The sequence below is a fragment of the Mesoplodon bidens genome (assembly GCF_964165515.1).
Source record: "Mesoplodon bidens genome assembly, chromosome: 3".
NCBI classification, from domain to species: domain Eukaryota; kingdom Metazoa; phylum Chordata; class Mammalia; order Artiodactyla; family Ziphiidae; genus Mesoplodon; species Mesoplodon bidens.
Window position 1 is genome coordinate 144,246,384 of NC_138178.1, and position 1,153,433 is coordinate 145,399,816.

The 1,153,433-nt window shown below is 43.2% G+C and overlaps 8 protein-coding genes, 1 long non-coding RNA gene and 1 pseudogene across 19 annotated transcripts; 4 read left to right on the plus strand and 6 right to left on the minus strand.

Annotated features, from left to right (window-relative positions):
- The first annotated feature begins 1,322 nt into the window (after window positions 1-1,322).
- ARG2 (arginase 2) lies at window positions 1,323-30,191 on the plus strand. Its single transcript, XM_081229299.1, has 8 exons — window positions 1,323-1,536; window positions 2,438-2,510; window positions 21,750-21,927; window positions 24,607-24,766; window positions 25,628-25,722; window positions 25,902-26,006; window positions 27,206-27,342; window positions 29,714-30,191. The coding sequence occupies exons 1-8, from the start codon at window positions 1,426-1,428 to the stop codon at window positions 29,917-29,919; spliced, it is 1,065 nt and encodes a 354-aa protein (XP_081085425.1). The 5' UTR covers window positions 1,323-1,425; the 3' UTR covers window positions 29,920-30,191.
- On the minus strand, window positions 30,177-51,129 carry VTI1B (vesicle transport through interaction with t-SNAREs 1B). Its single transcript, XM_081229300.1, has 6 exons — window positions 50,860-51,129; window positions 38,435-38,493; window positions 36,053-36,244; window positions 33,685-33,858; window positions 32,061-32,122; window positions 30,177-30,476 (listed from the first exon to the last, which is right to left on the minus strand). Exons 1-6 carry the CDS (start codon window positions 50,972-50,974, stop codon window positions 30,380-30,382), a joined length of 699 nt encoding a protein of 232 aa, XP_081085426.1. The 5' UTR covers window positions 50,975-51,129; the 3' UTR covers window positions 30,177-30,379.
- A 2,659-nt stretch (window positions 51,130-53,788) lies between these two features.
- Window positions 53,789-77,927, minus strand: RDH11 (retinol dehydrogenase 11). Of its 2 annotated transcripts, XM_081230288.1 has the most exons (8): window positions 77,757-77,819; window positions 75,431-75,530; window positions 74,713-74,831; window positions 73,275-73,430; window positions 71,998-72,102; window positions 70,983-71,192; window positions 67,226-67,415; window positions 53,789-54,589 (listed from the first exon to the last, which is right to left on the minus strand). In XM_081230288.1, exons 3-8 carry the CDS (start codon window positions 74,825-74,827, stop codon window positions 54,487-54,489), a joined length of 879 nt encoding a protein of 292 aa, XP_081086414.1. In that variant the 5' UTR covers window positions 74,828-74,831; window positions 75,431-75,530; window positions 77,757-77,819; the 3' UTR covers window positions 53,789-54,486. The 2 variants fall into 2 exon arrangements, with proteins under 2 accessions (XP_081086414.1, XP_081086413.1); XM_081230287.1 differs by lacking the exon at window positions 75,431-75,530 and having other exon boundaries at window positions 77,757-77,927.
- A 3,519-nt stretch (window positions 77,928-81,446) lies between these two features.
- LOC308614486 (protein FAM136A-like) lies at window positions 81,447-82,362 on the plus strand. The gene has a single exon (XM_081228933.1). It carries the CDS (start codon window positions 81,450-81,452, stop codon window positions 81,864-81,866), a length of 417 nt encoding a protein of 138 aa, XP_081085059.1. The 5' UTR covers window positions 81,447-81,449; the 3' UTR covers window positions 81,867-82,362.
- An 11,350-nt stretch (window positions 82,363-93,712) lies between these two features.
- On the plus strand, window positions 93,713-102,964 carry RDH12 (retinol dehydrogenase 12). Its single transcript, XM_081228342.1, has 7 exons — window positions 93,713-93,904; window positions 95,344-95,462; window positions 95,940-96,095; window positions 97,140-97,244; window positions 98,085-98,294; window positions 99,925-100,114; window positions 102,779-102,964. Exons 1-7 carry the CDS (start codon window positions 93,837-93,839, stop codon window positions 102,879-102,881), a joined length of 951 nt encoding a protein of 316 aa, XP_081084468.1. The 5' UTR covers window positions 93,713-93,836; the 3' UTR covers window positions 102,882-102,964.
- An 8,261-nt stretch (window positions 102,965-111,225) lies between these two features.
- ZFYVE26 (zinc finger FYVE-type containing 26) lies at window positions 111,226-175,857 on the minus strand. Of its 4 annotated transcripts, none has more exons than XM_081229435.1 (42): window positions 175,787-175,857; window positions 175,030-175,306; window positions 173,197-173,275; window positions 169,229-169,318; window positions 167,354-167,876; window positions 166,846-166,976; window positions 165,682-165,846; window positions 165,446-165,534; window positions 164,317-164,480; window positions 161,402-161,605; window positions 159,778-160,395; window positions 159,229-159,315; window positions 156,840-156,908; window positions 156,068-156,219; window positions 153,271-153,472; window positions 152,046-152,309; window positions 149,635-149,754; window positions 149,376-149,540; window positions 148,601-148,819; window positions 147,882-147,984; window positions 146,340-147,082; window positions 145,250-145,446; window positions 142,948-143,052; window positions 141,282-141,404; window positions 140,712-140,888; window positions 139,116-139,362; window positions 137,942-138,040; window positions 135,703-135,866; window positions 134,504-134,640; window positions 132,256-132,287; window positions 131,323-131,459; window positions 130,166-130,386; window positions 127,185-127,332; window positions 126,751-126,960; window positions 126,054-126,272; window positions 121,146-121,343; window positions 120,278-120,477; window positions 119,354-119,495; window positions 118,991-119,050; window positions 117,472-117,654; window positions 116,311-116,355; window positions 111,226-113,620 (listed from the first exon to the last, which is right to left on the minus strand). In XM_081229435.1, the coding sequence occupies exons 2-42, from the start codon at window positions 175,221-175,223 to the stop codon at window positions 113,417-113,419; spliced, it is 7,629 nt and encodes a 2,542-aa protein (XP_081085561.1). In that variant the 5' UTR covers window positions 175,224-175,306; window positions 175,787-175,857; the 3' UTR covers window positions 111,226-113,416. The 4 variants fall into 4 exon arrangements, with proteins under 4 accessions (XP_081085561.1, XP_081085560.1, XP_081085562.1 ...); XM_081229434.1 differs by having other exon boundaries at window positions 146,337-147,082; XM_081229436.1 differs by lacking the exon at window positions 111,226-113,620 and adding an exon at window positions 113,766-113,963 and having other exon boundaries at window positions 146,337-147,082.
- A 950-nt stretch (window positions 175,858-176,807) lies between these two features.
- Window positions 176,808-847,469, plus strand: RAD51B (RAD51 paralog B). 6 transcript variants are annotated; one of them, XM_081228971.1, is made up of 11 exons: window positions 176,808-176,863; window positions 180,059-180,184; window positions 185,625-185,738; window positions 189,813-189,929; window positions 218,030-218,166; window positions 229,650-229,769; window positions 231,681-231,864; window positions 639,653-639,749; window positions 746,899-747,002; window positions 790,461-790,539; window positions 847,444-847,469. In XM_081228971.1, the coding sequence occupies exons 2-11, from the start codon at window positions 180,101-180,103 to the stop codon at window positions 847,452-847,454; spliced, it is 1,047 nt and encodes a 348-aa protein (XP_081085097.1). In that variant the 5' UTR covers window positions 176,808-176,863; window positions 180,059-180,100; the 3' UTR covers window positions 847,455-847,469. The 6 variants fall into 6 exon arrangements, with proteins under 6 accessions (XP_081085097.1, XP_081085093.1, XP_081085096.1 ...); XM_081228967.1 differs by lacking the exon at window positions 847,444-847,469 and adding an exon at window positions 809,905-809,975; XM_081228970.1 differs by lacking the exon at window positions 847,444-847,469 and adding an exon at window positions 804,628-804,701.
- Window positions 477,126-477,641, minus strand: LOC308614976 (large ribosomal subunit protein uL6-like; annotated as a pseudogene). The gene has a single exon. The product of its transcript is annotated as a large ribosomal subunit protein uL6-like (transcript).
- Window positions 798,042-805,343, minus strand: LOC308614529. The gene is made up of 3 exons (XR_014015407.1): window positions 805,074-805,343; window positions 804,817-804,892; window positions 798,042-798,756 (listed from the first exon to the last, which is right to left on the minus strand). It is a non-coding gene; the product is annotated as an uncharacterized lncRNA (long non-coding RNA).
- A 251,715-nt stretch (window positions 847,470-1,099,184) lies between the features above and the next one.
- ZFP36L1 (ZFP36 ring finger protein like 1) lies at window positions 1,099,185-1,104,662 on the minus strand. Its single transcript, XM_081228614.1, has 2 exons — window positions 1,104,436-1,104,662; window positions 1,099,185-1,102,013 (listed from the first exon to the last, which is right to left on the minus strand). The coding sequence occupies exons 1-2, from the start codon at window positions 1,104,490-1,104,492 to the stop codon at window positions 1,101,054-1,101,056; spliced, it is 1,017 nt and encodes a 338-aa protein (XP_081084740.1). The 5' UTR covers window positions 1,104,493-1,104,662; the 3' UTR covers window positions 1,099,185-1,101,053.
- Between the last annotated feature and the right edge of the window lie 48,771 nt (window positions 1,104,663-1,153,433).

A 1,153,433-nucleotide genomic window follows, 5' to 3' on the forward strand; every position in this document is an offset into this window, starting at 1 on the left:
CAATTTCAGAATATTATCTTTAATAACTTAAAAAAATAAATTTATTTATTTTAGTTTTGGCTGCGTTGGGTCTTCGTTGCTGCGGGCGGGCTTTCTCTAGTTGCGGTGAGCGGGGGCTACTCTTCTTTGCGGTGCGCGGGCTTCTCATTGCGGTGGCTTCTCTTGTTGCAGAGCACAGGCTTCAGTAGTTGTGGCACGTGGACTCAGTAGCTGTGGCTCGCGGGTTCCAGAGCACAGGCTCAGTAGTTGTGGCTCACGGGCTTAGTTGCTCCGTGACACGTGGGATCTTTCCGGACCAGGGCTCGAACCCGTGTCTCCTGCATTGGCAGGCAGATTTATTTTTGGTAGGACTAACGTCCAGATTCCTGCAAGCCATTCCTGCGAGACACTAGTCATGGATAAGAACTTGGAATCTAGAGTCACATAGCTCTACCAACTTACAAGCTACCTGACTTTGGAAAAGTAAATTATCTTCTCTGATCCTGTAATCTCGTCTTTAAAATAGTCCCTACTTTATGGAATTGTTAGAGGGCTAAAAGTTCTTAGAACTTTAGTTGGTTATTGTTACTAAAATATTATTATTATTAAAACTTTAAGCAGTTACTTTCAGCTCTTTAGCCTCGCTGAAATTTAGAAGTAGTCCAGATATGTTGCTGTTTGGTTTTTAATAACCAGTGCTCCAGTTATTCAGGTAAAGAATTTAAAACTCCTAGAAGGTACTTTGTAAATCCTAACCTTCCCATCTAAAATAGGTGGGTTACTATTAACACGCCCGGCCAGGAGATCTCTAATCTGTTTGATCTCCTAGCCTTCGACGCCCAAAGGTGGGATAAGCACATTTCCTGGACCTTGAGCTGATACGAAACGGAGCCGAGGGACGCCAGCTTGGTCTCCGCAAGGCACTCACGTGGGGTTGGGCCAAGACCAGCCCAGCCAGCCGTTCCGTAAAATAGGCATCTGCCCGGCGTGCCTCTGTGTGTGAAGACAGCCACCGTCCGCAAGCCTACGTGTGCGTTCGCTTGTTCCGCTGAGTTCGCGAATTTTGCAGGGGCCAACCGCTTCCCGCCAAGGGACACACCTGTCCGTGACCGCACTCTTATTGGCCGGGCCCGATCTTGGCCCTGTGGCGTCAGCGGCAGGGGCTTGTCCTTGGCCGGAGAGCCTGGGCCAGAGCCGAGTGACATCAGCGAGGGCGTTCGGGGCACTGAGCAGCAGTGGGCGGGGCTTTCCGGAAGGTGTGCCGGGGGCTGGTTGGGGGCGAGGCGGCGGCGCCTGGGCGGGGCGAGGCGGCGGTGACGTCATGGGGCGGTGCGGCGGGGCGCGGCTCGCGCGCCGGTAGGTAACAACTGCAGGCTGCGGCGCTCACCCCCGGCGGCGAGCCGCACGTAGCAGCCTCTCGCTCGTCTACGTCCTGCGCTGCCCATCATGTCCCTGAGGAGCAGCCTCTCGCTTCTTCTCCGTACGCAAGCGCGCTCTGTCCCGAAGAAGTCCGTCCACTCCGTGGCTGTCATTGGAGCCCCATTTTCACGGGGACAGGTGAGAACTGGGACCTGGCACCCTGGTGCAGGATTCCCGCCCCCTCACCCCCCAACCCCCTCACCCAAGCCTGGGGAAATCGGGACCAGTGGGAAGAACGGGGAGGCGAGGAGAGGATGGGGAGAAACGAAGAGAGGACGAGGAGGTGGATTCCCGCGATTGGGCACCGGGAGAGCACGTGGGATTTTCCTCGGTAGAAGGAGGGAGGGGATGAGGGCACCCGGTTTGCCACGTGGGCAGGGGGCAGCAGGCTGGTGGGTTTCTTCGGCCTTACCCCCGACGAGCGAGAAAGTGGTGGTTTCCGCTTGGGGTGATGGAGGAGAGGAAAGGAGGGAGAGGATTTCATGGAGGGGCTGGAAGAGGAGAAACCGACCAGAATCCCCGGTGGAAAATTGAGGGAGGAGAGGTTAAAGAGAGGGACCGAGGATTTAAGGCTCCAGGGTCCATTCTCAGAAAGAGAATTAACTGAAAAGGAAATTGGTGCTTGCCTCTCTAGCGGCAGGAAGACGGAAGGGGCTGTTTTGTTCTCTCTTCAATGAAAGAAACCTGCAGTCGTGGAGAGGTCACTGCTGGAGAAGCCGGGGCTCGGCCCTGGCCTGCGACACGAACACCCAACAGCCAGATTCTGACTTGGCTCAGCCCCTTCCTCTGTCTTGCCTCCACTTGCCCTTCCCACAACGAGGGGCTTGGAAGGTTGATCTGAATCCAGTGATTATTGTTTCTCCTCCTTCCCTGCAAGTGTTTGAAATGACCAGACCTCAGGTGAAAAGAATAAAAGGTTTTCAGAGGGATCTGTTGGGAACTAAGTATAGCATTGCAGACTTCTGTATTTTTGTGAGCTAAAGTGGTCTTATTTTCTAGTCATCTTCCCTCATATCTAACTGTGTAATTTATCTTACAGAAAAGAAAAGGAGTGGAATATGGCCCCACTGCTGTAAGAGAAGCTGGCTTGATGAAAAGGCTCTCCGATTTGGGTAAGTGGCTGGATTTTAGAAGTCTGAGGGCTGGTAACACGCCAGTTCAGAGTCTTATTCCCTTATATCCAGGAACTGCACAGCATCAGCTGTGTATCTGGAAAGCGTTTCCCATCCTCCCTTGGATTCCACATGCAGCTTAAGATCTATGGAGGAGTCTTCAGGCAAAGTCTTCTTGCAGTAAAGAGCCTGTGTGGAAGGCAAGGAGGCGGAGTGGAAGGCAGGGCCTGGAACAAGCTGCTAGTGACTGCAAAGTGGTGCTGAGCATGCTGGCTCTCACTCCCACTGTGCGGTCAACCTTTCCCCAAAATTCTAGCTTTCCTAACTCAGTCAGAGGTGCTTATGATTCATCTGTCTAACCAGTTTCCTCTCTTCAAGTCATTCGTTTCCTCCTTAGTTTTAAGAACTTTCTATTACTGTAAGCAGAGCCTTAGGTACGTTTTCTCCAAACTTCCCTGATTATGAAAATCACTTGGTTTACTTGTGAGAAAGAGAGATTCCTAGGCTTCTCAGTGGATGAGTCTGGTTTATTGGCTCTGAGGTAGGACCCAGACACGCACATTTTCACAAGCACCCCAGGTAATCAAAAGTAACGTTGCAGTCTTGTAATCTGGATAGTACTCTAAACGTACAGAACCAGAGGTAAATCCAACCCAAAGATAAATGCCATTTATATAGTAAAGGAAAACCTTTTTAGTAACAGGGTACCAAATTCCAACACCCTTATGGTAGGAAGGTTCTTATATCTAACCCAAATGTTTCTAGCTGCTGTTCAAGGCCATTTCCTCTATTTTATTAGGGCCATTCACATATCTCTTCTGGAGCTATAAAGTGCAAAAGGCATGGCAGTAGGGAACTATAGGTCCTGGAGATACTAATACAGAATCTAGGTGAACTACAAATCCCCTACCCATGCTTGCTTTGAAACCTCCTCTGCTGATCATTGAGCCCATTCCAGGGGTGGGTTATCTCCCTCTAAAACAGGAATAATGAAGTCACCGTGTGTCTTCCATACACCTCTGGTTACATATGGATGTGGTGTCTTGATTTGAATACTCAAACCTTTTCTGTTAAATAATAAGGAGACCCTACTGAAGAAGGAACTATAATTAATCACTTTAATAATTCTCCAAGTTTACCACCAAAGATGAGAGATAAGACTTACACTTAATGTGTCACAGGTTACCTAATGGGAGGAAGTTGTCCACCCCCCCCCGCTTATAAATGAAGATACTGTCCCTTTAAATCAGCTGTACACATTCTTTTTAAAAGCATAATTTTACACTGAGGGAAAGCAATTTCTGCTAATCACTATTTTTTAATACCTGGTAATCCTGCAGCTCATCTGATAAACTGAGCCTGGCTTTGCTCAAATTGCCTGCTCATTGTTCTTTTCTGTCTGAAGAGACTTCTGACTAGATTCAATTGTAGCCTCTTACACAGGGGACATTAATAGTATCCAGCTGAGGCTGCTGAATGAGGGGGAAGGGAACATTTATAAGCAGCTTCTCTTACTCATGCTTTGTACACCTCCTTTCCTGCCACAGCTCCTGGTATTTTTCCACTCCAACCTGGGGAAGCCATTCTCCCTAAAATTCCACTCCCTCAAATACTTCCTGTGTAAACCTCCAATCTAAAGTGATGATGAAGCTTCAGTTTATTTGGTCTCCCCTTTAATTTTTTTCAAATAGTTTTCGTTTTACAATTTATATCCTTACCCTGTAGCCGATTGGCAGCCCGGTATCACCAGCAGTCTGAAACAGAATCTCATTGCATACTAATAAGATTGTGGCACTCAGCAGGTTTCCAGCATGCGGTTTTGGCTAATCTCCAGAAATACGTTGGAAAAAAATACCAGGAGAAGTTTCAGTCGCTCTATTCTGAAACAGCACCAAATAAGCGGCATGGGTCAAATTTCAAGGGAGAGAAGACCCATGGAAAGATAGCTCATAAATCCCTTTGTTCCTGCCTTCTGCTCTGATGTCACAGGCTGCTGGTGTTGCTATGGCATCAGTTATACTTCCTGTTCTCTTGAATGAATATATTTGCCTTTGTCTGGATTTTTTTTTTTTTTTTTTTTTCCTTTCCCTGGGCTTAGTAAGGACACTCAATGGTTCCTCTCTCAGGTAACAACTTATTTTAATATACAAAGAGAGCCTGAGAAAAATGAAGAAGTAATTGCTCTGGCAGGGCTTAGGTGCAGTGCCTCTGCTCACGATTCTGGTTAGCTCTTATAGCCACGGTAATTTGCCCTTTTTTTTTTCTTTTTTTTTTTTTTTGCGGTACGCGGGCCTCTCACTGTTATGGCCTCTCCCGTTGCGGAGCACAGGCTCCGGATGCGCAGGCTCAGCGGCCATGGCTCACGGGCCCAGCCGCTCCGCGGCATGTGGGATCCTCCCGGACCGGGGCACAAACCCATGTCCCCTGCATCGGCAGGCGGACTCCCAACCACTGCGCCACCAGGAAAGCCCAATTTGCCCTTTTTTTCTTCAGAAGTAGGATGAGTGTTCTGTGGGTAAGATAGTTATAAACAGTTTGTCGTGTCTGTCATTGTAATTATGGTAGTTTGACCCAGCTGTGTTACTGAAGCGGTGACAGCCTAAATGAACTGTATTCCCGTGACCAGCCAAGGGTCCTGGAGTTCAGGAAGCCATATGGGAGCTATTCTGGTTCCCCTCATCTAGGCTAGGGACATTTATTCTTCTCCATTTGGTGCTCCATGAGAGAGCAGGCAGGCAACTCTGGCTGAGACCCAAGAATCTGGTCTGCTTCAGCAGGAACCAATAGAGAGCCTGAGATAGTTTAAACATAGAGGTATGAGAGCTGTTCGTTTGGAACAGATTGATATGTGAGTGCAGGGGTCTGTATGTGCTTTCAGTGTTTGGTAGAGAACAACAGCCATCACAAATTTAGTTTTATGATAGTGATGCTTCAGCCTGGCTCCCGTCCTACCATCACACTGAAACTACTCTGAGCAAGCTCACTGATTTGTCAGCCTCTATTTTGCTGGACCTCTCTACTGTACAACTGACCACTTTATTCCTGAAATATTCTGTTAGTCAGGACACTACTCTCTCCTGAGCCTCCTCTCTATTGCCTGGTCCTTCCTGGACTCCTTTTTGGGATCCTCCTCTTCTTCCCAGACCTCAAATGCTCATGTCCCCGGTGTTCCACCAGCTTTGTTCTAAGTAGCCTCAACTCACTGTCACAGATGTCTCAAACTCTACAGGTTCGAAACAAAATTCATTATCTTCTCCCTCAAATCTGCTTGTCTTGCTATCTTCCCATTGTCTGTTTCACACTATCACTCATGATCTAGTTACTCAAGTCAAACTCCAAGCCCATCAGAATTCTGTTGTCCCTTTTGTTCCTTACTTCTGATCACAAAGTCTTGTTGACTTCTTTTCCTCCTTCTAAATGATTAGAGTCCTTTCCCGTAATGGCCCTGCTCTAGTTCTGTTCTTCTCACACACAGATCTAATTTTCCAATAAAGACTCTTGTCCCATTTTGCCTACCTCAGTTCATTCTTTACTGCCACCAGACTGATCTTTTTAAGACTATTTTTCTCCTTTGCTTAGTCTTTCCATGGCTTTTTACATGCATCCATGCTTCTCAGTCTTGTCATTCATATACCATCTTTGCTGACTTGCCCTATTATTTATTTTGGTGTTTTTCTTTAAATTGGCTTTAAAGCTTTATACTTTTAAAATGTAGCCTGCCCCTACAGTAAACAATGAAATCTCAGGCTTGTGCTAGATGCATTTTTCTAATACATTTTCATTTTAATAGTTTTACATTTTGGTATTTGACCTTCAACCACTGGTGGTATGTGTTCCATGCTTAACAACCAGTAAGACAGATTCTCTACAATTTGACCCTCTTCTACCTCTTTAGACTTCTCTCCATCCACATCCCACCTCATTTGTGTTGTAACTGGGGTTGTGGGCTCTTGACCTAGGCTCCACCAACAGAAACACCCACCCTAAACCTTGTCTTGACATTCTGGAAGAAGGGGCAATAAAGAATTCATTCTGTGATGGGCAGTTGTGGCGGCAGTTCCAGCAGTAGCTTCTGTCCAGTGCCAGTGGGGTCAGCCATGCAAGCTGCAGTGCTTCCTTTTCCTAGTAGTGGAGCGGTGACAGCAGCGGTGGCATCTTCACTGGACCAAGCTGCAGTGTGACTTTGGGGGCCATAATCCCTGGCAACGTGACCTTTAAACCACATTTTGGTCCTCTTAAGATGATTCTGGGAGGTACCCAAATTGAAAAAACTGCTTTTCTTTAAATTAGCTAGAAAGGTTTCTGTTGCTTGCAGCTTAAAGATCCTGACTGATAAATCAGTTTACAAATTCCAGTGAGAAATTACCATGTGGATTGGAATATGCAAAGGCCTCTCTCCCCAGGCCCTTGATAATAAATTCTTATTCTTTTGTTTGCTTTTTTCCCCCTAGTACTTGACACAATCTTCTTGTATGTTACCACAAATCATTAGGTTATGCTTTCTTTGGTCTTTAGTTAATCTAGGAGTATGTTTTAGTCCCTTTGGATTTTAGCAACTCCTTGTTCTCTTGGTGTTCTGATTTTTGAACTATCATGTTCCTTAATACAGCTTCTGAAATAGCAGCCTAAAACTTTTTTTTTTTTTTTTTGGCCGCACCACACGGCATGTGGGATCTTTGTTCACTGACCAGGAATCAAACCTGCACCCCCTACATTGGAAGCGCGGAGTCTTAACCACTGGATCGCCAGGGCAGTCCCAAGCCTAAAGCTTTAACTTAAAACATCTTCAAGTTCTAGGCATGCCTGACTATAGTAAACAGACCTACCTTAATGTGTTACTGTGACTTAATTTCACTTTCAATGTTCTCTATCTTAAGCATGGTGGAGGTTACAGGAATACATATATCTGCCAAAACTCATTGCACTTAAAGTGTCAATACAAAGTATGCATTAAAGGTGTTTAAACATTTTCAGGTTTATTTTTTCTTAGCAGCTTTCAGTCACTAAAAACTATAACAAGTTCGTTGTTTGTATATATTCAAAAAATTTGAGCACTACTAAGCTTTAGGTACTAGGAATACAATAGTGAACAAAACAGAAATACCTGTTATCATGGAACTCTCATTCTAATGAGGGGTGGTTGGAAGCAGATATAAGTAAAACATACAGTATGTCAGATGTAATGAGCGCTATAGAATAAATGAAAGCAAGGGATGGGGGGATAGGGTAAGCATTGCAGATGTAGGTAGGAGGCCTCACTGAGAAGGGGTCACGTGAGCAGACCTTTGGGAGGTAAGGAAAGGAACCATGTGCATATCTGGGAGAAAAGCATTTCAGGAAGAGGGTAAGTGCAGTAAGTAAAGTGCAAAGACCCTGAGATAGAAAAGTGCCTGGAATGTTCAGGGAACAAAAAGGTGTTCCTGAGGTCTTGCCAGTGGTTGTCATGTGGGAAGGGGAGGGCCTTTCTACACTCTTATCTCCCGTTTTTCAAGAAAAGCCAGAAATCTGGGTTTTTATGGGAGATTTAAGAAAAATGTGATATTCATAAAATGGAGTATTGAGCCATAAAAAGGAATAAATTGCTAGTTCATGCTACAAAATGGATAAACTTTGAAAGCATTATACTGAGTTAAAGAACACAGAAGACCACATATTGTATGAATCCATTTATATGAAATGTCCAGAATAGGCAAATCCATATAGAAGGTGATCAGTGGTTCCCAGGGGCTGGGGGGAGAGGGAATGGGGAGTGACCGCTAATGGGTACTAGTTTCTTTCTGGAGTGTGATAAAGCTTTTCTGGAATTAGTAATTTGCTAATGCCTTGGCAAAAGCATACATCACTGATGAACCTGAATATAGGCAAATCTATTATAGATGTTATTAGGATTTGGCAAATTTCAATATAACCGTATCTTTCCTGCTTAGAAGAAGGCAGCAAAGAATTTAACATACATCTTATATTTCAAAGTTGTTTGATATCTAACATTTACTATGTTCTAGGCACTGTGCTAGGTTCTTGCTATTATGTGATTTTTTTTTTTTTAAAAAGTTTGGGATTATCCATGCATTTTATTTTATTTTTTTAAATATTTGCTTATTTATTTGGTTGTGCCGGGTCTTAGTTGCAGCAGGTGGGCTCCTAAGTTGCGGCTCAAGCATTCCTTAGTTGGGGCTCACCGGCTCCTTAGTTGTGGCATGCGAACTCGTAGTTGTGGCATGCATGTGGGACCTAGTTCCCTGACCAGGGATCGAACCCTGGCCCCCTGCATTGGGAACGTGGAGTCTTATCCACTGCACCACCAGGGAAGTCCCTATTATGTGATTCTTAATCTTAAGAGCAAATTATGACACCCATTAGGATGGCTAGCATCAATAAAACCCCAAAATAACAAGTGTTGGTGAGAATATGGAGATATTGGAACCCTTGTGCACTGTTGGTGGGAACATAAAATCATACAGGTACTGTGGAAAACAGTGTGGAGTTTTCTCAACGTTAAAAATAGTTACTAGATGATCTACAAATTCTACTCTGGGCATATATCCAAAAGAATTGAAATGTAGGGTTTCGAAGAGATATCTGTACACCCATATTCACAGCAACATTATTCACAATAGCCAAAAGGTGGAAGCAACCCAAGCGTCCACTGATGGATGAATGGATAAGTAAAATGTGGTACAAACATACAATAGAATATCAGCCTTAAAAAGGAAAATGACATATGCTGTAACATGGTGACCCTTGAGAACATTATGTTAAGGGATATAAGCCAGTTGCAAAAAGACATACTGTATGATTCCAGTTATGAGGTACCTAGATTAGTCAAATTCATAGGGACAAAGTAGAATGGTGGTTCAGGGACTGGGGGAAGAGGAATGGAGAGAGATGGTTTAATGGGTAAAGAATTTCAGTTTTGCAGGAAAGTGTTCTGGAGATGGATGGTGGTGATGGTTATGCAACAATGTGAATGTACTTAACACCACCTCATGGCTAATATGGTTATTTTTATGTGTATTTTACCACAATTTAAAATTAAAAAGGAAACACTTAAAAATAAGTTAGAATAGAATATTCTAAGAACAAGGAAGGTCACTTGAGGTTGTAACTTCTTAGGGACATAATGCTGTAGGCTTGAAAATTTTTTTCAACTTGTTATTTAGCACATTGTGCTGTGAATAAAAGCTGAGAATGGAAAAACGTAAAGTATGGCCTGAAGGTCATACAGTCAGCAGTAGTAGTAGTTGAGAACCTCATTTCTTACCATATACAATCTAGCCCCTCAATTGGTGCAGTCAGCTGCCTTCTCAGCTCTTACCGTGGTTGAAGAAACTGAGTGGCACCATCATAAAGGTAGGGTCTCCAACTTCTTCCAAAAATCCTGTTTCTCATGATGGCTATTTCAAATCTGTACCCTTAATCGTCCTGTTTTTCCAACTCAGGTATGAACTCCCTAACTTCTAGCTCTTCTCCCCATCATCCCCCAATGAGTTGTATCGACAAAGATACTATTACACTGTCCTCAGAGAATGAGGTATCCAGTCCTTCCTGTATTAGGTAGGTACAATTGCACGTGATAAGAGCCCCAAATAAGCGGTTTAAGAAAAATAGTTCACTCTCTAGGAAATAGTCTAGAGAGAAGTCCAGAACTGGTTAGGAGGCTCAGTTCCTTGAAGTTCAGTTCCTAGATTCTTATCTTGCTGCACTACCATCAAGGCCTCTATCTAATGGTCCCAGATGGCTGTGGCCTCATTTCTGGCAGCAGGATGGGAAAATAAACCAACAAGCGGGCGAAGGGAGAACTTGTGCTTTCCCTTAAGGAAAGTTCCCAGGACACTGTTGCAGGATACCTCTGCTTATCCTTTTGGCTTCAGTGGGTCACATGGCCACAGCTAATGGAAGGGAAGACGGTGAATTTAGTCTCTTCTAAGGGGTTGTGCCCCAGCTAAAATCCCCTGTGGAGGAAGGGAAGAGCAGATATTGGACAAGTGGCTGTCAGCCACACCATCTCCCTGTGCTCTAGATCCCATCCCTTCCTGGCTCCCGAGGGTTCTTGTTCCAGCACTTAGCCCTTCTCTCTCCTTGTTTCTCAGCGTCTCTCTACTAACCTGTCCCTTCAGTAAGTAAGTGCAAACCTTGCCCACCTCCCATCCCCCTCTGCCGTATGTAGCCTTCTGGCTCTTGTCCAGTTATTTTGTTTCTCTTCAGAAACAAAATAACTGGCTTCCCCACTGCCTTTTCACAGGTCAACTTGCAATAATCAGGGGTCCTGGGCCATCATTGCAATGAAACTGGTTTTGCTGAGGTCTCTGACCTACTTTTTAATATGGTGGACCCTGCAACATTCACATTCGACACTATTAACCATATTATCTTATTGAAACTTCCACTACTCTCTTCTGATTTTATCTCTTCGGGTTCCTTTGCTAGACCCTCTGCTGCCTACCCCTTACATTTTAGTATTCCTCAAGGTTCTGTCCTTGACCCTCTGCTTTATGCTCTCAGTTGGCAATTGGTCCATTTCCACAGCCTTCCTGTTACCTGTATGCTGATGCCTCCAGAGCTTTATCTCCAGCACTTATTCCCCCTCCCTCCCAGCTCCAAACCTGTATACCAGCTGGCTTCCATGTATCTTAACTTTTTATTACAGGAGTGTTCAAACATAAGAAAAGTAGAGACGGTAACATAATGAATTTGATAGCTATCACCTAGCATCAATTATCTATACCTGGCAAGGTTTCTCACCCCACCTCCATACCTTTTTTTTTTTTTGGTGGGGGCGCACGCGGGCCTCTCACTGTTGTGGCCTCTCCCTTTGCGGAGCACAGGCTCCGGACGTGCAGGCTCAGTGGCCATGGCTCACGGGCCTAGCCGCTCCGCGGCATGTGGGATCTTCCCAGACCGGGGCACGAACCCGTGTCCCCTGCATTGGCAGGAGTACTCTCAACCACTGCGCCACCAGGGAAGCCCCACCTCCATACCTTTTGAAGCAAATCACAGACATCATTTTGTTTCATCTGCAGATATTTCATTATATGTCTTCAAAATACAAGAATGCTTTAAAACTTAACTACAATACCATTATCACACCTAAAATAAATTAATATCAAATACCAGTACTGGGGAAATATAATTTTAAAAAATCTCCCATCCGAGAACCTATCCACAAAGGTGGTAGAGAAGGAAAACAGTTTATTATTGAATAAGCATTAAATCGGGCGATCTGATAAAAGACTGCAAAGACAAATCTTACTCTTTTCTATAGCCAAGCAGGTGCAACACAATCCATGTTTTCGAGATTAATAACTAGTCCTCCAGTTAGAGGACTTTGATAGTTGACCTTTTGTTACATGTAGCTCATCCTAACTTTATCATGGAAATTGGAGTGATTACCGGTTAGCTGACTGGCTTTATCTGGAGGGGAAACAAACTTCTCATATCTTAAAGCGAGGAGGTAATTTTTTGGCAAATTGAAGCAAGGGGCCCACCACTCATACCCATAGAACTGGGAGGTTGGGGCCCTAGATGTTTGTATTTCAAAAAATGGTTCCCAAGTCCTTGAGGAAACATTCCTGGGTTGTGAGGCCTATTTAGTCATTATAAAGATTATGTACCCGTGAAAAGGACAGAGAAAGAAATTCTGAAACACAAGAGAGGAGAGAAGTTTTTACCCTTATTTTCAACAGAGATAATTAAGTTTATTTTCAACTTGTATCTGCCCTTACACCAGTTAATGTTCACATTGCCTGACTGATTTACACTTTTTGTGTTTATTTTATTACAGTTTGAGCTTGGATCCAAATAAGGTCTGTATTGTTATCTCATAAGTCCTTTATAGGTCCCTCCTATTTTCTTCCTTCTTCCTTGCAGTTGATCTGTAGCGGAAACTAGGTCATTTGTCTGTAGAATCTCTCAGCTTGTATTTTGCAGATTACATCCCTGTGGCACCCTATGACATGTTCTTTGTCCTCTGTATTTCCTTTCTACTGGTTATTGGATCTAGATCCTTGGTCAGATTCAGGTCCAGTTTTTTTTTTCTGGCAGTTCTGCTTCGTAGGTGGTGGTATACACTTCCATCAGAAGTGACGTCATCAGCCATTGAACACTGCCTAGATTTGAGCCATTAACTTGTTTCCACGTATTATCAACAGGATAGTCTCTAACACCCCAATGTCAGAGTATCCAAAACTGAACTTACCATCATCTCCACTCCCTTCCCCTGTGGTTTCTCATCTCTGATGTTAGCAGAGCCAGAAAGCTGGAGGGCAAACCTTTTCTCTCTCCTCCACACCCCTCTAAGTATTGCTGGAATCTTGTCAGTTCTGTCTGTCTTGTCTGTACAGCCCCTCTGGGAGCTGCTCTTCTGCAGGCCAGGCCATTTTCCAGAGGGCACCAGATCACTAGATTAACAGTGCAGATTTTTTTTTTTTGGCTGTGTTGGGTCTTCATTGCTTCGCACGGGCTTTTCTCTACTTGCGGCGAGTGGGGGCTACTCTTTGTTGCGGTGCGCAGGCTACTTATTGCAGTGGCTTCTTGTTTCGGAGCACGGGTTCTAGGTGCGCGGGCTTCAGTAGTTGCAGCACGCCGGCTCAGTAGTTGCGGCACACGGGACAGTGCAGATTTGATTTGTCACGTCCTGACTTGAACCTTAGTAGCTCCCTGCTGCATTTAGGACCTGGGCCCTGCCCCCTCCTCCTTCCTCATCTCTCTGCAGTCCTCCCGGATGGACCCTGGGCATTGTTCTGTAGGGCTGAAGGTATTATGTGCTTCTCCTTGGCAAGCCTTTCCCCTTTCATTCCTGGCTAAAACCTCAGGATTCAGGTACTGATGTTTCTGAGAAGTCCCCTTGGCTCATCCTGGGCCTGAGTCAGCACCTTCCCCTGTTCCCATCACACCCTGTGCACAGCTGCATCTTTGCAGTTTGCACCGGCCTGTGCTTTCCCTGCCTGTCTTCTGACCAGGCTGTGAGCTCCCTGAAGGCTGCAACCAGGTGCACAGTCAGCACACAGTTAGCTTTTGTTGAAGGACGAAATGGGGCAAAGCATCAGGCTTTCTCCTGGAACTTCATTCACATCGTGATCCGTGGGATTTTCCCGGATCACTATTTCCTTACTCTCAAAATGGTTTGTTCCTCAGAAGCCCCCTGGTTTCCCAGATTTTAAAAATGTTTAAATTGAATAACTGTCATATATCAAAATTTTAAACTCTTACAAGTGTTGGGCTACCAGTTGATGAATTTAGTCAAGCTAAATGTTGGTAAATGGCGATGGCTAGTTTTTGCCTCCTTTTTAGAAACATACTTATTCCAGGACCTAAGTAGCTAATGACTGCTTCAAGTAAGGCTGACCTCTAGTTGCTTTAGAAAGGAGTGGCGTTACTCCTTTAATATCCAAAATAGCACATTCAGAGGCCTAGAACCTAAGGGGATTACTGTGGTTGCTTTAAATAATTTAATCCTTGAATAAATTTACTTGTCCTTATTAATGACCATGCTCTTTTTTTAAAAAATAAGTTTATTTATTTATTTATTTATTTATTTGGCTGCATTGGGTCTTCATTGCTGTGCGTGGGCTTTTTCTAGCTGAAGTGAGCGGGGGCTACTCTTCGTTGAGGTGCGGGGGCTTCTCTTGTTGCGGAGCACGGGCTCTAGGCTTGCGGGCTTCAGTAGTTGTGGCATGTGGACTCAGTAGTTGTGGCTTGCAGACTCTAGAGCACAGGCTCAGTAGTTGTGGCGCATGGGCTTACTTGCGCCGAGGCATGTGGGATCTTCCCGGACCAGGGCTCGAACCCGTGTCCCCTGCATTGGCAGGCAGATTCTTTTTTTTTTTTTTTTAAGTTTATTTATTTATTTTTTAAATTAGTTTCTGCTTTATAACAAAGTGAATCAGTCATACATATACATCTGTTCCCACATCCCTTCCCTCATGCATCTCCCTCCCTCCCACCCTCCCCATCCCACCCCTCCAGGCGGTCACAAAGCACCGAGCTGATCTCCCTGTGCTCTGCGGCTGCTTCCCACTATCTATCTACCTTACGTTTGGTAGTGTATACACGTCCATTGGCAGGCAGATTCTTAACCACTGCGCCACCATGGAAGTCCCCCAAGCTCTCTTAATAATGAGGGTGTGGGGCTTCCCTGGTGGCGCAGTGGTTGAGAGTCTGCCTGCCGATGCAGGGGACGTGGGTTCGTGCCCCGGTCCGGGAAGATCCCACATGCCGTGGAGCGGCTGGGCCCGTGAGCCATGGCCGCTGAGCCTGCGCGTCCCGAGCCTGTGCTCCGCAACGGGAGAGGCCACAGCAGTGAGAGGCCCACGTACCGCAAAAAAAAAAAAATAATAATAATAATAATGAGGGTGTATTCCTATAATAGGTGTGGTAATGCTAGTATCTGAAGAGAAGAAAGCATCTTTTTGGCTCCCTCCTCCACCCCAATAAGCCAGAACCACAGAATAGGAAAAGAAGTAGAAAATGCCTTCCTGTGTGACCTGAGAACTGAGTCACAGCAGGGTGTGGCATTGTGGTTAGGGCTTTCAGAGAATTGGTGTTCCGAGTGAAATTGGCCATGCCTTTATATTCTTTTACAGGGAAGGGAGAAAATTTGAACTGTGTGTGACAGCTGGGCTCCTTAGGAGCTATTTCGATGAGAAATCAATGGGCCTGTGTATGTTTGCTACTTCTCACCAAAAACTCTTGTTCTCAACCACTTGCGCCACCAGGGAAGCCCAAAACTCTTGTTCTTATCCAAATGACATAGTCGTATTGCAAACAAGGTTTGGGAAGTCTTAGATTACACCATCTATTGCAAAGAAAAGAGTAGGGCGGGGAGAAAAACCACAAAGATGCCTCATCTAGTTGAACTAATAATGTAACCCCTAGCACTGTAGGCTTTTCCTTGTTATCTCATTTCAATCCTTGTAGCGACTGTGTGAGGTGGGACAAACTTAGAGACTGAACTTGGTTGGAGATCTTGACTCTTCTGGGAAGTTAGGGGCCAAAGGACAGGGATTCTTTCCTTCGCAGTCTGTTGTGGCCACTTGACCCACTGTGGCCACCTCATCTCCTGTGCGCTCTGCTTTCAGCCTGGAGTAGCGTGGAATGTGGTCTGTCTGGTTTGTTGAGGCTCCTTGTGAAACTCACCAGGATGCTAGCCCACGTATGGGGCAGGGAGCTACACATCTGGACTGGTTAACTGGCAGAGCTGTAGTCACTAGCCCTTTAAATCCTTTCTGGAACAAGTTGGAGCATCAAGAATTTAAAGAAGAAGAAAGATCACATATTCTGAAAAGCAGTATTTTAGCCCCAGGGATTGTCGCTGTCTCTTCCCGTGGTTAGATATTGGAGTAGCTTGAAGTTTTGTCAGCACGTTAACAACAGATCTTTTTCTCAGAGAAGCTTAACAGTCTTGTTCTGAACGAGGGAAAGTGGTTCTGTCGCAGTGACCCGTGAAGCCAGAGGAACCCTCCTCCTACCTCTGCCCCTGCCTGTGCTGGAACCAGGCTGTCAGGGTGCCGTCAGCTCACAGTCTGCCCAAGAAAGCCTGAGTTGGCTCACCATAGTCTGAGGTGCTTGGAGGGTTGACATGAGTTGGGTTCAGAGGGGCATACATTACTAAGCCCATCCTCAGCAAGTGGTGCACTGTTCTTCTTCGACAAGTTAAGATGTGGCTGGAGAACCAATTAGCAGGAAACATAAATGGTGTTGCAGGTCATCTCAGTTACATGTCTTGAGCCAAACTTTTGGGCTTTTTTTGTATTGGGATTTTTTACTCAAGGATCACATTCATGCAAAGGCATCTATTAACATCACATCTGTATCAGCTGATCTTGAGGTAAACTCCGACAGATGTTAGATGGCCATGTCTGAAGTGACTGGCCTGGATGCCCGGGGTCACCTTCCATCCTCGAGCCCCTAGTGCCACTGGCCTCGGTCTTCCTCATCCATGGTCTTCACCACCTCTGAGAACACCTCCTGTTGAACAGGAGAACAGAGTGGGGAGGAAGCAGGTGTCGAGAGGGTTGGTTGGAGCAGTCTTACGTGGGGCTCTGAAGAAGTGAACTAGAACAAATAGGTATACGTGTGTGATATGATTTCTTTCCCTAAAGCACCAAACTTATTTTGGAGGCTGGGTCTAAGGAAGCAAACAGCTGATTCTTAGATACCCCAGGACACATGGTTCTTGAGGTGGTACAGCTTCTGGGAGTTAAATGCACTAAACAAAATTCAGACCCCTGCATTTTATTGGTGGTAGCCAAATGAGTTTACCTTATATAACAGTCTGTTCAAAAGTTATTACCCAAATCACATTTTAGGGATAAGAGAAATTCTGCTTACTTCAAATGACCTGAATTAACTGGCATTCCTTTCCTAGTTTAGACTTAGAGTAACACTGCAACTGTTTTCAATAGGCTGGTCTTCCACGTACAACTTTGAGGTTCTAAGAATTAGCAGATGCCATCCTTTAAAATACTGGGAACTCCCTTTCTGTGGGATGAAATCTGCTGTGTACAATATTTGAGTCTATAACTTTTAAGAGCCACCAGTGTTCTCACAGCACCAAATGAGAACTCAGTGTCTTTGTTTTTCTGCATGTTTCACTGACTTGTTATTCCTGACAAATCATAAACATTCGTCCTATTCAAGGACAGTTCGAAAAACTGCACACTAATAGACTCTTAGCTTTTCTCCAAGTCTAAAATTCTGCCAGTGGGCTACCTGTGGCTTGGCAGACGCGCCCGTGTGTCAGCCCACCTCAAAACCCATCTCTCTTGACTTGCTGGGAGGCTTGGGAGCAGCTGGAGCTACCTGTTAGTGGAAGTCAGAGCAGCAGAGAGAATGGGCTACCCTTATGCTATCAAAATGCCTGCTCACTCATTCTTTCGTGAATCTCTAACCAAAGGAGGATTCAGGCTTGCTCTAAACAGTTGGAGCTATTTAACTTTGCTGAGTTTCTTCCTCCAAAGTATGTGGATAATCATACCAGCAGAGGAAGTAAGGATTAGTAGCTATTGTAAAGCATCTAGCTAGCACTGTGTGGTGTGTGGAGAAAGACAGTTTTGTTCCTTTTCCTTCTTTCCTGCCACTGGCTTCTTTCAAGGATTCACTGGTAATGAGGGCCCTGAAATAGAAGTGCTGTCCACAGACACTGCTAACGTCAGACAGGGCTGTTTGGATTTCTTCCGGTTGCATCATCCTGTGGATGCACTTGTGTTCTTGTTCCACTCCAGTGGAACCTGAGAGATTTATCAAGGCCAAAAGTAACAACGGGGCCTAAAAAGATCAGAGTAGTAGTCAGTGTATTTTTACTACCAGCACTGGGGAGAGAAGCAGTGAGGTGGTGCCAGTGTATACAGAGCTTGACTTTTTCCCACTGCAAATGAAAAATGAGAGCCCTTTCCAGTTGGTTCCAAATCTGTTTGATGTGAGAGCTTCCTTGGAAGTTTCAGGTTTATTTCATCCTACAATGCCTTCTAAAAGAGGAAGGAGCAGCAATGAAATATTATGTCTCATCTGATTTAGACTTGCAGATGAGTTGACCTGAAGCACAAGAAGTTTGAGAAAGGGACAGCTCTCTCCAGTATGACAGATTTCCATGTTATAATATTTGCTTTTTTCACTATTATTCCAAGATTCTTTAAAATTAGTGAGACCATTTATCTTTTGAACTAGAAGAACTTGCCATTGCACTCTGCTAAGGTAACTGCTTTATCATTACTCAGTTCATCCTGCTCTTAACAAAAAATTAACCTCCCATCAGCCTCTCTACTCCTCAAAAACTGGCCTATGGGTCATAATTCATGTTCCCTATAACCTCCTTTCACTCCTTTAGCACTCATTGTCCCTAGTCCTTACCGGGAATTTAATGTGGAAATCAAACAGCAGAGTTGAGGGTCAGGGCCTCTCAAGGTATTGATCCCTTCAGGGGGTCTGGCCCTCAGCTCTGTGGGTCCAGGAACAGAAGTCTTGAAGTGTGCAGAGTTTATCAGGCTTTCAGACCCAGAGACTCGTGCTAACCATGATGTATAAGCCCAAATGCCCGTGCGTAGTTTCAGTGAGCAAGAGACCTTCTGGCATCCACTGTCAGGAAGCCCTCTTGCTGGTATGAGGGCAACTGAGAAACTAAGTGAATAAGCAGAAGGCTGTTTGGTGAGCAAGGAATTGGAACCCACCATCCAGGCTGTGAATTAAGCTGGTGATTCACTCCACAGAGTTATATGTTCAATGACCAAAATACTTTTATGAAATTCAGTCTCTCTTCCATGGCGAGTGTTGCTGTAAGACTATCAAATTCTCTTAAGTTCCCTTTTTAAGCTTTCTGCAGCTTTATTCTGATAAGTAAATAATAGCCCAGTTTGTACTGTTTTCTGTCATACTTATCTATCTATCTATCTATCTATCTATCTATCTATCTATCTATTTATTTTTTGCAGTACGCGGGCCTCTCACTGTTGTGGCCTCTCCCGTTGCGGAGCACAGGCTCTGGATGCGCAGGCTCAGTGGCCATGGCTCATGGGCCCAGCCGCTCCGCAGCATGTGGGATCTTCCTGGACGGGGGCACGAACCCGTGTCCCCTGCACTGGCAGGCGGACTCTCAACCTCTGCGCCACCAGGGAAGCCCTGTCATACTGATCTAAGTCTACATCCTAGATTCCATGACTGGACTTAGTGCTCCCCAAGTTCCATCACTTAACCACCAGGTTGATCACTTTAATTCCCATGTATTTCTTATTGGTCGTGGAAGGATTAAATGAGTTAATCTTCAAAAATTAATATTAACATTATTATTCAATTAGATTATAAACCTTTTCTAATTATACACCTAATATAAAACGCCAGTCAAGCCATGGCATCTTGCACCTAGAGATGCTGAGATAAACACGGATATGGAAGTTAAAACATCAAGTATAGGCACTGCCATTCAAATCTGTCCAGCTCAAGACTGTTGCAACAATGGCAAGACCTGATATTGACTTGAAAGTTAAAGCTTCATTTCTCTTAAATTTAAAGTGTCCTTCCATATTTCGAGATTTAGCAAAGTACATAGTGATGTTACTCGTGGCTTTTTTCTTTTTAAAAGATTTTTATAGATGTTTTATTTTTTCTCTTGGTTCTCAATGTCTTTGGCCTGTTTTCATATTCTTCTACCTTCAGCACCTTTCCTTCTTATTTAGTCATCCAGATCTTGGTGGTGATCCCTCGGTTGGGTTTATGTTCCAGGCCATTTCTTCTCAAATCTCTACATTCTCTCAGAAGTTTGGCTTTGGATTGAGTTTGGGTTCAAGAGGTAAAGCTTAAACTGTACAATTTATATTCAAGATTGGTCTGTGCTAGTCTTAATACAAATCTTTAATACAAGTCTCTGCAAACATTCAGATGTCTATACTGTGACCACTTGCCCCTCCCCTCAACATACCTGGATTCCAGTTTGAGAAACAGGCCCATAAGAATACAATCTATGCTAACGTTCTGTTTGCTCAAATCCTTTGGTAGTGTTGGATAATTTAGTCCTCACCCTAAATCCAACCAATTTATTGATATAAGTGGTTAAGATTGAAAGACTGGTACTTACACTAAAGATTAACATGTAGTGACTAATGTCGTAATTTGCTGGAATATGTGAACCCCGGGTGGGAAAATATTACAGCTTACTGTCAGAATATACCACTAGTTCATTCTGTTTGTCTGTTTTAAAGAGAAGTCTGTGCCTTTACTGGCCGAACAAGCTACTCAAGGTGGATGAAGCAGGAGGAGTGGGTGGCTCTGTGCTTCATAGGCTTGTAGGTGATAGAGAACTCGCCCAGGTAGTGGCCAATAATCTTGGGCTTGGTTTCCACCTGGGTGAAGGTCTTGCACGCCCACCATCTGGGCAGAATATCTTCAGCACCTACGGCTTCTCTGTGGGCTGTGCCCCCAGGCTGGCCCTGCCCAGGTGCTTCTGCCACAGCCACAGGGCACTGTGCAGCTGTGTCAGTGTGTCAACATGTCCAGTGCCTGGTCTAGGTGCTCACCAAAGTGGATGAACTTGCAGAAGGTCCACTGCTGCTTCTGCTCCACTTCTGCCATCTTGTTGGCTCCTTGGAGAGGACTTTTTAAAAAATTTTATTTATTTAGGCCGCGCCAGGTCTTAGTTGCAGCACGTGGGATTATCGCTGTGGCATGTGGACTCCTTAGTTGCGGCATGCATGCAGAATCTAGTTCCCCCACCAGGGATCGAACCTGGGCCCTCTGCATTGGGAGTGGGGAGTCTTACCCACTGGACCACCAGGGAAGTACCCTGGAGAGGACTCTTTAGTTCTTAAAGTGTCAGAATCAAGAGGGAATCGTTGAGATACAAACCGCAGAGTCGAGAATACACACTTTGCAGCAGATGGCCTGAATTTGGATCCTGATTCTGGCACCTAGCAACTGTGTGACCTTGGGACCTTGCTTCAGTTCCCTCAGTTACAGAATGGCATACTATAGTTGCCTAATAGGATTGTTGTGAGTCTTAAGAATTTCTGTTGAGCAGTTGCAACAGTGTTTGGGATCTTGTAAGTAATAACTGTTAAAGCATCCTAAAATTAAGAAATATTTAGGTCCTCAGATTGGCCTTTTATTTTTTAGTTTTTATTTTTTTTGTGGTACGTGGGCCTCTCACTACCGTGGCCTCTCCCGTTGCTGAGCACAGGCTCCGGACTCGCAGGCTCAGCGGCCACGGCTCACGGGCCCAGCCGCTTCGCGGCATGTGGGATCCTCCCGGACTGGGGCACGAACCCATGTCCCCTGCATCGGCAGGCGGACTCTCAACCACTGCGCCACCAGGGAAGCCCTGGCCTTTTATTTTTTAAAAAAAGTTTGTAATGTGAAAATTCCTAAGTATGTTTCTTTGTCCTAAATTAACAATACTCAATTCTCTTAAAATCCTGCCAGTTCCTCTTGGTACTTTATTTTCACTCTGTAACTCAGGGATATCTGAGGTCTTACAAATTGCTACCAGTTTTGTGATTGTTAGGTTAAGTTAGTGAACATTTCTGGGCTTTACTTTCTAAAACCCAGCTTCTTCATCTGCAAAATGGTGTTCCTAACAGGATCTACCCCACAGGATTGCTGGGAGGACTGAGAGAATCCTGCCATTGTCATGTGACGTTTTGAGTTACCATGACAATAAGTATGATGTGTACTTTGTCACAGTTATTATTTGTGGCCCAGGCCAGTAAGAGTTGTAATAACATATATTATAATTAATCTTGTCATCCCTGTTTCTAGGCTGCCACCTTAAAGACTTCGGAGACTTGAGTTTTACCCCAGTTCCCAAAGATGATCTCTATAATAACTTGATAGTGAATCCTCGCTCAGTGGGCCTTGCCAACCAGGAACTAGCAGAGGTGGTTAGTAGAGCAGTGTCAGGTGGCTACAGCTGTGTCACCGTGGGAGGAGACCACAGGTAAGCTGGGAGCCAGGGGTGGTGGAGGGGCTGGATTGCATCAGCCCATCAATTAGCTTCTTTGTCTCTGTTTCCTCATTTAGAGTAAAATACCCTTTCGAATTTTTAGGGTATAATAATAATTTTTAGGGTATTTTCATGTCTAAGATCATGAACCACTGGAGAAAATATCACGTAGTATAAGGACAAGTTCAGAGTTAAACTAAGCAAAGTTTTTAGACAGTATGTTTCAGTATATTTCATGCTTATTTCTTGGAAAGCTCTCTTTTTTTTGTTTTGTTTTTTTTTTGCGGTACGCGGGCCTCTCACTGCTGTGGCCTCTCCCGTTGCAGAGCACAGGCTCCGGACGCGCAGGCTCAGCAGCCATGGCTCACGGGCCCAGCCGCTCCGCGGCATGTGGGATCTTCCCAGACCGGGGCACGAACCCGTGTCCCCTGCATCGGCAGGCAGACTCTCAACCACTGCGCCACCAGGGAAGCCCTGGAAAGCTTTCTTAAAACTGTCTCATGACTTTCATTTTGGTTATTTAGGAGAATTGGAGGAATCTATCAATAGGCTGAATTTGGGCTTTTTCTTTTTTTAAGCACTTCTGCTAATAGGTTTGTTAGAAATGCCCCACTTGGCATGTGAATACATTCTCTACCCTGCACAGTATTGTATTAGCCTCCCTAGGTGGCTAATACATTAGATGCTTCCTCTCAGTGAATCAGCATGCACTATATCGAGCACTGTTCTGATGAGTTCTCAAGCAGTGCTAAGGATTATGGGAAACTTGTGATCTATTAGGATTAAATGAAATAAATACACATGGAATGAAAAAAATATTGAATCCTACATCTCAGAAGGAAGAGATCAGTCTGGGCTAGAGTAGTCAGATTTCACAGGGAAGTGTAATTTGAGCTAAGTAATGAAGATTTTTTTGGTAGAAAGAAAAATGGCATTGAAGCACTAGGAATATCAAGGACTTCATACATATTCTCAGTTAATCCTCAAAATAATGCCATGAGGCATATACAATTTTATCTAATTCACTGCTGGGTACACTGAGGGACAGAGGTTAGATAACTTACGCAAGGTCTTAGGGCCAGGAAGTAGCAGAGCTGGGATTCAAGTCCATTGTGACCTCTATGGGCAATTAAATTTTCTTTTGAGATCCAATCTAGCAACTTCCCCTGAGGTACTCAGAGAGCTTCTCAGATCACTTAACAGAACTGCAAATGCAGGTAGATTCCTCATCAGGAATAAAATTTTAAGTAGAATAAGAAAGTCAGTCACAGGTTCTCTACCGAAATTGATTAAATAACCCAAGGATGGATCTCTTGTCTCTTAGCTCCATGCTCAAAGTTCATTTATTGTCTCTCTTCTGGTCAGCGGACTACTTGGGGACTGCTTATTATTGTAATTATCATAATCCTTGCTTTTCCTTTTGTTTGTGTCTAGATTGCAGCTCTATCACTGCTCCCTGTTTCCTGTTCAGTGCTAAAACCTAGGCTGTCCGGAAGATTCTAGAAAGGAAGGGATGTGTGTATAACCTGAACAGCTGTTGAATATTTTAAAGGAAGAGGCATTTTTAGGTCACTCAGCTCCCTTTAATAGTACAACATACACTACTGCTTTAATCGTCAAACCAACTCTGACTTAAACAGGCTAAGATTATTATCCCTATCTTATAGAAAGGGAAACTGCAGTCTAGAGAGGTTAGATGACTTGCCCTATTTCACACATTTCTTCCTAGAAAGACCCCCAATATTCGGACTTAATCCAGTGCTTTTAGCGCCAGACCATGCTATCTCTCGTAAAGGTCCTATGTGGGACATGGAGCTTAAAATGCTACCTCAGGCTGTACTGATCAAGAAAGATGACTGTAGTTAGTTCCTAAGATGCTTAAGCTGCATTTCTCATCTATGTCAAATTCTTTGGTTCCTAGGAAGCTTAGGCAGCTTTCCAAGCACAATTTCATCAGCTATATTCCTACAGGTCAGACAGGACAGTTGGCTAATGCAAGCGGAGACCAAGGACACGGAAAGCAGAAACCAGAAACACTTAATGATATCTGCATGCCATGCTAATGTATATAAGATAACATGGAAATAAACTTCTACTTTATTCAGTGATCTAATGAGGTCTTTAATTGGGTTGCCCTGTTAACTTTGATGTCTTTAAAAACTTTGACTTGTTTTAGGAAATATCACATAATCTTTCTAAACAGCTGTAATACTAATTTTTATCCTTAACAAGTTAATATAACTGATTCTTTAAAAGTAATTAGATCTCCCTGGTCTCTCAAGAGGTATTAAGTAGTATTAGTGAGTTGTTACATACAGCCCATATCATTTAACAGGATTTCATCTGTTGAACAAATATTTTGGGTCGTTTTCTGGGCCAAGGCTAATGGATCCAATTAAAGGGATTTGGGGGCAGCAATGACACCTGTCACAGTACAAGGATAACCAGTTGTCAGCTTTGAATCTTTAGAGCCTTCCATTTCTCCCTGTCTCTCTCTCAAGTCTCGTCTTTGGGAACACAGTCCCAGGGACTCTGTCTCATCCAAATCCAGCCTCAATCTAGGGCCTTGACTTTGCCCTGAGGACAAAGTGTGAGCTGTGTTGGCTGAAGATATTTGTTAGTGATGCTTGCCAAGGGGAAGGCCTTTAATATTACTGTGTTTGTTCTTTGCAGCCTGGCAATTGGTACCATTAGTGGGCACGCCCGGCACTGCCCAGACCTTTGTGTGATCTGGGTTGATGCCCATGCTGACATCAATACACCCCTCACCACTTCATCTGGAAATCTCCACGGACAGCCAGTTTCATTTCTCCTCAAAGAACTACAGGACAAGGTTAGTGGGCTGAAACGAAGAGAACGTTGAACAGCTTGCAAGGGTTATCCTGGGGCTTTGAGAGTCTAGTTCAGTAACATTTCTGTGAAGGATGGCTGTAGTAATGCTTACCATTCCTTCATTTGTTCATCAAACATTATTTTGGACCAGACAGTCTAGATGCTGGGGGCATAAAGATGACTAGGACATGGTCCTGCTCTTAGGGGGGATCATAATCTCATAATAAAGGAATGTGGTGAGTGGGTAGTAACTCCAGTGATCTGATACACTTACAGCGGGAAGACTTCTTGGTAAGAACCTCCTAGGCCTCACTCTCAGACCCACTGGTCTAGAAGACAAGTAAAACCATGATTACATCTAGGTAATCTTTTCGCAGGCTGTTCAGAAGACATGGGAGACCATGCTAGGCATAGACCAGAATTTGTGTATCCTTCCCCTCAGTGAGGGACCAAGTTAAACCAGGACAGTACAAAGGTTATTCACTAGGCAGAATTCACGTTTTGGCTGTTGGGGACTTGAAATGTAACCCAGTTGCCATCTCAAGAACCAATCTGTAAACAATTCAGTAGTGTGCAAAGAGATGGAAAGGCCTAATCAGCGGTATTCCTGCTATTTAGGTAAGTTAATGAGAAACCAAGGCCGCCTTAAGAGAAGGTGTTTTATTCTTCTTCTTCAGCTGTGTTCTTCAGCTGCCCTTCTGAATCACTTCTACTTCTATCCAGTTCCTTCCCAGATCAAGTGTGTCTGCTGCTTTACCCATATACTGTGGGTAAGAGGAGAAAGCACGCTGGGAAGCACACGGGGACTATCTTGATGAGACCAAGAATCCTTGATGAATCCTGTTCATTCCTCTCTTCATAGGTCCCACAACTCCCAGGATTTTCCTGGATCAAACCCTGTATCTCTTCCCCAAGTATTGTATACATTGGACTAAGAGATGTGGACCCTCCTGAACAGTAAGTTGATACATTACAGTTGAGCTTTGGGCCTGTCCTGGCCACTAATGTTCCACTTGATGGGTTGTTTCTTGCGTTAACCTGCTGTAGGTCACTATGAAGACAACCCCCCGCCCCCCCCCCACATTTGATTAAAAATGCTCTTTAAACTAAGGCTTCCTTCCTTTATATGTTACCAGTTTTATTTTAAAGAACTATGATATCCAGTACTTTTCCATGAGAGACATAGATCGACTTGGTATCCAGAAGGTCATGGAACAGACATTCGATCTGCTGATTGGCAAGTAAGTAACTACAATGGATATCTACTCTAGGTCCCAGAGGGGACAGGGCAGATTCTCAGTGGGCACTACACTTTAGCCTGTCTCTTGAGGATCATGACCTTTCTTTTAAAATAAAAGCAAAACATGTACATATAAAAAAATTTAGATAATTCAGAAAGGGAGAATATGAAATATAGATCATATTTTTCTTCTGGGGTTAGGAGGGAAAACAGCTCTCATGAATTTCTCTTTCCTTTTTTTTTTTTTTTTTTTTTGCGGTACGCGGGCCTCTCACTGTTGTGGCCTCTCCCGTTGCGGAGCACAGGCTCCCGACGCGCAGGCTCAGCGCCCATGGCTCACGGGCCCAGCCGCTCCGCGGCATGTGGGATCTTCCTGGACCGGGGCACAAACCCGTGTCCCCTGCATCGGCAGGCGGACTCTCAACCACTGCGCCACCAGGGAAGCCCTCTTTCCATTTTTAATGCTTACCTTTCGAGAGGAGAAGCATTCAACTGTCCTCTTCTTCCCAGCCTCACTACTGCTTCATCTGAAAGTTTTATATTAAGCAAATCTTGGTAGTGTAGAAAGATGGGAGATGAATACTAATCAAATGCTAGTTAAGAACATTTTCCCAGTGATGAGTCTTCATTTCTGGGTGATTAATTGCCACCTTGGTAGTATGCCATTTCTTAAGCTGTTAAGAAGTACAAATAATTTACCGTATAGGTGTTTGCTGTATGTTAGCTTCAGCCATTGGACACCTGGGCTAAACAAGTTAGAAGTAGGAGATGGTAAGATTGCAAACATAAACTCAACTCTTAAGTTCAGAGCTGCTGTTATTCTCTCAGAGTATAACAGCAACTGCAACTGTAACCTAGATCAATCCAACTTAAACTAGAATCTGTCAGAACCCATGTCCTATGGAAGTGAGGAGTTCCCTCTATTGATAGTTCTTAATGTAAGAGGCTCTGATGCCCAGGGTAAATCGGAAATACAAATTGGAGTTAGTCTGTCTGAGGCACAGAGAACAAAGGGCAAAATTATGAAGTGGTGTGTAGGCATCTAACCTACTCAGTAACTTCCAGAATAGGAAATCTGGAAATGTGCTATATTAACACAGTACTAGGATTAACAGCAACAAAATCAAGGAGTTGCAACTGTAGGAAGGATGAATGTCCAAGTACAGCCCAAATGACTATTCTTATTCTATTCCTTTCAAGAAGACAAAGGCCAATCCATCTGAGTTTCGATATTGATGCATTTGACCCTACGCTGGCTCCAGCCACAGGAACCCCTGTTGTAGGGGGACTGACCTATCGAGAAGGCATGTATATTACTGAGGAAGTACACAATACAGGTAAGCAGTGATCAACCTGCTAACTACATAATATGCTGAAGCCTCTTGCCTGCCAGGGGATCTTTTCTACTATTACGTCACTGCCAACCCTGCTTTTGCTTAAACGTCTATAGCTATAAGTCATGTGGTCAGGCTAATAAGGGACAGTCATTTAGAGGCATGTTTGGACCTGGCTTTATAACAAAATATGCCAAGGTAACACTGAATAAAAAATTGTCTGTCTACTTAAACATGTAATAAATACAAGAATAAACTGCCAAACTGATGCAGTTCTTTGCATCTGAATTGTATAAAGGCAGATTAAGATTGAAAGCCAAGGCCGAACAGCTATATTTTTAAGCCTGACACTAAGAGGTTGGTTTACTGGGAGTTAAGAATGTCAAGTCAAAGCTTCTCTTGAAGATGTTTCAAAGCTGGACAATACCTTGGGTCCTTTCATGTAAGTCTTATACTAAGGCTTGTTTGATAGGACCTATAATAGGGGGATACTGGAAGATGAATGGCTGACAAGATGAACGGCTGAAAGGAAGATGAGTAAACTGAATGCTAGATCATCGAGAGAAGCTACAAGAGGTTACTATCCCACAACTCATACTCATTTGCAAACAGTTTCCATTTCTGTCAGAAAGCTTTTGGTTTTAAGGCTACTTTAAATGACCTCTCATTGCAAAACTTAAGCAACTACCACATGGTACTTCAATACCACCTTGTGAAATTGGGGTCAAAATAGCATAGAGACCTCACACTGAAAGGTCCAGGACCAGAGAAAACCCTTGACTAGTTGGGGTAGATATGGAAATTGAGAAATGGTCTCCCTGGCTCTGGAGCCTACCAGAGCCTTAGGCACTAAAGAAAGGGGAAGAATGCTTGTCTATCAGATCTGACGGGGGTAAGATAGCCTTATTCTCAGACCCACAACTGTAGACGTTGTCAATTGTCCTTGGCCAGTGAACCTGGAAGTTCAATTCTCCATCCTGGTTCCCAGTAACACCACTTAGAGCACAGGTTGGTAACCTCTAGCACTTAGATGGGGCAGTGGTCATACCGTGTCCCTCCCTCCCCTGCTGCAATGTTATTCTAAAAGGCTGTCTGTCCTGACACTGTCAACTAGATAGATAAAGCAGTTTGCTTAAATTAATTTACAAGGTGGCAACAGTCTAGAAACATGGGTAATATATATTTTTAATAGCTTGTACCCTCTTGATTTACTTCTCGGCTATGAAAAGGTCCACGTTTAGTCAGTGGAAATCAGACACACAAGCCATCAGACACAGATGCACGTGCAGGCAGGGATTGGTGGAAACGCTATAGTATCATACCTGCTCATTGTAGTTTTGCGCAGCGCACTGAACTCTGCACTGCTAATAAGGGACGGCACACTGAGCGGATGTAGTAGCACTGAACGTAACCTGTATCGGCACTATAATGTAGTATCGGTAAAACATTAGGTATATTCTCCCCTGCTTCCAGGCTTTACGGCCGCCCTAAATATTCAGATACTTGTATTCTCCAGTGCTAGTTTCTTCAGATGACTCTTGAAGGAGGTAGATTAACTTCATCCAGAATAACCAACTATATATACCCAGAAGTATGTGTATATATATATGTATGTATGTATGTATGTATTGGGGCGGTGGTAGAGGGCAGGTCTGGATAGATTCTTTTCTGGTCTAATCTTCCCATCTCAAACCCTTTGGCACAAGTTCCCAAACTGTCACAGAAGGTAACTGGAGTTCAAGTTAAAATATGACCAAGTCTTCCCTTGACCAAGTGCAAGATGCTGGGTTAGTCTGATGGGAGGCCTAAAAACTGTGTCCGAAGTGGAACCTGCCCTCAGAGCTCAGGGGTGAGAGTGAGATATGCAGTAATAACTATACTTTAGGGCACATGGTGCCTTAAGAGATACAGATGCAGCAAAAGAGTTCAGAAGTGGGAACCGAGCTCTGGCTAGTGAGATGTGAAATCTGCTCTTCACGCAACTACAGGCAGGCACCCGGGAGGGCCCAGAAACACTGGAAATGATACATTTTCCTGACTAGGTTGGAAACTCTTGCTACCAGCCCCCTACCCCCCACCCCGACCCAGCTCTTACCCGAACCGGAAAGCCTGTCAGCTATGCCTGTTACGTTCACTGAACAGGGATAATTGATTTTATTACCTTAAAGGTTTCTTTCAATCCTACTCTGGTATATGAGTGTTTTTAACTTAAATTCATGCCCAAGAGAATGAGGAATAAGGGGCTTCCTGACGGTGGATAATTTTATGGTAGAAAATGACTTGTTTTTTACCTTAGCTTGTTCTACCCAGGTGGGACAACTCTCACTGAAAGTAGCAGCTAGGAAGTTTTTTTGGTCATACTTTGTCCTTTCAGGGTTGCTCTCAGCACTGGATCTTGTGGAAGTCAATCCTCGGTTGGCTGCGTCAGAGGAAGAGGCTAAGGCTACAGCCAGCCTGGCAGTGGATGTGATTGCTTCAAGTTTTGGGCAGACAAGGGAGGGAGGGCACATTGTCTATGACCAACTTCCTACTCCCAGTTCACCAGATGAATCGGAAAGTGAAGAACGTGTAAGAATTTAGGAAATACTGTGCGCGACACGTGTTTGTCACAATGGGCATTCCAGAGTTGGGAGGCATGTGTGGTGACAGATACTAAATGATCGTCTGGGTCAATACTGCCTTAATGAGAACATTTGTGCATTCTCACAATTGTAAAGTTTCCTTCCCCTTCATTTTGGTGACCGATAATACTACTGTAAATGTATTTGGTTTTTTGAAGCTCACAGGGTATTAATATGTTAGAGCACTATGTAAACTTAAAGAAGTCATAAACAGCATTTACTACCTTGGTATATCATACTGGTCTTATTGCTGTTCCTTCACATTTAAGTGGTTTTCCATCTTCCTCCCTCCTCCCACAGTCTGGCTACACAGTGCCTTCTTGAACCGTTAGCTCACAGCAACAGTAAGATTCTTCCATGTCTCTAACACCATTCACAGAGTCACAGTCCTGGTCCACACACTATTCCCTGTAGGAGGTTCAATGCTTGTGAAAGAATCTGTAATAAACCAGGCCTCCCAGGATGGCTAGCTCCAGTAAGATGACAATGGAAAGTAGCAGCTTGTTGGTTGTCACTCTACAAGGAGAAGCAAAGTGGGATGTAGTCAGAAGTCTGGATAACCTTATTTCTTTCCATTCTTAATACTTAGGGGTTTGACCTGGGGCCAAGGCCAGATACTGTGAGGCAGAATGAATTTTTGATCACATAGCCACTTAGTATTACCAGCTAAAGAAACTTATAAATAATTACTACTATCTACCTCACAGAAATACTGAAAATTGGGGCAATAGATACCAAAGCATAACAATGTTTTTTCTAAAATGTCTTCAAATGGTAGTTAGTACTTCACTTTAAAAATAGTTTTTCTATGAGTGGCTAGTTCAAAAAATATTAAATATACATATGAAGAAGTACATCATTTCTGAAATCAGGTTGACTCATATTTCAAGACAGCAGAAATACAAACTCACTACCTAACCATCTAGAGCTGCACTGACTACATGCTACAGCTGTGAGCACACATTAGGAGAAGGGTTGGCGGCAGACACTCCAGTGCTAAGTCCAGCTCGGGTGGGGAGAGGGGTTCCTGCTTTAGGATAAGTAACTAACTAGAAGCTGAGTAGTGTCTTTCAATCTCTTGTGAACTTCTTGCCCTTTTTACTTTCTTCCTCTATGGGTATCTCTATAAAGGCAGTAAATTTTTTGAAGCTCCTATACTCTTAACACAAAAAATCTCATCACTCTAAACTGAATGTATTCCCCTATTCCACAAGGAATTTGCCACTGTTTAGGAAAATCTCACGCTCCTGCTCGTTTCGTGACTCGGTTGTAGTTTGTTTCATGCATACCTACACCCGCTTACCCCAAATACAGCCTCAGTGGCAATACTTCCTCTGCCCCTGGTTTCGTTGCTGTCAGCACTTACCTCAATGGTTTTTTTTTGTTTTTTAAGTCAACTTCTACTAACAAGACAGAACTCCCAGATAAGGGGTTGACTCCCATGAAGGGCAAGCAGAGCCAAAAGCAAGTACGAAGCAGTAGCAGTGAAAAGTTTTCTAATTAAGTTTTAACAGATTTATTTCCAGGAATATGAAGCTCTATTCCCATGTGCTGTCTTCTCTAAGGAAAGTAAGCTGGGATTAAAAGTCCTTCCAGGGGCTTCCCTGGTGGTGCAGTGGTTAAGAATCTGCCTTCAATGCAAGGCATGCGGGTTCGATCTCTGGTCGGGGAACTAAGATCCCACATGCTGCGGGGCAACTAAGCCTGCATGCTGAAACTACTGAGCCTGCGCACCACAACTAGAGAGAAGCCCACGCACTGCAACTACTGAGCGCGTGCACGGTAACAAAAAAAAGATCCCACATGCTGCAACAAAGATCCTGCGTGCTTCAACTAAGACCCGACGCAGCTAGATAGATAGATAGATAGATAGATAAATAAATAATCCTTCCAGTGGACAAACTTTCCACTGCTCTAAATCAGAGCAGTATATATACTTTTAACAAAGGACTTTGTCCTGGGATATTTAACTATACGATATTTTTTATGTCTTCTGCTTTATTAGCACCTTTGCCAGTCACTGTTTAAAGCTTTGACATTCTTGGTTGAAAGACATTAGAATTAAGAGAAATTAATCTTGTGACTATTTTTAAAACTTACTTTCTGGACATTGAACGGAGAATCTTCCGACTTTTGCTCAAGTTTTCACCTGTGTTTACCAGCTGAGAAGAGAAAATAGCAATTATTTTCCCCTTCTTTTGAAAGCACACACTGTGGAATTGAACATTCCTAAACTGACAGTGGGCATTAAGGGGTATATGTTGAAAAACTCCCAGAAATCAAATCAATTTAAATGATGGCCTCTGCATATAAGTAGAAGAAACTGGAAAGGCCAATATACTTTAGTCTCATCAAGTAGGCCTAGGAATTATTATATCCCAAGGTTGCTGTGGGGAGACTTCTGGGACTCGGCTAATCCTTCACCCTGACTACTCAAAACAAAGTCTTCAAGTGTACCTGCCAGTAACTGAAGTAACTGAGCAACTTAAGATTTGAATTTCATCAGCCAAACTCCAGAAGAGCCCCCTCAGTTAATGTTTGTTTTTGCAGGCTGGTGGACTACCATTTTTGGGATCTGGTTCTTTCTCCTTTTTTCTTTATCCCTTTAAGAGACACACTGAATTGTGAAAGGAATTAAATATTTTTTTAAAGCCTTTTTTATTCCCTTTTGGTTGCCTGTTACTAATCTATACAGCTGGAGGATAGTTCAACAGATGTCACCTGCCATCTGTTCCTGTTCCCCAGTGGCCTTGTTAAGTTGATCTCTCAGCTCATTCCTCAGCTTTTAAGTTCAACTAATCCACCTGGTAAGTTCAAAAGTGAAAAAAACATACAATCTGTAAACAAATTGCCTTCTCTACAGCATATCTTGAATTTGGTACTTTATTGTGAATTTTCACTAAGGAGGGAAGGGGGGCATCATTTTGACTTAATTTTAAGAATGGAGAATTACAGCTACTGAGCTGGAAAAATAACTCAGTGTCGGGGCTTGAGATGATTTTCTCATATATCTAACTCTTGCCCACAGTATCTGTTTTTCAGTTTGGATCTGCCTCATGCTCTTAAGAATACAGCATTCCATTGGCAAGTTGTACTATTTTTAAATTCCTTTGCAGATGGTACAGAAAGGAAGGGATGAATTGTTTTCCAGAGCCTCTTAGAGTGTAGTGGATTAGACACCACAGTATAGTCATCATTTGGCCTGAGTATGTGTTTTCTTCTCACAGTGATCTCCCTTACCTTAGGTAACAGTGAAGAGTTAGAGCCCAGAATTGAACCTCTGTAAATTGTCAGTAGCACTATTTTATGACATGTGGAAAATAGCCTTGGCTCTAAATGACATAAAAGCATCGTCTACTTCAAGAGAAATAGCAGATGTTCTACGAGACATAGGAGAAATGAAAATCTGATTCATAATACAGGACCTAGTAAAAGGATGGAGTGGCTACAATCTTATTTGACAATCTTCAATAAATGCAGAAACTGGATTTCTGCAGTCCACCCCCCTCGTCCCTCCCATGACTTCTAAATTTTAGAAGTAAAATTACTTCCAAGGGGTATCTTTCAGCCAAGCAAACTACAGACAGAGAAAAGAGTAAGGACCTAAAAGGTCATACCCTGAATTTGGAACTGTGGTAGCTGCTGGCACTAGCAAGGCATCGGGGTGTAACGGGCCCACCTACTTTCCCCACTCTTGCCCCTCTCCCCAGCCACTCAGACTTACTCTACTCTTGGTACGTTCCAACTGTTCACGTTGCTCCCCCAGCTCTTCTATGATTTCTGAGCCAATCTGGTCAGTCTCTGCAGCAATCCGATGAGAACGCTCAATACTCTGGGTGGCCCGGTTCAGGCTGTCAGTGCCTTGCAGAAGCAATGCCCTTTCAGACTGTAGCCGATTCTGACAGCAGTATGGAAGGGAAATGTTATACTTCTTCCATTATAAATGAAGTTATAAGAAGGAATATCGTGTGCAATAATTTTCATTACTTTTAAGACAACCAAAGATGCTAACGAATCAAACTAAAAGAGAACCTGGGATTCAACCTAGGATCATAATACCTCCCAATTCACTGCTTCTTACACTTAAGTGAGGCAAGAAAAGGATTAAACACATCAGAGCATTTTCCCTGTGCTCCTGATGAATCTGAACTGGTTCATGTGCTTTCTGGACTAGCAACTTCTGAGGGGCAATGGCCCTGATGTGGGGTGCAGTAGCTTCCCCAAAATGCATACAGCCTGTAATTTTGAGAGTGCAAACCAACTAAACTCTACAGCCCTAGAAATAGTTTAATTCACGGAAAATGCCCACTGATTGGTATTGAGGGGCCATGAATAAGCTATTTGTTTTCAGCACATATAGAACTCATTTAAAAGTGTGAGACACTACCACATTCTGGGAAAAAAGTGGCTACACTCCTGGTAAGCCTCCAAAAGAATTTCACCTTAGGCCAAACACAGAAAACAAAAACTGAAGTTGTTGCACTGGTGATTTGCTCTCAGGGAAGGTAGTATCTGGAGCCAAGAAAGCTGCCCTAATTTCCCAAGCACCCTATTTCTAAATCTCCACCAAAGTTTTATTCCACCTATAATCCTAAGCACAGAAGGCCTAAGGACAGAAGTAGCCTTTGTCAGGCCAGAAATAACCACTGACAGAAATGGATGCAGCTCTAAGTTCTCAGCTATTCAAAGCACGCATGCACACACACTCAAAAAGGGGCTGGCTCACAAGGTCTATTACTGAGCAGGTGACTATTAGCACTAGACCCCACCACCAAGAAGGCAAAAGATGCATCCCCAGATCAGAAGCAACAAGAAGGCTTTTCAGTTCATATATGGCATATGAGCAAGTGGATGAGGAAACCACTGAATGAGGCTGAAATAAACCCCAGTTACATTGGCTTAAAAGCAGCAGGAAAAAGGGTTTTTAAAAATAAAAGATGGGGATTTTCATCTGATTAGGCTTAAGAAAGAGCAGGAAGAGACAGTAAGGTCACACAAATCAACCCCAGATTCGGAACAATAATTCTACTGAAGGTGGTTTGCATATCTAAATAGTTTCTGAAACTAATAATTTTAAAGCAAAATTACTATTTGGAATTATCTCCCCCCTTTTTGTTTTCAGGGCTTTTTGGGTCACAAGTGACCAAAGTCACTATACACCTTTCATCTCACTTTAACAAGCTCTACTTGCCAGCCTTTTCTCACCTTCCTTTCATAAGTGAATTTTGAAAAGTTAACATTCTCAAATACTCTAGTTTTGACATCAGGAATGTCAGGCTAGTATCATTTGAATATCTCTTAAACTATATTCAGGATGTATCATGAAATAGGATTTGTTTCAAATTGTGCCATTAGCCTTTCTACATCCGTGCAGTCTGCACTTGTGGGCCCCCGTTCACTTCTCTCCCACATTACTGGTCAGGCCATTTCTACTTTGTGCTGTGGAATATAATCCCAAATGTAACACATAAAATTTAATCTTTGTGAAGTTTTATTCCTTTAACTATGTTCCCTAGACAGTTTGAGAATACAGGTTTTCGGCTTAGTCAGTCTAATTTTATAAATGAGAATACTGGAGGCTAGAGAGTCAGTCTGGCTCACTTTCTATCACAACAAAGTAAGGTGTTAGCCTGCTTTTTGAGAAGCAGCCTGCTTTCTCTACTGTATCTGGGCTGTTGGGCCATCTTGATATAAATGTAAGGGAAAGCATGGGTTAATTTTGTAACAATACTCTGATAAATTAAAAGCCTAACTGAACTTCGGGGGCATATGTGAGAAAGAAACTGGATCAATGAGTCAGACTACAGAGTCCAGATGTAATATGAATAGGTAACACTTGTATATCACCACTACACACCAAGCACTGTTTTATACAAAAAGGATACAAAGAAATCTAAACAAGCAAATTGTTTGGAATGATCTGCATTAAATTCAGTAGAGGCGGGCACCCAAGGAGAGAAGGGGAATTGGATGCAAGAAAGAGGATAAGGTGGAAAAAAAGTCAAGTATGCACTGATAACATGAACTGTACTCCACAATATGGTTAATCATTGTACCACAGACCAGTAAGGGAAAAGACAGCTGAAGCTTACCATGTGCTCATTCTCTACAGCGTATGTGCCATATTTCATGTCTCCTCGACCCCCAAGAGTGGCTGTCAAAGGTGTGCTTCTCACTTCCCGATGGAGTTTGGCAAGGTCCTTCCGGTAGGTTCGAAGCTTAGACATCATAGGGTTACGAAAAGATAGGGGGGCATAACGTAGTTCCTCTTCCATCTCTGCCAGCTAGGAAGGCAGAAAGTAGTGAGCAGATGGCCTGCTTCTGTTCTCTCTCATACGGGTAATATGTCTAGTTTGGACTAATCAAACCACAGACCACCGTAAATAAATACTCAACCATGTGGTCCAGGAGGGCAGGAACCACATGTGACACGTTCACTTCATTACTCTTAGTGCCTGGCACAGTGCCTAGCAGGCATAGAACAGGCCTTCAAAAAGTATGTGATGAATGAGTGAGAAAACTAACAAGTACCTTATAGCTTATTAAACATTTTTTACATGCATTCTCTCATTTAATCCTCACAACAGATCAATAAGGTAGGAAATCCTACTTCTACTTCATATATAAGACTTGATGAAACCTGCTCAAGATTACATAACAAGAGAAGTCAGGATTCAAAGATCTTCAAATTCTCTTTTCAGTATACCAGGTTCTTAGCCTGTTATGGTTCAAGTGCTATCACGAAGCACTCTGAGATCTACTGTACTAAAAATGCTAGGGGTATGGCATCAAGGTGCTGTCCTTCCTCCTCCTCCTGAAAATCAACTGTTTGTCTCCATTTCAGAATAACCAGGGGTCCAAATCATTTCCATTTTTCTGGGATAAGTAAACTGTAACACCTAGACCCAATTTACATGAAGCCATAAGTTATTTTCATCTGCCTGGGATGGCCAGAGTAGGACTGGTTAATTTTTTTAAGTTCAGGGAAAGAAAGTATCTAAGCACCAAACAAATAAATTGGTATTAATTAAAAGGTTTTTGAAATGCTACCAGATGTTAAGTGAAAAAGAAGACTGGCTCTGTAACAGGTATCATGGATATGCCCAGCTGTACACAGGTATTAGAAAAAAGTTTCTGGTACTCCTATTATGAAGGAGATAGTTTCCACAGTCTGGTAGGCTGATCCTTCTTAAAATAGATGCAGAATAGAGAAAAGGATGCAGATAAGCTTAACTTCTCAGAACTGCATTGAGATAAGGAAGTTGTTGTTCAATAAGCAATAAAGAAATTCTCTGGCTTAAAAAGAATTTTTCAGTCTTCCGACTGGGGTAGCAAATACTAGGGGCAACTATTTCTTCGGAGTACTACCAGGGACCTGGATTTTAGCTCCAGCCTCCTAAAAGGTTTTGCTGAAGCCAGAGCACAATGATACGGAGAACAGAGGACTCTTACTTCTAAACGATGAGAGCAAAACTTGCTTTTTTTGTTTGTTTGTTTGTATGTTTTTTGTTGTTGTTAAAGAAAAGGCACAGATTAAGAGAGAAGCAGTTCTTAAACTGCTCAGCAACCTGGACCAACATCTGACAAGCTCTGGGTCCTGACTGGGAACTCATCCTGTCCATGCATGCCTTGCCCAAGGTACCAAATCCTTCTGTCTTTTAAAACAGAAGGGAATAGGGACTTCCCTGGTGGTCCACTGTGGTAAAGAATCCGCCTTCCAATGCAGGGGATGCAGGTTCGATCCCTGGTCAGGGAACTAAGATCCCACATGCTGTGGGGCAACTAAGCCCACGAGCTACAACTACTGAGCTCGCACGCCTCAACTAGAGAGCCCACGTGCCGCAAACTACAGAGCCCACGCGCCACAACTACAGAGCCCACTGCTAGAGAGAGAAAAAACCCGCACGCCACAACAAGAGAGAAGCCTGCCCACCGCAACGAAAGATCCCGTGTGCTGAAACTAAGACCCGGTGCAGCCCCAAAAATAAATAAATAAATTTAATTAAATAAATAAAAACTAAAATAAAAACTATACTGGCATATATGCAAAATTCAACACTCTCCAAAAAAAAAACAAACAAAAAAACCCCCCCAAAACCAGAAGGGAACATGGCTAGAACCACTTCTGAGCTCCATTTTGTGTGACAGTTAAGTTTAACAAAGGAGAGTAACTGATCTTAATCGCCAGCTTTTAAAATGAGATTTTAAAAGACTACCCAGGTAGAAGTATGAGAATGTCCTTATTACAGCAGCAATGTATTATCAAAGACTCATTTCAGGAGCGTCTCCAAGCTTTACCCATTTGTGTTTGCCCCTCAACACCCAGCCCCATCAACTGGCCTCATTTGGTAAGAAACAATCAAAAGCAAGATCAATGGACAGGAACAGTTAATCTGTGATCAGGTCACAAGCCTTACTTTTGGAAAAGACCAACAAACAGGAAGAAGATATAAGGACTTGTTCCTTGTTCTTACCGTTTCATTTGCTTCCTGTTGCTTTTCATCAAAATCTCTGATCAACTTCTTCTTCTCTTCTGGAAAAGACAGACAAGTTTTCAATGCTCAGTCCTGCTTCCAAACATTCCTAGAGGCTATACCCTCTGCTTAGAATAAACTCCACATTCCTCTCCTGAGGGTACTACTACAGTACTTAATCACCCCTAAAAGACATTTAGAAACATAGGGGAACTAGTTATCACAGTAACTGAGGGGAAGGGAGAGGGACGGTATTACCAATGGCATTAAGTGTCCAGGGAACAAGAATATCTATGCTACGGACAGTCCTGCATAACAATGATCTGGCCCCAAAGACCAAGAGCATCCCTACTAGGAAAGACAACAGGTCTAAATCAATCATTGTCAGTCTTTTTTCACCCATCCTAACAGAGGAACCAGGCACACTTTCATCAATAAGAATGTTTAACAATACTAGTTCTCTGAAATCTTTGTCCCCATTTTCACTCCCACTGTAAATCACATCTCTATATTAACCCTTATCCACTGCTGTTCTGCAAAACAAATTCAAAACCCACCTACTCTGGGCTTCCCTGGTGGCTCAGTGGTTGAGAGTCCACCTGCCAATGCAGGGGACACGGGTTCGTGCCCCCGTCTGGGAAGATCCCACATGCCGCAAAGCGGCTGGGCCCGTGAGCCATGGCCACTGAGCCTGTGCGTCCGGAGCCTGTGCTCCGCAACGGGAGAGGCCACAACAGTGAGAGGCCCGCGTACCGCAAAAAAAAAAAAAAAAAAAAAGCTCAATGTGATTTCTAAATACAAGCCAGCACTTCCATCAACTGAAGAAAGAGCAATCTTTTCCAATGCCAAGAAAACAGCTGAGTTGTGCTTACAAAGGGATGGCACGTGGGTACTCAACATGCTGTCCTAAGATTTTCTTGGATAATTCTGTTTACCCTGATTTTCATCTCACACCTTGACTTTAAAGCCAAACACCATATAAGATGTAACACAACTGTAATGCTTTATATGGATTTACATTTTGTTAATCACAACAGCATCTAGCATGTCAGCTGTCCACTGCTTTTCAACTGATCATAAATCATTTTGCTTGTGTATATTCTATATTCTCAACTTGAGATCAAGCTCCTTCTGAGCAGAGAAATTTACTTTTTCTTTTATACATCCCACAGCTTCTAGAACTCTAAACCTGGGAGGGTACTCCTTAGACACTGCTATTGCCTACAAGAGCAAACGACAATGCACCCTTTACTAAGCTGCCTTCATTGTCATGTGACATTCCCTAAATAGGTACTCCAGGTAAACTATTTCTCACTACACACCACTCACAAAACCCAGGGTTTTTTGTTTAAAAAAAAAAATAGGAGAAAGTTCAGCCCTGGCAAATGGCCTACATCTTGACTAACCATGATGTAACTGGAATAAGTGCCAAAGCAGCTGTTATTATCCTTGAGTAGTCTGTTTTCAGCTATCAGCAGCGAAATAATATCTGCAATCAAGAATGGCTACTTCCATGGAGAGCTATCATATTACTTTGTAACAAGCATTCACTAAAGTGTTGAGTGTCGTCACTCCTCTGAATAGGCACATCTCCAAACTCAAGCACACTCACTTCTGATCCAAGATGACAGTATTCTCTAAGTGCATTCCCGTCCTAGATTTTTCTACATCTCTATTAGTCATAACTTTTCCTCCTTTATTCTTTCTTTGTTAAAAGACATGAAAATCTGCATTCCTAAGAGGCAAATTCTAGAATGACTCAAAGAAAGTAGCTACATAAATAAGAGTCGGCGGGGCGGGGTGGGGGGAGGAGGCAGCACACAGATCCTTTCACTAACTTCCCTGCGTGATTCTGTTGCTCCCAGTCTGTTTGGAATACTCTGCTCTCTGTCTGATTTCGTAAGGCGTGCACTCTACTAGGAGCGCTCTACAACTTATAGACTTTTAAAGGTTCAAGAGATTAAACCCCTACCCAAATGAGAGGTATCCATAGCTGTTCCTTTATGCTTTAGACTCAGAATCGTGAAATCAATGCACATTAGAGCTGAGATGGACCTCAGAGATCGTCTAGTCTAACCTTCTCATTGAGCAGTTGAGGAAATTAGAGCCTGCAGAAACTGTCTTCCCCAAGGCCACAGGAGGAGTAGATGTGTAGCAACACTAGTTCCAGAATGCAAGTCTCCTGACTCCCAACCCAGTGCTTCTGTACACTATAGTGTTGAGGGGCATTTTCGTGCTCCCAGGGTATACAGGTATAATATGTTCAAACCTCTTAACCTCTTAATTTTTTATGGCGTTAGAAATAACACTACAATCAACTACAAAACAACAGGACTGATACTGGGTAGAACGGACACCAGAAACAAGAGTGAGCTACTCCAAATAACACTATCCCCTACCTCACATGCCTTCCCAAACCCTTCTTCACCTGTGACTGACTCACTCTGAAGCTGAATGTTTGGTAAACTGGGTGGATGGCCGCACAATGCCCCGGACATGGAATAAAATGAAAACACCCAGCTCTGAAAGTGCTACAGGAAGCCTACCTCATGTTCGACCAAGGTGGCAGCCTCTCTTTCTTACAGGCTATTTGAATTGCCAGCCCAAGAATGACTAACCTTGGTCCATCAGAACTGTGGAAATAACTTCAGTTTCACCAGGATCTTTAAAATCTGTGATTAATGTTTTTGGCGCCCCATTGTGGCATTTCTAGGACCTACATCCTCTTTGTAGACCACATGGTTACCTGATCTTCTCTAAGCCTGTTTCCTCAACTATAAATAAGAAATATAACGGTACTGACCTCGTACAGTTGTCTGAAAGAGTTAAAAGAGACAATACACGTAACAAACACATAACAAATGCCAGGCATATTAAGGGTTCAATAAATAGTAGCTACCACTGTTTTTTAAAGTAAATCCCTAGGTAGGAAAAACTGAGCAAAAACAAAATTCACCAAAGAATATGAAGAGTGTTGGAAAAATTAAAATTCTGCAGTTAGTGAGTAATTGTGTTTACCAACCTGCTACATGTGGTCCTTCATAGTTATTATTTTTTCTGGTTTCTAAAATAATGGAGTCTCATGTATAGATACTGAGATTTAAGTGAATTAAAATGAAAAACTTTCAATAATTTTATAATGTTCATTAAGACATGTGCCTTCAGGTGCTACAAAACTAAAACTAAAAATCATGACTGTAGGTACTTACTCTATTAATTGGATAAGAATTTATAGCAGTCTGAGGTATTTGGAGAGACATCTTCATATGCTGCAAAGCTAAGGCTAGAAATTATGGTTGTAGGTGCTTAATGTAATATTAAATGGATTAATAATTATCACATATGCTAATGGATTGTCACTGTCATACAAACTTCCTAAAGTAGGACACATTGTGTCTGTTATCCTATCCTTTTCTTAAATAGGTATATATATATATATATATTGATTTTAAAAGTGGTGAAACTGTGGAAAACATGGCAGAATAGAAATAAAATCACACTGAGTTTTAAAACCCAATCATATATTATTACTATTTTCTTCCCAACAATTCACAGTATTTATACAATCAGTCAACAAATATTTATAGAGCACCTAGTATGTACTAGGCACTGTTCTAGGTGCTTAGGATACATAACTAACAAAACAGACAAAATATAGAGCTTATGATAAAAGAGGGAACACTTCCAAAGTTTTTTAAGAGGCCAGCACTATGCTGATACCAAAACCAGTGAAGAACACCACAAGAAAATCATAGGCCAATATCCCTGGTGAACACAGATGCAAAAATCCTCAACAAAATAATAGCAAAATGAATGGCATTTTCTATAGAAATAGAAAAAACAATCCAAAAATTTGTAGGTAACCACAAAAGACCCCAATTAGCCAAAGCAATCTTGAAAAAGAAGAACAAAGCTGGAAGCATCATGCTTTCTGATTTCAAACTACAGCTGACCCTTGAACAACAAGGGTTTGCATTGGGCAGGTCCACTTATACACAGATTTTTTTCAATAGTAAATACTACAGTACCACATAACCTGTGGTTGGCTGAATCTGCAGATAATGAGGAAACCTGGATAGGAGGGCGAACAAGTTACACTCAGATTTTCAGCTGCGCAGAGGGTTGGCACCCAGGGTCAACCGTATATTACAAAGCTATAGTAATGAAAACAGTATGGTACTGGCATAAAAACAGATTCAAAGCTCAATGGAATGGAAAAGAGAGCCCAGAAGTAAGTCCACACATATATGGTCAATTCACTTACAACAAAGGAGCCCAGAATATACAATGGGGAAATGTATTAGGAAAAACACAGTCTTTCTCCCTCCTATCTTTCTCTCCTGTATAGGAAAAAACTTAGTCCTTCCTCCTGTTGTTTGTTTCCCGTGTGTCTCCTTTACTACTCACACAGAACACTTCACTTTTGGTCACTGAATGTATGGGTTTTTTTCCCCACAGCAATTTTTTCCCCGCAGCAATTCTCTGAGATATCAGCTGGGTGTCCTGCAATTCGACTCAATTCTGACACTATCTACCCAGGGACAGTATCATATTCCAGAGGTTCAGGGCTCAGTCCCACAAGACTGGCCTCACCACCACCTCAGATGCCAATTGCAAGTAGTAGGTCCTCAGGTTACCCACAACTTCTGTCCAATTTGGTTACAAACTGGAGGTTCCCATGACCCCCTCCTCAGATTCAATTAATATGGTAGAGAGGCTCACAAAACTCAGAGAAACACTTAGGTTTACCAGTTTATTAAAGGATATGATAAAGGATACAGATGAAAAGCCAGATGAAGAGAGACACAGGGCAAGGTCTTGGAGGGTCTCTTTCCCCTCCTGTTCTGTCCCGCAGGACCTTCTGTCCCCGCAGAGTTGACGTGCACCACCCTCCCAGTGTGGATACGTTCAACCACCTGGAAGCTCTCTGAGCCCCACACTACTGAAATTTTATGGAGGCTTCCTCACACAGACATGGTTAATTATTAATTCCATTTGAAGCCCCTTTCCCGTCTCCAGAGAAGTGTGGAGCAGGACTGAAAATCCAAGCTTCTAATCATGGGTTGGTCTTTCTGGTGACCAGCTCCCATCCAGAAGCCACCCAGGAGCCCACCCAGAGCAGCCTCACTGAATAAAAGATGCTCCCAGAAATTACAAGGGTTTTAGAAGCTCTGTGCCAGGAGAGAGAGAAATATTTGTTTCCTGTTCCCTCACAGAAAAGGACAGTCTCTTCAATAAATGGTGTTGGGAAACATTTGACAGCCACATGCAAAAGAATGAAACTGGGCCACTATCTTTACACTATATACAAAAATTAACTCAAAAAGGATTAAAGACTTGAATGTTGACAATGATATTTTGGATTTGGCACCAAAAGTAAAAGTAACAAAAGCAAAAATAAACGAGCAGGGCTACATCAAACTAAAAGCTTCTGAGAGATCCTAGGCAAAACATACTCTGGCATAAATTATACCAATGTTTTCTTAGGTCAGTCTCCCAAGGCAATAGAAATAAAAACAAAAATAAACAAATGGAACCTAATCAAACTTACAAGCTTTTGCACAACAAAGGGAACCATAAACAAAACGAAAAGACAACCTACGGAATGGGAGAAAATACTTGCAAAGGATGCAACCAACAAAGGCTTAATTTCCAAAATATGCAAACAGCTCATACAATTCAACGACAAAAAAACAAACAACCCAATAAAAAATGGGCAGAAGACCTAAATAAACATTTCTCCAAAGAAGACATACACGGATGGCCAGTAAGCACATAAAAAGATGCTCAACATCACTAATAATTAGAGAAACGCAAATCAAAGCTACAATAAGGTAACACCTCACACCAGTCAGAATGGCCATCATTAAACAGTCTACAAATAACAAATGCTAGAGAGGGTTTGGAGAAAAGGGAACCCTCTTACACTGTTGGTGGGAATGTAAATTGGTGCAGCCACTATGGAAAACTGTATGGAAAAGAGTTGCCACATGATCCAGCAATCCTACTCCTGGGCATGTACCCACACAAAACTATAATTCAAAAAGATACATGCACCCCTATGTTCATAGCAGCACTACTCACAACAGCCAAGACATGGAAACAACCTAAATGTCCATGAACACATGAATGGATAAAGAAGATGTGTGTGTGTGTGTGGGGGGTGTGTGTGTGTGTGTGTATAAATAAATAAATATATATATATATATATATATATATATATAATATGGAATATTATCAGCCATTAAAAAGAATGAAATACGGGACTTCCCTTGTGGCGCAGTGGTTAAGAATCCGCCTGCCAGTGCAGGGGACACGGGTTCAAGCCCTGGTCCGGGAAGATTCCCATATGCTGCGGCACAACTAAGCCCGTGAGCCACAACTGCTGAAGCCCGGGTGCCTAGAGCCCGTGCTCCGCAACAAGAGAAGCCACTGCAATGAGAAGCCCACGCACCGCAATGAAGAGTAGCCCTAGCTCGCTGCAACTAGAGAAAGCCCGTGCACAGCAATGAAGACCCAATGCAGCCAAAAATAAATTAACTAAAAAACAAACAAAACAAAACAGGGACTTCCCTGGCAGTCCAATGGTTAAGATTCTGTGCTTCCACTGCAGGAGCAAAGATTAAGATCCCATATGCCGCGTGGTGCAGCCAAAAAAACCCCAAAATAAAACAAAAACCAAAAACAAAACCAAACAAAAACAGACTCACAGATATAGAGAACAGACTTGTGGTTGCCAAGGGAGAGAGGGGGTAGGGGAGAGAACAAATGGAAGTTTGGGATTAGCAGAGGCAAACTGTTATATATAGGATGGATAAACAACAAGGTCCTACTGTATAGCACAGGGAACTATATTCAATATCCTGTGACAAACCATAATGGAAAAGAATAGGAAAAAGAATATATATATGTATAGCCGAGTCACTTTGCTGTACAGAAGAAATTAACACATTGTAAATCAACTACATTAAAAAAAAAAAGGCAAAAAACACATACCAGAAAATACATTGCTTGAAAAAAAAAAAGCTTCTGGATAGCAAAAGGAAACTATCAACAAAATGAAAAAAATTTATTTACTGGGAGAATATATTTGTAAATCATATATCCGATAAGGGGCTAGTATCCACAATATATAAAGAACTCATACAACTGAATAGAAAAAACCCAAATAATCCAATTATAAAATGAGCAGAGGATCTGAATAAACATTTTTCCAAAGAAGACATACAATGGACAACGGGTACATGAAAAGATACTCGACTAATCATCAGGGAGATGCAAATCAAAGACACAATGAGATATCACCTCACACCTGTTAGGATGGCTATTATCAAAAAGACAAGAAATAACATGTGCTATAGAAATTCAAAGAAAGAGATGTCAGTATGGCTGATAGCAGTTTTAAATGCCTTCATGAAAAGGATCAAATTAAGCAGTTTAAACATTTAAAACTTCTTCCTGTTACTTAAGTAACAAGAAATAAACAAGAATGCCAATACATGTTGGCTGTGTGATCCTTTTAATATCATATGAGAAGGCATCTATAAGAGTGAACTGATTATATCCATTTAACTAACTTCTTCAGGGGTCATTTTTAGAATTAGATTTGCTTATGCTTCCCATTAACAAAAGAAGAATGATTCTCATGTAAATGTTAAAATTTTAAGCAGTGTTTTATGGACTGAGGCCAACATTTTCTTCTGGAGAAAGTAGTCTCTACAATTGGAATGTAATTAATAGAAAGCCATGACTTGATTTTCAAATCATTAGTTTTGTAAATAAGCATTCATTCAATGAGTACCTGTTGAACATATCTACAGAAGATTAAATTGGCAGGTCAGATTTTACCTGCAGATTTGCTCTGTTTGGTCCGTAAAGCATTTGAAAAATATCTGAGTTGGTAGCTCACAAATAAAAATCAAGAGGCTTCATGTATTAAAAAAAAAAAAAGGGCTTCCCTGGTGGCGCAGTGGTTGAGAGTCCGCCTGCCGATGCAGGGGACACGGGTTCGTGCCCCGGTCTGGGAAGATCCCACATGCCGCAGAGCGGCTGGGCCCGTGAGCCATGGCTGCTGAGCCTGCGCGTCCGGAGCCTGTGCTCTGCAGGGGGAGAGGCCACAACAGTGAGAGGCCCGCCTACCGCAAAAAAAAAAAAAAGAAGAAAGAAATAACATGTGTTGATGAGCTTATGTCCTAGTTCAGTGGCCTTCAAACTTGACAGGCATCAGAAATCCCCCAGAGGGCTGTTAAAACAGACTGTTAAAACAGTTAATGATTCAATAAGTCTCGGGTGGGAACCAAGAATGTGCATTTCTAACAAGTTTCCAGATGATGCTGATGCTGTTGGTTCAGGGATCATACTTTGAAAACCACTGTCCTAGTGAAAGGAAGACAAATAATATACTATAAACATCATAAATATGTAAAGCGTCTGGGTTTCCCTGGTGGCGCAGTCGTTCAGAATCCGCCTGCCAATGCAGGGGGCACAGGTTCCAGCCCTGGTCCGGGAAAATCCCACATGCTGCGGAGCAACTAAGCCCGTGCGCCACAACTACTGAGCCTGTGTGCCACAACTACTGAAGCCCGCGCGCCTAGAGCCCGTGCTCTGCAACAAGAGAAGCCCACGCACCGCAACAGAGTAGACCCCACACACCGCAACTAGAGAAAAGCCCGCGTGCAGCAACGAAGACCCAACGCAGCCAAAAATAAATAAATTAATTAAAAAAAATATGTAGTGTTTAGTATGTTAGAAGATACGTGCTCTGTAAAAAAAGGGAAAGTAGTGCAAGGTAAGGGTAGTTGTATACAGAGCTGGTATTCTTATGTTTTATTTATTTATTTATTTATTTATTAAATAAATTTATTTATTTATTTTTGTCTGTGTTGGATCTTCGTTTCTGTGCAAGGGCTTTCTCTAGTTGCAGCGAGCGGGGGCCACTCTTCATCGCAGTGCACGGGCCTCTCTTGTTGCGGAGCACAGGCTCCAGACGCGCAGGCTCAATAGTTGTGGCTCATGGGCCCAGTCGCTCCGCGGCATATGGGATCTTCCCAGACCAGGGCTCGAACCCATGTCCCCTGCACTGGCAGGCAGATTCTCAACCACTGTACCACCAGGGAAGCCCTCTTATGTTTTATTTAAATAAAATATCCAATTTCCCATATGGCTAATCACTGTAACTACCGTTAGGCAGCATTTTAAGGGCTTTACATATATTAGCTCGCTTCATCCTCAAAAAATCCCTATGAAGTAAATATAATGACTGATTACCATTTTGCAAGGGAAACTAATTATGTTAAAGTAAGTTGTTCAAGGTCACCAAGCTATTAAGAGGTGGATCTAGGATATGAACTCAGGCAGTCTGGCTCTAGAATCCTTGCTGTTAAATATTACAATACACTGCCTTTCAACGCATGTATCTTCTTCATCAATGTTATTTTTAATGGTAGGAGAAGAAATATCTGTCAGGCTAGAATGGACATACGTTCTCTATTCTATATAATCACTCTTGATGTTCTCATCCACAACCCAAACAAGCTTCTACTCTTACATTTCTTAAAGTTATCATTCACTCAACTGACCAAGTGAGAAAATGCAGACATTCTTGAATCTGTCTCCCTCACTCCTCATGTCCAATCAGTATGGTTAATTTCTGTCCAGAATCACCTCTTGGATGTGGGACTCTCTAGATTCCCATGTTACCTAGATGACTGCCACAAAGGCTCCTAACATGGTCCCTGGTATACAGATTCTTGTGCCTCTCTTTCATCCTCTACTCAGCCACCAGCATTCTCCTTCTAAAATTAAATCTAACCATATCAGTCAGCTATTTGAAATCCTTTACTGATTCTCCATGTCAAGTCTAGATGTCTTAATGTGACACTTAGGTCCCTTAACTGTCTGGCTGTGTCTTACTTTCCTCATCTATTACTATTCTCCCACACATACCTTTTTTTTTTTTTTTTAATGAAAGTGGCAGCCATTCTTTACTAAGAATCTTTTTTTTTTTACATCTTTATTGGAGTATAATTGCTTTACAATGTTGTGTTAGTTTCTGCTGTATAACAAAGTGAATCAGCTATATGTATACATATATCCACATATCCCCTCCCTCTTGCATCTCCCTCCCACCCTCCCTATCCCACCCCTCTAGGTCCCACACATATCTTAAGCTCCAGTAATAGCTGTGAATATTTGATTTTTTTCTTCCTTTGTTGCCTCTTCCCATTTCCCCTCTCAGGCAGACTCCTGTTCAACCCGTGACACTCAGTTAGAAGTTCTCCTTTCTGTGAAGCTTCCCTCTTGCTCCCCCATGCCCATGTTAGGTTTTTTTGTCATGGTCTCAAAACTATCTTAGGACTCATCACACACTTTGTTGTAAATTTGCTCCCATTTAAGGCAAGAACTCTTGGAACTTCTCAGGGCTCAGGACACTAACTGATACGTAATTCTCAATAAATGTTTATTGAAAAAACTGAATTCAACTACAGAGCATAAGCTAAATGCAAGTGATGTGTTATGTACATTATTCAGTGCTTCATAATTCATGGTGGAAAATAAAGCTTCATAGGTGGAAAGCCTATGAAGTAGTCTCAGGACTAGAAAAAAGAGTAATCAGAGATGAGGCCTGGTGTGTTTGCTTAATTAAATTCAACTTATTCGACAAATATTTATTGAGAAGTATGAATAAAGTAGTAAATAAGAAGACTAAAAGTTGCTGAAATTCTTATAACCTGTGGATATGTGTATATATTCTATTTACTTACTCACTGAACAACTAAGCGTTACCAGCAACTCATGTTAGAGTATTTTGCACTTGGGTAGAAATTCACACCTTTTTGAGTGTCCTCTTTGCAGGAATTAGAAGTTTAGGTAGATGACAAAAGTGAATATAACTAACTCAGTTTTCTATTTTTCAAAACAGAATGTCCTTTTGCATTATTTAGCCTTACAGAAACAGACATTGCAAAATTTAACTCAACACGAGGCTGAAAAAATGGTCTATTTTTCAACCATGTAAATCAGATCCCATCACTCTCCTGTTCTATATCCTTTAACTGCGAGCCACTACATTTAGAAAAAGATGCAAATCTTTCACCCTGGTCTACAAGGCCCCATGCAATCTGGCCCTGCCTACCTCTTTAAAGCCTCATCTACTACCACTAACTATCTCCCCTGCTCATTCCACCCCAAACACACTGGCTTTCTTGTTCTTCCTAGAACATACCAAGCTCATTTCTGCTTAAGGACATTTGCAGTACTATTCTGTCCTCCTGACACTCAATTCTCCCAGATTTTTGCGTGGCTTACTCCCTTACTTCAAGTCTCTGCTCAAATGCCACCTCCTCAAAGAGGCCTTTCACAGCCACCCAATTTAAAATTAGAACTCCCCCGCCCCCATTCCTTGGCCCTGCTTTATTTTCCTGTATTGCCCTTAACACCACCTCTTAATATTTATATATTATCATCGACCCATTAGAACAGAGATTTGTAAGTCTTTTCACTGTAATGTGCAATATTACCAGCATCTAGGACAGTGCCTGGCACACAGCAGCCTCTCCCAGTAGATGTTAAACAAAGGTATGAATTTCATTCTCACCAGAGTCATTCAATTCATATGACCTTGGGTAACTCACAGAGCAAACACTCAAGCTTTGACACTTAAGTAAAAGCAATAAAAGTCTCATCTGCCTTGCCATCAAGATCTATTTGTCTTAAGGCAAAGAACTATAGCAGACCTTCCTATACAGATTCAACTGGAAAACTCTTAGCTCCTCCAAGCAAAGCTTGCAGCACTCTGAATTTTGAAATCAAGAGGCAAGAGACAGTCTAAGCAGAGAGTTCATAAGAGGACCACACCTGAAGACCACAATCCTGATTTTAAAGACCAATCCCCCTCAAGACTGGTTATTTACCAACCCCAAAAGTTATGATTCCCTTGGGTTCTTAACCCTTTTTGTGCTACAAATCCTTTGCCAGTCTGGTGAAAACTACGGACCCCTTTTGAGAATAACACTGTTAAATGTATAAAACAAAATACACAGCAGAAACTAACACAACAATGTAAAGCAATTATACTCCAATAAAGATGTTAAAAAAAAAACCCAGAGAGCTACAAAAGAAAACCCAATTCTACTCAAATACCGGATCGCAGATTTAGGTCTCCTATGCTCTTCTTGCCACAGCGGAAATGAAACGAGAAAAATCTGAAGGCTACAGGAGGATCAAGAGACACTCCGAGGTGCATCCCTGAGCACGCTAAGTGGCGGCAGGGAGATCCTGGGCGCCGGGACCCAGCCAGCCCTAAGCGGCGTGTCTGAGGATGAGAAGCGGAGAGAAGGGAGGGAGGGTCTGGGAAGGGGGTGGGAGCTCTTCTTCCCAGAGCTGGCAGAGCTGGGTGCCCCCCCATCAGCCTGCCCCCGCCTCACCTGTCCCAGCCGTCCCCAGGAGCCGCTCCGGCACCCCTCGTAGGTCTTCATGGAGGCCGCGGAAGATCTCATGCAGTTTCTCGAAATGCTCTGAGGAGGCGGCTGAGTTGGCCATAGCGCAGGCCGTTCTCGAGCACAGCGGCAGCCGAGATTCCGGGCACGGGGCCCGTTCCTACTCCGCTGTCAGCCGCCCAGCCGCGCAGGCATCCCGGCGACCGCCGCCACCGCCGCTCAGGACGAGGCGCTTCCGGGGCCGCGGCAGGGTCCTCCCGAGCTGGAACGCCCACCCCCTGCATGACGTCACTGGCGGCGCGCCGGGCGCCAAGGCCTGACGGACAGTCGGGCGGGCTGCGCTGCCCGGGCTACTCCTGAGGGAGCGGTGGCGCTCGGGCGCGAGTGGCAGTCTCGGAACCCCGGAATTAGCCAGTCCGGGGCTGGGAAGAGCGCCACGGAGGAAGGGACTGTGGGAACCCGCGGGCCCGGCGGCGCGGCCGCCTATCCCCCGGGCCCCGCCTTCCGGCGAGGGGCGAACGCTGCCAGTGCATGCCGGAGGCTGTAGTTCGGCAAGGAAGACGCTCAGACTCGGAAGTCAAGCATTGCTGGGGGCGGTAGTTCTGACGTCGCTGCGGCCGTCAGCGTGACGCTGACGCGCAATGGTTTGGTATCAGTAGGCTCCTGGTTGTTATCTTTTCAGTCATTGCACTGTTTGGCCACCCTGACTTCCTCAGTTCACATTCGGACTGTTAGCTTTCAGTTCTTGGAAGATAGCTGGGCCAGGTTCCTTCCTGCGCTCGAGCTTAAAGCACTTTTACTGGGGAGTCAAGTGACCAGAGTCACATTCTTTCAGAAGTGGTCCCCGGGCAGTGTGACCCCTAAAATATACGCTCAGCCTCTAGCGGCTGGGCACGCCGTGCAGTCGTTCACTCAGCAGGTGTTTCAATTTAAGCGTGGCCTTTGTGCCTGGATCTGGGCATGTGTTGAATAAAAGATTCACTCTGACCTTGGGTAATTTATGTATTATTTATATATGTAATATATGTGTGTATACATATGTATATATGTAATTTATATGTGTATTATTTATATGTAGTGAGCAAGGTGGACCTGGCTTCATCAGGTCTCTTTCTCACTAAGTGTAATGTGTTAACAATTACGAAGTATTTTCCTGCACTCCGTGGGTTTTCATGGTTTAGTGAACGAAAACTCCTATTTTCACTGATGGTGTGCCTATGGAGCCCGTTCTGAAATGTGTGCTTGGCAGCCCAATACTTAAGACTGCCCACACGTATTAAAAGACATATGACTGTTCAGAGGGAAATGATTTGGTGATTTATATCTCCTGGACCCTTATTAGACTGAGTTCAAAGACCATTGATTCAACAAACTTTTGTTGAGCTGCTAATATTCATTGAGCATAGAGAGAGAGAGAAAAGTCAGGTTGTTAGTGGCAGTGTACTGTAGGTCCCATAGCATTGTGTTACAGAAGGGACAAGTACAAAAAGGAGAGGTAACAAATAGCCTGGGATGGAAAACGTGATCTTTGAATAGCATCATAAAAGATTAGTAGAAAATGGGTGAATGAATAATCAAATTATCACACAACCCAAGTTAATGGCGTTTGAATTGAGACTGTACTGTGGCTGACTCTGGGACAAATTATCCTCATGAACAAGAAATGATTGCATAACCATAGTAATGAAAAGTGTTTTCTTCTTTTGACTCTAATTAAGCTTTCATTTAATTGTTTTCTTCTGTTGACTCAAATTAAATGTTTAATTCTTACAGTTTTTATTCTGGTAAATAAAAACATGATAAATAATCAAATTTTTTATTTGTCATTGACAGTTAATATAAATTAAGTAAAATATTAACTCAGTTCTGCACTATTATCAAAAGTTTTCCAATTTTTCCATAAAATGACCATGTCTAAATATATAGCCTAATGGTCAAAACGAGTTCAACAAAAGATTATTTACAAATATGAGAAGACTGTGGTCCTATAACTCTTTTCTCCACCAAAGTGAACATGTAAATTGTTAGTCCAAGAAAATCACAAACTCTATTAGAAGAATGTACTCCAAACAAGTGATGGAACAGTACCAATTTCTCAGCCTTCCCTTGGCAGCATTACTTTTGATAAACATTCTCCAAATAAATTGTAGAATTCTAGCAAATACAGTAGACATTTTAATCTTGTCAAGATAATGTAAAGAAATGCCCTGAAAGATATTTAAATTGACTATAATTACCAATATCAGTCCTTAAGATAATTTTGCTGAATAAATAATTGGGGGGTTTTTGTTTGTTTGTTGTTTTGTTTTTGTTTGTCTGGTTTTTTTTTTCCTACCACATAGGTTGATTGGTGCTTAACATAGTGCCTTTCCCGTCTTACTTGAACTCAGGTGGTCACCCTCAATTCTTCTATTGCTGGATATTACTAACATATTTAGCTGTTGTGTGAGTGTGTGTGTGTTTTTTTTTTAAAACCCTTTTCTAGTCCCTTCAGTGCCTTTGCATGCATTATCTTCCAGGATTCTTCTCTTTTTTGGACTTCTTCCTTGCCACCCATATGCTTCTTGGTGGGTAGTTATCAGCATATACAGAGTTCATTTTCCATTGTATCAAAGACTGAATGACACAGGTCTGCTCCGTCTCTGATTATTTACCTGCACGGGGGTCCAGTTTAATACTGTTCCTTTGTGACTATTTTGAATACTCCCAGCTGCATAAATACACAAGAACACACACAAAGATATACTCAGGGACAATCACTAAATAGCCTTTCCCTTCTGGTTTTCTAAGAGAAACCAAGGCACAAAAAGGAGCCCTCCATGGATCTAGGGTCAGTAACTGAAGTCAGGTGGCCTACCTTCTCAAGCTGCTTCTTTCACTACCCTCTTGCTGATTTGAGAAACAGCAGGAAAATGAATGACAGTTTAAATTTGATTTTTATTTTTGCCTTCCCCCAAATTTCTGCCATCCTGTAAACTCCACCCACTTCTTAGAAAAGGAAGCTCTTTTGTGGTCTAGGCATGTGAAAGTGTTTTAGCAGCAGTGGCTTTAGGTTGTCAGAGATAAAGCCATGCCACAATCCAGATTCAGTGAAGTTTCCTGAAAGAATCCAGATGTTGGTGCCATGATGGTTTTCTTAAGAGGTGAGGGACAAACCCTGCTCTTGAGCCAAGCCACTGTGACTCCTGGAGTTTAGCTAAGGCTAAAAGATGGCCCCCTTGAAGGTTGTTTGGTTGGGAGGAACTACATTGTGGACAAAGAGAATAGAAACGAATCCAAAGTGCCAGAAACTAACCCCTGCCATAGCTTAGGTTCTCCTAGGTAGTAGGCTTCAGAAGGAAAATATGAGCTTGGAGGTCATATGAAGGTCTACTTATCCTATATTATCTCTAGTAACTCTGGCAGTAACAGGAGCAAAATTAATCTGGACAAATGCAAGGAGTTAGATGAGTCTGGCAGTGTACACTGGGCTTTTATCAGACATCAAGCAGGCAAGGCTGGAAGGTTTGCTTTCTTTGTGCTCAAGGTTTTGGCCATCCTGAAGGAGAATCATTTTGGCAGGGAGTACTTAGTAGTCTACTGCAGGCTTCTCTTGGTTCCAGCTGCCGTCACCTGTCAACCCACAGGGATGCCCAGCAGGTCACAGCTGACATCCCACAGCCGCCTTGCTACTGTCTCATTACGAGCCTGCGCAGAGACCCATGCCACATGGCAGTCACTGGAAAGGAAACAGAGAGGCTTAGAACACAGGGTCAAGAATGCAGTCTGCTCTCTGCCTGGGATAAGGAACACAACAGAAAAACGACATGTGCTCTGGGTGCTTCACAGGACCAGTGTTTGCCCTATCTCTGCATCCTCCAATGTTTACCTCAGAGAAAATGTAATTACCATTTTGGAGCTCACTAGACCACACCGGATCAGAATGCTTTGCTTGATATATAATGTGTATCAATTAGTCTTTATATTCCCCTTTGTGTGTGTGTATATATATATATATAGATAGATAGATAGATATTTAACTGTAATATCAGTGCCTCTCTGACTCCTGTGTATGTCCATCTTATTCAAACATGTCTCTAAGTCCACTCTATAGGACCTTGTACACTGTCATGTAGCTGAGATACTGCTATTTACATTGGTCATAGATGCTTGGAGTGGTTAAAAAAAAAACACCTTCTTTCTGATCTACCTGCAGTTATAACTATTTTTAAACTCAAAGAACAAGTAAAGTCAGCTTCATAACCAACAAAAGAAGTAAGAGATAGCAGAAAAGAAATGGTAATAACAAGGTCCCAGGTGTTTCATATACCTTCTCTTCATTGTTGTAACTACAATTGTTTTAAGTCCCCATTAAATGCAGGAGGGGTGTCCCAACTTTTCACCACCCAGAAAAGTTTCTCAAGGATAATTCTTTTACTCATTTTTGTATTCTCTGCATCTAGTACACAGCAGGGATTCAATGAAGGGTTATTTTCTTTTTTAATGATTGAGTAAAAGGCTTACGATCTTTGACGTCATGTGAGAAACAATTTTTAAAACTATACGGTTTCAAGAAAACTGCTTCCTGGACCATCTAAGCAAACTCTGAAGGTAAAAAGGAGAGTTGATAAGTCTGAAACAACCATGTGAAGCAAACTCCTAACACTATGTCCATTAAAACCGTGTTACTCAAACTCTGGGCTGTGGACAAACAGCAGGAGCACTCTCTGAGAACTTGCTAGAAATGCCAACTCTCAGGCCCCACCCCAGACCTGCTGAATCAGAATCTCTAGGATTGAGGCCTAGGAATCTGTTTTCAACCAGTTCTCCAGAAGGTTCTTAAATACATGAAAGGTTGAAAAAAAAATACTTAAAGATGACTTTGCATTTAAAAAACAAGCCTTATAAGTGTAGTACTTCTGTTTAAGGGAACTCACCAATACCACCAGCAAAACCTGCCATTTCTGAGTGAAAAGACTATCACTGATGACCAAGAGGGTCTGATTGACTCTCTGGAAATGACTTGGCCTCTGTAGGCCTCTACAGCCTCCAATGCACTAAGCCTTAAATTCTTTATAAGTTTATGGTGAACAGCAAATGATACAAAGGACATGAAAATGCCCTGTAAGCTAAGACATGCTGTAAAAATTATTCAAATACAAAATTCAACTATTACGTACAATAAGAAGTACTGAAGTATGGTTATGACATCAGCATGGTCATGATGCTGATATTTCCAGTGGGACTTTGGTAAGTATTAATCAGTATAGGTAAAAGATTGACCAATTTCAAAACTTACTGTAAAGCTGTTGTAATCAAGATAGTGTTATACTGGCATAGGGATACACATGTAAATGAATAGAATAGAATTAAAAGTGCAGAAGTAAACCCTCACATTTACAGTCAATTGATTTTTGGTAATACTACTGTTATAGACTGATGCATGTCCCCCCAAATCCATAGGTTGAAGCTCTAACCCCCATGTGACTATAATGAAGATAGGGTCTTTAAGGAGGTAATTAAGGTTAAATGAGGTCATAAGGGTGAGGCCTTAATCCAATAGAACTAGTGTCCTTATTAAGAAGAGAAGGAGACACCAAGAATATATGCACACAGAGGAAAGGCCATGTGAGGACATAGCAAGAAGGTAACCATCTGCAATGCAGAAGAGGGGCCTCACCAGAGACTAGCCCTGCCAACATCTTGATCTTGAACTTCCAGCCTCCAGAACTGTGATAAAATAAATTAATGTCATTTAAGCCATCTAGTTTGTGGTATTCTGTTATGGTAGCCCAAGATGGACTAATACAGCTATCATGACAATTCAGCAAAGAGAAAATAATCTTTTCAACAAATGGTTCTGGGACAATTGGATATCCAAATGCAAAAGAATGAAGTTGGAACCCTACCTCATACCATATACAAAAATTAACAAAAATGGATCATAGGGAATTCCCTGGCATTCCAGTGGTTAGGATTCTGCTCTCACAGCCAGGGGCCCAGGTTTGATCCCTGGTCGGGGAACTAAGATCCCACATGCTGTGTGGCATGGCCAAAAAAAAAAAAAAAAAAAGGAGAGAGGGCAGACAGCAGAAGGAAGAAGAACTATAATTCTGCAGCCTGTGGAAGAAAAACCACATTCACAGAAAGATAGGCAGAGGGCTATGTACCAGATGAAGGAACAAGATAAAACCCCAGAAAAACAACTAAATGAAGTGGAGACAGGCAACTTTCCAGAAAAAGAATTCAGAATAAGGATAGTGAAGATGACCCAGGACCTCAGAAAAAGAATGGAGGCAGGGCTTCCCTGGTGGCACGGTGGTTAAGAATCCGCCTGCCAATCCAGGGGACATGGGTTCGAGCCCTGGTCCGGGAAGATCCCACATGCCACGGAGCAACTAAGTCCAGGCAGCACAACTACGGAGGCTGCACTCTAGAGCCCAGAAGCCGCAACTACTGTAGCCTGCGTGCCTAGAGCCCATGCTCCACAACAAGAGAAGCCACCACAAGGAGAAGCCTGTGCACCTCAATGAAGAGTAGCCCCGCTCACCACAACTAGAGAAAGTCCACACGAAGCAACCAAGACCCAACAGAGACAAAAATAAAATAAATTTTAAAAAAAAGAAGGGAGGCAAAGATCAAGAAGATGCAAGAAATGTTTAACAAAGACCTAGAAGAATTAAAGAACAAACACCTAGAAGAATTAAAGAACAAACAAACAGAGATGAACAATATAATAACTGAAATGAAAAATACACTAGAAAGAATCAATAGCAGAATAACTGAGGCAGAAGAACAGATAAGTGACCTGGAAGACAGAATGGTGGAATTCACTGCTGCAGAACAGAATAAAGAAAAAAAAATGAAAAGAAATGAAGGCAGCCTAAGAGGCTTCTGGGACAACATTAAACACAACAACATTTGCATTATAGGGGTCCCAGAAGGAGAAAAGAGAGAGAAAAGAACCAAGAAAATATTTGAAGAGAGTATAGTCAAAAATTTCCCTAACATGGGAAAGGAAATAGCCACCCAAGTCCAGGAAGCGCAGAGAGCCCCAGGCAGGATAAACCCAAGGAGAAACATGCTGAGACATACAGTAATCAAACTGACAAAAATTAAAGCCAAAGAAAAATTATTGAAAGCAACAAGGGAACAACAACAAATAACATACAAAGGAACTCCCATAAGGTTAACAGCTGATTTCTCAGCAGAAACTCTACAAGCCAGAAGGGAGTGGCACGATATATTTAAAGTGATGAAAGGGAAGAAACTGCGACCAAGATTACTCTACCCAGCAAGGATCTCATTCAGATTCAATGGAGAAATCAAAAGCTTTACAGACAAGCAAAAGCTAAGAGAATTCAGCACCACCAAACCTGCTCTACAATAAATGCTAAAGGGACTACTCTAAGTGGGAAACACAAGAAGAAAAGGACCTACAAAAACAAACCCAAAACAATTAAGAAAATGGTAATAGGGGGCTTCCCTGGTGGTGCAGTGGTTGAGAGTCCGCCTGCTAATGCAGGGGACACGGGTTCGCGCCCCGGTCCGGGAAGATCCCACATGCCGCGGAGCGGCTGGGCCCGTGAGCCATGGCCGTTGAGCCTGTGCGTCTGGAGCCTGTGCTCCACAAAGGGAGAGGCCACAACAGTGAGAGGCCCACATACCGCAAAAACAAAAAATAAAAAAAAATAAAAAAAAGGAAAAAAAAAGAAAATGGTAATAGGAACATACATATTGATAATAACCTTAAACGTGAATGGAGTAAATGCTTCAACTGAAAGACACAGGCTTGCGGAATGGATACAAAAACAAGACCCATATATATGCTGTCTAGAAGAGACCCACTTCAAACCTAGGGCCACATACAGACTGAAAGTGAGGGGATGGAAAAAGATATTCCATGCAAATGGAAATCAAAGGAAAGATGGAGTAGCAATACTCATATCAGATAAAACAGACTTTAAAATAAAGAATGTTACAAGAGACAAGGAAGGACACTAGATAATGATCAAGGGATCAATCCAAGAAGAAGATATAACAATTATAAATATATATGCACCCAACATAGAAGCACCTCAATACATAAGGCAACTACTAACAGCTATAAAAGAGGAAATCGACAGTAACACAATAATAGTGGGGGACTTTAACACTTCACTTATACCAATGGACAGATCATCCACGCAGAAAATTAACAAAGAAACACAAGCTTTTTTTTTTTTTTTTTCCGGCCTCTCACTGTTGTGGCCTCTCCCGTTGCGGAGCACAGGCTCCAGACACACAGGCTCAGCGGCCATGGCTCACGGGCCTAGCCGCTCCACGGCATGTGGGATCTTCCCGGACCGGGGCACGAACCCGTGTCCCCTGCATCGGCAGGTGGACTCTCAACCACTGCGCCACCAGGGAAGCCCAAGAAACACAAGCTTTAAATGGCACAGTAGACCAGATAGATTTCATTGATATTTACAGGACATTCCATCCGAAAACAGCAGATCACACTTTCTTCTCAAGCGCACACAGAACATTCTCCAGGATAGATCACATCTTGGGTCACAAATCAAGCCTCGGTAACTTTAAGAAAACTGAAATCATATCAAGCATCTTTTCTGACCACAACGCTATGAGATTAGAAATCAATTAGAGGGAAAAAAAAGTAAAAAACACAAACACATGGAGGCTAAACAATACGTTACTAAATAATCAAGAGATCACTGAAGAAATCAGAGGAAACCAATAAATACCTAGAGACAAATGACAATGAAAACACAATGATCCAAAACCTATGGGATGCAGCAAAAGCAGTTCTAAGAGGGAAGTTTATAAGTAATACAACCCTACCTCAAGAAACAAGAAAAATCTCAAGTAAATATTCTAACCTTACACCTAAAGGAACTAGAGAAAGAAGAACAAACAAAACCCGAAGTTAGTAGAAGGAAAGAAATCATAAAGATCAGAGCAGAGATAAATGAAATAGAAACAAAGAAAACAATAGCAAAGATCAATAAAACTAAAAGCTGGTTCTTTGAGAAGATAAACAAAATTGATAAACCTTTAGCCAGACTCATCAAGAAAAAGAGGGAGAGGACTCAAATCAATAAAATTAGAAATGAAAAAGGAGAAGTTACAACAGACACCACAGAAATACAAAGCATCCTAAGAGACTACTACAAGCAACTCTATGCCAATAAAATGGACAACCTGTAAGAAATGGACAAATTTTTAGAAAGGTATAACCTTCCAAGACTGAACCAGAAAGAAACAGAAAATATGAACAGACCAATCTCAAGTAATGAATTTGAAACTGTGATTAAAAATCTTCCAACAAACAAAAGTCCAGGACCAGATGGCTTCACAGGTGAATTCTACCAGACATTTAGAGAAGAGCTAACACCCATCCTTCTCAAGCTCTTCCAAAAAACTTGCAGAGGAAGGAACACTCCCAAACTCATTCTATGAGGCCACCATCACGCTGATACCAAAACCAGACAAAGATACTACAAAAAAAGAAAATTACAGACCAATATCACTAATGAATATAGATGCAAAACTTCTCAACAAAATACTAGCAAACAGAATCCAACAACACATTAAAAGGATCATACACCATGATCAAGAGGGATTTATCTCAGAGATGCAAGGATTCTTCAATATACGCAAATAAATCAATGTGATACACCATATTAACAAATTGAAGACTAAAAACCATATGATCATCTCAGTAGATGCAGAAAAATTTCTTGACAAAATTCAGCACCCATTTATGATAAAAACTCTCCAGAAAGTGGCCATAGAGGGAACCTACCTCAACAGAGTAAAGGTCATATATGGCAAACCCACAGCAAACATCATTCTCCATGGTGAAAAACTGAAAGCATTTCCTCTAAGATCAGGAACAAGACAAGGATGTCCACTGTCACCACTCATATTCAACATAGTTATGGAAGTCCTAGCCACAGCAATCAGAGAAGAAAAAGAAATAAAAGGAATACAAATTGGAAAAGAAGAAGTAAAACTGTCACTCTTTGCAGATGACATGATACTATACTTAGACAATCCTAAAGATGCCAGCAGAAAACTACTAGAGCTAATCAATGAATTTGGTAAAGTTGCAGGATACAAAATTAATGCACAGAAATCTCTTGCAGTCCTATACACTAACAACGAAAGATCAGAAAGAGAAATTAAGGAAACAATCCCATTCACCATTGCAACAAAAAGAATAAAATACCTAGGAATAAACCTACCTAAGGAAGTAAAAGACCTGTACTCAGAAAACTATAAGACACTGATGAAAGAAATCAAAGATGACACAAACAGATGGAAAGATATACCCTGTTCTTGGATTGGAAGAACCAATATTGTGAAAATGACTATACTACCCAAAGCAATCTACAGATTCAATGCAATCCCTATCAAATTACCAGTGGCATTTTTTACAAGACAAGAACCAAAAAATCTTAAAATTTGTGTGGAGATACAAAAGACCCCTAATAGCCAAAGCAGTCTTGAGGGAAAAAAATGGAGCTGGAGGAATCAGACTCCCTGACTTCAGACTATACTACAAAGTTACAGTAATGAAGACAGTATGGTACTGGCACAAAAACAGAAATATAGATCAGTGGTATAGTATAGAAAGCCCAGAGATAAACCCACACACCTATGGTCAACTAATCTATGACAAAAGAGGCAAGGGTATACAGTGGAGAAAAGACAGTCTCTTCAATAAGTGGTGCTGGGAAAACTGGACAGCTACATGTAAAAGAATGGAATTAGAACACTCCCCAACACCATACACAAAAATAAACTCAGAATGGGTTAGAGACCTAAATGTAAGACTGGACACTATAAAACTCTTAGAGGAAAACATAGGAAGAACACTCTTTGACATAAATCACGGCAAGATCTTTTTTGATCCACCTACTAGAGTAATGGATATAAAAACAAAAATAAACAAATGGGACCTAATGAAACTTAAAAGCTTTTGCAAAGCAAAGGAAACTACAAACAAGACGAAAAGACAACCCTCAGAATGGGAGAAAATATTTGCAAACAAATCAACGGACAAAGGATTAATCTCCAAAATACATAAACAGCTCATGCAGCTTTTTTTTTTTTTTTTTTTTTTTTGCGGTACGCGGGCCTCTCACTTGTGGCCTCTCCCGTTGCGGAGCACAGGCTCCAGACGCGCAGGCCCAGCGGCCATGGCTCACGGGCCCAGCCGCTCCGCGGCATGTGGGATCCTCCCGGACCGGGGCACGAACCCGCGTCCCCTGAATCGGCAGGCGGACTCTCAACCACTGTGCCACCAGGGAAGCCCTCATGCAGCTTAATATTAAAAAAACAAACCACCCAATCAAAAAATGGGCAGAAGACCTAAATAGACATTTCTCCAAAGAAGACATACAGATGCCCAGAAGCACATGAAAAGCTGCTCGACAGAGACTTCCCTGGTGGTGCAGAGGTTAAGAATCTGCCTGCCAATGCAGGGGACACGCGTTTGAGCCCTGGTCTGGGAAGATCCCACATGCTGTGGAGCAACAAAGCCCATGCGCCACAACTACTGAGCCTGCTCATCTAGAGCCTCTGCTCTGCAACAAGAGAAGCCACTGCAATGAAAAGCCCACAAACCGCAACGAAGAGTAGCCCCGACTCGTCGCAACTAAAGAAAGCCCACGTGCAGCAACGAAGTCCCAACACAGCCAAAAATAAACAATAAATAAATTTTTAAAAAAATAGCTGCTCAACATCACTAATTATTAGAGAAATACAAATCAAAACTACAATGAGGTATCACCCACCTCACACCAGTTAGAATGGGCATGATCAGAAAATCTACAAACAACAAATGCTGGAGGGGGTGTGGAGAAAAGGGAACCCTCTTGCACTGTTGGTGGAAATGTAAATTGATACAGCCACTATGGAGAACAGTACGGAGGTTCCTTAAAAAACTAAAAATAGAATTACCATATGACCCAGCAATCCCACTACTGGGCATATACCCTGAGAAAACCATAATTCAAAAAGACACATGCACCCCAATGTTCATTGCAGCACTATTTACAATAGCCAGGTCATGGAAGCAACCTAAATGCCCATCGACAGATGAATGGGTAAAGAAGATGTGGTACCATACAATGGAATATTAGTCAGCCATAAAAAGGAACAAAATTGAGTCATTTGTTGAGATGTGGATGGATCTAGAGATTGTCATACAGAGTGAAGTAAGTCAGAAAGAGAAAAACAAGTATCATGTACTATCGCAGGTATGTGGAACCTAGAAAAATGGTACAGATGAACTGGTTTGCAGGGCAGAAAAAGAGACACAGATGTAGAGAACAAACGTATGGACATCAAGGGGGGAAAGTGGCGGGGGTGGGGGTGGGGGTGTGATGAATTGGGAGATTGGGATTGACATGTATACTCTGATGTGTATAAAATGGATAACTAATAAGAACTTGCTGTATAACAGGGAGATCAGCTCGGTGCTTTGTGACCACCTAGAGGGGTGGGATAGGGAGAGTGGGAGGGAGGGAGACGCAAGAGGGAGGGGATATGGGGATATATGTGTACGTATAGCTGATTCACTTTGTTATAAAGCAGAAACTAACACACCACTGTAAAGCAATTATACTCCAAAAAGATGTTAAAAAAAAGAACCTGCTGTATAAAAAATAAATAAAATAAAATTCAAAAAGAAAAACAAAAGGATCATAGACCTGAACTTAATGTTAAAACTATAAAACTGTTGGAAGAAAACAGTAATAAATCTTTTTGACCTGGGGCTAGGCAATAGTTTCTTAGATAAGACACCAAAAGCACAAGTGATAAAAGAAAAACTAGCTAAATGAGACTTCATCAAAATTAAAAACTTCTGTTCTTCAAAGGACATCATGAAGAAACTGAAAAGACAAACCAACAGAATGGGAGAAAATATTTGCAAATCATATACCTGATAAAGGACTCATATCTAGATTATATAAAGAACTGTTACAACTAAACAACAAACAGACAGTCCAATTTAAAAATGGGCAAAGGATTTGAATAGACATTTCTCCAACAAAGATATAGAAACGGGCAATAGCACATGAAAAGATGTTCAACATCAGTAGCAGGAAAATGCAAATGAGAACCACAATGAGATATTACTCCGTATATACTCAGATAGCTAATATCAAAGGACAGACAGACAGGGCTTTCCTGGTGGTGCAGTGGTTGAGAGTTCGCCTGCCAATGCAGGGGACATGGGTTCGTGCCCTGGTCCGGGAAGATCCCACATGCCGCAGAGCGGCTGGGCCCGTGAGCCATGGCTGCTGAGCCTGCATGTCCGGAGCCTGTGCTCCGCAACAGGAGAGGCCACAACAGTGAGACGCCCGCATACCGCAAAAAAAAAAAAAAAAAAAAGGACAGACAGACAATAACAAGTGTTAACAAGGATGTGGAGAAATTGGAACCCTCATATACTGCTTGTGGCAATGTAAAATGGTGCAGCCACTTTGGAAAACAGTCTGGTGGTTTCTCAACAGCTAAAGTAGAGTTAAAATATGACCCATATTCCAGTGAGATTCCATTTCTGGGTTTATATCCAAGAGAAATATCCGTACAAAATGTGTACATGGATGTTCATAGCAGCATTATCTTAACAACCCAAAAATGGGAAAAAATCCAAATGCCCATCAACTGATGAATGGATAAATGAAGATGGTGTATCCATAAAATAAGATATTTGGCAATAAAAAGGAATGAAGTATTGATACACCCTCTAGCATGGATGAACCTTTAACATGTAATGCTAAGTGAAAGAAGCCAGTCATAAAAGGCCATATATTATATAATTCCAACTGTATAGGCAAATCTATAAAGACAAAAAGTTGATTAATAGTTTCAGGCAGAAAAGAACAACCAGTGCAAAGGTCCTAAAGCTTCAATCAAGACAGACTTCTATGTTCATGTCTTGCTAGTGGTCTACATGGCTGTGGTTGGATCTTCAAAATGCTTAAAATTAAGAATCCATTGTACTGGAAAGGCTCTTCAAAAGTCAATTCAATAACTATGGATTTGAAGCTGACTCTAAGCCATTCAGTCAAAACCAAGATAAAGGGTTATTTCATTTAAAAAATCTCCAGGGAAGAAGAATCCAGTCACTCTTGGAAAATCATGCCAGTGTACAAAACTAAATAATCTATCTTCTTGCACTTCAGACCTGCATTTCCAACTATCCGCTACACAGTTCTACTCACATATCTTATGGATAACACACTCAACATGTACAGAGCCAGGTTTATTACGTAGTGGGCAATTGTTCCTCTTTGGTTGAACACCCATCCCACATTCTTTTGGCAATAGAAACCTGACTTCTTTCTATGGAATTACCTCTTCCTCTTGGATATAGTTTGAAGAGCCCATTAATCAAATGCCTGCCTGTCCTCCTGCAGCCAAGTGAGTGGGGGTGAGAGGATGGAGGCGATGATCGGGGCAGGAAGGAGACCCAATGCTTCCTCCCTGGAGAGTGGATGGTGAGCAACACAACAGACTGAAGACAGCTGGCGTTCACTCACTCCAGCAGCAGGGTCCTGGGCCAGCTGACTGGCCATTCTGACTGTTCGAAGCCTGACTCTTCAGTCTTCCCTTCGAACCTAGGAGTATCCCCATATTTTAATAAATTCTCTTCTTGCTTATGTTAGCCAGAGTCCATTTCCACTGGTTTGGAATCAAAGAACCCTAAGTTATACACATTATTTACCTACAACTTCTGTCTCAGTTAATGTCACAATTAATCTCCTAATAAGTCAGGCTTGAACCCAGGTCACCAAATCCTCACTTGTTGGTCATCAAGTGGTAAAAGTGGTAAAAATGCTGCCTCTTCAGGGTCTCTCACTTAAACCATTCTCCTCATTCCGGCTGTCATTACCCTACATCAGAAACTCATTCTCTCTCATTTGGGGTACTTCATTCATTCATCAAACGGAGTTACTAAGGATATTTTTCTAAACCACAGACCAGATTGTGGCTCTCTCTACTGAAACAACTTCTGTGGCTCCTCTCTAAGCCTGGCATTATAGACCTTTCATGATCTGACTGTCTACCTTTCATTCCAATCTGAATTTATTTACAGCCCTTTCTCTAAAATTTCAGATTATTTCCACAAATCTTGAAGGTGGAGGTGAAACCGTGTTAAAATTTTGATCTTATGTGATAACTGGAACTTGCTTCAAAATAATATGGAGTGAGAAAAATATGGGAAGGGGTAGTGGATGGGGATGGGGCAGGATTGGCCATGGGTTAAATGGTTGTTGAGGCTGATTATGGGTATATGGGGATTCAACATGCTATTTTGTCTACTCCTGTGTACATTCAAAATTCCCTACAATACAAAGTTTTAAAAGTCTTCACTTATTCAAGAAGGGAGTCCATTGATACTATTTTAGTCCTGAAGGCAAGGGAGAAATATAGATTCAAATTCTTTTTAATGTGAAAAAATAGAACTAGGAGTCCAAAAAGGAACAAAGAAAACTAGATTGACATTAAAAAATGTAGGAAGAAAAGAAACAACCAGAAAGCATAATCATCCATATAAAAGACAGCATGAATAAAATCAAACCTAGCAGTTACCACAAAAAAATGTGAATGGGTCAAATTCCCCCATTAAAAGATAAAACATCAGCATCATTAGCAGCATCATTAACTACCCTCATCCCTAGAGTCAAGAGACAAAAGCCATATTGGACAATGTACCTTTTAAAAAAGGTAAGGTATACATACAGACAATGGAATATTACTCAGCCATAAAAAAGAATGAAATAATGCCATCTGCAGCAACATGGATGGACCTAGATATTATCATACTAGGTGCTAGGTGAAGTAAGTCAGACAGAGAAAGACAAATATCATATGTTATCACTCATAAGTGGAACCTAATTTTTAAAAATAACACAAATGAACTTATTTACAAAATAGAAACAGACTTACAGATATCGAAAACAAACTTATGGTTACCAAAGGTAGAGAGGTAGAGAGGGATAAATCAGGAGCCTGGGATTAATATACACACACTACTATATCTAAGATAGATAACCAACAAGGACCTACTGTATAGCACAGGGAACTCTACTCAATATTCTATGATAACCTATATGAGAAAAGAATATGAAAAAGAATGAATATATGTATATGTATAACTGAATCACTTTGCTGTACAACTGAAACTAACACGACATTGTAAATCAACTATAGTCCAATATAAAATGAAAATTTAAATAAATAAACACCTGCTCCCCCCAAAAAAATAAAGTAAAAGGGTATGGTATACCAGACAAATCCAAATTATTTCCTGTGGGCAATGAAATTCCATCTTCAAAAACAGATACATTCATACCTGAAATGGTTGCCACTTAGAGCTTCAAGACCTTCTGTTAAGGCACAGTACAGGCTGGTCTGGGCTCCCTGCTGAGGGGTCTTGATGAAGAAGGAGAAAAGCCACCAAATCCATCTCATGAGGGATGAGTACCGAACCAATTCAGAGTTGACTGTGCCAGGGTGTACAGAGTACGTTGTAACGCCAGAGCCTGATGCGGGGATGCCATATAGAGAGGGGAAGACAGGTCTTGATGTTTCCAAGTGGCCAAAGACAGCAGAAGACATGAATAAACATTTGCCCCGTGTGGACTCCCTTCCCATGATGCTATCGCAAGCACTCCTCACAGTAATTTATACCTTCATTTCACAGATTACAATTAAGGCTCAGAGAGGTTATTAACTGCTAGGAAGCAGCAGAGCAAGGACCTCTCAGAAGCACTTGACATTGTTAACCACTCTCATCCTAAAGCTGCCTTTTCACTGGCTTCCATGATCTCACACCTCTTCTGGGTTTTTTTAACCTTTCTGGATGCATCCTCTTGTTTCCTGGACCGGGTCATCATCTTCTACCCAAACTTTAAATGTTAAGAGTTCTCATGTCTCACTAAATTCCCTCTCTGTAACTTTATAGCACTCATTTTTATCTATGGTCCAAGTGGCTCCTTTTAACTCTTGGCTGACAATAAAAGGCAGTATAATGTGGTGGTTAAGGGTATGGACTTTGTAGTCAGACTGCCCGGTTTCAAATCCAAGCTTTACCACTCACTAGCTGTGTGACCTTCCTGATGTTGTGACTTAGTTTCCTCAACTGTAAAACAGGGATAATTATAATACCTACACCTCACGGAGCTGTTTTCAGAATTAAATGAGTTCATGTGTTAAAGAGGTTAGAATTCTTTCTGGTGCATGATAAGTGCTAAATGACACTTATGCATGTGCTATTTCAGGTCCCCAATTCTTTTCTAGAAACCCTGAGGTCAGAAATGTTTCCAATTTTTAAAATTTTATTTTATATATATAAAATGTCTATTACCTACTCTCCCTACTACAGGTGAGGTTTTGCTGCCAAATGAGTTTTGGTATCAAGCTTAGGAAAAAACTGAGTTTTCAGGCCTTTGTGGATTTCACAATTACAGAAAAAGGACTGTGGGGCCTCCCTGGTGGCGCAGTGGTTGAGAGTCCGCCTGCCAATGCAGGGGATACGGGTTCGTGCCCCGGTCTGGGAGGATCCCATATGCCGCGGAGCGGCTGGGCCCGTGAGCCATGGCCGCTGGGCCTGCGCATCCGGAGCCTGTGCTCCGCAACGGGAGAGGCCACAACAGTGAGAGGCCCGCATACCACAAAAAGAAAAGAAAAAAAAAAAAAAAAAAAAAAAAAAAGAAAAAGGACTGTGGACCTGTATTATTTTCCACTTGACATCTACTCTAGATGACCCATAGTAATGCAGACTCAGAGGTCCAAGACTGACTTCATATATTTAAGGCCAAACCTGGTTCTTGCAGTGTTCCCTACACTTTCAACCAGGCAGGCACACAGGACCAGTCCTTAAGGATCCACCGCCTCACCATACATCTCCAATCAACAAGCCCTGTGATTTTCACATCCTAAATATCTCTCGGGAGTGTCTATTACCCTCCATCTCCACCACCCTAGTCCAAGCTACCCTCACTTCTTACCTCAACCACAGAAATCACCTGCTGCATCCACTCTTGCCCTCGTTTTAAAAAAGGATTTCATTTTAACGGTTTTCCATTGCTCTTAGAATAAACACTAAAATCCTTACTGTGGCCTCTCTGGATTTCACCTTCACCTACTTTACCAGACTCAGCTCAGACCTCTTGCTTTCTACATTCTAACTATGACTGCCTTTTCTCAGTTTCTCAAGCAGAGACCAGAGCTTTATGCATTCTCTTCCTTCTGCCTGGAATGTTCCTCAGCCCCCTCAGCTGCCTCACCCCACCCACACTGTAACCCATTTAATTTCTTTTTTTTTTTTTGCGGTACGCGGGCCTCTCACTGTTGTGGCCTCTCCCATTGCGGAGCACAGGCTCCGGACGCGCAGGCTCAGCGGCCATGGCTCACGGGCCTAGCCGCTCCGTGGCATGTGAGATCTTCCCGGACCGGGGCACGAACCCGTGTCCCCTGCATCGGCAGGCGGACTCTCAACCACTGCACCACCAGGGAAGCCCTACCCATTTAATTTCTAATCATCCTGCGAGGGCTCAGCTTGCAACTCACTCCCTCAGAAAAGTCCTTCCTGATCCTTCAGACTGAATAAGGTTCTCCCCACCACCCCCCTGCCAATCCATTATAGGTCCTCGTAATTCCCCTTTATAGCATTTATCACAATTATAATTAAATAACAACAACAAAAAGAAAACTGTCTAGACATTGTTTAGGAAATGTAAACTAAAGCACATCTATACCATGAAACACAATGTGGCCAACAAAAGTAATGGGGTAAATCTCTATGTACAACATGGAAAGATCTCTAAGATACTGTGTTGGAATTTCACTTCCTTACATATGATATATACATATGTAAATGCATAAGAAAATCATTGGAATGGTGCACATCAAGTTGTTGACAGTGGTGTCTTGAGGGGGAGAAAAGCAGAAAGGGAAGAGAGGAGAATAACTCTATACCCTTCCCTCTTATTTGAACTTTTTACAATGAGAATTATTCATGCATTACTAGACTGATTTTACATGTGATTTTACATGTGACAGTTGTATAAATACTTGCTAACTATTTCTCTCTCCCATTGGATGTGAACCACTCCACCACTCCACTAATCCAGTGTGTAAAATAGCATGGACACTGAATACGTGGCTGTTGAATGGCTGAATGAATGACTCTTCCGTCATGCCCAGGTTCCTTTCATTGCATCATAGCTATTTCCCACCTAATCCTCATACCTGTCAGGTTTTCTCACTCGTATAGCCTCTGCTTTTATCTGATCCTCACGGCTGGGTCCACCTCTCCACTTCCTGGCCACTCTAGCTCCCTGACCAACCTTTGGATAGTTTCCACCATCCAGTTACCCTGATCCATCCCAAGCTGATAAAGGATGTTATGCCCTGGGCATAGACATAACTCTCCATCTCACAGCTGTCCACGTGGTTTGACGATCCTGTTCCAGCGATGCGGATAATGCGTCTGATACCTTCAGCCTGAATTCTGCCTGCCTTAATCCTAAGCAACTCTAATTGTCCACCCTGGATTTCCTGTTCTATTTATTGGAAATCCATAGTAGACCATTCTAAGGACCTCTGTGTATTTGTGACAGGAGACTCCCCTCCTCAAGCATACAATTCCCTCTTATTTGACTTTGTTGTTAGGGAGACCCCCTCCATAGTCCCAGCACCTGTTTTATCCCAATGGTTGTAGCCAGTGCCAGTTCTGGTCCCTCCCTTCTATCTAGTTTCATTACGAGTCAAAAAACTTGATTTGCTCATGAGGCCTGAATTAGTCATGACAATAACCCGTGAAGCAGTCCCATTTTACATATGAGGAGATAAGCCTTGAAAAGTTAAGCAACTTGCTGCAGATCATGCAGCTAGTAACTGTCAAAGCCCAGCCTTCAGGATTTTCCCGTTACCTCCCAGTCACCTCCAACATTCACTTGTGGGCTGTTTACTAAAACTATGCCCAGGTAGAGCCATGGAAGCAGGTCCTGTCCAGAGGATGGGCTCCGGAAAACAGTTCCTATTCCTGTGGCTTTTAGCTACTTCCCATTGACTCATGTCTCCACACTCATGTCTCCTAAGCTTACCTTTTAGCCTCCGGGCCAGTTCCTGGGTGAAGAGAATGTTGGCTAACTTGCTGTGACAGTAGGCCAGACCTGCATGGTAGAACTTCCCACCCTGCAGGTTATGGAAGTGGATCCTTCCCAGGTGATGTGCTAAGGAAGACACGTTCACTACCCTTGATGGGGCTGATTCCTTCAACTTCTCTAGCAACAGGTGGGTCAGGAGGAAGTGACCTTTGAGAAAAAGTAGAATTAACAGAGTTCAGGGCCAATGTGAGGGTGAAGGGAGTAGTGGTGAGCCGGGCTCAGCTATGGAAGGCAGAGCATTCCAGAATAAGGCTTTTTGCCTCATTAATTCATTATCAACTACAGAATAAGTTCAGTGACGGTTTAGGGAAATAGGAACAGCCAAAGACATGAGACATCTTTCTACGAGGTAGGTCTGGATGATGTGAATATGAATATGAAGTCATGTCTTATTCCAACTTGGAATAACATCACTGTTTAAGGGCAGGCGGCCTCTACTTGATGCTGGCCACAAGGGTCTCTACAAAGAAAGCAACACAGCCCCAATCCAATTAGGTTGTTCAAAAATATGCTAAGGTGGGCTTCCGTGGTGGCGCAGTGGTTGAGGGTCTGCCTGCCAATGCAGGGGACACGGGTTCGTGCCCCGGTCTGGGAGGATCCCACATGCCGCGGAGCGGCTGGGCCCGTGAGCCATGGTCGCTGAGCCTGCGCGTCCAGAGCCTGTGCTCCGCAACGGGAGAGGCCACAGCAGTAAGAGGCCCGCATACCACCAAAAAAAAAAAAAAAAAAAAAATATTCTAAGGTAAATTGAATCTGAAGCACAGATTAAAAAGTGGGAGGAACCTCAAGCGAGCCTGAGCTTTCAGGCAGGACAACACTATTCATTATACACTTATAGTCTATTATGGCCCAAAGGTCCAATCACACCACAAAGAAGGCTCCATATGACCCTAAGTTTTCCAAGGAGAACTTCAGTTTCCCTCTAGCTTTGTGATGAGACACAATTTCTTACCTAAGTGGTTGACTCCCATGTGCATCTCAAAGCCGTCGGCTGTCTTGGAGTAGGGACACATCATCACTCCTGCGTTGTTGATCAAAATGTGGAGATGCTTTTCCTCTGCAGGGAAGAGGGGATGGAGTGTGGAAGTGGCCAGCCACAGCTGTTACATCTTTGAAATCTGCCCCATACCCATGCTTTGAAAATGAGGATGCATGGCTTCAATCTTTCCTCTATTTTCCCCTCATACTTATTTTGTATTGTTTTTTCATTTTAAGACTTTAGTTGAATCATACGTACCCTTAATACAGGGCAAAATTCCACCTGACATTACCAAATGACCTTTCCAATCTTTCCAATTCAGGAGCTATTTACTCAGTGCTTTGGGGAAGTGTTCTGTCTATCTCTCCCAACAGAAAGACTTCCCAAGCTGAATGGGAAACTCCAAAACAAGAGAAAAAGGATACTCTCTATGCCTCCCTGGCGCTCAGATTCAGGTCCACAAAGAAACACTGGTTTCACCCCTTTGTTTCATCTGCCAACTCTCTCTTATGATTTATTTCCTCATATGAGTTGTAATTTCTGACTAAAAGTATATATCAGTGGAAGTTGCTTCCCTTGGGAGGCCTAGATCCCTGGGTTATGAGGGAATAAGCCTACAGAGTGCTCTTGGACTCAATTTTGATGTGATACTACGGGGTTTTACGTTAATTTCTCCGCTCAAGTTTCTTGCACCATTTGGTGGTGTGAATGGATTCCCCCCCACCCCATAAATGATGTCAGCTTGAAGTTCTAATTTCTTGCAGATGACCTTTTATCCATCCATGTTCTAAGAGATGTTAAGCTTCTTTGTCAGGCCCCTGAGCTGGTGACCTGGGTTTTTTTTTAAGCTCCCTGTACCAAGGACCAGATGGCTTTTTGCGAATCCCAACCTTATGTGGAGCCTCAGATACAGACAGCAACCCAGCCCTCAACATCCTGAGGTCTCATCTCCTATCCCTGTACGGATATTTGGACTCCAGACCTTAAAGCCCATTTTGAGTTCTGGTACACGTATGAGATTTCTGGCTTTAGTTCTTATGCACTGTTATGAACCTTTGAATTCACTTTTTGTTTCTGCCTCTTGAGTATTTCCCTTTGTTACTAATGAGTTCAGCTATGAATCATAAGTTTTTGGCTATATTTTGTCTAGCATTTCTATGTGTCAGAGAGGGAGAGGAATCTTTCCCTTTTAGCTAAGTCTGCCATGTTGATTGCAAGACCCACAGCATAGTCTCCAGTCCCACACTTACCTGCTAAGAAGCCCTTAGCAAAGGCTCGAATAGATTTAGTATCAGCCAAGTCCAGTTTCCGCACCAACACCTGTTGGTTCCCTGTCATGACCTGGATCTCTCTGGCCACCAACTCCCCCTTTTGCACATCCCGGCAAGCTAAATATACACGGGCTCCTGTCAACCAACATATAAAAGAGACAAACTGTCGGCTCTGTTTTTGAGTGCGCAACAAAGACCTAATACTAATGTTAAATGTTATTTTCTACTGTTTTTTTAAAAAAGGAATTACCCCTACTTCACACAGAGGTATCTGATGAACAAATCAGGAAAGAAAAATAAATCAATAATATTCATTGTGTCCACTATATGTAGAACATTGTACTAGCGTCAGACCAGCAAATCAGCGGGGCACTTGGAATGTTCTTGAATTCCAAGACTGGGAGGAAATAATGAGAACGGTCATCATTGCAAGGGATAAAATAGCAGTAGCAAGAAGAAGACCTAAATAGACATTTCTCCAGAGAAGATCTACAGATGGCCAATAGGCACATGAAAAGATGTTTAACATCACTAATTATTAGAGAAATGCAAATCAAAACTACAGTGAGATATCATCTAACACCAGTCAGAATGGCCATCATTAAAAGTCTACAAATAACAAATGCTAGAGAGGGTATGGAGAAAAAGGAACGCTCCTATACTGTTGGTGGGAATATAAGTTGGTGCAACCACTATAGAGAACAGTATGGAGGTTCCTCAGAAAACTAAAAATAGAATTACCATATAATCCAGCAATCCACTCCTGGGCATATATCTGGACAAAATTATAATTCAAAAAGATACATGCACCCCTATGTTCATAGCAGCACTATTCACAATAGTCAAGATCTGAAAACAGCCTAAATGTCCACTGACAGATGAATGGATAAAGAAGATGTGGCACATATATAAAATGGAATACTACTCAGCCATAAAAAAGAATGAAATAATGCCATTTGCAGCAACATGGATGCAACCAGAGATTATCACACTAAGTGAAGTAAGTCAGAAAGAGAAAGACAAATACCATATGATATCACTTATACATGGAATCTAAAATATGACACAGATGAACCTATCTACAAAACAGAAACAGCCTCACAGACATAGAGAACAAACTTGTGGTTGCCAAGATGGGGGTGGTGGGGGATGGATGGACTGGGAGTTAGGGATTGGCAGATGCAAGCTATTACATATAGAATGGATGGACAACAAGGTCCTACTGTATAGCACAGGGAGCTATATTCAATATCCTATGATAAACCACAATGGAAAAGAATATATTAATAAAAGAATGTATATATATGTATAACTGAATCACTTTGCTGTACAGCAGAAATTAACATTGTGAATCAACTATACTTCAATTAAAAAAAAACAACAGTGGCAGGAGGGAATTAGAAGCAGATGAATTTGCCTCTTTGAGCTAGCTCTTTGGCTGTCTCCTTCCCGATGCCTGTGTTGGCTCCAGTGACCACAGCGACCTTCCCAGGAAGCTGGATGGTTGATGTACACACCCCGCTGGACAGCATTTTCCTGCAGACAGAGGAGAGCTCATCAGTTCTTCATTTTCTTTGTCTCAGCCAGAGATTCCTGCAATATCCCCGCGTCTACAGGTCCCAAGGCTGAGGGCTGTTTTGGTTCCTTCTACTGCTGTCTTTTTATAGATTAAAGGAAGGTTGGAGGAAAGAAAGCAAAATTTTCTGCTCTTAAGATTTTCTTGCTCTGGCTTCCCTGGTGGCACAGTGGTTAAGAATCTGCCTGCCAATGCAGGGGACACGGGTTTGAGCCCTGGTCCAGAAAGATCCCACATGCCACGGAGCAACTAAGCCCGTGCACCACAACTGCTGAGCCTGCGCTCTAGAGCCTGTGAGCCACAACTACTGAGCCCGCGTGCCACAACTACTGAAGCCCGCGGGGCTAGAGCCCATGCTCCGCAACAAGAGAAGTCACCGCAATGAGAAGCCCGCACACCGCAACTAGAGAAAGCCCGTGTGCAGCAACGAAGACCCAACGCAGCCAAAAATATAAATAAATAAATAAGTAAATAAATTTATTTTTTAAAAAAAGATTTTCTTGTTCAAATGTTTCTGCTCTTGCTTGAGGACAGAAGTGATTCTATTATAAGGGCAAACCTTAGCACTGTTCCCTGCAGTTACAAGAACTGATGAATATCTGTTTAGCCAGGATCCTGGTGGAGCTCTTTCTTAGGCTTAGGAAATCACAAGACTCAGCCTAGAAAAAGAAAGAACTGGTTCACTGATGTTAATCTGTCCATAACAGTCACTTTATGGCCTTAATAAAACAGCTTACCCAACACAGAGTTAAAATTATGAAAACTTGTCAACCTGGACAAAACGAACAGAAACACACACACACATTTAAAAATAAGACAAAGAGGGGGCTTCCCTGGTGGCACAGTGGTTGAGAGTCCGCCTGCCGATGCAGGGGACACGGGTTCGTGCCCCGGTCCGGGAGGGTCCCGCATGCCGTGGAGCGGCTGGGCCCGTGAGCGATGGCCGCTGAGCCTGCACGTCCGGAGCCTGTGCTCCGCAACGGGAGAGGCCACAACAGTGAGAGGCTTGCGTACCACAAAAAAAATAAAAAATAAAAAAATAAGACAAAGAGGAACTTCCCTGGTGGCACAGTGGTTAAGAATCCATCTGCCGATGCAGGGGACACGGGTTCGAGCCCTGGTCTGGGAAGATCCCTAACGCCGCGGAGCAACTAAGCCCGTGCGCCACAACTACTGAGCCCATGTGCCACAACTACTGAAGCCTGCGTGCCTAGAGCCCGTGCTCCACAACAAGAGAAGCCACCGCAGTGAGAAGCCTGTACTCAGCAACGAAGAGTAGCCCCTGCTTGCCGCAACTAGAGGAAGCTTGCACACAGCAACGAAGACTCAACGCAGCCAAAAATAAATAAATACATTTAGAAAAAATAAATAAATAAGACAAAGAATAATGTAAGTAAGTACAAAGGGGAGCTGAGATTCAAGTCCTGGTTTCACTAATTTGAGTCCTTCCTTCATCCTGCTTCTCCAAAAAAATGAATGCACAAACAGGTATTAGTAGGCCTCGAATTGTTCTTTTCTCTGCAAATCTTGGAGGCTCAATTTAAAACAATTTGTTGACTGGGAGATGCATTTTCGGTCCCTGAAGACACTACCAGGAGAATCATTTTATTGTGTCTTTTTGGAATTATAATGAAATATAAAGTATAATCAACCTTTTTCATTGAACTTAGAATTGCAAAGTACACACTTCTAGCCACTCAAGTTCCTGCTTAGAACAAACAGGCCATGAAGGAAGCAAACTAACTCAAGGTGACCACCAACGGATATCTTCCTGCTCAGAACAAGCCTCCCTGCTCAGTTTCCCACATTCCTTCAGCTTTAGCTCCAGGAGCCACAACATATCAGGGCCTCTACCCAGTTCTTCCTTCTGCTTAACCAGCAGGAAGAGAAGAGACAATCAACTATGAAAGTCCAGCTCTGGTCGAGCCCCCATGACCTAGCTAGGTGGTCTGGAACATCACCCTTGGAGTGTAACCTTCCTTAGAAAAATCTTGCTGAGGTATGAGCACTATTTTCAGTTCAGGTTCAACTCTTCAGTGAGATTCTATGTGGATAAGAGGATGTCGTGGCGGAAAGAGATAAGAAGGAGCGTTTCGGCCCAGTACCAACACCCATGTGTGCCTAGAGGTGGAAAGACTGCGTGTGCAGAGGGGAGGAAAAATACAACTGGAGGAGGGGCTCGAGGGAAGTGGGGAGAAAGGGTAGAAGGGGTGAATGTGGTAAGAAACGGCAGAGGGTGATCTAGCGCGCCTTCCAGTTCCACTCAGACAGTGACCGCGTCCCCTTTCCCCCGCCCATCCAATCCCCACCGAGGGAAGGAATGTGTGTCTTCAGTCACTGGTCCACCGTCACTACTGGTGATTTACTCAGCACCAATCAGCAGTGTGCAACTCGCTGCTGATTCTCCGGGGCACTCAGCCAGCCATTGGCTGATGTGTCACCTGGTCAAGAGACCACGACCCTCAACCTCTCCTCCCCACCCCCAAACCCCAGAGCAGGGCTCGGACCACCTCCCACCCCCAACTCCTGCTGCGAAGGCAGGAGAATGTGATGAAACCCTTTCAATTCTCTCCTTTACTACATCTGTCCAGAGAAAAAGCAAATCTAACAGCAACAAGAGAGCAAGCAATGGAGCTGCAGATGTCACGAGTCGCACTGAGGAAACAAAGCAGGGTGCTCCGGACTGCAGCCCCTTCCCACGGCCTGGGGTCTCCTGGTGTCGCCCTCCTCACCCAGGGCAGCTGGACCTCCTCCGACCAACCGAACTCCCCTACTTGGAGCCCCGCGGGGAGTCTCCCTTTCCTCCTTTTGAAGAACAGAGCTTCGATGGGGATGAATGTTTCCCCCGAAGACTTCTCAAGAGAAGGCAATACATTTGCACAGACCTGATTTGGGGTGCAGCGATGTACAGGAGAAAGGGGAGGAGGAGTAGCAGGAGTAGGAGCAGGACCCCAATCATCTCGCGGGGAGGCAGGTGCGGCTGCCGGAGGTGAGCGAGATGCCCCAGCGGTGCTCGCCGGCTGTGGCCTCTCTTCCAAGACACGCCCTAGTAAAGTGCGACAGCCCGGGGAGTAAAGCCGTCTGGGAAATGTAGTCCAAAGCTTGGCATGTGAGCACGCTGTTCCCAGACGCTGAGAGAAGCTGAATCTTGCACGAGATACGCAACGGGTCCCCAACCAGCTAGTATCTAGGGCCTTTGGGATCATCGAACCAGCTCTCCCATTGTCCTTCTGGCCACCATGAAATCTCCCCAGTCCTCTCTGTGCCGGTGCCTAAGTCCAGACCCTGGTTCAGTTTTCCCCAATTATGGTTAGGCGGTTACCGCATGTTTCTCCGGGAGGTCAATTATTGGCGTCTGGGAAATGTTCTAAGGCTGATTGCACAAAAGAGGAGCGGTTGGAGTCTGACAGTTGGGGGGGAGGGGGGAATCTTTCCTCCTTAGGGATTCCTTCACGCAAAGAAGCAGAAGCAATCGGTCCCTGAAGACACTACCAGGAGAATCATTTTATTGTGTCTTTTTGGAATTATAATGAAATATAAAGTATAATCATAATTTTCCTGGTGTTTGAGTGTGAATTGATGATAGAATATAGTTTTCTTGATGACTTGGGTTAGTTATATTAACTTCCAGGGTAGCACTGGATTTCTCAGATTAGCACAGTTGGTTTTGCCTACTCATGAAAGTATTTAATCCTGTCTTGAATTAAAGCCATGGAAATTCTCTGGGAACAAGCAGCTTCCCTGGTCAGTCACTCCTTTCAGTCTGCCATCTGAGGACTATGTCTCGTTTCCTTGGGGGTGAAGGTGGGGAATGTTTTAAGTCATTATCTGTCTGTGGTCCCTGACTGCACACAGTAATGTATTCTGGTTCTTCTGGATAATTCATTTCCATTTGATTGAAAGACACATATTCCAAGCTCAGTTTGAACCAATATATTTTATAGCAGTTGGAGAGGAGAGGGTTTCCTTCACACAATACAAATTTCTACTGATTTAACATTATATTATCTAAGTCATCAGATTTTGTCACACGCTCATTATTGGGTTACCTAATATTTGAATAGAGTTTTACACCTGTATTAAAAGCCTTTTCCATGTTTTGTTCCTTATTCATTCACACATTTATTTGACGAATGTTTATGGTATTCCTACAATGTACTAGGCACTGTGCTGAGGTCCAGCAAGGAGCCTAGTACAAGGGAGAAATTACCTCTGCAACAAGTGATCACTGTGAATAAATTGTGATGAGGGTTATGAGGGAAAATAGAGAAAGCTTTGGGAGGTCATAGCAGGAGACCTCTCCTGGTCTGGAAATCAGGAAGGCTTATTTGAGGAAATAACATTTGAGCTGAGGCCTGAGGAAGGTCAGGAGTTAGTGGGCAAGCAACATATAGGCAAGAGTGCTCTGAGCAGAGGACTTGAGTGAGTGCACTTGACAGTGCAGAGTTAAAACAGGGGCCACTAGAACAATGGAAAACACTGGTCTAGTTGAGGCACAGGGGCTGGGGCAGTGCCAGAAATGGCAATACAGCCAGTGCTTATATAGTGCTTATTATGTGCCAGGCCCTGCCCAAGTGCTTTATATCTATTAACTACCTTGACTCTCATAACAACTCTATGAGGTAGGTACTATGATTTTCCCTATTTCACAGACAAGGAAACTGAAACAACAACAAGGTTAAATACGTTAGCCCAGGACATAGTGGCAGAGCTGGGATTCAAACTTAAGCAGGTTATATCCATCGTGTGTGCCCTTAACGACTGAGCCGTGTTGCCAAAAGATGAGGCTGGAGAACTTCTTCTTATACATATGCACATTTGGGCATCTATGCAAAATTTGCATGCAATTTCATCCATAGAACCCAGATTAAAAGCAATTGGTTAAACCTGTCAATTTTAATAATGTAATAGGGAGTTATTTACAAGCAAAAGCGAGTTAAGCAAACATCTCTTCCTGTTTTGAGTAATTGATGATGCATGGCTGGGCATGAGAGCTGTCCCACTCCAATTGTAGCTGAGGTTTCTTTAGTTAATTCCACAAAATTGATGACTGAAGATGGGTAAGCAGAAGAGTGACTTGGAGAGGAAGTTAGAGAAAGTGCAGAGGAGGACCTTGAGGAGCACTCCAAATATGGGATAAGTAGAGAAAGGTAAGACTGAAAATGGACTGTGAAAAGGGGACAGAGAGGTTGGAGATGTATTAGCCTGGGTCTGAGCAGGTTAGAGAAACCACACAGTAAATTTAAACAGGGAAATTTTAATGTGAAGAATTATTAACCATAACAGGGGATTGGAATAATGAGGAACTGGCTTGTACAGGAGTGATTAAACTTTTCTTATAAAGAAAAGTAAATATTTTAGGCTTTGGGGGCCATCTCTGTTGCAGCTACCAACTCTGCTACTGTAACATGAAAACAGCCATAGACAGTATGTAAATGAATGAGCATGGCTGTGTTCCAATAAAACTTTATTTACACAAACAGGCAGTGGACTGCATTTGGCCTGTGGGTCACAGTTTGCCAACCAGTGGGCTAGTAAGAAGTAAAGAGAACTCTAGGGAATTCTCTGGCAGTCCAGTGGTTAGGACTCCCCACTTTCACTGCCAAGGGCCCGGGTTCAATCCCTGGTTGGGGAACTAAGATCCCACAAGCTGTGTGGCGTGACCAAAAAAAAAAAAAAAAAAGAACTCTAAAGGCTAAAAGAACAGATAAAATAAAAAATAGATATAATTTAAATTTTTAATAGCAGATATACTATAAATAATACAACATAAATATAATAACCCCTACCTGGGGCTGAGATGGAGCTCCCTAGGAAAAGACCCATTCTACTCCCAGACTGAAGCCCAGGGCTTGCTGGAGAGTATAGCACACTGAATGGCGGAGAAGTCACTGTCTGCTGCACCACTGAAATTTGCTGGAAATCCACTGTGCTAGGGAAAGCTGTCCACAGGGAAGTGTCTCACTGGAGGCACTCTGCTACAAAACCACCTGAGGGGAGGGTTGCTGGGGGACGCTGCCGGCCACTGAATGCTGATGGAGCCAGGCACTTGATGGTGCAGGAGCTGCGTGGACTACAGGAGCCTGGCACTGCGGGAGCCAAGCCTGCTGCAGAAGCCTGCAGAGCTAGCGCAACAGAAACAGAAAGCAAGCCCCTTTCCTTCCGCAGTGTCTCTCCAGTGCCATCTACTGACAAAGCTTAATATCGTGCCAGATGCCAAAGAAGAGAAGACAGAAAATAGAAGGGTCATTTTCCACTCATAAAGCAGGCAAAAAGGATGAATTGGAGCTGAAAGGCAATAAATTGATAACTGACACCAGAGGGAACCCAGAGGATGTGGTGTAATAGATACATTATAAAGGCATTTAAGGAAGTGGGTACAACACCAAAAGCATGATCCATAGAAGAACAAATTAAGTTAGACTTCATCCAAATTAATAACTTCTGTTCTTTGAAAAATAAAGACTGGGAGAAAATATTTGCAAATCACATATTTGATAAAGGACTTGTAGTCAGAATATATATTTTAAAAACTCCCCAAACTCAAGATTAAGAAAACAATCCAGCGCCGTGTCGCCATGGCGGAGCTGCAGCAGCTCCGGGTGCAGGAGGCGGTGGATTCTATGGTGAAGAGTCTGGAGAGAGAGAACATCCGGAAGATGCAGGGCCTCATGTTCCGGTGCAGCGCCGGCTGTTGTGAGGACAGCCAGGCATCCATGCAGCAAGTGCACCAGTGCATTGAGCGCTGCCATGCACCTCTGGCTCAAGCCCAGGCCCTGGTGACCAGCGAGTTGGAGAAGTTCCAGGACCGCCTGGCCCGGTGCACTATGCATTGCAATGACAAAGCCAAAGGTTCAATTGATGCAGGGAGTAAAGAGCTTCAGGTGAAGCGGCAGCTGGAACGTTGCGTGACCACGTGTGTGGATGACCACATGAACCTCATCCCAACCATGATCAAGAAGATGAAGGAGTCTCTGTCATCCACTGGGAAATAGATGTCTGCTATTGGCCATCGGGGCTGAAGGCAGGAGTCTATTTAAAAAGAGAAATGGGGATTTGGGTTTTCTAAGGAAAGTTTATGAATGAGGAAATTAAGGATGGCAGCAAGTTTAAGGCCTACATCACTTGCCTCTGGACACTGGTTCCTTTGTGTTTGAAACCTAGAAAGTGAAAAAACCTGGTGCTAAAATTGGGGTCAGAGATAGCACAGGAGAGTTTTTGTGAGCCTGAATTTCACATGGCAAGTGCTTATCCTGGCAACAGGGAGTCTCCCTTGTACCAAACCAGCGCCCTCCAAGGTACCAGATTCTCTTAGTACACAGATACCAACAGGCTGGCAGGTTCATCTGACCTGCTTATGAGCTGGTGGAGTGTGAGGAGAGGTGCTTCTGTTTGTTGCCAACCTCCTGTTTACCAGAAGGATCACTACAACATTTCCCACAAACTGGAAATAAAACAAAATCCATGAGGTCACTAATTTAGAAGGGGAAAGGGGGCTTCTTGGGATTTGTTTTGCGTGGTTTTGTTTTATATACAAGGGCATGAAGCTACTTTAAGATGTAGAGTTGGGAGAGGTAGTTTCGATAAAAACTTTGAAAGGGTCCTTGCAGATATTCATTTCTGGCTGTCAGGATGTGGATGCGCATTTCTTTAAATTCTCACACATGACATCTTTCAGCCTGGAGACCCTGCAAAAATATAAGAAGCGCTATCACACTGGTAGGGGAAGCAAACCTTCCCTCTGACTGACAGCCATGATGAGCCCTGAGGCTGTCAGCAGCAGAGTCAGCCAGTGACAAGACAATCTTGCAGTGACACTCACCCTTGAAGGGAAAGGGGATTTTGATTGTGCTATATGCTAGTATTCAAGAATGAACAGTGAAAGAGGAATTGTTAGCTGCTTAATTAAGAGAGTTATGAAGTACTGGCTTTGGAAAAATCTGGTTTTCATAAAACAAAATAGAATGAAAGCCTAAACCCAGTATTGCTTACTTTGCCCCCTGTGATAACAGAGCTCAGTTGAAACAATCCCTTGGCAACACGAAGGTCAAAGAAGAAAAAGTAAGCAACTCAGGGGCAAGCTGTGACTCCTTTAGAGCAAAAAACGGGACAGCCCTCCAGTACCAAATACTACTTCTGTGACATGCGTTGTTCTTGCCCCAGTTCTGGCACCTTATCATTTTATTAAGGACCTTGTGTTTTTACCAACTTATTACTTGAAATGATAATATAGCCTGTCTGTTTGCTGTTTCAAGACTGTGATATATTTTCCTAGTGGTTTGGTTTTAAAAATACATGACTTAATTTTTCTTCCACTATTGTGTTTCTTTCCTTATATCTGGCCAGTGAATATATAACTTTCTCAGGATGCTTCTCTTTGTAATGTGTGAAATAAATTTAAGAGGTCCAAAAAAAAGAAAAGAAAACAATCCAATTATTTATTTATTATTATTATTATTTTCCTCTCTTTTTCTCCTTGCTGTACGCGGGCCTCTCACTGTTGTGGCCTCTCCCATTGCGGAGCACAGGCTCTGGATGCGAAGGCTCAGCGGCCATGGCTCACGGGCCTAGCCGCTCCGTGGCATGTGGGATCTTCCCGGACCGGGGCACGAACCCGTGACCCCTGCATCGCCAGGCAGACTCTCAACCACTGCGCCACCAGGGAAGCCCAAATGAGTACATTTTTAAAGTGCTCAATATCACTAGTCCTTAGGGAAATACAAATTAAAACCACAGTAAAATGCCACTACATACCTACTATAATGGCTAAAATAAAAAAGACTGACCATATCAAGCACTGATGAGAATGTGGAGCAACTGGAACTCTCATACACTCCTTCTGAGAATGCAAAATAATACAACTACCTTGTAAAACAGTTTGGCAATTTCTCAAATAGTTAAATGGGAGTTAAACATACATCTATCATATGACTCTTAGGTAATTTCCCAAGAGAAATGGAAGTTTATTCATTCAAAGACTTGTATGTGAATGATCATAGACTCTGTGTTATAACAAAAAAGTAGGAAACAACCCAAGTGTCCATCAACAGGTGAATGGATAAACAAATTGTAATACACCACACAATGAATACTACTCAACAATAAGAAGGAATAGACTTTCAATGCACTCAACAACCTGAAGGAATCTCAGAGTGACTATGTTGAGTAAAAGAAGCCAGACCAAAATGATTCCATTTATATAAAGTCCTAGAAAACGCCAACTGTAGGTTATAGACTGTGGTGATAGAAAGCAGACCAGTGGCTTCCCGGGGATGGGGGGAAGTGGAGAGAAATGGGAGGGTTTTACCAAGGGTAATGAGGAAGGCTTTTGGGGTGATGGACATGTTCATTGTCTTGACGGTGGTGATAGACTGTGTGATGAGTGTATGGTAATGTGAAAACTGATCAAATTGTATACTTTTAACATGTGCATATAAATCATACCTCAATAAAAGTGTGAAAAATAGAAGTAGGTATTGATCAAGTGTGCCATGCTACTGAGAAGTCAGGCAACAAAGAACTGAGACGTGTCCACTAGATTCAGCACTGTATCAGTCATTGGTGACTTTGGGGAGAACAGCTTCAGAGAAGTGGTGGGGTGGGAGCCTGATTGGAGGAGGCCGTTGGGTGAGCAGCTGGGGAGGAGAAAACAGTTTAGTATCAGGAAGAGGAGGTGGGAAGGTAGGAGCATTTTTATTTATTTTATTTTATTTTATTTTTTTGGCCACACCGCGCGGCTTGTGGGATTAGTTCCCTGACCAGGGATTGAACCCGGGCCCTCGGTAGTAAGAGTGTGGAGTCCTAACCACTGAACCACCAAGGAATTCCCTGGTAGGAGCATTTTTAAAGAGCACAGAGGAAAAAGTTAAAGATAAAGGGGAGATAGGAGATAAATGATAGAGTAAGGTCTCTGAGAAAGCAGGAGATGATGGGCTAGAGACAAATTCACTTCAGGAGGAAAGGAAAATGTGATGAGCATGAATTCAAATAGATTTCTAAACTTGGTAGCAGAATATTCCTTCTGGTGGTCCCTATTTGTGTGTGTGTGTGTGTGTGTGTGTGTGTGTGTGTGTGTGTGTTAAGAGGTCAGGATACATGTTGAAATTGAGGCAAGGAGTTTAAGAGGGATAGTGAAGGTTTGAAATAACCTTTGTGGAGATTAGGTTGGTGGCAATTAGGGAAATTAAAAAAGATGGACAGTTTCATTGGAATCCCTGGGTGACGTTGGTGGCTATGTACTTATAATGGCATCAACACGCAAGGTGATGTGATTTGTCTCTAGCAGCTCTCATCAGCCAGCTGCACAAAGAGGACCAACGCATGGGTGCATCCAGAGTTGGGGTTTTCAGGCTCTCAGGGCAGAAAGACAAGGGGGTCAGGGGGCTGAGGATATTGGCAAGGGAATGATTGAAGTGATGAGTATGAAATGTCAGTTGGATAAAAAAGGAAATGATGACAGCAGGGCCTTAGGGTGGTCTGGAGGTCCTCCTGGGCTCAAATAACTGCTACGTTGGGATTCGTGCCACAGCAGAGCTAGATGAATAGGAGGTGGTGCGGTGGGGTCGTCTGGATGCAGGATTTTAGAGGTGGATGGTTCCAGGTGTTGACAGGCTGAGGGGTGGAATGAGGTAGAGGAGGTTTCTGATGAGGACGAGGTCAAGGGCCTGAAGGTCCAGGGAGTTGCTGGCACACCTATGAAGATGATTAAGTCACCTGGATGATGGCAATGAGAAGGCTGAGAACCAGGCACCAAAATCATCCGTGAAAAAAGAGACATGGGAGGGAAGTAAATCCAGGACAGGGTCGGAGAGGAGGAGCCTCATGACTTGAGGCTCAAAGGAGCAGGTGTTTCATGTCAGAATGGAGGAAGGGTCTGGAAGTGGGGGTGGGCTGTGGAGAGGACAGTGATACCCTGCCCCCGGGAAGCTGAGGCATGTAGGATACGGGAGAATAAACAGCCTCCACTTCAGAAACTGCAGGCAAAGAGGTGTCCACAGGACACAGCCGGTTCTCAGTTGAGGCTGGGAATTGGGGGTACATTAGAGATACAAAGGCTGAAGATGTGAGGGTGTTTATTATTCATGAAAATGGAATTCCAGTGAGAAGTGTGGAGGGGAGAGGATTGTGGGCTTGGGTCAGGGAGAAGACCAATGGGTTTATGTTTGGGAATGTTCATGTAGCAACTCTGTGTGCAGTGTGGTATGTTTGTTCTTTCAACAACCAAGAAAACTGTCAGTGTGCATGCACTGTGATAAGGGCTGTTGTACAAATAGCACAGGGCGTTTGCAAGTAGTGAAGTGGAGCACTCCTGGGGAAGGCAAACAAAACTCCAGCTGATGAAGGAAAGGGATAGTCCAGAGGCCAGGAGGAGGGGCAGTTGAGCCAAGTGAGCCAGTAGATGGGGTGGAGGGGTGATCAAAGCATACCAGGTATGGGTTTGAAAGCACATGGTGTGATGGAGCTCACAGTGTTCTAAGAACGTGAATGAGTCTAGATCAAAGGGTGGGGATGGGTGAGGGATGGTAGATCAGGTCAGAGACAGGCAACATTCAGACCATGAAGGGCCTGTGTGCCAAGCTAGAGTTCGAACTTTATCCTGAAATCAAGCCTGTGAAAGGTTTTAGGCAGAATGAGATCATTGGATTTATGCCCAGCTGCTGTCCTCCCAAACAAATTGTAATGCTCAATAAACCAATTTCTCCCACCCACACTTCTCTGAGCTCCAGACCTATATTTCCAGCTACCTGCCAGACCTCTGCCTTTGGCTTTCCTGGCCTCTTCCTGTGTGTGCCTTGAATCTAGTGAATGACACCACCCTTATTTTATTTTATTTTTTTCGGTACGCGGGCCTCTCACTGTTGTGGTGTCTCCCGTTGCGGAGCACAGACTCCGGACGCACAGGCTCAGCGGCCATGGCTCATGGGCCCAGCTGCTCCGCGGCATGTGGGATCTTCCCAGACCGGGACACGAACCTGTGTCCCCCTGCATCGGCAGGCGGACTCTCAACCACTGCGCCACCAGGGAAGCCTGACACCACCCTTCTTTATGCCTACATCCAATCTCACAGGTGCTGTTAGAGAAAACCATGCTCCTGGGGAGGTTGGTGCCAGGACAAATCAATGGTTAACAGCAAAGTTGTCTAACATGCATATTCATTAATTTGTTCCATTATCATGCTCAATCAATGTTTGGAGATGACCCAGTCCACATACTGGGTTCAGGATAGAACTGATCTATGGCATATCATTTTCTTTGTCTCTTCCAAGCTTTCATTTAAAAGATAAATCCATACAGAGTAAGATTTCATTAGTAAGGCTATCTATTACTTTCTATTGCTTAAGGAAATTATTTTGCAAATACAGGCTTAGCAAGAATTCTCCAGGATTGTTCTCTTAAGTTGTTTTTTCAGTTATCTATAGTTTTGTAACACACTATATATGTAACAATCCACCCACACATAAGGATTAAATAGAATTTATTTTATAATGTTCACGATCTGTGGGTCAGAAACTCAAGCAAGGTTCATCTAGGTGTTTCTTCCCCTGCATGTGGCGTTGACTGGAATTACTCCATGGGGTAATCCAGATGATGTCTGGGTTGGTCCAAGAAGGCTTCCCCTCACATGTCTTGAATCTCGGGAGGATAGCTAGAAGCTGAACTCAGATGGACCACTCTCCCTCTCCATATAGACTCAGGGCATCTCCGTGGTCTTTCCAGCAGGCTTGTTCAACTTCTTCCAAAATGACAGAACTCGAGGAATGATATTTAAGAGATAGAAAATTTCTGGGCTTGGAAACTGGCACAACATCACTTCCGTGTAGTCTATTGGTCAGAGAAGTCATGCTACAGTCACACAGAGCCCACCAAGATTCAGAGAGAGGAGGGGTACATAAACCTACCTCTCCAATTGTCAAGAGACCAAGAGAATGTATGCCATCTTTATTTTTCTTTCTTTTCCATTATGGTTTATTACAGGATATTGAATATAGTTCCCTATGCTATACATAGGACCTTGTTGTTTATCCATTCCATATATAATAGTTTGCATCTGCTAGTTCCACAATTCCCAATCCGACCCTCCCCACACACCGCCCCCCCTTCCCAGCAACCACAATGTATGCCATCTTTAAACTGTGCTCTTGCTCGGGATCTAGAAGGATATTTTACAAGTGAAATTATTCTTTTGGTATTTCTGTAAAATTACTGGAATCGTTATCATTCAAAATATGTGTGAGGGCATCGTTTAAAAAATTTTAATATCAATCCATTAATTTTTATTGAGCTGTAATTAACATACGACAATATTCATCCTTTTAAAGTATACAATGCAGTGGTTTTTATTATATTCACAAGGCTGTACAATCATTACCACTGTCTAATTTCATAACACTTTCATCATCCCCAAAAGAAACTTTATGCCCTTTGCCAATCACTCCCTATTCCTTCCTCTCCTCAGCTACTGCCAGCAACTAATCTAGTTTCTCTCTCTATGGGTCTGCCTTTAGAGATTTCATAAAAATGGAATCATACAATATGTGGCTGTTTGTGTCTGGCTTCTTCACATAGCATAATGTTTTGAAGATTCTTCCACATTGTAGTACATATTAGTGCTTTATTCCTTTTTATGGCTGAGAATAATTCATTGTACAGACCTACCATATTTTCTTAATCCGTTCATCAGTTGATGCACAGTTTAGGTTATTTCCACTTTGGGGCCACTATGAATAATGCTACTATAAACATTTGTGAACAAGTCTCTGTGTAGATATATGTTTTTATTTATTTTGTAGACGTACCTAGGAATGAAATTGCTAGATCGTATATTAACACTATGTTTAATTGTTTGAGGAGCTACCAGACTGTTTGCCAAAGAAGCTATTTTACATTCATATCAGCAGTGTATGTTGCCAGTTCCTCTACATCCTTGCCAATACTTGTTATCATCTGTGTATTGATTTTAGTCATCCAAGTGGGTATGAAGTAGTATCTCTTTGTGGTGTTTTTTTTTGTTTGTTTGTTTGTTTGTTTGTTTTTTGCGGTACGTGGGCCTCTCACCATTGTGGCCTCTCCCGTTGCGGAGCACAGGCTCCGGACGCGCAGGCTCAGCGGCCATGGCTCACGAGCCCAGCCGCTCCGCGGCATGTGGGATCTTCCCGGACCAGGGCACGAACCCGTGTCCCCTGCATCGGCAGGTGGACTCTCAACCACTGCGCCACCAGGGAAGCCCCTCTTTGTAGGGCTTTTGATTTGCACTCCTCTGATGACTAATGATGCTGAACATCTTTCCATGTACTTATTGGCCATGTTATTTTTAGGTACGTATCCTTGGAGAAATGTCCACTCTGATCCTTTGCCCATTTTCAGTTGGGTTATTTATCTTTTTATTATTGAGGAAAGTCAGGATTTTGACCCAGGAAATCTGGCCCCGCAACCTGTGGGTCTAACTCTCATGCTCTCCTCCCTCTTGCTATGCATCATGGTTACAAAGTGGTACAAATTTTGTTTTATTACTATTTACTCTAGGTAAGAAGTAGGATGAAAAGACATTTAAAAACTGGAAAATATAGCTTCTCTTGGAGGTGATAACTCTCTTGGTTTGGGAAAAGAAACATTTATAACACCTTTAGGAAGGCAACAGGTACCCAATGGAGACAGTTTAATAAAGAAATAGCTAAACTGCCTTGCATGAGAAGATAAAGGAATTTGGGGGTTTGGGTGAATAGTCAAAAAGGAACAAAGATAAGACTCCCTAAAGAAGAGAGTTAACTAATCGTCACATTGCATACTTTAAATATCTTACAATTTTCACACTACTATATATAAAATAGATAACCAACAAGGACCTACTGTATACACAGGGAATTATACTCAATATTTTGTAATAACCTGTAAGGGAAAAGAATCTGAAAAAGAATATATATATACATATATATATACACAACACACATACGTGTGTGGGTTTGTGTAACAATATCTGTGCTGTATACTTGAAACTAACACTTTAAATCAACTATACTTCAATAAAATAAAATTTAAAAAATCTTACAATTTTATTTGTCAGTTGTGCCTCAAGAAAACAAGAAGGAGGAGGAGGGGGAGAAGGAGGAGGAAGGGGAGGGGGGAGGAGAGGGAGGAAAAGAAGAAGAGGGGGAGGGGAGGAAGAAAAGAAGAGTAGTATTAGTAAGAAACATGTCAGGAACTAGAGTTTATAGATAAAAGTAACCAGTGAGAATTTTTCAGTGTCAGGGTAACCAAAGGACTTTAAGAAAGGGCTGTTTAAAGTTTAGTATTAAGTCAATTATGTTGCTGAATTATAAACCCCCTCCATTTTCCCAAATCTTGGAAAAATCACACAATGTGTGAATTCACAGAAATCTTTGGGAGATTGATTGTTGGTCTTCCCAATAGATATAGGAAAGGGATCTAAGTCAACTTTATGTAAAATCAAAAGATGGGATGATTTCACTAACATTCGATTACATCTTATCATTAAAATGTAACACAGTGATCAAGGATTATTAAAATAAATGTGGCAGAGTGAATTGATGAGACCTTAAACTTATGTTTTGCTTTTCACTGCTCTGAAAAGAAATCTCCATGTTGATTGTTAGGGGTGGGTGTAAGGGAGCCAGATGTCATATCATAGTATGAATGTGGTCCAATGGTGCCCAGCACTGTAAGTATGTGGATAGGACACCAGTAATAAGATTTGAAATGTATGGAGCTAGAAGCTAATCAGTGGAAAATTCTTCCAATCATCAGAAGTGTAAAAGGTAAGTGGAATGTGGACTGTTTTGTTCTCATCAATCCCTGGTCAAAATGGAAATTATTCAATAATGCAGCATATACAATTACAAATGTACCATTTTTTCTTTTTTTTTTTGGTGTGAATACATGAAAAATAATTGATCAGAATTTCCATTTCTAGGGCAGCAATACTACAAACCACAAGTGTATGTGACTGTATGAAAGCACATAATTTATGCAACTATCAATAATTCAAAACAAATTTGAATAAAACCTCAATCTAAGCATGAGAAAACATCAGAAAACCCAAATTTAGAGGCATTCTACAAAATAACTGGCCAGTACTCTTCAAACGTGCCATTGTACCTAACAACTAAATGCAGTGTAGGGTCCTGAATTAGCTCCTGTTCAAGAAATAGAACATTAGTGGGAAAACTGGTGAAAATAGAATAAGTCCTTCAGTTTACTTAATATTACTATACAAATGTTAATTTCCTAGTTTTAATCATTGTACTAAAATTATTTAAGATGTTAACATTAGGGGAAGCTGTATGAAGGGTACATGGGATCTTTCAGTACTATTTTTGCAACTTTTCTGTAACCCTTAAAAATAAATTTTTTTGAACAAATTTGATCATCCATGATAGAGGTAAGGCTGAATTATCTTTTAATTCTGTCTATGGAAAATGATATTTACAAAATCATTGTCACAGCAAGAGGACATCAGAACTATGCAGCCAAAAAAATGAGAAAAAATATCATTAAGCATGTCAGGCAGTTAGTTAATAAAAATATAATTTTCTGGACTTTGTGATCTTTGTGGCAATTAGATTTTTTTAATTTTATTTTTTATTTTATTCAAGTACAGTTGATGTACAATATTATATGTTACAGGTGTACAATATAGTGATTCACAATTTTTAAAAGTTATACTCCATTTATAGTTATAAAATATTGGCTATATTCACTGTGTTGTACAATATATCTTTTTTTTAAATATCTATTTTATTTATTTATTTGGTTGCGCTCGGTGAAATACAGTGAAATGCACAAATCTTAAGTGTGTATCCACTGAGTTTAAGAATGTCTGCCCAGCAGACATCCACTAGGAGGAAGGCATTGGGGAGCATCAGCAGAAAGTTCCCCTCAGGGGCTTCTGGGACTTTGCAGTATTTGCAGCTGACATTGCTGCAGTGAACTGGACCCAGAGCAGGAGAAGCGGAAAGAGATGCGAGAGGCAACCTGGGAGTCAAGAGGGATTCCCCTTGGGAATGATCTGACTACTCCTTTTTCTGTTCATCAGGTTCTTGGGATTTGCAAGGGGCAGGAATGGAACCAGGAAATGCTCAGTAAGTGTATGTTAAATGGATGGATGAATCAATGAATGAAGGAGTGAGCACCTGCCTGCCACAGAAGTCTTCTTTCGTCACTTGTGTCTTCTTGGAGCCTCCTCTAGCTTTGCAGGAAGGAGCAGATCTGGGGCATGACTCTTGGAGTCCTGTCCAGGAGAGGACTCCTGAGTGAGCAAAGGCTGTGAACCCTACATATCCTCCTCCCATCCCCTCACACACCTCCAGAGGGCGCTGAGTGTTTCTGCTTGGTTTGTTTCTGTCTTTCCCCTCATCTTTAATAGCATTCAACTGAAACATCACCTGCATTCATTACGTCTCCCTTTTCTACACTAAACCCTTGAATAAAGCAAGTAGGACAGAAATCAATACAGCTAATCATAACAGCCAACTCCCTCTCTCTATATATATATTTTTTGGCCTTGCTGCACAGCATGTGGGATCTTAGTTCCCTGACCAGGGATCTTAATTCCCTGACCAGGGAAACTGTGCCCCCTGCAGTGGAGGTGCAGAGTCTTAACCACTGGACCACCAGGGAAGCTCTAACAGCCAACTCTTTCTTTTCTTTCTTTTTTTTAAAATTTATTTATGTTTTGGCTTCTTTGGGTCTTCGTTGCTGCGTGCGGGCTTTAGTTGCCAGCGAGTGGGGGCTACTCTTCATTGTGGTGCGCGGGCTTCTCATTGCAGGGGCTTCTCTTGTTGCGGGGCATGGGCTCTAGGCGTCCGGGCCTCAGTAGTTGTGGCGTGTGGGCTTCAGTAGTTGTGGGTTGCGGGCTCTAGAGTGCAGGCTCAGTAGTTGTGGCACACAGGCTTAGCTGCTTCACAGCATGTGGGATCTTCCCAGACCAGGGCTTGAACAGGTGTCCCCTGCATTGGCAGGCGGACTCTTAAGCACTGTGCCACCAGAGAAGTCCCTGAACATCCAGCTCTTATACAGTGTCTACTATGTGCTAGTCTCCGTCTCAAATTTCCTACCTATTTAATTAATTTAATACTTAAAAAGGTAGGTGTATATTTTATCATGCCGTTATGCAAGTGAGTTAACAGAGAGGTTTAGTAACTTGCCCAGGGCCACCCATCTGGTAAGCAGTTCAGCTGAGATTTGAACCAGGAAGTCCACGCTAAGAGCCCATGCACTGAAACACTATACCTTTTCTTTGGCATGTACAATACATGTGTGTGTTAACTTCATTGAAACAGAACATAAAACACAGTCAAGTGCACAAATCAAGTGTGTGACTCAGTGAATTTTCACAAAGTGAGCACACCTGTGTAATAGCAACCCCCCCCAAAGAACAGAACACTACCCGCCCCCCAGGAGATCCCAACGTATCCCACTCCAGTCTCTACCCCTTCCCCACCAAGGGAAACACTCTCCTGAATTCTCTCACCTCTCTTCTGGGGGTTTCTTCCTTGTCTGTCTATTTTAATCACACTGTATTTCAAGTATCATGGGGTCTGCTGCTAAAGTTAAAAGTATTCTATTTTGCAGGAGTGGAGGTCAGGGTGGTGGAGGGAACACATTCCCTAGATAAGAGAAATGACTGAGGGTGGGAAAGTTAGGGGCAGTTCTCCATCTCCCCTCATTCTCTTTGCCAGTAAGTGTGAGGCTCTGCTGTTTTCTCCATCCTTCTCTCCCAGGACTACATCTCCCAGCAGGCTGTGCTCTGACAGCTCTCGGATTTAAATAGGATTCTGGGCTACGCTTAGAGCCAGGCTGTTGCTGAACACCCAGGAGCGAGAGGAGCTGGAGGAAAGAGAAGCAGCAAGAAGCAGCCAAGAGTTGGAGCCAGACCAGGAGAAGCCCGAGCCAGAGTTGGAGTCAAAGTTGCTCTTGGTAAAGCAGCAGCAACTAAAGAAGTTGAAAAGATGCTGGTTTTCTTGGGACTGCTCACCTCCTTCCTTTCTTTCCTGTATGTGACAGCTCCATCCATCAGGTTTGTCTTAATTCAGTAACTCATTCAATAGTTTACAAAGCCCTGAATTGGGAGCCACGGAGCTTGTAAGAAGATGAGTTCATAGCTGCTGAAGGAAGAGAAAGGGATGGAGGCCAAGGGAGAGAAAGTCAAGGCAGGAAAAGCAGGAAGGAAGGAGGTAGTTATGAATACTGTGGTGGAAAACGAGAAGGAAGCACCTGGGGCTGGGAGAGGAGGGGCGGGTTTGAATTCTGATGCTAGTGGAAGGCTGAGTGGATGACTCTGGTAAGTAGCTTGACAGACATCTTATGGGGGAGTCCTTGCTCTTTCACTCCATTCCCTTGGGTTCCTCTGAAGGTCTCCCTTTCTTCACTGTCCCTAGTCAAGGTGGCCCTGCTGTGTTACGGTGGGTGGTCATTGCCGAGGGACTCAGTTGTTAAGTACCAGGCATCTGGGGAAGGGAACAAATTATCTTCCCTTTGAGACTACCCTCAACTAACGTTTTGGGTTGGCTCTTTTGCTGTGGGATTTCTGGAGATGTCAAAGAAATGTGTGTTATGAGTAGAGAACTTTTAAATTATTGATGATAAAGAAGGTTAAATGGACATATCAGAGACAGAGTGTTGCTCTAGGTCCCGCCATAGAAACCTGGGTTTGGGTTCCAATTTTGCCACCATGAGCAAGTGACTTGAACTTCTCTGAGCCTCAGCTTTCTCCACTGTAATGTGGGGATAATAACAGAGTGGTTGAGAGAATTAAATTCCCTTGGAAAACGCCTAGCCTAGTGCTTGGCAGTTGGATGATGCTCAGGTAATGTTAGTTTTACTTCCTCCCGTCCTATTTTTGGGAACTTATCAAGTCAACTCTATGTAAAAGGAGGCTCTCTGCACAGAGGTCTGAACAAGGGAGGTTTTCTCTCTGTGCATTGATGGCGAGTATGAAATCTCTAGTGGGATGGCAGAATATTCTTGCTCTCTAAACCTGGAGAGGCAGCCCAAGAGCCGTATTTCTATATGGGACCCTGGAGGTGCTGTTCATCAGTTACTCACCAATGATGCTTATTGAAGGTGAGGGCTCAGGACCACTGATTCCACTAATGCCCATCCCCCTCGTGTTTTTAGGGCAGGATAGAGAAGGAAGATGACCTCTGGGAACCTCTAGAGATAGGAGCGAGGTATCTTTGTTGTTTAACAAGGAACCATTGGCCCTGGCTCAAGAGAACTTATTCTATTTGCCCAGATGATCATTTGTAGCTTCCGGGCACGTGACCTCCCAACCTGAGCTGATAAGCAGGAGACTGCCTTGCCCACTGGGGAGACGCTGTCCCTTGAAGATTAGCTTCTTTAAGTCTCCTGACAACAATGAAAAGAAATCCCTCTTTGAGGCTGGGAGGATTTTATGTATCTCAGTATGGGGGTGGAAAGGGTGGTGCATAAATGTTTTGTTTCTCTTGCCTGTAGGAAGTTCTTTGCTGGTGGGGTCTGTGGAACAAATGTGCAGCTTCCCGGGAAGGTGGTGGTGATCACCGGTGCCAACACAGGCATCGGCAAGGAGACAGCCAGAGAGCTTGCTCGCAGAGGCAAGTCCTTCCTTTCCATTTCCACAGGGCAGCACCTCCTGTCTTTCTCACTAGGAACTCTACTCACGTTCCCTTTTCTTTCCTCCTGGGCTTAGAAATTCTGGTCAGGAACTCAAGGAACCTGGGGTTCAAGTCCAGCTGTGACACCAACTTACTCTGTGACTTAAACTTTCCTTCCTTCCTGCTCCTTCTCTATTATATAAAGTAAGGAAAACAATGATGTCCGTGTATAATATTGGTCAGGTCAGTTATTCTAAAAGGAGATCCTAAGCCATGTTAAGTATCAGGGTGTAAAAACCAGGGTTCCCAGCCTGGGGTTAAGCTGATAGCAAGGAGAATCTGGAAGCGGCAATTTAGCCACTCACTGCTTTAGGGATGGTGCGGGGAATGCTCTGTCCACCAGTCCCAAACTCACTTACTAGACTCTTCTTCAGCCCAGGGTCTGACCACATTGCTGTCTGTTTGTTTTGGCCCCAGGAGCCCGAGTATACATTGCCTGCCGAGATGTACTGAAGGGGGAGTCTGCTGCCAGTGAAATCCGAGCTGATACAAAGAACTCCCAGGTGCTGGTACGGAAACTGGACCTATCTGATACCAAATCCATCCGAGCCTTTGCTGAGGGCTTCCGGACAGGTGAGGCCCTGGGGATTGGCTAGAAAGGCAGGAAGCTGGGTGTGGGAGTGGCTGCTCCACTCTGGACCAACTCTGACCCTTACATCGGACCCATCATGGATTCCACTGCACAGGTTCTGCCACACGAACCAGCAGGGCAGGGAGTTGGCACGGGGATGGTGGGTGGACAGGCTGGGCAGGATCCTTATCATCTTGCCTCAGCAGTGGGAATGTTGGAGGTGACAGCTCCCTGCCTGGGCTTGTACCTTGGCATCGAGGTGTGGCCCTGATGCCACTCTCTTCTTTCATCCTGAGAATCAAATTTCTGTGGCCATAAGCACAAGAGGAAGTTGTGCTGCTGCAAATATTCTTCTGTATCTTGGAAAATGACCATCTTCTATCAAGGACCATGAAATCCATGAGGGACAGGAACCATGTCTGTCTTATTTTACCACTGTATGCCCAGTGCCCAGCCCAGCTCAGAGTCAGTACTAAGTACACATTTGATGAATGAATGGATGAATGAGTGAATGGTGTCCAGGAAGATAACAGCAACTAAAATTAGAAACCCAGGACTTTCCTGGTGGCACAGTGGTTAAGAATCCGCCTGCCAATGCGGGGGACACGGGTTCGAGCCCTGGTCCAGGAAGATCCCACATGCCGCGGAGCAACTAAGCCTGTGAGCCACAACTACTGAGCCTGTGCTCTAGAGCCCGCGAGACACAGCTACTGAGCCCGTGTGCCACAACTACTGAAGCCTATGCACCTAAAGGCCGTGCTCCGCAACAAGAGAAGGCACCACAATGAGAAGCCCACAGACCGCAATGAAGAGTAGCCCCCGCTTGCCACAACTAGAGAAAGCCCGTGTGCAGCAACAAAGACCCAACCTAGCCATAAATAAATAAATAAACACATACATTTATATATATTAAAAAAATTAGAAACCCAATGACAGTGGCTACTGAATATCACTGAGATAGGTCCAAAGGCAAGGAACAAACACTCAGGACTGGCAGCTAGCTGACTCCTTGCTAACCACATGGTCTCCTTGGTTGTGCTCTTTAGAGGAAAAGCAGCTTCATATTCTGATCAACAATGCAGGAGTGATGATGTGCCCATATTCCAAGACAGCTGATGGCTTTGAAACCCACCTGGGAGTCAACCACCTGGGTGAGTATCTTAGAGTGAGTGAAAAACGAGGCATATGCCAGCATGTTCTCTGTAGGGATATCACCCTGTACCAGTGCTGAGAATCTCCACTGGTCCTCATAGAGACCAAGATTCTGCTAGACTGGAGATATTGGTTTTTCTTTCACTACCCCTCTCCTAACCAGTACAAAAAAGAGAGCTCATCCTACTCATACTGTTAAGAAACCCCAAACTTAGGAGATACCAGGAAGAAGAATGTCCTCCTTGAATGGGACTGTGGTAATGCAAGACTTGCCAAGCAGGGTCAGGAGTGGGGGTGCAGAAGTCCGTGTTTGGCTGGAGGGGGGGGGTCATATCTATAACTGAGGACTGAGCAAGCAAGGGTTGGTCCATCGTGGAGGCAGACCTTGAGGACCTGAGGTATGAGAGAGGCTAGTGTTCAGAGCTCGAGGCAATGGCTCTAGTGAGGGGATCACAGAACAGGTTCTCTGATCCTCGGCAAAAGTTATTTCCCCTGACTATTCCATCCGTCCTTCTGTACCTGCCCACAGTTGTGTGATCATAACCAGACGGGGGATGTCAGAAGCCAGCAGTTGCTGCTGACCGGGTCAAGGACAGAGGAACAAATAACAACAGATTACGTATATATTGCCTTACCTCGAGTCCAGCTCTGGCCCTTGCCTTGAGGACTCCACTAACTCAGACTGACTGACCATTAGCACTAAGGTACTCATGGTGTCAACATGTTCACACCCAGAAGATAGTGAGCTAATGATGAAGCCCTGTCATACATCAGCTCCCACACCCTGAGCCCAGGCTGCCGTTCCACTCTTGAATCTCCCCTGCTGGCTCTCCTCACAGGCCACTTCCTTCTCACCCACTTGCTCCTGGGGCAGCTGAAGGAGTCCGCTCCTGCACGGGTGGTGAACCTGTCATCAGTGGTCCACCACGCTGGCAAGATTCGCTTCCATGACCTCCAGGGTGAGAAGTCCTACAACCGGGGTTTTGCTTATTGCCACAGCAAGCTGGCCAATGTGCTCTTTACTCGTGAGCTGGCCAAGAGGCTCCAAGGTAAGTCTAGAGAAAGGGCCAGGGTTAAGACAGAAAAGCAGGGGCTTCAGTCCAGATTAGAGGTTCACAGAAACTTCTGAAGTCAGGCTGTCAAACGTGCACATTTCAGTGGCAGCTCTGTGCACTTAGGAGAATGAGGTTATAAAACTGAGTAAAAACAGAGTCCTTGCCCTTGGGAAGCTTAAAACTGAACAGAGGTCAGGAACCTATAAACCTTATGTGCTTTGTCACATCTTATTTCATATTTATCATCTCATCTGATTTTTCACAACAACCTCTTGCAACAGGCAGAGTAGGTATTGTTTTCACTATTTTATGGGTCCACACTGAGGTCCAAAGAAGCTGCTGGCCCAAGATTATATGGCAAGTGAAGGAGTGAGGACTGTGCCATTTGCTGAGGTTTACAGGGTGAGCTGAGCTACAGAGCCGCCACTCACTGCCTGGAGTCAGGGTTTCAGGTACTTGGGTGTGAGTTCTTGCTCTACCATATAGTAGCCACGTGTGTACACAAACATGTCCCTTTAACCTTCCTTGACTTCATCCCCTCAACTGTAAAATGAGGTGAGGCCACTCTTGATCCTATGATTCTGCGCTCCCCTGGAGTTTTTGCTGAGCTTCTGACACTGACATCTGTGAATCTGGAGGACCATTTGCTACAGTGAATAAGCCAGAGTTTGGGGAAAATGGTATTTACTATCAGAATGCAGAAAGTAGAAGAATAGGGTAATCATTTAAATGAATACTAATAATGACAACAATAATTGAGAGTTTGTGTGTGCCATATACTATCTGTGTCTCAACTCATTTAATACACTATTCCTATGAGGTAGGTGCTATCATTTTTCCCCTCCCTACAAAAGAAGAGGTAGGTACAGATATCTTGAGAAACTTGCCTGAGCAAGATATATTAATTCCGAGGCGAGCCAGGATTCAAATCCAGGCAATCTAGCTCAGAAGTCTATGCTCTTTACTCTTCATCGAGGTTCAGACCTTGGCCCTGCAACCAGCTAGGTGTGACCTTGGGCAATTTACTTAACCTGTCTGTGATGAGAACTCAGTTTCCTCAGCTGTAAATGGGCTTCTTAATATTACCTACCTCATGAACCTCTTTGAGAGTCAAATGAGATAACACATAAAACATGTAGCACAGCCCTTGTACGTAATAAGTACTAAGAATAGTGGAGACAGCAGGGGTGTCTTGGGGGCATGTTAACTCTCATCATTTCCATCAACACCTCTCAATCTACACCTCATTAAATGTGCTTGCCCGGCAAATGCAATTCACAACAAGGTCCTAGCTTCCTACCTTCTAACAGGATTGCCGCCCCGAAGACCCTCCAATAGAAATTCCAAAGATACCATTTAAGCCAAAGATTAAGATGACACTAAAATAGAAGGATGTTCAACCAAGCATTCCTTTTGGCGCATAGAAGGCTGAGAAGGCTATAGATCTTTCTGGATAAGATCAATTAATTACTCATGAGATTCTACCTGGCTAGAGGTGGTGTCTTCTGAACACTGGGGTTCTGTTTCCCAAGTCCCTTCTCACTCGTGCATGTTGCTGCAGGAGATGAGCTGTTTCCCGGCCTCGGAGTGTGTCTCTGGTCTAACTGTGCCCTTTTTGCCCTAGGCACGGGGGTCACCACCTACGCAGTGCACCCAGGCATCGTCCGCTCCGAACTGGTCCGACACTCCTTCCTGCTGTGCCTGCTCTGGCAGCTCTTCTCCCCCTTCCTCAAGACGACGAGGGAGGGGGCCCAGACCAGCCTGCACTGCGCCCTGGCTGAGGGCTTGGAGCCCCTGAGCGGCAAGTACTTCAGGTGCGCAGAGGCCGCATGCGTTCTCCCCATCACCTGTGTGCCTGGGGAGGCATAGGACTCCCTGGGCTTTGCGCCCCCAGTGGCCAAGGTTGTGCCTGAAGGGGGAATCCAGGTTCACGTTGGGCCAGTAGACCAAATGCTGTTACTTTTCTAAGGAAACTTACATTTGAAACATGGCAAAGGTTGGTTTTATGGCCCTGTTTCAAACCTGTGTGCCACATTTCCAGGTAAGCCTTTGTAGAGCCTTTTTCTCTTCCTTGAAGCTTTTGACTGACTTCCTTCATGAATTTTTAAATGACACATAGCACGAAACTCCAGGGCAAAGTCACCTGTTCCTAGTGTGAACTCTGTCTCCCAAAGCTGCGAAGACTGGCACTATCTGTTGGAACATAAAAATAGACATTTTGGTGTTGAGGTTTATCACAAACTCAATGGGCAATCAGAGTCTGGGAATATAGGGAAGCCCAGGATTACATCTCTTCCCATTCCATGACTTGATCCAGCCCAGTCTGCTTTTCTGTCCCACTTTGTTCAAGATGGTTCACTGGTACACCATTTATTAGGTGAAGCATTGGAAATAGCCTCAGTGTCCAACAATAGGGGAATGGATAAATGATCATAGCTAATGTTGCTTGAGCTCTTACAACATGTTTGGCACTCTTCTAAGTTTTACATGTATTAATTCATATAATCATCACAACTCTGAAAAGTAGATCGTATTATTGTCCCCATTTTACAGATGAAGAAACTGAGGCACAGAAAAAATTAGCTTGCTCAGGGTCATATAGTTTATAAGTGGTAGGCCTGGGATTTAAACCCAGGCAGTCTGGCTCTAGAGCCGTGCTGTTCAGTGTGGTTGTCACTAACCATATATGGCTACTGAGCACTTGAGATATGGCTAGTCCAATCTGGGACATACATACTGTACGTGTAAAATGTACACCAGATTTTGAAGACATAGTGAAGCCCATGATCCCAGTTTTATATAAAAGAAAGAGAAAGACTTTATATCTATATATACACAAACAGAGCAAAAAAGAGAGTAAGGAAAGCAATTAAATAATAGGTTTTTTGGGCTTCCCTGGTGGCGCAGTGGTTAAGAATCCACCTGCCAATGCAAGGGACACGGGTTTGAGCCCTGGTCCAGGAAGATCCCACATGTCACGGAGCAACTAAGCCCGTGTGCCACAACTACTGAGCCTGCACTCAAGAGCCCACGAGCCACAACTACTGAGCCCACGTGTCACAACTACTGAAGCCTCCGTGCCTGGAGGCCGTGCTCCACAACAAGAGAAGCCACGACAATGAGAAGCCCTCTCACTGCAGTGGAGAGTAGCCCCCACTCACTGCAACTAGAGAAAAGCCCATGTGCAGCAACGAAGACCCAACACAGCCAAAAATAAAAACAAACAAATTAATTAATTAATTTTAAAAAAAGAAACTCGTCTTTAAAAGACAAAATAAAATAATAGGTTTTTCTTCTTTATCAGTACTACATTTTCCAAGTGCTCTACAGGACTTTTATAATTAGAGAAAAACTTCTATTTATTTATTTATTTATTTATTTAGGCTGTGTTGGATGTTCATTGCTGTGCACGGGCTTTCCCGAGTCGCGGTGAGCGGGGGCTACTCTTCGTTGTGGTGCGCCGGCTTCTCATTGCAGTGGCTTCCCCTGTTGCAGAGCACAGGCTCTAGGCGCGTGGGCTTCAGCAGTTGTGGCATGTGGGCTCAGTAGTTGTGGCACATGGGCTTAGTTGCTCCGCGGCATGTGGGATCTTCCCGGACCAGGGCTGGAACCCGTGTCCCCTGCATTGGCAGGAGGGTTCTTAACCACTGCGCCATCACGGAAGCCCAAAACTTCTATTTAAAGAAAAACACCATGAACACTCTGCTCTGCCCCAGCCCCCCTCACCTGCTCACCCCAAAACAAAACAGGGGTGCTTAGTCGGGTTCATGGGGCACAAGGGGTCTGTGGATAGAATTTAAGGGGTCTTCGAACCTGGATGGAAAGATAATTTCATCTTTAGTTTCACTAACCTCCGTCTGAAATTTGCCATTTCCTTTGATTATGAATGTAGGAAGTGAACTGCAGTAGTAGTGATACCGGTGACTTTGTCCCCAAGAAAACTATAAATAATTTCATGTCACATTGCAGTTGTTGCAGATACCTCAGGATGTCACTTCTGCTCACCAATACCTTGAAATCTGGTGGTGATTAGACCCAGTGCTAGCCCTTCTAATAGAACACATTACTATACCACACATTGTTTTTAAAATATTTTATACTGTATATAAGATAGATAACCCTCAAGGACTTACTGTATAGCATGGGGAACTCTACTCAGTATTCTGTGATAACCTATATGAGCAAAGAATCTAAAAAAGAATGAATATATGTATATGTGTAACTGAATCACTTTGAAGTACACCTGAAACTAACACAACATCGAAAATCAACTACACTCCAATAAAACTAAAATTTTAAAAAAGTCAATACAAAAAAGAAAAGGAAATATTTTAAAACTGCATTTCAATACAGTTAGTTTCTTTTTATCTAATGTACTTTATTACACATTAAAAATATATTCTGAAGAAGAGGACATAAACTTTTCCAGACTGTCCATTTTCACTCCTGGATGTTCACCCCCTTTCTATGCCCTCCAGTGACTGCAAGAAGACTTGGGTGTCTCCAAGGGCCCGGAATAACAAAACGGCTGAGCGCTTGTGGAACGTCAGCTGCGAGCTGCTGGGAATCCAGTGGGGGTAGAGCTGGTGGAATAGGCACAGCTGTATCAGGCCCAGTCCACGCCATAAGGAAAGGGGACCGAGGAGAAGGCCCACCCTGCAGGATTGTCCTGGCTGGCTGCTGTTGCGAATCCTGCCCTGCTCTGATACTCCTGACCCTTCTAGAAATCTTCGCACACCCAACCCTCTTGAGGCTGGCTCATGGCATGGGACAGTCACACCTACAGGGTATTCTTCTCCAAGACTTGCAGAGTTGGCCACCCTCTCGGGCCAGGAGGACTGGGCAGATGCCAGGCTGGGCACGGGGATGGCAGGAGAACCTGGGAAACTGGGTCAATTTCCTTACCGAGACCAGCTAGCAAGCTCAGCTGAGGTGACAGGAGCATCAACGTCACTTCTTTCCAGGGGCCATAGACTCAAAAACTCTTGACGGATCTCTTTCCTCTTTGAAACGTTAATCTGGAGTCTGGACCAACTCAGGGAAATCTTGGCTCAACCTTGGTCGATTTTAGTTCCTTCCTCTGAGCATCCTGGAGCAACGATGTAAAGCTGGACCTTCCTGTTTTCTTTTTCCAGTACTTTTTAAAAAATTAAAAACAGATATTTTCAGCTTTACTGAGATATAATTAACATATTGTGTAAGTTTGGACCGTCCCATTTTCAATGTAGATGGTTTCTTTTTCTAAAGAGTTCCCTTTTACCTCAATTTTTAGAGAAAATAAAGACTGCACATTCACCTTATTGCCTTATTTATTCTCTCAGGGTAGCAAGGGAGAAATGAAACCAAGTTGTTGTTTTTGTTTTGTTTTATTATTTATTTATTTATTTGGCTGCACCGGGTCTTTGTTGCTGCGTGTGGGATCTTTGTTGTGGCGTGCAGGATCTTTAGTTGCAGCATGTGGGATCTAGTTCCCTCACTGGAGACCAAACCCGGGCCCCCTGCATTGGGGGCACAGAGTCTCAACTGCTGGACCACCAGGGAAGTCCCAAAACCAAGTTTAATGAGTACTATCTCACCCTACCCACCCACCCATAACCTTCTTGTAATATCTCCTCTGGGTGCAGAGTAAGATGGTTCAGTTGAGTGTTTTCTCCAGTTTCTTCCAGCTCTCACATTTGATTATCTAAGAAGTGATAGGAGTGACTTAAATTATATAGATGCTGAGCTTCACTATAGATTAAGCCCAGAGGTAGTAGAGGACTTCATTTGATACACAGATGCAGAAAAACCAAGCTCTGATAAACCCTCTGCCTAAAATCATAGCTCTTTTCTCTTTTGGCCTCCCTGCTCTCCTCTGCTGTGGCCTTGGGTGACCTATTTCTTGCCTTAAGTGCTGAAGTTCTCCAAGAAGAGCAGAGAGACATGCCAAATCTTTTAGCCAATTGACCCAAGAAGTTATGTTATTGCTTCCAGTTTGAAAGCATCCAAAGGGCATGTGGTGACAAAAATTCCTTTCCTTCCATAGCAATTAGACTTAAAAAACAAACAAAAACCCATTTTACTATGGAAATTTTCAAATAGGTGAAAGTAAAGCAAATAGTATCATGAAAACCCCCATGTACCTACCTGTCACCCAGCTTCAACGTTGTTAACATTTTGTCAATCTTGTTTCATCTATTTCCCCCATAACATTTTTTGGGGGGTTGGGTATTTTATTTTTAAAATTTATTTATTTTATTTTTGGCTGCGTTGGGTCTTTGCTGCTGCTCACGGGCTTTCTCTAGTTGCGGTGAGCAGGGGCTACTCTTGGCTGTGGCGTGCGGACTTCTCATTGCGCGGCTTCTCTTGTTGCCGAGCACGGGCTCTAGGCGCGCGGCTTCAGTAGTTGTGGCTCATGGGCTTAGTTGCTTCACGGCATGTGGGATCTTCCCGGACCAGGGCTGGAACCTGTGTCCCCTGCATTGGCTAGGCGATTCTTAACCACTGCGCCACCAGGGAAGCCCACGTCCACATATTCTTAAATATATTTACTATTTTCTAACACTAGTATTTGAAAGTGTCCTGCACGTCCACTCAGACTCAGTTCCCTGATCTCCTCAGCACTGACCTCTTCCTCCACCCCTCTTCGTCTCCCATTCCCATGACAAGGACCACACCTGGGCACTTTGTCATCACATGAACTTGCTGCTTCTCAGATATCTTAACTTCCAACATCCCACTCCAACCACAACCTTCTGCTCCCCCAGCTTTCTCTCTTGTCAACTCCCTGTGCCATTATCATCCCGTCTAGCAAAGGCTAGAAGAATCCAACTCTCTGATTTCTACATGCCAAGAGTGCTGCTGGAGAAAATCACTCAACCTGGCAGACTGGAGCCACTATCAATCACTGGTCCTCAGTGTCAACTGGGCTTTCAGTGCTGCCTGGTCACCTGTCCTTCCACAGTCAAGGATGGATCCAAGGAAGCTTACACAATTCATGGGATCATCTTTAAAAGAATAATATACAATTACCGTTACAAAATTAGGTACAAAGTTGGACATTGACTTAGAATGAAGAAACCCCCCACCCCCAACCAAAAGTAACTAGAGCCGTGGGAATTTAAGGTCTTCTGAGATCTCTTTAGGTAATTTGACAGCAATGCTTGCATTAAAATGCCTTCAGGAGGCAACCTGGCTTCCCTGCCCCCCACCAAGAATACAACTTCCAGCAACTCCCTTAACTCACAGGGGCCCAAGTAAGCTTCAAAAACTTCATAGTGAAAATGCCTCTTAGGTTACAATATGGAGAGGTTCACGTCCTCTCCATATTCTCAAGCCACTCCACCCAGCAGCTCCCTTGAACTATTAACAGCTGATTTCTCCTCTGATTTCATGGAGAACTGGGTAGCCATCAGTCTTAACTCCCTCATCTTTCTGGTACCAAACCAGCAAACTTGTCTATATCCCACTCATATTGTCTTCTTTGCCTCTTTCCACAGTAGAAGAGGTGTCACTCCATCCATTGTTTAATCTTCATGTTGAGAATTTCTCTTAACATTTGTCTCCTTCTTTCATCAAAGATGAAGTTCATGTTTCTATTTGTTGCCCTCCTTGGCTCTTTGGGGGTGGTTTACAAGTAGAGCCATATGGAACCTAGAGATCCACACTTGCTCCCTTGGTTTCTGTGACCTGCATTCTTCTGGTTCTCCTCCTCCTTCTGAGACTGCTTTGCAGGTTCTTCTTCCTCTACTTGCCCCTTAAATTGTAGATACCCTCACGCCACCATTAGATCATTCATTTATTTAAAAAAACCACTACACTTTGTGCCAGGATTGTTGCAAGCATGGGCGGTAGGAAGTGAGCCAGAGAAATCCTGTTTCGGCCCTCACTACAAGGACACGTGGCAGAAATGCCCATGCTAGTCTGGGGTGGAGGGAAGAGATCTGAGAAGACGTCCTAAACCAAGTAGCATATGTTTAACAAGACTTGTTCACTAGGTGAAGAGAAGGTAAAAAGTGGTCCAGGCAGGAGGCTCAGAGGGGGCAAAGCACATATCACATCTGAGAAGCTGAAAGAAGGAGTTGGGGGTGGAAGGTGAGAAATGAGAGGTAGGTAGGGATCCAGTAAGGAGGGGCCTTATGAGCCCTGGTGAGAATTTGGACTTATTATTATTATTATTATTATTATTATATATTTTTGGCTGCACCACACGGCATGCAGGATCTTCCCCGACCAGGGATGGAACCCACACCCCCTGTGTTGGGAGCTTGGAGTCTTAACCACTGGACTGCCAAGGAAGTCCTAATTTGGACTTTATTCTGAGGGCTACAGGAAGCCTCAACTACTACCCAAACTTGGTAACATCTCTGCTTCTACTTTTCCCCCTGACTAACCTGTGTTCCATTCTGCAGCCAAAGTGACTTTAAAATTTGTCACGTCACGTCACTCTCTTGCTTAGAACATTTTGGTGTCCTTCTATTATCCAATGGGTTAAATCCCACACTCCTTAACAAGCTTATGAGACCCCACATAACCTGGTCACAGCACGCTGACCAGGCTCCAGTCTGATGCGATTTCTTTGATTTCTCTCAGTTAGATACTCTGTTGTCTCTGGACCCCTTTCTCCTGCTACTTGCATCCTGAGCATCATGTCTGCTGGGAAGACTTCATTGGTCTCCCTCCAGTCTGTATTCAGTACTCCTCCCATGAGCTCTCATTTACACCGTGGACATCCTCTCAATATTTAATATATGAGACAATAGCAAGTGACCGGGCATCTGCTATGACTCTGTAAACTCCAGCATACAGCTCACAATATAATCTTAATATTTGTTGAATAAATAAGTGAACAAAAAATAAAATAGGGGATGTAGTCAATGTCTTCTATGATCACTTCTAGCTCTAAAAAATACATAGTTCTTTGTAGGTGCTGTCTGATGCAGGTGACTTAGGAACAGTTCAATAATTTACTTTTAAAAAGATAGTGGGAGTCAAATTTCTATTCATTGAGTTCCTATTTCTATTAAATTGGAGTAACTAGTATATTGGATTTTTTCCCTCAGCTCAGAGGTTCTTAAAATATCAATACAGAAATGAAAAGGATCTTCTCAGCTTTTCTTTAAATATGTTCAATCTTGCCCATTTTCCCTACAAGCAAAGAATGTTTTTCTCTCTAAGGAAATGACTTCTATACTGGTAGTTTCCTTAAATGAACTATTTCCATTAGTTCAATCCAATTAAAAAATTCAGCTAAAGTTTACTGACAGCCCATCATGTGCCAGGCTCAGTCCTGGGGATATAAATAAGGCATTTGAACTTATAGTCATTTGACCAGCTTACAGTCTGGAAAAAGACTCTTGAGCAGATAACTTAAAAATGTTTCATTTTGTCAACTATTTCTGGTTCAGGACATGCTATATTCTTTACAGTTTAATTCAAAAATCTTTATTTACTGGTAAATAATGTGCAAGTAATTTGTGGGTGAACTCAAAGGTGAGCAAGAGATGATCCTTGCCTTCGAGGAGCTTATGGTCTATGAAGTAACAAAAGGACAAGTAAAAAAATGACTGTCAGGAAGGCAGAATAGGGGAGTTTTAAGAGACACAGAAGGGTTAAAGGAGTAAGAGTCCACATCCACGGGGCGGGAGCAGAGAAGGAAGCGGGGAACCAGAAAACAAAAATGTTCTCAGCAGAAGTGCCATTTGAAAAGGGCCCTGAAGTACTGATAGAATTGATGTAGGTGCCTTATGTAAATGGAATCATATATTATTTATTATTTGTCCTTTTGTATCTGGCTTATTTCACTTAGCATAATGAAAAGACAGTTTTTATGTAATCAAATGTATTGCTCATGAGTTTTTAAAATACACTGTAACAGGGCTTCCCTGGTGGCACAGTGGTTAAGAATCCGCCTGCCAACGAAGGGGACATGGGTTCCAGCCCTGGTCTGGGAAGATCCCACATGCCGCGGAGCAACTATGCCCATGCGCCACAACTACCGAGCCTGAGCTCTAGAGCCTTCAGGCCACAACTACTGAAGCCCGTGCACCTAGAGCCCGTGCTCCACAAGAAAAGTCACTGCAGTGAGAAGCCCGCGCACTGCAACGGAGTAGCCCCTGCTCGCTGCAACTAGAGAAGGCCCGCGCGCAGCAACGAAGACCCAATGCAGCCCAAACAATTAATTAATTAATTAAAATAAATAAATAAATAAATAAAATACACTGTAACAAAAATAAAAGGACCATCAAAACCTAGAAAAACATGTTTGCAACATGTATGACAAACAAAGGTCAAATGCATTACGGTGGTTACCAGGGGCTGGGGACAGTGGGGGGACGGATAGAGAGTTAGTGCTTAATGGGTACAGAATTTCAGTTTGGGAGGATGAAAAAGTTCTGGAGAGGGACAGTGGTGATGGCTGCACAACAGCGTGAATGTACTTAATGCCACTGAACTGTACACTTAAAAATGGTTAAAATGGTAAATTCTTTGTTGTTGTTGTTATGGGCACTTTAACCACCATAATGACGATTAAATGTTTCAAGGATCCTTGGGTTTATATCTGCTTAGAAAGACTTCCCATGCCTGAAGATGATAGAGTTGTTTATTCTTCTAGAAGTATTGTTTGTTAATATGGAGTTGGTAGGAGAACCAACTTTTGCATAGGTGTTTGAGGTGAAGAAAAGAGGCTTCTGCAACAGTCAGGGGAGAAAGTGACAAGGACCTGAAGTAAGGTGATGCAGTGGAAGGGCCAGTGTCTTCGGACTGGGAAAGTAGGATGAAAGGATTTGGCTTTCAATGGGATATATGCATGGTAGGTACCAGAATGTTTGTTGATTGAGAAGGGAACAGAAAGTCAATACAGAGAACCCCTGAGGTTTCTAACCCAGGCAGCATGCACAACAGTAATAATAACATTAATGGATTGATACTAATATTCACTGACACAGGAAGATTAGGTTTGTGGGTGGAATAGGATGTGTTCCATTTTGGACATGCTACTATTTTTAGAGGCAGGCAGGTCAGCCATCTGGGTGAGTTCCAGAAAGCAATCAAAAGGTGGATCTGCTGTGGAAAAACGTTAAGGGGGAAAAAATTGACTTGGAACTCAGCCAATCAAGATGATTGCTGAAGCTATGGGGTTGTATGGGAGAGTATAAGAGTGTCAAGAGAGAATGGATAAGACCTTGAAGAATTTTAGCCCTTCAGTGGGACGAAGAGGAAGTATAGCCAGAGCAGCAAATAATTTGTAGAAAAGGTACTTGAAAGGGGCTTGACGAAAGGGCTTTAACAACAGAAGACTGGAGGGTTGGGGTAGTGGAGGTGGTTAAAGAGTTCCAAGCAGAAATAAGAATGTGAAGAAATAGCAAGCAGAAAAGCACTCCACCAAAGAAGCCCTTCGGTAAACCAGACGTTGAATAAATTTGTTGTAGAATCGGAGGTTTCAAGGATGGGTTAATCAACATCATTACCGTGGAAGAGAGGATGATGACCAAGAACAGGCCATTTCCCTCAGGGTCACTGTGACTATTGATATTTGGTTGCTTGAGCATGAAAAGTCTGACAGCATTTGATCTACTTCACTTAAGCTCCAGCCAAAGATATCTGGTAAATTTGGAATGTCTCAGGTTTCTAAACATAGTCAGTGTCCTCTATCCTAGGTTTCGGTTGGGTGTTCCAATTTCCTTTGTTGTGATGCATCTTTGTGCCAGATCCCCAACAGGTGGTTTTCAGGTCTACTTTCATCATTACTTTTTTTTTTTTTTTTCTTTTGCGGTATGCGGGCCTCTCACTGTTGTGGCCTCTCCCATTGAGGAGCACAGGCTCCGGACGCGCAGGCTCAGCAGCCGTGACTCACGGGCCCAGCCGCTCCGCGGCATGTGGGATCTTCCCGGACCGGGGCACGAACCTGTGTCCCCTGCATCGGCAGGCGGACTCTCAACCACTGCGCCACCAGGGAAGCCCTCATCATTACTTTTTGTTTGTTGTGTTTGTTTTTGAAGTTTTATTTTTTTAAATGAGAAATTGGATGAGATCCTGTTTCTGGGGAAAGGTGATAATGGCAGCAATGTTACTGTCCATGGTTCAAGTATCATACTGCACATGCGTGCTGTCAGAGGGTGGCAAGAAAACTATCTAAGCCCAACTTGAGTTCTACTTTCCCCAAAGACCCTACACCTGGTTTCAAAGAGTCACAGTTTGGTTGCTTTTAAAAAGATACGTAGAATTAACAGCTTGAAAAAAAAACTACAGAGTTCCATTTTTCATTCTCAGCCTGGCAAAGATATACAAAGTTTGATAACTGTGGGAAAGCAGGCACTGTCCTACAGTGCTGGTGGGAGAGTGAATTGCCATGACCTCTTTGGAAGGCAACTGACAGTATTTACCAAGTGCACATACCTCTGACCCAGGGTATTTGAGATGATTCCCTGCAGCATAATCTGTTGTGGCCAAGATGGCAACAACCTAAAATGTCCATCAACAGAGACTGGTTAAATAATTATGGTGTATCTTCACCACGAAATACTTTAGGCGTTACTGCTTCTTTATGCATAAAATAGCTCTGGAACTATACGTTAGAAATGGTCACCCTGGTGGCCTCTGGGAGGGGACTGGGCTAAGGGGACAGGGATGGGAGGGACTTTTCATTTGCCTTCTATACCTGATGAATGTATACCCTACCTCCACCCACCACTCTGAATGAAGCAAAACAGTTTCCTGGTGGCAGAGTACACTAATAGTTTTTAACATATTAGGAATCTTGAGATAAATCCTAACCAGAGTCCTGAGTTATGATGGGAATCATTTAGAGAAGTTCAGGAGTTGAAGGCCATCTCACGTTCCCCACTCACCTTTTCTCTCCACACAGAACACAAGGCATGAAGGAAGGGAAGGATAAGAGCAAGACAGCACAAAGAAGCCATGAAGCCAAGAACTTGTAGGACAGACACTTTATTAAGACTTGCTTGCAGTAAAACATTCAACTCTTTGACGTGTCCATTAGTTTATTTTCTTTTTTGCCGGAGACCACAGCCTGATGCCGAAAAGCCTTTAGCCTCATCTTACGTCAGTCTAGTCAATGGCTGCCTGTTTTATAGTTCAGCTAATTGAGAGTCAGGAAAATCTGGTCTTAACATCCCAAATTAAGGGCTGTAAGATTTGCAACCCATTTATATAAAGTGCTTATGTTCAGTGCAAAAAGGGCGGACTCAGAAGGGCAAGCAGATGCCAGGAAATGATGTCTTTTCTGGGAGACAGATGCATTCTATGACTCAAAGCCACTTGTCACTTCTCCATAAAGGGGTCTAGTATTTTCTTTTCAGTCTCTCTCCTCTCTAAGAGGACCAAAACTTCGAATCTGACAGATGCTCTTACAGTTGTTTACTATTCAAAAAAACCTGGTTCAGAGGGAAATCCACAGGGTTTCTAAGCACCAGAGACAGTGACTTTGGCCTCTAGCTCCCGTTTCTCCCAGCAGCAAACGTGAGATCAACAGGCTGCGCTCTGGCTGGTGGGAGGCTCGCAGCTGCGGAGCCTTCCCCACACCCCTCATTTGCAACTCCAAGCCGAGGACTACGGCAGACCTTTCCCGAAACGCTGTCGGCGGGAAGACAGGCCGATGCTTAGTAAAAGAGCACTTCACCTCGCTGCCCAACGGGACATGACCTATCTCACCATCCCCTTGTTTAAGTCTTCTTTTTTAAAACTACATTTATTTATTGATGGCTGAGTTGGGTCTTTGTTGCTGTGCACGGGTTTTCTCTAGCTGGGGCGAGCGGGGGCTACTCTTGGTCGCGGTGCACGGCTTCTCATTGCGGTGGCTTCTCTTGTTGCAGAGCACGGGCTCTAGGCGTGCAGGCTTCAGGAGTTGTGGCTCGCGGGCTCTAGAGTGCAGGCTCAGTAGCTGTGGCGCACAGGCTTAGCTGCTCCGCGGCATGTGGGATCTTCCCGGACCAGGGCTCGAACCTGTGTTCCCTGCATTGGCAGGAGGATTCTTAACCACGGAGCCACCAGGGAAGCCCCCCTTGTTTAATTCTTGTCCACTGGCCCAACTTCAAAGTGAACTCGTGACTCCCTTTGTTAAGACAAAGAAGTGTACTGCCTTCTCAATGACCTTGGGTCTCTGCATGTCCATCCTTCTGTTCCGAAGACACTGAAGAGAAGCAGTAGGGAAGAGGAAGTGATTTCCTAACCAATTTAAGGGGCACATACAGGAAGGACTGTAACTCAAACAGGCAAAGTCTAGCCATTCAGTTCCAGGGTCTTGGCTACTGTTTCTCTCCCCAGACTCTCAAAGAGGAAGCTACTTTCTCTCACTTTGCATCAGGCATATTGACAAAAGCCAGTTCTTTGCTTGTAAACAACCCTCCTGCAATCCTGTTTGGAGAGGTTCCCTTTTCTCTCCCTGTGGATAAACGTCATGGCACCCCTCCTGCCCATGTGTAGGGCTCCAGACCCCATCACGTGTACAGGTAGCCACAGTTTTCAGATGCCAGCACCCGAGGACTCTTCTATTCAGACCACCTTCCAAAGATTCATGGTAACTCTTGCGCTTGTGAGAGGAGAGACACTCAGAATGGTTTTATACCACAGGAAGCAACTGCCCTAAAGCCATCTCTGAATTTGGGGAAGGGAAGGAGGGAAAAAGAGGAAATCCTTTTGATGCTGCTCTATAATTCTCTGTTAAAACCCTTCTAGTCACGAGGAGCTACTGGAACGTCTCCACACAGAGGGAACTCTGTACAAACAGGATGAACCCGGGTTAAGAATCAAAAACGCGGGGAAGGTTTTCAGACAGGCAGAAGTCTCAAGTAAAGTGCCTCTTTGCAGTGGGGGGAGAGTTTCAGTTGTTCAGAAATGCTTGGGCGTAAACATGAGCGCAAAGAGCGTGCACACCCACACACTCACTCTGAGGTAGAAAGAACTGGCCATCTCCAGACGAACACAGACTCCACAGTTTTACAGAAACATGGCACTTGCGTGAAAGGTCCTGTCTTTGCCCAGGATGGCAAGTCGGGTCCAATTCCAGCTCTTTCCCACCTGGGGTGGAGCCAGGGAAGTCCCGTCCCACAGGAGGAAAGAGCTGGAAGCATGCCCATCACTCCCCTCCCACAGCTGTCAGGCCCCACAGCCCAGGGTCACTTCCTGGAGCCCGAGCCGTGGGCACCCCGGCTGTGGCTTGTCAGAAGCCACTGGGAACAGATGTCTTGCACTACTGCGTCCCCACTGCTCTTGGCGGCCTGCTGCACCTGCTGGACGAGGACCGCGGCCCGTGAGTGTTCTTGCTTCACGGCGATCAAGTAGGCAGAACGCAGCTTGCAACACGTCAGGTAGGCCTGAACCTGCCAGTTGGGTGTAAGAAACAGTGGGAAGGAAACCGTCACTGACAAGTCACCAACAGGCACACAGAGAGCTCATGCAGATGAGATACCACTTCTCACCTACCAATCAATAATTGGGTTCTTGGGCTTCCCTGGTGGCACAGTGGTTGAGAATCTGCCTGCCAATGCCGGGGACGCGGGTTCGAGCCCTGGTCTGGGAAGATCCCACATGCCACGGAGCAACTGGGTCCGTGAGCCACAACTACTGAGCCTGCGCAACTGGAGGCTGTGCTCCGCAACAAGAGAGGCCACGACGGTGAGGGGCCCGCGTACCGCGATGAAGAGTGGCCCCCGCTCGCCGCAACTAGAGAAAGCCCTCGCACAGAAACGAAGACCCAACACAGCCAATAATAAATAAATAAATAAATAAATAAATAAATAAATTAGTTAATTAAAAAGAAAAAGATACTCTGTCAAAACAGATTAGAGGCTATTAGGGAAAAAAATAATTGGGTTCTTGCCTTTTATTACACTACGGCCACTCTTTAAATATTACACTGTGTTATTTTATAGTGTAAAAAGTTAATACAAATAAGCTAAGAATTTCAAAAAGAAGAAGGTAGGCAGGCAGAGTCTGGCCTCTAACCACTCCCTCCAAGGCCCTCCTCACTCTCCTGGGCTCTCCAGCTTCCTCCTGGCCTCACTGCCGACAAACTGTGGTTTTGTAGTTATTTGGCCGATGATTTGATTGATGACTGCCTCCTTGGCTAGGACGGCAGGAATAGTGTCTGCTTTTTCTAACAATTCCTGGTGCCTAGCACAGTGTCTGGCATACAGGTGTTCAATGAATATGCATGAAGTGAATGAGTGAATGAATGAGCCATCATACCTCCCCCCTACAATGGGCACACAGAGCCCCTTTCTCTGTTTTCTGTTTCTGACCTGCTGAAGTAAAAATCTTTTAACAGGAAATGTTGGTAAGAAAACGCACACAATTAGAAAATCTCTAAATAAGGCGTGACCCCAGGTTGATCTGACTTGCAGTTTGGCACAGAGGCAGCTCAGTTTCCTACATTCAGGACACCTTCCAGCTCAGGAATGCCCAGCTGGGTGGAGACGAGAGCCCCTGCCTTCCCTGGTCACCACCTCACCAGCACCTCCCTGGTTAGCCAGGGTTCCAGGCCAGCGAACAGCAAGGCCCAGGTGAGTTGCCTCAGAGCTCCCGCCAGCAGCTGCCTTTCTGCCGCGACAGTCCTTCTGGTGGTTGGAGGGGACTCTTCTCTCTTGATGTTTCAATGCTCCATCTTCTTTTTTTACCTTGGTCACTGAAGTCTTCCTTTCCTAAGCTCATTTATAGATAATCGCCTACAGCTAAAAGACATGTTCTGACATGTCTGAGCTCACTGAAGTGATCAAGTCCTGCAGTATGGTTATCTACCTGCTGCCCTAGGACATTCGCTTCACCCAGGCCCTCAGGTCCGCTTGGTACCAGTGTACGTTAAACAGAATATCACAAGTTGGCAGGCAAAATTCCTACCTAGAGGAGGAGGGCATTTTCCCAGAAAGTCTGGCATAGAAACTGAACGAAGCTGTTTTTTGGCAAGATCCTGTGACCTGAGATCACGTAAGTGTGTTAGAACAGCTGCTGTCAGAAAAAAACTGAAAAAGTAATAACGACGGTATAGCTTTCAGTGTCCATCTTTCCCAGGCACAAAGTCTCTGTCCTACAGAGCAGGAGGATCACTGAAGGCTTGGAAAAGAACCATAGTCGGAGAATCAAGAAACCTGGGTGTCTGGCCTGGCTGTCGGGTTCTCATTTTGGTTCTAGAAAAGTAATTTTCCACATTTCAGGATGTCAGAATTCCATCCTTTCCACAGGATCTCATCAGGTTGTTGCAGAATTAAGTGAAGAAATGTTAAGAACAGCTTCTCCCTAACCTCAAATGAAAAATGCCCTGCAAATTCAGTCCAGGGATTAGCAATACCGCCCTGGGGGGGCAGCAATGTGGTTGCGTAAGAAGCTGTTTGCCTAACATTAGTTTTCTTCACAAGGGACTCAGCTGCCAGATCATTCTGCTGCTAGTGGCCAGGGCAGGCTGGCTTGGCTTTCTCCTGCCTCTCTTGGCCTGTGGGCCTTCCTCCAGATGGCAGGTGGATTGAACCTGCGGTGAGCTACAAACAGGAGCAGCTGGCATGCTTCACAAAGGTTCACCGATTTCCTACTCAACAGGAAGAGCTTGCAGGCCCCAGGGGCAAGGCCTGTTCTGGAGACTGAGGCACCAATAGACATTGTTGGTCAAAGGGTTGGGTGGGTTTTTTCTTTACTGTAGAGGGTACACTTGTTCCTCCAGGATAAAGAGATGCCTGCTCACTCTGAGAACCTCATGCAGTGAGTCCATCTGAAGATGAAAGTGAGGATTTCCTAGGGCTCTGAGAGAAAACCTCCATAGGAAATGGAGAGTTGAGAGCAGCCTAGGACATGTGTGTCTTGGGGGATAAAGAAATGGGAGGGCAAAGGCTCAGTGGTCAGGTTTCTCACGTTCCCCACCTATTCCCTCCCGTCTACGCCCCTATCTGGGTCTCAGCCCCACCTCTGATAACAAAGAGGCTGAGATACAGGTTGAATGGTAGCGAGCAAAGGATAAAGGTGAAAAGGCAAGTCCAAAGTGCTGTCCCCGAGCACTACTAGGTGTAGGGACAGTTCTGCTCACCTTGCTGTCATCACTGTGCATCGCCTGGATCAGGCCCTCCAGCTCCTGCGCAGAACAGAGACACAGTAGTCACGAGATGAAGGGGTCCCCAGCGTGGGAGCCGGGGCCCCACCCAGCCTCAGCCCAGCCGTTCTGACTTAGGGTGGGGATGCCTGCCTGACCCTTCTCTACAAACTCATCTCCTGGGAATTCCCAGGCGGTCCAAAGGTTAGGACCCCATGCTTTCACTGCCGAGGGCCCGGGTTCAATAGCTGGTCGGGGAACTAAGATCCCACAAAGCCGCGTGGCAAGGCCAAAAACCCCACAAAAACCAAACTCAACTCCTGCTATAAGAGCAACAGAGGAAAGCTAATGATATCGCTAAGCTTGGGAATCTGAGAAGCAACAGCAAACAAGAGGCCTGTCCTTGGCCTTCAGTAGAGGATGTGGGGCTTCCTTGGTGGCACAGTGGTTAAGAATCTGCCTACGCATGCAGGGAACACGGGTTTGAGCCCTGGTCTGGGAGGATCCCACATGCTGCGGAGCAACTAAGCCCGTGCGCCACAACTACTGAGCCTGCACTCTACAGCCTGCGAGCCATAACTACTGAAGCCCGCACACCTAGAGCCCGTGCTCTGCAACAAGAGAAGCCACCGCAGTGAGAAGCCCGTGCACCGCAAAGTAGGGCAGCCCCGGCTCGCCACAACCAGAGAAAAACCCACGTGCAGCAACAAAGACCCAACGCAGCCAAAACTAAAATAAATAAAATAAATTTATTAAAAAAAAAAAGAAAGGATGTGGCTTTGTTCACCCCACTAGAAAGCCATCGGGGGACAGTTTTGCAGGCGACATGCTTCAAAGGCCACCTGCAGGCCCACGATGACCTCCTCTACAATCACAGGGAGAAACTCAACTGTGTCGGTCCGCAGACACTTCCGGGTGCCAACAGCATCAGACAATGGGAAGCTGGGGGACGGCCTCTGGATTTGGTGGTTATCACCATGAATTTTCTTTCCAGGGAAGGGTTGATTAGTGAGGCCATCATTACAGAGGCGTCAGAAAGACAAAGGGATCTTGTAGAGTTTCAGGTACAGTAAGTATATGGGGAAAATTAAAATAAAGAGGGGGATGTGAAGACACTGAAATAGACAGAGGAGCTGAGAGGTCTGGGGGTGGGCGCACCTGGGGTGGAATTCTCTTGAATGCTTCCAAGCAGCTGAGGAGAATGGTGTCCCTGTCACTTTGGGCTGCCATGCCTGACTCGCTGACACATTTGAGCAGCTGTCGTATCTCACTGTACTTCTCCCTCTCCACCAACTGCCGGGCGGCTTTGCAGTAGGTTGCGGCAGCGTCCAGCTGGAAGTCCTAGAACAGAACATGGGGTGATGGGTGTAGGGAGGCAGGGATGCCAATGGCGGGAAGGAAGGTGACATTTATAGAGCTCCCATTGGGCTTGGGGTAGACAAGACTGTAGTCCCAGTAGAGAACATACATAAACAACCAGCAAAAAGTTCTTCTTTTGGAGTTCGGCAGACATTTAGGAAGCATCCATAAAAATCGTAACTTTGATATCTACACCGGTACATCTCACTTGCTGCCATGTCACTTTCTGAAAATATTCTAATCAAATGCCCAAGACCAGTTCATTCTCTCTCTAACGAGTCACCTTTCTCTTGGAAAATGGATGTTGGGGGCTGATATTGGCTGCCCTGGACACTTGGTGCTCTGTTAAGAGATGCCTTGGTGTTAGAAACAGACCAGTTCACCAAAAGACTGATTTGCTAGAAACTACCAAATAAACATTTTGTTGCCTTGGGGTCTTTGTTCAACATGGAAAATGGTGGGAAGAAAGAAATCTGTCAGATTGTTTGTTGTCTTTTTTTTTTTTTTTTCCTTTTCTTTTTTTTTGCGGTACGCAGGCCTCTCACTGTTGTGGCCTCTCCCTTTGCGGAGCACAGGCTCCGGACGCGCAGGCTCAGCGGCCATGGCTCACGGGCCCAGCTGCTCCGCGGCATGTGGGATCCTCCTGGACCAGGGCACGAACCCATGTCCCCTGCATCGGCAGGCGGACTCTCAACCACTGCGCCACCAGGGAAGCCCCCGTTTGTTGTCTTTGATCATTTAGACGCACACTGCGTGAAGACTGTGTCTGCCTGGAGGGTGATGGGCCCCAGCGTGCCTGCGTGTCACTGTGTGGTGAGGAGTGGTCTGGCTTTTCATGGTTTTGGCGCCCTGCTCCATCCTCTGCTCCAGTGCCACAGCTGTATCCGTGTCCTTGTATCACAAGCAACAGAAAATGTAGGCCTCGAGCCGGCTCCTGGGCAGTAGGATGGAGGGGCAGCTCTTGCTGCCAGTGGCCCCTCCCCCTGACTAGGACCCCTGCACCTCAGCCCCTCTGCCACCTCCTCCAGCCACGCTCCCCCGCAATGAGGACAGCTGTGTGGAACTCTCCTAGACCTCGTTTCGGGTAGTTATTTGATAGCTTTCGATGAACTCGTCATTGGTTGCTTGGCTTTTGGCAAAGTGGCCTACGGTCTTGAATTTGACCCAGTTCTGTAACAGCCCTCTTGTTGATTTCATCCTTGATGTACGTGTAAATCTGCTTTCCTTGGGATAAAAATTTTCTGAAGAATGATCTCTCACAGAACTGTGGTCATGTGCTGATCGCCCTCGGTATAATCCTGAGTAATCTGAGTCATACCTGCAGAACACGGAATGCAATTCCAAAACCATCTTCTACATTTTTCCCTCCTAGCATGACCTGAAAATGAGAGGGAAACATGCTTAAAGAAGCAAGAATTACTGGAGCAGCCCCTCAATTAAGAACGAGGCCCTCATTCATTCATTTATTCAACAAATATTTGTGGAGACTCTACTGAGTGCAGGCACTAGCGATACAAGGGTAATCAAACCGGACTCGATCTCCAGCCTTCCCGGGGCTCTCATTCCATCGGGGAGGCAGCCATCAAAAGAATGACTGAAATGACGATAACTAGACAATGACACGTGTGATAGGCGCTCTGAGAGAGAACAGCCTGCTGGAGGTCTGACACATCGTGCATACCTTGCAGGCAACATCCATTTTCATGTGGTTGTTTCCAAACAGGGTTGGCAGAGGCAAGGGGGTGATCTGAGAGGTCCCAGCACTTTCGCAGCGATGTAAGAACCTGGTCACTTCCATCTGCAGCTGAAGTGTGTTCATGTGCCTACGGTGACAGGAGATGCACAGTCTAGCCTCAGGAGGGGCCTCAGGAGTAACTAGGGCCAGGTGACTGAGAAATCATAATAGGATGGCAACGGAAAAGGCAGAAGAAAGGATGTGGGGGGGGGAAAGAGATCCAAAATACCCTCTGAGCAGTTACGACAAGGCGAAAGCAGCTGATGAGTGTTTATGGAGCACGGTGTGCTACTAACAACGAAAGTGGTTGAGAGAGACATGAACCCTGCCCTCCAGAGTGCAGAGGCTAGAGGAGAGGTGGATAACGAACAGACACGTCAAGTATCTAGCGATTGGGACTGTGAAGGAATAAACGGTAGCGGTGGAGCATTTACTCCAGATGTTGTGTTCTCAGCAAAAAGGATGAGAGGAGGGAAGGACTTGGGGTGCTGAGGAACCCCCTGGAGGCCAGGGTGCCTGATGCGCCACAAGAAAGGAGAGAGTAGCATGAGGTAAGGTGGAGATGCAGGCAGGGGCCACATCACCCAGGACCTCTTTTGCCTCTTGTAAGGGGGAGGGGCTTAGTCTGACTGTCACATGTGATCCCAGTCCCCGCCCCTCCCCTACTTCCCTCTTCTCCTACAGGCTCCTCTGGCGGCTTTCCAGGCTTGTACTGGACAGTGTCATACAGCAATGATTCCTGTTAGGTGTGGGCATGTATGTGTTTGTTTCCCCAGAGTTCAGAGATGGGCAAGAGGAGCTGCATCAACGACAGACCCTCGGTTCCAGCCTTTCTGCCCCGCCCCAACTGTTCCCTGAACCCCAAGTTACCTTGACACATCAGCTGCCGTCATCTTCTTTCGGAAGAAGGTGGTTTTCTTCCTTCCAGTACGGCGGGAGGTTTCTTGGAGGTAGATCTTCAGGTGGTCCTTGGCCTTAAGCAGCCAAGAGAGCTTCTCTCCCAGCTCCGTATATGTCTTTGCTTTGTGACTGAAGAACCGAATACAGGTCATGGCGGCCCGGATGTGGTCCTGGAAGAGGAAAATGAATGTTCAGATCAAAGGAGGTTTGGAGGGTGGGGGTGTGAGGAGAACTCTGATCTGACTTCCCCCCATGAAGCCTGGCTGCCAGCACCCTTTCCCTCAGAGGCCCAAGAGATCCGAAAGTGAACTGACGGGCTGGGACCTTAGGTAGGATGTTATTCCACCACAAAAGAGATCTTTAAAAAGGAGACTTCTGATTCTCCATTTGACTTGCCTTCACTTTCACTCTGGCGTTGAATAAGCCAATTTCTCTGTGATTTAGTGTTGGCCACCCTCAGACAGATCGGAAGAAACATGATCCCTCTCCTTTCATGCATCTTCTCTAAAAACACTTACTTCTCCTTCATTCCTTATGAATTCTGCATTCATGCCCCATGTTTATCTTGAAACTACCATATCCCTCTTGTTTATCTTTACATTCCCTGAATTCTGAAGAGTGCTATTACTGACAAGATTAAAGTCTGCCTCTTTAGGATGAGAATGGAAATCCTGATATCATGTAAGAATGCTAGAGAGTAACATGGATTTGCTGTAGGCTTAGTCAAGGAGCAAGACCAGGAACAAAAACGACAGGCTTGTTCCCTCATCCTGCACAGTCTCCCCACGTGACAGGCCAACAGGGACAGAGGTAGAAGGCAGGATGGGGCTGCTGTTACCTTCATAAACTGCTGAAGCTCATACAGAATGTGGTAATAGTTCTTCTTCTGTAAATGGTGGCAGGCGGCAATCAAGTACTTGCCCCAGCTTTCCAAGGTCGGATCAATAGATTCTAGCAAGTTTTCTAAAACGTGCAGCTTCCCACTTTTATAGCTTGGCTGGAAAATGCCTTCTATGAAGATTTCTGGGGGACTCTCCTGGAGCAGGGCAAAGCAAAAAGTCAGAAGTCTTGAGCCTGGTCCTGGCACTGTCTGGGCCCCATTCGGAGCTTCCTTCCACTCACAGCCCTTCAGCATCCTCCCACAGCGGTGCGGCTTATCTTGTTGCACATCACAGATAGAACCCTTTGAGAATCCTGCTCGGGTGACTGCTCCCCTTCTCTCCTTCTCCGTACAGAAAAGCCCCTTGACAGAGTTATCTGCACCCCCTGTCTCCAGTTCCTCTCCGGTGACTGTCTCCTGAACTCACTCACATCTAGCTTTTGCACCTATAACTCCATTGCAACTGCCCCTGAGGTCACCAATGACCTCTATGTTGTTAAATCTAAAATTCTTAGTCCTTGTTTTCCACCTGCTCTGTCAACAGCTTTTGATACAGCTGATGGCTTCTTCCTTGAAAATTTTTCTTTATTTGGCCCCCAGGATACCACCCCCACCAGGTTTTCTTTCTACTTCTCTGGCTACGCCTTCTCAGTCTCCTTCGCTGATTCCTCCTAATCTCTCCAGGGCTTAGGAGGGAGCTGTTCTCTTTTCTTTCTTTTTTGGCTGCGTTGGGTTTTTTGGCTGCGCGTGGGCTTTCTCTCTAGTTGCGGCGAGCGCGGTCTACTCTTTGACGGGTGCGCGGGCTTCTCATTGTGGTGGCTTCTCTTGTTGTGGAGCATGGGCTCTAGGCGTGCAGGCTTCAGTAGTTGCAGCACCTGGGCTCAGTACTGGTGCCTCGCATAGGCTTAGTTGCTCCGTGGCATGTGGGATCTTCCCGGACCAGGGATTGAACCCGTGTCCCCTGCATGGGCAGGTGGATTCTTAACCGCTGCACCACCAGAGAAGTCCCTGTCCTCTTTTCTTTACTCACTCTTTTGATTCCGTAAGTCTTAGGGCTTTAAATTTATCTATCTGCTGATTGTGTCTAAATCTCTATTCCCAGCCTGTTTATTCTTTCTGAACTCCAGAATTGTATACCTAACTTATACCCAACTGCCGACACAAAAAGTCCTCTTTGGTATCTAGAGAACAATACATATTGATATAAAACTGCACTCCTGATTGTTTCTTCCCAATCTGCTCTTTCTGCAGTCTTCCCCTTCTCAGATGGCAATTTTGTTCTTCTATTTGTTCAGGCCAAAAACCTTAGCCATCTTTTTCTTACACCACAACATAAAAGTCATTAGCAAATTCTATTGGCTCCACCTCAAAATACATACAGAATCTGTATGTAGCTGACCACTTCTCACCACCTCCCTGTACCATCCTGGTCCAAGTCATCATTACCACTTGCCCGGAGGATGGCAATGGCCTCCTCCCTGGTCTACCATCTTCCACTCCTGCCTCTTTTTTGACTAATGCCAACCAATCAACCTGAGTGATGCAGTTAAAACATAAGTCAGATCATGTTACTTCTCTGCTCAGAATCTTCCAATGGTTTTCCTTCTCAGTCAGCACAAAGCCCAAGTCCTCATAATGTCTACAAGGCTCTATATGATCTAGGCCCTGTTAGCTTTCTGACCTTATCTGCTACCACCCTTTCCCCAGCTTACTCTGCTCAAGCTGCCCTGGCCTTTGCCCTTGCTACTCCCTCCACCTGGACCGTGCTTCCTCCACAATCTGCACAGTTCATTCCCCACCTACTTTAGGCCTTTACTCAGATGTCATCTGTCCTGGGCACCCTGTCTAAAATTACACAATCCGTCCCTTCCCTCTCCCCCACTTTACTCTTCTTATTAATCATCACCTACACTATATATCTTATTTACCTTGTTTATTGTCTCTCTCCCTACTATAATGTAAGTTTTATAGAGCAACTATTTTTGTCTGCCTTTTTTTTTCTTCACTGTTGTGAGGAATAGTCCTTGGCTATTTAATAACTATTTCTTCGATGAATTAATAAATGATAAATATCATAGACCAACTCATCAGGAAAGTGCAAACACATACTAATCTGCTCACTTCTGAAGTTCATCTGTGGTTCAGAGACCGTGAGTCATAAACCCCCATTCCACAGTCATAGAAAAGAAAACCATTTGGCCATCCAACCCCTTAAGAACTTCCATTTTGGGACCTCCCTGGTGGCACAGTGGTTAAGAATCCGGCCGCCAATGCAGGGGACACGGGTTCAATCCCTGGTCCAGGAAGATCCCACATGCCGCGGAGTAACTAAGCCTGTATGCCACAACTACTGAGCCTGCGCTCTAGAGCCTGCGAGCCACAACTACTGAAGACCTCATGCCTAGAGCCCGTGCTCCACAACAAGAGAAGCCATCGCAATGAGAAGCCCGCTCGCTGCAACGAAGAGTAGCCCCCGTTCTCCGCAACTAGAGAAAGCCTGCGTGCAGCAACGAAAGGAAGACCCAACACAGCCAAAAAAAAAAAAGAACTTCCATTTCATCCATTCACCTATCCACTCATTCATTCATAACTGGCACCAGGCCAGATGCTTGAAGACACCAGGTAAGGTAAATATGGGCCTTCTCGCTCCAGATGCGAAGACACAATTGTAAACAAATAGTTGCAATCCAGTGGGATAAATGCAATAACAGAGTTATGTTCTAGGTATAGTGATGGTTTATAGGAAGAGGTGAATGCTCAATACAGAGGGTCTGGAAGGATAAACAGGAGTTTCCAAGAAAACAAGGAGGGGCAGGGCATTACAGGTACGGGGAAACAGCAATGCAGACTCATGGAAGTAAGAAAGGACATGGTACAATCAGGAAAATTTAAGTAATTTGGCAAGTCTGGAATATAGAGCATAGATAGGATTTGCAGTGAAAATAAACTGGAGAAATAAGGGGGCCTGATACTACTGTTGGGTCCTGCATTCATGCTAAGGAATTTGGACTTCATCTTGTGGCCACGAGGATCCACCGAAGGCCTTTTAGAGAGAGGAATAACATGAATTAAGAATAACATAAATAACATGTACTATGTTTTAGAGAGCTCACTCTGGGGCAGTGTGGTGGGTAAGGGGTGAAAAGGCAGGGAATGAGGCTAGAAACACCACATCTTCCATGCTCTAGGCATTTGGTCCTAGTTTTCACAATGTTTTTTTCTGTCGTTCTCCACCTGCTTGAGAAGGTAAGATACTTCAGTTCAAGGGTAGTTGTGATTACAGGAGATAAAAAGTAGCCTTCTTTCCTAGCTCTGACTAATGTAAAGCAGGAGCAATGCTGTCGTCAGCTTATACCAAAATAAGTAAGTAAGCAGCTTAACCCTCTGGAGTGGTCATCAGTTAGAAGAAACAGAACTGGGTGAGGTGAAGTAGCTTTACCTCAAAACTCTTTTGGAAACTGAGGAAAAGGAAACAGGTTAGCAATTAAATGCCAAATAATATAACTTTTACAATATTCTTGACACCCGGTTAAGACACAGTAGCTAAGGCAGTAGTGAAAACATTTCCCTTTCGCTGTCCTGTAGGGGTATCGTTACCACGACCCTGTACTGTTGACCCACTTGGAGAAATCCTAGAAGATACGCCTATTTGTAAACTTTCAATGGCTGTCATTTTGGATGAAGGCAGCAGATTGGAATTAAAGCATACCTCAAGCTCCCTTAATTTTATATGAAATTTGGTAGTAATCAGTCAATTCCTCAGAAAAATTTCATGGGACTTTCGGATAAAAAAGAGAAGGCCAGGGCTTCCCTGGTGGCGCAGTGGTTGAGAATCTGCCTGCTAATGCAGGGGACACGGGTTCGAGCCCTGGTCTGGGAAGATCCCACATGCCACGGAGCAACTGGGCCCGTGAGCCACAATTGCTGAGCCTGTGCGTCTGGAGCCTGTGCTCCGCAACAAGAGAGGCCCGCGCACCGCGATGAAGAGTGACCCCCACTTGCCACGACTGGGGGAAGCCCTAGCACAGAAACAAAGACCCAACACAGCAAAAATAAATAAATTAATTAATTAAAAAAAAAGAGAAGGCCAAAGAGTCAAGGTGAAACAGAGTCCTGACTTGGCTTAACAATGGCTCCAAAGAAATAATGCACTTCAGGGGTGCCTTTGCCCCCGGTGGGAGGAGGGCAGAGGATGTCAGAGGAAAAAAAGGAGGGCACACTCTCCTTCTATGAGATACTTGTGGCCCAAATTTAGGATCTGGCTCAGGGGTGCTTCCTGGCCTTTGTGGTGACAACCCTGAGTGGACGAGCAGTGGGGTCAGCAGCAGGATGCAGCCCAGAGCAGGTGGGAAGTGTGTGGAAACAGAGAGGTTAGGCAATTTGCTCAAGGTCACACTACTTATACCAAGCATCTCATTCCAGAGACCATGCTCTCAGCTATTACTTGGTTCTGCTAAATGTTCTGGGAGAAGGGATGAAATTTGTCACTGCCAGTCAGAAGGGCAATCTGGGATCCAGGTTAAGACTTTCGCACACTCATCAAATCATGATTTGTGCAGATAGAATTGGCCATTTGTGTTTTGTTTTGTTTTTTGGCTGCACCATGAGGCTTACAGGTTCCTAGTTCCCCGACCAGGGATTGAACCCGGGCCCTCGGCAGTGAAAGTGTGGAGTCCTAACCACTGGACCACCAGGGAATTCCCTAGAATTTGCCATTTGGACCTGACTTTGCCAGAGATGATCTCATAGCTCAACCCTGGGGTAAGGTTAAGGGGGGTTATTGCCTCCATGAAAGCTGGATGGGCCAAGCCAAGCAGGCAAAGCAGGCACTGCCGTGTGAGAGCCAGCCGTGTCTGCAAGTCCCACCTTGTGGAGGAGGTGCAGCAGGGCTTCCCGCAGGCAGCTGTGCCTCATGTAGAAGCTGATGATGGACAGGTTGGTGCTGTAGTTATGCAGGTAGAAGAGGCATTCTTGGTAGTAGGTGTTGTTCATGATCTTCCCCTCAGGAATCACCTCCAGAGAGAGGCTCTGGGTCCGAAGGGTAGCTTCCAGCTCTTTCAAGGTGGCCAAGTAATCATCATCTTGCTGCAAAGAGAGGACAGAATGTGAGGGAACAATGGAACTCAGGGAGTTCTCAGCAGCTGCTGGAAATACTATTTTCAAAGAATATTTAACAATGTGGAAAAGTGCTCACTATTATATAGTTCTAAGGGTAGAAAACAGGCAGGATATAAAATTCTTTATATTATAAACTGTATAACACCAATTAAATCAAAAACATAACAAAGAAAATTCACTAAAATCTAAACATTGCTTAAGTTTGGGTATGGGATTATATGTGATTTTCATTGTTTTAAAACTCGTTTTCTTTTTTTTTTTTGAAATTTGACTCTTTATGACTTATCTAACCATATATAATGGAAAGAACGAAATCCAAACCTGACAGCTCTGAGCCAGGGCTGCCACTGTCCGCTGAATGGAAGCTGACACTTTCCCCAGGCCATTACTGACCCTGGGCCTCCCCCTGGCCCTGGAGCCCACCCTCTGCCTGCTGTGCTCTTACCACGGATAGAAGTGGCCTTGCTGTGGACTCCAGGTACTCAACCACATCCTGTACCAGTCTTGAGCCATGACTCAGCTGATTGAGGTCGAGAGGGGGCTTCAGACAGCGACTGAACTTCTCCCGTGCAGCGGTGAGGTTCCCAGCTTTGAGGCAGGCCATGCCCCAAGCGTGCCATGCCCCGGTGGTATCAAGGCCAGTCTTTGTAGAGACCTGGAGGAAAAACTGCTCCTTTTAGGGGGAGGCACCCACAGCCATGCCTGAGGTTCCCAAAGACCAATTCTATCCCCTTGGTGTCCATCATTTCCCTCCCCACCACCCCACCTGCCATTACTCCCACACTGGCAAACTGGTCATGCCTTAGACACTCCCCATGGCCAAGGACAACTAGAGGAGGTAACTCGTTGGGGCAGACGTCAGCTTTGTCTGTGCCTCACCTCAACGCCCAGTTGGTAGTACTCAGCTTCCAAAAGCTGGTTCCTTAGCCTGGTTACTGCGGCTGGTTGCAAGATCTGATCCAGAGATGGCACGTGGCGATAGGCAGCACCAACTAAAATATTCAGCACATCTACCTTGCTGATGTAGCTACAGGGAGGAAAAGGGCAAGGCAGTGAGGCTCCACAGGGTCATCCCAGGAACAGGTGCTGCTTAAAGGTTTTCTATTTCATTTCCAATGTGAAATGTGATAATGAGAATTGTGAGGTACATGGGAGAAAAGACTCTGGAGTCAGACTCTCGGAAACTCAACTCTATCACTTAGTGGCTCTATGACTTTGGGCAAGTTAGTTAACCTTTCTCAGCCTCAATTTACTCATCTGTAAAATGGATAGAATAACGGGGAGTTTTAAGGATAAAATGAAATAACCGGAGGAAAAGGGCTTAGGATGGTGTCTAGAGCTTTGTAGGCACTCATCGAACTTTAGCTATCAATACATGGAGTACGGACGCTCCGGGACACTCAGGTCTCCTATTTTGAGGCAAGGCCTTTATACCGAATGCTGGAAGCTCGCAAGCTACCCGTTTTTGTTTTCTTTTTTTTTTTTTTTTTTGCGGTACGCGGGCCTCTCACTGTTGTGGCCTCACCCATTGCGGCGCACAGGCTCCAGCCGCGCAGGCTCAGCGGCCATGGCTCACGGGCCCAGCAGCTCCGCGGCATGTGGGATCTTCCTGGACCGGGGCACGAACCCACGTCCCCTGCATTGGCAGGCGGACTCTCAACCACTGCGCCACCAGGGAAGCCCTACCCGTTTCTTTTTGATTCTCTGGAACCCTGCTTGCTTGGGAGAGTGTATATGGACTGTATCAGCACCCTGCACTTCCGGTCAGTACAGAGGTCACATCATTACCATCCTCTGGAGGTGCTGCTGGGCAGGGGCCTCAGATTCAAGTGCCCTGGACTTGACATCCTTATTCTGGGTTAAGGATGGACTCTTGTTACTAGGACTGCTGCCTTTGATCTTATTCCTGACACCTGGTGATTGCAAAAACCTCATAACAACAGAGCCCAGAGAGCTGTCTGGGATTATTCTGTTTAGTCCTGCCTGAGACAGGCCTACACTCAAGGTTCTTGAATCTTGTATCATAATTCTGTCAAAACCCCCTACGGATCCTGACTTGTCCACTGATTTCCCTGGAAAGGGATTCAGTACATCAGTGATTCTCAACCTGGTGGGGATGGGCAGGGGAGAGTATAGTGTGTAAAAGCAAATTCGGTATCATAATGTATTGGACGTGTGTAATAGGCAGTGTGAGTTTTGTTTTTAAACATTTATTTGTCTACAGAAGAAGGTATGAGTTAAAAACAGCGGAAAAATACTCTGCAAACCAGGAGTTCTAAACACACATGAGAGATGAATCTACTATCATTAGCAACTGGGCACAAGTGCAGCGATTCCCTAAAGTGAGTGTACCGATTCCAGGGTTGGGGAGAAAGAATGTGTAATTTGAAACCACTGCTATTAAGTGTCAGAGAAGCCCATGGCACCTGGGGATGGGGGAGAATCCCACTGAAGCAAGGACTTCCTTAATTTCTGCTCCCTTAGCCCAAAGTGGATATTTCCTCCATCTATGTTAGATTTTGAAGGAAGTATAGGACTTGCTGTTAGATTTGTTCTCCAGCCCCCATCTAAGTATCCTTTTCTGTTAATAAGATTTTATCTCATTTACATTTCTGATAGTTGAGAAATATTTAGATATATCTTTATTTTTGCCTTAAATTCTACCTCTTGCTGTATAAAATGGTTTCTGTTCTTTCCTTGTCCTCCATTTCTGATAAATTGGTAGAGTTTTGGTTCTTTTCATGGTTATTTCAAAAATTGTATTTAACATACTATACAGCTCATTTTTCATTTGTCAACTTGAAAAATGATGTAGCATCTTTTGCCTCTTGATATGAGTGAAATTAACTCCTTTATATTTCCTTCCACTTTCTGTCCCACCTCCTTCTGCCTTTCTCAACCTTCTGTTTTTTTGTTACTAAGAATAATAAAACTAACATTTTTGGAGTACACAGGCTCAGTTCTTAGCCCTTTATATGGATACAGTACTCTCACTTTACAGCCATATGAAATAAGTATTATTATCATCCCCATTTTCCAGAGGAGGAAACCGAGGCCCAGAGTGGTTAACAGACTCATCTAAGGTTACAGAGCTAGGAAGCAGTGAAGCTGAGAGTCACTGCACTCTCTGTTACCTGGTGAGTTTGCAGGCCAGTACTCTGGGCAGGTGCCTGAAGACCTGACACGTCAAAGAAAATTATGCTCTTCGCTCTCAAATCTGGCTAGGACTGAGAGCTGGGAACGCACAACGTGAGTCTGAGTCACACATCTGGGCGGATAAGCCGGGAATTGGGAGTTTTCATTGTCAGGTTAATGAATGGAGGCAGAGCAGGTTGTGTAGGGAGCTGGGCCTAAGCCTCACTTTTCCATAGAAACTTCTCCTTTATGACTCACACGCCTCCCTGGGACATAGGGATAGACCAGTCCGCAGTGCGCTTTATAGATCTGTTACCTAGAACTCCCTGAGGCCACAGTCTGAATTCGGTCAAGACTAGGGTAGAGGACACATCTCCTTTAAAAGCCAGAAAGTTCCACAGAGACTAAAGGTGCTCTCCAAAATTGACGTTCATTACAAATTAACCAAAGTCTTTGTTTCCAACTGGAAAAGAAAGACTCTATAGCTAGAGAACCTGCCTTGAGGATCCACTCAGGGAAAGAGAAGAACACAGGCTGTCAACGCAGGGTGAGGAAGACTGCTTGTGATCTGGTAACAGCGTTTCATCAACGTCAAATGGAGATGCAAAACAGTTCAGCATGTTTTGTCAAGAGGATTGGGAGGTGAAAACCCACAGTAGGGTCAGAAAAAGAAGCTGGACAGACATGACCACCATGCAAAAGAGGAGAGACTCATTTCCACTTACCTGTCACAAAGAGCCAGGTCCTGGCTCTGGCCCGCCTTGACGAACATCATCTTGGCGCTGAAGAGCAGCTGCTTCATGATGTCTGTGAGCAGCCCCGCATCTACCTCCGGGTTCGTGAGCCCCTGGGACAGCCTGCAGCAGTGCTCAATCAGCTGGTGGCCGCAGGCAACGCTGTCCTGGTGCAGATTCAGGATGGCGATACACAAGGAGGCGCTGGGGGCCTGGCCCAGGTGGAAGAAGAGAGAAGCACACTGTGAGTTCCCAGACCAAAGCAGTCTTCAAATGTAGCTGGGAGGGAGGAATTATTCTTCCCGTTTCACAAAGCTTGAAAAACCCTGGGGGAAGGAGCCAAAAATCCCACGGCAAAGCAGAAGTAGAGCTAAACATACTTCCGAAGTTCTAAGGAGCACTGGCAAAGCTCTGGCTGCTAGGTTTTTGTCTCCTTACTGGGAGGAAGGCAGCTGTGTCCATGTGTTACCTACTTCCTGGGAATGTCTGTAGGTACCCTTCTTTTTTAGTCTACTCTCCCACCAGCACAGGTGTTCCTTAATGCTGGCTTGGACGATAGTCATCTTGCTTGTCTGGCTACCTGGAGAAGTCTTTGTTTCAAGCCACTGGAAACAGTGCTGCTAAATTAATATTCCTAAAGCACACTCTTAAACCTTCCATGGCCCCGATGCCTACCAAGTACATATATCTTACTGCAGAGTACAAGGCCCTACACATAAATAGCCTGTTTCAACCCTACCTTTCCTCTCTATTAACGCCCTATGTTCTCTCCAAATTAAACCACTTCTAATTCCCCAATCATTTTTGATACTGTGCCTTCGCTTGGATGTTTGAGTTTGGAACTCTTTGCCCTTCTCCTATCCTCACTCCACTCAGGACCCCCAAACTTCTGCTTGTCAAACCCCTACTGCACTTCCAAGGCTCCTCTTAAATGCCACCTCTTCCACGAAGCCTTTCCTGATTTCCTCTTGTGTATTTCTCAAGCTGTTCCTCATTTTCTGCTTTAACTGGTTTACTTGTCTTAGCTCCCATGATATTACACTGCGAGCAAGTGAAGGCCTGCTTGTGTTTGCCCAACTCTGCATTTCCTGCCATGCTACGACACATCATAGGAAACTCAAATGACCGTCACATTTTATTGCTATTACCTGCTCATAGTAAAATTCACTCCGCACCAGCTCATTTTCCTCCTCATTCAGATCCAAGATCCATTCCACCTCAGCTGCTTTGGGGACTCTCACCACAGCTGAGTATGGAGGGCTTTCGCTCTTGGGGCTGTCTGGTGCTGAGAAGACAAATGCCATTCATGTGTCATTCACTGGCCGGCAGTCCAGTCTAGCCCAGCCCAGGGACCACGACCTGCAGGCAGATCCCTGCCTGATATCTTAGGGCCCTTTCTCTCCTTTTGGTCCCTTTTATTTCTTTTAGGAGACCACCTTGGGTACCTCAAACTTTCTTCCCCAGGCACAGACCTGGAATGAGTGTTACAATGTTTGTCACACAAACTTGTTGCTTCACACAAGAAACTCTGAATGCTGCATGCTTCCCGAATGGAGGGATGAGCCATTGGCTACTCTAAAAACTAACCTGCCCAAACTATTAATAGTGATTACTGAGGGGAAGGAGGGAGCATTAGAAGGCAGGATGGTGGTGAAGGGAAACCTAGTGGGGGAAGAAAGAGAAATAAGCTACTAGAAGTTAAGGACCAAATTCTTTGGCTGCTGGTCTTCTTGATGCTGGAAGCTAATGGGCCAGTATGATAGCTTAATATGATGACAAACCTTAAGGGAAATAGCCTGACAGAAATGCCGAGAATTTTCTTTGGTCAACCTGTTGGACTGAGTTGCCATTGAGGGTGTCAGTTGCAACAGATTTGCGGAAGGAAGAGCCAACTTGAGCATAGAGACAAAACGTCACAGGGAGGGAATTCCCTGGTGGTCTGGTGGTTAGGACTCCACGCTTTCACTGCCGAGGGCGTGGGTTCAATCCCTGGTTGGGGAACCAAGATCCCACAAGCTGGGTGGTGGCAAAAAAAAAAAAAAAAAAAAAAAAAAGTCACAGGGAATGTGATTCAGCCTTACCTCCTGGTTGTCCTGGATTCTCCTCTGGTGCACTGGAAACAGAGAAAGAGAAAGTGAAATGCTTGAATACCACCTCCTGCTCTTTGTTTTGAGCTTAGTGTATAGCACTGACATTTACTGTTACTCGAGTGAGATTATCAGGGAATCATCCAGAACTCTTTTCTCTCCCTCACCTGTCACAGCCAACCACTTACCATTTCTTGCCCGTTCCATTTAAAATACCCGTTTAAATGTCCCCATCTCTCTCCTCCCTTTAAGTCTGCCAGGGTCACAGAAACTGTGGTATGAACATCCCTGCCTCACAGAGGGCCCTCATCGTTTAATGCTAGAGCCTTTGCAATAGCTTCCCAATTGGTCTCCTTGATTCTACCAAGCTATTCTCTACTTTGTAGCTACAGCAAGCTTTCAAAAATGCATATCTGGTCATATTATGCTTCTGCTTAAAATTCCTTGATAGCTCCTCAGGGTAAAATATTCCACATTTGCAGTTCAGCAGACAAAGCTCCTTATAGCTTGGCTGCCTCTTGAGACCATCTCCTACCACCCATGACCTCTGCTCAACCCATAAGAGTCCTCCCCACACTGCTATGGGCTCTGATCAAGTTCAGCTGGTGCCACAAACCACTAAATCCCAATGTCACAAGCCAGAGCCCAAGTCTATCACCTGCACGAGGAGCTTTCTGGTCAACCCCAGCCCATGCTGTCAGAGACCAAGCTCCAAGCCTTTGTGCCATTCCCTAGGTCCTCCCACCTCAGCTGCCAGCCTCTGAGTCAAGAACCTTAGCCCATCACCTACCTATTTACACTTCCTCAAAGGACCCACATTTTCTCCTGCCCCTACCTTTGCAGTTGTTACTCCTACTTTTGGGCATGCTCTGTTTCGGCTTCTTTTCCTACCAACTTCTCATCCTCTAAGTCTCCGACCAAGTGCCACGCCTCTAGAAAACCCTCCTGATCACTGGGCTAAGCTGGGTGTGTCTCCACACGGCACTTACCCAAGGGCTCTGTGGTCTGTGTTTTGGCTGTCTCCCCACTAAAATGGGGGCTCCTCGAGGGCAAAGTGATTATTGCTCAGTGATTGCTGAATGAAAGAAGCCTCACGGATACCAACTGCTCATTTCAAATCTCAGCAGTATGATAAATGGGTAATTTCCCTGTCCCCCAGCCAGAGAGAGGCGGTGGTATGCCAGGGTCACAGAAACTGTGGTATGAACATGGCACGTCTTCCTTCCTGTCAGGTCAGTAATCACCATGGTAAATAATGTTAAAAAATGTTCATAGTAAAAGAAACATAGGGCTTCCCTGGTGGCACAGTGGTTGAGAGTCTGCCTGCCGATGCAGGGGACACGGGTTCGTGCCCTGGTCTGGGAGGATCCCACATGCCACGGAGTGGCTGGGCCCGTGAGCCATGGCCACTGAGCCTGCGCGTCTGGAGCCTGTGCTCCGCAACGGGAGAGGCCACAGCAGAGAGAGGCCCACGCACCGCAAAAAAAAAAAAAAAAAAAAAAAAAGAAACACAAAAATGCTGTTGAGCTACTGGGCAGAATGTAAAATCCCTTTAAGTCTGTTAGTAAAACATGAAGAACTCAAAGTAATTTTGCTCTTGGATAGCTGCTTTGGCTCATATTCCCACATGCTCTAGGAGTCTTAGTTTCACCCTCTGCTGCTAGAAGTAGTAGAAAAAATTGAGCAATACTGGGCTGGCAAACACAGTCTTGACCTGTCTTGCCAGAGGCATGTTCTGAGGCTTGTTCCCAGCTGAACTGTGCACAGGAAAGTGTGTGGGCTCTTCTAGTTGTGGATAACAAGCCAGAATGATGAGCTCAGTGAGAGCTGATGCAAGTGAGGCCCCAGCATTCAGTAGCTGAACGTGTCTTTTGGAGTCCAGCTGAGACCAACTGAAGCGAGAGTGGCTGGAAAAGAGGTGAGGTTGTTGGCAAACTAAGATCCATGGCCTCAGTTAGGGGACAGGCCGAAGAACTAAGTGTCCTGATCCCAGAGAGAACATCATGTAAGAGCTCTGATCTCTGCTTCTACTCATCCCTACTTCCTCTCTTAGAAGTCTCTCTGACCAGGGTCAAACATTACACTGTAGAGTTAATGGCATTTCAGTGTGAATGTGAAATGAAAACTTTTTGTAACTGCTCAGATTTGAGACGCTTTCCATAATGAGACCCCTAGGAGTGTCAGGACCCGGGGGAGGGTGCAGTGGTCAATAGCAGCAGCGGCCCCGCTGCAGGACACTCACTCTTTGTTGAAGTAACTATAGCACTGGTCACACACGCGAGTAGGGTTCTCTCTGCAGCCTTCCACCACCGTTTTCTTAGTGGAGCAGGAACTGCACACTAGCCGACCACAGCGGCGACAGTGATGACGCCTGTTAAACTGAGGAGTGTCATCAGGAAGAGAAGGAGGAGGGAGGAAGAGAAGGTGAGATGGCAGGACCTGTGAGCACCCGTCAATCCATTCATCCTTGGAATTGGCCACCTGTGACTTACTAAGAATACCATGTTCTTGGGCCTCTATTGAGAAAGAACACACTAGTCCTTGCCTTCAAGAAGCTGACATTTAAAGATCTCTCTCATCTGATGGGCAAAGATGTCCAAGTCATGGACGGTTTTTCAACAGCTCCTGACAAGTCTTGTCTGTCTGTGGAGGAAACATGTGAAGACACCACAAAAAGCAGTGGGGAAGAAGTGACTTTCTCAGCCAGTGAGGATCACATGTCTACATGGTATTGATGATGATGAAAAAGTGTCCTTTTTTCAAGATGCTTTTACAAATACTGCCTTATTTCATCATAAGAGGTTGATAGATATATTACACCGCTTTTATACACGAGGAGGAAACAGACACAGAGAAGTTACATCATCATCCTTTTCATCAGCTGAGCTGTTGTGCCAGTCAGGTACTGTGTTCAGTGTGGTAACACTGGTTACTGTAGTTAGTGTTTATAGCTCCATGAACCAAATAACATATCACCCCTTGTTTACAAGTGAGCATCTGAGACCGAGAAAGTTAATAGTCACATTGCTAGTAAGAGGCAGTGCTGGTATTAGGACTGCTGAGGTCACCTGGCGCCAGCACATAAAACCATTACCAGGTCACCCGTCTTTTTGCGAAAGACACAGGAGCTAGAAACGAGATGCCCCGACAGTTGGTGACTCCTCCCATGCAATACCACTCTGGCTCTTTTTATTTATTTCATGAGAATGGCGGAGATTTTAGAATTTAAGGCTCCTTGAGGGTGTCTACCATCTGTCTAAATTCAGAAAATATATTCAGCTCAGGTCAAAGATAAACCCAGAGCCTTAGATCTGGTAGTCAGTTCTTCTGAACATACCCATATCCCCTTGGGGACAGGAGGTGACTATAAACTCAGGCTCAGGAAGTAGAGCTTTCCTTTAATTTCTCCTGCAGGTAAAGCCGGAGACGGATGCTGCTTACCATGGTGAAGCGCTCCCTGCAGCAGACCATGCAGGTGCTCTCACTCTCATCCGGTACCCACTGGTGCCTGGCAGGGGGCGTTGCTGGGGGCACAAACTCCAGGGGCGGCTGACTCTGTGGGAAGCTCCTCTCCCTCGGAATGGGGGAATGCACAGTGGAGACACCTGGGAGTCAAAGCCACAAGTCAGAGTAAAAGGTGATCAGTAATCCAGCTAATAAACACAGAAGGGATGAGAGAGTTAGAACTGTACCACTTTACAAACCTCTACTGATATCAGAGATCCAGTTATTGATCATTGATGGCTGACTGCAAAAAGAGCATTGTGCGTCTCCTGATGGAAGGCACATGACCGCCTATCAAATATACTAACCAAAAAATATTAAGCCTGAATCAAATCAAGCTTCTAGATCTATCTACCAGCGTACTGGAAAACACAGGGGATGGAGACCCAGATTGCCATGGGGTGACCATCGGCAAAATGCAGTGTGTGGGAAGCTCTAAAGGACAAATGACCTAGTTTCCTCCACAGATAAAAAGAGGTTGGGGAACCTACTGATTAAAACAGATTTAAGAGAGAGTTTAGCCGAATGCCACATGTGGACATTATTTACATCTTGATTCTAGAAAGACCAATTCTAAAAAAAATCTTCATGAGACAACTGGGGAAATCTGAATAGTGACTGGAGAGTTGATAATAATAAGGAATCATTCATTTGGTTTTAGGTATGAGAATGATGTCATGGTTTTGTTTTATAAATGTCCTTACCTTTTAGAGATATACCCTGTTTTATTTATAAACAAAATGGTATGATATCTAGGATTTGTTTCAAAATAATCCAGTAGAGGGACAGGGGTAAAGATGAAACAAGAATGGTCATACTGACATGATAAATATTGCAGCTGGGTACTAGGTATGTGACACTTCATTACACTGGTCTCTCTACTTTTGTGTACTGGAAATTTTCTGTAATAAAAAGTTAAAAAAATTAAGTAAACCAAAGCTGCTCAGGCTGCCTTATGCAGATTTGTGAAGCTGCTCATATCCCTGTACGTCTGAGCCCTCCTGTCAGGTCTGCTGATTATTGTGAAGCATGGCTAATTCTCAAAGCATGGCCACGAAATGCCATGGTCTTTGTTTTATGATATCTAAGGAGATTTCTTGTCAACTAGCAGAACGATGTTGGCAGGTCACAGAAAAAGAGAACTGGAAAACACAGTGACTCTTAGCCGCACCCAGAAGAAGAGGGGCTGTCGACCTCTCCCCAGAAGCTTGCTCTCCTAACTGTGGGCAAAACAAACACTTGCTGAGCTGCTTCTGAGTGTAGGCCATTGGGCAAAAGTCAGGAGACTGTGGGAGAAGAGGGGTGGTGAAAAGGGGTGACAAAGACATGGCAGAGGCCTTCAAGGACCTTGCACCCTGTGTGGGTGACAGATATAAATAACTACCTGCAGGACAGGGTCAGAATGAACATAAGGACTAAATAAGTCGATTCTCCTTATTAGTAGATTCCATATTTGTGAAGTTGCCTACTCGCTAAAATTTGTTTGTAACCTCAAAGTCAATATTTGCATTGCTTTTGCAGACATGCACAGAGTGGTGAATAATTTGAGTTGCCTGGTATACAGCTTCTCATCTGGGGTTGAACAAGGTAATGTTTTGCTTTCTTATCTCAGCTCTCATACAGAGATGACCAGAGGATGCAGATGGTAGGGGACAGTGCAGCAGGGTAGTGTAAGAAGCTCCACTCTGGGGCTAGTTGGACAGGGTTTGAATCCCAAAGGCTCATTAGGCACTCATTAATGGCGTGGCTTCAGGCAGGTCACTTTAACACCCTAAACCGCCTTTTCTCTTTTGTAAAATAAAGAAAATAGAATCTACTGGGATGAATTGATTCCAATTTGAGATTATAATGTATGTGAAATGTGTGTGTGTGTGTGTGTGTGTGTATGCATGTCCACACATGTATACACACACACATGTGCACGTATTTTCCTTAGGAGCAATGGTTTAGTATTTGCTAATTCAGTGTCTGTGGAGCCTTCATAGATATACTACTGCAAATAATAAGAATCGATTGTATGTTGAATTTTCTGGGATACAAAAAGCTGGAATGAATCAAGAAAAACAATTAATAAGAATGTTGTGACTGGAAATGAAAAAAGAGGCAAAAGAATCAGAAAATCAGAGTAAGGCAAGATTGAACTGAAAAATGGGTAACTCTCAGAACCTGTCCTTACCAGGAGCAGCAACAGAAGAGAACTCCGCTGATGGTGACCTAGACAAGGTCTCGAGGTCTGAAGCTGGGCTGACAATTTCCTGGAGGTAAATCACAGGATCTGTAGGGAGGGAAAATGTTGACAGATTGCTCTATCATAAACATCCTTACTTGCTGTGCTAGGCATTTAGTTCAAAGCCCTGTTGGTTTCGCTGACTGTCATCCCATGACTCTACTAGGTATGCAAACAATGGCAGAGGTACTTCTAAGACGACAGCAAGCATGCTTCTTAAATGCCTCAATAAACAAACTGTGTTAGGCACGTGAGATAAATGAAGTAGACACTAGGATTTTACAAAGTAAATCTAAAGATGCCCGGGGGAAGTAGAAGACATTTAAATGGTGGTCCTGGAGGGTAGGAAATAAGAAAAAAAAAGCTGGCTGGGAACATCAGCCCCCATTTATTTCATTTTCTTCATTCTAGAAGAGGCTGAGTCAGTTCACACACTAGTGACATCTGATGTGATCCTGGGAATAGCACATACGCTCAGTACAAAATGATGGCACTTAAGAGCCCAGTGCACCAAGGCCAGACAGAGACCACCCCCAGCATGCTTTTCTGTTTTTGTTTTTATTTATTTTTGGCTGCGTTGGGTCTTCATTGCTGCATGCGGGCTTTCTCTAGTTGCGGCGAGTGGGGGTTACTCTTCGTTGCGGTGCGCAGGCTTCTCATTGCGGTGGCTTCTCTTGTTGTGGAGCACGGGCTCTAGGCTTGTGGGCTTCAGCAGTGGTGGCTCGCGGGCTCTAGAGCACAGGCTTAATAGTTGTGGTGCATAGCTTAGTTGTCCCGCGGCATGTGGGATCTTCCCAGACCAGGGCTCGAACCCGTGTCCCCTGCATTGGCATGCGGATTCTTAACCACTGCGTCACCAGGGAAGTACCCCTCAGCATGTTTTGTTCCCCGAACCTTTATATTATTATGCACGTGATGGTTACCTACCATCCTTTCATTCTGGTTAGCCTGCCACTTCCTCCAAGACTGAGATCTCTCCTATATAAAAGAGCTATCTCTCCTGAAGTGTATCCTTTCACTCTCAATCAACTCAAAATTATAAAAGAGGAAAAATGAAAACTAAGAATGTAGCATGGTATCTCCTTCTCCATGTAGAACCCCCATCGAGGATGCTGGCAGTTACCTGAGCGTTTCTCCCGCAGAGGGTACAGAAAGTCCAGGGCTTTTCCTGCGTATCTGGAAAGCAGCGAGTCCACCTCGTCCATGGTGAAGCCAATCTCCTGGCCGGCCAGCAGCTGGTGCAGAGTCTGCACAGCCATGGTGGCCCAATCCACTTTCATGTTCATGAGCAGCTGCTCCAGCATGAGCAGGGGGTTAGAGGACAAGTGGGAGTAGCTGGCCCGGTGCTGCTCGGGCAGGGTTAGCAGGACCTGGGTGTGGGGCAGAGCCACAGAGTGAAGGAAACAGGACACGAATTTCAGAAGAAAGCCAAGATTCTTACTGGGAAGGGGGAAGGGTATCTGGGACCAAAGGGCACTTGGCCAACCACTGAAACTGGCTAGGAGTCTCTTAGGAAGCAAGGCTGGACTCCTCTCTAAATCCTCCAGGTGGCAATCAAGAAGAGGGGCTGGCAAACTTTTCCTGTAAAGGTTTAGATAGTAAATATTTTAGGCTTCATAGGCCATAAGGTCTTTGTGGCAACTACTCAACTGGTAAATGAATGTACATGGCTTGTGTTCCAATAAAACCTGATTTATAAAAGTAGGCAGAGAACTGGATTTGGCCCACAGGTGGTGGTCTCCTGACCCCTGGCCTAGACCAACCAGGCATAGTTGACCCCTGCCTGATCCTTAAAGCCACCATTCTGTCCATTTGAGGCTTTACTAGAATAAGCAATGTAAGGTGGACTAAACCTGGCACCTCCAGTGTTCTGCAGGTGAATGATGACTAAATTCCTCCTAGAGGCTGTTATCACTGGGCTTGAAATACATTCACTGGCTCTGCTCATTGCCAATTTTCAAAGATTCCATTTAGGTACAGTACATCCAAAAAAAAAAAAAAGTGTATCCTCTAGAATCATTTTACATAGTTGAACTCTTAGCACGTAGGCTAGTGGTCATATCCATGGCTCTCCCAGCACTCATTCTATTCATGGGGCAAGTTCTACACTCAGGGGGCAGTATATATGACTTCCAATCAGAATCATTATTAGAGGGTTAGAAGGCCTTATCTCTCCCCAAGCTCTCCTTCACTGGATTACTTTTTCTAGCTTATAATTTCTTCTATTAGTGTCTCCAAGGTTACACATCAAAGGTAAAGACTTATCTCATTGCCTAGACAATTAACCCTTTTCTTTAGCACAAAGTAGTTTTAAGAATTTAAAGCAGTACTTTTAAATCCTCGCATCAGAATCCTTTTGGAAGATAGGCAGGCCCTGTCCCAAGGGGTTCAGTTTTAATTACTCTAGGGTGGAGATTAACTACTGCTATTTTGAGAAAGTCCAGGTGATTCTAATTCATGGTCAGAATTGAGAGGCCTTGGTACAGCAGATGCCAAGGAAAGCATAAAGAGAATTTAAGAGGACAGTAAAATTCACTTTGGAGGCGGAGCAGTAAGAGAACGGTAAGTCCTAAGGGATGTGGTGGGCTGTTAGGGTCAAGATTTTATATACCACAGGTCAAGGATGGCAGGTGCCTGGAAGGGCAAGTTCTGAAGTGGGAGATGGGCCAGCAGTCCCTCCCTCAGGCATGCTTTCCCAACACCCCCTTCTCCTCCTGACCTTGGATCCCATGTACAGTGCTTGGATTTCACGGTGTCGGTCAGCGGTCAGTTCTCTATAGAAGTGGGTGGTGAGGTAGTTGGCCAAGAAGTGAGAAGTGGCTAAGCTAGAGTGCTGGTCGAGGGACTGCTCTGTGACCTCGAGGCACATGGTGAGGTCAGGAATTCTTCGCAGGAGCTGTTGCAGGAGGAAGGTAGAGGAGAAAGGTGAGACCTGTAGAAGAACTCTTAGTCCAGCCTTGTTTTGTTTGAGAACAGAACCTTTAGGTTTAGTCACTGTGGATTAACCCCTTCTCTGCACTCATTTTTTCACCGCCCCCAAAGCTTCACAAATGATGGCTTTGACAGGACCAGAGATCAGCAGAGTCTTGGACCCAACTGCCCATCTGGCACCTAATGCAGGGCTAGGCACCTATAGGGCAGATGACTATAACCAGCTCCTGAAGGACACGGAGGGGCAGATCTGAGACTGCGAATGCTTTGCATGGGATCCAGCAGGAACAGAGCCACCTGATTTGACTAACCTACTCGTCCCCTGCCAAAAGAAAACTGGGAAGAGTTGGAGGCTTACTTGTAGAGCCTTTTCATGATCGCCTCTTTCTAGAAGGTGGAGAAGATGCTTTTGATGTAGGTTGATTAAATGTTCTCTTGGAATGGGGTATAGGCAGCCCCACTCCTCACACAGCTCATACTCCTGGAAGGAAACACACATGCCTTCAATCCCTTTAAATTCCTGGCCTTGTCACTCATCCAGCTCTTGCCTGATTTTTCTCAGCAGTCTTGAGTCTGCTAAAGCCCCAGGAAAGTTTGGGAAGTGCTGATGGGAACTTCACTGTGGGATTGATTAAAGTGGGATCATAAAGGACTAGAGTGGCAAGGTAAGTTATGAAAATGATCCAAGTAGGCTGACTGTTCAGGATGTCCCTTTTCTTTTAGCTCTACTATAAAAAAGAAACAGATGACATACAGCTACTGACACTTGGTGTCAGCCCTGGGAAGATACTAAGGAAGTGGGGAAGACCGAGAAGACGGTCCAAAGGAGACAGTGCCTACTCAGCTCTGACTGTTGCCATATGAATGTGCAGGCCCAGTGGTGCCAGACTTCTAAAAATGCCAAAAAAATTTTTTAAATTAAACAATTCCCTATTTTACAGTGTTGGCAATGAAATCAATAGGAAAAACTAAAAATTCTGCAGAGCAATACTACATGAGCCTAACAAACATGTTGGGGTTGGATTCCATTGATATCACCCCTTGTTACTCCCCCTTCCCACACCAAATTTGTGAACTCTGGATTAAATAGCTTCCCAGAGCTTTGTCCATGTATTCTAACATGATGGCATCTGGAAGGCCCTCCCCACAACTCTGCCTGGGGCCACCTTCTTCAGGATGCTTCCTTGTTTCTTGGGCTGTCTTAGGCACGTGGCTGTGCTCCCACCATAGTCTGGGCTTACTTCGGTCACTTGGTATATCGCAATCACCCAGGGATGTGTCTCGCATCACCCCGCCCTGCTCCCTCCTTTCCCAAAATGTGAGCTGCACAAGGGCAAGGACTAAGCTTAATTATCTTTGTTTCAACACCATCTAGGCACAGTGGTAAATAACAGACAGTCAATAAAGGTTTCCCGGATGAATGAACATCTGAATAAATACATCTACATTTTGAACTATGGTATATCAGCTCCTTAAAGGGTAAAAAAAAGTCTCCTTAGCACACAAATGTCCAATAAACACATGAAAAGATAATCAAGGTCATTAGTAATCATGGAAATGTAAATTAACACAATGACATACCATCTTATTGGCAAAAAAGTGAAAAGCTGGACAATGCCAAAGTTGCTAAGAAGATGGAACCACAGGAACTGTGAGTGGGAGAATAACAGGGACAGGACGACGGATCTGAAGAGCAATGTTGTAACATCTTAGAAAAGGTGAGGATGCTCATGCCTCATGATCCAGCAATTCCAATGCTAGGTATACATTCTGTACCTAGTGTAAACAGTGTAGGAAATCTTGTGTATGAAAACAAGGGTGATAGTACAGAAGTGTCAACTGTATTATTCTCTATTCTTCTATGTATGTTGGTAAGTTTCACACACAAAAGAGAGAAAAAAAGTGTTATGTAGTTATAGAAAAAAATGTGAACCTTGATACGCGGAAAGAGGTCTACATAACCAGCTAAGGAACAGCAACTCTGGAAAGAGGAGGAAGGGGAATAGTACCCAGGAAAATGGTACCTTGGCTTCTAGAATCACATTCATGACAGTTGATGGGTCCTCAACACAACAGTTCCTCAGGGTCTGCCAGTCACACCACATGGGGGTAGACTGCAAACCTAGAATCTAAGGAAAGACAGAAAAAGCTATCAAACCACACTGCAATTTCTCTGCTCAGGAACAAGTCATTGGAGTTTCCAGGGATGGGCCATCCTCAGGTCTCTGTCCCAAAGTCAGGCTGTGAGAACTTGCCAGGACAGAGGAGGGATTAGAATGAATGGGACAAAGAGTGTTTGGAGAGGTGAGAGAACCTATCCAGCAAGTATAATCAGGGAGCAAAGGCTGAGTGGGGAGGCCAGGATTGGGGTCTTTCACTTGGAGGACAATTCTCAGAGGCTTCTGTGCTTTGCAGCTCATTCAGTCTTCTGGAGTCACTTGTCCCCTGCCCCTCCAGCTCAAAACTCTAGACAGGTTATTCTTCTGTCCTGAATGCTCTGTGGGATCACCTTTCATGAAGCATTTTAGCTCTGCATGAAAACTGCTATGGAAGAGTGGAAAGAAAATCTTTTTCACCTGCCACTTTCACTTTCCCTGGTTGGGCTCTGGGCTCTGTTCGGTTCCAAGCACACATGGAAAAATTAGCATCTATGTATACTTGTTATGTAGCTGTACCATCGAAATCTGTCTTCCTGAGCCTCTTGGTCTTGAATATGACACATATATCCAAGAATTTTTCACTGTGAAACTGTCACTCTCATGCATCCCTTTCAAAATGGCTCTTGAAATTTAGCTGAAGTTTAAAACAATCTTTAAAAAAGACATAAGAGATTAAATTCTATAAAAACTATTGAACAACAAGACACAATATACACAAAACATACAGAGAGCTCAAATATACAGAAATACCTTGGGGATACTGTGGGTTCAGTTCCAGACCACCACAATAAAGTGAATATTATAATAAAGTGAGTCACATGAATTTTTTGGTTTCCCAGTACAAATAAAGTTATGTTTACATTATACTATAATGTAATGTAGTCTATAAATTGTGCAATAGCATTGCCTACAAAAATGTACATGCCTTAAATATTTTATTGCTAAAAAATTAGTTTTAGCAATTAATTTGAGCATTCATCTAGTTATAATGTCTTTGCAATAGCAACATCAGAGTTCACTGATCACAGGGACTTCCCCGGTGGTCCAGTGGTAAAGAATCCACCTTCCAATGCAGGGGACGTGGGTTCGATCTCTGGTCAGGGAACTAAGATCCCACGTGCTGCGGGGCAACTAAGCCTGCATGCCACAACTACTGAGCTCGTGCACCTCAACTAGAGCTCACGAGCCACAAACTACAGAGCCCATTCCCTCTGGAGCCTGCATGCCACAACTAGAGAAGAAAAAAACCCGCATGCCACTGCTAGAGAGAAGCCCATGCACCACAGTGAAGAGCCTGCGCGCTGCAACAAAAGATCCTGCGTGCCGCAACTAAGACATAACTCAGCCAAAAATAAATAAAATAAATAAATAATAAATAAATCTTTAAAAATAGTTTAAAAAGAGTTCACTGATCACAGATCACCATAACAAATATAATAATAATGAAAAAGTTTGAAATACTGTGAAAATTATCAAAATGTGACACATAGACATGAAGTGAGTTAAGTGCTGTTGGAAAAATGGTGCCAAGAGACTTACTTAATGCAGCATTGCCACAAACCTTCAATTTGTAAAAAACACAGTATCTGCAAAGTGCAATAAAGCAAAATGCAGTAAAAAAAAAAAAAAAAAAAGGTGTGCCTGTACATGTGAAAAAGGCATTGTGGACTGTAAAGCATCATTCCAGTGTTAATTTTATTATGAATTTTTAATCCTTGTCTGACCTGTACATATTTAAAATTATAGGAGTAAATAAAATAGGAACCAGATAGAGGCTCCCTCGCTCTTCAACTAAGAATGGAAGCCAGATACAGAGCAGAAGCAAGATACAGAGCAAAAGCCAGCCCCAGATTTTCTTTCTTAAAATCCACCATCAGGCTTCCCTGGTGGCGCAGTGGTTGAGATTCCGCCTGCCGATGCAGGGGACACGGGTCGGTGCCCCGGTCCGGGAAGATCCCACATGCCGTGGAGTGGCTGGGCCCGTGAGCCATGGCCACTGAGCCTGTGCGTCCGGAGCCTGTGCTCCGCAATGGGAGAGGCCACAACAGTGAGAGGCCCACGTACCGCAAAAAAAAAAAAAAAAAAATCCACCATCACATGAGAATAGGCTGGAGGTGGTAATAAAGTGAGAAGGCTATTTCCTTTCTCTTGATGCCGAATCCTATACCTTCTGATACACCAGCAGCTCTGCTAGCTTTCTCTGTAGCTCACACTCCAGCCCATCTTGGAGAGCTGTGTCTGAAATGCAGTAGGCCAGGATCTCCAGGCATGACTCCAGGGGCCACCGGTCCACGAACTGCAGTGTTAGCCGACTTCTCAGAGATGCATCCTTCACAGCAAACAGGTACTGCCAACCTTCTTTGACTACAAGACAAAAAGATGCTCAGCAAGGCTGGTGCCGGAGCTCAAGAGTCCAGGTTACTTCTTAAGGGAAGGGCTTTGTTCAATTTCACAAAACAGGAGCTTGGAGGATCCTGAAGATCCTTCTGACCTGAATTAATTTTTACACTTGGAACACTATAGGAGAAATACTATACCCTGTTTCTCTTTATGCAAATGTAATCATAGTCACGGGACTTTCTGAAGAGAGGGAGAAAAGGCGAAAGGAGAGGAAGAAAAAGGAAAGATTTTCTCCACTCCCCACAGCCCGCCCAGCTCTTGCTCCCCCTAGTGGACGGCTGTAGGTCATTGCTCTCAACTCTGGGTACATATCAAAGTCTCCTGGGGAGCTAGCTGTCAAACAGGCCCAGAGTCTGTTTTTATAAATAAAGTTTTATTAGAATACAGCCACGCTCACTCGTTTATGTATTGTCTATGGCTGTTTTCATGCTTTGATGGCAGAGCCAAGTAGCTGCAACTGAGCCTGTATAGCCTACAAAGCCCTTTACAGAAAAACTTTCCTGACCCCTACTTTAAAGCAAACACTTGCCTGAACCCTATCATGGGCTTCTGGAAATGGGGCTCTGATATTTGTAGTTTATAGAATTTCACAACGATTCTGCCATGCAGGGTTGAGAATATTGGTTATGAGTGCCCGTCCTAAAGTTCGATGGAGTTGGGCTCTAAGCTCTGCTCTCCCACTGACTATCCTGGGCAGTGTCCTACCCTCTGAGCCTCATTCACCTCTCAGTATCACGAGATTATGGTGGCACCTTTCTCTAGAGTTACTGTGAGCATCAGATGCGGTGATCCACTCAGTGAATGCCCAATACTATTACCACTGGTGAAGGAGGGAGGCACGGCTTTCTGCTCACCACCTGCCGCAGCACAGCTCAGGACCGCATCCTGTATGCCGCTCAAGTCGTCCACATCTCGCCCGTACACTTCAGTGAGCTGAAGGGCCCGGTGCCAATCTCTGGCCACCAGGGCTTCCTCGAAGGCCTTGGTGAGCACATCCAGGGCTATGGGAGAATGCAGGCCCAGGAGGACGGTAGAGAGACTGGCCCGGCCGCAGAGACTCGCTGCCAGACTCTGCCCCTGCTTGGAGGACCCTCGTAGGGGCTCCCAGGCAGCTAGGAGGGAGGCCTCAAGCATAGGGAACTGTTCCAGGAGGCGCTCACACTCCCGAGCTACCTGCTCTGCAGTTAGAGGCACCTCCCTGCGGCCACGAAGCTCCTTCCAAGACAAGCTGGGCTTGGTGATCTTTGACCCCTGGGAAGCCCCCAGACAGGCCACGGTAGCCAGCAGCTTCGAGCGAGACTTAAGGAAGGCCAAGGCAGAGGAGGTGAGGGCTGGGCCTGACGAATCCCTCGGGGAGGAGGGGGGCTTCCTCTCCAGCGTGGGATTCTCAGTTGGCTTTGAGGAGCTCAGTGTAGAAAGTGGGAGGTCCTCCAGGCAGTGGGAGGTATGCAGCTGGGTCAGGATGCCCAGCTGGGTCAGAAGGGATGATGTCTGCTGGCTCTGACGGGAAGAGCAAAGGGCAAGGGGCTCACAGCAGCAGTTGACAATGACCTGTGGCACACTCAGGCTGAGACCCTCTCGGGCCAGAAGGGTTGCCAGCCTGGAGGGAGAGGAGCAAAGGGCATGTAAGGCCTCAGTGCCTGGGCACCATCACCCAGTCTCAGAATTTCTTTATGTGTAAACAAGCAAATGTAAATGTAGACTCTCTAATTGTTCCCCCTACCCCCTCTCTTTTTAACTCAAAAGGCAGCCTATTAGACCCAATTCTCTGCCCCTTGCTTTTTTACTTAATAAAAAATCTGGGAGATCTGTCCATAGCCCTCTACAGAGAAGCCACTCATTCTTCTTTTACAGCTACATAGCGTTCCATTATGCGGAAGAAACTGAATTTAACTAGTCTCCTATTAGCGGACAACGGCTATGCCATACAAAGCTATAATAAAACGACTTGGTACATACAGCATTTTTCATACTTATAACAATGGATAAATTCCCCAAGGTGGACTGCTAGGTCAAAAATGTGGTTTGTCATTTTAGTGGATATGGACAAACTGCCTTCCCACAGGGGCTGTACTAATTTATATCCTGCTGGCAATCTGTGAGAACGCTTGTTTTCCTACAGCCTCGCCAACTAATGTGCTATCAAAGTTTTGGATTTTTGCCTACTCATAAGTGAAGAGTCACCCCTTAATTTTATACTTGCAATATAAACATTAGAGGTGGAGAGAGAGAAAGAAATGAGGCACACTGAATTTTAATGTAGCTTGTATAAGAGTAAATGCAAATTAAGGGAAAACTCTGGAAGAAATCTCAACTTCCTGTATTGAACTCAAACACAGCCCCACTGAGCCCTTGGTTTCCTTGATGAACAATTAGGAAGGCCCAGGCCTGGCTCCTACCTCTCTGGGGGAACTTGTCGCTCAAGCAGGAGGTGTGACACCAGTTGGGAAGAGCTCTGTTGCAGGAGAACAAAGGGGTTTCCCACCTTGACCTCCACGTGATCTGCAAAGGTAAAGAAAGTGATCTTTGCACCACTGATTGCAACATTCAGAGTGCTGTTTTCCAGAATCAATAAAAAAGTAGTGTCAAAACTACATGGAAAGCCCTTCTGTTGATATCTTTCTAGGTAAAAGGTATTCTTGACATGATGCTGACCACAGGTTTATCTACGCCTTACCACTGTTCTAAAGATTTCCAACTACAGACAGACTTCAGTGAGCAGGCCTAGCCACAGACAGCTCATACTGCTCCCTTCGATATGACTGAAGTGTAGGTAGTACTCGCTCTGCGGACTTGAGTAAGAATCTGGCACTCGACTCAGAGGCTTAATTCCCCTAGTCGGTCCTCATGTCCACAATAGATAGAAGATCTGGGAGAGGTATTTTTGAGTCATTAATGCCATCAAAATGTATCGAATACTCTCATGTGCTGTACCATTGTACGAGGCATCAAGGAGACAAAGGTGAATCAAACACAGAGGTGAATAAGAGAGGACTTCATATGTAGTGTCCTCGGCTACTGCTGTATCCAGAACCTCTTCAGTGTGCGCCTTCCTCTTCCTTGCCCCTAAACACCTGTGGGCCAGTCCTGACTCTATTTTCTCTTTCTTGCTACTTACCAGGCTCAGAGCTCAAACTCCGCAGGAGAACGGCAGCCAGGGTGCTGCAGTACCTGAAGAAGGTGCCCATGTAGTCAGTCTGCCTGCCGCCTGCTGGCATCTGTTTGCCCAGGTTCTTCTGGAGAAGCTGAGTCTGGATATACACAGGGTGGGCCTCTGCCTCCAGAGCTTTCTCGGCTACCTGCTCCAACAGGGAGGTGAGTGGAGTACTTCTGGGCTCTGGGAGGAGTTATGAAAGGAAGAAGCATGTAGTGTTGAGTCTGTGCATCTGGCTTTGGGTCAGTTTCCAAACAATATGGGAACTGGGCCTCTGTACACTGTGTGGGACATCCTATAGCCTGGCTGCTACGCTGACAAGGCAGTTATAAAATCCTAAGTTGGTTGCTTATACAAGTGATTCTCAGCCAGGAAGAGCTTTGAGTCTGGAGAAATCAGGGTGGAGAGTTCCATTTTCACCCATGTCTCGGGTGGAACAGCTCTGTGAAGCTCACAGCACTCTTTTGCGGAAGGGTTAATCAATGTTTATGGAGTCCCTTCTGGGTATATCTCTCATAAGGAATGAGAAAAATGTGCCAGCTACTGGAGTGCTAAGCAGCCCTTCACTTAGGAGGTGGGGAAACAGGTGGAATTAGTTGTGAGACAGGCCCTGGTTAACTAGAGGGCTGGGAGGGCCCATGTCTGGGTCCTCAGCCTCTGCTCCAAAGCACTCTTTCCCGTTCCACTGTGTCCTCTCGCCATTTCAACCTCATCTGCTCCCACGCAGTCGGGCCTGTACCTGGCAGCTCCAGTGCTTCTCTCAGTGACTGAAGGATCTGCTCCAGCTGCTGGGAGAGGGTAGCGTGGCTAGCGACACAGTCCTCGGTGAGGCTGGGCCAACACATCTGAAGCAGCTCAGCAATGCTGCACCTTGGGGGACCTCCCCCCTTTTCCTCTGCACTCTCTACGGAGAGCAAATGAGAAAGAAAAAGTGAGGTCTGATGCTGACCTCATGTTCCGAGGCTGGGAGGTTAAAAAGGCGTAGTAAAGCAGCTCACCTGATTTGATTTGTCCGGCTGACAGAAGTGGGTAATTGAGAATCTTACTGATCTGCTGAAGAACGCCTGGAAAACCTCGAATGCCATCAGCACTGAGGAATCCGTGGTCTAGCCGGCGACCTGGAAACAGGATGAATCGAGAAGGAATGCAGAAAAAAATAAGGTACTTTCAGAGATTGACACTCAGTCCTGTAGTTACTTGTGAAGTTTTATCTTCTCCAATATTGAGGAAGAAACATACGCTGTGCCATTTTTCATGACAACCAGCATACCTGGCTTATTCCATGCCTGCTGTTCCAGGGCTACCTCTGGCAAGATGCCTCAGCTGTCCACAGCAGCAGACCCAGAAGCTCTGGCGTTCCTAGGGAATCGCTGTCCCAAGCTGATCAGGCACTTCTTGTGCATTTGCCCTGCTACTTCCTTCAGCCGAGAATTTGAGCTGGGATCTTATCTGTATCTTGACACCCTGACTAGACTATAAATAACCTTATGGACAGAGATTATTCCTTATACCTCTCCTGTACTCCCATATACTTGGGATAATCTGGAAATGCAGTAGGTACTAAGTTAATTCCTGATTGATTGGCATGAAACCGATCAGCTTGAATATTATTAATAGCTTGGATAATATCTCCATTCATTTTAGAATATAAGTACTAGATGAGGGAGAGGGAAATTTTTCGATAAAAACAGCATTGTGGGGCTTCCCTGGTGGCGCAGTGGTTGAGAGTCCGCCTGCCGATGCAGGGGACACAGGTTCGTGCCCCGGTCCGGGAAGATCCCACATGCCGCAGAGCGGCTGGGCCCATGAGCCATGGCCGCTGAGCCTGCGTGTCCAGAGCCTGTGCTCCGCGACAGGAGAGGCCACAGCAGTGAGAGGCCTGCGTACCGCAAAAAAAAAAAAAAAAACCCAAACCCCCAAAAAAACCAAAACAGCATTGTGTATGCCACGGCATACTTTCCTAGGACTGTGTCAACGTTAAAGGACTTTTAAATCAACAGCTCAGAAGTGATTTGGAAGGGTGTGCAGAATAGAGTCAACACAGCAGGCCTGAGACTGCTATCCTTAGAAAGGGCTGCTTGCAAGGTTGGTCCCTGCTTGGTGTCTGTGAACTTGACTGGTAAACGGTTTCCTACACTGATATAAAACTTTCCCTAAATGATGAGAGCGACTGATTGTGCCTAAACTGTTTGTACAATATGGTTTATGCTGAACACCTGCCTTCCTCCTGAGAGCCTGGAATTTTGGTACATGCTGGGCAGAGGGTCCCTCTGTCACCAGCTCCCAATAAAAACCTTGGGCACTGGCTCACTAATGAGCTTCCAGTAGACAACACTTCACACTTGTTTGTTGTCACAACTCATTGCTGGAGGAGTTAAGCACATCCCGTGTGACTCCAGTGGGAGAGGACTCTTGGAAGCTTGTGTCTGATTTCCTCCAGACTTTACCCCATGAACCTTCCCCCTTTGCTAATTTTGCTTTGTGTCCTTTTGATGAAATAATTCGTAGCCATGAGTATGACTATATGCTGAGTCCTGTGAGTTCACCCATCGAATCACTGAACCTAAGGGAGGCTATTCATGTCATATCTATTCACCATTCTTCCCTCCATATGACTCAGAGAGAACATGTTTCTTTCTCTCTCCCTGGTCAGTCCTTCCAATGCTGGGTGTGTGTATCAAGGATGGGTGGGGAGTGGAACTTTGCCTAATTCTTTCTTCACATTCCTCTACCTTCATTCCTCCAAGAATTCTATATACACATTCTGGGATATTATTAACCTCAAGGTACAATCCTCCCTCCAACTGTGATCCACTAAATTTTCCCTTATACCTGGTTTACAAGCTTGAGACTCAGTTTTTAGGTTAAGTGGGATTCACTCTGGAGGAGGTATGCAGTTTAAGGGCACAAATTCCATTGGTACCATTTTTTTTTTTTTTTGTGGTACACGGGCCTCTCACTATTGTGGTGTCTCCCGTCGCGGAGCACAGGCTCCGGACGCGCAGGCTCAGCGGCCAAGGCTCACGGGCCCAACCGCTCCGCGGCATGTGGGATCTTCCCAGACCGGGGCACGAACCCGTGTCCCCTGCATCGGCAGGCGGACTCTCAACCACTGCGCCACCAGGGAAGCCCTGGTACCATTTTTGAATGTATATTTCTTCCTTGAATTTATCTATAAACCAGAAGAGAATTTCCCCAAATGACTGGAATTTGCTATATCTGTTAAGAAGGCGAGACTCTCGGTAAACTATATTTAAGTTGCCAGACAGGACATGAGGAAATGAACTAATAATCCTTTCTCCCCGCCCCTCCTTCCCCGATAACTTTCTTCTTGCACGATTGTTAAGCATCTCAGAACCCCATCTCCTCATTTGAGAATTAAGGGATCAAGCAAAAGCAGCACACTCACCCCGACTCTCAAGGCTGCTGTTCAGGCGCCGTTCAGCGGTTTCCAAGAGCTGCTTGCCGGTTTTCCAGAGCTGGCACTGAGAGCAAGCCAGGTCAAATGCAGCCATGGCAGGGGGGCTGAGGTCTTCCAGAACCTCTCTCAGGGGGGCAGTGGGCTCCACCGAGCTACTGCTTATCCAGAAGTCCTCCTGGAGTGTGGGGATGGGGTCTCCCGAGGTGCTGAGCAGCTTGTCAGTCACATCAGAGATGGAGTAAAATACCATCCCTGGACACCCAGCAGTGGGATACAAGGCAAGAGGTTAAAATGACTCTCACTAGCGCTTTTATTTTGAAAAGTAGTGACTTAAAAAATGTCTGAGGTCCTTCTGCACAGTATACCATCTGTGCATATCAAGACCATCATTATAGCCCACTCTTACGGCATCAAAACAATGGCACGGAAAGAAAGACCAAGAGAAACTCAAAAAGGTGGAGTTTAGATCCAAATGGGGTCTAAAAGTAGGATGAAATGAGGTAGGTCTGTGTGTGCTCATCAGAAAAGGTCTCTAAAATACATCACTAAAAAAGCAAGGTAGAAAATAGTACTTGTTGGAAGAGCTCATTTATATTAAAAACAAAAAGGATATGCATATATTCTTTTGAATTTGTAAAGAAAATCTCTGGGAGCTTACAGAAGGAGCAACAAGCGATGGTAACTTGATATACAGAGCCTAGACCAGCAAGAGATGTAAAAATATGGGACAAGATTCCACTTTCAAGAAATAATGAAAGGATGAGCCCTTTCTGCAGTGCAGCCAAGGGTGGGAATTGACATCTGTGAATCCCAGGCCACAGGTGTTAGATAGAACTTCTTCACTTGCTAGAAAAGTAGAATAATATGCTTTATCCCTGAATGATTACATGGGAAGAAAATGATCAGTTCTCCAAATCCCAAGATTAATGGCCATCAAAACACATGGTGGAAACTGCATTCACACGCTTCAGTGTAAGTCACGTGGGACAAGCTTAATGGAGGAGCTCGAGGGGCAGGTAAGTGACCACCATGGTCGGCGAGGCTGGGCACAGCTAGAAAATGACTCTGGAGGTGTCAGGACTGCTGTTCTTCAAGGCAAGCATCCTTCTCTAGGTTTCTGCTCACCTTCATGATGAGCCTCTGATTTGGGTGGTTTTTCCCCCATACCCTCCTCCCACAGCTCCCTCACCACCTGGCAACAGGGAAGCCGGACCTGCGGCTGCAGCGCTGCCAATGGCCTGCAGAGTTGAGCGGCCGCTGCCTGTTCTTCGGATGGTGCCACTACCCCCGTCCGAGTTCCGGTTTTCGATCTTGTGCTCTACTCGGGCCAGCTCCTGGATGACCTCCTGGTAGCGCTCCATGAACAGCAGCTCCCCGGAGCTGGGCGAGGACTTCAGGTTGAATGTGAACACCACCTGCCACAGGAGAGGAAGGAGTGTGGCTTGCAGCAGGCCCACTGAGGTGGAGAGTGTCTACAGATCTGAGATCTTGCTAGTCATCAGGCTCTGGCCCTAAGACAACTGCTTTGTGGGGCTGGAAGAACACTGGACACTCAAAGAGTAGGTCAAATGTAGAAATAACTCATAAAAGTCAGCAAGAGGGCCACTGAAGCCACAGCAGAAAATAGGCAAAAGATGAGGACAATTTCAAAGAGAAAATACACAGGACTAATACACAGGTAAAAAATGTTTTCCCTTCCCAGTAATTCAGGGAATTTAACATTAATACTACCTTACATCTACCATAATGACAAAGTGTGAAAATAAACCCTCAGGGGGTGGTGGCGGAATGCACTGTCACAACCTTTTTGAAAAGCAATTTGGCAGTCTACAGAGCTTTAAAAATGTTTATATTCTTTTTTTTTTTTTTTTTTTTTTTTTTTTTGCGGTATGTGGGCCTCTCACTGTTGTGGCCTCTCCCGTTGCGGAGCACAGGCTCCGGACGCGCAGGCTCCCACAGGCTCCCGCAGGCTCCCGACGCGCAGGCTCAACGGCCATGGCTCACGGGCCCAGCCGCTCCGCGGCATGTGGGATCCTCCCAGACCGGGGCACGAACCCGTGTCCCCTGCATCGGCAGGCAGACTCTCAACCACTGCGCCACCAGGGAAGCCCAAAAATGTTTATATTCTTTGACTCAGTCGTTTTTATGAAAAACTTTCTTAAGGAAATAATTCAAAAGTCAATGTATAAAGGTGATAATCTTGACACTCTTTACTACAACTATTACCAGGTTGAAAATAAATGTGAGTTAACAGGGAATGGTCAAATGCAGCTACTAGATCAGACTATCATAAGGTCACTAAAATCAGTTACTAGGCAAATGCTTATATTATAATGTAAAAAAGGCACTAAATTTTAGATTCAAAATGATCTTGGCTCTATATAAAAGTCACATACATCTTGGAAAAACATTGGCAAAAATATGCTTTTATCTTCAGTATTTGGTTGTTCTGGACGATAGGTTAAAAGTAATTTTATTTTCTGGTTAATACTTTTTGGTATTTTCTTATAAATAGGCACAACTTGCTCTGTAACCAGGTTTAAAAATAAAACCTTTTATTAAAAAAGAAAATGAGGGGCTTTCCTGGTGGCGCAGTCGTTGAGAGTCTGCCTGCCGATGCAGGGGACAGGGGTTCGTGCCCTGGTCCGGGAAGATCCCACATGCCGTGGAGCGGCTGGGCCCGTGAGCCATGGCCGCTGAGCCTGCGCGTCCGGAGCCTGTGCTCCGCAACGGGAGAGGCCACGACAGTGAGAGGCCCGCGTACTGCAAAAAAAAAAAAAAAGAAAAACGAGAAAAAGAAAAGGTCAAAGCCCCAGGAAAGGAAGAGGAAGTGAGGACATTTAGCGGTAAAGCATCAGGGGACTCACAACTGACTTCCTCTTGGTTTGGGGGTCAGAAAGGCTGGTGAGGGTCCTATCCTTCCCAGAGGGATAGAATTATCATTATCATTAAAGTACAGGATTTAAAATGTGTCAGAGGAAGTTAAGTAAAAATTATCCAGTCACCTAGATGTTTCCATGATTTATTCCTCAACAAGTAAACTCACATGAAAGAAAAATTCTGACCTATGTGTTAAGGGACCAGTGCAAGCGTCATAAATATATCAAGAGAGTTTTAAAAACTAGAAGAGTGGGCTTCTATGCTTTTAAATTTAAACAATAGCAGAGGATTCTTGTATTTCTCACAGCTTGCACATAATCCGCTTAACATTCCAAGAGGTAGCACAAGCAGGTATTATATTTAACTCCAAGTTTCAGATGAGGACACCAAAGCTCAGCGGGAGTACAGTCTTTCTGGTTTCTACTCCCTGCACTTTTCCCTACACAACATTCTAATTTGCTAGCTCCCTACACTTCCTGTATGTTAAACTGGCATTCTATTTATTATTAAAAATTGTTTGCATAGTGATTTCTAACTATATAAAACCACATATGTGTTCAGAGAAGGACTACAAGAAACAAAAATATTTCAACGTCTTGACTGTGGCCGAATGTTTTATCTTGTTAAAAAACTGTTTTATGGGCTTTCCTGGTGGCGCAGTGGTTGAGAGTCTGCCTGCCGATGCAGGGGACTTGTGCCCCGGTCTGGGAAGATCCCACATGCCGTGGAGCGGCTGGGCCCGTGAGCCATGGCCGCTGAGCCTGCGCGTCCGGAGCCTGTGCTCCGCAACGAGAGAGGCCACAACAGTGAGAGGCCCGCATAACGAAAAAAAAAAACCCCAAAAAACCTGTTTTATGTTCTGAATACGAACATGATTCAACAGCTTAAATCTCCTCCTTCTGGATCTTGAAATCCACAGTGCTCAAGATCAGGCTCCATACATGGAAACTCCCTCCTGCTTCTGCTAGACGTGGCTCCTCAGGTGTGCCCGACTGGCTCTTCTTGCACAAGCATCTGGCTTTACCTGATGCCCCGAGGGTCCCAGACAGCAAAGGGCTACCTTAGCATTCTTTACTGTGACAAAGTAGAGCCTAGGCTCCTAACACCTGCTGCACAAGTACCTGCCTCACCTGATGGGCTTCTGCGAAGTTCCCCCGGAGGATGCAGGATGCCAGCAGTGACTCAGGTGGGGAGAACATCATGCGGATGAGTGAACTTTGAGGTTGAGGTTGCGACCGGCCATCTAGCTCATTCTTCCCAGATGCAGTACTCAGACTTCCCTCTGTCAGGACACAAGAACGTTGAGGGCCAAGGAAGGGATAGAAATTGAGGAAAAACTATTCTGTCACCTGCTGCCAAACTCCTATCTTCTCAAAGTCCTTCTCTAAAAGGTCTGTAAATGGATCTTGAATTTTCCTCAAATGAAGCACATACCTATGCTATCATCTTTTTCTTTCTTTCTTTTATTTTAAATTGAAGTATAGTTGACTTACAATATTGTGTTAGTTTCAGGTGTACAGCAAAGTGATTCAGTTATACATATGTATTTATTTATATATATACTTTTTAAAAATTCTTTTCCATTATTGGTTATTATAAGAAATTGAATATAGTTCCCTGTGCTATACAGTAAATCCTTATTGTTTGTCTATTTTATATATGGTAGTGTGTTTCTGTTAATATGTTATCATCTTTGACTATAAGACTTATGTACCAACAACCTTCCTTGGGTATTCACCTGTTTCTCTCTACTGATGGGTAACTCAGCTGATAGTGAAATAGCCCTTTCCCCACTGAACACAAGCATGAACTGCTCAGTCCAGGTTTTCACACCGTGGTGTATGGCAACTCTTTATGGGGGCAAAGCTGCTGGAAGTTGGCAACTGGTTGGGACCCCCATACCTGAAGTACTTGTGCTCAGCTCACTACTTGTACTTTCCAGGGATGGGTTGGAACCTCTGTCCCGGCCATCTAGAGGTATTAGGAGGAAAGAGAGAAAATGAACCATCAGTGCCTTACAGTGTAGAAAGTGAGAAGTTGGCTTGAAAGCTGAGATCTGGGTAGAGTGAGAAGATAATGGGTAGCTACTATACCAGTGGCTCCTTCTACAGTAAAATGCAAATTCCTACAGACCAAAGGTACAGGGGTGGGCTTAACATTGTCCCAGTGCTCATTTGGATAGTAGCTTATACCAGTGGTTTCCAGTCTCTGGGTCTCAGAGCCCCAGGAGCTTTCAAGTTACTTCTAGGGGTCAGCGACCCCCATTGCTCACTAAGCACTGTGAATAGTCTGAAAAAAAAATTAAAGCACAACTATTATGACATGGAACCAGTACGGTGCCAAAGAGGGTCACAAAATTTTCTGACATAGAAAAAGTTGTCCTCATAGTTGAAAAAGTAGGGAACCAAAGTATAAGGACAGGCTGATCAAAGACCATGATATTGGGACTTCCCTGGTGGTGCAGTGGTTAAGAATCCACCTGCCAATGCAGGGGACATGGGCTCGATCCCTGGTCTGGGAAGATCCCACATGCCGCGGAGCAACTAAGCCCATGCGCCACAACTACTGAGCCTGTGCTCTACAGCCTGCGAGCCACAACTACTGAGCCACAACTAGAGAAGCCCGCGCACTGCAACGAAGAGTAGCTCCTGCTCGCTGAAACAAGAGAAAGTCCACGTGCAGCAACAAAGACACAACACAGCCAAATAAATAAATAAATTTATATATTAAAAAAGGACCATGATATTGAAAGTCCTGGAGAAAAAGCATCTTCTCAACACCTGCCTTCCTACAGCTGTAGGAAAAGAGAAGATGGATTGTGCATTCTGGGCAGGATGGGTCAGGTGGATGCAAACTGACTCAAACCAATTAACTGAGCAACTTAAGGGGCTCAGCCTTTAAGTTTTCCATGTTTCTCTCATGGTAGTCTCCACCCCAGCCAGCATGTTCATATCTCTTGTTGCCACTTAGCTAAAGCCTACTCATTCTTCTGAGCTTGATTCAAAAGTCAACTCTTTCAGAAAGCCTGTTTCTCTGCCTTTGTACGCTACGCTGACCTCCCCGTCCATGAGATTTCTTCTGTTTTCAGGCCGTGACTCCGGGCAGTTTAAGTTTTTCATGTATACTGTCTCTGCAGGTAAATTATGAATTCCTTTAAGGCAAAGTCCTGGTTTATGCCTCATTCACCTCCCTCAAGATACCTAGTATTTTTTTTAGCACACAGGAAACTCTTTATGAACTCCCTGTTAATTATTTAAAAACTACCAAAAACCATAATGGAAATTTGATTATCTAAAAATTTAATACTTCTGTATAATGCTTCTGTGTTAAACTCCTTTAGAAAAACTCATTATCAAAGTCAAAAGACAAAATGGAGCAAAACTTGTAGCACAAAATGACAGAATATTTTCCTTAAGGTATAAAGAGCTTTTTATAATTCAACAAAGACAAACCCAACAGAAAATATGTACCTTAGACTGAAAAATATAAATGGCCAATAAATATATGAAAAGACATTCAATCTCAAACTAAAAATTAGTATTAAAACAATGACACACCATTACTATATTAATCATATTGGCAAAGACTAAAAAGAAACCTGATACTACTCATTTTTGATGAATGTATATGAAAATAGGCACTTACATATACAGGTGATGGGAACGTAAATTGGTCCACCTTTTTTGGGGGCAATTTGTTGTATCTGTATTTATACCCAAATATACTTTGACCTTCTATATTATACTGCTAGGGACTTATCCTATAGATATACTCACACAAGTATGCACAGACATACGTACAAGGTCTACTGTAGCATTGTTTATAATAGTAAAAAACTGGAAACAATTTAAATGCCCACAAAAGGGTACATGTGACAATGAACTACTAAGCAGCCTTTAAAATAAGTGAAGAGAAGTGAGTTCTCAATATAGAGTATGATACGTTTACGTATGTAAGAGGATATAAATGAAAAAAGAAAGTTGCAGTTCTCTATATGTAGTATGATGCATCTGTATATCTAAAATGATATACATGCTTGTATTTCATGGAGAATTTTTGGAAGAAAACTATTAGCAAGGGTTACTTTGGGGGAGTGGGATTAGGATAATCTTAGATCACTTTTGTTTGTACCTTATCTTAAAGAATTGCTTTAAGATACTTTAAGATCTTATCTTTATCGTTAGTGTTAAGGTACTTTAAGAACTGCTTTATCTTGAAGAATATTAGACAAGTGGCACTATACCATTTGCCGCTTGTGGGAAGGAGGCATGGAGAGAGTTCTTCAGATTACCTGCCCGGCTCCTTCTTGTCCGACGACCCCGGCGGAGACTGGGGTGCCATGTGGCGATGGGCCGGTATCTTCGGGAGGGTTGCTCCTCTGAAACAGCAAACCCAGTGGGTCATACGGGAGGGTGATCAATTTTTTTTTAATTGAAGTATTGTTGCTGTACAATATTATATGTTACAGGTGTACAATATCGCGATTCACATTCTTAAAGGCTATACTCCATTTATAGTTATAAAATATTGGCTATACTCCCTGTGTTGTACAATATATCCTTGTAGCTTATTTTATATCTAATAGTTTGTACCTCTTACTCCCCTACTCCTATGTTGCCCCTCCCCCTTCTGAAGGTGATCAGTTTTGATTTGACCCACCTCCTGGGGTAACAGGTAGGGGAAGATCTGGACCAGCCTGTGCGACACTGAGCGGTACCCCGGAGTTCTGACACAAGTGGCCACGGCGATATGCCCTGAACTAGTGTGACTCCATGCACTCCTAGCTGTCCCACATTCCCGAGACTTTTCTCCCTCCTCCCTTTCTGTTATCTCCTCTCACCTGAGCCCTGGTTGCTGCTCACCACCTTGTACCTCCACTGGGCCTCAGAGAGAACCTTGGAGAACTGGTGCAGGCGGCTCTGCAGTCCGTCTCTGCTGCTGCTGCCCAAGCCACTCTGGCCTTCAAGCAGCTTTGGCTTCTCAGGGGGGCTGCGGCTGCTTAGCTCATCCATCTGCTCCTGGAGCAGCCTGAGGAAGGCCCCTATTACGTATTCATCAGCCAGGAACCCACTGATACCGCTAGTAAAGTGCTTTAGGTCCAAAAAGCTGTGCCTGTGAGGCTCTGGGGAACTGTCTTTTGGCTCTGCCTTCAGAGAGCTTGGAACCGTGTCGGCCAGGCTCCTGGAGGCCCCCAGGGAACCCTGTTCTGACCTCCTCTCAGGCTGTGCTATGTGCTGAGGGCTCTCTGACGGGGACCTCAAACCCAACGGGCCCTTCCCCTCAACGTCATCATCCTCAGCGTAGTCCTCGGGCAGGTGAGGCTCTGGGTGAAGATCAGCAGAGGTGATGAGGAGCAATGAGAAGATGTTTTCTAGAAGTTCCAGGCACAGAGCGTCAGGAATACTGCACAGATACTGTTGACACCTGGCCAGGTATGTTGAAAAGAGATCTGAAGCACCTGAAGAAGCATGTATAAAACAAGAGGCCAGAGAAAGAGAAGGAAAGAGAGAAAACGCAAACATTAGAAACAGTACTTGTCAGACTCAAACATTCTCCCAAGTTTAACTCATTTCTTTCTTTGTAGTGACTCAGAGAACTGTGGTTACAGTCAGAAGACTAAGAGGCTATTGAGCCATGTCTTTTCATGATTTGTAGAAAGATTTTGCTCCCTGAACTAAAAGTACAGTTCAGTGAACATTATGTTTCTGCTTTTTAAAATTACATTACTCCTCATCTCTGAGAAGTACTCCGTATTTCAGTTCCTAGAATGAAGGCAGCCTTATTCCTCAATTCCTGTTTGCACTCATTGTTATACTACAGGTGATCACAGCCTACCCAGATCTCTTAAAATGACCATGCTCAGAGGTGAAGGTCTATTCCAAAGCTGCAGGGGAGAGATACTTGACCACCAGTCACAGAAAGCAAGGTAAGGAGTTATAAGTTTTTAAGAAAAATGAGAGCTAATAGGACAGAAGGTTCTTTCAAACTGTAGGCTGTGACCTATGACACTGACTTAGACGGCTGCATTTGAAAAAATGAAATAAAGCAGAAAAATAATCAGAAGTGTGCTCTGTTTGGAAGGGTAAGTAATGTTTCTTAAAACTTATTTCAGTTGACACATCACATACACACATATACACATACACATGAAAGCACAAATTATATACCTAGGTGCAAACTGGAGTGATGTGAAATGCTATCTACTGTGGACTGGAGTAAAAAAAAGAAGCATTTGGAAAACACTGTACTAGGTGTTCAGGCTCTGTTAGAACTTATGCAGATCACTTGCTTTCCCCATGTCCCTTTGATTCACAGAGGCTGATAAATGGATGAAATTATTCGTGGGCATAATAAAACCAAGGCTACCTCCCAGCCCTGGTGGCAAAGGGTTCCCACGCAAAGAACCGGCTGGGACAGGTTGTTCCCAGCTCCCGCCAGGGAAGGGGTGGGGGGCGGCGCTGCACCTGGGGAGGAGAGAGAATCGTTCACTGGCTCTGCAGCCACAGCCAGGTCCTCAGAGGGACCGTCTTTGCATTCCTGGCACTGGGAGTGCCGGTGTGAGTTCACACAGAGGGCATAGATGGCATACTTCATGGCACAGAAGCTCCGGTAGAGTGTCAAGTTCTGACACCGGCTCAGGTGCGCAGGGACCGTGGCGTCAGTTGAATCTGAATTATAGAGAGAAACAGGCAGAACTTCAGAGGTGCTTTTTTTTTTTTTTTTAATATTTTATTTTTGGCTGCATTGGGTCTTCATTGCTGTGCGCAGGCTTTCTCTAGTTGCTGTGAGTGGGGCCCACTCCTTGTCGCAGTGCACGGGCTTCTCATTGCGGTGGCTTCTCTTGCTGTGGAGTGCAGGCTCTAGGCGCGAAGGCTCAGTAGTTGTGGCTCGCGGGCTCTAGAGCACAGGCTCAGTAGTTGTGGCGCACGGGCTTAGTTGCTCCGCGGCATGTGGGATCTTCCCGGACCAGGGCTCAAACCCGTGTCCCCTGCATTGGCAGGCAGATTCTTAACCACTGTGCCACCAGGGAAGTCCCAGAGATGCTTCTTTCAGGCAGGGGCTGCATGTATGGCTGAAGCAAAGAGATGCCACACTGCTAGTCCCCTAGGTGTTCTCACCCTCTCTCCTTTCTGGCAGTGTGATCTGCGTCCCTTCCAGGCCTTTTTTTCTATTCAACAACTTTCAGTCTCTCGGTTTCCTTTTCCCCACCAACCTCCCCTCTACATGTCTGTTCAACCTAGGCCTCATGGCTATTTAACAAAGCTTTCCCTTACATTTCTTAAAATACTTGTTTTTCCTTTTTTAAAAAAATAAAGCTTGAAGTACATGTTTGGTCTACCTTTCGAATGCCACATTACCCAAGAGGCAGGCTTAAAATGTGTTTAGATTGAGAAATAAGGGAGCAGAGGTAACACGGTGTTTAAAAAAAAAAAAAAACTTGATATTTTTAGGAAAGCCCTGAAGCAGACATCATGAGAAAAAAACATAAACTCTGTTGAGATTCTGTACACTTGTTTAATAATTTATAATTTTTCATTAAAAATTTGTTTTGAACTTAGGAGGAAGGAAGGTTACCATCTTTACAGAATCTCTAAACATCTTAATCTACCCCTAATTCTTATCATAGCAAAAGTATAACCTGTTGAAAGAAAAAACATTAAATGTAATAAAGCAAAAAGAAGAAAAAAAATACCACCCATAAGCCTACCAGCTAAACACAACCACTGTTACATTCTGGTTTAACCCCTTTAATAGTTTTGTGTACATGTGTATGTGTTTTGAGTGTAACATTTTATATACTATTTAATTTTCCTACTTCTTAAAAATCCTTTAGAGTATAAGCATTTGATTATGTTTCTTTACAAACTAAATATCTGCTGGCTGCATATAGTTCTACTGAATGAATCCCTTGTCTAGGCATATTCCTCAAGGGCAGGACATTGGAATAGTTAGGGATGTTTTGCTACTACAATGCTGCAACAAGCCCCTTTAGGTATAGGTTTTCTAGTGATTACTTCTTAGAAGCTTGGCCTTGCCAAGGTCAGGGTAATAAGCAGAACAAAGTCAATATTGTTCTATGGCCTTGACCTCTTCATGGCATTATGGCCCAGAACCAGGACTTGCAAGCACGCTGAGTGGGAGTGGCTCCTTACATTTTTGCCCGAGATGCCTCTCTTGCCTCACCCTAGTCCAAGCCCTATTATCACTCCTCTTTTGCCTTTTCCAAGTTCAAGTTCTAATTGTGTTCTGGTGGGTCACCAGGGATAGATTTCAAACACTTCTTCGGAAGACTTTTGTACTTGTATGTAGAAAACAGAGAGTTCCAGTTCCTTCAGGAAATCTGCTAAACAAGTTGTCTACCTTTCCAAAAAAATATAGAATGTAGTAACACTAGTTTTACAGTTAGTGGTAGGTCCTTTAAAAAAGTAAATCAAAGCAATATCTAGGCTGACAGACATCTACTGCCATATGAGAATGTTTGTTTCTCTCAAAAGTAAGGTCCCTGGCCTGTGTAGTAGGTTGTGACCACATCATCATATGATTTTTGAGAGCAAAAAGAGTGAGCTTGTTAATGGGGACTTGAATTTTAAGCAAAGATCTAAGGTTAAAACAAGGCTTTGTTACTGTTTCAGGCAAGTCTTTCTTCTAAAAGAAAAACTCTAAAAAAAAAACTCAAAAAAAGAATCTTCTAGAAGAAAGACTCTTTACCTGTTCAATAGACTATGAAGAAGATATGGGAGGGGGGCTTCCCTGGTGGCACAGTGGTTGAGAGTCTGCCTGCCGATGCAGGGGACACGGGTTCGTGCCCCGGTCCGGGAAGATCCCACATGCCGTGTACCGGCTGGGCCCGTGAGCCATGGCCGCTGAGCCTGCGCACCTGGAGCCTGTGCTCCGCAATGAGAGAGGCCGCAACAGTGAGAGGCCCGCGTACCGCTAAAAAAAAAAAAAAAAAAAAAAAAAGATATGGGAGGGAAGGAAGGCACAAAATGTGCTATAAGAAAGCTTATGAAGCATGGAGAGACTCACCAAGAATTTGCATAAACACTACCAATGACAATGCTGTGAATTCAGAGCAGTTCCTAATTCTGTTTCAGTGAAATGAGGGTATGCTCATGGTTCCTGAGCTGGATCCACGAGGACAAAGGTTCCTATGGAATTGTTCTCATAGGATACCCTAGGCCTCACCAAGAAAGGGGAAGGTGTCCCTACATCTTGTAATCTGATTGTGGCAAACAGCGCTAGTTTAGAGGGTACCTGCTGGACCACCCATCTTGATAGATCCCAGCAATCACATCTAGATAAATCTTGTGCTGTAAGAAACATCTGCAAGATTGTCCTAAGAGGGAACCTTGCTCAGGTCACTCCATCGCCAACTCACCATGCTCTTGCTGGGGGTCCTTGGCTGGCACCTTCTGTAGGAGCTTGAGGACATCTTCCTCCCTGAGGGCTGGAAGGTTTGTAAGGTGATGGAGAGAGTACAGCACTGAGTGGCTTTCTCCACCATGTAAGTGACACAGGAGATCTCTCTTTGGTATGGGGTTGCTGAAAGGGAAAGTTGGGAGGATGGAAGGGGAGGCAGTTTATATAATTGCTTTGAGAAAGACCAGTCTCCGTTCCCTCTTATTCTTTCTCTCTGGCCTGTAACACCACAGGTTTCACTTCCCCAAACACTAAATTTCAGTTGGTCTATGATAGAGGATAGCCTTTATTTACCCCCAGGGAAGGACATTCATCAAGCTGGCTTTACTTGTCTAGTAAGGACCTAGGAAGGGCCTCTGTGCTCAGCGGGGTCTAGAAAGGGCCCACAGATTAAGCTTCCTAATTTCTGTAATTTTCCTAGCTGAGAGCTGACATGAGCTTCTCTGCTCTTCTTTGAGTCAGGGCCCCTTGCTACTTCCCCCAGCGGCCTACTCGACTTCAGAAGTGCTGGTGAGGTGGGTGAAGAACAAAATAAGAACCCAGATCCAGGGAAGACCCAAGGCTAAGTTATCAGGAAAACACAGGGCCGCGCACACATTTCAAGAGGCTGTTGTTGAATAAAAATGTGATCCAAGATAACACGTGGCTAAGAATGTGGACCACACTCACTAGCTGTGTGACTTTGGGCATGTTATTTAACACCTCTGGGCTTCAGGTGCCCCACTTTTAAAATGAGGATAGTATTGGTGTTTATCTCACAGGATTATTGTCAAGCTTAAGTGAAATCATCATGTAAAGGGCTTAGAGCAATGCCTGGTGTATAGTAAATGCTCAGGAGATGTGAGGTTTTGTTCTTGTGATCATTGTCATCCTTAAATTATCCTCTAGTTATGACCTTATGGCTATGGTGAAGATAATCACTACTTATGTTTCTTTCCTGGTTTAATAGTTGGAACAAGTATTTGTTGCTGGTCAACACTGTCAACTGAAACCATTTACAGGGAAGATGTCTTGAAATGGCCACACGTGCAGAGCATGGGTCAAGTGTGCCCAGTGGTGGGAAGAGGGCTGGCTGTGCAGGGCCATACCTGCTCTGCTGCACACACCACTCCAGGACCTCCAGGTGAGCCCACAGCCCATCACAGGCATCCCTGAGGAGCTTATCACAGCCGTGGTCCTGTGTTGATACGGAAGAAGAAAGAGATGCTGACTCAGGCACCTGGGGTCAGAGATGTGACCGACTTCAGGACCCTGCATTCTGCCTCAGCCCAAAGTGCCAGCACACTCATTTCTGGAGCAGCTTGGGCTGCAGAGTGAGAGTTACCTGGGTCCTGTGGAGTGTCTGGAGCAGCCTCTGGGCTGACGTTAGGCTCTGGCAGTGTGTCCAGCCCAGGAGCACGAGCAGTCGACTGAGAGGGCTGAATTCTCTATCTAACAGGCAGCCAAGACTTGGGAAGTCTTCTTCCTTCAACAGGGTGAGTGCTGTCACCTGGAAGCCAAAGGAGGCTGCTAAAGGTAGCTCTGGGGACTTGCTGCTAATCAGGGTAAGAAGCTTTTTAGTATAGAAGGGAGGTTTCTGACAATGACAGAAGTGGCCAGTTGAATACGAAGTGTTTAGGAAAACACTAGACTGTAAGCTCCTAGAAGGCAGGGATTGACTTCTGTTGTATCCCCAGATCCTAGCACAGTACATAGTACATAGAATGAGGTTAATAAATAGCTGTTGAAGAACTTTCCTGGTGGTCCAGTGGTAAAGAATCCCCCTTCCAACGCGGGAGACGTGGATTCCATCCCTGGTTGGGGAACTAAGATCCCACATGCTGTGGTGCAACTAAGCCCGCGCGCCACAACTATGAGCTCGTGTGCCTCAACTAGAGAGCCTGAGTGCCACAAACTACAGAGCCCACCCACTCTGGAGCCCACATGCCACAACTACAGAGCCCACGTGCCCTGGAGCCCACGCACCACAACTAGAGAGAGAAAACCTGCACGCCACAACTAGATAGAAGCCTGTGCGCCGTGACAAAGAACCCGTGTCGCAACGAAAGATCCTACATGCCACAACTAAGACCTGACACAGCCAAAAAAAAATAAATACAATAAATAAATATTAAAAAAATAGCTGTTGAATTGAACTAAAGCTCAGTTGCAATCTGGAAGGAGAAGGTTAGAGTAATTAGAGTCCCCTGTCAGCTAGGCAACATATCGCTGCCACTGTCTTTTCTTCCTCGCACCCTCCAGAAAACTTACATGTATCCACATTTCAGTGCCTGCCCAAGGACTGACACAAAATGCTGGCAGTTCTAATTATGAACGATACTGGTTCTCAGAGCCTTCTGGAACTGTGGGATGGACACAAACTAGATGACTCACTGCTAATTAAACTGCTTTGCGTTGGATAAATGAGTGCGAGAGAAAGGAGGAGTGAAGAAGCCTGGAGAGAGTCCCTGGGTAGTTGAGTGGTGGAGAAGCACTGAGTTTGACTTACCAGGATCTGCTCGAGGAAGTGCTTGCTGTTGCTCAGGCAGTAGAAATAGGCCAATTTCCAAGCCTGAGCTGGGTCAGGATTGGAGAACAAGGCTAGCATTGCCCGCTCAGGATCTAGATGAGCCGGTGAGACTGAAAATCAAACCAGATGGGGTTACTGGGGAACTGGACTCTTCTTTCCTAAGGGTAAAGCCCATTTGAAAAGCCAATTGATATGAGAGTTCACCCTTTTAAAAAGTTAAACCAGGTTTTCTACACTTTTCTCTTAAAGACTCTTTACTTCTCTCAGTAGTGTCTGCAAAGTTCTTTTCTGCTATGACTATTACTTCATTTTTTTCTCCATCACTCCATCTTAAGCTATGAAAGCTGTGCTTTCACAGAAGAACATCTTGCCCATTTTTGCTTAGCTTCTCCCATTAGGTTTCCTGAACAACATGGAAGGGAGCAGGCTAGAGGGAGTCAGAGGGGTTGGGCAGAGTGGAATTAGAGAAGCAGTGCAGGGAACACACCTTTTCCCGAGGGTGTGGTCGTCAGTGGCTTTTCTGCGGCCTTCTCTGCATAGGTGTGGCCATACAGGGACACCAGGCCCCGCCCGGCCTTGTGCAGCAGGCAGCCGAGCAGCCGCTCTTCCCGCAGGGGACTCCCCTCCGACCTGCTGGCCTCCAGCAGTTCCTCACACAGGAGACGCAGCTCAGCCCCGAGCGGCTCTGCAGGGCAGCGCAGAGTCCGCAGGGCTCCATAGATGGCATCGACTGCCCCTGGGTGCCCGATGGCAGAACCCCGCAAAGCTCGCAGTGCCTTTCGAATGAGGTCCACCAGCACCTTCTGCAGGGGCCAGCCTTGGAGGCCCGCGCCATCTTCCTCCCCAAGCAGGAGCTCCAGCAGGGCCTGTGCAGGCTGAGGGGCCTCCCGCAGGAGATCCCAGAGCAGAGAGACAGCTTCTGAGCTGAGCCAAGGGGGCCAGCTCTCTTGCCTCTGATTTCCATCAAGCACAGGGTCTGCTGCATCTTGTGCTAAGACCGTGTACAGCTCCTAAATAGGGGATGAAGAGAGGGATGGGCGCTATGTCCAGAATGTTATCACTTACACACCTTCATGTTTTCCTCTGTTCAGTGTATATATATGCATGTGTGTATATACAATAGTAGCAATAGCAAATACTTCTGTAGTAGTTACTATGTGCCAGGTCCTTTACACAGAAAAATTAAATTAATTCTTACAACCACCTTAGGAAGAAGACACTACTATTATCCTCGTTTTGAAGGTGTCCTCAAATCAGGGGGTTGAGGCAAAGAGGGATTTGCCCAAGGCCTCCATGCTCAAGCTAGTCACCCCCACCCCCATTGCCTCCAAAACGTGCACTGTCAATCTAAATCAGGCACTGCAAACTCATAGACCAGGTAACAGATGGGAATAAGACACTATGCCCAGCTCAAGGCATTTAAATTCAACTTTTAAAAGAACACTACAGACCAGTTTTTAACCCCTGATCTAAATCCCAACCAAGATTTTGGATACAGCCCATTCTTCATCCTTCCCTAAAACCTTCCCCAGTACCTCCAACTCACACAACTCTCCCTCTTTATTGGGCTTTCAATGTTCTTAAAATTAGTACCATATGGCTTAGTACCTAATTGTGCCATGTGTGTATTCCCTTCCTCCCCAACTAGATTGCAAGCCTTTAAAAGGCGAGATATCTGTAGCCTATAATTTGTTTGGTAGGTTAGTTCCCACACTTCAGCACCATTCCTGTGGGTGGTACTCAGGGATACCTGTTCATTAACTGCCTCCAAGATGGTCACAGGACCATGAGTCCTTGACCTAATACAAGTGAAAGTCCCTACCTTAAATCCTATTGTGAATATATCTTCAGTTAGCTGGTGGCTGGGTCATGAAGAAAATAAGTATTGAGCCTCAGAACATCCCTCAGGCACTTAAGTATAGATCTAGTTAAGATTTTGAATCTGCTCCCAGAAGGTGGTTGTAAGGATTAGCTATAACACATTCAGTGCACCTGTTACAGAAAAGGTATTCAGCAAATACATACTAGTTCCTTTCTCCCTTTATATTCCCTGCCACATTCTGGTGAAAAATTTAAACACCTAGTTTAAAACCAAGTTAGGTATTCCTTTTACATGAAATGAAAAAAAAAATTAATCCTCAGCTATAATTAGTACTTCTGGCCAAGCTACCTCTAAGAATTCTACAATCAGATAAGTTTCCCCTATCTCTAAATTCCCCTCAAGGGGCCTCCACCTAGCCTGGTCTTGCCTGAGAACAGAGAACTGCCAACATCTTGGGGACCTGTTTCTGCTGGATCCCTGAAAGCTGAATTTGTTGAGTGACTGCAAACCTGGGCAGACAGATCCAGGGCCCTCTCTCACCTTGAGGATGTCCTCTGGGATGTCACCTGGGAGGTCTTCTGACAATAAAAGAAACTCAAGTTTTCTCCGGAAGCCAGCTGGAAGTAACTTCTAGAAGAATCATAAGAAGGAAGCATAGATATTAAGCATATGCTTTAGCTGACAATTATAAGTAAATACTTCTTTCCGGTTCATCTTATTTCTGCTGTTTTCTCTAAGATAAAGTACTTCTGACCATTAAATTCCTGGGTATGTCTTCAGACACTTTTCTTTATAAACGGAAACAGCTAAACTGAACACATACTCCTCTTAAATACTAACACTTAAATCCCGCACTGTTTAGCCTCAAATGCCAAGGCTTGCTTATTTCATGTGATGTTTTGCCTCTAACTTGAAGTCCTTCTCCAAGACTCTCCCTTGCAGTGTCCAAAACACCCAGTTATGGGTAAGCTGGGATGGAATGGCCCACATGATCCTCTTTTGGCCTAAACCCATTTTTGGTATTCATTTTTAGTTGGAAAATAAAAGTAAAGGGGGAGAGATCTAATGTTTATGAAACACTTATTATGTGCCAGGTACTATGTGCCATATTTTCATGTGTTTTTAAAAATCTCACTATATCGCTAAATCAAACAAAACTACGGCATCAGGATGTTTTTAAAAATAATCTTCAGTAATAATGAAATGGTTAGGAAGTATTTTCTAATCATTTCAAGCATGAAAAGGAAAAAGTGACCCCATTGTTTGTTAATGAGACAGGACATCAGAGACTAATGTATAAAGGAAGAGAAAGCCTCTGACTCTTCCTGCACCTGCTTGTTTCACAATAACTTCCCCTCACCTGGTCCTTAAAACTAAAATGATAGTCCCCCCTTTCTCCAGACACAAATACAAATGAGATGAAAGTCTGGGACTAATTCTGACAAGCACTCTTTTAAATTAGAGACACCTGGGCTTCCCTGGTGGCCCAGTGGTTGAGAGTCCGCCTGCCGATGCAGGGGACGTGGGTTCGTGCCCTGGTCCGGGAAGATCCCACATGCCACTGAGCGGCTGGGCCCATGAGCCATGGCCGCTGGGCCTGCGCGTCCGGAGCCTGTGCTCCACAACAGGAGAGGCCACAACAGTGAGAGGCCCGCGTACCGCAAATAAATAAATAAATAAATAAATAAATAAATAAATAAATAAATAAATTAGAGACAGCTGTAAATCATGCCATCTGAATGCTTATATAATGCTAATGATTGGAAGGTGTAGAGAAAATTCATTCTGGCAAGCTGAAAGTTAGTGATTCTATCAAGGACTAAGAGGAAGGAATAGATAAGCCCAGACAGCAGCCCCTTAATAAAAGAACTGGTTAAGGACTTTCATTAAAATCCTAAAGACTGACTAGCTTGTATCTTTTTTTTACTGGTGAAATTACTTTATGCATATGCAGGGTCATAGGCAACTAAGATTCCTAAACCAGGCAAGAATTTGCCCAATGTTTCTAAGCACAGATTTTCTTACTATAAAAGCAAGGCATGTTCAATGCAGAAAAAGCAGAGAATACAAACAGGCAAATGAAAACACACATACACAACACCCCCCCCCGCCCAAATCTTTCCACTGAAGGAGAACTATAGTTACAACTGTGTTCTAAGGGTATTCAGACCATTTTCTACATATGCATATATGCATGCATAACAAACATACTGTTTTCTAAAAGTTTTTTTCTTCACATAGCAGAATATAAACATCCTCCCATGTCACTGAAAATTCATTTACCGCGTAATTTTAATAGTGCCATGGTATTTTACAAGTAGATTAATCAGTCTTGGATTGTGGACATGGGAGTTGTTTCTATTTTTCCTTTATTAGAAGCAGCATGCTGTGAACATCATGCTGTTCACGTGATAAAAGATAAAAGGGCATAACGCAAAAATGGATGAAGGAAAGGGAAAATGGAATCAGTTTCAACGAATAATTCAAAAGGAGCTTTTGGCAGCAGGTGGGAGACTGTAGCAGGAGCAGCCAGCAAGTCCCTAGAAGATGAAGGCCTGTCCAGGAAGGCCAAGTACCTAGAAGACGAAGTCCAGTTCTGGCTTTGTAGAACTACCTCAGGAACACATTTGAAGTCTTGGTCCTTGTATTAAGTTTTAAAACTCTCTGAGGTTCTTGTATAAAGTTTAAAACATTCCCACGACTGTTTAAATAACTGAGGTACTGGAGCTTTAAGGACCAAATGATCTTCAATTCTGGGAAAAACAACTCTTAAGTCTGTGAAAAGGAGCCAAAGAAGTGAAATCCACCTTCTGATCTGGTTGACCAACTGTCCAGAAATTTAACAACAACCAATCAGCCATAAAGTAAATAAATACCCTCTGCTGAGGCAAAAGTTCATCTGGCTTGACAAATTCCATGTTTGTACTGAAAAGCTCCTTAGTCAGTAACAATAACATTTGTTATTTTTTTTCTTTTCTCTTTGAAGATACTACTGAATATTTTAGCTGAAGATATCTCTTTTAGATCTGACACTACAGCCAACTCTTAAACAACCTGGGGTTGATTATTTTTCAGTTTTGCTTCTTTTCCTTCCCTCTCCTGCTGAGCTTTTTGTCATTTTTTTTTTTGCTAGACCATTACCAAAAGCCTGGATAATAAATACATTTAGATTAGTAACTTCTGGTACTTTTTGACAGCTATGTGAAGAAGGGTAAGTGTCAGGCCAAAGCAGAACTAAAGACAAAATTCATTCTGATGACTGAGAGAAGTTAAGAAGGAAATTAGGCTAAATTATAGACATTTACAAAATAGAATTTATGGTTTCTTGTGGCTTACCTGGTGGCGCAGTGGTTAAGAATCTGCCTGCCAACGCAGGGGGCACGGATTCGAGCCCTGGTCTGGGAAGATCCCACATGCAACAAAGCAACTAAGCCCGTGTGCCACAACTATTGAGCCTGCGCTCTAGAGCCCGCGAGCCACAACTATTGAGCCCATGTGCCACAACTACTGAAGCTTGCATGCCTAGAGCCCATGTTCTGCAACAAGAGAAGCCACCGCAATGAGAAGCCTGCTCGCCACAACTAGAGAAAGCCTGTGCGCAGCAACAAAGACCCAACGCAGCCAAAAATAAATAAATAAATAAATAAAAATTAAAAAAAAAAGAATTTATGGTTTCTTAATTTTAAGTCTATGTAGGCTAAAAATATTGTTGAGGTGGAAAAAGCAGAGGACTGATGACTCGAAGGCAGAAGACATTGGTTCCAGCTCCAGTTTTGCCAGCTAACTTTAGGGTGTGACCCTGGGCCAGTCATTTCTTTTCTGAGTCAGAGGTTCCTCACTTAAATCTTAAAGTCTCAGGTTTAATACAAAATTGCCTGAGAATTTTTTTAATGGATATCAATTTCTGATAATTAACACATATTTCTAAAAGTGCTTTGAATGGTAATTTTTCTTAACAAAAAACAAAAAACCCTTCCTTACAAGTTTTCTTTCACTATTAATTTACTCACTTTGTTTTCATATTTGGTAACTTTTATTTCAATTCATGTGAGTTGTTAAATAATTAATGATGTTTAAATCTATAAGATTTCATTGTACTGGACTAGTTAAAATAAGATTTTTGGATGAACAACTAAGTTTCAGCTCAGCGCATTCTCCCTTACTTGAGTAATTATGAGGATTAGACTTTATTCACTATCTTGTCACTTTCACTGATTTCTGCAAAGGTCTGTTTGGGCACAAGACCCACAATAGTATTTAACACAATAGTATCACCTCAGATGGTAGGTTAGTGAATTAATGCCAATGTAAGTTAGTGAATTAATAAATGGATTTAGGTAAAGAGACAACAATAAATACTTAAGCCATTCTCACTGTCAATACTGAGAAAGGAATATGACAAACCTCAAAATAAAGCAAGCAACAGACAAAAGGGAAATTTCATAACTCCTTCCAAGTTCTTTTCAGTCTTGGCCTCGGGCGAAAATTTTAAATGTAAACCTACTTACCTTTTCCAGGGCCAACCATTTTTCCAGTACAAGAAGCCAGACCCAGGCTAATCTTTGAGGGTTGATATCCTGTCCACATCTGAGAAATGTAAAAAGAAAAAATTTCTAAACGAAAAGTTTCTACTGACCTTTTCTCTTTTGTGATCCAAGATTTAGATTTCACTACTGAGTCTGTTTTAAACCTGAACCGGCAAGACATTGTCCTGAGAACTTTTTGAATGTATATGACAGATCAATAAAACGAGAACCAGGGCTTCCCTGGTGGCGCAGTGGTTGAGAGTCCACCTGCCGATGCAGGGGACACAGGTTCGTGCCCCGGTCCGGGAAGATCCCACGTTCTGTGGAGCAGCTGGGCCTGTGAGCCATGGCTGCTGAGCCTGCGCGTCCGGAGCCTGTGCTCCGCAACGGGAGAGGCCACAACAGTGAGAGGCCCGCGTACCGCCAAAAGAAAAAACAAACCCCCAAAACAAAACAAACAAACAAAAAAACGAGAACCAGAACAGAACTAGCGGCTTTCATTAAAAAAAAAAAAAGTCGCAATTCTACCTCCACCTCCCTATCTAGTCTTTAAAAACAAACTAATATTACACAGAAAACCATAAGAGCAAAGCTATCTGAAACAGAAAACTTGAAATCTTGAAAACAGAATCAAATAGTCAAAGAAAAAAGGAACTTCATAAAAATTTATTTTTAACTCTATGCCAGAAACAGGATTATAGGAGTTCATAAGCCTTTCTTTGAAGTTAGTAATTTAAATTAGATAGCAATTGGCTAGAATCCAAATTTAAGGGAAAAAACGAAGAAAAGAATCATGTAAATCTCCATTCTATATGTGTTAATACAGTACTTTCTCATAAGTAACTGCCAGAGTAAGGAAAAGTGAGGGAGAGACTGTACGTTTAACTCCTATACCACTAATTGTTAATAGCACTGCCAGGAAGAACTTCATTCAAAATTCAGATAGAGAACATTGGTTGCCAGAGGACAAGAGGGGATCAATGTACAAAGAGGTATTCCCAGGGAGCAAGGGAATTTTTTGTGGTGATGAAATAGTTCTGTACCTTGATTATACTGGTAGTTATATGAGTCTAGGAATGGATAAAGATACACAGAACTACACACATAAAGGTGAATGCAGATTGGGACTTCCCTGGCAGGCCAGTGCTTGGGACTCTGCACTTCCAATGCAGCAGGGTGCGTGGGTTCGGCCCCTAATAGGACCCCGCATGCCCTGAGGTGTGGCTAAAAAAAAAAAATGAATGCAGATTTTAAAAATGGTGAAAACTGAATAAGGGCTGTAGTCTAGTTAACAGCACCAGTGTCAATTTCTTGGTTTTGATATTTACTATAGTTATATAAGATGTCACAATTGGAGGAAGTTGGGGAAAGTGTACTCTTTGTATTGTTTTTGCACTTCTTGTGAGTCTATGCTTAATTATTTCAAAATAAAAAGCTTTAAGTGAATTCACTTCTGGTCCTTTGTTAAAGCTACAACAATATCTTCAATTTCACCAGCAAGAAGGGAGCAGGTTTGCTCTTTTGGGGGTAAAGAAAATGCTTTTCAACGTAGTTGCACTATCTACTTTAATGATAATAAACAAGAAATGGTGGTCCCAGGCTTAAATACCGCTCCAGATGATAATTCAAAGCCAAACTGATAAAGTAATAAATAGGCATGTATTATAGAGGTAAATTTTCAGAACATGTGAAATACACTCTACCTTTGTTAATTCTTCAGAGGTGAATGAGTGAGGCACATGGACCAGAGCTCAAGTATAGAATCTTGTGTCTCCCGCCCTGTGACTGCCTGGCAGGAAGACAGAGTTCCCTTACCTCAGCTGACTGGGACACATGACCAGCGCCTGAAGTATATCTTCCACCTTCTTTGGGATATCCCCTTGGGCCTCGTGTAGCTGAGGTACACATGCCTGTGCCAACTCCCATTCTCCTCTCCGAAGGCATTCACAGAAAAATCCAAAAAGCTCCTTCTGAGAAGCAGTTTCCTCTTCTCCAAATGGATGATGCATTTTCCCAGCACAGAGTGCAGGGAGATAGAAAGAGATGAATTACGCAAAACACACTGTCAATTTTCTCATTCGTGGAGTACCTCCTACAAACAACACACACCCGAGTCAGAAGAAAAGGAAGGAACTATATTTAGACAAACTAGCCAGTACTAGCAGCACTAGGAAAGGCGGGGCTTACTTTTCTAATTAATGTTGTAAATTTGATTTGACAGGTTACTGTCTCTTTTGGGAACTTCTACCTTTCCCCAAGGGGTGAATCCCATCTCTCTAGGCGCATCCAATATTTAACGAATATTAATCGTCATATTAGCCCGCGGCGCAGACCCGAAACTCCACTTCCGTATTTCCTCCTGAACTTTATGCTTAATCCGGCTCCAAATCCCCAGGTGGTCGCCTCTTTACGGATGAGAAATTCAGCAGGAACCTCCCTAGTTTGAGCCCTCTTTTAAGGCAGAGGATTGAAGATCAGGAGAGGAATCTGTGTCAGAACTGGAGGGCAGTTGGGATTGGGGCTCAGGGACGCTCCCTACCGGGGCCGTGGAGCTGGGGCGCCTTACACTCACCTGCTCCCGCCGCCCAAATCAGCAGAGCTTCCAGCGCAGCCATGTTTGAGCTGAGTCAGGTGACAAATCCCGTTCAGAAGGTTGAGGCGGGGAGAGGATGACGACTGACAGCAGCTATTCTAATTGGTCAATCGAGGAAAGATGCAAATAAAGCGCCATATTTGTTTGGGTCACGTGACTGCACCTCCGCATTAGAGGAAGCTAGGAAAGAGATATCAGCTACCTGGTTTAGGACTACCGCTCACGGTTTTGACAGATCCTCCGCCCGTTAATTGAACTGTGTGCTAGGGCCTACTTTAGAAGCTGAATAAGATACGGTCCTTATCCTCAAGGAGATCACAGTCTAGTGAGGGGGTGCAGGTCAATAATTAGGACACAGTGGGCTAAATTATAAGATAGAGGTATGCACGGGGAGATAGGAGCAAAGAATGAGCAAAAGCCTTTCTCAAATATAATAATCTGAAACCGAGTCTTAAAGTAACGGTTTACTAGTTTGCTAATCACAGCTGCTTTTATACTGAACCTTCTGTTTGGTTTCCTTGGTGTTCTTCAACTACAGACTCTCACGTTTCCCCATTACATGTTTTCGGTTTGAGCAATTTCATTCAGCATTTTCCAAACTATTTCACCACCAAAGTGTGGTGAAAAAAAGCAAACCAAAACAAACCAAAAGCTCTCTTCCAAAACCTCTTCGATGATTGGTGGATTCTCATCTATTCCCAGAAAACTAACATGTCTCTCTGGTCCATTAATCAGTTTTTAAATGAAGTGACGAAAGAAAGAAGAGAGAATATTACAAGCAAGTTTTTTCCTGGCTCATATTCTCCTTGCTGATGTTCCTCCACCGGATTTTGATAATCACTATATTGAGAAGTTGGGACTCGTAGACTTATTACAGAATGTGAACTACAATTCCCAGCAAGCAGCGGAGCCGACCTGGGCCTGTGCCTATCTTTTATTGGATATTTCGCCAGGGTGACGACCCAACCAGTGCTTTGTTTGTTGCTTTGCGTCCCTTTCGGCGGGGAACTGTGTGAGGGGTAGGGGAAACTTTGAAAGTTGGATGCTGCAGACCCGGTACTGGAAAGTTTCATGTGGGGGGCGGTTTGGGGAATTGGGGTGCGCTCATTATTTCCTGCTCCCTTTCTGGGCCAGTGTTGTTGATATCGGGGGAGTGGAGAGTCACTCTTGGGTGCAGGGCACGCCCCCTTAGGTCCATAAAGATCTTAACTTGAGCCCCGCCGCAGATCTGAGGCGTCTGGCTTTCCTTTGTGGGGGACGCTTGGAAGCTGCACCTTGTTGGGAAGAGTTATTGTTAGGGGATTCTGGGGTGATGTTTTCGCCTCTTGATGTCCACCCGTCTTCCCACTTGTGGGCAGTTTGAGGTCTAGGCAGGGGAGCCCGTCATTAAGGGAAGTTTAGTGTCTGACCCACTTCAGATGGTGTTGAAGAGGAGGTATTTTAATAGCGTGGAATATGGAGTCAGATCCCTGGGTTCGAATGCTTACTCCACCATGTGCTAGTTGTTAGACTTCGCTCAAGATTTTCAACTCAATGCCTCAATATTAGTCTGTAAAATGGGGTAAAACATCTGAAGCTCTTGGAACAGTGGCACCTAATAAGGGCTCAAGAAATATTAGCTATTATTTGTTAATTCACAGTTTTCATTGACCATCTAACGTGGATTTTTTTTTTCTTGATGAGGAGAGGATTCAGTTTCCAGGATTGAACATCTTCCCTCACACCCTCAGTTACATGCTCATGCACACACACGCAGAGCAGGGATTTACGGTTTCTGGTGGAAAAAACAAACATGCAAGCCATAACAATACGTTAAGAAGATTATCGAACAAATGTGTACACAGTGTAATGAGAACATCGGAGAGGAAGAGCCTAAGTAGCGGGAAGTCTTTGTGGAGGAAAGTCAGGGAGGCAGGGAGGCGTTTGTGTAACCTTCCAACGTTACCGCCAGAAGGCAGTTCACGTGAGGCAACTAATGCTGTTTTCCTGAATGAACTGATCATAATCCCTAGCCTTGAGCACTACGGAGCCAGGCACCATCCACATCCTTTAACCTTCACTGCATTCCTATGAAGTGGATATTTAAATGATGCTTGTTTTTCAGATGAAGCTAAGATACTGGGAGGCAAGTGATTTTGCCAGAAAGGCCAGAATGTGGGCCTTGCAATCTGATATATGAATGAGAGGGAAGTGAGGAACCAGTTTATGAAGAGGCTATAGGCCATCATAAGAAGTGTGGAATTTATCCTGTGGTCTCATGGTCCCATGGGTGGTTTTAAAGGATGAGAGTGACAGGATTGGAGCAAATTTTTAGGAGGCTACCTCTGACAGGATTGTGACTTGCAGGTCAGTTTGGTGCTTATTCCTCTCTGCTTCCACAGCACATTTATATTCCAATGACAATACTTGCTGCATGACTAATTATTTGTGTATATATCTCTTTTCATCTTTTACTGTGAGTTCCCAAAGGGGAGGAAATATACTTAGATGATTCTTGTGCCGCAGAAGCGCAGCAGAGTGTGTGCTTAAGAAGCAACTGTGGAAAGAACAAATGAATGTTTTTGTTTGTTTGTTTGTTTTGCGAGGCAGGAAGTGACCAGAGGCTGTATGCAATAGTCTAGGCAAGTGATAGGAGTGGTCCTACTAAGGCAGAGATAGCAGAGTTGGTCATTGTTAAAGTATTCGAGGTAGTTTGGTGTTTACAGTTTTCCTTTTTTTTTTTTTTGCGGTACGCGGGCCTCTCACTGCTGTGGCCTCTCCCGTTGCGGAGCACAGGCTCTGGACGCGCAGGCTCAGCGGCCATGGCTCACGGGTCCAGCCGCTTCGCGGCATGTGGGATTTTCCTGGACCGGGGCACGAACCCGTGTCCCCTGCATCGGCAGGCGGACTCTCAACCACTGCGCCACCAGGGAAGACCCAGTTCTCCTTTTTGATTGAATTTATCAGTCTAAATTGTGTCATTGCCCAGAGCTACCTGATCTGTGAAGACCCTAGGCAATGATACAGCAGATGTCACTTGGTAAACTTTCTTTTTGAGAGACAGAAACCAATACTGACAAATTCCCTTTGAGTGAAATGAGAGGGATGTATTTTGTGTTTGTGGGAAGGATGTGTGTGTGTGAGAGAGAGAAAAGGAGAGAGAGCGAGAGAGAGGAAGAGAGTGTTAATCTGATCCGAGAATATTGATGTTAAGTAGAAATTTGGTCCATGGTATTGGAAATAAATATCTACATTCTCAGTATATATATTTTTTCCAAAATGTGACTCTTTTTCTGATAATTATGTTGTTTTATCCCCTGGAACAATGAAGAGTTCCTATTTCTACTCTATTCAGAGGATATTTTGCCATCTGAGTGAGATACACAGCTTCTCCTTTGCATGAGTTATTAAGGGAATCAGAGTGATTCTATTCTAACTCTCTGAAGACAAATATATCATGAGCCTCATTTAGCCTCACAGGGTTCAGCCAGAAGAGTGAAATTTAATTGCATGTGGGGATGTGAGCAGCTAGTATAACAAAAAAAAACAATTTCAGTTTGTAAATAACACCTGAAATAATAAAATCTCATTTGATTCAGAAGGTTTGTTCTGATTCATAGAGAAAGGAGAGTTTAAATATGATTACAGACTTGTGGTACAGTCTACTGGTTAAGAGGTTAGGCCTAAGAGTCAGACTTCCTGGGTTCGAATTCTGGATCTACCATTTACTTTTCCTGGTAACGGTGGAATGGCTAACCTTTCCAGGGTTTAGTTTCTCATATGTAAAAATGAGATCAGTGATCAATCTTCCTTATAGGGCTGTTGAGAAGCTTGCTTTGGAACAGTGCCTGGTATACAGTAGGTGGTCAATAACTTTATTATTGTTACAGTGCAATGAAAGTAAAGACTTTCTGGGAGTGCTGTTTGGAAATATGTATATTAATTACACATCCAAATAAAGTTTATAAATGCACTGAAAATCTTAAGATGCTCTATAAATGTGAAACGGTGTTATTATATTTGTGTAATAAGTTTTAAAGAATTGTGTGAATTGCACATTCTTATATTGTCTTGTTTCTGTGTGTGCATATTTGACAAACGGTTGTCTCCCCTGTTTAAAATATTTGGAAAGATTTTATTGCCTTCCTTTATTTTATCAGTAATATTTTAAATACCATACGTTTCATTTTGTATATGGAGACGCTTGAAGGATTTCTTATTTTGTAGAGTGTTTTGGATAGCCCATCTACTGTTGCTTATGCTATTTTCCAGCTTTTTTTCAAGGTTCTTCATTATCTTGCTGCATCTGAAGGCATGGGTAGCAAGAAACTAAGACGAGTGGGTTTATCACAAGAGCTGTGTGACCGTCTGAACAGACATCAGATTGTTACCTGTCAGGTAAAATTTATTTAATATTTTTCAGTGAGAAATTTTAAGTACAAATTAATCTTTTTTTTTCTTTTTTTTAAGATTTTTTCTTTTGATGTGGACCATTTCCAAAGTCTTTATTGAATTTGTTACAACATTGCTTCTGCTTTATGTCTTGGCCTCTTGGCCATGAGGCATGTGGGATCCTAGCTCCCTGACCAGGGATCGAACTCACACCCCCTGCATTGGAAGGCGAAGTCCTAACTACTGGACCGCCAGGGACGTCCCACAAATTAATCTTGTGTACCTAAATAACTCTTAATTACACCTGAAATATGAACATTTAGATTTATAAGAAAAGGTAAATATGGTGCTTGCTAATTTTAAATAACAAACCACTTAGCTTGTATTTCCAAATGTGATTTCATTTATCCAAATGCAAGATTTTTGCATTTTGGGTGGGGTTGGGTGGGGAGAATGCTCATAGCAGAAGGTGAAGTACACCTGTGCCATTTATTTGGGATTCTAGAGAAGTTTTGTCCTCAAAAGAAATTTTGCAGTTACATGAGAAATATGACTCAAATGAGGAGACTATTCAAAATGGGTAATTTCTCTTGAAAGGAAGAAAAATTAGTAGTTGGGATTATTTTCCTGTTGAGGAGTGAGAGAAATATATAAAGCAGATGTTGTATATTTGAGCAAAAGAGTAAAGCAAATCCCTCTTAGGAGGCTAAATAAGATTTAAGATTTTCTGTTAGGATTTAATCCTTAATAAGACAGACTTTCAGAGCGTGCTGCAATTTTTAAAAAATTGCTTTGTGTGTTAATGATGTCTGTGCTTCCTCTGTTATGCATTTTATAATCCTCATGTTCATACTTTGAAATACTCTTAAAAGTATGAAATATAACATTTCATTCCGTAGTTTTATTTATTTGTTTGGCTGCATTAGGTCTTCGTTGCTGTGCGTGGGCTTTCTCTAGTTGCGGTGAGCAGGGGCTACTCTTCATTGTGGTGTGCAGGCTTCTCATTGCGGTGGCTTCTCTTGTTGTGGAGCATGGGCTCTAGGCACCCAGGCTTCAGTAGTTGTAGCGTGCAGGCTCAGTAGTTGCGGCATGCGGGCCCTAGAGCACGCGGGCTTCAGTAGTTGCGGCGCGTGGGCTCTAGGTCGCGCGGGCTTCAGTAGTTGTGGCACACAGGCTTAGTTGCTCCGCGGCATGTGGGATCTTCCCCCACACCAGGGATCGAACCCATGTCCCCTGCATTGGCAGGCAGATTCTTAACCACTGAGACTCTAGGGAAGTCCTTCCATAGTGGCTTTTATTCTCTTTCAATTATTAAATACTCCCTCTGAAAGATTTCATAGCTTAGGAAGAAACTCATTTTTTTAAAGTAGTACAACCTTGTATTTATTTATTTTAACATTTTTATTGGAGTATAATTGCTTTACAATGGTGTGCTAGTTTCTGCCTTACAACAGAATGAATTAGCTATACATACACACACATCCCCATATCTAACCCCTCCTTGCGTCTCCCCCCAACCCTCCCCATCCCACCCCTTCAGGCAGTCACAAAGCACCGAACTGATCTCCCTGTGCCATGCAGCCGCCTCCCAATAGCTGTCTATTTTACGTTTGATAGTATATATAAGTCCATGTCACTCTCTCACTTCGTCCCAGCTTACCCTTCCCCCTTCCCGTGTCCTCAAGTCCAATCTCTATGTCTGCATCTTTATTCCTGTCCTGCCCCTAGGTTCTTCAGAACCTTTTTTTAGATTCCATATATATGTGTTAGCTTATGATATTTTTCTCTCTGACTTACTTCACTCTGTATGACAGACTCTAGGTCCATCCACTTCACACAAATAACTCAGTTTCGTTCCTTTTTATGGCTGAGTAATATTCCATTGTATATATGTGCCACATCTTCTTTATCCATTCATCTGTTGATGGACACTTAGGTTGTTTCCATGTCCTGGCTATTGTAAATAGAGCTGCAGTGAACATTGTGGTACATGATTCTTTTTGAATTATGGTTTTCTCAGGGTATAGGCCCAGTAGTGGGATTGCTGTGTCATATGGTAGTTCTATTTTTAGTTTTTTGAGGAACCTCCATACTGTTCTCCATAGTGGCTGTATCAATTTACATTCCCAGCAACAGTGCAAGAGGGTTCCCTTTTCTCCACACCCTCTCCAGCATTTGTTGTTTGTAGATTTTCTGATGATGGCCATTCTGACTGGTGTGAGGTGATACCTCATTGTAGTTTTGATTTGCATTTCTCTAATGATTAGTGATGTTGAGCATTCTTTCATGTGTTTGTTGGCATTCTGTATATCTTCTTTGGAGAAATGTCTATTTAGGTCTTCTGCCCATTTTTGGATTGGGTTGTTTTTTTTGATATTGAACTGCTTGTAAATTTTGGAGATTAATCCTTTGTCAGTTGCTTCATTTGCAAATATTTTCTCCCATTTTGGGTTGTCTTTTCGTCTTGTTTATGGTTTCCTTTGCTGTGCAAAAGCTTTGAAGTTTCATTAGGTCCCATTTGTTTACTTTTGTTTTTATTTCCATTACTCTAGGAGGTGGGTCAAAAAGGATCTTGCTGTGATTTATGTCATAGAGTGTTCTGCCTATGTTTGCTCTAAGAGTTTTATAGTGTCTGGTCTTACATTTAGGTCTTTAATCCATTTTGAGTTTATTTTTGTGTATGGTGTTAGGGAGTATTCTAATTTCATTCTTTTACATGTAGCTGTCCAGTTTTCCCAGCACCACTTATTGAAAAGGCTGTCTTTTCTCCATTGTATATTCTTGCCTCCTTTACCAAAAATAAGGTGACCATATTTGCATGTGTTTATCTCTGGGCTTTCTATCCTGTTCCATTGATCTATATTTCTGTTTTTGTGCCAGTACCATTCTGTCGTGATTACTGTAGCTTTGTAGTATAGTCTGAAGTCCAGCAGCCTGATTCCTCCAGCTCTGTTTTTCTTTCTCAAGATTGCTTTGGCTATTTGGGGTCTTTTGTGTTTCCATACAAATCGTGAAATTTTTTGTTCTAGTTCTGTGAAAAATGCCATTGGTAGTTTGATAGGGATTGCATTGAGTGTGTAGATTGCTTTAGGTAATATAGTCATTTTCACAATGTTGATTCTTCCAGTCCAAGAACATAGTATATTTCTCCATCTGTTTGTATCATCTTTAATTTCTTTCATCAGTGTCTTATAGTTTTCTGCATACAGGTCTTTTGTCTTCTTAGGTAGGTTTATTCCTAGGTATTTTATTCTTTTTGTTGCAGTGGTAAATGGGAGTGTTTCCTTAATTTCTCTTTCAGATTTTTCATCATTAATGTATAGGGATGCAAGAGATTTCTGTGCATTAACTTTGTATCCTGCTACTTTACAGAATTCATTGATTAACTCTTGTAGTTTTCTGGTGGCATCTTTAGGATTCTCTATGTATAGTGTCATGTTGTCTGCAAACAGTGACAGCTTTACTTCTTCTTTTCCAATTTGGATTCCTTTTTTTTTTTTTTTTTTGCGGTATGCGGGCCTCTCACTGTTGTGGCCTCTCCCGTTGCGGAGCACAGGCTCTGGACGTGCAGGCTCAGTGGCCATGGCTCACAGGCCTAGCTGCTCCACAGCATGTGGGATCTTCCCGGACCGGGGCACGAACCCGTGTTCCCTGCATCGGCAGGCGGACTCTCAACCACTGCGCCACCAGGGAAGCCCTGGATTCCTTTGATTTCTTTTTCTTCTCTGATTGCTGTGGCTAAAACTTCCAAAACTATGTTGAATAATAGTGGTGAGAGTGGACAACCTTGTCTTGTTCCTGATCTTAGTGGAAACGGTTTCAGTTTTTCACCATTGAGAACAATGTTGGCTATGGGTTTGTCATATATGGCCTTTATTACGTTGAGGTAAGTTCCCTCTATGCCTACTTTCTGGAGAGTTTTTATCATAAATGGGTGTTGAATTTTGTCGAACGCTTTTTCTGCATCTACTGAGATGATCATATGGTTTTTCTCCTTCAGTTTGTTAATATGGTGTATCACATTGATTGATTTGCGTATATTGATGAATCCTTGCATTCCTGGGATAAACCCCACTTGATCATGGTGTATGATCCTTATATGTGCTGTTGTATTCTGTTTGCTAGTATTTTGTTGAGGATTTTTGCATCTATGTTCATCAGTGATATTGGCCTGTAGTTTTCTTTTTTTCTGACATCTTTGCCTGCTTTTGGTATCACGGTGATGGTGGCCTTGTAGAATGAGTCTGGGAGTGTTCCTGCCTCTGCTATATTTTGAAAGAATTTGAGAAGGATAGGTGTTAGCTCTTCTCTAAAGGTTTGATAGAGTTCGCCTGTGAAGACATCTGGTCCTGGGCTTTTGTTTGTTGGAAGATTTTTAATCACAGTTTCAATTTCAGTGCTTGTGATTGGTCTGTTTATATTTTCTATTTCTTCCTGGTTCAGTCTTGGAAGGTTGAGCTTTTCTAAGAATTTTTCCATTTCTTCCTGGTTGTCCATTTTTGGGGCATATAGTTGCTTGTAGTAATCTCTCATGATCCTTTGTATTTCTGCAGTGTCAGTTGTTACTTCTCCTTTTTCATTTCTAATTTCTATTGATTTGAGTCTTCTCCCTTTTTTTTCTTGATGAGTCTGGCTAATGGTTTATCAATTTTGTTTATCTTCTCAAAGAACCAGCTTTTAGTTTATTGATCTTTGCTATTGTTTCCTTTATTTCTTTTTCATTTATTTCTGATCTGATCTTTATGACTTCTTTCCTTCTGCTAACTTTGGGGTTTTTTTCTTCTTTCTCTAATGCTTTAGGTGTAAGGTTAGGTTGTTTATTTGAGATTTTTCTTGTTTCTTCAGGTAGGACTGTATTGCTATAAACTTCCCTCTTAGAACTTCTTTTGCTGCATCCCATAGGTTTTGGGTCATCGTGTTTTCATTGTCATTTGAAGAAACTCATCTCAGCCTGACTCTTTCTGGTCATCTGTTTGTGCCCAAACTCTTTCAGGCACAAGGGCAGCGCCAACATACACCTGAGTTGGATTCTGCTGCTGTGTGTTGTTACTTGGTGTGTCCTCTGGTGTATGCCAAGGTGGATAATTAGAGGATAAGATTATATCATCATATCTTTAAGTTAAGGGCTATTTAGGGGGAAAATACTATAAGAAACATATAAATCTTTGATCTACGATAAATTTTTTTAAAAAATACTTATGGATTTATTTGGCTGTGCCGGGTCTTAGTTGTGGCATGTGGGATCTAGTTCCCTGACCAGGGATTGAACCCATGCCCCCTGCATTGGGAGCGTGGAGTTTTAACCACTGGACCACCAGCGAAGTCCCTGATCTACAATAAATTCTGCTTTTATTTACACATGGATAGTGTCAATTGAAAGTTTCCTTTTAATTCCAGTATCTTTGTTGCACATATATATTTAAAATATTTTCTTTATGTTTTTTAGGACTTTCTATGTCTTTCCCCACTGGAGCTTATGAAGATGACTGGCCTTAGTTATCAAGGTGTCCGTGAACTTTTGTGTGTGGTCAGCAGGGCCTGTGCCCCACGGATGCAAACGGTATGTATATATTTTAGAATTATGATTTTATTTTTATTTTGAAACGATTCTGTATCTCATTTAAAATCTTTGGGGCGATGAGGCAAAAGCAAAAATAGAGATGAGCACCTCAAAAATACCAACCCTCACAGCATAGAGTTAGCCCTCTAATGAGAATATGTGTAAGAAATTTATGGGAGACAGTTCCTAATTATGGGAATGAGAGGGTAATAGGATTTTTTTTTTCTCTGTAGCTGGTACTGATATTTCAAAAGGTCATCTTTCTCTTTTGTTTGTTTGGGTAGGATTTGTGAACCTCATGGTTAAAGTATAATATACTGTTAATTTTAGAATGCTCCTGTCTCTGTAATACTAACTTTTATCATCATTACTTACTGTGCGTCATAAAGCACACCTGTTGGACTTATACTCTCCTACTGATTGAATGAATAATACTTGAAAACTTATCCTCACTCCTGAGAAGAGTTAAAGTGTTTTGTAATAAGCCCTCATCAAGTTGTACTATTATTTCATACTTTCTGTCTCATGACTTTAGCTTTTCAAAATGTAGGTTTAGTGCATGGTAGAAAATATCTTGTTTTCCCAGAATAAGAGTTGCCTAAAAGTCTGTCCGGTGTTTTGCAAATGTATTTGTTTATGTGGGTTGTATATTACTCACCTTACTACCTTATACTGAAATTTGGTAACCACCAAACAATAAAGTAGGGTCTAACTCTGTGGAGGAGGAAGGAAGGAATATTTGTGTCATTTGAAACTTTGAAAACAATGAACAAATTGAGTATTTTCTTTGGTTCAGATTTAGCTCATTATCTAAGGAAAATACGTTAAAGGCAAAATAGTCAGAAGGAGAATTAGAATTGGAGTTAGAGATGGGAAGTAGTCTTAGCTTTGTCATTGATCCGGTATCTTTGAACAGCTCACTTTGTTTTATGGAAGAAGTTAGAGAGTTAAAATAGTATCTTATGATTCTGTGATGAGGTTCAAGTTAACTTGTCACTCTTTTGAAGGTTGTAAATCACCAAGAGAACATTTTGGTTTGACATCTGTCATTCTATTTGGTCAATATCTATGGCATATTCCTAGTTAGATAATTAAGTAGGAGATTGTGGGTAGGAAATTCACCTTTAGTCTCCACTTCCATCACCACTTTCAACTGCAATGTCACTACCATTCCAAACGCCAGTTCAAAGAGCCATCTTTCCCCTTCGTTGTACATTACTCTTGTAAAATTCTTTGGATTTGAATCCTGTCTTAAATATTGGCTTAGCCTTAGTTCATTCCCTTTTTTTGTTAATTTATTTATTCAATAATTTATTCCTTCAACCAATATTTATCAAGTGCCAGCCATGGATCTGTCAGGCACTGGGGATATTATAGTGAAGATGACTGATAAAGTTCCTGCCCTCATGTAGCTTACAGTCTAGTGGGAACAGTCAGACAGTAAACAAATAATTATACAAATGATTAGTTAATTGTAGTAATGATGAGTCCTATCAAAGAAAAGTACAAAGAGCTTAGAAACTGAATAACAGGGACGTTACTTAGTTTAGGGGGTCTTTAGGAAGGGCTCCCTCAAGGAAGCGATACTTCAGCTCAAACCTGAAGGATGAATAGGAGAGAGATGGACAACGGTGTTGGGAAGGGAGGGAGCAGGGAAGAGTTTGCAGGCACTGTGACTGGGAAATGCAAAGCCCCTGAGAAGAGCAGGAGAATGGTGCTTGTATGGTAAGAAAGTCAGGCCAGTGTGAATGAACGTAGTGGCAAGGAAGAGAGTGGCAAGAGATGAAGTTGGAGAAGCAAGCAGGGGTCAGGTCACTGGGGCCTGCAGACCATGTTAAGGATTTTGGACTTTATTCTGAAAGCAATGACACATCATCAAAGGGAGTAATCTAATATGTATTTTTAAAAACTCAGTCTTTAAACATAGACAAGTGATTGAAAAGGAACAAGAAAATATTTGTGAAGACTAGTTAGGTATCTATGACTGTATTACAGACAGATTGTGACATGGACTATTAGTGTGGTACTGATGCCGATGGTATAATGTCAGTTATCGTGAGAGATACTTAGGAGGTAGAATGAATAGGATTCGGTGATGATTTGGCTGTGGGTGGTGGTGAGGTACAGGAAAGTGTCAGAGATGGTTCCTTGATTTTGCTTTGAAAGATTGGGTGGTACCATTTCCTGAGATGAGGAATATTGGAAGAGGATCAGGTTTGAGGGAGGCAGGTCATGAATTCGATAGTTCCTGTCGAATTTTTGGTGCTTGTGAAACATTGAGTAGAGATGCGAAGTAGGCAGTTAAATATGTGGACTTTGAGCTTGAAGGAGAGGTCTGCACTAGAAGCGTGCATTGGGGAGTCATCGGTGTGAACATGGTAGTCAAAGCCGTGCAAATGGGTGAGAGATTGCCTAGAAGGTATGTACAGTAAGAATGTTAAGTGTGCCCAAGACCAAGTCCCGAATCCAGCCAACATTTCAAGATCAGATTAGACAACGATGAGTCTAAGAAGCAGCCTCCAAGGTAGAAGAAAACTGGTGGTGTGTCATATCGCAGTGTCCCTCTTTGTCTCACTTATGTACACACTATTATTTCTGAAGTCTTGTTCTGTTAGTTCATTTTAGTAGTTTTTTGAGTCACGAGATCTATTATTCTAGTAGTTACATTTATAGTTGCAAAGGAAGTACTTTAATATTGACAGATTGGGCTGCCTTTACATGTCTGTAAAGTGTCCCCATGCCCACCTATGTTGCCTGATAGATTGTAGGCAATATTTAGGTATTTCTAAATCAGATGAAAGGCACACGCCTTTTACTGTAGCTTTTCTAGTTATTTTATGTGCCTGAATGTAGCCTTTAAAAAACTCTGTGGCAATCCATGGTTTAACTGATCTAAGAACTCAATCGGTGAGATTAGACAAGAGTGGGCACATTTATGGCTCATACGTATTAATATACTGGTCTTCCTACGTCCTCACAGGAGCAGAAGAGCCTTGGATTTGAGACCTAGACTTATTAAATTGTAAACTTTAGGTGGGTAGAAACTAGGTCTGTTTGGGTTACCACTCTATTCCCAGAGCTTATCATAGTATATGGCATGCAGCTGGCAATTAATTCATATTTTTTGAATGAAGGAAGGAATGAAAAATTTCAGTTCTGTGACTTGACTTCAGTTTTGGGCAACTTAATATAATAGTAGTAATTTTTAATGTTAGAGATTGCAGAGAGGCAAGTGTTTTTACACATTGCTGGTGGATATGTAATCATGTTAACCACATCTGCAAAGACCCTTTTTCCAAATAAGGTAATATTCACAGGTTCCAAGGATTTGATGTGGCTGTCTTTTGGGAGGCCATTTCTTAGTCTACCCCATCCACCTTCAAGCTGTTCTTCGCAAAGCCACCTCGGTTTGAAATGGTAGCCTGGCCGTGTCCCTCCCTGTTGCTCTCTGCCTACACCCCACGCTTCAGCAACGCTCTTCCTGATTAGGCCCCTGCTTATTTCTCCAGCCTCATTGCTTGCCACACCACGACCTCGCGCCTTCCTTCAGACGTTCTAAATGAACTCTTTTTGTTTTTTGTAGTTTTTGTGAGTTTCCATTTCCTTTCTTTCTTGCTTCTTGACCTTTCTTTGTACATTCTTGTCTCTTTGGCAGGAACATGCATATTCCCGTTGCCTGTCTAACAGTCATTTCAGGTTTTAGCTCAGACATCCAGATGTCCCTTGAAGCCTTCCTATATCACAAAATCCAGATCAGGTATTCTCTCTCCAGGTCTCCACTTGCCCTATCACAGTATCTCTTATTTAAGTGTATGGTAATTGCTTAGTTTCTAGTCCTAATTGCATAGTCCCTAGTTGGCTATAAGAATTGTGGGGCAGGGGCTCTGTCTTTTATATCACAGCCCCCAAATCTAGCACAGTCCCCAGCACAGAGTAAATAGTTGTTGAATAAATAAATAGTAGAAGAAAAAAGAGGGGATTGGGGTTCCAACTGCTAGAATTTGAGTTTGGAGTTGACTTATGTTTTTGAATAAATATGGAGGTTGAAAATAACTTAATCTCTTCTTTGTTCAGGCTTATGAGATAAAGACACAGAGGTCTGCTGCTCTATCACCAGCATTTTTATCTACAACCCTCTCTGCTTTAGATGAAGCCCTGCGTGGTGGTGTAGCTTGTGGATCCCTCACAGAGGTAAAAAAGAAACTTTCCAAACCTTCTTCCATTGACTTAGAACCTTCAGAGCCAGGGGAAAAAGGTTAATTAAAAACATAAATTATTTTGGGAATATTCATCTAAATTAAATTATAAGTACCTCAAGGGCATGGTTCTCCACTCAGTCCCTAGTACAATACTAGTACAGTACATCAAAAGGAAGATGGTCCAAAAGAATCCCTGCTGACTGACTGAAATCTGCTTGGGTTGCTGTTTCTTTGAATTAGAAAGTGATGAATATTATGAAATAATATGAAACAATTTGGGGGAATTAGAAAAGGATCACTACTTAGTGTATTAGGAAGGAAAATTTGAAATTTTATTAACATGTGGGCAAATTATAGTATTAAACTGAAGTGAGCTATTTTCACTGCCTGTTAAAGATAAAATTTGGTTCTAGGAAGTAATAGGTTGTTGTATTAGTTATATATTGTTGCATAACAAATTACCCCCAAACTAAGTGGCTTAAACAGCAATAAACATTGATTTCTGTTTCTTTGGGAGTGGCTTAGCTCAGTGATATTGGCGAAGGATGCAAGGGGGCAGGTTGGTGCTGGTTGTTGGCGGGAGGTCACGATTCCTCCCCAGAGGGCTCTCCACAGGTTGCTTGAGTCTCCTCATGACACGATGTCTGACTCCCTCAGGCAAGATGGAAATGGCTATTCCTTTGATGATTTAGCTTTGGAAGTTATACACCATCACTTCTGCCACTTTCTCTTCTTTAGAAGCGGGTAATTAAGTCCAGCCCACATTCAAGGAAAGGGAAATTAGACTCTACCTTTTGAAAGAAGTGTCAAGAATTTGAGGATATTTTAAAACCACAACAGTTCTTTTCCTTGAAAACTGCATTCATGTGCTTACTGGTCCTCATGTGGTGACTCCATAGACTATGTTTACCAGTACACTCCTGAGGGACTTCTTGCCTGAGAGTTCTAGGGCAATAGATGCTTGAAACAAACTTTTAACAAGAGTAGACGCTTATATTCTGATAGGCATAAATTTAACTGTAGATATTTTCCCTTGAAAATAGGGGACCTGTTTTAGATAGTATACATTATTTTATTTCCGGTCTTCCAAGAAAGATTTTTTTTTATAAATTAAAAAAAAATTTTTATTTATTTTATTTTTGGCTGTATTGGGTCTTCGTTGCTGCGTGCGGGCTTTTCTCTGGTTGTGGCAAGTGGGAGCTACTTTTCATTGCAGTGCACAGGCTTCTCATTGCGGTGGCTTCTCTCGTTGCGGAGCACGGGCTCTAGGCATGCGGGCTTCAGTAGTTGTGGCACACGGGCTCAGTAGTTGTGGGTCGCAGACTGAGCAGTTGTGGCTCATGGGTCCTAGAGTGCAGGTGCAGTAGTTGTGGCACATGGGCTTAGTTGCTCTGTGGCATATGGGATCTTCCTGGACCAGGGCTCGAACCTGTGTCCCCAGAATTGGCAGGCAGATTCTTAACCACTGCGCCACCAGGGAAGCCCACCAAGAAAGATTTTAAAATGTGTGTGTGCTATGCCTAGTAGATGCCTATTTGATAGTAGGTAAATGAACGAAAGAGTGAATTAACCTTTAATAGAAATTAGAACGTGCTGTTGCAGGGCACTGCCACCAGATGGTGCCAGAATCCTATCTTACATAATATTTTTGAGATCTAGTTGGACCTTTGTTGAAATAGGTTTATTTACAAAAAAAAAAGAAAGAGGCTTTATAGTAATTGTGATCAACAGTTATAAACTTACTTATTTAAATAGAAAAACTTCGGGAAGATTAACCAACAAATACTTCTTTATTTTTTAAGTTTTGGAATAGTTTTCAATACTTTTTCCTGTAGCTTTTATCAATTCTTTCTGAATCCAAGAGATAGTTACAAGCCATTAGGTGTTTTTTCATCATCTGATTGGCTGACATGGAATATAAATATCCTGATTGCTTATAAGAGGCAAGTTCTCTACTTTCTGTTTCAGCTACAGGTAGCCTCTGCAGTCTTTTAGGGATTTTTCAGCTGAGTACAGGGAGTATTTGTTGACCTTGGATTAAAAACAAAAATTTAATATCTATCTTATGTATACAAGATTAAATACATCCTGCATGTGTAAGTTATGAGCATTTATGAGCCTGTGACCCAATATAAAACAGAGAACAATACCAAAATCATTGAAACCAACTGTGGGCTCCTCCCTGATCCCATCTTTGGCCTTCTGTTGGGAGGTAACTTCCATCCTGAATTTCCACCATTGCTATACATTTTTTTAAAAATTGAAGTATAGTTGATTTACAATATTATATAGTGTCAGGTGTACAGCATAATGATTCTACCATTGCTATACTTTTTTTCCCCAATGGTTACCAATACCTATAGTTTTCCTTTATCACCCATATACATAGGAAATGTAGCATTTTATTTAGTTTTGCTTATTTTTGAGCTCTATTACACTATATATTGGTGATTAAATCATATCATATCTCTTCTATGAATTGATTTTTCCACTTAATATTATTTTCTAAGATTTATCCATGTTGCAAGTAGCAAGAGTATAATTCACTTTCACTGCTGTGTCATACTCCATTTTGAAAACATGGCCACAGTTTATTTATCTGTTCTCCTGTGAGTGAACATTTGGGTTGTTTCCAAATATTAGCAGTTTGCTGCTAACGTAAACAAGTCCTGTGAAAACTGTTGTACATGTCTCCTGGATCACATGTACAGGTATTTCTCTAGGGCAGAGATTGGCAAACTACTGCCCAGTGATCAAATCTGGACAGCTGCCTGTTTTTTATAAATAAAGTTTTATTGTAACACAACTATGTTCATTTGTTTACATTTTGTCTGTGGCTGTTTTTGAGATGCAAGGCAAAGTTACGTTAGTTGTGACAGAGACCTCATGGTTTGCAAAGCCTAAAATATTTACTAGCTGGCTCCTGTCCAGGGGATCTACCTTGGAGTGTTTTGCTGGTTATTATAGAGTATGCACATAGGTAGCATTGCAGAATCAGGACAAATTGTTTTCCAGAGTGGTTGTATCTGTTTACATTCCTAAGAGCAATGTGCATGAATACCTCTTGCTCCATGTCTTCTTGACTTGGTATTATCTGACTTCTCAGTTTCTGCCCATCTTTGTGATCTTAGTTTTCATTTTCCTGATTACTAATGAGCTGGAATATCTTTTTATAAATCATTCGGCTATTTAAAAAAATAATTTTATTTTATTTTTTTATACAGCAGGTTCTTATTAGTCATCAATTTTATACACATCAGTGTATACATGTCAATCCCAGTCTCCCAATTCATCACACCACGATCCCCACCCCCCGCCACTTTCCCCCCTTGGTGTCCATACGTTTGTTCTCTACATCTGTGTCTCTATTTCTGCCCCGCAAACCAGTTTATCTGTACCATTTTTCTAGGTTCCTTATATATGTGTTAATATACGATATTTGTTTTTCTCTTTCTGACTTACTTCACTCTGTATGACAGTCTCTAGATCCATCCACGTCTCTACAAATGACCCAATTTCGTTCCTTTTTATGGCTGAGTAATATTCCATTGTATATATGTACCACATCTTCTTTATCCATTCGTCTGTTGATGGGCATTTAGGTTGCTTCCATGACCTGGCTATTGTAAATAGTGCTGCAATGAACATTGGGGTGCATGTGTCTTTTTGAATTATGGTTTTCTCTGGGTATATGCCCAGTAGTGGGATTGCTGGGTCATATGGTAATTCTATATTTAGTTTTTTAGAGAACCTCCATACTGTTCTCCATAGTGGCTGTATCAATTTACATTCCCACGAACAGTGTAAGAGGGTTCCCTTTTCTCCACACCCTCTCCATCATTTGTTGTTTGTAGATTTTCTGATGATGCACATTTTAACTGGTGTGAGGTGATAAATCATTGCAGTTTTGATTTGCATTTCTCTAATGATTCGTGATGTTGAGCAGCTTTTCATGTGCTTCTTGGCCATCTATATGTCTTCTTTGGATAAATGTCTGTTTAGGTCTTCTGCCCATTTTTGGCTTGGGTTGTTTGTTTTTTAATATTGAGCTGCATGAGCTGTTTATATATTTTGGAGATTAATCCTTTGTCCATTGATTCGTTTGCAAATATTTTCTCCCTTTCTGAGGGTTGTCTTTTTGTCTTCTTTGTAGTTTCCTTTGCTTTGCAAAAGCTTTTAAGTTTCATTAGGTCTCATTTGTTTATTTTTGTTTTTATTTCCATTACTCTAGGAGATGGATCAAAAAAAATCTTGCTGTGATTTATGTCAAAGTGTGTTCTTCCTATGTTTTCCTCTAAGAGTTTTATAGTGCCCAGCCTTACATTTAGGTCTTTAATCCATTTTGAGTTTTATTTTTGTGTATGGTGTTAGAGAGTGTTCTAATTTCATTCTTTTACATGTAGCTGTCCAGTTTTCCCAGCACCACTTATTGAAAAGGCTGTCTTTTCTCCATTGTATATCCTTGCCTCCTTTGTCATAGATCAGTTGACTATAGGTGCGTGGGTTTATCTCTGGGCTTTCTATTCTGTTTCATTGATCTGTATTTCTGTTTTTGCACCAGTACCATGTTGTCTTGATTCCTGTAGCTTTATAGTATGTCTGAAGTCAGGAAGTCTCATTCCTTCAGCTCCGTTTTTTTCCCTCAAGACTGCTTTGGCTATTTGGGGTCTTTTGTGTCTCCATACAAATTTTTAGATTTTTTGTTCTAGTTCTGTAAAAAATGCCACTGGTAATTTGATAGGGATTGCATTGAAACTGTAGATTACTTTGGGTAGTACATCATTTTCACAAGTTTGATTCTTCCAATCCAAGAGCATGGTATGTCTCTCCATCTGTTTATGTCATCTTTGATTTCTTTCATCAGTGTCTTATATTTTTCTGAGTACAGGTCTTTTACCTCCTTAGGTAGCTCTATTCCTAGGTATTTTATTCTTTTTGTTGCAGTGGTAAATGGGAGTGTATCCTTAATTTCTCTATCTGATTTTTCGTTGTTAGTGTATAGGAATGCAAGAGATTTCTGTGCATTAATTTTGTATCCTGCAACTTTACCAGATGCATTGATTAGCTCTAGTAGTTTCCTGGTGGCATCTTTAGGATTCTCTATGTATGGTATCATGTCATCTGCAAACAGTGACAGTTTTACTTCTTCTTTTCCAATTTGTATTCCTTTTATTTCTTTTTCTTCTCTGATTGCCGTGGCTAGGACTTCCAAAACTATGTTGAATAATAGTGGTGAGAGTGGACATCCTTGTCTTGTTCCTGATCTTAGAGGAAATGCTTTCAGTTTTTCACCACTGAGAATGATGTTTGCTGTGGGTTTGTCATATATAGTCTTTATTATTTTGAGTAGGTTCCCTCTATATCCACTTCCTGGAGAGTTTTTATCATAAATGGGTGTTGAATTTTGTGGAAAGCTTTTTCTGCATCTATTGAGATGATCATATGGTTATTATTCTTCAATTTCCTGATATGGTGTATCACATTGATTGATTTGCGTATATTGAAGAATCCTTGCATTCCTGGGATAAATCCCACTTGATCATGGTGTATGATCCTATTAATGTGTTGTTGGATTCTGTTTGCTAGTATTTTGTTGAGGATTATTGCATCTATATTCATCAGTGATATTGGTCTGTAATTTTCTTTTTTTGTAGTATCTTTGTCTGGTTTTGGTATCAGGGTGGTGGTGGTCTCATAAAATGAGTTTGGGAGTGTTCCTTCCTCTTCAGTTTTTTGGAAGAGTTTGAGAAGGATGTGTGTTAGCTCTCTCTGAATGTTTAATAGAATTCACCTGTGAAGCCATCTGGTCCTGGACTTTGTTTGTTGGAAGATTTTTTAATCATTTCAATTTCATTACTTGTGATTGGTCTGTTCATGTTTTCTATTTCTTCCTGGTTCAGTCTTGGAAGGTTATACCTTTCTAAGAATTTGTCCATTTCTTCCAGGTTGTCCATTTTATTGCAATAGAGTTGTTTGTAGTAGTTTCTTAGGATGCTTTGTATTTCTGTGGTGCCTTTTGTAACTTCTCCTTTTTCATTTCTAATTCTATTGATTTGAGTCCTCTCCGTCTCCCTCTTTTCCTTTTTCTTTTTTTTTTCTTTTGAGGTATGCAGGCGTCTCACCGTTGTGGCCTCTCCCGTTGTGGAGCACAGGCTCCAGACGCACAGGTTCAGCGGCCATGGCTCACGGGCCCAGCCACTCCACGGCATGTGGGATCTTCCTGGACCAGGGCACAAACCCGCATCCCCTGCATCGGCAGGTGGACTCTCAATCACTGCGCCACCAGGGAAGCCCTCCCTCTTTTTCTTGATGAGTCTGGCTAGTGGTTTATCAATTTTGTTTATCTTCTCAAAGAACCAGCTTTTAGTTTTATTGATGTTTGCTATTGTTTTCTTTGTTTCTATTTCAGTTATTTCTGCTCTGATCTTTATGATTTATTTCCTTCCACTAACTTTGGGTTTTGTTTGTTCTTCTTTCTCTAATTCCTTTAGGTGTAAGTTTAGATTGCTTATTTGAGATTTTTCTTACTTCTTGAGGTAGGCTTGTATTGCTAAAAACTTACCTGTTAGAACTGCTTTTGCTGCATCCCATAGGTTTTGGATCATCGTGTTTTTGTTGTCATTCGTCTCTAGGTATTTTTTGATTTCCTCTTTGATTTCTTGGTTATTTAGTAACATATTTTTTATCCTCCATGTATTTGTGTTTTTTATGTTTTTTTCCCTGTAATTGCTTTCTAATCTCATAGTTTTATGGTCAGAAAAGATGCTTCATATGATTTCAATTTTCTTAAATATACTGAGGCTTGATTTGTGACCCAAGATGTGATCAATCCTAGAGAATGTTCCGTGTGCACTTGAGATGAAAGTGTAATCTGCTGTTTCTGGATGGAATGTCCTATAAATATCAATTAAATCGAAGGCCTGAACCAAGATAGCAGAGTAGAAGGACGTGCTCTCACCCCCTCTTGTGAGAACACCAGAATCACAGCTAGCTTCTGGACAATCATCGACAGGAAGACACTGGAACTCACCAGAAAAGATACCCCACATCCAAAGACAAAGGAGAAGCCATAGTGAGACGGTAGGAAGGGCGCAATCACAACAAAATGAAATCCCATAACTGCTGGGTGGGTGACTCACAGACTGGAGAATACTTATACCACAGAAGTCCACCCACTGGAGTGAAGGTTCTGAGCCACACGCTAGGCTTCCCAACCTGGGGGTCTGGCAACAGGAGGAGGAATTCCTAGAGAATCAGACTTTGAAGTCTAGTGGGATTTGATTGCAGGACTTTGACAGGACTGGGGGAAACAGAGACTCCACTGTTGGAGGGCACACACAAAGTAGTGGGCACATCAGGACCCAGGGGGAAGGAGCAGTGAACCCAGGGGAGACTGAACCAGACCCACTTGCTAGTGTTGGAGGGTTTCCTGCAGAGGCAGGGGGTGGCTGTGGCTCACTGCAGGGACAAGGACACCGGCAGCAGAAATTCTGGGAACTACTCCTTGGCGTGAGCCCTCGCAGAGTCCTCCATTAGCCCCACCAAAGAGCCCAGGTAGGCTCCAGTTTTGGGTTGCCTCAGGCCAAACAACCAACAGGTGGGAAACCCAGCCCCACACATCAGCCGTCAAGCGGATTAAAGTTTTACTGAGCTCTGCCCACCAGAGCAGCACCCAGCTCTACCCACCACCAGTCCCTCCCATCAGGAAACCTGCATAAGCTTCTTAAATAGCCTCATCTACCAGAGGGGAGACAGCAGAAGCAAGAAGAACTACAATCCTGCAGCCTGTGGAACAAAAACCACATTCACAGAAAGACAAGATGAAAAGGCAGAGGGCTATGTACCAGATAAAGGAACAAGATAACACCCCAGAAAAACAACTAAATGAAGTGGAGATAGGCAATCTTCCAGAAAAAGAATTAAGAATAATGATAGTGAAGATGATCCAGGACCTCGGAAAAACAATGGAGGCAAAGATCGAGAAGATGAAAGAAATGTTTAACAAAGACCTAGAAGAATTAAAGAACAAACAGAGAGATGAACAATACAATGACTGAAATGAAAACTACACTAGAAGGAATCAATAGCAGAATAACTGAGGCAGAAGAACGGATAAGTGACCTGGAAGACAGAATGGTGGAATTCACTGCTGCAGAATAGAATAAAGAAAAAAGAATGAAAAGAAATGAAGACAGCCTAAGAGACCTCTGGGACAACATTAAACTCAACAACATTCGCATTATACGGGTGCCAGAAGGAGAAGAGAGAGAGAAAGGACCTGAGAAACTATTTGAAAATATTATAGTCAAAAATTTCCCTAACATGGGAAAGGAAATAGCCACCCAAGTCCAGTAAGTGCAGCGAGTCCCATACAGGATAAACCCAAGGAGAAACATGCCGAGACACATAGTAATCAAATTAGCAAAAACTAAAGACAAAGAAAAATTATTGAAAGCAGCAAGGGAAAAATGACAAATAATATACAAGGTAACTCCCATAAGGTTAACAGCTGATTTCTCAGCAGAAACTCTACAAGCCAGAAAGGAGTGTCATGATATACTTAAAGTGATGAAAGGGAAGAACATACAACCAAGATTACTCTACCTGGCAAGGATCTCATTCAGAATTGATGGAGAAATCAAGAGCTTTAGAGACAAGCAAAAGCTAAGAGAATTCAGCACCACCAAACCAGCTCTACAACAAATGCTAAAGGAACTTCTCTAAGTGGGAAACACAAGAGAAGAAAAGGACCTACAATAACAAACCCCAAATAATTAAGAAAATGGTAATACGAACATACATATCAATAATTACCTTAAACGTGAATGGATTAAATGCTCCAACCAAAAGACACAGGCTTGCTGAATGGATACAAAAAGAACACCCATCTATATGCTGTCTAGAAGAGACCCACTTCAGACCTAGGGACACATACAGACTGAAAGTGAGTGGATGGAAAAAGATATTCCATGCAAATGGAAATCAAAAGAAAGGTGGAGTAGCAGTACCCATATCAGATAAAATAGACTTTAAAATAAAGAATGTTACAAGAGACAAGGAAGGACACAACATAATGAGCAAGGGATCAATCCAAGAAGAAGATACAACAATTATAAATATGTGTGCTCTCAACACAGGAGCACCTCAATACATAAGGCAACTGCTAACAGCTGTAAAAGATGAATTCGACAGTAACACAATAATAGTGGGGGACATCAACACCTCACACCCAATGGACAGGTCATCTAAAATGAAAATAAATAAGGAAACAGAAGCTTTAAATGACACAATAGACCAGATAGATTTAATTGATATTTATAGGACATTCCATCCAAAAACAGCAGATTACACTTTCTTATCAAGTGCGCACAGAACATTCTCCAGGATAGATCACATCTTGGGTCACAATTCAAGCCTCAGTAAATTTAAGAAAATTGAAATCATATCAAGCATCTTTTCTGACCACAATGCTATGAGATTAGAAATGAATTACAGGGGAAAAAACTTAAAAAACACAAACACATAGAGGCTAAACAGTACATTACTAAATAACCAAGAGATCACTGAAGAAATCAAAGAGGAAATCAAAAAATACCTAGAGACAAATGACAATGAAAACACGACGATCCAAAACCTATAGGATGCAGCAAAAGCAGTTCTAAGAGGGAAGTTTATAGCTATACAAACCTACCTCAAGAAACAAGAAAAATCTCAAATAAATATTCTAACCTGACAACTAAAGGAACTAGAGAAAGAAGAACAAACAAAACCCAAATTTAGTGAAAGGAAAGAAATCATAAAGATCAGAGCAGAAATAACTGAAATAGAAACAAAGAAAACAATAGCAAAGATCAATAAAACTAAAAGCTGGTTATTTTAGTTCAGTAAAACTAAAAGCTGCTTCTTTGAGAAGATAAGCAAAACTGATAAACCATTAGCCAGACTCATCAAGAAAAAGACGGAGAGAACTCAAATCAATAGAATTAGAAATGAAAAAGGAGAAGGTACAACAGACACCGCAGAAATACAAAGCATCCTAAGAGACTACTACAAGTAACTCTATGCCAATAAAATGGACAACCTGGAAGAAATGGACAAATTCTTGGAAAGGTATAACCTCCAAGACTGAACCAGGAAGAAATAGAAAATATGAACAGACCAATCACAAGTAATGAAATTGAAACTGTGATTAAAAATCTTCCAACAAACAATAGTCCAGGACCAGATGGCTTCACAGGTGAATTCTATCAACCATTTAGAGAAGAGCTAACACCCATCCTTCTCAAACGCTTCCAAAAAATTGCAGAGGAAGGAATACTCCCAAACTCATTCTATGAGGGCACCATTACCCTGATACCAAAACCAGACAAAGATACTACAAAAAAAGAAAATTACAGACCAATATCACTGATGAATATAGATGCAAAAATCCTCAACAAAATACTTTCAAACAGAATCCAACAACACATTAAAAGGATCATACACCATGATCAAGTGGGATTTATCCCAGGGATACAAGGATCCTTCAGTATATGCAAATCAATCAAGGTGATACACCATATCAGCAAATTGAAGAATAAAAACCATATGATCATCTCAATAGATGCAGAAAAAGCTTTCCACAAAATTCAACACCCATTTATGATAACAACTCTCCATAGAGGGAATAGAGGGAAACTACCTCAACATAATAAAGGCCATATATGACAAACGCACAGCAAACATCATTCTTAATGGTGAATAATTGAAAGCATTTCCTCTAAGATCAGGAACAAAACAAGGATGTCCACTCTTGCCACTATTATTCAACATAGTTTTGGAAGTTCTAGCCTCGGCAATCAGAGAAGAAAAAGAAATACAAATTGGAAGGAAGAAGTAAAACTGTCACTGTTTGCAGATGACATGATACTATACATAGAGAATCCTAAAGATGCCACCAGAAAACTACTAGAGCTCATCAATGAATTTGTTAAAGTTTCAGGATACAAAATTAATGCACAGAAATCTCTTGCATTCCTATACACTACTGATGAAAAATCTGAAAGAGAAATTAAGGAAACACTCCCATTTACCATTGCAACAAAAAGAATAAAATACCTAGGAATAAACCTACCTAAGGAGGTAAAAGACCTGTATGCAGAAAACTATAAGACACTGATGAAAGAAATGAAAGGTGATACCAACAGATGGAGAGAGATATCATGTTCTTGGATTGGAAAAAACAATATTGTGAAAATGACTAGATTACCGAAAGCAGTCTACAGATTCAATTCAATCCCTATCAAATTACCACTGGCCTTTTTTATGGAAGTAGAACAAAAAATCTTAAAATTTGTATGGAGACACAAAAGACTCCGAATAGCCCAAGTAGTCTTGAGGGAAAAAAATAGAGCTGGTGGAATCAGACTCCCTGACTTCAGACTATACTACATAGCTACAGTAATCAAGACAATATGGTACTGGCACAAAAACAGAAACATAGGTCAATGGAACAAGATAGAAAGCCCAGACTTAAACCCATGAACCTATGGTCAACGTATCTATGACAAAGGCGGCAAGGATATACAATGGAGAAAAGGCAGTCTGTTCAATAAGTGGTGCTGGGAAAACTGGACAGCTACATGTAAAAGAATGAAATTAGAGCACTCCCTAACACCATACACAAAAATAAGCTCAAAATGGATTAGAGACCTAAATGTAAGACAAGACACTATAAAACTCTTAGAGGAAAACATAGGAAGAACACTCTTTGACATAAATCACAGCAAGATTTTTTTTGATCCATTTCCTAGAGTAATGGAAATAAAAACAAAAATAAACAAATGGGACCTAATGAAACTTAAAAGCTTTTGCACAGCAAAGGAAACCGTGAACAAGACAAAAAGACAACACTCAGAATGGGATAAAATATTTGCAAACGAACCAACAGACAAAGGATTAATCTCCAAAATATATAAACAGCTCATGCAGCTCGATAGTAAAAAAACAAACAAACCAATCCAAAAATGGGCGGAAGACGTAAATAGACATTTCTCCAAAGAAGACATACAGATGGCCAAGAAGCACATGAAAAGCTGCTCAACATCACTAATCATTAGAGAAATGCAAATCAAAACTACAATGAGGTATCACCTCACACCGTTTAGAATGGGCATCATCAGAAAATGTACAAACAACAAATCCTAGAGAGGGTGTGGAGAAAAGGGAACCCTCTTGCACTGTTGGTGGGAATGTAAACTGATACAGCCACTATGGAGAACAGTATGGAGGTTCCTTAAAAAAGTAAAAATAGAATTACCATACGATCCAGCAATCCCACTACTGGACATATACCCAGAGAAAACCACAATTCAAAAAGACACATGCTCCCCAATGTTCATTGCAGCACTATTTGCCAGGTCATGGAAGCAACCTAAATGCCCATCAACAGACGAATGGATAAAGAAGATGTGGGGGGCTTCCCTGGTGGCGCAGTGGTTGAGAGTCCGCCTGCCGATGCAGGGGACATGGGTTCGTGCCCCGGTCCGGGAAGATCCCACATGCAGTGGAGCGGCTGGGCCCGGGAGCCATGGCCGCTGAGCCTGCGCGTCCGGAGCCTGTGCTCCGCAATGGGAGAGGCCACAGCAGTGAGAGGCCCGCATACCGCACAAAAAAAAAAAAAAAGAAAACAAAAGAAGATGTGGTACATATATACAATGGAATATTACTCAGCCATAAAGAGGAACGAAATTGGGTCATTTGGAGAGACATGGATAGATCTAGAGACTGTCATACAGAGTGAAGTAAGTCAGAAAGCGAAAAACAAATATCGTATATTAACACATATATGTGGAACCTAGAAAAATGGTACAGATGAACTGGCTTGCAGGGCAGAAATTGAGACACAGATGTAGGGAACAAACGTATGGACACCAAGGGGGGAAAGTGGCGGGGGGTGGGGGTGGGGGTGTGATGAATTGGGCGATTGGGATTGACATGTATACACTGATGTGTATAAAATTGATGACTAATAAGAACCTGCTGTATAAAAAAAGTGATCAAGTGTATTCTATTAGAAAGAAGCAAAAATAGACCATATTTACTGTCTAAATTATGCAATAATTTAATGATATTTAGCATCTATTGTAGATGTTTTTATTATTACAGATTGTATTTGCTTTATCAATGTCTTTAATTTGGGAATCAAAAAAAAGAAAATAGGGGCTTCCTTGGTGGCGCAGTGGTTAAGAATCCGCCTGCCAATGCAGGGGACACGGGTTCGAGCCCTGGTCCGGGAAGATCCCACATGCCATGGAGCAACAAAGCCCATGAGCCACAACTACTGAGCCCACATGCTGCAACTACTGAAGCCTGTGCGCCTAGAGTCCGCACTCTGCAACAAGAAAAGCCACCACGGTGAGAAGCCCACGCACTGCAACAAAGAGTAGCCCCTGCTCGCTGCAACTAGAGAAAAGCCCACACGCAGCAAGGAAGAATCAACACAGCCAATAAATAAATAAATAAATTTATAAAAAAAAAAAAAAAAAGAAAATAAAATCTGAAAAAAATATACTTCATATTCATCAAGATAATGGTTATTAGAGGAGAGAGTGGTCGTGAATAGAAGAAATCAGTGACATTGTCTTGATCTGAGTTGACTGGGTTCAGTTTGTGAAAATTTATTTAACTCTATTATGATTTTTGCACTTTCTATATGTTGTATGTTATACTTTAACAAATGTTTAATAAATGAAAATGCTCCTGAAAAAAAAAAGAAAATCAATTAAATCTATCTGGTCTATTGTGTCATTTAAAGATTGTGTTTCCTTATTAATTTTCTGTCTGGATGATCTGTCCATTGGTGTAAGTGAGGTGTTAATGTCCCCCACTATTATTGTGTTACTGTCAATTTCCTCTTTTATAGCTGTTAGCAGTTGCCTTATGTATTGAGGTCCTCCTATGTTGGGTGCATATATATTTATAATTGTTATATCCTCTTCTCAGATTGATCCCTTAATCATTATGTCGTGTCCTTCCTTGTCTCTTGTAACATTCTGTATTTTAAAGTCTATTTTATCTGATATGAGCATTGCTATTCCTGCTTTCTTTTGATTTCCATTTGCATGGAATATCTTTTTCCATCCACTCACTTTCAGTCTGTATGAGTCCCTAGGTCTGAAATGGGTCTCTTGTAGACAGCATATATATGGGTCTTGTTTTTGTATCCATTTAACGAGCCTGTGTCTTTTGGTTGGAGCATTTAGTCCGTTCACGTTTAAGGTAATTATCGATATATATGTTCCTATGACCATTTTCTGAATTGTTTTGGTTTTGTTTTTGTAGGTCCTTTTTTTGTCTTGTGTTTCCCACATAGAGAAGTTCCTTTAGCATTTGTTGTAGAGCTGGTTTGGTGGTGCTGAATTCTCTTAGTTTTTGCTTATCTGTAAAGCTTTTGATTTCTCCATCGAATCTGAATGAGATCCTTGCCAGGTAGAGTAATCTTGATTGCAGTTTCTTCCCTTTCATCACTTTAAATATATCTGTGCTACTCCCTTCTGGCTTGTAGAGTTTCTGCTGAGAAATCAGCTGTTAACCTTATGGGAGTTACCTTGTATATTGTTTGTCATTTTTCCCTTGCTGCTTTCAATAATTTTTCTTTGTCTTTAATTTTTGTCAGTTTGATTACTATGTGTCTTGGCGTGTTTCTCCTTGGATTTATCCTGCCTGGGGCTCTCTATGCTTCCTGGACTTGGGTGGCTATTTCCTTTCCCATGTTAGGGAAATTTTCGACTATAATATTTTCAAATAGTTTCTCAGGTCCTTTCTCTCTCTCTTCTCCTTCTGGGACCCCTATAATGTGAATGTTGTTGCATTTAATGTCCCAGAGGTCTCTTAGGCTGTCTTCATTTCTTTCCATTCTTTTTTCTTTATTATGTTCTGCAGCAGTGAATTCCACCATTCTGTCTTCCAGGTCGCTTATCCATTCTTCTCCCTCAGTTATTCTGCTGTTGATTCCTTCTAGTGTATTTTTCATTTCAGTTATTGTATTGTTCATCTCTGTTTGTTTGTTCTTTAATTCTTCTAGGTATTTGTTAAACATTTCTTGCACCTTCTCAATCTTTGCCTCCATTCTTTTTTTAAAAATTTATTTTATTTATTTTATTTATTTTTGTCTCTGTTGGGTCTTTGTTGCTGTGTGTGGCGTTTCTCTAGTTCCTGTGAGCAGGGGCTACTCTTCGTTGAGGTGTGCAGGCTTCTCATTACAGTGGCTTCTCTTGTTGCAGAGCACAGGCTCTAGGCATGCAGGCTTCAGTAGCTGTGGCTCGTGGGTTCCAGAGTGCAGGCTCAGTAGTTGTGGCGCACAGGCTTAGTTGCTCCGTGGCATGTGGGATCTTCCTGGACCAGGGCTCGAACCTGTGTCCCCTGCATTGGCAGGCAGATTCTTAACCACTGTGCCAGCAGGGAAGCCCTGCCTGTTCTTTCTCCGAGATCTTGGATCATCTTCACTATCATTATTCTGAATTCTTTTTCTGGAAGGTCACCTATCTCCACTTCACTTAGTTGTTTTTCTGGCATTTTATCTTGTTCCTTCATCTGGTACAAAGTCCTCTGCTTTTTCATTTTGTCTGTCTTTCTGTGAATGTGGTTTTCCTTCTACAGGCTGCAGAATTGTAGTTCTTCTTGCTTCTGCTCTAAAATAATTTTATTAAGGTACAATTTAAATACTCTAAAATTCAACCTCTGTAACTGTGTAATTCGATTATATTAGTGAATTCATAGTAAATCATCATCACAATCCAGGTTTACAACATGTCCCATCATCCTAAAACATTCCCTCATGCCCGATTATAGTTAATCTTCGCTCCAATCCTCAGTCCTAGGCATCCACTGATCTACCTTTTGTCTACATATTTGCCTTTTCTAAACATTTCATGTAAATGGAATCAAATAATATGTCACTTTTGTGTTTGGTGTTTTTCACCCAGAATGATCTTTTTGAGGTTCATTCATTTTGTAACATGTATTAGCAGTTTGTTCTTTTTAATTGTTGAGTAGTATTAATAGTATTCCATGGTATGGCTGTAACACATTTTGTTTATCCAACTGTCAGTTGATGGGTACTTCGATTGTTTACAGTTTTTATCTGTCAGGGATAATGCTATTATGAAAATTCACAAACATGTCTTTGTGTGGGCATAGGTTTTTACTTCTCTTGCGTAGATTCCTAGGAGTGGAATGGCTAGATCATATGCTAGGTGCATGTTTAGCTTTTTAAGAAACTGCCAGGCTGCTTTCCAAAGTGGTTGTGACATTTTACATTCTCACCAGCAATTCATGCTGGTTTGTTTTTCCACATCCTCAGCAACACTTAGTATTGTTTATCTTTTTGATTTTAGCTGTTATAGTGAGTGTTAGTGGTATTCATTGTGGTTTTAATTTGTGTTTTCCTAATGACTAATGATATGAACACCTACTCATGTACTTATTAACCATTTCTATGTTTTTTTTAATGAAATATCTGTTCAAATCTTTTGCCTATTTTTTAATTGTTTGTTTTCTTGTTATTGAGTTGTGAGTTCTTTGTATATTATGGATACAAGTCCTTTATCAGATATATAATTTGAAGTTATTTTCTTCCTATCTGTGGCTTCTCTCGTCATTTTCTTAATGGTAACTTGTGAAGTTTTTAATTTTGTAGTCTAATCTATCAGTTTTTTCTTTTAAAGATTGTACTTTGGTGTCACCTCTATGAATGTTTTGTCTAGCCAAGGACACAAGTTTTTGCTATGTTTTCTTCTAGAGTTCTATATTTAGGCTTTACATTTAGTCTGTGATCTATTTTGAGTTAATTTTTGTGTGATCTATTTTGAATTAATTGGTAAAGTGAATTGTGGAATATCTCCTCTTTTTTTATATTCTGTAATTGTTTGCATAAGATGAGAATTGTTTCTTGAAAATTTGGTAGAACTTGCCTGAAAAATTGTCTGATCTTGGTACTTTCCTTGTGGGAAAATTGAAACAATTAAATAAATTTTTTAATGATTAAAGGGCTAGTCAGGTTTTTTATTTCTAAGTAGTTTTGGTGCATGATATTTTTAGGAATTTGCCCATTTTCTTTAAGTTTAAAAATTTATTGTCATAAAAGTTTTCACTGTATTCTCCTTGTCTTTAAATCTGGTTTTATATGTGGTTCTACCCACCCTTTTCATTCCTAATATTATTAACTTTGTCCTTTCTTTCCCTTCCTTTTAAAAAGATCTGGTCAAAGGTTTGAGTATTTTATAGTCTTTTCAAAGAACTGTGCTTTTTGTTTTGGTTCTTTGTTGGTTTTCTTTGTCTTCTACCTCAATGATTTTTGTTATTTTCTTATTATCTCCCTCTATCTAATTGTGTTTTTTCTGGGATTCTTATCACCACGCCCAAACTTTTTAAATTACACATTTAATTAATTAATTTTCAGTTTTTCTTCGTTTTACTCTGAGCTTCTAAGGCTACGAATTTTTCTTCCTGCATTCTTTTTTGTGATAAAGTATTTTCATTTTTATTTAGTTCTAATAGTATTTAAAAATTTCCATTATGATTACTTCTTTAACTTATGTTTTTTTGGAATGTTTGAATATCTAAATTATTTAATTAAAAATTTACCTTTCACATTTTAATTAGATTGTTAACTTAATTGCATTTTGGTCAGAGAATTTTGTGTGATATTGAGTCTCAGAAATTTTCTGAGACTTCTTGTTGTTGCTTTTAAATATTTCTTTCTTTATTTATTTATATTTGGTAGCGCCAGGTCTTAGTTGCAGCAGGCAGGCTCCTTAGTTGCAGCAGACAGGCTCCTTAGTTGTGGCAGGCGGGCTCCTTAGTTGTGGTTCAAGGGCTCCTTAGTTGCGGCTCGCCGGTTCCTTAGTTGTGGCATGCGAACTCTTAGTTGTGGCATGCATGTGGGATCTAGTTCCCCGACCAGGGATCAAACCTAGGCCCCCTGCATTGGGAGCATGGAGTCTTAACCACTGTGCCACCAGGGAAGTCCCTGAAACTTGTTTTAAGGATTAATATGTGATCAGCTTTTGTAAGTGTCCCGTGTGTGCACAAGAAGAATGATTATTCTCTAATGATTGTGTGTTCTGCCTATGGCCATTAAATTAAGCTTGTAATTTGGGTTGTTCAACTCTTCTTTATCTTTGCTGAGTATTTTTTTTCTCAACCTGACCTGATACTAATTCAGAGAGGGTTATTAAAATACTCCATTATATTGTTAACAAATTTACTTGTAGTTCTATTATTTTGTATATTTTGAGCCCATTTTATTATGTTTAAATTAACAGATTTAGAATTGTGTATTCCTGAGAACTGAACCATGTACTATGGTTCTTCTATGTAGCACTTGTCACCGTTACAGGTTTACTGTTTGTATGATTAGTTAATGTATGTCTTTCTCATTGGAGAATAAATTCCAAATGGGCAGGGATTGTCTTATTCTTCTTATTATTACATCCACAGTATTAGCACAGTAGAAGGTACATAATCAGTATTAATTGAATGAATGAATTAGTTTTCATTTATTTATTTTTTAACACTTCTTTAGTACTTGTTTGCTATAATGTTTTGGTTCTTGCTGTCTCTCCTACACTCTCCTCTTTGGTCTTTGAATAAGCCAAACTTTAGGAACTTTTAATGTTATTGCTCTTTCATGGTACAGTATTTATTTTCATTTGTATGCCATTTTTTTTTCAAATTATCAATATAGTACATTTAAGGAATATGATTTTTCTACTTAATTGATTTTTTATTAATAAACATCAGTGATTCTTTTATTTTAGGAGTGTTTTTCTTACAAGTTTTAAAGCTGAATATCTCTGATTCTATATATCTATATCTACATATTTATTTATATAATTGTGGTTACATACTGCTGTTTAACAAATCATTCCAAAACTTCGTGGCTAGAAACATCAATAAATGCTTATTATCTCACACAGTTTCTGTGAGTCAGGAATTCAGAGGCAGCTTAGCTGGCTGTTTTTGGTTCTGGTCTCTCATGAGATTACGGTTAAGATATTGGCTGAGGCTGCCATTATCTGAAAACTTGACTGGAGCTGGAGGAGATGCCTCCAAAGTGGCTCACTGACCTACAGAACTGTGAGATAATAAACGAGTGTTGTTTTAAAGCTGCTAGGTTTGTGGTCATTTGTTACATAGCAATAACTCATACAGGTCTCAGTGGAGATGTCTAACTAAATTGCATTGCACGATCTTTGTTTCTGGTGAAAAGTTCAAACCTGGAGTCCTGGATATCAGATAGAAGTTAGATCTGGTGAAGGTAAGAGGTAAGGCATCTAGCTGAGTAAACTTAGACCAGGCCTGGAGATGACTTGAGGGAGTAAGAATAAATCTGGAAACATTCTGCTGTCACGTTTATAGCTGCTCTTTCCTGACTCTGACTTCAAACACCCTAATTTATTTATCATCAGTTTTGATTTATGTGAACTGCACTGAATCTGTGTATGTTCAGTTACAGCACCAAGATTAAAAGTGGAATTAGAGAAGTGCTACTCATGCCAAAGGCAAAGCAGCAGAGGAGAAATCAAAGAGAAACCAACTCTGCTGAATCACTAATGGAAGTGAGCTACAGGGCTTTGTCTCATTCCCAGAGAACATCAAATTCCTCACTTATGGAATATATAAGCAGATAATCCTGCATCTATTATAACAGTATTGGTAGTAAAGATATGTTTGAAGTTTAAACTTTAAATGTTTGCGTTATGTGGAGATCAGACCATGTAATGGTAGCCTTCTCACATGAGGTAATACAGATCAGGTCAGTGTTTCTCAATCTTTTTTTCATTATCACCCCCTAAGGAGCTTTTTAGACATTTTTTCCCCTAATAAACCCCCGCCCCCCACGAGATTTTAATACCATAGATATACTGTATATCTGTTTATGTACTGTATGTAGATCTGTGCTTTATATGGGAAAAGAATAAAATACCTCCTCCCCAATTAAAACCAAGTTTTGCCTTTGGGGTCACTATCATCCCTGCTGAGAGTGCATGACAAAGATGCTGATGTGATTAGGTAAAATTAAAGGTTGTATTTAAAGGGATCATTAAAAAAGGTATTTTCGGGCTTCCCTGGTGGCACAGTGGTTGAGAGTCCGCCTGCCAATGCAGGGGACACGGGTTCGTGCCCCAGTCCGGGAAGATCCCACATGCCGCGGAGTGGCGGGGCCCGTGAGCCATGGCTGCTGAGCCTGCGCGTCCAGAGCCTGTGCTCAGCAATGGGAGAGGCCACAACAGTGAGAGGCCCGCATACCGCAAAAAAAAAAAAAAAAAAAAAAAAAAAGGTATTTTCATACTGTAATCCAGAGATTACAGGACTAGAGTACTGATCCAAACTCATGTCAGCAAAAAGAGATGTAGCATCTGCATGTCTTGTTTGGAGAGTACCTCTGGAAGGGTAAACCTGTGAAGCACTGACAAATCTTTACAACATTTAAGAGTAATGATTATACCCAGATCCTTGCTGTAAATAATGAGAAACAATGTAGCACGTGTCTACATTATTTGTGTTTCCTGAGTCATTTCTATGCTTTGTTCATAATTTAAGGAGACCAGGTGTCCTCCTTGAGTAGGGCAGTTTGCTTTGGAAGTGACCATCCTACTGTCCCAAAAAGGTAGAGGCAGGATGCCAGAGTCCTGTTTTGGCTTCCAAACTTTTCCTTAGAACAGGTAAATATTTCAGTTCTGCTTCTTTTTAGTTGGCAGGGTGGGCTGTGGTCTAAAGATCACAGGAGACAATAAGTCAGGGCTTGTAAATTCAAGTGTCCACAAGGGCCTTGGCTTATATAGAAATGTATCAACAGTGAAGTATAAAACATAAATGCTTTATCAGTCAATTTTGGCTGCTCAAGTCTGCTTACAACATCAGCAAACAGTAATTTTTCTTGCTCGTGGGTCTGCAGGTTGGCCAGGGTGGGTCTCATCTCCTTCAAGCTGCAGTCAGATTCTGGTCTGCTCCACGTGCAGCAACAGCAGTAGGAAAACTAGGGAGAGATTTCTAATCAGCGTTCCTTGATCTGCTGATGGGATTTGTTTATCCTGCCCAGTGTTTTGAAAGGCAGGACAACCAGGCCTTTGTCCTAGTACAGGAGTTTAGCATATGTGGTTGATTGAATCATTGTTCCTAATTCTTCACTCATTTCCTGATTTAGAAATGAACATCTTTCTCCATAAAGGTTTCATAAAGTCTTTTATATGGCACATATTGTATGATTGTTAAATTATTATATCTCTTGACAGTTTGATTTTTTTTTTTTTTTTTTTTACTGTGAAGCTTGTGGTACTTGTCATTTCCATGTCCTCTTGCTTTTTTTCTGTTCTGTTCCCCTCCCTTCTTTTTCTCCTTCCCTTCCCATTTACTTAAAAAACAGCAGTTGTCAGTATTGAGTAAGAGGGAGTGGTGGAGAGAATTTAAGATATGAAATCTTCCACTTGTTGATATAAAGTAACTTAAGATCAAGATTTCTTTCACAAGGCAAAGAGCTACCCAACCTTTCTGAGATTGTTTGCTTTTTGTTTCTTTGTTTGTTTGTTTTAGGATTCAGAGAGTGACTCTTAAAAAGAATTCTGTAGTTCTGATGACCTAATCGTATTTATACATAATAGTAGAGCACATGGAGATGGGTAGTTAGATGCTGGGGGAAGGGGGTCATTAAAAAGATGCTATGGGGCCTCCCTGGTGGCGCAGTGGTTGAGAGTCCGCCTGCCGATGCAGGGGATACGGGTTCGTGCCCCGGTCTGGGAGGATCCCATATGCCGCGGAGCGGCTGGGCCCGTGAGCCATGGCCGCTGGGCCTGCGCGTCCGGAGCCTGTGCTCCGCAACGGGAGAGGCCACAACAGTGAGAGGCCCGCATACCGCAAAAAGAAAAAAAAAAAAAAAAAAAGATGCTATGGGCTTCCCTGGTGGCGCAGTGGTTGAGAGTCCGCCTGCTGATGCAGGGGACACGGGTTCGTGCCCCGGTCCGTGAGGATCCCACATGCCGCGGAGCGGCTGGGCCCGTGAGCCATGGCCGCTGAGCCTGTGCATCTGGAGCCTGTGCTCCGCAACGGGAGAGGCCACAACAGTGAGAGGCCTGCGTACCGCAAAAAAAAAAAAAAAAGATGCTATGACGTTTCCACATGCTCTTTTCTCAGTTCAGAACCAGGCAGTCCTTAAATTTTCTCTGCAAAGTATTTGCTTGGTGGATTGCCCCATCCTCATGCCCCTATTTTGAATGTGCGGAAGGAAGAGTTACTAGGTAAGATTTTAGGCCCCAATAGGTCCAGGTTTCACATTCATCTCTACCAGTGAATCTTTTTAAAGACTAAAATGACTAGGCTTCATTTTCACTTTAATATAATTAGACTTTCTTTTCTTGGTAATAATTCTCTTCCCCCTTTAAAGCAATTGCTAATATTTGCTTCCTTGTTGATATTCTAGTGATCTTCACTACCGGTTGTTTTCTTTCTGTTCTTTTACATTTCTCATGCAGGATTGTTGAAACTCAGGCTCTAACTATATGAAGCTGATTGTATTTTACTGGTGTCTTCCGTGTGTAAATGCTGTATTCACTCTGAGTTTCCAAGAAGCAAATCACTTAGACTATTCTGGTTTGGCATGTTCTCTCTTTCTAACCACCATTGGAGCTGAACCTGGGAACTGAACACAATTTGAAATTTTGTGGTTTGGCTGCTAGAAGTCAGAGCTAAACTATCTGAAGCTAAAAATTATTAATGTTGAAATGTTTTAACCCACTAAGTAAACCTGAAAAAATAATGAAATTTAACTCCAGCCAGCCCATAAAAATTGCATATAGCATATTTTTTTGAGGTTAGAAAGAGAGGAAAAATATATGAAAAGGATCTGAGATTGCTAAAGAATTAGAAATTAGTTATTATAGTTTAAAGAAAACGTTAATATCCAAATTCGAATGCAAAGTAAAGCAAGCATACAAAAGCCAAATGAACCCAGAAATCTTATGTTATTCATGTGATATTCTACTTTTCTCAAGACTGTACTGAATCAGTACATAAAAATAATGATGCAGGTAAAATACCAGTTGCACTTGTTTAACTTCAGATTTTTTTTACATGTTTTCTTTGAAGATGGAATAATAAGATAACGCCTTACAGTATCATGGTATTTGATACTTTACTGAATATATTCATATATAACATCTTAAAAAATGTTTTTAAATTGGGGGCTTGTTTCACCTTTCCACTAAAAATCACAAAGCATTTCATGGGTTTAAGTTCATTAAATCTTAGAACATATCTAAAACCGGGCATGTAGATACTATGTATAGAAAGGAAGTCCTTTGTTCCTCCCTTAGTTAGCACTCTGAAGAGTCATCATTTCTCATTTTCAAGATCCCCTTTCAACTATTATTCATAGAAGTTTCCTTTGCTCTGATGTCTGGTGATTAATTTGATCCATGTTGTCCTTGATGATGATAAAAGGTCCATGAAAAGTGTTTTGGGCTCTTCAAAACTACCAGTCTCCAAAGGACAGTATGTAAGATGGTCCATTGGGTTGTGGGAAAAAGATATTAGAACTTTTATTGGTATTTCAGTTTAAAACATGAAATAAACCTTTATTGATATTTATTAAGTGGATTGACACTGGCATCCTCACTTGGTCTGTATGTTCGACTGTCATGTGTCAGGTATAGTCCATGAGGAAAGGATACAGAAGGTTGACAAGGGCACCTTGATTGTATCTTTATTTTCAACATATTGGGATGAATTATAGTTCTGCATGTACCTAGTTAGGTGGATTTATTGATTTAACTAAATCATACCTCACAAAGCAGACAAATGGCATAAAAAGATTCCTGCAAAGAAACTATATATTGAAGGCAATACTAATAATGTGAGCAGAAGTGAACCACATGTACATAAAAGTCAGAGCTGATGACTCTCCTACAATTAATGAAGTAAAAATCAATGACAGGGGCTTCCCTGGTGGCCCAGTGGTTGAGAGTCCGCCTGCCGATGCAGGGGACACGGGTTCATGCCCCGGTCTGGGAAGATCCCACATGCCGCGGAGCGGCTGGGCCCGTGAGCCATGGCCGCTGAGCCTGCGCGTCCGGAGCCTGTGCTCTGCAACGGAAGAGGCCACAACAGTGAGAGGCCCGTGTACCGCAAAAAAAAAAAAAAAAAAAAAAAAAAAAGACTTCTTGAATATAAAGCAATGTTTATGAGGGAATTTCCTGGTAGTAATGTTAATGTTCCGACTTTGACAGGGGTTTAGATTGCATATGTATATACATTTGCTGGAACTCATCAAATGATACACTCAAGATTTGGGCATTTCATTGTGTGTAAAATTTACCTTAGAAGAAAAAAAATCATACACATTAAACTCAGGTTAATTATATACACACTGAACTGTTAGGGGAAAGTATATTTATGTCTTTGACTTACTTTGAAATGCATTTAAAAACATCTAAGATGGGGCTTCCCTGGTGGCGCAGTGGTTGAGAGTCCGCCTGCCGATGCAGGGGACACGGGTTCGTGCCCCGGTCCGGGAAGATCCCACATGCCACGGAGCGGCTAGGCCCGTGAGCCATGGTGGCTGAGCCTGCGCGTCCGGAGCCTGTGCTCCGCAAGGGGAGAGACCACAACAGTGAGAGGCACGCGTACCACACACACACACAAAAAATCTAAGATGGATTGATGAATGGATAGAAGGATGGATTGATGGATAACGTAGTGTAGTAGTATACTGTACTATAGCATAGTAACAATAAAATGGCAGTTGCAGAGTCTAGGTGGTGGGTATACAAATGTTCTCTGTAAAACTCTGAATTTTTCGGTTACATCATCCTTAGGCAGTCTATAGCAACACAGAAGCTGATGTCAGACGTGTGAAGAGTGCTTCAGGATGGTACAATTTTTATAAAAACCTGACTGGTAAAGTATTGACTCTTTGTAGTATAGTCTGTAATGAGATGAGGAGTGACCATGAAAGTCATTTGAATCACAAGAGCTTCTTTGGTTATCTCACAGCAAAGATTGTAAATGACTGTTGAATTTAAAGATGGGTGAAACTTTTTTTTTTGAGTGAAACTTTTTTAAAATGAAAGGACAAGATATGTCAAATTTGCTGACACTTTTTGTATAACAAGTGGCTATGTAATATGCCACCTAGCAGATTGAAAATCAAGCAAGCAAGCAACCAATGGAACACTCTTACTCCATCCCTTCAAAGTAAAGGATATATATATATATATATTTTTTTTTTTTTTTAATTTTTAATTTTTTTTTTTGCGGTACGTGGGCCTCTCACTGTTGTGGCCTCTCCCATTGCGGGGCACAGGCTCCAGATGCGCAGGCTCAGCGGCCATGGCTCATGGGCCTAGCTGCTCTGTGGCACGTGGGATCTTCCTGGACCGGGGCACGAACCTGTGTCCCCTGCATCAGCAGGCGGACTCTCAACCACTGCGCCACCAGGGAAGCCCTAAAGTAAAGGATATTTTTACAATGAGTGCGAAAGTAACTGCTTCTTAAAAGACAGAGATCAAAATACAGAGTGTTTTTCAAATCATTGCTTGGAAATGTTTCTTTTATCATGTGTATCATGTGATTTTTGTCATCAAAGATGTGTATCTTGTGAAAACTTTACTATCTGCACACTTTAAAAAACTTTAACAATATTTTCTATACTGTTAAGAAATCTTCCAAATAGTTTCCTTTGATTGTGAAACCAACTATTAAAAATGTTAAAAGTCAATATATTTTTATTAGTTTACAAGAATAATTAGTTGAGGGGCTTCCCTGGTGGTGCAGTGGTTGAGAATCTGCCTGCTAATGCAGGGGACACGGGTTCGAGCCCTGGTGTGGGAAGATCCCACATGCCGCGGAGAAACTAGGCCCGTGAGCCACAACTACTGAGCCTGCACGTCTGGAGCCTGTGCTCCACAACAAGAGAGGCCGTGATAGTGAGAGGCCCGCACACCGCAATGAAGAGTGGCCCCCGCTTGCCACAACTAGAGAAAGCCCTCGCACAGAAACGAAGACCCAACACAGCCCAAAATAAATAAATAAATTTATAAATAAATAAATACTCCTGTTCTCTGTTTAAAAAAAAAAGAATAATTAGTTGATATGAAGGAAGATGGAAATTTATTAGCCAGAGTTCAACAAAAACTTTTGATAATTGAAAAAGGTATTAAAAAATAATGATTTCCTAAGTACAACAAATCATGTATTTCTTTAATTTCAATCCTTGTTGTTTTGCAATTATCACCTTCTCAACTGTAGAGCCATTGCAGTTAAGTACTGAAATAAGCAAAACTTAGGAACTGACATTTCAGTTACTGAATTACAAAATATTTAAATCAATATTTAAAAAACAGCATACATAGTTTCATTTATTTTCATTATTATCTTTGCTCCACTAAAAGTGCTAATAAGTTTTTATGAGAGTGAAAAGATCTGTACAACTAATATATGTTATGAAACTATTGATTTGTGTTGTATTTTAGAATTAAAACAAGATATGAAACTATTTTTAAATGCTTGTAATCTTTATTTTTTAATCCCTATTTTATGTGGTTTTATACTGCATAGAATGTATTAGTAAAATAGTATATATATAATACATATGCATATATTGGAGGTTCATACTAAAATTTTTATTTTTATTTTTTGGTTTGTTTGTTGGAGTATGTAATCAAAGAACTTTGGAGTTTTCACTGATCACTCATGATCTGGCACTGTTATTGCTAGCAGCAATTATTTAACCCAGAAGTCTAAATCATTGTTTTAGAGATTATAAATCAGCACATGGTTTCTAGCTTGTGAGCCTTTGTTTTTTTTAATGTTAAGCTTTGATAAATGAAGTTTACCCTTACTCTAAATTCCAAAAACAGTGGTTCTCAAATGTAGAGCAGCATCAGTGTCAACTTACTAGAAATGTAAATTTTCAGCCCCTATTTCAGACCTATTGTTAACCAGAAATGCTGGTTAATGAGCTTTCCAGGTGATTCTAATGTTCTCTCATGTTTGAGAACCATTGGCCTCCATGATTTAGACTCCTGGATCATCCCTTCTTATTTCTTCCTGCTTCATAGTATATCTGAGACAGTTTCTTCAGATCTAGTGTGTCTCAGTCTTAGCTTGGACTTTTGTTCATCTCTACCTGAGATTTTCTTCTCTCCTTTCCTCCTCTTCTTTTCCCTTCTTCCTATTGTGAAAAATTGTTCATTAGTGTTATCCTCACAAAAGGGATAGTGTTTTGGTTCTTAAAATTTGGATGCCACAGCCAGTATGACAAATAACATGTTAAAGGGGATATTTTTAATATTTTCAAATTAATTTTTGTTAACTACTTCCTGTTGGACTCAAATATGCCTGTGATTAACGTCCTATTCTTTTCCATCTATACCCTCTTGTTTTCGAATTTTATAATCTCAAAATAGCTTTCCACCAACTAAAATTTTAAAATATACACTTCAAAGTATGAGTCACCTAGATTCAGTAATTATTGAATTTTGTTTTACTTGCTTTATCTCTCTTCTACACAGACACACACATACACACGCAGACACATACACTTTTTTTCTGATTCATTTGAAATTAAATTGTATATATCAATACCTTTTACTCCTAAATACTTTTAAGAATAAAGATGAAAGTACCTTTTAATGGGACTAGTACAAAATTGTTTTGAAAGGCCAATTTATAACAAATGCTAAACCAATTATTAAAGCGTCTTAAATATTTTCAAGATCTTTCTATAAAGTCTTAATGAGGAAAAGGTATAGAACTCCAAGTTGTGAATTTATAAATGAATCCTCAAGGCTTTCTCAACCAGTTTTTCATCTGAACTACAGAATGCAGAGGATGGTCTGGGTGACTATTTTCTCATTTCTCCCAAGGATGGTACATAACTAGTACCAATTCAGATGCATAGGGGAGAAGTTAATTTATTACATACAAGGGGTGTATTAGAATGTTCTCTCTGGGAACCCAGGTTAGTTGGACTGTATATGTGGCAAGTTCTTAAAAGGATTTTGCTTTGATTAGATTGTAATGTTTATACAAATAACAATATTTTTTTAATTTTAGATTACAGGTCCACCAGGTTGTGGAAAAACTCAGTTTTGTATAATGATGAGCATTTTGGCTACATTACCTACCAACATGGGAGGATTAGAAGGAGCTGTTGTGTACATTGACACAGAGTCAGCATTTAGTGCTGAAAGGTGGGAGATTTTATTATTTTTCATTATAATGCTTTATTTTTGTAACTTATATACGGCATGTAACATTTACAAACATGTTAACATTTTTTATTTTTGAGAATACAGGAATTTTCCTTTTAAAATTAACCCAGGCAGCAATTTCTTTTTGCCTTTTTTATCCCTTTCTTAATGGTTTGAGTGGGGTTCCTGAATAAGCTGTGTTTTGCAGAAAGTCAGAAAGAAACAAGTTTAAGAAACAGAGAGAGGTATGTAAGTAGAAAATGGAGAAGAGGGAAAGTTAATAAGACAGACAAAAGGTAAGCTGCTTTGTAAATAGTTACTAGTTGGAAGTAAAATATTAGTGAATGGAAAAATTGCAATTTTCAAAACATTTTTTGCTTGAGAAATATTTTACTTTAATCTTTGAAATAGTGTGGTATTAAATGCAAGAAACACACTGATGATAAGTATATGCATGCTTAGAAAGAAAAGATTTCCTTAGTTTGGCAAGGACCTTTATTTTAACATTCTATGAGAAAGGCATTCAGTCATTTGTGTAACTCTGTATACCTGAAGATAAGTCTGATCTCCTCTTCCCCTGCTCTGATTGACATTCATAAGTAGCAGTGCTTTATATATCTAGAGAATGACTCAATTCTACTTTCTTAGCCAAGGTATAGTATAGGTATAGTTCTTTGGGTCCTTCTCTAGTTATGTCACAGTGAATCTTACTTATTTCTCTCTAAGAGTACTACAAAGATCAAAGTGTATTACCTGACCAGATAAATTTCAAATGGATTATTTTGCCTAGAGCTTATTTGCTTTGTTCTACATCTCTTGATTATCTATTCTTTCTAAGTATATGCCACTGGTTTGTCAGCTCTTTGAGTTTGTGTTATATCTTTGTATCTTGAAAGTCAAATCCTACGACTGACACATACTAACTGCTCAGAAAATGTTTGCTAAATGAAGGAATTGACAGGTATTGCTCTCAGATCATGGAATCCAGATCCCATTTCCTACTAAAAGGAACAAGGGCTCCATGGGGGAATGGCTGATTCTAGCTATGGAGCAGAAAGTTTTGTTTGTTTGTTTGTTTTAGTAAAAAGCAACAGATTTATTCAATCTGAAGAGAAACCAGAGTATTAGGAGGTTTTTAAGTTGAGTCTGAAACATCTTATCTGATAGCAAGAAAACTATCAACGACTAGCTAAGGGAGTGTCAGAAGGACTCTGGAGTCAACCTGAAGAGCTCCCACTGGCCAAAGATGAAACAAATTGAGCACCAGTAGAACAATAATAGAAGTTGATTGAAACACATGGAATATGTTTAAATTCATGAGTCTATAATATTAAGAAATGAAAAGCAGGACTTCCCTGGTGGCACAGTGGTTGAGAATCCGCCTGTCAATGCAGGGGACATGGGTTCGAGCCCTGATCCGGGAAGATCCCACATACCATGGAGCAACTAAGCCCGTGCACCACACCTACTGAGCCTGCGCTCTAGAGCCCGTGAACCACAACTACTGAGCCCGCATGCCACAACTACAGACGCCTGCATGCCTAGAGCCTGTGCTCCACAACAAGAGAAGGCACCGCAGTGAGAAGCCTGTGCACCACAATGAAGAGTAGCCCCCGCTCTCTGCAACTAGAGAAAGCCCATGAGCAGCATCGAAGACCCAACACAGCCAAAAATAAATTAATTAAAAAAAATGAAAAGCAACAAATTGATCACCATTGGAGAATTCTGGAGAAGCAACTTATTATTTTGAAAATGAGTTAAAAAAAAAAGGAAATCAAGCATTTATTCTCTTTTCAATACGAACTGTATTACTAAGTAACAAATATGTCTTTTTTATAGAAGTATTCCAATAATAAATGATGAAGGAATGATACAATATAACCAAATTATAAACCCTAATAATCTAGTGATCTAGGAACTGCATATTGTGATATAATAAATACATATTTTGTTGTCATCCTGGTTACTGACAAACGAACTTCTAAAACCTTTGGAATTTCCTGAGTGATAGAGCTGAAAGGAGCATAATTTGTTATTCGTAATTAGCCCCTTTCCAACCATACCTGAGTTTATGCTAACGAGATGACTCTTGGTGGGCCCCTAGATTGCATCTGAAGGGGGCTGGTTGCCAGAGGAACTGGTCATGTGATTATAGGGTTGATCTTTCAGCCCTACCTCCCCAACCTCTGAGGAGGGAAGAGGGACTAGAAATGGATCAATCAGCATTCCCATTTAATGAATCATGCCCATGTAGTGGAATCTCCACAAAATCCTCTAACTGATAGGGTTTGGAGAGCTTCTGGGTTGGTGAACACACTGAGGTGCTGGGGGGGATGGTACTCCCAATTTATAGCTGGTTGGTCTGAAGTACCAGAGGCCTGGGACTTGTGATTGAAGACTGAATTGGGGGCAGCCTTGTGAATATGAGCCTTTAACCTGCGGTGTCTAACTAACTCCTAGTAGTTAGTGTTAGAATTGAATTGAATTGACTTGTAGGACACCGAGTTGGTGTCCATAGGGAATTGGAAAATTGCTTAGTATAGAAAACCCACACATTTGGTGTCAGAAGTGTTGTGAATAAAAACGGTTCATAAACAGAAAAGTGTGCTAGTATCACAAAAAGGCAACCAGTCATTGTGGTACTTGCTGATGGAAGAATAATCAAACCAGAAAGTGATCAAGCTTTCAGATCCAACGACCAGTTTACAACATATACAGAGAAGAGAGCAACACGTGAAACTACACCCGAGGGATGTACTCAGAAAACCCAAACTGTGGAAAACAACAAACAACAATTTGTAGGATTAAAAAAAAAGAGTTGGAGGATAAACCTTTGGATTAAAAGAGACTTAAAAGATGTATCGAGGACATTTAGGTTGCTTCCATATCCTGGCTATTGTAAATAATGCTGCAAAGAACATTGGGGTGCATGTATCTTTTTGAATTATAGTTTTCTCAGGATGTATGCCCAGTAGTGGGAGTGCTGGGTCATATGGTAGTTCTATTTTTAGTGTTTTAAGGAACCTCCATACTGTTCTCTATAGTGGCTGTATCAATTTACATTCCCACCAATAGTATTACTCAGCCATAAAGAGGAATGAAATTGGGTCATTTGTAGAGATGTGGATGGACCTAGAGCCTGTCATACAGAGTGAAGTAAGTCAGAAAGAGAAAAACAAATATCGTATATTAACGCATATATGTGGAATTTAGAAAAATGGTACAGATGAACCTACTTGCAGGGCAGGAATAGAGACGCAGACATAGAGAACGAACATGTGGACACGGGAGAAGGGGAGGGTGGGATGAATTGGGAGATTAGGATAGACATATACACTACCATGTGTAAACTAGGTAGCTAGTAGGAACCTGCTGTATAGCACAGGGAACTCAGCTTGGTGCTCTGTGATGACCTAGATGGGTGGGGTGGGTGGGAGGGAGGTCTGACAGAGGGGATATATGTATACATATAGCTGATTCACTTCAATATACAGCAGAAACTAACACAACATTGTAAAGCAATTACACTTCAATATAAAAAAGTAGAGCTTAAAAAAAAAGATGTATTGCTCACATCACATTGTACACCTTAAACTTACACAATGTTATATGTCAATTATATCTCAATAAAGCTGGGAAAAAGACATAGTGATCAATTGTAATGTGATAAACTTATTTGGATCTTTAACAAATAAATGGTAAAAAAAAACCCAGAAGCATAAACATGTGACACCACTGGAAATCTGAACGTTGAAACATATTTGATATTAAAGCTGATACAGACAAATATATTTGATGGTAAATCTGGTAAAGACACTGGCTCACTCAGGTTGTCCAGGTGAAAGGTACTCTTTAAAATGCCAATGACTAGCTTTCAACTCATAAGCCAAGAAGGTATTAAATAGCCAATTAGGTAATAAATAGCTAATGTATAAATAGCTCTTACAAAGGTCCTGGGGCATTTGCTTAAAGAATTGAAGGATTAAGCTTATTCTGATAACAGCAGTTTAGTTCACTGTAATTGGATTCTTGCTTTTTTTGCACCACTTTTAAAGCTGAGTTTACAATGTCTTCTTAAACTGTTGGGTTATTTCATTGTTATCAGTATTACAGTTCAGAGTAGGTTAAAAACCTATCAGTGAATTAGGTGAAATCCAGTAGCAGGTGACTAGTCTACATTCTCCGTATTAATTTGTGGAGATTTTTGTTTGTTTTTCTTTGTCTTTGCATTTAGTCTAATTGGCTACTTTTTGCATTCTCTGTATTAATTATTTTCCTTCATTATCTTTTCCTGCCTATGTACATATTACTTAGTACTTGCATTAGAGGCAGGCTGGAAAATGGAGTGGTAAAATTTTTGTCCCTTTTGTTGGAATTATGTTGCATAATTCACAAGGAACTCTTATGAAGGTCATTTGAAGACAAGGGTTGAGATTTATATTGTTTTTATTTTTCTAGTCTATTCTCTATAACCCTTGAAAAGTGTGATGATCTGGTGCTGGGGTCAGGTGGAATCAAAGGTCCCTATGCTCTTTTGTATAGATGCCAGCCTTGGTGTTCTTTTAGTGCCTTCTGAAGTTTGTCATGGCAGGTCAGAGCATGGAGCTGGCTCTGTGATGCTTGGTCACATTTCATTTGTGCTGTTACAATATTGGTTGATCCCTATTTGGAGTTACTGGGGAAGGTTGGTCAATCAGTTAGGGAAGCTTTCTCCTGCAAGCAACTGGATATACAAAGAACAGCGGCTTAAACAACAAGAGGTTTATATTTTTCCCCATAACAGGAAGACCTGAGTAGGTCGTTGCTGGCCCTGGTTCTGTCTCTCAGTGATGATAGAGACCTAGGGCTGGTACATTTTAGGCATAATATCCATTCTGTGCTTGAGTCAGTGAGAAGAGAAAGAGCCAATTATACCTTTCATCAGGAAAATATACTTTTCAGAGTAGCCGCCTCCTCCCCTCTGCTGATTTTCTTTTCACACTCTGGAATCCTTCTGCAGACTTCTCACTTGGTCACCCCTACGTGCAAGGGAGGATGGAAAAGTGAGGGCAAAACATATTTGTAACAAGTGTGATGGGGCTGGTTAACATAACTGCTTGAGTAAAATTGGGGTTCCCTTAACAAGGAAGAAGTGGGAATGGATATTGGTAGGTAATTAATAGTGTCTCCCACAACTGGGATAGTTTTTGGACTTAGATAAAAGTTAAAGCAGGAAAATATAAGACCCAAAAAGAATATGCTTTAGCTTTCTGTATGTCTCTGTATGGATAATTGTCTCCATTTTGTCCTTCAAACAAGCTCTCCAAAAAGCACAAATGAGGGCTTCCCCGGTGGCACAGTGGTTAAGAATCCTCATGCCAATGCAGGGGGCACGGGTTTGAGCCTTGGTCTGGGAAGATCCCACGGGCTGTGGAGCAACAAAGCCCGCGTGCCGCAACTACTGAACCTACATGCTGCAACCACCGAAGCCCACATTCCGAGAGCCCGTGCTTCACAACAAGAGAAGCCACCACAGTGAGAAGCCAGTGCACTGCAACAAAGACCCAACACAGCCAAAAATAAATAAATAAAATAAATGAATTAAAAAAAATCAGTTAAAAAAGAAAAACACAAATGTGAAAGTGAATTGAAGGATTAACATGAAGGAAGATTAAAGGATTAACATATAGAGAATTTAGGGTAAGTGAAAAAAGTGGAAAATAATTTCTGTCAATAAGTTGCTAGATATCTTTTTATCAAGAAGGAGGAAGAAAACAGAGGAAGAATAAATAAAAATAAGTGAAGTTTAAAATGTATTAAAAAAAAGAGAAAAGACTTCCTTGCTGGTGCAGTGGTTAAGAGTCTGCCTGCCAATGCAGGAGACACGGGTCCTGGTCTGGGAGGATTCCACATGCCGCGGAGCAACTAAGCCTGTGTGCCACAACTACTGAGACTGAACTCTAGAGCCCACTATCCACAACTACTGAGCCCACGTGCCACAACTACTGAAGCCTGCACGCCTAGAACCCATGCTCCACAACAAGAGAAGCCACCGCAATGAGAAGCCCGTGCACCACAACGAAGAGTAGCCCCTGCTTGCTGCAACTAGAGAAAGCCTGCATGCAGCAACGAAGACCCAAAGCAGCCCAAAAATAAAGAAAGAAAGAAAGAAAGAAAGAAAGAAAAAAAGAAAACCTTGAGGTGATATACTTAAAAGCACTTTGGAATGCTTAGTTATATATTTTTTTAAAGCAATACACTAGCTAGCTCATTTTTACATATTTTTGAGAAGTACGTTAATCATGCTTGTTCATCACAGGCTGCAATTGTATTTCTGTACTGCTTAATAATTAGATAATAGTATAATCTGGTGCTAAACCCTCAGGTACTCAGGGACTGCCTTGGGGAGAGGGAAATGCTAAACAGGCAGAGTTCTGGATCTCCTTCTTCTGATTGATTCAGGAAAAGTCTGTTTTTATTTGTTTTACCTATTGGACTTATGCTTAGGGTCTCATATAGTCTTAGATGCTATATCCTGTACATACCTTGAGAATATAAATAGGTTAGTGACCTGTCTATGGAAATTTTGGCAGCCATGAAAATTCCAGTATACATGAATTGAATGAATACTGTATTATCCCTATTGGGGATAATTAGAAAAAGATGGAACTGGAGGTTAAGAATAAAAAAGGGGGCTTCCCTGGTGGCGCAGTGGTTGAGAGTCCGCCTGCCGATGCAGGGGACGCAGGTTCGTGCCCCGGTCCACGAAGATCCCACATGCCGCGGAGCGGCTGGGCCCGTGGGCCATGGCCACTGAGCCTGCGCGTTGGGAGCCTGTGCTCCGCAATGGGAGAGGCCACAACAGTGAGAGGCCCGCGTACTGCAAAAAAAAACAAAAACAAACAAACTCTGGGAGAAATAAAATGGATAAAGGAAAATAAAGCAGTCTTAGAACTGCAAGTGGAATGTGTGTGAGGAAGACGGAGGGATCTGGGGAAGCAGGAGATGGGACCCAGGACCCTGGAAGGTGGAGACTTGGGGAGGTGGGATGTAGAATTGGAATTGTAAGAGGCAGAAGTAGACATTCCTGAGATGTCATGAAGTCAGAAGAGCTTTGAAAACTAGGAAGAAAGATGTAGTCCAACAGGGGAGGAAGAAAATCAAATAATCACAAAATTGTAAAATTATAACTATTATATATAACTAAGTATACAGAGGCGAGGTATATGTTGTGTTGGTACCATGTGGAAGCAATGACCAAGCTTAGATCTGAAGGAAGTTTTGTACTTGGTATTTATGTCATTTCTGAGGGTGCCAAGTACCCTACAGCCAGTGCCCTTTAATTCCTACCAAACTACCTAGAGTATCACTCTCTCTGAACCAGTGTATCAGGGTGTAGTGTATCAGCATGTAGTGGTAGTGCCCAGAATGACTTTGGCTGATTCTGAAGGCAATACCAGTGTGGTCTTAGGACCATTTACCTACTTGCTAGTTGGTACAAATCCAGATCTTTAACCCAGGGGGCAAACAACAGGGGAGATAAATTGCCTTTTACCATTTTTTGAGATGGTTTCATGAGTCTGAGTAGGTTTTTCTTAGTTTCGTTCTAGCTGTCCTATCATTTGTGAATCGAAATGAATTAGTGGTGAGGGAGATCCTGAAGAGTTTTTATGATAGAAAATGAAAATTAGTCATAAGTACTTATTATCACTAAAACAAAACATTGGAATATTCTGGAATCTGTAAGGAACTAATAGATTCACGTTATTATACTTTGTAATACCACAGTACTGAGCAAGTACATATTGAATTAATGAGCAGGAAAGTATTACATGAAGCTTTGAGAAAACATAAACTTATATTTCAGCACATTTATGATGCTAGATTTCAACTAGAATTTTGGAAAACTTTTTTTTTTTTTTACATTAAGCATGTGTTTGGTTTCAAGTTGGCACGTGGTCACTAATGTAAAGCTTTTCTTTTATAAAAGAGCTGTGAAGTAACAGGAGGAGCTTATAACAAAAACCTTGATCTGAATCCAGTCTTCTCCACTTTAGTGAATGGTAATTCCATTTCTCCAGCTGCTCATCCGATTAGTCAAGAAATCCCTTCGATCCTCTATGGAACTGTATCTGGAGTGCAGTTACTTCTAGTCACCTGATCTGTTCTCTAGGTCAAGTCATCATCTCTATCTGGACGACAGCACTAGCTGATCTTGCTGTTACCCTTGCCCCTCCATAGCCTCTTCTACATTTGGTAGCTAGAGTGATTCTTTAAGGAAAGAAAAGAAGTTGGATCATGTCAGTCCTGATCCTAGGTTTCGCTTTTTACTAAATGAAATCTAAAAAATACCCCGAAAAAACCCAGAATCATAAAAATCTTATGTGATCTTGGCCCCTGGCTAGCTCTCTCACCTTATTTCCTTTTATTCCGCCTCTTGGTTCCTGTGTTCCAGCTACTACAAGCCTCCTTGTTATTCCTCCAACACCCCAGGCATCTTCCCACATCTGGACTTTTGCACTTGCTGTAATTCCCTCTTCCTGTGTGCTGTTTCACTGGATAGCCACATGGTTCACTTTCTCATCTCCCTTAAACCTTTGCTCAAATGTCACCGTATTAAAGAGGCTTTCCCAGACTACCCTCCATGAAATAGCTGTTACTTCTGTCTGTAACAATCTGTTCCCTTAACCTGATTCACTTTTCTTTAAAGCACATATTATCTGACATGTTAATATATATTTATTTGTTTGTCTTTCTCAGTAGCATGTAAGTTCCATGAGGGAAGGATTTTTTTGTTTTATTTTGTTGTTGTTGTTCATAGCTGTATCCTTAGCTCCTAGAATGGTGCCTCGCATATAGTAGGTCCTCAAATGTTGAATGAATGAATCTTAAATGCATCTTTTTTTTTTTTTTTTTGCGGTACGCGGGCCTCTCACTGTTGTGGCCTCTCCCGTTGCGGAGCAACAGGCTCCAGACGCGCAGGCTCAGCGGCCATGGCTCACGGGCCCAGCCGCTCCGCGGCACGTGGGATCTTCCCGGACCGGGGCACGAGCCCGTGTCCCCTGCATTGGCAGGCGGACTCTCAACCACTGCGCCGCCAGGGAGGCCCTTAAATGCATCTTTTGAAAAGAGTACTTTTAATAAAAAAGATGTCCACTAGATGGCACTGCTTTCAAATTTTATGTAATTAATATCTGGGAGGAAAACAAGATCTTTTCTTTCGCTTGCTGTAACCAAAAAAGATCTTTGTGGTGAAGATTGTTATAAGAAATTCTACGATTAATGTGAGGCATATAGAATACTACATTTGTATTTGGTTTTTGACTTATATATTTTTAGATACTTTTTCTAAAATAAAAAACATTTAGAGAAACTTACAGAAAATGACAGCATATTCGTGTGTAAATATCCATTTGATACAGGTATTCAGCATGATAACTGTGGATAAGGTTAGTTCAGGTCCACACATTGACCACCCTCCTTCTGAGGTGCCTTTAATGGAATGAGAGAGCAGAAATAGTTTCCAGAGCCTTTGACCATCAAGCTGCTGGTTGAAATCCAGCCTAGTGTTAGATTCAGAAAATTATTATTGTCTGTCAGCTGTTCAGTTGTTGTTGCCAATGACTTAGGTACTCTCAGTCTGGTTTCTAATCGACTGGGTATCCAAATTTTGGAAAAGTTCCATGTTTCTGGCAGGTGTCACCATCCCTCTCCTATTAAAAATCAGCAGGTTCTAAGTGTCAGAGCTTTCTATCTGACTTCTCTGACTAGCACTAAACTCAGCAAGTAGCTGCCCTAATCAAGAAATTTACACATTTTCCCCAGACTCTCAAAATTTGCCCGTTCTGCTTTGCCAGTGTCGTCTCATTTCTTCTTGCTTTCATCACTTACCTCATTTCCTCCTTTTTTTCCAGTCCCTATGCCTCCCTCTCTCAAGTACTTTGCCTGAATAGTCATTTGGTCCATTCTGTACTCAACTTTTTACACAACTTTTGGTACTATTCCTTACTCCTAAAGTAATTTTTTTCTCTTCCTGTTCATACCAATGAGGCCTTTTCTTTTCACATTGTTCAAAATATACTTTTTAAGGAATGTTATTAACTAGTTTTATTTTTTTTCTTTCCTGTTTTAGAGTTTCTCTTTCATTTCTGAGTATGGCATATGTGAGGAACTTATTTTATCTCTTTAACATTCTCAGCTTCTTCTTGGAGCTCATTAACTATTTAGAAATGAAAACACTATTCTTTTATACTTTTGTGTTGTTAAGTGGAACATAAAATATAGGATGGTTTTAGTATTTATAGTCCTTCCTCCCAGTCACCCTTGGATGGTTAAGTATGGGACTGATAAGGTATCATTTTAAATAGGAGACAATTACACTCAAAGATTTACATTTTTGTATTTTTAGCCAGAAATATTTGAAATTTCTAGTACCACTCCATGTCCTGTATTAGTAACGGTTATAGTTGCATCTGTTTCAACTTGTCACTCTCTAATGCTCGGCCTACCCCATGCATTAGATCTAGCTTTGAGGTCGGAATTCAGTGTTTAGAAAATAATTTTTTGTTTACTAAGGAAATATTGGATACATCCATTTGTTTAGAAAATAGTTTCCTGTTTACCAAGGAACTATTGGATAGCACTTATTTTGTATGTATTTAAGTTTTAATTGAGAAAACATTTTTCTGGTCTGAGACATGGAGATTTACTGATATCTGATTATTAGAATGATAATATTCTATATTCAAATATATTTCATTTCTGAAAATGAAAGCATTTTTCTTATTTACTAAACATACGGTGCTAGTCAAACTTTCATTTATAAAAAAACATATATTTTTATGTTAAACCTCAGAGATATTGCTTGCTCAGCATTAGATGAGATTAAAAGCCTTTGCTAGGCTTGTGCTCTGACTGGTAATCTCTTCTAGTGCTTACAAACGAGGGCTTACATTCCATAATTGTATATGAAGCCATTTTGCTTATACCTGCTCTTTTTTGTTTTTAATACCTGCTCTATTGATAAGGCTTTTTTTCCGGTGTTACTTATGGCTTATGAGTTTCCTAAGTAAAATTTGTGTGGCTTTAAATATTGACTATTTTTATTTATGTATTTATTTTAATTTTTTGGTACAATTTTTAAAGGTTACTTTCCATTTAGTTATTACAAAATATTGGCTACATTCCCCATGTTGTACAATATACCCTCGAGCCTATCTTAAACCCAGTAGTTTGAACCTCCCACACCCCCAACCCTATATTGCCTCTCCCCTCCCCTCCCCACTGGTAACCACTAGTTTGTTCTCTGTATCTATGAGTCTGCCTCTTTTTTGTTATATTCACTAGTTTATTGTATTCTTTTAGATTCCACATATACGTGATATCATACAGTATTCATCTTTCTCTGTCTGACTCATTTCACTTCATAATATCCTCCATTCATGTTGCTGCAAATGGCAAAAAAATATTGACTGTTTTTGCTTGTGTTATTTTTTCCTCCACAGACTGGTTGAGATAGCAGAATCTCGTTTTCCCAGATATTTTAACACTGAAGAAAAATTACTTTTGACAAGCAGTAAAGTTCATCTTTATCGGGAACTCAGCTGTGATGAAGTTCTACAAAGGTATGCTGTCTTAGATTTTGGTATTTTAGTAATACTTTGAAGATTTATTTTTTGTTTTTCATGTTTTCAGCTTCTGAGTTAAAAAAAGTCCCTACAAATTAGGATTATGAGAAATAATTATTTCAGTGTTCTTTATTTACTACTATTGGTTGAAGTATTTCTTTAAAAATGAAAAATATTTTAAATGAATAAAATGTTTTAGATTTAACTAATTAAGTGGTATATTATCTACTGTTCCATTAACAAATTACCCCAAAGTTTAGCAGCTTAAAACAGTAAACATCTGTTATCTCACATAGTTTTTGAGGGTTAGGTATCTGGGAATGGCTTAGCTGAGTATTTCTGGCTCAGGGTTGCTCAAGAGCTTGCAGTTAAGCTGTTGGCCAGGGTTGTAGTCATCTCAAGGGTCACTTGAGGCTGGAGAATCTTGGAGAATTCCAGGGTCATTCATGTAGTTGCTGGAAGGCCTCCCTTCCTTCCTGGAGAGGCCTCTAGTTCTCACTATGTGGGTCTCTCCATAGGGCTGCTTACAACATGTTGTTGACTGAAAAAAAAAAAAAAAGCACACAACCTAAAAGTTGAGAATTATGTTTTATTCAGCAGACATACTGAGGACTTAAGCCTAGGAGGCAGCCTCTCAGATAGCTCTGAGGGACTGCTCCAAAGAGGTAAGGGAGAAGCCAGGATATAGGAGTTTTTGCAACAAAAACAAGGTAGTTGAAACATCAAAAAATTACTGTTAATTAAAGAAAAAACAAACATCTTGAGTTAATGAATTCAGCACTTTTGTATGTATGGGAAATGCAAGAGTCTGGGCTCATTGAAATCATTCCTTTGATATGCACCTTAACTGTCTAGGGACAGTATCTTGCTTTTCTCTATCCTGAATTCCCTCAGGGTACACAGTCAGGGCAGCTGCAGTGGCTGATGGCTTGATGGCCTCAACATCCTTTGTTTACTGATGTGGCAGGCGACATTTTTGGTCCACAATGGTATCTTGCCTCCGACGGAGCCAGTGCTCTGAGAGAGAGTGGGCAAGTAAGAAAGAGCCCAAGATGGATGCTGTAGTCTTTCACAACCTACTCTCAGAAACGGTGTACTGTCATTTTGTCATATGCTATTGGTCCACAGGACAACCCTGGTACAATGTGGGAGGGGACTCCACAAGGATGTGAATAGCAGGAGGTGGGAGTAAATGGGGACCATTTTGGAGCCTGGCTACGGCAAGCAGTTTTGCTCTAAACTGGAGCTTTAGCAGTATCGTAAGAAAACCAAGGGGACTTCCCTGGTGGTGCAGTGGTTGAGAATCTGCCTGCCAGTACAGGGGACACGGGTTCAAGCCCTGGTCTGGGAAGATCCCACATGCCGCAGAGCAACTGGGCCCGTGAGCCACAACTACTGAGCCTGCGTGTCTGGAGCCTGTGCTCCGCAACAAGAGAGGCCGTGACAGTGAGAGGCCCGCACACCTCGATGAAGAGTGGCCCCCGCTCGCCGCAACTAGAGAAAGCCCTCGCACAGAAACGAAGACCCAACACAGCCAAAATTAATTAATTAATTAATTTTTTTAAAAGTGGATAAGCAGTAATATCTACATTTGAGCTGATACAAATTGTCAGAAGAGAAATAAATATCGACACATTTCACATTTGAGGTTGATTAGATAAATGTTTGATTAAAAAGAAAAGGAAACCAAGGAATGAAGCTAAATGAAAACATTTTGTCCTATTTCCAAAAGAGTGCAATATATATAGAAGAGCTGAAAATAATGTATGTTTATTGAATATCTGCAATAATTACTGCAACTTAGGGAAGAATAATTTGTTGTTTTAAAGGTAGTTAACTTTTCCATGCCCTATTTTTAAAAATTAAACCTTAAATTTATCCACTATTTTATAAATTCTGCTTTTACAGGATTGAATCCTTGGAAGAAGAAATTATTTCAAAAGGAGTTAAACTTGTGATTATCGACTCTGTTGCTTCTGTGGTAAGAAAGGAGTTTGATACACAACTTCAGGGCAACATGAGAGAAAGGAACAAGTTCTTGGCAAGAGAAGCAGCCTCTTTGAAGTATTTGGCTGAGGAATTTTCAATCCCAGTAAGTTTTTTTTTTTCTCTTTTTTTCCTCTTTCTTTCTTTTGTTCCTTTCTTTTATATTTTCACTAACTTATAACATCAAATAATATAATTACAAGGAACTTAAAACATGACTTTTTAATGGTAGCACAGTCTAATTGCTATAGCAAATACCACCATCCTCTAAAATTTGTTCATCTCTTGAGATTATTTCGTCCTTTTCACAATTTGAGCCTAAGAAGATTTAAATATTGTTTTCCAAAGTTCCTATAGTCAGTACTTTTCTTCTCTCTCATTGTTTAGTCTTTGTGCATGTTTTTATATTACTTTTATCACACTGAGATAAGTAATGAGTATTAAAACTCTATGAAATTGCCTGTGTCTGTTTCTATACAGCTTTTTATTTTATGGCATAAGTTGTCAGTTTTATAAGTATTTAAGGTTTAGATATTGTTATTGTGTTCAGTGCTGTTTTGTACACCATAGGATTTGGTTTGCTTCAAAAGCCAGAGGTTGATTTTTTAGGGTGTTTGGAGTGATAGTAATGAAAGCGTAAGTAAGGAAAGCTTGAAAAATTACTCTTGGCATGACTTTCAGTAGTGGGAATTGTGATCAGGAAATCTGAAGATGAGGTGTATTGCAAGGGTTTGTGGTGGGTAAGCTATGAGTACTAAGTTATATTCCCGTTAGCAGTGTGTGGGAGAGTGCAACTTGCTCTGAAGTCTCACCAACATTTAGCATTGTCAGGCTTTTCGATTTTAGCCATGCATCATCTCAACAGAAGATAGGAAAATTCCTTAAACTGAGATAAAATTTAGTGATGATTTTATAATTTTTAGATTTGTTTGGAAAATTAAAAGCTTGGATCTTTGTAACATAGAGAATATGTACTGTTAGTGGAAACTACCACGTAGCCTTTGAGATTTATAAACCTAAGCAAGAAGTCGAGGGAGAAAATGTGGCATTCAAAAAATTCTACATGTTTTAATGGCTTTTAAATTCATATTTTGGATTATATGGTATAATTCCCGGTGAATCAAGTGCTGTAAAGCTTATCTTGGATGATGCTTATTTTTTAAATTTTATTATAGTTGCTTAAAAGGACAAATTCAAATCCGTATTTTCCCTGGTCAAGGAGAATAAGGGAATTTAAAAATATTTTATAGAGTTACTTGATTGAGTGGAAAAGTTAAGTATATATGTTTATTTTATTCATATTGTTGTCTGACTTAATCTTGTGTAAAATATGAAAATTCACTTTTTAAAAGTTATGTTTGTTTTTATTTATTTAAAATATTTATTTATTTATTTGGTTGCGCCGGGTCTTAGTTGTGGCAGGCAGGCTCCTTAGTTGTGACATGCGAACTCTTAGTTGCGGCACGCATGTGGGATCTAGTTCCCTGACATGGGCCTCCTGCATTGGGAGCGTGGAGTCTTATGCACTGGGCCACCAGGGAAGTCCCTGTTTGCTTTTAAATTGTAATTGTAGGCTAATGTGTTTCAGTTTTTTCTGAGGTGATTATTTATTTTCCTGAGTGAGAAAAGGGCTCTGCTTTGCTTTGTTTTTAATAGAGCCCTCTGAAAGAATAGGTACTTATTATCCTCATATCCTTCTGTCTTTGCCTTTGTTTTTCTGTTCAGAGGTAAATGCAGAATATAACATGTACTTAGGTAACACAGTATGGTATTGGTTTTTCTGACAAATCAGTATTGGTTTTAGAAGGCTTTTGAAAAATAATTCCTTTAGGAAATCACAGAATTTTCCTAGCCTAATTACCTCACTTAAATGGAAATTCATAAACTTTTAAGCTTTTATGCTATACTTTGAATAGGTGGTTTCATATGGAAGTAAATGCCTTAAAAGGTGTGTTGTTTTCTGGTTCATTATACCTTTCAAATTAGCAAACCTTATGCTTCCTGGTACTTAAACGTGCCAACAAACATTCCTGCCCCAAGAAGTGTTTGCTGTTCTTCCTCAGCCTGGAATATCCCTCTGCTATATCCATTATCCATATTGTCTCCTGTTATTAGTGAGGGCTTCCCTGACCATATAAGTATTAACCACACTCCCTGCCTCTCCAAGTCTCTTATTATGCTTTATGTTCCTCCATCATAGTTTTCACCCTCTAGCATTATATATTTATGTTTATTGTTTGTGTGTCCCCACCACCCCATAGTACGGTTAAAGGGATTCTGTCTACTTTGTTCATGGCTTTATTCTCAATGCCAGGAATAGTGCCTAACACACAGTAGGCACTCAGTAAGTGTTTTTGAATGTATGAATTTAGATACTGCTTTTCTTCTTAGACTTGATTTAATCTTATGTATGTTTATACTGAACTTAAATTTTATTGTTTGCTTTTATCTCTACTTTGATCCTATCTTTAATATTGTCTACTATTTATAATAGTAATAAAATATAACTTTAGATGGCAGAATCTTATCATATGGGAGCTGGACTCAGTTCACACTGGTGTCTTATAGGAAGAAAAAGAATTCTTAAGATTCTTAAACTTGGAAAAGGCTTTAGAGATCTAGATAGTATCACAGAACCAGGAATTAGAAGAGATTTATCTCAGTTTAGTAAAACTGTGGTAAGTGAATGTCTGATGGCCTCTGAAGATTGGGTAGAAAGCCAAGCATTCCAGCCTGTCCTTTGGCTGTGGATCTGAGATGGTGGATAGGGCCAAGATGCCTGACATTTTGATACACTCTAGATATCTTCATTCAAATGAGAGTAAAGAGTAAAACCAACTTGGCTGTGGGTTGAGTACTTCATTGAATTTAAATATTTCTCTACAGTGAACTTTCAGTGCTTTTAAAATGTGGGAAAAAAGCTTAAAATATAATTTGTATTTAATTTCGATTGTCACATTGTGTATATATTTGTGTATGGTATGTACAGTTGTCCCTCAGTATCTGCAGAGGCTTGTTTCCAGGACCCCTGCAGATACCAAAATCTGCAGATGTTCAAGTCCCTTATATAAAATGGTTGTCCTCCTTATCTGTGGGTTTTGTGTCCAGGGTTTTGCATCAAAAATTCTCCAAGTAAACACAGCATTGTAAAGCAACTATACTCCAATAAAAATTAATAAAAAATAAAAAAATAAAATGTATCATAGATGAGAAAAAAAAATTCTCCAAGTGAGAATTTTTGATCCATGGTTGGTTGAATCCACAGATATGGAACCCATGGATATGGAAGATGATTATATGTGTGTTTGTATGCAAGCATGCCTGCATGTGTGGAGATTTCAACATCCTTTCTGAGTAATTGATAGAATTAATGGGCAGAAAGTCAGAAGACTTGGATAACATAATCAGTCAACTTGATCTAATCGGTATTTACAAAACATTCCATTCAAATGCCTGCAGAATATGTATTCCTTTCTGGTACACATGAGATATTCACCAATATAGACCATATTTGGGGACATACAATAAATCTCAACATATTTAAAAGATTGAAATCATACAAAGTGTGTTTTTTGACCCCAAGGGAATTAAACTAGAAATTGATAACAGAAACATGTCTGGAAAATCCACAGATATTTGGAAATTAAACAAAAACACTTCTAAATAACCCATGAGTCAGAGAATAAATCACAAGAGAACTTAGAAAATATTTTGACGTAAATAAAAATGAAAATACAACATATCAAAATTTGTGGATTGCAGCTAAAATCAGTGCTTAGAGGGAAGTTTATTTAATTAAATGCTTATACTGGAAAAGAAGAAAGTTTTCAAATCAGTGATCTAAGCTTGTAAAAAATACAAGAAGGAGAACAAATTAAACCCAAAATAAGCAGAAGGAAGGAAATGATCAAGATAAAAGCATGAATCCATGAAATTAAAAATAGGAAACAATAGAGAAAAGAATCAATGAAATAGAAAGCTAGCTCTTTGAAAAGATTAATAAAATTGATAAAACTGTCACCAGACTGACCAAGAGAAAAACAAATTAACAGTATCAAGAATGAAAGAGGGGATATCACTGAAGGTCCTATAAATATTAAATGAATAATAAGGGAATGTTATGAGCAACTTCATTTCAGTAAGTTTGATAACTTAGATGAAATGGACAGATTCTTTGAAATACACGAACTATCAAAGCTTACTGAGGAAGAAAGAGATAACCCGTATAGTCCTATATCTGTTAAAGGAGTTGAATTTATAATTAAAAATCTCACAAAGAAAATGCTAGGTCCAAAGTCTTTACTGGTAAAATCTATCAAACATTTAAGGGAGAAATAATATCAATTCTATACAAATCTTCCAGAAAATTTATAAGAAAACTGCAGAGTGATGTTCCTCATAAACATAAATACACAAATCCTTAAAATATATTAACAAATTAAATTCAGCAATAAATAAAAAGGATAACTACATCATGACCAAGTACAACTTATTTCAGGAGTGCTTCATTGATTTTGAATGCAACATTAAAATATAAAATTTACTACAGCAGCACATTAAAAAAAAGGATCATCTCAGTAGATGTAGGAAGGAAAAACAGTTGACAAAATTCATTAGCTATTCATGATGAAAACTCTGAGCAAACCAGGAGTAGAAGGGAACTTTCTCAACCTGATAAAGGGCATCTGCTAAAAACCTACAGCTAACATCATACTTAATGGTGAATATTGAATTCTTTCTTCCTAAGATTGGGAATAAGGCAAAGATGGCCCATTTTTGCCATTTCTAATCAACAGTGTATTGTAGACTCTAGCCAGTGTGATATGGCAAGAAAAGGAATTTAAGTATACCTGTATTTAGATTAGAAAAGAAGAAATAAGACTATCTTTGTTCATAGACAATATGATATGTTTGGTAGAAAATCCCAAAGATTTTACCCAAAAAACTACTAGATTTAACAAATGATTTTAGCAAGATTACAGGATACAAGAATCGATATATAGAAATTAATTGTTTCTCTATATGCTAGTGGTGAACAATTAGAAACTGAAATTGAAAACTTGTACCATTAATAAGAATACCAAAACCATGAAATCTTGGTGATAAATGAAACAAAATATATATCAGATTTTTATACTGAAAACTATAAAGCATTGATGAGAGAACTCAAGGTAGACCTAAATAAATGAAAACATACCATGCTCACGGACTGAAGACTCACCAGTGTCAAGATGTTAATCCTCTCCAAATTGCTCTATGTATTCAATGCACAATCCCAATCGAAATCCCAGTAGGCTTTTGGGTAGAAATCAACAATCTGACTGTGAAATTTATGTAGAAAAGCAAAAGATAGAGAACAGTTAGAATAATTTATAAAAAGGAAAGTATAGTTAGAAGACTCACACTCCCTGATTTTAAGACCTACTAGAAAGCCACAGTAATTAAGACAGTGTTGTATTAGTGATAGGATTGACACCAGGTCAATGGAACAGAATAGAGAGTGCAGAAATAAATCCATAGATTTACAGTCAGTTAATTTTGAACAAAGATGCTAAGGTAATTCAGTGGAAAAGGGATAGTTTGTCAACAGATTGTGCTAGAACCATTGGATATCCATATGTAAAAAACAAACAAATCTTGACTTGTACTATTATAGAAACCCAACTCAAAATGGTTTACACACTGTAACATAAAACCTAAAACTATAAAACTTCTGGAAAAAAAACATGGGAGAAAATATTTGTGGCCTTGGGCCAGGCAAAGATTTCTTAAATGACATTAAAAATATGCACCAGAGGGCTTCCCTGGTGGCACAGTGGTTGAGAGTCCACCTGCCGTTGCAGGGGACATGGGTTCATGCCCCGGTCCGGGAAGATCCCACATGCCGCGGAGCGGCTGGGCCCATGAGCCATGGCCGCTGAGCCTGCACGTCCAGAGCCTGTGCTCCGCAACGGGAGAGAGCACAACAGTGAGAGGCCCGTGTACGGAAAAAAAAAAAAAAAGGAAAGTGCACCAGGGACATCCCTGGTGGCACAGTGGTTAAGAATCCACCTGCCGATGCAGGGGACACGGGTTCGAGCCCTGTTCCGGGAAGATCCCACATGCCGTGGAGCAACTAAGCCCGTGCACCACAACTACTGAGCCTGCACTCCAGAGCCTGTGAACCACAACTACTGAGCCCATGTGCCACAACTACTGAATCCCACACGCCTAGAGCCCGCCGTGCTCTGTAACAAGAGAAGCCACCACAATGAGAAGTCCGCGCCACAATGAAGAGTAGCCCCTGCTCGCCACAACCAGAGAAAGCCCACACACAGCAATGAAGGCCCAATGCGGCCAAAAATAAATTTATTAAAAAAAAACATAGGGCCTCCCTGGTGGCGCAGTGGTTGAGAGTCCGCCTGCCGATGCAGGGGATACGGGTTCGTGCCCCGGTCTGGGAGGATCCCATATGCCGCGGAGCGGCTGGGCCCGTGAGCCATGGCCGCTGGGCCTGCGCATCCGGAGCCTGTGCTCCGCAACGGGAGAGGCCACAACAGTGAGAGGCCCGCATACCACACACCAAAAATAAAAAAAAAAAAAAATAAAAAAATAAAAAAAAAATAAAAAAAAAAACATAAAAAATGAACATTTCTATTCTTTGAAGATACTTAAGAAGATGAAAAAACAAGCCACAGACTGGGAGATAATATTTGTGCAACTCATATGTTAAAGGACTGGTAACTAGAAATATAAAGGGCTATGAAAACTCAGTAACAATCTAATTTTTAAAATGGGCAAAAGATTTGGATAAACACTTCAGCAAATAAGATATACAGGTGGCAAATAATTGCTCAAAATTATTAGTCTTTCGGGAAATGCAAAGTAAAATGACAATGAAATACTACTATACCCCTATTAGAATGGTTCAAAAAACAAAAGAAAAACCCTGACAATACCAAATGCTGACAAGGATACATGGATACGGAGCAGCTCGAATTCTCCTACATGCTGACAGAAATGCTAAATGGTATTGCCACCTTGGAAAACATTTTGACAGTTTCTTGTAAAGTTAAACATCTACTTTAACTATATGACTGAGCAGTCTTTCTCCTAGGTATTTTTTTTACCCTAATAAATGATATATATATAATGCAAAAATCTGAAAATGTTTTTAGTAGTGTAATTCATAATCACCAAACACCAGAAACAACCCAAACAGATGTGGGTTAGAATTCAGACTCCTCCATTTACTACCTGTATAACTATAGCTTAATTACTTTTCTGTTTTTCAGTTTCCTAATGTGTAAAGTGAGAGTAATAATGCCCAACTTTATTTTTATTTTTAAAATAAATTTATTTATTTATTTTATTTTTGGCTGTGTTGGGTCTATGTTGCTGCACATGGGCTTTCTCTAGTTGCGACAAATGGGGGCTACTCTTTGTTGCAGTGCGTGGGCTTCTCATTGTGGTGGCTTCTCTTGTTGCGGAGCACAGGCTCTAAGCACGTGGGCTTCAGTAGTTGTGGCGCTCAAGCTCAGTAGTTGTGGCACACAGGCTTAGTTGCTCCACGGCATGTGGGACCTTCCCGGACCAGGGATCAAACCTGTGTCCCCTGCATTGGCAGGCGGATTCTTAACCACTGTGCTACCAGGGAAGTCCAGTAAAGCCCAACTTTAAAACAGTGGGATAGTGCCCATTTTTCAGTAGATTCTTGGAAAAGAGGATAGTGCTTAAAAAAAAAAGTATTTCCCTTATAGTAGTAATTGGTTGTTCTTTTATACAGCTTAACAAATAAAAAAAGCTGTAAGGAATCCTTATATCTAATATTAACACCTTCCTTTTATAAATCAGAGAATCTTTTTGTCTTACTTCCTTCTAGAAACAGTAATACTTTGTTTCCCACTTGTTTGCCCCAGGACTTTCAGATGCCAGTGAGCCCATACTCATTTTGCTCTTCTGTGAAGAGCCAGATAGTAATATTTTAGGCTTTGTGGGCCCTAATGTCTCTGTGGTAACTACTCAACTCAGCCATGGTAGCATAAAAGTAGCCATAAACAATTTGTAAACGAATGGGTATGGTTATAGTTCAATAAAATCTTGTTTACAAAACCAGATGGAGGGCCATGGGCCACAATTTGCCATCCCCTGATCTGGACCCTTCTCTTTTCTCCCTAGCCTTGGACCCAGGGCTGGTGCTACCATTATATTAAGGAATTTGAAAGAAGGGTACGAGAGCAGTCTGCTCATAAAGCAGTGTTTTCTCAAGCTAGTTTAAGGCATTGGCCCCTTTTAAATGCAAGTGATATACTCTTAACCCCCATTTCTGACTTCAGATTTATTATAATATCACAGAAATATATAGAATTATAAAACTAGCTAATAACTCTTCAAATTAAATCATACTTATGAAACCATAAAAGCGGGTTGTATTGAATAAACAATACTATTCAAAGTAATTATTCTAATGTTATAGATGATCATTTGCTAAATTAAATTATTACTTGCAATATAAATAACTTATAGCATAGCTTCTTTTGAATTATATGTGTACGTGTGTGTGTGTGTGTGTGTGTGTGTGTATTTACTGTAGTTCATGTGATGACTCAACTTTGAACTACTACACAACCTTCTGGTTGGGAAGGGTAACGTCATTTGGCCCTTACCTGGGCATGAATGCATTTACGTTTGAATTCTGCCATTACTTTTGTCTCTGACAATTAAAGTTGTACCACTTGACATCACTTGATTGAAAATACACATTAATATCTGCTGGCAGTTTTTAATTATAAAATGCCTATACTAATATTTTGAGGCTATCATTGAAATGGAAATATAAAATTTAAAAATTCTCAGAGACAATTTACAAAACTTTGAATATGTTCACCGACTACAGTTTGAGAAACACAGTTGTACTAGTCTTGTAGAAGTTTTTTCCTCTACTTTGTGGGGGAAGTTTAAGGGACACTCTGCTATTGGGATGTAGGATGAAAAACCTTTGTCTTTTTTTTTTTTTTTTTTTTTTTTTTGCGGTACGCGGGCTTCTCACTGCCGTGGCCTCTCCCGTTGCAGAGCACAGGCTCCGGACGCGCAGGCTCAGCGGCCACGGCTCACGGGCCCAGCCGCTCCGCACGCGGGATCTTCCCAGACCGGGGCACGAACCCGTGTCCCCTGCATCAGCAGGCGGACTCTCAACCACTGCGCCACCAGGGAAGCCCTGTCTTTTTTTTTTTAATTGAAGTATAGTTAATTGACAATGTTTTGTTTGTTTCAAGTGTACAGCAAAGTGATTCAGTTATACATATACATATATGTATATATTCTTTTTCAGATTCTTTTCCATTATAGAAGACCCTTGTCTTTTTAAAGTGTGTCCATGCTAGTATTAGAAAAAACAGTAGGCTCTAAAACTATAATTAATGAAAATAACATAGGAGAAGAATTTAAATATTACCTGTATAAAATGAATTGTGGTTATGGTAATATATGTTGCTTGTTATCATTGATTTCTAAATATCATACAAAAGTTATTATACATATTGTTAATTATGTATTAGGTTAAAATAATGAGATTTTTTTTTTGCCAAAAAAGACCTTAAAGATCATTTAGATTAGCCCCTTCATTTTATAGATGAGAATGAGGCCGAGAGGTGATCTTACTTGTTCTCCTATTTTTAACATAGGAGAGGGCAGATGAATGGGTAGAATGTAAGATCTCTTGGGTGCCAGTTCTGAGATTTTTTCCTACAGTAGGATTCTCTTTCTTTCTGAGACCTACAGAATGATGGTGGTGCTTCTTTGAAAATGCTTCCAATGTATCTTGAACAGGCCCGTACAAATATCAAAAAAATGCACAAAATGCCAAGATCTAAATTTTTACTGTTTCAGAGAATTTTCAACAAGTAACTTCAGTTGTTGGTATATGAGTAACACTGAAGTTTCCTGTCTCTTTCCCCTCTATCTTCTTTTACCTTCATTTCTTGATATTGTGCAGATGTTTTCTGCTGTAAGGGAACTAGTACCAGTTACCAATATTTAGAAAACTGCTATATCAAGAAAAATTTGAATATACTATTTAAACATTCTAAGAAGGAAAAGTCTTATTTTCAATGAACGTTGTTAAAATCCAAATTATTTTACTGAGGTGTGGTTTTGACAGGTTTTTCTCTTGTTGCCATCTGTGTTCTTGATTTTCTCTTGTTTCTATCTGTGTTCTTGATTGTATGTTCTTTGAGAAAATGCATTGCTCTAATTTATTGCATAATGTGATTTCTTTTGAAATATTAATGCTCATAAAATATTTAAAGCTGTTTAGAAAAATTAATTAAAATGTATATTCCCTATTATCATATTTTAAGGACATAAGGGTTTAAAATCTTTGGCAAGTGGAAACTGTTTTTGTTTTGAGTGAGGCAAATATTACAAGGTTAAACTTTTTATTATTATTTGACAAAAGCATAAAAATATTTTTTTCTCAGTTTAATGGTAAATTTCATATGGGCCAGAATTTCTTTTCTTTTACTTTTAGCTCTCCCATCATGCAAAGTGGGTTTAACTTATAGGATTATGACTTATCTTAGATACTAATAAATATTGAAAATTAAAAAAAATAGGAAGCTAGGCCAATGCATTTAAAATAATTAAAGTTTTTTAAATTACAAAATTGGAATAGAATGTTTATGACTTGTGAGATCGAAGAAAAAGGTATGTATGAACCCAATTTTGACATTTATTCTCTTCATAAATGTAAAAATTCAGGATTTGCATTTCTGTGAAAGCCTAATGAAGTTTCTCTAATTGTGAAATAGAAATCCTACACTCTAGATATATGTAATTAAGCCATCAAAACTCTAGAGTTACATTTTATTGTTGTGTGATGTTACTGTATGATTTTTCAGAAATCATATAATTTTTTGTTTACTTTGATTACTTTCATATTAATTACTGAAAGCAAACACTGTGGGAATTCTGTGAGGTAAGAAACGTCTTTTATATATATATATTTTTTTCATAAGTGCCTTGTGTTTGCTGACTCACATTTGAAGTCAGATTATCCTTAAAGATACCTTATATTCATTCAGGTGGCTGCAACTCATAGATTAGACTAAACCTTTATTTTATTTCATTAGTTAGTGAGAATAATTCTAGAAAAATTATATCTTTCCTTTGTGTAGCTCTTTATAAAACTTTGTTTTTATTGGTTTTTTAAAAAAATAAATTTATTTATTTTTGATTGTGTTGGGTCTTTGTTGCTGTGCGCAGGCTTTCTCTAGTTGTGACGAGTGGGGGCTACTCTTCCTTGCGGTGCACAGGCTTCTCATTGCAGTGGCTTCTCTTGTTGGGGAGCACAGGCTCTAGGCGCATGGGCTTCAGTAGTTGTGATATGTGGGCTCAGTAGTTGTGGCTTGTGGGCTCTAGAGCACAGGCTTCAGTAGTTGTGGCTCACGGGCTTAGTTGCTCCGTGGCATGTGGGAGCTTCCCGGCCCAGGGCTTGAACCCATGTCTCCTGCATTGGCAGGCAGATTCTTAACCACTGCACCACCAGGAAAGCCCTCTTATTTGTTTTGATTCTCTTAATGTTGATTCAGTCTCTGCTGGGAAGTGTCTTATTAAAAGTAAAACATTAAATCAAATGATAGCTCTTTAATCCCTAATACTATTTTGATTGTTATAGGAGAGAAAAATAAACATATGTGGGTAGAAGGAGAACAACTGTTCTCGTTCTTACCATTAACAATTTGAAAACCTAAACTTCTTTTAAAAGTTGATCATAAATGTTTGGGTTTTGAAGTCCCTTTTAAGATCAAGGACCTTATTTAGTATCCCAGAGTTTGTATTGTTTTACTGGCAAAAGTACGTAGTTGTTGAAATTGGTCTAGTTTATTTAAATCATCTTGAAATACTTGAAAGCCTGTAAATTATAAATAGCTGCACCTTATCGAGTACTTACTTTGTTCCAGTATTGTAGTGAGTACATTTCAAACATTTTTCATTTAATATGTTAAATAACTTTATGAGGTAGGTTATATTATTCCTGTTTTATAGTTGAAGAAATTCAGGTTTGTAAGGGTTAAATAACTGTCCCAGAACCACATGGCTAGGTAAGTGGAAAGGGTAGGATTTGAACTCAGATATGTCTGATTCCAATGCACATGTTTTTATTTCCAGTGGAACTTTGCTTCCTAATGCAGTTATCAAAATTATTTTGCTCCCTTACTTCTTATTGTAATACTAAAAGCTGTTCAGTACTCAGAATTCTTTCTTCCAAGCCTTTTTCAATGGGAAGTCTCACACTTTGCTTAATGCTTTGACTGTTGTTTGGAAGTGTAATGGTAGAAGTGCTTCTCTGTTAGTCGTATTGGTATTTCAAGTAAAAGAAATATTTGAATACTTGCAGCTTTGATTGCTTTTCCACTGCATATAAATTGTACATGTATGTTGAGTATAATTAATGCCTTTTATCTGCTAGTGAATGTGCTAAAGACTTGTTGGGTTTCTATATTTTCCAGCTGGAATTGGCCAGTCATAGCTTAAATCCTGTGGTAAGTATGCCCTCTTAGGAAAATAATTCCTAAACACTTGTACTTTGGACCTCTCTTAGGGAACATCTGAAGTACAGACAGCCTCCTAAGATTTTGCTTTGAGGTTTAATGAAGACTTAATATGTGCTGTGACCGGACAGGAGATGTTTCAGTTTCATGGCATTTCCAGATGTGTCCCGTAAAATTGGGTGTTCATGAATTTAATTAAAAGTTCCTAGGAACTTACAACTTAAGGTAGTTTTTATAAGCATCATGACTCAAAGGATCTTTAGTGTATATATTTGAGGGAGGGACAGTTTTGACTTGAACTGGAATAAAGTGATGCTTATAGTTATGATAACAAAAGTGCAGTATTTTAAAGCAATACTGAAAATGTTATAATGTGAAAAGTTTTTTTTTAATGCTCCTAGTTTAAAGTTACTGCAGTTGGTTTCATTTCTTATTGTAATGGATCTCTCTTTTGTTTTTCTTTGTGATCTTTAGCTTAGTTTACTGGGTTGTCCAATGACATGAGATTGGCCTGCTCTACAGCCTTAGAAATGACAGTTCTCTGTTCAACAGTAGACCTCTCCTTTCACTTTTCTCTTCCCATCTTTGGGAATCATGCTTTGAAGAAGTAAACATTTTATAGAAATAGGAAGATGCAGTAGAAAGTACCCCAGAATTTCAAGTCAGAAGATATGAGTTTAAGTACCAAATGTATTTCAACTGTGTGATTATGGACCAGTCAATTCTCCTTCCTCAGCCTCAATATCCTTATCTGTAGAAAGGGCATAAAAGTTCTTGCCTCGGGCTTCCCTGGTGGCGCAGTGGTTGAGAGTCCGCCTGCCGATGCAGGGGAGACGGGTTCGTGCCCCGGTCTGGGAAGATCCCACATGCTGCAGAGCGGCTGGGCCTGTGAGCCATGGCCGCTGAGCCTGCGCGTCTGGAGCCTGTGCTCCGTAAGGGGAGAGGCCACAACAGTGAGAGGCCCGCCTACCGCAAAAAAAAAAAAAAAAAGTTCTTGCCTCATAAGCCTTAATTTTATTATTACTAATAATAGTAATATTATTACTAATACTGTAGTAGATGAATAATAGTAAACACATATTGCTGAATTACTAACTTATAGAGATTTTTACAGTTAACAAAGCACTCATATATAATAATTTTATAGGAAGATCTATCTATCTATCTATGAAAGGACTGTAAATTCTGAAGCACTATGTGAGTATTAGTTGATATTTTCGTAACCAACTGAAGTGGCTGTTTTCAGCTTTAGTTATTAGAATGATAAATCAGAGTTGTTTAAATTTAGGTGACATTTCTGTTTAGCTAAAATAAAAGTTTTGGAATGTTTTCTGACTAGTGTTAAGATTTATTTTTAAATTAAATTGCAATAACATCTGATTTCTATATTACTCTTCTCATTGTTTAAAGAAATAGAGACTCGCTGAAAATCATGAGCGGTCAGGAGTACTTGGGGGCTAGTGTCATCTCTAGGAACTACAGTAGTGTTACTGTTCCACTAAGAGTAAGTTTATCATTTATTGCTAAATCAGTGCGATTATTTAAAAATAAATATCTAGCACTTTATGTTTACAAAGTACCCTGCAGTTGTTAATTAGCCTGCATCAATGTTTATCTCTATAAAAGTCTGAGCTAGTGCCTGTATTGGTCAGCTTTGTACAGGATTTCCAAACACCATTGTGATGACTCAGTCTAACTCTGGGGTCAGTTGATATTTGTCTGTATACTGCAGGGCATTGTCAAAGCTTATTCCATTGTTCAGTCACACCATCATTTTCCCAGAGAAATTATTCTGAAAAAAAAAACTGCAGAAAAAAATTATAAAACCTTTTCTGTGCGTTTGTTTCAGAACCTCACGGTTTCTAGGACCTAGAAGTTCTTTCTAAAGTATAACCTAAATATTTCCCTTCAGAAGTTAGATAGCTAATAGTTTTAAGGTAACTCCCAATTAAGGCATTTTGTAATGAAATAGTCTTTGCCTTCAAGACTCTTATATTCTACTAAGTGGATGTAAGACACATATTTAAGAAAATGTCAGTGTGGTATGAGGTAGTAGATAATGAGTACTAACCAAGTGGTTGTGGCATGTACTGTTAGTTGCCTACCCAGTACTCATTTTCATCCTCGCATTGTTAATGGACCCTGAGTATGTTTTGGTGGCCGTGTGTCCACCTTAGCTAAGTTCATGGCAATCATGTTCCCTGAATTCCCAGGTTCTTTGCAGCTAAAGATGATCATGTGACCCAGTTCTGGCCAATCATATCTGTTTTAGTTCTCTATTGCTGCTTAATAAATTATTCCAAAATGTAGTGACTTAAAACAACAAATATCATTTATTATTTCTCCTGTGGGTCAAGAATTCATATAAAACCAGTGGTGACCACTTGTCTCTCTTCCACGATTTCTAAGGCTGCAGCTAGAAGACTCAAAGACTGGGGGCTGGGATTGTATTGATGTGAAAAGACTCCTTCCTGTTGTTTGGAAGTTAATGCTTGTGTTTGCTTGCAAGCCCAGCTGGAACATTCACACGTGGTCTCATCATGGTTTCTGGGTTCTAAGAGTTTCCTGAGAGAGAGAGCCCCCCAGATGGAAGCTGTATTATTTTTATGATGGTGCCTCAAAAGTCACATATTATCACTTCTGCTGTACTCTGTTGGTCAAAACTATCACAAGTCCCCCTTTCAGATTCAAAGGGAGAGAATATGACCTCTCAGTTGGAGAAGTACCTATCACATTGTAAAAAGAACACGTGGGCTGGGATAAATATGATGGTGTGGCCACCTTTGGAAAATACAGTTTGCCACCACATTTAAGTGAAGACTTATTAGTAGGGAAGGGGAAGCTTCTAAGGAAGGTTTAACTTTCCAGATAAAAGGGAAGTGATATTTCTGGCATGGTCCTTTGTTGCTTGTCCCTTCTTCCTGTCTTGAAGGAGCAGCAATCATCTGTGCTCATGATGTGATAAACCAATACACTAAGGATGTTGACATCATTGGATGTCTGCTTTCAGACATTTTCTTATATGAGACAAATAAATACCTATTCACTTAAAGTGCTGTAGGGAGGTTTTCAGTTTTTTAATAGCCAGTCATAATCCCGAGATCTTAGTGGTTGTCAGTATTGAGTGTGCATAGAAATCACCTGGAGGGCTTGTTAGGGCTGACTTATAAGGGAGAGATGGAACTTGGGCTAGACAGGTAAAATTTGGACAGTTAGGATTAGGGAAGCAATTCAAGTATTACAAATGGAATGAGCAAATACATAAAAGCAAAAACAGTGTAAATTTTCTTTTAAACTTCCGTTAAGTTAATCAGCTTACTTGGAGCAGCAGTTTTTACTGAGGGTGGGAAATTAGGTTAAAGGGGAAGTAATAACTAGATTAAGGAGGCCCTTGGAGGCCAGAGAGACATTTCTTTTTCATTTTGTAGGTAGTTAGATGCCCAGAACTTATTAGTCAAAGGCTTGTACTCTTTGACCAACATTTGCTCATACCCCCACCCCAGCCCCTCTTAATCACCATTCTACTCTCTGTTTCTCTGAGTTTGACTTTTTTTTTTTTAAAGATTCCACATATAAGTGAGGTCATATGGTATTTATCTTTCTGTATCTGCCTTTTTCACTTAGCATAATGTCCTCCAGATTAATCCATGTTATTGCATATGACAGAATTTCCCTCTTTCTTATGACTGAATAATATTCATTCATTGGTTGACACTTAGGTTGTTTCTATACCTTGGCTATTGTGAAAAATAATACCCTTAAAATTTTTATCTTTCACTAGATTTGTGTAGTGCCAGAATTATGTAGTGACTTGAATTAGGTACCAATTAGAATTCAAGTTGAATAGCATTGACCCACATCTGAAGATAGCTTTGTATAATAATTTATATTGTATATCATAGTCTGATTTTGAATTAATAGTTCTCCCTTTATAACGTTAGTGCCGAATACAAGATAGAATCCTTTATAAAATAGTGAGCCCAACCTGTAAAATGATCACATTCCTTTAGTATTAGTAGTTTTAAAAAGAAGTCTCATCTGTTAGTATATTATGCCTGAGATGTTTGCCAAGTTTTTCTTAGGAGCAACTGTTGTGCAAGCTTTGAGCCCATATAGTTGACTCCAGCCTTTGCTTTCTGTTTACTAGCAAAGAGTGTTTTTTCTAGAGAATATTACATTTCCTGAGTCTAGAAGTTCTGTGAGGTAGAGCAGCATTGAGGGTCAGATCACACAGCCCACATTTTTGGTATTGCTTTCAGAGACCTCTGACGCAGTTTTTGTGACCCTGATTTTTGTTTAACTAAATAGTAGTTGTTTGGCATTTGTGACAAATCTTGTGGCTAAGTCTTTTTTAGACAGTTTTCTCCACAAATTGTTGCTCTGTGTTATTAAAGGGAAGTGTTTTTTTTTTAAACAGTTTTATTGAGTTATAATTTACATACCATATAATTCACCCTAGGAGGAAGCCTTGCTTCCATGGAAAGATTGATAGATTTGAGACCAAAGCTCACATTTATCTATCCATTCATTTATTCATTTATATATCCTACATTATGAATTTATTTCCTACATTACTGCTAGGCTACTATATATCCTATTGCCATTATTATTCTTATTATGCTATAATCTTATGCATTCTGTAGTAATAAACTTCTTTGTCATTTTAGATTGATAAGTATTTTGAAATTATTTTTATAGTTATACTGTAATATGAATTCTAATAGATGAAAGAGCTTTGAAAGCCATCCTACAAAAGGCAGTAAAGATTTTGAAGATGTCCCAGTCTAATGAGATTTCTAACAGCTGGAAAAGTTGATGCACTGGATTCAGAACCAAAAGATAACATTGATGGGATGAGGGAGGAAAATATTTATTTATATTGGATGTTGTTTATAGCCTACTAGGCATCTGTTCCTCTTTCTTCCTTCCTAACGGACCCATGATTTTTTCAGGATTCCTCTACTTTCATGTAACCAATAAGCATCAGGAAAGCTGATTTCACCTCAGTTCAGGGGTGGGCCTGGTTGGTCCAAAGGTTACTTTGCCACTTGGTGGTTCAGGGATGAGCACATGACCTAATCCTTGCAAATAGGATGCAAGGAAAGTTTTTTAAGCTTTGGGGCTGTTCTTCCTTGCTCTTATGAGAGATCCATGGGAGCCACTCTGTATCTTCTGTGGAACATGACCAAGGAAACATGTAGCCCTGATTAATGTTATCATCCATACTGTGCCCAAGAAGGTTGAGCCAACCTTAAGATGAAGCTGACATTTTGGATGGTATCTCAGAGAGATAGATAAGCTATGGGTTCTTTTTTTTTTAAATATTTATTTGGTTGTGTTGGGTCTTAGTTGTAGCAGGTGGGCTCCTTAGTTGCAGCTCGTGTGGCATGTGAACTCTCAGTTGTGGCATGCATGTGGGATCTAGTTCCCTGACCAGGGATTGAACCCGGGCCCCCTGCATTGGGAGTGCAGAGTCTTAACCACTGTGCCACCCAGGAAGTCCCAAGCTATGGGTTCTTGATGACATTATTGAACAGTCTTATCTCTGGGTTTCCAGATATATTAATCTATGTATTTCTTTATGGTTTAAATCCCTGGTATGGAAACTGTGGTCCATGGACTGGCATCATCAGCATCACCTGTGAGTTTGTTGGAAATGGAGAATTTCAGGCCCTACCCTAGTCCTACTGAATCAGAATCTCCATTTTAATAGGCTCTCCAGATGATTCATATACACACAAAAGCTGGAGAAGTGTTATTTTAAGGCACTTTGAATTGAGTTTTTATTTACTTACCAATGAAAGCATCCTACTATGACATTGTAGAGTTTTTTCTCGAAGGAGCTACAGCCTCCTCCAAGCATGCCATGTAGAAATAATGGGGTTGTGGGGCGGCACCGTTTCTGATTGTAATAGAAACAGCATTTATTGGATCATGATACAGAGTTTAAAAAATTCTCATCACACTTTGACTGATGTATGGTTTTTTTGGGTTGTTTTTATAGTTATTTTTAGATGAAGCCTAAAACTGAAGTCCTTACTACTTGTGGTCACAAAGACCCTAATGTTATTTTTGGCAAGTCAGGAGATGTGCGCCTAGCTGTGCTGGCTGAAAGCCAGCTTGGAGAGTTGCATCTTACCTCCCCTAGCATTACCCCTTCCCATTCTCTCCACAGTCCCATTCCTATTTCAACTAGTTAGAGTTTTGTACTGCATTTCTATTCCAGAACCATTAACCCATTAACCTCTGGGGAGTTCTTCTTGCAAACTGCTGCTTTTTAGACCAGATGTATGTTTCAGTTACATGAATAGAGAAAATAATTTTGTCCTCCTGCTGTAAATTGTAAATTATTGGTATATATGAGGGTTAAAGATAGCATGAGTAAATTAAATCCACTAGCAACCTAGGAATTTTATTTTAGAATTTTTTTTCTTCCACTTTTTGTGCAGAAGAGATGCAGCATTCCAAAAAAGCAAAACAGATTATAAAATTATACTTCTTCTTTGTCCATTTTTCTAGAGGCCTTAATAAGCCTGTGGCAGGATAAATTGGATAATTCAATTCACAAATTAGTTGATCATTTCTGTAATTAATTGAGGATGAGTGGTATCTGGTATGCTTTACAGTGAGAACTGGCAAAGGTCTGTATTTAATCAGAAAGTTGTTAACTCTAAAAGGAGTACTTTTAATGGTAATACCACTATGCCAATTGATTTTATTATTGTTCTTGGCTGAGTTTTTACTGTGTTAGGAATTATGTTAGTTACTATGAAAATTTCTCCCTGATCCTTACAGTTACTCTAAAAGGTAGATCATTTTATCCCCATTTTAAACATGATAAAATTGAGGCTAGAGGGAGTAAGTAACACTCCCAAGATCATATAGTTAGAGCCCAGGACTGGTGCACTCAAGCTCATTCGGGTCCTCAAGGAGTTTGATTTCTACTGAGTGGGAGACTGACATGTAAACAGTACACTGTAATACAATGAGAGATAAAGTAACATTTTTAAATGAAGTAAAATTTAAAGATAGAGATACAAATGTAGAGGAAGAGGGGATTAATTCTAATCCGGAAGAGCATGAAAAAGGTAATTCATCTTCCTTCCTATTTCTTTAGTTCCTTGATAAGCTTCTCCTGACTTCTCTCATTCTCTTAATGGTATCACCATTTTTTTTCAGTAATCAAGACTCAAAACCTTTGATACGTTGATTTTCTTCATATTCTCACATTTTATCAATCTGTAAAGTCTTTTAGTTCTTTTTTATTGTTGTTCATCTTTGTTTTGTTTTGTTTTTTAATATTACCAGCTAAAGACTTCTATTTTATAAGTTTTTTTTTTTTTTTTTTTTTTGCTGTATGCGGGCCTCTCACTGTTGTGGCCTCTCCCGTTGCGGAGCACAGGCTCCGGACGCGCAGGCCCAACGGCCATGGCTCACGGGCCCAACCGCTCCGCGGCATGTGGGATCTTCCCAGACCGGGGCACGAACCCGTGTCCCCTGCATTGGCAGGCGGACTCTCAACCACTGCGCCACCAGGGAAGCCCTATAAGTATTTTTTAAAGAAATGATTTATTGGTTCTGTTGGAAGCACTCCTTTTTACAATTTTTTTTAACATCTTTATTGGAGTATAATTGCTTTACAATGGTATGTTAGTTTCTGCTTTATAACAAAGTGAATCAGTTATACATATACACATGTTCCCATTTCTCTTCCCTCCTGTGTCTCCCTCCCTCCCACCCTCCCTATCCCACCCCTCTAGGCGGTCCTGTTCATTCCCACTTCTATAAAGCCTACTTTTATCTATCACTATGTCATCTAGGCCAGTAGTTATCAACCTTTGGTGCACCTAAGATTCATCTAATGGTGCTTTGTCAATGTATAAATAGATTTGATTCATTAATTTGAGGTCACAGGTGATTCTGACACACCTCAAAGTTGAGAACCACTTACCTAGGGCAAAAATTCGATCTGGGGCTCCCCAGGGTAGGGTGGGTGTCCCTGGGAATCTCCCAGGAGTATGTAAAGTCATAACTATCAATATTTTCATAGTTGTACTAAGATCTTATTTGCCTTTTTCATTGTCCTGGCTTTGCACTGATGGTGAAAAAACAATGAAGGGTAAATTTGTAGTGCTTTACTCAAATTAAGACAGTACTGCCAAACTATATTAGTAATCATTGCATTCTTCACTGCTACACACTTGTGAAAGAAATCTAGTTTTGCTTAAGAATGTCCTTAATGAATCAGTGAAAATTATTAATTTCATTAAATCTTACCGCTTGAGTACATGTTTTATTATTACTCTATTTGACAATGCATGTGTGCATTCTGAAGTACAATGGTTGTCTCAAGGAGGAGCACTTTTGCAGTTGTTTGAGAGCTAAACTATTTTTTTTCATGGAACACCATTAAAAAAAAAAGACTGATAGACAAACTGTCGTTATTCAAGACTTTGATATCTGGCAGAAGTTTTCCCAAAAATGAACAAACAGAATTTTATTATCGCTAGTTGTAAAATTTAAGCTTCCAAGCAAAAATGAAAATGTGGAAAAAACTTCCCAATACTTGAAGACTTTTCTGATGAGATTGATGGTGTTTGAAATGTGTTGACATTGGAAAGATAACTAATATATTCCACATGACCAATGCAACAGAGCCCCAAAAGTTCACTGACAGTAGTTCAAGAAGCAACTAACCTTTTCTCTACATCCTCACCAACATTTGCTATTTTTTAACATCTTTATAACATTTGTTATTTGTGTTCTTTTTGATGATAGCCATTCTTACAGGTGTGAAGTGATATCTCATTGTGGTTTTGATTTGCCTTTAAAAAATGACCACTTGTTGAGCTTTGGTGTACTATCAAGGAAGAATATCTATAGTTATCTGTAAAAGCTCTTGAAACACTTCTTTTTCCAACTACATATCTGAGGCCAGATTATCTTCAGGTACGTTAACCAAAACTATGCATTGTAACAGATTGCAGAAGTAGATGTGAGAATCTAGCCATCTTTGATTGTGATTTACAGACATATAAAACAGTGCCACTCTTCACAAATTTTTTTGGAAAATACATTTATTGTTCATAAAAATGTGTTAAGTTAAAATGCAATGAGTTTATTATTATTGTCTTAAAATAAATGAGCAGATAGGCATTTAAGCACTTAGTTTTAATTTCTAATATGGTAGATATCAATATCTAACATGGTAAATATCAACATATAAAAAAGCTCCTTGGGAACCGCATTAATTTTTAAGCATGCAACAGGGTCTGTAGTGGGTTGAGTGGTCCCCAAAAAGATATGTTCAAGTTGTAATCCCTGGTCCTTTATTTGGAGACAGTATCTCAGCAGTTGTATTCAAGTTAAAATGAGGATATGGTGGATTAGGGTGGGCCCTAAATCCAATTACTGGTGTCTTTATAAGAGAAGGAAGAAGGAGATTTGAATACAGAGACACAGAGGAGATCTATTCGGAAGAAAGCCGCTTGAAGACAGAGGCAGAGATTGTAGTGATGCAGCTACAAGCCAAGGAACACCTAGGATTGCCAGGAGCCACCAAAGCTAGAAAGAGGCAAGCATTCTTCTTCAGAACCTTCAAAGGAGTGTAACCCTGCCGATACCTTGATTTCAGACTTCTAGCCTCCAGAATTGTGAGAATATCTTTCTGTTGTGTTAAGCCACCCCATTTGCAGTACTTTGTTATGATAGCCTAGAAAAGTAATACAGGATCTTGAAATCAAAAAGTTTGAGAATCTCTAACCTAGGCTACCCACCTCTCTTTTTTTCCAGATTTTGTCCTGTCAATACTGCCTGCTCATTACTGCCAGGTTACTTACCCTGAAACAATTAGTATGCTTCTCTTATTAAGAAAATGTCAGTGATTTTTTTAAATTACCTTTCAAATAAAGTTCAAACTCTTTAGTTTGTGTTCAAAGCCATCTATAATCTGGCTCTAACATACTTTTCCAACTTTGTGTCCCACATTTTCCTAAGATAGTATACCATTTGGAATATTCGTTTGAGTGTGCATTCAATCATGCATTCATTTGTTCATTCATTTGTTTATTCAACAGAAAAAAAGTACCCATTCTGAGTTTTTATTCTAATAGTGTGTTGTCTAGTATGGTAAGCACTAGCCACAGGTGGCTATTCATTTTAAGTTAAATAAACTTAAATAAAACTAAAAATTCAGTTCTTTAGTCTCAGTGGCTGCATGTGACTGGTGACTACTGTCCTGGACAGCACAGATATAGAACATGTCCACTTTGTAGAAAGTTCTTTTAGATAGTGCTATTCTTATAAATAGTCTGCTCCCTTCACCTTGCCCTCAAATCGCCTTGCATTTTCCTTCCTCTTCATCACTCCTAATATTCCCTTCCCTGCACTGGCTGTCCCCACCACACACCCCATGCCTTTCCTCCAATTCCCTGGCATATCAAAATCTACTTTTGGTGCTAACTTAAATAATTCTTTTACGATGACTCGAGCTGGATATAATCCCTTATTTCTATTTCTGTAACACTAATTTTATTCTGCGATATGTTTGTCCTGACCTGTATTTGTCACCTGGCATGTAAGATAAACAGTTATGGTATCTTTCCTACTAAGCTCATTGAGGGTAGGAACCTTGTCTAATAGACTGGGACACATTAATCATCATATTGTAAATAGAAGAAAAGAAAAAAAACCCAGACAGATGAAGTAAATGTTTAGTGAATATATTAATTTTAAAATCTTAATTTGTACTAAAAAATCCTCTCAGCCACCTCTGTATGGTGGTTAGGATGCCTTAGGAATAAGAATTATACTTCTATAGTATTTTTCTTTCTTTTTTTTTTGTCTCCTGTTTCAGAACCAATGGATGTCTCATAAGCTCTTCAAATTCTTTGTGTCTAAAACTCAACTTCAAATGCATGAGTGGCTCCTATTGGCCAAAGATGAGAAAATTTGAGTCTCAAAAACAAAACAAAACACCCTACACAATTGATTGAAACACATTTAATACATAAAATAATATATATCATAATGATAAAAGGAGAAATACCCAACATCTCACTGGGAACCATTGGAGAAACTAGGGCACTAATTCCTTAGTCTGAAAATTGGCAATTTAAAGGAAAGAATTCAGCATTTACCCTATCTTCTGCATTAGCTATACTTCAGGGAAATCAAGTAGCCCTCTACAGAAGAATTCCAGCTAATAAATATGGAAGAAGTGATAGAAATAGAAGATCATCATTTTGTGACCCCCCCCAGAAAAAAATGATTGATTTAAGCGATAATCATCGACAGATAAGTTTTTAATGAGAGTTTAAGTATGATTGCTTGTGTGTTTTGTTCCTTTACCTGTATGTGCCCAATGCCTCTTTACCTAAAAGTATGCATGTCTCTTTACTAAATATGCACCTAAATAGTAGAATGTCCTTTAGTCTGAGTTTTCACACGAAGAGATGTAAGAAATAGTCTTTTTGACAAGAATACCACAAAAGTGATGCGTATTCTTTTCAGTGTATCATAACAGAATGTGCATGATATTGATTTGTCCTATTACTCTTGGTGTTAACTTTAATCACTTTGTTTAGGAAGTATCTGCCAGGTTTTCTACTGTAAATTTACGATTTTCCCCTTTGGAATTAAAGTGTCTTATGAGGAGATAACTTTGAGGTTATAAATATTCTGTTACTCCTCAAGCTTTCATTATTTTAGCATCCATTGATGCTTCTTGCCTGAATCAATTATTACTATGATGGTTGTCAAATAGTGATTTTCTAATACTATCATTTTATCTACATTTATCAATGGGCTTTCCACTGTAAGGAAGAGGTTTCCTTTTTTTCTGTTTATTTATTTATTTATTTTTATAAGCATGAACTCATGAATTTTTTTTTTATTCAGTGATCCGTAAACCATTACTGTTATTTATTCCAATTCTGAAATTGTCCCAGATTTGGCCAGTGGAAAACTCATCTAGCTCGCTTGTATGTCCTTCTGACAAATCCTCATTATTCTTTGAGTACTTTCCTTCTAACATAAAATGATGTTCCAATGCTCATCTTGTATTGGGTTGGCCAAAAAGTTTGTTTGGTTTCTTCTGGAACATCTTATGGAAAAACCTGAATGAACTTTTTGGCCAACCCATACTTTGCCAGGCTTAGAATCAATTCTTGCTCTTTTTAATAGAAAATAGTATTTAGAGGGACTTCCCTGGTGGTCCAGTGGTAACGAATCCATCCACCTTAAAATTCAGGGGACGCAGGTTCGATCCCTGGTTGGGGAACTAAGATCCCACATGCTGCGGGGCGACTAAGCCTGTGCGCCACAGCTATTGAGCTCGTGCGCCTCAACGAGAGAGCCCGCGTGCCACAAACTACAGAGCCCACGCGCTCTGGAGCCCATGCACCACAACTAGAGAGAGAAAACCCTCATGCCACAACTTGAGAGAAGCCTGAGCACCTCAACGAAAGATCCCGCATGCCGCAACTAAGACCTGACGCGGCCAAAAAAAAAAAAGTAGTATTTAGAAACCAAAATCTGGGTAATTGGTGTGCTCATTGATTCTAGGTCCTTTTAGCAGACATAACTAGGGGAAAAAAGCGTGTGTGTGTGTGTGTGTGTGTGTGTGTGTGTGTGTGCGCATGCGCACCAGCAAGTGTGTACATGCACATATGCATCTGTTTCTACATTTATGTTTACATCTTTATCTACTTCTATCTGTGTAAAATCCTGACTTCATACTGATACTGCCAGTTCTACTCCAGCATCACAGGTTCATGATATTCTTCTACCTTTCTGCATTTAAAAGTAAATCCCTTCTCCAATGGTGGGAAACCTGACTCCCATTTTCCATAGTATATTTACTTATTTACTCAATCACAGAATACACAAAGTGTTTCAGAAATGCTAACCTAAACCCCTGGGGGAAAACTCCCTACTATTTAGAATTTACAATTTGTTTGTACTTAAAAGAATCTTTAAGCAGGGACTGTAACTCTAATATTGTGTTTAAAAGCTACTTTGGTTCATTCTTTACCCACCCCCACTCCCACCCCAGTGTGATTATGTTACACATTTGAAAAATAGTTCTGTTAATATACCATTTTAGGGTTTTCCCCCCACCCTGCTTGATTTTATTTCTGCATTTATGTTTTAAAAATTAAAAAAAAATTTTCTGGTTGCACCAGGCGGCTTGCAGGATCTTAGTTCCCTGACCAGGGATCGAAGCCGGGTCCATGGCCATGAAAGTGCTGAGTCCTAACCACTGGACCGCTACGGAATTCCCGCTGCATTTATTTTTAACATAGTTCTAAAAGTTAGAAGTATACAGAAGTTAGAAGTATACAAAAGGAAAAGTCACGCCCCATTTCTTCTATCCCATTTCCACTTGCTCATCATTCCATCCCGTTCCACCTACCTCCAGTAGATAAAAAATCTCGTTAAGTTTCCGGTTTATCCCTCCTGTGTTTCTCTTTGCATAAAAGCATATGCATGCAAATGTTATTCCCCCTATTTCTTCTACATAAGGCAGCATACTATAGATACTCTTTAAAAATTTTTTATTGAGATGTCATTCACATATGATAATTTTTACCCTTTTGCAACCATCACCACTAAGTCTAGAACATTTTTATTACCCCCAAAAGAAACACCATACCCATTAGTAGTCATTTTCCACTCTCCTGTCCTCCCAGCCCTTAGCAACTACTAATTTGTTATCTGTCTCTATGAATTTGCCTATTCTGAATTTGTTATATAAATGGATTTGTACAATATATAGTTATTCTTTTATACTTTGCTTTTTCTGCTTAGTATTATAACCTGCAAATAACTCTGTATCAGTTCACAGACATCTTTCTCATTCTTTTTTACAGTTACATTGAAGTCCATTGTGTGGATATGCATTGTGATATGCCATAGTTTGTTTATTCAGCCACTCTTCTCTATGTGGATATTTATGTTATTTTCTAGTACTTGACAATGATAAACAATGCTGCAGTGAATAACCTTGTGCTTATGGATGTTAGTACTGTTGGAAGTATATCTTTATGGTCAATTCCTAGAAGTGGAATTGTTCAGTCAAAAGGTAAACTCATATGTAATTTTGTTAGTAATTGCCTAATTTTCCATAAGAGTTGTACTAATTTGCATTTCCACCAGCAGTGTATATAAGAATAGCAGCATAGTATACTTGTTAATTTTGCTTATCTGATAGCTAAGAATTGGTATCTCAGTGCATTTTTCTTATTATGAGATAAGGTGAACATCTTTTCTTAGGTTTAAAGGTCACTTTTATATCTTTTTGTGTAAATTATTGATTTTTTGCACATATTTCTTTGGGGTGTTTGGACCTCTTTCTCTTAAGTCTTAAGGGTTTAAAAATTTATTAGGGCTTATTAGCCTTCTATCTGTGATGTATTTTACAAATACTTTCTCTGTTTGTTTTCTTTTGACTTTTGTACATTTTTTTTGCCATGCGTAAGTTTTTTGTTCTTATGTAGTCATATATAAACATATTTTCTTTTAAGTATATCTAGAATTTGAGCCATAGTTACAAAGCCTTTCCCTATACTGAGGTTAAAGAGGAAGCCACTTGTGTTTTCTTGAAATATGTACATACAGGTGATCTTCGTTGTTTGTGGATTCTGTATCTGTAAAATTGCCTCTTCACTAAAATTTATTTGTAACCCCAAATTAATACTCTTGGTGCTCTTGCAGTCATTTGCAGATATATGCAGAGTGGCAAAAAATTTGAGTCACCCAGTGATCATGGTCCCAGCTGAGGTCAGTCAAGGTGATGCTCTACCTTCTTTCAGCTCTCGTATTGTAAACGGTGTCCTTTTCATATTTTTGTGCTTTTTGTTGGTGATTTTACTGTTTAAAATGGCCCCAAAGCATAGTGCTGAAGTGGTGTGTCCTCAGCACTTCAGTTAAGCACAAGAAGACTGTGATGTACCTTAGGGAGAAAATATGTGTATTAGATAAGCTTCATTTAGGCATGAGTTATAGTGCTGTGGCAGTGTGTTCATTGTCTATGAATCAACAACATGTATTAAATAAGGTGTCTTTGAACAAAAAACACATAAAACAAGTTATGCATTGATCAGTTGTTGAAAATATTATGTGTGACCAGAGGCTTGTAGGAACCTAACACTGTGTTTCACCTAGGAGCAATGATTCAGTATTTGCGAATTCAGTGTTTGCAGAGACTTTGTAGAACATAATTGCCATGAATACCAAGAATTGACTATAGTTTCATTTTGTACATTTTGATCTCTGATCCTTTGGGATTTGTGTGAATGATTTGTTGTATGGATCTAGTTTTATCTTTTTCCAAATGGCTAAACAGTTGTTCCACCACCATTTATTTATTTATTTATAAAATCCATCTTTGTTCTAGTGATTTGAGATACCACCTTTATCATTACTAAGTTTCTATATGTACGTGGGTCTGATTTTGGACTCTATTTCGTGTTCTGTCTATTCGTGTGTTGCTACTGCTTTTTTTTTTTTTTAACTTAAAAAAATGTAAAGACTCAGGTCAGGAGAACTAGAACCCCACGAGAGAAACCTCGGCAGGATCACAGTTCAAAGCAATCTGCATGTTTTAATTATAGAGGTTTTATGTTCTAGTGTTTGGTAGGGCTAGTTCCCTCTCATAAGTATAGCCTATTTCACTGGCTAATATCTTCAGTCAATGTTGAATAGTAGTGGAGATAGTGGGTATCCTTGCCTTGCATTTGATTGTAGTGGGTACATCCCTAGTGTTTCTTTATTAAATAAGATGCTGGCTTTAGGACTAAGGTATGTATTATTTTATCAAGTTAATGAATGATGCTTTAATTTTGATATAGTAAGACTGCTAGAATTTTAAACTTAGTGCTGGGAAGGTCTAAGTAGAGAGAGGAAATGAAGTTGAAGTGGACGGAAGTAAGAAGCAAGTGAGAAAAGAAAAGGCTTTGGAATGATCAATAAAACTGCTCAGTGGCAAAGAGGATGCTGTTTTTAATGATAACACATTTCACTCTTCACTTGGTTAATTAATCTAAGGCTGAATGCACAATAAGATAGTAGAAATAATTCTAGAAATATTGAATCCACTTTGCCTCTACTATATTCCTGGACTTTGCTGGCAGCTTGCATGAATAAAATAGTTACTTACATGGTTGTAACCCTGAAAATTGATCTTTGCCTCATTTCTGAACTTCCAGTTTTTCCAGAAATCAAGTATGATTTTCAGCACTCCTTATAGCAATCGTAAATGTTTGTTGAGTGCCTTATATTATTGGTAAATGCCTTATATTAGAATATATATATATGTGCATACTTACACGCGTACACACACACACACATACATTGTCTAGCTTCAAGTGAGATTTAATCCAGAGGGCTCAAATGATTTCATCAGGGAGTCAGTCTTCTTTCTCTTGATCTTTCTGTTCTACTTTCTTCAGTGTCACCCTCATTCTCAGGGTCTACTTTTGGCAAAACAGCTTTAGATTTATGTCTTCACTTCCTCGTAGCTCCTGTACAAGTCCTTGGGGTTCATTCTGACCGGACTAGCCCCATTATGTGCCCACGGTGGCGGGAGGGTTTGTTGCTCCTGCTGGACCTGGATGGCACACTCCACTCCTACTGGTGGGGATGCAGGCTCCTCCCAAAACATCTGGTCTGAGAATCTGGAGGGGTAGTTTTTCAAAAGAAATGGAGTATATTTACCAGAAGAAAGGAGGATTAAATGACAGTCAGGCAAAAAACAGCAACTGTTTGCTGCACTAACTGAGTAAAGTTTACTGGATGGACTTGAGTTTAATAGTGAATGAAAAAATTGTGGTATTTTGGAAAAAGGAAAGTGCCTGAATGAATTCTTTGGAAATAGACACCTTACTGCTTACTTTCTTCCCTGCTTTGCCAATAGCTTACTGTTTTTTTCCAGAACTGATTCCTGTAGCTTTATTGGATTGTATTATACTTGCTGGGAGGGAAATGACATCAGGTAAGTAGTGAATGTGAAAATAAGCATAACAGTTCTGTTTTCCTGCAACTTCAGTCCTCTCTCCCAGACCTACTGCCAGAGATGAATAAAAGGCCTCCCTCCCAGCTTTCCTCTTAACTTGAGGGGGTGAAGTGTGTCTTTCTTACATAACACAGAGAATATTTATCAAATGACATACTTGTACCACGGTATTGATTCTCTTTGTTAGTATCGTCTATAAAGTTACGACATGTATAAGTCTCTATCCTTCCTTTCTAAGCCTGCCAATACAAAAAAGTAAAAATTTCCTCTTGAAGCCTGAGGCTTGTTCCCTCCCTAGCTCTTATTTAAGGAGAATATGCAATTTAGATGTTTGAATAGGAATAGAGGAAGCAGCCAAAAACTTTTCAATAGTCCAGTTAAAATACATAATAGCATGTGTTTAAAGTAAATCTTTGGAAGAAAGTTTGGAAAATCCTGGATAAAGTCATATAGTATGTACATCAAAGGCATGCCTTGCTAAGTAAAAGTGGGAGGAAGCAGTACATGTCCTACTAGGGGGTCAGAGATTCCTACTTAGATGTTCCCCTGGCAACGTTGTTCCCATCTAGGTAGTTGAAGGGCTGAAAGAAACTTCCAGTCTTGTTAATCTGCTGGCTTTTATTGAGTTAAATGCCATCACTTCTACAGCTTCACACATTTGCAAAAGCACTCTCCCTCAGAATTTATACAAAGGGTTATATTTTTTCCTTTGTTGGAAATATAAGAAAAAGCTGTGCAAAGCTTGGAAGTCTATAGAGGATTCACCTCATTTTAATCATAGATATGGACATGGGGGCAGTCTAACTTAAACATGTAGACTTTGGCACCAGGCCAACATGAATTCTAACCAGGTTTTTCATGTTTTGGCTGTGTGTCCTTAGACAAGGTAATCTTTGTGGGCCTTATTTCTCTTACATATAAAAGTCATTCATTCATTCAACACATTTATTATTAATTACTCTTCTATGTGTTGGGGATGCATCAGTAAACAAAACAATGAAGGTCTCTTCCTTTCTGCAGCCTATATTCTAGTGGGGGGAGAAGCAAGAGAGAGAAATTGTGTGTTAAAAATAGTAATTGCTGTAAGAAAAGAAAAAGCAGAGCAGGGTCTTAGAGAAATGGATTAGGGAAGAGAGCAGGTGCAGAATTAGGGTAGTCAGGGTTGACATCATTGAGAAGGTGACATTTGAGTGAAGTTTTAAATGAGGTTTTAAAATGCTCACTCTGGTTGCTGCCTTGAGAGCAGACTATAGGGGGTTAAGGAAAAAAGCAGAGAGAATTGTTAGGAAGCTTTCATAGTAACCTAGGTGAGAGATGATGGTGACTTAGTTGTAGAAATGAAGATGGTGAAGAATGGTTGAATTCTGTATACATTTTGGAGGTTCAGCCAACAGGATTTTCTGATGGCTTAGATATGTTGTGTGAAACAAAAAGAGTAGCCTAGGCCTTTGGCCTGAAGAACTGGATGGATGGAATTGTTATTAACTGGCAAGAGGAAGACTTCGGGTAGAGCAAATTTTAGGGGGAAGCTCAGGAGTTCAGTTCTGAATGTTGAGTTGGAGATGTCTGTTAGGCACCCACATAGGGAAGAAGACATACACCCATAGGTTGCTTGTGATGATTCAATATGGTGAATATAAATCACTTAGTACAGTACCTGACATAATTTTCTGTGGGAGATCAGAGAATATATTGCTAGATGAAACAAGAATTAGAAGTTGCAAAGGGGATATTCAGGGGCAAAGAGCTCATAGAATATAATAGCAGAACTTCTAAAAAAATAGATTGGAAGGGCTTCCCTGGTGGCGCAGTGGTTGGGAGTCTGCCTGCCGTTGCAGGGGACCCGGGTTTGTGCCCCAGTCCGGGAGGGTCCTGCGTGCTGCGGAGCGGCTGGGCCCGTGAGCTGTGGCCGCTGAGCCTGCGCGTCTGGAGCCTGTGCTCCGCGACGGGAGAGGCCACAGCGGTGACAGGCCAGCGTATTGCAAAAAAAAAAAAAAAAAAGATTGGAAGACTGAGGAAATACCCCAGAAAATAAAAGTCAGAGAGATGCAAAAATATTAGAGAAATATTAAAAATCATAGAGAATCCATTTAGGAGGTCTAACTCCTTTCTAATGGGACTTTCAGAGACACAGACCAAAGAAAATGAAAGGAGGAAATTATCAGTGAAACAAGACAAGAAAAATTTCCAGAACTGAAGGACAAGAGTTTCTAAACGGAAAGTGCTCAGCACTATGAATGGCTGGAGGTGAGGGGGGCAGGGAAGGGACATATTACCGAGACATTTTAGAGCACCAAAGAGGAAAAACAAGTCACAAAGAAAGGAACAGGGCTTCCCTGGTGGCGCAGTGGTTGAGAGTCCGCCTGCCGATGCAGGGGACACGGGTTCGTGCCCCAGTCTGGGAAGATCCCACATGCAGCGGAGCGGCGGGGCCCGTGAGCCATGGCCGCTGAGCCTGCGCGTCCGGAGCCTGTACTCCGCAACGGGAGAGGCCACAACAGTGAGAGGCCCGCGTACCAAAAAAAAAAAAAAAAAAGAAAGAAAGGAACAGAAGTTAGCAGAATGTCAGAGTTTTCAAAAGTAACACAAGAAGCAAGTAGACAATGGAGCAATGCCTTTAAGGTTCTGAGGGAAAATGATTACATAGATTTCTATGTCCAGCCAAATAGTCAGTCAGTTATGAGGATAAAATAACAATATTTTCCAACATGCAGGGTCTCAAAAAATTTATCCTCCTATACATCCTTTCTCAGAAAGCTATTGAAGGATCAAAAAGAGGGGTAAGACATGAAAGAGACATGAAAGAAAAAAGACGACATGAAACCCAGGAAAATGGGATATAACACTAGAGAGACATAAAGGAAATTCCTAGAATGATGATGAAATAAAGCAGGATGACAGCTGAGTAGCAGGTCTAGCGATAACCAGTAAGTACAGTTGGGGTAGGAGGATGTAAGATCCAGGGACGATGTCTCTAAGAAGAAGACTGAACTGACACATGATGTGTTTAACTATTCTGAAGGAGTTTCATAGCTCTTTCAGAGAGTTAGGGAATAAACTGTTCCCAACTTAAAGGAGCTTACACTGTAGTATGGCGTACATACAAGTAAGTGGGTAATTACTGTATTCTGTGAAGGTTTGGAAAGCTTAGTACTCTGCTCCTAGACCACCCATAGTTGGAATGTAGGTTTAGAAATCTAGTATTTAGCTTCTTCAGCATCTGTAATTGAACTGTCAAACCAACAGCTTGGGGCTGACTGTTGGGTTAGCTGAAAAATCGTTCCACACTCTAGAAAAGAAAGTTTTTTTCTTTTTTCTTTTTCAGGGGATGGGCAGGGGGAAACAATTGTTGTAAGTTTAAAGAGTTTAAAATACATGTATATATATTTATAAGCATGTATCTGTTTTTATTTTTGTATGTATGGCACTGTATATTTATAAAAACGTCTTGTTTTTATTTTTTATTATTATTATTTTTTTAGGCTGCACCATGCAGCATGTGGGATCTTAATTCCCCGACCACGGATTGAACCCGCACCCCTTGCACTGGAAGCGAGGAGCCCTAACCACTGGACTGTCAGGAAAGTCCAAGAACGTCTTGTTTTTAAAATGAGCGTGGAATAGTGCAAGGGAAAAAACTTTCAGTTGTTAATTTAGGTATAGAAAGCAACTAAAATTTCTGTATTATAATTAAATTATAATAAATTATAATTATTAAATTATAATTAATAAATTATAATTTATTTTATCCTCCCAAGGTGGCTTATACCCCATTGACTCATGTCAATAAGGTAATGTTTTCCCAATATAATAATGAACTTTTTTGTGTGTGGAATTCTTCACTCTGAAGTTATTTTGTAGTTGGAGATTGATTACAAGCAAATTCAAATTGCACTGTTCAAAGAATACTTCAATATTAATTATAAACCTATTTGGCCTAGACTTTACATTTTTCTTGGTACACTTTGGCCATAATATAAAATGTAGCAATTTTGTGTCACATCAGTATTTCTCACACATAAATATGGAATGATATTTATGTCTTATCTAATTTCTCACTTGGTCAGTTAATATATATACTGTACTGATAAATGGAGCGAGTACATAAAGAAAAACTGCAAGGGGAGAAAAAGATAATCTAAATGAAGATTATCACTTTAAAGTTTTAATATCATGTAAGATTTTATGGTAGTTAAGTTCCTATAATAAATGGTCATCCTATAATATATGGTTTGGGAACATAAGTTAATTCACTGAACAAACACTGATAGAGCACCTGCCATATGTCAGGCTCTGTGCGAGGTCCTGAAAATACTGGACAGGTTAGGACATTATTCCTGCCCTCTGATACTTCTTGGTCCCAAAGAAAGAAATTTAACTTATAAACAAGTAAATGTAATAAAATAGAGGGTTAGAAGTGCTGTAAATGATATTTACCAAATGTATAAAGAGGGAAGGTCGTCCCAAGAAAAGTGTGGATTAAGAAGACAGACATGGAGATGTAGTACTATTTGTGGAAATGGCAAACATTTTTATTTGTTTGTGGCCTAGAGTAAGAGGAAGGGCTTGGGAAACACATGAGCGCCATCACGTAGAGCAGGGGTGCCAGACTCAGAAATTTAATCACTTCCTCCTAGGACAGTGTTTCTCAAATATGTGTGATCATAAGAATCACGTAGAAAGTTAAAGCAAAACAAAACAAAAAACCCCCTAAAGTTTACCCCAGACCTGGAAAATCAGAATCCTCAGAGGAGGACTGGGAATCTGTTTTTAGCCAGTGCCCTGCTAGTTCTTACTGTAACCAATTTATTGAGCAAGTCCAATTTATTAGGATATAAGCAAGTATTGTTTCCCAAAATTTCTAGTCTAGGTGACTTCAAGCAAGAGAACACACCACAACTTTCCTGTGTGTGTGTGTGTGTGTGTGTGTGTGTGTGTGTGTGTAGGAGTATGCATGTATATATGTATGTATAACTTTGGGAAATATATTCTCCCAGTGCAGGCTAGAGCTGTGACTCAGACTCCTTGTGGTCTAACTCAGGGATACTGTGTTTTCAAGATCCAGGTCCTCTTTGGCAGCAGAATAAGTGAATAAGGGAATTAGAGGTTTTCAGAGTGGTTAGTGGAGGGCAGTGTTCTAAATCTTCTAGTTCTGCCAGATACTGGTGGTCTCTACCAGGGTTGTGATCTTAGTATAGATGATTATAGATGTCCAACTTCATTCATTCTGTCAGTGAGGACCCCCACAGAGAAGGGTAACCGTGGCTTCCTGCACTGGTCCGTGTTAGCGGTGTATTCTTCACAGGGTAGGTGTACTCCTGGGCATCCCCTTTCCCCATCCTTCTTTTACTTCATGCTTCTGAACTTGGGGGCATTGGAACCGATGAAGCTCTCTTATGTGCCCCCCAAGGGCCCCAGTCCTTTCCTTACCAGGCAAGCTGTATTCCCTACAGTCCTTTTTTGGGGTTTGGGCTTTGGGCATGGACTACTGTAGCTAGTGCTCTTCTTTCAAGAATCTCCAGACAGGGACTTCCCTGGTGGCACAGTGGTTAAGAATCCGCCTGTCGGGCTTCCCTGGTGGTGCAGTGGTTGAGAGTCCGCCTGCCGATGCAGGGGACACGGGTTCGTGCCCCGGTCCGGGAGGATCCCACATGCTGCGGAGTGGCTGGGCCCCGTGAGCCATGGCCGCTGAGCCTGTGCGTCCGGAGCCTGTGCTCCGCAACGGGAGAGGCCACAACAGTGAGAGGCCCGCGTACCGCAAAAAAAAAAAAAAAAAAGAATCCGCCTGTCAATGCAGGGGACCACGGGTTCGAGCCCTGGTCTGGGAAGATCCCACATGCTGCGGAGCAACTAAGCCCATGCGCCACAACTACTGAGCCTGCGCTCTAGAGCCCACGTGCCACGACTACTGAAGCCTGATCGTCTAGAGCCCGTGCTTCGCAACGAGAGAAGCCACCGCAACGAGAAGCCCGCGCACCGCAACAAAGAGTAGCCCCCGCTCACCGCAACTAGAGAGAAAGCCCGCGCTGCAGCAGCAAAGACCCAACGCAGCCAAAAAGAAAAAAAGAAAAAAAAAAAAGAATCTCCAGACAGTTAGCTACATATCTCTCTAGTTCAAGTGCTTACAGGTTCTGCAGCTCAGCAAGCAGCCCACTTGGAATCAAGCTGCCAGTCTCTCCTTGCAGACATCTTCGCCTCCCAGTCTCTATGACCAGTTCTCTTGAGGTGCCCGCGCAGTTGATGATGCCACTCGCACGAGGCCAGACTTCCAGGCTCTCCCTTGCCTTGCCTTAGTTCTGTCTATGGGAGGGTTGGTTGAATGCACCAGCTGGTTTTGCTACTCCTTAGCAAACCTTGGGGGAGAGATCTGGACATAATTTTCGGTGCTTTCCCTGATTCGGGCATTTACTGCCTCTTGCTGTCAGCTGTGGGCCCTTGTCACTGATTCAGGGACAGTAGGACAAACGCCACTTAATATCTTGTTAGATTATAATCAGGTAAGTTTAGGAAACGTTTTTGCAGAGGAATATGTAATCAGATTTGATTTTATAGTGTTTAAAGTGTAATTTAAATAAAAGATCTCAAAGGAATCATATCTTTGCTGATTCTACCAGAATTGAAGTAACAATTTGTCTGCTTTAGGGTAAGAAACAAAATAAATATACTCATGACTGTGAAAGTTTGTATAGTATCAACATCAGTAACTTCTGACAACTTAATTGTAGATATAAAGACATGGGTTCAGTGTATCTGGTGCTGCCAGAAGACCAAACTGGCACAACAGAAGAACTGGAATTCATTGATATTTCTTAGTTAACTTTCAGGTTTTTCAGTTTTATTTTGTGGTACTTTCTGGATAAAGGGAGCTTAGACCACTAGGTGGTGCTTTATAACTAGAAAATACAAGTACTCCCTTACTACTACGAGGGTCAGTCTAGCAAAGCAATGGCCAGTGAGAACAGCTGGTGCCAGTCCTAAGACACAGGTTTAAAATAAAAGAGGAAGGAAGAAAGGAAGAGATAATGATAAAAAGAGAGAAAAGAAGTAGGAGGGCAAGAAGAGAGAAACGGAGAAAGTAAACAGGTATATTGTGAAGGAGGTTGTCAAATACCATCAGTAATTACCTCAGGAAAGTGTCTCCTATGCCATTTGTTGCTGATTTATCAATATTTCCTTGTTTATTCATTTATTTGATATGTATTTAATGAGAGTCAGCTGAGGATGCCATGGTAAACAAGACGTTCTCCCTCCCCTCTGAGATTTTACAGGTAAAGGGAGCTTAAAATATCTGAACTTAAAATCTTGACCCTTTCTTTGTAGAGTATGTTAAATAATATGGAAAAGAATACTTTTAAATTTTAGTTTTGTTTGTTTCATATCCTCTATTTCAATCCCCTACCAGAGAAAACCTTTTCTAGAATTCGAAAAAGTACTCTTATCGAAATATTTGAAAATTAGCTCCTCGAGAGCTAGTTATTCAGGAATCCAGAGCATGCAGTTCATTACTTGGCTCTTATTAACGGGTATGCGGGGTCCGGGTCTAAATGTGTTGAGTGAATGATAGGTTCAGATAGGGACCTCAGCAAGCCATCTCCTGATTACAGTCTCCAGCCTTCCTGGCTCTTTGTAGAATTCAGGCTTCTGATTTTGAACACTTTCCTGACAACATCATACTTCCTCATCAGCTATAGCACGCTGCTGCCATTGCCTGTTTACAAGGCATTCTGTGTTTCTCCGTAACCGTGCATTCTTTTATGGTAGAGTCTGTGTCTAATTTAATTCATTCATGTAATCCCCGTGTTTGGCAGGTGTGAGTGCTCAATAAATTTTGGTTGAAAGAATGAATAAATCTTATTACTTATAGTGTACTTGGTAAAAGATAGCTTCCTAATAGGACACCTTTCTGAAAGAGTTAATTTTTGGATATACCAGAAAGACCTGGCTTTAACACTTTTCACATACAGGAAAGAGTGTGTAGACAATTGCTTTGACGTATAAGATGTAGTACACTTTCAAAGATAACCAGATGATACACCCGTCATTAAGATAGAGATGGATCTGTAATGCCAATTCTGTAAATACAACTCTTAAACTTTAATGTTGGATTCTGTTGCTTGACCTTGGATAAATAGCCCAGCTGTAGTTTTCTAATTTTTTATTTCTAACATAATAGAGGCTGATGGCACCTATTATTAACTACTTCAGGCTCTAGGACCTGCTGTGGACTTCATGTTACAAAGATGTACATTGGAACTAAGTCGGGGTTGAGTATAGGAGTAAAAGACAGGAAGACAGGTTCCACTGCGGGTGAATTCTACCGCCCCCAGAAGTCAATGTCAGTAGATCAACATCTATTTATTGAATGTCAGAGCTTTAACTCAAGAATACATATCACAAAATAGATGTATCATTATAGACCTCAAAATGCTTGCTTTTTTTTTATTTTTTTATTTTTGCGGTACACGGGCCTCTCACTGTTGTGGCCTCTCCCGTTGCGGAGCACAGGCTCCGGACGCGCAGCCTCAGCAGCCATGGCCCACGGGCCCAGCCGCTCCGCGGCATGTGGGATCCTCCCAGACTGGGGCACGATCCCGTGTTCCCTGCATCGGCAGGCAGACTCTCAACCACTGCGCCACCAGGGAAGCCCTGCTTGCTATTTTATAAAGAACATGTTACAGAAAGCCTTCAGATAACAAATGCTTTTTAAACAGCTTTATTGAGATATAATTCACATGTCATACAGTTCACCCTTTTAAGGTAGATAATTCAGTATGTTTTTTTCTAAGCATATTCACAGATTTGTGCAGCTGTCATCACTAACTCCAAAACATTTTCATCACCCCCCAAAGAAACCCCATACTGAGTAACAGTCACTCTCCATTTCCCCCTCCCCCAGCCTGTGACAATTACGTACCGTTTTCTGTCTCTATGGATTTGCTTATGCTGGAAATTGCATAAAGATGGAGTCATATAAGATATGGTCTTTGTGACTGGCTTCTTTCACTTATCATGATATTTTCAAAGTTTATCTGTGTTGTAGCATGTTAGTCAGCACTTCATTCCTTTTCATTGTCAAATAATATGCCACGGTATGAATAGACCTCATTTTTTTTTTTTAAACATCTTTATTGGAGTATAATTGCTCCACAATGGCGTGTTAGCTTCTGCCCTACAACAAAGCGAATCAACAATACCCATACACACATCCCCATATCTCTTCCCTCCCGCGTCCCCCTCCCTCTCACCCTCCCCACCCCAACCCTCCAGGTGGTCACAAAGCACCGAGCTGATCTCCCTATGCTATGCTGACCAAATAGATTTTAACCTATTTTTCTCTCTCTCCAAGTATCTGTCTGCCTTCTTTCTTCTTTTCTGCCTTCTTTTTAATTAATTAATTAATTTATTTATTTATTTATTTTTTGCTTTATAACAAATTAAATCAGTTATACATATACATATGTTCCCATATCCCCTCCCTTTTGCGTCTCCCTCCCACCCTCCCTATCCCACTAGACCTCATTTTGTTTATCCATTCATCAGTTGCTGGACATTTGATTTGTTTCCACTTTTTGGACATTATGAATAATGCAGTTATGAGCATTCATGTACAAGTTTTTGTGTAGACATGTGTTTTCCTTTCTCTTGGTTATGTACCTAGGAGTAGAATTGCTGGGTCATATGGTGACTGTACGTTTATCATTTTGAAGAGCTGCCAAACTATTTTTTCAAAGTGGCTTTACCATTTTGCAATCTCATCAGCAGTGAATGAGGTTTCCAATTTCTCTATGTCTTTGCCAACCCTTGTCTTTTTTTTTTAATTTTAATTACCACCATCCTAGTAGTGGGTGCAAAGTGGTAGCTCACTGTTTTGTTTTTCTTAATTAATTAATTAATTAATTAATTAATTTTGGTTGCATTGGGTCTTCGCTGCTGTGTGCAGGCTTTTCTCTAGTTGTGGTGAGCAGGGGTTACTCTTTGTTGTGGTGTGCGAGCTTCTCATTGCGGTGGCTTCTCGAGTTGTGGAGCATGGACTCTAGGCACACGAGCTTAGTAGTTGTGGCTTGCGGGCTCTAGAGCACAGGGTCAGTAGTTGTGGCGCATGGGCTTAGTTGCTTCGTGGCATGTGGGATCTTCCCGGACCAGGGCTCGAACCCGTGTCTCCTGCATTGGCAGGAGGATTCTTAACCACTGTGCCACCAGGGAAGCCCTCTCACTGTGGTTTTGATTTGCATTTCCCTAACTGCTAAAGATACTGAGAATCTTTTCATGTGCTCATTAACCGTTTGTGTATCTTCTTTGGAGAAATGTCTATTGAAATCCTTTGCATGTTTTAAATTGGACTGTTTGTCTTTTTGTTATTGAATTGTAAAAGCTCATTATATATTCTGGATATAAATCCCATATCAGACTTGATTTTCAAATATTTTCTCCCATTATGTCTCTTCACTTTCTTGCTTCTTTGAAGCAAGGTGATTTAGATTTACCACCGTAGAAGGTGGTTTAGATTTATTGCAGTGTGTTTACTTGTTATATCAGGTAGGTTGCCATGAAGGGGATGAACAAGGTGTTGACAATTGTCTTATATTGATACCCAAGGCTGTTCTCTAAATCAGTATGGAACGCAATTATAGGAAGCCAAAAGAGAGCTAAACTACTAAGAGTGAAACATAATATCTTCTAGCACGTAACATACCCTCTTCCTGCTGTCTTTGTCTTTTTTTTTTTTTTTTACATAATTCCTCCGTCATTTTGTTTATTTATTTATTTTTGGCTGTGTTGGGTCTTCATTTCTGTGCGAGGGCTTTCTCTAGTTGCGGCAAGTGGGGGCCACTCTTCATCGTGGTGCGCGGGCCTCTCACTATCACGGCCTCTCTTGTTGCGGAACACAGGTTCCAGACGCGCAGGCTCAGTAATTGTGGCTCATGGGCCTAGTTGCTCCACGGCATGTGGGATCCTCCCAGACCAGGGCTCGAACCCGTGTCCCCTGCATTGGCTGGCAGATTCTCAACCACTGCACTACCAGGGAAGCCCCCTGCTGTCTTTGTCTTATCCTAGTTACAAACTAGTAGAGAAATGCTAGGGGATGGGATAGTGAGAAGAGAATAGTTGTTTCCTTCTTTTGTGGTTCAGCCAATTATGTTTTTAGAGATATAGCTAAAAACAAAACAAAAAACAATAAAGGGCCAACTGGTTCCAGCAGGGATGGCAGTAGTTCTACTTTAGTCAAATCACTATCAGAGAAATGTCCTCACAATTGATCAACATCATAGCGCTACAAGCTGTTGTCTTTCTTTGACTTTAGATAGAGTGAGAGTTGCCCTTTGGCTACAAAACTTCTAATTTAGATGGTGGAGAAAATGGAGGGTCTCTGTTGTGTTTTTCTGTTAGTAATTGGGCAAGTGGACTGCTCTGATGAACGTGGAGTGACACACTGAGATGGTTGTGATCACTTGCCCATCTTTTTGGCCAGTCTTTCCCAGTGCTCCATTCGAGAACATTCTTGGTCCCCTTACCACACCTTCAGCTTGATATCAAAGTGCAGTGGTAATAGTGAAGATATATATATTTTTAAAATAAATTTATTTATTATTGGCTTCTTTAGTTCTTCGTTGCTGTGCACGACCTTCTCTAGTTGTGGCGAGTGGGGACTACTCTTTGTTGCGGTGCGTGGGCTTCTCATTGCGGTGGCTTCTCTTGTTGTGGAGCACGGGCCCTAGGCATGTGGGCTTCAGTATTTGTGGCACGCAGGCTCAGTAGTTGTGGCTTGCGGGCTCTAGAGCGCAGGCTCAGTAGTTGTGGTGCAAGGGCTTAGTTGCTCTGCAGCATGTGGGATCTTCCCAGGCCAGGGCTTGAACCCTTGTCCCCTGAATTGGCAGGTGGATTCTTAACCACTGTGCCACCAGGGAAGCCCAGTGAAGATATTTTTAAAGTTGACTGAGATAAATTAAAAAATGGTCATATGTCACAAATGATGGGCACAGATGACTGATTTTTCTTTTTCTTTTTTGCACTGAGTGTTTGAAATAGAATACTAAAAGCCTTCTGAGAATGTTGTTCAATGTCCCGAATTTTTTTCCTGGAATGGCGTATTAAAACCATTATGGATTCTTTTTTTTGAATTTATTTATTTTTTATACAGCAGGTTATTATGGATTTTTGACCAAGACTTCTCAGCTGTATTATGTGAAAAGGTTTGGGTTTTGTAAAGTAGCTTGGCATGTGCTGCAGTGCTTTTAAATTTTTTTAAATTTTAATATTTTACAATATGAGCATGAATTTCAGACTATAGGTGACACTTGTTTGTGTGAACAGTTCCCCAAACTTTGCTTTCTAAAGTGTAACTGTTAAATCTTTTGGAATAACAGTACAGTTGTCTCTTTACAAAGATCCTTTACATTGATGTCTTATGACTAGTTTCAGTTCTTCTGGCACATTCTCTCCTGATTTCTCTCTACCCCCAGAAAGATATTTTGTATCTTCTTAATCTGTGCCTTGTTCAGAAAGAAGAGATGAGTCAGAGAAGTTTTCTAACACTAACACTTTTGGGGGAGGTCGCACGATATGGTTTTGAATCCAGAATGGCATTAACTGTCACTTTTGCTCTTCTGGGCTGGTGGACAAATTTGTAATCAAACATACTGCATAATGGTGACACAATTGAAGGTGTAGGTTTATCCTTAAGGACACAGCCCCCAAAACACTTGTGTTCAGTATGTAATGTTTAAGGTGGTTGTGAAACTCTTTGCTCTCAAATAGCGGGAATTCTCCATCAATTTGTGTGTGGTTTGCTTTGTAGATGACTGTCTTTGAGTAGAAAACAGTTGACACTTCCATGTCCCATTGGCATTTCTGGTTAAGTGTAGCTCAAATACTATTATGTTAAACTTTCGTGCCTGATAATGTGCTCTCCCAGACCAAGGAGTCAGCACTCTGTGACTCTAGAGGAATAGTCTCATTTGACAATTTCAGTACCACCTAAGATTTTATCTAGTATGTGATGAGGTGATATAGTGACTGTTATATTGATTTGGAGTCTAGGGAGATAATTGATAAACTTGGTCCTGGGTTCCAGGGGATAGGATATCTGTCATAGAAGAGAGGCAATGATTAAAGGAGCTATATTTATTGTTGTTGATCAGCTCTGACTGTGAAACATTTAAGGCATTTGGGCTCTAATTTGAAAGATTAGTTGAAAAATAATTATTTAACACTTATTCTGTGCCTATCACTTTGTTAGGTACTGGGAAGTTAGAGACATAATTCCTGATCCTGAGGTACTTACATTTGGGGGAAGATAGGCAAACAGGTAGATACTTAAAAAAAAAAAAATACATTGAGGTAATGACTTTACTCTTTTTTTTTTCTCCCCAATGTGGAAGCGTACACAAAGGGGGATTAGCAAATACATCAGCTGTGGAAAAAATTATTTTTTAAAGGCAAGAATAAAATAAATGCACAATTCAGAATATTGATGATCATTGGGAGGGAGGCAGAAAGATGGGATCCAGGAGGAGCCCATGTATAACTTCATTGGGATTGGGAATATTCTAATTCATAAATTGGGTGATGGGGTCATAGGTATCTGTTTTATCATTACACTTCATAACCTACATAGCATACATATTCTTCTGTATCTATTAAATGCTATATAATTTTAAAAAATCAAGATATTTCAGTAAACATTTCCCAGTCTTAATTTATTAGAAGCATTTACTTAGGATAAATTGGAGAAAAACTGAACTCAGCCAAACTTTCTCTGTCTGTTTAGTATCTATTCACCCATCCATCTGTTTTTTTACTTTACTTAATTTTTTGAAATATAATAAAAATAATGTAGAAGTTTTTTAACATGACCTGAATGCCCTGTTTCTGTGCTCCCTAAGGTTCCATGTACTCCCTGTAGAAACCAGTTTATAGGTCAAAAGGATTCTGTCTGGACTGGCCAGCCAGACATTTAAGTATTCATTACCTCTGTGTGTGTGTGTGTATGTGTGTGTGTGTGTGTATTTAATGATGTTTGTGCATGGCTTAGCTAGGGATTTTGAAATATTTGCTGGGTTGTTTTAGAATTGAGAGCCATCAGCAGAAAAAAAACAAGGAAGAATACTATTTCTTCTTTCATCTATGTCCCATATTATACAAGTGTTCACTGAAAGTAGCACCAGTTTTCTGGGAAAGGTCATGACTGAGACTTTTCTCACCCTTTACCCCTACTCTCCAATTCATGTTTCCTTTTTACAATGTGGTCATGTGCTTGCCCAAGTCTGGCTTATGAACCGTGTAGAATATTTGTGCAGTTTTGTTTTTTAAGCCCTACACTGCGCACATGATGCATTATTTAATTTGGAATGGGCTGAGTTTAGTCACACGTGCTTCTTGTGGTGTTTATCTTGGAATCCACAAGTGGGAGGGAAGTATTTTTGCATTTTATACATCTGGACATTGTTCATGATCCTCTTGTGACTTGGAAATTCTCTGTGGGGCAAAATCCAAAGAACAGTATTAAAAATAACATGGAGTTATGATGACATCTGAGTAAAAACCCTCGAGAATACCCTTCTGATCCAGCAGAGTTTGATATTGATGGTGAACTTTTTCAGTTGCGTGCTTCACTGTTGGCCTGAGTAGTTTGCTGGGATTATGGTTACCTGACACCCTTGCATGCAGGCTAATGCGCTGCCAGACTTTCTGAAAGTCTACAGCAGATTTAGCCTTTTGGGAGGGGAAGATTTTGCCTTGATTTTGCATGGGGTAAGACAGGTGAAGTAAATTCTGTTTATTGCTTCTGTGCCTTTGCCACTCTCTTGCTCCACAGGCATCTCAAGATGAGGATGACCTGTGAGGGTCTTTCCAGTCATTCCCTGATCCTGCTTCATTCCATCTAGTTTAGAGCTAAAGGTTGATCCTGAGAACACCTCAGGAGCCGTGTCAGGACTGGGAGCCGGGCGGGGCAGGGGCGCTAGTAACCTTATCTTTCCCCTGATTACGCATGAGAAGTTGTTTTCAACAGGATTGGACAGGTATAGTACAGTACCTCCTCTTTTTGGCTAGGGTTCTGCTAGAATGGAAAAAGTGAGAAGGGATGTACCGAAGCCTTGCAGCTCTTTGAGTGAGTTTGCATATGGACAGTATTGCTTTTTGGCTCCAATCTAGTTTTCTTTCATTCCCATGTCTCATCTTTTATGCAGCTGCAGAGAGCAGGCTGGGAAAGCAGAATGAAAGCTTCAAACAGATTTGCACTTGAATAAAAGAAAGAGTGATTTCTCTTGGTCAGAGTACAGGCCTGACTGAGGAGGAAGTTGTTTGCTTTTTCACTTTCTGAGTAAGGACTGTTTGCTTTTTTCCCTTCAAATATAATATAGAGGGGAAAAAGCTAATAAGTTGGACCTGCTAGTTAAAATTCATATAGAATTTTCAAATGTGCTTAATAAGGTTTATCATATGATTATAAAAGAAGTAAATAGTTGGAGGGCAAAGGTCAGACTTTGGTTGAGGTTTTAGAATGAGTTGAATATGAAGTGGTTTGAGTGCTTGGGTAAGACTACTCAGGTAGGAGCTGTTTCTCTTTGCTGGTTTCTTTGGCCTTTACTTTGGGAACTTTTTCCCCTTTACTTTCGTAATGCATTTTGCAACTTTCAGTTAAAAAAAAGTCCAAAAGAGTTTAAGCTTTTAGCATATAAACACATCCTGGTCCTATGATGGGAATCACAACATAGCCGAGAATGGCTTGACTTCAGCTGGAGAGAGGTTAATAGTAGTAGCTCCAAGTTGATACCAAGATCATGCTTGTTTAATGTTTTAATGACTCCAAAAGGAAATGGTGAAATCTGCTGATGACACCAAATTGTTTTTGCTGATCCAAACGGGGAGTTCTGGGAAGCTTCTTCACAGTATTTGGAAGAGTGGAAGATTGGGCAATGTGGTAGCAGACACACCAAACTTGAAGTGAAGGTTTATGTAGCAGGAGTAATGTCAATACATTGAAGTTATGAAGCCTGCCAAGTCCTCCAAGAGGAAGACTGTGGGGTCCCTATAAAGGAGTTGGCTTTGATTCCTCTCATGAAAGAAGATTTAGGACAAAGAACATTTTGATATATAGAAAATGAAAACTACTATGGTTAATAGTTGTAATTATAAAGTGTAGTGATTTAAAGATACAGTATCTGAGTTTCTTTCTTTGCTAATGCCAGCAGTAGTATATCCAAATAAGTGCTGTTTCCCTCAAAATGGTCACGGAAGATTGTATACTCATTTTATGCATGCTCCTCTTTTGGGGAATAGCTCCTAGTACATCCGTTTGACTATTTTCTGTGGTGGAAGGTCTTCATTTTTTAGGTTATTTTCGATTTAAAAAAAATTATTTTTGGCTGCACTGGGTCTTTGTTGCTGCACGCGGGCTTCTCATTGTGGTGGCTTCTCTTGTTGCGGAGCACAGGCTTTAGGTGCGTGGGCTTCAGTAGCTGTAGCACGCGGGCCTCAGTAGTTGTAGCACGTGGGCTCAGTAGTGTGGCTCGCAGGTACTAGAGCACAGGCTCAATAGTTGTGGCGCACAGGCTTAGTTGCTCCGAGGCATGTGGAATCTTCCTGGACCAGGGCTTGAAGCCATGTCCCCTGCATTGGCAGGCAGATTCTTAACCACTATGCCACCAGGGAAGCCCCTATTTCTGATTTTTGATATAGCTAATGGTCATTTAGAAGCAAGTGAATAAGATGAATGATCAAACTAGATAAATTTAAAATATAAATTATAGTAGTGAAACTAATTTTTTTTTAATTGCTTCAAAATTTTCTGGAGGACTTCCCTGGTGGTGCAGTGGTTAAGAATCTGCCTGCTGGGCCTCCCTGGTGGCGCAGTGGTTGAGAGTCCGCCTGCCAGTGCAGGGGATACGGGTTCGTGCCCCGGTCTGGGAGGATCCCATATGCCGCGGAGCGGCTGGGCCCGTGAGCCATGGCCGCTGAGCCTGCGCGTCCGGAGCCTGTGCTCCGCAGCGGGAGAGGCCGCAACAGTGAGAGGCCCGCATACCGCAAAAAAAAAAAAAAAAAGAAAAAAAAGAATCTGCCTGCCAATGCAGGGGACACGGGTTCGAGCTCTGGTCTGGGAAGATCCCACATGCCGTGGAGCAGCTAAGCCTGTGCGCCACAACTACTGAGCCTGCACTCTAGAGCCGGTGGGCTACAACTACTGAAGCCTGCACACCTAGAGCCCCTGCTCCGCAACAAGAGAAGCCGCTGCAATGAGAAGCCCGTGCACCACAACGAAGAGTAACCCCCACTCACTGCAACTAGAGAAAGCCCGCGCACAGCAACAAAGACCCAACATAGCCCAAAATGAATAAATTAATAAAAAAAATTTTTGGAGAAAATTACCAATGAGAAATTGCAAAAATATTTGTGTAATAGTAGTATTACAATGTTTTTTTCATCTTTAGATGACCTGCTTGTCCCCGCCCCTAGCTTTATTGAGTATAATTGAACAAATAAAATTGTAGATATTTAAGGTGTACAATGTGATGATTTGATATATATATACATTGTGAAATAATTACCACAATCAAGTTAATTAACACACTCATCATCTCACATAGTTATTATATATTTTTTTGTGTGTTGAGAACACCTAAGATTTACTTTCCTAGCAAATTTCAAGTATACAATACCATATCATTAACTATAGTCATCATGCTGTACATTAGATCCCCAGAACTCATTCATCTTATAACTGAAGGTTGTACCCTTTGATGAGCATCTCTCCATTTTCCCCACCTAGCCCTGACTAACCACTATTCTACCCTCTGTGAGTCTGACTTTTTTATATTCCACATATGAGTGAGATCATACAGTATTTATCTTTCTCTATCTGGCTTATTTCACTTAGCCTAATGTCCTCCAGTTCATCCATGTTGTTGCAAATGGCAGGCTTTCCTTTAGAATAAGTTCTTGGTTGATTTATTTCACAAATTTTACTCATTTAGATAGGTAAGTGGTAGTGTCTTGTTAAAATACTTGTTTCACTATATTATAGATACGCCGTGTTTATAAGTGACCTTTTCTTTTTAAAATTGGTAGAGCTCTATGTCCCCCAAGTGTACTCTTAGGGAGGAATCAGGAGGTTGTATAGTAACTGGAGATTCATTTAATGCATTGAAATTTTCTCACTAAAACCTCCATCTGTGTAATGAAAAAGACCCTGTGGGTTAATAAATAAGATAGTCACTGTTACAGTACAGGAGCTGTGGGCTGGCCATCTATATCCATCCATCCATCCATCCATCCATCCATCCATCCATCCATCCATCCATCCATTTACTTCAGAAGAATAAAGACACAGCCCCTTACCTCAAGATTTCTTTTTCTGCCATGCCAGTATATCCATGTGAAACAAACAGCAGTCAGTTGCACTCGTGTCAGTGGAGTAAGTCAGTGGTTTTCAGACTTTATCTATGGAAACTGTATTTGGATTAAACGAGGGCAGGATGGGAATGCTGTTGACTTTTTGTCTTTTCTTTTCCCCCTTGATGAGAATCCGTGGAATAACTTTTGAAAAGCACTGGTACAGAGAATAAGTTATTTGGAAGGTCAGAAAAGAGTTTGTGTACTAAAAGCAGCTAGGGAGGCTTACTTCATTTCTTCCTTACTCTTCTAAGATTATTATTGTTTTTTAAAAATTTATTTATTTTATTTATTTATTATTTTTGGCTGCGTTGGGTCTTCGTTGCTGTGCGCGGGCTTTCTATAGTTGAAGTGAGTGGGGGCTACTCTTCATTGCAGTGCACGGGCTTCTCATTGCGGTGGCTTCTCTTGTTGCAGAGCACGGGCTCTAGGCGCGCGGGCTCAGTAGTTGTGGCGCACGGGCTTAGTTGCTCCACGGCATGTGGGATCTTCCTGGACCAGGGCTCAAACCCATGTCCCCTGCATTGGCAGACAGATTCTTAACCACTGCGCCACCAGGGAAGCTCTCTTCTAAGATTATTAAAATTAAGAATTTCCACTTATCAGTCTTATGCTTCCCTATCTTGAGTCAGTAAAACACAAAATCCGCCCACATATTTAAACTTATGACAGAGTTTTGCCTTCATAGTTCTTTGTGTTTAAACTCATAAAATAAAAGTCAGGAGAACTTCTAATCTAAAAGCAGATGGATAGCCCAAGAAGAAAATACGTCTTAAAGCTCCACAGTCCTAAGTGCTGGGCCCCAGACTGGCTGTGTCAAATTTGACAAAGCTTTCAAATTTCAGCTCAGACATATTGAATCAGAATCTCTGGAATAGAGCCCAGGTATTTTAACAAGTTCTTCTTTGCATAAAAATAACACCTCCTAAAAAATAGATGTATACAAAAAAAGCTTAAAGATAGAATGATGTTAGAATGTATTGAAATAAAGCATGATATAGAGTTTGTCCTATAGAGTTCTGATGACTGAAATCTGATTAATCATTATTTGAACCTACCGAGTAATAGAAAGCTTGATATCATGGTTAAGAGATGGGTTCTGGACCTAGAATGTCTGGATTCAAATCATAGTTTGGTCACTTACTAGTTGTGTTACCTTGGGCAAAGTTTTAATAACTTCTCTGTGCCTCAATTTCCTTATCTGTAAAATGGAGATAAAACTTAATGACACCTCGAAGGATTATTGTGAAGATTAATGAGATATTGAGTGAAAAGCATTTAAAACACTATTTGGCACACAGTAAGCCCTCAGTCAAACTTTGCTACTCTTATTACTTGTTCTTCTAATTACGGAAGTAAGCATTTGGTCCCTACTGTGATTTCTTCTTATAATGAGTTCAGGCCTACTAAAGAAGAAAGTGAAAAGAAAGCAGGAAAAATGATTGCTCAGATATGAGTGTGTGTGTATGTGTGTGTGTGTAGGTAGGTAGGCATTTACACTAAGTATATTGTATAAAAATATATAATAGGGAAAGAAAGCACACCCTCTTTAATTTCTTTGGAATAGGATTTTAAAGTAACAGATTCTACATTTACTACATTTTGCATTTCTGCTGCACTCTGATAAAATGAGCAAAAGTGATGTGATCCTAACAGACACAGTAGATGGCGCTTTAGACTTAGTTTTTAAAGAAACTGGCACTAGAAGGAAAAAGAAAAGCACATTTTAATGGGCTTAAAAAATTTTTTCACCCCCAAGGCAAATTTCATCTTAGAGTATGTGCCTTTAAGAAGAAAGGATTTTTTTTTTGACAAAACTGGATAATAATTTTAGCAAAAATAAATCTCCCAGTTACTATGTTTGTGCCAGGTTTGTCACTTGGAAAATGTTAGTTGTGTTTTAAGCCACAAACATATAAGGAAGTTATTTTCTTTTAAAACATTGCCTTATTTTTGAGATTGTCTTCCCCCCACCCCATCTCTGTATTTAATATTTCTTTTCCTAGTTTTTTTGGGACCCTTTATTATTATTTATTTACTTATTTAATAAAAAAGTGGTCATAAAATTACTTTGAATCACATCCATTTATAATGTAGTCATATTTAAAAATTCAGCTATATTCATTCTAATAGGCCTCAAAGTGTAGGTCTCCATTAAAGGATAATTATAGTACTTTTGTCACTACCATACTATGCTTTATGTACTTGATCTTACTTAATCCTAGCAATAACTCTATGAGGATTGTTATTCTTTATTTTTTTAGATAAATAAACTGTCTCAGAGATGTTTAGTAACTTGCCAAGCTCACATACTTAGTGGTAGAAGTCGTAGCTGCTTCAAGAGTTTCATCAGTGCACTACAGGTGTATTTTTTGAGCAACTACTATGTGTCAGGCTTGCTAAGTACTGGGCATAGTATAGTGACCAAAACTGACTGGGGCCTTTCCCTTATGGACCTTGCAGATTGTTAGATATTTGATAGCATCTCTTTGAAGTCTACAAGATTGGGAATAGTTCATGGAGATGCAAAAATGTACATCAGAGTCACTGTGATTTTTCGGTAGATCAGGGAGCCCTTTTACCAAAGAAAAAGACTCATACCTAGCTTGAATGTATTGCTATATTAAAATACTTATTTAGGTATACTCATTCTAGCCAAGGGAAGAGCAAGCCTCTCTTCTCTCTCCAGCTCTTTACAGTTAAATCATAAAATCGACAATAAAAAACAACATAAGCTAAACTGTCTTCCAGATAAGGATCAGGAATAGTAAGGAAAATGCGAGTGTACTAGAAGGTCAAAATTTTCCATTGGTTAAATGGTATTAAAATATATAAAGCAAGAAAATGTCAGTGAGAGTCTGAGAGAATAATGTAGTTTGTGCACAGTAAGACCATGGTAACTTCACTTATACCATTTCGTGAAACCTTTGGATGTACAGCCAGGCTAGTGATACCCCAAATTGCTAAGTACCCCTTCCACCTGGGACATTTAACATTTTCCTTTTAATTGATTTTTTTTTCCAAAAGTTTCACTCTATTATTTTCACATATGATCCCAAGCTCCTATGCTAGTATGTAGTTGATGAGGAAACATAGACCAAGAGTTTTAAATTGAGGCCCATACCTGGGCTTCAGTAAGTCTTCAGAACTCCTGAAATTGTATAACATTTTTTGTGTAAGTACTTAGGAACATTACTCTGGGAAGAAACTCCATAGCCTTCAAAAGATACTTAAAGAGTTCTATGACCCTTAAAAAGTTAAGGATTATAATAATTAGGACTCTACCCAAAGGAGTCTGCTAGATTCACTCCAGTTCAGGGTCATGAAAAGAGAAGTATCTTCCCAAATAGCATCTTGGAGAAGGAGGGGCTGTTTTGTTCCTTTAGGGATAGCAGTTTTGAGAGTCTGAGTGAATTTGGGATTTGAAGGTATGTGTTTAACTGTGGAGTTTTGGAAATCTCAACTCTCAGTAGGGTATCTTGATTTCAGTTGAGGGATACCTTTCAGGGAATTTGAAAATGCTTCTTTCCAATATAGTCTTTTAGTCAAATGAATGGTTATTTTAGAAAATGAAATAGAAGGAATAGGAGTGGGAAAAGAGTTGTTAGATCTTCTCAGTGGAATAAATAACTGAAGAAATTAATTCCTAAATCTTAAATTTTATCACAGGTGAAAGAAGTTCCTTTAGATCAGATAAAAGTCTCTGGTATAAGTTGTTTGATAATACAATTTGATTCTTTTTTTTGATACAGGTTTAAGGGGGTAGGAGATGTGTATATTTCTTCTCTCTCCTTTTTTAAAATGGATTAATTTTATTTATTTTTGGCTGCATTGGGTCTTCATTGCTAGGCCCGGGCTTTCTCTAGTTGCGGTGAGCGGGGGCTACTCTTCGTTGTGGTGCACGGGCTTCTCATTGCAGTGGCTTCTCTTGTTGCGGAGCAGGGGCTCTAGGCGTGCAGGCTTCAGTAGTTGTGGCCCACCAGCTCTAGAGTGCAGGCTCAGTAGTTGTGGCGCACAGGCTTAGTTGCTCCGCGGCATGTGGGATCTTCCCAGACCAGGGATCGAACCTGTGTCCCCTGCATTGGCAGGCACATTCTTATCCACTGCGCCACCAGGGAAGCCCCCTATTTCTTCTCTCTTCCCTATCACCTCTCTTGTCCTAACCTTTGTGTATACTTTGCTGAAGAGCAGGTAGTTGTAACTTACAGTTATATATTTCTTATTAAACTCTTACCTGTGGTTCCAGATAGATGAATCAAGAAGTAAAATTAGATTTCTTAATTTGATATATTCAAGTCTTTTATTTTGACCTAATAATTTTTTGATCAGTGATCTTTTAATTCTAGTACAATCATGCATAATAATAGTACCTATCAAATAGGGTATGGTGAAGATTAGACTAAATTATAAATGTAGTGCTTAGTGTAGTATCTGGGATTTAACAAATGCTTAACAAGTATTAGCTATTGCTGTCTTCACCATCATCATCATCATCATCAGTAGTAGTAACATATGTATTATATATCCCCATGACTGAATATACAGCATAAAATCACCCAAAGACAAAAAGCCTCTTGTTTAAGGGAACACATTATCTCAGGAGTTAAGAGAAAGTTTCCTGTAAGGCATGTTTATCTTTCATTCGTGGATTGATGGTAATATGGATGACTCTTTTGATGTGAGAAAAATAATGTCGTTAAATCGATTGTAAGCTTCATGAGGGCAAGGACTGTGTTTTATTTGCCTGTATCCTTAACTCTCATTTTATTGTCTGGCCCATGGTTGGTGTTCCATTAATTATTTGTCTTTATCTATGTTTTCTTCTTTGTTTTTCCTTTAGTTTGCAAAAATACTTGCTGTTTCCATATTCAGAATTCCTTATGAAAGAATCACATTAGTATTGTGACTTTTAGAATTATTGATTAATATACAGATCTTTTTTGGAATGAGGATGTTTTGTTTGAAGCAAATTACTTGGGAAACAAGACTTAATTCAACTTAAGAACATTCAGGCTTAAGAGTTTTTGTAGAAAGGCAAATATTTGGTCTTAAACAAAAAACTTTATCTTCATTTGTATATGTATCAGGCAGTCACTGATGTTTAACACTTAGGTTACCTAGTGTACTGGTGTATATATAAAAATGGAAAAACGTACTGCCTGGAGAACAATGTCTTCAATAAGATATTTAAGAAACACTCTTTACTCTCCTATTTTAGAGAACTTTACATAGCGCAGCAAACATTTACAACTACAGGAAACATGATATGTTTCAGAAATGAATACTGGGACTTCCCTGGTGGTCCAGTGGTTAAGACTCTGCGCTTCCAATGCAGGGGGTGTGGATTTGATCCCTGCTCAGGGAACTAAGATCCCACATGCCGCAGGGCGGCCAAAAACTTAAAAAAAAAAAAAAAAAAAAGGAATGAATACTGATCATAAATAAGTATGACCACTGTGACAAAATTAGGTAAATAGTTCTTTCTGTTAAGGAAAAGCTCTGTCTTTTGGAGATGTATTTAGGTTAAGTGCTAAATTGGACATACGGGTTAGTATTCCCACTGCATACTAGAGCCCAGCTGTACATAGGCTCAGAGTAATTTGTTGTAGTTTACAGAAACATTGTAGCTATGGCCCTTTTGAAAAACAGACTCTCATGAGTCTTGGTTGGTTCTAGAATCACGCAAGGTTGAATTCAGGTTAGGGGACATTTTACTTCTTTGGTCATAGCAGTGTTGTCTCCCTATTGCCTACGAATAGGCAGTGAACTCTGGATGCCTTCTGGGATGGAGTAGAAAAAGTACGTATCTCTTGTAACAGGAATTGGGGTCTGGAGATAAGTGATATTTAACATTCAGTGTTATAATATTTTTGTTCTGGTAGCAAATTTGCCTACAGTATATGTAGTTGGTAGGCTGTGGTTTGGTATCCATTGAAATATACTATTACTCATTTGGTCTGGAGTTGGGTGAGGTTTGTAATAACAATATCAGTGTGTTATCAGAGGGCTTTTGTTCTTTTTCTTTCTTCTATGGTAGTGTGCTATTATTGTTAAATGAAATTTTAATGAATATCTTTAGAAGAATAGAAATTGAAAAATTACTTATTAACTAACTTTAGCCTTTAATGTAGCATCCTTTTTTCCCCCCCTAAAGCTTATTGTTGTCTTGGTTTAAAAGGTTTAGACAGAGAGGAGTAAGAATGGTCAAAAGTTTTGAAATTGGAAAGTTGGAAGCTGTTTCCTCTTGATCATATGATCGCAGGAGTCACAAAAGAGCAGCCCTCTTTATCAATAGGTGAGAGTTCAAGCCTATCTGAATTTAGAATATTAAATTATATTTTAACCATAGTAGCATTTTTTTTTTTTTTTTGCGGTACGCGGGCCTTTCACTGTTGTGGCCTCTCCCGTTGCAGAGAACAGGCTCCGGACGCGCAGGCTCAGTGGCCATGGCTCATGGGCCCAGCCTCTCCGCGGCATGTGGGATCTTCCCAGACAGGGGCACGAACCCGTGTCCCCTGCATCGGCAGGCGGACTCTCAACCGCTGCGCCACCAGGGAAGCCCATTAGTAGCATTGTTTTTAACTAATGTAAATCATAATTGACTTTATTACCACTCTGTTGTTTTATGAGGTGATCTCATGTAGCTGCAAAGTTGTTTATAGTTAACCCTGAAGGTACCTCATTCTCATAAGGGCACCTTCTGTAGCTTAGTGTTTATTTGCAAAATAAACCACATTTTTCCCTTGTCTTATTAAAATGATGGAACCATTTTGTAGCGTATGGAAACATTTCTGCACCTCATGTTCTTTTGAGCAAATAACCCCATGTGATTTACAAATGTTGGTAAAAGCAATAGGTATTTCCAAATGCTATTAGAATGGTAAAACTAATATATAGGTATTAAAAGAAAGTTCTTCATTAGGATATATGAAGGCCAGAATGAATAAAATATTAGTCACTCTTTCCAGTGTTTTAATTCCAGAATGACTTTAATTTTTGTTGCTACTTTAATTTTTGTTGATACTATAATACCAGTAGCATTACAAAAGATTCAACAGTCCTCTCGATAGGTAACCAAATATTGCCCAAACCAAAGGTAGAAAGTTCTCCCTGGCTTCATTTATAGAGAAAATGATAACTGGAAGTTTAAAAAAAGTTGTCCAAACTCTTGAAAGTATCATTGTCAAAACAAAATGCATACCAGCTTGAGATTTTAAGCATATGAAGTCTATGCATGGAAGAATGAATGAAGTATTTCTGTAATATTAACGAATGATCAGATATATTGGGAGAAATAATATTAAACCTTGCCCTATATTCTGACAGTATATGAACAGAGCCAGAGCACTTGTAAAAAATAGGAACATATCACTGCAATAAGGTATGGTCTAAACTTGTTCCTAAATGACATCTTGAAGTTTGGCCTGGTCCAAAAACATTTTTTGAGGAAGGGCCGATGGTATAGCTGCTGTCTTCAAGGAAAAAGAAAAAGCGACATCAACATCACAGCCTTATATTAAACTTCATGAGGTGAAGTAAAGGTGTCCTCTGAAAAACTGATAAGAAGGAGGAGCAGGGGGTAGAAGAAAGAAAGGAGCTTTTCAAGAAATAGAAATAGTTTAAGATATTAGGGTATCTAATATTGTCAGGAACACTGCATGTAATGAGATTTTTGGCAGAGTGTGACTTCAGAGTTCTCTGAGGATTCTAAAAGCAAAAATTGTTTTTTCAACACAAAACCGTATATATATATAAAATTTTTTTTTTTTTTTTTGCGGTACGCGGGCCTCTCACTGTTGTGGCCTCTCCCGTTGCGGAGCACAGGCTCCGGACGCGCAGGCTCAGCGGCCATGGCTCACAGGCCCAGCTGCTCCGCGGCATGTAGGATCTTCCCGGACCGGGGCACGAACTCGTGGCCCCTGCATCGGCAGGCGGACTCTCAAGCACTGCACCACCAGGGAAGCCCCCAAAACTATTTCTGAATCGGATGTTCTTTGGCATCTTAAACTGAGTGCAATTACATCAGCTGTTTGTGAGACTTCATTAATTCAGTGCATATTCTAGACACGTCTACTATAGGATACGCTGCTGAGCATTTCAGAAAGAACAAGAGGATTATGATATTGTTTCTGTCTCAGACAACTTATTATCTAGTGAGGGAGAGAGCATACATATGCAAACATCTACAGAACAAAGCAGAATGAACCATCCAAGAGGACTCTATACACAAGACAGATTACATCCTTTTGTCAAGGTGAATGCTTCAGAAGGAGGACATGTGAACCGGATGTTGTTGTATGTATAGAATTTGGACAATTTAAGATGGGATTGGGGTAGGAGTTAGGCTTTTAGAAGCGTGATCAAAGATGGAGCAGAGGTGAAGATGTGGGACGTATTTAGGAACAGGGAGTAGCTGAGGGAGGGTGAAGTATAGGTTTCATGGAAGAGAGTGGTAGGAGATAAAATGGGAAATAAAGCTTGGAGCCAGCGTACGGAAGGTTTTAAAAGTGAACTGAAGGGGCTTCCCTGGCGGCGCAGTGGTTGAGAGTCCGCCTGCCGATGCATGGGACACGGGTTCGTGCCCTGGTCCAGGAAGATCCCACATGCCACGGAGCGACTGGGCCCGTGAACCATGGCCGCTGAGCCTGCGCGTCCGGAGCCTGTGCTCCGCAACGGGAGAGGCCACAACAGTGAGAGGCCCGCGTACCGCAAAAAAAAAAAAAAGTGAACTGAAGAATTTTGGACTTTATTCTCTAGGCAGTGAGGAGTCCATGAAAACTTTTTAGCAGTGATGGGACAGGAGCTAATGGCTGTGCTTTAGGATAATTAACTGGAAGGATACGGTGGAGTAGGGAGAAACTAGAACTGAGAATTGAAATTAAGAGGTCATTGCAGAGGCCTACGTGAAAAATAGTCAGGGCCTGGCATAAGGCGTGGCAGTGGAAAAGGAAAAGAAAGGAGAAACATTTGTTAGGTAGAATCAGCAGAATGGAGCTGTGATTGTGTGTGGGAAGTAAAGGAAAAGAGAGAATTCAAGGACGATTTGCATCTGGGTAACTAGGGCATTGGCGTCGCCATTAACAGAAAGAGGAATGTTAGGCGGAGGAGCTGGTTTGGGGAATTAAGATTCGTTAAGACAGTGGTTGAGAAAAAAAAAGATTAGTTAAATGCTTGAAATGAATGGGTAGGGGCACATAAGAATTGTAAGAGAGAGAAAGAAACAGGAAGAGAAGAGAAGATGAAAGATGAAGCCTTAAGAAATACTTACCTTTGGGGGTTTGAATAGAAGAAAAGAAGTTAGTAAGAGTGGTCAAAGAGGGGAGGAAGAGATCAGGACACTGTGCTATTAAAAGGTCCTCTTAGGCTGTGTGACCCTGTTTTACTGCAGTCACTGCAGCTTGACTGTCCCTGTGGTCCCTACCGTACTCCCCCAAAGACTTTTCACTGTGCAGTGAATGGTCTTTCTGCCAAAGAAGAACCCCCAGAATTTCTGAGAAATCAGTTACAGTATTCCTCTAATGCAACTTAATTCCATAGTTCTTTTAATTTAAACATCACAGGAGGAGCTGTTATGACTGATAATCAACAGAAGGGTATAAGAATCAGAGGCTTACATTCTGAGTGCCAAGACTATATACCATGCCTGAGCTCACCTGATAGGTGAGATTCTATGTGCTTAATTCCCCACTTGGGACAGACTCAGTGTGAGTCTCTTGCTTCTTTTCCTGTATCTTATGAGTGAGGGAAGGCTGATAGGCATTTTGTAGGTGTAGAGGCTGGCTCTCATGTTTGTTCTCTAGATCAGTGTGTGACTTGGAAACCAAGAGGTGAAAGAATTTTAGAATTTAGTCAGTAGTATCACGTGCTCCACGGAGGAGGAAGTAGATGAGGATTAAGACAAGACCACTCGGTTTAGTGGTTTTGAGGTCACAGATGGCTTTGAGAAGATAGTTTTAGTACAATGATATGGGTGGAAGAATCCAGGAAGTTAAAGAATAAGTACATTATAAAGAATGGAGTTAACTGTTGTAAAGTACTCTTTCAGGACATGAATGAGAGTGGAGAGATAGGAGCACTAGGATGAAAAGAAGACTTTTTTTTTTTTTTTAATGGGAAAATGAACATATTTGTAGGCAGAGGTAAGGGAGCCTTTGGAGAAGGAGAGAGAAGGTACTGGGGAGGAGAGGGTTCATTACAGATGGACAGATCTTGGAGGAGTCTGGAAAGAAGGAGATCAAGAGTATGCGTTGGGGTATTGGCCTTGGGAGGGAATATTTAGAAATCAGAGGAGAAAGGACAAAAGATGGATGAAGGTAGGGGAGCTCCCTGGTAGAGAGGACAGATGCTGAGGGAAGATATACCATGTGACCTCAGACATCTCATTAAAGAAGGAAAATCCATTTGCCAGGAATGGGGAGAAAGGAGAGAGGAGAAAAGATGTGGAGTAGTTGCAGTGAGAAATAGTTAAGATGAGATAAGTCGCTGAGTTTCACTGAGGACACAACTGAGGATAATCTTATCTCTTGCCTTTCTTTAGTAAGATTTATGTGGGTTTTTTGTTTTCGTTTTTTACTTAAAAGGACAGAAGAAAGTTCCATGAACGTTTACCCTCAGAAATGTGAAGAATTTTATTGTCAGCTAATTCACGCTGATGCACATAGCTTGGATCCAGAAATATCGGTGATGATGGTACTGTTACTGCTTATGGGTGGATCACAAAAAAAGTAATATACACTTAGGATTTAATGGCTTTTTCAAGTGTTATAAGGAAACAGAATTTGTTCTAGGATTGTAGCTTGGGATTTCGCCAAGCATATCTTTCCTGTCACTCAGTGGCATGGTTTTGCATGACACAGTGTCTGAGTCCTCTTGTTTATGATTTCTTCTGTTTCATATGAAAGATATTTCTCTAGGTTTGGAAGTACACCAAATCAAGAAATAGCTTGATGTATAAAAGATGTTTGACTCATCCAAGAAGACTTTTAATTTTCTGAATTTGTCATGATAAAAATTGAAATATTACATATAGATATTGGTGGTAGTTCAGAAAAGTGAGACATTAAATTCTATGTGGCCAACATTCACTGTGTTTAATGAACTTGGCAAACATCTATAGAACAAAGCAGAATTGAACCATCTAAGAGGACTCCCAGATCCCATCCTTTTTTGTCAAGGTGAATGCTTCATGAAGGAGGGGCACATGAACTAGACAATATAGTACATATAGAATTTGGACAGATGAAGATGGGATTGGGATAAGCCGCTTTTGGCAAAGAAAATAACATGAGCAAAGATGGAACAGAGGTGGAGATATGGGACATATTAAGGGACCTTCTTTCCTTAGTTCCTTTTCTGAAAGTAAAGACTTTAGGTAGCTGCTTGTGGAGGACACTCAGTCCTGATAACATAACATCTTTCTTTTTCTTGTTGTACTTTAGTGGTGGTTGTCTGATTTTTAGAATTACTTGCTATTCTTAAACTGGAAAGAAAATAAAAGAAACATCAAAGTCTTTAAGTTTTAGCAGTTGTTATCTCCACCCATTTCAACTAAACAGTGTTTTTAAATACCTACTATATATAAGATGATGATGAACAAGATAAAATTCGTGCCTGCAAAACACGCGCACTCTTTTAAGAGAAATTTCACCTTGGAAATTTTAATTGTTTGAGCGAACTATGTTTTAATGTTCAATATATTAAACAGTATAAGCAAACCAAATCGTGAATAATATTTTATATTCCCATTGTGATCCTAGAGCTACACTGTCCAATATATTAATCACTAGCCACATGTGGCTATTAAAATGAATGAAAATTAAATAAAATTTAAAATTCAGTCAGACTAGTAACATTCCAAGTGCTTAGCAGCCACATATGATTTGTGGCTATTATTCTGGACAGCACAGATAGTGAACATTTCCACTGTTGAAGAGAGCTCTATTGGGCAGTGCTGCTCTAGAGGTCTAGAACATATTTTAATTGTTTTGGTCAGGTGATTGGCTTAGTCATTCATCTCTTCAATAAACCTTCATTAAATGCCTGCCATGTGACAGATGTTGGGCTAGAGCTAGATGATAAAGAAAAGTCCTAGTTCCTGCCCACATGGACTTTTCAACCTTGTGGAGGATAGAGATAAATTAACAGGTGGATAAAATAGGATGTGATAAGTGCTACTATGGGAGGAGAAATCCAAGAGTCTGTGAACGTATATAAGGAAAAGTATGGAAGCAAAACTCAAGGTTTACCTCTGGGGAAAGGTCAATAGGTATTGGCTTAGCTAAGCTGCGGGGAGTGAGTGAAAGGATGACCCCAGCAGTGTAAAAAACCTGGATGTAAAAGAACATGGCACACTGGAGGGACAGAAAGATGTTCACTGTGACTGGGGCCCACATAATCTCTAAGATCTCTTAATTCAGAGTCTTTCTTTTTATGATATATTTAAACTATTTTTAAAAACAGGCTCCTTCCTTTTCTGAAAAGAGAAACAGGTCCCTGGTCCCTCTCACTGTTTGGGGAGCTTCTTATATCTATCTTATATTTGTAGATCCTACAGTTAGAGGAAGACAGAAGAGGGAAAAAGAAATTGGAGAAAAGAAGGAACAAAGAGAGAAAGATGACCAGAACAAGTTTAAGAGAAATAGGACAGCTAATATTCGATGGGGAATAACAGTACCATTTATAACACTCAGATTCCCTGTCTCTAATCAAATGGTTGATCTCAACCATTTCAAAAGCTCATGTCCCCAAATGGTTAACTTGGTATCATGAAATGTATTTATGTGAGAATATTTTTGATAAGGTATCTAAAAATTGAATTTCTATCCTGATTCACTTCATTAGAAATCATAATAGAATTTTCTATATTCTATTTTCATGAGTCTGTGCACTTACAGTGTATGCAACCAGGAAGAAATTTAAATGCTATTATTTTATTTTTATAGGGCAATAAGTAGTCACTGTAAGATCAAAACCTAAGGTTCCACAAGGAGTCAGAGATGGAGTAGGATCAGGACACAAAAGAACTGTATCTTTACTCAGCCTTCAACAATTCAGAGATTATTCTATGTATTATACAAAATACATTGCACATAATAAATCTCTCACTTTTGGTAAATATTTAGCTGTTGTTGATTTATTTCTGCCCTACTGGCAGCCATCACGTCTCTGTTCTACATTGTGAAAGTCTGTTTATCTGACTGTGTCGACATCATCTGCTCTAACATGGAGGCTTCTGGAAGGCAGGGATCATGTCTATTTATTTTGCATAATGCTTAGCATAGAACTCTGTACATGAAGCTTTATTTTTATTTGATTATGATAGTTTTATATATTTATTTTCTTTCCTGTCTTCAGATTGGTCAAATCTTCTGAAAACAATTAATCCAGTAGAACACAGAGGTGAAATTAACTGTTAAATGCCTAGTCAGGCTGGGTAGCAGAATGTCTCACACAGCTACATAAGGTCTTATGCCACCACCAAGAGGTACCCTCTTGTAAAAAAATGAAAAATACAGAGAAGCCACCCACGTTGGTTTTCATGAAGGAAAATTTGGTGTCTAGTTTTACCACCAGTGCTTGTCAAATAAACTTGGTATGGAATCAAGGCTGAATACAGTAAACAGAAAATTCAGATAAAAGCTAAGTAAAAAAAAAAATCCTGTTTATTTTCATCCCTATTCTTATTTGGGACAGGCTTCTGGAATAGTGTTGGAAGGTTGAATGTAAGTTTGATGAAATGGAGCTGGAGCCAAGTGAACAAGGTCTCGGTACTTTTTAAAGATCCTCCAACTCTCGTTTGAGTAAAAACAGATTTTACTAGTGTATCCTCCTTCAAATTGTCCATCTTTTTTAAAACTTGCATCACTAAATTATAAAACTAGGCATCCAAAAGCGTTATGTGGACACAGCTATTAAGTTTAGTTTTGTTAGAATATTCCAGACACTAAAAAGAAACTTCCTAGACTCTTAAGGTACCTTTAAAAATTTCCTTAAAAATTTTCTTTTCCCCTTTACCTTGCCTTTTCTGCTCTTTCTCTAGATTTATCATGAATTTTTCTATTATATATTTCAGGGAACCTTTAAGGATTACTTGCTACATCTTTTATTGTAGTCAGTTTTTTACATAACTTTATTAACCTATTATAAGTGACATTTCTTCTATTTGATTTCTAGATTCTTCATTTTTATTTTTTATTCTATATTTTATTGAGGTTTATATGTGTAAAATAAATCTTATCAGAGGAATCAATGTTATTAATCCTGAAATTTAGATTATGATTTTTAGACTTTCAGAAGGTTTCTGTTTGATTCTCTTGGGTTCCTTTGATCAATACTTACTTTTGAAATTTATGTTATCATTGAAAAATAAAGATAGCCCAGGAATAAGTATGCTTATGTATCTGTAAGTGTTATTAGATGATTAATGATTCATTTATAAAACAGTCAAAAGTTATCATGCTATATCTTCTTTCTCATATATATATATATTTTGACATCTGAAACTTTTCTTTATCAATTATAATTTGCCTATTCCTTCCAAGAATAAGACTTTCTTTGTAAAATCACTTTATAAACTTTTTTGAAATATACAAATATAAAATTAATATTCTATATGAAGTATTTAAATATACTATTCATCTCAGCAGATGAAGAATCAAGTTCAGAGAAGTTAAGTGGTTTATTCAAAGTCACACAGCTTCAGGACTTCCCTGGTGGTCCAGTAGTTACGACTCCATGCTTCCAATGCAAGGGGCATGGGTTTGATCCCTGTTCGGGGAGCTAAGATCCCACATGCGACACGGCACGGCCAAGAATATATTAAAAAACAAACAAACAAACAAAAAGTCACATAGCTTCATAGGAGCTGAGACTCAAATTCAGGAATGGTTTGATTCCATTTCACTTGATCTTTTCATGACATCATTTCATTTCTTCCTAAAAAACATTCAAGTCTTTTATGATTAATTTGAATAATCACATTTGTTTTCTTAGTTACCAGTGAAAGTTCTTGTTTTCTTCAGCTCAACGTTTCATAAGAGCCTTTAGTTAGGCTTTTGTTCCAGGACCCTGAGCCCAGATTTTAGGAATCTGAAAGCATCAGAGTATAGGTATATCAGTATATCCACAATATATCTAAGAGGAAATACATTTAAGAGAAATATATTTTCAAGAACACTGGATGGAGCCTGAACATATTAATCAACAATTTATCAAACTCTGAAAGGAATTTCCTTGTCTAGATACAGTTTTGATGGAGAAATCATCTGAGGTCTATACGTGCTTAACCTCTGAAACAGAAGAACAAGATCAGTCAGGAAAAAAGGAGAGGTTTTCACTCACATGTGCTGTGTATCTCTGTCTGAGACAGATCGTGTGCTGGTGATCAGAATACTGGCACAGCTTAGTTTACTATTTTTCAAAGACTACCACTACTCAGCTTGAGGAAGAGCATTATTCTTGGAAAGTTATACATTTTGAATCATTGGCATAAAGATTGTTAGTCCTTAGCTGGGTACTTCGGTTCTCTTAAAACTTATAGCTCAATATCAAAAAAACAAACAACCCAATCCAAAAATGGGCAGAAGACCTAAATAGATATTTCTCCAAAGAAGATATACAGATTGCCAACATGCACATGAAAGGATGCTCAACATCACTAATCATTAGAGAAATTCAAATCAAAACTACAATGAGGTATCACCTCACACCAGTCAGAATGGCCATCATCAAAAAATCTACAAACAGTAAATGCTGGAGAGGGTGTGGAGAAAAGGGAACCCTCTTGCACTGTGGGAATATACATAGATACAGCCACTATGGAGAATAGTATGGAGGTTCCTTAAAAAACTAAAAATAAAACTACCATATGACCCAGCAATCCCACTACTGGGCGTATACCCTGAGAAAACCATAATTCACGATGTTCATTGCAGCTCTATTTACAATAACCAGGACATGGAAGCAACCTAAGTGTCCATTGACAGATGAATGGATAAAGAAGATGTGGCACATATATACAATGGAATATTACTCAGCCATAAGAAGAAACGAAATTGAGTTATTTGTAGTGAGATGGATGGACCTAGAGTCTGTCATACAGAGTGAAGTAAATCAGGAAGAGGAAAACAAAGAGAAAAAGCTTATGCTAACACATGTATATGGAATCTAAAAAAAAAAATGGTTATGAAGAACCTAGGGGTAGGACAGAAATAAAGACGCAGACATAGAGAATGGACTTGAGGACATGGGGAGGTGGGAAGGGTAAGCTGGGACGAAGTGAGAGAGTGGCATGGACATATATACACTACCAAATGTAAAATAGATAGCTAGTGGGAAGCAGCTGCATAGCACAGGGAGATCAGCTGGGTGCTTTGTGACCACCTAGAGGGGTGGGATAGGGAGGGTAGGAGGGAGGGAGATGCAAGAGGGAGGAGATATGGAGATATATGTATATGTATAGCTGATTCACTTTGTTATAAAGCAGAAACTAACACACCATTGTAAAGCAATTATACTCCAATAAAGATGTTATAAACAAACAAACAAACAAACAAATAAATAAATAATGAGGGAAAATACTTATAGCTATCTAAGTTATAGCTATATAAGCTGTATATGTATATGTGTCTCTCAATATCAGTGTATGAGTAACAGATATGTTCACTGTGAAAAAATTTAGGAAATTAAGGTAGGCAAAAATGAAATAAAAATCACTGACTACAACAGAAAGCTATTAAAATTTTGTCTATAGCCTTTTGGGCTTTATCTTACATGTATACACACACATAAATCAAACACAATATACATAATAAAAATAATAAATACACTTAAAAAAATGCACTCATATTGATGAAAAGTGAGATTATAGAACTACGGAAACAAATTAAGGAGTAGAACAGCACCATTAAAAAACTAATAAGTGAGAACCAGTAAGGAATAGAATAGAGATGGCTGAAAATTTAATGGTTTGGAACAAAAGGTTGAAACAATCACAGTAAAAACGGGTGAAAGATTAAAGCAAATTGGTTAACAATGAAAGATATGACACAAAGGTGAGTCAAGGAAAAGATTACTGGTGTCTGTGAGTAAGAGGACTCAACAAATGGAACTAAACAAGTATTTAGAGAATTGATACAGCAAAACTTCACTGAAATGAACAACTGAATCTGCAGATCAAAAATACGCATTGGATACTGAAATTGGTAAAGAAGAATCAGTATCAACTCATATCCTGGTTGTTCCTGAAGAAAGACTTCCTCAGTCATTCACACAAAAGCAAAAGTCACCAGCAAGGGAGACAATTAGACTGGTCTCAAACCTCTCCACAGCAAAGTACAATACTAGAGAAGCTGTGTCAACCAAGTTCAGATACAAGGAAGTATGACTAAGAGCATCGTATCTAGCCAAGTTGTTGAAGAATAAAGGCAACAGGCATATATATAATCCTCAAATGTGAAAGAACCCTGAGAATACAGCATCTGTGGGATCTTTCTGGAAAACCTACTTGTTAAAATTTAGCCAACCAAGAGATGAGTCAAAATAGAAACTGGTTTTGAATATTAAATTCATTTATGTATAAATCTCAGATTTAGAAACTGTAAAAACTGTGGTAGGGCTTCCCTGGTGGCGCAGTGGTTGAGAATCTGCCTGCCAATGCAGGGGACACGGGTTCGAGCCCTGGTCTGGGAAGATCCCACATGCCGTGGAGCAACTGGGCCCATGAGCCACAATTACTGAGCCTGCGCGTCTGGAGCCTGTTCTCCACAACAAGAGAGGGCGCGATAGTGAGAGGCCTGTGCACCGCAATGAAGAGTGACCCCTGCTTGCCACAACTAGAGAAAGCCCTCGCACAGAAATGAAGACCCAACATAGCCATAATAAATAAATAAATTAATTTAAAAAAAACTGTGGTAACAGAACAGAATATGTACGTGAACATTATACATTGTGGCAAAGTAAAACAAAAATTGGGGGACTTCCCTGGTGGTCCAGTGGTTAAGAATCCACCTTCCAATGCAGGAGACACTGGTCAAACCCTGGTGGGGGAACTAAGATCCCACATGCTGTGGGGCAACTAAGCCCATGAGCCGCAACTACTGAGCCCGCGTGCTCTGGAGCCTGTGCACCACAACTAGAGAGCCTGTGCCATAACTACTGAGCCCACGTGCTCTAGAGCCCATGCGCCACTGCTAGGGAGAAGCCCGTGCGCTGCAATGAAGAGCCCTCGCTCTACAACGAAAGATCCTGCCCGCTGCAACTAAGACCTGACACAGCCAAAATTAATTAATTAATTAATTAAAAAACAATTGGGAGGTAGGTGGAAGGGAAATGGAAATTATTAATCTCCTTATCTTTCGTAGCAACAATTCAGTCAATATAGTCTAAAATTTAATATAGTTTTAAAGTAATATTAATCTCCTCTATGGTTTTTTATCATTTTTCTTAAACATGGATTTTTTACAATTAATGTTTTTTGAGTGAAGAAGCAATTATCTAAGGTTTAAAATTTCTTCCGTTTTGTTTTAGCTTCTGTTACTTTCAAGGAAAATTAAAATTGATATATTTTTATTTTTAAAAGTGAGTATACTTTTATCCTAGAAATAATAAATTTATTTTTGTTAATCCATCTATCCATCTGTATATGTGAGTAGTTGTCTGGAGTGATATTCACTAAATCTTAATACTGAATATATCTCAATGGTGAGATTTTGGATCATTTGTTGCATTTTTCATTGTATATTTTGTATTATTTGAGTATTGATAGTGAGAATGTTTTAGTGAAAATGATACAATGAATTTATTATCCTGAAAAATGGATTTATACTTATATACAGTTTTTCAAATATAGAATTTAATATCCTCATTTAAAAAAATTTATCATGACCCTTTTCCTCTTATGATGTTTAACAGCTCACAGTATTTTTATGGATGTGTTATATCTCTTCTTCCGATCTTGATCGCAGTTTCTTCATTTGTAATTATAGAGTTGGATTAGATTAGTAGTTTCCAATCTTTTTCTTTAAACAATAGAACCTTTTCAATAAAAAAAATTATAACTCTTGGAATATAGTTTCAAAGCTGTACGGATTAGGTAATTTCTGAGGTTTATTCCATTTTACCACAAAAATTAGTTTGTTTCTTAGGAATTTTTTTTTCTTGAGTGACTGCTTTTCATGTATTAAAAAAAGAAAAATCAAGTAATAGCCATGATCTTAAGAATCAGAATTTTAAGGTGAAAGGGAGGGGCCTTTAAAAACCATTTCATCTATTTCCCTAATTTTAGATACAAAGAAACCAAATTTAAGTTGCTTTACTAACATTACACAGCCCGCTGAAATGTATGAGACTTCAGCCCAGATCTGCTGACTTTCTATGCTGTTCTTTCCCCTACAGTACATGTGAATATATATATATATGTTTTAAAAGATGGGCAGGAAAGATACAATTTTATCTTAACCTATTTCACATGTAGACTAACTTGTAAATGTCAGGAAATACACTTAATTTATAGTGTATTTATTTTCTTCCTCATGAAAAAAGATCAGCAGTGCAGGCATTTATTGAACTCTTAAGTTCCAGAAGTTAGAAAGGAAAGTGAGTGGGATTTTGGTGAGGAAGAAAGCATTTACTTGTCAAAGATTTGTAATTTACTGTGGTTACTGAGATTAAAATAAAACTAAAACTTGACTTGGCAGAGGATTAAAAACAAAACAGCTCCAAAGTGTGTGCACATTATGGAGAAGATGCCATTTTTCCTTCAGGCGTCCAAGGGGGAAGGGAATATTGTTTCTTTGTGTTGCCGGAATTGATTTATTTAGTTATGATTTCAACATGCCCACCAGGCAAACCCCAGAAAACATTGCGCAACATTAACCAGAACAAATGGTGTTTTTTTCCTATATCCCCCCCTTAAGGTTTTCCAAATAAAACTTCAGTTATTTTGTTTTTTGTGTTTTTTCAAATTGTTTAAATGGCTCTGATTATGTTTGACTATTGGGTGTGGCAGGTTTTAGAATCCTAAGTGGTACTACAGGTTCCTGAACAAGAAAGAGAATTAAAGGTGAGGTGACTTGATTATTGGAATGTGTGGAATGTAAAGTCTGAGCGGTATTATGGTCTGCCTCAGGCTGCTCTTAGTAATAGACTTCTTGTTAAAAGCCCTATTATTATTGGAAATTTATTTTGGAAATGACTAAAGAAGAAATTTGACAGGAAAGTAAAACAAACCACCTTGTCTCATATTTCCTTTCCACACAGGCACTTTGAAGAGTTACCTTAAATATTGTCAAGTCTCAATTATCCTGGGATAGGTTAGCATTAGCACCATCCTCACAAACTTGAATTAAAATCACATGGTGTTGCACTAGGTACAGCTCAGAGACAATTAGCAAAAGAGCCTTATCCTTTTGGAGCTTGCTAAGAGTTGATAGCCTAGCACGTAGTTCAACAAATCCCAATCTTATTTTTCCACACACTCTCTAAATACCCCCTCCCTTCCTGTATTCTCTCTCTTCTTTAGTGGCTCCCCATCCTCTCAGCTGGAAACATCACATCCATCTTGAGTCCTTATGTTCTGTTAGGCTCCCCACCAATCTGTCCACAAGTCCTGTCTCTTCTATCTCCAAAATCGCTTTTGAATATGTTTGTTTCCTCTTCTTCATTCTCATAGCCATTGCCCTTGTTGAGGCCCTTTTCATCTTTCATTTCGGTTCTTAGGAGAGCTGCTTATCTACTTTCAGGCTTTCCATTTGCCAGTCCAGCCTCCACATTGCTGTCAAATCTCTTTCTTTAAAGACAGATCTAATCATATCATTCTCTGGCGTAAAAACCTTTGATCGGCCTCCATTACCTTCAAGGGATAAAGTCTAAACTCCTTAGCTTGTCATGTAAGGGCTTCATAGTCTGGCCCCAATCTACTTATTCTTGCCTCATTTTCTGCCACATTTCCTCTTCCCCTCACCTCTGTGGCCAAACACACATACATTTACTCTTGTCCCACCAGCTTCCTCATAGTTTCCTGAGCTCGCCATCTCCTTGTACTTTTGATCATACTGTTCCTTGCTCCATACACACAGAATACTCTTTCTTGACTGCCCCAATCCCCAATCCAGGTCACCTCCCCACCAACTACCAGAAAATGATGACTATTTTCAGTTTGGTATCTATCCTTCAAAGCAAACCTTTTTTTAAAAAATATTTATTTATGTATTTGGCTGCATCAGGTCTTAGTTGCGGCCTGTGGGATCTTTCATTGCAGCACGCGGACTCTTTGTTGTGGTGTGCGTCCTTCTCTCTAGTTGTGATGCATGGGCTCCAGAGTGTGGGCTCAGTAGTTGCAGCGTGTGGGCTGTCTAGTTGTGGCACGCAGGCTCCGTAGTTGTGGTGCTCAGGCTCTCTAGTTGCAGTGCGCGGGCTCCAGTGCACAGGCTCTCTAGTGGCGCACGGGCTGTAGGGTGCACGGGCTTAGTTGCCCCGTGGCATGTGGGATCTTAGTTCCCCGACCAGGGATCGAACCTGCGTCCCCTGCATTGGAAGGCAGATTCTTAACCACTGGACCACTAGGGAAGTCCCAAAGCAAACCTTTTTATGTGCATTGACTTAGAGACAGATGTATGGGGAGATAAATAGGCTTATGAAAGACATATAGTGCTTTGTGTTTGGGTGTTTGGGTGTGCTTTTCCCCCCAAAATAGTATCATACATATTGCCTCTCATTGGTCAAACTTCCTTTCTAGATTCTACAATTTATCTTGGAGATCTTTTTATATTAGCACATACAGATGATGATTTACCACACTTTTTCAGCTTCTACCACATGGTATCATGTTTAGGACTAGCTTGAATTTTCCTCTTCTCTTGTAATCTCATATGGACAATTAGAAGGTAAAAGAGAAAAAAATTATAGCAAGCAAGTATAATTTCTGATGCCCATTAAATAAGGAAGAAGCTTGCAATTGCTGGCTGGGGGAAGGAATGTTTTACTTAAAACTTAGACTGTCTTAGAAACGCTGTTGGACCCAGTTCAAAGGATATCACTGACATTAACACCCTCTCCCCTCCCTTTCCCCTACCCCACCTCCCCAACTATTGCTGAAAATTAAATGTACCCAGGGCTTTTTGTGGTATGTGTACATCTGGTTTTCCCTTTTCCATATGCTTAAGTCCTCCCTCCTCAATTGCTTCTGTTTAGCACTTAATTTAAATTCCCAAATTAATCCAAGAAGCAAATTTGAAATCTGTAAATTCAGGGGGTTTGATGATTTTTTTTAGGCCTTTTAGAGTTCTAGGATTCTTTTAAGTAATAGTTTTATTTCAGAGAATATATTCTGATAAAATGAAACTTTGATTAAGGTTGTAAATATAAGTAATTTAAATATAAATATAATATAAAGTAATATAAGTACATATAAGTAATTTAATAATATTTAAATAGATGAAACTTGTGCTGTTTGTCACTCTTCCTTGAAGAATATTTATAATGATCATTTAATCTTCAAAGTAAACCACTCAAAGGACTTGATAACTGTCCTTTATTATTACCACCAAGCTCTAGGCTTAATTAGATTGGACTATTAGTATCTGATTTTTTTTTTCCTGTATAAAGCTAAGAAATGTAGGACTAAGTCAAGTCAAAGTGAATGGGAGATTCTGAGAAAGTATTTGTCAGATGTTTGCACTTATTATATGCTTTTGAGTGTTTAAAGATTTAGAGGTACCACCGTATATCAGGAACAAAGAGTTAGGAGTCAGGAGTGGGGGAATCAGTCCCAGCCCATCACTGACTCACTTTGTGATTGCAGGTCACTCCTTGCTCTTAAAATTTCCCATGTGTAACATTTAGTAGATTATTTCTCACTCTTAACTTACCCGGGGATGTTTTGTGAAATAATAAAGATAACCACTGCCAGTTATTTTGTGCTCCTTGGTAAAGATTCTGCATAAATTAACGGCAGCACTAGGGTGGGTTATTCCATTATTTGAGAGAGTTCTTAAAAGTGAGAGAAGTACCCAAAATAGGTCACCTAAAGTTTTTATCATTTCTCCTAGGCCAAGGAAAAGTTTTCTGTGTTAGATAGAACAATGCTGAAAATTAATATGTAACATTGTAGGAGCTGATTTTTTTTTTTTTTTTTTTTCTGCGTTGGGACTTCGTTGCTGCGTGCGGGCTTTCTCTAGCTGCGATGAGCAAGGGCCTCTTTGTTGCAGTGTGCAGGCTTCTAATTGTGGTGGCTTCTCTTATTGCGGAGCATGGGCTCTAGGCACGTGGGCTTCAGTAGTTGCAGCACACAGGCTCAGTAGTTGTGGCGCATGGGCTTAGTTGCTCTGCGGCATGTGGGATCTTCCAGGACCAGGGCTCGAACCTGCGTCCCCTGCATTGGCAGGTGGATTCTTAACCACTGCGCCACCAGGGAGGTCCCATAGGAGCTGATCTTGATGTATAAAGTTCTTTCCAACGCTAATGTTCTGAGTCATTTTGCTGCCTTTTACAAAAGTTAGTGACCCACCTTGTAGTTAAGTTTTATTTTTTTGGTTATATTTGTACTTTTATATTTTTTGAAACATTCTCCATGAGTTCTCTCATTTACATAACCTTGGAATAGAAAGTCATGTAAAATTTGCCACTTTCCTTGAATTCTAATCCTTTCTGTGGAATTATTGTATTAGGTTCTCTATCTAAATCCACTTTTCACTTTCTTGTGATTGGTTGTTTTTTGTTATAAAAACCTCTAAAAAACTTTTAACCTCCTTGAAAAGTACCTGTTGTTCTTTTGGTTGATGCAGACACCAGTAAACTTCCTCTTTAAAGAAAAAACAGTTGTAGATAAAAGGAGATATTTATTTGAGGACAGAGTTTAAAGAAATGCATTTTTTTTCTCATTGTACTTCTTTCCAAAGTGATGTCACCCCAGGGGGTGTGAGAAGTCTTTCAAAGCTTAATGTCCGACTGGTGAACAAAACTGACACTTGATTGCATGAAGTCCAGCAGTGTTTTGCTGTGTCGTTTCTGCATCTGGAGACTATTCTGTTGTGATGTAAAAAATTAAGATTACAATTTTTAAAGTATATATTTCACAATCAAAGTATTTATAAACACATATGAAACTTGTTCTACATGTAACCTATGCTGAAATGGAACGGTCATGTTTATAACTCAGTAGGTAAACTACTCTGGAATGTTTCAGACCTATCTCAGTTGAGGCAAGACATTTTGAACTAATAATGGAAGGAAGGGTCTGTTTCCTTATTCAGTAGTTTCATATGAATTTTAAAAGATGGCTGATGCCTGGTTAGTTCCAAATTTAAGTTTGCTATACTTATGTCAGTAGAACATGTTTTCTTTCTGTTTGTAGACTTAGTAGTGTTGGTATTGGAATATGGATTTGCAGGAAAAAAAAAGTTACTGTTTTTGATTCCTCTTGAACTTTAGAATTCAAATCAGTCAAGTAACTGAGAAGGACACTTAGGATACCATTGACATGCTTTGTATTTCTGTTGTTTTTTCTTTCTTTGCCTGCAAACTTAAATTGAATTGTAGTTTTGTACTTGAAAATAAATTACTATTAAAATAAAAGCAATGTAATATCATTATAGAAAAACTTGGATAATGGAGAGAGGACAATGAACTGTAATAGATAGGATTTGAGGTGAGTCTTGAAGAATGCACAGTACTTGATGTATCCCAGGCTATCTCTTGGACATTTTTTGATCTGTGTGACTGTTGTGTGCTATATGTTGTATAGCTGTGGTCATTCTGCCTTGGTGGAAAAAGTTGGATATTTATTCTCTAACTTCAATATAATCTTTTTTAAAATTTTCTAATTTTTTAAATTTTTTATTGAAGTATAATTGATTTACAATGTTATGTTAGTTTCTGGTGTATAGTAAAGTGATTATTGTACATATATATATTCCTTTTCATGTTCTTTTCCATTATGGTTTACTACAGGATATTGAGTATAGTTCCTGGTGCTATACAGTAGGACCTTGTTGTTTATCTATTTTGTATACAGTAGTTTGTATCTGCTAATCTCAAACTCCTAATTTATCCCTCCTCCACCCCCTAAAATATAATCTTAACATTTCTCCATCTGTAAAATGATAATGGCTATATAATTTGAGATTTATTTAATTCAGTGCAGGCAAACCTTTTAAATTTGTGGAAATGACTTTCACTGTGAGTGGATTTAAGATAAAAGATAGCATTGCACATTAGCGCATTCTTCCACATTTAAGACTGGAACCACTTTTTTTTTTTTTTTTGGCATAAAAGTAAAGATTAGGCTCCCAAGATAGTTTGAGTGCCTTCTGCATGTTCTAGCTGGCAATAGTCTTAACCATTTTATATCCAGCATCTGGTTTATACATGAAACCCCTATAATTAGCCAGTAGTACTTCTTTGCCTTGTCTTTCGGGAAGATTTATAGTATGCCTCAGGTGGTGTCAGACAGCAGGCAGAAGACTGAATAGCTAACTCTCTTAATTTAGAAAAAGTGTGTATTCCTGATACCAACTTTGTTAAAATAAAATACGATTTAAAAACATCGTTTTCCCTCTTCATTTGACATGATTGATAACTCTACTGGCTGAACAACCTAAGAAGCTTAAGCTTGTTGGGTGTGGTTTTAGAGTCTCAGGAAAGCTGGGAAGAACCTAAGCTTTAGAGGGGTTAGGCTTGTGGTGTTCTGGAGTGTTATGCAAGGAGGAATTACTGGGCCAGGTGCCTTTCATGTCTGTATCTGCCAGAGTAAAAAGCAGGAGTTTGTCCCAGGAAAATTTTCATATGTTTTCTTCTCAGGGCAAAATGGCTTTTTAATACATGCAAGAGTCCAAATACTTCATAGGTAATCAATCTCAAAAAAAGGGAAGTTTGCTTTCTGGTTGGTTATCAAGTTGATACACACTTCTATTGCTGTGTTCTGCTTAAACCATGATTACCAGAGAAATCTTGTTACATAGGATTTTCTGAAATGAAGCCTGTTAATTACATCAGACCCTTTGGTTTTACGTGAAACTATTATCATGGCATGAATTGAGAGCTGATTGTGCAACCTACTCATTTGGAAAATTCTTCACCTCAAATTTTACTTCAAATCCATGACATCCAAGGGCATGGTGAGAGGCAACACTAGATTTCTAAGCCTAACTCTTTTCCTTAAAAATCCCTCAGTGATCAAACTGCCTTGAATGAGTAGATCCCAAACCAGGGTTTGGGATTAATTAGTTTCAAAACATTTTATCAAACATTCTTCTAGGGGCAGGTCTATGCTGGCTAGAGCCACAGAAATCAAAATTATCAACGTAGTGATGACAATGTAATTAGCCACATCTATCAGCAGTGTATAATCAACCATATCTGAGGCTGCTGAAATGCCCACTGTGGTAAAAATCCTGACTCTACCCTTGACTCTTATTAATAACCCTAAGGATTTTGACTGAACTCTGTTAAGTGGCCTTAAATCTAACCTGGGATTTACTGTGTAGTTCTAGGTAAATAGTGTGCAAAGTTAGGAAACTAGATCAAAACAAAACTCACTTCATATCTAGGATGAATTATGATAGAGTGAGAAATTGGCAGTAAGAAGTTTTAGTGACTAGGACCCTCTAAGAAAGCCGAAGTGCTTGTTGCATTCAGACTTTTACAAAAAACTTTGTCTCAACTGTTAAAGTAGATTTTATGTAAATTGTTCATGCTAAATATTTGCATTATATATTCCTATTCCTTTGTACTTCCCATTTGATGAAGTTTTCAAATTGTGGTTTGCTGGAGGGGGAAAAAAAAACCCAAACCCAAACCACAAAGGACAAATTGAATTACAAACCTGGTGTGGTCCTTTAACTCAATTACATCTAATTTGTGTTATTTTAGTCATCCTGGGTGGCAGCTGTTCTGCATGATTGCCCACAAACAATTTCAATGTAAGAATTTGTCCTGATTAAGACTCCTTAAGATTGGTAGTAGCCTATTTCTATTTTAAGGGGCAAAGTTATAGATTAATTTTGTGTTATCAGGACCATTTTAAAAATTAAAAATTTAGTTGGTTTGATCTTTAAATTGACTTAGATAGTAAGCATCTAACGTTTATTTTAAATGTTAATTTTTTAATAAGTTCACCTCATTTTCTTATTTCTTCTGCTTCAATTTAAGTTTCTCCTAAAAATAGCCTCTTTAATTACTTCATTCAGACAATTATCAATTTGAAAGCAAGGGAATATGGAATTTTAGATTTTGATATACCTAAATAAATATTTTGACATTCTACACCAACATTTGGAATGACCTGGGAAGAAAGGACAGGAAAGAATGTGGATTTAGGATTGTTCAGTATAATTGAGATGGAGGTTTCAGTTAGAGCTGAGTTAGGATTGAGTCTGAAATGCAGTTGAATTTACAGAAATGAAGAATTTGTAAATTCTTCAGAATTTATAGAAACTGAAACTCAAGGGACTCATGCAAAAACTGACACAGGAACCACTTATATGAACGGTGTCTAACAATTGATACTAACTTGTTCTTCATTCATCTTTTTTTTTTAATAAATGTGTTTTCATTGCTATTATTATTATTATATTTTTAAATTTTTGGCTGCACGCGGGCTTTCTCTAGCTGTGAGTGGGGGCTACTCTGCATTGCGGTGCGCAGACTTCTCATTGTGGTGGCTTCTCTTGTTGTGGAGCACGGGCTCTAGGCGCATGGGCTTCAGTAGTTGTGGCACGCAGGCTCAGTAGTTGTGGCACATGGGCTTAGTTGCTCCGCAGCATGTGGGATCTTCCCAGACCAGGGATTGAACCCGTGTCCTCTGCATTGGCAGGCAGATTCTTAACCACTGCACCACCAGGGAAGTCCCCACTCATTTTATGTTTTTAATGATTATTTTATTTTCTGGGATGCGTTTTCTAAGCAAAATACTCAGTTTAGGTCATGGCATATTACTAACTTGGATGGTAAGAGGACACTTAAATGTCTTTTTAATATTAGAGATGAAATCTGAAAAATATATAGATGCAGAACAGAACATACATGATAGAAAGACCTCAACTAGTTTTCTAAGGTGGGAGAATGGGACAGTGCTAGGTAGGCAATTATAGTGAAGAGATACTGTCCAACAGAGACACAAATAGAAGAAAAATCTTAATTCCTTAGAAATGATATATGAATATGTTTGTAAAGACGTTGTCTTTCTATTACGTCCAGTAATTTTCAATTAGCAACTGAACATCTGCTATGGATTAGGTATTGTTCTAGGTACTGGGGCTTCACTGATCAATAAGCTACAAGTCCCTACTTGGGAGGGATTTACATGTAGAAGGGATGGCAAACATCTAAATAATAATTTATAGGGAATTCCCTGGTGGTCCAGTGGTTAGGACTCCAAGCTTTTACTGCCAAGGGCTTGGGTTCAATCCCTGGTCGGGGAGCTAAGAGCGCAAGCTGTGTGGCGTGGCCAAAAAAATAAATGAATAATACTTTATAGCACCAAATGGTAGGTGATGTGATGGAGGTTTGAGTAAATTCAAAGCTTCGTATGTTGTTAGGGGAAAGTATAGGACTAAAGTTAGGATGTTAGATCAAAATGGAAGTGTATTTCAAAAAATACTACTGTATATGAGGCATACCTTTCACTAGGCATTTAATCAATTACTAGTTGACCCATAGACTTAGGAATATAAACTAAGTTTGTGGTGTCTATCAGCTGCCTGCACTACTTCCCTATCATTCTCTTCATAAGGAAGAAAGTAACAATTTTAAAATTTATTTTATTTATTTATTTTTGGCTGTGTTGGGTCTTCATTGCTGTATGTGGGCTTTCTCTAATTGTGGCGAGCAGGGGATACTCTTCGTTGCAGTGTGCGGACTTCTCATTGTGGTGGCTTCTCTTGTTGCAGAGCATGGGCTCTAGGCACGCAGGCTTCAGTAGTTACAGCATGCGGGCTCAGTAGTTACGGCACGTGGGCTCAGTAGTTGTGGCTCACGGGCTCTAGAGCTCAGACTCAGTAGTTGTGCACACAGGCTTAGCTGCTCCACGGCTTTTGGGATCTTCCCGGACCAGGGCTTGAACCCATGTTCCCTGCATTGGCAGGCGGATTCTCAACCACTGCGCCACCAGGGAAGCCCAGAAAGTAACAATTTGATCACCTTTTATTCTAAGCATTTTCTTGTATATTTTCTCATTTTAATTAGTTGTGAACTATACCAAGTTTAGTAACATTTTTTTTAACCTTTCATCATCCTGTATTCTTCTTTTACTTCTGACCCTATCTACCTATCTGCTACTTGAAACTCCCCTCACCCCTTGGTTTTCAATGGCAGTCTATTTTCTGATTTCCCTCCTGCCTTTCTAACCTTACTTGGTGTCCCTTTTGCTGGCTTCACTTCTAGAGTAGTTATCTATTGTTATAACAAATTACCTTAAAATTTAGTGGCTTAAAGCAATGAACATCCATTATCTGACTGTTTCTGTGAGCCAGTAATACCATATCTGTGTTATTCACATGCACATGATAAACATTCAGACATTCAACAAATACTGTTGATGTTTCATAAATGGATGCTATTATTCTAGTTGAGGTTCTTATCACTTCACACCTAAATGACTCCACCTACTTCTTTTTTGGCTTCCAGTCTTTATCTCCGTGGCGCTGTTAAACCAGCCTTTCTAAAGAAATTCATGCTGTTGCTTCTCTGATCAGTAACCAATTGTGACTCTCACTGGACTAACTTTAAGTTTGTATTGGTCTTCTTGGTTTTCAAAGCATTCCATGTATGAGCCTCACCCTATTTATTTAACCATGTTTCTTAACAAACACCTACTTTAGTTAAACTGGTTATTTATACCTTACATCAACCCCCAACCCCACCCCTAATACTATGTTCAGTTTTACTTTTTTGTTGCCTTTATTACTGGTTTTCTCCCAAATTTTATTGATTCTCTCTCAAATCTAAATATGTTCTTTCCATCTTTTCCATAAAGTCACTTTGGACTTTTCTGGCCCACTCTAGTTTTTAATCTTTGAATTTCTATTAATTAATGCTCAATACCAAACAGTGTAGTTCTTTATCTTTAGTTTGAGTTAATTTCCCTTCGCAACTAGAATCCCAATTATCAGAGAGCAAAATTCTTTCATCTCTTGAGTCTGTAAGTACGTTTTTGGTTGATTGAGAATTAGAAAACTTGACTTACCTGTAAAAAATCCTCTTTGCAATGTCGCTGAATGAATTTTAACTCCCAGAGCGATAAATGAGGATGAACTGGGACTTCAGGACAGTTTGGAACTACATTTCATCATTTTCCTGAAAAGAAGCATTGCTGTATGAAGTGATTAATTTAAAAAACGTTCCCTCTGGCCAATAATGAAAACTGGCTTTTAGTCTTGAAGTATCAAAGCAAAAGTTTCAGTTGCCTGGAGAGAACAGGTATTAAGTAGCAAGCAGTTCAAGGTCTCTGATCCCTAGTCTGCTTCAGCTATGGGCCTAGCCAACCCCTTTGGCATAGATAAGTAGAACAAGGAATTTACTTTTATCTTCTCTGTCTTGAAAGTTTCACGGATTTGATTCACAAAGAAAGGGTAATAATTGAAATTTTATGTCAGCATCTTCTCATTCACCTAGAGAAGTTAAAGTTAGATAATAATATTAATCAAAATATAAGCACACATATGGCCTGAAAATATAGTCAGGGCTAATTGTGTTCCCTAATACTCAGTATAATTTTGCACCAGCCCTGGAGAATGAGGCCTGAGAGCCAGTGGGAAGTAAAGCTCCAGTTCTTTTGGTAGCTTTTAGTTCTGTGCTTTTGCTAAGATAGAATTCTATTCACATTATTAGTTTCTATCAATATTCCCTTGTATACTCTCACCTTTTTATTTCCCTCTTTCTCTACCTTTCTGTTCCTCTTTGTTACTTCCCCCCAAAGCCATAGGTAGGGTATTTGGTCATGGTTAGGATATAAGAAGAATGTTAAAATTTTCATTACAACCATCTCAAATTCTTTTTAGGTTTGTATTTTAGGATTATTTATAATATCAACTCTGTGATTTAGGTTATTATCTGCACATTTTTGGTTTCCCTGTGGCTAAATTACTGATGTTTATACAAAAACTTTTTTTCCCTTGTTATTTGCTCGTGTAGGTGTTTCAGCCAAGATTCTTGTCTTTAGCACTGGAATATTTGAATTAGAGAAAGTAAGGAAGTTGAAAATGTTAAAGCTCTTGATTCTGGCCTTTTATCTGTATAGCTAATGACTTTTGGCTATGTTTCCTGGAGAAGGTAAAGAATATCAGTTGTGAATTTACCTGGTTACTGCCCATATCACCTTGATTCATACATCCTGCCTCTGCATTCCTTCCTCTAGTTTCCCTGCGCCTCTCAGGGCCTCCTCATAAATGCCAATCCAGTGATATTAGCTCTGACTATTACATCTTTTAGTTTTCTTCTTTTCTCATCCCATACTTCTTCATGTATACCCCTTCCCTACCTAAAGCACTACCTCCAGCTACGATTAAAGGTAAAAGATAAAGAAGTGGGAGGAGGGAGAGAGTGAGGAGGGGCAGAGACACAAGAAAAGTGTCAGGAAGAGATAGGATTGGAGTCTTCAATCCACTCACTGCCCTTTCCAACCACTTCCCTACTCTGCCTTGTTCCTGTTGTCACCACTTTAATATTTCTAAAAGGAATTTAAAATAAAAATTAAACAAATCTGTTTGAATTTCAGTTCTCAACACCCAAATAAAAGTGCTTTTCTGAAAATCACCAATGATGTCCTTAAATGTCATGGTTTTTGCTTAGTCTGTATCTTCCTTGATCACTCTGCTGCACTTTATACAAATTTGAACATTCCCTTCTTGCTAAAAGGAGAAGGCTTATTGAATACAACTTTTGCCACATGAAACCTTGCCTAATCAGCCTCATTTGAGAGTACACATTTCATTTGATGGCATTTGCAAATTATCCAACCCCCCTGCCCCGGAACTTGCTATATGAAAATGCTTCCATATGCTAAAAGCTAGTCTACTTATTTTGCTGAAGCAGAAAAAAAGAAAAATGTACTTTACTGACTTGCTGTTCTATAAACACGAAGCTACAATGTGGGCAGATTTGGCAATGGCAGCCCCTCAGAGTTCACTGTAAACAACTTTGCAGCCCTGAGGCCTCTCTACTGTCCAAGATGAGTGTGGAGAGTTATTTTGCTCCACAAAAGTAAATTGTTAAAAATGCATTTTTGACTTGTATATGGTTCTAAAATATTTAAATACAGTTAAAATATAGTATTAGACTTCGATTTCTAACAGATTTGGACATTTAAAATAACTAAGTGCTTTAAGTTTCAGATTCTTTGTTTATCTCAAGGCCTTTATTTCAGTAGTCACCACTCTGGTCTGGGTCCCCAGCACCACATGCCTGGATTATAGCAATAGTCTTCCCACTGAGCTCCCTAACATTCGTCATTCTCCCTTTTAACCTATCCTACCTGGTGCTGTAGGATAATCTTTCTTAAATAACTTTATGCCTTTTCCTATCAACTGATCTCATTTATAGTAATCTCTCCAATACTTCTCTCAAGACCTGACTTATAATTTCCTTTATGGAGCCTTCCTGACAATCCCATCTGGCCCTGTTTTTTCCACAGTACTTTTCAACCAAGCTGCTGCTCTGTTATATATAATTGATTTATTGAAGATTTTCTTGTTGTTGTTGTATGTTGTGTTCTTTCCTTTTCAAGTGGATATCAGTGTGATAGAAATATGGCCTGCTATTTCTTTTGACTGGATTCTAATACACTTATGAGCAAATAATGGATATAAAATATATATATTCTGTTACTACAGGTTATCAGTTAAAAATTGTGGCTAGTTGCTTAAATTGCATAAGTTATCAAATAGAAGAGCTGAATGATGGTACCTGAACAGTGCTTAATATATACTAAAGACTATAAAATAAATCCTACTGAAGGCTGTAGGAGACTGTACTTTGTCTTCTTTATAAAGATTTATTGCTTGGTTTTTAGAATTGCTGGTTTTACCTTTTAAGTAAAGAAATTGGTCTGGGGTTCATGTGGTTATAAATAGAAATTCTATTATTTCATTTTTATCACTGCAGCATCTTGGACCAAAAAAATATTTTAAAGAACAACTTTGAAAAAGGAGATAAAGTTCGAGGACTAACACTGCTTGACTTCATTTTTAAAAAAATTAAATTAATTAATTTATTATTATTATTTTATTTATTTATTTATTTGCGATACGCGGGCCTCTCACTGTTGTGGCCTCTCCCGTTGGTGGAGCACAGGCTCCAGATGCGCAGGCTCAGCATCCATGGCTCACGGGCCCAGCCGCTCCGCGGCATGTGGGATCCTCCCAGACCGGATCATGAACCCGTGTCCCCTGCATCGGCAGGCGGACTCTCAACCACTGCGCCACCAGGGAAGCCCAATTTTATTTATTTTTTTATACAGCGGGTTCTTACTAGTTATCTCTTTTATACATATTAGTGTATACATGTCAATACCAATCTCCCAATTCATCCCACCGCCACCACCCCCGCCACTTTCCCCCCTTGGTGTCCATACGTTTGTTCTCTACATCTGTGTCTCTATTTCTGCCCTGCAAACCGGTTCGTCTGTACCATTTTTCTAGGTTCCACATATATGCGTTAATATACGATATTTGTTTTTCTCTTTCTGACTTACTTCACTCTGTATGACAGTCTCTAGATCCATCCGTGTCTCTACAAATGACCCAATTTTGTTCCTTTTTATGGCTGAGTAATATTCCATTGTATATATGTACCACATCTTCTTTATCCACTTGTCTGTCGATGGGCATTTAGGTTGTTTCCATGACCTGGCTATTGTAAATAGTGCTGCAATGAACATTGAGGTGCATGTGTATTTTTGAATTATGGTTTTCTCTGGGTATATGCCCAGTAGTGGGATTGCTGGATCATATGGTAATTCTATTTTTAGTTTTTTAAGGACCCTCCATACTGGTCTCCATAGTGGCTGTATCAATTTACATTCCCACCAGCAGTGCAAGAGGGTTCCCTTTTCTCCACACGCTCTCCAGCATTTGTTGTTTGTAGATTTTCTGATGATGCCCATTCTAACTGGTGTGAGGTGATACCTCATTGTCATTTTGATTTGCATTTCTCTAATAATTAGTGATGTTGAGCAGCTTTTCATGTTTCTCTTGGCCACCTGTATGTCTTCTTTGGAGAGATGTCTGTTTAGGTCTTCTGCCTATTTTCTGGGTTGTTTGTTTTTTTCAGTATTGAGCTGCATGAGCTGTTTATATATTTTGGAGATTAATCCTTTGTCCATTGATTTGTTTGTAAATATTCTCTCCCGTTCTGAGGATTGTCTTTTCTTCTTGCTTGTAGTTTCCTTTGCTTTGCAAATGGTTTTAAGTTTCATTAGGTCCCATTTGTTTGTTTTTGTTTTTATTTCCATTACTCTTGGAGGTGGATCAAAAAAGATCTTGCTGTGATTTATGTCGAAGAGTGTTCTTCCTGTGTTTTCCTCTAAGAGTTTTATAGTGTCCGGTCTTACATTTAGGTCTATAATCCATTTTGAGTTTATTTGTGTGTGTGGTGTTAGGGAGTAACACTGCTTGCCTTCAAGACTTATAAACCTAGGGCTTCCCTGGTGGCGCAGTGGTTAAGAATCTGCCTGCCAATGCAGCGGACACGGGTTCGAGCCCTGGTCTGAGAAGATCCTGCATGCTGTGGAGCAAATAAGCCCACGTGCTACAACTACTGAAGCCTGCGTGCCTAGAGCCCGTGCTCTGCAGCAAGAGAAGCCACCTCAATGAGAAGCCCGTGCACCGCAACAAAGAGCAGCCCCACTCACCGCAACTAAAGAAAGCCTGTGAGCAGCAATGAAGACCCAACACAGCCATAAATAAATAAATAAATAAATTTATAGATTAAAAAAAAGACTTATAAACCTAGAACAAATAAGACAATGTGATATTGGCATAGAGATAGAGAAACAAATCAATAGAACTGATCCACACATAATTGAACAAGTGCGTTTTGACAAAAGTTTAATTAATTGGAGAAAGGCCAATCTTTTAAAAAGATGATGGTAAAACAGTTGAATATCCATATTAAAAAATGATTCATATCATACCATATAAAATATTAACACAAAAGGGATCATAGACTTACATGTAAAACCTAAAACTGTAAAGGAAAACAGAGAAAAATCTTTATCTTGAGTTAGGTAAAGGTTTCTTATACACAATTCCAAATGCACGATCCATAAAAGAACAAATTGATAAATTGGACTTCATCAAAATAAAAAAAATTTGGTCTTCAAAAGAGAGTGAAAAGACAAGCCACAGACTAGGAGGTAATATTTGCAGGACCTATGTATGATAAAGGACTTATACTCAGAGAATACAAAGAACTCTGAAAACTCAGTAATAAGAAAACAAACAATGCAACAAAAAAATGAGACAAAAGATTTAAACAGAAATTTTACCAAGGAAGATATATGGATGACAAATAAGAACATGAAAAGAAGCTAAACATCATCAATTATTAGGGAAATGCAAATTAAAACAACAATGAGATACCATACCTATTGGTATGGCTAAAATTTTAAAGATTGACCATACCAAGTGTTGGTGAGGATGTGGAAGAACTGGAACTCTCATGCCTTGCTGGTGGGAACATAAAATTATGCAATCACTTTGAAAAACAGTCTAGCAGTATCTTTTTTCCAGCTTTATTGACATATAATTGATATTTAACACTGTGTAAATGTAAGGTGTATATGTTGATTTGATACATTTACATACCACAGAATGATTACCACCATAGCATCAGCTAACATTTCTATTCTGTCACATAACTACCCATTCTTTTTTGTGGTGAGAACATTTAATATCTACTTTCTTAGCAACTTTCAAGTATATAATATAGTATAATTAGCTATAATCACCATGCAGTCCATTAGATCTTGTTAACCTTTTAACTGGAATTTTGTACCTTTGACCAGTATCTCCCCATTTCCCCCATCCCCCATCCCCTGGTAACTGCCACTCTATTCTCTAGCAGTTTCTTAAATGTTAAACATACACCTATCATTCGATCCACCCATTCTACTTAGCTTTCTACCCAGGAGAATTAAAAGCATATTTCCATACAAAGACGACTTGTACATGAATATCATAGCAGCCTTATTTGTAATGCCCAAAACTGGAAATCACCCACATGTCCATCAACAAGTGAATGGATAAAAAAAACTGTAGTATATCTATGCAAGGGATTACTACTCAGCAATAAAAAGAAATTAATTACTGGCATATTGCAACAACATGCATAGCTCTCAAAATAATTATGCTGAGTGAAAGAAGGCAGACCTTCACTTCCCCTGCAAAAAAGTATATACTGTATTATTTCACTTGTTTAAAATTCTAGAAAATGAAAACTATTCTGTATTGACAGCAGATCACTGGTTACCTAGGGATGAGGGGCAGGGGAAGAGGTAGAATTACAAAGAGGCACAAGGAAACTTTTGAGGGTTATTAATATGTTTGCTATCTTAATTGCAGTAATGGATTTGCATACATGATTCAAAGTCTATCAAATTGTACTCTTTGAAAATGTGTAGCTATTTTACAGGTCAATAAAATTATATCTCAATTTAAAAAAAGAAAAAATATTGTAAAGAGGTGTTAAAGGTGCAATTTAGCAGCAAAAGCAAAATCATTTAACATATACATTAGCATATTATAAATAATATAAATAAATATATATATTTATAAACATAAATATAACAACATATACATTATTGAAGAGACCCACATGTCACCTACCATGTTTAGTTTTACAGAGTTGCTAGAAGGTTATCAAATGTTACCTTATAAAGGGAATTATTATACCCTGACCATCCAGCACTCATCTTTCATTCTGCATAGAGGATCTGTATAGCTACAATGATAACAATAAAAAAAGGAACAGCAAGCTTTAGTTTTAAATCTGGTGGACCATCTCATCTTTATCTAAATATCAGTATTTTTCTTCTTTCACTTTCTTGATGAAGTCTTATATTTTGATTCTTCTTTTCAGTTCTCTTTAACTTATTACTAAGATAGGGGGTGGATCCAGAGAAACCATGTAGAACTATTACATGGTATTGCTTAAGCAACTAATTTACAAAATAATTTTTTTAAAGAATTTATTTATTTTTGGCTGCGTTGGGTCTTCATTGCTGCACGCGGGCTTCTCTAGTTGGGGTGAGTGGGGGCTACTCTTTGTTGTGGTGCGCGGGCTTCTCATTGCAGTGGCTTCTCTTGTTGTGGAGCACGGGTTCTAGGCGCTCGGGCTTCAGTAGTTGTGGCTCACGGGCTCTAGAGCACAGGCTCAGTAGTTGTGGTGCACGGGCTTAGTTGCTCCGCGGCATGTGGGATCTTCCTGGATCAGGGCTCGAACCCGTGTCCCCTGCATTGGCAGGTGGATTCTTAACCACTGCGCCACCAGGGAAGTCCCAACAAAATAATTTGGGGAGGGAATTTATTGCATTTTATCACAAGTGAGGAATGAGAACCAAGAAATATAGTGGTTAAAAGAGAGTCTAAATCCAGCAGAGTGTTAGGATTCTGTTTTTATTTCATATATTTGTGCTTAATTTTTCCATTATGAAAGTGAGGTCATATCTCATTGGTCTCTTTATTTAAAAAAAAAGGGGGGGAGGAATTTTATGTCGGCCAACTTATATCAACATTGGTCTGAGTGAAAGAAGATGAGTTTTTGGTAAGGTTCAGTGACAACGCTTGGACAGCTCAGCACTAACATGTAACAGTGCACAAAATATATACAAATTTATTAGTGTTTTCTCACTGCAAGCTATCACCGAATTACCAAGGAGCAGACACTAGGGATGCATGATTTTTACTTTCTATATATAATGATGTTTAAGAGATACTTAAACTTGATTTTAAAACTCTGCAATGATTTGTCTAAGATAAGCCTACAGAGCTACTCATCTTTAGGTTTTTTTTTTTTAAGTTCTCGTTTATAGTAATAAGCATATCATATCAACTATTTGATTTTTTAATATTTTGGAGCTGACAGTTTGGCTGAAATAACATTGAAATAACAACGGCAAAATAACTGTCCTGTGCTGACAATTGTTAGGTATATCTTGATGGAAAATCACCTTGATGGACGGAGAAGAACTTAGTTCTATAGTTATATAATTTAGGCAGTTAAAAAATTTAGGCGGAGCTAGGATTTTTATTAAAGATTTAGTTTGGTTCTCAAAAGTTATAGCTAAGTCCTGATGAGTAATTTACTAATAACTTACGTATCTTCCTGAATCTTATGTATCTTCCTATCTTTTATCCCTTTGTGTCACTGTGCCTCTGTATGAATTGACAAAGTTTTTATGATTTCTGTTCTCCTTTGCCTTTTGTCTATCTTTGTTCAGCTGGACCCTCTGCTTTTCTCTCCTCTTTAGTATTTACCCCTCTAAGCCCTACAGTGCTTCAGATGCCACATAAGTCAAACCTTTCTTGACATTCTATTCATACATGTTATATATGCCTCTTTTGTGCTTAGGGTGGTCTGTGCCATTTATCACCAAGATAGGGGCAGTGGGGGAGGATGCCCTGGATGTTCCACTGTGCTACAGGAAGAAAATATTAGAACTTTACAATTATTTTAAATCTCATCCTGGTTAATTTTTATTTTTTGTGTGTGTATGTTTTATAATGTACATGATAAATTATTATCCAAACAGAAGACATAAAATAATTAAAATACATATAGTGGAGGTGGGAGTACATGCCCCAAGTGTGTTACTGATGGAGCATACACCAAAAAGTTCGGGGACCACCGCTGGTAATCTCTAATTGTTGGGTCTGTTTCTTCATTTGTAAAGTTAGGTCTAGGATTGGGTTAGATAATTTCTAGGGTCTTTTGTAGCTTAAATGTTCATTGAGTTAAAAATGTTATTAAAAAATATTTCAGGCATACAGAAAAGTTACAAGTATAGTATAATGAATTCCCGTATGCCATTCACATAGTTTTATCCACTGTTAACATTGTGCCACGTTTCCTCTTTCTCTCTTAAAAACATATATACATACATATCATTATACTTTTGTTTAGGACCATTTGGTAGTAAATTGCAGAGGTTGTGACCATTCAACATAAATACTTTAGCATGTGTCTGTTAAGAACAAAGACACTCTCTTACATAGCCACAAATTCAATACTGGATTATTATCTAGTATATGGTGCATATTCAGATTTTGCATATTGTCCCAGTTTGACCTTTATAAGCTGTTTTTCCCCCAATCCGAGGATTGGAGGATAGGATTTGTGTGTGTGTGTGTGTGTGTGTCTTTAGTTTTCTTCACTAGAGCAGTCTTTTAAATTTTCTTTGTCTTTCATGACACTGACATTTTTTAAAGAGTATAGGCCCTCAGTTTTGTGGAATGTTTCTTTTGGGTTTGTGTAACCGTTTCCACTATACCTTGTTTTTTTCTTTTTTGTAGTTTAATTCTCTGTGTAAGTGAGCACACGTACTGTGTGCTCATGTGTGAGTCTTCTTTTCTAAGCTAGATTGTAAGTTCCTCCGAGACAGTGATGATTCATCCTGTTCATATTTGTTCTTCATACTTCCAATCACATATAATACTTTGCCTATAATAACTGTTGCAAATATTCACAAACCAAAAGTTCGTTCATATTCTATAGGTTAAAAGGATGCTTTAAAACATACAGAGAAGGATATAACAGATTAATTAACTCTCAGTAATTAAGGATGTCAAAGAATGCCATGGTAACAATAGAGGCATTATGTTTTATTGAGTCTTGAAGGAAATTGGCTACTACAAAGTGTAATATAATATGGGGCATGCTCAGAACACTGTGAATCCTGTACTAATTGATGTATTTCTTTTCATCATTCCTCCGAGGAAACCCTTTGCAATAATGTTTGACCTCTTCCATATACACAGTTCCAAAATAGCATTTGAATCTGTTCTGGTTTTTTTTTTTTTTTTGGCTGCATAGGGTCTTTGTTGCTGCATGCTGGCTTTCTCTCTTTGCGGCAAGCGGGGGCTGCTCTTTGTTGTGGTGCGCGGGCTTCTCACTGCGGTGGCTTCTCTTGTTGTGGCGGAGCACGGGCTCTAGGCGTGCGGGCTTCAGTGGTTGTGGCTTGCGGGCTCTAGAGTGCAGGCTCAGTAGTTGTGGCGCACGGGCTTAGTTGCTCCGCGGCATGTGGGATCTTCCTGGACCAGGGCTTGAATCCGTGCCCCCTGCATTGGCAGGTGGATTGCAGCACCAGGGAAGTCCCTGTTCTGGTATTTCAGTGGGCAGTGAAATTAGAATGAAAACTCTTAGGCATAAAAATATGTTTCTCAAGATTGGAAGTATCCAAGGTTATCAAGAAAAGGTATTTATTATCCTTAATTATCCTTTCATTATCAACTAAGCAAAGTTATAAGAAAGTGACTCATCCAAAGTGTCAAGGCAGGCACAAGTTAAAAGTTTTCCATTTTAAAATCATCATCTGAGAAGATGCATTGTAGCCTTTTAGAGGCTGATTTCCCCCAAACCCATCAATTATTTGTAAATGTCCATAGTAAGCTTGAATTTATTATTTAGGATTATTTAGGATTTTTAAATTGGTAGGCTTTCAGGAAGTCTTAGAACATGGTTTTCTCTTCTTTTGATAATTAACATTTAATATACTGGTTTTCTTAGTATTGACTTTCATAACTATCATCTGGGGCAATTATTGTCTCAGTTGATTATTTATCTCTGAAGGCCTCTTCTAACTCTACATTTATCTGAACTTACTGAATAACTCCTCATTACTCAGCACATACTTTAGTGAAGATATTCTTAGGAGTAACGGCTGACCTTCTCCATATTGTGGTTCATCTGTGTGTATGTGCCTGTGCATAACTTGGCAGCCACTTCCTCAGAGAAATAACAGTCAGTGTGGTTCAGCCAAAGTTTAGAGGAGTGAAATGACTGAAGTGGGAGTTTTTTGTCTAATGCCAAGTGATACTATCCTTGGTTCTTTCTTATTGAATTGCTCAGGTAGCAGGTAGTGTTTCATTGCCTTGGAAGGTATTAAAAGCACAACAATACAAAGCAAACAAACAAACCAAGAAAACCCAACAACAACCAACAAACAGGAAATACCAGGCAGGTAATTCATATGCTCTACTTTCTTGCCACGGTGTGAAGCCAAAAACTCTTCCTGTAACTGAAAAATGTATGCTCAGATCAAAATCTGATTTAGAGAATGAAAAACATCTTATCTATTTTTTCCGGGATCAGATTTAATAGAAAACTGGTGATGCACTAATCTTTTCATAGACATGACTTGGGAATATTTCATATATTTGTCAATTTTTTTAAAAACAGAGTTTTTTGAGGCTGATTTCTACTGCAGCAGGAAGAGAGGTCCTGTTGTTCACTGAATTGTATGAATTAAAGGCATGATCAAGGAACAGGCCATTGAAAATGATGGCCCCTGCAGGATTAAAAGTGCTTTGATCTTCTGTTTTGACACAATGAGTTTATCTTTAATTATATGTGATGATAGTTGATTACTGTACACTTAGACAATTATAATGTGGTTTGTAAAATGTAGTTTGCACTATGTAATAACTTGAGCACCCATTTTTCAGTAGTTATGGGTTTGAAGAGATATGTTTTAGTTTTGTTTAAGTGAAAACTATTAGATTTCTGAATTAGCAGGCACTTAAACTGTAAAATATTTGGCTGCCAGGCAAAGTGTCTTTCCTGTAAAATAAGGATTATCAGTGTACTCTATTGGACTCAGTGTCTTATTTTATAAAGGTAACAGAATTATATATGGTTATTAATTCCTGATCTATCCCCTAACTGGCTGCTTGACTTTAGGCAAATCACTTAAGTTCGCTGGGCCTTTGAAAAATGAAAGCCTTTGACTGGGTGAAATGGTTACTGAATACAAGTTCGTGTACGTGATGCACAGTGAAGCCAAGTAAACCGAAATGTCAAGAGTTTGGAGCAGAGAAAGTTTTATTGCAGGCCAAGTAAGGAGAATGGGTGACTCGTGCTCCAAAAAGCCCCCAATAACAATATCCCAGGTTTCAACTCTGAAGTTCTGTAATTATACTGTTCTATGATGTCTGTGATAGACATAATGCAGAATAAAATAGAAATTCCCGACACGTTTTCTAAAAGAAAGATTTTTGTAAAATATTGCATGATTTAACGGTTTCTGACCTTGCATTTTGATATGGAAATGAGATACTTAAAAAAAAAAAACCTACAGTGACTTTTTCATTTTGCTGGGTGGGGGCAATGGATTGGTGGGAAACCCCACTCTAAGGCCACAATTGTCAAGAGAACTTACTTCCATTTGAAATTTCCTGTGTTATGCCATCACCTTAGCCTTGAGGGTATGATGTCTTTCTTTGAAATTGTCTGTTTTGCTTGCTTGCATTTACATGCTGAGCCCTGGATTTTTCCCAATTTAGGCAGTTATATGCCCTGCTTATGAAATGTCCTTAAGAGTTTGAACTGGATTTTAATTCTCCAGAGGAGATTACAAAATGATTCTTTCTTGGGCTTCCCTGGTGACGCAGTGGTTGAGAGTCCGCCTGGCGGTGCAGGGGACACCGGCTGGGCCCGTGAGCCATGGCCACTGGGCCTGTGCGTCCGGAGCCTGTGCTCCACAACGGGGGAGGCCACAGCAGTGAGTGGCCCGCGTAACGCAAAAAAAAAAAAAAAAAAAAATTCTTTCTTTTCAAATGGTAGCCAGTTACAGTGATTTGATTCTTAACACTGTTTCATCAGTTCTGCCAATGTTCCTAATGGGACAATCAGGCAAAAAACAAAAGCAAAAATGAATAAACAAACAAAATCCTTCAAGTCCAGGGGCTATTTGGATAATATAATTAGGGAGCATAATATTCTATGTGTTTTCATCCTGAATTTTGCTTATCTTTGTCATATGACAATATTTTACTTGCTTAAAAGACATCTTCTGTTTTAAGAAACTTTTCCCTAACTATGGTTAGGACCCTCTAGAAACATGCATGATGATAGGTCCATAATAGAATTTTATAAATATAAATTTTTAACATTCATTTATTTTTTATATTTTTATAAATATAAATTCACTCAATAGATATTTAAGTGAATTGCAATTTCAGAAATATTTTCCAAACATAAACATGAAAGATTTAAAAGACAGGATTAATGGTTGAAGTTATGAAGCTTCTTAACAAATGCTAGAGTTATCTTTGTAGGACAAATGAATTGTATTTTTTTCTTCATTTTTTAATTGACTGTAAGATTCATTACTTTAAATTCTGATCTGTCACACATAGCAATTGGGTATGATTATTTATGCCTAGGAACGAAGCATTGGTACTTTGATTTGAGTTTGGTTTTCTTTGTAGTTTTTTTTTCTTTTTTACTAAAGGATCATAGTATGTTTTATTTGTAAGTACTTTGGGATTTTTTTTAAAGCTAAAGCCTATAAATACATATAATTTGTACTAAGTAGGTGGCAGAGTGAAAAGCAAAACCGGAAAGGTATAATTGTATAGCTGCATCTCATGCCTCTCTTCTTTGCTCACAGTCTATTGCTATGTTAAGATTTTAGAATTTGTTTCTTTTTAGAGAGGGTGGAAAGGTGAAGTCTTAATATAAACCATTTCCAGGTAGGTAACTGTATACCATATACTAATGGAGAAGAAAAGTAGTATAGATAAATCAAAGCAGTAGATAACAATTGCTCCTCTTTATTGGTAAAAAGAGCATGGGAAAGGCAGTTGGGAACTGGAGCTGGGTGGGCACTTAAATCTGGAAAACCCGTTGTTGGTGTCTTTTTTCCCTCTGCTTCTGTCTGCAACTTGGTCGGGATCCCTTAAGATGGAGCTTCAGACAGAAGGATGAGGGGGGAAAAGAGAGAGGACAGATCATGAGGCTAAGGCAACAGTATCTGTGGGTTCTCTGTCTTTCTTGTTCTGTGCAGGTGGTGAGTCTGACATGCGTCCTCAATAAAATTACAGGTTAGATGATTTAGCAGATCAGGACTCAGAAGGAAAAATGTTGATCTCTAAGGAGCCAACCTGAGTTTATAAAAAAATGTTATGGTAGATTAACCTAAATTCATTGTCCTTTAGCAGGTTATTAGACTATTAATCACACAATGTAAGTGTCTGAATTTTATGCAGCTTTTTGGTATGGTCCATCATGATATTGTAGGCAAGATGGGCGAGAGCAATAGGATAATACAGTTATGTTGATAAGTAACTGGTTGAACAATTATCTGAAAGGGTGTTAACAGGAAAGGAAGACTCTGGGATACTACAGGAATCTTGTCTTCAGCTTCATGTTATATATAAACAAAGAGTTAAAAGAAAGTATAGCTGGCTCACTGATCAAATTTGTGGATAATACACAATTGGAGAAGAATGGCTAAAATTACTAGATGATAGCGACAGGAATCAAAAAGGGATGATGGGCTTGACCAAGAAGATAAAATTTACTGAAAACAAATTTATAATGTAATATATAATACTCTGTATTACAGACTGGGGGAGAAATGGCTTAGATGTAGGTGTAGAAAACAAAGGCTTGACATCCTTAAGTTAACAGAAAACTCAATGTGAACAACTTTATTATGTTCCTTTACAAAAAACACAGTATGATCTGAGGCTACATTAATAATGTCTAGAATAGGGTTGGTGATAGTCCTGCTTTATTCTAGGTGCATCAGATTATTCTTTTTTAAAAGATTATTAACACTTCAAGAGCGACAGATTCAAGCACACCCAGGAGAAAATGGCTAAAATAATAAAGATATTTTTCATATAAGCAAGCTAAAGAAGGGATGTTAGCCCATCAGGGGTCATAATAGCCATCTAATCTTTGATGGGCAGTCCTATAGAAGAGAGGTTAGAATGAGACTGTGAGGCTCCACAACATAAAATGATAACCAGCGGTTGTATGTTATATGGAGATCGATTCTGGCTCCGTATAAAGAAGAGTTTTCTGATCCTTAGGGGTGTCCAAAACAATGGAATGGGCTGTACTGGGAATTAAGTAGTGAGTTTTCCAGGGTGCTGCCAAATTATTTTCTAGGCCTGTGGTAACAGAAGAAATTTATTCATCCGGTAAGCAATAAAACTAGTTGATTTCTGAGATGCAGCCTGACTTTTCTTTGGTGGTGTGTTCCCTATTTGTTCACAACCAGTCTTGCTTCCTGTCATATGGCTAAGAAGCAGAGAATGTCTTTGACCATAAATGGTGAAGCAGGAATCATCTGTATAGGTTATTATCAAAACATGCCTGTTGCTTTTGCAAGGAGCTTTTTCTTGTCTGTTCACTCATAAAATATCTTTCTGAAATTAAAAGGACTTAACATAAGAATTTAGAAGGGAAAATAATGTTTCTAGGAAACATTATTTATATATTTGATACATTTTTATTAGCACCAAAACCCAGATGATCATATGGCGGCTATTAGAAGATAGTACTATGAAATGAATACATGCAGACGCATCAGAATAACCAAGTTCACTGGTTTGTTCTCTCATTTGTTCTTTTACTCATTCATTCATTTATAATATTTTTTGACCACCTGGTAAGTGCTGGGCACTTTGCTAGGTGATAGGAAGCTGATATATACTACAATTTCTTTCATCAGACAACTGTTAATAGGCTCTGTTTCTTATAACTTGCCAAGAAATACTTTCATTTAAAGTAATAAACAAGTATCACTCTTTATTTTTTATTTTTTGATGATAATAAACTACAAAGAAAAGTATAGGGAATTCCCTGGTGGACCAGTGGTTAGGACTTCACAGTCTCACTGCCAAGGGCCTGGGTTCAATCCCTGGTTGGGGAACTAAGATCCCACATCCCATATCCTACAAGCCATGTGGCGTGGGGAAAAAAAAAAAAGTATAAAAGAAACTCTGGAAAATCCTGAAGTTAACTCTGGATTATATGTATTCATACAAAAATCACAATTTTGTGTACATCATCAGTATGAACATTGCTTTGAAACTGGATTCTCAGGTGGAACTTGGTTTTTCAGGGTTCTCTTCATTTAGCATCAGTATTTTGGATATTTTCTTCTCTGGACTGTTCATATCCATGTTGCTCTTTGAAAGGAAAAAAAATACCATATAAGGGGCTTAAAAATACTAAATACTATTCTTTAAGAAAAAAGTCTTTCTTGGCTAAATGTTTTTAGCTAGTTTTAATTCAGCGTGCATTATTGCTAGGTAGACAAGAATGATCTTGAAGAAAGAAAGCTTTTGAAATATTAAGCCAACAAAGGCGTTGCCTGCAGGATAAGTTAATAGTTGAACATATTCACTGGTTATGCTGCCAAGTGTTATCCTTAATTTATTTTAATATAAGATGGTTACTGTGTCTTTCATCATAAAAGTACACCTACCAATGTTAGCTTATAAATCGTTATCACACCCAGGTAAGGTAGATTAGTGGTATCTAGTTTTATAATTAGAAATATAAAATGAGAAGCAAGTCCTCCTCTGTGTGACTATATAGCCAAGCAGTGTTTAAGTCAGAGAGGGGTCCCCACTGGTTGATCTTCAAGTCATCTATACATGTCTAAGACTACTGTTACTGCCATGTTGTCTTTCTCTGAAGTTTTCCAGGATTCTTTGGTGAAATGTTAGCTCCCCCAATCAGTCTTCCCATCCCCAACTTATGGTCTTCTCTAACATTTCCCATAATCATTTCAAGGTTGCAGAGAAATGGAAAAGATATTTATATACTCATGTTCATAACAGCATTGTCTACAATAGCTGGAAGATGGAATCTATCCAGATGTCCATCAACAGATGAATGGGTAAACAAAATGTGGTGTATACATACAGTGGAACATTATTCAGCCTTAAAAAGGAAGGAAATTCTGACACACGTTACAATATGGATGAACCCTGAGGACATAACGCTGAGTGTAATAAGACAGTAGTAAAGACAAATAGTATATGAGTCCACTTATATGAGGTACCTAGAGTAGCCAAACTCATAGAGACAGAAAGTAGAATGGTGGTTGCTAAGGGGCGGGGGAGGTGGTAGTGGGAAGTTGTTTAATGGGGACAGAGTTTCAGTTTTCCAAGATGAGAAAGTTCTAGAGATTGGTTGTACAACATTGTGAATATACCTAACACTGCTGAACTGTATACTTATAAATGGTTAAGATGGTACATTTTTTGTAATATGTACCTTACCACAATTAAAAAGAAAACTTTCAAAGGTATTTCAAAAGGTTAGCTAAATAAAAGTGTTCCCTTTACATTAAAAAAAAAAAAAAGTTGCAAAGAAGTGAAAAACAAAACCAAAAAAATGGCCTCCACAAAAACAGACTGTTGACCAGATTAAGGATTTCTGGCTTTGACCTTCAGGATTTGGACTGTGAGACAAACTTAGTAGAGGATATAACTAAGTCATTTACTCCATATGTCCAAAACTGAACTTAGCATCTTTTTTTTTTTATTATTTAAATTTATGGCTGCTTTGGGTCTTCGTTGCTGCCTGCAGGCTTTCTCTAGTTGTGGCAAGCAGGGGCTACTCTTCGTTGTGGTGCGTGGACTTCTCATTGCAGTGGCTTCTGTTGTTGCAGAGCATGGGCTCTAGGCACGCGGGCTTCAGTAGTTGTGGCTTGCGGGCTCTAGAGCAGAGGCTCAGTAGTTGTGGCGCATGGGCTTAGTTGCTCTGCGGTATGTGGGACCCTCCCGGACCAGGACTCGAACCTGTGTCCCCTGCATTGGCAGGCGGATTCTTAACCACTGCACCACCAGGGAAGTCCCTGAACTTAGCATCTTTTCCTCACAAATTTGTTCTTGCTTCCTCTGTCCCATTTTAGACATATGAATGTCAACTCACACTTCTTTTTGTCATTTACCCTCCAAATACTACTGATGGCCAAATCCTGCTAATTATATATTCTTCACCTTTCTCTTATCTGCCTTCTCTACATCACTGATACAATTTATTCATTTAAGGAATACTTTGTTAGCAATATATGTGCTAGACTCTGTTCTAGTTGATTGAGATGTATCAATAAATAATTAAAAAAAAAGATCCCTGCCTTCATGAAACTTGTGGTGAAGACAGATAATACAGACTAGATCTAAGAGTTAAGTGAATTGGGGCTTCCCTGGTGGCGCAGTGGTTGAGAGTCCGCCTGCCGATGCAGGGGACACGGGTTCGTGCCCTGGTCTGGGAAGATCCCACATGCCACGGAGCAACTAGGCCTGTGAGCCATGGCCGCTGAGCCTGCGCGTCCGGAGCCTGTGCCCCACAATGGGAGAGGCCACAATAGTGAGAGGCTCCCGTACCGCAAAAAAAAAAAAAAAAAAAAAGAGTTAAGTGAATTGTATAGTATTTTAGAAGGTGTTAATGCCATGAAAAAAGAAAAAGTAGGATAGGATGGGGGTTTGGGACTGTGCAGGTGTGGAAAGAGTTGTGATTTTAAAATGGTGGTCTGTGTAGACCTCACTGAGAAGATGAAATCTGAGCAGAAACCTGAAGGAGGTAAAGGAATGAGCCACGAGAATATCTGGGGAAAAGCTTTCCAGATAGAGGGAAGAAGCCAGTGCAAAGGCTGTGAGATGAGAACATGCTTGGTGAGTTCAGGGACCACCAAGGAAGCCAGTACATCTGGAGTACAAGAGAGCAAGGGGAAGAGCCATGGGAAATGAGATTATAGAGCTAACAGTGGTCAGTTCGTGTAGGGCCTTTGTTGGGCATTGGGTGGAGGGATGCGTTGAGCAGAGGAGAGACACCTGATTTATATTTTCAAAGAGTCACTTTGATTGCTGGGCTGAGAGTGGATTGTGTGAGCAAGGGTTGAAGCAGAGAGACCAGTTAGGTGGTCGTTGGAATATTTTAATCAAGAAAAGAAGGTAGCTTGGATGGAGTGGTTAGTGGTAAGTGGAGGTGGTGAGATGAGGTTGGATTCTGGATGTTTAGAAGACAGAGACAACAGGAGTTTCTAATAGATTAGATATTGGGCATAACAGAAAGAGTCAAGATAAATCTAAGGGTTTTTTTTTTTTGGTTGTTGTTGTGGTTCTGAGTAACTGTATTTCCCATCAACTGAGATGGAAATGCTGTGGGTGGAAGAGGTTTAGAAGGGAACAATAGACCCTGAATTGTTGGACTTGTTAACTTTGAGATGTCTATTTGAAATCCAAGTGAAGGTATTGAGTTGATAGATAGATATGTGAGTTCAGAATTCAGTGGAAATAAATTTGAGAGTCGGATGCAAATATATGGTATTTAAAACCAAAGACTATATGAAAGGCCTGAAAGAATGAGTAGATAGGGAAAAGGGACAAGAACTGAGCACAGTGCTCTTCAATACTAAGAAGTCTAGGTTTGGGTGAGATGGGGTAAGAAAGGGAATTGACAAAGGAGACTGAGAAGAAGCAACCAGTGAGGTAATGGGGAAGTCAGGTGTGGTGTCCTGGAAGACAAGTGAAGGAAGTGTATCAAGGAGAAGAGAGTGATTCATCATCCCCTTAGTTAAGGTTTCCTTAGTCATTTCCTAAGTTATACAATATCCTCTGTGTATATATGTTGTTCAGTATCCATATTTCCAACCCTGTCCCCAGCCCTTTCCATATACCTTATCCTTTTCCTACTATCTCTGTTATCAAAGTGTTCTTTAAAACAAATGAACAAAAATACGAAGACACAAAAGCACAAAGAAAATGTTAGTCTGCAATTAAAAATTTATCAGGTACTCCCAGTTGTCTTTGAAATCCATACTCCTTTTCATGATATGGATTTTTATGATCTATCATCTCTTTCTCTAGTCTCACTTCTGTTCCCTTTCTATCTTCTGCTTCAGCCTTACTGAATTATTTACTGACTCACACTATCTCATGCCTCTTCTCTTTCTGGAATACACTGTGTTTTCCTGCCTTCATCCCCAAATTCACTTATCGAAAATCTGTATATCTTTCAAATCTTAACTCTGGCATCACCTTTGGTGAAGGCTTTTCTGTAGAACTTACCTCCAAGCAGAATTGACCCTTTCTTTCCTTGCCCCCTCTATAGCAACTACATACTTTTCTCAAATATCTTTAGATTATTGGATATATATAAACATATTTGGTTATCTTTCTTCCTCATAAGCTTTTTTTTTCCAAAGATTTTTTTTTTGATGTGGACCATTTTTAAAGTCTTTATTGAATTTGTTGCAATATTGCTACAGTTTTCTGTTTTGGTTTTTTGGTCATGAGCCATGTGGGATCTTAGTTCCCTGACCAGGGATCGAATCCGCACCCCCTGCAATGCAAGGCGAAGTCTTAACCACCGGACCACCAGGGAAGTCCCCTTATAAGCTTCTTGAGGGCAAATATTATTTCTGATTCGCCTGTATATCCCTAGATTCTTTCATAATGTGTGATACATAGTGGTACCAAACAATTGCTTGTTAAAAGGTAACTTTTTTGCTTTAAACAATCTTTGAAGGAATTAAATAAATGAAGAAAAAGGTCTTTTATGTTTACTTTAACATTAAACACTAATATTTAAATTAAATTCATTTTATAAATTTATAAAAATATTTAATATAATAAAATAATTTATAAATCATTCAATATTTATTAGTAAATATTACGTATTGAAACTGAATATTAATAATAAATGCTACGTATTTACCTTTTCTGGTGTTCTTTGTTCTTTTATGTAGATCCAGGTTTTCATCTGGCCTCATTTAACCTTATCCTGATGAATATTCTTTAACATTTCTTTTTTTTTTTGAATTTTTGAATTTTATTTTATTTATTTTTTTATACAGCAGGTTCTTATTTTTTTACATTTTTTTCAATTTTATTTTATTAATTTTTTTATAGAGCAGATTCTTATTAGTTATCTATTTTGTACATATTAGTGTATACATGTCAATCCCAATCTCCCAATTCATCCCACCACCGCCACCCCCAACTTTCCCCCCTTGGTGTCCATACGTTTGTTCTCTACATCTCTGTCTCTATTTCTGCCTTGAAAATGGGTTCATCTGTACCATTTTCCTAGATTCCCCATATATGTGTTAATACATGATATTTATTTTTCTCTTTCTGACTTACTTCACTCTGTATGATGGTCTCTAGGTCCATCCATATCTCTACAAATGACCCAATTTTGTTCCTTTTTGTGGCTGAGTAATACTCCATTGTATATATGTACCACATCTTCTTTATCCATTCATCTGTTGTTGGGCATTTAGGTTGCTTCCATGAACTGGCTATTGTAAATAGTGCTGCAGTGAACATTGGGGTGCATGTGTCTTTTGAATTATGGTTTTCTCAGGGTATATACTCAGTCGTGGATTTGCTGGATCATATGGTAATTCTATTTTTAGATTTTTGTTTGTTTGTTTGTTTTGTTTTGTTTCTGCAGTACGTGGGCCTCTCACTGTTGTGGCCTCTCCCGTTGCAGAGCACAGGCTCTGGATGCACAGGCTCCGGACATGCAGGCTGAGTGGCCATGGCTCACGGGCCCAGCCGCTCCGTGGCATGTGGGATCTTCCCAGACTGGGGCACGAACCCATGTCCCCTGCATCGTCAGGCAGACTCTCAACCACTGCGCCACCAGGGAAGCCCTATTTTTAGTTTTTTAAGCACCCTCCATACTGTTCTCCATAGTGGCTGTATCAATTTACCTTCCCACCAACAGTGCAAGAAGGTTCCCCTTTCTCCACACCCTCTCCAGCATTTGTTGTTTGTAGATTTTCTGATGATGCCCATTCTAACCGGTATGAGGTGATGCCTCATTGTCATTTTCATTTTCATTTTCATTTCTCTAATGATTAGTGATGTTGAGCAGTTTTCATGTGTCTCTTGGCCATCTGTATGTCTTCTTTGGAGAGATGTCTATTTAGGTCTTCTGCCCATTTTCTGATTGGGTTGTTTGTTTTCTTAATATTGAGCTGTATGAGCTGTTTATATATTTTGTAGATTAATCCTTTGTTCCTTGGTTCATTTGCAAATATTGTCTCCCATTCTGAGGGTTGCCTTTTCATCTTGTTTACAGTTTCCTTTGCTGTGCAAAAGCTTTTAAGTTTCATTAGGTCCCATTTGTTTATTTTTGTTTTTATTTCCATTACTCTAGTAGGTGGATCAAAAAAGATCTTGCTGTGATTTATGTCAGAGTGTTCTTCCTATGTTTTCCTCTAAGAGTTTTATAGTGTCCGGTCTTACATTTTTAATCCATTTTGAGGGTTTTTTTGTGTATGGTGTTAAGGAGTGTTCTAATTTCATTCTTTTACATGTAGCTGTCCAGTTTTCCCAGCACCACTTATTGAAGAGACTGTCTTTTCTCCATTGTATATCCTTGCCTCCTTTGTCATAGATTAGTTGACCATAGGTGCATGGGTCTATCTCTGGGCTTTCTATCCTGTTCCATTGATCTATATTTCTGTTTTTGTGCCAGTACCATATTGTCTTGATTACTGTAGCTTTGTAGTACAGTCTGAAGTCAGGGAGTCTGATTCCTCCAGCTCCATTTTTTTCCCTCAAGATTGCTTTGGCTATTTGGGGTCTTTTGTGTCTCCATACAAATTTGAAGATTTTTTGTTCTAGTTCTGTAAAAAATGCCATTGGTAATTTGATAGGGATTGCATTGAATATGTAGATTGCTTTGGGAAGTACAGCCATTTTCACAATATTGATTCTTCCAATCCAGGAACATGGTATATCTCTCCATCTGTTTGTGTGATCTTTGATTTCTTTCATCAGTGTCTTTTTTTTTTTTTGAGGTATGCTGGCCTCTCACGGTTGTGGCCTCTCCCGTTGTGGAGCACAGGCTCCGGACGCACAGCCTCAGCGGCCATGACTCACGGGCCTAGCCACTCCGCGGCATGTGGGATCTTCCCGGACTGGGGCACGAACCCGTGTCCCCTGCATTGGCAGGCAGACTCTCAACCACTGCGCCACCAGGGAAGCCCCTCTTTCATCAGTGTCTTATAGTTTTCTGAGTAAAGGTCTTTTACCTCCTTAGGTAGGTTTATTCCTAGGTATTTTATTCTTTTTGTTGTAATGGTGAATGGGATTGTTTCCTTAATTTTTCTTTCTGGTCTTTGGTTGTTAGTGTGTAGGAATGCAAGAGATTTCTGTGCATTAATTTTGTATCCTGCCAAATTTATCCTGAACTTTACCAAATTCATTGATTAGCTCTAGTAGTTTTCTGGTGGCATCTTTAAGATTCTCTATGTATAGTATCAGGTCATCTGCAAGCAGTGACAATTTTACTTCTTCTTTTCCAATTTGTATTCCTTTTATTTCTTTTTCTTCTCTGATTGTCGTGGCTGGGACTTACAAAACTATGTTGCATAGTAGTGGCAAGAGTGGACATCCTTGTCTTGTTCCTGATCTTAGAGGAAATGCTTTCAGTTTTTCACTATTGAGAATGATGTTTGCTGTGGGTTTGTCGTATATGGCCTTTATTATGTTGAGGTAGGTTCCCTCTATGCCCACTTTCTGGAGAGTTTTTATCATAAATGGGTGTTGAATTTTGTCAGAAGCTTTTTCTGCATCTATTGAGATGATCCTATGGTTTTTATTCTTCAGTTTGTTAATATGGTGTATCACATTGATTGATTTGGATATATTGAAGAATCCTTGCATCCCTGGGATAAATCCCACTTCATCATGGTGTATGATCCCTTTAATGTGTTGTTGGATTCTGTTTGCTAGTATTTTGTTGAGGATTTTTGCATCTATATTCATCAGTGATATTGGTCTGTAATTTTCTATTTTTGTAGTATCTCTGCCTGGTTTTGGTATCAGGGTGATGGTGGCCTCATAGAACGAGTTTGGGAATGTTCCTTCCTCTGCAATTCTTTGGCAGAGTTTGAGAAGGACGGGTGTTAGCTCTTCTCTAAATGTTTGGCAGGGGCTTCCCTGGTGGCACAGTGGGTAAGAATCTGCCTGCCAGTGCGGGGGATACAGGTTTGAGCCCTGGCCCAGGGAGGTCCCACATGCTGCGGAGCAACTAAGTCATGTGCCACAGCTACAGAGCCTGCGCTCTAGAGCCCACAAGCCACAATTAGTGTACCCGCAAGCCACAACTGCCGAAGGCCGCGCACGTAGAGTCCATGTTCCCTAACAATAGAAGCTACCGCAATGAGAAGCACGCACACCACAATGAAGAGTAGCCCCCGCTTGTTGCAACTAGAGAAAGCCCACACGCAGCAATGAAGACCCAAAGCAGCCAAAAATAAAGTAAATAAAATAAATAAATTTATAAAATAAATAAATAAATAAATGTTTGATAGAATTCACCTGTGAAGCCATCTGGTCCTGGACTTTGTTGGAAGATTTTTAATTACAGTTTCAATTTTGTTACTTGTGATTGGTCTGTTCATATTTTCTCTTTCTTCCTGGTTCAGTCTTGGGAGGTTATACCTTTCTAAGAATTTGTCCATTTCTTCCAAGTTGTCCATTTTTTTGGCATAGAGTTGCTTGTAGTAGTCTCTTAGGATGCTTTGTTTTTCTGTGGTGTCTGTTGTAACTTCTCCTTTCTCATTTCTAATTTTATTGATTTGAGTCCTCTCCCTCTTTTTCTTGATGAGTCTGGCTAATGGTTTATCAATTTTGTTTATCTTCTCAAAGAACCAGCTTTTAGTTTTATTGATCTTTTATATTGTTTTTTTTTTGTTTCTCTTTCAATTATTTCTGCTCTGATCTTTATGATTTCTTTCCTTCTAGTAACTTTGGGTTTTGTTTGTTCTTTCTCTAGTTCCCTTAAGTGTAAGGTTAAATTGTTTATTTGAGATTTTTCTTGTTTCTTGAGGTACCACCGTATTCCTATAAAACTCTCTCTTAGACCTGCTTTTGCTTCATCTCATAGGTTTTGGATCATCGTGTTTTCATTGTCATTTGTCTCTAGGTATTTTTTGATTTCCTCTTTGATTTCTTCAGTGAACTCTTGGTTATTTAGTAACGTATTGTTTATCCTCCATGTGTTTGTGTTTTTTACTTTTTTTTTCCTAGTTATTGATTTCTAATCTCATAGTTCTGTGGTCGGAAAAGATGCTTCATAGGATTTCAATTTTCTTAAATTTACCGAGGCTTGATTTGTGGCCCAAGATGTGATCTATCCTGGAGAATGTTCCGTGTGCACTTGAGAAGAAAGTGTAATCTGCTGTTTTGGATTGAATGTCCTATAAATATCAATTAAATCTATCTGGCCTATTGTGTCATTTAAAGCATGTGTTTCCTTATTAATTTTCTGTCTGGATGATCTGTCCATTGGTGTAAATGAGGTGTTAAAGTCGCCCACTATTATTGTGTCAGAGTCGATTTCCTCTTTTATAGCTGTTAGCATTTGCCTTATGTACTGAGGTGCTCCTATGTTGGGTGTATATATATTTATAATTGTTTTATCTTCTTCTTGGATTGATCCCTTGATCATTATCTAGTGTCCTTCCTTGTCTCTTGTAACATTCTTTATTTTAAAGTCTATTTTATCTGATATGAGTATTGCTACTCCAGCTTTCTTTTGATTTCCATTTGCATGGAATATCTTTTTCCATTCCCTCACTTTCAGTCTGTAGATGTTCCTAGGTCTGAAGTGGGTCTCTTGTAGACAGCATATATATGGGTGTTCTTTTTGTATCCATTCAGCCAGTCTATGTCTTTTGATTGCAGCGTTCAATCCATTCACATTTAAGGTACTTATCGATATGTATGTTCCTATTACCATTTTCTTAATTGTTATGTGTTCGTTTTTGTAGGCCCTTTTCTTCTCTTGTGTTTCCCACTTAGAGAAGATCCTTTAGCATTTGTTGTAAAGCTGGTTTCGTGGTGCTGAATTCTCTTAGCTTTTGCTAGTTTGTAAAGCTTTTGATTTCTCCGTTAAATTTGAATGAAATCCTTGCCAGGTAGAACAATCTTGGTTGTAGGCTCTTCCCTTTCATCCCTTGTTGCTTTTAATAATTTTTCTTTGTTTTTATTTTTTGTCAGTTTGATTACTATGTGTCTTGGTGTGTTTCTCCTTGAGTTTATCCTGCCTGGGACTCTCTGCGCTTCCTGGACTTGGGTGGCTATTTCCTTTCCCATGGTAGGGAAGTTTTCCAGTATAATCTCTTCAAATGTTTTCTCTGGTCCTCTCTCTCTTCTCTTTCTGGGACCCTTATAATGTGAATGTTGTTGCCTTTAATGTTGTCCCAGGGGTCTCTTAGGCTGTCTTCATTTCTTCACATTCTTTTTGCTGTATTGTCTTCCACAGCAGTGAATTCCACCATTTTGTCTTCCAGGTTACTTATCCGTTCTTCTGCCTTAGGTATTCTGCTATTGATTCCTTCTAGTGTATTTTTCATTTCCGTTATTGTATTGTTTATGCCTGTTTTTTTGTTCTTTAATTCTTGTAGTTCTTTGTTAAACATTTCTTGCATCCTCTTGAATTTTGCCTCCATTCTTTTTCCGAGGTCATGGATCATCTTCACTATCATTATTCTGAATTATTTTTCTGGAAGGTTGTGTGTCTCCACTTCATTTAGTTGTTTTTCTGGGATTTTTATCTTGTTCCTTTATCTGGTACATAGTCCTCTGCCTTTTCATTTTGTTTGTCTTTCTGTGAATGTGGTTTTTGTTCCTCAGGCTTCAGAATTGTAGATTTTCCTTGCTTCTGCTGTTTGCCCTCTGGTGGATGAGGCTATCTAAGAGGCTCGTCTCTCTCATTATTTTTATGTTTCCCTTTATATCCACGCAATAAATAATTTTAGTTTTTTTGCAGTATTTATCTATTTCTGTATCTTTGTCATTCACATAGCCGTTTTATTTACTAATTTTTCTCATTTATGGGTCTCATTCTCTTGCTTCCTTGTATGTCTGATAGTTTTTATTAGATGCTGGACACTGTGAATGTTATTTTGTCAAATGCAGAATTTTATTGTCTTTCTATTAAGAGTGTGTTAGACCTAGTTATAGCCAGTTGTTTGAGTTAATTTTGGATCAGTTCTTTTGACCTGCGTTGGAGTGTGTCTAGAGTTGTCTTTCCTCTAGGGCAGTGGTTCTCAAAATATGGTATCTGAACCAACAGCATCAGTATCATGTGGGAAATTGTTAGAAATGTGGATTCTAGAACTTTGCTCCAGAATCACTAAATCAAAAACTGTGGGGGTGATGCTTTGCAGTCTGTGTTTTAACTAACCCTCCTAGTTTTTTGATGCATTCTAACTTTTTTTTTTTTTTGCGGTACGCGGGCCTCTCACTGTTGTGGCCTCTCGCGGAGCACAGGCTCGGACGCGCAGGCTCAGCGGCCATGGCTCACGGGCCCAGCTGCTCCGCAGCATGTGGGATCCTCCCAGAGCGGGGCACGAACCCGTGTCCCCTGCATCGGCAGGCGGACTCTCAACCACTGCGCCACCAGGGAAGCCCCTCTAACTTTTAAGAAGTACTACTCTAGAGCTACTAGGGACCCTTCTGGAGTCTCTGTGCAATGCTCTAGGTATTCATCAAGACCTGTACTTTAGCTGGTCAAAATATTTCACAGCCTTGTATGAATTCTGGATGTTATTTAGATTACCACTCGTTGAACTTTGCTTGTCTTTGTGGCATTTATTCTGTGCATGTGCAGCTTAGTTTTCACCCAGAGTCTCAATAAGACCCCTATACAGATTTCTCAAGCTTTTCTCTGCATAGCTGCCTCCTCTTTAGTACTCTGTCCTGCAGATTCCATCTCCTTCCTCCTCTTTAAATTCTGAACTCTGTTCACCCCAACTCAGCAAGACGTCTATACTCTGTTTGGGTTACCACTCACTGTGCTGCATTCCAGAAAATGCTTCCAGACAGACGTCCTGGGTCATTTGGGAGCTTACCTTGGTCATTTCCCTTAGCTTAGGGATCCAGTCCTATACTGACTTTTGTCCAAGGTGTAACAATAATTCTTTTGTATATTTTATCCAGGTTTCTCATTGCTTATAATAGGAGGACAGCTCTGGTCCCAGTTACCGCTATGGCTGGAAGCCAGGTACTTATTTTTTATGGCCATGATGTCATACGAGAGCTAATTATATGAGAAAAATGAACATTGTATTAATTTCTTCATATTATTTCTAGCACTACTAGAGTGCTGTATGTACTACATAATAGACACTGTGCCAGGACAGGAATATTCAAACCTAAATAGGATAGGGCCTTTGCCTTCAAAGATCTCATAACTTATGAGGGTGGACTGACATACAAACAACTCATCATAACTCAGTCTATGGTGAAAGCTATAATAGAGGCAGCATGAAATTATATAAAGACCATGGACTTTGGAATCAGACAGGCTTCATTTGAATCTCATATCCATGACATTATTCTGCTGTGTAACATCTCATAGCCTTAGTTTCCCATTCTGCAGAATGGAGAGAATAGTACTTTGTAGGACTGTTAAGAAGATTAAAATGAAATTCTTTTATAGAGAGTGTAGTAGAGGCTCATGAAGTGGTAGTTTCTTTCTTCTTAGAATAAACGTAGGATGCAGGAACAGAAATTATTACCTTAGAATTCTTGAGGGAGGAAATGATGTTTAAATTGTGCCTTGAAGGTCAAGTAAGATTTTGATATATGTTAGATGTGTTCTAAGGACATTCTACTTTTATGGAACCAAATGAGCAAGGGCTTAAAGGAGTAAAAGGCAGGGAAGCTTGCAAATATACTTATGAAAGTTAGGGTAGTCCAGAGCCTTAAGAAAAGCAGTTTGGATCTTAAAAAGAAGGAAAAAAAATTCCTAGTAGTAGGGAAGTAAAAATGAATCAAAAAGGACAAACAGAAAATCTAACCCGTAGTACAAGTATACTTGCTTAGTCCATTCCTATTTACTGCCATGACTAATAAATTTGGGCCAGCTTGTGGAAAATTCCTGTGGGCTGATATTTTCCTAACCACTTTTCAAAACTACTTTAAGTTGATATTCTAAGCTGATCATTTCATTAATATTAAACTCCAGAGCATGTCCCCAAGTTTCCAAGTTTGCTAAATTGTTTTTCTCTATTATCTGTTTTCTTGGGTTACTTCCATTTTTCTTCTTTCTCATCCTGCAGACATTGATTGTCTAGGTTTTCTAAGTGATTGGTAATATGAAGGTACGAAAAAGATCTTTCTAAGACTCTGGTATGTCTTTCTGTGTTCATGTTTGGTAAGAATACTAAAGGGCTTAGAAAACTATATAAATAATTTACATTTCTCTTGGTGAGGGATTATAAACATAAACAAGTTTAAAGAGGATTTTAAACTTTATTTCACTGAGGTTAAGATTTGTCCTAATGAGGTTTTTGTTTGTTTGTTGTAAATTATTGTTTTTTATACTGTCTATTAAGAATCAGATGGCTTCCTGGATTGAGTTTGCTTCACTTCTCCAGTGGGTAACTTTTATCTGACCTTTAGGTATTTATTCTAATATAGTTTGGTTTGGTTTTTGGAGCTCTGGAATGTTTTAGAAAAAATAAGGCTTGGGACTTCCTGGCTGTCAAGTGGTTAAGACTCCTCACTTCCACTGCAGGGGGCATGGGTTTGATCCCTGGTTGGGGAACTAAGATCCCACATGCTGTGCAGAGCAGCCAAAAAACCCCCCCAAAACCAAAAAGGCTCATGGAGAAGAGCTGTCATCCCTGAAAATGAAAAGATCAGAAATAGGAAAAACAAAAATCAGATATCACCCTTGAAATCTTGATTTCTGCAAGTCCTTTGCCTCCGTCTCTGATACCAGTCATTTGGAAGTCTTTCCCTCTCCTTCTCTGTGATGTTTTCACCAAAAATCCTCTTGTGTTTTTACTAGGATTATATTGAGTTCCTAACTTAAGTGGGGAGAATTTACATATTTATAACAGTGAATTTTCTCACTCATGAAAATGTTTTTTTCTCCGTTTATTTAGGCCTTCTTCAGTAATATTATAGAGTTTTATCCCCAAAGAGCGTACACATCTTCTATTAGATTTATTCTAATAAAAGTTGTTAAGAGTGTTTTAAAAATGGGAGTTATGGACAGTCAAATTGGTAATTGCCTCAGAAAATTGATTTTAAATATAGATTTTGAGTCTAGCAAACTTGCTTTGCTTGCTTATTAAAATGACTTGTAGATTTTCTTGGATTTTCCAGGGAGAGAATCGTATTCTATGCAATGGCAATTCTTTCATTTTCAAATCTCATACTTCCTTATTCTTGAATGGAAATGGTGATAGTGGGACCTTGTTTTGTTCCAGATTTAAAGAGACTTCTTCTAATGTATCATTTTTCATGTTAGAAAGTTTAAGTTTCTCTAAGTTTCTTTTTGTTGCTGAATTGGTGGATAATTTTTAAAGTAGTGAATCAGTATAGAATTTTACAAGTGTTTTTTCTGTGTCTACTGAGATAAATCATATGGATTTTCTCTTTTATTTTATTAATGTAGTAAAATGTTAGTGGATTTTCTAGTGTTAAACCATTCTTATATCCCCAAAGTTTATTTGGTTATATAAAAATAATATATTCCTAGGTTTCTTTCTTTAATATTTTGTTAAGGACTACCGTGGGATTTTTCTTTCTAGTATTATACCTACCTTCTAGATCATAGGGTAAGCTTGGTAGCTTTTCCTCATTTTCTATTATCTGTAAAAATTTATATAACACAGGATTTATTTCCTCCCTGAAGATGTGGTAAACTTATTTTATACCCTCTGTATCTAGTGTGGAGTTTTTAGGTGGGAGATTTTTTGTTTTGTCTTAAATTTTTTTTTTTAATGGAGTATAACACACATATGGAAAAGTGTACAAATCATAAACGTGTAGCTCAATGAATTTTCACAAACTGAACAAATCCATGTAACCAGAATCCAGATTAAGAAATTAAAAATTACCAGCACTCCAGAAGTCTTCACTGTGTGCCCTTTGAACCACTGCTCCTCCCTAGTGGTAACCACTACTGCAATTTATTAAAAAAGAAGTCCCATTATTTAGAAGAATTATTTTAAAGATGTAGTTTATGCAAAGAAACTTTGATCAATATAACATAATTTTTTTCTACTTATTTTTTATTTATTTATTTTTTATATTGGAGTATAGCCGATTAACAATGTTGTGATAGTTTCAGGTGCACAGCAAAGTGACTCAGCCATACATATACATGTATCTATTCTTCCCCAGATTCCCCTCCCATCCAGGCTGCCACATAACATTGAGCAGAGTTCCCTGTGCTATACAGTAGGTCCTTGTTGGTTATCCTTTTTAAATACAGCAAGGTGTACATGTCAATCCCAAAGTCCCTAACTATCCCTTCCCTCCGCCCTTACCGCCCTCCCCCGTAACCATAAATTCATTCTCTAAGTCTGTGAGTCCGTCTCTGTTTTGTAAATATGTTCATTTGTTAGATAGTGTCTTTTGAAGCAAACTTTTAAAACTTTTTTTTTTTTTTTGCGGTACACGGGCCTCTCACTGTTGTGGCCTCTCCTGTTGCGGAGCACAGGCTCTGGACGCGCAGGCTCAGCGGCCATGGCTCACAGGCCCAGCTGCTCCGCGGCATGTGAGATCTTCCTGGACCAGGGCACGAACCCGTGTCCCCTGCATTGGCAGGCAGACTCTCAACCACTGCGCCACCAGGGAAGCCCCTAAAACTTTTAATGAATTCTAATTTATCTATTTTTTTTCTTTTGTCATTTGTGTTTTGGGTATCATATTTAAGAATCCATTACCAAATCTGAGTTGCAAAGATTTACTCTGTTTATAGTTGTAGTTTTTACACTTAGGTCTTTCATCCATTTTGAGACAGTCTTTGTACATGGTGTCGCGTAAGGGTCCAATTTCACTCTTTTGCATGTGGATATCCAATCTCAGAACTATTTGTTAAAAACACTATTTTTTTCTCATTGAATGGTCTTGGCACTCTTGTTGACCATAGATCTATGGGTTTATTTCTAGATTCTTAAGTTTTTTCCTTTGTTCTATATGGCTCTCCTTATATCATCATCACACAGTCTTGATTACTATAACTTTTTAGTATATGTTGAAATCAGGAATCAAGTCCTCTTCCTTTGTTCTTTCTCGAGATTATTTTGGCTATTCTGATTCGTTTGCATTTTTGTATGATTTTTAGGATTAGCTTGTCCATTTCTGTTTTTTTTAAAAAAAACAACTGGAATTTTGATAAAGATTGTATTGAATCTTAGGGGAGTATTGGTATCTTAACAATATCAAGTATTCAAGTCCATGAACATCTTTCCTTTTTTTTTTAATATCTTTAAATTCTTTCCGTAATGGCTCTTGTCACTTCATTTGACATTGTGCTGGAGCTTCTAGCCAGGGCAATTAGGCAAGAAAAAGAAAAGACAACCAGATGGGAAAGGAAGAACTAGAACTATCTCTATTTGCAGATAGTGTGATCTTATATATATAACCCCCCATAAAGAATTCCCCCAAATGAAAAATAAAACCTATTTGAGATAACAGATGAATTCTCCAAGGTTGCATGATACAAGATCAATGTACCCAAATCAGTTGTGTTTCTATATACTAGCCATGAAATGTGAAAATGAAATTAAGAAAAGAATTCTATTTATAATAGAAAGAAAAAGAATAAAATACTTAGGAATAAACTTCACCATGGAAGTGTAATACAGTCAGCCCTTCCTATCCGTGGATTTTGCATCTGTGGATTCAACCAACTATGAATCAAAATTTCTGTCCACAGATTTTTGGTATTGGGGCAGGGCGGCGCTCCCTCCTGGAGCCAGTCTCCCACCAATACTGAGGGACAGGGACAGCTGTATTGTTGTCCTCTGATTTTCTTGTTGTACATCTTGCATTTGGGGGATTTCCCTGTATTCAAACAGAAACTCATCTCTGTTTTTAAACCAAAAACCTTTGTGTATCTTATTTAATATTTCTATATATTTTGATTGAAGAGAGAGTAACTGTATATCTTTGTGAGTGGTTGGAGAGTTCTAGGTTGGATTATTCCCTCATATTGCTGGAATTTCATCAGTAGGTTTTCTGCATGTAAATAGTTTTCAGTAGCTCCAACCCAATTTTAAGAGAAAGATAGTAAGGACTTTTCCAGCATAAATTAAATGGAGCAGATTAATAACAAAGGGCTAAATATGACGACATGAAAAACGTAAACATCTCTACATTAGAAAAACTTTAAAGGCCGACAACAAAGAGGTAGAAATATTTGTAACATGTATGTTGATGAAGGGCAAATCTCTATGTAAAGTGTTCTTAAAAATCAATGATAGGAAAAAGTGCTAACCCCAAAAGAAAATGGCCAAATAATATTTTTTAAAAAAGAATTCACAGAAGAAATACAACTGGTAATAGAAAAAAAAATTTAGCTTCATTGATAAAATAAATGCAAATTAGAATAGTAACATGTTATTTTTTGCCTTGAATATTTTCAAAAAATATGATACCTTTTGTGGGCAAGTATGGAATGGAAAGCCTCATAACTCAGTAGCAGAAATGTAAGTTGGCGTTGCCTTGTCAAAGACATTTGACAATGCTTATAAAATTTGATATAATATATCTGTATAATTTAAACCAGTGGTTTTACTGCTTGGAATTTATTCTAAGAAAATAATCATTATTTTTAATATAGATTAAGTGCAGTGATGTTCATCCCAACATCAACTTTAATGGCATAAATTTGGAATCAACAACAGAGAGATGGTTAATGACATATGGTAGAATATTTTACAGTTACTAAAATTAATATTTTTAAATGTGGGCAAATTGCTCTTCAAGTAATGTTAATGTTAACTGAAAAATAGCACTATACAGAGCTATGTAAAAAAGTATAACAGTTCCATAAAAAACAACAATCACCCCCACAGCAACCATTAAACATGTACACACATATCCATATATAAAAATAAACACCTCTTTATATTGGAAATAATAAATACCCCATCTCATTGATAGCAGTTATCTTTGGGTAATATTTTCTCCTTTAGATAGTTCTGAATTTTCCAGATTTTCAAGAATAGATATATATTGCTTTTTAATTAGGAAAAAAGTACAGTGATTACGAATAAGATGTTTTCACACAGATTAAACAGGTTATGATGGCATGGTGAGAATTTGTTAATATGGCCCTGGGATTTTCTTCCTTCGGTTTATGAGTTAAAGTGCTGATAGTTGTGAACTAGTTTGCTAAGTGATAAGAAGCAGCTTTGAGACTTGAAGTATTCTAAATCTTAAGGGTTTACAATGAAGAAAATACTTGGGCAAATAGTATCAATAAGCCTGATATATATTGCTAACTTGTCACCAGTTCGGTTAACATCTGTGTGATGATAACTTTGTTATTCCTCCCCCATTTATTACAGTCTCCCATCCCACCCTTTGCCAAGCCCATACAAGTAGTTCTGTGTTGCAGTAATAAGCACTAGGCCCATTTGACTATTTCTCTCTCACTCTAACCTCCTTCCAGGACTTAAATGTTATATTTTATTTATTGTTGTGAATATGTTAATGGGATTTCCCTGAATAAGGAGAGGCATCTTCCTGGTTTTAGAGTCAGGGTCTCTTTAATTATAATGGAGTTTTCATATTACACCTAGAGTGGAAATCTTAGTTAATTCAACCTTATTTTGCATCTCCTGTGTATCATTGTACTGGTATTGGAGGTATAGCAAAGAATGGACCATGATTTTTGCCATTCTGTAGTTCCCAGTGGAGACTTTATAGTATAGGCAGGAGAGAATGATATAGTAATTGAAAGAATGAGCTACTTTATGGGTTTAAATGCCTGCTTTGTAATTTGTCAGCTTGTTATTTAACCTCTCAGCATCCTCATCTCTAAAGTAGAAATAACAGTGCTTCCTTCCATCACTCTCTATTTGCTTATATCTTTCCCTTTTCTTTATTGAACTTGTCACTTCTAAGGCATTATGGTTTTGTTCATTTATTTACAATAATGTAAAATCCTGGTTCACTCATGTATTTCCAGTGTCTAGCATAGGATCTACTACGTAATAGCTCTCAGTAAATTGTTGTTGCTTCTCCTGGGAGCATTATTTCTACATGTTTGCACATAGCTCATCCTCATGCTTTAGTTAGTCCCCTGCCCAAGTATCACCTCTGTGGAGGGGCCTTGCTAGACAACCTCATCTGTAAAATAGCATCCTCCATTATTCTCTATTTATCTTGCCTTATTTTTCTCCATTAACACTTAACACTACTGATGTTACATATCTGTCTGTTTTCTTGCTTATTGTCTATATTTTCCACTAGAATATAAGATCTCTGAGTGCTAGGACTTTTTTTGTTTACTCCTTGATCCTCAGTTTCTCGTCAGGCACATTAGGCTCTCAAATGTTTTGTTGAATGAATAAGTGAATAAAAGTGCTGAATATATGGATGAATAGGTAAAGGGATATTGCTTACTTTATAGGGTTGCTATCAGTGAAATGAAAAAATTCACGTGTTGTACTTCCATAATGACTGATACAAGTAGATGTTTAATAAATGCTAGCCATAATGTAATGCTGCTCAGAATTTCTAATTCTTACAACAAATTTTCAAAAGTAGGTTGTTTTTTTTTTTTTTTTTTTTTTTACTATTTTATAGAGAAGAAAATTGAGGCTCAAGATTTGTTCAAGGTATAGTAATTGCTGGCTAGTAAGGGCCAAACTTTAATCTGGGATTCAAACTTCAATCTGCCTTTTTCTTCAGCTATGCCTCTTTTCACTGCTGTGTTACTCTCAAAAAAATTTAAAGGAGGCTCTTGGGGAAGGTAACATTTGAACTGGCTTTGAAAGATGAATGGGAATTTGCTTGGCGTAACAGTGAGGGGAGGGGTGTTCTAAGCAGAGGGAACACCATGAACAGTGACAGAAACCATGGTTATGCAGGTACACGTATGGGAACTAGCTCTGTACTCTGAAGAGCAGCAGCAGAATTTTTATAATTGGGGTGGCATGGACACTGTGGCTCAGCCTTGTCAGTAGATTTTACAAGTTTAATGGGTATGTCTCTGGCACACATGCAATAGGCCTGAGCTGTCCAAAATGGTAGCCAGTGGACACCTGTGGCCATTTAAATATAAATTAATTAAGATTAAAGTAAAAAATTAGTTCTCCAGATGCACTAGCTGCATTACAGGTGCTCAATAGCCACAGGTGGCCAGTGACTACTATATTGGATAGTGCAGATATGGAACATATCTATTGCAGAAAGTTCTGTTGCACAGCATTGTTTTACACAGTTAACACGTGATTGGATAGAGGACTTGAGCAAAACCTTTACATAGAAGAAGAAAGTAGTGAATTAAAAAGAGCCTAAAGTTTCCCAAACTACAAATGTTTTTAAAACCAGAGTGGGGAGCAGTTATGGGAAATTCTACACTAATCAAGCTTAAAAAGGTCAGTTAGACTTTTGTTTTTCTCTGTAGATGAAAACTTCAATTTATTTGGCTTGGATAGAGATACAAAGCCAAAAGCTTCAGGAGTATTGGGACATCACTACATGGATATAGATGAAAAATTATCTAATGTGCCTCTCTACCCTGCCCCATTAGCCTGGCATGCCAAAACAAATGGAGTCAGAAACTTGGAATAGCCAATCCCTGATCTAGGCTCTGAACCATTACTCATTAGGTAAAGAATTGACTTTACTTAATATGGATCTATAATCATCTTCATATTGACAGAAGTTTATATCCTGTCTCTTCTCACTTTATGAAAACTTCACATAAATCCTCAAAATATCCCTGTGAGGTTGGCTCTGTTTCTTCAGGTACAGAAATACGAGTGCAGACGGCCTTGTCCAATGTCATATAACCAGGAGGTGGTAGAGCCAGTATGCAGTCTCACATTTTCTGACTCATAAGTCATGTGCTCCTCAAACCACCTTTACAATGAGGATACATCGCTTTAACCTGGATAAAAAGGAACGTAAAACTCTTATGGCCACAATGAGAAGAGCTCAGATAAAAAGTAGGATGAGAGACTTTAAAGAAGTGACTGTTTGGGCAGCAACAGGTTGATCCTCAAAATCACTGAAAGTCACCAAAGTCCTCTCCTTTAGAGTAGTAAGAGAGTAGCAGGAGGAAAGCAGTCTGCTAAAACTTGGTAACTAACTTGATTTGCTATACAGAGGAGCAGCTGGTGTTTGATGCTGGGAGTCTAATGAAGTATTACAGGTAAAAGAAGACCTGTGCTTGGACTTTGTAGAAAGAGATTTAAGGGAGGTGGATTAAAGTACATTTTGAAGAATGAATAGACAACATTTGGCATAAGTATCATTATTCTAACAGTCAGGCTTAAAATGTTGGTCTTCCCAAAATTCTACTCAGGATTGATTGTGTCATCCTCTGGACTATGATAATATGTTGTTTATACCTATATTATAGTATTGATTATGATCAAACTTCATTTTCATCACTTTGGAATGCCTTGTACAAAGTAGGTTCTCCGTAAATGTTTGCTGGACTGTAACTACTCATCTTTGACCATGCTTTCTATCTTATTCTCAGACTTAAGAAATTACCAGTTTGTGACAATTTTTAGGCTCCCTCTATCTATTTGTCTGTTTCTATGCCCACTTCTACTTTCCTTCCCACCACTCTAGCTCAGGCACCAGCCACCAGCCACCTATTTTGTGGACAATTGAATAGTTTCTTAATTTTATTTTGTTTTTCCTTTAGTCTTTCAACCTTCTAATCCAACCTGTACAAGACATCTAGATTACTCTTCTTCATATATTGCTGTTACCATTTCACTTTTATTCAGTAGCTTCCCATGATCTATGAATTAAGTGCAGATCCTTAACTTGATATTCAAACATTTTTGTATTTAATTGGAACATACGTTTCCACAGCACTAGGGAAAGTTTTAAAGGAAGTAAGTTCTTAAGAATTGCTTATTGATGTGTTTAGATGGCTTTGAGGATCAAAAGATTTTAAAGACTAAAGCAACATAAGAAAAGTCTTGAAAACAATAGAAATCGGTATATAATCAATTGCTTGGCCATGTGATTATTCCATAGATGCGTAGAAGTTCAGAGAAAAAGATCATTGAAACCTTGGATCATCAGACCTACAGCTTCATTGGAGAAGCTGAGAGTTGTTTGGGATCCTAAATCATTTATTCATTTTATTTATGCAGACCAAATTTCTCCCTGCTTTTCTAACAAATATGTAAGGTTTTAGAGTAATGGGCTCGGTTTTGTCAGTATAAAAATATTTCTTTTGGGCTTCCCTGGTGGCGCAGTGGTTGAGAGTCCACCTGCCGATGCAGGGGACACGGGTTCGTGCCCCCGTCTGGGAAGATCCCACATGCTGTGGAGAGGCTGGGCCCGTGAGCCATGGCCGCTGAGCCTGCGCGTCCGGAGCCTGTGCTCTGCAACGGGAGAGGCCACAACAGTGAGAGGCCCGCGTACAGCAAAATAAAAAAATAAAAAATAAAAAATTCCTTTGTCAGAAGAATTCAGATGCTTATAAATAGATACTTGTGCTTAAATGTCTTTTTTTTTTTTTTTTTTTTTGCGGTACGCGGGCCTCTCACTGTTGTGGCCTCTCCCGCTGCGGAGCACAGGCTCCGCACGCGCAGGCTCAGCGGCCATGGCCCACGGGCCCAGCCGCTCCGTGGCATGTGGGCTCCTCCCAGACCGGGGCACGAACCCGTCTCCGCTGCATCGGCAGGCGGACTCTCAACCACTGCGCCACCAGGGAGGCCCTAAATGTCATTATTTTAAATGTTATAGGATCCCTTCCCAGAACTTGGAAAATGTATATACCTGAGCTATTTCTTCTCATCAGCTTCTACTGTGGACACTTAGTTTGAAGTCATATTGGAATAATTTGAGGAAAAGTAGAATTTGGCAGATACAGCATTTGAGTATCTATCATAAAATTGAGGTTTCAAACAGGATATAGCATTGTTTAAGCTCAACTTATAATAAATAGAATTTGTCAGTTGTGTAGTAATATAGGCTCAAAAGTGCTATTTTTATGGGTGATATTTTTTTCTGTATGGTTAGCTGCTCTGTTTTGTTTGTACTCAGTACAAAGAAATTTATATTTCTTTGTCTTTTGGATGATCTTTTGGTGAAAGAAATGTAGAGTGTCAAACACAATAATAAAAATATCAGATGCCGTGAAATAACACTTCTAATTTTCCAGGGATTTTCAAAAATGGAAGGGGGTAAATTGGCTGTACCTTTTTGGTGATTGGTTTGGTTACTTTGCTTGATGACTGTTTTAGCTAATTAATTCAGCAAGATAAATTGTTTCTATTATCATGACATGGCCAACACCTTAGTTACTAGTGTTCAGCTATCTATTCTTAGTCTGTAAAAAGGGCTGTCTATGAACCTATACTTACTGCTTTTTATTTACTTCAACTTTATTTACTTTTGCATTCCTAAGCAAAATGATTAAAACTTTTTATACATGTGATTTCATTTCCTCACTCCAATACTCATTCCAGTTTCTATGGGCCTTTTGATTTATAGGCACTTAAAAATCTTTCCCTTTCCAATTCGAATTTAAGTAATTAGCTTCTTCCTAATTTGGAACTTGAACTTGAAAATTAGTGTGTTTGATTTGGCATTAGATTGGGCATTTTAGATGAGATCATATAACTTTGGTTTTAGGTGATCACAGAATTGTTTGTCAAGCAGTATCTTTGTAGCTTTGAGAAAACTGGAAAACAACTTTTCTACTAAGATTATGATTCTCCTTGACAGTCACTTTAACTGCAGTTGGGTCCTGGCTGTACCAATTCCAGTTTAAACAACTGGACCTTGAACCTGTTTTCATTCTGATTAAGAAGTTTATTTATATGTTTGGGAATACAGAGGCACAACCTGTTAACAGCTGTAAATTTGGTTGATTAAGCTCTGTGTAGACAAATTTACTAGGGAGAACTGTTCCCTAAAAATTCCAGTTCACTTACATGTGAAGGTAGTCTGGCTATTTCTCACCAGTTTCCATCATTTCCTGCCAAGAATAATAAACATTTTCTTGTAAAGGATTGACACTAGAAGTTAGAAGTGTTCAGTGTTTTATCAGTCACACTGGGCTATCTCAATAAACAAACAAAGAGATATCCATGTATATGCCTGGAAAAGCGGTTAGACCCTAGAGAGATCATTTCTTTCAGACAGTCTTCCAGACCTTTTCAGTGTTGGTGAATGTCAATTATGAATAGACATTTATTATAATGGAAATTATGGATGTTTGGAGCTACATTTTCACTTACCAACAGTTCATGGAAGCTTGTGGTTTCAGTGGATAATAGTAGGCTGGAGCCAGAAACGATGTTTTTTTAATTTAGTATAACTGTAGATGCCATTATAAGTATTATAATAAAAATGGGTTTATTAATTTAAACTTCTAGTATTCAACATTTCCCTATCGTGGTCTGTCGGGCAAACTATGGCCCAAGGGCCAGCCCACAGAATGTTTTTGTGGTGAGCACAGCCTAAGAATGGTTTTACATTTTTAAAGGGCTATAACAAACAAACAAAGAAGAATATGCAGCAAAGACTACATATAACCTTCAGAGACTAAAGTGTTCATCTGGCCCTTTAAGAAAAAGTTTGCCAACTCCTACTAGTATAGATTAGCAATAGTCATGGTGATGATCCATTACAAGGATCCAAAAAGTGCCATCTGAATCAACAAAGCAAGATGAAAGTATGGAAAATATGTTTTCCATAGTTTTATTAGTTCTAGGGTATTTTATTTCTGATTTGCACGTGATATGTAAAATAGAGATAATACCAGTAGCCTTCTAGGGCTATTAGGAGCATTGACTCATGGCTCCTTGCAGTGCCTCACACATGGAAGAAAACTGTTAACTATCAATGTTGTTATAATACTGTGCTGAATGCCTGACAGTTGTTTCTGCTTTGTTTTATGAGTCTCTGTTCTGTTTTATCTGGGCCCTGTTTGCATTATATTTAATTTTATAAGCCACTTTAAAATCTTTTTGATTTTAGTTGAAATGCAAATCTTAAGTGTAGCAGTTTTATTGTTCCTGGTCCTATGGCTGTGTAACAAATTACCCCAAAATTTAGGGGTGTGAAAAAATAGGTTATTATGCTCACAGATTCTGTGGATCAGGAGTTTGGACAGGGCACAGCAGGATGGCTTCTCTCTTTGTTCCACAATGTCTGAAGCTGGAAAACTTCAAAGGCTGGGAACTGGAATCATCTGAAGACTCATTCATTCTGGCAGTTGTTGCTGGCTGTTGGCTAGGAAGGCTCCAATTCCTCTCCATATGGGTCTCTCCTTGTGAACTCTCCAAATGGATTAGTTTGGCCTTCTTTAAGTGCGCTATCTGGGTTCCCCAGAGCATGCATTCCAAAAAGAGAGAGCCAGGCAGAAGCTGTATCCTTTCTATGACACAGCCTTGGGAATCACAGAACATCATTTCTTTCCTTCTTTGATATTCAGAACAGTCACAAGTCCACCAAGTTCAAGGGGAGAAAAAAGACTCTACCTTTTGATAGGGAGTGGCAGGGTTCTGGAAGAGCATGTGGGACCAGAAAAAAGGCTGAGGACATTTTTGGAAATACAGTTTACTATAATTATATCATTTTATTTATTTAACAATCACTTATATAGGATTTAATCAATATGCCAGGCACTAAGTACTTTACAAATATTAATTCATATAATTCATAATAGTCTTATTTTATAGATGAAGAAACTGAATCAGAATATTGGATTAAATGGAATACAACTTTCTCTGACCTTGATGGATAATAAAGAAGTTACTGTGGTTTTTTAAAAACTTGCATAGTATTATTTATTTAAAGATTTAAAAATATTTCAAATGCACCCTTCTATTTCTTGCATTAGAATGCATTTAAGAGAAGCATAGGTTCTAGTAGGTAATTTCTTAAATGAGTGCAGTGGTCAAGTCTCCAAGATTCCATCCTTACGTATTCTTAGAGCTGGGCTATGGTAAATAAGTTGGGATTTCTTCATGAAGCAGGTTTCAAATGAATCAATAAGTATGAATAATACTCTGTTTGACAACAATCTTGTACTAACTTACCAAACTTGAACGATAGATTGATTCTGTGTCCTTTTATGAAAATCAATACAATATCTTGGTCTAGGTGTGATAATCTTACCTAATTGCTATCTTTTCCTTCATTGCTGTTGAAATCACACCCTTTTGTTGGTAAGGTCAGTGACCTTTCAGTCTCCATTGTCATGAAGGCATTTTATCAGGGAGACAGAGTCCTCCTCCCCTTTTTCTTTTTTCCATTAACTCTATGAATGTTTGTTGGACATATTTCAAGTCCTTGGGTTTTTTTGTTTTGTGTGTTTTTTTTTTTTTTTTTTTAACATCTGTTGATTGATTTTTGCCTTGGAGATTTAACAGTCTCTGACCAAGTTGTTTATAGCTTCTCAGTCTTCTTTGTCCCTCAAAGTTCAGTAGTGATGTTTTAAAGGTGGGCCAAAGTGACTTTCACCCTGGTTCATTTGTGACACAGTTAACACTAATCTCTAGTCTCTACACACACACACAAACACACATACACATACACACACACATATGTATATCAAGTATAAAGTATGCAGATAAGAAAAGGTTAGCTTTGTTAAATTATTAAAACTCAAATGAAGTGTCTAACATTTTGGGGGGAATATTTAAATAATTTTCTTTCTAATTGGAAAATTGGGGGTGTTCTTTTAAAACAGATATTTGATTAGGAGTACATGTAGAAATTTGCATATCAAAACTTGCCAAATCTAAGACTCACTTATTTTATTTTTTTAAATTTAGAGAGCTGAGAGAGAGACCAGTACTACTCTGAATGTGAATGAACTGATGACATTGAGTGGAATATGTACTATAGAAACATGCATTATTTATTTATTTATTTAGACTTTGAAATAGTAAGAATGAATGCAAAAAGGAGCTGTCCTGCTGCTCATTCATTAATCTGAGATGTGGTTTGGTGTAGTGGCAAAAAACAGGGGCTCTAGACTTTGACTGCATTTATATTCTAGCTCTTCTGCCATCTGTGTGATCTTCGTGATTCAGTTTCATTGTATGTTTAATGGCTGAGTTCTCTCATTGGTCAAGACAGCACCTACCTCATAGTGTTGTAGTGAAGATTAAATGATTTAATATATGTAAAGTGCTTAGGACAGTGCTTAGCACATTGTAAACTCATAAATGTCGGTTCTTATTCATTAATCCATTCTTTCACTCACTCACTCATTAAAGAAACATTTATTGAACATCTACTATGATGGGGATACAAAGATAAAGGAAACTCTGCTCTGAAGGTATGAGTAGTATAGTGGAGCAGAGGTATATAATAGTCATTATAACATAGGATGAGGGGAGTGATATGTTATAAGGCAGTTATATAAAAGTGCTCTGAAAAGGAAGAGGGTGGAGTTTTTGATAGCCTTAATCATTTTACTTTTCTATGACACTATTTATTCATCTGAAAGTGTTCTCTTTTGTGGACCTTGTAAAATTCATCAGGACATAATCTCTCCTTTCTTTGTATCCCTGTATCATTTTTATCTCATGGTATTTATCGTTTTTTACTTGAAGACTTCAACATTTCTGTATCACCGACAGCCACTCAACACAGTACTCTTCAAAAATACTTTATAAACATTTACCAAGTGGCTCAAGTAGTAAAACTGATTAAAATGCTTAGATGTCAGTCTCTGCTTCCATCTTTCTGAGGGCTTTTAAAAGGTGTAGATAGGTTGAAAAATACACAGTTTGAGGGTGAAATAAATAAGATACATGTATGGCTCACCATCTGAATAATCAGGCTAATTCTCTGGATTCTCTAGGAGGGTAAAAAGCCCCATTTGTACCATTTTCCAATTTCCATGGTATGAATACTCCCACTATGGCCAAATTCATGCTACAACATGACATCACTGAATGTTGATGGAAGAGATGTGCAGTAAAATACCATTATATAGTAGTGTCCCCACAATATAGATGCAGTAGATGTAAACAACTCTGAGCCAGGATAGTAGTAAAATGTAGTAACACAATGAAAAATGATGAATTTTGAGTATTTGTTTTATTTAAAATTTATTTAATTATACATTTACAAAATTTAATTTTTAATGATGTCTGTATTTAACAACTGGCTTAGGAAATTCCTGAAAGTTTAGCAATAAGCACTTGTGAACTCTACCACATCTCTTTACCCAGGCCCTGCTATTTACTGATTGTATGACTTTGGCTAGTAATTTCACTGCTAGAATTTAGGCTAAGGAAATTATCTGTGAATTGGAAAAAACACAAAGATATTTATCTTGGCATTATTAGCATAACAAAAAGCAACCTAATTGTTTAAAGTGAATTGTGGTTAAGAAAATTTATTGGAATGTTTCCTAGAATTAAAAGCGACTGATGTTGTTGGTTTAATAACAACATAGAAAAATGCCGTATGTTGAAGTGAAAAAGAAAAAAAATGCTGAATATCTAATCTATATAGAATTATCAAAAAATTTAAAAAATATAAAAATATGTTAATTAGAAGGAACTGTTAGTGGTGAGGACATGGCTGTGTTCTTTATCCTTTTCTTCATTTCACAAATTTCCAGTAATGAGCATATTTTATATTTATAATGAAAACATAATATCATCTTTGTCACAAAACCAAATTCTAAATAATACCTCTAATTTTTTGTTGAATTAAAAGCATTATCAAGATACATCTTTCCTGATTTAGACATTAAATATTTTTTTCTAACAACCAATAGAACATACAAATTGAATTAGGTTTTTATAGATCAATACTGGATTTGTTTTTCCCCCTGGATTTCATGTACAGGTTATCATAGATTTCTATGGAAGATTTTGAATTTTTGTAAAAGTATCCTACATTAAAAATGTTAACTTCGGAATTACTGATTTAGAAAGGCTGCTTAGTAGTTAAGTAGGTAACTATCACTTTAAGAAAATTGAAGACATATTGTTCCAAAATGATGTTGGGTTCTTTGTTCCCCACATTCCTGTCTAATCTATGCATTGTTAAAAATTTATTTGACCATTTATAGCTCTTCTTTTGTGAAAGAATTTCTCAGACTTTTTCAAATTATCTTTAAATATAAGCAGATAGTCTAATTTCACACACTTGCAGAAAATAGTTTTAACTATTTTCCCTGTCCCTTTTTAGTCAATGACTGGTTGACTATAGTAGACAATTTAGAAAAGCTAAGCTTCTGTGTAATTTTTTTCTCCTAAAGATTAAGATGTGATGAAGCAAATCACCTGTGGCATACCTTGTAGCAGGAAAATGCTTTTTTGGTGACTTTAAAGGTACTAATTTAAATGTCAAAGCAAGTTCTATTAAGATTTTACCTTTGTTCCAAGGTTGTAATGTCTCTTGCCACTTTATTTACTTGGTTTGGATGGGTTTCAACAAGGATTTGGTTTAATGTAATTCTCTATATTTTTATGGGGGAGAAATTGAAGCGTTTCAATGATCTCTTGAACTCTCCCTCCTAGGAACTCCTAGTACTTCTTATTATTTCTGTGTTTTTGTCATGTGCTATTATTAACCTTTTGAATTACTCAGCTTTTTATTTGTCTGGATTGTCTTTCTAAAATACCATAAACTGCTTGATGCAGAGATGTGTGGGCCGTGAAGTATGATAGGTAATGAAGTTTATAGTAAGTAAATCTTGACTTTTCACTTACCAGCTATGGGACCTTGGGTAATTATTCTTTGGGCCTCAGGCTTCTTATCACCAAAGTGAATATAATGATCTCTAGTTTGTGGGGTTACTGAGAGGGTTAGCGGTAAAGTATGTAATGTTCCTGGCATATAGTAGGTATTCAATAAATTAGTTATCAGGTATTCAGTAACAACTGAGTGAATGACTGTATATTAGTCTGCTTGGGCTGCTATAACAAAACACCATAGATCAGGTGCTTAAACATGAGAAATTAATTTTCTCACAGTCTGGAGGCTCAAAAGTTGAAGATTAAGGTGCAGGCCAATTCAGTTCCTTTTCCTGGATTGCATGTGGCCTCACATGGTTAGGACTGATAGAAAGAGAGGGCGGGGAGGAAGCAAGCTCTTTGAGTGCACCCCTTCCCTTCAAGGGCACTTCTGGGAAGTTGCACATAGCACTTCCTCTTTGGCTAAAATTTAGTCACATGGCCATAACTCCAGGAGCAACAACCAGGAAATATTGTCTTTTGGTTGGACATCAGTGTAGCCAGCTAAGAATTGGGGTTCTTACTAGGAAGAAGGGGGAAAATGGGCAGTGGGGGATAATTAGCTTTTTATACTGCAGTCATCATTTTTATTTTCAAGTGTTGTTATGTTTATTAGGCAACTGATAATGCATTGACTTCTTAAAAAATGTGCAGTCCTAAATTATAAAATATGTATTTCTAAAAGATACATAGAAAATTTGAGTTGCTTGAGATCACTCATGGAATATACTTTAATTACTAGTCCGGATCTAAAGAAGGTAATGAGCATCACCTCTAATCCTGTTTTTCTTTTTTTCTTTTTTCCTCCTTTGTGGTACGCGGGCCTCTCACCGTTGTGGCCTCTACCGTTGCGGAGCACAGGCTCCGAACGCGCAGGCCCAGCGGCCATGGCCCACGGGCCCAGCCGCTCCGCGGCATGTGGGATCCTCCCAGACCGGGGCACGAACCCGTGTCCCCTGCATCGGCAGGCGGACTCTCAACCACTGCGCCACCAGGGAAGCCCCTTTCTTTTCTTTTTAATGTTTGAACTTTAATGTCTTTTAAAGAATCATTAAAAATTACTTTTAAAAAGTACAGTAGAGAAGCAGTTCCTTTTAGAAAAAAATCAGAAAATATAGAGGACTAAAACATAGAAAAGAAAACCACCTATAATTGCACTATCTGCCATTAACATTTTTAGAGTATATCTATTCAGACTTTTTCTGTGTTCATATGTAAAAATTCATTGTTTTCACGTGATGGGTACAGAATTTAAGTTTGGGAAGATGAAAAAGTTCGGGAGATGGATGGTAACGATGGTTGCACAACAATGTGAGTGTATTTAATGTCACTGAACTGTACACTTGAAAATGGTGAGTTTTATGTGAGCATATTTTACCGCAATAAAAAAAACATTTATTGTTTGCATAAATGAGCTCGTACTCAATATCTTATTTTATAACCTACTTTTTATTTTCAACAATGAAAAGAGAACACCTTTCCATATAAGTAAATATATTTTTGCACTGTGAATTTTGTGGCTGAATATTTATTTTATCCTTTGGATGTACCACCTTTTATTGAGGGCAGTGTTAAGGAAATAAAAAGGAGTGTTAGCCCTTTCCTTTTTAAGTGGATTCACAGAGAGCTTTGTGATGCATGGCAGAGGACTTGGGGAAATAACCAGATGGTAGAAACTGAAAACCTCCCCTGGGTCCTTAAACTGTGTCTGCCTTGTTCAAATGACTCTCTAAATAAACTGCTTTACTGTTCTGATGTCAACATGGCAGCTTTGCTTTCTTTTTTTTCCAAGTATAATTTTTTTTTATTTGTCTAAAAGGATATTTATTCCAGACTAGTGGTTTTCTTGGATTTCTGCCCTACTATGTTAATGTCATATTAGAGGAATCAGAGCAAAAGAGAAACATAGATGGAGACTATTTCACCCTGAGAATTGGTTCCTTCGCACAAGGATCAGATGCCAGTGATGGCAGGCGTGTCTGAAATTTCAGCATTGGTAAGCCACTCTTAGGAAGGTTCCTCCTGACTTGAGGTCTGGGTCTCTCCTGAGATGCTATTTTTTCTACACCTCTTTTGAGAGGATACCCATCATTTTCCCACACTTTCACACTCACAGGGTCATTGTCTTCCTAAGCTCCCCCTACCTCTTTTAGACCACCATTTCCTCATCTACTCTGCTTCTTTGAGGATGCTTTTGCTACTCAGCTAAACCAACTCTTATTCCTTTTCTGGGCTATCATTGTCCTCCAGTCCCTCTACTTTACTCTCCATCTTCTTGTAATTGTACCTCCATTTCTCCCATTATTCTTCTTCCAATTCCCTTGTCTCTTCATCTTTTTTTAAAATCACATCTTTGATACCTTTTTCTTTCTCTCTTCTGAAATTCAGATGTTTTCCTCTCTGGCCATAAGTTCCTTATCTTTCCAGCTTATCCACCACATCTTCAGCCTTATATGGACTTGCAATTATATGGGATGCATTCTTTCTCCTTTCTCTTCACTTCAGAGTCCATGGACCATAACTCTAACTTATCTCTTGTCAGCTTACTGAACTCCTGTGCCCCATTATCAGTCATGTCTGCTTGGTATATTCCCAACTGTGAGTGACTCTGAGCTTTTTCTGCAGTTGCTCCTGAGCTGCTGAGTTCAGTTGGAGAAAAATATAGAGTGAGGCAGATTAATGTCTCCATAAATACAGGGCCCTCACCTCATCTGTCCTCTCAGCATTACCCAGCAAACTTGTGTCATTCCCTAAATAACTCTCTCCTCCATTCTGCATGACAGTATACTTCACCCGGGGCTTCTCTTGCCAGTCCCAGCTTGTGTCCCCCTGAGCCCCTCATATAAAACAGTTCTCCCTAAGCTCTCTCAGCCCCATTACCCTGCTTAATTTCCTCCATTAGCATATCACAATGTGAAATTATCTTGTTTGCTTGTTTATTTTATGTGTTCCCCTGCTTAAATTTAAGGATCGTATGAACTGGTAACTTCATCTCTTTTTTTACTACTATGACCCCGGTGCCTAGAATAGTACCCAATGCATTTTGTTCAATGAATGAAAGACAATTTCAGTTATTTCCTACTCTTCTCAAACATCTTACTCATTAATTCTGTCTTGATCCTCAGCAAATGACTACTTCCAAGTCAATAGGAAAGATAGAAATCTTCCAATGGAAAACTCGTTACTCATCTGCCATTAGAAGTGAACCTTTCACGCAGACGTAGAGAATGGACTTGAGGACATGGGGAGGGGGGAGGGTAAGCTGGGACAAAGTGAGAGAGAGGCATGGACATATGTACACTGCCAAATGTAAAACAGATCACTAGTGGGAAGCAGCCACATAGCACAGGGAGATCAGCTGGGTGCTTTGTGACCACCTAGAGGGGTGGGTTGCGGGGGTGGGAGGGAGATGCAAGAGGGAGGAGATATGGGGATATATGTATATGTATAGCTTGATTCACTTTGTTATACAGCAGAAACTAACACACCATTGTAAAGAAATTATACTCCAATAAAGATGTTAAAAAATAATAATAATAAAAATTAAAAAAAGGTAAACCTTTCCACATGTTTTTTTTTCCTTTGTGCCTTCTGTTATGAAAAAAGGTTTCCCTCATTTCCTAAAGTCCGGGGCCTATCCTTTTCCACCTTAGAGGGACCTTGATTTTTCTTAATCCTGTCTCTCTCTTAAATCCTGTGTGTAGCATGGTGATTATGAGCATGGGCTTTGTAATCAGACATACTTGGATTCAAACTTGAGGTCTGTTGCTGTGAAAGTTTGGGCAAATTATATAATATCTCTCAGCCTCAGTTTCCTTGTGTGTTAGTTGGGGATAATAATACCTATGTCATAGGGTTGTTGTGAAGATTGAAAGATTGAATATTTTTATTTTTAAAGTGCTAATAAGCTTTGTGGTTGGAACAAATTAAGCACTCAAAAGAAAGGTCTTTGTATTATTATTATTACCTCCCTTTCTACTGGCTCCTTAACTTATTAAGCTCATCTTTAAAAATTGTCCTGTTTCAACTACATATTTAGCACTCTTATTTTTCTCTTCCCCATCACACCTCTTCTCCGGTTTTTACCTCCTGCTCATTTGGGAACCCACTGCAGTCTGGCTTCCCAAACATTTCATATTTTATCCCCAATCCTGATATCTCATTACTTTCCCGCACTTTCCTCTCCAAGCCTGTTCTGCCTCCAGTGACTACATCTCCCAGCGGTTCAAGTCAGAAACCTGGGAGGTAGCCTTGTCCCCTTCTTCTTCTTCCTTCCCTACCTTCCATCATCAAGCAGAATTCTGATAATTTTACCTCCTAAATAGTTCTTCAATTTTTCTACATCTCTTTCTCCTTAGATGCCATCATTCCAGTCCAAAAAGCTATCATCTCCCCCCAAATTGTGATAACAGCTTTCTGTCATTCACTCCTGTACCACACTATTCCATACTCCACACTGTAGATAGAGTGATCTTCTAAAAAATGCAAAGCTGATAATATTATTCCCTTTTCTAAACATTCCAGCGACTTCTTATAATCCTTATTTCTTCAGCTTTATCTTGCACCATGGTTCCCATTGTCCATGCCCTAGCCCTATTGAATTTAATTTCTTTCCACTTTGTTCAGCTCTTTCACGTACTGTTCCACTGCCTCTTTCATCATTCCTCTTTCCTGCTTAAGCCTCTGTTCTCAACCTACATTTTACTTCCTCAGATGGGCCTTCCCGCAGGGTTGGTGTCCCTGTGGTCTGTTCCATATCATCATATCATCATAGTGTTTGTTACATATGAAAGTTCCTTGTCTCCTCTCACGATCCCTGAAGGCAGGAACCATGTGCTGTTTGCTCATCAATGTATTTCCTAGTAGAATGCCTGGCCTATAGTAGACACTCAGCAAAATTTTGTTAAATGTTGTTGGTAAATAATTAATTCAGTGAGGAGAAAAAGCATCCTATGTCACAACATTTGTTAGGGTTTAGAGCTACATATGGTATTCCTGTATTTAGCTTTGAATATATCTTTAAACATAAATAAATGTGGAAAATAATAAGACTGCTTTTCAACACATGCTCTTATTTTTCTATCTTCACACATTCCCTTATTTTAAAATCTTTTAATGTTTTTATTCTGTACTACAAACCCAATTTTTTCCCCCCATTTGGATGCTTTTGAGTGTAAAATGCCACTTAACATCAGCACGTCTGCCAACTTTCATTCAGTCTTACAGCTGTATTTGGATGACATTTCCATGGACAATTTTGTGAAGTTTTTCGACAAGATGTTGAGTCTAAATCATGTAGTCTTCTAATGGTGCATTTGAAAAGATAGTGAAGCCCACTGAACTGTCTTGTTCTCCAACAAGCTAAATAGAAAGCACTAGGAGGACACAGGGCTGTGGCTTAGACTTTTGGGCTCTTCATAGCCCCTCCACAGGCTGTTTGCATGCGTGGAGACGGCAAAGGGGGAACCTGTTGATGGATTATTGTTCCTGTCCTTCCCAGCCAACCTTGGGTCTAAGTAGGCGATGGAGCTGAATCATCCCTGACAGGGAAAAATGAATGCTCTAGAAAGACATGGGTGACTAGAACCTGCTAGCTAAGACGCATTGTCTTCAAGGTTATTTATGAAAGCTTCATTATGGAAGGTAGTTGATACTGATTGTGTTTTTATTGTTCCTAAGGAAGAAGTCCTTTTTTTTTAAATCGGAGAAAGCAAACAGATCACTATATATTAGTTTTCCTTGCCTTACTACCTTACTAATATGACCACCAACTCTTTGACTGTTTGTTTGATAATGTAGTTTGGAGAAGCTTTTGTTCATTTTTTAGTGCATCTTGGATCAAAAGCATAATTAGGAAAATTTTACAGGGAAATATTCCTAATCTTGTAATTACTGGCCCTTTCATACTGTTGGAATTAGGATTTGTCAGAACTCTTTTCCCAGAACAGATTAGACCTTTGTTTTTAGATCAGTCGGGATTATTTGCCTTCTTAAGTCTATAACAGGAATGTTAGGAAGATAGTTTATTTGTATAACCCCATTTGATACAAAATTATCATTAACTAGAGGTAATTTAATGGATGTCCCTTGTGCACAGTTTCAGGCAGACCTAGATATCACTTTTAGCAAAAAAGGTAAGTCTGTTGTTTTAAAATCCCTCAGAGGAAGATTAGTCTAGTTAGTTACGAAAAAGTCCTTTAGGGAGAAAGAGTAAGCTGTTCCATATTTTTCAGATTCTGCTCTGGCAGTTGTCTATACCCAGAGATCCTGGAGGGCTCCTCTGAAGAGTTTGGGATTCCTAATGTTGCAGATTAAGCAAATTCACTCCATGCGCCTTGGATTTCAAGCAGAAGCAAGAAGAGGATATGAAAAAGGAATTAACTTTGCGCCTCCAGTGTTAAATATATTCTAAATCCATTTTGGGTTTAGGTCTGCTGCTTAGTTGCAATATGATCTCTGGTTCTTTTGGATTCTGATAATTTAATTTACTCAGTTCTTTTACTTATATAAGTTAAACTGTCAAGAGTTTATATTCATGGATTTCATTATTTTATCTCTTATTTCCAGAGTCTTTTTTTTTCTTTTTTCCTTATCTTTTAAAAAAATAACTTAAGGTGTTTGTCTTAGGAAGGTTAGCAGGATGTCAGTTTTAAAGTGTTCAGAAAATGAGTTGTTTTTGTTTTATGTACATGCTCAGATACTCTGTGTAAACATCAACTAATTCAAGGAAAATTAATTCAAGTCGTTAAAAAGTGAAGAATTACTTTCTCACAAATTAACGCATTCTGAGTTATATTCTTGGGTAGGACACAAAAATAAGAAAATATAACATTAATTCCTCTTGTTGAGTACTAATATGCAAGGAAAGCTTACCTCATTGCTACTCCAGCACTCCGGAAGGTGGATTCTAGCTGCCATTTATTAAGTTAACTCTGTGGGGAAAATATATCCAGAGTTAGATAGGGAACAGCAATCAGGAGTTTCCCCCTCTCACTATTTCCTTCTGCTTGATTGTGGTTGGAAGGTTTGGGGCAGCAGGGGCTGCCGCTGATATTCTGGATGCTGAGAGGACCATGCCTTCCTCTGGCAGTATAGAGAATACTGTCCCCTGGTAAGAGGCCCCAGGGCATAATGGAAAGAACACAGACATTTGAAGCAAGATGGACTTGGGCTCAAATCCCTGTTCTGTGATTTACTTGCTGTTTAGTCTTAAGCAAACTGCATTTTCTGATGCTTAGAGAGATTAAATGAGTTTGAAACTGAGTGAGAAAAAATATGACATTTTATGTTTATGATCTGATTCACCCAGTAGAGCTGTGCCTCCTGTTTCAGAGCATAAAAAAGTAGGTACAACCTTCAAAGGTCTATTACTATTATTGCCCGATTGTTACTGACCATGATACCAATTTATTAATGGCATAAACTAAGATTTATAACAAAACCTAACACCACATTTAGGTATCCTTGGAATACAAAGAAAATAACAGAATTAGTTAATGGTAAAAGAAGTTAAAAGTGATCTACTGCTCTTCCTAGAAGATTATAATGATTAAAGATTGGTTATATGGTAGATTTCAAACCCTAAGGATTAGAATTGTGGTCAATGGAACAAACACATTATGTTAAGATGTAGAATTTTTGCTAAGAATGTTTATGCACTCAGTTATTCTCTCCTTTTTTACTCTGTATGATTTAACTTCACATTGTAAATCTTCAAATGCTGCTGTCTTGTTATATGACCTGTTAGCAAGTACCTGGCAGTTGAAGTGTGCGGCTATTGTGAATGAAACTTCTGAGGAAGAAAAAGTAAACTGTTGCCATCGCTATATGCTCAGTAGTTAAAAAAATAGAAATGATATGCCTTAAACACATGAGAGAGTTTATAGAGGAGATTCAATTGAAACCTTTGTGCCACATTACCTTAATAATTTAAATGCAAATACTGGCATATATCCAGAAAGTAAGGTTCAATTAAGTACAGTTGTTTCATCTTAAAAAATCATCTTTCTACCAAGAAATCTTGGCAGCCATATTGATGACTTCTCATGAGAGGGGCAGATGGGACTAAAAAGAGGCATGAAATCTTTTTTTTTTTCCACTAACTTTCTAATTCTTCATGTTTTTAATGTCAGGAGGAGCCAGGCCTAGAAATCAAGCACTGTGATTTCTCCTCTTTTCCAGTCATAAGTTTAGTTACTATAGCTGTCTCTTATCTGTTCAGATGTTATAATTTGTAGTGATGGCATAAGTGGATGTAATGGAAGTGGAAATTGGATATGATCTAGATGGCAGTTTATGGGCTTAGTTTCAAAGACCATTTTTACCTGGAAAATAAATAAAAAGGGTTAACAGGCATTTTCTAGTGATCTGTGGTTTATCTGTTCCTTGTGTTCCACCTTGACTTAGCACTAGTTTCTCAGGAACCTCTAAAACCTCTCCTGCCTATGTCAGAAATCATTTTTTTCCTGAAGAGATCAAAGCTTTTATGGACATTATTTATTGTAGTCTCACAATATTCTAGGGAGCTAAGTAGAGTTTACGTGGCTCCATCTTTATTTTTAAAGTCAAGTGAGGAACAGATAAATCTCTTCACTAAGGTTATAAAATGAGGCCATAGTAGAGGCAGAAATAGACTCCTTAGTCAGAAACATCTCCTAGTTCTGGCCCTTGCGTCTAAGATGCAGTAGATTGTTTGGCCTTTCTCTAAACAGGCCTTTGACACTTAGAGTGTGTGGAAAGTATGTGCTTCCGTCAACGAGTTTTGCTGTTTAGTTATTCTTTGCCTGTTAAAGTAATGACTAGGGGACTAAAGAAAATAGAAAGTACATCCAAACCTTAGTTCAGCCTCTGCCTTTAGTTCATGTGAACTTTGAACAGAGAGTGGTTTTATTTCCCTGGGAGTACGTTTCTGTCTTTATACTCAGAAAGTTTTCTTTAGGGCACTGCTGATATTGAGAAATTTTAGGGAAATTATTATTATTTTTTTAAATTAAAGCTTTATGTGTGAAAATTAGACCCTTGAAATAATGTATATTCCAATACTAGACCACATTGAAAGAGAGGATTTGGGGAGATAACTGCAAATTTTTACATTTTAAAATGTAGGTTTAGTGCCTTTCCCCCCTTTTTTCTTTTTTCCCTGAAAGTCATTGCAAAAATGGATTACACTTTAAAATTACCCTAATTCAGCAACTTATATTACTATGCATTAAAGTTTTTAAAAATGAAATCGTATGCTTATAATAAATATTTTGTTAAAATAATTTTTCAACTATGTTTTCATTTGAATATTTTACCACTCAAGGCTTATTAAATTTAGGATTTTAATTGTTTTACACACCCCACCCTTTTTTTTTTTAGTATCGATAATGCTTATTTGGAATTTTTATCACAAGACAGGAATTGTTTTTCTTCTTTCCTTTTCTTTAAGGGCTGCTTCTCAAATTAACCTGCATGCCTAAACCTGCGTTGTAATTCAGAAGGAACAGTGGAATCTATTGCATATGATCTTTTTGTAAAGCCGGGTTAGCACCGCTGTCCTCCTGATCTCTTAAACATTGCAATTTTTGTAAACTTTTCCATGTGCCTCCAGCATCTCCAATTTGTGAACGAGTCTCACTATATTTATCCCTATTGTGTACTTCCATGTTTGTTTTGCAGTGTAATAACACTTGACAGTTATAAATTCTTCCATATGCTCCATCTTGTAGAGATAAACAATATGTGTGCTGTACATTTCCCTCAGCTTTGAAGACTTACTTTTTGAAATAAACAATTCCATAGGATATTATGCTCAGTTTTGGAAAGTAATTTACACATACTTTCCATGAAAGGGAAGGCAGTGAATTTTCACCCTTTTAATGTGAAAATTTACCCTTTTAGTGTGAAACTGGTTAATTGAACTTTTCTAAAAGATTGAGAGCTACTTAACTGCTTTTAGTTTTTCAAAGATTTACCAGGCAATGCAGAGCTATTTTTGAAAGTCTTTAAAAGTGCTAGTTAACATCATAAATGACCATTTCGTGGAATAAGTTCTCTCATTCTCTCACTGGTTTACTTTGGCTATAGGGATTAGTGGAATGGCTTTGGATTTCCTTAACATTTTCCCTTTTATCTTTACAAATTGAAAAGTTAGTATTGCCATGTAATGATGGCATCTAAAGCATTTATACTGTGGTTGCTTTTTTGTCTATGGAAAGAATCCTTATGATTCACTTATAAGGAGCTATTTCTTTTACTTTCTGTTCCCTTAGGAAATCAAGTCTTTCTGACCAGTTTTATATGTGGAAATTGATGCAAACATCTTTATTCTCATCTCCATGTCCTTTTTTACCCAAACAAATACCTTCTGCCTACATTTCTTTCCCCCAAGATGCAAAGGTGCTTTTATTACTTGATTTCCTAAAGGCTCTGGGTGTATAAATGTTTCATGTTTTCTGTTGTTAACTACAAACTTGACTACATAAAAGATACAAATTGCAGTATTGAGATTTTTATTTATTTATTTTTGTTGTTGTTGTTGTTGTTGTCTCTTTAACACACAAAATTCATCATCTTTCTCCAAGAGATTTTTAACTTGGAAAACTGAAAAGTTGTTTGTAAACCTGGTGGGATAGCAGCAATGTGTGGGATGTGATTCGAGACCAGTGGTGAGCAGGATCCAGCCCCTACCAGCTCTCCTGACAACAAACTATTAAATTTTCAGAAATTTTCTGAGCTGGTTATCAGTAAAAATTAAACGATATAAACTTATCATTAAAATAAATTATATTAAAAACAAAAAATAAGTACTCAAAACTCATCACTTCATAATTATTTTTACTACATTTTACTGTTATCAATGCTCTTGAAGTCATTTGTGCCTATTTTATCTGCATTGGAAATACTGTATAATGGTGTATACTACTGAACACTTTTTCCAGCTATGTTCACTGACGTCATGTTGGTAACTTGAAATCAGCCACAAAAGAGGTACTAACCCCATGGAAATTGGCAAACACAACAAATCAGGACTTGATTTATTGTTTTGTTAATTGTCTAGACTTAAGAAAGCGATAAAGCGTTAATAATGTAGATTAAAATTGAAAATGTGTCATGTCTATAGCCACTATATTTTGAATAGCACAAAAAACTTGAGAAAATATTTTTCCAGTATTTGAAGCTATTATCTGATTCAGCAAAGAAGTGGTTCACTCCATGGAGAAGTGAATGAGTGAAGTTCTGATATATGTCTGTTTTCATGTTCCTTTTTCTCATTAACTTGAACAAAACCGTCAACCAACTAAGCAGAATTGTAAGAATGATATATTGCTCCAAGTATACCAGACATCAGATGCTAAATACATCAGGAAGCCTTTTATAGTTCTCTTCTGAAAACCATGCTACTCACAAACATGCTGTGTCTTTTCCAACTCATCTATGACTTTTCCTCTCTTTGCTCTTAAGGTTATTGTTAAAGGCTATGACAAATTCATTTGTTCAGTCATCCACACCCATCCCTGTGACCACAAATTACCTTCGAATGGTGTTACAAAAAGTCTGTGGGAAAAGAGAAACATCTTAGTACTGGATTTATGAAATCATAGCTTTCCTTCCTTGGAGACATAATTCTATTATTTAACCCACTGTTGGGAGGTTGTTTAGATTTACATATCAGGGGGAAATGGCTTTACTCAACAGAATTTGTTTTCCTAAGCTTACGGATAGTCTGATGATCCATGATAGCATATGCAATTCACACAAGTAAATGTGGGTAAGAATATCATATGGTTAAAGTTCAGTTTCTAAGCCTTGAGTGACCAGAAGGTTTTAAAATACATTCAGAACTCTATTACACACCTGCTCCTTATGATGGGGTAATCTGGTCAAGCCCCTGCCTTCAGAAACTTAGTAACCCTATTTTAATTGATGTTTCAACTTTAGTCAGTTGAGTGTCACCCTCATCATTTTTGTCATATCCATGTATCTCTTGTACCTTTATTTACTTAGTAATTTTTAATATTGACTTTTTCCTTTTAACATAGCTTTATCCTAGGTGACATTACCCATGAAATCTTGAGTTTAAGGTAATTATCTTGAGTTTTAAGTTATTTTTTTCTAATACTTACTAAAACATTACCTAACAATTACAATTTTTAAAAGTTTGTCCTTGTACCACCAATGGTATTTGTACCACACTTTGGGAAATGTTATGCTTCTGGTGGTAATAACTAGGCATTAGGCCAAATAGTTTTGTTTATTCCTCTTGTCAACTTTATGAGGTAGGCATTGCTATCTCTATTTAATAAGTGTGGAAACTGAGAAATTAGAGATGTTAACTAACTTGTCCAGAATCATGAGTTGAGCCAAAATTTACTTGACCAAAATCCATACTAACCCTTGCTACTCACAGTATGATTTGTAGACCAGCAGTATCAGCATCACCTGGGAGCTTGTTGGAAACGCAAAAGCTCTGGCCCAGCTCCAGACCTAATTAATCAGAATCTGAAGTTTAACGAGATTCCCAGGTGATTCTCATGGACATTAAGATGGGAGAAGCCTTGATTCCAGACTCCTGTGCGGTCTGCCTACTGTCAGAGAAGATGGATGCTTCGGCCGTTGATTGGGCTGGTCTCCTCTCTCTCTGCAGTATTATTTCCTTCATGCCCTGCTGCTCTGAGATACAACTGGTTTTTGAGAAACTTGGTTATCGATGGGAAGGTAGGAAATAGTATTCTTAATCATTTTGGTTATTTTTCTCTCCTAAAGTCATCTTTTGTTTGCTTTCCTTTTTTCCTTAATTGAGGTATCAAGGCTAGGCTGAGAGGTCAACATTTTCACTCTTTTCTCTCCTGGTTTACCTTCCCCAGAATCCCCAGATCAAGTTCTTGCCCTTTGAAATGGCCTGGTCGTTTTTTTCCTGCCTACCCCAAACCTGCATAGGCCCTGAGAACCGTCTGCACAGCTACAACTCATTTTCAGTTATCCTTGGATGGTTGTAATAGTATGTATACCATCCTGACTCTTGGCTTCTTTACTTCTGCCTGCTGCTCTCTGCCACTTAGCTATTTTATTGCCTGCTTTTCTTTGCAGTACGCTGTGCTTACCTCTGCACTTGTGAGGCCTCTGTCTCCATTCTGCCATGCATCTCACTCTTGCCGTTGCTCTCACAATTGGAAGTTTTAATACAAGCAACAGCCTCAGGAGACCCTATTAAGACAACCTTCTGGAAGTGGTCAAAGTGTTGGGAATTTGATGGTTGGTTCTGGGAGTATCAGGAATGGCTGTGACTGATGAGCATAACTGGCTATAAATTTTGAAGTATTCCAGTGTGTCATCAGTATTTCATCAGCTTATTGTCTTTGTGTTTTTTTCATAGAATTTCCCTGTGAATCCTATGGCTGGAGGAGTCTGCAGGGTTTCTAGACACCGCACCCAGTTTGTACAGTTACAGGCCTTCTGTCTTGGTATTTATGTAGTTGCTTATTCAGTCTCCAAGGTGACTAGTTAATTGAGATGAGTAGAAGTTGGATCTATCATGAGATCAGACCTTGCCTTCTTGTTCACTGGTGGCCAGATACACATCACAATAGTATTTCACTTTCTTAACTTTGATACTGTTAAAAGGGAGTTGACTCATTTGAATTATAAGAGGCACTGAAAGAAAACTGTACTATTCGTTACATATTGTAAAGTGAGAAACAAAGAGGGATAGTTGTTTCTTACCGTAGTAATTTCAGACTCTGAAAGATTTGTTTATCAGCCAACTGTAGACACACCTATCCCAACCCAGATTTTTTTTAATGCTCTTCAGCTTTGTAGTCATTTGGACTTGAGGGTTTTTTTGGGGTTTTTTTTCCTCCTTTCTGGCACATTTTTTGGGTATACACCCTTCTTCCTTCCCCTTTGTCATTTTCTTATTTCCTTGAGAAAAGGAGAGTCCGTCTTAGAGTGTAGAGTAAACATTTCTTTGTGAAGTGTGACTTATTTACGCTTCAGGGGTTGTCAGTGTATACACAATAGAGAAGGTAATGGAAGCTCCCAGGCATGCCAAGTCAGCACTTTGTGCGTGTGAAGGCCAAAGAGCACGTTAAGCAGGCTGAAAAAATTTTAACAAGTCAGAACATTTTACAATTTCCATATTTATCAAACATGTCAGGGGATGGGATCACAAAGCCTTCCAGGGATTAACTGCCTCTAGGACTTGAACTGTTTTATTAAGATGGAGGAAGCCAAGTTCTCAACACCCCATGATTTGCTCTAATAACCACAAGAGTTAGAATGTAGGTGATCCTTGCTGAATGAAAGGTAATCCTGAGGCTAAAATGCTCCTTGAATGGGGAAAAAAAATATCTTCTCTCAACAGATGAACTGTGTGTAAATCTATCTGACAGACCTTTGGAGTTTGAAGTTTATTTACGTAGAGCTTCAGTTTTATTAATTCTCTGGTTGGTGGTTCTTGACCTTTGACACTTAAGGGCTTAGAATATGAAGCCTAAGTAGATGTTCGGAAACATGCAGACATTTTCAAAGAGTGGTGGCCATTGGGTTTTTGGGGCTTGGCAAAGCATCCTAGAGTTACTATTTGTTTTCAAGTGTTTGGGGTTTGGCAGATCCTAAGATGCATTTTGCCAAGCATTTTCCTTTGAATTTTAGTACAGGAATATCCTGGGTGGAATTTAATTGCTTTATTGGTGATTCATTTGCATTATACCGATCAGAATGCTGTTTTGGAAAAGATACTTGATGACTGACAAATATTGGGAGCTTTACAGACAGCTTTTTTAGTACCAACATTTTCTTAGATGAGGATAGAAATGGAATTCAAGCTCCAAATATTTTCAGTAAGATTTGGAGCTTGGAATCTTTAAGTAGTGGTTTCTAAATTTGTTTATCACTTTTTCCACAAAAGCAAACCAGACTGCTTCCCAGGCTTGATCTGCAAATCTTTAGAAAAGTTGCAGACCTGATCTGCAACCTTGTACCAACTCTTAATTTGAACAACTCTTAATTTGAAAATTAATGTTAAAGAAAAAAAATGTTTTCAACAAATAAGTAGAGAGAGCAACCCTCTTCTGGAGAAATAAACTGGAATTAAAACAACAACCCAAGGAGACTAAGCATAGGGTAGATTTGGGGTTCTAAAGCCAAATTACCAGGAATGACAAAACCCCTGGGGAGGACTAAAGTTATATAAGGTGCCATGAGCTAGCTTTTCCATTACAGTTTGTAGAAAAGCTTGTAAAGCAAGGAAGCAAGCTGAGACTTTACAAATGAGGACTAAGCCATAAACTTTTTAAAGAACAGAGAAAGGACATGGCTAAATGGCACTGAACTTCTTACTGCCCATTGGGTTGCAGCAAAGCATGATGATAAAAACAAGCTTCTTCTTGTCTACCACCAGCTTCCTATCTTTTATAATTGGCCCAGAAACAGCAGGGCCAGCAACTTGAATGACTACTCACTGTCTCCTTGAGAAAACAGCAGTGCAAATAATCATCTAACAGGAGAAGGAAAAAGCATTTCAAACAAATTGATGTGGATCTCTTCACGTTCAAATTGTTTTAAAACTACCTGGTAGGAAATGTTGGGAAATTTTAGTTATGAATTCTGCTAACTGGTGTTAGGAGAAGACAGAATCATATAGACTTTTTTATTTGCTTCAGATAGTGGGGTGCAGGAGGCTATGGCCATGTGGTTGAGCTAGTGTTGATGGGTTTCTTCTCTCCCTTAATCCATACATTCTTCAAGCTGCTTAAAATGCCAAAGAAGCAGGAAGATCTGTTTTGAATCCTTGACTTTATCCTGGTACTGGTTTAACTGGTGAGATTATTAGGTGGTCTATAGAGAACCACACTGATGTAGGTCTAAAATTTTTTATTTGGGCCAACTTTAAGTAATTGTAAGTGTTCCTTTCAGTGTAAGTAAAAAGTCATGGTTTTCTTCTTAAACTTTGGTCCTGATGACCTTAAAATAGACAATTTGCTGAAGACAACCTTTTCCTTTTTCTTTTTTTCTCTTCTCTTTCTCTACCTTTCTTTTCTTGTTCCTCCTTCCTACTCTTTCTTACTGGTTATAATCTAATTAGTGGGTGCTTATTAATGACCAGCGGGAACATTGTGACATTTTACTTTTTACCCACGTGCAGTCTGTTCTAGCAGGGAGGATTTGTGTGAAATTGAGAGGAAAACATGGATCCCACCCATTCGATGCCATTACTTTTTAGAAAATCGAAATGATTTGTTGCATTGTTGAGAGCATACCTTATATTTGGACAATAGAGAATATAAGTAAACATTTTAAGGGCAGCTCCTGCTTTATACTTCTTATCTCCCACAGTGCCTTTTACATAGTAGAGGCTGAATACAAAATTGTTACTGATTTTAATTCTGTTAATTTTTGAGTATGAGGGAAGATAAATTAATTCTCTATCTTAATATGTTATGCAGGAGTGGTAAACAATATTTTCTGCCAAAAATCCATTAACCATAGGAAACAAAAACCAATGAGGATCATATAAGTAAGAAGTAATTTAGTTTTTACAAGTTTAACTTTTTTAGAGAGAAGAATAAAATGTTCTGCAGTCTGCATTTGAAATTAAAATCAAGAAGCAAAGCATTCTCATGAATAAGTATGTGAAACAATCATGTGAAAATACCTTACCTCTGTATTTACTACTGTTCTACAGCAGGTATTATTTAATGACTGGAGGACAAGCCAGGGTGTAATATGGGATAGGAGAAAAGAGAGCATCTCATTTAGCCTAGGCTGCTATAACAAAATACCACAGACCAGGTGGTTTAAACAACAGATACTTATTTCTCATATTTCTGGAGGCTGGGAAGTCCAAGGTCAAGGTACCTGCAGATTCAGTTCTTGGTGAGCGCTCTCTTCCTAGCTTGTAGACAGCTGCCTTCCTGCTCTGTATTCATCTGGCCTTTCCTCGGTGCTTGTGTGTGGAGAGAGAGTAGGACCTCTGTGCCCCTCTTCTTATAAGGGCACTAATCCCATCACGAAGATCCCACCTTCGTGACTTAATCTAACCTAATTACCTCCCAAAGACCCCACCTCCAAATACCATCACATGGGGGGAGTAGGGCTTCAACATATGAATTTTGGGGGGAATACATTCAACCTGTAATAGAGAGCGAGATATGCAAGCTGTCATGAATGACGATTTACCTGCTTAAAAAAGAAAAGCTTTATAGATTTGTTCAGGGTTTAAAATGATTAGATTTTTAAAATTTAAATATGTATACTATTTTCTCAATTCTTCTCAGTTTTTTTCTTCTTAGATTTAGTAGCAGCACTACTGGAAACCCTGGCTTCCTCCTCTGGAAATTGCAGAATACTGTATTTCATTGTAGAAAAAAAGGTTCTGTGGAAGAGTTTGTACATCTTGTAGCCATTTGGAATATTGCTTCTAAAAAAACGTTTAAAGCCATCTACAAAATTCGTGGTTTTCAGTATAAAATGGGATTAATTATTGATACTTCTCTACAAACCATATAGAATTATGCTGTGGTCCAATTTAAGCTCACTAGATGAAAAATCTTCCATTTTAGTATAGTGTTTATAATATTTAAGATATAGGATAATAGGATTCTAGGGATTTTTAACTTCTAACATCTCCTGTGTTTCTACCATATTAAGAGGCCATTTCACATCATGTACTCACTATAGGAGGCTTTTACTATGTAATATGTCATGTATCTGCATAAATAAGATTTCTATTTAGAAGTAAGCTTCTTCAGAAGCTTTTTAAATAAATTATTATTTATATTTAAATAAATTTTAAATAAATTTTTATTTATTTATTTATTTTTCGGTGTTTATCATTCCAGTGCTTTTTATTTTTTAATTAAAAAAATTTTTTTTAACTTTATTATTTTTAACTTTATTTATTTTTGGCTGTGTTGGGTCTTCGTTGCTGTGCATGGGCTTTCTTCTAGTTGTGGCGAGCGAGGGCTGCTCTTCATTGCGGTGCACAGGCTTCTCATTGCATTGACTTCTCTTGTTTTGGAGCACGGGCTCCAGGCGCAAGGGTTTCAGTAGTTGTGGCTCATGGGCTCTAGAGCACAAGTTCAGTAGTTGTGGCACACGGGCTTAGTTGCTCTGCGGCATGTAGGATCTTCCCGGACCAGGGCTCGAACCCAGGTCTCCTGCATTGGCAGACGGATTCTTAACCACTGCACCACCAGGGAGGCCCCTATTTATCTTTTATGCATATAATTTTTTTTAACTGAAGTATATAGTTCGTTTACGAATGTTGTGTTAGTTTAAAGTGTACAGCAAAGTGACTCAGATATATATATCTATATATATCTATATATATCTATATATATAGATATATATATTCTTTTTCAGATTCTTTTCCATTATAGGTAATTAAAGATATTGAATATAGTTCCCTATGCTATACAGTAGGTCCTTGTTCATCTTTTTTATACATAGTACATATAAAATTTTGATTCCTTAAGATCAGAAAGCAAACGAAAGAATAGCAGGTAGACAACTTTTAAAGAAGCAGAGGGAATAAGAAGAAGGAAAATAAAGTTTATGAGAAAAGTTTGGTTTTGTTAAGGGAGCCAAAGTATTCAACAGAGGAAGATGACAAAATTCTCAGTCTCTGCTTGCCAGAGGGAGTAAAACCCTCTCCCACTTCTATGCAAAATCCTGTTAATACTAGATATTTTCACATTATGATTATAAAAGAAATATGTGCCTGTTGTGAGAAATTTGAAAAGAATGAGAAAAATAAAGGAGGGTAACTGTGTAACACCAACCACCTGGAGATAATGACAACTTTTTTTCATGGTTGCATGACTTTATTAGTGCAATTTAGTTTTTCCACCTTTATTGAAATATAATTGACTTAATATAACATTGTGTTAAGTTTAAAGTATACAGTGTAATGGTTTGATATATGTATATAGTATTGTGACGTGATTACCATGATAAGGTTAGTTAATACATCCATCACCTCACATAGTTAGTTTTTGTTTGTTTGGTTTTGTTTTGGGTTTTTTTTTTTTTGTGGTGAGAACTTTTAAGATCTATTCTCCTAGCAACTTTCAAATATACAATACAGAATTGTTAACTGTAGTCACCAGGCTGTACATTACATCTTCAGAACTTATTAATCTTAAAACTGGAAGTTGGTACCCTTTAACCGTATGCACACCCTCCACCCACCCAGACCCTGGCAGCCAGCAATCTGCTCTGTTTCTCTGAGTTCATTTTTTTTAGATTCCACATATAAGTGTTATCATACAGAATTTGTCTTTCTCTATCTGACTTAATTCACCTAGTGTAATGCCCTCAAGGTCCATCCATGTTTCCATGTTGCTGTAAATGGCAGGATTTCCTTTTTTGTTTTTAATGGCTGAATAATATTCCATTGTGTGTGTGTGTATGTTTGTGTGTGTATCACATATTCTTTATCCATTCATTTGTTGATGGACACAGATTATTTCCATATCTTGGCTATTGTAAATAATGCTGCAGTGAACATTGTGGTGCAGCTATCTCTTTGAGAGAGTGATTTCATTTCCTTTGGATATATACCCTGAAGTAAAATTTCTGAATCATATGGCAGTTCTATTTTAATTTTTCAGGAACCTCCATACTGTTTTCCATAGTGGCTGCACTAATTTACATTCCTACCAACAGTGTAGTAAAGTTCCCTTTTCTTGAACCCTCTTACACTCTTGGTGGGAATGTAAATTGGTGCAGCCACTGTGGAAAGCAGTATGGGGGTTCCTCAATAAACTAAAAATAGAGTTGCCATATGATCCAGTAGTCCCACTCCTGGGCATATACCCAGACAAAACTATATTTTGGAAAGATACACGCACCCCCATGTTCACAGCAGCACTATTTACAATAGCCAAGACATGGAAGCAACCTAAATGTCCATCGACAGATGAATGGATAATGAAGATGTTGTACATATATACAATGGAATATTACTCAGCCATTAAAAAGAAAAAATATTGCCATTTGCAGCAACATGGATGGACCTAGGGACTATCGTATTAAGTGAATTAAGTCAGAAAGAGAAAGACAAATACCATATGATGTCACTTACATGTGGAATCTAAAATACAACACAAATGAACATATCTATGAAACAAAAACAGAGTCACAGATATAGAGAACAGACTGGTGGTTGCCAAGCAGGGGGTGGGGGAGGGAAGGACTGGGAGTTTGGGATTAGCAAACTAGTATATATAGGATGGATAAACAACAAGGTCCTACTGTATAGCACAGGGAACTATATTCAATATCCTGTGATAAACCTTAATGGAAAAGAATAGGAAAAAGAATATATATGTATAACTGAGTCACTTTGTTGTAAAGCAGACATTAAATACAACATTGTAAATCAACTATACTTCAATAAAATTTTTTTAAAGTTCCCTTTTCTTCCATCCTCTTTGGCACTTGTTATCTCTTGTCTTTGCAGGCTCAGCAGCCATGGCTCACGGGCCTAGGCGCTCTGCGGCATGTGGGATCTTCCCGAACCGGGGCACGAACCCGTGTCCCCTGCATCGGCAGGCATACTCTCAACCACTGCGCCACCAGGGAAGCCCTCTCTTGTCCTTTTAATAGTAGCCATTCTAACAGGTGTGAGGTGATACCTCATTGTGGTTTTGATTTGCCTTTCCCTGATGATTAGTGATGTCAAGCATCTTTTCATATACTTTTTGGCCATTTGAATATCTTCTATGGAAAATGTCTATTCAGGTCCTTTGCCCATGTTGAATAAACACTGTCTTGGCCTGCTGTTGGTTTTGTTGACCACTGTTTTTTGTTCTCATTACAATGTCCCAGGCACTGTGTTAAGCATTTTACAAATATTATCTCCTTTCATCAACACTATGAGTATAGGTATTATTATGCCTTGAGGTTGTGTTTCAGGGAACGTCTATAAATGAGTCTGCTTCTTTAAGTGGACTTCACTGTATGGAGAGAATGCAGAAAATAGGAAAGAAAGCTAGACATCATTTATCTGTTCTTTTCATTTTCTCCTCCTTTTTCTTTCTCTTTCTCTGTGTCTCTTTCTTCTTGAGGTTTTATTTTGGAGGGAAGGAAAAGGAATTTTTTTCTTTGAAAGGATAAAATGTTTTTTAACTGAAGTCTTATCTGCCGTGTTTAGTGTGTGAACAAGTTCTAAATTGTGAAAAAGTCTTATCAGAAGAAAGGCTGCTTTGAAAATGATATGGCCATATTTGTTGGGTGTTCACTCCTCTAAAGCCTAGATGAAGTATACAAGGGAGTAACTGAATTTTATAATGTTTAGATAGCTACCTAGTGAGTAAGCATTCTTTATGCATTTAATAGGAAGTTAAGATCAGCCTCCATAGAGCTTATATGATAGAACTGAGTTAAGCAATCAGTAACTTGGACATTCTGTTGACTGAGCTGACTGAGTTGCTACTCAGACCCTGGGCCAGGCCCCACTTACCTCTAAGGTGCCAGGACACATCAGAGTTCCTAGAGGTTGCACTGATGCTTGTTCCAGAATACCTCTCTGATTAAGTGCCCCTGTTCCTCTGCCAACACCCAAGGCCTATTCATCTTTCCTTCTCAGAGGCACTCTTTGCCCTCTCCTTCTCCTTTTGGATTCCAGACAACTCCAGCTTTCCTGGGTCCAAGTGGTCTGTAGTTCCTAGAGCCCAAGATTTCCTTGGAATTGCTATTAAGACTTTGAGATTTTACAGCAAGAGTTTGCAAACAGTCCTTCCGAGTATCTCTTGGGTTTGCCCCTCTGTATCTATCACCATAGCCAAGAGAGTAATCCAGGCCTTCATTACTTCAGCAGCTTCCTAAACAGCCCTTTTGCTTCTTCCCTCATTACTCACCCTCTTACATACCAACTCCAGATTTATCTTTCTAAAACATTTCTCCTGTCATTCCTCTGCTCAAGAATGCTTTGAGCATTGGGCCTAAATTTCTCAGCTTGTCTGCCAAAGCCCTCTCTAATCTGACCACCCCCTACTGGGCAATTTGATTTCCCATTCCCACATGAAACTTAGTTTGTGGTCCACAGGTGTGCATTTTGATTGCCTTTTTTCCCACGGGTCTAGAAAATCCTTAGTTCTCTTTAAAATTTGCCCAAATCTTATTCTCAAATTCTATTTCTTCTATTAAGTGTTTCCTAATTCAATTTTCCTACGTGTTTCCTTTTTCTGTACTTCCCCTATAGGCAGTATCATATAGATGAAATCATGTTATTATGGAAGTTATAAACTTCTCATCAACCATAATAAAAATTGAATGAGGGCTTCCCTGGTGATGCAGTGGATAAGAATCTGCCTGCCAATGCAGGGGACACAGGTTCGATCCCTGGTCCAGGAAGATCCCACATGCCACAGAGCAACTAAGCCCATGCGCCGCAACTACTGAGCCTGCACTCTAGAGCCCACGAGCCACAACTACTGAAGCCTGCTTGCCTAGAGCCCATGCTCCACAACGAGTGAAGCCACTGCAATGAGAAGCCTGCCCACCGCAACGAAGAGTAGCCCCTCCTCGCCACAACTAGAGAAAGCCCCTGCATAGCAACGAAGACCCAACACAGACAAAAATAAATTAAAAAAAAAAAAAAGGAAAGAATGAATGTGTTTCCTTTTCTTCATCATCATGGTAAAGCAGGAACCCTTTAAAAGCTTATTCTGTTTTTTTTTTCTTCTCCAGCTTTGTTCCTATCACCCCTCCTTGATCATTCAAATCACTGGACTATTATCTCCTCTCCCTTCCATTAAATTTCTCTTTTTTCTTTTGAAGGACTCATCAATATACCAGCATGCTCTAGCATGTATCATATTTTAGTCTATAGTGAAAAGAGCTTGTTTTTTCGTACACAATATTGTGTAATTATTTTCATGTAAAACATTTTTGAATCCTACATAAAAAGAACCTGAAATCCCATCACTGTAAGAAGCCTATCAGGAACATTTTGGTGACTATCTGTTCAGGCATTTCTATTTATACACACATTGACACAAGTGCCATGCTGCTTTTCATGAATATCTTTACAAAAATGTATATTTTTTTTGGAGAAGGAAGTTAATCTTTTTCCCCTTTCTTACTATCTCTTTGGACATCCATGTTAACAAGCTGTAAGTCTAAGCATTCACCAAGCTCATTTAATCATATACAAATACAGGGACTTCCCTGGTGGTCCAGTGGTTAAGACTCCGTGCTTCCACTGCAGGGGGCACGGCTTCAATCCCTTGTCGGGGAATTAAGATCCCTCATGCCATGCGGTGCGTCCAAAAAAAAAATCATATACAAATATAATATAATATAATATAATATAATAAAATATATATGTATCATTATACATATTATACATTATACATGTGTATATATATTATACATTATACATATACATATGCATTATATACATTATATATATTATATATACATTATATACATATACATTATATACATACATTATATATATTATAATATACATTATATATACATTATATATATTATATATATTATATACATTATATACATATACATTATACATTATACATATGTGTATATATATACATATATATATATATGGGGGAATATAGTGTGATATATATGGAGGAGAGTGTATTTTGCCAAAGTGGGATCATATTATATAGTTATTAGGATTTTGCCTTTCCCTTAACTATATATTAAGAAAATCCTTCCAAAAGAATTGCTTTATGTCTAACTCCAGAAGAAATATTAACAAGGAATTTGAATTAATAAGGGAAAAATCTGATTAGATGACTAGATACTAAATATATATGTATCTTAATAGCTTTTCTCTATACCATTAAATAACTAGCTAAAAAAAATAATTATTGTTGTATTCATAGCAATGTCAAAAATCTCAAAAATCCTTAAGGGTAAACTGAAAGGGAAGAAGTTACCAGATTTCTGGAATTCTGGTTTTCTTAAAAAATGGAGAAAATAATGTTAAAGTTTATATGGAAAAAGTAATGTGTGAAAAGAACCAAATAAGTTTGTGAAAAAGATAAGCTACTTACAATTTTTTTTTTTTAAGAAGATGTTGGGGGTAGGAGTTTATTAATTAATTTATTTATTTTGCTGTGTTGGGTCTTTGTTTCTGTGGGAGGGCTTTCTCTAGTTGTGGCAAGTGTGGGCCACTCTTCATCGCGGTGCGTGGGCCTCTCACTATCGTGGCCTCTCTTTTTGTGGAGCACAGGCTCCAGACGTGCAGGCTCAGTAGTTGTGGCTCACGGGCCTAGTTGCTCCGCGGCATGTGGGATCCTCCCAGACCAGGGCTCGAACCCGTGTCCCCTACATTAGCAGGCAGATTCTCAACCACTGCGCCACCAGGGAAGCCCAGCTACTTACAATTTTTAAAATATAAATATTTATTGAACATTTTTTTCTGTGCTGCTAAATTCTTCTACAACATGGCTTTTAACGGCTGCATAGTAGTCAACATATCAATTACTATCTTTTTTATTTTTATTTTTTGGCCGCATCATTCGGCATGCGGGATCTTAGTTCCCCGACCAGGGATCAAACCTGTGCCCCGTGCAGTGGAAGTGCGGAGTCTTAACCACTGGACCACCAGGGAAGTCCCCTACTATCATTTAAATCTTTTATTTTAAGTTTAGGTTATTTCTTTGTTTTTGAATATTTTTTGCTATTATAAATACGTTGTGGGGAGCATCCTGTGGATAAATTCTTGTGAACAACCCTGGTTGTTTCTATGAAATAAAAACCTAGAAGTAAAATTGCTAGATGGATTTTCACAATTTTAAGGCCTTTGCCACAAGGGTGCTCATTATTGTGCTACTAACAATAGACTTTACTGATCTAATTCCCAATGGACTCTTTGTTTACTAAAGAGACTGAACATTTTTTCACATTTGTCATTTATATTTGACAAGTATATTTTTCTTTTCTGACAGCTGTTTTTAGGGGAACTACAAAGGGATCAACTCATTAGCTTTAAAAACTAAGAAAACTTACTTGAGGTTTAAGGCATTTTGAGATGTAAATGGTACACAAACTGGTAGGCAAATTACAATCAAGCTACAGCCTCCAACTTTTTTGAACATGACAGAAAGATCTGGTTTTTCTGCATTTCTCTCTGCTTCAGTCTGTATGGCAATTAGGACATTAACTATAACAGCTTGAGGAAATAAGCACACTGTGACATCTGGGGACTTCTATACCAGAAATCTCTTAAATTTTCTTCTTAGGTCCAACTTCGGTAACACCATCAAGGTATATATATTTCTTCAGCTCCTGCTATTAATTAATTAGCAATAATAGTAATAATTAACATTTCATATATCCAACATAAACTGTGTGCCAGGCACTGTGCAGTGTACCTGAGATGGAATTAAATATTTTGTTTCTTTTGACTGATGGGAAAATTTACCCTTAAGAGGGATTAAGTAACTTGCCATCCAGTGAGAGGACAGAACTCTGCAGTTGGCCTCATTACCACTAACTAGAATCACTCCCCCCATTCAGTCTTTTCTGTCGTTACTCCTAACTCCTGCTTCATCTCCTCTAGTCATTTCTAGATTTCTTTACTCTTTTTCTCTCTTGGTGTCTTCCTTTTCTCTGTCTCACTTCCCTGCCTCCCTGTCATATGGACATATGCCTTCTGCTTCTTTTTTTTTTTCTGTGTCTTATCACCCATTAGTTTTATACGTAGCCACATTTAATTTAACCTACCTATAAGCTTGATCTCCTTCTGTAGCAAAAGGGAGTGGTTCTACAGCCCATTCAGTTGGAAAGAATGTTTATTTGCCTTGTTACTTAATTGAGCTGTGGGTGCTGCCATGTAAGTGCTGATAGGTTTTCTAATAAACGGTCCTAGTAGAATTAGGGAGCTGGAGTTTTGCTTTTTATTTTAGATCTTTAGAATGTAGTTTTTGGGGAAAAAAAAAAAAAGGTTACTTTCCCCTGAATGGCTCTGAAAGGTTGAGTTATATGTATGAAAGAATGGGCTCTTGAGGGGCTTCCCTGGTGGCGCAGTGGTTGGGAGTCTGCCTGCCGATTCAGGGAACACGGGTTCGTGCCCCGGTCCGGGAAGATCTCACATGCCGCAGAGTGGCTGGGCCCGTGAGCCATGGCCGCTGAGCCTGCGCGTCCGGAGCCTGTGCTCTGCAACGGGAGAGGCCACAACAGTGAGAGGCCCGCGTACCGCAAAAAAAATAAATAAATAAAGAATGGCTCTTGAAATGTATTTTGGAACATTAGGAGTATGATCAACTTATTAGGAATGCCTAGGCAAATTTTTGACTTGAATAACTTGTCCACCTGTCTCTGCTTTGTTCTTTGGAATGAAAGAATGTATGAATCAAGCAGAATCTGTCTTTTTGAAATATCTTTATACCCTATCTCTGACTTCTATGTTTTTGGGTAACCAGAATGGTAGCATAGGACCCGGCATGAAGTAAGTGCTCAATAGATGTAAATTGCCTGGGTAAGTAATGGAATGAATGAGTTAATTATAGAGACCAAGAATGAGAAGATAGAATGGTTGTTCTAGAAGTGATTACTCCCCTCCAGGTAAAGCTTATTTAACTCTGGGCTGTACCATCAGAAGTCCTTGTATACCGAAGTTGAACCTTTCTGGTCAAGAAGAAAGAACGTGTTGGATTCTTAAAACGTACCTTTCATTCCTAATTTCCTTAAATACCTGAATCTATTATCTTGAGTAACTCTAATTAGGGTCCCTAGATCCCTCAGATTGTCTTAAATCCTTAGTTTTCTCCAAGAGTTCACTGTATCTGAGAAATACTGTAATGTAATCTGTCTGTAAGTGTTGATCTTACTTTACTCTGAGATCAGATTGATGTGTGTGTGCTGTGTGTGATATCAGTATTTAGGCTGGTAGATTGTTCGCGTACACGTATATCAAAAGCAGGACAAATGTTTTTTATAGAGTAGAAACTGTAGTTCTTCCTTTCAGTGATCCATTCTTCTGTGTGTCTGATGTATTTGTAATCATGGGGGAAGGGTGTAGAAATTTGATTCCTAATGAGGTTCCAAGCTCTGTTCCTTCTTTCTAACTTGAATTTAGAGGGTTTTTTTTTTTTTTTTTTTTTTTGTGGTACGCGTGCCTCTCACTGTTGTGGCCTCTCCCGTTGTGGAGCACAGGCTCCAGACGCGCAGGCTCAGCGGCCATGGCCCACGGGCCCAGCCGCTCCGCGGCATGTGGGATCTTCCTTGACTGGGGCATGAACCCGCGTCCCCTGCATCGGCAGGCGGACTCTCAACCACTGTGCCACCAGGGAAGCCCGAATTTAGAGTTTTATAACTTAAGAGTGAGGTTCATCTGTTGAGCAAATATTAATTGGATACCAGCTCTGTACCAGGTTCTAGGCATTAAGGTTAAAACAGTGAATAGGACTAACTTCTTAACTTTTTATTTCGACATATTTCAGTAAAATTGGAAAAATATTACAAAGAATTCTAGAATAATACCCTTCACTTAAATTTTCCAAATGTTAACGTTTACCACAGTTGCTTTACACACACACACACACATACACACACATCTTTATATTTCTGAACCATTTTGGAACTGAAGACATGATGTCCCTTTATCCTTAAATGCTTCCATATATATATATTCCTAAAAAGAAGGACAGTCTCTTAGATAGCCATGGTACAGTTATTAAAAGCAGGAAATAAACATTGATATATTACTATTATCTAGTCTATAGACCTTATTCAGATTCTTCCAGTTGTTTCAATAATAGCCTTTATAGCAAATTAAAATCCCTGATCATGTGTTGCATTCAGTTGCCATGTCTCTTAACCTCCTTTACTCTCGGCCACTGTATTAGTCATCCTTGTCTTCCACTACATTAACATATTTGATAAGTACAAGCCTGTTATTTTATTAAAAGTGTATCATTTTGAGATTGTCTAATGATTCCTTAAGATTAGATTCAGATCATGCATTTGGGCAGTGGTACCACAGAAATGACATTTGTCCTTATCTACTCCTGTGAAAAACTATGAGTTCATACGGATAACTTCAATCCCAATTCAGTATCACAGAGTTCATTTTATTCTTCCTTTCTGTATTTTTAGCTCCCTTCTTTGACAGTGAGAAGTTGGATCCATTATCTTCAATATATTTACTTATTTACTCAATCCTAGAATACAAAGAAAGCAGTTTCAGAATTACTAGCCCATATGTCCACAAAAAAGAACCCTACTAACTATATACAGTATTTTAGAGTGCTTTGCTTTTAGCCTAATAAATATTGTTGTATTTATTATCATGCAAATAGCTGTGTTCAAAAGTTGCTTGGATTAGTTTTCCCTTCTGTGTCCCCCTGCATTCCTCCATCAAGTGTGGTTGTATTATTCATTTGAAATACAAGTTCGGTTCACTTGTTCTGTTTATATTTCATTTTTGAGTCTTCTGTCATTCTTATTGTTTATGTATGCATGTGTAAAACATCAACATGTTTCCAAAACTCGGAACTGTACAAAAAGGTATACTCAGAGAAACATCACCTCCAATTCCTTCTATGTCATTTCCATTCTGCATCTTTTCTACCCACCCACATGTAAGTATCTAATCTCTTTCATTTCTTGTTCATTCTTCTGGTGTTTCTTTTTGCAGATATGTGTATATTTCTTATTTGAACAGATACTTCTGTTCAAATGTAGCACACCATAGATACTCTTATGTATTTTTTCTTAATAATATATCCTTATATCATTCCATATCAGTTCAAAGAGATTTTCCTCATTCTTTTTTTTCCAACTGCATAATGCTGCATTGTGTCAATATACCACAAGATGACATTTTTGAACCAACCTTTAATTGTACTGAGGGAACTTTTTCCTCTTTAAGTTTTAATCAGTTTGGAGAGCTAGTTAGGTCATGGTGATAGTAATATATTGTAATAATTTCCCCAAACTCAACAGTTTAGGAATAAACTAACATTCCTAACAAGTGAAAAGAACTTATCTAAATATGTAATAATTTTGGGCCTACAAAAGTTTCTACATCTATAAATATGAAGGCATTGGTCTAGATGATCACTAATGTCCTTTCCATCTTGAATATATTGATTTTGTATCCTGCAACTTTTTTTTAACATCTTTATTGGAGTATAATTGCTTTACAATGGTGTGTTAGTTTCTGCTTTATAACAAAGTGAATCAGCTATACATATACATATATCCCCATATCTCCTCCCTCTTGCATCTCCCTCCCACCTCTCTAGGTGGTCACAAAGCACTGAGCTGATCTCCCTGTGCTATCAGCTGCTTTCCACTTGCTCTCTATTTTACATTTGACAGTATATATAAGTCCACGCCACTCTCTTACTTTGTCCCAGCTTACCATTCCCCCTCCCCGTGTCCTCACGTCCATTCTCTACGTCTGCATCTTTATTCCTGTCCTGCCCCCAGGTCTTCAGAACCATATACATATATTTTAGATTCCATATATATATGTTAGCATATGGTATTTGTTTTTCTCTTTCTGACTTATTTCACTCTGTATGACAGACTCTAGGTCCATCCACCTCACTACAAATAACTCAATTTCATTTCTTTTTATGGCTAAGTAATATTCCATTGTATATATGTGCCACATCTTCTTTACCCATTCATCTGTCCATGGACACTTAGGTTGCTTCCATGTCCTGGCTATTGTAAATAGAGCTGCAATGAACATTGTGGCACATGACTCTCTTTTTTTTAAAAATTAATTAATTAATTAATTCTTTTGCGGGGGCTGCATTGGGTCTTTGTTGCTGCGCGTGGCTTTCTTTAGTTGCGGTGAGCGGGGGCTACTCTTTGTTGCAGTGCGTGGGCTTCTCACTGTGGTGGCTTCTCTTGTTGTGGAGCATGGGCTCTAGTCACACAGGTTTCAGTAGTTGTGGCATGTGGTTTTCAGTAGTTGTAGCACGTGGGCTCAGTAGTTGTGGCTTGCAGGCTCTAGAGCACAGGCTTGGTAGTTGTGGCACACAGGCTTAGTTGCTCCACGGCATGTGGGATCTTCCTGGACCAGGGTTTGAATCCATGTCCTCTGCATTGGCAGGTGGATTCTTAACCACTGTGCAACCAGGGAAGCCCCGGCACATGACTCTTTTTTTTTTTTTTTTGCGGTACGCGGGCCTCTCACTGTTGTGGCCTCTCCCATTGTGGAGTACAGGCTCCGGATGTGCAGGCTCAGCGGCCATGGCTCACGGGCCCAGCCGCTCCGCAGCATATGGGATCTTCCCGGACCGGGGCAAGAACCCATGTCCCCTGCATCAGCAGGCAGACTCTCAACCACTGCGCCACCAGGGAAGCCTGTACTCTTTTTGAATTATGGTTTTTTCAAGGTATATGCCAGTAGTGGGATTGCTGGGTCATATAGTAGTTCTATTTTTAGTGTTTTGAGGAACCTCCATACTGTTCTCCATAGTGACTGTATCAATTTACATTCCCACCGATGGTGCAAGAGGGTTCCCTTTTCTCCACACCTTCTCCAGCATTTATTGTTTGTAGATTTTTTGATGATGGCCATTCTGACTGGTGTGAGGTGTGTATCCTGCAACTTTACTGAGTTTGTTGATTCAGTTCTAACAGTTTTTTGGTGGAGTGTTTAGGGTTTTCTATATATAGTATCGTGTCATCTAAAAATAGAGACAGTTTTATTCCTTTCCAGTTTGGATGCCTTTTATTTCTCTTTCTTGTCTAATTGCTCTGACTAGGACTTCCAGTACTATGTTTAATAAGAGTGGCAAGAGTGGGCATCCTTGTCTTGTTCCTGATCTTAGAGGAAAAGCTTTCAGCTTTTTACCATTGGGTATGGTGTTAGCTGTGGGCTTGTTATACATAGCCTTTATATGTTGAGGTACCTTCCCTCTCTACCCACTTTCTGGAGGGTTTTTGCCATGAATGGATGTTAAATTTTGGGAAAAGCTTTTTCTGCATCTATTGAGATGCTCCTATGATTTTTATCCTTTATTTTGTTAATGTGGTCTATCACATAGATTGATTTGCAGATGTTGAACCAACCATCCTTGCATCCCTGAAGTAAATTCCACTTGATCATGGTGTGTCATCCTTTTAATGTATTGTTGATTCAGTTTGCTAATATTTTGTTGAAGATTTTTTGCATATGGTTCATTAGGGATATTGGACTGTAATTTTCTTGTAGTGTCCTTGTCTGGTTTTGGTATCAGGGTAATTATGGCCTTGTAAAATCACTTTGGAAGTGTTTTCTCCTTAATAAATCCCTTGGAGGATGAGTGATTATTGATTTATTTATGTACTTATGTATGATTAGAGTATTTAAGAATTCTGATGTACTTGCTGATGTGCAGATAACAGTATTAGTGTATATCCTTTACTACCTACATTAAGAGAGAAATCATTTATCATCAAAGGCAAAAATTCTCTTCTACAAATGATTCACAAAAGAGGTTAAAATAACAAATTGGACAACCTAGAAGAAATAGACAAATTCTTAGAAATGCACAACCTGCCAAGACTGAATCATGAAGAAATAGAAAATCTGAACAGACCAGTTACTAGTAAGGAGATTGAATCTGTAATCAGAACCTCCCAACAAACAAAAGTCCAGGACCAGATGGCTTCACTACCTCATGGAATCTTACCATGTGAGATGGAGAGCAGTCATGTGATAACAGCAGCCACAGATCAATAAGCAATGCTAGATATAGAAATCTTGGATATTTTAAAATATAAGATTATTTATATCTTTGTAAAAATATAAAATATCACACAGACACACTTTCTGGATATTTATAATGTCTACTAGAATTTGGTTACAATATTATCATTTGCCAGTAGATGCCACTATCTGATATGATATCCTCTTAACAACGAGGATATTATATTCCTTACATTCCAGCCCTCAAATACTCTTAAAAAAGTAGTTTCCTCTAATGTCTATTTTATAGATGGAAAGTCTATATTACAAGTTTATTGAAAATGAAGGTCATTTCAATTGTCTTGAAACTTTTAATATTACAAAAGCTTTCCTTTTCTCCTCTTTCTGTTCTCCTTTCCTTTATTTTTCTCTTCAGAGTTTACATTTTCCTTTTTTGAATGAAATTTCCTTTTGTTTATAGTGTTATTAACAAGTAAAGTGACAGGACTTTGTTTTGTCTTGATATTGCTGTAGCAGAGCATGTGAGATTCCTTCAAGCTTCATTCCAAGGTTGGCTCTGATTTTGTCAGTTTTCAGCACATATATATATTTTTTGAAATAAGTATTGTGTCTCAATTGAATATTTCCTATGAAACAGGTATAGCACTAAAAAAAAGCTAGAAGAAAATATCAATAAGTGTTGATGTGAACCTCAGTAGAGAATTTCCTAAGCGTAAGAGCAATGGAAGAAATAAAAGATTAATAGATTTGTGTTAAAATATTAATATTTTATTAATACAAAAAATTTAAATAGAAAAATAATAAAGTCATATATTTCGAAGACATACTTAAAATTTAGTTATTTAGTTTTGTTTAAAGATAATGCCTAATGCTGTTTGTGATACGGGCACACTCATAGACCTCTGATTGGGGGTTTAAAATGGTAGAGCTTCTCTGGACTGTAACTTGGTGTCATAATATCAGGTGTTTTGAAATTGTCCATAAACTTCTTTTTTTTTTTTAACATCAGGATTAATAGAAAATCTACCTTAAAGAAACAATCAGATATATATAAATATTTATATATAAAGATATTTACTGCCTTATTATTTAAAATTAAAAATAGAAAACAATCCAAATATTTCACAGGGATTAAATATGTTGTGTATTTATATAATATTATATAGTATTATGAAGTCATTAAAATGTTTATAAAAATTTTAATAATGTTTTCACATGCTTATGTTATAGTGATAAATAAGACAGGAAAATAAACTACAGACAACATGATTTCATATATTTGAGAGAGAAGACTTGAAAGACATATACCAATGGGTTATGAGTGATTTTTATTTTATATTTTCTGTATTAAAAAATTTTTTTTGGAGATCATGTGCAATTTTTATAATAATATAATAGATGTTATTTTCTAAAGACAGTTTCTTCCTTTGACCTGGTGAGATCAATCTATTGACTTGCAGTATACTCCAAAAGAATAATCAGAAATATAGAAAAGCATTCATTGTCATATTCATAATGGTGAAATTTTGAAAGCACCCTAATGTTTATGAGAGTTGAGGAGGATGATGGTTCAATTAGAAGAGAGGATATCATGTTTGCAGAGAATTTTTAATAGTACGAGGAAACATAATTTAAGGGACATTTTACAAAATTGTATATACAGTTGAGATCTCAAACCATGTTGATAATGCCTGAAATAATGTATGGAAGGAATACAGAAAAGTGTTAGTCTTTCTGCTGGATGGATAGCATGATAAATACTTTAAAAATTCTTTTCGCTTTTCCTGCTTTTCTATTTTTCTAGAAAGAAATATATAGTGTTTTCACTTTTGTTTGTTTGTTTTGCTTTGTTTTGGCCTAAAACAACAGAAATTTATTTTCTCACAGTTCTGGAGCCCAGAATTTCAAATTCAGTGTTGGCAGGGTTGATTCCTTCTGGAAGATCTGAGAGAAAATCAGCTCCATGGTTTGCTCCTAGCTTCTTGTGACAGCTGGTAGTCCTTGGCATTCCTTGGCTTGTAGCTTCATAACTCCAACCACAGCTGAACTCTGTCTTCACATGGCTTTCTCCCTCTCCTTTCTTTTATATGGACACTGGTTGTTGGCTGTAGAGCCCACCCCAAATCCAAAATGATCTCATCTTAGATTCTTTTTTTTTTTTTTGGAAGTATAGTTGATTTACAATATTGTGTTAGTATCAGGTGTCCAACAAAGTGATTCGGTTATATATATATAGTTTTTCAGATTATTTTTCATTGTAGGTTATTATAAGATATTGAATATAGTTCCAGTGCTATACAGTAAATCCTTGTTGCTTATCTATTTTATGTATTGTAGTTTGTATCTGTTAATCTCATACTCCTAATTTATTCCCCCCCTTCCCCTTTGGTAACCATAAGTTTGTTTTCTATGTGTATGCGTTATTTCTGTTTTGTATGTAGATTCATTTGTATTATTTATAAGATTCCACATATAACTGATAGCATATAATATTTGTCTTTCTCTGTCTGACTTCATTAAGTATAGTATTCTCTAGGTCCATTCATGTTGATGAAAATGGCAATATTTCATTCTTTTTTATGGCTGAGAAATAGTCCATTGTTTATGTATACCACATCCTTGTAAGCCAGTTGTCTGTTGATGGGCACTCGGGTTGTTTCTATGTCTTGGCTTTTGTAAATGGTGCTGCTGTGAACACTGGGGTACATGTATCTTTTTGAATTAGAGTTTTCATGTTTTCTGGGTATATGCCCTGGAGTGGGATTGATGGATCATATGGTAACTCTATTTTTAGTTTTTAAAGGAACCCCCATACTGTTTTCCGTAGTGGCTGCACCAATCTACATTCCCATCAACAGTGTAGGAGGGTACAGAGTTTTAATTAAGGGAAAAGCATTTAAAACAAGACTGATTATAATAGAGAATTCTGAGATCGCATTTGATGTGAAACATGACATTAAGATTTTCAGATAATTAATTCTTCAAGCAGTGTATTTCATGTTCCTAAATAGAAACAAGACAGGAAAAAAAAGTGGAAAAAGCATTAGACTGTTGCACAAAGGTGATTTAATATATTTTATTCACATGGCAGAGCATATTCATTCACCAAACATTGTAAGAAAACCTTCTAGGTGCAGACCAAAGTACTGTGCACTCAGAGTATCTGAAAAGGCATGATCCCTGCCCTCAGGGATCTTAATATCTGATAGGGAAGATATAAGAGATGTTCATAAAGAACTGATAAAGTTAACACATTTAAGGTGACATAAAAGAATGATTAAGTATTCCTGAAGTTCAAAGGAAAAGGAAACAAATCACTCTGAGAGGATCAGAAAAGATTGTGGAAAGGGTGGCATTTAGGTGGGCCCTTAAAGAATGGGTCTGATTTCAATAGTTGGAAATGAAAGGGAATGCATTCCTGGCAGAGGGAAGACATGATCAAAGAAACGGAGGTGAGAAAACGCAGGAGCAGTTTTTAGATCAGTGAAAACTCTTTTTAAAATAACAACTTTTTATAACACTTAGTATTTACAATTTTGTGGTTTGCAGAGTTGCACAACCAACACCTATATCTACTTTTAGAATATTTTCTTCACCCCATGAAGAAACCCTGTACCCATTAGTAGTCATTCCCTACCTCCTGCCACCACCCATTTCTCCCACTTTCCAGACCCTGGCAACCACTAATCTATTTTCTGTCTGTATGGATTTGCTCATTCTGGATATTTCATATAAATGGAGTCATACAATATGTGACCTTTTGTGACTAGTCTCTTTCACTTAGCATAATGGTCATCCACGTTTTAATGTGTATCAGTGCGTTATTTCTTTTCATTGCCAAATAATATTACACCGTGTGGATATATCACATTTTATTTATTCATTCATCACTTGATAGACATTTGGGCTCTTTCCACTTTTTGGCTGTTATGAATAATGCTGCTATGAATATTTGTTCACAAGTTTTGTATGGACGTGTTTTCAGTTCCTGTGGGGTTTTAGCTAGGTGTGGAATAGCTGGGTCATATGGTAACTCCTCAATTGTTGCAAGCCTTTTGGTTGATTTCCAGAGTTCTGGAGGAGTTGATTTTGACAATTTTGCTACCACTGGATGCACCTGGTGATATGGAAGGAAATATTGAGGGAAATATTGGTTGTTTGAAATTGGGCTTCTGTGTGTCAGTTTCCTTATCTCTAACTGGGATGATATTACTTCCCTATACAAGAAATGTTCTCTGGGCTTCCCTGGTGGCGCAGTGGTTGAGAGTCCGCCTGCCGACGCAGGGGACATGGGTTCGTGCCCCGGTCGGGGAAGATCCCACATGCCACGGAGCGGCTGGGCCCGTGAGCCATGGCCGCTGAGCCTGCGCGTCCGGAGCCTGTGCTCCGCAACGGGAGAGGCCACAACAGTGAGAGGCCCGCGTACCGCAAAAAAAAAAAAAAGAAATGTTCTCTGGGCATAGAGGCACTTTTTCCATGCCTTTTCTTCACAGATGGGGGAGCTGAGAGTAGAGTTTTTTTAGTAGTCGCATCTCAGTAGCCATAGACAGAAATCAAGTATCTTATCCTGGTAAGTATTTTATCAAGTGTTACCAACTACAGGTAAGAATGAATGACTAATATAATATTACATGTCAACTGTACTTCAGTTTTAAAAAATGAGTGAGCCGGAGAAGTTTAACCTGAAGGAGAGTGAATATAAAGAAGTAATAGGGTGTCTTTCTTCAAAAAGCTAAAAAATTGGCACATGGAAAGCAGAATAAATCCAATTTCTGTAGAAGGCAGAGTAGGACCAGTGGATCAAAGTTATAGGAATGCAGATTTTTAGTTACTTCTAAAAAGAGACCTGACGATTAGAGCTGACTTTTTCTGTTCAAAAGTAGTTAGCATGAGCTACTTCTTAGGGGGCTGGCAGAATAATTCCTGATTGGGAGAAAGTTTGAACTAACACATCTAAGGACCTTTCTTACTTGAAGAATGCATCTAATATTTTTCATGTGTTGCAGCAGATTCTTGCTTAAACAAACTTTAGTTCATTTCTATTACTTATTACATGAAAGTAAAAATTTCCTTTAGGAATATAAGGGACCTCTCAGAGTTCAAGGGGTATTTGTATAGCTAGACTTCAGAAAAAAAGAGCTAAGATAGCTCTGAGAAACTCAGCTGAACCCTTGTTTTAATACTCTGCCATTGACATGTTTAGCTTCCAAATACCAGTTTATGTGCCTCTAATTTCATATTCTCAAATGAGACACTCTGACTGCCCTGGTTTGTGTTATGAGTCTACCCTTGATGCTATCAGCTATAGCCAAGGAGTAAGGGTCATGTAATAGAAGGTTAAAATGGTGGTAGTCCTGGGCTTTCTCCTCTGGATGGTAGTTAATAGCTCTAAGAGGAAAGATGGAATAAGTTGTGGGCTAGACACTCCAAAAGCTATTTATTACACTTCCCAAAATGTCAGTGGTAGAAATAGGGCTAGGATTTGGACTGTTTAAGTCTATTTCGGACAAGTATTCATTATATAAATATTATATGCAAGGCACCATGCTAGGTGATGGACAGAATGTAGAAATACAAGATATGGTCCCTGCCATCAGTATTTATAATCATTCTGTGCAGTAGACTGTTTGTTATTTAATAGCTCATCTTGCTTAGGTTTCACTTTGGAAGGATTAACCTACTGATTATGTTGAAAAGCTCCGTATAAACTGAAAAACGGTTTCAAGTTGAATATTAAAACATTTGCTTTTTTCGAGATATCCACACATGTAACATTTGTGTAGGCCAATTCTAAAAAACTTCAAAAACACAAACAAAACACCCAATTCCTTCACATCAAACAACCAAAAATATGAGTTGTATATCTTACATTGCTAGGAATATATCATAGTAAAATGTGTGCATACTCTTCTTTGTACATGAGGAGGAAGCTTACAAACGTCTTAAGTGTCTGTGAGCTACCCAGTACCTCGATATGCCACATATATAACATAACATACACATGATGTGCAGATATTATATGAAGGATTATGCGTATTAATTATTTCTACTTTTTTTTTTTTTTGCCGTACGCGGGCCTCTCACTGTTGTGGCCTCTCTCGTTGCGGAGCACAGGCTCTGGACGCGCAGGCTCAACAGCCATGGCTGACGGGCCCAGCCGCTCCGCGGCACGTGGGATCTTCCTGGACCGGGGCACGAACCCGTGTCCCCTTCATCGGCAGGCAGACTCTCAACCACTGCGCCACCAGGGAAGCCCCGTATTAATTATTTCTAATCCTTATGTGCATTATTTTAAGGGTATGTACTTATTTCAACTGAATGACTAAGAATATTGTATTATTTCCTGTCTGTGTTTAAGCTGCATTTAGGTTTGCAGTGTGTGAAAGGTTATCATTTCTGTTTTACATTCAGCTCTTATTCTTTCTACCAGTGGAATAGTTTATTGACAGAAGATGATAACGTAAAAATAATGCAACATATGTGTTAGATTCTCAGCGTTAGCCTTTTTTTTTTCTTCCTAAAGATTCTGAAGGTTTTCTAGGTGGAAAGTCACATTAAAACCTTATAAAGATAATTAGTAGCAGACCTAGCAAATTGTTTGGATGTTTCCTCAAAGATGAACTTTAGCTATAATGTGAAAGGTATTTGATTTCCACTTGAATAGGCCATTGGTTTTATCGAGACCCTATATTTAACTATATCTTGGTCTATTTAAAATCCTGGATTTATTTTAAATGGCTATCCAAATTTTCATGGTAAAAAGGAGTTAACATACTATACCTTCTTCTGGGAACCTGTGTCGTCTTAGAACCTAACCAACTTTGCCATGGATGTTTCTCAGAGACTGTTTTTTCTAAATAATCATTTTATCTTTTAGAGCCTAGTGTGCATTTTAAAAAGTTGTTTCCCATTGTTCATATATTGTTAACTCTCCACTCTGCCAGTATGATTTCAGGAAAGGAACACTTAAGAGCATATGTTCAGTTAAAGCTTCTGCAGATAAATTATTACTCGCTCTACTTTTTAAGTTTCATGTGGTCTTGGCAAATTATGCCTAAATTGTAGTCAAAATATGCTTAGAATCTTATGGTTCCATTGATTTTTATAATATTTGTGACTGTTTAAAAAAATGTACATCAATCCTACAGAGACCTTAAGTTCTACGTGATAGCAATATTTAGCATTTACTTCTGCCTAAACTCCAATATGTTCAAGAAAGCGGAGGGTACCATAGCAGTATTTTCATTATTAGTTGTAGCATAGAATATTACTAGCAATGTAAGTACATATTTTAGAATTAGAATGAGCCTGCCTCTCTCAATGAAATCTAAATCTTTTAGTTGATTTTTATTTTGTCACTGCTGCACCCAGTGCTCTCTGAATATTTAGTCAAAGTGCATTTACAATATAAAAGACAAAAAGACAAAAGTTTTTTTAACGTGTATATTTTTTTCTCATTGTCCATTACATTAGACTACATCTATGCCATCTATTTTAAAACGAATTTTATGCATCCCTTTGTGTTTCCAAAAAGATTTCGGGTGTGTTTCTCACTCTCCCTCTCTCTCCATCTCCCCCGCCTCTCTTTCACAGACACACACACACACACACACACACACACACACCCCTCCTAGAAATCAAGGACCATGTCTTTTCTGTCTTTCTCCCCCTTCTTTTACACCTGGCTAAAATTATATTCTGTATGCATGAAATTGATCCTTGTATATATTACCTTGTGGTTATTAGGTAGTTCACAAGTTTCCTGAAGGACAGGTAGGAAAAACAAACGGGGTCCTTCTTTCATAAGGAAAGATTAGAACATGGCATCAGGCGACTTAGCCTTAGTGTTCTTACTCAATCATTACTTCTGTAAACCTGTAACTTTTTTTCTCCACATTGTTACTTTTCTTCTTCATGCCTGATTTTCCTATTTGCAAAACGAGAATAAAAACAGTTGCTTCCCATTTACTTCACAGAGAATTTAAGGAATGGGCTAGTGTTCCTTCCCCAGATGTATCAACTTAATCTTATTTGTATATTTTCTGTCTGTACTTCTAATTCATAATGTCCAGTTATATATATATTTTCCATTCTTTTATTTACATTCTTTTCTTTCTCTGGGATTTTTCAAAATCAAAGCATGTTAATCACATTTCATAATGCACTGAGTACTCAAGATACTTTTCAGACATGGGCAAATGTTTGAATAGCTGCATTTTGTTTTGGAGTGTCTATCAAAACCCAGGACCCAGACCACTGAAGGTTATAGTAAGAGGGGATGTCCCCAACCTGAAGTGCTGATCAGTTCCAAGGTGAGTGTTTCAGCCTTTTTTGAAAGCCTCTCTGGTCTACTCAGATACCTTCTTTTCTTTTAACCTAGATGATCATTTATGAAACAGTGGTATGGCCGAGGGTTGAGTTTGATGGTCTCTTCAAGAGTATTAACTGAAAAGTTTGATTTCTCATCTGAAGAACAGATGTTTTACTGCAATCCTCAACACATATGTGCCTGGTCTGCTTGATACTGATTGAGAAAAAGAAAAATAGTTTAGTAGTCAATATCTGGTGTCACTGTCAATTACAGATAAACTATTAACAGTTAAATTTCAGCATAATTATAATTTTTGAAAAAGAGAGCATTGAAACTTAGACACAAACTATTAATTGATGGAATTTCACTGAAGGTTAGAGCCAGAGTAATGGCTACCATTTATAAGGCTGTGCAAAAATCCTGGCCCTGATGTGATTTATGAAGTCCAGTGGGAGCAAATACTTAGTCCAAGACCCAAAATTTTTAGCACTAACATGACCTGGAAAAAATGATCGCGTCCTGACAGATTTTGAAGTCAGGAGTTAACAATTATAAATCTGTAGCACTTTACTAGGGCTCTTACAGATTTTTAAAAATTTTGCACTATAATAAGACGCCTAAAAGATGTCATTGTTTACTACTATTTAAGAGTGTCTTCCAGAGATCACAGGTTTTGGGTTGGCATAACTGATAGTGAATTTGTTTTTCTTTGTTAGAAGGTGGCCAAAGATTCAAATGCTTCTTGAGCCTGTTCCTAGAATGTGTGGGCAGGGCTGTGGCCCAGCTCCATAGAGCATCCTCAACTTTCTGTTAGCTGTGGCCCCAGGACATGTGTCTAGATTGCACAGTCACATCATGAAATAATATAGGTATTTTTTAGAAAGAGAGGAGCTAGGGCAGAATCCTATTTTTTGGCACTTAAATTTAAAACCACTTGTGTTGAAACTTATTTCTGTATTTGTAGGTATTTCCTAATGATAGATAAGTAAGTTAGGCAAAAACATCTCATTTTTTTCCTTTTTCACAATTAAGGAAAATAAGCTTTATCAGTAGTCACTAATTAAAACTTAATGCTGCCTCTTTTTCATTGCAAGTACTATATTGATTTGAAGAGCAGGTTATTGAGGAAAAAGCTGCCATAGAGGGTTTTTTTTTTTAAACTTAATTACTGTTTTATTAGGAGCTCTTACCAGTGCCATGTTAATGGAATGTTGAGGTACACATTGACCTACATATTAACAGAATGTACTCATTTAGAGAGTGATAAGTAATTTTTTTTCCCCTGACGGACAATTATGTATTGTTTTAGCAAATAAGCTTAAAAAATTTTTTTTACAGTAGGTCCTTGTTGGTTATCTAGTTTATTTTATTTACTTTTTAAATTATTTTTTATTGGTGTATAGTTGATTTACAATGGCAAATAAGATTTTTTTTAAATTTCAGTTTTATTTATTTTGGAATAGGAAATACATTCACCTGGTTCAAAATTCCAGAGGTACACAGCAGTATATAGAAGTCTTTTGCTCATTCTTTTCCCCAAACCACTGTATTAAATAGTTATTTATTTTATTTATTTATTTTATTATTTTCTTTTTTTTTTCTTTTTTTTTTTTTTTTTGCGGTACGCGGGCCTCTCACTGCTGTGGCCTCTCCCGTTGCGGAGCACAGGCTCCGAACGCGCAGGCTCAGCGGCCATGGCTCACGGGCCCAGCCGCTCCGCGGCATGTGGGATCTTCCCGGACCGGGGCACGAACCCGTGTCCCCTGCATCGGCAGGCGGACTCTCAACCACTGCGCCACCAGGGAAGCCCTATTTTATTATTTTCTTAATGTTTTTGGCTGCATCCGGTCTTAGTTGCGGCATGCAGGATCTTCGTTGAGGAATGTGGGATCTTTCATTTTGGTGCGGGATTCTCTCTAGTTGTGGCGTGTGGGTTTTTCTCTCTCTAGTTGTGGTGCATGGGCTCCAGAGCGTGTGGACTCTGTGCTTTGCGGCACGAAGGCTCTCTAGTTGAGGCACACGAGCTCAGTAGTTGTGGTGCACGGGCTTAGTTGCCCCACAGCATGTGGGATCTTAGTTCCCCAACCAGGGATCGAACCCGGATCCCCTGCCTTGGAAGGCAGATTCCTTACCACTGGACCACCAGGGAAGTCCCCAAACCACCATATTAGTCTCTCTGAAGCACAGCTTATGTTACTAGTTTCCTTCATTTCTTTCCATAAATATTTTATACATGTAGAATATACACATGTATATGTATATATATATTACATATTTATCTTTATATGTAACAAAAGAATTTTCCTTTTCACAGAAATGCTTACTACTATTCCACATCTTGCTTATTTTCACTTAACAGTGTATCTTGAAAATCATTTCGTGTTGGTCTGGAAAAAGCTTTCTTGTTCTGTGGTCTCATGGTGTCTATTGTATGAGTGCACTGTAGTCTTATTTAACCTAGGCTCCTACTAATGGACATTTAGGTTGCTGCCAATCTTTTATTTTCACTAACAGTGATTAATACTGCTTTCTGCTTATTTTTCACTTCCGAGTTCATTTCCTGCTTTTGTCAGGGCCTAGATATTTGTACCAGGAACTGAGAGCTATTTATTCTGACACATTTGGTGTTTGTATATAGACATCCAGGTAAATGTACACACTGCTAAACTATCTAGTTCTAGTCTCTTTCCCTAGGGTACTCACCTATGATAAAACCTATTTATTGGAATCCTTAGGCTATACAAGTGCTGGGTAACAGCTCCTATTGGCAAACTAGAAAGTTCCAATTACTAATATATGATTTCAATTACTATGACATATTCTGTGTTTCAGTTAGAGGGAACAGCCCCTATTTGGTAAGACTCAAATAGTGTTGATGAAAAATGTATTCTTGATAAGGCAGGCTAAGAAAATGGGAACCATCTAAGCTCTTAGGGTGAGATGAGTATAGAAAATCAGATCAGTTTTACTGTTTGATTTTAAGGTCTCCATACATTATTTCAGTCTACATCTGTTAGGGCCACAGCTGGGACATTTGATGATCAAATCTCTTACGGTAGTAATCAGATATAGTATTTAGACAACAAATCAGTGAGCAGGTTTGTTGACCTATGTACATTATTCTAAATCTTGACGGTATCATATGAAGCACAAAAAATAAATATTGTCACAGCCAGCAATGGAGGTTTCAATATTTAATCAATAGATTGAACCACTTTTCCCCTAAATTTTTCACTCATTGAATCATAACTGCTGGTCTCTTAGCTTACTCTGATTTTGTGCAGAAAACATCATATCTTAAAAATGTGGTATCTGGGAAAGACAATAGAAATAAAGCCATTTGAATTGTTATATATTGGCATTGGTTTGATGGTTATTCAGTTAAGATAGAAATGGAAAATATTTCTTATTTCTTGATTGTAAAAAGAAAAAACAGTTTCCAGTCATGCAAGTGAAGCATCTTGAGTTAGGTTTTTTGTTTTTGTCTTTGTTTCCTGAGAGAAATATAAAGAATTCCACTTATTTATTTTTATCTTAGGAATAGGAAGCACATCATCAAGTACAAGAGATAATAAAACATACCTCCCAACTATGTTATGATTGGTTAAGTAAAGCAGAGGAGGTAGAGAGGGGATGTGAAGGAGAAACAGTCTTTTTGTTTCCAAAAGTCATGATGAAAATCAATGATAAAACATTGTATGTGTGCATTTGCACACTGGAGTATTTTGTTATTGTGTTTGTTTTTGTTGTGAATAGAGAAAGAAAGGAGCTTTCAATAAAGAAAAGAATAAATTTTATTAGAACTTGTTATAAATATTTTTTATTCTCAGATCTGAAATACTAAGCCATTATTTATATTTTATCCCCCTTTTTTTGATTGGAGAAATCCATTAACTTTTACTTTAGAAAGTGGACTGTGTCATATCTTATTCTACAGAGGAATAAATGTGTTTATTATCTTGTGAAATCCTAATCTTGTGGCATTTGGAAATAGTGTTACTCTGGTAGTACCTTGTTTTTGACATTGACATTTTGGACTGGATAATTCCTAGTTGTGGGGGCCTCTTCTGGACATTGTAGAATATTTAGCAGCATCTCTGGCTTCAACCCACCAGATGCCAGTAGGAAACCCTCTGGTCCCCTGCCCTGGGGGACAAAACTGTCCCCAACTGAAAGCCACTACTATAGACATACATGTTGATTCTACACAGCAGGTTTAAAAGTGGATCCCACACAGTATTCAACTGTCTGATGCACTTCCCCAGTATTTGTGATCTGGAGCAGCAAAGCAACACAAAGACACACATTTGGGGGCAATATATATATTTTTCCTAAGACCACCACTCAATTTGGCGGCAATTTTTGAGAAACATTAAAGCTAGCTCTTGGGTTCTGAATTGGTTGATTAATTGGTTGGTCAATTGATCGATTCGTTCACTCAGCAAAACTATATTGAGCCCCTGCTACATGCCACTTTCAGTGTTGGTGACATGTATGCTGCTGTGTGGTTCTTGTGGCTATGTGTAGTGAGTTGGTGGGTAGTAAGCCTGAAGGTAGACCAGTTAAGAAGCTGTTGGGTGAAATATAGGTGAGAAATGATGGTTGCCTGGATTTGGGTAGTGAGCTGGGATGATGAGAAGAGATTTTATACAGAGATATTTAGGAGGTAAAAACATTAGGATTTGGTGATTGATTGGAGAAAGGAAGGAGTCAAGGATAATTCCCAGGTTTCTGGCATAATTAAAAGGGTGAAGAGTGTTGGCATTCACTAAGAAGAGGAATAGAGTGGGAAGAATGGGCTTTTTGGGAGAGTGGGTGCAGATATTGATTTCACCTTGTGACACTTTCAGTTGAAGGTGCCTTTGAGACATCCAAGAGGATGAGCTAGACAATGAACTTGAGAACTATTTTGTTCCGTGTTCTATCCCCCATTCTTTGGATGGTGTTTACATTTCTAGGAATGGAGGCAAGTTTAGCCTAGATATATAGATTTTGTGTTCTTCAGGGTGTAGCTGGTGTGCTTGAAATCAGGGAAACAGATGAAATTCCCCAAGGAGAGGGCCTATAGGGAGAAGCAACATTCTGGGAGATAAGTTTGCTCAAGGAACTGAAGAGGAGGGGCTGGAGAAGTTTGAGGAAAATCAGGAGTGTATGGTTTATGGAAGAGAAGAGAACATTTCCAAGATAAGGGAGTGTTTAATGGTTTTGAATTCAACTAAGAGGTCAAATAAGATGAAGACTGAGAAGACCATTGAATTTTACAGCTGAAAAGCATGGATGACTTCTTGAGAACCTTTTTGGTAGACTGGTGGTTGCAAGAGTTCAGGAGATTTGGTTAAAGAGTAAGTGAGAGTAAATGGATGGAATCAGCATGTGTAGGTCATGCTTTGATGTATTTTGACTATAAAGAAGAGACTGGAAATAGTATGTGAAGGGTGGTATGGGCTGGGAGAGGGCATGTGAGCTTGAGCACGTTTAAATGCTGATAGGAAGGGGACAGTGGAGACATAGAAGCTGATGCAGGAGAGGAGAAAATGGGGATGGGATCAACTTGAGATGGGGTAGGTTCAGAGCACAGGGAGAGGGACTAATCTTAGATAGGGTAACCCTACAAACTGGAGAGATGTTGTTAGTGATTGAGAGTGTTCATATTCTGCTGGGATTAGTTTCCAGTCTACGGGGCCTTTTTAGGGAATGATTCTTCTGGGGCTTCCTGAAGGCTTAGAGTGACAGAAGCATTAAGAGACTCCTGGCAAAGTCCATACCATTTCTAAATTCCCTAGGGAACATTGATCCCCAGAGGTTCATTTAACGACTCTTTATTTTGGGTAGCAGGCATGTTCTAGAATTGGACTCCAAACCCATGGGTTAGGTTAGGGCTTGGTGTCCAATTATTGTCTAAATAAGCAGAGTAGCAGGGTGCTTTTTGAACATCTCTGAAGACTTACCCAGGTGTTGAAGTACAACCTTGAGATCACCTACAGCTAGTCTACTTTAATTAACAAATATGTCATTCGTATTATGATTCTTTATTATTACTAATCTACATGATAGATTGTTGATTGTAGAAAACTCTGGGTTATTATAGTACTAAGTTTAAAAAACAATACCATTCAAGTGTTGAAGGGTTTATTATAGCTCATTTTCTCCTGTGGTTTAATAGAAAGAAGATAGGCTTTGGAGCCAGAAAAAAAAAAAAATGGATTCAAATCCTGCCTCCATCATTGACTAAGCTTATGCGGCCTTGAGCAAGTCATTTACTTTGTAGTATCCTTGTGATAATAATTCCTGGTGATGTGTAACTTGCATCACGGTTAATTAGAGGTCATGCATATATATCAGCACTTTGTTGATCTTAAATAGAAGCTGATCTTGTTTTTAACTATTTAAAAATAATTTATTATTTACTATTATAGGACCCTTAGCGAGCACACTCTGAATTTTTTAGAATTCCAAATCAAAAATCAAGGATCTTATTTTTCCATGGATCTAAGAGGATTGATGGTGATGTCCTTGGTCTAAGTTTTGGTAGGGACAGAAGATTACGTAAGTAATCCTGGGCCAACTGAAAATATCTTTTATTGGCCTTCATGTTTATTTACATAGTAAATAAGGAGAAAAGAGGTAACATTCTAGATTTTAAAAGTTTATGGAAGTAAATCAAATTTTTAGTGGATCCCGATTATTTTCTATTAATGCATCTCAGTTAGATATTATTTTTTTAATAGACTTAGCCTCTTCAACCCCTCTTTTCTTTTGTTTAGTAATTCCCTTTCCCCTCTCTTTTTCCTCTTCTTCAGATTGTTGGGAACTTTCTCGTGTTGCAGCATTTGCTGCTATAAGTCATGCCGGGAAAACTTCTTGTGCACCAGAAAAGCTATCAGATGTTTTCGTGCCAGAGAGGAGAGAGAGAGAGAGAGAGAGAGAGAGAGAGAGACACGGAGGGAGGGAGGGAGAGAGAGAGAGAGAGAGACACGGAGGGAGGGAGGGAGGGAGAGAGAGAGAGAGGGAGAGAGAGGGAGAGAGGTGGAGGGGGGCTGGGAGGGAGGAGAGAGCTAGAGGAAGGAAGGGAGAGAAATGGTGTCTCGGGTCCCCGTGCTGGTGTTTTTCCTCCTTCAGAGAGGCTTCAGATACTGTTTGGCTCTGGCTCAGTTGCTCTATGGGTGTCACTGAAGAAGGGGGTCAGGGAGGGGGAGAAGGCAGTTAAAACCTTGAACACTGTAAAGGCCCTTCTAATTAAGTGCTGAGGATGGAAAAATAAAATTCCTTCTTAGGCTTTATTTCTGTTCTCCCTTTAAAAGTCTGCTGAGGGATTGGAGCTCATGTCCCTTAGAAAAGTTAAAGTTCAAAATAACAGCTCTGGAAAGAAAACGTTTTTATGAACTTTTCGGATAAAGCCATCCTTATTTGATTCCCTTGGACCCCCTCGCCTCTAGCCTCCTCCCCACCCCCAGCGTCACTCCAGACTGAAGCACCCAGGACACAGTTCAGGTATCTAACTGCTCTGTTTCCTTTGTGCAGCTTGCTTTTGGTCCTTGCTGGGAAATGCTCTGAAAACTGAACCAGCCTCAGAACACAAAGGCCGACCCGTGTTGTCCCTCCTGGTAGCGCTCTGTGTGATTTGTTCCCACTCCTGTTCAGGACTCATTAGTCGCTCAGTACAGAAAAGGTTGCTCCCCTGGAATAAAAGGAATGGGCCCAGCTCGGAGTTCTTTTTCTCCCTTCTGCTGTGTTTTATTTGGGTGCACTCACAACCCCACACCTTCATTAGCGACCTGGTGCTGGTGGGGACAGGCACAGTGCTGAGACTAGCTTTTGCTGGTTCCCTGGGGTGTATCGGAGATCTCAGAACTCAATAGCCTACTATGAAAATAAAATAACTGTGCTTCAGACGACCTCTGGGTGGAAAAAAGCCATACGTCCCAATCTGCCAGGGCCTCTCAAATTGCCATCCTTGCCAAGAGCCCGTCCCACCCCCCAGCTTCCTCCCCTTCCTCTGAATGTGGTTCTTTTGGTAGCCTCTGTGTCAGGTAAATGTTTAGCTGTGTGTGAAAATGCAGGCTTTGGGCGAAAATCTTTTGTATTTAAAGCACAGTTCGGGACAGTAGTTTCTTTTTTTTTTTTTTTTTTTTTTTTTTTTTTTTTTGTGGTACGCGGGCCTCTCACTGCTGTGGCCTCCCCCGTTGCAGAGCACAGGCTCCGGAAGCGCAGGCCCAGCAGCCACGGCTCACGGGCCCAGCCGCTCCGCGGCATGTGGGATCCTCCCAGACCGGGGCACGAACCCGTGTCCCCTGCATCGGCAGGCGGACTCCCAACCACTGCGCCACCAGGGAAGCCCCGGGACAGTAGTTTCTTGTGAGAACTGTAGGCAAGAAGATATCTGTGGGCTTTTATGCTCCAAGTGATATCATTTCAGATTTATATAGGACGTTTGGGAAAGGGTGTGAAAACTTAGAGACGCTATAGAAAACTGAGTTACATATTTCTAATTCAAGTTGTTTTTCCTAACCTTCCAGAGTGACCCAGTTCTTGTCTTATTAAAAACCCAGTCACCTGGAGAACTCTCCCTGATACCAGAGCCACATGTGTCCGTGAACTTTGTAATAAAATGTGACACTAACGTGAACGGTGTCCATCAAACCTTTCTTTGAAGCACTTGGGGTACTCAAAGCATTGTGCCTTGTTCAACTTCCCGTGTTAATATGCTATAATTCTTGGGAACTGGTTACTGTCCTTATTTTAAGGCCGTGTGGGAAAATAAAACTAAGGGACCTTTTGTTATTCAATGACCATTACAGCCTCGCTAGAGCTCAACCTTCTTACCCTTTGATTGTCGTCACACCATCACTGCAATAACAGGGTGACACTTGCAGTTCTAATAAATTGTTCTAAATTCTTTTTGTTTGTTTGTTTGTTTGTTTTAGTTGCAGCGAGCAGGGGCTGCTCTTCATTGCTGTGCACAGGCCTCTCATTGCGGTGGCTCCTCGTTACGGAGCACGGGCTCTAGGTGCATGGGCTTCAGTAGTTGTGACTCGCGGGCTCTAGAGCGCAGGCTCAGTAGTTGTGGCGCACAGGCTTAGTTGCTCCGCAGCACGTGGGATCTTCCTGGACCAGGGCTCGAAACTGCGTCCCCTGCATTGGCAGGCGGATTCTTAACCACTGCGCCACCAGGGAAGTCCAAATTGTTCTAAATTCTTTAAATCTCAAAGTTCATGGTTATTACATTTAAATGATAATATTCAGACTGTATGAGATATTTAGAGCCTTCATTTATAGAGTATTCAGTAATTTAAGAAAAATCCCCTTGGAGTCTACAGGAAAATAATATACATTTGCAAATGTGAGATGCTGTTTTTGTTTTGTACTTCGGGTTTGCAGACGTGCTCTAATTTTCTACAGAAAGTTTTGGATAGGCTCTTTGTTTAAAAAATTTATAGAGATAAGAGAGAAATATTTTCATAGTCTGGGTCTATACAATTTTATATTGCATAAAAAAGAAGTGGATTGCCCCTTCCTGCTACCACAGACAGCAATATAGGAACATCTTTGGACTCTGCAGGGTACGTACTCAGGGGTAGGATTGCAGGGTCATCAAGGATACACATTCTGAACACCCCTAAGTACTCCCAGATTGCTTCCCGGAAAGGCTGCACCCGTCTGTATCCCACCAGCAGTAGATGAATGCTCCTGCTTCCCACATCCTTGCCAAGATTTGCTATGTTTTAGACTTTCTCATTTTTCCAAACTGATGGGTGTGAAGTGATATTTCATTTTAATTTACATTTCTCTGATTACTAATGAAGTTGAGCATTTCTTTATATACTAGTTAGTTATTTGGTTTTTTTACTGTCATGACTTGATTTAAGGTTTCATGTTGATATAGACCTTAATTTTGAGTTTGGCAAATATATGCAAAAAATTACGTATATTTCAATTTTACAGTCTATGCTTTGAGGATCCAAGGCCACAGGGTTGCTCTCTGACACTTTTTTCTGTTAGCCACATTACTTTTAAGCTTTACTTCATCTAAAGGTCACTTTTGAATATAGTGGCATTGTTTGAGATAGCAGATTCATACTTTGGAACATGATGCAGCAGTTTGGTATGAACTAAAGGGCCATACTGTATGTATCATGGATGCAGTTTGAAGAGAGGATTCAGTGAAAAACAAAAGAAAGCTATGGATGCATAGTACATTACCACTTATGAAAAAATTCAAACATGTATATACACAGCACAAAACTTTACGTTTTTCAAGTAAACAACCCATATCCAAAGATAGAACCAGACAATTAAGTGTTTGCTTATGTAGGAGTAGGAGAGAATGGGGATTAGAGATAAAGGGGAAAAAAACAATAAATTAAAATAAACTCAAGTGAGGGGCCTTGCATAGATAGTAATAGTGTATTCTGGGCTGAGAAGTGTTATTAACCCAGTGGTTTGGGCATAGAGTGAATATAGTTTAGAGGGGTAACCAGAAAGTAGGTTAGGTGAGTAGCCAAAAAAGGTTAATTGAAGGAAAATAAAAATAAAATATTTTAAGTGTTGTGATTCATAAGTAAGATGCCCGTAAGGAAGAAAAATCCTCTTAAATAACTACATCTGGTTGTGGGGTTTTTGTTTTTGTTTTTGTTTTCTGTACTAGTTCTGTTGGTACTCTATCCCATGGCCCCTCATTTATTTTATGTCTGTGTACTCACTATACTAGCACTGTATATTTTTTATCTCATTTGTTCCTCATTACAACCTGCGTACTCTAGATAAAGGAAACAGACTCAGAAAGTGGAAGTGATTTTTCTAGGGTCATACAGCCATAAGTAACAGAACCAGGATTTGAAGCCAAGCATAACTCTAAAGCTTGTCTTTTTTCTACCTGACTGCATTATATTTTTCATAGGCTATCTTCAAAATCCATATTTGTGTAGAGTGTGGTGTCTTCATTAGGCTCCTTAATTTTGAAAGAGGACATTAACCCTACCCTCTGCTCCCACTGTCACTAAAAGAAGTGGACATCTTTAAGTTGCATCACAGAAAGTCTGTATTCAGATTCCTTTTAGAGATTAGAACTTTGAACTCTCTGTTGTCCAGTTGCTCAAAAATCTGCTTGTAGAAGATTGGTATTAAATCATGGGCCTTCAATGCTGGCTGTTGTATCAAACAGTGGGATGAAATTGACTATTCTGTCAGTGATGGAGTTTTTGAGGAGGCCTCAGTACACCACACCCCATCATCTTTTTTTTTTTTTTTTTTTTTTTTTTTGCTGTATGTGGGCCTCTCACTGTTGTGGCCTCTCCCGTTGTGGAGCACAGGCTCCGGACGCACAGGCTCAGCGGCCATGGCTCACGGGCCCAGCCACTCCACGGCATGTGGGATCTTCCCAGACCGGGGCACGAACCCGTGTCCCCTGCATCGGCAGGCGGACTCTCAACCACTGCGCCACCAGGGAAGCCCCCCCATCATCTTTAAGAAGACCTAGAGATAAAGTTCCTCCCAGACCTCAGGATCAGGAAACACTGATTCATTTTCTAAAAAAAAAAAATCTTGTGGCCACTATGAATCTTATATTTGATTATATTTTCTTCTTTAAGTGGGTTAGAACCAAATTTGCAGATCATTTCTAATAGCTGTGGGGGAATAAACAATACGCGTTTGTGTGCTAATCTTACTCCTAGCATTACTTTCCTGTGTTCCTCTTTGATTTCAGGTTTCTTATTTGTTTGTATTGAGCATATTTTCATAAACTGTCACAAATCATTTCATTGGTGCCGAAAATATATAATATCATGTGTAAGTTTTCCGAACTTGATAGTTCTATCACATTCCTGCTAGGAAATGTCATGTGTACACGTTCATCTTTCTCATTTGTTTCCTCCATTCTTTCATCTCCTTCTAATTTTCCATTGTTTATTACAGATTTCTCCCTTGATTAACAGACTAGTTAGAATTTCAGTGGTGCTTTTCATTGTTGACTGTCAACATAAAGAGTTTTTTTTTTAGACAAATTAATCTTGTAATTTGTATTTCTCTAAGTCCATGTTTTTAGTAAAAGTATAAATTTTTATGAAAACATAAATAAATTTAACTAATTTGATTTTTTTCATCTGAGGATAAGAGAAGGGAAGTTTGGAATCTCAGAGGAGTGATATTATAGAAGGTTTTGAGAGTTTATATAGAGAACAGAATGATTTTTTTCAGCTTGTTCTCATGAGGGCAATGAATTCCCTGTCTGTTGCCTAATGGACATCTCTAATTGGATGTTCAACTGCTACTTCAGATTGCCTGAAACTTCACATATAATTCCCCTCCCCAATAAAGTTACCTTCACCATTTCCCCCTCCCCATTCCCCATTCCATTTCCTAATTTGGTGACTGGTATTACTCTGTACCTCGTCACCCAAATCATATACACGTGGCAGTCATATTAGATTCCTCTAATCAGTCACTCAGTTCTTTATGTTTACCTACTACACAGATTTTAAGCTGGCCCTTTTCCAGGCCATTGCTTTTTACCGATTCCAGTGCCTTGCACATAGCCTTTCCTAAGCAGGCGTTCCAAATTTTTGGTTGAAGAAATGGATGAATGAATTTGGGAATGAATTGTCTTCATTTCATTGCTTCTGTCTGGACTACTGCAAGATCCTACCTTCTTGCCTGTATCCTGGCCCCCTCCTAATGTCATCAGAGTGATATTCCTAAAATGAAAATCAAATCCTGTCACTCTTCTGTTTAAAACCTTCAGTGACTCCTTCCAGCTTCCAGGATTAGGTTTGCTTTAGTATCAAGGCCCTTCATGCTAAGTCCCCTGCATCTTTCTTTTTTTTTCATTTTATTTTATTTTATTTTATACAACAGTTTCTTATTAGTCATCAATTTTATACACATCAGTGTATACATGTCAATCCCAATCTCCCAATTCATCACACCACCACCACCGCCCCCCCGCCGCTTTCCCCCCTCGGTGTCCATACGTTTGTTCTCTACATCTGTGTCTCAATTTCTGCCCTGCAAACCGGTTCATCTATACCATTTTTCTAGGTTCCACATATATGCGTTAATATACGATACTTGTTTTTCTCTTTCTGACTTACTTCACTCTGTATGACAGTCTCTAGATCCATCCAAGTCCAACGAATGACCCAATTTTGTTCCCTTTTATGGCTGAGTAATATACCATTGTATATATGTACCACATCTTCTTTATCCATTCGTCTGTCGCTGGGCATTTAGGTTGCCCATGACCTGGCTATTGTAAATAGTGCTGCAATGAACATTGGGGTGCATGTGTCTTTTTGAATTATGGTTTTCTCTGGGTATATGCCCAGTAGTGGGATATGGTAATTCTATTTTTAGTTTTTTAAGGACCCTCCATACTGTTCTCCATATTGGCTGTATCAATTTACATTCCCACCAACAGTGCAAGAGGGCTCCCTTTTCTCCACACCCTCTCCAGCATTTGTTGTTTGTAGATTTTCTGATGATGTCCATTCTAACTGGTGTGAGGTGATACCTCATTGTAGTTTTGATTTGCATTTCTCTAATAATTAGTGATGTTGAGCAGCTTTTCATGTGCTTCTTGGCCATCTGTATGTCTTCTTTGGAGAAATGTCTATTTAGGTCTTCTGCCCATTTTTGGATTGGGTTGTTTGTGTTTTTTGACATTCAGCTGCATGAGCTGCTTGTAAATTTTGGAGATTAATCCTTTGTCAGTAGCTTCATTTGCAAATATTTCTCCCATTCTGAGGGTTGTCTTTTCATCTTGTTTATGGTTTCCTTTGCTGTGCAAAAGCTTTGAAGTTTCATTAGGTCCCATTTGTTGATTTTTGTTTTTATTTCCATTACTCTAAGAGGTGGATCAAAAAAGATCTTGCTGTGATTTATGTCAAAGAGTGTTCTTCCTGTGTTTTCCTCTAAGACTTTATGGTGTCTGGTCTTACATTTAGGTCTCGAATCCATTTTGAGTTTATTTTTGTGTATGGTGTTAGGGAGTGTTCTAATTTCATTCTTTTACATGGAGCTGTCCAGTTTTCCCAGCACCACTTATTGAAGAGACTGTCTTTTCTCCATTGTATATCCTTGCCTCCTTTGTCATAGATTAGTTGACCATAGGTGTGTGGGTTTATCTCTGGGCTTTCTATCCTGTTCCATTGATCCATGTTTCTGTTTTTGTGCTAGTGCCATATTGTCTTGGTTACTGTATCTTTGTAGTATAGTCTGAAGTCAGGAAGTCTGATTCCTCCAGCTCCGTTTTTTTCCCTCAAGACTGCTTTGGCCATTCGGGGTCTTTTGTGTCTCCAAACAAAGTTTAAGATTTTTTTGTTCTAGTTCTGTAAAAAATGCCATTGGTAATTTGATAGGGATTCATTGAATCTGTAGACTGCTTTGGGTAGTATAGTCATTTTCACAATATAGATTCTTCCAAGCCAAGAACATGGTATATCTCTCCATCTGTTGGTATCGTCTTTAATTTCTTTTGTCAGTGTCTTATAGTTTTCTGCATACAGGGCTTTTGTCTCCCTAGGTAGGTTTATTCCTAGGTATTTTATTCTTTTTGTTGCAGTGGTAAATGGGAGTGTTTCCTTAATTTCTCTTTCAGATTTTTCATCATTAGTGTATAGGAATGCAAGAGATTTCTGTGCATTAATTTTGTATCCTGCAACTTTACCAAATTCATTGATTAGCTGTAGTAGTTTTCTGGTGGCATTTTTAGGATTCTCTATGTATCATGTCATCTGCAAACAGTGACAGTTTTATTTCTTCTTTTCTGATTTGTATTCTTTTTATTTCTTTTTCTTCTCTGATTGCTGTGGCTAGGACTTCCAAAGCTATGTTGAATAATAGTGGTGAGAGTGGACATCCTTGTCTTGTTCCTGATCTTAGAGGAAATGCTTTCAGTTTTTCACCATGGAGAATGATGTTTGCTGTGGGCTGTCATATGTGGCCTTTATGGTGTTGAGGTGGGTTCCCTCTATGCCCACTTTCTGGAGAGTTTTTATCAAAAATGGGTATTGAATTTTGTCAAAAGCTTTTTCTGCATCTATTGAGATGATCATATGGTTTTTATTCTTCAATTGGTTAGTATGGTGTATCACACTGATTGATTTGCGTATATTGAAGAATCCTTGCATCCCTGGGATAAATCCCACTTGATCATGGTGATCATCCCATATGATCCTTTTAATGTGTTGTTACCTCCTACATTCCTCTCTACTGACCTTGTAGTTTCATCATGTCACTGCTTGTTCCATCTCCTCCCACATGCTGTTCATTCTGCAGAACCTAACTATAGGTTCCCTGGAGAACTTGACTGACTCTGCCAGTCTGAATTAGATGTTTTTTCTCATTGCCCTCATATTCCTTTATGCACAGCACATGGTACATCCCACATTAAACTGTTACCATGACTTCCTTTTCTAGGGGCCTTTTTTATTTATTTATTTATTTATTTATTTTTAATTTTTTGCTTTATAACAAATTTAATCAGTTATACATATACATATGTTTCCATATCCCCTCCCTTTTGCGTCTCCCGCCCACCCTCCCTATCCCACCCCTCCAGGCGGTCACAAAGCACCGAGCTGATCTCCCTGTGCTATGCGGCTGCTTCCCACTAGCTATCTACCTTACGTTTGGTAGTGTATATATGTCCATGCCGCTCTTTTACTTTGTCACAGCTTACCCTTCCCCCTCCCCATATCCTCAACTCCATTCTCTAGTAGGTCTGTGTCTTTATTCCTGTCTTACCCCTATGTTCTTCATGACATTTTTTTTTCTTAAATTCCATATATATGTGTTAGCATACAGTATTTGTCTTTCTCTTTCTGACTTACTTCACTCTGTATGACAGACTCTAGGTCTATCCACCTCATTACAAATAGCTCAATTTCATTTCTTTTTATGGCTGAGTAATATTCCATTGTATATATGTGCCACATCTTCTTTATCCATTCATCCGATGATGGACACTTAGGTTGTTTCCATCTCCGGGCTATTGTAAATAGGGCTGCTATGAACATTTTGGTACATGTCTCTTTTTGAATTATGGTTTTCTCAGGGTATATGCCCAGTAGTGGGATTGCTGGGTCATATGGTAGTTCTATTTGTAGTTTTTTAAGGAACCTCCATACCGTTCTCCATAGTGGCTGTACCAATTCACATTCCCACCAGCAGTGCAAGAGGGTTCCCTTTTTTCCACACCCTCTCCAGCATTTACTGTTTCTAGATTTTTTGATGATGGCCATTCTGACTGGTGTGAGATGATATCTCATTGTAGTTTTGATTTGCATTTCTCTAATGAGTAAAGATGTTGAGCATCCTTTCATGTGTTTGTTGGCAGTCTGTATATCTTCTGTGGAGAAATGTCTATTTAGGTCTTCTGCCCATTTTTGGATTGGGTTGTTTGTTTTTTTGTTATTGAGCTGCATGAGCTGCTTATAAATTTTGGAGATTAATCCTTTGTCAGTTGCTTCATTTGCAAATATTTTCTCCCATTCTGAGGGTTGTCTTTTGGTCTTGTTTATGGTTTCCTTTGCTGTGCAAAAGCTTTTAAGTCTCATTAGGTCCCATGTGTTTATTTTTGTCTTTATTTCCATTTCTCTAGGAGGTGGGTCAAAAAGGATCTTGCTGTGATTTATGTCATAGAGTGTTCTGCCTATGTTTTCCTCTAAGAGTTCTATAGTGTCTGGCCTTACATTTAGGTCTTTAATCCATTTTGAGCTTATTTTTGTGTATGGTGTTAGGGAGTGATCTAATCTCATACTTTTACATGTCCCTATCCAGTTTTCCCAGCACCACTTATTGAAGAGACTGTCCTTTCTCCACTGTACATTCCTGCCTCCTTTATCAAAGATAAGGTGACCATATGTCCATGGGTTTAACTCTGGGCTTTCTATCCTGTTCCATTGATCTATCTTTCTGTTTTTGTTCCAGTACCATACTGTCTTGATTACTGTAGCTTTGTAGTATAGTCTGAAGTCAGGGAGCCTGATTCCTCCAGCTCCGTTTTTCGTTCTCAAGATTGCTTTGGCTATTTGGGGTCTTTTGTGTTTCCATACAAATTGTGAAATTTTTTGTTCTAGTTCTGTGAAAAATGCCAGTGGTAGTTTGATAGGGATTGCATTGAATCTGTAGATTGCTTTGGGTAGTAGAGTCATTTTCACAATGTTGATTCTTCCAATCCAAGAACATGGTACATCTCTCCATCTATTTGTATCATCTTTAATTTCTTTCATCAGGGTCTTATAATTTTCTGCATACAGGTCTTTTGTCTCCTTAGGTAGGTTTATTCCTAGATATTTTATTCTTTTTGTTGCAATGGTAAATGGGAGTGTTTCCTTGATTTCACTTTCAGATTTTTCATCATTAGTATATAGGAATGCCAGAGATTTCTGTGCATTAATTTTGTATCCTGCAACTTTACCAAATTCATTGATTAACTCTAGTAGTTTTCTGGTAGCATCTTTAGGATTCTCTATGTATAGTATCATGTCATCTGCAAACAGTGACAGCTTTACTTCTTCTTTTCCAATTTGGATTCCTTTTATTTCCTTTTCTTCTCTGATTGCTGTGGCTAAAACTTCCAAAACTAGGTTGAATAAGAGTGGTGAGAGTGGGCAACCTTGTCTTGTTCCTGATCTTAGTGGAAATGGTTTCAGTTTTTCACCATTGAGGACGATGCTGGCTGTGGGTTTGTCATATATGGCCTTTATTATGTTGAGGAAAGTTCCCTCTATGCCTACTTTCTGCAGGGTTTTTATCATAAATGGGTGTTGAATTTTGTCGAAAGCTTTCTCTGCATCTATTGAGATGATCATATGGTTTTTCTCCTTCAATTTGTTAATATGGTGTATCACGTTGATTGATTTGCGTATATTGAAGAATCCTTGCATTCCTGGAATAAACCCCACTTGATCATGGTGTATGATCCTTTTAATGTGCTGTTGGATTCTGTTTGCTAGTATTTTGTTGAGGATTTTTGCATCTATGTTCATCAGTGACATTGGCCTGTAGTTTTCTTTCTTTGTGACATCCTTGTCTGGATTTGGTATCAAGGTGATGGTGGCCTCGTAGAATGAGTTTGGGAGTGTTCCTCCCTCTGCTATATTTTGGAAGAGTTTCAGAAGGATAGGTGTTAGCTCTTCTCTAAATGCTTGATAGAATTCGCCTGTGAAGCCATCTGGTCCTGGGCTTTTGTTTGTTGGAAGGTTTTTTATCACAGTTTCAATTTCAGTGCTTGTGATTGGTCTGTTCATATTTTCTATTTCTTCCTGATTCAGTCTTGGCAGGTTGTGCATTTCTAAGAATTTTTCCATTTCTTCCAGGTTGTCCATTTTATTGGCATAGAGTTGCTTATAGTAATCTCTCATGATCTTTTGTATTTCTGCAGTGTCAGTTGTTACTTCTCCTTTTTCATTTCTAATTCTATTGATTTGAGTCTTCTCCCTTTTTTTCTTGATGAATCTGGCTAATGGTTTATCAATTTTGTTTATCTTCTCAAAGAACCAGCTTTTAGTTTTATTGATCTTTGCTATCGTTTCCTTCATTTCTTTTTCATGTATTTCTGATCTGATTTTTATGATTTCTTTCCTTCTGCTAACTTTGGGATGTTTTTGTTCTTCTTTCTCTAATTGCTTTAGGTGCAAGGTTAGGTTGTTTATTCGAGATGTTTCCTGTTTCTTAAGGTGGGATTGTATTGCTATAAACTTCCCTCTTTGAACTGCTTTTGCTGCATCCCATAGGTTTTGGGTCGTCGTGTCTCCATTGTCATTTGTTTCTAGGTATTTTTTAATTTCCTCTTTGATTTCTTCAGTGATCACTTGGTTATTAAGTAGTGTATTGTTTAGCCTCCATGTGTTTGTATTTTTTACAGCTCTTTTCCTGTAATTGATATCTAGTCTCATAGCATTGTGGTCGGAAAAGATACTTGATACAATTTCAATTTTCTTAAATTTACCAAGGCTTGATTTGTGACCCAAGATATGATCTATCCTGGAGAATGTTCCATGAGCACTTGAGAAAAATGTGTATTCTGTTGTTTTTGGATGGAATGTCCTATAAATATCAATTAAGTCCATCTTGTTTAATGTATCATTTAAAGCTTGTGTTTCCTTATTTATTTTCATTTTGGATGATCTGTCCATTGGTGAAAGTGGGGTGTTAAAGTCCCCTACTATGATTGTGTTACTGTCGATTTCTCGTTTTATGGCTGTTAGTATTTGTCTTATGTATTGAGGTGCTCCTATGTTTGGTGCATAAATATTTATAATTGTTATATCTTCTTCTTGGATCGATCCCTTGATCATTATGTAGTGTCCTTCTTTGTCTCTTCTAGTAGTCTTTATTTTAAAGTCTATTTTGTCTGATATGAGAATTGCTACTCCAGCTTTCTTTTGGTTTCCATTTGCATGGAATATCTTTTTCCATCCCCTTACTTTCAGTCTGTATGTGTCTCTAGGTCTGAAGTGGGTCTCTTGTAGACAGCATATATATGGGTATTGTTTTTGTATCCATTCAGCCAATCTGTATCTTTTGGTGGGAGCATTTAGTCCATTTACATTTAAGGTAATTATGGATATGTATGTTCCTGTTCCCATTTTCTTAATTGTTTTGGGTTCGTTATTGTAGGTCTTTTACTTCTGTTGTGTTTCTTGCCTAGAGAAGTTCCTTTAGCATTTGTTGTAAAGCTGGTTTGGTGGTGCTGAACTCTCTCAGCTTTTGCTTGTCTGTAAAGGTTTTAATTTCTCCATCAAATCTGAATGAGATCCTTGCTGGGTAGAGTAATCTTGGTTGCAGGTGTTTCTCCTTCATCACTTTAATTATGTCCTGCCACTCCCTTCTGGCTTGTAGAGTTTCTGCTGCGAGATCAGCTGTTATCCTGATGGGGGTTCCCTTGTGTGTTATTTGTTGTTTTTGCCTTGCTGCTTTTAATATGATTTCTTTGTGTTTAATTTTTGACAGTTTGATTAATATGTGTTCTAGGGGCCTTTTCTTAACATGGACTGTTTACTCCTAGACAGTGTCCAACATTTAGTGAATAACCAGTAATTGCCTGACTGACTGACTAAATATGCAATAGAATAAGTCTGTAGGTTATCATCCAATCTAACCATTTATTCAGTAACTATTTATTGAGCACTTACTACATATCAGATACTGAGGGGCTGGGGATACTGCAGTGAACAGTTCCTACATAGTCAATTATAAAATTAGCAAATAGGTAGATGTACAGTGTTGGGTAGTGTTAAACGTTATAAGGAAAATGAAGAGGGTTATGGAGATTCTAGAGCATACCGTCAAGCAAGGCATGTCTAGAGAGGAAACCTTTGAGCAGAGACTTGAATGAAGAGAGAGGAACCATGTGGCTCTGGTGGTGGTGTGGGGAAGGGTAGTTCTAGGCAGAGAGAATAACATTTCTGAGTACCAGGCCCTGTTCTACGGGCCCTGTGGACAACAGTGAACAACACTGTTAAACGTCAGCACTGTTTATTGTTTAACTGTCTAGTCTGTTCTTTTTCACTATTACATATCATACCTTTCTTTAATTGCTTGATTTTCTGAAATTGAAAAATCCCACCATGGGAAAGTCCCTTTGTTCTCCCTAACTGCTTGTCACTTCCTACTCTTTTCTCCAGAAGGAGAACCCCTAGATTTTTATTATGTTGGAGCTCCTAACACAGTAGGATACTGATTCAGGGGACAGATCCTCAACCTAGCTATATTTAATCATGGTGTTCAGGGTTGTGTGAAAGTGTCTTAGATTTTTCTGTCTTTGAGTTGACACGAATTGTGGATGTACATAAAATTCCCTTACTGTAACCTACAGTATCTACATATAGATACTACCATTTCCTTTGTCCAGACCCCCAGTGTAGTCCACAATCCTGGATAAAACATTTTTAGATCCTTTTGCCTCACTAAGACAAGCAATCACAATTTTAAAAAAATTGAAGTATGGGTGGTTTACAGTGTTATGTTAGTTTCAGGTGTACAACACAGTGATTCAATTTTTTTAAAAATTGTACTCCATTTAGAGTTATTACAAAATAATGAGTCTATTTCCCTGTGCTGTACAATATATCTTTGTTGCTTATTTATTTTATACATAGTAGTTTGTCTCGTAATCCCATACTGCTATCTCGCCCCTCCCCACTTCCCTCTCCTCACTGGTAACCCCAAGTTTGTTCTCCGTATCTAAGACATCACAATTTTGGATGTTATTCCTTACTTTGTGACCTGCTTCCTGTGTAAGTTAAGTCTGCTCTGTGGCAGTTTCGCATTTGTAAGCAGGGCACCCTTCCAGTTAAGTTGTAAAAAAACTCTCTTTAAATAAGTCTCCATGCCCTTGAAGAATAGGAGCTCCAGAAACGTAGAGTCCAAAGAGAAAAAAAGAAAGAACATTCCAAAGAAAACTGTGTAAATTTGCAAATTTGTTGTCCCCTGGTGGCAGCTGACAGGTGGAATGACAACCCAACCAAATAACACTAGGGCCATTGTGATAGGAGGGAACTTAATATTGTTATTGTTCTGCTTGGATGCAGTTTGTGTGAGGCTGTGCCAGCTCTTGTATTGAGAACGCCCAATCGAGCGGAAGAGTTTTTGGTTTCTGCGTTTAGAGCTGCCCAACAACTGAGGAAAACCGATTAAATCTGGAAGGTGGCAGCTTACTCGACAGGCTTCTCTGGGCACCCTTGAGGAGAGTCAAAGATAAATAAATACCACGTTTTACGAGAGGAGTGTGGGGTGAGAGGGAGTGCCTGGACAGGAGCTAAAATTTCACAGGGTGGGAGACGTTCTTACTGACTTTCTTCCTGATCACACTCTTGTCTCATGACCTTGTTCATGCTTGGATTAGAGCCGGCCCTTGTAAACATGTGTGAGTTTGATAGGGAAGGAAGGAGATAGAAGTGTATTCCTAACTACCTCAACTGTAGAGGCAAAGTGATCAAATACAAATTTCTTTAAAAAATGCCTTTCAAAGCTACTTTATAAATCATATTGGATGATCGTTTGCCTGTGGGATGTGTAAAAACTCTGGCCTGTCCCCCAAAGGTTTATTTTTGAAAGTCTGTAATTTTTTTCAGGAAAAGTTCATGGGCTTTCAATATGGCCTGTGTTCCAAGTTCAGTATATTACGTCAAGGCCAGGTGGTACTCAGCTTCTCTGTTTCCTGGGTTTGGACCCTGGTCCCTCATCCCTCCATTATGCCTTTTTTTTTTTTAATCTTTATGAATAATTTTTACTTGAGTTTGACCTACCTCAGAGGGGCTATGGATATTTAATTGGCTAAGAATAATCCATAGACTTGTAAGCTTTAGAGATCATTTGGCCCACTCCTGCCATTTTGTAAAGAGGAAATGGAAGCCCAGAAAAGTCAAGTGGCTTGCTTAGGGACCGTCCGATGGCAAGTAAATACGCAAGGACCCCACCCAGATCCTGACCGCACCCCCCTTTTTTTTTTCTATGTCGATGCATGTCTTTTGGGCTGCTTAGAGTTCAGTATTACATACAGTGGAGAGAACTATAGCAGTTTACTTTATTGATTTATATAGAATAATTAATGAAATAATTGAATGAATTTTCGTATAATTCAAAACCTCATATTCAATCTCTTTTTTCCATCAAACCTCTTCTGAGAGCAAATAGAAAATAGATGACCATGTTTAGTTTCAATTTGTTGTGTTTCTCTTCCTGCTATGGCAAATATGGTAATTAAAAAAATAAAATGAAGTAGCACAAAGTTAGGCAACCAGAAGGTGAAGAACAAAACCAAAGGTAATAATTACATTATTAAGTGCCAATAACTGAGATTCTAAACTATGACTCCCATGAATATAGTTTGGGTTGCTGTGACTATTATTACAACATTTTATGTCTCCACAACCTACAGCACTTTCTCATTCTCTTTTCCCAGTGTGTAAAGTTGATTTAAAATGCTAGTACAAATTGAGGAAGGAAAGCTTTTTGAGATTTTCTTAGAGGATAGGCTGAAGAGGAAGGGTCCTTGCTCTGACTAGAATAAAGGAGGAGAAAATATATTATTGACTACTTCTAGCAGACCACTTCTGGCAGAGAACAAACAAATTTTTAAAAGTTTAATTTAAAAAGGCATTAGTATCAAATAATTCCTCAAAAAAGAAAAGTGCTTTATGGATGAAAAATATAGTTAATTACTCCTGTAGAAATGTAGGGAATTTTGCAGGTTCAATATTTTGTTCCCTATTAGAAGAGATAGCTGGCATTTGTCAGTATTAGTCGCCAGTACCACTAGTTGTCAGCATTAGTTGTGGCTAGCCTGGCCCATCCTCCTTCTGTCTTTGTTTTAGGGAATAGAACTCACCCAGTCACAATTTTCAGAAGGGCAGAGGTAACCTCCTTCAGTGCGACCATAGTACTGTTTATGTTGGAGACAAATCCCAGAAACTCAAGGTAACAACGTACGCAGAGTGAGAGAGTATATCCAGGAGATTTTTATTTGGCATTTTTACTGCTAACAGTCTGCAGAAGTTTTAGTATTTAGTGCCAGGTCAGGCTTAAGGGGCAGTTTCTATTTCTGTGTGATTTTGAAAGGTACAAAGAATCAGCAAAAAGATTATATAATAGATAATAGACAATGGAGATTCTGGCTTCTATAGAAACTTACAGAGATACACACGGGAAGGCAAACAGCTGCTTCTATTTTGTTGTTGTTGTTTTAATTAAAGGAACTCAAGAAACAGAGTATTTTTTGGTTCTTTGAGCAAGGCCTTTGTTTGCAAAACTCTTGGAAACCCACCCCCCTCCCCAAACCTATAAATACTTTTGTGACAGATTTAAAAAGCAGGTAAACTGAGAAACAAAGCACTTAGAAGACAGGCCTAGGGTCACACACACAGTGTGACCAAAACCGAATTCTGTGTCTTAAAACTCAGTTATCTAATCTCCCCACTCCACTGCGTATTCTGCTAGCAGTCATTCAGTAAAGTACTTTTCAACACTGTGGAGTCTTGCTATAAACACAGTGGCTTTGGAACAGGGTTATCTCTAGACTGTTGACATCATGTCTCTGCTCACATACCAATTGGGTGAATATTGGCCCACATGATTCTTGTAAGTGGATTACAAGGAATCCATGATAAATTTCATTCACTTCTGGTGAAACCAAGAACTTTGCCTCGCAGAGCGCCTTGATGAGATATCGTTATTTGTTTATTACTCAGGGTGCAGGTAGGGGCTTTCGGAAGTCTAGGGCTTTCAACTGAGAAAATCAAATCCATCATTTTACTGAGCTTACACAGTAAAGGAGTTAGCTAAATTCGTAAGGTTTACACTTTATTTTTACATGTTTACTTAAGACTACAGATATGAATAGGGCTGTTGAGTCTGCCCAGGAGGCAGAACCGTTGTTTTGGATGAAACTAAATGAAATCCTCCTGATGCAGTAAAAGGTTGAAACAGTGGGAAAGACTTTAAGTTTGTGCCTTCTTCACCTTTAATTCACCAGGAATTTCCCCCCCCATTTGAGAAAGATGTACTAAGGTCTAGTAGGAATAGCAATATCTTTAAAATTGCAAGGAACAAAATACCACAGCTTCCAAGTACTAAAAATTAGGAATAGCTCTGGCAGTTAACTAACTTTGCACAAGTTACCTAATTAAGTGAGTTTGTTTCCTGAACTCTAAAACAAGGATAAATGCTCTTCAGGTAAATGCTCTTCATAGTTGCTTCAAGCTCCTAGGTTCTCTAATTACTGTGTTATAGTCATGCACTGATAATAAAAAAAATTTAGATATGTACATAATTTTATTTTGCAGTAAAAAAGATGGTTTATGTTTGTCAATAGTAGACTTGAAATTTCTTTTGTGTATGTATGATTGGTTATACATGGCCAACGAATGGAAAATTTCAGGTTGTTAATAAGAAATGGTTAACAATGGTTTCTTCTGGGGAGCAGGGCTATGGGTTTGCGGGTAAGAGAGGAAGAATTTTACATTTATTTTATACTTTTGTTTGCTAACTTTTTTTTTTCACTAAATCCATGCATGGTTTAAGTTTTTTTTAATTGGCCTTATTATTTTTCAAAGGACAAAAGGAAGACTTCCAAATCATCAGAGAATGTTTACCAGAATAATAATATCTGGAATTTAATTTCAGACTCCAAATATTTTATTTAACCTTAAAGTATTATTTGAAATTATAAGTAAACTTTTTGCCTTTATTAAAGGTCTTTTAAATCCTATCTATCAATGAGAGCAGCTACTTTTGTGTGATGAAACAAGCAGCCTTTTAAAAGCATAGAGGCAAGGTTTAGCAGTGTTAATGACAGGATTATAAAGCTTCTATTTATTTGGTCCTTTGAAGATCTTATTCTTTATCCTATCTGTAACAATTTCTAGAATTATCTTCGTTTGATTTGCAGCTATGGGAATGAAATAGAGGTGGGAAAAAAATTGGTTTTCAAACCAATAAGTAATGATGAGTGCCAAGTTTAGAGTGTCTCACAGTCATATTGCCATGTCTTAAATGCAAAACAGTAGCTCTCTCTTAATCCTCTTACAAGATAAAACTACAGGAAATGAAAAAGTCTGTTGAAACATTAGAAGGCATTTTTAGGAGCTGCATATGGCAACTGGACTTGAATTTTGGTTTGAACATTGGTTTTTGTCTTCCTATTTTTACAGATGCTTCTATGAACTTTTGAGAAACCATAAGAACCCAGAAACCAGATGTTTCTAGCCTGGCATACTTGTGGGGTTCCTTTTCTTTTTATCTTTTCTACTTTTTTTTCTTTTTGAAAAAAAATGAACTTTACAGAAAATGAGAACCTAAAGGAACATTCCATTCTATTTTTGAAAAATTGGAGTACCTTCTTAGCACTGTTAATATATTTATATTATTATAATCAGTATAATATAGACGTGGTAGGTTTTTTATTTTCAGTTGTTCTGTCAAACCTTGAACATTTCCCCCTATCTGGATCAGTGTTTTCTAGCCTTACCCAGATTCAACAGTAGCAAGTACAGTGGTATCCCTTTGTATCCTAGGGAGATTGGTTCCAGGACCCCCATGGATACCAAAATCCAAGGATGGTCAGGTCCCTTGTATAAAATGGCATATACTTTGTATATAACCTATGCACATCCTCCCGTACACTTTAAATTATCTCTAGATTACTTATGATACCTAATACAATGTAAATGCTATTATATAGTTGCAAATACAATGTAAACACTGTGTGAATAGCTGCCAGTTCTTGGCAAATTCAAGTTTTGCTTTATGGAACTTTCTGGATTCTTTTCAAATATTTTTAGTGCCCTATTAGTTGAATCCAAGGACACAGAACTTCTGATATCAAACCTGCTGATGTGGAGGACCGACTGTAAGCAAAAGTTAAAGATGAACTGCCACACTGGAGTTGTTAAAGTTTACTTTTGTTCTTATCAGATTTGCATTGCCTCTGGCTAAATTTATTTGTATTTCCACTTCTTTTAGGTTTTGGTACCATTATGATTTGGTTTACTTATTACTTCATTGGTACATTAAGTTATTTTTGCTCATGTCGATAATCTCGTGGTAATGATGATAATAACTATTGTTGCTATTTATTAAGCCCTTATTTTTGCTAGATACTACTTTAGACATTTTGTTCATTTATTTCGCAAATATTTGAGTACTATTTATGCCCCAGGCATTAATCTAGGGGCTAATGATATAATAGTGATTAAGACAAAAAAAGCCCTTAAGAAGGTAATGTATCATATATTGTTTTTAATCTACATAAAATTGTACAAGGTAGATATTGTCTTAATTTTATAAACGAGAAAGACAAAGCTAGAGAAGGAAAACAAAGTTTCCAGCATTCTGTAACCTGTAAGTGACCAAGTCTTAGTTTGAACCTGTCTTATTTGATTCCAGTCTGCATTCTGCTCCATGCTACCGCCTCATGATAATCAGTACTATTTCCTTCTTCATTAAAGATGTTTATAAACATCCAGCATTGGTTTGAACATGCTTGATTATAGACATAATTATTCCTTTTTAACCTTGGTGCTTCAAGAAAGCTAGAAGAGACACTCAAACCCAATACTTTAAGAATCAAAAAGGGTACAATACTTAGGAATAAATTTAACCAAAAAAATTATAAGAGTTTTACACTGAAAGCTACAAAACATTGCAGAAAGAAATGAAAGAAGCCTAAACAATGGAAAGATATCTCATGTTTATGGATGAGAAGACTCAATGGTTAAGATGGAAATATTCCACAAATTGTTCTACAAATTTAATACAATCTCTATGAAAACCTCAACTGATCCTAAAATTCATTTTGACTCAGAATAGCCAAAATAATCTTAAAAAGAAAAACAAAGTTGGAAGACTCAACTTTCCAACTTCAGAACTTAATCGCAAAGCTATAGTAATCCAGATAACGTGGTGCTGGCATAAGATAGAAGTATAGATCAGTGGATTAGACTTAAGAAAATAGATGAGTGGTTGCTAGGGTCTAGATAGAAAGAAAAATGGGGAGTGACTACTAATGAGTTTTTTTGGGAGGTAATGAAAATGTTTTGGACTTAGGTATTGATGATGGTGGCACAACTCTGTGAGTATACTAAAAAACACTGAATTGTAAAAGAGTAAATTTTATGGTATGTGAGTTATTTCTCGATAAAACTGTTACATTTTTTTTTTTTTTTTTTTTTTTTTTGCGGTACGCGGGCCTCTCACTGTGGGCTTCCCTGGTGGCGCAGTGGTTGAGAGTCCGCCTGCCGATGCAGGGGACACGGGTTCGTGCCCCGGTCCGGGAGGATCCCACATGCCGCGGAGCGGCTGGGCCCGTGGGCCCTGGCCGCTGGGCCTGTGCGTCCGGAGCCTGTGCTCCGCAACGGGAGAGGCCACAGCAGTGAGAGGCCCGCGTACCGCAAAAAAAAAAAAACCAAAACAAAACCCTGTTACTTTGGTTGGGAGTTTGGATTCAATTTGGATTATCTGTTTTTGTTTGGTTATTTCAATTTGAATATAGTGTAATCTAGACTTATTATCCATGAGGACCTTCAATCTACTTTGTCTGTTGCCTTACTTTACACCAGCTAGCCTTATTATGTATAGGCAAAAACTGATACAGAACAATATGATGCCATTTTTGTTTATACTTCCTTCTTGATCCCTTTTTAAAAAACCTTAATGTTATATTATTTTTCAAACCAAGAGTGGCATATTGTTACAATTACATCGCTCGGAAACATGTTTATTTTCAGGATTTGATTTAGAAACTGCTTTTACTCCTTTCTCTGTTATTCATGGCACTTGATGGCCACACACTTGAAATGCTCCCTGGCCAGAACACAAGATTCTTGGGGGGTCAGTGTAGAAATGATTCATGGTTTGATAAAATGCAGGCAGGTGGAATATGACTTTTATAATGTGGCTGTGAGCCCAGCTTATGGTATGAATTTGTACACGTCTCTTTCTTTTGTAAACATGGAATTGAAGTAGGTTTGATTTCTTGAATGTTCTGGCATGGTGCCGGTGAGAAGTGTGAGTGTCCTACCCAGAGCATTCTGTAACAGGAAGCAAAGTTTTCTGAGAGAAATAAGGAGCCTGGTAGAAAGAGAAGATAAAAATTTTTGCTGGGGGACAGTTCTTTTCCATTGATATTCCCAATGCATTTCCGCAGGGTGTGTCTGGGGATCCTCTGCTGTAGTTGCTAGATAATATTTCCTCTTTTGCAGGGTGATTGGATAAAGAAACCAGTGATTTGGGGCCGTGAGTGTAGACAGCAAGGAGCCATGGTTCTGAATGTGGTGTCTGGCCCAGGCATACTTGTTGGTGATGGTAATGTAAGCTGGACTGGAAAGAGTGGGCGGCAGTACTTGATAACAGGAGGCACTGGCATCACCAATTTCATTTCTGGTCTTCCCTTTTAAAATAGATTGTGTTTTAGCCTCCTGTCAAATTGAGTGCTGAGTATCCCTGTGGCCATAGCCTGCCTGCCAAGTCATTGGCATACATGGAAAGAATTCTGTAAAGCTTCAGTTGCCAGCTGCATTTGAATTGGTAATTTTAATCAACTCTTTCATACATTGGTCCTACCCATCAGCAACTTTCCCTCTTTGCCATTTAGTCTTTCTGCCCAATTCAAGTGATAGCAGCCTCCAAATTTAGCTCCCTTAATTCCTGACTAAGCTTATAGTTGTTGCTTTCAGTGGTACCATGGGCAGTTGGCATATTTAAAAAAAAATTTTTTTATTTTCTATTTTTCAAAGCAGTTTTGAACCTTGATTAATAGTGATCCATTTTGCTTAAACTAGAATAGATCATTCAACTTTTAAAGGTGGCAGGAGTGGGTTCCTTAAATAATGACTATTTGTTCACCTAAATTTCTAAACAAATATAGGGTTTCATGCTAAAAATGCATTTTAGTTATTACGTCATCTTGGTGTTAAATGGAATCTTGAGATATCATCCACCCTCTTCTTCTTAACGGAATGCTTCAGCTAAAAGCACCCTAAGAAATTAACAATCTTAATTTTAAAAACCTCTTAAAAGAGATAACTCATTCCAAAGTTTATGGGTTTTCACAGTCAGGGGAATTGTGCTTTAAAATTTTTTAAATTGCTTTCCTTAAGCAAGGTTAATTCAGTTTTCTCACTTATTTTTTCCTATTATCATGTCAGGTAGATTTTGAATATGTTCACCCTCAATCTGAAGCAAGTCATTCTTCTCTACTTTACACTAAATATTTCTCTCCCAAATAGGGAAAAAAATCTCTTAGACAAGTGGCTTCATAGTCACCCTTGAGTTATATCTCCCTTGAGTTCAAGTTGTGCTTGAATTGAACATAGATGTCTGATTTTACGACCCAGAGAGATGCTGACACTTAAGTATTATTTATAGGTTGGAGTCTCCGAAGTCCAAATTCTGCTGAAGTTCATAACTAGACATCTGCCATTCCCAAGAACCATTACATTCAGGAGCTACTGAGAAATTGGAAAAGTAAGTTTAGTGTGTCTTCTGTGGAAGGTGGAAGTTTAAGGTGGGGCAGAGCTGTGCACAAGGGGCAGCAGGCCTCTTCTTTGAGGCTCCCTTTTGTGTTCAAAATCCTGGGCTTCCCTGGTGGCGCAGTGGTTGAGAGTCCGCCTGCTGATGCAGGGGACACGGGTTCGTGCCCCGGTCTGGGAGGATCCCACATGCCACGGAGCGGCTGGGCCCGTGAGCCATGGCCGCTGAGCCTGCGTGTCTGGAGCCTGTGCTCCGCAACGGGAGAGGCCACAACAGTGAGAGGCCCACGTACCGCAAAAAAAAAAAAAAAATCTCAAAATCCTGGTGGGTTAGAAACTCAGAGAATGATGCAGTGAGCACTAGGGGGCTGAAAAGAAGTGGAGGATGAGGAAGTTCTTAACTGCTAAAAGGAATTGGAAGGTGTTCACACTATCCCATAATCCCCTCTTCTTACCATTATTACTTTGGCAAATGGACAAAACTGAATTTCCTTTCTCTCATCTGCCTCAAGGTTGTTTCCTACATTGGATGGAAGGGAATTAAGGAGGGAGCAAAGCGGCATCACTTACTTTAATTTCTTTTTTTAGAACTTTGGATGCCGAAGTCTTATTGATGGTCAGTTTAGTTTTCATGAGCAAAAGTAGGAATAATAATTATTACCACTTATTGAATACAAAAATTGTGCTAAGCACTTTTAAGTACATTGTTTTATTTAATCTATACAGCTCTGTAGTATAAGCATTTCTCTCTAAGTTAATGAATGTAAAGCACTTAGCATAGTGCCTGAAATATAGCAAGAACTCAATAAGTGTTATTGTTAATACCCATTTTGAAGATAAGAGAATTTTCTTAGAATAGCATTGGTAGAATTTGAATCCATGGCTATTAAACTCTGAATTACATGCTTTAAACTATTATGCAATGTCGTGTCCCTTTCCTTCAAGAACTAAGCTTCCTTTACAAAAGTCTTTCCTGATCTTCTCCATTATATGCATTCTAGGATCATACTTGTTTTTTAATTCTGTATTCTGACTTGTTCCAGTTTGTGAGTCCTAAATCCTCCTGCCCCCACACTTATCCCTAGGAAAGTTCATTCTTCAAATTATCAAGGTCTGGACCAAATTTATTTAGTGAGAATGTAGAATTCTTCTTACAAGACTTTAAAAGGACAAGTAAGATAATTACATGAAAGGATCTGTTTAGGCTCTTTTGCGTGGTAGGGGGTGGACCAAATAACCTTTGGATCACTTCCACTTGTATAATTCACCATTTCGGCAGGACAGCAACATTTCAGGCCAAAGTTCAACTTTTTTTTTTTTATTAAATTCTTTTATCGTCGCCAGGAAACTAGAGAAAATGAATTCTTCACAGTATGCTTGTGCATGCAACTTGAAACGGTTTGCACACTAAATGAAATTAAATGAAAGACAGCTGTTTGGGAAAGAGCTGTCAGAAACTGATTGGGTTCTATTAGGGAAGAATAGAGGCTAGGAATAAGTTTTCAGAAACAGGATATCAGTGGTTTAAAAAGCAAGCAAATTTACATACACAAAAGCTCTCTTGTGGTTGTGCTGTTGCGTGTCTTTTCAGTTCATTCATCTTAAATTATTATTTGCTCTTGGTGAGTAGGTGTCTGCTTTCCATACATCAAGTGTGCGGCAGTTCTTTCTTTTCTGCGAAGTAAATACAGCACAAACCCACTACAATGCCATTCTAAGTACTTTCGTTTTGGTTAAATTGCAGATCCAGGAATATTCACCAAACCACTTCCTTTACCCAGAACTTCTCTTTCTGCCAAAATGCAAAAGGGGAAGGACCACCTTGGGCAGGTTGCCAGAGGTGCTGCCGGGGTCTCCTAAAATGGCTGCTAGCAAGAAAGGAGCAATTACATCCCATAACAGACTCAAAGCAGATGGTCACCTGTGGTGATAAGAACTGTGATGTTATTAAGCCTTTGATTTGTGATTTTACTTTGTACTTTCAAAGTGGTCAAGTTATGTTACCTGTGTGATGCTCCTCCCTGCCCTCCAAGACCTCATTGCTACTCGTTTGGGTATGTGTTCCTGGGTCTTACCCTAAAACCCTGCTACTGCCGAAAAGCTTCACTCTACTGTCTTCCAATCCTCGTGCTAGATGGTAGCTCATAGTAGGATCTCTGCTGGGCCCTCCAGCGGCAGATACAGTGCTACACATGGAACTGTCTTTAAAGGAATTTTTTAAAAACCTTTGGGGTCGTACTGTTGAAGTATAACCCATCCACAGCATAAGCTCATTCAGGAAATTCACTTAGCCTTCGACGTTAGGAGTCCTAGGATAATGTTGCACTCATACAGCTTTAGTCTCTGGAGCCTCTCCTAACATTGAATTTTTATGTTTTCAACTCCGTTTAACAATGGTCTTCCATAATTCGTTGAGGTCCTATCTCAACTGCCTTCTTTTGAGATCATGCTTGCTGTCCCCTCAGCACCTTCTTTATTTTTTAATATTTTTTTATTATTATTATTTTTTGCGGTATGCGGGCCTCTCACTGTTGTGGCCTCTCCCGTTGTGGAGCACAGGCTCCGGACGCGCAGGCTCAGCAGCCACGGCTCACGGGCCCAGCCGCTCCGCAGCATGTGGGATCTTCCCGGACCGGGGCACGAACCCATGTCCCCTGCATCGGCAGGCAGACTCTCAACCACTGCACCACCAGGAAATCCCCCTTCTTTATTTTTTATGATTCAGAACACAAGTGCACGGTCACCCCCTTGGCTGAGGTTAAGGAATCCCTTGATTCGTAGTGTGCACGTCTACAGCTCTCCCTCCCTATCTACCAGCCTTGTCACAGTGTAGATTCAATTATTGTTCCTAGAGTATCTGAACCCAGGTCTCCAGGAGACTAGGAAATGGTACCATATCTGGTCTCGCCAACTAAGCACGTGGGCATGTTTTCAAACCGAGTCACAAGAACATCCTGGGAATCCCATAGTTCCCCATTTTTATAAAGCTACATTTGGAAATAAGAACAAAAGATTAAAATGCCAGGAGTCACTACTTTATATTTATTTACTTAATTGAAATATTGTTGATGTACAGTATTATATAAGTTACGGCTGTACAATATAGTGATTCACAATTTTTAAAGGTTATGCTCTATTTATAGTTATAAAATATTGGCTATATTCTCTGTGTTGTACAATGTACCTGTGTAGCTTATTTTATACATAATTGTCGGTGCCCTCTTAATCCCTTACCTCTATATTGCCTCTCCCTCCTTCCCTCTCCCCACTGGTAATCACTAATTTGTTCTCTATATCTGTGAGTCTGTTTCTCTTTTGTTATATTCACTAGTTTGTTGTGTTTTTTTAGAGTCTACATATAAATGATATCATACAGTAGTTGTCTTTCTTTGTCTGACTTACTTCACTTAGCGTAATACCCTCCAAGGCCATCCATGTTGTTGCAAATGGCAAGATTTCATTCTTTTTTTTATGGCTGAGTAGTATTTTCTTGTGTGTGTGTGTGTGTGTGTGTGTGTGTGTACACACACCAGATCTTCTTAATCCATTCATCATCTGTTGACAGACACTTAGGGTTGCTTCCATATCTTGGCAATTGTAAATAGTGCTGCTATGAACATTGGGGTGTATGTTTCTTTAGTTTCTTTGAGAAACCTGTTCACTGTTTTCCATAGTGGCTGCACCAACTTATCTTCCCACCAACAGTGTAGGAGGGTTCCCTTTTCTCCACACCCTCGCCAACATTTGTTATTTGTGTTGTTTTGGGGTGATAGCCATTCTGGCTGGCAGTAGTCACTACTTTAGGTTCAGCATTTTCTCTGACCAGGAGAAGAGTGCTAGCAAAATAAGTGCATCTTGATTATTTTCTCTACTTCTCTGATATAATTTACATATAATCTACGTGAGTGAGTAAATGGCCTCCCAGTGATCACATTACAGCTCCTACACTCAGTATTACTTCTACCAAGTAAGTGGGGCAGGCACCAGTTCAGAGGCACCAGCAAAGACCCGCATCTTTCCAAAGACATTTCCTGAAGCAGATGTCATTATTGAAAGTAAGCTGTGAGCTTACCAGTGATTTTGTTGGTGAGAATATTTGCTTCTTAGTTCTGGAACTGCTTCTGTTAACTCCTCTGAATGCTTTCTTCCTTTTTCTCCTGGTTAAGCTCCAGAGTAGGTACCAAAAACATTCCTCTTTTTGATCAGGACGATTTTGGGCACTCATTCTGTGAATGCTCAAATGGACAGTCCATGGAAGTTAGGAATATTCTACCTCTTACTTTCTCTGTATCACAGAAAGAATTAAATCATCAGACTTGTCTCATTGTTACCTAGTTAAGGGAGATTTAACTCTTTGTATAAATTACCTTACATATTCTGTGCCAGTTTCCCTTCTTATTCATTCAGAAAATGTTTATTGAGTACCTGCTATGTGCCAGGTACTGTGCTAGGACTGATGTTAGAAAAATTGGTGAACTATGTCCCCTGCTCTTGAAAGCTTATGGTCTGGTGAGCTGTGAGGAAAGTGTTTTTCTGAATGTTGATATGATAATTACTTGCTGTTAATGGCATTTATGTCAATAATAGTTTTAATAATGTATTTCTCTCCTTCTTCATCTGGCCAATGTGATATTTTTTCCCTCCACAAAATATGATCAGTACTTTTGTCTACCTGACCTCAGATGAGATGACAAAATGTGCATAGGGATACATGACACAGCCACAAACATAATTCTTTATGCAGATAGTCTTTCCGAATTCTGGGCACATTTTAATTTTTAATGTTGTCTTAGCTGTAGTAATATAGATTGAATTATCATGTGATCAAGCTGGAGTGATTGTTCTTAGTGTAGCCATAAGAAATCAAAGCTGACAGCTGGGATGCAGCTGTGTCCCAGCTGGTTCTGTTGAGCTCTATTCAGAGGGAAAAGTGGTGGCGGCTCCCCAGCTCCAGGAGATGGTCTTCTTCAGTCACCCAGGGCAAGCCCTGCCAGATGCTTTTGAGGCCAGTGCAATTGACACTCAGAAGTGAGACTTCAGTAAAAATGTATTAAGAATATAGTGCATGTTTAGTGGGCATGTCATCATCATTTTCTTCCTTACAAATTTAATAAACCCCTGACATAAAGACTACTTACCTTATATGATCAGGCAATATTTTCCCTGAATTACAAAGACGTGCTTTTAAGGTTGACTGTCTTAAAGTTCTCTAAACTGTCATAAGATGTTGACCTATGCTGTCTAATTTTTCCCTGAAAATACTTATAGATTCTACTGGGTAGAATAGCATATTTATGTTTAAAATATATTCAGCTGGTTTACTGATTTTATTAATTCTCACCAGAATTTGCATTAGCTACTTTTAGCTTTCTTGGAGGCAAACCACTGTTTGTAACTTAATCAACATTGTCCCTATTGTAAATGATACTATAACAAAAGCTGGAATAAAATTTTTGCCGTGCATAACAAATGAGTGACTAGTATCCATAATATATTCAGAATTGTACAAATCAATTAAAGAAAACTCATAAGAAAAATAGTTTTGAAAAAGGCTTCATAGATGAAGAACTACAATTTGCTAATAACTTCAATAATACTTAAAGAAATGGAAATTTTAGTGCATTCTGTGGGAAAGCTCTTCCTAATACTGTGAGCAGAAAAGTGTGATAGTGAGACAGGTGCCCATTAGGAAAGGTTCCTTCAGCCGGGCGTCATTCGAGGTTCTCTTGGGAATGAGTTCTCACTCAAACAGTGCGAGCAGCTTTTTGTTCAAGGCTTTCTCACATGTAACATATTCATAAGGCTCTTTGCAGCCTAGAGCCTCAATTTTATTATTAGATCTGACTGCTGTGAGAAGGCTTGATCACTTTCCAAAAAAAGTGATTTTTTTTCTTCTCCTGTATGGCTGCTCTGATGCATATTAGAACTCATATCTGGTCATCAGGGTAGCTGGATGGAGCCCAGTCGCTGTATTGACAGGCTTTATTTTAAGGATGAGCATTTTGAGGTTGAGCTTCCCGCAATCAGTTCATACATAGTTATTACATCTGTTTTCACCTGTATGAATTAAATGATGCAATTGAAGATGTGATTTCCCAGCAAAAGATTTCCCACAGATAGTATATCCATGAGGTTTATCTGCAGTATGAACCTTCTGATGAATAAGTCAGTTCTGACTTCTCTCTGTAGACATGCCAACATTCAGTACATAGAGTTTCTCTCCAGTAAGAATTTTCTGGTATGAAAGAACTCTCGATCTTTTGGTGAGAGTTTTTCCACATTCGGTATATATATAGTTTTTCTTCTCTGTGGACTCACTGATGTCCTCGGAATTGCAGCATCCACGCTTGTTTTACTATTTTGTCCTAAATACTTGTGATCCTTGTTAGTTCTGAGTTATGGCAAACCCTTCAGACTCATTGAATGACATGCTCTTTATGTATTTTTTGTTTTATATTTGAATTTATTAGAGTTGGACTGTTTCTCTGTTACATAATAGAAATTGTTCCAAGTTACAATATTGGTAGACCATTTGTTTTATGCTGATCCAGTTATGTAGATTGCATACTGACTTGCCATAATAATCCTTCAGGTATGCAATCTGAGTGTCACACAGTTGAATGACTGTACTTTTTTTATCTACTGGCTTAGTATGATAGTCACTCTTTCAATTAAGCTTGTGAGGGATATACATAGCCTTTTGTCATTAAATTTGTGCAGTTATATATGATGGTTTCTGTGTTCTATTTCATAATATATCAACATGTTAAAATTGTTACTTCAAGAGTATTTGTTTTCTTAATCTTGTTACTCTCATTGTGATGAGTTACTTATCAAAATATGGGCTAAATATTTATTAACTTGTGTTTCATTGTCATGTGTTTAATGTACAGTACAAGTAGAAATATTGGTATTTCCCTAAGTCGTCCATAAAATCAATTTTATTGGACATCAATTGATTTGTCAGAATTAATTATTATTAATTACAAATCATTTTTGTAAGTACTGTTTTTTGAGTGCATACTATAGAACAGATACTGTACTTATATCTCATGTACTATCTCATTTAATCATCTTAGTAATTTTTAGTATGGTACTGTGTTTTCAAGTGAGTAATAGTTTCGGACTGGCTAAGTAGAGCATGAGTAGCAGTAATTTGAAGGGATTCATTGAGAACATATGTAAAACTAGAGCAACAGAGGCTAAATGATTCAAATCTTGTTCAGATATAAAATTTTCTTTTAGCCTCATAGGATTCTGACCTTTGAATAGTGAGAGAATATGGTCTTCTGTTTAAGCAGAGAATTTGAGAGTCATGAGATTATATTGTGAACTTTTAATTTTTACTATCTAACTCCCTAAATCATTATATTTCTCTTACAATCCCCAACTGGAAATGTTGAGTGAATGTGCTTAGCTATTACTGAGGTGCATTTTGTACATTCACAGGCTTAGACCATCTGTGAATACTGCTTGGCTTTTCGTTAGTTGTGTTTGTTCCTGGTTCTGCATCCTAAGGAATTGGCCTTTGCTTATATAAAGAGATGTCTATAAAGCCACAGGCAAGTAAAGTTGGAATTTCTTCCTTGGGGAAATTTGGAGTGTAGAGTTATAAGCAAATATTAAGGTTCAAAGCAGGCAATATAATGAGCACATTCAAGGAATTAGTAAGTATTTATGTAACACTTCATGTTTGCAAAATGTTTTACAGCCATATTCATTAATTTACATAAATCCCCTGGAAGGTAACAATGTTATTACATCTGTTTTATAAGCAAGACAGGCAAAATACAGGCAAATTAAGTGGCAAAGAGGAAGAGAAATTAGGACATTGATTCTAAGGCTTGGGCCTATGTCCTATACCATCTTACTCCTTTAGGGAAATAAAGAAATAAAATGCTTTTGTTTTGTTGTAGACTTGGGCATAGTGCCTATTTGGGTAATTGTTTAGATATTTATATAATTTTACATATTATTTCATATTTTGGTCGTGTGGCTGAAAGGCCTTCCAACAGAAATTCTAATGAATGAAATTTTGAGCTTATTAACTCATGGTTAAGGTCCCTAGTTATATTGGGTTGGCCAGAAAGTTCTTTCGGCTTTTTCCGTAAATGCTTACAGAAAAACCCTAACAAACTTTTTGGCCAACCCAGTAAATTCTCCATAAAATGTTGCATATGTCATGACCAACATATTCACCACATTGGTGAATTGGACATATTGGTGAATATGTCCAGGGGATGCTCATTGTTGACCTTGATAGAATACACTGTGAGACCAACTGAGGGATGACCCAGGAGAGCTGACCTTGCTGACCACACGCTTCCTGTATGCCACTCTCTCGCTCACTCTGTTTCTCTTTGTACTTTCCTTTTCCCCCCAAAGAATAGCAAATTTCTACTAAAGAGTAATAAATTTTCTCATAACCTCAAAAAGGTAAAACGAGAAGAACTTCCATAACAGAAGAGATTAGAAAATCACTCAGCCTCTTGTGTTAGAAAGCGGGAGACATGATAAATCACTGCATTCAATTAACTTTTCTTTCACTTACTAAGTGCACAGAAACTGATTCGGCACCTTGAGGTGTGACCATAAGGTAACGAAGAGTGACTTTTTGGAATAAATATACCTTAAGGTACACTGTTTAAATGAATGCCATTCTTCATCGTAGCCACTCTTTACACTAATTCAACAATGCTGTCATTGCAAAAAATATTTTTAGACCTCGTCCTTTTGAATTGCCTTTAGAAGCCATTTATGAACTATAAAAGAAAACAGTCTCATATTTATTTAAAGTCACACCATGTTTTTTTAATCAACCCCTCGCCTACCAAGAAATTTATTACCCAGATAGATTACTGACCTTTTCACCAGCCTTTGTTCTGCACTAATTTTTCTTGTCTTTTTTGTTTTCAAAATCAGTTCTATACTTTAAAAAAATAAAGATTTGCCATTAACAAGGGTATTTATTAATTTTTTAACTTAAAAAAAATGACTTAGACTTATGAAGTTACAAAACACTATGGAGTTCTCATTATCCTTCACCCAGCTTCCCCTAATGTTAGCATCTAACTTAAGTATAGTACAGTTATCAAAATCAGGAAATTGACATTGATAAAATACTATTTGCTAATCTACAGACATTATTGAAATTTCTCCAGTTTTCCCTACTAATATACTTTTATTGCTTCAGGGTACAATCCAGGATCCTACACTGCATTTAGTTGTCACATCTCCTTAGTCTCTTATAATCTGTGACAGTTCCCAATGAGAACATTTAAAAGAAAGTACTCCCCCTGAAAAGAAGAGCAATAGACTCTGAATGTAATTCCCTAAATATCTGTCTCTGTCACTGTCTTGTCAATATTTGACTTGTTGTGACCTACCATGTGCAAAATTTGTGCTGGTTGCTAAAATAAAAAGAAAAGTAAGACATGCTTGGACATAAAGAAGCTCACAGTGCTTGAAGGCAAGAGACCTGTCCATTACCATGGTGCCAGGTGTTTCTCGAGCTCTGGATTTTTTCATGATCCTCAGAGCCTCTTGTTTCTCTGCCTTCCTTTCCATTTCCTCTGCTGTCACCTTAGTTCAGCCTCTCACAACCTCATGCCTTATCTATCACAATAGTTTTCTAACTGGTCTCTCTAACTATAATTGCCTTCCCCCTTCCAATTCACCTAAAATACCTCTTATATGTATCATCTCTCTATTCAGTAACTCTTTGTAGCTCTCCCCAAGTTTAATTTTTTAATAATTTCCCAGTTTCTTAACTTGGCACTCTAATGTTTCTGTTAATCACTGGACCTACTCTAATAGCTTTCTAATTGGTTGCCCTATATCTGCTCCTGCACCTTCATATTATACAGAGTGATCTTTTCAAAATGCAACTCTGACCACACCATACTTCTATTTAACCCTTTCAGTGATTTCCCATTGTTTATAGGATACCATCCAAAATCTTTAGCAAGACCTATTAGTCCTTGTATGATCTGACTATAATATTATTGCCTCATGGGGTTTGGGGAAGGATTTGATGAGTGAGAACTCATAAAGTGCTTAGAAAAGTGCTTGGAATGTAGTAAGCAGTCAATATAAATGCAAAATCTTATTTAATTAAGAATGGTGAATTTTATAAAATACCTCTCATCATGTAAAGACATGGTTATGTAATTTTTCTGTTGATGTTCTAATATGGTAAATTATATTATTAGATTTCTTAATATTGAACTATCCTTACATTCCTAGTATGAACTCCATTTGGTCATAATGATTATTCTTTCAAGATACCGCTGGATTCTTTTTGCTAATGTCTTATGTAGAACTTTGTACCCATAATGACTAAAATTTATTTGTACTATTAATTTTTTTGTTAGTTCCTCAATCTCTAGTCTTTCTATTAGATATCTTATTTTCCTTTTGTAGTACTTTTTGCTACTATAATTAAGTAATTATTTGTCCAATTATTCACTTGATGTCTTTGAAGGCAAGAACCAAGTTTGTTTTGTTCACCAATATACCCCTTACACCCAGTACAATTCTGAGAGCACAGTAGGTGCTCAACAAATATGTATTTATGGAATAAAGGAATGAATTAATTAGTAATAATACAAGGGAATAAATACATTTTTTTGCAGTGATACAAGTGGCTTTAGCTTCTTCTAGTACAATAAGGCGCTATGTCAATACTCTACAAGTGCTTTAAAGTTAAGCAGTTCCAAGCAGGGAGATTTTAAACAAATAGTGGCTCTTTTTCCTGTTTCCTCTGGTCTCATAAATATTTGAAATTTAATAAAGAAGTAGAATAATCTTATAGGAGAAGTTATTGTATAGTTCCTTACCTACAGCACTTCCAGTTAGGCTGTAATTCTTATTTAAATAAGAAACACTGTATTTACAAAGATAAATGGGACAGAGGGCTGAAAAATGTAGCCCTTTGTCACTTGTTCTCAAGAATCTGACCATTTAGAACTTCTTGACTTTTTGTTTTTCCTAACACTTACTTTTAAAGGGAAAGTTTGAGCATTAGGGGTAACCTACTACTGGCAAAGTTCATATAGAACTGGGAGAATCTAATTGGACCTAATCCATTTTTAGATTGGTAAGAGGGCACTGACCAACCTATGGATTGTGGATCCTAGGTCAAGTTAGTACCTTTCATCCACTTGGCTGGGACATGTGGGTAGAGTCATATGGCATAAACTTTGACTGTTACCCCTCAGCAGGGTGAAATAATGTCTCTTAGAAGCATGTGGGTAGGCAGGTGCCATAATACGTATCTACTACAACTTCTTACTACCTTGAATCATTGGAAAATTTTCATAAATGCTCTGACTTTTAGTTTCTTTACTTTTAAAATAAGACTAATAAGGCATAGTTGCAAAGTTAGTGTAATGATTAGAGATAATATATGTGAAATGCCTGGTGCATAGTAGTACTCAGTAAGTTATAGCTAGTGTTATTCATCTATGAGATAATAATAAAAAGTATTCTAATTTGGAACACACAAAAGAAAGCTATAACCTCCATGGGGTAAAAGATAATGTCATGAACTCAGGGACACTAACTTTCTTATAACGCATTTTTCCACATCAATTCTTATATTATACCACTTTAAATAAGTGGTTATAGAGAATTCTACTTCTAGCAATATAATAGAAGATGAATACTTTACACCTAAAAATTCTGGTTAAAATATAAAATCTAGGGGCTTCCCTGGTGGCGCAGTGGTTGAGAGCCCACCTGCCGATGCAGGGGACACGGGTTCGTGCCCCGGTCCGGGAAGATCCCACATGCCTCAGAGCAGCTGGCCCCATGAGCCATGGCCGCTGGGCCTGCGCGCCCGGAGCCTGTGCTCCACAACGGGAGAGGCCACAACAGTGAGAGGCCCGCGTACAGAAAAAAAAAAAAAAAAAAAAAAAAAAAAAAAAATATATATATATATATATATATAATCTATCTTCTTAAAACACCGTTCAGCTGGAGATAAAGAGAAAGAACTGTAGGCCAGAAATGACTGAAAAAAGAAAACTTTTCCAAAGGAAAAAACTTGCAAGGATTTTCTCCTGAGAGCAGCTACCACTCCTTAGTGAACTAGAGCCTGGGTTCTAGTGGACACATGACTCACTCAGAGTTGGGGAGACAGAATACAAAGCTGGGGCTCAAACAGGATAAGAGGTTAAATGGTTCTTATAGCTCAGACTCCTTAAGGGTGATACTGTCAATGGGTAAACTAGAAAAAAAACTCATCCTAAAGCAGGAGACCTGTCCTTCTCAGCCATGGCTCTGGATGGATCAAGAAAAAACAAAAGGCACTGGGGGTGGGGGTGGGGGTGGGGGCGGGGGCATCTCCAATCATTCATTCGCTCTTCATTCAACAAATATTTGAGTGCCTATTCTGTGCCAGGCACAGAATTTTAGACACTGGGCAACAAAGATCTCTGCCCTTGTGAGAATTTCTAACCAAAACCTGGCTAATGTAGGTTTAGGGCTAGAAATTTAAACCATTTATATGGCCTGGAAACCTGCAGATTAAAACTTGATATAAGAAGTTTCTGTTTTGGTTATGTCCCTGGATTGGTAGTCCTCCCAAGCATCTTTAATATGAATGCTTACTACATTCTAGGTTCTTTTCCAAGCACTTTATGAGTTCTGACAAGTAATTCTTCCAAAATCCCTATGAAGCAATAATATTATCTTCAAAGGCACAAAGAAGTTAAGTAACTTATTTACTCAGGACCACATAGTTTATACGTAGAAGAATTTAGTTGCAGAGTTTGTGCTTAACTACTATACTATATTGTCTTTCATGTAAAGACACTTTTTTCATATATGTATGTATGTATCTCATTTGAGAGGCCAACATCTTGCTTAATAGGGAAACACCAAAAGCATTTCCATAACGTTATTAAGACAATGAATACCTCTATTCCCATTATTCCTTAATATTGTTATAGCGATACTGGCCAAAGTAGTCTTACAAGAAAACAATTAGAGGTTAAAAAAAAAATTGGAAAGGAGGAGTGTTAACCATACTTTCTAGCTGATATAATTGTATATCTGGAAAACCCAAGTGACTCAACTGAAAAGCATATAAAGATAAGAATGCATAATGACAAACGCTGAGGAAGAAGAGTATTCAGATGGAGCTAGCCCATCTTTTTAATAAAAATACTGAACTATAATTTAAAGACTATGATGTTGGACTTCCCTGGTGGTGCAGTGGTTAAGAATCCACTTGCCAGTGCAGAGGACATGGGTTCGATCCCTGGTCCGGGAAGATCCCACACACCACGGAGATAAAGAAGAAGGTAAAGAAGTTTGATCAAAACTGGATTGTCAAGGGTTTGAGAAAGCAGTTGGTCTCATACTTCTGGTGGAATGATAAACAACTTCTGTAATGGACAATCTATAAAAAAAACTTAAATGCATGTATCCTTTGACTAAGTAATTCCACTCTTAGGAATTTTCTTGCATTTGTACTTTCATTTGAACAAAATGACTGACATAAGTGTAGTTATTGCATCATCATTTGTAATACCAGAGGTTTGGAAACAACTTAAATATCCATCAGTTGGGGACTGATTAAATATAATATGGTATACCATAGAATATGCTATGCAACTTTTTAAAAGAATGAGGAAGTTCTACAGTGGTAACGGAACAAAATCCAAGATATATTGTTAAGTAAATAAAGCAAAGTGAGAACAGTAAGTCTAATGTGCTACCATATGTATAAATTACACACAAGTGCATAGCTTATCTTTATAAGATTGTTTTTAGGGAGGGAATTGATGCTTGGGACACAGGAAAAGAAAGAGACTCTCTTTTCACTGCAAGTCCCTTTATATTTTATATCACATTCTGGCTTTACCTGTTCCAAAAAATAAAATTAACCATGTAATGTTGTGAATTTATTAGTCATTTTAAACGTGAGATGATATCAATTCATGGTTGCATTTCAGACTGTTACTGAAAAGACCTACATGCACAGGAAACTGTGTGGAATTTCATCTGTTTCCCTTAGAAGGATAAAATCCTGGTTGGCCCTGCTCTGATTTGACTATGTTTCTGTAGGAGCTAATATTCCAACATGATGCATTAGCTCCCTAGGCTCTTGTGATTAGTGGTCTGTAGGTCAGAGACCTATGATGTGCTGTTTAAATCATCTGGCAAATAGATGTTTGGGGGGTAGAACTCTTTCCCCATTTTTTAAAAAGAAATTTAATTTTATAGTGGTAGCACATTGTGTGATAAGCACATATAAAGATTGGAGCCATCATTTTGGAAATGTCCTTAAATGGAAGGAGGGAATGTAAACTCATAATCCCATCCAGCAGTGTAGGTCCAGCCTTATTTTTCCATTCCTACCATGGAGCTGCTGGGTAACACTGAGTAAGCAGTTTCATACGCTTTGACCTCAAGCCTGTGTATTCCTAACAGAGGAGCAATTATGTTGGTACCTTTCTTATTCAGAGGGTGGTAGATTAATGAGACTTCGGGTAGTTTCAAGCTTCTAGCTAGACAAAAAAGACTTTTATATACAAGATGGTGTGATTTCGCACTTAGTATTTCATTATGACATCTCTGTTCTTCGAGGCCATATATGAGTTTTTCCTAAAGTAAAACAGTGAACTACCTCCTTGATGTCACTGAATTTGCAGATTGTTTTGGTTCATTTTGAATAATGAATAGGTCTCATCAGTTGTTAATAAAAAGAAGACAGATTTTCTTATTCTCATAATGACATAAAGATACAGTTGAAAGATTATATAACTTTCTCAAGCTCTCATGAGAAACCAGGTGACAAAAGCTAAGTTTTCCCACATAATGTCATATTGGATGAGAAATGTATCCTTATTTAAAATATTATATCAGCGAGTCACAAGCTTTATGGTGCACTCATGCCAGCAGTAACATTACTGAGCCCTATACTAGGCACATAACAAAGTGGTCTGAAAATTGGATAGGGCTCTAGAATCCATTTATGCAGCATTCAAAACAAAATTAATTTAGAGTCAGGCAAGTGGAACTGCAGAATTTAAGGGGGTGAAAAATGAATTTTCTGTGTTCACTTCTTTTTTTTAATCCTCTCGTTTTCTTTAGCTGATGTTCTTCTCAGATGCCAGAGAGACCAGTCATGGTTGCCAGATGACTGGGCTCTGCTGGCTCATCAAGGGGCTGTGGCAGAGCTTGTTTCCATGAGAGCTGGAAGAAAGGATGCAATGGAAAAAGCACATGTAGCCGTTTGTCAGTAGCTGGCTGTGTAATTCTCAGTGCCCTATGCTCCTCAAAATGTGAACTTACTCTGGTAACCCTTACAACTGAGGTGTCATGAATACAATTCCAGTGCCTGTAAGCTGAGCTTATATGTGAGCAGTGCAGAGCCCTTTTGTTACGGAGAAATTTGCAGGGTTAACTTTGCAGGGTTAAATCCAGGTTTGCAGGGTTAATCGGTGCAGTTTGACTTTGGTCAATTCGATTGCCAAGAGGATTGGATATGAGTGGGAAAGACAGAGTGCCTCATTTCTGGAGATATTGTAATCATTTAGATATTTCAGAGATGTATTTTTTAAAGGTAAATCCCTTTTTGGGTGATCAGACAGTTGATCTTCTTTTTTTTTTAACATCTTTATTGGAGTATAATTGCTTTACAATGGTGTGTTAGTTTCTGCTTTATAACAAAGTGAATCAGTTATACATATACATATGTTCCCATATCTCTTCCCTCTTGCGTCTCCTTCCCTCCCACCCCTCTAGGTGGTCACAAAGCACGGAGCTGATCTCCCTGTGCTATGCGGCTGCTTCCCACCAGCTATCTATTCCACGCTTGGTAGTGTATATATGTCCATGCCACTCTCTCACTTTGTCACAGCTTACCCTTCCCCCTCCCCATATCCTCAAGTCCATTCTCTAGTAGGTCTGTGTCTTTATTCCCCAGACAGTTGATCTTTGACTATCATGTAATCTGCTATGAAATTTGACGGTAGGCTCTTTTCCGAGAACTGGAGTTGCATCAAAGCCCATTCTCGTGGTGTTATTTAGAAGTATATTAAATATAACAAGGTACCAAGGCCCCACAGGGATCACATAAAAACAGAGTTTATTAAGGAGTTACTGAAATGATACCTGTGAAGTCAAAAAGCAAGACATCTCCATACCTGATCTTCATAATGGCTATCAGTATTTATGTTGAAGGGAGCTCTTACTCAACCTGGTGTTTTCTCGTGGTGCTTGATCTGACATGAATTACTCAGCTGCAATAATTGTAATGAAATGGAGATTGAATTATATACATCTGTGTTACAGCCATGCAGTTTCTTTGGGCTGATGATGTTTTTTTCCCATAGTAACAAAAAAGAATCATCATTCTTGTTATCAGTTTTTTTTGTTGTTTTTTTTTTGCGGTACACGGGCCTCTCACTGTCGTGGCCTCTCCCATTGCGGAGCACAGGCTCCGGACGCTCAGGCTCAGCGGCCATGGCTCACGGGCCCAGCCGCTCTGTGGCATGTGGGATCTTCCCGGACCGGGGCTCAAACCCGTGTCCCCTGCATCAGCAGGCGGACTCTCAACCACTGTGCCACCAGGGAAGCCCTTGTTGTCAGTTTTTAAATATTCATACTTAGCTCTTAGTTTGTATGGACTAATTTTCTGATCACTTTCACTACCTTGGTTCTACTGTGCATACAATTTTTCTGGGGGAGCCATTTAGTTCTTGTGTATGCCAAAAAACATCTCACATTCAAGATGCAGAATTACTTTTCTTCTTTATGGATTATTCTGTTGTCAAGTCTTCTAGTCCTAAATCACGGTCAGCAAAGATTAGAAGCATCAGTCAGAAGTACCCTACTCCTTTGAACAACTGTACAAAACTGTATCTACCTCCCAACCCCCCAAATGGGTTTTACATTGTGATACCTCTGATCAGTGTGAGATCGCTGCTGGACTGGAGCAGAGGCTGTGCAAGGACCCTCTTGACAGCAGAGGAGCTTTTTTGCTTCCTTTATGCCTAAACTGCACCATTTGTCTATACCCAGAAGTGAACAGCTTGTTTTCCAATCACAATGGGTTCTTCTGCAGTTTGACCTTTTTTGGAAATTAGGTACGCTTTCCAACGTATATGTTTTAAGGCCCTTGTGTATTTGAACCATTTCCTAGCCTACTTTCCCAGACCTAAAAGATACCATGTGTGAAATATGTGGAATGAGAATGTCAAGGTGTTTGGGTGGATTCTTTATGCAGAAAATATATTCGCTTATTGCAGTTTCTCTGTAAAGACTTGAAAGTAAGTAAGGGAAAATCTAAAAGCACCTCTTCAGAACTGAAGCAATTTATGTCTCCCAGTATAAATAGAACCTTCTAGAGTATAAGCCAGTGAACCGCCACAAATACCACCTCCTTTATGTAGCCTTCTTCATTGCCCTTGTTGAAAAGAAAGCAGTCATCCCTGCTCTGCTTTTCCAAAGCACTTTCCACTTACAAAAAAGTGCTTATCTCCTATCTCAATCTGCCTCTAATTAGGTTTTTTTCATTTCTCTCCCCATCCACCATTGAAATCAGGGTAGGGATTTTCTCTTACTCATTTTGTATTCCTCCAACTGTTAAATCCAGACTGTTGATTGTAGACATAGATCAGGCACCCGCCCCAACCCACCTGATTGATTTCTTCCTCTAAGAAGGTCTGTTAACTCCCTCATCTCTGCTAGGATTATGTGCTCTTAAAAGCACTGCTCACACACTATTCCAGTGACTTGCTTGTATAGCTGTTTCTTCTGTTAGATTGCATACTCCGTGGGGACACGACTACACCCTCCATCTGTATTTCCCCAGGGCCTAGCATAGTGTTGGGACACAGAGAGTACTCATTAAATTTCTACTGAATGAATGTTGGACTTAGTGAACAGTGGCCTTGAGTTATATGAAATGGGAAAGATAGAGGCCCAGTTACCAAAGTCAGCTGTACTGCATAGTAATAATAAGGCATAAATAAAAGTTTCACATTACAATACATGCACACGCTTTAGTGCTTTTTGTCCCTGGAGAACCGTACGTACTCAAGAAGTATTCTGCTTTATGTTCATATCATCAAGACAAGAAGGATATGTTGCTTTTAATTCTTACTTTAAAACCCAGAGATGATAATCTATTATCTCTTAGAAGGTTAAATAGAATTGATTTCTGTCTTTTTGTCTGATCCGTAACCAGATTTAGACTTGAATTTTTGAGTTTTCATTGTATCTACTGATAGAATTGCCTGTTAATTAGTCTGTCTCTCCCAGGACTGTGCACTTCCTGGGTGTGGTGACCGTGCCTCTTATCCCCAGGTTCCTAGCATAGAGCTGGAAAAGTATGGTAGATGATCAATAAATATCTATTAAATTGAATGTAAAAATGAATATGACCCAATTAGAAAAACCTATATAAATTCTTTATCTTAATTTTCAAGTGAAAGTTCTCTTGATTGTTTGGGAAGACTCACTGGGCCAAATGGCTTTTAAGATAAATGTTGAAACTTTGCAAAGATAGGTGGCATTTACAAGCTAGAATATGGGTCTGGTGTTGGTTGTTCCCAGATTCCTTTTTTAGAAAATTAAGCTTCATTCCTTTAGAAGCTTAATCCTATTTGTTTCCCTATTTCTGTCTTAGATTCTCACCCAGACAAACAGACTTTCAGAAAAGGTAATGTGAGGAGCAGTCAGTTAGATCATAAGAGTAAAGTTTCTCAGCAGTCAAATTTTCTGTAATTTTCAGATTGAATCTGACAGAAGTGCAGGTTTCGTTAATAAAGGGCTTATAGATCCTGCTCTGCCTATTCTCACATGAAGTGAATTGGTATTAAATACACAACTCTTAGTAAGTTATCACTTTACTTTTAAAGTGGCATTAAATAATTTTAATTTAGACTCTCAACCTAATTTTGACAGTACTCTAATTTTAAAAGTTAATGTATCACTGAAATTAATTTTTCTTTATTCCCAAAGATAGCTTCCTAGAGATGGAAAGACATCTAATCTTTTCTACTTCCTGTGACATATTATGTAAACTAAGCCACTTGCAATATCATTTACTACATTATCTTTCTTTTATCATCATGGGCACTGGTCTTGCTTCTGGAGGAATGATCTGTGAATGAGAAAGCCACACAGTGATTTAGCTGCAGGAGACCTTAGAGACCACCCCTTTTGAGCTCTTCATTTTACAGATGAGGAAATAAAGGCTCTGGATGTTAACTGACTTCTTAAGATTACACCATAGTAGATCCTAAACTGGAACCTGAGTCTTTTGACAGCTTGTCCAAGACTCTTTCTACTGTGCCTTAGGTTTTCTTTATCTAGTGAGGCAAGATGCTCACTTCCAGGCCCTTATTGCTGAAATTGACCATCAGAGTTGTATGAGTTGAGAGTTTTTGGTGGCTAAAATGTAAAACACACAACCAAGGTGTAAAGATTTAAATACACTACATTATTCTTTCACTAGAGAGCTAGACAGTAGGTACAATGTAGATACCATAGGGGAACGACAGTAAGGTACCTCTCAGTTAATTAGGGAAGTGAGGTTTTTCCTTAGAGGTTAAACTAGAAATCAAGAAGTACTGGCTCCCAGTGGATGTTTATACAAAAGTCTTAAAGAGTATTATTCCAAAGCGAAAAAAAGATGACTGCAAATCTAAATAGCATGCGTTAACATCCCAGAGAAAGAGTGTATCGGTCAGAAAATGTGTTGGCCAGCTCTGGAAGCCTAGACAAGGTCTATCACAAGGTAAAGGTTACCTGTGCCTTAAGCATCATGTACTTCAGTGGTTCCCAAACTGTAGTGCACTACAGAATCAGCTGGAGGGCTTGTTAAAATACAGATTGCTGGGCCCTACCCCCCACATTCCTATGGCCCAAGAATTTGCCTTTCTAACAAGTGCCTAGATGATAGTGATGCTGGTTGGGAAACTCCATTTTGAGAATCACGGGTCTCTACGTGTATTAGTTTTCTATATTTGTGTAACAAACTACTAAACTGTTAACAAACTTAGTAGCCTAAAACAACACTTGTCTATTAGCTCACAGTCCTGTACGTCAGAAATAGGAGGCAGCATGGCTGAGTTCTCTGTTCAGAAATCAAGGTGTTGACTGACAACGTTCTCGTCTGGAGCTCAGGGTCCTTTTCCCAGCTCGTTCCTTTGATTGAAAGAAATCATTCCCTTGAAGTAATGGTACTGAAGTCCTGTTTTTTGCTGTCAGCTCTAGCCAGAGCTGGGGACTGCTCTCAGCCCCTGGTGATCACTGTCATGTTCATAGAGGTTGCCTTCAAGGGAGAAACTAGGCCACACTGGCGGACTCAAATGTTCCTGGTCTATGTAGTGATTGATTTCTCTCAGGAGATTAATAAATCAGTATCCTGATTACACCTGTCAGCTCCTATGAACTTATTTAATGTGAATCTCCTCTTAGTATAAGGTCCCATTCTTACTGTGTTTAATAGATTGGGTTTTGAGACTGATTAGCAGAGATTCAGATCCTGGATGAAAATAAACTCACCAAAATGGAAACCAGTGTTAGGGAGCAGACTGGGCAGCCAGCCTACTTTCCTAGGCATCATCCCTCCCTATTGCTTTACAACTGTACTTGTTCTTCAAACTAGCATATCTTAGACCAAAGCCATGATTAAAATTAAAATGGAAAAGTTCTCAGAAATTCAGACAAAATGTCCACTGGTTTTTCTTTAGCCGGTCTCGCCAACATCTCTTTGAGATTGCTGAGCGATATGAAGTTTCTGAACCGAAGTGGGATACTGAAAATCAAATGATCAAAGGTAAAACAGTGGCAGCTTCACTTCATTTCCCTTGGAAATTCCTGCCAACATCAGGGAGGAGGGGTGCATGGCAGTTACAAATGGTTAAGAATTAGCAACTAAAGCTTTGTGATCTACTGGTTTTTAATGCCTGGTCTATATGCCTGATTGTGTATATGTGTTTTATTTCTGTTTTCCTCACTTTGTTTCTTTATCCCTTAGGGGAAGGGATATCAATGGCCCAGAGGTCCTTTAATACACATTTAATTAGCTGATTTTTTTAATATAACTCAAATATCCAAATATAGAATTATTAAATTCCTTTAGTAAAGATTGATAATAGGACTATTCTTAGTTCATTCCTTTGTTAACTCAGGATAGGCTCACATTGCCAGAGAATAAAACTCAGTCTCTATTTCAGTTCTTTGCTGCAGTCAGTGACAGCCATGTCAGAACATTGGTGATAGTAAACCTTTGTAGACTAAACTGGAATGAGCTACATAAACCCAACAAGCTGAAATGTTACTCAGATTTTTAAAAGTCAACTATATAATTTAGGGCATGAAATGTTTAATTTTACAGAATTTAGTATGAAAAAGACCTAAAATTTTAGTTCCCTATAAACTCAAAGTCTGCCATCAGTGTCATACACTTGTGACATGGACTGTTACATAGGCAGCATTTACATAAGCACATGTCCAGACCATAGATGGACATATCATCCCTGTCTCTGCTAAGATCAGGCCACCTTTTGTTTGACTGTTTGGAAATATTTTGATAAATGAGTTTACTTAGGAGGGAATCATTCAAGTTAGAGATTGGAAGTCAAGTCACATGAAATAGTACAGTTTAACAAACTGGAGTTACATAGTCTAAAAAGAATTTTGGGGGTATGTTTCAGTTAGGATTCTTTGATTGCATAAACTAGTTAAACAATAACATACCACATTGGAAGAGTATCAAGGAGTTTACAGACTCAAAGAGAAGGTGGAAGAATCAGGCTTAGAAAAAATGGGCGCCACAGCAGAGGTCTCAGTAAACCTGGTGGTCATATTCTGCAGGGCTTCACCGCAGAGTGATCGTGCCTCAGCAACCTTCAGCATTTCTGTCAAGATTCAAAACTAGGGTGTCTAGCTTGGGCCATGTGCTCACTCTTTGGCTAGAGGAAGGCAGGGTACCTTGACTCACAGTCCCACCAGGCTATATTCTGTAAGGGAGAGGTAATTTCCCACAAAGAATTGGGGTGCTATTATTGAAATAACAGGGAAACGTTATGCTATATGTCAAAAAGTAACAAATGTCAAAAAGTAACATTTGTCAAAAAGTAAGAAATGTCCACAACAGGTTATGTGATCATGATCTTTGAATATTTGGAAAAGAGGTGAGACTTGGTACAGAAGTAGGGCAATGGTTAGAATGTCAAAGGGGTCTTACTGTATTTCAACTCGGGGAAAAACCTTCTAACCATTAGAGGTATTAACAGGCTGCATTGTGAGGTTATGGACCTCTCATTTTTATTAGGATTCTTTTGGTTGCATGCAGCAGAAATTTGACTTGCACTAGCTTGGTAAAAAGAGAAAATTATTAGAAAAATACTAGGACTATCTCATGTGAACAAGGGAAGGATTGACCAGCCAAACTGTGGGAAGGGCAGACATCCCACTGGGTCTCAGAAACAACTAGAACAAGGGACTCAAATGCATCTGGCCCTACTTCTGTTTCTCCCATCACTGCTTCTCTCTGAGTTTTGGCTTCATTTTCTTTTCTTTGCAGACTCCCTCTCATGTACGTTGTGTGAAACATGGTTGCTAAGAGTGCCTGAGTTTCACATCTCACAACACTGCAGAGAAACTCTCTTTCTCTATCACATTTGAGAAAAATTTTGGGAATAGGCTCTGGTCCAGCTTCGGCCATGTGTCCAACTCTGGGCAAATCAACTAAAGCTAAGGGACCGGATACTCAGTTTGGTTCAGGTACCTTCTCTGGACTGAACTCTGGAGTACAGGAGAAATTTGGCTGTTGGTAGAGCCACAACTGAGAAGAGCAGTTCACCACAGAAAAAAAGGGATGCTTTTGTCAGAAAGGAATGTGGTGGGCAGGTAAAACAGTAAGTATCCATTGCTCTGTCACTGTACATGTTCAAATAAAGGGTGGATCAGTCAGAGATATTACAGAAAGGATTCTTGGTGGAAATTTGAACTGGAATTCTTAGAACCCTAAGCTCTGAGAACTTAGAACCCTAAGTTCTTTCCAACTTGGAGATGCAACGATTCCAGCTGCTTTCTAAATAAGGCAGGCATATATTAGTTTTGGGTTGTATATGAAAGTTTCTTTTTCTGTGTATTACCACTCAACAGTTATTCTAGTTGGAAACCAGGGAACATTTATCCAGCTTTTTTTTTTTTTTTCAGTTTGAGAGCAGAAGAAAATATTTTATTATTTAAAAATGAATGTCCAGTGGAGGGGTCATGTATACTTAAAAAAAAATGGAACTTAGGGACTTAAAATCACATAAATTATCTTCAAAGGGATAGAACACTATTAAATTTGAATTATTTGTATTTTTTTATTTTTAAATTTTATTTTATTTTTTTATACAGCAGGTTCTTATTAGTCATCAATTTTATACACATCTGTATATACATGTCAATCCCAATTGCCCAGTTCAGCACACCACCATCCCCACCCACCCCCGTGGCTTTCCCTCCTTGGTGTCCATACATTTGTTCTCTACATCTGTGTCTCTATTTCTACCCTGCAAACTGGTTCATCTGTACCATTTTTCTAGGTTCCACATACATACATTAATATACGATATTTCTTTTTCTCTTTCTGACTTACTTCACTCTGTATGACAGTCTCTAGATGCATCCACATCTCAACAAATGACTCAGTTTCGTTCCTTTTTATGGCTGGGTAATATTCCATTGTATATATGTACCACATCTTCTTTATCCATTCGTCTGTCACTGGGCATTTAGGTTGTTTCCGTGACCTGGCTATTGGAAATAGTGCTGCAGTGAACATTAGGGTGCATGTGTCTTTTTGAATTATGGTTTTCTCTGGGTATGTGCCCAATAGTGGGATTGCTGGGTCATATGGTAATTCTATTTTTAGTTTTTTAAGGACCCTCCATACTGTTCTCCATAGTGGCTATATCAATTTACATTCCCACCAACAGTGCAAGAGGGTTCCCTTCTCTCCACACCCTCTCCAGCATTTGTTGCTTGTAGATTTTCTGATGATGTCCATTCTAACTAGTGTGAGGTGATACCTCATTGTAGTTTTGATTTGCATTTCTCTAATAATTAGTGATGTTGAGCAGCTTTTCATGTGCTTCTTGGCCATCTGTATGTCTTCTTTGGAGAAATGTCTATTTACCAATAGACAAGATATTAACAAGATATTTTCTCCCATTCTGAGGGTTGTCTTTTCGTCTTGAAAAATATTTTCAAATGATACCAAAACCATGAAACTTGCATTGGTAAAATCCATTGGACTTAGTTTTCACCAGTTGTTGTATATGCACTCATTTGTCTGTGTGTGTATGTATGTAATTCTGCAGTTTAATCACATGTGTAGCTTTGTTTAACTGCCATCAAAATATCTAACTGTACCATTACCACAAGGATCTCCATAGCCACACCCATACTATCCCCCAGTCCCTAACCTCTGGCAACCACTAACCTGTTCTCCACGTCTATAATTATGTTATTTCACATGTGTTATATAAATGGAATCATGCTATATGTGTCCTTTTGAGATGGACTTTTTTCACTCAGCATAATTTCCTTAAGTTCATCCATGTTGTTGTGTGGATATATAATTCATACCTTATTATTGCTGAGTATTATTCTATGGTATGGATGTACCATAGTTTGTTTAACTATTCACCCTTTTAAGGATATTTGGATAGTTTACATTTGGAGGCTATTATGAATAAAGCTGCTATGAACATTCAGGTAGAAGTTTCCAAATGAAATTGTTTTTATTTCTCTAAGATATGTGGCTAAGAGTGCATATCTGGGTTGTTTGTTAAATCTGTTTTTAGTTTTAAAAGGAGCAGTCAGGGCTTCCCTGGTGGCGCAGTGGTTGAGAGTCTGCCTGCTGATGCAGGGGACACGGGTCCATGCCCCGGTCCGGGAAGATCCCACATGCCGTGGAGCGGCTGGGCCAGTGAGCCATGGCCGCTGAGCCTGCGCGTCTGGAGCCTGTGCTCTGCAACAGGAGAGGCCACAACAGTGAGAGGCCTGCGTACCGCAAAAAAAGAAAAAAGAAAAAAGGGGCAGTCAACCTATTGCTAGAGTGGCTATTCCGTTTTACATTCCCCCCAGCAATGTTTGAGTCTTCTAGTTTCTTCGTGTCCTCTTCAGCAATTGGTGTTATCACAAATTTTTATTTTAGCCATTTTGATAGGTGTGTAGTTAATTTCATTGTGGTTTAAATTTATATTTTTCTAGTGACTAATGATATTGAACATCTTTTCATGTGCTTACTTGCCATTTGTGTATCTTCTTTGCTGGAATGTCTGTGCATATCTTTTTTCTTTCTTTTCTAATTGAATTGCTTGTTTTTATAATGTTGAGTTTTGAGAATTCTCTTCATAGTCTGGATACAAGTCCTTTGTTGTATATGTTGTTTACATATATTTTCTACCAGGCTGTAAATTGTTCTTTCATCCTCTTAACATGGTCTTTTGCAGAGAAAAAGTTTTAAATTTTGTTCAAGATGATTCTATTTTAAATAATTATGGAATAGATTTTTCATGTTTGTGATTGATCTAAAGAATTTTAAATTACCAAATTACCCAGTCCACCTTCTCCTTTTTCTGCTGAGACATGGTTAAATTTAAAACAAGTAAAATTATTTAGCATATGGTGTTCAAATATAGTGGAATGCCTGTGTGTTTGACTCTATTCTAAAACCTTTTTTTTTCTCTTTAGTGGTATTTTAATTAATGAGAAAAAAGAAAATTCAGCTTCTTTATGGAGGTAGTTTCATTTTGAATTTCAGCAAGATATTACAGACTGGAAAGAGGACACGTGATTCTACTTGTACCACTGACTTTGCAAATAAAGACACCTCACATTGCTAGTATTTTCCTCTCTACACAATCCCTAACACACCAGGAAGTGCAGCCACATTCCATATTGCTTTGCTTATACATGTTTGTCCTTTGGGTTTTCCTTTGGGCAGTCCATTTGTTCAGTCGAAAATACTGCAGCACCTACCAATACATCAGGGTTATAATGGGGAACAGGATAGACATAGGTGCTGCCCTCATGGAGTTTACAGTTTCGTTCTTACTGTAGACTTGTGTTGCTCGTCAATGTTTCACTGATTCAGTTAAACATCCTTATTTCCCATTTCTTGTTACAGAATCTTTCTTACTCATCCAGAATAGTGTGTCCAAATTTCAGTGAATGATTTTAATGCTTTGGGAGTGGTTGCATTCCATTCAAATGAAAACCAAGCCAAACAAGTAATACAAGCTTACACATGAAAATATGTTATGAGGAGGATAATCCTCATATTTAGTTACTTTCTGGCCAATTAAGGAAATTTTTGGCAGAGCTTTAAGTTATCTTAAAAGTGATTGAGAATTCTAAATATGATATATCAAAGGCTCCCATTCACCTTATTCTATAAAATGAAGCCCAGCCATTTGAGTGAACTGGTTAATCAAATACCTTTTGCATAGGGCATGTTTTTAAAAATCTTGATCTTGTATAATTTATAATAACTGTGATTCCATGTTAGTTTTATGGTATAAATGAGACACTTTTCCTATCTGTAAACTGGCTGACCTAGTTGTAGTCTGGCTTAAATGTAACTTGCTCAAACATAGAGAAAATTCTAAAATAGCATCTAAAATGTGTTAGTTAAAAAATTAAGATTGGTTAAGAAACATTCTGAGTTGAGATTTTAATTTTGAGTTAAATTCTTTGTTATTCGATAGGATAGGAAAGTAATAGGATAAATAGAATTAAGAACAGAGGGAGAAAGAAACTAATATGCTCACATCTGTGAGAGATGATATTCTTTAGCATTGTTATAGCTTTGGAACCTACATCAAAGTGGAGAGTCCTTGTAGATTTTTGATAGTCATTGACTGATTAAAACTTTTTTTATTAGAAAGTAATACAAAAATATAAATAAAACTCTATTATTAGGTTGTATTTGTCTATAAGTTACATAACTTCAACTCCAAGTGATTTAACAAAAGGAAATTTACCATCTTGTCATTTCACATGATGAGAATACAGACTTGGTAACAGTTCAGGGACTCATTGATTTCATTAAGAACTCATATTCCATCCATTACTCTACTCTGCCATTTAGTGGGGAGACTTTGGTCTTAGACTGGCTCTCCTCATGTTCATAAGGTGGCTGTAGCATTTCAATCACATTCTAAAGCAACAATATCCAAAGACAGCAGAGACCCTCTCTTGTGCAACTTTTTTTAGGAATAAGGAAACCTTTCCGAAAAGCCACTTGACAGACTTCCCCATATGTTTCACTGACCAGAATTCTGTTACGTTTCCTGTTTTTTTTTTTTTTGCGGTATGCGGGCCTCTCACTGTTGTGGCCTCTCCCGTTGCGGAGCACAGGCTCCGGACGCGCAGGCTCAGCCGCCATGGCTCACGGACACAGCCGCTCCACGGCATGTGGGTTCTTCCCGTACAGGGGCACAAACCCGTGTCCCCTGCATCGGCAGGCAGGCTCTCAACCACTTTGCCACCACGGAAGCCCCCCATTTTTTTTTAACATCTTTATTGGAGTATAATTACTTTACAATGGTGTGTTAGTTTCTGCTATATAACAAAGTGAATCAGCTATACATATACATACATCCCCATATCTCCTCCCTCTTGTGTCTCCCTCCCACCCTCCCTATCCCACCACTTTAGGTGGATGCAAGCACAGAGCTGATCTCCCTGTGCTATGCGGCTGCTTCCCACTAGCTATCTGTTTTACATTTGGTAGTGTATATATGTCCATGCCACTCTTGAACTTCGTCCCAGCTTACCCTTCCCCCTCCCTGTGTCCTCAAGTCCATTCTGTATGTCTGCATCTTTATTGCTGTCTTGCCCCTAGGTTCTTCAGAACCATTTTTTTCCCTTAGATTCCATATATATATGTTAGCATGTGGTATTTATTTTTCCCTTTTGACTTACTTCACTCTGCATGACAGTCTCTAAGTCCATCCACCTCACTACAAATAACTCAGTTTCATTTCTTTTTATGGCTGAGTAATATTCCATTGTATATATGTGCCACATCTTCTTTATCCATTCATCTGTCGATGGACACTTAGGTTGCTTCTATGTCCTGGCTATTGTAAATAGAGCTGCAATGAAAATTATGGTACATGACTTTTTTTTTTTTTTTTTTTTTTTTTGCGGTAGGCGGGCCTCTCACTGTTGTGGCCTCTCCCCTTGCAGAGCACAGGCTCCGGATGCGCAGGCTCAGCAGCCATGGCTCACAGGCCTAGCCGCTCTGCGGCATGTGGGATCTTCCCAGACCGGGGCACGAACCCGTGTCCCCTGCATCGGCAGGCGGACTCTCAACCACTGCGCCACCAGGGAAGCCCATGACTTTTTGAATTATGATTTTCTCACGGTATATGCCCCATAATGGGATTGCTGAGTCATATGGTAGTTCTATTTTTAGTTTTTTGAGGAACCTCCATACTGTTCTCCATAGCGGCTCTATCAATTTACATTCCCAGCAACAGTGCAAGAGGGTTCCCTTTTCTCCACACCCTCTCCAGCATTTATTGCTTGTAGATTTTTTGATGATGGCCAGTCTGACCACTGTGAGGTGATACCTCATTATACTTTTGATTTGCATTTCTCTAATGATTAGTAATGTTGAGCATCCTATCATGTGTTTGTTGTCAATCTGTATATCTTCTTTGGAGAAATGTCTATTTAGGTCTTCTGCCCATATTTGGATTGGGTTGTTTGTTTTTTTGATATTGAGCTGCATGAGCTGCTTGTAAATTTTGGAGATTAAGCCTTTGTCAGTAACTTCATTTGCAAATATTTTCTCCCATTGTGAGGGTTGTCTTTTCATCTTGTTTATGGTTTCCTTTGCTGTGCAAAAGCTTTGAAGTTTCATTAGGTCCCATTCATTTATTTTTGTTTTTATTTCCATTTCTCTAGTAGGTGGGTCAAAAAGTATCTTGCTGTGATTTATGTCATGGAGTGTTCTGCCTATGTTTTGCTCTAAGGGTTTTATAGTGTCTGGCCTTACATTTAGGTCTTTAATCCATTTTGAGTTTATTTTCATGTATGGTGTTAGGGAGTGTTCTAATTTCATTCTTTTACATGCAGCTGTCCAGTTTTCCCAGCATCACTTATTGAACAGGCTGTCTTTTCTCCATTGTATAGTCTTGCCCCCTTTATCAAAGATAAGGTGACCATATGTGTGTGGGTTTATCTCTGGGCTTTCTATCCTGTTCCATTGATCTATATTTCTGATTTTGTGCCAGTACCATACTGTTGATTACTGTAGCTTTGCAGTATAGTCTGAAGTCAGAGATCCCGACTCCTCCAGCTCCATTTTTCTTCCTCAAGATTGCTTTGGCTATTCGGGGTCTTTTGTGTTTCCATACAAATTGTGAAATTTTTTGTTCTATTTCTGTGAAAAATGCCATTGGTAGTTTAATAGGGATTGCATTGAGTCTGTAGATTGCTTTGGGTAGTAGAGTCATTTTCACAATGTTGATTCTTCCAATCCAAGAACATGGTATATCTCTCCATGTGTTTGTATCATTTTTAATTTCTTTCATCAGTGTCTTATAGTTTTCTGCATGCAGGTCTTTTGTCTCCTTAGGTAGGTTTATTTCTAGGTATTTTATACTTTTTGTTGCAATGGTAAATGGGAGCGTTTCCTTAATTTCTCTTTCAGATTTTTCATCATTAGTGTATAGGCATGCAAGAGATTTCTGTGCATTAATTTTGTATCCTGCAACTTTACCAAATTCATTGATTAGCTCTAGTAGTTTTCTGGTGGCATCTTTAGGATTCATTATGTATAATGTCATGTCATCTGCAAACAGTGACAGTTTTACTTCTTCTTTTCTGATTTGGATTCCTTTTATTTCCCTTTCTTCTCTGATTGCTGTGGCTAAACCTTGTCTTGTTCTTGATCTTAGTGGAAATGGTTTCAGTTTTTCACCATTGAGAATGATATTGGCTGTGGGGTTGTCCTATATGGCCTTTATTGTGTTGAGGTAAGTTTCCTCTATGCCTACTTTCTGGAGGGTTTTTGTCATAAATCAGTGTTGAATTTTGTCGAAAGCTCTTTCTGCATCTATTGAGATGATCATGTGGTTTTTCTCCTTCAGTTTGTTAATATGGTGTATCACCTTGATTGATTTGCGTATATTGAATCCTTGCATTCCTGGGATAAACCCCACTTGATCATGGTGTATGATCCTTTTAATGTGCTGTTGGATTCTGTTTGCTAGTGTTTAGTTGAGGATTTTTGCATCTATGTTCATCAGTGATATTGGCCTGTAGTTTTCCTTTTTTGTGGCATGTTTGTCTGGTTTTGGTATCAGGGTGATGGTCACCTCATAGAATGAGTTTGGGAGCATTCCTCCCTCTGCTATATTTTGGAAGAGTTTGAGAAGGATAGGTGTTAGCTCTTCTCTAAATGCTTGATAGAATTCGCCGGTGAAGCCATCTGGTCCTGGACTTTTGTGTGTTGGAAGATTTTTAATCACAGTTTCAATTTCAGTGCTTGTGATTGGTTTGTTCATATTTTCTATTTTTTCCTGGTTCAGTCTCGGCAGGTTGTGCTTTTCTAAGAATTTGTCCATTTCTTCCTGGTTGTCCATTTTGTTGTCATAGAGTTGCTTGTAGTAATCTCTCATGATCCTTTGTATTTCTGCAGTTTCAGTTGTCACCTCTCCTTTTTCATTTCGAATTCTGTTGTTTTGGGTGTTCTCCCTTTTTTTCTTGATGAGTCTGGCTAATGGTTTATCAATTTTGTTTATCTTCGCAAAGAACTAGCTTTTAGTTTTATTGATCTTTGCTATTGTTTCCTTCATTTCTTTTTCATTTATCTCTGATCTGATCTTTTTGCTTTCTTTCCTTCTGTTGCCTTTGGGGATTTTTTGTTCTTCTTTCTGTAATTGCTTTAGGTGTAAAGTTAGGTTGTTTATTTGAGATGTTTCTTGCTTCTTGATGTAGGATTGTATTGCTATAGACTTCCCTCTTAGAACTGCTTTTGCTGCATCCCATAGGTGTTAGGTCGCTATGTTTTCATTGTCATTTGTTTCTAGGTATTTTTTGATTTCCTCTTTGATTACTTCAGTGATCTCTTGGTTATTTAGTAGTGTATTGTTTAGCATCCATGTGTTTGTATTTTTTAAAGATTTTTTTCCTGTAATTGATATGTTGTCTCATAGCATTGTGGTCAGAAAATATACTTGATACAATTTCAATTTTCTTAAATCTACCAAGGCTCGATTTGTGACCCAAGATATGATCTATCCTGGAGAATGTTCCATGAGCACTTGAGAAGAAAGTGCAATCTGCTGTTTTTGGATGGAATGTCCTATAAATATCAATTAAGTCCATCTTGTTTAATGTATCATTTAAAGCTTGTGTTTCCTTATTTATTTTCATTTTGGATGATGTCTCCATTGGTGAAAGTGGGGTGTTAAAGTCCCCTACTATGGTTGTGTTACTGTTGATTTCCCCTTTTATGGCTGTTAGCATTTGCCTTATGTATTGAGGTGCTCCGATGTTGAGAGCATAAATATTTACAAATGTTATATCTTCTTCTTGGATTGATCCCTTGATCATTATGTAGTGTCCTTCTTTGTCTCTTGTAATAATCTTTATTTTAAAGTCTATTTTGTCTGATATGAGAATTTCTACTCCAGCTATCTTTTGATTTCCATTTGCATGGAATATCTTTTTCCATCCCCTCAGTTTCAGTCTGTATGTGTCCCTAGGTCTGAAGTGGGTCTCTTGTAGACAGCATATGTATGGGTCTTGTTTTTGTATCCATTCAGCCTGTCTATGTGTTTTGGTTGGAGCATTTATTCCATTTCGATTTAAGGTAGTTATCAATATGTATGTTCCTATTACCATTTTCTTAACTGGTTCGGTTTTGTTCTTGTAAGCCTTTTCCTTCTCTTGTGTTTCCTGCCTAGAGAAATTCCTTTAGCATTTGTTGTAGAGCTGGTTTGGTGTTGCTGAATTCTCTTAGCTTTTGCTTATCTGTAAAGATTTTAATTTCTCCATCAAATATGAATGAGATCTTTGCTGGGTAGAGTAATATTGATTGTAGGTTTTTCCCTTTCATCACTTTAAATATGTCCTGCCACTCCCTTCTGGCTTGCAGAGTTTCTGCTGAAAGATCAGCTGTTAACCTTATGAGGATCCCCTTGTATGTTAATTTTTGCCTTTCCCTTGCTGCTTGTAACTTTTTTTCTTGTATTTACTTTTTGATAGTTTGATTAATATGTGTCTTGGTGTGTTTCTCCTTGGATTTATCCTGTATGGGAGTGTTTGTGCTTCCTGGACTTGATTGATTATTTCCTTACCCATATTAGGGAAGTTTTTGACTATAATCTCTTCAAATATTTTCTCAGTCCCTTTCTTTTTCTTTTCTTCTTCTGGTACCCCTATAATTCGAATGTTGGTGTGTTTAATATTGTCCCAGATGTCTCTGAGACTGTCCTCAATTCTTTTCATTCTTTTTCCTTTATTCTGCTCTGCAGTAGTTATTTCCACTGTTTTATCTCCCAGGTCACTTATCCGTTCTTCTGCCTCAGTTTTTCTGCTATTGATTACTTGTAGAGAATTTTAAATTTGATTTATTATGTTGTTCATCATTGTTTGTTTGCCCTTAATTCTCCTAGGTCCTTGTGAAACATTTCTTGTATTTTCTCCAATCTATTTCCAAGATTTTGGATCATCTTTCCTATCATTATTCTGAATTCTTTTTCAGGTAGACTGCCTATTTCCTCTTCATTTGTTTGGTCTGGTGGGTTTTTACCTTTCTCCTTCATCTGCTGTGTATTTCTCTGTCTTCCCATTTTGCTTAACTTACTGTGTTTGGGGTCTCCGTTTCGCAGGCTGCATGTTCGTAGTTCTCGTTTTTGGTGTCTGCCCCCAGTGGGTAAGGTTGGTTCCATGGGTTGTGTAGGCTTCCTGGTGGAAGGGACTGGTGCCTGTGTTCTGGAGGATGAGGCTGGATCTTGTCTTTCTGGTGGGCAGGACCTCATCCAGTGGTGTGTTTGGGGGTATTTTTGACCTTACTATGATTTTAGACAGCCTCTCTGCTAATGGTGGGTTTGTGTTATTGTCTTGTTGTTTGGCACAGGGTGCCCAGCACTGTAGCTTGTTGGTCGTTGAGTGGAGCTGGGTCTTAGTGTTCAGATGGAGATCTCTGGGAGAGCTTTTGCCGTTTGATATTACGTGGGGCCAGGAGGTATCCGGTGGAGTAGTGTCCTGAACTTGGTCTCCCACTTCAGAGGCTCAGGCTGGACACCCAGCCAGAGCACCAAGATCCTGTCAGCCACACGGCTCAGAAGAAAAGGGAGAAAAAGAAAGAAAGAGAGAGAGAGAGAGAGAAAGATAAATAAAATAAAGTTATTAAAATAGAAAAAAAATTGTTAAAAATAAAAAAATATAATATAATTTAAAAATAGAAGAGAGCAACCAAACCAAAAATCAAATACTCCAATTATAACAAGCGCTAAAAACTATACTAAAGAAAAACCAAAAACCAAAAAATAGACAGTTGGAACCCTAGGACAGATGGCAAAAGCAGAGCTATACAGACAAAATCATAGAAAGAAGCATACACATACACATTTACAAAAAGAGAAAAAGGAAGAAAAAAATATATATATATAAAAAATTTTAAAATGAAGAGCGCAACCAAATCAATAAATCTTCCAATGATAATAAGCTCTAAATACTAAACTAAGATAAACAAAATCAGAAACAAATTAGATGCAGAAAGCAAATCCCCAAATCTACAGTTGCTCCCAAAGTCCACCACCTCAATTTTGGGGTGATTCGTTGTCTCTTCAGGTATTCCACAGTTGCAGGGTACATCAAATTGATTGTGGAGATTTAATCCACTTCTCCTGAGGCTGCTGGGAGAGATTTCCCTTTCTCTTCTTTGTTCGCACAGCTCCTGGGGTTCACCTTTGGATTTGGCCCTGCCTCTGTGTGTAAGTCACCTGAGGACATCTGTTCCCCGCCCAGACAGGAGGGAGTTAAAGGAGCAGCTGATTCAGGGGCTCTGGCTCACTCAGGCCGGGGGGGAGGGAGGAATACGGAATGCGAGGCGAGCCTGTGGCGGCAGAGTCTGGTGTGATGTTGTAACAGCCTGAGGTGCCATGTATTCTGCAGGGGAAGTTGTCCCTGCATCACAGGACCCTGGCAGTTGCAGGTTGCACAGGCTCCTGGGAGGGGAGGTGTGGATAGTGACCTATGCTTGCACACAGGCTTCTTGGTGGCTGCAGCAGTAGACTTAGCATTTCATGCCTGTCTCTTGGGTCCGCCCTGGTAGCCGTGGCTTGCGCCCATCTCTGGAGCTCGTTTAGGCGGTGTTCTGAATCCCCTGTCCTCATGCATCCCTCAACAATGGTCTCCTGCCTCTTAGGCAGGTCCAGACTTTTTCCCAGACTCCCTCCCGGCTAGCTGTGGCACACTAGCCCCCTTCAGGCTGTGTTCACGCAGCCAACCCCAGCCCTCTCCCTGGGATCTGACCTCTGAAGCCCGAGCCTCAGCTCCCAGCCCCGCCTGCCCCGGTGGGTGAGCAGACAAGCCTCTCGGGCTGGTGAGTCGGCACCTATCCTCTGTGTGGGAATCTCTCCGCTTTGCCCTCTGCACCCCTGTTGCCGTGCTCTCCTCTGTGGCTCCGAAGCTTCCCCCCCGCTACCCACCCCGTCTCCGCCAGTGAAGGGGCTTCGTAGTGTGTGGAAACTTTTCCTCCTTCACAGCTCCCTCCCCGAGGTGCAGATCCCGTCCCTATTCTTTAGTGTCTGTTTTTCCTTTATTCTTTTGTCTCTGTTTTTTCTTTTGCCCCCCCCAGGTACATGGGGAGTTGCCTGCCTTTTGTGAAGTCTGAGGTCTTCTGCCAGCGTTCAGTAGGTGTTCTGTAGGAGCTGTTCCACATGTAGGTGTAGTTTTTTTTTTTTTTTTTTGCGGTACGCGGGCTCCCATTGTGGAGCACAGGCTCCGGACGCGCAGGCTCAGCGGCCATGGCTCACGGGCCCAGCCGCTCCGCAGCATGTGGGATCCTCCCAGACTGGGGCACGAACCCGTGTCCCCTGCATCGGCAGGCGGACTCTCAACCACTGTGCCACCAGGGAAGCCCGTAGGTGTAGTTTTGATGTATTTGTGGGGAGGAAGGTGATCTCTATATCTTACTCCTCTGCCATCTTGAAGGCGCCCCCTTACGTGCTCATTTTAAAATCAGTTTCAGACAAGGAGAATGGCATTACCATGTTTGACTAGACTCAACGCTGTCCAACAGAACTTTCTGTAGTCATGGAAATATTCTATATTTGTGCTGTCCAGTATAGTAGCCCCTAACCACATATGGCAGTTTTTGAGCAATGAAAATGTGGCTAGTGCCAGTGAGGAACTGAATATTTAAAATTAATTTAAATTCAACCATATATGGCTAGTGGATGCCATACTGGGCCACATAGGGCTAGATCAGTCATTTGAGACAGAATGGATGTTGGGTCATCAACTATGACATTCAGTACATCTTTCAATAAAACAGTCAACAGGTGGTGCATTTGTTTTTTAGAACTTCTGTCTAATTAGTGACCCACCAAGGAGGCTCTTTTGAAGACAAACCAACCAAATAAATAAAACAAGTGCACACACTTGCATGGGCTAACAGTAGCAGCATCTCCTAGGTGAAAGGGTAAGGTGGGAGATCGTGGTATGGTCCCACTGATAGTGGGGGTTGGATTGGGATATAATTGGCTACAAACTCTGCAGGTGAGGGACAGGCTGCTCTTCTCCATTAGGAAGCTGTTTTTTGGTTTGGGGTGTTTTTGTTTGTTTGTTTTTTGCAGTGTTGTAAATAGGGAATGACAACTCTTATTAATATATAATGCCAAAGCCTGCCTGCCTACCTTTGTAGGTTGTACAGCCAGGGAAATACATAGATGGCATCTGGGAGGATTTATACATCCAGTAAATCTTTATCAGTTACTTGCTATGCTCCACATAGTATTCTAGGTACTGAAAAGATAATAAACAAGACTAAGACTAGTAAGCAAGTTACTGTTTTAATGGAACTTAGTTGTTACAGACAAATAACTAATATATTTCACATTGTGGTAAGTGTTAAGAAGAAAAAAAGCTAGATAATAGGTAGAGTGAAGAAAATAGCCTTAACAAATGCCTAGATCTGTGACTGTCTCGTCAAAAGCTCAGAGGTTTTAAGTTTTCCTTGTGAGAAAAGGACATTTGATTTTATAGGCTTATTTAATTTAACAGCAAAGAAAAAAAAAAGCCTCTGGATTACCTCTTTGCCACAAGAAATGAAAATTAAATTAGTTCCCGAGAATAGTTTCCTGATTGAAAATTAAATTTTGCCTGAGATGTTATAGTGATCCTGGCATGGCCTGATAATAGGATGAAGTTTATTTCTATTTTGATCATGTTCTTCTGTATCCTTTGCCTTATCTGGAGAACTTTGGCTACCTTAAGTCAACTTCTGGGCTCCAGCTCTCTCAACCATAAAATGGCATTTTAATAATAATAATTAATTATATGGATTCTGGAAAGATTAGCTATTATCAGAATAATTATGAAATGCTTTATAAAGTTGTAGGCCAAAGGAAACATTAAGCATTCTTCATTAAATTTGAGCAAGTCATTTAACCTCTCTGGGTCTTAGTTTTTTCTTAGTTTTTTCATTTAACCCCTCTGGGTCTTAGTGGTGAAACGAAGTAGTTGTATTGTCAAGAATCTTAGGAAACAGATCCTCTCTTTCAGTGCTGTTGGAAATAGGGATTAGTATAACTTTTCTGGAGAGCCAATTTGCAGAATAATTTCAAGTTCTTTAAAACGTGCAAACCTTTTTGCCCCAAGGAACAGAATTCGAAGAAGTGTTCACAGGTGCATGTTTAAAGATGTTTATCATACTGTTGTTTATAATGGCAAGAAGACAGTAAACGGATGTTGAACAATTGGCATTTGGTTCAGTTATGGTGCATTCCCTGTGAAATTCTATGCAGCTACTAAAGATGATGATAGCATTAATAGATATTAATGGAATTGGAAAGAAGTTCACTGTGTACTAGCATTTGTGGTAATCGGCCTCTTCACTTTGGCCTGCTGCAGTCAAGACTAGTAATTATGGTTGCTTAGAAAAAAATCTAGCAATAGTGGCAGGTAATTATTGGGCACTCCAATATCCTAGGCACTAGGCTAAGCTTTATTTCATATATTATCTCATTGAAGTTTCATATTAACCCTATTGAGTAGGAACAGTTTGGAACCCAATTTTGCAGATGAAGGAACCAAGGCTCATAGGAATAATATACCTCGTCCAAGGCTTTATTTTTTTTTATTTATTATTATTTTTTAATTAGTTTCTGCTTTATAACAAAGTGAATCAGTCATACATATACATCTGTTCCCACATCCCTTCCCTCATGCATCTCCCTCCCTCCCACCCTCCCCATCCCACCCCTCCAGGCGGTCACAAAGCACCGAGCTGATCTCCCTGTGCTCTGCGGCTGCTTCCCACTATCTATCTACCTTACGTTTGGTAGTGTATATATGTCCATGCCTCTCTTTCGCTTTGTCACAGCTTATCCTTCCCCCTCCCCATATCCTCAAGTCCATTCTCAAGTAGGTCTGTGTCTTTATTCTCGTTTTGCCCCTAGGTTCTTCATGACATTTTTTTTTTTTTAATTCCGTATATATGTGTTAGCATACGGTATTTGTCTTTCTCTTTCTGACTAACTTCACTCTGTATGACAGACTCTAGGTCTATCCACCTCATTACAAATAGCTCAGTTTCGTTTCTTTTTATGGCTGAGTAATATTCCATTGTATATATGTGCCACATCTTCTTTATCCATTCATCCGATGATGGACACTTAGGTTGTTTCCAGCTCCGGGCTATTGTGAATAGAGCTGCAATGAACATTTTGGTACATGTCTCTTTTGGAATTATGGTTTTCTCAGGGTATATGCCCAGTAGTGGGATTGCTGGGTCATATGGTAGTTCTATTTGTAGTTTTTTAAGGAACCTCCATACCGTTCTCCATAGTGGCTGTACCAATTCACATTCCCACCAGCAGTGCAAGAGTGTTCCCTTTTCTCCACACCCTCTCCAGCATTTATTGTTTCTAGATTCCTTGATGATGGCCATTCTGACTGGTGTGAGATGATATCTCATTGTAGTTTTGATTTGCATTTCTCTAATGATTAATGATGTTGAGCATTCTTTCATGTGTTTGTTGGCAGTCTGTATATCTTCTTTGGAGAAATGCCTATTTAAGTCTTCTGCCCATTTTTGGATTGGGTTGTCTGTTTTTTTGCTGTTGAGCTGCATGAGCTGTTTATAAATTTTGGAGATTAATCCTTTGTCAGTTGCTTCATTTGCAAATATTTTCTCCCATTCTGAGGGTTGTCTTTTGGTCTTGTTTATGGTTTCCTTTGCTGTGCAAAAGCTTTGAAGTTTCATTAGGTCCCATTTGTTTATCTTTGTTTTTATTTCCATTTCTCTAGGAGGTGGGTCCAAAAGGATCTTGCTGTGATTTATGTCATAGAGTGTTCTACCTATGTTTTCCTCTAAGAGTTTGATAGTTTCTGGCCTTACATTTAAGTCTTTAATCCATTTTGAGCATATTTTTGTGTATGGTGTTAGGGAATGATCTAATCTCAAACTTTTACATGTCCCTGTCCAGTTTTCCCAGCACCACTTATTGAAGAGGCTGTCCTTTCTCCACTGTACATTCCTGGCTCCTTTATCAAAGATAAGTTGGCCATATGTGCGTGGGTTTATCTCTGGGCTTTCTATCCTGATCCACTGATCTATCTTTCTGTTTTTATGCCAGTACCAGACTGTCTTAATTACTGTAGCTTTGTAGTATAGTCTGAAGTCAGGGACCCTGATTCCTCCAGCTCCGTGTTTCGTTCTCAAGATTGCTTTAGCTATTCGGGGCCTTTTGTTTTTCCAAACAAATTTTGAAATTTTTTGTTCTAGTTCTGTGAAAAATGCCATTGGTAGTTTCATAGGGATTGCATTGAATCTGTAGATTGCTTTGGGTAGTAGAGTCATTTTCACAATATTGATTCTTCCAATCCAGGAGCATGGTATATCTCTCCATCTATTTGTATCATCTTTAATTTCTTTCATCAGTGTCTTATAGTTTTCTGCATACAGGTCTTTTGTCTCCTTAGGTAGGTTTATTCCTAGATATTTTATTCTTTTTGTTGCGATGGTAAATGGGAGTGTTTTCTTGATTTCATTTTCAGATTTTTCATCATTAGTGTACAGGAATGCCAGAGATTTCTGTACATTAATTTTATATCCTGCTACTTTACCAAATTCATTGATTAGCTCTAGTAGTTTTTCGGTAGCATCTTTAGGATTCTCTATGTATAGTATCATGTCATCTGCAAACAGTGACAGCTTTACTTCTTCTTTTCCAATTTGGATTCCTTTTATTTCCTTTTCTTCTCTGATTGCTGTGGCTAAAACTTCCAAAACTATGTTGAATAAGAGTGGTGAGAGTGGGCAGCCTTGTCTTGTTCCTGATCTTAGTGGAAATGGTTTCAGTTTTTCACCATTGAGGACAATGTTGGCTGTGGGTTTGTCATATATGGCCTTTATTATGTTGAGGAAAGATCCCTCTATACCTACTTTCTGCAGGGTTTTTATCATAAATGGGTGTTGAATTTTGTCGAAAGCTTTCTCTGCATCTATTGAGATGATCATATGGTTTTTCTCCTTCAACTTGTTAATATGGTGAATTACATTGATTGATTTGCGTATATTGAAGAATCCTTGCATTCCTGGGATAAACCCCACTTGATCATGGTGTATGATCCTTTTAATGTGCTGTTGGATTCTGTTTGCTAGTATTTTGTTGAGGATTTTTGCATCTATGTTCATCAGTGATATTGGCCTGTAGTTTTCTTTCTTTGTGACATCCTTGCCTGGTTTTGGTATCAAGGTGATGTCGGCCTCGTAGAATGAGTTTGGGAGTGTTCCTCCCTCTGCTATATTTTGGAAGAGTTTGAGAAGGATAGATGTTAGCTCTTCTCTAAATGTTTGATAGAATTCACCTGTGAAGCCATCTGGTCCTGGGCTTTTGTTTGATGGAAGATTTTTAATCACAGTTTCAATTTCAGTGCTTGTGATTGGTCTATTCATATTTTCTATTTCTTCCTGAGTCAGTCTTGGCAGGTTGTGCATTTCTAAGAATGTGTCCATTTCTTCCAGGTTGTCCATTTTATTGGAATAGAGTTGCTTATAGTAATCTCTCATAATCTTTTGTATTTCTGCAGTGTCAGTTGTTACTTCTCCTTTTTCATTTCTAATTCTATTGATTTGAGTCTTCTCCCTTTTTTTCTTGATGAGTCTGGCTAATGGTTTGTCAATTTTGTTTATCTTCTCAAAGAACCAGCTTTTAGTTTGGTTGATCTTTGCTATCGTTTCCTTCATTTCTTTTTCATTTATTTCTGATCTGATCTTTATGATTTCTTTCCTTCTGCTAGCTTTGGGGTATTTTTGTTCTTCTTTCTCTAATTGCTTTAGGTGCAGGGTCAGGTTGTTTACTCGAAATGCTTCCTGTTTCTTAAGGTGGGATTGTATTGCTATAAACTTCCCCCTTAGAACTGCTTTTGCTGCGTCCCATAGGTTTTGGGTCGTCGTGTCTCCATTGTCATTTGTTTCTAGGTATTTTTTAATTTCCTCTTTGATTTCTTCAGTGATCACTTCGTTATTGAGTAGTGTATTGTTTAGCCTCCATGTGTTTGTATTTTTTACACATCTTTTCCTGTAATTGATGTCTAGTCTCATAGCATTGTGGTCGGAAAAGATACTTGATACAATTTCAATTTTCTTAAAATTACCGAGGCTTGATTTGTGACCCAAGATATGATCTATCCTGGAGAATGTTCCATGAGCACTTGAGAAAAATGTGTATTCTGTTGTTTTTGGATGGAATGTCCTATAAATATTAACTAAGTCCATCTCGTTTAATGTATCATTTAAAGCTTGTGTTTCCTTATTTATTTTCATTTTGGATGATCTGTCCATTGGTGAAAGTGGGGTGTTAAAGTCCCCTACTATGATTGTGTTACTGTCGATTTCCCCTTTTATGGCTGTTAGTATTTGCCTTATGTATTGAGGTGCTCCTATGTTGGGTGCATAAATATTTACAATTGTTATATCTTCTTCTTGGATCGATCCCTTTATCGTTATGTAGTGTCCTTCCTTGTCTCTTCTAATAGTCTTTATTTTAAAGTCTATTTTGTCTGATATAAGAATTGCTACTCCAGCTTTCTTTTGATTTCCATTTGCATGGAATATCTTTTTCCATCCCTTTCCTTTCAGTCTGTATGTGTCTCTAGGTCTGAAGTGTGTCTCTTGTAGACAGCATATATATGGGTCTTGTTTTTGTATCCATTCAGCCACTCTGTGTCTTTTGGTGGGAGCATTTAGTCCATTTACATTTAAGGTAATTATTGATATGTATGTTCCTATTCCCATTTCCTTAATTGCTTTGGGTTCGTTATTGTAGGTATATTCCTTCTGTTGTGTTTCTTGCCTAGAGAAGTTCCTTTAGCATTTGTTGTAAAGCTGGTTTGGTGGTGCTGAACTCTCTCAGCTTTTGCTTGTCTGTAAAGGTTTTAATTTCTCCATCAAATCTGAATGAGATCCTTGCTGGGTAGAGTAATCTAGGTTGCAGGTTTCTCTCCTTCATCACTTTAATTATGTCCTGCCACTCCCTTCTGGCTTGTAGGGTTTCTGCTGAGAGATCAGCTGTTAACCTGATGGGGATTCCCTTGTGTGTTATTTGTTGTTTTTGCCTTGCTGCTTTTAATATGATTTCTTTGTGTTTAATTTTTGACAGTTTGATTAATATGTGTCTTGGTGTATTTCTCCTTGGATTTATTCTGTATGGGACTCTCTGTGCCTCCTGGACTTGATTAACTATTTCCTTTCCCATATTGGGGAAGTTTTCAACTATAATCTCTTCAAATATTTTCTCAGTCCCTTTCTTTTTCTCTTCTTCTTCTGGAACCCCTATAATTCGAATGTTGGTGCGTTTAATGTTGTCCCAGAGGTCTCTGAGACTGTCCTCTGTTCTTTTCATTCTTTTTTCTTTATTTTTCTCTGCATCAGTTATTTCCACTATTTTATCTTCCACCTCACTTATCCGTTCTTCTGCCTCAGTTATTCTGCTATTGATCCCATCTAGAGTATTTTTCATTTCATTTATTGTGTTTTTAATCGATGCTTGATTCATCTTTAGTTCTTCTAGGTCCTTGTTAACTGTTTCTTGCATGTTGTCTATTCTATTTCCAAGATTATGGATCTTGGAAATAGAATCTTGGATCAGCTTTACTATCATTATTCTGAATTCTTTTTCAGGTAGACTGCCTATTACCTCTTCATTTGTTAGGTCTGGTAGGTGTTTATCTTGCTCCTTCACCTGCTGTGTGTTTTTCTGCCTTCTCATTTTGCTTATGTTACTGTGTTTGGGGTCTCCTTTTTGCCGGCTGCAGATTCGTAGTTCCCGTTGTTTTTGGTGTCTGACCCCAGTGGCTAAGGTTGTTTCAGTAGGTTGTGTAGGCTTCCTGGTGGGGGGGACTAATTCCTGTGCTCTGGTGGTTGAGGCTCGATCTTGTCTTTCTGGTGGACAGGTCCACGTCTGGTGGTGTGTTTTGGGGTGCCTATGGCCTTATTATGTTTTTAGGTAGCCTCTCTGCTAATGGGTGGGGTTGTGTTCCTGCCTTGCTAGTTGCTTGGCATAGGGTGACCCGCACTGTAGCTTGCTGGTCGTTGACTGAAGCTGGGTGCTGGTGTTGGGATGGAGATCTCTGGGAGATTTTCGCTGCTTGATATTATGTGGAGCTGGGAGGTCTCTTGTGGACCCGTGTCCTGAAGTTGGCTCTCCCACTTCAGAGGCACAGCACTGGCTCCTGGCTGTAGCACCAAGAGCCTTTCATCCACCCGGCTCAGAATAACAGGGAGAAAAAGTAGAAAGAAAGAATTAGTAGAAGAAAGAAAGAGAGAGGGAAAGAAAGGAAGAAGGGAAGAAAGGAAGGAAGGAAGAAAGAAAGGAGGGAGGGAGGGAGGAAGGAGGGAAAGAAAGAAGGAAAGAAAGGAGGGAGGGAGGGAGGGAGGAAAGGAAGAAAGACAGGAGGGAGGGAGGAAGGAAAGAAAAAGAAAGTGGAAAGAAGAAGGGTGGGAGGGAGGAAAGAGAAAGAAGGAAAGGAGGAGCGGAGGGAGGGAGGGAGGAAGGGAGAGTAGGAAAAAAAGAAAGAGCAGGTAAAGTAAAATAGAATAAAGTATGAAATATAGTAGCGTTATTAAAATTAGAAAGTAATTATTGAAAAAAAAAAAAAAAACCGGACCGATAGAACGCTGGGACATATGGTGGAAGCAAAGCTATACAGAGAGAATCTTACACAGAAGATTACACATACACATTAACAAAAAGAGAGCAGGGGGAAAAATCAAAAATCTTGCTCTCCAAGTCCACCTCCTCAATTTGGGATAATTCGTTGTAAAAAGAGGAAAAGGGCGAGAAGTCTGAAATCTTGCTAAGTCCACCTCCTTAATTTGGAATAATTCGTTGTAAAAAGAGGAAAAGGGGGGAAAGTCTTAAATCTTGTCCTCAAAGTCCACTTCCTCAATTTGGGATGATTCGCTGTCCATTCATGCACTCCACAGACGCAGGGCGCATCAAATGGACCGTGGAGCTTTAATCCTCTGCCTCCGAGGCTGCACAGAGAGATTTCCCTGCCTCTGCTCTCACAGCTCCCGGGTCTCAGCCTTGGACCTGGCCCCGCCTCTGCGCGTAGGTCGCCGGAGGGCGTCCGTTCTTCGCTCAGACAGGACGGGTTTAAAGGAGCCGCTGATTCGGGGGCTCTGGCTCACTCAGGCAGAGGGGAGGGAGGGGCGCGCAGTGTGGGGCGGGCCTGCGGCGGCAGAGGCCGGCGTGACGTTGCAGCAGCCCGAGGCGCTCCGTGCGCTTTCCCGGGAAAGCCGTCCCCGGGTCTCGGGGACCCCGGCAGTGGCGGGGTGCACAGGCCCCCCGGAAGGCGGGGCGGACAGTGACCCGCGCTCGCACACAGGCCCCGCGGCGGCGGCGGCAGCGGCGGCGGCGGCGGGCCGCGGTGGCGGCGGCGGCGGGCGGCGGCGGGCGGCGGCGGCGGGCGGCGGCGGGCGGCGGCGGCGGCCCACGCCCGTCTCCGAGGTCCGTGCCTTACCCGCGGCTCGTGCCTGTCTCCGGCGCTTCCCAAAGCAGCCCTCTTAATGCCCTCTCCTCGCGCACCAGGAAACAAAAGGGAAAAAAGTCTCTTGCCTCTTCAGCAGCTCCAGACCCTTTCCCCGGACTCCCTCCGGGCTAGCCGTGGTGCACTAACCCCTTCAGGCTCTCTTCCTGCCGCCAGCCCCAGTCCTCTCCCTGCGCTCCGACTGAAAGCCGATACCCGAGCCTCAGCTCCCAGCCCCGCCCGCCACGGCGGCCGAGCAGACAAGCCTCTCGGGCTGGTGTGTGCCTGAGGGCACCGGTCCTCTGTGCCAGAATCTCTCCGCTTTGCCCTCCGCACCCCTGTTGCTGTGCTCTCCTCCGCTACTCCGAAGCTTTCCCCCTCCGCCACCTGCAGTCTCCGCCCGCGAAGGGGCTTGTAGTGTGTAGAAACCTTCCCCCCTTCACGGCTCCCTCCCACTGGTGCAGGTCCCGTCCCTATCCTATTGTCTCTGTTTATTCTTTTTTTCTTTTGCCCTACCCAGGTATGTGGGGAGCTTCTTGCCTTTTGGGGGGTCTGAGGTCTTCTGTCAGCGTTCAGTAGGTGTTCTGTAGGAGTTGTTCCACGTGTAGATGAATTTCTGATGTATCTGTGGGGAGGAAGGTGATCTCCGCGTCTTACTCTTCCGCCATCTTCCTCCGGGGCCCCTCGTCCAAGGCTTTAAATGCAGAAGTAGCAAAGTCAGAATTTGTAACCTAGTCATTTGACTGCAGAGCCTACGTTCTGAAACCACGGGCTAGATTGCCTCTCTGTAAACTGTCTTTAGGTTCTAGATAGGGTAGCTATCACAGGTATATTGTGGAAACTCCTTCACATCCTTTCCTGTAACTGCACCCCTATTTGAGAGTACTTTGGTCCGAGTATGTGGCAGAGGAAGGAGTGGTCCACTCATTTTTTTTTTTTTTTTTTTTGTGGTACGCGGGCCTCTCACTGTTGTGGCCTCTCCTGTTGCAGAGCACAGGCTCCAGACGCACAGGCTCAGCGGCCATGGCTCACGGGCCCAGCTGCTCCATGGCATGCGGGATCTTCCCGGACCGGGGCACAAACCCGTGTCCCCTGCATTGGCAGGCGGACTCTCAACCACTGCACCACAGGGAAGCCCGGTCCACTCTTTAATACAGAAATCAGCAGACCACGGCCAGTGAGCCAAATCAGCCTGCTGCCTGTTTTTGTAAATCACGTGTTATTGCAACACAGCCATGTTTATTCATTTATGTATTGTCTATGGCTGTTTTTGCACTGCAAGGGCAGAAATGAGTGTTTCAACAGAGACCATATGGCCATTTGTATCATCTTGTCCTTTACAGAGAAGGTTTGCTGATAGAAATCTGGAAGGATGTGTGCCCTATTACAGTGACCATTTTTCTTTCCCTAAAGAGAGTAACTTAAAAGATAAAACAACCCTAGGGACTTCCCTGGTGGTGCAGTGGTTAAGAATCTGCCTGACAGTGCAGGGGACACGGGTTCAAGCCCTGGTCCGGGAAGATACCACATGCCACAGAGCAACTAAGCCCGTGCACCACAACTACTGAGCCTGCTCTCTAGAGCCCGTGAGCCATAGCTACTGAAGCCCATGCGCCTAGAGCCCGTGTTCCTCAACAAGAGAAGCCACTGCAATGAGAAGCCCACGCACCTCAACAAAGAGTAGCCCCCGCTCGCCACAACTAGAGAAAGCCTGCATGCAGCAGCGAAGACCCAACACAGCCAAAAAAAGAGAAAAAAGACAAAACAACCCAGTTTTAGGGCTACTCTCCTACACAGGCCACAGGGATACAGGTAGTCATAGGGTTTTCCAAGGCGGTGAACAAGAGCGGTCTATCTCAGGACAACTGAAGGCCCTCTGTGTGCAGCTGACTGGCATTCTCTAACTGGGTCTTCGTTGCCTTGAAACTCTGCCTGCTGCTGCTCCTCTGAGATGGAATGTGTATTCACAAATGAGGAGCTCCATTAGTCATGGTGCATTTCCTGGGCCCTGGAGACATGGGCATGACATCACCAAGGGCCAATTAAAAAAGGCTTCTCTGTCACACAAGCCCCTGAACCTCTTTAGAGGTCTGTATGGAGTGTGTGTTCTGTTCCTAGCCCTCAGGGTGTGAATTGAGACTGCCTTCCTCATCCAGCCATATTCTGGGCACAGAAGTCTAGCTTTCAGACTCGAGAGGCCAGGGCAAGTTTGAAAATTTGCAGAGCTGGAGGCAGATTCCCATTTAATATTTTTTTCCAGGGCTCAGGTTTTTATTCCCCGTTTTCTACTCTTAATGACGTTGTTACTTTATGTGGGGAAGGGAGGGTGGTGAAAGATGCAGTCTGTGTTAGGTAAAAGACACTTGGCAGTTAGAATTTCTGGATAAGAATAGGTTGGTAACATATCAAAATCCGAAGCATATTTTACCATTTTGTTACATGGCTTTTGTGTGTAGCTTAACATCATAAAACAACATCTTTTAACAGTAAAGGCTCCTAGCAAAATTAGTGTGTCTTAGAATAGGGCAATTACCAAAGGAACTTTACTAAGGGGGATTAGTCACTCATTAAATCTTTTATCTTCAGGAAGAAAAGAAACTTCTTTTTTTTCACTTCTTTTTTCTTAGAATTTAAGCATTTTAGGTGTACCCCATGCCACACCCCCTCTTCCTAATTTATATATGTACTTATTTATGAAAAATGACTTGTGGAATTTAGTTTCAGAGATAACTGTTCATTCTGTGTACCAGAAAGGTTATTGAAAGACTTGTTTTCTAATTGGTAATAGCTCAGTCTCTTGCTAACAAGCCATAATTGTAAAATTCCCCCTTTAAAAATTATTCAAGGAAACAGGCTCAGGACTCAACGTGAGATTACACTGGACAGACTTTTATAGTTTAATCCAGGGATTGAACCCAAAACTTGTGTTTTCCAGTCTTCACAGGCAATCTATGGTTGAATGAGAATGATTCCTTTAGTATTTTTTCATGTTTGAATTCTTTTTAATGAAGTCTAAGAGAAATTACGAGACACAGACATTTTTGTGAGTATTATGTTATCTGTGGCTACCCTAAACCACAGAGCATGCCACCCCTACAGCTTAAAAAAAATCCTTGTTGTTTCTGCAAAGATAAAGATGATTATTATTTTTTTAAATTGTAGAGGCTTTTATTTTAAGAATCACTTAAAAGTGTATGAATTTATTCCTATTTCCTAAGAACAAATATGCCAGTAATTAAAGGAATTTCCTCTAGAACTGTGCAATATACTATAAAAGAGGGCACCTTTTAGCATTTCAGAGATTCTCCCCCTTAAATATCTCTATGCAGTTTAAAACATTAATTATTAAAATTTCTAAACATCTCTGGTATTTTTAATGGTATATGTGTGTGTGTGTATATGTGTGTGTGTGTGTATATATATATATATATGTATATATATATATATATTTAGATTTTATAGGTGAGGAAACAGGTACAGAAAGATTGAATCTTCTACCTTGTGTCATTCATAGAAGCAGATATTGAATGCATAAATCATTCTTACCAAAACCCTTATGAGGATATTCCTCTGTGTCTTTACATAAAATTGTTCTTGTTTTCCTTTGCTAGCTTCCAAGCTTTGCCTCGTTAACAACAAATTTTGTATTCCACGACCCTTTTGACGGGAGACAAAAGAGCAGGTTAGCCTGGGCAGACTGGAGCAAGCCTGGAGCGGGGCCAGTTACCACAGGCATAAAGGTGTGGGGCTGGGGCTCTGCGAGATCTCCTCCTGCCTTACTCTTGGCGGAGGGCTTAATTCTCCTCAACCCCATCCCCCAATTTCTCACACCTGAACTAATATTTTGCCACCTCTCAGAGGGTTGTCATGAACACTGATGAGTTAACGCCGAAAAAGTGCTTCAAGCCTTTTGGAAAAAAGGTCTGTCTTATATAAGTACACAATTAGTATTGACCACAACACCGGTCACAAGCCTCTTGAGTGGGCAGTAGGCATCCTTGGATGAAGTTAACCAGATGCTTGTTTTGGTGAGGACAAACTCTGGAATGAGGTCTGCTGCTGCCTTGAGAGGACACGCCTGGTTTGAAACGTTGAAAGCCAGGTGATCCTTTTAGCAGCTACGCAGTGATGTCTCTTCACTGCTTCTGTTTCCTGCTAATTTGGGGAGCAGCAGATGCCTCCCTCGGAAGTGTTGGCATGCCGTGCTGATCTTCTCACTAAGCCCTAAACTTTTCCCACAGAAGAAAAGTCTCGAAAGGCTAGTCCAGAATATGATAGCGAGAAGTTGTGAGAGATAGTCTGATTGGTTTATGAAAAGGTAAGGATGAGTCATGTCACTCCTAAAGGCTCTGGCATCCATTTATTACACCAAAGCAAACACTGAAAGAAGGAAGCCTTTAGTCTCATTAAGGAACCCAGACAAAAATCTCACTTAATCTATCTTGCTTTTCCTTTTCCTCTAACTCAGCTGGTGTGCAGGTGTAGAGCAGCTTGGCAGAAGCTTTGAACATTTGGAAAACGGAGTCATTACTGAAAGTCACTGACACACACTACCCTTGGAATGCTGCTGATGTCATGGAAAACTGGGACCTTAGCAGTAACCCCTAACAACCAGAGCTACAGTAAACAGTAAATGTTACCTCCACCAAGGCACTGGTTTTTAAGGAGTTTTAACAGGCTAGGGCTTGCCAGCCACAACTCATAAAAATGTTCTTATAATTTTACCCTGCTCTCTAAAAGCACTGGATAACTGCTGAGGTTTCTCTGCCACTCCGGTATGCAAAGCCAAATTCACGTCAGTTTCAAGGTTCACTATTCAGAATTTATGGCACTTCTTTTCCATTCCTCTTCATACCCCCTGCCATGCTCACAGGATTAGGCCTGGGAGATTTAATACTTTTTCAAAGAAGTCTCTTGTCTTACTGAGTTGCCTCCATTTCTGGTGATGGGGTGAATCTGTGTGCTAGGTTTTGCCTAGTGTTTTATTAGCCTAGCGGTTAACCCAGTCTGGTTAATTTGTAGCCCTTGATCAATAGGTTATATTCCAACCAATTTGAAATAGTTGGGCAAAATGACACCCTGTAATTCAAACACTGAACTAGGTGCATAGCAAGAGAACAAGCAGCACGTGCTGTCATATGGAGTTGTTGAGAATGGTTGCTGTCAACAATTTAAGAAAGGAAAAGAAGACATAGAAACCAAGAGATCGGGAGGAATTTTCTCCCACGATTGGCTTTTTTTTTTTTTCAGGAGAGAGGTTAGAGGAATATTACTATGTAAACCAAACCCAGCATGGCTTCTTTTAGACTTGTCCACAAGGTGGGAAGAAGCAGAATGCTTGTGCAAGGCATTGTCAAGGTGACCATATAACTTACCGTCCAAACTGGATACTTTGGAGAGTGAAGGGGCTCTACTAATAATTACTCTGGCACAATGGGAATAAAGCTGGACTGTCCCAAGCAAAGCAGGAATATGGTCATCTCCATCACTGTGTTAAGACCCACCCAGCCCAAGCCCTTTGAGGAGGCAGTCTTCACAGTGCCAGAGAGAGTGGACCCATTCATGCAACCTGGGTTGTCTCAGTTCCAAGAAAACAAGTCCACTCTTAGAATTAGTGACCTAGATAGGGAACTCTTACTGCAAGATTTCCCCTTAGTTAAAACCTCAAGTAGAGTAAACTTGAACTCATAGTCTTTATTTACCCAGTTTTGAATATGACTTTTATTGCCATAGACCAGTGGTTCTTAAAATGTGAGGAGACACCTGAGGGTCCCCAGAGATCCTTTCAAGGGATCTGTGAGGGTGAACTTTTTTCATCATAATATTAAGGCATTATTTGCCTTTTTCATTCTCATTTTCTCACAGGTGTATGATGGAGTTTTCTAGAGGACATGTGAAGTATGATATTTTAATGAAGAGCCAGATTAATGAAGAACCAGATATTGGAATGTATTAAGGCAGACATTAAAGAGATTGGCAAGACTGTAAAACAGTGGCACTTGTCTCACTAAATTTTTTCATTTTAGAAAATGCAACTATTTTTCATAAAAATACATTATTTATGTTGAGGTTATAGGTTTATTAGTGTTACTTTTAAACAAATCAACAAATACTTAAAAATTATTCAGTTTTGATTTCTTTTTTTTTAGTTTTTAAAAATTTTATTGAAGCATAATTGATTTACAGTGTTGTTTTAATTTCTTCTGTACAGCAAAGTGAGTCATTATACATACACACATATATATATTCTTTTTCATATTCTTTTCCATTATGGTTTGTCACAGAATATTGAATATAGTTCTCTGTGCTATACAGTAGGACCTTGTTGTTTATCCATACTATATATACTAGCTTGCATCTGCTAATCCCAAACTAGAGATTATCATACTAAGTGAAGTAAATCAGAAAGAGAAAGACAAATACCATATGATATCAGTTATATGTGGAATCCAAAATACGATGCAAATCAACATATCTAGGAAACAAAAACAGACTCACAGATATAGATAACAGACTTGTGGTTGCCAAGGAGGGATGGGGTAGGGAAAGGAAGGAATGGGAGTTTGGGATCATCAGGTTTAACTTCTGATATGGTCAACATATCCCTCATAAATAAAAGCTCTATGAGTCCATAATAGTTTTTAAGAGTATAAATTGGTCCCAGGTGGGAAAGGTTTGAGAACTGCTGCTCTAGACCTTTCTCTCTCCTGAAGGAACATGCTGGTAAATTGAGGTGATAAATTCCCTGTGAGAGAGACCATCTTTATTCATTATCTCATCTACTACAGCACCAGCAGAATGCCTTGCCCACAGTTAGTGCTCTTTATAAATATGCATAGATGAGCTCCTGTGACAGCTCTGAAAAGTTACCACATTCTCTCATGTTTGGGTGTTACATTAACATTACTGTTTTTTTTTTAATCGAGGTATAGTTGATGTACACTGTTGCATGTTTGGGGTTTTTTGTGTGTGTCTTTGTCTTTTGATATTTAATGTGTTCCAGTACTTTTTGTTAAATAGTATTATTGATATTTTGACATAACAATAATGATATCATTTTTTTCCTTCCAAAGTCTTATGTAATAGATCAAATTCTCATATGAAACAAGAAAGTTAGATTAAAAAAAAAACCATGAAGAATAATACAAGAACTCATTACTTTTATTTTTTTAACCTACCAATTCTTCTTTATCCTCATCTCAGGTGTCACCTTCTTCAATTAGCCTTCCTGGAACTTCCCACGCTGGCCTGGTACCCCTCCCATGTGCTTTCTAAGTAACCTTTAATACTGGAAGTGCTACTCTGGTCATGCCATTGACATTTTGGTTTCCCCCAGTTAACTTTGCATGCCTGTATGACAGAAGTACTGTCTTTAATTTCCTTATTCCCAGAATTGAATAGTACTTGGTAAAGGGTAAGCACTAGAGAATCTCTTAAATGAAAATGTATAGAAGGAAGGAAAAGTTAGCTAATTTAACTAGTTAGTGAAGTGTCCAGTGCCCCACCCCCCTTCCCAAAATAGAGGTTATTTATTGCATCTTTAAAATATCACAAACAGGTCTTAGGAATTATCCAACATCTTGTTTCCATAGCTGGACAACTTTTAGATGTTATTCATCAGTCTGCTGAACTATCCCTTTTTAAAAGACATAGATATCATTCCCCCAATTTTTCTGATATTTTTAACTATTGTGACTTGCTAAATCAAAGCAGCTGAATTTGACACAAGTTCAATATGGTTTCCTTCAAGAATTAACTCATCTTTCTGGGCTTGAGGTACCCTGTGGATGTTTTTTCCACCCAGGACATTTTAGAGTTCAACGAGAGACCTATTCTGAATGAGGATATTGATGGGGAGGTGAGCACACATAGACTTTACCTTGTAATGACCCCCAGTGTAACGCCCTTGCTCATGTTCTTTACACAACTACAGAGAGTGCCCATCGTGGCCAGTCCTTTGTTTCCCTACTGTATGTCAACCCAGAGCCTCTCTTTTTCCTTCCAAGGAGACTGAGATCTACATTGATGTGATTGAAGTCCCTCCGCCGGGTTCCTCTGGGGCCCTTCACAGTAACTATGCATCCCTTCAGGGTGATGTTGACATTTCCAGAATGTCGACAGTCTGATTGTTGAGAACTGTCTTCATTCTTGCAGTAGATGCAGCAAAGGGAGGTGAGGTATTTTTGTTTTCACTTTTTAATGTCATATTTTAACATGATTTCCATAGTACTGAAAAGAAAATTTTTAGTGGAAGAAACCACAATTTGAGATTGCTTTGTTATGACCTTACGTATAAACCAATATACAGTGGGCCCTGCATATCCGTGGATGTGGAACCTGTGGATACGGAGAGCCGACTGTACTGGGGCATTTTATGTAGGGGACTTGAGCATCCGAGGATTTTGCTGTCTATGCGGAGTGTCCTGGAGCTAATGCCCTGTGGATGCCAAGGGGCCATATTTCCACCTATCTCTCCACACTCATAAACTCCTTTTCAGAGTAGGAATCTTTTAAGCCCTTAAAGGTTGGTTACCTTTTTCTGAGAATGTGATATTTCTCAATATCAGAAATTATTTCTTTTGGCAAAAAGGGAAAAATTCCATTACATATATATATGTATATATATATGTATATATATATGTATATATATATATACACACACACACATACATACATACCACATCTTCTTTATCCACTCATCTGTTTGATGGACACTTAGGTTGCTTCCATATCTTGGCAATTGTAAATAATGCTACTATGAACATTGAGGTGCATGTATTTTTTCGAATTAGTGGGATTTTTGTTTGTTTGTTTGTTTGTTTTGTTTTCAGATATATACCCAGGAGTGGAATTGCTGGGTCCTATGGTTGTTCTATTTTTAGTTTTTTGAGAAACTTCCATTCTGTTTTCCATAGTGGCTACACCAATTTACATTCCCACCAACAGTGTAGGAGGGGTCCCTTTTCTCTGCATCCTCACCAACGTTTGTTCCTTGTGTTCTTTTTGATGATGGCCATTCTTACAGTTGTGAGGGATAACTCATTGTGGTTTTGATTTGCATTTCCCTGATGATTAACAGTGTTGACCATCTTTTCATGTGCCTCTTGGCCACCTGCATTTCCTCTTCAGAAAAATGTCTATTCAGGTCTTCTGCCCATTTTTAAATTGGGTTGTATGGGTTGTTTTTTTTTTTTTTTTTTTTTTTTTCTTTTTGCGGTATGCGGGCCTCTCACTGTTGTGGCCTCTCCCGTTGCGGAGCACAGGCTCCGGATGCGCAGGCCCAGCGGCCATGGCTCACGGGCCCAGCCGCTCCGCGGCATATGGGATCCTCCCAGACTGGGGCACGAACCCGTATCCCCTGCATCAGCAGGCGGACTCTCAACCACTGCGCCACCAGGGAGGCCCTGTTTTTTTTTTTATGTTGAGTTGTGTGAGCTGTTTATATATGTTGGATATTAATCCCTTATCAGTCATAATTTTCAAATAGTTTCTCCCATTCAGTAGGTTCTCTTTTTGTTTTGTTGATGGTTTCCTTTGCTGTGCAAAAGCTTTTAAGTTTAATTAGGTCCCATTTGTTTCTTTTTTTGGATCTATCTCCTAAAACAAAGGAAATAAAAGCATTCTGTTTGGTTTAGGTTGAGTCTTTTCTGTGAGTGCTGTTAGTTATATGAGTCCCCAAGTCTCTTTCTTTTCCTTAAGACCTAACACTTTGGATAATTATTTACCAAACTTATGTGTGAATGTTTGATCAGGAGACGAGAGAGAATACGTGGCAATTCTTATCAAGTCCTCATTTAAAAAGGGTTCAGTGGGGGAATAGTAGTATTTTGTCTGAGATAGAGTCCTAAAGGAACACTGATATTTTTGGACAGGGCACTGGCTGGATGGGAATGGGAGAGCTGGATATTTGTCCTGACTTTACTACTCTCTAAATATTAGTATGATTTCAGCAGATCACCTTACTTCCCTTTGCTACTCTTAAGTTTCCCCATCTGTAAAATCAGGCTGGATTAGAAGGTCTGAAAGGCCCCGTGCAGATCATCTAATTCTATAGTTTGTTTTGTACTGTCAGGATTTCATGTTCTTGACATTCTTAGTTGACAAGTAAGGTGTGGGAGGAAATGACAGTCTTGAGTAACCAAAATGGATTTTGTCTGCCCGTATGCGCTAATCCCCAAAAGAAGAAGAAAATGCAAATGAGCCAGGGGCCGAACACGAAAATGGTGACAGTGAGGAGAACATTGAAGCAGACAGCTGAAAGCTTCATTTCCTGGCCCGTCTGCCATGAGAAAGGCTGAGACTGCCAAAGCCTCCAGGCAATCAAGGCCAAAACTTTGGCTCACTCTTATTTTGAACTACCCCCATACCACACACACAAACCACACAGGAAAATTGTCGCTCTCCCTTCATATTTGTGCATTTTGGCTGCACTCCGATTTATGCCAAGTCCTCGCCTGATCCTCTTCCTTCCAGCTGTCACTATATTCTGCCTGTTGCTTTCCGGGCTTTGGAAAGCAGCTGCAATTTTCAGTGGAGGCCCAGGGGTGGTGGCCTTGGCGGTGGGGCGTTGTTAGGGTGTGTGGACTCTGTCTGAACCAACAGTCACTTTCACCTGGTTTATAGGCAGTTTGAGGATTGTTCTCACTCTCCTTCCTTGGCAAATGTCAGAACTGATGGCTTTAATTTTTTTCCCTCTCCTCCCTCTTTGGGGAGTTTTTCCCCGCTCTACATTCCTCAGCCTTTTAGTCTGAGAGCGTCCTGTGGAAGATTTGGTTTGTCTTAGGTTCTTTTGCCAGGCTGCTCATCTTCTTTTTTTTCTTTCTTCCACATAAAACGTATTTATCTATTGGGAGAGCTTAAGATAGATAACCAGAGCTTACAAGCCTAGAAACTTGACTCCTTCTCATCTCTGACAGTATATCCCAAGCCATTAGGTCTCACAAGGCCCAGAGAGCTCTTGGTCATTCGCTGTCCATCCGGCCTCTAGTTGGAGAGCTAGCTGTGGTGTCCTTTCACCTCTGGCTTGTGAGGTTTTCCCATGGGGCTTGTCTGCATACATCTCGTATTGGCTCTTAGCGATGGTAACCGAACAAAGAGACAGTTGGTTCTCATCATATTAGAAAGCTGAGCAAGAATCAGGAAATCTGCTTGAAGAATCTTGGCTGAATATAAGGAGAAGCCATGTTATTATGAAGGTTTTAAATCATTCCAGTGTGCACAGACTGACCTTGCTGGGCTGAATATTGAAAGCAGAACAAAACTCCCACCCAGCCATTGTTTTTGGCTGATGAAGAGAGCCTTTTTAGGTACAGTGGGTTGTTCTCTGCCCCTCTTTCTGGAAACTGCATCAACTATCTTGCCTTATACCTAGCAGTGCCAGCCCACACTCCTGTTTTCCTTTGGTTTTTAAAATAAATTTATTTATTTATCTGTGTTTGTTTTTGGCTGCGTTGGGTCTTCGTTGCTGCACGCGGGCTTTCTCTAGTTGCAGCAAGTGGGAGCTACTCTTTGTTGCAGTGCGCAGGCTTCTCATTGCGGTGGCTTCTCTTGTTGCAGAGCATGGGCTCTAGGCGCGTGGGCTTCAGTAGTTGTGGCACGACACACTCCTGTTTATGTAAGAGGAACCTCACATAGTTCTCAGGGCCTGGTGAAAAAAACCTCAAAGTGTGTCTGTGTTTGGGTTTGTCTGATGGTTTCTCCTGTCTGTATGAATTTTGTATTTTATTTCAAAGAATTTAAATTTTAATTGATGTTAAATTCAAATAGGCGAGTCTATTTGATAAAATTCTTTGGTGATAGGATCCTGTTTAACTTTATAGGTACTATATAAAGTCTTTTTATTCATGTTGGGAATATAATACTGCAAAGCCATTTTTTTCTTTCAGTTCTGCCTGTTTTATCTCAATCCTGGACTTACTTGGCTATATTGTTTCTAATGCCCAGTTAACCCTTCTGTCACTCATCCTTTCTCTCAGTCCACATTTTTTGCATTGTCTATAATTCATAGAATCATAGTTTGATAAAGCATTAGTACTGGAAGGGTCCTTAGATGTTAACTACCCAAGCTTCATTTTATAGATGAAAAAAGAGCCTACAAAAGTAACAGGATTAGGCCAAGGTCACATACCTGCCAGAGCTTAGGCTCACAAGTGTTTTTCCACTATACTACTCCAGACTCCATGTGTCAGGAATTTTCCAAAGCACTAGACTAATAATAGCTACTTCAACAGGCAGGAAGTGCATCTTACTGGAAAGGGCAGAGGTTTTGGAGCCAGAGAGATTTGGGTTTGAATATCTTGTTCTGCCACCTACTGGCAGGGTAAATTGGGCAAGTAACTAAAGCTTTTAGGGACTCTGTTTCTTCCTCTGTAATATGGGAATAATAATAATAATACTTTAGGGTTATTATGAGTATTGCACTATATGATCTGTATAATGTGCCTGTTATACATATTGTGTTCAACAAATTATTATCAATATTATAAAAAATCTACTGATCATAGGAAACATTATCTCACATATATAAATAATAATTTAAAATACATAGGTATTTTCGGGCTTCCCTGGTGGCGCAGTGGTTGAGAGTCCGCCTGCCAATGCAGGGGACACGGGTTCGTGCCCCAGTCTGGGAAGATCCCACATGCCACGGAGCGGCTGGGCCCGTGAGCCGTGGCCGCTGAGCCTGCGTATCCGGAGCCTGTGCTCCACAACGGGAGAGGCCACAACAGTGAGAGGCCCGCGTACCGCAAAAAAGAAAAGATAAAAAAAAGGTATTTTATAATTAGCTATTCTGAGCAGTTCTTGTTCAATAATATTCTCCTAAATTTAGCATTAAAATATGAATGGAGTGAGTTGTCCGGAAATGAATTCCTGAAAGTTATTTATACCATGACAGTGATTCATGTATTTCCCTTTTCTTTATAGCTTTCATCTGTACTTAGCTACAGTGTATCTTGTCCAAAAATTTTTGTACATGTTGAACTCACCCTAGGAAGACATCTGGAGTATACTTAGGTTTGGCCCCTGGTTTTCATTTAGCTAAACACTAGGATATAAATCTAGAATATAATCTACATAGAATGTTAAATTCATATTTTTGAGAAGCTTGAGATATTTAGTGTTATTCTGTTATTCTGTGATGAACAGCTTCGATGTGAAATTATATGTACCTGTTTGGAGTATAGGTTGAAGTTATCTTGTGTTCATCATAAAAGGGCCCAAGATTGTTCTGTTAAAAGGAAGTAGAACTATGTTGTTGAACCCAATAGCATGGGGAGGAGGAATGAGTTAGGAAACAAAAGCTAAGATTGAATTAGCGAAGGCCAGAAGCAACAAAAGAAAGTTTGGAAGCTTCAGAAGGAGTGATTCAGGGGAATTTCAGTTGTGGGCCTCTCAGATTGCATAGATGTTGGCTGACTGGAATGCACTTAAGCTTAAAGTGGATGGAAGGACCTTGAGAAACTAGACAGAAAGAATTTCGCTTCTCTAATAAAGAGAGGGCTTGGGAGAAAGAGCTTTGGCTTAGATTTTAGACAGAAGTTAAGTGCAACTAGAAAGGGGCACTATGTGCTTTCCTCCATATGGAACCCTTAATTGCTAAGGCACTTTCAAGTTCATGTAATTTGGTCCATAACTATGGTTAGATACATAGACTTTTCTTTCCTTGGTCGCTTTTTCAGTAAGGTGAAAGTTAAAGAGTGCAGCAGTGGTGGAGAGTGGAATGGATATTCCTTGTGCCTGTTCCTACCCACTGTTATATATTAGGTTAAGAGCCTTAGGCCAGCAGTTTCTTAAAGATAAAAGTAGGCGTGAGTTTGGAGGAATATTGGATAATTGAATATGACCAGGAAGTAGAAGGTGCTATTTTGCTGTATTTTGGGTTCATCCAGATGGGATCAAACCAGAGGAATTTGGCAAGCGTTGGGACTCACCACTTAGAACCACACTGAAATAGTTGTGGTAGCAAAAGAATTTCTCCAGGAGACTTATTTCACTTGAGGCATAACAGCCAGAGATTCCTGGCCCTTGAGGGAAGAGTGCCAAAGCTGATAAATTTTAGAACAATCAGCTGAAGTCTATAAACTCAGGAGAAGTGGTTCAATTAGATGGTACTGGGACTAAATTGTTTCCATAATTTTCACACAGAAGACATACTATGAGTAAATGTGTCCTATAATCCACTGTTTAGAATTAGCTCCTCCCTAATTTTATGTGCTTTCCTTGAGATTTAATATATTGCAGTTTAATAAATGAGAAGATTATAAAAGAATTTAACTTTAAGAACTTGTGTTTGACTTCTGTATTCGTGAAATTCTGACATATTAACCTTACTATTTTTTTAAGACTTTCTGGAAGAGTTCTTTGTGACCTAAAATTTACCTTCCTGTTTAATCATTCTCTGAGGCTTTTTATACTCTGGTAAAATTAACTACACTTCATCATCATCAGTATTGCTTATCCCTTGTCACCTGACATCTATCCCTGTATTGTCCAATTGTATCCCCTTCAATTGCCCAGCCCACTGACTTACATACATTAGGTTTTCATTAAATATTTTTTATTGAATGGTGAATGAGGAAGTTCTTTATATTTTAAACAACTGACTATTGTGGAGAAAGACAACACAACAGGAAGGAATTACTGTGACTAAAGAGTCAAACAGGATACTAAAAATGGGAGCTTTAAAAATTTTTAACAGCTTTATTGAGTCATAATTGACATCCAATAAAGAGCACATATTTAATACAATTTGATAAGTTTTAACATATGTATACACCCATGAAGTCATCACCACAATGAAGATAATGGACATGTCCATCATCCCCAAAAGTTTCCATGTAGCTGTTTTAATCCATCTCTCCCATCCTTCCCCACCTTACCCTCCTCAAGCAAACCACTCATCTGTTTTTGTCACTATAGATTAGTTTGCATTTTTTAGAGTCTTATATAAATAGAATCATACAGGGTAAACTCTCTTTGGTCTAGCTTTTTCACTCAGCTCAATTATTTTGAGATTCATCCATGGTGTTGCATCTATCATTATTTTATTTGTTTTTATTGTTAAGTAGTATTCCATTGTATGCATATAACACAATTTACTTATCCAGTCACCTATTGATGGATATTTTTGGTTCTTTCCAGTTTATGAATATTATAAATAAAGCCACTATGAACATTTGACTACAAGTCATTGAATAGAGGTATGCTTTCTTTTTTCATGGATAAATACCTGAGAGTAGAATGGCTAGATTATGGGATGGTGCATGTTTAGCTTTCTAAGAAACAAACTGTCTTCCAAAGTGGCTGTACCCTTTTGCATTTCCCCAGCAATGAAGTAGAGTTCCTGTTGTTCCACATGCTTGCCGGCATTTAATAATGTTGGTACTTTGAATCTTAGCCATTCTAATAGATGTTTAGTGGTATCTCATTATTATTTTCATTTTCAAGTCCCTAATGACATATGAGGTTGAGCATCTTTTAAAATACTTATTTGTCATGTGTATGTCTTATTTGGTGAGATGTCTATTAAGATCTTTTACCCATTTTTAAATCAGATTGTGTAAGAGTTTTTAGAGTCCCTTGAGTCCCTTGTATATTTTGGATACAAGTCCTGTATCCAGTACATGTTTTGCAGATTTTCTTTCAGTCTGTGGCTTGTCTTTTCATTCTCTTAACAGTGTCTTTTGCTGAGAAGTTTTTAATTTTAATGAAGTCCAGCTTGACAATTTTTTCTTTCATGGAGAGTGCTTTTGCTGTTATATCCAGAAACTCATGGCCACGCCCCAAGTCACCTAGCTTTTCTCCTATGTTATTGTCTGGAGTTTTATAGTTTTGTGTTTTATATTTAGTTCTATCATCCATTTTGAGTTAATTTTTGTGAAGGGTGTAAGGTAAGTGTCTAAATTATTTTTTGTTTTTTTAATGTGGATGTCCAGTTGTTCCAGCACCATTTGTTAAAAAGATGATCCTTCTACATTGAATTGCCTTTGGCTCCTTTGTCAAAACTCAGTTAACTATATGTGAGTTATGAACTCTCTACTCTTTTCTGTTGATCTAGTTATCCGTTCTTTCACTGAAAGCACACTCCCTAGATTACTGTAGCTTTATAGTAAGTCTTGAAGTCGGGTAGTTTCAGTCTTCCATCTTTGTTTTTCTTCAATATTGTGTGGGCTACTGTGGGTCTTTTGCCTTTCCATATAAGCTTTAGAATCAGTTTGTCCATATCCATTAAGTAATTTATTGGGATTTTGATTGGGATTGCATTGAATCTATAGATCAAGTTGGGAAGAATCAACATTTTGAGAATATTGGGTCTTCCTATTCACAGAATATCTCTCCATTTATTTAGATCTTCTTTGAGTTCTTTCATCAGAGTTTTATAGTTTCCTCCTACAGATTTGTATATACTTTGTTGGGTTTACACCTAAGTATTTCTCTCTCTCTCTCTCTCTCTCTGTGCCAAGATAAATGGTGTTGTGTTTCTAATTTCAAATTCTAATTGTTCATTGCTGGTATGTAAGGAAGCAATTGACTTTCATACATTAACCTTGTATCCTGTCTTCCTTTGGATTAAGTATTTTTATGATTCCATTTTACATCCTTGATTGTCTTGTTAGCTATAACTTTATTTAGTTGTTTTGGAATTTATAGTGTACATCTTTAACTTATCACAGCCTATCTTTAACTGCTATTATGCCACTTCACATATAGTATAAGAATGTTACAGTAGCTGTATAGTAGTTGTCATATATTTTACTTATACATGTTATACATGTTATGAATCACACAAATAAAGTTTTGTTTAAGCAGCCAGTTGTCTTTAAAATATATTTAAATAATAAAATATCTTATATATTTACCTACTAGGTACCATTTCCATTGTTCTTTATTCCTTTGTATAGATCCAGATTTCCATCTGATGTTATTTTCCTTCTGCCTAAAGGACTTACTGTATTATTTCTTGTAGTGTAGGTAAGCTGGAGATGAATTTTTTCAGCTTTTGTATGTCTAAAGAGCTCCTTATTTTACCTTTGTTTTTTTGGAAGATAGTTTTGCTGGGAATAGAATTCTCGGTTGACAGTTTTCTCTTTCAGTGTTTTGAAGTTGCACAACTGTATTTCTATTTTCATTGTTTCCAACTAGAAACTGCACTTATCTTTGTTTCTCTGTATATAATGCGTCTTTTCCTCTTGTTCCTTTTAAGTTTTTTTCCTTTCACTGGTTTTGAGAAACTTAATTATGATGTACCTTCATGTAATTTTCTCATGTTTTTTATGCTTGGGATTTGTTGAGCTTTTTCATATGAAGAGTTATAGTTTTCATCAAATTTGGGAAAATCCTGACTATTATTTTTTCAAAAGTTTTTTCTTCTCTTTTTCTTCTATCCTCCTCCTTGGAGACTCCTATTACACATATAGTAATCACCTGAAGTTGTCCCCACCCCATAGCTCACTAATGCTCTTTTCATTTGGCTGATTGTTTTCTGTTTCATTTTAGATAGTTTCTATTGCTGTAGCTTCAAGTTAATTGTTTTTGTCTATTTCTATGTTTACTAGTTTCTATTGTTGTGTCTTCACAACTTGTGTCTTCAAGTTCTCCAATGTGTAATCTACCATTAATTCCATCCAGTGTATTTGTCATCTCATATATTGTAGTGTTTATCTCTAAAAGTCTGATTTTGGGTCTTTTTGCTATCTCTAACTTTTCAAACATATGGAATATAGTTATAATAACTATTTTAATATCATTGTCTATTCATTCTAGCATCTGTGTCAGTTCTGAGTCCATTTCAGTGATTGAGTTTTCTCCTTATTATGGGTCTCACTTTGCTGCTTCTATCTATGTCTGGTTATATTTGATTGGATGCCAGACATTGTGAATTTTACCTTCTTGGGTACATTGTGAATTTTCCCTTCTTGGGTGCTGTATATTTTTGTACTCCTATAAATATTAAGAATTGTTTTGGGATGTAGTTGAATTATTTGGAAACAGTTTGATCCTTTTGGATATTGCTTTTAAGTTTTGTTTTTGTTTTTGGCAGGACCAGAACCGTTTGGTTTAAAGATAATTATTCTCCACTATCAAGGCAAGATCCTTCTGTATACTGTACTCAGTGCTCCATGATTTATGACGTTTCCATTCTGGTTGATGAGGATAGGCATTACTCCTGGCTTTGTGTGAGTGCCAGGCACTCTTCTCTTTACTTCTATCAAATCTTTCTTTCTCCAGCCTCAAGTAATTTCCTCACATTCATGTACTAATCAGTACTCTGCTGAGTATTTGAGGGAGACTCCACAGATCTCTCATGTGAACTCTAGCTGCCTTGTTCTTCCCAGGTCCTAGGTTCCATCTCCTCAACTTGAGTGGACTCCATCTTGGTTTCCTCTCCCTGCATCACAGCCTAGAAATTATTAGTAAGCTGGGGCAGTCATAGCGCACTCCTCATTTTTTTCATCTCTAAGGGATCACTGTCTTTCATTGCCTGATGTCCAGTATCTTGGGGAAAAAAAAGTTGTTTCATATGTTTTGTCTTAAAAATATTTTTTTGGTTGTTTTAGGTGGTAGGGTAAATTTGATCCTGTTACTCCATCTTGGTCAGAAGAGAAAAAGCTTCTTTTAAGTTTTCAATGGTGGTTATAGAAATGACCAATAGCAAGACAAGGAGTCTCTAACTGAAATACCCATGATGTTTCCTCATAAATTGCGAAGTTGGAAAGAGAATTAATCTCAGAATTATCATTATTTTTTCATCCACTTACATCCATCACAGACATTTACATAACAAAGTTCCTTGTACAAATGGTCGATCACATCAATGGGTAGATTATTGAATTTGAGGGGGAAAGACATACACAAGCCACTAGAATTATATGTTTCATAGAACATATTATGTAAGAAGGAAATGATACCAAGTGAATTGAGTTGGTATCATAGTACAGTATTATTTTAATTTCTTTATATCAGTAAATAGCTGTGAGATTTTTGGTTTTGTTTATTTGCTTTGTTTGTGCTTTACTGGGAAGCCAATTGATTTTTGGCAAGAAAAGAAGCAGAAAAAAATACCAAAATGCTAGAGAAATGTAGGTTATCTCCTGTCCTTACAGCCCCTATAATGTCAGCCAAGTCAATAAATGTTTGCAAAAATCCAACTAGAATGTGATAAGGTACTTGCTATAATTGCTTTCTCCTTTTATAGACAGTTTGAAAAGTAGTAAAGTTCATGGATAAACAGCAGTAATTAGAATGCAATTGTGAATCTTGGGTGCAATTTGCATGTGTGAGCTTCAGATTGACTTGGCCCTCAGGGCAGAGAGACCCTTCTAAGACTAGTACCACAAAGATTTGGAGTTCATCTGACAGTTTATGTGGCTAATTAGCACTTAGGGTTTCTTCAGTAGGGGCTAGTGAAGTAAGAACTAGATAATATCTTGTAAGGTCTTTTTTTTTTTTTTTTTTTCCTATCTTGTACTTAGAAAAGGGGCTTGGACTGTTGAATTGGAATGGAACAATTAAACAGACTTTAAAATAAAGCCCTGACATGCTGGCTGCTTGCCTGCTCTACTGGGGCAGCTCTGGTTCCAGGGAGAGAGAATGCTTTTTTTGTTTGTTTGTTTGTTTCCAGACAATTTCCTGCGTCATCACATTTTTTGTGTGAGCCAAGTGTTTGAGGTTGGTGATGTTGACAGAGCCCTTGGAGAATGGAAGGAGTTCATCTCCACAGAGAAAGGCTTGTGTATTTCAAGTCTGAAAATTCCAGAATATTTTTCTATAACATTATTATTGCTAGCTTTTTATTGCTGGTCTCCCCTTATCTAGTTAGCAGCTTTTTAGGTGGATTAATGTTTTAAGTCAAGAAAGCATTTTAGAAAAACTGTTTCTCTTGGCATTTATGAAACTTGCAGCCACATATCTTGCTCTGCTTGGGTCTAAGTTTGGCAAATTGTGCATGTAGTATTCCCAGAAGGCTTAGGGTTTTTTTTTTTTAACTATAAATTCTATGTTTATTAATATTTAATTTCCCTATAATAGAATCATTGCATGCTGAGTGACATTTTCTCATGAATTGTTTGGGAAAATATAAAATATGTTTGAACTATAATTATTATGATGATTTCCATTTATTTACAAATTTCCTTTTATTAATAATGTACCCAAGGCTATTCTTGATAATTTGAAAACAGAAATTTTGTTATATATATATATATATATATATATATATATATATATATATATATATATATATATATATATATATATATATATATGGTTTTTTTTTTTCTGGTATGATTGGAACTCTTAATAAAGGTATAAACTCTTATTCAGAATTGAGTCCTCAGTCTGGTTCCATAGCACCTCTGATTCAAAGAGCGTGTTGCAGTTTATAAAAGACTTACTTCTGGTAGTGGAGGTGGTAGTTTTGGGAAAATGGGGATAGAGGGGGAGGCATTAGGTACACGCATATTTCTCTAACATCTGTTAATGTGCCAGGTGCTGACCCAGACATCTATGTTATCCTTTTATAAACTGCCATTTCTGAATCTCAGAAAATGGCCTGATTAGGTGGGATCTGGAGAACTAGAAAATCTTACTATTATTATTTTTTAAACCTATACCTATAAAAGAGAGTTATTAAGAATTCATTTAGTATGATGCTTCTTTTTCTCTGTTTCAGATTTAAACTGTTTTTCTATAAGCTAATCAATAGAGGGATGATAAACATTTTAAAGCATGTTATAGCAAAGGTGTGACATTATGAAAAATGGGACATTACATGGAAGTAATAGAATAAAATATATGGAATCAGGTAGTCTGAGAATTTTAGAACTAAATTTAGAAATCACTTGGACCATGTATTTCATCTGACAGATGAGAAAACTGCTATCCTCAACATATCAGCCTTGCCCAACAGAGCTAGTTAGTGCAGATATAAGATGGAAACCTAGGTTGCTTAACTGCCAGTTCACTGTCCTTTCTATTATATCCTCATTCTGTTTTCTGCCTTCCACATGAGCTCTACATCCTAAATTAAAACAATAATAACAGCAATCACAAGTGATTGTGTTAAAAATACAATTTAAACCTGTTTGTTGGTTGGTTGCTTTATAGCTGGCTTGTCAAAAAGTCTTAGGGAGTCAGGTATTGGGTAGGTCATGGCCTCTAATCTTATTTTCAGAGTTGGAGAGAAATCACTGGAGACGAATTATATAAACTTTTAAACTATTCATTTGAATGTTTAAGTAGTTGTGATCTCTGCTGTAATGGTCCTAGAAGACATTACTCAGGCCGCAGCTGGCTATTCTTGAGACCACAGAAAGAGAAAGAGCCTCTGCCCTGATGTATTCCATGAGGTGAATAATAGGCAACATTTAAGGAACACCTAGCTCATGGCAGACTATTCTCATCACACCCTTCCCACCGACTTTTTTCATTCCCCACATCCCATACCAATCTTCCTTGACCAAATGCAATGAACAGGAGCTGCTGTATGAATTGGAAGGAAAATGTCTGAAATATATGACGTTATAATGACTTGGTAAGTGCTATAAAAATACTCTATAACTGAGTTGGAAGTTGCATCATCCACGCCTGTGGCACTGTGGACTGGGCCCAAATGGTGTAATTCTCTACTGTAACACTGAAGTAATGTTTACATCTGCCAAGAAAATATTTTAGATTTCAAACCTGTGAAATGGCCAGCTATAATTGTCCAATTCCAGTGAACCACAGGTATATTTAGTTTCCTTCCTTTACTTCTTACTGTCTTCTTTAAGTAGGCTGAGCCAACTAATTAAGGATTGTGCTCTTGTATGACTCTGCAAGGTGAGCTTTAAAGTCACTCAATATATTTGAATGCCTACATATTATATAGCACTGCTCTCTTAAATGTACAAACTCTTTAATAGAGTGTAAGTCCATTTCATTTAGAGAAAACAATTATTTTCATCTACATATGTCAGAGTAATGGTAGAAGTGGCATATTGTAATGACAGAACATGAGGAGTCAGAAAATTTAGATTTATTTTTCCCCCTACTGTTGATTCTTCATTTGATCTGACTTGAATCATTTCCTTTTTCTTTAGTTTCTATATCTGCTGAAGGTGAATAATAATACTTTCATTTGCCACACAGAGGTGCTGGGAGAATGAAAGATAAACTTTTCCAAAGCACTGTGAGCTGCTTAAAAGAAAGACTTGTTTAAACAAAAGTTGATTCCATTTTCTGTCTTGTTATTTCTTATGTTCAGATACCATAGAAAGTGTTAGAAGAGACTCAAAAAGTTTGGTTGTTTCTTATAACTTCATTTATAGTAGGTAAGGAGGTGAGTATAATTGCTTGCATTTTACAAACAAGGAAACTGAAGCCCCAAAAGATCTGTTTATTTTGGGGCTTAAAAGGAATACCCCTTTATGAGAATTGGGGGAAATTAGTGAGAGTATAGCCAATAACATTGACCATGAGTTGATAATTATTGAAGCTGTTAATGGGTATATGGGGGATCATTATACTATCCTGTATACCTTGCCTGTGTTTGAAATTTTGCATAATAAAAAGTTTAAGACTGATTTTAAAAAAAGCATAGCCCCTGTTTTTATTTACAAGGTCCTTTTCAAAAGCTTCTGAGTCCATTTATCTCATAGGCATGGAGAATTCTTTATTTCTTAGGGTTCAGCAAAAAATTGGAAAAAAAAAAACTTACATGCATGGACCAGAGCACAGGCATTTTAGTTTTTCATATTTGGTGTTTATATTCTATTTCCAGTGCTTTCTGAGTCACTTGCTACTTTTATCACTTTTAATGTAATATACTATTTTTTAAGAATTAATAGATTACTTTTTTTTTTCTTACTCCTGTTCCAGATACTCGTCACCTTCTCTTTGTTGTTGTTGATTTTAAATTTTCATTTTCCTATTTCTGAAAATTGTTGGGAATTATAAGCAGTCACTTATTAACCCGATTACTTTATGCTTCAGTAGACTTGTCAGTGGGCGGCCATGTGAATTATTTCGGCTTTTAGAGACACAGATCAACCTTGCTACCCCATACCCGCAATGGAAAGCTGCTGACCTCCCCATTGTAGGATCTTATAATCAAATGGCATTTGAAACATGTGAGAGCACTCATTAAACAAACAAACAAAAATCACCCTCAGCCTGGGTTATTTTCACTGGTAGACTTGAATGGTTAGAGCTTGTCATTTCATAAGCTCCTAGATAACACAAATGCTGGACTGAAAATGCGACATACTCGGTATTCATTTGTTTTTAGACATCAAAGGAAATTAAATTAGAATGTAATCATAGAACTTTAGAGTTAAGAAAAATCTTGATAATCACTTGGTATGGCCCTTTCAGTTTATGTGTGAAAAACTAAATATTAGAATAGCCAAGTAATTTGCTCAGTTACGTAACTTAGTACTGGCAGAGCTGGAACTTGAACTCGAGTTTCTTAGCTTTCAATTTAGAGTTCTTAACTAGGTTGCCTCTCAAGTGCATTTAAGTCCTTGATGTTGCTTGTGAACACTAGATATGCCTCTGCTTTTTATAGCTTAGAGATTTTACTGTTCTGGAATGCCATGCTGAGCCATTTTGGAGCCTGGGGCAAAAGGAGAAATCGGTGATATTGACCCTGCCTTTATTTAAAATTGTGATGTTTTCTTCATCGTGGATTTTTGGCATTAATTTTGATTTTTAAAATCGTGCGTTAAAATATTATTTAGCTTACTTCTACCTTGAATACTGAGTTTTAATCTGAGGTAGGTGTCTCACTAGATTCAACCTAGTCCCATCCTTGTTATTTTGATTTAATCCACTAGTTAATCCTTCTTTCAGTCTCTTGGCAGTTAAAAAAAAAAATCAAGCTATGGAACCTTTATACTCAAAGCAAACCCTTACTGTTGGCCACCTAAAAATGATGGCAACAAAGAAAACATACCAGAATTTGCATGTGCTATTCATTGACATCATAGTAGGTAACTTAAAGCATAGTAATTTTTGGTTCCATGAATTTAAGCTCTTTTAGAATGTCTACCAGTTTACTGAAAAGAGCTCAAAGCCAAGTCATGGGTTCTGTTGTCTGATCCTTGACTGCATTGTGTTTTGAGGTCTTACGTAATTGTGTTTGAATTGATTTCTATAAATTGAGAGCCAGAAAAAGGAAGCTCTTTATAGCCTTATTGTGTTCATCATTTTACTTGGTCTTTTCAACAAGCGTTTGAGATAGGTAACTTACAGGTTAGGGCTCTTTCAGTTCCAAGTGATAAAACCCAACTCAACACTGGCTTAAGTTAAAAGGGAATTCATTAGCTAACATAACTGAAGAACATAAGGGGTAGATCTGACTTCAGGTATGACAAATGGTTTCATCAGGGCTTGGTCTCTCTACATCTCTTGAATCTGTTTTCCACTGGGTTGGTTTTTCCCAAACAGAAGCTCCAGGCTTATGGTCCTACTAGCTTAACAACTTCAGGAGAAAGGGAATGAATCTTTCCTCTTTCTCCAGCAAAAAGCCTCAGAATTGAGTATAATTGGCCCAGCATGGGTCACATGCCCATCCTTGAACTATTAATTAATGCCCCGGGCATGTAGTTATTTCACTGGCTAAGCCAGCTTCATATGCTCAACCTTGGAGCAGGAGATAGACTGAGGGTGGAAAAGCTGTTTCCCCTAAAGGAAGAGAGGACTTCTTAACCCCTGTTCCCCAAAACGTATGCTAGAGGGCAAAGACAAATGTCTACTAGGATGTCGTTATACCCATTTCATTAATGAGGAAGTTGAGGCTTAATTAAGTTGATTTTCATAAGGCTATACTCTAATGAGTGATAGAGTCTTAATTTGATTTCAATCTGCCTAACTCTAAAGCCCATCCTCTTTACGTCACACCTTGTTGTATCCCCGGAATACTACACTCCTTCTCCTAAATGAAACTATGGTGGTTGCCATTTCTTTCTAGCAGTTGTTTTCAGCTGAGGTGATTTTGCCTCCAGAGGAAACTTGGCAATGTCTGGGAACATTTTTTCGTTGTCAGAACTGTGCAGAGAGGTTGAAGGGGTACTACTGGGTGGAACCTAAGGATGCTGTTAAACATCCTACAGTGCACAGGACAACCCCTCACGTGAAGAATTACCCAGCCTAAAATGCCAATAGTGCTAAGGTTTAGAAACCCTGCTTTATGATAAGGTTCCATTTCCAGCCTATTACTATTAACAAAAATTTGAAAGAAAGATGTAATACAGAGCAAGATTGAAAGAATTCCAACATCTAGGTATAATTAAGTAACCTTTCAATTCAGGGAGACTTTGATTTATTTTCATAGCAACCACTATTAGAATACTGAGTTCTCTTGTTTAATGGATAAATTGAAATAGCACATTTAATACATTCCTTTTTAAAAAAATTGTTTTATATAGGCTTTAGCTAAATTCTCAGGCATAATTTTTTTTATTCCAAAGCCATATACAATTTCCTTAAAATATAAATCTAGGGATATTTTAAATCAAATGCTGAATGCTTTTATTAAAAAAATTTTTTCACAATATATATCTCCATTTATTTTATCTTATTTGATTTCTTTCATCAGTTTTGAGTAATTTTCAGCATACGAGCACTGTCATGTTTTGTTCAATTTATACCTAAGTATTTCATTTATTTTAGTGGTTATAAATTGTATTTTTCCTAGTTTTATTGAGGTATATTGATAAGTAAAATTGTATGTGTTTAAAGTATACAACATGATGATTTGGTATATGTATACATTGTGAAATGATTACCACAATTAAGTTAATTAACACATCCATCACGTCACATAGTTACCTTTTTTGTGTGTGTGGTGAGAAGGCTTACAATCTATTCTCAGCAAATTTTAAGTATACAGTACAGTATTATTAACTATAGTCACCATGCTGTACATTAGATTCCCAGAACTTAATTCATCTCATAACTGAAAGTTTGTAGCCTTTGACCAACATCTCCCCACTTCTTCCCCCCACTCCAACCCCTGGCAACCACGATTCTACTCTCTGCTTCTCTGAGTTTGACTTTCCTTTTTTTAAATTCCACATATTGGTGAGATAATACAGTATTTTTCTTTCTCTGTCGGGCTTATTTCACTTAGCATAATGTCTTCCACATTCATCCATGTTGTCACAAATGGCAGGATTTTCTTCCTTTTTTATGGCTTCTGTATCAAATTTTCTTTATTTATTCTCAACATTTAGGTTGTTTCTATATCTTGGCTGTTGTGAATAATGCTGCCATGAATGGGAATGCAGATATCTCGCCCTGATACTAATTTCATTTCCTTCAGATATATACACAGAAGTGGGATTGCTGGATCATATAGCAAGTCTCTTTTTAATTTAATTTCAGTGTCCCTGTGTTCATGCTAGTATATAGAAATGATTTTTGATTGTTTATTTTATATCCTGTGACCTTGCTAGAACTCACTTATTAGTTCTAAGAGGGTTTGTTGGGTATATTTATTAGTTTCCTTTTTTTTTAATTCCAATACAGTTGATATACAATATTATTGTAGTTTCAGGTGTACAGCATAGTGATTTAACATTTAAATACATTATGAAATGATCACCACGATAAGTCTAGTAACCATCTGTCCCTATACAAAGTTTTTACAGTATTATTGATGATATTCCTTATACTGTATATTAAAAATCCCTGTGACTTATTTATTTTATAACTGGAAGTTGGTACCTCTTAAATCCCTTCACTTATTTTGCCCATCTCCCCTGCGCCCTCCCCTCTGGCAGCCACCTGTTTCTTCTCTGTATCTATGAGTCTGTTTTCATTTTGTTTTTTAGATTCCACATGTAAATGAGGTCGTATTTCCACATATAAGACATCTGACTTATTTCATTTAGTAGGTACCCTCTAGATCCATCCATGTTGTCACAAATGGCAAGATTTCATTCTTTTTATGGCTGAGTAATAGTCCATTGTGTGTGTGTGTGTGTGTATATACCACATCATCTTTCCATTCATCTATGGAGGGACACTTAGGTTACTTCCATGAATACTGAATGCTTTTGAAACAAATATGTAAGTTTATCTCGGAAGCCTTTTAAACATTTCAAATAGAAGATTCTATACCAGAGGAAACACTTATTTTTAAACCTCTCAACCAAAACATTTTTTAAAATGCTGATGCTAATAGGAGGTTTAATGTACTAGAAAATGTACAGCATTTTTTTTCCTATAAGCCTGTCCTTTGTGAAAGATTAATGAAGGCAGAGAGTGCCTTTAATATATTATAGCTGCTAGTTATGGGGTTTGACACTTCAGAGATATCAACCTGCTTGTATAATGACAGGAAAATAGTTTGAACAGTCCACCTCCTTAAGACTGTGAGTGGTTTCTTGACTGCAAATCTGAATAATCCTAGGAAAGCTGTGCTAGTCACACCACGCATAGTATTCCAGTAGAATAACTGAATGATTAGAGGGATACTACAGAAGGCATTGACATGAGAAATCTTTCACAATCTAGCAAATCAAATTTATTATTGGAATTGGAAGATTTTGGACTTCACATTTTCTTTTTTTTTTAATTTTATTTATTTATTTATTTTTAATTTTTTTTATTTTTGGCTGTGTTGGGTCTTCGTTTCTGTGCAAGGGCTTTCTCTAGTTGCGGCGAGCGGGGGCCACTCTTTATCGCGGTGCGTGGGCCTCTCACTTTCACAGCCTCTCTTGTTGCGGAGCACAGGCTCCAGATGCACAGGCTCAGTAGCTGTGGCTCACAGGCCTAGTTGCTCCGCGGCAATGTGGGATCTTCCCAGACCAGGGCTCGAACTCGTGTCCCCTGCATTAGCAGGCAGATTCTCAACCATTGCGCCACCAGGGAAGCCCAACATTTTCTAATTTTGCCAGTTTTACCCAAGTAATTTTTCAGTGTTATGTTCCAGGTGCCTCCCAATTCTGTGTGTGCACAGAATTACAAATCCATTTCTCTTTCTGTTTTCAGCTTCACTGGACCCAAACCAAATCAACAACGTTTTCTCTGATTTCAACCAGATAATTCCTGCTTGCCTTGATGTGTCACATGGGAGACCCTCCTGTCTCTCTTAATCTCTTGAGATCCCTTCAGCTTATGCCTGTCATCCCCACTGGCTTGGCTTCATTCTTTACCTGACCACACTACCTAGTCCTACTGATTGCTTTCGTTTCTTCTGTTTTCTACTGGCCTTACTCCCCTCCCCTTTATTATATTTCCTCAACGCATATTAATCCTACCTCCTTCTGTGTTCCAAGCCTTATTTAGTAGCTCCATATCCCTAGACCTCCCCATTTCTTAGTTTGTGTCCTCACCTACTAAAGTGTCTGATGTCTACCCACCTAGCATATTTTAGTAAGGTATGTGTGTACAGAAAGGCCATCCATTCATTGTTAATAAAATCCTATTTGCAATTTCCTTGGAAATAAGGCAACTGCTGATCTTCAAACCACCCAAGGTCTTAGACTCTAGAATGCAGGTTCCCTTGGCACAGTAGAAGGGGTAATAATTACCTGTCTACAAAACATTTTGGGAAATTACCTTGATAAATGGTGCTGGGTAAAATGTTATAATTTATTAGTATAGTCCTGCTGTTTTCCTTGAGAAGAAATGTTCCTGGAGATGTGGAATTTCTTATCTCTCCACTGACATGTGTTTTCCTGGTGCTGTCAGAAGTGTACTCCTCCTCACAGCTTTGTGGTGTAGGTTGGTATTCCCAGTTTTACAGAGGAGAGAGAAGAGAGATCACTTGACTAAACAAGTCATCTGACTTGTTTAGAATTTCACAGCAAGCTAATTGCAGAGACCTTGAGTGTTGTGCCTCTAGTTTCTGTGACATAAATGTAAAATGATTTATTTTGCATTGCTTATTTATATGAATGCCTTAGAGCATTTCCTTTCCTTTAATAAAATTGTGAAAACTCTTACCTGGTAAAGAGATCATCAGTATAGAAAAGAAATGAACTGGGGACAATATACCTGAATTTGATTACTGCCTTTTCAACTGGCTAGCTGTAAGGGATGTTGGTTCCTAGGCTCTCCTTTTGAATTGTGAAAGCTATACTCTACATTGGTGATGTTCCTTGAAGTCCTTTGAGAAAAACAAGACAAAACAGAAAGCTTAAAGTACAAAGTGTTATTATTGATTAACTTAAAATGATCCTTGTTTGTTTGCAAAGCTCCAGTTTTGCTGCGGCAGGTGAGATCCCATTGGTGAGCATTGTGGAGTGTGGTGGGAAGCAGCCAGGTCTCAGTAATTTCTTGTGGATTTCGAGAACTGTTTTTCTGTTGAGTTGAAGTGAGGAAACAGCTGGTGGAACTGCTTTTGGTGCTGCCATGAACGTGTCTGGGAAGAAAAGGGTGCATTCCGATGGTATGTTAGGGGGATGTTAGCTGTTCAGGAAAAATAACCCTTACCAAAGTTAATGGCTCCCACTAGCATTTTCAGTAACATGTACCAGATGTGGGTAGTTAATTATTCTCAGATCTGATAAGTACCTGCCAGCCAAGGCTAATTTTATTTTCAGTAAACAGTGGCCAAAGGTCCTAGCTGTTCATTTGATAGGATAGGGCCTGTTTGCACTTATCTATTAATAAAAGCACAACACTCCTTTAGTTTTCCTTTCCCAGGGCCAGATAAAACATTTCAGACACTCAACGTATTTGTCTCAGTAAATCAGACAAAGTAAACAAATCTGGTGGATTAACTTGGTAAACAGAGAGTAGTTAAGTGTTACCTTTGGAGTTTAGCTCAGTGCCATATAAATAGCATTAATCGCATGGTATTTTCAATAACCTTTATAGGGCAAGACAGAGTTGTGTTTTTTTTTTTTCTTTTTCCTTTCTTTCTTTCAACCACTAGGGATATAGTGTGTTTCTTAAGTACTTTCAGATGTCCTTCAGTAGGAAGATTTGAAAATAACTTTAAAGTGAAATTTATTCTTTTGTCCCATTAGTAACACATTGGGAACCTTGCACCCGTTAATGTCGTGTGTAAACCTGGAACTCTCTGTGGTTCATCTTAGAAAGAAAGTAGGACTGCACAGTGGCATGCAGGCTTTGCCAGATAAGAGATAACAGACATCTAGAGGTTATTGATTTGGATGGAACAGCGGGAAGGGGGTCAGCTTTTAGGGTGGAGAGAGGGGTAGGTAGGCAGAAATTCAGACTTTATTCATCCAGAATTTTTCTCTTGGACAGAGTCCTATTAGGGTCAGAAGTGCTATTTATTTTGTGATGTAGATGCTTGTCTTGTGAGAACTGGCATGATACAGACGAGTTATTTCACACTAGCCAACAAAGCACTATTATTTCAAAGTAACTTCCAGTCACACCAGGCCTGGACTGGATTTGTACTGGTGACCTGGTGGTGTAGGGCTCCAGTCTCATGCCAGCTCTCTGTATCAGCTTGTGTCCCTCATTAAACTTTCTTTTTTTAGTAATGATCAAAACTGACTCTCTTTAACCAAGATATATTGTCTTTTGCATTGGCTTTATACTTGAGATTGTAAGTACCTTATAAATTTTTTTTTAGTTTTGCATGCTATAGAATAATCCACTTAATTTGGTGAACATGGTACATAAAAGAAATAGCTGAAAGGCCTTAGAGAAAATTCCCTACTCACACCTCCATCCCCATTCCTCTGTCGCTGGATGACTGCAGTTGTCTTCTTGCCACCAGACTTACCCAACTGCAGTCTATTCTCATACCATTTCCAGATTAACCTTCCCAAAATGCAAGTCATAAAAGTATTAATTTCTCACTTAAAGACATTTGGCAGTGGCTTCTTGTGTTCCTACAAGAGAAGATTTAAACTCCTTATATTGATTAGCATTGTCTTAATGATCTTTGCCTTGTTTCTGGCTTTGAATCCTCTCATTGGCCTATGCTTCAGCCACATTGAAAGTTTGTGGGTTCCTGAACATACATGTTGTTGAACACTCTACAGTTTCTCCATCCACTTCTTTGATGAAAACTTATTGATTTTTTAAAACCCCAGTTTCAGCACAATGTCTCTCGTGACTCAAGTGGAATTGATTACTCTTGTCTCATCATACCCTGTGCATACTTTTTATATCGTTCCTATGAAACCTATGGCACTTGTTGTGCATATTTCCTTTTCTTCCTACTTGATTACTGGAGGGATTGTATCTTGTCCAATTTTGGATTTCCATGTCCAGCTGAGTGGCTGGCACAGAGGTAGGACCTGGTTGAAGGATGGATGGATAGATGGTTGAAAGTATGCATGGATGGATGAAGTAAAGTCCTATGACCATATCTCTGTGCTCAAATTCCACTCCCTTTTCAGTGTTGCATGGAAATGGCCCTTAAAAGTACCCAGATTAAGATTTGATAGGTAGACTTGCTCTTTACTTGTATGATTGAAGGACCAACCTGAATGCTCCCATAACCCTTATACCTACCCAGAGACTTCATAGTCTGAAATTTCATCTTGAAGACTCATTTATCAGTCTTCTGATATTCCACTCCCTGCCCTCTTTAGAACTTTTCCATAGTTGCCAAGTCCTTCCATAAGCATTGTCTTACTTAGTTTTGAAAACAACCTTATTGGATAGATTTTTATCATATATATTTTAGAGGTAAAGAAATGTAACTTCAAAGCAACTCAGTCATCTGCCTAAGGTCATTCCATTGTCATGTACAAGCTAGGGCTGAGCCCAGGTCCGCTTACCCTAACATCCTCTTTTCCTTAGCCCCTTGCCTTAGAAGGAGACACAAATCTATTAGGCATTAAATACCTCAGGATATATTAATCAAGCAGATCACTTTCCCCATGCCAGCTTATCAGAATTCTGAGGAAATAAGAGTTCTGATTTCTAAATTGGGAAGGAGAAGTAGTATGGAGAGAGTAGATGGAGGATAATTTGGAGACTTGGTCAAGCACAGGGAGTTTGGTTAGATGTGACATTGGGCCTAGGATGGACACTATCTGAACATAAATGTACCAAATTTATATTTCTTAATTCACTACTTCTTTAGTAAACTACATTTTAACTTTAATAAAAGGTACATAGAAGTTTCTGTCATTGTTATATTGATAATCATCCAGATCTTATCAAAGTATAAGATGCTAAATATTGAAAATCGTATCCTTAATATCCCCAGAAGTGTCCTTTAAACATCTTTAATATAGTTGTTTCATTGGGAAACACAAACTGTTTTTCTGACTCAGGTAACACTGGTGGGACTATGATTTGCTCTTTGTCTTTCATGTCAGAGGCTTTCTTTCAAAAATCTGATGTTCTTTGGCAGTCCGTTCATGTTGAAGAGTAAGAGGTGCATGCACATGTGTGGGCATGCTCATGTGTGTATCACACACACAGGTGCTCTAGGTATATGGCCAGTTTTATTGATTGGTGTCTTCATTAGAAGGTTTTTGGCACAGACCCCACTGTTTTGTGGGTGGACCTTCAAATGTCTGCAACTGTATATCTTTTCTCTACAGCTCATCTTTTTGTCCAGGGAGGACTTTAGCATTTTTCTTTTTGAGTTTAAACAGCTGGTTGTCAGAGTTTAGGGAGCTGAAGGAGGGAAAGAGGCTAGAGGTGGGGATGTTGTCTCTCCCAGGATGTAGACTCTTACTTATATCTTCCATTTCAGTTCAATTCAATTACCTCCTCCAGCCCCACCCTCTACCTTTGAGTCCAGAACCCCTTTACATCCATTTCACAGGGAATAAACCTCTGAAGTATGTGTAGGATGTCACAGCTAAACTCATAAAGTGTGGGTAGGATCTGAACACAAGGAGATCAGAAAACCTTTCTGCAAAAGGAATAATGCAAATGAAGACATGAATTCGGAGGAGAAAACAGAGTAAGCGGGAAACAGCCAATAATTCACTTCTCTTAGAGTGAAGCACAGAAGAAGATCTGTATTTGAGGAGAAATGAATGTAGGAACAGAGGCTGAAGCTTCAAAGACTAAAAAGCCTGGACTTTCTTCTGGAGGTGTTAAAGAGACAGCTTCTGCACACTCATTCATTAATTTATTAAGATGGTTTCTGAGTGCCTGGTAGATCACTAGTGGGGGGTTAAAAATGAGTTAGACTGGACTGCTGCTCTGTGACTTTGACACAATTCACTGTTTTTCAGTTGAGGTCTCAACATGGGAAGACTTCATATTTCTTATGTATAATGTTGGAGCTCACAGATTCTAAGAAGCTTATCACACTTGGGAGACTTGATGTTGTTTTTTTGTGATCTGCATTTCTCCAACAATGAGACCGTTTTGTTAGAATGTGAGAGCTTGGAAATGTCTTTCATCATCTTGGCAGTCAATGTGATTAGCTACAGCACAAGTATCACTTCTTGGGGTGGGCCACATGATCGTGGAACCAGAGACACTTGGATGGGAAGAGGCTCGAAAGAACATTATCACTTTGTAAATGGAATTAAATTTAATGTTTAATAGGAATGGACTTCTAGGATTTTATGCCATCTGACCAGGACCAAAATGCAAGGCAAAACTGTTGTGTATTGCCTAGCATGGTGCTCAGTTCTGCAAAGTCCCTTTATGCTTCTGATGATGACAGTGGTGAAAATTTAGAAGTAGTTTTTGCCCACATATGTATACCAGGGTAAAGCAGTTTTCTTCCTTAGCAATCTAGGAAGAACATTATATTTATAGATCTCAGCTACAAATTCTCTCCTTCAGACTGTTTGCCTGAGCCTTAAAAATATGGCATGATTACACAAGCACTCTGGAATTTAGATTAAACAGCATTCAATTTGAAAATCTAATCATATCATCTAAATATCATTAAGTTATAATAGGCTGATTGATAGGGACCAACACTGTTTTTGCCTGGTGCTGCATGCCTTTCACTCAGCCAGCCTTTTCCAGCTAAGATGTTGATAAAGGCAACTATAAATCTTAATAGTTGGAGACAGTTTAAAAGCATAGTTCACTGGGTAAGGTCACACCCACTTAAGTGACCTATTTTGTATACTTTTCAAAAATAGGTTAATTAACTTAATAGAAATAATAGGACTCTTGTATTGATGTGCAATTACTACTAAAACAAGTTTTTTTTCTTTCCAAGTGAACATGATGGTCATGAAATTGAGGGCCTAATAGCCATGACAAGAACCAGGCTTAGCAAGGCAGGTCATGTTCGGCAAGTATATTTCAGACTTGCCCTTTAAAACCTGCCTTTATTCCAGTCCTAGGACATGGGCATACCTCCACCAAAGCCTTTCATTCCTGGCACGTTGCTGTTTCAGTTTTCAGGAGGGATTATCCTCGCTGCTTTGTTTTCCTAATCACTATCACAGTGGTTTATACAGCCCCTGTTCCCTGAAGACTCCAGCATGCGCAGGACGCTCCATGAATTTTGGTCTCTGTTCTTTTTCATCCGAGACGGTTTTCTTCATTCTTCTAATAGATGATTCATCTGGTACCCTGGGAGAAGCATGGTTTCCGAGGAGGCTGCAGTGAAGGAGGGCAAGGGAGTGCCCAGGCCAGAGTCATATTTGGGACAAATTATATTATCTTAAAATGACCTGGTTTCATTTTATTGTTTAGGGCCTGATTCCAATTTTCTGTACTCAAAGAGTTTTACCCTAGTCTTAGACCTCTTGTTGATGGGTATGACCTTGTTATTCTATTATTGGTCACTAACTTTGCATAATTTGATTTTTCCATTTATCTATTCCTTAAAATATACCTCAGTGTTTTATATCTTAAGTTGATTATATGGGTGTTTATTATTTTTCAGAACTTTTAAATATATTTAAAATAGCATATTACATTTTAAGAAGTTAATCCCCTCCCTCAATGTGATATCTTGTATCACAAACAACTCTTTCTATGGATATTGCTGAGTCCTCACTGCTTGAACTCTCTTGCGGCCCAGGTGGTCTGAGAGGTAGTTAGTGATACACATATACACAATGTCCTGAGGGCAGGACACATTTTGAACTGATGGGCACATTTTGAACTGTTGGTCCTAGGTGGACCGTTCATCTTACAGCAGTGCTGTTTCTCCACTTGCTTACACAGCCCTGCCAACACAGTGTTTACTAAACGGAAACAAATCTTGTTTGTATGTATGTGTGCATGCACATAAAAAAAAGCAGGTAATACTTAGCTGTGATGAAAAGAGCCTTTTAACTATCTCACTGCTTAGGTTCTTCATTAGGAAAATGCCTTTCGTACAGAGGGTTACAATGATTGTGAAGATCAGTTTTCAGGCTTCTTTGTTAAAACAGAGGTAGATGAGAGAACTGTTTAGTTTTCTGTTGAGCAAGGGAATGGTTCACTCTCCAGTGCAGGATGGAACCCACCCCACTTGAATATGCCATATCCCTCTATTTCCTAGGTTAATGTTAGTGATTTTCCCTCCCAAGCATTCTCTCTAGAGTTTAGCAGCATTCCTTTCTTGAAAGCAAAGACCTCATTTCCTATTTCTTTCACATCCTCTAATTTGCCTAGTACAGGGTCCAATTGAGAGCAAGCATTCATTAAAAACATTTTAGATAATTAACTACAAAACGTCTGGCTTGGGTTTTGGAGAGAATGAAAGATTGGGCAGGCGAAGTCCTGGCCCATGGGAGAATTGAAATCAAGAGCATGGATATCTTTTTGTTACTGCTTTTCTTTAATAATAAAAGAATTATAAACACCTTGTAATATAAAATTTGGGAGCACAAAAATGTTTTTAAAATAGACCCATCTGCTCCTAGGTGTATGCTTAAGATAAATGAAAATAAGTTGTACATAAATGTTCATAGCATCATTATTTGTAATACCCCAAAAGTGGAAATACCTTAAATATCCATCAATGGATGAAGGAATAAACAAAATGTGGCATGTCCATACAATGGAATATTATTTGATGATAAAGAGAAGGGAAGTACTAATACATGTTACAACGTTGATGAACCTTGAAAGAATTATGCTAAGTGAAAGAAGCTATTGACCAAAGACCACACATTATATGATTCCATTTGTGTGAAATGTCCAGAACAGTGAAATCTATAGAGGTAGAAATTAGATTAGTGGCTGCTTAGGAATGGGAGTGTGTGGACTTGTGGATAATAGCTAAAGGGTACAGGATTTCTTTTTGAAGTGATAAAAATGTTCTAAAACTGATTGCGGTAATGATTGTACAACTCAGTGAATATTTTAAAAACCATTGAAATTTTTTCAGCGGGTAAATTGTATGGTATGTGAATTATATCTCAATAAAGCTGAGATAATTTTATAATTAATAAAATATTAATTACCTAAAACCCCACCCTTAAATGTCTACTGTTAATAACATTTTGTTATATTTGCTTCATCTTATTTTACATATTTAAATTTTTACATAGTTTACATAGTTTTATATAGTATTTCCACTTACCATTTTGTCATGAACATTTTCTCATCCTATTAAAAATTTTTTTGTAAACAGACTTCTAATGGCCACATATAAATTCTTTCACTGTAACATAATTTACATAACTGTTCTTCTAGATGTTTACATTTAGGTTGTGTCTGTTTTTCACAATTGTAAATAGAAAGTTGCATTTTGGAAAGACTATGAAAACCTTCATTTTCATTTCTGAGCATAAAGGGTTTAAGTGAAAGAAAAAAAAAAGTGTAGAGAATAATGCCTTCATTGAGTTTTAGACCAAGGTTTCCCAAAATAAAAGCTTTGTGTCTTGGTTTTAGCCTTTGGGTAGAACAAAGTGAATTTTCATCAGGAGTCATTAAAAGAGCAAGCCCCACCTGCCCAGGGAGAGTTTTAGGTCAACATACAAATTAACTCCTCTTCCACACTGCAGCAAGTAGCACAAGTCTTTTGGTTTTCTGTGTGAAGAGGTAGACAGGTTCTCAGCCTGACTGAGTTCATGTCTTTATATAATAGGTTCTCTTTTTCCTAAGAGGTTCTACCTTATTTGATCCTTCATCGTTTTCTGTTACTTGTAACTCTGGAGCCTGACAGTATGAAAGGGAAATAAGGCATTTCTAGAGTAGAGCAGGAGAAAAGGATTAAAGTTTTATTCACTAGAAATTTTTGTTTTTTAATTTTCTAAAGAAAAAATTAAATGCAGTGTTTTAGGTAGTGATTACCTTTCATCTTATTCATCATATCTCATATTCTTATCTTAGGCTGATGAAAATATTTAAAACTTTAACATCTCTGTATTATAACCCCATTTAAATTTGTATACCCACCAGCCAATTTTAATATACTTCTTTCTATTACATTCTGTTTGGTCTCCAGTTTCAATTTGTACCTTCCCTTCTCCCTTAAATTGTCCAGTTCTCATTCAGAAGGGGTAAGGAAATGCTTGGTCAGTTGTTGAGAGGAGGATGTGGGTCTTGTATGTTTTGCTGTCATTACATTCTTAACTTATTACATGTGTATTTGTCCTGTCCTCACTGACTTGACCTCTGATCACATTGCAAAGTACAAACATAAGGAAAGTAGAGCCAAGGGGCTAATGGGCTTGTGCCTTCGTTAGCCAGGGCTCACTTCAAAATTTCTTTTTTCTAAATTGGGGGACTAAGAAGCTTAGCTAGATTAAGAGGCATGTCTAAGTCACATAGCAAGAAGCTGAGATCAGGCTTGAGAACTGTTGCCAAACTCTTCCACTAGAATCTATAGACTTATGGGAGCTCAATCATACAATATATGAATTTGTATAAATAAGAAAAATAATTGAATCTCTGTGTATCCAGGTTGAATTGAACTCTCACAAATTTCAAGTGAAGAGAGACCCTTAAAGGAAGAATTTAACAGAATTCAAATGATGTGACCTGAACCATGGTTCCTTTCTCATTCAATTATTTCCTTTTAACCACTGATGGCTTTTTTGTGCTTGGCTGGGTATGTTTCCAGCTAGTCAAGCTTATGTTATGAAAGAGAAAAAAGACACTTAATCCTGTTAATGATTAACCTGCATTGGCCTCCCTCCCTAGTAGCTTGCCTTTCCTGTATTGTAGTCTGTTTACTCATTTCTGAGCCAAATCTCCAAGGTCTCTTATTATTGAGTGTAGGGCCTTCTGGATCAGGAGTGGGGCCTTTGTTTTATTCTGAAGATGAGGTGACTGATTACACAGCTGTAGGCATTTGCATTTTTCAAAGGCATTTTTAAGTTTATTGCTTGTGAAAACCCAGTTATAGTAAAATATCATTTTTAAAAAGTTTACAGATGAGGAAGTTGAAGTCAGGGAAGTTTTGACTTGCCAAAAAAAGTTCCCCAACAAGTCAGTGGCAGAATTCAAATGGGTGTACACTCTTATATACTTAGCTCAGTGTCTAATTCATTGAGGCATGTATTTGTTTCTTATTTATAAAGCCAAGTAGGGCTGGCTTGAATCATTTGTAGTTAATAAGTTTTTTTGTTTGATCTGTTGCTACTGAAGCCCAGGTCAGGCTTAAAGATAGAGTTATATTCTCTGCATTCTTTGCAAAGAGCTGATTGCTATTTTGTCATACTGTCTGTGGAAGAAACTCGACCTTAGAACCAAAACTTTATTCTCCATCACAGCAGTCAGTAGGTGCAATGAGACCTGGGGGATAACCTTTGGGCTGTAAATTTTCCTTCTGTGAACAGGAAGACCTAATCAGGAGCCCAGAGGTGACAAGAACAGAGTGATTACTCACTGATTTAGATTCCGGGGTTTCGGCACCTTTTGTGGGATAAGAATCACATGGAATATGAGTAATTTTTTTAACATCTTTATTGGAGTATAATTGCTTTACAATGTTATGTTAGTTTCTGCTGTATAACAAAGTGAATCAGCTATAGGTATACATATATACCCATATCCCCTCCCTCTTGCATCTCCCTCCACCGTCCCTATCCCACCCCTCTAGGCGGTCACAAAGCACTGAGCTGATCTCCCTGTGCTATGCAGCTGCTTCCCACTAGCTATCTATTTTACATTTGGTAGTGTATATATGTCCATGCCACTCGCTCACTTCGTCCCAGCTTACCCTTCCCCCTCCCCCTCCCCTCAAGTCCATTCTCTATGTCTGCGTCTTTATTCCTGTCCTGCCTCTAGGTTCTTCAGAACCATTTTTTTTGTTTGTTTTGGATTCCATATATATGTGTTAGCATACAGTATTTGTTTTTCTCTTTCTGACTTACTTCACTCTGCATGACAGATTCTAGGTCCATCCACCTCACTACAAATAACTCAATTTCGTTTCTTTTTATGGCGGAGTAATATTCCATTGTATATGTGCCACATCTTCTTTATCCATTCATCTGTTGATGTACACTTAGGTTGTTTCAATGTCCTGGCTGTTGTAAATAGAGCTGCAATGAACATTTTGGTACATGACTCTCTTTGAATTATGGTTTTCTCAGGGAATAGGCCCAGTAGTGGGACTGCTGGGTCGTATGGTAGTTCTATTTGTAGTTTTTTAAGGAACCTCCATACTGTTCTCCATAGTGGCTGTATCAATTTACATTCCCAGCAACAGTGCAAGAGGGTTCCCTTTTCTCCACACCCTCTCCAGCATTTGTTGTTTGTAGATTTTCTGATGATGCCCATTCTGACTGGTGTGAGATGATATCTCATTGTAGTTTTGATTTGCATTTCTCTAATGATTAGTGATGTTGAGCATTCTTTCATGTGCTTACTGGCAATCTGTATATCTTCTGTGGAGAGATGTCTATTTAGGTCTTCTGCCCATTTTTGGATTGGTTGGTTGTTTTTTTGATATTGAGCTGCATGACCTGCTTGTAAATTTTGGAGATTAATCCTTTGTCAGTTGCTTCATTTGCAAATGTTTTCTCCCATTCTGAGAGTTGTCTTTTTGTCTTGTTTATGGTTTCCTTTGCTGTGCAAAAGCTTTGAAGTTTCATTAGGTCCCATTTGTTTATTTTTGTTTTTATTTCCATTTCTCTAGAGGGTGGTTCTAAAAGGATCTTGCTGTTATTTATTTTGTAGAGTGTTCTGCCTATGTTTTCCTCTAAGAGTTTTATACTGTCTGGCCTTACATTTAGGTCTTTAATCCATTTTGAGTTTAGTTTTGTGTATGGTGTTAGGGAGTGTTCTAATTTCATTCTTTTACATGTAGCTGTCCAGTTTTCCCAGCACCACTTACTGAAGAGGCTGTCTTTTCTCCACTGTATATTCGTGCCTCCTTTATCAAAGATAAGGTGACCATATGTGTGTGGGTTTATCTCTGGGCTTTCTATCCTGTTCCATTGATCTATATTTCTGTTTTTGTGCCAGTACCATTCTGTCTTGATTACTGTAGCTTTGTAGTATAGTCTGAAGTCAAGGAGTCTGATTCCTCCAGCTCCGTTTTTCTTTCTCAAGATTGCTTTGGCTATTTGGGGTCTTTTGTGTTTCCATACAAATTGTGAAAACTTTGTTCTAGTTCTGTGAAAAATGCCAGTGGTAGTTTGATAGGGATTGCATTGAATCTGTAGATTGCTTTGGATAGTATAGTCATTTTCAGAATGTTGATTCTTCCATTCCAGGAACATGGTATATCTCTCCATCTGTTAGTATCATCTTTAATTTCTTTCATCCATGTCTTATAGTTTTCTGCATATGGGTCTTTTGTCTCTTTAGGTAGATTTATTCCTAGGTGTTTTATTGTTTTTGTTGCAGTGGAGTGTTTCCTTAATTTGTCTTTCAGATTTTTTGTCATTCGTGTATAGGAATACAAGAGATTTCTGTGTATTTTCTTTCTTGCTACTTTACTAAATTCATTGATTAGCTCTAGTAGTTTTCTGGTAGCATTTTTGGGATTCTCTATGTATAGTATCATGTCATCTGCAAACAGTGACAGCTGTACTTCTTCTTTTCCTATTTGTATTCTTTTTGTTTCTTTTTCTTCTCTGATTGCTGTGGCTAAAACTTCCAAAACTATGTTGAATAATAGTGGTGAGAGTGGACAACCTTGTCTTGTTCCTGATCTTAGAGGAAATGGTTTCAGTTTTTCACATAGAGAATGATGTTGGCTGTGGGTTTGTCATTTATGGCCTTTATTATGTTGAGGTAAGTTTCCTCTATGCCTACTTTCTGGAGGGTTTTTATCATAAATGGGTGTTGAATTTTGTCAAAAGCTTTTTCTGCATCTATGAGATAATCATATGGTTTTTCTCCTTCAATTTGTTAATATAGTATATCACATTGATTGATTTGTGTATGTTGAAGAATCCTTGCATTCCTGGGATAAACCCCACTTGATCATAGTGTATGATCCTTTTAATGTGCTGTTGGATTCTGTTTGCTAGTATTTTGTTGAGGATTTTTGCATCTATGTTCATCAGTGATATTGGCCTGTGGTTTTCTTTCTTTCTGACATCTTTGTCAGGTTTTGGTATCAGAGTGATGGTGGCCTTGTAGAATGAGTTTGGGAGTGTTCCTCCCTCTGCTATATTTTGGAAGAGTTTGAGAAGGATAGGTGTTAGCTCTTCTCTAAATGTTTGATAGAATTTGCCTGTGATGCCATCTGGTCCTAAGCTTTTGTTTCTTGGAAGATTTTTAATCATAGTCTCAATTTCAGTGCTTGTGATTTGTCTGTTCATATTTTCTGTTTCTTCCTGGTTCAGTCTCAGAAGGTTGTGCTTTTCTAAGAATTTGTCCATTTCTTCCACGTTGTCCATTTTATTGATTGTAGTAATCTCTCATAATCCTTTGTATTTCTGCAGTGTCAGTTGTTACTTCTCCTTTTTCATTTCTAATTCTATTGATTTGAGTCTTCTCCCTGTTTTTCTTGATGAGTCTGGTTAATGGTTTAGCAATTTTGTTTATCTTCTCAATGAACCAGCCTTTAGTTTTATTTGATCTTTGCTATTGTTTCCTTCATTTCTTTTTCATTTATTTCTCATCTGATCTTTTTGATTTCTTTCCTTCTGCTAACTTTGGGGTTTTTTTGTTCTTCTTTCTGTAATTGCTTTAGGTGTAAGGTTAGGTTGTTTATTTGAGATGTTTCTTGTTTCTTGAGGTAGGATTGTATTGCTATAAACTTCCCTCTTAGAAGAGCTTTTGCTGCATCCCATAGGTGTTAGGTCGTCGTTGTTTTCATTGTCATTTGTTTTTAGGTATTTTTTTATTTCCTCTTTGATTTCTTCAGTGATCTCTTGGTTATTTAGTAGTATATTGTTTAGCCTCCATGTGTTTGTATTTTTTACAGATTTTTTCCTGTAATTGATATGTAGTCTCATAGTGTTGTGGTCGGAAAAGATACTTGATACAATTTCAATTCTTAAATTTACCAAGGCTTGATTTGTGACCTATCCTGGAGAATGTTCATGAGCACTTGAGAAGAAAGTGCAATCTGCTGTTTTAGGATGGAATGTCCTATAAATATCAATTAAGTCCATCTTGTTCAATGTATCATTTAAAGCTTGTGTTTCCTTATTTATTTTCATTTTGGATGATCTGTCCATTGATGAAATTTGGGTGTTAAAGTCCCCTACTATGATTGTGTTACTGTTGATTTCCCCTTTTATGGCTGTTAGCATTTGCCTTATGTATTGAGGTGCTCCAGTGTTGAGTGCATAAATATTTAGAATTGTTATATCTTCTTCTTGGATTGATCCCTTGATCATTATGTAGTGTCCTTCTTTGTCTCTTTATTTTAAAGTCTATTTTGTCTGATATGAGAATTTCTACTCCAGCTTTATTTTGATTTCCATTTGCATAGAATATATTTTTCCATCCCCTCAGTTTCAGTCTGTATGTGTCCCTAGGTCTGAAGTGGGTCTCTTGTAGACAGCATATATACGGGTCTTGTTTTTGTATCCACTCAGCCTGTCTTTGTCTCTTGGTTGGAGCATTTAATCCATTTACACTTAAGGTAATTATCGATATGTATGTTCCTATTACCATTTTCTTGTTTTGGGTTTGTTAATGTATGTCTTTTCCTTCTCTTGTGTTTCCTGCCTAGAGAAGTTCCTTTAGCATTTGTTGTAGAGCTGGTTTGGTGGTGCTGAATTCTATTAGCTTTTGCTTGTCTGTAAAGGTTTTTATTTTCCGTAGAATCTGAATGAGATCCTTGCTGGGTAGAGTAATCTTGGTTGTAGGTTTTTCCCTTTCATCACTTTAAATATGCCCTGCCAGTCCCTTCTGGCTTGCAGAGTTTCTGCCTAAAGATCACCTGTCAACCTTATGGGGATTACCTTGTACGTTACTTGTTGCTTTTCCCTTGCTGCTTTTAATATTTTTTCTTTGTATTTAATTTTTGATAGTTTGATTAATATGTGTCTTGGCATGTTTCTCCTTGGATTTATCCTGTATGGGACTCTACATTTCCTGGACTTGACTGACTATTTCCTTTCCCATATTAGGGAAGTTTTCAACTATAATCTCTTCAGATATTTTCTCAGTCCCTTTCTTTTTCTCTTCTTCTGGGACCCCTGTAATTCGAATATTGGTGTGTTTTATGTTGTCCCAGAGGTCTCTGAGACTGTCCTCAATTCTTTTCATTCTTTTTTCTTTATTCTGCTCTGTGGTAGTTATTTCCACTCTGTTATATTCTAGGTCACTTATCCATGCTTCTTCCTCAGTTATTCTGCTATGGATTCCTTCTAGAGAATTTTTAATTTCATTTATTGTGTTGTCTTCATTATTTGTTTGCTCTTTAGTTCTTCTAGGTCCTTGTTAAACGTTTCTTTTATTTTCTCCGTTCTATTTCCAAGATTTTGGATCATCTTTACTATCATTCCTCTGAATTCTTTTTCAGGTAGACTGCCTATTTCCTCTTCATCTGTTTGGTGGGTTTTTACCTTGGTCCTTCATCTGCTGTGTGTTTCTCTGTCTTCTCATTTTGCTTAACTTACTGTGTTTGGGGTCTCCTTTTCACAGGCTGCAGGTTCGTAGTTCCCATTGTTTTTGGTTTCTGCCCCCAGTGGCTAAGGTTGTTTCAGTGGGTTGTGTAGGCTTCCTGGTGGAGGGGACTGGTGCCTGTGTTCTGGTGGATGAGGCTGGATCTTGTCTTTCTGGTCACAGGACCGCATCCGGTGGTGTGTTTTGGGGTGTCTGTGACCTTATTATGATTTTAGGCAGCCTGTCTGCTAATGGGTGGGTTTGAGTTCGTGTCTTGCTTTGCATAGGGTGTCCAGCACTGTAGCTTGCTGGTCGTTGAGTGGAGCTGGTCTTAGCGTTGGGATAGAGATCTCTGGGAGAGCTTTTGCCGTTTGACATTACATGGAGCTGGGCGGTCTCTGGTGGACCAGTGTCCTGTACTTGGCTCTCCCACCTCAGAGGCCGAAGCCTGACACCCGGCCGGAGCACCAAGACCCTGTCAGCCACACACCATGTGTTCTTTTAAGAGCACTCTTAAGTAACATCCTGATTGTGTGCAGTACAATGGCGAGGGTAAACAGCTGTGGCAGGGCGAGCAGTGGAATATGAGTAATTTTGTGTAAAGGTCTCTAGAACTTGGTCGAGGGGCATAGACTGTCTCAGTTCCTTAGTAGAGGGACCTAAGAGGAGAAATGACTCTCACGTTGTCCTGTTGAAGAGCAGTAGCAGAATATGGGGTGATATCCCTGTTTCCTGGCTTCTTTCCTTGGGCTGTAACCACTAGACAACGTAGATAAATATTTACTAAAGGAAGAACGCATAGCGTTGAAACGGTGAAGTCTTAAGCTGGGTAAAATATACAAAATACTCCTACATACGTTATTATATTGACATCTGTGGCCACATTTTGGTCTGTGACGGGGAAAGTTCTAGCCAGCTTAACCTCAACCACTAGAATCTTACTCTGCAGGGCGTCTTTGTAATTATGGCACTGACTAACCCAAGTCTTAGATTATTTCATCATGATGTTTCCAGTTTAGCATTGACTACATAGGTGATTAGCAGCTCCTATTAATTCCTACTCCTTTACATATTTTGTTATTTGTTTTTGCTCTGCCCATATTAGTTACTACTCTGCACATTTAGACTCTGGTGGAGGTGCTGGTGACTTCTACTTTCTGGTATATTTTAGGGTCCAGGATAGTTAAGAAATAAAGAACAACAATGAGAAAGAAAAAATACATCAGTTTGACTAAGACAAGGATATATAATCTTGATGGGCCTCAGTGACCCAGGCTAAGATCACAGCAACTTAGATTTAGTGTTATGAACCCTTTAATGGAAGCTATTTAAAAATAAAGCATACGAGCCTAAGACAAGCTATGCTGAAAGTATGGAAAAATGCTGGAGTACAGCCAAGAGCATGTGGTGAGGTTTGGTCCAGTGGGGTCAAGGTTAGGGGCTTTGGGTTGGATCAAGGTTAAAATGCTGTTCTTCCTGATATACACATAAGTAACTCCCTCACCCCCTTCCAGTCTTTACTTAAATGTCACCTTCTAAATGAGACCTGCACATCTGTTCTGACCCATCTATTTGAACTTGCAGTGAATAGAATGAGTTAATTAAACCTCATGTTGATTAATCCTGCATTACACAAGAAAATTTAATGCTATAGATGGTGAGCTCAGTGGTATTATAATCTACATCTCAGTTTTTAGTTTAATAATCCTTGCTAATACTGGTTCTCTCCCTTTCTCCAGCCATATTTTGAATCCTGGTGATCAGGATTTTCCTGAAAGATTCAACTAAAAGTGAAACAAAGCAACAGATTGATTTAGTTAAAAATACATGATCTTTGTGTATACGAATTTACTGTATTTTGTCATTTCATTTCTTTCTTCCCCCATGTTTTTTTTCCCCCCTCCTCAATGGAAGCTCACAACCTCAAACTCCTTTTTCATCCTTTTGCTGTCAGTGATGAGGGAGACTTCAAGATGCTTTTGCTGAACTTAAATGTAGTTGGTATGTTTATAATAGAAATAAAGCATACCAAGAGGCACAGTATTTGAGTTTCATTGGTCATGCAGGGTAATTGAAGTATTAAATTCATCAGACTGATTATTTCCACTTTCTTCATGGTAGGCATAGCTTATAAAGACTTGGTATGTGCACTTGTTCATGGCCCTCCTGCCTGTGTTTGGGATGAGCTCATCATACCTTATAAACATTGCTGACAGCAGTAATCTTTACATGGAAAGTAACTAAGAAACACCTATTTGGGGTTGTATTGGATGAGCTATTACTGACTCACTCTGTGATGCTTTTCTGTCTAAATCAGTACTGGGGCATGATACTAAGTGTGCCAGTGCCTCACCAGTAGGACCAGAGTTCTTTTATGGTTCCCAAGTCAAATTCAAGTTCTGGAATTTATGGTGTCTTTAAATTCCAGGTGGCTGAGATAAGTTCTCAGTTAACATTTACACATTGGGTCATCATCTTCTAGTAAATTCACAGTATTGGTCGAAAATGTATGGATCAGTCTGACCTGGGTTCAAATGTTTCTACTACTACTTATTGTATGAATTCTCTTGGGTGAACCTCTTTGTGCCCCTACTTCGTCATCTGAAAATCTGACAGTTCAAAGACAATAGCTTCATGATTTCTCGACTACATATTCACTTTTTAGAATAGTTACAAAGAATTTGCAATATCTGTCATTGAGGTGTTGCCTTTTTCCTTCCTTTGCTCTTCTATTGCAGTAACTGATATAGCAGCCTGCTTACTGCAGGCATCAGGAAATCGTCAGGCATGTGCTCTAATCTGCTGGCTCCTCCTCCTGATCTGGGACTCCATTTGGGTGCTGTGTTCTATTAGCTGGGTTCTGGGTGTGTGTTGACTTGCCAATCTATCTAATTCTAAACACTAGAAGATAAAGAGGAGGCAGATTTTGTCTCTTAGGTGTATGCGTCTTGGGAAACACATCAACTCACACTTAGCTACTTTTCTGGGGCTTTGCATGAAGGGTGGAAAGTGAGACATGAGAGGTTACGTCACTTATCCAAGATCCACAACAGTAAGTAGTGGAAAAGGAATTCAAACACAGGTCCAGCTAGTTCAAAACCTGCACTCTTAGCTCTCAAATACTTTGTCATGTCTAAAAATAAGGTAATACAATCTAGTGCTGTAATAGTGAATTAGGAAATTCAGATTTCACTTCTCAGCTTCACCACTGCCTTTACCTCAGGCAACTCAATTATCCTTGGATGATTTGTCTATGAGGATAGTGAGGATCATAATGTCTGTCATTCAGGGGTAGGATAAGCATTAAAAACGAAAACAAAATAGCATCAGTAAAGACCTTTGGTCTCCAGAGAGGATGAACATTGCATGAATTTACACTTGCTAATGTTTCATATTGAAGACTTCTGAACACATCCATTTTAAATACAAAAAGGCAAACTTTGGACCATGAATATACAGATTCTGGGAATCAAATGGTAACCAACCTTGGAATAGTTATAACAGTGCCAAAACAGGGTAGGATAACAGAACGATAACACCCAGGTAACTAACTACCAGAGAAGGCTGCTGGATTGTTTCAATTAGCAGCAAGAGTATGTATTTCATGGGCCCGGAGCATATTAATCAACTGCACTGTGCCAAGACTTGAGTTCTGTTTTTTACTAGAGATCTGTTCTGAATCACTTTGTTCCTAATATTGTCATCAAGTTTGCCATCCACAGTTGAGGCACATCACAAAATGAGCAAAGGAGATTTTCCCAAGGTGTAACTACCAGAACGATCCAAGAAAGATAATATTGAGCATTCAGGCTTGTTTCTGTGAAAGGTTTTTCTTCCAGACTCTAAAATGCCACTGAGTGTACATTGCCACATCTCCTTTCAAGGGCAAACAGCACAGAATGCTGTACACAGACATACTCACTGATGTTTCTCCTAGAAACTTTTAAAAGTACCATCTTTTCCTGGATGCCAGAAAGACAGCAGCTGCCTCTGTTTTATGGGTGTGTGCACATAAAGGCACCTAGGTTCTTGCTTTTAGAGGATGATCTTGTTTTCTCAGAATGATCCTTGTTGCTGGCCAGTACCAGAGTAATCTAATTACATATGCCTTACTGATTCCCATCTACCAAAATCCATTTTTCAAGTTTAATTAGGTTTCTTCAATGGACTTTTCCTGAAAAATATGCAGTTAATCCCAAGCAGTTATCTTTTCTCGCACTATGATTGCACTGAAGTCCATTCATAAGGAGAAAATATATAAAACCGTTTTGATTTGGGCAATATCACTGAAGTTTCTCCAAGCAATTCTAAATTGATTTGAGAGAGAGAGAGAAAAGGAAAGAGAGAAAGGAGGAGGCGGAGGGAGAGGGGGAGGAGAGAAGCAAAAGGAGAGAGAGAGAGGGGGGAAGAAATGGAAATAAAAAGCAATGAAGCTTTAAAAAAAAAATGAGCTGAAACTCCTGGCAACACATATAAATAAGATTGCATTAAGAAAGCCTCCCAAGGGTTAAAAGAATTGAATTCTCCAGCCAAGAGGTTCAGATCTTCTGACCTTTGACTAACCTTTCACCTTGTCCTGTCTATTGTTTGTTGAGTCACTGTTGAGATAACCAGATATCCAGGTGCTGAATATACTTTAAAGGAAGTTACCTTGCTGGAGAACATTCTCCTACTCAGGTATCTTTAACAGCTCAGTGCACATGACTTTGGCATTGCCTGAAAGAGGCGGCTCATCCAAGTGGGTAGAACACCAGATCATCTCGGCACTGCTTGCATTCATAATGCCCTTTTCTAACGTTGAGCTGGTGACTGTGCTGCCTTCTTCATTTTGCAGTAATCAGGGTCTTCTCTTTCCTTTCTCACCCTCCTTTCCTGCCCTGAGGCTGTTTTGACAACAGCAAGTATAAACCGGAACCCGTATCTCTTTGCAAAGCAGAGACCTAGAATTAATTAATTGATAAGTAGCTTTTTTTAGTATTTAACCTTGGACTCATTTATCAAAATTCTAAATAAAATTCTTTCCTGCTGACCCAATTAATTGAAATATGCTTTCTGAAGCTGTAGGAGAGACTGTTGTTATTTTACCTGCTTTAGTGTTAGTTGAGTTGTATACCACTTTCCATGTTGCAGTGTGCTGTACATCCTGTCTTTTTTCTGTCATCGTCTCCCTGCCTCTACTCTGTCTCATGAATGAAGAAATGGGGTTAGTGCTTGACCATAATCACACAAGGAGCTGGCATTGGAGACTGGATTAAGATTTCCATCATCCAAGTAAACAGCCTATTGAATCACATTCCTTCCCAAATCCTTCTTTGCTAAAAGTTTGAAGGTCAGGCTTTTTGATGTTCTCTTATTCCTATAAGTCAACCAAGGAACTTCTAGGCTGCATGTGGAAGGTTGTGACTTCTTCCCAGTCCTGGCCCGTAACTAGCATATTGGAAATTGGCAGGATGTAGGGTCAAGAGAGAAGGGAGTTCTCAGTAAAGCACCATGAAAGCCCTCCTCTCCACACTAACACATCCATTTCATTGCCCCTGTTTCGTGTGGCTAGCAATTGATGTTGTTTGGGTTGTAAAAAAATCATCTTGCCCCACTTTTTCTAGGCAGACTCAAGACAGGATTCTTTGAGGTCAGAACTCAAGCAACGTATTTGGTTTTGTTGAAGAAACTGAAATAGAAACACTTGAATGAAATGTGTAGATAAAAATGTTGCTCTGTTCTGAATCACAGAGAATGCCAAGTGTTCAGCTGTCAAAGTATTGTGGGAGTGTGTTTCTATATTGGCATTTTGACATAGAAGCAGAGATCAGTGCCACCTTCCTGCAGAGTACACTAAAACCCCTTCTTTCATTAATATTTTTCCTTTGAATATAAAGGAGCTGCTTCCAGTATGTGTGAGCATTCCTTTTACTGTTAAATTACTGTTTATTGGTATGTGATTTCCTTGTTATACTAGAAGGTGGTAGATGCTTTTCATATATAATCCCTGGATTACAGGCTTTGTTTTTTTGATGTTTTTTTTTTTTGTGGTACGCGGGGCTCTCACTGTTGTAGCCTCTCCTGTTGCGGAGCACAGGCTCTGGACGCGTAGGCTCAGTGGCCATGGCTCAGGGGCCCAGCCGCTTCGCGGCATGTGGGATCTTCCCGGACCAGGGCATGAACCCGTGTCCCCTGCATCGGCAGGCGGACTCTCAACCACTGCGCCACCAGGGAAGCCTCAGGCTTTGTTTTTAAGATGAGGCTCTGTTATCTTTTTTCTTTCTTGGCAAGAATCTGTTTGGGGATAAGACACATTTCATTAAGCAAATTAAAAATAAATATTTAAATTCAATTTTTTTTTCCTTACCTAAAAAGCTCAGAGCGCTTATAGCTAATATTACCCTCAGGTCAATCCAAAGGGCTAGATATATTTATTTTTTCTCTGACCTACAGATAGGAAATCGAAGTGCAGAATAGTAAAGGCCTAGTATCACATGACTTGTACTTACTAGGTTCTCAATAAATGTTTGGAGCTTATTGAATGGTAGGTTTCTTTCTGATATTAGTCTAGAGCAATGCTTCACAACCTTTCTATGCCATGGCACACACAGAAATTGATACTATTTACTCTACGGTACCTGGAATATTTTTTTCAAAGGACATCTCTATTGATAACAATTTAGAGAGGTGGGCAACTTTAAAAATATTATGCTACTTTTTTTTTTTTTTTTTTTTGCGGTACGCGGGCCTCTCACTGTTGTGGCCTCTCCCGTTGTGGAGCACAGGCTCTGGACGCGCAGGCTCAGTGGCCATGGCTCACGGGCCCAGCCGCTCCGCAGCATGTGGGATCTTCCCGGACGGGGGCACGAACCCGTCTCTCCTGCATTGGCAGGCGGACTCTCAACCACTGTGCCACCAGGGAAGCCCTATGCTACCTTATTATTGTATGTGTTGGGAGTAATACTGCCAAAGGGCTCATGTGTTAGAGTGCTAGTCTGTGACATGGGTAAACAGACAACACATCCTGCACACCATAGGAGTGTTATGCCAACATCATGCTGGAGACACAGATGGCTTACAAGGAGCCACAAAAAGCTAGGACTGCAGCCAGTTCAGGTCTTACTTCAAGACAGTTGGTTCCTGTGCAAATGGTAGAAAGTGTCTATGTGTGTATTGCTCCCTGGCATTCTGTGACTAGAGCTGGGCCTTTGGTACCAACAGTTTCTCAGTCCTGAAGAACATGTATAGGCCAGAGCATTGCCTGGCTCTAATAGTCATCCTAACGGTCAAGGAAAGGAGTTTCAGCACCTGTCACCTTAAAATATCCCAACTTTGGGTAGATTCTGAACCATCACCTACATTTTTAGAGCATTTAGTTTGATGGAGTACAGAGTGTTTTGAGAGCTCCACCTCAATCATCTTTATTTTGCCCTTGAGTAATATTTTGCCCAAACTTGTTTATCCTATAGCATGCTTGCAAGTGCCTCCATTTGCCCTTGCTCGATGTGCTCTGGGAGTAGCAGCTCATCCTGCCCACTGATAGTGAGGCTGTACTGTTAGAGAGGACCAGTCAGAGGAATACTCTTTTTAAGGAAAGTACTCAGTATTGGTAATGGAAGTATCATCATGATCATCATCATGCTTTCCAGCATTTCAGGCACTGTTCTAAGATCATATATTTGATCTTTTTAAAAAAAATTATATTGAAGTATAGTTGATTTACAACGTTGTGTTAATTTCTGCTGTACAGCAAAGTGATTCAGTTATACATATATATATATATATATAAATATATATATATTCTTTTTCATATTCTTTTCCATTATGGTTTGTCACAGGATATTGAATGTAGTTCCCTGTGCTATACAGTAGGACCTTGTTGTTTATCCATCCTATATATACTAGCTTGTATCTGCTAATCCCAAACTCCCAATCCATCCCTCCCCCGTCCCTCCTCCCTCTTGGCAACCACAAATATGTCCTCTATGTCTATGAGTCTGTTTCTGTTTCATAGATATGTTCATTTGTGTTGTATTTTAGATGCCACATATGAGCGATATCATATGGTATTTATCTTTCTCTTTCTGACTTACTTTGCTTAGTACAATAATCTCTAGGTCCATCCATGTTGCTGCAAATAGCATTATTTTATTCTTTTTTATGGCTGAGTAATAGTCCGTTGTGTGTGTGTGTTTATCCATTCATCTGTTGATAGACATTTAGGTTGTTTCCATGTCTTGGCTATTGTAAATAGTGCTGCTGTGACCATAGGGGTGCATGCATCTTTTCAAATTAGAGTTTTGTCTGGATATATGCCCAGGAGTGGGATTGCTGGATCATATGGCAACTCTCCACACTGTTTTCCATAGTGACTGCACCAATTTACATTCCCACCAACAGTGTAAGAGGGTTCCCTTTCCTTCACAGCCTCTCCATCATTTATTATTTGTAGACTTTTTAGTGATGGCCATTCTGACCAGTGTGAGGTGTTACCTCATTGTAATTTTGATTTGCATTTCTCTAATAATTAATGATGTTGAGCATCTTTTCATGTGCCTATTGGCCATCTGTATGTCTTCTTTGGAGAAATGTCTATTTAGGTCTTCTGCCCATTTTTCGATTAGGTTGTTTTTTTTGCTGTTGTTGAGTGCATATGAACTGTTTGTATCATATATTTGATCTTTACAACTCTTTGAGGTAGCTGCCATCATTGTCATCATTTTACAAATAAGGAAACTGAAGCAAAGAGAGGCTAAGTAACTTTTCCAAGGGCATACAGGCCATGAATTGCAGAGCCAGAATGCAAAACTAGAATGTCTAGCTCCAGAGCCCTGGCCTTATACTCTATTTCTTCTTTAAGTAGGTGGGAGTGGGGAGAGTTACCTTAGGGAGCAGATGCATAGAATAATAGAGTAATCATAGTGGCTAGGTGAGCCCTTATGCTGAATTATATACTTCAAGAGGTAAGGAAGAGATGGGGAAATGTGGAAAGACAAAAGGGTTTTTCTGGGTAAGAGCAGCCATATGACCACCATGGGGAGGTTGGATCCTTCCTAGGGGCTACAGTGAGACTTCTTGTCCATATAGGTTTGGAGCACTAAGATGGGGAACGGGCAAGACAAGCCAGCATCACCTCCATGCGGCTGGTGAGGAAAGGGAGGCAAACAGTACAGGCATGGGGTGTTTTATATTTAGGTGAGCACACAGCCTAAGGTGAAAACTCACTCATTAGTTACATCAACATTTGGATGCTCTTTGAAAGGCTTCTGGGAGAGGTATGAGAATGATTTGAGGGTGGGTTTTGGTCTTGACCCTGTGCCACAGCAAACAAAATGAAACTCTCCTTGAGCTAAAGGTAATCAAGATGAAAGTGTGTTTACATAGATGAGCAGTGGGATTTATCCAGAGACTCTGGAAGGTAATCCCAGGGTTCAGCACTCCATGAATACCATGCCCTGTTCCTAAGCTGGTAAATTATTGGGAGCTTTTATGAGAATGGATTGTGGGAAACGTCTAGATGAAATTCAGCCTGTTTCACCTCAAGTCCAGGGCCCACTAATGCACTCCAGGTGTGCAGGCTGCCTAGGCTTTCTGCCTTGGAAGCCTCAAAGAAGAACTTTCATCCCACAAGGGAAGCTTTGAAGAATACCAAGGGCCTTTCTATCTCTCCTTGTTTTTTTGTATTTTGTCTGCCCACATTTGGTAATCGGAGATATTTGTGGTGTTAAAGCCAGACTTGTTCCTTCTCAGCCTGCCCTTCCAACAGTGAAATTTTAAGCCTGTGGCTTCAATTGTGCACAGCAGTGATTTCTCTGCAGTGTCCCTCAGATGTAAAAGGAGAATGGCTGAAACACTAGAAAGGGGGATATAGGAAATCACCAAACAACAATTTTCCACATCTATAGATCCTTTCATCTGAGGGCAAAAGAAGCTGGAAAGGGTGCCTCCAAAAGGATTGGCAGGGGGGGCCCACAATTTAAAACTCTCTGGTTAAGGGCTAAGGAACTAAAGATCAAAGGACTGTATCCTCAGAATTACACAGTGAGTCACTGGAAAAACTCTGAGTAAAAATCAGGCATCCAGTTCTCCAATCTTATATGGCTAATAAGTACAATTGACTTTAAACAGTACGTTTATTTTTTTCATTTCGATCCAATACCTTCCTAAAGAATATAATTATATGTTCATTATAGATTAAGAATTTCAAGCCCTAGAGCAGTCTGAGGTATTTTGTCGTGATGATATAGCGGTTGAAGTGAAAAGGGACTTGAGAAACCGCGTGTCTATTGTGTGGTCCCTGTGCTCTCATGGGATGTTGGCCCCCCTTCCAAACTGCTGCCATTATTCAGGCCATCTTGTGGCTTCCATGTAGAAGTTCTCCTTTAGGAGAGATTTTTTCCAAAGCTAAATTAACAACTATGAAGGGTACCGAGTAAGTCTGTGATTTCCTTTTTCCAGTTTTGACTGCTGTAAGCATTTCAGTCTGTTGCCCACTAGTTCAGATCAGCATGTTGGTTTTAACTTTATCTCCAAATGTAATGCTTTCACATATTATAACAAATGTGTTTGTAGATTTGAGGGCAGCAGGGTTTTCTTAAACAGGGAATATGTAAGTTCTGTAAATATTTTAATATCCCCATTTAATTTGGATTCTTTTTCATATGTCCTCTTGGTGTATGCCAGTTTCTGATGATGGGTGATCCGGCTTGAAGGTCAGGTGACTTGAAGTGCAGGTGGCTAACATGTGTGCATGTGCCCACATGAGCGTTCATGTGGTAAAATTGAGCCAGAGATGTTAATCTTCTCACTACCTGCCAGAAGCTGGAAGAAACATCCACTGTAGAGAAGAGTTTTAAGTATCTTCTCCAAGCATGTTCTAAGTGGCCACCTCCCAGGGAAAATGTTGAGGCCTTTGCCTCTTTGTTTCTTGGAGATTTAAAGAGTGCTGACTCTCTGACTGCACCTAGACTGGTGAGACATGGTGCTGTCACCTTTGGGGCCATTCAAGAAGTGTATTAGGGTCAGGGAAACTTTTGCAAATCCCTTGAGCTGCATGCAAATATCAAGGTAGCAAGAATACAGTGAAAAGAACATGAGCTTTGCAGTGAGGCAGATTAGAGCTTCATGCGGGCCCTGTCACTTCCTGGATGTATAACTTTCGGTTGATTACTTAATTGCCATGATCCTCAGCTTCTTCTTTTGTAAAAATGAGAATAACAGTAAGTACCACACAGATTTGTTGTGAGGATTAACTAAGAATATATACGTGAAAGCTTCTAGGATATAGTAGACTTTCTATAAATATTAGTTTTACTTTCCCTCTATCTTAACCACCTTCTTGCTCTATCCTCACATGGCCAGTAGGAAGAGAAGAAAGCTCTCTTGTGTCTCTTCTGGTAAGGACACTAATCCCATCATGAGGGCTCTACCCTCATGACCTAATGACCTCCCAAAGGCCCCATCTTCAAATACCATCGCATTGGGAATTAGGGTTTCAATATGTGAATTGTGGGGGGACACAAGCATGTAATTCATAACACCTTCCCTTTCTCCCTTTTGCATATCTGATTGGAAAAATCTATATGCTATAATTTGTTTTAATTATGTTTTTCCCACCATAAAATACTATCAAAGTCTTCTCAAAACTTGAGTAGACATTTGGATTTTGTTGCATCTTTTCATGATTTGCTTATAACACATGTATGATTCCATCTGTCATTTGACTTTCTCAACCTGTGTGAAATTCAGAATAAGAGTTCACTGACAAGAAGTAATTCAGCGTGCTGTTGGCATTTGCCTATCAAAGCCTGGTCAGCAGTTAATGGCCCTAGATTGAGGAAGACAGGCTGATCCATGACTATGTCAGGGTCTGGCCTTGCCCACAGGGACTGGCTGATTTGTCACCTAACACTAATTGTCGTCATACATAAACCCCCAAATCTCAATGACTGAATGAATACAAATTTATTTCTTGCTCTCATCAAATTTAATAAGATGTTTTTAATTGGTGGGAGGCTCTTCTCCAAGCAGAAATTCCTTCCACTTTGTAGGTTAACCATTTTCAACAAACGACTTCCAAGGTCACTTTGGAAGAAAAAAGCATATGAAGAATTGCAAATGGGAGGTTTTTAGGGGCCAAGCCTGGAAGTGTCTCAGATTAGTCCCATCCATATTCCATTGGCTTGGACTTAACATGGCCGTACTGAACATAAGGACAACTAGAAAATGTGATGTACTATTGTCCAGGACGAAGAGGAAACAGGCTCTGTGATCAACCAGCCATCTCTGACAGGTGTATTTGCTGGTTCAGCCTCATCCTTCTGGGCTTGTATTTCTTTCCTCGATTGACCCTTGTTCCAACTTATGACATTGGTGATTTTGATTTTGGTTAACACCTTACTTAAGGGATTTTGACTTACTTAACTTGCCCTCATCTTATATCCTTCTGACTCATTCTTGACCCTGCCCTCTGGCCACTTTTCATTCAGAGAAGATTAGAATTGTTTCAGAGTTAAAGAGAATTTTAGAGATGATTGAGTTCGACAGTTTTTATACTAGAGGTATTTATTTCCAAAGACCATTGGTAAGTTTACTGAGTACATAGAAACAAAATATGAGCATATCAGAATCTGTGTTTCTGAAGCTTTCTTCTTTATAATGCGTGGGCATTTTGAAAGAGGGAAAGGTTGGTAGGAAGGAAGGAGCTTCCTGGTGTGACGGAAAGTGTTCATGGGTTTCCAGCCCTAGCTTCGACTCTCATTAGCCATGTGAAAATTTCCTCATTTTAAAATGGGCTTAATAGAACACAGAGAAGAAATATTGGAAACCTGTACAACCAAGGAGTAACAATGTTATGTCTGGTGGTAAGACTATGAATGAGCTTTTGTTTGGTTTGGTTCTGTTTTGGTTTTTTACTGTTTTTTATTCTCCAAATTTTATGCACTGGGAATGCATTCCTTTTCTATTTACTGCCCCCTTCCAAGCTCAATATCTCTTCAAATGTAAAAATCATGAACAAAAAAATGGAGATAATTTCCAGCTCCAACTACCTCACAGAGTTATGAGAATCCCATGAAACAAGGTGTAAGAGCACACTTTGAAAAATGAAGACTAACTATATAATAAGGTATTTCTGGCAGGTTATTGCTCGCACATTAGACTTAGCTTTAAAAATTCAGAGTTTCTGTGCAGGGTAAATGGAACACATGCAGACATCTTGAATCTCTTCAATTCACCATTTCGGTTTATTGCTCCTCCAAGAGGAAGAAATTCTGTAGGTCCAACATGAATATATGTTTCTCACAAAGACAAAAACTAAAAATTATTTGCTGCTTGTACAGACTGACAGTAAATTAATCAGTATTAAAATCATCATTTTAATGTCCACAGGGAAAAAATTATCTTAGCAAGGAATTACACCATGTTCTTGAATAAAATGTGGACATAGATGAGGATTGCCTGCTAATCTGGAAACCCTGCGTTTGATATGTTATGCTGACCACATAGAAATGTGGCGAACCTCTTTGTTAAAGGTGACTGTCACTTGGAAGTGCTTTAGTTCAGTTATCTGGCTTCCCACAACCTTTGTGATTATAGGCCACCAGCTAAAGACTTTGTTTAAATCACGTTGATCCTTCAATGGTTTTTCTGTTTGTAAAAGTCAAACATACTCTTAAAATTCGGACCTTTAGGAATTATATTATGGAGAAAAAGAAAAAGTCCCCCATTATCTTAGACTTAACTGCTGATAGCAGGTTTGTATATAGTCCTTCACATTTCTTCAGTGCATGTATGAATGTATTTACTATGTATTTTCTGAACAAAAATGTGTTTCTCTCTTGCATACTGTTTTGTACTTTTTTTTCCTTGTATTACATCATTACATCTTGGACATATTTCATAGGAGGATTTTTGTTTGTTTGTTTGTTTGTTTGTTTGTTTTTGCGGTATGTGGGCCTCTCATTGTTGTGGCCTCTCCCGTTGCGAAGCACAGGCTCCGGACGCGCAGGCTCAGCAGCCATGGCTCACGGGCCCAGCCGCTCCGCGGCATGTGGGATCTTCCCGGACCGGGGCACGAACCCGTGTCCCCTGCATCGGCAGGCGGACTCTCAACCACTGCACCACCAGGGAAGCCCATAGGAGGATTTTTGATACCAGTTTCCTTACTTTTCTCATATTCTTTCAGAGCCCTTTAGACCCTGATTTGGATGGTAAATACCTTACAAAGTGAAAAACAAGAGAGCTGGAGGGTGATTTAAAAAAAAAAAAACAAAGAAAAGCAACCTTTTTTAAAGCAAGAGCTTTTCAGTTTGGCCATGGCCCTACAGTTATATTGGCCAAACTATTACTTGTCATTGTTGTATTGATAGTGTGAGTCTTGAATTAATGACTTCAGAAAAGTAACTCCCCGCCCCCCCATCCTGGCATTCTTTCCAGCACGGGGCTTGTGAAAACGAATCAAATTTAAGGGTGATGTTGATCTGCCCTGGAAAGACAGAATGAGTTATCCACTGGGAAATACATCTGATCCAGCCACTCTCCTACTTAAAAACATCTCTCGACTTCTCCTCTACAGGATAGAATCCAGATTCATTAGCTTGATATGTCAAATTTTCTTGGCCTGTCTCTCCAGTCTCAACTCCCAGCATCCCATTCCATGTACGTATGCTTCACACACTGCATTTCTTGCTGTCTCTCACCTTTGTGTCTTTGCATTGACTTACCCTCTGCTAGGATGCATTTTGCTAGCTTTTTTGCTTGGTGCTCATCAGTTCTTTGCTGAGGCTTTGCTAGACTTCCTAGGCAGAGTAAGGAACTCCTCTCTCTTTTCCACTTCTATTATGGTGGTTCTGATGCTAGAGTATAACTTACCTTATATGTCTGAATTCATACCTGGACTGTGAGCCTTCAGAATTTAGGAACCATATTTTATTCATTCTTTATCTCCAGAGATACTCAGTAAGTGCTTGAGTGAATTAGTGACAACTATAATTTCCTCAGTCCATCTAGTGCTGATTTCTTTATGGGAAGGGTGGTTGTTTTATTTTAAGACTGTGAAACCAAGTATATTTGTTTACTACCTTGCCACTAGCCTCAAAAGTTAAGAGATATAACCTAAAATAGCGTTGGTTTCCTCAGTGGCAATTATGGATCCATGAACAAAAACAAATTTCATCCATTTATCTACCCATTTGATAAAGTTTTACTAGAAACTATAAATCTTAAGACTTGAGGTATTAGCAAAGAGACATGGTTAGGTTCAAACTGCCTTTTCTTTATTATTTATTCCGTGTAGTAAAAAGCAGCTGACCCTTCCCTTAAATTCCTAAATCTAGGTTTAGATTGCTTAAGTAATGGAAATGGATGTTTAATTTCAGAATTACTTTTTCCACTAAGAATTGCTGACATATTAAAGGTGATGGTATTTATGTATTTTTTAAGCTAAATATCAGAAAACTTGCTCAGAGTAATTTGATTTAACAAAAGGGTTTAGTAGTCTTCCTTGAAAAATGATCCTGAAATCAATTCCTTTAATTTACATTAGGCTCTCCAAGGAAATAAACACACTTCCCTGTTTAAGATGAGGCTGGCCCAGGTACCTTTTCTGTGCTAGAAAAATCCAGGCTGAAATAATACTTTGTATTGATTCAGATTATAAACTCTTCTTCGAAAAGTATATATAGAAATAGGTAAATAATCGCACCAAACGGGCATGTTTTTTCTACTGTCCTTATGGACCGAGGTGACTTTCTCCCATCTCAGCCTGTCTTAGTTTTATTATACGACTGCCCTTCTTCCATTAATTAGTTAAGCAACCAGTTAGCTCATTCATTCACATTGTCATTGTTGATGCCTATTTTATGTTCAAGGTACTCTGTACTCTGGGGACACAAAGATGACAAGTTAAGATTAAAATTTTATCTCAACTCTCTATTCTTAAAAAATTAATTTTTACTCCCTGTGGCTAATTGGCTCAATTTAGCCAGTGTCCATTTAGGATCTATTCTATGCTCAGTATTGTTCAAGATCATAATCCATAATCTTTCTAGAAGCTAGCAATTTATCCCATTAATTTAAATGATGACTAATGAATTTTAAGTTCTTTGTGTTAATGTCATATATTTCTTTAAAAAAATTTTTTTATTGAAGTATAGTTGATTTACAGTGTTGTGTTAGTTTAAGGTATACAGCAAAGTGATTCACTGAATATACTGAATAAAGTGTGTGTGTGTATATGTGTGTGTGTGTGTGTGTGTGTGTGTGTGTATATATATATATATATATATATATATATATATATATATACATACATACATACATATATGTATATTCTTTTTCACATTCTTTTCCCATATGGGTTATTACAGAATTTTGAGTAGAGTTCCCTGTGCTATACAGTAGGTCCTTGTTGTTTATCTATTTTATATATAGTCGTGTGTATATGTTACTCCCTAATTTATCTCCCACCCCCACCTTTCCCCTTTGGTAACCATAAGTTTGTTTTCTATGTCTAGGAGTCTGTTTCCATTTTGTAAATAACTTTGTATCATATATTTTATTAGTAGTAATGATTGGAAGATTCATACAAACTCTTCTATCCTGGGAAATATGTATCTCCTTAGTTCTCAATATTAATTGTCCAGATAATTTTAGTTAATGCTATATTACTGCAGGCTTTTTGAAATATACAAGAAGAATGTATCTGTGTTAGATAAATGTTATTGTTCATCTTTAGAGGGATTGAGTGATTTGTTGGCAGAGTTGGGAACAGAAATGCAATTGCTTAAATCTTAAATTGTGTTAAGATGTGAACTGGTTATGATAAACAGACAAAAATTAATCATATGTGCCTTGATTATGGTTTTATAGAGGCCATAGATCTGCTTTATGGAAACTTGAGTTTCTGTGTAACAGAGTTTGAAGTTATTACGTGATCAGGCCACTTAATAGGACAACCCAATAAAAGGTAATTTGATCCTATGATAAGAAACTAAGAACTAAGTGGCATGACTACTTACCAGCTGAAATGAGAAAAGTCAGGCTCTCCTTTAGTTTTCATCTGTTATGGGCAGGGGGGAAATAGTTCTTAGAATCAGATCTTGACCTATCTAAGACTGAGGGGACACCAGCAGCTTCTCAGAGTATACTTTCTGGGGAATGAGATAATGGAAGATCCTTTCTTCCTTGTCTTATGTCGTCTCTCTTTTGAGAGCCCAGGTCTCACTCAAGCATAGATTCTCATACTCAGAGAAAACTCAGATTGCTTTGGTCTTAACCTATAAATCAAAAGGTAAAGCCTTTTCCAGCTCTCCTTAAGAGTTCTGCCCTCAGTAAAGGGCGGAGAAAGAGTTTATGTCATTAATCACTCAGGAATTGTTTACCACATTAATCTAGAGGGCACTTGCCCATGGCGGGCAGTAAAGTTACCTTGGTTGTTTAAGAATAACATGAGTGGTTTACTCAGACTGTTCGCAAATGTTTGGACATTATTCAAGGGCTGTCCTAGACCAATTACCTTTATTTTTCACTGCTCTTCTCAGATTCACCTTTACACCATCCAATCACATTGGGAGGAGCAGGGGTTCCTGAAATTGCAACATTACTGACTTTCCAGCCATGTGACATAGCTTTTCAGACACCGAGTTAAATTTCAACCCAGACATCTCTCTTCAATTCAGGTCACCTACAGGCCAGACAAAAACCAAGGTCATGTGTTGAACCAATATAAGGAGTTTTGTTGGTTGCAATAACTATAATGTTATTCACTGTTTGAAATACTATACCGTGGTTAATCATAAGTTGCAGCTGTTGTGTCCTTTTATTTATGAGCCCTGAACCAAGAGGACACAGCAAGGGCCACTGTTTGAAAGGAGCCTTTCATGAGTTCTTCCTTTTGGACGCTCTGTCATCTTTCATTGTGAAAAGAAGAGGACTTTGTGTTGACTTGCAAAAGTTATTGAATATTGTATATTTTTCCTCTTGGAAAAAAGACTTTGCTGTTCTGAATTTAAATGATCATATTATAAACTTTATGTTTCAATTAATGACCAATAGAACACTAAGCCAGTGCTCTCCAGACTATTCCTTTCATTTGGTCCCAAACTTGATTAGCTCTTAAATGTCAGCCACCAAAATGATACCTTGGTTCTCTGAAAGCAGATTTTGCTATCCAGAATTCAGGTTGTCTGTTTTTAACCATATATTTCAGCTGATGTTAATGTAAACAGACCAGATCTCTCCAGGCAGCTCTTCTTAACTGCCATCCCAACCTAATGGTTGAGAACTTAGATGTCAGTCTCTCCCTCTCTCTCGCTCTCTCTTTTAAACTTTTATATCCTACCTTATTTTATGAGAATTCATCTTGTGAGTTTCCCTTGTTAAAAGAGGCGGTCAGGGTTTCCCTGGTGGCGCAGTGGTTGAGAGTCCGCCTGCCGATTCAGAGGACACGGGTTCCTGCCTCGGTCCAGGAGGATCCCACATGCCGCGGAGCGGCTGGGCCTGTGGGCCATGGCCGCTGAGCCTGCGCGTCCGCAGCCTGTGCTCCGCAAAGGCAGAGGCCACAGCAGTGAGAGGTCCGCGTACCGCAAAAAAAGAAAAGGGGCGGTCATATCCAGGAATTTGGATAGGGTCATTTTATGAATGAATTTTGGAATCGATCATTTATGTGAATGGATTTTTTAAATCTAAGAATTGAATAATAGGTTTGAATTGAAAAATAGGTTATGTTTTCAGATTTGTTGATTTGTCAGCTTCATCTTAAATTGGATTTGTAATACTAAGGCTGGAGTAGCTGCTTTTTCTTCGAGGTACTCAAAATATTTCTGAACTTTAAAGTCACATTTATTTTTTACTGGTAGCTTCTTGTGGATTTCATTCATGTGAGCTTTTACTCTTCAGTTGATGCTCCCTTGTGAGCCCTCTGCTCCGGCCATATTGGTTTCATGTGGTTCCCTGAGTAGAGCATACACTTATACACCTGTGTGGCTTGGATTATGCTGTTACTGTTCATGTCCAGGGTTCTTGGCCTCCTTAATCGATAGAAATTGATAAGAGGCCAGACAAGAAATTCAGGCAAAGCCTTATTGGGGCTCCTGCTGCAGCAGGGGGGAGTGGGAACAAGTAACAGGTTCCCTTGCTCACTCATTCCCTGATGGGCAACGAGCTGGTTCCTTATATGGGGTGAGGGTAGGGGCGGGTCCAGGGGTCAGGCCGGAGGCGTGGCTTAGGTGGTCTGCCCCTCCCTCTGGTGGTGGTGTGTGCAGGGGGCATGCGCAGTACCCTGCTTTTGCTCCCAGCTCTTCAGAAGTGGCAGTTGGGTTTTTGGTCTTTTTGTATCTTGTTGTCCATAATTTGCCCCAACTGCCCACGTATGCAGTTAATTTTAGTCCCTTATAGTTTCTTTGTATTTTGTTGCTTGAGGAGACATTTGTCCAGGTGCAAGTACTGCAGCAAATGGTCCCAGGTCCAGGTCCCAGTATGTCTCATTACTGCCGACTGGTGTTCTCGTATCTTCTACAATACTTGACATCCTTCAAGAAGGCTCAAATACTCCTTCCATCATTAAATTCTGCCCTCTGCTTTCCACTTGGACTTAAATGCTGCTCGTTGTACCATTTTATTTGACCTGTAATTGAAGCACTTATTTCACTCTACCTTGTGTTTTAATCAATTTTGTACACATTTTCCTCCTCTAGGAGAGGCAAACTTCTTGAGGACCAGGACTCTATCTTCAGGCAGCATCCAAATGATTGGCTTGGCACAAAGTTGTGTGCATCTCTTGTTTTCTCATCAACATATGGAAACAATGATACTTCGATTTCTCAGAACTGCTCTGAGGAAGGGCTAAGAGACAGAGAGTAAAACTCTCGATCAAATTCAAAATTCTCTTTATAATAGTATTGTTCTTAAAAGGAATACCTCAAGTTTTCAGTGACAGAGTATGACATAACAGATATACATTTTCCTCAGATACCTAAAAATCAAGATGGATAGTTGGACAGAACAGGAGGTGGTATCTGCCTCCAGTCTGTTTTAACCAAATCAGGTTGAGGCGAGGGTGCTGAGGACTGAGCTTTTCTAACTGAACATGTTTGTTTAGGCCTCCTTCAAGCCTCTTAACTCTGGGCTTCCTCTCTGCTTGTACCTACCTTTTCAATGCTCTTTTTGTGTGGGATAGCATGGTAGCTATAAGAGATAATAGGAATTGTATTCATTGCACCAACAACAATCTGTCTTAGTGTGATCACTCGCACTGGACAAATTTCTACAGGAACTTGGGGGAAAGAGTGTGGGACATTAAAACAAACAAACACACCAAGAGGGCTGCCTGGGACCTAAGGAACAGAGTTACTGGATTTGTTTAAAGAATTAAGCTTATGAGCTACACTTTCCCCCTTTGCAGAACAGATAAAAATCTTTACTTGAGGGACATTTCAACATCACAGCTGCCTGTGTAACTTACAAAGGAAAACGTTTTTCACTTTGGAAAGAGCAATTGCTATTTTGTAATGGAAGACTGGGAGATAAAACTTGCATGCAAGACCAGCACAGCTTCATGAAGGGAGCAGGGTCTAGTGTAACAACCTCTAAGTCAGGAGATCTCCATTTTAATCTTACTGGTAGTCCAGTCAAGAAACGTTCAGTGTCTACTATGTTCAGGACTGCTAAGCATCATGGACAGCATACTAAAAATAGAAGACACGATGTCTGCCCCTGACGGAGAGGAAGTTTAATAAGCAGCCCACATGTACCAAGATCAACAAAGTACGGTGTTAGTTAGGCAGGGTGTCATCAAAGTGCCACATGGCTAACTACAAACCAGAAGGCAAGGAATGGAATGCTGTAGATTCTGCTGCTAGTTGGCGTTAGATTTCTTGGATGTTCTCCATGACTCATTTACCTTCTTTTAAACTGAGGATTACACCTGCTCTCTACCAAGTATATGGGAGTAATCAAGGTAATGTTGAGGCTGTGAATTTAGAACTTTGAGTCTCTTGCACACTGGCAAGCAGAGTGAGAAGGAGGTATGACAGTGAGGTATGACAGTGTGGTAGAAGAGGACTCCTGAAGATTGTTTAGTGTTCTGCGGTTAAAGGAGTAAGAGTGCTTTTAGTATGATGACAGTTAAAGAGATTTTTCTTTTAGTTGTGTAAAATGTGACTTTTCATTAATAAGTGGCAACTGATTAGAAAGATCTATCAAGTTGATTTGCTCTTCCTTGACTTTAAGACACACAGGACATTTCATTTTCCTATAAGACTATTTTTTCATTTTTATTTTACTCCATTCATTAACTCATTCAGCACATAATTACTGAGCATGTACTACTTGTCGGGAATATAAAGCTGAAGAAGAAATGGGCCTTGTCACTAAAAAGCTCATCAGAGACTGAAGAAACCGAGGGTGGGCAGGGGAGTTTTTACTGTTTTGAGTAGTTAGGATAGACTTTTTTCTATAGGTAAGTATGAAGAAAACAATGAATTCTAGCTAGGTTTACTGTGCCATCTTCACTTACTCATTTTTCCCTTCACTCATTTGTTCATTTTTTCAAGTTAATAGATACTAGAAACCTGAGTCATTCTTGACATCTACCTTTCATTTGCCCTTGAAATACAAATGATCCCCAAGTCCTTTTGATGTCTATCTCCAGGATATGTGTTAAATCTGTCCACTTCTCAACTTATTTACCCCCTTGACTGCTCCTTTCACCTCCTAACTGGTCTCCCAGTTTTTGCCCTTAATTTCCTCTCATTAGAGGCTTTCAACATTTTTTGACTGTGAGTCACAAGAAAAAATACATTCATGCTGCCCCCAGTACACATATGTCTGTGTGCTGTGTTCTTATAAGCAACTCTGAAACAAAAGAGTCATAAAATAATACTTCATCTATACTCTGTATGACACAGTTTTATATATTTTTAAAATTCTGTTTTTTTCTTTTTTTCATGCTGGGCATGATCAACCAGATTCACTTCATGATCCACTAATGGGTTGAAATACACTGTTCTGATCCTTTTCAACACAGTAGGCAGCGTGATGGTTTTATACCATTTCCCTGCTTAAAATCTTTCATTGGCTTCCTGTTGCATTTAGGATGAAACATGGAAATAAAAGTGTGGTCCACGAGGTCCTGCATGATCCGACCTCCGCTTCCCCTCAGTCTTTCCCATCTCTCAGCACCTTTACATGTGTTCTTTCCTCTCCCTAGAGTAGTCTTCCTTCCCCTGGTCTTTACCCGGCCACTCCTCCCATTCTCCTCCAGGACTCTGTGTAAAGATCACTCCCTTAAGAAAATTAGATTTCCTCTTGTAATCCCTCATCTTCTTCTTTACTTTTTATTCATTATATTTGTTATAGTTTTATGATTATGTGTTCCTTTGTATGGCTTTTTGTTTAATATTGATGGCTCCTCCTAGATTGTAAATTCCATGAAAGCTAAGGCCAGGCCTGTTTTGTTTATTGCTCCATCCACAGCACCTCGGACAGTCCCAGCGTGGTTAGCAAATATTTTTGAGCACCTACTTTGTGTCAAGCTCTGTGCTTGGCCTTAGGAGTGCAAAGGTGAATAAGTCATAGACCCTGCTCTCAAGGATTTGGCTTTTTTTGGCATGTGGTGTGTCTGAAGACAAGCTATCTAGAAGGCAAAAGAGGTTAAAAAAAATTAGGAAGGGTATTAGAATGCTTGAATTCCTACAAATAATGGTTTCTTTAGTTTAAGAGTAACTGGAGCAAGGTTTTCCATATTTACTCGTAATACAAACTCAATAAACTATAGTGGTATTGTGGAATGACAAGCAAATGATATGTGCCTTTTCTTTGGAATGTTATTTATGTCTCATTATGTAGTTCTTAGGCTCAGAATCTCTCTTTTTTTAAAAAATATTTATTTTATTTATTTTGGCTGCACCAGGTCTTCGTTGTGGCACGCGGGATCTTTGTTGGGGCATGCGGGCTCTTAGTTGTGGCATGCGGACTTCTTTTGAGGCATGCATGAGGGATCTGGTTCCCGAGCAGGGATTGAACTCAGGCCCCCTGCATTGGGAGCACGGAGTCTTACACACTGGACCACCAGGGAAGTCCCTAGGCTCAGAATCTTAAAGTCTGAAAGATTCTAACAAGGCATTGAGACCAGTCTCCCATTGAATGCTGGAACGCTCAGTTATAACATCCCTGACAGGTGCTCATTAGACCTTGAACCCTTTCAATGGTGGAGAAGTAACTCTTACACAAAACAGCCTATTCCATTTTGGAACAGTTTGAATTGTTAGAAAATGTTTTATTATCGTGAGTTATTTTTCTGCCCATTTGTCTGCCCTTTGGAGTCATGGAGATAAGTTTGCTCTTTCTTTACAAAACAACTCTCCAGCTATTTGCAGATAGCTCACCGGCCTATGATGTTCTTTTTTCCCAGTTGAAACAGTTTTGGTTTCTCCAATTATTCCTCATGACAGGATTTCCATACCCTTTCTCTTCCTGTGACACTCCTCATATGTTCTAGGTTTTTCCATGTATGCTTTAAAACACAGCACCCAGAATGGAGACATCAGTCCAGCTGTGTCTGGACCAGTGCAGGGAGACTATTTTTTTTCTTACTCTGAACACTATACTTCTGCTAATCTGGCCTTAAATTGCATTGGATTTTTCAGCAGCCAAGTCACACTGTTGGCTCACATAATGTTCACAGTCAACCAAAACCCCCTAGATCTTTTTCACATGAACTCTCGTTCAGCCTGGTCACTCTCCCATCCTGACCTTAAGCATGTAATAGTTTTCTTTCTTGTATCCATGTAATAGGTTTTTACGTTTATTCCCATTCAGTCTCATCTTACTAACTTCAGACCAACATTCCCTTCAGTCGCTTGTGGAGTCTACAGGCTTGGCAAAAGAAAAGAAAACTCCAGCTCCAGTGGATACCACAAACAGTTATTTGCTTTAGGTTCAGGAAATGAAAAGTTGTGCTGGTTTTAAGTTTCTCCATTTGCCTTCCTTGTCCCTCCCCCATTCCATCCCCCCGCTCTTCAGTGTTTTGGTCTGAGGCCCAGTGCAGGATGTCTGCCACTTAGACTCTCTTTAGGGAGGGCCCAGCTCTCATCCTCCACACACCACCATGCAGGGGTAGCCGGGGTCTGTCTTGGCTCCGCCGAGGGAACATCCCTTAGCCTTGCTGAGAGAACCTGTGCTGCCTAGGGATGTGAAACATGCCGCCCACTTGCTCTGTGCCATCGTGTGGCAGATTGGCTCATTGTCTCTCCCAGAGGGACACAGAGCAACTCCCCCTCCCCCACCATCCCCTTTGTCCCCCACAGTCCCGCTCTGGAAAATATCTGAAGGCCACAGAAGTGGGAGTACCCTTTGATGTTTCTATTGGCTGGCTCCTTTTCCTTTTTCTTTTTTTTTTTTCAATAATCATAGTAGTAGAAAACGTGGAGAATTAACCGCATAACAGCAGCAGAAGAATTCATTAGAAAAGCTGAGATGAATTCTGCTCAGATTTCAGGCTCTCAGACAGGAGTCACAAAGGAGTAATCGTCTTCTAGTTGTTTTTAATCATTTCTTTTGTGGCACCTTCCTTGTCCATGAAACCAATCTCAGTGTCCAGCATGAGGGAGCCTGAGAACACAGGCCGTCAGAATGGAGGCTTTGATTTGGGGATTACTACAGCGATATTAACTACTTCCTTCTAAACTCCCTTTGATGGAACTTGTCCGTCTTGGAGAGGGCAATGGACAGTGCTATGTCATTGTTTTTATTTCAAGTGTTACCCATTAACTTTTTGTTTTAAAACTGTAAATAATGTGCATAAAGCTTTACTACAGAAAATTCTTAACTTGACAAAAAAAAGGCTGAGGAACCAAATTTTGCAAGTGTGTTTTCTAACTTAATCCTCAGAGGCCCTTCCTTTTATCAGCCTCAAAGGCAGCTCTGGTGATGGTTTTGCCCATGACTTAGTTAATATACGCTTAAAATTTTACTTGAAGGAACTTGGTAAAATAAAACATTGATTTTCTCTATAAATGCATAAAGGCAGTAGCTGAATTTCCAGAAGCTATGGTAGGATTAAAATTGTACTCCAAAGTAGTCCTGACTGCTTTGCTTAAATATTGGATCTTCATTGCTATTCTATTTACTTACGAATCTGTTTTTAAAATGCAATCATAAAAAAATGCAATCATATTAGGAAGTTTCATATTGAAACTATTTAAGAGAAAAATCTTTTCTCAAGCACTTTCATATACTTCAGAAGTTCCTATTAATATATAGTGTATTGATCTTATAAATATAAATCATTTGCATCTATATATTAAATCAGTTTCTATAAAGTCCCCTCTCAGACCTTTTAGTGCAGTTCTAGAAAAACAGATCTACCTGAAAGCAATGAAAAGGACAGTTCTTGAATCTTAGTGATAGTTTTGGAAAGAGAATTCATTAACCTGAAGTACTCATGCAGGTAATTAATTTAAAAGCCATTTGGTTTTAACTTTAAGCTAACCCAGTCAGCATGTGCTTTCATCAGACATTTAGGGCCTAACAGGGGCGGATTTAGTATCACAGAAAATTTCCCAGGGAACACTCTTCTCGGGGCTCATCTTAGGGCACAGAGTCATACTCAGAGACTCAGAACCAGACTGTTGGCAATTAAATTACCTTTTCATGTCATGTTTCTCCTACCTGCCAAGTGGAGATACAGGTACTTGTTATCTGCTTGTCAATGAGAGAAAATGTACCCCATCTTTTTTGTGTCAGTGGTTAGCAGGAAGGAGTGATAACTGTGGCCTGCAGTATTTATAGGGAAGGCCCGATGGAAGATGGGAGACTTGAGCGAGGATTGGGAGAATAAATAGGATGTTAGTTATTCCAAAACCATTTTTTGAGGACTTCTGATACATGGACATTTAAGATTTATTGCCTATTTCTGGTTTGGATTGGCACAGAGGAGTCATGAAGGCAACAAGAGAAAGGGAGTAAAAGCATAGGAGCCAAAATGCTCATAGTGTGTTTTGTATTCATTAAGTAGTGGACGATATGATTCAATTTAAGTTTTAAAAAAACAGCCATTCATCCTAAGGAGATCATTAAGAAATGAGTACAAATATGTTTATACAAATATTTTTATTTGTGCTATTTATAAGAATGAAAAATTGGGGGGGAAAGCCTCAGAGAACTGATTAAAGAAGATTATAAGTATAGAATGGAATGCTCTACAGATATTAAAATCATATTGTATAAAAATATTTATTCAGGGATTTCCCCAGTGGCGCAGTGGATAAGAATCCACCTGATAATGCAGGGACATGGGTTTGATCCCTGGTCTGGGAAGATTCCACACGCCATGGAGCAAGTAACTCCATGTACCACAACTACTGAGCCTGCACTCTACAGCTCACATGCCAGAACTACTGAGCCTGCGTGCCACAACTACTGAAGCTCACGTGCCTAGACCCTGTGCTCCAAAACAAGAGGAGCCACCGCAAGGAGAAGCCCACGCAGCACAACGAAGGGTAGCCCCCACTTGCCGTAACTAGAGAAAGCCTGCACGCAGCAACAAAAACCCAACACAGCCAAAAATAAAATTAAATCTTTAAAAAAATATATTTGTTCAAATGGGGAAATACTCATGGTATAGGGAGGAGTGGAAAATGTAGGTTATAAAGTAGAATGTACATTATGATCCGGATTTTGTAAGGTGTTTATATTTATTACATGGGAAAAAATCAGAGAAGATACACAACAAACTGTTAACAGTAGTTGTGTGTATGTTCTGAGACTGTGAGTTACTTTGACTTTCTTCTTTGTGCTCTTTGATGTTTTCAACTCTCTTCTACCAACAAAATGCAGTTAATTTTTTTTTAAGTTAGGCTAAGAAGTCAGGCACTTATTTTTGATTGATTTACTCATTTATATGAGGCAATGTCCACTGTGAAAATCTGAGTCGATGAGTGACAGCATGAAAGTAATATTGTTGGGAGACAAATATGATAAACAAGTGTTGGGATGCCCAAAAAGTTCATTTGTGTTTTATCATAAGATGTTACAGAAAAACTCAAATGAACTTTTTGGCCAACCCAGTATAAGATGTTTCAGGGTAGAGAGCCTAGGGTTGGAGTGATGAATCTGTAGATTGCAGCAATACATTATTGTAAAATGATAGATGTTTGAAATAAGGTAGTTGTAAGAATTCAAAAGAAGAGGTGGGAGGAGCTTCAAGATGGCAGAAGAGTAAGATGTGGAGATCACGTCTTATTCCTCCCCACAAATACATCAGAAATACATCTACATGTGGAACAACTCCTACAGAACACCTACTGAATGCTGGCAGAAGACCTCAGACCTCCCAAAAGGCAAGAAACTCCCCACGTACCTGGAAAGGGCAAAAGAAAAAAGAAAAAACAGAGACAAAAGAATAGGGACGGGACCTGCACCAGTGGGAGGGAGCTATGAAGGAGGAAAGGTTTCCACACACTAGGAAGCCCCTTCGTGGGTGGAGACTGGGGGTGGCGGAGGGGGGAGGCCTCGGAGCCACAGAGGAGAGCGCAGCAACAGGGGTGCGTAGGGCAAAGCGGGGAGATTCCCGCACAGAGGATTGGTGCTGACTAGCACTCACCAGCCCGAGAGACTTGTCTGCTCACCCGCCGGGGCAGGCGGGGGCTGGGAGCTGAGGCTCGGGCTTCGGTCGGATCCCAGGGAGAGGACTGGGGTTGGCTGTGTGAACACAGCCTGAAGGGGGCTAGTGTGCCACAGCTAGCCAGGAGGGAGTCCAGGAAAAAGCCTGGAGCTGTCTAAGAGGCAAGAGACTTTTTCTTGCCTCTTTGCTTCCTGGTGCACGAGGAGAGGGGATTCAGAGCACCGCTTAAAGGAGCTCCAGAGACGGGTGCGAGCCGCGGCTATCAGCACGGACCCCCAGAGACGGGCATGAGATGCTAAGGCTGCTGCTGCAGCCACCAAGAAGCCTGTGAGCAAGCACAGGTCACTATCCACACCTCCCCTCCCAGGAGCCAGTGCAGCCCGCCACTGCCAGGGTCCCGTGATACAGGGACAACTTCCCTGGGAGAACGCACTGCGCGCCTCAGGCTGGTGCAACGTCATGCTGGCCTCTGCCGCCGCAGGCTCGGCCCGCATTCCATACCCCTCCCACCCCCGGCCTGAGTGAGCCAGAGCCCCTCAATCAGCTGCTCCTTTAACCCCGACCTGTCTGAGCGAAGAACAGACGCCCTCAGGCGACCTACACACAGAAGCGGGGCCAAATCCAAAGATGAACCCCAGGAGCTGTGCAAACAAAGAAGAGAAAGGGAAATCTTTCCCAGCAGCCTCAGCAGCAAAGGATTAAATCTCCACAATCAAGTTGATGTACCCTGCATCTGTGGAATACCTGAATAGACAATGAATCATCCCAAATTGGGGAGGTGGACTTTGGGAGCAACAATATATTTTTTTCCCCTTTTTCTCTTTTTGTGAGTGTGTATGTGTATGCTTCTGTGTGTGATTTTGTCTGTATACTTTGCTTTTACCACCTGTCCTAGGGTTCTGTCTGTCCGTTTTTGTTTTATTACTTAAAAATTTTTTTTCTAAATAATTATTTTTAAATTTAATTATTTTACTTTACTTTACTTTACTTTATTTTATTTTATCTTCCTCTTTCTTTCTTTTTTTTCTCCCTTTTATTCTGAGCCATGGGGAGGACAGGCTGTTGGTGCTCCAGCCAGACGTCAGGGCTGTGCCACTGAGGTGGGAGAGCCAAGTGCAGGACACTGGTCCACAAGACCTCTCAGCTCCACATAATATCCAACAGCAAAAATCTCCCAGAGGTCTCCATCTCAATGCCAAGACCCGGCTCCACTCAACGAGCAGCAAGCTACAGGGAAGGACACCCTATGCCAAACAACTTGCAAGACAGGAACACAACCCCATCCATTAGCACAGAGGTTGCCTAAAATCATGATAAGCCCACAGACACCCCAAAACACACCACCAGACGTGGAACTGCCCACGAGAAAGACAAGATCCAGCCTCATCCACCAGAACACAGGCACTAGTCCCCTCCACCAGGAAGCCTACACAAGCCACTGAACCAAACTTAGCCACTGGGGACAGAAACCAAAAACAACGGAAACTATGAACCTGCAGCCTGCAAAAAGGAGACCCCAAACACAGTAAGTTAAGCAAAATGAGAAGACAGAGAAACACACAGCAGATGAAGGAGCAAGGCAAAAACCCACCAGACCTAACAAATGAAGAGAAACTAGGCAGTCTACCTGAAAAAAGAATTCAGAATAATGATAATAAAGAGGATCCAAAATCTTGGAAACAGAATGAAGAAAATACAAGAAACATTTAACAAGGACCTAGAAGAACTAAAGAGCAAACAAACAGTGATGAACAACACAATAAATGAAATTAAAAATGCTCTAGAAGGGATCAATAGCAAGATAACTGAGGCAGAAGAACAGATAAGTGACCTTGAATATAAAATAGTGGAAATAACTACTGCAGAGCAGAATAAAGAAAAAAGAATGAAAAGAATTGAGGACAGTCTCAGAGACCTCCGGGACAACATTAAACACACCAACCTTCGAATTATAGGGGTCCCAGAAGAAGAAGAGAAAAAGAAAGGGACTGAGAAAATATTTGAAGAGATTATAGTTGAAAACTTCCCTAATATGGGAAAGGAAATAGTTAATCAAGTCCAGGAAGCACAGAGAGTCCCATACAGGATAAATCCCAGGAGAAACACACCAAGACACATATTAATCAAGCTATCAAAAATTAAATACAAAGAAAAAATATTAAAAGCAGCAAGGGACAAATAACACATAAAAAAATCCTCATAAGGTTAACAGCTGATCTTTCAACAGAAACTCTGCAAGCCAGAAGGGAGTGGCAGGACATATTTAAAGTGATGAAGGAGAAAAATGTACAACCAAGATTACTCTACCCAGCAAGGATCTCATTAAGATTTGATGGAGAAATTAAAAGCTTTACAGACAAGCAAAAGCTAAGAGAATTCAGCACCACCAAACCAGCTTTACAACAAATGCTAAAGGAGCTTCTCTAGGCAGGAAACACAAGAGAAGGAAAAGACCTACAAAAATAAACCCAAAACAATTAAGAAAATGGTCATAGGAACATACATATCGATAACTACCTTAAATATAAATGGAATAAATGCTCCAACCAAAAGACATAGACTGGCTGAATGGATACAAAAACAAGACCCATATATATGCTGTCTACAAGAGACCCACTTCACACCTAGGAACACCTACAGACTGAAAGTGAGGGGATGGAAAAAGATATTCCATGCAAATGGAAATCAAAAGCTGGAGTAATAATTCTCATATCAGACAAAATAGACTTTAAAATAAAGACTATTATAGAGGCCAAGAAGGACACTACATAATGATCAAGGGATCAATCCAAGAAGATATAACAATTGTAAATATTTATGCACCCAACATAGGAGCATCTCAATACATAAGGCAAATACTAACAGCCATAAAAGGGGAAATCGACAGTAACACAATCATAGTAGGGGACTTTAACACCCCACTTTCACCAATGGACAGATCATCCAAAATGAAAATAAACAAGGAAACACAAACTTTAAATGATATATTAAACAAGATGGACTTAATTGATATTTATAGGACATTCCATCCAAAAACAACAGAATACACATTCTTCTCAATTGCTCATGGAACATTCTCCAGGATCATATCTTGGGTCACAATCAAGCCTTGGTAAATTTAAGAAAATTGAAATCATATCAAGTATCTTTTCTGACCACAACGCTATGAGACCACATATCAATTACAGGAAAAAATCTGTAAGAAACACAAACACATGGAGGCTAAACAACACACTACTTAATAACCAAGAGATCACTGAAGAAATCAAAGAGGAAATCAAAAGATACCTAGAAACAAATGACAATGAAAACACAATGACCCAAATGCAGCAAACACAATGCACCCTACGGGATGCAGCAAAAGCAGTTGTAAGAGGGAAGTTTATAGCAATACAATCCTACATCAAGAAGCAAGAAACATCTTAAATAAACAACCTAACCTTACACCTAAAGCAATTAGAGAAAGAAGAACAAAAAACCCCCAAAGTTAGCAGAAGGAAAGAAATCATAAAGATCAGATCAGAAATAAAAAAAAAGAAATGAAGGAAACTGTAGCAAAGATCAATAAAACTAAAAGCTGGTTAATTGAGAAGATAAACAAAATTGATAAACCATTAGCCAGACTCATCATGAAAAAAAAGGGAGAAGACTCAAATCAATAGAATTAGAAATGACAAAGGAGAAGTGACAACTGACACTGCAGAAATACAAAGGATCATGAGAGATTACTACAAGCAACCATATGCAATAAAATGGACAACCTGGAAGAAATGGAAAAATTCTTAGAAATGCACAACCTTCTGAGACTAAACCAGGAAAAAATAGAAAATATGAACAGACCCATCACAAGCACTGAAATTGAAACTGTGATTAAAAATCTTGCAACAAACAAGAGCCCAGGACCAGATGGCTTCACAGGCGAATTCTATCAAACATTTAGAGAAGTGTTAACACCTCTCCTTCTCAACCTTTTCCAAAAAATAGCAGAGGGAGGAACACTCCCAAACTCATTCTACGAGGCCACCATCACTCTGATACCAAAATCAGACAAAGATGTCACAAAGAAAGAAAACTACAGGCGAATATCACTGATGAACATAGATTCAAATATCCTCAACAAAATACTAGCAAACAGAATCCAACAGCACATTAAGAGAATCATACACTATGATCCAGTGGGGTTTATCCCAGCAATGCAAGGATTCTTCAGTATATGCAAATCAATGAACGTGATACACCATATTAACAAATTGAAGGAGAAAAACCATACGATCTTCTCAATAGATGCAGAGAAAGCTTTCGACAAAATTCAACACCCATTTATGATAAAAACCCTCCAGAAAGTAGGCATAGAGGGAACTTTCCTCAACATAATAAAGGCCATATATGACAAACCCACAGCCAACATTGTCCTCAATGGTGAAAAACTGAAACCATTTCCACTAAGATCAGGAACAAGACAAGGTTGCCCACTCTCACCACTGTTATTCAACATAGTTTTGGAAGTTTTAGTCACAGCAATCATAGAAGAAAAAGAAATAAAAGGAATCCAAAATGGAAAAGAAGAAGTAAAGCTGTCACGATTTGCAGATGACATGATACTATACATAGAGAATCCTAAAGATGCTACCAGAAAATTACTAGAGCTAATCAGTGAATTTGGTAAAGTAGCAGGATACAAAATTAATGCACAGAAATCTCTTGCGTTCCTATACACTAATGATGAAAAATCTGAAAGTGACATTAAGAAAACACTCCCATTTACCACTGCAACAAAAAGAATAAAGTAGGGGAAAAAAAAAAAGAATAAAATATCTAGGAATGAACCTACCTCAGGAGACAAAAGACCTGTATGCAGAAAATTATAAGGCCATGATGAAGGAAATTAAAGATGATACAAATAGATGGAGAGATATACCATGTTCTTGGATTGGAAGAATCAACATTGTGAAAATGACTCTACTACCCAAGGAATCTACAGATTCCATGCAATCCCTGTCAAACTACCACTGGCATTTTTCACAGAACTAGAACAAAAAATTTCACAATTTGTATGGAAACACAAAAGACCCTGAATAGCCAAAGCAATCCTGAGGAAGAAAAATGGAACTGGAGGAATCAGGCTGCTGGACTTCAGACTATACTACAAAGCTACAGTAGTCACGACAGAATGGTACTGGCACAAAAACAGAAATATAGATCAATGGAACAGGATAGAAAGCCCAGAAATAACCCCACGCACATATGGTCAACTTATCTTTGATAAAGGAGTCAAGAATATACAGTTGAGAAAAGACAGCCTCTTCAGTAAGTGGTGCTGGGAAAACTGGACAGCTACATGTAAAAGAATGAAATTAGAACACTCCCTAACACCATACACAAAAATAAACTCAAAATGGATTAAAGACCTAAATATAAGGCCAGACACCATCAAACTCTTAGAGGAAAACATAGGCAGAACACTCTATGACATAAATCACAGCAAGATCCTTTTTGACCCACCTCCTAGAGTAATGGAAATAAAAACAAAAATAAACAAATGGGACCTAATGAAACTTCAGAGCTTTTGCACAGCAAAGGAAACCATAAACAAGACCAAAAGGCAACCCTCAGAATGGGAGAAAATATTTGCAAATGAAGCAACTGACAAAGGATTAATCCCCAAAACATACAAGCAGGTCATGCAGCTCAATATCAAAAAAACAAACAACCCAATCCAAAACTGGGCAGAAGACCTAAATAGACATTTCTCCAAAGAAGATATACAGATTGACAACAAACACATGAAAGAATGCTCAACATCATTAATCATTAGAGAAATCAATGAGATATCATCTCACACCAGTCAGAATGGCCATCATCAAAAAATCTACAAACAATAAATGCTGGAGAGGGTGTGGAGAAAAGGGAACCCTCTTGCACCGTTGGTGGGATTGTAAATTGATAGAGCCGCTATGGAGAACAGTATGGAGGTTCCTCAAAAAACTAAAAATAGAACTACCATACGACCCAGCAATAGGACCCACTACTGGTCCTATTCCCTGAGAAAACCATAATTCAAAGAGAGTCATGTACCAAAATGTTCATTGCAGCTCTATTTACAATAGCCAGGACATTGAAGCAACCTAAGTGTCCATCGACAGATGAATGGATAAAGAAGATGCGGCACATATATACAAACGAATATTCTTCAGCCATAAAAAGGAACGAAACTGAGTTATTTGTTTTGAGGTGGATGGACCTAGAGTCTGTCATACAGAGTGAAATAAGTCAGAAAGAGAAAAACAAATACCGTATGCTAACACATATATATGGAATCTAAAGAAAAAAAAAGTCAGAAGAACCTAAGGGCAAGACGGGAATAAAGATGCAGACCTACTAGAGAATGGACTTGAGGGTATGGGGAGCGGGAAGTGTAAGCTGGGAGAAAGTAAGAGAGTGGCATTGACACATATACACTACCAAACGTAAAATAGATAGCTATTGGGAAGCAGCCGCATAGCACAGGGAGATCAGCTCTGTGCTTTGTGACCACCAGAGGGGTGGGATAGGGAGGGTGGGAGGGAAGGAGATGCAAGAGGGAAGAGATATGGGGACATATGTATATGTATAACTGATTCACTTTGTTATAAAGCAGAAACTAACACACCATTATAAAGCAATTATACTCCAATATAGATGTTAAAGAGAAAAAAAGGGATGGATATGAAACATGAAGGGTGAATAGGCAGTATGTGGTGAAATGGCTCTGAGAGGTGGGAGGAGAGAAGAGTGTTGAGGAAAAATGCAATATTTTAAGCTTGCGTGGGGGAATAAAGTCAACAGAAGACAGAGATCACTGTCTTCAAAGTAGAGATAAATGGTTTTCAATCCAGGTTTGTTGGTTGGTTGCTTTTTGTGTTTTTTTTTTTTTTTTTTTTTTTTTCTTTTTGCGGTATGCGGGCCTCTCACTGTTGTGGCCTCTCCCGTTGCGGAGCACAGGCTCCGGATGCGCAGGCCCAGCGGCCATGGCTCACGGGCCCAGCCGCTCCGCGGCATATGGGATCCTCCCAGACCGGGGCACGAACCCGTATCCCCTGCATCGGCAGGCGGACTCTCAACCACTGCGCCACCAGGGAGGCCCTGTGTTTTTTTTTAATTGATTAATTAATCTATTTTTGTCTGTGTTGGGTCTTTGTTGCTGCGTGCGGGCTTTCTCTAGTTGAGGCGAGTGGGGGCCCCTCTTTGATGCGGTGCGCTGGCTTCTCATTGCAGTGGCCTCTCCCATTGAGGAGCACAGGCTCCATCCAGGTGGGTGGGATTCAGTAGTTGTGGCACACAGGCTCAGCAGTTGTGGCCCACGGGCTCCAGAATGCAGGCTCAGCAGTTGTGGCTCGCTGGCCCAGCTGCTCCGCATCATGTGGGATCTTCCCAGACCAGGGCTTGAACCCATGTCCCCTGCACTGGCAGGTGGACCCTTAACCACTGTGCCACCAGGGAATTCCTGTGTTTTGGTTTTTTACTTTTTATTTGGAATTGCAGAAAAGTTGCAAAATAAAAATAGTATACTCAAATACGTTTACCCAGATCCATCTATTGCTAATATTTGATCACATTTGCTTTATAATTTATTCTGTTTATCTATCGATTGTCTGTGTACATATATGTAATATTTTTCTGATGCATTCATCTTGATCCTTTACCCCCAAATACTTGAGTGTATATTTCAAAGAAAGTGGATGTTCTCTTACATAACCATTGTAGAGAGTTATCTACTTTAGTAAATTTGATTATATACTTTTATCTACACTATCATTCATATTTCACTTTTGGCACTTAACCCAGTAATGTAATAGTGTCCTTTATAGCATTTTTTTTTTCCCTTTAGCACAGGAAGAAAGTCTAGGTTTAGGTATTGCAGTTAGTTGTCATTTCTCTTTAGTCTCCTTTAAACTGGAACTGGAACATATTCACAGCCTTTCTTTTTCTTTTATGACTGACATTTTGAAGAATATGGTCTGTCTGTCCACCGCTACACTCCCCCCCTCCCCCCACTTTTTTTTTTTTTTTTTTTTTGGCGGTACGCGGGCCTCTCACTGTTGTGGCCTCTCCCATTGTGGAGCACAGGCTCTGGACGCGCAGGCTCAGCGGCCATGGCTCACGGGCCCAGCCACTCCGCGGCATGTGAGATCTTCCCGGACCGGGGCACGAACCCATGTCCCCTGCATCGGCAGGTGGACTCTCAACCACTGCACCACCAGGGAAGCCCCCCCGCCGCTTTTTTAAAAAAATTTGTCTGATGTTTCCTCATGCTTAGATTCGGGTTATGCCTTGTCAGCCGGGTGGTGTTTTTTCCTTCTCAGGTTATCATGTCTGGAGACACATAATGTCCATCTGCCCCTCACTGGTGATGTAAATTTTGATCACCAGGTCTAGGTAGTATTAAATTTTTCTCTGTATAGGTACTCTTTCTCCCTTATAAGCACTAAGCAGTCAGTAGGAAGCAAATATCTTGCTCCTCATTGTTCACCCAGATTTAGTGTCCATTAATGATTCTTGCATAATTCAAGCTTTTTTTTTTTTTTTTTTTTGACTGCGTTGGGTCTTCGTTGCTGCGTGAGGGCTTTGTCTAGTTGTGGCGAGCGGCGGCTACTCTTAGCTGCAGTGTGCGGGCTTCTCACTGCAGTGGCTTCTCTTGCTGTGGAGCATTGGCTCTAGGCACACAGGCTTCAGTAGTTGCAGCACGCGGGCTCAGTAGTTGTGGCATGTGGGCCCTAGAGCGCATGGGCTTCAGTAGTTGTGACACATGGGCTCAGTAGTTACGGCTCGCAGGCTCAGTAGTTGTGGTGCATGGGCTTAGTTGCTCCACAGCATCTGAGATCTTCTTGGACCAGGGCTCGAACCTGTGTCCCCTGCATTGGCAAACAGATTCTTAACTACTGCACCACCAGGGAAGTCCCTCAAGCTTTTTAAGGTAGTTGCAAAATCACGATTTTCCAACTCTCATATTCCCTCCACATTTACGAGCCATCACTAGACATTTTCCAGTGAGCAAGAGAGCTCTATCTTTTCCTCATCTATTTATCCATCCATCTGTTCCTCCATCCACCCCTTACCAGTTTGGGTTTTTGGATTCCTGGTTTATTTCAGTGGTTAATACTGTACTGAATTACTTTGGTGCTCAAATTGTCCCACATTTAGCCAATGTATTCTTGTGTCATATCCCCATCATTCTTTTTCTTTTTTTCTTTTCTTGTTTTTAATACTTCCTTACTTTTTGGCATAATAACTTATCTTGGGCTCCTCTTGTACCTATCCCTTCCTAGTCCTCAAATTGCACATTTCTCCAAGAATCCCCAGTTCTTTTTTTAGTGGGAATGGTATTAGAGACTAAATTCCGGGAACAGGTATGCTCATTGCTACTGTGATATCTTTGATTCTTGGCCCGTCAGTGGACAGAGCTGAGAAATATATACATACACACACACACATACATACATATACATATTTTAGAAATTGTCAATTCATTCTGACACTTTTGATTTTAGTTCATTCCCACAGGGTTCTTTCTTGCTTGATTCAGTTTTCTGTGACTTCCAGTTTGAAATAATGATAAGGTGTAAAAAGTTAAAGCAGTCCAACATGCAGTGGGGAAGACAGAAAATGGAAACTCATAAGAAAGGGTCAAGCTTAGTGATTAAGATTAGGGTGTCATCCACACAGAGTAAGACATAAGTAGAGTTTGCCAAATCCAAAGGTGAGACTGTGAGAGAAAGATACGGAAAGAGGGAGCAGAAGATGGCCACTGAATTTTAAGTTACATGAAGAAGTTATAGTAGGAGGAGGAGCCAAATAAGAATAGCTCAGGAGAGGAGATAGAGAAAATGAAGTCACAAAAGAAGGAGAAGCCAGTACTAAGTAGAGTCATAATGGTCAAGACTGGAAAGATTTTTAGCAGTCAGTTACTTAAAAATGGTCAGAGAAAATTGAAGACTGAACCTAGGCCTTTGCATTTGATATCTGATTACCAAAGATTTTTAAAACTGGAGCTCATTTGAGATTTTTTTGAGAGTACAACTTTAAAGTAGCCATGTAGCTCAGGCTAATTAGTATTTGATTAATGTTTGGGGAACATTTACATTTAGTTTTTCTTAACCTTTTAGATATGTTCACCAAATATTATCTTGTTTCTAATTACATGCGAAGCAAGTATGTTCTGTGTATAAAGTGACCAAATGTAAGAGGCATTGTAGACAGGCTATTTTTAGGGAACTCATGTTTTTCTTTAAAAGCTCAGTTAGCATTTGGAATCGTTATACAGTATAATATTTAAAAGAAAAACAACATATTTCCTCATCCCCCAAGAGGTTTCTTAAAATAGCATGTAATTTTACCTACAGTGGGAAAAGTCTCAAAATTTATAAATTGGGTTAAATCTAACTCAGATTACCTGACCAGGAGAGCCCCCAAGAAAAACAAGGTGTGGTAAAGGTTATAGTCATGGTAATTAAGAAATTTGTGTTCTGCATGCTGGGCCTCCCTCACCAAAGGCAGTGACCTAGCCTGTGGCTACTGGCACCATTTCTACTGCTGAGACATGCTGTCTTTTTAGACAGAAGTCCAAACCAAATCTTTGCCCATTCTGAAAGCCAAAATATTCTTCTCATTCCTTTCAGCCACAGAAAGGGTTGAGCTTTTTGCTAATGGGACCCATGTCTCTGTAACCTGTTGATGCATCAACCTGTTTTCTTCCATGGCATGTAAGCAATAAAGGGTTTAATTTTAGTTGTGTTTCTTTACAGAGTCATGAAGTGTTAGAAGTGCTAGAAGCCAGAAAGGATCTTTGAGGTCAACTGCTTTAAGCCTCTCACTTTCCAGATGAAAACACCAAGGCTCAGAGAGGTGAAAGAATGTGTCCATGGCCCTACAGCTGGAAGGTAGTAGAGCTTGAATTCAGGCCAGTTGACCCTCCTCCCAGGTCTGCAGCTATACCATACATCATAGCATCTCTATTCAACAGCAGAACCTCTTTGGGGTTGTGCGTTATACTCTAGATGTTGTGTACCAAATCTGTGTGGTGACAAGCTATCCTGTAATAGAGTCATACTGTGCTTAGCAATAGTTTGGTGGCCAGCACCCACAAGCAAACCCTGTGGGCAATCTGAAAGTACTGTCTTTTCTGAGTTGAATGGAATCTGTGGAGATCTTTGATAGGCTTGTCGTGAGGTGAAGTTCTGTTTTGTTGAGTGGTTGAAGATATTTTCTAGGTTTTAGCGCTTCGTGGAAGCCCTTTCTTCCTTCGTGATGGATGATCCACTATGGGGACTCTGATGGACCAGGAGGATTTTCTCATCCTTCACATTACAAGACTCAAAGACATTAGATTCAAAATAGTATTTCTTTCTCCTTTCTTCCAATTGCGAACAATGCTACGTTAGTATGCTAACGTCTAAAACTTTGGGACACATGGGAGCCTGTTTCCATTTTATCTGATTTTAGTCAACAAATATTTACAGAACGCTGTGTGAGCCAGGCACCATGCTGGGCACTGTGAGGTGAACAAGGGCATTTGAGAACTGCTCATTGTCCCTCCTGAGTTGAGGGTAGTGACCAAGTGTGCAGTAGCCACTACTGACTGTCTCTTAGTGGCCTTTGATGGGTGACCTCTTTGGTTCCCAGGGCCTTGTATTTTCACAGCTTCACTGATACTCCCTCAGGGGAAGCTGTCCCTCCCACTAAGATTCCTTTCAAAAAGATGAGGTTTTCCAAGAGAATTTAAAATTTTTCTTTGTTGTCTTGTTCATTTCATTTTTCTTCAACACTTGAAAGAACTGAAGTCAGGAGAAAGAAGAATATTTAGGTCTGAAAAATGTGAAAATCCCCTTTAAATCTACTGTTGAGAAAATGGTTGAAAAATATTCAATACCCTCAGGGATCTACTGCCCTTTGGATACTCATGCCTTAACTACCATCATGTTAGAAGATGCTGTGTTTAGACTTCAAAGAAGGGAATTATCCTGAGAACTTTTAGTAATGACTCTTTTATTGTAACCTTGGTTTTCTTCCTCCTGCTAATCTTTTTAAATGGGTATTGCAGGAAGCTGCTTGCCAGGGTGTAATGTACCTCCAGGGAATGTAGCACATGATCTTTCTCCTTATTTGGCACTGAAATTTTATCAGGCTATATTAATCTGAGTGAAACACACTCTAGGAATATCTTTAGAATAGGTTTCTAGTTAGAAAAGTTGAGACCAGGTAACAGTGGAACCACAGGTTTTAGATGCATGCCTGAAGCAAATAAAAGTGACCAGTATGTGTGTTGCAGTATCAAATACACCAGGGCCAAATAGATAGGACTCTCTTATATCTTGTCTATGTGTGTTTTATTTTAAAGGTGTTAGGGATGATAACTCAGCATAGTGTACATAGACACGAATCATTGCAGAAACCGGGCTTGCTTATTTGGTTGCCTAGGCCTCGGACTAATTAAGGGTAGTGGAGTGATCATCATTTGTGTCTTGGTTGCCTTCGGTGATGTCTGGGTGGATTGTGGTAGCAGCCCCGGCTGCTGTAGTATCACAGAAAAAGCCCTGAATTTAAAGCAGTTTCCTTACCTGTAACAGACAATAATCTCTACCTCACGGAGTTTGTGTGAGGGTTAAAGGAGAAAATGGGAAAGTGCTTTGTCATCTCCATAGCACTCTGCAGAAGCAAAGAAATGTGCTTGGGATCATTATCACAATGACGTGGAGTGAGTTATTCCCCAGATATTTATGATAAGGTTGTCAGAATAGAGTAGGTAGGTCACTCTACCAGACAGGATTCTGTATGTGTTACGGAAATTCCCAGTTTGAGTCACGGAGTAAAATGAAAGACAATGAGAAGTGTGCTCCATTTAAAATGTTATTTCATTTTCACATTCCATTCTTTACCAGCAAACTCTTTCACTTCATTTCCAGTCACTTTCACTTTCAAGTTCTCAAGCTTCAGTTCAGTGTCAGTGGTGTTCCCACACTTAAAAATTTGCATTGTCCTCCTTGATCTTCTCTCTGAGAAGTCTGTTTATCTGACTAATGCACTGTGGTCAGAATGAGAGCTTGCTTATGGTGCATTTCCTAGGTAGGAATGTCTAAAATCAACAAGTGGCCTAACCCACAACATTTTCTATGACCTTTCCTCCTCCCCTCCTCCCCCAGTGCCTACTGACTCTGATTTGTTTGTATGTAGGGCTACTTCCATTTTTAGTTCAAGGGCCTGACTGCCTGTGCACAGGACCCTTTCCATGTACTGTGGTTTGGAGCCCTTGTTAGTGGCTGGCTACCTGCTTTCTTCTCCAAATGAGACCGTTATAACAAGGCAGTAAACCCATCCATGACAGACTCTTGAGGATCCAGGGGGTATTCTGGCTCAATCTCAGGAATCATAGTCTAGAAAAAATGCATAGCATATGTCTTTCTGTCATCTTTCAGCATCTTTCTCATAAACCCTAGAAAACATTTAGCCCAGAAGAAAAGCCAAGCAAGTAGGGTTATGCTTTGCTTAGTATCTAAGCTGGCGTGAGTCCTCTAAGTGTCTAAGGGGAAGCAGGATGAGATGTGTCCTTTGGGGCCCAAGAGGTAGAGCCAAGGCCATGGGCAGAAGCTACACAGAGACAGGTTTTGAACTTAATAATATGAAGGTTGTTCTAACGGAGCTGTCCATAGATGGGATGAACTGCCTCAAGAGTCTGTGAGTTTCCATTACTGGAGGTGTTTAAGAGTAAACTAGACAACCAGTGAAGGTATACTGTAGAGAAGACTTATATCAATATTATTGGACTACATAACTTTTATTTTTTTTAAAGCATTGGAATTTTTAACCATGAAAGTAATGCGTGCATTTTATAACAAATAAAATGACACAGAGCTATATAAAGAATAAGTTAGTAATCCTTTTTCTTCCTCTTCTCTCTGATCACATTGCCCTTTCTCTGTACCCTTTCCCCAGTGAAACCACTGTTTGGAGAAGATAGGAAAAAGAACATCTCAAATCCTATTTCTGTACTAAAAATGAAAATAAAAAAGATATTAGGAGAGAGCCTAGTTTTCTTAACTGAGTCAGAGGCTTTAGGCCAGAGCTAATTATATTATAGAGCATAGACTAGATATGGGGGTTACTCAAGGACTTGGTTGGGAAGTAAATTTATATATATATATATATATATATATATATATATATATATCCATCCATCAGAGAATGAGCAGAGTAGTAGAAAGTCACCTAAAGGGAGTGATAGTCTCTAGGCCAAAGACTGTCATAAACATGAGTAAAACACAGATGTGATGTGTCAGAAAGGAAGCTAGTCAACATCAGAAGCACCCAAAGTGAATACTAGTTGTGCCCTGTGCCCCCCGTATTGTCTATAGGAATGGGAGTCTTCAAAGTTTCAGTTCCCCTGGCAAGAGTCCTCCTCTGTAGGAAATTCAATTCAGTATTCAAGTCCTATAGCAAACTCCTCTTTCTGATGCCTCATGATTACAGTTTGCCTCTGCAGGTAGAACTGTCTGAAGGGGAAAATGCTCTGGTCAGAATGTTATGAGTATCTAGTCTGTGTGATAGATACATCACTACTATAAATCAGTAAATTGGCATTCTGGTTTGCTGCGCCAGTTTATTATGAACTTGGTTAGGGCGAGGTGTGAGATTTAAGCCTCGTCAACTCTGGGATACTGACAATGTCAAGTTTCTGGGCCTGCAAGGCTGGAACTGGACCCTAGCTGTATAGTTTATGTAGCCTTAGGGTGCCATTTAGTACAAAAGAGAGATAATATGCCCTTGGTTAGAAGTTTGGTCTCTAGAGTCTGATTTGGGTTTGAATGCTTGATCAGCCATTTATAAAATGTATGAACTAAGTCTGTTTCCTTCCCTGTACAAAGGGAGAGAGAGAATCATAATCCCAACCTCAAAGGGTTGTCTTGAGGATGAAATTAGATAGTCTATGTATGGTTTTTTTTGTTTTTTTTTTTTGCGGTACGTGGGCCTCTCACTGTTGTGGCCTCTCCCATTGAGCACAGGCTCCAGACGTGCAGGCTCAACGGCCATGGCTCACGGGCCCTGCCGCTCCGCGGCATGTGGGATCTTCCCAGACCGGGGCACAAACCCATGTCCCCTGCATCGGCAGGTGGACTCTCAACCACTGCGCCACCAGGGAAGCCCTAGATAGTCTATGTAAAATGTTTGTCTCAGAGCCTTACATATAGCTACTCTCATCACCACCACCAAGGCAAATGACACCTTGTGATGATTATTAAAAGACAATATGAACTTATTAAAGCAAAGCATTCCTATTTCCTTCTTTCACAGTTCATCTGATTAGTTATGGGAATATCATAGAATAGACTTTTATTTCTGGGAGGAGTTTGGCAGAAATTTTTATTATATTCTTGTTGTCTAGTTGGGTTAATTAAGTAGACTCATAGCTGGTTGAACAAATGTAACCAAGTGGTTTTTGAGCTGATTGATGATGGACTGATGTCCATCTGGAAGGAGATCATCACAGTAAGGAATGTTTGCCGATACTATTCTGTCCAATTTTCTCATTTAGAACTTTGATGGAAACAGAAAAGATGTGATTCTGTAATATATGGTTGCCTGAAAGTTGAAAGAGAAGGCTAACACATCCAAGAAGAGAGACCGGATTTAAAAAGATCTGTGTAGGTCGATGGGATGGGTTTGCTAATAACAACCACAAATACATTTATTGAGCATTTACTATGTGCCAGGCCAAATGCTAAATGTGTTATGTGGATTCACTCATTTAATCTTCACAATGACCCTCTGAGGTCTATACTATTAATATTCCATTTGATAAGATGGTATAGAAGCACAGAGATATTAAGTAATTTACTCAAGTCCCCCAGCCAAAGTGGCACAGCTGGAACAGGGACCAGTTGTCTGACACCAAAGCCTATGCTCTTAACCACTGTAATAAGCTATCAGAGCCAGTGAGTCTAAATTTTAAATACAGAGGTCAATGTAAAGTTCCACACTTAGGTTAGCAAAATATTATAAGTCCTAAAAGGAAGGTGGGAGCTTGGTTTGATAGCAAGTAATGAGGACAAGTTTTAGGGATGTTTATTGATGGTTAACTCAGTGAAAGTCAATACTGTCATGTACTTGCTTAAAAAAAAAGAACAATGTCTTCCATACTCTGAATGAGAGAGAAGGGAGCCTATTTCACGTCTGCCCAAAAATCCTTCTCGGAATCCTTTGACAGGGCTGCAAAAAAGACCAGAATGTTACTCTAACAGAAGCCCCTCAGGGAAGCCTCAGGGCAAGGGAATTGTGTTAGCCCCAGTACTGGTCAACTGTGACTCCAGGGCCAACCAAGTTAGTGGGGCACTCCTGTCCCTGAACTGTCCAGCCTCTTTATGGAATTGTGTGAAGATGACTCTGCCAGCAAGGGGAGGTGTGGGAGCTAAATGACTTCTAAGGCCCCCTCCCTAAGATTCTCTGAGATCAGTTATAACACACATAGAATAGAACAACAACTCTGAGTTAAGCAAGTCAGTTGTTTAAGGGCTGAGTTTGAGCAACGAGAGATGGCCGATGTTCTGAGTGTTATGGCTGGTCATGTTTTGCATGTGGCTTTGCTCCAGCTGTTTGTTCACCAGAGTTTTGAATTAAAGGGAATGACCATCTAGAAATTTATGCACATGACACTTCACAGAATAGAAGAGGCCAGCTTCTGGCCTCTGATATCCACATGCAGCAACTATAACTTGTATCCTTCCCCCAGGACTCAATTTGTTGCATTGTGCTGTAATAACAATTTCCCAGTTTTGTGTGCTGTGAAACCACCTTTCCCTTTATTTCAACTTTGTTGTTGTTGTTTTGCATTTATACAATGAATTAAATGATCCTTTAGGGGTTCCAAATATATTATGGAAGAAAGACCTTGGAGTTCTGAGAACCTGAAGAACATTTTATTTTTCTCAGCTAGATATTTAGGACCTTTAGGACTTAGTTATCATTATCAAAAAATTTCAAGATTAATCATCCCTGTCACCTCAAATGTCAGAGATAGTATATTCAATTCTCTCTTGAGTTATCCTCATAATAACCCCACATTCTTACATGGTCTTTTACATTTTCCCAAATGCTATTTCACCCATGATAATCATCACAAATAATACTGTCTGGAAGGTCGAACAGAGGAGACAAGACAGGTATTATTGCCCCATTCCAGAAACAGAGAACGTGAAACCAAGAGATTAGTGGTGGTAACAATTAGAAATTTTCTGAAAACCAACTCTGTACTAACTACCTGCAATAGTTTATTTAATTCTTGCAGTAATAGTTCTGTAAATTCGGTATTATCATCTCCATTTTGAGATGGGGAAGCTGTGGCTCAGAGAGTGACTTGCTCAAGGTCACACAGTAGTAAGCAGAAGAACCAGAATCAAATCTAGGGTTTTTGCTTCTGAAATCCAGGCTCTTAATCGATAGATTATTACCACCAGAGAGGTTATGAACCTGCCCAAGGCCATCTGGCTGCCCAGTGGCCTCGGGCAGGCCAGAATCTATGTCTTTAGACTGCTCAGCTTATTTTCTACTATGTATATACTGCAGCTGCTTCACTGGTTTTCATTAACATCGGTTCTTTTCAGTATATAAAGAGGAAACAAATGAAAGCTGAGCCAAATTTTGCCCTTATAACATAGAGGAACTCACTCAGAACCAAGGAGAATCTCAGGCTCTTAGGGGATTTTTAAGTGCCTAATGGTCTCTTCGTTGTCTATTACTTTTCACCATCATTTAATGCAGGTGGTTCTTGTCTGATAGCTATTCTCATGTGGTCCTGCGCTAGGTACACCTGTTTTACTAGGTTATAGAAGCAGTATGTTTTTCAACCAATTTGGGGGAAATAAGTTCTGATATTAACTGTAGTAGAAAAACAAATAGGAGAGACAATAGGTTTAGCAGAAGGAGCTCAGACCGACCTTTGGCATCAGTGTAAACAGAGTTAAAAACCCCAGCTCAGCCTCTTCCTAAAAGAGACACCTTAAATACGTTACTGAATCTCACTACAAATCAATTTCTGCATTTTAAAATGGAGATAACACTTGACTCATGGGTTTGTTGTAAAGAACAAATGAAAAAGGTAATTAAGTATTTATTGGGCGTGTACTCTGTGGTAGGTGCTGTGCTTGCATTATTTATTTATTTATTTATTACATCATTTAATCCTCATGACAGCCCTAAGAGATAGGTGTTATTAGTTTTTTTCCCCACTTCTAACCACTTGACAGATAAGGGAACTGAATCTCAAGGAGATATTATAACTTTCCCGAGGTGAATTGTACTATGGTGTCTTAGAAAAGGTTAAGAGGGCATCATATCAAACATACCTATATCAATTTTCCAAAAGCCATGAAGAATCCTTGACTCCCCAAAATATTTCCCAAATGAGGCTGTCAAAATCTTCTTAAAGAATGCCACCGGGCTTCCCTGGTGGCGCAGTGGTTGAGAGTCCGCCTGCCAATGCAGGGGACACGGGTTCGTGCCCCGGTCCGGGAAGATCCCACATGCCACAGAGCGGCTAGGCCCGTGATACATGGCCACTGAGCCTGCGCGTCCGGAGCCTGTGCTCTACAACGGGAGAGACCACAACAGTGAAAGGCCCGTGTACTGCAAAAAAAAAAAAAAAAAAAAAAAAAGAATGCCACCTAGGGCTTCCCTGGTGGCCCAGTGGTTGAGAGTCCGCCTGCCGATGCAGGGGACACAGGTTTGTGCCCCGGTCCAGGAAGATCCCACGTGCCGCGGAGCGGCTGGGCCCGTGAGCCATGGCCACTGAGCCTGTGCGTCCGGAGCCTGTGCTCCTTAACGGGAGAGGCCACGACAGTGAGAGGCCCGCGTACCGCAAAAAAAAAAAAAAAGAATGCCACCTAACATCCATTATCCTAGCTGTTTCTTCACCTTTTAATTTGTTACCATAAAATTAATTAGATTTAAAATTACATAGAAAAACTTTTAAATGTATAGCATATTCCTCTGTCATATGGATTTATGTATCACCTCCTACATCATCAGGAATCAAGACGAGTATATGTACTTGGATAAGATCTTCCTTCACTGGACTTCACTGGACACTCCATTATCAGGGGTCAAGGGGAAGCCAGGTAATCACCCCTCTCTGACCCCATTCTCAGCTTAGTCATCAGTCTCTGACTCCAGTAATGCAGATCTGATCTCATTGTACTTTGATCACTGTTTAGATGTCACAGGAAGCCCAACTTGTATGAAACCCTTTACCTCCCAAACTCTGATTTCTCTCTTCCACATCTCTCTCCCCACCAAGTCCTGTGTCTCTAGAATTCAGAATCTGACATCAGCAAAATATCCTATATCCTCAGCCTCTTCTTGGAACATTCCTTTCACCTTCTAACTCTAGGAGAACTTTGCCTCTCATGTGTCTAAGCATGCTGCCCTCTTAAGTGGTGGTGGTTATTTTCCACAGTCTCCTACCATGAGCCCTGGATGTGGGGTAGGTATCATCTGTTTCCTTATTGCTGCTTTCCGATCATTCTTCATTCCTCCTTCCTAAAAACCCCCAGCCTTGAATCTCAGTGGAGATTTCAGAGAGCTTAATCCCGCACAGTGTAGAGGCATATCATTTGTGGTTGATTAATATAGAGAGAGTGGCTCCTTTACGGAGAAGGATACTTTGTAAAAGGTCTCTTGATCAAGAACATAACTGCTACTTTAGTCAGTCAGTGTTCTATGATAGGGCTGTGCAAGACAGGGGAAATGGTTTCAGCTTCCATCAGACTGATTGGGGGTTGGCACCATAACCCACGAAGAGCGCAAGAACGGCTGTATTAACAGGTGGACACACTGTCTGAAGCATTACTGCGATCTGTTCTGAACTCTGGAAATATACAATCCCCGCCCTATAGCAATATTCACAAGACTTTTTACCTGGTGGGACTGTGTGGCTCTGGGCTAAATTAAATTTGATGCAAACCTTGTTTTCATAGTTTCTGTGGAGGAATGGGACCTACAAAATGTGGTGCAGAGAGTTGGGCACCTATGCAGAAGAATGTTCCTCTAAAACAGAGGAAGTCATGGAAGACTCAGGGTCTGGACTGTAAAGTGTTTGTCTACCTAATTTTTAAAGGACAGCTATGTAGAAATTAGCAAAGCCTTCTTGTTGAAGGTTAGTCTCAAAACGTAAGAGGGCCTCGTTGGATTTCTCCATAATTCTCAGTAGTTCCCAGAGGTCAGAACTGCTCCTTATCTGTAAGTGGCAGGTCTTTAGATTGTAGACCTAGTGGGGATATAACTTTAATGTTACACAGTTAAACCAACTTCACACTGTTTACAAGACATGTCATACAACACTGAAAACAAGAAATTAGAGTATGTGGAAACTATGCTACTAAAATTAAGCAGCATAAGGAAAATTAATATAACCCTGTAAGTCACAGCTTGACTTCTGTCTCAGGAGCCGACCCAGAGGCAATGGAGCCAAAAACAACTTTAAGACTTGTTCTGTTCTGACTTGTAAAGATTATTTGATGTTATCCCACTACCCTCATCTCAATTCCAAGTTAGTACTAGGGGTTAAGGAAAAGACCGTAATATTTCCTGATTCATTTCTGGTCTAACTTTGATTCTGGCTACAGTAAGGTGAGATGTCTACTTTTTGTTATCACTAGCAGTTGGCAGTACATTTTGTAATAGTGGCTGCCAGTAATATTTGTGATACTCTGAGGATGGACACTAAGGAAATATGTGCTTATTGGAAGGTATGCCAGTTTGTAAGTGATGACTTAATTTTGCTATTACCTGAGCATGAGTGCTATTGATGTGGAGTGATCTTATAATCAAGAGCAGAAATTTCAAGTGTATAATTATGACATCAGTATATCGGTCTCTCTTTAGAGATAAAAATCATACAGTTAAGATCTGTGAAAAGTTGCCCTAATTATTTCAGAAAATTAATAGTTCTGTATTGAAAAAGTAGGTAACTAATATAATCCAAAAGCTTGATTTCGTGGAATTTTTAATATGAAAATATGATGTATTAGATGACGGGGTGTATATATATTATGAAGGCAGAACTTGGAATATCGATATTCTAACCTGGCACTACTAGACATGGTAGATTACACAGTTGTCATGGAGGGGAGCAGAAGGGGTTCAGTGAAGCACAAAGTCTGGCGACAGGGCAAAGGGAAAATTCCAGCAGTCTGACAGACTGGTTAGGTGGATAAAAGGCTGATAGCAGAGATACTTTCAGAATTAGGGAAAAACTACCAAGTTCTGGAAAGATGGGAAAAACTACAAAATTCTGGAAAGATTAATAAAGAGAAAGGGAACCTCTAGGTAGCTAAAACTCCCAGTATGGGTGTGTTGTTGACGGAACACCTGAATCTTGTGTATCAGAGCTTCTGAGTTCATTTGGAGCAGGAGAATTTGATAATTTTTTTTTCTCCCATAAGGATGACTTATAAAGGAAAACAATAGGAAATTGGAATTATCCTAAATAAATTTACTTTAACATAAACCCGCTGGACTTCATCTAGTCCATAACATGTCTTTGCATTTTTCCCTCTCAGTTACCTTAAATCAGAAAGGGTGTCCTCTAGAGTAGCATGATGACAGATTCACAGATGTGGCTTTGCAAACATTCTCAAAGTCCTGAAGCCTCTGCCCTTATTTTGGAGATCTCCAGAGGTGGTAGAGAGCCCACAGCCTCTTTTAGTAACCTTGCCCTTTGTCAGACTCTCACTCTAAGGAGGCTCTGTCTTGTGTCTGTCCTGAGTCCCTTTATTACCTTTTGAGCCCTCTTTCTTCTGCTCTATCTTCAGAGGAGATGGAAAGCTGTGGGTTACTATTCTCTGCTTAAGAATCCTTATGTACGTGAAGAAACTGTTATTAAATCACCCCCTTTGACTTTGGATTTTTAGGTAGAATCACTCCCATATCTTTGGTATTCCATATAAGTCTTATTTTTCAAGCCTAATCAACTTTGTGGCTGTCCTGTAAACCATCTGGATCCCAGAACTTGATGCTATAGTCCATAGGGTCTGGCCAATCCTTTAATAAAAAGAACATTGTTTTGTGATTCCTAAGTACTTCTTCTTATGAGTCTCATTGCTTGCTTGACTTTGTTTTGGCTGTACTGCGCGGCATACAGGATCTTAGTTCCCTAACCAGGGATCAAACCCCTGCCCCTTGCAGTGGAAGTGTGGATTCTGAACCACTGGACTGCCAAGGAAGTCTGTTTGCTTGATTTTTTAACTTGAAATTTTTAATTAAACTATAATTCACATACCATAAAATTTTCCCTGGTGGCGCAGTGGTTGAGAATCTGCCTGCTAATGCAGGGGACATGGGTTCGAGCCCTGGCCTGGGAGGATCCCACATGCTGCGGAGCAACTAGGCCCGTGAGCCACAACTACTGAGCCTGCGTGTCTGGCGCCTGTGCTCCGCAACAAGAGAGGCCACGATAGTGAGAGGCCCATGCACCGCGATGAAGAGTGGCCCCCACTTGCCACAACTAGAGAAAGCCCTTGCACAGAAACGAAGACCCAACTCAGCAAAAATAAATTAATTAATTAATAAACAACTTTGAGGAACTAATTCATATTAAAAATAAAATAAAATAAAATAAATTCGCCTGTTTAAAGTATACAATTCAGTGGCTTTTTAGTATGTTCACTGGATTGAACAACCGTCACTACTATCTAATTCTAGAACATTTTCATCCCTCCAAAAATGAAACCCAGTCAGTGCCCATTAGCAGTCACACTCCATTCCCCCTCCCCCCAGCTGCTGGCAATCACTAACCTATTTTCCGTGTCTGTGAATTTGCAAATTCTAGACATTTCATATAAAAATGTATGTTGCCTTTTGTGTCTGGCTTTTTTCTTTTAGCATAATGTTTTCAAGGTTCATGCATGCTGTAATATGAGTCAGGACCTCATTCCTTTTATGGCTGAATAATATTCCATTGCATGGATATACCATATTTTGCTTGTTCTCACTTGGTTGTTAAACTCAGTTATATTAATGTCAAATATTCTAATCCTCCCTTAGAATACTCTGTCAAATTTGAGTTTTTGAATCTTATTTAGCTTTTCAATTCTTTATTCTTCAATTTTATAAGATTCTTTTGAATTCCTAATTTTACTGCCCAACACAGTATTATTTACAAACTGAAGAAAAGACCCAAGGCCAGCCTGCAGAACCTGCATCAAACACTACTTGCTTCTTTTTTTTTTAAATAGACATGTTCATTTTGTGATGGATACAACAACCCCTTCTCATTTGTCGGGTTTTCATTCCTTAAAAGTTTGGACATTTACTAAATAGTCTTAGTGCTTCTCAAAGCACGCTAACTCACTAGTCCTTGGAGTAGGTAGGCGTGGATGAGGGTGTTTGATGGCAGATCCTCAGTTATTACAAAACCTACCTCCTTTCACTGATGGTATCATTTGTTCCCTCTTATTGGGACTGGACATATAGAGACAGCATGAGGACTTCTATTTTTTTTTTTTATACATTTATTTATTTTTGGCTGTGTTGGGTCTTCGTTGCTGCGCACAGGCTTTCTCCAGTTACGGTGAGCGGGGGCTACTCTTCATTGCATTGTGTGGACTTCTCATTGCGGTGGCTGCTCTTGTTGCAGAGCACAGGCTCTAGGTGCGTGAGCTTCCGTAGTTGTGGCTCGCAGGCTCAGTAGTTGTGGCTCGCAGGCTCTAGAGCACAAGCTCAGTAGTTGTGGCTCATGGGCTTAGTTGCTCCGTGACATGTGGGATCTTCCCGGACCAGGGCTCGAACCTGTGTACCCTGCATTGGCAGGTGGATTCTTTTTGTTTGTTTGTTTGTTTTTGTGGTACGCGGGCCTCTCACTGTTGTGGCCTCTCCCGTTGTGGAGCACAGGCTCCGGACGCGCAGGCTCAGCGGCCATGGCTCACGGGCCCAGGCACTCCGCGGCATGTGGGATCTTCCCAGACCGGGGCATGAACCCTTGTCCCCTGCACTGGCAGGCGGACTCCCAACCACTGCGCCACCAGGGAAGCCCTGGCAGGTGGATTCTTAACCACGGCACCACGAGAGAAGTCCCAGCATGAGGACTTTTAAAGGAGCATGGATTTACTCCTGTGAACATGAGATACATTTGGCTTTGTGTCTTGGTTATGCTGTTTGCCAGCAGTTGTATCCTAATTGTTGCATCTATGAACTGGAGTAGTAATACCAACCTTGTACAGTTGTTGTGATGTTTAAATGAAATAACGTCTGTAAAGCCCTTCCAAATAATGCCTGGATGTTCTCAGTAAGTGATAGTTATTATTCTCATGTAAAGTCTTGAGAACTTAAAAAAGAGATACATGGTATAGTGGCCTCTGACTTCAAGGAGCTTAGTGTTCTAACGGCAGAGAGAAAACTGACAATTGATAATCCTAAATTTAAGAACAAAATGAAAAACTAGGAAAATGTACTGGGAAGGCATAGAAAGTATCAAACAATATTTTCTGTGTCTCTTTGGTAAATTTTGGGGGTGAATGTAGAGGAGGTACCACTGATGTCAAGAAAGAAATTTGTCTTACTCAAATACCTGTAAAAGTAATCTCCTCGAGGGCCGGAACTCCCATCTTTGCCTCTATGCCTGGAAGTACCTCATAAAATGACTACACAGAGTGGTCACCCAAGGGGGGTTTATTGAATCACAGTTATCCTTGGTTCTCTTCTCACTGTGCATTCTCACTGGGAGATCTCTCATTTATGCTTGTGAAATCCACCCACACCCCAACCAGATCAGATCACTACCTCTAGACCAGACTTCCCTCCTAAGCTCCAGGTTCACGTGTCCACGTGTTTGCTGAAAATCTACTAGATGTTGTGTAGCTACCTGTAGCTCAGAATGCCCAGGTCTGGATTGTTAGTCTTTCTTTCCAAAATGACCATCTCTCACGTTTTTCCTATTTTTGTTAGTGGAAAATCATTGTCCACATAGTTACCTAAGTCACAATGTGGGGGCATAGGACCTCCCCCTCTCCCCCCATCCAACTGAATATGTTTACTTTCCTCTTTCTCCTTCTGGTTCAGGATCCCCTCCAAGACAGGGTCTTTTTCTCACTACTATTAGCCCTCCTAGCCCAAGGTCTGATCCAGGATATACATGTTTTTAATAAATGTCTAATGAATTAGGGTTTTTTTTCTACAGCTTTTTATTTTTATTGAAAGGACACACACAAACACGTGTGCCTACGATCACATACATGTAGTATCCATACACGTCCTCCAAGTTCACCAACTCCCGTCCAGTGCTCTAACTCCCTCAACTTATTGATGAGATTAGCACAAACCCACAGGCATGTGTAATTGTAAAGCGGATATGGATTGAGAATTCTGCCTTGATACACTCAAAATTCCTTCCTTCTGGCTAGTTAAGCCACACACTCCATCCTGCCAAACCATTCTCAGACATTTCTCAACCATTTTCCTTCTCCTTTGTTAACAAATTTTCAAAAATGAAAGAAAAAAAAAGGAAGGAAAGAAAGAAAAGAAAAGCCTACCCTAAGAAATTATCTTGGCCTCGATGAGAATATAGTTTGGATTCCCAGTTGACCATTTTCCATTCTATCACCGAGATGTATTTGGAGAACAACAATAAATAACCCATGAGCCCTGCCATTGTTTCTTTATGGTTTATATTTCATGCTCTGGGGCTTAGCCGGCAGGGAGGGAGGCTTAACTGACAAACCCAATTTCTGGAGCTGTGCTGATATCATCCATGATTCAAAGCCACAGTGAAAAATTACAGATCAACCTCAGCCACATTTTTTTGTTGTTCTTCTTCTTGCTGAGAAGCACACATGCACAGACAAAGAAGTCCCATGCTTGCCAAGTGGGACCAAACTGATCCCAGTGTGGAATGAAGAAAGATTGTGAAACTTGTAGCGGGTGAAATTATTTAAACCATAAAAAGCAAATGGCTTTGTTTCCGTGGATTGCCTGGCCTTTTAAACTGCCTCCTTTTACACAGTCTCCATCCTGCACGAAGCCTGTTGTGTCAATTAGTTATTTACTAACTAACTGAGATCACGCTGAAGTGGCATGACTGTGTAAACGTCACTTGGATGACTTTTTGTTGGAAAAATTATTGTAAAAATAGCATCTCTCCAGAATCCAATTCTGTTCTTTCCCAGTGACTTCCTTGGCCAGTGTCTCATTAGCTGTATCAGTGATGCCATTCTGCCTTCCTTTGCTTGGCGGACGTTCCTTAAGCTTGAGTGTCGTGTCAAAATCCTGCTCATTCCTCAGTGTTCAACTTAAATGTCATCTCCTCTGGAAAACCTTCCAGGTTTATATTATGCTTTGTTCATATTCTGTTCCACTCTCTAAGTACCTAGTGTACGCATAGTAGGTATCTGAAAAGTATTCACTAAGTTGGTATTAATATATGGCTCAGGAGATTGCTAACTTTATACTACCATGATCTTAATTCTTAATGTAAACAACAAAAGCCATCTTAAAAAGTTATTTTTTTTGAGCCTCAATGGCACATATAGAAAACACAAAGGAGATAAGTATGTTTGTTAAAGAAAAAACATTTAGACGTGCCATTGTGCAATTTAGAAAAAAAATTTGTTCTAAAATACTGTGAATTTAGAAAAATTGTGCAAAGAAACAGAAAACACTGTAGGAACAATACGTGATAAGTAAATTGTGCTTTGCCGACTCATTACTTCTTAGATGCCTCTGAACTATCTGTATTAATGTAGAAACAGTGATGCACAAAACCCAAATCTACTTATATTGACATTCGATACACATTTTAGGATTCCTGTTCAGCTAATTTACTTCCTTACTTATGTTTTACCTGGCTTCTTCTTAAAGTAGTTCTCCCTAACTGCCTTGGAGGAGAGTAGTTAGGAATATGTTAAGAGTTGGGAGATTCAAGTTTAAGTTTGCTATGAAGAAGCTGCAAATAATCTACTTTCAGCCTAAATTAGGGTGCTATAGTTTTTAAAACCAAAGCATGATCTTGGAATGCGAATTTAGAGAACCTTCTGGTAGGAACTATGACACAATCAGCTTACCAGTTAATATTCAGAACCATAGTAGGAAATTGTGCCCAGTTCTGTGATTTGTAATTAACGGGGAGGGGTTGAGTCTCAAGGTGGCTGAGAATTCAGCCACAAAGGTGATTAAAGCATTGGGAAAAAAGAAGTATGAGAGAATTTAAAGAAACTGGGATTAGTCAGCTTGGAAAGAAGGGAGGATAAAGGGCAATTTAATGGCAATCTTTGCATCCATAAACATGCTTAGCAGAATATATTGACCTGTGTTCTCCATCTCACCTGAGGATAACACAAGAAGCTTAAACTGCAGCAGGAAGGATTGGGGATAGACAAAAGGAAGTTTTTGCTAACAAGCAAAATTGGAATAGACTACTAAGAAATGTACTAGAATTTCCATCTCTGAGGGTTAAAAAATATATGTATGTATATATGTACTGTTCTCTTTAGGCATTTTAAAATGAGTCTTGCTCAAAGACAATGGCATGGATTTGATGGCTTCCTTGAATACCATCAGTCATGTAGCATTATTTTCAACAGCTTCATGGATAGCAGGAGAGAAACAAGTATACCAATCAAGTCAGGAAGCAGTGTGCAGTGTGAGTAGAAGAAAGGGTACCAGGCTGGGACCCGAGGGAACTTGATTGTTGTCTTGGGTGTATTTAAGTTAATTGGGTAACCTTGTACTGCCAGTTGACTTCTCCGTGCTTTTGTTTCCTCATATGTAAGATGAGGGAGCCAAGTTAAATGACAGGATGGAGTTTAAAAGATGGAAAGCATCATATCAGTAAACCTAAGTTAAAAGCCTCTTCTGGGCCAGCCATTGAACAAGACTCCTTTACATATTATCTCCTACATAGATCATCTTATCCAACCCATTTTATAGATGAGCCAACTGAGGGCCAGAGAGAGTAAGTGACTCATCAGTTTCATACATGTGGTTTTAAAGCTGGGTAGGACCCAAATCTCCTGACTCCCAGGCCAGTGTTCTTTTACTGAGCTAGGCCTCTGATAACCGTGCTCTGATAAAGTGTTTGAGAATCCTTTCTAGTTTTTCTTAACCTTCACTTCCCCTTTTCCTTTCAGAAATGTTTATTGTGCCCCATTAACATGGTAGGCACTGTACTAGGTGCTGGCCATACAGAATGGAACTTTGACAGAGTCTTCAAGGATTTTTCATTCAAAGAAAAAGTGTTGCAGGCAGCTTTGAGATTTTTCCAGGCACGAAGAAGGTACCTTTCACGGTTCAGTAATGCCTCCTTATCCCAAGTCGGTCGGAGGCCGAGTATCAGGAGGTAGAGATACACGTCCTCCAAGGCTTCTGGCTTTGACTGAGAAGGCAGTAGGACTCCCCTGCCTTTTTTCAGACAGTCCCTTCCCTTTTTTTCCTCTCCTCTCAGACCCTCTGATATGGACCTCAGCATGGCTGAGACATAGGTGGAGCTTTCCCAACTCCCAAGACCACGTTCTAAAACGCCAGGAGTGTACCTCCCCTCCCCTTGGAGCCAGTCCTTCAGCCTGAAGGTTCCCTGGGTTTAAATCCTTACTCTGCCCCTCACCAACTGGTGACCTTTGATAAGTTGCATAAGCCTTCTGTGACAAAGGGATAATACTGACACCTCCACCTCGGAGGGTTGTTGTAACGATTAAATGAAACAGTACAAGTGAAGCTATGATTATTACCGAGAAAGCTGTAAGTGTTCGCGCTCAATACGTTTTTTTTTTTTTTTAATTTATTTATTTTTTCTGTGTTGGGTCTTCATTTCTGTGCGAGGGCTTTCTCTAGTTGTGGCAAGCGGGGGCCACTCTTCATCGCGGTGCGCAGGCCTCTCACTATCATGGCCTCTCTTGTTGCGGAACACAGGCTCCAGATGCGCAGGCTCAGTAGTTGTGGCTCACGGGCCTAGTTGCTCCGCGGCATGTGGGATCCTCCCAGACCAGGGCTCGAACCTGTGTCCCCTGCATTAGCAGGCAGATTCTCAACCATTGCGCCACCAGGGAAGCCCCTCAATACGTTTTAACAGTTCTGATTTCCAAGGCAGCAACACTACCCTCACCTCTTCCGCAATGGTCCCTTCAACTTAGTTCTGAGGAGACCAAGCCCCTCCCAGGTCTTCTCAGTGAAATTGTGCTTTCTTCCTGAGGGTTAGTCTACTAGAGGGTATTTCTGTTTGGAGACAGTGTACAGAGTGGTCACATGTTCAGCTTCTGTAGTCTGACCAACCTAAGTTCAATCCGTGCTCTAATGTTTAATTGGAGAAAACTTTCCTTTAAATATGGTGGGCATGCCTATGTAAAGGTTGCAAAACATGTCTGCTGGCCATTCACATATTTAGTTTCATTTCTATAGAATTGTTCTACAGATCATATTATTATACCATTAATTATTTTTATTAGTGATGATAATCATCATATTGTGGTAAAAGCCTACTCTGTGCCAGCACTGAGCTAAATGATTTGCATACAACAATTTTTACGGTAACCATCTAGAGTAAGTGGTTTTATCTCCATTTTAGAGATGAAAAAATTGAGACTAAGGTAGGGTAACTTATCCAAGGTCACAAACTATTAATTGGCAGAGCCAGAATTTTGAAACCTAGGCCCCTCTAGTTCCAAAGCCCAAAGTCCATGATATTTTTCACCATAGCTTCCTTTTTGCCATCCTAGGCAGGACTGGAGGTGTCACCTTGGGCCAGAAGTAGAGGTCATAATGGTTTCAAGGCCTTACTTATTAGCTTAGTGAAAAAGGTACCTATTGCTGGCAAAATAATTCACACACTGATTAATTGATGTTGAATCATTATTGTTGTTAGGACTGTACAACCTTCTTTCATCTTTTGTCTCAATTCTCTTGCTTTTACCACAGTGTGAAAATGTACTAGAACACCGAGGGGCACTTTTAAAAAGTGACTTTTTGGATTTTTTTTTTAAAAGGAACTTAATTCTATTTATCATTTTGTGCCTACATATAACAGCTCCTGGCATATCAGATGTGTTTCATAAATTGGTGTTGAATAGGATGAATGAATGAATGAGAATCTAGTAGCTTTGTTTTAAAGCACTTGATATAGTGAAACAAGCTCTGGACTTAAGTCAGATAATCTGTGCTCGCAGTTTAGCCCAGCCACTGACCAGCCGTGTGACTTATGTCAAGTAACTACTTCTTGACTGGCCCACACATGCAGTTTGACCTTTGCAAAATGATGGAATTTAATCTAAATGATTGCTAAAGTCCCTTCCGAGTCTCAGCTTTTGTAGCTTTCTGTAGGCTGTGAACGTGGGAATAAAGTACGATTTTTTTTTCAGCGACTCATCTGGAATCCCAGAAACTAGGAGATTTGGAAAGAAAACCTAACGTTCTCTGAAAATACTACAGAAATTCTTAACTTACAAACAGATAAGTTCCAAAAGTCTACTTGTTCTGAGGCCCCAAAAGATACTATTCGTGCAACAGCTAGCAACATCTTTTGCTGATGAGCTAAGTTGACTGAGACATAGCTTTATATTTTGGAAAGTTTATAAGTGGAAAGATCTTTTGTAAGTAAATGCTTATAGACTTCTGAGAAGTAATTATTTTCCCTTACATTAAGTTGAATTATATTTAAATCTTTTATATCAACTTATAGTTGCCATGCTGGTCAAGTTAACATGTTTTAATGTCTAGGAGCTGCAGACCTAGTCACTATTGGCCTAATTGTATTGTTGGCCCACCTATGGAACTACTGGCATTTAGAGTTTCTTTTTTAATTAATTAATTAATTGATTATTTTGACTGTGTTTGGTCTTCATTGCTGCACGGGCTTTCTCTAGTTGCGGCGAGTGGGAGCTACTCTTCATTGCAGTGCGCGGGCTTCTCATTGCGGTGGCTTCTCTGGTTGCGGAGCATGGGCTCTAGGCACGTGGGCTTCAGTAGTTGTGGCACGTGAGCTCTAGAGCGCAGGCTCAGTAGTTGTGGCGCACGGGCTTAGTTGCTCCGTGGCATGTGGGATCTTCCCGGACCAGGGTTTGAACCCGTGGTCCCCTGCATTGGCAGGCGGATTCTTAACCACTGTGCCACCAGGGAAGCCCCCTGCATTTGGGGTTACTTATAAAACTCTTCCCTGGAGGGGCCTTTGTGGATAAGATGAGCAATGCATTGCATTTTAGAACAGTATGCGATAAGAACCAAGATGATGAAATAATGCTTGAGACTTCTGGACAATTCTCATTGTAGGTAAGAGCATGACATTATATGTAAGATGCCTCTGGCTTCCTCATCTCCACTTCTGGCAGGAATTACCATTTTCAAGGTCTTATGTGTTGCAGGCTCAGAAAGAAATGACCCCGTGGAGTAGACAGCTGCCATAAAATCTGGGTTAATCTGCTCACAGTTAGCTTCAGAGTAGAGCAGTCTCCAGGGTATTGTCAGTAACTAGGCCCCAGTCTCTAGTCCTAGGCTCACTTACATTCTTGCAAGGTCCTTGGCATATGCTGGGCAATGCTCCCTTCTCAGCTGGTCAGTCACCCTGTCTCCAAAGAGGCTGGCCTTGAAAGCTGTAACCCACAGGGCAAGTATCCCAGCTCCAATGTGGGGCTTGCCATGCCTTCTTGGTTAGACAAGCCTTCAATCTGGAGCCAGGATCAGAGCTGTGTTGTAGATCTGTATCTTTGTAACAACACCCCCCTGTGTCCACCCCGCTGCAGCTCTCTAGATTGCCTCATCTCTAAATGAATGGCTAAGGGTTTGACAGAATTGTCGTGACCAGTTTCTGGTTCTGGTGCCATCATAAGCCAGGCTACAGCTTCATCTCATATTAACATTTCAACTTCTGACTAGGCTGAAGGGACTCATTTCTAGCATATCACTGCATTCTGCCCCTGCTCCTCAGAACAAGTTAAACTCTTTCAGCTGGGTTTCCAGGACTGAGAAGGCACAGAGAACAGGCCTGTAGCCAGTTGAGAGGTTACAAAAGGCATCAAACTGTAGGACAGTCTTACACAGATGACTTTTTTGTTTGTTTGTTTTGACTGTGCTGGGTCTTCATTGCTGCGTGCAGGCTTTCTCTAGTTGTAGCGAGCGGGGGCTACTTTTTGTTGCGGTGCGCCGGGTTCTCATTGCGGTGGTTCCTCTTGTCGCGGAGCATGGGCTCTAGGCGTGTGGTCTCAGTAGTTGTGGCTTGCAGGCTCCAGAGCACAGGCTCAGTAGTTGTGGTGCACGGGCTTAGTTGCTCCGTGGCATGTGGGATCTTCCCAGATCAGGGCTCGAACCCGTGTCCCCTGCATTGGCAGGCGGATTCTTAACCACTGCACCACCAGGGAAGCCCCCAGATAACTTTTTGATTCAATGTAATGTGGATTGTATTTTTTGAGAGTTTTTGATTATAAGCAACAGAAGCTAACTCTGGCTAATTTAAAGGAAAAAAAAACACCAAATTTTGAATGGATATGGAGTAGGTCATAGAACTGAAGGAAAAGTAGAGCAGGACAGCTCTAGTAATATAGGAAACAGGAACCAGTAGACACATCATAGTACCACTTCTGGGATGAATCCATTCCAGATATTTTCTGATCTTTATGGTTCGGCTAATTATTCAGATTCCCAGGAGAGAGTCTGATTGGCTGGCTTGGGTTATAAGCCCACCCCTTGGCTAGCGTAATCACCTGCACCTGGAATGATAGTCCCACCAGCACCGCCTACAGTGAAGGTCAGGATAGTTCCCCAAACCACGGTGTTCCCACCAAAAGAAAGGGAGGTTCAAAGAAACAGATGTCTTCTACAAATCTGTACAGAGTAGGAATAGATTCAGCCTTAGAGCCAAAGAAATGGGCTGCTATGCAGGTATTTCTTTTTCTTAGGAGTTGCGATACAGATACCTACCCAGTTTAGGAGTGCTTGGCCATAATTTTCATGCCCTTTTGTCTCCAATATACTTTTAGGATTTAAATCAGTAATTAGCAAGAGGCATCTTTGGTCATTGTAGTTGCCTGGAGCAAAATGAATTTTAAAAATTCTTTGTGATAAAAATCACCATCATCGTCATTATCACATATGGAAGGCCAAAATTAAGGCCAGTTATTAGAAGTAAACTGTCAGAAGAACATCCCAGTTAGTTATTTTCTCATTTTTGAGTTGTGTCGATTGACAGGATTTGAGTCTTTGCGGGATTTGATGAGAGTAACTGACTTCGAAAGAATCAGCAGGAGGGCTTCCCTGGTGGCGCAGTAGTTGAGAGTCCGCCTGCCGATGCAGGGGACACAGGTTCGTGCCCCAGTCCGGGAGGATCCCACATGCTGCAGAGCGGCTGGGCCCGTGAGCCATGGCCGCTGAGCCTGCGCATCCGGAGCCTGTGCAAAAAAAAAAAAAAAAAAAGAATCAGCAGGACAGATATTTCTGTTTCTATAGGCTGAGGGATTTCTAACCTGAAGCTGTATTGTGGATAGTAGATTATAATAACAAAGGGGATTTTAAAATGAGGATGACACATTGACTTGGAATGTTTTCTCATCTGTATTTACTTATTCCTAAATATTTTCCTTCATGCTTTCTTTTTCAAGTAAATGGCCAGCTGCATGCCACCTTTTTCTTCTCTCATTGCCTCTGTTCCTTATTTCTTTCTTTTCCTTAGCCACTCCACTTTCCTTCCTCTAATCTTGTGTTTTCTATCTGAATCTTCCTTTCTCTAACCCTATTTCATCTCTCCCTTTCTTTTCCTTATTTGGTCTGACAGTTCATAACTTCTATTCCTTTTCCTGAAATTCTCTTCTGTTCTCCTCCACAATCAATGTTCTAGGGCCCTACTTCCGAATTTCTTATCTCTTCAGTGTTAATCCCGAATGTGTTTACTGATCTGTGGGCCAAAAGGCAAAATCTCCAGGGCCCTCTCTCCAGTGCAACGCAGTGAAAAGAAACAGCTAGCATTGCTCAACAAGTGCCTTGTGAACCATGAATCAATGGATGAGAACCCTGTCAGTGAAAGTTTGCATATATATGTTTGTATGTATATATGAGATGTATGACAATGCTCAAGCAGTTAGTTTGTTGAATGGAGAGGTACTTGGATATTTTTCTGGCAGGGAAGAGAATTAAGCAGAAAGCTTTGCCAAAATTTCTTTCTTTATTAAGTTAATGGACATGGTTCTAAGAAGTTATGTAAGGAAAATAGATGATGGTAAAGAGAGAAACATAAGAGACTGGTAAACAATCAGGCATTAGTAGATCCTGCTGACACATTTTTGATAGCAGATACAAAGAATGTGTTATGAATGCAGTGATAGAAAGCAGAACCAAGAAAGAGATGGCAGTAAATGGTAATAAAATCCAAGTGATCATATGTTTAAATGAAAGAAAGAAGAAAGAGGGCAGTGTACATAATGTGAAAGGGCAAGAAAATGGAAGTAGAGACATACTAGGGGAGACAAAGAGATCAGAAATTCAAGAAGCTCTTCCTGTATCAGTAAAACCTTACATGTTAAACAACAAACAGGGAACATGCAATTATACTACTCAGATGCAATGTCTCTAGTGCTTTAGGGAAATAAAAGCTGGATAATATTAGAGTAGCATCTTAAAAAAAAATGTAACTTCAGAAAGCAAGTCCCCTATAAAAGGATTGGAAGAATTCGAATAGATGAAATGAGGAACACTGCACTGGCAAGTGATACAAATCTAAAGCAGGAAAAGTGATTTTAAATGGTATTGCCAGGTTTTCAAAAAAGAAAAGCACTGCGGTCCTATCTACCCTGAGTGTTGGGAGACCAACGTGGCCTAAAAAAGAGTAGACCCACCTAATGTTTGCCAAGTATTGAGCTAGATGCTTTACCTACACTTTTCATTTAAGCCTCACTATACATAAAAGTGAAGCCAAGGACTGAAAATGATATCCATTGGGAGGAAAAAGCAGAGGGAATTTTCTGAGCCAGTTCCAAAGTCATAAGCCTCTGGGGGAATAACTTTGGTTTTGTCAAGTCAGAGTGAACAGCCAAAGGCAGCAGACATAGGATCTTGTCAGAGGTAAATCACCCAGCTAAGTCTGTTCTGTCTTTGTTGCAAGGTCAGAGGACCATAGCAAGGTGGCCAAATGTTTTCAACCATGGAAATCCCCTAACTTTCCAATGGCTGCAGCCCCATAGCTCCGAGGTTTTACTCACAGGATGGCTCTCTTCCAGCTTTCAAATCTCTCTAAGTTGATTAATCATTTTCTTCTCCTGACTCATTCAAGCCTCTAGAAAATAGCTGTAGGTACTGGAGGGGCTGCGTATATCAGCTGGCATGATGTTGGTCTATAGAAAAACCTAGGAGATAGTGCCAAAAACATTTAAGTATCTGTCCTCAGATGCTAGTATGTGGGCTATGGCCAGAGGCCATTGGCTCATACATGTGTTTGAAGCAGGGTATTTTCATTTGCATTGGGAAACTTGGGTATGTGTGGGGATTTGAGTTTCTTAATGTAAGGTTAAGTATTGGAGGCCACTTACTCAGACAGTAGAATTCCATTATGATAGCTTATTTTTATATTTATTTAGATGGACTCTGGGTCAGAACATAACCCCCTAATAACAACAGCAAACACACATATAGTGCATATTATTTGTCGGGCACTATACTAATTGTTTTCCCTAAGAGACCATATTCACAGGACTGAAATGTCAGTTCTGGTTGTCTAAGCTAAGGCCACATATATTGATTACATTATTTTGTCTGGTTAATATTACTCATCATGAAGTTTATTTTAGAAGAAATGTTCATTTTTAGATTCGTGATGGTACTTAGTTATACTGGAAGGTCCACTTCTCTTGCTTTTGGAATGCTTTAATCTCCTGGTTTAGTCATTCAGTTCATGGACATTTTTATTAAGTACCTGAGTGTACTGGTCATTGGAGATAAAGTTGTGAATAAGACATCACCTCAGACCTGAAGTTCAACATTGCGTTAGTGCTTTGTGATTGGTATGAGCAAAATACTTGGGAAAGCACAGAAGCAGCAGCAAATATTTCTACAAAGGAAACGTTAGAGTTGAAACTTCAAGAATGTATAGAAAATTTTCAGACTGACAAAGGTGGGAGGAGCGTCATCAATAGAGGGAACAGCATGGGTGAAAGAGCATAGCATGTTTGGGGTAGAAGAAGACATTTTAAACATGGGATTGTGGCAAAAAATGAGCCTAAATAGGTTAAGCTGGGATAAGATTCCAATGGACCTTGTGTAACATCCTAAGGCATTCTCCCCTAAGCACTGGAGGGGCCTATGGAGGTTTTCAAGAAAGAGTAACTTTATTTGATTATGTTTCAGTAACAAAATTCTGATGATAGTGTGGGGTGGGGAAAAAAGGGTAATAAATAGGGACCAGTTAGAAAGCTGCTGCATGGTGTAGAAATGGTAGCAGTAGTGTAACAGGAAAGAGCCAACTCTGACCCCACATTGGATCTGTTTCTTTTACTTTAACCTTTGCTTCCTGTTGCTTTTGTTCACTAAAAGGATACTGTCTATACATAATGGCCTGCCTCAGGGAACCCTGCCCTTCTGCCTGAATGGTAAACCAAAGTGCCTTTGTTCAGGGAAATATCCTGACCCTGTCCACCTGTGAATGGCTGCAAGAAAGAAGAAATTAACACATCCCCTCCCTGGGGCTGGCTATTCCAGGAGATATTTGCAAAACTTATGGCCTTTTTACTCTACTTCCCCACCTCTTCCCCCTCTCTGTTCTATAAAAGAAACTGGCATCCAAACCCTGACAAGATGGTTTTTTGGAGACATTAGTCCACCATCTTCTCTGCGGGTTTCCAAATAGTAAGTCAGAGTCTTTGCCTCAACACCTTGTCTCCTGATTTATTGGCCTGTCACGCGGCGGGCAGAGGGAGCTTGAACTCGGTAGCAGTAGGGGCAAAGGCGAGGGGATAGATTTGAGATGCATCTTGGGAGTCAAACGGGTAGACTGTAATGCCAGGTTGGATACAGAGGTTGATGTTTGGATGATGCCCCAGATTAGGGACTCGGGTCTCTGGGTGGATCATGATGCTTTTAATGAAAAATTAGGAGGAAAACCAGCCTTGGGGAGTGATGAGGTTCCTTTGTGCCACTCTGAGTTGAAATTAAGGTGCTAGTGAGAGGTGAAGTACTTGAAGCTGATGAGATCAATGAAGCCGAAGAGGAAGGGAGCTGAGAACAGTAGAGCATGCAATCTGTTTAGATTATGGATCAGGAATCTATTCATGCTGTATAGGGAGAGTTTTTGGAATCACTAGCTGGGTGTTTTAACCATGTTGGTTGTTTCTATGGCAGAACACGCTTTGGATTCTATTATTTTCTTACGCATGACTAATAAATTTTTTTAATGAGGTTGGAAGCTCAGTGAAAGGCTAGCAGGACACTGACCCCACATAGGCCATTATCTGCATGTGCCGCTTTGGGAAGGAGTTGGGGAGTCGTTCTTGGAGACACAGAAACACATGTTCCCACTCAGCTTTCCCTGGCTGACCTGGATTCCAAATGACTGCTGGCCCTATAGAGATTTGCAGGCATTCACACAAAAGGAGTGTCGTTTGTATGCAGACCCTGAACTAATTGTAACAATCTGTTCCTTAAGTCTCTGAGAAAGCACACAAATTGATTCTCCAGGACTTGCCCATTTTCAAGGACACCTGTATGACCCTTCATCACATCAGCTGACCCCTCCCCCTTTTATTCACCTGCTCTTTCAATTATGTGAGCAGGGATGTATCTGCCTCAAAGCTCCCTGTCCTGGGAAATTTCTTCAAAAGAAGATTATTGGAAAAAATGTTTCTGCTTTTGAGCCCACTCAGGGATTTAAATCTCCAGCCTACAGAGCACCTGGATTCAAGTGTCTATTCCCTTCTGACTCTGGAAGAATGAGCTGCATCTTGAATGGAAGCTCATAAGCACATTGAGAAACTCTGAGTCTGTTTCCTCCTGTTCACTGAAGCAATGAAAACATAAACGAATTCAGTTTTAAGGCTCACATGACGGGGCCCAGCAGCATACCGGAACTCAGGAGCCTAGTTTTAGTGCCATGGGCGTAACTGTCTCGTGCAGGCTTCTGGAGCCACCTCCCTCACAAATGCCACACTTTCCGTTTGTGATGACAGTTGACTGACCAGGATGTATACTCTTGTTTCACACTGCCCCTAACTTCCAGTGTCTTACACCCAAGAGATCTATGATAAATATTTGTCAACTCGTTGAATTGTCCCAAGTTGTGGAGGTTACTTAATATATAAAGGCTTCTGAGCTCCTTGAATGCAGTCAGCTTTGCTAACAGCAAAGGAAGGTGCATGTGTTGATCGAAGGTCACAAGCTGGCCATCATGGAATCTTCTCTGGCCCAGATACACATGTTACTTAACTCAGTGATGCCTTTAAGAAAATAATGAACTCTGTTTCAGTATTAACAAGTTGAGAGATATCATCATATAAAAATCCAGGTTTCTGACTTCTCTTGAAAACTGGAAGATCTGGCAACATTGGGCTACATTCTTTTGTTTTTTTTTTTAATTAATTTATTTTATTTTTGGCTGCATTGGGTCTTCATTGCTGTGTGCAGGCTTTCTCTAGTTGTGGTGAGCGGGGGCTACTCTTTGTTGCAGTGCGTGGGCTTCTCATTGCGGTGGCTTCTCTTGTTGTGGAGCACGGGCTCTAGGCGCATGAGCTTCTGTAGTTGTGGCATGCGGGCTCAGTAGTTGTGGCTCACGGGCTCAGTTGCTCTGCAGCATGTGGGAACTTCCCAGACCAGGGATCGAAGCTGTGTCCCCTGCATTGGCAGGCAGATTCCCAACCACTGAGCCACCAGGGAAGCCCCTGGGCTACATTCTTGCTGATTGATGATTGGTTAGACTTCCAGAGCTGCCGCTGGCTTTAGAGCAGGTATGTCTCTCCCATTTGCCAAGGCTCCCACCACTCTCTTTTTTTGTTACAGTCGATGCACCTCAGTCGTATGTTTCATGCCTCACTTCTGTAGGTTTTTCTTTGTAGGCTCTACCAGCAACATTACTTAGAAAACTTACAAATTAGCATTATGTTTCAAAAATATTTTACTGAGATATAATTCACTTACCATAAGATTCACCCATTTAAAGTACACAATTCAGTATTTTTTTGGTTTGTAATTGTGCAACTATTGCCATTATCGAGTTTTAGAACTTTTTCATCCCTAAAAGAGATTCTGTACCCATTAGCAGTCACTCCCTATTCCTTCCCCTACACCTAGGCAACCACTAATCTACGTTGTCTCTATGGCTTTGGGTTGGTTCTACTTTTTAGCTATTATAAATAATGGTGTTAATGAACATTAGTATACAAGTTTTTGCAATAACATGTGTTTTCATTTCTCTTGGGAATATACCTAGGCGTGGGTCTTATCTTAACGCTATGTTTTAACTTTTTGAGGAACTGCCACATTGTTTTATAAAGTAACTGAACCATTTTACATCCCCACCATCAATGTATAAGGGCTCAAGTTTCTCCATGTGAACTTTTATTGTCCATCTTGTAGCCATCCTAGTTGGTGTGAAGTATTATTTCATTATGGTTTTGATTTTAAGAAATCTAGAGACTGTCATACAGAGTGAAGTAAGTCAGAAAGAGAAAAACAAATATCGTATATTAACGCATATATGTGGAGCCTAGAAAAACGGTACAGATGAACTGGTTTTCGGCAGAAATAGAGACACAGATGTAGAGAACAAATGTATGGACACCAAGCGGGGAAAGTGGCGGGGGGTGGGGGGTGGGATGAACTGGGAGATTGGGATTGACATGTATACACTGACGTGTATAAAATGAATAACTAATGAGAACCTGCTGCATAAAAAAATACATAAAATAAAATTATTTATTTATTTATTTTTAGAAGATGTTGGGGGTAGGAGTTTATTAATTAATTTATTTATTTTTGCTGTGTTGGGTCTTTGTTTCTGTGTGAGGGCTATCTCTAGTTGTGGCAAGTGGGGGCCACTCTTCATCGCGGTGCGCGGGCCTCTCACTGTCGCGGCCTCTCTTGTTGCGGAGCACAGGCTCCAGATGCATAGGCTCAGTAGTTGTGGTTCACGGGCCTAGTTGCTCTGCGGCATGTGGGATCCTCCCAGACCAGGGCTCGAACCCGTGTCCCCTGCATTAGCAGGCAGATTCTCAACCACTGCGCCACCAGGGAAGCCCAAAATAAAATTTTTTAAAATCTTTTTTGTTTTACAAAATAGAATTTATTAATTTTTAAAAGGAAATGTTGCTGATAGATCATGCTAACCCTTCCTCATCACTGCAACTCTCAGCTTGGTCTCAATTCTCATGGTCAGACCACATCATGTATTGCAGTGTTTTCCCTGGTTATGATCTGTGGCGCACTCATGAATGGGATTAGTGCCCGTATTAAGGAGACCCCAGAGAGCTCTCTTGCTCCTTCCACCACCTGAGGATGCGATGAGAAAGCAGCAGTCTGAATTCCAGAAGAGGTTCCTCACCAGAACCTGACCATGATAGCACCCTGATCTTGGACTTCCTAGCCTCCAGAACTGTGAAAAATAAATTTCTGTTATAAGCCACCCAGTTAATGGACTTGATTACAGCAGCCCTAACAGACTTAAACACTGACCTTCCAAGGGAAGAAGCAGTGGTCCTGCTCTAGACTCAGGTTCTCCTTTTCCTCAAGAAGCTATATTTTGGAGTCCTTTTTTTTTCTTTCTCTTTTTTTTTTTTCTTTTTCTTTTTTTTTCCCACTGAGTCCCAGGTACCTGTCTTTGATATGTTTTCATCAACTCACCACTCTCTTCTTTTGTTCACTGCCCTCTCTCTTCTTTCGCTCTTTCCCACTTCCACCCACCCATCCCAACAGCCCAGCCCAGTGGTACTGATCCAGTTCTGAGACTCTAAAGCCTCCTTTGTATCACCACCAGCCAAAAGAACCACATGAGGCCCCTTTGTCCAGCGGAATCTGATATAATTATCAGATGTTCCAACAATCTCATTTCAAATATTCTGTTCCACTGTTGCCTTAAATATACTTTACTGACAAGGTTTTTAAGTTGAGAAAATTTGGCCACCCTAATTGTAATGCAATATCTGAGTAAAAAAATGAAAGATCTTAGATTGGATGTGAGAAAGCTCCATTGGCCATGTTGTTCTGGTGCACAACCATTCCGTATTTTTCCTTAGTCTACCTGGAAGGCCACCGTCTGACCACGAGAACATCCACGTAGGCATCTGGAGCAAAGAGACCTTTTCACTAAGTGTGACACTGAAATTGTCCAGGAGCCCCCAGCCCCTCTTTATCAGCAACAGTGGTTTTTACAGGGCGCCCTTATTACCCGGGGTGTTATATCTGCAATAATAAAGACTGCCTTGGATCTTTTCCTTCCTTCAAGTCTGAACAGACCTCGTTGTATATATTTAGAGCCACAGCCGAGGCCTATTACATCTGTAATGAGTGGGATGACTTAAAACAGCACCTTTCACCCCAGGATCTGGAAGCCTTTAACAGCTTCAACTCCACACTTCCACACACAAGCACTTTAGGGAAGGACAGACAATAGACAGGAACTTCTGGTGATTGTCCGTCAGGGAGAAGGGAGAGAAAAAGAAGATAGTGTGCACTGGCAGCGTAAGCCTTTCTCCTCCAGCCACTGTGATTTAAAGCTCGAGTGTCCAGTGTACTCTTTCTACAGCATAGGTATAATCAATACTTTTCACTTACCTAATCTTTCATTAGAAGTGCTTTACTCATCGATTACTAGGAGGAAATATGGTGATAAAAGATGATTATTTTTCTGACTAAAGCACAGGAACTTGCTCTTTCTGGTGAGTCACTAGTAGAGTAAGATAAAGTGTCCAGGGTACAAACGGCCTCTTGTTTCCGTGTGGCCCGATATTTGTTCATATCCCTACTTCATTTACTTCTCAAGAAAACAGGCTGTATTCCCATACTCATCCCACCTCACTCATAGGTAATGCCAGAACTCCAGGACTTTAACCCATAGGAACTTGCCTTGATGTTTTTCTTTCTGAAGATTTAGGGAATTATTTTATATTTCTCCAACTTAAGCTTTCAGAGAAAGAGAGCTTATCTTATCTTTTTGTTGGCTAGGGTGGGAAGCTCAGAAGGAAAAGGAAAGGAACTAGCATTTGCATGGCCTCAGGCACTGCACTGGTCACTTTGTATATATTATCTCATGAAACTAAAAGAAAACCGAATTCATATGTGACATGTCTGCTGAGACAAGCAATTCTGGTGAGCTTGCTATCTTAAAATGTTTATCACTGGGTCTTCCCTGGTGGCGCAGTGGTTAAGAATCCGCCTGCCAATGCAGGGGACACAGGTTCGAGCCCTGGTCCGGGAAGATCCCACATGCCACGGAGCAACTAAGCCCATGCGCCACTACTGAGCCTGTGCTGTAGAGCCCACAAGCTACAACTACTGAAGCCCGCGCACCTAGAACCTGTGCTCTGCAACAAGAGAAGCCACCGCAATGAGAAGCCCACACACCACCACGAAGAGTAGCCCCGGCTCGCAGCAACTGGAGAAAGCCCGCATGCAGCAATGAAGGCTCAATACAGCCAAAAATAAATAAATAAATTTAAAAAGTTACCTTAAAAAAAAAAGAGAATGTTTATCATTTGTTCTGCTGGCCAGTAGCTGTTTGTATACTATCATGGCTTTATCCCTGATACCCACCAGGACCTATTCTATGACATCTTGTCTTTCCTTTTAAACTGTGGCTCTGCTACATTAACAAACCCAAATTGCACATTCTTCCCTCTTGTAAGCTGCTATTCAGGGTCGAGCTTAGCATTAAACAACCTTCTTTCTCTCTCTTTTTTAAAGTTTCTTTTCTTTCTTCCTTTGTTATGAGAAGAACTTACTTATGCTCTTTTAAAATTGTCAATCATGATATCATAATAAAATATTTGGTTTCATCATTTTGGCTCAATCTAATAAATATAATTTCTATTTAAATTTAAATTATTTTGGTTCTCAGATTTTATTTTTTAAAAACTTGTAGTCTCTGCCTGCCCACCCCACCCCCCAGGCAGTCCAGCCCTTGTTTTTTTTCCCTGCCATTCAAAAGACCATTACATGATTCTCCTGCCCAATTCTGTCTCTCTCTTCACAAGTTCTGGAGTCAGACTGACTGAATTTGTACCTCACCCCCAAAACTTCTGAGCTGTGCGACCTTGGGCACACACTCCCTCACTTTCCCTATCTGACAACACTTATTGGGTTATTATCGGGATTAAATGACCTGGTGGTGTCTGCCCTGTCCCCAGGATCCCCCCCTGCTTGGGTTGACTGTGTACACAGATGACAGACCAGTTTGTCTCAGCCTGGCCATACCTTACCTCTGAAGTTTCTCTGGTTCCCTCACCCTGTGTCTTGGCATTTGAGGGCCTTTCAGTTATAAATATCCTTATATTATGCAAACCTTTAGGCAAACAGCAACTTTCTGCATATTATTTTATATTTTTAATAGCTTATCTTTTTGGCTAGGTCATCTAGCATGTAAGAAGTATTGAGCAACATCACTATTAAATTGTCATAGTTGGTGTTATTTTTTATTTTCTGAGGTCTACAGCTTGCTGATTGCTTTTGATCATGGCTTTTTCTTCCTTGGGGAAATTTAGTTTCCCTTTGTTCCCTTATTCATAGCTCTGCAGTGGGCATGGTTTGGAGCCTTGGTTTTTATTGCTTCAATTGCTCTACAGTAATTGACACACGATACACATTCCAGGTCCCATGTTCCATTTACATATGGACACACACTACTCGATGACTCAAACAGACTATAATGAATCCCCTTTATTCTGGGATATCTTTGAGATTCTGGCTTACTGTGTGGGTCTGTTCTCCTTAAACACGGGACTGACAGCATTGAGTATTGGAAACAACTGACCTTTTATTTCCTTTGGCATGTCATCACCATGGGTGCATCCCAATCTAATTATATGTTGATTTGTAATCAACAGAGGCTTCCTCTCATTTAATTTTCTGCTGACTTTATTTTCTCCCTGTTTGGAAACCTCCAGGATTATTATATCAATTTCAATTTCTTAAACAGGTTTCCTTTCACGATGGCCTGCTTCCAATCTCTTATTTTGCTATTCAGTTACTCTGTCAACCCATGTTATCTGTTTAAAAAAACAAAAAACAAAACCAAACAAAATGCTGATCTGTTGGTGGGCTCTGTGCTGCCGTCTAAAATGTTATGGAAAGAACTATTTATGTTGTTATAATGTTGTTATGAATTAGCTCAGTGGCCCACATCTCTCTGTACATGAGATGCACTTGACCTTAGAAGAAAAAAAAAATCTGAACCAGAATCCTCATTGAAGTCTGATTTGGCTACAATAAGAATTCATAAAAAACACAGAAGCTGCATTTCCTAGGAAATGGAGGCTTTTTCCTGTATTTGAGAGTGGTAAAGGATACGCCCAAGAACTTGGAACAGATACAGCACTGGCAGACAAACAAAAGATCTGCAGGGCAGAACTTCCTTTTTATTCCCTGAGCTCTCTCTCCTATTGTCTCAGAGAAGATGGGGCAAATACCCAGAGAGAAGCTGCTTCAGTATTGTCTTTTATTGATATGCGGCTTGTGTTCAGTGATTCCTCTGGCCCATAGTGTCTGCTGGACAGTTGGAGCCTTTTTGAAACCACTGTATTGTTAGAGAATAATTAGGGTGAATGAAGCAGGGGGTAGAGGTTAACAACAATTCTTTGTTGCAAGCAATTGCTTGTCTTGGCATCAGTATTGGTAACAAGGCCAATCTACTGGAAGGGATGGAAACAAAAGATGGAAAGGTTGCGGTTGGTTTGTCTAATCCATCCAGCAAATCCACCCATGCATGGCCATTGTGCCCTGTGAGCTCTCTGGAAATGCCTTTGGTCACGCTGCATTCCAAGCCACTGGGTGGGTGATCTCCAGGCAGTCTTGTACATGGATTTCCTAAAATGCTTCCCATAGCAAAAAAAAGGGGACGCACAGGTGTTGCCTTGGCAATTAATCAGCATACTTCACAAAGAAAATAATCTTCTAACATTTGGGTAGATGAATGTCCTAACACAAAAGAGCTGAGATGTGTCGAATGACACCAAGGTGAAAACACCTGGGCAAAGCCATGACCTCCGTCCTCACTTTCTCCTCCACCCGCTCTAGGCCAGTCAGGCCTGGTCCTGGTCATAGGGGTCTTAATCCCACTTGTATTGTGATCTCAAGGGGCCCCAGCCAGGGTAGGGTCCAGCAAACTGGGGTGGCTATAAATTTAATGCTTCTAAGAAAGTAGTTCTTACTGAAAGGCTTTACAAACTGGTTGCCTATCTCCCTTTGCCCGTTTGGCGAACTGGAGCTGCTGCTATGTTCTGAGTCAAGTCGCCGTCCAGCTGTGGTTGATCAGATACCTGATGTATTTAATAATACATGGCAGGGTGCCTTGCATGCGGGACCTAGGTTCCTACTTGAAGCTCATTGTTCAGATTTTATAGCATTCATGTGATTTACTAGTGTGTGATGCTTCTTACATCCTTCTCCCAAATCAGCTTTCTGCCAAGGGTTCCCAATCACAGAGGGGTGTGCCTCAAATACTTGACTCAAATTGTGCAACAAAAGTTACCCCATGTATCTTCCTGTTGCTTATCAAGAACAGAGACATAGAGGCAGTTTGGAAGTGTATGGAGGCATCTCTCCAAGGAGATTTTTGGCGTTAGACACATCTCCCCAAAAGGTGAATTCTTGCTCTCACATATTAAATAGGGGTTTAATTCCACAGTCTGATTTAGACCAATGATGATTTACATTTGAAATCCCAAACCGGGAACATTCGAGATCGATGCTAAACTCTGAGCAATGGGGCGGAGATGGTGTTTACCTATGTGTTATTTTAAGCGTGTATCTACTCTCCTGGGTCTGTGTGTGTGAGGGGCGGTGGATGTCAGGGCGCGGGTGGGGGAGGGGAGGTGGTATGGGGCGTTACGGAGAGGGGAGAGCAGTGTGCTTATTTTCAGTATGTCAGCTGTTCTGGGAAACTGCCAAAATGAATGAGCTACCACAAGCCTTCAGGCTTGTTAAAAGCCAAGGAGAGGCTAGGCCCCTCCTTTTAAAAGGCTCTGTGGAATTTAAGACTTAAAATTTCATGTGTATTTGGTTTGGGGCAAATGTGAAATCCCTGAACTTTCCCCAGGAAAATGTTAGCTCCCAGAAACACACAGTGGGTCCTAACTCTCTGGACAGAAGTGTGTCTTGAGGGAGAAAAAAGAATCCAGCACGTTTCCGTTTAGCCTCCTGGCTCTGTTTGGCCAGCAGAGAAAGATTGATGAGAACCCTGATTAGATCTGTCTCCATGGCCTCCAGCGGAGTATTGGAAAGGCCTGAAAAAATCCTTTTGATACAGGGGGTAGAAGTTCCAGTAGATGGGGGAAGGGAAAGGACTAATCTTCCTGGCCCAAACGTGCCAGGGTGTACCCAGACAGAGCAGCTGGGGAGACTGGGGAGCATGAGCAAAAGCTGAGCATTTTTACAAGACTAGGCAGTGACATCCTCCTGAGGGAGAGGGAATCTGGAATATTTAAAATAAGGTGCTTCCATACGGGAAGAAGAGCCTGTAAACCTAGTGTGGTTGTGATTTCTGAAACAGAAATCAACGGCTGGGTTTTTCTAGGCATGAGTTGTAGCCTCTATTGGCAATCATGTTCCAAACCGGGCCTCTCTGCCGTGTGACTTCGGTCTGATGTTCACATCGTGAAAACTCCAGGCTGTTTTTGCCGTCCTCGCAGCTAATGTTGACTTTGGTAGGGAGAGAGGAAATCTGGATAAATAGAACTCTTTTCTTGGCGTCGTTAAATATATTACTAAAAAGAGCAAAGGGTGTTTTCAGAGCTAAATGGAAGCAAAGTCTTTCTTTGGAACTTTGAAAGCCCAGGTAGGTGGCTGGGTAAGCATTTCTTGCAGCCTGTTTGTTTTAGCCCACGGTGGTTTCTGAGCAGCTTTAAGAGATCCTGGTAGAGGGCACAAACACACCCATTCCACAGCGGCCCTCTCTCGCCTAAGGCTGTCTTTTGTATCCTGTGACTGAAAACTTACACAGCTTTTAGGACTTTTCTGAAGATTACATTGTAGCTGGTCTACCATGAGCTTTGAATTTTCTTGGAATTTCACTGTCAAAAGCAGAACAGCTTTTTCAACGTTGAACTGGGAGGAGTGGTTTGGTTTAGTTGGCCCCTGACTGTTTGCACGTTCAGAAACTGAAATTGAGAACCTTAAGCAACTTGCCTGAAGTTACACAGTTAAGTGAGTACGGGAACAGAAATGAAAAGCTCTTAAGTTTCCTGATGTCTGGTTTATTATCACAAGGAAAGCTCTGCCCACAAGAAGGAAATTTCAGTTCAGATTCTCTATAACTTTAAGAACATAGACGAATATATCAATTTCAGTAGAAACAGCTGATCAAGATAGCCTTATCATTCTCAAGGGAATGTAATTTTAAGGAGATACATTTGGAGTAACCGGATTTTAAACTATATTGCTAATTCTTCACTAGTGTAGTGCAGGGGGCTATTTTCCTATGCTGCATGAACTATTTGAACATTTCCTTATTTAATGCTTCTTTTAACCGTAAAGCACTTAGTTGAGAATAAACACAAGTTGGTTATACAAGCCCTTCACACGGAGGGCTCCATACATATGGGTGATGCCATAAACCAAAGAAGGGTAACACAGAGTGGGGAAATGGTCTCCACAGTGCTTTATCGTTGACAAAATGCCTTCACATACATTATCAGACTGATCCTTGGGACAGTTTTGTGAGAAAGTAGGGAGAATAGACATAAGTATAGCTGTTTTCCAGAAAACAAAACCAAAGCTCAGCGATACAGAGTGACTCACCCAGCACAGGTAGGTGCTGAGTTGGGACTCAAACTCAGGTTTTCGCTCTAAGCCCCGCAACTCGTTTCATTACCTCCTGGCGCATTAGTTACACAGGTGATAACGCCTTGTGGAGCAATCCCTGTTTTCTCTAGGACAGAAACTGCAGTGGCTACACTTTCCCTGCCCAGGTGCAGGTGGTTTCACTTCCTGGTTTGCATTATTCTATTCGTGGTATTTACCTTCCATGGAGGGAGTAGGGCTTTTAAAAATCATTAAAATGGGTTTTTGAGGTTATATTTATTTCTCCTTCACATCCTAAACTTTAGAGGTGATGCTCTCTGGCTTTCCATTCAGATGAGAAAAGGACTATTGTGATTGTTGGTGATCCCTCCCCAGGGTGCCAGCATAAATGATGGATGTTCTTTTTAAGAAAGAAAAAAATGCAATTTAGCAAGGTTCTTGTCTCTCTTTTAACACAGTCTCTATCTTTAAAGATGTTATTTGTTTTCACGTGTAACACTAGGTGGCAGAATAACTACACCACAAAGCACGATATCCTTTGTTTCTTGCTACTCTCGGAGCAGGGACCCGAATAGTGAGGCATAAACCATCTGTCGCTGCATGAGATCGGACCAACCAACCTGGCCAATATTTTCTTGACAGGGAGCTGGCTGCAGTGATTCTAAAACATATGCTTCCAACATACTGTCTGTAAGGTTTCCCTCTTTCTTTTTTTTTTCCAGCTCCCCAGCATTTTACTTTTTCTGCCCCATTGCATCCATGTAGACAAGGCCTGCAGGCAGCTGCTTTGAAATGGCAGATCTGGATGGATGCACCCAGTGGCGCTGGCACTCTTGCCCCTGTGTGCCAGTGGGTCATGGAGGTCTGGGGAAAAGGCACCTGAGCCCTTGTCCTGAGTGGTGTCAGCGGCTGTGGCCAAGGGCCAGCAGTGGCCAAGCTGGGCCAGCTTGAAAATGCTGCCCTCACTAATTCCAGGTATACAGAAGGGTTTTTGTTTTGAAAGAGCAGCCTGATCGTGCTTCAGCTCTTTAGCTGGTTTAGAAATACTGCTGCATGGTCCGTGGGACATTGCCTCCAGTTTTTTTCCTTAATGGTTTGCCAGTGTCTCAGCACTCCCAAAGTGTCTGTTGCTCTGGATGCCTCACATGCCACAGGACACACTAAGCTAAATGAAGCTGCAGCACCGGTTTTGCCCTTTCATGTTGTAAAGAGGATGAGCTTGGGCTACAGAAATACCTCTTTGGGGTTTTGCTGCAAAAGAAAAGAATATCATTAAAACAAAACAATACATATCTAAGTCTACTGATCATACTCTGTGAATACTCTACCTTAAGGCACTCCAATAAAGCCAAGTCTGAATGTATAAAATTGATGAAGCAGAAAGATTTTATTTTAATTATAAAAGCATTCTTTACTTTACAACTGGAACCACAGTCGGATTTTATTAAATAGCAAGTTCCTGATGTGAACTGTAAATGATTCCATTTACAAAAGTGAAGGAAAAAAGCATTCAAACCTTGACTTTTTAGGAACCCACTTGTTGCATGAAACAAAGACCAACTGGACTGTAGTCTACCCACGTACTTTCACCGTACCCTACTCTACTTTGCAGCTGGGAATCTCGGGGTATTGTTTTTTTAGTTGATAGCTGAGGGTGCTGGTAATATCCTAATTTTTCAGAGAAGGCACTGGTGACATGAAGACTCCTTGTTAAAGTGACCCAGGTGAGTCACAGTAATCAGGGTAAGCCTGTAGCTTAGGGATACGGAGGTTTCGTGTATTTGTTTGCCTGCCAGAGCTGCCATTCTTTCATAAAGAATAAACTGTATGACTTTTGAGAATACCTGAAACAACATATAAATCAGACCAAGGATATCAATCACAGGCCACCACCATAGGGATGCTTTGAAGCTAGAAGAGGGTTGTGAGACCTTCTTGTTTGTTAAGAATGAAATGTCATAAAAATTCCAAAGCAGGACTCAGATTTCCAGGGGGAAGGGACCTCTTTATTGTTTCCTCTAATAGCTGCTTTGGTGCTTTAGTGAATAAATGTGTTGCTCAAAATAACCCTAGATGCAGTCTCAGAACTATAGCCTGGCTTTGCTCCCACTTTTGTACGGAGCATCCATTCTGAATTATTTATTTATGATAGTTTTGCTGTTTTTGTCACTCCTCACTACCCCCTCTCCCCCATCGTTTGTCTTGTCTTTATTCTCACACCCACTAATTAATTGATATCTTCTGCTCTTAGGACTACAGCAAATGTGTCTCTGTGTGTTTATGTGGATCCTCACTAAGCAGGCCATGCTTTTAAGTTTCTGGAATAGAAGAGTGATAAAAATAAGTCACAGCTTGTTTCCATATTTGCTTCTGAGTCAAGATACTTAATTTTCTCATCATAATGCTCAAGGTATAGAGCTATAGAGTTTACTTTTAAGAGAAACAACCAAAATTCAGTCAAATGCTTTAATTAGATGTTTTCAAGTCTTACAGAATTCTCTGGATTTGTATTTACAAAGTGTAAAAGCACAGTGGTCATGGTTTTATTATTTCTGTCCATAGGGAGAAAAACCTTGCCCAAAATAGACCACATCTTCTTCCAGATTCTCTGACAACAGGCGTTTTGGGTGTTGCCCAAAATTGCTCCTAACCTTAGGATGAGCGGCATTCACCGAGGGCCTTAGACCTACATTTAAATGACATCTCAAAACCAGAGACCTGAGGGGCTGGGATCTAACAGTAAGAAAGCAGGGGACTAGAGCTGAGGAGTAGGGGGCATTCACAGGAAGGGAGAGAATATTGGTAAAACGAGATGGGAGAGGTGAGCTGGGGGCCCAGCCCCAGCGTAGTGGCAGGGCTGTAGCAAAGTGTGACCAGAGGTTCTGGCACCTCCCCCGTCATGGACACAAGCCAGAGATATCAGTTTCCCTTGGTTTTCAGCTTAAAAAAGCCAGCTAATGTTCTTGAGTGTCAGTTTATTGAGCTCTCCAGTGCAGCCTCATAACTTACATTAATTGGGAGGGAAATGCTTCCAGAGAAAAGAGAGATGCGGGACAAAACAAGTTTGTCTTTGACTAGTTGTCACAGCCCTGCTGTTTGGAGTCACTGACAGGTCCTTGGTTCTTGTATGACAGACCCCGAATAAAAGAAGTGATTCATCTTCTCTCTGTTGCACCTTTCAAGGAGGACATTTTTTTCTTTCTTAAAGACAGATTTTGTTTATGGACTTAACATCACTGGCAGTGGCCAGTGGGCTCAGAATCTTTGCAAGGTGTAATTTACTATTGTGTTCCTCCCTCCTAAGTTTGTGCACCTCAAGAAGCTCCATCCCATTAAAATTCCTTCTTAAAAGCATAAGGTGAAAGAGCCAAGCGTGTGTTGTTTTTTTAAAGGGGAGTGTAGCTACAGAAGGGGAGAGGGCCCCGGCTTTTTCTCTTTTTAAATGCTAGTAAATAGCTTAAAACCTGTTGAAGCTTTTGGAGGAATGTGGAATCGTTGTCATTTGGCTCCAATGTTTAGGAAAACAAAATAAAGGAAATCGTTTTAAGAAGAGACTTTCCTGTGATGGGCTCTATTCTCTGAAGTGTCCTGTAAGTGTCACACCTGTTCCTCCACGTACACAAGCTAACCTAAGTTGCCTCCTCGTCTGCTGCGCCCAACCACTTTGCTCGTTGCCCTACTGAATTCTTTTCAGACTTTACTTCTGTCCTTTGGCAGCTCAGCCCTTATAAAAGTGTGAGATACTGTTTTGTTTTGTTTTTAAATGTATTTTCTTTATTTATTTTTGGCTGCATTGGGTCTTTGTTGCTGTGTGTGGGATTTCTCTAGTTGCGGCGAGTAGGGGCTACTCTTCGTTGTGGTGCATGGGCTTCGTGGGCTTCTCATTGCGGTGGTGTCTCTTGTTGTGGAGCACGGGTTCTAGGCGCGCGGGCTTCAGTACTTGTGGCTCGCAGGCTCTAGAGCACAGGCTCAGTAGTTGTGGCGCACCGGCTTAGTTGCTCTGCAGCATGTGGGATCTTCCCGGACCAGGGCTCGAACCCGTGTCCCCTGCACTGGCAGGCAGATTCTTAACCACTGTGCCACCAGGGAAGCCCTGAAATACAGTTTTTGACAGTGAAAAAGAATCGTGTTGTTTAAAGATGAAATGCTAATACATTTATGTACAAATTCTCCCTTTTCTAATGTTATAGGAAAATCACCAGTGTCTGTTGTGACCCAATGCAGTTCTCACTCAGCCATGTTATCTCGAATTCATGCACATAAAGATGGACCTGTCTGCCATTTGGGGAAGGCTTCATAACCTGGAAGGTTCAGGAAGGAACTGGTTTTTACTGAGAATTTAAAAGGAGTGTCTTTCATAGCCAATAACCTTCCTTTTTGAGACTCATTTCTAAGGGGTCTTTTGCAGCCTCTACAAAAGAGAAAGAGCTCAAATCCTTCTTTCTACAGCCTGAAGGAATTGAGTATACCTATAGCCAAGCAGCTAAAACTTGAAAACAGCAAAATACAGTGTAAAACAAAGCATTGCTTATTGTATTTTAGCTGTGGACGTTTTGAGCTTCAGAGAATGATTAGGTCCTGGTCTGTGTATGGACTCAAATGTAGGGCTTGAGAATTATATGATGGAGAAATAGGAGCCATATAAAATGATGTGAATCTAGCTTGGATATGTATTTTTGAATTTACATTTAAATATGGTCCTATCTTAGCTTCTGGAAATTCAGTACACCCCCTCAGACCCAAATCTTTTCTCCTGCTTCTCCTTCACCACTCCTCCTTTCATCTCTCTCTGTCACACATGTACACACACACACACACACACACATCTTTTGGCAAATAATGGAGAAATATACACAGTATTTTTAATGGGGTTATACTTAACTGTTTTGCAACTTGTTTCCTTTTATGTAAAAACTGCAGAAAAATGTACTTCATTCTTTTATAACAGCTACTTATGAAGTCATTTGATATATGCATACATATTATGTATGTTTTTAACCCATTTGCTATTGATGGACATTTAGATGGCTCCTAATTTTTCACTATTCCAATGAATGCTGCAGTGTTCTTTTTCTATTAAAAAAGAATGTTTCTCATTGTAAATGTGGTCAAACTCTTCATTCACAAAGGCAGAAAAATAAAAAGAAAATAAAAATCACTTACTCATAATCCTCTATCTAGAGATGGTTTTAATGTTCTGTTTTATTTATTTCATGCTCTTTTCAATGCATTTGTGTGAGTATTTATAAAGTTGATAGGATGCTATGTGTAGTTTTGGTCCAGTTTTTTTCTACTTAACAGTTTACCTTCGGTATTTTCTCTTATTAAATCCTCATTTGAACAAATTCTCTACATGATGTCTTTTGTCTTTTTGAGTTGTCTGTTTAGGTCTTTTATTCATTTTTCTATTGGGATGTTGATGTGTGTTTTTATATTGATTTGTAAGGACTCTTTTTGTAGTAAGGTCATTAATCTTTTGTCTCTCATGTTTATTTCAGTTATTTTCCTTAGTTTTTCATTTACCTTTAAATTTTGTTTATGGAACCATTGATATATAAAAGTCTTACATTTCTGTGTAATCAAATATATCAGTATTTTCCTTTATAGTTTCTTTTAGGCTTAAAAGAACCTTAAAAGAAACTGTAATGATAATAATAAACATGTTTTTCAGCACTTAGCTATCATGTCAACAGTTTCATATGTATAAATTTATGTATATTTACTCTTTATAACAAACCAGTGAGGTAGGTAATGCTATCTCTGTTTCACTGATGAGGAAATTAAGGCCCAGAAAATCATATAGATGGAAGTGGCATAAACCCAGCCCATCTGGCCTGGGAGCCCACACTCTTCCCAACTTCACTGTATCACCATGTTTCAAAGGGTATATTTATTTAGCCTCAAATACTCTGCTAAATCTTGCTGTGTCTCAACAATCACTAAAAACAAAGAAGAAAAACACCCATATTTTCTCCTAGTGTTTTGAATACTTTTAATTATATTTGGTTCTAGTTTGTCTGGATCTTACCTTGATGTGTAGTGTGAGCTGGGGCTCATATTTAATTTTTTCAATTAGTCAGTGTCCCCAGTGTGTTAACACTTCTTTAAGAATTTGGAAAGGACTTGCCTTTTCCAAGAAGCCTTTATAATTAGTGCTACTTCATGCTGTTTCTTCAGTTATATTTCTTCAGAGTTGTTGGTTTCCTCAGCAGCTTTGGTCTATATAATTTTGTGGAATCTTATGTTGCTGCTAGATTAAAAGTATCATAAAATAAAAGAGACTAACTCTTCCAGTTGGTTTTACTCTGTATATAAGAATAGGATAAGAGATTCTTATCGTAGTGTCAGTGGACCCCTCTTCTCTCTGAGTTCTGGATATCTATGAACCTGGGTAAGAAAAAAAATTACATCTCCATTTTCACCAACCTTTTAATGAAATTGAGCGTTTCTTCAATTTTGAATGTAGACAATAAACCATAGTAGTATTAGCAGAACCTGTGATTTTAAACTACAGATACTTAATATTACATTTCAGTTGCTCCAAATATCTTGAAATATTCTTTACACTTATCACTACTTTGACGTTATAGTAATTATATTAGATCCACCACTAGATTTTGCTGTTTAATGGATTAAGAAGCACATTTATTAATATTTTATATATTCAAAAACTATTTTGAGGGGGTTCCCTGGTGGCGCAGTGGTTGAGAGTCTGCCTGCCAATGCAGGGGACGCGGGTTCGTGCCCCGGTCCTGGAAGATCCCACATGCCGCGGAGCGGCTGGGCCCATGATCCATGGCCGCTGAGCTTGCGTGTCCGGAGCCTGTGCTCTGCAATGGGAGAGGCCACAACAGTGAGAGGTCCGCGTACCGCAAAAAAAAAAAAATTATTTTGAAAACTGGATTTCCATAAAATTGGTTTCCTTTGTGATCCTATGTATTTTATTTTATGCACTTGGAAACATTTTTCTGAGAAGGGGTCCATAGGTTTCATCAAACCACCAAAGGGATCATGGCATAAACATTGTGAAGAGCCCTCGTCTGTTTAAATGCAAGGCATACCATTGAGCTTTATAAATACTCCTTAGGTACTGAGTGATAAAGAGGTGGTTTGGGAGGAGATGGAAAACAGTCCAGCATATCCCTCTCTATTGTCTTGATTCTTCCACTTCTGGAAGTATTCTCTTTATCATCCTAAATAGAACTATTTCTTCTCTTCCCTCTCCTTCCCCCTTCCCCCTCCCTCCTTTTCACTCAGTACCTCTCATTTCTTCCCTATTCTCTTTCTTTTTCATTTCTCTTTCTCTTCCTCCTTCATTTGGCTCCTCCACCCTTGCTTTTTCTTCCTTTTCCTCTCTCTCCTCTCTAAAAATATTAATATCTTAAGGAGTTTGTGTTTCAGCTTGTTTCAAAAAATGTTTCTTCTTTTAGGTCTAAGAATGAATTCAAAGACAGTGGGGAAAAGGAGTTGATAGAAAGAGTTAATAACAACAGCAAGAAGCTGAAAGCAAGACTTGCCAAAAATAAGTGTGAGGTAATTACCTGGAGATAATTAAGAATCGACCTTAAAGGGCACCTACCTGGTTTGTTTGACCCCTGGAAAGAGCTTCTCTTGGTTCTGGCCCCATAAATCCAAGTCCAGCTTTCATATTTGACTTATCCAACTCCTTTGATAAATTGTTTGCCCCATAAGACAATCATTCACTTTTAATTTTCAAAGTACCTGAAGGGAGGGACCTGTTTTGAAACAATTAGACTGTATTATTGATTTGCAGTCATTTCTTTGGGATCAGTTCAAAAGTGTACATATTTAAGGAGCAAAAGTTATCACACAGTTTTCCACTTAAAGTGGAACTTCTGATGCCTGGAATAAGTTAGTATTTAGTTTCTGAGATGCTCATGCCATGGTCTCACCTATCGGCTGAAATGTGATAGTGATTCATCTTAGTCATTGGTCATGGGTACCTACTGATACAATCTGTATGGCTATAGAATTTTTCCTCTTTTTCTTAAAGTAAGTTCTGTTTGGGATAATGCCATTTTTCTACACTAAAAACATTAGCTCGTCTTACAGCTAACATAAGCTGAAATTTTGAGGTGCCTGGGGGAGGGAAATAAGGCAGATGGATTGTTTACATGAGTGCTATAGTTTCACTTTTTATGCACCAGGTCACATTGGAAGAATTAATGCCCTGTAAGTTTGCCAATCAGATTGCTCCAGTCATCTCTAAACATTCCATTTGGTTTATTAGAATAATAAATACTGTGCAAAGAAAGTTCATTTGGATCCAGGATATTATACTGTGGCCAACCAAAGAAATATGTGCTACACCTTACCTCTGACTAGATTTGGTCAGGTGACACACTGAATTTGACGAATGGGTACAGATTTACCCTATTTGGGCATTGAATTTGAGGACTGGTCCCTGGAGTTATAGTTCATGTAACTGGAGTTATAGCATCATTGTTACCTGTCCTGGCCGGTGTTGGTTGCCATTTCGCTGGCCATTTCTGTCATGTCCCTCACCATCTGATGTCTGCTAAGCATTCTCTGTGGAAAGGAGTAAGAAGCTTCTCTTCATCCTGCCAGGTCGATTTGGGTATCTGAAGTCACCCCCAGAAAAGACTTACTGAAAAGTCCATTTAAATGTTTCATCTGATTTGATGACTAGGACCCTGAATTAATTTCATTTTGGGAAGTCTCAGTTTTTACGTCTGGCTTTCAGATCTCCTCTTATTCAGGCTTGTTACAGCTGTTCGCCAGAGATACCTCTGTTGTTCTCAGGGAAATAGCTCTGTGAGTCACACTGCTTCATCATTATACTTTGGTATTTTCTCTCAAGCTGCTTTCCTTATCTGTAGAGTCCCTCTTCTCTGAGGTTAGTTCCCAATCCTACTATGTTTCTAAGGCCTGGGTCAAGGCCCATCTCCTTCACGAGCCTTTCCTACAGTCTTAATCCATCACCAGTCTCTCTTGCTGCTGAACTTCTACAGATCTGACGGTGCAAAAAGTTAAACTTTGGGCACAGGAAGCGATCAAATTGAGTCAGAGAAATACTAAGGTCATCGATTTGAATCTGGTTTTATTCATATAAAGAATACTAAAGAGATCGTAAGTAATCAGTATTTCTAAGAACAAAGTTCTTATTTTAACATTTTATTGCTGGGGATACAGGTTCTAGGGAAAAGTATTAAAATCTGAAATTGAAAAAAAAAATTACAAAATGACTGGTGTACTAATCAAATTTACTGCAGCATTACTTATGAAGGGAAAAACACCCTCAGTGTCTAACAGTGGAAGAATGACTAGTTCCCTTAATACACTGTGCTTATATTAATTGATAACAATTTAAAATTAAATGATGATTTTGAAGACTTTGCATTGAAGAACTTTTGTATAATGGTAAGCAATAAAAGCAGAATATAAAATTATCAACATGTATATATATGTATCAGGATGGAGTGTGGATAAATGAAAACAGTTGATTTGTTAAGGTAGTGGGATTGGTAATCTTTTTAACATTGTAACAGTATTATAAAATCCTAAAGTTTATTATATGAATATATTAGAGTTTTTATGTTTGTTTGCTTTTAAAATTTATTTATTTACTTTTGGCTGCTTTGGTTCTTTGTTGCTGTGCATGGCTTTCTCTAGTTGCGGCGAGCAGGGGCTACTCTTCGTTGCAGTGCGCGGACTTCTCATTGTGGTGGCTTCTCTTGTTATGGAGCACGGGCTCTAGGTGCACAGGCTTCAGTAGTGTGGCACGCGGGCTTAGTTGCTCCGTGGCAAGTGGGATCTTCCTGGACCAGGGCTCGAACCCGTGTCCCCTGCGTTGGCAGGCAGTTCTTAACCACTGCGCCAACAGGGAAGTCCCTGTGTATTTTTTTTTTCAGATTTATTTATTTATTGGCGTACAGTTGATTTACAATGTTGTGTTAGTTTCAGGTATACAACAAAGTGATTCAGATATATATATATGTTATATATCAATATATACATGTATTTTTTTTAAAAAAACATGTCTTCTCTATCACCTGGAAAAGCAGAAAATCAGAAAGTAATAAAATAAATTATCTCCTGATTTATGCATTGAGCACTTAATATGCAGCAAGAGTCCTTACTTAGAATCTGGAGGTGTATAATGTCTGAAAAAAATAAAAATAAAATGGTGCTTTTGAGCACTTAATATGCAGCAAGAGTCCTTACTTAGAATCTGGAGGTGTATAATGTCTGAAAAAAATAAAAATAAAATGGTGCTTTAAAAATAAAAACAATAGATAGTTCATGCTTTTGATTAATGGGTAGATTTATTATGACGAAAGTGAGAATATTCAAACTAAACGATGGAAACTGATATTTTTTAATACTTTCTATGTACCAGACATGGTGCTAAATGTTTAGTATAGTTTATTTCATTTAAATATCTGTAAAACCCTGGGAGAAAGTTATTACTACTCCCCTTTTAATGGTGAGGTACCTGAGATTCAGAAACATGAATTGTGTGAGATGACATGGGTAGTAGGATTTGAAACCAGTTGTTGGTTTTGATTCTTTGTTTTTTTCTCATCCCAGAAACATATCTCTTTAGTCAGTAATAAAATTACTGTGACCCTGGGAAGTTCCCATGGGCTTTGTGTCTTATCGTAATAAAACTTAAAAGCCCTAGGTTCACTGACTAATTAAACAGCATATGTGTGTGTGTGTATGTATTACTAATAATGATTTCTATGGTTCCTTCAAAATATAACTTATTTTAGAAAACTACGTCATCTCGGGGCGTCCCTGGCGGCGCAGTGGCTGGGAGCCCGCCTGCCGATGCAGGGGACACGGCTTCGTGCTCCGGTCCGGGAGGATCCCACATGCCGCGGAGCGGCTGGGCCTGTGAGCCATGGCCGCTGAGCCTGCGCGTCCGGAGCCTGTGCTCCTCAACGAGAGAGGCCACAACAGTGAGAGGCCTGCGTACCGCAAAAAAAAAAAAAAAAAAGAAAACTACGTCATCTCAAGGATAGAATTTACAATGTAGACCGTGATGTCAGATTGTCTGTGTGGCTGTGTGTGTGTATATGTGTGCGTGTGTGGTGTCAAACAATGAAGGCACCTTTCTCACCATATTCTCACTCAAGGCCATCCCACAAGTTGCCTGCTTTTTTAGGGCAGTTCATGACCATCCCCATGAGATGGTTTACTAGAAAGCATCATTCTCCCTCCTTCTCATACTGGTACTGTTGGAGTTAGACTTGTATAGTTGTGAGGAATAAAGATCCACTGAAGCTAGCCCAAATGAAAAGAAGATTTACTGCAAAGAAAGAAGAATCCCCTGGAAATTCAAGAACAGGAGCCATGACAGTGTGGAGCTTCATGGAGTCTGGTACTGGAAGGTAGACTTCAGCAGAGAAGCTCATGGAGCCTCATCTACTGATGCGTCTCAGCTGCAGTCCGAGAAGCTTCTTCCCGACCCACTGCCCACTGTCAAATTCTCCCCTCATATTTTGCCCTTGACTCAGTTGCTTAATTCTGCTCTAGTCAACTTTGACTGGGAATGAGTAAACCTGGTCTAAAAAATGACCACCTCCGCAGTGGAAACTAGAATTTTACATAGGAGGCCACGGGAGCAGCAACATGGTTGGAAGAAGGTGAGGAAAGATGCCATTTAGAGGCTACATTTGCACAAAAATTTACAGAGAATTTCATTTGTTTATATCAAGAGAATGTGAGGGAGGGGGGAGGGGATGTACCTTGTACCAACACTGCAGAAAGGACTGTTGATAGGTGGTCTCCCTTAGAAGGAGACCTGCTTGTGGTAGGCCAAGATCAAAGTGTCTAGTGTAGGGACACGAAACAGATTATTGTTACTTATTCAGGCACTATGGATTTGTTTTTAATTACTGATACCTAGACCCATATTGAGACGCTGGGTTTCACTCGGAAGCAAGAGTTAGGCTCTAATTAGAGAGGGAAAAAAATACAGAACCTAAGCTGGAGGAAATCAGACCTATGAAATACCATTTCTAAGCTATAGTCATTGATCAACTTCCTGATCTCTGCTAGGCTCCTAACTCCATTCCCCTATAATCATTCTTTTTTTAATTATTATTTTTATTTTAAAATTTATTTATTTATTTATTTTAAATTTATTTTCTGGCTGCGTTGGGTCTTCGTTGCTGTGAGCGGGCTTTCTCTAGTTGCGGCAAGCAGGGGCTACTCTTCATTGTGGTGCATGGGCTTCTCATTGTTGTGGCTTCTCTTGTCGCAGAGCATGGGCTCTAGGCATGTGGGCTTCAGTAGTTGTGGCATGTGGGCTCAGTAGTTGTGGCTCGCAGGCTCTAGAACACAGGCTCAGTAGTTGTGGCACACGGGCTTAGTTGCTCCACGGCATGTGGGATCTTCCCGGGCCAGGGCTTGAACCTGTGTCCCCTGCATTAGCAGGCAGATGCTTAACCACTAAGCTACCAGGGAAGTCCCTATAATCATTCTTGATGACCTCATTACCCATGTAGATAATCTGTCCAATATTCTACCTTCCCAGGGTGAGTCCCTACCCGCAAGGATGTAGTCTTCCATCCTACTTCAGCAACCCATTCTGATGGGCTTACCTTACACCTGATATTACCGGTTACACCATCCCCTCTTCCACAGTCATGACTTCAAGTATCCTTTTCTCTGACCACCACCTCCTGTATTTATAGCTCATTTATTCTATCGTCCCCACTCCAAAAACACTTTGATCACATGAAGATCCCCAAACTGAGTCCATGGTCCATTGTGATAGTCACAACTTTGTATATACCCTCAACTTCTTTTCCTTTCTTGCCTTTCATCATACTCATACCCTTAGGAAGACCTCTATACTAATTAAAGCTAACTCTTTCTCCACTGTGTGCTTTCACTGAAGAAAAACACATACTGTCTAAATTTATATTCATAATCTTTACTTGAATTCCTTCAGTCCTGCTCAGCAGTTCTATTATCCCCTCTCTGAAATAACCATTTCACAACTTCTCCTTTCTCTAACTTCTGATACTTCCTCTCTACTCTGCCCAGATGAACTTTTCTCTAATTTCACTGAGAAAATGGAAGCAATCAGAAGAGGTTGTTTCTCATCTTTCCACTAACAACCCTGTCAACTCTATCTACACCCATATTCTCCTTCCTCCTGTCTAAGGCCAGCCCTCAACTCGTGCCCTGGATCCCACTCATTCTCACCTCCTTGAACACCTCACACCTTTCTTTCCACCTTAATTTCTCTCTCTCCACTTCCTATCAGCATTAAAGCTGGAATAACTCTCATCTTGAAAATCTACGGTAGATTTCACATTTCCCCTCTGGCTACCCTTTGTTTCCTCCAACTCAAAGGATGCATCTAAATCCTCACTCACTGTCTTCACTTCACCATCAATTCTCTTCTCATCCCACTCTCATTAGGCTCTTGTTCCCACCCTCCCACTGAAACCAATCTTGCCAAGGTTACTAACGATCTTTGCTTTGTTGATTCCAATAGCCAGTTCTCAGTTTTCACTTTTCACGCATTCTTAGTAGCATCTGACACAGTTGATCCTTGATTCGTTTTCTTTACTTGGCTTGGTGTCTGGGACATCACGCTGCTGCTGCTGCTGCTGCTGCTGCTGCTGCTGCTGCTGCTGCTTCTGCTTCTCCTCCTCCTCCTCCTCCTCCAACTTCCCCTCCCTCTCCCCTCCTCCTCCTTCTTCCTCTTCTCCTTCTTCTTCTTTCTTCTGCTCCTTCTCCTCCTTCCCAATTGCTGCTCTTCTCTGTCTCCTTCCCAATTGCTGCTCTTCTCTGTCTCCTTTGCTGTCTCCTCCTTCTCTTTCAAGCTCACGTCTTGGGTCTTAATTCTTCACTTTTCCTTTTTTGTTTCTTTTTTGCAGATAGGTGTGTATATATATTTCTTATTTGAACAGATACTTTTATATGTCTTGTTTCCTCTTCTTTCTTACACAAAAATGTAGCATTCTATAGATACTCTTCTGTACTTTTTCTTAGTTAATGTATCCTTCAGTCATTCCATATCAGTTCACAGAGATTTTCCTCCTTTTTTCTACTGCATAGTACTCCATTGTGTCAGTATACCATAAGATGACATTTTGGAACCAATCTTTGATTATATTGAGCATACTTTTTCCTTTTTAAGTTATAATTAGTTTGGAGAGCTAGTTGGGTCTTGGTGGTAATGGTATGCTGTAGTAATCTCCCCAAACTCAACAGTTTAGGAAGAAACTAACATTTCTAACAAGTGAAAAGAACTTGTCTATATGTGTAATGATTTTAGGCCTTAGTTTCCACATCTATAAAAATGAAGGCATTGGTCTAGATGATCTCTAATGTCCTTTCCATCTTAAATATTCAAAAAAAAAAAAAAACCACACCAAAGCTGTGATTTGTCCAGTACAGCTAATTTGAAACCATGAGCATATTTTTAACCTCTTTGTTTTAAATTGAGATATTATTGATATATAACATTGTGTTAGTTTTGAGTGTACTATATAATGATTTGATATATGTATACATTTCAAAATGATTACCACAGTAAAGTTTAGTTAACATTTATCACCACACATACTTACAGTTTTTTTCTTCTGATGAGAACTTTTTTAAAAATTGAGGTATAATTAACATATAACATTAGTTTCAGGTCTATAGTGTAATGATTTAATATTTGTATATACTGCAAAATGATCACCACAGTAAGTCTAGTTAACATTGGTCACCATACGTAGTTACAAATTTCTTTTTTCTTGTGATAAGAACTTTTAAGATCAACTCTCTTAGCAACTTTCAAATATATAATACAGTATTTTTAACTATAATCCCCATGCTGTGCATTACAGCCCCATGGCTTATTAATTTTATAACTGGAAGTTTGTACCTTTTGACACCCTTTACCTATTTCACCCCCCCACCACTTGGCTCTGGCAACCACCAATCTGTTCTCTGATGAGCTGGGGAGGGGAGGTCCTTCTGTTTTTGTTTTGTTGTTGTTGTTTCAGATTCCACCTATAAGTGAGGTCATACAGTATTTGTCTTTCTCTGTCTGACTTATTTCACTTGAGGTGCATCCAAGTTGTTGCAAATGACAATTTCATTTTTTATGGCTGAATAATATTCCATTGTATATACATTATACAACCACATTTTCTTTATCTATTCATTGATGGACACTTAGGTTAACCTGTTTCCATATCTTGGCTCTTGTAAATAATGCTGCAGTGAACTTGGGGGTGCATGTGTCCTTTTGAGTTGGTGTTTTCATTTTCTTCAGATAAATACCTAGAAGTGGAATCGCTGGATCATATACTAGTTCTGTTTTAATTTTTTGAGGAACCTCCATACTGTTTCCATAGTGGCTGCACCAATTTACATTCCCACCAACAGTGCACAAGAGTTCCCTTTTCTCTACATCCTCACCAATACTTGTTATCTTGTCTTTTTGATGATGGCTATTCTAGCAGGTGTGAGGTGATACCTCATTGTGGTTTTGATTTTCATTTCCCTGATGATTAATGACGTTGAGCACCTATTCGTGTACCTGCTGGCCATCTGTATATCTTCTTTGGAAAAATGTCTATTCAGATCCTCTGCTCATTTTTTAATCAGATTGTCTGTTTATTTGTTTGTTTCAGCTATTGAGTGGTATGAGTTTTTTATATATTTTAAATATGAACCCCTTATCAGATATATGACTTGCAAATATTTTCTCCCATTCAGTAGGCTGCCTCTTCATTTTGTTGACAGTTTCCTTTGCTCTGCAGAAGCTTTTTAGTTTGCTGTAGTTCCACTTGTTTATTTTTGCTTTCATTGCCTTTGTTTCCAGTGTCAAATCCAAAAATCATTGTCAAGACTGGTGTCAGGGAGCTTATGCATATATTTTGCGGTTTCAGGTATTACATTCAAGTCTTTAATCCATTTTCAGTTAATTTTTTTGTGTTCGGTGTAAGATAGGGGTCCAGTTTCATTCTTTTACAGGTGGCTGTCCAGTTTTCCAAACACCATTTACTGAAGAGACTGCCCTTACCCCGTCGTATATTCTTGGCTCCTTTGTCATAAATTAATTAACCATATATGCATGGGTTTATTTCTGGTCTGTCTATTCTGTTCCATGTGTTTTTTATGCCAATGCTATACTGTTTTGATTACTATAGCTTTGTAATATAGTTTGAAATCAGGGCGTATGATGCCTCCAGCTTTGTTCTTCTTTCTCAAGGTTGCTTTGGCTATTTGAGGTCTTTTGTGGTTCCACACAGATTTTAGGATTATTTGTCCTGTCTCTGTGAAAAATGCCATTGGCATTTTGATAGGGATTTTGTTGAGTTTGTAGATTGCTGTAAGTAGTATAGACATTTTAACAATGTTAATTCTTCCAATCTATGGGCAACTTCTTTACATTTCTATCTTTGCTTGTACCTGTCCCATGGCTTTAAATATCAGCTATACATACACTGATGATGATTCCAACTCTGAATGCCTTGGTTCTACACTCATATACCCAAGTGCCTCTTGACATCGCCACTTGTATGTCTAGCAGGCATTCAAACTTAATATATTTAAAACAGAGCTCTTGATTTCTCCCCAAAGCTGCTTCTTTGATAATCTTTATGGTCTCAGTTAATGGCACACCATTTACCCAGTCGCCCAGGCCAAGAACCTTGGAGTCATTCTCGATTGCATTTTCCTCACTCACATTGAATCTATCAGCAAGTTTGTCAACTCTGCTTTCAAAATAAGCCCTGAACCTCTCCTCTTCTCACCTCCTCCACCCCTACCATGCTGTCAAGTCACCATCATTAGTCATCTGAGCAACTTGTAATAGCCTAGAGTCCAAGTTTCTACTTTTGCCCTCTTAAATCTATTCCCTGTGCAGCAGCCAGGGTGTTCTTTCTAAGCATAAATCATGTCCTATTACTCTGCTGCTCAAAACCCTCCAGTGGCTTTTCATCCGTCTCAGTATAATCCAAAATCCTCACCATGGCCCTCAAGGTTTTACATGGTCTGCCATTGTTTTGATTGGATTTCCGTGTTGACTACAGCTGCACTTGCCTACTTGTCATTTCTTCAACCTACACACCAACACCATGTACCCTACAACAGTGTAAGCTCCACGAGGCAGGGACTTTGTTTTAGCAATTGCTATAATCTCAACCCCTAAAACAGAGCCTGTCACATAGAAGGGGCTCTATAAATATTTGCTGAATGAAGTGAATTGAATTACAAAAGAGTCTCTTTTCAGAAAAAGGGGTAGAAAGTGCTAAATGAACATCTTCTAGAGCTGTCATCAGTGAAATTATTCAAAGTATGGGATTTTTCCATCACTTCTCTTTCACATCTACCACTCCTAGAAATTATATGATTACAATGTCTTACTAAAATTCTTGATTTTCTCAAGGAAATCACAGTGTTGCTTTTAGATGCATGTGAATGAATTTTTAAATGTTGGAAATCACATGTAGAAGAAGCATCAGGATTTCAGGAAGTTGTGCAGATGCAGTGCATCAGCATGCTGGTCGCTTCCACTCAAGCTTTATCCCATTGGGCCTATCTGTTCTCTTGCTATTTTGAAAAAAACTGAACAAAATGCAAAGAAAAGGAGGATGACTAAAAAACTCTCAGAGCAATGATAAAGCGCTTTAAACACCTTTGTTGGGGTCACCCCATGTGATTTAACATAAGGGGGTTGCCTTTTTTTAGTGATTGAGGAAGAATTGGCAAGGTTAAACACACAATGCCAGTTGTAATCTGACAATGTGGTTATAAATGGCCACGGTTTCATATGATTCCAAAGCAAAATGGATAGCAGACCACAGATAAGCACAGGTCTATGGTGGATACATACACAGAGCACCACGAATATATATTTTTTACATTAGGTCAGGTCTATTCAAAGAAGCTGGCAACACATTTTTTTTTTTTTGGCAACACATTTTATAAAGTAAATTCTCTTAGTCATCCTAGAAAATTTTGGTAAGCAACCAGTGTTTATATTTATTTTAGTCTTTTTTATTTCAGGTTAGATATTTTCCAGTGGATATTTGTACCAAACATTTCTGAAAAATAAATGATATAGCTCAATACTGGTGTCATTATTTCTATGCCATCTGGAGAAGAAATTGCCTTCTGGGGTCTATAGCTTTCCTGAATTACATCCTTTGTTTGTTTGTTTTTAATTTGGAGGTTTATGTCATTTTCACCAAAAACACTGGCTTTGGAAAACTCATTTGATGTGTGTTTTCTGTCTCACAAAGATGGGTTCTGTGAGATCTTGATCAAGGTAATGATTGTGGGGAAGTAAAAAGAAGACTGGCTGCTAAGTCTCAAGATTTGGGTTCCAATTTTGACATGTCCCCTTCATGTTTTTTTTTTTTTTTTTTTGCTGTACGTGGGCCTCTCACTGTTGTGGCCTCTCCCGTTGTGGAGCACAGGCTCCGGACGCGCAGGCTCAGCAGCCATGGCTCACAGGCCCAGCCGCTCCGCGGCATGTGGGATCTTCCCAGACCGGGGCACGAACCCGTGTCCCCTGCATCAGCAGGCGGACTCTCAACCACTGCGCCACCAGGGAAGCCCCATGTTTTTTTTAATCACATCTCTCTGAGCTCCAATTTTTTCATGTGTAAAAGGAAGGATAAAATTGAATTTCTACCCTACATGGTTATTATAAGAATTAAATACCCATGTAGACATAACTGGGATAACTAGGATGATGCCTGACACCTTAGAAGATACTGGGGCAAGTATTTGTTTGTTCCCCCATTCATCATGACTTGTTACTGTTGTGCTGTTGTATCCTTGATTCTCCAGTTAGCTATTCAGTGTCTTTCGTAGCTCTGATTATAAGAGACACATACATTTATTATTATTGGTTCCCTCAGCTTTCTGCATATTGTCTTCTGAGTGGATTATTTGTTACAGCAGTAAGTGATTCTCAAAGTGAGTACCCTCTGGGCCTCTTCTGGTACTTCCAGTCAGCCTTGTATGTTTCTATGTTTGTCTTATGTCTCCCACAGTAAAGTTGGTACTGAGCTTGCTGACTCTTTCTCCTGTCAGTATCCTCAGTAGCAATGTACTTTGTGCAGTGTCGGGTCTACAGTGTGCTCAGTAGAGTTCTGTGGACTTGAATTTCAGCAAGTACTGTGAAAGGAAGTGGGTGTATACTTTTGGTCAAGGAAGAAAGCATCATGAGTCTAATGGTTATGCCATGGCCATACTTGCTTCCCCAACAGAACTGTAAATTGGAACCCTGTGTTCTTGTTGTCTGGCCAGGCCACGTAGAAGGAGTCTGGGTTTTATTTAGTTCATGGTAGAGGGATTTGGTCCCGTTGGAGATATCAGACAGGGATATACCTGATATTCCTGGTAGGTGATGGTTCTGTATCTCTGATACCTCTCCCCTCTTTTCAGTAGGCAGAGAGGGAAGATGGTATATAGAGAAGCCTCAAAGCAATCAATCCTATGATAATTCTTGGCTATCTATAACTTTAAGCTTGCAAGCTGATCTCTTAAAGCTCTATCTTCCCTCTTGGCCTCTTCCTAGTACTTAAGGTAGCAGGTACCAGTTAGGCATGGTGCCCTGGCCATGATGCTGTGGTCCAAGCAGTAGGGCTAAGGCTGTATGGCCATAGCTTTATGACTGTTTTGCCTGAGATTCATTTATTCTCTCATCAAATATTTATTGGGCACCTACACTGATCCAGGCATGAACTAGGTATTGAGGAGAGGGTGGTGAACAAGACAGAGTTTCTGTCTTCAAGGAGCTTACATTCCAGTGGAGGGATTCAGGCAATAAGCAAAATAACAATTATATGAGATATTTTCCGATAGGATAAATGTGACAAGGTAAATAAAACCAGGGTAAGTGATAACGGGGTGGTGAGTGTATGTAGAGAGACTGGTTGCCGTAGTGGTTAGAGAAGTCCTCTCTGAGGAGACAACTTGAGCTGAGACAGAAATGATGGGGAGGATCCAGTCATGGGCAGAACTGAGGAGAACATATTCAAGACAGACAGAAATAGCTGGTGCAAAGGCCCTGGGGTAGGAGCAAGCTGGAGTGACTGAGACATTGTGTGTATGAATGTGGGGAGGGGAAATAAGTGGGGAGGAGAGGAGGATAGTGGGGATAATGATATAGGATAAGCTTATTTTCTCACATTTATAAGAGCATTCAACAGCGGACATAAACAATTACTGACACTGTATTTAAAGATATATGTGGAGAATGAGTTCTTTACAAACCATAAGCACTTATACAAAAATTATTCATCTTCCATTCATCCTCAGGTGTCTCAGGTAGCATTTGTTTTACCTCACATTTCAGCTCGAATGCCCTTTGCAATTCATTCTGCCTGGTTCCTTAGAATTGATTTTCTCTTAAGGCTGGTGCATCCTTCAGAGACCTTAGACCAGTTGGTCACGAAGACCCTCACATTCCCTCAAGGCTGCGTGCTCTGGATGTTGCAGCCCCAGGAAGCATTCTGAAACTAGGCATCTTTCACAGTCTTGTGTAGAAGTTACTGCCTGCAGTTCTTACTGGCTTTCTCTTTCAGAAATCTTCTTTTGTTCCTGCCACAAGGCAAAAACAGGAAAAGAGATCTGTGTGAAAGAATGCTCTCCCTTTTTCTTTTGTGGTGATTGTGTATCTTAAGAGAAGGCCTCAAAGGTTCCCGGAGCTGTCTGTCTTTTCATGTAAATGGAGCCCTTAAGCCTATTTAGAAGTGTGCGAAAAGCCTGTGGGAGTTGGGGTGAAAGATACAGAGGTAGCATCAGCGTCCTAGTTAATTTATTCAAGTTCAACTTGGCGCTCTCTTTTGTATATATCATTAAAAATACTGCAGAATTGTATTTTGCACGTGTAATTTTAATTATATGCTACGCATATTACTGTATACACATATTACTGTGCAGTGTCGTAACTGCAAAACCCTATATTCTTTACTGGGAGGTTTAAGGGATTTTCCAGGGAAATTTGGCTATGTAAATTTTGCCTTACATGCCAACTTTAGAGGACAATCCCTGGGTAACATATGACCCTCTGTGTTGGATATTTCAAAATCCTCCTTATCCCAAAGCAAAGGAGACTTTGGGATAAGGGACTTATATTCACCCCTTACCCCCAAACAGGTATAGGATTGATATTGGGCTTTGTGAGTAGCAAAGGGATGAGGCAGAAGGAACTTAGGAGATTCAAACGGAAGAGAGAGCAGAGCAAGGGACTCTGAGGCAGGAGGTGGTGGACCAGGGATTCCAGGGTCAGGCAGGGAAGGGGGCTGACCGGTGGTTCCTGGGTGAGACTGTTCCTTCTAGTGAGTGCAGGGCTCAGAGCTATCCTAGCTGTGCGGAGTAACCCCTGCTGGGTGGCATCACCCCTTTTCCCTAGAAGCCCTTCACCTTAAGATAACACTTAGAGTGCATTGTTCCATGTGAGAGTCGCTGTGTGTGTGTGTGTGTGTGTGTGTGTCTGTCTGTCTGTCTGTCTGTATGCACATGTGTATTTGTGCCTTGGCAGACAGAGTGGGAGGAAAAAGCAGCAGTGTTGGAAAGAAGAGACAGGAAGCAGGAGGATTTGGGGTCCGAGATTTTAGGAGCAAGTTCTGCCTTTCATTGTTCCATGGCTGAGGCAGTGTTAGATGGGGGGGACCTGAGATCCTGCGGGTGGAGCGGAGTGAAGGTCAAACTTGTATGACCTTTGCAGCCCGTATCCCAGGCTGCCCCCCACCACCACCAGCACCTCTCCCCATTCCCTTCCCGACCCTTCCCAAACCCCAAGGCCACATCTCTTTATTCAGATGCACAAAACTTTCAGTTTTGGTAGCAGGAAAGATAAACAACCTATCCCAGTGCACCACCTAAGCTTTTTACTAAAGTGCAGTTGAAACTTACATTCAGGTCCCCTGCTGTGGAATTTTCACTTGCCCCCCTCATCCATGCCTTGAGGAGGTCGATGGAATTCTGAGTCTTATCATCGGCCTGGGTTGGAATCCTCCCCAGGACTCTTAGCCTTTCATTTTTCTCCTTTTCATAAAAATTTTTCTTGGAGTATAGTTGCTTCACAATGTTCTGTCAGTTTCTGCTGTACAGCAAAGTGAATCAGCCACACGTATACGTATATCCACCCTTTTTTAGATTTCCCTCCCACCTAGGTCACCACAGGTCATCAAGTAGAGAGCCATTCATATTTGAGCAAGTATCTGAGCCTCAGTTGTGAGGGTTGAAGGTACCAGTGTCTGCAAGCACTTTCCCACAGTTTTTGCAGATTGCCTCTGAAGCAAACTGCTCTACCAGGGGAGTCTGCACATTAAAAATTCTAATGCATAATACAACATTTTAGTCAGGACTCTTTGTTGCAAGTGATAAAAACCCAAATCTAACCAGCTTACATGCAGAAAGGTGGTATTTCTGGTTTCACAGAAGCCAGGGAAGACCCAAGAACTGAAAAGAGGGCAAGGAAGCAAATGGTCCCTGACAAGGGATGGAACGGAATGAGGGCTCACAGGGTGGACAGTCCCAGTGACGTTAACAACATATTTTCAACCAAAATTAAGTAAGGTTTTTGAACTTCAATCTTATGTTATGAATACTTAATCCTAATTTTACATGTTAGATTTATTGCATTAATATTGTTTACATATACAGCAAAGATTAATATATATCGCAATGTTGGTTTTTTCCTGACAATTAGTTCTTATTTGAAGACACAAAACTACATTTTACCGTAAGCAAAAAAGAATATGTCACGCTTTCAATTCGGAAAGCGGAGTCAAATCTGCAGTCTCCTAGAGGAGGGAAGTTGTAGGGCCTACGTTCTTTCATAATGGGTCTAGTCCTTACCCCTCATCTGACACTTCCTAGTGGAAAACATCTGGTTCAAATGAGCACTAATGGCAGCCTTGATCATCAGAAACCAGAAAGCAAAAATCATAAACAATGTATAGTATGTAAAAGGGGTGTCAAAAAGCATTATGCAAAGAGACGTCAGCAGCAAATTTATTTTCTATGTAAATTTCACCTTTTGGGTGTTTGTCTTCTCACTGACTTATACTTCTCTTCTGGGGAACAGCCAAGGCCCCCAAAACACAGGGGTAGGTCTTTGTCCCACTTTGCCAAACCTTTGAGATGGCTCTGCAGACACACCCTCTAATTCATGACCTTCCTTGCCACTTCATCCAAATTCACTGAAAACAATGGATAGAGCTCTAGGGACCAGGGCATGTTGCTTAGGATACAGGTGAGGATTGTGTCTACCCATGACTATAGCTCCTAAATTAGTAGGACTGTTATGACCTAGCCATGTTCTCCTGGTAACCTGTGGTAGGGTTGTCATATTGGTCAACATGCCTAGTCCCTTTGGGACCACCCAAAAGGAAATCTGAATGCCAAAAAGGTTCCTAATCCTCTAGGAGTTCCAAGACTAGGGTTGACTTGCAGGGATGGAACCAGACTTCTGACATATATCAGAGGTTTACAGTCGTAGAGATAGAATTTACCAGAGTAGAAAAGAAGAGAAAGTTTCTGAGTAGGGAGTAGGTAGTATTTTGGATGACCAGGGGTTTGTCAGAAGATTTTGGATGAGCCAATAATTAATACTATGGAATACCAGGGACCTTACCAATTTGTGAGGAATGCTAGAGGTACAGGAGGCATCTCAATAGGGTATTTGCCTTTTCAGAGACTAGGAAAGAGAGGAAAGGGGAAATGGATATAAGTTGGTTATTGGAACTTTAATGGAGCCTTGAGACAGTTGTCAGGGGCAGCAGACTGAGGCCAGGAACTAGTTCAGACAGAGAAGAGGTTAGTTGCGTCTAGTTTGGGGGGATTGCAGAGTACTGAATAAGATGTCAGAAGCTTTCAGGATTCAAGGAAAGTGGATGGCAGGAAAAGAGAGAGAGCAGTTTGCTTTGCGTTTTAACCTCCTTTACCACTTCTCATGTGCCTGGTCTGGATGTTACTTATCTCAAATTGAGGGTATGTGTTTGGAGGCTGAATACTGGGAAGAACATGGAATATATAGTCTGAAGACTTTTATCTCTCTGAACTTTACCTTTATGATAGCATATACTTACCACGGTGTTTGGTGTGAAATAAATGAGAAAATCTAGGTCAAGTGGGTTGGGTAGAACCCTGGCCAAGTGACCAGATGTCCTGGAATGAGTGGGATAATCTTGGATTTCAGCTTCCTATCCTGTATCCAGTTCATTTTACTGATAGGGCTTCCTATTACCCTGATGTCTGGAGTGAATAGACCCTTATGAACTAGACACCTGTGATAACTTTTATCAGTGGTAAAATGGAATTCTTAAATTGGATTTGGAGGTAGGATTATAATGGTAGAGTTACTGTGTCTCTGGGACAGTGATTTGGCCTTAGTAAAGTTTGGTCTGTTAAGATTCGTCACTCATTTATGGCTAAGAATATCACAAATAATTATTAGGACCCATAACGAGTCTTCAGCAATCATTTCATCAGGATCTGCCATGTATCAGGTGCTGTGCCAATGGCACAGAGGTGATTGAGCCATGGTCCTTGTTCTTAAGGTACTCCAAGACCAGTAGGACAGACTGGGAAGGAAATAATTAACTACGCAGAATAAGATAGTAAGTGCTATTCTATTGGGATGAATCAGGTAGAGAAAGAAAATAATTCCCTCTGGAAGATCAGGGAAATACTCGCAGAGGAGGGGGTGGATGGCTAGTGTTTTGAGGGATGAATATGATTATGCTCAGCAAAATATGGATTATAAGTATAGTGACATGGGAAATGCACAGTGAATGCGATGTAATGCCACCAAACGGGATAAAGTGTATGCACTGAGTTTGTAGATGGCGGATGGATGATCCCATCATGTTTATTCTTTATCACTTTCCCTACTCATGAGGAAGTCCTTGTCTAGCAAAAGTGATCAATGTTTGCACTCTCAGAAATAGGTGTTAGATACTTCCTTCTCTGGGAGGGGGATGGCTTTTTGATCTAAGTGAAGTTATCGGAGGCAATGTGGTATAAACGAACAGAGGACAGGCTATGAAACACAATTCTAACTCCACCACTTAAGAGCTGAGTGTCTTTTGACAAATTGCATATATTCCCAGTGACTTTGATATCTCTGTGAAATAAGATTAATAATAGCACCGACTTCACAAGTTGTTGCCTCAAGTGCACTAATAGGTACGAAAGCACTTTGTGAGGTGCTGTGAAAATATGTAAATCAGCAACCATCTGATCAAAAGCATCAGCAAACCATTTATTTATGTAGTTCGATAGATTATGCAGAGCTGCAGAGATAGAGGACCCATCTTCTAGGAAGACAGAATCAGAGTTCTGAATCAGCTCCAAAGCAGGCGACCAAAGCCTTGAGTTCTCACTAGGTTCCCCTACCCTGAAGAGTAGACTTGTGAGTCTGCCTCTGTGTTGCCTCCAGCGACCCTGTACACTCTTCGGCTAGGTAAAAGGCAATTTGGAAAGGGGAAGTATACTGTGCTCTCAGGAAAGCCATTACTTTTTTTGCTCTTTGGAAATGTTTGTTCTTTTGGTTTTGAACTCCAAATGCGAACAATCCAGCTGATTCAGATCCCCAGATTAGCCCTAATCATAGAAACACTGTGACAACCACAAATATTAAAAACATCCTCAATTTAGGCAACCAAGGTAAGGCAAATGCAAATGGTATTATATGAGAAAAGAAAAACATTCCCCTGTGCAAACCTAGCATGTCATTTCATTGAACATCAAGGTAATGATGACAGAACACGTTTACCACTGGGAAATTCAAAGGAGATAATGACTCTTCTAGACAAAGGCAGTAGAAAGAGAATAATAAAGACCAATAATTGGTCTTGTTTATGGAAAGTAAAATTGGGAGATTATATTAACATCAGATTAAAATATTATTTATTTATTTATTTATTTATTTTTGCGGTACACGGCCCTCTCACCGCCACGGCCCCTCCCACCGCGGAGCACAGGCTCCGGACGCACAGGCCCAGTGGCCATGGCCCACGGGCCCAGCCGCTCCGCGGCACGCGGGATCCTCCCGGGCCGGGACACGAACCCACGTCCCCTGCACCAGCAGGCGGACCCCCAACCACTGCGCCACCAGGGAAGCCCTAAAATATTTTTAATTTATATACAATAAAGTATATAGTTTGATGAGTTTTGGCAAATATGTACACCTAATAACCACACTTCCATCACCCCCCAAAGTTCCCTCATGTTCCCTTGCAGTCAGTCAGCCCCCGGCCTCAGGCAAACACTTATTTGCCTTCTGATACTATAGTTTTGCTAAAGTTCATTTTAATTTATATTTTGCTGGGTAATGGTGTTTTGCAGAAATGATGATAGTTGGACACTGTCAAAGTCTAGGATTAGAATCCTACCTCCTTTAGAAAGTACAATTCCAGTAATTTCTCTGAGCCTCAGTTTTATCATATTAATAAGGATAATAACAACTTTTCTATATACCTCAGAAGGTTGCTATAAAAATCCAGAGCGATAATAGATGAGAATTAAGTAAGGATTTTTTTTTCTTTTTTTGCGGGACGTGGGCCTCTCACTGTTGTGGCCTCTCCCGTTGCGGAGCACAGGCTCCGGACGCGCAGGCTCAGCGGCCATGGCTCACGGGCCCAGCCGCTCCGCGGCGTGTGGGATCTTCCCGGACCGGGGCACGAGCCCATGTCCCCTGCATCGGCAGGCGGACTCTCAACCACTGCGCCACCAGGGAAGCCCTAAGTAAGGATTTGATGGATTATTTTGCCAATATTAATGTGAATCAAAAGGATGACATATCTAGATATGAGCCATTTTATAGAGGAGTTTCCATGCCAGAGCTCCTGTCGTGCCTGTACACACCCATGAAGGTGAGTCCTCCCTACGGTTGTTGAGGAAATTGCCTTTGAAATAGTTGGCTCATGGGCCTAGAATTCAGCCTCATGTCTCTCTATTTGACAATAGAGGATTATAACTCAGCTGAAATATCTGAATTAACATCAGATTAATCATATATATCACATTGGGTATGAATATCAGATAAAAATATTCATATTTTTGCTGTGTTCACAATGCTTTCTCATAATAAATTAAGCAATTTATTTCATGCTCACACTCCCACTGGCCTGACCCTGGCGTGTCAGTTTTACAGTTCCCATCTCACACAGCTAAAACTGAACTCTTCAGATGTCAAGTCATGTGCCAGAGGCTTCATTGTAGACTATCAACTACTGTTATAAATCGCTGTTGTTTTAAAGATGTGACCTAAATGCCATTTTCATTGGAAACTGTTTGAGTGGAGAGTAGAGACTAACATATAAAATAAAGCCTCTGATTGAGTTCTAACGTTTCTCCATGGGCAGCAACAAGAGAATTGCATTCCCTGTTGGCCAGAGAAAGCAGGCCAATTTTATCTTCCCTCTCTGGGAGAGATCACTTTAGACACCCTGTAGACATATTTAGGTCTTGCTTATTTTTCTTGGATGATCTGTTAGAATGTATATGTGTATGCACAAACCCTCACTCGCCACCACACACACCATGCTGCCATTTGCCTCTGCGTATGCTTATATATCACGAGTGGATTGTGCATTTTCACAAAAGACAAATGATCACCAGCTGGTCACTCTCACTTCCTCCCGTGTACATTTTGTAGCTTCCCCATAGGGAAGCGAAACCGATGGTGGGTTGGAAGAGATTGCATTTGCTGAAGTGGATTCAACCAAGTGGCTGTTTATGGATGACCTTTGTCTTCTTGGGGCAGTAGCAGGAAGAGTTACAGATTCCTCAAGAATGTCTGATCCCATCTCATTACAATTAGAATTATAAACCATGGGCCTTGTGAGTTCAGTCATCTGAGACAGTGATGGACCAGGAATCCAAAGACTAGGTTTGAGCTTTGCCTTTAAATATCTACATATATGGGAAGGTAGCTCTGTACCACTGTAGATCTTTTCCCTCTTCTCTCCTAGCTTCCCTATGAGATTTTCTAATCCTCAAAGGCACTGCGTCTGTAATTTACACAGTGTTCACTTTTTCATCTTTTTCTGTTCCTACCCTGCATTTGGTAGAGATGTAGTAAGGACTTTCTGACTGATAGAATGGGATACATTCTGCCTTGGATGAGCTGGAATTCTTTGAAAGTCTTTCCGGCTAGAAATATTCTGCTTCAGGGCCATCACTATTGTTAAGATTCTGTTGGAGCAGTGTGGTCAGACACCTTCTCCTCTCAGGTCTCACCCTCTGCCCCCCCTGAGAAGATGGGGCTGTGAGAGCACTCCCCTGGCTCCAGTCTAGACCCTTAATGGGTCTTTCTCCTACTGGGCTGTGTTTCTGAGACCTTGTGTTTCAGTCCCTACACCTCTCTCAACTCTTAGCAGCCTGAAGAAGAGGAGCCTTAGTGGATATTTTTCCTTCCTTTCCCCTTCCTTCCTCCCTTCCTTCCTTCCTCGCTCTCTCCCTCTCTCCCTCCCTTTCTTTCAGACAAGAGGGATTGAACCCTCATGAATATTTAAAGTGGGTTTCATAGAACACAAGATCTGTACCAAAATCTGCAAGGGGGATTCAATGTTGAAGGTTTAATTCCTCAGAATCAGCACACTTTAAAACATAAACCAGATCATGTCAATCCCCTAGTTTAAACCCGCCAGTGGCCTTCCACCACCCTTAAATCCAAAGCCAAAGCCTTTGTGCTGGCCTCCAAGATGCTGCCAGAGTCGGCCTTGCCCACCCCTCTGACCTGTCTCTTTACTCACTAACCTCCAGCCACACAGGTCTTCTTTGGGTTCTTAGAGCACTCCAAGTTGGTTTCTGCCTCAGGACCTTAGCACTCATCTCTTCTGCCCAGGACTCTCTGCCCTGAACTCTGTGCCACCTGAGTCACCACTCAGATCGCAGCCCAAGTGCCCTCTCTCAGACAGGCCTACCCTGACCCTCCCATCCATAGTCCCCCACGCAGTATTTTTTTCCCTTATGTCGCTCATCATATCTGAAATTGTCTGGCTCATCTCCTGGTTTCCTTGTGTATTGCTGGACCCTGACTAGCATGGGCACTCCCTCCACAGGGCAGATGGAGGCTTTATTAGTCCTGGGGCTCCGCGAACATATAACATGTGACTCAGTGAGGGATGGAATCTGAAGTTATTTACCTCTCTCGGCTTTTCCTTCTCTCTCTCTCTCCCTCTCTCATTTCTTTTGCAGAACCTGCATCGTGGAAAGTGGTTTGATCTCAGGCTGTAGTACAGGTCCTTGATCAGGGCCCTGGGTTTAGCTGCTTACTTGATTTGAAGCTTCTGGTCATGCACAGCTGCCAATTGGAACAGCTGTTCTAGAATGACTCTCTTTTTCCATTGGTCAACAAGGAAATAAAAACTAGAAATAAATTTCAAATAGTCTGGAAGACTTTACTAACATTAAGTCTGGTAATAACTTTTCTATCTTAACTTCCATTACAGAGCTACTTCACTTCCCCTACTTTGTGAGATGCCCTGTGATCTAGCCCAATACAGGAGATAATATAAGGTGTATACTGCTGTATCCTCAGATATGGCCAAAGAAAAGTGCTTGTGAACTGAAGGGGAAGACAGTTCAACCAGGGACCATTCATAGGGGAGGCCAAGTACCAAAATTGAGTGCCTAGCTTTAGCTCTTTCTTATTAGAAATTCTGGAATAGAAGGATAGCGTTTTAGGATTTTCCTAATAGAGGAATTCTTTTTTTATTTGTATTAAGAGCTTATCTCTGTAACTTCCCACAGACATAGGCTGAACTCCTGGGTGACCCTAGCTCTGTAATAAACTCTTACAGCAGGATGGCCTAGGCCTTGTGTACTCATGGAAAGTGTGATGTAGCTTGTCTTGTTGGTTTTGCTAGAGATATCACATTTAGGTCACAGGGGTTCAGCTAGTCTTTGGCTGCTATGCAGAGCAGTTTTATGGGAATAGTTGTATAATGCTAACATCTGTAGGCTGAGAGCTTGACAAAGACATCACCCAGATTGCCTGGGGGAAGGCCGCTTACTTTGGGAGCTAATTCTTGATCGGTAAAACATTTAGCACCCCTTCTTTCCCCCTTGCCTATGCACAGTCACCAGCCTTACTATTTCCATCTGTAGTAGTGGATGAGCTGGGTGCGTATTTGCTTGTCACCTTGCAGTATGCATTTTCGGCAAGTTAGGGGGCAAAGCAAAGGCCCTTGGCTTTTGAACTTTTCTGCTTTCTTGGCATTTCCACATGAGATAAGATGGTAAAGGGCTAGAGGATTTCTCTTTAAAGATTTCTGCTGAGGAGATAGAGAACTGACCGATGTCCACATGCCTGCTGCCCTCAGCACCTTCAAGTCCATATTTCTGCTTTCCCATGAAGGCCTCTCTTGCCCACTCTGTTTAAAATCACAACTGTTGCACGCTTTATACTAGGTCCCCTTTACTCTGGTTTGTGTCCCCCAGAAATGACCACTTTTGGACACGCTATACTCTTTACCCCTTACTGTGTTCATTGTCTGCCTCCCGTTGCCAGAATATAGACTCCCCAGGGGCAAGGATTTCCTGCTGTTTTATTCACAGTGTATCCTAAGAGCCTAGAACAGTGCCTAGTGTGTAGTTAAGTCCTTGATACATAGTCCTTGTATAAATGAGCTGACATCCCAGTGAAAGGAGAGATGATACAATGTCGTGATGAAGAGCTTGGGCTTTGGAGTCAAATGATCCTGGATTTGAACCCCAGCTTTGCCACTTACCAGTGTTGGTCTTCAGAAAGTGATTTAACCTCTCTGAGCCTCAGTTTTCTCATCTGTAAAGTCAGGATTATGGCAGGTGTGTTGTAAAGATCAGAAGAGATAAAGAGGCAACATGACATGATGGTTAAGAGGCAAGGCTTTGCATTCCAGTAGATCTGGGGTCTGGGCTTTACCTTCAGGTTTTGGCTCTCCCAGTACCTCGTGCAATTTTTGTAAACTCTCTACGCTCGCTTTCTTCACATGTCAAATGGATATACTACTCTGGCCTACCTCGTAGGATAGTGGTCGGGAGGTAATCCATGTGAAACTCAGTAAGGGATCCATTAACTTGAGCTCTTTGGAGCATGCGGATAATAATGATTGTCAAGTTAGCCTCATTGCTTGCACAAAGTAACTGCTCAATAAATGGTAGGTTTGAGAAAAGAGCGCTATTGTCAGAAGCTTGGGACTCTCCTAAATCGATGTCGCCGTTTTCTTTGCATTCCCTTTCTCCAGGGGGAGCAAAGCAAATGCCTGTCATCTTTGTGATGCGCTTGTTTCAACTTAAAAATGGAACAGTGAACAGTTTTTATGTGCCATACTCCCTTCTTTGTCCTGTAATCAATTCGGCTTTGACCTCAGGGGTTATTTTTGAATCCTTGGACTGAGTTGCCGCAGGGTCTCTGCTCCACCCACTGATCACTGGGGGGACTTTATGTAACTTGGGTGTTGAGTCAGCTCATTCACAGCTAATGGAATTGGCTCCAGTAGCCGTGGTTTTGGGAGATGGTGATGTCTCCGGGGTTCTGTCGGCTTCTACTTGCTTCTGTGAGAGATGCCTTTTCCCAGTTCTGCTCCTCATTTATGGTGTGAGTCTCAGCAAGACACTTCACCTCCACCAGACCCTCCAGCTGTACGACCCAGATGGGAATCCGTGCTTCATCTGGCCAGGTGACCCTGGCCAAATTATTCAAGTGGAGAATAAGACTCACTGTGTCTTATTCTCCACTGTTGTAAATTAATGAGTCCAGGGAAATAAAAATAGAATGTTTTCACACCACAGGGTTTTGCGAGGATTGAATGAGCTATTACATATAAGGGCGCTTTAAAAGTACTCAGTCATGTTTATTATTATGTTTCTTTATAGAAAATGTTGAAATATTCTACTACTATTTTAAGTTCATGAGCATTCCTTTATATAGAAAGCTCTGGGACTTCAGCTTCTGCCCCTAGTGCCCTGTGGGGTCCCGAAAGATGAAGAATATATTTGCTTGAACAGAGCCACAGGTGTCCACTACATCTTCCTGGAAGTGGCCAAACGCGGGTGCCTCTCCATTGTTTAGTTTAATATAGGGAAATAATAGGGGTTAACTGGGTTGTTATGAATCAGCTCAAGGTAATGTGGTGAGGACCCTGAAGCTGGGGCAGCTCCTGAGGGGGAGGCTGCTAGCCAGAGTCAGGCAGTCTGGCAAGGTGGGCTTCGCCTGGTTGTCTGGCCTCGGCCCAAGTTTTGACCCAGAACGTATCACACTCAGGAGGACGTGGCCCTGTTCTCGGTCCCAGAGCTCACAGGGGCTGAGTTATAAAAACAGAATGCCAAATTATTCATTTTAAAATGAAAAAGAAAGCTGTGCTGTGCATTGGACAGGCACGCCTATCTACCTAGCATGTTTCTCCTTCAAGGCAGGTTAAATGAGAAAACGAGTTATTGGAAGGTTACTTGATAAGTACGGAATTGATCATAAAGGGGTTAAGTGATTCAGTTGGTTATGGTATCAGGAACTGTTAGCTTGCTGCATCCGTCTCCATAGTCCAGCTCTGCCTGTCAGGTGATCTGTATGCTCCCGGGAGTAGCACGCACTGGGGGCCCTGGCAGCCCTAGCTGGGTTTGGAATCAGTGCTGACGCCACTTGTTTCTCTGACTATTCTTTTTTTTTAAGTTGAAGTATAGTTAATTTACAATGTTGTGTTATGTTCAAGTGTACAGCAAAGTGATTCAGTTATACACGCACACACATAACACACACACATATTCTTTTTCAGATTATTTTCCATTATAGGTTATTACAAGATACTGAGTATAGTTCCCTGTGCTATTCAGTAGGTCCTTGTTTACTTATGTTTTGTATAGTAGTTTGTATCTGCTAATCTCAAACTCCTAATTTCTCTCTCTCCCTCTACCTCCCACGATCCCCTCTGGTAACCATAAGTTTGTTTGCGATTTCTGTGCGTAGATTTCTGTTTTGTAAATAAGTTCATTTGTATCATTTTTTTTAGATTCCACATGTAAGTGATATCATATGATATTTGCCTTTCTCTGTCTGACTTAACTCCACTTAATATGATCATCTCTACGCCCATCCATGTTGCTGCAAATGGCATTATTTCATTCCTTTCATGGCCGAGTAGTATTTCATTGTATATATGCACCACATCTTCTTTATCCATTCCTCTGTCCATGGACATTTAGGTTGCTTCCATGTCTTGGCTATTGTAAATACTGCTGCTATGAACATTAGGGTGCATGTATCTTTTCGAATTAGAGTTTTCTCAGGGTATATGCCCAGGAGTGGGATTGCTGGATCATATGGTAGTTCTATTTTTAGTTTTTAGAGGAACCTCCATACTGTTCTCCATAGTGGCTGCACCAATTTACATTCCCACCAACAGTGCAAGAGGGTTCCCTTTTCTCCACACCCTCTCCAGCATTTATTGTTTGTAGACTTTTTGATGATGGCCATTCTGACAGGTGTGAGGTGACATCTCACTGTAGTTTTGATGTGTATTTCTCTCATAATTAGTGATGTTGAGCATCTTTTCATGTGCCTGTTGGTCATCTGTATGTCTTCTTTGGTGAAATGACTATTTAGGTCTTCTGCCTCTCACTATCCTTTATATTAATTTTTGGCTGGTTAACTTCCTCCCCATATCATTCTGACAGATGTTTTAATTTATATTTTGTCTTTCATCAAGGTACAACATGCCTATAGTTTTATAAATCTAATAATCATATAATCCTTATACTGAAAAACAGCATGTCCCTGCCCCACGTCCGCTTCTCCCCTTTGATTCTTACTTTCTGGAAGCAGCCACTTTCAAATTATTGTACCATGATTGTGTTTCCTTCCTTCCTTGTTGATTCTGCTAGTTACCTCCATATTTCTAAACGATATACTTGAATTTCTATTTTTGATTTTCCCATGATGATGTCTATGGAAATGACCACTGAGCACTTATTCCCTCTTTCCAGTATGGTTATATCTTAATATTTAGTAAAAACCATATTTAACATTTACATTATTGTGCCAATGTAAGTATTCATGGCGAGCTACTAAAATGTACCTTTTTTTTTTTTTTTTGCGGTACGCGGGCCTCTCACTGCTGTGGCCTCTCCCGTTGCAGAGCACAGTCTCCGGACACGCAGGCTCAGCGGCCATGGCTCACGGGCCTAGCTGCTCCATGGCATGTGGGATCTTCCCGGACCGGGGCACGAACCTGTGTCCCCTGCATCGGCAGGCAGACCCTCAACCACTGCGCCACCTAAAATGTACCATTATTATGTTTCCTTCCTCCCTTCCTTTTTTCCTTCCTCGCTCCTTCCCTCCCTGGTATGTATTTTTAATTTTGTCTGTGGAACATATTTCTCCAGCCACTCTCCCTCTTTACATTGGTAAGGGCATTGGAAACCATAACTGCTATGCCTTCAGCACACCTAGCAAAATGAACAATTCATTAATATCCTCTACTACCCAGCCCATATTCAAACGTCCCTGATTGTCTCAAAGATGTCCTTTTATAGTTGTTTAGTTTGAGTAAAGATCTAAATAAGGTCCACAAATTCTATTTGGTTGTTATATTTCCTCACTTATAATCTACAGCACCGCACCCCCCCACCCCCCGCTTTATTTGTGACATTGATTTGTTGGAGAAATTGGATGTAGAATGCCACACGTTCTAGTGATTGGCTGATGGCTTCGTCATGGTGCTGTTTAACTTGTTCTTCCATATCTCATAAACTAGTGGTTATTAGATTAGGATTTAGATTTTTTTTAGGCAAAAATATTCTATAGGTAGTGCTGTATACTTCCTATTTTATCATCATAAAGCAATAATGTCTGGTGATTAAATAGATTAAAATGGTGATTAAATAGATCAGTGTACTCAGATGATGGTAGTCTGATCATTCCATTGCCAAGTTCCCTATCAACTTTTGACCTAACGGTTCACCTAATGAACATCCATTGATGATTATTGCCTAGATCCATTATTTTATTGAGCACATAACCTGTCCTTTTGTTGTGTGATTCTGCTTTGAGCCAAGAAGTGCTGATTACGTAGTTTAACCCCAGAGGGTCATCTTATTTGCCTTATTTCCAAGTCTAGGTTGGGGTCAGGGGGACTTCTCTGTGACCCTCATGTACTACCAAATAAGTGACTAAATTTACATGAAAGCAATATGCTTATATGTTGTGTTGGTTACTGTTTTTATTTGAACCTTAGTTGAGCTTTGCTGTTGGCTTAGAAAACATAAACAGAAAAGTGGAAAATTTTGTCAGTCATATTGAAAAGTAACTGGCAGGAAAAAGATAGTTTTGTTTTTTTTTTTAAAGAAGTGGAACAAATCAGAGGACTCTGCTTTGGCTCATAATGCCTTTTTTCTCCAGGGTAGGAAAACTCTGAAATCTAATGGGGTCTCTTCTGCCTGTGAGGGAATTGGAGGGAAACTACCAGGACAGACTCTGATGACACACAGTCATTTGAGGACTTTTTGGTTATTGTTTTGTTTTAGTTTTTACTCCACTAGTTTGCTAAGAAGTCTTTCATAAAGATTTTTCCTAAACCCCGTTGCATATGAATTAGGGCTTTTCCTTTCCTCTGTAATGGGGCCTGATACCCTTTGATGTGTTTTAGCAGAATTTAGCTTCTAAATACAGTTTGAAACTTAGCTCTACAGTTTGAAACACACACACACACACACACACACACACGTACACACACATACACACATGCCCTTGACTCTCTCAACTGACAAACGGTATTATTTCTTTACTGCAAGAACCTGTCCTGTAGGAACCAAGTTCAGTGGCAGGATGATACTGTGGAGACACCTTGCATCTCCTTCCTGAAAGGTCAGGATGTGCAGACCTCAGAAGCTTCATGATGAGGGGAAGTTTTCTCCAGTGTCTCTTGGCTGAGGGGCCTGTTTCCATTTTTTCAAAGATCTCCTTTTAAAGACAGATGAATTCCTGATGTAAATGTCTGGTCTGTTATTGTAGAAAGATGCAGATTGGTTACCTTTTGAGTGACTACTGTATTCCAGAGTTTAAGGCCCTCCTCTGAAATATTCTGCAGATCCAAATTTTTACAATATTGGGGCCTCTTCTGTCATTGGAATGACCTTTTACATAACTTTCAATGACTAAATGATGCCCATCTTTCAAGGCCCAGATCAAAAGACACTTTCCCTGAGTCCCCCAGTGAGAAGTCATCTCTCCGCATCTTCTAGACTCCTGTAGCTCTCTCTTTTCATCCTTCTCATGACAAAGATTATTTATTTGCTCCCTTTCATTCTAGTTTGTTCACCTACTCATGTTACTTCTCCTTTTTAACAGGAAAATATCAGTCTTATCTTTTTGTTTGGACCATAGTTGGTATTTAAGAAATATTTTATTAACATTTTAAATTTTAATAATTAAATAAATTACTTGAGTAATCTTATTTTGTCAGATATCCAGCTTATATTTCAACTATGCTTCAGAGATCTGTAGGGGAATCTGTCAGTCTGATGTAGAGCCAGACTTTTTATTTCAGAAGAGGGAAGGAAAGAACGTGTAGAGGAATTAACATGGAGCTTGGAGATTCAAGACCCACCTGTACCACTTCAGAGCCATTGCTTTAGAGCCATTGGTAGGTATGTCACTAGGGGCCCTACCTGGTAACTTGAAGGTCTGTAGCCAAAGTCACCTAAGACTTATTTAAGATTTAGTTCTTTAGAAAGAGGGAAGAAAGGGCTGTATAGATTTACGAGCAGTGGTAGATGGTACAGGGGTGGGATCTTGGGCTCTCAAAGCCCTGCAAGGTAGTGCAGGCCAGGGCAAGGAGGTCTGGGAGGGGTTCCACTCTAGCTGTGCTGGGAAGGATGAGTGCACAAAGTCCATGGGGTACCTAGATCAGAGAGAAGATGGTGAGGCCTGCAGTGGGAAGCCCTAATTATATACTTTATTCTTTAACCTCCTTGCAGTCTTGCCCTGAACCTACCTAGTCCCAGATATGGCTTTCTCTTGCTTCCTCTGTCCTCTTGGGAACTCCTTGGCTGAATTAATGAATGGGACCACTTCTGATAAACCATAACCAGCACTTATAATGAGCCTCGCATTAGTAATGGAGGACTACCCTCAGAGAGACCATAGAGGCTCTAACACTATGTAGATAGTCATCTCTGTAGAGAAAAGAAGTGAAGCCAAGATCCCATTGGACTGGGCATCACAGCTTCACGAGCAGCTCATACTTGTTTCAGAAAGACACTGAGACCCAGCTTTCTCATGGTTGTCATTCCTTTACCATCAGTCTGCCTCTCTTTGCGAGGTGTGTTCCCTATCAGGGTCAAGGAATGTAAAGAGCATGGGATTTGGAGTCAGCAGACCTGGGTTTGGGTCCATTTATATGCTGGAAACTATAGGCCACTCACTTTTCCTCTCTGATGTGGAAAGAGATGTAATACCTACCTTATCACTAGATGGTAAGGAGATTCAGATGAGATTTTATAAAGAATTCTTCCCCATTAACAAGTTATTTCAAAAGCTACATTTTGCCACGGGTGAGAATCAAAGCCATGTTATGGTCTAAGGGCTCTTCTTTTTATTAGTGTAAGCAATTCCCTACACCTCTTGGCACCTTGCTTTCCTCTCCTGTGAAATGGGCAAGAATATCGATACTAGTTGTCTAGAGAAGGAACTTACCTGGAGTAGAAAATGTGCAAGGTAGACAGGACTGGTAAGTTACCGTTATGCTGTTTCCAATACTACCGATTTCATCTCTTCCAGCAGGATTTAGAATGCCATAATAGTTTTCTTGGTGTCATGCTTGAATGTGATGTATCTGGTTGAAAGAGTGGTTTGGGGGTCACACAGGCATAGCTGCTTGCTGTAAGCTAGGCACGTTATTAAAGTGGAAGAATAATGTCACCTACCTCATAGGATTGCAATGAGGACTGAGGAGGTTATGTAAATAGGGCATTGAGTGAGGAATTTGGCACCCACTGGGGACTCAGCCCTGGACTATATATTGCTCTTCAGTTTTTACCTTCATCAAAGAGCATTTATTAAAAATTCCAAATAAGTCGTGGTACTAGGTGATTTTACTTTAAATAATAGGGTGCTAAGGGAAGGTCAGGTTAGGGTGAAAGGGCTGAGGGAGACGGTTTGTATTTGTTTGTTTGTTTTATAATAAACAGTAGTTAATATCTCCTCGCCTTCCCCGGTCCTGAGCCTGCTGAGTCACTGTTCCAGCCTCTCGTCCCCATGATCTCTGGCTGTGTCTATGGAATACAGCAAACCCCACAAGAAACCAGCACTAATAAATGGCAGATCATTTTGAGGGATTTTTGTTTGCGTTCCTGTGCTTGCTCTCCTGGCGAGATAGGAAACCTTTAATAAGACTTTTCCTAAATTATGCTGCATGTGAAATGTGGATTTTTTTCCCCCTCTGTTCTCCTAACAAATGACCATTTCATGAGGTTTCTTTTCATTTTTTTTCCGTCTTCTTTCCTGCTTCTCAGTACATTCCACAAAGAGCTTATTCCTCTGCTGGTTACTGATTGATGGTTCTACTCTGTGCGCCCTTTAATTTTGCAATAAACCAACAAGGAGTTGAGACCACAAACTTAAAGAGGATTGACTTATTTATTTGAGTGGATTCACTGGAGCGGCGGCAGGTTTAGTCATTTCAGTGTGGTCCTGGGGAGGGCAGGAGGAGTCCATGAGAAGGAACACTGTGTTGTCAATAACCAGACAGAAGAAAGCTTGCTTGGCCTCCCATTCCTGGGCCCCCATTCTCAGCAGTGATCCCTCCCAGGCCTTGATGGGAGCAGGAAGTCTTCCACGAGACTCGCCCACAGCTCCAGGATCCTGAATTCAGCGGGACTCCAGATATATGGAAATGACAGCCACCACCCACAGGTCCTGTGTCCTTCTTTGCAAAAGGATCATGATGCACCTTAAAGGGCTGCAGGAATAGCCACAAACCTGCCGAGGTCACCAGTCCTTTCAGGCCTAGCGTCCTGGCTGGATGACTTCAAAGACCCAGAACAAACCTCTGCCCCTACTACCTCTATCCCAGCTGTGTCCTCACCATAAAACTGGGGCCTCCAGGATGCAGAGGCACTAATACACTTCATGAATTGATTACCAAACATATTAAGAATCAATTCGTTGTTTCTCACTTAGTACCACCCTGGCTTGGAGTAACCAGTCTGAAAATAGAGGCAAACATCATTTCAAGTAGGAAAATAACAAACTTCTTTCTTTTTTCTTTTTAAATTATTTATTTTTGGCTGCATTGGGTCTTCGTTGCTGTGTGCGGGCTTTCTCTAGTTGCAGCGAGCGGAGGCTACTCTTTGTTGTGGTGCACGGGCTTCTTATTGCAGAGCACGGGCTCTAGGCACGCGGGCTTCAGTAGTTGTGGCACGTGGGCTCAGTAGTTGTGGCTCTTGGGCTCTAGAGCACAGGCTCAGTAGTTGTAGTGCACAGGTTTAGTTGCTCCGCAGCATGTGGGATCTTCCCGGACCAGGGCTCGAACCTGTGTCCCCTGCATTGACAGGCGGATCCCCAACCACTGTGACACCAGGGAAGCCCTAACAAACTTCTTGAATGACTCACATGGATCCTCAGTAAACTAAAGATAGCCCTTGTAGGGTTTTAAAAACATAAACTTTAATGGAAAAGAATCCAGAAAAGAATACGTATATAACTGAATCACTTTGCTGTACACCAGAAACTAATACAACATTGTCAGCCAACTATACTTCAATTTAAAAAAAAAAATGAAGAAAGTAAAAAAAGAAAACCATAGATACTATTATCATTTAGATTTAAGGATTGCTCCATACCCAGTGCTGCTCTCTAAGAGTTGAAGTGAAGCTGGAAAGACAAATGCCTAAATGGAATTTGTCCCAGCTGTGAACTCCTATTCTCGATCCCGATGTTGTTTGTGGCTCTACCACTTTTAACCAGCTAACTGCCTGTTCTTATTCTGCTCTTATGTGGCAACCTTTCTTCTGAAACTCTTGTCATCGCATTTTAGCAGAAGTGAAAATATTAGCAAAGTGGTTAGTGGCCAAGACAGAAATAGACTCCAGGAATCCGTGTCCTTTCTCTTGCCATACCTGCTAGAGCATGGTTCCTCCCTGGCCTGAAGATTCAATGTTTCCAACTCTACCAGACAGCAGTCTAACAGTCAACTGGTTTCTTCTTGCTACCGAAAGTTTGTCTTATTCTTAAATGTTTTGAACAGTTTTCCTTTACATGTGATTTTGCATTAAACAGCACAGAACTTGGTCAACCTGATGTCAGCAAATGCCTTGCTCTGAAGAAATTAATCAACAAAGATCCACAAGGCTGTGAGTTTTCACGTTGAGAGCCTTTTATGTGGTAGAACCAGTGTAGGCTACAGGGCCAGACAGATCTGGTTTGAATCTGGCTCTTCTACGTGCTATTTGGTCTGAGAAAATTGCTCAACTTCTCTAAACCTCAGTTTCCTCATCTTCAAAACGAAGATAATAATGTTTACTCCACTGAGGTGTGAGGATGAAATGAGCTAATGTATGTAAAGTACTTGGTACAGGGTCTGATACATAGGAAGAGCTCAGTAGAAACACAAAATCTCATAACATTTACACTGTAGGTAGAAAGATAAGAATAACACAGATGACATAACTAGAGAAAAATACTGGTACTGAATTACTTGGTACTGATTCTAGAGTGGGAGTATCCAGAACAGAGAAGTCAGTGGCAGCCAGCATAGTTAGGAAAGATTTCATGGAAGAGGTAAGATTTGAACTGGCCCCGGAAAGGTGGAAACTTAAAGAAGAGTAAAGGAGGATATTTCAGACTGGGGCACTTAGCCCGAGTGAGCGAACCACGAGAAATACAGAGATAGAATATAGAGGTCTCAAGCCTCAATTTTTTTACTGGGAAAACGGGAGTGGATAGAATAAAGAGCTCATATTTGTTAGGCACCTGTTAGGTATTAGGCACTGTCTTATGTGCTTTATATGCCAACTCATTTATCCCCACAATAGGTATGATTGTTGTCCCAATTACAGAGTTGAAGAAAGGCAGAGAGAGATTAAGTATCCTACCTGAAACTCTCCAGCCAGTAGGTGGTAGAACTGAGATAGAAACCCAGGAGGTTTGACCGCAGAGCCCACCCTTCTAACACACAACAGCGGCCTCAGCTATTTTTCAGCTCCCCTCACTAGGTAGTTAGGGTCAGCTAAGACCATTCTGTGAACAAACTCTGAAAAATATAAAGTATCATACTCGTGGACAATGGCATGATCGTTCTTGTTAATGACGTCATGTGAGAGGTGAACATGATCATAGGTGAACAACTGAAAGTGAGGAAGGAAGGAATTCAGGATGGCACTCACGTGATATTGGCCAAGTTTAGCAGCACACGTGCCTCACCATCCTCTGTAGCAACTCAGGTCTGACACCACCTCACATTTCCTCTTGGGTTGGTGCTCTAGGTGGCCAGTCCCAAGCCACCAGAGTGGGTATTGGAGATGGCAAACCTATTTGTCATCTGGCACTGAGTGTGATCTGCCCTTGGCCAGGGTATCTGTTTTATGGGCCTATAGCCTGTGATCGGTAGTTGGCTTGTTAGTGACCATGATGGGAGACCTCCACTCCAAGGGCATTGCCATGGAAGGAAGTCTGTTCCTACTCACCATGTAAATATTTAGCCATTTTAATGTATTTGTTCTGGGCCTATTCTTCTTGTGTCTCTCCTATGTTGACTCTGTTTAATCGAAGTTGATTATTGTTTGCCTTTATTGATATCATGTATTTAAGTATAGACATAGACAACATTGCGTCAGCTCCCAACCTCCCCCCACCTTTTGTTTTTAAATAACACCTTACACAATATCCCTTCCTTGAGGACGTCAAATACATAGTTTTGTTCAAGAGCATATCTGATGAGGCTGCTGCCTTGGAAATTTGTTCCTAGGCAGACCTTTTGACCTCCTTTTGAACAGATAGGGAGTGACCTCTGCTCCCATTTTATGCCACAGATTCACTCTGGAGATAGAGTTGAATGCACACATCCAGTTACTGAGTTTGGAGAGCCCTTGGTTAGGCTGCCATTTGCCTCCGTGCAACAGAGAAACAAGGAGTCAGACCACTGTTGGCACGTCCTCCTTTGGAGGTTCCTCAGAGGCCCCTCTGGGCTTCAGCTCCTCCCCCCTATAAGCCACTAACAGTGTGGTGGGGCTGGAGAATAGCCAGGTCCGTGTTTATCAGGCTGGACTCCCCCAAGAACCGAATTTTCAGATTCCCAGGGAGCAAGTGACTCAACAGAAGTGTTTTCTTGGTCTCAAATGAGTCTAAGGAGGGGAAATCAGTTAATAGCTGCCGTCTGTGATGGACAGATCACAAAGCTGTGTCTTTCTAATCCTCTTTGCAAATCAAAGGGAGGGGAATCCCCAGAGACCAGGAGTACACGTGAATAGAAAGCACCACCAAGTAACAAAAACACCTAAAAAGGTCAGCAGAAACTCAGGGGGTTGTTGGAAATTCACCTCCCCTGCCTTTTTGCGGGGCTCAGTGGGCAGTAAGCGTGCGGGCGAAGACAACCAAACAAACTCCACACAAAAGCCACTCGGCCACGTGAAAGGTACAGTGCAATGAAGGCTGGTAGGAAGGTTTCTTCCATGTCCGTGATCCTCAGAGTCATCTGACAAGTGGCCTTGTTCTTTTCCAAGCCCTGGCTGACCAGAGACTTTTTTGTTCCCATGCTAACTGCAGAATTGTCCACACTTGGAGTGTGCACCATTTGAAGCCACTGTGAGTGCACTGTCGCAGTTCACCAGTGGTGCGTGTTGTTTCCTGCAGTGGGCCTCACATCACTGACAGGATGCTGCCGAGGTTGGGTTGAAGGTGGAAACAGCACACCAGCCTGCTGTTTGTGGCCTCATTACAACTGTCGCCCCATCTGAGGCCCGGAACCAACACGTGTTAACCTCAGCCCCACTGGGGCCAGTGGAACAGCGAGGCCGACAGTGGAACCTGAGCGCTTCACGCCTACATCTACAGCACAATAGCTGCCGGCCCAGGGTTTCCACTACATCCTCTTGCATGCGTACCCCAGGAGAAGTAGGCCAAGGAGAAAGCCACCCTGTGGTGCCGCGCTGTTTGCTTGTGTGTTTCTTTTGGCCAAAACGGCAGACACAGTTCTACCTCAGTGCCTTGTCTCTAAACAATGGTCGAGGCAATGGCTACAATAAGGTGAAAGCAGTGTTATCATCCATCCCTCTGTGATTGAGTGAGTGTGTATTTGTGCAAAGCCGAGGAGATTCCTTTCTCTTCCTCCATCTATGTTGCCTCATACTGGGCCAATATCTTCTTTAAGGACTCTCCTACTAGCTTGACCTGTGAATTTCACAATGAAATCTACAACAGAGGTTTTTTTTCTTCAGGTCTGTTATAAGAGGTGTGGATTTCATCAAGATTGAAAGTATCCTCACCATAAACACAAAATTATTTAAAGTTATCTCCCTTCTTCTTTTTTTCCCCTCCTATCTTCCTCAGGTACTGCCAATGGGTTCTATGTAAGATGGATTTCCTAAGGTTGGACATGATGAGAATCAATGATCGTGGTGGAATTTTAAGTACAACACTCATACTAATGTGGTTTGAAACATTTTTCACAGTGGGCTGCTACCTTTATGGTCATAATACACTCATTTTCTTCATGTCTTTTATGGACTCACGTTTAGGTACGGAGAGGTTAGGAGCCTTTACCAAAATTGCACGGCAGGTTAGTGACAGAGCCAGAAATAAAAGGCAGGCTTCCTAACTTCCACAATAATCTTTTCTTCAAGCCAAATAGAAGTTCGGTCCTTTTACCACAAATATTTCAAAAGGAAAATCCCCCATAGCCTTTCAGATTTTCCCAGAAAACAGTTGTCACGCAGACCTTCAAGATGGAAATAGCAGGCTGGAATACTAAACCCCCATCAGTTCTTTATTCTAGAGCTGACGGTTGATATTCTCTGGGCTGAAGCTAAAGAAAAATGATTTTTTTTTCATAATGGAATGATTTATAATTTTCCAGAGCTTGGCAAAACTAAGCCGGTGAAGAGTAAAACCAGATTTGTGATACTCACACTCCAAGATATTTGGTCTGACTTTTCCTCAAATATTGGATATTTCCTTTCAAAGCTGGAAGTGACCGGAAGGGAGGAGGTGGGGAATAGGGGAGAGGTGTGAGTCTGCGAGTATGGCTGTCTATACCTGCTTTTGGGGGGAGTTACCCTGTTCCCACACTGCACCCAGAGCACCCCTCTCGCTCTTCTTGGCCTTCTACCTCTCGCCCTCGCCTGTTTTCTTCTCCCCATCCCCCACTTCCCTCCGACTCCCGGCTCCTATTCAGCAGATGGGCTGGGGCAGACACCGTCATGGTTGGGAAGCATGAGGAGAGGATGGTGAAAACCACTCCAGGGCCTTTCTCTCAAGCCTTGGTGATGAAAGGACTCAATGAACCTTACCAATTTCTCACAGGAAAATTCCGGCCTCTGTCTCCTTAAGAGCAAGGCATTCAGTAACCCTTAACCGAGCCAGGATTAAAACTCAGAATTTCTGACTTATTCAAGGCCTGTGTTTAGATAGAAAGGCTCCATCACTGTCATACCTGGCAATTAGGATCATTTTAGATACCAAAAGTAACATTTGAAAAAAGTACACCTCAAGCAGATAGGTCTTTTTTTTATACTGAAATAATATTGGTATAAAAATAAGATCTTGGGCTTCCCTGGTGGCGCAGTGGTTGAGAGTCCGCCTGCCGATGCAGGGGACACGGGTTCGTGCCCCGGTCCGGGAAGATCCCACATGCCGCGGAGCGGCTGGGCCCGTGAGCCATGGCCGCTGAGCCTGCGTGTCCGGAGCCTGTGCTCCACAATGGGAGAGGCCACAACAGTGAGAGGCCCGCGTACCACAAAAAAAAATAAAATAAAATAAGATCATACGGAAAAATCCGAACAAACTTTTTGGCCAACCCAATAATAATAACTATGCCTTCAAAACCTATGAAAAGCAGAGCCCTGTCATATATATATATATATATATATATATATAGTATTTGGAGAAAGGTTTGGTTACAGTCACTTTATTTTTTTTCATTGAAGTGTAGTTGATTTACAATATTGTGTTAGTTTCAGGTGTACAGCAAAGCGATTTGGTTATACTTCTATATATGTGTATACATGTATATTCTTTTACAAAAAGTTCTGTTCCATTACAGTTCAGAGCCCTGTCAATCTGAGAGTGCTAGGTTTGACAGCAGGTAGGCATTTTGGGGGCAGAGGCAGCCCTGAGGTCTCTCTCTGTCACTCAACTGATGCCCTTTCTCTGGCTGGCCAGGTTATCCAGTGGGCTGCCTGTTTCCTTGGGAGCTGTGAGTATCAGGACAATCACCGCACCTAGCCCTTCAGGCCTAGTTAAAGTGGTCTTGAGACTTCTCTGATTCTCTGTGTTAGGCTGTAGCAGGTTTCTAGCAGGGAATGGGCGGGAGGGAGGAGAAAGCAGATGTCCTTCTGGGCATAAAAATGCCCCCGAGATTCCTGAGGTTGCCTCATCATTCCTCTAGCCCAGGAATCCTTAAACTCTGTTGCACCAAGGACATGAAGAGCTTTAGTTTTTAAGCCTCCTATGGGTTTCGGGAGTGACAAGCCACATGCATCTGAAGCCACCGAAAGCCACTAAAAAGACTGGTAGAATTGGGCTAGGATTGCCTCAAATGCTTGACACTTCCGTAGAAGCTGAAGCTCCTTGGTTTGTGGTTATTTATTAGCGTCAGAATATGAAAGGACTCTTGTCACAAGATTGGGCTTGTTACAATGTAGTATTTTCATAATCTTTTAATGTATTTCTAGGCGTTAGATCCCTTTGTTCATTACTTATATTAGGTTGAATTCTGGAGACCAGGGCATCAAGGCCTGGACCTGCCAGTGGCTCTGGGCTGAGAGTTCCTCTCTCTCCTCTCCTCTGCCCGGTGCTGTCTTAGGAGGGAGAGTGGGCAGGGAGGCCTGAAGACCCCCTTTCTTATCTAGACTATTAATCTCAGGCAGATGACTCTAGTTCACCCTCTGGAAGGCAGGGATTATAAAATTTGCCTCTCACCTGCCCCCACAGAAAGCTGAATGAGGGCATGTGCCATATTCTTAGGTCCTTAAAAGAATCTGACTTATAAATATTGAGTTATTGTTTTGTTGACCATGAATCTCTCTTCTGCTGACCGAACAGGGCCAGATATCCCATTCCAACTTATTCTATTCCTGATTGACCACAAACTCCCTCTTTGTCACCTCCCAAGGGTCAAATAAAAGGAGGCTCTTTATCAAAAGCTGGACCTTTAGGCCTGACAGTTCCCTACTTTGATTTCTCCAGGGCTGTCCCACTTTCTCTTCTCTCCACCATTTTCCACTGGGCTGGAATATACTAAGTGGCTGCTCATGGAGGTCCCAACAGAGACTCTTCTTTAATACTTCAATTTAGGGTAGATCAGACTAGACACATACAGAGGCCCCTTAAGGCAGGATTTATCTTGGACCAGGGGCAGGAGGCATGCATGGGGTGTGGGTATAGCCTAAATTAGTCTGGTCCTAGCGTAGCTGAAGAAAGATGTGCCAACTGAAGACAGGTAGTCCACAATGGACACAGAGATTAGTGGAGAGTCAGGCTCAATCGGTCAGTGGACTCCTGCTCACCAGTCCCCTGACCCTGGAGGCTGATGGTTCTTCTGACCAGTGTATTCTGCTCCTTCCCCCTTACCCTCTAGCTATTTGCTTTCGGAAGCTACCTTTTTGATACTTAGTGGAAAAGAGTCTTATGTTTTTGTTTGTTTGTGCGTTGGCTAAGTTTTCATCCCCAGGACCTTCTGCCTTCTGACCAAAATGACATTCATTCCCAACCATCTGCCTTACTAGTTTTTCTGGTCTTTAACTGCTTCCTGTTTTTCCATCTCCTCGCTAGCTTACAAGAGAAGCCCTGCTCTCTCTGAAGGCGGGGCCTATTAGGTTATTTATGAATCTGTACCCTGAAGTTTCTTCTTCTTTGAGAGCTTCATTGTTCCCTTGAACTGAGCTTAGGTGTTGAACTACAGTACACAGAAGGGTCAAGTAGGATGCATTTAGGTAAGTTGAATGATGCAAGGGAAACGTAGAACCCAGGGGCAAACTTAGGATCCCCCCCCCCATTTTGCCTTGGGAGGGAAGCACTAAAAATGAGACTCAAGGTATATGTGACATGACATGAGGAGTCATTTCCTATTCATGTGTACCTGAAGCATCCGACAACCTGCTGGCTTTGCAAGGAAGCCCTGGGAGTAAGTGGTCTCTCCATATACAAAGTTGCATGGAGTTAACATTTGCTTTATACAATGTAGAGGGCTGCCTGTTTCCCCTCAGTAGGTAGATGGTCTTCTGTTGCCTGAAGAGTAAACTAAGCTGAATTCCATTTTCTCCTGGCTTCAGATGTAAAGATGTAATCACTACCATCAAAAAAACAAAAGCAAAATTTCCCCTTAGTCCAAGAATCTCACTCTAGCCTTTGGATTTGAAATTGATGGTAGTAGCAGGAAGGGGGGGTGGGGGGTGTTGTATGTTTTTAATAAGTCATACTTCTAGAGAAATGGCAAAAATAGCATGCACTTTCAATTAAATTTTTATGCTTTTTGAGCATATCACCGGCAAATATTTGTTCTTTGTCATCCGTGTACTATATGTTGTACAAAAGGGAATCAGGCATGGGTTTTCTTTCTAAACAAGCAAGGTGTAAAATCAGCAAAGACAGTGATGGAGGTTAACATTTAAGCATTTCCCATCGGCCAGGCACTTTACTCACGACTTTATATGCATTATCCAGTTTAATCCTCAAAACCCTGTGAGTTAAGAATTATACCCAGAGAGTTGTGAAACTTGCTCAACATCACATAGTTAGTAAGTGGTGGAGCCGAGGATCTGAACTCACGTTTGTTTGACTCCAAAGCCCTCAGCCTAATCACTGTGCACACTGTTCTTGCACAAATTTAGTACCAAGTGTCAGAAGCCTTCATCTTTCCAGTGGAGCAAAGCAGCCCGAAAGACCCTCTGAAGTGTCAGTCAGAGCTCATTTTCGGAAAGCAGATAGTGTGAAGACTCTGTTTATAATGTGTAATAGTATTTGATACGTTATTTTAGGAGTGTAGTTTTCACGTCTCCAGATTGCCTCAGAGGACAACACATCTATAGGCTTCTGCCCAAGTCATGATTATTTGTAATCCATGCTATTTGGAAATATTTCCATTTTATCATTTCGCTGATCACAGATGTAGAAAATCACAACAATTCAGCAAGAGCAACCCCCTGAGTTTGGTTGCTATGTATCCCTTCAGCAATTTGGCTTTCAGACTCATGATAAAAAGGGAGTGGATTATTAGCAAAACCACTTAGGAGCTTGTTCTTTTGCCATTGGAGAGTGCAAATGGTTCCTTCTCCATCTACTCTTGCATTGGAAGTGGCACTGGGGGTGGGTATCTTTGGAGGCACATCTGTAGTTTGGTTTTAGGCTCAGCAGGGTATCATCTTGTTAGCTATGTACAATCAAGCCATCATCTCAGTATAAGTTTCCATTGTAGGACCAGGGAAATAATAATAAAATTGAGAAAAAGTGGTCTGAATATCTTAGTAAATGTCTTATCTTTTAACTTGCAAGTTTCTAGAGAAGACACACGGAGCCTTCACCTCTTTATTTTCCCCTGTGTACATGGTGACATGCTTTGCATGGTTGGTATTCAATAATTATTTTTCTCATTACTGTTACTATATCACTAGTGTTCTAGTCATTTTCACCAAACCACCTTTTAGAAGAATTCCCCCCAAAATAGAGCTTACATGTCTAGATCTCCTGAAGCTTCACTTTTTTTTTTTTTTTTTAACTATGACAGATACATTATTTTCTTCACTGGTAGAAAAATCACGTGGTATTCTCAAAACAATGCCGGTTTCTTACTGGTCTTGCTTTAAATAATTACTATCGTTTTCTTACTGAGATTTTTACACAAATTCTTTGCAACTAAGTTAAGCTTAGGAAGGACTAAGACTGGTAGAAATGATCAGGTACTGAAGTATATATCCTGATGTAGAAAATTGTGATTTCATGTTCTGTTGTTAGATCAAATTATCTGAAGCATGTGGCATATACTTTATTAGTAATTTATTAACCTATATAACATCCTTCTGAAGGAAATAATAGCAACAACAATGGCTTACATTTACTGGATATTTATCACGTGCCAGACACTATATTAAATACCTTACATTGATTATCTCATTCAATTCTCATAACGGTTCTATAAGATAGGTGTTATTTTACCTATGAATAGATGAAGCTCAAAGATTCAAGTAACTTTCCCAAGGTTCACAGTGTCACAGTCAGAATTTGAACCCAGTTTTATTGAACACCCAAGCCCGTACCCTATATAATAAAGAGGAAAATGAACATAATTCCTTATTCTTGCTCCTGAATATGAGTATTTATTTCTTAAAAGAGCAGGCTATTATTTGGCCATTTCCAGCCATTTTAATTGGAAGACTTATCATATGCGATTCTTACCAGTCCAGATGAAAATGAGCAATACAAAAGAATAGGAAGGATAAGATTAGCAAATACTCAGTGGAATACTGCAATATCCGGTCATCACTGCAGAGTAGCTCGGGATTCACACGAGCCTAGTTGACACACAAAGACCTTGGACAGGCTGTCTTTGTTAATAGAGTACTTCATTTCTTTACCTGACCCTGCCATGGTGCTCCCCTCTCAGCCCCCAATTAAGCTGCCATTGGCATAGGATTTATAACGTGTCATTGGTCCATTCAAGAGACAGCGACAGAGGTGTGGCTGAAAAGCTGGACAATAAAGAATGGAGACAATTTCCATTTCTGCTCCAATCAGGGTGGCAGCAAAACCATAGCTGACCCTTGGGACAAACCACGACGATTTGGCTAGTTGCGTATTCCAGGTACCAAATGCCTAGTTTTTCAGAAGTTACGTTTCCTCTGAGGGACCAAGATGGTTCACCAAGATGCCCACGATGGGAGCACCTCACATCTTGGGAATTGATTGTGACGTTAGTCTTGCTGCAGTTTTCCAGGAGAGAATCTGTGTTTTGTTCTTCCTTTAGGTTTCTAAACAATAGAGTAAATTTTATAAATGAGGATTTATTTTAAGGAAAAGAATAATTTCTTGATGGAACCACATGTAAAAATATTGTGTGGAAATAAATAATGTAGATTAGGTCATTTTAGAGTCCTTTCTAGGAATTTTAAATGTTATGAACTTTACTTTGTACAGGTCGGATTCTATTAATTTGTGTTTTAAATACATAGTGAGACTTTGGAATTCTTTTGTTAGAATTCAACTTACTGAAAAGAAGAGTGCTATTCCTTTAGAGATGAATTTTATTCTAATTTCACAAATTTGGAAATAAATTTCTGACTTTCCAGTTAACAAGGGAAGAAGCCCCAGGCATCCAGATGTTAAATTATTGCTTTTCTTCAGCGCTAGTCGTATTGTATGTTGTGAATATAATTTTAAAATGATAAAATGTGCACGTATTCATCTTAATTCTCTGGTTGGCCTTCTATTATTCAGGTAATATGGCGACACTTCTCTGTCCCAATTTACTCAGCATTTAGAAAGAATTGATTAGTGGTTTAAGCTCTGAAAAATGTCAGTCTGTTTCCTCGGTCTTCTGTGATTTGAATGACCTAGAGGCTTTGCCAGATAGTTCTGGCCTAAAGATAAAACTGATGCAAGTCAGAGCTGGGGTTTTCCTACCTGCGTACTTACCAGTCTTCCCCTAAACCACAGCCTTTTGATAGCTCTAATAATTAATTTGGTCTTCTCTCTTCTCCCTTCCCTCCTCCTTCTCCTTGTCTGTTCACAGGTTATCTTGACGAATCAAATTACAACCCATCTGAGTGGAGCCCTAGCTTCTCAGGCAGACCTGGTGTCTCCAGCTGATGATTTGTCCCTGTCTGAAGGTAAGGGATCTGTCTTAGAGGGGCTGAAACTTGACACTGACATACGGCTCCGCCACCGCCTCTCTGCCTTCTGCTGAGAACTGAGACACACAGCTAACAGGCCCTGGCCAGTGAACCCAGCCTGAGCCTGGCGATATAGGCTTGGCCACCTTTCCTGGCATCTGATCCCTTATATTTGGAGAGTGTGTTGCTCTGTCTCTATAAGTGAGCTTCCTTTTTCACCTGAGTGAATCATCTTCACAGGCATCTATCACCTCCACCTAAGGCTCGTCACTCCTCTGTAGGTTCTTTTGGGACCTCAGTATGAGGGCTGGTGAACTGCTAAATGACTTTGTTTTTGAGACAGATGCTCAAATGTTGGCTTTACCCATGGTCCCACAGCAATTTAACCTTTTGTTTGTGCTGGGTACTTTTGGACTGGCTAAAAGTGTACACCAGTATCATGTACTGGAGATGTGGCGTTCCCAATCAGCTTTACAGAAGGATTAAGAAAAACTAGCCACGTTGGTAAATCTGCAAAATTTTCTCCACCCTCCCATGCTCGCAAAGGTCAGACTGGCTCTGGTTTATGTAGCTAGGGGAATTACACCACTGAGCCAGTGGGTGGTTTCTCATTTTACTGAAAGTTCTTACTTGACATTTCTGAGTTCTGCTAGTTGTAGTCTGATTTCTTTCAGGGAAGAATGCTGTGGGCCTGGGTGGATGAGCGTAGCTGTTCCAGGCCCCTCTGCACTTTCCATTTTCTGAGAATTATTCATGATGGAATATATGGGACCTCTAGGGCTAGCAAGGCTCCTAACTGCCCAGGTGGTTTTCCATGGATTGGCCTTGGATTATGGTCTCCAAAATTGCAAGGACCACATCCCTGCTTCTCAGCAGTGTTTTTCAGAGTGAAAACGAATTACTTATTTATAACAACTGTAGAGTGCTCTGTGTACCGTATTTCCACACTCAGTGATGCATTGTCATTCCCGCTGAAAAGCTGAGTCATCAATTTTCGTTCCCTCCATACACTTCTTTCATCATCAAGTCTACTTGGTTGTCCTTTCCAAATATATCTGTCTCCTCTTTTTTGTGAGTTGTATTGTGATCAGCTGACTCATTAAAAACTCACACTTGGATTATGTTAATAAATTCCAAAATGGCCTTCCCAACTCCAGCCTCTACCACGTACATCTTAACACTACCAAATTAAACTTCCCCATTTCTGGCTTCCTTTTACTGTGTCAGTCTCCTACTCAGGAATCTTGAAATTGCTATAGCCCATTTCCTGAGAATGGGCAAAAATCAACAAGCTGATTTTAAAATATTCAGGAATCTGTGGCTTGTTAGCTTGTAGTCAACCAGGGTGGAAGTATTTACACCATGGAAATCAGCAAATGCTGAAAATCAGGTTTTTTTCTTTTCTCTTGTGTGGATCAGTTTCCCCCAAAATACGCTAGATTGAGTGGATGCTTCTTAACTCCTTGTAGTCTGTCCTTTCCTTCCTCTTCACCCTCTGTGAAGCTCCTCCAGCAAGTATGCTGACCTTCTGCCTGCTCTCCTGAGCCCTGGCTCCGTGCCTCTGCAGAGACAGCTCACCCTTCTAGAACAGCATTTCCCTTTTTCACTCCTACCTCTTCTTTTCTTCCCAAATCCTCCCACTCCTTCGAGGTTTATTTAAAGACCACCTCTTCACATATGGACACCAAGGGGGAAAAATGCTGGTGGTGGGGGGTGGTGGTGGGATGAACTGGGAGATTGGGGTTGACATATATACACTAATATGTATAAAATGGATAACTAGTAGGAACCTGCTGTATAAAAAATAAATAAAATAGGGGCTTCCCTGGTGGCGCAGTGGTTGAGAGTCCGCCTGCCGACGCAGAGGACGTGGGTTCGTGCCCCTGTCCGGGAAGATCCCACATGCCGCGGAGCGGCTGGGCCCGTGAGCCATGGCCGCTGAGCCTGCGCGTCCGGAGCCTGTGCTCCGCAACAGGAGAGGCCACAACAGTGAGAGGCCCGCGTACCGCAAAAAATAAAAATAAATAAATTAATTAATTAAATTAAATTAAAAACAAAAAAGACCACCTCTTCCACAGAAACTCCTTGCCTGTTCCAGTCTGCCTTGGTCTCACTTTCTCTTCTTCCTCTGTGGCCCTTCTACCAGATCAGCAATAGACAGAAAAGATTTAAAAAAAAGAAATTAACTTTTCATGGTTTCCCCACCAGATTAAGGTCACAGGCTCTCTTGTATTCTTTTTGTTGTGCCTGAATGACCAGCAAAGTTCTAGGCACATAGTAGGCAGTAAATAAATGCTGCACCAATACCATAGTAAATGCTTTGTAACAACAATGAGAATCACATAAAGACCTATGAACGTGATTAAAAATTATTATTATAAGTATTACACACATACACATTTATTCAGTTCCAAGGAGGAGACCAGAAGAGAATATCTTGTTTCCTTATCTGAAAACCAATAAGTAAGAGTACTTTGCTTTGTCCTGGCTTCCTGGTTTATCTCAAGCAAAGAAGAGGAGCAAAACAGATATAAAGGAAATTGCTTTGTGGCTGCAGTGTAACCGCTTCCAAAAAATGGTAAAGTCCTGTTCATGGCCAAGGGAGAGTTACCAGCTCATCCTTAGACAACTTTTTCTTATTATGAAACCCAAGGGAGAATGGAAGCAATTGAGTTTTCTAGATCTTTTCCTTCCATAGCCAAGCAGATAAAGAGTCTATAGAATTTTTTTTCTGAAGCCTATAATGAAGTTCCTTACCAGTGAATGAAAAACAATAATAAATTTCTTAGAACACTTATACCTATTCAGATATATTGCAGTGGTTGTTAACGTTGCTCTGATTAAAATGTATAAATCTCTCTGTTGTTGTAAGCATGCGTTGTATCATCAGCTTTGCCCCTGTGTTATTAGCTCTGTGATCGTGGGCAGCTCTTTTAATCACTTTGGGCCTCAGTTTTTTCTTTTAAATGACAGATAGTTTGAATTTAAGATGGCTGAAGTCTTTTCTAGCTCTGACTCTGTAAGATTGTGATATGGGTCTGAAGGTCAGGAGCGTTCACTCGGTGATGGGGTTTTAAAATTCTGATATACAGGGTGGGAAGAGTGACCTTGTCGTCCTAGATTAAACATAATGGAAAGGATCCTCGGAAATCTTAGCACTGATACATCAGCATACCTCTAACAGCCCCCTCTCCCCATACGGCTGTCTCTCTGTCTCTGTAAACACTTCTGGGCTTGTCTGTCTGTCCCTTGCTCTACCTCTCTCCCACACAAACATGTCCACCAGTGCAAGCTGGTGAGAGTGAGAAACACACTGCGATGGGCTGAGCCCAAGGTTCACCCTGTCCTGTAATAGATTTCAGCTGCAAGAGCAGAGGGCACGGCTTCAACAGCGCTCCCTTGAAAACAGTTGCGGGGTGAGAACAAGCGACCGAGAGCAGCCAGTGAGAAAATGATCTGAGTTGACCCGAGAGAAGTACCCAGCAGGGGCTGATGCGGGGAAATGAAGTTCCTTCTGCTCTGGCTCAGAGCAGGGGATACGAGTGACCTGGCCCAACTGAGAGATCTCTTCCACACCAGCGGATCCTGTACTATTAATATCTGCCAGCTGCAGGCCCAGAGCATCCCCCTGCTGAGATCAAAAGAGTTCCTATCTTAGCTGGAACAAGGTCATCTGCACAGGGCTGTAAAAGCGAGCCCTGGCTGGCTGCGGGGACCTCGACGGGGGGAGGAGAAGGCAGGAGATGGGGAGGTGTTCTCTCACGCTCCTTTAATCTCGGCTGACCAGCTGTTGCCCTCCCAGTGTTGGTAAAGTTGAGAGTTCTTTGTTTTTGTGTTGCTGGGGCTTTTTTTCCTTATTAAATTTGTGCCTGGGTTGTTGCTTGGATTATGTAGACCCACGTTCACTGCTAGGGTCCACGGTCTGATTCCCTTTGAGGATTCATTCCCCCAGTGAATTATTCAGCTCCCAGTTGGGAGAGTCAAAGAAGGGAGACGTGGACACCAAAGGACTCTCCCGACATTGCTCCTACCCATAAGCTTTGTGTCCTGAGAAGGCATTAGAGGGCAAATTGAATTTTTCCTGTTTAGTTAAAATAACTCCTCCTATGTGCAAGTGTGCTTGTCAATTTTCAGCGTGCCTTGCACAAACATTATTTTCTTCATGTGGGGGAATGGACCGGCTGAGACTTATGCAAGTTGACCAAAGTTATATTGTGAACCCAAGGGCAGAAATCAGGATTTTTGACTTTATGATCTACATTGTTCTTGACCAGGCACTGTGAGTCAAACTATTTTCTTCTTCGGTGTTTTGCTCTGTTGACAGAAACTCAGGCGTGTAGGTTATTATGAAGTTCAGTGTCTGGTTACTTACTAGGTTATTGTGACTGTTCTGTGACCAAGGACATGTTTCTTAGATGCCCTTGACATTTCTTCCTGGTGGTCATCGAAGATGCTAAGGATGATTGGATCTCAGTCATAGTGATCAGTAGAGAAAGGATCTAACAGTCCAGCTGGCCTAAGACACCATGTCCTATTCTGAAGTCACCTGGGATTTGAGCAGAAAGGACTGGCTGAGCCCCTGTCCACCCAGGCACAGTTAGTAGGTGAGATTGACGTGCGGTGACAGTGGGCCCTGTGCAAGATTGAAGCTTTGTTCAACCTAGATCATTGGCTATCCTTCCTCAGATAATTTACTGGGATAGCAGTCACTTCAGTGTGGTGACGCGCCCATTTCAGGAGCCTAGGGTGGCACTTAATATCCTTTTATCTGTAGTAATAGTTTTTTGTAGATAATAGCCTTAAAAAGCTAAAAATTAAAAGTGCCTGGATGGGTCAAGGAAAGAACGCAAGAGGAAAAAGTAGTATTTACTAGAACCAAGAGTGGTTTCTAGTTTTAGTGTCGGAAGCCTTTCTATTCCAATTGAACTGATGGCTGATTTCATGCGCAGGAGAAGGTATTTTGGGATTCATATTCCCTAACAAACCATCCCTGCAAAAAGCTGGAGTCCATTTGATAGATTATATGCAAGTGCGTGGCTTGTGTCTCTTTTAAAATAAATTCAACAAGCAAGAACAGCTCAGAATGGTTGGGACGAATCGGGGACTCATGGTTGTGAAAGAGGCAGACTTCAAAGAGTGGTATGAATTTTCAAGTTTTATTTCCACTCTTGCTTTCCAGCTGGATCTGCTCTGGATTTACTGCAGGATGTTTGAAAATGTGGCTCCCTGCTAATCTCAGACAGTCGCTATGATCAATGGTTTCTTTCATTTCCGATAAAAAAACTGGTGTTTCTGCTTAAATTGTGTGTACTTTCAGCTTTATTATTATAGTTGTAATTTATTGTCCGGCATTACCCAAATTTGTAACCCATTAACCACAAACTTTGGGGTAGATTGGTCAAGTTAGCAGGACTCTGTCCACACTTTGGCTCCAAAGCCCTGCATAGCCCAACCTCAAACTAAATGTTCATTGGTTTGGGTAGGACCCTGTGCAAGTGAGTGTGGGCGGAGCAGCTTTAAAAATCCACCTCTTGGGGGCATGGTGCAGGTTGGTTATAATTAGTGCCTTGAAAACATGACATGTCACCATGTGACTTCAAGGTTAGCATTAACAATGATGATCAACGTTGTGAACATTAGCATTTCCATAGTATTTTAAAATGTCTTAATGTGATGAATCATTTAATCCACCTCAAGCAAGTGAAGCACAAGGCGAGAAGGGAGTTGCCCAAAGGCCACACAGCGAGTGAGAGGTGGTGGTGCCGGGAACAGAAGCCAGAGCCCCTCCCGTCAGAGCCTAGATTTGCACACTGCTGCCTCTTAGGAGGGAGTCTGGGATCAAAATACTTGCGTCCTAGTGACCTTTCCGTTTTTGATTCCAAAGCCACAGACACGTATCAACACACACAACTTCACATGCTTCTATTCACAAGGGGATACACACCTACCCGTGCCCCACTCCCCCTAGTATTTAAGAATCCATGGCCCTTAGCTGGGTATATACCACTTCCCGCAATGGTTCAGCTGCCATGAAAGGCCTAATTTATAGAAAAAGCTTAGAAGATTGAAATACCACCCAAACCCTGTAGCATTTAGCTAAAGAAAGCCTAAATGTTATGTGAGGTACGGGCCACTAGAGTTGAGGGGGGCATGGGCACAGCCCACAAACATCTGAAAAGCTGTGGATCTCACAAGGGAGAGGAACTTGTTGAGGATTTTCAGCCGAGAGGCCAGCGGGCGATGGAACCACAGCCAAGGGATCAAAGGGAGAAAGGAACAGTGAAGTCAAGCACCAGGAAGCATTTCTTGGTCAGGAGTTCTGTTTTGCTAGTGAGGGTTTGCCAGAGAGACACATTTGAAGCAGGAGGTGCATTAAGATCAAATGAGATGAGAGCCAGAAGTTTTCTTCGGGAAGCAGTCTTGGAGGCGGATTTCCTGGCTCGTTTCCCAGATCTACATATGTTCCTGTTCACATCTCAGTGTCATGAAGGCAGAAGGGACGAGAACACCAAAGCCCGTTTTGCCAGTTGCTTCAACTACAGAGGTGGCAGGGCTGGAAGCCCAGAGAATGGGATGCCAAGAGGGGGTGTGGTCCCGGAGGTCTTCAAATCCAAAGGATTCTCTGAGAAGAGATCCTTGTTTACATCATCGAAGAGAATTCTATACCAAAGATGAGAGGCATCCAGGTCAGCAATCATAAAGTAAAGAATGGCTGGTTTCTAGGAGTGGTGCCAGGGGATAACTTAGTTTGTGTTGTTATGTGGCAGGAAAGGCTTTCCGAGTGCATTGGTGATGTTTACGAGGATCTGGGGAGGATTGTAACACGGTCTGGCCAGGTGGTCTGGCCCAATGACAGTCCAGCTGAGCTCCGACCTAGGTTTGGATCTCTCTGAGGGCTTTGCTTTTCTTCCTTCTTCTGATAAGCCACTCGATAAATACCAGTTGGATTAAACTGTATTTTATTCAGTCAGACTGACTTTTCCTGTGCATTAGCTGCATTCCTGCATATAGTAGCATAGTTTTAGAGCTATGGTCCCTCCCCCCAAAAAAGCTTTTTGGCTAGGTGAGGAGACCTTTAAGTGCCTTCCAGCCTGATGATTTCATGAGTTGTGGAGCCTCTACTATATGCACTATGTTAATGTTACAGGAAATCCAGAAATGAGCAAGATATGGTCCCTGCCCTCAAGATATTTACAGTGCAGTTTGAGAATCATTCTAAAGAAGAACAGTATTAGGTAGAATGTGTGCAGTGCTTTAGACAAATATGGTATGGACCAAAGTCTCCGGGATTCAGGAAGAAGGGAACATCTCTTTCAGCAAAGGGAGATCTGAAGGGTCCAGGGAGGAAGATGTAAGAGATAGGCCTTGAGGGATAGATAGGATTTCAATTGGCAGAGGAAAGATCAGGAAATGCTGAGAACTAAGACATTAAGTTCAAAATAGGCCTTGTCTGCCCTTATCTCCTCTCATTATCCTCCTCTTCAAACCTGTTCCAGCTGTACAGCCCACTCCCTTGTTCCTCAGGCTCTGGGCTTTCTGCCTCTGGTCTTTCGCCCTTGCTCTTCCCACTGACTGGAGCACTTGTCCAGAACTTCCCTTGGCCTGTTGCCTCACTCCCTTCAGTCTCACTCAACTGTCATCTTCTCAGAGAGGTCTTCCATCACCTCTCTATCTAAGATGAAACCACTACCCCCTTCCCAGCCTTCTCTATCCCCTAAGCCTACTTGATTTTCTTCATTGCCCTTATCACTACCTGATCTTATACGTTTATTTGTTTATGAGTTTATGGGCTGCCTCCTTTGCTTTCATATCATCTTCTCAAGGTCAGGGACTTTGTCTTGATCACCCCTGTATCCCCTAGTTCCTAGAGGGTACTCAGTAAATAACAGGATCTGCGTTGTAGGGAAATGTAGCATATGTCGGGAAGGCAGCAAAGGAGCCCCATTTGCCTGGGGTTTTAGGGTAAATATAGGAGGTCATGTGCAATAAATTTGGAAGTAGATCGGGGCCAGACATTGAATGCCAGACTGAATTAAGGTTTTGTGATAAAATGATCATAATATGTACTCTGATGACTGTCCAGATGAGATGTGTAAGATGACTTAGGGATGGGGATATGGGAGTTAAGGAGACAATGAACTCATCCAATATTTAGGGAAATGGGATACCCATTAGGCACCAGGAACTACACTTAGTGCTAAGGATACAGAGATGGAAGAAATGATGTTCTAGGTAGAGGATACATCATTACTAAAGATATGGTGGCAAGGGCATGGTCATTTGAAGAACTACCAGTCATTCCTTATGACTGGAGTGTAGGGGGCATGTACGGGAATGCAGGGGGTAGGACTTGAGAAGTCAGCAGTGTGGATCAGGGACATCTGGCGTGCCATGTTAGGGAGTCGATTTTTCCTGAAGCCTCTATGAGAAGAATGTGAGGATGATCCATTGGTAACATGTCATTTCCTTGATCAACATGATTGATGAGACTTATTCGACTGGCTGGGAGTGTTTCTCCTTCCTCCCTTATAGTTATGTGTGCGTCTCTTCCTAAGCCACATGCTCAAAGGTGAATGATCTCCCTAGATGGTGTAGGGCTGTTCTTCAGTCAAGGATATGGGGTGGTAGTGTTTCCCCAACAGAACCCTCATCCCAGTGGTTCTCAAACTTTAGCATGCATCAAAATCACCTGGAGGGGCTACCAATACACACCTTGCTGGGCTCCCGCTCCCAGAGTTTCAGTCAGTCTTGGGAGGGGCCAGAGGATTTGCAATTCTAACAAATTCTCAGGAGTTGTTAATACTGCTGTTCTGGGGACCACACTTTGAGAACCACTCTTTATTCATTGAGTCTCTTGTCCATGTTAGGCATAGGAATACCAAGGTGAATGTGTCTCCATCCGAGCTCTCAAGGAGGTAGTACCCTACGAGAGGGGATAGGCATGTAGAAGGGACACCATCAGACTCACGGCAGCCACCTGCCTCCATTGGGTCGCCAGTGGTGTTTTCTGCAGGCTCCGTCTCATGTCTGGGAGAGAGTATTTACTAGACTGTTTCAGGGCTCTTTTGGTAGCAAGAAACGGAAAGCCACTCAAGTTTGCTTAAAAAAAAGTCAGGCCTACTTATAACTGTAGCTAACATTTATGGACCGTATGTCATGTGCCTGACATTGTACATCTACTATCACATTTAATACTCACAACAACCCTCTGAGGCAGATGGTAATCATTATCCCATTTTCTAGATGAAGGAACTGAGTCCTAGAAAGCAACACAATTACGGGCAGAGCCAGGATTCCAACCCAGAGAATCTGGCTCCAGAACTTACATTTTCATCCACTGAGTTCTTTTGTAAGGATAAGTTGGCATTCTCATGGCTTTGTGCAAATAGGAAGTAAAGTACAGCCAGATTACATGGAAATTGGAAAGGTTTACACATAGGTCATTCTCTTCATTTTTCTCATATCTGCCTCAGCTTTCCATGGCACTGAATGTTGACCTTATAAGCTGATCGGCCCAATTTACCTTTTCACACCTGCTAATTCTGTGGCTGCGTTATCTTTTGGTCTAATCAGCCAATGTCAAGAAGTCGTATGGTAAAAAACCTGGCCAGTACACCTATCCTTTCAGTAGGGTCCATGGATAAGGGGCATTTTCCCCTTATAAGATTCCTTTAGAAGGGTGTACCTATGGAGTGATTGCCCCACTATAACATCTAGTTAAACAACTGTGTCCAACTGAGCAAGTATTTTTAATTAGTTTGCTAGTAAACGCAGAGGTCTGTGTACCTTTGTCAGTCCCTCCAGTCACATCCATTCTCAAAATCATCTTCTTCTAGATCAAATTTTTGGTATTACCTCCCTATTGCTAGTCCATGCCTTCAAGCCAACATATTGTTTTTCTTTTTAAACATTTGAAAACATTTTATTTCTAGTTCCAGTTCTGGCTCCTCTTTGATCTAATTTTTGTTATGCCCACAGTCAGCCCTAGAGTTTCTCTTCAGGGTGGAGAGAGGTCTCTTCTGTTTATTCAGAATTCACTTCCTACTCTAAACAATTATTATCTGATGAGATATGAGGCCTAAGCTTACCTGTGTATAAGTCGCCTCCCCTTGAGGGTCATATGGCAGGCCCGTTAGCACAGACTATATGTCTGTCCTGTGGTCAGCCATCATTTACCTCTGCTTAAGATAAGATAAGGCGGAGAAGCCAAGATGGCAGCTGGTAACTGAAGTGTGTGCAGGAAGAACTCTGTATCTATCAGTTACATCCTCTCCATAATTTACATATGCTGGAGCAAAATTACTCCCTACCATCAGGAGAGGGTCTGAGTTTTATGGATGAAATGCAAGTGTGTGTGCGTGTGTGTGTGTGTGTGTGTGTGTGTTTGTGTGTTGGAGAGGGCTTCTTATGTTTTAATAGTAGACATTGAGGCCTTTTTAGGTTCTGATGTTGATTTTTCTCAGCCATCCTTCTATCTAATAGGCCCATAAAAGCAGCTAAGAGAATCTAAGTTTCCCAGGAGTATTACTTCCAGCTATAGAGGATGGATAACACCCCAGTAGGCCAGGCATTAAGGAGACAAACTTTGTTTTGTTTTTAAATATACTATGCGGGGAGGGATAAATTAGGAATTTGTAGTGTAATAGTACACACTACTACAGTGTGTACTACTACACACTGTATAGTAGTAGTGTAGTATATATAAAATCTATAACCGGCAGGGACCTACTGTATAGCACAGGGAACTATACTGAATATTTTGTAATAACCTATAAGGGAAAAGAATCGGAAAAAAATAGATAAATATGTATATATAACGGAATCACTTTGCTGTACACCCAGAACTAACACACCATTGTAAATCAACTATACTTCAGTGAAAATAAATGAATAAATAAATATAATGTATAGATAAATGAGGCTGGAAAAACACCAAAAGAAATTGTTTCTGAGTTGAGTGATAAGGAGAACATTCCGCCAAGAGACCACTAGACCAGAGATAGAATAGATCATTGAAATCTTTAAAGGTAGAGCTCAGGAAACCAACATTAGTGAATACGTGGCTGCCAGAGCCCCAGGTGGGAGCCAAAGCCCAGCCAGGCAGAAGAGACCCAACTGGAACCAAGGGAAATAGCTTGCACTTTGACTTGATAGTCCAAAATCAAGGTAAGTCCTGTCTTAGGGTTGTTACAACGTAAGCTCCCTGAGGAGAGGCATCTTTGTCTCTCTTGTTCACTGCTGGATCCCTAGAGCCAGGAATAGTGCCTGATAATAGTAGTTACATCTTAAATATTTGATGAATGAATGAGGCACCTACAGCTACAAGAGACACAATCAAAGAATGATTTAAAGCTTTAGACCCGTACTCACCTAAAAGAAGCATGAAGCTGCCATTGCGATCTCTCTCACCGATATATCACGTATGCTTTAAAATTCCTACCAAGTGCAGTCAGCCTTAACTATGTGCCTGCGCTGACTGTATTGACGAATAACAGTAGGCAGTGCAGGGAAAGTGTCAGAGAGGAAAGAACAGGGGCTCAACGGCTCTGCTTTGGAAAGAGGAATCTCCCACATTCACACAGGAGTGGCGAGTGAAGTACTTCAGTGTGATTTACCATAAGGGTGTTTATTAGGACTCTCTACTGGGTCCTGTGCTAGACAGATGGCTAGGGATACAGAGGCAGAAGCTAAGGCTCTGCTGTTTGGAAAGCTCACAGTCAGGTGGTTGGGGAATCATGGTGTATGAGTATACAGAGTGTGCTGTGACGGCTCTAGGGTCAGGATTTTGCTGGGGAAGCACATAGGAGCCCTGGTTTGGGGCTGGGAGTGTTCTCAGAAGGCTTTTCAGTGAGGAGACACCTGAGTTGGATCTTGAAGGATCAGTAGCAGTTCCCAAGAGGAGGAAAAGGAGGGGAAGGTGCTCCAGGCCAAGGGAAAAGCCCATGTAATGGACAAGAGGCAGGGTGCCATGGGAGACCTGTGGGAGGTCCATTATGGCTGGCATGGAAGGGGGTGGCGAGAGGTTGTACGCCCCCTGAAATCTTCTTACAAATGGACATTAGAGAAGCAGTGTGTTTTAACAGTAGATAAAGCACTACATTTGGATTGATGAGGCCTGTGTTCAAGGGCCAGCCCTGCCGCAAACCCTGTGTGTTTTGTTGAGCAAGTCACTTAACTTCTCCAACTTGAGAATTGGTCTAGTCTTTCAATCGTGCATTCATTCAAAATGGAACATGTATAATATGAAATGCTTGCTGGGGGGTCCGGGGTAACAAGAACAGTATCAGGCTTGGCCTCTGCCCTCTGGAACATAAAAGCTAATTCTCATTTTGGGCAGCCTTATCTGGTTGGAACCCTAGAATTCCTACATACTGTAATGAGCTAAACCTTACGTCTAAACTGGCTGTATGTGTTGTACTACGGTGGATAGAACAGGAAAAGATAAGAAAAATGCGGCCCACACGCGTGAAACAGCTAAAGTCACACTACAGCCCAGCACCTAGAGAATTGCCAGGTTGAGGGAGACAGATTTTTTTATGTCAGAGGCAATCAAGGAAAGGCAATATCATTGGGATCTTGTGGGGGCTTGGGCCACCATCTTAAGATATCAGGGCATAAAGACGGTGGACTCCCTGATCAATCTGTCCCGAATCACAGTGTGTGTAGGGCCCTCTATATCAGCCAGCAGCCAACCTCCATCATGGGGTTAGACCCACTTGCGAAGTGGCGGGCTGTAAATCAGCCCCACACTTACTGAGAACTTGCCAGGCTGGCCAGGGTAGCTTCATGTAGCTTAGCACCTGTGGTGGGTGGCTGTTTTTCTGGGGCAGCTGTTTAATGAGCACCAAATCAGATAAACTGCCCTTGGTTCCTATGTGCTCTCCAGACACGAGCAATTGAGCACATCCTGCTGGAATGGTCCTGTTAGGGAACCTGACTTTCCTGTGCTGATCATCTGGTTTTCCCACCCCTTGGGGCGAGATTTTGGAGAAGCTGTTGAAGCAACTTTGAGCAAGCTGTTAACCCTTTAAAGTTTAGCTCTCTATCACCAAATCTATTCAGAAATGGTTTGCAGCCAAGGCCTTACTATCTATGGCAGTTTTAAATAATTATCCAAATCACTACTTAATTCATCTTGCCCTGTACTCAGGGTTGACTTAGAGAAGTAGGAGGTGACAATTCACGGATCCTTTTCTGGTTTTGTAACCAAGCTACACTCTCACGTTGAGGTAATCACCTTGCCCTTCTTAGTCTATTCATTTGTGACCCGGGGTAAAGCTGCCCATGCCTCATCTGGTTGCATTTCAAATTTTGTGAGAAATCTCTTTGCTTCATGAGAAGGTACAGATCAGCTGAGACTAGCATGATTGATTCCAGACACGAATTAGAACAAGCCCAAGCTGAACAGCTCTCCCAGGAGAAGTCATTGGTTTGCATGACCCACTATGGCCTTTGACCAACTGGCATCAGGAGCCACGCTGGGCATGGAGGAGCTCTAATCTTGATCTTTTGCCTGCCCTACAGGTAAACATTCTTCATTAAATGTACCTGGAATTTGTGGAAAGTGTGTATTCTGGAAATCTTTAAAAACACGTATAAGTCAGTAATGCTATCTCTTTGGGAGGATGTACTTGCATGTCCTTAGTGACCCAAATAAGATGCCAGTGGGAAGAGCCTGGTGGAGAAAGAGCAGGAGAGTATGCACTGAGTTCTGGAGGACAGATTATGGTGTGCCGGGCTATGGATTTTGCCATCGGGAAAGGAATCTAGAAATGCAAGGAGACTCATGAGAAAGGAGGTGACTTCTGTTGACAGGTCACCATTGTTCAGACTCAGTGGTGATGGGAAAGGAAATCCAGAAACCTACATGACAGCTTCTCTCGGACAGGACGAAAATATTGAATTTTTTTTTTTTTCTAGCTGGAATTTGCCAGGGTCAGTTCACGTCTGGGTTTTCAGCACTTAATACAGGGCCCTTTTGTCTTAGGAGGCAGCTGGACTGGTTTTTCCTGCAGGCAGGTGCACAGAGAGCATTTATTGTAGCCTGAAACGCAAACACCGAGCCCCCAGGCCCTGATCCCCACACTCTCCAGCGTGGCTCAAGGAAGTAAAGTGAGCAATGTCTCTTGCAACAGGCAAGCACTGTAAATGCCACTCCTGAATGAAATATTTCTTAAAACGTTGTATCTGTAACTCGACCGTCTCTTAAAACTTAATTATATGTTAGGGAAAAGGAAGCCATTGGCTCCTCCAGCCGTCCAGGTTGCACATGAGCGCACAATGGAGCATATCCGATTCACGGCCTGGCGTAGGTAATCAGATGAATATCTCCCGAATTGAATTTACCCTTTTGATACGGAGTCTTTCAGCTGCCTTGTTTCACATCTCCAATTCTGACAAAGCTGTGCGGCCTTTGAGTAATTTCCCTGAAATCTATATGCGGGAAGCCTGTGCTCTTTCGAACACTTTTTGGGACTTGTACCAATTAAATCTGTTTCTGGCACACTTTTAATGGCATACTTTCTCCTGAGTCAACAACCTCTCCAAAATCTGAGGTCATCTGTTTAATTTAAAAGCAAAGGTTATGAAACATCCATTTCAGGCTTCACCAGCCAAGCCCCTGTGGCTTTGAAAGGGGTGAGGAGACAGGGGAAAGTCTAATAAACTGGATTTCTTACACACAAAATAAGTTCATTACCGTGTTTCTGTGAAATCGGTATCAAGCCGGGTTTTTCCACACCCTCCCCGCCCACCTTGCCGTCCTTTTCTCTTGAAACACTTCCTCTTCTTCTGGGGCTCTCAGGCTGGAGATTGAAGTTCACCCTCATGCTGATGTTCTTGCAGTACAAACATCTGGAGTGGATTTTTGTCAGCTGGAGTTGAGAGAGAACTGTAAATGATGCAGTGATTTTTTTTCATGCTTATTAAATTTATTTATAGCCAGTCTGAAGCCAGGAAACATGTTTTTAAATGGTTAGAGCCCTGGATAGGAGGTGCTCGAGGAACAGACAGTGGATGGTATTTTTTCCCCTACCATTTTCTAAATAACTCAAGGGTAGAATTACATAATTCGCCATTTGGGTGTTTTTGTTTGTTTGTTTGTTTTCTCCTGAAGGACCCTTCATTAGGACATTTCGTGCATCAGAATCCTTCCATTGTATTAGCCTATCCAATGTGCCATTCCTTCTGTCAGTGAGAGAAAAGAGAATGTAACTGGCAGGGTGCTTCTGAATAATTACAATCATGGAGAGTGAGTTTCTGGTTATTTGAGACGTGAACCAGGGGCACAGGTATTTTCTTTTGCCAAAAGAACACAACTTGGAGACTATTCCTACCTTTTCCGCTCACCACCGTCTAAAATTTTAAAAGCTGCCAAATCCTAAAGAATCTCATTCATTTTCTCATTATTTAAGATAACAAAAGGCTCCATGAGGGGCTTACTAAAATAATTTATGAAATACTTTGCTGTGCCCTTAGACCTTATTAAATCACAATGCCTCGGGGTTTATATAATTATTTAAGAAACAAAACCTTCTAGGAGAGGCCGAATCAGATGATGATTTTTTGAGGCCCCTTCCAGTTCTGTGATTAGAGATTATTCTTTGATTTCTTTGATTTTCTTTCACTGTCATACAGGAAAAAAAATAAATAAATAAAGGCTGTTTGGGAATAAGGTTTGCTACCCACAGGCATTTTCTTCTCCAGAGAAAAGACTGTTCTGCTTCCTGCCACCCAAGTAAGCCATCCTCAGCCTGAACAATGGAGCTTAATGTTCTCCATCTTGCTAAGGGTTAGTCGCTGTTGTTAGGAAAGTGAATTGAAACCAAATGCACTTTCTATTGGAAAAGCTGCCGTTGATCTCAGCTCACAGACAGTATTAAGAGGGGAGGTGCTTATAAGACAGGGAAAAAATCCTCTCCGTTATATCCTGACACCACTTATTTCACTGTGAGGCCTATGAACATATCTTTGAGGCAGCGTCAGTCTATTTTATGATGTTAGTGTGCCCCTTGAAGATTGGTGTTCCGCATTCAGTTCTTAGAAACGTTAGCAGGTTATTTAGTGAACTGTCTTGCTGATGGACTGGGAAAGCTATTCTTACAGCAAGACCCTTCATTAACTAAGGGGGCATAAGATAGCTCATGTTCTCCACCAAGAAAGGCAGCTCTATTTCATCTGCCTAATGAGGAAGCTTGCAAGGCAGAGCAGCCTCATCAAATGTGGTGTCTGCTGTCCACGTTCCAGTTATTAAAGTAGAAGCCAAGTCATTGGCACGGGTACTGGCAGTGAAATGAGCCACAGAGAGGTCACCACTCCTCACCAGCATCACGATTCAGGGCTCTGGAGCAGAAAATGGCAGGCCCGAGGGCAAAGAACATTTATTTTCCAGGAGGGAGAAAGGAGAATCACAGAGAAGTAGAGAGAGGCAAAGGGCAGAAGATGAATACAGCTGGACATTAAGCAACAGTGTATCTTCCAAGATCATAAAGCCAAATAGTTCCTGCTGGATTTAACTTTTATTATGTTTGGAGATGAAAATCAGAGGGTGGATAAAGGTGCCTGGAGATTTGCTGCTCTAGGCCACTCCATGCTAGGGGCATGGAGTTCTTAGTTTGCTCTTGGAACATTACACAGTATTTTCCTAGCAACAACAACAATATTAATAAAGATAGTAATCATTTTTATTAAGTCCTGCTAAAGAAGCATCTTTCAATGCAGTATTGTTTGCTATAAAACATTCCAACTAATGGTAGGTTCAGGATCTCTGCTGGAGATGTGGTGAGAGACTGGACACACAGCTGCTGGTATTGGACACTAACAGAGTTAGTTCCTCCAACCCAAAGAATGGATAATCATGGGGAATGGTTATCCTACCTATGATGCTTAGAGGATTTCAATAGAATGTCATAGTGTTGTATAAGGAATATTTTTAGACTTACCGGGATGATGTATGTCAATCACAGGGAAACATAATTTGATGAATATGTAAGATGTTTTGTAAGGTGATATTTGACTTTGCTATATTTTATGTTAGTTTGGAGCCATTGTCACGCATGGACATTCTTTCGTTTATATTCCTGGTTTCTATAATTCAAGACCATAAAAGTAAATTAGTTTTGAATCAGTAAAGTCTTATGAGGATGCCCACATGTCTCCTGCATAAAATTCTTCCTCCTCTGGCATCTTCCTTTGGGTAGAAGTAAGATCAGAGACCCTGTTCACTTCAGGATGGAAAAGATCACATCCAAACTTTGTGGGCTATTTCCCCCTCAGACACCCAAAGCGGATTTCCTTTTATCACCTGATGAATTTTTAAATATTCTACTTTTTTGTCCCCTGTGCCTGTGCTTTTTATGAAGCCACAAAGCCAGACAACTACATGACAGATGTGACTACAGCATTCCTGGGGGAGAACGCCATACTGATGTCAGGCCTGTTGTAGGCCTGAGTGCTTGAGGTAGGACCAGTCGGCTGCGTGTGAGAGGGAAGAGGGCACGCTTTCGAAAAAGCAGGTCACCTTTCTCTCTAAGGAAAGCGAATGTGTCTAAAAACAAAACTAAACCCTACAGAGTGGTGAGCAGCCTTGCTTATTTGAATCAGGTTCCACCCTGTTCTCTGATGTTTTCTCCCTTAACCCCATTGCGAGCCATTTCACTTCCTCTCTCGGAGGCTTTCCCAGGACACTGCAGGCAAGAGACGTTTTCGGCCACGTTGTCCTCCCAGCAGGGAGCCCCGTCTCTCTTCAGACAGTATATCGGAGATGAACCTCTTTAGCGAGTGGCCTTTCTTCCCTTGCGTCTTACCTCCTCATCTCCCACTTTTCCAACCCATACACCTCATCTTTGCATGGATGGAACTCAGTGTCCAGAAGGTTTCTGTGAGTGTGGAGGGGGGCAGAGTAGCGTTGGCGCCATGTCAACTCTGTTCATTGCAGCCCAACATGTAATCCAGTGAAAAAGAAAAAAAATGGACTTTGATCCATATCAGGAAGGACGGCGCCGTTACACTGGAGAAGCATATGAGGGTGATGAACGTCATCCTCGGGGTGGTGTTCAGTGTCAGAGGTCTTAATGGGGCCAGCGATTGACCCTCACTGCCGGCATTTTACTTGCAGCAGTGATTGAGTGAAGGACTGTAATCATAATATGGTCACTACTTGCTACTGTTTTGTTTTAATATTCAGCTATAGGAGTGTGTTAAAAGTTAAATGAACCCTGTGTGGCAGGGTTGCAATTTACTAGGGTAGTCAGAGAAGGCCTCACGGAGAAGGTAACATTAGAGCAGAGACCTGGAGGTGAAAGAAGGAGCCATGGGGACATCTGGGGGAACAGCAACCCAGGCGGAGGGCACAGCATGTGCAAAGGCCCTGGGGTAGCGCCATGCCTGGCGTGTTGGAGGAACAGCAAGGAGGCCTGTTCAAGAAAGAAGTCTGACAAAATCAATTTTAACGGACTGCCCGTAGGCAGCTTTTTCTGAAGAGGAAATAATTGCAAAATAAAAAAATGAGACTTAATAAGTAGGCCGTTTGGGAAGCAGGTAATGACTATTTTAAAGGCTGGAGGTTCTAACATACGTGTATGCCTTTTTCCCCCTCATCTCTTGCAAACAGATAATGGTTTACGTCAAGAGAAAATTCAGGAAAAAAGCCTTTTTTTTTACTTCCAGGAAATCTGGTCACTATGTCCTGCAGCCAGTGATAAATGACAATGCAACCAGCAGTGACCTAGGACATCCTGAATTCTTGCTCTTAGGAAGAGCTTGCATTCTCTTTTCAAAGGGTATCCTGTTCCTATTGCAATCCTTATGCTATCTCAGCTCAAGATCATCTTGTCCCCCCACCGTTACCATACTTAAAATAGCACCAGTGCTGTTTAGAAGACTCTACACATGGATGTTGATGTCATCTGGATGGAGGGCAGGATGAAAAAAGAAGGTAACTGGATATTGGCCCCAAACATATTATAATGCAGCAAATCAACCCACCGAAACTCAGTTCTATTGTTTCAACTCCTGTTGTAGAAATCAAACAAATATTATTTTGTCCATTAGTGGGTGTTACTAAGTGCTGTTCGTCCACAAAAGCCCAGCTTCCTATAGAAGAGCAGCATCGTGGAGGAGAAATGTGGTGTTTAAAACAAAATGTGCTGGTGAAAGGTGTTGTACCCAAGGCTGTTATAAACAGCAGCTGTTCCTGATTATGAAGATTGATTCATTCCGGCTGCCTGGATGCTACCTAAATAAGTGGGAGGAGCAAAATACAGTTCCCTGGAGCCTGTCAGTTGCTTTGTATCCCTGCAAGTTTAAAGCAGAAGATAGAACCAATCCGTCGTTCTGCTTCCCTGCTGTCTTCAGTTTAAAACATGCTGCAGACGAAGGTCCAGCGGGAGAAGACTCTGTTGCTCCATCTCTGCCCCATCCAGCTGTCAAGGCAAGGTTGGTTAGGAAGGATGGGTCTCCACAGATTATGAGGTCCTTCAGTCTTCAACCTGTTGTCTGGTGGCTGAGGCAACAGTTACGCCGCTCTTTTCCCTGAACCAAGGCAACTGGACTTTTCAGGAGGAAAAAAAAAGCCCAACTCTAGAAAAATGGTTCTCAAAGCCCCGTTAAACTAAAGTGCCTTATTAGCAGTTCCTTTCCACCGTTTATGGATCTTGCCAGCATCATTATCAAGCTTTTACTGTTTCTCTTTTCCACTGTCTTGTTTTGTTTGAGTCACATGATAATGTCATAGCCTTTCTATCTGAAGAATCCGCAGAAGATAAAATATTGCTAAAAGCAATGGGGATGGTACTAAAAGTATTAGGGAAGAAATGGACGGAGCAGCCATTGTTAACAAAATAGCCTGGTTATAAGTAGTAAGCTTGGAAGAGAAGAATTAAGGCCATTTGGGCTATATATACAAAACACCTTTGTTTTACCAACCACAGAAAAAGCCCTTGCTTGGGGTGTCTTGAGGAGTCAGAACCTGGGGCGGTTCCAAGATTTCCAGCACTGTGCGTCAACCACCAGATGGCCATAACTTTCAAAGTCTAGAGGAAAGGGAATGATACGAGTTTTGTGGTCTTTGCTGATTTCTTATTCCAAACACTATTTCAGTTCCGATCAGCCGATTACAACTGTGATTGCTTATACCTGGTGACTTCTAATACTCTGTGTGGAAACTGCATTGCATGTGTATGGGGGCCTTCCCATCTGCTTCCTTTGTGAATCTCTTCTCCTTTCAGTGCCTCCAAATTTGGGCCCCAGAGAGGAGGACAGCAGCTGAATGTCATGCTCTTGGGCCTTGGCCCAGACATGCATCTTTCTGGAAGGATGACTGAATCCCGTTCTTAAGTCTAAAGTTCCTCTTGATTAGCAGCTCCTTTTGTTTGTTGTTTTTAAGGCATCTCTGTCTTTCATGGGTAGCTTACAGGGATGTGTTTGAGAGCCCCTTCCAGCTGGGAAGCTGCCCAACTCCCACCAGCTGAGTCGGGGGATGGCTTCCCTTTAGTTCCGCTGCTGCCTGTGGCCTCCACGGACTCCACTTCAGCCCCGGCCACAGTGGCCCTTGTCTGCTGTGCAAACTTGGCTCTGTTCTCCGGGTTTTCATTCTCCAGCCATCTGGGCATTTTGAGCACCCCTCTTATCTTAGTACCTTGGCACTCAGGACCACATGCCATCCTATCACAGAGACGAAAACAAAGGTATCCTTCATTTTTGGCCTGCAATTTCCCTGGAACCACCCTAGGCTGAGTGACGGTCAACGAGATTGGGGCCAGGGATAGGTCTGGAGTGCTGTAAATGGTTTTGCTGATAGGAAGCATACGGAATGGTGAGACAATAGGTAGGATTGTTGGTACTGGGATTCCTAGTGACTGGTCTTCTCCTTTTCCCCTTGGCTACTCTGAAATCAAGGAGCAAGAAGCCAGGAGCATGAAGACCCCTGTGGCCTCTGATTGCTCTAGCCCCTCCAGGCCTGGCAGCCAGAGATTAGGGTCTAGCAAGTGCCATATGCCGGCGGAGTGAATCTAGCTTCCGACTAAGAATTCTGTGTAGACTTACTTGAGAATGGACTTGAGGATATGGGGAGGGGGAAGGGTAAGCTGTGACAAAGCGAGCGAGAGAGAGGCATGGACATATATACAGTACCAAACGTAAAATAGATAGCTAGTGGGAAGCAGCCGCAGAGCACAGGGAGATCAGCTCTGTGCTTTGTGACCGACTGGAGGGGTGGGATAGGGAGGGTGGGAGGGAGGGAGACGCAAGAGGGAAGGGCTATGGGAACAGATGTATATGTATAACTGATTCACTTTGTTATAAAGCAGAAACTAAAAAAAAAAAAAAAAAAAAAGAATTCTGTGTACATCACCAGCTTTTGAAATTCCTCCTTCCACCACCTCAACTGCTGGTTTGGGGAGGGTTTGATCAGAGTCCTGCACTCTTCAGAGAAGTGTCTGGAGAAATTAGTCCAAAAGCACTGACAGCAAATTCCCTGTAATCATTCTGCCTAGGGAAAAACAAGCATTTGATCAAAGGACAGTTCCACCGCCCAGTTTACTTCTATTCCACTGTGTCCTCTCTGTCGCTGCTCCCCAGCCCTCTGACCCCTGTGCACTCATTCAGATCCCTCACCCTGGGCACACCTCTTTCGGAGGTGGTCAGTGAGGCATTGGGCAGCCAAAGAAGTTCAGCCAAACAGTGTTCAGTCACTTCCGTGTAGACCCAGGTAGTCGGGTGTGGCTGCAGCTTCTTGAAAGGCAGACCTGAAATGCTTGCTTCTTTTCAGAGACTCTCATTTCATATTTGGCTGCTGGTCATTTGGTTACTGGCATTCATTCATATGTTGGAGGCAGCAGAGACACAGGGAGGGTCAGAAATTCATTCAAGATCATCCAGCGAGTCCAAGTTTTGACCCTCTGGTCCCTGTGGCAGGCCACAGTGGCGACTTTCCTGTAGAGCATGTGACCAGTGTCACTGGAATCATGGGTTCTAAATATGACTCCCTCTCCCCACCTACTAAAACCGTCATCCAGTTGCCAGAACCCAGTTGGTTTTCTATAGAACACCAGCTAATGACACTTTGTGTGAGTTCCACCAGAAGGATTTTCAGTCTTTGTCTCATTTTAGGTGTTACATCTCAACCAAGAAGATAACTCTCCACATGTAAAATGAACTTCCTCTAGTTTTCACAGTTTCTTTCCAAGAATCACCCACTGTCAGTCCCTAGTTCTCTGTCTGGCAGATTTAGAAGAAGTGATGCAGTATAGACTGATCGTTGCTTTCAACGCACGTGAATGATGCACTGACCTTTTATGTATCTGTAAATGAGTGGAGAAGGAATGCATATTCTCTGACACAAGCTGGCTCTACCACATAGTTTGAAGTAAATGCCATTTTATTTCACATTAGGAAGGGAGACTTGGAGCAGCTTGGCAGCAGATCTGTGGCTGCGTAATTAAGCTAAGAACTATGGCTTTCTTCCACATAGGAGATTAAATACCAGTCTCTGGTCAGATCAAAGCAGGCCTCTTGGACGATCTGATCTTTGCAGAAGACCCCATGTTGGGCCAGCACAACAGTCTTTGCGTGTAATGCTCCCTATGTTTAAAAAAAGACCATTTTAGTGTGTTTAAATAATTAGGTCTGCCAGCATTTGTAGCTCTTTGGACCCAAAGTGAAACTTTAGTTTTATTCATGCTAAGTAAATATGGATTTTCTTCTACTAAAACAAGTAACTGTCTCTCAGAGTTTGAAGAAAAGCGAACGTTCATTTTCTGAATGAGAACAGAGGCATTTCTCTTTGGGGAGCATTACAATAAATAACATCTTAGACTCATCTGGCATTTTCTTTAGGGCATTAACAAATAGAGTTTATGTAATCGCTTATTCATTTTCTTGATATCTCATTGAGACAGTTTGGATACTGGTCCTATAGTCTCCATCTGTAAAATGGAAAGAACCAAAGTATTAAGTTCAATTTAGATGGCTGACAAGAAAGAATGCAGACATCTGTGTGATCTGTGTTGCCAAGGTGCCGCCCAGAACTTTTAAATTTTGTTACGAGCTGCATTGCACCTACCCACGGGGGTTCGAGCAGTGTATAATCTGGGCCAGGGTGCAACAGGCTTATGGCCAGGTGGAACTGGACAAATCAATGGAACTGGTTCCAGTTTACCAACCTGGCACTAATTATGTGCTGGTCAAGGAAGTGTTTTTCAAATCACGGGGAGCCACTAGTGAAAATCCATTGGTGCTTTGATGGTGGCCTTTGGAGATACTTCTATAATTTGAAACCATTCCCATGGCAGGCCCAGGGAGAGGTCTGACTTCAACCAACATGCAGCATGAGGCAGAAGAAATGGGGCCTTTCTCACTGAGTTGACCTGTGGGTGGGCCTTCTTCCACATGTTTCTAATTAGGGATGCAAGAGAGAGTAGATATTCCATGGTGACTCTCCTTTCCTTCTCGGCTGTGAGATAGAACAACAGCACCTTTGTGGTGACCTCTGCAGAGCTGTTGACATTTGGTGACCTGCCTGATCTCCCCTGCTAGCGTGGATGCACCTCCTGGCTAACAAGGAACAGCCACACTATCTGGTACTATGGTAGACCCTGGAGGTCAAAATGAAGAAGAAGATGTTTTCCTTGTGGAGTAGTCTAAGTTAATTTTTTTTTTTACAGATTTATCAAGGTATAATTTACATACCATAAACTCACCCATCGTAAGTATACAATTCAATGATTTTTAGTAAATTTAGGGAGTTATATTACCATCACCACAATCTAGTTTTAGAACTTTAGTTGGACTTATTTTGAAAATGCCAAATAATGATCATAATTGGAATGCAGGTCATGCTGGTGCAAAAGTAAGTTTTTGAGGCTATCTTGAGCTAAGGAAGAGGGCCACCCAGGAAGACATTTGAGACAACTAAGTCTCAAGTTTCCCCAAGTACATGAAGGCTTGAGATTAGCATTTATATTTAGAAAGATTTTCCATATTTTTGCTCATCAAATGGTATGACCTACTTGAAAGAACTGAGCAGCTGTTTGCTACAGAACCTACTTCGCATGTCGACATCAATGAATGTTTGTTGATTATAAAGTGAAGGTGCAGTTGAGAATGTATGTACCCTTCCCACAAAGAGCTTATAGTCCACTTTGAACATCTCATCAAGTATTTATTTACTTGCCCTCCCATCTTCAGGTACTGTGTTAGGCACTGCAGACATACAGATGAGTGAAACAAGGTTTCTACCTTAACAGCTTGTCGACCAGTGACTTATATGTAAACAGATAATTTCAATATGACGTCATAAGTTCTGTGGTAGAGTTAAGTGCTGTGCAGTATCAGAATGGTCATCGGCAAAGATTTCCTAGAGAAGATATTACTAAGAAATCAAAGACATAGTTAATAATTACATCAATCCTGCTAACATAGATTGAGTACCTGCCCTCTGCTCCATTTGGACAAGGCTCTGTGAGATCTGGTCCCTGTTTTCAGGGAGCATTATAACTGGTGGGGAAACAAGTCCATCACTACTTCCAATAAGATGGTAATGACTGCATATAAGTGAAAAGAACAGAACATGCTAGGAATTTAGAGGCAAAGAGAGGCCATTTCAGGGAATCCTTCGTAGAAACAGTAGCCCAAAGGCTACTTAAGAGGCTCAAAAAGCTCAACATCTGAATTTTGACCCATTGGTAGGATTTCAGCAGGCATGATGAGAGTTGGGAAGCAGTTCAGAAGAAAAATGCAAACAAAGGCTCAGGGGTAGAGAAGCTTGGGATGTATTCTGAGAACAGTGAGCAATCCAAGATGGATTGATACTCATGTCCTACAGTATGAACTATTTCTATATATCTATGTCAGAAACAGGGAAATCAAGTGAATCAGAAGCTCTGCCTTCCCTTGACTGTATCAAGGAAGGCTTCCTAGAGACGTGGTTCATTTCATTCTGGCCCTTATGTAGGCTCTCTGCCAAGGGTTTATGATGATTAGTTTTCTCCTTCAGTTTCTTCTTTCATGATTCATCATGTGGCCACCATCAAAGCACCAATGACTTCTCACTAGTGGTTCCCATGATTTAAAAAGCACTTCTTTAGGTTGTTTCCAGCTCCGGGCTATTGTGAATAGAGCTGCAATGAACATTTTGGTACATGTCTCTTTTGGAATTATGGTTTTCTCAGGGTATATGCCCAGTAGTGGGATTGCTGGGTCATATGGTAGTTCTATTTGTAGTTTTTTAAGGAACCTCCATACCGTTCTCCATAGTGGCTGTACCAATTCACATTCCCACCAGCAGTGCAAGAGTGTTCCCTTTTCTCCACACCCTCTCCAGCATTTATTGTTTCTAGATTTCTCTTTTTTTTTTTTTTAATTAGTTTCTGCTTTATAACAAAGTGAATCAGTCATACATATACATCTGTTCCCACATCCCTTCCCTCATGCATCTCCCTCCCTCCCACCCTCCCCATCCCACCCCTCCAGGCGGTCACAAAGCACCGAGCTGATCTCCCTGTGCTCTGCGGCTGCTTCCCACTATCTATCTACCTTACGTTTGGTAGTGTATATATGTCCATGCCTCTCTTTCGCTTTGTCACAGCTTACCCTTCCCCCTCCCCATATCCTCAAGTCCATTCTCAAGTAGGTCTGTGTCTTTATTCTCGTTTTGCCCCTAGGTTCTTCATGACATTTTTTTTTTAAATTCCGTATATATGTGTTAGCATACGGTATTTGTCTTTCTAAGTGTCCATCATCGGATGAATGGATAAAGAAGATGTGGCACATATATACAATGGAATATTACTCAGCCATAAAAAGAAACGAAACTGAGCTATTTGTAATGAGGTGGATAGACCTAGAGTCTGTCATACAGAGTGAAGTTAGTCAGAAAGAGAAAGACAAATACCGTATGCTAACACATATATACGGAATTTAAAAAAAAAATGTCATGAAGAACCTAGGGGCAAAACGGGAATGAAGACGCAGACCTACTTGAGAATGGACTTGAGGATATGGGGAGGGGGAAGGGTGGGCTGTGACAAGGCGAAAGAGAGGCATGGACGTGTATACACTACCAAACGTCAGGTAGATAGATAGTGGGAAGCAGCCGCAGAGCACAGGGAGATCAGCTCGGTGCTTTGTGACCGCCTGGAGGGGTGGGATGGGGAGGGTGGGAGGGAGGGAGATGCATGAGGGAAGGGATGTGGGAACAGATGTATATGTATGACTGATTCACTTTGTTATAAAGCAGAAACTAATTAAAAAAATGAATAAATAAACTTAAAAAAAAATGGAAAAAAAAAAAAAAAGCACTTCTTTGACCAGTACATTCTGGTGCCAGGTTGGTGAGCCAGACCAAGTTTCATGTATTTGTCCAGTCCCACCTGGCCACGCACCCTGGCCCAGAAGTTTCATGCAACACTTACAAGAAAACTAAAAAAACAATTCCTGGAAACATTGGGTCCTAACTTTTGAAGGAGTCATTGCTGTACCTGAGTAGACTTAGGAAGTAGACTGGAAGTCTAAGAAGAAAAAAAATGAGGAAGAATGGTACCACTTGCTTCAAATTCCCAGGGCTCCACAGAGTAAACCTCTTTCTAAATTTGAGTTGCTAAGGACCTTGAACCTGGGGTTGTTTGGGGATATTTTGCAAAGTAAGAAATCTTGTTGGCTTTCAGTCAGGAAGGAAAGAACTCAGTTGGCTTTGATATAACCAAGGAAGGGGGAGTTTTGTATTTGTTTGTTTGCATGGATGGTCCACCTACTGTGTGGCCTTGTTCACGACATGGCTGACCTCTCTCTGGGGTCAGTGTGAATAGCCAGGCTGCAGCTGTAGCTAGAGACAATGGCCAGCACTGTTGGGCAGTGCCGTTTAGGCCCCAAAGATTAATGTCATAGTATTTTGTGGCATACTAAAGAAAATGCTGCTTCATTTGGGGAAATATAATTTCTGTATGTGTATTTTTTTTTCATGAAGAATAAAGAAGAGAGATTTTTGGAAGGACATAACTCATCCTGTTGGCCTTGCTAGAAAAAGCTAAAAAAGCAAGAGGTCAGTACTCTTACAAGTGTCATGTCTTAAACATCAGTCAGCCAAATAATTATTCGCATGCCATCACAAGGGAAGTCCCCTCCCATTATTTGTTTGTTTGTTTGCTTTTTTCTCTAGACTGAGATGCTTTAAAAACAAAAAATCTCTGGTTGGGGAAATGATATTTTTTTTAAAGTCTGTAAATTTAGTACTATATTTGCTGAGAAGTAACAGCCCTAGAAACTGGGGGGTTTTGGGGTTTTGGTGGTGGGTTGTTTTTTTTTTTTCCTGTATTTTCCAATCCAGTACCAATTATGGATGAGAGGTAACTTTGCTTTGCCAGTCTGCAGGTTAGAAAGGGCAATTTCTTGGCTACTGTTTAGGGTTGCCAGATAAACTACAGGATGTCCAGTTAAATTCACATTTTAGCTAAACAACATAATTTTTTAGTGTAAGTACATCCCAAATACTGCACTGGGACATACTTACACCAAAAAAAATCCATTGTTTATCAGAAATTTAAATTTAACTGGGCATCCCATATTTTAATTTGCTAGATCTGGCAACCCTATGTTACTTCCACAATAAAAATGTCACCCAAGGAGACTGGGCACTTTCACGATTCCTGAAAGTAGGTCTCAGTTTTGAACCCAAACAGAACAATATATGAGATAAAACTGAAAACAGAATGAGGTCAGTCACACAAAGGTAAAGGGAGTCCTTCTTCATTTCTTTGTCTTTGTGTTGCTCTGTGGACCCATTTCTGTTGGGAGTGGCCCTCCTAGGTCTACTGTAGGTCAAAGTCATACTTGGTAGGCCACCTGGATGGCTTCTTTGTTCCAGCTTTAACTCAGATGATCAAATCAGAACTGGAGCTCCCTTTTAAATCCAAAGTGCTTGACCTCCTTAGGGTAGCTCTGGACCCTCTTGAATTTTTGCTTCTACAAAATTCCTACCAGGCCTAGTGAAGTGGGGTCTGACTAGACATGTGAGAATAAAGATGGCTATTACTTACTGAGCACCTAATATGTGCCACTGCTTTACCTACATTACCAACATCTACCTACGTGAGTTCCTGTTGCCTCCTAACAACCAGCCCTATGAGATGGGTACTGTTGTCTCCATTTTACACATGAGGGAATGAAGGCCCAAAGAGATGAAGTAACTTGCTGCAGGTCACAGAGCCGCTGAAAGGCAGAGCTGGCGTTAGCATTGAGGTCAGTCTGACTCTAAAACCCCACTGCTTAACCACTGTGCTACCACACGTGGTACGCTTAGATCCCCATTCTTCCCTCCCCAGTCCCCAGTTTGACTTGATATTGGAATATGATCCCTTTCTCTCCTTGTTCCTTACTAGCTGGAATTGGCCCTAAATCATCTTTGTCCATATGTGTCGTGCACCAGTGGAATAGACACAGAAAGCTGGGCACTGGAAGATGTTAACTTTGGATGCTTCCTATTTTACATGAGAATGATTAAACCAATCGGGGGAAAAAAAAAAGCCCAACATTTTAAAATGTGTCATCATTTTAATATCTTTAAAGAGCCTAAAGAGACTTTCAAGCATGAGACTGTAAATAGCTAACAGCTCCAAGATGAGCTTACATAGGAATCACTGATTGTTCCAAAATGGCCATTTGTCTAACTCTGAAGAGCTGCTGTAGTGCTCAGCCAACTCTCCTGCCAAAGGCAGGGCCCTCTGTTCCCTGCCCACTCCCTCCTCCCAGCTCTCCTCTTGGTAAAGAAGTAGCAGAAATACCCGGCCAGGTACCATTTTCTTCTTGAACCAACACGTGCTCCTCCTGGTTCTCTCCTTATATGAAATGGTTGTCAGCATTTTGAGTTCATCAAGTAAACAGTTTTACTTGTTCCAGCTGGGAAAATCCATGAAGTTGGCCATTCTGTTCCTATCATCTGCTCTGGCCTGGTTGTTAAGTGTAAAATATCTCTGTGGGTGTGGTCTACCCAGTGGCATTTCTCAAACTGTGGGTTATGGACTCAAGGGTCTGGAATAATTTCTTTCACAGGGTCACGCTCCAACACTGACTCTTTCTGGTGAAAAGCCACCCCGGTCTTCCTCCTCTGACTCTCAACCTATCTCCCATCCTTCTGTTCCCTTGGAGTAGTGTAGTGGGCCTTCACTTTTCTCTTCCTCTGTACTCTCGTCATCTGTCTCCTTTCCCCATTGTGCTACATTTCTCAGTGTTCCTGTTTCCTTTAACCACTAGGTCCTCATAGTTTTCAAAACCAAGGCCATCTAACTCTCAAAGGAAATTTTTTTTTTTTTTAATTTTTTTTGCGATACGCGGGCCTCTCACTGTTGTGGCCTCTCCCGTTGTGGAGCACAGGCTCCGGACGCTCAGGCTCAGCGGCCATGGCTCACGGGCCCAGCCACTCCGCGGCATGTGGAATCTTCCCGGACCAGGGCACGAACCCGTGTCCCCTGCATCAGCAGGCGGACTCTCAACCACTGCACCACCAGGGAAGCCCTCAAAGGAAATTTAAAACAAAACATGGGACACCAGGAAAGACAGCAGAGGTGAGGGGCACAATGTTACAATCTTCTTCCTTAGCCCTTCACATCTGAGAAAAAGGACCTTGTTCTATTCTCCATGGAGACTAAGGGCAGCCCCAGGCACTCCCTCCTCTCTTCTGCCTCCTGACATTCCTCTGTTCTTTTGTAACCCCTCTCCCCACTTCAGGGATAACTTAGTCAATTTCTACACTTGGTAAACTTGCAAACATTCTGTTTCCCTCCTTTTGGGTGATGGAATGCTGGTGCATGGGGGCTTTCAGGAACAATTCAGTAAGTGATAGCCTTAGAATATTTCAAAAAAAGTTCTGGGAAGATGTTATTGATTAGTCTCTGTCCATGGTATCTCATTTGCCTCTTTGAGGGGCTCAGCAGAAGCATTTGGTCCATCATCTGCTCTTCCTTGGGTGGAGGTGAGGTGGCACAGGTATAGGCCTTGAGCAGATCTCCTGAATTCTGTATTTTTGTCTCCCCAACTGTAAAAAGGGCAAAAAAATTATTCTGACTTCACAGCATTGCTGTGAGTATTCAATGAATTAATATTTATAAATCCCTTAGAATAGGGCTTAGCACATAGTAAGTGCTATATTAAATAAGGAAGTATAACAAGGCAAAAAGTAATAAGAATGTCCTCCTTTTGATTCATGCCTGAATAAGTATATTCAGCTTCTTTTTGACACCTTAGCGTTCTAAAATAAACCCAAGGACTGCAGCCTAACACACTCCATAATTTCACTCAAGGACTTTGACAATCTGGTCTTAATGTACCTCTTCTCACCTGCATTTTGGCCAGACTGATTGACTATTTCCCATTCCAACTTCCCATTCAATTCCCTTCCCCATCCCTTCCACATGTATCCAGTTGCCCTTGCTGCCTTTACCTCATGTTGGCTGTCGGCATGTATGGCCCAGTAGTTTTGGGTATCTATTAAGTGCAAAGCCTTTCTTCTCTTCTGGATCACGAGCTGCTTCTGAGGGGTGAGGACTACATTTCTGATGGTTGTGTACCATTCTTCATGCCTTTTACATAAATGGTACTCTATAAATGTTTTGATCGGCTGATTTGAGCTTTTGCAGACTAGGAAACGGTTGGCCTAGAGCCAAGTGGCCCCTAGATGAATCTTGCCTCTAGGCCTCATGGATATGTTCTGTTGAAAGGCCAGTGCCTCCCTGCTTTGTGTTAAGACGATGGGAGCCTCCAGTGTGGGCCAGGGCAGACAAAGCCACTGTGAGGTTGGGATGTTGGGGGCAGTGTGCTGGGATTCAAATGTGGGATGGACAAAAGGAGAAGTGCCTGCAAGCAGAAGGCTAAAGGCAGTGGCTTTGCACAATTACCAGGAACGCTTTTAATTAGCACCTTGTAAAAGTTTGGGCAAAAAGGGACAGTTAAAATGTACTGTTTATAATGCAATGGGCTGCCTCTGAAAATGTTCCAACTTTGCAGGCCTAGCGGGAAAAGGACTAAACACAGAGTTGGGAAAAATCACAGCACCAGTGCTAAGAGGTGTATAGGTTGGAGCGAAACCGAGAAGTTGGCATAACCATTAGTGGCCGTCTCTAAAAAAATAAATCAGCAGGGTGCTATTACTCATATCCTGTGTGATTTTTGGTGGATGGATAAATAAAATTATACGAGGAAAACTGTTTTCTAAAAGTAAATTCTGCCACTCCAGCACAATGGTATGTATGTCCACCCTTTTATAAATATATGTACACTAACTCACGTGGCCACATAGCTCTCACATGGTAGAAAGACAGTTGGCAAAGACAGTTGGAAGAATGAAAAAGTGCTATGTGTTTTTTCCCCATCTGTGGGCAGCGTTTGATGTTTGTAGATGTATGGTTTTAATAACCTTGACTAGTAGATACGGCAACTGTGAGAATTTCAAAAAGGAAAGCAAGAGTCCAGAGAGGAAAACATCTGCTGTTTCTAGGGGGCAGTCTTCCCAGCAGCCCTCAGACCAGAAGCTGTTTTTCCTCCAAGGAGAGCCCAAGGACAAGATAAATAGGCTTCCTGACCCAAAGACAGGAACACCCAGGGAGACCAGGGGATCTGGGAGTGGGAGCAGATGGGAGGGGTGGAATGTCCAGGGTGAGGCTGGGACTAGCTAAGGGGCTGGACGGTCCGTCCATCTGTGGCAGCTGAGCATTGTTGCCTGTGCAGCCGAGGGCAGGGTCCCTTAGAGGCCCAGAGGTGTGAGCCTGCCTTCGTTTGTGTCTTCATTCTTCAGCAAACCTTTACTGAGTTATTATGCGCCAGATACTGGGCTGAGCCCCAACTTGTGACTTCACTGGGCATTGAGTTCGAGGCCTTGGCAGCTAAGGGTGACGTTCCTTAGAGAACTGGGAGGCCTGCCAGGGAAGAGGCACAGGACAAACAAGAAAGCACTGGAGAAACCATCAGAGGAAGTGATGCACAAAAGCTCTACACCGGAGATCAGAGCAGGAGCAGACACGTTCTTCTGAGAGTTCAAGCTTGACTTCCAGCCGCAGTATTCAGATACTAAGAGAACTTGCAGAAGGAGTCCAGAGACCCTGCTGACCAGGGTCTCACTGTGAGTCTTCCGAAGCTACAAAGCCAGCCAGGAGTAGCAGGGGAAGCAGCTGAGAAAAGGAGCAAGTACAGACACCTCCAGTCACCAATGGCTGGAAGAGTTTACTAACCTCTTTCAGGACCATAAATAAAACCACACCCACAGTTGCACATACTGTACTTCATTTGATAAGTGCAAAATAGTAAACTGTGTGTAGTTTACTTACAGTGCTGTTTTGATGGTTCTCAAATAATCTCTTGTTTTATGTTCTGAAGTCCACTCAGATAGTGCTAGAATGGACCATCTGAGCCCAGGTAGCCTGAATAAAACAGCTGTTCCCAGTCTGCATGTCTGAGCAGGGATGACTCTTGTGAACCTTCCAGGCCTCAGCATATAGACTCTTTGTTCGTCCCCCTGTTATCATGTGCATCACGAGGTTTTTATAGTAAATCACAAAGCAGTTTGTTTTTCCCAACAAATAGTCTGCCCCTTGAGGGTAGGTCCCCTATCCTGTTCATCGAGACCCAGAACCAGGACTGGTCCATTTTGGATGCACTGATCTCAGACATTCCCAAGCTGACACTGGGGATCAGTGTGCACATGCCTCCTTCCGAACTTTCCTGCTTTCAAGTGGTATCTTCTAATGAGATTAAAAACCTCTTTATACTGTTTTCCTTTTATATCATGCAAATAATACATTTAAGATGTAATCTTCTGTGCTTCATGTTACAGATTAATGTTAAACAGACTTTCTCCTTCTAGAGTGTGAATGTCTTTATTACCAGTTGCTTTACATTTTCATTCCTACCCATAATTTTTTCAGACTCTCTGAATTCCTGTTCAAGGTTCCTTTCCCCTGGAAGTTTATATCACCTCTCAGGCTGCTTTTGACCCACCCACTCAGTGCTTTACCTCCCTGGCTCTCAGGCTCTGCCCCAGTTATTCCTTGCCTATGCCATATGGCCTTATTAATGTCAATGAGACATTACCTATCCCGTTTCCTGGCACTTATGCCTCCAGAGAAAACTCTGTCGTATGCATCTCTGAGCCTCCCATAGCAGCGAACACAATGCCTCTCGCTCCAGTAGATGCTCAACAGATGGGTGCTAATAAAGTTCCATTAGTGAGACAAGGTAGTTAAGAGCAGGTATTCGCTTGTTAGTGAGGGAACAGTAGCAGACTGGTTAAGAGTACAAGAATTTGATTGGGACTGCCTGGGTTCTAATCTTGGCCTCGTCGCTAACTACTTTTATGACTTTGAGCGGTCTGCCAAACCTCCCTGGGTCTCAACATCTTCATCTTTAAAATGAGGACAGTAGTAGGACATCACCTATGTGATGAGGACATCACCTACGTGATGAAGATGCAGTAAGGGCTAACTTAAGAGTTAAGGAAAGCACAGCACTTAGCACAGTGCCCGGCCCATGCTGAGAGCTATCATCATCATCAACCACCAGCACCATAGGTATTCATTATCAGACGCTGGGGTTTGAATAAAGAAAGTGAATCCCTCGAGGTTATATTCCTGTGAAGTCTGGACTAGAATGCACCTTCTTTTTTAAAAAAAATTTATTTATTTATTTATTTATGTTTTTGGCTGTGTTGGGTCTTCGTTTCTGTGCGAGGGCTTTCTCTAGTTGTGGCGAGCGGGGGCCACTCTTCATCGCAGTGCACGGGCCTCTCACTATCGTGGCCTCTCGTTGCGGAGCACAGGCTCCAGACACGCAGGCTCAGTAGTTGTGGCTCACGGGCCCAGTTGCTCCGCGGCATGTGGGATCTTCCCAGACCAGGGCTCGAACCTGTGTCCCCTGCATTGGCAGGCAGACTCTCAACCACTGCGCCACCAGGGAAGCCCTGAATGCACCTTCTTGGATCCCTCGGGGAGTACCCTGTGCCCTGCCCTTTTTCCTACACAGGCAACATGTCTGCTTCAGGATCGTATGGACCATCTTGACTAAGAGTATTTCTTTTTTTCTACCTGTAGTCTTTGACCTATATTTATCTGTTGGTGTTAGAGCAGGTATATTGCTTTCATCAGATTCTCCAAGGGGGAAGTCCATGACCCCAAATAGATTAGATACCGCTGCGGAAGACGTTGATGATGTCCTGATAAGGCGAGTGAGAGGGAACTTGAGCACACGGTGCAAATGTACACTCCAGACATACAAGTGTGGCTTCCCATGGCACTTGCCATCCTCCTGTCCCTGAGAACGGAACACTCTAGTTCGTCTGGTGAGTGTTTTAATGGGCTCCTACTGAGTGTCAGGTACTGTGCTAGGTCTGGGGCCCAGACACATGACTGGGACGTGGTTCCTGCTGTTGAGGTGCTTGAGGTTCTAGCGATTTCCTTTCATCTTTTACTAAACACTAATTTAATAATTTTATGACTCATGAATAAATAAGGCTCGTCTCCCCCAGTGAACTCACTGTGTGCTTAGTACTGTCCTGAATGCCATTACAGTCAGTGCTGTTCGCCCCACTGCTACCCAATGGAAAGAAACGGTGACAGGTCGAAGGATGAGGTAGGGATTTTGAGGGCAGCGGGGCGGAGGCAGCAGGATCATGTCAGCGTGCTGAAAGCTGAGCAGTCCTCGCTCCACACTCTGTTCTGTGCTCGGTCGCCGGTAGAGGACTGAAGGCTTTTTTGGTCATAAACCTCCTCATGCCTTGGCTTGGCCTGCGTTCAACTCTCATAAAAATACTAGTAAATGTTAGGACTAGAAATAAAACAAGGCACAGGTTGCCATTAGAACTTTTTCTACAACCGAATTACTTTTTCTTCAACTGAATACATTACAGGTTGTATCAGCCAGGATCCCATCAAGAGATGACTTTCATTAGAATCATTCAGGAGACTTGAATAAGAAAAGGAGTACTTTTAGCGGAGCGGTCATGGGCTTGTGCAAGTCTGCCAGGGCGAATAATAGTGGGGCTCCGTTAGTACCCCTAGACCTGAGAGGACGAGGGGACGGGCTAGATTCTGGAAACAGGAGACAGAGAAGGCTGCCCCGGGGTAGGGGGGATCTGAAACCTTCAGGAGGTGAGGGCAACCCACAGCCCAGGGTCGCTGTGCCCCCTCCAGTCTCCTGCTGGTGCTCTCCAGTGGCCAAACCCAGGAAAGGGTCCCATGGATGTGGTCCACACAGGTCAGGTGCCAAAGCAGAGAGCAAGGTGGAGAAGGATGGAGAGAAAGTCTGGAGGGACACACAGGAAGACACCCGGCAAACAGGTTTGCAAGTTTGAGTTTAGAGGTAAGCGTGTGTATTTCAATTTTATCTGTTTTGGCCAGCTAGATTTTTAATAAGGTTATAAAATATTTCTGCCATATTTATTACACCATCAGTTTGACGTTCTCAGTTAGTTTTCTCAGTGTCTTACTAGTTTAGCCTTTTTTTTTATTTAAAGGGGAAGTTGTGTATAAGCCTGTTTTCCTTCAGAGCACACAGAGAATAAAAATGCTATTTTTCAGAGATTTTCCTTTTTGCAAAGAGAGTTGTTCCATTTCCTCTCTCTTTTTCTCTCTACTGCTTTCTCCTTCTGTGCTTAGGCCAAGAGTGTAGGACATTTGGAGACATCTAGCATGGTGCTTCTCAAACCTTTCTCAGACAAAGACTCCTTTGGGAATCCAACTAAATTTCCTGGTTTTCTTTTGCTTTCAATACCAATGCCCATATTACCCAACGAGGTTATTTTTATTACTTACAAATATTTTTATAATTAACTTAAGACTCAATAAGGCACCAAAGGTAAACAGACTGTAATTATTTCAAGTTCTAACTACTGTGAGTGGATAGTAATTTTCTAAGAAGGTATTATTAAAGCACAGTATAAAATAGTCACAAATATCAAGGCATAATTGCGCAGGCATATCTATGACTATAAACTGGAATGGCGAAATAAACTGGAATTTAAAAGTTAATCACTGTGGGGCTTCCCTGGTGGCGCAGTGGTTGAGAGTCCGCCTGCCGATGCAGGGGACACGGGTTCGTGCCCTGGTCCGGGAAGATCCCACATGCCGCGGAGTGGCTGGGCCCGTGAGCCATGGCCGCTGAGCCTGCGCGTCCGGAGCCTGTGCTCCGCAACGGGAGAGGCCACAACAGTGAGAGGCCCGCGTACGGCAAAAAAAAAAAAAAAGTCAATCACTGTGCCATAGTAAATATGATTGTGGCACATTACAGCACAGTACTAGAATAGGATCTTATCTTCTGATTATTCACTGATAGGCATTCATTTTACTATGATATTCAGCAAGAAACCTCTTACATCACTTTCGAAAGGTAGGCAGTTTCCTAGAACAGCTATCCTGTCTCTGCCAAGAGCCCCATAGGCACTCACTTCCCTATGGAGCCCCTTGTTTCTTCCTCCCTTCCATATACCTCATACATCTTTATCCAGCCTTGTTTCTGTGGCCACCCTGAGTATCTTACTCAGCTGGACTAAAGTCACTGCAGAATTTTGATCGCAACTTCACTGAACCAGGGATCAAAGAAATGCTAAAGGAATTCTCATTATAGGCTTTAAGTATATGCTGCTTCTTAGATGCATGGGAGCGATTTCTCTAATTCTGGGGTTACCCTCCCTGAAATTACACAGAAAGGACTGTATCTTCTCAACCCTAACCCTTCACCACCACCCCCAGCCATTCCAACCCAGCAAGCATTTTCTCTGGTGCATTGCTAAGCGATGCTCCTGTTGTCCTTAAGTGTTTGAGGTCTTGGACCAGTGGTCACGAAGGGACCAGAGTGCCAGCCAGTGGACTCATTCTTCAAGTCTTTATCAATTCCATTCTGTGTGTCACAGACCATGCCATTTGTGGCCTCCCTGAAAGCCATGGGGAGACACTGAAGGGCTATGAATAGAAGAGCGTTGTGTTCTCCCCTGCCATGCTTCCCTTCCCCCTTCTTTTGGAAACAGCACCTCAGTTTTCCTCTGGGGAACTACCCCATCCTCATCTCCATCTATGTGGTTTGCATGAAGCTGATGCCACCCTCCAGCACTAGAGGTTGGCTCTGAACTTGGATCAGACCAAGCAGAGTTTCGGTGATTGGTTTAGGAATAAATATGTGACCCAAGACATGAGAATCTACCACAAGAGTTTGGCTGGAACTACCAAAAAAGAGGAGTCCCCTCTGTCTGCTAGGGTCCCTCAACTGGTATTATGTAAGCCTGTAGCCACCACTTAGGAGGAGCCTGCCTAAGAATGCCAACGCACTGGAACACAGAGCTGGAAGATGGAGAAAGATAGCTTCCAATCATCATTTAAGCACTTGGGTCCAGCTCCTTTGGTAATGTGACCCACTAATAGGCCCTACCTGTTGTTTTGCCCATGAGGACAATTTGAGTTGGCACTCTGTCATTTACAACCTGGGCTCCTGAGTAAAACATCCACACATCTGAGAATTCAGCACTTTCTGGGACCCCAGCCCCAGGGAGGCCATAAGCTACTAAAAAGAGATTATGGTCAGCTTGAGCTTCAGGGCCCAGAGAACTACACATAGTGTTGTTACTTTTCCAGAGAACATGATGATACACATATGAAATTCAGGAATTCCAGGAGTGGACTTGGGACTGGTAATAAGGTGTATTACCAGCTATGTGTGTCATCTGTGATTAAATATGTTTAAATCCTGTGAGGGCTCGGTTTTACCTTAGGACAAACACGTTCTAAGTGATTTGAGGACTTTTCACTTTTAAACAAGTTAACGTTAAAAGTATTTTTTTAAATAACAGAGTTAAAGAGGTCAAAGTAAAGAATCAATCACATATATACACAAGTACATACATACATGTGTATATATATATATTTTTTTGTTTTTTGTTTTTAAAGATACTTTAAAATCTAACGTGTTGCTGGGCTGTATTAACAGGACCATGGCATGAAAACTGAGTCACCATACTCAGTATTAATGAGACACTTAGTGGCAAAGCTGTCATTCAGTTACATGCCCAGCTTGGGCTTCTGCATTTTGAGAGGATGTGGAAAGCAATTGAACTGATTAAAAGCATGGAAAATCAGATCTCTGAAGACCGATGAAAGTGGGCTATTTAACCTAAAGAAAGGAAGATTGAAGGGAGAAAATAAATGGTATTTAAGTCTAGAAAGAGTTCTTATAATGAAAAAGGTGGCCGATGTTTTCCTCCTCCACTGAATATATGAAGAGAAAATTGCCTTAGACATTTCATTTGTATAAAAGAAGGATTTTTCAAGCATATAGGATTCCTGTACTGGGTAAGAAGTTGGACTAGATGAACTTTATATTCCTCTTCACTAAGATTCTGTGATTGCTAGGTCGAGAATTTGCTTATCAAAAGAGTTGCGAAACTGCTTGGTGCATATCTTAAAAGGTAACATGAACAAGCATTGGCTGGTTTAGTTTAAATATAGGTCTGCCCAGCCGTTACTTCTAATGCTCATAACATGCCTGTGAAGAAGCAAATGTTGGGGCTTCCCTGGTGGCGCAGTGGTTGAGAGTCCACCTGCCGATGCAGGGGACACGGGTTCGTGCCCCGGTCAGGGAAGATCCCACATGCCGCGGAGCGGCTGGGCCCGTGAGCCATGGCCGCTGAGCCTGCACGTCCGGAGCCTGTGCTCCGCAACGGGAGAGGCCACAACCGTGAGAGGCCCGCATACCGCAAAAAAAAAAAAAAAAAGAAGCAAATGTTGTGTATGGACAACAGGAAAAAGAAACCTAGTGGTCAAGTAATGATAAAGCCTAGGATTTCTGTTTTCTATTCCTTCACTTTCTCTGTTAGAAAGCAAATGATAATTTGTTTCTGCAGTAACTATAGAAATGAGACAAATCATGGGATAGCTTAGCACTGGTGCCAATATTTTTGACGGGGTAGAGTTAAGTATACGGGTCCATATTGAGTCAGGAGCATGTAATGTTGGCTCTGGTATGTCTCTGGCTTATTTCCTACTGTAACTTTACTAGTCTAATTTGAGCTTCAGAGACTTCAAACCAAGACTCAGGAAAATGGATTTTACTTAGGGAAACAATTCTAGTTTTACATATGGAAAAGCTATTCTAAAGAACAATAGCTTTGGCATTACTACTGCTTTGCAGGATCTAGACTTATTTTAAAAGTTAAGGTTAAAAAAAAAAGTAAAGGCCATATGTCACTCCACTTTCTTCTGTACTTTTTTGGGCCACTACATTACATTCTACTATGTGGCAACTTGGGGTGCTTTGTACAAGTTCAACTCCCTCTGACTATACTTTTCACGCATCTACATATCTACTAATTAGGTCCATTGTCGGGTTCTGCAGTTCCCTTGGCCACATTGCTTAGAGGTTACAGTCTCTGCATATTACACGGCAGCAGTCATTTCCTCTTCACAGAGCCCACATGGTCGCTTACAAGTCATTTATACAGGAGGCTTTCCAATCTTTAAGTGAATCTCTTAACAAGCAGAGATTGACTGACTTCACAGTCAGTAATTCTAAATAAATTCAAATGATAATGTTTAGATCTGTAGTTTTCAGGTTACAGGGAATAACTGGGAAGAGAGAAGAATAGCCAGTCTGCAAACCTGTTGTTGAAAGGACTGGGGGAAGAGTTTGCTGAAGCTGGTGATTTTGATAGAACAGGACCTCACAATCCCCCACCTCTACTCATTTCCCGATTGAATTTTGTGGGAAGAATCAACTGAGAAACAAAACCAAACAAGCAAACAAACCAAACACCTCCTAACAACAATAGCAATGAAACCTAGCTTCCAAAAGGAGTTCACATTTTAGGTTGACTTTTTGAAAAACTGATCTAGAAACAAGAAGCTAGTTTCTAAGTTTATTTCCACACTTGCCCTCTGACCTCTGTCTTGTTGAAAGATTCAGGGTATCAGATTCTCTCCCATCACCTCCTTTCAACAGAACTTACTGTATTACCCCCCCCCACCCCCTCAAATATAAATGGCTAAAACAGCTGGCTCTTTCACTCTGGGTATACACACACAAACAAAGGAGACACACACACAGACACGTAGAATATACCTCTCTGCATATATAAACACACACTTTGGTCATTTATTTTTTTAACAGAATAAAGGTCATTAATCAAAATACAATTCATTTTAACAGTCAAGGCTTGACACGAGATCATTATTTCAGGAAAATCCAAAGAGACTAAGCTCCTTTTCATAACATTGTTTTCTTTCTAAACCTCTGTAGGGTGCATGGCTCTTCTCCACTGAGGAAGCTGGGGACAGCACTGCAGAGCAGCCTGGTGCCCACATGTTCAAAGATCTAAGTTGTCTTGGGGAAGGAGCTTATGCCACATATTCACTCACCTCACAGAGGAAGAGACTTTACATCTGTTGTATTTCTAACACTAGGCTGTCTCTAGTTAACCCCAGGGCAAAGAAAACAAAAATATTTCCTCCTGTTTCTCAGAAGGTGCAGAGAAATAAAGCTAAATGCCTTTTTAAAAATTCCATTTCAGTTTAGTTTAATCTGCTCTTTCCTTAAACGTTGTGTAAGCTGAGAAGAAACATTTTCAGATTGTCTCATCTAGGTGAAACCTGTCTTTAGAAAGTGTAAGAGAGTCCAGGCCTTTTTCTTTTTCAGTCTATGAGAGATCATGAAAAAGCTGGTATAGATTTCTCCTTCTTACTGCCTAGGAAATAGAGGTGTAGAGTAGCAGAATGAACAGACCAATGGCCAAGCAAATGAAAAAGATCCCAAAAGCCCTGTCTACAACCTACCCACTCAGATGAGTAACTAGTTAGCTGGTTCCGGAATGGCATGATCTCATTCTTTTCTGCTGTTGGATACAGGCTCTGCTACAAAGCCTGCCCCCAGATTGGGTGGCCCCTTTGCCCAATCAGGGCCAACCAGTGGCTCCCAAACTAGTCTGTAACTTATGACCCTCTAGCCTTAAGAAGTTAGTCATTTCATGTTCTCTAAATAAATAAGAAAACGACAACCCAATAGAAAAATGGGCAAAGGCTACACACTGGCAGTTTGTAGAAGAAACCTGAGTGTTCAACTTTCCAAGTCATTAAGGAAACAAAAATTAATACACAAATGAGATACCACTCTTACCCATCAGTTTGGCAACAAACAAGCAAACAAAAAACTCCACCAAAACCAAGAACCAAAAATCAAAAATAAAACAGAAAACTCCTAAATGTTGGTGAGCGTGTGTGGAAACAAGAACTCCCATTGCTAATGGGAGAGTAAATTGGAACAGTCACTTTGAAGAACAATCTGGCAGCATCAAGTCAGATGTAAAAAGGCACAAACACTGCAACCCAATGAATACAATTCTAAATTTCTGCCTTAGAGATACTCTATGCTTCACTGATAAGATTATGTACCCAGGGCTTCCCTGGTGGCGCAGTGGTTGAGAGTCCGCCTGCCGATGCAGGGGACGCCGGTTCGTGCCCCCGTCCGGGAGGATCCCATATGCTGCGGCGCGGCTGGGCCCGTGAGCCATGGCCGCTGAGCCTATGCGTCCGGAGCCTGTGCTCCGCAACGGGAGAGGCCACAACAGTGAGAGGCCCGCGTACCGCAAAAAAAAAAAAAAAAAAAAAAAAGATTATGTACCCAAAAAGACTATATTTATTTTTAAAAGACTAGAAGGATGAATACCAAATTCTTGACAATGGTTGTCACCTGGAGAAGGAAAAGCGATCATGGTACTTCAATGTGATATATTTTTTTAATTAATTAACTTATTTATTTATTTATGCAGCGCCGGGTCTTACTTGCAGCACGCAGGATCTTTTTTAGTTCCAGCACGCGGGCTTCTTACTTGCGGCATGCAGACTCTTAGTTGGCGGCATTCGAACTCTTAGTTGCGGCATGCAAGTGGGATCTAGTTCCCCGAACAGGGATCGAACCTGGGCCCCCTGCCTTGGGAGCACAGAGTCTTACCCACTGGACCACCCGGGAAGTCCCCAGCATGATATATTTTTTTTTTTTTTTTTTTTTTTTTGGCTGTATGTGGGCCTCTCACTGTTGTGGCCTCTCCCCTTGTGGAGCACAGGCTCCGGACGCCAGGCTCAGCGGCCATGGCTCACGGGCCCAGCCGCTCCACAGCATGTGGGATCTTCCCGAACCGGGGCACGAACCCGTGTCCCCTGCATCGGCAGGCGGACTCTCAACCACTGCGCCACCAGGGAAGCCCCATGATATATTTTTAAATGTACAAGACAACAAAGAAAAAACAAACTGAAGAAAATATAGAAAGTGTTTGTTGTATTTTTCTCTGTGTAATTTTCTGTAGTTAAAATTTTTTCAAAGTTAAAAAAAAGAGAGCCATCCATGCATTTGACTAGTACAATCAGCATATTTTAGTCCTTCAGTAGTTTTCTGATGTGCGTCTTTCCTGTCCTGAAGCACATCAGCTTTCCTTTATGATACCAACAGGTTTCACCACGACTGATTTTCCTGCCTAGAGATGCTTATAAGGCCTGCCAACACGGGGAGTTGTAGAAGAGGCCTAGAATCTTTTTCTTTTCATCATAACATTTTGTAGAGCTGGAAAATAGCCTCAGGGATCATTTAATATAATTCTTTTATTTAAATGAGGAAATTGAGGTCTTGAGAGTCTTGTTGAAAATCACCAGCTAATTAAAGGTAGAGTAAGGACTAGAATCTGTGACTACTGGTTTTCCAGTAACAAAAGTTTGACATATGGGAATTAATGGAAGCTCTGCAGATCCTTTCTTCAGAGCCTTCACTGTACACAAGCAGGTACCTACTACGGGTTTGGTGTTATGGAAATGGCCATCAGGCCAGCAATACTTGAAGAGACTGGAAGGAGAAAAGTGAAAACTCTGTGTGGTCACTACAGTATATGAAGCAGTAAAGCTTAGAGGTGAAGGGGTTTATCACAAGTGGCAGTTGCCTGGGTCTCGCCTGGCTGTGTCACTTCCAGATATTTTACCTTGGCTGTAATTTAACCCTTCTGTGCCACTGTAAATGTGAGCGTATTAATAGAACTGAATTCAGGGGCCAAAATGAGGGTTAAAAGAGTTAAAAATGTAATCTGTGAGAATGGTGTCTGATATATGTGTTCAACAAATGTTAGCTATTATTATTACATCATTTGTAGAACAAACTATTGAGGAAACTGGATATTTGATTATGGTTCTGCCAGCTTTTGCCTTAAACCACACACCTAACTCTCAAAGCTGTCATTAGTATCTTCCTTTGTATTTGACTTGGATAAGTCTCAGTTTGGAGTTAAGAAAGCATAATTCAAAAAGGTAAGATCATTTATTTGCCCAGAATAGTGTCATAAAGGAGTGGTAGTGATTATATTTTCTTCTCACTGCATTTCACTCAACACTTATCCCTCCCTTTTGGTACACATGGCGCTATAGCTGGGGGATACTAAGCAATGAAGTGACCATAGTAGAGGACTCATTCCTTGAGGGGTCTTACTGTCCAATGCCCAAGTTATCATGGTGCTCTCGAATCAATTACCAGCAGGTTCTTGAGGTTTTTCATGAAGGACGTAACACACACACACACACACACACACACATACACACACACACACACGCCTGCAATTCCTACAGTCATTTTGACAGAAGTGCCTTGAACTTTAATGGAAGATGATGCCGGAGTTCTACTCGCTGCCAAGTTTGTACCTATTATACGGAGGAGGTTTCTAAGTCCTAAATCAGATTCTCTTTCTCTGTATCAGTTTATTGAAACTCCTGTTGTTGTGTACGAATCCTTGTGTGCCTTTCAGACATGAATGCATTCCCTGGTGGAGAATTCCTTCCCAGGGTTTGCAGGAGAGCTAACCATAGTTTTATTTGTTACCAGTGCCTCTTAACCAAAGAATGTAGTTCTTAAAAGATGGATTTTTATAGAGAAGAATATTATAAACTTTTTTATAGTTGTTGAAAAAAACATTTGACAAATATTACAGTAATCTTTGTCATCTATCTCAGACAAGATCTAGTCTCTAAACCTGAGGTAAATTCCTTTGTCAAAGTTATAAGAGGGTGATTTCATTTGTAGTTATACTTACTAATTTATTCCATAATTTGGGTGTTAATCTTGCTGTCAGATGAACACAGTCAACTTTCGGACTCAGTTTCTCCCTGTGCAGGGGAAAATTTCTATACCAAATTCCCACTGACTTGCCTCTTTTGCACACCCACATCTTATTTTCATTTGTGCCTTGCCTAGCTCATCACAACCTATAATTGTCTACCTAAATAATGTTTTCTTAAGATTTGATGCTTCCAGATACCAAAATGATTTAGATTTAAAGCTGCAGGGGATAGTTTATTGTTATGTGAAGCAAACCTAAAGTACTTTGAATCCTTGGACCCTCAAACCCCTTTCATGACTGATGACTGAAGTTGCCCAGAGTTTGTTCAGTGTGGAAGTACACGCTAAGATGAGTCATTTACAGCATGCAGCTTTGTGGAAGTGATGTGCACTCTTGCATCCTATGGTTATTCCTTCCCCTTTTGCCATTGTTATCTTGGTCTGGAATGTCCATTTTCTTTTGATGCCCAGCTTTCTGCTATGTACTGGTTGCCATTCCATGAACCATAGTTCTTAGGTTGAGGTTTTAAAACATTTCCTGTGCCTGGGTTCTATCCCAGACCTGCTGAATCAGACCTGTTGGGAACAGAGCAGGGCTATTTGGGTTTTCAAAAACCTCTTTAGGGCATTCTGATGCTCAACCAGAGCTGTGAACCACTGTCTTTTGTTTATGAATAGTGGAAACCCACTCAAACAAACAAAAAAGAGAGAAATCTACCACAGGAAAGCAGGAGAGTGTTGCAGAACCCAAGGGCATGAGATCTATCTGGGCTTCTTAAGAGACCTGAGCCTGGAACTGGAGCACTGACAAGGACCCAGGTAAACTAGTCCCTGCTCCCCAGGTGCATCCCTCTGTTTGCCCATCTCCCTTCAGAACCTTGTGGACTCAGAGCTCTGCTTATCTCTGTATATCTGCTTCCTCCTTTTTCTCTTTCTCAGCTGGCCTCTTTCACTGCTAAGTAAGCACATGTCCCAACATGGTAGCCTCCTCAGTACCCAGTTACGTGTCCTCAGTTCAGCTGACCAGTCTAGGCTGACTGGCACCTCTCAATCTAAATTCCTACGAGAACATCGGATCGGCCTAGCCCAGGTGATATGTCTGCCCTTACCAATCAGATAACATGGTTCAAACATGGCTGTCAAGGGTCCACCCCTGTGTGAGTTCACACTGAAGGCTGTTCAGATATCTCAAAATATTTATCTACTTGCCATATTCTTATTCTCCATCATACCAAATAACTTTATTTTTGATTTCAGCTTTATTGTCAATATTTTCACATTTAAGGAAGTTGAGATGCAACAATTTCCACATATCGGGGTGATTTAACTTTGCAGATGTCACTGAGGCAAACCTTGAATGCGTTGTCCTCTGTTCCTAGTTCTCCCTTTTATAAATACGCATCAGTTTAAATGTTGAGAAAATTAGAGCCTTGGGAAATCTGCTTCTCCCAAGTAGTTAAAGTTGAAAAGTGGTAGAGTAAGACAGCAATTGAATGGCACAGTCATTTTCTATAATATATGTAATTTTCACCATCAAAATAAAGAATGCTTAAAGGCACTGAGGTAGTTTATTGCAGACAATGCTGAGGTGTGACCTTATAATTTTTACAGAAAAGGCTACTGCTTTTTCTTTGTCTACACAAGGGTTAAAAAAGAGGAAATGCTTTTAGAAGGAATAAAACATAGTGCCTGGCAAAGGATTAGTATTCAATAGTATTTTACCAGTAGTATTTACTTAGAAATATTTATTAGAAATAACTTCCTGGTAGTACTGAAACACTGGAATAAGTTACCAAGGAAAGTAGGTAAGGTTTTATTCTGTCTTCTTTTAATCATCTTACCACCATCTTACATATATGGGGTAGCCACAGAGGCCCATGATACTTGGCTCTCTATGAGAACAGAATTTAGTAGGGGAAGTAAAATACAAAAGCAGTGGATAACACTCCTACCTTTGGTATTCAAGAGGTCTCCACATGCTTTCACTTGTCCCATTTCATTTTTACAGGGTAAGAACAAGGAAATAGGACTCACTGTCTCTGTTTTACTGCTGAGTTAACAGAGGGTCAGCCATTTAATTAGAATTAAAAATTCTAATTTTGCTGATGTTTTCACCTTCAGGGAAGGTGTGAAACAATGATTTCCACATATCATGGTGACTTAATATTGCGGACATCACTAAGATGAACTAAGCAGATAGAATGTTAAGATAGAGCCCAATGTTAATGACTAAATTAGAACTGAAAATGAATTTGGTCTCTTTAAAGGGCAACAAGAACCAAGGTGACTGTATTTCAGTAAATGGTAATGCAAAAAAAATTCACCATGGCTCAAATAAATCATCAAAACTTGTATTAGTGAAGGTTGAGTTATAAGTATGATATAATAGGAAAACTAAAAACTGAAAGTGATAGTTGATCAATGTTACTGTATCAGAGTAGCTTCATCATTAGATGACACTATGTCATTTGTAGAATAACTGGTAATTCCTGGAGCATATCTTACAGCATTAAAGCAGTAGCATCTTCATAAAGCTTTGCGGAAGTCTCAACTTTAACATCTTTGGTCAAGGGTACAATAAAAACAATCTATAAGTAATGTTTCCACGTCATTTGTAAGCTTATGATAAAAACTGTGTTATCCGGGGGTCTTGGCTATAAGTAGCAGATCCAATGGAATCTATTGGGTACTTAATTGGGAAATCTAAGGGGTGGAGCTAACTGGGTTTCCAACGATGTTGTCATTGTTTCTACTGATATTTCCACCTCTCTGCTCTGCCTTTCTCCTGATGGTTTTATTCTCAGCAGGTTTTGCCACATGATGACAAAGCAGCTTCCCCGGTCCTTATCCCTTAGGATCTCAAAAAGCATGAGGTCCTTTTTCTTTCTGCCTTTAGGTCAGCATCCCTCAAGAGAATCCAGTTGGCCCACTAGATCACTCGCCTACACCCTAGGCAGGAAAGCAAGGGCCCTAAAGGTGGGGCTGGGCAGTTCTCTAAAGGAAAGAGAGGCTTCTGTTACCAGAAATGGGAGAAGGGGTGTTGAGTAGGCAGAAAGCACAGATGTCGACCCATACATTACACAATTGCCTGTCAGGCACTTTCATATCCTTGGCGCAAAAAAAAAAAAGAAAGAAAGAAAGAAAAAAGCCTTCACTAATGAAAAATAAATGATAGCTTGAAATATTATAAGTAGTGAAAGAAAAAAATTTGACGTGCTTTTTAATATTCTCTCCAGTGACCCAAGGTTACAACTAATTATTACTTCCTCTTTGCTTGTACATATTTTGCTTAGCCCTCTGCTCTGTTACTTGGTTATCTTTCTTCTACAGATCTATCTTCCTGAAATAGAGTGTGAACATTTGAAGAAAGAACTTTGTCTTTTATCTGTTTATCTCCAGTGCCTGATTCAATGCCTGGGACACAGAAGCCACCTGATGTTTTTTAACTGGAATTGGATTCTATCATATGTACTGCTTACATTAGGAAAATAATAATAAAAAAAAAAAGTTTGCTAGACTAGGGCATTGGGGGAAAGTTGTTACTCTCCATGCAGGAGGGTTTTCCCTGAGCCACTCTTGGCCTCTCTCTTTTTCCTCATCACTCCTCCCCACGGAAAGTGGAATGGCTCAGCTGATTGGTGAGTCTGGGATAAGGAAGGAACGTCTCACATTCAGGTATGGTCCTCCACCAGCCACAGAGTCATGGGAGCCACTGCCTAATCCACTTCGGGGGGAGCCCACAGTTGCTATTCACCCAAGCCATGTCTTTCACCTCCTCTGTTTCTTTTGATGGGTTCAGAATTCAGGTGTGGCAAGAGTGTATAATTTAATGGTCCCCTCAAACCTCACAAAAGAGTTTAGAAAGATCCTATGTTTGTCTTTAGATATGTGCAGAGAATGAATTAAAAAATAAATATCTTGGTATTTTATATATTAATTATTAATATCCCATCTTTTTCCAAAACAAATGTAAGGTGGCTTCATCTTTGGCATGCTAGTCTAATCCATGACATTCAAAAGCCACAAGGACAGAAAAAGGATTTTCCGAGACACCCTGAAGTGCAACTTCATTTATGCGGTTTCCTAGCCTAGATTATAATCAGGAAGGCCCTGATTCCTTTTGGTGTCGTTGTTTTTAAGCAAAAGAGATCCTATTTCTCATCCTCTCTTCCTCCTTATGGTGAAAAGCTCTACCAGCTACCCCATCACCAAACCAAAAACCTGGAATCAACTCAGAGTTCTTTTCTTCTCTGCTGCCCCTCCCCCCGGCTCTCCACTCCATCATCAAGATTTTCTCCTTGATACCTTTCATATCTAGCCCTATATCCCGTGTCTAAGTTCACGCCTTGAATATTCTCTCTCCTGGACCCGCCGCTCAGCATTTCCCTTTATAGTCCTTCATTCCCTTTTCCGACTGTGGCCAAAGTGTTCCTTCTAATGCAACCGTGTGATTGTATTACTCTTATATTTGAAATCCCTCAGCATCTCTTTACTGCCTCTAGGATTTAGTTCAAACTCCTTAGCATACATACAGGGACCTCAAGGATCTGGCAGCCGCCGGGTTCTCCAGCCGTGGCTCTGAATGGTTTCTCTCTCGGCCTCATTTCTCCATTACCCCTCCTCCTCCAAAACACAGACACTAGAGCCATTGTGAAGTACTCAGAGTACCTCTTCCAGGCTAGGCTCATTCACATTTGGGGTTGCTTTTGCTGCTCTTCTGCCTATAATTTACCCCTTCCAGTCTCCTCCTGCCCCCAAGACAGCTCAGCTTTCAAGACTCAACCCAAGTGCCACTTCCTCTCTGAAGTCTTTTTGACATCTCACCCTCAGGAAAAATCAAGCACTCTCTTCCATGTGTCTCCTTCTGCGTCTTATAGTCCTTAACTTTTTTTTTTTTTTTTCATAAATTGTCTGCAACAGTCTGCCTCCAGTAGACTGAAAAGATCCTGGGGACTAAGTCCAAGTTGTGATCCTTTTGTTGTCTGACACTTTAGCAATGTCCCATAAATGTTTGTTGACTAAATACATGTTTATATGCATGAAAGAAGAGCAGTTCAGGAATTTTTATTAGCAGTATTCCTTTACTTCCTGTAGCTTTGAGAATATGGAATTAGCTGCTCCCCCAAAATGGTTGGGGAGGGGGCCTGTATTGTAAAGATTTGACTTTAAGAAGCAGCCCTGTGAAAGGCAGCAGGCTCTGCCTACAGTAATTTCAGCTACTGATGTTAGCAGCCTTTGTTCCTTGTAGGGTTCAAAGGGCTGTTGGCCACTTTTGGTCTTTATCTTACAAACACCCACACACAGAAAGATCGCATGGAGATCCAAGCAGAAAATATCTATGTGGATTGAGAGAGGACTTGAAAGCTTTCAAGAGCCTCATCTTTCTGGAGTAGTTTAAATATGCATCTCCCCAGCATAGGGATAGAATAAAGGAATTGGCTCAAAATTCCATCCAGGCTCTGAAAACCAACAGGACAAGAGAGAAGCTGAGAAGCAAAGACTGTTGGTAAAGTCAGCAAGGATTTACTACGTGACCATTGCATGGCTCATGCTGTGGGAGGGAACAGACGAAAGTTAAGTAAAAAGAACATTCCTCAAAGAGTTTATAGTCCAAACTTATTAATGTCACTAAAACGAATATACCTTCTGTGATAGGTTCTGATGAGAAATTTTGACTACTTTTATTTTTTAATTGTATAAAAATATAAAATACTTTGCAAAGCACAGACTGTTTTCTTATAGCTTATAATGGCTGAAAAGTGAAGAGTCCAAGGTATGGTCATGTTCTAAATGAGAGGTTTGAAGCTGGTGCCCACTGGACCAGAATCATAAAATATTCTCAAATTCAAGAATTTTTTAATAAAAATTAAGATTTCTTACTTGTGGTTTCTTGGAGGGAAACTGTACAAAGGCTTTCAACTTTGGATAAGTGGATTCTTGCACAAAGAATATTTAGCTCACTTGTGAGTTCCTAGGCATAATGCATAGGTTGGTTAAAAAACAATCCCCCCCACACACACAAAAAAGGAATTGAAGATGAATATTGCCTCTGTTTCATGGCTTAGATCTGGGATGAACAAACCTTTTCTGTAAAGGGCCAGATAAAAGTTTTAGGCTTTTCATTGCACATCATGTGGTCTCTGTTACTGCCACTCGACTCTGCCACTGCAGTGTAGAAGCAGCCATAGATAATATACAAAGAAATGGGCATGGCTGTGTTCCAATAAAACTTTATTCATGGGGCTTCCCTGGTGGCGCAGTGGTTAAGAATCCGCCTGCCAATGCAGGGGACACGGGTTCAAGCCCTGGTCCGGGAAGATCTCACATGCCGTGGAGCAACTAAGCCCGTGCGCCACACCTACTGAGCCTGCACTCTAGAGCCCATGAGTCACAACTACTGAGCCCACGTGCCACAACTACTGAAGCACATGCCTAGAGCCTGTGCTCTGCAGTAAGACAAGCCACCAAAATGAGAAGCCCGTGCACCACAATGAAGAGTAGCCCCTGCTCGCTGCAACTAGAGAAAGCCCACGCGCAGCAACAAAGACCCAACACAGCCAAAAATAAATAAAATAAAATTTAAAAAAACAAAAAAGAAAAAACTTTATTCATGAACACTGACATTTGAATTTCATATAATTTCCATGTCGCAAAATATTGTTTTTCCTTTGTCTTTTTTCCCAACAATTTAAAAATGTAAAAATTATCCTTAGCTCATGAGCCATACAAAAAAAAGGAGGCAGACCTCATTTGGCCCATAGGCCAAATGGACATTGAATGATTATCATTAAAAAATTTTGGTCTTAGGCTTTTTAGTCCTGACTAGTCCAAGAGGAGCAAGCTAGTATGTTCTATTCTCTGTAGAATGCCAGGGAATTCTCCTTTCCTTACTTTTTCGTATTCAGAAGGAGCTGGGTTGATGTCCCACTTGAACGTGGAAGAGCCAAGTTTCTCACCTCGCATTTCCCAGAGCCTCAGAGGCTAGTCTGCATTTCAGACAGCCTAGGTGATGAGTGAGCCTTGTGTTTTCCATGGGGAACTCTATCCCTTAAGCATCTGTATCCCAGTCATACTTATGCATGGAAAAGTCTCAGTAAAATCTATTAATATCCTAGCTAGAAAGAAAACTATAAAATTACACATATATGCAAGCTTGTGTGTATTCTGCAGTTCAAAGTGTAGTCAGCAAAAAACGCATGCATGCTCTTGCACTGGGAGGAAATCGGTGTCTTTGAAATCAAATACCCTGCCATTGGCATATCCAGGCTTGAAACCCGGCTGCAGCTTTTAGCTTCCACCACATGTTTACATTGGAAATCTCTCTGTGCGCATATAGAGTTTGTTCTCTTATGAAATCATGTCTCTAGGGAAGGATAATTTAAAGCCATTTCCGTTTGTTATGTCTGAGCTGAACTAGACTATTAGGGCTTGTTAACGCTGGATAAACTTGAGCCCTATAACTGCCTTCATCTGCAGATTATAGAATCTGTCCAACAAATTGCATTCTGATGTTTTCAGATGAAGGCTAAGCAAGCAGGGGCCTTTTAATTTATATTCTATCACCATGGTTGTCTGAGGAATCACGGTTTTGACTTTCTTGCCTACTTGGTATAGTATAGATGATATAAGCCTTGAATGGGCCAAATCCAAAAGTAATTGAGACACTAAACTACATCTGCATGCTGCTACAGCCGAGCAAGCAAGTCTGGCAGTCAGAAAACTGCTGGCTAAGCATCTTTCTTCAGAGTATCTCCCTCCCCCCCAGTCTTAGCATAAATCAATGTTAGGTCCACTGAAATATCGTGTGTGGTCTGCACTTAGAAATTTCATTTGAAAATTATATTGTGGCAACCATGAGACACACGGATAAAGTAAAACAAGTTTTCTTTAGGCTCGTGTTAAGAAAATAGAATTAAGTGAAGATAGATGGTTTCCCTGACTTAGTGAAGGGGAGGTGATGGTTGCCCCAGGGATCTCACTCCCTCCATCTCCATTCATCAAGTCCACAGAACACACTTACTGTCATGCTTCCATTTAAGCATTTGGCATATTATCATTCTCTGTTTTAGACAGCGGGATATTAGAAGGTAGCATTGCATCAGTTTGATTTTTTTTTTTTTTTTTTTTTTTTGCGGTACGCGGGCCTCTCACTGCTGTGGCCTCTCCCGTTGCGGAGCACAGGCTCCGGACGCGCAGGCTCAGCGGCCACGGCTCACGGGCCCAGCCACTCCGCGCCATGTGGGATCCTCCCGGACCGGGGCACGAACCCGTGTCCCCTGCATCGGCAGGCGGACTCTCAACCACCGCGCCACCAGGGAAGCCCTGTTTGACTTTTTTTAAAAGAAAGTTTAGCAGAACTGCCAGTACAGCTTCAATAAAGTCTTAAGTAGGATGGCACTGGGCAGCAGTGGGACCATGCAACACGGTGTCTCTGACTCTAGAAGAGGAATCCTTCCTTCATGGCTCCAACCTTATTAATAGTGTCTCTGCTGAATCCAGTGCTTTTCAGTAAACGTGTGGAAGGCGCTGTCCTAAGCCCAGAGGTCGGTGACAGGGGTGGTGATGGGATATAGAGACCAGTAAGACATAGACCCTCTCAAAAGGTGACTGTGTATATGAATCACCCTAATCAGGACCAGATTCCAAGAATGCCAGAAATGAAGGGCGGATACCGGATAGTGACATTTAAACCGGGGCTTTGAGTGAGAAATCAGGTTTTAACCAGCAGGAGGGAGAATCTGCTAGACTAAGGGAACAGCACGAACAAAATTCCGAAAGTAGAAAAGTTCAGAACGTGTTCAAGGAGTGTGGGGCTGAGCCCTGCCCAGGCTTCCTTCCTTCTCTCTTTCCTTTATTCAGTAATTATTTAGTGAAGACCTGTGGTAAACCAAACAGATGTGGCACCTGTGCGCACAAAGCTTACAGTCTGGAGGAGGGGACAGCCATGGATCAAGGGGCCCAAAGTAAATGACAGGTTACAGCTGTGACCCTTACCTCCAAGGAGAGGGCTGTGTTGGCTAGGAGAGCATTGCAGGAGAATTGAACACACTTCTCAGGGTATCAAGTAGGCATCGATGGGAGGAGGGCATTGAATGAAGTTGGAGTGTACACAGCACGTGCAAGACACTGTGAGAGTGAGGACATGTGTGGCATTAGATATGGCCCCCGGAAAGTCAGGGAGCAGAGTGGGGCTCTTGCCTTTGTTCTAAGAGCAGAGGGAAGCTATTGATTTTCTTCGAGCAACAAGCAGGATGACAAGATGTGTTTTTTGGAAAGATCACTCTGGCTGCAGTGCAGAGACTAAATTACGGGTTTAGAGAGGGGCCGGCGAGTTTTGCTGGGAGGCAGATGCAATTTTCCAGGGAGGATATGGTGGTTGTCTGCACTGGGGTAATGGTGGTGAGATGAAGAGAAGGGAATGATTTTGAGGGCTGAAGATGAGCTTGGCCTTACAGACGTTGAGTTTGAGGTGCCTGTAAGACACTGAGAAGACACACCAGGAAGATACAGGAGTCTGGATCTCAGCAAAAAGGTCTGGGCTGGAGAGACACATTTGAGAGTCATCCTTTAGATGATAATTGAACCATGAGTGTGGATAAATAAATGTAATTAAATGAGTGAATGGTAGAATGAATTAATGAATGAGATTGGGAGAGGAGAGAGCACAGAGTAAGAAGAGGGCCTGCACAACTGTGTGGTGCCATATTTCTGTGACTGTGAATTGTCACTTGTGAGGATGCCAAGGTGAGTTTTTGGTCCCATGACTAGCTCTTGTGCCTCATGTGGACACATTTGGAGACCTGACAGGAACCTGGGAAGTGACCAGGCATCCCCTTTCCCACGAGGAGAGGCCCCTCCTAACACTTCTAACTTACAAATGGGTGGACTCTAAGAGTTCTGTGAAGAGAAGAAGCCCCAGTGAAGCCCCTAGGTTCCTAGGCTGATGCCGTCAGTGACCCTAATTGACCAGGGTCCTTTCTATGAGACATTATGTTCATGAGGACCTTGGGGTACCAGGCCAGAGTTCCCTCACTGCTGCCCTGGGTACGCATCTGGGGACTCTTCCCTACTCTCCTTCCATCCCACTTGCCAGGCACCGAGAGACAGGACTGCCCACCTTGTTTTTATCAGGAGGGGTTTGGGGCTTCAGAGAAGGAGCCCCAGGGGATTCTAGGACTCCTACAAGGGCAAGCTCCCTGAGGCTCTTCTAGGTCTGCACCTGAATCCATTCACCCCTTTGTCGTCTTTTCCAAGGACCCCCAGTGTTGGCTTGCCTGTGTCCCTTGCTTTTACCACCAGCAGACAGGAAATCTGGTGGGGTCAGCGGGAGGGATATAATGGGGAAGGTGGGATGGCAGGGTTTTTCCCCATGTTTAGCCTGCAGAGTATAGTCGTGAAACGTTTCCTTATCCTTCTAGTTCCTGAAGCAAGCACATAGCTCTTTGGAAGTTTCTGAGGGTTTTTATGACTAGCAATGTCACAAAGCAGGTTAAGAGCAAAACAGCCCCCTCTGGGCCTCTTCCCTCGCCTCTCCTTACTTTGTGTTGTTTTCCTCAGACGCCTGTCCCAGTTTCTGAGGTCAGTCGTGGTTTACACCTGGCGGCTTTTGCCATAACTGCCACTAGCACCCCCTTTCCCTTTAAAAAGTTTAGAAGGTAAATTATGGCCACCCTATGTAACCCCAAAGAGGAAGAGAGAGTGATGCCTTGATGCTAATGATGGATTCACAAAGGATCGATATCACCTTTGTCTGCATTTTAGTGAGCCAGCAGAACAGCTTTCGTGGTATTTTGTCCCAGCCGCTGGACTGGGCCTCTAAGGATGCCGGCGTGGGGGATGGGGTAGTGGAGGGGAAGACGCGTGTGATATGCTGGAACTGGGTGAGGGTGCTGCCGCAGAGACGTGTCTACCTCCTCTCCTGTCCCTTCCTCACTCCACTACCAGGTCCACCCATGGGAGAGTCAGACTGGCACTTGAGCAAGACGAGAGCAAAGACCAGGGTTGAGAAAAGTGGGTTTCCAAGCAGCTACAGGGGTCAACAGCAGAGAGGATAAAAATTTGGAGGCAGAGGTGAAACCAGGTTACAACAGAACATAGAGTGGGGTGCTCAGGGGGGCGGGCCTGGACCACTGTTGTCTGGTTGTTGCAGCAGGAGGAGGGGAGCACAGAATTGTCAACACTTCACTTAAAATTTTTCTGGGGCTTCCCTGGTGGCGCAGTGGTTGAGAGTCTGCCTGCCGATGCAGGGGACACGGGTTCGTGCCCCGGTCCGGGAAGATCCCACATGCCGCGGAGCGGCTGGGCCCGTGAGCCGTGGCTGCTGAGCCTGCGCATCCGGAGCCTGTGCTCCGCAACGGGAGAGGCCCGCGTACCGCCAAAAAAAAAAAAAAAAAAAATTTCCTGAAAAGTTGCCACTTTGGGGAAATGGTTCAGGAAGACCTTCCCTGTGTCCACATAGCTGTGCTTCTATTATGAGGCTTCTGGGCAGCTCAGGCCACCCAGCTGGAGTAACCACATGGGGTAACCCAAGCCTGTGGGTTTCTAAGGGATGCACTTAAATCACCTGTACTCAATATAAGAACCACCCGTGATGTTAAACAAACAAACATGTGATCCTTTCTCATCACCACTTCCATGAAAGAAATATTTAGAATTGTTGACTATAGTTAGTGGTAATGTTTTCTTGACAAAGAGACTCCTTGTAAAGTAATAAGATTAGAAAAAGAGCCATAGTCACTACTATTTTTGGTGCTACATAGGTGACCTGCTTATTATAAGAACTTCTGCATCTTCCAGTAATGTTTTAAAATAGAAAAATGAAGTTTGTTGTTCCTGGGCACTCAGAAAGCCTGAAAACCTTACGCTGTCTGGAAGGGAAGACAAATCAGGTTAGTCTTCGGGAAGCTGTCGGCCAGCCTCTGGAATCAAGGAAGCAAAGGAAAACTCAGTGGTGGATTCAGGACTAAATTTTGAATCCGGAACCTCATATCAAGCTTTAAGGTCTAAAATGCCTTTGTGTAAGCCACGTGGTCTCAGTGTGACTCAGTTTCCTTTTCTGTAAGAGGAGAAGATGTCCCAGTGTTAGAGTAGTATCTCAGTACCTTTCAGCGTTTAGGAAAAATTCCAGTGAAGGGAGTGAGCTCTCTGACTGTGGAGGGGACCGTGGTGTACAGTGAAGGGGACTGTGTCTTGTCACTGGAGGGGTGACCTTGCTCAGGAATAGTAGAGATGGTGCTCCTGCTTTGGTGAGACTAGTGCAAATACGTTTTTACATACCAATTCTTATTTTGTCTATTTTTGGAGACACAACTTTTTTTTTTTTCTTTTTTTGATTTAACTCTTCGGATTGCATAAAGAGAACATTAAGACGAATCTTACTGAGTGGTAGGTTAGCTCCATTATCCTCCAAGTCAGTTGAACGTTTATAAATAAAGAACAACACTATTAATTAAAGTGGCTACATATAATATTCCATTACATAGCTGTGCCATAACCCATTTATGTGTTTCCCAATTGTTGGTCATTTAGGTTTTTTCTATATTTTTTACTATCATAAAAAAGCATTGTAATGAACATCCTTTTTCACACAGATTTCCAAACTTGTCTAATCATCTCCTTAAGATATATTCCTGAAGTGATGTTGATGGATCATATGCATATTTCTATTTTTATATGAACTGCCAGACTACCTGTAAGGAAGGTATTGATTTGCATGCCTGTACTGGGGGCGGTTGTAATTTTTTTCAGTCTTTGTGAATCTCACATGAAAATATCTCGCTGTTGATTGTATTTGCTTTACCTCGATTGCTAGAGAGACTGAGCATCTTTTGTGTGTTTATTGCCTGTTTGTATTTTTCCTATGGTGACAGGCTTGTTTAGTCCAGTCTGCAAACTCTGGGAGGGTTATGCTCTGGTTGGTCCATGGAATGCAGGATGTGGGCTATAAATTATTCTTCAGTTAGATGGCACGATATGAAAGCCTATAGTAAAGAAATTTTTAAAAACCATTAGAAAGCTGTTTTCAGAGTATTCTATTTTATGATGAACTACGCCATGGAGTAAGGTGGGACAGGGCTGTGCCCCTCTGCTGCGGGTCGGCAAGTAGTGACAGAATTCTTGGAAACCTCTCCAAATTCGTACCACCCTGCAGAGGAGCCGCTGAAACAGCCGACTGTACCTCACCTGCTCGCCGATGCCATAGGCCTGCCTCTCCAAATTTTATGATGCATCTGAAATGAAGTTGTACTGCACCCTCCCCCCAGCTCACGAAAAACCACGGTGGGGGGAGAGAAAAACAGAACCCACCAAGAGGAACAGGCAGACTTGTCCAAGGGTGGGGAATTAGCTACTCCACTGGGGCAGTGGGAGAGTAAACGACAAAAGGCATAAAGCACACCTCGCCTTAATCCCTTCCATCCGCCCAGAGCCCCCAGAAAGCTCGTAAAGTCTCCCTTTCTGGGTGATTGGATTCCTTTAGCTCATGGGCAGGCAGGGTGTTTTTGTTGTTGGGAGAGAGAGCAGAGTGAGGGTGGGGGATTCGTTGGGGAAGAGCGGAATGGCCATCACTGGGGGAGAATGAAGAAACCAAGTCCCCTCTCATCTTGCTTCAAGGCGGTGAGTGGTAAACACAAACAGCTGCTGCCTGAAAACACGTGGGGCGCCGGGCAGCCAGGCCAGTCTGCTGCCACAGTCAGGACCCGGCAACTCCTCGCGGCAATGACCTCCCTCAGGAGCCATGCATATCTTCGAGTTTTTTCTTCACCTTTTGAAGACTCCTCTGGGCTAACTCAAAGAAATCATTTTGAATGCTGCTGGCAAAACTGTTGCCGAAAGTTGTGTGTGGTGGGTGGTGTGTTTTCTCTCTCTCTCTAAAAAGAGTAGTTATTCTTCTCTGCCAGTATTTAGAAGCTGGAACTGTCTGTTCTTTTTGTTTGAAGTACAGACTTGGAGACCAGTCCTTTCTGAGACTAGAAGACGGAGAAAGAAAAAAAAAATCTTCTGGTTTGCCTTTGGCCTGGGGACTATTTTGCTTGTTTCCTTTTGACCTTTCTCCGTGTTTGTCGGCTACAGGGGAACCCTGGTCAGCTGAGCCCGTCTCCTGGGTCTCGAACAACAAACCCTCAAAGAGTCCAAAAGAAAAATCCTTTGGCACTTGAAAGAAGCTCCTAAAACTTCTTTAGGCTTGCTCGGTTTTTTTTGTTTTTGTTTTTGCGGTACGCGGGCCTCTCACTGTTGTGGCCTCTCCCGTTGCGGAGCACAGGCTCCAGACGCGCAGGCTCAGCGGCCACGGCTCACGGGCCCAGCCGCTCCGCGGCACGTGGGATCTTCCCGGACCGGGGCACGAACGCGTGTCTCCTGCATCGGCAGACGGACTCTCAACCACTGCGCCACCAGGGAAGCCCCGGCTTACTCGTTTTTGAAAGAGAAAACACACTCATTTTCCAGCCTCCCTTCTAGGCCTTCTCTTATTCCTCCTCACTCCTTCTTCCCCAAAACACACTCCTAGACTGAGCTGCCTTTTGGGCTTCTCCACCTCTGCAGGTGCCACTCCGTCCCCTGGAAGCTTTCTCCCCAACCTTGGCTGCTGAAGTCCTCCCGGACATCCACAGCTGCCCTAAATGCACGGAGCCTTCCTTCCATTGGCTGACGGCCTTGAAAGCAGGACCCACCCTCAGGTGTCTAGTGCAGTGCCTGTGGTACTAAGGGCAGCAGTGTGTGAGTATTAGCAGCAGGAGTGGCGACAGTAATACTTGCTCTTTATTGGGCATGTGCCTTGTGCTAGGTACTTCTCACATGCACTGCCTCTAATCCTCCCAATAACCCTGCATCATAGGTGGCATCATCTTCATTTTACAGATGAGGAAATTGAGGCTTAGAAGTTAAGAAACTCAGACAGGGTCACTTAGCTAACAAATAACTGAAACCAAGTTGGAATCCAGGTCTTAACTCATTTCCACTCTGTTTCCGGGTCTCTTAATAGATGCTCAATAAATATCTATTGATTGAACACATGGCCCTGAAATGGCTTCCCGAGCCTGGCGAGATCTTTCCAGGAATTTCAGGAGCCACAGCTTTTATACTTGGCCCCTTACACTTGGTTCCCTTGACCTTTAGTCTCTCTTCTTCTACACCTAATATCATCTTGTCTCCTGTTTTGCCCCTAAGAATCATACCCTCTCTTCACATTTTAGCTCTTGGGGGGTGGGGATGGAGTGAAGGGGTAGCCTCCTGGTCCTTGTCTCGTGTATCTTTCCTTGAACTGGTCTTTGTTGCCCTGAAGTCTTCATTGTCACCTGAAGGAAATTAGGCTAAATTAAATGAAGCTCAAAGACAGTTGAAGATTGGTCATATTGTATGGTTCAAACTAATACAGTGCCTCTATCAGAAGCCTTAAGAAGATGCCTACGAACTTCCCTCACGGAACTGTAAGAATTACATACATACAAGACCACTAGTGCCTGGTGCATGGTGAATTCTCAAAAAATGTAAAGGTTAGCTCTTGTCATTATTTTTATTATTCCTTGACTGGGGTACTAAAATTCCTAAAAGAGAGTGAGAAAAGGGAAATACATTAATTAATATTAATAATTATTATAGCGATTAATATTTGTTACTATGTGTCAAGCACTTTTTAAAGGATTTTTCATATATTAACTCATTTAGTTCTCATAATCTGATGATGTAGGTGCTATCGCCAGCTCTTCTTACAGGCGAGGAGATGGAGACAAGAAAGAGATTAAGTTGGGGAGCTCAGGCTCAAGTTTCTGGTTCTAGAGTCTACACTCTTTCATAATCATCACTACTCTGATTATGAAAAAGTAAGCACCAGACCTAAAAGAAACATAATAGAAATGTGATCTGTTTAATTCCTTCTCATTCCTTTCTCGAATGTGTATTTTCAGGGGAGTGAGTGTATTTGTGAGAGGCACTGCCTCTGGTGTTTTTGCACAGTCTCAGGCACTACCAGGAGGGGGGTGGGTAACCCAGCGTTGTATGTGTTCCTGGTAAACAGCTCAAAATGGGCAGAACCCCGTGCATCAAACCCAGCCTCTGCAAACCGGTATTTCCCAGTTGCCAGTTTGGCGCGAAACCCCTCATTACCACAGTTGAGTCTGTTTTGTGAGGGAAGATTTTTTGGTACAAAATTATTTTTCATAGTCACTCTTGTTACTCTTGAGCCTGCAAAATAACATGTCTTCCTATTGCTAAAGGCCAAAGCAAATTCTATAGATAAGGACAATTTTTGCAGCTCTTTTTCAGAACCTGGTCCTGTGCAGAGGGTAGAATTAACCTAAGTGATTAAACAGTAAAAAGCAATGTATATACCCAGACACTACATATTTCCATAGGAAATCACACATATATAAAAGGAATCTTATACATAAACCATACATTTATGTGTATACATACACGTGTGTGTGTGTGTGTGTGTGTGTGTGCGTTGATATATATTTTTTTCATTTTTTCTGCTTATCTGTGTTTTCTGAATTTTCCTCGGTGTAGAGACAGACCATGTTCAAGGGTGCAGGCTGGGACTCGGGAGGCTCCCTGGCTGCAGTGTGCTGGACTCTCCTCACCTGTGCCCGTTTCCGTCCTCCTGTCTCATTCTGCTCGTCACCTTGTGAGGACCATCGCTCTGTGGTTCAAGTGGTGGGGTCAGGGGCAGGGGGCTGGGGCTGGTGTCATCTCCAAGTGTTTAAGAAGATGCTCTGCCGTGGTGTTTCCACCAGCCTTGTAACCCACCAGGCAGAGCTGGAAACTCTGGTGGTGGTGGTGGTGGTGGTGGTGGTGGTGGTGGTGGGGTGTGTGTGTGTGTGTGTGTGTGTGTGTGTGTGTGTTGAAGGTAGAGGCACCAACTTGGTAAGACTCAAAGCCTGCCCTTCACTGTGTGCTTCTGTGTGCCCACGTATAAGATGGAAATCAGGGCTTCCCTGGTGGCGCAGAGGTTGAGAGTCCGCCTGCCGATGCAGGGAACACAGGTTCGTGCCCCGGTCCGGGAAGATCCCACATGCCGCGGAGCGGCTGAGCCTGTGCTCCGCAACAGGAGAGGCCACAACAGTAAGAGGCCCGCGTACCGCAAAAAAAAAAAAAAAAAAAAAACAAAGGTGCCCAAAGAAAAGGTAAAATCGATGATGTGTTACAGCATCTGGGAGAGAGCGCTGTGCTGTGGAGAGGCCCGCTTTCGCTTCTGGCCAGGCTGCTTGCCTGTTCTCAGGCACATGCTCGGAGTGGGGACAGCGCTGCCGTGAGCTTCCTTCTCGGGAACTGGCGGCGTGTGGCGGCGTGAATGTCTGTTCAGCATGTGCTTCGGCTCTGCCTCACCATCAGGCTCGTCCTGACCCTTTCTCCACCCCTGTTGTCTCCTTCCCTCTCAGGATTGCCCTTGTTGGTGCAATTCCCGGCTCCCAGCCCCCCCACTCATCCTTGCTCCCTTCGCCCTTCCCCTCCCTCTGCTACCTCTCGCTGCCCACGGACCCCAGAAGAGCCCTCTCTTGACTCAAGACACCCATTAAACAAGAGTGAGACACTAACGATCATCGGGCACTTTGTGGGGAAGGCCAATTAGAGGCCGGCTTGACCAGGGCGAGCAGCGGGACATCCAGAAAGACGCTTTGCTTCTGGGGAATGGGAGCCTAATCCCGTTACTGGCTGGATGGAGACTCCTGGGGCCCACAAGCCTCATTCCTGCTGGGCCTGCAGGGCTGTCATTGGAGGATGGCCGGGCCTGGAGGGCTCCGCTCGCAGGCAGCCACCCTCCCTCCGCCAGCCCCCTCACTTCTCTTTTCTTTCGCAGTGACACACACTGCAGTGCCTCTGAGGTCATTTGTTTCCCACAGCCTTACAGGGCGCTGTGGCAACCAGGGGGACAATGATCTCTCACAGGAATGATGGGAGGCCTTGTTTTGCCTTAAATAAGCCCCTTCAAGAGAGCAGTAAAGTCTGTTGTGTGTGCGGGTTTTTTTTTTTTTTTTTTTTTCAGAAAATCCTCTTGCTCGTAGTTCCAGTGTGAAGGACGCAGGCAACTTCAATTGAAGACATAAAGAATCTTTGTGTGTGTGTGTGTTAGGGTTTCATTTTATTTTTATTGCTGTTTTGAGACCAGGATCGTACTTTCCCTTCTGCCAGTTACCCTTTTCCCACTCCCGCTCCCTGGACCCCAGCGTTCTTTGGATAGTTTTAGGCAGGAATTGGCAGGTGTTGGGACAGAGATGCCCAGGGCTCCATGCTGGCATCTGACTGCCGTCGACTGTGGCGAGGCTGCTCTGGGGTGAACACCTCAGAGACTTAGTGCTCCGTACATTTCTGATCCTATTCCAGGCCCGCAGAAAGTGCCTGGGACTGGATAGCTAAGGCTCAGTTCACAGCAGAGTGAAGGTAGGGTGGGAGGAAACAGTGCCTCGTGGCCCACCTCAGAACAGACCATCAGCTTTAATGCCAGAGCTACAGGGGAGTATGTGGAAAGAAAAGGGCCTGTATGTGAAATCTGGGATAAAGAGAAGTCAGGTTCTGTGCCTGAGTTAGCTGCTTAATGAGGAAAGATGTGAGGTTATTTCTCCCCACACCCTGATTTCACCCCACACCACTGGAAAACAAGGCTCTGTCCTATCTGTCTTAAGCTCTCCAGTGTTTTAGGTCTTCAGACTGTTGAGGGTCGCTTACCCTTAGAGCTTATGTGTGCATGCGCTATTATTTGTAAAGGTTTCTATCTGGTGAATTATGTTGCATCATATAATCTAGATATTTCATCTGGAGAAACTGAGGTTAGGCAGATTAAAGTCTTTCCCAAAACCACATGATGAATTAATTTCAAAGCTTAAGATTAAAACCCAGATCTTTTTGTTTCCAGATCATTAATCAGTGTGATCTACAAATTGTTTCTCCTTGTTCCCCCGCCCCGCCCCCAAAAAAAGGCCATTGGGACATTCTCTCGTCTGAGCTGAATGTATTATCAGAAACCATATGGCTGTTTAAATTATTATATTTTAAAACTATCTTTTCTTCCTTTACTTTGTATGTCATATTTCCAACTGTTTACAAAATTTTATCACCTCTTGGCCACATCAGACCCAAAAACTGTTGGCTTTATGACTGGGCCACTAGAAGATTATAATATTTTTTCCCTTACCTTTTCATTTCCTGACTTTTTTCCAGTGATAATTTTAATACATTTGTGAAATACTCAAGCAGGAAGGAGAGTTTTCCAGATGTTTCTGTTGATTGCTCTATTGCAAACACAGAACAATTCAAAGACTGGTATCACTTTTTGGTAAATCGAAGAAACATATTTTTTCGATAACTATTTATCCTTGAGGTTAATAAACATTCCTAAGATTAACTCTTAACAACCCTAGTGTCATTTTAATTGTTCACAAATTCTAAAGTGGGAGTCCTGGAAGTTCTGATAAATGGATTGACATATTGCCTTATTTTGCTGGACCATCTGTTAAATGCTTATTCTTAACTGTTCATTAACTTCAAATAACAAACACACCACAGACAATTCCCAAAAGAGAGCCAAAGTCTCTCTCTTAACGGTAATAGGACATTGGCCGGACCATCTTTTCTCTGGCCATGATGGAAGTGTTCCAGTCTTAGCTAAAGCTAGACCAACCCATGCTTTAGTACTCATTACAAAGGAAACAATAAAAATAAATAAGTTAAAGTCACTAATATAAGAGCTGTAGCAGGCGATGAATGGCAAAAGAACACCCGATCTTGGGTCCTTAACAAGCTACCTTTGGAAATGTTTGACTCTAAGGACATGCAGATTGTTCCTGGTCTGCCTGGACTCATGCAGCCTTGCCTCCAGGCTCATCTCAACATCTCCCCAGAGGTTCCTTGCCTCCTGGCAAATCCCACTGCATCTTCTAGATGCACAGAAGATGAGTTTGATTAAGTCCAAAATGGTAACCCAAAATGTTGAGTAGCTAGAATCTGGCCCTGGTGGCTTCGGGAGCTGGTAAATAAATAACAGGCTTGTTGTCCCACACCCCAGTTTAATGCTCTCAAGAGGTTCTTATGTTGCTCGCATTAGTGGGCATGTAAATGAAACCCCTGTTGGCCTTGGCAGATATTGGCCTCTTCTGTGACCTTGTATGACTGAAACAAAAAGTCATTGGTGGAACAAAATTTCAGAGCTCTGAACTTGATTGAAAGAAAAGGGCAATTCTCTGAATTGGGTAATTGGATCACCCTCCCAAGTGCCCTAGGGCTTGTATCAAACATATAAGAAGAGGGTTAATAACTTCAGTGTATAAATGAACCTCAGGCAGCTTCCAACTGTAACATTTCACTCTCAGGAGCTTTAGGACATAAAAACCGATTTTTTCCAGAGCATTTCAAAGTGCTGTTTATAAAAGGCAGGAAGGGACTGCAGACTGCTGTGGAATCTATGTTATTGTGTATGGTCCAGTCTCATGGGCAGGCAACCTGAAAGCCTCTACAAAATAGCCGCTTAATAAAACTATTCATGAGATGTATTATTGGAACTAAGAGATGATGACAATAACATTATTTCAAATTGTGCTTGATATTCACTTCCTTGGTCATCATTTAATTATCTAGACTAAAGTACATGTATCCGTAGAATGGAAAGCTCACCATCTTCCTGTTTCTTCCAGCTGAGTCAGTGAATTCCAAGACTTACCACAGACCTATATGTTTTTGTGTGAGTTGTAAGGAGCCATTTGAGAAGCTGAAAACTTAAAAAAAAAATTAATTTGTTAATTTATTCATTAATTTGCTTACTCGATATTTATTTAATGCCTACTATATACAAGGCTTGAGAATATAAAAAAGCATAAAGTACAGCAAGACCCATGAACAGATACTTGAAATACAGGTTCATAAGGATTGAAGGAACCCACGAGCAGGGAGCAATTACTTCTTAGGAATGGGGAGGTCCAGAGAGGGCTAAAGGTGACAAGGGGAGAGTCCAAGAGGTAGAAAAATGGAAAAGAGTATTCTAGGCAGAGGGTTCAACACTGGAAAAGGTTATGCATCAAGGCCAAGTTGATGAGTGATCTGGCCCAGATGAGAGATGTAGGCCCAAATCGTCACTCTTCTCTTGGAGAAGGATCAAGAGGGGTCTTGTTCCGCCTGGAGGGGTGGGATAGGGAGGGTGGGAGGGAGGGAGATGCAAGCAGGAAGGGATGGGGGAACAGATGTATATGTATGACTGATTCACTTTGTTATAAAGCAGAAACTAATAAAAAAAAAAAAAGGAGGTGTCTTGTTGGGTCCTGAGGAAGTCAGATTATTAGTGATAGAGGCAAACTGTTGGAGCCACAACTTAGGTAGAAAGGGGGAAAGAAGTGAAAACTTCTGAAAAATATATTGTTTTGAAATATATCTTTAAGGGTATAGATATTCTGATACCTCTGGCACCTACAGAGAAGAACTCATGGGGGAACAGTCTAGAATTGATTCTTATATTAATGGCTATAGATCTGTCTGGATGCCAGAAGAGTTTGCAGAATCCTGCTATTTATTTATTGCTAATTCAATTTAAAGGTGGTTATTATTTTTTTTTACCAAAGAAATACTACCAAATCAGGGTAGTGTTGCTTCTAAGAAATAAAATTGCAGAAAGCTAATCAGAAAAGGAACTAACTTTAACCATAACCCAAGTATTTATTTTCATTTGTCTCCTATAATTTGAATAGAAACCTATGAGGCAAGTGTTTTATCTGTATAATCACAAATGAGTGAACACCTTCAGAGAAGATAAAGAAATCCTCAGAATCCCACAGCCAGCACTTGGCAAAGCCTGTGTCTGCCTCTTATCGATACTCCCGCCCCTCTTAGCTAAATCTCTGGGCTTATGTCCACCTACAGCAATAAAAGCAAAATACTTGAATTCTTTCATATTTGTTTTGGTTTTGTCACAGACTGTTTTCCTTCCTATAAAGTAGATTCATTTCATTCTTCTTCTTTTTTCCCTACAATACCTGGGTGCTCCTAGCCAGAGGTGGCAAATAGGTTCTATCCTCCATTCAAAAGATCAGTAGTGGCTGATTGGACGGCTGCATTGTAACTGCTTAGTAGCAGCTCCCATGGGCTCTATAGTGGGGAGTGGTACATGGGCTGCATATATGTTATCAAGGCTGCTACATTAGCATCTATACATTATCCCTAAAGTGGTGCATGAGATAAATCCTCTGAAGTCCTAATATAAGAAAGTCGTGCCTCCCTCCCAAAGTAGGGAACGTTCGGCTTCTGCATAAAGAAATGAAAAAGAACAGTGAATTTATAAGAAAGATTTGCAGGCTAAGAATTGGAAGGGAAAGTCTATAGAAAGCTAGATGAAATAGATGACAAACATCTGAAGTGTGGTGGCAAAATCAAGGTGGGATTTTCATCTTCAGAGTAGCTGCTGCTAGAATCTGTTAGTTGTTTTCTTTTCTTTTTTTAGGGTTATTGTATTTTTTTCCCTCTGTGCACAGTGAGATGGCAACCACAGAAAGCAACAGCCTCCTGAGTCCCTTGGCTGTACAGTGAAGCCGGTACCCAGCTCTCCTCCCTGCAGCCAGCACTGGCTTGTACTAAAGAGGCTGGTGATTCATCCCTCTTGGGAGATGAGACATGGTTCCATATTGATATCACTCATTGGGCTCATTGCTTGAATCCCCAGATTGTTCATGTGTTTGTTGACTTTTCATCTAAAAGTAAAAGTCACTTAAGGCAAATAGCCTAGGGCCAATAGGTTTGGCTATTTGTAAAGTTTAGAAACCCATTTAGGAAACCACCATCAGGATTTTCTTGGCGTTGTATCAGATTTGGCATGTTGCACTTCAGCACACCAGCTCTAGCATAGATAGAGTCCACTGAATTGAGTTATGGAAAACCTTCCTAAGAAAATTAAAACACTCAGGAGGTAGTACTGGTGATCCACAAAGCATTGCCATGTCCACTAAGGTTCTCACCTGGTCATGCCATTGTTCCTTCTTGGGTAAAACGTGAAATTGGAGTTCTGCCCTTCTCAGGGGAAGAAGTGCTAGCTGCTTGGCTTTAGAATTTTAGTGCAACTCAGTCAATGATTTTCCTATTCCATAAACTCCTCCTGTTCTTTAAATGGGTGCCACATCCTTCATTTTCCCTCTCGAGTCATTATACATTATTTCTGGCTGCTCGATTCCATTCCAGAGCCTATTGAATTTAAGTAATGGATGGAATATTCGTAATGACTAGCTCAGTACAAGCTGCAGAATCGGAGACTGCAGCCTAGTCGTCCCTCTGGGTCACACAGAAGTCACTTAGGACAAAAAGTGCTGTGTACAACGTATATTTTTTTTTAAATGATCTTTCTTCTACTTTGTGCTGCAAAAACAAACTTTGAGGGGATGGTTCTCCCACAGGATATGGAAATGGCCTTGGACCATGTCCAGGGTTAGTGACACAGCTGCTGTTTCCTGCAAGGGACAACCCACATCCAGAAAGGGAAAAAGACAAAGTTAAATATATAGCAGGAGGGTAATGACTGAACCTATTAACAAGAATGAAAGGATCTGCCTGTTACACAATCTGTTTGTAATAATATACAGCCATTGGCAGGACTTACAGTTTATGTTTAGAAGACATATTTAAAACTCTTTACCAGAGGTCAACCGATCCAATAATAACCATAGCATCAACAACATTGTCTACTTATGGCACCCAATAATTTTAAAGTTCCTTCGGGTATCTAGTTTTATATTCGCAACAACCTGGTAAAGCTGGTAAGCTGGATAGAGAGGTGAGCGTGGGCTAGGGTATGTAAAGCAAGGTAAGGAGTTTGGATTTTATTCTAAGTATGATGTACAGTTACATTTTAGAAAGATCATTTGGCCTGCTCTATGGAATATAGACTATAAGGGAGCCAGAGCAGAAGGTGGGGGACCAGTCAGGAAACATGTCACTAATTCAGGTGAATAATTATATGGCTTGGACTGGGTGGTGGTGGTGAAGCAGTGGTTAGATTCAGGATAAATTTTGAAGAAACTGCTTATAAGACCTGCAAATAGATTGGAGGTAAAGTGTGAATAAAAAAAAAAATCAAGAATTGCATCTAGGTTTGGAGGCCTAGATAACTCAGAATGCTGTTATTTTTTTTCCTGTGGAGTTCCATGATATTATTTAGGCCAAAAAATCTAGGAATGCTGGAGGAAAGAGCAGATTGGTGTGGACAGGAGTAGGGTAGGGATTTCTGTCCTGGAAAAGTTGAGTTTGAACTGTCTATTAAATATGCACGTGGAGATGGCAAGTAGGCAGCTGAATATATGAGTCTGGAGCTCAGGGGGATGGGCTGAACTGGACATGGGAAGAGGCCTAAGGACTGATCTCAGAGGTACAGCAACACTGGAAGTGAAGACAAGGAGAAATCCATAAACAAGACTGGGAGAGCAGGGATGGTAAGGTGGGGAGAATCCATGAGAGTGTGATTTTTCTGGAAGCCAAGTGAAGCAAGTATTTCCAGAAGGAAGGGGCTGGACCCAGTGCTGCTGAGAGATCAAGTAAGACAATGACTGAGAATTGACCCTTGGATTTGTCAGGATACAGTCAATGGTGAGCTTGATAAGAGTAGTGTCAGTGGAGTGTTGGGGATTTAAGCCTGACTGGAGTAGGTTAAAGAGAGAATCAGAGGTAAGGAAGTAAAAGCAGCACGGACAACATTTTAAAGGTGTTCTGCTATGAAAAAAAACAAGGAAATGGAGTGGTAGCTGGAGAAGTCAAAAGTGTTTTTATTTTGTATTTTTGTATTGATGTACATGATTAGTAGAAAGGGAAAACGGGATAATGCTGGATAGAAAAAAGGATCACCACTAGTAAGTGCAAAGACCTGGAGGATGTAAGAAGGTATGGGATATAAGTCCACATGGATGGGCTGGCCTTAGGTTGAAGCAGGACTATTTATCCACCAGAACGGAGAAGAAGGACGACTACATGAGTATAAGTGCAAGCACGTAAGTAGATTTGGTGAGGATGAGGATGAGGTAGTTCTCTTCTTATGGCTTCACTTTTCTCTGTGAAATAAAACATGAGATGGTCAACAGAAAGTGGAGAGAGGGAAGGGAACGTTGGAGACTGGAGAACACATGAAATAGTCAGATAATCTTTATACTTTGCCACTACTGCCTTTGATTCCTTAATGATTTCATGAGAAAATGAATACCAGGTCTAGACTTGGTAATTTACTCAATAGAGAGAGAGTTCAGAAAAACGATATGACTCCCTAAGTGGCTTCCTGCTCTGTGAGCTAGGGGAAGTGGGACTTATAAAGAAGGGATAAAATGCTAGTGGTCAAGTGAACCGCCTCTGAGGACTCCCCTTCCCCTGTTTATATCCCTCCAATAAGGTGTGTGGAGCTGGGAGGCTATCAGAGCCTTTGCCTCCTTCCTAGTAGCCCCACTTGGCTGAAGTCGTGGGGCTCAAGGCATGTTACCCTGCTCTCCCAGGGGTGAGGCTGACCCAGTTCATTCTGTCCCTTACTGGGTTGCTTAGAGACACTTACCAAATGAACTAAGTGTATCATCATTCCACATTCACATTATGCTTCTTTCATATTTGTGAAAGAGCTCTTGACTCATATCTGCATGTACTACAGACCCAACAGTGGAGCTTAGGAAAGGAGAGTAATGACTAGAGGACTTCCCAGATGGTATATATCTGGAATATTCCCTGACAGATAATTGAATTCTGCTCAAATGCTGTCAGTATGCTGGGGTTAAGTAAAATTATTATATTCTAAGATCCTTGCTTGGTATTCTGATAACTAGAAAATAAAAAAGCTGGGCTTGTGGATGATGAAGAAGTTCTGGAGCTGCTGAAAGAATGGCAACATGAGAGCCAAACAGAACTTTCTTCCCACTTTAAGTTGGTGATAATTACCTTTTTATGGCACTTTTCATTGCTTCTCCCAGGAATCCTGCTGTGATGTACTACATTCTTACGGTTAATGATATATTCTTTTAATCTGTATTTTTGTTGCTCCATGAATAAATGAAATAAATGAAAAAAAGTACATACAAATAGTACCATAGTAATTAAATCAAACCAGTTCCTTTGAGACAGGCCGTGTGTGTGTGTGTGTGTGTGTGTGTGTGTGTGTCTTCATCACTTGCTAATCACCCAGTTATTTGCCACAGCTTATTGATTAACGTAGGCATGTTGCATTTATCATCTTCTTTAACCCTCAAAACTGCTGTATCATTGCCACTTGACAGATAAGGACATGGAGGCCCAGAGAGGTTTAAATAGTCTGCTCAAGACCACATATCCAGTAAGTGGAAGAGTCAGTAATTAACTCTGCTGTCTCTGTTTCCAAAGCCAGAAATCTTTCCACTACACCTCATTGCTTATTAAATGGTCAATGATAATAATGGCTTGGTTATTTGCAGTTGTGAAACATCTTTTATTGAAACTCTAAACATTATTGTCTTCTTTGTGATTTGGAGAAAGGAAGGAAAGAACCAACATTTATTGGACACCTTATATGTATCAGATGTAATTTTAGGCATGTTCACATACCAGATAGGTTATATTATCTTCATTTCAGATGAGGAAGTGAAACAACAAATCAACTACGTTACCCAGTGCCACAGTTCACAAAGGAGTTAAGAGTCAATCCTGGCACTTTTCCTTCAGCAAACGCTAAACTCTATTGGAGCAGGGAGCAAGTCTGTTTTTAGTCCCTGTTATATCGCTAGTGTCTAGTACGGGCTCTGACTCTAGCACATAGTAGATGCTCAAGAAAAGTTTATTGAATGAATAGTGATTGAACCTGCTGTAAGCTGCAGTTAGAATGAATCAAGCCTTGTCTTATGCTTCTTGGGTTCTTCATGATATAATGAGAAGGTTCTGAAAATGAATCAGTGAATGCAGGTATGTTTCTGATTGCAGAGCCCTTGTTCTCCTCACAGTTGTGTGAGCTCAGTGACAAAATTGCTTTTCTATCGTTGGGAAAACTGAGGCACAGAAGTCACCCTGGCAAAGATTTTGCAAGTCAGTGGACAATTTGTGGCACAACTAAAATCTTGAGATTCTCACCTTTGCAGCCCCAACCTCTTAATGACCCTGTGGTCCTGGTGGGGTTATAGCTTTTCATGAATCTGGTACTTAATCATTTAAAGAGATGGCAATTTATCTTAAATATACCCCTTATTATGGATGTGACACACTTAGCACAGATGGTCTCAGAAGTTTTCCTGGCTTCCCCTACCCTCACAGTATCTAGTATGTTAATGTCAATATTAGCTTCACTGTTTTAGGTGACTTTGGTATGCTTCTCATTAGCTGGAACTGTGAAGAGCTCAGTTTTACCTACGCTGAGGGATCGCTAAATTCCTACTGGCATCTGAGTGCGCTGTCCCATGTCAAAAGTGAGGTCATGTTTCTCCTGGATTGTGCCTGTATCTGATGAGCCTGGGCTGGCGTGAATCCGAGACAATGAAATAATCACACCCATTAGCTCACCAGGGCCCTGTTAAGATGTGGCCTGGCTTTCCATCCATTTCTCCTGCTCGGAAAAACTGACACAATCATGGTGTGTGAAGGTTAGTAGAGATGTAACTGCTTCAACAACTGAAACTTAGCGCTACCCTATTTAGACCTGAGACCTGCCTCCCGCTTGATCTTGGGAAATGGCACTTCAGGAGCTGGGGTACAAGGATCCTCTTAAATCTTCTTGTGTGCGGTGGTAAAGTTGAATTTTCCTAACACTCTTTCCCCCGTCCCAGCTTCTGTGGCTAGCAGGTCAGTCTGGAGCAGTGATTCCTAAACTCTTCACTATTTATTATATTTCTCTTTATGGACCCAGCATTTCGAAGGTTTGGGTCTAGTAAACAAACCATTACGGGTTAAATAATGATTCTGTTTTCTTGTTGATACCTAGTGTCATTAGGCTGCATCTTCCTCTGGCTCAGGTCTTCATGGTGCTTTCTTAGGGCCACCTTCCCAGACCCTGTGACCACTCAAGTTATACCTCACAGAGGGCCCTTGACCTCACCCACAGAGCTCTTTTCACAATTATAACTAACTAATTACTTGTGTAACTATTTGTTTGTCTAGACTCTAGGCTCCACAAGCACAGGGCCCACACCTGTCTTGTGCACAGCTGTTTTCCCAGTGCCTAAGTCTTTACTTGACACATAGTGGACATTCGAGAAACATTTGCTGGGGGAATTAATAAATTATCTGATTTAATTCCAGTGAAAATAAATTTGTCCCTTATATTGGCTTGGGAAGACTTATCCTGTGTAAAGTTGATAGGATTTTTGATGTGTTGATGATAGCTTGACTGAAAATCACCAAGCTTAGAATAAAGGTTAACTCTGGGTGGGAGAAAAGATGGTGCTGTTGGAGAGGATTACACAAGAGGCTTTCAGAATATTGATAAGGTTCTATTTCTTAAGCTAGAGGACTCCTAGGGATTCAAGGGCTGCAGACTCACTCCTGAACTAGGGGGACATGCCAAATAAGCCACCTGCTGTTTATTCCATGCATACCCAAGGCAGAGTTGTCAGGACCACCTAAGGATTTTATAAAAAGTGAGTGTTTTTAAGTAGTCTTAATGCTCTACAGCTCTTATAATTATTCACCTAACTGCCTTGAAAACTACCTGTTTTTCCGTGCTCCCATCTCTGGAGACAGGCAGAGCCACTTCAAACAAGCCATCCTGTCTCTCCTTTTGTATCTACTACCTCTTGAACCTGTCTCACTTTCCTAAACCACCCACTGAAACAAAACCAAATTAAAAACTAAAAACAACCCGATCAGCCAGCAATGGTCAATTGAGCACCTACTGTGTCCTTTGTATTATAAGCTGTAATTAGAATGCCTCGCGTCTTGTCCTGAGCTTCCTGGGGTCTTGTGGTGGATATCATCATGTAAGAATGAGAGTTATTGGAGAATGGTCTGATGTCAGGGCAAATTTTTTTAGTCTTTCCTGATAATCTGATGCCCTCTCGTGTGGGTCACAATCTTTGGAACGATCAGAGATATCTTGGAAAAGTCACAGCACCTGCCAACACAGCTGGGCAGGGACCCAAATGGGATGACTTGTGCATCATTGCTCCCTGGATATTCAGAGACCACCTGATACCAGAAGCTTGTTAGGCCCAGCTCCAGGGGAGGGTCGAGGCAGCGGGCCCAATCCTCAATCCTCTCATCAGATTGCAATGATCAAAAGTTACTTGATAAATCAGTAAGGCTGAAAATATTCTTGGCAGTTTAAACAGGCAGAGGTAAGAACATGCTTTCTGTAGTTACAATGAGTTCATTATGCAAAGGCCGGAAGTGACCAAAATCATTGATTGGCTAATTATACATAACTCAAGGGCCATAATGATTCAGTCATTATGTGGGAATATTCATAAAGCACTTGAGTTCAATTCCAATAAGGAGGAGGAATGCATCCAGGGAAATTGCAGGGTAAAGTCTGGGAATGCAGATGGTATAGGATGTTACTGGTCTGAAGTGGAAAGGTTTAATGTATTATTGAGTTTTGCAAACAGATTGTTGGAAAACAGATTCTCTGAGTCTTTCCCAGCTTTCAGATGGGATGTAAAACTAGAAGCCTTAACCGTTACTTGTGGTTGTCTAAAAATCTACCCCATTTTTCTTAGGAAGGGAAGCAGTTGCCTTAACACCTTGGCCAGATTCCCAACATGTACAGGGTGGCCCATTTAAAACAGGCCCATGGATGCTTCAGAGTGAGGAAAGGGGTTTGTTGTAAAGCGCCATGTGTATGTGGGTGTTTAATGAATATGAGCTGATTAAATTGGCCACCCTGAATTATAACCTCATACCTTCCGCAGTTCCTCTCCGGTTTTTAGCTTGAGACCGTATTCTTCCTACATTTCTGCCCAAACTTGTTCGGCAGAAATGCTACTGCTGTTAAAACTGTTTGTGTTTTCTACCCAAAGTTTCTTTGTTTCAATGGGGAGCAAAAGAATCTCTCCTTGGAAATACCTCTCTTACAAATTGCTGGCCCAGCTGCAATGACGTTCTGCATCAGTCACACCCACATCACCTCCCTTTCAAACCTTCTCTCCTCCATCTGCTTCCCTGACTCTGGTCTAAGACAATACCAGTATCTGTCTGGAGCATATAGTGAGCTCTGCCACAAACAGAGGAGGGCTTGTATAAAGAAGGAAAAGGCTTTGCTCTAGAAATCAGGTGACCTGGGCTTCTGGCTTGCTTTTGCTCATAGCCATCTGTGTGGCTTAGGGGAGTCACTGTGTCCTCACAGGCTCGAGTTCCTTCATCCATAAAAAGAAGGGGTGAGACAAAAATCAAGATTTCTCAAATTGGGGGCTGTGCAAAATTGGGGTCTGCATGTTCTGTAGAGTTTTTAATTTTTTGTTTTTATTTTAAAGATTTTTTTAATTATTATAATGACAATGCTTTGCAATTAAAAGACCTTTTCAAAAAGTAACTCTTAAGTTTCTTAAGTTGGTGATTCTGAAACTCAGACTAAGGTCTCCTAGAGGCTTTTAAATGTGTTTTGGGTGTCTCAAATAATTTTTCTCTTTTCGAAGGAGGCCATATCTCATTCCACTTTGAGAAACACTGGACTATTTCCATATACTCATAAACTGGATATAGAGGTGGGACAAAATATTAGCTTTGACTTTCTGATCCTCATCCCACTCTACCTAATTAGTTTTGGACCACCCCAATGTGTTTGAGTCTTTTAGCATATGGGCTTCTTTGGTTTTCATAACTGAAATATTCCCTGTTTTCGATCACTATAAATTCACAAAGAGCATGTTTCTCCCAATAGCTGTTTCCCTTTCCCTTTAAGACTCAGATGAGTCAATATATTGGTAACTGACCTGGTTGAGACCACTTTCCTCTAGAAAGTCTTCTGTGTTGGTTGAAGTGAAGAGATGAGCCACTCATCCATGACCTCAAGACTGAGCAACCACAGCTGTAATTTATATATGCCTTCCACTTTCACAGTATACAAAATGCCTTCTTTCGTGTAGGTTATCTCTTTTGATTCTCAGTGCAATCTTGTTTTGTAAATGAACAAGTAGCGGGAGCCCCATTTTACAGATGAAGACACTGAGGCCCAGAGAGGCTGCATATCTTTTGACTCAGTTTACTTGTTCTTCCCAAGAACAATTACTTGTGATGCTTCTTCATCCAATAATAGCAACAGTTATATACTGGGTAGCTGTTATTTGCCATATTGTGCTCTTCCACTGTGGTTTGTTCCAGGAAATCCTAAGTGGAGCTTCTCATTCAAGGATAGACTAATATTGCCAGGTTTGTTCAGCCTGACATAATTCACATGATGTTATTTACTAAAAGACCTAGCTGGTCTTACCCAGCCCAGTTCCTGGTACTTAGAAATTACTCAATAAATATTTATTGCATGATGAGTGAATAGATGAACAAATCTAAAAAAAATCATCCTTCTGATAAAAATTCATACATTGGAGATAACTTTTTCTGCACAGATTTTTTCCAACATTTTTTTTAAAGTTCTCAGTCAATCAGATTTGCTCCAAGACTGCCAAGTGCTCTAAAGGGAGAAGAACAGGGAACTACTGAGAAAGAGGTGCACTGGTAGGCCGGCAGAGGAAATCCCCTTTCTGGCTTTATCTACCTTCCTGCCTGTGATCAGTTTCCTAGGCCTCAGAGTGGATATGGGAAATGGTGTCATTTTGCCTGGAGTTGACTGAAATAATCAACTCCCACCATATGGAGAGGAGAGAAATGATGGGGACGTGTGAAGAGTACGTGGAAGGGCAGATCAGTGTAACCAAGTTGGAAGGTGAGGATGGAGAGCAGAAGACAGTTTCTGTGGTCAGGAAATGTCTGAATGGAAAGGGGAGAGCTGTTCTGTCTGCTCCTTCCATGGTGTGGTTTGGCTGCTTTCCCATTACTTCCCAAGAGAACTGTTAGTGACCAGGGACATCACGTTTCAATCAAGGCAGCTCTCGCTGGGCTGGTAAGCTAGGCTCCCGCGGGTGTGGTGAAGTTATAGCAGGCTGAAGAGGGAGGCTCCCGGTCACAAAGGGATCTACTCACCCTCTTCGGCTGTTGGCGGCTGCTGTGGTATCTATAAACAGATAGTGCACTCACATACTCATAAATGCTAGTTATTGTCATATGATCGCATTGTCTGTGAAAGTGGATTGCCTGGAAAAAGTGATTCCACTTCATTTTTATATACTCATTGTTCCTGGAACCACTTCCTGAAATTCCAGTCTTTTATTTTGCTGTCATTTTCTTAAATTGCCTCTTTCTCAGAGCCCCAGGGTTCTGGAGATGTTCTTGTGCTAAAGCGTGCTTCTAAGTAGCTTCTGGGAACTGTGTGGGGTTGTCTGGCTCTGGCTGGCCAATAAGGAGGCTACTTTCCCTCCCAATTATTCCTCTCTGACAGGGGTTGTGGGTCATCTTGAAAAGCTAAGGATGTGAGGGTACCAGAGTGAAATTGCAGAGCACAGTCACCCAACCAAACTGAAACACACATGATTTACTGACCACACACGTGGTCTCGGAATGACATCTCACTTAAGGAATAAAAACCAAGGATTGTGGTTCGTGCCCCAGCCGGCCCCAGCTGGTTAGAGTTAATAGACACCTATGCTTTCTGCCAGGTAGTTTTCATCAGTCTCCTAAGGATGTCAGTGTGTGTGCGTGTGTATAATTAAGAGTATTTAATCACATTATAATTCCCCACAAAGAGATGGAGTGGGGTATGGAGTAGGGATCACTGGCTTTTACAGTCACGGCGAGAGTCATCAGTTAAAAAAGAAACCGAGAAAAGCCAAGTCTCTGGGCTATGTCTTTGCCATAACTCATCAGAAGCTGGGTTGGTACCACCCCTCCAGTGTCATTTCAGTGAAAACACAATCCCGTATCTTTTGCTGCAATCTCAGGGTTCTCGGTGTTAGGTTAGAATACTTGGTTGCAGAAGGAAAGCTGTGTTCTAATTCTCCCTCCGTTGAGGCCGTGTTTGTGGAAACCCATACGAGGCAAACTTCAGTCTTGTAAAAATAAATGAGGTGGGCACTTCAATTATTTTAAGTTAGATCTGATCAACAGAGTGAGTTTAGCCAACATCTACTGATAGGCTTCTAAGTTAAAAGAACAGAACCTAAGCCATGAAATCATTTTTATGTTTATGTTAAAATCCTTCACTTTTTCTAATTTTCCTAAATATTCTCTTTTCTTCATCCTGTCAATTGCCACATTTAGCTGCTGGAAGTGATTTCTTATTTTGGATGAGGAAACCAAGTTCCATTGACAGTAAGTGACTTTTAGGATCACACAGCTACTTAGCTAGTCTTTCCACTTTACCAGATAGTCATCCCTGGGAAACATATTTTTACCTATTCCTTAGAAGAATTTTGCTAATGTGAGCTTCACTTAAAGCAATACTGTTTTATTTTCTAATTTCCTTAAGTTGATCATGGTGAATTTTCTGTTTAAATGCCATAGAATAGAGTTTCTCTATAATTAGGTTCTAAAACCATTTCTTCATTCATTCACTAATGAATGAATAGCTACTGCAGATGACACTTCATCAGGCTTTCTGCTATGTCTAGTCTCACAAGGACTCAGAACTTAATACTCTTTGAATGCTGCTCAGTATAGTTGATTTGCTCACCCATGTGAATGAAATTAAGATTTTAAGGTTGTATTCCCTTATCTGGCTTTAACTTGGACTAGCCATCTCACTGATTGGACCAGCATAAATGTATCCTGGTTACGCTAAAAACCACTTTAAAGACATATCCTACTGATGGTATTTTGATAGCTTCCTAGGATATGAAGGTGACATGGTTAAAACTTGAAAGGACTCTTGGGGACAAGTGGAAAAAATAAACCTCTTGTTAAATTACCAGCAGTGTCACGTGGCTTTTTCTGGCTCAACTGGGCCTAGCCCTTTTGGTCTTTAGACTCAGACCACTGTACTTTCTGACACCAGATGGCCTTGTTTATATTCCTTAGATTCCTTTAGTTTACTCTGATTCTTCTTTCTAGATAAGAAACCAACTGGGAAAAAAAGCAGATAGTTTTTTTTAAAACATCTTTATTGGAGTATAATTGCTTTACAATGGTGTGTTAGTTTCTGCTTTATAACAAAGTGAATCAGTTATACGTATGTCCCCATATCTCTTCCCTCTTGCGTCTCCCTCCCTCCTACCCTCCCTATCCCACCCCTCTAGGTGGTCGCAAAGCACCGAGCTGATCTCCCTGTGCTATGCGGCTGCTTCCCCTAGCTATCTATTTTACATTTGGTAGTGTATATATGTCCATGCCACTCTCTCACTTTGTCCCAGCTTACCCTTCCCCCTCCCCGTTTCCTCAAGTCCATTCTCTAGTAGGTCTGTGTCTTTATTCCTGTCTTGCCCCTAGGTTCTTCATGACCTTTTTTTTTTTTTTAGATTCCATATGTATATGTGTTAGCATACAGTATTTGTTTTTCTCTTTCTGACTTACTTCACTCTGTATGACAGACTCTAGGTCCATCCACCTCACTACAAATAACTCAATTTTGTTTCTTTTTATGGCTGAGTAATATTCCATTGTATATATGTGCCACATCTTCTTTATCCATTCATCCGTTGATGGACACTTAGGTTGCTTCCATGTCCTGGCTATTGTAAATAGAGCTGCAATGAACATTGTGGTACATGACTCTCTTTGAATTATGGTTTTCTCAGGGTATAGGCCCAGTAGTGGGATTGCTGGGTCATATGGTAGTTCTATTTTTAGTTTTCTAAGGAACCTCCATACTGTTCTCCATAGTGGCTGTATCAATTTACATTCCCAGCAACAGTGCAAGAGGGTTTCCTTTTCTCCACACCCTCTCCAGCATTTACTGTTTGTAGATTTTTTGATGATGGCCATTCTGACTGGTGTGAGATATCTCATTGTAGTTTTGACTTGCATTTCTCTAATGATTAATGATGTTGAGCATTCTTTCATGTGTTTCTTGGCAATCTGTGTATCTTCTTTGGAGAAATGTCTGTTTAGGTCTTCTGCCCATTTTTGGATTGGGTTGTTTGTTTTTTTGATATTGAGCTGCATGAGCTGCTTGTAAATTTTGGAGATCAATCCTTTGTCAGTTGCTTCATTTGCAAATATTTTCTCCAATTCTGAGGGTTGTCTTTTTGTCTTGTTTATGGTTTCCTTTGCTGTGCAGAAGCTTTGAAGTTTCATTAAGTCCCGTTTGTTTATTTTTGTTTTTATTTCCATTTCTCTAGGAGATGGGTCAGAAAGGATCTTGCTGTGGTTTATGTCATAGAGTGTTCTGCCTATGTTTTCCTCTAAGAGTTTTATAGTGTTTGGCCTTACATTTAGGTCTTTAATCCATTTTGAGCTTATTTTTGTGTATGGTGTTAGGGAGTGTTCTAATTTCATTCTTTTACATGTAGCTATCCAGTTTTCCCAGCACCACTTATTGAAGAGGCTGTCTTTTCTCCATTGTATATTCTTGCCTCCTTTATCAAAGATAAGGTGACCATATGTGCATGGGTTTATCTCTGGGCTTTCTATCCTGTTCCATTGATCTATATTTCTGTTTTTGTGCCAGCACCATACTGTCTTGATTACTATAGCTTTGTAGTATAGTCTGAAGTCAGGGAGCCTGATTACTCCAGCTCTGTTTTTCTTTCTCAAGATTGTTTTGGCTATTTGGGGTCTTTTGTGTTTCCAAACGAATTGTGAAATTTTTTGTTCTAGTTCTGTGAAAAATGCCAGTGGTAGTTTGATAGGGGTTACGTTGCATCTGTAGATTGCTTTGCGTAGTATAGTCATTTTCACAATGTTGATTCTTCCAATCCAAGTACATGGTATATCTCTCCATCTATTTGTATCATCTTTAATTTATTTCATCAGTGTCTTATAATTTTCTGCATACAGGTCTTTCGTCTCCTTAGGTAGGTTTATTCCTAGATATTTTATTCTTTTTGTTGCAATGGTAAATGGGAGTGTTTTCTTAATTTCACTTTCAGATTTTTCATCATTAGTGTACAGGAATGCAAGAGATTTCTGTGCATTGATTTTGTATCCTGCTACTTTACCAAATTCATTGTTTAGATTTAGTAGTTTTCTGGTAGCATCGTTAGGATTCTCTATGTATAGTATCGTGTCATCTGCAAACAGTGACAGCTTTACTTCTTTTCTGATTTGGATTCCTTTTATTTCAAAAAGCAGTTAATTCTTAATTTGCCCTTAAATGTCTACCCATTGGAAGCACTCAGTGCCTCTTGTCATTTGGTGCTGGTTCTCCTTCAGTATTTCATTCTCTTTGGCTGCTTAAGAGTTGAATTCTTATTAAACAAGATAAAAATATATATTACAAGCTACTTATTTAACTTTTCAAAGCATCAACCATAAGTTTATACTGCCTCCCATTCAAGCTTTTTCAGAATTTTTAGCTCTACCATGTATACTAGTATACCAGTTATTCTCAACCAGGGATAATGTTGCCACCCCAGGGGATGTTTTGCAATGTCTGAAGTCATTTTGTTTATAACAACTGGAGGGGCATGCTTCTGGAGGATGCTATTAAATATCCTACAATGTACAAGACAGCCCCCACAAACAAGACTTATCCAGCCCAAAATGCCAGCAGTGCTGAGGCTGAGAAACCCTATAGTGTACAATGCAGGAAATGTAACTGAACTAGATGCTGATCACTTACCAGTTTCACTTCTTCAGGATATCCTCCTCTTTTTACAAGGAGGTTGTATCTAGTTACTTCCCATGAAAGACAGCTGACCCTTAGGGTTGGAAAGTGTGTTCCACAATGAAATCCCACTTCCAAAAAGGTTGTTTTTGGTTCCCTCAGAGTGTTACTTTCTGTACCCAGTGTTCAAGGTCTCCACCAGCATATTTTGCTGCCTCCAATTATCAGGCATATGATCAAGGGTTGAATATAAGTATTTACCCAGAATTCCATTGGTCTAAAGTTGACCCTGCTGGCTGACAAGCTGCAGAGCCTTACAGCTGATCACTTTTACTGTGTCAGTCTCAAGGCCCTGTTCTAAGAAGACAGAGGTGAGCAGGTAGCCCCCAGAGGGTCACTGGGTGGGAAAGTTTGGGGATATGGACAGGAGTGAGAAGCCTGCTTACAGGCCTCTTTCTCAATATCCCTATTGAGGTGCATGGTCTATTGAATAATTCAGTGACCACTGAAGTTTCTTCTCATGAGTCAGCTTTTTCACCTTGCAAAAGTGAAACCCATTTGCATCAGTGAAGTTTAGCTTAATTTTTTTTTCAGTTTCTTATTACCTTATTAAATGAAATAAATAGGCAGAATTGGGGGGGGGACATTTACCAAAACACGTAAGTCAGGGATTTTTTTTTAAACTTCTTTTTCTTTCTGAAGATCTTCTGTTGTTTGCATACTGGAATTTTATTATTAAAGAGATTATTATAAAATGAACCAATTTTCAAAGTAGGAGGCAGGATTTTCCAGTATGGCTCAGTCCGGGCTAGCCTCGGTGCCAGGTGAGTCTCTGAGCAGCTGACACAGTAATACCACCTGGAAACAATGACCATTGAAAAAGAAGCAGAAAAAAACAAATCCCTAAAAGAGGTACAGAGTAGTAAATAACTTGTAAAGCAGCTGTTTGCCTCCCAAAGTGGCAAGGTCTGGTCTAAGCCTGCACGAACATCGTCGATCACATGTGATAAATGCCTGTGAAGGAAACTGTTCCGCAGACTGTAGTTCTGACTAAAGGAAACTTATTTTGGGTTCAGAATAAAAGTTCCCTTTTCTTGTTTTCATCCCCAAGTTATAAATTATGCCCCTTTATAAGCATTCTCATATGCAACTGTGTGCCTTTTAAGCAGTTGTTATGAGGAATTATATGTCAAGTATAAAATAACAAGAATTCAATAAAATTAACTTTGTAAAATTAACTTTCCTCTAGAACCAAAGGTCAGTATCTCGCCAAAGTTGTCTGAAAGACCTCGTCCTCGCCACGACACCCCACCTGTGGGTGATGGTTATATTTAGAAGGCAGTGTTACAGCTTTTTTTCATGCAGGATGGTTTCTCTGTGACCGTGGTCTGCCGAGATGGACCGAGAGGGCCGGGCAGAGTTAGATAGCATGAGGACAGAGGAGAAGCTAGTGGGAGTGCATCGCAAGCAGAGAGGGGAGAGTTCAGTTACTGCAACTGCCATCTGTCTCTGTTTTGCTCACTCATTAGCTCGGACACCACATTGTGTTAATCCTCACTTCCCCTGGCGATGAGCTTGCTCCAGGTCTCCAGGGAGTAGTGGGACTGCTCGGCCTGACTCTCCCATCAGCTGGGCCACCGCCTCCCGCAGTGGGCAGCTTGCCAGGCCTGCACCCTTCACTGCTGCATCACCTCGAGGTGAAGCCTCCCCTCAGCCCGCAGGACAGGAATGGAAGCCTCTGGACTTGACTCATTCTTCCAAAAGACTCTTAGAGCCAGTGTGATGGATTTCGGCCTCTCGTCCACTAGCATCCTCTTCCTTCCTAGCACCCCCTCAAGGCAACTGCAGTTTCAGGCTGACCACTACGTACCATCGCCAAATGCTCTTCCATCCTTTCTGAAAATGCTGATGGGCACAAGAGCCTATCCAGCAGCTAAGAACGAGTAAGGCCTAATTTGTCCCCGAGGACAGTGTCCAGGAGGACATGTCTTACTTCTGGTCCTAGTCTAGCATTAAGAACATCCAATGATGGGGCTTCTCTGGTGGCGCAGTGGTTGAGAGTCCGCCTGCCGATGCAGGGGACACGGGTTCGTGCCCCAGTCTGGGAAGATCCCACATGCCGTGGAGCGGCTGGGCCCATGAGCCATGGCCGCTGGGCCTGCGCGTCCGGGGCCTGCGCTCCGCAATGGGAGAGGCCACAACAGTGAGAGGCCCGCGTACCGCAAACAAACAAACAAAAAAAGAACATCCAATGATGACTTGGCATTTTCTGCGAATAGTTGTTCAGGAGTGTCATTGTCTCTGACAAGCTGGTTGGGATATGCAAATCATTTCTATTCACTTATGTTGACCTCTCTGGCCCTTGGTTTTCTCATCTGTGAAAATGTGTTTTCTGAGAAGGACTAAATATTTTGTGAAGTCTTTTCCAGCTCTAAAAATGAAAGTATGCTGTACTTTTAGAAGTGCAATTTACTAATACTGCCAGACACTGGTCTAGGCATTTAACGTATATGAACTCATTTAATGGTACCTATGAGGTAGGTACTATTACTATCTCTGATGTACAGATGAGGAAACTGAGACACTGAGAGATTAAGTAGTTTGTCCAAGGGCAAACAGCTAATAAGTAGCAGAGCCAGAACTGAAACCCAGAGCTCGGCTCCAGAGTCTGTGCTTTTAGCCACTTACTGTGGTCGCTTAAGGTGGTCCCTTAATCTGCTCTATTTCCTCAGCATTCTTCCCAGAATTTGCAGGTTCTTCAGATGTGCTCTTATCAACATTTAGGGCAGTATAATTTGGAAGTTTTAGTTGCCCCTTTCTTTGCAAATAAAAACTTTGAGATAAAAGCAGGGACTTACATAAGGCCACGCATAAGCTCTTGGCAGAAACCAGGAGCACTGCTTTCCTGCTGGGGGCTCCATCTGCTAAGTGTCTCTCCCACTCATCATGAGCAGAAAATTCGAGTATTAGAGGTTAAGTATTCTTTGACCTGCTTAACCCTTTCAACCAGGGCAAATCAGGAACAGCTCCATAGACAATTGGGTTAAGTTCCCAACTCAAATGATGAATGATCTATGCAGGATATAAAGCATTTACAAGCCTATGACTCACATGAATGTAGCAATAACATACCATTCCCCATTCCTCTCCTTGGCACTAAATAGCTCACACCTCTCGGGATGGCGGGAGTAACAGCTAATTCTGCAGGATTCCTCCCACATTCAGTCCCTGTGGGGCTCATCCAGGAATTTTAACAGCAGCAGATGATGGAGAGCTTGCTCTTTTTGGTCCTTTCTGAATCTCTGCCCTGATACTGCCAAGTACCCCTTCGGCCTTTACCATCTCCTCCAGTCTCCCTGAATTGCATGTGCCTTTAGCATTAGACGTTTTGAAAGCCAGTCCAGAGCTCCTCTTTTGGGGATTCTCTCTCTTCTCATCCCAGGAGGGCTTCGCCTCAAGCAATGGGAAGGTGATTGTTTTAGCCTCTCATTTAGTCCTGCCTTTCCACCTTGCTGGCACTAATTGCCTGCAGTGATATCGCAGGAACATGGACCACATATTCTCTTAGGATGCCCAAAGGGTGGTTGTGACATGGGAGAGCTGGAATCGAGCTGAAACTGTACACTGATATCATCTCCCCCGTTCAGGTCTGGACCTATAGCAGAATGAAAAACAGTACTGAGATACCAAAATTATTTATGGCATTTAAATCACAAAGCAATTTAGGCGATGGTAATCAGGGATGGTGGCTGCTTTTTCCTCAGTGAAGTTAAACTATTGACCCATTCCCCTCAAACTCCAGTTCCATGTTTAACCAAAGACACACAGAAATAAATGTGTGTTGGCAGGAAGACAAACCCTGAGATGAAGCAGGAGGGATGTTGGCTGATAGAAAGGCTGTTCTTTTCATTTCTTTTACATTGCAGCAGTCTCAGATGGATAGTATCCAGGTAACTTGTAGCGCCTGCACCTTATTAAACTCCTGTTTGATTCAGAATTTACAGTTAAAATGCACCTGGAGTACTTCAAACTAGAACAAGACTTTGGTTCATTTGTTCTCAAAAGTGATGTACAAATTGATGGTGCAACCTACAGCAAGTAACAGAAAAAACTTTCAGAATAGAATTTTTGTTAATGCCTTTATTTCTTGATTTATAAATTCAACAATGCTGATTTAGTGTCAACTGTTTGACAGATGTTTTGCCTCTAAAGCAGGATGCACCCATGGGCGTGTTTTCTCTATATTTATGAGTTAAGCCTCTTTTTATAGCATGTGACAGAAACCATACTTGAAGTAGTGTAAGCAGAAAGTGGAAATTCTCATAAGGATACTGGCATATCTATAGAAGCTAAGGACTGGGACATAGCTGACTTCAGGAACAGATGGGACCAGTGTTAACAAGTCAAGTCAGTCTCTCTCTCTCTCTCTCTCAAGCACTCTTACACACACACACACACACACACGCACGCACGCACCCTGTTCATCTTTTCTAAAAGAACTTCCACCAGATGGATATCCCCCTAGACCTGCATTGTTGATACAATAGTCATTAAATACATGTGGCTATTAAGCACCTGAAATGTACTATAAGTGTGAAATACACACTGGATTTCAAAGACTTAGTATCAGGGAAAATAATGTAAAATATCTTACTTTTCATATTGACTACATGTTGACATGATAATGTTTTGGATATGTTGTACTAAATAAAATACATTATTCACATTTATTTCACCTTTTTATTTTTTTTATGTGGCTATTAGAAAATTTTAAATTACATTTGTGGGCTATGTCACATTTTTATTGGACAGTGCTTTTCTAAATGGTTTTACCAAAAATCTACAGCATCACAAATCTCCCCATTCCTGACTTGGCTTTACTTGAGGAACACTGAAGGGCGAGCAGAGACACAAATCATTAAATATATATCATCCTACTGCATCTTTTTCCTTTCCGTTTACCATTCATGGTAACTTCTACTTGAGCTGTAACAGTTTCTTCTTTTTGAAAGTGGATTTATACACTCACTCACTTCAAAAATATTTATTGAGTGTCTATTCTGTGCCAGGACTTGCATTAGGCACTGGGGATACAAAGTCCCGGCCTTCACAGAGCCTCTCTTCTAGCAAAGGTAGCCACTTTTGCTTGTTTTTATGAATGCTCCCTCAGTGCAGGACGTGCACCTCCCGATGTGGCTGCATCTGGTCCAGGCTGATTCATCAAGCCTTACAGTGAGGCTGAGTCAAATGAAAACCTGGATTTCCAGAGTCACCATCAACACAGTGTTGTCAAGAGAGATGTGAAGGACACTGATATGCACAAATCAGGACCCTTCCATGAACATAATTTTGTGTCTCTCTTCCTGCTTTCACGGAGCCTGGTTCCAGAGCCCCTTTCTCAGAGATGGAGCTATGGAGATAATGTAGTATCCTCCTTGTGGTCGCCACCACCCAAAGGAGGCTGTTGTACAGCTGAAAGCACAGTTTGACATATCTCTCCCCACCCAAAAGTAATAGTCGTTTCTCTAGACTTTTTGACAGTATGTGTGAGGAAGCCGCTAGATGCAGGTTTGGTTTGGTTTGGTTTGGTTTTCATTTAAGTAACTTTAAAAATGCAGCATAACGCAAATAAAAAAGTGTACACATTGTAAGTGTACAACTCCGTGAACTTTTCCATCAAACACACATGTGTAACCAGCACCAGATTAAAAAACAGAACATTAGTATACCCTAGCAGCTCCCCATTTCCATCACTACCCTGAACCCCCCACCAAAGGTAACCACCATCCAGATTTCTACAAACATAGATTAGTTTGTCCTGGATTTAAAATTCATATAAACAGAATCATAGAGTAGGTTTTCTTTGGTAATGCTGTCTTTTGCTCAACATTATATTTATAAAATGTTTCCATGTTGCTGTATGAACCAATAGAAAATATAGATAACCAAAAAAGAAAATAAAACGTATAATGCCCTTCCAGTAAGATAATGTAAAATATCAGTGTTTATAATTCTATCCACATTTCTATACACATAAGTACTTATGTAAATTGTTTTTCAAAAATTAGACCATAGTACACATACTACTTTGCAATTTGCTTTTTTGTTTAATATATCAGCTCTACCAAAGTATCCTAACTGTTGGTCTATCTTAAGGAGGCTGCATTCTGAATTGACGTGAAAGGTAATATAGAAAAGTGGAAACTTACTTTTTAAAAAAGTCAGGAACACACATTGTTATCTGTGTTAGTCATTTTGATAGATCTGGATTTGATCCATCCTGGTCAGGCTTCCAGAAGACTTCTGAATAAAGGTAGTAAGCAAATGGACAGTGAGTCACCAGGGAAATCCGATACTCAAGATGGAGTTGGACCTCTTGTTTCTCAATGAATCTTCTAAATTTCTCTCTACCATTTTAAATTCAGGTTTTCTAATAACATGTAACCCATTAGGAATCCAGATAATTCTGTGAGTGGCTTATTAGAGTCTCTGTTCAACTCCTAGCTTACTCTCTTACCTGAGACAAGTCTATAAAATGTTCCTTATTGCTCAAATGGAGAACCTCATTGACATACCTGTTTGGGATCATAAGAAATAATACTTACATATTATTGAATGTCCTTGAATGAAAAATTCCTTGGAGTTGCTGACTATTCTTAAAATTTCCTCAACTAACATTGTGGAAACCCATCATTGTGGAGATAGTTGGTGAGCTGCGTCATAAACTAGACTGCACATCTTGGGTAGTGGAAACATCTGAGCCTTGAAGTTCTAGTCAGTTATTTTAAAAGCTACCCATTGATTTCCTAGATGTTCACACTGAGAGCTACCCTGTTGTAGTTTTGGTTTACACGATAACTCTCCCCACTTGGGTCTTCATCCTTTCCCATTTTGGATTGTATCTGTTGGCATATGCCAGTGGGTTTTCCTGAGTGAGGTCACCTGGAACACTAGTATTCTGACTTTAACTTCTTCTGTAGGAGTGAAGAGAAGTAAATATTCCTGTTGGCCAGTAAAGCCTGAATTCATGACCCGAGACTCCTCAGACACTGTAAGGGACCTATAGGGACCAGCACTAGATAAAACTTAAAAGGTAGAAAATACAGTGGGCTGGGGAAAATGCTGGAGCCAATCTATGCAGAGATACAATAGTAATAGGGCATATTCGAGATGGAGGGGACGTTAGAGACCCTCTAATCCTACTCCATTTTTCAAATGGGGAAACTGAGGCCTAAGGAAGCCACAGAATGAGTTAGTCACAGAATCGAGTTGGAAGCCGTTCTATTAACTACCCAGATGTCTCTACTGTTTAGGAGATACAGGGAAAGACAGTGTCAGAGGAGTGATTAGGGTGACCTCTAGGCTACATTAAACTAGTACAATCCTTGGTAGGATCTAAAGCCTTACTCTTCTCTGGGCCATTTGACGATAAACTAAGAATATTGATTCATTCTTCCCCTTTCCTCACCTTGGGATTATAATGGTGAGAGAAATTTGGCATTTTATCTGATCAGCATTGGAAACTTGACCTTCTCCTGGAGAATTCAAAAGTTCAGTTCAGGAGATGTTCAGAAAACACCTTCTTCCAGAATCAGGTGGTGGAGATAATTATTATTAAATTTATAAAGCTTTCTTTCTGTCTCTCTCTCTTCCCCCCCCTTCCTTTTCCTTCCTTGCTTCCTTCCTTCCTCTCTTCCTTCCTTCCCTTCTTCCAGTATTCTTTTGTAAACTTGTTTCTGATGACCTCTTAATTCTTGCTTTTCAAGTTCAATTACTTATCTGTTGTCACAGATACACCAGTTGTTGAGTCTTTAGTATGCAGACATGTTGAACTTGCCCTTCTGAAATTCTTCCGGGGTTAATTTGCCTTATGGTCTAGGAAATTAGAATATTTCCAACTCATCAGGGACCATCTTGGCCTTGAGCAGAAGTGGGGTCTGAATCCATTACCTAAGAGGACTTTGTAGGTTGTCACAGTTGGGGGCCTCAGGACTTCAGCTAATCCTTGAAATTCTTTAACTTCCCAGAAAGAAGGTTCCACAAGGTCAGGCTGAGGTCCTCAGAGAGAGCAGATGGAATAAAGCTTGCAACTAGTCGCTTTAGCAGCTGGACTTGAAGATAAATAAAATTATACCCTTTTTTTTTTTTTTTTGGATCGTCAAGCCTCTGACTTTCATTTGTTCTTTACTCTTTTTTCCCTGTATGTGGAGGGGAAAAAAAAATGCACTGTAATCAGTGAAATAAAAGCAAGCAAACTTGTTGACTCAGTTCCCATGATGAATGCAAGGAAGGCCAGGCCAATAGAAACAACTGAGATATTACAGAAATGTGTTTCTTTCTGGCGGCTACACAGTCAGTCCTTTATATCCAGTCATTGTAATCAGCCCATCACCCAAGACTCTTTCCAAGGTCATTATTCTGGTTGTGAGGGCTGTTTCTCCTGCAAACAAATGTTGATTTTACTAAATGTCCTCTCTCTCCAACTCTCTTTGTGGCAAACAGAGAGTATCAAAGCATCATTCAGGAAAAGAAAGTGTAAAAGATCAGAGAGATCGAATGCTTCTGATTTCCTAAGGGCTTAGGCATATCTGGCTCAAACAACACAAATTATAAGCTATGAAGCCACCTGTAAAATCCTGTTTTAATTAACTTGAAGGCACACCAATGTTATTTCATTAGAATGAATTTCTGTTTAAATGGAAAACCACCACTACAGGGTACATTGGAGCATTGTTCACATGGCTTTTAGGGTTGGCAAGTGAACCCTGTATTTAGAAAGACCAAAGCAAATGCTCTTTCTTTGGAGCCTTCTTAAATTTTGAAGGACTTGTCATAGGTTCCTTGGAATGTAGGGAGTGTCCCTAGGTAAGGCCCCGGGCAGAGGTCAAAATGTTGTTTGCCGATTCTTCTTTTTATGACTTTTCCTGTCTTCTTTCTATTCCCTGCCTCCCTCCATCTCTTTAGTCCTTGACCTTGATGTCCCAGGACTACCTCTCTCACTTCCCATATCACACAGACTGATTTGATTCCCACTGTCGTTTGGGTGGACATTGGATGACACAGGGACTCGGCGAAGAGACAAGGATACTATTTCAGGCTGATAAGCAAACTGAAACTCAGATTGTCACAAGGGGCTGGTGAAAAATAGAAGCCCTCTTTTGAAACTCTCACTTCACTCATTATCTAAAGAGCTGGAAGGGACCTTAAGATCCTCTAATGGAAACCCCTCCTTTTCCTGAGGCGGACACTGAGACTCAGAGGTGAAGTGACTTGTCTGAGCCAGTTAAGGCTTGGGGGCTTCTCCAGTTCGACTCCTGTCCTTTCCCCTCCAGTCAGTGCCCCAGTTCTGTGGACCTGTCGATTACAACACAGTCCACAGCTAGAAAATCCTGCCCTGTCAGCAGAACAACTTTCCAGGCTGACACAGGACATGTACGCAGGTAGAGTCAGGAGGATGGCCGAGTTTTAGTTCCAGTTCTGCCTCTGCTTTGTTGGCTCAGACGAGTTGCTTCTTCCTTTGTCTGTTTACCCTATTGGTAAGGAGAAGATAATGAACCTTTCCACCTATCAGGCTCACTTGAGTGTCATAAAGAATAATGAGGTGATATTTGTAAAGTGCTTTGAGCAGCTGGGAAAGAGGAGGGGTGAGCTCAGTAGAAAGCGTTATTAGCTGCAAGCACTTATCAATTGAGCTGTTTAACAATAGTGGAGAGTAAGAATACCCAGAAATGAATTCCAGTGACTAACCCTGCTTTGAATTTAGGAGGAGGATTAGTGAGGACCTAATAGGTATTCCACTTCTCCCATTTCTTTAGTGTACCGTCAAACTAGGAAAGGTAATTACATTCTTCTATGTCGGATTCAGCCTGGAGTTTCAATTGGGATGTCAAAGTGTACTTGTCTTCTTTTCTCATACTGAGGCTGTGTTCTGTCGCAGTTGTTAAAGCCTTGGGCATCTTCTATCCCCGGGGGTAATTTCACTTAGGAGCTATACAAAGTAATTTCTATGCAGTGGCTGGGCTGCTGTTTATAAGGTTGATTAGTGGAGCTTCTAAATCTAAAAGCGCCTGGGGAGCAATTTGGATGAAGCAGGGAAATAAAGAGGCAAGGTCTTCATCATGGTTGATCTTTTTTTTACGACGCTGCTCCATGGGAATTTTCTCAGTAACTCAGATGTACGCACAGTGCAAAATGTGGGCCGTTGCCGCCTCCCCTTTCCTGGGGAAACGGAGACCTAACCCAGGTAAAGATGAACGCGCCAGGTCACTAAATGTATTTAGAGCCACCTTTTAGCTTCTCTTGCTTCCACTGAGGGTTAGATGAGAGATGTTTACGGGAGCCTGAGACCTGTAGCAATGTTTCCAAATGATGATTCTGGTCTGTTTCTCCAAACTCATGCCTCACTGTCTCAAGACCCTCAGGCCTGAGTTCATTCAGTTCTCTCTCATTTTCTGGGTCAGGGAAGAAGAGAGAGGCAAATCCAAACCAGAGAAATGTTTTGAGCTCGTGCAGCTCTCTGCGGGGCCAACTGGACAGAGAGCCAAGGAGAACGTGGCTCCCTCCTCACTGGACGGGAGCAGGGCTGAATTTGATCATCATCCTTTCGAGAACGTACGGAGAGTTCAAGAGGTCATCTGAAACAGTAATTTCCCCGATCAAAGTTACATTAAGGAAAGGACACCGACGCATCTTTGTCCCCTGAAGTTTATGGGCCTCTTTGCAATTGCTGCTTCCACAAACCCTTACCCCTCTTAACCAGTTCTCCAGGCCTCCGTCTGCAGGGGCTGACTGCCGGGCTCTCCCCTCCCAGGAGGCCAGGGGTGCCTGTACCAGTGTCGCTCTGTGGTGACTTGTGAGTCTCTAGTTACATCCTCCATCATCAAGGTGCCTGTCTCACACACACACGTGAACACACATGAACACACCCTGGGCGCCAGAGGCCCCTCTGCCCCTCCTGTCATTCCTCTTGTGTCCAGCAAAGCCCCACTTTGAATTTGGCACCTCTTTAGAGGCAGACTCAGACCTCTGGACTCCTTCCTGAGTCTGCCACCGACTCCTGCTGTGTTTCCTCGGCAGATCACTTCTCTGCCCTGAGACTCCATGAAATAATATGGGATTTACTTGGCAGGATTCTCTACCTCTTTCATAGACCCAAATTTCTTGTTTATTGTAGTTTGAATGTTTCAATCCTCCATAAAGCGTTTGGAATATTTTCTTCATTTCCCTCTCCCAAGGGATCTATTTGGTCCCAGACATGCCTTTGGGGGGAGGATGCTGTGACACTGGGCCCCAGCCGCTGTCCTTTCCTTCACCTCTGCCAGGGCAAAGACCAGCACTGGGCTGACCTTTCCCGGCCGGGCCAAAAGAGCAGGCTATGGAAACCCACACGCCCCCACTGTCCTCCCCTCTGTGGCCACAGCTGCTTGCCCTCCCCGCCCCCCTGCCTGGTCTTTTTCTCAGTGATCCTCAGCGCCAGTGCCCCAGCGAGCCGCTGGGAACAGAGGTCTGTCCCCCTCACTGGCCTCGGCTCCCCACGCTAGAACATTCAGGCATCAATGGGAAACAGCGAGATCTGTCAGCATCGCCTCTTTCTTCGGGGCTTTGAGGGCCACATTCTCCACGGCCATCTGTTCCCTTTCACCTCTCTGGACAATGTTGCTTTTTAAAGCCAGCGATTCCTCCTCCTTTATCTCCTCCTCTCCCGCCTCCCCTTCTTCTGCGTTCCCACCCTTGCCCCCCTGATCTCTCTCTTTGCCCAACCCTATGAAATGAGCCTCTCGTAAGAGAAAACTTGCCCTTCCTCCACACAAAGCTGTTTTACAACCACTGTGGGTTTTGGAGTTTTTATTTAAAAACTTTTTTTGAAGTGCGAGTTAGCTGCTTTTAAACTTTGTGATTGTCTTGGGTGGGGGGGGGTATTCTTTTGATAGGGATGGGAGTGGGAGGATAGAAAAACTTTTCAGTCATGCAGAAAGAAAATACAGAATAATAATGAGTTTTAGGTTCCTGCTGGCAGGCACTTGCCTCTTTCAAGAAGGAACTTGATGATCAGTTGAAGGAAATTTTTATACCCTAGAGGTCTTTCCGCCATTTATTTTATTATTATTTTGTTGTTGCTGTCGTGCTGTTTTTAATTTAGAGGTAGGGCTGCTGCGAAGCAGGTACAGTGATCCCTACAGCCCTGCACAGAGCTGTGTCCACTTACAGAGATGCTTGATCAGGCAGGAGGCCGTGATGAGGTTTAAGAGAAGCAGTAGGTCCTGAGGTTCCAGGACCTGTGAAGGGGTGTTTGTACCATTCTTGACCTGTGACTAAGCATGTGACCTTAGGCATGTCACTTTCCTTAAGAACAATGATGATAAAATCTTTTACTTAAAAAAAATGCTTAATACATGACTCTTCTATTTGTACCATGATGCTGTTTCATAAACAAGATGAGTCTATGGTAATGTCATGAAAATTTTATGGGCATCCTTGGCTATGGATGTTAGAATAATCCACTGCTGGGGTCAGACTCAACTGCTGACATGGGAAATCAGCTAGAACAAGGTCTCCTAGCCCAGGCAGCCTGTCAGAATCATGGGCAAGGCTGGAACACAGGCGCTAGGGCCACTGTCAGGGTTTGAATCCTGTCTCCACCACTCACTAGCACATACAAATATGGGCACAGTATCATCATCTGTAAAATGAGGGCAATAATAGTATCCAACTTCGTACTGTTGAGATGGTCAAGAGATTTTTATCATATAAAGCACCTGGAATCATGTCTGGCACATAGTATGTACATGAAAATGATAATTGTGGTTGCTATCTCGCTTCACATCCCACAACTATATTACAGATGAGAAAAATGGGCTAACTGGCCTCCTGTAGGGCTGTACTGACCATCTGACATTTACCTTCTGCTGCTATATTTTTCACTGTGGAGTTAACATTGATAAAAGAACTAATGCAATTATCAGTGGGATTGTAATGACGATTAACATAGCACTTCCACTTAGAAATGTCATAAAATATAGAAACATCCTAAGATATAAAAAAGACATATAATCATGTTCTTCTGGCAAAGAAGGTGAGCCAGATGTGAAGATTATAGTCACAGAAGGAAAGCCAGTCATGATTTTGGCAACTAAGGTTATTTTACATATTTTCAGTTGAAAAGCTACAGAATCTAGAGATGTATTTTTCTTTGGAATCAATTTCTAGAAACCTGTCGTATGACTAAGAATTTCCCAACAATAGGGAGAGAACACTAATCACATATGCTTTTCTAGACAGGTACAGAATACCTGTCTGAATAAGACGTTGAATATTATAGTTTAATGAGGAAAAGAAAATGAGTGGAATATCTAGAAAACAGGGTGAGGGGGCTTTATGAGTGTTCCCTCCCAGAGAGAGAAATGACTGGTCATTCTTGTAGTACTTTCTAAATGGCTGAAGTGACTAGTCAGACCGCTGGGTTCAAATCCTTGCTCTGCCACTTGCTGAGTAACCTTTCTCTGTAGCTCAACTTTCTTCCCTAGAAAATTGGTGTGATAATGGCGTCTCCCTGATAGAGATCGTGTATGTAAGGTATCGATCGTACTGCCCAGAAATTACTAATTATCCCCAAAATGTTACCTCGTAGTTCTTTACTGTAATGTCTTCCATCAGGTGACATCTGAGATGGGGGACAGATTATACCAAGTCAGTAGTCTTGGTCGCTTTGCTGAATCTGGTCATTTTCAGTGAACCCGTAGCTCTGTCCTGTAGATAAATAGGGGCCTTCCAGGAAGAAGGAAGTTGCTTTGCTTAAGAACTCTTGTTTTGAAGATGTGGACTGACTGCCTGCTGCCAGCAAAACCAGTTCCTCCGATTAAAATAACCCTGTGAGCATCAGCACATTTGGTTCATCAGTTCCCTCTCCCACCATGAGGCTGCTGCCTGAAAGACTTAGCCACCAGGGATTGGGACACTCTCTTGAAGGAACACTTGAGGAAGTTAAAGCAAGGCCAACCCCCATTGCCCAAGATCCCCCATACCCTGGCCATCTGCACATTGTTCGGACCTTACAACTTGTGATCTGGGACCACTATGAATTACTGTCACAAATGGGATTTTCCCTTCTTCTGTGGCCCCAATTTATTTTGAGCCTTAGGTTGGCATGATGGTCATGGGGATAGGCCTCATGCACGCACGCGTGTGTGCCTGTGCATGTGTGCACACCCCCCCCAAAAAAGGAGAAATGCAGCTGCTTCTGTCCTAGCCTTGACTCAGGAAGCCCAGCTCCAGATGTCAGGGAAACACAGGCTGAACTGAAGGAACTCGGCAGCCAGGCTGAATTCACCAGTGTGGGAAATAAACCCAAAGAACCTTTGGGTTCTTGTCGAAAACTCAGGGTGCTGAGGATGCCGGGATTGGCTCACTAACTATTCAACAGTCTACGTCCCCCCGCCCCCTTCTCAGAGCCTTCAGGGGCAACAGACATGTGTGACGCCAGCATTCCATTCCCTTCCACACATGAAAATACCCTGATTCCTATCGTGATCACTCTGCTTCCCAAAGGGGTGCTTAAGATGGGGCCAGAGGAAAGCATACCAGTAAATCTTCGCACTCTGGGCAAGGTGATAATTAAAAGCATTCTCCACGATGATGTGCTCTGGATGCCAAAAGGGAGACAGCTGGGACAGCAGGAGGTCTTAGAATGCCTGGGCTCGGGTCCCAGCTCTGCCCTGACTAGGTGGGTTTCAATAGTCAAGTAACTTCTTTGTCTATGATATGGGAATAGTGATTACACCAATGTTGCGAGTTTGAGGGAAGCAGTATTTATTAATGCACCTTAACTTGGATTCATCGGATGCTCTTATATACTCTGGAGTTTTCAAAGCACCTCAGGGAGTCTGTCCCCTGTCCCACTTCATTCTCTTTACTTTCCGTTCCTGTTCTCACTGAAGAAACAAAGGGAAGCTTGAACTATGAAAGCTGAGCTATGCTTGGTGTCTAGAAGAAATGCTGGTCAAGGAGCCTGACTGAGGACCTTACTGAGGGTCTCTGCCCGCCTGGGCCCCATCACTAGCCCTGTCCTGTTTCATGCCCCAGGCTGTCAGCTGCCCCTCCTCCACCTTCTGAATTAGGGTTTTGGGTGACCCCTTTGACAACCACTCTAACCAGATGAATTACAGCGTTTCTAAAGATCATTTACATCTCTTCTCTACCCCCTTGGGAAATAGGCCAAAGGGCATTCACCAGAATGATGTCTTCCATGATGAAAAGGATGCAGATCTACATCACAAGATGCTAGGTGGAGATTTTCTAATACAGATGCATCCATGACGTCCATTACCTGCAAAGAAGCCTACAGTTACAAGCAAAACAACAAATGCCTAATATGTGATTTTTTTTCAAACCTTAATATATATACACAGATGATCTGGGAGAGAGCATTTTGAAAATGCAGACTTCTGGGCATTGCCCCTCAGAGATCCTGACTCATTAGGTTTGGTATGGGGACAAGGATTCTGCATTTTTAAAACAGGTTTACCTGGTTTAGGTGATTCTGATGCATAAACACACGTGTGAAACAATGCCCTAGTTCTTTCTCCAGCCAGTCCTGTGTCCCGATTCTATATCACTGGCCCAAGTCATCTCTTAGGGTTGGCCAACCTGTATTTTCACACTAATTTTTTTTTTCTTTCTTTCTTTCTTTCTTTCTTTTTTTTTTTTTTTTTTGTAGAAAAAGAGTTCAAACCTACAGAAAAGTTCCAAGGAAAGTACAGTGAATTCCTACATACCCTTCCCCTAGATTGTTAACATTTTGCCACATTTGTTTGGTCTCTCTCATATTATTGTTGTCAATTTATTTTTTATAATATTAATTTATTATTGTTATCTTTGCTGAACCAGTTGAGAGTAAGTTTAAACATCGTGACCCTTCATTTCCAAATACTTCAGCACTTATCTCCTAAGAACAAGAACTTCTCTGACATAACCACAATATAATGATCTCACCCAGGAAATTAATGTTGATATAATACCATTATCTAATATACCAGCCATATTCAAACTTTGCCAGGTGTCCTAATAATGTCCTTCATGGCAATTTTTTTTTTTTTCCTGATCCAGATCCAGTCCAGGATTAGACATTGTATTTAGTTGAAATGTCTTTCTGCATTAATGCTTTTTTTTAAGCCACTGCTGTTTTCACAGAAATGTTTTTCAAGCACATATTTCCCGATAAACAACAGCATTTCTTTTCCCCCTCTGTCCTTATTACTTGTAAAGAGTCAGTGATCCAGTGTCAGCCTGAAGCAAAAGCAGACTTACCTGGTCCGGATTCTGCATCAGTCGAGGCCTTGGGAAAGGCGCCTGTCTCCTGGTCCTGGGTTTGCCTTGGAAGCTGATTTTCCAATGGCAAACCCTGTGACTGTTAGTGTGTCCCTCTTGTCTTTAGTCAAATGGGCTGTCACCTGGCTTATTCATTGTCCAGACTAATTCCTTGGCTATGTAAAGCTACCAAATATTACTTCACTGTAGTTTAAATTTCCCCAGGAAGAGTGACCGATAAAAGATATGCCACTTTAAAAGCAAACAAAATAGATAAGGTAATAACAAATAAAAACAGTTTAAAGAATATATAAATGCCAATGCCAAAAAAAAGAAAAAAAAGCCACTTTTTACCCTTCCTAGCTTTCTCCAAGGCAATGCACACATCTGAGGGTGATTTTTTTCCCCAGCAGCCAGGACTATAAACAATCTGAAATCAGGATAAGTTGGAGGTATTCCTTCTGCTTCAGCCAGGAAAAAAAAGTCACCTGAAAAAAAAAAAATCAAATGGTCCAAAAATGAGATGATGACCAGATATAATACACAAGACTTACTAGAATCCAGCTCTGGTATTCTCAGGTTCTACAATGAGAGTAGAAAAGCAAAGCTCATACCAAGATGGCTGATTGGCATGATTTTAGGAATTCACTTATTTACAGCAAGCAGGTAAGACATATTGTTGTGGAAGAAAACCCATTTCACATAAGCATCTTCGTGGCTTACACTGAATGAAGCCTAAATTAAAAAGAAAATGCCTCAGCTTTTCTTAAATGTTTGGGGTTTTATTTTCTTTGTTTTATTTTGCCAGCATTTACTTAAGGATAGTATGTGTTTTCTCTAGTGAGTGAACTTATTTTTAATTAAAGAGTTCTTTTCAAAGGGTCAGGAGACCTAGCTACAGGCCACTGTTCAGGATTTTTTTTTTTTTTTTTCCTTAAATGGAGGATAGCAGGAGGAAAGCTGTGTTATTGGAGAAAGGGTTCAGGGGCCTGGCCTCCTGGGCAATGTTGGAAGCTGAGCTGGGTAGGGGGAGATTGCTCCTTTCTATTCAGACACCCCAGTTCTGTTGTACTCAAACCTATGTTTTCCTAGCTGTCTTTAAGGACCTTCACGATTGTCACTGCTAACATAGCCAAGAAGTCCTACGCAGTAGCCCCTAGAGAACTTTTGGTTGGTAAATGAGATGGGTTCCGGAATGATCAGTTTCTTGTAAGGTGAGCATCCTCATCCCCATTTCTGGACATTTCCTGCAAGCTATCTCTGTAGGGTGACCATACATCTTGGCTTGCCCAGAACAGTCCCAATTTATCTTTGTTATCCCAATATACTTATTAAAATGCCCCTGCTTCATTTTCAAAAGCGTCCTGGTTGGATGATCACCTACATGTCCACTCTGAGACTACGGGAAACTTAAAGTATTTTCTCCCCACACAAAGACCAGTGGAGTTGTTTGAGTTGTTTATGCTGATGCATAACCAGTCTTTATCCTAGTGATGAGCTTAACTCTATTTCTACCTTCTGCTGTGGAGGATTCCTCCATCTCTAACTCTTGCATTCCAAAGATTGTGACCACCCCACCTTTTCTTGCCTTCTTCACAGTTCTCACCTTCCTCAGTAATGAGTTTTATGGAAACTTGGACCAAGCCTGCATGTGCTGTGCAAGGAGAGACTGGACTGCACTCACCTCTTTCACCTGTAGCCAAGAGACATTGGGAATGAAATCTTGTGCTTTCCCACAGTGAAGCAGCCTTGTTCTTTACTCAGGCCGAAGGCCTTCCTCAGTGGGCAGATACTGCTGAGGCAGTTACTGTGTGGTTTTATGCCTCAGATCATTTATTTGTAATTCTAAAAGAAGACTAATAGCTTTAAAGTATTTTGAGAACCTCAAGGCTCAGAAGATTATAAATAACAAGAGAAATATTTTTCTCATCTAAAATGGCGGCACAGATATTGTGGTTACTTACTTAATAGATAGCGTGTGGTCGCTGGGCCATGTGCAGCTGATGAGTTTTTTCCAGTGCTCTATTTATAGAGCTAGGTCAGAAATATCACTTCCGCAGGAACTTGACCTACAGACCATTGTCAATTTTAAAGACCCAAGGAAGTGGAGTCCATGCTCAATACAGCTATTTCACAGGTTCAGTTAGTGAAGCACAGGCCCCCAAGGAAATTAAGTTTGCTGGTGGATAGATGTCTGAGCCTGTCTCAATCACTTTTACATGATACCTTTGCTCTGTGGCCTCATGGAGCTTGTAGGTCATCTTGAGTCCTTATTCTCGAATACCCTCTCCTTGGCAGTCTTCCTCCCTTTTGATTGTCAGCCTGTTCAATGTGGGTCGCTGAAATTCTGGCTTTCCACATCAAACAGAAAGAGAGCTGATGATCCACCACCAGAAGTAACTTAGGCTACCTTGAGAAACTTGGGAAAAAGCAGACATAAGTATTTCCCTACTTCATCTTTCTATTGGGGCTAAACAAGATTCTCAGTCACTTCCTCAGTTCAAATGAATGACCCAACAACAACCAAAAAAAACGGTATGCTGAAGCTCAGCAACTTCCATGGGCCTGGTTTTAAACAGGAGAAACTGAATTTAATGAATGATAATCCCTTTCTAATCCCTACTCTTTCACTCAGACTCCCATCTTTAAGCTTTGTTCTTATGAAGTTGTGTTTGCTGGGACTTGGCCACTGGCCAACACATGTTTACCCATCAAAAGGTTTTAGGGGGTAGGATTGGCTAAGAAAATCCCTAGTTTAGAGAGAAATCTGCTCTTAGGAAAAGGACCCCACGTCTGCACTCTCTTCAGGCTTAAATGGGTGCTGGGTAAGGGCACAGACGTTCAAAGACAGCACGTGGAATAGAGCATTCTCAAACTTCCTGGAAAAAGTGAGGTCCAGAATGAGGAACTAATTTCTTATCGTTAAAATACCATAGATTCAAAGTTTTTAGAAAAGGCAGGAACTTTTGAGATAATTTTGAACAACCCCTTCTGGTCATGGATGAGGAAACTGAGGCTCAGAGAACCGAAGTAACTGGTCGTTACCAAGGCCTGCTCTGATGTTCTTTGTTACATCACTCTCTTCTCCCACCTGGTCTCATTAAAAGCCCACAGCTAAGTCAGAAATAGAGCTCCAGGGTCCTGTCTTCCATCCAGCAGCCGGCCATATGCTATCATGCATTGTATAGAACACGCTTCAGGATGTGAGGATGAGAGGTCAGAAGGAGAATGTCAACTCCAGTGGTAACATACCATCCCTTTCCCCGAACTTATTTCAGTACTGAAATCATTTGTAAGTATTTTAATTCATTTTTGAAAATTTCCTCTTTCTAGTCTCAATAAGTTGTCTTTCATCTAAAGGGGCAGGAGGGACTGAACGTCCAGAATATCTAGCCCGCTTAAGCTATGAACTTCTCCTTCCCCTCTGTTCCTATTCTGGAATCACTGCTTTGTTTACACTTTTTTTTTTTTTTTAACATGGAAAAGTCTAGTCTTTTAAAGTGGACCCTTTTGCTGCAGGGCACACTTTTATGTTATGTACTGGAGATTCAATTTGACCTCCCAGAAATGCTTATTAGCACAGGAGTCATAAATTGAAATGATTTCAGAGAAGGAGCTTCCTCACTGAAAGCTCCCCAACAGCCCCCTTCTGAATACTGACACTGGTTGGTACCAGAGGCCCATTACCTTTTTGGAAATCAAGGCTACATAGCAACCTGATTATCCTCCTCCAGTCTGATTGCACAAGAACTACGCCCTGTGTACAGAGCAGAGAGAGAGCTTCTTGCCTTGTAAGAAATTTGTCTTCATAACCAACTCCCACTCCAAAGGAGTAGGGAATTGGATCTAAAGATAGTAGTCATGAAACATATTCCAGAATCCAAATCTTGTTGTTTTAACCACTTCATTCCTGAGCTTTACTAGCCTGCCTCATTACTAGAAGCATAAAAAAATGTAGAAGGTGATGATTAAACTTTTTTTCTCCCTCGAATTTCATCTTCAGTGTTTGATCATCATTGTTCCTGTCATTCATACATATCAAGTATCTTCATCTAAGGGTCACCAAACCTTTGGTTGCCTGGAGGCAAGAATTATTATTCATATTTTACAGATGGGCAAGCAATTACAGAAAGACAACATGCTTTGACTTACCTAAAAGGGTCTCTGAGAGAGCAGAGTATGAATATTCCCCCTGTCTTTTAGAGAGACCTGACTTCAGTGTAAATAAATTAGATTTTCTCTCTGTGGCTTAAGCAGGTATTTCTACAAGTTCAATCCTGTGACAATGAAAAATCCCCAATACTGAAAATATTTTCAAAACCCAGTCCACTTACTTGATTTTTTTAATTTGTATTGGAATCAACCAAATTCCAGTACAATGAATTCATACTGCCTTGGCAGATCTAAATATCACAGTCATCAAAAAGGAGAGAGGGAGAGAATGCCCCAATTTTTATTCCTTCTGCTTAAAATGAGCATAGAAAAGATTCATTTATCTATTTCTTGACCAATTAGGTCATTGGGCAGGAAATCATCTTTCCTGAAAAGCCAGTAAGCAGATTCCTTCTACCTTAAATTTCCCATAAACAACATTAATGATCATTTATGCCAGCCTCACATAGGAATGCTTAAAAGTCAAAAGGCATGAGGGACCACTGAGTTTTCTAGTTGAAAATAAAGTTACAAATTTATAGTAACTGACAGCTTCCCCACTTCCCTTTCTCAAGCCATCCCACCACCTATAACCACCCTTCAATTGTTTTTCCATATTCACAGCCCTATTAAGTGAAAATATTTTTCAATCCTGCCCAGATTTTTTTAAGCCTCCAACCAGAGAGGGTCAGTTTCAGGCCATCTGATTTGCATGAATCCAGTGGCTGGGCCAGTTGAGCGAGGTTAAATAGCTTGCCAAGCCAGAGCATGCATCGTCTTTCTGGAAACCCCTGGCCCTGGGTTATCACTGTATATCAGAACAAAGGAAGCCGAGTGTAGAGCCTGAGTGACACACAGAGTTCAGATGAGTTGATAAGATGCTCACAACATACTTCCATCAGTGTCTTCCCAGAGATGGGCCTCTGGGCTCTTCAGGCCCTTCCCAGCCGCCCACCCCTCCCCACTCCCACCCCGGGTTGGCAGAGTAGCCAGCTATTTGACATAATGAGCCTGGAGAAGGCTAATTGGAGTAGTGGTTAAAACCCAGTCATATACATGCTACTATGTATAAAATAGATCACCAACAAGGACCTGTATAGCATAGGGAACACTACTCAATATTTTGTAATAACCTATAAGGGAAAAGAATCTGAAAAAGAATACACACACACACACGCACACACACACACACACATATAACTGAATCACTTGCTGTACACCTGAAACTAACACAACATTGTAAACCAACTACACTTCAAAAAAAAAAAAAGACTCAGCCTTGTTTCGAATCCTCGCTCTATCATTAACCAACCATGTGACCTTGGGAGAATTACTTAATCTCTTATAGCCTTGGTCTGTCAATAGGGATGATGATATCCCCTACCTCATAGGGTGGTTGTGAGGATCAGAAAAGATGTACCTAAGATATGAAGCTCAAAGATGTAAGCCCTCCTTATTTAAAGGGCTTACCTAGTGCCTAGCGTATAGCACTTAAAAAATAGTGTTTTTCCTTATCATTTAACTTTCAAGGCCCTGCTGTTATTGCTCTGGTGGTGGCTTAACGTTTGTAAGCACTCCTGAAGATATATCTCCTCAAGCTTGCCCACTTAAGGTTTCCATTGAAAACTTTTCCCTGGTTATTTTCACTCATGGCCCTTGGTTAAGAACCCCAGCTTACCTGTCTGACAAGCAGCCAAGCATGTGGGTACTTTTTAAAAATACTGTTTTCATTGGCTTAGGCACATGGAATTCTTTAAATAGCCACTATTGGTCAATTGTGGCTCTGACCCCTATAAACATCTTCTAGGCCTGGGAAGTGCACCTACAGTCGTATCACCACAAATTTTTTTTGAGTGCTTAACTAATTAGCAACTCCTAATTATTCACATGTAGCTCTTTCTTGGCAAACTTTCAAACTCAGGCTCACTTCATGCTATCACTTAGTGGGCATCGAAGCAACAAGTTTCTAGAGTTTGCTCGAAAAATGTAAATCTATTAATTTTGGCTTAAGCGAGGTAGAATTAAGAATGTAAATCTGCTGCTAAAACAAATATATACCATGGTTCAAAGTTTAGTAAGAATAACTTATTGACTATTTAACCACTATTTATGAAGCATCCTCTGGGTCTCAGACTTCGTGATTCAGGCATACAACCATAAATCAGACATGGATTTGGCCCTCTTAAAATATACATTGGGGGTGGTCAGAAAAGCACGCAAGTAATATACCACAGGATTAAAAAAATGGCAGTAGGACTTCCCTGGTGGCGCAGTGGTTGAGAGTCCGCCTGCCGATGCAGGGGACACGGGTTCGTGCCCCGGTCTGGGAAGATCCCACATGCTGTGGAGCGGCTAGGCCCGTGAGCCATGGCCGCTGAGCCTGCGCGTCCGGAGCCTGTGCTCCGCAACGGGAGAGGCCACAACAGTGAGAGGTCCGCGTACCGCAATAAAAAAAAAAAATGGCAGTAATGTGAGAGAGTGAACTGAGTATTATGGGCGTTTGGAGGAGGAAGGCATTATTTCTGTGATGATCAGGGAGGTGGCGTGTCAGAAGTGGTATTGAAGACTGCATGGGCATAGAGGCATTCAGGTGTGGAGGCGGCACGAGGAAGGAGTGATTAACTTGGAGCAGAGTCTTTATGAAGTGGGAGGGAGGGAAGAGGTGTGGAGAGGCAGGTCGGGCACAGCTGCAAGAATGCCAGTCGTAGGAATTTAGAACTCTTTAAAGGCACTCGGGAGCCGCCCAAAGTTTTTGAGCGTGCTGATCATAAGTGACAGGGCAGCACGCTTAGATGTGTGCTTGGGGAGATCAGTCGGGCAGTAGAAGAGAGGATGCTTTCGTAGGGAGAAACTGACAGGAGCATGGAGAGCAGCGAGAAAATGACAGCAGCCATCCCCAGGGGAAAGCTAACGTGGGTCTGATCTAGGTTGGGGTGGGATGAATGGACGTAAGTGAGACTTTACAGTGAAATCAATCCGTCTTCACAGTTTCTTGGAATTGAGAAGCACAGGAGAGGGAGAAACTTTTAAATGGAACTGAGGTTTCAAGCCAGATTAACTGGAAGGCCAAAGAAGGAGGAGTAAGTTTATACAGGAAGGGATGAGCTCAATTTGAAGATACTGAGTTTATGGTGCCCAAATTCATTATGTCAGGCAGGAAGATCTCGTGCTTGAAAATGGGGGACAGGTGCTGAGGTTAAGTGGGAGGTTGAGACAAAGGCTTAGAAATCATCCACCTGGGGGTGTCATCCTTGTCAACAGTGAGGACGTGCCATATGGAGCAGACATTGCAAGCTTGGTGAGAATGAGTCATACATGGCTCATCAGCATGTTTATTTATGTGTTTTAAAAATTTTTTTAAATAAGTCAACATTTTCCAATCAGAAGATTGTACTTAAAGTGTTGATTTTAAAAATTAAAAGATCAAAAGATGTGGCTAACCGTGAACTCATATTGCCATGTGACGACGACAGCTGGAGCTGAACAGGGGCTGTCCCCCTGAGATCGTGGGTGAATTGTCTAATTCACCGCAGTCTCCACTACTCCCCGTCATCTCCTAACACTTAATATTTGGACAAAAAGTGGATTAATGATTGCCTAGGGCTGCAGGGCAGGAAAGAGGGGGCTGGAGGCTTATGGCTAAGGGATATGGAGTTTCTTGGGGGGTGATGAAATGTTCCAGAGTTGATTGTAGTGATGGTTGATCAACTCTGAATATAGTAAAAACCACTGAACTGTACACTTTAAATGGCTGGATTGTACAACATGTGAATTATCTCAACAAAGCTGTTTGGTAAAAATGCAAGAAAAAGGAACATCAGTGGTCACTGCCCTGGCAGTGTTGGTTTTCTTAAAGCAGAAAATACTTTTCTGTTAGGTGTCTCTATCAAAAAGGGGGAAATGAAAGACAGACTGAGAGGGTCATGTATTTCAAGAAAAATGGAAGAGAGTACATCTGTTTGTGGTAGGGAAGACTTTCTACGTGTTAAAATGCAGACACCTGGCCTCTTTATTAATGTACATTACCTTCCCAGCCACTGAAGGCAGGTGCGTGTTAGGGAAAAAATTGGCTATGGCCAGCTCCCTGAGGTCCACCCACAACTAAGGGGAGAGGGAGAAGAAAAGCAGAGAAGGAAAAGGAATCCTCAACATAGTTGATACAAGGAGAAGCAGAAGAAGCCAGTACATTGGATGCCAGAAGAGGGGGAAGCTTTATCAGGTCAAGGAGGATGGGGACAGAGAAGTCAGGAGGTTATGGGACCATCCATTGAGAGAAATGGGGCCAATGAGAGATGCAGATTCAGATGACAAAGCATTCAGAACACCTAGTTCAGAAGTTAGTATTTTATCCTCAGGCACAAGGACTGTGGAAGGATTTTAGGGGAGCAGTGTGATCAGATCAGCACAGTCTAGATTATATGTTTTCAAATTAATTCTTGTGTGTTTTGAATTGTGTGCATGATGAGCCAAGGTCACCCTACATTTTATTCTTTCCTTTGCTAAATTCTCCCTCACTCTGAAATCCCCAGGTTTGTTGAGCCCCTGGATGTTGATGCCATCCAGTTCGTTCCCATACCTGCTTGAACCAGAGAAAACATATGGTTGTTTTTTGCTATCCCATGGATTCTCACCATTGGCAGTATGTTGTCTGGGGCTGAATAATTCTTTGTGGTGTGGACTGGCCTGTGCCTCGTAGGATGTTTAGCAGCATCCCTGGCCTCTACCCTCTAGACGCCATAGCACTCCCACCTGGACATGACCCACAGAATCACCTCCAGCCTAGAACCGCTGAATTCCATTCATCTGCTGCTCTATTTGATCCCAGGAGCTTAAGACCATGCAGAGCTGGGAGCCCACCCTGAAAGATGCTGACCCAGAAAAGAGGAATTCCTATTCCACACAGAGGGTTGAATATCAGATGATGCCCTGAGCAGGCAACAAATGAGAAACTCAAGCCCTCATTTTGTTTTAGCTGATTCAGTGGACTTCAGCCTTTTGGTACTTGGTCTCCTCATTGGAAAGAGATGGTGTCTTGAGGATACAAGGCAAACTACAAATCCTACTATGCCCCCTTAGGCTAAGACTCATCTCATGGCCCAGGGCCAAAGTGAGCACAGGAGTTTGGAGGAGACCTCAGGATGTGCTACATAGGATAGTGGAGGCTGGCTTCTAAGTGGTGGGTCTTGCGAGGCTGCCTCTAACGCAGAAGAACAGGAGGAGTGCGGGAATGGGTTCCTCCTGGTGATGTCAAGAGAGATCAGTGAAGCTCTGGAGATGTCAGAGAGTAGCTGAAGAACAACTTGGTATAGACTAGAAACTCGGATAAAGTTTACTTCAGATCCTCCCCCTTATAGGAAAGTCTTAGAAAGTAAAAGAATGTTTCTCTTGGGATAAGAATGTCTAATACAGATTAGATATGAAATGGTGAGATCTTCCAGATTCCTCTTCTGGGTGCGTGTACGTTCCACGGTTGGAAAGGCATAGGAATTTTATATACATATGCCACCATTTCCATATTGATAAGGAAAATTGAATTAAGACTCTTATCAAGCTGAGAAAGTCTTAACAACTCTATTAAACTAAGACTATTTCATAACTGGCTCTTATTCTATGTAGTAGGGTTATGCTTTTCTGCCATGGATGTTGAGTGGCTTGATTTATTATTAGCAATGGCTCCAAGCTTCCTTGCAGTGCAACCTCTTATTGATATATAACTCAGTTATCTCTGAGCCCAGTGGTGGTTACTTTCATTGAGGCTGAAGGAAACCCATGCTGGCTTTTCTTTTTAGTCTCATATTCCTTAAACCACCCCCCACCCTTTCTTCCTTCTCTCCTTCATCAACTTTTGTGGTAACGACCTGGGCTCCCGAGTACTCTGAGCAATGAGCAGTGACTGGACTTTTGTTTATGTGAAACACCATGACAAGATAGGGTGTCCATAATCATGGTTTTGCCCTGTTTCAGGCATTTCTGGATCCAGCTGTGTGACAGCTGCACTAGGAAACACCTGGAGTCACAGTGTGAACACCCGGCTGATTCTCCAGTACCTTGGTTCAGAGAGAAGACAGGTGAGTGCTTTGACAATGTTCTCTGACTGTCAAGGTCAGGGAACAAGATATACTGGCAATCTGAGTGTTCATCTTCTGAAAGCATTGGCCATGCTGTCTGTCCTGGGCCAACACTCTCAGAGGATGGGTAAGGAAACCAGCCTCCCTGCCTACCTCAATATCAGTTCTAATAAAGTGGGGAGACAAGTCACCCACAGGGAAAAAAATACAAAAACAGAGAGTTAGCTTGCTCCCGATGTTTGCCAATAGCTTGTAAGTGACCAAGGTCCACACCCCTAGGGATCTCAAACTCTCTACCTCTAAAGGGTGAATGAACGATAATTTCTCTTAGCTGATATTTGTTGAGGGCTAGATAATTTGGGTACAAATTAAATAATGATGGTGCCTTCTCTTGAGGTTAGTATGTTTTGAAATAATTAGGCCACACAGACCCTGCTAAGTGGATAAACTCTTCCCAGGTCCTGGGTACTTTTGCATTAACTTATAAACCAGTAGATTAAAGTACTGAATGATGCCAGAGATTATCAAAAGGATAATGAGACTCAGAGCTGTCTCTTTATGTTGTCTATCCTAGACTCAAGTGAGAATTCCCCCCTTCCATCTGGAAAGGTTACATTCTACATCTTTCTTGATCTCCCCTCCCACTCCAAAGAAAGGAACACCACAGTGTGACCCCTTTGGTAAAATGTTTCGTAATTAGGAAGTTTGTTTTTCCTGATGTCTAACCTCAACTTTATCCTGCTGTGTGGACCCGGTTCCATCACAACCTCTCCTGCAAGTGGGAGGAAGAAGAAGACAGGGTGATTATTCTGATTTGTTAGGTGGGGCAGAATTCAGAAGCCAGACTTGCCCATCTTGCTAAATATATAACAAATCCAAGTTATTAATTAAAGAGACATGAAATATCATTCTGGTGGTCCTTTCTGGGGAAGGTGGTAGGAAGGGAGTTGTTAACATTTACCTGCATTAAGTAAACTGGCTCTTTTTCAAGGAATCAGGAATCATCAAAAACTTTGCTTGTTGCAGACATAACTTTCTGAGTGCCCTTGGTTACAGACCAGAGGATTCTTCTTAGTTTGCTTGGGACTGTGTAAATAACATTCCAGCTTGATGATTGAGTCAGCCATGTTCTGAGAAGATAGAGCTGCTTGTTTTCACTTTGGCGGAACATTCTTGAGTTTTCAGGCCCTGGCGTGCTCATTACCTCAGTGATACCTTTTCCCTGATTATTTAAGTGTCCTGGGTTCTAAATCCATCACTTCTCTTTCAGTGGAACACATTCAAAAATGTTCCTGTAGAACCTAATAACCTTTAGCTTGTACCTTAGGTTATAAATCGTGTTAAATAAATCCTGTTTGCAGCTATCAGGGGTATCATTAAGGACTGTCAAGCACTACTACCTAAACTCTAATTTGAGGAAGCAAAATTCCTTGTGAATTCATTCATTTTCATGGATCCTTAACCCTACGCCTTGAAAACTTGTAGTTTATCTCTGTTTTTGATTTTAGACGGTACACACTGATTTGATGATTCAGTTTATTATCTATGGTACCACGGATTCCAGGTTCCCAGATCCTAGTTTTACTAACTCTAGTTAGCATTTATTAGTAAATAAAAATAGCCACATTTTTCTTTTCCTTTTGCTTTAGTAAATTAACCAGTCATTTCCATTTTGTCAGTGTCAACAGGAAGTAGCTGGTAGGACACATGCTATTATTTTGTGTACCTTTGGTGACTGGAGGATTTTGGTGGCTCTTTGTTCTTGGCTCATAAGGTCAAATACAGACCACTAGACACAAGAAGAACAGGGAGCAAAGCATGGATAGATCAGTGACAGTCTATCAACTCATATCCTATTAGGTGGGTCAGCAGTGTTATCTTAATCTACAAAGGACAACTTGTTACTATCATTACTAATCAATCAAGAGCAGAGTTAAATGTCTTTGAATCATGTTTTCAAACAATAATTAGAAATTAAAGTAAAATATGACCAGTGTTAAAATGGCCACCCCAGGCAAAAGAACAAACATTTCATTAATCTATAGAAATGTACATGCCTTTTGGGCCCAGTTGTTAAATTTGTGGCTCAACAACTAGGATAAATGTTGATATATAACAGCGGTCCCCGAACTTTTTGGCACCAGGGACCAGTTTCTTGGAACACAATCTTTCCACGGACTGGGGGTGAGGTGGAGGATGCATCGGGTAGTAATGCAAGAGATGGGGAGCAATGGGGAGCGGCAGATGAAGCTTTGCTCGCTTGCCCGCCACTCACCTCCTGCTGTGCGGCCCTGTTCCTAACAGGCTGCGGACGAGTACCAGTCTGTGGCCCAGGGGTTTGGGACCCCTGATATAGAAAACACATCTCTATCTGATGACCTTATCTCGACTTAGCAGAGGGTGTACCTAATGATTCAGTGAGCCCTTCCTGTGGTCTTACTTCATGATCAAGTAGAAAAGCCATATGAAGATAAATCTTTTCTGGGATATGTGCACAGAACAAGACTTTAAAGGTACCCTTTAAGGTAATTGCACCAAATATTTCCTTTTAACACAATTTAGTAGGAGACTTTGCCTAGATCATTCTAGGGTGGGCAGACCCATGGAACACCAGCCACTTGGGGGGAAGATACCAGGATAGCTTTTTTTTTCTCATGCACGGGCGGAGGCCACTACACCAAAAGATCAAGGTTATGGAATAAGGATTATGTTTTATCCCCTTTCTATGACACTGAGCTCTACAACAGGGTTTTTGCATGTGAGGCTTAGTCTGAGACCACAGGGCTGGAAGGGGGTCAGGTCAAGCTGAGCAGATCTTCGAGCCGATTAACCCGAGAGCTGAATTGTATAGTCCAAGGTAAGGAGTCCTCCCTGGGTGATTATTTTCTTTACACCCTGGAAACTTTGTAAAATTATATAACCAAGAAAGAAATCTCCTTATCAGGGCACTAGCCAAGTTAATTCTCTTGTTTATTCTGCTTCGGGATTGCAAAAAAACCCTCTTAAGAAGCTGGGAAACATTTTCTTTTGGACTAATTTAGCTTTTTTTTCCATTTGACTTTTATTTACTCTTTCCTTCCTCTGCTTCAATCCTGCCCCACCCTTTTTGCAGCATTTTTATTCTTACCAAAGACATATCCTTAGAGTAGAATTGAAATGGCCTCTACTAGGTATTCTGGGTTGTTTGGTTTTGTTTTGTTTTCAGTTTTTTTGGTTTTGTTTTTGGTTTTAATGATCAAAAGTATGTTTTGGTCCACCACGTGCATGGCGTGGGGATGCAAAGAAGTAGAAGGCACAGTTCCTGCCTTCAGGGTTCTTCTGGTCTGGTACGGGAGGTGAACCAAAATGCAGTGTGTGAGTCAAAGAGCAAACTCATACTGAGATACCGTCACAGGCAGTGTTTGATTTGTGATCTAATAAGTGTTTAAAACAGTAACTGCGTTGAAGCCAGAGGAAGGTAAACTCATCAGAGGCACATTCATCTTTTCAGGAGAAAGTGGGACTTGAGTATCACTTATTTATTTATTTATTTAAAATAAATTTATTTGTGGCTGCATTGAGTCTTCGTTGCTGTGCACGGGTTTTCTCTAGTTGCGACAAGCGGCGGCCACTCTTTGTTGCACTGTGAGGGCTTCTCATTGCGGTGGCTTCTCTTGTTGCGGAGTACGGGCTCTAGGCACACGGGCTTCAGTAGTTGTTGTATGCAGACTCAGTAGTTGTGGCTCGCGGGCTCTAGAGCGCAGGCTCAGTAGTTGTGGCGCACGGGCTTAGTTGTTCTGCGGCATGTGGGATCTTTCCGGACCAGGGCTCGAACCCGTGTCCCCTGCATTGGCAGGCGGGTTCTTAACCACTGAGCCACCAGGGAAGCCCCAAGTATCACTTTAACTCATAGTTTCTCAAGCCTGGCTGCACTTCCCACTCACCACAGGGGCATTTACAAAATACCAACACCAGGGCCGCACCCCAACCAAGTAAATCCAAATCTCTGCTGGTGGGGCCAGGCATCAGTGTTCATTTTATTTATAAAGCTCCCCCGAGTGATTCTACTGTGCAGCCAAGGTTGAAAACCTCTTGCCTTAAATAGATCCAAACTAGGTGAGTGAGAAAGGACAGGGAAGATGTGGGGGTGAGGATGAACGGCAGAAGAAGAGAAACAGGAGGGCAAGTGGCATGTTCAGAAGACACAGGCTGGGGTTTGCCTCCTAACAAGAGAAGAGGGTTTGTGTATGCATTCATTTGACAAACGTTTATTTAATCAGCTCTTCTCTGCCATTTACTATGTAAGATGCTAGAGATTCAAAGTACAAGTTGACGTCCTGTAGTTGTTCACTGTGTACCTGGGGAAATAGATAAACATGTGAAGAGTACATGCTGTACCAGCGTCAAGCATCCAGTGAGCGTAGAGGAGGGGACGGGTGCTACAGCAAAGGAAGGTTCTGTGGGGATGCATGCGGCAGCAGCGTGCAGGGTGGACTGGCTGAGGACCCCCTTGGGCAGCTCTCACAGTAACCAGGTGCCTTGTAACGAGGGACTGGAAAAGTGAGAATGGGGGTGGTTATACTTGAAAGGATGATGAAAAAAACTTGATGAAATATTCATACTATTTCTCATCAGATCCTCATGAAGTCTGTTTGTACAAACCACATATGGGATTATATAAATTTTTAAGTGCCCTGGAAGGAGTAAAGAAGTAAATTAATCCCAGCTAAACTTCACACCCCCTTGATGAAATAAATATTATGACTCTCTTATTTCAACAAATTGGAAAGAGGTGACTTTTTCGTATAGGAGGTTTATTTAAATGGACTTTATAATAATATTTTCATCTTCTACTTAGAAGGTACCCTGAAATTACAGAACACTGGAGGGAAGAGTCTGAAGTACCCAGTATATTGTTGACAAGACCAATGCTGTTACTCAAACTCTTGATTCTTACTTGAATTCTCAGGCTTCTCCCGAAGTCCCAGGTTGTTTTGCATCTTGGAAGTATATAGCGTTTCGTTTCTGGTGATGTAATTCTTTGCTCAGTGTCCATTTTGTGTATTAAAAGACTCAAATACCATCACCGTGACTATTGTGATGGTGTTTGGGTCTGTAATACTGCAGCCCTAATCAACCCCTCTTCCTTCAGTCTTGCCCACGGTTAAATCTAGTACCTGTCTCTAGTCTTGCATTTGTGAGACCTGAATCGTGAGCCCCTTGAAGGCTGTGACTGAATCTTAGCTGTGTACCCTCAGAGGCAAGGCAAATGCTTGACACTTACACATTCAATGCGTGTCTTTTGAAAATGAAAAAGAAAGCAGAAACAAACTCCTTGCATCCATACGTGAACCCAGTCTTGAGGAAGGACATACTGCTTATTTAGAATCACCCTTCCCCATAGGATTTGAGTTTTGCAGTGTCAGAGTTCCTTTAAAGTATTAGTAATTGTCATTTTAAAAGGTTAGCATCAAACCTTGTAATTGAAGCAGATACTTCTATAGAAATACTTTAAGAATATTGAATATAGGAATATCTTTTGGTAGAACCAGCCTGCTGGGAGCTGTGAGAGAGTAGGAACCAGGCTTCCCTTGAAATCCTAGTTGGAATTCCTTTGTGTAAGCAAGCCAGAGGCCTAAACACAGACCGAGGGAGGGGTTCTGCAGCTGCTTTCAGGGAACACAGACTGGGGACTTTGGCCAAGGGGAAGGATAAGAAATCTTTGCTGCTATCTTCCACAGGTCTTAAGTTCTCCTCTTTGTGGTTGGAAAGGTTTAATGAAGGACTGAATAACTAAAGAAAAGATGATAAATCTTTTCTCCCAAAGAAGCTGAAGGGTAGGTTTGGGACAGGAATGTCAAACATATACCCATATTCACCGAAACAAAGACAGACCTTGGAGATGATGTTTTTACCTGATGTAAGTCATAGTTTGATGTACCCCTCTACCTTTGTAAAATGGTTCCAGGGCATTCATCGTGTTTGTTCCCTTGTTTTCTGCCCCAGCTCATCTGCTTGTCTTAGGCAAAGAGACTTTTTTTTTCATGGTGACTTGATCCAGCCAGAGGAGAAGGTTGGCTGTGCTGCCAGGGTGGGAGAAATTTCTTTTTAAGCATAAATATCTGCAGAAATAGCAAAGGGAACAGAGAATCCCAGCCAAGTACATTGCCTTGGGTATAAATGTTCCCTCCCTTTTCGGAGCTGCTCAAGTGTGAAATCTAACCTGCAGCCTACACTCTTCTATCAGAAGTGCTCTAACAGGTATTGAGAGACTGGGAGAATGTATAAAAGGGGAACCCAAAAGGCAGACTTCTAAAGGGATTCTTTTTTCAGGTCACCAGGTAAGTGTATTAAAATGTAAGGAAATTCCACCTGAAAGTATGCAGTAACAGCAAATGAATACAGTGAACTAAGACAGAGCAGAAAGACAGGCTCTGACGGAGAAAGGGTAACTCTTGTACCTAAGTGCACACTTCCTGTTTCTATCTCCACGTTCGAAATAAAAATATCAATATCTTTCCCACCACTTACCAAAAAAAATCAAAAAACCCAAACTCCATGTGGCTCCCTTTGAAAAAAGTCAGTGTGCTCCAAAAATCACTACTTCTGAATGGGGTCAAGTAGAGAAAACTTTCCCTTGAAGAGGTTCCATTGGAAATTGACAGTTAAAAATGCAGGGGTACAACTGCCCCCATGCTTCTGATGGGGGTGACCCTTTCAGATGTTTTGGCTGTGATAGACCACGTACCTCTACTGAGAGAGAGAGCCCATGTTCCTAGGAGATTTTTGAGCCATGTGAGGTCAATAAAAAATAAAAATCAAACCAAAGCAAGGGTTGGGGAACCACCATAGAGTTTTAAGTGTCTTTTTTTTTTTTAATCAATTAGAGTTGCAAAATTAATTGTTACCACCATTTCAAAAAGGAAAAGGTAATTTAACACCAAAAAGTAGAAAGGATGTGTCTGTTAATAAAGAATACTGCTGTAAATTGAATACATTTGTCTTTATGGAAGACTTAGTACATGTCCTCATTTCTCTCTTTGAGGATCACAGTCTCTGACTGCCAGGGGCTGGATGGGCGGTCCAGTCACTGAGTGTTTAGGTGACTTCCCCTGTGATGAGCCACTCATTTCACAGGTATTTTGTCACCTCCCTCATTCTCCTCCAGCTCTGAATAGTTGTATTTTTACACACTGTCTGGTACCAAATCTTCTTATTCAGTGACCCTCTCAGTTCTAACTTGCTAAGTAAACCAGGGCAAATAGGTGAACGAGAGATTTCTAGAGAAATCTCAGCCGTTGTAGTAAGTAGAAGAGACGCAGGGCTTTGGAGCCAAACTGAAGACCTCATTGTCAGGCTAGGGACAAAGGAAACATAGGAACAACATAGGAAACAGCTACAAGATCTCTTGGACAAGGCAGTGACCTGGAAATCAAGGATGCTGACATTTATTTGGCTCATTTGAAAATGAAGTTTGGACAGGATGTTGTATTTTAGCCTTGGTTGGTTAGCTATGAGTGAGAAGGAAACGAGGCAACATCTTTGGTTAGGAAAAGCAAAGGCGAGAGAAAGATTCAATATCTACATAAACTACAAACTGATTTACAAATGAACCAGCGCTTTCACTAGAAGGAAAGCATTTAGAATATGACAGTGTCCCACCTGAGATGCCCTCTAGGGATCATCTTAGCCAGTGATTGTCAACTACAGTGAATTTAAGAATCCCAGGTGTTTGTTAACAATGAAGATTCCCAGGCCCCGCCCCCAGTGACCACTCAGGGAGGGTAAGCACTTCCAGTGGTTCTCACAGGGGTGGTCCTCAGACCCACATTCTTTTCTAGTCCCTTCACAGGGGGGTGAGCAATTAGGGGTGACTTATTCAGGGTCACACAACTACTACGCAGTAGAAATGGAGCTGGAATTAAATTCTCCCAACTTCTAATCTGTTGCTATTTTCACTTTGCTGACTTTTAGTAGGAAAACTCTGGGCAAAAAAGTCCCCAACCCAGTCAAATTACTAGGTTTGCAGGCAATGTGATATTTATATTCCCTCTGACTTTCAGTGGTTCATAAAAAGTTTCTATAGAACTCTGCAGAAAAATATTTTTGAAAGGCACCATCCCATCCCACATTGCAAAGAATTACCAGATAAAAGTCAGCATTTTAAATTCTTGGGCCCAGACGTGTGAATAAGTGACTTTTTCCAAATTGAACTTCACCATGAGCATGGACCTCCCAGTGGAATGACTTACAGACAATCCTGCAAACAAGTCTGGCTTCTCTCATTGCCCCGCTCCTGCAACTGTCATTTGTGCTCAGGGAGGGTCACCCTTAAAATCTTGAGCTTCCTGTTGCCTATCTTTGTAGGCTAAAGGTGTGCAATGGTTTGAGAGAACTGGAGTTCTCTGGTCTTTCGTGTGTCTGGTCTTCTTAGCATGGGAGAAGCTTTGTAGTTATATTTGTTAGTCTTTGCATCTTTAGTTTGAAAAGTCAGAGCGGGACAGAGAGAGGAAAGGAGGCAGGAGGTAGCCCCTGGGGGGACCCATTTTCTACCATCTTGGAGCCCCACTGTTTGGTATGGAAGAACATCCTTTCTCCGTTCTAGTGCTCCAGGCAACACTAATTTAAAGCCTCTTTAATTTCCAGGAACGGAAGGGGGTTATTAGCCTTTACTGAGTATCTACCTTTGTGGGTGTCATATTTGATAACTCCATGTGCATTTTTCCATTAACCCCCGCGACAGCCCTTTAGCATAGATCGCATCATCTACCTTTTTATCAACAGAAAGACCGGGCTAAGAGGATAAATAATGTGTAGCCAGTAGTAGTATTGAGATTTGAAACCAAGTTTGTGTAACTCCAGAGCTTAAGTGTTTTTGTTTTTGTTTTTGGCCATACCGTGTTCTCTGAGAGGTAGGGATTTATTTTTAATTTAGGAATAAAGTGAGATGCTAGAAAACGAAGCCTTGACTTAGTGATGATTCTTTTGGCTTACAACGAATAGTCTTAATTATTATCTTTCTCTCTGATTTTTCCGTGAGGATGACTGGATCTCGAATGTCTTTTAGCTTACCTCCAAAGCTTACTGCATTACATATTAGAACAGCACTTCTCACTCCAGGGCAGGGACATTAGGAAGGAGATGATGGGCTGCTTCTTGCTGTTTACTCATGCTCTTGCTGTTATCTGGCTTGTGATTCCTGGCCTGTGACTGATTCAGAATGCTGCCTGCCCTGTCTGTGTATATAATTTGAAAAGCACAGCTTGTCACATATGTGGCCTAAGCAGGTCCAACTTGGAGAATTTGTTGTCTGGTTGCTATGGATGGGGGAGTATGCTTGCCTGGGGTGGCGCGCAGCCTGGGCCTGTGGCCTCTGCTTCTCTTCCAGGGGTCAGCTGTGGCTGTGAGGGTCGCAGCATGGTACAGTACTGGTTTGCATTTCAGCCTAATTGGAACAGTGCACGGGGTGGGGTTCAGGCCCTTGCAAAATCTTAATGGCTTATGCAAGTAGGTGTAGGGGCATGGAAAGCAAAGGATTACATGATGGAGGTGTGAGGGAAAGTGAATCAAATATGTCTGTAGCATTTGGTTTGAATATATGTAAGTCCAATTGTGTTACCATAACATTTTATGATATGCCAAACATTATCTGATGCATGATCGGTTGTCAGCTGCAATATAACTCGTTGAGCTTTCCTGATGTCTGCTGATCCAGGTGATTTGGGATTTTCAGTTACCATACAGTTGACATGCTGATTCCTTCCTTCCCTCGACCTTCCTCTTAGCCTGTGGCTCCTCTCTCCACACCCACCCTCCAATCACCTTCCCTGGATTTTTAAATCAGTCAGTGGCTCCTGGCAACTGCCTTAGAGTTCAAACGCCTGAGGCAGAGATTTTTCCACAGAGGGTCTCTTTCTGAAAATTTCACTTCTTGGCTTGGCAGTGCTTAAGAGTTCTGGCACCTAGGACAAAGAACATGTGTGCTTGAGTCTTGGACCCTTGTTTTATTGTTACCAAAGGGACTATGATGTTGAGAACACCTTTGTAGAGCCAAGCTCCAGTGGCCCTGCCCACTGCCTACTTGCTGAATCCTTGACTCAGACTTGGCAATGAGAGGCTGAGCGGGGATTATGATCCATGACTCGAAGTAACAGAATTCTCTGAGTGTCAGGCTTCCAGAAAGAGGCACATCAATAAAAACCTCTAAAAGTTAGAATTGAGGCATCTGGTGTATCTGGAAGGGATTGAGCACAAATCACCCAAAGTCTCCACAGCCCTGGCTTTCTGGTTGCTTTGCTCCCTCTACTCGACCATTTATTGAGCGTTTCCTTTGTGCCAGTTACTGTCCTAAATGCTTGGTGGGCATTTTTCTTGTTCAAGCCTCACAACTACCCTGTGAGAGATGTGTTACTAGGTACACTTTAAAGGTGAGCGTATTGAGGTTTACAGAGCTTTTTTTTTTTTTTTTTGCGGTACGCGGGCCTCTCACTGTTGTGGCCTCTCCCGCCGCGGGGCCCAGGCTCCGGACGCACAGGCTCAGCGACCATGGCTCACGGGCCGGGGCACGAACCCGCGTCCCCTGCATCGGCAGGCGGACTCTCAACCACTGCGCCACCAGGGAAGCCCCCTACAGAGCTTTTAAAAACTGCTCTGAATCACATAGCTTCTAAGGGGGTCCCCCCATACCTATACACTTTTTTCCCTACATGTCTCTGTTCTTAACCATTATCCTGTCCTGAGCCCCATGTTAATGTAAGATTATTCACACACACTGCTTGGAATTCATTGCTGACCATTTCTCCATTCAGCCCCTGGGGTGTGGCCACCTTCGATGGTTGTATCAGGTAGAATGCTCCCTTCAAAGAGTGAAAGGAGTCATTGTCTTAAGAGAGCTTTGTCTATCTCTGTTAAATAATCATTAGTTATTTCCTATGACAATGTGGCTCTGGGTGGCAACAGAACACCCTTGAGGAAGAATGAGCTCCATGGGACGTGGTCCTCTGAATCTCGCCATCCATTCGGGGGCATCCTGGCCCTTGCTCTCTCAACTTCTGAGTTCTGGCCTTTCCAGCCAGGGTCTTTTGCACGTTCCGATTTGGCTTCAGTGTTCTGCCGTGTATCGTCAAAGCAGAAAGAGATAGTCTCTGTGGATTCTTGCCCGCAGTGGGGACACATCTGTGCCTACCTGTTCATGGTCTCCTCCAGTCAGAACCTGTAGGCTAGGAGGTACGGTGGTGGGGAGACATCCCTTCCCTCATGGATGATGCAGAATGACATATAAGCCATACCTGCCTCTCTATGCTTTCCTTGAAAAGTCACTTTCCCCACAGAGTAGTCAGTGCCATGGTTTACCTTTTAAATCCTTCCTGAGTTGTCAGTTCTTCTCTGGAAGTTTTATCCCAGCACCCTGAGGAAGATTCAGTCACTGTCTAGTGAAATGGGAATGCTCTGGCAGTTCTGCGTTCTCTTACAGGTGCCTCCTTAAAATGCAAGTTCAATAGATCCAATGTGGCCTCACCCCTTTGACAGCTGTGCTCATACCACGCTGTTCTCTCTTGTTTGTAGCTATTTAGACAGTATTCTCTGCAGACATAGAGTCCTGTACTGGCCATGCATTGGAATGTTAGGCTCTTCTTTTTTTTTTTTTTTTTTAACATCTTTATTGGAGTATAATTACCCCCACAATGCTGTGCCAGTCTCCGCTGCACAACAAAGTAAATCCGCCACATGTACACATATATCCCCATATCTCCTCCCTCTTGCGTCTCCCTCCCTCCCACCCTCCCTATCCCACCCCTCTAGGTGGTCACAAAGCACCCAGCTGATCTCCCTGTGCTATGCGGCTGCTTCCCGCTAGCTATCTATTTTACGTTTGGTAGTGTATATATGTCCATGCCACTCTCTCACTTCGTCCCAGCTTACCCTTCCCCCTCCCCGTGTCCTCAAGTCCATTCTCTACGTCTGCGTCTTTATTCTTGTCCTGCCCCTAGGTTCATCAGAACCTTTTTTTTTTTTTTTTTTTTTTTTTTTTTAATGGAATGGTAGGCTCTTCTTAGTGACTGACCTCCATTTTCTGCTTGGGGCTCCATTCTGGAACTAACCTTACCTTTTTTTTACCCCTCTTTCCCCCTTTTCCCATTAGACCTTGCTCCGAGATCCCTGTGACTGCCTCTGCTCAAAGCGTGTCAGCATTTGATCCCATTGCCTGCAAAAGTCTAGTCCTGCCCAAGAGCCAGCCTCTAACCTATTAAACAGCAGACATCTCTACCAAAGGCTTCATTTGTCTCGAGGACCCCTGTGCATAGGGGGTCTCGTTACATGTTGCGCTTGTCCAAAGGCCAGGTATTTTCAAAGAAAACCCACGGAGACAAGTTGGCTGAGCGCCGGCCACAGCATCTGTGAAGCCTTGGTCACTTTTTTTCCTCTCCTAAAAATCTAATATTTCTCCTCAGTTAAGAAATGGTATATACATTATAGCTTACAATCTTTAGCAATAGATCTTCTAGAGCCTGTACTTGTAATAATAGCCCTTTGTGTGTGCTCCAGCCATAGACGTGGATCCCCTTGTAAGTCTTGTATTTTATCTAGACTGGACTATTTAGTATTTGACACTCCCTTTTCCTTCCATCCTTCTCTCCCTCCTCCTTCCTTTACCACCTTCAGATCTTTCCTGGGTAGATGTATGTGCCAAATGCTGGGAATGTGAAGTCAACTAAAGCCCGATTTCCTGCCCTGAAGAACCATGCAGCAGAGGGAAAACACCTAGTAGAAGGTGACAGACATAAATACATACGAGAAGGAACCGAGGGAACTTCGACGGAAGACAGTGTGGGCATCAGTATTGGGATGGTCACAATCCTCGTCGGGGAAGACGTAGTCAGAGAATGATTCAGAGGAAGGTGTAATGTTTAAGATATCAATAAGACTTGAAAGGCGTATCAGTACTTGCCAGGTGGATGGGGAAGGAGGCTGAGGAAGCTGTAGGAACAAAGGCCCCGAGGTGAGAACTGCAAATGGTCCTTCTTTATTGCTACTGGGGTACAGGGTATGTGGGTGTCTCTGCAATGGGTGGGGGTGGGGAAATGGGGCCTGTGTATAAAGATAAAGCAAGGAAAGGTAGGGCAAATCAGACTTGATCCCAAAGGCTCTCCGAAGCCCCACTGAGACACTTCCAGCAGGGCCGTGACATCGGATTTGTACTTTACAAGGCCCTCTTGGGCAGGAGTTTGCCATACAGGTCTGGAGGGACTTGAAATAAGATGCAAAGAAATGAGGGCCTGGGCTTCCCTGGTGGCGCAGTGGTTGAGGATCCGCCTGCCGATGCGGGGGACACGGGTTCGTGCCCCGGTCCGGGAGGATCCCACATTCCGTGGAGCGGCTGGGCCCGTGGGCCATGGCCGCTGGGCCTGCGCGTCGGGAGCCTATGCTCCGCAATGGGAGAGGCCACAACAGTGAGAGGCCTGCGTACCACAAAAAAAAAAAAAAGAAAAGAAAAAGAAATGAGGGCCTTAATGGAAACAGTGCCCATTGAGATGGAGAAGAAGGAAAAGAGACGAGCTGGTAAGGAGGCAGGATCAACAGCATTTAAGCACAGAGATTGGATCTGGAAGGAGGGGTTGTTTCTGATGTAAGTAAGTGAGTAGATGAGGTTATCGCTCATGGACTGGGCTAGTCCAGGAGGATGAGCAGGCCTGGGGGCGGGGAGACAAGAGCTGGCCTTGATCGGCACACACACCATTCCCTGCTTATGTGACAGTGTGGCAACTTCCACTCTTCCACCAGACCTCAATGACTGCCATCAGGAATTAGCTTGGAGATCAGAAGGGACTTCTTGTGCAGAATCTTGAGTCCAAAGGTTCTCTCCCCTGCACTGACCCCCCACCATTGCTTCCAGCCCACCATTCCCTTCTTCCCCACCCTCAAGTGCTGTTTCCTTCTTTTAGAACCCTGGCTTCTGTAAAGAGATGGTGGCCATCAGATGGTATGGGAAATGAAGTTTGCAAACATGTGCTGGGGAACGTGAGGGGAAACGATTTGCAGTCAAGCCCCTGAGCTCAGGGAGGAGAGGGCCTGTGGATGGCTGTAGCTCCCCCTCCAGTGAATTCTGGCAAACTTCAAGTCCAAGGGTGTGGAATCAGTAACGAATTTGGAGATTTACCAGTTTAGGCTTCAAGGTTTTGTTTTTTAAAGATTCCCATCTGCAAGTTGGGAATCAGGAATCCCTGCCTTAGTGGGTCATGCCAGTCCGTTGCTTCTTTGCTCTCGGCCCACTCCCTGCCTTTTCCCTGCTCTACTTGGTACCACAGGGAACTGACACTGTGATCTGCCTTCCCCAGGTTCCCTTTTCCATTGATTCTGCTTAGTCTGGGGCCCTGGAGGGAGGATGTAGGGGAGAGGTATGGGAGAAGCCATGTCTTTCTGCCTCCCTCTCTTTGCTTCCAGTGCTGTCTCAGGCAATGACACCAATTCCTTCTCCGTGATCCCTTTGTGGACCCAGCTCCACAAAGAGCTGGAGTTGGGCAGCTCCATCCTCTGGGCCCTAGTAACAGCACCTCTTCCTTGTTCCTCCAGCCCTAGGGATGGTGGTGGCTTCTTACTGTTGCTAGTCTCTAGGTTGCCTCACTGTCCCCTATTTTCTTTTCAGCTCTTCCAACACATTTGTAACTAGTTCCCAACATTAAATTCTCTCTCTTAAACCACCTGGGGTGAGTCCCATTTTTCTGAGGGACCTTGATTGACATGGTCTATATGAGCTCTCTGGTTGGCACATGGGTAGTAAAAAACCCCAAACATTCTCCATTGGTTCTGTTCCCCAAAGGACTCCTTTGTCTACCATGGTTCTCCAGCCCTGAGAGTTGGGTTCCTGGACTGGGCTGTCTTGGAGGGCAAACATTTTGTGCAGCGCTTCCTGAATGACAAGAGAAAAGGAGCTCTCTTGGCCCAGTCTCCTTCCTGTGGGATTTTCCAAAACTTTCCAGATGTGTCTAAGCTCAGGAAACATTTTAGTGGCTGGAAATAATGCCTCGTGGGGGTTGGTGGTTTGAACCAACAGAAGCCCCTCTAAGAGAGGTGTGTTGAAATGTTTCAGGGCCTGTATACATGTATCGAGACCCTGCCCCTCCCTTGTTGAAAGCATGGCAGGCTCCTTCCTTTAATGGGTTCACGTCATGGAAGAGGAGTTGGCATTCTCTGAACGCACTGATGTTGCAGAGCAGAGGAGGAGCTCTGAAGGTCGGAATTCTCTCCAGGAGGGACAGGATGGTTAAGTGGTTAGCTATGTATTTGGATTCTAATTCAGATTCCACCTCTGCTTCTATAAGGAGAATTCTATAATCCCCTTCTAAGGCCAATAATAATGGCTATGAGATTGATCTAAATCATAATAAATCTCTTCTAAGGCCACTGTTACCAACTTAATGAATTGGAGCACTCTGAGATTCTCATGAGGATGGGCATCATCCATCTGCAGGATCTATTACTGATTTTCTGCAAACAGGCCATGGCTTTCACTGTGCTGTGTTGCCTACATTTCTTAGCAACTTTCAGAAGGGACTCTGTTGGGGGATTATTGTTGTCTTAAAGCATTCATCAAAGAGAAATAGAAGTGGAAGATCTATACCTGTGTACCTTCTCAGATCCTTCAATATTGGACCAAGAAGTAGAGAGTAATCATTTCTAGTCTGTGGCGGTGAGCCCCCAGAAATAGCTAAGAGGCTCTTATGTGCTCTGTCGCTACAGGGAATAGCTAAAACGCCATCCTTTTGAATGACTCTGAATCCAGCCCCATATTGATTCATCTGCGCTGTGTCCAGGAAGTTCCCAAATTCTTTAACACAGTAACCAATAACTAGGATACTTGTGTGGTTAATTTGATGATGCACAGAACTTTATAGACCTTGGGGTCAGGTATATGTTTTATATTAGAAGAGCAGGATTTTAATGAAGAGGAAGCAGGTGGTGTGCACTAATGTGAATAGAGCTTCTGGTGTCTCTGAAATGTCCAGCATTGTACGGTATTGCTACTTCTTCCTTCTAACCAAGTTTCTTCTTTTGGCCTACAAGGGAGCTGATGGAACGAATAATAGCCCCAGAAATAATATGGGAGAACTTTTCCATTTGAACGCATCAAAAAGCTAGGATGATTTTTTGTTCTCTCAGTGATTAAAATTAATTCATGGATCCTAGCCTATAACACACATACATAAGCCCACTGTCTTCACCTCTAGGTACCTAGAAAAAAGACTCTCCATTATGTAAAAATATAATGGTATTTTATTTTATTTTATTTTATTTTATTTATTTATTTTTGGCTGCATCTGGTCTTTGTTGCTGCACGCGGGCTTTCTCTAGTTGCGGCGAGCGGGGGCTACTCTTTGTTGCGGTGCGCGGGCTTCTTATGGCGGTGGCTTCTCTTGTTGTGGAGCCCAGGCTCTAGGCATGCGGGCTTCAGTAGCTGTGGCACGCAGGCTCAGTAGTTGTGCCTCACGGGCTCTAGAGTGTAGTCTCAGTAATTGTGGCGCACGGGCTTAGTTGCTCCACAGCATGTGGGATCTTCCCGGACCAGGGCTCGAACCCGTGTCCCCTGCATTGGCACGCAGATTCTTAACCACTGTGCCACCGGGGAAGTCCGATAATGGAATTTTAGAATGAAGTTCTCTCTTTGTCTCTAATTAGATATGTGATCTTGGGCAAATGACTCTGAGTCATAGGTTCCTCTTCTGTAAAATAGATCTAGAAGATGAAGCAATGCCACGCTATACCTCGTTTACTATTTTGCACAATGAGAATATTCTTCATTATTTATGGTGGGGCTTGCCACATTGTTTGTTTGTGCTAAACCATGGGATACAACCCTAGCACTCTGCTCAGTTATTTATTTGGCTGACGACTTCCTCTTGTAATGTTTCTTGACCAGTGGTCAGAGGAATACCTCTTGGAATCCACCAGCAGAGCTTGTTAAAATTCAGATTCCTGGGCCCTCCCAGACTAAATCAGCAGCACTGGGGGGGGGCGCCTAGATATCTGCATTTTTATACATTGCTCAGGTGATTCTTAGGTACACTAGGATCCATGATCCACTGCCAACTGACAGCACATGGTGTCCATATGACTGACTTTAACTCTCTTTATCCTTTGCATCCAGTCTGCAGGGTCTTAGCTTGGGGCCTACCCCTGACTGGATGATTTGGTCACACCTTTTCATCTCTCTAGGACCGTTTTCTTATTTATAAAATGTCGGGGCTGGAGTATTAATCTCTAAGGAATCCTTGGGTTCTAACAGTCCATGGCAGTAGTTCTTTTTTTTTTTTTAATTAATTAATTTATATTTGGCTGTGTTGGGTCTTCGTTGCTGTGTGCGGGCTTTCTCTAGTTACAGTGAGCGGGGGCTACTCTTCGTTGCGTTGCGCAGGCTTCTCATTGCGGTGGCTTCTCTTGTTGTGGAGCATGGGCTCTAGGTGTGTGGGCTTCAGTAGTTGTGGCTTGCCAGCTCTAGAGCGCAGGCTCAGTAGCTGTAGCGTGCACAGGCTTAGTTGCTCTGCGGCATGTGGGATCTTCCCCACCCAGGGTTAGAACCTGTGTCCCCTGAGTTGGCAGGCAGATTCCCAACCACTGCACCACCAGGGAAGCCCCATGGCAGCAGTTCTTTAGTGACTTGTGAGAGTTCCTGAACCAACCTTAACAAATCCTATTTCTTGAGTCCCTACTATGAGCTGGGCATTGTGCAACTTTTACATATGCTTCATTTTTTTTCTTTACAGTAACCTATGATATTGGTACTATCAATATTCACACTTGACACTTAAGGAACAGAGGCTTGGAAAAGTGAAGTAGCTTATCCAAGTCTACTTAGCTAAGAAGTGGAGCCACAGTGGAGTGGGATTAAACTGGAGTCATAAACACGTGAATAATTGCCGGGGTTGCTGTGCCCCCATGGCTTCGAAAGGCCTGGGGCTTGTCCAGTGTGCTGCTCATTCACCCTGTGTTCCACTCTCCCAGCAAAGGAGCCTGGTTTTGGTTTCCTTAGATGTTTACTTGGCCTCTTGCTCAAGCATTCGCCTCTCCTACTCAGTAACAGTGAAAGGACCTAAAAAAAAAAAAAAATCCCAGGGCTGGAAACATTTTGTTTCCTACAAAAAGAATATTTTGCAGCCAGCTCTGTGGTCGAAAGTATTTTTCCTGTGGTCTAGGGATGGGTTGGATCCCATCTCTTTTTGGCCAGTGTCTGAGAACTTAGCCTGTGGCTTCCCATCAAGTCAGCACACAGTACACTGTGTTTTTTAAATGAGTGTCTAGTGATGTTGAGTGTGTGCACAAGTGGATGGATTGGTCTGTCTGGGTGTATAAGAATGTGTCCATGTACCTCTGGCCTTTCCAGTGCAGAGAGAACCTAGGAGTGGTTTTCCACATGCTGCACACATCAACATAGCTTTTAAGGTTTCATCACTCACACGACAACCAAACAAATTCAGATGCTGACAAAATGAGAAGAGAGTGATATGTGAGCCTTATGTGGATTTGCAAGTAATCAGAAAGCCAAGGGAATCTGAGATTTTGACCTGTCACATTTCTTTCCATTTTCAAATGTTCAAAACCAAGACATGGAGTTGGTTTTATTAGGTGGCAGTGTGGTCTGATGGTGATGGCAGAAAATGGGAATTCTGAGATCCGCCTGCAGCCTGGCCACTTGCAGAGTTCAAGACACTGACCTTTGCCCAGCCTTGCATAAGTCACTTCTTCTCAAGGACTGCATTTTCCTGTCTAAAAACATAAATTAAAAAAAAACAAAGAAAACACACAACAAAACAGCTGTATGCTTCAAATAATAAAAGCTCTTCTAGGGGAGATGAATTTTGAGCATTCCAACAGAATTTGAAGATAAGAAGTATTACTAGTGCCAGGTACATTTTCTTTACTCATAATTTAGGTGCTTTCAGTAAGGCTTTGCAGTGTGTGGTAGTGCCTAGAACTTTCTAGCCTTACTTCCTTTGTTCATGCTGGAAGGCCCTTCACTTGAAGAAATCCTACTTGTCCTTTATGGCATGGCCTGGATGATGCCATTTCTTTACATTCTTCTCACCCACCATGATAAAGTGGCTCTTTGTGTTCCCACTGCACATGGGTTCTAGGTGGCGCTTCCCTGCCACATTAGGTGTTCAGCTAAATTAGAAGGCAGGGCTGGCTCACTCCTAAAGGTCCCAGCACAGTGCAGAGAAGATGCCCAACATGCATTTGTAGACTTAAATGAAATACACTTCTCCAAGGATGACAAGCTACTATTCATAACTTCAGCATTCTCTTGTGTAAGTCCTCTATGTAGCTTTCCATTTGGGGACTTTTTTTATTTCATTTTCTTGGCTGTGCCACGCAGCATGTGGGATCCTAGTTCCCCGACCAGGAATTGAACCCGCTCCCCTTGCATTGGAAGCGGAGACTCTTAACCACTGGACCGCCAGGGAAGTCCCTGGGGACATTTTTAGAACTCATCACATCATGGCATCCAGGGAGAAAAGTTGTAGCCACTGGATATGGGGGCACCATTCAAGGAAATGAGCAAATCCCAGTGATGGAAGGAGTTATGAATCCTTTTGTTTTTACATTTTAGGGGGGAAAGATGTTAGGGAAGATTTGAAGGGCTATTGGAATAGAAACTGAGCCATCATGAGTGCTTCATTTTAGAGGGGCAGGGATGGAGACAGAAGCAGACCCCATGCCAAGATTCAAAATTGGTGGCATTGGCTTCAGGGCTGCCCCTACCCTGGGATGCAGAAACGGGCCCATCCAAGTCAGCCCGTGGGAAAGGATGGCCACAAAGAGATCAGGGTTCACCAGTGGGGAAAAGCTGGCGTTTGCTCCATTTCCTCACACAGGGCAGTGGAGCTATTCTCACGGTAGGGTTTGGGGTGGGGTTGGGGTATTGGTAGTGATTTTAGTAAACCAGTTTTCCGATGACAAGGATGTTTCTGTTTTTACCCCTTAACAATGAGACAACAACCCAAATAACAGATCCCTCAGCATGTTGAAATGCCAAGGCTACATGAACTGGTGGAACTTTGTGGCTTTGGCTCTTGGCTTACAGGCGTATCCGTGCATTAGGGCCATGGCTTGGCAGTAGACAAAGCGGCTATGTGGGTCCGCAGGGAGCTCTCTGGCTCTGTGGCTTTCTTTGATATGCAACTGAACTTTGGCAAATTTTTCCTCTCAAGTCTCTGTTTATGAGGTTCGGGGGTAGACAGAGACCCTCATTACGGAACCCAAAGCCAACAGCAAACTAGAACTACAGGATGTCTTCCCACATTCACACTCTGCTTTCAAGGCTAAAGAGCTGGCCCACAAGGCTTACAACCAAGGGACGAATTAGGGGAAGAGACCACTGAATTCTCTTCCCAGCTTCACACAGCTCTAAACCTGTAAGCTTGGCCATATCTCTTAAACTTTCTTTCTTCCAAAATGAGATCTCTTAGCTGTCAAAGGGCCAGTAAGATCACCAGTTTATTGGTTTCCAGTGTAGTTGTGCTTAACAACAACAGCTAACATTTATTAAGTGCTTAACCACTTACCATGGTACATGTAATTATCCATTCGGTCATCACATCTTTGTAAGGTATGTGCTATTATCCCCATCCTACAGATGAAGGAATTAAGGCACAAAGAGGTTAAGTCATTGCTAGTTGTTGCTGTTCTTAATCATTATTCACTAAGTTAAGGTACAACTCTGCAGCTGTATCTTAAAATTGAACAGCTTTCCTGAATCCCTATCTGCTCAGTTTTTATCACTGGGCCAGAGATAATAAAATTATTGGAATTAGTATAGTTAACATTCTTAATTGCTGACTTACCTTAAATTGCAAGTAGGCATTGGCCATTTTCAAGTTATATCATTCTTATATTGAGAAACTTAGAATTAGGACGTTTCCAAAGTCCTGAGCAGGTATATAGAAAGTGATTAATTTGGTGAACAAGTGGGATTACCCATTCTACCGAACTTGAACAGTAAAGGGAAAACAAATGTGGTGTTGGGCTGAGAAGAGTTTAAAAAATTGGAGGTGGGGTTTCTGTTCAAGTGCCAAGATCAAGCCAACGGACTCCAGAGGGTCTGAAAAGTGAGGCTCTACGCCACGGTTTGCATCTAGGTTATTGCTGTGCACCTTCTTTCCTACTCATTTCTATAGGAAAGAGCCTTTGTGGGGTAGCCTTTATGCTTTCTATAGCTACCCCAGGGAATGCCGAGGATAACATTAACAGCTGCCATTTTTGTAACAGGCACATGATAAGAGCTATACAAACATTATCTTTATAATATACTGTGAGGTGGGTTTTTACAGTAACCCTATGAAATGGGCATTATTACCCTGATTTTACAGTTGGAGAAATAGGCTCAGAGAGGTTTAAAAACCTCTCTGAAGTGAAAACAACTAGTAAGTGGTAGAAAAGGGAGTCAAACTCAGATCTAACTCTAAAGTGACTGAGCCTTGATTTTCTTATAAGGAATTTTCAGCCTGTGTTGTACCTACTGGCTAGAGGTCTGACCAATGGAGGATCATGTACCCTTTCTGTAGAGGTGGTTTGCAGCAGTCAGCTTAGAGTCAACCCAGGACTTTGCTGGAACAATCAGAGTTGCTAAACTGGTAGAATGTAAGCCTGGCACTCTTGGTGGCCGTCTTTGCCACTGTCCAGAGGGATCCCACTTGAGAATGACAATGAAGTCAACCCAGAGGGAAACAAAACCAAGAGATTTCATGGGGGGAGAAGGGGAAGTTCTGAGGTCATCGTTTGAGGCCCTGGATCCAACTGTCCCTGAGGTTACTTACCCTGAACATTCCAGTTATGTGAGCCAATAGGTTTCCTTTTTTGTTTAGTCTCAGTTGCATTTGTGTGACTTGCAACAGAAAGGGTACTGAATATTACATGCATTAGATGCTCACAGTTACGTACCAATATGAGGCCAGAAAATTCTAATAATGAGAATCATTATTATTAAATTGGTGTTTATATCCTCCCATTAGGTAGAGAGGAGTTCTGATTATTCAGGCCCCCCTTCCTCATTTCTTGATGATTCCATTCCTGTGTGCCTCCTCCTCCTTTTACATTTGCTCTTCCTCTCCTTGGTTTCCTTTTGGCCTTTTCCTTATTCACATCCACTACTGTAGAGAGAAAAAAAGCATGAAACGTACATTCAGCTTTTCTGATTTATAAGGCTCTTTGAAATAGTTTAGATAAAGAGTAAGAAATAAAATAAATTAAAAAATCATTTGGAGGTTTTAGTCAGCCATGGCTTCATTGCCACGTATTAAGCTTTATGGAAGTACTTGATGTCATTTCTTCCACGACAAAAATACAGCATTTTCTGGTTTAGTCCCACTTAATCATTAATGATGGGCTGTAAAATATTCTTTCTAGTTCAAAAGTGGCATCAAATAAGTAACTGAGATGAAATTAGAAGTAATTTTGGAAATGTGGTCATTTAGCAAGCGGGCCTTTACTGAACATCTACTGTGTATTGTACTAGGCTCTGGAAAAAGCAAAGACGAATAAAACATAATGTTCAAAATCTAGCTGGATCGGCAAGCCTAGGAACCACTGACCATAATGTAGTGTGATGGGCGGGAGGATAGTGAAAACATTGTATGACTGGTCCTGAATAGGAAGGGACCAGGCAGGATGGATGCCAGACCATGGGGGAAGGGGCTTCTGGAGCACCCCCTCCACTGTGTCAGGCAGTAACTCCTTAGTACTGGATCAGGTAGGTGGGTCCCAGGGCTGGCGAAATACTGGAGCCCTTGGGGCCTTAGGAACAGCAGCTATTTGCCACATGGCATGGCAGTATTTCAGTATTTTAACAACTGGAATGGCCTGAGTAAAAGCCTAGGAGTCATTCTGTAATCAAGGCCTCTTAAAGTAGAGGGGAGGGAGGAACAACGATCCTCCTGAGGCAGAGAGAGGGGGTGAGGGTAGCGTTACGAAGGACTTTTGAGCTGGGCTCTAACGAAATTCATTCTAATTTCATTCTAATGAAATTCATTCAGGGAGAGAGAACAGCCCAAGGTAAGGCATGCCTGACATCTTTAATCAGCAGAGCCAAATTTGGGAATGATCAGATGAAGAGGAGGTAAGAGGTGAGACTGGGGCCATGAGTTGGCCCAGGTTGAGAAGGACCTGCCAAAGAGTTTGAAAAGTAGATACTAGAGAGCCAAGAATTGTTTTTAAGAAATTAAAAACATGATAGTTCAATGGTGGGGACTTTTGGTTCACGTGCAAGTGGTCTTGCTTTTCTGATGGAAAGAGAAAACTCACTTTAAAATCAAATAGATATACGATCCATATGCTCTACAAGGACCCCTCTTTTATAGATTGATCTGATTAATCTGGGGAAGCTAGAAGTACAGGGATTTATGCCACCAAAGCCTTGGACTGATGTTCACCCTGAGACAAGGAGCTAGGAAGTGAGTGTTTTTCTGCATGTGTCATCTTCTGGATTCCCGAGGCTTTCTGGGTTACTTCAAAGCTGCCCATTTAGCTTCTTATGGGCAGGGACCTCATCATATTCATCTTTGTTTTCCCTAATGTCTAGCTCAGTACCTAGGACATAGGAGGTACTCAGTAAGTATTTGTTGAATTAGTGTAACATTAAATAAGTCATTCGGTTCTAAGCAACCATTGCTTACACGTATTTTAAATATGGTTTTATATAATTGCAAAGTGTCTGCCCTTTTTAGGTCCTGTATTTTCATTCTGGCATGATCTACTTGCAGTGGCATTCAGCTGGAGTCTATGCCTGCTCAACAGGAAATTTCTGGCAGCAACAAATTGTATATCCTGGCTAGATTGCTAAGTATGGCAGAACACTCGCTCTCTCTTTAACTTGACTTTCCCTACCTGTATGAGGGAGAGTATGTTTTTGCTTATTTATTCTGAAAGGGAAAACATAAAAGTAATGCATGCTTGTTGTGGAAAAAAAAAAGCAAGAAATGTAGAATAATACAGAGTAGGAGGGAAAATCTTTTAGAGGTATATAATCTTCTAGGCTTTTTCTATTATATATTAAAATATGTTGTGCTCACAATATCATCCATACGTCATGGATAATTCTCCATGTAAATATAGGTACTAATCTTTTTTCATAGCAGCATAGTGTTCCATGATAGGGATCTACAGAAATGTAGGCAAGAGGCTGATGACATTAACATGAATGAAATGTTTCATTCCTTAAACTCAAAAAAATTTTAAGCATTTTTGGTTTCAATTATTTAAAACAAACAACTTTGATCTAAGCTAGAGAAGTAGCAATCAATAGTTTCACTTCAGAAACAGCTGGCAGTCTGTTAGTATTTGTAGCCCTGTTCTGCTTCATCATTAACCTTGTCTAACCCCTTCTCTCTAGAAACCCCAAAGAGCATAGTAAACGTTACACAAATACTCCATAAAAGTTGTTCTTTGCTGATCTGGACTGAACTGGATCTTTAAATATAGTTGTTGTTTTTTAACGTCTTTTAATAGGGCTTGCCTTAATTGGTCCTGTCTCTTGATCCTGATTTTAAAAGGGGAAGATGGCTCAGAGAACTGCTCCAGGTCACCAAATAAATCCAAGCTCAGAACAATAGGATTCCTTTAGATCCATCCCCCATGCTGTCCCCCAAATCACACTCCCCCGTCACATGACTTCTGCGAGATGGAGATTCTGCAGCTGTGCGGAAGAGGACTGAGGTCTCTCTGCTCTTGTGTTTCTGGACCTGGCTTTTGTTTTTGTGTTTTGCTTGCATTCTCTTTTTTCTTGCCTTTCTTCTTCTTTGGTGTCTCAGTTTTTATAGAGTCCTGGCTGGCTCCCTTAGGGATGAATCTGCCAGCCTGTGCATACATGAATCCGAGGTGTCATTAGGATGGTTACCTCTAATCATTCTTCCTCGTTGCTATTAGAAGAACTCTGTCTGAGCGCTAAGAAAACTTCAATATGTGGGCTCTTGTCTTTCCCATAAAAGCTTTTGTCCCATAGTAATGAGGCGGAGCTCTCATTTACTTCTAAAACATGATTAACTCCTTGGGAAGGAGATGAAAAAAAGAGAGTGCTGTTATTTAAGATGGGTACCCTGGGGGAACAAAGGAGAGGCTTTTCACATTGTTGTACCTCCTAATTGGGCCAAGCCAAGGTTGCTGGGTGCCATTCCAGAAGGCAGCTCCCTGCCTGGTGGGGGACAGGAGCAGAGGGGTGACAGATTGAAGCTGACATTGGAAAGGCGTGGGACCAGAAAGAGCTTAGGACTTTTTAAGGCCAGATCTTCTGGACTTGCCTCCTATACCACCTCCAAAGGGCCCCGGGCGAGAGAAGGGAGCTTAGACCCCACGCTCTGCTCTGTAGTCCCTGACATCAAGAGTTCCCTCACTCAGAATCTCTGGGAAGGGGCTGGTTTGCTTTATTCCTCGCAACTCTATATTGCTTGAATTGTTTATAGTGAACATGTGTTATTTATATAATCAGAGAAACATAAAGCTATATTCAGAGTGTGGGCAGGGGAAAAGAGAGTTTTTTGGTGGAACTCACAAATAATTCCATAGTGCAGTCAACATTAAAGATAAAAAGTGTTTGTGGGATTAGGATACTTTAAAAGGCACCTAAAAATCCTGAGCAGAATTGATCCTTAGCATGATGACAAACAACGAAGGCTAAAGCCCACACCTCCTTCCTTTAGAGGCTCAGTGCCAGGCCTTGCTGGATCCTACAAAGGGCCCTGTCCACATTTCCCAGCCCAGAGAAATCTGTATTGGACAGTTTTCTACCCCTTTGATGGTCAAGATTCATCTGTATTCTCAGCTTCAGTGTCCTGCATTTTAGGCAAGATTATCTACTGACTTATTCTGGAGAAGTTTCTCTGCCTGATGGAACATGTATGTGTTAAACAGGGAGACCACATGAAGACACAGATTTTGTCCGAATATATGATTCTAATGAGAATTTCAGACTAAACTGACAGCTCCCGGTTATGCCCTAACAACACCAGAGAGAGTTACTATATGATGTTCCAGCTTCCTTCCATCTTAATGAGCTTGTTGCAAAGACTAGTTCAAACTAGATTGAGTTGAAGCCCTAAGGGAAAGAAAGGATAGGGAAGGTACTCTGTTGTCTCTCTGTTACACCCTTAAAGTCATCTGAAATCCTGTCTTGTGTTTCCTTCTTGTCCTTTGCCCTTTTTTTCACCAGAGGAAGGCTTTAGGGAAATAGTAAGTATGCTGTGGTAACAGAGGGAATTAATTTGACCATGCTCTGAAGAAAGAGTGTGTTGATTCCCACTAGCAATAGTTTCTCCACCCATCAGAGCAGGGCCAGGGATGTGGAGCATTACACAAACCAGTCCCACTTGACCAGCTGTTTATGGAGATGTCAAGCCCAGAGTTCAGGCTCTTTACATAGAAACATGTTGCCTTCTTCGAATCAATTCCTGTGAGACTAAAGAAAATCCCGTGTGGCCCAAGCATGATGTAACAGGGATGTGCTTCAGAATTCAAGACACACCCTCTGAGTTCCTGGCATCTTTTTTACCATAATAGTTGCACAGCCGCAGCCTTCCTTCTGTGACCCTTGCGAGCCAGGGTTGCCTTGGCTGTATTTCCTAGCGGTCCTGGACAAGAAGGTCCAGCTCTGCCTCCTATGGGTCTGTGGACAGTGCTGGGAAGTCAGGCCTCTCTCACTGGATGCTCAGAGAACTTAGTTTTTACATCTGGACAGAGTTCCTGTGCATCATGCTTTTGTGGTCTACCTGATTTATGGTAGAGAAAGGGAATAGGTTTTTGTCAGTTGAAATTGCCTGTAACAGTATTTAGTTGCTTTAGTTGGAGCCAGATTGAAATTTCCAAATTTCTAAATTCAGACAATGCAACCAGCACATACTTGTTCAAAGTTACTTAAAAGTTAAAATCAATAAGACTTACACTAACTTTTGATTTTTAAAAAAACATGAAAAATAAATGTGGTATTTGATGGCCATGAACTTACTAGTAATTCAACCATTTCTTCTTTCTTTAGCAGCACCCCATGGTAATACTAACAAATGGTAACACTAACAATTTCAGTAATGGCTAGAAATCTCATTTTAAACCTAAATTTACAGTGCTGTGGACTGTATAAAACTATACATTAGCCTTACACACACAGACACTCTCACATGGGCAGCAAGCAAAAGCAAATAGATCATGGGACTAACTCTCTAGCCTTCAAGACAGAGAAAATCACTAACTTTCCTGTATTTTTTACCTGCTCCCTTACCACAGTGGAAAGAAATTTACGTTTCTTAGGTTCTTATTATGTGCCATATTTTTCATTAACTTCATTCATCTCATTAATTTTCACAGTAAGCCTATGAAGCTGGTATTATCGTGCTCATTTAAGAGATGAGGAAAGTGAGGCGTAGAGAGGTTAGAGTGCCCAAAATCATACAGCCAAGATTTGAAGCCATGACTGACTAAATTCAAAGCATCTTACATTTTGTAATAATGATGATCATACTTGGCCCCAAGCCACCGTTTTTCAGTCCGCTGGAAGAATGATTTGAGGTTAGTTAAAAATTATACTGAGCACCATCAAGAGGAGCTTTTTGGTGTATAGTACTTTTATGTATGGTATGTGCGTGTGTGTGTGTGTGTGTGTGTAACTGACCCTCAAAGCTGGTATTATGATAATACCACCAAATCACTACCTGATTGGAGATAGAAGAACTAAAGCTCACAAAGAGGGCCTCCTCTTTAATGTGGAGGTTTGACCACTCATATTTATCTCCACCCTTTCTCATGATCTATCTGAAATTATTTCAGTTTAATAATAATAAAAAATGGTAACCCAAAAGGGCAAAGAGATTAGATCTCTTTGAGACCTGAACAGGTTTCAACAAGATATTAGAAGGCAGGAAGAGATAGAAGATTGACAAGATATAACAGAGGAAACTGCAAACCAACGCATTTTCAGTGTAGCTTAACAGTAGAACACTTACAAGATTTCCTAAGACTTGGAAGCACCAGATATCAAAGAAGGCAGAGAAGATGAAAACAGGAGATTGGTTGAAAATTTTTCATGAAATATAGGAAATAGTTGGACCACCTTTCTCACTCTGGACAGCCAAGTGACCAATCTCCAACCCAGGTTGAAGGCCAAAATTTATCTTTGGAGAAAATAAATTAGAGAAGTTTCAGACTTGGGACTTCAAACAAAGCAGAGGACAAGGGGAGGCATTGGCTAAAACAAGGGATTACACCTGCCAAATGGTGAATCTGAAGCCCCTTTCTCTGCCCTGCTTCTAGAGTATAGGAACTGGACAAGAGATTGAACAACTCTTTTCTGTAAATAGCAGTCCACCTCTGAGAAGGTATCTCCATGTATTGAAATTCATCAGTGTCCAGTGAATCCCACCAATTTACAAATGTCTGTGTACACAGTATTTCTAATTATATTTTTAGAATAAATTATATTTTCTATTATATAATTTAAACATGACTGAACAACAAAGGATCACCAGACTTTAGAACGTGCCTCCCACATCAAAGAGAAAACAAAACAAACAAGAACCATGAGGAGTTAGAGATAATGCAAGATTTAAGGGAAAACGACCCTTAAACTATAATTAGTATCCTCAGAGAGTTAAAAATGATATGAAAACAAGAATAGGTTGTGTTGAATTAGAAATAGTCATAAGACAAGAAAGAGCTCCTGAAAATCAAAAATATGGTAGCTGACATAAGTTCAGTTAAAGGGGTGGATGATAATACCAAGTGATATTATTTGAATTATGTGTAAGTGTTAAGTTGATTTAAAACAAAACAAAATAATCAATTTTCTAGAACTGTGAAAATATTTAAAACAGAAAAAGAATTGCAGGGTTGAATAAGGAGATAATAAAGATGGGTACTGAATCAGAATGTTTAAAAATTTGTCTTGGGAGACTGAACATATAGAATGGCGGAGTAAGACACTCAAACAACCTGCAGCTCCTCAAAATCAACAAGAACATTGACTAAAACTGTCAAAATCAACTTTTTCAGAACTCTGGAAATTAATTAAAGGCTTGGGAAGTCTGGCGAATTTTTTTTTTTTTTTTTTTTTTTTGCTGTACGCGGGCCTCTCACTGTTGTGGCCTCTCTCGCTGCGGAGCACAGGCTCCGGACGCAGAGGCCCAGCGTCCATGACTCACGGGCCCAGCTGCTCCGCGGCATGTGGGATCCTCCCAGACCGGGGCACGAACCCACGTCCCCTGCATCGGCAGGAGGACTCTCAACCACTGCGCCACCAGGGAAGCCCAGTCTGGTGAATTTTAATTCAAGAAAACCAGGTGAATCTCAGTAAGAACAGCAAGATTTGTGGCATTAAACTTTCACTAATTCCATCGTCCTTTCCCCAGATCTGCAGTAAGCTTGAAAGCCAACCATCTCGCAACTACATTAGCTTTGTACTGTAACTTGGAAAAGTTTGGAGCTCCCCAAAAGCCCTGTCCAAGAGAACTGTCACAATTTGACCTGACTCAGAACTTGGTTTGTGTGAATATCCCTACCTACAGGGTGTTCATTGAAAATAATCAGTAGCAATTGTTTACTGTCATGGCTGCCTAAGGTCCTATTACCAGGTAGAGCTAACAAGAGGCTGACCAAAAAAATTTTAAAGGAAAAATTGAGGGATAAGATGTCCACAAGGAGCTTTGTAAAGGTCCTACATATACCAGGGACTCTAGAAGGCTACACACATGCCCAGAGCTTTGCTCATGCCCAAGAAAGACCTGAGAAGACCTTAAGCTGTCACTTCTGGCTGACCTTGAGGCTCTGTAAACAGGAAGTGAACGTTAAGACAAAGTTTTAAATTGCCTGAATGCATGGCCCAACACACACACACAGACCATTGGCAAAAGCTGGGAGCCTTACTGATTCGGGGCATTTAGGGAAATCTGTTTATTCAAATACAGTTCAATCATTAATCACTAAGTGACTTCATTTTGTAAGGCATCTTCAATAAAATTATAAGGTGACTCCTGATCAGAAACTGTGGAGGCCAGAAGGCAATGGAAAGATGTAATCAAATTGCTGAAAGGAAGACTGTCAACCAAGAATTGTATATCCAGCAAAACTATCCTTCAAAAATGAAGAAGAGGGGCTTCCCTCGTGGCACAGTGGTTGAGAGTCCGCCTGCCGATGCAGGGGACATGGGTTCATGCCCCGGTCAGGGAAGATCCCACATGCCGCAGAGCGGCTAGGCCCGTGAGCCATGGCCGCTGAGCCTGCGCGTACGGAGCCTGTGCTCCACAACAGGAGAGACCACAACAGTGAGAGGCCCATGTACCACAAAAAAAAAAAAAAAAGAAGAAGAAGAAGAAATTAAGACACTCTCAGAAATACAAAATCTGAGAATTTGTCACTAGTACACCTACCCTACAAGAAATACTAAAAGGAGTCCTTCAAGCTGAAATGAAAAGACTCTGAGGGTAACTTGAACCCACCTGAAAAAGTAAAGAGCACTGGTAAAGGTAAATATATAGGTAAATATAGAAGCATGAATGTGGGATTTTTTTTGTAATTCTTTTTTTCTCTAATATGATTTGAAAGACAACTGCATAAAGCAATAAATATAAAACTATGTTGGTGGACTTCTAATGTATAAAGATGTAATTTGCATAACAATGGTAGTACAAACGAGGAGAAGAGAATGGACCTACATTGGAGCAAAGAGTTTTTTTGGTAAACAATTTAAATTAAGGTAGTATCAGACTGAACTAGATTATTTTAAGTTAAAATGTTAATAGCAATCCCCAGGGCAACCTATATGAAAATGGATAGTAAAAGAAACAAAAGAATTAAAATGGTAAACTAGAAAAATATCTAACACAGAGAAGTCAGTAATAGAAAAATAGAGGAACATAAACCACAAGATAACACAGAAAAACACATAGCAAAATGGCAGACATATATCCTATCTTATCAATAATCACATTAAAAGTAAATGGACTCAGGACTTCCCTGGTGGTACAGTGGTTAAGAATCCACCTGCTAATGTAGGGGACGCAGGTTTGATCCCTGGTCTGGGAAGATCCCACATGCCTCAGAGCAACTAAGCCCGCGCGCCACAGCTACTGAAGCCTGCGAGCCTTAGGACCCACGTGCCACAACTACTGAGCCCGCGTGCTGCAAATACTGAAGCCTGGGTGCCTAGAGCCTGTGCTCTGAAACAAGAGAAGCCACCGCGATGAGAAGCCCACGCACCGCAACGAAGAGTAGCCCCCGCTCGCCGCAACTAGAGAAAGCCCACGTGCAGCAATGAAGACCCAATGCAGCCAAAAGTTTAAAAAATTGAAAAAAAAAAAAAGCAAATGGACTCAACACTTCAATCAAACCCCACCCCCATGATCCAACTGTATAAAGTCAAAGACATAAGTCAATTGAAATTAAAAGAATGGAGATTATATACCATGCAAACTGTGATATTGAGATTTATAAGAAGTATATATATTTGGCCATTCAGATGACCAAAATATATTTCTCATATATATTTAGTCTTCATCCATAGTTCCTGACTCACATGTTCCAAAACCCTTGGAATTTTCTGAGCAATAAGAGCAACGGGAGCATCTTTTGTTACAATATTTAGTCTCTTGTCCTTAGTTTCTGAAAATGCTTCAGAGCCATAATAGTGAAATGGTTGTCTTGTTATCTATAATAAGCCCTTTCCACCACAACTGGGTTTATGTTAATGAAGATGACTTTTGTGAAGCACCTAAGGATAGGCGCTGGTTTCCAGGAGAACCAACCATGAAAAGAGGGTTGGAACTTTCAGTCCCACCCTCTGATTTCTGGGGAGGGCAGAGGGGCTAGAAGTTGAATCAATCAGCAATGGACAATGAGTTAATCAATTATGCCTACGTAATTAAGCCTTCATAAAAACCCAAAAAGAGAGGGGTTCAGAGAGCTTCCACGTTGGGGAACAAGAACACTTCCACATGCCACCATGCTGGGCTCCAAGCTCCACTAGGACAGAAGCTATTTTGTTTGGGACCTCACCCTATATGTCTCTTCATCTGGTTGTTGATTTGTATCCTGTAATATCCTTTATAATAAATTGGTAGTCTAGTGAGTAAGTGGACTTTCCTGACTTTTGTGAGCCATTCTAGAAAATTAATTGAACACAAGGAGAGGGTCATGGGAACCTCCAGTTAGTATGCAGTCAGCCAGAAGCACAGGTATAAACCTGGGCTTGCAACTGGCATCTGAAGTGGAGGGCCATCTGAAGTCTTGTGGGACTGAGCCCTTTACCTGTGAAATATGATTCTATCTCTGGGTAGATAATGTCAGAAGCAGGGTTCAATTCTCAGACACCCTGAGAATTGCTTGTTGGTGTGGGAAGGTCTCCATAAACATACACCTTGGAATTGGGTCTAGGAACCATTTTTACAAATAGTAACCAAAAAAGGGCTAGAGTGGCTATACTAATATCAGACAAAATAGACTTTAAGACAAAAATTATTACTGGAAACAAAAAAGGACATTTTATAATGATAAAAGGGCGAATCCATTGGGAAGACATAACAATGTTAACCATATATGCACCTAACTGAGCCCCAGAATATATGAAGCAAAAACTGACAGAATTGAAGGGAGAAATCGACAATTCAACAACAATAGTTGGAGACTTCAATATCCACTTTCAATAATGGACAGAACAACTTTGCAGAAGATCAACAAGGAAATAGAAGACCTGACCAATACTATAAACCAACTAGACCTAACAGGCATCTATAGAACACTCTACCAAGCAATAGCAGATATACATTCTTCTGAAGTGTTTGTGGAACATTCTCATGGATAAACCATATACTAGGCCGCCAAACAAGCCTCAGTTAATTTAAAAGGACAAAACCATGCACACTAATCACACTGAAATAGAATTAATAGTCAATAACAAAGGGAAATTTGGGGAATTCTCAAACGTGTACAAATTAAACATATACTCACAGTCACTCCTAAATAAGCAACAAGTCAAAGAATAAATAACAAGGGAAATTAGAAAATACTTTGAGAAAATGAAAACAAAAATACAACATACCAAAACTTATTAGATGCAACTAAAGCGGCGCTTGGAGGGAAATATATAACTTAAATACCTATCTTAAGAATTTTATTGTATGTAAATTCACCTCAATAAAGCTGATATTTAATATAGAAAGAACTAATGATCCATATTCTTTGACTATATAAATTTGCATACTACCACATAGATGTAGTCACTAAATTCTCTCTGATTTTAGTATAATTGGGGAAACATCACTAACTCCTTCAAACTACATATAAAGTTTCCTGGAAAAAAAAAACAAACCTAACATGGTTTTTAAAATATGTGAACAAATATTAAGCTTATAGTTAATTATATGAATGCTAAAGTATCTAGGGGAAAGTACACTGATGTTTGCAATTTACTTTAAAATGCAACAACAACAAACCAATAAGATGGGTTGGTGGATGAATAGATAAGTGATGAAAAACAAGCCTAATAAAATGTTAGTGGTAGAATCTACTTGATAGGTTTACGGGTATTCACTATAAAATTCTTTTAATTTTGCTGCATGTTTGAAATTTTTCATAATAAATGATGGGAAAACTAGAAACTCAAAATACCACTCTGACCCTGAACGATTGCCATCCCATAATTTATAAGTTAATAGCCTATTGATCTGAAGAAATGAATGTTTTCTTTAAGGAACAAGCTCTTTTAGTTTATAAACTTTGGGAACCTCATGTATTATATAAACATTTTTAAACAATCACTTCACCCAGAGAGATGTTATGAAAGAACATAATGATACTCTGGGGGCGAATAAGATCTTGTAGCCTCAGGGCCAAACTTTCTAGGAGAATCTTCCCAGGGTCTAGAATTATATTTCATAAGGGATTCAAATCAACTTCAGATTTCTGCCCCCAGTCTCTGTAGGAAAAGTTATGAAATAGGCCACATGTAGGTAAACTAATAAGTCCATGCCTGCTCAAACACAGTTCATTTTTCCACCCTGTCATTTTCCAGCACTGTATTACTTCTACAGATCTTGCTCCCCTATTTTGAGAAAGCAGTTTAGACACCGTTAAACTCATTCTCTACTCTCCCCTCATAATCTTGCCAAGCTGTTGGTACTGAGGCTTCAGTGTTCCATGGAGAGTGATTTTCCAAGTGATGGAGCCGATTCTAATCAGTATACAATCCAGATACGGACTGGGACCTGGACCTCTGCCACCTTTCCCTCCAGCTCTCTTAACACAATGACTAGGGAATTCCTTTGAGGATCACTGAGTACACTTCAAGCCCCCCTGATCCTGTGGCCTCCTTCCAGCCACAGAGATCTTCCTGTCTGGAGCATTTCCGGCCTTTCTGTCCCTTGGCTTGGAGAGTTCAGCTCAACCTGGAGGAGGGACAGAAGACTTGAGGTTATCAAAAGCCTGTTGAATTATCTGATGCAAGACTGGTTGGCTTGTCTGCCTCCCTGGCTCTCTTCCTGGGCTTCAAAGCAGCTGAGAAAACAACCTTTTTCTAAGTCTTGGACAAGGAGGAAAATCCCTGGCATGAAGGATTTCTGTCGCAGACATTTGGCACAGCTAGAGGAAAGGTTTGGTTAGCTTAGCAATGGGTTTTATTAGCCCAGGCCTCCAGTTGAAATGAGATAATAGGGTCCCTGTTGAAGGACATTTTAGAGTCAGTGGCTTTGCTCCCTTTGCTTCTCAGCAGGACCCTTGCATACAGATGAAAGTATTAGACGTGGTCAACAAGGGCATCGCTGGTGAGGTCATCAACTGCCACATAATCTTGCTGACCATGGGGGAGACTGAGATAGGGTTAAAAAATGAGCAAGCTAGGCAACTGTGGATGGATGCAAAGTCCTATTTCTGAGCTATCCAACTCAACTGCTTCTCACTCCGGTTTTCTGGACTGAACACATTACATTGTCTTGGGGCCCTGCGTTTGGTAAATAGAAAGAAAGGGACAGAAAGAACACCAGGCCTACCACCTGCCCCTACAGGAAGAAACTCTGCTTACACTTTCCTCTGCCAGCTCATTTTACTCTGCCCTTTGCCCCCAACCAATATGAGACTTGGGGTAATGGGTGGGAAGGGGAAGGAAATAAAAGAGAGGAAGGATTCATTAGCTGTGTTAAAGGAAGCCTGCCTGGCACAGGATATGGAGAAGAGAAAGTGGAAGAACCAGTGCCAGCTTACCCTCAGCCCACGGCTGCCTATTCATGTCTGCTTCCCTGGGCCACAAAGGCAAAATTCACTTTTTCCTCAAGTCAGGGCTCTTTTGCAGAAACTCATATACCCTGCCAGGACCAGAACTCTATAAAAACAGCCTCCAGGATAGCCTGTAGCCAAGGTTCCTGACAGCTTTGTGCTGTCTTCTCCACACTGGCCTTCCTGGCCACCCGTGGAGGTGAAGGGCTAGGCTGGGTTGCTCCAGAGGAGGGTCGCACCTATACTTTAAAAGGACACAGGCACTATCCCTAGAAGGTGTCCCCATCCTGGAGGAGGCCTGAGGTTCCTAAGCCCGGCACTTTCTGTTCTATGGCTCCCTTTCCACTTTCTGAGCCTCTTGGAAGTGGGATCACGCCAGGAAAAACATGTGATGCTATAGCAAGCTGAAACCAAAGACTTGACTTTGGTCCTGCCCAAGCTGAGAATCTTGGCACTGATGAACTGGGCAGCCTGCTCTTTTCTATGGCATCTTCTAAGTCCCCCAACTTTGGGAATGGGGTGCCAGTTAAGTCCTCAAAATGGGTATGAGTCAGAGCTTCTGAGGGTCACCATTTTTTTGTTTGTTTGTTTTGTATTTCATAACTGAGCTTCTGTTATGCATACAGCACCACACTGGAGGCTGGTAGCACCAGGAGGGGCAGCAATGATGATGATGGTCTCTGCCTTCAAATACATGGTAGTAAATTCAAGTAACATTAACTATAAAATGGTGGAGAGGGCTTCCCTGGTGGCGCAGTGGTTGAGAGTCCGCCTGCCGATGCAGGGGACACGGGTTCGTGCCCCGGTCCAGGAAGATCCCACATGCCACGGAGCGGCTGGGCCTGTGAGCCATGGCCGCTGAGCTGCGCGTCCGGAGCCTGTGCTCCGCAACGGGAGAGGCCACAGCAGTGAGAGGCCCGCTTAGCGCAAAAAAAAAAAAAATGGTGGAGTGAACAGTAAGCGCTATTAGGGAGGTACAGATAGTATGGTGGGTTCAAGAGCCGTTACCCCAGGCTGGAGAAATTGGCATACGCTTTCTGGAAGAGGTAGCATTTTTATGGGGTTCAAAGAGTAGGTAGGATTTGGACATTCAGACATGAAGGGCAGAGGAAGCTTGTGAACAGCTGAATCAACTTGCATGGATGCCCTGTCCGGTTCCCTTCTTTGTCTTGAATCGTGCCATATCCATGCTGCAGAAGAAATGCCCTTATTTGGTGTTATGTATTCTGCCTCTTTGATGTCTTATCCCATGGAAGTGGATTGATCTGTGCTTGACAAACTGGGGGCTACCACTGTGCTGGTTAAAAGTACAGACTATAGGGGGCTTCCCTGGTGGCGCAGTGGTTGAGAGTCCTCCTGCCGATGCAGAGGACACAGGTTCGTGCCCCGGTCTGAGAGGATCCCACATGCCGTGGAGCGGCTGGGCCCGTGAGCCATGGCCGCTGAGCCTGCGTGTCCAGAGCCGGTGCTCCGCAGCGGGAGAGGCCACAACAGTAAGAGGCCCGCGTACCGCCAAAAAAAAAAAAAAAAAAAAAAAAAAGTGCAGACTATAGAACTAGTTGGCTTGGGCTGGAATCCTGTCTTCGGCACTTATGAGCTGCCTACCTCAAAGGGTTGTTCTGAGGAATAATGTCTGTTGGTTGTCATTTCCATCATCATCATTACTGTGGGAACCTTGGAAGGCTCCCCACCCCAATCCTGTAGGACTTTCCACCATTTTAGATCAATTCCTCTTTTCTGAGAGTCTCATATTAAAATGCAAACACCAGAAAGGGTAACACTGGAAGGTTTAAACCAGCTATGCTTTAGAGCTGAAGAGAATCAGCTGACAACTTATTTGCTCAGAGCAAAATAGGTACCTGAATGGAGGGATGTAAAAGAAGGGGAGGGCTTCCCTGGTGGCGCAGTGGTTGAGAGTCTGCCTGCCGATGCAGGGGACACGGGTTTGTGCCCCGGTCCAGGAAGATCCCACATGCCGTGGAGCGGCTGGGCCCGTGAGCCATGGGCGCTGAGCCTGCGCGTCCGGAGCCTGTGCTCCGCAACGGGAGAGGCCACAGCAGTGAGAGGCCTGCATACTGCAAAAAAAAAAAAAAAAAAAAGGGGGAAGAAGGTCTGTAAGGGGAGGCCAGTGAGCTCCAAGAGCCAACTCCCCCCCCGCCTTGTTTTATTTAGAGTACCTAGGCCTCTGGATTTTCACGAGTACACTGGGAGACACCTTCACACACACAGCGTGGGGATAAAGTGAGGAACAGTGAAGAAAATGCCCATCCGTCATTTTAGGAGCCCACACATGCAAAAAAAGCACTGGACTGGGCCCTATGGAATGGAAGGGTATGGAATCAGAGGAAATGCCCCTGATCTGTGCAATCCCATCAAGAATTCAGAACATACATCTAGGAAATAAATTGAGGCAGAAACAGATGACAGTCTTTTTTGTTGTTGTTGTTCGTCTTAATGGTGGAAGTTTAATTAATGGTCTATGCTATGATTGTGTGTCTGTTTTCTTTTTCTTTTTTTAAATTTTTATGTATTTTTTGTACAACTTCTAAAGTTTACTGTCCATTTACAGTTATTATAAAATATTGTCTATATTTCCCACCATATATTGGCTATATTTTCCTATTGTACAGTACATCCTTGAGCCTATCTTACACCCAATAGTTTATACCTCCCCTCCCCCCACCCCTCTGAGCCCCCTGCCCCATGGTAACCACTAGTTTGTTCTCTATATCTGTGTGTCTCAGATGGCAGTCTTTTAAAAAGTACAAATTCACACAGCGCAAATTGAATCCTCCTGACCCATAGTAGGTACTCGGTAAATGTTTGCTGATGGATGGATGGACTGAATGAGTGAAGAGTGCCCAAGAATGAAGGGCTCACAGTAGAAGGTCAAAGTGAAAAAAAGCCCAAAGGCCTAAAGGCTTCCTTGTATTATCTTCTGCCACCAGAATGTCAGCTCCATGAGAGCAAGGACCTCATCTATCTTGCCCCCTGCTATGTCCCCTGCACCTAGAATGGTGCCTAGCACAAGGGAAATTGCCCAGTAAATGTTTATGGGTTGAACAAGTACATGCGTAGATGGGTGGATGGTACAAATAATGGAAATTACTTCCAGACAGTAGTGGGATTTGGGACCCAACACCTAGTACATATTAGGTATACCTTAAATGTTCCTCGAATAATTTAAAAATATTGATGAACACGTTCCTTGCAAGGATAGGTGAAGAGAGGAGAAAGTGTATCCATTAGGATGTAGCTACAGTCGAACTTGTCTGATATGAAGGAAACATTCAAGAAAAAACAATCTGGCTATTTGCAGGAAGTGGGATTATGGCTCACAATACCACACACCTGTCTTGTGGAGTTCCAGGGTTTTCGGAGCCACATGGGTCTGTACTCATTCTTACCAACTACATATTTCCGTGAACCCTCAGAGGGTTCCAAAGCCAGCTACACACACTGCACACATGGCTGAGTATGATAAAAATTTTTTCACTAAGGCTCCGGGATTTTATTAAGCAGCCAGGCCCTCCCTGCAGGGCTTACGTATTGAAGAAGATAGAAGAACACCTGACAACAGCACAAGTCAGGCAGTGATTAGAACACCCCAGCTTTATAGGTTGACAGCATCTAAAACAGAACAGCCTAAGGTATCTGCTAGGGAGGGTTGTTTGCTTTATAAGAGGGTAATTTATTGTTTGAAAGGCACAAGGGCATGGGGTACTCATTCAAGTCTAAAAAAGGGAAGAGTCAGTATGTATTCCCAAAGATAGGTGGCAAGCATCACTTTTTTTTCTGAAATCTCTTGGGCTAAAAAGCTAATTTATACTTCCCCTCTATACTATATTACACTATAGAATCTCCAGGTCAGAAAACTCATATTAAAAGCAATATGCACCTTCACCCCAGGCCTCTTACCAGCATGTTTGCATTGAAGTGTTTGTGGTCATGGGTTGCTTTGGGTGTCTAACCACCTTGATGGTTCTCCCCTAGTTGTTCTCTTGTTTGTCATTTCCCTGTGGGAATTTGGGCTCCAATCCAAACACATTGCACCCAGCATGGTTTGCTGAATGAGAAGAGCAGGATCTTGTTCTAGATACTTCCCTTGTTCTAGATACTATGTCTCCATTGATATAACCTGAGATCACACTAGATTTTTGCAAACCACATCTCACAGCCAACTGGTATTGAACTGTAGTAAACCAACACCTAATTCATTTTCTTTTTTGTGTGTGTGTGGCACATGGGCCTCTCACTGTTGTGGCCTCTCCCGTTGCGGAGCACAGGCTCCGGACACGCAGGCCCAGCGGCCCTGGCTCACGGGCCAAGCCACTCGGCGACATGTGGGATCTTCCCGGACCGGGGCACGAACCCGTGTCCCCTGCATTGGCAGGCGGACTCTCAACCACTGCGCCACCAAGGAAGCCCTCATCTTCCCCATTCTGTAACCAATAGTTGGTCCTCTATTCTTAAGGCCAAGGCCTTACATATATTTCAATAAAATGTGTCCTAAAAGATTTGTAGGATTTGTCCCAACACTGTAACCAGATTGAGATTTGTTTTCATATAATGATTGTCTAATCTAATATAGTAACTCTTCTCCTAAATTTTTTTGTCTTCTGTTACCATATTCAGCATCCCATCAACTGGTTTAGTCACATGATCCACAAGTCCAAATGTCATGTTTTCAATGAGGTCTTCTCTTACTACCCTATTTTAAATTGACCCCCTCTTTTGATCCAGTGCACTTCCTATACTCTCTCTGCTATTTTTCCTCCATAGCACAAATAATCATCTAATATGCCATATATTTCACTACTTATTCATTTTGTATATTATCTTTTACTTCCTTTAGAATGTAAGCTCTATTAAGGTAGCAATTTTTGCCAGTTCTATTCCCTGCTGGATCCCAAATGTGTTGTATAGATTGAATATAACAGTTGAATACATCAGTGTCCTCATTCAAGTCAGTAAAAATATTTAATATGATAGGGCTGAGGATAGAATCAAGTACATTCTACTAGAGGTTGTTACCCCTCACCAGATTGCTATTGATCTTTTGGTCACTTTCAAATCCACTTAATGGTGTTAGCATCCAGCCCAACTTGTTTTTACTTTATCTAGGAGGCTACTGAGAATTTGTTACATTTTTTGCTGAAAATCAGGTAGTTCATGCTGGTGGTAGCCCTCCGATCTATCAATCTGGAGGTTCTTTGCCAGAAAAGGAAGTGGGATTCATCTGACGTAACTGATCACTTCCTCTTTCTAACTGCATGCAGTCATCCTTTTGATAACCTATTTTAAACCCTGCTTGGGAGGGACAGGGCATTAATCAATGACCTGTCGAAACCCCTTGATTTCCTGGAAGGGAGGTACTTCCAGGTGTGAGGTCCCTTCGTGTGAGGTCCTTCTGGCTGGGGCTCTGGGCATGTTCACAGAGTGGGCATGAGCTCCCTGGGGGAGGAAGCTGTCAGATGATGGAGGTAGCGCCACTGAGCTGAAAGGCTTAGGCTCAGATGTCATTTAGTGGTTGCATTGGAATATCACATCCTTTTGTCTGAGTCTCAGATTCTGTGGTCTATAAAATAAATTTTCAAAAATATAGTATGATACTTTATTGAATACTGTTTATTTATACCCTTTTGGTTTCATGTCCAATTTTTTCATGCAGGCAGTAAAGATCTGAGGTCTGGGATATGTTTATTTCTATTGCTCTTTGAGCTAAAGGATTTATATTTCTCTTCTCCATTTCCTTTTTTCCCATTCTTCCTGACACACCTGTGGTTTAGGCTCTTGTCATCTCATGCCTGAATTATTACCGTAGCTTCCTAACTAACTCCAGGATTCACGTCTCTTTCTTCTCCATCTTTGACTCTTCAATCAGGCTAATTTCCTGAACCTGGCTATTCAAAATGTGGTCTATGGACCACAGCATCAGCATCTCCTAGGATCTTGCTAGAAAGACAGACTCTCAAGCCACACTCAAAACCTACTGAATCAGAATCTGCATGTCAACAGGACCTGTAGGTGATTCAAACCAACATTAAAGCTTGAGAAGCACTGTCCTCTCCTCCACCATGCCATTCCCCTACCAAGGGGCATCCATAAACTCACACTGAACCATCCCTAAACTATCTCTGTGACAAAAGTTCCACCTTAATTTTCAGGTGAGATGTTTTTGATGTGAAGATATAAATGCCCACCTATACCATCTACTCATTGGTTCTGAGAATGATGAGCAAGTTTACCTAGGTAACTTTAGAGCAGTTATAAAAGTTGAGATTCACCTTGAGTTGAATCCTTCTAGTAAAAGCAAAGTATATTGGGTTTTGGTGAGTAAAAGTTAAGTGGTACTTGGGAAACATGTGGTGAGTTGGTTGGAAACGTTCAAACTAAGGTTCTTAGTTTGACACAAGCATTTTATATATTTAATTTAATCCTCAAAATAATCTCATTTAGGTGGGTGTTGTTATCCCCATTTTACCTATAAGGAAACTGAGACTCAAAAAGATGAGGTTGTCCAGAGCCTCAGTACTGGGTAGAATCCAGGCTATACCATAGTAACAGACATCCGAAATATGGTGGTTCAGACAAGTGGCTCTGTACTGAGCTGGACAGATGACCCCAGGTGGTAGGCTTTGCTGATTCATCAGGTCACCCAGCTTCCTTCTCCCATATTGCTTCATCATCCCCCAGGATGTGGCTGAAGCTGGTTCCTGCCCTTGGGAAGAGGGTAAGGGAAAGTGAAGAGCCCATAATTTTCTTATAATCCAGAAGTTCTACCTGTCACTTGTACTCACACTCTGTTAGTCAAAACTTAGCCACATAGCCACACCTAGTTGCAAAAGAGGCAGAAAAATGTTGAAACCTGGAGAGTTGTTAACTAACTGGAAAAGGGTGGCGACTGGGGGAGATCACAGGCGCTGCCATAGGCACTGAGTTGATTAGTGGAAGAACATAGATTTAAACTCCATGACTTCAACCTGTGGTCTTTCTACCATTCTTTTCAACCATTTCTCATAGTTGACAGTCAGTAAATGTTTGTTGAATTGAGATAGATTGAGATAGTACATGTAAGCCTTTTAGTTATTTGAAATTATTTCTTCCTTCTCCCCTGCCTCCCTGATTACCCCATGGCTCTGTGCCAACTTATCACTATTTTTTGATGATGTTAATTTGTAGAACAGAAAGTGGATATTCATCTTCCTTCATGAGAAATGTTATAATACAATAATCTGCCAGTTCTTAGAGGTTCTGTGGAATCATATGAAGTGTGATAATGGGTGTTAATGATAGTAATTTTTTTAACGACCAAATGACTATCCCTTTAAAGTGGGTGTTCTTAGGAGAATGCCATTGCTCAAAATATTTTTGATATTTTATGTTGGCTGATATAGCAGTAAACTCTTACCGCAATAATACTTCGTGACAACATCATCAAAATCACAGAGTCATGCATACGGTCATAAGCATTTAACCAATGTGTATGTGAGTCTCCTGGGGGTTGGCTATTTATACTGGGCCTGGCTGGCCAGCTCTGGGTCAGATGTCTCTCATTCTCCTTATGAGATAACAGATTATCTTGAACATATTTCTCTCTGGCAGTAGCAGAAGCATAAAAGAACAAGTGGAGTTATGTGAGGCCTCTTGAGGCCTAGGCTAAGAATTGGCAAAATCTGTAATTCAAAGCAAGTCATGTGGCCAAACCCACAGTCCAGGGCCATGGGAAATACTCTACACCTCATGTAAGAGGGAATGTAGTCACGTGGCTAAGGGTGTGAATACAGACTTGGTGAAGATTTGGGGCCAACAAAGCAACCTATCATGGCTCTGCCTTTACCAAGTTATTTTGAATATTTGCAGCGATGTTAAATCTTTATCTTTAGGGGTAGATTTTATTTTTTTAGTAAAATAGCTAAATTTATGAATGAAATTAGACAATCAGGCTAAATTTATCTTTGGGCAGAAAGGTGGCTATTTAGGCATGCGATATCATAATGAAACTTATGTCTAGAACTGGTTCAAGAATATGGCATTCAGTGGTAGAATAGTTGGAATTGATGTACAGCCTTCCACAGTGATCAGTTGACTGAAGGAATAATACTCATTTGTTTCTGAAATAATTTCACAATAAATAAACCTCACAGTTTATAGTCACATGTTCCCACTTTGTTTCAAAGTGGGAATAGAAATGAATAGAGGCTCATCTCTATTTCCTTTGACTAATCCTGAGCAAATATGCTTTCTGTGCAGATTCTCATTGCCAAGTCCCCTCTGGCAACGTTCACCACATTTGTCTACACCATCGAGAAGGAAGGCCTGGTTCTTCAAGGTAAGATTCTCGGATTAAGCCATTTCTTTAGGCTGATTATGCTCAGTGCTGCCCATTGCGGGTGATAATTACTGCTGTGCTCCTGATAGAAGCTCCTTCGGGAGGGAATCAAAGGCCAAGATGAATTGACTAGTGATGTTTATCCTGATAAGATAAGAGAGACTGGCAATTGTGGCAAGAATTTGACAGAGGTTACGGAGAACTATAGAATCTCCTAACAGACAACCTAAGAATGAGGGACAAATCAAGTAAGCTAGGAACTGCAACCACCCCAGTCCTCTTTGCAGACTCCATGGGGTGAGGGACCAGGAGGTAGGTCTCTGACACCAGCGTTGGAGGGCCCAGCCCTGCCTCAGAGCCTTCTCACTTAGCGGGTGGAAGAACGTCATGGCTTCATGAGCGCTACTTCCTCGGCCCCCTTCTGGTTACTCCATTTCCTCCCACTGTGCTCAAGTCCCGACTGGGGACCAGGCCTTGCAGACCTGCACTTTGTGACACGGGCCTGAGTTCTGGCTCGTGGTAGAGCCCCCCAAGGCCACAACCGAGAACTAATTCAACAAACTGGGGGAAAAGTGGATTGAGGGGCATCATTCTCAGATGCTGGGTCCTCGGGTGGTTAGGAAAGGCATCCAATGGCAGGTCTGCAGAAAACAGTGAACAGGAGGGGGTAAATTCAAACCCCATTGAACTTAGCCCACAGGGTCAGATGTCCCAGACAGCTTTGTAGATTAAGAAGGGTCCCCACAGAAGTGCTCAGGATACACGTCTGTCCCCTGCTGTCAGGCAGGAGGCCCTACCCCAGGAGACGGGTAGGTGCCCATCTAGCCGGAACCACAGAGGAGCGTATTGTCATTTTTGTCCATGGGAGGAATATCTGCCCTTTCGGTTTCGTAAGCTGAGTATTTTTCCCAAGTTTGTGAAACAGGGTAAGTCCTTACAATATCCCCACGGAGACACATGGCATTGCAAAGACCTAGCAGGTCTTTTGTGGGGCAGGCTAGACAGTTCATGCCTCTGACTGAGGAACAGGCTGCAGTCTTCCTTTTCCTCTCCTTCTAAAACGTCCACTTCTTAATGGACCCAGAAAGCAGCGTGTTTGTTTGGTGCAGCTGAGTTCCACAGCAGGGACTCGGGTTCAGGGAAATTTGGAGTAAGAACTACTGACCTTTGACTCTTAGCCTTTGACTTATGCTATCTAAGTTCCTTGGTAAATATTTTTTTTACAATTGCAAATATTGTTTTCTGACAAAGAAGCAGAGATTTTAAGACCAGATTAAGCAAAGCAAACAGCAGGCCCCTTTGTTACAGACTCTCTAAGGGTGTATAAGTAATAAGCAATCAGAAAGCTGGACTTGTGTTTACCCAGTGCACAGTGTGCCCTTTGGCTCTTCATTTTTAGAGCGTTTCTTAAAAGATTAGAAGTCTAGTAAATAGCAATTTTAGATGAAGATTTCAAGAAGTTCTGTGGAAGATTACAAGATAATTTCAGGAGGAAAAGGGCCAGTTCTGCCCAGATGGCTTGTAGGAGAGCCTTGATATGGTGCCTGTATCTTGACCACTCGGCATTTTGGTAAATAACATTTGAAAGCCTGGTCTTATTTGGATAACTTTTGGATAATATTTGTGGGAACAAGATACATAGAATTGCCTCTCTGACTCTCATTGCTGAGATCATGATTTTGACAGGAAAGAGGAAATTGTTTAGGGAAAGTATTTAGAAACTGGAACTACAATGAATTGGTAGGGGTTAAGAAACTGCAAAGAAAGACTATTAGAAATAGTTGGAAAATGGGAGAAAGTGGATTACTAAAGGAGGCTGACCTGGAGCTGGGTGTCCAGGAAAGAGAAACATTCAGGAAAGTGTCTGATGATGCAAGAATCCCAACCAGTAAATAAAAATGTCTGGGAGATTTCAGAGCCTCACCTGTTTGCTTTTGAAACTACACCTTCCTCTCTGAGGTTTTTTGGAGGTGGCAGAACTCTCTGCCCCTGTCAGCAATGCCACTTAATGCAAACCTCTGGGCATTCCCTCCCCTCTGGCTATGTGCTCCCAAGGCTTTGGGGAAACAAAAAGGAGCTCTGATCCTCAGAAAAATGGGGATCCCTCCTGTATTAGAGAGACCACCTTGGATTTCCATTCCAGCTCTGGTAGGTTCTTGAGAAAATCTCTAGCATCCTGGTTGTGTCGGCTTGAAAAAGAAAATGTTGGCCTTGATTCAGTGCTTTGCAAACTGTTTTGCAACCCATTGGTGGGTCATGAAATAAAATTAAGGAATCATAACCAGCATTAAAAAAAGAAAAAAGAAATAGAGAATGGAAAATAACATATCACACATATTGTACTGTTTCATGAGATATTTCTTGTGTGATTGTGTGTGTGTACATGCTTTATGAGTTTATGTACAGAGGTTGCAGTGCAAAATGTTCTTCTTACTTGGATTGCAGTCATCGGCCTGGGTGATCTCTAAAGGCCTTCCCACTTCCCCTTTATCTGATTCTCCAAGGAGATGGTATACTTATCATTCACTTAGCTCAGTAGAGTTCTACCCTTGAGATCTCCACAAACCAGAACATAAAAGCTTATTTTTGCCCCCAGTCTTACCAGATGACTGAGCTAAAAAAAACACCTGCACCATTCCCCAGGTTTAAAGCAAAGAAACCTTTGATCCCTGGGGGATAACCTTGGAAAGGTACCAGATATCAAGGCCAAGAAGCTTTTCTTGTGTGAGGGGTTGCTCTGGCACAATAGTCCTAAGGTGGCATGGAGGTTGGTACCTACAGCTCCGGGAAGGGGTATGCAAGCCATGTCTGAGGGGCATAAAGACAGAGAGGGGAAGGGCTTGAAGAGGGAGGGTAGCTCCTGTGGTACCAACTAAACAGGAAACTGCCAGCCCAGCCACTGTGGCTCAACATTCCGTCTTTGTAATGGAGCTAGCCTGAAGTGGCAGTAAAGAATAATCCAAACGGGCTACGCTGGTTTTTTGGGTGGGGAGCAGGGCTGTTCGTGAGTGTGGGAATGATCGCTGGGTGCCTTTCATCCCCTTAGCAAGCCCCAAGATTCCTACCAGCCTGCGAACCGGGAGTTGTTTGTTTTTTTTTTTTTAACATCTTTATTGGAGTATAATTGCTTTACAAGGGAGACGCAAGAGGGAAGAGATATGGGAACCAGGAGGTTTTATACTACCTGAAGAGCTCCTGAGTGCGGGAGCAGAGGGAGGGAATAAAAGGTGAGGGCAACATTCGATTTACCGGCTCCACAGGCCATTCCCCTCCCCGGTTCTCAAGGATTAGGACGCTGAGAACAGCCGACAACTGGGGGCCTTACAGCCTTCCCGCCCCTTTGTTCACTGGGATGGGAGGGACAATAAAACGGCAGGCTGGAGAGACTGAGGGGCTTGGTATAGAGATTTCTCAGGCTGCTTTTTAAACACTTGAAGGAGCCGGTCCATGCTATTGTTGTAGTAAAATAGAAAGCGGAACTATTCTCCTTTTGCAAGAAAAAAAAAAGAAAAGGAAAAGAAAGAAAACCCACCCTCCAGCATCTTCAGGAGGCCGCCTGGCTCAGGCTATTACCATGGTAATACCGTGCTGTTTGCATCTTCTTTGTCAGTCCTCATGCTGGTCCGGGATCCTGGCCTCTTCTTGTTGGGCCCAAGACTCTGGAAATACTTGAGCCCCAGACCCTGGAAACCTTTGGGCCCCAAAGGAGAGGGATCTCACAGCCCCCAACTTCCTGATGGTTCAGACTCTGAGAGGGGCCAGGTCCCAGCAGAGGGAAAGTTCAGCTATTTTGTGCAACTGAAGTGGGAAAGGTGGAGGGGGTCGGGGAAGATCCCTTTAATCCATTTTTCCTTTTGTTCCCAGAGTTCACCATGAAATCCCGCTGTTCACTGAGTGGGAAAGCTTAGAGGCTTGACCAGCCCAGAGAGGGGCTAAGGGGTGCGGGGACCTAGTGGAGAGGAAAAAGCGGGGACTTGGCTTCGGGAATCGGCTTGCATGGAGTGGGTCCACAGAACTGCATGGCTGCAGAAGGGAAAGGGGCGTTTACAGTGAACTCCAACCTGACCCACATCTGTTCTGGTCGTGTCCTTTGCTTCCCCAGCAAGCCCCAAATGTCGTGCCACCCAGAACACAGCTGGGGTCCCTGGACCTCTTTGTCAAGGCCAGGAATAAAGATTCTGTACTTGAAAGCAGCCAGGCTGTTGCTGATGCTACAGGAAGCAAAGGGAAAACCCAGGACCTGGGTCTCCCGGAGTCATCCTGGCTTTCATGGGGCTCCAGGCAATAAAGGCCTGCCGACTTGGCAAAGAAGGAGACGCTCTAGGAGGGGTTGGCCAGGGAAAAGGCAGAGGTGAGCTCAGGGGGGCTTCTTCTTGTGCACTTTTCCCTTGCCCTACACTCTCCTTTTCCTTAGGAATCTAGGAGGCGTTTGAAAAACGAAAACCAAGTTGTTTTGAACAGGATAGAGGACAACAACTTAGTTTCTCAACAGGACAGAATTATGTGCTTTTATATTGTTTTAAAAAAAATAAAGATCAGGTAAGACAGGTTGAATCTGGATTCTGGTGCTATTCTTATTAGTTTAGGTTTGAATGAGCAGCATAAACCTTGGGATGGGGCTGGGGAAACTCAGGGGAGCCCAGAGCACCCTGAGATAGGTCCAGAGAAGTCTAGAAACAAAGCTAGTTTTCTGTGTTTCCAACCAGTCCCTATACTATAACCCAGTATAGGGACTCAGAATAAACCAGAAAACAAAGAAACAATGATTTTTTTAAGAGCTGGAAAGCTATGTGCCTCATCTTTCTTGTAAAATCAAGAGTGGTTATTTGACCACCTTTCGAAGCATGTTGGAAAGGCATTAATCTCCTCTGTTTGTTCCTTTGTCACAAAGTTGAGTTACATTCTTCCACCCCATTTTCTTAGTCACTGAGCCAACTGGATGATTCATTGAAAAATTCTTTTTCCCCAAATACCACAATCTGATTTCATCAGATTTCAGTTAGAATCAGTAACCCATCTAAATGTTTCTGCCCAGTGGACTCAAAGTGACCCAGAAGAATCTCAGTCTGTTTCCATCCAGGTATGGAGGTGTCTGCTTGGTAAATATCACCCACACACCTGGCACAGCCTGGCATGCTTTGGGGAGCCTGGCAGAGAGCCCTGGGATTCCGTGGAGCAGAGTGAACTCGCTCGCACAGGTCACAGAGGAGAGGGCAGAGCAGGCCTGTCGTATTGTCCTGAGCTGCTTCTGCCTGCCCTCCACGAGGTGCTTCCCAGGGCAGAGAGGCAGGACTCCCATCTGCAGAGGCTCTCCTCTTTTAACATTCACTTCACATCCCCTCCCTCCATGACATCATCCCGCACTGACCCTTCCTTTGGTCCTTTCTTTTCCTCTCCCTGTTAGCCTCAAAGAGAGATTTTGTTTTCAATGTGGAAAACATATTTTAAATACTGAACATTACAGAAAATAATAAAGCAAACCCATGACTCTAACATCCAGAATTAACAAATGTTAATATTTTATCTTTTTCTTTTCAGATTTTTGTTTAATCAAAGTATAGTTGATTTACAGTGTTAGTTTCAGGTGTACAGCAAAGTGATTCAGTTATACATATATATTCTTTTTCAGATTCTTTTCCATCGTAGGTTATTATAAGATATTGAGTATAGTTCCCTATACAGTAGGTCCTTGTTGTTTATCTGTTTTATATATAGCAGTGTGTATATGTTAATCCCAAACTCCTAATTTCAGATTTTTTTTTTTAATTACAGGGATAAAACCTTACAAAATTCAAAACTCCTTTGTTCCTATCCCAAGTCCATTCCTTCTCTCCCCTACACTCCTCCACAGAAGTAAAAGCTCTCCAGGGTTTGATGTATATCCTTCTCCCCATTCTGAAAAACTTTTCTACATATATGTGAATCCAAACATCAGATTCGTTTTGAGTGCATCCTAAATTTTCATAAACGGTTTATTACACAGATCATTCCACAGCTTGCTTTTTTCACTTAGCATTATGTTTTTGCAACATATCCGTGTTGATACACATAGATCATGTTCTTTCATTTTAACTGAGGTATCCATATCCATTGTATGAATGTACCACATGTTATCCATTCCCCCACTGACAACAATTTTGATTACTTGTTAACTTAATGAATCCTGTTGCCCATGTTTCTTGGTATGCAGGTGTGAGGGTTTCTCTAGGTATATATCAAAAAGTAGAATGGCTAGTCAGGGGATGCACATTTTTATCTTTACTACATATTTTCAAATTGTTCTCCCAAGAGGTTTACCAATTTACACTTCTTCTGGAGATAGGGGACCAATTCCTATAATTATAAATTCACCATCATGTTTCCATGGGCAATCTTCTTGTGTTTATTTATGGCTGCCTCTTTTTATCTCTGCCATTGGGGTGTAAGTTTCCATAGCTTCTAGAGGGGTCTTCTGCACAGTGCATATGCTTTACGCATATACTTACATGATTAACTGACAGAAATTATTCTACTCCTCCTAAACTTAACTATATACACCTCCCAGAAAGGGATCTTTTCGTTCCATTCATCACCTTCATTTTCAGGTGAGGGAACTGAGTTCCAGAAAGGTGAAGTGATGTTCACTGCCTCAAAATTGGGTTTGTAGCCATTCCCAAGTACTCAGCTGGGGCTCCTAAGATTTTTATAAAATCAGAAATGAATTTGGGCCCCCTTGTCTTCCATCATGGCAGCCCCTGTGACAACTTATCTCTCAGGCTTCATGAGCCTCTGTTGGGATACTCTAGGCCCATCCTGAATCTTGAATCCCGAAATCCTAAGCTAAGATGGAACAGTCACATTGATACAGTGATCTGCCAAGAAATTTCCTAAGTATAGTTGGGTTATAAATTTGGCTGTGTGGAACCACAACCTAGATTAACAGTGGGGTACAAGGTAGAGGTTGACTGCTTTCTCACATAGTACTGTGGAGGAATGCAGTCTAGAGCTGGTATGGCAGCTTGGCCCCACATGTTAGTGCAGGGGCCCCGGCTCTTAGCTTGTTGCTCCATCAGACCTAGGATGTTGCCCTTGTTGTCATGGTCCAAAATAGCTCAGTATCATGTCCTGCATCCAGGTAGCAGGAGTCGTGTGGGGTAGAGATTTGGTGGGAGGAAAGGGCAACCCCCTTCCTTTAAGGATATTAACCAGAAGTTACACATATTATTTCTGCCAATCTACCGATCTATGGAAAGAACGATTGGAAACTGTAGTTGTTAACCTCGGTGGCCATGTGCCCACCTAAATTTGGGGAGTTCTATTATCATGAGAGAGAAGAGGAGATGAATATTTAGTGACACATTTCTTTCAGAAGAGCCCAGTTGCAGAGATTAGGCCCCAGGGTACAACAGTACAGACCCTAGGGCGGGACTTGTTGCATAGTGTTGAAATGCAACATAAATATTGCAGTTTCTCAGAGTTATCTGGAAAGCGGGGTTCCAGCCTAGTACACAATTTGGCTCAAATAAAACTCTTTTCTGGTCTTAAAAAAAAGAAAAAATGTTATATATTTAAAATGCTATCAGGACCTTCTCCGGTAGAGTCTAGAGCAGAGGAGTGTCACAGTCAGTAATGCCCCCAAAGATCAGCACCCAGAAGTCTTATTCCCCCTCCCAAGACAGAACCTCTGTCAAGCAGAAACTTAGTACCTGTTTTGCTATTGTGCACTATTCAAGAAAGATACTTGAACAAGAGTTACTAGTGCTTATAGCACAAGGCAGGGTATAACTGTGGTTCCAAAGTCATAGACTAAACACATTTTTTTCCCAAAATGTTTTCTCCTGTCTCCACTTAAAAAAAACAACAAAAAAAAGCAAACAAACAAACAAACAAAAAGCCATGGAACAAAATGTCAGTTGGAATAAGGTTATAGAGAAAAACTTTATTCCAAGGCCTGGCCTGTAGCTAGACTAGATCCACGCTCCTCTTTTAGAACTGGGGAGCCATTTGGCTATCTTTAACAATTAACAGTTAACAATTTGCATTTGTGAAAATGCCCAGGTAATAACATCAAAAGATGTTAAATCAATTCAGGTTGTTGATTTTCTTTGAAAACCTCTTCCAGAAGGACTTGGAGTTCTTTCTGGAATATGACCTTAAGCTCCATTTCAGTGAGTTCAGTTAAGCAGGTAGTTCCCAAGCATCTATCGTTTGTAAACCATGGTGCTCTGATGAGGTAGGCTGAAAAAAAAAAAGGTCCCTTTTTTTTTAGTAGCTCACAATCTAGTTAGCTCAAAAACAAAATATGCAATCAAAAGCAAACTGCCACACCTATTATCAAGGTTCAAACAATGGGATTTGAAAGGATAGAGGAAATAGACTCATTCCATCTAGGATGACTGAGGAAGGTTCCTGAGAGGACATGGTACTTGAACTGGATGTCAGCTCCTGAATACTGACGAAAATGGCATTCCATTGTCTCTTGACAGAAGCCAGTTTCTTTTGCTGTTTGAGGATAGATTTGGGCATGCTGTGGAATGCTGATTAGAGCCATGTGACTAATGTTGAATCATGCTGACTAATGTGTTCTAAATGGATTGATTCAACAATAAAGGGAACATTGAGAGTCAAGAGTTCAGATCCTGAAGTTTATCATGTGATGAAGTGTAAATCACTTAGCCTTGGTACTTCATTTTTTGGTCAATTAAAATGTGCTCATGATGAGAAGCCAACAAATCACCTTGACTAAAAAGTGCTTTACAAATCTCAAGGATAACAGAAATGCTTAACAACAATTCCCAGGACAGGCTTATGCAACCTTGGGTTATTCACAGTCCATACAGAATCAGAAGATCCATCACATGCTGCTCCCTAGCCATGTGAAACTTCAGTTTCCTCACACATGCCATGAGAACTGACACATAGTGCACTGCACTCACAAAAACTGACAAATAGAGGAGCTTTTGAAAAATCTTCCTATCTACCTACTGGGGCGTCTGTGTTTTTCGACAACAAATGTTGCCAGAGAACTAAAAGCTTGCATTGCACGCACAGCTTTTTCTCTCTTTTGACATCTCCCCAGCTAGACTGCTTGAGAACCTGGCCTTCCGTGTCCAGATGTTTACTGAATTCTGAAGGCCCCCCAAAGGGCCCAAGTTCTTTTGTTGCTCTCCAAATCACTTCCCACAGAGACTGACCAATGTCCTGAAGGAGCCCTTCAATAGGGAGGATAAATGGAGGCAGATGAAGACATGACCCCCTGAGGCTCACCCACGTCCACGCTAACAAAGGGTCTGGGGCACAACCTTGTAAGGAGCATTTTGGTCAGCAGCACCCCCTCGAGAGGCCAAGTCTCCCCCACAGGGCTGCTTTCAGTGGCTCCCATCGTAGTGGAACCCCCGAGCATTTGTTAAGGGCTGGGGTATGCTAGGTGTAGCACAAAACATCTAAATCACGGCCCCCCGGTCTTTGTGAGGGCTTCCTGGCTACAGATGGCAGCTGGCTTTCTCAGGGGAAGCCTAGGCGGGGTAGTAGAGGAAGCTGAAGAGGGGCTCCCGCTTCTCTGGATGACCTCTTCCCGCCCAGCCCAGAAAGGCTCCCCTTTTGTCTGTAGCTATCGGCAGTCAAGCCAGGGCTGTGGGGCCTTGACCCACACCTGTGCTGTTTCTGGGTGGCTCAGGTTTGCAAAGCCATTGGCTCCCTGGGTAATAGACAGGTTATGTGTGTAAGAGGACTGCCGCGGGAAGGAGAGGTTTATTTAGACTGCTAGTGAGAAGTTAGTGCATTTCATGACAGCAACGGTTTTTCAAACATTCTTTCTCTCCCTCTCTCTCTCTCTCTTTTTTTTCCCTTTAGACCAACAGAGGCCATAGGGACACTATGACCTTTGTCTAGAGCTGATGGGGGCGTGATTTGTGAAATGAAACAGGACCGGGCCGCTTGGAAGGAGGAAACGGAAGCCAACATAATGGGGATTAATTAGTTGATTGCTGTTGAGATGGTAACAGATTTGCACCCCCCCTCCTTACCATTGAGCCAGCCATCTCAGACCTAGCAGGGAAGGTGAAGATGAAGAGGCCTTTGTTCGGGTCTCTAGATGCTTGGGGCTGTAGGCTTTGCCGCCATGGGATGGCAACAGCCATAATAATAATAATTTGCACTTATATAGCACCTTTCAACCAGCCACCTCAAAGCGGTTTAACCACATTAATTAATTAAAGCCCACAATCCCCCTGCGGAGAGGAGGAGGATGACTAACAGGATTTGTAATTACAGGAGGGAACGTTTCCGAATAAAGTATTGTCCACTAAATAAAAAGAGTAGGTGTAAAGGAATTGGGGTCTCCAAAGAGTAACTGATTCAGAAATGAAATCATGGAAAGATGGGGGAAGCTAGGGGCGGGCATGGGCATGAGGGTCTGCTCTTTTGTCGGGGGGAGGTCGCTGGGCTCAGAATTCACTGACAGGTTCGGATCCAACTGAGAAGCGGGACATGTATGGTATTAGTGGCATTTGGAAGGTCATTAGTGGTACACCTATTGTGGTGTAAATTCAAGTTTCACTGGTACATTGTGTAGAGCCCTGCAGAACAAAGAGTGAGATTCCTGCAGTATTTAATAAAGGATGAAATGATTTCTTTAGATCTAAAGCCCAAGGCTGGGCCAGTCAATTAGCAAATAAATCAATTGGTGACCCATAGGATAATTTAGTCGTTTCTAGCAGAACACCCAGCCTACCCCCTCCTTCTCCCATGAGGTTTCCAACCAAAGCTTCAAGGCTGTGGGCTTTAGCCCCTTCAAAGCCAGGCATCAGATCTTCCCAGCCTTTGGCACGGGGACCCCTTTTACCCAGATTGTCGGTGACACTGAAGCTGCCTTCTATAGAATCACTTTGTATCTGCTCCCCTTCCGAGGTTTTTAAATGCCTTGGAGGCTAGAATCAAGTCTTGTCCTATCTCATGTCTGCTGTCAATGCCCAGCAGAGTGCTGTGTACAAAGTACCCAATCGGTGAAGAATGGTTGGATGACAAAATCCTTTAACAACTCAGCATTTGTTGACTACATACCAAATGCTAAGGCAAAGCTCAGAAAATAGGCTATGTGTATTACAAGGAATGGAGAAGACTCGTGTACTCCTAACTATAATATAAAGCAGAATAAAATAAAGTTAACATTATAGATGTACGCCCAAGCCACAGGCTGCAAGGGCCAAAGGAGGAACATTTTCTCCAGCTGGAGTGAATCAAGGAAGGTATTCCTGGAGAGCAAACAATGCGCTGGGCATTGGAGGGCGAGAAAGATTTTGATGGACCTGGAAGCGGTGGAGGATACAGAGTTTCCAGACTGTGGTCATTTGTCTCGCTCTGAGTGAGGTGCCTTTGGAGAGCCTGTGGTCTTCAACAGAACATTTGTGAAAACCAAGCTGAATTTTTGCAGCTGATTCAATGTACATTTCCCGTGAATTCTTGAATATGAATTGGCTATTTTCAAACAGCCAGGGACTATAACGAAAGTTGAGAAAGATAAATTTTGTTCTCTGTAACTATTAGTTCAGTCTCTCTGCAATTTCACTGTCCACCAAGAAAGAAAAGCTAAGCGGTTCACACATGAACCTGGGCACTCAGGAGTGTCTGAGAAAGGTATGAGGAAAACATGTCTCGATCCCAGATGTCAAAGATTAAATGGCTTCCTACTTGAGGCCTTTTTTTTTTTTTTTTTTTTTGACCCCAGGAAACAGTAAGACAGTACTCTACCCCCAGTGATTGACAGACACATCAGTCCCTGTGCTCCTCCTACTCCAAGGCGTTTCACCACGAACCGTGCTGCCAGGACAGGACCTAAGCACTGTCTTTGCATTGTGCCAATACTCAGCGCTGCTGTGTGTCTCACACACACTGTATGTGCATCTGCTTATCTGATCTTCCCCACAGTTGCACAAGGTAGGACTTCACATTCCTTCTTTGCAGATGAGGCAGGAGGCAAGAAAAGTTCAGGCTCTTGCTAGAAAATGTTGGAATGTGGATTGGAACCCAGGTAATCTTGCTTCTTCCTCTCCCCACTCACCCCTGTATTATTTCTGTTCGTATCTATCACAACCTTTCTTAGTCATCCTCACTAAAGTACTCAGGACAATACTGTACACATAATAGAAATTCAGTGAATATTTTCCAAATAAAAGAATCATCAGAGCAATACCGGTGGATGGATCTTCCAATGGGAGAAGTGACTGAAGAGAATATGGTAGACGTTCCATCCCTGTCTCCTTCTCTTTTCACCATTATTTTTAATAATGAGGAGACATGCATAGGAAAGGTGCCCCCAGGGAATATTCACATGTAAGAAGACACAGGTGGCATTCATGAGCTGAAAATCTGCCAAACTGGTACCACCCATGGAACGCTAGAGAGGCATCTTGAGTTGTTAATTACTTTTATTGAACTTGGATGCGATGAAGTCATTTCTTGGTGTGTGTGTACATATACATATATAACGCAAAGTCCAACTTTTGTCTCCCTAATTGTACTAGCCTCCTAGTTACTCTGTTGATGTGCTGCGGTCCTCGTGAAGATTCAGAAGTGTGTGGTCCCTATCAGCCCACGGAGTGAACACTTCTGGGTTAACCCAGAATTGCCTAACTCTATGCCTAGTGACTTTTAGTTGTATGTCGTGAGCAAAGTTACTGCTCAGGGACGGGATTGTAGAAGTTTGTCCTGCAAAACCAGGATTGCCAAATGAGTATTTTGGAGTTGGGTGGTGAGGATTAGGTAATGGAGGAGAGGGGAATGAAGGCAAGAGGAAGTGCAAAATATCAGATTCTGTCCTAAAAATCATGGTCTTAGAACCACTTGGGAGGGTCATTTTTTCCCCAAGCTTTGGTTTTAATATCATCACCATCACTTTTGTCCTACAGCTATGAAAGGACCCTCTTTATTCCACTACAGAATTCACCAGAGGCTACTTTTACTCCAATGAAGGGAGCAGTCCATCACACTTCTCAGATGAATATCCTAAGTGCGAGAGAAAGCACATTGCCTACTTCTCTGAATTTCAATGAGGGTGGGGTTCAGATACAGCACAGGTGCTCCAGAACTCCAAACAGAACTGGGAGGAGAGATGACCAATAAATAGCGGGCATAAGTCAGGACAGACTTGGTTTTGCTGCTTAAACAAACAAGCCCATGAAATCTCAGTGACTTAAAACCAGGCCTGTGCATGTCTGAGAGACCATCCTGGGAGGCTGTCCTCCATGTGATGATTCAGTAGTTCGTTTCAGTATCAACATGCACTTCACCCTCGCCATTAGGAGGGGAAGAATGAGAAGGGGGTTGAGCACTGGCAATTAAGGGCCTCCTCTAAGAAACAACACACATGACCTCTCTCATGACCAAGCAGTCATGTCGTCCTTGGAGTTGGGAACCTCGTCTGTATTTGGAATGGAAGGAGAACCGGAGATTGGCAAACACTTGTAATGTCTGCTGCATACTGTAGACCCAGGGAGTTGGCAAATGTCTCCTTCTTTCACATCCACTCCTTGTGCCTTTCCCTTGGATTACTGGGCATCTGTCAAAGACTTACAGGGTAGTGTTGAGAGTTGAAGACCAAATAGTTTTGCAGCCCATTTTAGTCCACAGGTGACCTTTTTGAAAAAGAGGAGTAGCCAGGGAAAACCAATTAACTCTGGGTACTTTTCCCTTGAAGCTATCAGATACTAATCACTCTGGGAAAAGATAATGGGTTAAAGGGAGCCATGGCCCGATGTCAATAATACGTCTAAGATAGAACAGCTCACTTTGAGTTGCCCAGGACCATCATGCTTTGTGTGAAAAGGCTTCTGGAAACATGCCCTTCTGCTTCCATTCCCTCCCTTGTTACCGGACATGATTCAAATTCCCTCTAATCCCTGCGACTTTTCCAGAAAGCAGATTTCCCAGCAGCAGAAAGAGAAGAAAAGGAAAAACTTTCCCTTATTATTCTTCCAATAATGAATTCCTGCTCTGAGTGGGCTGCTTCCATGTGTTTTCAGTCAAGTGCTGATGGCAGCCTTGCTGGGGGACATTTCCAAGAGGCTGTGGACATAATAGATGAGGTCTCGTATTGACAAGAGCTGCTCTCAGTTTTCCTTCCAGTTTAGCCCTCCTGAGCCCTGAAATCCGAGATGAGAAATGATTCACGAGATCTCGCTGGTGAACCAACATGGCTGCCACACCTCTCTGCTCCTTTTAACTTGGTAAAAACTCATGGTTTTAAAGCTTCCCTCAGAGAGATTTGTAGACCTGAATCTCAGTAACTTAGAAAGGACTTACCTTTCTTAGACCAAACCAGTTCTTTGTAGACGCCAAGATCTTCTTTCTTTAGGACTGAAACATGGTCTTGACCTGCCTTGACATCAGAATAACAAAGGGAAAAATTAGGTCACACCATTTCCTGCCTAAAACCTAATCTCAAGTACACAAGATGCTTCCAAATAAACAGTGGTGGTACGTCATGTTTGCTAAGGGAACCAGCCTACTCATTTTCCCCAAAGAAAATGTCTTCAGATAATAATTCAATTTTAACTTACCTACACAGAACTTGTGCAAACTGTTGGTTATGGTTGGGTCTTTCCATTGAGAAAAATCTCAGTTACCTTAGGTAAAAGGGGACAGGTGTTGTTAAGGATACGGGTGGTCTGGAATTGGAGAGCCTTGAGGAGCAAAGGCAACCCTAGGGATTCATTTCCTTAGAGACTCTGCTTCTCTCTGCCTATCTGTCCAAGGCAACTCTCTCTCCCAGCAGACATGCCCTACATACTATAGTTCTGCTTATTCAAACCTTGAGCTGTTATGTGGCTCGTCCCGGTCTCTTCAGCTCCTCTCTCTCCACCTCAGCCTTTCAACTCCAAGCCCATTGGCTTTTTTCCTTGGTATTTCCTAGTTAGAATTCCTAAGAGAGAATATGATTGGCAGAGGCTCATCTTATTGTTTTGTCTCAGTTAACATCATTGGTCACTAGCCAGCCAGTCCGCTGTGGGCTGAAGGAGGAGCTGAAAGCATGGCTGCCTAAGCAGCAGCAGATGTGGGCAAGGCAGCTTCCATTAGAGGGGCCCGTGGGAGGGTGAGATGGATGATGAACGGGAGTGTGCTCTTTGTACCCTTAACTGGATTGCTACACAGATACGCATTCACTCTCTTGATACTACCTCCCCTTCTCATCACTATAGACCTGATCTCCCCTGTTGCAGCCTGGTCCCCCATTATTGCTCATCCCTCAACCCCGGACTCCAGTATCCGACTTCTCATTCTGTTAAAGTACGCCATCACAGGGACTTCCCTGGTGCTGCAGTTGGCTTGGCCTCCATGCTTCCAATGCGGGGGGCTGGGGTTCGATCTCTGGTTGGGGAGCTAGATCCCACACACGTGCCCCGGCTGGGAGTTTGCGTGCCACAACTAAGGAGCTGGTGAGCCACAATTAAGGCCTGCAAGCTGCAACTAAGGAGCCTGCTGGCTGCAGCTGAGGAGCACACATGCTGCAGCTGGGGAGCCCGCAAGCCACAGCTAAGGAGCACGCCTGCTGCAACTGAGACGCGGCACAACCAAATTAATTAAAAAAAGAAAAATACCCAGTCATGGAGGTGTATGACTAGTGAGTGGGAAGGAAGAGGTCTAACATGTATTTGAGAATAGAAGGAAGACTGGGGAAGGTGTGATATGGAAGCAGGAATGGAAATAAAACCCTTTCTTAGCTAAAGAAAATCTCATTCCCACCAGGACCAAGTCCCTTTGCTCTTTCTCCCAGTCTTTGCAGCAATTTCCCTCTCCCCAAAACCAGACATCAACAGAAGCAAGGGAAAGTTCCGCTGAGGAACACTGACCTAGCAGAAAGGGAACGTATTCTGGCTCCGCTAATCCCCCAGACCTTTTTCTGACCCCTGTGGGGATCCCTAGTCCCCATCTCAGACCCTTGCCTTTCCCCGGCCCCCATCCTTAGGCCTCAGGGAGCCCTGGTCCCAGACCCTTGAATAATACGTGCCAAACAATTTACTTTCAGACTAAGGTTTAGAACACAAGTGAAGGACTCTGCTTAGATAAGGTCTTTGCCAGTAGTGTCCTCCCAAGATGCACACAGCTCTTCATTGGCAGTTTTCACAAATCTTCGTGATGTTTTTGGAGGACTGGTCACGTGTGGTGTCACCCTATTTCAACTGAGTCAGAGAAACTGTGCTTTGTCTGAATTCACACATCAACCAGAGAACTAGGAGGAGAATTGAATTGTGATACTGAGCTTTGCCTTTTATTCATCAAAGACCATCGCCTGTATACCTCATCAGATGGTGGTAAAAACCCAACCCCATCCATCTACATTCAAATTTCAGTATTTCCATATTCCTCTCAGTGGACATGAGGCTAGAAATTCATTAAAGGGAAATCTAAACAACCCTGTATTTTCCTGCTCTTTCCTGAGCTCTGAATGTGTCACTGTTGATTAAATCATTGGTCAAACCTTGTCCTATGACTGACACTTTTATCTACTGACTAAAATTACAGTTTCCCTAGGAACCTAAGATGGCAGGGAAGGTGGTTCCAATGGTGCTTCTAAATCTGCTGCTGTGGGATTCTAGAGCCAGTTCCTCTGGATCACTTCCAGATCTCTGCTCATTTCATTTACAGTCTGGGGTTGAAGTCTATTGCCATTGGCTGTCCCCTGGGATCTGAGAACTAATCTGGGGTTTGTCCAACCTCTCTCTCCAACACAACCATCCCCCTTCCACAGTCATTACAACTCTAACAGCTTGAAAGTTGATGCAAAGATGCAGCAGAAGCCGGTTTGGCTTTCTCCCAGTTCTCTAGGCCCCTCTGGGGTTAATCAGCAACCACCTATCTTTGTGTTAATAACATAAGCCTCTCTAACTAGAACACCTGGAGGAAACCCATAGGAAGGCTTAAGATGAAGCCAATTCTGCAGTAATTATTCTGACAATCAGTCTGTTTAACCTGAACTCAGACTCTCCAGACAAAAACAGCTTGCTAAATCCAAGCACCTAACTGGATGGACCAGTAACTCTTAATGTTCCTTAAGCCAACTTGAGTTTTGCTAGTACTTTTCATTCCCACATCTCAGCTCCAAAGGCTCCTTATGCTGTGAATGTCAGGCAACATCTCCCCCATTTCAGGTTTAGCAAAATGTCCGGAGTGCATCCCACTGGTAGAATTCTTTAATGGCATCTTCCCAGCCCTTTCCCTACCCTCCCAGCCCATCTGTTGGTGGGGTTCACACCCCTGGAGAAATAATAGGCCTTCTTAACTGGGACTGCTGGCCACTTCTCTTAGTAACTAATCCAGATGCCCTTAGGTGTTAGGTGATTACCTGTGCCAAGGAAACGGGCCAGGGGCTGGGGAGGTGGAAAGGGTGGGCAGGGGACACATGGAAAACAATCCCCTGCTGTATGCATCTGCTAAAGCTGCCATAACAGAATACCATAGAAGAGCTTAAACAACAGAAATTTATCTTCTCCCAGTTCTGGAAGATAGAAGTCCAGGATCAAGGTGCCGGCAGCTTTGGTTTCTCCTGGGATCTCTGTCCTTGGTTTGCAGATGGATTCCTTCTCGCTGTGTCCTCACATGGCCTTTCCTCTGTGTGCACTCCTAGTGTCTCTTCCTCTTCTTGTAAGGACACCAGTCTTATTGGATTAGGGTCCTGCTCTTCTGATCTCATTTAACCTTAATTACTTCCTTTTAAAGGCCCTATCTCCATATATCGTCATAGTGGGGATAAGGGCTTCAACATATGAATTTGGGGGTGGGGATACAATTCATAGCACCTGCCATGATGCTGTTTCCCTCAACAGATCATCTTCCCTCCTCTGATACTACCCTTCTAATACTGAGTGAGAGAAAAGTAGATATTGGTCAAGAAATGGCAGGTGTGACTCTGTGCTGTCAGTTTGAGAATGGCCAAGCTAGGTTGGGACACCTGAGACAGAGTAAAAAGACAGATGGATGGATAGATCCATGAAGGGATGGTTGGATGGATAGACAGATGGATGAATAAATGACTTAGGTAGTGTGTTGATAGCACCAGGGCACATATTACCTTATACTTCTTTGGAGTTGTAGTTTTTACAGGAAGGGGTTGCAAACTCAAATGCTCATGCTAAACAGGTAACAGAGTTGCAAAAAGAGGCCAGGTGCAATAATTGGGAGTAGCTGGGACTGTGACAACGTGGAAAGAGTATGCCCTGTCCAAAGGGGCAGCACATACCCAGCTCCAGCCAATTGTTACTATGTGGGATGCCAGCCTAATGTTGCCAGAACTTCTGATTTTTCAAGGGAAGCCAGAAATCTGGATTTTCAGATGAAATTTTTCTTTAAATAAATCTTTAAATTATGGAAACTAATTCAAAAATTATAAAATACTGTGTAGGCCAAACAAGCACATTTACAGTCTGAATGAACCCTGGAGGCTGCCAGATTTCCACTCTTGGAATACTAGAAAGACATCTGTAATGTCATCACATGAGGATGTAGGTGTTTAAGAACTCGGGGTCATGAGTACATTGCCAGGTTCATATTCCAGCCCACTACTTACTAGCTTTGTAATCTTGGGAAAGTTATACATGTTATACAGTTATACATGTTATACAAGTTATACAGAGTTGTTATAAGGACGAAATTAGTTAATACATGTCGATGCCTAGAAGAATGCCTGCTGCCTAGTAAGAAAGTAGTAAGTGAGCCAGTATTATTAGGCAGTATCACTAAACCTCTTGGTTGCCTCATCTGTAAAATGGGGACAACATTTGCCTTACCTATACCCCAAAGGAAAGGAATATGCATGGAAGGGCTTACAAAAGTGTGCACATTGCTAAGAAATACACCATGCATTGCTTTTGTTACTATACCTATACATGAGGCTCAGCCTTGCCCAAGGCAGGCATGGGACTCCCTAGAAGGAGGAAGACAGTGGCGACTAGAACTGGTCCTCTTTTCTTCCAAGGGTCACTTGGCCGTATTGCTGTTCTTAGAATTTGGTGAGTTTCTCTTATTTTCTTATGAAATTTTTAAACATTCAGAAGAGTTGAGGAAACAGTATCGTGAACACCCAAGTACCCTTATCTAGATTTAATAATTGTTAACATTCATCTTGGTGAATATTCTTGGCAGAGACGTGGGAATGGAATGTGGCAGAGAGGCAGTAAGGGAATAGGGCAAGTAAGACCCGGTCAGATGTAGGTGGTTCCCTTTTAGACAAGGACCCCAAAGAAGGGGGTTTTGTGCGGGATAGCTTGTTATAGATGGTACACTAGCACCAACTTAAGGAAAGTGGCATTATAAGCTGAAACACAGAAATTATTTTCTTATTTATAAGGTTTTCATTTACTGTTATTTTAAGGGGTTTTTTTGGTTATTTTTAAGGTTTTATACATGAACATATTCATGTATTGCTCGTGTAGTTGAAAATTAAGAACGTCTAAAGAGACTTTCAATGTGGAAATGTCTCTGTCATAAAGAATTCAGGAAATGAAACTGTGGCTCTGTGAGAAGCCCAGTAAAATCACGGTAATACAAAGAAATGTTGGTCGCTAAAAATGAAAGGTTTGAGGAGCAGACACACTCAGAGTCAAAGAACGTCTATGCCAATTATAAAGGGCTCTTTTCTGTTGAAGCATTTAAAAGGGTGTCTACGACATATTGCCCCATTTCTCAGCGTTAGCTCTTGCTGCATGTAAATGCAAAGGCTTCTACCCTGGAAAGGATGTCTTACAACGTGAAAGCAACTAAACTTTGCTTTAAAATTCTATGATTCAGACCCTTCATTAATTTAAGCTGACATTCCTCCTCAGTTGAGGCACATCATCAAAGCTTTACTGTATTGAGAACCTTGAATTCAGCAACAAAGAGCGTGGGGTTTGGAGGGAAACGTGGAGGGGGAGGTGCTGAGAGCTCTGAGGCCCAAAGAACGGAGGGGAGGGGAGGAAGAGGGAGGGGAGGACTGGAGTCCTGAGAGGCAGAGGGGCGAGGAGAAGAGGTAAAGGAGCCCAGATGGACTATGGAGGCGGTTGGTAGACTGAAAGGGAGAGGGACTGGCGGGCCCTTGGCTGCAAAGCTGCCCCGTGAGCCTCTGTTACTCGACATGGTAGAAACAAAATCGGCCTGCCCCTCTGCCCTCACAAATATTTCTCCGGAGTCGGGATAAGAAGGGAGATAGGGAATAGGGGAAGGGAAAACATTTCCCTGTTCTCCCTTCATTCAGTTGCCTCTTGAATCTCCTGCCCGTGGTGCCCTGCTCAGCAGCACAGGGCCCGGCAGAAAGTCGGCCCTCTGGGCCTGGACCCCCTAGCACCCTCCGACCCCACCCCCCATCATCGCTCCCATCTGGTCCAGTGACACCTTCACCCCAGGCTGCCAGCAGGGCTGTCTCTTCCTTTCTGGTGTGATTTACTGTAGGATGTACGAAGTGGGATGTACTAGGCGGCATATGTTGGGTGCATTGTTGAGGCATCAGGCAAGAAAGGATCTTTGAAGGGTGAGGACATCACCCACAGGCTTTTATTGAGCATCTACGATTTCTAAGAGAATAAAGTAAGATTTGTAAGGTAAACTTTAAAGCCTAAGGGAAAACTGGGTTTTTTCAATGTGTAACTTAAGTAAAATACTAATTTTGAAAAACAAGATACAGTAGTCCCCCCTTATCCGTGGTTTCACGTTCTATGGTCTCAGCTACCCACCCACGGTCAACCATGGGCAGAAAATATTAAAAGGAAAATTCCAGAAATAAACGGTTCATAAGTTTTAAGTTGCATGCCGTTCTGACTAGTGTGATGAAAACTTGCAGTGTCCAGCTCCATCCGGACTTGGACGTAAATCATCCCTTTGCCCAGCGTATCTATGCTGTGTGCGCTACCTGCCCGTTAGTCTCTTAGTAACCTTCTGGGTTATCACATTGACTGTATCACCACGCTTGTGGTCATGTGACCCTGACTTTACTTAAGCGTGGCCGAGTAGTGATGCTGGCAACTCGGATGTGCGCCAAAGAGGAGCCGCAAAGTGCCTCCTTCGGGCGAAAAGATGAAAGCTCTCAACTTAATAAGGAAAGAAAAAGTATGTTATATCCATGGTTCAGGCCCTGGGAGTCTTGAAACACATCCCCCGCAGATTAGGGAGGACTACGGGAGTCCCAGATGGTCTTTTCCCTGCGTCAAAGGAGTCGTCAAGGATACAAGAGAGCCACGTGGACACCATGGAGCAGACAGATGCTGGTACCCAGCAATCCACCGAGACCAACTCAGAGGAGGCTATAGGACTTCAATTTCCAGACTGCCACCTTCCAGCTCTGTGACCTCAGCAAACCCCTGTGACCTCCCTGAGTCACAATATCCCAGTGTGTAAAATGGCAACAGAAATAATCTGTCCAATCTTCAGCCCAAGGGACCCACGGGGGTGACCATGTTGGTGAACGGATGGTTTTCCGACCTTCACTGCAGTCCGAACCTGGGTTACTACATTGACCTGTTCTCCAGCTTTAAGACAAATCAGATCGTGCTATTCCTCTGCTCAAAACTCTGAAGTGACTCCCTTTTCACTCAGACTGAAAGCAAAGTCCCTCCCCTGTCCTTAAAGCCCCATTGCTGTCCCATCTCCTGGTGTGCCCCCCACCCCGCCCCGCGCCTTGATCACCCGCTGCAGCCACCTGGGTCTCCGTGCTCTTCCTCCCCTCAGGGCCTTTGCACCTCAGAACGCTTTGTTGGAATGCTTCTTCCCCAGACAGTCCCGTAGCTGAAGCCCACACCTCCTTCCCCAGATACTGGCATGACTCCCTCACTGCTGAGTTTTTGCTAAAATGTCATCTTCTCCATGAGACCTACCCAGTTTAAATTGCAGCCCACTCTCCTTACCCCCCATCCTGCTCTACTTTGACTTTCCCAAAGCACTCATCACCAAGCAACATAATAAATAACTCATTATGTTTACCATTCATTGTGTGTGTCTTCCTTGCTACAATATAAGCCCTGGAGGGCAGACATCTTTGATCTTTCACTGATGTGTCCTAAGCACCTTGAGCAGCGTCAGGCACATTAAGGACCCTCAATAAATAGGTGGATCTTTCTTAGAGGTCCAGAATATAAAACAGACCAAGAAGGGCTGCTCCAGTTGAAGGGAATATGACCTCAAGATCTCCTCCACCATCCCTGCAGGCTCTCCATGGAATAACTCTTGCTCTGATGAGGAGGTCTGAAAACTACTGACATTCCCTCCTATGTAAAACCAGCGTTGAAGACACAAAGCGCCATGTAATGTCAAGTCCAAAGGCCTGGCACAGTGGTTGGTATGAGCAGGTGCCGGGTTGGTAGGGGTTATAAGGGGATTGGGGGGCAGCGGGGAGACAAGGATCCCAGGACTGGATCTTTGCTGTCATTCGGGTCTAAGCTTAACCTTCACCACTCAGCCAAGCCTTACCTGTCTATCCTTGCTTTGTTTCACACGGCATAACTGTGTGACTGGAAAACAAATTTTTAAGGACGTTTGTTGAGTATCTACCGTGTGCTGGGCAGTGTCTGCGCTCAGCTCGCTGCATAAGTGATCTCACAAAACTGTCAGCCCTCTCACCACTGTCACTATGGTACCTCATACCAGGCCTGGCACGTATAAGGTGCTCAATAAATGCTCACTGATTTCCCTAACAACCCTCTGGGGCAGGTACTCTTAACCCCATTTTCCAAGTGAGGGACCGAGGTTCAGGTTTAGGTAGCTTGCTTCAGCTCATACAACTAGTGAGTGGCAGAGAAGGATTTCAGTTCTCCTTAGACAAGCTCCAGTCACACTGGTTCTGAGAGAGAATCCGGGTTAGACCATCCCTCCAGGCTCCCCTCAAGCAGATCTGTCTCGTGGCCACACCAGGAGATGAGGGGAGAGGTATTTCTTTCCTTCTTGGCTTTCTCTTCTCCATCTGGGTTCATGTCCTCCCTTTGTACAGTTGGCTCACCTGGAGGGGTCTCCTGCCACCTGTTGATTAATGGGCCTGCCTTTCCCACCTTCCCTGGCTAGGTAACCCCAGAGCTAGCAGTGGTTCATCTTGAATCATAAGTCAAGTTCTGAAAGACATTGCAAGCTTGTGCTCAGAATCTCCCTAGAACTCAAATTCTTTTTGAGGGTCCTTTGCTTATGAGTAGAATGATGGATTTCATGTCTCTCCCTTTAAGAAAACTCTGGATGGTATCTGCTGGCTTCCCCCTGCCCCCTTCAAAAACACAGCCCTAGTTAGTCCATCTGATGCAGCTAGAATTCCCCCAAGGACCCCACACTCAGTTTCCACTCTGGCAACACTAAGGTAAAGCTCCAATCATGTCATCTCTTTACATAAACAGAAATTATATGTAACTAGCATGTTCACTGCGCTTTCCACATACCCATTCTTAGCTGGGTTTTTCTTTCTTAGCCATGCCAGCTCTTAGAAAAAGGCTAGAGTAGCTCTTCAGTTGTGTGGGACTGTCCTGTGTACTGGAGGACATTTGTCCTTCCTGCCTCATCCACAAAATGCCAGGTGCACCCCCCAGTAACTGTAAGAACCAGGAGTGCCTGCAGGCAATATTCTAAGCACCCCTCATTGAAACCACCAGTGACGGTATTTCTGAAAGATGGTGCACTGGAGGCAGATACTAGGCTCTGCCATTGGTGAGGGGGTCAGTCTACCCCCAGGGGCACCTCCTTTCTCCCAGTGTAAGTTGCTTCCTACCCTTGGACTTGATGCACATTTATTTTAGTCTCTGATTTCTCCCATATAAAAATGTAGACAGTGGGAAGGGGAGGAGAAAGTACTGAAATTTTCCCTGGGCCCATATCCTGTTCTTTGAAATGATTTTGGACTCTTTTTCAAGTTAATGATTGAGAGAGTTTACTAGATGTAAGTTACCAAGCCCAGCAATCAGAGTCTGGGATAAAAGAGAGAAACAGGGACAGAAACAAATGGATTCACCAGGACCCAAACACTGGGCTGCACCCAGTGGGGCTTCCCCGCTTGCAGCCCACATCAGTCCTGACTTGCTGTGGATCCCTGAGTTCCACTCCTCTCCTGCTCAACAGGGCATGGCGAGTTCTCTGTAATTTCTAAAATATCAACATTCTCTGTAAGGTGAATGGCCAGAGTCAGGATCTTCCAGCAGTGCAGGGATTCTATATAACTCCCTAGACCCTGAAAGAGAGGAACTATCAAGAACCATCCAGAGAGGCTGTCAGATGAATCAGTGTGTCGGTTCCTCTTGTCCTGCTTCTTGTTTCTCCTGGGCACGATTTACCACACACGCCAGTGCCCCAGCTCACAGGCCATCTCTTCCAGCCCTGCATCCCACCCGCCCATCTTGCTGGGGCAGTGCTCTGTGCAGCTCTCAGCACATCCTGTTTGTTCAGTCTCCTTTGTCTCCCACTGGAGCAATAGGGAGAGAGGATTCCTCTGAGTCCGTTTGCTTTGGGCTTTGAAATCAGATCCTGGCACACCTGATTACACTCAATAGCTGGAAATGGTAAGGATGTCCGATGGGCAGAGTGCTCTTGTTTTAAGCTGTGCACACCAGGAAGGCAGGGGCTGGGTCTCCTCCTTGGGTCTGCTTTGGAAGGGGCAGGATGCTCTGGCAGGAAAAGCAAACAGTGTAACTGAAGGGAAATTCACTTGAAAAAGAAGGCAGAGCACGACCATCCAGCAGCATATAAACTGTCCCTGAGGACACAAAATGGAGCTTGGACTCATTCCTCCCACCTCCTGCATCCCTAGTTGGGAAACATTCAGTTCCAGTAATCATCTGCCCAACAGCCAGGAGGGTCAAACCTCCCTGTCCTTCTTTTTTCTGTACAAGTGTTGCCACTGAGACCTTGGCAAAGGGAATAAAAACACAGCAACTTACATGCCACACAGTGGGAAGCTCAGCAGGCATTGGAACATTAAAGGGCCGCTCTAGTGCTTCCAAGAGCTCCTCAGCCTCCGTGCACTGCAAGCTTTCCAACAGAGTTGCTACCCCAATGCACTGGTCCAGTGGCTTGAAAAGTCATTAGGAAAATTTCACATACAAAAAAGGTATAAGAATCAACCTTGACCCACACCCAGCTTAAGAAATGAAAGATTACGGATGCAGTTAGAGCCTCCAAAGCCCTCGCTGAACCCATCCTCTTCCCCACCTCTCCAGAGGTAACCACTCAGCCATGCTGGGCATATCCTTATACTTTATACATCCCGGTGATGTGTGCGGCCCTCTTTGGGGTGATCGCTTAAACTTTTTGAGCCTCACTGTCTTCATCTGTATAAAGGGGCTATTGAGAAGATTAAAGGCAATAATTTATGATAAATATTTGGCTGTTGTTCTTACAACAAGGAAAAAGCAGAAAGAATTGGGTCAAACGCAAGGCTCCTCCTAGCCTGGCCCTGACCTGCCTGGACAGCCTCCCCTCCTCTCTGCAGCCCTCCCCAGCCTTCCAAATGCCATGCTTCCCAGACAAGGCACCAGTTTTCATGGCTTTGGGCCAATGCAGCTGCTGTGCTTACCTGCCTGAAATGCTCATCCCCTGTTTCAGTCTTCTTCAACTCTGGGCTTAGATGTCACCAACTCTGGGAGGCCTTTCCCATCACCTCAGGCAGTGATTCCCGGTGCTCCCATGGCCCTCTGTCTTTGAGCACTTGTAATGTGTACATGACGTTCCCAATATGCCCACCCCACTTCCTCACTGAGCTGCAAATGCAGCAAGGCCCAAGGCCAGGGACCAGGTCTCCTCTGGCCGCTCCAGCCAGTGGCCAACCCATTGCCTGCTGGCACAGGGCAGGCCCATGCTGAGTGAGTGAGTGAGGGGGGGCATGAATGAGTGACAGTTCAGTCATCAGACTTACAGCTTTCTGCCCCAGTTAACATGGAGAAGTCCCCAGTTCTCCTTATAGGCATTTTTCTCCTCTAAGTCCCAAATCGCCTCTGTCCTGGAAGCACAAAACTAAAAGGTCTCTTTGTATTTCTCAAAGTTGGAGCAAATATAATAGGAGCATGAACTTTCTACCTTCATAACTTCAACAAACAACAGCTTTAAAGAGAGCCCTGGACGAGCTTTATGCAGGCCTTAAACGTGTTTTTCTCGGTGTCTTGCCACTTTTGTTCTTTTTCTTCTTTGCAGCCTGTAGAAATTCTTTTTTTTTTTTTTTTGGATTTTAGAAAAAAATACTTTTTCTCTTTTATTTTATTTTTAGTATTTTTTAATTTTTTTTACATCTTTATTGGAGTATAATTGCTTTACAATGGTGTGTTAGTTTCTGCTTTATAACAAAGTAAATCAGTTATACATATACATATATCCCCATATCTCTTCCCTCTTGCATCTCCCTCCCTCCCACCCCTCTAGGTGGTCACAAAGCACGGAGCTGATCTCCCTGTGCTATGCGGCTACTTCCCACTAGCTATCTATTTTACGTTTGGTAGTGTATATATGTCCATGCCACTCTCAAGACAGAGAAATACACAAGCCCATTCGTCTTGCTTAGAAAATCCATTTTACAAAACCCAAATATTGGGAAACAAGAGCCTGGCTATTAAAGTGTTCTTACCTGCACCCATTGTTCTCTGCTAAAACGTTTGGTTGCTACTGTGTAGATTCAGCTTTAGTCATGGAATTTTAGAGGATGTCTGAGAAGTGGGGTCAAGAGCAAGCCTGATGGTAAATCTGCACCATAAGCCGATTGGGTGCCCTGGCACTGAAAATGGGCACACAGGTCTGCCCAGGAAGGAAACGTGAAGTGAGCATGAGAGCAGGGGTTGGGGTATGTGCCTGGAACACAAAGGTCAGCCTTGAGTTTTTTTTACTCTCTTTTTTCCCACATTTTAAATTTTTATCTAGGTGAAATTCACATAATATAACCTTTTTTTTTTTTTTTTTTTTTTTTTTGCGGTACGCGGGCCTCTCACTGTTGTGGCCTCTCCCGTTGCGGAGCACAGGCTCCGGACGCAAAGGCTCAGCGGCCATGGCTCACAGGCCCAGCCGCTCCGCGGCACGTGGGATCTTCCCGGACCGGAGCACGAACCCGTGTCCCATGCATCGGCAGGCGGACTCTCAACCACTGCGCCACCAGGGAAGCCCTAATATAATCATTTTAAAGTGAACAATTAAGTGGCGATTAGAACATTCACAATGTTGTGTGCAAGCACCACCTCTTTTCTAGTTCCAAAACCGTTTCATCACCCTGAAAGGAAACCCCATACCCATTAGGCAGTGCTCCCCAATCACCCTTCCTCTCAGCTCCTAGAAGACCCCAGTCTGTGTTCTGTCTCTCTGGATATACCTCTTCCAGATATTTTATGTAAATAGGATCATATAGTACGTGACCTTTTGTGGCTGGCTTCTTTCACTAGCATGTTTTTTAGGTTCATCCACGTTGTAGCATGTATCAGTACTTCATTCCTTTTTGTGGCTGTGTAATATTCCATTGTATGGATATACCACCTTTTGTTTACCCATTCGTCCACTGATGGACATTTGGGCTGTTTCTACCTTTTGGCTATTGTGAATAGTGCTGGTATGAATTTGTGTATACACGTATTTATGTGAATGCCTGTTTTCAATTCTTTGGGGTATATACCTAGAAGTAGAATTACTGGATCATATAGTAATTCTACGTTTAACTTTTTGAGGAACTGCCACACTGTTTTCCACAGTGGCTGAACCATTTTACATTCCCACCAGCAATGGAAGAGCACAGGTCAGATTTCATTCTTGTGGGAGACACATTCTAAAGTGGTACAAGGCCCTTCCAGGTCTAAAGGGCCATTTTCGGTGTACACAGAACTCACAGTCTATATGTGAAGATATAAATGCTGTACAAACCTATGGACAGGGAAAGTGGAGAAATTGGAGCCCTCGGTAGACAAGTTGAAGGATGGTTCAGAAAGTAATGGACTTTACTGGGCTCCTTGCCGCACTATCCTTAGCTAAACAAGGAACACACTGAAGAATTTCATTGTCTACCATGGCTTCTTTTCACTTCTTTCCAGTTTGTCTTCACTCCTACGTTATTCTCAAGACTGTAGGGTCGCAGTGACTTTTCCACCCTTGACCAGATGCCAGTAAACATATGGGACTCTGTTAGCTTGTGATCCAGCGTTTTAGAGCTCCTACATTTGTGAACGCTGAACGCTACACATGCCACTCGTCAACATCTGCAAGCCAGAAATAGGAAGAATACCTTGAAAGGGAGAGCTGCAAAAGCAGAGTTATTAATAGTAGCTGTGGAGAAGAAAGGAAGGCCATCAACAGAGCCCTGCTGAATTAGACTCTTCAGAGAGAAAGGGCACAGAACTGGTTTCTTTCTGGAAACCACCTAGAAGGAACCAAGGCCTGTGTTAAATCTACATATCAGTATTATTTGATTGGAAGAATAAAAAGTACTCTAGAGTTATAATCTTCTCTCACAGTCTGGCAGCTGAGGTCTCAGCCATCTAGGGGGGGAAGGCCTTCCTGAGAGGGCTGGGGAACACCTGGGATGGCACCCTTTCTATTAGACACAGATCTTCATGGCTGAAGAAGGGTCTGAAAGAGGAAATGGAGAAGAGGGGTTGGGGAGTAGGGCCAGAGGAGGCCTCCGAGAAAAGAGACGAACGGAGTCTCCTAGGTGTTCTCTGTGAGTGCGGGGCCTTGGCAGGATGGCAAGGAGAAGAGACGTGGAAGGGCCTGAGCACTGGGAGAATTAATGCTTCCTGAGACTTGGCAGGAAGGAGACTCATCACACCATTCAGAAGTAGGTCTTCGCAGCTCACTCATGAGCCTCAGAGGCACAGTGGGCTTGGACCAGGAGGCCCCAGGACGCAGGTCTGAATTGAGCTCTGCCACTGGACACCGTGAGGGAGTCGGTCTCAGTTTTTCACAGAGCAGGTGGAACTTGTCCTCACTACCTGCCAGTAAATAAAGAATGAACAGCCAGATTATCTTTCAAAGATGGAACACACTCCCTTTTTGGAGTCAGATGGAGAACTGGTGATGTCAGCCTGGAGAGGAGTGACCTCCTCCCCAGCCACAGGTGAGATCTCTTAACTTTTTAGTCATAATCCAACAGGACATTTTGCAGGGTTGGTGGCTGTGGTGGGCTAAATGGTGCCCCCCGCCCCAAAAGATATGTCCACATCCTAATCCCTGGAACCCGTGAATGTGACCTTTGGGCAAAGGGTCTTTGCAGATGTCACTAAGTTAAAGATCTTGAGATGAGATCATTCCAGATTCCCTAGGTGGGCTCTAAATCCGATGAGAAGTGTCTTTATAAGAGACACACGGAGAGAGACATGAAGAAGAGAAAGCCATGTGAACATGGAGGCAGAGGCTGGAGCGATGCTGCCATAAGCCAAGGAACACCTGGAGCCACCAGAAGCTGGCAGAGGCAAGGACATATCCTCCCCTGAGGGGGAGCACAGCCCTGCCGACCCCTTGATTTTGGATTTCTGGCCTCCAGAACTGTGAAAGAATGAATTTCTGTTGTTTTTTTAAGAAATTTTTTTCAATTTATGTATTTATTTATTTATTTATTTATTTTTGGCTGTGTTGGGTCTTTGTTGCTGCGCGCGGGCTTTCTCTAGTTCCGGTGAGCAGGGGCTACTATTTGTTGCGGTGCACGGGCTTCTCATTGCGGTGGCTTCTCTTGTTGCGGAGCACAGGCTCTAGGCACACGGGCTTCAGTAGTTGTGGCACTCAGGCTCAGTAGTTGTGGCGCACAGGCTTAGTTGCTCCGCAGCATGTGGGATCTTCCCGGACCAGGGCTCAAACCCATGTCCCCTGCATTGGCAGGCGGGTTCCCAACCACTGCACCACCAGGGAAGTCCTAAATTTCTGTTGTTTAAGCCACCAGGCTTGTGATCATTTGGTGCGGCAGCCCTGGGAAACTAATACAGTGGAGATGCCCAGAGAGAGGTAGGAACTGGAGAGCGGGAGAGTCTAGAGGTCTGGAAAACCAAGTTCAGTCCTGGATTTGCTGTTGGCGTCTGCGGTGGACCGCGTTAACTGTGTGCTGCAGGTCTGTTTCCTCTTGTTTTCCTCACATACTTGCTCGTTATGACTGAGCGTGGGGCTCGTGGCTCACTCAAGGAGGCTGCTCAGGGTTCAAGATCAGATCAGACACTCCCACCTGTTTGAAATGGCGGTAGTAGTAATGACCACACTCCTTCTAGAGTGTCTAACATGTACTAGATATGTTTACATTCATTATCTTGTTTGATCCTCAAAATAATTCTACAAGGTTAGTGTCCACATCCCCATCTTACAGATGAGGAAACTGAGGTTCTGAGAGGCCATATAGCCTGTTCAAGGTCATTCAGCAAATGAGCCCAGGTCTACCTATGCTCAATCCACAGCATTACAATAAGGCTCAAGCCCCACAAAGACATTGGGTCCAGAGTCCCACAGCAGCCCACAGTGCCCAGCTGGATGATGAAAGGGGATTTGTTTATTTTCTGAATATTAGCAGCACTGGCACTACAGTTGGGTGATGGATGAGATTAAGGTTGCTGAGAGAACCTGGTTAGACCCTGTTAACAGCAGAGGGATGGCAAAATATCCACATTCGGGGGAAATATGGTCACAACTGAGACCGATCTTGGTCCTCTGGGCTCCAAGGCCCCAAGCTTCTCCTCTCTCACCTTGTCAGAAGAAGACATGAAACCCCTAACTGAGTGGCCTCTGCCGAGTGAGAAACTGGACAGTCCACACACAGAGGGCACATCTGCTTAGCTCCTTCCCCAGCCAGGACCAAGAAGTGAGGAAACCAGCTGAGAGATGGGCTCTAGAAAGGCCTGTCCCGAGCAGCCCAGCACATCGGGGGCCCCCTCTGGCCTGGCTGGACTCGGGCAGGCTCCATGTATCAGGAGTGTCTGTGCCTTTCACAGAGTCCCCATCAGAGTTTTAGGAGATCTAGGCTGATGCCCCTCCGGCTGTGGCTTAGGCCAAGCCGTGGCTAACACGTCAGCTGCTTCCCTGTCCTTCCAGCGCTCTTTGTTGGAGGGAGAGCTGGAGCACGGAGACAACCCAAGGACCTGCCAGACTTCCTCCCGTGCAGACCTCTGTGCGAGATAAAGTCAGGCACGGCTGAGCCACAGGGCAGCAGCATAATAAATTCCTTCTGGCCTCCTCCCGGCCTCATTGTTCTATTGCAGGAGTTGTTTTGAGTCCGATCAAAAGGAAGGAAGAGCCCTGTGCTATCAGGCTGGGGAAGAAGGATGCTCTCCTGACCGCTCCTGTTGCCCTTGGCCACCCTCATGTTAAATGTGAGGAAACCGAAGGGCAGTGTGCAGCCTAACCCCGTCCGCGTGGGGAGACACATGGCCCTCTGTGAGACGGCACCTGCGTCGGAACCCACTGACGGCCGCCGTGGTCGTCCAGCCCCGGTCCTTTCACCCCGGTCAGAGCGCTGGGAGGCCCGAGTCCAGGGTCAGCGGTGGCGTGGGGTGGAAGCCGGAAGAGGGCCCTGGAGTGGCCGCATTCGCTGTTGTTTACCCCTTGGGCTGAGAACTGAGGCTGTAAGGCCACAACCCTTGGAAATAATAGGCCAGAAAAGGAACTTCCCGAGTTTGGCTGGCCTGGTGCCTGTGGCTCAAGAGAGTGAATAGCTCAAGCTCTCGGGAAACATAGTCAGCTTCAGGATTTGTGGCCTTTCCTCTGCTCTGCCCAGGTTCACGGGGCAGTGCACGCCGTCAGGCCCCATGGCTGGATTCCTGTGGGGAACTGGAGCAGAAAGCATCGCCTTCCTTCAGCCCCGGACTACAGAGGCAGGGAGGGCGGAGCTGAGGGTTCGTCCTCACAGACTCGCAGGCTCAGGGAGTCCTTTGCCCCTCAGACACCTGCCCTGCCCTGATGCCCAGAGTCTGATTCACCAGGTGCCTGGCTGCAGCGGCCCGGTCACCTTTGTCTGGGCTGGAGGCCACGTCTGAGCCATCAGAAGAGCCTCAATGGGAGAGGGTGTCAATGTGCTTCCTCAACCAGAAAGGTGGTTTGAGTTCGGCCAGAGCAGCCCAAGCAAACAAGCAGAAGCCTGTCAATGGAAGGATGGGGGCTGCTGGGAGATCACACGACAGCAAAATGAGGACCATTATCAGTCTCGTCCCAGCCCGAAGGAGGGAGAGCCTTTGAAGCCACAGACAGGCTGAACAGAACTTTCCACCTGAGAGACGCTGGAGATGGGAGGTCAGGCTGCATGCAGCCCCACAAAACCTGATCAAAGCCTGCTGCAGAAGGGAGCGGGGGCACAGCTGCAGCCCCGCTCCCTCCACGGGGCCGCCCAGGGCTTTCTGAAGACAACCCGGCTGCCTTTGCAGGGGCCTGTGGGAAAACCCAGCACGGATGCACTGTGCAGCCAAACCCCCTGAGCACTGCTGGGAGAGGGGAAAGTAAACCCCTCAGTGGTCCTGAAAAGAAGAGGAAGAGAATCAAAGCACACAGAAAATGCAAAGACCACCCACCTGATGAGCTCCTACCTTTCGGAAACAAATAACTGCTGGCTTCCCAGGCATACTTCTAAAAGAACAAACAGACTGAGCAGCCACCTCAAAGCTCTGTGCATCGGGGGATTTGTGGGAAGCCTGGCCCCTTGTAAGCATCAGAAGCTTAATTTAAAGTGTATTGACCTCTGCGGTGGCTATTCGAGGGCTTCCTTGCATCTGCTCTCCTCCCTGGCAACGGAGAAACAGCAAAAAGCCTCCTTCAGGGAGGCACAGGGCCCTATGTGGACACATTTACCGCGCTTCTCTCAGGCTGGACGGCGGTGTCTGCCAGGGAACATTCTTGGGGCATCTTCTAGGCTGCATCCAGGCTGAGGGCACCTGTGTTGGTCCTGCCTCGACTGGTCCCTCTGGGACAGCCTAGCTCACCCTGCCTGGCCTCACATCGCCTTCCTCCTGACTGGAGCTCGCCTTTGGAGGACTAGCGGGTCAAGGAGACCACGGTTTGGTCTTTTCTGAAGGGTGCGCAACAGAGCAAAGTCACCTCCACTGTGTTCTCTTTCTCAAAAGACTGGGAAAGCTCTTTTCTCCTCCCTCGTGGGGATGGGTTTGGAGAGAGGGTGGAGGGGGATAGTAGTGTGGAGGCCTTGGAGTATTTGGGGGAAGGAGGGAACGTATGGAAGAAGTAGGTTGCCCAGGAGTGCTGGGGGAAACTGAGGTGAGAAAGTTCCAGAACCTCTGGTTTAACCAGCTGACGTTTTTTTCTAAAATGGATGAACAAGGACTTGACAGAGGGCCTCAGGGAGGAGAAACAGGATGGAGGACAGCGGTCTCTCCTCTCCCCACTTCTCCAGGGGCCGGATCCTGAAGCGGGGAATTACTGATCACCCACCCATTACTCACTAGGAGATCTATACCTTTTTATGACTTTGCCTGTGAGATGGATGGGATTTTCTCCATTTTACAAGTAGCAAAACAGAGATTCCAAGAGGTGACCGAGGCTGTCCTAGGACGTACGTGGAACTGTGGAGTGAGAACTCACCCCAGGTGGCCTGGCTCCAGAGTTCATAACCTTCCCTACTGTTTCTGGTCCTGCCCTGCCTATCAAGGCTAGGTATGTGTTCGTGAATGCTCCATAAATATTTGTTAAACTGAGCTGAACTGACTAGCTGAACACACACAGGCCTCTTTCACCCTGACCAAGAGGAATCCTTAGAGGGTCCAGGTTATGGGAAAAAAAATTCTCCGAGGCACCAAATGAAACCCTGCTCTGAGGTGCAAGAAGGCCTTTTTGGAAATTAATACCTAATAAACTTGACACTGACCCCCCCAAAAGGAAAAACAGAAGGGAGAAGGATCAGTAAAAAGCAGAGTAGGTAGATAATAAAACCTCACCGTGCCATCTTTCTTCCAGGAAGCACAGAGCCCTCACAGGCACTCATGACACCTTCATCCTCACGGCCCTGTCTTGAGGTGGTGGACGCCTGTAGACAGTAGCCCTCATGTTAGGCAGGGACAGACTTGAGTACCGAAAGCCTTAGCAGTTCTCCCCAAGGCAAACGGAGCACAGAGACGAACTGGGAGCACAGACACTTTCCCCAAACCCATGTGGGGTGCTACCTCTAGCTATGTTTCCTGACTCAGCAAGTAAAGCCAGGTTCTTCTTTGAGAGGTTTGGGGGGCAGGGGTCAGATGGGCTAGGAATGAGGGGGGCACAGCTGAGGAGTTAGGCCTCACTTTGGCCCGCACACAGTATAAATCCCCCTTTGTTCGTGCATAGGCACGTTCTTTAATTTAGGCTGTGCTCATTTGTGTACATCGCTGGTGCTCACGCTCATGGGGCACAGAAGCCTGGGCCGGGCCACTCACTTTGGGTAGGGCCACACCAGACAATAAAAACCTCTGATGATGAAGGCAGGAAAATGGCATCTGGGTTGATGCTCATCCAGGAAGGCCTGGTGGACATGGGATGTTGAGGCTCAGACATCTGGAGAGGGGAAAAGGGACTTAATTGCAAAAGAGTCATTCTTTTTTGCTGGTTCATGTCCAATCGTGTCATTTCTTGGCTTTAATAACTTCATCATCATAATAATTGCACATGGCTTTTTAATGGCTCTGCATGGCCAACTAGCATAGGCACAAATTCCTTCTCTGGGCCCCAGAGCCCTGTCACAGTGTGACTCCATCTGGGACCCCAGGCTTATTTCTTGCTCCTCTCCTAATTTCTGTACAGTGATTCCCAATTTGTGAGCTGCAGACCTGTGGGGGCCATGGAGTTTCAGCAAGGGGTCCCTTACTCTGTATGCTGCACCAAGTACGGGCTGCAGCCTGAATCAACCGTATGCAAAATTCAGGCTCATTTGAAAGGGCTGTCAAATTTCTAGCAGTTCTTTGTCATCGTGTGTTTTCTTGGGTACCAAAGTTCAACAACTAGTATGAGAAGGAGCCCGCATTGTGGTGGTGGTTTTCAAACTGGGATCCAAAGAACCCCTCAAAGAGTCCCTGAAGTATCGCTGGGGGAAGGATCAGGATGGAGCCAGGTCAGATGGGACCACACACACACACACACACACACACACACACAACTAACTCATCCCCTTCCCTAGCAACCAGAGCAACTCTACTTTTTTCACTTCTGCACAGTCAATGCAAAGACAGCATCCCCTGTGCATACATAGTGCAACATTTACCGCCGTCAGGGCCGGGGGTGGGGAAATTCCAGCTCTTGTGCCCCAAAGTTCCCAGAGGGGTAGTGGTCACCTAGGGCTCATTTTCATCTCCTTTAGTTTCTACCCAAATTAATTTTTGCTCATTTGGCTGGTGCCTTCTACCCAGGCCCTCCAGAGGACACCGTTCGCCCTCAGGCAGCCTGGGCCTAGAATAATGGGAGATGGCAAAGCAGGACCCTGAGATGATGTTAGGTAGTGAGTCAGACATGAGCATGTCCTGCCCCATCCTGGACGGGGTCATCTTTCCCTCCGCTACCTGGATACTGATGATCAGAACACACCCAGAGATCCTCCCTCTTGTGGTCAAGGACCACCGCTGGGTTTCCAGCCATATCAGGACCAAGCAAGATAAAACCACCAGCACAGATCGGCACAGGCGTACCAAGACCTAAAGGGTGAGTCAGAGTAACCCGGGGTCCATTATGCCATATAGGTAATAAATCAGCATGGCGGTTTTTGCCCCCCACCCCCAACAATGGGACTTGTGGAAATTCCTCAGCTGAGCCTCTGTCATCCCAGCCTGGTTTCAGACAGGGCAGCAAATAAAGAAATTCTCTAAACAATCCAGAACACTGCTTATTAGCATGTGAGACTCAGGCAGGAAATCGAAAGGGATGCCTTTGTCCCTGCTTTTTGCTCTACCATCACGTGTACTTTAAAAAAGCCACCTTCCCAGCCCTCAGGCTCAGTAAATGCTACAAAACGGATGGCAAACCTCTCTGTTACAAGAAGGTCCCATTAGAGGCAAAATGAGAAGCAATGCAAGCAGACCCAGGCCTGTCAAGGCTATGACTGAGCCAGTTGGAATGTGGCTGTGTGTGTGTGTGTGTGTACATAGGAATATAAACATCCTTGGCTCTGAGTTCCTGGGGGTATGTGCTGGGGGTATGCTGACTGGGCAAAAAGTTTCATGTGTGTCTGAGTGGGTGACAGGGAGCTCCCACACACCTAGCTGCTCAAGTTTCTAGTTGTGGGAGAACCAAGGGGAAGTTTTGAGAATGCGAGGGCATCTGCGTGTGAGCACGTGTCTCTGTTCATGCGTGCTGGGGGAAACTGAGGGGAAATTTTGCGTTTGGGTGTGTGCGCACGCATGGCGGGTGTGCATGCATTCAAGTGTGCCGAGGGGAAGCTGAGAGAAAGTTTTGAGAGTCTGTGAAAATTCTCAGTTAGAAGAAAACCTGGCAACTCCCCATACCACAGGTTGGTACACATTCAATGCTTGTGAAACAAATTTCCTGTACTAGTTACCAGCCCTTGTTTATACAGGACACAAAATATGATTTAGAGCAAAAGCTCCAGGTGTCAGAGGTGAGTCAAGGGCCAGTGTATTTCGAGAGAACGGGGAAGGAGGGTGGTGGAGGTGGGCTAAGTCACTGCCCTGCGCCTTCTGAAGGAGCAGTGAAATCAATTTTCAATTTTAATCCACAGTTCCCACCCTTATATGCTTGAAGGGGAGAGAAGATTGAACTCATCTTAAAATTAATTCTGTCTCCTTTCATTGCTCTGAAGCCATTTTAGCACCCAGTCTGCTCAGCCAATAGCAGCCGGGCGTTCTTCTGTGTTATGTGTTTTGAAGCTCAGCTGGCTTGCTTCACTCTGAGATTTCGTTTGGGAGCCCAGCCCCAGAAAGTGTTTATGAGCTTTTTCATCCTGCTGTATTCTGACTCACCTTTGTTTGGTGGCACAGAGGGTAGAGCTTGACTTAAGCGCTCTGTTCTTCGCAGGGGGCCCCAGATCACGGAGGGTCCTCGGGCCGGCATCGCAGCCAGGCTGAGGAGTGTGGACCATCACCCTGTGGTGTGCTATGGGCAGGCATTTCCAAATGCCTCAATGTGGGGAGACACTGCACTCCACAAACTCCTTGGCATGTGACCTTCTCAGAGTCTCTCTTGCCAGGGTGTTTGTTCATCCATGTGACACCCAGCTCATAACAAACTCTCAGTGGCTGCTAATTAACCATGGTGCGTTCCTTTCTGGTCAAGGGCCATGAAGCCATTACCAGAGACAACAGAGCCAATATCGCTCATCAGCCCAGCTCAGGACCTGGCTAGATCAGGTGTCCTGAACACCTGCATGAGTTCCTGATGTGCCCATGTGTCAGTCATGAGCCTCTGCTCTTCCTGTAGTCTAGACTCAGGGAAGCAGGAGCAAAAATCTCCTGGCCATTGGGTTCCATGGAGCAGAGAGCCCAAGCCTATCAGGAGACCAGGTCTAGGCAAAACAGAGCTTTGAGAGTTATATCCACAACGCTTGGTGCTGGTGGAAGTGAAGAGTACCAACCAGGGAATGTGCTAGGAGGCTCACTGCGGGGTAGAAACCGGAGGAGCCATGCCTTATCCTCTTCCAGGCCAAGGTCTGAGCCCTGCTTAAGGCTATTTCTGAGCACAGAGTCCCTATGATGGTGGGACCCAAAGATGCTGATGGGGGCATTTCCCAGGTTTTGCCCTGGACGGGTCCAGCACAGGACTGCAGTTGTTTGTGATAGTAGGAGTTTGCTTTATACTTCATCCCTGCTCAGCGGGCGTCCCTTTGTCATCCTCAGGCAGTTCACAATCTCTAGTGAACTGGGAGACCTCTGAACAATAGCAGGACCCTGAGGATTGGGACCCATGACTCCTCAGTGAATTCTACACTCCTTTGAGGCACTACCTAAAGTTCAGGGAGAATCTTGCCAAGGAAGAGGGACCTGGGGACAGCAGTGGAGATGGAGACATGAGGTGCAGACCGTTATCCTTTGCAGGAACTCTCAGCTCCTGTTTGCTGGCAGGGGGGGTCTTTACATAGAGTTGACATTCTGTGCAAGCTAGTGTGGCACTCTGTTGAGCTGTGATTCTGTTCAAGGCCCAACATAACCACCTCCCAGAAGAGGAGGAGAAGGGGGAGGGGGAGGGGGGTCCCAGGCCACTGCCACTGCAGCCTGGGGAGCCATCCTTCCTTGGCTGGAAGTGTGTTCATTTGCGAAATGGGAGTATAGGGTTGTCAGGGCAAGTACTCGAACCCATAACTAAGCGGCAAGAGAGTTGGCCAAGTTCTCTGTTACCGTTGGTTAATTGAGCATGAAGACACTTCCCTAAAGAGTGATGTTTGGAATGAGCCTGGAGCTTGGTATGATGTGGGCGTTGAGTGGATCCTAAATCTGTCCTCTTTTGTCATATGAGTGGAATGGCTGCCCAGTGGTTCTCCACGTCAGGGGTCAGCCAACTTTTACCATGAGGGACACATAGTAAATATTTTAGGCTTTGGAGGCCCTAGCATCTCTGCTACAATTACTAAAGAAGCCATAGAAAATATGTCAACAAGTGGGCCTGGCTGTCTTCCAATAAAACTTTATTTACACAATCAGACTGTGGACCCAATCTGGCCCGTGGGCTGTAGTTTGCTGACCCCTGCTTTAGCTCATGATAGGTGCCCAGCAAAAACTTGGGAAATTCATTTGTTGAAGATAGGTGAGTAGGGACCTCTCTGTCCATCCAGATCTTTGATTTTAACTGTTTTCACAGGCCCAGGTTCTGTGTTCCTGCCATGGGGTCACAGTGGCAAGACCCTCACCTCCTCTTCACTCCCCTCCCCCAGCTTTGACAGATCACAGGCTCCTTCAAACCCACCCGCTTAATGGAGAGCAGAGTTTGTGCGCCTTCCAGGATCTGTTCCCCTCCCCCTCCCCACCCAGGGCCTTTCCTTTCCATCCCGTCTGTGGGACACACAATTTGTAATCTCCTTAAAGCCCAAGAAGCGAGGTCTCTGATTCATGTAGATTAAAATCAGCTGCAACCTATTAATGGCCCAGAGCCCAAGACAGATTTTAGGAAACAAAAACACTGGACCAAATTAGACTGAACTGGCCTCTGTCTCCAGGGGAAGGAGGTTGGGTAGGAGGCTAGGGGTGAGGGGAGTGGCCATGTGGTTTTAATTAATTTGGATTCTCTTCCTGAAGCTAATTCACCCAACACAAAGCATGTGTAGCACCATGGAAGCCAGCAGCCTTGGAGCTGGGCTCTCCCTGGTGCAGCCTCGGGTCCTGTTGGGGGACCGGGTCTGGTTGTGTGTCTGTAATTAACAGGTTTCAAAGTGGTTATATTGGAAAAGAGAATTTCAGTGGCGCGTTAAAATTCTTTCATCAGCCATCAGCCAGTGTCCCGAGGCCTTCAGCAAGGCCCTGGCCACTTATGGCTTCAGAGAGCTTTGAATTCCCAGGGTCTTGTTTGAGAATGTGGAGGCTTTTGCCTCGGGTTTTATTAGGCTGATGGTTACCATGATTTTCATTATGTTTATTGGTTACTGGGATCATAAAACTGTTTCTCTCTTCCTAGAGTAAAAAAGAAAAGAAAAAGAAGAGCCCCTGCCTTTCTAGAAGTTGCATAACATACAAGCTGTGCCTCCCTCATGGGAAAGAGCTGGCGCTGCCTCTGGGCCGGTGTGGGGTGGTGGAGGGGATCACGAGGCTGGAAGACGCAGGGCCCCCGGCCAGCACCCCATCCTGACCTCGCATGTGAGGAAACTGAGGCCTAGAGAGATGCCTCCTGCTGGACTCCTGCTCTCAGACTCTCGGTCCAGTGTTCTTTTTCCTCTTGGTACATCAAAGCTGTGAACAGAGCTGCAAAAGTAGAGAAGGAGTCTGAATTCTTTTGGGCTGGTGCTTTGGGATAGTTCTAAGAGTAGAAGGAAATGGTGAAATTCATGCGTGGCTTAAAATAAAGCACTGCAGTGGACAGGGGACTGATTCGGACCAGTGCGGTGTGGTCCCAGTGTGCCCCTCCAGGAGGGGGCTCTTGGGCGCTGGACCGCCGCACTGAGGCCCTGAGAGGAGGAGAGTCACCGGAGCCTTCACTTGGTACCCACAGCCCTGAGCTGCGGAAAGGAGGGAAATAGGTACCAAATCCCACAAGCCACAGAGATGATTTCTTACTTCTCTGAGTCGAAAACCTCTGAAACCTGGTCAAGCTCCCAGAATCATCATATCGGGCAACAGGAACTTGGGTTAAGCCTGCGTTATCTGATAAATGGAACCCCAGCCTGGCTTTACTTCCTATTTTGATGATGGTTACCTTCCAGAACGTTCTTTCATGGAGAACATGAAAAATATTCTGGGAGAAATGCTATTAAATAACCTCTGGTACTTAAAAACAATGGGTGGTCTCCAGAGCAGTAGGCCTGGCTTTCAGTAGGACACAAGTAGTAAGACCTAGTCCACAAGTAAGCTATGAAGACGTGTTCAGAGAATTAAAGAGTGTCAGAGCTGGGAGAGAAATTCGAGTCCAGCCAGGCCAGAACGTCGTTTTACAGATAGGGAAACTGAGGCCTGAAGCCAGAGTAGGGGATCCAGCCCATGGTTTCTGTCTGTCAGGGTTTGCTCAACTCTACCATTCCTTACCAGGCCACAGTTCCCCTTTGCCTAGACATTTTTGTTCATTCATTCAATGTTTATTGATTACCTCCTATGTGTCAGACACTTCTAGGTGCTGGTAATTTTGTTTCTTTGAATTTTCTGAGATGGAATAAAAGAGGTCCATTTCTGTGGAATACATTAAAGAAGGAAAGGAAAATCCCCCCGCCCCCAAGTTCAGGTTTTAGGAGAACTTTGTGAGACTGGGCATCTTTGGGAAGCACCTGCCGTTCTGGGTGTGCCTCTTGGGTGGCCTGATGACGTCACGTTCACGTAAGGACGAACTTAACCAGGATGCCTTCACTTGCAGTCACCACTTGGGTGACCGGCCCAAAGGATTCTGGGAGTGACAATTGTCAGGGATTCTCTGGATCCAAGTTTGAGCCAGTGCTGTTGGGAACCCAGGCCAGTTGAAGGAGTACAGATTATAGGGGTCCCTCAGTCTGTTCCCCATCATTCTCCTACAGTTCGCTTGTCAGTCCTTTGCTCTTGTTTACCTCTGTGTGAATAATTCCTCGACTATAAATCAGAGAACTTCGCACTGAGTTCTGGATTATCTGTGATCTTTAACTTTCCCAAGGCAAAAGAAATTAAACCAACAAATCTCTTTGTTTCTCATGGTGTAGCATCCAAATCAGGGACACGCTGATCTGTGTAGAGCAAACCAAGCCTGAGCCTACCCATCCCTCCCCACCCCCTCACACTCGCCTTGAGCAGGCATGCATGCATTCATTCATTGACTCATTGGTTCATTCAACAAGTATTCAGTGAGCAACTATGTGCCAGACTCCATTCTAGACACTGGAGATATAGAGTGAAAAAAGACAATGTCCCTCCTTACTCTGTTTACATTTTAGTGGGAGCAACAGAAAATAAGCAAACCAACTCTCTCTACACACACACACACACACACACACATACATCAACTAGTGATAAGTGCCTTGAAAAAAGTAAAGCACGATAAAGAGATATAGGTGAGGGGGACACTTTTACACACAGTGGAGTCAGGAAGACCTCTCTGAAGAAGTGACATTTGGGCAAAGGTTGAATGAAGAGCATTCCAGGCAGAAGGAAAAATACATGCAAAGGCCTGGGACAGGGCCCAGTCTGATGTATTGGGGAACAGCAAGGAAGTCAAGATTGGAGCAGAGTGAGCAATGGGGACGACAAGGGTACATAAGGTGGGAGAAGTAAGCAGAGTCCAGGTCAAGGAAGGAAGACTTCGCTTGCGTTCTGAGCATCCTGGAACATCTTTGCAGCAGGAGAGTGATGTGGCAGAGATGCACGTCGGAGAGCCGTAGAGAAGCTGACAAAGCAATGATGGCTCAGCTCAGGTTAAACGTTTGCACTGAGACCCCTGGCAGGTGGTAGCTGTACCTCATGGGGGGTACCTGAAGTGGAAACCTTTGAGGGCTACATGTTTTGACAGGGGGAGGCTGGGCCTGGGAGCTCACTACCTCTCTACCAAATAGTCTTAAGCCCCAAAGAAGGAAATGCTGCTGTTTAAATAGTAGGGTTGGGACCCGTGAGTCATAGATCCTCCAGTCAACCAGGTTACCACTGGTAGGCTCTGGGAAATTGCTGATACCGGGTCTCAAGAGCCCCCAGCTGGGGAGTTGGGCTGCCTGTTGAGAACTCTGGATGCCTTCAGAGGAAGCAGGCTCAAATACAGACCTGGCCTTTAGGGGATCTGGCTTTATTTCTGGCTCACTGTATACTGTCTGGTCGGTTTCATTCCCAAGCCCTTCACTTTGCAAAATGTGGGCCACTTTACTGGGAGCAGAGGGAAGAAGGAAAAGGCATTGACTTTGGGTTCAGTCAGCCCTGGGATGCAACCCTTGCCTCCCTGCTTAACAAGCTTTTGGAAATGCTACTGAAACTCCTACAACGGCACTGTCCAGTAGAGTAGCCACCAGCCACATATGGCTATTTAAATTTAAATCAATTAAAATGAAATAAAATTTAAAATTCAGTTCCTTAGTCCCACTCTGCACACTTCAAGTGCTCAGTAGCCACATGGAGCGTGTGACTATCATGGTAGTGGACAGTGCAGACATAGAACATTTCTGTCATGGCAGGAAGTTCTATTGGACAGTTTCACTTCTTTGAAAAGGAAGTAACCCATGAGAAATGAACATGTTAACATGCACAAAGCACAGGGTACTTCTCCTGTCTTATAGGTACCCAGCAAATGACAGTCACCACGATTTATTGTGTGGATCCCTATCCTGGCTCGGCTACTGACCAGCTGTGGGGCCACTCAGCCTCTCTGAGCCTTAGTTTTCTGATCTTTAAAATGGGAATAATAAGTAATGCTGGGTGAATTTCTCACAGCCTAACATAATCCTTATTTTTCTTAGTTCTCCCTGGACCTCTGAGAACATCCTCGCCAACCCTCAGCTGACTTATCTAGACCCGAGTTTGGAATCTCCAGTTCTGCCATGCTTAGCGGGAAGATGATTTAGATCATGGCTCAGTAATGGATGCTGGAGAGTTTAGCCATTTTGAAGGGTTTGAGCTTGGTTAGTGGTATGAAGTTCTAATGAAACAAGGGGGCAAGTCTGCTCAAGAAATGTAATCATTGTGACTCAAGTCAGATATTCCCGGGCTCTGGTGTTCTGAAAGCAGTCATGTCTTGGGTCCCCCAGCCCTGGGCCCCTGCTTCCTTTGCCTGAATGTTCCTTCTCTGGGTGCAGGCCCTCAGGGAGAGGCTCTCAAGCGGCCCTTCTGGTATCTTGGCCTCCAATCAGTCTTCCTCTTTCTACTTTGGGGCTTTGTTGCTGTTTAAGTTTATTAACTGCAGGCATTTGGTGGGTGGAAGTGGATTTGCCTGGGGCGGGAAGGAAGTTATTTGCCAGGCCAGGAGAAGGTGCAGTTTAAGAGCTGAAGCTGGAATCCCCTTCACCTGCTTACTACATTTCAGGGGAGATTTGTTTTCAACTCCCAAATTACCTGCTAGGATTTGGAGACCTGAGATCCTATCTCCCCTGGCTGTTTTCTTTCATTTCCGATAAGAAAGACAAAGAAAAAAAAAGAGTGAGAGGCTCAAGAACAACATTCTCCCACTCTTTTAAATTAAATTGCACACAGTGAGTGATTTTCTTCACTGTCTTCTGTAAAGCAGGCAGGAGACGGGCCTGTACAGGCAGTCAGAAACCTCTGCTCTTAGGGACCCGGGGGATCAGGCGCAGCTGGGCTTTTACAGAAAACTGAGGGAAGAGTGTGGACTTAATGTGTCCAGTGGAACTTTCTAAATCTCCTCCCTGCAAGCTGTTCCACGTGCAACTTTCTCTTCTCAAGTGATAGCAACTCCAACCCTCAGGCTATTTAAGTCCCCAAACCTAAATGGAGTCATACTTGATCCCCGACTTTCTCTCACACCCCACTTCCAAGGTGCTGGGGCATCCTATTGTCTCTACTTGCAAAACCTATCCAGAATCCACCCAATTCTCACCATCTCCTCTGCCGGCATCCTGGTCCAAGCCACCACCATCTCTTCCCTGGTCGACTGTGATGACCTCCTACCAGGCTCCCTCTTTCCACTTCCCACTAAGTAGTCCCCCTACTTCTACTGGCCCTACCAGCATACTCTCAACATACTCTGCCTCGAACCCCCAAATGGCTCACAATGACTCCCATCTCATCCAGAGCAAAAAGCCAAAGTCCTTCCAGTGGCCATCGGGGCCCTGAAGGATCTCGCCCCTGTTGATGCTGACCTTTCCGCCCTCCCCTCTCCCCCTCCCTGATTCATCTCCAATCACCCTGGCCTCCTTGCTCCCTTCAAACACACCAGCTATGTGTCCACATTGGGGCCTTTGCTGCAGCTGTTCCCTCACCTCTTCAAGTCTTCACTAAAATGTCACCTTCTCATTGAGGCTCCCCCCAATCACCTAGCTCATCTCAAGCTCTCCCCATTGCCCCTTGCACTCCTGCTCCCCTTGACCTGACTCTGCCTTTTCCCCCTTAACACTTAGCACTTTCTAACATACAACAGTCGCCCCTCCAGGAGCCCTCACGGATACCGAAATCCACATATTTGCAGGTTTCTCTTCCGCAGCGGGCCGACCGTACATCATTTGGGTGTTGGTTGTATGCATTGTTTTGCTCTCTCCTCACTTCTAGAATTGTCATCTCCACGAGGGCAGGGACCCTGGCCTGCGCAGCTCCCTGCTGTCTCTCCAGTGCCTCTAGGCGCTTGGCCCAGAGCTGCTCTTCTTCTTCCGCCTGGCCCCCTCTTGGAGACACGAGCCGTTCAGGGAGGCTGATCAGAGAAGGACTAGAGCTGACGTGAGCCTCAAGCGTTGCCAGGCGAAAATCCAACAGGCCAAGGCTACAGGGAGGGTTAAACGCATAAGGGGGCCCCCGATAAGTTCAGGTTCAGAAGAAACAGAGCTAGAAGGAACTGTGTCCCCAAGCTCATGGAGGGTAAGTGAGCAAGACGTTGCCTAAATGATGGTAGGACTATGAGTAAGGAGACAAAGAAGAAGGAGAAGGAGAGGGAGAGGGAAGGGAAGGAGAACGAGAACGAGAAGAAGACTCAGTAAAGACTCTTCACCCTTTTAAGATGTGGATCCATTCCTTGAGGCTATCAAGCTCTCACGTTTTGGTCTTTGGGACTCGATCCTGCTCTTAAAACTTGTTGAGGACCCCCAAAAGCCTTTGTTTATGTGGCTGTATCTGTTGATAAATCCCAGGGTAGTCAGCCTCCAGGATAGCCCCCCGTGATCCTTGTCTCCCAGCATTCATGCCCCTGTGTGTTGAATCAGGGCTGGTCTGTGTGCAGACAGAAAATGGCAGAAGTGAGGATGTGTGATTTCAGAGGTTAGGCCTTCAAAGGGGCTACAGGTTTCTACTTGGTCTCTTCTACTGTCCACTCTAGAGAAAGCCGGTCACCATCTTTTGAGTACACTGGGAGAGACCTATGTGAAGAGGAACTGAGGCCCTTCTCAAGAGCCAGCCACAACTGGCTTAAGGCTACAACCTCTTGAGAGACCCTGAGCCAGAACAGCCCAGCCAAGCCACTCCTGTGTTCCTCATCCACAGCAACTCTGAGGGGTAACAAGTTATGATTGTGTGGGGTTTTTTTAATTTATTTTATTGAAGTATAGTTGATTTACAATGTTGTATTTAATTTCTGCTGTACAGCAAAGTGATTCAGTTATACACATATACACATTCTTTTTCCATTACGGTTTATTACAGGATGTTGAATATAGTTCCCTGTGCTATACAATAGGACCTTGCTGTTTATCCATTCTATATATATATATGCTATATATAACATTGCATCTGCTAACCCCAAACTCCCAATCCATCCCTCTCCCACCCCTCCTTCCTCTTGGGAACCATCTTCCTCTGTTCTCTATGTCTGTGGGTCTGTTTCTGTTTTGTAGATAAGTTCATTTGTATCATATTTTAGATTCCACATATAAGTGATATCATGTGACATTTGTCTTTCTCTGTCTGACTTACTTCACTTAGTATGATAATCTCTAGGTCCATCCATGTTGTTGCAAACGGCATTATTTCCTTCTTTTCTATGGCTGAGTAGTATTCCAGCATATATATGTACCACATCTTCTTTATCCGTTTAGTGACTACTGTTTTAAGCCACTAGGTTTGGGAATATTTTGCTGTGCAGTGATAGATATTTAAATCATTTACCATATTAAAAATTAAAACAGAAAACTATTTAATAATTATTTGTTAATCCATTTAATATATGTTTATATGAATAAATTCACATTTATTAATTCATAAAAATTGATAACTTTGTTAATTTGTTTAAAAGTTTAAAATAACACAGTCTTACTGTAAAAACCACTGTGTTTTCCAAAACAAAAGAGAACCGACTTTAATGAGAAGAATGATAGTGTTTTACATTTTTGCAAATCTCTTTAATGTCTGGCTTAATAGAAGACAGCTGGATTCTCATATCTACTTCTGCATTCAATCAGCTGTGATAACGTTGTTTTGGTTGAAGTTTATGAAGGAAACCCAGCGTCATATAGATACATAGCTGGAAAAGGGAGGAATATTTTTTAATAGCCTTTTTAGATAATTGTGGATATTCTTCTTTACACTATACCAGAACTCGATAAATGGTCGTTTATTAAAGGTTAGTTGCAATGTGGAATCTGAAACTGTCTCAATGAACTCTTTGTACTTAGTTAGATTAAAATCTGTTTGGTCTGTGCTGCGCTGAATGGATCTTTTGCCCATGCATGATTTTGTAATACCATGCATGGTCATTTGGAAAATATTGCTTCACTAAGTTATGCGGATCTGAATTTGATCTATTTCATGATGAATACTAAAAATTCACATTTGTTAATATCACCACTGATCTCATCAGAAACGTCTCTAAGTATTGAGAAGGTGTTAAGCTCACTGTGACAGATACAAGTTTTCAGAAATTCTAATTTTTGCTTGAAAGCTTTTATTTTGACAACAAGCACTGTCAGTTACCTCTCTTGAAGTGACAAGTTCAGCTTGTTCATTTTGGAGAAAATGTCTCCAATAACCAAGTCTGAATAACCATGGTAATTTGGTCCTTTCGAGTAAACATAGTGTTTCATGAAAGTGGCTAGTTCAGCTCACAACTTAGACACTCTCACAAATGCTTTTTCTCCAAACAACCATTGTACCTCAGGATGCACCAGAAGTGCGTTACACTTGCTTTCCAATTTGCCACACACAATAGTCAAAAGACGTGGACTTTGGGCAAGATTTCATAAAATTAATAATTTTTACTGCTTCATCTTGGACATGCTTAAGTGAAACTGGTTTCCTCTTTTTTTTTTTTTTTTTCCTGTCCTGCGACTTTGCGGCAGTGAAGAATATGACAATATTACCCAAATGTCAACACAGTGAAGCAGGCAAATAACATCTTGGAATTATGGAAATAGTTTTGACCTTGCAGATACCTTCTTAGGGTCTCAGGGACCCCAGGGGTCCATAGAACTCACTTTGAGACTCATTGCTTTAGGGAAATGGGTGCCATTCCATCACTTCCAGCGTTTGTAGGTGAATGAGCTACATGTTAATACATGTATGTACCAGGTCTTTGTGTCAGGTTGTAATGGCCACCATTTGTTGCATAAGCTAGAAACATTGGCTTGTTAGATACCGGCTTATTCTTGTGGATGGACTAGATGAGACAGTTTCTTTATACAGGGAGGTTAGGGTATTTTTATGCTTCTGTTTGCCCCACTTATGAAAGGTATGTGGATGGGGGAGGAAGCTAGGTTCTGAGAAATTCCTCGGATGATCAGGGTGGTATAATTAAGGTAAACAAGGAAGCTAACACCTGCATCCCTTCCTTTATAACACTTTTCTTCTCTCCCTTTCATCCAATGAGCAGTGAAAGCTCAGTGGACTGCAGAAGGCATCCTTTTCAGAGTAGTGGGGTCCTTCAAGCTCCAAGCCTGAAGTGGGTAGAGGGCTCACTCAGCTCTGTCAGTACTGCGATAAGGATGAGAGAAGCAGCAGCCCCGAGAGGCTGCATTTGTTCAAAAGGTCACGGCATCCATGAGGATTTTTTTTTTTTTTTTTTTTTTTTTTTTTACGGTATGCGGGCCTCTCCCTGTTGTGGCCTCTCCCATTGCGGAGCACAGGCTCCGGACGTGCAGGCTCAGTGGCCATGGCTCACGGGCCCAGCTGCTCCGCGACATGTGGGATCTTCCCGGACCAGGGCATGAACCTGTGTCCCCTACATCACAGGCGGACTCTCAACCACTGCGCCACCAGGGAAGTCCTGTGAGGATTTTTATCACTGTGGAAGAGCTGTTGGCCTTGCCTCTCCTGAAGTCCTCAGCATTCCTACAAAGTGGACTTAGAGCAAGACAGGGAGGGATGGGGTTATTTTTCAGTCTATTTCAGTTCAGCTTTTTGCTGCAGACGTGCAGAGTGGGTTTGATCCCGCACCTGACTGGGCTCAGCTCTTTGGTGAGTGATTGTGTAGCTGTTCTGCCTGTGATCGCAGGCCCTGTCTGCGGGCGAGAAACAACGAGCAGTTGTGTCCGGAGCCCTGGGAATTGGAGACCTTTCCACATCTGTTCGCCTAGTCGGGGGCGGGAGGAAATCACCAAAAGCTTCCAACAGGGGGCCAGAGCCAGGGCCACAAAGGGGAAGCCTTAAGCCTCTGGCGACCCTGGGTCATATGACCAGCCCATGGTCCTCCCCCAGCCCCTTTCATCCCCTCAGGTCCCCAACACTCAGCCTTTTCATCATCCCCCAGGTCAGCAGATCAGGTTTATGTGAGTCGACCAGAAAGCTTATCAAACGAAGGCAGAAGCAGGTGTTTGAAAACCTCCTCCCCCGCTGAAATCTGGGTTGAACAAGGTTGTCAGTGTGGCTGAGGCCAGCATCCCACATTAATTGCGATTTCTTTCCTGGAGCTCTTTCCCGCTCCCTTTCCTCTCTTTCTGCTTTGGAACCCCTAGAGGTCTCTGGGAACCAGTCACTAAAACAAACCATTCAAAGAGCTAGGGATTTAGGGAAATACAAAACTAAGCTAAGAGATGTGACATCGTGAGCTGAACAGTGGCCTTTCTATGCCAGAGCCCAGGAACCACCATTCAGAGGCATCCAGAGGCTTCCATCCAGTGGCCTGCTGGAAGCAGTTCCTATGAGCTTGTAAGGATTGATTGCACATACCTTTTCCCATCTTCAAAATCAGGACGTCCTGTTGGTAGCTTGAATTGACCATGATGGGGATATTTACATCACAGAAATCAACAGGCTACAATCCAGACTTTCTCTCCTCCAAGACTAGTTGTTAAGCATTTACCAGCACATTTACCAGCCTTCACTGTAGAGATTGTTGTTCAAGGTATGATTCTCAGAGCAATTATATCTGAATTTCCTAGGGAGAAAAGAAGGTAGGGGTGGGGGTATTGTTATTTAAAATGTAGATTTCCTGTCCAACCTGAACTAACTGAATCAGATTCTCTGGAGGGGGAGCCTGGGGAAATGCATTTTTAGCGAGGTTATTAATAAATTCGATAAAGTTTGAGACTTCAGGCTTAGGGAGTGGGAAAGAAGAGTGGGTGTACATCTGGCTTTTGGCATCTGGAAGGAACAGCTGGCTTCAGTCCCAGTTGGCCTGCGCATGGACAGCTGTTTTCCCTCGACATATAAACTTCATGACAGGAAAAGGAGGTGGGAACTCTGGGGTCCCATCTACCCACTGACAACATGACTGGTTCTGCCTTGGATCTCAGGATGTCTCCACATTCTAACCTTGAGACTTGGACCCAAGACAACATGAGCAAATGCCCAGACATATGCATTAAATGAAGAAAGTCACACCATTCATACCATCGATAGGATCAGTGGATGCCCTACCTATGCAGGGGAGCCCAGGCAGGGCCCACAGTCAGTTTCCATATTAGATTGCCTAGGACAGTGTTTTTCTTCCAGATTTGTACAGGTGTTAGCAGGAGCTTTCCAGATATGACTTATAAAGCAAGGACCTTGTTTACTTTAGCCCACTGGGCCTGGAAGAGAAGGTCCTTTAAAGAAGAAAGAAGAAGAGAAGAAAAGAGAAATCTTTCTTTCCTCAGATGTGAAACAGAAACTTTGTAGAAGGCCCAATTCTGCTTTTGACCTGTTTTGCATCTACCTGAGGGAATAGTTCAGATTAATTTTCTCTGAGAACTTGACTGCATTTCCTAACAGTTCTTGGAGGTAGGTATTGGTGAGAAAGCAGAGACCAGACCAGGTCACATGAAAACAGAGATGGTAAATGGAAGGGCTGAAGTTTGGACCCCAATTCTGATGACCAAAAAACCAACGCATTTTCCTCCCAAGCCCAGTGCAGTATTTTTTCTGCATGTGGTTGGAGCCGAGAGGAGCCCTTAATAGGCAACTGGGACGGTGACATTGGACATCTGAGCTCAAATTATTGTGAATTTCTAAACCATCAGAGCTCCTTATATCCTGATGCAAATTCAGAAACATAATCCAAAGCCACATGTAAGACTTTCAAAGTTATAAACTATTAAATTACAGACTATTAGATTATTGGCTATTAGATTATCCACTGGAATGGAAAATTGAGAGTCGACCATGTTGATGAGTATAATTTAGGCACTCCCCATATCAGGCATTTAGGTTCGAAGCAGTTTATCAAGTTCATGATCAGGGCCTATATGTTTGTTCTAACTGTTCAGGGCTTTTATTAAATATGAAACTTCATCAAGTGGGAGGGGGAAGTGGCCAAATAGCCTACTTCAGGAAAACAAGATGTGATGTCAAGTATTTTTTGCTGGATTTTATGGTCTTCTTGTGCCTAACAACTCTCTGCCTGACCCAAGCCCTCATCTCTACTTTGAAATCACTCATCCCTTCAGCAAATACTTAGTGAGGACTTACTGTGTGTCAGGCACTGGGCTGGGTGTAGGGAAGAACAGGAGGCAGATAGAACACATCTCATGCTCATGAAGTTTACAGTCTATTGAGAGACAGATACTATACAAAAAAGTATGCAAATAAATATATGATTATACCTTGTCCAGTAGGCAACTGAATACCCAAATCAGGAGAGCACTTGGCTGGGGAGTTGGCAACACAGAAGCAGAGTGGAGCCCTCATCGGAGGGCCCAGATGAGATAATTTAGGAATGGTGTGTAAAAGGAGAGGCGAGGTCTGAGGCCTGCACCCTGGGCTGCCCGTATGGAGCTCTCTTAGGCAGAGGAGAAGGCAGGAGTCCTGGAAGCCATTTGAAAAGAGTGGTCAGTTGCATTTAGGAGTGGTTGGCACACAAATACAGAAGTCAGAAAAGCAATTCAGGGCCCCCTGGACACGTGACTCCCACCTCCTCTTTTCCCATGAGCCAGGCAGGCTGTCTGTGGGCCAGTGAGTGGATGAAACTGGAACTCCCAGAATCTGAACAACTAGCCGTGTCCTGGGCAGTGCTTCATGACTCTATCATTTTCTCTTTCTTCCTCAGTCCCAAGCTCCTTGGCCCCTTGGAGACGCTAAGTGTGTAGATGTTAGGATGAAAGCAAGTAAGCCAGTTCACACTGATGTATGAATGCTGTTTAACCAGCTCGTCCTCAGTGAGATATATCGTTGAACAAAGGCACAACTAAATCTGAAATCTGTGCACTTTCAGGAAACCTAGTATGTTTAAGGCAATATGCTTGGGCAGGAAGACATTTGGGGAGGGGGGATCACTCTGCTCCCCCTCCAGCTTCCTTCCATTGTTCCTGCAGCAGTTTCGCTTCTTCCTCCATTCCTGAATCCCTAGAGTCTTGAAAAGCTCCATCATTTGCAGAGTGGATCCTTTGGCACCATGGCCATGCCCCTGACGATGACGTTAGCTAATAACAGCTAGCATTAAATGGGCACTCACTATGTGTAGGTACTACCTCCAGCACTTTACACGAGGTGGACCTTGTTTAGATGTCACAGCAACCCTCTGAGGTTGGGCCACTGTCCTCATTCTATAGGGGAAGCATGGAGGATTTGCCATGTGAGTCAGCTGCCTGTGGACACACAGACAGCAGGCTGAGATTTGAAATAGGGTCTTGCTTCCCAGACCACACTCAGGGAGGTGAATCTGAGACCCCGTGTTTGGGCTTGCTGTCCTAAGTGTACAAAAGTGAACCGCAGTCGGGTTCTCTGAGGCGGCTCTTACTATGCCTGGCTCAGTTTGGCCCTGTCCTGAGGTTTTACAGGAGGACAGCCCAGGCCAAGCCCATAATTTCTGATTACAAACAAAACGGGAATTCTGTGAGGTGTCAGCTTCTGTCTCTTAAGAGAGAGGACCAAAAAACGTCTCCTGAATTTTCTAGAATGAGGTCGAGGACACAGTCTTTTCAGGCCAAACCTCCTGGGTAGAGCTTGCAGTGACTGAAGAAGAATATGGAAACTCCCTTCAGCATTTCTGAGGTGTTTAGATTCTTCTCTCTCTGGAACAAAGCCTTTGGAAGGTTCCATCATTCTCCCTCTCCTGGCTCAGAGGCCAAGCTACACTTTATAAAACAACCCAGGAGCATCTGATCTGAAGCATGTACCGGCTCGTGTGGGCAAGACAGTAATTACCTCCAATTCCAGTTAGGAAAGCTGAAACCTGCCTTTTTCATGCCTCAAACAATTATGGAAGCGCCTTTTGAAGCTCTGGATAGAATAGAAAAGCAAAACAAACCAGAGCCAATTAGAGCCTGGGATTTGAGGATGGCTTAGTTTTGTGCAGCAGGACTCAGGAGGAACTGTGGGAGAGGGTCAGGGGTCACCCCAAACCTCCAGCTGCCAACCGACTTTGCCTGTGCCAAAAGGACCATTATTTTGTATTTAAAATCAAGGCTCTTCTCCCTGGCTCGGAAACAATTTGCAGGAACGGCCTCTTCATCAGCTGTGAAGACTCCCTGATTAGATAAGGCCTGGAATGCATTTGATGTTGAGCAAAACAGTTCTCTGACAGCTTTCCTTATGTGCCATTAAAATGTTTTTCCCTCAGCTCAAACTTAGTGAGAGGAACTGAATCCCTGGGGACGCTTTTGTTTTGGGGTGCATATTTGAGGAATTTATGTGGCCGTTGTGCCATTTGAGTCTTAAATTCTCCAGCCCTGAAGCTCTTCTGGACTTGGTGGTGGAATCTGGCCATCTGGAGGTAGGCTGGGTAACTACCGCAAAGCAGACTACCAGGCGTGAGGTCTGAGGTCAGAAGTCAGCAAGCGGTCCTGGGGTGGTGTGGGAAGCCTGAGGACTCATGCTTCTTTGTAGAACCCAAGGACCATTCTGTGGTGTTCAGTGCTGTGCCACAAAGTGCAGAGATGGAAGTGGAGATGGGGCATAGAGGTTTGAAGCTGGATTAGAATGGTCTTGGCCAAGATCTGTTCCTGAGAAAGATTGTCCAGGTGGCCTTTTGAATTAGTAGGATTGGGCTGACCATGAGGGCCACATGACACTGTCCTAGGAGGCTCCCCTTTTGAGTTTGGATTAGGGTAAACTGTGGGCACCAGAGAGCCCCAAGAGAACCTCCTCTGCTGTATTTGTGCCCCTATCCCAAGCTGAGAAGAGCAGCTTTCTCTTGGCCTTGGCATAGCTACTCAGCTCTCCATCTGCCTGTCATCCACCCACTTGAAATGGGCCTTGAGGCCTCCCTTTGACTATAAGAAACAGCCCTTATGGGAACAGTATTCCTGTAGAGCAATACAAAAAGGAATTTTGCTTAGGAATGTGTCTGCTGCACTCAAGACTGTGTGAATATCAGTGTTCTGGAGATATCAAAACTGCTGGCTCTCTGACTATAAGAGAAGAGGTTCATGTCTTATCAGGTCTTTTGGTAATCATAACAGCCAAGATGTATCACAGCTTTACCAAGTACCATGCACTGTTCTAAGGGCTTTGTGTGGTCACTCATTTACTCCTTACTCCAGCCCTGTGAGGTAGGTGCTATTATTATCCTGATGGTGCAGATGAGGAAACTGTGACAAGGAGAGGTCAAGTAACCTGCCCCAAATCACACAGGGAACTAGCACTGTTCATAATGGACCAACACAGAAAGCTACGGCCATGATCCTGGAATGGCTTCGAAGCACTGAAAAATTAAATAATAATAATATTAATATTAAGATGCTTAAAATTTAAAAATCCAACCTTTTCAGCCTGGGCAGACTAAAAGTGTATGGCTGGGGTAAACCCTGAGCAGGTAACCCAGTAGATGTTGGAATTAGAGGCCTCACTCCTGTGCAGTCCTGAAGGAGCTGTGTCAAGACCAAGAAATGTAAGCACATTGCAAGTACTACACTCACTACCCTAGAAGGGAGACTGGCGAAACATGCCCACAGGCTCAAGCTGCTTTTGAAAAAAGTGCGCCTAACATCCAAAGCACATGATTAAGAAATGTTCTGGATACATCTAAGTTCTGACTGGAAGTAGAACTATTGATGCTCTAGACTTTGAGTTCTTTGAGTCTTCTCAAGAAGATGGGTGCTTCTGTAGCTCTTTAAGCATCATTTATGTGATTTCCCAACCTTTTCTCTGAAGTAGACCCCCAGTGAGTCTTCTCCAGCTTGCAGCAGAGACTGCCAGCTGCTTAGCAGGCTCTCAGTTGGGCTGTGAATGCCCACGATCAGGGTTCTCAGCTTTTCCCTTTGGGGCCTACGGTAGGCAGAATAATGGCCTCACAAAGATGTCTAGGTCCTAATCCCTGGAACCTGTGAATATGTTATATTATATGGCAAGGGAGAATTAAGGAAGCAGTTGAAATTAAGTTTGCTAGTCAGTTGACTTTAAAATAGCAGCCTCCTGGGTTATACAAGTGGGCCCAATGTAATCACAGTGTCCTTAAATGGGGAAGAGGGAAGCGGAAGAATCAGAGTAAGAGTGATATGATATGAGAAAGATTTTGATGGGTCGTTGCTGGCTTTGAAGATGGAAGGGAGCCACAAGCCAAGGAATGTGGGCAGCCTTTTGAAGCTGGAAAAGGAAGAAAATGAATTTTCCCCTAGAAGCTCTAGAAAGGAGCACGGACCTTCCAACATCTTGATTTTAACACCACGAGACCTGTGTCAGACTTTTGACCTCCTGAGCTGTAAGATAATAAATTTGTATTGCTTTAAGCCACTACATTCGTGGTAATTTGTTACAGCAGCCACAGACAACTAATCCAGGGCCTGGTAGACAGCTACAACGTGAAAGACAACAAACTCCTCCAGGGTCCATGAACTGGCGGTGGAAAACGCTGATGGCCACCTCAGCATTTTCCCGATGACTGGAAACTGCGCCCCTGGCCAATTACAATCTAAATGTGCGCACTCCGGCCATCAGAGTTTTCCCTGGATGGGGCCTCTTCTCAACTAGGGATGTTCCATTTCTGGGCAGTGTTGCCAGGGCTTTTCCCCAGTGTGGTCCATAAACCCTGTGGTGCTACAGTGAGCTGCTCTTCACATGCATCCAAAATTCCAAACACTTCTGGCCAGCTCAAGGTTTGGGGGATTTTTTTCTCCCTTTCCAAATAGACAGCCACAACTTCTCTGAGAGGTAGAATATGGAATTAACATGACAGAACCTTGATATGCTAAGTGTGGGTGGACAACCTGAGCCACCCTTGGATTTGAGAAGCTATTTGTTGCAAAATTTGTGACTGTCTCCAATCTTCCACTATTCCTCTCACATGAACATCCAACTCAAACTTGTGAGCTGGGTTAAGAAACTAGAATTCCTTGGATTCTGGCTCAGCCTCTTACTAGCTCTGTGACATTAGGCGAGTTATTTAAATTCATTGTGCTTCATCTCTTATCTGTAAAATGAAGGAAATACATGAGTTGATATAGGTAAAGTGCTTAGGTTAGTGCCTGTCATGTGTTCAGTGCTATTTAAGAGTTATTTGCTGTTATTATTACTGTTTGTGCTCTGGTTGTTATTGTTATTAAATGGGTCCCAAACATCAGGGGCAAGTCATTCGGCACATCGGGAAAACCAGCTTCTTCACGGTTCGCCATGTATTACACTTCTGGCAATTAAGATGAATTACCACCACACAGAGTGTGGAAGCTCAGGTGTGTAACATCCTCTTTGAAAACTTTTCTTCTCAAAAACATCTCCTTCAGGAAGCAGGCTCTGGTATGCCAGGGTCAGATGAGTAATTGTTAGGAAAGACAAAGCCCTGTGCTTAGAGTTATGCAAATGTAGTGGAGAGGGGGCATCTCAGTTGCTGACTCACACCCGCTGGCAACCCAGCCTGATTCAACCAGGTTGCTCAGAGCTCACCACTCAGAGGCTCTCAACTCACCGTGTGGGCAACCAGGAGCCCCGACATTTAGGCCTCTTGGTTCTTCAACATTTAGCTCATCAGTCCCCAAAAGTGGTGATGGAGAAGGGAGAAGATTGGCCAGTTTTCAGCCAGAAAGCACCCCCTGTCCGCAGGACACTGCTTGCATTGGCCAGAGACCACTCACAATTAACTGCCCCTTCTGGAGGTGACAACCAGCCTGTCCTGGTGACCATGTGGCCTGGATCTGTTTAGAGGTAGCAGGCTCTTAGTGGCTACTTAAGGGCTGCTGTAGGATGCTTCAGCCTGTGACTCACCCAGGAGAGAAGTTCCTGGGCAGATAAGGGCTCAAGAGAGAAGAAAGTTACATCTGCACAAAGCTTCAATTATAAAGCACAGTAATAACAATGAGAGGCAAAAATGCTCCATGCTCTTTGGTATCATGCAGACTGAAAACAGAACCAGGATTCCTGACTTTCTCTTACCTTGATCCCCATAAAAGATGTTTGAATTACAATATTTTAGCAGTGCTAAACCCATCAGAACAGCTGCCTGAGCTAACCTGGGAACCTAGACAAGTTAGATTCTTTACCTCCAGCATACAGGAGAAGGGGAGAAAAGAAGAAAGAGAGGAGGGAAAGAACAACCTCCTTCTGCTTTCTTTTCTGGCCATTTGGAGCCCAGGAGCCAGCTGAGCTGATGTCAGACCCAGGCACCCCAACTCCCAGGAGTCCCAGGAGAGCACCAGGAGCCAGGGAGATGCCTGTGTCTCAGAGAAGCAGCACCTGGTAAGAGAAAAACACTACGCTGCTCAGTCAGACACACCCAAACGTGTGTTCTTGCTCCTCCTCTTACTGGGTGTTGTTTAGACAAGTTACATAACCTCTCTGCAAACACGAGAAACTGCCTTGTACCTGTTGGTATTAGAAGGACTGTAAATACCAAGAGCACATTGGGCGTTCAGTAGGCGAGCAGCAGATAATTTTATTATTAAATATAACAACCACTTGGGCCAAAGAACACCTAATTTATAGTCATCTAACTGGAAGAAAACTACAAGTCATCAGCTAATATACGCTCGCGTAGAAAAACGTCTAGAAGGAAACTCATGAAAGTTTTAATAAAGATTGTTTCTAGGCAATGGGATTATGAAGAGATATTTTTGTTTTCTTTATACTCTTTTGTATTTTCCAAATTTTGATGACAAATATCTGAACTTTTCAAAACATTACTGTTTAAAAAGTCATCAATCCCAGCTTCCTGGCTCCAGTCGTACCATATTTGCACTAAGCCATCCAAATCCAGAGTTGTTCAACCTATTGCTAAAGCCATGGGAATAGACTCGTGTAGAGAATTCCTTCTTCTGCACCATGCACCCTGAATGGAGCTCAACCCCCAAAAGGTTTTTAGCCCATCATAACCTTGCTAAACTATTTAAGAGAAAAACTTTAGGTATTGAGAACTATGTCACCCATCACATTTCCTCTCTTTTGCCTTCAGCTGCCAAGAAGCCTTGAACAAATTTAATGCTCAATTATAGTAATGATTAACTCAGGTTTTATAATTATGTTCCCTTCCTCCTCTATGGTTCAAACTTCTCTTTTTCTTATTCATCTAACTTATTGTACACATGTCTGTTATTGTAAACTATCTCAAGAATACTTTGAAAGTTGGATATAAATAATAAAGTACAAACAAAACTAATGAAATTTTTACCAGATCTGTTGTAAGAACCTATGATCAGCCTGCTAAAATTCATATTACTAAGCATCTTGATCAGTAAGTACCAGGAGGTGGGCGTGAAGAGTACTAAGGAGAAAGTCTCTAAGTCCAGGTACCATATTTAGTGGGAAAAGAATTCTGACTACAAATATGGATTTGTTTGAAACTAAATATTTACCTTTTAAAATGATTGTTTGATAATCATACTAATATGTACTGTGAGCATCTACTGGGTGCCAAACACTGTTTCAAACTTTATCCCATCAATCTTATGAGGTAGGTATTATCATTTCTAATTGATTAATGAGAAAACTAAGGCTCAAGCAAGTTAGAAAACTTTCCCCCAATCTCCCAGCTATTAAGTGGTGGGTCTGTGGTTAACACCCTGGTCTGTCCAACTCTAAATAATTCAGCAAATGCTTCAGCAAATGAAGCTAATTTTCTTTTTCTAGGTGAATTAATGTTGAAATGGTAAACAAGGCTGAAGCTGTATTTGGCTGAACTTCTAATCCAGAAGCAGTACAAGAAGCTCCTGTGGAGTAAAAGGGACTAAATTGCTCCAGGCATGGTAGATGACTGGATTTAGGCTCATGGCTTAAAATTAAGCACTGAAGTAGAAAGTTAGGGAAAGGAGGTTGAAAAAAAAGATGCATGTGACACTACCTAGGACTGCTTCCATGAACCCGTAAGCCTTTGGATGAAGGAGGAAGTAGTCACAGGTCAGCAGCCAGAAACCAGGATGCTTCCACTACTCAGGGAGAGATCACTAGTACCATGGCTAGGCAGATCTCAAGCCATCACTTGGTTCTGAACCAGAGACCTCTATAAAGCCTCTAGGGTTGAAAAGATCAGGAGAAAGAAAGTAAAAGGACAGCCCACTCAAATTGGCATCCAAGCAAAGATATTCAACACCAGGAAAAACAGTCAACAAAATTAACATTTGTTAGATGAATTTTGTCCAAAAGAAATTAATAGAACAATCTGACAAAGACTTTAAATTAAGTGTGTTTAAATATTCAAAGAGGAATAACATCTATTTTTAAAAGAAAATTGTGAAACAAAGTAGGCACAAATGAAACAAGAACTGGTAAATATAAAAAGAAGCAAGTGGAAAGGTAAAATCTTTAGATAGAATAAACTCTAGACCAGACATGGATGAAGAGGGGGTTAGCAAATGGGAAGGTAGTATTTAAGAAATCACCCGAAATGCAGCCCAGAGTCAGAGTTAAGGCCGTGGAAGATAGATGGAGAAGCTCCAATTTATGTCTAGTAAGAGTTCTGGAAGAAACTTGAGGGGATGGTGAAGAACCAACATTTGAAAAGATATTAACTGAAAAAAATACACTTTGAATACTGAGCAGGATAAATAAAAATAAATCAACGTCTATATATTTTGTAGCAAAACTATAGAATCTCAAGGATTAAAAAAAGACAATATTGAAAGTTACCAGAAGAGAGGTTACTTGTTAAGGAATAACAATTTCATTGATAATAGACACCTCAGTAGCAACAATAGATTGCAGAAGACAGTGGGATGATATCTTCAAAGATCTAAGAGAAAAAATATTGTTAATCTAGAGTTTTATACCTAGCTAAACTGGCACTTTAAAGTGAGTTAAAAATAAAGGAATTTTTAGAAGTAAAATAAAATAAATGAAGTTTGTCAGTCTTGGATCTTCACTAAAAGTACCATTAAAGGATGTATTATAACATGAAAAAAACTGAATCCTGAGTAGGGTATACAAATCAAGAATTTATAGTGGGCACAGAAGTAAATTGATTAAAATACACTTCAACAGATTAAAAAGATAACTAAACCTGGAGTTTAAAATAAAGTTTAAAACAAAATATTAATCAAGATAATATGATGGGAGAGGGAGTGTTCATTAGATAGTTAAGTGTGCTAAGACTTTTGCCTGTTCACAGGAGGATAAGATACGGAAAATCTTTATACTTTCAAACATTTGCAATTAAATGTAGATGGTAAAACTTTAGGGTGAAACTGAATAGAACTTCAATCTCTAGCTTCCAAACCAACAAAGAGGAAAATATGGAATACAGAACAGCTTATTAATATAAGAGAAGGCAAGAAAGGAGAAAAAAAATGAAGAAACAAAGAAGGAAGATAAATAGAATAAATAAAATGGAAGAAATAAATCAAATATAATAATAACCACAATAAGTGTAAGTGGATTAAATGTACCTACTAAAAATTAGAGATTATCAGATAAGCATTTTTAAAGTATCCAGCTATGGGCTGTTTTCAAAAGACACACCTAGGCCAAACCACACAGAAACTTAGAAATAAATAGATGGCAAATGACATACCAGGAAATACTAACCAAAAGAAAGGTCGAGTCAGAGTATCAATAACAGACAAATAGAATATAGGGCAATATATATTAAAGGAGATAAAGAGAAAGTCATAATGATAAAAGGAACTCTACATCAAGAAGACATAATAATCATGAACCTGCATGCCTCTAAAAACATAACCTCAAAACCTTGAAATATATAAAATAAAAACTGAGAGAATTACAAGTATACAATCATTGTAGGAGATTTAAATTCATTTTTACAAGGACTCTTATTAAGAACTTAAAAGATATAACTACAAACTGACCCTTTACTCAAAAGTCAACAATAAAGGATACATATTCTTTTTTAAGAAAACATTGAACATTTACATAAACTGACATAATAGGCCACAAAAGGGGTCTCAACAAAATTGTAAGAATTGCTAAGAACTAAATAAGAAAAAGTCAATTAAAAAAATAGTTTAAAATATGTTTGGAGGGGCTTCCCTGGTGGCACAGTGGTTGAGAGTCTGCCTGCTGATGCAGGGGACATGGGTTCATGCCCCGGTCCAGGAAGATCCCACATGCCGCAGAGCGGCTAGGCCCATGAGCCATGGCCTCTGAGCCTGCACGTCCGGAGCCTGTGCGCCACAATGCGGGAGGCCACAACAGTGAGAGGCCCGCATACCACAAAAAAATAAAAAATAAAAAATAAAAGATATAAGAATTGGAAAGGGAAGAGACAAAGCTATTTTCCTTAAAGATAATAAGATTGTTTACACAGAAAATCCATAGTATAGGAAAGTTATTTGAAATAATTAGAGAGTTCACCAGGTTTGCTGACTACAACATCAATATAGAAATTGCCAGATGCCAGTGGAGAGAGAGGGATGAATCGGCAGAGCACAGAGGATTTTTAGGGCAGTGAAACTGTTCCATATGATACTATAATGATGGATACATGTCATTTGTCTAAATTCAAACCATTATGCATTTATACACCACCAAAGGAAACCCTAGTGCAAACAATGGGCTTTGAGGGATAAATGATGTATCGATGTGGGTTTATCAGTTGTAACAAATGTACCACTCTGGCGGGAGATGTTGATGATGCCAGAGACTATGCATGTATGGAGGCAGGGGAATATCTGTGTACCTTCTGATCAAATGTGCTGTGAATTTAAAACTTCTCCAAAAATAAAGTCTAAAAAGTCAGCAGCATTTCATATACACTAGGTAAAACTAATTAGAATGGAGACAGAGAATAGGATGGTAGCTAGAGTAGACTGTTGTATCGGAAGGGAAGATTTTTAAAGACAAGAGATACCTGGGCACTTTGTTGCTGATGCTGATAGAATGACTCAGTAGAGTGGAAGAAACTGATAATGCAGTTAAGGGAGGGGGATGACCTCAGGAGCAAAGTCCTTGAGACATCAAGAGAAGATGGCCTCCAAGACCCAAGTAGAGGGTTTTGGCTTTAATAGGAAGAGGGACACTTCTGTTGTAATGAGAGGGAAGACAAATACTAAACCATACTTTTGCAGATGTCACTATGGGGAGATGAGAGAGTTTCTGATTATTTCTATCTCTCAATGAGACAAGAGTTGAGACCTTCAGCTGAAAGTAGGTGGTCACTGGAGATTTGAGAGGGAGAAGAGATATGAAGAGTGATCTTGGAAAAATTAGAATGAACTTACTAGGGAAGCAATGTAGGATTTCTGGGCAATATTGAGTACTCATCTGAGAACTGCAGTAGTCATGGATTTAAAGTGTGATCAGTCCACTCAGTATATTATTCTCTCCAGTAGTTGGGTTTAATCAGCTTGGGGTTGTGCTAGACAAGTTTGGCTTGAGGAGAGAGGGGCAAAGGCGTAGAGGATATTTGTAGTATTTGTAGGCAATGTTTACAATAATGGGCCATAAAATTGATGATGGGTAAAGAGACAAACAAGGACATGAGAGAAGGTGGTAAATAGAACAAAACGGAGCAAAACAAAACAAAACAATAAATGAGCAGGTGAGCTTAATTGACTGGAGGAGAAACACTAGAAAAAGTTAACAGGAAAGATTAAACTGGTGGTTAGATCACATGACAAATGAAATCTACACTTGAAAGGTTGTGATGACAAGTCTAGGCTATGACCATTTTAAAGTAACTGAGGAAGGTGGAAGAACAGATCAGTGGACGTGAGGGGGCCAAGGAACTCAGGATGTTAAAGTCATGAAGAATGGTGACAGAAATAGGGGTGAAAGGGAGGAGAATGCATTTGGTGTTCCAGTGTCCAGTAAATGAGTGACGGGGAGGTTGTTGATGACAGCAACAAAATGCGAGAAGAGTTACAGAGTCTGAGGAATAGCTGTGGTTTGTATAGGATGAGGAGGAGAAAGGGTATGAAAGTCGCAGTGGGAATCAAGGAAATCAGCTTCTTTATCTTCAGGCTCTGGGGTATGTGGACAATGAGAGAAAAAGCATAACCCTCTTTTGAGTGCAATGGGAGAAATCACATCCTCAGGGCCAAACGGGTTTCAGTTAGGGCACCAAATGAACAGAATGTTTAAAGCAGAGGATAAGGATTTAAAGGAGTTCTGGAAAATTTGGTGGAATAGGTGGATATTGGGTCAGATAATAATAATTGGGTCAGATATTAATAATAGCACCAACATCATTCATTCTCTCTGACCTCACTCCCACTCACACTAGCATGTAAACTTCATGAGGGTAGGGAGCTTTGTCTATTTTGTCTACTGATATATCCCAAGGACCAGAACAGCACCTGGAACATCATAGATGCTCAATAAATATTTGTTGAATGAATAATGGTAGCTCATATTTGCTGAGTGCTAACACGTCAGAGTATGCTGAGCATTTACATGTCTTGTTATTATTACCCTGTTTTACAGATCAGGGCATTGAGGCACAGAGAGGTTAAATAACTTGCCTAACTAAGGTCATAGGGCTAGCAAGTGGTAAAGCTGAAGTTCAAACACACTCTAGCTGTAGTTTGGCCCTAGAGCCCCTGTCTTCTCAACCTCTAAATTACTCCACTTCCTGTGGTTGGTGGACATACAGAAAAATATCAAGATAAGGGCCCCTGATGTCATATACTCTTGTCCATCTCTCACAGTGACCCAAGCACTTTCTGCTGTCAGTTCCTGGTCCTTTTCACTTCCTTTCTCCATACCTTCACCTACCCACCCCCACCCCCCCACTGATCTCCCATCTTCATTATTCTTCCTTCCACCTGGCAAACCTTCGGCCTTTCCCACTAACTTTGTTCAAGGGCAGTCAGGTGCATTGGAACCTGGTTTCTAAGCATGTGATATTGACACATCAATCTTTCAGCAGGCCTTAGGCTCACCAGGCTGACTCACCGTCATACTGATTCCAGCTACATACTCATTCTGGGAGTGCCCTTTGAAGTGCTGAGAATCTGGTGGCCATTTTATGAACAACTCATACTATGAAGTGAAAAACTAAATGAACATTCCAGCATTTCAGGAAAACCAAGAAAGAAACTGAATATGTGTAACGGGGTAAAAGAAAGCTGGGATAGTGCCACGGTTTTTGTGTTAAGCCTCTATACTGTTTTTGTGTGAATGTCAAGGTATATGGAAAGTCTCAATAAACACCGGATAAATTGGACTGAAAGTCAGTACCCATGGTGCATTGGGTATGATAATAAATGGACACGATAACTTGGGTCCATTAAGGTTCTTTGGCTGCATGCAACAGAAACACCTCTGGCTAACATAAGCCAAAGGGAGTTTAAGAGAAGGATGTAGGGGGCCCACGGGCTTGAGGGAAGACTGGAGATCCAGTCCCAAAAATGGACAAGAAGCAATCAAGCTCTGGAATCTAGGAAGTAAGAACCACAACAAGGGTCACAAAAGTCTTGTTAGGATACTCCACTCAGACGGGATGACATTCCTAATGTTCCCATTCTCTTTGTCCCTCTGCTCAAAACTCATGTTCCAGTGAGGAAGAATCTGATTGGCCTAACTTGGATCACAAATCACATGATAATCAGCTCTATCCACAGACTGTATCCTACGGGGAAGAGATGATCCCCCCAAAAGAAAACGGTGCTGTTAGGCAGGGGAAATGGGTGCTAGGCATTCTAACACAACCAACTCCCACAATTCCCAGCTCCTCCATGGGTATTTAAGATACAAAACCTTATCTCCTCTCTAGCTATGCTTTCAGAGTCAGTCCTGGCTTGGTCTAAATAGAAAGATATCTTTGAGTATCAGGCCAAGTGTGCTTTGGCATGATTATCAATATCAGACAATATTTCTTTGGAAGGAACTCTTACATTTACGGTCCCATCAATGCTTCCTCGTATACCAAGTTATCCTTTGTACAATTTTGTCTCCCTCTGTGGTTTGAAGTTACGTTTCCTGAAGTCTTTAAAAATAAAATTCCTGACTTGTTATTGATTTAGATGTTTATGGAAATTTTTAATATTTCCTTCCTCTTTTAAATAGTATTTTCCCTTTGCCACTTTTCCCACTGGTCTTCTTTCATGAAAAATTAGGACCCACCATTACTAGAATAACTATCACAGGAAGAGCACATGTGCCCCTAAAAAGAGATCCTGCTTTCATGTTGATTAAAAGTGGTTGCTATGTTTTGGGTAAAGAGCCATGAATCACTGAAATCCACAGAGTTTTTGGTTTAGTTTTATTTATTTATGCAGTAGCCTTTAAGGTCAGTGTGATAAGAGACTCATCCCAAACAATTGTTGGAAAAGAGGGAGAACCCCTCAATGAACAGTACTGCCGTTTCAATGCTTATTGACTTAGCCCACATCTTGGGGTAATATAGATTTTTAAATGACATGTTGAGTGAGATCTTCATACATCTGTTCCCTTTGATAAAAGTTGTGTCTGTGGCAGTTATTATTTTCTTATCCTTTTTATTGCTCTATTTAGTTACTATTTTGAAAGTATTTTCACTGCATAATCTCATTTTATTTCTCAAATGAGTTGGTTAGAAAAGGTATTTTGTCCCCATCTGATTCACGTAGAAACTGATTCATCAAAAGATTGTGACCTACCCACAGTCACATAGCTAGTTAGTCATAAAACCAGGCCAAGAATCAAGATATCTTCACTTCTGGGCATTTGATTATTTAAGTCAGGGATCTCAAATTGATGCCGGTACTGCATTTAGATCTGACAAGGGAGGCTCCTGCCTTGAACCCCACGTTTTAAAGGGCCTCATTCTGGCTCTTGTCTAACCCCATGGACCAAAGAGATGTGACCACCCTGAACCCATGCTCCTCCTTCTAGACCACACTCTGGGTCTCCAAGCCCATTTGGGTCTGTCCTCCCAAGGGCAGACTGCACCCTTGATGTGGGTACCACTAAGCTAGAGGGACAGTCAAGGAGTGGCCATTTGAGATATAGGGGTAGAGCCCTTGGACTTGTGGGCTGGAGTGTCCATGCGGGTGTATGAGGCCCCTGGCAATGCAGGACAGAGCCAGGGGTAGGAAGATAAGGGCTGGGGACTGGGAGCCAGCTCTCACCCTGCAGCCCCATTTCTGTAAGGAGCGCCAAGGTATCCCAAAACTCTGAAGTCACACCTGGCTTCCAGGTCATTAGGAAGGCATGTTTTTTCATTGTAAGCAGACAGAACATATTTTAACAGTTAGTGAGCTTGATTTATACCGTTTCAATATTTAGACATGTGATACGTGGACCTCCATTTGTACTTTTGGCCCAGGCCCTGCGAATGTGAGGGGTGGGCTTGCAGTATGCTAACATATTTTGTTTGGCTAGCACGCTGGGTTTTTTTTTTTTTTTTAACATATTGAATTGGTTTCCAACAGTAGAAATTGGGAGATTTCATATAAGAATAGAGATTTCTAGTTTTTCTTTTTAACAAAACACAGAAAATCATGTCATTCAGGGCCTGCCTACCCGTATGGCAGAAAGGGGCTGAGTCTGCATGTCAACTGCCTGCTCTGGATGGGGCGGGTGTTTTCTCATTGGCCATAGTTCCCACCAGTCTCCCTTCACTCATTTTGGTGACCTCTCTGGCCCCTGGGGGCATTTGAATTTGTCACCCCTGATTCAAATCCTTTATTAGATATGTCCTTTCTAGATAAAGCCACCATACTAACACATTTTATACATTTGAGGCCTCTTCTCTCCAACTTCCCTCAAGGAAAATTGTTCTTTGTTTTTCATTAGCTAACTGTAATTCCCTAAATTTCAATATGGATAAATCCTATAATTTTAGCATCCTATTCCCTAACTTCTGAATCTTGGGGAATCATTAAAACAACAGCTAGGAATTCCAAGAGAGAAGTCTCTCGGCAGGGATCCCGCACTTTCACCCGGCTCTTCGAACTGGAAACCAAACAAAATGGTTTTTCTCACTTTGACCCCAGTGAGGGAGATTTTTGATAACTGAAAAAGAGCTTTTGTTCAGGTGTGTGTCCGGATAAATCAGCTCACCCCGCTGCATGGCCCCTTACTTCTACCAGACTCATCTTCCCTTTCTGCCCCCGGGGAGCCCCCTGCCCTTCCTCCCCCTGTGCATGGGGGCCACAGCCCTCAGTGCCTTTGGGTCTCCAGCGCCCGCCTCTCAGTCTGGAAAACAGCTTTGCAAGTTAACCTCTGGGGGCACTCACTGGCTTTCCAGCGGGGTCCTCAGCCCCACAGGCTGCCAGCATAGGCTCTTTACACTCCATAATGGGAGAGAAAAATCTGCTTGTTCGGTTGCAACCGTCAAGCAAAGGACGTGCTGAGCTCAGATAGAAATAGCAGCAGGGTCAGGGCAGGGCAAGGCCCCAGCATTTCATTAGCTCAGCCCGCTAAGGGTGATTAAATGCACACAGTGGCCCATGAATGGGGCCATGGAGGGCAGCCACACAGCACAGCACAGAAAAATCATTCTTTGGCCGCTGTCAGCTGGCTGAATGGGACTTAATTATCGGGATAATGAGAACTGATTTTCATTGTTTTAATTTGGGGGAAGGGGTGAGAAAGGAGGAACTTTCTTCCCTCATCTGGGTGAAAGCATGCTAACTATGTCCTCCAACCAGGCCCCACATCATCTAGGCTACTGTTAGCTAAGCCTCCCGCATTTGCTGTTTTTTATGGATGCGATAAGAAAGGAGGTTAGGCTTGTCTTCTATGTTGGTATTTCCTTTAGGCCCTGTAAGCTTGGCAGGATGTGTCCTCGTAAGACCATGTCTGTGCTGGCATCTGACCCCAGCAGCTGTACTGAAGTAACATGGACAGAATCCACTGGACAGATCTGTCTGTTCTCTGCCCCTTCCGAGTGCTCCCAGGTCATGAGTGAATCCCATCTTGTTCCTTTTTTGTTGTTTTGTTTTTAATACAAGATCTAGAGAATTCAAACTATCTGCTGAGGTCAAACATAGGAGAAGAATTCTGAGTTCCTTGTGTTCATTTTGAGGCTCTAGTTTCAAGCAGTCCACTGCATACCAGTGTGGGTCATCAGAACTCTTTAAAAGTCAGAAATCCTTGACAATTGAGATAAGCTCTGACCCCATGAACCATGAAGGTCATTAATCCATCTCCCTCTTATTCAGTTTAATTCACCTGCCACTCTCCCAAGATCTTGCTCTTCACAGAGAAATGAGAGGGTCATTTATTCTCCAGCTTGATCACTCTTTTCTCTAAATGACACGCACTATTAGCTGGATGGTCAGACAATAAATACTTGTAAACTTGGGTTTAGCGTGGTTCTAGGTGCTATTGAAACACATGATACATTCCCCCAACGAAAGTCAGCTGGGGAGACCCAAAACAATTACAGAAGCACACAAGGAGGCCCTAACTGGATGTGAAACTCTGGCTAACCAGGAGGCCGAGGAGGCCGTGGGTTTAGGAGCAGTGAGGGAAGCTTTATGAAGCTGATGGAGGCTTGTGAGGGCTCCAAGTTAAGTAGAATTTCAACCAAGAGCAAAGGGTGGAATTGGATGGGGTGTTTGAGAGAAGGAAACAGACATTGTTGGAATGAAGAATCCACATGAGGCATAAGATTTAAGATTTTGTAGAGTAGGGCCAGATGATGTAGTTGTGAAAACCAGAGCATGCTTTTTTTCCTTCCTAACTCCATCTTTGGCCATAAAAAGTGGTTGTTGTTGCTTTTGTTTTGTTTTTATTTTCATTTTCCCCTCCAAGTGCTTTGAAGAGAAAGGCAGAAAGGAAGGGGGCGTGCTCTCCTTCATGGAGCCCAGAGAAGGAAACTCTCTTTGATGTTTCAGGGTTTTTAGGTTTAGACCTCAAGACCAGTGCTGGTTCCTGCTCAGGGACTGCCTGACCTGTATTTTTCCTGGAATTCCTTATCCTGCCAAATTTAATTTAGCCACTTCTTTTCTTAAAGACTTGACAGGCTATAGGTTAAGTTCTTCAAATCTGGCAACTTAGTCCTTTGTGGCAAGGAACAGGTGGTTAAGGGGAACTGGCTGTAATAGGTAAATGGCCCACCTGGCCCGTCTCCAAGGAGGAACACCCTAGCCCTTCCCAGAAGCCACATCCTACCCACGACATCCAGAGTCTTGATAGGATGTGCCTGCCTCTCAGAATCAATTAATCATGCCTGTTAGCAGTGGGAATAGCCTCTCTGACTGAAACAGTGGCTATGTCCCTCATGATTAAAGAATCTTTGCCTTGGAAACCCATATAGGTCAGAGAGGAAAGTTGAGTCTGGATGACATGCAGTATTCTTAGGGTATGTTTTCTCATCCCTGAAACCTGCTCTGTGCTTCCATGTCATCCAAATAACGTTGTTCACTGCAAAGTTATATTGTCAGTGTGATCCTTTGTGGCCTTGCTTGGGCTTAACACTGTTCATTTCTGAAAGAACAGAGAGCTGGCAGAGTGGATTTTGTAATAACAGCTCTGAATATTTACACCTTTTGTTTCAAGATCTCCAAGCACTTAAAAATGGCCAGAAGTGGCCACTCTGCCATGCCTTTCCCTCTCTAGTCTTGTCTTCCACATGGCAGCCTATGCCATCTTTCTCCAAAACAAACCTAATCCCGTCTCCTCCTTTATTGGGACCTCGATTGTTTCTCTATTCTCTATAAAAAGTCTCCAAACTTTTTTGATTGAACCCTCTAAGAGTAAACAATTTTTGAGTGTGTACTCCCAAGACATGTAGTTTTATTGTTACCTTATATACATGTATTGTTTTACTAATACATCGTCTACATTATAAAACATACACAAAGTTAAATTTTTTTAAAGGCTGAAATAAAGATGAAATGAGCAATAGCTTAAAATATCCTGCTAATTGTGATGGTTTCTTCGTACTATCATTAGCTAATATCACAAAACACAGTAAATACGTCAGGCAAAGTTCATCATAAATGATGGTGGATGTAAATCCATGTGTCTGATAGTTCTCTTGGAATTTTCTAATTGTTCTGTCTTGACTTCTTGTTGCATCTGAAAGTTTGGTCATTGTTTTTAGCTAGAATATGGCTGAAGAGAACTTGTTCTAAGAAAAGTATCCATCTACTATTCTTGCTTTTTTACGTATATTTATACTACTAATATTATCTTTGATCTGTCGTTTCTATGCAAGAATATTTTTAGTCCCCTTGTCCATTTTGTTAGGTTGAAGTAGATAATATCCATAATCCAATGACCCAAGAACATGTAAACTGCAGTGGCTCATATTTTGTTAAAAGCCAGCAGAAGAGGAAGGACTGAGGTCACCACCACTGACCCCTCTGCACTGTGCAATTCCTAACCTTGCCAAAGAATGCTTCATCTCATGAACCACCCATGACATGTGGCCATATGCCACGGATGGAGTGACCACCCCAGTCAGTGTGTATATTAAATATTATAAAGCCAATTACTTATTTCTTAGATGAAAATAAAGTTTAAATCCTAATAATTTCTTCCCGAATCCTAACGAATCATCTTGTGTAAACTCGGGGGTGTACATTCCATTTGGAGACCAAAAGTCTACAGGATTAATTTTAAACATATTAGCACTGACTTAAAGGGTCCTTCTCTGTCCAACTTCAGCCCGTCTCTCAAACTCATCTCTCATTGTTCCCTTTCATGTACCACTGAGACTTCCCATTGCTTCTTAAACATGAAATATCCTTTAATAACTCCACTCCTTTGTACTTACTGGTCCAACCAACCAGAATGCCCTTCTCCTGTTCTCTACTTGGCTAATTCCTATTCAACTTTGAGGACCCAAGTTAAATCTTTGAAAGACCTGATTCTCTTAGACCAGAGGTCAGCAAACTTTTTCTGTAAAAGGCCAGAAAAGTTTTGCAGGCCCTACTGTTTCTGTCACAACTACTCAATTCTGCCACTGTAGTGCAAAAGTAGCCACAGACAATACAGACAAACCAATGAGCATGGCTGTGTTCCAGCAAAACTTTCTTTACAAAAATAGGTGGTGGACTGAATTTGGCCGTAGGGCCGTAGTTTGCTAACCCCTTCCCTAGAGAGATTCTACTGTTCCCCTTCTAGCTTTTTCTCCATGATTGTCTCTTTAAAAGCTCATCTTCCCCAACATACAGAATTCCTCGAAGTAAAAATCTTTTATTCCTCTTCTCTAGAAGCTAGAAGTCTGGGCCCTAGAAGCTATTCAGTAAAGACATATCATTCATCTTTAATTTTTATTGAAAAGTAGTTGATTTACAATGTTGTGTTAGTTTCAAATGTATAGCAAAGTGATTCAGTTATAGATATATATAGATAGATAGATAGATAGATACATCCTTTTTTAAAATTCTCTTCCATTATAGGTTATTACAAGATATTGAGTATAGTTCCCTGTGCTATACAGTAGGCCTTGTTGGTTATCTATTTTATTTTATTTTTTTTATTGGAGTATAATTGCTTTACAATGTTGTATTAGTTCCTGCTGTACAATGAAGTGAGTCAGCTATAGGTATACATATATCACCTCCCTCTTGGACCTCCTTCCCACCCACCCCCACCATCCCACCCACCTAGGTCATCACAGAGCACCGAGCCAAGCTCCCTGTGTTATACAGCAGGTTCCCACTACTATCTATTTTACACACGATAGTGTATTTATGTCAAACCTAATCTCCCAATTTGTCCCACCCTCCCCTTCCCCGCTGTGTCCACATGTCTGTTTTCTACGTCTGCATCTCTATTGCCCTGCAGATAGGTTCATCTGTACCATTTTTCTGGATTCCACATATATGAGTTAATATATGATATTTGTTTTTCTCTTTCTGACTTACTTCACTCTTTATGACAGACTCTATGTCCATCCACATCTCTACAAGTGACCCAATTTTGTTCCTTTTTATGGCTGTATATATATGCCACATCTTCTTTATCCATTCATCTGTCATTGGACATTTAGGTTGTTTCCATGTCCTGGCTATTGTAAATAGTGCTGCAATGAATATTGGGGTACGTGTGTCCCTTTGAATTATGGTTTTCTCAGGGTATAGGCCCAGTAGTTGGATTGCTGGGTCATATAGTAGTTCTATTTTTAGTTTTTTAAGGAACCTCCATACTGTTCTCCTTAGTGGCTATATCTATTTACATTCCCACCAACAGTGCAAAAGAGTTCCCTTTTCTCCACACCCCCTCCAGCATTTATTGTTTGTGGATTTTTTGATGATGGCCATTCTGACCGGTGTGAGGTGATACCTCATTGTAGTTTTGATTTGCATTTCTCTAATAATTAGTGATGTTGAGCATCTTTTCATGTGCCTCTTGGCAATCTGTATGTCTTCTTTGGTGAAATGTCTATTTAGGTCTTTGGCCCATTTTTTAATTGGGTTGTTTGTTCTTTTGGTATTGAGCTCCATGTGCTGTTTGTATATTTTGGAGATTAATTCTTTGTCTGTTGCTTCGTTTGCAAATATTTTCTCCCTTTCTGAGGGTTGCCTTTTCATCTTGTTTATGGTTTCCTTTGCTGTGCAAAAGCTTTTAAGTTTAATTAGGTCCCATTTGTTTATTTTTGTTTTTATTTTCATTACTCTAAGAGGTGGGTCAAAAAAGATCTTGCGGGCTTCCCTGGTGGTGCAGTGGTTGAGAGTCCGCCTGCCGTTGCAGGGGACTGGGTTCGTGCCCTGGTCCGGGAAGATCCCACATGCCGCGGAGAGGCTAGGCCCGTGAGCGTCCGGAGGCTGTGCTCCGCAACGGGAGAGGCCACAGCAGTGAGAGGCCCGTGTACCACAAAAAAAAAAAAAAAAGAAAGATCTTGCTGGGGTTTATGTGAAAGAGTGTTCTTCCTATGTTTTCCTGTAAGAGTTTTATAGTGTCCGGTCTTACATTTAGGTCTTTAATCCCTTTTGAGTTTATTTTTGTGTACGGTGTTAGGTAGTGTTCTAATTTCATTCTTTTACATGTAGCTGTCTAGTTTTCCCAGCACCACTTCTTGAAAAGGCTGTCTTTTCTCCATTGTATGTTCTTGCCTCCTTTGTCATAAATTAGGTGACCATATGTGCATGGGTTTATCTCTGGGCTTTCTATCCTGTACCATTGATCTATGTTTCTGATTTTGTGCCAGTACCATATTGTCTTGATTACTGTAGCTTTGTAGTATAGTCTGAAGTCAGGGAGTCCGATTCCTCCAGCTCCATTTATCTTTCTCAAGATTGCTTTGGCTATTCGGGGTCTATTGTGTTTCCATACAAACTGTAAAATTTTTTGTTCTAATTCTGTGAAGAATGCCACTGGTAGTTTGCTAGGGATTGCATTGAACCTGTAGATAGCTTTGAGTACTATAGTCATTTTCACAATATTGATTCTTCCAATCCAGGAACATGGTATATTTCTCCATCAGTTTATGTCATCTTTGATTTCTTTCACCAGTATTTTATAGTTCCCTGAGTACAAGTCTTTTGCCTCCTTAGGTAGGTTTATTCCTAGGTATTTTATTCTTTTTGTTGCAATGGTAAATGGGATTGTTTCCTGAACTTCTCTTTCTGATCTTTCATTGTTGGTGTATAGGAATGCAAGAGATTTCTGTGCATTAATTTTGTATTCTGCAACCTTACCAAATTCACTGATTAATTCTAGTAGTTTTCTGGTGGCATCTTTAGTATTTTCTATGTATAGTATCATGTCATCTGCAAACAGTGACAGTTTTACTTCTTCTTTTCCAATTTGTATTCCTTTTATTTCTTTTTCTTCTCTGATTGCCATGGCTAGGACTTCCAAAACTAGGTTGAATAAGAGTGGCGAGAGTGGACATCCTTGTCTTGTTCCTGATCTTAATGGAAATATTTTCAGTTTTTCACCATTGAGAATGATGTTTGCTGTGGGTTTGTCATATATGGCCTTTATAATGTTGAGGTGGGTTCCCTCTATGCCCATTTTCTGGAGAGTTTTTATCATAAATGGGTGTTGAATTTTGTCAAAAGCTTTTTCTGCATCTATTGAGATGCAGAAATTAAGGTTTTTGTTCCTTAATTTGTTAATATGGTGTATCACATTGATTCATTTGCATATATTGAAGAATCCTTGCATTCCTGGGATAAATCCCACTTGATCATGTTGTATGATACTTTTAATGTGTTGTTGGATTCTGTTTGCTAGTATTATGTTGAAGATTTTTGCATTGGTATTCATCAGTGTTATTGGTCTGTAATTTTCTTTTTTGTGTGATATCTTTATCTGGTTTTGGTATCAGGGCGATGGTGGCCTCATAGAATGAATTTGGGTGTGTTACTCCCTCTGCAACATTTTGGAAGCGTTTGAGAAGGATAGGTGTTAGCTCTTCTCTAAATGTTTGATAGAATTTGCCTGTGAAGCCATCAGTTATCTATTTTATATATGATAGTATGTATATTTTAATCCCAAACTCCTAATTGATCTCCCCCTTTTCCCCCTTGGGTAACCATAAGTTTGTTTTCTATGTCTGTGAATCTATTTCTGTTTTGTAAATAAGTTCATTTGTATCATTTTTTTTAGATTCCACATATAAGCAATCTCATATAACAATTTGTCTTTCTCTGTGTGGCTTACTTCACTTAGTATGATAATCTCTAGGTCCATCCATGTTGCTGCAAATGGCATTATTTCATTCTTTTTTATGGCTGAGTAATATTCCATTATATATTTTATATATATATATATATATACCACATCTTCTTTGTCCATTCATCTGTCGATGGACATTTAGGCTGCTTCCATGTCTTGGCTATCATAAAAAGTGCTGCTATGAACATTGGGGTGCATATATCTTTTTGAATTATGGTTTTCTCCAGATATATACCCAGGAGTGGGACTGCAGAATAATATGGTAGCTCTATTTGTAGTTTTTTAAGAAACATCTATAATGTTCTCCATAGTGGCTATATCAATAGTAAAAGAATATTATTGATTATCAAGCACTACCATGATGTTATTGATAGAAAAATGGAGAAAAATTCTTCCATTGGGTACAAGATTGAATGGCTTGCTTCTAAGACTTACCCAAATAAAAGATATATAAAAATCCTAATTAATGAGATTAAAGGATTTGGCTTCAGTAGGAACTAGGCTTTCTAACAGGTCAGTGTCCTGCTCATCTGAGCACCCACATTCATATCCCTATCACATTGTTTTCACTCACAACTTCAGTAGAACCTGGAGAAGCACTTCATTTCCAATCACACAGGCACTGCTAAGGCCAAAACCTCCCTATATTTATATGTTGCTTTGTGGTTTGCAAAACATGTAGCACAATTCCCATTTTGTAGATGAGGCAACTGAGGCATGTTAAGGGAGTTGCCCAGTGAATGATATAGCTTGGACTTTGACCCTGGTCTTCTGATTCCCAACCTAGGCCCCTTCATTATACTAGACAGCCTCCCAGGTAATTAGAACAAAATGACACAATGCAAAACTAATTCAAAGAATAAGTTAATCCCAGTTGAAATTCCAAAGAGACGTGGGACAATGTACGTGAGAACTTCAATGGTATTTTGTGGAGTTGGCCCAGTAGAAGTATAGACACCCTGCCAACGTTGCACAAGATACATAAATCTCAAAATCAATTTAACTAAACTTCATTTATATTGGAAACACAAAAATTTAAACTAGAACTTGGCTTGAATGAGGAGATTCACACCAAGCCTGCATCCCTGCTACTCTTGTAAAATGCTTCATGAACCCCGGTGTTGAAGACCTCACTGTCTTGTTTGACTGTGAAGGCCGTCTACACATACTTGCTGCCAGTGGAAGGTTAATACTGACTCAGAAGCAAGAGGTCCACTGACTGAATCACCACGACTTACTCCAGTCCTTTGCTCTGTGTTCCTTGGAAACCTCTTGCCTCAGTTTGGGTTTGACCCAACCCACTTAGAAGGAGAGAGAGCAATTTTACAGCCTCGCATGAAGTGACTCCAAGCCAATCGTATCTATTTCCAAATGATCTGACGCAGCAAGTGGATCATATTTCCTTTGGAGGCTTGGCTGAAGACAGTTGAGTTGGCCACATTGAACCAGAGTGAATAAAATAAGGCTGTCAAGAAAAAATCTGAAATGGTCCCTAAGGACGTAAGACTAACGAAATACTCAGGTCAGGGATGGGGTGCTTTCTGGGGAGATTGAAAAAGCAAGGAGGATGAGGTGACCATGTGTGAAATTCAAATGAATCAACAGTGATTTGAGAAAGCCAGGAAGATTGGCACATGCCCAATACCTTTCTGAGAGCAGGCACCAAGCCTAAAAAAAGTCAGAAAATCTACTTCTTATTTTTTTTCTTACTTTTAATCAGATTTTTAAATTGTAATTTTTATACTTGGTTCCCTGTCCACTTTCCCCCCATCCTGCCAAAGGAGCCAGGGACTCTGAGGCATTTGCCGAAGACCAACAGACCCCTGTGTTCAATTATTCGGGTCTTAGGGACTAACGATTAGGGAGTTCCAAGAATGGGATGTGGGAACAGCAGAGAAGATAGGTTTCACTTAAGGTCCTTGGAAAGAAACAAGTACCCTAGTTGCTAGGATGGAAATGGAGCTGATTCTTCACACATCCTGTGAAGGAATGAACTGAGCCCTAGAACCAACTCACAACCCAGGGGAGTTTCTGTTCACACGAATACAGGCAACTCTTTGAGCACCAGTCTCCATGGGCATATATCTGCTTCATTGCTCTCCGCTTTGGTTGTGCAAAAATATTTTCAAAGGCAAAGACATAGTGACAAAGTGAGGCTCTTTGAAGCTGTTCCTTGAGCAGGAGGAGGTGTGTGCCTCTGGCCGTCCACTTGGCAATGGATGTCTTCACACTGCTTCTTTCCACCCAAATATTTTGGCCACTAGAGTTGTTTCAGCAGGTAACGGTCTACAAAGGACAACAATCCCTTCCCTTTGCTTCATGCTCTTCACAGTCAATTCAGCTGGCATGTTGCAGGCACCCACTGTGTGCCAGGCATTTTTTCAGAATGGAACAAGACCTCCCTCAATGCCTTTGCAGTCTAGCAGGAGAGGCAGTCAGATATTACAAGCACCTGGGGCAGCAACAGTGGAAACACCATGGAGACTCAGGGGAAGGAGCCACTGCAAAGCAGCTTCACCAAAGAGCAGACGTGAGAAAGGGGAGAGGGCGTGACTGGAAAGGGAACCCTATCCATCATTCATTCATCCACACATTGATTCCCCAAGCATTTATTACCCACTTGCTATTTGCCAGGAACAGGGAGCTTGGGATTCAAAGATGAATGGGATATGGAGCATAGGGTGGAATGGTTTGGGGAGGGAGGAGGTGGTGCGAGAGGAGCTGAAAAAAGATTGGGCCACATTGGCAAGGGCCTCGGATGCCAAGCTGAGGAGTTGAACTTTGTTCTGTAGGTATTGAGGAGCCTTTGGAGGCCTTCGTGTGGGTGGTGGCACACATACCCACCCACCCCCCTTTTTTCCTACCTCAGCCCCTGATTCATCCCTCTCGGAGCACTTACTACAACTTAAAAGTATTTTATTCCTTCATGTGTTTTGTGCTTTTCCCCAGCTGGCTCCCCAACTGGGATGTGAGCCCCATGAGGACAGGGACCCTACTGGTCATATTTACAGTTGTGTACCCAGTTCTGGGCACAAAGTGGGCCCTCAGCAAATATTTACTGAATCTGATCTATGTTTAGAGAATTATCTCCTGTTTGTAAAGTGGAGGGAGATCCAAGGCTGGGAGATCCCGTAGGAGGGATTGTAGTAGCAGAGAGATGCTAAGAGCCTAACAGTGGCACAAATGGAAGGGAGAGAGATTTAAAGGACTCATCAGGGGCTTCCCTGGTGGCGCAGTGGTTGAGAGTCCGCCTGCCGATGCAGGGGACATGGGTTCGTGCCCTGGTCCGGGAAGATCCCACGTGCCGTGGAGCGGCTGGGCCCGTGAGCCACAACTACTGAGCCTGCGCATCCAGAGTCTGTGCTCTGCAACGGGAGAGGCCACAACAGTGAGAGGCCCGCGTACCACCAAAAAAAAAAAAAAAGGACTCATCAGAGTTAACACTGACAGACCTTGATGTGGGAGAGGGAGGGGTCAGAGGTGACTCTAAGGTTTCCATTGGGATGTCTGAGTGGCTGGTGATATCATTGACTGAAAGAGAAAGGATAGGGGAGGGACTCATGTAGGGGCTTGTGGTGGGAAGCAGGAGAGCGTAGATAATGAAATCAGTTTTGGACATGTGTGATTTGAGACAACTGTAGAATGTCCTACTGGAGATGTTTGGCAGACAGTTGGAAATATATGCGGGCAATTCAGGAGGTGGCTGGGGCTGAGGTCACAGGTTTTCAGTGATAAATGAAGCCAGCAGAGAGTAAGGGCACTCAAAGAGAGCAGAGTTTGAAAAGAAGGCAGAAGCCCAAACCTGGAAGAAACATAATTAAGGGAGGCTGGGAAGGAGGAGAGTTAGGAGGAGAAGGGAGGAGGGGCTCCTGGCCACTTGAGAAATATGGGTCCACCTAGGACAGAGCCAAGGGAATGGGAGCTGCCATCTTGGGTGACTAACTCTGCCCATTCCTTCCCATGTTAATGGTGAAGTGGGAGTTCTTAGCAATTCTGGGCCACTGAGAAGACTAGAAACACATCCATGTAGTTTATCAGTATTTTCTCATTCTGACAGACCCTGAGGGCAGGGCCAGATTTAGACATGCACTGCATCGTGTGCTTATTTGAGGATGTCCTCTGCTTGGAAATATTTTTGAGTGGGCAGCTACGACTCCAACACCAGCACATCCTGCCTCTTATCACCTCCTACCAAGAATGGCTCATGGGGACTAGACCGTTGCTTAACGAATGGCCCTACTTTGGGGTCTGGTTCAGGGTCCAGCAGGGTGATTGCAGACAGCAGCTGGTTCCACTTCTCTTGGGGAGATGTTTTCCTCTGGGAGCTGGTTCACACGTTGGTGCTGATCTCAACTTCCCCTCGGTGTTGACCTTTTCTCAGCATCCTCTGCCACATCCCACCCTCTTTCTATAGACCCTCATTCTGCTTGCCTGCCTTCCAGCCACCATGTACTGGCTTCCACTTCCTCCCTGCCAGTACAGGCCAGTGATTTCCACACTTATTCTAGTCACTGAAAATGTTGTGGAAAAGGAATGAAAACCTAAAGAGAAGCCCAGGACACAAAGCGGACCAAAGTGGGGATGCTCTGGCTCCAGGGAGGAGTGTAGGGGTCCAGAAGTCCCGCTCACTCAGAGTCCTAGAGCACCAGGGAAACTTCTGTGAGCCTCGGGATGGGAGAATCGGCACTGGTCTCCAAGTCTGTGGACCTCGATTCCTTAGCTCATCTCTTCCCCCTGGTCCTCCTGGCTCTGAAGTTCTCTGAGGAAGCATCTGCAGGTCATGAGTCTCCACTCTCTACCTGGGCATTTTCCCTCCCAGGGAAAGAGCAGGCCAGGCTGGGGCAGAGTCTTGGAACACCCTGACTTAAAACACACTCATACCATTCCCTTCTTGGTCTCTCCCAGAGCTCCATCGCCAAGACTTTCAGGGACGTTTTATGAATAGAGTCATTTAGTCTGTGTGGTTGACCAGAGCTTCCCTGGAAAAGGGTGCTTGGGGGAAGGGGGCTCTCAGACATGGGTGTCCCACTGTAAGAGTCCAAAACAAGAGTCCAGTGGAGGACACCCCCCCACCCCCACCCCAGTTTCCTCTTAGGGAGGGAAGCAGAAGGACGAGAGGGAGAAGCTTTGTAAAGTTAGCATCCTATTCTACCTATCTATTAACCATCTGCCTATCTATCTATCTACCTATCTATCCATCTGTATCTATATCTATCTATCTCTAACTCTCCCTCTCTCCCTCTCTCTGTCTCTCTCTTTGTTAATTGCTCCATCTCCCTCTTTTTCTAGCAGAATGACATTGCTGGGGCTTCCTTGTCCCTCCACCACCTCCCTTTAGAGCTGGGTGAATCCTGTCCGTCACCCTGCCTGGGACCTCACCGCTCGCCCCCTATGGCCCACTCACCCTGATGCCCAGCCCAGCCCAGCCCTGCTGCATACTTCCACTCAGCTCGTGCGTCACGGCTATTCATCTTCTTTAGTGCTCAGCTTGGCTGCAGATGCTGTAAAATGGTAATTTTAGACTGGCTGATGGGAAAGGGTTGTGGGCTGGCATGGGGAGGGGCAGGGAGGAGAGTTTGGTTTACTCTATTGGAGCTGGTTCCTAGCTGGCCCTGCCACTCTCTGTGCGCCCTTCTTCTCCAAGCTATGGTGCCATCGGACCCCCCTCTCCTTGTGTTCAGTACTGACTTCTCTGAGCCTGGGAAGGAATGAGAGGAAGCGAGGGGATGAGTCTGGGTTCTGAGCCTAGCCTGTAGAATTGCAGGTTAGCGCGGGCGGGCCAAAAGTGCAGCCAGCGAACAGTGATGCATGGGCGCGACCAGGACAATGCCAAGGGTGAGCGGCCCCAGGATTAGCCCCCCACCCAGGGCCGTGTTCAGGGGCACACTGGAGATGAAGTGGGGGCCGCCGGAGGCCTCTGACCCCTCCTGGGCTCCCTCCCTTTTCTGCTCTTTCCCTCCTGACCTCCCCCTGTGGGGGGCTGTCACTCCCAGGGGCCTTAGGCTAGGCTCCCAGGGTTGTCAGCGAATCCCTCCTCCCACCCCTTTCGTGCTTAAAGGCGTAATTTGCATTTGATTACAGGACCCCTGAACAGTCCCTTGGAGGATTCAAATCCCCAGGGACTGACTGGGAGGGTGACACTTCACGGTGGGAGCTGAGAGAGCTTTGAGCCCAGGGCCGGGTCGGGTCCTTCAAAAGCCATCAGATATGCTTCCAGCCATCTGTCCCACCTCTTCAAGCAGGACAATGCTAATTCCCAGGCTCTGAGTCTGACTTGGAACAGTCCCAGTTTTTGAGCCACTGCGTCTAGAAGTCACAGAATGTTCGGCCCAGGAACCAACTCAGATTTCTTTGAGCCTAACTCCTCATTTGACTGAGAAGAAGTGACCTGAACCAAATCACGGGGCCCGGTAGCCACATGCTCGTTAGCCTATATCTGCTGCTTCATCTGTGCCCCGGATACATTTTTACAAAAGGTTCTAGAAGAAGGAAAGAAGGGTCTGATAGGTATTTCTTTGTTACTGAGGGAACCACAATCCTACCGCAGTCCCTGCTGATAGATGCTGAGCTGTTCCTTGGTCATCCCTGGGGAGAGGAAACCTGTCGTCTACGAGAAGGCAGCCTGTGAGAACGTTGGCCAGCTCTGACTGCTGTCTAGTAACACTGCCACTGCAAGCTGTCCTGCATCTGTTTCACAGGGTGGAGTGGGACCTAGGAGAAGAATTAGGCGGGGGTCTCTGAAGGGGGACATAGGCTGTCCTGCTTCGGGATAAGAACTAGTGGAACCCAGATGTCTTCTGAGGGTGCACCAGGAAGAGACCCTCTCAGCTCTGTTCAGTGGGCCCTGCTCCCTTCCTGTGTATACACTACAGATGGACACTCCCTTCTAGCCTGCAGGGGGTCCAACTACCACATACTTGCATTTGTTTACTTTGCCTCCTGGAAATATGGACACAAGGCATTTTACTCACTTCAGAGCAAGGGGTCCTTTCTTGGAAGACAGTTAAGGGGCGTGATCCCCACCGACAGTTGTACCGCAGTTATGGGGCAGGGTGGTAAGCTATTATTCATGGAATCTTTCATGCTAAAGATGCACTGCCATGAAACGACACTGGTTTGGACTAATTCGGGTTACGGTCTAGAGAGCCTCAGGCATCACACATCCCCAGCCAAATAGTCTTATTGCTCTCCATCCTGTCGAATAAATCAGAATCACAGCTAACAAAAATCTTCTCTAGGAGAGGTGTGGCCTGCTCTACTTTGAAAAGTAGATGGGCCTCGTGTATAAACAGCATTTTGCCTGTTGGACTGTAAATGGTGTTGGAGTGCTTGGAAACAGTTTGTTCTTTTAGTGGATTACCAGTTTCCCCCTGAAAAAATTGTTTCACAGAATTTGCTAAGCGCACTCTTCCTTTGTATGCAGTATGGGATTTTACATCAGCCAGCCCTGATGGGTCAAAAGTCTGGAAGCTTTGCTACACCCCAGCCATCAGCCCTAGGAGTGATCTGTGTTCTAGAGAGGTGGCAACAAAGGGGGGCTAAGTACAGGCTTTCTGGAGAGATTTGAAAATAACAGTACATTAGCGAAACAAAGAGTTCCTTCCAGATTTTCAAAAATAGTTAAGGAGAAGGCATTTGCAACCACAAGGTCTGGTCAGTAGAGAACACAGACATGCTAGTGGAGGGTATTGGAAGGAGAGCCGGGGAAGCATGGAGGTGGGAGGAGACAAGAGTTTAAAATTGTTTTCCTTCTATAAAATTCCCATCATCCCCCAGGCAGTCAGTTTTGACAGCATCCCTCACCACCTCCCAAATTTCCTCCGTCCAGAGTCCTGGTAAAGAAAGCACCCTTCACAGGGCTCCCACCCATTACCCACTCCCGGGCCCCACACGGGGCCTCCCCTTAAGTCTGCTGCCTTATCTCCACTTCTGCTCCATCCCTTGCTCACCGACCCCTGATGGCTGCTCCTACATGTCGCTTCCTTGCTTCCACTATCCCGCCAACAAGTGAGATACTCCACCATGCTCTGGCCCGGCAGTCAGCACCCCCATGCCCTGGCTCCAGGGGACCCCTCCCGTCGCGTGCCTTGTCCCTCATGGGTATGAGGCCAAAGAAACATATTTACCACCCGTGGAGTACTCAGAGGGGGTCTAGCATGTGGTAAGCACTGAGTCGTTACTGTGATTTTATAAGGTCTCCTTTGCCTGGGCTGCACCTCCCCTTCTCCCTCCGTCTGGATGGACTCTCCCCCCCACCCCCTTCATGAGAAATGCCCTCCTCTGGTCTCCTGTAACTGTCTGATGTGGGTCTTATATCTGACTGGCTCACAATATTTACGTCCAGGGTTTCTCTCTCTTTCCAGAATGAAAACAACTCTGGATCAAGGACTTTCTCTCACGCCTATTTATAAGTCCTCAGCACTCAGCACAGTGTGCTGTACACAGTAGGTGCTTATGTTAGACTGTGACATCCTTAATAATCATGATCCCTCTACTTTATTAAGCATTCCCCGTGTGCAAGGTGCTGGCGACTTCTGCTGGTATTCATCTTCATAGCAGACCAATGAGTGTTCCCATGAGTTCTGTTTTATGGAGTAGGAAAGTGAGGTTCCGACGATGTTTACTTGCCTGAAGTCGTAGGTAGTGAATGATAGGGCTGCAATTTGAACCCAGGTTTGTCCACTCTTGAACTTGAACTTGAACTCATAAGGGCTCTGTTATACTCTTATGAAGACAGAGACTGTGTCTTTCCCTAAGACAGGATTGCAAATTGGCAACCTGAGGGCCAAATCTGGCCCACAGATGTGTTTTGTTTGGCCCATGCAGTGTTTTTTAAAAATCAGGAAATTTTACATCACCATCTACATCTCTGGCTTTGTCGGAAAATCTGGGCGATCCAGTGACCCTGAATCTCAGCATGGTGATGCTGGGCTGCCGCCAAAAAGCAACTGTCCCTTCCTTTCTCTCCATCCCTCCCAGATGTGGTCTGCATCAACTGTCCAGTTCCGTTCTTCTCCCCCAGAGTGTTGGAACTGGGAGTAGGTCAGTTCTTGGTAACACAGGACTGTCTACGTACTGTAGACTATTCAGCAACCCTGGTCCTCACCCAGTAAGTCAGTAGCGCCCTTGGCATTTTGGCACTCAAAAAAACATTCAATTGTTTTGGCACTCAAAATCATTTTGGCACTCAAAAAAACACCCCCCAGACGATTCCAAAGCCTCTGGTAAGGGTGCCACTCCATCCCATGTTGAGAACCCCTGGCAGACAACCCCTTGCATCACCAGGGCTGGCACACAGTAGGGCCTCACATAAATAGATTAAGGAGACTTAGAATGAAATAGCCATAGCCAAATGTTTCCACATGTTAAAAGTTCCCATGAAAACAGAGGCGAAAAATGAAGCAATCAAAGTATTTAAAAAAATAAATTATCTGGAGCAAATTCAGTGCATTCCCCTAAACACCTGTCCCACAGTGGGAAAAAAAAAAATCAGTAATAACACGTTCCCGTTGAGGCCTTTCCATTCTGCACGCCTCGGTTCCCGCTGTAATGTTAATTGGTTATGGTTTTCTTTGCTTCTAGTCCTTACATGTAACAAGAGTTACTGTGCAGCTGTCAACCAGACACCACCCAGGAAAGGCTGCATTTAAAGAGCAAGAAGCAGAACTGAATCACAGGCAGCTTTTCTTCAGAGAAACGTTGTTAATAATATTTTTGCCTTTTGTTCTAATTATAAAAATACTGTTGTTTACAGTAGAAATTTCAGAATAAAGTACTAAAAGCAAAAAAAAAAATCACTCATAATCTCATCACCTGAAGATAATCAGTTTATATTTTTGTGTATTTCCTTCCAGTCTTTTTTTCTCCTATGCACATATTTGTGTTTGTTGTTACTAAAAAAAAAGAAAAAGGAAAAAAAATTTTTTTTTGCTCTTTGAAAAATTGGGATCTTACTGCTTATCAAGTTTTTCTTACCATCTCATGGCTGTACCCATAATCAGTTTAAACAATTCCCTATTGCTATTACAATTATCCCTATTACAGAGAGCTGCTTCCCAGTTTTTGCTGTTACAAGCAGCACAACAATCAACTTCCTCATTCATAAATCCTTTTGGTTCACTCTGATTGCTTTTATAGAAAGTGTGATGTGCTCACCAGCACAGGAAGACATTATCCCCTCCACTGGGAGATGGTGTTGGCCCTGGATCTAGAAAAGAAGGGTAAAGAGTAGACTGAGGTGTGGAAAGGAATGTTCAGGCAGGGAGAAGCCCACATTGTTGAAATTGCACCTCTTAGTGTGGCCAAAGCCAGGCCATCTGCCGGCAACGAAGGGAATAGATGTGGGGTTGGGGACTTGGGTTTGGAGCTGCCACTGCAGGAAGCAAACAAGGGCTTAACGAAAGGATGAAAACTGTTTGGCAGCGTTGAGAGCCCAGTTGAGGTCACACCATGGGATTTAGTAATACAGGCCATTGGCACAGACACACAACTCCAGTGAGGCTGGGAGACAGAAGCTAAGGTGGGGTGTGGGTAAAGGTGGGGATCGTAGGATTATCTCAGGTCTGGGAAATGGACTGACAGATCAGCCAGAGAGCCTTATGAAGTCTTTTCCCACCCCAAATAATAAGTAAAAATAGGCTTTACAATTTAGCAAACAGAACTAAGAAATTATATTTGCCTGTTAAAATGGCTTTACAGACCCAACGTGAGCTGAACAGAGCCCCTGAGTTGCTTTATGGTATAATAATAACAACAGTGAAGAATTTCTACAGAACACCTCAGTTTACAAAGTGCTTTATACACTATAGTAGCACAGTCTCTTGGGGTGAACGTTATTAAGTATACGCCCATTTTACAGAAGGCTCAGAGAGTGTGATTTGTGTAAATAGACAGGTAGCAGCAGTGGAGTTGGGCTCCAGACCAGCATGAAGGACAGAGTTGTGATAAATCATCCATTCTTCTGCCCTTGCGAGATGACTTTTGCTGGAAAACAAATGTATCCTAAGCCTATGACTTTGACCTCCTTAGCAAGATGAGTTAACCAGGTGAGCTGCCAGGAAAAGCTAGTTGTCTCCATGTTTAGAGAGTGCACTTAGTATTCTACTTGCCAAACTGGCCTCCTCCCTGTGCCTTGAACAGACCAGGCATGCTCCTGCCACAGGATCGTACCTTCTCCTCTGCAGGTAGATCCTACACCTGTAATCTTCTCCCCCAGATGTCGCCGAGGCTCACTCCCTGGCCGCTTCAAGTCTTGCTTACATATCACCTTCTCAGTGGTGCCTTCCCTGACCAACTTGTTTTAATTGTGCCTCTCCCATCACCAGCTCCCAGCGCTGGCACTTCTTGTCTCCTCCCCAGCTTTATTTTTCTCCATAGCATTGGTCACCTTCTAGTATCTTATACATGCTATTCATCTTCTTGTTTATTGTTTGTTTTCTCTACTAGAGTGTAAATGTGATGAGGACAGGATTTTTGTCTGTTTCTTTCCCTGATGTTTCCTCAAGTCTAGACCGTGCCTGGAACATAGTAGGTGCTCAAAAAGGAATGGTTGAGTGAGTAGCAGTAAAGGTATTAGAATAAATAAAGACTTAAGAGCACTAGCATGGTGTCTAGTTCATAAGAGGGAATCAGTATGTGTTAGGTCCCTTTCTCTCCTTCCCTTCTCCTCCATTAAATGCTATGTGCTCAGCACAGTCATCTCTTAAAATTAAAATATTTCTGGAAGGGATAACACATTAAACCTTGACATCCAGTCCACGAAGTGGACATTGCCGGGGGAAAGATCCCACAGTGGCCCTCAAGAGAAGTGGATGAGTCATACCCTAAACCAGTCAGTGTCTCCTGCTCCATCTAATGGTGGCTGAGAAGTGTGGTCACAGAGGATGTTTTCAGTGTGGGGGAAACGGGAGACAGGCATGGGGGACCCAGATGGAGTGAGGTCCCCTCTCCTCTGCATGCTGGAATTCCTGGGACGTCTGCTCACCGACCTGTGTAAGGGAGGAAAAAGTTTTCCTGGACCCTCTCAGGGTCCCTGGCTGGGTCTGAAAATTAAACTGCCAAAGACAGATTAGCAGGAGAGAAGCATACACACTTATTTAATGTCAGTTTTGTGTGACATGAGGGCCTTCATAAGGAAAGGAAGATCCAAGGAAACAGATTTGATATTTTTATGCTGGGTCTGATGAAGAGTGGGCAGTCGTGGAGGAATACGAGGTCAGAGGTGCAAACTGGAGAAACTCAGCAAGGCCTGTTTGGTAGGATTCTTCTGGCTGTTCCTTTGTCTTCGGAGAGGAGATATACCTCTGGGGATGGGAGGTCACCACTCACATGAGGGTTTTATGGGCTGTTTCACGGGAGAAGGGTCAGGGGAACTGTCAGAGTGACCTTCCTGCTTCCACCGTTTTCTCAGACTCTTTCAGCTTAAAATATTTCATACGCTAAGTTGCCATATTTGGGGGTAGAGTGTCCAGAACCCCATCACCTGCCGTGGGGTTGCAGAGGGTCCCTTCTCTTCCACGGGGGCTCTGCTGAGTTACTCATTTACCCACTCACCCCTTCACCCCGACTTCATTTATTCAGTACCTAAGTACCGAATATCCACACGTGTCTGGAGCCTTCCGGGGCCTGGAGAAGCGGTGCTGAAGGGTGCAGACAAAGGCTCGTGGCTCCCGTGCAGGTACCGGGGACAGACCTCAAAAGGGAAAGACCCACCTTTGGGCCTGACTTTCCTATCCTCCTTTTGACGTCTTCTCCCTCCCAGGGCCTTACTCAGGCCGCACCAGGAGCCAGTGGCCTCCCAGCCCCCCTCCTGTCCTCACCCTCCCAGCAGAGCAGGCTGCTCCCTCCCGCGCTGTTCCTAAGTCAGGGCCAGATGGAAGGCGGTGGCCCCAGGAGAGCCGGAGAACTGGTCTTGGGGAGAAAAGCAGGCCCAGCCGAAGAAGATGCCTCTAATTCCCGAAGGGGAGGCCCACCTGCCCCGAATGGCGGGGGCCAGGTGAGGGGGACGCCCAGGGTGTGGGCGGGGCATCTGAGAGGGGAGGTGGCCAGAAAGAGCAAGAGGGACAGGGAGCGGTGAGGGCTGATTCCAGTGTGGGAAACTGGAGGAGAAAACGCCCCAGGAGGCTTGAGGGAAGGTTTGCTCTGAAGTGCATGTCAGAATCCCCCTCATGGCCATTGGGAGCCCACGGTGGAGCCCACATCAGGCCTGACAGGCCTTTCTCTGAGTTCGAGTCCGAGGGGAGACAACCTTCTTGGGAGGGGCAGCCCGTTTACGCAGGTTTCGGGCCCAGTTTCAGTCTCTCCCCCTCCACAGCCCACCATCCTCAGTCGGGCTCTCAAGACACACCCCCCACCCCCAACCCCTGCCAGAAAGCTTCTGCTCACGTCTCCAGCCCTGGTTCCTGTTCCTGCCTGGTGTTCTCCATGCACCCCGGCCTTCTCACTGTCCCCTGAGGAGCCATGTGCCTCCCTGCCTCCCTCACCCCCCGTTCCAGGCTGTCCTCAGGAGCTCCGGCATCTTCTTCTCCTTCTTCCCATGTTCCCAGACCCTACCTAGTCTTCATGCCTCTGCCAGAGCCTTCTTCAGCTCTTCCAAGAAGCCTTTGCTGGCCACCGGCAAGCATCTTCTGTTCCTCCCCACACACACCCAACCTCTCCTTGCACGTTTCCATAAACCCCCTTGTATGGGGTCGTTATCTGGAAGTTCATGACTGAGCTGTCACGCCGTCTAGATTGTAAACTCCTTAAAGACAAGGACTCGGGATTAAAATTCCTTGTGTCCTGCACAGACTTACTACCGTGCCATGGACCTGGAACCCCTTAGATCGTTGTTGATTGAATCCACTTCCCAGGGCCAGCCCAGGGAGAGGCTAACCGTGCAAGGGGCTGGTGGCAGAGGCAGTCAACATCCCAAATGTGCCTGCTGCCTTTGGGTCTGGTCCCTGGAAACAGTCCAGTGGCCTTGAAGAATTCATGTTGCTGTCAGAGGGGCTGCGCTTCAAAGGGTCCTGATAGCTCTTGTTATACGCAAAGTGGAAAAGGTAAGGGGACTGTTCTCAGCATTTCCTGCCTCTCAATTGAGTGAGGACAGACAGATGATTTACGGGGCACTTCCTAGCCTTTCCTTCACCATAGGAAACCAGTCTGAAAAAAAAAAGGTGCAAATTTTAAAAAGATGTGTGCCTGTTTTGAAGGGGTGGGGAGAATTCCTGTGTACCATTAAAGTGAAAAGAGCAAACTCTAACAGCCCGAACTCTGATCTAGAGGCACATAAATTTCTACCACCCTTTGAGAGCTCAAAGCTCTCAAAAAAGCTGTCCAGGTGCCGGGAGGGTGTGGGACAGGGAGAGAAAGGCTGTGAAGTGTCGTCCTCTCTCATCTCCCCACTTCCAGGTGACCAAAGCTTGGGCTTAGGGTGGTGACCAGGTGCCCTTAGCTATCAGCCATCACCACAGAGGAGTTGGGGGCGTGAGGCCTTCATAACCTGTCAGATGTTGGTTTCAGTTGGAAACAGTTAAGTATCTCCACCCTACCCCTTCCCCTGAGAGAGAGAGTGCCAGAGGAAGGGGCCAAGAATGGTGGGGCTCAGCAGATGTAAAAGCCTGATGAACACAGAGGCTTTGCTTCCTTTCCACTCTGCAGCGGGAGTCCTGTTAGGTTCCTAGGTCGGGCCTAGCAAAGTCCCACACACTGGTACTTAACTGGGTGGCTTAAAACAACAGAAATGTATTCTCTCACAGTTCTGGAGGCCAGAAGTCTGAAATTAAGGGGCCTGCAAGGCCATGCTCCCCTGAAGGCTCTCGGGAAGGATCCTTCCCTGCTGCTTCCTAGTTTCAGGTGGTTGCTGGCAATCCTTGTAGTTCCATCACTGCAGTGTCCGTCTCCATCTCCATGTGGCTATCTTCCCTGTGTGTCTGTGTCTTCCTCCTGTGTATGTCTGTCTCTGTGTCTCTACTCTCCTTATAAGGACAGCAGTCATGTTGGAATAAGGGTCCACCCTATTCTAGTTTGAGCTCATCTTAACTTACATTTTAGTTATACCTGCAAAGACCCTATTTACAAAGAAAGTCATGTTCACAGGTTAAGTAAGACTTCAGTATATCTTTTGGGGGACACAAGTCAACCCTCAATAAGAGTCAAATGTTTTTTGTCTGTGGTTTCATTGGGAAACCTTAGGTAACTTAAACAGTGACTCTGTGTGTGTGTGTGTGTGTGTCTGTATATGTGATTCGTCTTTGTATATAGTGTTTTATATACACACACAAATACCTATACATATATGTGTGTGTGTGTATATATGTATATACATACAAATACCCATATATATAGGTATTTACCTATATATACCTATAATGTAATAAGTATTTGTAATATGTATATGAACACCCTTGACTTGTATTTACACTGTCATATATATGACACTATATAAATATATATGACACTCTATGTAAGACATTATGTAAATACAAATGCCAGGTATTCGTGATTTGTATATGTGCTGTATGACACAATGTAAATAAATAAATATATAACACTATATAAATACAAATCCTAGGAGCAGTTCTGACTGATGCCCTAATTTTATTAACCTAAAGAAGACCGCAGAGCTGCTCTTACTCTGTGTCCTGTGGTTTGCCCACTGAAGAAATGGTGGGAAAGATCTGTGTTTGCCCAGGCTGGACTGTGAAGAGGACTCAAGCATGCAGGGTTGACAGAAGTGCCGTCTGTCTGCCCGGGTGGCCCCCGTGCTACAAGGCAGCCGCTCCGCTGGCCATGCTGCGTTCTCCCCGCTAATCTGCGTGCCCCCCAGACCCAGAGATATGAAGTGGCTCATCCAAGTCCACAGAGGCACAAACCGTTCCAGAAGTAGAAGTCGGCCTCCATGCACCCAAAGGCTCCCCATATTCATGTCACCTCCTTCTCTATCTCCTCCTTGTCCCACTTTTCCAACTGACGGTCACATTCTCACTTGAGTTTCTTCTGAGCATACCCAGATATTATGGGTGGTCACCAAAATAGCACTATTTTCCCTTCAAATGAGCTGAGAAATTATTTTCATGGAGGTCCAACCGCATGCCAAGTTTAAAGTACTTTGTGTTCAGTTGTTTTGGAGTTGTTGGTGAGTTGAGGTAAACCTTTTCCAATTTTATAAAGGATTTTTTTTTTTTTCATTTTCTCAAACTCCAAACTGACTGACCAAAAGCTTAATCTCATTTTCTGGACACAGTGGCCTGCCCGGGATTATCTTTCATTTATAAGTTGGGGACTCAGGGTCTCTCCGGGGCTGCCTCTCTCCTAAGCCTTTGAAAGCGACCTTCAGCAGCCCTGGAAGGCCCTCCCCCTCACACCTTCTCCTCTGCCCCAGGTGGCCTACCTGCTCTCCACCCTGTTCTCTCTACTTCACAGGCTGCCTGACTTCCCTTCTGAAAGCCCTAGGGCCTGATTTGCTCTTCCTCCTGCTTGCTGGGATCATCCAGCAGGAAATGGCCAGATTCAGGAATGCCTTTTAAAATGGGGTTCTGGAGCCATTCTGCTTGGAGCCTTTGCTGGGGAATTTTTTGCCAGGGTCTTCGCCGCTCCAGGACTTTCAGCTGGACGGGCAGAGCTACCGTGTCGCCTCCTACACTTTCTTCGGCCGCCCCTCACTTCCTCTCACCCTATCCTCCCCATTCAAGGACACCCGTGCCTCTACCCAGACAAACTCCGAGCTCTTTGCATGGTGCCTGCTCCACAGCCTCTGAAGGACCAGAGGCAAAGCTCAGCGTGGCACTGCCTGGTTTCACGTCTGGCTGGTGTTCCACACATACTAATTCATAAAAAGCCTAAATTGTGGGCCTCAAACTTTAGGGCGCATCAGAATCCCTTGGGGAGCTTGTTAAAAATGCAGATTTCCAGCCCCACTGCTGAGACTCTTACTGAGGTTTCTGGCAGAGCCTGAGACTCTGCATTCTTCAGACGCCCTAGCGGATTCGGGTGCCGGTCGTCCAAGGGCCACCCTTGGAGAAATGTGGCTTAACCCTTGGTCAGACTGGCTGACTTGGGACCTCTACTGTGCCAAGCACCGCCCAGGGCACTTAGAGGAGGTGACAGGGTGGAAGAGCGGAAGTGTGAGGGCACACACTGAGGCACACATATAAACCAGGTGGGCATGGGCTGGGGCCTGGGGAGCTGCGTGGAGGGAGGGTAGCTCCAAGCGTGACTGCTCAGGGACCAGCACAGCAGGGCCCTGCGTGGAAACACTACGGGGACAGTGACTCGAGAGACCTTGCATTTCTGCTGCCAGTGCGGGTGCTAGTGTGGGACAGGCCATCACGCCAGATGAAGGAACTGCTCCTAAATGCCGAATTGTGAGAAGGGAGCTCCTGCAACTTCACCCCAGAGTCAGCCCAGCATGGAGAATAGAAACACTGGCTTTGGACTCACCCTGTGTGGGTGATTGCCACTTGTCCGCTCTCTGGATGAACTTGAGCAGGCTACATACTGTCTCTGTGCCTTGGTTTCCTCCTCTGGAAAAAGAGGACGGTAGTACTCACTTCCGAGGGTTATTGAGAGGATTAAATGAGATACTATGTACCACGTACTGAGCAGTGCTGGGAGCAGCGAGGGCTCCATGAACACGGACTATGGCCTTTGTTCTTACAGCTGCCCCCTCTGCCTCACAGCACATCTCCGAAGCTGCCTTTTGCAGGATAAGACCACGTGAATGATTTGGATAGGCCACGAATGTCTTTGTCCCCCTGTTCCCAGAGAGACTTCGGTTTTCCCTTTCTCTCCCTCTGAAAGCCCTTGACGCCCTGCAAGTGCCAGTTTGGAATAAGCAATGCTTACTAAGTCACCCCCCTTCCTCTCCGAGTGACCCCACCTCGCGGGACATGTGCGCCCTCCCAGGGATATTGAAGGAAGCATTCAACAGATGGGGGCCAGAACTTTGCGACCGAAAACTCCGGGTTTGAATTCCCAACCTCTGCCTGACGGAGGCTGTGTGATCTACAAGGTGAGACAGGGAGTTCAAGGGTAGAATCAAAGGCTCCCGAGCAGAGGCAGAAAGGAAATGCACAAACACAGAGACCCAGACAGCACCCAGTTAATCCCTCTGTGCCTAATTCCGGTGCTGGTCTCAGCCTCAGAGGACGCTTTGCCTCAGTTTCCCCCTGCACACGTGTTGCACCGCATGGTAAACTAACTCCTTTTGCAGTATTGGGAGTGCTGTTAGTATTGGCTCTTGGTCCTAATGGTCAGCTGTGAGCATCTAAGAGTTGCTATAGCTTTATAAATAAATCTCAATTTGTCAGGATAACCAGGTAACCACAAACCAGCCATACCCCTGCCCTGTACCCTCATCAGTAGCACGTGTCTAAAAGGCATCCTGCCTGGGACAGCAATGCTGTTTTCTGCTCATCTGGCATGTGGCACAGATATCCCAAGGTGAGTGTCCCTGGGCCAGAAAAGTGAAAAAGGACAAAGCAGCATGTCTGCTAGAGAGACTCAAAATCCTCTGAGCATTTTCAAGATGGAGACCGTTGCCACCACATCCAGACACCAGCTGTGTGTCGCTGCCAAGGAAGACCGTCCTCTGTGCTCCGTGCAAGGCCCTGGGTCCTGCAGGGTTCACAGCCGGGCCCCGTGGGCCGACCCCCCTCACCCCGTTGGCTCCCTGGCTGGTGGGAAGGTGAGGCTGGGAGAAGAGCCAGAGTGTGCTTGGTTGACTGTGTTGAGCTCAGAGAGGGCTTCCCATTTGACTTGGCGAAGGAGAAAAGTTCTTTATTTCCCCCAGCCTCGGGGCCTGCCAGCCCCATGGCTGAGGGAGCAGGCTTCCCTCCCTTCCCTGACTTCCACACTGTGACTTGCAGAGTTCAGTGAAAAGCCCCGTCCAGGATGGGGCTGGGTCTGCGTCCCGCCTGTGTGATCCCCAGAGCACGCTCGTTCTCCCCTCCAGCTCAGCCAGGCGGGCCTTTCCGGAGAACCTCCCGACCCGACTTTTTTTTCTTTCTTTCTTTTTTCCCCCTAAGACCAGAGCCCAGTTATTTACCCAAAGAAAACAGGGAAGTGACAAGGTAACAGAGTACACATGTTGTGAAAATATGCAGGCTGAGGCTGAAGAAAAGAAAACATTCTTCCATAAGTAGCTGCCTTGTTAATTCATTTTTTTTCCCCAGATTAGAACCAGCCATTTCTTGTGCTCCTTCAGGCACCTTCTGTGGTTTCCTGACAGCTGCCTGCAAGGGGTGAGATTTGGCTTGAAAAATGGGCCATCCGTCATGCTTCAGGGGCAGGGCAGAAACCAAAATTCCCAGATTGCTCAAATTCACTGCTCCCTTTCTAGCGGGGAATGAAAGAGGGAGAGGTGGTGGGGAGAGGATTGTAGAAACTCTGAGGCGTCACCTGATTTTCCATAAGACACGACAGCTCGGTAATGAACAGTCCTTGGGACCGGCTTTCTTACCTCCTCTGTAGCTTGTTTCCGTTCCCTGGCAAGCCTCTGCTCTGCAGCCTTGAGGAACAGCCACAGGCTGATTCTCGGCAATTAAAAATAATATTGGCCCTGATAGAGGACTCTTGGGTGCCCCCCCCCCCCCGCCAACACACACACACACACATACACACCCTTTTCATTCTGTGCCAAAGATCACTTTCCCAAACCTGTTCGGAACAGCTGGCTGTGTCCAAGGAGCGAGCTCCAGCCCTGCACACCCTGAGTGGACCAGGGAGTGGCCAGGGTTATTAATAGCATTTGCTCTGCCTGGTGTTTGGGGCAGAAAAGAGGGAGCCTTTGGGGCCATAATCAGTTTGGAGCTTGATTTTTCCTCTCTGGATCCTTCAAACCTCAGGGCCAACAGAGAATGGCTGAGACAGTCTGCAGACAGGCTCACCCGGCCAGTATCCCTCAGTACAAATCTTCATGCTTCTCATTTCCCCCCCCCACCCCCGCCAATGTTCCCGGTCTCCTTTTCTGCCTGTGGGTGTTGGCCCACGGCTTAGCCTGGCTCCTTTCAGGAGAGGTCACACCGCAGAGGCCTGGACGGCCCCTGTTAGCATTACTGTGGCACTTTCTGTTAACGGGAGGCCTCTGGAGCAGGACGATCCGTCCCAGCATGGGGCAGGCCTACGTGAGAGACTATGACCTGTTGCCCTTTCCCAGAGAGGAGGCTGGTGCAGGCCTGAGGTTGAGCTGGGGTCGGAGGAGCATCCTCACCTCTTACTTATGGCCATCGAGTTCGTCCGCTCCCCCCCACCAGCACCCAGCAGCCTTAAACTCAAGACAGGTGGACATCCTACTGTCCCCCCACATGGCTTGCCGTGACCACAAGGCACCTTCCCAAGAGCCCAGGAGAGGGCTAGACTTCAGGCCTGGAATGGCCTTGCTTCTCAGGCTGCGTTCAAGCCGAAGTGGTAAACCTTGAGATGGAGGTGGATTATGGGTCTGGGGATAAGGTTTGGCCTTTGGGTGAACCTGTCCCATTGAAAATGCTGGTGGGTAGAAGGTAGTTCCCATCAGAGCCCATGGCCTAGTTGGTGGAGGGAGTCTCAGAGCACCAGTATTTGGGGTCGAGGCTGGGAAAGGCCAGCCGTGCCCTCTAGTGAGCCACCTTAACATGGGTCGCCAGGTTCCCACTGGGGCAACATAGCCTCTCCCCACACTGGGCCAGGCTCCAGGCTCTAGCCTTAGGTGAAAGACTGTTTCCGACGATTGTTTTCAGATATTCTACAACCAGTGCGTGAAAACACAATAGTGACAGGAAAACTCCAGCACACACACGCACACACACACACACACACACAAAACACAAAGGTGGTCCCATCCCTCACTATGAGAAGGTCAGAGGACCCTTTTCTCATTTCAGTCCTTGATGTGGCTCCAAGGGAAGCAGTGCCTTTGAACTCGACAGCATCCACCGCAGGCCCAGCTGCGAGGGTGTGGACGGGGAGCCAGACAGGACGAGCTGCCTTATCAGGGGCCAATCTCAGGCCCTCCTTTGAGGACCAGGCTTCCTCTAGCACTAGGTGATTTAGAGCCATTTGTTCAATCATCCGAGGAGTCCAAGGAGGGCCCGCGGACAGTGGGGATCTGCCTCTAAGCCAGAGCCAGGCCCTTCTGTTCTGAGTTTCTACACAGCCCCTTGAGAGCAAACCTCACTGTGTTCTAATCCTGGGCAAGTCTCTCCCTTGACTTTCTCACTTCTCCATTTTGGGCACCTTTAAAATGCCTCCCAGCAGTAGGAATGACTGCTGAGCCCTTGGGGGTGAAGAACTGGCAGGAAATGAACTCTGTCAACATTCAGTTTTAAGAAGCAGGTTTGGGCTCCTACGACTGTTGCTGAAGGTTTTTCTCTGGGTTCTAGTGAGGCTGATCCTCAGACCCCTCCTCCTACCTTGCAGATCTCTGCTTTCCTTTACCAGAATCTGAGATTGTGAGTGTGGGAGGGCTCTGACTGGCCATGGTGTCCAACATGCCTGTTCTAACAGATGACCATCCTGGGGTTTGAATTCTCCCAGGATGGGATGTACACTACTTTGATGTCTGAGCCACTGTTTGAAAGTTTTTATCCTCGGGAAGTTTTTTTCTCATATTGGGGTGGAATCTGCACTCTGTGACTTGGATCCATTGGCCCAGTTTTATAATAATTCTGGAGAGCTGGGTGGCAGTATAGCCAGGTCTCCATCCCAGGCAGAGCAGGTACACAAAGAAGACTGACCCCCACCCCCTCCACCCCTGCTTCTCTCTACATCTCATGCCTGATCATTAATATTTTGATTACATATTAGGCAGACTGACTCTTGCTTTCCCCCTAATGTATTTTCATGATGGGCTTATCATCTTCATGTCAATATTATTTTTTAAGATCTTGCTGAAAAGATGCGATTTTCAGAGAATGCTCAGAGGAAGCAACTGCTTCCGTGTGTGTATCACTCCATCCCGTTATCCTGATGGAGCTGGGAAAGTATCTGGACCTCTTCTCTCCAGGGGTGTTTCACCTCTCCCATCCTTTTCTGGTACCACTGTGGCCACAAGCCACTCTTGCTGAGGGAGGTGTATCTGTTTGCATCCCTTGGGCATGTCGGGGTGGAAAACGTGAGGACTACTTTTCCAGAACAAGGTAAGCTTGCTCCCTTCTCATGGTGCCAACCCCTCACATTTCCCTGGTTTTTGTCACCTGTCTCTCCTGGCTTCTCCTGCATAAGTTGTTCTAGGACCCACCCTTCTCTACAGCTGATGAGAAGCTAACTTTACATAGCTTCTTCCTAGAATGTTAGCTCTGGGAGGGCAGGAAGTTTGTCTGTTTTCTTTGCTGCTTTGTCCTCAGAGTCTATAACTATTTGTAGAATGACTGACTGGTTTCCAAGGTGCAACTTGTAAAGAAAACCACATCTTCATCTCTCAAGCTCTGTACTAAAAATCCAGAGAATAAACAAGAAGGTGAATTTGGCCCATTGTTCACAGAATTGTCTTATTTATCATCCTTGTTAGACATTAGGAAAGCAACATCAAGGCCATATTTCAAACAGCAAGAAAGCAGCACAGCCAGGCCAGCCCTTCAAGCTTGAGCACTCCCTGTCTCACATGTTATGTGAGACACTTCACTCATAATGTGCTCTTGATCCATTTCTAGAAAATTCCTCCTCAAGGAGCACTGTAGGATCTTCCCCACTGCCTTCAGATCAACCGCCCGATCTTCCATAACTCCGCTCACAGGTAGTCATGAGATCACAGCATACACCTACTGAGCTGGGAGAAACTCCTGCTAACTTGATGACTGGGAGAATGTTCTAGTCTCTCTTAATACTCATCAAACTCTGCTTCTACTGCTATAATTTTCATTACATCACTTCTCAGCTCTAAAACCTATAAGGCCCTCTTGCGTTCTCCAAAATCAAGTCCCAACTTCTCTGCTTGGCTTTCAAGATTCTTCATCATCTGTCTACCCACCTAGTTTACCCAACCTAAGTTCTCATTACTCTCTAATGCGCACTCCCTTCCACCATCTGTGGTCAGGCCATGTTGTTTGTTGTCTTCCCCATGTGTTTTGCTGGCTCTTTTTTCAATATGCTTGAAAATGGGCTCATACCTTAAAAAAAATTTTTTTAATGACATTGTTTTTTTAATGACAGTTTTAGATTCAGAGCAAAATTGAGCAGAAAGTACAGAGATTTCCTATTTACCCCTGTCCCCATACATGCACAGTCTCCTCCACTATCAGCATCCTCCACCAGAGTGGGTGCATTTGGTATAATCGATGAACCTACAATGACACATCATTATCACCCGAAGTCCATGGTTTACATTAGGGTTCACTCTTCGTGTTGTAACATTTTATGGGTTTTGACAAATGTATAATGATATGTATATAGTTATACATAGTTTAACTATAACCATTATAGTTTCATACAGAACAGTTTCGCTGCCCTAAAACTCCTCTGTGCTCTGCACACCTTCTTCTTATAATCCTATTTTCTTTGTCATGGATGATGCAAGTTCTACTTTCTTCACAAAGCCCCTCCCCATGGCTATAGTTCACACAGACCTCTCCCTTCCCAGGACTCCTGCCACACCCACAGGTAGGACCTCCATCGACTGTGCCCTTATTGCATCCTTCCATGTTAGCTCTGTCTCTCTAACTAGACTGTAAGCTCCTAATACTTGGATTCCCCCATTGTGCCTGGCCTATGGTAGGAGTTCCATAAGCAGGGCCACCATATTGTATAGCTCTGGGGGCCCCATTCACATTACATTCCATGTGAACAGGGTCCCTAGAGTTATGTAGTTCCATAGCCCTGCTCACAAGTCCTTGGTGATTGAATAAAACCCAATCTAGGACCTGAAAAAGAAACAATTAGCCCATTCATGACCCAGTTCTTCAAGTAATTATTAAATAGCTAACCACCAACAATAATGATTGATGGAGGTGATCCTACCCTTAAAGGAATTATAGTCTTGTGACAGAAAACAAGTAAACAGATCACCATAATACAGTGTGACTAGTGCTAAGATAGGACTGTGTATAAAGAATATAGCACTAAATATGTAGCTTGAAGAATCAGCAGGAATTTATCAGGTAGGTGAGTGGGTGGAGGGCACTCCAACAGGAAGATAGAAAAATGAAAGCAGGGCTTCCCTGGTGGCGCAGTGGTTGAGAGTCCGCCTGCCGATGCAGGGGATGCGGGTTCGTGCCCCAGTCCGGGAAGATCCCACATGCCGCGGAGAGGCTGGGCCCGTGAGCCATGGCCGCTGAGCCTGCGCGTCCAGAGCCTGTGCTCCGCAACGGGAGAGGCCACAACAGTGAGAGGCCCGCGTACCACAAAAAAAAAAAAAATGAAAGCAGATGGCATATTTAGAGACTTGCAAGTGGTACAGTTTATTTCCCAATGACAAAATCGGAAGCACAATATTTAAATGATTGCCTGTGCTCCCCAAGTAAACTTATACCAGGTCATTGGCACAAGGGGACAGTGTACTGACTCAGTAACTGCTTCTGGAGTCAGAAATGAAGACTAGAGCCCTATCCTGCTTAGCCATCCCTTGCTCTTCTGAGGACGGGGTGGGATAAGCCCCAGAGCCCCAGTGTATTTTTTTTCATTTACACTGTCCCGTGTTGCTTTGTGCAAAATAGGGTATACCATCCAAGCAGTGGAGTTGGGTCTTCTAGAGCCCTCACTGGATAGCCTCAGGAATGGGCTGCAGTTCTCTACAGGCTTTCTTTGAAAGCTTGCACTGTTTTGGCCTACTTCATGAATTTCTTCTTTCTCTTCCTCCTTTTCTTCTTCCTCTGCCCTCTCTTCCTCCTCTTTCTCATCCTCTGATTTTTTGGGGATATTAAATGTCTGGTAAACACCAATGTGGGCAAACATAGAGCAGTTTCTGCCCCTTACGTGGCTTCCTTTCCCCAGCCCTGTGCTAGAAGGCCAGTCATTGGCTGCCATGTTGGAGCTTGGACATGACTGGGCTTCCACAGTGCATGGCCCAGTCCCAGAGTATGAAAAGAGTGTTGGCGCCTGGCTGGATGAAAGGACTGAGGCCCAGTGTTGTGATTATGGGCACCTCTAATTTCCCCTTTCTCTGTTTCCGCTGTTTCGTCATCAACAGGAGTCTGTTTGAGGCTTCTAGAGCTTGTCTTTGTTTCACCTGGGAAAGTCCCCACAGGGAGAGCTAAGATCCCCCCGGAGGAATGGCTGGAGGCCTGACCTCTGTCACCCGAATTGTTTGGACGAAGAAGGCCCCAGAGGGGTTAGGAGGGTGATCAATTGGGAACTTAAGGAGTAAAGACCTCTCTCTCCCTCTCCCCCCTCTGCTTATTGTGCTCAGAAGGGCAGCGGGGTCAGCGGCAGCAAACTGAAGGGCCAACTAGCCTCGCCTTGAAAGGGGCTCGTTTTGTGTTTCAGTAATGAGCGCTCTCTTTCTCCCCTTGGATGCACTCAGATTTCACGAGTTACAGGGAACCTGTCAACTGCTGTTTTCATTGTATGGGACTCACGGGGAACTTGGATATAGGGCAAGCTCGTTTCAAAGAAAGCAGGGGGAAGAAAGTCCTGAATAGATGCAATGTGCTGTCATATGCAGATCACAGCCCCAGTTGCTAGGGGACACCTCTGCCCGCCCAGAGGGCAAGATGCTGAAGTCCTGTATTGACGTGGCTGCCTCCTTGGAGATGGGAACGCCACTGCTGAAAGGGCCCAGCCAGCAGCCCGCACTGCCATGGGCTCCCGGGTTTGCCACGGAGCCCAGCTAAACAGCAGCTTGGATTCCAGCAGCCTCTGCCCCCCGCTGGCTGTGCAGTCACGAGTCTGTCACCAGTAGGCCAAGTAACACTGGAAGAGTGAAGAGAGGCAAGTAGAAAGGGGCTCTCTTTAAAGGGCCACCAGGCCTCTGCTCACCGAAGGGCCACAGGGCCCAGGGGGCATACCTGGGGCCTGATGTCAGAGACAGGTTTTCACCTTCTTTGTTTGCCAACACTGGCACTAACATTCCTTTCCTGATGGGTTTGTTTTGTAGCTGACAGGCATTGTTTTCTTTCCCCTGTTTACCTAGAGTGACCCAGAGTAACAGGACTGGCCGAGCCCACAAGAGGGAAGAGCAAGCCTGCCCTGGTGGCCCCGGGGTTCCCCATACCCAGGTGCCTCTGCCCTGCAGCGCCTTGTCCTGCACCCACCTGTGGGAACGGAGAGTAGCCTAGGAGCTGTCCTGCCTGGAACAGAACCCAGGGCAGAACCTACAGGGGAGCCCAACATTAGGGGAGGGCCCAGAATAAAGACTCTCTCCAAGGGGTCCTTCAACTGGAGGTCCTTCGAGTGAAGGCATCTGGCAGAGTTCATGGTAGGACCTGAAAGAAACCAGGGGAGGATACTGAGAGAAGTGTTTCTAACAACTGTTTACCAAACACCCTACTCCATTTAAAAGGGCAAAAGCATGGCCCTGTCATCAGGGAGCCTGAGTCTGGGGCCTGTGGCTAAGCCAGGAGGTGGAGCCAGTGCCCTTGGCAACGCGTTGTGACCTCCTTCTGACCCTCTTGTTTTCACTCCTGTGCCCACTTTTACCACAGCTAAGCTTCTCCCTATGAGGGTTGCCAAGATAAATACTTAAGTCCAGAACCCTGCCCTCAAAGAGGCTTTATATCTAGTGAGAGGGTAACTTTTGCAGACACGGAGCTGCCATGCAAGGTGCTTTGTAAGGCTGAAAGCTCTGTGCAAATGTAAGACAAAATGACCCTTCCAGGAGGAAGCTCGGACATTGGTAGAGGTGAAAGGCAGGGACGGTTCGACAGCAGTAAGCTTCCCTGACTGGCTGGAGCACAGGACAGGGGACCTCGTGAACTAAGGCTAGAGCAACAGGCTGAGGGCCATACACGCTGCAGCGCTGGGCTTGGCCGTGTGGAATAGAGAGAGAGTTTGTATGGTTAGTGTGTTCGTTTTCCATTGCTGCTATAACACATTGCCACAAATTTAGTGGCGTCAACCATACAAATTCATTATCTTACAATGCTGGAGCCCAGATGTCTGACATGGGTCTCACTGGGCCAAGATCAGGGTATTGTCAGGGTGGTGTTCCTCTCTGGAGGCCCCCGGGAGAGCTCCGTTTCCTTGCCTTTTCCAGCTTCTAGAGGCTGCTCACATTCCTTGGCTCCTGGCTGCTTCCTCCATCTGCAAATCCAGCAATGGAAGGTTGAGTCTTTCTCACATCTCATCTCTCTGACCTCCTCTTCTGCCTCCCTCTTCCATTTTTAAGGACACTCATTACATTGGGCCCTCCTGGATAATCCAGGACAATAATCCTATTTTTAAGGCCAACCAATTAATTACCTTAAGTCCCCTTTGCCTTGGAAAGTAACATATTCATAGGTTCCAAGAATTAGGACACGGACATCCCTGGGGGGGCCTTTATTCTACGACTGGTTAGTCGGTTGGTTGTTCATTGGTCAGTTACCGGTTGTTTGGTTGGTTGTTGTTAGCTGGCTGTTTTTTGAGACTCTCCTTCCAACCTCCCACCCTCCACCCTCACCCAAGAGCTGGATAATCACATTTATTAGAGGAAGGGAAAAACAAGAGTGAGCAGTCTCTAAGGGGAAGAAGGGGGGAAGACATGGGAAGCAAACATCAATTTCATCTCATGACTCTGGAAAGCACAATCCCAAGAACGAGACAACGTACCATTCTGGAGGAGTTTGTTAGCCCACACCGCCCCCTCAGACCCCGCTGCATAGCTGGGTCATGTTCCATACAAAAATTTGGCCTCAAGTCCTTGGTTTCTGTCCTGGGTCCTCTGGCTTAGAAGCAGAGATGTTTGTAACCCATTAAAAAATATCTGGTCAACCTTTTGAGATAGTATTTCTAATCCAAATATGCTAGTGGGTTTCGCTAAGTGTCTAGTGGTCCCCTGGAGCCTCTCAATCCTGCAGTGGTTTTCAGTCTGTCTCCCGTGCATCAGCCCTAGCTAGCCCTGCCTCCTGAACCCTGCCCAGCTGCCTCCAGGACTTCCCAGCTTGCAAGCTGGACTGTGTCAGCAGCTGCTCTGCTTCCTACCTTGTTGGAAGCTGAAGCTTACCCTTGAGCTGTCCTTGCAGCTGGGTAGTTCCTCAGCTGGACGTCTTGAAGAGCCCCTTCATTATGATCTACCAGGAACCCAACTCCTTATTTCCCAGTTTCCTTGCCTGGAGCTCATGATCCCAGTTAGGCACCCAGATAACTCCTGGGATTCCCTCCACTGCCCACTCTTACGTCTGTTACGTGGCCCCTGGAGCTGGGCTGTCCACTCATCCTTGACTCACTGTTTGTCCTGACCTCCCAGGGAGTCCTGGCTTCAATGACTGACCTTCCAGTTGGTGACTTCAACCTTGATACCCCTTTGCCCCTGAAGACCTTGACTTCCCATCTCCAAACTGCCTGTGTTCCACTAACAGCAGCAGCAGCGTAATAATGGCTGATGTTGGAGCGCTTACTGCGTGCCAGGCACTGTGCATGTATTACCTCATTTAATCTTCACAGCAACCCTAGAAAGAGCCCTGTGAAGAATGGGTACTAGTCCATTTCACAGGTGAGGAGACAGAAGCACAGAGAGATGAAATATCCATAGCTTACCCAAAGTGATAGAGGTCACATGAGATGGAGTCAGGATCCAAACCCAGGGCGTGGAGCGCCGCCGTCATCCCTCACCTGGATTACTGCTATAGTCACCCTCTTTCCGCTTTACTCTGCTTACCGTCCACTCCCAACAACCAGGGTGATCCATGTACATGACGTCCTGTCCCCCCCTCGTCTCAGAACCTTCCAGTGGCTCCCATCTTACTCAGGAAAAGCCAGAGGCTCAGAGAGGCCTACAGGCCCACATGATCTAGCCCTCCTCCTTCTCTGCCCACACCTCCTGCCCTCTCCCCATCCCTCTCTCTTCCTCTCCAGCCACACTGGACTCCTTGCTACTCCTCAAGGAAGCCAGGCTCCTGCCTGCCTCAGGGCTCTTCTTGCTAGTCCTTCTCCCTGGTTGCTCTCCCCGGTCCCCGTATCTTGGCTCATTCCATTCTCAAGGGAACAGCCTACATAAGGAATAGAAACACCCTATCTTTGCTGGCACCCCTCTCCAAAGACTCCCTATCCCCCCTTACCTGGCTTATTTTTCTCCATAAAATTGTCACCAAATAACACATGAGATATGTATCTGTTGTTTATTATCTGTCTCTCCCACTGGGAGCAAAGCTCCAGGGTGTACTTGTGGAATGAACGGGTGAAGCCCCAGGACTCCCCTGAAGACCCTGATGTTCAAGGGGGCCCCAGCCACTATCCAGATTCCAGGTCCCAACCTCTGCCCATTCCTGGGCCACCAGGTGGAAGGCCTTGCATTCAGCTCACAGATGAAGATTTAGCCTCATTCTGGGGCTCTGTTCCCGCCACAAAACCTGGCAAACAAGAACATGCGGCATGTATTTTGGGGCTAGGATCAATTTTCCATTCTCAATGACTGCTGGGGTTTTCTGTTGGGGGTGTGGGGGTGGGTAGGCGGGGCAGGGTACTCACTCACACGTTGAAGGGAATCCAGAGCTCTTTCCCCTACCCTCACCCTGACTCCAACAAGCCAGGGATGACCAGCAGCTACATCTTCACCGATACCACCTCTGGCCACGTGTGTCTAGCTCTCAGCCCTCAGAACTTTGTCCCACCTACTGAACATTATTTAAAATAATAAAATTGAAAAATCATTGTTGATCTCTTCCCAAAGACAGCTCCTGTCCTCCCACCTGGTACTTGAGCAGCCTGTGTAGGTGGCACCCAGAGGGCTGCCTGAGTGAGTCCAGGGCACTGGGGCCTCCGGGTTGAATCTACCAGGCCCACCCTAATGAGAGCCTGGTCAGTGAATACCAGGCCGGGAAACGGGAATGTGTTACTGAAACGGCCCTGTGGTTTGAGGGTCCCGCAGGAACAGGTTCTGAGCCTGTGTCCCCCATCACTGTTCTCCAGCAGAGAGTAGTTTCTTTTTATTTATTTTTTTTATGGCTAGTAGCATAGCAGCACCTGTGGTAACCTCATTAGTCCTCTCCAGAGCTCCTTGGAGGGAGGTGAAAGCCTGCCAATTGAGCCGGGGGTTTTTTGTCTCAGGCTGCAGGGTGTGGGGGGATTGGGGAAACGGGCCAACGGGTAAAAGAGGCAGGGGTGGGTGAGTGACGCCTTCTCGTCCAAATCCACTGTGAGGTTGGAGGGAAGAAAAATGTGTCTTTGTTTTTCTGATTGCCTTAATAAGTCTTTAACTAAAAAGACCTTCACTTCCAAAAAGTTTCTCAAGAATGACTAGTTCTCTAATGGGAAGCCATGGGGATGGGCCTAGACAACAAGTGATGCCATTTACTGGGCGTCTGCTTGGAGACAGGCGTTGAGGCAAGGTGTCCTGATGGCTCTCCTTACTGGGAGCTGCTCGGCCAAGGGTATGCGGTCAAAACTACTGAGTCAGCAACCCTCTGAGGATGTGGTTTTTATCTCCAATTGGAAAATGAAGGAATTGAGTCTGAGGAGTTGCATGACTTGCCCAAGTTCATGTCGCTTCTGAATAGTGGGGCCAGAATCCAAACTTAGGTCTGTCTGACTCCAAAGCTTATATAACAAGCCTCCGCTCCTGGCTCCCTGGAGTTCACCAGATTCCAGGCTGAGAATCTATAAAAGTTTGGGGTCCAGCTGATTCGGAGTGAAATGAGCTCAGTGGGTGCTTCTTTGGGTCTTGGGCCCCATTTGGTAAGTTGAAACTGACGGTCGAATCCCCACCCTCAGCCTGGTGGATTCCAGAACACAGATTCTGTCCCTCTCACTATAACCTCCCTCCCCACTTCCCCACACACGCCCTTGGTGAGCTGGGACTGTCCCAAAGAGGAAGGCTCAGCAACTGCCAGAGCCTTCCACCCTGCTCATTCTAGAAACTTCTAGAAACCAGCAGCCACCCCTGCGCCCAGGCTGTTTGCCCAACAGGCAGCCAGTTTCATCCTCTGTGGATCTCTAGGCTTTGGAGAAAGAGATGTTAAGACGTTTGCAGGAAGGTTGAGGATGCATAAACGTAAAATCCTCGTCTTAAGGCAAGTCTCTTGGCATCCTTCCCATGGCACCTGGTGATGAGGAATGAGTCTTAGTTTGGGGATAGAGACACTAAAGCAACGGGCATGACTAGCCCTGAGGGACACAGGGAAACACTCTCAGGGAACAAACCAGGCCTTGGTATTGGGGCTTAGAGCTTCGAGGTTAGGAGCCATACTTCTCTCTTAACAAGTAGATCAGTAGTACTCCTCTGAACTCTATTGTTGGATTGGCTGCGTTGGAGGCGAGATCTGGTTTGGACTTGATTTGGCACAAGGGCACGATGTAAGGTCAGCAAGGGGTCAGCGATGGGTCGGAGCTGGATGATCTCTGCCTCTTGATTCAGAATCTATGCTCTTTTCTGAGCTCACCACTGCTTCGGTACAGCAGATCCCAGCATGCAGACATTTCAAGAGCAAGAGAAAATGTTTAATTTTCTCTTATTTAGAAACAAGCCTGGATGAAAGAGGAATAAACAGGGCCATTCTGATTGTGATTTGCTGAGATTCCCTGGAAAGCAAGCTTAAGAGGCCAGAGCCTATGTCAGAGCAGGGGAGACCAATGCCCTCTCCAAGATGTGTACAAACAGAAGGGGCTTAAAAGCTGGCAGGGAGTTATGGGGAGGGAAGCAGAATTTCCAGTTTGGTTCCAAGTCTTTTCAGGCCTTGACCTTTAACCTAAAAGCCAGAGAACCAAACTGATCTCCATGATGCTTGTAACTCCAGAGGAGACCCACGGGACCAGCAGAGAGGGGGGCAATGCTAGCTTAGCACGCCCAGGGTCACGGGAACCCAAGGAACTGGCCTCCCCTCCGCAGGATAACTAAAGCAAATCCCCTGGTCCCTCCTCAACCCAAGATCTTATCATGACCTTATCCATGATTTTAATCATTTTGAAGATGAAGGCCTGGCCTCAGAAAGGAATAACCAAGGATGAATCCTCTCGCCTTTAGTCTAAATGTTCCCACAGTGAAATGTAAAGTTATTATTCTTGTGATATTATTCATTGTTCCTCTGATTTTTACTTAAAAAGAATAAAAAATTTGAATCCCAGGCTGGTCATTGCCATTAGGTTTTAAATCCCAGGTCATGAGCCAGGGTTCCTACCTCTCACTCTTCACACCTTCCTGACACCTCAGCCCAGATCCCACTCTGCAGCTTCCGCCTACCTGGACCTAGTCTTAGCCCCTCTGCCCATCAGCAATTCCTTCCCTGCTCGAGGCTTAGGTTTCTTCTCCAAATGAAACGGGGGAGGTTGGTCCCGGGGTGTGCCTCTAAAAAGACTGTTAGGCAGCCCCTCTCTGGTCCCCTGCGGCTGAGGTCAGCCTCTTCGCTAACGCAGGGACCAGGTCAGCCCATGTGCCTGCCTTTCCGGCTCTGTGCTTTGGACAGTCTCCTTGCCTTCCTCCCTTTCTTATCTCACTTGAAGACAAAAATGTGTCCTTGCCAAGAGCCAGGTTCTCCCAAGGTGCATTTCTCTCAGTAAGGGAGCTGCTCCCCACTTCATAAAAATAAATCTCCTCCTTGTTTTACCTTCAGTATAGCCATTTCTAGAAACCGGACTTGTGTCTTAGAGGGACTGTGTGTTGTCCTTGCTTTTTCTGAAATCTATCCTCCAGTCATTATCTGGATAGGCCTGGATATAGACAGAGTATCCTAGGATCATGAATGATCATTACAATCCTAACAGTTACCCTTATTGATTGTCATTTGCAGGCTCAGTGCTAACTAAGCTCCTTGGTGATAGTACGGCGCAGTAACTTGCCCAAGGTGAGCCTGGGTGAGCCTGACTGCAGAGTCCGCTCCCTGAGCCACCACACTGAAAGGTTCCTCTCTGCCTCTTCTCATCTGCCTGGACCCCTCCCTATAGCACCCACCCACCCAAGCATAGCCAGCTTCTTGGGACCTACTTCATTGCTTGGCCTATACCTCCGGTTGACAAGGCCCCACAGCCTGTCACCAGCACACGATCATCTCCACCCAAAATCTCCTACCTGTGCAGCCTGGCTTTCATGCCCTCACAGGCTGTCCCACTGTGTACACCTCAAATCTCATTGGGACACCAAGACCTGCCCATCTCCCTGAGCACCTCTTCCAGGTCCAATAGAACAGGTGTGCAATCCATTTGGAGCCATCACTCACTCCCAAGCCTGTTCTTGATTTAGGAAATCTGTACCCAAAAAAGAACCAGCCTTGGCTGTGGGTGACCTGACTTGCCACCGAATTCTGAGCGTGGCTCTTCAGTACTGCAGAAAAGGACCTCAGGGCTTCACCCTCGGGCCTCTTTTCTTCTCTGTCTTCATTCACTCCCTAAAAGATCTCATGCTGTCTCCTAGCTTTGTATGACATCCATCTGCTGACAGCTCCCGAACTGAGTCTCTGGCCTGGACCTCTCCCCTAGATTCCAGAATTGCATAGCTAACTGCCTACTTGACGTCTCCACTGGGATATAGCTCCTGGGCATGTTCAGATTAAAATATCCAGAATCGAACTCCTGATTCTCATCATCCCCACAACATGCTCCTCCTTCAGTCTCCTCACATCTATAAAAGGTAACTCCATCCTTCCAATTTTTCAGGCCAAATGTTTTAGAGTTCTCCTTGCCTCCTCTGGGAATTTCACACCCCACATCTAAGGCATCAGCAAACCCTGTTGGCAATTCCTTCAAAATAAGCCCAGGATTCAACCATCTCTTACCACCTCGATTGCTGCTTTATTGGTCAAAGCTACCATTATCTCTTGCCTAGATTATGGCAAAAGCTTCATGCTGGTCTCTGCTTCCAGCCTCCCATGGCTCCCTTCAAACTATTCTCATCACTGCAGCCAGAGTGATTGTTTTAAAACATAAACCGATCATGTCACATCTCTGCTCAAAGCGTTCCGGGGGCTCCCAGCCTCACTGAGAGTGAAGACCAGTGTGCCTACAGTGGCCTGCAAGGACACTTGATAGGGTCTTACTCTCCCCCCACCCCCCAGCTCCTCTAGCTTTTGCTCTCTGCCCTGGAATGCTAGCCTCTGCGCTTTTCCTCCAACACAATGGGCATGATCCCACCTCAGGACCCTTCTCCTTGCTGATCCCTCTGCCTGGAATGCTTTATCCCCTAAATCTTCGCTAGCTCCTCACTTCAGGTTTCCAAAATATCACCTTATCAGAAAAGGCTTCTGTCATCTCCCTGTAGAAAAGAGCAAACTCGTCACCCCCAAACACTCTCTGCCCCCCTCCCTGCTGTATTTTTCTCTATAGCACTATTGTCACCGGGTAGATGGTGTTTGTTTATTAATCGTCTCCCCCTCACACACACACACACACACAAGAATAAGGTCAGGGACTTTGTCTATTTTCTCCAAACCTACATCCCCAACACTTCAAATAGTGCCTTCCATGTAGTGGGTGCTCCATAAGTATTTAATAAATGAATGAATGACATGTCCTCGGGGGTAGTTTCAAAGCTGAGGGAATGTTGTGTGTGTCTTCTGCTTTGTGGGATTTCAAGCTGGCCCAGTGGGTCATTTCCATCAGGCAGACTCCTACAAAGCACACTGACATTCCCGATGCGGTGGTGTGTGTCTGCGTGTCGTTGACACATTGTCAGACACATTGCTGCCCACGCAGCAAAATGTGGCCACAGCTGTTGGAACTCTTTGCTAATGGAAGCAAAAGCAAAAATGAATAATGTTCCCCCCCCCATAGAGAGTGTGCCATGGTAGCCTTCATAAGGGTTTCAGAACCTACCAGTCCCCCTCTCACATGACCTACTACACAATTAGTTAAAAACAAACAGAGCATCACATCTGAGCCCCAGGTTTGAATGTCTTTTGATAACAGCTCTCCTTGAAAAATATATCAATTTGTAGGGAAAGGTCCTTGATAATGAACTTCCAAGGCGAAGATGGAAGGAGTAGGTCACAGGACCAAAATCCAGAAGGGAGTTCAGGGAAGGTGGCCTGGATTTAGACATTGTACCCAACACATGTACCTTCCAACACATGGCAGATCAAAGGGTGATGAAAGAAAGGAGGAGAGGAGAGTGCACTGGAGGAATGGCTAATAGATTTGGGTGTCACCCTACCCAAGACCTAGCTCTTGGGAAGTACTGGGATACTCAGTGATCTGGGTTGCAGGCTTAGCTTCTCTCCAGCGAGACCACCCCCAATTTCCCTTTGTACACCTGGCCTGGCTCGCCTCAAAAATTCAAGGATCGGAAGGCAAGTCACTTCAGAGCCTCTCGTACAAGGAAGCAGCCCCTAGTCTTCTGCTTCAAGATCTTTCTCCAGCTGCTTCCGAACTGCCAAGCTCCCCCTATGCCTCACTCTGGCTACCACCCATGGAGATATAGTCCCCCTGCCAGAGTGGGCTGGAAGAGGGACCTCATAACTTGGCACTTGAGCTTCTCAGACAGTGAACCAAGGCAGCTCAGAGATTTCTTTTATTCCGGGAGCACAAGGACATAAGAAGGTCCAGTCGATCAAAGACACGGCACTGGCCTGGGCTTCTCTTTGACTGAATCCTGGGAGCCAGGCTGAGGGTCTGTGTTTCAGGGTAGCATTGCCAGATTTTGCAAATGAAAATAGGAAACACCCATTGAAATTTGAATTTCAGGTAAACAGTGAATGATTTTTTTAGTTTAAAAGTATGTTCCATAAAATATTGGGGATATACTTACGCTGAAAAATCACCCCTTGTTTTCTGGGATCCCAGTTGTATTTGGCATTCTTTATTTTATCTGGTAACCCTATCTGCTCTGTTCCTAAACACACCAGCCATGCCCCAATCAGCCTGGATAGGGCTGGGCCTGCTGCATAGGATGCAACCCCTGATCCCAATTCCTGTTCCCCACAGGCATCCCTTTCAAGGGGGGCTGGCTGGCCTCTGTCAGAGCAGCCAGGAAAGAAAATGCGTGTTGTACACATGAAACTTATATAACGTTATAAATCAATGTTATCTCAATTTATAAATGAATGAATGTATGAAAAAAATGAAAGAAGAAAATGCAAGGGAGAAACTGCTCATGGCATTGTGCCCCCCACAGTCAAGGGCACAGGGATCTGTGAAGGACCTTGTTAAGATAATCTCTCCAGTAGGAGGAGGCGGCCTGCGAGGGGGTGGCGACAGGGAGTGGAAGCGGGAGAGAGGGAAAGGACCCAGCAGGGCCAGCATGGAGCTTTGAAGGGGGCTTCTGAAAGGTACCACCCTGGGAGGCACTGATTTCCAGCAGAGCAGCTGCCTACCCTGCCCTCCCTGAGGCCACTGCTGGCTCCCACTATCCCAGGACAAACAGGGCCTGAGCTCCAGGACCCTCTCATTTCCCCCTTCTGACTCATCTCCTCTCCATTCTCAGCCCCCTCAGTGTTCTGGAAGGTGGTGGACATGGACACTGTGTGGACAGTTCTGAACATGGTGGAGGCCCCGTCGCTCTGCCCGACATCCTCACGTCCCACTCAAAGACCAGCTGTGGTCTGCCTTGGATGTAGTGGTCAGCACGCATTGGTCTTCCAGGCTCAAATCCCCATCCCTGCCTCGACCTAGCTGTGTGACCTTGGAATACTTAGCGCTCTGCCCGTCTGTTTCCATCTGCAGATGGGGACTCTTGTCAGGATAAGATGAGTTAATATGCAGGAAGCACAATGACCAGCACGGAGAAGGCACTGTTACATCCGGGGTTTGCTTTCCATCCCTGCTGCTCCCGAAGGGCCCCCTCAACCATCTCTGCTGATTTTGTTCTTGGTTCTTGCCCTCTTGAGCCCCCTGCCACCATTGCCACGCACCTCCCACTGTCTCATCTTGTGGTATCCATGATGCTCACCCTGCCACGTTGCTTCTCCCCTGTTGACATCTCTGCATCCGTCTTACAGTCCTTTGCCTCCCTCGGTCCCTTCTAACCCAAGGTTGTTTCTAGGTGTGGCTGTGTTCTCACCTCTTGATCCCCTTCCCTTGGAGATCTCTGGCAACAGATGGGAATGCTGAGCGTGTCTAGCCTTGGATGCACACAGACTAGTTCTACGAGGGCCACCACTGCTGTGTTTCCATGGTTATCTCTGGAGATGGGCATCTTGGCCTCAGAAAGGTGAGGGAGCTTTTGTGTTTCACTTTCTACCCTTCTGGAGGATAGTTAATCCTTTCCATGAGCGTTAATTATCTTTCTAATAGTAATTGCAATGCCAATGTGGTTTCTTTTAGAGGAGAAGAGATGGATGTCTTTTGACCTGGCTCCCAGGCCCTTCTTTATCGAGTAGCCTGTTTTTAAGATGGGGTGGGGGAAGGCCATTCAGAGTACAACAAACGATCTGAGCAAAGGCACAGAGTAGGAGACTCAGAAGGGACTAAGAGGCTTTGGCACCTATAAACAGATTTCAGGCCCCACTAACGGAGGCGGAGCACATGGGGGAGCAGGCATTAGGGCAAAGCCAAGGAGGTCATCCAGGCTCCCTCAGAATCACCCAGGGGCCCACTCCGCCTCCCTGTACGGGAGGCCCTGCATGCCCACACAGGATCCCTAGCTAAATGGGTGGTCAAGGCCAGAGGGACACACCTGGGAGAGTGGGGGGCTCTTGGTGGGCTGAGACTCTGTGTCACTGTGCCTCCTGAGACTGACTGCAGGGAGGCGGGTGATTCACCAAGGCCTGGTGCCCACTGGGTTTCCCCATCAGGCTTGCCTAGGGCACCTGCACACCTGCCAGGAGGGGATGAGCTCTTCTGAGACCAGATGACCTTTAATAGCCTCGTAAGTTGGAGGATAGGCTATAAAATGGGTTAGGAGATGTATACCCACCCCCTAACGTTTGGAGATCCAAGCAAGAGTACAAGAGGCCAGCTCCCACATCAAGCTAACAAATTATTAAATAGAATACATTCTCTTCTCTTTGCCTTGACAAATACACTTTCATGACATCCTTAAGGCCAAGTTTGAATTTAGAACTTGTGGACTCCTTGGAGTTCCCCACTGTAATGTGGTAGCCTAAGCAGAGGCAGCCCTGGGCTGGCTTCATTCCCCGGCTCCATCTGGCACGAGGAAGGGCCCTGAGCACAGGTACGTGGACATTCAGCCCACATGTCCAAGCTCCAGATCCACACACGCCCCCCCAAACCCACCCCGTGGTCACCCCTGAGGCCTACAGGTATGCACACCACGGCACAATCCACCCTTGTTGGCAGGACAGACTTAGGTTAGAGGTCTACACTGGCCTTGGGATTAAGCTCAGGGAATTGGGCAGGAAACTCCAGGGTCCACGTCCTGAAGCAAGGACTGGCCACGGGGCCTGTGTGGGCTTTGAGGGGTGTGTCCCTTTAACACATGGACGCCTGGCTCATGGCTGGTGGACTGTGGCTGGAGGAGTGCAAGCAGACCCCTAACTTGTGGGACATAGCAAGAGACACTCTTGTCCCTGGACGGGGGCCAGTGCCCACTAGGGGTGAGGGAAGCCACCCTCAGATGGCTAGAAGGAGCCTCAGATGTTTCCTAGAAGAGTACTCAGTGTGCCCAGGCGCCTCCCTGCCCTGAGCTGGGCATCTGCCCAAGACCTCGTGCCTTGGGGTCATTCGGGTGTCACCGACTCATGCCCCTGACACAGTGGGGAGCTTGTTTCCCTCCTCTTACACTCCCTAACTCTAATCCCCACCAGCCTGTGCCACTTGGCTGGCCTCCTTGGCAAAAAGGTGACCAAAGGATGTCTCTCTGAAAAGTCAGATGCTGCAGAGAGAACCCAAAGACTCCTTGGGGCCGTATGAGCCAATGACTGAGGGTCCTGACCTCCAGTGATGGACCCTAGTGTCCTCTCGCCTCCCACTGCTGGGGTGTTGGTGGAGTCACTCAAAGCAGGTTCACTGATGAGAGAAGCAGGAGCTGTCACACCGCTTAGAGCGAGCCTCCTTTCTCCTCTCCGGCACTCATGCTGCTCCCCCGCTGCCTGGACCAGCCGTCTCCCTGAAGCCTTACCTTCTGGTGTTTCCCAGCATCGACCTCGACTCCAGCCAGCTCACCTTCCTCCCCTGGCTCCTCCCCCTCTCCCAACATCTGCTCATTTACCCCCGCTCATCAGCTCTCTCCGGTCCAAATCCCTTTCATTCTTCAAGGTACACTTCACATTTCACCTCCATGAAAGGTTCCCAGTACTTCCATGAATTCTTCTCCTGGTTTATCACCTGCATTGTTTACCACCTGGACCCCATATCTGGCCCATGAATTATAGTCATGTAGTACTTCATACGGTGTGGCATTAGTATTCATTCCTTGTTCCATAGAAATCATAGGATTAGAAGAGATCTTAAAGACCATCTCATCCAACCCTCGTTTTTTGAAGATGAGGAAACCAAGAGAGAAAGGTTTCATAACTGACCCCGGCTGAAACTGCTAAAATTACACTAAAACTACACTCAACTCTCTGAACCCAACGCAGGACTTCCCCACAACCACCTGCTGCCTCTCTACGTGGAATTTTGTGTCGCCCACAGGATGGGGCTGTCGTGAGGGGCAATCATGTGATCCAGTCATCAGCTGGGCAAACGGTGCCGCCCCTTTACCGGCAGCACAGAACCCAGAACTGCAGCCCACCTCTGTAGACCCCATGTCTGTCAAGTTCCTTGCTATCCATTTTAATAACCGCCCAGCAAAAAAAAAAAAAAAAAAAGGGATTACCAGAGGTCACCCAGATTTTCTCAGACCCGCTCTGATTTCCTGCTGTATCCCCTTTAATTCAAAAAGAATAAGCCCGATTGCTACTCCACCCTGGCAGAGGGCCAGCCCCTCCTCCTGCCGCTCCCCATAATCCCTTACATTTTCCATTTGGAAGCCCAGAGAGCATCTTAGCAAGCCTCCCCTCTGACTTTCCCAGGCAGGAGGCTAGCGGGCCCCAGGGGGAAGGGGGGCTGAGCACGCAGCTAACGAGGAGGCACCGGGTAGAGGGGCCCAGCTTTAACACAGGGATCAAGGGGAAAACAGACTGGAGGCAGAAGAGCAGGGAGTGCTAGGGACAGGGTGACCTGCCCAAAATAAGGCCCCTAAACTCCAAGTCAACTTCCCCATTCAAAAGCAGCCAGAATAGCGCAGAGCAAACATATTTCTCTTCTCCCTCCCGCTCCGGTTGCCCTGCGCACTACAAGGAAGAAAAATAGAACAATGAGCCACGTCGTTGGAGAGTGTCACCCGAGCAGCTCCGGAAGGACGTGGGCAGACGCCTGGCTGGGTGGCTGACTTTCTCTGTTTCTGGTAGAGATTTTATAAATACTCGAGGAGTTTGATCTGAGGCTGGTGGTGGGGAGGCGAGGGGAGCTGCAGAAGGGGGAGATAACTCAGCCCACGGGGGTTCTGGGACCTCTCCGAGGCCTGCTTTTCATTAGCGTCTCCAAGACAACGGCTCATCTGCTGCAGATCCCCTCACTCCCTGCAAAGCATCCTCAGTGCATTACGCCTTCCCTTTAAGAGTGAATGTGCTGCAATCAGCCTTCCCCCAAACGCCCTCCCCTCAGCCTGCACCTCCAAGCCTGCAAAAGAGAAGGTAATTATGGGGGAGACTATAGTCCAACTCTCTCAGGCTGGTGTGGAGAGACAGAGCCACGACTGTCCTGTTCCCAGGGCGGCGATTGGCCCCGGAGACAGTTGGAGGCTGGAGGTAACGAGTTTGGGGTAACCAGGCTGCGGCAGCACCCCAGTTCCTATTCCTCCTCCGTTTTGCACACCCAGCCTTGACTGTTGTGTCCTCCCTGTCTGACTCGACCTTTCCCCTCCACACATACACATTTATTCTTGACCAAAGGCAAGCAGTTGCAGACTTCCCAAGGAACAACCTCGCCATTGTGCTGATGAGTTCCAGATGCCCATGGGAGCACAAGCCCACGTGTGTCTCTGGTTTTCACCAAGGTGTCCAGTGGGTTCTAAAAGGGTGGTGTCAGGGAGGCTGGCCAGGGAAGAAAGGGAGACCCGTGTTTGCAAGGCAGTGTGAGAGTGGGCGAGTCCACCCGAAGAGGTCAGTGTCACCTTGGAGAGGAGAGAGCTGGGCTGGGTGATCGGCACAGCCGGGGAGGGAATGTGCACCCAGAGCCCGTAACCCCAGCATCACCGACACTTCTCAGAGTTTACTCCACGGAACTTGACTTATCTACTTAAAAATCATCTCCCTCTAGCTGTGGGTTCTGTAGGGCCACAGCCAGGGAACCCTGGTCTCTGCCACGCGCCAGTGTCAGCGTAACACCCATGTGCAGGAGGCCCTCGGTAATGTCTGTTGAAAGGAGAGCTGTCAGCGGATGGGCTGCAGGGACTGGCTTTTCTGGGTTGTCTTTCTAGCCTGTCTTTGTGCTCCTGAGCAGACCTGAGCCCCAGCCTTTCCCAGCCTCTCCTTTCCGTGGAATGCAGGTCACCCCAGCCCTCCTGAAAGATCTGTACTGAGAGCCATCCCTGGAGGCTGCAACTAAAAAGCCAGAGAAGGCCCTCCCCGGTTACAAATGGAGCAGAACCAGGAACCCAAGGCATGTGGCTCAGAGAAAAGCCACTCCTGCCTTCTCGCTTGTGTTCTTTTTCCCACCGAGATTGGCCCTGGAGGAGCAAACCCCAAGTTCCTCTGCTGATCTGAGCAGGAAATTCCTGTCAGCTCGTGGGAGACCAACCGGGGGAGATTTCATCACATAGATTCCCCCTGAGATACAGAATCGTATCAAAGTCTTATCTCGGCCCCGGGGGGCCACTGGTCTCCACCACCATCCACTCTGTGCCTCTCTGAAGCAGACCCTGTCAGTCTTTCTCACCCAAGGCTGACGTTAGGATTTTTAGCAGTCAGCCAAGGAGCAGGGAGGAGTGAAATGATTAACAATAATTAAGCATAGCTGACTGGGTTGCATAGGTGGTTTTCCAGTCCACTCTGGCGGCAAAGTTGTAATAAAGAGGCAGAGACGTGCCCACCCCAATGGCACAGTTAAGCGTGGGTTAAGGAAGGCAGCGGGATGGAGATCCTCGTTCCTCAAAGTGTGGTCTGGGGGCCTGCAGCCGGGCCATCACCCAGAGCTGGTTACAGAGGCAGAATCTTAGGCCTCTGCTGAATCAGGGAATATGTTTTAACAAGATGGCCGGGGGATCGGAGGCACATTTGAGTCTGAGACACACTAGGAAAGAGCATAGGGGTGCTCTCACCTCTGACCTCGTGGATTCGAATTCCAGCTCGGTCACTCAGTAACTGTGTGACCTTAGGTAAGTGAAGCCCTCTCTCTGAGCTTCAGTTTCCTCCCTTTAAAGCAGAAGTGGTGTTGTCTATCATAAAGGGTTGACGTGGCCAGGGGCCTGGCACCAGTAGGCTCCAATCCTAGTAAATGTTAGCAGCATAAAATTGCTTGCTCAGAAAACAGTAATATCCTTGGCTTCCCCAAGCCAGCTACCCAGGAGATGGGGCTTCGGCCAGCCGTCTTGCTATTACTTCACTTTTGCGTTTTCTGGGGGAGGCGGGAGAGGGACTTATGGAACTCTGATCATGAACCCTGAAGCCAAGGGTCGTAGTGTTTCATCTCCAGTTTCCCCATAAGTGAAATTAGGTTGGTGAGTGCCCTTGTGGTAGGGTGGATGCCGTGGGTGAAGGAGCTGGGGGATGTGGACAGGCAGGGCCAGGCTGAGAGGCGGGGCTTCTAGGAAGAGGAGACACAGCCTCTGCCTTTGGTAATGGAGCCTTATAAACGGCGCTTTGACCATTTCCCACAAGCAGGTAATATAGTGTCTGGATTTCATTTCTTTTACCATCTCTGCGTTTCCTTGCGAGACGATAGGATTCTGTTGTGGTTGAGGGGGGTAGAGGGTACTAACCTACTCCCCTGTGTCCTGTGTTGGTGATTCTGTAGCTACAGTTCCCTCCACTTTCCTGGGCTAATATAATGGGGCCTGCTGGGACCTCGAGGTCTCCCTGAATGCCGGGCTCATTTCGCAGAGCTGCTTCCCCAACGGTGCTGAAGTTGCTTTTCAAATTAGTTCTGGGGAGAAAAGAGAAAGACAGCCCCTGGGTGTTCCCTGGAATGTGCCGGCTGATGACCTAGGTGAGTCATTTAACCTTGCTAAGCCTCAGTTTCCTCCTGGGATGATAATATTAAGCCTGAAGAAACTCCCTGAAGATGCCAGACAAGTCTCTACCCATCCCGGGCACGATGGGACTGCTGGGGGATTAAATGAGGTGCTACTGATAAGGAACGTGGTCCAGAGAGGGATATGGTCAATACGTGTTAGCCGCTATTCTTGTGGTTGTTGGAAGAGGTGGGTCTTGGACAGTTGGCCTCAGTCAAAAATCACAAATAAGAGAGTGGCCTCCATTTGCAAACAGCAAGCCCGTCCTCCCGGCTCCCACGCAGGTCAGCAACTGACCCTCCCCTCCCCCACCTTCAGATTTCTTTCTTTCACCATAGAAGTTGAGACTTGTGGCTCACCAGACGACCCCAGTGAGTTTAAAGCTTGAAATGAATACATGCTCAAAACCGCTGGCACAGCCCTGCCCCCATGACTGCCGCAGACCCCTCCCAACCTGGGCCTGTCCGGCCTCTCTAGGGCCGGAGCTGAGCCCTTGAGAAGGTATCTCGTCTGTGCGCGTGCTGGTCCCAGGGGCCCTGCACGGGGCGGACGAGGCTCGCCCTGATCCAGCACAGACTCTCCTCTTCCTGGGTTTGTTAGAAGCCTGACCAGGCCCCGAGTCTTATGACTTCCACAGATGTTTCTGCTTAAGCAGCCCTGGCATCTTTATGGCCTGTTTTTTCCATCCTTGCTTCTCTTCCTCTGTCCCAGCAGCCCTGAACGCAATTTGGACTTCATTTACTTTCTCACGGTTACAGGGATAGAAAAGACTATTTTTTTTTCATTTTTTCCCTTTTTCCTTGGTCCTTCAAGTGACACACACACACACACACACACACACACACGCCCACGCATGCGCTCCATATGCAGGCGGAGCCGCGCTCATGGTGCGTCTTTGTCCACGTCGCACTGGCATTTATTTTCGCTTCAGACTGAGCCCCAGTTCAGAGCCTCCCTCCCTGCCTCCAGCCACACCTCACATTCTCGCCCTGCTTTGTCCCCGCACGGTCGCCCCGCGGCAGCAGATTAGTGTGTCCTCCCCGAGGTTGCTTCTGAAGGTTCGTGCTAGCCTCGGGCTCTGGCCTGTCCTTCCAGTGAGACATGGACGGCTCCATGAGTCTGGGAAGGTTTTGCTGCCTGATGGCGGGAGGGCTGAGACGACAGTGACCCCGTATCTCGTCACGCCGCCCAGGCAGCCGGTCTGCCCAGGGGCCAAGGTGACAGCTGTTAAAGGTTGGAGCCATTTTCCGTGGGTAGGTGACAAGCTTGCAACCGGTCTGGCCACTCCTCACATCAATACTTGTAATTCCACCCGGCTTGCTGCCATGGCGGGGTGTTCCCGCTCACCTGCCCTGCAGGGCTTGTGGTCACCTGTCTCAGAATCTAGTTCCCAGAGCAAAGAAAGACTTCCAAGTCCTCCACTGAAGACCAGTCCATGTTGAAGGCCCCTGGAGCTCAGAGCCCTTAATTGCCTCCCAAGACTGAGGAGTGGAGCTGGATTCCTCCTCCGGGCTCCCACCGCGGGTATAGAGAGATCTACCTGGAGTGCCGTATGTTGACACCACCTGCTGCCTTACCTGGGTTGCCCATTGTCTAAGAGGTCCATCCCACCTTAATTCCTCCATGTCCCTGCAGCCTTTCTACCTGAGTGTCTGATGATACAGACTCACCTCTCAGGGGATGTTTAGAGCTGAGCTAACCGTCAACAGCTGCAGACTCTGGTGAACCATCTTCTGCTGAGCGTGGTGGAGGGGGAGTCGTCAGGATGTCCCACCTTCAACGCCCTCACCATGAGGGGCCTTGCCAGAGGGATGGTGGTGGGTGGCTGAGCTCAGCCCCATGAAGTCCTCACTCAGTGACTGTCCCACCTGAGAAGGGCCAGGCAGCCACCGTCCCCTCGTCTCCCCACTGTGATTGCGTTACCATGTACATCGCACCCGTTATCCTTCTCTTCTCTCCGTCCTACTGAAGCAAGTTAAAACCCTGGTTCTTGTTTGTTTGTGTTTTGGAGGCTTAGTCATGACACCCTTTCCACAGTGGATTAAGGGAGGCTGCTCCAAGAAGTCAGACACAGTGGGATGAGCTTGGGCTCCAATAACAGGGTGACACACGCGAGAACTGGGGGAAATGGAGGCTGGAGGAAGCCTGGGAAGCAGGAGCAAGGGATGGACGGTCCCCCAGACCGGCTCCGCTGAGCTGGGCGTGCTGAATGGCCGCCATAAGCTACTAGCAGACTCTGGAGGATGCCCCCTTCCGTTTGCTTCAATTGTCACACATTCAGCAATAAAGAGGAAGAGGGGAGCTGTTTCCTTGGCTTTTCCATTCATAAGTCCCTGCAGAATTCCCCTCCAATGTGGACACTTCTCCAGAAACAACTATATGGTCATATCATAACCAGAGATCTTGCTGGTGGTTAAAATCAATTCAACATCAACAGCCCTGTTGGTCTGGCTGTCCTTCCCTGAGCGTTTGCCCCTCGGTGTGTATGTGAGGGGTGGGGAGGTGAGGGGGGGAGAAGATGGGAGCTGCTTGTTTCATTTCTGCTGCTCCCCAGGGTCCCCACAACAAGTATCTGCAGTAGCATCTCTACCCTCGTTGCTAAGGAGCACTGGGTTCCTGCTCCCACGTGAGGCTCTGGCTCTGCCCAGGGAGATCTTTAGGGATCCCAAACAGCCACTGGGCTTGTAATCCTGAGCCCCGGGGAAGTGGAACTGATGGGCCAGCCAGATGCCCAACACAGCCCTCATGTCACTTCCCTTTTCTCCCGTCACTAGTGGATCCCACTGGAGGAATGGAACCTGGGAAACTAGAGCTGTGTAGAGCCAGGCACAGATGCAGACGACAGGTGACTTTCAGATGGTCAAAGGGAAGGCCACCCTCCCTGTTCTCTGAAGGTCCCCTTCCTTGAGGGACCTGATCAAGCCCTTCTTTCTAGATGGCTGTGATGTGTCCCCTCTGTACCAGGAGTGAAGAAATGGATGCTTTCCAGGGCTTCAAGAACTAAACCCCTTCCCTGCCTCAGGAAGCTCTGCTTTCATGGGCTGATAGGGGAACAGCAAAACCCCCAGGCCTTAATTTCACCATAAATGTGAGGGCAGAGGTGCAGTGGGGGTGGGTGGGAGGGGGGAGGCATTCAAGGGAAGGGAGAGAGGAGCAAGCAGGTCTTTCTGGAATATCAAAGGGACGTCTCTGTCACAACGAGAGGACTGAGTGGCCCCAAATCCTTTAAACATATGCAACCCAGTTGTCAAATAATCACCATAGTAATACTAATAATTTTTTGGCTATCATTCAGGGAGATCTTTCTCTAAATGTATGCTAAGTGTCAGGCACTTAGCTTATATTTATGTCATTTAATACTGTGAGGTACCTATGGGGTACAAGTATTATTATGTAATTTTTCAAATGGGAAAACAAGCATTGAAAAGTTAGGTCAATTGTCAACAGTCATGGATCTGAGAAGTGGCAGAACCCAGATGAGAATCCTGGCTTCTGACCCAGAGCCCAAAGCCTTCACTAGGATGCTCGTCCACCTGTATACAGCAGTGACAATATCTACACGGATAATAACAATTGCCTACATTTACAGTGTACTTGCCATGTGCCAGATACTGTTCCAAGTGCTTTATATAGATTCACTTAATTCATTGCCACAAAACTCTATTTGCTATTATCTCACTGTACAGATGGGGAAACTGAGGCACAGAGCATTTTGACATTGATTTGCTTCTGCAAATGTAAATTGAACACCTCTTGTGTGTTAGGCACTGCACCAGAGTTGAATAAGACATTGATCTTATCCTCTGGGTATCAGCAAGGTCCATGGCCGTGACCAGCAGATTGGGCTCGGGGCGGAATTCCAGAACTTGAAATGGGGGATGGTAAAAATAGGGCATCCTAAGTTATCCTAGAGAGCTGAGCATACCAGGAGGTCTCCAAAGCAGGGACCCAAGCACAGGAGCAAGACAGAATCCCGCTGTGAGACTGAGGTCCAAGGTCAGATCTGGACCAGCAGCAGGACAGATAGAACCGGAGCCATTTTATTCTGCCTGCGGTGGGGCCTTAAAGAGCAGGACTCCAGAGCCAAGCTGCCACGTTCAAATCCTCACTCTTCTATTCTTCAGCTGTGTGACCTTGGACACCTCTCTGGGCCTCACTATTCTCATCTGGAAAATGGGGGTAATAACAGTGCCCACCTCATAAGAGCTGTTGGGAGAACTCAATGAGCTAATACATGAGAGGCCTTAGAACAGGGCCTGGCCCGTGGTTGGCTCTCAAGCTCTCATCAGCCTGTGATCACTTTGGATCCTTGAGGCTGAGGCAGCCTGAGGCTCCAGATAGGGGCCAAGTTGTCCCAGCGGCAGAGAGAAAAAAACTGTAGAAAGAACCAATTAGAAACTGTTCCTGTAGGCTTCAAAGAGAGGGAGAGATGAAATCTGACGGGACAGAGAGGGAATTCACATCCTTAGTGTAACAGGTTGGCAAACAGGCATTGGGCTCTTCCTTCTCAATCACCGGAGGCCTAGATGCAGGCGCCTACCACCTGGGCTGGATGGAAATGGGGCGTTTCTCTGGGCTGGCATTTATAGTGTCACCACTGTTGTTCAATTATGGGCACGAAGAGAGATTCCCGCTGCTTTGCACAGTTTCTCAATCACCCAGGAGAGGACTATTGATATATTCCCAGCATCCTCTCTATAAACTTCCCCAACCTCAGTCTCTGCCTTGGAAGAAACATGGGGGTAACCGGGGAAGGCGGTGGAAGGCAGCCATGTCCTGTTGCAGTGAATCTTTCCTAGAAGCCCTGCCTGCTTTCCTAGAAGAGGAGACAGCTGAGCTCATCAGCCAGGGCTGGAACGGCCCAGAAAGAATCCTTTCCAACCCCCAGAAGACCCCTCAGCCTCTTGGGAAAAGAAAGCCTCACTGGGGTGCTTTATTTATGGACGTGGGACTGTCAGACTGGGCAGGGGCGTCTGGTGGCACAGTAGAGCAGCTGAGAAGGAAGGAAAGACAGCCTTTTGGAGGTGGGACAAACATGTTGCCTAAGGGGAATCTTGTGATTGGCCCAGCTCCCCAGCCCCACTCTGTTTAGAGAGCTGGCTCCAGGACTTTTCATGTGCATCAGAGACTACAATCTCCTCTCCCAGAAACCCCATGAAACTGAGAGTGAGTTAGTGTTCTTCCCCACCTACTTTTAATTTCTCTTACTTCTTTGTACGGTTTAACCATCATATGCATTCCCATGACATTCCCCTTGAACTCATTCTCTTCCATGAAGTCTTCCTCTACTGGCCTCTTCCAGAAGCCTCAGGGCCTCAGCGGATAGCAAGAGGGTCTTAGACTTTGCCTTGAAATGAGAATTTCTTCCTTCTTGACCTCATCCTCCAAAGGCCGCTGAAGATGTACGTGGGGCCACTAGGATGAGAAGGGGGCGATGGCATGGGAGATGACCACTGATCTGCCCCAGCTAGGCCCAGCTTCCCAGTCCTGAAGCACCTGCCCTCCCACCTCAGAGCACATTTCCCTTCTGGTTTCCTCTGGGCTAAAGTGCCAGCGATATGGAAACTGGAGGTGTCTAAGGCACACACACACACACACACCCACGTGGCAGCTTGGGTTTCTTGAAGTTGAGCTGAACTGGGAACCAATGACCTAGATTTTGCCCCAGATTCTCTACTGGGAGTTTGCTCAGTGCTCTCCTCTGGCCAGGCCAAGCACAGTGTAAACTACTTGGCATGAGGGGAGCCCTGGGCCTTTGTGCTATTCCCCTCACAATTATCTACTCTAATGGAGCAGAACAGCGACACTGAAAATACGAAACATGGAAGATGATTCCAAATGATGGATGATTCAGACCAGAATGCATGATCCCAGTTGCCTTTACTGCTTTACCCTTGCTAATTACAAGCTTCCACAGCTATTAGAGCAATCTTGCCTCTCCTGTCGAAAAGATGACCAAGTCAAAGGGGAACCAGTTAAGCGACCCCGTTTTGTCTGAGAGAACGCATCTGTGAGGAAATAAGTTGAGCACAGCTATCTTTTTACATTGGTAGGTGTTTCTGTGGGATTGAGAGAACTTTCAGGGCTGCTCAAGCTTGAGTAGATTGTTTGTCTTTGTGTTCTGAGCAAGGGTTGGAAAGTCAACTGTGATAGAGTTTATCTGGCCCACAAATGACCGATAGCTCCTGAGGAAGGACTCGGTGACTTATGACCAGGACAATGAAGCAGGCTGAGTTAGTCTCCCCAGTATGTACAAATTGTTATCTACAATAGCAAAAAAAAAAAAAAAAAAAAAAAAAAAAAGCCACAACCTAAATGTTCACCCACAGGGTATTAGTTGAATGAACATCTATCTGTATGATGGAAGACTAGGCAGTCATTAGAACTACGGGCTAGAAGAAGGCTTAATCTCACGGGAAAATGTTCACAACATATCATTAAAGGGAAAAGCAGATTATAAGGCAGTATGCATAGAATGTAGCAGTTTTGCAAGAAAAAATATATTGTGTACATTTTTTAACTGGAAGAATACGTATAAAAACATTAATAGTGCTGTTTCTGGGTATTAAGATTTGGCCTGACTTTTATTTTCTTGGATTTGTCTCTATCCTTCAGATTTTCCCCCATGAATACATATTATTCCAAAATCAGGAAAAAATTTATATTTAAAAAAATGATTATCTGAGGAATCAACAGATGTGCTTCCTGTTTCTTATCCCATGTCTATTCTCCGTTTTATTTTGGAGATTCAAATTCCTCAGCCCTTCCCACAACAGACACTGATGGAGCAGGAGGCTGAGAGTAGCTAATGTCCTAAACAGCAGCACCAAGGTGAGCTAGTCACAGACAGTAACAGCTTTGGGAAGATTTCATTTCCACCTGACACTGGGAATTAATTGTATCCACATCTTTTTTTTTTTTTTCTAATCAGGGCCGAGCTTCTCCAAGGGGTCTTTAATATGTATAAAGGGGCTCACAGAGGACAATTATAAACCTCGACAGCTGCTCCGTGGGTTTTCAAACATAAGCATGATTCATCCCTTCCCCAGGGCCTTTTTACAGCATCCTGTCCCTTGGAGTTTTGAAAACCTGCTGTCCCAGTGAGAAGGGAAGGAGCAGGGAGAGCCACGGCCCTGCTTCCTTTATGGAAGGATGAGGAGGGGAATTGGAGAGAACAAAACTGAGGGACTAAGACAATCCTGTTTGGTGTGTCTAGTTCCTAGGACAGGGTCTCTCGTGGAGGAGGGAGGGCTCAGAGAGCGGACTCAGGGGGTAAGAAACGAGTCCATAGGAGAGAACAGTGGGACCGAGGGAAAGTCCGCTGTCGAACAGAGACAGACCTCTGTGCACACCATTTCTGCCACAGGTTTCAGAGACCCCATCTAGCTTTTAGCTGTTCCTCATCACCACCTCCGTCCTAAGCAAAATGGCCTAGACTATCTCTCTCCTCACCACAGGCACCGGCACTACAAGTATTCCTGCTGTCCTGAAGGCACCGTTCCTGTCCACGGCAGATCTTACAGTGACGGGGGCACTGCTGCTCTCCCCGGCCACTATTCCCACCACCACTCCGCCACCCCGGGGGGGTGCCACATTACCCGACTGGGGCAGAGTCAGATGGTGGCTTTTCTCAGTCAGCCTGTCCTTGGAAATTTCATTCCCCTATTGTACTGGAAAATTCCCCTTGTGCCTGTCATTGCACACATCAGGAGACCAAGGTTTCCATTTTCTCAGAAGTAATTAACCAGCTACTGTCATTGAGACGGAGGTTGTTCCTGGACTTTTTTATTCATTCTTTGAAAACTATAATCCAACCCCAAGAGACGAAGTCTGAGGCAGGGGCCTGAGTTCTCCCAAAGCAGAGAAATAAGCTGAGGCTAGGCCCGGCTGTGTCCACACCCACTCAGCCCCACCACTGAAATCATTTCATGTCATCTGCCCTTGATTGCCTGGGGACACCTAGAGATGGCAGAATAGAGACCGCTGAAGGAAGGGCCAGCTGAGGAGCACTTTCCCTGTAGAATAGGGCTTCCACCACCTTGGCCCTTGATAAGAATCCTCAAATGTATATATAAATAAAGGGAGATAGACCTAGATCGACCCTGATGGAAGGAAGTCTATCCTATCCTTGCCAGATCACAAAATAGGGAGGTGTTCACTTTTCAGATGACTGACACAGAAATATGAAGTAGTGTTTTAGGGGCACAAACCCAACAGATTCAACAGAGGATCCTCACTGTTTCAGTTCCCGGGATTTGTTAAAGCAAGGAAGTCAGCTGGAAAAAATAGACGAGGATCCCCTTTGCCCTAGAGTGCCATAGCGGGCTCCTTCTGAATTTAAATCTAAATTCTCCAGTGCAAGTAGCTTCTGGGGAAGAGAGATCTACTTGTGCACAAAACAGTGCTATTGGTAGGAAATCCTGAGACCCTACTATCTTATTATCAAAGCTGATGAAGGTGAAGCTTTCAGCTGAGCTCACTGTCGGACCATGCAAAACAGACCGACTCAAACCTCTTCATTCATTCCTGTGTCTGTTTAACAAACGTCTGTTGAACACCCTGTATGTACATGAACCAAATATTATACACTACTTACCGTCCCCTCTAGGAGCTCACAGCCTGGGAGGAGGGCATTCAGGGAAACTGAGAAACTACAATAGATTATGGTTAGAGACTAAAACAACGTAAGAAGAACAAGCCCCAGAGCACAAGGGCTGCTCATTCTACCCCCGGCTTCTGGGGCTCTTCCCAGTAAAAGAGACTTGTAAGTTGGGGTTGACAATGAGCAGAGTTTTCCAGGCAGTTGAAGTGATGTTTTCATGGCAGACATGCGTGTGTTTTCACTGTGCATCTGAGCTCCAGGGAGTCAGGGTGCAGTGGCTGTGACAGAGGATGACAGCCTTCTGGAGAACATATACACCTCCACCCATTAGGAGCCATGGCCACTCTTCAGCAGTGAACCCGCCCAGGGGGCTGGTGACCCAAAGCAAGCCTTCATGTTTAATGCAGCCAGAAGACAGCTCAGACCAGAGTCCTGAAGCCAGCGGCATATTCATCCAGGGACGGTTCCTTCTCAGGAAAATGAGGGTCCAGCTCTACCTAAGCAAATATGCCTGGGCAAAGACAAGAAAGGGCTTGCCCAAGGGTGGGTCCAAACTTGCCATGGGTCTCAGTCCTTTGGTCATGCTCCTCCCTCCCTCTGCGTGTCCCCTTCTCACCCAAGCATCTGATGAACGTGCACTCAGGGCTCAAGACTCTGTTCAAATGCCACCTGCTCGAAGATTTTCTCAATATTCCCAGATCGAATGGTCATCTCCTTTATTACCATACCCCACCCTTGGCACCTGAGCCTTTTTACCTGTATCAGAAGTCACTGCATTCTTCTATTTACACATCTGTCTCCCTGAGGGCACCATCTCTGTAACCCCATTGCCTACCTGAGTGCCTAGTGAACTTTTATTGAATGAATGTAGGCTGCACTTCTGTCCTGAGCATGCCCTGGAGTCTTTTAATAGAGCAGAAGATATTCTATTGCAAAGTCCTTCCTGATAAAAATCATTGAGTGTCTAACACATATAAAAATATCACATACAATGGAACTAAAGTGTGACAGGAAGTAAGTACAGAATTTAGCTTGTGGTGGCTCTCGGAGTGTAAATCCTAGCCAGGATCGCGCTGAGACCAGAGTTCCTCGGAGCCCCTGGGCCACCCCAAATCAGACAAAATTCTAAACAAGCCAGAGCCCCACTGAACAGTTCCACAGTGCTGGGCTCCAGAGTGTTCTGAAAGGTTCTCCTGGGCTGTGCCTCCAGAAGGTCAGGGCGGGGAGAAGCCCCACAGGCCCAGGGCAGTGTCAGGTTCCCCCTTTGCTGTCAGCAGGCATGGAAGAGCCTTGAGGAAAATGGAGTATTATTATTTGTTTGTTTTTACAGTGACTCATCTGTCGTAACTGGGTTAAAGTCCACTTAGAGAAAAGGAGAACAAAAGACCGCCTGTTAGTGCTGGAAGTTTGCCCCTTAAGATATCACTGAGAGGAACTTGGAAGAAAAAAACCCCCCCAGCAGGGCAGAGGAAGCTGCAGGCCTTGAGGAACACAGCGGCACTTTGGAAAGGCAAACACGGTGGCTTTCATCTCCAGCAGTGCTATCTGAGCTGGCCGCTCCCTCCCTCTGCCGCTCTGTGACCCGCTGTAGCGCTGACCCTCGGATGCCGGCCAGTGACTTATTCCCACACTCTGTGAACACAGGGAGGCTGCCAGGAGCTGTGGCAGTGTGGGCAAATCTCCATATCCAACCAAGACGCCAGGCTGAGAATGATGATGATGATGGGACTGATACCTAGAACTTACTAGGTGCCAGACTGTTCTAACATTATATACCATAATTCATTTCATCATTTCCCCAGCTGCAGCAGAAAGGAGATGCCACGAGGCAGAAATGTGGCTCTGCCCCCATTGGGAAGCCCACTGGCCTCAGTGTTGCTAGAAGAACCATGGGGCTTGTAGGCTCCCAAAGGCAGTGGGACCAGCTTTCCAAAGGGCATCTTCTTCCAGGGAGCAGACTCAGGCCATCTGACTCCAAGACCCAAGGACTCACCCTTTACTCTCTTCAAATGAAAAACAAAAAGTCGGAGAAAGACACGACTTCACAGTTCTCTTCCCACAACCTGCCTCAGCCCACCCTTGCCCCCGATGTTCAATCTGCACCCATGACCTTTATCAGTCAGCTCCATGGAAATGTTATTCTCACCCTTGGCCACCCAGACCATGGGGTGAGTCTGCACCACGATTGCCCATTCTGCTGTTGGCCCACTTCACCCTTATTGTAAAAAGCTGGAATTTCTCTGTTCCGTGGCTGTGAAGCCCTTCACATCACCTTCTTCCTTCCCAGGGGTCTGCTGGTCCTCCAGAGGCCTTGGCTGTGGGTCCCAGGCCTCTGCCTTGTAGGCTGGCTGGGCCTTCTGGGTCTCCCAATTCAAATAGTCAACACTAATCATTCCATTTCCTGAACAAGACATGTTTTTGCTAATTTCTGATCAAACACCAAGGATTCTTCAACGGAAACCTCAAAATGAAAATGTTATTATGCTAATCTATCCTCTCTTTCCTCATGAATATTCATGTTCCGTGGCATGCAGCAGAAACCACCTACATGCTGTAGTAGGCACCCTAGTTAAGCTGATCCTGTGCAGGGCTGGTCCTCCAGTTTTCTGTGACTTTGAGGGAATTATTCCCACTAAGGAGCAAGGCCTCCACAAACAATGGGTTGAGGTGAAGGCTCAAAAGAAGCCGATCGAATGCTCTTTGAGATACTTCTCACTTTGGCTAGTCTCCTGGGGATCAGGTCCCTAGTGGAATCACTGGAGATGGAGGCCTTAATAAAACCCTGGCTTTGGGCCAACAAGCCGGTGGCCCCTTGAATTTCCCAGGTCCACCCAAGTGGCATAAACACTGGACTGGGAATGTGAACCACTTAACTGGTCCCACAAGAACCAGTCCTCATTAGGTAAGAGCCTGAGTATCGCTAGCTCCCAGCGCTTGTCCGGCATAGGCAGGCCCAATCCCAGAAGTACAGCATGACTTTAAGGTAATGGTCCCCACGTCTGCGCTCTCTGGGGCTGCAGCTAGGGGGCTTTGCAGACCACTTCCACCACTGTGATCTTTAGGATTCTCTTCCTTTCTTGGCCCAATAAAACCGAAACTCACCACCGGAAGTGACCAAATCACCTTCTCAGTGGGCTGTCCTTGATTATTCTTTTCATTTAGAGATCCTTTTGCTTTTGAGCAAATGGTTGGATCTTGCACAGCCCAAAGCATAAGGATTGGGGGTATTGCCCTACTTCAGGGCACTAGAGAATTTCTTGTGTGAGGGAACCCACAAAAAACAAGTGGAACAACTGCATGCTTTCTTGAGTTTGGCAATTTTGTTTTTTCCTAGATTCAGCATTTGCTCGGGACCCTTAAGGACTCAGCAGAGAAAGCTGCCTAGATGCCCATGTGGTCCAGGACTGAGCAAACAAAAGGTCCATTCCTGAGCCCCACAGCCGGCTGGCCCTTAGAATCCCTCTGGGATTATCCTGCAGTCACCCCCTGAAGCATCGGACTCTGTAGTTGGTCTCATAGCCAAGTTTCACCAGCAACTTGGGGGGCCTGGAAAGATGTGGGTGATTTAAGAATGGCCTAACAGCGGAAGGGGTGGAGCCAGATACAGCACCTCCCACCCCGACCAGCTCTGTGACCCTGGTTGGCAGCATTATTCTCACCTTGGCCACAGTGTCTGTGGCCCATAAATATAATGATGATAACAACCACCAATTTTTCCCTAAAGGAGGCTGCGAGAGTGAATTAATTAATGTTTATTGAGCACTTGGAGTTCTTTGGAGAAAGGCCTTTACAAATATAAGGAATGATTAAAGGATATCAGTTTGCCAACTCTCAGAGGAAGTACTTAACGGGATCAGGGGTGAATATCTTGATGACTGAGTTTCATTCTTTATTCAAATATGCACCAGGCTCCCATCACTTAACTCTGTTGTCCACTCTTGTTATTATCCTGGTGTTTTTCATTTCCATATCATAGTAGGGTCCAACAGATGTTATCCACTGACCCTACCTACCCACTGCCCCCTTCCCGTACACCAGCCTCTGTCCCCTCTGCTGAGGTTACCGAGGCTACCAAATTGTCAAGCCCAATGGCTTTTTCTCATTCTTCATTTTCCTTGCCCTTTCTGGAACATGATACTAGTCACTACCCCCTCCTCACCCTTGAAAATCTTATTCTGTGGTACCCTCAAACCCAACCAGTCTAAACTGAAGTCATCATCGTCCCCAAGCCAATTCCTACCTTAATTGCCCTATTTCTCTTCACCATTCCCGTGGAGCCCAGCCTCCAGATCTCCCTCTCCATTACCACCCCTCAGTGCAGGCCCTCGTTGTCCCAACCTGCTTGGTCCTTGCAAAAACCTGTCCCTGGCCGGTGGAACCTCCAGACTCTAGGCAGGTGTGACGTGTATGTCTCTGAACTGCCCCCAGATGTCTCTACACCACCTTGGCCTCTGGCTATCCTGTTCCCAAACCCACCCTCCTGCCCCCTTCCTGTTTTCTGCTCCATGCACCACAGTACATGCTTGTCCACCTTCCTGCCTGGTTCCCAGACCCAGCTTGCACTCTTGCTCCCAAAAAGCTGTCTGAACCAACTGAAAGTCTAGCAACAGAGGTCCTTTTCTAGGATACCATGGCAGACATCCCCCCAACAGACACAGACACATATATACCTGCATAGATAGCCACACACAGAGGCACACAAACATACAAAGAGATGCAGGTACACACACAGGCCCGCACAGACCTTCAGACAAAGTACACAGACACACACACACTTGTATAGACATACACAAACACACAGATACTCAGTTATAGACACAGACGTACACATATGGACGTGCACAGAGGCACACACACAGACACACACACCCAGTAGGCATGCACATAATGACACACACAAAGGCACAAATGTGTATACACACATATCCATTTTTGCTGCATTCCCAGCATCCTGACAGACTGAACTGGTTCCCCTGTTGCTGACTTTCTCCATTCCCATCTGTATTAGTCAGGCTCTCCAGAGAAACAGAACAAATAGGTTATATAATATCCTATTATATGGTTTTATATACGTTTTTCTCTCTCTTTCTCTCTCTCTATATACATGGAATTGGGACATGCAAGTAAGAGGGCAGGCAAGTCTGAAATCTGCAGGGCAGGCCAGCAGGCAGGAGACACAGGGAAGAGCTGATGCTGCAGCATGAGTCAGAAGGCAGTCTGGAGGCAGAATTCCCTCTTCCTCGGGGAACCTCAGTCTTTTCTCTTAGCGCCTTCAACTGATTGGATGAGGCCCACCCACATCATGGGTGGTCATCTGCCCTGCTCAAAGTCTACTGATTGAAATGTTAATCTCGTCTAAAAATTACCTTCACAGAAACATGTAAACTGCTGTTTCACCAAATATCTGGGTACCATGGCCTAGCCAAGTTGACACACACAATTAACCATCACACCACCCACCTGGTAAGCCAGTGCGCATATAGATCGCCTAAACGTCACTCTCATCACAACGGTCCCCTGCTCTAAAACTTAAACACCTTCACCCCTGACTCATAGCAGATACAAGGTAAATACTTGTTGAGTAAATGAATAACGAATAGCCTTGGTGATGGGCACCCCTCAGCTCAATGCAGCAAACCATTCTGAGAGCCTACAGTGCACTTTGCCAGGAGCTGAGGATCCAAATATCAAAAGCCACTCTACGTGTCACTTGTCTTCTCCTCCACCTTCTCAAGGCCAGGCCCGTGCAGCAGATGTCTCTAACCCCCACAGTACTTTAGACAAAGCAGGCCCTCAATTACTTGTGGATTAATTAATTTGATTCCTTTTTACTGATCTCTATATCAAATTTACCTGCGATTTTAGGGCCTCATTATGAAATTACGAATTGCCGTACCAGTCTGTTTCCACTTTTATTTTTAAGGTGCAGATGATAAGAGGTAGTTTCATACTCAGGAAGGGGATATATACCCCAGAACACTGACCGTAGTCTCTAGGGGTGGAATTGTGAGTGGCTTCTATTTGATTTTTTATTCTTTTCTGTGTCTTCCAACGTGTCCTCCGTGACCATGTGTTACTTTTATAACCGTAAGAAACAGGACCTGTTTTTTCTTTCATCTTTTCCTTTATGAGTATGAGGAGATCGGGGTCCTGCTCTGGGTACTTTCTGGGGGCCCTCAGCATATCTACTTAGCCTTTGAAAAGAAAGCGTTCTGGGACGTCCTTGTAAAAATCCATGAGGTCATAAAAGGTAAAGTGAACTGCAAACGGTTGTTCTGTTTTGATTATGTTCAAGTGTCAGTTAACATGGAACTTTTAATAAAAGCCTTCGGGGAGTTAAAGATTACGACTGCTGTGAAACTGTTCTCGGGACAGAACAGGGAACCCAGGTACCCACGTCTCGCCTCGGGCCTCTCCTCCAGGCCTACCGGTCTCCTGTCAGCGTGTTGTCAGGCCCAGTCTTGCCCGGGGAGCACCACCCAACCGTGGGGGAAGGGACTGTTCCTTGAACTTTGCTTCAGGCCCCGCCTGCTGGGGTCTCGGGAGGGAAGCGTTCACCTCTAGCCCAAATGAACTGGAGCGTCAAAAAAAATCCACAGCCTCAGGCCCTGAACTTTGTATTTCTTAGACTGCCAGAATCCCTGGCTGTGAGGGACTCCCAAAGACGGGAAGGGGAAACCAGAGAGCCCGAGGAATGCAGACTCCTTGTAGCTGGAGAGTCTGAGATCGGCCTTGGACATGGGACCAGCTGTACAGGGAGCAGCTGGGCTAGTGTGCGAAGGTGGGTGACCCAGACTGGGAGGCCAGGGCCGCTCCGAGGCTGCCATTCCAAGAAACTCCCCCTGCACCAGGCCAAGTGTGTGAAATCCCCCTCATTCTGGACAGGAGCCTGCACAAATTGCTGGAGTTTCCAGTGTGATATTTGATAAGTGCAAATGGGCTGAAAATGTTCTCGAGATTTTTCAGTTTTGTGCAATTAGTGGTGGCCGCCGAGGCCTGTCTCACTGCCTACAGCATCCTGCCAGCGAAGGCAGTTTGTCCTGGACCACTTCGACCCTGCAGTAAGGCCTGCAGAGGAAAGCAGAGCCCGGCTCCCCATCCTCACAGGCGTACACCCCCTGCAGCCCTTCCTGGGCCCTGTCCAGGCAGAGAGACAGCAGTGGCCCCCAAAATGCCCCAAGGGCAGCACGATGGCCCCCAGACAGGCTACCCTCTTTGCTCCCTTTTAGTCACCAAATGTCAGAGCTGGAGGGAATCTTAGGGCCCATCGACCCAACCTCCTCACTCGGGTTCAAGCTCCCTGACGCAGGGCAGGGCTGGCCCTGGGCTCTGTACCTTTGGGTTCCCAGAGCCCAGCACACAGTAGGGCTCCATTAATAAGTAGTGAGTGGGGCTTCCCTGGTGGCGCAGTGGTTGAGAGTCCGCCTGCCGATGCAGGGGACACAGGTTCGTGCCCCGGTCCGGGAAGATCCCACATGCCGCGGAACGGCTGGGCCCGTGAGCCATGGCTGCTGAGCTTGCGCGTCCGGAGCCTGTGCCCCGCAACGGGAGAGGCCACAACAGTGAGAGGTCCGCGTACCGCAAGAAAAAAAAAGAAAAATAAGGAGTGAGTGAGTGAGTGAGTGAATAACGGGATTGACTCCTTTGTTCTCATTTTACCTTCACAGAGTGACACTTGGGACAGGTCACATCTTACTCTGTCCCCTCAGCTTGTCAGTAGAATGCACCCACTGCCATGTGTCCCCTTCCCTCCTCACAGAAGCCTTGGCATGGAGCCAGCCACACCCCGCAGCTCCCCAGGTGCCCCCAGGCTGGCTGGAGCAGAGGTCTCGGTCCCTGTCACAAGTGTCTCAGGAGCAGCGTCTATAGCAAGGATTTACTACCATCAGGCTCTGCCCTCGTTTCCTAGGGCTGCTGTAACAGTATCACCAACTTGGTAAAGCTTGGCTTAAAACAGCAGACATTTATTTTCGCACAGTTCTGGAAGCTAGAAGTCTGAAAACAAGGTATCGCAAGGTTGTCTCCTTCTGGAGGCTCTGAGCTCGGATCTGTTCCAGGCCCCTCCCCCAGCTTCTGACGGTTGCCCACAATCTTTAGCATTTCTTGGTCTATAGCTGCATCCTCACCCCAGTCTCTGCCTCCATCTTCACATGGCATTTTCCCTGTGTGTCTCTTTCCTCTTGTTACAAAGACAGCAGTCATGTTGTATCAGGGGCTCACCCTGCTCCAGTACGGCCTCATCTTAACTAATTACATCCGCAATGACTCTATTTCCAAATAAGTTCATGTTCTGAGATTCCAGGAAGGACATGAATTTTAGGGGGACACTATCCAACCCAGAACAGCCTTCCTACCCCCTCAGCAAGTTCTGTCTTGTTCTTCACCTCCCCCTGACCCCACAGCCTCACTGCCCTTTCCTTTAGCTGGGGGCGTGGGCTTCTGGAACTCAGTCTCACCTAGTCTAAGCAGCAGTTGGGAGGTAGAGGGGAGGAAGCTGTCTGGCACTGTTTCCCCTCCTTGGACATGGGCCCTCTGGGTCTCCTGTACTCCCAAGTCTGAACTGTAAGGCAGTGCACCCAGCTCACACCGCATATTAGAATCACCCAGGAAGCTCTTCAGACTCCTGGGGCACTAAACACACGCCCAGGATTCTGACTCACTGCCTCGAGGTGGGACCTGACCTCGGTATGTTTCAAAAGCTCACCAGGTGATTCTAATGTGAAGCCTGGGATGCGAACAGCTCTCTCCTTAGCAAAGGGAATGCAGCCCCCTCCCCGAATTCACCAGCAGTGTGGGTTTCTGCAGCTCACTGCCTGGCGGGGGCCCGGATACCTATTAGAAAACTTCTCCCACCCCGTTCCCAGGCAGCAGGAGAGTGCAAATATGTACATACTTTGCAGGGGAGGGGGGGGAACCAAAACAGACAGCAGGGACAAAATTTCCTTGACATTTCCTGTTTTAAAGTTTGAGTTTTGCATCCTTTTCTAGAGTATAGCCATCTTGTTTTACACTTTTTTTTGTAAATTGATTTTTCTCCCCTCCAGAAATATCCAAGTGTAGAAATGAGGCTCCAGAAAGATGTGCCATGTTTATACTCCTTGACACATTATTAGTTTCCCTTGAGCTTCCTGACTTTGAAAAGCCCGGCCACAGAGTTAGAGGGAACAGCAGCCGATCTGTTTAAACTTTGGAAGGAATTGCATCTTACAGAGGAAAGCCTGTGCCCCAGAGAGATTAAGGCACTCGCCCAAGATCACACAGTTTGTTATTAACTGAATGGGAACTCTACCTCAGGACCCGCGTTTTCCGCTGCACTCACCTATGTCCACTGCTGACTTGCTCTGTCGTCTTGGATAGATCTCTTTTCCTCTCTGTGTCAGTTTTCCTGCCCATAAAATGCTGATGCTATCCGTTCTACCTCAGATGAGAGGGTGTGGGTGGAAGCACTTTAAAATTATATGTAAAGGGACTTCCCTGGTGGCGCAGTGGTTAAGAATCGCCTGCCAAGGGCTTCCCTGGTGGCGCAGTGGTTGGGAGTCCGCCTGCCGATGCAGGGGACACGGGTTCGTGCCCCGGTCCGGGAAAATCCCACATGCCGCGGAGCGGCTGGGCCCGTGAGCCATGGCCGCTGAGCCTGCGTGTCTGGAGCCTGTGCTCCGCAACGGGAGAGGCCACAACAGTGAGAGGCCCGCGTACGGCAAAAAAAAAAAAAAAGAAAAAGAAAAGAATCACCTGCCAATGCAGGGGACATGGGTTCAATCCCTGGTCCGGGAAGATCCCACATGCCACGGAGCAACTAAGCCCATGCGCCACAACTACTGAGCCTGTGTGCCACAACTACTGAAGCCTGCGCACCTAGAGCCTGTGCTCTGCGACAAGAGAAGCCACCACAATGAGAAGCCTGTGCACCACAACGAAGAGTAGCGCCCGCTCGCTGCAATCAGAGAAAGCCCGCATGCAGCAAGGAAGACCCAATGCAGCCAAAAATAAATTAATTAATTAAAAAAAAATTCGACGTAAAGGCAAGGTGCTGTAATTGTGGTAATTATAGCCTAACACTTCTAGACGAGGCACGGAGGCTCCAGCAAGAGAGACCCCTCCAGGGTCATGCTGAGCAGGCCACTGCCTGAGGGAAGGAAGACCAGTGTGGTGCCACCTGGCCCTCTGAGCCAGCTGAGAGGTCCAGGCAAACTCCCCGATGTTCCCGTCCCAGGACAAGCTGAGGCCTGGGAGCTCACACCCATGCTTCACTTTGCTCTCAACCGGTCCAAACTTCTATCTGCCCAGCCCTGGGCCTCGGTAACAGGCTAAGAAAGCATTTCCCCTAAACGACCTTCCTGCGCAATCCTGAGAGTGTCTCTTCAAAATGGTAAGGCATGGAAAAACGACTAGCAAACAAGAGGAGTGCCTGCATCTTCTCTCTCCTTTAACGAGGCCGCAGAGACCTTTCCCCACAGCCTGTCCCTTCCAGAGGAAGTGGGCGAACCGCCACTCCAGACCCCTCCCTCGCTGTCCCAGGCCTGAGCAAGGCTCTGCAGCCCACGTCTGCCCTTTTCTGTTTATACTGAGAGATGAGCTTCTGCTGAGCTTAAGTGCAGTTCTGGCCCTTTTGTTTGTTTTTAAGTCAAGTTACAACTTTGCTCCTGGATTTATTGCAAGTTCCATTTATCTTCTGCCCAGGGTCTCTGCAGAAATCCTTTTGAGCTTTCCTCCCCTCCTGTGGACACATAACCAGGGGGCGCAGGGGAGGAACAAGGAACACGAGGACAACGGACAGACGGACACAGGGGAGGACACGCCGGGAAGGGCCAGGGGCTGTCCCTTGTGGCTCTGGGGAGAAAGAGCGAGGCTGGCGACACAGGATTGGCCATAGGTCACCCAGGGAGGCTAGGCCAAAGGAAGGCCAGCGCCCAACCTCCCGCCCCCTTCCTGCAAAGACCTCCACAGGGAGGAAGAGCTGGGCTGAAAGGCAAAGAAATCCCAGGCCTTAGTGGAGGGAAGAAAGAAAAGTTTGTTCTGATTTGCAGGGAAGGAGCCCATGGTGGTTTCTGCCAGGGGTGGTATGAGCTCGGTGGTCCCAAGGCCCTGGAAAGCATCACATGGGGCTGTCTGACAAGGGCTGAGGGTCTGAGGGTTGGCCATGGGCATGTGCCCGCGGAGGTCACACAGGCCTGGGGAGGCCGACTGGGAGGTCCCAGGGCCCGGCTGGGCACCAGCACAGCATCTGGAGTTCCTTTCCCTCCTCTTTCCTCCCCAGACACCGCTGGCTCCCCGAACTGCTGATGAAGAGCAAACAACCACAAGCTGAAGCTCACCAGGGAGAGAAAGAGAATCCAACTGAGCAGAACAACCTGCAAGCCGGGCGTCCGGCCATGCTGCTGGCCGGTCCTCCCAAGGCAGGAAGTGCCAACAGCCTGTCCTAGCAGAGTTCCTTGGCTGGGGGTGTGCAGGGGACATTCACCAGCTGCACAGTGGGCCTCACAGTGTGGGGTGGGTGGGTGCAGATCCCAGGGGCTGGGAAAGCGGGACCTGCTGGAACCTCAGCGCCTAAGGGCCTAACGTGAGAACGGGGTTTTAATCTGCCCTGGCCCAGGAGAGTGGCTGCAGGTGGCTGGGTGACCGCAGAGTGCCCTTGAGCAGGCTCCGGGGCTGTGGGTCAGCCGCTGAAGGAGTCCCCTCTCACGCCCTCCCCTCCATGTCACAGTGCAAACACGTGAAACTCAGGCCTCAGCGTCCCAGTCCAAGACCTCACTCGAGGAGCCTCAGGAATACGGGTTGAGTGAATGAGAACAGGGCAGGCTCCTCTGCCTCTAGGAACCATCCTGGCCTCCAAACAGGTGCTATTGCAAATGAGGAGAAGGACTTTCCCCAGCAGTTTCACAGGCCAGGCCCTGGGCTCCACCCCGGCCGGTGCTGTTGGGCCCTGGCTCTTCCTCATCACTTGTCACTCTACCACGAGACCAGCCTCCCCCTCCTCTGTGCTGCGGCCGCTCCTCATCTCTCTGGACTCTATCCTGCTCCATCTCGGCCACATACCTGCCTGGTCCCCTTCTTTGCCCCAACCACCCACCTCTGAGACCTTCTCTGCTGATGGCTCTCAGACCACAGCCTCCCCCCTTCACATCTTCCTTTCTCCTGTTCTCCCCTCTAACCCTGTCTCTTGTGCCCCGCACCCCACCCCATGTCCCTTTAGGAGCTTGCCCTCCCACCAGGCTCTCATCTGCATCCTCAGGCCCACCAGCCCAGTCACTTCAGCTTCCAGGCCATGAGGGGGGCACAGCTGCCACCCTGGCTACACAGCTTACCTGAGTCCTGCTCTGCTCTCAGGCCAGCAAGTCAGCCAGACCGCTGTCCCTGAGCTTGCACTGTCCTCAGACCACCCCCCCCCACCAGGCCCCACGTCTACCTTCTGTCTATAGAATTTCTCACCGCCCCCCTGACCAAGAAGGTTCCAGGCCTTTCCACGGGGAGTCCCTCAGCCTGAGAGCAGCTGACATCCCCGCTTCCTTTGCACAACTAACTTACTTTCCTGGTCCAAGATGGCACCATGGGCTCCCATCTCTTCCAGACCATGTCTCTTCTGCCCTCATTTCTGGGTCAGAAGTAGCATGTTCACAGGATTCCTTGTGATCCGAATGGACGTTCACGTGTGAGAAGCATGGCCACATCTTCCTTATCCTAAAATGACTTCCTTCGGCCTTGCTGCCTCTCAGCTTGCCATCTCTTGGTTCCCGTTCCCTTTATCACAAACGTCTTTATAGGGTCCTTTACACCTTCTGCTTCTACTTCCTCTCCTCGGGACTTGGCAACTGGCTGCTGCTCCAGGGCCATTTCACAGGCCTTCCTCACAACAGTGGCCCAGGAGCCACCTTGCATCCTCCTCCTCACATGGCCTGGCCCTCCTCCTACCACTGGGATTTATTCCTCAGGCTCCTGGTTACTTCCTGCCAGGCTCCCGTTTTCCTCTCCGGTGCTCTTTACCTGCTGTCTATCTCATCCCCGCCCATATCTTCAACCATTGCTTCCATGAGCCCCAAATCTCTAGCTACCCAAATTTCCACATTTCTGCCTGCCGGCTGGCCATCGCCACACAGACTCCCTGTAGGCATATCAGAGTCTTTCTGCACAAAACTAAATTGGTCATCTCCTCTCTAAACCCATCTCTCTTTTTGAGATTGCCTGTCTCTGTTTATGAATCTCCACTCTCCCCATTGCCCAAGCTCAAAATCCTCAAAATTGTCCTCATCTTTTTCTTCTCCCTCTCCTTGCACTTCTGATCAACCTCCTGAAGCCTGCAGCATCTTCTTTTGCATTATTTTTTATATCCCTCCCCACCCCAATGTGGCTATCTAAATTCACGCCATTATCAAGTCTCCCCTGGACATTTGGGCTCCCCTCTCATGGTCCACCTGCCCTTGAACACAGAGCTGACCATAGTGGTCCATCTCTCTTTCAGAAACCCATGTGGACCCCACATTGCTCATGGCTCCCCGGGGGGTTGGGGGGGAGAGACCCAGCCTGCCTTCCAGCTCAGTCCTCACTGCTGCCACTATCACTTAGCGGACAGTGACCGAGGACCTACTGTGTGATGTGCACCTGTGCTCTAGTCATAGCTGCCTATTTTCTAGTCCCAGAACTTACCACCCTGCCCTCACCCAGTCTGCTGGTTCTTCTTTTTCTTAATGTCATTAAAAAAAAACATTTTATTGGAGTATAGTTGATTTACAAGGTTCTTCTTTTTGTTCACTTCTTTTTCTGCCAGAGATGCCTCCTCTCCTTTGCTCCCATATCCACCTGTCAGCACCTAATCCAGCCATACTCATGGCCTAGCTCACAGCCCACCTCATCCAAGAAGCCTATAAGATTCCAGAGGTAGACTCAATCTCTCCCCTTCCCCATTCTCCTTTACAGAAGTGTTCGTTTCCTACTACAACCGCATGCAAACACATGTGTGTGTGTCTCATCTCCCTGGTTGTGTGGTCCTACAGGCCAAAGAATAGTTCTTATTCAACTTTGGAGCCTACACATACTTAATAAGAGTTTGTTGCATTTGAATCGGGTCCTATTCCCTCATTTCACAGATGATAAAATTGTGGCCAGAGGGGCCCCAGTTTTTAGATGCTAGATGGCAGCAGAATCAAATCCCAGCTCTATTCTCCGGGTTCCTGGTGCAGTACTCAGGAAATTAGGAATCCCAGGCTCGGCTGCCCAATGTCTGATTACACACGCCCTCTACAGAGGCACCCAACTGTCCTCAGCTCTTCTCTTCCTCCTCTAAACTGGACAGACTAGGAGCAGAACAGAGAGACCTCAGATGTGTAGCCAAGGAGCAGCCAGGGGTCACCCAGCCTTATTTTTCCAACACCCACAGGTCTACACTGAATATCCAACAGTGTGTATAATCCTGTTTCCTTAACCTCCAGGGAAATTGCTTTCTCATCTTTTTCAACAAAGGACATCATCGTCTTACAATGTCTCCAGTGAAAAATCTCTCTTTCATCTCCTTTAAATCTTTCTCCTACCCCTCCAACCCTTGACACCCATGATCAATCTCCTTTCCTGTGGCCGGGTCTTCTGCAGAGGTGGGAAGAGCTTCTCCTGACCTCCTAACAGCAGCGTCTGCACTACAGGAGGACTTCTGAAGCTGTAGGCTCCTAGGAGGAAACGTACCATGCAAAAATAAACAAATTAGTGTGCTTTGTAAAAGTCAAGTAGGGTACCACCCATCTGTGTAGCTGTCCACCCTGGGTAGTCACACTGAAGTTCTCAAATGGGGCATTTGGGGAAAGCCAAGCTTTTTCACTTGGCGAAGGATTACATGGCTTTGTGCCTGGGCATCCCCACCCAGAACTCATTCAGCCTTCCACCACCAGATCTGGCCTGGACATCACCGTGTCTGTGAGATTCACCTTCATTTTCACGTCTTCTTGCTTTCAGTCTATCTGTGGCCTTACCTCAAATCCAGTGAAAGTTTCTCTCTCAGTAATAAGGAATTGGTTCATTCATCTTCACAAAAGCTGGTGGAAGGATCATTCATGAGACTCATATCTTTGCAGTGAATTTCAAAGACCTGGCTGAGTAAATACCATTGTCATGCCCACCTGCTGGGGCATAGATTGCATCAACCACTGCTAGTCACAGCAAAGGACATTTTGAAAGTCCTCCACATTACATTCTATGTAACTTGAAACAGAAAAATATTCATTTCTCTGAAGGAGCTTATGTTCTCTTTCAAGGTAAGTGGGGAGCAGGCTGACCCAGGAACGGGCACTCACAGTTGAATGCTTTCACTTGCCTGGGAAGTGCAGCTGTCTTGATGGGGCCCAGGACACAGACCAATGAGAGGAGAATTCCTGTGTTTGGGACTGGGTTTGAAAAGGCTCCTGTTTGTAACAGCCGACTTACAGAAGAGCAGAAAGAATTTCCAGCTGTTGTCGTGATGAGAGAGCACTCCTGATTCTGACTGGGGCTGTTTTTGTGCTCTGGTCTCTCCTATCACATTTCCTGGGCTGGTTACCCCATTAAACCCCCAGTCTTGTGGGCCAGCTCTGCAACCAGATGCCACTTTGCCAGCAAGAAATATAAGTTGTAAAAGGACAGATATTGTATGAGTCTATTTATATAAGGTACCTAGAAGAGTCAAATTCATAGAGACAGAAAGTAGAATGGTGGTTTCCAGGGGCTGGTGGGGGAGGAATAGTGTGTTTGTGTTTAATGGGTATGGAGTTTCAGTTTGGAAGATGAAAAAGTGCTGGAGATGGATGGTGAGCAATGTAAGTATACTTAATGTCAGAGAATTGTTTACTTAAAACTGGTAAAACAGTACATTTTATGCTATGCATTTTTTACCACAGTAAAATAAGAACAAAAGAAATACAAGTGGGGACTCAGCTCTGGTCGCAGCACTGCTGAGAGAAGGCAGGCAACTTCTCAATTCCCACCTCTAAAGAGGGGTGGTGTGTGTGTGTGTGCACATGTGCACTCACAGGTACATGCATTTGTGGGAGGTGTGGCCCTGCAGGAGTGAAAATGGAAGTACAAACAGCGTAGTCAAGGAGGCGAGCATTCTGGACCAAGCCGTTTAACGTCTGGGCTTCCCATGACTAGTTTGGAGGTCATTCTTCATAATGCAGACCAATGGAAGATTCTCAGTGGAAGCTGTTGTTTAAATGCCAAAAAGCCTGCATAATATTCTTGGAGGGCTCGGATAACCTGTTCAAAAATGAATTTCAGTTGTTCTAAGAAAGGCTAGATTTTTGGGGTGAGAGAAATTGGGACTAGAGTTCAGGGCCTGCCCCTGTGTGGCCAGTCATAATGCTTTATTTAAATTTAAATGCCTAAGATCAAAAGAGCGGTAAATATGAAAATGCTTTTTGTATACAGTAGAGTACCTCATCATTATCTTTTATCCTTTTAATCAAGCCTGGCCGTGGGAACAAATTAGCAATGGATTTTTTTTTTTTTTTTTTTTTTTGCGGTACGCGGGCCTCTCACTGTTGTGGCCTCTCCCGTTGCGGAGCACAGGCTCCAGACGCGCAGGCTCAGCGGCCATGGCTCACGGACCCAGCCACTCCGCGGCATGTGGGATCTTCCCAGATGGGGGCACGAACCCGTGTCCCCTGCATCGGCAGGCGGACTCTTAACCACTGCGCCACCAGGGAAGCCCAGCAATGGATTTTAAAGAACTCATACTGCAGGAAAGTTTGCATAGACCCTAAAATACAAGTTCACCTGCACTGTCTGTTGTAGGATTCTTTTGGCTTTGGAGGTAGCCCAGTAGTATCCACAGCTGAGAATAAAATCAAAGGTCCTAGAAGCTAGACTTTTTGAGAAAATAAATTCTGTAGCCTTTGAGGGGAGAGGTCAAGCTAAATCAGATATTCCTGAGAAGAACGGCACATAAAGTCTTTATCAGTATCAACACTAATATATTTCTCTCAGATTCCTTATTTTTTAATTCACATACCATAAAATCCACCAATTTAAAGTATATAATTCAGTAGTTTTTAGTATATTCACAAGGTTTTATAATGATCACTACTATTATTCAACATATTTTCATCAACCCAGAAAAAAATCCCATATCCATTAGCAGTCACTCCCCATTCCTCCCTCCTTCCAACCCCTGGCAACCACTAATCTACTGTCTGTCACTATGGATTTTCCTATTCTTTACATTTCAAATAAATGGAATTAGGACTTCCCTGGCGGTCCAGCGGTTAAGATTCTGTGCTCCCCAGAACTAGAACAAAAAATTTCACAATTTGTATGGAAACACAAAAGACCCCGAATAGCCAAAGCAATCTTGAGAACGAAAAATGGAGCTGGAGGAATCAGGCTCCCTGACTTCAGACTATACTACAAAGCTACAGTAATCAAGACAGTGTGGTACTGGCACAAAAACAGAAAGATAGATCAATGGAACAGGATAGAAAGCCCAGAGTTAAACCCACGGACATATGGTCACCTTATCTTTGATAAAGGAGGCAGGAATGTACAGTGGAGAATGGACAGTCTCTTCAATAAGTGGTGCTGGGAAAACTGGATAGGGATATGTAAAAGTATGAGATTAGATCACTCCCTAACACCATACACAAAAATAAGCTCAAAATGGATTAAAGACCTAAATGTAAGGCCAGACACTATAGAACTCTTAGAGGAAAACATAGGCAGAACACTCTATGACATAAATCACAGCAAGATCCTTTTTGACCCACCTCCTAGAGAAATGGAAATAAAGACAAAAATAAACACATGGGACCTAATGAAACTTAAAAGCTTTTGCACAGCAAAGGAAACCATAAACAAGACCAAAAGAGAACCCTCAGAATGGGAGAAAATATTTGCAAATGAAGCAACTGACAAAGGATTAATCTCCAAAATTTATAAGCAGCTCATGCAGCTCAATAACAAAAAAACAAACAACCCAATCCAAAAATGGGCAGAAGACCTAAATAGACATTTCTCCACAGAAGATATACAGACTGCCAACAAACACATGAAAGGATGCTCAACATCTTTACTCATTAGAGAAATGCAAATCAAAACTACAATGAGATATCATCTCACACCAGTCAGAATGGCCATCATCAAAAAATCTAGAAACAATAAATGCTGGAGAGGGTGTGGAAAAAAGGGAACACTCTTGCACTGCTGGTGGGAATGTGAATTGGTACAGCCGCTATGGAGAACGGTATGGAGGTTCCTTAAAAAACTACAAATAGAACTACCATATGACCCAGCAATCCCACTACTGGGCATATACCCTGAGAAAACCATAATTCAAAAAGAGACATGTACCAAAATGTTCATAGCAGCCCTATTTACAGTAGCCCGGAGATGGAAACAACCTAAGTGTCCATCATCGGATGAATGGATAAAGAAGATGTGGCACATATATACAATGGAATATTACTCAGCCATAAAAAGAAATGAAATTGAGCTATTTGTAATGAGGTGGATAGACCTAGAGTCTGTCATACAGAGTGAAGTAAGTCAGAAAGAGAAAGACAAATACTGTATGCTAACACATATATATGGAATTTAAGGGAAAAAAATGTCATGAAGAACATAGGGGTAAGACAGGAATAAAGACACAGACCTACTAGAGAATGGACTTGAGGATATGGGGAGGGGGAAGGGTAAGCTGTGACAAAGTGAAAGAGCGGCATGGACATATATACACTACCAAACGTAAGGTAGATAGCTAGTGGGAAGCAGCCGCATAGCACAGGGAGATCAGCTCGGTGCTTTGTGACCGCCTGGAGGGGTGGGATAGGGAGGGTGGGAGGGAGACGCAAAAGGGAGGGGATATGGAAACATATGTATATGTATAACTGATTAAATTTGTTATTAAAAAAAATTGAAAAAAAAAAAAAAGATTCTGTGCTCCCAGTGCAGGGGGTACATGTTCGATCCCTGGTTGGGGAAGATCTCACATGCCGTGTGACATGGTCAAGAAAATAAATAAATAAATAAATAAAATGGAATTATACAATATATGACCTTTGGTGTCTTGCTTCTTTCACTTAACATAATGTTTTCAAGGTTCATCCAAGTTGTAGCATGTATGAGAATTTCATTCCTTTTTATGGCTGAATAATGTTCCATTGTATGGATATACCACATTTTGTTTATCCATTCATCAGTTGATGCACATTTGAGCTGTTTCTACTTTTCAGCTAATATGAATAGTGCTGCTATGAACATTCATGTACGAGTGTGGGTGGAGATGTATTTTCAGGTCTCTTGGAACCACATCTAGCAGTGGAATTGCTGGGTCATATGGTAACTCTATGTTTAACTTTTAGTGGAACTGTCAAATTGTTTTCCAAAGCAGCTGTACCATTTTACATTCTCACCAGTAATATGTGAGAGTTCCAATCTCTTCACATTGTTATAATACTTGTTATTGTCTGTCTTTTTTATTATAGCCATATTAGGAGGTGCAAAATGGTATCTCACTGTGATTTTGATTTGCATTTTCCTGATGACTAAAAATATTGTATATCTTTTCACGTACTTATTGGCCATTTGTATATCTTCTCGGGAGAAATGTCTATTCAAATCCTTTAGCTATTTTTAAAATGTGGGATGTTTATCTTTCTATTGTTGCATTGTAAGTGTTCTTTGTATATCTTGCATACAAGTTCTTTATCATACATGTGCTTTGCAAATATTTTTCCCATTCTGTGAGTTGTCTTTTCACTTGATAGCATCCTTTGATGCACAAATGTTTTTAATTTTGAGGAAGTCCAATTTATTTTTTCCTTTTGTTGCTGTGTTTTTGGTGTCACAGCTAAGAAACCATTGCCTAATCCAAGGTCACAAAGATTTACACCTATATTTTTCTATGAGATTTATATTTTTTAGCTCTTATGCTTAGGTCTTTGATCCATTTTGAGTTAATTTTTGTATGTGGTGTGAAGTATGGGTCCAACTTCATTCTTTTGCATATGCATATGTATTTCTCTCAGTACTATTTGTTGAAAAGACTATTCTATCCCTATTGAATTTTCTTGGTATGTCAAAAATGGATCTGTCTTCTTTTCTAATATAAGCATTTAAAACATTAAAATTTCATCTGAATTCTAAATGAAAGAAGCCAGATACAGAAGGCCACATAGTGTAAGATTTCATTTATATGAAATGTCCAGAATAGGCAAATCCAGAGAAATAGAATGCAGGCTAATGATTTCCAAGGGATAAAAGGAGGAAAATTTGGGGATTGACTGCTAATAGGTATGGGGTTTCTTTTTGGGGTGATGGGAATGTTCTGGAATTAGATAGCAGTGATACAACATAATGAATATGGTAAAATATAGTAAAAAAAATCACTGAATTAGACACGTTAAATGGTGAATTTTATGTTATCTGAATTAGATCTCTATTTTTAAAATGTTAAGCTGTTTGCATAGGTAAGGAAAAAAGTTGACAATTATAACTTGACTGCAGGTGCAATATAACAGTAGTTTCTGAGGGACTGTAAGAGGATAATCTAGATTGTGGTGACAGTTGCATGATTCTGTAAATTTACTTAGAGTCATTGAATTGTACACTTAAAACAGGGAGCTTTTATAATTGTAAATTATACCTCAATAAATATGTTTTAAATAAGAATTTTTAAAATTCCATTGAAACTGCTTTAGTTGCAGTACATAAACCTTGATACATTATGCCTTCATTTTCATTCAATAAATAATAATTTTCAATTATTTTTGCATTGTCTTCTTTGACCCATGGGTTATTTAAAATATAATGTTTAACTTCCAAATATTTGAGTATTTTCCAAACATCTTTCTGTTTTTTATTTCTAATTTAATTGTTTTGTGAAGATTTCAAATTTTAACAATTTGTTTAGTCTTTTTTTTTTTATGGCCCCAGTTGTATTCTATCTTGATGAATGTCCCATGGGAACTTGAAATATGTATTCTGCTTTTGTTAAGTAGTGTGTTCTATAAATGTCAGTTAGGTCAAGTTAGTTGACAGTGTTGTTCAGTTCTTCTATTTTTTCTGCCTATTTGTTCTATCAGTTCCTGAGAGAGAAATGATGAAATACCAAACTATAATTGTGGATTTTTCTATTTCTTCCTTCAATTTGGTCAGTTTCTGTTTCACATATTAATGAAGCTCTATTAGTGGATGCACACATGTTTAGGACTGTTATGTCTTCTTTAAAAACTTTTCTTTTTATCATTGTGAAATTGTCCCTCTTGATAAAGAGGTAATATTCCTTGTCCTCAAATCTTTTTTTGTTATTAATATAGTTATCCAGCTTTCTTATAATTGTTGTATGGTATATCTTTTTTCATTCCTTTTCTTTGAAACTATTTATGTTTTTACATTTAAAAAGGGTTTCATTTAACATGCTTTTTTTTTTTTAATCCAATTGGTGATCTCTGCCTTTTAATTGGGGTATTTGGACAATTTGCATTTAGTTACAAGTACATATAATGTACTTACATGTTTGGTTTCGGTATGCCATCTTACTATTTGTGTTCTATTTGTCCCATCTGTTCTTTGGTCTCTTTTTCACCTTCCCCTGCCTTCTTTTGGGTTGACAGTTCTTTTTTATGATTTAATTGTGTCTACAACATTGGCTTATTAGCTATATTCTCATGCTCTTTATGTTACTGTTTTATAAATTTTACTTCTACATATGTTATGAACTCCACAGTACTTTGCTGTTATTTTTTATTTAATATTTTAAAGGGATTTTTAAATGAAAAAAAAGTCTTTTATATTTAAATTTATCCATGTTTACCATTTTTGGCGTTCTTCATTCTTTTGTGCGGATCCAAGTATTTTCCTTTTGCCTAAAGAACTTCCTTTAACATTTCTTGCAGATCTGCTGGTGATGAATCCTCTAAGATTTTATTTGTCTTAAAGTCTTTATTTTGCCTTCATTTTAAAAAGGATATTATCACTGGATATAGAATTCTAGGTTGATTTTTTTTCTTTCAGCACATTAAAGATAGCATTCCATTGCCTTTTGGATTGCACAGTTTGATAAGAAGTCTGCAGTATTTCTTATATTTGTTCCTCTATAAAATATATCTTTATCTCAAGCTGCTTTTAGGATTTCCTCTTTGTTGTTATTTTTTAGCAATTTGATTAGGATGTGCTTTGGTATGGCATTGTTGCATCCTGCTTGGTCTTCATTGTGATTCTTGGATCTACAGTGTTTATAGTTTTTACTAAATTTGAAAATGTTTTAGCCATCATTTTATCAAAAATTTCTTCTTTCCCTTTTCTCCTTTCCAGTTACACATATGTTAGCCCACTTGATATTGTCCCATAGGTTACTGAGATTTCCTTCATTTTTTTCTGTTTATATCTATTTTTTGTCTTTTTCCTCTCTGTACTCCATTTTGGATAGTTTCTAGTGCTGTGTTTTCAATTTCACTTATTTTTCCTCTGTAGTGTCCAGTTGCTTTAAATTCCATCCACTGACTTTTAATTTCAGATATGTTTTTTCATTGCTATAAGTTCCATTTGGTTTTATATATATATTATATTATATATTATATTATATATATATTATATTATACACACACACACACACACAATCTTCCCTTCTTTCCTTATTCTATACATTTTGCATAGTTATAATAACTGTTTTAATATACCTGTCTGCTCATTCTATCAACTCTGTTATTTTCAAGTCTGTTTCTATTGTCTGATTTTTCTCTTGGTTATGTGTCAAATTTTCCTGCTTCCTGGGGAGCCTAGTGATTTTTTAATTGGATGTTCGCTACTTTGTTACCTTCATTTAAATAGTGTTGGACTTCTATCTGGCAGGCAGTTTGGCTATTTACTGATAAGACTGATTCTTAGGAGATTGTTTTAAGCTTTGTTAGAGTGAGTCTAAAATTTCCTTTTCTCTAGGGCTAGACAGTTTAGACATCCTGGTTGGGCAGGGCCCTTATGGAGTCTCTACTAAATGCCCTAGGTGATCAAGCTGATTGATATTTGAACATTTCTCAGTCCCATGTGAAGTCTGTGAATTATTCAGCTCCTGATCATTCTTTGCCCTGCCTTATGGAGGTTCATTCTGTGTGTACCTCTTAGTATTAAGCAAATACTCAAGAGGACCTTTATGCAGGTTTCTGAAGCTTTTTCTACATAGTCCTCTCTTTTCTAGAACTCTGCCCCATAACTTCCATCCAAAGTCTCCTTGACCTTCCTTTTCTGTCTTTCAACTCAACAAAACTACCATGTTCTGCTTGGGATTCCTTCCCCTACTGTATAATCCAGAAATGTGTCTCCAATCATAGGGCTCACCTCATTTATTTCCTTTATCTCAAGGATCACAGTCCTGTACTCCCTGTTCAGAATCTGAAGCCTTCTGTACATTTATTTTGTCTAGTTTTCTAATTGTTGATGGTGAGAGAGTAAATCTGGATCCCGTTGCTTTATCATGGCTAGAAGCAGAAATTGTAAGAACTGATTTTGATAAAGAAATAATAGTGAGAGAGGGTAGGCCCCAAAACTAGACACTGACTTGGCTGGGGGTTCCAGGGTATAAAAAGGGACCAAGAAAACTCTAGCATCTGACAACCATGTAGGAACAGGTATGACAGTAAAGAAGGAAGGAAAAAATGTGTAGGCTACTAAGAACAAACCTTACCTGTTTTCTTAGGTGACTGGATAGCTTCTATGTGCTCCTCCAGATCCAGCCTCCACCCTTCACCCTACCCTGTACCACAGATGATTAACCTGTCCATATAGCATCCCTGGGGCTCCTTGACCTCTGGTCTCTAGTCATGCTCAGGCAAAGGGAGGTAACAGCGGGAAGTTGGAAGGCAAGAAGATTATTTATTCCCCTAGTTCCTTCCCTGCCAATCACCGTGGATTAGTTTTGTGTCTTCACCAAATGTCACAAGTCCTGTCAGGCAGCCTTCTTCTTACAGGTACTCACTCTGGGTTCTATTAACTAGTCCCTCTTCTTGACCCTTCAGACTTAGGGGTGGTAATGCCTCCTCAAAGTTACTAAACCAAAAGTATCACACCATCCTTTGCCAGTTCCCTAAACCCTGCCCATACCTTGCTAAATAATCCCTTCATTAAATTCCCTGTCTTTTCCCCACCAGGACCCTGACTGATACTACAGAGTTGTTGATGCTGCCCCTAAATGTGAGCAACCTACTGTCCACTAATTGTATGACCTTAGGCAGATCACTTCACTGACTCCATCCATTTGCCCTAATTCAGGAGGCTGCACCACAGCAGGAGCCCTGGGGCAAATAGCGACCCCTCCCTAGCCCTTGCCTTCTTTTCTGTCCCCTATTCCCACACTGCAATTCCTGGCTTAGCTGCTCTGCTTCGTATGGTCATCCAAGTCCCTCCCTCCAGCTCTTAGCAACAGATACAACCTGGAGAGGGCTAAGACAGCAGGCCACATGAAGATCACTTACACGGACGTGACCATCAAGTGGGGATCATAGTCAAGGTCAAGTTCATACAAGCTACACAGCTTTTAGCCCAGACTAGTTGAGCTAAACAAATAGGAGGCTCTCTTCCCTCCTGACGCATACTTCCTGGAAAAGACTTATTTTTAGTTTTTAACTAGAAAGACAGATGAATAGCATGAGTAAAGAAAAATGTTGAAAGTTCAAGGTTTTAAATAATAAAGAGGGAAAAGTCATGAGTTTTAAAGGTGAGTGTATTATAAAGGCAGTCAGTGCATAAAGCAATAAAGGTCAATAAAGCAAGTTAGACAGAGCTGGGCACTGCAGCCTCCTGCAGGCTGAAGCAGATTTAGAAATGGACACCAAAGGTATGGTGGAAGGAATCCACGAACAAGAGGAGCCAGAGTTGGTGGCAGTCTATTCTGAAAGACCTTCAGCTCCAGTGAAGACCCTATAAGTGAACCTCTTGGGCAGGCATGCCACCAGCTTCCTGTCCTGGGAGAGTGAAGATGAAGTGTCCTTCCCCCCTTCTGTGAAAACCCACTAAACCCACTTGCCTTCCTGGGGAGGTTATTTCTGCATAGTGCACCTTTTGTGTCTTCCCCTTGATCAAAGGAACACTTAAGCCCCCTTTGAGGCATCTAACATGACAAGCCTATTCACTCTTCAGGGCTGACATTTTTCCTAGAGTTTCACTTGACTCTTGCCCCAAATATAATGCACCTTTTCTCTGCCCACGTTGGGACTCAGTGCCAAAGCCTCCGGGGCCACTACTCCTGGGTCAGTCCCTTCCTCTCTCTCTTCCCTCTAAGGCTCCTTCCAAGATTTCAGGTAAGGTTTCCACTTCTTTGGGAATGAGACCTCCTCATCCTTACTCTTACATAGCCTTAAACGTGACATTGCATCTTTTTTTAGAGAAAAGACCAATGTTTTCCTGTTATTTGTGGACATTAACGGCAACACAGCCTTACCTGAGAATACACCCGGGCAGGTTGTTGGATTGGATCTACCCAGGAGCTCTGGGATTCCTGAGTGAGTCCGTAGGGCCCTGACGTAGCAGGACCCTTAGAATGGCACCCCTTCCATGCAGCCTCTGCTTGACGCCCCTTCTCACCCGCCCCCATCACCTAGCTGTTCTAATCTGATTCACAGTGTCCCTCTGTAAGGAGAAGGACCTTCCATGAAAGAAGCCTCGCTCACCCCTGTACCAGCCGCCCACACTATTGGTTCACGGCTTGGAGGGTGTAACCCTTTGACCCCCTAACCCTTGACCCTGATCCTAATGAACTATTCCCACCGAGCCTTCCCTGGGAATAAGCCTATACTTAACATTTTTTACTGACGGGAGAGAAGAGACAATCCACGCAATGATTTGCCATTGTTAGAGTAATTAATACTCCAAATCCCCGAGTAGGGGTGACTGAAAGGCTTAAGGCTCTTTAACGCTGCCTATTCTCAAACTAATCTGGAGTTTATTTTCCCCGCCTCCTCTAATCATGTTTCAGGCCCTCACCTGTCTGTCCACAGCCTCGTTCACTTGGTCTGGGGAGGGATCTGGGGGGGAAAGTAGACACAATGCCTTGCCACTGACTAGTGGCAGTTCTGGAATTTCTGTAAAGGAGGACCTAGATGTGGAATCTGGGTGATACAGAGTCTAGGGAGGTTTTCTTCAGGCTGTTTGTAGAGTAAACACTATTTTTCACTTAGACTTCTTGTTTGTTTAGGACAGAGACTGGATGGAGGGGAGAAGGTCTTCTCAAACCACCCCTTGGCACCAACATGGTAGCTGACAGTCCCTGCCGAAACTGGCTTCACCCACTGTTGGATTCTCTCACTGCTGACTCTATGTGTCCCCCTTTTAATTCACTCAATTCCTGGCAAATCCTATACCACTTGGTCTTTGTCCTATTCATCCATACATCCACCCACCCATCCATGATGGCAGCTCCCTCCCGATGGGAAGTGAAGCCCCCTTGCTAGAGAGAAACCCTGTTTTGTTCATCCAGGCCTGTGGGCCCACCCCACTTTGGCTTCACACCCCCAGGGGTGCCCAAGGCTGCTGTCGGTGTCACCATACTTCTCCACATCACCTTTCTCCTCTTCTCATTCCCTCCCTAGCCCTTCTATTCTACTCTCAAGTTCCTTTTCTGTTTTCTCTCCTTTTTTCCTCTCTTTTTTTTTTCTCCACTCCCTGTGCTTTAGGCCTACCCAAGGCAGCCCCATAGATACTGTGTAGCCACTAAAGTTAAGGAGGAGTCGCTGAGCCCCATCCTGGAAGAGCTGATAGCTCCCGCTCACAGGTCCCCCTCCCCCAGCCACCTCTGCTTTGCCAGGGGCAGGACCAAGCTGACCTGTGCACTGGCTACCAGGGTCTGGATTTTAAGGCTTCTCTGGGGCGCCCAGGGTATCCAGCCTCTGTGCGGGGGCCCCTGGGCTGGTTATAGCCCATCTACAGGAGAAAAAAACACGCCCCCAACATGGAGAAAACTGCTTTTCTTCCTGTTGCTATTGACAACAGAACAACAGAGGGTTAGGATTTAGTGGCCCGACAAGAATAAAAGAGTGCTGTTCGAAACCAGGGCCCAGATAATCTCCTTCCAGTGGTGACCTGGGCTCTGTGCACAGTGACAATGAGTGTAACCAGACCCAGAGCCCTGAGGTGCAGGAGGCAGGCCCAAGCCACGGCACCACCCCCTCTCCCCTCTCTCTTCCTGCCTCTGTGGGGTCAATGTGGGTTTGGTGTAGCTGATGTCAGCAGCAGGCCCACTGATGAGGGCTCCTCTTCTGAGCTGAAATCTCAGTTCATAGCTTTGTCTCCTAAAGAGGGAGCAGGACCAGAGCCTAGGCACCCAGAATGGCTCTGCAAGCATGCCTCTTACCTGGCCTGCACCCCATGCTCCCATTACCCCTTTACTGTCCAGGCTTCCAGAGCCCCATCTGTCCTAGAATTGCTGGCTATGAGGACCTCAACCATCATCTGGTCCCAACCCCCTCAGAAGCAGAGCAATCCCTGCTTGGGATTCGACCCCCCACAGGAGATGAAGTTCCTAAACATAGGAGCATCACAGGAGAGGGAGCCGTTCTGACTTCCGGTCCACTCGGTGGAGAGCGAATGGATTCAATCAACACACCATACTTGGGACCACGCTTAGCCAGGATTGGTGCAGATGCATTTGATGAATGTAGACATGGTCCCTCCCCTCCTGAAGCTGTCTAGCAGGGAGAACAGAAATGTATTAAGCAACCTAAGTACAATGCTGTACATAGGGGTGGTTAGGAAAGGCCTTCCCAAGGAAATGGCATTTAAACAGAAGGCAGGAAAGTATTTTTCTCATTCGCCTCTTAACCCCGAGCCTAGCACAGAGCTGGCACATGGTAGATACTCAATAAATGTTTATTGAATGAATGAACAAGGAAATGAACAAATGTCTCCACGTTTCTTGCGAGCCCTTGGCTCTGCGCAGGATTTGGGGCTGGGTCTACTAACGTATCCATTTACAGAACAATCTAAGTGAACTTGAAGTCATGAGTCACTCATGTTATGGACGTGCTGCATGCTGTCCATTCCGCTTTAGAGGTGAGTGTGCTGGGTCACAGCTGGGGAAGATGATACTCCTGAGATTCCACGGGGAGTCTTCCGGACTCACCCCCTCCCCCGCAGATCACACCGTGGCGAACTCGCAAATGGACTCATCAAAGCAGGGAAGGCCAGCCCCTTGACAGGTGATTGGATTTAGACCTGAAAGCAGAGATGGGTTAAAACTCCCTGTGTCCAGATGTCCTAACCACAGACCAAAGCTCAAGAGGAGGCGAGGGGTGACTAGCTCCACGGGCCTACCCTCTCTTTCTCAGAAGAGAGTGAAGGGTTCTTGGAAATTCCCGTAAGGCATCCAAATGAGCAAATCCAGGGCTGGTTGTTGTCAGGTTTCCCAGCAGGATTATGGGCAGACTGGCCAGCTGTTCCATCCCGCAGGTCTGTCTTAACTTCAGAGACTGGGTTGTCTGTCCCAGGAAAAGTGGGCCCTACTGTGAAATGCACTGAAACTCTCCCAGACCTCTAAACATGCCCACATTTAGGTGTTGCTCTTGGGCTTCTAGGAACCTGTCTAACATACAGCAGTAAGCATCCTCTTCCCCCTCCCTCTGCAGCAAACATCTCTCCAAGAAAAGAAACTGAAGCTAATGACATTGAGTGGAGGCAGGACCACCATGTCCAGTTGTACAGGCTGTTCACTGTACAAGGGGGGGGGGCACTGAAATCCAGGCCTCACTCTTCTTGCCAAGCTGTGCCCCCTGGCCTGGTTACATCCACACAGAGGAAGGGGTGGCTTTTTCTAATTTGCACGTAAGTGCCATGCGGGCGAGCAGTGACCCTGGGTGGAGAGCACAAAGAATTACATCTGGGGAAGGAAATAAGCCGATCCTTCCCTTGCCACCACCTAGTCTAACCAGGTGTTCCTCAAGTGATTAGATATGCTAATAGGGCAGCCTTCTTAGAAGGTAATAGAATATGATGGATAAACCAGTAAGTCCAGTAAGCCTTTATGTTTTATTTCTCTGTCCTGAGTTCAGATGACAGTGAAAACGAACTATTGAGATGTGCTAAAGGAGGATCGAATGTCTTCTTTCTGTTAAACTACTTTAAGGAGAGTAAAGATTTACAGCAAGTGTAACCTTCTGTGTTGGAAACACCAGCGTCCTGGAATCTTTCCCAGACACTGGGCTCTAGCTTCACGTACCTTAAGCCTGTTGGTCAGGAAGTAGGCCCCTGTAAGACGAGGTAAAGTGGGCATTTTCTCAGGAAAATGACCCTCCCCATGGAGGGCCAGGCTTCTCACCAGAGAACGCACTCCATACTGAGAATGATTCGCTGACAGTGCTGTCTGAACAGTGGCCTAACACGATGTGCCACTTGGGAAAGGAACTGTGATTCCAGCAAATGCCTGATGGACGCTGAAGATAGGGCAGCGGTCCCCCTTGCTCGCTGCTTTACACTGCAGGGATGTATGGCAAAGAGAACTCATAAGCCTGGTCAGGGGCAGCTGCCCCCTCTCAGAAATGTCTTCCCTGCATGGTCTCCTTTGGGGTCTGCCCATCTGCCCAGTCTTCCTGGAGGTCAGAAAACGCGCTACGGGGCTTCCCTGGTGGCGCAGTGGTTGAGAGTCTGCCTACCGATGCAGGGGACACGGGTTCGTGCCCCAGTCAGGGAGGATCCCACATGCCGCGTGGAGCGGCTGGGCCCGTGAGCCATGGCCGCTGAGCCTGCGCGTCCAGAGCCTGTGCTCCGCAACGGGAGAGGCCACAGCAGTGAGAGGCCCGCCTACCGCAAAAAAAAAAAAAAAAAAAGAGCTATTGGCTGGGGACGCTGAGAGCAAAGGTGAGGAAGGAGCAGGGCCTGCAAATCGCAGCTCTCCTAGTGCTTCTGACATGTTCACAGGCCGGCGCTTGAAGTGGGGTCAAGGGATGGAACTAAAATGCTTCCTGAGGCTCTGGGGACCCCCAAACCTCAGTTTCCTGCCCTCACAGCCCCAAGTACTCAATGGCTCCTGGGCCACACAATTCCCTGTGAATGACCCCTGGGGGAATTAGTGGGGATAAGCCTATCCCAGGTTTCAGGAAGAGGAGCCTAGGCTCCCCAGGCCGTGTGAAACTCACAGTATGCACGAGTGGTCCTTGGTGGCGGGACACGTGAGAGCATCTTGGCCAGGAAAATCAGGCTAATACCATATAGGTCCTGTGTGATCCTCTCAGGAAGCAGATGACTGGAACAGCCGGGACCCTGGGCAATTTCATTCCCAGGTGAGACTCCCTTCTCTAACCCCATCATCCCTTTTGATTCTTCTAAGCAAAAGCCACTCGTGCTACCTCAGTCAGGATGTTGCAGATTATTGCATATCCAGAGCCTTCCTGTGCCTTGTGGGAAGCGCATATGACAGGAGCCAACAAGTCATGAGCACCTACAGGTGCCAGGCATGGAGAAGAGTGCTTGCTTTGCCAGCAGGATCTCATCGAATCCCCAGACAACCCAGAGAGTTGTTGAGGAACTCGAAGTTCAGAAAGATTCAACAACTTGCCCAAGATCACACAGAGAATAAGTGGTGAAGTCAGGACTCGAACTCAGATGGTGTGGCTTTAGTGCCCATACACATTACCACCTCGAAGCACCATAACTTCCAGGTCTTTAATGAAGTTGGAAGGCTGAGCTATAACGAGGAGGGAAGACCACAGCTCCCCCGACTCTCTTTGCCAGCCAAGCACTGACCAAGTAGGTGACAAGCGTATCTGAGATACAATGCTCCCAGAAGCTGTTTAACCTGGGCACAGGGACTTTGCCTTACTCCCTATGGCATCCCCAGTGCCTGGAGCCAGGCGGGGCCGGGCCCACAGGACAATGTTTATTGAAGGGATGAAGGAACTCTTGGCTGCCCTTGCTCTGCCTTTCTCCTCCCTCTCTCCCAAGCTCTGAGCTTGCACTGGGCTCAGCAGGGCCCCTGAGCAGGCACCAAGTTCTAAACAAGCAGCCCTGCATCTCCACCACTGACCCTGGCATGGCTTAAATGCACAAGCCCATAGGTGGGCATGGGGAGCCCTGGGGGCTCACAGCCTTGTGGGGTTTTCTCCCATCCACACAGTTGTAACCTCCCTTTGGTTTCCAGAGCTGTCATGTGTGTCCTCTCCCTGGCTCCAAAGCCTCCAGAAGTACACATTTAAGCAGGAGATTTTCAGCTACACCCTTGACCTTGATCTCTTCCCCTTGAGTGACCACAGTGTTGGTGGGGTTCAGACTCCCCTGTGGTGTGGCTCGTTCCCAGGTGGGCCCAGGCAGCCATGATATAAGACATCAGCTGTCAAATGTCAGAGATCAGAAGCCAAGCCACTTAAGCACCTTGCGATGCTGTTATTCTCCAAGTTTATCCACTAGAACAGCATGACAAATCTGTCAGTGCTAGGGAGGGTAAGAATCAAATAAGAACCTACCCTCAGGATGTCCACCATGGCATTGAGGAGAAAAATGCACGTGTAACAATTAGCAGCAGTGCAAGGTTCGTGTGCTGTGTGCCAAGCGTAGCTCAGAAAGGAAGGGTGGCATTGGGGGCACACAGGGGGACAGAAGAGACTGAGACGAGAGCCCCTTGAAATGATTGAGTTATCATGAGTTCCTCTCCTCTTTCTTCCCTTCCCATCCAGCACTTCATTCCCATTCGGTTACCTATTGCTACGTAAGAGACCACCCTCAAACTCAGCAGCTTAAAACAATTTATTACTATGTCTTACACCTCTGCCGACTGGGCTCAGCTGGCTGGTTCTCACTCAGGATCTCTTGCAGTTAGAGTCAAATGGTGGCTCCTGCTAGAGTCATCTGAAGGCTCTACTGAGCTGGACAGCCAAGTGGCGGTCACTCATTCACAAAGCTGGCAGAGATGGGAATGTTGGTGGAGAGCTCAGCTAGGGTTCTTGACAAGAGCCTTTCTGTGTGGCCTGGACTTCTTACAGGATAGTGGCTGGTAGAAGTTTCTAGAGCAAGTGTGCCAGGAGTGAAGTTTCTAAGAGAAGCAGACAGATATCGCAAGGCTTCTCATGACCAAGCCTTAACAGTTCCATAATGTCACTCCCACCATATTCTGTTGATCAAGCAAGTGTCTAGGGCCAGCCCAACTTCAAGAGGTGAGAAGCAGCACACAAACACCAGGAGAGAAATGATCAAGGGCTGCCATTTTGGAAACTGTCTACCACAACGTCCTTTACATAAAGATAAAATTCCTTTATTGAGCTGGAAGAGGGAGAGGAAATGAGCTCCGGGCTACGGAAGCCAAGAGGAAAGAGACTTTCTCCCTGTGTCTAGAAGAAGGTACTTGGCCAAGTCCCTCCCCACACTGTTCTCTTACCTCACATCCCAAGGTACATTCTTAGACTATGTCCTAGGCCCAGAATGGAAAAAAACCCACTTACATCATCCTAACTAACGAGCCTTCATCTGAGAATGAATTTGCTACGTGACTGTTGCCACAAAATTGTTTATCTGCCCTTGCTGCAGCATGGCCTTTACAGGACACAATCTGGTGCCAGTGACATCCCAGTAATGGTTCCCCGGAGAGCCAGAGGTCGAGGATGGTGAGGGAGCTTGTTGCCAAAATGATCTCACATAGAAATCCCTTGGCTTTCTTGTGACCACCTGGTAACTGAGATATGAAGGAAAGAGAAAGAGCCATTAATTCCTCAGATGTGTGTCCACAGGCAGAGCAGAGTGGGCTACGGCACAGAGTCCCAGCATACAAGGTATGAGACGTCCCATTGATTCCTTCCATTCCCCCTGACTTGCTTTGACGGGGCGTCCATCTAATCTCCCTTGTTTGGAAGGCTGAGGAATCACCTGGTGGTTTGAGACTGCCCTTCCCATCCATCCGGATAATTCAAGCATAATAACCCACAATTCTAAGCCTGCAGTTAGCTTCCCCCAGCCTCTGCCTGTCACTCCTCCATGAATGGGGTGACGGGGGGCTGGGTGAGGGGGCATCATTGCCAGTATAAAGCAGATGGGGTGCATTGCACATCCCACCCCCCACCAAGTCACTCCTAGTCTATTCTACTTGGGAGACCTCTTCAATAATCCTCCCCTCAAACAACAAAATGTTTAATAACTACTATCTTTCCTTCTCTCTCTTCTCTCTCTCTCTCTTAGAAACTCCAGTGCATAGATTGGATGAATTACATTTCTTGGTTCGTGACCCAGTCTTATCTTTGTACCACGCACACTCCACTTCTATTTAGTTATTTAAAAAAAAATAAACATCGTCCAGCCCACAACCCCAAACAAAAGCCAGGGTCTTGACAATAACCAACATATCTTTCAAATCCCAAGTGACAGTAAACAGGAAAATGAGACAGCCAGTCACCCAGCATACACAAGACAGAAGAAACTAGGCCTTTAAAGAGGTTTCGCTAGCGCCCGAAGAAGGCGTCTTTTCGAAATGCCTCGATTTTTACATGGACCAAGCGTCCCATTAAATCCTGTTCATTTAAAATCTGGGTTCCCAATTGGTATATTTTACTTTAATGATCTGTGCTTCCTATAGAAACATGGGAAATGACTATTGCTTTTTTCAATTAAACGTGTAACGGCCAGCAGATGAAAGCCAGCTTCTCTCTCCGCCTGCTCCAGGGAGCGGCCCGGGAAGGGGTTAACTAAGGCCCCGCGGACCGGGGTGGAAAACTCTCGGTAACCCGAGCGCGGCCCGGCCCGCCGCGCGCATGCGCCGGGGCAGCACTCCGCGCGCCCGCCCGCGGCTCCCCGCTCCCGGCCGCCTGGTGCACAAAGGCCTGCTTTGTTCCCTCGGCTCTGTTTTAAATATCTGACGGCTATTCGCCCCACCCCTGCGCCAGATCCCCGGCCTGGCTGCAGGCGCGGCACAAGGGCGCATTGTGGGGCTGAGCGAGGGGCGAAGGGGGCTGGGGGCAGCCGCCCCTTTGGGGACGCTCCTGTTTCTCCAAGTTGACTCAGCCATTTGGGTCACCCGGGCTGAGTCGTGGGGGTGGATGCAGAGGAAGGGGGTGGGGGTAGCTCATCGTCTTTTTTTTTTTTTTTCCCCTGTCCCAGACGTAAAGATTGGGACCTGGGGACCCTGTGAACGAGCAGAATCGTTTCCAAAGCAGGCCCGGGAGGAGGTGCTGAGGTTTCAGCCGAGCAGCAGGGGTGGGGGCCGGCCTAGCCCGAGCCCCAGGGCTGCCAGGAGGGCCGCGAACCGTCGAAGCCAGACGCTGGGTTTCTTATCTCTCCATCGCTGTACATATTTAGAAAGTGCCGATCACTCAGACGCTTTGAAAAGCGTGGCATTCCAGCGCAAACCCACCCGAACAGGGAGTGGGGCGGATCCCTTCTTCCTCCAAGTTCGCGGCCCAAGAGGAGCTCCCGGAAGGGCATCACCCTGGACTGTCTGCATCCACAGCTTTCAGGCCCTCGAGGTGCCCCGCTCCGTTTTAGGAATACTGTACCCCCCCCCGGGGAAATCATACCCTCCCTGGTGTGGCCTCTCCCTCCCAAGGGTAGGTAATGAAGGTTGGGATGGGGTTCAAACAAAAGTAGGCTTTCAGCTCGCTGGAGAGCTGGCCCTGCCCTACCCCCGCCCCTGCCTTGTCTTGCTGGCATTCCCTGCAGACTCCCAGGTAGTTTTTTTTCCCAAATCAGGTGTTTGTTTACCTGCTGAGAAGGAGGAGGGGAGGTTTGCAAAATGACAATCACAAAACCCACCTCTCTTTCCCATTTTCTTCTTTAAAGGTAGGGAAAACACTGCCTTTCAGACCAGGTCTTGGAAACTTAAAGCAAAATGCAAAATGTGGGCCTTAGCAATTCTGAAAAGTGTGCTTGGTCTTAAGTTTAATCAGAAGGAGGTTTTTGTATCCCAGCTTGTGACCAGAGCCCCCCATACCCCTCAGAGTCTTGAAGGGAAATTGTGAGCCTTCCATCCAGAGCAGGTGAAGTTGGAGGAACTGGCTTGGAGGATTTGATTCAGAAGCAAAGGGCTTTGTAATTTTGATGTGGCTGTTCTAGGCCTGACTAGGGGCCCCCAAATGACTAGGGGCCCCCAAATCCTCCTTCATGGTTTGTTATGAATCTCGGGGAGGGACTCACATTGCCTTGGTCACATTTCTCAGCTGAGAAGACCATAAATATTTCCTGAGATATATTTTTTAGAATCATGCTTTATACTTTTCACATTTCACATGTTGTCTCATTTCACCAGTACTCTTGAGGGTTAGAGCCAAGAGCTCATACAAACCAACCCTCTTATTTTGCAAATGAGGGAAATTGTTCAGAGCCGATCAGAAAGACAAGGCACAGGCAGGCCTCGAGGCCAAGCCTCCTATGCCCAGGATTGGATTATCTCCCCTCTAAGATGCTAGTTAGTTGCAGACTAAAAGACCAGGTTTTCACCTATTGCTGCCACACAAAATCCTTTCCCAGTAAAGTATTCTGATTCGAGAGTAAGAAGCTTTGAGGAAAGATTCTTGATATTCAGGTAGCTTTGAGGAGAGACTAGGAGTCGCTTCTCAGTATATCCCCTAGAACTGCTGAGTTTGCAAGGACTACACTAGCTACAAGCCTAGAGACTAAGTCATGCTCTGCTGCCAGGGTTGCTAAGTGGCAGAGAAATCCTGGGTGTCTGTTTCCAGGAACACTTCAGTCTGCTGAGGAATTTCTTCAAGCAACACTGAGTGTCCTTTCACCACCCTGTTGGCCGGTAAGCCCCCTATCTCTGGAGGTGATAGCCTCCCCCCGGTCCCCCCCTCCCCCCACCGCCAGCAGACCAGCCTGCCGTGAATTGTACCTAGAACTTGACTCCGCCCCATGATGAGTGTACAGAATCTCTCCAGCTGCAAAATAGGATGGAGGTCCCTATAGCCCCCCTCCCCTCACGCACCTGCAGCCTCAGAGATTTTGGAAGTTTTACTGGAGGATGTCTGTGACGCCATAAGAACTGCTCGGAGAAAAGCCATCACCAGCCTCATTGCGTGGCAGTGCCTGCCCAGTTGGGCAGGAGGTGGCAGGACTTATACCCCACTGAGCTCCAGAGGGTGGGATCATGTTAGAGGACCCTGAGCTTGTACCTCTGACTTTGGTACAGCCTCTTTTTTATCCTGCATTGGCCTCTACCGTCCCCACCCCCCATCCCACCCCCTCCCCCTTGAGCCAAATGCTGGTTTCAAGCTTTCCCAGGTTGGTGGATGAACTAACGTTTCAAGCCATCACATGGAAACGCAGCTTGGCAGCCAACTATTCAATTTCAGCAATGTCACCTTTTGACCATTCAGCAGTGTTTGTGCAAGTGTTTGAATATTTTATTGCATTTTGACCTTATTATTTTATAAGACTGAGTGGAAAATGGAAAAATGAAGTGCTGATGCTAGTGATAAGACGGGCAGGTCTCATAAACCTAATATAATTGAGACAAAGATGGAAATCATTAGGCAGGCCGAACATGGGGAATATTTAGCCTCAATCAACTGCTCGCTGGATGTGAGCCAGTCAACTGTGTGTTCAATCAGGAAGGAAAAGAATAAAACTAGAGAGTATATATGAAATTCTGAACATACACTGTCAGAGAGTCTATCCAGAGGTCGGATGTGATCAGGGATTTACCATATTTCTTGAATTCTAAAGCTGCAGATTTTCAGAGCTGGGGTGAGGGAGATTCCGTGAGACTAGAAATCCAGAAAATATTAACTTAATATTATATTCATATTAATTAAACGGACAATATTTAATTTCCTGGGAACAGAACCTTCCCTTAGAACGTGCAAGTCGGCTGCTTGCCTCTTTCGTGTCAGGCCAGTGGATTTTCAGGAAAGCATTAGGTATGAAAGGAGAGGGTGACCTATAGACATGGTCACCATGGGGGTCACCCCAATGCCAAAGTTGGGAACAAGGCCTTGAATTAATGTGCCAGAAGGGATGGAACTCAACGGAGGCCCTCATGCTAGGAGATTTTCGCAGCCCGCATGTGCCCGGCTGTCAGAAGATCATGAGAGGCAAAAGCAAAGAATGTGAGGCTGGCCTCTTCTTCTTTGGGCACGGGCTCCTTTCACAGTCATTGTCCCAGCTGTCCCTGGGGTGAGGGCGGGGGCACGCTCCCCCTCTCAGCAGTTGCCCAGCCCGTGCCCTCTGCGTGGATTAGCTGTCCTTCCTCTTGGGCTGCCTGCTGACTCCCGGCTCTCCCTTGAAGGCTCAGCTCACGCTGCTGCCCTCCCACTGCACGCTCTGTGTCCACCCTCTGCTGTTGCTCTTTCCACACTGTCACTGGCTTGCCTGGGAGAGCTCTGAGGGCAAGGAGACCCTCACAGCTTCAGCATCTAGGCTCAGCGGCCCTCAGGAAGTGTCTGCTAAGTGACGGAGGAACTGAAGGACCAGTAGACCCTCGGGAAGACCAGACTGTTCATGGGCGCTCGCGGGGGCGACCTAGCACATCCGTTTGAACTCCTCACACTCTTAAAAAAAAAAAAAAACAACCTTTCTTCCTCCTCCAGACGGCAAACCATTTGTCTCTAAATTCCTCTCCCTTTGCCCCAAGTTGCCCTCATCTGTGGGCCTTCTTGCCCACACTGGTGTCTTCAGTCTCAGCCCTGTAACGCTTCCCCTCACCACCACCCCTCCCTGGTTCTTTACGAATACTTTTATTAAGTAAATCCACTCACTTTTCCTCCAACCATAGGATTCTTGCTGAATTCTTACCACTTTCCTCAGGCAAAAACAACCCAGAAATGCTGTCTGATACAAAGCATTTCCCAGCGAGGGCGGCCAAGTGAGTGCAAGAACCTCTCAGCTGTCTGGGACTGTGATGTGATGTCTGAACAGCCTCTTTAGAAACACTCCAGCCTTTTCCAGCGATGCCATCCAGATGGGGACACACCATGTCAACCCCTCATGGTTGTCACGGGTCCTGGGGAGAGATGGGGGAGCACCCAATCAGGGAACTTAGCTGACTGGGCCTCCCTTGGCCTCACTGTGTCAGCCATGAATGAAAAGGGGGTCTGAGCTCCGGTTTGCACCTCTCCACCCACTGACTCTTTCTTGGCCTAACACACCTCGCCCAGCTGCCCTTGGCTGTGATGGTGGGAAGCAACTGTGTGAAAAGCCTGAGCAGCAGTGGGGGCAGCTCAGAGAAGCCCACCACTGGCCCACCTCCCACCCCACACAGCATGGTGCCCAGCGGGCCGCCTTGGCCAGCTGGCTAAGCTGCTCTCAGCACTGGTCAGTCCCACTGACTCTTCAAGTCCTCTGGAGTGCAAGCTCTCTGGGGTGGAGCCCAGAGTCCACTTGATAGAAAGCTGATTCTTTTCCTGTGGGGCAAGCAGCTCTGATCAAGACAAGTCAGTCAGGGGGCGACTTGGCAGAGCTACAGTGCCAGGGCTCGGATGCATCCTTTCTGTGTGATTTCCCAAAGGCAGGAAAGCATGCCTCCCCCCGCCAGCGCCTGGCTCCCCGCACCAGCATTTGCATCCTCCCAACGCTATAGAAAAGGAGCCAGTCGCCGGCCCCCAATGAGGACAAGGCTGTGATTCAGCCAGGCTCCTGTGACATCCCAGCCTTGAGAGTGCAGCTGGGGCAGTTTATGAACAGCGCTGGGTCCCAGGGGGAAGTCGGCCCTGTCCTCTAGCCCACAAGCGTCTATTGTTCAATTTCTTGTTTTTCTCCAAATGTTGAGATGTGCTCAGAGCACAGAAAAGCCCCAAACCCAGGCCATCAGCCAGGGCCAGCTTGAGGCTGGAACTCCGACAGTTGCTCCCACCTCTCCCTAAGATGTGACCCTGCTGGGGCTGGGGCAGAGGAGGTGGCCTCTTCTCAGCCAGGGCTCTTTGGACCACAGTGGGCTTGGGCTGTTCCACCAAGTAAGGTGTGAGGCCACAGCGCAGGCTCACTTGGTTGGCAGCCAGGCACAACTGCCCGTGTTACCTCGGGCAGGCCACGACGTGGACGGGAGAGTCTCTTCCAGTTGCTTGTCGCTGACCACAGACAATCGTGTGCTGGGTCTTGTCTGCGTCAACAACTTAGGCTCCAAAGGTCAGCCTCTTGGGTTTGACTCCTGGCTGCAGCTCTTACTAGCTGTGCAATCTTGGGCAAGTGACTTAGCCTCTCGGAGCCTCAATTTCCTCCTTGGTAAAATGACACCTACCTCATAGAGCTATTGTGGCTTTAACGTGACAATCAAGGGAGACACCGGCACAGCCCTCCGTAAATACTGGTTATGCTTTGCGTTATTCTTATTCTTGTCTGTGACCACTGTCACACCATCCTGAAGCCACCCCCTCTGCTTCAAGCACCCACTTTTGTCCCTACCCTGAATGCCTTTGACAATCTCCAGTTGGGGGTCAGAGAACAGCTGTGCGGGACCGGAGTGCCAGAGGAATGAAGGATGAGGTGCCTCGTGACGTAGGGGAGGACAACGTGCTCAAAAGCCCGTCGCCTCTGCCTCCGCCTCCCCTCAGCCCCAGCTCCCTTCCTCGGGGCTCATATTACCTGCCCTCCCCACCACAGACGGTTCTTAGCCCTGCCGCGTGGCCTGGGTTCCAGCAGGCCCACCAAAAGCCCCACCCCTGCCAGAAAAGCCCCTCTCTCCTGTGTGCCCACCTTGGCAGCCACCAACAGCCAGTTGGGGTGGGGTCGGGCGGGGGGGCGGGTGTGCACAGGGGTGGTGTCGCTGGAAATTTTGCCAAATCAAGAGAGTGAGGGGATCCAGATCCCAAACTCCGGACTCCACAGGCCTGGGGTGCTAAGCGCAGTTTAGAGATTGGGGGTCCATTTACAGCAGCCCGAAGGGCTTTGTTGTGAAGCGGGGTGGACAAGAGTCGGGGAGGGGGGGAGCCCAGGGAAGGCAAGAGAGGGTTCTGAGTGCGACTTCTCCCTGCCTGGGGTCAGTTAGTTCCCATCCCCACTGGGGGCTCTGGGGCTTCTGCCTCCTCAAAACAGAACCAAGATGATCCCCCCTTTGGATTCATTAATCCTTTCAAGAATAAGGCCCTGGGAGCCTCCTGACAGGGCCATATGGTTTCCTTATCTTCCTTATCTCCCAGCACTCACCTTCCATTCGGAATGTTTATCCCAAGATAAAGATCAGATTCCACTTAGGATGATTGAATGGGGGCCTCCTCCGGGTATTTCCCCCACAATTTCAAATGAATGGACGGTCCAATCCAATAATAAATGAGCCAGACCAGGCTTTGATAATGGATAGGGCTCTCCCCACACTCTCAGCCCCCCTCCATATAACCCCAGCCTCCTCTCCCCGCCTTCCACCTGGGCAGCTCCACTTTTACCTGCTTTGTATAGTCGAGTTCTGCATAAGATTTTCATTGGACAAAGTGTAACTGCCTTAAATGATGCTTTAAAACCAGAGATCTGATACTTGACCAGGGCTTTTCAATAGAAATGCCATGCAAGCCACAAATGCAAGCCCATGTGCCGTTTGATACTTTCTAATAGCCACATGAAAAAGGTAAAAAGGAACAGGTAAAATTAATTTTGAGTACGTTTCATTTATAATTATGATTAATCATATAATAGTTATTTACTATAGTTAATATAATAATACATTCTATTGAGCCCCCACATATCACTTCAACATGTAATCAATATAAAAATGATTTGTGAGGTATTTCACATTCATTTTTTTGCACTTAGTCTTCAAAATTTGGTGTGTGTTTTACGGTTACAGCATGTGTCGATTCAGACTAGCTACATTCAAAGTGTGTTCTGTCGGCCTTGTGGCTAGTGGCTATTGTGTTGGTCTGGGAGGATCTAGATAGATTACACTAAGAAAGCCAGGGCCAGGACACACTGTTTTGGGCAGCATGACCATCACCCTAGAGCTGGCTGCCAGCAAGAGGCTCTGGGGGAAGGTGGGCAATCCACAAGTTTGTTCCCAGTCAAAACCAAGACCCAGACTCCATCTTCCTACCCCACTAGCCTTTCCCCTCCCAGGAAGGAAAACATACACATTCAAAACAATTTTTTTAAGTGGTAGCAATTTTTTTTTTTTTTTTGGCTGCATTGGGTCTTCGTTGCTGCACATGGGCTTTCTCTAGTTGCGGCGAGCTGGGGGCTGCTCCTCGTTGCGGCGCATGGGCTTCTCACTGCGGTGGCTTCCCTTGTTGCGGAGCACAGGCTTCAGGCACGCAGGCTTCAGTGGTTGTGACTCGCGGGTCCTAGAGCGCAGGCTCAGCAGCTGTGGCGCATGAGCTCAGTTGTTCTGCAGTATATGGGATCCTCCCGGACCAGGGCTCAAACCCGTGTCCCCTGCGTTGGCAGGCAGATTCCCAACTACTATGCCACCAGGTAAGGCCCTAAGTGGTAGCAATTTTTATTGCTGCATATTTAATGTTAGTCATTTCAGCTGCTGATAAACTTGTTCATGGAAGCCTCCATCACTAAGATACTTTTCCTCTGGGCTGTTTTCAAGGTGAAGATGGTGTTGATTGGCACCAAACATCCATGCCAAGGGATGGATGAGCTCCACTGTACTTTGTCAGAAGAGGGGGGTGTCCTGGCTGGAGTAGACAGCCAAACTGGGGTCACCAATGCCAATAGATGCACCCTGATTCTAGGAAGGAGGAGACACAATTCAGACATTGACAGGACACTCGGGCAGAGCTGCTACTAGTCATCCAGACACCATATTTAAATGACCAGTTGTGTTCTGAACAGGGAACCAGAGAGGACCGGGTCTGTGTTTAGTGATTCCTGTGCACGTGCGCGGTTCCTTCTGCCCATGGTGAGTCTCTAATGAGTTAATAATGTGGCAGGTCTCCCGCGGCAGCTGAGTTATACCCAGTGCCTTCCCTGCTCTTAAAATCAAGATAAACATGATGCAAAGAGAAGGATGGGAGGGGAGGCCTCTGGCAAAGCAGGAGGATGTTAAAGCCGTGAGCCTCACATGGAGAAAAGGTGGGGAGAAGGTTCCAGGGCTCCTGGGGAGGCCTTCCTGACCACCCTGTGTAAGCGTTGCTCTCTGGCCCCCTGTCTCTGCTTCATTTTTCTTCATAGTCCTTCTAATTCTTAACATGCTATTACATGTTTCTTTGTTGACTGTCCTCATGTTGGTTCTTGCTGCACTCCAGTGCCCAGGAGAATGCCTGTCACTCTCAGTAAACATTTGTTGACTGAATGAATAGTGCTGGGAGGTGGTGCAGGCCCCCGAAGAGCTGTGGTCTCAGGCATAGCAAGAGGAGGAGAGCGAGCCCCTTGGAAAGGCAGAGAGGGGTGGGTGGGTGCAGGGAGGGGTGTGAAGACGCAGAGAGAGATGGTGGTCTGTGTGTGTGACTCCCCTAGTAATGGGAGACAGAGAAGAATTTGAGAAAGTGGAGGAATGTGATTGCAGCACAAAGGCAGTGAGATTATTTTGTCAGCAACGTTTGGATCCCATTGGTGATGAGAGACATATGGGCCCGGCAAGGAGACAATTGTGGTAGTCAAGACAGGATGTGAATAAGACATAAAGAAGTGTTTCATCAGTGGGGATGGAAAAGAACCAGGGCTGCGGTAGCCAAGTCAAGGAGTAGGAAGGGTCGGCTGCAACGTTCCCATGGGCTGCGTCGCATCCACCCGCAGTGTGCTACACGCACGTACAGACGCAGACACACACGTGCACACCTGCACACACGCCCACACGCACGCCAGCACCCACTAGGCTGCCCAGGAGGACCGTTCATTGAGAGGCCTCCATCACACATTCTAGCCCAACTGCAAACCCTGCTTTCTGCTTCAATCTTTTTTTTTTTTTTTTTTTTGCGGTACGCAGGCCTCTCACTGTTGTGGCCTCTCCCGTTGCGGAGCACAGGCTCCGGACGCGCAGGCTCAGTGGCCATGGCTCACAGGCCCAGCCGCTCCGCGGCATGTGGGATCTTCCCAGACCAGGGCACGAACCCGTGTCCCCTGCATCGGCAGGCAGACTCTCAACCACCGCGCCACCAGGGAAACCCTGCTTCAATCTTTGGTCTTTGTCTTCTGTTTGCTTTGTCCCATTCCCGTGAAGGCAGCTTTGTGGGGAAAGAGAACGGCAGGACCCATAAGCTGGAGGAAGAAGTATCTTCTTCATTCACAAGGTTTGCTTCTGCCTAGTTTGGGAGGGAAGAGGCATGGAAGAAATTTGCAAAGTCCGCAAGATGGAAAGGAAAGCCCCAGCGAAGGAAAGCCTGGAAAAAGAGAGAAATCCTCCTCTGAATCGAGCCAGGGAGGGCAACTGTTTGCTGACATTCTAACACATGGTCACACATGTGAGGGCCATGTGAAAGGGGCTGTCATTGAGACTGGGGACCCAGGGGAGGCGAACGGGCTTGTTCGGGGTGGGTGGGGACATACTTGGGGATCCAGCTGAAACAGGACTTTATTTTTAAAGAGCCTTAGATTGATGTCTCTGCTAGCCTAAATATAACCGAGCAGCCAACTTCTTCCCAGCTCAGCCAGGGCTCCAAGCAAGCTCCAAGGCCCTGTATTTAAAAAGAAAAAAAGGGGGAAGGGGGAGAGAGAGGAATCCACAGATGCAGAAGGTCACGCAGTTAGCCCTCTGAGTGTGCTGGGAGGAGGAAGATGGATGAGCTGCTGTGTATACTCTGCAATCCCCGGCCTCGCCCTCCAGCAGGAGAGATGGAGGGTTGTTGGGGGGAGGGGTTGGGAAGCAAGCACCCACCTTGTACCTGGGCTCTGCCTGGCCTGGTGGGCACCGTGGAGACCCAGGCTTGTGCTCAGGGAGCCCACAGTCCAGTGGGAGGGAGGGCGGCAGGGCTGAGCAGGCACACAGCATTGCAGCACGAGTATGGTCCCCACTCGAGAGGCAAGCGGAGGGCTTTGAGCATCCTTCCACGTGGCTGGAGGACCCGAGAAGCCCATCTTGGAGAAGAAAGGATTTTAGGTAGGAGGATTTTGACAAAGATGGAGAGAGAGCAAGAAGAAGCAGAGACAAGAGTGGACAGTATATGTTTGGGTGGCCCTGAGCATTTGGATTTGACAAGAGTACAAGAACGGGAGAGAGAGAGAGAGAGAGAGAGAGAGAAAGAGACGGAGAGAAAGAAAGTGGCAGGGAGGGGCTTGGAGCCTCCATGCCTCTCCCAGAGGCTTGTCCTTGAGTCTGTAGACAAAGGGGAGCCATTGAAGACTTGGGGGGGAAGGCAGCAACACTACCCAGATAGACTGAAGGAAGGTCACTTTGACAATGAGGTGTAGGGTGGAGCAGAACGGGGGGAGCCTCTAGGATGGGGAGAGCCCAGGGACACAAACATCAGTGAGGGCTCTGAGTTCATTGAGGCACGCCAGCTGCTGCAGCAGACTCCTGAGCCTCAGACACACCACAGAAGTTTATTTCTTGTTCGCATAAAGCTAACTCGGCACGGGGCTGAGGGGTGACGCTCTGCTGCTACAGTGATTCAAGGATCCTAGCTGCGGAAGGCTCTGTCCCCTTCAGCATGTGGCGCTGGCGGTCACCCTGCAATTGACATCCACCTGGCACAGGGTTTATTGATAGGAACTAGGAATTCCTCTGGCCAGACCTCAGGCACATGGCCCCAGCCACATGCAGGGGCCCCGATGGGTAGTCGCCGGCTGGCCATACTTCTCGGAACATGATAGTCTGGAGGTCATCTCGGCCACAAGGACAAGGAAGGGGGACCCAGATCTGAAGGAGCATGTCCGCAACAGAAGTGAAAACGGGGGAAGAGGGCGGAGTGTCCACATTGAGGGGTTAGGAGGAGGAGAAGCCAGGGAAGGAAGCAAAGGGAGGCAGCTTGAGGGGAAAGAGAGAGAATGGGTCCGTTCCGCAGAGACTTCAAGGAAAGGGGACTGAGGAAGAAGCCCTTGGATTTGACTCCTGCAAGGCCTGGGGGAGGGGTCGGCCGAGCCAGATTTCAAGGCTCAGGGAAGCAGCTGGCCATGATTCCCTAGGACCAGCCACGAGCACATCCCTGAACTAGGTGTGCGTGATCCCTGGTAGGACATTCCCATCACTACTGACTTGCTGTGGAGCCGCAGCAGGAATACGGGCTTTGGAGTCAGAAGATCCGGGTTTGCAGGCAGGCATAGTCACCTTCACTTGAGCAAACCACGTAACCTCTCTAAGCCTCAGTTTCCTATTACCCACTTTCCAAGCCTGTTGGAAGGGTTAGAAGTAATCTGCTGTGCGAAGCACTTCGCTTGGTGCCAGCGTTTGGCAATTCGTGCAGCAAACATTTCTTGTGCACCTACTGGGAGCCAGGCAACCTGATTAGGTGTTGGGTATTTAAAGGACCCAGACAAAATTCCTACCTCAAGAGGCCAATACTCTGGTAGGGCCGACGGCCACAGAAGCAGATCCTTAAAATACAGCATGAGAAATGCTACGTGGGAGGTATTTCTAGACGGGGAGACCCAGCCCTGCCTTGCTGGAGGAGATGACCGGCTGACCCTTAGTGGAGAAGTGGTCTCGGAGGGTGATCGTGCCCTGGGCACCGCTCCATCCTAATTCATGCAACCAACACTTACCTGTTCATCTCAGTTCACACAATGAGTGCCTACTGAACACTCAGACAGGACGGTTGCCCCTAAGGTCTTGGGGACAGGGGAGGGTTCTGCAGGGCCGTGGGGTCTGCTCTTCTTCTGGTGCCAGGATGAGCCCTAGGACCCTTACCGTAGGGCCTGTTCCTCTTCACCCAGCTACAGGAACTACCTCTTTCCGCCTCTTCTCTGCCCCCTAGGGACTGCGGAATCCTTCCCTGGGACACCATCTAGGGACTGTCTGCAGCAAATCTCTGTGAGTCCAGGACTCCTTCCTGCGGCCCCGAGTGGAAACAGGGCCCAGGTTTCTGCTGCTGCTTTTTGAAGCCCACAAACCACCCTGAGGATTGTCCTCCTTCACGAATCTTTGCCTCAAGAGCAGGGCTGTGTTAGAAGGGGCATCACCTCTCCATCCATTTCCCATCTCACCTCGGAGGGTCATTTGTTCAGACCCTCCTAGATATGTCATGTGTTACTCTCCTGTGCTTATTGTTCATGTATTAATACTTGAGATCACAACTTTGGCCTCACTTGTTTTAAAATTTTTTATTGTGGTAAAATACACAGAGAAATTACCACCTGAGCCATTTTTAAGTGTACAGTTCAGTGGTATTAAAGACATTCACATTGTTGTGCACCCATCCTCACCTTCCATCTCCAGAACTCTTCATCTTGCAAAACTGAAGCTCTGTACCCATTAAACAGTAACTCCCCACTACCCCTCCCCCCAGCCCCTGGCAACCACCACTGTACTTTCTGTCTCTATGACTTTTGACTACTCTAAGTGTCTTATATAGGTGGTATCATATAGTATTTGTCTTTTAGTGGCTGGCTTATTTCACTTAGCAAAATGTCCTCAAGTTTCATTCATGTGGCAGCATATGCCAGAATTTCTTTCCTGTTTAAGGCCAAATAATATTCCATTGCAGGTACCACATTTTGCTTATCCATCTGTCAATAGACACTTTGTTTTATTCCACATTTTAGCTATTATGAATAATGCTGATCTAAACATGGGTGTACAAATAATCTCGTCGAGATCCTGCTTTCAATTCTTCAGGGTATATACCCAGAAGTGGAATTGCTGGATCATATGTTAGTTCTATTTTTAATTTTTTGAGGAACTGCCGTACTGTTTTCCACATTGGCTGGACTGTTTTACATTCCCACTAACAGTGCACCAGACTTCCCATTTCTTCCCCACAGCCTCCCTAACACTTGCTGTTTTCTGTTTTGTTTTTTGTGGGTTTTTTTGCGGTACGCGGGCCTCTCACTGTTGTGGCCTCTCCCGCTGCGGAGCACAGGCTCCGGACACGCAGGCTCAGCGGCCATGGCTCACGGGCCCAGCCGCTCCGTGGCATGTGGGATCTTCCCAGACCGGGGCACGAACCCGTGTCCCCTGCATCGGCAGGCGGACTCTCAAACACTGCACCAACAGGGAAGCCCCTGTTTTGTTTTTTGATGGTAGCCATCCTAATGGGTGTGAAACGCCTGCTTGTTTTTTAAGTTTACCTTCTACTGTAAGCATTGTCATTAAAAACTTCAGACAAAGACCCCTCTCCCATTCTCCTACTGTTGGAAATTTAGGATTCCTTTTCTTTCGATATTTTTGCTATCATAAATAAAATTGTAACAAAAATTTGTGCATAAATCTTTGCAGCATTTTGGATTATTTCCATAAACAAGGATTGACAGATGAAATACAGGATGCCTGGTTAAATTTGAATTTCAGATAAACAATGAATGATTTTTTAGTATAAGTTGCCCAAAATATTGCCAGGGACAAACTTATTCTTAAAACGTATTTGTTGCATACCTGAAATTCACATTTAACTGGGCATTCTATATTTTTATTTGCTAAATCTAGCCACTTTACCATAGGTAGTTTCCCAGGAGCAAAATTAATGTATCACAGTTGATGAACATTTTCAAGGTTCTGGATGCATATGGCCAAAGGTCTTTTCAGTAAAGTGATGCCAGTTCTTTCTCTCCAAACAGTGAGTAAGAATGCCTGTTTCCCCACAAAACTGGCATCTTTGAGTTATTTCATTTAAAAATAAGCAAAGCTTTGCTTCTTTGATAGGAATAAAATGATCATTCACAAAGCTTTGATTATCAGTGAAGCTGGCCCGTCCTTTCCCAAGGCTGGTCTTTTGCACTTCCTTTTGTATAAACTATGTGTCCCTGCCTTTGCTCATTTATCTTTTTGTTTTTCTTGTCAAACTATATGAACTCTTAAAGGATAACAACCTTGTGTCTCTCACATTTCATTGTAAATACTTCTCCCAGCTTGTTGTTTGCCTTTTAATTATGCTTGCATAATTTTCAAAGTAAGGCATTTAAACATTTTATGTGGTCAAACCTCTAGTTTTTTCATGATTCTTTCTGTTGCTTTGAGTCTAGAGTCCCTTCTTGTTTAGAGATTAGGTATATCTATTCACTTATATTTTCCTCTAGAAGTTTGTGTAGGTTATTTTACCTGTTTTTTGTTTGTTTGTTTACATTTAACTCTTTAAACCATTTGGAGTTTATTTGGAAATGATGTGCAGTGAGTTTCTAAATTAATTTTTCTCTCAAATCTCTAATTTGTTTCAGCTCTATTCACTGAATAAAATCCTTCCCTTCTCAATGATTTGTGGTACCTCTTAATAATAAACATAAAGAAAAATCCATTTTTCTTAAAAGTGACCTTATTCATGTCATTTAATCATTCATGTATTCAAAAAATATTTATTGAGCACCTTCTGCAGGTCAGGTACATATTTAAGATTTCTTCCAGCATTAAAATTCTAAATATATAGGAACTTCTATCTATTTATTCTCAGATCATTGGAGGAAATGGACATAATTTGCTTCACTTGTTGGTTTTTATTTGTGTCTTACAATAATCTGTTTTACTGAAGCTTAATGTTATTCGTCCCCTTTCCAGGACTTCTACCTCCCACTGCTGTATCATGTCTTATTGAATTGGAAGAAACTTCAAATGATAGTTATATAATAAAACTGTATAGTTTTATATAGCTCTTATTTTATCTCCACTTTTAATGATAATATTTCTAATGTTGTGCCATTAAGAATAGCCTTGGGGAGGGACTTCCCTGGTGGTCCAGTGGTTAAGACTCCTCGCTCCCCAATGCAGGGGGCCTGGGTTCAATCCCTGGTCAGGTAACTAGATCCTGCATGCCACAACGAAGATCCCACATGCCAGAACTAAGACCCAGCACAGCCAAATTAAATAATTAGTTAATTAATTAATAAAAATAAATTAAAAATATAGTTTTACATTTGAAGTACAAGTACTGCTGGTTTATGGAATTGCATGAGGCAGAATTAGGGTGAATACAAACAATCTCCACCACATTATATTATATGGTACTTTTGTGAGCAGCAACTCTGAACTTGAACTATGTGTTAAAGTCTTGATTGCACGTGCCTACTAATAAAAAAACTTGAGGACCCCCCAAATATATATATATATATATATATATATATATATATATATTATATATATATATATTACATATGTGGTGTTTTACAATGTATATATTATAGTAAATAAGCATATACCATATGTATATATGTGCATATTTACTATAATATATACACTGTAAAACACAACAAATTAAAATTTTAAACATAAACGTTCTAATCTTTTTCCCTTACCCCAATAAATCAGCTTGCACATACCCTGCTTCCGAGAGCAGTCATATAAAAGATGAGTATTAGTGGGATATTTGGGGGCTTCATCCCACCATGGTGAATAGAGTTCTGTGGATCATCTGCACTCATCCCTATCAGTCACCAAGGATAACAAATAATGTATTTAAATTTGAATATGCGCAACTCAAAATGCCCCCTGAAGCTTGAAGAATTTTTTAAGCCAGTGGGATTAAGCTCAATAATTTCAAAAGCACATACACACACACACACACACACGCGCGCGCGTGGGAAAAGCAAGTTACTCAACTCTGCCTGACCTTGTGCAAGTTATGTAGCTTCTTTGGGACTCAGTTTCCTCATTACTAAAATGACAGGGTTAGGCTAGATAACTGCCAAGCCCCTTCTCGCACTGACATTTTGTAACAGTGATGACCCTGGGGGAGTATCGGGTTAGGGGAGAAGCAGGCCTGCATGTCAGTCAGCCGGACAGCTCTGTTATTAGGAAATCAAGCAGAGTGCAGTTCTAGGGGGGATGACCAGGGACGCAGTGTGCGCTAAAATCAGCCCTGGCCATCCCCAGGGGCAACCCTGGCAGCAATCAAAGCGATGGGATATGAAGAATTTGGAAATCTTTAGGGGGGATCAGAGAAAGACATCCTAAGGATTAAAGCCTTGGAAAATGGGTCCTCTGAGGAAAAGTTAAACACATGGAATTCCTTGGGTTAAAGAAGGGCATATTAAGATGGATCTAGCCTCAAGCTCCTGGCGTTGGAGCGAACGTTTTAAAGAGACTGCAGCAGTCTTAGACAAAGCACTTTCTGCTGCAAAGACGAGACCTCCTCTAGCTAGATCATAGAAATCCACAGTCAGAAACCCAAGTGTCACCAGGACTCAGGGGAACAGAAAGCTGTGAGGAGCTCGGCCAGCCCTCCCTCAGTGACTTTATGTGCTGCACGTTCTCCAAACCTCTGCTCTCCACTTCTTACTCCCGCTTGCCACTGCACTGCAGAAAGGTCAGCTCACAGCCGAGCATCACGGCCTCCACTTCATAGCCACATTTTCAACATCAGTGTCCAATTGGCCCAATCTGTCTCCTTCCAATCCTAGATTCCCCTGAAAGGGTTTATTTATCCTAGCTCATGTTTTTTGAGTCAGGCCATCCCAATCGCTGGTCATCGTTGGTGAGTCACCAATAAGTGGGTGCCCACCCCTGGTCAAAACATGTGAGATGGGGAGATGGGTCATGTGCTTTGGAGCAGGCTGTTTAGGGCACATTTCTTCAGATCAGCATGTGGGCAGACCAGCCATGAGCAACGTCTTCAGCAAAGGGACCAAATGTCTTAATCTGACACTGATATGAGAATAAAATAAGTCTGACCCTGAGCTCCTATACAGGAGAAAGTTTTCATAGCACTTCTTAGGACCCTCTTTGAAATAATGTGAGACTCCTCCTGCCTTGAGGCAGCCTGACAGAGCTCTGCCTTGAGGCAGTGGCCTGGCCTGCAGGGCCTCTGAGAGTCCCCTCTGGCCTGTTGGCCTGGGAGAATAGAAAGTCACTTCCCCTGGTAGAGCCTAATTTCTCTGTCTGAACTTCGCTGATGGGAGATCAGCTATTTGAGGACTTTACAAAGCACCAAATCTGATTAACCACAGAAAGAGTTTCACTGCTTAACCAGAAGATACCAGAAGCAACCCAGGGACTTTTAGGCCCTCCTAGGTTGGCCTGGCCTGTTTGCATCCATTTTGAATATCCAGTTTCTACCTAGAATCAGCATACAACCCAATTCCTTTGAGTCCCTGTCCTTCCATTTTTTGATGCTACATGTAGCTCCTCTGCTCAGCATCCTGCCTGGAAATCCCCATCATCTTCCAGCACATAGAAAATGAGACATTCATGAACAAGTGGGCAAGGTCATTGTTCGTGGTCTTTTTCCTGTGCTGGGTCTAATCACACTACCAGCCTCACATATAGGCCGGCAAAAAAGCCATTGGCCTCAAATGCGAGGGCCATGAGAACATAGGGTTCAAATGAGAGTAAGGCTACACAGGCTACACAGCTACCCAGACACCTCACTATCTAAAATCAGACCAGAACCTGGGGATGAGCCAAGTGATGTCCAAGTGGCCAAAATTATCTGCATAGGCTCATACTGGTTTAGCATATAATTCAAAGCAACTGTCCTCAGAGAACTAGGTGAACTATTACCCTCTAAGAAAGACTGGATGAATCCTATAGGAATAGAAAAGGCTAAATTCCTTGCTCATATTCTGTTTACACAGAATTTTAATAAGTTTGCATATCTTGTTTCTCAACCCAGAACAAGCTAAAAAAAGTTAGGTCATGAAGTAAAGTGGCATGCTCCCTGATAAAAAGTAGACCCAGGAACACCCAAAACACAGCAATCGGAAGCGACTTGGGATAGAGACAAATGGTCACATGTATCTGAAAGATTTGGGGCCCGCTGGAATAACAGCACGGTGACTAAAGTTTATCAAAATTATTCTAAGCATAACAACAATGTTAAATTAAAATCAGCATATTCCATCTTAAAACCTGGGAGGCATGTGAGTGTTTTTTTGTTTTTTAGAAAGATTTCCATCCAAAATGATTGCATTTTAAATGTAATGTTTCAAAGGGCAAACCTTTAGCTAGCTGGAAAGCTCCACTAACCAGAATAATACGTTGCTTTCTGGATAACTGAAGTTTTATTATAGCTCCATTTGAACCCTCTAGACGTTTTCTTAAAGGGCAGTGGGGCATTTAGTCAGCCGGGGAAATGCTGTTGCCTTGACTTATGTGCTATTGGGAATAAAGCAACAGGGACTTAAGGAGCTTTTACTGTATTTGGTTTGCAGGCTTCGTTTGGCACCATCTCTTTAAAAGGCTGCCTGCCTTTGAACTAATCCTCTATTTATAATCCAGCTGGAGAAAGGCCTCGGCAATATATACACATTCCTAGGATTTACAGAGTGCTGCTCACGTAGCTCTGAGCCCCCATGCAGAGCCCCTGCCTCGGCCCTCACTCTCCAGAAAGCCTCCTGCCTCCTGGCCAACACATCTCGGTGCCGTGGCCCATGGGCATGCCCAGGAATGCACCCGCCTTCTTGATGGAGAGCACAGGGCTTGTCCAGGGACAAGGGCATGAGCTGGATTAGGCTCGGTAAACACCATCGCTCACTCTTTGACGGCCTGCACTGTTCAGACACCCTTTCCTAAGGGCCTGGGGCTGAGGCTTCGTGCACTGCTCTCCCCTATCAAGCCGTTCTTTTCTTATAACTCATTCACTCCCCAAAACGGCACCAGCTTCGCATTTTCCTTTTCCCCCCCTCACACAAATTATTGCAAGTCATGGCAGTCTAAATATAGCCCCCAGTCTCTTTTCCAGATGCTGAGGTCTTGACATTTTCCTGATGCCTCTCCAGCTGCCTCTCTGCTCTTGCTTTCCTTTCTCCTTCTTTCTCGCCTTTTTTTCCTCTCTGATACTCCTACCCTCTGCCTCCCAGGCTCCTCTTGTCTTTCCTGCTTCCCCAATTCAAAGGAAAGTTCTAGAAGCAAGGCCTGGAACCTGGCCAGCCCTCTCCCCGCATCTCCAACAGCGCTAGCAGTGGAGCGGGGATATAATCAAAGGAAGAGGCAGGAAACACAGAGTCCTCTAGGACCCTCAGCAATGAACTCGCAAGAGTCCTTGCCATCCCTTCACTTACTTGCTCCGTCCAGGGGCCATTTCACCTCCATCCCTCCCCACACCCTTCTGGGCTTCTTCTTGGGTCCTGGGCTCCAAAGAGTGGCTGGTCACCTCCTCCACTTAGGAACCTCCTGTGTTACTGAAGAATAGCCACTAGGACTCACTTCAGCCATCGCTTCCTTGAGGTTAAACAGTATAAATTCCTTTGCCTTTCATCACCAGGCCTGGGCATCCAGAGCTTTAATCATTTTCCTAGATTCTGTCTGTACCGACTCAAGTTAGCCGTATCCCGCCAGTAGGATATGAAGCTGGGCCTCAAGTCCTCTGCCCTAATACAGGTTGACCCCTGCTGTGCATGTGTATTGGAGGAATTCACCCGATACTTCTCAATCACAGGCCTCTGTCTGGTTAAAAAAGAGGTGCTACAGTGGGGATGTGTGTTCATGCCGAGCTTGACATCTACTCCAATGGTATAATGTAGGTTCTTTTCCACAGTGAAAGCAGATTTTAACACAAGTATGTATTTTATTCCATCCTTTTCAACATACTCGCTCACTATTGGTCAGCTTTCTTAAATTCTAACTATCAGGCTCAAAGTGACCCACATGCTATAGAGATGGGGATTATATAATACTATTAGTCAGTCTGTTCATTTATTTGTTAGATACCTCTTTAAGCCAAGCACTGCAGGTAAAAAGATAGAAATAGGAATTCACCTCAAGAGACACACATTCACCTCAGCACTATTAATATTCGGGGCTGGATAATTCTTTGTTGTGGGCCTGTCCTGTGCATTGTAGGATGTTTAGCAGCATCCCTGGCCTCTACCCTGTAGATGCCAGTGACCGTCCTCCCCAAAGCTGTGACAATAAAATACGTCTCCAGACATGGCCAAATGTCCCCTGAAGGCAAAATCACCCCTGGGGGATAGACAAATATGAAATTGATGGTTACAGTTCAAAGAAGCCTTACACTAGAGGCATACATAGAGGACTGTACGTGGAGTAAGGGGGCATTTTAGCTGCGTTCTAAAGGATGGATGCAAGTTTTCTGGGTAGAGACAACATTAGGGGGAGGAGATTCTGGAGGGAATGGCACGTGCGAAGGCACAGGGGCATCAGAGGACAGTTTAGCGCGCCTGGTGTGGCAGGTGCCTGGGGAAGAACAGGTAATGAGGATGAATTGGGGCTGGCCCCAGTTTGTAAAGGGCCTTGTGTGGGTAAGATGCTCGCACGTGATCCTAGGGATGAGGGGAAACAAGATTTTTAAGCTGGGGAGCGTCATGAACAGATGCATTTTTGGCATGATGGGATGGTGAGGGGGAGAAGCTGTGGTGGTAGTTCAGGAAGAGATGATGTGAGCTTGAATTAAGGCAGTGGTGCTTTGGAAGTGAAGGAAGAGGCAGGATTTGGGAGCTCCTTCTGAGACAGAACATGCAGGTCTCAGACACAGCAGATGGGGGACAGAGAGAGAGAATAGAGTTGGACGTGACCCTGGTGCTTCAGAGTGGATGGAATCCTTCTGTGTCAGTCTTAGAATCGAGGCCTCCTTTCTAACCTGGAAACACTCTAGAGTTTGCACAGTGCCCGCCTCCCAGGGGAAGATGAAGCCTTGGAAATACGTTTACATTGGGGAGTGTTTACATTAATACTTCTTCCTCGCCTGCCTTTAGACCAGGCTCGTGGGAGGTATCTGGTGGAAAGAACCCAACCTTTAGGAATTGGGTTTAAGGGACCGAGCTTCTTGTTTTGTCACCAGCAGCACCTGGCAGTCAGATGACTCTGAGCCTCAGTTTGTCCATTTGCCATGGAAGGAGGACCCGCCGCCCCAGGATGTGGTGAGTGTGAATAGGGCAGTTTCTGTGGGTGGTTCGGACCCCCCTAGGTACTTGGCACTTAATGCCTGCAGTTGGCCAGGATCATGAGTGGCTGTAATCAGGCCTGATGGAAAGGCCCCTGACTCCACCGCGGCCTTGAGCAGCTGCCAGCTCCGTGACCAGCCTGCTTTGAGACTTGCCTGCAAAGGTGTCTGGTTCCTGCAAACAGTCTTCCCCAAACCTTCTCGGGCTCCAAGAAGCCCCTTTAGCTGTGCCTCCCACTGTCCTTCGTGGTGCCCCAGCTCAGTGAGAAGCTGAGACAATCCCACTCCATTTGGCTTCATGCAAACCCTCCCGTCCAACTCCCCTCACTGCCTTCCCAGTTAAATTAGAGGGAAATGAAAGAGCAGCCTGGGATAGAACCATATTAGAAAGAGGTTAGCCCAGCTGGCCAGTCATGATGGGCTCAGGCCCGCTATGCAGCACCTCTCCTGGCAGCTACTCTGCAAGGTGGGTGGATGGTACTGGGAGGGAAATGGTGGGTGTGAGTATGTGGTATGTGTGTGCGTATGAGAGTGTGTGTGTGTGTGTGTGTGTGTGTGTGTGAGCTCACTGCCCCTCGCTCCCAGGAGCCCCAGCACTGATGGTGATCTCTCTCAATGCACGAACAAGGGGCTGCATTGTTAGCCTGCCTGTCTCTTGGTTTCTGATTCACCCCGGGCCACGGCAGCCTGAGCAGGTTCGCAGCTGCTCAGGGATATACTTTCCAGCACATTTAGGACTTGGAACAGCCCCAGGTTTCAGGAACACATGGTGAGGGGGGGAGGGAGGGGGCTCGAATGGACTCGGAAGGGGGGAAGTGAGCTACTTCTTTCTTTCTTCAAGACGAGGCTCCATTTTCATCATCTGATAGCAGGAACAGCATCTGAGGACGGCGGATGAATTGCAAACCTGTGCAGGTCGGGGGAGAGGGCAGGCGAGTGGGGGGAGGTGGGCAGATGGATTTCATCCTGGCTGAGGTCTTCTCGTGCAGCCCCGGCCCCTCTGACACGCAGTTCCTGCTCCAGTTACAGGCCCCGCCCAGCCCTGGCCTGCCTGCCGGGAGCCTGTGAGCCTCTCCCCGCACCGGAAGTCAGCCCCCGGGACCGAGCCTCTGACTTCCAACCAACCACCAAGGCCAAGGGACAGGAGAGGAGCCGGAGGCTGGCCCTCAGATCCGGGGTCCTGGGGGAGCACCAGTGTCAGTGGGCCTGGTTGTACAAATGAGTGGTGTCTCTTCTCTCCGTCCTGGTGTCTTGTTAAGGAGGGAATAGAGACGATGCTGAATAGTGGTGGTACTTTCCCAGCTCCAGCATCAGCTCTTTTTCTCCTAGGCAGTTAACTGTCTCACAGCAGACAGGATCCAGGTGACACTGCTGTCCCTGCATTCAGCCACATTCAACCCCAACCATTCATCCATCCGTCTAATGTCTGTTCAGGGTCTTCTTAGTGACAGGCACGGTCCAGGCACTGGCTCTTAGCAAGGAACAGAGAAAGGTCCTTGCCTTCGGGGAGTCCCGGTTAATGGAGAACCCAAAGGAAGAGGTCCACGCGTCTAGCACAGAGCAAAGGGGCTCGGTCAGGGCGAGTCCAGATCTGAGACCCTCAGTTCCTCTGAGAGACCTGGCGACCAGCTCACCAGGCTTCAGGCAGCCTCCTTCTCTGCCACCATCTAGCTGGGTGACCCGGGGCCAGTTTCTCCATGCCCATGAGTCATCTCAATCCACCAGAGGAGATGGTCATCGGGGGTCCCACCTGCCTCCCAGGATGGCGGCGAGACTCAGGTAAGACTGTGCACACGACTCAGGCAAAGCGCACAGCTTTGTCTTAATTCTCATATTCTTCGGCTCCCCCTTTTCCCAGTCGGGTAACTGAGGGTGACTGTCCATCCCACACGAGCCAGTGTGAGAACAGGGAGGCCCACGTGTGACGCTGGAGCTTGCCGCCCCCCCTGCCCCCACCCCCACCCCCACCGCTGGCCCCGACCTCTCTGGGCAGAGCTGCACAGGGCTGGCCTCTGTGCGGGGCTCAGAGCAGATCCCGGGCTCCCAGACAGAGCCCCTTTCTCCACGCTGCTGCACAAAGCTCACTCACAGAGCCTGTTCAGAGGGCTGAGGGATGGAAAGGGCGACCTTTGGGCCTGCCTCGGTGGGCGAGGGAGTTAGGCCGCACAGCCCTGCTACCCTGAGGGGTCGGCCGGGCCCTGACTCCGCACAGACACAGCAAGGAAGGTGCAGAGGGGCCCGAGGACAGGGCTGAGTGCCTGACCCCTGACCCCTGACCCCTCCGCTCTGCAGGGCCCCCATTCGTCCCCAGAGCCAGTGAATAATTACCACCCACCCATCGGGGACTGATGAGGCGGGCAGGGAGAGGGTATAGGGCATAGGTGTTTGGAGACTAGCTGAGTTTGTAGCTGAATAAAATGGTTTAGACGGCATGGCTAAAAAGGATAGCGAGTCAGCACAGCCCAGTCACAGCTCTGCCTAATAGAAATTTCTGTGAAGATGGAAGCTTCCATAGGTACCCTCTCCGCCTGACAGCTGCTAGCCGTACATGGCTACTGAGCACTGAAATGTAGCTGATGGGACGGAGGAACTGAGCTTTTTGTTTAATTGAATTAATGGAGTCGCCGGGCTAGCGACGTCCGCATCGGTCAGTGCTGGTCTAGTGGAGAGGGGTCACTGACGCTCTGAAGCCACACAGACCAGGTTCACGTCCTGACTGTAACTCACTGCGGTGTGACTGAGGCGTGTTGCTGGACTTCTCTGACTCAGTTTCCCCATTATTAAATATATGGTTGAATAATGATACTAAGTGAGCCTGGTGGGGACCAGGCTTCTGAGTAGCCTGGCATCGACCCCAGGGGGCTAGCTCATAGGAGCAGAGATGAGCCGGTAGCTGCCTCGGCCAGGACACATCCTCCCCCAGCACGGGTCAGTCTGGGGGCTCCAGCATCTGAGTTTGGGAGGAGGAAACAGATGCAGCCTTCTCCCTCCTAGGTCTGTACTTCACGGAGTGAGGCCTGTGCACAGGAGAAGGTCACCTCTCCATGGGGCATGAAAGGTTTGACAGGGCAGGTCTGGGAGCCTCGGGACAGGTTGCCAGCCCAGGCCTTCTGCTCTGTGTCCACCTGCTTGGTCCTCCACGAACTAACGTCCCTGGACTCAGTTGGCGAGCCTGCTGTACCCGGGCTGGACCGTGGTCAGGCTAAGAGGAAGTTTCCCTCCCTGGTCCTCTGCTGCCAGCTGCTTTCCTCCTAAGCCATTCACCTGTGCCAACCTTTCTTTTTCCTATACTCGCGTCAAAACTTACCTGTCCCCACAGGCATCCTGGTAAGACTCTGCTCATTATTTTCCCAAGTGGCAGTTGCCTTACCCTAGTCCCAGACACTGATGTCTTCCTCAGATCTGACCCTGGACTTTCCAAGGAGCCCATGGCCACTGCAGGACTCCAGGAGGAGGAGAAGGAGTGTCAAGCAATGTGGAAAAGGAGGGAGGTTCTGGGCCAGGTGGGCAGGTGAGATGGGGTGGGAAGGGCTCCCCAAGCCACTCTCTGAGGGCAGCCTCATCCTCTGCCTTTTCCTGTGGGAGCCTCTGAGCCAGCATCCTGGAGACCTCAGGACACTCAGCCCCAGCCAGCACTGACAGACCTGTCCTCATGGTGCATGGCACAGGGGTTCATTTAGATGACAAGGACCCCTGACCTCCTTCCACTAGTGACGATGACCAGGCAGGAGAGCTGGCAAATGCCAGGGAGCCAAAAGACACAAAGAGAAATGGCCCTTATGGTGCTAAGAATGGTGAAGCTTGGTTTCCCCATCACCCCTTCATCTCAGGTGTGTCAGGAGTATCTGCTCACCCCTACTTCACAATCCCAATCCCTCTACAAAGAGGAGAGGGAAAGAACTCAACTCCATCTACAGAGGGGAAGACAGAGGTCCTGAAAGTCACCTAGAGACTCAGCATCAGCTTTCTCCTTCCCTCCCACCCACCTCCCATAGGGTCATCATCTCGACCACCACCACCACCCTCATCACCATTTACTAGGTATTTATGAAGTGCCCAGTTTTGTGTGGAGCATGCTTTGTTTTATTGTTCCATCCTGTGTGAAGTAGGTATCATTATCCCCATTTCACAGATGGAGAAACTGAGGATCAGAGAAATTACTAACTTATCCAGAATCACACATCTCCTTTGAGGAGGGAGAGATGTGAAGCCCAGGCTGTCACTCCCTGCAAAACTGCACGAGCCGTCAAGAGAGAGAAGCATGAGGGAGGAAAGCTGGTGGGGTGGTCTCTCTTCCATAATGTGCCACGGAGCCCAGAACAAAGTCTGCTGCCGGTAGATGTGGCCGTGCTGCCCTGGAGCGAGCGCGCGCAGAGAGAGCCGGAGAGCCGGCAGGAAAAACGCTGCAGAACCAGCTGCAGAAGCAGAAGCCTGCGGAGCTTCTTTCCAGGGCCTTTTCCTCCAGGCCAGCCTGTTCCACTGGAAAAACAACCTCCCCTGCCTGGGGACTTGGGGCCGGCTGGGCCACCTTCTGGTCTGTCTTCATTCAGATCCCATTTCTCCCCTCCCCGGGAGGTGGGGGAGGGAGTCACACTGGGGAGGGCGAGGGTGAGGCTGAAGTCTTCATCTGTCCCCCTTTAAGCCAAGCAAAGAAAAATAGCCCTTTGCCAAGATCTTTCATCTCAGTCATTTACTCTCGCAGATGTTTTCTGCAATATAAACAAGAAGCAAAGAATGCTGGGGAGGAGAGAAGGGCGGGAGGAGAAGGAAGAGTGAATCGGCAGCTTTGAAATCTGGGCCTGCGGAGGGCAGGAAGCAGGGCCTCGGCAGGGTCCCTGCTGCCCTCAGAGAGTGGGCAACCTCGGGTCACTGCACCGGGCCAAGCGGAGGGCCACTTCCCAGGGTGTCTTTGAAAGGAGGCTCTAGAGAAGTGGTCCCTGGAGTGGGTGGTCTCCTCACACAGCCTCCCTGCTGCCTGGTACCTGACGCATGCAAAGCAGCTTCTGGGGCCTCTGGGCTCAACCTGGAGCCGGGCCCTGCTGGGACACACACCTGCCCACCTAGTGCTGCCCGCGCACTGGGCGAGGCCTGGGGGCAGGGATGCTCAGCCTGCTTCCAGCGGTCCTGTCAGCAAGAGCGACGGGAGGCAGGGGGGCCCGCCAAGAGAATTGGGACTTGGTTGCACCAAGAGGAGAAAGAATCTTGGGCTGGATTGGGTTGGAGGAGCACATGGTACAGAGGATCAGGAAATAAATCCAGGAAGTCACATGTCTCTAAACTCAAAATGCCATAGGATTCCTATTGATGTCAGCAGCTCTTAAACGAAACTCAGATGCCTAAGGGGGCTGGCAGGAACCCAGAGGAGTGAAGCTGGGTGGACTGCCATGACCTGGAGAAGGTCCGTCTAAAAGAGGGCCAGCCACAGCTCAGTGACAGCTGAACATTTAAGAGAGCCCAGAAATTCAGAGTAAAATCTCCAGGGTTGTTTTTTTCCCTAATATTTGCAGTAGTTTAAAACAAAACAACAACAACAAAACTCACTGTCGGCCACATGAGACATGCCTATGGGCAATTTTAGTTTGTGAATCACGAGTCTGAGTCTTTTGCAGCATGTTGGTTGAATGAGTGAATGAATAAACACTTTTCTGTTTACTCCTCCTTCTCTTGAATTAAAGAGGTTTGTGAGAGGAAGGTTGAAAAAAAACCAAGCAGCGAGCTTTTATTGGGTGCTTACTGTCTCCCCAAGACGGAGCTAAACATCGTGATGGAGTCAGAAAATCAGATGACCTGGTCCCAGCCCTCGAGGGTTTGCTCTGGGGCTGGGGAGACACAGTGACGCAAGAAAGGAGACCAACCCTGACAGTACTTGCTTGTGTGGTACAGAATGTTCAGGGGATGGGGAGAAACCAGGCACCGCCTCCCAGACCTCAGCACATGGGTGACATACCCGCTCATTCAGGCTGATGGTGAATTCTAAAACTAGAAGGCTTCTCGCCCCACCCAGGACATTGAGAACCCTACAGAATCAGGACCCAGAAGCACAGAAACAGGAGGCCCTGCCTGCTAAGAAAAAGTGGCCGCCCTACTAAGTGCCACCCACCTCTCCACCCCCTACTGCCACCGAATTATGGGTAGGGTCTTCAAGGAAAAGTTATGGCCGGGGGGTGCTGGAGAGGGGATGAGCCGAGCACAGGCCATGGAGGAAAGGCTGCCACTTAGGAAGGAGAGATCGGCAGGCCTGGTTCTCAGCAGCCTTTGGGAAGGAAAGAGGACAGGTTTCACATGAGGGCCCCCGAGGTTTCTGGGCACCCATGCTTTTCTGCCAACGTCTGCAGCTTTGAGCTCCTTGCAAGGAAGAGAAGGAAAAGGGAACCAACTTTGGGTTGACCCCGGGCTCCACCCATATTAGCCCCTGTATGCCTCACAACACGCTGCAGGGCAGAAGACAGACAGGGCAGCAGGCTCCCTGAGGACAGGAACAGTGTCTGACCTCTGCTCACCTGCACGGGGCCCACACCCAAGAGCTGAGTGAATTATCTGAAGTCTCCAAGCCAAACATGGCCAAGAGGAGACGCCAACCCCGGTCGGCCTGACCCCAAAGCCCAGGCTCTTTCCATTCCACTGGGGAAACCTGCATTCCCCAAGGTTCTCAAACAGTTACTGGGTGTGCTCCATCATCAGGGATCGCGGCTGATGGATTGTTGGTGGGAAGGAAGTACAGTTTGCAAACATGACTCATGCAGCCGGGCATTTGGATTCACCAGAGATCCTTTGAAACAATACAGGCCTCCTTCTCGGTGCCTTAGTGTCCTCTGCGCCAACCCTTGGCTGGAACATCTCTAGGGAGACAGCCCCATGAGCTCACGCCCCACTCTGACCACCAGCAGGCTGAGCTCCGATTTGCCTCTCTTTAGGCTTCAGCCTCTGGGCACGGTGCTTGCTTTCTGCACAACACAGACAAGGCACCTTGAAGACCTCTCTCTTGTTGGCTCTTTTATCTGCCGCTCCTTTTCTTTCACGCGTTCCTCACTTGATACTCTCTCAGACACCCTCCCCCATCCCCAGGCCTCTCCCCAAATGCAGTACCATTTCTTTGTGCTTCTCCTTTAAAAGTGATGCTCCCTCTGGCCTTCCAGATGGGACGGACCAGTAAAGGGTCCAGTAAGAGAAATTCCTCCCTGTCCTCAGTGCTCTTCTTCAGTTAATGTCACCTTAAATCACACCAATTTTCTTGGTAAGCATGCAGGTTGACTCATCTCAAGTTTACCATCAACGTAAACCCACAAGTCTTTCACGTCCTCCCATTGGAGATTTTGTAGTTCCATTTGTTTTGGCCCCAAGGTTCCAGATGTACCTTTAACCCTATTATTTTTCATCATATTATATTTAGCCAGAATTCATCCAATCTCCCTGTCAGGATTTGGGGAGATTTTAATTCTTTAATCCAAAGTATGAACTACTTCTAGCCACAAGTGGGTAAGCCTGATCTCTGATGGTTCTTCCGAGTCTCTGATGGAACTGTTGAAATGTAAGCGCTACGGGAGAGCTTTGGGACACTGGTGGGACCGTCTGTCCAGGCTGACATTCATCTATCTGTGTTTTAGGGCCAGTCACTCAGCACATCCCCAGCCGCTCTATTTATGCTGTCTTCCAGGCCTCCTTGTCCTCAAGAGTGCCATAGGTACCTGCTCTGCCGCCTACTGCAATGCCATAAACTCCCAGCTTAGGAATCCCACGCCTTCCCTAAAAGGGCAACTGGTAGACCATCTCTTTTCTTGGTGACTCCATGCTGATTCCTAATGGCCAGCATTTTCTTTCTCAAGTCTTTAGAAGACATTCCTTCACCTGTAGATGAAAGAGATTATCCCTGAATCCCAAAGAAGAAGCTGCCCTCAGACAGCCAGGCTTGTTAGCTCATTGTGCTGGGCACGTCCATCTCTCCTCCAGACCCCCTCTCCATCCTTCTCCCCTGGCTCTGTGCCCCAGGAGGCTGACTTTGAGGACAGCGGCATCATTGGGTGCCCTTGCCCTCTGGCTTCAGTTGGGTTCAGCAAATGAGAGGCATCAAGAGAGAGGAGGGTGGGGCAACGTCAAGGGTATGTATTCCCCTGGTTTCTCTCTACCAGCCCCTACTTGTCTGTGTCCCTCTACTGTCCCTCTACCCAAGACCAGAGCTCCCGTTGGGCAGCTCCCTCCTAAGGCACTTTCTCTCATGCCTCTCTCCCTCTGTCCACACAGGCCCTCTCTCCTGCCAGCCCTGGAAGGCTTCACCATGTCTTGTAGTTTCCCTGAACCTTTTACTCAACCTGTAAGTCCTCCCATTTCTAAATTCTCCTCAATTAACCCTTTGGAGTGTGCCATCTCTCTCCTGCCAGGATGCTGATGGATGCACTCCTATTCTGAATCATGTTGCCTAAAGACTTAGGACAACAGTGTTCAGGTATGTGGGGGGTTGTGTAGGTGTCGGTGAGAACAGCATAGTGGTTAAGTGCACAGAATTTCTTGTCTAACCAAATGGGGTTGAATTCTATCTCCACCATTTTCTCGTTTTGTGGCTATTTAACTTCGTGAGCCTCTGCTTGCTCTTCTGTAAAATGGGAGCAATAATCCCTCCTCACAATTTCATTGCAAGGACCTGATGAGATGATATTTGTAAAACACTGAGTTTAGCATCAAATTATAGTGCATCACTCTATTAGTGAGAGCTATCCTAGATTATATTAGGAGAAAATCCATCAACGCCCATAGAGGGTGTTGCTTTGGCACTAGGATGGGCTAGGAGTTTGCCACGAGGTTTCACCAGCTATGGCTGCAGGGGAATTTGGACCTCAGGTAATCTGCCCACACACTACAGGAGAAAGAAAACATAAACATTTTTGTTGTTGTTATTTTAGTAGCTGGAGAAGCTGTCAGTTCTAGTACTTATTTTCAAGAGAAGTTTTAGCAAAGAATACTCTAGGAGGCTGTTTTTTTACATTCTATCTGAACCCCTTTCCTATCCCTTATTTGGCATGGTCTTAAAGTCCCCCAACCACAAAGCACGATTCCTATGTGTTTAAGCCCCAGAAATGTGGTGTCCTTTCGCCTGCCCTTGCAGAGCTTCCTCCCACCCCATCCTCCCCTCAATGATATTCTTACCAAAAGAAGGCTCAGAAGAGAATCTCTTAACTCTGTCCAAAAGCTAAGCCCAAGAGAGGTCAAAGGTTCTCTGGTCAGTCACATTTCACCCAACTATTTTTAGCTGGCGTAGGGCGAAACAAGTTTCCCCAAAGATCTGGGCCCTGTGAAAGTTGGAAATTCTGCCAAGATGGAGGAATACAGCTCTCCCTGTTGGAAGAGAGAGAACAATTCCTTCCTTCATCGCTCCAGGGTATCCATTTGCTACCAATGATTCTTCCACCTGCTCTGTGTTGCTTGCATTTGATCACATTGGGTTGGTCTGCTTATTTGCTGTTCCAACCCCAGCCTTTACTACTGAGCCTTTCCCATGGAGCTGTCAATGTGTCAACTCATCCTGTGGACCATCTCGTGCCACGTTATCCTCCAGCTCCTGTGTTGGAAGCTTGCCGGGTTTCTAGAGCCTCAACCTGGACACACTTCTTTTTCCAGCCAGTGCACCTCACTCCTTGTTTCTCTCTTCTGAGAGCCCCAAGCTCGGCCATGCCCCTCTGTCTTTTCAGCCCCTTACTCCCACATGGCTCCATCAAGGGCAAGCATCTTCCTGCCCAGAGATATCTGCCCTTCCACATACTCCTACGTGACCTTCCACTCTCTGACCTCTGTTGCTGGAATCCCTTGAGTTAGAACACCAGAGATGTTTCCATGACTTTTAAGGCTTATATTGGCAAGGCATAAGGAGAAGGGAGTGAGGGACCAAGCTCAGAGTTTCTGCCTGACCCCAGATTGCTGCTGAGGGCAGTGCCATGGGAAGGTGACCTCCCCACAGGCCCGGATGCTACCCCAATGGGATGACACCATCGGAGACTCAGTGTCAGCTCTTCTGTTCCTCCACTCTTCAGGCAGGATACTGGGCAGATGGAAAATGAGTTTCAAGTTAATGATGTGGATAGAGCTCCATTCAGTGATTTATGGTCTAGGCCAGGGTTTTCAAAACTGTATAAAGAACTATTCCTGGTCAAGTTCCTTATTAGTCATATGTGTGAAATGGAAACATCACTTTGTCAGAAATATACTCCCCCCACCTCCTCCCCAGCTATGTCTATAATCAAGTTCTGGAAATAGAGCTGGGTGTTGGGAAAGGAACTTAAGGGAAGGACACTTTACTAATAGAACTTGCATCACCCTGGCAGCGGCAGTTGCACCAAGCACTAATGGAAAGAGATCCTGGGGCAGTCAAAAAAAGGATAAAGCAACTTCATGCTGGCCTTGCCCCCAGAGGTGCTTTTCCATAAATAAATAGATTATGAATGTTTAAGCTTTCTCATTTGTCATTCATCTACTCTTCTGGTACCCAAGCCCCCTTTTCTTCTTGGGGAACCCCACCCTGTCCTCTGTTCTCGGTCCATGAGATTCCAGGGCAGCTCAAGATGAAGCACATGACCCAGGCCTAAGCCAATCAGTGGAGTCCGTTTTCCTGGGCATAGTGATTAGTTTAGGAACTGCCATCTGATCAAACAGATTCAATAAGATACCTTGAGGTTTTCCCTAGGATTTCTGGGAAAGAGATTCACTCTTTTCCCTTGAACCTCACATCTGAGAGGTGTAGGGCCTGGAACTGCAGTTATTTTTCTGTCGTGTGAAAACTGAGTCTGAAGCCAACATAGCAGAGAGCAGAGCTGCGAGACGGAAAGTAATCAAGTCCTGACAACATATTCTTTTAGCCCTGAATCCAGCTGTGTTTGATGCTAGCCCTCAGGATCTTTTGGTTGCAGGGACCATTAGATTTCCTTTTCCTAAAGCAGTGTGAGGCAGACTTTCTGGCCCTAGTTGACAGTTGTTGTTTAGAAGGACATACATAATTTAAATGGAACTAAAAGAAAGGAGGCAGGGCCAGCACTAGGCCTGTGATTTGCAAAAGCACAATCTGTGGCTCAGGTGCACAGACAGAGGCTTATCACACGCTTTAATGTGAGGAGAACACACAAGGATGTACTCAGACCGGAAGAGGAGGAGCCCCAGACAGGAAGTTCCCCCAGCAAACACCACCTCTTTAGAATTGAAATGACTAAAACACCGTACCATTTCTATTGAGTTTAGTCTGTGTTGCACCCCACTTTGTGTATTTAACGCAATAGTAAATACCGCTACTTTAGTAAAACTCCCCCATTATATCGTTACAACTTGTAATTCCCTATAATTTACTCCTTTTCCTTATGAATTAATAAAAATGTCTATTAATCCATGAAAGACTTCTAATTTAATCTGACTTCTCCCTCATTGTACTTATCGGAGTTCTTGAGAGAAACAGAACCAATGGGAGGTAGAGATAGAGATAGAGATAGATAGAAGACAAAGGAGAGATTGAGAGAGTTTTTTCTTAATTGGCAGCAGGCAGCCTGGATTCAGGTAAGAGTTGATGTTACAGTCTTGAGTCCAAAGTTTAGACACTCAGGCAGAATTTCCATGTTGCAAGTTGGAGGCAGAATTCCTTCTTCTTCTTCAGGAAACCTCAGCCTTTTCTCTTAAGGCCTTCAACTGACTGGATGAAGCCCACCCACATTATGGAAGGTCATCTGCTTTACTTAAAAATCAATTGATTGTAAATGTTAATCACATCCAAAAAATACCTTCACAGAAATATCTAGACTAGTGTTTGACCAGATAGCTGGGCACCACAGCCTAGCCAAGTTGACACATCAAATTAACCATCACACCCAGATTGAGCCAATATTTCCGGCTCATCCACATATTAGTGAGGGTTCAACTCTGGATTCTCAAGCCAATACCAAGGTGGACTCTACAAATAACTTCCTCTTGTCAAAGTTCTATTAGTTCCCAGCATAGAAAATCCATAATGATCACTCACTTCAGTCTGGACTGAATGCTTTAGTGCTTCTGTTGCTGTTAAAGTATGTAAATTAGCTCTTTTTTTTTTTTTTTTTTTTGCGGTACGCAGGCCTCTCACTGCGGCGGCCTCTCCCACTGAGGAACACAGGCTCCGGACACGCAGGCTCAGTGGCCATGGCTCATGGGCCTAGCCGCTCCGTGGCATGTGGAATCCTCCCAGACCGGGGCACGAACCCATGTCCCCTGCATCGTCAGGCAGACTCTCAACCACTGCGTCACCAGGGAAGCCCAGCTCTTATTTATTAAATCTCCCTTGGTTTACTTTTCACTGTTTGCAGAATTCCCTTCCTAACACCATCCCAGAAAAGCACTTGAGCCCTGCCCCATGGCCCCCCAGTGGCTGAGGATGTGACCACTGTGTCCTAGTTGAAGGCAACCCAGCCTTGGGGTGTTGGCATGAGACACCTCCAGCAGGAGAAAGCATTTGCCCCATGAGTTCTGCCTGTAGGAGAGCCTCAAGTGAAGCAGTCATGAAGAAGACATTTCACCTGGCCTGGGTCTGCTAGGGAAACTGACCCGTGGTCCCCACAAGCACAAGTTACTACAAATCCCTGTGCTTTCAACCAAAGGGCCTCACCCTGCCTTCTGAAGGTCTAGGATACATCTACTTACACTATAAGCCAAGTACTTACTTTTATTCTCTCCAGTTACCTGCTCTAGGTTCCATGTTGGCATCCAGCCCTGCATTACGCTCCAGGATGTCTCCTTGAAGCAGCTACATTCCTACGACAGGAGGGAATGGTGGTGGGCAATCAGCAGGCCCTGTCGGTCCACAGTATTGCTCTGCCTACAGCCTCGTAAGAGGTTTTTCTGAGGATGTTCTTTAGGCTTTGGTGCTACAGCTGATGCTACCAGGTCAAAGCCTCCAGTGATGCCTGCTCATCCCAAATCTTACATTTCCCAGACTCCCTTGCAGTTAGGTCGAAGCCATGTGACTGATTCTGGCCAAAGAGACGTGGACAGAAGTGTTATCAGCCACTTAAAGACCCTTAAAAGCATCCCAGTAACCCTCCTGTTCTTTCTGCCCTGACTACAGCAACCTTGATGTCACAAGTTTCAGATGGCATAACAACTGAGATGTGAGGGTGTGTTTGTTACTGCAACACAGCCTTGCCCACGTTGACTAATGCAGAGCATAAGAAGGAGTGTGTCTCTGACCCATGGCCCTCCTCAGCTCAGGGAGCCATCTCACAGATGGGGGCTGTTCCCCAGCATCTCTCCCAACCTCTGATGGAACAACCTTGGACATCTGCTGTGCTGATGGTAGCAGGTCAGGAGCAGCATCCTTGTGTCTACAGCTGCCCAGGATCTACTCTGTGCCCAAATCCCTACAGAAAGTCTCAAACTGGTGAAGTAATTGAACCACAGTAGGCTCTCCTGAAAAGGCTTTCACAGCTTTGAGCTCGGTTAGAAGGAAAGAAAGAGAGGACTTCAGGCCCTAAACCGTGTGGAATCCTTTCCATTTTAGTTGAAGATATCCTTGCTGGCATTTAAAAGCAGTCTTATCTGTTGAGAATTCACGCAACTTAAAGTTCCTACATTACAGAAAGCCTACCAGGCCTGCCATGCCGTGTGACCCATGCATGTGGGTGGGGCTGCTTGGTATTTTCATACTGTTGGAAACAGTGGCCTTGTTGATCTCAGAGAGTCCCAGATTAAGCTGATTTCACTATTTTTAATCTCTCCAGAAATAAGCAAAGAAGAGAGGCCTCATTGCAAACAGACTGAACTTTACATAGGAAATACGTAGGTCCCCCGAGGCACCTAGAAAGTGTCTGAAACCCTGACGGCCTCCGCTCCTCCCCCACTCCACCACCCCCCTCTCCAGAGCATGTAGGCCCTGCACCCAGGGAGGCCTGGGAGAGGCAGGAGGGCTTGGAATCAGGAGTTCAGCTCTGGCCTTGGACTGCCCAAACCAGCCCAGCCAGCCCGTTGGGGGGATGGGGGGGCGTGGCTTGCATGAGAAACAGGAAGATATTTTGCCCACAACTTGAACCATGGCTTTGGGAAGGCTCTTTGTTCTCTCATCCCCATTATTTCAGGTTTTCTGGTCCTTCCCTACTCTGCGCTTGTCAAACTCCAGGCATGGGGAGGATTTCAAACAGCACCATCAAGCCTCACACACACACACACACACACACACACACTGCAATCCCATTTGCCACACAGCCCTGGGATTTGTGGCCAAGTGTGGCCCACTAAGAGCATCTAACAGGTCACATGGCCCCCAGCCTTCCCCACAAACTCCAGTGTTAAAGCCCCAGCCAGAACCCTGGGCCTTGCTGGCAGCTGTGCCGCTGCGTCACTGTGGGAGGCAGGATGAGGCCCTGTAGCCTGCTGTGCCTCAGTTTCCCTGCCTGTCAGTTTGGACAACCATGACCACAGCTAATTCTGAATTGTCTGCCTGCTGGTGGGACCAAGCACTGGAGGGGGCTCAGATTTATGGCACGGAAGTCCCAGAATGAGTCAAAGAACAGAGAGACCAAAATAGATCGGGAGCCGAGGGCCCAGAAAGGCAGCCAGGGAAGATTAGACACACTGCAGAGAGAACCATCCCTATGACTTTATTGAGGGCTCTTGCTCATAAACAGCCAGTGTGTTATTTTAACTTCCACAGACCAGGCCAATCCTTGCCCAGGATGGGAAGTTTGGAATTGGAGCCATCCGTGGGCCCTGCTGCTGCTGAGGTCACCCCAGGAGCTGGGGCTCTTCCAAAGGAAATCAGCATGGGGCTCCAGGGCTTGGCGAAATGGCTGGACAGATGGACATCTCTGAGTGAGAAAGTCATGGTTCTGAGGCAGGGAGGAGTGGCAAGTGACCCCCCCCCCTCCCCGCTGCACCTCTGCTGGTGGGAGCAAGTCTTTGTTTATGGGGAATTTCTGCTGAAAAGTCCTCCCCTTACTTTTGCTTCTTGATCTCACGAATCCATGTAGAGGGCAGTGAGCCAGGAGCACAGACATAGAAAAGGGCCGAGAACTGCTGCCATAGTTCCCATCCTTGGGAGCCCCCAGTCCCCAGCCATCCCCAGCCGTGACTTTCCCTCTCACATCCTGGCCTCACAGCCTCTGTCTCATTACAGCATCCACCTGGCCCTCCTGGCCATTTGCTCCTTTTCATCTTCCCTTTCACGTGGAGAGCAGCACTGGCAGGTGCCTTCCATCCTCATCTTCCCCTGGAGCTTCAGGCAACAATGAAACTTGATGCAAGTTTGCCAGCAACGTTGTCCAAAGCCAGTCTTGCCCTTTTGTAGATAGGGGCTCACACATATCTCACTTCAGCTCTGAAGACCCCCTTTTCCCCTCTCACTGTCTGCTCTCAACCAGCCATCCATTTCCCGCTCATCTCTGCTGAAATGCTCCCAGCCAAGTCGAGCCAAGCCAAGCAGCTGTCTGTGGGCTCACAGACCCTCCGAGGATGAGGGTCTCTTCTGTGGCTACCAGATTGCACCCTGATGCCAGCCAGCTCCTGGCATCTGCCACTGGCCCTCCCAAGATGGTAGCCCGGGGAGACACAGCCCAAACCCTTGATCCAGTCTCTTCCCAGTCCAGCTCTGTTGGCAAAATGAAATTCCCTGATGAAGAAAAGTCAGCCTGGACTGCCCATGATGCACCTGTGCTAACTGGGCAAACCACTTGTCCTGGGTTGGTCAGTGCTTGGGGGCTTACTAGTGAGCCAGTATAAGGAAGGAGGTAGGAGGAAGAAGTCCAGGGCAAGTGTCAGATCTGGGGACAAGCCATTCATTGCTGGCAACATGCCTTTATCTGGAAAACAGCACACAGGAACACAGTGAAAAAGCAGCTTTTAAAGCCCTCCGTGATGTAACCCCATCCCACCACAGCTCCAGTCTGCTCTGAAGGCCTTCCCCCACCTGAATTCCACCTTGGCCAGACATACAAACCCACCCTACATCCTGCTCATTCCTGCTCTCTGTCCTTGCTCCTTCCATTCCCTTTGCTCACCATATCTATCTAGATTTTGCCCATCTTCTAAGGCCCTGTTCCAAGCCTGCTCTCGCCCCAAACCCCAACCCTTGGCCAAACCTCAGAGAAGCCTGGAGCCCACACCCATCTCCTTCTCCACTTGTGGCACTTTTTGTCCACTCTACACAGTTTACTTCTTCGTGGATGACCATCCCATATGTTCTCTCTTTCAGATGTGTTGGCCTTTGTCTCCCTGTGTGTCCCCAATCTTGTCCCCAAATTCTTGCCCCAAGGACACCTCCCCAGTGCTCTGAACACTGTTGGGCCTTAGACAATACTTACGGATTGGATTGGTTATCCAAAAAGAAATTTAAGTAATCAGAAAGATACATAAGCTGGAAGAATGATAGAATATTCCGTGAAACTGAGTGTGGGTCCAGGTGGTCCTGCTTAGGGGAAGTGGTGTAATGGGTTTTCCCTTCTAGGCTGACCTCTGATAGTCCTAGGATCCCAGAGAGGCCCATGGAAGGTGGTGGTTGGGTGAACAGTGTGCAACCCAAGGGCACCATAAATGCAAAGGAGAGAGCTGAGCAATGCTAGCTTCACAGCTCCAGGTGATGAGAACGGTATTTATAGACTCAGTGACATGTTTGAAACAGTGAGTCCCAGAGGCTCATATTTTAAGCTGGACATCCTGAGACCCTGACGTTCTGTGTTTATTCTCCTCCCCATCCTTCCCTCCTGTAACCCCTGGAACTTTCCATGCAGTTTGAACAAGAGCATGAAACCTCTATTGTTTCTCAATCCTTACTAGTGCTAGGGAAGGATTGAAAAACTGCTTTGTGGAAGGATGATTGGTGATGACTGGAAAACATTCTGAGGCCTCAAAATGACATTTGCCATTACACCGAAACTTCCAGCAGAGAATTTCAAAATTCTAGGCAGAGAGGAAGGCCTATCTGCCCTCAGAGAACTCCAAGGGCAACGGGGCTGGGAGTAGGAACAGTAAGTCCTTGTTTGCAGATGAACCCATCTGGGCCCAGAGGGTCCAGAATGTCTAGAGCCACCTAGTTAAGGATTTTCTTTCTCTCGAGACCACTTTTATATTGGATAAAATTTCCTGAGGAAAATCTATAAACAGAGGGTGGGAACCTAAAACTACTATTTATGTGGCCCAGAATACAAATGGAGAAATCAGTGTTTTCCCTCAGAGCAATCTAGAAAGTACTAGCCAAAGAACAAATTACAAACAGCTACACAAGCATTAGGGAAGTCCCATAGATCATAGGGGATGGAAAATAACCATGAGATCATCATGCTGGTCTCCCCAGGGGCCTGGACAGCCAGGATGCAGCTTCACCATCCCCCTTCGGAGAGTGTTTCACCTTTCTCTTGCTTTGGACTGTGAAAAGAGTTCCGGATTCATCGTCCATACATTCTCCCACCCCCATCCCCAGACAGGCAGCACCTACAAAACAGAGCTCCTCATGCTTGGAAATTAAGTCCAGAACATTCTCGACTGTGTGGTTTTTTCATTGTTTGTAAACAATGCTGGATGCTCACCCCCCATGTTGACCAGAACTATGGACCAGCCAAATCTGGCCAAATTGAAACATCAGATCCTGCTTAGACTTCAGAGTCTAAGCCCGACTTTTAGAAGTGAGCCAACAGGAAAAAAGTTGTACCTGTTTTCATGCCAAGAAAAGCTGATACCCGGCAAAGTGGTAAATATATAACCCTGTTGTATGTTATATATGAAAGTCATTAAGAGAGTAAATCCTAAGAGTTCTCAACACAAGGAAAACATTTTTTTCTATTTCTTTTTTTCATATCTATGTGAGATGCTGGATGTTCTCTAAACTTACTGCGATAATCATTTCATTGTGTCTGTAAGTCAAGTCATTATGCTGCACACCTTAAACTTACACAGTACTGTGTGTCAGTTATATCTCAATAAAACTGGAAGGGAAAAAATCTAGTTGCTACTTATCCTCTAAATTTAGGTTAGTCAAAGGGTAAAAATGGATTTACTGATGATGATGGAGGGATATGAAGCATACGAGTTCTGCTTTCTTCTCTTTTAAATGAAAAAAAATGTACAATTGTCAAGAACAAACAGAAACTGCACAAAGACAAAACAAACAAAAAACATTATATAAGTGGAGGAAAAAAGAAAAAGAAAAGCAAATATCCTATACCCGGAAAACAAACAAAAAATAATGATCTAAAAATAACTTGAAAACTTTTGTCTTCACCAAAGCAAAACACACATACACATACATGTGCACACACTTTTTTTCCCTCCTAATTACAAAAATAATAAATGCTCAATGCAGAAAACTTGGAAAATACAGAAAAAACACAACTGGGAAACAATTGATAGTATTTTGTTGTATTACTTTCCAATATTTCTTCATGAATAGTCACCTATATATGAATAGTTTAATATATACCAATGCATAGTATATAGTATATTGTACATAATATATATTATATTATGCTATATGATATATTACATAATATATAATTATATAAATGAAGAGGGATATAGAATCCTTTACATATAAAATATTCATTCATTCATATATATTCTTACATGTTTATATAAAATTTCACATAAAATGTTAAGAAATTCTCAATTTTGTTTTTTTATTTTTACTCTAAGGTAATACATGTTAATTATAGAAAATCGGAAACATGCTTGAGCCGAAAGAAAGAGGTGAAAATTATGTCTACTCCTCTCATTCAAGAAAGACCACTTTCGTTTGCTATGTGCCTTTCCCATTTATTTTAAATATATATTCGTAAGTATGAAATGATATGTCAAATTATACAGAATTAGCATCATGATACTCGTTTTATTTCGTAGGTATGCTGGGGCAATACCAGTGAACATCTTAAACTGTTGTATTTTCCTTTCCCTGGGAGTCACCTTGTGCTATGGCTTCTTCTTGTGGAGGGGACACTGTCTGTGACGATGGGCCACTGCCCGGCCTCCAGGGTCCACGCTGACTCTTGAGGAATCCTAAATTTTAAAGTCTTCCTTTTCCATTACAAGAGCAGAGCCAGGAGGTCTGATAAGGGAACTTACTGTAAGCGACAGTGCAGAAAAGGTGGTAGGCATCCTGACGGAAGTTCCCACAGGTGGGAGGGGACGGCAGAAAGCTCTTCCGGGTCAGGAGGAGAGGCAGAGGAAGGAAAGGCAGAGGGGCAGGAGTTAGACTAGCCAGGCCTCTCCTGCCCCCCTTCCTTGACATCGTATCTTGAGGATTGGGGTGTTTTCAACACCTAGAGGGAGTTTGGGGGATCTAAAAACATCTGAGTTAGGCCTTGCTTTTCTGAGATATCGTCTGAGGAGATTTCAAGTCTCTTGGGTTCACCAGGCACCGATCCTGCACAGGGCCATAGGATGGGTAGGAAGTGGCGTAGGTCTTGGCACATTGGCATGAGTCTCACAGCTCGCTTGAGTGTCTCAGGGATTCCGGATTCCCTTGCAGGCCCAGCACAGTAGCAGAAGCACTAAGAAAAGGCCTGGGGTTGGGACCAAGAGGCCCCAGTTATCTCAACCTTCCACCTTAAGTCAAGGGAGGAGCTGTGTGGTGAATACACTAACTTTCAAATACAGTTCAATTTAAGGGCCATTTATTGAGTTCCCACCTTACACAAGAAAGGCAAAGATGACACTTCCCCTCAACGAGCTCAGTATTTGGAGAGTTGAATTTTTTTCTATACCACTGTGGTACACATGTTACTAAAAGTCAGATTAAGGCAGGTGCGGGGGAGCCTACATATGGGACCAATTCCACAGATGCTCTGCTACTGCATTGGGCCATCAGCCTCTGAGAGGCTAGCCCAGGCATTGTCCCCTCATCCTGTTTCTATGACTTTTGTCTTCTCCCCTACCCTCCCTGAGCCCAGCCTCAGCGCCTTCTCAGTCCTCCATCCCAACCTGTTTTAGGCAACTTCTCTTCCACCCCTGCTTCTGTGAGTCTCGGGGTGTTCATGGCAGTAGCAACCTAGGGTAGATAGGGCCAGGCCCTGAGGCTACGGTGAGAAAGTTGCGGAAATGGGACCAGAATAATAACTGGGGTAGAAAATGGATAATAATAATTATTATTATTATTCATCACTTATAATTAGTCTTACTATGTGCAAGGCACTGGCATTTGTGTTAACTCGTACATTAACTCATAAGTGAGTAACCATCTAAGTGACATACCATCTATGTGACAACCTATAAGGGAAGTGTGACTGTGAGTCCTCCTCTTAGGGGTAAGAAAACATAGGCACAGACAGGTTAAAGTGACTTACCCAGGGTCACAGAGCTAGTAAGTGAAAGGTAGCACCCCATCCTGGCAGGCCAGCTCTAGATCATCCTCACAGCAGATGACAGTGGAGGACACCGAAGTCTCTGAGCTATAACAAGGGACATGGCTGCATGCAGTTTGGGAAGGCAGGCTGTCACAAAGAGGTCCCCCCAAATCTAAAACTATCCTTAAGCTTCTGGGAGATGTCTCAGTAAGAAGGGGGTTTAGGGTGCCTGTGGCTCCTCTTTGGCAGCTCTGGAAACTGAGCCCCGGGGAGGTTAAGGCTGCATGGCCCACAGTTGCAGAGGCAGCTGCAAGAGAGTGGAGTTTGCACCTGTGATGCACACTGTCGGGGTAGAGGCAGCCTCCAGGGAGGCATACGTGTCCACACCTGCACAGGCACTTCTGGGGCAAGGCAGGAGTGGTGAGCCCCCTACTGAGGAATGAAGCCAGGGAAGGCGCCCTTTGTCTCACTCCAGAGTGCTTTGTGGGTTTTCTCCCAAGCGCTTGGCACCTGAACTGCACTGATTGGCTGACTAGCCTCTCTGCCCAGCATCCAGGGACTATGTCTCCACTTGCCGGCAGGCCAGCGGGAGGTCAGCATCCACCAGAGGAGCCCGGTTCTTCTTGCAGAGGCACATCAGCCCAGTTGGTTTGCTGCAGTGAGTGGTCCCCCGAGCACCCGGAGCCAGAGGCCCCAGGGGTTCATAACAGATGGGCCTATGGGACCGGCCACGTCCTTTCAATGCTTTTTCTCATTCAGCTTTGGCAGTGAGCCAGTGGAGGAGCCAGGCATGCTCTGCCCAGTGTCACAGATGAGGAAACTGAGGCTCAAGATCAAAGCTAGAAAATGACGTTTCAGGAATCTCAAATGAAATCTCCTGGCCCCTGTAACAAAACATCTTCATATATATCTTCACATATACCATACTGTCCTGAGCACCCACAGCGTTTAAAACACCAAGCAGAACAGGGATCTCTGGGCCTAAATCGGCCTGGTGCTGGGACCCAGTTCGGGGGGCAGACTTAGGCCTCCTAAGTGGCAGGTCCTTTACACTTTATTATCTTATTTAAACCAACCCTTGCTGCAAACTTGTGAACTAGGCATTATCGTCCCCATTTGGTAAGTTAAAAACAAACAACAAGACTTCAAAAGGTAAAGTAACTTTACCAAAGTTGCCTAAATGATAAGGTTGGGTTTTTAACCCAGGTATGTCTGACCCCAAAGTCTGAGCTATTTCTCTTTCTCCATCAAGTATCGATACAAGCTTAGCCATTTATGTAGAAAGAGAAACTTTGGGCCAATAACTTAACCACCCGTAGCCTCGGCTTCCCATTTGTAAAATGGGTATGATGCTGATAGCTCACTTACCTATCTACCTCACAGTTCTGTTCCAGTGGTCACATGAGCCCATGAATAGGAAAGACCTTTAGAACCTTAAGGCACTGTGAATAAATGGTATTAATCCTCACCTTGAACTTAGAAGTTATTACAGCTTTCTACTATCTAACCTTGTTGGTGTCCAGCGGTACGCTTCGATTTAGCCTATCTAGTTTATTTTCCACATTCCTGTTCTGATGGGCCAGTCTCTGCTGCTGGCTCTAAATTGTATCGTCAGTGTTGTTCTCTACCCAGCAGTTAGTATCACCTCTTCCACACTGTCCCTCAGACATGCCCCTTACTACTGAGTTGTAGGTGTTCTACAATGATCTTCCTTCTGGGACCCCAAGGGAGCAATCCAGGTGCACTCTTTTCTAGTAGTGTGATGGTCAACATTTACAAACTGGCTTCCCACGTGTAGAACTGACATGAATGTTGGTTGATAATTGCATTTACAATCATAAGTAAGTCAAAAGTGAAACCACAAAGATGGATTCCAGAACTTCACTCGTTTGCCAATGTCAGGAGCGACTTCTTTGCTGAATTTGATCGTTATTTTTGAGTACTGGAAGAATATGACCTTGATTTGTTCTGTCATTCATAAAGTCATTGCTACAGAGGCAGCACACTTTTACGTTTAATCTGCCTTAGTAACATTTTCTCTATCACTTTCTTAAGTCTAGACAATCAACAAAACAATAAATCAAGCCCCAATTTGTAGAGTGTGCCAGTTTCTGTGGTGCAAACAGTCTCACCATGGCTAATTCCCAACTACCCAATGTGATGCTACTGAATGTGAAATTGGGAAGAGGAGCATGGGCATAGCACTATGTAGTATTCCCACTGTGTTGATGTAATAGCAAATAACTCAAGAGCATAGGTAATAGCAAAGGGTAGCGAAATAATTAGGATGTAATCTGTTTTTTACTATTGATTACCTTTGTTTTTAATATCATTTACTTAATTATAAGTTTATATAATTTAATTTGCCATAATGGCTGTGCTGAACAAGCAGCTTACAGAATTCCTGAAAATTTAACAATCAGCTCATGCAAGCCAGCTCCAGCACACCACTGTCCCTTCCCTCCTTCTTATTAGTTTCTATGGGCCTCATGCCATCTGATGGCCACACCCTTCATTAAAAAGCTCCAGCTAGACCAGGTCCACAGGAATCAAGAGAAAATTATCCAATGCTCAGCTTCCCCAAATAAGCAATGTCAACGGCTTCAGTTCAGTGGAGTGACTTAATGATCTGTTTCCTTCAATAAACTGTGATTTCTGAACTTAATTCAGATACCTGAGCATCACTGTAAGCTGAGAATGAGGCCTGAAGGCGTTCATGATGTAATATACTAGGTTTAAACTTGGCAAGCGGATGACATTGTGAGAAATGGATTTTCTTAGGCCGATTTTAGGAGTCTGGGGTGTTTTTTTAAGAGTTAAGCCAAGGCAAAAAATAACCCTTGCAACACATCACTTCACAGCTGGTCGGCCTGGGAGGAGCTATTCTGGGATATCCAAGCTAAGGTGCCTCTTTAAACTCCAGGCAAACTGGAATCAGGATGTGGGGTTTCTATTCTTGTCTGTGTCAAGGACTTGCTGTGAAATCCCTGTCCAGTTAGTGCCCTGGCTGGTGCCTCAGTTTACCCTCTGGTGAAATCAAGTCAACTGCCTTAGCTGAGGTCATTAGACTTGAGCTCTGGGGAGTGAAAACATCATTGCTAGGGTGGCCAGAGGGTTTGGAGCATCCACTCAAGCCTTTCTTAATCAGTGGAGACTCTAGGAGGAGCTAAGTTTTTGATGAAATCTTCTAAGAGACGACAAATGAGCAGGGTCTAACAGAGAGGAATAGGAAAAGCAGTAGAAGGTCAAGGAGGAGGTGGGCCTCCAAATGACATCCAGGGAAAATGTTGCGCCAGGAGCTAGAGGAACCTGGGCCCCACGTTCACTTCTCTAGGACAGAGTGCATGAAAAGGGTGAGTTAGTTACAGAAGAAAAAGCAGGCGAGATGGGTTTAGTGGTACCTTTTGTTTGGGTTTGATGAGGTAGTTTCTTGGGTAGAAAAGGAATGTGATCAAAGTTATGATTCTGAGATCTGCGTGGAAGATGACCAGGGAGTAGGTAAACTTGAAGGCAATACCATCCTGGAAAACACCCCTGGAACTGCGTCCTGGGCTGCCGTGTAAATAACCTCTCTCCTGTTCATCACCTGGCATCGTAGCTCTCAGAGAACAAGACTGTCTCCTCTGTTGAGAGCTTGAGCCGGCCCCTTGGATGAGGAAGCATTATGAGTGATCGCTGGGTACTTCTGTCCAGTGCTCCCCACGCCTTGGACTTCTACCATCTCACTCTTCTTGCCAGCAACCTAGAGGAGAAGGGACACTATCCTAACTTTAACATTGGAGCAACTGAGACGTACACTAAGTGACTTGCCCCAGATCACACTGAGGCTCAACTCATGGCTCAGTGGCCACAAATCTTGCAACTCGTCCACACCAAGCTGTCTCTACCAAACCTAACTAGCTAGTCAGCTTTTCCCATCCACAGGCCAGACACATTTTGAAATAAAAAGCCAACTGATCTCTAGAAAAACTGATAGGCCAGTTCCAGTTGTCAAACACTACAAGCTAGAGAGTTTCTTCTAAAAGTTCTATGGGAAGCCTGAGGATTCTGAATCCCAAAGCCATCCAAATGTGGATTTCCTCTATAAAGAGATCGTCCCTCCCCGTGAAGAACATACCCTTCTCCATGAAGCTAGTTCCACGTTTCCTAATAACTTTTGCTTACACCACAAAATTGTCATAGATTATGGAAACACAAAGGCCTTGGAAAAAAAAAATGTCCCGAGGCCCCTGGAAGTCATTATTTTTTCCTTTAGCAATTGCTGAGTTAAGCAGTAAAAATATGGTTTCCATCTTGCACCCTTCCCACTCGCCCCACATACACACACACACTCACACACACACACACACACACACTCACACAGATGATCTGCTGGACATATGTTCAGAAGAAAGCAGGGACATGGGGGTGGGAGAAGATTCACATGCAGTGAGTCAAGAGCTTGAACATTTGAAAAGAAGAAGTGGGAGAGGGCGGGGAGTTTGCAGCCCTGGAAATGGACTATCCAAAGGATTTATTGCTTTTGAGTATCTCACAAGGCTTTTTTTTTTTTAATAAAAATCTGTAACTTATGGCTTTTTTTTTTTTTCTTTGTATAGGGCAGTAAACAAGAGCTCTGAAAGGGGAAGGAAGCCAGGAGAAAGCCAGCTCCATTAGTCACGCAGCTGCATATCCTGTCACAAAGAACCCCAGTTGAGTAATCGCCCAAAATATGCCTGTTATTTTTTTTCTGTCAGAAAAAAATGGGGCCTGCCAAAATGTACTGTAAAAAAAAAAGGGAAAAAAATCTGGTCTCTCAGCCCCAGAGGGGGAAAGGAAAAGAAAGAAGAAACAGGCGTAACTTCTCAGCACTCTTCTAACCCCCTTTCCAACTTATCTTTAAAAGAAAAAGCCTTCAGACTCTTCACAGCGATGGAGCCAGCTTGAAAAAAGCTGGCTCTGTGAGATGTTCCAGGTCTCAGAGTCCATGCAGTTACATGGTGCCGAGAGCTCAGTAAGAAGAGGGAAGGTAAGAGAGAGGAGGAGGACAGGCCCAGGGGGAGAGGAGAAATGAACAGGCAAAGGACAGGGAGATTGAACCAGGCCTTTGATAGACTAAGTGGGTGAGCTAAGTGTCCCACAGGGAAACTGTGGCACCCCATACCAGTTTCGTGAGCATGGCATGGGCCCAGCCAGCGGCCAAGCATGCTTCATAAGCTTTTCTGATGGCCTCAGTGAAACCACCGTTGTCTCTGGCCTCCACCATGCCCTAGGCTGTTTGGGCCACAGAATGAACAGTAAGAATTTGTGTAGCAGGACATCTGACTCTGGGGAAGTCTGAAGAACAGGAGCTGGGGAAGGACCAGAACTGCCTACAGTCTCAGGAATTTTCCCAGATTGGCTTTTCAAAACCCCTGGATGCAAGGCTCCTGGTGGGGAAATGGAAGCACAGCAAACCAAGGTGTTCTAAAGCCTGGTTCGGTTGCTGCCTCTGTGCCACGCCCTTGGTCCCCTGGTTCTCAGGACCGGGACACGAAGGATGGTCAGTCCAGGCACAGAGTACTCTTGGAAAGTCACAATTTCCCTCCTGCTCACATTCTGATCCATCAAAGTCGTCCATGGGGAATGGGCTTTCTTAACCCAGTTGACCAAAAAAAAAAAAAAAAAAAAAAAAAGCAGGACGCCTTCTCCTTAAGAAAAAGAACAGAGACCTACAGGGGAGGAACAGACAGATGTACTGCTTTTGCTCTGGGCTCTCTGGAGCCTGTCCCAGAGGAGAGAGCCCAGCCCTGCATCAGCTCCACAGAGCCAAGCTAGGGGAAGATCCTTTCCAGGAGCACCTCTAGCCACCTGGGTCCTAATTTGGCTGCTTGGCAATTTGGGGCCAAGGGAACTGCAGCCCCAGGTACCGAGTCAATCCCCATGCCTGATTGCTTCTCCAGCAACTGACTGCAGGAAGGCCCTGATTTTACCAAAGTCAGCCCTTCCGGGCCTTTGAGCCCTGCCCATCCTGTCTAAGGCACAGTCTCAAAGCCAGTCTTGAGCTTCACTACCCAGCCCTGGCCGCTGCTTCCCCTGGGAGAGCTAATTAACACCTAAAGCCATCCAAAGGATGCTGGCAGCTTCCTGCAGAGAACTGGCCTGTGAGGTGGAAGAGCAGATTCTCCTCCCTGGCTTCACTGCTGATTTGCTACGGAATTTCAGACCACTCAAGTGAACGCTCTGTGACTATTTTTTCCTCCCTTAGAGATTTATCAACTATTAGTCAGAGTCTCTATATGCCTGCAATGTGCAAGGTACTGGGAATTCAACGGTGGAGAACACAGATCTGGTCCCTTTCTTCATGTGAAACCTGGGCAGCCTTTTCCGTACCTGCTGCAGCATATAGGCTGCCCAGGTTTCACATGAAGAAAGGGCCCGGAAAGGCTCATGATTTCTTGAGTTTCCTGAAACTAGCTCCTTGGGTGGCTGAGTCTGGGGGTTGAGGGTTGGGATAGGACAAATACAACAAAAAATAAATGCACTGCAATTTTTAGAAAAACAAAACGCAAATACTAATACTAGCATTTCCAAAATGCTTCTAGACAGAGGACTGCCCCTAAGCCACCTGATCATAATGAAAATTCTAGCAGGGCATTTGGAATTCCCTCTGTTAGACATTCCAGCTCGCTGGGACATGGAAAGGACCAAGACTGCTTAATGATGCACAGACTATGTTGATGTTGATGCCCATCATCTAGCTCACATCAAAGCCCAGTTGCTGGACTGACCCGTGGGGGCTCCTTCCTCGTCTCAACTTTAGTTGCAGGAATTACTGGAGGGCTGTTGTCTCCCTCAAGGCTCAGTCCTTCTTGAGGCCAGGTCCTTCATATAAACCAAGACTTCACATCAGAAACGTCAACACAAGCCCATTGGCTAATGCTCCAGGGCTGACGGGCCTGGCACATGAGCATGGGGGGAGGTCCTCATTCCCTGATTAGCAGGTGAATGAGGTCTCTGGAGGTGCCCACCCCCATGCGGATTTCCCTTTGTGGTGACAGTGACATCTGAGTCACTGAGCGTGGGGCTGCCATGTAGCTTCACGCCCTCCCCTCGGTGCCCCGGAAGGGGACTGGGGGCAGGTCCTCACAGCAGAGAAGCCTCCACTTCCTCCCAGCAACATTTCTCAGCCTCGTCAGGCCTTGCAAGCCTGCGGTTGACAGGCGCCCAGGTGATGAAGTCTTTCTCAGCCCGTTCTTCTCTCATTAACCCTTTGATGTTTCTAAGCCGACAACTCAGCATCTTCCAGGCTGTGGGGAACATGTTTGCCAGGTACACCTTCCAAGCAGCTGATTAAGATGCCAGGCGGTCTCTGGTCGGAGGAAAGTCCAAGGGGGCTGCTGAAATGACTCACTACCTGAGCCCCTGTCCTTTGGGGAGCTCTATCCTGTCAGCAAAAGGCCTTCAACAGAGGATGCAGATGGAAAGCCAAAAGGGAAAAGCTCTAAGTGCCAAAAAAACCCCAAAACACAAAAACTCAACACATCCCAAGTGGGATGAGAGAAGGGGGTGGGGGGAACTCTTTCACCTGCCAGGGCTTAGGGGTCCTGTGCTCCAGACCCTGCTTAGGAATCAAGCCCAGCAATGTTGGTACATCATGCTGGTGACAAGAGAGCATGATGGTCAGACTCACAAGGCCCTCAAAGTCCACTCAACAGACTATTCCTTGGTGCCCTCACCCCTGATGCTGGTGGATAATGTAACAAGAGCCTTCAAGTATATGAAGAGTCAGTGCCTGACAAAGCACTTACTGACCAAGGAAAAATTAACTTCAGGTGCAGCAGGAAAGGTCTGGTACCAAGAATGTCTGGGGTTTTGAGACACTGGAAAAGATTGCTTAATACTGTAATTGGGCTCCCTTCCCTGGAAATATCTGAAAATAGGATAAGTACTCCCCAGTCTTGGATGGGTCAGCTTTGCTTTGAGGTGAGGAGATGGTTACATCGACCCATGGAGAGAGCTTGCCAGGAACTTTGAGTCTGAAATGGTATATTTTCATATGAAAAAAAAATTTTTATTGTGGTAACATATACATAATATTAAATTTACCATTTTAACAATTTTTAAGTTTACAGTTCAGTGACATTAAGTACATTCACGTTGTCGTGCAACCATTACCACCATCCACCTCCAGAAATTTTTCATCTTCCCAAACTGAACCTCTGTACCCACTGAACACTGACTCCCCGTCCGTCTCTCCCCAGCCCCATTCTGCTTTCTGTCACTATGAATTTGACTACTCTAGGTACCTCTCATATTAGTGGAACCAGACAATATTTGTCATTTTTTATATGACTGCATTATGTCACTTGGCATAATATCTCCAAGGCTGATCCATGTTGTAGCATGTGTCAGAATTGCATTCCTTTTTAAGGATGAATACTATTCCACTGTATGCATGTGTCACTTTTTTTTTTTTTTTGCGGTACGTGGGCCTCTCACTGTTGTGGCCTCTCCCGTTGCGGAGCACAGACTCCGGATGCGCAGGCTTATCGGCCATGGCTCACAGGCCCAGCCGCTCTGCGGCATGTGGGATCTTCCTGGACCAGGGCACGAACCCGTGTCCCCTGCATCGGCAGGCGGACTCTCAACCACTGCGCCACCAGGGAAGCCCCATATGTCACATTTTATCTATTCACCTGTGATGGGTGTTTGGGTTGTTTTCACGTTTTGACTATTGTGAATAATGTTACTATGAACATGGGTGTACAAATATCTGTTCAATTCCTTGGCTTTCAATTCTTTTGGTTATATACCCAGAAGTAGAATTGCATGAAGAAAAACTTCAAAAAGCACTGTGGCCTGGGAGAAAAGATGTCAGTATGCTCATCATATCACAATCCTGTATGGAGAATAGACACTTTAAAAAATGGAGCTACTAGTGGGAAGCAGCCACATAGCACAGGGAGATCAGCTCGGTGCTTTGTGTCCACCTAGAGGGGTGGGATAGGGAGGGTGGGAGGGAGATGCAAGAGGGAGGGGATATGGGGATATATGTATATGTATAGCTGATTAGCTTTGTTATAAAGCAGAAACTAACACACCATTGTAAAGCAATTATACTCCAATAAAGATGTTAAAAAAAAATGGAGCTACCATCAGGCTTAGGTAAGAGAGCTAAGGAAGCATGGAAGAGGGAATCAGTGGGTTGCTGGATCAATCTGGGAAGGCTTCACAGAGGAGATGAAATTTGAGCTGGATTCTGACAGATGACTAGGAGTTTGCCTGGTAGAAAAACTGAAAAAGGGCAGGAAAAGAAATAACCCGTTTTTTTAGAAAAAAGAGTAGACAGAATGTTAAAAGAACACGTCCTTTGACCCTGCACTGCACTGGTAAGAACTTCCCTGAAGATATACTCACACATATACACCCAAGGCATATGTTCAAAGATCCTCATCACAGCAATGTTTGTAAAACTATAAGCTGGAAGCAGCCTCCATGCCCATCGCCGGGAAACTGCTTAAATAAGCTATGGTACGGCCATATGACGAATTAACATGCAGCTATTAAAAAGAACGAAGGGGGTCTCCATGTGCTGATATGGCAAGAATTCTGGACTTATTTTTAATTAAAAAAAGATGTCACCATATATCTAAATTCTTTCCCTGAAGACTACAGAAGAAACTGTTAGCAATCATTACCTTTGGGAAGAACAACTGTGGTTGAAGGGTAGAGAAACTTAAGTTTCCTGATATACCTTCCTATGCTTTTTTTTTTTTAAGCCATGTACATGTACTGCATTAAAAGAAATGTTAGCAGAACTCTCAGGTGATAGGATTATGGGGCATTTTTATATTATGTATGCTTTCCTTATTTAAAATATTTTAAAGACAAAAGCAGCTATTTTTCTGGAATGGTTTAGTCCCACTGGCTCCTAAAGGATGGAATAGATGCTTAAAGGGCCAGCCTTCTGAGGAGTTTCTCTTAGAACTTTGCAAGGATTCCTTTCAAGGCAGAATGGTGTCCTCGAATTCAGAAGAGAGAAAACGAGGGGCAATGATAAGAGGAACAGGCCAAAGTGTAGGGAGAGGGAAGTGAGGAGTCAGGGGAGCTCCCAGAACGCCTGCCCAATCTGTCTAGGGATCCCGGGGACCTCCACATCTTCTGCACTTTCTGCACCCCTCATGGGTACCCATGTCTCCAGGACAGAGACCCAGCCTCACAGGGTTAATCCACATGCTTCGCTTCACTGAGCGCAGTGGGAGGAGGATCAGTGTGGAGGGGGAGCAAAGGGGCCCAGCCCACCCCATTCCAGGCAGCATTAATAAAATGCAGGTGTTTTTACAGTTTCATTACAGAGCAGGGAAGAAAGGGTTTCAACTGCAGCAAGCATATAGAAATATAGAAACAAGAGCCGAGCGCGGTGAGGAAAAATGTGTCTGCAAATAATGAGAAAGCATTTTGGAAAGAGGGCTGGCTTTGGGGTTAAGAGGAATGTAGCAGTTTCTGGCACAGGCCTACCCTATAGCTGTGTGTGTGTGTGTGTGTGTGTGTGTGTACAGGCTCCTGTTCTGCGGCACACAAAGAGACACACACACACACACACACACACACACACCTCCTCCACCACCATCACAGATCTTTTCCCGGCAACACCTCAGACACCTTGAGTTTGGCCTTCACTCTCTTTGCCCTGGGATTGGTTCTGACACTCCTGGGCCAAGGTGGTCTGCCTTTTCTCTGCTGCCTTCCTCTCTCTGGACCCTGCACTCATGCACTTCCCCCTTTTCCGACCATCATCTTTTCTTTCTGGGGCCTCTGGTGGACTGTGTCTCCATTGGCCTGCCCGCATTTCTTCATCCCCCCTCGACTTCGCATCCAAGCAGGCATTTTGTGAGCCTGACTCCCCACCCCCTTTCCCAAGCCCCACCTTCCCTGAAATCAGGGAGAAAAGAAGAGAGAACAAAATGGTGCCTCTGCCCTGGGCTTCTAGAAGGCCATGGAGCTGGGCTGGTGTTACACCGCTCCTGCTGCTTTAGCTCTGGCAAGGTGCTCTCCATTTAATTTCATGAATCTGGAGGCTAAATGAGGTTAGAGAGGTGTGATACAGCAGGTACACGGCAGCCTCCCTCCTCCTGGCCACCCCCAAGGACAGGTTAGGGACTAGAGGTAGCAGCAGCTCTGTGGGGAGCTGGGCCTGCTGGGGGTCCTCTGTCCCGCTTCTCTCACCTCTCCCAAAGAATCACTGCCTTGCCCTTGCCTTCTGGGGGCTCTCAGCTTGCCCTGAGTTAAAAGAGCTGAAAGGGGCTTCCCTGGTGGCGCAGTGGTTGAAAGTCTGCCTGCCGATGCAGGGGACACGGGTTCGTGCCCTGGTTCGGGAAGATCCCACATGCCGCAGAGCGGCTGGGCCCGTGAGCCATGGCCGCTGAGCCTGCGCGTCCGGAGCCTGTGCTCCGCAATGGGAGAGGCCACAGCGGTGAGAGGCCCGCGTACCGCAAAAAACAAAACAAAACAAAACAAACAAAAAAAAAGAGCTGAAGGGAGTTATTTCTGCGATTTGTTTAGTTGACTCCTTGTCTAGGACTACTGAGCCATGCAATCATAAGCATGTGGTCCTGACACAGGAAAAGGCTTTGGGAGGTGCAGGCAGACCCCTGAGGCCCTGCTCATCCAAAGGTGGGCTGGTGTCTGAGCGGGAGGCCCAGGTGGAGGTGAAGCTCCTCCAAACAGAGGGGGTCCAGATTTCCAAGAGGAGGGGTGAGGAAGGAAGAAGATGTGTTGCGGGCCCAGGAAAGTTTCCTATCGCTGGCAGCTAAGCTTACCCTGAGGGTCTGTGTATGTGAACCCTGACCCAGGACCTGTGCGAGCCAAAAGCCCAGTCCAGCTGCACCTAATGCGTTCCCCAGAACTCAGCACCCCAAGCAAGGTCAAAGCAGAGGTGGCAGGTGGCAAGAGCTTGTGAGCCGTCCTCCAGCCCTCGCCTGTCTGGTTGGCAGCACCAAGCTCTAGAGGCTCAAGTTTCTACCTTCTCAGCTCCCATCCTCCGCCCAACCTGCCTCCCCCTCAAAAGCAAAACAAAACAGAAAACAGACCCAGCAGAGCAGGGTGGACAGGCCGCAACCAAATTGTCACCCAGCTCATCCCCACCCATGGCCCACCGGCAGGCCACGCGGCTGTCTGGAGTAGACAGGACTGGCCATCAGCTGTAGAGGCTACAAGGTTCAGAAGCTCCAGGGAATTCAGGACAGAGTACAGTTACTGGGGCTGCTTGTTCCAGGCCCGGGACTGGAGTATTCTGCCTGACAAAACTTGGACTTGTCATTTGTAGGGCTAACAGTGGGAACCATCCTGAAATCCAGGATGCAAGGTCACCCCACCAGCATCAAGTGGCCCTGGGGCCTCTTGTGTCTCCACACCCAGCCTGGCTTCCCTTTTGGGAATAGGATGGGGGAAGTCAACCGGCTGAAAATCGCCCTCAGGCATTATTTCTCCGCGGCCCTGTGCCCCCCGTGTGGAGGAGTTCCTCGAGGAGCAGATGTTTCCAATGAAGGGCCCAGACTAGGGCCCCCGGGGGAGAACAGGACAGCCGTGCCCCTTGGCTCCCAGGGAGGAGCCACAGCCCCCGAGCCCCTGAAAGCAGGAGCCGCCTAGTGAATGGGACACACACTCACTTGAATTCTCAGCTCCTTTCAGGAAATTGCCAAGTTGGCCCTTGGCTTTCTCCTTCCTGGAGCCCCTGCTCCGTCTCCATAGCAACCGTCTCCCCATCCTCGGGAGCCTCTCCCGGTCCTGCCCGCCCCTCCCCCCCAGCGCCCTCAGCTTCTCATCTGTCTGGGTGGGAACCGGGATTAGAGTTCGTCAGGGCCCAGGATGCTTTTCCCAGGGCCGCTGTGCCTTCGTGATCCTTTTGCGCCGCCCGGCCCCTGCCCCAGGCTTTTCAAGTGCCCAGACTTAATGACTGGCCCTGGGTTTCCTCCTCTTCCCTTTCTCTGCCTCCAATAAAGCGGGAGAATTAACCCAGGTTTTAAGTGCCCCCGTTTCCAAGCTGCATATCAAAGGGGGCTTCCCCAAGCTGCTTCTGCATTTCAAAGGGGCTGATTTATCGATTTCACTTAAACCGGCACATTTTGGGGGAAGAGTTTTACCCAGAGGTCAAACCCTGGAAAAACAAATGGATCCCCGTTCACCCCCTCCTGGGGTGCTGTGGGCTATTAGTATGTCAACTGCCAGGGGACAGAGGCAGGTGAGGAAACAGGCTGCTGGCACTCTTCAGCAGCTTGGGGCCAGATTGTGCAGAGACTAGCCTGGGCCCCAATTCTCTCATGACCTCTGAAGGCCATGCTGTAAAGAAAAGGGGAGTGCACGGAACCATTCCCGACGTGCTCCAAGTCCTGATATCTGTTTCCTGCTTCCTCAGTCTTTTCTGGGTGTCCTAACCTGGGTCCTGAACAGCCTCTGGGCCTGAGTTAGCCATTCCAAGTGGAGAGGCTCACGGGCCCCACTGATTCTGCCCCTCCAATGTGACCCTGGCCCCCCATGCTTCCCTGATTCATTTCCTTTCTCCAGCTCTCACTGTGGAAGCTTTGCAGGCACTTACTGTTCAGCTGCTCTACCAGCGGGGCCACTGAGTCACCACACTCCGGCTCCGTCCTACCCTCTCAGTGGAACCTCACCCACGCCTTTCCTTCCCACACCCAGCGGCACATGCAGTCACTCACTCTCCCCCCACAGCCCCCTCCCACCCAAACTCAACTCAATAAACTGTCATTATTTCCTGCCCCCCAAAGGAATCATCCCCAAAGCCCGGAACCTTTCTTTCCTGTCTGTTCGTGCTGCGCCACCCCTCCAGCAGACTCTTGCAAATCTCCCTGGAGAGTGTAAGGTCCTTCCTCTGATTTAGTCCAGATCTGAGTCCCAGGCTTTCTCAGGTTTTAAATCACCACCCAATGTGCAAGTCCCGCAATGCACTAACCAGAAAAGCCGCAGGCAAATGGCAATGAAGAAATCTTCAGGAGGCTGGGCATGTGGCACCCATCTCAAGGGACTCCTTACTTAGCACTGAGGACAGGAGGAGGAGAAGCAGCACCCAAAAGCCATCTCTGGAGAGGATATCCTGAATCAGGTTCTCGGAGGCAGGTTTCCCCTTAAAGGATACATCTCTGTTTCTTTTTCTCATTCGTTCATTCATTCACTCACGTGGCCTTTATGGAGTGCCTGTTCTGTGCCAGATGCAGCGGGAGCACCTGACAGGGCCACTCTGGAGCAGGAGGATTAGACAGCAGGGCCAACCATTAATTACAGTGTGAGTAGATCAGCCCTCTCTTTCATAAAGAGGCTGGCCACTCGCGCTGAACTCACCTAACTCTCTCTGTGGGGGGGATCCAGGGAAGGCTGCAGAGGGGGGGATCTGATCTGAGTCTGAAAGACGGACGAGTGGGAGCTTATCAGAGAAACAAGCATATTTCAGACAGAGGGAACAGCAGGTGCAAAGGCATGGAGGCACCCCAAGCCACCACATGTGCTGGTGTTAAGCAGATCAGTGTGGCCAGCACGGAGAATGTGGAGGAGGGAATTGTGGAGGGATGAGCCCGGAAGGGCAGGGGCAAGGTTGTGATCACCATGCCAAGGGATCTGGATGTTGTGGCTGAGCTTCAGAGCACGTGAAACCCAAAGAGGAGACTGAAGGAGGTAGGGCTGCTGTATCTAGCCCACCGCCCCCTTCATCCTCACCGCTAGCTTCTCTGTAGGGCTACACGGGCTCAGACTCTGACTTTGTTTACCCTGCTCCACCAAGGAAGAGAGACAGGCTCTTCTCCTGGAGGCCTTGCTGCAGAAAGCACTCATCACTGCATCCTGAGCTGGGGAGCGTCAGTAGAACATGCGAGGGGAAACTTCTCTCTCCCTAGAAAGAGGGAGACAGGAAAGGTTTGGAGCAAACTACACAGGGACTGGTAGTATGTACAGACGAGGCAGGCAGGATGTGGAGCGAGAATGAAAAGACTGCCCATGGCCCAGGACCCCACAGAGCAGCCTTTGGAATTTTACAGAAGGAACTCCTGGGAATGGGTTGGACTAGGGTCTCTAAGCTCCTTCCAGTGCCACATTTTGTGATACCAGAGCTGGTGCCACAAAGCAGACAAGCCCATCCAGTCATCATTTTAGCTTCCTGGTGCAAAGGCGGTAAACTGCCCAGCCCAGGCCGAGCAAGCCATACGCACGCAGCAGGACTCCCATTTCTGCAGCCCATTTCTGCAGCCCAAGACATCCAAAAGTCTCTGCAGAGCACATTGTCCTAGGCATGGGACTTCTGAAGTCACAGGAGATGGGGAACAAAGCAAAGATCAGGGCATGGTTCTCAACCCCCATCTTTGTGAGGTTCCTCAAGATCCAGGAATTGAATAACCCGCCATTCGCACATTTCACATGCAAACAATAGACTTCGTACAATAAGTATGTTCCCCCAAAGCTGTCCGGGGTTAAAACGGTGCAATTCAAGTAATAATTTTAGGTGTCTCAGGAGGGGTCAGTCTTTGTACAGTGTGTTCATGTAATCTGGATAATTTGGATACCTGTCATGTATCTTGGGTTGGCTTAAAGCCAGGCGCCATCCCGAACCAAAACAGGAGCATTGACTGCATGTGGCCTGGCGCCTCCCACTTGGACCTGCACAGTTTGTCAAATGTCCCTCTTAAGTCTTTTTTTTTTTTTTTTTTTTTTTTTGGCGGTACGCGGGCCTCTCACTGTTGTGGCCTCTCCCGTTGCGGAGCACAGGCTCCAGACGCGCAGGCTCAGTGGCCATGGCTCACGGGCCCAGCCGCTCTGCGGCATGTGGGATCTTCCCGGACCGGGGCACGAACCCATGTCCCCTGCATCGGCAGGCAGACTCTCAACCACTGCGCCACCAGGGAAGCCCCCTCTTAAGTCTTGAACTCCCCACTTGATCTCGCTGGCATCTCCGGCCCCTGGTGACTGCCCCAGGGTCACCCTCCCAAGCATCTCCCTCCATACCCTCTTTGGGGCTTTTTCTGTTCAGTGAGCATTTGCTTACTCTGTCCAAAGCTCAGGATATGCTGAGGGTGTGAGGAAGGAAAGAAGCAAGGGAGGGAGGGAAGACTCCACCCTGCCCTTGGGGAACTTCCCCATGAGGAGGGACCCCCCCACTGCTCTGCTCTTCTGGGGTATCAGCATGCCCCTGGGCCATGGGAGGCCCCACATAGGCTGCCCCAGGCTTCACCTGGTCAGGTCTTGCTTGGAGGCATTTTTCAGGCAGCTGCAATGCCGGCAGCAAGCCCTGACTTTTCCAAAGGCTGCCTTTATCCTGTCCCAGTTTTGCTTCTCCTCCATCCAACTCATGAGAGGAGGGGTAGAGAGGGAGAGAAAAAATCCAATCATGCTCAAGAATCGTATTTTCTGTCTTTGCCTCTGAACTTTCATGGCTTCAGCCAAACCACTGCACCCCTTCTCTCTGTGGGCTCAGAATCTATGCCCTGTCACCTGGACCAGGCCTCCTCCTCCCACGAAGACCCGCCAGCCCTTCGGGAAAGCTTTGCTTCAGTAACATCATCTCATCTCCTCCTCTTTCTGTAACTGGTCTCTGGCCTGCAGTAAGGTCACAGCTCTCCACCGCCAACCAGAGCCCACATCCCTGATTCAGCAACTGAGGCAGGTGTTTAAGAGATTCTGGGTGAGGGCCAGTGGAAGCCAAAGGAAATAACATTGGTCTGATCTGAGGCCTTCAGGAGTGAGTCACCCCTCAGCCCATCAACCCTCATGTTACACAATATCACACCCGCATTATTCATGAGTGATCATCTTCGGTTTACTAGACAGCAGAGCCCAACCAGGACTTTGGGAGCCTGAGCATGACTTATTGGTCTGCTGTGAGCTCAACATCAAGGACACACCTTACCTCTATCCAAAAACTGAAGTGCAAGAGCACCGAGTCAAGGAGGCTCATCCTCGGAGTATCTTCCTGAGGACTCTTGGTCACCCACGAGCAGTCAGTCCTGTATTTCACACCTTAGAAAAATGTCCCCTGTGGATGCAATGAATGGGAAGGGTCATGGGGGGAAGGTGGGGGCAGGCTGGCCAGTGTGTGCAGCATCCTGGCCCAGCCCGCCTTTGCCCACAGTCTTTTTTTGGCTTTTTTTTGGCGGTACGTGGCCCTCTCACTGTTGTGGCCTCTCCCGTTGCAGAGCACAGGCTCTGGAGGTGCAGGCTCAGCGGCCATGGCTCATGGGCCCAGCCGCTCTGCGGCATGTGGGATCTTCCCAGACCGGGGCACGAACCCATGTCCCCTGCATTGGCAGATGGACTCTCAACCACTGCGCCAGCAGGGAAGCCCTGCCCACAGTCTTGGGCTGGCACTTCTGGCTGCAACCTGCATCTTACATCCTATGGGATAGACCAATGTCATCTTTGTTTTTCACTCCTTCTATGCAGATCAAATTGAGGACCCACCAAATTGGAGTTGGAATCAGATAGTGGCTTTCCTTCACATGGGGCAGAGGGGGACTTTTCTGGGCATAGTAGGATAATGCTCTGGCTGTAAATATGGCTTTGGTGACCCAGAGACCTGGGCTCAAGTTCCAACTCTGCCACATACCAGCTCAGCAAATGACTTCACTTCTCTGAGCCCCAGCTTCCTCTCTTATAAAATGGGAGTGAAAATAGCGACAACTTTGTAGAACTGTTGTTCTACTGAGTTTTTAACGACCTTGTCTTCACAAATGCCCAGAACATAATAAGTGCTGCTTAAACGGTCTTGCCATTGTGCTGCTGTTGTTACTGTTATTACCACTATTACCACCCTTCTCCTTGGGCCAAAGTTGTCTATAACATAAGGAGCCTTATTTATTGTCTTATTTATTTTTGCATTCGCAGCACCAGGCACACAGTAAGACACAGTAAATGGTGGTTAAAGTAAACTTCAGAAGGTGAGGAGCCTCAGAGAGAAAGTTTGTCATGTGCAAAGGTCCTGTGTTGGGAAGGTAAATGGCACATTTGAAGAAAATGCTGTGGAAAAAAAAAATACAAGTATCAGCTGTAGGGGATAAACAGATGCCCTAACCAACCTTCTTACCCCCTAATTTGCAACACAAGATCACTGAAGCCTGGGGCCTTGGTGCCTGCCCGGGGCCTTCCGCTTTCCTCCCTGGCTAGGAAACTTCCAACAGGACAGAAATGCCTAAGGACCCAGAGGAGTGGAAATATCCCGAGAGAAGATGCTGAGGCCTTTAGTGTTTAGTTGCCATAAAGAAAGAATCCCCCAAACCTGTCTGGGCAATTTGTACTTGGAACTGGATAACTAGGAAGCAGAGAAGGAAGTGGGGGAGGAAGCCCAGGAGGTGGGACTGCGGTTGTCAGGTGGGGAGAGAGGACTTTGTATACAAAGGCAAAGGCAATGATGGGGGGAGGCAGGGGCTCTGCCTTCCATGTGGCTCCTAAGGCCCCAACCAACATGCCCACAATGCACAGGTACAGCCCAGTGCCACCAAGGACACTGAAGGCTATCTCCCACCTCCACTCTTCTCTCCTCCCACCCTCCCATTCCCCCCCCCGTTCTGCTACAGCCTCCCTCATCTTAACCTATTCACCCTCCCAGGGGTACTTGCGTTTAATAAAAAGAAGGGTCTCAATGTGCCAAAGCAGGGGCTCCCTAACAGTTCCTTTTCTGGCCCTCAGAACACAAGGAGCAAGATTTCTGGCAGAGCCTGCTGGGGACCTCTGGGACGGGACGGGATCTGAGGAGACTGAAAGGCAATAGAAACCAGACCCGAGGTGGGTCTCCCCAACTCTTCGTCCTAGAACCTAGTTGCACTCTGTCTTTTTTTTTTTTTTTTTCCCGCGGTACGTGGGCCTCCCACCGCCGCGGCCTTTCCCGCCGCGGAGCACAGGCCCCGGACGCGCAGGCCCAGTGGCCACGGCCCACGGGCCCAGCCGCCCCGTGGCACGCGAGATCCCCCCAGACCGGGGCACGAACCCGCGCCCCCCGCATCGGCAGACGGACCCCCAACCACCGCACCACCAGGGAAGCCCGCACTGTGTCTTTTAAAGTCAGGTTTATTTCAATATAATTTACAAACAGTACAATTCATCCATTTAAAAATATAGTTTTGGGCTTCCCTGGTGGCACAGTGGTTGAGAGTCCGCCTGCCGATGCAGGGGACACGGGTTCGTGCCCCGGCCCGGGAAGATCCCACATGCCGTGGAGCGGCTGGGCCCGTGAGCCATGGCCGCCGGAGCCTGTGCTCCGCAACGTGAGAGGCCACAACAGTGAGAGGCCACGTACCGCAAAAAAAAAAAAAAAAAAAAAAAAAAAAAAAAATGTATATATATATATATATATATACACTTTTTTTTTTTCTAGCCGAACTTATGGTTACGAGGGAGAAGGGTGGTGGGGAGGGATAGATTGGGAGTTTAGGACTGACATGTTGTACACACCACTATATTTAGAGGACTCTGCTCAATACTCTGTAGTAACCTAAATGGGAAAAGAACTTGAAAAAGAATAGATACATGTATGTGTATAACTGAATCACTTTGCTGTATACCTGAAACTAACACAGCATTGTTAATCAACTATACTCCCATATAAAATAAAAATTTTTTAAATATAGTTCTATGAGTTTCAACATGTAACCACCACCACAATGAAGATACAGAACCGTTCCATCACCCCCACACCAAAATGCTCCAGTGTGCTTTGTCGTCAACCCCTGCTCTCAGCCCCAGCCCCTGAAAACCACTCTTCAGTTTTTTCATCCCTGTGGTTTTGCCTTTTGTATAAATGGAATCATACAGTATGTAGCCCCCAGGGTCTGCCTTCTTTCACTTAGCCCAGTGCACTTGAGATTTGGCTGTGTTATTGCATGTACCAATAGTTCATTTCCATCGCTGAGTCACTAGTGTCCCCTCTATGGGGCATAACAGTGTGTCTAGCCATTCAGCAATCCAAGGATATTTGGGTTGTTCCCAGTTTTGAGCCATTATGAATAATGCTATTATAAACATTTGCATACAGGTTTTTGTAGGGACATAAGTTTTCATTTCTCATGATAAATACCCAAGTGTGGGATTGCTGGGTCATAAGTGTATGGTTAACTTTACACCAAACTGCCAAACGTTGTCCAAAGTGAGCTGCACCATTTTGCATCCCCACCAGCAATTAATGAGTTCCAGTTGCTTCACATCCTCCCCAGTCCTCGGCATTGTCAGTTTTTTGTTTTTAGTGTATTTTTATTTTAGCCATTCTAAAAGGTATGTAGTGGTTTCTCATTATGATTTTAATTTAATGATTAATGATGCTAAACGTCTTTTCATGTGTTTATTTGCCATCCATGTTTCTTCTGTAGTGAAGTGTGTGTTCAAGTATTTGCCCATTTAAAAAAGTGGATTGGGGCTTCCCTGGTGGCGCAGTGGTTGAGAGTCCGCCTGCCGATGCAGGGGACACGGGTTCGTGCCCCGGTCTGGGAAGATCCCACATGCCACGGAGCGGCTAGGCCCGTGAGCCATGGCTGCTGAGCCTGCGCGTCCGGAGCCTGTGCTCCACAACGGGAGAGGCCACAACAGTGAGAGGCCCGTGTACCGCAAAAAAAAATAATAATAATAAAATAAAATAAAATAAATAAAAAAGTGGATTGTTTTGGGCTTTCCTGGTGGCGCAGTGGTTGAGAGTCCGCCTGCCAATGCAGGGGACACGGGTTCGTGTCCTGGTCCGGAAAGATCCCACATGCCGCAGAGCGGCTGGGCCCGTGAGCCATGGCCGCTGAGCCTGTGCGTCCGGAGCCTGTGCTCCGCAATGGGAGAGGCCACAACAGTGAGAGGCCCGCGTACCGCAAAAAAACAAAACAAACAAACAAAAAAACTGGATTGTTTTCTTGTTATCAAGTTTTGAGGGTTTTTTATATATTCTAGATACAAGTCCTCTGTTAGGTACAGGTTTTACAAACATCTTATCCCAGTCTATGCCTTATCTTTTCATTTTCTTAACAGTGTCTTTTGAAAAAAAGAACTTTTTAATTTCAAGAAGTTCAATTTGTCGGCTTTTCCTTCTATGGATTTATTGTGCTTTTGGTGTCATGTATAAGAAATCATTGCCTAACCTAAATCACAAAAATTTTCCCCATGTTTTCTTCTTTTACACTTTTAGGTTTTTTTCCTTTTATACTTTTCCTCCTGTTTCTATCTTTTACACTTTTATGTTTTACATTTAGGCCTATGATTTATTTTGTGTTATAGGCCAAGGTTCTTTTTTTTCTTCTTTTTGCATATGAATGTCCATTCTCCATTGAATTCCCTTTGCACTTCGTCAGAAATTAACTGACTATGCATGTGTGAGTATATTTCTGCACTCTCTATTGTGTTCCACTGTTATAAATGTCCATCCTTTCATCAATTCTCCTGTCTTGATTACTCTAGTTTGATAGTGATTCTTAAAATCAGGGAATGTGAGTCCACCTAGTTGCACTGTGTTCCTGCAAGGCCCTCCTCTTTCCTGTGGTCTTTCAGGCCAGGAGGCAGAGGCTGGACAAAGCTCCAAGGCCCTGATGTGGCCTTGCCGGCCCTTGTGATGCAATCCCCACCGGCTCATCTGCTATCTCTCTGCCTGTAGAAATGACATGCTTATGTTCTCTGCTTTTACCCAGCAACGTCAGACCTCCAAGTCTTTGCCTGCACTGTAACCTCTGCCTGGAAGGCCCTGCCTCTGCCCCCACCCCACCCCTTTTTCTTCTCCTGGTTAACTTGGATCATCCTTCAAGGCTCAGCTAAGGCATGCTCACCTTCAGGACACCTTCCCTGACTTCCGGGGCTGGCTGAGTGCCCAACTCACTGTTTCCATGCTCCAGCCCCCAAGCCTCCCTCTATCCCATATTCAATCTGTAAACATGTAAGTGACTGTCTCTTCCTCTGCCACCAGCTCCCCGGAGCACATCATATGTCTACTTTAGCAGGCTCCTCCTGGTGCCCAGCCCAGCACCTGGAATGACGTTGGTGCCAACACATGGCTCTTGAATGAACAGAATCGGTGGCACGTTCCTCAGGGCCCCATGTCGGTGACAATGGGAAGACGCCAAGCTTACAGCCCAGCCTAGAGAGGTGATCAGCTGTCCACCACATTCTCCTCCTCCCCCCGGTGTTCTTGTCAGAGGCCTCGGAAGCCTCAGCTAGTAGGGAAAGATGTTCAGAAATTCTGGCTCCTGAGAGAAAAGGAATTTCCCCTAAAGATTCGGGATCTCATTAGGAATATCCAGGGGAACAAGTGTGACGTCCTCAAAAGGTTCCCATGTAAGCAATTCAGCTCAGTGGCTGGAGTGTGGACGGGAGTCAACTGCCCAGATCTGAATTCAGAGTACCCAAACCCACTGTTGCCTTACCTCTAGGGCAAGTTACTTCCTTTCTCTGTGCCTCAGTTTCCTCATCTGTAAAATGGGAACAATCAAAGTGCCTCTTCTTTGGGTTGCTGTAGGGATTAAATGAGTCAATATATGTATAAATAAATATAGGTGCATACTTAAATATACACTTACTATAATAAATAGAACAAATACCCCATAAAGTTGGGTTGTTATCATTATTTGGGAATTGAGATGCCCTTGATGTCCACTGCTGTCAACAAAACATGTGAGCACAGCTTCTTCTCCCACTGGTAACCACCCCCCTTGGGCAGAGGTCAAGGCCATCAGCTCCCCACTACAGCACTGCTGCTCCCGGAAGCCACATGCTGGGGAACAAGCCAGCACTGGGGACAGACTACCGCTGCCTCAGTGTCCCTGTGTACCACTCAGCACTGTGGAAATCCCTACCTAATGAGGCCTGGGTGTGAGTTCAGACCCGGATGCCTTGGAGTCCTTGGACAGAGATGTGTCAGCTTCAAGGCCATAGCAACTAGACCGTCTGCTATGCGAAAGGAAGCTCACTTGCAAGGGGACCCTGTGAAGCAGAGTGCTGTTTGCCCATAGGTTGGGTCCCCCTGAAGGAGGGGTCAAGAGAGCACCACTGACTTTATTCCAGGGCTGAGCACAGAAAACTGTCTGAAGATGAGAGACACTGAGGTGCAGAGGGAGGGAACCCCGGTGCATCCAGCCTTGCTCCCCGACCTCAGGCCACACACCTGGCTGTGTGCTCTACTCAGGGTGGGATGTAACATTCATGAGAGCCCCAGTCAATGCAAAGGACCCCGTTTTCAAAGAAGAACACAGCCTCTGGTTCTCGGAGAGCCTGCCCACCTCCTGCGCCTCTCACACCTGGGCCACTGGACATGGGCCTCCTCGGTGGCAGCCCCAGGAGGAAGCAGCTCCCTCCTCCTTGCCCCATTGGTCCTGGCTGGACCCCCTGGTCCCTCAGGCCCCTCTCCCCACCCAGCACTGCCTCCCCAGCCCCTGCAGATCTGAGGAGGGTGGTGGAGGTCTGGCAGACTGGGTGCCTTGAAGTGCTGGCCAGGGAGGAGTGGGTGGACAGCGCCTTTGCCAGAGCCCTGGGGAAGAGGGCAGGGCATTCTCTGGAGTCCATTCAGCCGCTCGGCTATTTCCTGCCCCGTTCCAGCGCCCGCATGTTCCTCCTGCTCTTACTCAACCATTTCCTGTTTACTGCCCGTCTCCTGCCGCCTCCAAGCTCCAAGGCAGCAGCCAGCAGCCCAGCCAGAGCTCCCCGGATGGAGGCCTGGACGCCTGGACAGATGAGGCCGGATGGCTGCTATCTGGGTGGTGGGTGACGCTCTGGTCTCTCCTTTCAGTCAGTTTAATCAACCCCAGGGCTAGATAGCATGAGCCGGCTTCCCCAGGGTTAGGACATGGGCCTGGGAGGAAAAAGAGGACCCTTCCCAGGAAGGTCATTAGTCATCCCCTCACAAGAAACAGCCATGCCCTCTAGTAGCCTCTTCTTTCCTAGGGGCCCCCTTCTCCTTGGTTACCTGCCCAAAGAGTCTCTCCCACCCGCCCCTACCCGTACACAACCACACAGTTCAGACAGACACGAGAGCCCCCGGGGTCCTTTTCACTTAAAAGGTTCCTCTGTGACACCGACACCCCATAGGAGAAATTTTCGGGGGTTTTCTAATTACAGATTTGGGGGCAAAGACTTGGTTCCAATATCAGCACTGCCCCTTTCTACCTCTTTAACTTGGACAAATTAAGTAACCCATCTGGACTTCAGCTAGGTTTTTTTTTTTTTCCAAGAGTAATAATATTACCCATCTCGTAGGGCTATTGTGACAATGATATCATACCATCATATGTGAAAGTTCCTGGTACAAAATAAGCACTTGATTCATGGTATTGACTACTATTATTATATAGAGATAAAAGAAAAAAGGATTCCTTTATATATAGCATTTATTGAAAAACGGTAAGGAATCCCTTGCTTCCTTGCCCATCTGAAACCATGGGCTGACATGGAACAAAAGAAGGTAAGAGTTTTTCTCAGCATTTATACCCACTGGCTGTAGAAATTACCCCCCAGCCCCAATTATGGAGGCGTGGATGGGGGTGGACCCTGAGGAACAGGACCGGCCCTGCAGGGAGAACTGTGGCTCCACACGAGGACCCAAAGGGCAGAGAAGGCTGCAGATGCGCCCTGAGAACAAGCCATCCCTGGACACGTGGAAGCCCACATGAGGCCCCCTCTCAAACACGAGGCTCCCCATGCCAGCTGCCCCAGCCTCTTCCCTCTTCTTTCTCCACGTTGGCACTGTTGACACTTTGGCCAAGATAATCCTTTGTTGTAGGGACTGTTCTGTGCATTGCAAGACGTTTAGCAGTATCTCCAACTTCTATACAGTAAATGCCAGTAGCATCCCCCTGCCAGTTGTGACAACCAAAAAGACCTCCAGACATTGCCAAATGCCCCGGGGCTGGGGGCTGGGGCAGTGAGAACCGCTCTCTGAAGAAAGGCTATGGGCAGTAGAGAGGGGCCCCTTGGTCCTCCATAGGTCCATCCCCCATCTCCCTGCATTCTCCTGGGCCTTCCTCCCCACTCCCCACCCCCACCCCAGGCCTGGCTCTCATGTCTCCCCCAACATCCACTGGAAGAAGCAGTGCCAACTGCCTGGTGAATGAGACACCCAAAGTCAGCCTCCAAGAGCAGGCAGCCCGCTGCATCTCGGGAAGGCAACCTGGCCCAGCTGGTGGCAATTAGCGGATGGGCTGACTCAGCAAGAAAGGCCAGCGCTGGGCCAGGGAGTGGTCAGCAGAGGAGCCTGGAGGCTAACAGAAGACTCCAGTGCCTCCGAGCTGAGCCAGGGATGGCAGGCGTGAGGCAGAGGCAAGGCCACAGGTGGTGTGCCTGGGCACTGACCTGGGCACTTTCTGTTTGGTCAGCAGCCCAGCCCTGGGGAGGCCACTGAGAGCTGACAGGGAGCTCAGGTCCCCAGCTGCTAGGCTCTGCCTCCCAAGGGCCCTGAAAGTCCAGCCAGGCTGGACCCCAAACATCCAGTGAACCCAGGCTGGCCACCTTTGGAGCCTCACAGGGGCCCGGGGGCACAAAGCTTCCACTGCAACAGGTTTTATAAGTTCCAGCAAAGAGACAGAAGAGAACCCTAAGAAAAAGGTGTAGAGGAGGAAACCAGCAGGCTTCACGGAGGAGGTGACTTTGGAGCCAGTTTTGTCAGATGAGGAGGAATTCGCCAGGCAGAGAAGCCAATGGAGGAAGGGCATTCAGGGAAAGGGTGCACAGTCCATGCACAGGCCAGGGCCACCCAAAGAAGAGGGAAAGGCCGCAGCTCTGTGGGGCTGGTGTTGGACCCCTGGTGGACAGCGCCGGGTTTAGCCCTTGGGCCATGGGGTAGAGGGTGGGGTGAGTCTGTGAGTCTCCCCCACGGGAGAGTGGCTGGTGGCCATGTAGAGAACGGGCAGTCTGACTTTGCCTCCCTCCTGCCCCATCTCACCACTGAAGTTCAAATCACCTTGATTGCAAAGTCAAGCTATCCTGGTGTGAGCGAGCTGGCCATTGCTCCTGCAAGATACCAACCCCAAGTATACCCTGACCTTGGTCAGTTCCCTGGGGAAGAAACTGAGGCCCCCCCCCACTTGCTCTGCCCAGCTAGAGGACAAGGTACCATCACCTGATCCATGACAGGGGCAGGAGGCAAGAAATGGAGTGTTTGAGACGGGGTCTGAACACCTTGCTGTCACTGAGTACTGATCACTCCCCGTGATCAGTGATGGGGGGGGGGGTTACTGTTCTCCCTCCTCATTTTGCACTGGCCCACCGGGGCCACCCCTTTCCTCCAGGCCATTTTGGAAAAAGTCACCCTTGCTGTAAGACCATCCCTCAATCACCCCAACTCAGGGAGAAGATCAGAGAGAGCCAGGGTACCCAGGGCCCAGCCCCTCCCTGCCCTGTCCCCGTGGGTCTGTCCTGTCCCACCCAGTCCCAGGAAAGGGCTGGAACAGGTTCCATTTCCAACATGTCTGGACCTCTCCTTTCTTGCCCAGGTAGCTCTTCTGGGAAAACCTAGAACAGCGGGGCGGGCTTTTGGGGATTGGCAATCTTACATGTTGCTGAAGTACTCTTCTTCAGAGGACCTCAAAACCTCTTACAAGAAACAGGGGTTGTGCCAGCTGTGGGAGGACCCAGAGAAGGAGGGTCACATGCCAAGTGGGTGGCACCTTTGACAGTGGAATGGATGGTCTAAAAGACTGGCTCCAAGGAAAGCAAAACAACAGAATCCAGAAGCTGAAATTTGCATCCCTAATACAAATTATTTGAGGTTAAAGCAGGATTTGCCTTTCTATGGAAATCTATACAGACCTAATAAGCACCGGGGGTGGGTTGCAGAGAGCAGGAAGAATAGAACAAGATGTGACACTCACTCTGCCTCCGTCTGTCTTTCTATGGTGACAGACTGCTGACGGTGCCTCTAACATGAAAATCTTCCCTCTGAAACTCTGCACCAAGGCTTCCTTCTCCTCCTCTTCACCCAGCAAGGCCCAGATCCCCCACCTGATAGGAGACAGCCACTTTAGGCCACCTATCCTCTTGATGGTCACCTGTATATCCTACCTAAAAGACGAGGCCATTGCTTTGGAATGTCCTCCTGGTCATCTTTCCTTTCCCACAGACCCTCACCGCCTCATGCTTAGCTCCCCACCGCATGGACCATTCCCACCAATCTTACGTGCCATGACCACATTAACTGTCCTAAAATACTACTTTGATTGGTTACCCATCCTTGTCCAAAGCACATGGTACAAAATCCCTACCAAGGTACTCAAGACCCTCCACAGACTGATCTTCCACCTCTGGTCCTTTCCAGCATGAAGTCTCTTCTAGATATTTCACTGTCTGCTCACCACCACCCTGTGTGCCTCGAGCCTTCCTCCCTCTCTACCCTTCTAGATCCTTCCCATCTATCCTTAGGAACCAGCTCTACCAGGAAGCCTTCCCATCACAAGCCCCCTTCCACTGAGTCTGTTACCCAGGAGCCTGAGTCACCTCCTTGGGTTTAAATCCAGAACTCTCCCCTCTCCAAAGGCCTCACTATCTGTACTGCTTACTCTGTCCTTATTAACACACTGCCTGGGTTGTGAGCTGTCTCCTCAAAGAAATTGGGTTGTCAGATTTAGCAAATAAAAATACAGGACTCCCAGTTAAATCTGAATTTTAAGTAAACAACAACAGATTTTTTTTAGTCTAGGTGTATTCCATGTAATATTGGGACATACTAAAAATTTATTTGCTATTTATCTGAAATTCAAATTTAACTGGGCGTCTTGTATTTTCTCTGGCAACCCAAAAGAGAAAGCACAAGCCCTTGTCTGGTGCTTTCCCTCTCCCTTGGTGTTTGATACTCAGTAGCGTTCTTCAGGACCTGTATTATTGATTGATTCCTTCTATATTCAGTAGGGAATTGCCGGCTTTCATCTACTGTTGGCCCCAAGACCCAGAGTCCATTTAAATGCCTTTGGTCCAGTCTGAACATCTGTAACAAGTGCAAAGCAGGCCACCTATGAGACTACCTCCTCTTCTCCTTCCTCATTTTCCTTTTAAACATTCGTCCTCAAACCCGCACTGGCAGCAGATGGGTTCCAGGTAATAAAACGGTGTGTTTCTTGCTAACCAAAGGAGACAGACGCTCTGGAGTCAACCTGCCTGATTTCAAAGCTCAGATCGTCTGCCTAATGGCTGTGAAGCCCCGAGCAACGATTTAGCAGCTGTGAATCAGGGATAATAATACTGCTTACTTTAGAGGGTTGCAGTGGGAATTAAATGAGATAGTGCATGGAAATTCGTGAGTACTCTTACTTACGTGGAAGGCACTCAATAAACGTGAGCTGACATTGTCAGTGGTTATCTGAGGCTGTGCATGGCTGTGGGCCTCAGCAATCTCCTTTCATTAGCTGCTAAGCTGTCAGAGTGAAACCCACAGCAAAGGTCATGGGTAAATGGGCACAAACAACAGAGCTGTGGTAGTCACGGGCAGGGTGACCCAGGGAGAAAGGACTTCTCCCCTTAGGTGAGGGGGGGCAAGAGTTACAGTGGCTTCCTTCGTCTAAGAGTGCAGTCTGGCCCCACTTCTCCAATTGCATTGCAAACCATTACCCTCCTTTTTGAAGCTCCCTGAAGAATGGGTCTCACATCTTTAAAAGTGTGGTGAGAGATACTGTCTTCTGTGATGAAATGGCTGCCAGGCTCCAAACCCTACCAGGTGTGGACAGAGGAAGAGCCACCACTGGCCTCCTTAGGACTCTAAGGGGGACCATCGGGGCCTTGGGGAGACAACTCCCACACCCACATCTTTCCATGGCCTGCCACCCAGCCCTCAGCCTCCTAGACCTCCGACTCTCCTGAACCTCAGCATGGCTGGGGTACCCTGGGCTTTGGAGGGGCTCTACATCAATTCAACAAATATGAAACCCCAAAGGATCAATTTGTTGAGTAACAACTCTTTGAATTCACTGAATTCACTAATTTCACAAAAACTTCTTGAATATTCTCAATATGTTTTTCTTAACAGCAATTTAAGAAATATTCAGTTTGTCCAAAGCTCGGAGACCTGGAATGATTTAGTGTTCTCAGAAATATGTTCTTCTTATGAATACATTTTTTAAAAATATGTTATTTAGGGCCTCCCTGGTGGCGCAGTGGTTGGGAGTCCGCCTGCCGATGCAGGGGATGCGGGTTCGTGCCCCGGTCTGGGAGGATCCCATGTGCCGCGGAGCGGCTGGGCCCGTGAGCCATGGCCGCTGGGCCTGCGCGTCCGGAGCCTGTGCTCCGCAACGGGAGAGGCCACAACAGTGAGAGGCCCGCATACCGCAAAAAGGAAAAAAAAAAAAAAAAAAAAAAAAAAATATGTTATTTAATGAAAATATTTCATTTTTCTTATGAAGAAATCTACGTGAGAAGAATCTATTGAATTGAATAGAATATATTCTTTTTTTTTTTTTTTTTTTTTTGCGGTACGCGGGCCTCTCACTGTTGTGGCCTCTCCCGTTGCGGAGTACAGGCTCCGGACGCGCAGGCTCAGCAGCCATGGCTCATGGGCCCAGCCGCTCCGTGGCACGTGGGACCTTCCCGGACCGGGGCACGAACCCGTGTTCCCTGCATCGGCAGGCAGACTCTCAACCACTGTGCCACCAGGGAAGCCCTAGAATATATTCTTGATGCAGAGTTACTAACGCATTCACAGGCAGAACGAATCAGATGTGCGTGGAGAATATTTTCATTGAATATATTTCAGACAAGGATTGTTTAAAACAATTTTGGTAAACTGACAAATTTGGTAAATTCAAAGAATTGGCTAATTGATTCCTGAGTACCTTGGCTTTCAGAGAATCAGCCTGCTTCCCATGAGAGAAAATCAACTTGTCCCTCTTGTCATTTATTTACAATTTGTTTCTGAGAACCTCTAGAACAGTGGTTCTCAAACATGAATGTGCACTAGAATCATTTTGCAGCTTGGCTGAACTGCTGATTCTTGGATTACAGCCCCAGGGGTTCTTGTTCTAAGTTGGGCAAGGATCAGGAATCAGCATGTATAATATGATTCCAAGGTCACTCAGATGCCAGTAGACCCCACGCCTCACTTTAAGAATCAATTTTAGGGTGATGGGGAAATGGCTAATCTTGAAGAGTTACTATGATATTCCAAGACAAGATTTTTTTTTTTTAGAGTGCTGTAAAATTGCATATAACATTAACACTAGATTTATAAAATAATAAAATCCCTAGTATCCCACCATTCTAACACAATTAACTTTTTTGCAAACAACCTTCAGTATGAATGCATACTTTACATATTACCAGAATGTACATACTTATGTACATTCTACCTTGTCCTTTTACTACCATATAAGAAACATTTCCTGTCATTCTGCAAAGGCATTATCACTATCATTTCTAATGGTTGTGTAATATACCACCTACAGATTTGCTATCACTTATTCAACTAGTCCTCCAATCTCTTATATCTCCGTCGTGCTAAGTTATTTGCAATTTTTAGCAGCAGTGAACATCTTCAAATGTGCAGTTTTTGGTTTCTGTTGAGTAATTTCCTTACAATTCACTTCCAGGACTGGTACTAGTGGTGTGGTGGGAATCTACAGTCATTCCCTGCAGTGAGAACAGAGTAGAAATAAGGTCCAAAGGCCATTCCTAGGATGACATGAAACGTGAATATTGTAATCCTCCATTAAGTCACTCTCATGGAGCCCTAGGAATAAGGATCACAGTTAGTTTTACAGATCAACTTAAGGTCAGGTCATTGAAGAAGTTGGACAAGTAGGGGTTCTGGGTTTCTTACAGCATCATGATCTTAGCGTAGCATGTATTGTGAAGTCCTGAGACACTGTAGGTCCTTAATGAGTCCAGTATTCGATGCATAATAAAGATACAGCTCTTAGCTCATTAGCAGCCTGGCATAATTGAATTGCACCATTGATACTCCTTGCCACACCACCCAAAGCATCTAAGTAACATCGTCCTGCTGAGTTCTAAGACCTTGGGGAGGGTGGAGGGAGCCAACGCCCTCAATTCCCACTCGGCCCTGCCCCCAGCTATTCCGCCAGTAGAAGTTGGAAATGGAGGTCTGTATGTACTGAAGACCATTAGCCAACTATCATTTCCTATTTAGAGCTGATGTTGTAACAGGGTGCTGAGGAACCAGGGAAAACCAGGAGGAACAATCTGGTTGCTCTCCAGATGTGTAACATAAAGTGGTTATTCTGATTTTGCTTCCATGCACACAGGATCTTTGTCTTACTGACGCCTTAGGAAGTACTCAACAAAGAGTTTTTGACTGAGTAAATAAATAGATGGCCTTTGCCTAGCCTCCTGGACCCCTCAGGCTCCCTGTCCCCCAGGCTGCCTCTCCTTGATGTGCTCTGTAGGGGGCACTCTCACTACGGCCTTTGCTGCAGCCAACACCTGGGATGCGGGCAGCTGTGTCTCCATCCTGGGCAGTGCTGACCTTGGCTTTATTTATCTCTTTCATCTGACCTCTTGGAAGCTGTCAACAGGGCTCACTCTCCGCAGGACAAAAGGCAGGCAGATGGGGGCATTGAAGCACAGACTACGTGCAGGATGTTTACTAGCTGGTTGACCACTCTAGCAGCTATGAAGCCTCCTTTTGTAAGGCATCATGGGAACATCCTCTGCCTAGAAACTGGAGCCCGGGTTCTTCTTCCCCAGCTGTCTTCTCCATCTCTCACCAGCCTACTTGAGTTTTCCTCCCTGGCTGTCCAAGCAACATCTCTCGGCAGGTCTCCACCTCCTCTTCTGAGATCCAACTACCCCAGCTAAGAAGTCAGCTTGTAAACTCAGAACCAAGGAAGTCCTTCCTTTCTCTGTTCTCGGCCTCCTCCCAGGCCTAGCATCTCTATGAGCCTCACCTGGGCACCTAAAGCCCCCTATCTCATTTTACAATAACCAGGAATAGATGTTAAAGGCAGAGTCTTGGTCCCACCAATCACAGACCATACATTCATGTGGGGACCACAGAGGGGAAGCCACCTGCATCCCCCCTCCACTTCCCATTCCTATAATTCTAAATCTCATGTAAAAAGTAGAGAGGAATGCTTCCTGTCCCAGACCAGCTGTCAAGAGATGAGCTGGAGGGCTTCCCTGGTGGCGCAGTGGTTGAGAGTCCGCCTGGTGATACAGGGGACACGGGTTCGTGCCCCGGTCCGGGAAGATCCCACATGCCGCGGAGCGGCTAGGCCCGTGAGCCATGGCCGCTGAGCCTGCGCGTCTGGAGCCTGTGCTCCGCAATGGGAGAGGCCACAACAGTGAGAGGCCCACATACTGCAAAAAAAAAAAAAAAAAAAAAAAGAGATGAGCTAGAGAGGGCTGCCTCCATCCAGTTGGCCCAGGTTGAGGCCCAGACAATCAGACACCTCCCAGTTCCCACGCTCAGGCAGCAGGCCTGAAGCAGAACTGGTTTCATAATCTCACCTCTGCCAGTGCTTTTTGCATAATGATCTGCCTCTTGGTTCCCACATCACAATCATAGTATTTATCTATGCAAAACGGCACCTCTTAAAAAAAAAAAAAAAGGAACACACCACCATTGGCCCAACGCTTCATTAGAGTATAATGCACAAGCCCTGGGCACACCTAGGGTGGAACCAGCACCCAGACTGGTCTGGTTGTAGGCTTCTAGGCCTCCCTGGTGTTCCTCATACTAGCTCTGCCCCCAACCTCTCCTCATTCCCCGTGAGTGAGCTGGGCTGCTCCCCAAATCTGTGCAGTGGGAGATGACAGAGGAGCCCTTTGGGACCAAGAGATGGGTCCATGGGGGAATCCCTACCTCCAAGAAGCCTTTGCCCCCAAAATGTTATTTCTAAACCCCTTTCTATTGTTTTCAGCCTCATTTGTATAATATGTGCTGTCTACTGACTTTTTTTACTTTTGTTTCTCATTAGAATCAAAACTCCATGAGAACAGGAACCATGTTACACTTTTTAGGGCTTAAACCTAAAGCCCTAGAGTGCTTGGCACATAGTAGGCCCTCATTAAATATTTCTGGGATGGCTGATTCAATTTTTGACTTCATAATAATAAATTCCATGATTGTTTCTCTGCCAAACTATTCCCCGTACACCACCCCCTTTTGTTTCCTTAAACAATTCTTTCAATCCTTAATGCCCCAGGTCTTGGAAATAATAGTTAAAACGCCTTCCTTTGGAACAATAATGTTATGCTTTTTGTATTGTTAGAATGATTTCAATTCAGTGTGCAATATTTAAGATATGCAGAAAGGAAATCAAGAAAACAGAACACCCCTGTTTTCACCAACAAACCCCCCCAAAGCATTACTATTACAGCTGAAGCCCCCAGGCTATCCTGATACCATCAGCCCCTTCACCTTCCTACCCTTCAGAGAAAAACCTATATGTGCAATTTGGTGACCATCTGAACTGTTTTACAGTCTATATATTAGGTCTGCCATCAGATAAAAGACTAACGCTGTTTTTCCTCGGAAGCTATTTTTTTTCTTGTTGTTTGGGCTTAGGGGACAATGTGGACAGGACAGGGCACAGTATGTACTGCAAGCCAGGGTCAGACATGTGTTCTCATCTCCACCCCTGTGCCACACCTGCTCTGCGTCCCAATTTATCTGTAAAATGGCCCTAATAATGTGTGTCTCTTCCCCACTCCTCAGAGTGTGCAGATGAGTGAGGTAAATGGTAAGATGTGACAAAGTGAGAGAGTGGCATGGACATATATACAAACGTAAAATAGATGGCTAGTGGGAAGCAGCCGCATAACACAGGGAGATCAGCTCAATTTGTGACCACCTAGAGGGGTGAGATAGGGAGGGTGGGAGGGAGGGAGACGCAAGGGGGAAGAGATATGGGAACATATGTATATGTATAACTGATTCACTTTGTTATAAAGCAGAAACTAACACACCATTGTAAAGCAATTATACTGCAATAAAGTTGTTAAAAAAATAAAACATTAAAAAATAATTGAAAAAGAAAACTGTAGTTTTATTAAACTGTTTTCTACTTACTGTTTGATTATTTGCTAGAATGAGATATTTTATTAATGAAAATAAAGTTCAATAAACGATTTTGAAATTAAAAAAAAAAAAGTAAAGTGCTTGGAGCATCAATCAAGGAAGGGAGCCCTAGATAACCCCCAAGATGGCAGGTAGCACACGAAGCCTCAGCAGGCACCCAAAGCAGACTTCTCACACCTGAGAAGGGCGGGCTGAGTGCATTTTCCCGCCGGTGCCCAGGCCCACAATGCAACCACCTTCTCACTACCCAGGCAGCTCAGCCTCGTCTCCATGGGGAGGCCTCCCATCAATGCTGTGTCATGAGACAGTGTCACCTTCTGGCCATGGGAAACTCATTGCATCAGCAGAATTGGCAATGTCTGCCCACACTGCATCTGGATCTTTCCCATCTCCCTTCTTGCCTTGTGTGAACCGCAGCTGTACCACCTTCACAGCAAGCTCCTAAGGGATGGAGGGGATCAGGCCAGCTATACTCCAGGAGGAACAGAGAGGAAGTCCCAGCAGAGCCACCCTAGCCGCGGCAGTATCTGTGAGATCTGTGTGATCACACCAAGGAAGTAGGCCAGGGGGCCGTAAAGTTGAAGACTCCCTGCTCCCGGGACCCCAAGAGAGAAACAAAGTTAAAAAACACAAAGTCAACATCAAAATACAAACGTAAAAAATAGCTCATTTCCACGTACGGCCATCTACCCACATTCGCACCAGAGGGCTTCAAGTGTGGGAGTCACGTAGGGAGAAGCAAAGCAAGATTGTCCGGCTGGTCCACGAGTCTCCAGAAGGCACACGACATGAGACAGGATAGTCAGAGGACAGAGGCCATAGACTGAGGTTTGCCCGTGGCACCAGCACTTGACTGACCACGGGAGGCCTCTGAGGTCATGTGATGATATGGTGGAAGACAGGGGCAAGGGGCTAGGTAAAAGAGTTTACTAACACAGATGTTATCTATGATGCAAAAGAAGTCACTGTCATCGGAAAATATTCCCACATGTGCTAAGTGCTTTCATCACTCCAGCGAGAGAGGTGATTCAGAGGGCTGACGTTGCAGACAAGAGCAAGTATGGGAGCAGCGGTGGCTCCCACCCTTGAATTTTCAGGATTCACTGCCAATTCCAGGTACCCATCCTGTGGCTAGTATTCCAGACAGCCCTCGAGACCGACAGTTCTCCTCGAAAAATCCCAAAGACGTGCACTGGTGGGAGAACCGTAGGCTTGGAACTCCAACATGGGGTGTCACACGTGGCTGCAGATGAAGACTGAGAGGGTTGGGACTGGAAAACAAATGCCACTATTGGGGACTTTCCTGGGGGAAGAAAGAATCCTGGGCTAGAGAGCTGAGTTCGAGACCTAGCTCAGCCACTTACTCTCTGTGTGACCTCGGGTGAGTCATTCCATCTCTCGGGGCCTCAGTTTCCTCATTTGCAACACCAGGGGATTGGGCTGAATTACCTCTAAAGTCCCATCACGTTTACATCCTAAGGACAGCATCAAAGGTCAGGGAAGAGACCAACATTGGAGTCTTCCTAGATGTAATGCTCAGAGCCACCTGAATAGAATGGAGGGTCAAATTAGAACTTGTATTTGGGAAGTATCAGAACAAACTGTACAGCCCTGCTTCCCACAGCCACACACAGCACCCTGACCTCATTGCCCTGATGGTCGGAGTATGAGCCAATGGACTCCAAGTTGGGCAACCCGATTCTGGGTCTAGTGCTTCTGCTGGCTGCGACTTCAGGCAAGATGGTTGTCTTTTGGCCGTGCCTGTTTCCTCATCTCTAATGATCTCTGCCTCCTCCTTGCCCTGGGAGGAAGCTGTGAGAATTCACTGAGTAACATACATAAAGCACTTAGCTTGCAAAGAGAGAAGAGTCCCGCATAAACATAAGATGATGATGGTGGTTGTAACAGCTGCTTGATTACCTTAACTCTTCCCCAGCCCTTCATTTGCTGATGCCAGAAACTAACCTGATGCCGGAAACTAACCTGTCTGTGAGTCACCACCGTCTTATTCTCAAGGTCGGTTCAGAGAATTCCCCTTGAGCATCAAGTTCATGCCTAGCCTCATGGCCAAGTGACAAGACATCAAAGAACAAGGCTGAGAAAACATGATGCTAAACCTCCCTAATGCCTGATTTCTCTTTGCTTTTTACCCACTAGACTGTACATTTCGTAAGGACAGGGACAACTGGGCCACCATGTTGCCTAAGTGCAGCACTCAGTTGGCACTCAATAAATGAATAAATGAATGAATGAAAGGCACAAACTGCCCAGACGAGATTTTGGTGAAAGGAAGGAAACTAATATTTTTTGTATGTTTGTTTTGTTTTGTTTTGTTTTGTTGTGGTACACGGGCCTCTCACTGTTGTGGCCTCTCCTGTCGCAGAGCACAGGCTCTGGACGCGCAGGCTCAGTGGCCATGGCTCACGGGCCCAGCCGCTCCGTGGCATGTGGGATCTTCCCAGACCGGGGCACGAACCCGTATCTCCTGTATCGGCAGGCAGACTCTCAACCACTGCACCACCAGGGAAGCCAGAAACTAATATTTTTTAATGCCCACCCTATGCCAAGAGCATTTTCTGTTTTTATTTTGTTTGCTCCTCTCCACAGCCCGATGGAATCAAAATTATTCTCCCACTTTACGGTTGGGCAAACTGAGCCTTGAGCATGAAGTAGTTCACCAATGTCTCATACTATGTCAGTTGTAGCTTTTAAACCCCCAGGACTGTCTGGCTGGATTCCAGCACAGAGCCTTCCATGAGCATGGGAAGCAGGCAACCCCCTTGAATGAGGATAAGCTGAGACGCCTTCTTCAACAGGTGTTTGAACTGGTCCAGCCAAGCAAACAAGTACATATGACTCAGCCAGGCCCAGACAGCCATCAATACTACAGGACTTGGCTTGGTTTGTCATGGACCAGCAGGGTAACAGCATGGGAAGGGTGTTGCCTGTGGGCAGTAGGAGGGCCTTATCAATGCAGCCTCTTAGGCAACACATGCTGGTTGAGAAAGAACCCAGGTTTCAGGAGGTTCTCAAACCTTTCAGGGGAGCTGATGGAGCTTGGGCTGTCCCTCCTCCCTTCCTTTTTGCCTATTTTTACCCCCACCCTCCCATCACATATATACACCCCAAATCCCCGATACAAGGTCTCGCCCCCCAAATACACAGACACACAACATATTTCTCTTTTACCAGTGAAACTCCTTGGATCCCAGAAGCCTGGTAAGAACTGACAAGTAGGAACACAGGCAATACTAGTGACCTCAAGAACACTGAGTCTTCACTCACCACTGCCTGCTGGGCCATTTATGGCCATACGGTACAGGCATGGCTGCCCTGCCCCAAGTACTGACCCAGGCTCAGCCCCTCTGTTCCTGAGCTCTGTTGACCTTCACTCGTCCCTTGATATAGGAGCAACGATCTCTGGTCTGATAGCAGAAGGGGCTTGTGCTTTTAAACACCTGCAGTGGGCTTGCTGGAGTGAGCAGTCTTTAGAAAAGCCCATGAGGAGAAGTGTTTACTCAGGCCTTCAGCACTTGTGAAGGAACTACTGGAGGTTGAGAGGCGCTTTCAGCTGAATGTCTCTCCCAAGGTGTGGTGATTTCCTCACCTGCGGCCCCATAACTGCCAGGTGCCCTGTCAATCGGCCAACCTCTCAAGCCTTCCCTAACTGCTGCCCAGCATTGGGGGATGGGACTGGGTGAGCTCATAGGATTCCTCTTGCTCTCGCCAGAGACCCACCTGAGTCAGCTCTTCCAACCCCTCAGAGACGGGGGCATCTTGATTAGGAAAATTTGACCCGAGATTTGCTCACTAAGACCTACAGAATAACTTCACTAATCAGGAAGCCCAGAACAAAGACTTGTTCTTAAATGTGTGAGACTACGTCCCAGCTCTGCCGATTCCTGCTGCATTCACTCGCCAGGGCTGCCGTAACAAAATCCCACAGAATTCAACATATTTCCACATTTACTCAGGCCTGTGGCACTCGTAAAGGAATTACTGAGAGCTGACCATAATCTGCGTGGCTTCAACAACAGAAATGTATTTTCTCATACTTCTGGAGGCTGGAAGTTCAAGATCAAGGTGTCGGCAGGTTGAGGCCTCTCTCCTTGGCTTGCATATGGCTAACTTCTTGCTGTGTCCTCACATGGTCTCTGTGCGTGTCTCCCACCCCTAGCACCCCACACGGCCCCCTCCCCGCCCCGTGTCTCTCTGAGTGTCCAAATTTCCTTTTCCTACATAGACTCTGTTCAGATTGGATTAGGGCCCACCCTAATGGCCTCATTTTAACTAAATCACCTCTTTAAAGGCCGTATCTCCAAATACAGTCATATTCTGAGGTAGTGAGGAGTTAGGACTATTTTGGACACAGTTCAGCCCGTAATACCTGCCTTGGCCAAACCATGTTCCCATTTTGTGCCTTTATTTTCCTCACTTGGAACCCATTTCCAGGCCAGTAGGCTTTCTGAGGAAGACAGTATGGTTGTAGGCCTCAAGGAAGAGCTGTGTAAGAAATGCCAAGGGCAGAGTGGGAAGCAGTAAAGAGCTCTCTGTGATCTGTCCTTGAAAGGCTAGAGGCATCTGCAGAGAAACAAGCCCCAGCTAGAGACCCTCTTCTCTTTGGAATTCCCTCTCCTTACTTCCAAAGGCATTGTTTGTCGATTTTGATTTAGACACTTCCAGGTGAACTCAGGCCTCTGTCAGTTAAAAAAAGAGACACGTTTCTATCTCTGTAAAATATCTGATGCTTCTATTTCTTTTATTATTAATTTTTTTCTAGGCCTCAGCAGTAAAGAATTGTTATCATACTATTCTATTCATGGTGTCACCATGCTCCCTGCATTCCCCCCACCCCAATAGCCACTATACTAATGTGTTTCTAGATAGCCTTTGATATGCATACTTCCTTGTAAAATATCTGATAGTATTTTGTGGGGAGTTCTATTTTTAATTTACAAATGGCTTGCTCTAAGTAACATTTGACTACCTGCTTTTTTTTTTCCAGCTCTAAGATAATTGTATAGTATAATATGTGCATGTAGCTCCCTACTTCTAAGAGCTGTGAGTATTCCATAGTATGTGCCCACCACAGTTAACTTATCCATTCCCTTGGTGATGGACAACTAGGCTGCCACAAACAAGGCTGAAGTGAATATCCTAATGACCTGTGCAAGAATTGCTCTTAGTGAGAATTCCAAGAGGGGATGCTGTGACCCAGGTGGACATACCCTCACGGCACTGAGCCCTTCCAGACTGCTCTCTGGGATGGTTGGACCAAACGGATCTATTTAATAAGGAGCTCAGTATAGTGCTATTAACTTTATTAGCTATTAACAAAAGAATTCTATGCTGGGACATCAGGGTTTAACCCAGCTCTGCCACAGGCTGGCCATGGGGTCTTATGTAAGTTACATCACCTGTCTGGGTCTCAGGGGTCCTCTCCTGCCAAATGAGTGTTCCAGACAAAGTCAGCTCCGAGGCCAAGTCTAGCCCCTCGTGGGAATGCACCCGGGGGAGAGCAGTAAATTGGAGGAGGAACAACATTGGACCCTAAGTCCTGGCTTTGGAAACCTTAGCAAATTACTGAAGAAGACGGTTTCCTCACCTTTAATTTGGGAATACATATGTAACAGGGGTTCTCTAATAATTAAATGAAATGCTGTACATAGAGTACTTGGCACTTTGAGATGTTCAAGCAAATCAGTTCTCTTCTTAACCCACACCCCTTCCCCTGTTTTGTTTTGCTTTGGTTTTAGTTGAAGAATTCATCTCTGCTGTTCTCTCTCTCTCAGGTGTAAATACACACAGTAGAGTGCATTAATCTCTTTTTAATAACAGCTTTACTGAGATATAATTCACATACCATAAAACTCACCCTTTAAAGTGTGCAATGCAGTGGTTTCTACTACATTCACAGAATTGTGCAACCATCACCACTATTTAATTTAAGAACATTTTCATTCCTCCAAAAATACTGTACCCATCAGTCGTCACTCCCCATTGCCGTCTCTCCCTACCCACTGGCAACCATTAATCTACTTTCTGTCTACCATTCTGGACATCTCACACAAATGGAATCATTCCATACGTGACCTTTTGTGACCAGCTTCTTTCACTTTGCATGTTTTCAAAGTTCATACATATTGCAGCATGTATCAATACTTTATTCCTTTTTATCCTAGAAAAACCCACTCTGTAGACAGACCACATTTTGTTTATCCATTTGTCAGCTTATGAACGTTTGGGTTGTTACCACTTTTTGGCCATCATGCATAGTGCTGCTATGAACAGTCATATACAGATCTTTATGTGGACATATGTTTTCAGTTCTCTTGGATATGTACCTATGAGTAGAATCACTGGCCATGTGGTAACTCCATGTTTACCTTTGTGAGGAACTGCCAAACTGTTTTCTAAAAAACCTCTTTGCAATCCCAGCAACCATGCATGAAGACTCCAGTTCTTCCCCATTCTCCCCAACACTTGTTACTGTCTTTTTTGTTTTAGCCTTCCTCGAGGTGGTGAAAGAAGTGGTATCCCACTGTGGTTCTGAAGTGCACTAATCTTAAATGAACAGCCGGATGGATTTTTGCAAATGTATACACCTATAAAACCACCACACAAGGGACTTCCCTGGTGGTCCAGTGGTTAAGACTCTGAGCCTCCAGTGCTTCCACTGCACGGGACATGGGTTTGACCCCTGGTCGGGGAACTAAGATTCCTACATGCTGTGTGGCGCAGCCTAAAAATTTAAAAAAAAAAAAAATCACCACCCAGACCGAGATATAGAACTTTTCCCTCGTCCCACCTCCCAGTCACTATCCCCCTACCCAAAGTAATCACAGCTCTGCATCTTTGTAGATTAGTTTTTCTGTTCTTGAGCTTTATATAAATGAAATCATAAAGAATATACTCTTTGGGGTATGGCTTCTTTCATTCAAAAAATGTTGTGGTATCAGTTGTTTCAGCTGTTTGTCCTTTTTTATTTCTGTGTAGTATTCCATTGTATGAATACGCTGCAAATCTATTTATCCATTCTCCTATTAGTAGACATTTGTGTTGGTTCCAATTTGGGGTTATTATGAGTAAAACTTCAAAAACAGTCTTGTACATCTCTTTTGGAAGACACATGAACTCATTTCTCTTGGGTATATCCCAAGGAGTGGGATTGCTGAATCATGGGGTAGTTTTAGCTTTAGTAGATGTTGCCAGTTTTCCAAAGTGGTTGTACCAACTTATACTCCCACCAGCAGTGCATGAGAGCTCCAAGTTGTTCTCCATCCTCACCAGTATTTGAACATGTCAGGCTTTTTAAGTTTTAGCCATTCTGATGAATGTGTAACGGTATCTCCTGGTGGTTTTAATTTGCACTAATCACATTGTTCATTGCCTTTAGTCTGAAATTTAGCTAAAGGAATCTGCTAGCTAATACTTAGCTCTCCTTGGTGATTGCTGGAAGAGCTGAAGAATTGGATCCCCCATCAAGGGTGAGGTCTTTATATCCCAGATCCTTGATCACACTCTACTAATTAAAGTGAACATTGATATAAAATGAGTTGGTGTGAGTTTATTCATTTTTTAAAATATTTATTTATTTATTTAATTTATCTTTTTGGCTGAGTCAGATTTTAGTTGCAGCATCTTTCATTGCGGCGCTCGGGCTTCTCTCTAGCTGTGACATGCAGGTTTCTCTCTCTATTTGTGGCGTGCGGGCTCCAGAGCGTGTGGCTCTGCAGTTTGAGGCACACAGGCTCTCTTGCTGAGGCGTGCGAGCTCAGTAGTGGCGTGTGGGCTTAGTTGCCCCGTGGCATGTGGGATCTTAGTTCCCCGACCAGGGATCGAACCCACGTCCCCTGCATTGGCAGGTGGATTCTTTACAACTGGACCACCAGGGAAGTAAGTCCCTATTCATTTTTGAATAATCAGTATTTTACTCCCAGCTCCTAGAAGTCTCTTGCAACATATCCTTAGCCCAAGAGAGATGGAGAAAGAGTATTCTTAAAGAAAAAAAAAATCAACCAAACTTCAAGGCCAAGATTTAACCATGTTTAAACAAAAGAACTTTCCACTTAAAAGTTAAAGTCAGGGCTTCCCTGGTGGCGCAGTGGTTGAGAGTTCGCCTGCCGATGCAGGGGACACGGGTTCGTGCCCCGGTCCGGGAAGATCCCACATGCCGCGGAGCGGCTGGGCCTGTGAGCCATGGCCGCTGAGCCTGCGCATCTGGAGCCTGTGCTCCGCAACGGGAGAGGCCACAACAGTGAGAGGCCCACGTACCGGGAAAAAAAAAAAAAAAGTTAAAGTCAGATCTAGTATGTAATAGATGTTTAGGCTAGTGGAGTTTTTCAATAGAAGGCTTTTTAATTATTGATGATAGCTTAATGAAAGGAGCACTTGAAAGAGAGTCGGTTATTTTTCAAAGACAGTTTACTCTGTCTTCAAGTTGGGTAAGAATTTCAGGAGATTCCTTAGGATATTCATATCGTCCAGGCTTTGGGAAGGATATGGAATTGTGGGCGATTGGGAGGATGCTGAGAGAATTGCCAAGGCAGTTGGTGAAAGGAGCAGTCCAACTACAGACAGCTTCTGCAGCGTCCACCACCCAGGACTGTGGTAAGATGCCCAGGTCCTTTGGATGGAGGAATTTCAGAGACACAGAGGTATGAGGCAAGACATGGCACTCCCAACCCCTCCACACTAGGTCCCATCTAAACAGGACCTTCCTCTTCAGCAGTAAACTTCCATCTCCTCTTCCCGACAAATGGCACTGGTGTATTTATGTCTTGTTAAGCCGTGGGGCAAAGGAGTAAGCCCCACGTTAAACAGAGCAGAAATCATCCCACAACATTTATCAAATACTGAAACAATTTTGAACGTGGAAAGTTTCTTCTTAATAGGGAAATGGAAAACTACAGATATAGAATCATATAATCTTAGAGCTGGAGAGGACCGTGGAGGTCATCGGTTGAACCTCACGCCTACTTCTGGAATTCACATTACGACATCCTTGCTGTCCTCTGCTTGCACGGTCCTGAGACTGGGGCCTTTCTCAGCACCTCTGAGGAAGCTTTCCATTCATTGTTGGATGACTGTTAGATACCCGTCCTTACATTGAACCAAAACACTCCTTCTGGAAACTTCCACCCTTCAGTCATAGTTTGAATAAATCTATATTTCCTCTTCTCCATGAGAGCCCTTTGGGTATTTTAAGGCTGTCAGCCTGATCCCTTCTGAGAGTATTTTTTCCCATCCTCCAAATAATCCATTATAAAACACAGCCATGGACAGGCCTCAATTCACTGGAGTGGAGTCTTCCTAATGCTTCTTTCCCTTGTCTTGAAAACCAGATCCATGTCAGGGATCGGGGCAGAGAACCCCCTCTCAGGGATTTGCCCAAAAGTGCAGGCAGCGTTTCTGAGAAATGTAAGGTATATACTGCGGTACTGGAGGATTTTATTTTCAAAAAAGTTTTTAGCAAGTTGGAGTATTTTTAGGAAATAAATGGGACGCTGTTGACCCCGATCTGCAACAAGCCCAAGTAGTTTTCCCAGGAGAGGGGTGGGTTCATGCTAATCCAATCACATACTCAAGCTCACTTTAGCTCTTTTCCAGGCACCTATGAGGATAGCAGAATAGCTCTGTCTGGAGACTGCTGGATCTAGAGCAGCAGTCCTTTGTTTTATCCACCTGGGCAAAGTGGCCTCGACCAGTGCAGGAGAGGAAGAGGATGTGGATACTTCAGAGCAAAAGTTGGGTGAAAACAGCCTGTGTTCATGCCTTACCTGATATGCAGTAAACTAACTGCTTCACCATCTCATCCCCCACACCCTGGGTCCCAGGGGGAGGTAGTATGCTTGTGAGCATGAGCACAAGTGTGTATAGACACACACACGCTCACAAGCCCACACACATGTCCTTAAGGCCTTTCCTATCAGCATCCCCACTTGTATTCAACTATCCATCAAGGCCAGGAAATAAACACCAGGTCTTTACAAGAAGAATCTTGGCCTCTCCTTGGCGGCTGAATGATTTTATGGTAGAGGCAATTTTGAGCAGCCAGCAAAACAAGACAAAGGTCTTATTTGGTTTATCAAGCCCAGGTTACGCCCATTGTTCAGCGGGCCAAGCATCGTTAATCAGTACCAAGACCTTTGAATAGAATCTTTACCAAATAAATCTGTGTAGATATTCTTGCTACATAACGATAAAAGTACTATTCTGGTGAGGAAGCAAAATCACTAAGGTTTTAAGCAATATTTCCTTCCCTATAAAATAGAAAGGAATGCCTGTCCCAGAGATATAAAGGAAGGGAAATCTATAACTTATTATAAAACCGATTGCCAAAATATACTAAATGGGGCTTTCTGGAAAGAAGGCATTGTGAGTAAAAGTCCTAGGAGAACCTCTCTCCCCAGTTCCTTTTTACATTTCCATGCAAACACATAAAGGGGAAAACTGCATGATTTTGAAACCCAGGTATCCTATTTTTAAAAAATCATATGTCAAAATTGGGGGATGCAAAAGAGTTCTAATTACAACACCAAGAGGAATGGTTATGAAATACCAATAATGGTTGATAAATGCTCACCCTATTTAATGAAATACATAAACAAACCTTTGACCAGAGGCATGGACGTTAGCAGGTCACCATCAGGGTGATAGAAGCCTCTGAACACATCTCTGACAAGGGTGAAGGTATTAGAGGGCCAGGTGTCTCCCTTTGATGAATGGTGCTCTCTGAGAAGCCCAGCTTGAGAGGGAGCTGGAAATAATCAACCGTTGTTTTGGAAAGGGCTCTCCTAGATCCTCTTAGGTTATCATGCAGCCCATTCTACAGGCCTCCCATCTTCCCTCCTGGTTGTCAAAACAAATCTGTGGGAAAGGCATTCTCAGGAATGTATGATGCTCTGTTTAATATGGAAAGTGGGACTTTGCTGGTGATGCAGTGGTTAAGAACCCGCCTGCCAATGCAGGGGACACGGGTTAGATCCCTACTCCGGGAAGATCCCACATGTCGTGGAGCAACTAAGCCCGTGCACCACAGCTACTGAGCCCGTGCTCTAGAGCCTGCAAGCCACAACTATTGAGCCCGCGAGCCACAACTACTGAAGCCCAAGTGCCTAGAGCCCGTGCTCTGCAACAAGAGAAGCCACTGCAATGAGAAGCCTGCGCATCGCAAGGAGAGTAGCCCCCACTCACCGCAACTAGAGAAGGTCCGCGTGCAGCAGCAAAGACCCAACGCAGCCTAAATAAATAAATAGATAAAAATTTTTAAAAATACGGAAAGTGATCCTCCCAAGGCCTGGGAAGAAATGAAGAAGCCGATTTCCTCTGCAGCCTTCACAGAACAAACTCTAAGGGAAGAGGCCGTTTAAAGGGGGTACATAAGAAAGATCTGAAATTTGTAGCTCCTTCAGAAAGTTGCCTCTCCGTTTCATTGTAGTCATCTAAAAGGTTAAGTCAATACTATGGACTGTGGTTCAATCCGAGCCTTCCCTCTTATTCTCTTCTTTTACTGGTCTTATGAACAGTGGGACCTGTTTACCCACTGCTTAGAGAAAGAGCATGGGAGGAAAGCACTGTCCTCAACAGGGATTGTTGAGTTTTTAAAGGATTAGCATACAATGAAACATGTCCCACCTAACTAGGCTTTTAATTCTGAATCTCAGCCTCCAGACGTACTAGCTGTGTGATCTTCATATCTCTTGAATCTCCATTTCCTCATCTACAAAATGGGGCTAAAACCTAGGTTGCAAAGATTAAATTAGTTAAATGAATTCAAATTTCATCCTAATACTTGGCACATGGCATCCAGGAAACAGTAACTACTATTATGATCAACTTTTCACTGGTGATTCATTCATAGGCTCTAGAAATTTTGTGCCAAAGAGTTGATATTATGAAAATCAATCATTGTGCAGGGAAGCAATGTTAGATTCAAACTGTAGAGAAATAATTTAGTAACAAAGTCCTGAAATCCGTGTGATTCTTGCTCCTGAGATTGTGAACAGATACATTCCTACAAGATCCAACTGGTACATTTCTGCTGTAATGTTATGGAAGGAACTGGGTCTTAAAGTAGGCAAATGTTGAGTCCTGGTCTCAGCAACACTACCTTCTAGCTATGTAATCGTGGAACAGTTACTCAGAAAATAATTTGTGAAGTTTATAAAGCATTTACCTGTTTTGATAATTTTATAATGCCATGTTTTCTTTTTATAGTCATTTTAATAGCAAGATCTTGCATTTTTTAAAAAGGAAGCTTTAATCACTCTTCAATTTTTTGTTGTGCTTTTAAATTAGAGAACTATGTTATGTAACGTTTGGAAAACAGAAAAGAGGAAGAAAAATCATAATGCTACCCTCCTAACACAGCCACCATCTCCACTGTTATTCTCTTACAGTGAAAGCACCCTCAAAACCACAATATAATCTTTCTTACCTGCCTTCCCTCCCACATTCCCTCAATTGCTCAATTGTTTTACTGGCTTGTTATCAAACTAAAACACACACACACACATATCACACACAAAAAATATTAAAAAGGGCAAAATATATAGACTTCAAGGATTCTATCAAATGGGTCTGCACTAGTTATGATCCTTATCAATCTTGCATGTGCTCAAAAGACATTGGCTTTTGACTAATGTGGGCATTATCAGGAAGGGAACTGAGAAAACCACAGATAACACTCTCTCGCCAAAATTGAATCCCCTTGGGTCTTCACATCTGGATTAGTGGTACCATTGGATGTTATCCATTCAGAGGTCTCTAACAAGAAACCTGAGGAAAAGTGACCAGAAAGATGGAAGGGATATAGAAAAGCAGCTGTGGAAAAACTATCTGATGTGCCTGGCACTTTCCTGTTTGAAAAGCCAAATGTGAACATGGCATTAAAGAGAAAATAGCATTAAAGAGAAAATAACCTCAGCAGAGATATACTATTTTCTGAACTATCTGGGAGGGGGACACTTAGTGAGGAGGGGTGAAGACAATTCATAACACTGCTTCACACAAGGGACAGTAAACCTTGAAACTCTGCCCTGAGAGGGACTGTGTACTGACAGGAAATAAAAATACATTCAGAGAGGCTTGGGGGTGGAAGGCTGGGAGCCAGAGTTGCCAGATAAAATATAGGACACCCAGTCAAATTTTAATTTCAGATAAACAACACATTTTTTTTAGCATAAGTATCTCCCATGCATTCTTTGGGGCATGTTTACACTGAAAAATTATTTGTTGCTTATCTGAAATTAGAATTTAATTGAGGGTCCTGTATTTTGATTTGCTAAGTCCAGCAGTTCTACTTGGAGAGGGGAAGTTAGGCAGAAGGAAAAAGAGGCAGAGACTGAGCAATAAAACGAAGTAGTGTTAGCAAAATGTTAAGACTTTTTAAAAAGGTTTGGAGCTTATAAATAATGGAGTCATCAGTGTTTATAAATAATGGAGTCATCAGTGTTTACTATACAGACTGTGAAAGCTTTCCTAATTGAGCCTCTAAAATTTCGAATGTTTCCTTTCACAGAGGTTAAATGTGCCTCCCTGTCAATGTCCCCTGGGTGCCTTTGGGCAACAAAACCTGAGCCATGCAGATTGGGATGGATGTAGCACTGGAGCACCTGTGTTCTTTACCCTCCCTGTCTACCCTCTAACCTCTCAAAGGTCAACCCCCAGAGCCTGTGCCACCTGCTCCCAGCCTCAATCCACAGGAACCTACTAAGCACCAGCCATCATATAAACAAGAGCCCAAGTACCGGGTCCTAGGGAAAGCGCCCAGGATATGTATTTGTTGAATGAATCCTTGAATCAACTCATTCCCTTCAAAAGTCTGGCACCAGCATTCTCTTATGGTCTCCGTTTTCCTCATAAAAACTCCTTAGCTTCCCTCCACACTGAACTCTAATAAATACCTGCACCTTGACCCATATGAATGAATGAATGTCAGGCCATATGGACAGGGATGGAAATTTTGTTCATGGACCCGCCTGACCCTGCATGTCCCTCATGGGCAATACCATGTCCCACTTGTCTTTAAATGCTTCTGGCTGCCCTACCCATATTATGGTGGCTTCTGTCACTTAGGGGGTAAGTTTTTCCCCATGGTAGTTCCGTGTGAAAAGTCCTCTTTAATAAGCAATCCTGTACAGATGGGTGAGTAGGGAATATGACCAGCATACACCCTGACTTCGGCCGATAAAAGTTTAGGCATCTGAGAAGTGTTTGGTCCTGTCCAGGAAGTAGCTGGACCATGAAATCAGATATAGGGAGGAAGTCTATCCGTGGGAGGGGCCCCTCACAATGGAGCCTAAGGGGACCAGGGGACACAGGAATGCTAGCTAGGCTGAGGAGCTGTGTAAACATGGACCGCCCAAGGGAGCTTTGGCTGGAACTCATTTCCCTCTACCTCTGCTCAGGTGTCACCATGAGTCCATCCCAAGCTTGCTGAATTACTCTGTCCACGTTAAGGAGTGAGGTGCCCTGGGAGTGTCTGTGATCCCGTAGCTCTTAATGTTTTAGTTCTCCCTTTTGTGAATGTATCAGCTTATTGAATGAGACAAATCAGTTAGCACATCGATTTCAGAAAATCTCCACTGACAGCCACAACTGCAGACACAGGACAGTGAGATTATAAAAATTCTTTTACTCACAGGGACTTTTAAAAACTCTAATTTGTTTTCTATTCCCCTTGATGCCTTGTTCATGATAGGTACTTAGCAAATATTAATTGAATGACTGAATATATGAATGAATGAACGGCAGACGTTCAAATCTTCTTAGATCCATGAGAATGGAACGTGAGACCAGGCTTCACGCCATTGTGGGAAAAGCCCCAGAGCAGTCATAGCTTTACCACATATGAGTCTTGGACTGGGACAAGTCACTTAAACTCCACTATCTTCAGCTTCTGAGGCTGTAAATGAGAATAATCTCCTGCCTTAATAAGGAGTTTTGAGATTCAACTGAGATATCATATCTGAAAGTGGCTGTTATATAGAACTAAGATCATCAGATAGGATACAAAACCCAGTTCTTCTACCATATGACCCAGCAATTCTACTCCTGGGTATATATCTGAAAAAAAATTAAAAACACTAATTGGAAAAGATACATGCACCCCAATGTTCATAGCAGCACTACTTACAATAGCCAAGCCATGGAAGCAACCTAAGTGTTCATCAACAGATGAATGGATAAAGAAGATATGGTATAGATACACAATGGAACACTTCTCAGCCATAAAAAAACAATGAAATTTTGCCATGTGCAGCAACATGGATGGATTTGGAGGGCATTATGCAAAGTGAAATAAGTCAGAGAAAGACAAATACTGTATGATATCACTTACATGTGGGATCTAAAAAATACAACAAACTAGTGAATATAACAAAAAAGAAGCAGACTCACAAATACAGAGAACAAACTGGTGGTTACCAGTGGGAAGAGGGGGGAAGGGTAATATGGGGTGGGGAAGTGGGAGGTACAAACTATTGGGTGTAAGATGGGCTCAAGGATGTATCGTACAATGCAGGGAATATAGCGAATATTTTATAATAACTGCAAATGGAAAGTAACTTTTAAAAATTGTATTTAAATTTTTAAAATTTTTAGACAATCATTATTTTAAAATTTTAACTATACTTCAAAATAATAAAAGAAAATCAAGCTGAAAAAATTTAAATGAAAATAAAAAATAAAACAGGAGGAGATAAAAAACAAACAAACAAAAAGCCCAGTTCTCTCCATCTTCAGCTGTGAGATCCTGTTTCAGTTAGTTAACCTACCCAGGCCTCGGTTTTCTCATCTACAAATGGGAATAACACTCACAGCCCCGTCCTTGACTTGTCATAAAACTAAAATGAGATTATATATATACAAGAGTGCTCAAAAGGTAAGCTCATGTCAGTCTCTCTCCTCTGAGTTCCATTCTCTGTATATTTTCTAAATAGGTTGTCATCTAGCATTGCCCGGACTTATTCTCTGCCAGTCCACCAGTCTGTACGTAAATTAATTAGGTGATAAATGATTCCTTGACCTTTTTATTATTATTATCATTATCACTTTGATGATTATTATTAAAGCAGGTGGCCATCTGATTGGCCATAGGTCATGTATGCGAAGCAACTGCAGTGGTATCTCGGGATTATTTCCTGATCCAGAACCTATCACCCAGGTGTTTCCTCATCTGAGGGCTCACCCTTGAGGTTTCCTCAAATTATGTCTTTCAGAAGAGACCCACGCACTGGAGCTGAGCTTTGAAGGGACTGACCCCGTTGTGTCTGAGGAAGTACTTCACGGGGGATGGCCCCAGCCACTCTCTCGGGAAAGCACAGTGACCTCTCCCCTGCCCCTCCCCACCCCCAGATCCTCAGGCAAAAGCAGAAGAATCCAGCAAGCCTTCAGCCATGAACCCCGCTCTCATTGTCTCCAAGAACTGCCCAGCTACACCACATAGGCGTTTGGGGTTTGTTTTTGGTTTTCATTTTCAAAAATCATTTTTCAGAGTCCTGAACAGTGGGCTGCTTTATACTATTCATCTCTCTTCTTAAACCACCGTATCACGTTATTGACTCTGCTTGTTCCCTGTGATAGATGCCACTCTTTGGAGGGCACCATGAAAGGTGCTTTCTGTCAATGCCAGATTGCGAGGCCTCACGGTCTAACACCCCGGAGGGTTACACCAACATTCCCATGCACCTCTGTACTAGTGACAACATGCTGGGACCTCTCATCCCAAAGTCCTGGGTCAAGGTCTCCTGGCCCTTATCACTTGTTTTCACTGAGGCAAAACGCATCTGTTTGGTATGTGTATAGATTTTTTAACGCCTTTCACAAAGTCTAGTGCTTGAGACAAAGTCAGCCCAGGTTCTGCATTTTGTCCGTATTTCAGCAACTCTTTCGCTTGATATTAAAAATAGCTTTGCCTTGTCCATTGAGATCAGACCCAGGAGACAGGTGCCTGTTATTCTATCTCTGCTTCACAAATAGCTCCCTATGAGCTCGAGCATCTATCAACACCTCAGGGGTCTCCAGTTACAAAACAGGGCCAGGTCTTGGTACCTATGAAGGTAGGCTCGGCTGAACTCTCCTGAGCCGTCCGTGAAGTTCATGTGAGGCCTACACAGTTCCATTTCCACCGCGGGCCACCAACTATGGCTCGAACCTGGGAAGCAGTTAAGAACATCTCCCACACTTAGGGTATCCTGTATTTCCCAGGCCAGAACCTACAAAAGTGTCCCTCAGACAGTGCTGGTAAACAGACTGCCCCTCCCCCCTCCCCCTCACTGCCCCCCCCAACGCCCACCCCAAGCCCATCTCCTACTCTGTGAAAGACCGTAGCCCCTGCGGTTGCCAAGGGAACCAAGCCTTTTATTCCATCCCAGTGGCTGGCTTGTTGGGGCTGAGGAGTGGGGTAACAACTGGAGCCCAGGCTTTTAGAAGCCCCCCACCAGACCCTCCATTTTCTCAAAGCGGGAGTGGTGAGCTGCACCCCCGTTGCCTTTTCACCCAAGCCCAGCTGGGTGGCATGGAGCCCTTGGGCTCTCAGGAGCTCCCTGGGCTGCAGCTCAGGGAGATCAGGGCTCCCCAGGCCCTCCTCTGGCCCTGGCCCTTTCCAGAGGACAATAGCCTCCATGCAAGGGAAAATTCCATCGCCTAGGGTTCAAGTCTCCAAGGAGTTGCTGGGGCCTCTGATGAGCCTGGCGTGGGCTCTGAGGAGCCGCTGCAGCTGCCTGGCTTGTTTTCCCCCTCGCTGTGTTTTGTTTTTAACCCCTGAGCTGCCAAGGATTGTTTTTCCCCAGCAAATGCCTGGGAACTGAGAGGAAAGAAATAAGGCTTTGTTCCCTTTGGGGAATGAATTGGGAGGCACAGGCAGTGTGAGGCTCCCACCCCTGCACACACATCTGCCCTACAACCCATACCCAGGAGGCTGGGAGCGGGGTGCTCCAGGGCGGCGACTGAGCCCCAGGGGCTAGTGGAGAAGCAGAAGCCGCTTCAAGACGGCACAGCAGCCGAGAGCCATTTTCTGGGGCTCAGAAGATATTCAGGAAATAGGGATGTTGGGAACTGGAAATGTCTGCTGTTTCCCATTTCAAACCCCCAAACCGACTCATGCTTTTCTCCCCGTGCTGTTCCTTCCCAGATCTGCATAAGGAACTCTGGAAGGAAAGTGGAAGGAACTCAAAGTAAAAAAAAAAATAGGAAGATCAAGACACAATGCATTTAAATACTAGGTTAATAAATGGAAACACCTAGCAGTCCCACTTCTACGTTTACCAAAAAATCCGTTTTACTCAGGAATTTAATTTCATCGCAAATCAGCTAGAAATCAATGAAAAGTTTGCCCCACTGTCATTTTGTTTTAAGAACGAATGAATCGCAGGTAGGGATCCATAAAAGAATTTAAGGATTATTTTGATCCCATTTAGAAACAGCAAATTTCTTTTTCTTTTCTTTTTTTTTTTTTTTTTTTGGTACGCGGGCCTCTCACTGTTGTGGCCTCTCCCGTTGCGGAGCACAGGCTCCGGACGCGCAGGCTCAGCGGCCATGGCTCACGGGCCCAGCCGCTCCGCGGCATGTGGGATCCTCCCTTCATGCCCCCTGTCTCGGCAGGCGGACTCTCAACCACTGCGCCACCAGGGAAGCCCTCTTTTCTATTTTTTTAAGGTAGTAATTGTTTGTATTCATTGAATGCCTGTTAAGAATCATATGTGTTCTTTTTCCTTCAGTTTTATTGAGAAATACTTGACCTCAGAGCAAATTTCTAAGAAATCATCAACCCGCTCCACTTGCAGCAAGCCAACCAGTTGTAGTGAATGTCCACCCAGGTGTATTCAGGTACGGACTGTTGGTCTCTCCATCAAGAATGACTGAGAAAGAAAATGCTCTTGTCACTCTGCAGACAACAGAATGCAAATGAACACAAGCCAGGCCTAAGTGTTGACGGGATACAGTGGATGGTCTACAAAGAGCGTCTCTGTACCTGGGCATACCTGTTTCACTCCTTGAAAGAGGATCCCTGACCCTGGTGTGTAGGCAGTTGGGGAAGAGGACGATGTGCGCTGATAGAATCAAAGGTTCGTGCTCATGTTGGAAGAACACAGATTGGTACATAACGTACGGACGTGTGCAGGAGAAATAAATTTTATTAAAACTTCAGCCCTGTTAACTTTTCACGCATTCAGCTGAGGCTCTGGCTCCCCATCTATTAAATCCTGCTGACACAGGTTCCCACGTTGCTTTTGGACCATCCTTCCTCCAGTGTGGCAAGACTACATTTTCAGGAAGCTGTTGGACAGAGTGAAGCAACTCAAAGCTCTGAAGAAGTGTCTACGTGCCTTTTAGGATCGGGGTTTAACCTCCCCCCAGGAGTTTCCCAGCATACAGACAGAGGCCTTGAGAGAGCAGATAGAAGGCTGAGTCAAGCCAGGGCTCAGCATCCTTGAGCCTGGCCGTGGCTCCCCTCATGTCATCCCATGCCCCCTCTCTTCGTCCAGTCCACATACGTGGAGCCCCAAGCTCCTGCACCTCAATCCATACTCCCCATCCCAGTATCAGGTACCAAGCCAGAATCGACACTGAGCCCAAGGTCTCTGAGAACTGGGCACTGCCAGCAGCCCTGAACCAGGCCATCTCAGAGGTGGGCTCAGTGCCACATAGCCTAGCCCCCACCAGTGTTGACTGTGCATTGGACCATCTATATTCTTTTTTGCAGCTTTTCTTAAGACAAAATGCTGGCCATTGGGAGACTGGCCAGGGTTAAGGTGGAGCTTCAATGTGGCCGTTTTCACAGCCCCAGCAAAGCTCATGGTTGGTGCCAAATTCTCATTGAGTTGAATAGAATGGAGGAAAGCTGACCAAGCCATCAGAATAATAATAGCTAACAGTTACAGAGTGATCACACACCAAGAATGTTCTAAATGTTTTCTGTGCATTATTTTCACCTCATGCTAATCCTATAAGGTAAGAGCTACTATTTTTTAATTTTATAGATGAGGAAACCAGAGCAAGGCTGCAAAGCAGGAAATCCCAAGTACACAGCTACTACCTCCTCAAGGGAGCCCAGTCCAGAAGCCTAGAGTTTTTGTCAGCATCAGGAGGCCCAGATTCCCATTCTGGCTCTGCCTTTTATCCATGCGAGTGTTGCAGACTGTCCCAGCTCCTAAGCTCCACTGCCCTCCTTGGTCAGGCACGAGGTCTCCCAGACCTCCCAGGTCCCTGGCCATCCTCAGATTCTATGAAGAACAGTGACAGGCAGCACGCGTTGGCACGAGGATGGGCTCCAGACAGGGCAAACCTGACAAATCACCACTCACTCCACACATGAGCTTTACTATGCACGTTTCAGTGTTTGGGGAACTATGTGTTCTTTTGAAATGTGTCTGTTTGGGTCATGAGTAAGTATTGGCAGAGAGAGGACGGGTGTCTTTTTCCAGTTAATGAAGTGAGGCTTCATGGAGAAAGATTTTCTTAGTCACATTTCCTGTTTCACACTGACCTTTTCAAAGGAAACCCACAAGTGAACCAGTGCCAAGGCCTGCTTATAAGATCTACCTACAGGTATAATAAAGATGATCTAAATAAAGACCACAGTGGGCCAAGATTAACCTGAATCTGTGGAAAGAGTAAGACACTCAGAAGGTCTGATGGACTGAGATAAAGGGGATAGCGATACTCCGTGAACTGCAAAAAAAAACAATGACATGTAAGAGATTTGAACGCTTGTTCAACAGGGATCCAAGCAGAGAGGCAGAGAGAAACCCTGCAGCAATCTCCTCATTGGTCTCTATGTACTTAGGGCTTAGCGTCTTGTTAAAACAGAGGCTCTGAAATTAAGAGAGATGCTTGGCATGATTTCAAAAGAAGGAATGATGCCTGCGTTGTAGGATTAGTTATGGGAATCGAGATTATTTAGCCTGGTGAAGAAAAGACCAAGAAATACCTGAGGAAGCGGAAAGCTGGTGAGGGTTGGTTACTTGATGGACAAGAAGGCTGCGGTGCGCCTCCACGGCTGTGACCACAGAATGGGAGGCCTGCACAGGAGTAGAGACGTGGAAAGTTCAAGGATGTGCTGAAGAGGACTGGAGAGTGGAGCAGGGTGCCGAGGCCAGGGCCGGCCTTACCTTCCCAGGAGAGTTGGACCATCAGGTTTCAGAGCCTAAGTCCCATGAGAGGAAGGGGACCAGCTGCCATCACTGTGCATGTCTACACAAGGAGAATGTCACAGAGGAGAGGTGAGGTCTGGAAAGCTTTGTTTGTTTTGTTTTAAACAAGGAGGCCTGGAATTGGACTGATGGTAAAAAAAAAAAAAAAAAAAAAAAAAATCAGGCAAAGGAAGCAGTGATAACGTTAGCAAAAATGGAGCAGGAAATAGGGGCAGGAGGTAACAGGCAATGACCCAGAAAGCACCTAAGAGTTAGAGGGTCTTGGTTTTTTTGTTTTTGTCAAAGTAAAAAGGACTTTTTTTTAAATAGGTAATACAATCCGTGGTCAGAAATAAAAACAGAGAAAGTGATAATGTCTCACTCCCACCTTGTCCCCTCGATCTGTGCAGTTCTCATGTCCATATGCCCATATGTATTTCAGTTCTTGCATAGCCTTCCAGAATTTCTTTGTGTAATTATAAGCAAATGTAATTATAGATATTTGCCTTTTCAATTCTTCTTTTGCACAAGGTAGCATGATATCACATATATATAGTACTGTGCTCCAGGCTTTTTCACTCAAAGAAGCATTCCAGAATTCTTACCCTATCAGCAGGTAGGGAGCTTCCTGATGCCTTTTTGCACAGGGAATTGAGAGAGAGGACCCTGAAGTGTTCCTGACTGGGATACCTTCAAGTCTCTTCCCAGCTAGCTTCCACGTTTCTCTCCCAACCAGCTGCACACCTAAAACTCTCACCCAAACACAGAGTTATTCTCAAATCCCCTCAAGCCTTTCTGTCCACCCCAGAGATTTCTTATTCAGGCACCATATCCAACAAGGTCCCTGAGGGACTTACAACAGTCTGTTTGTCAGAGAAGAAGGTAACGTTGCAGAGAGAGAACGTGGCCAGACGTCAGCATTGCAGAGGAAGAAGCGCTCCTTCGTTCCCAGAGGGCACCTGGCCCTTTGTGAGCCAGGATGGAGCCCTCAGCTGCCGGGACCCGAGCTTCAGGCCGCCCCTTACCCCGGTGTTCCCTCAGGCACCCCACCCTTTCTCAGCTCAGTCGACCCAGCTGTCCTCCCCCGGTGACAGACCTCCCAGGACTGAGATCTTCCGTTTCCTCCCTCCTCCAGCCCTGACCAGCCTGGAGTCTGAGCGACTTGGGGACCTGGAGGCCCCTCTCTGCCAAGTCACAGTCGGGTGAGGCCCGAGGGCTGGTCAAATGGTGTCCACCTGCTCCTCAGCAGGGCACAGGTGGGAGTGGGGAAGGCGGGGTGGGCACCTCTGCCAGGCCATCACTCCACATCTGACTCCTCCCCTGAGGTTGTGCCCTGATCCGTACTGCTTGGGACCACTCCAAACAGCGTCATGTTCCCAGGGGTTTCCACCTGCCGTTCTGTGACTCCCCTGAAATAACATTTTGAAAGGCGGTATGTGTGGTGGTTATGAGCAGTGGTTTAGAGTCAAGCAGTTGTGGGCTTGTGTCCTGGCTCTGCCCCTCACAAGCTGGCCTGAGTACACCACTTCACCTCTTAGGGTCTCAGTTTCCTTATCCACAAAATGGAAATAATACTCATTTGGGGGGATTACTATGAGGATTAAATTAAGATGATGCTCACACATAGAGAACAGACTTGTGGTTGCCAAGGGGGAGGGAGGGTGGAGGAGGACTAGACTGGGAGTTTGGGATTAGCAGATGTAAACTAGTATATATAGGATGGATAAACAACAAGGTCCTACTGTATAGCACAAGGAACTATATTCAATATCCTGTGATAAACCATAATGGAAAAGAATATAAAAAAGAATGTATGTACCATAGAAATTAACAAAATGTCAATCAACTATACTTCAATAAAATTTTTTAAAAGAATATATGTATAACTGAATCACTTTGCTGTACAGCAGAAATTAACACAACTTTGTAAATCAACTATACTTCAGTAAAAATAAAAATACATAGCACAGGGAGATCAGCTCGGTGCTTTGTGACCACCTAGAGGAGTGGGATAGGGAGGGTGGGAGGGAGACGTAAGAGGGAGGGGATATGGGGATATATGTATACGTGTAGCTGATTCACTTTGTTATAAAGCAGAAACAAACACATCATTGTAAAGCAATTATACTCCAATAAAGATGTTAAAAATATAAATAAGGGCTTCCCTGGTGGCGCAGTGGTTGAGAGTCCGCCTGCCAATGCAGGGGACACGGGTTCGTGCCCCGGTCTGGGAAGATCCCACATGCCCCGGAACGGCTGGGCCCGTGAACCATGGCCGCTGAGTCTGCACGTCTGGAGCCTGTGCTCCGCAACGAGAGAGGCCACAACAGTGAGAGGCCCGCGTACCGCAAAAAAAAAAAAAAAAAAAAAAATATATATATATATATATATATATATATAATAAAATAAAAATAAATAAATATTTTTTAAAAAATAATGTGATGCTACTAAAAGTCTCAGTCTGGTGTAATCAAATGCTCCAAGAGTGGTCACAGTTGTCTCTCCTCCACCTGCCCTGCAGAGCCTAGCACCTGAGCAGAAGGAACAGGTGGCCCCCTGGCTGGGGGCCACCCATGCACAGGCTGGCTTTGAAGAGACTCACGCAAGTGGCAGCCACAGGTGAGAGAGGGCATCAGTCAAGCTAGCAGTCTCAGTGTGGGCCTCTGCCTCCTAAATTTCAGGGCACAGAAAAGGCCCTCCTGCTCCTTGCTCAGAGTCTCCAAAAGCATCCACAGCTCCTGACCCTGGAAAAACATACCCACACGTCACAGGAGATTGTTTAGAAAGGCCTCTCTTTCCATACACAGCCGCTGCCTGCTTAGCCGGCTAGTTTCTAGTTTTTTTTCTGCAGTCCTGGTATGTAGGCCTGGAGGAGGATTGAGTCTGGCTACAGCACAGCCACTTGATAAACTCTGAGAGGGAGCGAGAGGCCAGGCAGGGCCCACGCTGTGCTCCACTGGCACCTGTGATACCCCCTCTACTGAGCCACCCGGGGGCCACATGCTGGCAGGGTCCTCGCCCTTTCCAGGCCCCACACCCAGACCAGACCCTGCATGAAAAGAAGTGTCCACAGTGCCTGTATCCCACCAGGCTCTGACACGGTAGCCTCAGGAATTCACCCCCATCCGGGGTCCTCCCACTCCAGTCTTTTCACGAACTTCTTAATAAACAAGGTGAGATGTGGACCCACAACAACATAATCCATGGGCACTGCCAGGGTAACTGTTCACCAAGGAAAGGAGTCAGGAGGACCCCCAGTCCAGCAGTCTCCCCATGGGGTCACTCCAGCATGCTGTGTGTCCAGTGCTAGAGGTGGACTGAACCTGAACAGAAAAAATTCCTGGGAAACCCAGCCGTTTTTGTCCTTGGGTCCCTGGGTTGTGTGTTTAGAAGCTGTCTTGGCTTAAGTAGCTCTGTTCAGTTTTAGGATCTGCAAGGAGGATTGCCAGCCCAAGATGCTAAACGGCCAGATCCATTAGACTCTTGAGCTCCCAAGGGCAAGGATGAGGGGTAAAATGACCCCAGGATCCCAGCACCTTTTAACAACTGCCTGCCATGGCTCCTGAGACCCGGTCTGACATGACCCTGCCCACTGGCCAGTTTCATCTTGAGTCACTCCCCGTTCTTCTGTGTTCCACCCACAGACCCTCCCTCCATTACTCCAAAGCATTTCCCATCTCACCCAGGTGTACCCTCTTGCCTGGGTTAGTCAACCCCTCCCCTTGCCTGGCTAACCCCTACTTCACCCTGTTCTTCTACATTTGAGTTTTAAAACCTAAGTGCAGGATTTAGCTTCATCTTAGCCAGTTGAGATCTTTCAGGATGCGAACCCCAGCCCCCAGTGTCCTGCCTATTTATCTTAATGTGTGACATCTACTATTTCCAAATAATCCTTCCAATGTTTTTATAGTTGCTGTTGGTGCGGCTCCCTATAAGTCTTCGTCATCAAGTTGTATAGGAATGGGTCCTGCAGCCTGCTGCTAGAGACTTCCTTCCTGGAAGCTGACATTTATCCACCCATCTCCATGCTAATGGCAAAAGGATACGGTGGTTTTCCTGTTATCAATTGCTATGAAACAAATCAGCTCAAACTTAGCATTGTAAAACACCAGCCACTTTATCATCTCTCAGATTCTGTGAGTCAGGAATTTGGACAGAGAACAGTAGGGATGGCTCTCCTCTGCTTTATCATGTCGAGGGCTTCAGCTGGGGAAAGTGATTGACGGGGGAAAGGGAGGGTCACCTGAGCAGTGGGGGTCGGAATTATCCAGAGACTTCTCCATTCACATATCTGGAACCGGAGTTAGGATGACTCAAAAGTGAGCTCAGCTGAGACTGCCCCACTTAGACCGACATGTGGCTTCTCCGTGTGGCCTGGGTGTCTCATAGCCCAGCATTAGGGCTCCAAGTGAATATTCCAGAAGGCAGAAGCTATAGAGCCTTTTATGACCAAGCCTCAGAAATTGATTTTTAGGGGGTGGTATACAGTTCTTCCTGTGGAAGCTGTGTGTAGTAACCCAGAGCACTATCACTTGCTGTAAGTCATCAACCTCCAGGTCTCTGGCGGACACAATCCTAGAAACCCAGAGAGGGATGAGACCTGTTCTGAGACAATCTAGTCCAGCCCCCCCCATTAGAGGGATGAGGAAACTGTGGTAGAATCCATTGTACTCACAGAATATCCAGTGCGCCCCCTGCATTTCCCAGTCTTCCTTGAAGCTAGTTAGGGATCCTGTGATTCATTCTGGCCAATAGACTATAAGTGACATGTCAATTCCAGGCCCAAACTCTTAAGATGGTGTGCTTCCTCCATCTCTCTCTTCCCCTGCCGTGGTGACCTTACAGGCCACATGCTTCAATAGTATGGTTACCAGATGGAAGAGGTTCTGTCCATCCTCATCAGAGCAAGAAATAAAGCTTGACCATGTTAAGCTACTGATGTTTTGGGTTTATTTGTCACTTCAGCATGGCCTGGCTTAGCCTGACTAATATGGAAATTGAGTCCTAGAGAAGGGAAGTATGAATATTGAGTAAACTTGAATGATGCCTATCAGATCCTCCTCCATCAGGAAAGCAGAATCAGCGTGGGTACAATGGTAGGATTTTCTCTACGGGGGTGTTGATCAGGCTGCATTGATCTGCTCACTTTTGTGTGGTGCTTTATAATTTACAAAGCACCTTCATGGACCCTACCTTGCTTAATGCTCCAGCAACCATCTTGGCAGGACCATCTGCAGCTGTATTTTGTTAGAACTTTAAAAGACACGGCCAAAGTCATACAGTGAGGAAATGATGGAGCCAAGGCTAGAATCCAGGCTTTCCCCCCTAACACCACCTAACTGCATCTTTAAAAAAGATTGTAACTCTTTTTTGCCCTCCCCTCTCCAAAAAGACACTGGTTGGTATAGGCTTATTTTTTCCCGTAGGTCTATTTTTGCAGAAAGTTTATTTCAATATGTAAATAAATATTTAAATTTTGCCTTGAGAAGATTCTGGTAGCCTTGAAGATAACTGGAGGTACCCCAAGGAGTCACGGAACCAGGGCTGGGAAACTCCACCTTCAGGGGTCCCTGGCTGAGAGAGTCCCCTTGGCCGGTCCCTGAGGAGCCAGAGCTACTGTGGTCCCTATCAGGCCAGCAAATGAAGAAGTTGGATTGGACCACATCAAAGCAAGATTTCTTCAAAAACTCCAAATCAGAGCCAGGTTCCTCTTCTTCACACCATAGAGAGTAAGTAAGAGGGACCTTCTGGGGCTGCTTCCTCTTTCAAACGAAAGGGGAATGGCTACAGGCCTGAGAGTGGCCATTTATGTCTGAGAGTAGGCGACAAGTTAAAGGCCAAGCTCAGGGACCCAGGCTCCCTGGGGCCCTGTGTTTTCCAAATTACAGCCTCAGCCATGGGGAGCCTGAGAGGCCCAACCCCTCTGCAGCCCCCAACCCTGGCTACCCACCTGGGCCCACCTGATCTGGATGTCACTTCAGACCTTCATAAGTCCTTCTCTCCTGGTCAACACCCAAATGGGTAACCCAGTCCTGGGGTCCCATTTCCCCTCCAGCTCCTTTCTCCAAGGACCTCCATAGTCTGACCTCCAACTTCACCTTGATTCTAAAACTCTTCCCACCAAGGCCATCACCAAGATGCTATTGTCCAAACAAGAAGACTGTAGCTTCAAGTCAGGCATCATTATTTACAAGTTTCTGACATTGGGTAAGCTACTTACCTTCTCTGGTCTCAGTTTCCTCATCTGAAAAATGGGGATAATAATAGGACTGGGTTATAGGGTTGCTGTGAGGATGAAATGAGTTAATGTAGGGAAAGCACTTGGAGAAATGCCTGGTTCCCATGGTGTATCATGTGATGAATACAAGTTATCAATCCTTCATCCAAAATACTTGTGGCCAAAGATCATAACTTTTCTCTTTTTTTAATTGAGATATAATTGACATATAATATTGTACTAGTTTTAGGTTCACAACTTAATGAGTTGATACGTGTATATATTGTGAAATGATCAACTGCAATAAGTTTAGTTAACATCTCTCCCATAGTTACAAATTTTTTTCTTGTGATGAGAGCTTCTAAAATCTACTCTTAGTAACTTTCAAATATACAATACAATATTGTTAAATATAGTTACCATGCTGTACATTACATCCTCAGGATTTATTTATCTTATAACTGGAAGTTTTTAACTTTTGACCACCTTCACCCATTTCTGCCACCTCCACTCCCCACCTCTGGTAACCACCATCTGTTCTCTGTATCTATGAGTTTGGTGTTCTTTCTTCTTTCTTTCTTTCTTTTCTTTCTTTCTTTCCTTTCTTTCTTTTTTTAGAGTTCACCTATAAGTAAAATCATACAGTATTTGTCTTTCTTTGTCTGACTTACTGCACCTAACTTTTCTTATTTTAGAAGGTAATATGGTATATAACCATCTCTTAACATACCTTCCTTGGTGGTTGCCAGGGCAGTGCCCCATGGTCAGGCACATTTGTGATCCTGCAGCAAATATGTCAATGTTCACTCAGAGAGGGTTAACTAAAACAGCAAAGAGCCTCTTCAGTTCAGGTCTGGTTTTGCTGCCAGATCAGATTTGGCAACACATTAACAACAACAACAAAACTGTTTTTATTGTTGAGATATTTGGATTTCAGCCTTTCAGACAAGGGATTGTGATTTATATTAATAGTATTAATAGTATTCATATTTATACACTGGGATTTTTCTGTCACCTAGAATGTAATGTGTGCTCGATGACTCCTCCCCAGGAGGCCCTGGCTCCAGAGGTCTCCCCTGCAATCTCATCCCCACCTTAATTCTCTCCCCTTGGATGCCATAGCCCATGGGGGTGGGTGCTGTACAATCTGAGATCCTTTTATGTTGATAACTGCTGCATAGCCCCATGTACCTAAGTCAAATCTTTGAGGGCAGGAAGAGTGTTTTTCTAATTCTCTGGTCTTCTTAATAACAAGTACAAAGTTGAGTAGACAGTCGGTGCTTAAAAATGCCTCCTGCATGACTTCTGCTGCCCACTCTATGATTCTCCCTCTAATGTTGGCTTGCTTGGCACTAGAAGAGACCACGTGGTGTCAGGAAACCATGTGGCTTCTGTGTTCACTCAGGCCTGGGTTTGCAGCCCACCAGGCACCTCACTGGCCACCTGTGTTTCTCTTTATCTCTAAGGCTCAAGTTCGCATCTGTAAAATGAACACAGTAACCCCCCAAAATGTATTGAGTATGTTCAATATACTAAAACCTTTTGTAAGCCCCTATATGCTTTAATTCACTTAATTCTCACAACGACCCTGTTGAGACTACCATTTCTCCAGCGAACGCCAGGCACTGTGTGTAACATACAATTTACCATTTTTTCCATTTTAAGTGTACAATTCAGTGGCATTAAGGACATGCACACTGTTGTATAACCATCACCACTGTCTCTTTTCAGAACTTTTCATCTTGCACAGCTGAAATTCTCTATCCATTAAGCAACAACTCCCCATCCCCCCCGCCCAATCCCAGCGCCTGGTAACCTCTGATCTACCCTGTCTCAATGAATTTGACTATTCTAGATATTTCATATAAATGGAATCATACAATATTTATCTTTTTGTGCCTGGTTCATTTCACGTAGCATAATGTTTTCAAGGTTCATCTACATTGTAGCGTGTGTCAGAATTTCCTTCCTATTTATGGATGAATAATATTCTATTGTGTATCTATACCACATTTTGTTTATCCATTCATCTGATGATGGACACTTGGGCTGTTTCCACTTTTTGGCTATTGTGAATAATGCTGCTGTGAACATAGGTGTACACACATCTGTTCAAGTCCCTGTTTCAATGCTTTGGGATATACAAATACCAGGAAATGGAACTGCTGGATCTTATGGTAATTCTATGTTTAATTTTTTGAGGAATCGCCAAATTATTTTCCACAGAGGCTTCAATACATTTTAGTTATTATTTCTTCATCCATTCACTCATCACATGAACAGTTAGTGACTGTCATCCATGTGCAGGCGCCCTGCTAGGTTCTGGGAACTCACGGGGAGGTTGTAGCATGGCAGCACATAGGAGGCACAGGCAACGGTACAAACAGTACAAATGCACGGCTTGGGCTTCTTCCCTGTTTGTCCCAGTTTATCTCCCCATCTACCTCCTCTTCTCAACAATTTGATGACTCTTTCTCCGCACCGTTCCCATCTCACAATCGTCTCTCCCACCACAGTTCAAAAACCTCTCCACGCACCTGCAGGCTGAGAGAAGCCCCTTCCAGACTCTCCTTATTCCCACCTTTCTACCTTCCTTAAGACTACTTTGAATCACATCACCTTCCCTGAAGCTTGCAGAAGCTCTCGGCCATTATTAAGCTCTCACTTGCCAATTATGGATCTACAACCTCTCTCCCATCCCATTGGTCTTCATTACTGTCTGGTCCCCTAGGCAACCATCCCCCCCACCCGCCCCAAGCATCCTCACACCCCCTTGCTGTCCCTCTATTCCTCCATCCTGGTGTCTCCCCAGCTGCCCTGGGGTCCCTGCTGGGCCCAGCCTGCCTTCAAAGTGTAGCGAAAGTTGGATTTTCCATCTAGAAATACGAAACATTCTTAGTTACATCCGTAGTTACATTCTTTTGTGAAGGCTTTCTATATGAATCCTGCCCTGAAGCTTCAGGCCACTCCTATTTTACCAAATCAATTTGGTTTTAACAAATTTCTGTACATGAACCCTCTCTCACCACCTATTTCCATTATAAAATTGGAAGATGGTTTGAAAGAAAATGAGCTCATGGAAGGTCTCCCAAATGTCTGCTGGGACAACTATGGGTTCTCATCCCACAGACATGGAGGGTCATGTTCCACACCATTCCACCGGGAACCACAGCTTGGGTCCTGTTCTACAACATTCCTTGGGGAACCTCGGCCTTTTACTTTCACCCTCTCTTGGCCCCCTTTCTGCTAGAGGTCTTCAGTAGGACTCAGGCTCAGCCTCTCAGCGGTGGAGAACTGCCTTGAGGTGAGCTTGTCCCTCCTTTTCTCCTACCCTGTGGTTGGCAAGATTTTCCCAATGGGCTGCTTGCTGCTTTCAGGCTTTTTGGAGCCAACTTACCTGTGGCAGTTAATGTATAGATCCCCTCCTGACATCCCCCAAAGTCTCTGTTGAATCACATGGTTTCCTAAATCCCAGTTTTCTCAAACGGGAACAATGGGGAACTTCAGTTTGCCCTTCTCTTCTCCACCTCCCACTCAGTTCTCACAGTTTCCTCTTAGGCCCCTCGACCCATAACTGGCTGGGAATTCATGCTCAGCCAACCTGAAACATTAGCATACCTAAAACCCACATTTACATTTTATTACTTTGCAGGAAGATGACTTACATCGCAAGGTACAATAAATGGAAGAAAAGAGAAATTGACACAAATTCTCCTGGGTGGAGGGTGGGCGATATATGCCTATATATTATTTTTAAGACTTTTTTTTTAATGAGAAGGTGATTAATGAAGTAGCCAGGCCTGTGGTATGCGGGGTATCTTATACCACTGGTGTTTCTGCTTCATTTACCCAATTCTTTTTTTAACCAGAGGAATTTTTCCCTAATGGGGAATCCCCTGATTTTACATTCAGAGCTCTCCAAATTTAGTTCCTCCCCTCTTTTTGTTTTGTATTTATCTGTCAAACACAGCCAGACTGAGAAAGTACACTTTGAAGTGCTGGGGTGGAACATTTCTTAAGGTCTACTGTGGGCTGTGCATTTCTTAAGTTCAAGCCTTGAAAAAGTGTAAATCATTCCAGGGCACCAACTGGCCAATTTTGTACATTAGAAACTCTAAGATAAATTTAAGCAAACTTGCTGGAATTCAGTTTCACATCGATCTTGTTGGTCCAATGAGTTGATGCTATGTTACATGACAGCAGGGCTCCCAGGGCCCCTGAAAAGCAAGGGTCACGCGAGCCTTTGAGAAAACTCTCCTTAGCTGATGCAGCTGACCCTCTCCTACTCGGTGAGCTCGCAGCTCCCGGAACACATCTGCTGCTGACACCACCACCGCATCCTGCATCAGGACCCTCCTCTCAGCCTGCACCATAAGCAAAGGCTGGTGACACCTGGGGACAGAATATCCGGAGATGCCCTTCGGCTTTTGCAGTGTCCGGAGAAGAACACTGCCTCCCACTCTCAGTGGCTCTGCTAAGATCACAATGAATACGAAGGGAAAATCAGACCATCCAGAGATGCTGCTCAGAGACCCATCATTGAAAAACTTTCGGGGGAGGATGCCCAGGGCAGCAGCCCTGTCTAAGGCCATCCCCCGGCACTCCACCTGGACTCCACGCCCTCGTGTTGCCCAGGGGTGTCACTCTGCACTGGGCGCACTCTCCCTGCCCAGTTTCTCCTCCTCTACTGAAGTATTCCCATCAGTGCACACATGTTTTACTACTTTCCACCTAGAAAGAAAGGAAGGAAGGAAGAAAGAGAGAGAGAGAGAGAGAGAGAGAGAGAGAGAAGGAGGGAGGAAGGAAGAAAGAAAGAAAAAGAAAGGAAGAAAGAAATCCCTTGGAACAAGGTCACTCTTCAGCTACCACCCTATTTATCTTCTCCCTTTTGGAATAAAATTCCTCAAAAGAATTGATTTTCACAGTTACTACCCTCTCTCCTCCCATCTTCTCTTGAACCCTTTACAACTGGGCTTTGCTCCCCACCACTCCCCTGAAACTGCTCTTGCCAAGGGTTACAACAGTACTCACTGGTCAATTCTCAGTCCTCATCTTCCCCACCTCTCAGCACCATTGGGCCAGTAGACCACTCCCTCCCTCTGGAAACTTCTTTCTCCCAACATGTGTCCCAACATGCCTGTCTCTGATTCTACCTCCCTCATCACTGTTTTCAGTCCACCTGGCTAGGTCATCCTTAACTCTAGGCTCCATCCTAGTGTCCCTCCTTATTTCTGGCTATGCTCACTCTGGGGGTGACCGCATCCCATCCCTGCTTTTTTTTGTGTGTGTGTGTGGTACGCGGGCCTCTCACTGCTGTGGCCTCTCCCACTGCGGAGCACAGGCTGCGGACGGGCAGGCCCAGCGGCCATGGCTCACGGGCCCAGCCGCTCCACGGCATGTGGGATCTTCCCGGACCAGGGCACGAACCCATGTCCCCTGCATCGGCAGGCGGACTCTCAACCACTGCGCCACCAGGAAAGCCCCCATCCCTGCTTTGAGAAGCATCCATATGCTGACGAGTTTGTATCCTGGCTCTGACCTTTCCTAGCTAGGTGACCTTGGAGAAGTCATGTAACCTCTCCGTGCCTGGGTCTCCTCATCTCTAAAATGAGGTGAGTAATAGAATCCTGTTCATAGGGTGGTTGTGACAAGGATTAAGTGAGTTGGTGCCTGCAGAGCACTAAGACATGCCTGGTAGGTTTATGCAGTAAATGCTCTTCCCGCCCCTTCACCTGGCCACCCTCAGCTCACACTCTAAGTCTCAGTGTAAATGTTACTGCTAGATTTCTATGTGCCTTCTTCTCCTTGTCACACTTATAAAATTGTGATGGATACATTGCCTCTGTGGCTGTTGTATCTCTCTGCTACCTGGTTAGCCTCTGGAGAGCAAGGGCAGCACCCTCCTTTGCTCTATCCCCAGCACCCAGAGTGATGGGGGCCTGAGGGGTGCCTCCATGAAGAGTCACTGGATGGATGAATGAACCACCAAACAAATGAATAGATGGACTCTAAGTGGCTGCTGTGGCCATGGGGCTTAATTAAGGGGGTGGATCTCTCCTAAGAAAGGGGCTGAAGAAGGATCTTGATTAGGACACACTGAAGAGCCTGGGCCATAGAAGAGGCTGTGAACTCGCATCACCATGACCACCATGGAGGCTCCTGTGTCCCTCTGTGCCCAGTTCCTGTGCCCTGGATGACAAAGCTTTATCCTGCAGCTGTGGTTGGTGCATCTGAGCCACCTGATGTTCTGTGGCTGAACAAGGTCCAAGCTAACCTACAAGGTACGGGAGGCAGGGATTCAGTTTATACCTGAAACTGACATTCAGTAAAGAGCCGGTATTTCTGAAATGGACTTACTCTGGCCAGCCTGATGCCATAGAGGCAGCCAGTGAGATGAGAAGGTGGCTGCAGTCAGATGGACCTGGATTGAATCCTGGCTCTGCCCCAGGTCACTTGTGTGACCCTGGGAAGAAATGGTTGAAACGCTGGGCCTTCAGTTATAAAATAATAACACTCCTAGTGCTGTTGGGAAGATAAAATGAGGTGCTATGCTTAGCACATGGTGGAAATGAACATTTTTACTTCCCTTTCTCCAACATGGAATAGAAGTTTTCCACAGGCAAGGAAAATGATAGAGATTAAGAAGCTCCAGGAAGGAGCAAAGCGTTTGCCACATCATGAATTTCATGTGTTTGACCTTGGGTAGGGTGAATTCAAGCATGACTCAATTCAATTCAACTTAACTCATTAAAAAATTATTTGTAAGGATCCTACTTTGGGCACGGCTATGTGACAGCCTAAGGAGAAGATAGCAAAATTTCAATTTCATACCTCTCTCTTTTTGTTCCTCTAGAACTCTGTGTGTAAAGCCATAAGGGACTTTTTAAAAAGTCTTTAAAGTCCTGTTTTTAATCCCATGATTCAGATGGAACAAGCTTTAATGAGGGGAGGAAATTATTGCTTGAGCACCAACACTGTCAGATGCCTTCAAGTGCTTTCTGATGAAATTCCCCCCGCCACCAGGTGATGCAGGTATTCTGAACACATCACTGAAATGAAGCCCCATCTCTAGAGTCCCAGCAGGCAGGTCCTCCATGAAAGACTGGAAAATCCCCGAGACTCAGAGTACACTTATCATTCTGCCATGACTTGGGGCTTTAAGGAGAGACCAGAGGAGCCATTTCAAACTTGCAGAAGTCCTAGGCCCTAAACATATGGTACCATCTGCAATGTGATTCAAAATAAAGACACTACAAATTCATAAAATGCAAAACTTGTGTGTATGCTGAAGTTAAAATTGCTTCTTCTTAAAATTGTATCTCTTTCCAAACACAGTGTTCTGGATAATTTTATCAAAGCTGCATTTTTTTTCCTTATTGCTTTGGGACCCCTGACTTGCTATTACCCTAATGAGGCCTTTGGTCTGCCTATTGGGTTGGGGAGCAGCCAGTGTCTGCTGGGTCCTCACAGATCAGGGGTGAATGAGGTCAGGCAAGGCCAGCTATGTCCAAAGCCCGCTGCTGAGGAGTTATCAACTCTGAACGTTTCATAGGGGCGTCCCTTATAAGCACGACTTAGAGAAGCAGAAAACACTGATGAGGCCCATGAGATAACCAGATAGAGAGATAACTAGAGAACTGTTTCAAGGTCAGTGGATTTGGTTGGATGCTCAAACTCATCTTCACTTCTTTTTTCCCCTCTCACATGAAAAGAAAAGATAGATGTGTAACCTCTCCATGGGTCGGCGCAAGATATTCAGGTAGAAAATCTTGGTCCCCATTGAATAACTCCCAGTGCTCAGAGGGTTCCTTGGGAAATCTGTTGACAGTTTCTTGTGGTCTTAGACCCAGATGTTACTCTCCAACAAGCCTTGTGATCATGATTTTAAGCTTCTCTGGAAAGACATTGAAAGAAGACAGCCTCAAAATAATTCTTGGCCTTAACATCCTAAGGAATACATAGCAAAAATGGCATAATACCCATTGTTGGCAAGGATGTAGGGAAATAGCAATTCTCATAAACTGCTGGAGGGAGTGTAAATTGATATTTCTTTTTTGGAGCACAAATTATAAAACCTATCAAAATGTTAAATGTATACACATCTTCTCTGACTCAGTTATTTCATGTCTAGAATTTTATCCTACAGAGGTGCGTTCACACAGATGCTCAACAATATATGAGCAAAGATATTCACTGCAGCCATTTTTATCATTTTTTTAAAACAGGAAATAACCTAAGTGTCCATTAATAAAGGAATAGTTAAATAATCTGTTAAATATCTGTTTTATGGTATATTACACAGCAGTTTAAAAAAATAAGGTTAAGATCTACCTACATGATATAACATGGAAAGAAGCCCACAACTGCTCATTAAGTTAAAAACACAAGTTTTCAAACAGTATGAACCAAATTATGTGTAAAAAAAAAAAGTATGTACATATATATTTGTATAAGCATAGGAAACATTAGAAAGATATTATGTCATTTGGGGGGAGGGGCTCTGGGTGATGGGGTAGAGAATGTGGGACTTTTATTTGTTCTTTTTCTATATCAAATTTATATTTTTTTTCATATAAGGAACATATGTGACCTTACTATTAAGGTTGTTTTATCTTTTTAAGAAAGTATGGAGGCCTTTGGTGATGTTTTGTCAACAGCACATGCCATGACCAGAGTCAAGGCCACCTCACCTCCACGAACACTGCTCCAGGCTCCATACTCCTCTGAGTATGCTGAACCCAAAGCTTTCAGAGAAAGATGCACGCTCACCTCCTGCCAGGGGAGAGGAAATGCTCACTGCTCTGTCTGCTTGTTGCAGACAGAAAGAGCTTTGCAATTTACATGGTGCCTTCCCTAAGGTATCTCCCAAGGGCCTGGGAAACAGACAGGACAGGATTTTTTACTTCCATTTCTACGGGGGAGGCTGGGGGTAGAGATGCGGGAGTTACTGATCCAGCCCCTGATCACATGACTGGAGAGTCAGAGAGCCACCCCTGGATCTGGTCAGAAGCAAGTTAACTGCTGTGCTCTCTCCCAGTGAAGGAGCATACCTGTCACTGGGACCAGACAGGAGGTGCCACTGGGCCAAAGCAGACTCTTCCTGGTCAGGGCTCGGTGGAAACAACCCATATTGTCTCCTAACTTTTCATTTTCAAGCTGACACAGTCAAATCTGACTGTGAAATCTGACACGTCAGGGACCCATCCTGGCTCTTGAAACTAGGTATCTTTGCACGGCACTGTCTTCCGCCATCTGATGCTTAGTAATGCATTGGTTCGGGCTGAATTGTGTCCTCCCAAAATTCATATGTCGAAATCCTGACCACCAGTGCCTCAGAATGTCACTGAAATTGGAGATAGCATCTTTAAAGAGGTTATTAAGTTAAAATGTGGTCATTCGGGTGGGTCCTAATCCAATATGACTGGTGTCCTCATAAGAAGAGAGAATTTGGACACACACATACAGAAGGAAGACGATGTGGAGACACAGGGAGAAGATGGCCACCCACAAGCCAAGGAGAGCCTCCTGGGACAGGTCCTTCCCTCACGGCCCTGGGAAGGAACCAACCCTGGCGACACCTTGATCTTGGACTTCCAGCCTCCAGAACCGAGACAATGAATTTCTGTTGTTTAAGCCACCGGGTCTGTGGTACTTTGTTACAGCAACCCTAGCAAACTAATATATGCATCTCTCAGAAAACAATTTTGTATTCCTTCCCCCCGAACTCTTGAGAGAGGACCTCGTTTTCCTGTACAAATCATAATATCATCTAAAAAATTCTCAAGAGACCTGCATTAAGATAGTCCAGCTCTACAAAATAATCAGTCCTACTGTCCTAGACTAAGAATTCTTTAGGTGGAACCTCTCAACAATAAGTGAGGAGGCCAAATGTGCCTTGGGTAACTCTAGCTTAACAGATGTCTGTAGGTGAAGCCGGGGGGTGGGAATGCTTCCAAGAAGGAGCTGGGTCCATCTGAAGATGAAGAACCCAGCATTGTTTTGCTTCAGAGTCCTCGGTCTGTTTACAGATAAAATGAAATCCCTCAGCATATGAATCCTAGGAAATAGGAAGCCCTTTAATTTGTTCCAAAGAAGACAATTTCTGTCTTAAAAGTAGGGATTTATGTATTTTTATGATAAAGTAATACTCCCTTTTAGAAATTTTGGAAAATATAGAAAATGTAGAGAAAAGAAGAAAATCACTATAACCCTACCACCCCGAGACCGTCTTTGTTTACATTTTTGTGTATTTTTGCTTTGTTTTACATAGTTGTATTTCATAATTGAATACAGTTATATATACAGTTTTACATATTTTTTTATTTATAAAGCATTCCTGCATGTTCTTATAATCTCTCTGTAAACATCATTTGAAATGACTGCAAAATATCCCATCGAGTTGATCAGTTTTCTCAAATGTGAACTGCAGAACATCTGCATCAGAATTACATGACGTATGTTAAAAATGCAGATTTCTGGATCTCATCCCAGACCCATTAAGTCAACCTCTAGGAGTGGAGGCTGAGAATCCTCAGCTTAATAAGCTTCTCAAATAACTCATAAAGTTACAAAAACTTGAAAACCACTGAAATTGGTGTAACCAGAGTTTGATACCACCTTACCCCAAATGTTGCACATTTCCATTGTTTGCAATTTCTCCTTTTATATACAACTGTGTGAAGAACATCTTCATGCATAAAGCATATTGCAAATTTTACAGCATTGCCTTACGATGGTTTCCCAGAAGTGATACTATTTTGAAAGATGTGAACATTTTAGACTCTTGATAACACACAAAACAGCTGTACACACATTCAAGCACATAGCTTGCTCAGGTGTCAGGGAGAAGTCAGTTGCCAATTACTTATCTGTATTCCTGATATATACTAGCTTTTCTTTTCCAGCTCTCTTTTCAACAGAGTTCTATCTTTCTCACTGAAAATATTGAGTTGGATCACAATAAAGTAGGCAAGGAATGAGCAGACAGTCAATAAAATGTCCTTTATTGATGTATAAAAGACTCTGGCCTAACCCCATGGAAAACCAGGGCCACAGATAACCACGGGCTCTCCAGGGATTATAGATGCTAACCAGAACTCAAAACAGACACAGTATCACCCCATGCACCCCTGTCCCACATGCCCCAAGAACAGTGCTCTCCTGGACTCAAGGTAATGAGCCAACTTGAAGCCAAATGCGCAGCAAGGATGGGTATAGGTAGAGGCTGGGTTCACCCTCCCTGCTGAGGAGAAATCATCTTTCAAAGAACAAAGAACACAGCAGCTGGCAGGATTTGGGGACCCCGATGAGGAAAATTGGTTTACAGAGCCATGATGCACTCACGGTAGGGCAACTTACAAGCTGACAAATGGAATGTCAAATGCACAGCCAGGGACTTCCCTGGTGGTGCAGTGTTTAAGAATCTGCCAGGGGGCTTCCCTGGTGGCGCAGTGGTTGAGAGTCTGCCTGCCGATGCAGGGGACGCGGGTTCATGCCCCGGTCCGGGAAGATCCCACATGCCGCAGAGCGGCTGGGCCCGTGAGCCATGGTCGCTGAGCCTGTGCATCCGGGGCCTGCGCTCCGCAACGGGAGAGGCCACAACGGTGAGAGGCCCGCGTACCACAAAAAAAAAAAAAAAAAAGAATCTGCCTGCCAACGCAGGGGACGCAGGTTCCAGCCCTGGTCCAGGAAGATCCCACATGCTACAGAGCAACAAAGCCCACGTGCCACAACTACTGAAGCCCATGTTCCGCAACAAGAGAAGCTACCACAATGAGAAGACTGCCCACGCACTGCAACGAAGAGTAGTCCCCACTTGCTGCAACTAGAGAAAGCCCGCCTGGAACAACGAAGACCCAACACAGCCATAAATAAATAAATAAATAAATAAATAAATAAATAAATAAATAAATAAATAAATAAAAATTTAAAAAAGAAAATGCATAGCCAGCATACTGGTATTTGGCTGTGTGTTGAAAATGGCTCGGAGCAGGGGCGGGATGGAAGGAAATGATATGGAGATACTGGCAAGCTAAAGCAGCCCGCTCTGCCACTGCATCAGGGCAATGAGAACTCATTCATTTGTTTAACTGGCCTTTATACAGCATTTCCCATGTGCTGGGCTTTGGTCTAAAAGCTTTACAAATGCTAACTTGTTCAAGCCCCATGATTAAGCCTGTAAGATATCACCTCCATTCTACAGATGAGGAAACCGAGACACAGCGAGGCTAAGTAACTTAACCAAAGTCATGTAGCTAATAAGTAGAGAAGCCAATATTTAAATCCAAGCAGTCTGGCTCCAGAGCCTATGCTTTTGGTCACTGCTCTATTCTGCCTTAGAAGAAAGAACTAGGAAGCTTTGGGAACCCAGCACACAGAAAGAAATTTTAAAAAAATTTTAGAAAACTCAGGTTGTTCATTACAAACCAGTCTTTCAGCACCAGACTTCCCCTACTGGTGAAGAAGAAGCCACCCCCAACCCCTTGGTCACCCTGCCTGCTGGCTCCAGACTGTGGCATCTAAACCCCTGGGGTACCCTCTCCCTAGTACAATAACTCCTCCCCTTAGGGATCACCTCTGTATTTTATATGAAAGACTGCAAAATCCATCATCAGAACCCCTCATCCCTTGCCTCCAAGGCCTTCCGCCGCTGCAACTAATTATGCCGTGCTGTAAACTCCCATGTGGAAACAATCTACAGGATTTCCCATCAAGCCTGGCTGGCTGGCAGCTTACAAGCCTGCACTGAAGCAAGCCTGCCTCCCCTTTTAAACAAACACATTAAGTTAATAATATCACCAACCACGTTTGACAGCCACGTTTACTAATTAATTCTCATTTGTTCCTTCTGTTAGGCAGAGGGGGCCAGGACCTGCCCAACTGACTGAGGAACTGACTTCTCCTAAGACCGCACCAAAAAGCTATCGGAGAGTTTAACTGAGCACCTTCCTTCCTGTTCAGCCTTGCACACTGGGCTGGTGGCCTCACCTAAGCTCCCTGAAGGCCATGTTTGGGACAGAGAAGAGCCTAGAATTGCCTCCTGCTCACGTCAGGTAGTGAGCTGTCCTGCCCCTGGACATGAGTACAGGCCGCTCCTCGAAACCTCCCCTTCCATTCACCTGGCAGAGCCAATGCTCACCATCCTCCCAACCAGTCCTAGGAAGGCTTGATTGTGACCCCATCACAGATGAGCAAGCGTGGCTCTGAAAGGTCACGTGACATGCTCAAGGTCACACAGCTTGGAAGCAATAAGACCTACTGTCTGCAGCCTCACCCTTTGCCCAGGGATGATTGGTTAAGAAATTTGTTCCAGGGGATGTAATAGACAGCTTGCAGGAGAATAGAAGTCTCTGTACCTGGCCTCGGGCTCTGACCACCAGAACCCACCCTCTCGCCCCACACCTGCCCCCAGAGGCCTTTGGGCTCTGGGCATTCGAGAGCTAAACTGTTTGCAGGCTCTGGAGGAAGAAGGGTGGATCCTTCTGGAAAGTTTCTCCTACTCCACAACCTCTGTTCCCTTAATAAGTTTATCCAAAGAATGCCGTTGCCTGGGCCAGACAGCCCTGGACTGATGGCTTCAGCCATGTCATCGCTGGATTGCACCCCAAACTGTTTTCAGTTCATGGCATCCCAAGATTAGGAACTGTTCTCTCTCTGCTTATCGTAACCTCACCCTCTATCTTCTCTCCCTTCTGTAACATTTACTGAGCACTTTGACGTGCCAAATGCTCCACTGGAACCATTAGTATTCTAGGTCATGTTTAGTTCTTGCAGCAACCCTACAAGGCATGTATTGTAACCGTGGTGCTGGTTTTACAGACATGGACATTGAGGCACAGAGAGTTTTGTGCGTGACAGGTCACGTGACTGGCATGTGGCAGAACTGGCATCTGCCTTCGAACTCCGGGTTCCAGATGCCGGACTCCGGCTGACAGGAGGCACCTTTCACAAGGTCCCACCTCCCACCATCCCGTCGCAGAGGCTGTTGAACTCTCGGGGCCAATGGCCCCATAGTCACATTTTTCAACTGGGGCTGGCCTCTGGGGCTGGTTGCAGCTGTGTGTCATCTCGCAAGAAGACTCAGGGTCTCTGATGCAAAAGCCAACGCCCTCACCTCTACCCTGGTTGGGCAAGTGGTATCAGCTGACTCCGAGGGCTGAGAGCCCCAGGTTTCTGAGATTGCACTAAGGGAAAAAAGGGAGTGCACATGACTTCCTGCTCCGTCTGGGCCTGGCTGACCACGTCCCGCCGGCATGAGCGTGGTGGTCGAGACTTAATGAGTAATAACACCATTGGGCTCTTCTGGAACCTCAAACCTCCGTATCTTCCCAGGGCCTCGCTAAGGACCCACTGCTCTGTGACAAACATAACCTAATGTATCCTCCTGATACTCTCATGAGCCAGAGGGAGAGCGGTGGCCAAAGGGGTCCTTCTCCTTCTTTAAAAAGTGGAGACACAAGGGCTTCCCTGGTGGCGCAGTGGTTGAGAGTCCTCCTGCCGATGCAGGGGACATGGGTTCATACCCCGGTCTGGGAGGATCCCACATGCCGCAGAGCGGCTGGGCCCGTGAGCCATGGCCGCTGAGCCTGCGCGTCCGGAGCCTGTGCTCCACAACGGGAGAGGCCACAACAGTGAGAGGCCCGCGTACCGCAAAAAAAAAAAAAAAAAAAAAAAAAAAAGTGGAGGCACTGAGTCACAGAAGGGAGATTGGGTTTGCCAGCAGTTAATAGCAAGAACTGAAACTCAGGTGCCATTATCTGCCAGGAGACCAGAGCCACAAGGCCCCTCCACTCCTCATCCTGATCCAAGAAAAATGATGGTTTCTAGGTCTCTAAAGGCAGCTGGACTAGAGACAGCTCCAGGGCACTTGTTTAAAGAAAGGCAGTGGCCCTGATGCGAAAGAGCCCAGACAGCTGGAGTGAACAGTTTGGCCATTATCTGCAGGCCTCCCCACCTTCCCATCCCGCCTAACTGCCCTGCCCTGAGATAACACGCAGGGGCTGCTCTGAACACCACCGGCTGCCTATGGACCCCGCCTTTCCTCCATGCTGGCATCCAAACAACAGAGAGCAAAGATACTGTTTGCCCAGAGAGCTTAGCTTGAACCCTGTGCTAGCCCTGCCGCGCTGGCCTCCACAGCAAGGTCCAGCTCAGGGGTTTCTCGCCACCTCACCTGCCTCAGACAGATCTGTTCAGCAGAGAGCTGGCCAGGCAAGCCTGTGAAGCAAGGGGGCCTGTCTCAGTGAGCGGGGACCATGTAGCTGACTCGAGCCTCCAAGCCTGGATCTGGGCCTTAGGGCCTCTTTTGAGATGGCCAAGCAGGATGGGCAAAGCCTGAGAGGGTAGCTAGGCACTCTGATTCCCTCTTCACAACCCCCAACTCCTAACTCTGCCCTTTCAGGCCTTCTCCCCTGACTCCTACCCCTCAGCTGGCTTCTATGACTCCCGTGCTCACCCAATTGGTCTCCTCGTTCAGACCCACCCAGGCAAACCACTAGGCCTCAGTTTCCTACCAGTCTTCCTAGCCCACCCCTGGTGAATGGCTTCGGCTGAGAACATTCGAGCTGGAAGGACCCCAAAGAGCCACCGCCAGCATTTCACAAATGAGGAAACCGTGACCCACAGAGGCTTAGTGACAGGTCCAGGTCCCCCATTTGGTAATAGCAGAGCCGAACTGGTGTCCGAGAATTCAAGAAATGTTTGCTCCACTAACCTGCACACAGAAAGTCAAATTAAGGTAATTGGGGTGGTGGGTGGGGTTAGCAGGAGAGTAAGTTTCATCCATTTACAGATGAGGAAACCGAGGCCCAGAAGGGTAAAGGGGGCTTCCCAAGGCCCCACGTTCACAGTTTGTTAGTGTGATCCCCTAGAAACAGACTAAATGGATGAGAGGCCCCAATCCTATTGGTGACAGCCAATGTCCAGACAGTGTGATTTTGTAACCTCAGTTAGTCACCTATTAACAAGAAGCTCTGAAAATCCTTTGGCAGGGCTGCCATAAATCCCTCCCGTTACAGGGTACTGTATACATCTCTGTTCCCAGGAGAGTTTCTCCACATGGGGATTCAGTTCCCAAGTCAGAAAAGAAGCCAATGAATCAGAAGAGAAGTAAGGACCAGATAGTATTTTCATTTTTATAAAAAAACTGTTAATGAAGAAAGTTCTAAATTATTCAAGTCGCCAAATCACTAGCTCCTGGAGAACTCCTACTCATCCTTCAGTTGTGGGTACCTTGTGGCACTACAAGGCCTGGCTTTACACCCCAGCTCAGTAGTTGTGTGAACTTGGTCAAATTTCTCAGTCCCTTTGAGCCTCAGTTTTCTCACCTGTCAAATGGGAATATTACCTCCCTTTCTGCTTCTGTGTGAGATTGAAATTAGAAAATGGATAAAAACGAATGCTGTGATTTGTAAAGTGTTCTACAAACATAGGCAGTTATTCTCGATTAACATAATATTCTCCTGATATTTGAGACAGGCTCTCGGTGGGGAGAGGGGAGGGGGATTTAGGTAACTCAGCCAGGTTGCTCCCACCAGCCTGATTTAATGAGCCCCTCTCTTAGTTATTGAAGCTCCTCTCTCATTGTGCTTGGCTGGTTCCATCAGCTCTTCCTGAACTCTTCAATCCCCGCCCACACATCCCACAGTCCCTCTCCCCAGCAGGCGTCAGCCTACCCTGACCACAGAGGATGGAGCCCCCAAGGGCTCACCCTCGCCCTCTCCCACTCCCAGCTCCCCTCCAATGGGTGAGCTGACCAGGTGATCTGGGGAAGCTGGCGAGGCCCCTTCCCTCCCTGCACAGACATCACAGTGTGAACCAGAGGCTGGCTAACCCCCAGTCCTTAAGGCAGAGCCTCTCAGGTCAGTCAGGGGCTTCCTGTGGGGGGTCAGAAGTGGGCTTGGGCCAGGCTGGTGGCAGCATCTGGTACCTCCCATTTTCCGAATCCCACACTAAATCAGAGGGAGGGGCAGGGAACTAGCATTTACTAATCCTCTATTATGTACCCACACTAGGGTTATTTCCCATAACCCATGGGAGGGTATTATTACCTCCGTTTAACAGATGAGGAGAAACAGGTTCCAAGATGCTAAGAAACGTATCCACAGTCACACAAGAGAGAAGGGATGGAACAGGAATATAAGTCCAGGGTTCTCACCTCTCGACTTGGGTGGGGGGGACGGCATACACCATGGTCATTTCCTGAATCTGTGTATAGCAGGGTTATGGGAACAGATGAAAAGAAAGCACAAAATTCCATGGACTTCTGGATTTTTTTTTGATGATTTCACAATAAATACTGAAAGTGAGTATCAAAGGTAAAAATAGTTGCTGTCAGGGTAGATATCTTTAATATTGTTGTATTACCTTCTCAGTAAAAAAATACCAGAAGGATTCCTTCCCAACAATTTCCCGTTCCCAAAGTAAACAGCTGAGGTATATAAACAGTAGCAACTAATATTCATTGACCACTTAATTGCACAAAGTCTTATAAAAGAACACCCACATTTAACCCACCGATGGCTATGCAGTAGGTACTACAGTGTTGTTACCGGTTTTACAGATGAGGAAAGTGAGAGTGCAAAAGTGATTTCCCCCAGGTCACTGAGGTAGTTAGAACATTCGAACCCCAACAGTCTGATATTGGAGCCTGTACCCTGATCCTTTAAACTTAATATTATCCTGGGACTTCCTGGACCAAGGATGGAGCTTGAGCCAATGAAGATATCTACTGTGGGCTGGTGCCAGAGTCAGTAAGCACTCAGTAACCATTGAGTGGAATGGAAGGAAGGAAGGGATAAGTAGAGAGCAAATGGATGACTTCCTGGGTGTGTGGGGGGGCGGTCTCAGGGGTAATACACACGCATGGAAATGTTGAGTTGGCCATCAGCAACTGGATCCTTCTAACTGCCACCCTACGAGAACAAGATGGGGATGGCAACCAGATGCAGACAGCTTCGAGGGAATCAGGCCTTACCTGCATGAGGTGCAGCTCAACCCTCAATCTGGATCCCACCTGTCCCACTTCAGAGATGTTGACCACCAGGGCAACATCGCCAGTCTGGCGTCATCTCAAACCATCCAAGGCTGGGCTGAGGGACCAGACAGATGCCTACCACAGATGAGGTGGAGGTCAAGAGGAACACCCGTGGGAGGGAGCCCCAAACCCACGAGCATTTGCTGAGCACTGACACTGGAAGGCAACCAGGTGAGGCTGATGAGGCTTCTGCTCTGGGAGTTAACCACCTAAGACCATCTCAGAGTTGACTGTGGTTCCTACTTCTCCGTAGAAGAAAGTGTCCTGGAGTCCTCCCACCTCCCATTCCAACCAATCCACCATTGCTCCTTTATTTTCCCCTCCCTCCAGGTGCCCCTTCTTATTTCTCTCTGCCCCCACCCCCATGATCCAGCCCCTGCCTGCCTCTGCAGCCCCATCACTCACCACTGCTTCCTTCTCCCTCTGGGTCTCACAAAACACCACTACTCTCTTGTTCTCCCAAATAACCCAGTCTCTTTCCCTTCCTCGATGCTTTCATCTGCAGTGTGTCCTCTGTCCGGGATGCTCTTCCTCTGTACCTCTCTTGATTATCTAGACAATCCTGCTCACCCTTCAGAAAGTCTTCCCCAACCATCAGGAAGGTTGGGTCCCTGCCGTATGCTTCCACAGCACATCCTGCCTTGGCCCATGATTCATATAGACACTTAATTGCTTTTGATCTCCATGAGGGCATGGACCATGTCTATTTTGTTCATTGCTCTATCCCTATTCCCTAGCACAGCACCTAGCACAGAGCAATTACTCTTCTATTGTTTTTAGCTTCCCAGCTATAGTACAGTTCTGACTTTCTTTCAGGGAGGCTGAGGAATACAGCACTGAAAAAGTAAGGCAGGGAATCCTTGAATTAGCTTAAGCATATTACCATAAGGCTCTATTGTGGCTTGAAATCCTTTCCCAGAGACCCAGGAGGCCAGGGGAGAGGCAGAGTTGCCATACCCACTGCTTTTGGGGTGCAAAGCCCCACTCCTAGGTGAAAGCCTTGTATTTCAGCTCAAGCCCTTGCCTAGCCAGCTTTCTGCAGGAAGTCAGGGCTGGGAGTGGGAGGTAAGGGAGAGATCCGTAAGCCACTCAGGACTTGGCCAGCGGAAGGCAAGCCTCAGTCCAGGAGCCCCACACTGCCTTCCGCCCACATAGCTCCTCCACACCCACCCTCAGGGACCAGCGGCAAGAACCCAAGCTTGTGTAAACAAGGCCACAGGAAAGCAAGCACCCTTATCTGTTATCAGTTCTCTTTCTCCAGCTCAGCTACTTGGCTGGAACAGCAGCCAGGAGGTGGGAGCTGGCCAGACTCCTCCCCTTTTCTCCTTTATCTTTTCTCCCTGGCCAGCACCACCTCCTCCCCTGTGGCTTGAGCTCCCTGGGGTCACTGCTCCCGCCAGCTGGAGAAGGGAGGCGGTCCTATCTTAACAACCCAAGTCAAGGCCAAGTCTCTGATTGTCTGCACTGGAGAGGCTCCCTTCTCTCTCCTTCCTTCCCTCCCTGCTCCCTCAGGATGGGGTCGCAGATGTGTTTAGCTTGTAGGAGGAGATGGGGAGGGGCAGTGGGCAGCTGTCTGGAAGTTAGCTGAAGAGTGTGGAGTGTCCATGGGGTCTTAAGCTCTGGCTTTGACACCTAGGACAAGAGGGTTGCGGTTTGGTCCTCATGCCATTCAAATACCCAGTTGGAACCAGATGGACGAGAGTTCATTAGTTGCAAGGTCTCTTCATGCTCTAAACTTGTGTGATGACCAGCTAGAAGGCTGCGGGGGAAGGTTGTTGGCTGGGGTGGGTCTGCCTGTCTGCCTGTCTGCCTGTCTCCTCTTTGGACTTCTAATTACATAAGTCTGGTACTGACCCAGAAAGAGGGGGTGGCCGGCTAATACTCTCCAGACTGTCATATTACACCAGAGCCCTTCCAACCTGAAAATATCTGTGAGTCCGAGGCATCAGGTTCCATGACATGAAAATATCTGAGCCACGTCCCTAAGAAAATAGATTTCTATACTTCTCAGACCAACTTAACCGTGAGGGGAGAGATGAGCTCCTCCCGCCTCACCCATGCCCTTCTCTTTCCCAATAGTCCAGGGGCCCCTTGAAGAAGTCAAACAGGGAGTGTGGTCTCATGCCCCAAAGCAAGACAGATGAGGGCACCGATGGAGTGGAGCAGCTGAGAATTATAGCAGCACAGTGAGACCCCAAATCTAGCCAGGCCAGGGATGTTAGGGGATAGACATGCCCTGGAGCAAAATAAACCAAAGCAGAAAACAAACACTGGAAGCAGATGTCAGGAGGTCCCGAAACTACAATATTGTGGCATTTCATTTTATGGAGCTGAGAATGATAAGTGTGAGACCCTAAAATGGTCCCTGAAAAAGACATTGGGGGAAGCAAGGGGGAAAGCAAGAGCTTCAAAAGGCAGCCTTGTGGCTAGGCTACGGGTAGGCAAACTACAACCCACAGCCTGTCTTTGCAAATAAAGCCTGGCCCACAGCCTGTCTTTGCAAATAAAGTTTTATTGGAACATAGTCACACTCATTGATCACTTACATATTGTCTCTGGCTGCTTTTGCACTACTACAATTGAATAGTTGTGATGGAGACCATATGATACAGCCTCCAGAGCCTTAAATATTTACTATCTGCCCTCTACAGAAAAAGCTTGCTGACTCCCGGGCTAAACCAAAACAGGGGCTGAAAACAGCATCCCAAGGCAGGATGTGAAGTCCCAGCTCCTCTGGTTCCATCAGAGAGCTGCAGGTTCTCTGAGAGTATCTGTCTCCACACCCAAAGATATCAGAGTTTGGGACACAGATACTCCTTGGCTGAGGCAGGAAAGTTCAAATTGCATCTTAAACCCATTTATAATTCATTCAGCAACAAATACACGTTGAAGGTCCTGTTCTTGGCCCTTGGGATACAGCAGTGAACAAATTAGACCAAGACTCATCCCTTGTGGAGCTTATGTTCCTGTGACTGGTTTATACCTCCATCCCAAGACAGTTGTCCACAACCAGATGCTGAAGTGTCTACACCTCATGAGAACTGGTGAGGCTGGACCCCAAATGGCCTAAAGCAGACCAGGCTATAAAGACCTTTGTGGGGTAGACTTTATTATTGTGGGGTAGAATTTATTATTATTAGAGGAGGAATACACTTCCCTCTCCCAGGGGAGTTTAGGTTTGGCCATGTGACTTGCTTTGGCCAATGGAATGTGAGCAGAAGTGACAGGTGTCACTGGAGTTTTAAGGACCAGGGAGTGGTTCATCACGTCAGTCTCTTTTCCTTCTGCTATGAAACCACCAGTGTCCCAGACCAAGGAGTCCCACTGTCCCTCCATCAGCCCAGGAGTAAAAACCACTCAGCAGACCTACAGCCAAGAAACAACAGACTTGTGGGACAAATGAAGAATGACCTTTGTTATTGTGAGTCACCAAGATTTTGTGGTAGTTACCACAGCATAACCGTATACACCCTGACTTTGTTTTTGTACACTAGATGTGTCCCAGTGGTGGTGACTGTACATTTTTTTCTATTTCCCCATTGACTCTCATTGGGAAAATGCTCAACTGATTCCAGTAGATGACATGAAATTCTCCACAGGCTGCGCGGACACTTCACCACTCTTCCTGTACATCACGGGCTTCCCCATAAGACTTTTTACTATGATTGGTTGGTACACTCACAGCTCCCCATACCTTCTTTCTGTGGCCCCCCAAAGGACAATGTCTGGTTGATCTGTGTTGTAATCTCACATTTTTATAATAGGTGGAACCATCTTACTCACACTTACAGATCCTAGCCTGAAGATTCTAGGGGAGTCCACTGGTATAAAATACATCCATGTCCTACAGAGGAATGGATAAAGAAGATGTGGTACATATATTCAGTGTAATATTACTCAGCCATAAAAAAAATGAAATAATGCCATTTGCAGCAATATGGATGGACCTAGAGATTATCATACTAAGTGAAGTCAGACAGAGAAAGACAAATATCATATGATATCACACGTGGAATCTAAAAAATGATACAAATGAACTTATTTACAAAATAGAAACAGCCTCACAGACATAGAAAACAAACTTATGGTTACCCAAAGGAAAAGGCAGTGGGGGAGGGATAAATTAGGAGCTTGGGATTAGCAGATACAGCTACTATATATAAAATAAATAAACAACAAGGTCCTCCTGTATAGCACAGGGAACTATATTCAATATCCTGTGATAAACCATGAAGGAAAAGAATATGAAAAAGAATATATATGTATAACTAAATCACTTTGCTGTACAGCATAAGTCAACACAACATTGTAAGTCAACTGTACTTCAATATAATATACATATAAATATATATATATATATATTTATATATATATATATATATATATCCACATCCTCACGTGTCTGTCTTTTCAGTTCAAAGTCACATCAAATTTATTTGTGTATTATCTGCTCATCTGTGCCCCACCAACTTTTCCTTATCCTATCCTCTAAGTTGAGAGTGTTTCCTGTTGGCCCACTCTGACCCATCTCTACATGAGAAGCCATTTTCCCCTGTGGCCAACCGTTCTTGTTCTTTAGTGCATGTCCCAGTTTCCTTGTCAAAAACATTTGTCTTCTGGGATCCTACACACCCTTCTTCTGACTCTATTACTTCCCTGGCCAGTCTGGGGTAGCCTGCAGGTGTTGGCTGGAGTTTCTGAAACTAGACTCCTCAAGTTGGAAAGATTGGTGTGCTTATGGAAAAATATTGGCACATTTATCCAGGCCAGGATTGGGGTTGCCACCTGGGCCATTTGGCAGGAAGGAGGCTGAGACCTGAGTCAGTGTGGCAGACAGTATTGACCTTTGCCTCACATGGCTGATGGACCTGCAGAGCTATTGGCAGAACAAGATGGAGAGCCATGGGAAGACCCAGTAGGTGAGACAGGTGAGGAAATAAACAGGGGTTACCTTGTTGATGTCAACAAGATACCAGGAGCTCTGGTCCCCTTCCTAGCCTAAAGCTCCTCTCTTCTGGAAGACACAGGAAGAGGCGAGCCCAGGTAAGCCAGGTGTGGGGACATGTGCCTGGGGAGGAGAGGGGAGCAGGATTAAGGGAGAGGAAGAGGGGTTGCTAGGAGGAGCACCCTTCCAGAGCCATATCCCCTCCTCTCACCCTGCACGAAAGCTGCACGAGGCAGCACATCCTGTACAAGTTCTTGGTCCCAGAAACAGGGAGGAGAGGGATGGGAGGATCAGGGTTAAGGCCCTTCTGGGAGTACATGGGGTGGAGGCAACTGAATTCCTCTCCCAGTTCATGAGCTAATAGATATGAAAGCCCTTTGTACACTATGAAACAACATACAAATGTAAAGTATTGCCATGGTTGTTGTTGTTGTTATTTATTCTCTCTTTTGCCCCATGAGGTCAGCCCAGGTTCTGTCAACCTCAGGGCTCAATTTCTACTTAAGGACACAGAGCCTGGTCACATCCCCAGGCTCGCAGGAAGCCCTGTGGTCCGTGGCATTTGGAGTGCCTTGTCTCCCCATCCCCTTCTGGCCAGGGGGCTCATTGTTTTGGTTCCACCCACCCACGTCCCCATCTCTCCTGAAGCCACATCTCATTCATGCTTCCCCGGTACCCCATCCCATCCAGCGGGAGGACAGCAGAGGCCTACCTGGTCTGAAACCCACATTGACACAAAGAGAAGGGCCATGTAGGGGATTCCAGGGATGGTTCTCAACGAAGCTCTAAGTCGATTGTCTTCCTTGTCCCAATGCCTCTTCTTTGCACCCCAGCCCTTTCTCCCCAGGCTACTACGTTCTCTGGCTGTTCCAGCTCGGAGCCCCATTGCCTTGCCCCTACTGTGGAGCCCACCTTTCTTAGGCAGCACCCGAAACTAAGCCATTAAAGCCTACCAGTCCTGTGACCCATCCTCCGAAGCTCTGCTCTCCTGTTAGTGGCAGCCACCTACCTACGTACTATAAGCTCTCAGTAGATACTTCGTAAGCATGCAGCACTGTGGTAAGTGATGTGTGGATACCAACGGGACATGGACCTCACCTTCGAGGGAGCTGTTAAAGAAATAAACACGTACCTAGAGACAGATATTCGTTCAAGACAGTCAAGGCCATGAGTAGTACCCTATGTTCTGTGTAGCTCATGGAGTTCTCTAGAGTTCTATGGAGCTCAGAAGTGGGGCCCATCCTTCTTGGAAGACGAATTTCATCTGGGTGGGGAGGACAGGGTAGGCCTTGCTGCCCTAACACATTCTAGAGAGATGAAACTCTATCCTGTTTGTGGAAGACCTCCGGGGCTGGAGGTTTCACTGCAGCCCAACAATCTGGTGGGCTGTTTTCCCTTTGGCCTCTCTCAGACATGGCTGTCCACTACAGCTGAAGTTTCCTGCTTGTCCCCAGGAGATAGAGAACAGCTGGTCACCAGCCTCAGTGCGACCACCTTAGTGGACGAGAAGATGAGCAGTACAGGAGCTCGGATACAGCTGAGAGCTGAGAAAACCAGCCCAGCTGGGCCTTGAGGAAGATGACTGAGCGAGCAGCCCTCACCAGTCATCCGGTATCTGGTTTCCATGATTGACAGACACTTAATTAACCACCATTCCAACAAGGGGTTGGGAGGCATTTGGGGATCTGTGGGAGACAAGAGGTTCCCAAGTGTTCCCGGGTAGTGAGGCTGGTTAGGAAGGAAGGCGTGGCCAGGTCATGAGAGGACGTGGCTCCACAGTCTCAGAGCCGGGGAGTTTACGCTTCCAAGCTGAGGAGGCCGTGAAATGAGCGCTCTGTTGTGGCTGCAGGGCATGGACCCACCCAGAGTGACGGGTGGCCCTGCTGATGCCAGCCAAGGAGCAGAGAGGATGCCACTGGGAGGGCTGGACCACGAAGGGAGCAGCACCTGCCTGGCCTGGGAGTCTGCTCTTTACCCACTTCCTGAGAGAAACGAAAGATTCAGGTGGGAAAGGATGTCACGTTCCTCTTCTTTGCCAATCCCCCTCACAAGAGCCCACCACGGCCACCATAACAGCCAACGTTTATTAAGCACGTATCATGGGCCCTTCATTGTGCTGAGATCCCACCGACCTGAGAGCCCACTGACCTGTCCCCAACTCACAGCAACTCTTTAAAATGGGTTGGGCGAGTAACCCCTACCGCAGACATGAGCAAAACTCAGCAGGTCTGGGGCTTCCCTGGTGGCGCAGTGGTTGAGAGTCCGGCTGCCAATGCAGGGAACACGGGTTCGTGCCCCGGTCCGGGAAGATCCCACATGCCGCGGAGCGGCTGGGCCCGTGAGCCATGGCCGCTGAGCCTGCGCGTCCGGAGTCTGTTGCTCCGCAACGGGAGAGGCCACAACAGTGAGAGGCCCGCGTACCGCAAAAAAAAAACCAAAACTCAGGAGGTCTGGTGATTTTCCCAGAGTCACACAGCAGTAAGTGGCCCAGAAGCCCCCAAACGAATTCCTGCTCTGGGTTCCCCTCTTTACCACGTGACCTCACGTAATCCACGTAACCCCTCCGTGAGGTCATGCACTGTTATTATTCACATTTCACAGATGAGGATATTGAGACTCAAAGAGGTCAAGTGCCTTCCCCAAAGGTGTGCCAGGAGCAAGGGGGGCAAAGTCAGGATTGAATCCCAGGCCTTTCGACTTCAGAGCTCACACTTGTAATCACCGGTCTCCACTTCCCACCTTCCCATCCCCCACATAGGAGCAGGCAGAGCTCAGCTCGCTTCTTCCAAAAAGAGTCACCTTCTCTGAGAGTCATGTGACCTGTAACATGAAAATGCATGTAAAGAAACACACCCCCGTATGAGGACAGGCTCTGCAAGGCCACAAAATGATGCTGCGGGAGACACAGGTGTGAACGTGGCAGGGCCGGGGGCGGGTGCCGGGCACCATCTCACCCCACACTGTGCAGTGGACTTGGCATTTCATCTGCTCTTCCTACACCCTCTAATTTTAAAAACAGTTCCCTTTTTAATGTCATGAGGACATAGAAGATCGTTGAGTGGAATATCATCATGCTGTCTTTTTTTTTTTTTTTTTTTGCGGCAAGCGGGCCTCTCACTGCTGTGGCCTCTCCCGTTGCGGAGCACAGGCTCCGGACGCGCAGGCTCAGCGGTCATGGCTCACGGGCCCAGCCGCTCCGCGGCATGTGGGATCTTCCCGGACGGGGGCACGAACCCGTGTCCCCTGCATCAGCAGGCGGACTCTCAACCACTGCGCCACCAGGGAGGCCCCATGCTGTCTTTTTCATTGCTTATTATGGGTTCATTGTTACTGGGTGGGGAGAAAAGGTGCCTCTTGGTAGAACATAAGGACACACCTGCCAAGAGACTGTGTCCCCAAACACCAGCACTGTGACAGCAGACAGCATGCTATAGGAGAAACTCACTTCACACAAAGGGAAGGGGAGGGTAGCCGCAGGAAGGCACTCCACATCTCTGAGAAAGCAAAAAGGCCCCTCCTGCTGGGAACTTACGGGGCCAGGACTGGGGAGTTTGAGGGGACCTCATTTTCTGATCTGCCAGCCTCACACTACCTCCAAACTCTCCCTGAAACTGTTTCCTCAACCAGGGAGTTCAACCTGACTCAGCTGAGAAGGAGACTGATAAGAGGAGCCGGTGGAGGATGGGATAGTTAAGTGACAAAGGACCAACTCCTGTCCAGACCTCCTACCCGGCAAAGGATTTAAGTGCCTGTTGTGTTCCCTGAGCTCCTATACTCCCTGCCCTACATGTTCCCAGCAGGCCAGGAGGGCATGAATGGGGATACCCAGCTTGGCTTCGTGGTCCCACCAAGACAGTTCTGGTGGTGCTGCAGCTCTGGGCCCAAGCAGTGAAGGCAGAGACGCAGCCCGGCTGCAGCGGGGACCAGGGAAACAGCTGGGGCACACGGAGCATCTTTATGGCAGCAGAAGGCAAACTCAGCCCAGGCCCCTCCTCCATCCTCCACCTGGTGGAGGTGAAGAACTCGGGTCTTCCCAGAAGCCTCCCACCTGCAAGTCTGAACAAGGGGTCCTCACTGCCATCCGTTCCTCTCAAGTGGACAAGGGCCACGTTCCTCGCTCTATGGTTTCTTGTACCTTGGTCTCTAAGACTTTTATTGCTTGTATTGTCATTTACCTTTTCATGCCTATTAGTCTTGTTTCTGAGAGGGACTGTGTTGTTTGTGGACCGTATGCATAGCTGTATCCCCCAAAATACCCACAGGCACATAGTAGGGCTCAGCAGTTACTTGTTCAACAAGTGCCTGTGCAGGGAAAGTTAGGACCCGTCCCACATTCCCTGCTATTTCCCCACACAGCTACCACAGCACACGTCCTCCGTCACCTTCTCTCTTGGTTCATTTCTCTGTTTCTGCATTGAGTCCTGGAAATAGGACTCTTACCCACCCCTGTTGGAATCCTCCGTGCCCAGCACAGTGCCTGGCACACATCTGTTATTGTCATTCATTCACTTCACATTTATTCCATTCCTTCTTCCACTGCTGTCTCATATGCTTCATACACATTCTCGTTGATATTTAAACCGCAATTCCATGAGAGTCCATAATGTGGGTATTCTCCCATTTTACAGATGGAAAAACTGAGGCTCAGAGAACTTAACTGGAGACATCCCACTTATAAGAGGCAGAGGTGAGATTCAAACCCAGGCTCGTCTGGTCCCCAAAGCCAGACTCTCTCTTGCAAGGCCCGCTGCCACCTCAAGCCTCAAAGCAAGAGCCTCTCTTGTCAAACCCTTCCAGGCCCGTGGGATACAGAGGCTGCATCACCCTAGTAGGAAGCCTGCTTCTCCTGGGACCCAGGGAGAGGTCTCGGAGCTCAAACCTGGAGGTTTCCATCACCATGCTGGGAGCATGGGAAGCGGGTGTTTTTATTTCTCGTGGCCTCATGACTGTTTCCTATAATGTATCCGCCCTGGAGAATGCCCGGAAGAGGTGGCTTCCGGCTGGCACGGGGAGGAGAGGGCCTCTTCCCACCCTGCAGAAAAAGGGTTTTCGCTCCAAAGCAGCAGCTCCCTCTGCCTTACCTTTTGACAGGGAGTATGGGCGGGTTTGAGTGCAGGGTCTGGATTCTGCCCCTTGTCTGTTCAGATCAATTAACAGTTATTGAGCATCCTCTAGGTGCAAGGGACCGTCTGAGATGGACTCCTGGCATTGCCACCAACCAGCTGTGTGACCTTGAGTAAGGTATTCAATTGTGCTGAGGCTATTTCCCCATCTGAAAATGGGAGAACGATACTTATCTCATTGGGTTATTGGAACATTAATACAAAAATATAAGCAAGGAGCTTAGAACAATGCTTGGCACATAGCGAGTATTCAGCAAACGTTCAAAAGCATGTGAGAGATAAACAGACACTACCTTCCGTGTCAGTGTTCTCATCTGTAAATTGCGCCCAATTTGCTAGTGAAAAAGCTGACACCAATGGTAGTGGCTCCTAATTTACAGATGGGGAAACTGACATAGACAATAAGCGTGAAACTGGGACTTGAATCAAGAGGCCCTGGTTCCAAATCCTCTATCTTCACAAGCCTCAGCACTCCACTGTAGCTCTCACCGTAGAGCGAAGTGACACAGCGGGTGAGTGACAAAGCCAGGATTCCATCCCAATCCTGTAGAATCAGAATTAGGAAGTGATGAGGTGGGGTATTTATTATATTCACTTTTAATATAAGTTATTTAATTAATTATAAGTTTGTATAATTTACTATTTAATAATGGCTGCATTTAACAACTGACTCTCAAAATACCTGGAAATTTAGCAATCAGCTCTCATGAACCAATACTCTACAATGACCGATGACTTCTCAGGGCTCTTGTAAAACTGAAGGAGATAAGGTCAATGTCAACCATCGGTGGGCTGGATCCATCTGTGGGGCTTTGGGCAAGTTTCTTAACCACCGTGTGCTTCAGATTTTCCCCATCTGTATAATGAGGCTGTCATGAAGATTGCATGAGAAAATGTATGTAAAGAATCTAACCAGGGCAGATCCAGGGTGAGGCAAAATTCAACCTGTGATGAGAACCTACGGTACAAAATTCAACGAGGCGCTCCCTTCTCAGGGTTGCCCTAGTGCAGGGTCAGCAGTGGGGTGTGCCTGAAATTTTGTATGCTAAATGCCTCACTTGCCTCACCCTAGTCCCAGCCCTATTCCTGGCACGTAGTAGGTAGTTGCTGTTATTACCACAAGAGCTTCCAGGAGGGTGTAACCTATCAGGGTAAATAAGACTTACAGACCGGAAAAGTTACCTAACAATATGTTGTTTGTGAGAAAAACGACAGCACGGTACACTGTCCTAAGGCATACGGTAGATACCCCATGAGCCTTTCAGATAATGGGGGTTAAATTTCCACAATAATCGCCACAGCCTGAGGGTACTGAGCCATCTCTAGGAGATCCAGGGCTGTCTCTGGCAACAGCCACTGAAAGCAAGAATTTCTTTGCATTAATCTGAAAGATAAAAACACTAGTCCTCAAATGTACTTTCTACTACATAGTAGGTAGATATATGTCTTATTTTTCTCCCCCAAAAACTTTTCCAGTAAAATTGACACCCGGGGGAGATGGGCCTGCTGACCTGTGGTTTCCCAAGCTCCCTGACACCCCACTGTGCGCCAACCACTCCTGGGGGTGATGGGGGTGGAGGCCGCTGCTCAGACGCTGGCTGTGTTTTGTCGGGAGAAGTAGAGAGATGTGCGGGCTGAAGGCAGTGAGCTGTCTCTGGTTGAGGGATAGGGAAGGGGTATTGGGGGTTGGATTAGAGAAACAGAACCAATAGGCCATATAGAAGAAGAGAGACATAGAAAGAGATTTGCGGTGAGGGGTTGGCTCAGGTGATTACGGAGGCTGAGAAGTTCCACCATCTGCCATCTGCAAGCATGAGGCCCAGGAAAGCTGGAGGTGTAGTTCCAGTCCAAACCTGAAGGCTTGAGAACCGCAGGGGCTGACAGTAACAATCCCAGTCCAAGACCAGGTCCAAAAGCCTAAGAACTGGGGGGCACATGGTGTAAATTCCAGCCTGAGTCCGAAGGCCTCAGAACCAGGAGCACCAACATCTGAGGACAGGAGAAGATGGACATCCCAGTTCAAGCAAAGAGCAAATTTGTCCTTCATCCACTTTTTTGTTTTATTCAGGCCCTCAGTGATTGGATGATGCCTACCTGCATGGTGAGGATGATCTTTACTCAGTCTACAGGAAACACCCTCACAGACACACCTAGAAAAATGTTTGGCCATCTGGACATCCTTTAGCCCAGTCCAGTTGACACACAAAATGAACCATCACAGGGTTGATGCCTTGAAAATTCCTAAAGGGTGTAACATTTTGAAGGAAGTCAATTCTTAAATCTCTAAATCATTTCTCTTCAATGCAATATTTGAGCAAATTCTAGACTAACAGTGAGGTATTGTGATAGCACTGGATTTGGAACTAAAAGACTTGGTTTTGTGGAAAGTAGATTGGCTATTGCTTAAGGCTGGGAGGGTTTGCAGGGGAATGAGGGTGGATGGCTAAGGGATGTGGGACTTCTTTTGGGGGTAATGATGAAAATGTTCTAACATTGACTCTAGTGATGGTTGCACAACTCTGTGAATATACTAAAAACCATTGAATTGTACATATTAAATGGGTGAACTATATGGTATGTGAATTATATCTCAAAAAACTATTTTTAAAATTTTTAAATTAAAAATTGTATGTGGTATAGTCATGAAAAATAAAAAATACTTTTTAAAAAAGTAAAAATATAAATCCCTTACTACCTTCATAACCTTGGGATAATCATTTGATTTCTAGAAGCCTCAATTTCTCCATCTGTAAAATGGGGACCATAGTGAGGAGCCAGTGAAATGAGAGCCCTTCAAGGTGAAGAGTTTCTACACCAACAGTCACACAGCTATGAGTTGGTTGACCATTTGAAGATCCTCAGTCGATGACACCAAAAGCCAAGAAGAAATTCCCTTTGGCTTCCAAGAGGCTTCCAAGAGGCATGGTGAGCACTGCAGTGAGGGCCACTCACACAGATCAGTCCTAACCCAAGCATGTTTGAGCTCTGCATGCTTAGTTCACATCCAGCTGGTCCCATGTAGAGATACTGCAAGAATATTTCTGCTTCCTGGGTTGGAAGGAGGGGCTTCCCTTATGACCACTGCACACTTGATGTCTTAATATTGGTGTTTGCACCTTTCAGAAAGACTACACCACCAGGGAACGAGGATGCGGCCAGAGCCTCCCAGCCTTTCTTCACATAGAAGTTTAGCCCCTGAGTCTGGGAGGATCTCCTAGCCCTTAAGGCGGGTTGGCCTTGGGGTCTCTCTCCTCCCTGCCCAGTCTGGCTCTGCAGACTTTGGGGAACATACCTAGATTTGCTGTCTTCTAAGCCCAATGGTGAGAACAATAAGTTTCTACAGGGCAGCTCCGGTCACTTAGGAAGAGCAGGGTGGAGAAGGAGAAGGAGAAAAGGCCAGGGACCTGCAGGAGGCATTTGAACATGAGCTGTGATGATGGGGAGGTGGGTAACCCAAAGGTGGAGGTGTGACCCCAGGCAGACCAAGAAACACCTATGGCTGGGCACGTGCTCCCCCATTCGTGTCTTGACAGGAACTGTCACTCCACACAAGGTAAACAGCAGAGCCATACTATACAGCGGGTCAAAGCTCTTTGGCTAGCTTTCTGTATGTGTATTTCTTCTGCCTTTTATGTAGAGAGGTGAATTAATACCTCTTGGTGACGCCACCTACATTTGAAGTAGCTGCCAAATTTCCTTAATCTCAAAAGTAAACTATCTTTAATGGGTGATTAAACCAAGGGAAGCAGTAACGTCGTATGTGATTCACTCACCTATGTTTTTTTCTATAAAAATATCTTAAGGAAAAAAAATTTTTTGCTTATATAGCTAAGCAAGTACAGGGCTTTAAAATAGTAAACCACTCAATACAAATTATGTGTCCTTGACTCAACTTCACTGTTACAACACATCCCCGTCCAACCCTGGATGCTCTTCACAGAAAAATAATGAATTTCGTCCTTGGTCCTTTTACTCTGGGATCCATGACTGTGCTTCACGTCTCCTCTACAGCCCCCTCTCCCCTCCCACGGGGGCATCCCAGAAGCTGGTGTCTGCTCCAGGGCTCCAGACTGGAAGCACACAACAACCCTGTGCCTCCTGATCAGCCTCTCTGTCGGTTATCCCTCGGTTCTCCAATCGGCTTCTTAAAGGGGCAAACCCTTTACCTTCTGAAATTCTATTTTAAAAAAATAAATAAACGAATAAACTATCACACGCTTTCAAAAACATTTACCCAGTTTTCTTTACAGTTCCCAGTGGAGCCAGCATCGGGCAAAATAATGAAGTAGAACCAGTGTCTTCTTTGGGCCAATCTCTTCCCTCTTTCCTTATGCTTCCCTCTCCACCCACACCTTACAAGTTAGGGCTCTTAGCTGCAAGCAGCAGAAATAAAGTCTGGCTGATTCAAGCCAAATAGAAATTCACTAAGAGGATACTGCATACTTCACATAAGCTCTGGGAGAGCTAGAGAACCAAGTCTGGGACTCTGAAGCCAGAAGCAATTCCCCCCCAAATATACCACAGAACTTGTCTAGCGAGAACACCACCGCCATGAGCACTGGGCACCACGGCTTGTACCAACAGCACACGACCCCTGGACACTGGACTCAGCCTCTAGCTCCACAGCCACCACTGCCCCAGGAATTCAGACCACCTCCAGAGAGAGTTTACTGATCCCATTTCTTCGCGTCACTAACTCCTATCCTGAGTCCAGAGGCAGGCATGTCTGATCAGCAAAGTCCAGGTCGTACACCCACATCCTGGCTACAAAGGGAGGCCAGGACAGAGAAGACATGGTCTTTTCACCTTCTAAAGTGGCCGGCTGTGCTGCCACCCATCAGAACTAGGAAAGAAGGAATTCCCTAAATACGGGGCAAAGGGTCCAGACATAGGCCAAAAAGAAAAGTACATGCACACTACATCTCCTTTCTCCAAAGCCACTCGGCTCTTTTCTGCTCTTCCGGCCCTTTGCAGAACGACTGCCTTGGTAAGCAAAAACGCAGTGTGCTAACCCTCAGAAACAACTTCTTTCTTACAGATGACCAAAGGAAAGGATAGTGTTTAACAGAAAACATCCATGGAGAAGAGGTATTGTAGGACAGAGGTGTTCCCACCCTTGACCCAGACAGCTTCTGACTCCTACTATGTCTAAAAGAGCACAGCACATGCTGGTTTTCACTGTCCACCAGAACACAAGATGCCCCAAGGCACGGGCCACATGGTAGATTGTTTGCAAAAGTGCTGCAAATGTTCCTCTTCCTGTACGTATCCTCCTAAGTATGACTTTCCAGCTCTTCCCACCTAGAAGTAGACTCTATTTCCCCACCCCTTGAATCTGGGCAGGCCTAATGACTTGCTTTGGCCAACAGACTGTAGAGGAAGTGATGTTGTACCAGTTCCAAGCCCAGGCCTTCAGAGCACTTGCCTGTCTCGGCTCATTCTCTGCCATGAGAATAAGCCCCAGCTAGCCTGCTGGAGAGAGGCCATGCGGAACAGATAAGCTGACCCAACGAGGCCATCTAAGACCAGCCAGCTGGCCGCCGAGTGAGCCCAGCTGAGACCAGAACCACCCAGCTAAGCCCAACCCAAGTTGCCCATCCACTGATTTGAGAGCTAAATAAACTGGTTGCTATTTTAAGCCACTAAATTTTGGGGAGGTCTGTTATGTAGCAAAAACTAACAGGTATAGGACAGGCGTAGTACCTCTGCAAAGCACCCTGGGCTCCAGCCATGATGCTCAGCCTGTATGGATAGAAGGGAGGTTGCAGATGCAGTTGGTACTGCCCCCCACCAACACCCCCTCACCCTCACCATTTCAGTGCATGCCTGTCCAAATGCCAGTTGCCAGCACCTGTATCTCTGCTACCAGAGCCCACCTGCCCACCCTCACATCAGGCAATGAGTGCCAGGTGGCCCTCAACCCATCACTGAGGGGTTGATGTTTGAACACCCCAGCTCCCTTGCCCCTTGGGTATGCTGTGTCTGAGGCATGTGTCGTTTACTGGCTCCCAGATCATCCCAGGAGGATCAAGGTCCAACTACCCCTGGGGATAACTAACTTGGTAACAAACCCTTTATTGGCTGCCTTCCCTTCTCTGACTCACTTCTCCAACTCTCCCTTTGGTGTTTCCTGGGATCACCTCTCGGATAAACTACTTACACTCAAATCCTTATCTCAGAGTTTGCTTCTAAGCAACTAGACCGCTGGGCACTGAGATGGGGCATCCACACAGAAACACTTCTGTCATCAGCCCCTCACCTCTGTGTTCCACTACCACCGCCCAACTCCAGTCTGGGAGTCAGCTGCAATAGACACTGCCCACTATCCCACCCCGCTGCCCCTGAGCACAAACACTGCAGCAGAGCCCCTCACAAGGCTTCAGTGGCGTGAAGGACCACTTCCTCCACCATCTGGCTTTGTCAACAGTTATAGCTTTTTCCTTCACTCTCCAGTGAAGAAAATATGCCAACTGTCTCATCTCATGGTCTGGAGGGTGAAGGTGGTGGAGAAGGAAATACTTAGAGGAGACCCAGACTTGGAACAAAAAAGTGTGGAGCAGGTTAGGCTGTCCCCGCCTGTTCCTCTGATCAGAGCTGAGCCCCCAACAGGACATTGTAGTCAGAGGAGCGAATTCAGTAAACACAGCCCCAGACCCCAGGGCTCAGGGGCCGTCTGCCCAGCATATACATTCAAAGATACTTACCAGATGCCTGTTAGGCACCGAGTACTGCTCTGGGTGCTAGGATAAAGTGCATGCATGCACACACACACACATACACACACAACATATATCTATCCCCCAGGCCAGGGGCATCTGTCTTAGAGCCTCACAGCACAGAAGAAACAGAAGTGGGAATGGATTCTGGAGTCAGGCAGACTTGTATTCAAATCCTGTCTCCATCCTCAAGGAGCTGTGTGACCTTGGACATGTTGGTTAACCTCTCTGTGTCTGTTTCCTCCTCTGTGAGGCAGAGATAAATAGCAGTACCTATCTTACAGGGTTGTTGGGAAGGTAGACATATATATGAACCCTTAATAAACCTCAGCTATTAGGACTAGTTTTCTTAAGGTGGTGCATCTCTGTTATATAACCTGACGTGTTTCCCACAAACTTCCACAAACTCCACTAAGACAGGGCCCAGCAGGAATCTACATGAGAGAGGCCAGTGGTCTAAATTCCTTCAACATAGCCACCCTTTGTTTGCATGTTCTTCACTTCTATGAAGAATAGGCTTCTTCTCATTGCCTTTTTTTAGAAAAAAAGTCCTGTTGGGCTTTTATTTTTCTTATTCTTGATAGAAATATGAGTACAGAGAAATATTTCTCTACCATTGGGGGAAAAGGTTCAGGCAGTCCTGGGGACTTATAGGGAGTGGTGGGGACTGAGGCAGGCTGTAGAGCATGAGCCTCATCTTAAAAGAAACTGGTGGGGCTTCCCTGGTGGCACAGTGGTTGAGAGTCCGCCTGCTGATGCAGGGGACATGGGTTCGTGCCCCGGTCTGGGAAGATCCCACATGCCGCAGAGCGGCTGGGCCCATGAGCCATGGCCGCTGAGCCTGCGCGTCCAGAGCCTGTGCTCCGCAACGGGAGAGGCCACAACAGTGAGAGGCCCGCATACCGCAAAAAAAAAAAAAAAGAAACTGGTGCTACTTAGACCCACGTGACTGATGCCACAATTGATGCCAAAGGGGACTTTGAGTCTTACGTGGCCAGATCTCCCAATATTTCCAGAGATGCCAGACAACTGGATTATTATTTTTTAAATCTCTTCATTTTTTAAGTGTTGGCTCAAAATATTTAGAAATATTCTGTAGAGCAGCAGTCCCTAACCTTTTTGGCACCGAGGACCAGTTTCATGGAAGACAGTTTTTCCACAGACGGGGGTGGGGGGGGATGGTGCAGGCGGTAATGCGAGCGATGGGGAGCGTTAGATGAAGCTTCGCTCGCTCGCCCGCCACTCACCTCCTGCTGTGCAGCCCAGTTCCTAACAGGCCGTGGGACCAGTACCAGTCAGCAGCCCAGGGATTGGGGACCCCTGGTACACAGTGCAGTACATTTAATGGGTCCATGGGCTGACACAGACCCATAGGCGGTGACATTGAGGCCTCTCCATCCTTTGCTCATCTCAAGGTCTCTGCAGTCTGAGCCTCATGATGCAGGGCTGCTACCCTACACAGCCTCAGTGGGCACCATTCACATTCGATTCTTTGAGACTTGTGGCTCAGAGCAGTAGCAGGGGCCCTCCCGTACCCACAGAGTCAGTGTGCAAGCAAGCCTTTCTCCAGACAGTTGCTGGCCCTTGCCAATCTCCCTCCTCTGACTCACTGGCACTAAATGTACTATCCAATCAGCAGGGTCTCACAAGCTACTGACGTCTAATTATCTCAAGCGTGTCTTTTATTGTATCAGTATACAATGCTATCAAAGTACAAAATCCAGTCTTGTTAACTGATGGTTTCATTAGTTTATATCTTATCTCCCCAACTAAAGTGTAAACTTTATGAACAAGGATCACATTTTATGTCTTTTTGAACCATATAACACCTTTATACTGTATTAGCACCCAATACCTACCTATACGTTGACTGCTTCATCACAGAGGTAATTCTGAATTTGTTGCTATTGTGGGTGGCATGTGGATAATACTTCAGGCTACAGAAAAAATCTTTTCCAGGTACATGAAGAAAGAGGAATATATAGGGGCCCGTCCTAAATTTATCTAAAAAAAAATTCACTATCTGTATGCCTTCCATGTCAGCCCATGCCAGCCATAGAGCACAATCCTGCAGCAGGGGGTGTTTTAATGTTGTCGTTGAGAGTAGCTTATTGTTAATTTTCTTACTGGTAAAATGGAATCATCCAGGCTTACTAGCCATCTTCTAGAGAGGCCAGAGAGAAGAAAGAATCCATCTCCACCATCTCCATTTATAAAGTATATTTAAAATCAGAATATTAGGTATGTTGCAGCTGAGTGCACCGTTAGGGGGCTAAAGTATATGAGAAAAAGAATCTCAATTGTTAATTTATGCCTGGGTTGAACTATTTATATTTAACCTGGCGATTCTTTAATTAAACAGTCCATTCCCTTTGGGGTCTCCCTGTAGTCTCTGTAACTTGTTAGGCAAAATAAAACAACCCATTTGCCCTTGTATTTACTCTTCCCTTCTCAAGGCTACTTAATTTTTTTTTCTATTTTAATAGGCCTAGAACCCCTAATAAAAGAGGGTTGAACAAACAGTCTGAGAACAGAGGAGTGAATGCAAACACAAAGTACTTGAATCACAAGGCATGCCAGCTGGAAAGAGTTTTGAAGATAACCGAATCCAACTCTCTCCTTCTACAGATGAAGCAACCAAGACCCAGAAATGTTGGGTGACTCACCCAAGGGACCCACAGCCAGTGAGGGAGACTACCCTCATCCGATGCCCAGTGCTTGCTCCACTCTCATTAACCTGGGACACCAGGGCTCCTTCGAACCTCCCCAGCCAGGCTCTAGAAGGGCCTAGTCCCATAGAACAGTGGGCTTGTAGACTTGGAAGCGATAAAGCCTAAACCAACAGCCAACTTTCATCCATTCAGTATTTGTTGAGTGACTGCTAAATGCCAGGAGATGAAACACTGGAGGCAGAACAGTGAACAAGGGTCCAGGTGCCTGCTTTGCCAGATTTACCTCCAAGTTTAGTGGGGTGATAGAGAACAAATAAAAGAATACATGAATGTGACACTTACAGAAAATGTCAAGTATTAAAATACCCAACCAGGATGGTATGACAGAGTGGGGAGGAGGGGGCAGCTCTGGACAGGGTGTCAGGGAATCACTCTGCAATGTCCATGGTGGGGGCGTAGGGGCAGGAGAACAAGTGGGGTGGGCAGGGGGCCGGTGATAAGCACTGGGCTTTGGTTTGAACATTATCAACAACAGGAAGTTGAGCATCTCCAAAGGCCAGCTCAGCTTGTTAAAAAGTTCTTTCCTAGAAAGAGCTGAAATCTACCTCCCTGGGACTTCAGATTTCAGTAACTCATTCTCATGAACGTTACAGAAAGGAGTCAGCTAAGAGATGTTAAACAGCATGTTCAAATGCTAAACACAATCCTCAAATAAGACAGTTGCTTCAATGTCTTAATTTAAAATGGCGTGTTTGGGAAAATACAACATACCAATGAGATGACTTACATGTTCTCAGTCAACCTCTAGTTCATAAAAGGGTTTCAAACCACCACTTCAAAGGAGGTTCAAACAGCCAACTTCTAGAGTCCTGGACCTGTCCATGTGAGTCACCCAACATCATCAACAAGACACACCAACTCCCTTCCGCCTAGAACCCTAGTTGGGGTTTTACAGCATCAAACACTGTTGCCCCATTGTTCGAGATGGCAAAGGATATTTGGCTCTGTGCATTTTGCTTTCTAAGATATTCGTGGAATCATAGAACTAAGAACTCATCTGGCCCAACCCCCTTATTTCATAGACAAGGAAATGGAAGCCCGGAAATAAGAGATGACCACTCAGGTCTATCAGCAAGTTGTGGCCAGGGTGGGGCTTAGCTCCTCCAGCCCCAAAACCAGCTGGGCGTGGTTGGGCAGTTGCACTTAACGTATAACTCCCAGCTTTGCCTGCGTGTTAGGACAGACTTCCGGTCCTCCAGTGATTTCTCACTGATTTCTAACTCCCTTTTCACGTGGACCCACAGCGCAGAGACCTTCCAGACATCTGACTACACACTGAAGGGGCCGGGGACAGGTGTGGCTTGGTTGTGAGTGGGGAAAGGGTCCTCCACTGCGCAGGAAGACCAGCTTCTGATCCAAAGCCAACCACAAGATGCAGAATGTGGGAAGAGAAGCCAAGGTCAGGGACCACACCGAAGCCAAACCTATTCCAGCTTCTATCTGAGTCCAAATATCTGACGGAACCAACTGCCTGGCTGCAATGCCTATAAGCCGAGCAGTGAAATGGTCAGTAACACGAGAAGAAAGAGGGCTGAGTCTTAAGCCAGTCAATGAAGCGCCCAGGCCCTGCCCTCCTTCCCCCCACTTCAGGCAAGCAAGGGAGGATTTGAGCAGCGGCGGAGCTGACTGGCAGGGCCTCCTTCTTCTGCCCTTGCTGGCGTCTGCTGCTGGCTGGAGCTCTGAGAACGTAGCATTTTTGTCCCTCTGACCCCCCGCATTAGCAGGAATAAATGACTTTCCTGGGTGGAAGGGGAACGCTGGAATGCAATTCAGTAGTATGGGCAGCATCTCTCAGAAAAGAAAGCATCAAAAAAAGAAATACCAGGACCTCTCTGGTGCTGCAGTGGTTAAGAACCCGCCTGCCAATGCAGGGGACATGGGTTCAAGCCCTGGTCCGGGAAGCTCCCACATGCCACGGAGCAACTAAGCCCGTGCACCACAACTACTGAGCCTGTGCTCTAGAACCCGCAAGCCACAACTACTGAGCCTGCGTGCTACAACTACTGAGCCTGCGCACCAAGAGCCCGTGCTCCGCAACAAGAGAAGCCACTGCAGTGAGAAACCCACGCACCGCAATGAAGAGTAGCCCCCGCTCGACACAACTAGAGAAAGCCCAAACGCAGCAACGAAGACCCAACGCAGCTAAAAATAAATAAATAACAAGTAAATAAATTTAAAAAAAGAAACACCAACTCCAGCAGCCAGCCAGTGCCTTCCAGAGCAGACCCCAGTTTCAGGTAGACAAGAAGGCTGGTAGCTGATTAAAGAGTAATCACCTTAGCCCTCGGGAGGGTCCTGCATCCCCAGGGTCTCCCATCGCTCATCAGGCAGGACGACACCTGTCTGAGCAGTACAATATTATTCTCTCCACCACTAGCCATGCAGCAGCACAGCCAAGGCAAGGACCTGGTTTTCAATCAGCTGCTGCACCGGAGGACGAGCCCAGCGCAGTTGCCATCACCATATCGTACCTCAGATTCCCGCTTGGTAAGAGAGGCAGAAAACAAGCCTTCCCTCTACTCACCACCCTGACCCCCTGGGCTGCAGAGAGGGTGACCAGATGGGATGGAAACATCCCAAGGAGGGATGGGCTGGGAGGAGACAAATTCTTCTCCATAACTGTGGGTCCCCAGGGGAGAGCAAATATCAGAACCCAGACCTGCTGAGTGACCCCAATGCCATCTGACATCTGCCTCCCAAGTTGAGTATGGGGGCTGAGAGCTTGGGTGTTGGGGTCACACAGACCTGGGTCCCAGCTTGGTCATGTATGATAGGTGGTTGGGAATGGTGACTTCTCCCTGAACCTGACTTTTCCCATCTGTAAAATGGGTCTAATGATAGTACTTACTCACAGGTACTGTCAAATGAGACCGTGTGACGGAGGCTGGGCCCAGAGCCTAGCACGCTTGGTCAGTCTACACAAATGCTGAATTGTGTAGGGTTTTTTTTAATGTAAATTTTAAAGAATTGCCTACAACATACACACCACACATGAGTTTGGGGCAGGAAATCCAGAGGGTGGGCCAAGGCAGGAAAGCACGCCAAGTGACGACACTGAAACATCTCTGCAGAAGGGCTCTGTCATCCTGAGGGCTACAAACTGCTCCCACACTCTCAAAACCACCTTTGTCCAGGGTCTTTTAACTCCTAAATCTCCTTCCTCTCCATGTCATCTGATCCTCACCACAACCCTAGAAAGTGGCCAGGGTGATTATGCTTCCTGTGCCCCTGCTTTTAAGAGGAAAAGGAGTCTCAGAGAGGTTAAGTGACTTACCCAAGGTCACACAGCTGGTAAGCGGCTGAGGAGAGTCACAGATGCAGGCTCCTGCCTGATAGGGCTGGAAGGAGAGGGAGGCAAGTAAGGTGCCTGGGGCGTAAAACGTAAGGAGGCACTCGCTGGCACATGGGAGTGAGCATCTCCTTCACCTCGGCCCTGCTGCCTGACCCCAAGCCATGGGCCCTTCCCGGAGCACGAGGCTGCTGCTCCCACACGCTGCACTTGCAGGTCAGCCCTGGGAGAACCCGCCCCCAGAGCCTTGGGGTGGCCACATCTACTGGCTGAGCAGGGCATCTTCCTCTGTCGGAATTCAAGAACATTTTCCCAGAGCCCAGCTGCTGGAACCACTTCCCGAAAGAGTAGAATGGAACAGAGGGCTAAGGTGGTGCCATAAGGTCCACGTGAGGCTTCCACGCACCCTTGAGCCTGAGGGCCTGGGAAGAGAGGCTGGGCCAGGCCCGCGGAGGCCTCTCAGTCCCCACCAGCCTTAGGGAGAAATGGGCTGCGACAGGCAGGGCATGTGGGCGACTCCCAGGACCGTGACCCCGGTATGCTGGTCTGCCCAGCCAAGCTCTCCTCTCTACAGCACCTCAGAGCCCAGCTAGGCCCCAGTTTGGCCTCCCTCAACCTCACACAAAGCGTGAGAGGCACCAACCAGCTACCAGAGATTTCTTTTGAATCTGCCAAGAGAAACTCTTTTCTAACGCGGATGATCACATGAAGTAATTAGCAGTTTGCCCCAGTCTGGATTACTGTATATTTAGCTTTTCTAAAGAAGCAACACCTGTGTACCAAGGGGCAGCGTCAGGTCATTGGCAGCTGTGTAGGCTTGAGAACTGATCTGCTGGGATTCAAATCCCACTTCACCTGGGCAAGTTACTCACCTGCTCTGGGCCAATTCCCTCCTTCTATAAAAAGGGGACGGCATCAGCACCACCATCTTCCTGTTGTTGCTATACAAATCCCAGCCACGGGCTTCCCTGGTGACGCAGTGGTTGAGAGTCCGCCTGCTGACGCAGGGGACACGGGTTCATGTCCCGGTCCAAAAGGATCCCACATGCCGTGGAGCGGCTGGGCCCGTGAGCCATGGCGGCTGAGCCTGCGCGTTCAGAGCCTGTGCTCCGCAACGTGAGAGGCCCGCGTACCACAAAAAAAAACCCAGCTACAATGTATTAAGTACCTATAGTGGGCCAGGTACTGAATATCTTTTTTTTTCTTATATGTTTTTTCTTTCTTATATGTATTTTTTAACACTCATATCAGCTCTGTTTCTATTCTTGAGGTGTAGCTTACATGCAGTAAAGTGCATACATCTTCAACATGCAGCTCAATGAACTTTTTATGTGTTATATACTCTACCTTCTAATCAAGTCTCTATCGATACAGGTCAGTTTTGCCTGCATATGAACTTCATATACATGAACTCATATAAAATGTGCTCTTTTGTGGCAGGCTTCTTTCACTCAACTTTCTATTTTTGCAATTCACCCATGTTGTTGTGTATATATGTCATTTATCCTTTTACACAGCTGCACAGTATTCCATTGTGTGACTGTGCTACAGCTTGTTTATCCACTGAACTAGGTGTTTGTCTTCACCTTCATCATCACCACCATCATCATCATTATTATCATCATAATCCCATTTTGCAAATGAGAAAACTGGGGCCCTGAGCTGCTCACTAAGTTTTTAGCCTGAGGTCTCGGAGTGCAGTTGACTCCGAGCGGGAACTTGAATCCAGGTTCCTGACTCCAAAACCAGCTCGTTACCTGGGCAACAGAGCCTCCCTTCCTCCTGCAGTGCTGGGGTGGGCAGAAAGGAACTCTGTTCCATGTGGTCCTGAGCTCCTTCTCCCGGAGGCAGCACTGGGAGTCAGGGGCAGCTACCTGACTGGCTTCTGGTGGTGAGAAAATTGCCTCAGGTTTGGCCATTGCCAATATTTATTTTTCACTGTCCCCCTGATAGCGCAGGTACCGTCGTCACTCACAGCCCTGTACCTTGAGACCCAGCCTTTGCCAATATGTCGAAACAACTGCAAACAGCCTCAGCGTGGTGGAGGCATCCTCGGCCCCCAACCAGCAGCTGGCTCTCGTGGGCAGGAGGAGGGAACCTGGCCCAGCATGTGGGCAGCCCCTGTCCTGGCTCCTCAGAGACTAATTTCCCACAGTGGTAAGTCAGATGTAACCCTTTGGGGCTCCTGCAGAAAGCATCGTAAGCCCTTGGGCCAGAAGGTTTCTCTGTAGGCCAAGTTTTACCCATCAAGAGGTGGGTCACCACAGGGCCCCCCAGTGCTGAGCTGACCTCAAGAAAAGGCCAAGATTTCACCGTGCTTCCCAACTCTCTGAATCTCTGTTTGCTGCTAGAGGCCGGCCTGAGGAGGGCCATCTGCAAGGCAGCAAGGGGGTGGTGAGGAGGCTGGCTGGTCTCCCCTGCCCCTGCCCCTGCCCACTGAACTCAGGTAGTGTTTAGGTCAGTCCAGCCAGATGTGATTAAATGGTTGGCTACGTGCAGGGAGGGAGACCCTGGGGGAAGAAGGGCACAGGGCCAAATCCCAAGGCGGCCCTGGGGCACCCTTTGCCCTGTCAATCATTAACAGAAGCCACCCCATGACAGGCAAAGAAGGAGAAAGTCCAAGGGGGTGGCCTGCCCTCCTCCTGGGCACCATCCTCCAAACGCACCAATCCAGGGCCTTGTGGGACATGAGATCATGACACCCAGTGGAGGGGGTGTGTGCGGAGTCATCTAATCCAACTGGTCCTCTCTCAGGCCCCTGCAAAATCTCCACAAAGGCCAAGGGAGACAGGAACTCACACTGGTCGATTTGCAGTTACTATGGGCTAAGGACCATGCCAAATGCACTCAGCGTGCCAGCCTATGACATGGTAGTGAAATGCAGTCATGGAGCAGGCCTGCTTGGGTTCAAATCCTGACACTTCTGTGCGATGAATGAGTGAACTTCTCTACACCCCAATTTCTCCATCTGTAAAATGGTGGTAGTACAGAACTTCCTCTGAGGGGTCACTATGAGCATTTAACTAGTTAACACACATAAAGTTCTCAGACTACCTGCACTGATGAAGAGCCATCATTGCTGTGGTTCACTTGATCTTCACAGTCACCCCTCAAGATACAGACGGAAAATCCAAGATTGAGTCATTTGCCTAAGGCGCAAGCTGGCATAAGCAGAGCTGGGATTTGAACCCAAGTTGAAGGGCTCCAACCTCCATGCCATAGAAACTTCCTCGGGCCGTGACCCCATCTACCCAGTAACTGGTGCTTTGTGACCCAGTTGGCTGCAAAACCCATCCCATGTCTGCCTCCACATTCTCCCAAATGTCCTCCTTTCACCAGAGTGACACTGAGGTACAGCAGGCTCCCAACCTTCCTCCCGAAAATGAGGCTTCCAGACCTAAAAAGGTAAATCATTGCTCAGTGGCCAAAAGAGTTCATGTCTTTGAGCTGCTCCAAGGGAAGAAACTTAACCAAAAGCCAGACCATGAGTTGCAGGGCCAACAGCCATGGAGGCCCTGCCCAGCCAGGGCAGACCTTGTAAAGGGCTCCCAAAGAGAGATGCCCCAAGGCCCAGAGCAGGAGGTGGGGAAGTAGGCCTCATGCCCCAGGAAGCTGGCTGACAAAGGCAGGCCTGGACTTTCCTGCTCCACTTCCCTCTGTGGAGGCCCTACTTCCAGCTCTCTCTGCATGGCTCCTATCTTCCCCGGCTGTAGAGGCACTCATGGAGGTCCCCCGCCAGCTCTGGGCTCACATCTCCCTGGATTCCCTGCCAGCCTAGAGCACAGGACTAGGGCTGCTGCTGCTGAGGCCTTTCATCACCTAATATCCTGGAAAAACCATGGGCCTCAAAAGATTCTGCTACTTCATTTCCCAAGTAGCTTTGGACCTTGGTATCTCTCCTACCTTTAAGATCTATGTGGTAAAAAATCAGGTTCTTGTGGTGACCACGCATGGGCTTGGGTGGCCTAAATCTCAGCCTGTGTGAGTTTCCCATGGAGACACTTAGGTGGGGTGAAGGATCAAGTCCTGGGGACAGAAAGCTTCCCCAGGCCATAGGGAACACCACCTCGCCTTTTCAGCCAGTGTCTGCACTCCAGGGTCTCTGGGAATCAATGCTTCCATCTTTGTTATCACTCAAGGGACTAACTCCAATGGAGGGAATTCTGGGCTGGTCAGTGGATATGCTCAGCCCTCTCTGAACCCAACCGGTGTCTCCATGAGCTGGGGAATTAGAAAGATATCTGCCATATGCTCAACTACTCCTACGGAAAACAAGCTCAAGGTGCACTATTATATGTCTTTTTGCTTTTAGTCAGAGAGAAGGCTCACGTGTCCCCACCACCACCATCACCACCCACCGCAAATACACACACTCAGTCCCTCCTCAAGAGACAGGAGGCTTAGGTTTCCTCCAGACCCAGGAAGGGCTGCTTTTCCCCCTCCTTCCACCACCAGCCCCTACCCTGAAAGAGGTTAATAGTCCCTTTCTTCTACCTTACGGCCCTGCCCCCCAGCAGGCACCTGCTGGCCAGGGAAGGAAGAGTCAACAGGGTGCCTAAGGTAGGTATCCTCCAACCTCAAGGATAGCCCTGGCCCAGCTGATGTCTGCTGCAGACCTGCCTGCCTCGGGAGAGGCCGGGTGGAATTCAAGTGGAAATTCAGCTTACTGCCCAAAACTTACTGAGTGCAAGGAACCGAAGGCAGCTAGGCCTCAGATAACAATATCCATCTCTGCCTCCTCAGAGAGAAATCCTCCCAAGAACCAGACTCAGGATTTTCAGAAGGATCCAACCTCTCTCTGGCAGGCAAAACATCCCCTCTAAGTGGTCATCTGACATCGATCGGCTGGGGTTCCTCTAGCCAAGTAGACCTCACCCTTCCCAAGATGACAGCCTACCCATCCTGCATGGCATCAGGGGTACAACGAAGACTAAGGCGGCAAGAATGACTTCCTGTTACGCTGGCCATTTTCATACCCCTTCCTTTTAACAGCCCTCCAAATACAGAAGCGCATGTTGGGTCCAAGTGAAACCACCTCTGCTCCCAGTCCCCTGTGACTGAGCCCCCCACCACCCTGGAAGCTCCTCTGAGCCTGCAATGGTTCGTCATACCCACCCCAGATAGGTGTTACGAGGCTAGGGCTTCAGGTCAGTTTCCTGTGGGAAAAAAAACAAGCCTGGCGGGACTTCCCCGGCGGTCCAGTGGTTCAGACTCCACGCTTCCAGTGCAGGGGGAGCGGGTTTGATCCCTGGTCAGGGAAGTAAGATCCCACATGCCAGGTGGCGCGGCCAAAAAAAAAAAAAAAAAAAAAAAGCCTGGAAGCACCCAAATAAAAGGACACACTCAAATCCAAGTTTGCTGGAGTGCCACGTGCTACATCCCCCTCTTCACCATTTCAGCACCCCAAACATTACCCAAAGGAATTAAGACCACAGGCTAGGCAGAGAAGACAGTAAGCCCCCATGCCTCACTCTGAAGAAACTTCGAGGCTGCAAGGGTAGCTAAGGCTGGACCCGTCAACAACCAACAACAGGGCAGATAATACAAATACAGGCTGCTTTGCAATAAACCTCTACCCACCCCCTCAAAGCTCAGCAGACTTCCAGCCTCAACCAAAGGAACCAGCCATTGGTTTAGCTGTAAGGATGAGAAATCAACCAATGCCCCCCCTCCTCCTCCTCCCAGCACCTACATCGTCTACAAAGGACAAGCCTCCAGGCAGAGTAAAACCACAAACCAAGCAAAACCACTTTCACCATCAATTTCTTGAAAAAATGGGTTTATTGATTTTTAAACTGCAAATAGTCGTTACAAAAAGTTTTTTTTTCTTTTAAATAAATTCACACAAAGAAAGAGAAATAGAAAGCGACGGTAGTGACCAGCAAGAGGAATAATAATTACATTCATCTTAATGTGTGTGTGCCAGTTCTGTTTGCATTAACATTGGAAAACTCCAAAACCTGGAATCCAGAACCTCAAATCTGCAATCGGAATGTCTAGAGATGGGCACGTGAAGTCAAAGGGTTTCTTTTTTTTTTTTCCCTTTTAGAAGCTATACATTAAAAGTTGTTTTCCTTCTGTACTGTCACAGAACTTTTACATACATTCTCAGTCCTAGTTGTGAAAGGCCAAAAGAGAAAGAAACTCAATTTGCAGTCCAACACAAAGGGGGGAAATTTCTAAAATAAATAATCCAACAGTTTTTTGCATTTTTTTAAATTAATTTTTCATTTTTTTAAAATAAAATAACCAAAAAAAGTGTAAAGTTACAAAAAATGTCGTTGAAGAATAATATATTAAAACTGTGGAAAAAAAGGAAAAAGACACGTCACAAAATTTTAAGATTAATATGAAGATCATAATTTAACATAAAAGAATATATTCTATGGATTTGTCATCCCGATAAATATGAACAAAATTAACAAAAAAAGCATAGTTTGGCAATAAATACGTTTTGATAAGTTAAATAAGCTTTTTTATATTGATGTGCAGTGACAAGCAAAATTTTTGCTCTCCAATTTCTGAAGTTATATGAAGTTTAAAACCCAGGGAAAAAAGCATGGCGTGAGTGCTCTAAGGATAGACCTACGGTATTCTAGAGCAAAAACCATTAAAGCTACTTCTACAGGAAATCGTTTTACACAGATATTGTATGTGGAATGAATACCATTAACTGCTCACCCCTTACATGTTTTTAAGCTTTTCTCTCATTTTTTTGTTGTTTTTTTTTTAAGATGTCACATACGAACTGGGGAACTTTAGCACCAAAATCAAGTCTCTCATAGTCCATCTAGCTTCCCCTTCCTCCCCACTTAAAACAAAAGAAAAAAAAAATTAAATCACAAAGTCCCACTTATGTCACAATCTTCATCCGCTTTTGCAGTCTTCCTTCCTGCAGACCTACACGAACCCAGGCAAGATTAGTCAACAGAGGTTCAGGTCGGGAAGAAAAAGGTTTTGAATGTCAAGCTAGGTTTCCCCAAAAACCCAAGTCTGGCAACAACTCTCCCAAGGCGGGTGCGGGGGGGTTACTGGGGAGAGGGGAGAAGGAAGTGTGTGGGAGACTGGAAATCAGGAAAGGTGCATTTGTGTTGCCAGTGGAGGGAGCTGCTGGTTCTAAGTACCCCCCCTTCCCCGCCCCCTCCCCCTCCCCCTCCCCCTGGGCACAGGCTCAGGGAGGCCCACGGGTGCCCTCTGGCGCTGAAGAGGTAATGTAGTCACAGTGACAAAGTTAGATCACAAGGCACTAAGTTGCTTCTGTAAACTGTTACTGCTTTTTCTTTTGTGATTTGGCACTTAAGGCTTAAGCTGGAAAAAAAACGCATCTACTGACAAATATGGGACTTGTCTGTTATGCATGGTAAGTGGGCTATAAAACTGAGGTGGGGGGGGTTCTAGCCAGAAGAAGCTATTGACAAATTGACTTGTCCTTATGTTGGGGGGGAGGGGCGTTTAAAGAGAAGGTAGGGAGGGGGCATTCCAAGGTCCTGGGGGAAAGGGGTTGAGCTTAACCTTGTTAATGTAGGGGTTTGTCAGGAATCGGATGGGTAGGGAGGGAAGGGTAGGGGATGTGGGTGCGGGGTCGGGGTGGGGGGTTGGATAGGCGGGGGGGCGGCCCTCCCTACCCTGGTTTAGTCATCTGAGATGGAAAGTCTGCTGAAAATGGGCAGGCGTCTTGAGTTGTCCAAAGTGGGGGAGTCTGAGCCACTGTGGCTGCTGCTGGAGCTGCTCAGGTAGCCCTCCTGGTCCGAGAGAGAATCCTGAGGGCTGGGGGGAGAGTCAAACATGTGAGGGGACTCAGACATGGGCCGAAAGAGGAAGGTGGTTGGGGATCCACCCCCGGGCAGCCCCATGCTAGGGGCAAAGAGGCTCGCCAGCTCCTGACTGGAGAAGGCGAAGGGGTTATTGGTGCCATCGGGCAGGGTGGGCGAGCCCAGGAGGTCATCGGCGCTCAGGATGGGGGGTGGGGTGATGGACGTGGGGCTGTCCAGCAGCCCCGTGGCAGCGGCGGTGGCAGCGGCACTGGGAAACCCAGCAAAGCTAAAGCTATGCTGGAGACGGGGACGGTCAGCAGAGAGGTCCCGGGCCCCGGCCAGGGCACGGCGCTCCTCAGCGTTGTGGATGAAGTGGCAGCGGGGCCCATAGGGGCAGAAGCCGATGGTGTGGAAGGTACGGCACAGCTCCGTCTTGTACTTGGGGTGGCGGGTCAGGCTTCGGAGCTCGTGGATGCCGTGCGCGAACTGGCACTTGTCGCCGTACTTACAGGCTCCGTTCTCCTCGAAGGGACGGCACAGCTCCGTCTTGTAGCGGCTGGAGTTGACCTGGCCGCTCCCCGGCTGCTTCTGGGTGGGCAGCAGCCGCTCGCCCCCTTCTGAGAAGGAGCGGTCTCGGAAGCGGCTGTCCCGAGAGCTCAGAGCTGGAGCTGGCTCGCCCTTGAGGCTGCTGAGGAGCTGGTTCTGGTGGAACTTGGAGCTGGGCAGGGTGACCGAGTGCCTTCGGGGGAAGCCCCCACCGGCAGGGGTGCCCACCGCCTTCCTGTCCAGCAGGCAGCCCCCGGCACCGGGAGGACTGTAGTTGAGCATCTTGTTACCCTGGAGGAGAGAGAGACAAGAGAGACGGCGGTTAGTTGACAAAGGCCATCCGCCAGGCCCAGAAGGGTACCCACTATGGGCAGTCCCCTCCACGATCAGAAATGCTCCGTCTCAAAGGAACCCACCATCCCCACCTCTGCCCTGGCAAACCCCTCACCCTCTTTCTCCCATTCAACCAGCCTAGAGGGTTTACTCTGACCCCAGGCATAAGAAGCCACAAAATTCCTGGCCTGTGTGAAAAATTGTTTTACACATGCACCTACTCCACGTCGATCCCTGGAATGCACCCTCATATCCTGTCCCCAAAGCTACCACTTTCATCCATTAAATCCAACTTCTTCACCTCCCAAATAGATCCTTGCGTTGAAAATATCTCACACAACTCACAAACTCTTGTTTCCCACCCTCAGGAGACTAGGAGCTAGGTCTCCTTTTAATCAGTCCCTGCCTAATTAACCGCCGCCCTCCCCCCAAACCTGGCCTGAGACTCTCAACTTCCTCCTTCAGAAGCATTCCATTCCTTTGGCAACAGATTTCCAGACTGCCTTTGCTTTACCTTGCTGATGGGAGGGGAGAGGGAGGGGCAGGAAGAGAAATCCCGGATTGGCAGGGGGGCGGGTTGGCAGGGAGAGGGATGTGATTCCCGAATACAAAACTCATTGCCCCATGCTCCCAGAAGAGGTGCCTTCTACAATGATCTCTCCCACCAGTCACTGCCCACCCCACCCCCTCCACTGGGAAGATGCCTTTGCAGTTAGTCTCCTGGCTGCAAGAGCACGCTTGGATAAGAGCGCCAGTGTTTAATCTTTAACGCAAAGCTGCAGGTGGGAAGGAAAAGGAAAGCACCAAATCCCCCCAGCCTCCTCCCAGTCAATAATGGATTTGGGGGAGGGGGGCAGAGGCACCAAAGGCAGCTCTCTGTTCCAACGGGACCCTATTCACCTGCCCAAGCTGTACCCAAGATTTGGAAAGGGTGTGAGCAGGGGACCTGGGAGTTGGCTCCCAGCCCATGTGGGTGTCATTGTGCGATTTCTAAAGTTGGTCCCTTAGGATCAGCTGCGGGGGATCTGGAATCTGTAACAGCAACCACCCCACAGAGCGGATTACAGGAACCAAGTTGAGAGCCTGTTCCCAACAATGAGGTTCATTTAAAAAGTCCTGCGGGGGGAGGGAGCTAGAGAAAGAGAAATAGATCAAAGAGCGGGAGAGCCAGGAAGAGAAGGAAGAAGTGCCGGGAGAGTTCAGGCAGCCGCCAGGGCAACTGAAGTTTGGGAATGCGCAGGTAGGGAGGGAAGCTGAAATTCAAACTTTTTTGAAGTTGCTCTTCAGCTCCAGGGTATCCCTGCACCCCAACCCTGCAGCCCTGGGGCCCTGGCAGCTGCACGGACTGGAGAAGCAAGCTGGGAAAAGAGAGCAACATGACCCGACGTGTTTAAAAGAAGGCAAAACACTTTAGCAATTAAAAGTAGCCTAGCAGCTTCTCTCTTTCAAATTGGGGAGAGGGGGCGAAAAAACTTGAACATCCACAGGCTTCTGTTATGTACGCTTAAACGGCACTCCTGGAATATTCCGGATTTAAAACTTGCTTTTTTCCACACCAGCTGGCAAGCTACACGGCTTGAGGGCCTCATTAAATCCTTCCTCGCCGAGACCCTTGAGCTCAGACCGGCATTTTGTAGTCGTGTCCCCCCCATCCCCTCCATATCGAGAGTCGCGGTCCCTCGGAAAACAGGTAAGCGGGTGAACCCGAGTCCCACTCTCACCCCAAAGTCTGCAGCACGATCGGCTATAACAGAGGAAGCCTGGCTGGGCTGGGGCGAACTGAAGTCCTCTTGCAAACTCGTTTGGCAACATCCTTTGAACCACAACTCTTGGCCTTTTCTCGCAGATTCCCAGCCTCTCCAGAACAGAAGGGGAAATCTACCAGCAAAACGTCATCCCGAGACTCACTTCCCCAAGGGACCCCCACCTCTCGACCCACAGTCCGGCAATGAGGCTGGAGAGACTCGAACCCCTCCCGGCAGCGGCGACACCCAGAGCGCGCACAGGGAAACCGAGCAGACTCGCGAAACCCGGCTCAAGAGCAGCACGTTATGGACGAAAAGAATCACCGAAAAATTGCCCCAATCCTGCCTGGTCAATGCCCCGCGCCCCCCCAGGCAGCCCCACGCAAACTTCGCCCCAAAAACTCTGGTCTCCAGATTCCCATGTAACCCCCGCCAGGAACTGTTGAAACTCAAAGGGTGGGGAGCATAGTCAAATTCCTTCAAACTGAGGGGGGAAAATGGGGCGGAAAAAACAACCATGTCGCCTCTCCTCCTCTCCCCCCTGCGTTCCCAGTCCTAAACTTTCGGGGATTCTTTTTGAAGACAAAAGAAAAAAGGAAAAGACTTTGAAAAGCAAACGCTCCGCCCCACTTTACCTTGCATAAAACTTCGCTCAAGTCGAAGATGGTGGCAGACACGAGGGTGGTGGTCATCCTGGGTGCTCGCACGGGGCAGGGATTAGGATCTGGTGTGCCGTGAAGGTCCCGGTGCGGGGAAGGCGCAGCCTCCGGCTCTCCGGTCTGGAGTCCCACACGCCTGCTCCCGGCGCCCCTCGCCTTTCTGACTCTCCCGGGCTGCGGCGCGCGAAGCCCAATTTATATAAGTTTCAGATTTGGTGGGCCGGAGGGGGAGGAGGAGCTTTAAACTTATTTAAATGAGGAAGAGGAGGAAAAAAAGTTGATTGACACTGAAGTTGAATCAGCCCTGCGGTCAAACTCTGGGAAAAAAAAAAAAAAGAAACTTTCGAAAGGAAGAAGGGGGAGGGGAGACGAGGAAAGAAGGCGAATTAAACACACACACACACACACACACACACACACACACACACACACACACACACACACACACACACACACACACACACACACACACACACACACACACACACACACACACACACACACACACACACACACACACACACACACACACACACCGAGCCGCGCACAACTTTTTTTTCTTAAAGAGGAAAAGTTTCGAGTCCGCTCGCTTGGCTACCCCGCGCTGCAGGCGCCCTTCTCTGGGGCCGCGCGCCCCGCAGGGGGGGAGGGGCGCCCCCCTTTTGTCAGCCTGCGAGCGCGGCTCTGTGACATCACTCATTCCACCCTCTTCGGGGTTCTGGTTGTTGTGTTGTTGTTTTTTTGTCGGGCAGAAAGGCGGGCTCGACTTTCTCTTTTTACAAGCGGGAGCAGAAGCCCGTCGTTAGCGCCGGGGCTGCAGTTCCCATCTTGAGCTGATCTCCCTTGAAACTTCTCCAAGTTGCCGCACAACTTAACTCTTTTCCCGAGTTCTTTTCCGCACTCGGCTCCCCTCGGCAAACCCCAAGGGGAGAGGAGATTGGAAGTAAGGGGCGCACAAAGCCTTCAAGCCAAGGGTTTTGTTTTTTTCAGGCGCGGAGGTGGGGGTTGGGGGAGGAGGATTAGGGAGACTTCCCCCCCGCCCCAAGGAGGACCCGGGCTGGCGCGGGCGAGCACCAAGCGGTTTAGCGCGCCGCACGCGTCTCCACTCGCGCTCGCTTTGCAGCGGACACTCTCCGAGTGTGGGCAGGAGCAGGGGTGGGAGAGCGTCGCGAAAAAGACCACCGTCCGGGCGGATTGTTTCGGTGTTTGTTTAATTTTTACTGGAGTATAGTTGCCGGGTTGTTTTAACAGGCCTCCTTGTGGTATTTATTTCACGCATCAATCTTTAAATATTTTTATAAAGAAAACCTAAATCCTCATGAACGCCCCTAATCCCCACCCCCCACCCCCGAAAAAAACACCCAGCAACGCAAGCCTTTCCCCGCGCGCTCCGAACTATGGGCCGCGCCGAAACTTCCCCCACCAACACACACACACGCACACGCACCCCCCCTAGATGCCAGAACAATGAAAAAAAGTTACTTCGCTAAGAATGTAGGTAAAGAGATGGGGGGAGGCAACACTTTCAACTTACTGTTGCTTCTCCCCCGCCCGCACGGGAACGGAACATATGGCTTGTCGCACTGCGCTGTTTTGGCGGGATGGGGGGAGGGGGGTGTGGGATCCTCGAAACCGAAAGGCCCTGAATTATCACTCTTTTGAAAACTGGAAAGAACATATTTATTTACTGTTAAGTTCGGATGCCCCTCCACCCACCCAAATAAGAAACTGTTAACGTGTCCCCCACCGCCCCCTCGGTCTCCGCCGGAGTGCTGGAGTCAAGACCGAGGTGGAAACCGCGGCGCTGCGTTTCTTTCCTGTTTCCCCGCGTGCCCGGCCGCCTCCTCGGCCCTCGCACGTTTCTTCCCAGCACTCGAGGCCGCCGGGTCTGTTATGAAACCCTGTGCACTGAGTGGCTAAGAGCGGGTTCCATTGCGATGTAATTAGGTCACCCCATTATGAGCACGTTTCTTTGAAGAGGTAGGGGCGGGCCGAGCAGAGCGCTGGAGTCGCACTCTCACCACCCCCACCCCCACACATTTTTACTGCATTTCTTATTTGTCAATAAATTTGGCCGGGCAAACCCGGAAACCTTCCAAATCACAACCGTTTTAGGAACCTGTTGTTTTTCACCTTCGCGAAACACACAGCTTTGGCTGCTGCCACAAACCTATGTGATCCCCAGCCCGGTCTGCTTTTTATTTGTCCCCTCTGGCTTAAATTGATGGCCCCCATTTTTAACCCGGCTGCTGCTCCTTGCTTTTCTTCTTTTGCTGTCCAGCTGCCTGTTGCTTCCCTCTCCCTGCTCCCATTTTTCAGCTTTTCTTGAAATCTGGCAAGCGCCAGAAGGAGAAATAACTTCCATCCACCTTAATTTAAATCATTCAAATGTAGGTTTCTTTCTTAAAGGGCTGTTTGCTCACTCCCTTCCCCGCTTCGAGAAGGAGGGGTTGGGGGAGCGGTTTTGTGCAGTTTCTTAGTGATGAGGTAATGAGTTCCAGATTTCAGGACAGAGTAGGGTGCGCGTTAAAACCACAAGGTTTGTCTGCGTCCCGATGTGAAGCTATTTCGGTTTTTTGATTCCCCCACTCCCCCAGCAAAAAAAAAAAGCCCGTTGGTCTTTAACTCTGGAGGGTTCGAGAAGCTCTGCTGGGGGGACGAGAGAGGGGCGGAGAAGCGGGGATGGAAAGCGAGGGGGAAGGGGTCCGGAGCGGGCGGGGCCCAGGGCGCGTCCCGACCCGCACCCGATGTCCCTCTCTCCGGGCGGCGCAGCTTTCCCCCAGCGGTTGCGGGACCGGCCAGGAGCACCTTGACGCGGCCTGGGCGCCCCAGGCTGGCTAAAGAGTCTTCCCCCCGCCTCCCCCCGCAAAGAGAACGCCGATTCCTCGAATTTCCTCCGTTTCCCAACTCCCGGAGGGCGCTCCCCTCCCCCCTCCCCCCCTCCCAGGGGCGCGGGCTCCGCGGGCGGCGTCCAGCCTGGCCCGCTCGCTCCGGAGTTGTTTACCGGCCCCACCGACCGACCGGGTTTGTTCCAGCTCCCAGAGCCTGTCTCTATAATTAAACTCTTCTTTTAATTGTCGGGTTGCAACGTCATTTCAGGGACTTTCCAAGGGTGAGGGAGCCGGCCTCCTTAACTCTTCGCTGACCCGGCATCCGCGCCGCGGCGGACCGGGCAGCAGCGTCCCGCCGGGCCGAGGAGGGCCAGAGCCGGCCTGCCCCCGCCCGGACGTGCTCGGCAGGTGCCCGGTAGTGGCGGGAAAGGCTACGAGCCACGACCCGGGCCGGAAGCCCGACGGGAGGCGTGCACGGCCCTCCCCCGCCTCCTGCGCTCAGCCCTAGGGTTCCTCGCCCGCGCCGGGCCCGGGAAGGCCGCCCCTTCACCTGCACGGCCTCTTCCGAGGGGAGGCGATGAGCCAGCCAGGTTCGCGGTCCCAGGCCCGACTTCCGGGCTCTCCCCGCTCGCACGGAGACGGTCCCCTTGCGAGGAGGGTCTAACCAGGTATTTTTGGCTTGGGGGCGTTAGGTTTTGTGAAGGGGGAAAGTGAAAGCCCTCGGAATTAGGGAAGCGCAATGGATGTATTCACCGGCCAGTTTGGGCGCACCTCGCGGCAGGTGAGGGTGTGGGGCGCTGGGTCACTGGCCCCTGGAGGGCCAGGCCTCGTCACCAACGCCCTCCAGGCACTGCTTTCCCAGAGACCCCTCCTGACCCTGCCATTGCGAAGCCCTGCGATGTTGCGCTTCCTCCCCGCCTTCAGGTCATTTGCAAAAGAACCCAAATTCTTCGGATCGGACCCCACCCTTCCCCCCACCCTCTGCTACACGAGACCCTGGGACAGCGGCAGGGTTCCTGGATTAGAAAGAGGGAGGAAGGGCCAAGTGCTGCTGGAGAGTTACCTGGTTCAGATTCAGGTGTAGTGCTTGTGGAATGCAGATTCCTCAGCCTGGACCCAGGCCCAGTGAATCAGATGCTCTGGGGTGGGGCCAGGAATCAGCATTCCTTGTAAATTTCCTGCTCGTGACTCAGTCACCAAGGTCTGAGAATCAGTGGTCCAGGACTTTGAAGTTGGGCCGTTTTGGATCCAAATCTTGGCTCTGCCATTTTCTAGCTGTGTGACTTTTCAAGACACTGACCAAATCCTCTAAAATAGAGATAATAATTCTGCCTAAAATTGGCCAGTAAAGTGCCTAGTCTCATGTCTAGCTGAACCCTTGTATATGCCCAGCCATTGTATGTAAACTAAACCATTCTTGGGGCCTTATTAAACTATGAAACAAATTCTGGGAGTATTCACTTTGCAAAAGGATTCTTCAGTATAGAGGTCCATGAAATGGTCAGCTGACAGCTTTGATCCGATCATTCTGTGACCCCCAGACCCAGCTCTGGACAAGGCAGGGCCCGAGGCCTGGAAAGGGGGAGAGGGCACTGGCCCAGAGCCTGGGGAAGAGCAAGGTGAGTCAGGATGAGGTGATGGGGATCTGCTGCCCAACTGAAAAACACCTGATTGTTGTCACAAATATTTCTGAAAACTAGATCACTGGGGCCTGTTGATACCCAGTAAAAGCCAGACTCTTCTTTCTCTCAATATCCTCAAGCCCCTATCATAGTGCTTAGTGGGCATGGCTCAGCTGCCAGTATCCTCCAAACCAGGCACAGGCTTCAAGAGAGGGCAGTTGAGGTCTATTGTAAATGCAGCTCTGCACAGTGTCAGGAACTTCTGGGGTACAGCTCCGGGAGCCCACCACCTCCTGCTAAGACAGAGAGTCCAGCCCCAGGGCTAGCACGGCCCTGGGGGCTCTCATTGCCTGGCAGTGAGATAACCTAAACCCTCCTTCTTACATCAATTGTTTTAACACTTTCCTGACAGAGATGTTCCACTATTCCATTAAGTTCCCAGGCTAGCCCACAGCTGCACCCCACCCCACCCTGCCTTCCTTGCCTGGGCCTGCCTAGAGACACAGGATAGCGCATGAGCTTTGAGCCACCTAGGCTTTCATGGGAAGCCCAACTCTGCCGGCTGGTTACCAGTTGCACAACCTCGAGCAAGTCACTTCACCTCTGGGACGGTCAGGAAGGTGAAGCCCTTTCCAGACAGTGCTTACCTCAGAGAGCCATTTGCCCCCAGCCACTCCAAGCTGCTAGCAGTTGCTGGTGGTTGCTGCACACCCCTCCCTGGGGCTTCCTTTTGCTGGGGCTTCAGGCAGCTCCCCAGCAGGCAAAGTGCCTCTCTCCCAGTGGTGCCTTGCAGCCTGCAGCATTTTATGAAAATTACCTGTTTACTCCCCACTGGACTTTGAACTTCTCAGGGCCGGGGCTTCTATATTACCTGGAACTCAAGAGTAGAACTGCGTAGGTGGTCAGTAAATTTTTTCCATTTGCACTGAACCCTTGCTATTGAGCCCATTCGGACACTTTGGTCACCGTGAATCTAGCAGCAGGAGTAGAAGAAGGAACTGGCAGAAGTTCCAGGGGTGGCAGGAAGGGAGGATGGCAGCCTTAACACTGGGATGTTCAGAGGGCCAGAGCCGGTAACTCAAGGAGGCTGGGCTTTCACAGTTTGCCCAGGGCATGTTCTGTGCAGCTGTTAAGAGGCACTGGAATGAGCACTGGTCTAGGAGTTAGGAATAGGGTTCTGGAGCTACTCTGCCTCCAGTTCAGTGGGTCATTTCTGTAGTCTGGGCTTCAGTGTTCTGAGATATAGATGGAAAGGGTGGACTAGGCTGGTGGTGCTCAAACATCACTCTGAGCAGAATTATCTGGGGAGCTTTCAAAATTATGCAGATGCTAGGTGCCAGGCCCCACCCCACCTCCAAACATTCTGCTTCAGTTGGTCTGAGGTGAGGCCCAGCATTTGTATTTTCTAAGCTCCCTAGATGACTCTACTGTGAAGCCAGAAGCACTGGATTTGGTTGTTTTAGAGCAGTGGTCCTCCACTGGGGGTGATTTGCACCCCAGTGAACATTTGGCAACGTCTAGAGACATTTTTGGCTGTCAAAACTGGAGGAGAAAAGGTCAGTGCTATTGGCATCTAGAAGGTAGAGACCGGGGATGCTGCTAAACGTCCTGCAACGCAGAGGCCAAGCCCCCACACCCCCTCACCACTACAAAAATTTATCTGGCCCAAAATGTCAATAGTACCAAGACTGAGAAAGCCTATTTGAGATGTTCTTTCCAAGATACCTGTGTGCCCCCAAAACCCCCTCTTTTCGGCAGCCCAAGTGATTTTTTTTCAAAACCTGGACCTGCTCTTGTATTACAATTGCCTAAAACCCTTTGCTACCCATCCATTTTAGAATAAAAACCAAACCCTTAGTCTAGTGTAATCAGACCCTTTTACTGCTCCAATCTTGACTTTCTTACCCCTTCCCCTCCCCACCACCATCTCTCCCACCCCTCCAAGGTACTTACTTCCTGTGCTCTAGTCAGTTTCAGATGAAAATGAACCATCCTTCCTCCTGCCCCAGGGCCTTGACACATGCCATTTCTTCTATCTGATTGACCTTCCTTTGGCCCAAGTAAATTCTAAATCATTCTTTAGTACCTAGCTCAAGCATCACTTCCTCAACCATTCTTGGCGCCCCTCCCCCCATCAAGGCAAGGTATCTGTCTTCATGGAATGTTCGTTTCCTTCAAAGTAGTTATTTCAATTTGTGAGGTTTTTTTTTTTAACTATTTAACATACAGTAAAATTGACCTTTATTTGGTGTACAGTTCTATGAATTTAAACGTGTGAATAGATTTATGTAACCACCACTTCAATCAGGAAACAGAACACTTCCATCACCACCCCCCGCCAAAAACAAAAACTCCCTTACGCTCTCCCTTTGTGGTCAGACCCTCCCCATCCCTTACTCTGGCAAACCACTGATCTGTTCCCTGTACTGTCATTTTGTCTTTTCCAGAATGCCGTATAACTGAACTCATACAGTCTACATGATTTCACAGAGCATAATGCCTTTGAGATTTATCCATGCTGTTGCATGTATCAATAGTTCATTCCTTTTAATTGAGGAATAGTATTTCACTGTATGGGTATACCACCATTTGTTTATTCACCTGTTAAGGGTCACTGGATTAGTTCCTGTTTGGGGCCATTGTGAATAGAGCTTCAGTAAACACTTGTGTATAGATTTTTGTGTGAATGTAAGTTCTTATTAAATAAGTAGGAGTGGGATTGCTCGGTCATATGCTTAGTGTATGTTAAGGTTTATCTTTTTTAAAACTGCCAAACCTTATTTGAGAGTGGATATGCCATTTTGCATCTACCACAACTATATATGAGTCTCCAGTTGCTCTGAATCCTTAGCAGCACTTATAATTGTCAATATTTTTTCTTTTATCCACTCTAATAGGTGTGTAGTGGTATCTCATTGTGGTTTTCATTTGCATTTGTCTAACAGGTAATGATATTGAACAACTTTTCATGTGCTTATTTGCCACCTGTATGTCCTCTTTGGTTAAATGTCTGTTCAAGTCTTTTGCCCACTTTTTAATTGGGTTGTTTGTTTTCTTACTGTTGAGTTTTGAGAGTTCTTTATATATTCTGGACACAGGCTCTTGTTGAATAAGTGGTTTGCAAATATTTTCTCCAGTCTGTACCTTATCCTCTCGTTCTCTGAACAACGTATCTTTCACAGAGCAAAAGTTTTAAGATTTTGATGAGGTCTAACTTATCAGTTTTATCTTTTATGCATCATGCTTTTGGTGACACCTCTAAGGACTCCTTGCCTAACCTTAGGTCATTAAGATTTTCTATAGTTTTATGTTAGATCCATTTGGAGTTAGTTTTTATATAACATGGTTTAGGTTGAAGTTAAATTTTTTTTGCCTATGCAAGTCTAATCCCAACACTGTTTATTGAAAAGAGTACCATTTTTCTATTGAATTGCTTTTGTACCTATCCAAAATTCAGTTGGCCATATTTGTATGAGTCTCTTTATTCTCTTCTGTTGATCTGTGTGTCCATTGCTTCGCCAATACCACACTGTCTTATCATAATTTTACCATAAGTCTTAAAATCAGGTGGTATAATTCCTCCAACTTTATTCTTAATTTTCAAAATTGTTTTAGGTATTCTAGTTCTTTTGCCTTTTCATATAAATTTCAGATTCAGCTTGTCTATAACCACAAAAAAATCCTGCTGGGGTTTTTATTGGAATTGCATTAAGTCCATAGATCAGTTCAGGAAGAAGTACATATTTACTTACTATTGTGTCTTTTGATCCGTGAACATGATATGTCTATTTATTTAGGTCTTCTCTGATTTCTTTAATCAGTGCTTTGTAGTTTCTAGCACACAGATCTTATATACATTTTGTTAGATTTATACCTAATATTTCCCTTTTTTTTTGGAACTAGAGTTGGGCCTTGAACAATGCAGGGGTTAGGGGCACCATCCTTCCTTACAGTCAAAAATCCACGTATAACTTATAGTTGGCCCTCTGGAATATGAGCAGTTCCTCATATCCATGGTTCTGCATCTGCAGAGTCAACCAATCTCGGATCACGTAGTACTGTAGTATTTACTACTGAAAAAAATAAGTGGACCTGGGCTTCCCTGGTGGTGCAGTGGTTGAGAGTCCGCCTGCCGATGCAGGGGACGCGGGTTCGTGCCCCGGTCCGGGAGGATCCCACATGCTGCGGAGCGGCTAGGCCCGTGAGCCATGGCCGCTGAGCCTGCGCGTCCGGAGCCTGTGCTCCGCAACGGGAGAGGCCACAATAGTGAGAGGCCCACGTACCGCAAAAAAAAAAAAAAGAAGTGGACCTGCGCAGTTCAAACCAGTGTTGTTCACGGGCCAACCGTATTGTAATTTTTTATTTCAGTTTTCAATTTCTCATTATTAGTTTATAGAAATACAGTTGATTTTTATGTATTGACCTTGCATCCTGTGATCTTACAAAAGTCACTTTAGTTTTAAGGTTTTTTGGTAGATTCCTTGAGTTTTGTTTTTTTATTTTAATATAGAAAATCATGTTGTCTGTGAATAGGAATGGTTTGACTTCTTCCTTTCCAATCATATGCATTATTATTTCTTTTCTTGCCCTATTGTCCTCTCTAGGACTTCCCCTATGATGTTAAATAGGTGTGGTGAGATTGGACACGCTCACCTTGACCCCAATCTTAAGGGAAAGCATTCAATCTTTCACTATTAAGTACGATATTAGTTGCCAGTTTTTTGTAGTCATTTTACTTTTCGACATCTCTCTTCCCCCACCCCACCCCCCAGCGTGTCTGCTCCAGGAGCAGGCTCTTTCTGCTCTCAACTCGACCGGCACAGTGCCTAGCACACAGTAGGCCCTAAATAAGTAATTCTCTACTTTGGCAACTTAGCCAGCAATAACCACTGTCCTGTGACAGACAACAGAGGGGACTAGCTGAACACACACAGACATCGCAAAGAATAATGTTACAATAAATATCCCAACGGGTCCAACTAGGCAGTGGCCCCATAGAGTTGACTATTTTAAGCTGTACAGCATCTGTAGATCGGCTTTCTAGCAAGCCATACTGTGTCAAAGCATTTATCTATGAGGAATAGATGACTGCTGTAAAATAATTATTTTAGATCAAGAGCATTCCATTCTCAAAGGGAATTTAAACAAAAAGCTCTCAGCTCTGAAAAACAGGGGCTTTCAGGGTAAAGAGTCCCACTGTTCTGAAATCTTAGGCCCTCAGACGGGTGGGGTTGTTTCGCTAAATTTATTTCAGCCGCTTATAGAAACAGAAGGGGGAAGCGGGGGGCAGCTTGCACACCAGCCCTGACTCTGGAGTATTAATATCTGCTGGGTCAGACTTTTATTTGGGTTTTCTTTTACCTTTTGGGGGTGGGGAGGCAGGCAGCAACAGGAATATCTCCCAGCAGCACGTCTCTGAGCTGTGGTTTCCTACCTTCCTCTCTATACATTCCCTGGCAGGCCAGACCCAGCCCACCCCTCCCCCGCCTCACCTTGGGATGGCCCTCTACCCACTGAGTACCAAGCACTGGGCCAGGCCTTTTACTTTTTGACAGCAGCTTTCCTCCCAGGCCCAGAAAGAGTCTGAGCTCAGAGAGGGAGACAGATTGAATCTACGTGTCTACTTTCTCGCACAAGTATGAGTGTAGGAAGAGACTAGGGCCTCTGTCCCGGGCCCCCATCAGGACCCCCCACCCATTTGCACCCCCAGTGGCTCCACTACCTGGTGAAATCCAGGCCTTTTTATCCCTGTCTTCCTTCTCCTCAGGCTTCCCAAGAACCAAACACACATGCCTCATAGTATCTGATACCTGAACATTCTCTTCTGTCACAACCCCCAACACAGAAAAAGGAGTTAAATGACACCACCCTGTGGCTTTTTAAAACCTGTCCCTGCACTGCATTTAGAATTATCTATGGAGCACAGGTTAATTACCTCCCACAGACATGGGAGAAACTGAGGCACGGGAGAGGAGGTGGCAGCAGGTGATCTGCACCCACTAGGTGAGACTAGTGTCTACCACCTGGCCCCTGAAGGTTCCCCGGAACCCGAAAGCACCAGAGAAAGGCAGGGCCCTGTGTCTGGGAGCTCACTGCTACGCGGCCACAGCTGTCTTGAGGGCAGGAAGAGGAAACACACACAAGGAAGCTAAAAAATCTGCTGGGCTTAAGACTTGAATAAGTACATGAGAATATAGGGAAGCACCTCACACAGTGCCAGGCCAGTGGGAACCCAACAAATGGCAGCTTGATTCTTTGGCAAACTCCCACTTCCTGGGTCGCCAAGGAAGACGGGGAAAGTGGCATCTGTCCTCTCTCTCCACTCCCCAGCCCCCCGGGGTAGGTTGGTGGGAGGGAGGATGGCCTGGGGCAGGAGCTGGGGAGAAGCCCAATATGAAGATTCTCCAGCTCTAAACCCGGGGGATCTGCTTCAGGGAGGATCAAGGGTATAGCACATACTTGTAAACTGTAAAGTGCCCGCGGGTACACTAAGTTCCTATTTTGTCCTAGCACCAGCCAGCTTGCTCTGAAATGATCCTCCAGCCCTATCCAGCAAAACCCAGCCCGGAGAGGCGCAGACCCCACCCTGAGGAGCTGTCCCTTTGAGAAGCAGGACCCAGCGTCCCAGCTGGAGCAGGGATCAGACAACTCTCAGAGGTTCGCCACACAGGCGGCCAGCAGAGGAGAGCATGGGGCTTTGCCACAACCCTGTGACCTCTTCAGAGTTGAGCTTCTCCCGCCAACTGCACTCTCCACCCCAGAGGGGGACCGCGGGCCCCCAAACCAGGGCCTGCCCTTGTCTGACCAAAGGCAACCAGATCTGCTGCAGCTGTTCAGTAAGAGAACAAGCTCTCCCAGAGACCAGGGAAGCAGCTGGAGAAAGATTCCTGCCAGCCCGGGGGTGTAAATATTTATACAACGTGGTGCGTGGGAAGGGGGCAGGCAGAGGGGTGGCAGGAACGAGGCGGCACTGAGACCGCAGATTGAAGGAGCGTGTGCTTTGGGCTCAGGTGGGAAGGGCCAGAGGCTGCCGGAACCTAGTCCCCACCTAAATTCCTCCATCAGAGAGGCCGGGTCCTCGCCCCCAGCTCTCCTCTAGAATTGAAGGGAGAACTTAGAAGAAAATTCATCATCTATCCCCTGATCATCCCTCCTAAGTTGGCCCTCTATGTAGGGAAGGAGGGAGGCTCTGCCTTGAACCAGAGAGAAACCAATTCTATGGGGCCCAGGAATCAGGGCCTGGGGGCTCCTGGGGCTACGGTTCTAGGGTCTTGAGGGATGCTAGACCCAAGAGCTGGACTCTAGGACTAGGCTTAGAAAACGTAAGGAAATGATAAGCAAAATATAAAATAAGCAAAGATTTCTCTCAAGCTTTGATATAATCAACAGTCTTTTCTAAAGTGGCCCCGAAGATTGTGCATTGATGAAGGAGGAGGAATGGATGGGACCCGGCAAGGGAGCAAGGTGTGGAGAAGGCGAGGGGGAACTTGATGGCACTTCCAGAGAAGCACGTGGCCACCATCACCACAGGGCCTGGGCAAAGGCAGCGCAGCCCGATGGGCGTCCACCTGGCGCTCCTGGGCCCCTCCACCCCAGAGTGCAACTCAGCTGCAGGTGTGCCCCTGGAGGAGCAGTGACACATCCACCCCTCAGCTGGGCCCGCTAAGGACTCAGCCAGCACCCAATGGCATTGACGGCCCAGGGTGGGAAGCCAGCCTGGGCCGGGGAGGACAGCCAGATGGACTCCAGTTGATTTGCCTCAGACAGCTGGGCAGCAGGGCCAGGCCACTCCCACCGCCTCCCACGCCACGCCAGACAAGGAGGGGTGCGGCTGCAACTTCTAGGATTTCTCTGCCACCGCACCCATCAAGAAGTGCCACCTGCTTCTATCGGTACCAGACCTGACCCTCAGGGCCTCCCACAGATGGGGTCTGTGTTGCTCCCAGTGGCCAGGAGCCTTTAAGACACCTCGCAGCTATCAGCCTCTTCTTGCGTTCTTCCTGGGCCCTCAAAACGCCCACTGGCCAGGGGTGGGGGCTGTTGGGAAGGAAGGACCTTCCACTGGAAAACTGCCTCAGTCTCCCCAGCACACAGCTCCAGATGCCCAGGCTGGCTTCGGCCAGAGACCGAGGATCAAAGGATCCCCAGACTTCCCCCAGAGGCAGCCCCCATGCTGCAAGGCCTCCCACCTACAGCACAGAGCTTGGCAAGTGATACATTCCCCATGGGGCACCTCCCCTGAGCCTCAGCCTTTCTGGGTGGAACCTGATGACTCCTCCACCTGTCCACCGAGAAGGGCTGATTCCATCGCCTCCCTGAGCAATGGGGCCCAGGCCCACACACCGTGGAGGAAACACCATCTGCCCCCAACCTTCAGCCCAGGCCTGGCAGACGACGTCAAGCCGCACAGAGGGTGAGCAGCACTGTCCCAGCCCACTCTCCAGAAGGAAGCCCCTCTTCCAAGGACCCCGGGGCTGGGGGAGAATCTTCAGACGCCCAGGTCCTCTTCTGCCACCGTGGCTCTGCCTGCCGGCTGTGGCCTGCTTCTTGCCAGCACTGCTTAAACAGATGAACAAGAATTAAAAGCCTGTGTGGCCCAAGGAAAGCTTTAGGGGACAGAACTGAAGCCGAAGGAAAAGGAACAAGAACAACAACAACAAAAAACTATAAGAAATGGGAGAGGAGGGAAATTCAGGAAACAGACAAAATAAACCATCCGGGAATCCAGATGTAGAACAAGGAAAGCCAAGAGAAGAGAAAAATTATGCTAAGAAGGCAGAGTGGGGTGGGAAGGAGAATTGAGAATGAAAAAGAAGAGGGGGGAAGATATGAATACTCTGAAAAAAAAGAAGAACGTGAAGGCAAACAACACCAGAAAAAAATAAAAAATGGAGACCCAGGAGAGAAAAAGAGGCAGCAATGAATTTAAAACAACTGTTCTGACCCTCAACCAACCACAGTCAGGAGGAATGTTCTGAGCCTTACTGCTTTTTGTGGATTTCAGACTCTTCCAAACACTGAGCAAGGACAGTCCTAGAAAAGCAAGCTTTCCTTCTTGCCCTTGTTTTTCCTACAATTCTCCCAACTCACCCCCACCATTGGTCTTTTGCAGAGTGAGGGCTGATCTTCCTGGGGCAAGGCCAAAAACCAGTCTAGTTCACTGCAGAACCTGGTGGCTTCCATCATGCTGCCTCTGGAGGGCTCCCTGGAGAATCTGAGCAGGGAGCTGGGTCATCAGCTTTGCATCTTCCAGGCAGCTCTCTGAGGACCAGGGCTAACCCAATCCACAGACACACGGTTCCTGGAACAGCAGGGGTTCATGGAAGACTGGTATACCCAACTCTAGGCAAAACTAGAGGAGCCCCAGCAAATGCAACTTTTGGAAACAATGCTGACGATTTAAATTCATCTCCAGACGTTCTGAAGGGGACCTAATGATAGCCACAGTTTTCTCATTGCCATGGTGGGCAAACAACTTCTGGAAGTTTGCCTTTACTGCCTAGTGTCCATAAACCCCATGAACACTCACAGAAGACACTGGTTCCTCTCCTTTTGTCTGTCTGGCCTCTTGATTCTGCCTTCTGTTGCTTCTCTTTCTTCTGTGAGGCGTTCTGTCAATGCCTCTCTCCTCTGTGTCTGCTTTGGTTTTTCCATTTCCCTTAATGAATCAAACCCACCTCTACCTACTCTTCCATTTCTCTAGGGCAGCAGGAGTTGGGAGAAAGCTGAAACAAACCAAGGCAAAATCAAGAAGTAAAGGAAGTAAAATGCGAGTGACTTCATATAGTTTAGCACCCAACTTTTGTGCCCAGGCTGTCCGCGGTGGGTGAGGCAGGCTCCTCGTGGACAGGGGTTGGGCCTCACCAGGCCACCTAAGACGGCTCCTCCAAAGTTCAGCCAAGGGAAGCCACACGGGCTGAACTCTGATTGACTGAGGTAAAGAAAACTGTGCCCACACCAGCCCTTCTCCCTCCGAGAATTCTCAAGTACTTGCCCCTGATTCTGTACATTCCGAAAGTCACATTTTTCCAAGTATCAACAACTGAGAGATGTGACAAAATGTACAGAAGGGATAATGTCTAGGCTGTGGCCTTAGATACTCAACCCAGTTTCTTCCCATCCCTCCTAACCTTCAAACCTGTCACCGTCATGTAATCTATGACTCAAACTATTATTTAACCATTAAAAAAGACAAAGCAAGAAATTAGAGGCTGAATGACCTAAAATGTATTCCATTCAACTGAGCTAATCTCCTAATAAGGGTATGTATAATAATAAGTGATGCTCTATCTGTTCTGGAAGATGGGAATATTGCAGGGAAAAGTGCATGGTGACTGCAGGTCCTAACTTGTCGAGATTTGTCCTCAAGAGGGTAAGTGCCTGGTCCTAGGCCAAGTTGCCTAGCATTTTGCTAAACGAATCTTAAAGTTTGAGAACCAATGTGCTGCAATGGAGAGCACCCGATGTCCAGAGTGACCCTCGTCAAATCCTAGCACTGCCCCTTCCTAGGCCAGCAAGGCACTTACCTGCCCTCCCCTAGTCTTGTGTGTTGTGAAATGGCAGTGACAGCAATACCCACCTCCTGGGGCTGCCGTGAGGACAGATGAGCAAAGCGCTTGGCACGAGTGAGCAGCCCACTCCCTGAACCACCCTGTCAACTGCTGCTGTACGTTAAGCAGCAAATTGGCAAAACCAAGACGGCTGGAGGCCCCACAAAGTGGGGCTCCACGGAGTCACTGGAAAAGAGTCAAGTATCCCAAGCAAGAGAGAGAAGAGGGTCCCCGAGGAGGCCCAGGCAGCTGGCGGGTGGAGCACTGCACGGAAAGCCAAGGACAGCCACTCAGACCGTGGGTGGGAGGACACAGGGGGCTGCTCTCCAGTCCTTCTGCATTAGCGCAACGTGCTGCATCCCCACCCTCCCTGTGTTCATCCTTACATGAGACTCCGCTCACACGGACGTGGCCCCCATTATGTGCACGGCCCTGGCCAAGTGGAGGGCCGTAGCGGGGGTGAGCTTAAAGATGATCGCTGGCCTCAGAGAATCAGTAACTAACTGGCCATTTTTGCCCGGATTCAGAAATCTGTCCTTTTAGGAGCTATTGTAAGGATACGACCAAATACTGAGAAATTCTTATTTCAGGGCCAATTTTTTTTTCTTTAAGTAGAAAGGCAAAGAGTTCAAAAAATGTTCTGGAAATGTGAACAGCAAATGAATCTTGGTAATATTTAGGTGGTCTTATTAATTTTTAGGTGAAATAAGAACAATGTGGGTAAGTGTAATGAGTTCTTTTTTTTTTTTTAGAGATACATACGGAAATACTGATAGATGAAGTGATATGACCTGATACACTGGACTTACTTTAAAATTATATGGGACATGGGGAGGCAGATGGTGATGTAAATGGACAAACTTGGCCAGAGTTGGTGATGTTAGTGATGGGTATGTCTCCTTCTGTATATGTTTGAAATTTTGCATAATGTTTTAAGTTCATAAAAGCTGAAAAAAAGATGTTAACTCAGGGATTCTCCTCTTATTGGTTCTTGCAACACGATATTTACTTCCCAAGGACATGTGCTCTTGGATAAGAGATAAGGCTGTGGGGAGACCTGCCAGGAGCTGGGAAGGGCTGGAGAACAGACAGGGAGACCACCACTCCCGGATCAGGAAAGTGCCCCAAAGCCTCCTCCTTGCACATGCTGAGGACCAAGAATGCTGTCCTGCCCCTCAGGGCCTCCCAGGCCGAGAAAAAACATTCACAGGGACTCCTGTTTGAACTCAGTGCTTGAAATGTTTGAACTGCACTGCTTTTGAACTCAGTGAAAATTATTTAATTGGTTTCAATGTATTTTAAACCACAATGAACTTTTTTTTTTTTTCTAGCAGACAGCCACTGTAGCAGAGTGGGCAGGTACTCTAACCTCACTTTCTTCATCTGGTAAAGTGGGGAGAATCACATGTACCCCATTTCCCAGAGTGTGGGGTAAATGAGATTAATGGTCCTAAAGTGCCCTAGCACTGTAAGCACTGATAAAGGCTGGGTCTGATTTGAGGGGTGTTTGGCAAATGTCGACCACGGTGGAGCCACCCCAGCTTGGGCACTGTTTGATATGTAGATGTTTCACTTAAACATGTGTCAAGGCACACATTCTCTGAGACCTCTTTGGGCCAGGCAGCCTGCTGAGTGTCGGCCCCTTTGGGTATCACAAAGAAGCCACTGCTGTCCCCTTCCCTCCCCAGAGGAGCCACCCCTGCTCTGGGAAGAACAGGGATGAAGCCCCCAGAGTTTTCTCTCTAGATGAAGAATGAGTCAGAAAATGAGGAATAGGGCACTGCCCAGTCTGGGCTGTGGCTCTGAATGGAGAAATGCATCGTAAGAAAAACAGATCTTCAGCAGAGCAGCTCACTCCCAAAGATGGGGGCCAGGGGTCTGGGGCGCACAGACAGACAGACAGCGAGCGGGCCTTCTGCTCAGCAGCACCCCGACAGGGAGCTTTTGGAGCTCTAAGCAACGGAGCGGGCAGGACAGCCTCTAGACACCAGGGGGCAGCACAACACATCCTCCAGGGGTCCGAGGGACCCACCAAAGGTGACCTGGCAACAGACGGCTTCCAAGACAAACCTCAGTAGCCAGGGCATGCAGAGGGAGGAATCCCGGAGAGGCAGATGGCCCACACCGCCAGTTCAGAAGTCTTTGCCACTTGCCCCAGGCAACTGGTGAGTGGCTTCCTGCAAGACCAGCTTCAGCCAGAAGAGGGCGTTTGTGACTTCAGGTGAGGGATCCACAAGCTACAGGGCCGGCAGGGATGAGGGAGGTAGTAAAAGCAGAGGGTAGACTGGTGGCTGAGAGAACGGCCATGCCAAGTCTTTGGATCCTTGCTCTAGAACCTCCTGCCAAGCGGCTGAAAGGTCTGTCCCATCCTAAGTTGCTCCACATTCTCTCATTCCACTGTCCACTGGACCCCCCCACATGTTCTCTGTGCCTTCACCCCAGAAAGAAACAGAAAGGAGGAGAGCCCAAGACAAAGTTCGAAAGTTCTCGAAAGGTCCTTGGGCTTTGGGATCTCTGAAATGCATTCACAGGATTATTCTAAGCTCTCTGAAAGCCCCCTGGCTCCAGAGAAGAGAGCAGTCTCTGTTGTGAGACCTCTGGAGCTACAATGCCTGGGTTCAAATCCCAGCTCTGCAATAATGGGCAAGGTACTTAACCCTCTGTGCCTCAGTTTCCTGCTCTGTAAAAAGAGGATAACAGGGCTTCCCTGGTGGTTAAGAATCTGCCAATGCAGGGGACACAAGTTCAAGCCCTGGTCCGGGAAGATCCCACATGCCACGGAGCAACTAAGCCCGTGCGCCACAACTACTGAGTCTGCGCTCTAGAGCCCGCGAGCCACAACTACTGAGCCCGAGCGCCTACAGCCCATGCTCCGCAACAAGAGAAGCCACCCCAACGAGAAGCCCGTGCACTGCAGCGAAGAGTAGCCCCCGCTCGCCACAAGAGAAAGTGCATGCGCAGCTACTAAGACCGCCCCCCACGCAGCCAAAAATAAATAAATAAAATTTTTAAAAAGAGGATAACAATGATTCTCTAGGATCACTGCTTACAACAATAACAATGGCTGGTTACAATATGGGAAGGCATTTGAAGAGAGCGTGAAGTTCTCAGAAAGCAGCTCAGAGACATACATAGTACTGTTCTCAGCACAGGCCAAAAGCCCCAAAGGTCTGTGCTTGTTTCCATCAGAACTCAGTTCAAGGAGACCACCTGGCTGTGGAGGCTGCCTGGAGCACAGGCCCTGCGTCTGGAGTGGGAATGGGTTTAGCTAGTGTTTGCCTGGAGCAGTGGAGAGGTAAGCAGGTACCCAGTGCGGCCCTCCTGTGCCCACTTTGGGTTTTGTGCAGGACAAGCAGAAGACAGCACTCAAATCTAAGCTGGGCTTGTTAAGCTCATCAGCCAGAGGCTGAGAGGCAGGCTGGCCGCCCTGTGCGGAATGGGGAGAGCCAGTCTTGCAGAGGCGAGGCCTGCACCAGAGGGTATGAGGAGCCTGCCGGCCTCAGAGCAGGGCTGGGCTTCCCCCAGATGGAGAGGGATGGGGAGGAAAGAGTTAAGTCGACTCTGGGCTCCGCAGCTATAAACAGTGAGCCAAGGGAGGGAGGGAGCTGACACAGGATGTGGCCAGGGCTGAGCTGTCTGATTATTAACTTCACTTTTATTTGGAGGGGGATTCGATTCTCTGTTTTACTTCCCATCAAGGAAGTGAAAGCCCAGGTCTCGGAGGGGCCTGGTTTCAAATTGTTTTGTCACAGCTCATTTATTTTTCCTCTTAAATAAATAAACAAAACCACCTCTTTGTTTTCCCCTTAATGAGCGTTCAGCAAATCATCTGTGGGTGAGGCATGAAAGGGGTTTTCTGGAGTCCTTCATGAGGCACTTCGGCTTTTTCTTTTAAAAGGAAAAAGAAAGGATTCTTCCTTTAGCTTCCACCTTCTCCAAGACTCTCAAGGCACTTTCTTTTCTGCTTCATCCTGAGATCTCAGCCTGAAATCATGACCTCAAGCCCAGCCAGATACATAGACCTTCCTTTGCTGGTCCTTGGGGCCTGCCCTGCTGCCTGCCATCCCACGTCACAGGCTCCGACCCCAAGGCCACACAGAGGAAGCAATAAGAACACTTGGGGCTCAGTGGTTAGTCCTCTTGGTCAAGCTAGGACCCATGGTTTTTGTTCCTATGGCACCCTGACGTTTCCACCAAAAATAACAAAGCAATTAAACACACAAAAGGACTCCATTACAGGGCTTAAGAAAACACCATTACATGTTCCTTTGCTCAAGGTTCAAAGTGTTTGAGAAATCTGTTTACAACACCAAAACCCATTCAATAATTTCATGATGCTCCTGCGGCAACCCTTTCCTGAATGACCTACATGTGCGAGGCACCAAGGGGGACGCCAAGACCACCGTCACACAGTCCCTACCTTCACGGTGCCCACGATTCAGTGGCGGGGGATGCAGAGAGGAAAACAGGAGATCCTACAGCAGAGACCAAGGGAGCTTCCGGTGGGCAGGGAGGGAAATGAGAGGCTCTGCTGGAAACGAAGGGTGTTAGAACTGGAGGAAGGCCTCCCGGTGAAGCTGATATTTAAGCTGCACCTCGAAGGGCTGATGATATTAAGAAGAAAGTGTATTCTAGAGGCTGAAAAGTACCCAAATGACAGAGAGACAATATCAATGTGTGAGCCAGATCAGATATGAGACCACAGGAATGGTGGGGCCTGGAGGGCTTATGGTTCCTCAAATGGCATTCAGAATGGCAGCTAAAGTCCTCACGGTGGAGAGGGGCTGAAAGGAGGCGGCCACTTGGAGTCAGCTCCAGGCTGCCAGTCCCGGGCCTGGCTGTGAAGAAGCTGCCCTTTATGCTGTGAGCAACAAGATACAACACTTGGATACACGCTCGTCTGGGCTCCAGATGCTCTGCCAGCCCCAAACACCTGATGGCCACCAGGAGCGACGTTTGCTGCCTGTTTGCTGCCTCTGGCTTTCTCTTTTGGAATACGGGGCAAGAAGAAAGCAGGGGACTGGAACAAGTCCAATTCACTTACAAAGGCGCTCGGGCTCCTAATGCTAACGGGATGGGGTTTCCAAACGCCCCCGAGGGAGTTGCCAGGATCCAGGATTTTCTTCAAGTTCTTGGAAATTCTTCGCCGTCCCCGTGGCATCGCAGCTTCCAGCCGCAAGCCCGCCCTGGCCTGGCTGGGCCGGGGCCCCGGCCACGAGAGGGTTAAGGCGCCGCCAAGATGGCCGCCTTGTTTTGCACTTCGGAGGGGGTCACGCGGGAGGCTGCCCTTTGCCTCTGGGGAGGCGGTCAAGGCCCTGCCCCTGGCGCTCTGCCCTCGGCGGCTTGACGGCATCTCCTCCCCTGCGCGTCCTGCACTCCGGGACCTCCGAACCTTCCAGGCCCCAGGCGAGCCAAACCCCCAGCCTTCCAGGCAGCAGACCGGGCCGTGGAGGAGCGAGGCAGGGAGGCCCCCTCGGAGATGCCGGGCCGGGGATGCGCGCCGGCGGGGCCCCTTCGGCCTCTGAGAACGTCTGGGGCCCGTGAGCGGAGGCCGCAGCCTGGGCCGCGATCCCTTTCTATTTTCTTGTCTCCTGGCTGAAGCCGTCCCAGCTGTCTCCCGGGTAGGCCTCCGAGGGCTGCCGCCGCCTGCAGCCGGGCAGGGACGCGATGGACGTGGTCGCACTGCCCTCCAGTGGCCAGTCCGCCGAACAGCACGGTGGGCCGGGGTCGGGGTCCCGGTGATGGCGCCATGTCCGCACACTCGGCCGTCCCTCCTTGGAGAAGGGCTTCCTTCCCCTTGCTGCCTTTGAAGAGGTGGCCTTGCTCATCCCCAGTGCCTTTTATAGGCGGCTCAGATGGCCCTTTGCCACAGTGGACACTGATCCAACAACAGGGGATTCGCCTCTGCCAGTGGTTCTCAAACTTTTGTGTGCACCTGAATCCTGGTGCCCAGTTGGTTCAGACCCAGACTGCTGGGTCCCACACGCAAAGTCAGAGAATTTGCATTTCCTCTCTAACAAGTTCCCAGGTGCTGCTGCTGGGACTACGTGTATAGAACCACTGGCTCAGTGGCTCATCCTGTCCTGGGGATTCCATCATCCACCCACTGGGCACTGAGGACCATAAGTGACCACCACTAAGTTCCCACCCTCATGGGGCCCACTCTGACAGAGAAGAGAGATTTGTTTAAACAGATAATCTCATAAATAAATATAAGATTCCATTTGGAAAAGTTTTCAAATTCCCATGAAGGAAAGGAATAAGGTTCTCCAAGAACATATATACACGGAAAACTATTTCAGATTTGGGATGAAGCGGCTGGTGTTCCCTCTCTGAGGAAACCCTTCAGTTGAGGTGGGAAGGAGGAGGGAAGAGATCCTGGGGAGGCCGGGAGAGGGACTGAGGCTGCAGGTAGAGCAGGGGAGAGCCGTAGACGGTGGATGGAGATGCAGAGACCGGAGGGACAGAGCTGGATTGGGGGAGCGGGTGGGCAGAGGCTGAGTCCCCAGGTCTGTGCATCTGGTACCCAAAGACCTGCCTCTTCAGAAGGGGCACCATTCAGAGGAAGCTGGATACTGAGCCCTTAGCCACCCTGCTCAGTGCCCAAGAATGGAGTCCCACCTGCGGGAACCCCAGCCAAGTGCCCATGACCCATGAACTTGTTGCTTCCTGAACCAGATCTGCCCAGGCTCCTTCCCAAGGCCTGAGGGAGTGCCGCATTCGATGGATCCAGGTGAGCAATGGTGAGATGACCTGGTGTACCGTCTGCCCACCCGTGCACTGGATGTTTCGTCTCCTCCCTACTGCAGGTCCAGGATACGGCCGTTTCTCCAGTGAGCATTTTTAAGTACCTACTGTGTGTCTGCTCTGGAGATACTACAGTGACGTGTGAGGTGTGCTACAAAGGGTGAGGCCTGCCCCCAGACTGTCTTGCAGGGCAGGTAGGTGGAGAACACAATCCCTGACCCCAGTCTCAGTTCCCAGCCAGCTGCCTGAACCTGCATCCCACACAAATATCCCTGGGGCAGCTCCTGGCAGGGAAGCAGGGAGGGAGCAAGATGGCGAATGGAAGCCAGAAACTCTATTGTGAGGATGCTTGTTACTTGGTATCAATGCCAGTTTGATGGCAGGGGGGGTGAGGTGACCACCAGCCACTCCACTGCCTCTGTGCCTCATGCTTCGGTGGGGAGGCATCTGCCCATTAGGGCTGTCGCCTTGCACAGTCACTTCCCTCCCCAGTTTTCTCATCTGAAAAATGGAGGTGGGGATGATTTCTATTAGATGATCTCCAAGGTGTTTTGGTCCAAGCCTAGCCTACCAGCGCACTGCTGGAGGGACGGGTGAAAAAAGGGCTCCTGCTCAGTGACCCCACACACAACTATACAAAGTCCGGCCTGGAGGCTAATCACCTCCAGGTTGGGGGGAGAGAGAGAAGAGCATCTGGAAAACTATTGCAGCTTCAGAGTCAAACCAATCCAGTTCCAATACTGGCTCTGCCCCTGACTCACTCACTGTGTGTTCTGCAGCAAGTGGCTTAACCTTTCTGAGCCTCAGCTTCCTCGTCTGAGAAGATGAGGATAATGTTGTACCTTACCTCATAAGGTTGATCTGAAGGCGAATAGTGATAGCTACCACTCATCAAGCACTCATTCCACGTGACGCCCCATGCCAAGGACTTCTCAGGAATTGCATGAGGTCATGCGTGAAGCACTGGCCCACTGCCACCAAGGAGTGAGGTTGGATAATGGGAGCCTTGGTGTTATCGTTTCACAATCGCCCCCAGTACTTTGCACAGGTGGCTACATTCAGTAGACAGGAGGGGACTAGCAAGCCCTCGGCATATAGTAAGCACTCAATAAAAGATAGCTTTTATTATTAAGACAGAAGGGACCCTTGTGAAGAGTTCTTGCAGCAAAGGGAAATGTACGGGGCGTGCCGTGAGGATGGTACACCCACTGCTCCCCAGAGGGCCAGCCCCGTGCCTAGTTAGCCAGTGCCTGGGCTGGGACGTCAGCTCTTCCTCTTCCCAGAGCGCAGCTAATTAGCCTCCCCTCAGCCAGGAGCTCCCCAGATGAAAGGTGTCTAATACAAATGCAAGGCGTGACCCCCATATTTATAACCAAGGTTCCCTTGGGTGAGGAACGCCCGGGGTGGAGAGACAGGCCAGATCAGGGCCTCGCCTTCTTTATGACAGAGGTTCTCAGGAAAGGGAGCTGCACTGGGGTGCTTGTGAGCCTGAGAAATAGGCTTCAGGGCAGTGGGTGTGGGACACCCAGGTCCTGGGGGCGGGAGGAGCTGTGTGGCTGAGGGTCAGAACACTCCAGGCCCTAGGCTGCATCTCAGACCAGGAGCTCCGGAGCCAGGAGGCAGCCTAGGGCAGGGTGGGTCCGAGCCATGGCGCTGATGCCAGGCTGCCTGATGGAGATCCCAGCTCCACAGTGGCCCTTCCATGTCCCAGAGCCTCAGTTTCCTCGTCTGCAAAGTGGGGATGGTGATAGCTCTGACCTCACAGCACTTAGTACTGTAGGACCTCATGCATTTGTTCCTTCAACAGACATTTATTAAGCACCTACTCTGTGCCAGGCCCTGGGTGCTGGAAATACCATCATGGACAAACCAGATCAAGCATTTCCCCCCTGTGGACTTGCATTCTGAGTGGAAGATAGACAATAAACACAAGCACCAAGATATTCCTAATACTCTGCCTGGCCATGGTCTGCACTGTGAAGAAGACAGGGGTCGAGGTACAGGGATATGGCAGGGGTGACATCTCAGACCCAGTGGTCACATGCACTTTCCAAGGCAGGTAAGAGGCAGGTCTGGGCAGATTAAGAAACAGACCGAGGTTGAAGGCCCGGCCCAAAGCCGCCCAGCAAATCCAAGGCTAGAACCTGGGTCTGCAGCACAGGACCCTTGACCCACAGCTGGTGGAGCAGCCACAGAAGACCCCTTTACCTCTGGCTAAAGGATGCGCCAGCCTAAGCCGCCTGCCCTCATCTCCCCCTTGGCCTGTGCACTGGACCGCAGTCTGGATTGGAGGGAGGAAGGGTTGTGGCTGCCAGGGTAACGCAGCTTCCATTCCTGACATCCACCAGGGCCTCACATCCACCTCACATCTCTCTCACCCCTCCCAACCTCCTAGCAAGGTCAGTAGCAGCCCCATGATTTTCACTGAGGTGAGATTCACATAACAGAAAACGAACCGTTTTAAAGTGAACAATTCAGTGGCATTTAGCACATGCACAGTGTGCACTCCCACCCGTACATAGTTGCAAATCATTTTCACCAGCCCAGAAAGAAACTCATATCCATTAAGCAGTTGCTCCCCCTCCCCCCTCCCCCCAGCCCCTGGAAACCACCAGACTACTTTCCATCTCTATGAATTTGCATGTCTGGATGCTCCATGTATCCAGACCTTTGTGCTTGGCTTCTGTCACGAAACGTGTATTCAAGGTTCACCCACATTATAGCATAGATCAGTATTCTGTTTCTTTTTATGGCTGAATACTGTTCCACTGTATGTAAGCATCTCCATCGTACAGACGAGGAAACAGACTCGGGGCAAACAAGCAACACCCAAAGGTCACAGCCTGTCCGTGGCAGAGCAGGACTGGATCCCAGCCTGAGTCCACACGGTGGAAACCTGGCCACGCGGGCCCGCTCCCCAGAGGGCCCCAGCCTAGCCCTGCGTCCCAGGGTTGGGGAGGGCTGCCCCTGCGGGCGGATGCGGGCTCCCCGCGGTGTGGCCCAGCCTCTTCTCAGCACAGGTTCACAGGTGTGGGCAAGGTGACCTCCCACTCACCCTGCTCCAGGCTGGGCCGGAGTGTAGCTGAAGAGGCTGCCACCTCAAGTGGAATTCCAGGTCCCGGCCAACCGCAGGTCAGGGCACTCCTGGGCCCCAAACCCTCCTTCTCAACTGAGTCATGAGGCTGTGAGGCGCCTCAGCCCTGGGGCAGCCTGGTGGGCCGGCCAGGTCAGGAGCACTGTCCCCAGCCAGCTGATGGTTCTGGGTAGAGTTGCTGGCTCACCCAGCAAGTGGATACCTCAATGCACAAACGTTTATTAAGCACCCATTCTATGCCAGGGACCCCACCTTTAAGGTGCTCCCTCTCTGAGGAAGGCACCAACCCCAGAACAGAAAGCAGGTGCTGGGACCAAGGGACACAGGGAATCCCTGACCTCGGTCAAGAAGGCTGCATGTGCCAGGCCTGCCAGCCTCCCTCCCGCCTCAGGGCAGGTGGGGGACACAGGGCAGCTCGTGCACAGGCCGCTGGGATGCCCCCCTGGGATGCCCACCTGGGCTCTTCAGTGCCCAAGCAGGAAGCAGTATTCACTGTCCACGTACCCTATCCTGACCGCGTGCCCACCTAGCGTCCATTCATCTCATTCAGTCGGTCAGCACCCATCACCCTACTCAGCAACAAGGATGCAAAGGTTAAAAAACCCACAAATAGTCCCTGTCCTTCCGGAGCTTAAAACTGAGCGGGACTGCAAAACGTGGCCCGGGGCAAGGAGACCAGAGCCAGGGCCCCAACCCAGCGGGGCGGCTGCAGCTGGAGCATGGGTCCCACACGTCCCACAGCTGGGCCCATCTCTAGACTATAATCCCTCCCCCGACACACACACCCATTCAGTCAATCAGGCTGAAACATGGACCTGAGGGCTTTGTGCTCCTTAGCCGCTACCCCTACCTGCACCCCCATCCAGGATGCAGAAGGATTTTCCCCAGCACGAAATGTCCCCACAAAGGTCCCCTGAGGACTGGCAGAGGGGAGGAAAGGATATCCAGAGCCCCAAAAGGGCTCCATCGCATCGCTCCTAGAGGCTGCCGTGGGGGTGCTGGGCTGACCTGATGGCCAGGCTGGGCCCCCGCCCACAGCAGCACCCCAGCCGCAGGGCGCTTCCCCAGTGCTGGGCACATGCTCAGCACATCACATGCATTTCTTAAGCCAGTAAGATTTTTACCAGTGACTTGCCCAAGGTGCCAGGGCAAGTGGAGAATTTGCCTTCCGGTCTGACCCACTCTGAAGTCCACACACACTGTTCTACACATTTTCCCCCAAAAAAGGCTGTCACCCAACGCTCCCCCAGGTACCATGCAGCCTCCTGGCTAGACTGTCTGGGGGAGAGGGAAGAGATCCCCCCTTAACCCAGAGTCCCACCCCAACCATGATCCTGCCCTCTCCCCTCGCCCGCCCCAGCTGACCCTCTAGCTCGACTAGCCTTTCTGAGGTCAGGAAGCATCTTCCGCCCCCAGGGAGCCCCCAGAGCAGCTGGAGGGAACAGTCCCACTGGGCCTGTGGAAGGAAGGGAATGGGGTGGGGACTGACAGTTCCTGGCCATGTATAGGCCTCAGGTGGGAGGGGAAATGATCCTTCCAGGGGTCAGATGCTCTAGGCCTGTCCCCACCCTCCACAGCTGTCATGGAGACCTTGGCTACAAAAGGGGAGGGAGCAGGCCGATTCTCCCAGGTGTCTTGGCTGAACTGATGCAACCCCAGAGTGCCCTGCGGGCCAGAAGGCAGAGGACGGGGTGTGTGGGAAGGCGGTGATTATCGCCCTCCGTTTGAGGGCTGGGTGTGGGGGCCACCTGCCCGGAGAGCATGGCCTGGCCAAGAGGTAGAGATGAGCCCCTACCTGTCCCAGGTGTATCCTGAGGCAGAGGGGGCCGCCATGGGGAATAGGCCAAGTGGTGTCCCCACAGCCAGGACATGGCCACTGAGAGGCCCAGTGACTTCAACTCCATTCTCTGGGCTCTGGTTAAAGCACTTTAATTAATCCTGAAGCCAATCTTTACACCCAGGCTGGGAGGAGGAAGGTGCACAGCGTCCCCATTTTACAGATGAGGAGACTGAGGCTCAGAGATTTGAGAAACATGCCCATTTCCATGTGGCCTGGAAACAGTACAGTCAGGATTCACGTCCAGTCCCTCTGACCCCAAAGGCTTTGCCTTGGATCACTTAGAGCTTCCCTGCTGGCTGTGCCCAGCGCCAGGACTGGCAACTGAGCTGTTCAGACACTCGCTGGATGAGGGGGTGAGCAGACAAGGGAGTGGACAAGCAGACAGAGGTAGGGATGAGTGAGGGGAGAAGTGCATCTACTTCCATGGCCGCCGAGCAGTTGAGCAAGTGGACAGGCAGGCAAGTGGACTAGTACACAAACGGTAGGATGGCTGAAGGGATCAGGAGGCAAAAGTAACTGCGGCTCCGTCACATGGTCTCTGGAAGACAGGAAGGAACCTGGCTTATGAGAAGCTGGGTGGCCCATCTGGGTGCTGGCTGACCATGAAGAATACCCCCCGGGTCTCCCTCCCTAGACAGCAAGTCTCCAGAAGAAGGGGCCCCAGGGCCCCTGCCCGCCACATGCACGCACACTCCATGACCAAGTAACTGGCTGGCCTGGTCAGGCATCGACAGGCCATCGAGAGCTTGATTGCTTTAGAGGACCCTGGGCCAGGTATCGACCTGCCCACCCCAGCTGGGAGGAAAAGAGGATCCAGAGCCCCACTGGCCCTGCCCGAGGGGCAGGTAGGGGTGGTGGCCAGGACAGCGGCCCTGCCCACCAGCCACCTGGCCCCGGGGTCAGTGCCCAGGCCTGTTTGCCTACCGGGGTGGGTGCAAGCTGGCGTGGAAGCGACTCACCAAGGGGTTGCTGCTGTGGCCAGGGAGGGCCAAGGGCCCCTGCTTCTGGGGTAAGGCCCCACTTGGGCTCCAGACTGGGGCGTGGGGGGAGCAGGATGGACCCAGGAGTGGAGATGATGTGGCAGAAAGGGGGTGAGGAGGAGGCTGTCGTTTTCATGTGGGGCCGTGTACCCTAGTATCTTGGAGCTGGAGGGAGGGGCGCTTACGGGTCTGCGAGCCCACCCCCGACACCTTCCATGAGGCCCCAAGGGAAAGCAACCGGACCAAGTCAAGGGCAATTCTGTGACCAGGAGGGCTCTCAGAGGAACTCTCCCCCGCCCTCCCCCCAGCCAGCTCTCTGCGGGGGGCTGGCAGGTGGAGGCCCAAGTGCCTCTGGAGAGCAAGCGCAGGTACTGCTCACCTTGGGGACAGAGGAGGCCAGGAGACCCGGGGGCATGCCTGGCCAGGCACAGCCCTCAGCCCTGAGTTGCTATGCCTCCTCCCGCCAGGGGCGGGGTGGGGGGATGAGGGGGAAGGCTTGAAGTCCAGGGAGGTAATGGGCGTGTGAAGGGGCGGGGCCAGGGTGCACAGAAAACTGCTCCACAAGTTGGCTCCCTCCCCTGCGGCCCAAAGCCCTGCGTGAGCCCCCTGCCCCAAGGAAGTCTTTAAGGGGACAGAGACCAGCACTGCCCTCCCTGGCCTTTCCACGTCGGGTCCTCGGGCTTGTTAGCACCCTCTCCCCACATGGGGACCTTCTGGAAACTACACTGCACTGGAAAATGCCGCAGAGGTCAGTTTGGACGTGGGAGCAGAGTGGGGGCTGGGAACCGCCCGGCCTCAGCCCCGGCCCTGAAGAGGAGGCGAGCGCCCCCTGGTGGCTTCTTGTGCGCAGGCACGTAGAGCCACACTCCCCTGACCGGACTCCTAGGAGGGCAGTCCGTACGCAGCCTCCTGGAGGCTCCAGGAGCACCTTGTAACTCACCCACAGTTTCCTAAGGAAAAAAAAAAAACGTGATGTGACTTACATTAAAAGGTCATTGTGAGGGCTGCACAACATGTGCAGCCCTCTCAGCATGACATTCTGCAAATAATAATGATGACACAGTGACCCTGGGGAGGTAGGTGGTTATTATTTCCAGTTTTCATGAAATGGAGGCTTGCACAAAAGCATTCAAATAGAACCCGGATTTGAACCGGGGTGTGATGCCAGGCTTGTACTGTGGTTTAGGCACTATAACCACTCAGATCCTAACAAGAGAGACTGTTTCCAGCCTAAGACAGAGAAATGGATCTTCCTCTTCGCGTGGTTGAAGGGTCAGTGTTAAATCTTCGCTTATCTTGTGCTTTGCAAAGGACTTTCCCCTGTGTTATCTCATTTGCGCTTCACACCAGGCCTGTTAGGGACATGCAGCATGCAACTCCAAAGTCAGTGGTCCACATAACTTCCAGCCTTGAACCCACATAAGCCCCACCTGGTACCAAATCCAATACCCAAGATTTCTGTAAAAATCCACTCACAGAAAATACTTGCAAAACATATCTGACAAGGGACCAGTATCCAGGATATAGAAAGAACGCATATAACTCAGTAGTAAAAAGACAAATAACCCCATTTTAAGATAGACAAAAGGGCTTAGCTGGTGGCGCAGTGGTTGAGAGTCCGCCTGCCGATGCAGGGGACACGGGTTCGTGCCCCGGTCCGGGAAGATCCCACATGCCACGGAGCGGCTGGGCCCGTGATCCATGGCTGCTGAGCCTGCGCATCCGGAGCCTGTGCTCCACAACGGGAGAGGCCACAGCAGTGAGGGGCCCGCGTACCGCAAAAAAAAAAAAAAAAAAAGGTTTGAACAAACACGTCTCAAAAGAAGACATATGAATGGCCAATAAGCACAGAAAAGAAGATAATCAACATCATTAGTCATCATTAGGAAGTATAAAATAACACCTTATCCACCCACCAGAACGGCGGAAATTGAAAAGCCTGACAAAACCAAATGCTAACTAGAATGTTAACGGGAACACTCATACATTGTTGGTAAATGTATAAAATGGTACAACCACTCCGGAAAAAGTTCTAGTGGTTTCTTATAAAACCAAACATACACCTCTTCCATGACCTAGCAATTCCACTTCTTAGGTACTTACCGAAGAGAAATGATGATATACGTTCACAAAAAGACTTGTACAAGAATGTTTCTAGCAGCCTTATTCATAAGCAAAAACCCAGAAACAGGCTAGCGCATATACAGACCGTGGCATACCTACACAACAGAATACTGCTCAGCAATAAACAGGGACAAATTACTGATACACACAACACAGGGGTGTATCAAAATCATTATACTGAGTGAAAAAAGTATTACACAAGATAATCTATCATCTGATTCTATTTATTTGGAGTTCTAAAACTGGTAAAATAATCTGTGGAGGGAAAATAATCAGAATGGCAGTTGCCTCTAGGGGCTGGGGCAGGGATTGATTGGAAAGAGGCATGGGGGAACTTTCTAGTTGCTGGTAATGCTTTATATCTTGATTGGAGTCTGGTTTCATTATTAGATGCATTCATGGAAAATTCAAAGGGACAGTTATTATGAACATTTCATGTTATATAAGTTTTACCTCAAAGGAAAAAAAAAAACTATAAACAAATACTGAATCCTAGTTAACAACTTGCACGTGGAAACATTTAGGGGGAAGTAGGTCCCAACCCGTCTCTCCAGTCCTCTGTCAACTTGCCCCACCAAACTGGTTACTCCCATGAGTTGTGGCTGAGAGCTGGGCTTCTCCAAAGCCAACAAGCAAACAAATTACCAGGAGGCCTTGATAAGATGCTCCTTCTGAGTGAGGAGGCCTGGGCTGGGGCCCAAGTCTGCATCTCTAACAAGCTCCAGGTGATGCTGCTGCTGGTCCTCGGACCACACTTTGAGTAGCAAGGACTTTGAATGTTACCTTCTGACAAAGATAATTCATCTATCAGGATCCACAAAATGGAGGTCGCCCCAGTGGCCTGGCCCACATCACAAATCTAACACTAAATCAGGCCCCACTTACTGAAACACCTCACTGTCAAGGAAACCTAACACACACCAATGGCAATCCTCCAAATGAGCTGGAGCTAGCTTACCTGGCCCTAGAAAAGAGGACCCGCTGGCCTTACAAGGAAACCACTGACCCCTTAGCCAATCATGCCCTGTTTCCTCCTCACCGCTTCTAAGGCTCTACGAAACTCCTGCCTCAAATCCCTCAGGAAGGGTGCTCCACCCTATGTGAGGCCCTGTACTCCCCCAACCCATGGATTGTTTTTCTTTGAATAAAGGACATTAAGCTCACTACTAAACTTTTTTTTTTTTTTTTTTTTTTTTGCGGTACGCAGGCCTCTCACTGTTGTGGCCTCTCCCGTTGCGGAGCACAGGCTCTGGACGCGCAGGCTCAGCAGCCATGGCTCACGGGGCCCAGCCGCTCCGCGGCATGTGGGATCTTCCTGGACCGGGGCACGAACCCGTGTCCCCTGCATCGGCAGGCGGACTCTCAACCACTGCGCCACCAGGGAAGCCCTAAACTGTTTTATTTTTGTCATCCAACACTTCCTGCCTCTTCTCCTTTGCTCCCACTCTTCCCCCCTCCAGCTTGCATTGCCTTGCCCACCCCATGACTGGTCTTCTCAGTGCCCATCCATATCCTACCCTTCCCCACCCCTCCTCTTCCAGCAGATGACAAATAATAATGATGATGATGATAAATGACAGCAACACCAATCATTTGTGATACTAGGTGCTGGGACTGTGCTACATGCTTTATAAGCATTGTTTTGTGTTTAATCCTTTTAACAGCCCTACAAAGTTGATACTAATATTGTTCCCATTTTACAGATGAGGAAACTGAGGTATAGAGAGGTTATGTATTTGCCCAAGGTCACATAGTCTTGGCCATCTGGATGCTTCCTTTGGTTCCAATTACTGACAGCCTTATGGTAACAGCTGTTGTGTCTGCATGTGCACGCACTCACACACTTATCTTCTCTTTCCACTGACATCACACTGTCTTTGAGAGCAGGGACAGGGTACTTCCCCCTCTCTCTGCTCCCTCCCCAACCCCTCACCCCCCACCAGAGCCTTTGCCAAATCACGGCTTCTTGTTCAAAGCAGGACATGACACAGTGCCCAAGCACGGCCCAGCCTCGTCTGTAGTGGGGGCCATAATGCCCCACCCTTCCTCCTACAGGAGTCTGGTGTGGGTGCCCCCCAGCTCAGAGCTCCTGGCTCCCCCACTGACCCCTGGTAGCCAGCTCTCTCCCCTGCTGAGTGGGCCTCCCAGCCCATCCCCTCAGGTTCGGCTCATCTCTGCTCCCAGATCCTTCCAATCTCTCCCATCCCAGGGTGTGCAGAGTCTAAACCCGTCAGCCTGGGCCCTCCTCCCCCTCACATCTGGAGGAAACCCCACCAAAGGCTCCCCTGCTCCCAACCCAAACACGATGCCCTGCACCGCAGGCTCTGTGAGAGCCGGGACCAGGCCCATCTAGTCACAGCTGTGTCCCCAGTGGCATTTAGTCACAGTAGGTGGATGGCGGAGGGGTCTCCCGAGCTCGCCTGAGGGCCGAGCAGAGCTCAGGTGGGAGGTCACTACCTCCCCCCACCCCCCAAGTAATCTTGCACTGCTCGGTGTCTCCACCACCCTCCAGCCTATAGCGGAGGCATTTCCCACGCGGAGCCCTAACCGCTGTCCCGCAGTTTCCAGCCCTCCCCAGCACCACGTCCCTCCTCCCGCATGGCCTTTGCTGGTTTTTCTCCTCCCCCAAGACCACTTCAGGAGGAGATTTTACTTTCCCAGACAAGCTCGGCGATGCAATTTCTCCTCCTAAGAGGTTAGGCCAATCGCTCTTCCCAGAAGAAAATCCCCCGAGGTTTTCCTTGCGGCGGAGTAGGAGATTTGAGAATTATATGTTCATGGCAACAGCGGGTTACTCTGTTCATCCAGTTCACAGCCGGGTGGCCAGTGGGGAGCACAAGCGCCACCTGCTGGCCCAAAGCAGAATTCACGGCAAGGTGCTGGGGAGAGGCCCGCACAGCTACTCCACCGACGGGCAGCCCAGACCCGGCTCGGCCCTCCCCGATTGTTCTCATTTTAAAAGCCCCATCACAATAGTGATGTCTAATTTATTGTCCCCCACATATATTAATTGTGTGATTTCCAGGGATGGAGAGATTTTAAAAGTACCAGACAGGGGCTTCCCTGGTGGCGCAGTGGTTGAGAGTCCGCCTGCCGATGCAGGGGACACGGGTTCGTGCCCCGGTCCGGGAAGATCCCACATGCCGCGGAGCGGCTGGGCCCATGAGCCACGGCCGCTGAGCCTGCGCGTCCGGAGCCTGTGCTCCGCAACGGGAGAGGCCACGGCAGTGAGAGGCCCGCATACGGCAAAAAAAAAAAAAAAAAAAAGTACCAGACACAAACACATCAACTTGTAATACATTAAATATCTACAGTTTTTTGTTTATCAACCAGACCTCAATGAAGCAGTTTTTTTAAAGTACCAGACACACTATATACATTAGGCAATGAAAAGATTATGTACTTCTATACACACACGTACAAATACACTGAGACATCTAACTGATAACGATCTCTGCCACTTCTTGTACCAAATTAGACTAGGCAGCTTTTATCTTATTAGACTCTCTTAAACTCATCTTTAAACAAATAGCCTCTCTCAAAAACATTAAGGTGGGAACATAAATTAGAAATAATTTTCAGTCTATCAAATGATAAAAGTACATACCTCCCAGTGCATCAGAGCAGCAATCCTAAAACTGGTAATGAACCCTACAGACACATCCACGATGACGGGTGCAAAGAAGAATGCACGGGGATTTCTTCTGCAGCCTCCTTAACACTGGGGACCACCAGGAGGGCACTGATTAAATAATAAATGATGGCACAGCCATGCGATGGAAAGCTATAGAGCCATCGAAAAGAATGAGGGAGGGCCTCCCTGGTGGCGCAGTGGTTGAGAGTCCGCCTGCCGATGCAGGGGATACGGGTTCGTGCCCCGGTCTGGGAGGATCCCACATGCCGCGGAGCGGCTGGGCCCGTGAGCCATGGCCGCTGGGCCTGCGCGTCCGGAGCCTGTGCTCCGCAACGGGAGAGGCCACAGCAGTGAGAGGCCCACATACCGCAAAAAGAAAAAAAAAAAAAAAAAAAAAAAAAAAAAAAAAAAAAAGAATGAGGGAGACCATACCTGCTGATCCAGAGCCATCTCCCAGATCGTAATGTTGAATGACAAAGCCCCAGGCTGAATATCCGGACTGTGGTGATGGTTGCATGACAACATGCATAGAAAAATTCTGGAAGAATACATAAGAAACTTAATAGTGGTTGCTTCTGGGGCAGGGGAAATTTTTATTATATACCCTTTGTACAATATATGTATTTTTACTATGAGCATGCATGCTCTTCCAGTAAATTATTTGTTAGTTGCATTCATCATTCCATAGTTACCACAGCAGCATCTGACCCAAGAATTTAAATAGAATAAGAAATGATTTCAAGTTTTTAATAACTTAAAGAGGGACTTCCTTGGTGGTCCAGTGGTTAAGACTCCGTGCTTCCAAGGCAGGGGGCTCGGATTCGATCCCTGGTCAGGGAACTAAGATCCCACATGCCGTGTGGTGTGGTGGCCAAAAGACTTTAAAAAAAGAAAAAAGATGAATAACTTAAAAAAAAAAGAGATTTTTCTCTCTCTTTTATACACAGGCACTTACTTTCTCATAAATAGAATTTGAAGAAAACTCTTTTTTTCGAGTGTGATAAGACCCAGATTAAGCACGTGTACACACACAAACACAAACTCACATAGTCAGGGGGTGGGGGGGTTCTGAATATTCTGAATTTTCAGAATAATGTCTATTATAGAAATTTTTTAATAAAGAAAAATATGAAAAGGAAACTACAATCACCTATAATCCTACCCAATTACAGCAACTGCTAATATGTTGGTGTATTTTCAGCCTCTTCTTATGTATACATATTTTCTGTTTTACAATGTCATAAACATACTACAGATTATTTTGTCCCATTCTTTCCATCAATTCCCTTATCATGAAAAATTTCCCATGTCCTTAAAACATTCTTCAAGAACATGCTTTCTATTTATTTTTTTTATAAGTTTTGCACCCCTTTTTTGGTTCTTTTTTTTTGTATGTTTGTTTTGTTTTGTTTTTAACTTATTTATTTTATTTATTTTCTATTTTTGGCTGCATTGGGTCTTTGTTGCTGCGCGCGGGCTTTCTCTAGCTGCGGCAAGTGGGGCTTCTCTTCGTTGCGGTGCGTGGGCTTTTCATTGTGATGGCTTCTCTTGCTGTGGGGCACAGGCTCTAGGCACGCAGACTTCAGTAGTTGTGGCATGCGGGCTCAGCAGTTGTGGCTCGCAGGCTCTAGAGCTCAGGCTCAGTAGTTGTGGCGCACAGGCTTAGTTGCTCCGCGGCATGTGGGATCTTCCTGGACCAGGGCTCGAACCCATGTCCCCTGCATTGGCAGGCAGATTCTTTTTTTTTTTTTTTGCGATACGCAGGCCTCTCACTGCCGTGGCCTCTCCCGTTGCGGAGCACAGGCTCCGGACGCGCAGGCCCAGCGGCCATGGCTCATGGGCCCAGCCGCTCCGCGGCATGTGGGATCCTCCCAGACCGGGACACGAACCCATGTCCCCTGCATCGGCAGGCGGACTCTCAACCACTGCGCCACCAGGGAAGCCCGGCAGGCAGATTCTTAACCATTGCGCCACCAGGGAAGCCCAGAACATGCTTTTTAGTGAGTGTATGATGTTACATCCTATAGGGATTTTCTAATTTGTTTAACCAATCTCACTTGTTGGACACTTTGACTGCTTCCAGAGTTTGCTTTATAACTAGTACTGCAGTGACCCTCAGGCTGACATATCTTTGCACCCCTCCTGACAACTTCCCTAGGATTGAATCTTAGAGGTGGAATGTCTAGAATATCAGAGGACACGTTCATCTTAGCACTCTGGAAACAGGTTGCCAAAGTCCCCTCCACAAAGGTCATACACTTGGGTGAGTGGGGTGGGAGAGGCTTGGCTCCTGGCTGCTTCTCTGGAGGAAGAGCAGCGGTAGCAGCATGGATTGGATGGCTGCTATGTACAGAGCGCCGCACCAGGCACTTGATACAGATGATTTCACTCCATTTCACAACAAAAGAGGTGTTGTTATTGTCTCTGTTTGACCCACTAGGAAACTGAGACTAAGATTCAGACACTAACCCAAGGTCAGTCTCCCCGTTTGCACCAAAGCCAGGCCCGAACATCACGTCCATCGAAGTACAAAACCCACGCTCCTCAATTAAAAAAAAAAAAAAGTTTTGGTAAATTTTCAAAGAAAACCATTTTTCTAGGTATCCATGTACCTGGGGCCACAGTTAGGGTTTCAGAGCAAATTGAGTAGGTCCATGAATTGGTCAGTAGGTTTTGAAGTGCAGATATAAATTCCAGGCAGACAAAAAAACAAACCAAAACAAAACCACCGACCATTTAGCCAAGATACTTGAAACGACAACAACAAAAACTTTTGGGAAACAAATTCTTGATTCATAACCGTCAGCCTTACCTTAAGAGTGTGGCAAAGGGAAGTCAAGTCGTGAGTCGTGGATTGAAAACCCTTGGACAGAACAGAATGACGGTAGAGCCAAATCATGGCCTGTGTCTGGGTGAGCAACAGAGCCTCCCGAGTGCCTCAGTCGGGCCCTGGGGCGCAAGTGGTCAGGGCTGCAGCTCAAGCAGGGCTGAGCGAGCCTGTGGCCTGTTTCACTGGGTCCTAAACCCCTGCATGTAGTAGCCAGGAGAAATCAGATGGGCCTGTCAGCCTCCGAAAGATGGGAGAGCCACGTGGGCCAACATCCACGGCCCAGAGGTAGCAGCAGAGCCGGGACACAATATAAGCCACTGTAGACCCCGATTTCCTGGGCCCCTTGGCACAGGGGCCTCTGGGCCGGACACCTGACCCCGAAGGGATATTAGAACCCAGTCAGCAGGCCATTGCTTCACTGTTTAGAGAAGCCCCACAGAGCCTGGGGATGGCGGGGAATGCAGTTATCTTTGTCTCTCAGGCCAGCGCGGTCCGGTGGAAATATAACATGAGCCACATACATGGCTTTAAAATTTTCCAGTGATAGCATTAAACAAGTAAAAAGAAACAGGTGAAACTAATTTTATCAAATAATTTTATCAAATTTTATCAACATATTTTATCAAACCCTGTATATCTAAAAGAGTATCATTCCAGCATGTATTCAATATACAAATTACTAAGATATTTTAATAACTTTATTCATATACTTTACATTCTTTTTTTTTTCATATTAAGTCTTTGAAATCCAGCATGTATATTACATGGACAGCACAACTCAACCTGGACTCATGACATCATTTCAAGCACTCACTGGACGCGCAGGCTGGTGGCTGCAAGACTGGACAGCTCAGGCCTCAGCCCTGGTCCCCTGTAGTCACCATCCTTGATGTGAACAGGCCCACAGTACCATCCCGTGCAGCCTGATATCTCTCCACCCGCGCTCTTCTCACAGTGCTTTGCACCCGGGAGCCCCTTACAGAGCCTTTTTAACACGGGAAAAGAAGCCACTAGGATTGGCGTGGGATCTAATTGGGCGCTTATGAGACAGTAATGTTACCAAATCACTCCCTAACTCTAGTTCCTCTTGGGGAACATGGGGAGCCCAGTGGTTTCTCTGCTTCCTTCATGGGCCTGGGGTGGAGAGGATCCAGTCCCAACGCTTGCCAACCTCATGGCAAGGTCAGGGGTGGGCTCATTTGTCCTCATCCACAGCTCATTACACTTTTACCTCCCATCTTCTGAGAACCCTGTGCGCTCCGCTCTGCCCCAGGAAGTGCAGAGGGGACCCGAGAGATAGAAAACAGCTTCCCTGGCCTCAGGAGGGCTGCCCAGCCTCCTAGATGTCAAGATGGACATTCAAGGCAGCCAGAAACCACACGCATGCCCCAGACCCCCAAGCACAAGCCCTGGAAGGGAAGCACATGTGCACAGTTTGGAACGGAGAGTGTAGAGGGTAAGAAATGACCTCTCCAGTGGGGGTACTCAGGCGGGGAGAGGTTATAGCACCCTTCGAATACTCCAGAGGCAGAAAAACCTCAGGTGAGAAGCAAAAAAGAATGCTAAGATGTACATTTTTTTTTTCATATCTTATTACCTCTGAAATCTGAGTGTATCTCACAATTGCTGGTAGGTCAATTTATCGGGCAGTTGTTTTCTTTCTCTCTTTCTTTCTCTCTTTTTTCTTTCTTTCTTTCCTTATTTTATGTCTTTCTTTGATGCCTCTTAAAATTTTTTTATGGAGGTATAACCGACAAATAAAATTATAAGATATTTAAAGTGTACAAAATGCACACATACATTATGAAAGGATTCCCCTCGAAAGATGCTTCTTAAAATTGATAGCATGTTAGACTCAATGAAATACGTTATTGATTGAGCCCTGAATACGTTGCAGGCACCATGTTGGTCAATTAGCATTCATTATCATACAACTTATTACAGATGAGGAAAGCGACTCAGAGAAGTTAAGTAACTTCCCCAAGGCCACACAGCTAGTAAGCAGCTGAAGCAGGATTCACACTCAGGCTTGCTGGTCCCCAATGCCCCTGTGTTTCCCACCACATTGTCCTAGCCTCCCTCCTTCTAGATGAAATGAGGGGGACAAGGTCAAATCCAGGTTGTTATTTTCGTCTTGGATCTGTATGTCCTGGATGATTCTCCTGGGTTGGTTACTCTGTCAGCTCTACTTGGATCCTTACTCTTCAGCTCCAAGCTCAGGAGCTTAGGAAGCCCTAGTTCAGGGCTCACAACTCACCTGGCTCTAGGACAGCAGCACAGACATCCCTGGCCTGTCTCCACCTCCCGTCCTCCCCAGCTCTAATTTTGGGTTTCCTGTTGCCTTCCCAGGCTCACTGGGTGCTTTCCTGGCCAAGCCTACCCCCTGCTCCTCCGTCCACCCCAGATTCTGGGGAAAGAGGCTAAAGGAGCTCCACAAGGTGGCAGTTTAGGGACACTATTGCTAGTTGTCTCAGCAGACTGAAACTGACAGGATGACCAGGCCAGGGCTCCCACTTTCAAAACAGCCCATGACAGAAGAGGCCACTGGGAAGGCCTGCCTGGGTTCCAGCCCTGGGGGAACCAGTAGGATTGGAGGTCAAACCAGGGTGAAGCGAGGGGACAAGTGCCAAAGAGTCTGAGGGACCCCTCTTCTCTCTCCCCCTCTACGCTGCAGCCACCCACCCCCCCCCAAGGACCTGACATCACCCCCCAGGCCCACGCCCCACACCTCGGGGCTCCGGCTTTGCCGGTGTGTTCAATTTCCCCCTGCCAGGCCCTGAAGTGTATGTGGACCCGAAGTCGATGCCTTGGGTCTCAAATCTTTGCTGGAAGACTGTTGCCTCTAGGCAGCCTTCAGCCCTCCCAGGCCCACCGGTCCCCTTCCCCTCTGCCAGAACACACCTCCCTGAGTAGTCCTCACCTGTACCACCATGTGGCCTTGTTACTCTCCTTGGCTTGTGGACAAAAAAAAGCTGCCTGCCATTTCAGTAAACAGGCTGCCCCCCACCAAGCCACCAGCCACTGCAGCTGCCCCCAACAGGTGCACCCTGAGGGGAATTCGCGACGGAGAGAAACAGGATACCGGCCCCAGATAGCTGAGGTGCAGATCAAAGGAATGATTTCAATAAGCCCAGACTCTTGTATCTTCCCCTACAGAGAAAATCTCTAAAATCATTCACTTGAGATGTCTGCTTTTGTGATTAGCAGTAATCTTTTGATGTTTGACTACATGTTTGTTTGTTTTTCAGCAAAAACTGTATATCCTATCTCCTCCCTTACCTGTTTGGAACAGTTTCTCAGAGCAAGCTATCTGAGAGGCTGTATCCCGGGCTATAGTCCTCAGTAGGGTCCCCGAATGAAACATAACTCTCAACTTTAAGTTGGTACATTTTTTTTAGTCAACAGGCTCAACAAATATTTGTACCTACTATAGGTGGACACACTCCTAAGTGCTGAGGTGACCACAGAGGGGACGCGGAGCAGAAGCAGACACGGTGGAGGGCTGCAAGCAGCAGCAGCGCTGCCAGGGAGTGGGCTCACACCGCCCAAGAGCAGCAGTGGGCACCTCCGCTCTACCCTATGGCCTCAGTGACATCAACTTGGTATTGGAACTCAGCCCTGCTGGGGGGGATTTACTCCATGGAAATCAGCAAACCAGGACCTTTTTCCCCCCCTAAACAGCAAGTTGTTAAAGATGGACTAGCAGGCCGCTGTGGGAGGAGAATGATGAGGGCCATGGGCTTAGGGAGAGCCACTGGTTTGGGTTCCCCCTAAAAACACACCCTGAGACAAGGATTTAGGAAGAAGTGGTTTATTCCAAAAGTGATCTCAGGGGACAACAGCAGTGAGGCAGGGAAGGGAAGGAACTTATTTAAGGGGGCATTACAAGGCATTTTGCCAACATGGGCAACCAGAGCTCAATCCTGGGGACCACACAGCGAGGAGAGAACTCAGTCCCCCACCACGCCATGATGAAGCTGGGGTATATATTCACCCCCGTGAGTCTTCGGTCGGCACTGACTCTCTGGCTCCTTGGACCCAGCCTACTCCTGCCTTCCGGAGACTATAAGTCCCCCAGGGCAGAGACTCTGCTATTCTGTCTACCGAGGGTCTTGAGACTCTTTCAGGAAATCCATGAAATCAAAACTATTTCTATAACAACACTAAGATGTTAGTATTTTGCTTTCTCATTCTCTCATGGGTCTACAGTAGAATTTTCCAGGGACTACATGACATGTAATATTGCAGCAGATTGAAAGCAGAAGCAAATGTGAGTGTCCAGCTGTTCTTTTAAGCCAGACATTAAACAGATTTGTAAAATTGTAGAAAAAATACTGATCTTCTCACTACTAACTTTTTTTGTTTTGGAAGATAAAACTATTTTTCTTAAAAAGTATTTCAAGGGTTTCCCTGGTGGTGCAGTGGTTGAGAGTCCACCTGCCAATGCAGGGGACATGGGTTTGTGCCCCGGTCCGGGAGGATCCCATATGCCGCGGAGCGGCTGGGCCCATGAGCCATGTCTGCTGAGCCTGCGCGTCTGGAGCCTGTGCTCCACAACGGGAGAGGCCACAGCAGTGAAAGGCCCGCGTACCACAAAAAAAAAAAAAAAAAAAAGGTATTTCATTATAAAAATGACAATATTTACATTCTTTGTTATTTTTAATCAAATTCTATTTTAAATTTTTCTTAGTTTTCAATTATAATATGGTAAACAATGTTAAAAACAACAGAACAGGCCCAAAATGAAGTCACTTATGCTAAGCCCCATGTCACCAAATTAAGACTTAAATACTTGAGACTTCTGTGGTGGCACAGTGGTTAAGAATCCGCCTGCCAATGCAGGGGACACAGGTTCGAGCCCCAGCCCGGGAAGATCTCACATGCTGCGGAGTAACTAAGCCCCTGCACCACAGCTACTGAGCCTGTGCTCTAGAGCCTGCGAGGTACAACTACTGAGCCCACATGCTGCAACTACTGAAGCCTGTGAGCCTAGAGCCCGTGCTCCGCAACAAGCAAAGCCACCGTGATGAGAAGCCCGCGCACCGCAACGAACAGTAGCCCCTGCTCGCTACAACTAGAGAAAGCCTGAATCAGCAACAAAGACCCAACGCAGCCAAAAATAAATAAATAATATAAAAAAAAATTTTAAAGACTTAGATACTTAATTACTCTCCCAGAAATGGAATCCTAAACCAGTCAATCAGGAATCACCTCCTCACCACTAGGGAGGTGATGTGCCTGGTAGACCCCTGCCATCCCCTAGAGGAAAGTAACCTTGCTACAACCAATCCACTTTTTGCTCGTATAACTTCTTTGTCCTGCTCCCTTCTGCCTATAAAATGTTTCACCTTGTACAGCTCCTGCTACATGGTCTGTTGCCCAATTCATGAATAATAAGATCTTTAAAATTTACTCAGTTGAAATTTGTTTAAACAACATTGGTAGATATGACCCATACAAACAAAAGCATTTGCAGGTTCACAATTCTTTAAGAGTGTAAAGGAGCCCTGAGACCAAAAAGCTTGAGAACTGAGGAGTTACTGTCTAATGGATAAAGTTCCAGTTGGGGGAAGATGAAAAAGTTCTTGGAGATGGATGATGGTGATGGTTATGCAATAATGCAAATGTACTTCACGCTACAGCACTTTATACTTACATGTTAGGGCCTCCCTGGTGGCGCAGTGGTTAAGAATCCTCCTGCCAATGCAGGGGACACGGGTTCGAGCCCTGGTCCGGGAAGATCCCACATGTCACAGAGCAACTAAGCCCGTGCACCACAACGACTGAGCCTGTGCTCTAGAGCCTGCGAGCCACAACTACTGAGCCCACGTGCTGCAACTACTGAAGCCTGTACGCCTAGAGCCCGTGTTCCACAACAAGAGAAGCCACCACAATGAGAAGCCCGTGCACCACAACGAAGAGTAGCCCCCGCTCGCCACAACTAGAGAAAGCCCGCGCTCAGCAATAAAGATCCAACACAGCCAAACATAAATAAAAACAAAATTTAAAAAATTTATAAACTTACACTTTAAAATAATTTAAATGGTAAATTTTGTTATGTGTATTTAACCACAATTAAGAGAAAAAAGGGGGAAAAAAGTCTGAGAATCACTATAGGCTCAGCTCAAGGAACAAACTGCAGATGTGTTGTGGTGACCATGCAGAGAAGGCTCTTTGGGGAGAATGAGGCCTGAAACTTTACAAACTAGGAACATGCCAGATGACTGCTTCATGTATCATTATCTCCTCTTTCATCAACCCCATTTTACAGACGAGGAAACTGAGGCTCAGAGAGGTGGAAAGATTTGCCCAAGGTTAGTACCCTCAGGATTTGAGCCCAGGCAGGATGGTCTGACGCTACTGGACCCTCAGTCCCCCAGGTCACAGTCCACCTAGACCAGGAGCTCAGCTCCAACTGAGCAAGTCTTTGTCATGACAATATGTAACTTAACCCAAGGCAAATAGTCTCTATTTAAAAGAAAATACCCCAGGCTTCCCTGGTGGCGCAGTGGTTGAGAGTCCGCCTGCTAATGTAGGGGCCACGGGTTTGTGCCCTGGTCCAGGAGGATCCCACATGCCGCGGAGTGGCTGGGCCCGTGAGCCATGGCCGCTGAGCCTGCGCTCCGCAACGGGAGAGGCCACAGCAGTTAGAGGCCTGCATACCGCACAAAAAAAAAAAAAAAAAAAAAAAAAAAGTGCTCAGGTTTAACCATTTCTTTAGGTCGTCATTTTCCTTACGAAGGCTCTCAGGTCACATAAAATGTATATTAAATAAATGCATATACTTTTCTCTGGTTAATCTGTCTTTTGTTGCATGGCCCCCAGCTCAGAGTCCAGAATTTAGCAGGGTAGAAGGAAAGATATTTTTCCTCCCCTACATGACTCTACAATTTCCTTTATATCCTACTGTGGGCTTAGATTTTGGGCATTCCTCCATGCCATCATGCATTCTTCTCCTACATTTGTGTAATACTTTGTATTTCTTACTGAGCAAGGTTTAACCACACCACCAAAAAAACAGAAACCAAAAAACAAAAAAAACCTCTCAGCATCAGCCTGACACCTGACTTTAGCCTTTCTCAAATCAGGGTCCTTAGACCTTCCCAAGTTCAGGAATCAAAAATCCTATGAGTATTTTTAAGTTTTGTGATCGTTGTAATAAATAATCTTAAGATTTTTTTACAAGTCTTAAAGGTGAGGTTTTTATATCGATATTTCACAACTGAAAAACACTTAAAGTTGAATTAGCCCTTAAATTTTCAAGTCAGAATTTCTCAAACTGGGTTCTGGGAGGTTTTCTTAAACATCTGTGAGAACGTGTTCCTTTTATTTATTATTTTATTTTTATTTTTTTTTTTTGCAGTACGCGGGCCTCTCACTGCCGTGGCCTCTCCCGTTGCGGAGCACAGGCTCCAGACGCGCAGGCTCAGCGGCCATGGCTCACGGGCCCAGCCGCTCCGCGGCATGTGGGATCTTCCCGAACCAGGGCACGAACCCGTGTCTCTTGCATCGGCAGGCAGACTCTCAACCCCTGCGCCACCAGCAAAGCCCCGAGAACGTGCTCCTTTTAAATAAAATTATTGCTCCCAGTGAACTAACCTGTTTTCCTGAGGATTGCCCAATATGTGCTTTCCCCCAGATGAAAAGTATTTTAATATATGTAATTGTAAAAATAACACTTCATGTAAAAAAAAAATCAGATAATACAAATGGTATAAAGAGGAGGTTGTAAGGAGGGCACACCCTAAAGAAAGGAGTGCTATGGCGGGCGAGGAGGAGTGAGGGGGAGCCCGAGGGGTCCTGGGGGTGGGGAGGAAGTCCTCCCGGTTATGAAAGCGAAGGCGGGGGTGGGGATCCTCTTGCAGGCAAGGCTCCTACTTCGGGACCCAGTGCCTGGGCAGGAACAGCCGGTTTGGCCACCACCCCCAGCCTCTGGTACACCAGGGCCAGGCAGCCCTAGAATTCACCCTCGGCTCCCCGTGTTACCAAAACAAAATCGGGTCCCACGTAAATCACATACACATTCTGGCAACTGCCAGAGGCCGGGCATCAGGTGAAGCAGAAGCCGAGAACCTACTGCTCCTGCCTCCAGCTCTGTCCTTCCGCAGGCCTCCCCTCCCGGCACGCACAGCTCACAGAAACTCCCGGGCCCTCTCTGGCTGGAGGGCCTGGACCCCTGGGGTGCAGAGGAGGGGTGGGCACACATTGCCCCCTCATCCCCTCAGGGCCTAGCCACAGAGGCAGCCCCTTCCCCAGGCAGCCCTGTTCACAGAGCCGGGTCGGAGGACTCACAGGCTCTGTCTTCTGCCCAAATAACTGAAGGTCTAGGCAGGGACCCCAAGACCCTGGAGGCCTTGAGCCTGGGTGAACATCAGGCTTGTGGCCACAGCCCCAGAGGGCTTTCCCAACTCCCTCGGGTGCCCTTCCTCGGCTGTTAGGCTGGCCGGGGGCCTCAACTGGGGCGAGCACAGCAACAGCAATGGCAGCGGGGCCCAAATTGAAAAGCTGGCCTCCCTCCTCCCAGCCTGCCTCAGAATTTTCCTGCTGCTCCTGTGCAAGCCCTGGGCTTACCTGGTGGGAGCTCTTCACTGCAGAGGGTGTGTCCTGATTTAACGGCACTTGTGGGCTCCCCTGAAAAGCAGTCCCACAGCGACCAGGACTTGGCTCCCAAAACGCTTGTTACAGCACCTCGTCTTCTCCTGTGAGGCCTTTCCCAGGGACTAGCTGCTCCAGATCCCAGGATTGATGCCACCCTAGTGACACCTGGGGCGGCTGCTCGGCAGGCCCACCACACGCTCACTCAAGCCTGCTCGCAGCAGGTGGGGCGAGTCAGCTCAACGATATTGAAACCCAGTCCCCCAAAGCCGAGTTCCTCTGCTGAGTTTATGATTAAGCTCTCTATGCAAAACTTTATTCCCTTTCTTGTCCCACCCCTGTATGCTCAAGATTGAGGAGTATCAAAGAAAAGGGGAATTGAAACTGAGCAGGATCCTGTGAGGCCCTCCCAGGTACAAAGGCCTCCATTTCTCATTTGCAGAAAAAAGCTTTAGTCTCCTAGACCTTCCCTGAGTTCCAAAGAGCAGATTCAGCTACTTACAAATTAGGGAAGTGAGGGAATGCAGAAACCAAGGAAAAGCAGGCAAGAAACAATAGTGCAGCGATAAAAGAGTCCTAGTTTCTCCTCAAGGGATGTACATAACAATCTGATATATATCTATGAGTTGTTCTGTGGGAACTAAGGCCCCTACCCATGTGGAGGATGGTAACTACACGCTGAGACCTTGACTGGCTGGAAACAGAAGGCTGATGATTGAGATTCCTGGAACACCTCCCTGTCACCTCACCACCAGCCAATCAGAGGAAAGTCACACACCTGCAGCCCTCACCCCAAATGTTGCCTTTAAAAATGCTTCCCTGAAAACCCTCAGAGAGTTTGGGTATTTTTTTTTTTTTTTTGTGGTACAAGGGCCTCTCCCATCGCGGAGCACAGGCTCCGGACGTGCAGGCTCAGCGGCCATGGCTCACGGGCCCAGCTGCTCCGCGGCATGTGGGATCTTCCCAGACCGGGGCACGAACCCGTGTCCCCTGCATCGGCAGGCGGACTCTCAACCACTGCGCCACCAGGGAAGCCCGAGTTTGGGTCTTTTGAGCATAAGCTGCCCATTCACCTTGCTTGGTCCTTGCAATAAACCTTTTTCTGCTCCAAACTCCGACACTTCGGTTTGTTTGGCCTCACTGTGTATCGGGCACACAAACTTGGGTTCAACAAGGATGCCCTCCTGTGCTTTCTCCGTGCCTCCTGCCAGACAACACAAAGGCCCCCAATAATGCCAAGGTGCTTGATTTCCATGGGGGTGCAGGGGAAGGGAAAAAATCCTTTTTCCTCTACCCTTCTTGGGTTCATTGTACAGGGGCCCTGTTGTATATTATACTAACAAAGGACAGATTAACAAGAGAAAAACAAACAGAAGTTTAACATGTGCACCCCACTTGCACATGGAAGCTCTCAGAGTTGAGTAACTCAAAAGAGTAGTTAGAACTTGGGCTTGTGTAGCATCTTAACAAAAGAACAATAAGCTTTTAGAGAAGTGACATGCAGCTCAATATCAAAAAAACCAACACGCAATCCAAAATGGACAGAAGACCTAAACAGACATTTCTCCAAAGTAGATGTACAGATTGCCAAGAAACACATGAAAGGATGCTCAACATCACTAATCATTAGAGAAAAGCAAATCAAAACTACAATGAGGTATCACCTCACACCAGTCAGAATGGCTATCATCAAAAAAATCTACAAACGATAAATGCTGGAGAGGGTGTGGAGAAAAGGGAACCCTCTTGCACTGTTGGTGGGAATGTAAATTGATACAGCCACTATGGAGAACAGTATGGAGTTTCCTTAAAAAATTAAAAATAGAACTACCATATGACCCAGCAATCCCACTACTGGGAATATACCCTGAGAAAACCATAATTCAAAAAAAGTCATGTACCACAATGTTCATCGTAGCACTATTTACAATAGCTAGGACATGGAAGCAACCTAAGTGTCCGTCGACAGATGAATGGATAAAGAAGATGTGGTACATATGTACAATGGAATATCACTCAGCCATAAAAAGAAACAAAACTGAGTTATTTGTAGTGAGGTGGATGGACCTAGAGTCTGTCATACAGAGTGAAGTAAGTCAGAAAGAGAAAAACAAATATCATATGCTAACACATATATATGGAATCTAAAAAAAAAAAAAAAAAAAGGTTCTGATGAACCTAGGGGCAGGACAGGAATAAAGATGCAGACGGAGAGAATGGACTTGAGGACATGGGGAGGGGGAAGGGTAAGCTGGGAAGAAGTGAGAGAGTGGCATGGACATACATACACTACCAAATGTAAAATAGATAGCTAGTGGGAAGCAGCCACATAGCACAGTGAGATCAGCTCCGTGCTTTGTGACCACCTAGAGGGGTGGGTTAGGGAGGGTGGGAGGGAGACGCAAGAGGGAGGGGATATGGGGATATATGTATACGTATAGCTGATTCACTTTGTTATACAGCAGAAACTACACAACATTTTAAAGCAATTATACTCCAATAAAGATGTTAGGGGGCTTCCCTGGTGGCGCAGTGATTAAGAATCCGCCTGCCAATGCAGGGGACATGGGTTTGAACCCTGGGTTGAGAAGATCCCACACGCCGCGGAGCAACTAAGCCCGTGCGCCACAACTCTTGAGCCTGCACTCTAGAGCCCATGAGCCACAACTACTGAAGCCCGCGTGCCTAGAGCCCGTGCTCTGCAACAAAAAAAGCCACTACAATGAGAAGCCCGCGCACCGCAAGAGTAGCCCCCGCTCACCGCAACTAGAGAAAGCCTGAGCACAGCAACAAAGACCCAGCACAGCCATAAATAAATACATTTATTTAAAAAAAAAAGATGTTAAAAAAATTTTTTTAGAGAAGTGATCAGACACAGGAAAAGGGCTGAGTTTCTAGGGTGGAAAATTGTGGGAAGGCAAATATATGGGGAAGCCAATGGTAGCTAAGAGCTAGTTTTAGCAAAAGGTTTGCGTGTAGATTCCTCTGATGCCGTCTCCGGTTGCTGAGGGTCTAGAGTTGCAGCCAGTGATTAACTTCTGGACTTCCTGGTAGAGAGCAAAATTTACAAATGATACGTACATTTACAAATTTATGTCCTGCTTTTAGGCAAATAGGAGAAGGGAAGAGAGCTTTTCTTGTATCTTCTTCTTCTCAATTGCCTTCAGTTCAAAATAATCCTTATGTCGAAGTGGCATATTTTGGAGTGGCATCAGGGGCTACCCACCATGATGGACTGCCAATGAAAGGAGCCTCAAAATAGAAGAAAGGAGGGGCTTCCCTGGTGGCGCAGTGGTTGAGAGTCCGCCTGCCGATGCAGGGGACACGGGCTCGTGCCCCAATCCGGGAAGATCCCACATGCCGTGGAGCGGCTGGACCCGTGAGCCATGGCTGCTGAGCCTGTGCGTCCGGAGCCTGTGCTCCTCAACGGGAGAGGCCACAACAGTGAGAGGCCCACGTACTGCAAAAAAAAAAAAGAAGAAGAAAGGAGAGGAGGGATTTCTTCTCTCTTGGAGGTTCACACCTTGGCATCCTCATCTGCAAATTGAGGCCATCAACCTCCAAGAGTCACCAAGGACAGGAAATGAGATCGCGCCTGTGAGCAACTACCAGAATGCTTGGCATGTAGACATTAGTTTGAATCAGAATATAAGACTATTATAACGTTCTTTCTTATGTCCTGACAAATTAGCCCTCCTATTAATGATGAGATCTTAATCTAATGCTTCCCAAAGTGTGGCCCGTGACCCTGCTTGCGTTACTTACTAGATTCTACCCATCATGTCCTGGGGACAGATTCCCAGTTGTCTTTGCTCCTCTTAGACCCACTCAATCACTATCTTAGGGGACAGAGCCCTGGATTCTGCATCTTTGACAAACTCCCTAAACAATTCTTGGGCATCGCAAAGTTTGAGTATCACTAGTAAAGTGAATGAAACATTGCTTCTGGAGACTAGAGAAACCTGGGTTCAAACCTCACCTTGGCCACTAACTTAAGGTTTCTATGCCTTGGTTTCCTGGGTTTTGTTTATTTATTTGTTTGTTTGTTTGTTTATTATTTTTTTGGTTCCCTGGTTTTTAAACTGGGGTAATAATAGTATGTGTGACGATTGAATGCAGAGAAATCG

Coding starts and splice junctions, on each gene's coding strand:
- ARG2 (XM_081229299.1), top strand. CDS start 1,426: ATGTCCCTGAGGAGCAGCCTCTCGCTTCTTCTCCGTACGCAAGCGCGC. Junction 1,537..2,437: donor CCCCATTTTCACGGGGACAG/GTGAGAACTGGG, acceptor TTTATCTTACAG/AAAAGAAAAGGAGTGGAATA. Junction 2,511..21,749: donor GAAAAGGCTCTCCGATTTGG/GTAAGTGGCTGG, acceptor CCCTGTTTCTAG/GCTGCCACCTTAAAGACTTC.
- VTI1B (XM_081229300.1), bottom strand. CDS start 50,974: ATGGCCAACTCAGCCGCCTCCTCAGAGCATTTCGAGAAACTGCATGAG. Junction 33,859..36,052: donor CTGTAGAGAATGAGCACATG/GTAAGCTTCAGC, acceptor TACTGCTGTCAG/AATCGGCTACAGTCTGAAAG. Junction 30,477..32,060: donor CTCCGTTCAATGTCCAGAAA/GTAAGTTTTAAA, acceptor TTCTCCTTGTAG/AGTGACAACCAACAAGCTGC.
- RDH11 (XM_081230287.1), bottom strand. CDS start 77,830: ATGATTGGGGTCCTGCTCCTACTCCTGCTACTCCTCCTCCCCTTTCTC. Junction 74,832..77,756: donor ATCGCTGCACCCCAAATCAG/GTCTGTGCAAAT, acceptor CTCTGTCTGCAG/GAAAATGCTGTCCAGCGGGG. Junction 71,193..71,997: donor CATGGGAGTCAACCACTTAG/GTAAGAAATTGT, acceptor TTTTTCTCAAAG/GTCACTTCCTCCTGACCCAC.
- LOC308614486 (XM_081228933.1), top strand. CDS start 81,450: ATGGCGGAGCTGCAGCAGCTCCGGGTGCAGGAGGCGGTGGATTCTATG.
- RDH12 (XM_081228342.1), top strand. CDS start 93,837: ATGCTGGTTTTCTTGGGACTGCTCACCTCCTTCCTTTCTTTCCTGTAT. Junction 93,905..95,343: donor GTGACAGCTCCATCCATCAG/GTTTGTCTTAAT, acceptor TCTTGCCTGTAG/GAAGTTCTTTGCTGGTGGGG. Junction 97,245..98,084: donor CCTGGGAGTCAACCACCTGG/GTGAGTATCTTA, acceptor CTCTCCTCACAG/GCCACTTCCTTCTCACCCAC.
- ZFYVE26 (XM_081229434.1), bottom strand. CDS start 175,223: ATGCATCATCCATTTGGAGAAGAGGAAACTGCTTCTCAGAAGGAGCTT. Junction 130,387..131,322: donor GTGAATTTTACTATGAGCAG/GTAATAGCAATA, acceptor CACCTGGGCCAG/GCCCCCAGCGCCTCCTTGTG. Junction 121,344..126,053: donor TGCTGCACCTCCTCCACAAG/GTGGGACTTGCA, acceptor GCCCTGCTCCAG/GAGAGTCCCCCAGAAATCTT.
- RAD51B (XM_081228967.1), top strand. CDS start 180,101: ATGGGTAGCAAGAAACTAAGACGAGTGGGTTTATCACAAGAGCTGTGT. Junction 189,930..218,029: donor CTTGTGGATCCCTCACAGAG/GTAAAAAAGAAA, acceptor TTTTAATTTTAG/ATTACAGGTCCACCAGGTTG. Junction 218,167..229,649: donor TCAGCATTTAGTGCTGAAAG/GTGGGAGATTTT, acceptor TTTCCTCCACAG/ACTGGTTGAGATAGCAGAAT.
- ZFP36L1 (XM_081228614.1), bottom strand. CDS start 1,104,492: ATGACCACCACCCTCGTGTCTGCCACCATCTTCGACTTGAGCGAAGTT. Junction 1,102,014..1,104,435: donor TGAGCGAAGTTTTATGCAAG/GTAAAGTGGGGC, acceptor TCTCTCCTCCAG/GGTAACAAGATGCTCAACTA.